Source organism: Hippopotamus amphibius, chromosome 2 (assembly GCF_030028045.1).
Source record: "Hippopotamus amphibius kiboko isolate mHipAmp2 chromosome 2, mHipAmp2.hap2, whole genome shotgun sequence".
NCBI lineage: Eukaryota > Metazoa > Chordata > Mammalia > Artiodactyla > Hippopotamidae > Hippopotamus > Hippopotamus amphibius.
The window spans coordinates 172668503-173804488 of NC_080187.1; the positions used below are offsets into that span (position 1 = coordinate 172668503).

The 1135986-nt window shown below is 40.9% G+C and overlaps 12 protein-coding genes, 1 pseudogene and 25 gene segments (V, D, J or C); 5 read left to right on the top strand and 33 right to left on the bottom strand.

Moving 5' to 3' along the window:
- Positions 1-6515: 6515 nt before the first annotated feature.
- On the bottom strand, positions 6516-16821 carry MMP14 (matrix metallopeptidase 14). The gene is made up of 10 exons (XM_057721196.1): positions 16419-16821; positions 12325-12473; positions 11955-12077; positions 11292-11599; positions 10581-10742; positions 10122-10282; positions 9818-9956; positions 9537-9687; positions 8947-9062; positions 6516-8583 (listed from the first exon to the last, which is right to left on the bottom strand). Exons 1-10 carry the CDS (start codon positions 16521-16523, stop codon positions 8249-8251), a joined length of 1749 nt encoding a protein of 582 aa, XP_057577179.1. The 5' UTR covers positions 16524-16821; the 3' UTR covers positions 6516-8248.
- SLC7A7 (solute carrier family 7 member 7) lies at positions 8579-60217 on the top strand. Of its 3 annotated transcripts, XM_057721197.1 has the most exons (11): positions 8579-8743; positions 28194-28308; positions 32444-32989; positions 54747-54872; positions 55758-55902; positions 57383-57506; positions 57761-57864; positions 58157-58253; positions 59010-59159; positions 59288-59471; positions 59697-60217. In XM_057721197.1, the coding sequence occupies exons 3-11, from the start codon at positions 32491-32493 to the stop codon at positions 59801-59803; spliced, it is 1536 nt and encodes a 511-aa protein (XP_057577180.1). In that variant the 5' UTR covers positions 8579-8743; positions 28194-28308; positions 32444-32490; the 3' UTR covers positions 59804-60217. The 3 variants fall into 3 exon arrangements, with proteins under 3 accessions (XP_057577180.1, XP_057577182.1, XP_057577181.1); XM_057721199.1 differs by lacking the exon at positions 59010-59159; XM_057721198.1 differs by lacking the exons at positions 8579-8743; positions 28194-28308 and adding an exon at positions 31290-31368.
- Positions 18396-21582, bottom strand: MRPL52 (mitochondrial ribosomal protein L52). 4 transcript variants are annotated; one of them, XM_057721203.1, is made up of 5 exons: positions 21522-21582; positions 21358-21418; positions 21214-21281; positions 19269-19333; positions 18396-18904 (listed from the first exon to the last, which is right to left on the bottom strand). In XM_057721203.1, exons 1-5 carry the CDS (start codon positions 21547-21549, stop codon positions 18755-18757), a joined length of 372 nt encoding a protein of 123 aa, XP_057577186.1. In that variant the 5' UTR covers positions 21550-21582; the 3' UTR covers positions 18396-18754. The 4 variants fall into 4 exon arrangements, with proteins under 4 accessions (XP_057577186.1, XP_057577187.1, XP_057577188.1 ...); XM_057721204.1 differs by having other exon boundaries at positions 18397-18904; positions 21358-21415; positions 21522-21579; XM_057721205.1 differs by having other exon boundaries at positions 18795-18904; positions 19262-19333; positions 21358-21415; positions 21522-21579.
- Positions 60218-60468: 251 nt separating the features above from the next.
- OXA1L (OXA1L mitochondrial inner membrane protein) lies at positions 60469-76484 on the bottom strand. Its single transcript, XM_057721202.1, has 10 exons — positions 76375-76484; positions 75782-75943; positions 64278-64491; positions 62546-62689; positions 62207-62292; positions 61854-62018; positions 61574-61678; positions 61322-61484; positions 61157-61237; positions 60469-61070 (listed from the first exon to the last, which is right to left on the bottom strand). Exons 1-10 carry the CDS (start codon positions 76435-76437, stop codon positions 60943-60945), a joined length of 1311 nt encoding a protein of 436 aa, XP_057577185.1. The 5' UTR covers positions 76438-76484; the 3' UTR covers positions 60469-60942.
- A 1064-nt stretch (positions 76485-77548) lies between these two features.
- Positions 77549-78915, bottom strand: LOC130845280 (elongation factor 1-alpha 1-like; annotated as a pseudogene).
- A 33437-nt stretch (positions 78916-112352) lies between these two features.
- LOC130846306 (40S ribosomal protein SA-like) lies at positions 112353-112951 on the top strand. The gene has a single exon (XM_057724459.1). It carries the CDS (start codon positions 112485-112487, stop codon positions 112899-112901), a length of 417 nt encoding a protein of 138 aa, XP_057580442.1. The 5' UTR covers positions 112353-112484; the 3' UTR covers positions 112902-112951.
- A 16177-nt stretch (positions 112952-129128) lies between these two features.
- LOC130846503 (olfactory receptor 49-like) lies at positions 129129-130106 on the bottom strand. Its single transcript, XM_057724788.1, has one exon. It carries the CDS (start codon positions 130104-130106, stop codon positions 129129-129131), a length of 978 nt encoding a protein of 325 aa, XP_057580771.1.
- A 38987-nt stretch (positions 130107-169093) lies between these two features.
- ABHD4 (abhydrolase domain containing 4, N-acyl phospholipase B) lies at positions 169094-204070 on the bottom strand. Of its 9 annotated transcripts, XM_057721395.1 has the most exons (8): positions 203967-204064; positions 200604-200692; positions 199062-199434; positions 198739-198893; positions 196497-196608; positions 193761-193947; positions 173308-173385; positions 169094-170600 (listed from the first exon to the last, which is right to left on the bottom strand). In XM_057721395.1, exons 1-7 carry the CDS (start codon positions 204026-204028, stop codon positions 173356-173358), a joined length of 1008 nt encoding a protein of 335 aa, XP_057577378.1. In that variant the 5' UTR covers positions 204029-204064; the 3' UTR covers positions 169094-170600; positions 173308-173355. The 9 variants fall into 9 exon arrangements, with proteins under 9 accessions (XP_057577378.1, XP_057577376.1, XP_057577382.1 ...); XM_057721393.1 differs by lacking the exon at positions 173308-173385; XM_057721399.1 differs by lacking the exons at positions 169094-170600; positions 173308-173385 and adding an exon at positions 191540-193038 and having other exon boundaries at positions 199062-199387; positions 203967-204070.
- LOC130846662 (olfactory receptor 6J1) lies at positions 176634-177686 on the top strand. Its single transcript, XM_057725039.1, has one exon. The coding sequence runs from the start codon at positions 176634-176636 to the stop codon at positions 177684-177686; it is 1053 nt and encodes a 350-aa protein (XP_057581022.1).
- Positions 204071-216760: 12690 nt separating the features above from the next.
- DAD1 (defender against cell death 1) lies at positions 216761-234009 on the top strand. Its single transcript, XM_057719811.1, has 3 exons — positions 216761-217072; positions 224190-224364; positions 233769-234009. Exons 1-2 carry the CDS (start codon positions 216862-216864, stop codon positions 224318-224320), a joined length of 342 nt encoding a protein of 113 aa, XP_057575794.1. The 5' UTR covers positions 216761-216861; the 3' UTR covers positions 224321-224364; positions 233769-234009.
- Positions 234010-245663: 11654 nt separating this feature from the next.
- On the bottom strand, positions 245664-836456 carry LOC130844884 (T-cell receptor alpha chain constant-like). The segment is given in 7 exon segments: positions 245664-246235; positions 246905-247012; positions 247844-247888; positions 249417-249671; positions 284345-284405; positions 835944-836215; positions 836405-836456. Coding segments are annotated over 6 exon segments (792 nt in total).
- LOC130844891 (T cell receptor delta constant-like) lies at positions 331131-806403 on the bottom strand. The segment is given in 8 exon segments: positions 331131-332064; positions 333235-333348; positions 333717-333788; positions 334672-334950; positions 346696-346763; positions 594436-594461; positions 805839-806125; positions 806340-806403. Coding segments are annotated over 7 exon segments (894 nt in total).
- LOC130844888 (uncharacterized) lies at positions 483062-497146 on the bottom strand. The gene is made up of 4 exons (XM_057721212.1): positions 496956-497146; positions 488901-489116; positions 488624-488761; positions 483062-483410 (listed from the first exon to the last, which is right to left on the bottom strand). Exons 2-4 carry the CDS (start codon positions 488944-488946, stop codon positions 483211-483213), a joined length of 384 nt encoding a protein of 127 aa, XP_057577195.1. The 5' UTR covers positions 488947-489116; positions 496956-497146; the 3' UTR covers positions 483062-483210.
- A 378-nt stretch (positions 836457-836834) lies between the features above and the next one.
- On the bottom strand, positions 836835-837185 carry LOC130844583 (T cell receptor alpha variable 8-4-like). The segment is given in 1 exon segment: positions 836835-837185. A coding segment is annotated over 1 exon segment (351 nt).
- Positions 837186-856395: 19210 nt separating this feature from the next.
- On the bottom strand, positions 856396-857076 carry LOC130844584 (T cell receptor delta variable 1-like). The segment is given in 2 exon segments: positions 856396-856784; positions 856999-857076. Coding segments are annotated over 2 exon segments (438 nt in total).
- Positions 857077-872148: 15072 nt separating this feature from the next.
- Positions 872149-872864, bottom strand: LOC130844585 (T cell receptor alpha variable 22-like). The segment is given in 2 exon segments: positions 872149-872579; positions 872769-872864. Coding segments are annotated over 2 exon segments (483 nt in total).
- Positions 872865-897402: 24538 nt separating this feature from the next.
- LOC130844586 (T cell receptor delta variable 1-like) lies at positions 897403-898084 on the bottom strand. The segment is given in 2 exon segments: positions 897403-897788; positions 898003-898084. Coding segments are annotated over 2 exon segments (435 nt in total).
- Positions 898085-902940: 4856 nt separating this feature from the next.
- LOC130844885 (T cell receptor delta variable 1-like) lies at positions 902941-903751 on the bottom strand. The segment is given in 2 exon segments: positions 902941-903436; positions 903651-903751. Coding segments are annotated over 2 exon segments (435 nt in total).
- Positions 903752-907984: 4233 nt separating this feature from the next.
- Positions 907985-908775, bottom strand: LOC130844587 (T cell receptor delta variable 1-like). The segment is given in 2 exon segments: positions 907985-908457; positions 908672-908775. Coding segments are annotated over 2 exon segments (522 nt in total).
- Positions 908776-913005: 4230 nt separating this feature from the next.
- LOC130844588 (T cell receptor delta variable 1-like) lies at positions 913006-913785 on the bottom strand. The segment is given in 2 exon segments: positions 913006-913478; positions 913693-913785. Coding segments are annotated over 2 exon segments (522 nt in total).
- A 113-nt stretch (positions 913786-913898) lies between these two features.
- Positions 913899-919498, bottom strand: LOC130844589 (T cell receptor delta variable 1-like). The segment is given in 3 exon segments: positions 913899-914043; positions 918842-919241; positions 919450-919498. Coding segments are annotated over 3 exon segments (594 nt in total).
- Positions 919499-929101: 9603 nt separating this feature from the next.
- Positions 929102-929488, bottom strand: LOC130844590 (T cell receptor alpha variable 8-3-like). The segment is given in 1 exon segment: positions 929102-929488. A coding segment is annotated over 1 exon segment (387 nt).
- Positions 929489-934813: 5325 nt separating this feature from the next.
- Positions 934814-940135, bottom strand: LOC130844889 (T cell receptor alpha variable 26-1-like; the record flags this gene model as incomplete). The annotated part of the segment is given in 3 exon segments: positions 934814-934862; positions 939375-939657; positions 940096-940135. Coding segments are annotated over 3 exon segments (372 nt in total), but the record flags the coding sequence as incomplete, so codon positions are not given.
- Positions 936808-937116, bottom strand: LOC130844890 (60S ribosomal protein L36-like). The gene has a single exon (XM_057721214.1). The coding sequence runs from the start codon at positions 937114-937116 to the stop codon at positions 936808-936810; it is 309 nt and encodes a 102-aa protein (XP_057577197.1).
- Positions 940136-944388: 4253 nt separating the features above from the next.
- On the bottom strand, positions 944389-945087 carry LOC130844592 (T cell receptor delta variable 1-like). The segment is given in 2 exon segments: positions 944389-944816; positions 945031-945087. Coding segments are annotated over 2 exon segments (477 nt in total).
- Positions 945088-955473: 10386 nt separating this feature from the next.
- Positions 955474-956081, bottom strand: LOC130844886 (T cell receptor alpha variable 24-like). The segment is given in 2 exon segments: positions 955474-955832; positions 955995-956081. Coding segments are annotated over 2 exon segments (414 nt in total).
- An 18066-nt stretch (positions 956082-974147) lies between these two features.
- On the bottom strand, positions 974148-974799 carry LOC130844593 (T cell receptor delta variable 1-like). The segment is given in 2 exon segments: positions 974148-974536; positions 974751-974799. Coding segments are annotated over 2 exon segments (438 nt in total).
- Positions 974800-979075: 4276 nt separating this feature from the next.
- Positions 979076-987755, bottom strand: LOC130844594 (T cell receptor alpha variable 22-like). The segment is given in 3 exon segments: positions 979076-979257; positions 987081-987488; positions 987695-987755. Coding segments are annotated over 3 exon segments (642 nt in total).
- A 17154-nt stretch (positions 987756-1004909) lies between these two features.
- On the bottom strand, positions 1004910-1005805 carry LOC130844595 (T cell receptor alpha variable 26-1-like). The segment is given in 2 exon segments: positions 1004910-1005289; positions 1005716-1005805. Coding segments are annotated over 2 exon segments (420 nt in total).
- Positions 1005806-1036597: 30792 nt separating this feature from the next.
- LOC130844596 (T cell receptor alpha variable 22-like) lies at positions 1036598-1037372 on the bottom strand. The segment is given in 2 exon segments: positions 1036598-1037127; positions 1037321-1037372. Coding segments are annotated over 2 exon segments (582 nt in total).
- Positions 1037373-1042271: 4899 nt separating this feature from the next.
- Positions 1042272-1042789, bottom strand: LOC130844597 (T cell receptor alpha variable 8-2-like). The segment is given in 2 exon segments: positions 1042272-1042621; positions 1042737-1042789. Coding segments are annotated over 2 exon segments (396 nt in total).
- Positions 1042790-1055000: 12211 nt separating this feature from the next.
- On the bottom strand, positions 1055001-1055570 carry LOC130844598 (T cell receptor alpha variable 20-like). The segment is given in 2 exon segments: positions 1055001-1055347; positions 1055516-1055570. Coding segments are annotated over 2 exon segments (399 nt in total).
- Positions 1055571-1055651: 81 nt separating this feature from the next.
- On the bottom strand, positions 1055652-1066557 carry LOC130844599 (T cell receptor alpha variable 18-like). The segment is given in 3 exon segments: positions 1055652-1055772; positions 1066002-1066380; positions 1066512-1066557. Coding segments are annotated over 3 exon segments (546 nt in total).
- Positions 1066558-1087011: 20454 nt separating this feature from the next.
- LOC130844600 (T cell receptor alpha variable 17-like) lies at positions 1087012-1087588 on the bottom strand. The segment is given in 2 exon segments: positions 1087012-1087355; positions 1087537-1087588. Coding segments are annotated over 2 exon segments (396 nt in total).
- A 4440-nt stretch (positions 1087589-1092028) lies between these two features.
- LOC130844887 (T cell receptor alpha variable 16-like) lies at positions 1092029-1094956 on the bottom strand (the record flags this gene model as incomplete). The annotated part of the segment is given in 3 exon segments: positions 1092029-1092058; positions 1094447-1094733; positions 1094845-1094956. Coding segments are annotated over 3 exon segments (429 nt in total), but the record flags the coding sequence as incomplete, so codon positions are not given.
- A 17018-nt stretch (positions 1094957-1111974) lies between these two features.
- Positions 1111975-1112606, bottom strand: LOC130844601 (T cell receptor alpha variable 12-3-like). The segment is given in 2 exon segments: positions 1111975-1112333; positions 1112555-1112606. Coding segments are annotated over 2 exon segments (411 nt in total).
- An 11888-nt stretch (positions 1112607-1124494) lies between these two features.
- On the top strand, positions 1124495-1125346 carry LOC130844892 (ADP-ribosylation factor-like protein 2-binding protein). Its single transcript, XM_057721215.1, has one exon. The coding sequence runs from the start codon at positions 1124686-1124688 to the stop codon at positions 1125175-1125177; it is 492 nt and encodes a 163-aa protein (XP_057577198.1). The 5' UTR covers positions 1124495-1124685; the 3' UTR covers positions 1125178-1125346.
- A 3707-nt stretch (positions 1125347-1129053) lies between these two features.
- LOC130844602 (T cell receptor alpha variable 14/delta variable 4-like) lies at positions 1129054-1130438 on the bottom strand. The segment is given in 2 exon segments: positions 1129054-1129361; positions 1130339-1130438. Coding segments are annotated over 2 exon segments (357 nt in total).
- Between the last annotated feature and the right edge of the window lie 5548 nt (positions 1130439-1135986).

Consider the following 1135986-nt stretch of genomic DNA (forward strand, 5'->3'; position numbering starts at 1 on the left):
ACCCAGATTGTGTAACTCCAGAGTCCTTGTCCTAACCACTGTGTGGTACTGCTTCTCTGTAAAGCTATATTTTAAAAGATTGATAAAATGATTTAATCCAGAGGCAGGTGATAGGAATGGTGAGAGGTCTCTAAGCCACTTCCTATGAAAGCTGTTTATGAAACGAGAAAGCCTCTTCACCTAAACAAAGCTTAACTTTAGTGAGCGTTTGTATATATGAAAACTAGATCCAAATATTTGAGGAGCTATGGTGTGGAACAAGAATTTGTTTATTTTGTACAGTCTGAAGGGCAGAAACAGGAATTAATGGAACAAATAAAGATAGTCCCTGCCCAGGGCACAGAAGCTGAGGGTGCAGGTAGGGTTGATGCAGTGGGACACTAGTCCTGGGAGAGCTCCTAGACGATTCTGTGACCTGTGGATTGCAGGGTGGCAGAACCTCCCGGAAGCCAAGGGCAGAGGAGCTTCTCAAAGCAAGTTATGTTAGATGCTAATACAAGGCCAAAGGAAGTGAAAGCCGGGAAGAGGCCTGGGGTGGGAAGAAAGGGGTCATGAGGGCCTCTTAGGCAGAAGATTCAGTAAATGCCTGGTTGGGATGCAGACGTAGAGGTTGGGTTAAAAAGAAATGACTGGGAAAGGAATGCAGACGGCTTTTGGAAAACCTTGGCTAGAGAGAAGAGGGGAAAATGAGAAAAGTCATTCAAGACTGCAGCAGAATCCAGGAGAGCTTTTCAAGATGGGGAAACCTCTGTGTTTGAAGGGAGTGAGGATTGAAGACTCTACCATATGTTGAGGAGAGTAAGTTTCCTTGTGCTTTGGAAAGAAGGAGATGTGGGGTTGGGGACACCCCTTGGAGGTTTGAGAGTGACCTCAATCATGTCCATTTTGAGGGCCTCTGGCATATTAAAAAATTAAATACTAAGATGGTTTTGAAAATATTTGGTGTCTTTTATTTATTATGTATGTATGTATGTATTAAAATATTTATTTCTTTATTTAGGCCGCACCGGGTCTTAGCTGCAGCATGCGGGATCTAGTTCCTCAGGAATGGAACCTGGGCCCCCTGCATTGGGAGTGCAGAGTCTCAGCCACTGGACCACCAGGGAAGTCCCAATTTGGTGTATTTTACATGTTTATATTTACCAAATGAAAACTTTTAGCATAAATAGGCAATAATATAGTGATATTCACAAAACACCTACAGGCATTTTGTTGAAGTACAAAATTTAAGAACTTTATAAATGTAAGACTGGGCTTAAAGGAGTCTCCCGGCCCCAGGGTGCAAATGACTTTAGGAGGATGGGTGCAAGTTAGAGGCCCCCCAGGAAGCTTGGCCATAACCTCCAAAGGACTCAGAGAAGTGGCACAGAAATGTCCCACTCTTAGATACAGGAGTCGCAGAGGCCTGCTTGCCTTGGTCAGAGGGATTTCTGTCCTAGCATTCTGAGGTCCAGGAGTGCAGACCCACCTGCACACTGACCTGAAGAGCCCAAGGAAGTGGTATCCTGGAGGGATCAGTATCTGAGGTGTCCACAGGAGGGCAGTGTGGCAACTCAGAGGACAGGATTCCAGTGCCCCCTTTACTTCCTCCTGCAGACCCTCTGTCCTGCACCCCCTCCAATCCCTCTTCCTTCCTGGAGTTATTCGAGGGCTGTTCACCAACCCCCGCACAGGGACAGACGGCGGAAACTCTGACTTTTCCCTCTCTGCAGCTGGAAGGCTAAGGCTTGTCATCCTGTCACGCCCATAGTCCCACCCCTTTAAGTACAGGTGTCCTGGGTGGAAGCGTGGAAAGTGGAAAGGGGGAAGGGAGAGGCCAGTGGTATCCTCGGCCCTGGACGTTGTTGGCTTTGCCCCTGCCTCTCAGTTGTCCGGGCTTGGTTTGCAGTGCCAACACCCAGCACGAGGGGGCGCTACCACCCTGCAAACCTTGCCTAGCCTGTCTCTGCTGCAGAAGGGGCTGTGCCCAGGCAGAGAGGATGGGGTGGGCGTTCCTCTGGGCCCCTTCTCCAGCTTTCCTCCACCCAGAACTCATGTGCAGTTTTGTGCAGGCATGGGGTGGGGAGTGGGGACCTCTGGAGCACAGGCCAGTGGAGTGGAGGAGAGATTCTAGGGACACCTGGCATGCAGCTTAGAGGGGTGAAGGGAAGAGAGACCTTCCTGCTGGGTGCTCCCAGGTGCAGGTGCAGGCTGTCCTGGGAGTGCAGCCTGGAAGACTGATATTTCCAGAAGAGCTAGGCCAACACCCAATACCAACCATTCCCTGATTAAGGGCTGGCTGTGGGGTAGTTTGGCTCATAAGGAGGAGGTCTGTAGGGACAAAGCCATTACTCTGGAGTTATAAGCCTCTTCCCTCCATATATTTTCTTTCTTTTTTGAACCTTTTAAAGATTGAGGTGAATATACAGTAAAATTCAAAAAGTGTATACAGCTCAATGATGTTTTAACCTATATATTTACTATATATACATATACTTATTACACATGAATAGAATACTTATGTATTCACAACTACAGCTGTTAATGTATGTACATCACAGCTCTCACTGGCAATTCAAGTCAATAGACTTTTATTAAGGGGCTCCTGTGTGCCTGCCACCAGCCTACACTTTTGTGAGAAAGTGAGGACAGAACGTTTGTCTGGTGGCTGTGATGGGGTCAGTGGTATAATGAATCATAGTCGTTCCTCGACAGAACTAGACCACCCGTGCCTTGGAGGGCAATGGCTGACTGTGTGATCTACCTGCAGTGCCCATACTTTTGGAATCCAAAATGAGAGAAATTGTCTGCTGTGTTTGGATATACATACTCACAGAACCTCAGGAAGATATTGGATCCAGGATATTGGGTCAGGCCAGCCACACTCCTAGCACAGAGCCAGGCACAGAGTGGCCAAGGAGAGTGTTTTTGGGAATTGATCTTGCTCTCTGGCCTGGTGTTACATATCTCTGGAAGCTGGGTGAAGGGTGACGTCTTTGACCACAGACTGGATCAAAATGAGCTGGAGCCTGTCGCGTGTGTGTGAATCCGCTGGGCCCTTCGGAGGCACCGGTCTTTCCCCCGCTTTGTGGCCAGCCTGGCCTTGCTCCACCCGACCCCATCCTGCCCCAAATCGGGGAAGTGCCTCTAGCGGGAAATCAAGTGAGTGGGCAGGATGTGACCCATGGTGAGGCAGCTCCCAGACCTGGGCCGGCGCCTGAGTCAATGAGCTACTTCGGGCTCTCTAAGGAAGTGCTTCCTCCAAGTCACTACAGTGTGGACACCTCTTCTTCCCCCTCTCCTGCCCCTCCCGATCCAGTGTGGGTCTTTGGTGGGGCAGGAAGTGGGTCTCCTCCTCCTTGAAGCCACGAAGGCCCGTTGGAGGAATAATGGACCCTGGGGAGACCTGGCCTTATCCTGAAGGCAGAGAAAGCTGCTCCCTTGGGGTGTGGTGACAGCCCTGGCCTGGGATGCCCAGTCCTGTTGTGGAACCCTGGGGTCCAGGCCTGATGAGGGACAGGGGAGGACAGAGGGGGCTGGGCCTGGCTGGGGAGGGCTGGCCTGGAAGGCAACCAGCCACGGCCCTCGGCCAGGGTGGAAAGTATGTGTGTGAGCTCATTTGGAAGGTGGCTTCTGGCCAGTCAGGCCTGCCTCCTTTCCAGGCCCTGGCTGCCCAGCCCCCTCGAAGAAGGCTGCCTCTGGGTCTCCCTCGTCTCCTAAGACTGTCTGAATGAGGAGGGCAGAGACCCCCCAGGCTAGGCGATGGGAGTTGGTCTCCTAAAGGAGGTGAATTCAGATTTGGGGGGGGTGGGTTGGACGGGGGTATGGGGACTGCAGAACAGTGGAGGAACCTCACCTGGGGATTCCCTGGGGGCTTAGGGAAGGGGAACTGCTCTGAAGGCCTTCCCCTCCTAGGCCCCTTGCTCAGACGTTCACCACCCCCACTCCTCCCCCAGCTGCTGCTTTTGTCCCATTCAGTTCCTCTGGCTTCTGAGTCCTATACCTCCTCCATTCCCTCAGAATACCTATTCCTGCCCCCCCGCCCCGAGAAGGAAGGAGACTCTTGGCCAAGCGGATTCCTGAGGAAGAGCCCTTCTCCCCTGTGCTCCTGCGACGCAGCACAGCAGGCAAACACACATATGCTGACAGATTCCGCAGAACACACACTGCCACGCAGACACCTAGCTACACAGGGTCCACACTGGAAGAGATGCCCAAGAGACGTGGTCAGAATCTGCCTGTACAGGAAAAAAGTCAGACAGACCTGGGTTTTAATTTTGGACTACCGAGCTGTGAGCTTGAGCAAGTCTTATCTGGGCCTCAGTTTCTGCATCTGTAAAATGGGGCAGTGTTAGTGCCTGTGTCCTTGAGCGCTGTGACCTCAGCAGAGGTTGGTTTCCCACCACCTCCCCTTAACTGGAAAGGGACTTGGGGATACAGAGGGTAAAGAGAGGACAGATTGTGGGGAAATGGGGCCCAGGGGAAGAACAGGGAAGGACCAGCAGATCTGGCCAGATCGTGTGTGACGGTCACTCTGCTTAGTCTCCCCTTCTCTAGAGAGCGCAGCTCCTCTTAGATCTTCCCCTCCCTTCCCATCCCGTGGACCCAGCGCCTGGCTGGCAGCCTTGAAGGCATGGGCCCAGCTGATGGCAGGAGCCCCGAGAAGGGAATTGATGTCGAGGTCGTCCGTGGCTCCCCCCAGGTGTGTAGGGTGCAATGGTGGGCAGAGTGCAGCCTCTGCTCAGCGCTTGCCCCCAGCCTAGTCTCCTGAGAGCCTGCTTCCCTGGGTTCTGCCCAAACCTCCTTGCAGATTCCCCTTGGCTCCCTCCTGGCTGCTCTAACTCACATGTGCTGCTTTCGAATAAAGGAACTTGGAACCATAGAAACTGGGTCAGGCCCAATGGACAAAGCAGGGTAAGGCCAGTGCAAGCAGTGTTTGCAGGTCTCTCGGGAGCCACAGGGCCTTCTGCTCTCCCCTCACCCAGCCAGACCTGGTGGTTCACTCAGCTGGGGCCCAGTGGGGTCCCTGAGGCAGCCTTACTGGGCTGGATCCCTCAGCCCCAAGGCACATCAGAAGCACGGGACCTTGCAGCCTCCACCCTGCAATTTTCCCTGCTTGTGTAGCCTCTTCCACCTCTTCCCCCTTTGTCTCTGGTCCTCCATTCCCATCTCTCCCCCTTGGCTTCAGAAAGCATCTTGTGATTCCAGAATCAGGGCCAAACAATTTCCTCGTGATGGGGAAACCACACTCCAGCCGTGGGAGCCCTAGGTTCCCCCTCCTCTTCCCTTTGGCAGTCCCCCTCCCCATGCTCCTCCACTGGCTCCAGCTGTGTTTTGCAGAACTCCCGCTGGATAACATCTGTAATTGCCTCCAGATGTGGGCCACAAAAACACAAAGGGGCCATGAGCTCATCTTTGAGCTCCTTGCCACACGCACGGGCCCCACCTCCCCCACACTCCCCAAACTTCTCAGGGTCCCCATTCCCTCCGGTGAGGGTGGCAGGGAGGTGGTGTCCAACCCCGCTGAGACACACCGGCCCTGCCAAACAGCTGTTGGCAGGAGAGGTGCAGGAGGCCAGGCGCAGGGTCAGGGTTCCTGGCTGGCAGGAAGGTGGGGTACCCCTTCTGCCAAAGCAATCACACCAGCCAGCCCCGAAGAGCAGCTGGATAGAACGCCCGGCCTCGGTGGGGCCGGAGCTCCTGGAGGCAGGCCATGGAGGGGGCCTGGGCTGGAGCCTGGGGAGGGCTGGGCTAAGGCAGGAAGGGAAGGAGGGAAGAAAGCGGGCTGCTCCCCTTCAGCTGAGCTGACTCAGCAACTGAGCGATTCCTCTCTCCAGGCTGGTTTGGAGGAAGGGTGGGTCAACAGCCTGGGAACCCTGTCTGGGGCAGCAGTTTCGAAGGAAAGAGGAAACAAAGCCTTGTCATTCTGCCCTTCCAACCTGACCATCCTGCCTCTCCTGGGCAATTGGGGTGAGATCCCTGTTGTGCCAGAAACAGGCTGCGCCTAACCGGCTGTGGGGCAACCTCTTCCTTTCCTCTCCGTTCCTTCTGCCCCTGCAGGGGAGCCCCAGGCCTGGGAGAGGCTGAGATCCTGAGGGTTGGGGAGAAGGGCCTGCCCCCACGTCTGAGGCGGACTACGACGGGGGAATCCCCCGGCAGCCTGCGCGAGGCCTGAGGAAACAGAGGGTCTGCGGCTGGATCACGCGACAGGGTAACGCAATTGAGGACGATTTTCCGAGTGGCTTCAGCCTGGCCACTTCCTCTTGCTCTTGCAGTCCGTGGCCTCCGAGGTAGCCTCTTGGGCCGGCCCGGGAGAGAGCAGCTCTGGGCTCTGTGGACCGCTCCCCTCCCCTCCCCCCACGGAGCATGCCCTCCTCCCCAGCCCTGGGCCCTGCATCCCTTTCGTCTGCCGAGAATAAACATACTCCTTCATGAGAAATACCACAACCCCACCTCGCGGAAATCACTGCGCGGCCCTGCTGCTTTCCGTTGCCCCCGCAGCCACGTCCCAGGCACACCAACTGCAGCCACACAAAGAATGTGAAACACTGTTTATTCTTCGTGGAAAGGTTGAACAAGGTCAAAAATGTCCTTAGAGGGCACTGACCCAGCCCTGCCCTGCAGGTTCCTGGGGTCGGACGCCTCTGCCCCCCACCCCCACCCCTCCCCGTGCCCCCTGTTAACAAAAAGGAACGATTTGAAGGGACTTTATATATAATAATTATAATAAAAATATACATTAAACAAAACAAAAAACCCACACAAGACAACTTTAGCCGAACTGCCAGCACCGTTCACCCCACTTCTCCCACCCCCCTGCCCCCCCCCACCCCTGCCATCCCTCTGCTCTCACTGCCCCCGCGTGGTCTCTCCCTCTCCCGAGTCTCCAGTACCGTGACCGCCTTCGGTGGCCGAAGACTTCAAATGGGTGGGCTGGGTGGGGAGCGGGGGGGGGCAGGACACCTGTAGGAGCGGCTGGGCGGCAGATGTGGGGAGCGCGTCGGGAAGGGAGGGGCTCCCCGGACGGGCTCCCCTGACAGCCGCTCCGCCCAGGCGCCCGCCCGCCCCTTCGCAGAGGCTGGTGGAGGCAGGCTGAGCCTCAGCTCCCTAGCTAGGTGGCCGCTCTCATTAAGGTCCCGAGTCTCCGAGTCTCCAGTCCCGGACGTGTGCCCTCTCTGCTCCTTTCTCTGGCTCCCTGCCCTCCCCTCCGTGCTGTCTGATGGAAGCCAGGGCACCAAACAGGAGCAGGTGTGCCTTTCTCGGGCCCTACCTGAGAGCGCCAATAAAACGTGCCCTCCCCCAGGTACCACAGCCCGCCCTGTGGCGTCCCTGCTGGCCTGGCCCGCCCGACCCCTAGCCATCCACGCCTGCTGCACCTCCCTGGTTCACCTTTTGGTCCTGTCCTGTCCTCTCTGACGGCTCTGCCCCTGTGTCCCTACCCCAGCTGCCTGCGTGTGAGTGAGGTTCTTTCTCTGTGGCCCCCAGGCTCACCCCCAGGGCTCCTGGGCCCCACCCTGGTAGCTGCACCCCCTGGTCTCCGTTCTTCCAACCTTGACATCCCCATCCAAGGCTAATGTTTGGGGGGGTAAGGCTGTCGAAGGTTTCTGCAGCCCCAGGTTAGTCCCGAATGGCTCAGGCGTCTGTGGACGTTCTTGGCGGCAGGTGGAGCATAGGCAGATCTTTGTGGGAGAGACGGACCCTCTCTGAGCTTTCCTCCCAAGGCCTTAGGGCGGCCGTGCAGCCCCACCCCCTCACTCTCTCAGGGTCTCCCCCGCACAACAAGATTAGATTTCTTTTAGCCAGAAAAAGGGGTGGGAGGCTGCCAACTGGGTACACCTGGGGACTTGTGGGGCTAGAGTGCCCAGAGACTCCTGAGGTCAGAGTTCAGAGGTTAAAGGTATGTCAGGAAATGGAAAAGGAGCAGATGACCCCGTTTGACCTTTACCAGCGAGGTCTGAGGGTCCTGCCTTCAAGTGCAGAGCCCAGACATTCAGATGGGGCTGAACACACACCAAGCCACGGGGGCCCCTGAGGGGCAGGGGCTGGGAGGGCGGCCCCCGCTCAGCCCCCCGGGGGCCCACCTAGGGAAGAAGCAGTGCCAGCGGGGAGGGTGGCAGAGGCCCGTCTCGGGACAGAGAAGAAGGGAGGCGGGGAGGGGGCTGGGGAGGGGGCTCGGGACCCTTGGGAGCAGCCCACCCACCACCACCTGCTGCCACTGGCCTTCAGAGGCAAAGTCCTCGTGGTAGGAGTGGGCGGGCGGCGGTGGGGGTCAGACCTTGTCCAGCAGGGAGCGCTGGCAGTAGAGCAGTCGCTTGGGGGTCCCGTGGCGTCTGAAGAAGACGACGGCGAGGCCCACCGCCAACACCAGGAGCAGCAGCAGCACGGGCAGCACCACGGCGGCCGCGCTCACTGCCCCGCTGCCCTCCTCGTCCACCTCGATGATGATCACCTCCGTCTCCTCGTCAGCGCCCTCATCCGGCCGGCCCCCCGACGACGGGCAGCCCATCCAGTCCCGCAGGGCCGACTTGGGGTAGCCCGGCTCGACCTTCAGCTTCTGGTTGTTGAACTTCCAGTATTTGTTCCCCTTGTAGAAGTACGTGAAGACTGCGAGGGTCAGGAACAAGGTGGCACGGAGGACGAGAGGTGGCGGCAGCGTCCGGGGAAGAGCCAAAGAGGAGGGCGGGAGAACACCCGTCAGTGTGAGAGCCAGCTGGGTTCATCCCTTCCCCTTTCTGAGCATCAGTTTCCTCAGCTGTGAAACCAGGTAACTCTAGCACCAGGTTGAGAGAGTGGTGGGGACTGAGGGGTCTGAAGGGTGGAAAGCACTTCCGCAGTGCCTGGCACGGGACAAGGGCTCCCCTGTTCTCATCACTGTTTTCTACCCAACGCGCTCCGTCTTTCCTCCTGCTCCTCCTTAACTCCCGGTCCCGGTCCTCCCCGCACAGACACCTCCCGTGCCCCTCTCACCTTCATCGCTGCCCATGAATGACCCTCTGGGAGACTCGGGGATTCCTTCCCAGACCTTGATGTTTTTGGGGTACTCGCTGTCCACTGCCCTGAGCTCCTCATTGAAGCGGTAGTACCTGGGGGAGAGGCGGGCAAGGGAAGTGGTTGGAGGCTGGGCATGTCCTCCGAGGGGAATGGGACCCGGCACTGAATTCACCAGTGAGCAAAGGGTGGCTGAGGACAGGGTGGGGGACAGGAGTTTTAAGTGATGAGGGCCTGCAGCTAAAAGCAGCGGAAGGTGGAGGTGGGAGGGAGGGCCCAGGCTGCAAGGAGCCACCAGCAGCCCTTAATGACAGTGCCTGGCAGCTGGGGCGGAGGCACAGTGCTGGGGGCAGGAGGCGTCAAATGACCGGGTCTGAAATGGTGACCCTGTCATATCCCACTCACTCAGCACCCAATGGAGGTTGCCTGTTGCTGGGCACCAGCAGAGGCTCAGCCAGCTCCTCTTCCAGGGAAACATCTCGGGGAAAGTGGGTCTTCCTCCAGAACTGAGCGGATCTGGTGGTGGTGTCTGAGGAGGAAGGCCTGGGGCCAAGCGACTGAGGTCTTACTTGTTTCCCCGGAAGAAATAGGTCTTTCCATTGGGCATCCAGAAGAGTGCAGCATCAATCTTGTCAGTAGGCAGTCCTCGGCCCAGCTCCTTAATGTGCTTGGGGTAGCCAGGCTCCAGGGAAGCTTCGTCAAACACCCAGTGCTTGTCTCCTGGGGAGGAGAGGGAAGGGCAGGATCGGATTCCACCTGGGCTCTAGGGTCTTTGGAGGAGTCAAGCGGAATTTGCTCCTCCAGGGAGACCCTCCCCATACCCAAAGACTAAGGCAGAATGTCTGGTTACCTTTGAAGAAGACAAACTTGCCATCCTTCCTCTCGTAGGCAGTGTTGATGGATGCGGGCAGGCCCCGCCAGAATTGGCCAATAGGCATGGGGTATCCATCCATCACCTGGTTTTTCCTCACCCGCCAGAACCAGCGCTCCTGGGAGGCAGTGCATTACGTCTTCCGCTTTGTCGTCCAGCTCAGTCCCCAAAGCTCCCCCACTGCCTCAGTTTTAGTATGTAACCCTCCTGCTGCTGTTCCCACCCAGCCACCCGGTCATGGAGCCCTTTTGGCCGCCCCCACCAGCCCACTTCTTCCTCTCACCTTGAAGACAAACATCTCCCCTCGGAGCATGGCCACGGTGTCAAAGTTCCCGTCACAGATGTTGGGCCCGTAGGTGGGGTTTTTGGGCTTATCAGGGACAGAGGGCCTGGAGGTGGTCCTGGGTTGAGGGGGCATCTTGGTGGGGGACCCTGACTCACTCCCTGGGGCAGAGAACACGAGGGGGCACTTCAGACTTGGTGGCAGAGGCGGAGGAGAGGACAGACATGTGGGCAGACCACAGCTTTGGAGAGGTGCGGCTGGGCCTTTGGGGGCGGCTGAAGCAATCAGCTGGGAAGGCACGGAAAAGCTGGGGTCAAAAGTGGGAGCAGGCGGAGGCAGGGTCAGGTGGAGGGCTGCGGGGAGACGGCGAGGCATGAGGGAGGGGATGCACAGGCCAGAGAGAACAGGAGGGGATAAGGAGCAGAGAGGAAGGAGCAGATGTGGGCGTAGATTACTTGCCATAAAGCTGCTGGATTCCCCGGCGGTCATCATCGGGCAGCACGAAGTTCTCTGTGTCCATCCACTGGTAAAAGGGTGCCATGATGGCCGAGGGATCGTTGGAATGCTCGAGGCCCAGGGCATGGCCCAGCTCGTGCACAGCCACCAGGAAGATGTCATTCCCTGGAGGGATGGGGATGGTTATGCTGGCAGCCTGGATCCCTTCCCTCAGACCCCCTGCTTCCCCATGAGAAGCTTCAGGTTCACAGTGAAGCCTGCCTGCCACATTTTCCACCCAAAGCGACCAAATCCTGAGGTCCAGCCTCATATCTGACAGATGAGGCACAAAGCCAGTCAGCAACTCTTCTGGGTAGAGGTGAGAGAGTGCTCTGGGGCTGGATCCGAATCCCAGCAAGGATTGGGAAGCCGAGGTCCTATCTGGACCTCCGTTTCTTCCAGGAGCCAGACATGACATTTGCCTGGAAAAGTGAGTGATGCAGATGCTTTGAAGTCTTTGACTGGGAAGTCAATTATTGGGCGAGAGAAGGGACCAGATGTAAACAGCTCAAAACAGGATTCCTGCTTTCATTGGAAGTCAGACCGGGAGATGTCTGTGGTCCCCCAAAGCCCTGAGATTTGGGGGTCTGAGGCTTGGGGAGGAAGCTGGAAAACCTGCACACAAATGACTCTTGACTCTCCCAGGGATAAGAGTCCCAGGGCTACCTCGCTCACCATTCAGATCTTCGTTCCGGACAGTCCAGGGCTCCGCAGAGTCAAAGTGGGTGTCCCCTCCAATGTTGGGGCCTGGGAAGTAGGCATGGGCCAGGAAGCCGCCCTCGCCATCGAAAGGTGTGCTGTCACCATGGAAACCCTCAGCAAAGAAGATCATGATGTCGGCCTGCTTCTCGTGGCCCTCACGGATGTAGGCATAGGGTACCTCTCGGAAGTGCAGCGGCGTGGCACTCTCCCACACACGGAATGCCTTGCGGATGGCCTCGAATGTGGCATACTCGCCCACCTTGGGGGTGTAGTTCTGGATGCTGAGGTCCAGCCACGTGGGGAGAGGATGGGAGTGTGTTAGGATAACAAGCGGCAAAACTCTCCTTCCCTGTACTCTCCTCGGTCTGCCTGAACCATCCAGCCACCTTTGTCTGACCCAGCTCTTCCTGCTGCCTCACGATGCCTCTGCCCCAAGAACTGAGGGCTTTCTGGCCCTGGGAGACACCCCCCCACCGGCTGCACCTCTCTCCAGGATGAGAGCCATGTTCCTCCCTGCTCCCAAGGATGCTTCTCAGGAACAGGGGTGAGCAGGGAAGGCGGCCTCTGAGTCTCGAAGCACCATTGATAGGGAAGGGTAATCTGATGTGAGAAAGGCCACTTGCCTGTTGGACTCACCAGAAAGTGATCTCGTTATGCTGCCATTTCAGACCCTGGATGGCATAGCGCTTCCTTCGAACATTGGCCTTGATCTCAGCCCCAAATTTGTCTGGAACACCACAGCGGGGGCGCCTCATGGCCCTGGGGTGTAAGAATTGTGGTCAGGAGAGTGTATGAAAGAGAAAGGTCTTCAGAGGAGAGGAGGAGTGTCTGGCCCTGGGGAAGAGCCAAGGTCATGAGGTCTGGGTAAACAGGAGAGGGTCAGGATCAGCTTGTGGGGATGAAGTACGGGGCGGAATCAGGCACTCAGGTGGCAGCCTCTCTGGGGCTCAGTGTCGTATCGGTGGGTGCTGGGCAGAATTCCTGCCAGGGAGGGTCTAGCACTTACTTCATGGTGTCTCCATCAGCCTTGCCTGTCACTCGCAGACCATAGAACCTCTGCATGGCAGCGATGGCAGCTGAGAGCGACTGGGGCGAGCGCTGTGTGTGGGTACGCAGGTCCCCAGGGGGCAGGTAGCCATACTGCTGCAGCCAGGCCTGTAGGGAAAGGGATGTGGCTTGGGGCATTCCCACCTGGCCCACGGGGAGCCTCTGCCTCCTCACAGCACCTGGAATGCACTCTTGGCTTGGTGTGGAAAGGGCCATGAGCTCCCAGCCTGGCTCTGGCGGTGGGGCTGGAGCAACTCCCGGGCTGGACCCAAACCCTGGCCCAGGTCCTAGGATGGCAGATCCTCTTGGAGGAGTGGGAAGCCACAGCTCTGGGCTTTGGCTGTAACTCTTTTGATGGGAGCTCTGGCAGTTTAATTGAGTTCTAGGGTGTCTTCTCAGAGCTGAGACTCCTTCTAGCACTTTCCCCCTCTGTGTCAGTGTTCTTGTCTATAGAGCATATCCCAACTGAGGCTGGGGTGTGCCTGTGGTGGATGGAGGGGGGAGAGGCTGAGGGGGCTTCCCTTTGGGGCCTGGCATGAGGCCCTCCTGGGACAGGCATGCCGTACCTCCAGGGTATACACAGCTGAGATGTTTTCAGAAAGGAGGGCAGAAAAGGAGCTAGTGCTCAGGCTGGCTGCTGATAGGGGAGCCTGGGGCCTTTGGAGCTGGTGGGGATGTGATCCAGCCACAGAGCCAGGATCCTGTCACTGTCCCTATCCAAGCAGCATCTGACCTAGGGCTTGGGACCTATAGACCCACGTAAGGTTCTTAGTAGAGGGAGTAGGAGATTGGGATGGTGGTTAGGATTAGGATTAGTATTTTATTCAGTATTTTGGCGACTGCAGTTTATTTCAGATATGATGTGAATTGTTCATAACATAAAGGCTGGCATATTGCCTTAAAGTAAAGTTAGGTTTTTGGTGTTTGATTGAAAGGTACACACATTGCAAAGCCCTGTTGAGGAAAACGTCAGCCTTTATTGTAAGAACAATGGAGTCTTTTCCTAAAGCCTGAAAAGTAAAATAAGCCAAGTTTTATGTGGAACAGGAACATGCTCAGATCCTCCTATGGGGAGATGCTACCCAGATGGCTCTGGTTCCTGCTCCAGCTTTGCCTTCTTAAGGAATCCAGAGGGGGCTGTGGGTTGCCTAGGACGGGAGCCTGGAGTGCAGAGTGGTGCTGCATCCCTTACTCCAAGGCATTAGGATGGCTCTCCATGTGGCCCTTCACCTCGAGGTCCAGGCCTTGGCAATGGAGCAGTGCTCTTGCATTGGGGCTGGGGGTGATTCAGGAGCAGCTGACTGGGGACCTGAGCCCGCAGGGGCAAGAATTGCAACATGGTTCTGGGAAGTGATCCCCCAAGGCTGATGATGGGAGTTAGGGCCCAAGATGTAAACAACACAGCCTTTCCCTAGCCAACAGGCCTGGCCAGAACAACCCTAGCACCACCCGCTCTCTGCGGGTGGGGGGGGGGGGGTGGAGGGAGGGAAGCAAAGTTTAACCTCCGTTATACCAGAGGGGAGCAGAGCAGGAGGCTCCTGTCCTGGGCTGCTCTCCCGGGAGCTCTAAACTTGCCCTGACCTGCGCTAACTGATGCCACAGCTAGTGCCTGCAGGAGGCCTGCTGTGGCCTGTGCCCAAGTATGCGGGAAACTCCCTTTGCCCCTGGCCTCACCTGTAGGGTAGTCACATCGTGGGCTTATGACCTCTGTTGGGGGAGCAGCTGCTTCAGCTTTGGGAAAGGATAGGAGCAGCCCACTGCTGGAGCTGGAAGACTGAGGTCAGGCCCCCTCAACCCTCAGGGGGCAAAGCTCCTAGGGCAGGATGACAGGAGGGAGGGTGGCAGAGAGATGGGGAGAATCCACATCCGGGGAGCTGGGGGCTCTGCGATAAATCCCTCTTCCTGACGCTCAAGAAGGTAGGTAGGTCTAAATATTCACACCCACAACCTCCACCCCATATCCAGCAGAGAAAGGTGGAGACTTAGTCAAGAAAGGGACTTCTCTGGAGTCAAGAGAGCCACAAGTCCTGGAAAGGAAGTGCCCCCATTCCTTTCCTCCTCCCAGGCCTAGGCTCTGAGCAAAGCAAGAACCACAGAGGAGACTATGAGGTCGGAACCACAGAAGAGAGGACTCTTGTGTCTGCGGCTGAGTGGGGGAAGGGCCAAATGCCAGACTGGCCAAGGGGAGGAGAGGGCTGTCAGGGAGCTGGTGCAGGACTCTGGAGGTGGTGGGAGGGAGCCGGCTGCTTGAAGCTTGGGCCACCCCAGCTCTCCCTCCAGATTGGCCTGGAGCGGGAGCAACTCTGTAGGGTCAAAGAACTCAAGGCGGCTGGCTTTGTCTTGAAAATTGAGTGGTGCAAGGTATTCCCCTAGGGGAAAGTCAAGGACAAGGAACCCCTCTTACTCCTAGGCCCACTTTTCTGGCCTAGGAATTCTGGAGGAGGTTGGGGGGAATCTCTGGCTCTTCTGCAGGCCCTGGATCCCAGCCTTTGGGCCTGTTCCTCCCTCCCTCTGCCTCCCACCCCTCCACAGCCCAGAAGCAAATGATGGTTCTGGCACTGGGACTGCCCATGACCCACTTAAAACAGAGCCAGGGCTGCTGCCCCTCCCCTAGGGGACCTAGTGGGGCAGGGGAGGGAAGGAAGGCAAGCCAGGCGCAGCTGGCAGTGGGAAGCCCCCAGATGCCCAGGCTCCTTTTGTTAGATCTTCCCTTCAGGCCTCTGATGAAGACTGCAGGCCTGGAAAGATGCCTCCTTCTCCTTCTGGACCATGTCAGGCTTAGCCGCTGGGCAGATTTTCAGTCTCCCTGGTCACCTCCATTCCTAGGGCCACACTTTTCCTGTCAGCCTCAGGACAGAGAGCGTGTGTTCTTTCTGGAGATGTTTCTTCGGGGGGTGGGACGGGGGCCGGGACCAGGAGTGAGAAAGCCAAGTCCAGATCCCTTCCCCCTGCTCAGGGGCCCTTCCCGGCCCCTCCAGGCCGCACCCAGGCCCTGGCCGAGCTGAGTGGGTTGGGATGGCCCAAAATAAGAAGCTGATCAAATCCGTCTCCCACCTTCACCCCAAAATAAAAGAGAGAGAGGAAAAACTTCCTGAGACAACTCCCACGCGGCTTCCTCCCGGGCCCGGTGGGCCAGCGTCGGGGAACGGGTGGTGGGGGGGCAACAGAGTCAGTCAAGACCTGTGCAGGCGCTCAGAGCCAGGCCCTCACTCCACTCCCTGTACGACGCCCCCAGCCTCCCTGCAATTAACACAGAAAAGCAATTAACAAAAAGAGCCTAAAGGCGCCGCAGGGGGAGCAGGGCGAGGACGCGGCAGCCTGGCCGAGCCCCCGGCTCACAAGGAGAGCTTTGTGTGTCCGGAAACGCGGCCCAGGGCGCCAGCGCCGCGACCCTCGACGCCCGAGCTCCGGGCCGGGACACAGAGGGTCCCCTGAGGGAGGCGGGGGTGGGATGGGGTGGGGTGGGGGCCGGGGCGGCTGCGCCGTCCACCCCCGACCGCACCTGGCAGCCGATGCGTCCGCGGAGGGCCGGGAGCGCCCGGGAGGCGGCGGCTGCAGCACAGGGGGCCCGGGCCGCGGGGCGCCGTCCCCCGAGCCCTCGCGGGCGGCAGAGCGCCTGCGAACTGGCAAGTTGAAGAAACAACAAACTCTCGCACATGACAAGAAACCGGGACAGCGCGGGGTCTGAGCGGAGTCCAAATATTTATCAGGCTCCCGACCGGTTCCAGAGCTGAGCTCAGAGCCCAGGGGAACTGGGGAGGGGTGGAGAGTGGGCCCCGGCTGGAAAGTTCTTCCAAGGAAAGGAATGGGAAAGAAAGTCGGCGGCGCGCGTTGGGGGTGGGGGGAGGTGGGGGTGGATGGAGGAGGCAAAAGTTGGATCGACTTGGAAGTTTGGAGGTGAGGAGAGAAAGGAAAGGAAGGGGGATCCTGCAGGCCGGAGCAGCTGAGACCCCGAGAGCCCTCCTCCCCGAATGGGGGCTGTCCGCTCGGAGACCCCCGGGCTCGCCTCCCCGGCGGGCGCGACTCCGGGCAGGGCCGGAGGAACTCACTTACTTCGGGGCTGAAGCTGCTCTGGGCAGAGCCGAGGGAGGCGAGCGCGGAGGCGAGCGTGAGCAGGGGCAGCAGCAGCCTGCGGGCGGGTCGTGGGGCGGGAGACATGGTCCGCGGCCGTGCGGGCAGCCGGGCCGTGCGGGCTCCGCGGCGGGGCCCAAGCCCTGGGGTCGCACCGCCACTCCCTCGGGGCGCCTTTGTCTTCCGTTGGCACTGAATTTGGATTCCTGGAGCGCTGTCCGCTTGGAGATGAGGGGATTGTTCTTGAAAGCGCCTGTTTGCTCGTCCCCTTTTCTGTTTTTGATCTTTCTTCTGCTTAGTCGGCGAACTGGATCGCGAGCCCTCTCTTGCTCTCCCCTCTGGTCCCTCCCTTCTCCCACAGCCTCCCTCCGCCCCCGCCCCAATGCCCTCCTTTCCCGGTGCGGACGTGGTTGTTTCTGCCTGAATCCAGTTACAGCCAAGAGCCGGGTAAAAAAAAAACCCTAAGTTGCCTTTCTGTGGTGGAGGCTGCCATCTGCAGGGGTTGAGGCCACAGCCGAGAGCGGAGGGCTTAGGGGGCGACTCAGGGGACGGGATGTGGGACACTTTCTCCTTCTAAGCATATTTTGGGTGGCTTGATTCCTCTGCTTTCAGCGTTTGTCTCACCTCCGTGGGAAGTACTGGGAGGCTCAGTGGCTAGGGCAGACAAGGAGCTCAGAGCCTGGGATGGTCGAGGTGTGGTCTTCCATGTCCATGAAACCTGGTTTGGGGGTTTGCCTGCTGGGACCTGTGGCTCAACATATTGAAAATTTTGTCCCTCATGCTTGACAACCACCTCTGTCCCTCCCCTGGCAAAAAGAAAAAAACAAAACAAAAAACAACAACCAAAAAACCAACAATAACAAAACCCGACTACCCACTGACAAATCCCACAACCACACGGGACCTGGGGGTCCTGTCCTGGTAGAAAGACAAATGCGCTCCCTTTATTACTGTCATTTGCAATCTGCTTCTCCTTAAACTAGAACTGGCTGGGGAGGAAAGGAGTGCAAGGCCATGGCATCTGGGGAAAGGTAAATCAAGTTTGGTGAAGCTGCAGAAAGGAGAGAATGGGAGTCAGGACTATGGGGTTTAGTTCCCCCTCTACACCGGAAAAGGGGACAATCCCTTACAGAGTATAATCTCCTCCTTCAGGGGCTGACTAGACTCCGAGAACAAAAGGTGGAGGTATGCGGGGAAGGGGGAGGGCAGTCTGGAGCTGATGGTGGGAAAGGGAGACTGATAAGAGGTTGAGGGCTAGATCTGGAAAAGCAACACAACACAAGCAGGAAAAGTGTGGGAGACAGAAAACTCGACCATCAGCGAAATCTAAGATCTAAGAATTGCACTGGTCAGCGAGAGAAGAAGGAGGTCGTGGTGGGGGGTGGGGGGAGAAGAAGGGAGGGAAAGCAAGCAAGGGAAGGAATAAAGGAGGCTGGACAGAAATCAGGTAGGAAGTTCCAGAAATCCTACAGATAAAAGAACTATCACATATTTGTGGCAGGAGAATGGAAGAAAAGTCCAGTGCTCCGTACCATAACAGGAGCAAAGATCCTTTTTCCCTCAGAATCCATGGGAGGAACCATGATCAACAAAATGAAAGGTTTCTCAGGGGCCAGTGCAGCTAATGGATCTGTGGGAAGTATACAGTGGCTATTAGATACTTATTCCACAGTCACTGTTTGGGGGCTGAGCACCTCAGGGCTCCCCAACACAAAAGGGGATTGGGAAGTATAGGCTTCTCTCCAACCAACCTCTGGAATTCAGTCAGAACCACAGAAACCTCAGGATCCAACTCTTTAGCAGAACATGCAACACCCAAGTCTGCTCTTCCCACGTCAGCCTTCCCAGTGGGAGTATCCTCTAGGGCCATGTATCTGATGTTTAGGAAAACTGATACCAGTTGCTTGCCAAAAAGTAGATCTCAGCTGGAAGGCCTCTTTCATCAAAACATTTATTAAATGCATAACTGCATGAGGCCTGAAATGTGTAAGGGCTGTTAAAGAATTGTGTGTGGCTAAAACCAGAAAAACTGTTGCCCTCTTTTTCATGTTTCAGGGCAGCAAAGTTGGGCAAGTCCTATGGCCTGCAAAAGAGGGGGTAAATACCCCACAGATTCTGCTGAACTGGAACGGAGCTGGGGGTGAGGGCACTGTGCCAACACTTCCAGGCAGTGATCTTACAGCCTGTTCTTCCTGGTGTCCATCCTCTTTTGCCCTGTAGACAGGTGGGCAACATTAAGGCTTTCTTCTGACTGGAATGACACATCTAGGTGATAGGAAAGAAAGCCAGAGACAGGCTCGGAGAGACAGGTTTTTTATTTAACCTGGTCGTGAGTTCTGCAGTAGAGTCCCTTTGGGTTTAAGAGCACTCTGCTGCTTCCTTTCTTCTTCCTGCAACTTCTCCTGCTGCCTGAGCTGCCATGCCTGTAACCCAGCATCCATTTCCTGTGACAGCAGTACAACTCGTCTCTGAAACAGACAGGAAAACAGCGTGGATAACATCTGGGGCTTGAGCTCTGCACCGTATATCCTTTCATTCACAGATCAAAGTCAGAGGTTTCAGCTGGAAAATGACACCACTGACTGGGGAAGGGGTGGAACCAGGTCCGGGGCTGGGAAGCAGGAGGAAGGCAGCAAAATGGGTGTCTACTATTCGTTCCTGCCCTAGGAGTGCCCCACTCTATCCCTTCTCACAGTACTGTTAAAACCTTTGGTGGTAAAACCTTGGAGTGAGGGGTACATGTTAGCTTAGGTGCCAACTCAAGACAAATTACACTTTAAATTTTCTCCCCCCAATTACACAGTTTGCCCTATGTGGGCTCTAGCCACTTACTGCAAACTTTTCCCTTTGGGCTTTTCTTCGAAGCTGGCCTCTCATTGGAGGAGCAGGGCGGCCATCTGCAGACAGAATTGAGAGAAAAGGCAAGTGTTAGAGATGGCCTGCAGTACCCTGGGAAGGTGGCTGTGATAGGAAAGGGGAGAACCAATCTCCAGCTCCTCTCTTCCATTTCACACCCATTGTAGCTTAATTCCCCTAGGACACTTCCCTCATCTTCAATGGTGAGATATGCCAGAACCACCAAGAATAAGCTCCTAGGCATGTTCCTACTCTATTTTACTTACAATTCAAGGTCCTTGCAATGCTGAATCTCCTGTTTTATCTTCAGAAACCCTCCACTCAAGCAATGTGATTACTGTTCTACTCACCAGTGAGTCCTTGCTGAATTCCATCTCACTCCATAATGAAAGACCCTCTTTTCCTTTCCTTCCAGCCAAATTCTCATTCTTAGGCCCACCTCAAGCTCTACTTGTCCCAGAAATCCTTCTCTAACCTCTTCAACTCCGTCAGCTCTCTCTTCTGAAAGAAATGCATCTCCATCATTTAATATTCATCTATTTGGGGACATTTATTGTACTACTGATTGTTTTTAGCCTTATTTAGCCATCTCAGGTCCTTCTGGAAAGGGGCAGAGCACTGAAATATTATTACTTGATTTTTAAAATGTCCTTGCTTTGTTTTTTCAGCTAGACTTTAACTTCCTTGGGATCAGGGACTGTATCCCTTACTTTCACTGTAGTATAGTGTAGGCACATAATAAAAGTCTCATAAATATCTGCTGACTCGCTGAAAAAATGCAGTATCTTATCTCAAGTAGTTTATAATGGGCATTAAAAGGATACTTACTTTCTACAAAGAAAGAAAGAAAGTGAAAACTCTGCTCAAAAATCTGAAGGCAAGACAAGTAAGAGAGATTATTCATCAGCAAAGGGAACCAATGCTGTGTATATCAGGTGCTTGACACTGGTTGTTTCATTTTATCCTTACTAGAACCATCTGAGATAGGTATTCTTCTTTTACAGATGTAGAAACTGAGAGATCAATTAAGTAACTTGTCCAAGACCACAAAGTTAGCAAGTATAGAAGCCTGAATTAAAATCAATTCCAGAGTCTTCCTGATATTCCATACTACTTCAAGGAGATCCTAGGCTTTCTACAGTAAATAACAAGTAGTAAAAAAAATCTGCACTATTCTCCTCAGCCACCAAATATCTGATTAAGAAGGTTCATACTTGTATAGAATCCAAAACTCAGGTTTCTGTGCTGTTGAAGAGGGCGTGGCCTCTGCCCAGTTCTAGTCCTGGCTTTGCTATTACCTAGCTGTGTGCTCCCAGCAATTTACTTTTGTAGGCCTCAACTTTACCACCTGTGAACTGCAGTCCCAACAGAGTGAGCAGTGGTTTTAACTTTTCTAAGGTCCTTCCTTTCTAGGCCGTTCTGTTTGCTTGCTTTTGTTTTGTTTAAGGTAAAGGAAAAAACTTTTCTGAAGAGAGCCCGTCATCCTCTGTCTTCACTTTTCTAAGCCTATCTCTGAGACCTCATTTAGGCAGCCTTTCAAAGAGCTCTCCCTGCACTTGGTACTAAATTCTCAACAATGTACTCACCACACAGAAGGGCGATTCTTCGTAACTTTTAAAAAACCACGTCCCTCTTTGACAAGCATAAAGTCTTGTCCCGCCCCCGTGACGCCCCAAATCAGAATTATCTTCTGCTTATTCCCACAAGCCAAGAAGATCCTGTCTAGCTTTACTTTCCACAGGCGTAGTTTAGTTTACAAAATAAACAACAGGGTTTTTTCTCCCCAACTCCAAATATAAAGTTCAATAAGTTGTCCGCTCAGACACACCCCCACAAAGACACTCCCCCCTACTCCGTCCAGGGGCATTCCCGCTTGGTGAAAATCTCCGAAGTTAAAGTGAACTGTCAGACTAGCGCTCACCCGCGTAAGACCAGTCTGGGAGCTCCGTAAGAGGCCCATAGCCGGAGGGGTTGGCAGCAAGGCCCTGCCTGGGTGGAGGAAAACAGTTCGGTGAGCACTCAGTCCAGCATCTGGCACCCCAGTTCCCCTCACACCCGTACTCACTGGAGTCGCCACTGGCCGCCCGCCCGAGCCGCGGCGCCGCAGTGCAGCCTCCGGACACCTGCTGGGAACACAGGGCGGCGTTGGGAGAGAGGCTCTGCACCCAGCCCAGGAGTCCCGGGCCCGCCCCCGCGAACTCCCGAGCCCACCGACATACACCCACTTACTACAGAGCAGCACGCCCAAAGCAGCCATGCCGAGGCGCACGGGGCGGAAGTGGGCGTGGCCTCGGTGGCTACGCGCGACGCTGCACGGGAAGCCGGAAGTCACCATCTTGAATCTCTTTTTCAATCACGGGCCCCGCCATCTTGGCTCATCGTACGGAAAAAAGGGACAAAACTGCCTGCCGGGTATTACGGGCGAGAACAGTCGTTCTGCGTGTGCATTATCAGTGGCGGTTACAACCTTGTGGAAGTCGCGCGCACCGAGACTAAACCGTTCTGAACTGTCTACCCCCACTCTCGCCCCCCCCCCCCCATCGCCCCGCAGCAGTCTCTGGTCCTTTGAAATTTATTCTTTTAGCTCAGTTAACATCCACGTGACCTCATTCGGTCTTATAGCATCACTCTGTGACATATTTTCCCCAGCCTAAGAGTCAAATTTAGAGTGAATCAGAAAATTTGGGTTTCAGTTCTCACTCATTTATCAAACGAAATTGAAGAGCTTATATGTGACAAGCACTGTATTTGGTGTGGAGGACAAAGCAGATGTCCCTATTTGGATAGAGCTCCAAGTCTAGAGAGAGAGGACGATAATCAAATAATCACACATATTACTTAATATTACAGCTGAATTGAGTGCTGGGAAGGGAAGTAGGTGTTGCCTGTGGGCATATAATGGGAACTTGATCCGGGGTAGGCTGTCAAAGAAGGCTTTCTTGAGGAAGAGGTATTGGACCTAAGATCTAATCCATTTTTTAAGAGCTACCACTACAGACTGTGTAATATAATCCTTGCAAAAACCTAGTGAGGTAGGTAGTAAGTCGTAAACCCAGATCCGTGACTTCTTACCTCTTTTTTTTTTTTTAATCTCTAACAGACATACTTTTATTGCACTTTGCAGGTATTGCATTTTTTACAAATTGAAGGTTTGTAACAACCTTGCATACAGCAAGTCTATCAGTGCCTGATTTTTGAACAGCTTTTGTTCACTAAGTGCCTCTGTGTCACATTTTGGTAATGCTTGAAATATTTCAAGCTTTGGCACTATTATTATATTTGTTACGGTGATCTGTGATCAGTGATCTTTGATGTTACTGTTGTAATTGTTTTTGCATTTTTTTAGCAATATTTTTCAATTAAGGCATGTCCTTTTTTTTCAGACAATGCTATTGCACGTTTAATAGACTATAATATAGTGTAAACATAATCTTACATGTACTGGGAAACTAAAAAATTTGTGTAACTCACTTTATTGTGATATTTGCTTTATTGTGGTTGCCTGGAACCAACCCCAAAATATCTCCAAGATATGCCTGTACTTGCTTTGGGGAAGTCATTTATCCTTCATTGTAAAAGAAGCTTAATATATCACATTTATGAAAACATTTAAAGAATGATAAGGTAAGTGAAAGTGCTTTATAAATGGTGAAGCTCCTACAGAAGTGGCCATTACTCTTGTGCTAGGCTAGACACTTAAACACATGCTGACTGGGGGAACCTGAGGGAGTGGTGTAATGGCCTATCTGGAAGTTTATCACTTCCTTCTGCAAGACTGGAAAGTTTTTCCACAGGAGGGGGCTCTGTACTATGCTTTGAAAGAGGGGAAGGGTGGATCCTGGTTTAAGAAGTAAAAGCAGCTGTTTTGATAACAATAAGAATGGTATAGGGGAGGGCTGAACAAGAAGAAGGGATGGGAATAAAAGAACCTTGGCTCTAAGCCAACGGCTGGACCCAAAAAACTAAGCAAGGGAAGTAAGACAATAAAGTACCATTACCATTTTACATTTATACACTTAGTTTTCAGTTATCAAAACACTTCTATATAAATTTTCATAATAAATCTATAAAGTAGATAAGACAGACCAGGAAGCAATCACTGTAGAGAATCCTTGTAATTTTCCGAGATCAGGAAATTGAACCAAAATGTGGCTGTGGATTTATTGTTTTACAGTTGCAATAATGACTGAGTAACACCTTTCCCAAGCCAGGCTCCATGTGTCTTTGGCTGGTTCTGAGATAGACAGCTGAGACAGACAGCACTGCAATCCCATTACATAATTTACAGTTGGAGAATCATGTAGTAGGAGCTGAAAAATAACATTGGTGTCAACATTCAAGATCATAGGAAAGATGACAGGCTGGCACTACCATTAACTTTATGTAAAGGAGTTAAACCAGCAACACTCCTATCTTTTAGTAGCTCACACACTATGAGTGCAAAATCATAAAAAAGTCCACATGCATTAAGGTGAGCTAATAATATGGACAATATGAACTCCACATGCAGAAATGAACACATGCATTAATTTAATAGCTGTGGGAGTCAAGGAGCCAGAGCTGGAGGACTTCGGGGCAGGATGGGAAACAATCTGGGAAACTGGGAAATCTGGGAGGGGAAAGGTCTTTGGAAGGAAGACAAGTTCAGCCTTTGACGTGGTTAGAGTGATGTGGCAGGGGGACAATCCATGGGTTGTAAATAGCAGGAAATATGGGTTAGGATTTTGAGAGCGAGGGAGAAAGAGAACTCTAGTGCTGACAGCTGACATCATCAGTATTCTCAGGGACCTTATGGAACACTGTTGTGGGGAAGGGGGTCTGGCACTTGGACAGCACTCCTCAATGATTTCATCAGAATCTAAGCCACAGGAAAGCAGCTTCATCATCCCCTAACTAAATGTCTTTCAGCCTCTGGACTTCATCTGGCAAAGACTGGCGTTAGCAATGGTGGGAAGCATCAGCAATCTGAGCTTCGTGTCCTTCCTCTCTGAAACTCCTTTGCCTGTGCAGGGCATCATGCCTGCATTTGACTGTAACATTTTGTTATCCGCTCATGTTTTTGTCCAACATGTTTATTCAAATATCCTTCTGTCAGGTCTGTATACAGTAATTTTTGTACAAGTGCATTGGGAAATTCAGTGCTTTTAAAACTGTCGTGATGAATAATGATGTTGGAGAAAAAACAAGTGAAGCTGACTCTGGGTAGCTACTTCCACCTCATTTTGCAACCTCTTCTCTTTTTTGCATACTGTGACTAAATTCTAAGGTTGAAGAAGAGCAAACTATTTGGGAAGTGTCTTATTTCACATTCCTTCTTTAGCTTTCTCCTTAGGACAGCTCAACAAAGATCAAAATCACTGTCACCTCAAATCACGGTCACTCCATGAAAGAACTGTAGGAACTGACAGCTATAAACCACCCACTCACACAATACATTGCTTAGAATATTATTTCCTTATTACTCACATAATTTATTGTAACATATTCCTTTTCTTTTCCCATGGCTGTCAAATCCCTGCACAGTCAGTACAGGCTAAGTTCTGTGTTAAATGACCCAGTTTCAGGATGGGTAAATTATGACCTCGGGCTACACTTTTTTCTTGCCTGGCAGCTGGTAAGTCTCTTAAGCTGTGTGCCTTTCCACCAGACTGGTCTTGAAGGCGGGTGGTTCTCTATGAATCTCTGCACAGTGGTTTTAAGAGATGCCAAAGCTGGACTGTCCATAAGGTATACAAAAGGAAATTGTATTATTTACAAGTCATCTTTTAGTTTTAATACGTGGTGAAACACGTTCAGATCCCTTTCCTTGAATTAGCCCAGCAACTTCCTCTTTTATTGGGTCCACGCTGCCACTAAGACTCTTCAGATGAAAGGTGCGTTGGGGACTCCAGGCTCCCGGACACCCTCAACCCGGACGTTTTTGGTTAAGTAATGCCTCCTGCCGGCGGCTTTACGGCCCGACACCGTCGCGGCCGGGCGGAGACCGCTTTCTTTAACAGGGGATCTCGAGGCTGACGCAACAGCTTCCCCGAGGGGGCGGAGAGTTGAGTCGCCTTCCGAGAGACCCCTCCCCTGGCTCCGAGCGGGCGCCGCTCCCTCCTCTCCGCCACGGGGCTTTGCGGGCCAGGGTCCCTCCCGAGTTTCAGCCAAGAGCGTCTCGGGGCTGCAGGCGGCGTTGTCAGGGTTCAGGGCCCTCGCCCAGACCCCCGTCGGGCCCGTCCGCTCGAGCTGGATTGGGAGGGAGGGAAGAGGAAGCTGAGCGTTCCTGGGGCGGAGGACGCGTCTAAGGGTATCCGCGGTCACTTTCATTTGCCAAGGGCAGCGCAGCTGTGCCTGAGCGCGGACAGGGCAGGGGGCGGGCAGGGAGCGGGTCTCTAGGTTCTCGGACCTTTGGGATCTTCGCCTACAACCACTACAACCCCCCTCTTCTAGAGCTTCCTGGAGCCCGGGGGGGGGGGGGGGGGCGGGAGCGGGGGCTGCTTGGCCAGGTGGCGGGAACGAAGGGGTCCGGGTGCCCCAGGGCAGAGCTCGCCTCGGCCTCCGCCGCCAGACCTGGACATCGAGGGCGACCGAGCTCTCCAGAGGGGCTTTGGGGGCGGGCGGTGGCTGGGTCGCCGTTGGGAAGCCGAGATCTTCGGGACGCAGACACGGAACCGCGGGCCGAAGGAAAGAGGAAACGGCGGGGACGACGTCAGGGGGCTGGGCCGGGAGCGCGAGGCTGGGGGGCAGTGTGGGAGAGAGGGGCAAAGGTGAGCGCGGCGCGCCGACCGCGCGGGGCGGAGCGGGGATGGGGAGGGGCGAGGAGAGCGGCGGAGGCGGGGCTGGGACGAGTTCCCGCTGAAGGCTTTACGGTTCCCCTTTCCTCGAACCCCCCTGCATTTGCGTGAACCTGAGCGCTCGCCTCCCTCTGCCTTCGCCCCCTCTGCCCTTTCACCCTTTCACGGACGTCGCACCTTGCTCTCGCCGCACCCAGACCGGTCACCTGCGCGTGGGTGTGGGACAGAGCAGCCGAGAGCTTCCGATCTGATCCAGGAAAGGCGCGTTAAGATGAGAGGCTGTTTGATTTTGTTTTCCCATTGATGAAGCAGAAAATCCCTTTCAAACCATTCTAGGCCTCCCGGTAAAACTGTGGAAACTACTCTTCTCTTTCCCTTCAACCCGTTACTATCAAAAAGAATAAATACCCCCCAGGACTCGTTGCTTAGGAGCCAGAGCAAGCAGCAGCACAGGTGGGCTTGAAGGGCAAGTTCAGGACGTTCCCGGAGCCCAACTGGGAAATCAGTCATCCTTCCAGCAAACAATTTTTTTTTTTTGACTGTCCACACGGGCCCTGCGCCGGGGATACCGGTGAATAAAGCTCTGATGGTGCTGGATTCTAGTGGGGAGGTGACAAACTAACTCCAGGTGATAGTGGGTGCCTTGAAGAAAAGTCGGGCCGGTGAAGGGGATGGAGATTGGCAGAAGGAAGAAGTTACTCCTCTAGAGACCCCTCAGGGAAGGTCTCTGATAAAAGTGGTGTTTAAGCACAGACCTGAATGGAGTGAGTGAGTGAATGAATGAGCAATACGGGGAAGAATGTTGCAGGCAGAGGGAACAGCAATTGCAGAAGCCCTGAGGTGCCAGGGGAGCATGCTTGTGTGGCAGCAGCAAGGAGGCCAGTGTGGTTGGAGTGGAGGGGCCAGTGCCAACAGGGGCTGCTTTAGGGCTGTCTTCCTAGGACTTCCCTCATTTACAACTTGGAGCTGAGCCCAGAGTGGGATTAAGGGGCAGGCCAGTTGGGCAAGCAGCCTGAGTCTAAAAGGGCACTGAGTTACCCTTGGAGTAATTCAGACATTTGGAGCCAATGAACTCTGATTTCTGTCTCTTGGTAAACTGTAAGTTGGCTCCCCTCCACTGGCAGAATCCTTGACGACCCCTTACCTAACCACCTGTCTCTAGGATAATTCTGCAACACGCAGGTACAGGTGCAAGTTGCAGGGTTAGAGCAGGCAACTGATAGTTGCCTAAAGGCAGCGGTCACAGCTGGAGTTATAAAATGTGCCACGCACTGTGAAGTGCCACTCCCTGAAATTTACGCTGCTGTCTACATTCAATTTGATATGCCTACCAAGGAACTGCTTCGGAGAATTGCATGTAATGAATTCATGCCTTAAGCTCTAATTCTGAAGAGAAAGAATGAGGCTTCCAGTTTTTATTCCGAGAAAATTGGTATTCCCCCACTTGCGCTAAGTAAACATTCAACAGATATTTAAATAATCCTGATTTGAGGGGGTGCCAACTCATTAGCTTGCTCAGGGTGCCAGGACTTGCTCTGGTCCACTTAGCTGGCTCTTACCTGGCCACACACGCATCACGTGAACCAGTTGGGGTCCTGAGATGTGAGCAGGCTTGCTTAGTGTTTGGGTGTCTGTGGCTGTACCCCCACAACTGGCCTTCCTTGGCATGCATTGCCTTACGTGGGGGCTGAAATGGCACTGAGGCTCTTGAGATGGGACCACAGAGTTCCAACTCCCTAACAATGGATCCTGTGCCCTCCGGAGGGCCAAGGACAGTATGTGAGTGGGAGATGAGTAGGGAATGGAATGAGGGGGGAGGGGAGTTGTAAAGGACATCAGGAGAGTACCATAGGTCCTAGGTCGCTGGGAGAACTTAAGAGCTCAGTAAATGCAGGACAACCAGGAAGTTCAGGGGCTGAGGCAGGGGAGAGGAGGAGCCGAAGCTCTGAGTGGGAAAGGTGCCTGGAGGCGGCGGGCGTCGAGGTCCTCTGGGTCTGAACAGGCAGGCAGTCCCAGCTCCAACCCACTCCCTGGCCCCTCCCCACTGCTGGCCAGAGTCACACGTGTGTTTTCCTGTTTTCCATTTCGGTCCCCAGAGTCACCCTCTGCCTTTTCTGCTCCTCAGAATCAACAGCTGCTGGAGCTCGAGCCTTACCCGGGTTCCCCTTCCCAGCACCTGCCCCTCCTCCGGAGCACTGGTAGCTCCTCCTCCTCGCACCTGCCCAGAGGTCTCAGGACAGGTAAGAGATGGGAGAGGAGGGACAATGGGCGAGAGGGGAAGTGCCGGAGGAGGATGGAGTGAGTCCTGAGAATTGGCTGAGCTGGAGACCCACGAGCCTCCTGTTTCCCAGCCCCAGCCCTCCGTAGGCAGAGCCCTCTGCCCAGAGACTTCAGCCCTACGTTAGTGGAAGCCCTGGCCACAGAAGTAAACACTTTCTTTCTTGCTGCACTTTTTTTTTTTTTTTGAAAGGGGACTGTGGTAGCCACAGTGGAATATAGAAAAACAAATGGAGAATTGGGGAGGGAGGAGCTGAGCTTCCAGCTTGGGGAGATGGGGGATTCCAGCTGTAGCAGCGTGTGTCTGTTTTCTGTTTCTGTTGTTTGGGGAGGCAGCACAGCCCAATTGGAGCTGGAAAGGTAGGACATGGGTGTCTGGGGAGAAAGTGTCTTTTCACCTTCACTCCCTGAGCTTGACTGAGGAACCAAGACCCTGAACTGTATGCTGGTTCCTGGAGGACGTGTGTTTTGGCTTTGCCATTCACAGGTGGGCTCAGGGTGTGGGGCCCCACTGCTGCTGTGCCCGGCATTGCCTGCTGGGGGCCCTGCTCCCTGTGTTCCTTGAACCCCTGAATCTGAAACGTCTATAGGATGAGTGTATTGTCCTATGATCTCCACTAGGTCCTCAGGGATGCATGTACCTCAGACAGGAAGGAGACAGGGTGCTGTGTATCAGCAATGCTGTTATCTCCTAGGATTTCTGGCTGTTGTAAAGCCTGGGGTGGGAGAACCCTTCAGGGCAGGTCCTGCTGGTCCCAGGCTGCCTGAGTGGTGGAGGCATTACCCCGAGAGCTGGGGTCTCAGGAAGGAATGTGAGCCGCCAAGGATGGTGCCTTCCTGCCCACAGAGCAGGTGCTGGGCAGTGGTTGAGAAAAGAGGGAGCATCTTTTCTCTGAAGTCAGCCTCCTCTGTCCAGTTTGAGTAGGTCTGCTGAAGAGAGTAGGCTAGGAAGGGAATTCCACTCATATAGATATAGCACTTCCCGGTAAGACCGCGAGGGTGTGCTGTTTGCTGGAGTGTGGGTTTCACCTCCCGGGAGTTTCTGTCTCAAGATTCCATGATGAGTATTTCACCTTTCAGATACTACGAGCCAGGAACGAAACCCTGCACACATCTCTCCCTACTTACCCTCATAGTCTCCCCTTCCTTTGTACCCCCTTCATCTCTTTTCCCCAAGTCCCGTTAGGACACATGCCCACCCTTGGTGCCAGGGAATTTCATCTTAAAAGGCCTGGCGTGATGATGTGTTTCCGTGCATTTTGTTTGCTTTAGAAGCGGGCACCCTAGCAATAGCAGCACTGCCAAGAGGACTTGTCATCACCTCTCGTCCGTGCAAAGCGATGAGAAAGGGGAGGAGCAGCCAGGAAGGAGGTGGACGGGCTTTGCTGGAGCCTTTAGCCTAGGCTTCAGGCTGAAGGAGGGCAGAGGCTTTCTTTTAATCTAATCACATTCTCCCCCAGGTGATTCATTAGGGGGCTAGCTAAAGTGCTTTCTCGCCTAAGAGGAGGGCTGGAGACTGGGCAGGTCAGAGCGGGTGGGGAGGTTGGAGAGAGAGCACAGAGCTTGGGCTTTGTTGGCTAGCCTACCCGCCTCCTTTGCTATGGCATCCTGGCAGGTGACTTCGTGTCTGCCCTAAGGGGCTGCTGTGGGGACTAAATGAGATAGGCATGCAGGTGTTTAGCAAAGTTCCTGGCTTGGGTAAGTGCTCAATAAATGACAGGTACTATTATTAAAGGAGTATTTGTGAGGAGCTGGGAGAAAAGGATAGTCTTCTGGATGGATTTCAGATGTTTTTGTGAGAGTGGCTTGGGAGTTGCATGATCTCTGGGAAGGCTAGCACCGGGATCTCCCTCCTGGGGAAAGAAAAAAAAAAAGTTTAAGGGACTAGAATGGGAGGTTGTAGGGTAGAGATAAGGCCCCCTGGGGCAGATCTTAATTCTCTGGTAGTTGAATAACCAGAGAGAGTTTGAAAGGGCAGGAGAAGGGACAGAAAAATAGTTGGGTTTCAGAATGAATAGGGTATATTTCTGTTGGTAAAAGAGGCCCAGAATATCACATTTAAGTAGACCCCAAAAAAACAGAGTGTATGCTTTCCCCCAAATGCTCAACTTCCTCTCTCTGTTCTGGGCTTGTCCAGTATAGCTCAGTGAAACCTTATTTCCCTATATTTTTAGAAAATTGAGTAAACTTGTGTTTGGGGACAGTGTTTATAGGAATTTACGCTTACCGCACAGATCCTGGTGTGTTTTCTCAAGGATGAAAGGGCCTGTGAGTGGGGCACGGATGCAGCCAGAGGTTTGAGTCTCATTTCTAGACCTTGTTTCCTTGGAAGCAGCTTAGGGCTCAGCCTTGGGGTCATGGCGCAAGTTTCGGGTGGCCACCCCTCGCTCTGTGTGGGGAAGTGTGCAGAGTTCTCTTAGGACACCCTATCACGAGTTGGACTGTACTTACACTTCCTCTAATCTGCATGTGAACCCAAGCCTCCGTGGCACAATGTGCAACCTTCCTGCCATTCTTGTTCGGGGTGAGAGAGGTGGGGCCAAGGTGGGGCCTGGAGGACAGAGAGCGCGGGAGAGGGCTGTGCATCCTTTGTCAACCGCAGACCTGTCCTCAGCTGATTTGCTCGGGGACAGCTTCCCCAGGGCTGTAGACATTGCACCCACCCAGCTGACCGTCAGGCCTTTCTTCTGGGCCCCCGGTGCTGGAGAGAGCTGACAGAGGCGGCTGCTGAGAGCGCACCATCTTATCGCAGAAAGTGCTGAGCCCAGAGCTCCTCGCCTTCCCCTTGCAGATGCGAAGGGCCAGTGAACCTTGGACCCAGACAGTTGCTTAACACCCCTCTCCCCCTCCCTCCGTCCCTCCGCCCTTCTTGACTTCTTGATTTGACTTAAAGCCATAAGCATGTGCCTGGCCTTTCTTTTTACTGCTGGCTGAAAGGCAGGAGCGGTCACACCACAGCTCCCGGAGGCTGCGTCTCTGTGTGGCCTCTGCGGCGGGGACCTGCTTCCACCCAGGGCCAGGGAGTGAGTGTGCTTCCCACCCTCTCCCTCAGCCCCAGCTCATCTTGCCCCCTCTCCCTTTGCTGCTCTGCAGTGTCCAATCACTTCCTTTCCTGAGTGCCTGTAGCCCTAGGATCTGTCCACTTGCTTGGCCAGCCTGGCCTGTCTTCCTCTCAGTGTCTCCTGCTCTGCGATGCCCAGCGTTTGCTACCCTGCTTCCGCTGTTTCCTTGCCTCGGCTTCGGTGCTGTCTCTCCAGCAGCAACTCCTGGGTGGGGAGCGGTCATCAGCTGCCTCCCATCCTCTCTAGGTTGGGTTGTACACTTGGATCACTGATCTCTCACCTCTGCTCTCTTTGGGTGATGCAACTATGCAGGGATTTGATGGCCGGAGGCCTACAATCCTAGGGGCTGGGAACGGTATCTGGGAAAGGAAAAGCATGGAAAAGAGAAGGGCCTGTCTTCTTTCTGGATGGGGCTGGGCTGTTTGGGCTTTGTGGAGGCTGAAGAGTTCAGCTGAGGGTTGTTAAGGGGTGCTCCCTGAGCAGGGGGATGGTGGTGAGTTTCCAGCAAATTTCCAGCAAGAGATCTCTGAAGTATTTAGGTTTGCCAGAGCCGGGTCCTTGGGGAAGAGGGCAGTGTTGTAAGGAGAACCCACAGATTAGCTGCTTGCAAGTTTGGTTCCCAAAGTTGCATCTCATCACAGGTGACAGGTGAGACTGAAATTGGAGGGAAGAGAGACTTTTTTGGGCTAAGGCTGAAAAACACAGGCTCAAATCATTATGGTTACACCTGGGAACTGCCAAATTGTTCATCTTCCTGCCTCCAGTGAGCTCAGGTAGAACCAGGACTTAGTTTTCTATTTTGTAAATCAGCTGGGCAGTGCCAGCCTAATGATGAGGAACATGCTCTCTCTCTGGGGAATGAGTGCCTTCCGTTAAAGATTTAAGTTGGGGTCATTTTGATGAGCCAGATGGAGAAGAGGTTCATGGGAGACTGGAGGCGAGAGAGAGAGATCTCTGAAATGGTGGGCATGGCCCGTGTGGGGGAGACGTCTCTGTAATTGCCAACCTGCTAAATATCTTCATCTTTCCTCCTCAGAGGGCAATGCCAGGAAGCTGGTGAAGGCTTTCTTCTCCTCCTCCACCATGGTCGACGGTGTGAAGTATGAAGTGGCCTCCCAGCACGAGAGGGACGCCTCCCCTCTGGCTGATGAGGCCAGCCCCAGGTCAGAGCAGGTAACGCTGAAGAAGGAGATCTCGCTGCTGAACGGCGTGTGCCTGATTGTGGGGAACATGATTGGCTCAGGCATCTTTGTCTCCCCCAAAGGCGTGCTCATATACAGTGCCTCCTTTGGCCTCTCCCTGGTCATCTGGGCTGTCGGGGGCGTCTTCTCTGTCTTTGGGGCCCTTTGTTATGCGGAACTGGGCACCACCATTAAGAAATCTGGGGCCAGCTACGCCTACATCCTCGAGGCCTTCGGGGGACTCCTTGCCTTTATCCGACTCTGGACCTCACTCCTCATCATCGAGCCCACCAGCCAGGCCATCATCGCCATCACCTTTGCCAACTACATGGTGCAGCCAATCTTCCCGAACTGCTTAGCCCCCTATGCTGCCGGCCGCCTGCTGGCTGCTGCCTGCATCTGTAAGTGGGGCTGGGGCAGGAGGTGTGGGGTGGAGGGCCGGGCAGAGGCCAGGATGTGAGTCTGCTAGTCCATAAGAAGGAGATGGAAAGGAATGCCTCTGACAAACACTTTTTTGTTGTTGTTAAACTAATGTATGCTAAATGTGAAAATTCAAAGGGCATCAAAGTGTCAAAAAAAAAATCCTTTCTCCCAACTTCCCACTGGTAAACATCATTAGCAGTCTCTGCCCTTGTTGACTTTTTCTTCTTCCTTCAAGGGATGTAGTTTTGTTCTGTTTTATAAAAATGGGATCATAGTACACACATAATTCTACAGTTTTTCTCCCCCAGAATTCATCAGTGATGTTCTTTGTTGTTGTTGTTGTTGTTTTTTTTTTTTTTTAATGTGGCACAGGATCCTTTTATTTTTTTATTGAGGTGAAATTCACATAACATAAAATTAACCATTTTAAAATGTACAATTTATTGGTATTTAGTACATGATGTTCTTTTCGACTTACAGATCTATTTTTAAAAAAATGCTTCATGTTATTTCATGTTGATTTTAAGGATGTATTGCTTATTTAACTAATCAGGCCTCTGTTAATGGTCATTTCAGTTGGTTCCAGTTTTCAGTCTTACAGATAACACTCCAGTGAATATCCTATTACGTTTGCATGAGTTTTTCTGTGGGTTAGGTTCTTTTTTAAAAAAATTTATTTTATTGACATATAGTTAATTTACAATGTTGTGTTAATTTCTGCTGCACAGCAAAGTGATTCAGTTATACATATATATGCATTCTTCTTCACATTCTTTTCTGTTATGGTTTACCACAGGATATTGAATATAGTTCCTGTGCTATACAATAGGACCTTGTTGTTTATCCATCCTATATATAATAGTTTGTGTCTGCTAATCTCAAACTCCCAATCCATCCTTCCCCCACTCCACCCTTGGTGACCACAAGTCTGTTCTCTATATCTGTGAGTCTGTTTCAGTTTTGTAGATAAGTTCATTTGTGTCTTATTTTAGATTCCACATGCAAGTGATATCATACAGTATTTGTCTTTGTCTGACTTTACTTAGTGTGATCATCTCTAGGTCTATCCATGTTGCTGCAAATGGCATTATTTTATTCTTTTTTATGGCTGAGCAGTATTGCATTGTATATATGTACCACATCTTTATCCATTCATCTGTCGATGAACATTTAGGTTGTTTTCATGTCTTGGCTGTTGTAAACAGTGCTGCTATGAATATAGGGGTTCATGTATCTTTTTGAATTATAGTTTTGTCCAGATATCTGCCCAGGAGTGGGATTGCTGGATCATTTGGCAACTCTGTTTTTAGTTTTATTGAGGAACCTCTATGCTGTTTTCCGTAGTGGCTGCACCAGTTTACCTTCTTTGTGGGCTAGATTCTTAAAACTGTCATTTCAATCTACCTTGGCTTTTTCTCTGTCTCATAAGTAAAATATTATTTAAATTTGTACATTCAGCAAAGCCACTTTGGAGGTATTGAGAAGCTGATCCTCTGCAGCCCCATCCCTCAGCTGCCTCTGTTCTGGAAAAGTGCCCTCCCAGTGTGAGAGACCCTGGGACCTCGGGGACCCCTCCCACCCCCTGCTGTGGAGAAGCTCAGAGGTTCTGACAGTTTCAGGAGCAGCTGCGGGGCACAGGCATTTTGTACCAGTGCAATTGCTTGTTGGATCAACCCTCTCAATCAGTCTCATGTGCTCTTTCCTTTCGGTTTCTCCACTGCCTCATTTTACTCTCAGCTTCCTTTCCAGCCTCCCTCTTTTGACTGTTGTGCAGAGAGCCGGCTGTCCTCTGTAGGCTCCTCCCGTGTTTCATGTGCCCCTGTGTGGATTTGGACTCATGTCTGTGTGTGAGGCTGTTTGTTGTGCTGGCAGTAGTCAGGGAGGTGCAAAGGCAATGCCCTGTGTTGCAGGAAGTGGGTTTTCCCTTGAGGTCTTAATTGTGATCTGTAGTTTCTCTGGCATCATTTACAGATGATCTGGTAGGTTGACTTACTGATGAAACTAATTTTAGGATCTGTTGGTCTCAGGGTCCCCTCTAACTCTGGGCATGTAGTTACATATCTTGTGTAGAGTAAGGAGTATTCCACCTAAGTAAAATTTCCAAGATGGCTGCATCCCTTTAAATACCAGAATTCTATTTTAGCCATCTTGGTTGAAATCTCTTTATTTTTTTTTTTAATTAAAAAAAATTTTAAAAATTATTTAATTAATTTATTTTTGGCGGCATTGGATTTTTGTTGCTGCGCACGGGTTTTCTCTAGTTGTGGCGAGCGGGGGCTACTCTTCATTGCAGTGCTCGGGCTTCTCATTGTGGTGGCTTTTCTTGTTGCGGAGCACAGGCTCTAGGCATGCGGGCTTCAGTAGTTGCAGCACGTGGGCTCAGTAGTTGTGGCACGTGGGCTCAATAGTTGTGGCTCACGGGCTTAGTTGCTCCGTGGCATGTGGGATCTTCCTGGTCCAGGGCTCAAACCCGTGTTGCCTGCATTGGCAGGCAGATTGCCAACCACTGCACCACCAGGGAAGTCCTGAAATCTCTTTAAAACCAGTAATGTTTGCTTGCCCTCATTAGTTGACTGTTTTTTTTTGTGTTTGTGTCTGACTCAGTGTCATCATTGCAATGTCAAAGCTTGTATGACTGAGGCCTTTCCAGATTGCTGGTCTGGGGATGAATGTTTGCCTCCTCAGAGGGCTGGCCTGACTTTAGTGCTTCAGGTTTTATTCTTTCATGATTTTGGTGTGTGTTGTCTCTGACAGCTATTGTTCCTTGATGCTGGCACTGGGCCTGCCTTCATCACAAGGCCCTTCATTGGGCCTTTTTAATTTGCTGCTTCTAATCTGGGAATAGAGGCGTACTCAAACTCCTGTGCACCCAAGTACACATACACACACGTACACGTCCTCCTAAGAATACATGCAAAGTAGCCACAGTTATGATGAGTCTGGAGAGCTCCCCAGTTAATGAAAGATGGAATTTCATGCCTGGATTTATGGCGTATATTTATAGAGACAAGCCTGATAGAATGAAAAGCACACCAGACCTGCATTTGAGGCTGGGCTCAGTAATTGTGTGTAGTGACTGTTACTTCCAGGCATGCCATGAGATTCAGTGAAAACCATAAATCATGACTCAGCTCAAGTAACGTATTGATGATTATGAGGTTTAAAATTGCTCTCTCTCGGTTGCTTATAGGACTTTTTTCTATCTCTAATAATCTTCAGGGAACATAGAGATCTGGAAGGAGGTTGAGAAGGGCAACAGAGATTGTAAGTAAGAATTTAGGGGCATGTGATTCGTGAGTTTTTTCCTTCAGCTCTTGTTTAATGAGCACCCAGTACAAGTGAGATGCTAAGAAATTCTGTCCAGATAGGACCTAGGCAGTAATAGCTCATCTATCTAACCATAACGCTTCCGGAGAAAACCAAGAAGTAGGGAGAGGAAGAGGCTTACAAGCAGCCAGGAAAGAACCACCCTAGGAGGGAGACGACTTTCCTTTTGTGGGGAGGAGTGCTTAGGACGACAGCACAGGGACCATGATGTTTGAACTGAGTTTTGAATAGATACATAGCTGTCTCCTCAGACACTTCTCACACAGGGAACTGCGTGCGGAGGTGCAGGGTACAAAAAGGTGCAGAACCGGTTCGAGAATTCCAGGTAGTTGGTATGGCTGGAATGTGGGTAGGAGGGGTTGAGAAGGGAGAGACTGGAAACGTGGCCCCAGGGCCAGTTCCGCAGGGGTTTATATGGTGCCTAAATAGGTTAGACTTTATCTTGAGAGCAGGCAGAAGCTATTGACTTTAAGTGGAGACATGAAATCAGATTTGCTTTGAAGAAGAACTTTGGCTTTGTGCAGAGTGTTTTTGGAAAAAAGTGAGAGACAGAAGGTAGGGATAGCAGGTTAGGGAACTGAAACCTGAAGGGTAGTGATAGCCTGCACTGTGGGTGGTGCCTTTGAAAGGGAGTTGAAGGAATGGATAAAGAAATAGTCATAAGGTGGAATTTCTAGGATTTCTGGGTGTGGAGGGCGTGGGAGCTCTCAGAGACGATGCTAAGAATTCAGGCTTGGACAGAGAGGGGGTGATGGGGTCGCCTTTTGAAATAGGGAAGGTGGGCTGAGTGATGAGGTAGAGGGGGCATCTGAGGCATCTGCTGGGCTGCTCACGTGCCCTTCCAAGCACTGTGCCTTCCTAGGGTTATGACCCAGAGTCGGTCATTTCCCCACCGAGTCACACTTACCTAAAAAAGAGGTACATGTGGATGTCAGTCTATTAATGTACATGGTGAGAAAACTGTATGATTTCTATTTATTTATTTACTTATTTATTTATTAACTTACTTATTTTGGCTGCACCGGATCTTAGTTGTGGCATGCAGGATCTTAGTTGTGGCATGCGGGATCTTTAGTTGTGGCATATGGGCTTCTTAGTTGTAGCATGTGGACTTCTTAGTTGTGGCATGCATGTGGGATCTAGCTCCAGAGATCGAACCCAGGCCCCCTGCATTGGGAGAGTGGAGTCTTACCCACTGGACCGCCAGGGATGTCCCACATATGTGATTTCTAATGAGCAGAAGGCATGTGTTCACTATCAAGACACCCTCTTCCTCATACCATAGTCACTGGGGAACCCATCTAGTAATCAGGAAGTTCCTTGCAGGGCATGGAACCAGAACAAAGGAAGAAAGTTTAGACTATTTGAGGAAAATTTACTGAATGTGGTGAGTTCTATAAAATAGGAAGCTGAAAGGTAAAGCCATGAGTTCCCTCCTTCCAGCAGGGAACTCATGGTTAGTGCAGGAGAAGGGCAAAAACAGTCAGTTAAATATTGTATATGGTGAGTGCGGGGAGGGGGTGGAGCACGACTAATTCAGGAGATGAGGTCTGCACTCAACACCGGAGGCTGGAGAGGAGTCAAGGGGCGGGTGAAGCACCCCCTCGCCACAACCGACAAGGCCGATGCCGCCGCCGTCTGACACTCTGACTCATCTCAGACCTCTCACCCTCACTCCCTCTGCTCCAGCTCCTGGCCTTCTTGCTTTTCTTCCAATTTGCCTGGCCGTTCCGGCTTCAGGGGTTTTGTACTTATTGTTCCTTCCGCCGGGAAGACTCTTTCCCCAGATGCCCTCAGAGCTTATTTCCTCACTCTATTCATGTCTTTGCACAAACATTACCTTACCAGAGACCTATCCTGTCTAAAATGGTCATTCTCAGTCTCCCAGCTGGTTTTGTTTTTCTCTATAGACTTCTTACCACTTGACGTTAATTATTTACTTGTTTATTATCTGTATTTCCCTCTAGAGTATAAGCATCATGAGAGTAAGGACTTTGTTTTGCTCACTGCTGAGTCTCTGGCACCTATAGTGCCTGGCGTCTGCTAGGTTCTCAGTAAATATCTGTTGAGTGAAGAAGGGGCAAGGAATTCTAGGCACAGGGAAAGGCAATGTAAAGGCGCAAGGTGAGAAGAAGTGTGGGGGTGTGGGCTGTGCGTGGGGGATTGTGGGATGTGAGGGGACAAGGGGAGGCCAACCTTCCTAGAGGGTTTAGATGTTCTCCTAAGGCATAAACAGAGCCATTGCAGGATTCGAAGGAGGGAGCAGTGCAGCTGGGATGGGACGTAAGAGCAAGGCTGGAAGCAGAGACATGGGTTAGGAAGTTCTCTTGCTGATCCAGGCAGGAAATGACAAAAGCCTGAACTAGGGCAGAGGTGGGTGGGGGTGAACAGGATAGATCGGAGAGCAATTAGAAGGTATAATGCATATAGCCAATAACGCTTATTGGAATGTCCAATGTAAGAGGGGCGGGTGACAAGGAAAACGTCCACCAGCCTGTGAGCCCTGTGCCACAGGGGCTGAGCCTGTCTTATGATCCACTGTACACCCAGTAGAGAAACAAAGAGAGGAACTCAATAAATATTCATGGAATGAAGAGATGAAGTTTCTGGTTTGGGCAACTGGTGGGCGGTGGCATCACTTATGGGGACCACTTATGGGGAAGGGGAAGAGGGAATCATGTTGAATTTGAAATTTATTTGTAGGATAGTGGGTGGATATGCCCTTTTGGAGCTCAGGAAAGAGATGGGACTGAGACTGAGCATTCAGCAAATATTCACAAGGTACTGGCCACGTTCCCAGCACTGGTCGTTGTCTTCATGGAGCTCTCAGTGTGTGTGTGTGTGTGTGTGTGTGTGTGTGTGTGTGTGTGTGTGTGTGTGTAGGATGGGCAACCCAACACGAGATTACAATGGATTATGACGAGTGTTGTGATTTGTGAGGCACAGGGAGTCACGGGGAAACCTGAACTAGCCTAGGGGCTTGGAAACTCTCCCTAAGGAAGTTTATACTGACACCTGAATGAGGAAGAATTAACTGAGAGTAGAGAGGGAAGAGGAGCATCTCAGGCAGCAGGAACGAATGTATGAAAACTTGAAGACAAGAGAGGACACCTTTGAGACACTGAAAGGAGTTCAGGTATTGAGTTTAAGGTAGGAAATATTGCGAGTTGGCCTGCAGAGGTAGATGGAGGTCGTAGGATAAGTTGTTTGGGACTTCATAAACTGTTCTGGTTCGTATTGCTGTGTAACAAATCGCACAAAACAAAGTGGTTTCAAACAGTCATTTGATTCTTTCATGGTTTCTATGGCTGAGGAATTTGGGAAGGCCTAGTGGGGTAGCTCTGGCTCAGGGTCTTATGTGATTGTAATCAGATGGTGGGAGGAGCTGGAACGGGGGAAGCTGAAGCAGGTGAGGACTAGATGGGCATCTTTTTCTCAAGTTGTGTCAGGGCTTTTACATGTGGTCTTTCCATATGGACTGCATTGAGCTTCCTCACATAATGGCAGCCTCAGTGCAATCAGACTGTTTTACTTGGTGGCTGAAGACTTTAGGAATGAGTATCCCAGCAAGCAAAGTGGAAGCTGCATTGGCTCTTATGACCTAGCCTCTGAAGTCACATGGTATCACTCCTGCAGTACTATACAGGTAGAAACATTCACAGAAGACCATCCAGTTTTAAGAGAAGAGGTACAGACCCTACCTCTTGATGGGCAGAGTGTTAAAGTCACATTGTATGAAAAGCATGTGGGATAGGAGATATTGTTGAAATATCTTTGGAAAATATAATCTACAGCACATGCCACATTAAGGAGTTTGGTGGGCTTCTTTTTTTTTTTTAAAGAAATGCAACTAATTTTTAAAAATTTTTATTTATTTTAATTAATTAATTGGCTGCGTTGGGTCTTCGTTGCTGCACACAGGCTTCCTCTAGTTGCGGCGAGTGGGGTCTACTCTTCATTGTGGTGCACAGTCTCCTCATTGCGGTGGCTTCTCTTGTTGCGGAGCACAGGCTCTAGGCTAGTTGGCTTCAATAGTTGCGGCACACAGGCTCAATAGTTGTGGCTCAATGGCTCTAGAGTGCAGGCTCAATAGTTGTGCCTGGTGGGCTTAGTTGCTTTTCGGCTTGTGGGATCTTCCGGAGCAGGGATTGAACCTATGTCCCCTGCATAGGCAGGCGGATTCTTAGCTACTATGCCACCTAGGAAGTCCAGGTGGGCTTCTTTTAAGGCAATGAAAAACCTCTTTGGGCTTTCAAAGTAGGGGAGTGATATTTGTGATTTAGATTTTATAATTTGTGATTTTTAAAAAGATTATTCTGACTTTGCAGGACCAAAAGCAGGAGGACCAGTTAGGAAGCTGTTGCCATGATCCTGGTGAGAGATGATGGTGGCTTGGACTAGAGTCATGTTTTGGGGATGAAGAGACTTGTTAAGACTTGGACACTGATTAGATATGGGTAGAGATTGTCAATGATGTTAAGATACTCAGATTTGGCATCTGGCTTGGGCAACTGGGTGAATGGTGATGCCATTTACTTATAGGGGGAACAGTGGAGGAGCAGCAGGTTTACAAGAAATTGATGGAATCAGTTTGTGCCTGGTAATGTCGAGTTGGATATTCCTATGTATCTGGAATCATGACAGTTGGGCTGGTGATATATACTTTTGGGAATCATCAGTGATAGTAGTTGAAATCACAGTAGCAGATGAGATGATCCTAGGACAGGATATAGAAAGGGAAGAGAAAAGGGTTTTGGATAGCATTCTTAGAATTCTTGGAATTATAAGACTGCTTAGAGTACCAACATTGAGGGAAAAGTATTCTGCAAAAAAAGACGGAGAAGCAGCATCCAGAGAGATAGGAGGGAAACGGGGAGATGGTGAGTGGAAGAGAGAGATTTGAGAAGGAGGCAGTGGCCATCAGGGTCCAGTCTGCTAAGAGGTCAAGCTAGATAGGAATGAGTGGAGTTGACTGGATTTATCAACATGAAGATCACTGGTGAATTTGGAGAGGGAAATTTCAGGGCCGTGAGGGTGGAGTCAGATTTCAGAGAGATCGTTTATTCATCCAGCATGATTTATTGAGTATCAACTCTGCCTAGTTCTGGGTTAGGCCCTGAGGGTACAAGAAGAAATGTGATCCAGTCTCTGCCCTCACATAGCTCACAGTTGATGGGAGAGACAGATACCTTAAGTGTTCAGAGGAAAGGCAGTGCACCCAAGGGAGGTGGGTTTACACTCAGAAGTAGCCTTTTTCAGAAAAACTGTTAAGTAACATATGGAATGGAACATCACTGGAATTGACAAGAAGGAGGTCAAGGGGAACTTTGGCAGCCTTTTCACTGCAGTAGTGAAGCTGATGTCAGATTGCATTGTGGAGACAAGGGCAGGAGAGGGAATGTAGATGTGCTTTCTAGAAGATGGACTCTGGAGGCAGTTGTTAGCTGAAGAGACCAAAGCTGAGGGAGTTTATGGGAAAGACTTAAGCCTGCCTTAGGTTGGTTTGGGGGTGTATTTCTGGAAAACTTGGATGAAATATTCGTACCCTACAATGAGGTCTTCCGCATGGTTGGAATGCTTGGGTGCCTGGAGTCAGAGTTTCTCTCCCTTGAACAGTGCAGGGCATACCCTCATCCCTTTGAGAGACAGCAGTGCGTGGGGTTAAGAGCATGGAATCAGGAAGGTTAAATTTATTAGCCTCAGTTTCCTCATCTGTAGAATGGGACTCTACCTCATAAAGGCGTGATCTATATTTCTACCATACTTTCACCCTTTTCTATTCATCAGTGACAATTTTGGGAGAGCGAATATGGTTTCTACTTCCGTTGGGGTGGCTTACATTTCCTTTACAGGCATAGTCTTCCTTTAGAACTGCTGATGAACTAACTACAGCCCTAAATAGGCTAGTATTGCTAATAGACCTTGAAATCATTTACGGGTTATTGCTTAGGTAAGTTTTTTGCATGCATGGGTGACTTCACTCACTGCTGATTTCATTGTTGGGTAATCACATGCTGCCTTCTCTGCCAGGAATTCCACCTCCCTTCCCCCAGCCCCAGCATTAGCCTCTGTACACTCAGTCCAGGTAAGAGTGGTCCTGGTACCCACCTGCACCCACTTCACTGCCCCAGACTGGATGGGTTGCCTCTCAGTGACTTCCATAGCACCTGATTCTTATAATTGTCCAAGTTCAGTCTTCTGGGAAGTCTGGGGACTGGGTCTTTCTCTCTCTTTTTTTTTTTTTGGGTGCATTGTGGCGAGTGGGGGCTACTCTTTGTTGTGGTGTGCAGGCTTCTCAGTATGGTGGCTTCCTTTGTTGCGGAGCACAGGTTCTAGGTGTGTGGATTTCAGTAGTTGTGGCACGTGGGCTCTAGAGCACAGGCTCAGTAGTTGTGGTGCATGGGCTTAGTTGCTCTCTGGCATGTGAGGTCTTCCCAGACCAGGGATCAAACCTGTGTCTGCTGCATTGGTAGGCGGATTCTTAACTGCTGGGGAAGTCCTGGGGACTGGGTCTTAATCACAGAGTCTGCACAGGGTCTGGAACACAGTAGGTTCAAGCTCAATACATGCTTGTTGGAGGGATGGATGCATAGAGGAATGAATGGATAATTGGATGAATTCTGAGTTCTGAAGGATCTTGCCATCCCATGCAGGTCTCTATAAATGGTTACTTTTCCAACCAGAGGGGTGTGCACTTGGCTCCTGCTGAGGCTGATTGCTCTGACTTCTCAGAGCTCTTTGAGGATTGCTCCAATACTCTGCAGCCAGAAGCCCTGTTACCCCAGGGGGAGATAGTCCCACTCCCAGGCCCACATCCTTGTATGCAAATGGGGGGCGTACGGTATAGATGGAATGGGTACAAGCTTAGGAGCTGGCTACTGGCTGAGTGGCCTCAGTTTTCCCAATTGTAAGATAAAGATAATAAACCTACTCTGTCAGATTAAATTAGATGATGTATGTATGTATGTAAGAATGTCAGCAACCTAACACATAATTGTCAGTCAAAAATGGTATTTACTGTTGTAAGTTACATTCATAGTCATATACATCTTATTAAGTTCTAAAACCTTGACTTTCTGTGTTCTGTCTTCAGATGATTAAAAGCAGTTTTAATTTTACAGTAGCTTAGAGATCAGAAGGGAGGGCTGAGACTCCTCTTCCTCTTTGCAGGAGAGGTGGAGCTGGCACTTTTCTCTTGGCGTCTTCAGGGCTAGGTGTCAGAAGCCCAGCTCCACCCGACTGACTGCCCTTTCTTTGGGGCCAACGTGCTTTGGTCCATTGTTTTGTTTTGTTTTTTACTTTTTAATTGTTTAAAAATTTTGGCTGTGCTTTGCAGCTTGCAGGAGCTTCCGGACCAGGGATTGAATCCCGGCCACGGCAGCGAAAGCGCGGAATCCTAACCACTGGGCCGCCAGGGAACTCCCTGCTTTGGTTCATTGTTGGCAGCACTGGACGTGTCTGCTCCTGCCTGCCTACACTCACCCACCCTGTGACCTAATTTTTTTGGTCTAGATTTCTGCCTTTTTTTTTTTTTTTGAAGATTTTTTTGATGTGGACCATTTTTAAAGTCCCTGTTGAATTCGTTACAACACCACTTCTGCCCTATGCCTTGGTCCTTTGGCCGCAAGGCATGTGGGATCCAGCTCCCCAGCCAGGGATTGAACCTGCACCCCTTGCATTGGAAGGTGAAGTTTCAGCCACTGGACTGCCAGGGAAGTCCCTCTGCCTCTTGTTAATGGGACATTTTTATCTCCTGTGTTCCATCTGCCTGCTGTACCAGTCGGCCGGCAGCACACATGTGGGGCCCCCTGTGAACAGACTACTCTTTAGGGATCAGGTGGTCTTGGCATCCTCGATGCTTAACCCTTGCAATTTGTGTGTAGTAGGTGCTTTTCAGTGGATGTCGGTTGGAGAATGAACAGAAAGTACAGCTCCAGGTTCAGCTTGGCTGAGAAGGGCATTGTGTGCTCTTGGCTCTCAGGGTGCTGGTGGGGGCTGAGGGCTGTCATGGGGCCCAGGCGGAGGGGTAGGTGGCTGCTGGAGCCACTTGTGGACTCCCCAGGACTTCAGATCTCTGAGAGCTTTGGCCACTGTCCTCGGGCAGATTTTCCTGGTACCAGAATGACTGGCTTCATGTCCTCGTGGCTAATGAGGTGAAACAGCCAAACACAGGGCCCCCAACTGCCTTTTGTCCTTTGAACTTTCTACTTTGAAGCTAGTTACCTCTCCCAGAGGGGTTTTCCATTTTAAGTTCTATTTTAAGTGGAGCCAGGAGCGCTGAGTTAAGGGAGGGTTTGAGCTTATTCTGCTCAAGGTGGTTCTGTAAGTGTTGAGTTTGTTTCATGATGACCTAAGGTAGCCCAAAGCAAGCAGATCACCAGGCTCCCCTGGGGATTCAGACCTCCTGAATCAGAACTTCAGGGGTGGAGCCCCAGAGCTGTAGGTTCACATTCCCCAGGTGATCCTTGATGCTCACTCGGGCTCAGGGTCCCATTTCAGAGAACCTGAACTGGACCTAGCTGAGCAAACCAGTAAGAATCCAGTTAACAAGGACTCGCTGGTTTTGAGATGGGAGCCAGTGGAGTAGGTAATAGGTGAGCCTCCCAGTGGAAAATGCTTGCTGGCGCCTTCCTTGCAGTGCGGAGACACGGCGGCTGAAGTGCTGACTGAGTTCTAGGAGGCAGAGTGGGAGGAATCTGATCCAGTGACCCACAGGGTTTATGCTCGGTGTGTCTCCTTGCCAGATGCTCTCACCCATGATGCCTGAGCAAGCAAAATCGTTCTGTAGCCTGAAAAGGTAAAAGAGTTTGAGGACCATCTGCGATCTGAGAGATACAACAGCACTTAGCAAGCGTGGAAGAAATAATCCATCAAGGAATCAAGAAGAAAAAATGGCTTTTAAGTTGTAGAGAGTGTCTTAAACCAGCATTCGACAACAGAAAACAAAACAAGCAGTTGTGGGTCTTCCCTGGCAGTCCAGTGGTTAGGACTTGGTATTTCCACTGCTGGTGGCCCTGGGTTCAATCCCTGGTCGGGGCCCTAAGATCCCACACACTGTGCAGAGTGGTTTGGCAACACCTCGCCCCACACCCTGCTCCCCGCCGCCCAAAACAAAAAACAAGCAGTAGAGAAAAGAGGGAAAAACTTGAAATGTCTGGCTTAAGGCAATATTCCTGAGGCTTTTTCGGAGAGCTTACATCTGGTCCTTCTGAAGAAACAGCCTTGGTAGAGCATTCTGGAGACATCTGGGTATTCGAGGGCTGAGTGTACCAGTTAAGGGGGCTGGATCGGTCCCCAGCAGTGTGACTCTGACTATAGATAGACCAGCCTAATGCAGAGATGGGTGGCTTTTCTTGAGTAACATGTGACAAAGAGCTTGCTCACCCCAATTAAGCCCACAGGCCGCTATCCTTCTGCTGATTCCTGGGGGGTGAATAATGTCACTAGTGTGTCACTGGTGACTTTAAAGTTCACGGTAGCAAGTGGAGTGACAGGTGGAATCTTCATCTCTTTGTCATTTGAAGGCCGTGTATGTGAAAGAAGAAAAGAGAACACAGAACTGAGTCCTGGAATGTAAATGCTAAGATACCAGAAGGATACACTCTGGCAAGGGATGGAGCAGATTTTATAGAGATTGGGAGAGATGCATTTTTCAAAAATAAATTTATTTATTTATTGGCTGCGTTGGGTCTTCGTTGCTGCACATGGGCTCTCTCTAGTTGCAGAGAGTGGGGGCTACTCTTCATTTTGGTGTGAGGGCTCCTCATTGCGGTGGCTTCTCTCTTTGGTTGCAGAGCACAGGCGCACAGGCTCTAGGTGTGTGGGCTTCAGTAGTTGCAGCACATGGGCTCAATAGTTGTGGCTCACGGGCTCTAGAGCGCAGGCTCAACTGTTGTGGTGCATGGGCTCAGTTGTTCTGCAGCATGTGGGATCTTCCTGAAGCAGGGATTGAACCTGTGTCCCCTGCATTGACAGGCAGATTCTTAACCACTGCGCCACCTAGGAAGTCCTAGGAGGAATGCATTTAATAAAGCTTTAAACTGAAATTTTAGAGGAAGGAGTAAAATACACAGATAAAAGTATACATCTGGGTAGTTTGGAGGCTATGAGGTATTACAGAGAAACAAAATAAAGTTGGAAAAGTTGCTCAGTAATGCATTTGGAGAAGCTAGAAGATTGGGAGCGATGCTTTTGGACTCATCAGCATTCAATGAGGCTAATAAACACATTTGCTTTTTACATTTACTACAAGGAGGAAACAATTTATTTGATTAGAATATGACAGTGAAAGAGCATACTTGTTAAAAAGTGATGGATTTTCTAGAAGAGCTGAGATTAATGTACTGTACCAAAGGGAGATGAACTTGTATGAGGATCTGCTATAATAAGGGATGCCTGCTTCCTCTGCACAAGGTCAGTTTTGATTCTTTTGATTGCAGTGAGAGGGTAATTTCAGGGCCAAGATACAGAGATCTGTCAAAGGATTTTACCTCCCCTTTTTCGCTTTCCCAGCAAACATAATGGACAGTACTACTCAGTACTACTTCCAGCTCTCTGCCTGCATGAGGGCTGCTTTTCACAACTAAGCAGGAGAAGTCTCTTCCTTCCTCATTACAGATACGTGGCCCATCTCTTAGAAAGGGCACCAAGGCTCTGGTCTCTGTTAATCCCATCTGCTTACCTTGGGAAGAAGAATTATTATGTGGTGCTATCAGAGGGCTCTTGGATTCTAGTTAGGGATTTTTCCTGAAGGTCTCTCTTGAAGGTAAAGTGCATGGAAGTAAACCCCCATCCTAAGGGAAGAAGCATGGCAAAGAGAACAAGAGGATAAAAGCAAAAAGAAGTAGGAATGATGTGATTGTGGGTGTATACTGCACACTGTCAGATCAGAAGAATAAGTATTTTGCTTTCCTCATAAAAATTATAAAATTTGTACAAAAGGGAAATGTGGTAGCAATGGAAGCTTCCATTGCCTGAGCATCTTATTTTGTTTTTTTGAGAAATTTATTTATTTATTTATTTTATTGGCTGTGTTGGGTCTTTGTTGCTGTGCACGGGCTTTCTTTTAGTTGTGGTGAGCGGGGGCTACTCTTCGTTGTGGTGTGCGGGCTCCTTCTCATTGCCGTGGCTTCTCTTGTTGCAGAGCACAGGCTCTAGGTGCATGGGCTTCAGTAGTTGCAGCACATGGGCTCAGTAGTTATGGCTCACGGGCTCTAAAGCGCAGGCTCAATAGTTGTGGCGCACGTGCTTAGTTGCTCTGCGGCATGTGGGATCTTCCTGGAGCAGGGATTGAACCCATGTCCCCTGCATTGGCAGGCAGATTCTTAACCATTGCGCCACCTAGGAAGCCCCTGCCTGAGCATCTTTTGCTAAAATCAGTTGCATTCTATTAGAAGCAGTACATCTCTACATTAGAAAAAAATAAAAAGGTTTATTATGGAAAATTTCAAACGTACAAAAGTAGAGCAAATTGTACAGTGAACACCCAGAGTTCAAGCACCAGCATCAATGATTATCAACACTGTTTTTTCAACATCTCTGCTCCAACCACCCCTTCTTTACCCACACTAGATTATTTAAATCAAATCCAAGACATCAAACCATTTCAAACCAAGACATCAAGCCGTTAATCCATAAAGGCTTCAATATGAATCTCTAAAGGATAAGGATTTATTATTATTATTATTTTACACAACCAGGGGCAATGTGAAATCCTTGTGAGGAAGTGATTATGCCTTCTCAGAGTTGGTACTTCCCAGAAAAAAAAATGCTGGATTTCCTCCAAAATGTACTCTAAATTTTAGGCAAAGAGATTGCAAAAAAGTTCAGGGCAAGGAATTATAATTTTACAGCCAGGGATTTAAAAACAAACAAAAGACCAGAAGTGTCTTCAAAATGAAATTCTTTTTAAAAAATTTATTTATTTATTTATTTACGCTGCACTGGGTCTTAGTTGTGGCACGCAGGATCTTTAGTTGCGACATGCGGACTCTTAGTTGCGGCATGCATGTGGGATCTAGTTCCCCGTCCAGGGATCGACTCTGGGCCCCCTGTATTGGGAGCACAGAGTCATACCCACTAGACCACCATGGAAATCCCTTCAAAATGAAATTCTGATAAAATAGTTAAATTATCTTATTTAGGAAGAATAAAATAGAGAATCAGGAGAATCATCTGAAGAAAGTGATGTGATCGAACACATTGATTTTTGATGAGCTTAGATTTTTAGAAACAAGATATGCAAGAGATAATGACAGGTGACATAGACTAAATAAATACCAGTGTGGCCCAGGCCTACGAGGAGAGTGTCCTGAAGGTTAATGCCCAGCATAGACTAAGACCTCAAGAAGTGACTAAGGCCAACAGAAGGTTCCAAGAGCAATGTTCAGAGTGGGAACAGCAGGGGCAAGGCTGGATGCTCTGGGGGCAGTTAAAGCTATGATAATAGATGGTGGAGAGAAAGGAGAGGGCACAGTCCCACTTTTCCCCTAACCTTACCTGCAGAAGGATTGCTTACCTAAGAAATGGTTCAGTAAAAACCCAACAGGCCAATAGATCTAGGCCAACAAAAAAACAGGATCAAGAGAATTGAGGGGATAGTAATAGAGCATGTCATTGCTTTAAATGTTTTTTAACTATCCACTTGCAAACAAATGGAAAGAATTTATAATTAGCTGGGGTGACAGAATGACCACTAGGCATCTCCAGGATCTTGGAGAACAGGAAGGGTGTAAAAATGAAGCTGTTGAGTGATGTGTTAGTTTCCTATTGCTGCTGTAGCAAATTACCACCAATTTAGTGGTTTAAAACAACACAGATTTATTATTTCACAGTTCTGTAGGTCAGAAGTCTGAAATGGGTCTCACTGGGCTAACATCAAGGTGTCAGCATTACCATGTTCCTTTCTGGAGGCTCTAGGGGAGAATCCGTTTTCTTGCCTTTTCTAGCTTCTAGGGACCCCACATTCTTTAGTTCATGGCCCTCTTCCATCTTCAAAGCCAGCAGTAGCTAGTCAAGTCTTTCTCACGTCGGAAGTCTTTCACACTGACTCTTCTGCTTCTCAGGGCCACTACTGTGCCTACCGCAAGTGATAACCTGGCTTTCCAAGAAAGAGAGAGACAGAAAAAAAAAAAAAAAAGAAAGAAAGAAAAAAAGAAAGAGACAGAGGTGGATTCTGAGTAGATTCTGAGCATTCTGTACTGGTAATCTGAGGTTGATTCCTCCCCAAATTCTAGGCTCATCTGTTAAATCTGCTTAGCAAAGTATGAAAGGAAGAAAGGAGGATCTCCAGTAACCTGTATGGATTTCCTAAAAACAAGCTAACCTCATTTTTTGCTCAATTTCAATTTTTTATTCAAGTGTAATGTACAAAAGGAACTGTGCACATGTCATAGGTGTACATCTTGATGAATTTTCAAATTGAACACACAGGTAACCATCATCCACATCAAAAAGCAGCCCCTGAACCTGTCCTGTGTTCCTCCTAGTCACTCCCCTGTGCCCCCCATGCACACACGAAGGGAAATCACTGTTCTGACTTCTAGTAGCATAGATGGATTTAGCCTGTATTTATTTATTTATTTATTTATTTATTTATTTTTTTTTTTTTGGGGTATATCAAGTTCAATCATCTGTTTTTATACACACATCCCCGTATTCCCTCCCTCCCTCTACTCCTCCCCCACCCTCCCTCGAGTCCCCCCCGCCCTCCCCATCCCAGTCCTCTAAGGCATCTTCCATCCTTGAGTTGAACTCCCTTTGTTATACAACAACTTCCCACTGGCTATCTATTTTACAGTTGGTAGTATATATATGTCTGTGCTACTCTCTTGCTTCATTTCAGCTTCCCCTTCACCCCCTGCCCCCTCCCAAACCTCGAGTTCTCCAGTCCATTCTCTGCATCTGCGTCCTTGTTCTTGTCACTGAGTTCATCAGTACCATTTTTAGATTCCGTATATGTGAGTTAGCATACAATATTTGCCTTTCCCTTTCTGACTTACTTCACTCTGTGTGACAGACTCTAGGTCTATCCACCTCATTACATATAGCTCCATCTCATCCCTTTTTATAGCTGAGTAATATTCCATTGTATATATATGCCACATCTTCTTTATCCATTCATTTGTTGATGGGCATTTAGGTTGCTTCCATGTCCTGGCTATTGTAAATAGTGCTGCAATAAACATTATGGTACATGTTTCTTTTGGGGATTTAGCCTGTTTTTATGTAAATGGATATAAAGGGTATGTACTCTCTTGTGTCTGCCTTGTTCACTGAATATGTTTGTAAAATTCACCCACAGTTTTCTCTGTAGTGGTAGATGGTTCATTCCCCCTACTGTTTACTCTTCCATTGTATTATTCAGCCATCCTACTGTTGATTGGCATTTGGGCTTCAAAATTTTGACTATTACAATGGTATAGCTATGAACATTCTGGCATAAATATGGACTGATTTCATTTGAATCATTATTTGATAGCATCATTAGATTTCCAGAGCAGTGACGTGTATACAGATTTCAGAGAGGTTCTTGGCAAACTCTCATGATATTCTTGTTGACAAGGTAGAAAAAGGTGGACTAGATAAAAAAAAATAGTTTGGTGGATTCCTGGTTGATGTTGTGGAATAATGACAGCAAAGAGGAAGGTCTGTCGTGATAGACTACAGGGCTCTGCCTACCCTACTCAACATTTCTATAAGTGACTTCAGTGAAGACCCAGAAGGTTTGCTAATCAGATTTGCAGATTTCACAAAATTGAAGGCATTTGAACTGATTAAAATTAAGGGGGAAAATCCATTTCTGGTAAATGGGAATGATGTCTAAAAATTCAGAGAGGAAAGTTACCAGGAATAAATGTAAAGCCCCATATTTGGGATTAAAAAAAATCACTTTTAATAGGCCCCAACATGGGGAGAGGGAAAAGCTCATTAGTTTGGGGGAGGAAAAGGAGCTATAGTTGACAATGAGTTCAAATCGAGACTCCATAACCTGCAACAATATCTGGAGTTTTCTGTGTGGGTCTCAGTTTCCAGGGAGACACTGACAGTGCAATTAATACAGAGGCGTGAACTGGGCTGGTGAGTGGGAAACCATATTTGTCACACAAGATGTTGAAGAAAATAGATCTTTGGCCTGAAGAGGGAAGATTCAAGGGGAACAGGATGTTAGTCTTTAATGATAAGAAGGGCCATGATGTGGGAGAAGCTTTAGCTTGATTTTCTGTGGCTCCAGAGGAGAGGCCCAGGACTACTAGCTAGAAGTTGCAAGGAAGAAGTTTTTGGCTTGACAGGAGGAAGAGCTATTGATCTCTTTAAAAATGGCATGAGTGGCCTAATAAAGTATTGAGGTTTATAGTCTCTGGGGATTTGAAACAGAAAATGGCTTAAGTAGCAGCCTAAGTTGTGTGTTATATTGTATGTATCTAAAACTAATGAACTGGGAGAACTGTAGGCTGAATGTTCTTTTTCAGGGACTGTTTAGTTTGCGCATCTAAACTAAATCTGGGCATCTGATTCCGAATGGGCCTGCAAGCTTTGTTCTGTTCTGGATCAACCCAGGCAGGTGCTTTCCTTGCTTTTAGTTCTAGAGCTGATGCTGGGCCTTAGTGCTGGAACTAGCCGCCTCCTCCAGGGGGCCCACGGAGGCTGGATTTCATGACCATTCAGGAGCATCTCTTTAGATGATTATAGGAGTGACTTCTCTGCAGCTGCTTCTTCCTTCAAAGGAGGGGTCAAAGCAGGAATGGAGGTGCACCTGAGTCAAGGGTCTGAGGTGATTTTCAGGCCATCTTCCTGTGGACTTGGCCCAGTGTTGGGTGGAGATTGAATTGCACCTAGAGGTAGGAGGGTAGGGCATCTCTGTCCTTGAGATTAACTTGCAGTTGCCTCCATGTTATTCTAACCCCATGCCCGCCCCCACCCCTTTCCCTGCCTCTGAAGCAGGAGGTCAGGCTCCACTTCAAGAGCAATGCACTTGGCTGGGCTCTGGGGCCACCAGTCAGCTGTATCCGCTGGGGGTGGGGACAAAGAGCCCAGTCAGCACCGCTGCCGGCTATACCCATTTCCTGCTCCCACGGCCAAGAGGCCCTGGGGGAAGAAGCTGAGCACCGGGGAAGACGAGGGGCAGCATTCTTTCCAGAGGATTCCCTTCTTCATTCAAACCAAGCCTCCCGTGCTCAATATAGAGAGCAGATCAGGGCAAGATGGTGGGTCCGTGGCTGAGAACAAAGGCTCAGGAGTCGGGGAGAAGGAAACATTGGTGGACAAAAGGAAAGATACAAATGGATGGATATGGAAGTAGACTAGAGAAGCTGTAGGGATTGAAATGTAAACAATCCACGTATTTTCAGAATCTGTTGTAGTAAAGAATAATGAGTTGGCTTTTCCCTGTCCGCATCCTTGGACAGAGCTGAGAACAGAACGTCGTGGCACGTGGCTACAGACTGACTCTGAACCAGAACCAGTCCCTTAAGCCTCAAGCCTATCCCTGTTTGGTGTTGGCCCCCTGGTGACCCTGAAGGCTAACCCTGACTTTTAATTAGGGGATCCCATTCCCTGGTGAATATGACAGCTGCAGGTGTCCTGGGTGTTTCTAATCCAGCCTGGCTTGAGTTATATTTGTATGTCAGCAGCACAGCCCGAAAGTAAGGGGTAGAGGTTACAGGATGGAGAGAAGGGGCAGTAGGGCTGCTGAATGGCCGGAGGCAGAAGTCCAGTGGGGAGTAAAGGGTGGGTGTCTGGCTGAGGAGGATCAGCAGATCTCAAAGATCTGGCCATTTTGTGGGGGTGTTTGTGGAGACTACACGCTTGTGTCTTTAATTATTAACTTAACACTGTGTTGGCCTGGAGTTATGGGTACATTTTTGCCCAGCCCTGTGATAAGGTTTGGTTGTTAACTGTCTTATTTATTAGGCAGAAAGGCAAATGTGTGTTTGGGATGGGAATGCCCCCTTTTCGGAAGAGCAGAAAAGAACTTGGGCAGTACGCGGGGGGAGACAGAAGGTGGGACAGCTGTTCTGAGGGGCTGCTCTTTCTGGGCCAGAGTGTGATGAGACCAGGACACAACAAAACAGGAGGACTGGGGACACTGAGGGCCAAACCACTGCCAGAATTGAGACAGGGAGTACTTGGGACTGAGTTGGTGGCCTGAAGCAGGCAAGCCCAGCACTTTCTCCTCTGGTAAGGCAGGCTGGTCTGACCTTGTCTTTGCAGCCCGTGGGAGAAGGGCTGTTAAGCCCTCTTTCTAGTGCTCCAGTTGCTGAGCTGGGAAGGAGGGAACAGTGAAGCGATCCACTTTGCCACAGCGGGGAAGGTATAGGGTATGTGCCTGCCTGCTTATTTAAGAGGTTGGTGGGGGACTGAGGAACATTCTGCTTAATTTCAGAATTATTTTTTTTAAATTTTCTTCCCCATCATCCTGGGGCTACCGGTCGACCTCACAGCATGTGTGGGCTTCCCCTCTTGAATTTCTTCTTCTGAAGTAGCAGATTATAGGGTTTTTTTTTGGGGGGGGGAGGGGTAGTGGATTTCTCTGAGATTCTGATGAAAGTTATGGACCCTTTCTTTAGAAAAATGCGTATACTTTGGATATATGAACATAACACTTTACAAAGAGTTTCAGGCCTTGTGGAAGCCTTAGGTTAAGAACCCTGGTTCTAAGGGCAATCCATGAACTTTGCTGAAGCTCATGCAGGTAAAGGGATTGCCTCCACCCCAGGGTAGAAGGACTATGTTTTGTGTTTTGTGTGCAAAAGCCCCTGGACTTTTGCATTGTCCAATCAGGAAAAAAGCCCCGTCCCACTTCTATAGGAACCTCGGTTCCAAGAATCTTTCCAAGCATGAAAACAAGCAGCTGAGCTGGCCAGCAGTAGCAGGAAGTCTGGTCTCCAGCATAATCCTGGCCACACGCCCTGACCTGTTGGCCCAGATGTTGGGTAAGTCACAACAGGACTCATGAAGGTTCACAGTAATCCCACAGCATCAGAGTGCTGGGTCCTGGGGCCCATATAAGGGGATACAAGGCTGGAGACGGGGAGAGGCCGTGACTTTTCAGAGCCAACAGCCGGACTGCATCACTAATGCTGTTCTGCTACCAGTTGCTTCCTATTGCTGTGAGCACTTTTGTGTGGAAGCAAACCCAGTCACTTTGTTTTGTGTCTCTTGTGTAAGTGCTGAGGGTGTGTGTGTGTGTGTGGCGCTGTATACACAGGTGCTCAGCAAGTGCCTTTGAATGATAACGGTGAGGACATTCTGGGCAGAGGTTTCCAAAGCAGAGCAGGTCAGAGCCTAGACACTTCTGTCTTTGACCAAAGGGTCTATTTTGGTGACTAGTACTAGAAACATTGCTTGGGTGTCTAAGGCCCTCTGGATGGTAGGCTCAGTCACCAATCAGTATTATTTTTCTTTCAGGTGTCTTAACCTTCATTAACTGTGCCTATGTCAAGTGGGGAACCCTGGTACAAGACATTTTCACCTATGCTAAAGTACTGGCACTGATCGCGGTCATCATCGCAGGCATTGTTAGACTTGGCCAGGGTAAGAAATAATGGTAGCAGCAGCCAATGTTTGTTAAGGGTTTTCTATGAGCTGTACTCCTCTAAGTGACCTCTATGCATGATTTCATTTAATGGGTACTATTATTACTCCCATTTTATGTATTTATTTTATTTGTTTATTTTTTGGCCACGCCCCATGGCGTGCGGGATCTTAGTTCCCCGACTGGGGATCGAACCCGTGCCCCCTGCAATGGAAGCACGGAGTCCTAAGCAATGGGCCGCCAGGAAATTCCCTAAAGTCCCTAGCTTAAGTAGGGGAGCTGAAATTTGCACCCAGGCAGACTGACCCCGAAGCCTGTCCTGTCCCGTCTGTGCATGCTGCTGCCCAGAGGAGGTTGACCTTGGCAAAAGAGAGCCATGGCCTGGGAGCTGGCTTTTGCCGATTGTCGAACTCACTGCTTGACTGTTCTCCCCTTGGGAGTGGGCAAGGGCAGAAATGAACCTCTTGTACCTCTCCTCGCGCAGTTGCCAGGTGTGAATACCTACCCTACAACTACTCTATTGACTGGGCACACTGAACCCTGCCCTTCCTCTACCCCGTATTAGCTGTCCGGTGTCAGGAAGGGGGCAGACAGAACTGCATCCCTCCTGTTCTCCAGCCCTCTGCTCTGTCGTGGTTCCTTACCCTAGAAAGCCGCTGGGGTCTTTCCTGTCAAGATCGCTGCTGCTCCCTGCACCCTGGCCTGTTACTCTGTAGGTGCCTCGCTTCTGCTCCCCATTCCTTCACTGGTACCCTTGCTACCAAGGTGTTCTAAGCCACACACATTCTATTATCGTCACATTCTTCCTCTCCTTTACTGGATCGCTTTGTAGTTGGGGTGTAGGTCACTAATCCTTCTGCCTTTCTGTGTCCTCTGGGTTCTAGGAGCCTCGACTCACTTTGAGAATTCCTTTGAGGGTTCATCATTTTCAGTGGGTGACATTGCTCTGGCACTGTACTCAGCTCTTTTCTCCTACTCTGGCTGGGACACCCTCAACTACGTCACTGAAGAGATCAAGAATCCTGAGAGGTAGGTACCTCACCATCAACTTTCCATGGCAATGATAGCCATCACTTATTGAGCTTCTACTATGTGCCAGACAGCATACCACAACTGGTGGATTTTATCAGCGTCATTTTAATAGACTGGAGCCCTGAGGCCCAGAGAAGTCACTTGTCCATGATGACAGTAGCAGAGTTAAGAGGTGAACTTTCTTGTGTGTTAGTTTTTTTTACAGGCCTTTTCACATTTGTTCAGGCATTTCTGCATTAGTCAAAGCAGGTTGTACCATGTGCTTGTGTATGCTTTTATTTTATTTTTTTCTTTTTTCTATGCTTTTATTTTTAAACAGACTTTCCTTGATAGATTTTTCACCCATCCTTATTCCCATACGTAAAACTTTAGGTCACAGACTACCAGAAACCTTCCTTTCCTTTCTGATCCCTTTCTTGTTTCTCAGATTCATACTAACTTAGTGGTATTGTTTGGACACCACTGTTACTGTGAATTGCCCTGTAGTCACGCAGAGTGAAAAGAACACTCTGGACCTGTCTTTCCACTGATTTGTTGGGTCACCTTGAGGGAATCCCCTGTCATCTCTGCCTGTTCCTTATCTGTAATTGAGGGGGTCGAATTATATGATCTCCAGAGCCTTTTCTGGCTCTAAAATTCAATGATCCTAGGAACTAAGATTTGCCAGGGAGTGAGGTTTCTGTAAACTTCTAAGTCAAAATATTAATAAATAAACTTTTTGGCTTTGAGAAACAAAGAGTATTCTTGATACACATCTAATGTTGCACCCTTGAGAACAGATGATAGCAGATTGAGGCCAGGGTGGTGCTTCCATCTACTGGACGGAAACTGAATGACTTGAGTATTTGCCCCCTCTCCCTTTTACCCCAATCTCACCACCAAGAATGTTTATAAAGATCACGGCTTTATTGGGCCAGAGGCACCTTGTGAGGTCTTCACGTCTTTCTCTTGGCCACTGGTTAGCATGGCACTCAGAGCTCTCAAACTGAGTAAGGGGTGGGGGGGACATATTTCCCAGGTTGCTGCTTCAGATACGCACATTGTTCTTTCTACTGAGGGCCTGTCTTATTCTCCGGAGAGATTAGATGTCACAATTTCCCTCCATAATTCTTTTATATTTAGCCTTAAGACAAATTTTCCAGTGTTGATCATCTTAGGGAAGGAATCCTGAGACCTCTGGAGTAAAACAAAACTTTCCTGTGCTATTATTATGCTGTGACACAGTTATTTGTTAATGCTTTTTCCTTTTTTGTGTAGGCCTTTCTCCAAATGTGATGTTCCTTTCCCTTGATGCTCTTTAGTTCTTGAGTTCAGTTCAGAGCTTAAGCCACTATCCTAGGCAATCTCAAAGGCAAAAGCACTGGGGAAAGGCCATGGGAGGCGCCATCCCTGAATTGGTGGGGCAGAGTCTAAGAATGAAAGGAGAGTGGGGATGACACTGGGGGACTAATATATCCACTATTCTGTTTGACTGTAGGAATCTGCCCCTCTCCATTGGCATTTCCATGCCTATCGTTACCATCATCTACATCTTAACCAATGTGGCCTATTACACCGTGCTCGACATGAGGGACATCCTGGCCAGCGATGCTGTTGCTGTGGTAAAGGATTTTCACTAGCAGAAGGGTGAGGGTGTGTTTGTGGGCTTCGGGGTATCATGCTGCTCTTTAAAGTCCTAGAAAACGGGTAGTCTTTGAAAGGAGTATGCTTAGGGCACTGGGCTTGCAAGGTTCTGTTAGCCCTGCTGTGGAAGAAGGGCTGGGTTGCTAGTAGAGGGGACCAGGGGGCATGCTTGTCCTTGCCCTCCATCCCTGTTAGGTCCTGCTAATGACTCTTTTCCATTCCTTTCCTTTAGACTTTTGCAGACCAGATTTTTGGAATATTCAACTGGGTCATTCCAGTGGCAGTTGCATTATCTTGCTTTGGTGGCCTCAATGCCTCCATTGTGGCTGCATCTAGGTATGAGTGTCATCTTTTACTGGGGGGTATTGTGAAGAGATATGGCAGGGCAGGGCAGGACTTACAGGACCCAGACTTCAGTCACCGTGCTCCCCAAATGACAGTCACAACCCTTTGGCCTTGTTCCCATCAGCAGCCTCCGGTTCTCGCAAATCTCAGTATTGAACTCCATTCCAAGTTATTCAAACCCTTTTGAAGGAGGGGATGCCAGAGAGGGAGGGCCTCGTGGCCCATGAATCAGGCCACACCCATATCCCACGTTTCTCAGCCTCTCCTGTCTTACACAAAATAGGCTTTTCTTTGTGGGCTCAAGAGAAGGCCACCTCCCTGACACCATCTGCATGATTCATGTTGAGCGGTTCACACCAGTGCCGGCTTTGCTCTTCAACGTAAGTGATCTCAAGACTGGGGCTGAAAGCAGTTGTGGGGGAACTTTAGTAACAGTAGATACAACTATTCTTAGCTCCCCAGAAGCTCTAAAGAAGATTCTAAGAGAAAAACTGTTGCTGGACCATCCACCGTGGGCAAGGCACCGTGCTAACTGCTGCAGCGGTCCTTGAGAGAACCCATGTTCTCTAAGGAACGGGGACCTCCTCTGGTCTAGGATATGGCATACAGTCCATGGACTGCACTGTAATGACTGCTGCAGCAGACAGTGATGCAGTATTTAAGGGAAGAAATGGTCAGCTCTGTGGGGGTAGAGGGTGAATGAGGAAAGACTTCTTGGAGAAAGTGAATTTGAAGTGGACTTTTATGGTTAAGGTTGCAAATGGTAGAGATGGATGGGCTTTAGGTTAAGAGAAACGGCATCAAAAAGCCCGGAGGTAAAGCAGCGTGGAGTTGGGTGGCAGAAGGCAAGAGCTGGAAGTGTAGGTCAGAGCCATTCTGGAGAGGCTCTGGGGCAAAAGCTATTTGAGGAATTGTTTTGAGCTGCGCTGTACAGAGGAGGAACCTGACAAGGCTTTGAACGATGGGCTGAAAAAGGCTACTGACTTAATAGGAAAGGAGTGAGGTGTTGAAACAGGATGGGAACAGAAAAGGACAGTTGAGGAGACTGAGGACTTGACGGGGGAGATAAAGGAGACTGGAAAGTGCCTTGCGTGACAAAGGCTGTGAGAGAAGCTGACGTGGGCTTCTGCCTGCAGGGTCTCATGGCACTGATCTACTTGTGTGTGGAGGACATCTTCCAGCTCATTAACTACTACAGCTTCAGCTACTGGTTCTTCGTGGGGCTCTCTATCATGGGTCAGCTCTATCTGCGCTGGAAGGAGCCTGCTAGGCCTCGTCCTCTCAAGGTAGCTCTTCTCCATCCCACCTCTGCTGCACCTGCTCTGTGCTCTGCTCTTCACAGGAGGTAGCGTTACCTTGGCTGTCCACCCTGAGCTGTCTAACCAACCTGCACTTGTTTCTTCTGCGCCCTTAGCTCAGCCTTTTCTTCCCCATCGTCTTCTGCCTCTGCACCATCTTCCTGGTGGCTGTTCCACTCTACAGTGATACCATCAACTCCCTCATCGGCATTGGCATTGCCCTCTCAGGCTTGCCCTTTTACTTCCTCATCGTCAGAGTGCCGGAACACAAACGACCTCGTTGCCTCCGCAGGATTGTGGGTAAGCCTTGGATCCTCAAGTCGGCTCAGCTATTGTACAGCCTGGGTTTTTTTTTTTTTTTTGGCTTTGTCTGCAAATCTCGTCTCCCAGGTCACCTATGCCGTAGCCCCTATCAGTTGTTGAGGCTTAGCTGTAATTGTCCCCTTGGGCCCAACCCCATTCAGTGCCGCCTGAACTCAGCCCAGTTGACCTCTTCTCAGTTTTGACTCAAATTTCTCTTTGTAGCATCTGCCACGTGGTACCTCCAGGTCCTATGTATGTCAGTTGCTGCAGAGATGGATTTGGAAGATGGAGGAGAGATGCCCAAGCAACAAGATCCCAAGTCTAACTAAACACCACAAGAAATCTTAAGATGTGGAAAGCAGGGGCCTCTTATCTCCTACTGGCTGGCACCAAGGAAGTTGAAAACGAAAGCTCACTTCTTTGGAGGCACCTGTCCGGAAGCTTCCTAGGCAGCTTCCACAGCCTATGAACTTGCTGAGATGGAGAGTAATTTATTATTTTTTTTGCTACACATTGTTCCAGATTTAACGGGATGACACAGCAGACCACCGTGGGGAGCGTGCCAGGTGTGGGCGTGGACGTGCCAGGAGCACACTCCCATGCTGATGTTCACTCACCGCCAGTGTGCCCACCCACTCCTCTTTTCCAGGCAGAAAGACCCAATCATCCTCCCAACTTCCTCTCTCCATTAGAGAGACGTGAAACTGTCACAGGTGCTAGACAATAAAAGGGTATGTTCCTGAGCTCTGAGTGGCTTCATTTTTTTATAGTGTCTCAAGGACAGCTCCCATTAGCCTGGCAGGAAGACTAAAAACAATCTTATGCTTGAAAGAATCTGAGTATCTCTACCCTCTTGAGCCAGTTGCTGAAGGCTGACGCGACCAGTCGCTACACAAGAGAACACCTAAGCTGCTGTAGCAAAATGCTCGGCTGTTAGACAAAAGCTCTATCAACTTCCGCTCCTCTTAATTATCACGAAAAACTTAAGCACATCTACTTCTTGAAGGATGTATTACAGGTAATCTTGGGGTAAATGAATGTGGTTCTTCCAGATACAATCTCCACTCATCAGGCATACCTCTGACAAGGCGAATACGGACAGGACAACACATCTAAGCCCTTAATGCCAGGTTACAACGCGGAGACGCCTCGTAGGAGCATGGGCCAGCAAGAGGAATCACCACCCAACCTGTTCTTTTTTCTGAAGCACTTAATCCATTTCCCTGTTTAATAAGTGTCAGGAAGCAGCAGGTAGTACAGAGGTTTACTAGCTCTGTGGACAGGAAGATCACGTGGCTCCCCAGTGTTCTTTCACCCTTAGGTGGAGAAGTCTGTAGTGGAATCCACTTTTAAAGCGAACATCAACATGTCCCAGTTTCTAGGTCTGGGGCAAGGACCCAGCATCAAATCTTGTTCTAAGGCTGAGTCTCTGAAGAGAGGTCCTGCCAGGATGAACAGGGAACAGAATTCAGCCAAGTGTGTCACGCCAGGGACGCTTTTCCTGTGGTTTGTTGCTGCTGCTGTTGGGCGTGTTGGGAGGGTTATTCTTTCCATGCTGCAGCAGAGGGTTGTGGGTAAAGGTCTGTCGTAAGGGACCTGGGCGGAAGAAGAGAAAACAAATCTTGAGGAACAAAGGAAAGGAAGAAACAAAGAGCCGAATTTAGCCTGCAAGGGTTCCTTACCCCTGGCCGCCAGCTGCAAGTGATCCCGCATGCGTCGTTCACGCTCCTGCAGCTGATGCGCCATCTCGGCGTTCTTCCAGCCTGCGGAGAGGGGTAAGACACTGGTCCCGGACCCACCTCTCGAGCACTCCCCTCCGGTCCTGTCCACAGAGCACAGGCCCTTACCTCTTTTGAAGCTCTTTATGAAGCCTTCCCGGGGAGGTAATTTGTCTGGGTCGTGCACAACGCGCGGGGGCATTTTAAGTACAGTGCGTACAGCTGGAATACGGAGGCAGGCCACCTGGCCCAGGGAAAACACATTGGAGGAGAGCCAATACATGAACACTGCCTGGACGAGAAGAAGAGAAGGCACTCAGAAGCTGCGGCCCTGGTCAGCTTGCCGGGAGACTTGGAGCCAGCCCCTGAGCCGTTACCTACCGCAGGGAAATGGATAGTTATAGGCAAGACTGCCAGGGGCATCACTCTGATAAAATTTCTCATCCACTGAAGGTCAGAACTTTGCATGCCAGTTTCAGCACCTAACTGCAAAAAATAAAAATAAAAGAAGAATGCATGTCAATTTTAGTTGACTGTGGCTCAGATTTCTTACCCATCAACTCTATTTCTCCCAGGAGTGAAGAACGACTATTCTATACAACTACTTTCCCCTCACTCCCCATTCCTCTGCAGGCCTGGCACTTGGCAAACCTGGGCTTACCTCAAGGACACCCCACATTGTAGCGGTGACCACCAGAGGTAATATGTAGGTGGGGTCAGATAGTGTGAGATCCTGGAACCACCAGAGGCCACCCGTCTGCAGGCTGGGCACGGGAAGGTTAGCCATTTCTCTCAAGGCAATGAAGAAGGAGATGAAGATCGGGGCCTATGACACAGGATAAACAGTGTCAGGACCCTTTAGTAGAAGGGACATTCTAATTACTCCATTACGGAAACCCATGTGGCATAATATCACCACTACATGCTTTCTGGGGGTCTAGGGCATGAGTAACATAGGAAAGGTATCTGACTAGTTCTGGATGAAATTAAAGAAGCGAAATTTTTTTTGCTCACCTGAGTCAGAGGTAGAATGAGAGGTCTAAAGAGTTTAATATCATGCTTTTTCTGGTAGAAAGTCATCTCCGAGGATGCCCTGTAAACTGTGAAGGGAGTGGAAGTGAACGCCTGGCCTGACAGCTAGGTCGGGGGAGGTGACCATCCTCATTACCTGGCTCATGAGATTTCTAGCTGACCCTGGCCAGTAACTGAAGCATCAGGCCCAAGAAGCAGGTGAATCTTAGAACCTGCCCAATTGTAGCAACTCGCAATTTAGGTTGCTCCCCCCGCCTCAGCTGAATGTCAGGGAAAGTGCAAACATGGTCCTCTCCCACGCTCATTCTGCAACTGACTCACGTTCAGTGTGGTTTCCTGTCAACTTGGCCTCTCTGATTCGAGCAGAAAACCTCTGGATCTCTGGCAAATGGTTGTGGATCTTGGCTGCCTCTCGCTGGCCCTTCACGATGAGAGGAAACACCAGGCAGCGGGCAAGGACTGTACCTGGAAAACACAAACTAAGACTGGAGTGAAATTCAAGCCATTCTGCAGCTAGAAGGCTGAAGGTTTTTAGGTCCTCACTGAAAGGGTCTCTCACCCCAGAGTTTTCCACCCTGTGACTCATGCCCAAAGGGCCCCAAAACAAAAGGCATGGGTATGACTTAGTTCCTTCGAGGCTCAGTCCTCTGCTTTGATATCAAAAGTCTGGCATTAACTTCTCTAGGCAAATGACCAGGAATCTCATTTGTTTTCTTGAACATAAAGGTGACAGAAGCCACTTTTGAGGATCAATGGACTCCTTTTCCCCTCAACTCTAAGTGTAACCCCAACATACATAACAAATGAAATCAAGCTGCCCTGGGTGAAGAGATAATCTGACTATAGGATTGTTCCAGCTCTGGCCTTTGCTTTGCTCAGAAGCACTTTTACAGAACTCTGGGGCCCCCAGGAATGAAGTCTGAGAGCCACTTTCCTGGAAATACCTGGATTGGAGGTAATCTGGTGGCTAGTGCTTTAGCTCCTTCCTATTTCTTTTCTTATACTTCCTATTTCTTGATCATTTCAAACAATATTTATTTAGTTGATGATATCTGTGGGCAAGCAAGTGGACCTGGGCTGAGAAGAGACCTGGGGGGGGGGGGGATACAGGTTTAGGCTTTATCAACATAATGATGAGTGGTGTGAAGTGGACAGAGAAGGGAGCTAAGGATGGAACCTGGAATACTGGCACTCAAGGGGCAGGTAGAGTACTGAGCAATGGAGATGGGAGAGTGTGGTCAGAAAGACAGGAAGAAAATCGAGAAAGACAAAAGCCAAAAGAAAAAGAAAGGCAAAAGCCAAGGGACAGACTTCATGGTCTAAAGTGACTAGTGCAGAAAGGGCAAGTATGAAAAGAAAAGTGGACTAATAAATGATGTCACTGGTGGTTAGAACGAGGTGGTATAAGTCAGACTGCTGAGGGTCAAAGAATTGAAAAAAAGAAGCCCACTGGGTGCAGAATATTCTTTTAAATAATAGCTATGAAGGGAAGAAGAAAGGGTAGAAGTTAAAAGTGAACTAATAATGAGGGGAAGGAATTTTCCAAGAAACACATGGTACGCTTGAGCATGTCTATATGTTGAGAGTAGGACAATAAAGACGGAGACGTTCAAGACACAGGGGAGAGAAGGATGATTACTGGAGTAAGGCATGGGAAGAAACAGAACTTAAAGCACAGTTTTACCTTACAAGAGGAGCAATGTGAGTGTCTTCCAATGTGGGGGTTTAGGCACCTGACCTGACCTTCTGCTCTCCTGTACCAGGCAGCTTCATCGCTGTTAACGAGGTCCCCTTACTTGACCCCTATCCTCACATTCAAAAACCTATACTTCTTGAATCCCACATAACCCAGTGGTTTTATAATGCCCTTCAGGAAATACAGTGGAGTGCATCTAAGTGTCATGAATCTCCATCCCTCATCTGAATCATCTGCTTTTCTGATCTCTAAACTTCTGCAACTATTTTCTCAATCCACTCACAGAACTGCTTTCTCTAAAGTTCCTAAGTCCCCATTTCCTTTCCTCTACTCCTGTATAGGATATATTCCCCTTACATGCAGCAATGGCCCCCCACCAAGGGAGGCCTAGGTTAACATGCATAAATTCCAGTAAGTTCTGGATCAGTCCCACGGGGGTGTATGACCCCAGCCCAAGTTCAGTGAAGCTCTGTTCTGCAGCAGCCTGGATAATATCTGCAGTCTCTCCAGAAGCCACCTCAGGTACTGCTGTGGGTGGGGGAGTTGCAGGAATGACCGGAGGGGCCTGAACCTGTGCAGACAGGGGAAGGAAAAAAAAAAAAGAAAGAAAAAAGCCATGTGTTATAGTCAGTGTAAGGGGGAATACATAGAAATCGAGGTCCCCTTTATGGTAATCAGTACTGGGGTACTCTCTTGACTCCCTATTTCTCGTTCTCCAGGGTAGCCTACACTGTCCACAGAATTCAGAGCTTAAAAAGGACATTTTGAGCCAGGAAGTCCATTAAAAAATACATTATTTTTTGGATTTTGTGATGCTTGTGGTATTCGTCAGCCTTTTAAAAACCATTACTTTGTAAAGGTTTCTTATTCTAAGTAAATATTCCCATTCATACTTTTAAAAAAAGGATATTTTATTTCCCCCTCTAGGTAGGAAGATAAGTTACTCAGAATAAGACTTCATGACTCTCCTTCAAGTTGGGAAGTTACTTCTTGTATCAGTGTTTTCCAAACTTCTGTCATTTGAGTATTACTGGAACGATTTTGCATATACTGAAACTATTATAATTTTTCTTTAAGCAACTCAGTTTTTAAGATCAAAAATATCTACTTGGTCTCATCCTGAGAAAAAATTAATGTCCATGAAATCAGGGATATGCAAGTTATAATCATAGCTGTATAATTATAAATTGTGTCAACTGAAAAAAAAAAAAAAAAGCACAACCTAGAAGTTGAGAATTGTGTTTTATTTGGGGTATTACTGAGGACTTAAGCACAGGACACAGCCTCTTAGCGCTGAGGGACTGTTCTGAAAAGGTAAGGGAAGAGGAACCAGGATATAGAGTTTCTACAAACAACCAACCCACCCCCCAAAACCAGGTAATCAAACACCAAAAGATGACTGCTAATTAAATAAAAACCAGATGTTTCAAGTTAATGAGTTCAGCGCTTTTCTATGTTTGGAAAAGTCCAGGAGTCTGGGCTTACTGAAATCATTCCTTTGATACATACCTTAACTATCTAGGGCCAGTATCCTGTTTCTCCATCCTGAATCTCCTCAGGGTGCACTGTGGCTGCAGTGCCTGATGGCCCCAACATACTCTGTTTACTGATATGGTAGGTGACATTCTTTGTCCTCAGCACCTACTTCTAGGTCCTAAATTCAACCAACAATTGGGAGGCATTTCATGACCAATTTTGTCCCATGGCACTAGGAAGGCTGATTCATAGATTAGGCAAAGATTCTGCTGACGGGCCACTCAATGTGCTAATTTTTGGATCAAGCCCCTTTGATCTTAAATTCTCTAGTTTGCCTGTTGGACAAAGGATGTTGCCTGCCAGATCAGTAAACAAAGGATGCTGCAGCCATCAAGCCACCAGCCACCCTCAACTGTGTACCCTTGAGGGGATTTAGGATGGAGAAAAGCAGAATACTGGCGCTATAGAGTTAAGGTGTAAATCAAAGGAATGATTTCAATGAGCCCAGACTCTTGCATCATTCCATACATAGAAAAGTGCTAAATTCATTAACTTGAGATGTCCGGTTTTTCTTTAACACTCATCGTTTGATGTTCTGGCTACCTGGTTTGTTTTTTTGTGTGTGCAAAACTGCTGTATGTCCTGGCTCCTCCCTTATCTTTTTGGAGTAGTCCCTCAGAGCTACCTGAGAGGCTGTCTTCTGGGCTTAAGTTCTCAGCAAGTCCACTGAGTAAAACATAATTCTCAACTTTTAGGTTGCTCATTTTTTTTTTTTCAGTCAACAATTCTGGTGACCACCAAGGAACCCAGAGCAGACATCTCTCCCTCACCTGAACTGAGGATCCAGGGCCTGTTACCAGCAGAGGACTCTTGGGCCTGTCTGCCTCCTTGGAGAGTTCAGCCGAATTTGAGTCATTCTTGGATCGCTTGATTACTGGTTGATGAGTCCGAGTTTTACTTGGTAGTGTCTAACAGGTACCTTGGCTCCCCAGTTAAAAGCTATTGGGGAGTGACCCCCCCACCCCAAACCCGCCCCTAGCTGAAAGCTACTGGGGGAGCCCAGTTGAAAGACTGGGAGTTGCTCAGCTGAGACACTGAGGAGTCTGGACTGGGTGATTAGGTAAGAGGCTGGCCTAACATCTTTGCCTCCAACTAACACTCTTGCCAAGAGTGTACATACATACTTTACATACGTACAAAACTTATACTTACAAGTACTCACTTAATTGGGAATTAAGGAAATCTTGCCCTGAAAATGGCCAAGATGGGGCTCTTTCACTGCGTATGCAGTTAAGTTACAGAAAGCGGCTTGATAAAACATCTTTTCAGAATTCTGACCTTAAAAAAATAAAAGCCCTTCTAGGGGGAACTTGCATGTCTCTCCCTGTGTCTTTGAGATGCAAATGTCCCATCTGATCTTCTTAGGTGTGCGAGTGCAGGTGTGTATGTGTGTTGTCTTGGGAGAACCTGGTCTCTGCCATGCAGAGGGAACATATATTTTGCAGCCAAATGAACAGACTAAAATTCTCAGCAGTCTTCTTCCTGACTATGCCAACTCGCAGGGGCTTTTTGCCATTTTAACTTTTGCTGTGTCAGCCTGTACAACAAAAGCCTTTACTTTCTTACGCTATTTTTGGGAGTAAACTTTCTTTATGTTGGTTAGGTGGCATCCTTTGCATTCTCTTGGGGGGATGCTTCTTGTGTCTTTATTGGTTTGAGTCAAGATTAAGATACATTTCATTAATGGCCAGATGACAGGTCTTTTAAAGTGGAAAAACTCTGAATTGGTAAATCTGTAGAGTCCCATTATAAACAGCTGTTTTATAGGGACCCATGGAAAAACCAAATTAGAAGGTGGAAAAATATATATAATGGTTAACCTAAGAACTCCTTTAGTTTTTTTGTTTAATCAAACAAAAAACTGGTTTGGGAAGCCTTATTCCTGGTCTCTGCTTCCCCTCAATGGGTGTTACAGATGCAAAAACAAAAACAAAACCAAAAAAAACAACAATTAATGTTAATTAGGTTCATTAACAGGAAGATAAGAAAAAACTGAAGGGAAAGTCTAGAGACTTTTTCCCAACAAGGTGGACATTTTAAAGGGACTTGCCCCAAAAGATAAAAGAAATCTCTAGATTGGTTTTTAAGAAATGGAATAAATAAAATTGACGTTAATGGGACTAAAACAAAAGGTTTTGGCACAATACTACCTAAGGCTGGATGGGTTTTAGCCCCCTTTAGGGACTCCCATGATCCTCAACATTAAAGGGCCTCACACAAGTCTGCTTTATTTACCCCAGTTTAAAATATATATATATATGTTCAAAAGGCTAGAAGAAAATTACATTGAGATACTGACCAACAATTACTTGGGGCAACATATAGGCCAATTAATCAAATCAAAAGATTGACAGGGACTTCCCTGGTGGTCCAGTGGCTAAGACTCCGAGCTTCCAATGCAGGGGGCCCAGGTTCGATCCCTGGTCAGGAAACTAGATCCCACATGCTGCAACTAACAAGTCACATGCTGCAACTAAAGATTCCACATGCTGCACCTAAAGATCCTGTATGCAACAACAAAAGGATCCCGCATACCGCCGCATGCTACAATGAAGATCCTGCAGCCAAATACATACTCGTAAATAAACAAACAAACAAGCATAAAAAAAATTGACAAAGGGTCTGAGTCCCTTGGATAAACCACTCACTGCGGACCCCAGTGTCTTTTATTATTTTTTTTAAGTATTTATTTATTTGGCTGCACTGGCTCTTCACTGCGGCATGTGGGCTTCTGGGCTCAGTAGTTGTGGCACGTGGGCTCAATAGTTGAGGCACGCAGGCTTAGTTGCCCCTTGGCACAGGGGATCTTAGTTCCCTGACTAGGGATTGAACCCGCGTCCCCTGCATTCGAAGGCGGATTTTCAAACCAGTGGACCACCAGGGAAGTCCCCCAGTGCCTTTTATACAGAATACCATTTTATATGGTCAGCATAAAAAGAAAGGTTTCTGGACTCCTATAAGACCAAGGCTTGTTGATGGGGTCCTAATAGAAACTAAAGTTAAAGGTAAAAAGGTTGAAAGAATGGAGACAAAAGTTTATAAACATTGGTATTAAAAGGGCTTTATAGGGACTTCCGTGGTGATGCAGTGGTTAAGAATCCGTCTGCCAATGCAGGGGGCATGGGTTTGATCCCTGGTCCAGGAAGACCCCACATGCCGCAGAGTAACTAAGCCCGTGGGCCACAACTATTGAAGCTCATGCACCTAGAGCCCGTGCTCTGCAACAAGAGAAGCCACCGCAACGTTCTAGAAGCCCAAACACCACAAGGAATAGAAGCCTCTGCTAGCGGCAACTAGAGGAAGCCCGTGTGCAGCAAAGACCCAATGTAGCCAAAAATAAATTAATAAATTAAAAAAAGGGGGGGGCTTTATATAAAATGGTTACATCTCTTTTGCCTAATTACATTATGGAATAACCATGTTTTACTAGGGAATCCTTCCCTGACTGATATTATAAGACAGGGCATATAAATCTGTCCCTCAGGAAATATAATTATACACACTAAAGGAAACCAATAGGGTTACCTGGGCCTGCACAATATAAAGTAAAAACTGGGAGAATATTCAGGGGCTAATAAAAAAATAATAGAGATTTTGCTCTGGATTTAACCTGCAAACTTAGAAAGAGGACTTTTGCTGAATGTCTTATGCAAGCTTTTAAAGGCATGAGAAATTAAACCCTAAAATTCTAGAACACAGAACTCTTGAGTGTAAGTTTAGCTGGAAATCTTCTCAGTGATACAAAAAAGAAAATATAGTTGGGCAAATCAATCTTTTAATATCATTTAGGCGGCAAACCAGTTCTTTGGAGAATTAAAAGCAACTGTCTTTGTCTTACAAATCTCTACAAATCAAAAATATAAATACAGCCCACAATGACCAGAGCCTAATTAGCTCAGTTGGGTAAAATCTGAAACCAAGGGAAAAAGAGAAAAAGACCTTTTAAAACTCTAACTGGGGCTTCCCTGGTGGCTCAGTGGTTAAGAATCTGCCTGCCAATGCAGGGGACATGGGTTCGATCCCTGGGCGGGGAAGATCCCACATGCCTTGGAGCAACTAAGCCTGTGCGCTGCAACTACTGAGCCTGTGTTCTAGAGCCGGCGAGCCACAACTATGGAGCCCATGTGCCACAACGACCAAAGCCCGAGCACCTAGAGCCCGTGCTCCACAGCAAGAGAAGCCACCTCAATGAGAAGCCCATGCACCGCAACGAAGAGCAGCCCCCGCTCTCTGCAACTACAGAAAGCCTGTGCGCAGCAACGAAGACCCAAAGCAGCCAATAAATACATACATACATTTATAGGGGAAAACAAAAAAAACAAACTCTGTTAGAAAGGCTCCCTCACTCAAAATCTAGTTCATACCCTTTAAGTCAGCGGTCCCCCACCTTTTTGGCACCAGACTGGTTTTGTGGAAGACACTTTCCATGATGGTTCAAGTGGTAATGTGAGCTATGGGGAGTGGCTGATGAAGCTTCGTTTGCTTGCCTGCCGCTCACTTCCTGCTGTGGGGGCCGGTTTCTAACAGGCCACAGACCAATACCGGTCTGCAGCCCAGGGGTTGGGGACCCCTGCTTCAAGTGATCTGTATTTGTTTTTGAAATCTTTTGTCACTTTGCTTAAGTGAATAAGTATTGTTTTATAGTGATCTATGATCCTATGTGATCATGTGTTTGGAAATCTTTTTGATATTTTTGACAAGCTTACAAGCAACAAATTCTAACTTTGTTGGAGTTATTTCAACCTCCAGCTAACTCTGGGATACTTCAAAGAAACCCTGAGTCATCTCAGACACAAACTTAAACTAATTCGGCTTATTCTGCATGTTTAAATTACTTGAGAAACATTGTCAAGTAACTGGAGATAAACCTTAGCTTATATTGTACAGGTAAATGTCATTAACATAGATATTCCGAAATTTATATGGAATTCCTAAAATTCCCAGTATGTTATCAGTCATAATTCTAGTTATTATCTTAAAATGTTGTATGTCATAGAAATATCCAAGTTTCTTGTGAATTACATTGTAGTCAGATCTTTAACCATGACATTTTAAGTCTTCTGTCATTTATAGACAACCACTGTTTTACTCTGGTGCTTTTATAACATGAAGATCTTCAGGAAGATTCATAAAAACAACTTTTTGGGGCTTCCTTGGCAGTCCAGTGGTTAAGACTCTGCGCTTCCACTGCAGAGGGTGCAGGTTCAACCCCTGGTCAGGGAACTGAGATCCCACATGACACGTGGCCAAAAAAATAAAGAACTTTTTGACAAATATAAGTTTCTGATAACTTTCAGATCATACCACTGACTTGGGTAAAAAATTACAAAACTAAGGAAAAACTTGATGACTTCATCCAAATCAATAGGAATTACATGGGACCAAGTGAACTGATAAATATGATTTATAATTTTCTGAAATATGCTGGCTTTTAATCTTTGTTTTCCAGAAAACCTTTCCTCTTACGCTATGACTTAAAGCAAGCTGATAAAGTATACCTTCGCAAACAAAGATTAAACATTTATCTTTTTCTCTCTACCTGATCCATTCAGAATTTGGCTTCTCAAGCTGGCTCCCTGTGGTCTTGATGGTTTATTGTGGCCAGAGTAAAACTAGTTATACTAATCATTAATTTGTTCTCTTTCCAAATTGTTTATGCCTTGTATTTCACTCTGATGTACTATGATCTGATTAATGTTAGTAGCTATAGTACTTATCCTATCTTATTTTACTTTAACTTTTAATTTTTACTTTTGGCTGCGTCGTGTGGCATGCAGGATCTTAGTTCCCTGACCAAGGATCGAACCCACGCCCCCTGCATTGGAAGCACAGAGTTTTAACCACTGGTCCGCCAGGACAGTCTCCCCGTCTATTTTAGAAGACTGTCTCTTGCATTACCCAATGTGTAACCATGGCTAAAAGTCTTGAGACAGTTGATCATATATATAACTCTACACAGAATACTGTAATAGTGCAACTCTAGATATGGGAAGAAGCAACAAGGGAAAACATTTCCTGGATCATAACAGACTAGTAAGACAGGTGATCCAGAGAATTTTAGATTATGAACAAGGGCCTAAGCCAAAAATCAACACACTGAGTGGCCTACAAACAGAATCTTCCCCTGATCTAGGAATGTGTCTTCCTAGCAATGTGGGACAAAATTGGTCATGGAATGCCTCCCAAAAACACTGGTTGAATTTATGACCAAGAGAGGAGGCCATATGGACAAAAAATGTTGCCTGTCATATCAGTAAACAAAGGATGTGGGGGCCATCAAGCCATCAGCCACTGCAGCCACCTTGAAGGGTGCACCCTGAGGGGATTCGAGATGCAGAAAAGTAGAATACTGGCCCTACAGAGTTAAGGTGCATATCAAAGGAATGATTTCAATTAATCCAGACTCTTGCACCTTTCCTAACATAGAAAAGTGCTAAACTCATTAACTTGAGACATCTGGTTTTTCTTTAATTAACAGTAATCTTTTGATGTTCTGACTACCTGTTTTTGTTTTGTTTTTCTGCAAAACTCCTGTATATGCTGGCTGGAACAGCTCTGGAACAGTCCCTCAGAGCTGAGAGGCTGTATCCTAGTTAAGTCCTCAGTAATGCCACAAATAAAACACAATTCTCAACTTTTAGGCTGTGTATTTTTTTTTTCAGTTGACAACTCTTATCTGCTTTTTTATTTTTTTGCTGCACCCTGCAGCTTGTGGATTTTATACTTATGAAAATACCAAGTTAATTTTTTTTCTTGCTGACAACTCTGCAACAGAAATAATATGAACTTACTGACCTTCAGTAAACCTAGGTACAAAAAAGGACATGTCTATACTGATTAAATCAGCAAACTTAAGCTAGCTTTAATAATTTAATAATTATTAATTTAATATTGAGTATTTCCTAGATCACGTAAACCTGGAATTCATTCTGGTCAGTTTCCTTTATATTTAAAAATATTTAATTTGTAAGTGCTTACTTTTAAGTCAATTAAATAGAGGTCTCTTACAAATTTAATTTTGAGATTATATCCAGAGGTAGTGACATCTCATACATATAATGTGTACACAGACATGTAAACAGACAAAACTAGAGATTTTATAGCTTCACTAAAAAAACTTAGTTATGAATCAGGTATTGCAATACAAACTTACTAGTTTATAAATAACAGTTGGAATAAATTAAGTTCATTTGTTCAGATGACCAAGGCTTTGCTATTTGTAGAAAAGACTTTTAAGATTTGTATTTCTCCTTGATAAACCCTATGGAGGGTATGAACTAGATTTTGGGTGAGGGAGCCTTTCCACTGCTTTTAATTTTAAAAGGCCTTTCCCTGCCTTTTTTCCTCTTTGGTTTCAGGTTTTACCCGATTGAGCTCAGGCTCAGATCTTTGTGGGCTCTATTTACACTTCTCATTTGCAGAGATTTTCAAGACAAAGACAGCTGCTTTTAATTCCCAAAGAAGTGATTAGTTGCCTAAATGATACTAAAAGATTGATTTGCCCAACTGTCTTTTCTTTGTCTTTTTAATATCACTGAGATTTCCAACTAACCTGAAAATCAAGAGTTCTACATTATAGAACTTTAGGGTTCAATTTATCATGTCTTCGAAAGTATGGACAAGGCATTCAACAAAGGCCCTCTTTATGAGTGCACCGGTTAGACCCAGAGCAAATCTCTATTACCATTTTTATTAACCCCGGAATATTAGCTCCCAGTTTTTGCTTTATATTGTTCAGGCTCTGGTAACCCTACTGGTTTCCTTCAGCACGCTCAATTAATATTGTCTGAGAGACAGATTTATATGCCCTGTCAAAATAATACCAGGCAGGGGAAGCATTCCCCAGTGAGACATAATGTCTATCCCACAATTTAATTAGGCAAAAGAGCTGTAACCACCTTACATAAAGCCCATTTAAATATACCAATTTTGATAAATTTTTATCTCAATTCTATCAGCTTCTATACCTTTAACTTTAGTTTCCATTAGGATCTCATCAACAAGCCTTGGTTTTAAAAGGAGTTCAGAAACTTCCTTTTCATCCCGATCATTTAACCTATTTTTGTATATAAGGTTCTGGGGTCCCCAGTAAGAGGTTGAGTCAAGGGACTTGCTCTTTTAACTTGATCAATTGGCCTAACTGTGGTCCCAAGCAACTGCTGGTCAGGTATCTCAGTGTAAGTTTCTCCCAGCCTTTGGGAGGGAGGAGGTGGAGGTGGCGGGAAGAGAAGTGTGTGTATGTATACACACTGGGAACCAATAATGTTTGGTCCATCCAACCTCAGGTAGTGTTGTGTCAAAACCTTTTGTTTTAACCCTGTTAACATCCATTTTATTTATCTCATTTCTTAATAACCATCTAAAGATTTCTTTATCCATTTGGGACGAGTTCCTTTAAAATTTCCACCTTGCTGGGAAGTCTCTAGACTTTCCCTTCATTTTTTTTTAACCTGTTAATCAGCCTAATTAACATTTATTATCTTCATGTTTTTATTAGTATCTGTAAGACCTTCTGAGGGGAAGCAGAGACCAAAATAAGGTTTCTTAAACTTTTTTTTTTTAAACTAAGGGAGTTCTTAGGTTAACTCTTGTGTCTGTGTGTGTATTCACCTTCTAATTTGTTTTTTCATGGGTACCAGTAAAGCAGCTGTTTATAATGACAGATCTCTAAAAATTTACCAATTTAGAAGTTTTTCCAACTTAAATGATCCAATGGCTATTTACAGGTGCTATTTTAATTACAACTCAAACCAATAGGAAGCAAGAAGCATCCCAACAAGAGAGTGCAAAGGATGTAACCTTCACAAGATCTAGAAAGTTTACTGCTAAAAAACAGTCTAAGAAATTAAAGGTCTTTGTTGTATAGGCTGGTGCAACGAAGATTAAGATGACTGAAGTCCGAGAGTTGGAGCAGTCAGACAGAAGAATCTCAGTCTATTTGACTGGCTGCCAAATGTACACCATATGTGCACTTTCTGGATGGCAGAGACCAACTTCTCAACACACACACACACACACACAGGCGCCTAAAAAGATCAGGTAGAACATTTACATCTCAAAGACACAGAGAAAGAAAAGCAAGTTCCCTCTAGAAGGGCTTTAGTTTCTTTGTAAGGTCAGAATTCTGAAAAGATGTTTTATCAACCTGGCTTTCTCTAACTGCATACGAAATAAAAAAAAACTCCATATGGGCCATTTCAGGGCAAGATTTCCTTTAATTCCCAATTACACACTTGTAAGTATAAGTATAGAAACCCCGGCTTTCTGAAAAAATGTTAGGCCAGCTTCTCACATAAACACCCAGCCCAGACTGCTCAGAGTCTCTCAACTAACTCCCAGTATCTTTCAAATGGGGAGCCAAATAAATACCTGTTAGACACTGACAAATATAACAGGATCATCAACCCATAATTGAGAGATTCGAGAACTAGGAGAGACTCACCAAATTTGTCTGGATTCTTTGAGGGGGCAGATGGGCACAAGAGGCCTCTGCTGGTACCAAGGCTCCAGTTCCTCATAGAGTTCAGGCAGAGGGGAAAACTCTACTCTAGGTCCCTTCGTTGGTAGCCCAAACTGTCGACTGAAAAAAAAATGCACGACCTAAAAGTTGAGAATTGCGTTTTACTTGGGGCATTACTGAAGACTTAAGCCCAGGATACAGCTTCTCAGCTCTGAGGAATTGTTCTGAAGAGGTTAGGGAGGCGCCAGAATACACAGGAATTTTTGCAAAAAAACCAAACCAAACCCAAACAAACAAAAAATCCAGGTAGCCAAAAATACAGCTAATTAAAAACCAGATGTCTCAAGTTCATTAATTTAGTGCTTTTCTATGTATGGAAAGACAGAAGACCTTGGGCTTATTGAAATCATTCCTTTCGGACCTACCTTAATTATCTAGGGCCAGTATCCTGTTTCTCCATCCAGAATTCCCTCAGGGTGCACTGCTGGGGGTGGCTGCAGTGGCTGAAGGCCTCAACATCGTGTGTTTACTGATATAGCAGGTGACATTCCTTGTCCACACTTGACAGGCAATTATAACTTTTCTAATACACACATAGAATCACATCTCATATCACCATCAGTGGGTTGCCACCATTCTGGCAAACAACAGCCTTGTATGTAACAAATCTTTCCTCCTGTGCTCTCAATAACTTCCCCACTGATCTGAAAATCTATCCCAAGCAGAGATGTTATTATGTGGGGAGTTGGGTGGAGCGTGGACAAGAACTCTGCTCCACATTCCCCTCCCCCTAGTCGAAGCAAAATAAAAACAAATCCAGCAAGAAGCGCCTCTCTTAACATCGCACGCACGAATCATCTCTTACCTGGGCTTCTGCAAAAGAGATAGCAGAGGTACTGAGGCCTCGGGGGCCTGGGGCCGCGAGGAGGACATAGCGAGGGTGCCCGCAGCACCGGCCGGCTGGGAACCGGAGCCCGGTTGTGAGCGGTTTCCGGGGCCACTGGCAGGGCCCTGCGACGCTATGGAACTGAGTGGGTAAAAGCAGGATGGAGTCCTTTTATCGGGTGAAGTCACTCATTATGCTCACCCTTCACCTCCCCAAAAGACAGGCAGCCAGCTACCACAAATGAGGACACTGCTGCTCCCCGCGCTCAGGCTGCGAGCCTGAAGGCATGCAACCTGTGAGTCCCGCATCTCAGCTACAGCAGACCCACCCCCGGGCCCAGAGGTTGAGGCTGAGGATTCCTCAGAAGGGCTCACGCTTGTTCCCAAGAACATACCACTGAGCCCGCGGGGTCGGGGACGTAACCTTCCCGCGACCTCATGTGACCCAAGGCTAGGAGACGCAGGTCCCGGTGAGCAGATCAGCGTCTGCTCGTGTCCACAGCACGAGTCATTCCTGGCTCGGGTCACAGGGACAGGGTGGCATGCTGGCGCCCGAGCCCGGGCCATCCTTACCTGACGCTGGGGCCGTAGCAGGCGCAGAAGCTCCCGACGGCCGCATATCAACCCCAGCGCCATCTTGCCAGGAAGAGGCCCTGCGTTCGCGCCTGCGCACTCAGAACCGCAGCCTCGCGGGAGGAGGCCCTTTTGGCAATGGGCATGAAGCCAGAGCTGTTGCCACGCTCAGGAGACAGAGGAGGCTGGAGCTTGGCGGCCATATTTGAATTGGGTAAGAAGCCGCAGTGGGCCACATTAACAAGATCGCGCAGAGGGTGTTTTCGGGAAATTGAAGTTCAGAGCCGTATAACCGGCTTTCGTTAGTGGCTGCATAATCCTGCGGAGTTTTCTCTATCTTTTAAATGCGCGATTCTCCTAAGATGTGTTAGATTAAAAAATACGCTCTAGACGGTCTTAGCTGTCCTTGGTGTGGGTTTTTCCTGCCCAGTGATGTTCGATTCTTGTTGCTAGATAAAATTGTAATGGCAGATCCAGTGAAATTTGAGAGTGGTCGGAGTTTGATAGAAATTGTGGGAAGGCAGCTTCCAGGAAATATTTTCCTTCCAGATAAAAAGACAAAGCTTCAATAGGAGGCTTCATCTTTCTCTTTCTTTAGGGGTTGTTTGAGGAGCATCTTGTGACATTGAGGGAACAAATCTTTAAAGATGAAATGCAGGTAGTTAGGGAGTTTGGGGTTGACGTGTACTGCTATATTTAAAATGGATAACCAACAAGGAACTGCTTGTGTAGCACAGGGAACTCTGCTCAATATTATGTAACAACCTAAATGGGAAAAGAATTTGAAAAACAATAGATACATGTATATGTATAACTGAATCACTTTGCCGTACACCTGAAACTAACACGATATTGTTAATCAACTGTGCTCCAATATAAAATAAAAAATTCAAAAAAATTGTTCAAAAGAAGAAAGAGGTACTGATTTTAAAAACTAGTAGCTTAAAACTGACCCACACAAAACAGGTGGTCCACAAAACATTCTCCTTTCCTTCTGAAGGTTTTATGATGCATTGCTATCATTAACTAGTTTTTTAAATGGCAAATTGAGACAAACAGTTCTGAGACTGTTCTTCCACCGCTGATTAAGACTGGGGTGGCAGGTAATCTAAAACTGCCTATATCAAGTTAAAAAAAAAAAAAAGACTGGGGTGGCAGGTATTGGGAATGATATTCATTTAGTCTTCTGAGCTTTCTGGGCAGACTTGGTGACCTTGCCACCTCCATCTGCCTTCTTGTCCACTGCTTTGATGACACCCACAGCAACCATCTGTCTCATGTCATGAACAGCAAGATAGCCCAGAGGAAAAGAGAGAAGCTCTCAACACACATGGGCTTACCAGGAAGCATATCAACAAAGGCAGCATCACCTGATTTCAAGAATTTGGGGCCATCTTCTAGCTTTTTCCTAAAATGACCTACAATCTTCTCCTTTAACTCAGCAAACTTGCAAGCAATGTGAGCTGTGTGACAATCCAACACAGGTGCATATCCAGCACTGATTTGGCCTGGATGGTTCAAGATAATTACCTGAGCTGTGAAGCCAGCTGCTTCCATTGGTGGGTCATTTTTGCTGTAGCCAGCCGCATTGTCACGATGAAGATCTTTGACAGACATGTTCTTGACATGTCCCCAGGAAGGGATTCACTCAAAGCTTCATGATGCACTTCAACAGACTTTACTTCAGTTGTAACACTGACTGGAGCAAAGGTGACACCATGCCAGGTTTGAGAACACCACTCTCTCTTAGACCCACAGGGATAGTACTGATACCACCAACTTCGTAGATGTCTTGGAGGGGCAGATGCAAGGGCTTGTCAGTTGGATGAGTTGGTGGCAGGATGCAATCCAGAGCTTCAAGCAGCATGGTCCCACTGTCGTTGCCATCTTTACAGGTGACTTTCCATCCCTTGAACCAAGGCATGTTAGCATTTGGCTCCAGCATGTTGTCACCATTTCAACCAGAAATTGGTACAAATGCTACTGTGTCAGGGTTGTAGCCAATTTTCTTAATGCAGATGCTGTCTTCCTTAATGATTTCCTTGCATCTCTTCTGGCTGTAGGGTGGCTCAGTAGAATCCATTTTGTTAACACCAGCAATTATTTCACACCCAGAATGTAGGCCAGAAAGGCATGCTCACAGGTCTGCCCATTCTTGGAGATGCCTGCTTCAAATTCACCACCACCAGCAGCAACAATCAGGACAGCACAGTCAGACTGAGATGTGTCTCCAATCATGTTTTTGATAAAGCCTTTGTGTCCTGGGGCATCAGTGATGGTTACATAGTACTTGTTGGTCTCGGATTTCCACGGAGAGATATCAGTGGTGATACTATGCTCGAGTTCAGCCTTCAATTTATGCAAGATTCAGACATACTTGAAGGAGTTCTTTCCCATCTCAGCAGCCTCTCTCTCTCAAACATTTTGATGGTTCTTTAGTCGATTCCACCACATTTGTAGAACAGATGACCTGTAGTGGTACACTTGCCTGAAGCTATGTGTCCAATAACAACGATGTTGATGAGTCTTTTCCTTTCCCATTTTGGCTTAGATTTAGTGATGGTTTTCATGATACCTATGTCCTGGTGGCAAACCTGTTGTGAAAAAGCCTTTTGCACCTGTTTTTAATTCTTATTAGGCATATTAGGTTTTCCAAAGTGACTGATTGGCTGGCTTTCATTTAGAATCACAAATTAAAGAATCATGAATTAAGAAAGCCATGATGTTGGTGGTCACACAAACTTAAAAACAGCAATTTCTGTGACTTGGCTGTTTGCAAGAAGTGTGTGTGCGTGTGTGCGCATGTGTGTGCATGCATACGTGTAGTTGTAAGTGGGATTGGGGAGTGGAAGATTTATAAAAACTGTCATAGAGCCACAGGTTTTAGGCAGAGGAAGAAGGATAAAACCAAAATAGCAACTGGCTACACTGAGCTCATTTTTTCCCTTCCCTTCTGCTAGGAATTGAATGCTTGTGTCCCTCCAAAATTCATATGTTGAGGGCCAGTACCCAAGATGATGGTATGTGGAGGTGATACTGATCTGCACATAACTCTGAAAACAAAATTGAACATCCTTTAAAGGAACACAATACAATCTAGACACTCAACAATATAATATTCACATTGTTCAACATCCAATTAAAAATTACTAGGCATGCAAATTAGTAAAAAAATCGATAGGAGCAGAGAAAAGTCAATATAAACAGACCCAGAAATGACAGAGATGATGAATTAGCACACAGTGATATTTAAAAAACTATTGTAATTGTGCTCAAGGATTTAAGGGAAGAAGTTAACATAATGAGGAGAGAAATTGGAAGATTTGAAAAGAACTAGATGGAACTTACAGAGATGGAAAATACAATATTCAGAAAATGATTCACTGATGGGCTTAACAACATCTTACACAATGTAGGAGAACAGATTAGTGAACTTGAAGACAGCAATAGAAACCATCCAAACTATAACCAAAAAAATAAAAAATAAAAGGGGGAAAAAAGGCTAAAAAATTAAACAGAGTCTTAGTGACTTGTGGGATAATATTAAGTGGTATATCCTGCATATAGTTGAAGTCCAGGGGCAAGGGGAGAGGGACAGAGGAAACATTTGAAGAAATAATAGCTAAAAGTTTTAAAAAAATGATAAAAACTATAAATTCACAGGTCCAACCTTCCACAAATAGGATAAATACAAAATCATACCAAGCCACGTCATGATTAAATGGTTGAAAACCAGTGATAAAGAGAAAAATCCCCCTCATTTTATTGATATTTAATTGCCATATGACATATATGTTTAAGGTGTACAATGTGCTAATTTGATACATTGCAAAATTGTTATCACAATAAGGTTTGTTAACACATCCATCACCTCACATAGCTATCTTTTTTTTTTTTTTGTGGTAAGAACTTTTAGGATCTACTCAGTCAGCAGCTTTCAAGTATACAATACAGTATTGTTAACTATACTCACCGTTCTGTAATTAGATCCCCAGAACTTATTCACCTTATAACTGAAAGTTTGTACCCTTTGTCCACTTTCACCTATTTCCCCCAGCCCCTGCTCCTGGCAACAACCAATCTACTCTCGATTTCTATGAGTTAAGCTTTTTAAAGATTACACATACAAGGGAGATCGTATGTATTTGTCTTTTTATGTCTGACTTGTTTCTTAGTGTAATGCTCTCAATGTTCATGTTGTTGCAAATGACAAGATTTCCTCCTTTTTACAGTTAAATACTATTCCATTATATCTCTGTATCTCTATCTATAAATCTATATCACGTTTATCCATTCATCTGTCAGTGAACACTTGTTTCCATGTCTTGCTTATTGTAAATAATGCTGCAAAGAACATGGAAGTGCAGATATCTCTCTGGGCTAGAGATTTCATTTCCTTTGAATATATACACCGAAGTGGGATTACTGGATATAGTAGTTCTATTTTCAAGATTTTGAGGAACCTCCATACGGTTTCCATAGTGGCTGCACAATTTATATTCCCACCAACAAAGTACAGACATTCCCTTTTTTTCCATATCCTCATCAGCGTTTCTTATCGCTTGTCTTTTTGATAACAGCCACTCTGACAGGTGTGAGGTGATAATCTCATTATGGTTTGATTTGCATTTCTTTGATGATTAATGATATTGGCACATTTTCATATACCTGTTGGTCATTTGTATGTCTTCCTTGGAAAAATGTTTATTCGGGTCCTTTGCTCAATTTTAATCATATATTATTTTTCTTACTATTGAGTTGTATGAGTTCTTTATTTTGGATATTAACCCCTTCTCAGATATATGGTTTGCAAATATATTCTCTTATCCCATGAGTTGCCTTTTCATTTCATTTTGTTGATTTATTTTTTATTTATTTTTGCTGTGGAGAAAAACTTACAAGCAGCCAGAGAAATAGGCAAGCAAGAAGACGAGGAGACATTTTTAAAGTGAAGGAAGAAAACAATTCAGCCTAGAATTCCATTTTCAACAAAAATATCCTTCAAAAATGAAGCTGAAGAAAAGACATTTTCAGACAAACAAAAGTGGATAGAATTTGTCATTAGTAGACCTGCATTACAAGAGATGATGAAAGAAGCTCTTGAGGTTGAAGGAAAATGGAAACCAGGTGGAACCTAGACCTATACCAAAACTTCTTGCTTGCATTCTTTCTCTGTGTGCTAGACTGATCAGGAAAAAGAGAAAGAGGGAGAGGGAGAGGGAGAAGGGGAGAGGGAGAAGGGGGGGAGAGAGAGAGAGAGGGAGAGAGAGAGAGAAATTACTAATATTAGGAATGAAAGAGGGGACATCACTGCATATTCTGCAAACATTAAAAGAATATCAAAGCAATATTATGAACAACTCTATGCCAATAATTTCAACAAACTTAAATGAAATAACAAATTCCCGCAAAGGCACAAATTGTCAAAATGGACGTGAGAAAAAATACAAAATCTAAATAGCCCTATTTCTATTAAGTATATTTAATTTGTAATTTAAAAAATTTTCACCAAAAGCAAAATAAAACAAAGCAAACATAAAACCCTTTGAACCCAGTTGACTTTGCTGGTGGATTACACCAATCATCTTTCCTATACCAGACATAGGGAAGGAATAATACCAATCCTACACAAGTTATTCCAGAAAATAGAGAAGGTCACTTCCCAGCTTATTTTATGGGGCCAGCATAACCCTAATACTAAAAGCAAACAAGACATTACAAGTAAAGAAAACAACAGACCTATCCCTCATGGGCACAGAAGGAAAGTAACAAAGTATTAACAAATTGAATCCAGCAGTATGTATTGATAAAAATTATAGTACATCATATCCCAGGAATGCAAGTTTGGCTCAGCATTTGAAAAATCGATCAATATAATTCACCTACTAATAGAGTAAATTCAATAGTCATTCCTTCAGCAAACTAGGAATAAAAAGGGACTTTTTTTTTTATCCTGAAAAGAGGTATGGTATTCCACGCAGAACAAATGATAAAGCAAAGCCATGTCGCCTTTTCCAAAAATATACTTTATTTGGAGAGACACTGAATCTGCATTTCACTGTTTATTTCACGTCTCTATATTAAATACCTATGTGTGATTTTCTGTCACCTTTAATAATGAATGAATGATTTCTCCCTGTGCAGAATGCTGCTTATGTTTAATCAGGAAATCTGGGTATTTTTTTTTTTTTTGTCCATGCCATGTGGCTTGTGGGACCTTAGTTCCCCAACCAGAGATTAAACCTGGCTTGGGCAGTGAAAGCACCACCTCCTAACCACTGGACCACCAGGGCACTCCCTAGGAAATCTTTTAAAAGATGTAGTCTCTAGGAATTCATTAGCTTAAAAATTGGAACTAGCTGTGTTGTAACTAAATAATTCCTGCCGCAGTACCAAGTAAAAGGCCGCTCATTCAGTCAACCTTTTTTATTCAACGAAATATTTGTTGAGTGCCTGTTATGTACCTGACACTGTTCTATGCAATAGAACACGTAAGTGAATATTTTTTTCCTTCATGGGAGCTGTATTCTTAAATTATATTTAATGCCAAATGTTTTGGGAAACCAGTACAATGAACGAAAAGCCACTTTGGGTGGAGTCTATGGTATCAGTAGTCCTCTTTAGTCTTCCTGTTAAAAAGATACATATTTGCACATACATAGTGGTGGTTCATAGTTTTTATTTTGTTCATTTTTTAGCACTGTGTTAAACACTCTCGGTAATAGAAAAAAAAGCCTCAGAGAAATTTATAATCTAGAAACGGAGTAAATACAGATATATGACATGATTCAAGTACTTTTAAAGACAGTATATAATGAGGTATTAGGTAACAAAATGCATACTAGCTGTGAGGACAAAATTAACACGGGCCACAACAGTCAGGGAAAATTCTTGAAAGAGGAGAGTGGATGAGATTTTGGCTGGTGCTTCCAGGCAGAGGGAGGAAAACAACAGGCATGTGGAGGACAGTATGAAGACTGGTCTGCAGTGGAGTTCACCCTGTAATTCCTTTACAAAGACTTTATCCTGAGAAATTAACCAGAGTTATAGATGTTTATTACAATGCTTTTTAAGATGGTAAAAACTGGAAACAATCTCTATTTTAAGTGTTTCTCCTAAGAAATAATAAAAGAACTATTTTCAAAGATGATTATTACAGTTATTTAAAATGACTAAAATTGGAAACAATCTACATTTATTTATTTATTGGCTGCATTGGGTCTTTGTTTCTGTGCATGGGCTTTCTCTAGTTGTGGCGAGCAGGGGCTACTCTTTCGTTGCAGTTCGAGGGCTTCTCATCGCGGTGGCTTCTCTTTTTGCAGAGCATAGGCTCTAGCTGAGCAGGCTTCAGTAGTTGTGGCACGTGGGCTCAGTAGTTGTGGTGCACGGGCTTAGTTGCTTTTGGCATGTGGGATCTTCCCGGACCAGGTCCCCTGCATTGGCAGATAGATTCTTTTTTTTTTTTTTAAGCTCTTTAGTGCAATATAATTGCTTTACACTGTTGTGCCAGTTTCTATTGTACAACAAAGTGAATCAGCTGTATTTATACATATATCCCCATAACCCCTTCCTCCCATGACTCCCTTCCACCCTCCCTATCCCATCCCTCTAAGTCATCACCCATCAGCGAGTTGATCTCCCTGTGTTATGCAGCAGCTTCCCACTAGCTATTTTACATTTGGTAGTGTAAATATGTCAGTGCTACTCTCTCACTTCGTCCCAGCTTCCCCTTCGCTCTCCTCATCCCGCATCCTCAAGTCTGTTCTCTACATCTGCATCTTTATTCTTGCCCTGTCACTGGGTTCATCAGTACCATTTTTTTAGATTCCATGTATATGCGTTAGCATATGGTATTTGGTTTTCTCTTTCCGGCTTACTTCGCTCCATTATGACAGACTCTAGGTCCACCCACTTCACCACAAATAACTCAGTTTCATTCCTTTTTATGGCTGAGTAATATTCCACTGTATATATGTGTCTCATCTTCTTTACCCATTCATCTGTTGATGGGCATTTAGGTTGCTTCTATGTCCTGGCTATTGTAAATTGTGCTGCAATGAACATTGGGGTACATGTTTCTTTTTGGATTATGGTTTTCTCAGGGTATATGCCCAGTAGTGGGATTGCTGGGTCATATGGTAGTTCCATTTTTAGTTTTTTAAGGAACCTGCATACTGTTTTCCATAGTGGCTGTACCAATTTACATTCCGACCAACAGTGCAGGAGGGTTCCCTTTTCTCGATACCCTCTCCAGCATTTATTGTTTCTAGATGTTTTGATGATGGCCATTCTGACCGGTGTGAGGTGATACCTCATTGTGGCTTTGACTTGAATTTTTCTAATGATTAGTGATGCTGAGCATCTTTTCATGTGTTTGTTGGCCATCTGTATGTCTTCTTTGGAGAAATGTCTATTTAGGTCTTCTACCCATTTTTGGATTGGGTTATTTACTTTTTTGATACTGAGCTGCTTGTATATTTTGGAGATTAATCCTTTGTCAGTTGCTTCGTTGGCAAATATTTTCTCCCATTCTGAGGGTTGTCTTCTTGTCTTGTTTATGGTTTCTTTTGCTGTGCAAAAGCTTTTAAGTTTCATTAGGTCCCATTTGTTTTTGATTTTTTTCCCATTATTCTAGGAAGTGGGTCAAAAAGTGGCAGACAGATTCTTAACCACTGCGCCATCAGGGATGTCCCTTTTTAAAAACAATTAATTAATTAATTTTATTTCTATCTTTACAGTTTTCTATAATTTTAACATTCTTGCAATGATTATATATTTTGTGTACATTCGTAGATACTATTTGTCTTAGCTTGCTGGGGCTGCCGTAACAGTAAGTGACTTAAATAACAGAAATTAATTTTCTCATAATTTGGGAGGCTAGAAGTCCAAGATCAAGGTGTCAGCAGGTTTCCTTTCTTCTGAAGCCTTTCTTCTTGGCTTGCAGATGGCAGTTCTCTCACTATCTTTACACGATTGTCCTTTGCTTGCACATGTTTCTGGTGTCTCCCTTTGTGTCCAAGTTTCCTCTACTTATAAGGACACTGGTCGCATTGGATTAGGGCCCATCCTAAAGACCTTGTTTTAGCTTAATTGCCTCTTTGAAGACCTTGTCTCCAAATACAGTTACATTCTGAGGTATTGGGGGTTAGAATTTCAACATATAAATTTTTTGGAAACATGATTCACCTTATAGCACTATTTTAAAAAGTGGTTGGTATATTATTGAAAATATAAGAAACAAAAAATGGGGCAAGTGTGAGAAGAATAGAAAGATATATGGTGGATAATGGTGGGAGAGTAGGTGAAATAACAATGATACCTAAATTATTTTTTTCTTTTTTTTAATTAAGTATAGTTGATTTACAGTGTTGTGTTAGTTTCAGGTATATGGGAAAGTAATTTAGTTATATATACGTATGTATATGTGCATATATATGTATATGTATATATATATTTTCAGGTTCTTTTCTATTATAGGTTGTTACAGGATATGGAATATAGTTCCCTGTGCTATACAGTAGGTCCTTGTTGGTTATCTATTTCATGTATAGTTGTGTGTATCTGTTAATCTCAAACTCCTAATCTATCCCTCCCCCTCCTTTACCCTTTGGTAACCATGTTTTCTATGTCTGTGAGTCTGTTTCTGTTTTATTTATTTATTTATTTTTTGGCTGCATTGGGTCTTTGTTGCTGCACACAGGCTTTCTCTAGTTGTGGTGAGCAGGGGCTACTCTTCATTGTGGTGTATGGGCTTCTCATTGCGGTGGCTTCTCTTGTTGTGGAGCATGGGCTCTAGGCATGTGGCCTTCAGTAGTTGTGGCAGGTGGGCTCAATAGTTGTGGCTCACGGGCTCTAGAGTACAGGCTCAGTAGTTGTGGGGCACGGGCTTAGTTGCTCCATGGCATGAGGGATCTTCCTGGACCAGGACTCGAACCCGCATCCCCTGCATTGGCAGGCGGATTCTTTTTTTTTTTTTTTAAATAATGATTTTTTGCTTATTTCTTATTTATTTATTTATTATTTTATTGGCTTTGTTGGGTCTCCTTTTGCTGTGCGCGGGCTTTCCTTAGTTGCAAAGAGTGGGGGCTACTCTTTGTTGTGGTGCGCGGGCTCCTCATTGCCGTGGCTTCTCTTGTTGTGGAGATGGGCTCTAGGTGCGTGGGCTTCAGTAGTTGCAGCACATGGGCTCAATAGTTGTGGCTCATGGGCTCTAAAGCGCAGGATCAATAGTTGTGGCGCGTGGGCTTAGTTGCTCCGCGGCATGTGGGATCTTCCTGGAGCAGGAATTGAACCTGTGTCCCCTGCATTGGCAGGTTGATTCTTAACCACCATGCCACCTAGGAAGGCCAGACAGGCAGATTCTTAACCACTGTGCCACCAGGGAAGCCCCTGTTTCTGTTTTGAATTAAGACCTAACTTAACAAGTCTTTATATTTAGTTCTCTCTGTTCAAATAACTGGTGTGGTTTCTGTCTCTTGACTAGACCCTGATTGTTACAGTAGTGGAGTTGGATTTGGGGGAAGGTATTGGGTTTAGTTTTGGATATCTGAATGTGCAATGACAGTGGGATGTTCATGTAGAAATATCTTGTACCTAGGTGGAAAAATGACACTGAAGTTTGTGAGAGAGATGGGAAACTGAAAATATTTGTCATTGACAGTACTAATGTGATGATGGAAACTGTAGGAATACTTTAATTCTCTGGGTGAGCGGGGTGGGGAGTCAAGAGCAGATGGTTGACAGAAAAAGTAGCAAAATTTTTTAAAAAATCACAAACTTGAACATATAATGATGATTTTATGATAAAGCATTAATAAATGAAGCTCATACCAAGATTTTTTTTTTTTTGGTACAGTTAACCTCTTACCCAACCTGTGTTTCCAAGTCTATCCCAATATTGGGGCTATTGTGACAAATCAAAACCTAGGTACCCTGGAGCTCTTACTTTTTCTCCAAGACCTTTGGGAAAAGCCCCCCAAGTCACATTGAAGGCAGTGACTTATCTTTCCTTTTTTATCTTTTGGTTCTGCCAGTCTACTAACAATACTATAGTGGTACTACAGAACATTATCAAATATGAGAAATTTTTATTGTCTAATAAATAGATTCTCCCTATTACTTGACATTTTTTTTCACGTCTTATTAACTCATTCAAACATCCACTGTGTTCCTACTTTGTATCAGGTGTCTGTTACGTGTGTAGTTTACTGCTCACAGTTGTTCTAAGCCTTTTCTCTCCTTTGGTTCCCTCTGGTTGCCCCTTAGTACCTGTACTTCCTACTTTTCTAACAAAATAAAGGAAAGAACTTTGTGAGGTGAGCCTTTTAATCCATTCCAAAATAACTGTTTCTTTGTCTCCATCTCAGAAGGACTGAACTTCCTCTTTTTAAGTTTGAACTATCCTTTTGTTCTCAATCCTCTTCGTTTTCTCCTCTTCTCCCTTGTGGAAGCTATAACAGCTAGAATCAAAGATTTCTCCCTTAATTATCTTCTTTTTGTGTCGCTTAAGCACCTTTAATTTCCTCTTCTCTCCTCTGCCTGTAGACATAATCTTTCTTCCCTGTGCTGGAAAACACACACACACACACACACCCGCCAAAACATTCTTTGACCTTGATGCAACTCTTAGCCTATTTTTCTTTTTCTTTTTATAAATTTATTTTTTTGGCTGTGTTGAGTCTTTTTTTGCTGTGCGCGGGCTTTCTTTTTAATTGTGATGAGTGGGGGCTACTCTTCGTTGTGGTGCGCGGGCTCCTCGTTGCCATGCCTTCTCTTGTGGCGGAGCATGGGCTCTAGGCTTATGGGCTTCAGTAGTTGCAGCACATGGGTTCAATAGTTGTGGCTCACGGGCTCTAAAGCGCAGCCTCAATAGTTGTGGCGCTTAGTTGCTCCGCGGCATGTGGGATCTTCCTGGAGCAGTGATCGAACCTGTGTCCCCTGCGTTGGCAGGCGGATTCTCAACCACTGCACCACCTAGGAAGCCCAGGCTATTCTTCTAATCCTTTTATGGTTCCACGTTGTAACTGAGCAGGACCCTATGGGGCCTTCCCAAGACACGCCCTTCCCCCATATCCTCTGCTTTAGCTTCTCTCTGAAGTACCCAGGTAACAGTATTTGATGTACAATTCCTGAGTTGTACAGATGTGAAAGCCTGGAACCTAGGGACTGATGTTAACCCTGTGACACTGCCCTGGTCCCTCACCATCAGCCAATCAGAGAATAGTGCATGAGCTGATCATATACCCTGTGACCCCCCTCCCTCACCTGACTTTTAAAAATGCTTTGCCAAAACCCTTCAGGGGGCTTGGGGGTTTTTTAGAGTATGAGCTGCTCGTCCCCTTGCGTGACCCTGCAATAAACCTTTCTCTGCTCCAAACTTTGACATTTTGGTTTGTTTGGCTTCACTGTGCGTCGGGCACATGAACTTGTGCTGACAGGTTGAAGAATGAAACTCCCTTTTCTCAATGCACAGTCACTCCTAGCTCTGCCCTCTTGACTGCAGCTGCTTCTTCCGCCTCTGTCCTTGTCATTCACACTGGTCACCGGAAGGCAGTCCTGGCTTGCTAATCACAATGCACAGTGGGTTTTTCTCAGCCCTCTCTGTCTCAGCTTCTCTAATCTAAGGCACTGTTGGGCCCCCTTTTTTTCTAACACTCTCTTCTCTTGAGTTGCATAGCACAACACACTATTTTCTTCTTATCTTTTTGCTCTAACCTTTTCAAAACAGCTTGAATGACTAAATGTACTGAGCCCAATTTGCAACATATCTGTTGCAGTTTAAAGGGGTCATGAAGGGATAGTGGATGTCACCAAAAGCTCATAGCTGCTCAAATAGGCTTTGTGGGATGTTGTCCAATGAGGTTAAAAGCTTCCTCACTGAGAAGGTCTAGATATTTAATTGTGTCCAAGGCCAGTTAAAGTAACCAGTCTTATGAGAGACTAATGCTTCCTGTGTAATGTCTTCCCTGAACAGAGCTTGCCTTTCCAATTCTCTTTATTTCTCTGTGTCAGTTTTTCAGTTTCTAATCTCTCAGATGTATTAGTTCCATTGTTGAAGCAAAGGTCAAGCTCTTCTGATTTTTACTTTTTATTTCCCAGTGGTATGTGTTGATTTTACTTGTTAGGTTTTTAGAGTTCTGGAGGTGTTTACTGTCAACTCACAGTGTTCTGTGTAAGAAAAAAGCCCCACTTTATTTGACAGGCTTTTCACTCTTACTATATGTAGGATTTATTTAATATAATCTAGATTTTGAAAAGTAGAATGCTTCTTGGGGATTTTGTTTATTATTCAAGATGCAGAAAATAGAGCTCGTTGTTTGAGAACTGTCTCTCCATAGACAAAGAGTGATTACTTAAAAACATCGTCATCCTGTTGAGACTGGATAAGAATAAGAAAAAATAGCCTGCTCTTATAAACAGTTTCTTTTTGTATTGTGCTAAGTTATAGATGAACTTCTAGTTCTTATTGTTGTTAGTTGACAGTTATCACAGATCCTTCAGCCAAATGGAAGGAAAGCTGAGCGTTGTGAGTTGATGGAAAAGGGAGCCTTTACAACAAAGAAAAAAGAAGCCTGAAGTTATTTGTCTGTGAACTTTAACTACTGTTTATTCCTGATTTCAAACAGGGCAGATTTTAATAGAGCCTTAAAATTCACCCCTGCTATTGTCATTTACTTTGAGTTAACCATTTATTACTGAAACTTAAAGGTAAAAACCAGGGAGATTTCTCTCCTTAAGGTTCATAGCCTTTCTCTAATTTTCCCTCTTTCTTCTCTTATGTTGTACTGCCTTTTCCCTATACATTTGTTGTACTTGGGTCCATTGTGAAGTCCAAATTCGCAATCTACTTTTATTTCAGTATGAGGGAATTTCAGAGTATAAGGTCACTTGGATAGTAATAAATAAGTCAGGTCAAGAATTTATCCTAGATCTCCTATTAGCCAAATTGAGGACAATTAGAACCTTGGAATTAATAATAATAGTAATATAATAATCCACTAACTAAAATAAGAATCTGTGAATCCACACTGATGTACACAAATGAATGAATACATATATGAAAGGTAAAGAAGGGAAAATCTCCTTCTAGCAGAATGCCAACTAGTAAATGTGATAAATGAGGAAGGAATGATGGAGTTAGAAAATCACCACTTGGCAACCACCATGTTAATAATTGCTTCAGGCAAGAATCATCAATGGAAGCTAAAATAGATGGGGGAGTTTGCTAAGAAACATGACACGTATGTAGTCTCAAATTATGTCCCTCAAGATTAGCTAGCAATTACACAGGGAAAAATAGTAACTTTACAGTGGCACAATCTGGTAGAAACTGCCTTAATCAAATAATCACAATTAGTATTACCAATAAGCAGACCAAATAGCATCATGTACCTCTGATGTGATGCATTGACAAGTTGGCGTTCCTGCCAAAAATGCATAATCTGAATCTAATCATGCAGAGACATCAGACTAATCCAAATTGAGGGATTGTCTACAAATAACTGGCCCGTAGTCTTCAAAAACGTCAAGGACATGAAGAACTGATGAACTGTTCTAGACTAAAAGAGACTGAAGACACATGACAGCTAAATGTAACATATAATCCTGGAATTGGAGACTGCACTTAAATAAAAAAAAAAAAGAAGGACATTATGGAACAATTGATGAAATTTTACTAGGGACTGTAGATTAGACAATGGTATTGTATCAATGTTGAATTTCCTGATTTTGATAAGTGTATTGTGATTATATAGGAGAATTTCATAGGAAATGCCCATTGAAATATTTAGAGGCAAGCAGGTATGATTTTTGCAACTTAATTTCAAATGGTTCAGAAAAAACAAATATGCATACACATACACAGAAAGAATAATAAAGCAAATGGGGCAAAATGTAAATACAGTACATGGTTAATCTGGGGAAAGAGTATATTGGAGTGAGTGCTTTGTATGATTCTTGCAACTATTCTGTAAACTTGAAATTATATCAAAATTAAAAGTTACCAAATAAAACCAATTCTGAATTGGAGGGTGAATTTTTCAGTAAAATCTCTAAATTGAAGTATAGTAAGCATATAGAAGAGTACAGACACCAAAAGTGTACAGCTTGATACATTTTTATGAAATGAACCACCCCCACGTAATCATGATCCAGGTCAGGATCTAAAACATTACCATCATTCTGGAAGCATCTTTCCTAGTCACTAATCCATCCTTCTACTGCAAAGGCAAACTTTATAGGACTTCTGTTATCACAGATTAGTTTTGGCTCTTTTTTAAAAAAATAAATAAGTAAACAAACAAACAAACAAACAAATATTTATTTATTGGCTGCATTGGGTCTTCGTTTTTCCGCGAGGGCTTTCTCTGATTGCGGTGAGTGGGGGCTTCTCTGCTTCTTATTACGGTGGCTTCTCTTGTTGCAGAGCATGGGCTCTAGGTGCGTGAGCTTCAGTAGTTGTGGCACATGGGCTCAATAGTTGTGCCTCTAGAGTGCAGGGTCAGTAGTTGTGGTGCACAGGCTTAGTTGCTCTGTGGCATGTGGGATCTTCCCGGACCAGGGATTGAACCCATGTCCCCTGCATTGGCAGGTGGATTCTTAATCACTGTGCCACCAGGGAAGTCCCAGTTTTGCCTCTTTTTGAATGTTATGTAAATAGAATCATACCATATGAGTTTTTGTGTGTTTATTTTTCCCCACATTTTGTCTGTGAGAGTAATTTCTTGATACAAGTAGCTGTAATTAATTTGTTTTCTTGAGACTTCCCTGGTGGTCCAGTGGGTGAGACTCCATGTTGCCTGTGCAGGGGGCCTGGGGTCAATTCCTGGTCGGGGAACTAGATCCCACATGCATGCCACAACTAAGAAGCTTGCATGCTGCAGCTAAGAGCACACATGCTGCAGCTAAGAACCTGGTGTGACCAAAATAAATAAATATTTTAAAAACTTGTTTTCTTATTCTTTAATACTGCATTGTATTTAAGTAGACCATAATTTATTTACCTGTTCTACCATTGTTGGACACTTGGGTTGTGTGGTAGGCAGTCTCTAAGATGGCCCTTAGTGATCCTCATCTCCTGCTATTCATCACCTTGTGTAATCCTCTCTCCCTGAATGTGAGCTGAACCCAGTGACTAGCTTCTAATGAGTAGAATACAGCAAAAGTGATGGATTTTCATTTCTGAGATTAGGTTACAAAAAGACTGTGGCTTCCACTACTGGGCACATGCCCAGAGAAAACCATAATTCAAAAAGACACATGCACCCCAATGTTCATTGCAGCACTATTTACAATAGCCAGGTCATGGAAGCAACCTAAATGTCCATCAACAGATGAATGGATAAAGAAGATGTGGTACATACATACAATGGAATATTACTCAGCTGTAAAAAGCAATGAAATGGAGACATTTGTAGAGACGTGGATGAACCTAGAGACTGTCATACAGAGTGAAGTGAGTCAGAAAGAGAAAAACAAATATGGTATATTAACACATATATGCGGAATCTAGATAAATGGTACAGATTAACTGGTTCGCGAGGCAGAAATACAGACACAGATGTAGAGAACAAACATATGGACACTAAGGGGGGAAAGCAGGGCAATAGGGTGGTTGGGGTGGGATGAACTGGGAGATTGGGATTTCCATATATATATTACTAATGAGAAAAAATAATCAAACTGTATACTTTATATGCAGTTTATTGTAAAAAAAAGTTCAAAAAAAAAAAAAAAGAATGAGGGACTTCCTAGGGGGTGCAGTGGTTAAGACTGCCTGCCAGTGGGTTTAATCTCTGGTCCAGGAAGATCCCACATGCCACGGAGCAACTAAGCCCGTGTGCCACAACTATTGAGCCTGCGCTCTATAGCCCATGAGCCACAACTATTGAGCCTGTGCTCTAGAGCTCACAAACCACAACTACTGAAGCCCACATGCCTAGAGCCCATGCTCCACAACAAGAGAAGCCACCGCAATGAGAAGCCTGCGCATCACAATGAAGGGTAGCCCCTGCTCACCACAACTAGAGAAAGCCCAAGTGCAGCAATGGAGCCCTAATGCAGCCAATAAATAAATAAATAAATAAATAAATTTATTTAAAAAAAAGAGTGAAAGAAAATAATAATCTCATTAGAAAAAAAAAAGAAAGACTGTGGCTTCCATTGTGGGTTCTCTGTCTTAGTTTGGTTACCTGGGGGAAATCAGTGCCACGTCATGAGGCAGCCCTCTGGAGAGGTACAAGTGGTGAGAGATGAGTGTGCTTGGAGGCCGATTCTCTAGCTCCAGGCAAACCTTGAAATGATTGCAGGCCAGTGGCGCCAACTTGACAGCAACATCATGACAGACTATGAGCTAAGCCACTCTGGATTCCTGACTCACAGAATCTGTGAGATATTAATGTCTATGTTTCAGCTGCTAACTTTTGGCATAGTTTGTTTTGTAGTAATTGATATCTGATAGAGAATTTTTTCTAGATTGTGACTATTACCAATAGTGCTGGCTGAATCTTCTTGTATGTGTAGTGCACATATGTGGGCATTTCTTTTGGGGTATATACCTAGGAACGGAATTACTGGGTCATGGGGTATATTTATGACACTTTAGTAGATACTGCCTTACAGTTTTCCAAAGTAGTTGTGCAAGTTTATACCCCCACAGCAATGTATGGGGTATAAACCTGTTCTTCCATATCCTTGGTAGCACTAGCCATTATCAGTCTTTTTAATTTTAGTCATTATAGCATATCATTTAAAAATATTTTATCTTGAGATAATTTCAAACTGGGAGAAAAATTGCAAGAACAGTACACAAAAATCTCATATTCTCTTTACCTAGTTTCCCTTTTTACCATAATTTTTAACATTTTACCATATTTCTCTCTGTCGAATGTATATGATGATTCTTTTTCTGAGAACAAGTTGGAGAACAACTTGCAAACATAATGACCCATCCCTTAAATACCACAGTGCATTTTCCCCAAATAAGAGCACTTTCCTATATAATCATAATATAACCATCTAGAATCAGAAAATCAACATTGATACGACACTATTATTTGATCCATAGACCCTCTTAAAATTTTGACAACTCTCCCATTCTCTTCCTCTCTTTTCTGGTCTAGAATCCAATCCAGTATCATGTTGCATTTAGTTGTCATGTCTCTTTAGTCTTCTGTGACCTAGAATAGTTTCTTAATATTCCTTAATGTTAATGTTTTTCATGACTGTGACACTTTTAAAAAGTATACATATTTCGTTAGTACGGTTGATTGGGGTTTGTCTGATGCTTCCTCACATCCAGACTCAGGCCATACATTCTTGGCAGGAGTACCCCCCCTCCCCAAACAAACAAACAAACAAACAAAAAACTGATGCTGTGCTCTTCTTAGAGAATCATACCAGAAGACATCTCATATCAACCTGTCCAATTGCGGATGAAGTTAATCAAGATCACCTGGCTAAGTTGATACTACCAAGCTTCTCCACTATGATGTCATCATTTTCCTGTTTGGAATTTAATAGTGTTTAGTAGGGAGATAGTCCAAGACTATTTTAATATCCTGTTCCTCATCAAACTTTACTCACCAATCTTAGTATCCATTGATGTCTCCTGCCTGAATCAGCCACCAATGTGATGGCTGCTACTTGGTGATTTTTAAAGTCCATCATTCCTTCTACATTATTAGATGACATTCAATTGTCAGAAAGCACTTTCCCGTCTTTCTTTTTTTTTGGTTTCCTTTTATTTTTTTTTTTTTGGCATTCGGGATCCTACTTCCCAGACCAGGGATTGAACCCGGGTCCCCTTTATTGGGAGTGTGGAGTCTTAACCACTGGACTGCCGGGGAAATTCCCCTTTCTTCCTTATTCATTCATTCATTCACTTACTCATATCAGTATGCACTCATGGATTCCTGTGTTGGTCAATGGATTAGGATCTGGTACTATCACTATTATGATGATCAGATTGTTCCAGTTATGGCTAGGGAGAGCCCTCTCAAGCTGAGTCCCATGTCCTTTCGACATATCAAAGTGTTCTTTGAGCACTTCCTTATTTTCTGCTACAATAGGATGTTCCAAGCTCATCTTATGTCCCAGTCCTGGAAGCAGTCATTTCTCCAAGGAGCACTGGTTCCTTTTATTTATTTTTATTGTTATTTTAAAATTAATTTTTATTGGAGTATAGTTGATTTACAATGTTGTGTTCGTTTCTGCTGTACAGCAAAGTGAATCAGTTATACGTATACATATATCCACTCTTTTTTAGATTCTGTTCCCATATAGGTCATTACAGAATACTGAGTAGAGTTCCCTGTACTATACAGTAGGTTCTTATTAGTTATCTATTTTATATCTAGTAACTTGTATATGTGAATCCCAATCTCCTAATTTATCCCTTCCCCGCCCCCACTGGTTCCTGTTAGTGGAGAATGGTATTTAGAAACCAAGATCCGGGTGCTTAGTATGCTTATAAAAACTGTGTATCACATGTATCCACTGATCATCTTCTTATCTCTCTGTCCTTCTTTCATCAAGCATGAGTTCACACCAACATTTTCAATTCGAATCCAATACCTCCACTTTTTTTCTAGTCTTCCTCAATTCCGTATGTGTCAAATCCTCCCAGACCCTGATAAACCTGGCTCTCATTGTCATAAATTTACTCATTTCTCAGTCTTCCTGTATGTAACCAATCTCCCAACCACAAAGACTGCCTCCTTGTCTGGCCTTCTTCTTGGTCCTGCCAGCTTCTCAGTCCCAGCCCTGATGCCATCTCCTTGGCCAGCACCTGCCTCAGTTTGTTCTCCTTCAAAGGCTGGGCAAGGAACGGCAGGGAGGAGGAGAGAGGAAGAGCCATCCTGCTATTTTGACTCTTAGGCTACTGTTTTATTTTGTTTGTTTGTTTGTTTGTTTTTTTTGGCACACGGGCTTAGTTGCTCCGTGGCATGTGGGATCTTCCTGGAGTAGGGAACGAACCTGTGTCCCCTGCATTGGCAGGCGGATTCTTAACCACTGCGCCACCTAGGAAGCCCTACTGTTTTATTGATCTGGCTCCTTGGTGAGAATTCAACTCTTTTCAGGGATTTATAGCCACTGAGAGTTTAGCCCCTTATGCTATCCCAGGGTGCTGGGTGACTAATATCTGCAGGATTAAGCATTGTTGAATGAGAATAGGGGGAAGAGAAACAGCAGGAGCAGGTGGAGAAGGATAAACGATCACCACTGCGGCTGGGCCTTAGATAGAGCTCAACGCCAGTCTCAGTTTTATGGTGAGGGTGGCTCCCATCAGTGCTCCCGCCCCGAGTGTGAGCTTGCCGTAGAAAGGCTGGGTTGGGTTGGAAGGTAGGTTTTCAGATCTATCCTGAAGTGGAATGCACGTTTTAGAATGGTTTTGGAATCAACCTGGGCTTCCCAGATGTCCTGTGGTTAGGCTAGACCTCTCAAGCACCTTCCAACTCCCAGGCCCCTGACCCAGGCTGGAGTCGAAATGGCCTCTGGAGGGCAGAGGAACACCGTGGGATCCTCCTCAGCTCTAATCTGATCTAACCACGTCCACTCCCTGTTCATTTGCTCATAAACTTCTGGATCTCCTTGGCAGACTCTCTTCAACATTTTGTCTAATTAACTAGGAAGAATAAGAGTTGGATGGTCTGGAATAAAACTTGGAAAGAGTAAGTGACATTTATCTAATGTTATAAAGTTATATATATGAGACACTTTGGTTCATATCTGTAAACAGGTAATAGCAATTAGCAAATTCATGTATCAGAGTAATTTTTTTTTTAAGTTTAACTTTTTAAAAAGAATAAATAAATTTACTTATTTATTTATTGGCTACGTTGGGTCTTCATTGCTGCACACGGGCTTTCTCTAGTTCTGGTGAGCAGGGGCTACTCTTTGTTGTGGTGTGCGAGCTTCTCATTGCAGCAGATTCTCTTGTTGCAGAGCACGGGCTGTAGGTGCATGGGCTTCAGTAGTTGCGGCACGCGGGCTCAATAGTTGTGGCTTACAGGCTCTAGAGCACAGGCTCAGTAGTTGTGGCTCAGGGGCTTAGTTGCTCCGCGGCATGTGGGATCTTCCTGGAGCAGGGATTGAACCCATGTCCCCTGCAGTGGCAGGCGGATTCTTAACCACTGTGCCACCAGGGAAGCCCCCAGAGTAATGTTAAGTACAATGATTTGTTTGATATATTCATTACTGACAGTCTGAAAGACATAGTTTGAATTTCTAACGGTGAGTGATACCTGCCCAGGTCCCACATTTCTAGCTGTGTAGAACAGTGGCTAAGTGTGAGGATCATCTCAGACTGGCTGGGTTTGTATCCTGATGACACTTACTTACTAGATGTGTGTCTTTAGGCATGTCAGTTACCTTTTCTGTGCTTCAGTTCCCTCATCCTAAAAGTACTGCATGGGGCTCTCATGAGGTTTACGTGAGATCACACACAATTTTTAGAGAGGTGCCTGGCCCACGAGAAGCACCCAATCAATATCAGCTTGCAGTTGTGATTGTTATTATCTTAAACTTCAGAGTCATCGTTAACAAAAAAAATTGCATAACAAATCCAATCAGTTTTCTTGTCTTGGTTCTCCTACTGACATCATGAGTTTATCAATTACTACTAAACATGTAGAGAGACAACCTCCATTTGCTTCTCCATCAGTTTGAAATAGATGGCACTGAGTTGGTCTAGTCTGGGAACATAGCTGCTTGGATCCAGCTGAAGTTTTCTTCAGTCCCATTATGTTTTCATCATTACCTCACCGGGAAGTTGAAACTGCTCTGCAGAGATACCAGTGTTGCACTAATCTGACCCAGTGTCTGCTGATAGCTTTTTAATCATTGCCATCTATTCAGTTCTTTTTACTCTAGAGGAATTTCTCTGCTAAACAAAACCTAACCTAGCAATTTCAAACTCATACTTAACTCCTATTAAGAAACAAAAAGAAACTACATCCCCGCCCCCAACTTAATGAAGAAAGACTGAATGATGTGAGGTGGAGCTCTGTCCTGGGAGCCAGAGGGTCAGAATTCAAGTTTCAACACTGTAGCTATTTGCAAATATTTATTGTGTATCTTCTAAGTGTGAGGCAATATGCCTTCCAGGCACTGAGGGGATTCAGAGAAAGAATTCAAACAAGTGGACTTTTTTCTCAGTCCTATAAGCTAGTTGGAACAACAGAGCAGCTGTAATAGGAGGTTGAATGAAATAAGTGCAGAATCCAGCATCCCATAGTATGCTGGAGGAAAGAACGAGATTGTAATAAGGGCCTGGGGGAAGGGTGCCCTGGGCAGTCAGTGCCTCTTCCGCCCATTGTGTGCTCTCCTTTGTATCACAAAATCTGGAAACCTGGGAACAGCATTCCCCAGACTCCTTTGCTCTCAGGGTTCCTGCTGTAGTTTATATTCTGCCAATGAGGGGCACTTGGCCAAGTGTGGAAAGTACGAGAGAAGCCCAAGGCATTTCTCCTCTGGCTGTGTTGGTAAGTGGGTGTATGAGCTTCCTGGGCGTGAGCTTTCACAGAGGCCGAGGTGCTCTCCAGCTGATTCAGGGCTGTGAGGTGTGTGAGCAGTAACTTCTATCGTGTTCCTGGAAGCCGCAGTTCCTCATTCAATACTCGTTCTAATAAAACTAGGTCTTCTGTAGTGCCATACTCCTTTTCACCTTGGAGTCTTTACGCATCTGTCCTGCATCTGTCACTTAGGTTGTCCTTCCTTCTACCTCCTTTGTGTTTAATTCATCTTTATGGCCCAGCAGCGAGCCAAACTTTTTTTTTTTTTTTTGGCTGTGTTGGGCCTTCTTTGCTGCGTGTGGGCCTTCTCTAGTTGTGTCAAGCAGGGGCTGCTCTTCGTTGCGGTGTGTGGGCTTCTCATTGCAGTGGCTTCTCTTGTTGCAGAGTATGGGCTCTAAGCACGCAGGCTTCAGTTGTTGCAGCCGTCAGGCTCAGTAGTTGTGGCTCGCGGGCTCTAGAGCGCAGGCTCACTAGCTGTGGCACATAGGCTTAGTTGCTCCGTGGCATGTGGGATCTTTCTGGACCAGGGATTGAACCCATGTCCCTTGCATTGGCAGGTGGATTCTTAACCACTGCACCACCTGGGAAGTCCCTAGTCAGTGACTGTTGCATATCAAGGTAAAGAATCAATATTTTTTGGTTGAATAGATGAAGGAATGAATGAGAGAAAAGGAGAGGTTACAGGCTTAGGCAGCTCTATAAATGGGATGGGGGTGGTGAACATAGTGGAGAGGGTAGGCTATGAAGAGACAAAGCAGACTAATGATTGAAGGCGTTGGGAATGGGAAAAGAATAAATGGAAATGTGGCCCTTCACTGGAGTAATGTCATTGTAGTAATATTTGTGTTGTGGTTCAACTGTGGTTAGAAAAGAATTTCCAGATACAAAGTAGTGTAGGAAAGAACAAGTTTATTGAGAACAAAGAGCAGAGATGGTGGGAAAACAGTGGGCCGACTTCCTGGCAGACCAGGAGAGCTGACTCTTTCTTGGGCTCACAGCCCATTTTTGTAATCCCAAGACAAAGAAAATTCCTGCTAAGAAAATGGCGTTAATCAATTGGTCAGTGCACCATAAGGCAAAAGGTGGTGTTAGGTGATTGGCTAGGGTCCTATATGGTGAATACCTTCCCTAATATGGGGTTGGGTCATCCACTGACTCAAGTCATAAGTCAAAGGTTGCTATGGGGGTCGAGTTAACTCCGGAATTAGGTTGCTGTGGAGGTTGGGTTAACTTTTTTTTTGACTTGTGACTTTGGTATAGGGCTCCACAATTGGGTTTTTAATAATCACTATATGTGAAAAAAAGATAAGCACCCTGGTTTGCTAACTATGTGAGCATTTGTTAAAGAATAAAGGGCTGGGAATTCCCTGGCAGTCCAGTGGTTAGGACTCTGCGCTTTCCCTGCCGGGGGCAAGCCGAATTCAATCCTTGGTTGGGGAACTAATATCCTGCAAGCTGTGCTGTGTAGCCAAAAAAACAAAAAACAAACAAAAAAAAAAACCCCAAACAAAAAGAATAAAGGCCAAATACAGTTTGAGGGTGGGAAGAATGAATTGTCTGGTGTTCAGCTGGTGTGGTGATGACCTATAGAAGAATATAACAAAGGACATTTCAAACAGGAAGACAGGTTCTATACATGAATGATGGGGAAGGACAGCCAGATTTAGGTAGAGTAGATCATAGTATTTGTATGTGCTTTACAATACTAAAAGTGTTTTTCAGGTGAATTATCCTATTTTATCCTCATAGCAACCTTGTGAGAAAAGTATATACTATTAATAAAAAGATAAGTTTGCTTGGAAAAGCAGTGTGTTTGTTATGGAAAATTAAAATATATGGATCACAAAGGAAAAGAATAGAAATCACTCTTAAAGCTCTCATTGTTAACATCTTGATGTTGGCCTCTCGGAGCTTTTCTATGCTTATTTATTTTTAAATTAAAAAATGGGATATTATATACTTTAGCTTGTTTTTAAGCCTGCTTTTTTTAGTTAGGGCATCGTGAACATATTTTCATGTCATTAAATATTCCCTTGTGTATGATTATTAATGGCTGCATAATATCCCATTGTCTGGTTAAATAAATTATAGTGTAAACTAGTCAGTCACTTATTGCTAGCATTTAGTTGACTCCAGTTTTTTACTTTTGTAAACAATGTTGAGATGAATGTCCTTGCAGTTAAGTCTGTGCACATATCTCCAATTATGTTCTTAGGATAACTGCCTAAAAGTGTGTTGCATGAAAAAAATGCATAACCTAAGAGTTGAGAATTATGTTTTATGGACTTTCTGAGGACTTAAGCCCAGGAGACAGACTCTCAGATAGCTCTGAGGGACTGTTCCAAAGTGAGGCAGGTTAATAACAAAAACCGGGAAAGACAAGGCAAACAGCAAGCCCCAGCGAATAAATAACTTATGGCCTCTTTCACAAGACCCTGCCAGGGGCAGCGCAAACATCTGGGTCAATGAGATAAGGAATAAAAATGAGGAAAAACTAACATCTGCACTCTGGCTTCTGTACATTGCTTCTGCATAGGTAAACATAGCTATAGGCTCCCAAAAGCGGGGGAACTGGTCTATAAAAGGTGAAGCTCTCCTTTGGTTCTGGGCTCAGTCTTTGGATGTGAATCCACTGGGCCTGTACCGGTACAATAAACATTGCTTCCTGCATTATAAACCTCGGTGTCCTGCCTACCTCTACTGATTCCTCCAACAAAACGGTAAGGGAAAAGTCAGGATATATAAGAATTTTTGTAAAAACAAACAAACAAACACAAAATCCAGGTAGTTAGAACATCAAAAGATTACTGTCAAAGAAAACTAGACATCAGATTATGAATTTAGGGCTTTTCTGTGTATGGAAAGATGCAAGAGCCTGGGCTCATTGAAATTATTCCTTTGATATGCACCTTATCTAGGGCCAGTATCCTGTTTATCTCCATCCTGAGTTCTCCTTAGGGTGTACCATCCGGGGTGGCTGCTATGGCTGGTGGTTGCAACATCCTTTGTTTACTGAAATGACAGGCAACATCCTTGGTCATAGGTCATGACCAATTTTGTCTCATGACACTGGGAAGTCTCATTCCTAGATCAGGGGAAGATTCTGTTGATAGACCATTTGATATGCTATTTTTTTGATTAGGCCTTGTTGATGATCTAAAATTCTCTGGTAATGTATTACTATCCAAGGAATGTTTTCCCTTGTTGGCTCTTCGCGTATCTAGAGTTGCACCATTATAACTGTTCTGCATAGAGTTATATATGATCAACTGCCTCAAGATGTTTAGTCATCATTAATTTGATGAAGGCCTGGTTACACATTTGGTAATGCAAGAGAAAATCTTATAAAACAGACAGCATATAAATAATACAGCTAGTAACATTAATAAAGTCATAGGGCAGTAGATAGAGGCACAAGGTGTAATTTGAAAACAAGAGAGAACAAATTAAAACATGTAATCTGGTTACAAAAAGTCATCAAGTCCACAGGGGTGTCAACTAGAGAGGCCAAATTCTGGAAAGATCAGGTAGATAGAAAAAGACAAGTGTTTCATCTTTGTTTACAAAGGGAAACTTTATCAACTTGTTGTAGGTCATAGTGTAAGTGGAAAGATTTTCTGGAAAACAAAGATTAAAAGCCAGCATATTTCAGAAGGAAGTTGTAAAATTATAAATCATTTATCAGTTCATTTATTCACATGTAATTAATTCCTGTTGATCTGGATGAAGTTATAGGTTTTCCATTAGAGTTTTGCAATTTCTTATCCAGTTCAGCGGTATGATCTAAAAGTTATCAGAAACTTATATTTGTCAAAAAGTCCTTTTTATAAATCTTTTTGAAGATCTTCATTTTATAGAAGCATCAGAGTAAAACAATGATCGTCTGTAGACCTTTGACAAGACTTTGGTATGGTTGAAGTTCTGATTGCAATGTAATTGAAAAGAAAGTTGGATATTTCTGCGACATACAACATTTAAAAATAACTAGAATTACAATTGATAACATTATACCAAAACATATCAGAATTTGGGGAATTATATAAATTTTGGAATATCTATGTTAATGACGTAGCATAAGAGGATTTTATCACCATTTATATGACAATGTTTTCCCATATAACATAAATAAACCTGATTCGTTTTAATATCTCTCTTTGGAATGTTTCAAGGGCCCTTTGAAGCATACCCAAATTAGATGGAGGTCAAAAGAACTTTACTTAAAATTTGATATTTGGGAAGTTTGTCAAAAAATATCAAAAAATTTTCAAAACACTTGGTCATATAGGATCATAGGTCACTGTGAAACTGTTGTTGAACTCAGGTTTGTGTGCCTGATGCACAGTGGGGCCAAACTAACTGAAATGTCAGAGTTTGGAGTGGAGAAAGGTATATTGCAAGGCCAAACAAGGAGAATAGGGTGGCTCACGCTCAAAAGACCCAAACTCCCCAGTGGGTTTCCGGGAAGCTTTTTTCTTTTAAATTTAAGTATAGTTGGTTTACAATGTTATGTTAGTTTCTGTTGTACAGATTGAGTTATACATATATATTCTTTCAGATTCTTTTCCACTACAGGTTATTATAAGATATTGAATATAGTTCCCTGTGCCATACAGTAGGACCTTTGTTGTTTGTCTGTTTTATGTATAGTAGCGTGTTAATCCCAAGCTCCTAATTTATCCCCAGCCCACCCCCTACCTTTCCCCTTTGGTAACCATAAGTTTGTTTTCTATGTCTGTGAACTTGTTTGTTTTGTAAATAAGTTCACGTGTACCGTTTTAGATTCCACATATAAGTAATACCATATGGTATTTGTCTTTCTCTTTCTGACTTTCTTCACTTAGTATGATAATCTCTGGGTCCATCCATGTTGCTGCGAATGGCATTATGTCATTTTCTTATGGCTAAGTAATATTCCATTGTATATATTATACACCGCATATTTATCCATTCATCTTCTGATGGCCATTTAGGTTGCTTCCATGTTTTGGCTGTTGTAAATAGTGCTGCTATAAACATTGGGGTTTTGAACCTTTAAAAAAAAAAATCAATTAATTTATTTAGGCTGTGCCTGGTCTTAGTTGTGGCATGCAGGATCTTTGTTGTGTCATGTGGGATCTAGTTGAATCCAGGCCCCCTGTGTTGGGAGCATGGAGTCCCACTGGACCACCAGGGATGTCCTGCATGTATCTTTTTTGAATTAGAGTTTTCTCCAGATATATGCCCAGCAGGGGATTGCTGGATCATATGGTAACTATGTTTAATTTTTTAAAGGAACCTCCATATTGTCCTCCATAGTGGCTGCATCAATTTACACCCCCACCAACAGTTTATGAGGGTTCTCTTTTCTCCACACCCTCTCTAACTATACAATGAAGTATAGTTGATGTATTATTTGAAGACTTTTTGATGATGGCCATTCTGACTGGTGTGAAGTGATACCTCTTTGTAGTTTTGATTTGCATTTCTCTAATAGAGATGTTGAGCATCTTTTTGTGTGCCTATTGACCATCTGTATATCTTCTTTGGAGAAAAGTCTATTTAGGTCTTCTGCCCATTTTTTGATCAGGTTGTTTGTTTTTTTATATTGAGCTATATGAGCTGTTTGTATATTTTGGAAATTAAGCCCTTGCCAGTCGCATTATTTGTGAATATTTTCTCCCATTCTATAAGTTGTTTTTTCATTTTGTTTATGGTTTCCTTCGCTGTGCAAAAGCTTGTAGGGTTAATTAGGTCCCACTTGTTTACTTTTGCTTTTATTGCTTTTGCTTTAGGAGACTGCCTTAAGAATGCATTGCTACGATTTATGTCAGAGAATATTTTGCCTATATTCTCTTCTATTGGGGAAGCTTTTTTTTTTTTTTAATTTATTATTTTTTTGGGGGTACACCAAGTTCAATCATCTGTTTTTATACACATATCTCCGTATTCCCTCCCTTCCTTGACTCCCCCCCCACCGAGTCCCCGCGACCCTCCCCGCCCCAGTCCTCTAAGGCATCTTCCATCCTCGAGTTGGATTCCCTTTGTTATACAACAACTTCCCACTGACTATCTATTTTACAGTTGGTAGTATATATATGTCTGTGCTACTCTCTCGCTTCGTCTCAGCATCCCCTTCACCTCCCGCCCCCTCCCATACCTCGAGTTCTCCAGTCCATTCTCTGTATCTGCGTCCTTGTTCTTGTCACTGAGTTCATCAGTACCATTTTTAGATTCCGTATATGTGAGTTAGCATACAATATTTGTCTTTCTCTTTCTGACTAACTTCACTCTGTATGACAGACTGTAGTTCTATCCACCTCATGACATATAGCTCCATCTCATCCCTTTTTATAGCTGAGTAATATTCCATTGTATATATATATATGCCACATCTTCTTTATCCATTCATTTGTTGATGGGAATTTAGGTTGCTTCCATGTCCTGGCTATTGTAAATAGTGTTGCAATAAACATTATGGTACACGTTTCTTTTGGGATTATGGTTTTCTTTGGGTATATGCCCAGGAGTGGGATTACTGGATCATATGGTAGTTCTATTTGTAGTTTTTTAAGGAACCTCCAAATTGTTTTCCATAGTGGCTATACCAACTTACGTTCCCACCAACAGTGCAGGAGAGTTCCCTTTTCTCCACACCCTCTCCAACATTTGTTGTTTCCAGATTTTGTGATGATGGCCATTCTGACTGGTGTGAGGTGATACCTCATTGTGGCTTTGACTTGCATTTCTCTGATGATTAGTGATGTTGAGCATCTTTTCATGTGTTTGTTGGCCATCTGTATGTCTTCTTTGGAGAAATGTCTATTTAGGTCTTCTGCCCATTTGTGGATTGGGTTATTTGCTTTTTTGGTATGAAGCTTCATGAGCTGCTTCTATATTTTGGAGGTTAATCCTTTGTCTGTTGTTTCATAGGCAATTATTTTTTCCCATTCTGAGGCTTGCCTTTTAGTCTTGTTTATGGTTTCTTTCGCTGTGCAAAAGCTTTTAAGTTTCATGAGGTCCCATTTGTTTATTCTTGATTTTATTTCCATGATTCTAGGAGGTGGGTCTAAAAGGATCTTGCTTTGATGTGTGTCATAGAGTGTTCTGCCTATGTTTTCCTCTAGGATGGGGAAGCATTTTTAAAGACAAGGTGAGGGAGGGGAATAGCAGGGTGTGTGATCAGCTCATGCACAATTCTGATTGCTTGATGGTGAGATTAATAGGGCAGTGTCACAGGGATAAATCCCCAGGCTCCAGTAGGTCTGGATATGCTCATGGTCATCAAGTTGTTAACTTCTTCCATTTGATGAGGGTTTTAGCATTTGCAAAACAGTTTTCCTAGCCCAACTGCTATTTTTGTCACTATGTTCACATCTTTTCAATTATTAATTCTCTCTGTCTTTTTTCTAGCATTTTAAATTGGATTGTTTGCTTTTTTAAGTTGAAGTATAGTTGATGTACAATATTATATAAGTTACAGGTGTACAATATATAGTGATTTATAATGTGTTAAAGGTTATACTCCATTTATAGTTGTTATAAAATATAGGCTATATTCCCTGTGTTGTATCAATACAATACATACTTGTAGCTTACTTTATACCTAATAGTTTCTACCTCTTAATCCCCTACCCCTTTATTGCCCCTCCTCCTTTCCCTATCTGCACTGGTAACCACTAGTTTGTTCTCTATTATTTGTGAGTTGGCTTCTTTGTTATATTCACTACTTTGTTGTATTTTTTAGATTACACATGTAAGTGATACTATACGGGAGTAGTCTTTGTCTGACTTATTTCAATAATTAATTCTTGAACCAGGCTTTTGTGACTCAGGGAAGGCCTGGGAGACACAGCTTTTCTACAAAGAAGAGCAGGCAGAAGATATGGGGAGAGAGGTCTGTTCTGGAAAGGCCCCATAGGGTCCTACTTGGTTACAAAAGAATACTTATTCACTTAACCAAAGTGACAAAAGATTTCAAAAACAAATGCAGATCACTTAGAGGCAAAGAAACTCACACCATCTGTTATCAAAAGCAGTATTCTAGGAAAACTTTGTTCTCTTAACAGAGAGAAGAACAAAATCCAGTCCTGCACCAGCCTACTTTTAAAAGCAAAATCCATTTGCCTAATTAGATTTAATCTAATCCCAGCCTGACCATGCATAAAACTCCTCTTTCAGGGCTCCCTTTCTACAAACCTCCCACAACTTTCTGTATTTATATGAGTTCCTTTTTCCATCCAGAAACAACCAGTTGTAGGACAAAAATCGCTCTTTCCCCTTAACACAATGTATTTCCATTTCTCTTACCTTCTTTTGCTAAAAGCCACATTCTCCTTGCATACTGAAATGTTTCTCTTAATATATTTTATTAGCTTTAATTACATATTACAATTTTAACCTGTAAAAACCTTAATCTCTTGTGAAAACTGACATGGACCGAGTAACTGTGAACTGTTTGTCATACCAGCATTTTCTGATTGGAATATTTCATAACCTCTAGAAACATCCATTTTCTCAGAGAGTAATTTCTTTCTTCAGTGTGGTACAAGATGTGTATCTAATAATCCCAAACATCTTTAGCTTCCCTCTTGTAAGGAGACAAAAGTAGGCAAACTTAGACCTGTTTAGCAATTAATGTTCCAGAATTTTACCTTATTTGAAATGACCTGGATATTCTATAAGTTCCCATCATTTAACTTAACTTAGCAAAGCTCAAATTTCCAAAAGTGTGGAGAAACGATTAGACATACCCAAAACATAATTATTCCTGAGTTCACCTGAAAATTCTTATCTCAGCTAACTTTATAACTTATAAAATATTTCCATATCGTTAATTTTTTTTTTGCTGACAAACTCTGCAACAGAAATAATATGAACTTATTAACCTTCAGTAAACCTAGGTACAATAAAAAAACATGTCTATATTGATTAAGCCAGCAAACTTAAAAAACTATTAATATTAATAGATATTAACTTAATGTTGAATAGTTCCTAGATCACATGAACCTGAAATTCATTCTGGCCAGTTTCCTTTATATTTAGAAATACTTAGTTTGTAAGCACCTACTTTTAAGTCAATTAAATAGATGTCTTTTATAAATTTAATTTTGAGAGTATATCCAGAGGTAGTGACATCTCACATGTATGATGTGTACACAGACATTTAAACAGACAAAACTATAGATCTCATAGTTTCATTTAAAAAACTTAGTTATGAGCGAGAGAGTAGCACAGACATATATATACTACCAACTGTAAAATAGATAGCCAGTGGGAAGTTGTTGTATAACAAAGGGAGTTCAACTCGAGGATGGAAGATGCCTTAGAGGACTGGGGCGGGGAGGGTGGGGGGAGGGAGTCAAGGGAGGGAGGGAATACGGGGATATGTGTATAAAAACAGATGATTGAACTTGGTGTACCCCCCCAAAAATAATAAATAAATAAATAAAATAAAATAAAAAACAAAAAAACAAAAAACTTAGTTATGAATCAAGTATTAAAATATAAACTTACTAGCTTATAAATAGCAGTTGGAATAAGTTAAGTTTATTTGTTCATTATTCTCACTTTTAAAAGCAAGAGCTGAGGCTGAAGGAGGCTCTCTATGGTATAGAGTAGATGGCTGAGCCTGAATATATCCAGGCCAACTCTTCAATCCCATGTACTCTCAGTTACTCCTCCCCCAGGGATGCACTGTCACTAGAGGGCCATATTTCATCTCAAGTAAGATAGATGTCAGGTGACTTATATTATGTTGTTAAAAACTCCAACATGGAAGCCCATGTACCTAGAGCCCATGCTCTGTAACAAGAGAAGCCACCACACTGAGAAGCCTGTGCACTGCAATGAAGAGTAGCCTCTGCTAGCCACAACTAGAGAAAAGCCCATGTGCAGCAATGAAGACCCAATGCAGCCAATAAATAAATAAATAAATAAATAAATATTAATTTAAAAAAACTCCAACATGATGGTAGATACCATTGATTGAATATGACTACTAGTCATAGTAGGAGCTAACTAGGAGTAGCAGGAGTTTAAATAGGAGTTAAAGAGTAATTCTGTTTACTCATCTTTGGTTAAAGCCTTCTTCATGCATTGGGTTCAGTTTAATGCTATAATAACTAAAATAAGACCTTTTAAATGGTGTGTCAACAGGTCATAAAAGTGACCAAAGAATTATACGAAAGTACTTAGGAATGCAGAATGCTAGGTATTGAATTAATTAGACAGGAGAGTGGGTTAGGAGGAGTGCAGATATTTGAGGATTTGATGGCCTGAGCTTGAACCAGAGGAAAGGGACTCCCAGTAAGCCTGGAGTGTTCAGTTGACAGAAGAAAGTACATTTTGCAAGTGAGACACTGGAAGAGGAAGTGTTATATTTCTTAGAAGTCTCAAAGAAAAGATCCCTTCACTATTCCCCACCCCAGTACTTCCCTATGACAATTGCTTTAAAGGCAGAGGAAGAAGAGAATAGCTTGTTTGACTCTGTGTATATGCAAAAGAATCATGGTATATCTTTTATTTATTTATTTATTTATTTAATTTATTGGCTGTGCTGGGTCTTCATTGCTGCACACAGTCTTTCTCTAGTTGCTGCGAGCGGGGGCTACTCTTCATTGTGGTGCGCAGGCTCCTCATTGTAGTGGCTTCTCTTGTTGTGGAGCACAGGCCCTAGGCACATGGGCTTCAACAGTTGCGGCACATGGGCTCAGTAGTTGTGGCTCACGGGCTCTAGAGCACAGGCTCAACAGTTGTGGCGCACGGGCTTAGTTGCTCCGTGGCATGTGGAATCTTCCCAGGGCAGAGCTCGAACCCGTGTCCCCTGCATTGGCAGGCGGATTCTTTACCACTGCGCCACCTAGGAAGTCCCATGGTACATCTTGATGTGGGCTTAGCTGAGGCCACCGTCATGCAATTGGTGTCATCTGGATCTCTTTGTTAGCAGCCACCTTCCTTTTGTGTTTGTAGGTATTTCTGGCGGATGTAAGGGATGTGTGGGTGAGAAGGTAATGGGGTGACATGGACAGTAGAGGAAAAGGAAGGGCCTCGAGAGAGCTGGAACATAGAAGCTTCTCAACTCCCTGACTGTCCTCTTGTTTCACATCTGTTCACACAACTGGCTGGCACTTCTTGGGTCTTTATGGGATGAAGGCAAAAATCTAAAAAGGCTGAAATAAAACTCTAAAGGGCCTTGTTTCAAGGTGGTGGGGTTGAGAGAGCACTGGCCTGAAAGTCTTGGGTTTGTTTCCAACTCAGTCACTCACTGTCTGTGTGGCCTTGGGTCCACCATTTCACCTTCTTTTAAGTCTCAGGATTTTCTTTTTCTTTTTCTTCCCCCCTTGAACAACTGTAACAGTGTACTGAATGTTTAATATCAAATCAGGAGGTATAAAATGAAGGGATGTGAATAGATCAAAGCCTTTAAGTTGGGGTTCATGGACAAGCTTCAAGGGGTCCATGAACTTGTAAAGCATTTTTCTGGGGAAAGAATTGAAACATTCATCACACGTCATGGGGAAAAAAAACCCAGAAAAAGTTCAAAACCAGTGGGCTGAATGAGCTCTCAGCTCCTCCCAGCTGGACTCATGGTGTCTTCTCTTGTACAAGGGATGTGACTGCACTTGGCAAAGAACTTCCCTGCTCCAGGGAAAGGCTGGGTATGTGTTGGTTGTGAGCACAGACTTGTGAGAGGCCTGGGAATAGATGTGTCGGCAAATGTGGCAGAAACTGGTCTCGGGTGCCACATAGCCTGGTTTTAAACTCCACTTTGTCACTTACTAACTAGGTAACTTTGGACACGTTAAATCTTCCTGAGCCTCAGTTTCCTACTTGTAAAATGGGAAATACCCTATACCTCCAGTGTTGTTAATTCAGTAAAGTGTTTATAGACGAATACCTGGCAAATAGCAAGCGTTATTTAATTGTTTGCTATTACTAGGGAGACGAGTATGTACAAGTGTAAGCGAAAATGTTTTGGAAAGATAATGTGTGTGTGTGGTAGGTGTGGGGGGCAAAGTATACAGGAGACTGTACTTGGGTAGTAGGATATGAATTTTCAAACCATTTTATTGTGAAATTTGAATTCATTCTCTCTTTTTCTTTGTATCAGAAGTCACCTGAACAGAAAATGTTTGTTCTATCCTGGCAGGGTAGAACAGCGTAAAACTCCATTTTCCGTCACTACCTTGTTCCTAGGATTGGCATGAGCCAGGCCCAGATACTTGGGGCCTGATCCTGGTGTTTGACAGTAATTCTCCCATCCTGGGCATCCTCAGACAAGCCCATCGAGGACAGTACTTGGTGAGTTCCATGATTCCGGACCCTATGGCTAGACTGCACCAGAGACCTCATCAGCCCATCCTTGGCTTGGAACCTGGCATCCTCTGTGGCAGGAGCTCTGTAGCCAACTGTCCAGGCACCACGAGCAGAAATGACATCTGCCTGTGTCTCACAGCTGCCCTGTGAGGTTACCGCTTGGCTTTTGCGAACCTTGGTGGAGTGGGGGAAGCCATCCCTGTGCCTACACTTTGGGGCTTCCCAAAGTGGCTGGAATACTCCCAGCTGGGATGATGAGCGTGGCACCTTGGCTTCACTTGCTGGTCACAGCCTCCTCTGTGAATCTGCCTTCTAAACCACACTGACAGTTTTCCCTAGGTTCCTTTTATACTTGGAGAAAAAGCATCCTTGTCTCTGGTCCTGTCCTTTGTTCCTCTGTATATTCTATGATTGGCCGGTGGCATTTCTTTGTGCAGGACAAATTTTACCAATAATTTCCTGGAAATCATTGGGGGACCCTGTCCCAGTCCATTCTGGGTGCCGTAACAAAATACCACAGCCTGGGCAGCTTATAAACAACAGACATTTATTTCTCACAGTTCTGGAGGCTAGAGGTATGGGAACAGGGTGCCAGCATGATCTCCCCAGGGTCGGGAGGGCCCTCTAACGGGTCAGGTCGGAGAATTCTCACTGTATCTCGCATGGTGGGAGGGACTGGGAGCTCTCTGGAATCTCTCTCTCTTTTTTTTTTTTAATGCTCCTAAGAGGATTCATTATTTGATCTCAACTATTAAAGTATTAGCAAGGAGATATGTTTCCACTGAATTACTTAACAAAGTATTCCTATAGTACAGCAAAGAAATGCACACACATCAGTGGTTATCATCGGAATATAAATATGAACACATCCACATACATCCCTTCCTTTATACTTCCTTCTGCTGCCAACCTAATGAACAAGTCCTGACCTACATTTCTTAGAGGCAGTTTAACAATTCCATGTTCAAGATGCTGCTTTTGGAATCTCTTTTATGAGCACTAATTATATTCATGATGGCTTCACTCTCACAACCTAGTTACCTGCCAAAGGCCCCACCTCCTAATACCATCACCTTTAGGGGTTAGGAATTTCAGCATATGAATTTTGGGGGAACACAAACATTCAGACTGTAGCAGCCCTCTCTATCTTTTCCTTTTTTTCTTTTCTTTTTTCTTCTAAAAGCTCTATAATTTTAACTCCTTTTTTGCCCATGATCCATCTTTTTTTAAGTTAATTAATTAATTAGCCCTCTCCGCGCTACCCAGACAGGGGTCCATACAGCGTTATTCTGGATTCCCGTCATAATGGACATTGCCATCCCGTGCAACAACAAGGGAGCTCACTCAGTGGGTCTGATGTGGATGCCTGCCCAGGAAGTTCTGCGCATGCGTGGCACCATCTCCCATGAACACCCATGGGAAGTCATGCCTGATCTCTACTTCTGCAGAGATCCTGAAGAGATTGAAAAGGAAGAGCAGGCAGCAGCTGAGAAGGCTGTGACCAAGGAGGAATTTCAGGGTGAATGGACTGCTGCAGCCCCTGAGTTCACTGCTACTCGACCTGAGGTGGTGGACTGGTCTGAAGGTGTGCAGGTGCCCTCTGTGCCTATTCAGCACTTCCCCACTGAAGACTGGAGCGCTCAGCCTGCCACTGAAGACTGGTCTGCAGCTCCCACTGCTCAGGCCACCGAATGGGTAGGAACAACTACTGAGTGGTCTTAAGCTGTTCTTCCACAAACTCTTAAAATTGAAATAGGTTGACAGAAAATAAACAGTTTCTAAAATTGAAAAAAAAAATTAATTAATTAATTGGCTGCATTGGGTCTTCGTTGCTGCACACGGGCTTTCTCTAGTTGCGGCCAGTGGGCACTGCTCTTCATTGTGGTGCGCAGTGGCTTCTTTTGTTGCAGAGCAGGGGTTCTAGGCGTGTGGGCTTCAGTAGTTGCGGCACACGGGCTCAATAGTTGTGGAGCACGGGCTTAGTTGCCCCGCAGCATGTGGGATCTTCCTGGACTAGGGATCAAACCCGTGTCCCCTGCATTGGCAGGTGGATTCTTACCCACTGCGCCACCAGGGAAGTCCCTATGATCTGTCTTTTTCTCTCCTTCTTTTTCTTGATGAAAAATTCTTTTCAGCACTTTATGAGTCCTTGTGATCTCATTCCAGGGAGGGATGGGCCTGGAATTAGAAGCTTTGCCCCTTTAGGGATTCAAAATGAAGAAGAGAACAGAGTTATCAATAAAAAGGAAACCATGAGAGGAGAATTAGATTTCATACTGAGGTATACTTTAGATATAGTAACTGTCACTCCTTTGAAATGCACAGTTTAATGTATTTTGACAAATGTAGATAGCTCTGTTATTACAACCACAATTAAGATATAGAAGAGTTCCATAACCCTCTAGTTTTTCCTCCTTCTCTTTGGAATCAGTTGCCTTTCTCTATCCTCAGCCCTGGTAACCACTGATCCGATTTCTGTTCCCTTTGCGTTTTCCAGACTCTCACACCAATGGAATCATGCAGTATATGGCCTTGAGTGTCTGGCTTATCCCACTTAGTAAATGCTTTTGAGATGAGTCCATGTTGCTGCCTGTATCATTAGTTATTCCTTTTTATTGCTGAGTAGCAGCCCATGGTACAGGTATCACATCGATTTATTTATCTGTTCACCAGTTGATGGACATTTGGGTTGTTTCCAGTTTGGGGCTGTTTGAATAAAGTTGCTATGAATATTTGCATACATGTCTTTGAGTAGACATACATTTTCATTTCCTTTGGGTAAATATCTAAAAGTGGGATTACTGGCTTGTATGGTAAGTGTATGTTTATCTTTATAAGAGACTGTCAAATTGTTTTCTAAAGTGATTGTATCATTTTGTATTCCTACTAGCAATGTAAGAGCTGCAGTCATCCACAGAGTCTTTAAGGACCTTTCACATACATATACTTTACTTTTCCTACCATAATAGGATCCTTTCTACTGTGAAAGCCTCAGAAAAGGTTTTGGAATCTGTTCCAATTACTCATTCTAATGGTTAGCATACCAGACTCCATCTTTAGGAAACTCTCCTGTTTAGTAAAGAATATCCAATCCCCATCCTCTTTATCTCTGACTGTTACTCATCACTCCTCTGAATTTTCTCCATCCTCTTCATTAGGATGACCCAAATTAAAAACTTTGGCTAGCTAACTAATTATTAGTGTCAAGGATTTTTATCTTTGATATTAAAAAAAAGAGCAAAATGCATTTCTGGGCTTCTCTTACTCATTCTTCAGTTTTTCTTTATCTGCTCTCTCTGAATTTTAATTTTATAGACAAACGCATTTCCTGGTGATTTACATTTCCCTTCAGTTTGACTTTTTAGAAGCCCTTCCTCTCCTTCTCTCCCTCAGCAATGTATGTCTCTGTTGTCCCCTGTGTCCTTTGCCTTCGGGATTGGTGGCTGCATCTGCCTGCATGGCTCCCTGCATGGGGACAGCCAGGGCTTGGCTTATTCTTGGCCTTCCGGGTTGCAGAGCATTTTTGCTTCTTTTTTCACGCTCTTAGAAGGGAAAGAGAGAAAATTACATGATACTCTGACTGTGTGTGTCCAGGAAAGGCCCTGTGAGCATGAAAGCCCAGGGTTTTTATTATCTAACCAGAGGGAGGTATTCATTTCCACTTGAATAGAGTTACACAGCTCTTTTTTAGACTAGAGCTGGCTATTTTGCATAAAACAAAGAAGTTATACATTAGCATGGGGTAACTGGCTTTTCTTAGTAGCTATCTAACAATGACTAGAGACAATGGTTTAATTATACGCCACCACAGTTAAAAGACTCTTAACCCACACACAATATCTTATCAAAATTTCACCATTCCTTTGGAAAGAGGTTTAAACTGGTTTGTGGATCTAATGAAGAGCCTACTTTGTCCTTTCTGTTTTTTTCTCTTCTCCCAAAGCTTCTCAAGCCTACTTCAGCCTCTGGCTTTTGCCAAAGCCGTTCCCACAGCCTGGGGTGCCTTCCCTCCTTTCTTTTGCTTATCTATTATTTACTTCTCTTTCAAAGCTCTTTTCAGGCACTTCCTCCTTTAAGAAGGTTTTTGTTTTTTTGCATCTTTACAATTTCAGTCCACTGAGCTCTATGACCATTCATTTCTAGTGCACATAATTTAACTCAGGTTATTCTTCAGTTGCATGAATTGGTGGGTTGTCTTTTTTTTTTTTTTTTTTTGCAGAAATGAGCTGTTGGAGAGCAGAGACCACATATTACTCATTTTTGCATTTCAGCCCTAACACAGATCCTGGCAGCCCCAAATTCCGTGGAACCAATGAGTGACTGAATGTTAGGCATATGGTAGGCACTCAGTAAGTAATTGTTGATTGATTGGTTAAGGGGCCATTGTAAGAAATGCTGCATAACCCCATTCACAGCATCACCATTTTAATGCCGGTTTGTACCCTCTGCAGAAGTTCAGTTAGAAACTACCTACCCTCACGTCTTCCTCTAGCGTTGACTCCTTTTCCCTCCCTCCAGTGAGTTGGACAGCAAAGGGGTAGATGACCTAAAACAGCAGAGGATATGGAGGATTAGGAGGCATAAACAGACAACTGGAAAATATTTTAAAATTTTTTATAATCTTGGTTATGAATTATATTCAGTTTCACAGCTTGGGAATTATATTTCATAATGATTACGTGAAAAATGTGGGACAAATACTGACTGAGCAGGCAAGGTCTTGTTCACATGTAAACCACTGAGCACAGTGCCTATTTCCAAGGATGGCAGGGCATTTTGAAGCGAGGATGCCACACAGCCCTCTGGTGGGAGGCGCCCTTCACCCAAAGGGAAGGTTTCACCTGGATGTCATCCGCAGAGTCAAGATTCGGAAATGTGTTTAGGAAGAGAACCTGGATTAGCATCTTAGTTTGCCTTCTCCATGGCCAGTTCTCTCTCTCCCTCTCTCTCCAGGGTTGCTCCAAGGCAGGCAGTTATGAACAGCACAGGGAGGAAGGAGAACCACTCTGCACTGCTTGGGCTTCTACCTCCAGCCTCCTAAGGAGTATCCTTCTGGCAGGGAAAGAGCCTTCCAGACTGACAACCTAGCAGGATCTTCACTTGAGATTTTTCTCTCCAAGCTGTTCAGGTGGTTAAGGTGCAAGTATAATTAAAAGTCAACTCTGTTCTCCAGGGAACAAGCAAAGAATGATTTCGCCAATTGTGAAAACTTTGTCTTATGATTTGAGAACCATAATGGACAAGGTAGGTAGTGGCAGATGAATGCAGATGAAGGGGGACCTTGTTGTCCTGTCTGTAGGCATCAAGAGGTTGATGAAATAACAATAATTAAGTGAATGAATGTATGTACAACAGGATGCTGCACCATTCATGAAATACTTACTGAGCACCAACTATGTGTTAGACCTAAAACAAGTCCTTGTCTTCAAGAAGCTTACAGTGAAGTGGGGAAGGAAGGATTCACTTTTATTTTATTTTATTTATTTATTTTATCAATGTTTTAAATTGAAGTATAGTTGATTTACAATGTTGTGTTAATTTCTGCTGTATAGCAAAGTGATTCAATTACACACACACATACATACACACATACACACACTCCTTTTTAAAATATTCTTTTCTGTTATGGTTTATCCTAGGATATTGAATATATTTCTCTGTGCTATACAGTAGGATGTTGTTGTTTATCCATTCTATATATAAAAGTTGACATCTGCTAATCCCAACCTCCTACTCCATCCCTCCCTCAACCCTCTCCCCCTTGGTAACTACCAGTCTGTTCTCTATGTCTGTGATTCTGTTTCTTTTTCATAGATAGGTCCATTTGTGCCATATTTTAGATTTCACAGATAAGTGATATCATATGGTATTTGTCTTTCTCTTCTTGAGTTATTTCATTTAGTATGATAATCTCTAGTTGCTGCAAATGGCATTATTTCATTCTTTTTTATGGCTGAGTAGTATTCCATCGTATATATGTGCCACATCTTCTTTATCCATTCATCTGTTGATGGGCATTTAGGTTGCTTCCACGTCCTGGCTATTGTGAATAGTGCTGCTGTGAACATAAAGGTGCATGTATCTTTTTCTTTAAATTAATTAATTAATTGGCTGTGTTGGCTCTTCGTTGCTTCACAGGGGCTTTGTCTAGTTGTGGCGAGCAGGGGCTACTCTTCATTGTGGTGTGTGGGCTCCTCATTGCCGTGGCTTCTCTTGTTGCAGAGCATGGGCTCTAGGCACGTGGGCTTCAGTAGTTGCAGCACATGGGCTCAGTAGTTGTGGTTCATGAGCTCTAAAGCGCAGGCTCAATAGTTGTGGCGCATGGGCTTAGTTGCTCCGCGGCATGTGGGATCTTCCTGGAGCAGGGATCAAACCCGTGTCCCCTGCATTGGCAGGCGGATTCTTAACCACTGCGCCACCTACGAAGTCTGAAGGTGCATGTATCTTTCTGAATTAGAGTTTTGTCTGGAGTGGGATTGCTGGATCATATGGTAACTCTATTTTTAGTTTTCTGAGGAATCTCTATACTGTTTTCCATAGTGGCTACACCAACTTACATTCCACCAACAGTGTAGGAGCGTTCGATATTCTCCACACCCTCTCCAGCATTTGTTATTTGTAGTGTTTTAAATGATGGCCATTCTGACTGGTGTGAGGTAAGTACCTCATTGTAGTTTTGATTTGCATTTCTCTAATAATTAGTGATGTTGAGCATCTCTTCATGTGCCTATTGGCCATCTGTGTGTCTTCTTTGGAGAAATGTCTATTTAGATCTTCTGCCCATTTCTCAGTAGGGTTGGTTGTTTTTTGTTATTGAGTTGTATGAGCTATTTGTATATTTTGGAAATTAAGCTCTTGTCGGTCACATTGTTTGTAAATATTTCCTCCCATTTTGTAGGTTGTCTTTTCGTTTTGTTTATAGTTTCCTTTGCTGTGCAAAACCTGGTAAGGTTAATTAGCCCCATTTGTTTTTTTTGTTTGTTTTTATTTCTATTGCTTTGGGAGACTGACCTAAGAAAACATTGGTATGATTCACGTCACAGAATGTTTTGCCTATGATCTCTTCTAGGAGTTTTATGGTGTCGTGTCTTATGTTTAAATCATTTTAAGTTTATTTTTGTGTATGGTGAGAGGGTGTGTTCTAGGAAGGGTCCATTTTAAATTTGAAGTGTGTCAGTGAAACAAATAGGTGTTGAGGTAGAAAAATTGAGGGCAAGAGGATCTACGTAGATACAATGATCAGGGAAGATTTCTCTGGGGAGTGACATTTATGCTGACACCTGAAGAATGAACTGAGCTCATCATAGTCAACGCTGGGGGAAAAGCAACTCTCCAGAGGAAAGGACATGTTCAAAGGCTCCATTCTGGGGAGAGCTGGTGTATCCCATACCAGAAGGAGGTGAGTGTGTTTGGAGGGTGCTGGGTGGAGGGCAAGGGCGGGAGCTGCTGCTGGACAGCTAGACCTGGGCTAGACAAGGCACCTCGCTATCAACTGGGGGGTCTCTCTTAGAAAATCAAATGCTCTTGGAATCACCAAAGGACATTGGGTGATAAGGTAAGGCATCTGAGTTTTATGTGAAGATTAAAGGGAGCTACTAATGAGTTTTAGGGAAGTTTCCTGACCCCATTTATGTTTTATAAAGATCACTCTGGCTGCTGTGTGGAGGATGGGCTGGAGGTGGGCAAAAGAGGGCTCAGGGAAGTGGGTGAGGAGACCATCGCAAGTCATCCACAGCAGATGCTGCAGACCTGAACCAGGTGGGAGCAGTGGAGATGGAGAGAAGAGATTGATATTGAGATTTGTTTTCAAGAAAAAATGATAGAGGTTAAATGTATATGTTCCTTTTCAAAAGTGACAGAGCTGCTATAAACTTGAACGTCTCCATGAATCACTGAAGGCAGCTCCTATGCCATGTCTTCTCCCACAAAGGGGCCAATGGGCACCTTGGAATCAGTTTGGGAGTTTTCTTTAGAAAGAGGAATGACCATGGACTCACTAACAGACATTTCTTTCAGAAGGCTCCTTCTGAAGGCACCCTCTTTAAAAGAGAGTTTGTGAGTGGCATCTCCTGGTCCTGTGAATATGGCAGAGCAGCTCCTATGGCCAGAGAAAGCCCTCCGGTCTCTTCGAAGTGTGATGTTGTAAGTTGCTGGTGTGTGTCGAAATGGTAAAAGGCTGAGTGGATGTGTGTGTGTGCATGCGTGAGCATGCATGTGAGACCAGTCTGTCTACTGTACCCCCTTTCTAAGTAAGGACTTGAATTCAGGGACACTTCAGGGGAGAAACAGGTAGGCCCAATAACAGATACTAGAACTGATGTAAATACAGAAAATGGGGACTTGCATAATTAACTGAAAAAAATAAAATAGATATGACCACATATAGCCACATATCTCCATGGGTTTGTGGAGCAGTTGATTTACTGGTTACAAATAGATGGATGAGGCTTTGTAGATGGTGCAGTGGTTAAGAATCCACCTGCCAATGAAGGGGACACGGGTTCCATCCCTGCTCCAGGAAGATCCCACATGCCGCGGAGCACCTAAGCCCATGCGCCACAACTATTGAGCCTGCGCTTTAGAGCCTGTGTGCCACAACTACTGAAGCCCACGCTTCTAGAGCCCATGTTCTGCAACAAGAGAAGCCACGGCAATGAGGAGCCTGTGCACCACAACGAAGAGTAGCCCCCACTCTCCGCAACTAGAGAAAGCCCGTGTGCAGCAATGAAGACCTAACACAGCCAATAAAATAAATAAATTTAAAAAATACTCAAACAACAACAACAACAAACAAATAGGTGGATGGCTGGCTGAATGAATGAATGCATGAGTTTATTTCACATGAAGGGAATTTGGAATAGTTTGGTTTGTGGTCTGAACAAAGCTAGATACTATATATACCATATATCTGTAATTTACCTTCTAGTGCAGAAGGCCTTAGACCCTTTACATGTGCAACGTGAAGTTTCTGAGATTCCTAAAATAGTGTAACTCTCAAGTATCTAATGCAATGTTGGAGAAAGATAAAGGGAGAGCATGAAAGGAAGTGAGCTGGGTACTGAGACCAGAAGACTGCCACATGGTGTTATAATAAAATGGGAAGGAATGTTAATTTTCCATTTATAGTCCCTATTGCCCTATGGAAAGGGAATACCCTAAGAATGTTGTTTGTTGAGCAGCATGTAGGAATTTAAGATTGGAGAAGCTGGGACAGGACTAAATTCTCTTTTTAAGGAAGATGCTGGTGGCATCATAATGGGGCAGGTAGGGAGGAACACAGAGGCACAAAATGCTGGAACCAGTGGGCAGAGGCATGGGAAAGTGGAGAGGTCATGAGAAGACTGGAGATGGGAACTGAGACAGCCACTGGAGATTTCTGTTCTGCTGTGATGTGACCCCCGATTCAGGTTTGGTCCTAGGGAAACTGTGAGGTTGGCCAAAGTTGTCTTCCCATCTCTCTTTCTCTCCTGAGTCTACATCCCCACTGGCAGCTCTTTACCTGGCACATGCTTCCATTGCCGTCCTCAAGGTGTGTAGCTGTGTACACTGGAAGTGCACTCGACCTGGAATTTGAAGGTCTGGATTCCAGTTCTGACCCTGCCACTCACCAGCAGTGGTGTGATCTCAGGCATGTCCCCTTAACCTCTGAGATTCTCAGCTTCCCCTGTTGAAAGATGGAGATCAAAATATTAGGTACTGTATCTCTAACAAGTGTTATGAGGCTCAAATGATACAAGGCTTGTGTTAAGTATATTATAAGCTCTCTACTTGTTATAAAGACCTACCCCCCACCCCCAATAAACTATACATTACTCAAAATGAAATACCTGCATTTTCTGTCATCCTCACATTCCTTTAGTGAGCAGTCCTCAGCCAGCTTTTGGCAGGATTATATGATTAAATTAATTCTCAGCAGGTTCTGTGCCATTATTAATTTTGGCTTCAAGTGCTTCTCATGGGGATTTTAATTGTATTTTTTTATTTTAAAACTATTTTATTAAACATTAAATAACTACTAAGTGTTTATAATCTATGCATAAGATAAAAGGACAACAGTCAAATGAACAAACAGGTACTGGTACCTACCCAGCTTAAGAAATAGGACATCAACACCATTGATGGTCTATGTGTGCCCCTTCAGTTTCATCTTCTTTCCCCACCTGAACTAACTGCAGGGCTGAATTTCAAAATTATCGTTCCCTAACTTTTCTTTATAGTTTTACTATATGTGTATATGTTCCTAAACAACATATTTTTATCTTTGTACATTTTTGAACTTTATATAAATGCATCAAATTGTGTATACTCTTTTGTGACTGCAATATTGTGTTCCCAACAGTCATCCATGTGAAAGTGTGTGGATATCGTTCATTCATTTGCACTGCTGTATGGTATTCCTCCCTGTAACATTGCTTTATCCATTACTTTATGGAGAGATATTGGGATTGTTTTCAGTTTCCTCCCCCCAGTTTCTAGCAGTGTGGCTATGAATATTTCTCGACGTGTCTCTTAGACACACATGCAAGAGGCACATGCTAGATTTAGTGGTTTTGGTGGTTTTAGTAGGTTGTGGATTATACAGATCTTCAACTTCATTAGATAACATGAAATTGTACCGTTTCATAACTTCACTAGCAATTTATGAGAATTGACATCTTAATCATAATGTCTTGCCATTCATCAGTATATCTCTCCCTTTATTATTAAACTCTTTAGTTTTTCTCAGTACAGTTTTATTGTTTTCATACTTGCACATTCGAGTCTTAAAAATCTTTTATTAAATTCACCCCTAAGTATTTCATATTTTTTGGTGGTGTTGTAAATGGTTTTTTAAAAATTCAATTTCTGATTGTTTATTGCTAGCATATAGGCTTCTCTATAAGAATCTTGTGTTCTACAACCTTACTACACTTATTCAGTAATTCTGGGAAGATTTTTGGGTATACTCCTTAGGATTTTCTACATAGATGATTATATCATTTGCAAACAAAGACAATTTTACCACCTACCACCCCCCAAACTTTGTGCCTTTTTTTCCTTTTTATTGAGGTACAATTGACAAATAAAATTATAAGGTATTTAAAGTATATGACATGATGATTTGATAGATGTATACATTGTTAAAGGATTCCCCCCCAGAGTTAATTAACATATCCATCATCTTACATACTTACCTTTTATTTTGGTGAGAACATTTAAGTTCTACTCTCTTAGCAACTTTCAATTACACAATACAGCATTATCAACTATACTTACCACAGTATACATTAGATCCTCATACCTTATTCATCTAATAATTGAAAGTTTGTACCTTTTTATCAACCTTTCCCTATTTCCTCCACCCTAGCCCCTGGCAACCACTTTTCTACTATCTGTTTCTATTAGTTCAACTTTTTTTTTTTAGATTCCACACATAAGTGATACCATGCAGTATTTGTCTTTCTCTGTCTGGTTTATTTTACTTAGCATATTGCCCTCCAGGTTCATCTTTGTTGTCACAAATGTCAGGATTTCCTTCTTTTTTTAAAGGATGAATGATATCCCATTATTTACATATACCACATTATTTATTTATTTATTTATTGGCTCTGTTGTGTCTTTGTTGCTGTGCACGGCCTTTTCTCTACTTGTGGCGAGCAGGGCTGCTCTTCATTGTGGTGCACAGGCTTCTCATTGCAGTGGCTTCTCTTGTTGCAGAGCATGTGCTGTAGGTGCATGGGCTTCAGTAGTTGTGGCATGTGGGCTCAGTAGTTGTGGCTTGTGGGCTCTAGAGTGCAGGATCAGTAGTTGTGGTGCACGGGCTTAGTTGCTCTACCACATGTGGGATCTTCCTGGACCAGAGCTCGAACCTGTGTTCCCTGCATTGGCAGGCGGATTCTTAACTACTGTGCCCAGGGAAGTCCCTATGTGCCACGTTATCTTTGTTCATTCATCTGTCAGTGGACATTTAGGTTATTTCCATACCTTGGCTATTGTGAGTAATGCTGCAGTGAACATGGGAATACAGATACTTCTTCGAAAAAATGATTTTGTTTCCTTTGGTTATATATCCAGAAGTGGGATTGCTGAATCTTACAATACTTCTATTTTTAATTTCTTGAGGAATCACCATACTGTTTTCTATGGTGGTAGTACCAGTTTACATTCCCACCAACTATGCACAAGTGTTCTCCCTTCTCCACATCTTTGCCAGCGTTTATTATCTCTTTTCTTTTTCATTATAGGCATCCCAACAGGTGTAAAGTGATGTCTCCTTGTGGTTTTGATTTGCATTTCCCTGATAATTAATGATGTGATCACCTTTTCATGTGCCTGTTGGCCATTTGTATGTCTTCTTTGGAAAAATGTATATTCAGGCTCTTTGCCCTTTTTTAAATTGGGTTGTTTATTTTTTGCTATTGAGTTTATGAGTTCTTTGTATATTTTGGATATTAACCCCATATCAGATATGTGGCTTGCAAATATTTTCTTCCATTCTGTAGGTTGACTTTTCATTTTGTTGATGGGTTCATTTGCTATGCGGGAACCTTTTAGTTTGATGTAGTCTAACTTGTTTATTTTTGCCTTTGTTACCTTTGCTTTTGGAGTCATATCCAAAAATCATGGCCAAGACCAATGTTAAGAATCTTATTCCTTATGTTCTCTTCTAGGAGTTTTAAGGACTCAGGTCTATGTTCAATCCATTTTGAGTTGATTTTTTGTGAGTAGTGTAAGACCGGATTCAGTTTCAGTCTTTTGTATGTGGATATCCAATTTTCTCAACATTTGTCAAAGACACTATCATTTACCCATTGTACATTCTTGGCTGCTTTGTTAAAAATTAATTGACCATATATGCATAGGTTTATTTCTGAGCTCTCTGGCTGTTACACTGAGTTTTTATGCCAATACTATATTGTTTTGATTATTATATCTTTGTAATGTATTTGAAATCAGGAAATGTGATGTCTCCAGCTTTGTTGTTCCTTCTCAAGATTGCTTTGGTTATTCAGGGTCTTTTGTGGGTCCATACAAATTTTAGGATTGTTTTGATAGGGATTGCATTAAATTTGTAGATCACTTTGGGTAGTATGAACATTTTAACAATATTAATTCTTCTAATCCATGAACACAGGATATTTTTCCATGTATTTTTGTCCCCTTCAATTTCTTTCATTAATGTCTTATAGTTTTCAGTGTATAGATCTTTTATCACCCTGGTTAAATATATTCCTAAGTATTTTATTATTTTTGATGCTATTGTTAATAGAATTGTTGTCTCAATTTCTCTTTCTGATAGTTTGTTATTAGTGTATAGAAATACAACCTATTTTTGTATGGTGATTTTGCATTGCACAACTTTACTGAATTCGTTTATCAGTTCTAACAGTTTTTTAGAGGAGTCTTTAGTGTTTTCTATATATAATATGTCATCAGCCAATAGAGACAACTTTACTTCTCTTTTTCCAATTTGGATTCTTTTTATTTCTTCTTCTTACCTAATTTCTCTGGCTAGGATTTACAGTACTATGTTGAATAAAAGTGGAAAGAGTGGGCATTCTTGCCTTGTTCCTAATCTTAGAGGAAAAGCTTTCACCGTTGTGTATGATATTAGCTGTGGGCTTGTCATATATGGCCTTTATTATATGGAGGTAGTTTCCCTTTATACCCAGCTGAACAGACCAATTACTAGTAAGGAGATTGAATCAGTAATCAACATCTGCCACCCCCCCCCCCAAAAAAAAAAAAAGAAAATCCAGGACTAGATGGCTTTACTGGTAAATTCTATCAAACATTTAAAGAAGAATTAATACCAGTCCTTCCTAAACTCTTCCAAAAAAGTGGAGAGGGGAAAATACTGCCAAACTCATTTTGTAAGTCTAGTATGACCCTGATACCAAAGCCAGACAAGGACACTACAAGAAAAAAAAGTTACACCTGATATCCCTGATAAACACAGATGCAAAAATCTTCAAAAAAGTTTGGCAAACTACATTCAACAGTACATTGAAAGGATCACACACCACTATCAAATGAATTTATTCCAGGGGTGCAAGATGGTTCAACATCCACAAACCAAGGAATGTGATACACTACATTAACAAAATGATGGATAAAAATCACATGATTGGGACTTCCCTGGTGGTCCAGTGGTTAAGATTCCGCATTCCCAATGCAGGGGGCCCGGATTTGATCCCTGGTCAGAGAAGTAGATCCCCGCATGCTGCAGCTAAAGATCCTGCATGCCACAACTAAAACCTGGTGCAGCCAAATAAATAAATAAATGAATAAATATTTAAAGAAATCACATGATCATCTCAATAGATGCAGGAAAAGCAGTTGACAAAATTCAGCACCTTTTCATGATCGTAAGTCTGCATGCCTTTTATTTCTTCCTCTTACCTATTGCATTGGCTGGGATCCTACAGTACAATGTTGAGTAGAAGTTGTAAAGTTCTTGTTCCTAATCTTAGGGGAAAGCAATCAGTCTTTCACCATTTAGTATGTTTACTAGGTTTTTCATAAGTACCCTTTATCAGCTTCAGGAAATTCTCTTCTTAGCTTGCTAAGAGGTTTTTTTGTTTGTTTGTTTTATCATGAATGGGGATTGAATTTTGTTAAAAGCTTTTTCTGCATATATTGAGATGCTCATATGGTTTTTATCCTTTATTGTGTTAATGTAGTGAATTACATGTGATTGACTTTTGGCTGTTGAATCAATCTTGGAATTGTGGGATAACCTCTACTTGGTCAAGGATGTATTATCTTTTTGCTATGTTGTTGGAAATAATTTGCTAAAGTTTTGTTGAGAGGTTTAAAATCTATGTTCCTGAGAGTTATTTGTAACTTCTTTTTTGTTAATATCTTTGTCTGATTTTGGTTGGGGTAATGCTGCCCTCATAGGTTAATTTGGGAAGTGTTTTTTCCTCTTCTGTTTTCTAAAAGAGTTTGTATAGCATTTGGTATTATCTCTTTTTAAAATAATTAGTAGAGTTAGCTATGAGGACATCTGGGCCTGCACTTTCCTTTGTGGGGAAGTTTTTAACTACAGATGCAATTTCTTTAAAAGATATAGGACTGCTAGAGTTATCTATTTTATTTTGGGTAAGCTTTGGTATAGCTTGTGTCTTTCAAGAAATTTATCCGTTTCATCTAAGTTGTCAAAAACATTAACATAAGTTATTCATAATGTTCTATTATTACTTTTTAATGCTTATAGAATTCACAGTGATGTCCACTCTCTTATTTCCCTTATTGGTAATTTGTGTCTTCTCCCCTTTTTCCCCTACATTCTCCCAACTTCAAGTCCAGCAGAGAGACTCTTCTACCAGTTCCCATAAGTATCTCAGAATTGAGATTTGTTTGGTTTCACTGGCCTGATTTTAGTGATATGGCCATTCCTGAGCCAGTAACCATGGTCATGCTCTGATTTGTAGAGAATCACAGAGGACGCAGAGGACAACGACTTGGAGAAACAATCCAGAGAGCGCGTGACCGGCTACTTGGCTGCAAGCAGTTCTGAAAGCAGAACTAGTCTCAAAGGAAAACTGATTGAGATAAAGCAGTCACGTAGCCTGACAGCTCCAGGCTCCAGCTCTGAGTTAAAGATTAACTATCTCCCCTAGTAGTCATAAAAAACAAGGTGTTCTGCTTTTTTCTCTAAATGAAGCATATGCCTTGTGATGTCCATTATCGTGATTTATAATCCAGAATGCTAGAATGCTAGAATGCTTATGATCTTTCTCAATAAATAGACTATGGGAATCAGAGCTCGGGACTCTTGACTTGCTTGGTCTTGAGTCCCCTGACCCCAAGCTTTCCTAAACTCTTGTGTGAATTTTCTTAATTCCACCATGCCACTCACATTCAGGTTAGTTCATGTGGATGAGATCTCCACACTGATTGGTTAGGGATAAAGTCACCACCACCCCAGCTACATGAACTGAGAGGGGGAAGGAGCTTTACTGAGAAAAATCAGGGATCTGCTACTTTTAAGAGTGAGAAATGGATACAAGCAGATAGAAAGTACATATGGCCATTACAGCATTTATGGGTTTTTTTTTCCTAATATAGACAGCTAAAAATTTTACATAGCCAAACTTATAAATTTGTTTTTATATTTCTTCCATTAAAAAAACTCCCTACAAGTCCAACTCGAGGATGGAAGATGCCTTAGAGGACTGGGGCGGGGAGGGTGGGGGGGACTCGATGGGGGGGAGTCAAGGAAGGGAGGGAATACGGGGATATGTGTATAAAAACAGATGATTGAACCTGGTGTACCCCCCCCAAAAAAAAAACAAAACTCCCTACATATCTTTAATAAAATAATTTTTACCTAAATTTTCTTTTTTGTGGTTTATATCTATCTAATTCATCCTGAATTTATTTCAGTTTAAGTTTGAGGTGAGGATCTAACAACTTTTTCTCCAAGATACTAGGTAATCTCTTCATTTACCTTCATTTATTCAGCTTGTTCCTTCAGAAAAACAAAGTACCTGACACTTAATATGGTATTTAACTTTGTACCAAGCCTTGTGCTAAGCATTCTAACATGTATTAATCCATTAATATTTATAAGGATTCTATGTGGTAGATACTATTATTATCTCCATTTATATCGGAGATGCAAAGAAATATTGCTTCCTCAAGATCGAATGGCTAATAGGTAGCTGGGATCTGAACCTAGGTTTCTAGTAGCTGTTTTCAGTTTCTGTGCTATACTGCTTCTCAGAATCATTGATGTCCACAGCAGCTACTAGCTTTGCAGCTAGAAGGCTTCTGTTGTACCTGTGCATATTTTTATTCCTACCAGCTGGCTTGTACCAAGAATCAGTAGTTTGTTTCTAAACCTTGATTTGATGATTGGACTTGTTATTATAATGACATTTTAACTAAATAAAGATAAACCAATGAAATATGAGTATAAAAACAAAGCCATTTCTATGGAAATAAAGTCGTTTCCTTGTAATAGAGTCCATAAAGCCAGATAATGAAAAAAAATTGTTGATTGTGGTGTGGGCAAGGACTGTGAAGACTAGCAAAAGGCAAACAAAAAGTGAAAATTCTAGAACTCTGCTCACAGAGTTTCTCAACCATCTTTCAAATTTTTGTACCACTGAAACAAATCTGAAATTTCATATTATGAATGTGGTTTAAACAAGAAAGACTACAACAATCGTCATATTCATTCTCAAAGAAAAGGATGTTTTTAGACTAGTGAGTACATATTTGTTTCTAGGCTTTAATTTCAAATAAATATTTAAGGCATGTATCACATTTAGGTTGATCATCTGCTCTAACATTTCCCCCACCTAAATACCAACTATGTACTAGTTTCCAATCTTTTTTAAAGGAAGTCTTCTCATGTGGTTAGCCAGTAGTCTTGGCATCATTTATTGACTTGACCTTCTTTTCTTTACCGATTAGAAAGTCTACTTTAATCATCTATTAGATCTTTATGTCTAATCTGCATTATCTTTCTAGACTATCCACTTCCACTGTTGTATTTGTTTGTTCTTAAGTTAGTTTTTTAATACCTGGTACTTTTTTTGTTCAACATTTCTTGGCTATCCCACCTCCTTAATTTTTCTGTGTATATAATATTTCTGAAATCTATCATAAATGTATTCTTATTGAGAATATTTTAATCAGTTTTGAAATTTCTAGTGAACAAGGTATGCTAAGTTTATTATTATAACTTAAAAATGAGGCAAGATTAAGAAACGCAGGTATAGGCTAGGGTCAGGAACATTGACATACCAGACATAGTTGTGGTACACTGAGCTTTCTGTACTCTGACAAGACTGCATGAGCCAATAATGATACATGTGAGAAACCACTGTAGATTAGAGGACATGCTGAAAAACTGTCTAGGAGGGGATAGTTCATGGATATCAGGACAGAAGCTGCATTTGCAGAGGTTCAGGCAAGGAGGTAACTTCCCCACCTCCTCTCAGGTCCAGCACATCTTTATAAGAAGAGCTTGTTCACCTGCTCCCTAAACACCTGCTTCACCTGTTTGTTCCTCAGGGTGTAGATGAAGGGGTTGAGCATCGGGGTCACCACGGTGTTGAGCAAGGCCACCACCTTGTTCCCGTGCTCCCCCTGGCCGCCCTTGCCTGACCGGACATACATGAAGATGCAGCTGCCATAGAAGAGAGAGACAACAGCGATGTGGGAGGAGCAGCTTGAGAAGGCTTTGTGCCTCTCCTTGGCCGAGGGGACGTGCAGGATGGTGTGGAGGATGTGGCCATAGCAGGTGGCCGTCACAGACAGAGTGCCCAGTAAGCTGACGTTGGCCACAATGAAATCCAGAAGCTCGATCAGACGTGTGTCTGCACATACGAGTTCCAGGAGGGGAAAGTTGTCACAGAAGAAATGATTAATGATATTGGGGCCACAGAATGGCTGTTGAATTGTGATGAAACATGGAACGATGATGAGAAGGAATCCTGTCACCCATGAACAGAGAACTAGCTGGACACAGACCCTTTCGCTCATGATGGTGACATAATGCAAGGGGTTACATATGGCCACGTACCTGTCAAAGGACATCACTGCCAATAGGAAGAATTCTGTGGTCCCCAGGAAGAAATAGAGGAAAACCTGGAGAAAGCAACCTGCTAGGGAGATGGTCTTGTACCCGGTCAAGATGTTGGACAGCATCTTGGGGAAGATGACCGAGGTAAAGCAGATCTCCAGGACAGCAAAGTTGCGGAGGAAGTAGTACATGGGGGTGTGGAGGCGCCTGTCCATGAGGGTGAGGACCACGATGAGGAGGTTCCCCAGGAGAGTGAGGAGGTAGGTCAGGAGGAGCCCCAGGAAGATGAGCATCTGCACCTCACAGGCATCTGAGAGCCCCAGCAGGACAAACTCAGTGACAGTGGTGTGGTTCCCCATGGCTCCTCTGATCTTGGCTGGGGATGGCCAATGAGAGGTGTGCAGCATCAAGAGTCAGGATGATCTGGGGATCTGAGGACATTTGGAATTGATAGGAAAAAGTGGTGAGTGTTGCATTTTGAGTTGAAGGATTCCTTTATTTTTGTTTTGCAGAGCCCTCTTGGGGCTACCTGTCTCAGGTATGGTCCCTGGTGTGTCTACATGTTAGAGGAGAGAGTGGTGTTGCAGGGGGGCTTAAGCAAGGCCTGAAACCAAAATTTATTCTCGCTTAATTTTGTTAACCAAAATTTTATTTCTGATTCCGCAACATTTCCTTTGCCTGTAACATTATACCCTGCTTTCGCTACCTTTCATTTTAATTTTTTTTCTAATATTGCATCCTCATCCATAAGTAGTTCATATTTGAGACTAGTAGCCTTTTTGCTTAACTTAGCCATTCACTACTCAGACCCGTATCCTCAGGTAAAGGGGTCAGGATGCATAGACACTCTATTGCTCATGCAATAGTACCTGAAAATTTGGTACCTTTCACTAGTATTTGGATTAATAAAAAGACAAGAGGAAATCTATGCGAGAATAGTACAGTACCAATAGTACCAATCAGAAAGAGAAAAATCCAAGTATTGTATGCACAAATAAAAATTCCTTAGTGAGAGTTTGATATTTAAGTTTCTTAATGATCCATCCTTATATGATATAACCATGGTCTCAAGGTACAATAAACCTTTTGTGATTTTTTAAAATTCTTTATCCATTTTATGCACCTATGTCTTAGCACAAGGCAATCTTTCAACTTGGAATCATCAGCCTTTTCAAATGCTATTTATCCTTTAAGTCTCTCCTCAATAAGTGCTGTCATTTCCATGAAGCCTTCTCTTTTGAATGCCTGAGTCTCTGTATCTCTCATAATTTTATTATACATCCCTCAACTTTTATTGTATTCTATGGTTGTTTTTCATTTGTTGCTCAGAGTCAAAAATGTCTTTATTAATCTTTGTATTTTATATAGCTCTTAGAACAAGTTTCTTGAAATAATGAGCTTTCTTGGCTTCCTAGGTGGCGCAGTGGTTAAGAATCTGCCTGCCAATGCAGAGGTCACAGGTTCGATACCAGCTCCAGGAAGATCCCACATGCCACGGAGCAACTAAGCCCGTGTGCCAAAAAAAAAAAAAAAAAAAGAAATAATGAGCTTTCTTGAACATTTATTGAATGAATGAATAACACCTCAAATGTCTGTGAGATGGATTTAGTGGTGTTTGACACAGAATAGGTTGAGGATGTGTAGCTTATGTACTACTTCCTAGAGGACAGCAACCTTGCAGAGTCATATGTCAAGCAGTCCGTTAAATTGGCCCATCTGAAGAGGGTTTGCTTTTCCTCATTAGATGGTGGAGATGTCTCCCCACAGAGATTCTCTAAGGGGAAACTCTCTATCTTTGAGATGGTCTGGTGTTTGAGCTAGTAAATAGACAGAGGTCTGTCTGGGTCTGCTAGAGTGCTTCCAGCAGCAAAAAACAAAACAAAACAAAATAAAACACCCCAAGCCCTAAAAAAGATCTCTTTTTAAAGGTCTGCATTCCTGGTAGTTTCCTTCCTTAAGCATTAGCAACTACTCCCTTAATCATCAGGCAGAACTGTAGCAAGAATTATTTGCCAGTCACTGGAAAATAAGATTGGGACCCAGTTTAGGTATCTTGATGAAGGAGATGCTAGGGGATATTAATAGAGAAGATGAAATGGTAAACTGTATAAACTTTCCCTTTTCCATGGTTTTGCTTTTCTTTAGCACAGGTTACACTATTCAAAGTTCTTCCACAAACTGCTATTGTATCTAACAGTCACTGACAGTTATTAAAGAACACAAACTAGTTGATCAGCCTCTGAGGATGTAACTAAGGGCTATTCCCCAGGGGTTATTTCTAGGCTCAATATTGCTTAGATTCTCAGCAATTTGAAGAAGAGTTCTCTGTAGCCCAATCATTTGGTACAAAGGTGAGCGCAGGCAGCCAAGAAACTTAGCCAGCTCTTTCCAGAACAGAAGCAGGTTACAACATGCATGTGATACTGAGACACATCATCAGGAGCTAATAGAATGTGTATCATTTAGGCGAAGTCCTGGTGGGACACACTGGGAGAGAAATGGGAATAGAGACTAAGATGAGGAAGAGTTGGATAGGAGTGGAAGGGGAGGAGGAAGCTCTAGGTTCATACTGAATCATGAGATTAGCACAGATAAACCATGAAAAGACACTGTAATTAGCCCAAGGATATAGCTCATAGACAGGGCTGCGGATAAACTTCTGTTTTTTACCTATATCAAATGGGAGGTCAACAGCTGGGGGGAGGGGCTTCCGGATACAAAGGGAAGGGGTCCACTTCATGAATTCAGGTATTTCTCCCTTTATCCTTCAGGCTTGGTGAGGGAAAAGGGAGACTTGCCTGGCAGCCTGAGAGCCTGGGCATGGCTGCACCATCCACTCAGACCATTCACTATTTTAAGGACCAGTCATGCAGTGCCCAGTGGGAGAAGTCTCGTGGATGTCCTGCAGATTTGTCCTGCCTTCTGAATAGTTCTAGCACACTTAGGAGGAGGGTGAGACCTTCTCCTTCTAAGAAAAATTGGTAAGAGTTTCACCCAGACTTGATGCTCTCTAGAGATTTGGGTTTTCCAAGAGACAGTTATACAGAGCACAAGGTGGGACAGGCAGATTTCCTCAATGTGAGTAACTTTACGGTTCTGCTTAGATAAATGCTGACTTGCTTAGTATTGACCTGGATGGTGGGGCTGGAGTTACAAATGAGACCCAGTGTGTGTGCTCAATGTGCCACATCTTATAAAAGAATATAGAAGAGGATGGTTTGGGGAAGCCATTGCTGCTCTGTCATCACCTGCAGTGTCAAGGTGGAGATTACCCCTCAGGCCCAGGGTTAGGTGTCTAGCAGCCCTCTGGGGAAGTCCCAATCAAGCCATTCCAAATACTCTACTCACAGGATCCCAGAAGATACCTGGTTCACATGGGTATTTCTTGAGCTTTGCAATATTGTCTATGAGCTCTAAATGCAGATCTTATACCATTGGTATGAGACCCCCGTCTCTCATAAATTTGATGGCATTCTTTAAGAACAACTATTCTTTTCCAAAGTATCCTGAATGGTCAGCTGGCATTTCCTGGGTGGGAGAATGGTTTCCTTGGACTTTGTCATCATTCAGCTTACAGGATCTGAAGAGTCCAGAATGTTTTGAAATTTTCCATACTCAGCAAGCTCATCTTGGGAAAAGCCTTGGAAGAGTTGAGTTATTACTTAGTGAAATCTTCCTTCATCCTCCTTTTGAACTAATGGGGGTGATTTTGACTGATAAAGACTTTTATTACATTCTCACGTTGGGTCAGTTTCTGCGAGATGATATTTCTTCTGTGGACAACGGGGCTCTATAAGACAGTGAATGAGCTACTCCTGTAATAAACACGTCTCTTTGTGGAGGTGACATAAGGGCTGAAAGATTTGGGTTGCAGCTCTGTTTTCCTCAGAGATCTATTCTTCTAAGTTTTATGGTGCTTGGGATCCCTCGGGAATTAGTATAATGAGCCTTACTCAGCTTCTTCCCAACTCTCTTGGCTGTTACTCACTACAACTTTGCAAACAAAAGTTTCACTTGTTTGTTCAGATCAAGAATAACAGTTACTTTAAAAAAATAAATAAACGTATTTATTTATTTATTGGCTGCATTGGGTCTTTGTTTCTGCACACGGGCTTTCTCTTGTTGCAGCGAGCAGGGGCTACTGTTCATTGTGGTGTGCAGGCTCCTCATTGCTGTGGCTTCTCTTGTTGTGTAGCACAGGCTCAATAGTTGTGGCTCACGGGCTTAGTTGCTCTGTGGCATGTGGGATCTTCCTGGAGCAGGGATCAAACCCGTGTCCCCTGCATTGGCAGGTGAATCCTTAACCACTGCACCACCTAGGAAGTCCCATAACAATTACTTTTAAAGTAATAAATCTAATTATTCCTCTGAAATTGGGGCTTCTGTCTAATATTAGGCAGTCCTATTATTACAGGGATGTGAGGAACCATCACAAGTAATATAGAACCTTGGCTAATCCTACCCTGATCCCTACCTCACTGGGGCTAGGAGATGGTAGGAGATGGTAGAAGATGGGGTCCTAGGGGAAAGGGAAATAAGGGAAGGAAATGAAAAGGTTAGGATTAAATTTTTTCCCAGCTTTGTTGAGGGATAGTTGACAAATAAAATGGTATATTTTTAAAGTGTACAATGTGATAATTGTATACCTTGTGAAATGATTAGTACAATGAAGTTAATCAACACATCCATCACCTCACATAGTTACCATTTTGTGTGTGTGTGTGTGTGTTTGGTGAGAATGCTTAAGATTTACTCTATCAGCAAACTTCAAGTATAAAATACTTTTTTTTTTGAGTTTAATGATTTATTATTTATTTTATTTATTTATTGGCTGTGCTGGGTCTTCGTTACTGCACATGGGCTTTCTCTAGTTGCTGAGAGCGGGGGCTACTCTTCATTGTGGTGCGCAGGCTCCTCATTTTCATGGCTTCTCTTGTTGTGGAGCACGGACCCTAGGCGCATGGGCTTCAATAGTTGCGGCACATGGGCTCAGTAATTGTGGCTCATGGGCTCTAGAGCACAGGCTCAATAGTTGTGGCGCACGGGCTTAGTTGCTCCGTGGCATGTAGAATCTTCCCAGGGCAGGGCTCGAACCCGTGTCCCCTGCATTGGCAGGCAGTTTCTTCACCACTGCACCACCTAGGAAGTCCCTAAAATACAGTGTTACTAGCTATGAACACCGTGCTGTACATTAGGTCCCCAGAACTCACTCATCTCTTATAGTTGGGAGTTTGTACCCTTGAGCAATACCTACCCATTTCTTCCACCCTCTCAGGCCCTGGAAACCACCCTTCTCTGTTTCTTTTTTTTTTTTTTTTAACTTTTTATTTTTTTACAATAAACTGCATATATTTAGAGTGTACAATTTTGTATCCCAGTCTTCCAATTCGTTCCCCCCAACCCTACCCGCTTTCCCCACTTGGTGTCCATGTGTTTGTTCTCTACATCTGTGTCTCTATTTCTGCCTTGCAAACCGGTTGATTTGTACCATTTTTCTATAGTCCACATATATGTGTTAATATACAATATTTGTTTTTCTCTTTCTGACTCACTTCATCTGTATGACAGTCTCTAGGTCCATCCATGTCTCTACAAATGTCCCAGTTTCATTGCTTTTTACAGCTGAGTAATATTCCATTGTATGTATGTAACACGTCTTCTTTATCCATTCCTCTGTTGATGGACATTTAGGTTGCTTCCATGTCCTGGCTATTGTAAATAGTGCTGCAATGAACATTGGAGTGCATGTGTCTTTTTGAATTATGGATTTCTCTGGGTATATGCCCAGTAGTGGGATTGCTGGGTCATATGGTAGTTCTATTTTTAGTTTTTTAAGGAACCTCCATACTGTTCTCCATAGTGGCTGTTTTAATTTACATTTCCACCAACAGTGCAAGAGCATTCCTTTTTCTCCACAACCTCTCCAGCATTTACTGTTTGTAGATTTTCTGATGATGCCCATTCTGACTGGTGTGAGGTGATACCTCATTGTAGTTTTGATTTGCATTTCTCTAATAATTAGTGATGTTGAGCAGCTTTTCATGTGCCTCTTGGCCATCTGTATGTCTTCTTTGGAGAAATGCCTATTTAGGTCTTCTGCCCATTTTTTGATTGGGTTGTTTACTTTTTTGATATTGAGCTGGATGAACTGTTTATATATTTTGGAGATTAAGACAACCCTCAGAAAGGGAAAAATATTTGCAAATGAATCAACAGACAAAGGATTAATCTTCTCTCTGTTTCTATGAGTTGGACTTTTTGTTTGTTTGTTTGTTTGTTTGTTTAGTCTCCACATTTGGTGTTGCCATACAGTATTTGTCTTTCTCTGTCTGGCTTATTTCACTTAGCATAATGCCCTCCAGTTTCATCCATGTCATTGCAAATGGCAAGGTTTTCTTCTTTTTTATGGTTGAATAAATTCAATTGTATTGTTTACCTGAGATCAATAGACTGCCAGATATTTCTCCAGCAAAGATGGGTTTATTTGGAATTCGCAGCTCAGGGTTGCCACCATGGTGAGACATGTGAAAATTCCTGTGCTACAAGGGAAGGAAAATGCTTTTATGGAGAGGAAAAGGACATTGGCAGGGCTATAGTAAACAAAGTATCCATGACTTTTCATTGGCTGAGTCCTCACCAGGAAAGAAAGGGAGTCTTTCTTCTTCCTGCTGGGCTTTGCTATCACTGCAGGGCATGAGAACTCCTCCTTCTGGTCTCTCAGTTCTATTTAACTGAGATTTCTGCCTATTAATTTTTTTACATTATATATATATATATATATATATATATATATATATATATATATATATATAAACCATAACTTCTTTATCCATTCGTCTGGATACTTAAATTGTTTCCATATCTTAGCTATTGTGAGCAATGCTACGAAAAACACAGATTGCAGATATTTCTTTGAAGTGGGGGGATGCCCAGGATGCATTTTGCTGCCTCTGCACGCTGCTTGCCCACTGGACCTGATTAGGAAGCTGCTCAACTGTGCGGCCCTGGAGAAGTGCCCGTGGACCATGACAGCCAGTGTCTTGCCCACAGCTTGTTCCCTGCGGTGTGGGGAACTGGAAGCAATGCCTGCCCACAGCTTGTCAGTGTGTGGCTCCCTCTCTGGAAAGAACCATCCAGTAGAGGTCTTTGAGGACCACAAGGAGGTCCTGACAGTTAAAAAAATTTTTTTTTGTTTCCTTTGGGTATAGGATATATACTCAGAAGTGGGACTGCTGGATCATATGGTAGTTCTATTTTTAGTTTTTAAAGAAACCTCCATACTGCTTTCTGTAGCGGCTGTACCAATTTCCATTCCTAACAACAGTGCACAAGGGTTCCTCCCCTTTTAAAAAATGTTTATTTATTTATTTATTTGGCTGTGCTGGGTCTTAGTTGAGGCACGTGGGATCTCCATTGCCGCTTGCTGGATCTTCATTGCAACACGCAGGATCTTCATTGACATGCGGGATCTTTTTTAATTGCAGCATGTGGACTCTTAGTTGTGGCATGCACGTGGGGGTCTAGTTCCCTGACCAGGGATGGAACCCGGATCCCCCACATTGCGAGCGCTGAGTCTTAACCAGTGGACAACCAGGGAAGTCCCAAGGGTTCCCTTTTCTTGACACCCTTACCAATACTTGTTATTTTTTTCTGTCTTTTCTTTTCTCTTTCTTTCTTTTTTTTTTTAATAATAGCCATCCTAACAGGTGTGAGGTATGCAGTGATATCTCATTGCAGTTTTGATTTACATTTCCCTTATGATTAGTGATGCTGAGTACATTTTCATGTACCTGTTGGTCATTTGCATGTCTTCTTTGGAAAAATGTCAACTTAGGTTCTTTGCCCATTTTTAAATGGGCTTATTTGATTTTCTGCGACTGAGTCGATCTTTTCATGAGCCCAGGTATCTTTCTCAAACTCCAGGACCATCTATCCAACTATTTACTGAAGAGCTCTACCGAGGCACCTTAAAGCCAATGTGTTAAAACTGACTAGAACCTAAATGGGAAAAGAATTTGAAAAAGAATTGACACTTGTATGTGCACTTTGCTGTACATCTGAAATAAAACATTGTAAATCAACTATACTCCAATATAAAATAAAAGTTAAAAAAAAAAACTGACTGGAAGAATATACCAGGGACCAATAAAACAACCATACTTGTTGTAGGGGGTAGTTTGGGGTAGGGAGGGACAGGGTGGACAGCATGATTTCTCTCCATATGTATTTTAGATAAATGAAAAAATGTGAAAGTATCATCCTCCTCTCTTCCCACATCCACTTCTGCCCAAACTTGTCCTTCTCATGTGTATTCCTGTTTATGTGAATGGTATCATCATTTCCTTGGTCACTCAAGCCAGAATTTGAGGAGTTTTCCTGGACACTTTTCTCTCCTTTACTCTCTTACCCCAAATTTGGTAATTTTGCCTCAAAAATAGCTTGCAAATAAATTTCCTCTTTTTTCCGTCTCCACCGCTATTGCTTTATCTTTGGTTCTTTTATCTCTTACTTGGATTTTAATATCTTTCTCACTTTAGTTCTCCACATTCTGCTAGAGTGATCTTTTAAAAACACAAAACAGATTATAATATTTTCCAGCCTAAAATCATTGGATGCCTCCATTAACCTTCAGAGTAAAATGTAAGTTTTCTAGTGTAGCATCCTTTTGATCTTGGGTCCACCTACTGCTCCAGTTTCTTCTTCCATGATTCTTCTCTCATAGCTTAGTTTTCAACCAAAGCGCCTGTCCTTCTTGAAAATATGTTCTCTCTGGCCTCCATGCCTTTACACATGCTGTTCTTTCTACTTGAAATGCCTTTCTAACTTTGGCAAAAATCAGATCGAGTTTTCCATGAGAAAACTTTCTGAGTAGTTCTCCTCCCCACCCTCAGCCCAACCACATTCCTTTCATCTATAAATATAAATTCTGATATTGCCCTAAATACAGTATTGTCACTGTTGAGTTTTTCCTCTGATTCTCCCTACTATCTGTGTGACCCTGGATGAATCCTAACATCAGAAACTGAATCAAATTTTTCTTGGTGTTTCATGAATCTGGCATAGTACCCATGTGGTTGGTACCACAGTTTTGAATTGTTAACCACTGTTTTTTATGGGTATTTCTTATCCCTCTTAGCTGTCTTATTCCTCCCATTTGGGTAAGGAAACTGGGGGAAAATGTTATTGTGGAAGGCAGAATAAAGCCTTTTCAAGATTAGGAGTCAGGGCCTAAAAAAAACCTGATGAGTCAGGGCAAGTCTTCTTATTTCCTGAGATTCTGCATAATAGGAAAAAGAGGAGACTTGAAGAGGAAAAAAGCATAGCTCAGAACTGGTGAGTCCCCAGAAAGGAGCACTGTACTCTGCCCTTTCTCAACCCCAGGCTGAGTCTAAGAGGGGAGATGACAGAAGCCCACATAGAGTTGTGGGTCTGAGAACAGAGAGCACCTGTGATTTGCTTTCTGGGAAGGTCCAGGGCAGTGGCCGTACCTTAGGGGAAAAGCGGCTGCATAAAGTTTCTAAGCATGTGGAAACTTTCAGAGCATCAAAGAGTTTCCCACAGCTCAGAGAGGTGCAGAAATAGAGTAATAAGGTCTAGAGTGGCTGAAAGGCCCAGCCTGCAAGGGCCTCACTGGTGAGAATGAGGAGCAATGTACCTGCTACCTGTGGACTGATGACCTGGGGCAAGATGGGAGGATCCAGAGGACAGGGGGGCAGAGGAGGCCTTCTTGCCTCCTCCCATGCTCCTCAGAACTTAGACACAACACTGGAGAAAGGTGTGCCTGTGGGAGAACCCAGAATTGACTGAGATTTAAATTCTACCATCAAGTTAATGGGTTGTCTAGGGAAATTAAACTGAATTTTAAGAATAGCAAGGAAATTAAATTTGGAGTACACAAGTTTGTGAACTAAGATTAGTACTTGCTTTACTTGGCATCAGTTAGTGTTATAAATCAATTAATTAAATATTAATGTAAAATTTATAAAGGAATAGAAGTACATATATCAAACTTCTTTTGCAATCTAAATATGACTTAGATTATTAATCCTTTCTCAATAAAAATGTAAATATCATGAAGGACTTTGAAATGGGGGGAAAAAAGATTACAAGATTAGTGGGTGTCCTAACTCACTCATTCAGGTCATATCTGCCTTCCAGTGCTTTTAAGATGTTTTAACATTGTGTAAATTGTAGAAAACTGGTCATAATGTAAATTATTCTTGTCCATAAAAAACACATGGATTGTGTTTAGTAGAATGCAATTGACTATTTTCTGTGGATAGGCCCATTGTGCGTGTAATTTGCAAATTCATTTCAGAATTTCTTATCTCTGTAAATGTCTTTGCTCTTTGAATGCTTCTTTAAACTGGTTGTAACATCTTACCTGTTTCCCTCATAAATTAATGTGTTGTTAAATAAAATCTTTGACATGGTTCATATAGCTCATGCTTTGAGAAAATTCTGCAAGAATTGACCTCTGAAATATCAGCACAGTCTGCTAGAAGTGATTTGAGAGAGAGAGAGTCATCTCCTGGGATATCTCTTATTAGGACACTTGCCTACTGTAGAGCACTCTACTTTGCTGTAATAGCGTTAATTTGTAAGTGGTTTCCAACATTTCAGTTAACAGATCAATAGATGGAAACAGAGAAAACTGCTTAATCACAAAATGCAGTGAAATAGATAACTTTCACTTCAATGAAGTCACAGTTTTCCTCCCACACTGTGTTCTGCTGATGAATGTGTTGAAATAAACATGTAACTTGAGAGAGATATCTTCTGCATGGTACAAAATTTATTATCCCAATATTTCGCAGCAGGATAAAATGATAGTTAAGACCTGGAGTCAAATCACTCTTTAAGCCTCTATTTCCTCATGTGCAAAATGGTGTGTTCTAGTTACAGTTGCTGTGTAGCAAAATGCCCTAAACATAGTGGTGTAAAATGTGGGTCAGGACTTCAGAAAGGGCTTGGCTGGGAAATTCTTACCTGGCGGGTCTCTCGTGAGATGGGGACAGCAATCATCTGAAGGCTTGACTGGGCTGGATGTCTAAGATGGTCCACTCACGTGGTTGGCAGTGAAGCTTGGTTGTTGGCTAGGAGCTCAACTGGCACTATTGATTTGAAATCTCTACACATGGCCTCACGAGCACAATGGCCTAGCTATAGTAGGAGTTCTTAAGCTGTGGCTGATGTTCCCCAGAACAAACGTCTCAAGAGAGACGTGGAAGTTGCAAGGATTTTCTGACCTAGCCTTGGAAGTTATATGACATCATTCTACCGTACTCAATTGGTTAAAGCCTGCCCTGGTTCAAAGTGAGGGTATATAGGGCCCAACCTGTTGATGGGAATTTTGGCAAAGTCACATTGTAGAAAAGCATTTGGGACGGGAGATACAGCTGTGGCCGTATTTAGAAAATACAATCTGCCACATGTAGGTAATGTTATTGCCTATTTCATGAGGTTTCGTGACTATCAGCATGAGAAATGTTCTTAATATAGGACTTAATCAGCACTTAAGTACTAACTTATTGCTTAATTTAATTATGTGCTTAAGTACTGATTAAGCACTTAAAAACACTTAAGTACTTAATATAGTGCCTTGTACATTGGAAAAGCTCAATAATTGTTACCATAATTTTTACTCCAACACTGCCCTTTGGACAGTTTTTCAGTTTGTGGTAAATACTATTTTGATTTTCTGAGTTCTGGTTCTCAGAGGAATCCAACTAAGATTAGACAGAGGCTAAAAAATACAAGTGAAATTGAATGGAAGTGTATTGTGCTTACCTGTGAAGTGTCTTCTTGTCACTTTAAAAATTCTGAAGTACAGGACAGCCTTTACTTGGAAGTAAAATGTCCCAAGTTGGGCGGGGGTTATGGGGGGATGCTTTGTGACCCTCTTACTCGCTCCCTTTGAGGTGATGAAAATGCTTTGGATCTGAACTTGCACTAGAGCATTAACACCTATTGCTTTTGGCTTTGTTTTCTCACCGTCAAATCTGCTGTAATGAAATCAATGTAAACTTCTTTATCAAGGTTTGCAGGACTGTTCTTTATGACTGGAAAAGTCACTGATTTTCAGACTTTTTGAAACTTAGCAGCAGTAACGTTGCCTTCGCAAAGTGATTTGAAATGAACATCCAAGACAATGAACTACCTCTGACAAACTCCGCTTGTGCTTTGTTGTCAGCTGTGATGATTTAGATTCGCCTCTCCTTGGCCGTGAAATCAATGTCACAGCTGCACTAGGTACTGGGCAAATGATGTTCTTTTTATCTGCTTTTATCTATGAAATTCTTATCACGGTGGGTTGAAGGACATCTTTGTACCTAAACACTTTGATTTGAGGGTGATGTCAAACAGATTTTGATTCAAATATTCAGTTGTGCCAAGAATTACAAATAGAATCTTGTGACCTTGTTTCAATCAGGAGAAATGTGGAATGAATTACGGAAAAGTGTATTAAAATAACATTTTTGTTTTCTTTTTGCTATAAAATAATTTATGTTCCTCATAGGAAATTTTAGAAAATCCAAGCAAAAAGAGAAAAATAAAAATCACCTGCATTCTTATCACTTGAGTGCAAAAATTATTCACATTTTAGAACAAGCATCTTGTGCATACACATTTATATACCACAGATTTTTAAAAAATGGATCGTGATGTACATATTATTTAGCATCTGGATTTTTTTTAAATAAAGAAACTTGATAGAGAGTGGGGAATCTTTCCATGTCAGTAAATACATAAAATCAATTTAAACTATTTTAATCAGTTTCCTATTTGTCTCTCTGCATTTAGATTGTTTCCCGTTCCCACAATTATAAACGTTATAAAGTATATCCTTGTACAGATATTTTAAAAAATTGTTTAAAAAATTATAGAAGTAGTACACATTTAAAAATTGAAATATTATAGAGGGTTGTAAAATGGGAAAAGTAAAAATTTTCTTTCCTCTTCCTCTAGTTCAATTAACAACAAGCATCTGATAATACTTTCTGACTGGGATTGTTCACATGATTATTATTTTATTTTTAATTAACATTCTTTGGTTAATTATGTCTTTAATTAATATTTCTGTATTTAGTGATATCTCTGCCTTGTTCCTTGGTTTATCATCTTTCAACAGTGTCCTGGGCTATATTCTCAAAGATGAGGAGTTTATCACTTCTGCAGTACATCCCACTTCCCTGATTCCCACAACTCCAGACTGTGGGAGTCACTTTTTTGTTCATGTAGTTAACAATATATAATGTAATTGAATCTCTATTCTTTTTTTTTAAGCTCTTTATTGGAATATAATTGCTTTACACTCTTGTACCCATTTTTGAGGTACACCAAACTGAATCAGCTGTTTTTATACATATATCCCCATATCCCCTCCCTCCCACTCTCCCTGTCCTGGTCCTCTAAGGCATCACCCATCATCAAGTTGATCTCCCTTTGTTGTACAGTAACTTCCCGCTAGCTATTTTACAGTTGGTAGTGTAAATGTGTCTATACTACTTTCTCACTTCATCCCAGCTTCCCCTTCTCCCCACCCCCAACAAACCCCGTGTCCTCCAGTCCATTCTCTGCATCTGCATCCTTATTCTTGCCCTGTCACTGGGTTCATCAGTACCATTTTTTTAGATTCCATATATATGCGTTAGCATACGGTATTTGATCGCTTCTCGGCCTTTTGGCTAAGATGAAGTGTAGCATACGGTATTTGGTTTTCTCTTTCTGGCTTACTTTGCTCCGTATGACAGACTCTAGGTCTATCCACCTCATTACATATAGCTCCATTTCATTCCTTTTTATGGCTGAGTAATATTCCATTGTATATATGTGCCACATCTTCTTTATCCATTCACCTGTTGATGGGCATGTCCTGGCTGTTGTAAATACTGCTGCAATGAACATTATGGTACATGTTTCTTTTTGGATTATGGATTTCTCTGGGTATATGCCCTGTAGTGCGATTACTGGATCATGTGGTAGTTCTATTTTTAGTTTTTTAAGGAACCTCCAAACTGTTTTCCATAGTGGCTGTACCAACCTACATTCCCACCAACAGCGCATGAAAGTTCCCTTTTCTCCACACTCTCTCCAGCATTTATTGTTTCTAGATGTTTTGATGATGGCCAATGAGGTGATACCTCATTGTGGCTTTGACTTTCATTTCTCTAATGATTAGTGATGTTGAGCATCTTTTTATGTGTTGGTTAGCCATCTGTATGTCTTCTTTGGAGAAATGTCTATTTAGGTCTTCTGGCCATTTTTGAATTGGGTTATTTGCTTTTTTGGTATTAAGCTGCATGAGCTGCTTGTGTATTTTGGAGATTACTCCTTTGTCAGTTGCTTCGTTGGCAAGTATTTTCTCCCATTCTGAGGGCTGTCTTCTTTTCTTGTTTATGGTTTCTTTCGCTGTGCAAAAGCTTTTAAGTTTCGTTAGGTCCCATTTGTTTATTCTTGATTTTATTTCTGTTATTCTAGGAGGTGGGTCAAAAAAGATCTTGCTTTGATGTATGTCATACAGTGTTCTGCCTATGTTTTCCTCTAGGAGTTTTATAGTGCCTGGCTTCCATTTAGGTCTTTAATCCATTCGGAGTTTATTTTTGTGTATGGTGTTAGGAAGTGTTCTAATTTCATTCTTTTACATATTGCTGTCCAATTTTCCCAGCACCACTTATTGAAGAGGCAGTCTTTTTTCCATTGTGTATTCTTGCCTCCTTTGTCAAAGATAAGGTGCCCATATGTGCGTGGGTTTACCTCTGAGTTCTCTATTCTGTTCCATTGATCTTCCTTTCTATTTTTGTGCCAGTACCATACTGTCTTGATCACTTTGGCCTTGTAGTATAGTTTGAAGTCAGGAAGCCCAATTCCACCAACTCCGTCTTTCCTTCTCAAGATTATTTTGGCTATTCGGGATCTTTTGCGTTTCCATACAAATCGTAGAATTTCTTGTTCTAGTTCTGTGAAAAATGCCATTGGTAATTTAATCGGGATTGTATTGAATCTGTAAATTGCTTTGGGTAGTATAGTCATTTTCACAATGTTGATTCTTCCAATCCAAGAACATGGTATGTCTCTCCATCTGTTTGTATCGTCTTTGATTTCTTTCATCAGTGTCTTATAGTTTTCTGCATACAGGTCTTTTGCCTCCTTAGGCAGGTTTATTCCTAGGTATTTTATTCTTTTTGTTGCATTGGTAAATGGGAGAGTTTCCTTAATTTCTCTTTCTGCTATTCCATTGTTAGTGTATAGGAATGCAAGAGATTTCTGCGCATTAATTTTGTATCCTGCTACTTTACTAAATTCATCGATTAGTGCTAGCAGTTTTCTGGTAGCGTCTTTAGGATTTTCTATGTATGATATCATGTGGTCTGCAAAGAGTGACAATTTTACTTCTTTTCCAATTGGGATTCCTTTTATTTCATTCACTTCTCTGATTGCTGTGGCTAACACTTCCAAAACTGTGTTGAATAATAATGGTGAGAGTGGACACCCTTGTCTTGTTCCTGTTCTTAGAGGGAATTCTTTCAGTTTTTCATCATTTAGAATGATGTTGGCTTTTGGTTTCTCATATATGGCTTTTATTATGTTGAGGTAATTTCCTTCTATGCCCATTTTCTGGAGAGTTTTTATCATAAATGGATGTTGAATTTTGTCAAAAGCTTTTTCTGCGTCTATTGAGATTATTACATGGTTTTTATCCTTCATTTTGTTGATATGACGCATCACATTGATTGATTTGCATATATTGAAGAATCCTTGCATTCCAGGGATGAACCCCACTTGATCATGGTGTATGATCTTTTTAATGTACTGTTGGATTCTGGTAGGTAGTATTTTTTTGAGGAGTTTTGCATCTATATTCATCAGTGATATTGGCCTGTAATGTTCTTTTTTGTGACATGTTTGTCTGGTTTTGGTATCAGGGTGATGGTGGCCTTGTAGAATGAGTTTGAGAGTGTTCCCCCTTCTGCTATATTTTGGAAGAGTTTGAGAAGGATAGGTGTTAGCTCTTCTCTAAATGTTTGATAGAATTTGCCTGTGAAGCCATCTGGCCCTGGGCTTTTGTGTATTGGGAGATTTTTATCACAGTCTCAATTTCCGTATTTGTGATTGGTCTGTTCATATTTTCTATTTCTTCCTGGTTCAGTGTTGGAAGATTGTATTTTTCTAAGAATTTATCCATTTCTTCCAGGTTATCCAATTTATTGGCATACAGTTGCTGGTAGTAGTCTCTCATGATCTTTTGTATTTCTGCGGTGTCAGTTGTTACTTCTCCTTTTTCATTTCTAATTCTGTTGATTTGCGTCTTCTCCCTTTTTTTCCTGTTGAGTCTGGCTAATGGTTTATCAATTTTGTTTATCTTCTCAAAGAACCAGCTTTTATTTTCATCGATCTTTGCTATTGTTTCCTTCCTTTCTTTTTCATGTATTTCTGATCTGATCTTTATGATTTCTTTCCTTCTGCTCACTTTGGGGTTTCTTTGTTCTTCTTTCTCTAATTGTTTTAGGTGTAAGGTTAGATTGTTTATTTGATAGTTTTCTTGTTTCTTGAGGTAGGAATGTATTGCTATAAACTTCCCGCTTAGAACTGCTTTTGCTGTGTCCCATAGGTTTTGGGTTGTTATGTTTTCATTGTCATTTGTTTCCTGATATTTTTTTATTTCCTCTTTGATTTCTTCAGTGATTTCTTGGTTGTTTAATAGCGTATTGTTTAGCCTCCACGTGTTTGTATTTTTTACAGTCTTTTTCAGGTAATTGATGTCTAGTCTCATGGCGTTGTGGTCAGAGAAGATGCCTGATATGATTTCACTTTTCTTGAATTTACCAAGGCTTGATTTGTGACCCAAGATGTGATCTATCCTGGAAAATGTTCCGTGTGCACTTGAGAAGAAAGTGTATTCTGTAGTTTTGGATGGAATGTCCTATAAATATCAATTAAGTTGAGATGGTCTAATGTGTCATTTAAAGCTTGTGTGTCCTTATTTATTTTCTGTTTGGATGATCTGTCCATTGATGTAAGTGGGGTGTTCTAGTCTCCTACTATTATTGTGTTACTGTCGATGTCCCCTTTTATGGCTTTTAGCATTTGCCTTATGTATTGAGGTGCTCCTATGTTGGGTGCATAGATATTTACAATTGTTATATGTTCTTCTTGGATGGATCCCTTGATCATTATGTAGTGTCCTTCCTTGTCTCTTTTAATAGTCTTTAAAGTCTAATTTGTCTGATATGAGTATTGCTACTCCAGCTTCTTTTGACTTCCATTTGCATGGAATATCTTTTTCCATCCCGTTACTTTCAGTCTATATGTGTTCCTTGGTCTGAAGTGGGTTTCTTGTAGGCAGCATATAGAAGGGTCTTGTTTTTGTATCTATTCAGCCAGTCTGTGTCTTTTGGTTGGAGCATTTAATCCATTTACATTTAAGGTGATTATTGACATGTGTGTTCCAATTACCATTTTCTTAATTATTTTGGGTTTGTTTTTGTAGGTCTTTTCCTTCTCTTGTGTTTCCTGCTTAGAAAAGTTCCTTTAGCAATTGTTGTGAGGCTGGTTTCGTGGTGCTGAATTCTCTTAACTTTCGCTTGTCTGTAAAGCTTTTGATTTCTCCATCTAATCTGAATGAGATTCTTGCTGGGTAGAGTATCCTTGGCTGTAGGTTTCTCTCTTTCAGGACTTTCAGTATATCCTGCCATTCCCTTCTGGCCTGCAGAGTTTCTGCAGAAAGGTCAGCTGTTATCCTTATGGGTTTTCCCTTCTATGTTATTTGTTGCTTTTCTCTTGCTGCTTTTAATATTTTTTCTTTGTGTTTAATTTTCATTAGTTTGATTAATATGTGCCTTCGTGTATTTCTCCTTGGGTTTATTCTGTATGGGACTCTCTGCGCTTCTTTTTTTCTTCTTCTTCTGGGATGCCTATGATTCGAATGTTGGTGCGCTTAATGTTGTTACCAAGGTCTCTGAGACTGTCTTCCATTCTTTTTATTCTTTTTTCTTTTTCCTGATCTGTGGCAGTTATTTCCCCCATTCTGTCTTCCAACTCACTTACTCATTCTTCTGCCTCAGTTATTCTGCTGTTTATACCATCTAGAGTATTTTTAATTTCAGTTATTTTGTTATCCATTACTCTTTGTTTGCTCTTTAGTTCTTCTAAGTCCTTATTAACCATTTCTTGTATTTCCTCTATTTTGTTATCGAGATTTTGGATCATCTTTACTATCATTACTCTGAATTCTTTTTCCAGAAATTTTCCAATTTCCTCATTTATTTGGTCTTGTGGGTTTTTTTCCTGATCCTTTGCCTGCATGGTGTTTGTTTTCTCATTTTGTCTAATTTATAGGATTTGCTGTCTTCTTTCCCTATGCTGCCTAGTAGTAATTCCTCTTGTTTCTGCCTTTTGCTCCCTGTGGTGGGGTTTGTACAGTGTCTTGAGTAGGCTTCCTGGTGGGAGGGTCTGGTGTCTGCTTTCTGGTGTGTGGCTCTGTGTCTTTTCTCTCTGATGAGCAGGGCTGTATCAGGTGGTGTGTTTTACGGTATCTGTGAGGTTAATATGGCTTTAGGCAGTCTGTGTGCTGATGGGTGGGTTTGTGTTCCTGTCTTGTTTGTAGTTTGGTGTGAGGTGTGCAGCACTGGCCGTTGTAGGTAGTTGGGCAAAGCTGGGTCTTAGACTCTGATATAGGGCTCTCTGAGAGTTCTCTGCAGTTAATCTTCCCTGTGTCTGAGGACTCCCTAGTAGTCTAGCATCCTGGATTCAGTGCTGCCTCCCCAGAGCCTCCTACTTGACTTCTTTTTTTTTTTTTGGGGGGGGGGTGCACCAAGTTCAATCAACTGTTTTTATACACATATCCCCGTTGACTTCTGATAGAGTAGTCCAAACTTCAGAGGTTGCTTGTCCAGCTGTAATCTTGGGTAACTGATTTCATCTTTCCATGTCTCAGTTTCCTCATCCATGTAATAGGAATAATAACAGTGACTTCTTCATTGGCTCAAGAGAACAACAATGAGAATGAGGCCAGAAAACGGGAACAACTTCTTTGTAGTGCTGTTGATCCTGGGCCCTTCACACTGTGGTAGCCAGTGAGACCTGAGCCACGTGTGTGGAATCTACTCTATATCTGAAGATTCCCCCAAAGTCGTTCTTGAACCCCAGTTTAGTATCTTTCAGATTCATGCGAAGGACCTGCTCTATCCCCTTGTTTTCCTTTGTGTTTTGTCTAGTTTCAGTTGCTCAAAGAGGGCTGTGTGTAGAGGCCTTGTACGGGGCCCTTCACACCAGAGCTCCAGGTAGGAAATGGCTGCAACACCTCAGCTCCCTGCGCTGTGTCTGAATCTCTGTTCTTATTGTCAACTTTAGATAGTGTTCCTAGATATTCCCTTCCCAAAGATTAATAAATTGATTATCTCTGCATCTCTCTTCCCATGCCCTAATATTTTTAGCTATATTGTAAGTTTATATTGCCAAGATTTATAGCATTCCTATTCTGTTCTATAACTCCAATTAAATCTTCATATCTTATCTATAGGTTAATTTTAGAAATGGAAAATCAATAAAGAAAAATATTTTTCATGTTATTAGATAAATATTATTAGAGTTTGATTCAACCCAAGGAAAGAAATGTAATTCATGTCATTAAAACTTTGTTGCTTGAAGGAAAATCCTCCAAATGTTTAAGGTCTAATCAAGGGTGGATCCAAGTTTTGTAGGTCTTGCATCTTATATAATTGGGGGGACTGTATTCAAGAGAAGAAATATAAAATTACGAATATACACAGTTAGGGTCTATCCCTTGGTCTTTGAAAGCTCTCAAGTGAGTGAGGAGCCCTGAAGCTTATCTTTTTTAGTTTCCTAGTAAATCTGTCTCTGCGTCTAGCAGATCCTCCTCAACTTCTCTTCAGCTTCTTTCACTTTTCAAAGGTCATATTCGGCTGCTGCCATATAACTAGTGTCTATCCTGTGTGTCCTCTTTTTTGGTTCCCTTTTCATTTTGCTAGAACCTTTCTCTAGCATTTTATTTCCCCAAAACGCCATTGTACACTATGAGTGCTTGTGCACCATGTTTGCAATTATTTTGCCCAAACTTGAATGATTTTTTGCCTTGATTTGGATTATTTAGGAATCTAAGTTCAGAATTGTTTTTTCAACTTGGAGGACAAAAGATAAACTAATAGAAATGGTTATTATCTTTGGAGACAGGGTGGAGCAAGTGGGGATGGGAGTGAGACTCTGAACGCTTTTTTTTAAATTAATTAATTAATTTTATTGGCTGTGTTGGGTCTTTTTTGCTGTGTGTAGGCTTTCTTTTCAGTTGAGTGGGGGCTACTCTTCATTGTGGTGAGTGGGCTCCTCATTGCCGTGGCTTCTCTTATTGCGGAGGCCGAGCTCTAGGCACATGGGCTTCAGTAGTTGCAGCACATGGGCTCAATAGTTGTGGCTCACGGGCTCTAAAGCATAGGCTCAATAGTTGTGGTGCACAGGCTTAGTTGCTCCACGGCATGTGGGATCTTCCTGGAGCAGGGATGGAACCTGTGTCCCCTGCATTGTCAGGCGGGTTCTCAACCACTGTGCCACCTAGGAAGCCCTGAACACTTTTAAAATATAGTTTCATTCTTTTACCAAGTAAAAGTATTATTTACTCATGTAAAAAATTTAATTGAATAGTAAAAACACACCAGCCTTTTCCCACTCTCAGAAGTCTGAGATATTGTTCAATTGTCTTTGAGCATTAAGTGTTGTTGATGAGAATTTTAGTGCCATTCTTACCCTTGTTTCTTCTTGTAACCTGTGTTCTCACTCCCTCTCTGGGAACTTTCAGGAATTTCTCTAGCCTTGGAGCTCTGAAATTTACTAGGTTGAGTTTAGGAGTGAGTCTTTATAAAACGAATTTTGTTTGCCTCTACATAGATCATTTCCAAGTGAAGACTCACAAGGTTTGGGGAGATTGTCTTCAGCTATTTCCTTGAATGTTTCCTTCCTGCCATTGTCTCAGTTTGAAACTTCTCTTAGACAGATCTTTGACTTCTGGATCCACCTTCCATGTGGCTTAGATTCATTTTTATATTTTGAAATTATTTACTTTCTAGTCTTCACTATAGGACATTAAATTTAATTCTGATTTTCTTTCTGATATCTTATTATGTTATATTTATTATTCCCACAGTCCAGTGCAATTTTTTGATATTTGTATTTTTAATGTCAAAAACCATTTTTGTTCTCTGATTGCTCCTTTTCTTCACAGATTATATGCTTTTATGAGTATCATATCCACTCAATCATTTTAAGTATTGCATAAATTTTTAAAAAATTTTGTTTTCCTAATCACCTCAGATTTCTCTAATATTAGTTGTGCATTTGTTCATCTTTGTACCTCTTTTTTCATGTTATTGATTTTTATTCACATATCTGGTGGTACTTGAGAACCCAGTTATATTTATGAATAAAGCCTTTGTTAAATAAAGGTAAATGGTATAGGTTTTTCTCCCAAGAGAAATAGGTCTATTTCCATAAAAGGGCCATTCCTTGAATGAGAGAGCCAACTGTTTGCTCTATATAAGTTGGCTAGGTTTGTTGAGAGGTGAGCTTCTCTCTAGAATGGGAAGGTGTGAATTAGGCAGGCCAGTGGCAGCCTGAGTAGACCAGTTAAATATTGAAGACTGGAAAGCTGATTAAAGATTTAATAATAAAAAGAGGCAGAACCAATAGATTCACAGCTATATTTTGTCTAACATTTCAAGGCCAGATAATCTCAATGTTATTTAAATTATTCTAGGTCATAGAAAAAGATGGAAATCTCTATGATTCCTTTTGAGAAGCTAACATAACTTTAACCTAAGACCTAAAAATAAGGGAAAGGAATACAGAACAAGCTTGCTTTTGAATATAGGAAGAAAATCCCGACATTAAATACTGCTAAGTAAAATGTGGTATTTATCAAAAGGATAATAAATCATGTCCGGAAAAGTTTATTCCAGGAATACAAGTGTGTTCAATATCAGAAAATCTAGCAACATAATCTAGGACAATAACAAATTAAATAAAAAATAATATGATCATATGAATAGATGCTGAAAACTCTTTTCATAGAATTTAACAGCCATTTTTAATTTAAAAACTCTACAAAAATAGGGACAAAGTCAGACTTCTTAAATATAACAAAAACCAGTTACCAAACATACCAGTAGAGCTAACTGAAATTATGGTTTCAATTAAAATTAGGAACCAGATAAGGATGCTTGCTATTGACATTATTATTTGATATTCTCTTTAGGCTTTCTAGCAAATACAATGACACAAAATGATATAGCCAGTAGAGACATTGGAAAAGAAGAGATAAACACAAGCTGGTAATATGATTGTATAAAACCCAAGAGATTTAGTACTATATCACTAGAGTTAATAAAGAATAAGAAAATAGGAAAAATAATGTATTCACAATGAAACTCTAGCAACAAGGACTATAAAATGCTTGTTTTAAAGAAGAAAAGGAACATCTTTGTGAAGAAAATTAGTTTACACAAAACCTGAACAAATAGAAAGACATACCATGCTCTTGGGAAGCCTTAATATTAAAGAAGACAATTCTTTCAAAAGTAAATCCAATGTAATTATAATTAGAATACTAACTTGTGTGTTTGTGTGGTGTGTGTTTGTGTGTGTATGAGTAAAACAAACTGAATGTTTAAATAAAAGAATAAGTGTCTCAGAACAGGCAAGAAATTTTTTGTGTGCAGAAATATTAAAAACTAGTAATGATGTGCTTGCCTTCCCATGTATCAGAACGGACTTCAAAGCTACACAGCAAATCAGGAAGACAGTAACGTAAGAATAGCAAGTAGATTGGTGGAAATGAATGAAAGATCCAAAATAGATCATATTGTGTACGAGAACTTAAAATATATGAAAAGTATTGCAATTAAATGGGAAAATGAGGAGACATTTATTTGTTTATTTATTTATTTTCTTCTCACTTTTACTGTGGGAAGATTTTATTAGTAGTCACTGTGTCTTGGGTACTGTGGATGACCTGGGATATGGTAGAAACAATGGGAGGTCTGAATTACAATTTTCCACATCAAACCACCAAAAGTTGCAAGTAATATGTGAATTTAGTAAAGCTGCATGATACAAAAGCAATACATGAAAAATAGTTGGGTTTCTATACACTAATAAAGAAATATCAGAAAGAAAAATTAAGAAAACAATCCCATTTACAATTACATCAAAAAGAACAGAATACCTAAGTATAAATTTAACCAATAATGTGAAAGACCTGCACAATGAAGACTGTAAGACATTTAATAAAGAAACTGAAGAAGAAATAAACAGAAAAATATTCTGTGAATATTGGAAGAATATTGTTAAAATGTTCATCTAGCCAAAGCACTGTACACATCCAATTCAATCCCTGACAAAATTAAAATAACATTTTTCACAGAAACAGAACTAACAATCCTATCATCTGTGTGGAACCAAAAAGGACCCTAAATAGGCAAAGCAATCCTAAGGAAGGAGAGCACAGTTGGAGTCAACCTGCTCCTTGAATCCAAACTATACTGTGAAGCTACAGGAACCAAAATGGTATGGAACTGGCACAAAAACAAGCACACACACCAGAGCAATAGAACAGAGAACCCGGAAATAAACCCATGTATATGTGGTCAGATAATTTATGACAAAGCTGCCAAGGACATACACTGGGGAAAGTCCCCTCAATAAATGATGCCAAGGAAACTAGATACCCCACTCCAAAGAAAGACACTGGAAACTGTCTATACCAAACACAAAACTACCTGAAATCCACAATATTCCACATCAAGCCCATCCTCTGCTGAGTCCTCTAAAAATGGACCACCCCTCAGAAGTCAGCCACATACAAGAAGCTTCTCCCCACTCTTTTTTCACCTTTTACTTCCATGGTGGCACCTCCCAGCAGGTCCTGAAGACAGTGGGCTCCTGTCTGCATGGATGAGGCCCAGAGTTGTCCAGAACTTGACACTCCAGTGTGTTCTGAGGAGACTGACCTCCCGTTAGTGTGGACTTGGCCAGGCATTGTCCTGAAGCCAAAGCCCTGGTGAATCCCAGTTGCAGCGAGTAGGGGCTACTTTCCGTTGCGTTGCATGGGCTTCTCATTGTGGCAGCTTCTCTTGTTGTGGAGCATGGGCTGTAGGTGCTTGGGCTTCAGTAGTTGTGGAATGGGGGCTCAGTAGTTGTGGCCCAGAGGCTCAGTTGCTCCATGGCATGTGGGATCTTCCTGGACCAGGGATCAAACCCGTGTCCCCTGCATTGGCAGGTGGATTCTTAACCACTGCGCCACCAAGGTAGTCCAGGAGCCACCATGTCTTGAATGCTATGGATGACCTGGTGGGCAGCCCAGACAGTGGTGCAGTGAGGCATGGGCTGGGGTCGGAGGCGGGGTCGGAGGAGGGGGCAAGGTCCGAGACATGGCCACCCTCCTCTCCAGCTCCAGGGCACCTCAGCGGCTGGAGTTCTGGCTCCATGGGGACCTGGCTCCATTCCTGCTTTAGGTCAGTTCCTCTCAGGATACTTTTAATAGGTGGTGATGGCAGAGCTGGCTATCCACCTGGAAGATATAAACTTCCTCTGTGTAAACAAGGACTTTGTGGCTCTAGAGAGACAGTTTCCTCTGTCTTGGTTATTCTGTTTTCAGTTGAGACTGGTGGGATTGAGACACAATTTCATATTCTTTTAGCTTTTCATTTTAACATAACTTTTGTCATTACTGTCAAGTTGTAAGAAATTCCCATATATCCTTCACCCAGATTCCACGTATGTTAACAAAGTATCACATTTACTTTTTTTCTCTCTTGACATATTTCTCTTAACCTAAGTTTAACAATAATTTCTCAATATTTGTACTAATAATATTATATATTAATATATACAATACTAATAGTATATATAATCTAACACAGCATAGTAAGCTTAGTACATTAAGTAGCCTTTCATATTTCCTGTCCGTATTTCTCTGGTCATCTTGAAAAATTTTTTAACATAACAGACTATACTTTGCCACCTGCTGATGTTCCCCTAAGCCTTCTAAAATCTAGATCCTCATCCTCTCTCCCTCTCTCTCTCTCTTTTCCCCTTACCATTTAGTTGTGTGAACTGGTCACTGGTCCTGCATCATGCCCACAGTCTCTGCTTACTGTCTGCCTCCTCGTGGTGCTGTGCAACCCATTCCTCTGCCCCTGTGTATTCCCTGAAGACTGGTTGTTCCAAGTAGAGACTTGATCAGATTCAAGTTTGATTTTCTTGGCAAGAATATTTCATATAGTTGGGTTCTGATTCTTTCATACTTTCTTTAGTAGCTGAATACTTCCATAAGGAGGATACTCATCAACTATTTGGTTACGCTGTCTAGATTGTTTTCAACTTTTGCAGAAAGGAGTCAATGAATTCTGGTATGTAGCTCAATAATTAAAAGTCATTTGGGCTTTTTATAGCTTATGAAGAACCACATCTGAATACCAAGCAGGAGTTCATTGGAAGATTAGATTTACTGGAAATGATTCCCAAATATCATTAATAAACTATTATTATCTCCTTCACTTAGCTGTGCCGCATGACTTCTATTTATAAATCCAGTTCATGATTCTTGACAAACTTGAAGGTATTCATTTAAAACAAGTAATGAAATAATTTAACAGTGAATCACCTTTACTTATTTACTTTTATATTGAATAGCAGGAAAGCAAAAGAGAGATTTGTCACTTTTGTTTAAGAACACAGTTAAATTTATTCTTATTTGACTCTTTCACCCGGGTTGATTAACCAGCTGTGTTTAATTTGAAAGCTTATAAAATTAAGTTTCTTATCAGCATGGAACAAGGCATTTGGTAATAAAGCATCTGAATTTAAAAGTGTTTTAAGTCCAAGGAGATTATTTTTACAGCTTTTCATTAGAGCTGACTTTCTATAGCTGAAAACTACATTTCCAAGGCTGCATCATAACAAGTATTCTGGATGAAATCTAGATTTCGTACATGCAGAATACAGAATCTGGACCTGTGTTTTGTGGGGAGAGTGGCAGGGCATGAGATAACCATGTTCCAGCGTGGTTCCTGGCAGACAGTGTCATTTTTCCTTCTCCAGCAGCTTCCTGCAGTAGAATTGGCAGCGCCTCCCATCACAGCAGAGATTGACTAAGCATTCCTGGAAGTTCTGCTTAGATCCTGGTTTTCCAGCCCTTCCAGTGACTTTGTAAACCACACACACAAAGCTCACTTTCTGCTTATACCAATTTGAAGGATTTCTGTCATCTGCAACCTCTTTCTCGCTAATAATAAAGCTATTGATTTTTGTGTATATATATGTATATTTTGATTTTGTATATTACCTTTGTATTGAGCATCATCTTACTCAATTTTCTGGAAGTTTCCAGTTAAAAATTATACAGTTTTCATCTCCTCTTTGCTAATTTCTTCCTCATTTCTCTCAAATATTTGCACCATGTATTGTAGGTGACAGTGAACATTTTGCGGTTTTTCTAACTTTAATGGGAAAGCTTCTAGTCTTTCCCAACTGAAAATAATTCTGACTTTGGAGATTACAGATATATAATGTTATGAAGGTATTCATTTTTTCCCATTTTGTTAAGACCTTTCTAAGCTAAAAAAAGTTAAGAATGTAAGTTGATTTTTTAAATTTATTTTTTATTTTTTTAAGCTCTTTATTGGAATATAATTGCTTTACACTCTTGTACCAATTTTTGCTGTACAACAAAGTGAATCAGCTGTATTTATACATATATCCCCATATCCCCTCCCTCCCGCGACTCCCTCCTGTCCTCCCTATCCCAGCCCTCTAAGTCATCACCCATCATCAAGTTGATCTCCCTGTGTTATGCAGCAGCTTCCCACTAGCTATCTATTTTACATTTGGTAGTGTAAATATGTCAATGCTACTCTCTCACTTTGTCCCAGCTTCCCCTTCACCCCCCACCCCTGTGTCCTCAAGGCTGTTCTATACATCTGCATCTTTATTCTTGCCCTGTTACTGGGTTCATCAGTATCATTTTTTTAGATTCCATATATATGCGTTAGCATACAGTATTTGTTTTTCTCTTTCTGACTTACTTTGCTCTGTATGACAGACTCTAGGTCCATCCACCTCACTACAAATAACTCAATTTCATTCCTTTTTATAGCTGAGTAATATTCCATCGTATATATGTGCCACAGCTTCTTTATCCATTCATCTGTTGATGGGCATTTAGGTTGCTTCCATGTCCTGGCTATTGTAAATAGTGCTGCAGTGAACATTGTGGTACATGTTTCTTTTTGGATTATGGTTTTCTCAGGGTATATGCCCTGTAGTGGGATTGATGGATCATATGGTAGTTCCATTTTTAGTTTTTTAAGGAAACTTCATACCACAGTGGCTGTACCAACCTACATTCCCACCAACAGTGCATGAGAGTTCCCTTTTCTCCACACCCTCTCCAGCATTTACTGTTTCTAGATGTTTTGATGATGGCCATTCTGACCGGTGTGAGGTGATACCTCATTGTGGCTTTGACTTGCATTTCTCTAATGATTAGTGATGTTGAGCATCTTTTTATGTGTTTGTTAGCCATCTGCATGTCTTCTTTGGAGAAATGCCTATTTAGGTCTTCTGGCCATTTTTGAATTGGGTTATTTGCTTTTTTGGTATTAAGCTGCATGAGCTGCTTGTATAGTTTGGAGATTAATCCTTTGTGTAAGTTGATTTTTATAAAAAGTTTTTTTCAACATCCATGAAAATGATTATAACATATTTCTCTTTTTTTCTATCCATATGATGAACAAATAGGTTTTTGTAATATTGAATTGTCTTGCATTCCTTGAAAAATCCCACTTGGTTATGGTATCTTTTTTTAAATGCTTTACTGACTTCTTATTGTGACTATTTTGTGATTTTTGCATTTATACTCATAAGGGGTAGTTTTCCTTTTTTTGTACTAGTTTTGGTGTTTTCCTATTGATGCTTGCTTTATGAAAATAATTAGGAAACTTTTCTTATTTTCTGTGCTTAGTTCTGCGAAATTATCTGCAACTGGTGATTTTTGGCAGGGGGAGTGTGTAGAGGGTAACTCTTTGACAACTTTCATTATTCTATGTTACTTCTGTATATTTAGATTTCCTGTCTTTTCTAGGGTCAGTTTTCATCCATTTCACACAAGTTTTCCAATGTATTTGGATATATGTAAGCAAAACCAAATATATATATTATATCTTTACTCTCTATATATACATATATGTATATTTCTGCTGTATCTGGTTATTCCTTCCTTTCCTGTTTGGTGTGTTTGTGCTTTCTTCTTTTAAAAAAGTTAAGCTCACTAATAGTTAATCTATTTAGTTGATTTTCAAAAATCAGTTCTTGTATTTGCTGTTTCTAGTTATAAAAATTCATTACTTTGTGCTTTCCTCTATATTAATTCCTTCCACCTAATTTTTCTTCCTGATTTATTGTTTTGCATCCTCAATTCATTAATTTTTATTCTTTCTTGTTTATTAATATAAGCATTTTAGGCTATGAATTTTCTCCTGAGCATTTATTTAGCTATGCAATTCCATATGTGAGGTAATAATAATAATAATAATAATAATACTGGTGAATAAATCAGCCTCTTCATGAAAATAGTTTATAGCTTTACATGAACACACATTGTCTTCTGAAAACATTTTAAACACATAAGTTTTCCTGTAACAAATATTTTTAAGTTTAATGTTACAAAGCAACTATCCATGGAAGTATTTTTAAAAAAATCTTTCAGTAATATGGGAATGCTCCTTGGTCTTTTTAGTTGACTGATTCAGACAAATGCTCAATTCTGTAAGCACAAGATCCAGAAAAAAATATATAGATTTCACCAAATTTTTGAGTAACTGATATGTAAATATTTTTGCTGTTTTTCTTATCTATCTAATAAGACTTAATGGCTGGTTTATGACCCTTTTCTTAAAGTCTCTGTGTCAGTGTTCTCCCTTTCTTTCAAGGCAGTTTGTTACATTGTTAACTAAGGCTTATAGCTTTTGTCTTCAGTTATAATTTCTCACCAAGATCAAATTAGTGAATATCAAACATATATTTCTGATTTCAATGTTAGAATTATTTTAATATTTCACCATTGAGTGTTGTCATTAATTACGTTTCTTGTGAATATTTGAAACTTTTTCCTATCTTCAGAAATTTCATCTATCCATTGAAGCATAGATGCTCACTAAGAGTTAAAAAATTGCATCAGGTGTTCCCTGGTGGCACAGTGGTTAAGAATCCGCCTGCCAATGCAGAGGACATGGGTTCGATCCCTGGTTGGGGAAGATTCCACATACCATGGAACAACTAAGCCCGTGTGCCACAACTACTGAGCCTGCGCTCTACAGCCTGCCAGCCACAGCTACTGAAGCCCGCGTGCCAAGAGCCCGTACTCTGCAGCAAGAGAAGCCATCACAATGAGAAGCCCATGCACTGCAACGAAGAGTAGCCCCGCTCTCTGCAACTAGAGAAAGTCCGGGTGCAGCAACGAAAATCCAATGCAGCCAAAAATAAAAATAAGTAAATAAATAAATAAATAAATTTATTTTAAAAATCACATCAGATAGTGAGTTTGGGGTGTTCATTGTACTATTTTTTAATGCTTTTCTGTGTATTTGAACATTTTCATAATAAAAAGCTGAAAAAGTGAGATCTACTGATATAATTATGAGACATCTGGGAATGCTTCAGAAATGATAAAAGAAGAAAAAAGAGTCAGGCATGGGAAGGGACACAGTAGCTGTTTGAATTATAAGTGGACAGTTGTTACAGTCTTTTTTTTAAATTTAATTTAATTTATTATTTTTCCACTTTTATTTGTATTTTTAAAATTTTTAAGAACTTTTATTGACATATAATTGACATACAATAAACTGCATATATTTAAAGTGTACAATTTGATTTTTTTTTTCTTATTAGTAATGTATATATGGCAATCCCAATCTCCCAATTCATCCCACCCCTCCCCTCTCTAGCCCTCCCTCCTCCACATCCCCCCCATCTGTTGTTTTCCTCGCGGAGTGTGGAAATGCTCTGATGTGTGGCAGGAAATATTTAGGTTGATAGCAGAGGGGATGGCCTTCTGGAGGTGACCATGCAGCTGCTTCCCCTTGCTAGTCTTTTTTTTTTTAAATAAATAAATAAATAAATTTATTTATTTAATTTTTGGCTGTGTTGGGTCTTCGTTGCTACATGTGGGTTTTCTCTAGTTGCGGTGAGTGGGGCCTACTCTTCATTGTGGTGCTCGGACTTCTCATTGCAATGGCTTCTTGGGCTCTAGGCACGTGGGCTTCAGTAGTTGGGGCTCACAGGCTCCAGAGCGCAGGCTCAGTAGTTGTGGCACCCCGGCTTAGTTGCTCCGCAGCATGTGGGATCTTCCTGGACCAGGGATGGAGCCCGTGTCCCCTGCACTGGCAGGCGGATTCTTAATCACTGCGCCAGCAGGGACGTCCCCCCTTGCTTGTCTTTAAGAGCCCCACAGTTGCTCTCTGTGTCACATGGTGGAGGTGAGGTGGCTGTCTCTTTGGTTGGAGAGAAGAGACAATTGAATGCTTTCTCAAACAGACCCAGGGCAGCTGCAATTCACATCACTGTATAAGGTTAGCAGGATGGTGTCCAGCGCCCTGAAAAGAGCAGGGGTGTAGATTAGGTTTTGCGTGCAGTGGACCCCTGGGCTCCAGTTTCTCTCTGTGGATTAGCCTCTGCCTTGCATCTTACCCAGAGCCGTTCCATCAGAACTCTGAGCACAGGGCAGGGAGGGGCCCTGGAGTTCATGGAGCCTAGCTCTTTACTCTTCTAGGAATGAAGAGTTCATATCAACCTGGCACTTAACAAAAGTATGGATTTTCCAAGAGAAACAGTCTTTATGACATTGGGCAGGTAAATTTCCCTGACAGTAAAAAGTCATTCACGCAAAAGATAGTTGGTGCCCACTATATCCAGAGCCATACTGAAACTATCCAGGCCTCAGGATCGTTTCCAGAGTACTGTGCATGGTAACATCTAGGCAGACGGGTTCTGGATTGTGACCTGGATTTAAATCCTGACTCTTCCATCAACTAGCTATGTAACTTTTTTTCCCCTTCAGATCTTTATTGGAGTATAATTTACAATATTGTGCCAGTTTCTGCTTTACAACAATGTGAATCAACTGTGTTTATATATATATCCCTGTATCCCTCCCTCTTGAGCCTCCCTCCCACCCTCCCTATCCCACCCCTCTGGGTCATCACCAAGCATCCAGTTGATCTCCCTGTGCTGTGCAGTTAGCTATGTAACTTTGGAAGCAAGTACCTTGTTAGTCTCTGTGCCTCAGCCTCCTTCTTGGTGGATTGAATTTCAGGATAACAGCACCTAACTCATAGGGTCTGCTTGCAGGACTAGAGAGAACATGTGTAAAGTGTTTGGAACAGCACATAGTAGATGTTCAGTGAATGTTTGCTGTTATTATTTAGCCTGGTTGTGTTGCATCCTCTTTGACAAGCCCCATGCTCTTCATTTTCCAACCACTCAGCTACCTTAAACAGACCCCAAGTTATCTCAGGGTTGAGAAGCAGCTACTCTTGGATTTTCCTGGTCATTCATCTGGAAGGGGTTATTAGGCTCTCAGGAGCTTCTTGCCTTTCTAGCTTCATCAAAACCATTACATTCTCAGCTGAGAGGACTCTGACCCTTGCTATTGGGTTCTGTGGATGAGGGAGCAAGTGAACCATCCTATGGGGATGGCCTTGGAGTCTGTCCTCCTGTCCTTTCCTTTTGAGCTACAGGTGTAACTGTGGGTGATGAGATTCACTTAGCTCAACCACCTGCAGCCCCAGGGGTCCTGCTGGATTCTCCTTCATCTACAGTCAGGAGTAACATCTTAACAAGGCCTTGGTATAAGTCATTCTGGGGAGACTGTGGCTCCATGTGCAAAGATGTGCTTGGATGGTTTCCCGGTTTCTATGGAATTTTGAAACTCGGAGCCCAAAGTATTGATTCACTGAGGGAAACATTCCCCTCTCTGGAGTGAAGTTGTGGGGCTTCTCTGGAGACTCATTACAACATTGTGTTAACAAGGCCCCAGCCACCTTGAGTCCCTTGGCTGTTGATTGCTCTAACTTTAAAGCTGGAAGTTTGCCCTTTTATCCCCCAGTTGCAGAACACAGTAACTTTGGAAAAGTTTAATGAGTCTGGTTGAGGGAGTGAGGGAAACATGGCAGGAAAGGCCCTTGCAAGGGCTGGACCAGTGTGATTATGACCATGGGCATTGTGTGGCTGTGATGGGTGGGAGTGGACCACATCCAGGAGCTGCAGGATAATTCCTTTCATAGGAGCCTTCGCCTGCCCCTCCACCCCTTCATCCCCCGTGTTCACTGAGCTTGCCCACTCAGAGTGGCCTTAGAACCTGGGCCCATCTCAAGGCATGGGCCCCATACCTGGGCCCCCACAGCCTCTCTCTGCTCAATGTCACCTCTTTCGATGGGCTTTTCCTGTCCATATTATGTAAAAGAGAGCCCGCTCTTATCCTTCCCTGTCACCTTACTCTGTTTATTTACTATTATTCCTAACACTACCTGATATTTTATTTGCATATTTATATTTGTCTGTCTTCCCTACTAGAAGGAAAACTCTATGAGGGCAGAGACTGGCGTGTTCATTGCTGTGTACTTTATGCTTAGAACAGGCTTGGCATAGAGGAGGTGCTGAATAACCATCTTTTAATGAAAATAAGAAAAACACCTCTTTCCCAGAGGTGTCTTTATATGGAGGAGAGTAGCCATGAGGTCAGGGCAGAAGGGGAGATGTGCACTTCTTGCAGAATTTTGCAGGGGGTTTGGATATAAGATGCAGGGGTACCTTTTGAGAAGGGGATGTGAGGCATGAGAAAACCAAGGGTGAATCATTTAGACTAATTCCCATCCTCTTGGGTTGATTGGTCTCTCTCTGAGAACGATACCAGTTAACTCGAGATGTCTTCAGCCCCTTCGATTGCTCCACTGAGATGAGCTGAATATGTTGTCATCCTTGGGCCTCAGGAATGGGACCTAAAGTAATTTGAAATATGGAGGATGAGTACTCAAGAATACAGGCTTGTGTCCAGCCAGACAGGACAATTGTTTGTTTAAAGCACACTCACCCTTGGCCTTCCTGCTTTTGCTCCTGTCATTTCTCCTAACAAGAGTGCTCTTCCCGCTCCTCACCCTTTCCAACTGCTACCCCCTCTTCTAGACCAAGTTCAAGTTCTTCTTTTGGGAAGCCTTCCCAGCCATCATGGGGAAGAGGAACCTTTCCTTCCTCTAAACTCCTTTGAGTCTAACTGTTCATGCTTTCATGACATTTGGCCATGAATGATTTGGGGTCAACTCAAGTACTAATAACTAAGTAACTAACTAACTAACTAATTCTGAACTCTTTGGCTTCTCTAGTCTTCAGAGGTCATCCTTCCCTTTGGTGCTTAAGATCACAAAAGTCCAAGCTCGGATCCTAATCCACAACTGGAAGTGCGGCTGTGGCTGGGTTCCCCACCAATGTAATTCCCGGAGGAATGCTTACATTTCCTGCCCAGCCCTGCTGGTTCTGAAGTTCTTCTGGGCTTTTGGCCATCTTGTGACCAGCTCCTCCAACTGCTACTGCTTTCCGCATACGTCCTCACACCAAGTATAGACAAAGACCCTTCTGTCATCTGTCCAAGCACATCAGAGACCAACACTTACCAAAGCTTTGGGATAACAGAAAGGAATTCTAGTATAGGAAAGAGGGAGGAAAACCCTATAGAACGAGATATAGGAAATTATTATTCTTAGAGTCCACCAGCCATGTACCTACACAGGGTGTTGTTTTTTCTTTTACACTTCCCTCATCCCTCATTCTGCTGCCACATGGCTACAAAACCTACCTGCTGCCACGTAGTACCCTTGCCTGTCTCTCTCTCTGCTCCTTTCGTCCCTAGGTGCAGGACTCTGATCTCTGAGACCCAATAAGAAGGGAAAATCCCATTTTAGCCCCAGGCTCACGTCCCAGGACACATCTTTTTCTGCAGAGATGGATCTCATTTCACACTGCAAGCCATTTTAGTGTCATGAAGGAGAGCAGCGTAGCTCTCTCCATCTTAAACCATTGAAGACGCTATTTGGGCTTTAGTGCCATAAAGCCATTGAAATGTTTTCCCAAACAAACATAGTCTATTCTCAAAATTGAATCCAAAAAGTGCTGATAATTCAACAATAACTTATTCTGGCTTTTAGACATTACATTTTCAAAAATGTGGGTGTTCAATCTCATTAGAACACTTCAGCACACATTTTTTTTCTTTAAACGTGTTTTATATCTTACAGAAATCAGCAGAATAGCAAAGTGTCTCGGAGGAGATTGGTGGTGTTGTCTAAGGGAAGATTGGGGAAATCTGTCCCTCCCTTTTGAAGCTTCCAAGAGTGTCTGGGAATGGGTGTGTTGTGTTTCAAGAGTCACACTAACAAAAATGTACTTAGGAGTGATGCGCATTGCAGAATGACACTTGTTTAGTTTGCGTGAGAGATAGGACAGCTAACCAGAAATGCTCCGCCCAGTCCATCCGCCTCCCCCTCTGCCCCCTCACTCCTGGTCAGAACCACTCCTTGAGATCTCTTTCACCCCCTGTAAAAGAAAAGGGTGTTCTTCCATCTCAGTCAGTGGATGTCTAGTCTGGAGAAGTCTCAGGAAGCAAACAGTACTTCAGAAAGAGTTAAAAATTCCTCCCTGGTCATTCTGCCTGTCAGGGAGTAGACAGTAGCCTGTTCACTGGATAAGCCCAAAGTCATCATTCATTCTTCCTGGGACAGAGCCCCTTGAAACTGTGAGACAAGGGCAAATATGAGGTGTGCTCCCCTCCTTTACCACCAGGGGTCTGCCACGAGCTGGTGAGGAAAGCAAGTCATGGACACAGTAAAAGGTGAGAGATACCAGGAGGTGCTATAAGTGCTTGATTACTTACCAAGAACCTAGAAATGAGGGAAATGGATGGTCCTGTTCAGTGGTTCTTAACCTTTTTTGAGTCATAAAGTCAAGTGAGAGTTTGACTCTTCTCACCCCCACCCTAATCTATGTAGACACACTATTTCACATATATTTTAAGGGTTTTCCCAGAATACCCTGAAGTTCATCTGTGGACCTTCTGCTCTAGACTGTAGATTCCTGGAGGGCAAAGACTGGGCTTGTTCACTGCTGTGTGTCCAGTGCCTACACAAAGTGCCTGAGATAAAGGAAGTGTCAATAAATGTTTGTTGAGAGCTGAAAGGCAGAAGCAAACCTGCACTTGCCTGGCAGAAGCCAGACCAGTGCAAACTCCAGTGGCATCAGTGCCATGAGGGACTTTGATAGTGACATCCCTGTCACTATTCTTGACATTTAAAGCCAGGGCTGCTGGAATGTGAACACTTCACTTTTCCAACCCTCTGATCCTGACCTAGTGTGGTGACCTGACACATGTATGGTCAGTGATGGTCTAGGGAAGAGATGTGACATTTTGAGGATTCTCCCACTGCTACATGGTTTTTGCAATGGCTTTGATATCAATTTATTCTAAAAGATTCCCTGAAGTCATCATTCAGCTGCATTTACTTAGCATCTCAGGGTCTACTGCGTTTCAGGAGGGTGCTTGATAAGTACTGATGGCTGAATCACCATAACAGCTGGTCTGGGTCACTTCAAAGTCCTCTGCCACTGCCGGTGAGGGAACAAGAGGAACCACTGTAACCACTGCCACTTTCAGAAACTCCTACATCACTGGCCTGCTGTGAGCCATGCTGAACACAGTCAAGTTGCTCATAGAACCCACTCCTAGGCCAGTTAAGTTCAGAAAGGGACGGGGGTCCAAGGTAAAGAGGACTGAGCCCCCAAATATCAGACGCTTTCTTAAAAAATTAATTATTTATTTGGCTTTGTTGGGTCTTAGTTGCAGCACATGGGATCGTCTGTTGCAGCAGTGAGTGGGCTCTTTGTTGTGGTGCATGGGCTTCTCTCTAGTTGTGGCAGGCAGGCTCCAGAGCACTCAGGCTCAGTAGCTGTGGCTGAAGGGCTCAGTTGCCCTGCTGCGTGAAGGATTTTAGTTCCCTGACCAGGGATCTAGCTCACGTCCCCTGCATTGGAAGGCTGATTCTTAACCACTGGACCACCAGGGAAGTATCTCAGAAGCTTTTTTTTAAAAATACATTTATTTATTTATTTATTTATTTTATTGGCTGTGTTGGGTCTTTTTTGCTGTGCGCGGGCTTTCTTTAGTTGCGGTGAGTGGGGGCTACTCTTCGTTGTGGTGCATGGGCTCCTCATTGCCGTGGCTTCTCTTGTTGCGGAACACGGGCTCTAGGCACGTGGGTTTCAGTAGCTGCAGCACATGGGCTCAACAGTTGTAGCTCTAAAACGCAGGCTCAATAGTTGTGGCGCACGGGCTTCGTGGCTCCACGGCATGTGGGATCTTCCTAGAGCAGGGATCGAACCCGTGTCCCCTGCATTCACAGGTGGATTCTTCACTACTGCGCCCCCTAGGAAGCCCCCTCAGAAGCTTTAATGAAAAAGGTCTATTACTTCAAAAGCCCCCAAGCTCACAGATTCCCCCCCAACACTGCCAGAATGACAGGCACATAATGCGCTGAAGATTTGCTGCTGAGCACGGCCCACCAGTTCTCACACTTTCCTCCCTGGGGTGAGCTCCCTGTTAAGGATTCCACCGTCCTTTCCTGAAATTCACCCGCGTCCATCAGATCTATTTCTTATGTCCTTGAATCTAAATGAAGCTTAGAGTTCCAGTCCCTGTGAACCCCTGGGAGAGTCCTCATTTTACATGCAAATTGGTATATGCAAATAGATATGAGGGGCGCGTCTTACCTCCGCTGCAGAAGGCACTAATTAACATAGTGGATGCTCTGGGGTGTGAGCTCAGGAAGCATGCCAATGGTGCCAGGTGGGGGATGGGTGTTATCTGCTCTTCCCAGGTGCTCTGGAACCCCAACTCTTGCCCAGCCAAAACATGCTGCTGGTCTAGCTTAGTAACAGACATGTTGCCTTATTTTTTAAAATCGCCTAATGCCTTTTTCTTCTCCCTTGTTCTTCATAACCTCTCCATATATTTGGCACGGTTGACGCTGCTGCCATCTTGGGTTTCTCCTCCCCTGCTTGCTAACCCTGCACGATTCTGTTTCTGTTGGTTTGCTTTCTGACTCTTCCTCTTGTTCCCCATGGTGATTTAACCAAGGGCTTTCCCTGAGGCTCCATCCTTTTTCCCTTCTCTACATAAACTTCTCCAGAGTGTACGGTTTCATATTCACTTGGTTGCCCTCTCACTCACTTACTGAGCCTCCCTTGCATCCCTTATGTGGTACAAGGCTTAGAGATCGTCGAGATGAATGAACTCTAGTTTCTGCTTTCAGGGAGTCATATAACTGATAAGTGGTAACCTGACCGGGTACTTGGCGCCTTCTACTCACATGCCAGTGCTCATTGTCCGCTATCTAAAGACTCTAAGTTATTTATGCATGCTCAGTTTTAATCTCACATGACTCCTCTGCCTGTAACTCCGGCTTTCATTGATTTTCTTCTCCAACAAACTGCTCTAGTCAGGGGAGCTGTTTTTTTAAAATTGAAGTATAGTTGATTTACAATGCTGTGTTAATTTCTGCTGTACAGCAAAGTGATTCAGTTATGCGTATATATACTTCTTTTTTTGGGTTGCATTGGGCCTTCATTGCTGCACGCGGGCTTTCTCTAGTTGCGGTAAGCGGGGGTACTCTTTGCTGTGGTGCACTGGCTTCTCATTGTGGTGGCTTCTCTAGTTGTGGAGCATGGGCTCTAGGCGCACAGGCTTCAGAAGTTGCGGCATGCAGGCTCTAGAGCGCAGGCTCAGTAGTTGTGGCACGGGCTTAGTTCCTCCTTGGCTTGTAGGATCTTCCCAGACCAGGGATGGAACCTGCGTCCCCTGCATTGGCAGGCAGATTCTTAACTGCTGCGCCACCAGGGAAGTCCCTATACATTATTTTTTATATTCTTTTCCATTATGATTTATCACGGGATGTTGAATATAGTTCCCTGGGCTACATAGTAAGACCTTGTTGTTTATCCATTTTATATATACTAGTTTGCGTCTGTTAACCCCAAACTCCCAATCCATCCCTCCTTGCCAACCACAGATTTGTTCTCTATGTCAGTGAGTCTGTTTCTGTTTCAGAGATAGGTTCATTTGTGTCATGTTTTAGGTTCTACATATAAGTGGTATCATATGGTATATCTTTCTCTTCTGACTTACTTCACTTAGTATGATAATATCTAGGTCCAATGATGTTGCTACCAATGGCATTGTTTTGCTCATTTTTATGGCTGAATAGTATTCCATTGTATATCTTCTATATCCATTTATCTGCTGATGGACATTTAGGTTGCTTCCACGTCTTGGCTATTGTCAATCGTGCTGCTATGAACATAGGGGTGCATATATCTTTTTGAATTATAGTTTTGTCTGGATAGCTACCAAAGAGTGGGATTGCTGGATCATATGGCAACTCTATTTTTAGTTTTCTGAGGAGCCTCCACACTGTTTCCCATAGTAGCTGCACCAACTTACATTCTCACCAACAGTGTAAGAGGGTTCTCTTTCAGGAGAGCTGGGTTTTATTCCTTCTACAGGTTTATTACCTTAGGTAACTCATTGGACTTGTATTGGACTTAATATCTCTACCTGTGGAATGAGAAGGTTGTAGCACCAGGTTTCTTCCATCTGCAAAATTTCATGATCATTTACGACTGGAGGGAGGTGGTGGCTAATACAAAACTGCAATTTTATAGTGAAACTAATGCTTTTTTAAAAAACTTATGAGTAGCAACCTCATGGGGGTTGCTAGCACATCATAAAATTGTTTGTTAGGTCTGGAAAATATTTGTCCTTATCACTTATTATAATTAGTCAGTCACCAGAGCTATTAACATGCTCAGGTAAAGGGAAGGCAGGCGTGGGAGTGGCTGAAGTTAAAGCAGGTTAAGATGACAGCCTTAAACTTTCTGGAAAGATTGTCCTCATATAGGTGCTATTCTGAGATCATTGATCTTTGTAGTAAGTTTGTGCTTTAATCCATACATGTGTACATGTTACTCATGTTAAATAAATTTCTATAGAGTAAGAGTTCTGCTTTGGATCTTAAAAAAAACTTCCTGATTAGCAAAAATATATATATTTTTTGTCATTGATACTTTGAATTTAAATGACAGGCCCATTCAAGCTAGTTGACTAAAGGGGTATGTGTACATGTGTGAAAGAATTGCAGCACAGTTGAACCTCACAAATGTGAGGTTGAACAAAAATGCCAGACAGAAAACAACACATACTATATGAATCCATTTATATGAATTTCGAAAACAGGCAAAACCAACCCAGGATGTTAGAAATCAGGATAACGCTTACCTTTGGGATGGAGGGAAGGAGCTGAAGAGGGACTTCTGGGGAGTTAGTATCATTCTATCTCCTGACCTAGGTGGTGGTTACATGAGTGTGTTCACTTTATGATACTTCATTGAGCTTGTGATTTGTGTGCTTGTCTGTGTATGTGTTATATTTAAATTTAAAAAGTTAAAAACACTTAGAGTTCTACACTGTGGATTCCTGATTCCGAGTGGAAAGGAAAAGTATGTCTAGAAAGGGAGAACCCAGCTTAGGCTTGAGCAGGAGGGACAAGAGCTGGGCTCTGAAAATTAGGTGGGTGGAGAAGACATTCCAGGGTGCCAGCTGGGGGCAGAGTGAAGACAGTGGTTGGAGTGAAGTAAAAAATATGTACAAGAGTGTGTAAGGTGGGAGCTGAGGCTGGGAGGTATTTCTGGGAGAGATGGTGGGTGGGGCTCTTGAGTACCCAGCCGGGCAGCTTGGTTTTTTCTTTTGGATAGTGGAAGATCCCTGAAGATTTGACATATTGATGGCGATACTTTAGGACGTTGGAGAGGAGGGTACTCTGTAGCATGGAGTGGTACAGATGGACACAATTGTCACAGTGGGACTGGAGAGGGGCGGATGGAGGACTCTGCACTCGGAGACTCTCTGAGATATGTCTGGTGGTGTTGACCTTGGCTAGTGTTCCAACTCCAGTTCTTGCTAGCGTAGACACGTTTGGGTTTGCATCCTTTCCTAAGTGGGTCTCGGGGGCATCAGGCGCAGACTGGGTGTTCAGGGACAGCTTGGTAACTTGTGCCCCTGAGGACTCCCCCATGATTGGATCCTTCTCAGAAAGTGTGTGCTCTCACCTGAGCCTAACCTGCCCTGCCCTGCCCCCGTGGGGGCCCAGCATGGGATCCATACTTGAGATCCTGCCGTTGTATGGCCCCTTTTAGCCCCGACTGTGCAGGTTTGTAGCAGAGGAAGCCTCAGTGTGACGGTGCCCAAGCCTGGGGCTGCCCTGTGGGCAGGACATGCTGGGGACGGGCCAGTCTGCCTCTTTCAGGCTAATGTGAGTATGCTGGGCGCCCTGGGTGAGTGCTGCTGATTCCTCTGTAGGATGCACTTGGTGGAGGACGGGTGGGTGTTTTCTTCATTCCAGGAATCCTAGGCAAGCAGGGTTAACAAAATTCCCATGTAGAGAAGCATCTTCCCTGTCTTTACTCTTTGCAGCCAACCAGATATGCTGTCCAAGGAGGAAACAATTGATTAAGGCAGAACTGTGGTCTGACAAGATGTATCCTGGGGCCAGAAATGACAGTGTTCCAAGTGGGATGGTCCATATCTCATAAAGATGAGGAAAACAGGATTTGCTCTTTGCCAAAATTGCAGGATAGCAGAGCTTCTTGAAATAACAGCAACATTTGATGATGGTGATTTATGATTTCCTAAGGCACGTCATATGAATTATCTCATTTTCCATTTTGAGCTTCTCAGCAGGCTGTGAGAAAGATAGGGGAAAGAGCATTATCTCTGCTTGTCATGTGAGGATTTATGTGCACATGTCCGGAAAGGTGAGGTGATTTGTCCAGTCTCAAATGTGGTAAGAGGTGGAACTTGAAACCAGGTCTCTCAGCTCCAAGTCCAGATTTTTCTCAATGTGCTTGCTATATTTCCCCTGACAGGATCCAACTGTCCTGCAGTAACCCTAGGAGAAGTTTAGCCCTAGGGACGCTTGGCCTACCAGCCTCTGAAAACATCTGATGGGGAGGTGGTACATGATGGATTGAGGGGACAGAGGAGGGAATGAGAGGAGCAGGAGAATTGTTGCCCATCAGGTGAGTACAGCATTCCTTTTCCCAAGAAGCAACCAAGACTAGACAATAGGCATTGAACAGAGGATGGCAGAGGGGGCAGGGAAGATGGCAGCTCAAGAGGGGGACAAGGCTTCCCACCACCTTCCCTAGCTGGGTCAGACTGTATAGACAGCATGGGAGGCTCCAGTTGGTCAGTGGATGGCCCAGTTGGACTGAAGGCTACTTCCTTACCCATTTAGGGTGCGGGGCCAGATTTGTAGACCTCTCAGTACTGGAATGGGTGCCACTCCCTGTAACTTCCTAAGGAGTGTAAAAATGCAACAGACTAAACTTTCCAGCTATCTACACCATGAGCACGCTCATCAGGGAAGACTTCACAGGCAGGGCAGAAGTCCAGGTGAGGTGGGAAGGGTTCATTTCACCTGTCAGATGCTGCTGGTCTAATGTGAAGCTCACTGTGGCTTTCCATCAAGGTAATTACTGTAGAAGATTCTAGGTGGCAGCAAAACCCGGATGAGGAGACCTAAACTTAGAGGTAGGGTGAGGGATCCCCAGTTGAGCTGAATGCAGAGTAACCATTTGGTTTTCTGGGTTGCCTAAAGGGCAGAAGGTCCTGTTATAATCTAAGGCATGTATCTTTACCTTCATTAAATTTCTTGATATTTTTGATATAAGGGGGTTACTTTCCACTGGGTACATTGGCAGTTCTTGCAGAGATGTATTTTGAGAGTTAAATGAATTGTCTTGCTCCCTCATCTTACCATTTCCAGACTTGGTGACCAAGGTTCACTGTCTGCATCATTCTTCTTGATTTTCTAGACTTTGAATGGGTCTGCTCTTGGTAATTGCCATGTTATGTGTGTGTGTGTGTGTGTTTGCGAGCAAGTGTGTCTGCTGTGCTAGGGGTCAGGGCTTCTCCTTGGGGCCATGGCCCTTCCTCCTGCCACATTCCTTCTTTGAAATCCTTGGCAATGATCCATGCTACAACATGGCAGAACCTTGAAAACATTATGGTAGGTGAAGGAGGCCAGATATAAAGGACCACATATTATATAGTCTATTTATATGAAATGTCCGGAGTAGGCAAATCCACGGACACAGAAAGTAGATTAGTTGCCAGGGAGGGGGGTGAGGGATAAATTAGGAGGCTGGGATTAACATATACCCACTACCATGTATGAAATAGACAACCAACAAGGACCTACTGTATAGCGCAGGGAACTATACTCAATATTATGTAACAACCTATAAGGGAAAAGAATCTGAAAAAGAATATATACAACTGAATTGCCACGTTGTACACCTGAAACGTACATGATATTGTAAATCAACTACACTTCAATAAAAAACTTTTAAAAAACTAGCCAGGGGCTTCCCTGGTGGTGCAGTGGTTAAGAATCTGCCTGCCAATGCAGGGGACATGGGTTCGAGCCCTGGTCCAGGAGGATCCCACATGCCATGGAGCAGCTAAGGCCGTGTGCCACAACTACTGAGCCTGCACTCTAGAGCCCACGAGCCACAACCATTGAGCCCACGTGCCACAACTACTGAAGCCTGTGCGCTTAGAGCCCATGCTCCACAACAAGAGAAGCCACCGCAATGAGAAGCCTGTGCACCGCAACAAAGAGTAGCCCCTGCTTGCTGCAACTAGAGAAAGCGTGTGCACAGCAACGAAGACTCAATGCAACCAAAAAATAAATAAATAAATAAATAAATAAATAAAATTAAAAACAAAAGCAAAAACTAGCCAGGAGTTGAGGGGTTGATAGAATTGTTCTGAAATTGATTGTGGCAATGAGTGCACAACTAAATACTAAAAGCTATTGATTTGTACACTTCACATGGGTGGATTGTATGGGAAATGAGTTATACCGCAAGGAAAATTTTTAAAAAGAAAACATCTTTGTGCAATACAGACACAGTGAGTTGGCTGGAGAGACTTTGTGTGTGATGTGACTACACTGAGGTGGGGGCAGGTCTTGGGGACAGACTCCATGCAGGAGTGGCTGAGACAGAATTCTGAGATGGGCAGAGGTTAACTCAGTCCTTGGGATTTTGCAGCTTTTTTCTTCACTAATTTATTCTTCTGTCTTCCCTAGTCCAGTCCATAGACAGTCTTGGTCACTAGTAAGCATGTGGTCCCTTCTATCCAGGCTCACCGCTCATGGTTATCTGAGCCCTATTTGACCTTGTCCCTGGAATCTGTTTCCTTGGTATTTGGTTTTCTTTATAAACTAATGACCCAGGGCAAATATCCTATGAAAAAAACTTTGCTCTCCTTTAATTTTTCCTTCATGTCTGTGATTTCCCTGAACTTACGTTCCTTAATGTCTCTTTAAGACCAAGAGTGGTTCAAGGGCAAGTACTTTCCTGTCATCTCCAAAGACTCACAGCAACAGCAGAATCCTGCAGCACAGCCAGCATTCAATGCGTGCTTGCTCATGTATGTTTCCCTCTTGCCCGCCATAACTGCAATCAAATTATACTTATATAAATACACACACATGCACACATATATATACACAAAACACAAAATCAATAGTCATATAGATTTCCTTTTAGGATAACTCTAATTTTTTTTTGTTATAAAAGGAACACTTGTTCATTGTGAAAAATACAGAAAATAGCGGCAATTGAGAAGGAAATAAAGATCCCCTGGAGTCCTACTATTATTAAGTAATAATCACTTTTAACAATTTGGCATATCCCCCACATACAAATATGTTTATGTTTTCTTCATTGTCTTTTTAAGTATAACTTTTGACACATCCTAAAGGATGTATTTAATATTTATCTAAATCTATATTATAAAGCTTGATAATACGTTGAACCCTACTGAGCCCACCACCCAAATCCAAAACCAATGATTACCAGCATGGATTCCTCCCCCAGTCCATGCCCTGCCTCCCCACCCCAGAGGTAACTCTATTCAGAAATTTGTGTTTACTGTTCCCTTCACTTTTTTTTTAAAGTAAATTTATTTATTTATTTATTGGCTGCGTTGGGTCCTCGCTGCTGCTCGGGCTTTCTCTAGTTGCGGAGAGCGGGGGCTACTCTTCGTTGTGGTGCGTGGGCTTCTTATTGCGGTGGCTTCTCTTGCTGTGAAGCATGGGCTCTAGGCTTGTGGGCTTCAGTAGTTGTGGCATGTGGGCTCAATAGTTGTGGCTCGTGGGCTCTAGAGTGCAGGCTCAGTAGTTGTGGCACCTGGGCTTAGTTGCTCCGTGGCATGTGGGATCTTCCTGGACCAGGGCTCGAACTCGTGTCCCCTGCATTGGCAGGCGGATTCTTAACCACTGCTCCACAAGGGAAGCCCCCCACTTCCCTTTTAAAATCGTATTTTATTATACTCGTGCAATGCCTATACAATATATCATTTAATTTTGTTTGGTTTTAAGTTTAATTTAAAAATCTTACTGTGTGTAGTCTTCTGGGATTACCTTTTTTCTAATGTCTCTGAGATTCATCCTTACTACTGATTGAGCTGTAGTTCATTCACTTCGTTGTTGTGTACTATTACATTCTGTGGTCATATCACTACCTATTTGTTATCCTGCCTCTGGACATTGGTCTTTATTTCCTTCCTTCCTCACTCCTTCCTTCCTTTCTCCTTTTTCTTCCTTCCCTCCCTCCTTCTTCCCTCCTTCCCTCATTTCTCTCTCTCCCTCTCTCTCTTCTGTGAACATTGTTGTTTGTCTTTTGGTGCATATGTGAAAGTTTCTCGACCTAGAATTAGACTTACTGGGTCACAGAGCATTTGAATGTTCACCCTTAAAAAGTAATGACAAATTATTTTCCAAAGCAATTACATAAATTTACACCCTCACTAGCAGTGGAAAAGAATTTCTGTGGGGACGGATAAACAACAAGGTCCTACTGTATAGCACAAGGAACTATATTCAATATCCTGTGATAAACCATAATGGAAAAGAATATGCAAAAAGAATAGATATATGTATAACTGTGTTACTTTGCTGTACAGCAGAAATTAAACACTGTTAATCAACTATACTTCAGTAACATTTTTTAAAAATTAAAAAAAGTAATTCCTATGCATTTGCAGTCACCTCAACATTTGTTTTTATCATATTTCTATTTTTTTTCAATACAAGGGGTATAAAACAGTATCTTGCTACTGTCTTAATTGTCATTTCCCTGATTACTAATGAGATCAACCATCTTTTTTTTTTTTTTTTTTTACATTTATTGGCTATATTTCTTTCCTCTGTAATGTAATTCAGGTCAAATGTTTGGCCCATTTTTCTATTGGATTGCTTACCTATTTCTCATGGCTTTGTAAAAATCAATATGTTGATTATATATTATGGATACTAAACATTTGTCCATTATCTGTGTCACAAATATGTTCTCCCTGTTTGTGATTTGCCTTTAACTTTATTTTGGGGGTCTTTTAATAAACAGAAACTCTTAACTTTAATGTAGCTTAATTTATTAATATTTTCTTTTTTGTTTAGCACTTTTCTGATCTTTTTTAATAAATTCTTTTATACACTAGGGCCAAAAACAGTATTCTTTTATCTTTTCTTCTAGAAGTATTGATTTTTACATTTAATTTTTTTGTCCATTGGAATAAACAGGTAGCGAATTCAATTTTTCTTTTTCCCCATATGGTCAATCCAGCAGTACCAGCTTCCTTTCACCACTGACATGTAGCACTGTTCCACATTTGCGTGTCTTTGTTTCTTGGCTCTTTATTTTGTTCCGCTGGTCATTTTGCGTATCTTGTGCCAATACCATCTTGCCTTAATCACTCTTGTTTTATGTTGTGATTTCTGCTTAGGCGAGGCCTCCCCACCATCTTCTTCTTTAGCAATGTCTTGACTACGTTAGGATCTTTGCTGATTTACATTTTATCCTCTCAAAATGGGATCATAATGTTACCAGTAGTTTATAACTTGCTTCTAAAAAAATCCATTAATGATAATAATGCATTGTGAATATTTTGGCATTACATAATGCTGTAAAATACAATTTTAAATGACTACATGATACACTATTATTTAGATATTCCATAATTTACTTATTTCATCCCCCATTTTTGGATATTTAAGTTGTTGCCAAATTGTCATTATAAGCCATTTTATGGTGAATGTTCCTGTGGCAAAACATCCATGACTATTTCCTCAAGATGGAAGTAGGATGTCTCAGTCTAAGGACTTGTTCAATTTTAAGGTTTTTGGTAGAAATTGCTAAGTTATTTTTTAGGAAGTTCATATGAACTGTGTGATAGTGAGGTCTCAGGGCAGGCACGCTTACCAACAGTGAACATTATCATTAAAAAGCAAACAAACAGGGACTTCCCTGGTGGTCCAGTGGCTAAGACTCCATGCTCCTAATGCAGGGGGCCCAGGGTTGATTCCTGGTTAGGGAAATAGATCCCACATGCCTCCATTAAGAGTTCGCATGCCGAAACTGAAAGATCTCGTAGGTGGTAATGAAGATCCTGCGAGCCGCAACTAAGACCCGGCTCAGCCCCCAAAATCAATCAATCAATAAATAAGAAACAAAAAACATTTTCCAACTCCATAGGCAAATCGTTTAAAACCAAGTTAAATTTGGCTCACGTATCTAATCTGGATTAGCACAGTCTGTGTTTGTATTTTTCTAGTGAACAGCCGTGGGGTTTCACACACTGAGCATGCTCCTAAATATCACCTCCCTTTGTTCCATTAGAGGAATCGAGCCTGCCCTGCGGGCCCATGGAGAATCAGAGTGCCGGTGTGATAGAGTTTATTTTGCTGGGATTTCCTCTCAGCAGGCAGGTGGAACTGCTGTTCCTGGTACTGCTGCTGCCCACGTTCCTGCTGACCCTCCTGGGGAACCTGCTGATCGTCTCCATCGTGCTGTCCTACTCCCGCCTCCACACCCCCATGTACTTCTTCCTGTGCAACCTCTCCATCCTGGACATCCTCTTCACCTCCGTCATTTCTCCAAAAGCACTGGCCAACTTAGTTTCTGGGGATAAAACCATATCCTTTGCTGGCTGTATCTCCCAGTGCTATTTCTACTTCTTCCTGGGCACCGTAGAGTTTCTCCTGCTGACAGTCATGTCCTGTGACCGCTACGCTGCCATCTGCTACCCCCTGCGGTACAGCACCATCATGAGGCCTCCTGTCTGCATTGGGACCGTTGTGTTCTCTTGGGTGGGAGGCTTCCTATCGGTGCTCTTTCCAACCATCCTCATCTCCCAGCTGCCCTTCTGTGACTCCAACATCATTAACCACTTCTTCTGTGACAGTGGGCCCTTGCTGGCCCTGGCCTGTGCGGACACCACTGCCATCGAGCTGATGGATTTTATGCTTTCGTCCACGGTCATCCTCTGCTGCATAGTCCTCGTGGCCTATTCCTATACGTACATCATCCTGACAATAGTGCGCATCCCTTCTGCAAGTGGAAGGAAGAAGGCCTTCAACACCTGTGCTTCCCACCTGACCACAGTTGTGATTTCTGGTAGCATCACAGTGTTCATCTATGTGACTCCCTCCCAGAAAGACTCTCTGGAGATCAACAAGGTCCCTTCAGTCCTGAGCAGTGTTGTGGCTCCATTCCTCAACCCCTTCATATATACTCTGAGGAATGACATGGTATTGGGGGTCCTCAGGGATGTGTGGGTCAGGGTTCAAGCAGTTTTGGAAAAGAGGATGAGGTCAATGCTGAGGAGTGGATTGTCCTCCAACAGCGACCACAGAGGAGGGGCTAGTTCCTCTTCCTCTTCACTACCAGGTATCTATCATGCAAATCCCCAGTATTAAAAGAGAGGACTTGCCTTAGCAAAAGGGTGAGCTAGCTAAGGGATCTTGAATGGTCTGTAGCAGAAAAAACTTGAGCTTGGAGACAGGAACTTGGACTCTGGCCTTGGTTCTAACTCAAACTCTGTGGCCACCACTGTATCACCCGCCACCCTGGCCCTCAGTGCTCTCATTGTGAGTGTGTCAGGGTTGGACTTGATGATCTCTAAGTTCTGTCCACACTGAGTATTCCAAGAGGAGTTGCAGAAGAGCCATACAGCCTGTGTCCTGTTTGAAGTCCCATCATGTATGACTCCATTGCCTCTTGGACCCTGAGTACAACTCTTCTATCAGCTTGGCACAAAGTCCTTCCTGGTCCCCTCTGCGAGGACCCTCTTTCCTTCTATCTTCACTAGGAATCTTTCTAGGAATAACCTTCATTATTCTCCAATCCACTGTCATAACCTGTAATCCGCTGTTTTCCCTGAGTGGACATTTGTAATGACTGGTAGATACACGTAGTCCATGTTATTTAATAACACTGCTTTGTGTACTAGAACATGTCTATAACATCCAACATGCTCACATTCTTAGGTAAGACATGCCCTGTTCCCTCAGCCTCCAATGATTGAGCCACTGGTGGATAATTTGACTGAAGGCACAATCCATTGCTGGGCCAACGATCTATGACCTGTGTGGCTTGGCTGGGACAAATAAACTGTGCAAACAAATGTCTCTTTTTTGAGAGTTCGAACTAACACATGCAGAGACTATATTGAACAATGGTGATGCTCCCCCTGGAAACTCAAGTGGATCTGGTGCCTGGAATGACCATCTGGGGGCAAATACAAGCTGATGAGTAATTATTTGGGGGGGGGGCATTTAATCCTCCATCACTTCTTTTTTTATTGAAGTGTCGTTGATTTACAATGTTGGGTTAGTTTCAGGTGTACAGCAAAGTGATTCAGTTATACATTTTCAGTTTTCAGATTCTTTTCCATTATAGGTTATTACAACAAGCAGATAAGTAATTAGAGGAAACCAGTCTGCCCATCAAAGAGAATGGAACTGGTGTGTAGAGAAATATAGAGAAGAGATAGATGAGAGCCCACTCAGCTGCAGAGACACAGAGTAAATGGCCCTCCTCTCGAATGACTTCCCAGATCAGGGAGCTGACAGTTTTATTTCCTATTCCCAGATTTGATGACGTTGCCAGCACCCATACATCAAACCCCCTTTTACTGAACTCTTTTGAGAAGGTCATCGTTTCTCACGACCAAGAAGCAGCTTGACTAAAGCCTTCTCTCTGCTCCAAGTGTAGCCCTTCCTTTTTTCTAGCTCTGAGGAGCTAGAAAGATGCTTGTTTCCAATTAAACTCTTTGTCTGAATTCTTTGTGCCCAAACACTGCCTGAGATGCTTGACTGGCACCTTCTAGGCCTATGGTTCAGGTCAGTGCAAGCCAAATTTTTTAATGTCATCAGAAACACTGAGGTTTCCTTTCCTCTGCCCCTTGGCCTCTAGCACTGGAGTATTTACTTTGCCTGACTTAACACCTGTGCTTCGCATGGAATGCACAACCAAGGAAACTCTGTAGAGTGCTGTGGAAACAGATGAGAACACAGGCTATTTATCCAGAACTGGCTACAGCAGGGCAGTCAGCTACCATCACTTGTGTTTGACTGAACTCAAAAGCAGGCAGGGAGCTGGGAGGCTTTGTAGCGGAAGAAGGTAAGGCTCAGGTGTGCTCTGATTGGAGGCTTTTGGCCTAGGGAAGCTGGAAGTGGGCTAACTAGAAGCAAGGTATCTCTTGGAGAGTGTATTTGGCTTGCTCTGACTAGTCCCAAGTTGGAAAAAAGTGGGGGAAGGAATGGGGCGGAGCAAAAAAATCGGGACATTGGCAGTCCTGACCACCTCCTGGCCTTTCTGGGCTGACTGCTGCAGAGGCTGTAGTTTGGTTCCCTGCCTGGTTGCTTCGGAATTTCTGGGTCAGAGTTCTACTGTCATGTATGGTGTGACTGTTGTCCGTTTATGTATTCAGTCTCTCAGTTCTTATAGCATTGAAAGTTCTTATAATGTTGTAGAGTTTAAGCATATGGACAGTCCTTCTACAGCAGACAACAAGACCCCATTGGTAACAGATGATGAAAGGTGACATCAGATAAACAGTTTAGTGGTTCTCAGAACTGGAGTGGGAACTGTAGAAACAGAGGAGGTGTTGCATGTGCTGAAGACCCTGCTTCTTTGAGTGACCCAGGCTCCAAGGTTTAGACCTTTTGGCTGGTGGGGCCTGCCCAAGGCACCCCTGGCACTAGAGGCCATTCCCTGTTGCAGTACATCTGGCAAAGCATCTGGGCTCTGAGGGCCAGTTTTCCATGAGAGTAAAGAGAAAGAGCAGGTGTCTTGGGTCAGCGTATGGAGAGAAGGAAGCTAGGCCGCTCTGCTTCTTTGTAGGGCACTGACAGGGCCTCAGAACCTTGTCCTCTCTGCCAGAGATGTTTCACTGAAAATATCTGGAGGTCCATGACCCCTCAGTCGTCCTTCTTTGCAGCCTCAGGAACTCTTTAAACCACCAACTGGACTTAAAAGCCACAAGAAATTCCTACAAATTTCCAAGTTACCACTGTGAACCTTTAGCCAAGCACTTCTGTTCTCAGCCCACAGAAGTCACTTCCTTCTTCTAGGCCTCCTCATCCTTGGTGTGGTTGATACACTTGTCTGCCTGTGTTCCCCAGGAGAAAGCAAATGCCACTGAGAGCAGAAAACTTGCTGTTGTTAATTTTGGGTCCCCTACCCTTTTCTCCTAGGAATTTACATCGGTGTGACAAAACAAAATTATTTTTAAGGCCAGACAAGAAAATTTTAATAATCACCATTTTCTCTGCCATTTGAGGCACTTCCCCCTCCTCGTTAGTGTGCACTGTGCATCTGCATTATACATTAACTAGATCCCCTTAGAAGACACAGGAATGCCTACTCACCCAAAAAAGCAATTTCAGCAAGGTAAGCTTTAGGAGATGGCATTCCTTCCTTAATCCTGTTATGGGTCCTCATTGGACTATGTAAACTGTCAATACATTCCTTTGATGTGTAATCCTTTAATGTGTAACCCTTTGTCTCAAAAACTTGTATTAACTGTGCTTCGACCTCTAATAGGTGGAACAGTCCTTAGAGCTTTCTGAAAGACTTGTCTCCTGGGTTATAATCTTCAAATAGGCTTGAATAAAATTTTCCATTTCTTTCTTATATTGACTATTGATTAATTTTTCAGCAAGTAGATAAACTCTTGTATAAACTAGATAAACTCAATGTATATTTACTAAATAAAGTGAAAATTGTGTTCAGTTTAGCAATAGTTCTTTTTTAAAAATGTAAATCTTAACTTGGACTGGGGTTGATTATTTACATTTAAATAAAACAGTTCAGCTGCTCCAATAGGAGGTTTGAAAAAAAATGGAGGAGGAAGAAGTCTGATGGCACTGGGAGGGCTCTCTGAGGTGCGGGTGGGACGGTGAGGGGTGGGTGTGGTCAGGAAATGGTAATGAGATCAGATATGGGGATGAGGCCCAGCAAAGACAGTTTTCTGCTTAAAAACTGCCTTAGCTGGTCTGTACTTGCTCCCACTTTTATACTCATTCCATTTCTAAGCCCAGATGAGAAGTAGCTTTTCCCTTCCCTCAGACGACAGAATCTTAAAGATGGCTTGTTGTCTTGTTCTAGAAAGCCTGTGGGCTGGGGTGCATGTCCAAGTGGCCCCAGCAGACATCTCTAGTTTGTGACGTGACTTCTTTCTCCTAGTGTATCTGTGGCCCCCGCAGTCCCCATTTGCCTGTGGCGTCCTAGAAGGCTGCTCCAGGTTGCAACAGCCAGAACCTGGGGGGCTCCCAGACCTCCAAAAACACTCAACAGCTGTTGGGGAAATATAATTAAAAATAGTCTCCTGCCAACCCAAGAAACCTCTCCACAAAGGTAGAAGAGTGAGAAATCAACTTTACTAAGACCCACTAAACCAGAATACACCGAGCATCACAGGCAATCCTCTAAAGAGTTTTTTTCTTTTTTTGGCTGTGCTGAGTGGCTTGCAGGATCTCAGTTCCTGGACCAGGGATTGAACCTGGGCTCTGGCAGTGAAAGCCCAGAATCCTAACCACTAGGCAGCTAAGGAACTCCCCTGCATACGTTTGGTCAAGATAAATCACTAATCCTCAATTAAGGGGTCTTGACTGCACCATTTGTCACATGTAGTTCAAACTAACTTCACCTGGTAATTGGGGTAGTCAGCTGTTAGCTAATTGGCTTTATCCAGAGGAAAAATAAACTTCTCGTATCTTTAGGACAGAGGGTAGCTTGGGAGTGAGGTGTCCACCAAGCTAGGTTCTTACCCTCCTGCAGAGACTGGAAGAGAGAGGCACCCTCTTCCTTGATGATTCCACTTCAAAGACATGGTTCCCAGTTCCTTAAGAAAGACTTGCTGGGTCACAAAGCTGGCCAGAGGCTGATGTAAACTTTTAAAGCTAGAGATTTATATATGGATACATTTAAGATTTATATACATATATACATATAAATACTTTAAGGTTTATATACATTTCAAAGAACAGACACAGAACTTAAGTTTTCTAAAGTAGCCGTCTAAGAAAAGGGAGAGAAGAGACAGCTCTTCCCTTACTTTCGACAGGGAGAATTAAGCCTTGTCGATGAAAAATTAATCGGTCGATCTAAGAAAGAAATGGAAAATTTTACTTGAGCAAGATTTGAGGATTATAACCAGGGAAGAGCATCTCAGAAAGCTGTGAGAACTGTTCTGCTTGTTAGAAGTCAAGGCACAGTTATATCCTTTTTTTGAGACAGAGGACTGTACACCAAATGATGTATTATTGACAGTTTACATAAGCCAGATCTAAACGTGATCATGGTGGGTCATGTGATTCCTAACAAGATGAAGAAGGAATGCTGTCTTTGAAGGAGTTGTCTTGTTGATGCTTAGTGATGCATAATGCAGATACACAGTGCACAGTGGGGGCAGAGAGGAGGCCAAAGGGCAGAGAAGAATTTTTTACGTTTAAATTTTTCTTGTCTTGTCATAAAATATGAATTTTATCTCACAGCCTCTTACTTTACTTGTCTGTGCCCTTATACAGCCCTCTGGGAGCCCATTCCTGCAATGCTTTTTGCTTCTACAAGCTTTGTCAACTACAGGTAAATGTTTGTGCCGGACCAGGTACGAATCAAAGTGAGCACACCTGACTCCTATCTGATGGAGTTCACCCCGGAAACGGAAAGATGAACATAAATCAAAATGAGGATCACCTTTGACTGGAGAGATTTTTTGGTTTCTAATCTTAAATTTTTAACTATAAACATACACATTCATTGTAAAATTTCAGCCAGTACAGAAGTGTATAAAATAAATCATGAGGGCTTCCCTGGTGGTGCAGTGGTTAGGGATCCATCTGCCAATGCAGGGGACATGGGTTTGATCCCTGGTCTGGGAGGATCCCACATGCCGCGGAGCAGCTAAGCCTGTGCGCCACAACTACTGAGCCTGCGCTCTAGAGTTCACAACTACTGAAGCCCTCACATGCAACAAGAGAAGCCACCTCAAAGAGAAGCCCTCGCACCGCAACAAAGAGTAGCCCTTGCTCGCTGCAGCTAGAGAAAGCCCTTGCACAGCAACAAAGACCCAATGCAGCCAATAAAAATAAATAAATAAATAAATTTATAGAAAAAAATAAACCATGAGAGTTTTACCAGCCAATTCTACTCTCCAGCAGCAAACATTGTCATTTATGCTTATAGAACATACACATTTATTCACACACACAACTTTTATTTTACAAAAACAGTATGGTGTTATATGAATTCTATGCAATTTGATATTTTAAAATATCATTCCATGTCAATACCTATAAAACTACATAATATATATTTAGATGCCACTTTTATAAATAATAAATATTGATATTTCTAGTATTTTATTAATGGTGCTAAAATTTATTGGCATAAATTCCTGTTCTTAGTACTCATGGCTTATAGCATTTGCCCATTTTATGTATGTATGTATGTATGTATTTATTTATTTGGCTGTGTTGGGTCTTCGTTGCTGCATGCGGGCTTTCTCTAGTAGTGGCGAGTGGGGGCTACTCTTCGTTGTGGTGTGAGGGCTTCTCATTTTGGGGGCTTCTCTTGTTGCAGAGCACGGGCTCTAGGCATGTCGGTTTTAGTAGTTGTGGCACATGTGCTTAGGTGCTCTGAGGCTGTGGGATCTTCTCAGCCCATGGATCGAACCCATGTCCCCTGCATTAGTATGTGGATTCTTAACCACTGTGCCACCAGGGAAGCCCTGCCCATTTTAAATTTCAGTAGACTATTTTGGTAGATTCTGCCAAATTGTCTACAAAAATGTAGTAACAATTTCCTCACCCACCAACATTGTATGAAAATGTCCATCTTCCTCACCATTGGCATTACAAGATATTGTCAATCTTAAAATTTTTTTGTCCTTCTGCATGTAAAAAATTGTATCTCATTATTGTTTTGTATTTCCTCTATTAGCAGTGAGGTTTATCATCTTTTCATATGTTCATTGGTTACCTGTACATCTTCTGTGAATTGCTTATTCATATTTTTTGCCCTGTACGTGAAGACAAAACATTTATTTTTCTGCTGAGTTGCTTTCCCTTTTCTGATTGCTTGGTATAAATTATTTTCATTGCTTATCAAAAGCCTTAATATTTTGCACTCTTCAATCCTGCAATTTTACATTTAGGAAGGAAATCATTGGTTAAATGGGCAAAAATGGATGTGCAAGGTGCTTGACACATTGCTTATAAAATAAAAACATTCAGAAAGCTCTCTAAAATCCAGCAATAGAAAATTGGATCCACAAATTATGACAGATCTACACACTGCAATACAATTAAGAATAATGATATACAGTTGGCCCTCTGAGGGTTCTGCATCCACAGATTCAGCCAACTGCAGACTGAAATATTTGAAAAAAAAATTCCAGAAACTTTCAAAAACCAAAACTTGAATTTGCTGCGCATAGGTAACTATTTACATAGGGTTTACACTGTATTAGGTATTAAAAGTAATCTAGAGATGATTTAAAGTATATGGGAGGATCTGTAAGTTATATGCAAATACTATGCCATTTCATACAAGGAACTTAAACATCCTCAGATTTTGGTATCCGTTAGGGGACCTGGAACTAATTCCCTGAAGATACTGAGGGATGACTGTATTTTTCATACTCTATATTTATTGATATAGAAAGAATACATATATACATACATATATAGTCAAAAATATTTAATGTGGTTATTTCTGGGTAATGTAGTTATGGATTTTTTTTTTTTTTTTTTTTTTGCCAAGCTGCACAGCTTGTGGGATCTCAGTTACTTGACCAAGGATTGAACCCAGACCATGGCAGTGAAAGCCTGTAATCCTAACCAGTAGGCCACCAGGGAACTCTCTAGATGATTTTTTTTTTAAGTCCATTTTCTTTCCTTCCTTCCTTCCTTCCTTTCTTTCTTTCTTTCTTTCTTTCTTTCTTTCTTTCTTTCTTTCTTTCTTTCTTTCTTTCTTTCTTTCTTTCTTTCTTTCTTTTTCTTTCTCTTTCTTTCTTTCTTTCTTTCTTTCTTTCTTTCTTTCTTTCTTTCTTTCTTTCTTTCTCTTTCTTTCTCTCTCTCTCTCTCTTTCTTTCTTTCTTTCATTTATTTATTTATTTATTTTTGGCTGCGTTGGGCCTTCATTGCTGCAGGCGGACTTTCTCTAGTTGTGGCGAGCGGGGGCTACTCTTCATTGCGGTGCGCAGGCTTCTCAGTGAGGTGGCTTCTCTTGCTATGGAGCCCGGGTTCTAGGCGTGCAGGCTTCAGTAGTTGTGACTCACGGGCTCTAGAGCAGAGGCTCAGTAGTTGTGGTGAGTGGGCTTAGTTGCTCCATAGCTTGTGGGATCTTCCAGGACCAGGGTTCGAACCCATGTCCCCTGCATTGGCAGGAGGATTCTTAACCTCTGCACCATCAGAGAAGCCTTCTCTTTATTTTTCTACAATGAAAATGTTTTGTTCACAAAGAAAAGGAAAAATGTCCTCAGAATTGAACTTCTGCTCAGATCTGGGTACAGTGGAACCGTTGCATCTACCTGGGAATGCAAGGAATGAGCCCTAACATTGCATGAGCTTTTTTGGCAGCCTCATCCTTTACTGCTTTAAACTGAGCTTCCAGTCCACTAAAACCTTAACATTGGTTTAACATTTTCACATGAACTATCCTTGCTTTACTTTTTTTTTTTTTTGCCTCTCCTTGTGGCATGCAGGATCTTGGCTCCTCAACCATGTGCCGCACTACTGAAGCCCATGAGCCTAAAGCCCGTGATGCGCAACAAGAGAAGCCACCACAATAAGAACCCCCTGCACCACAATGAGGAGTAGCTCCCATTCGCTGCAATTAGAGAAAGCCTGTGTGCAGCAATGAAGACCCAACACAGCCAATAAAAAAATAAGAAAAAAATTAAAATAAATTTTAAAAAAAAGGAACTTTCCAGTAAGTGAAGTTGTCAATAGGGCAAGAATTTACTAGGTGTGCTGCTTCCAGCAGAGGGAGACTTGGAGTTGATGCCCTGATGCTAGGTCCTCTGGCGCCACCGTATCTTGCCTTGGAATAGTTTTGTAACCTGAATTTATTTATTTATTTATTTGGCCACACCACGTGGCACACAGGGATCTTAGTTCCCTGACCAGAGATGGAATCTGTGTTCCCTGCAGTGGAAGCACAGAGTCCTAACATTGGACCGGCAGGGAATTCCCTGCAACCTAAATTTAAAAAGCATCATCCATATCCTCATTTTATCTTAACACTTATTCTGTAACTCCTACCAGATATTATTTTCCTATTTGTTTCTTTTTTCATCCCCATTCAAATGTTTCCAGTTTCAGTTCTGTGATTTCCTTTTGGACATATATACTACTGTTGAATCTTTAATTAGATCTGCTTTCTCTGAACACTTATCTTTCCATGGTCATCCTCCAGTAGTGAGTTTTACATCAACTGTTTGTCTTCCTGTGATAAAATTCAAGTTCCTTTCCCATCCTGGTCTTCTCTGATGCAGCACGTCCCAGACTCTAGGATTTTATTAAAATTAATTAATTATAGGGGAAAATCCCTGGCAATTGATGTGTTTAGCAAAAAATAATTGACATTCCCTTCCACCCCAAACAATCTTAGAATGTCATCTTTTCATAAAAGAACATAGCTTAATCTTGGTAGGGTTAGAAAGGAAATAATTTCAGAGTGAAAAAATATAGAAAAAAAATTATTTCCTTATAGACCAGAAATCCTTTGTGTCATGGACCAGCTCCAGCCTGCAGACCCGTGTTGGAAACCACTGCTGTAAATACATGTTTAAGCAGCTTTATTTGGACACTTTTCTCTTTCCTTGAAAATTTTAGGTAGTACACGATGCCCGTTTTTTTTAGCTAGTTATCTTATAACTTATCAGAGGTCCGTAAATCTTTTGTCATAAGTCACAAGCCCTCCCCCAAATCCTGTTCTAAACACTGCATCCGTTGTCAGGTGTCAGCCTCAGGCTCTTTCTTTTCCAAAGTCAGACTCTTCGCACTGAGGAGATAAACATATCTGAAACCCCATGTCCTTCAGAGTCCTCTTTGTCCCAGGTTTCTTCTAGTTGTATAATTTGTTCTCACATGTATCAACTACAATATGAGGTTGCCTAATTATAACAAACTGTACATCAGGCCTCCGAACACACTGGAGGAAGGAGCATCATTAGCAAGGGCAGGTCTGCAGAGGGCTCCTCCTGCCCCTTTACAGAGTCCCCAACAAAGAGAATGGGGTCTTGTCTTTCCGGGCCGGGGGGAGGCTCTGTGCATCTGTTGGCATCAGTGAATCCTCCTTAGTATTCTGTCTAGGAATTCATTATTCTTGCAAGTGTCGAGCTGAGATTGTCTTTCCTCCCCAACCCCTGTGAAGAGTGATGTTTAGCAGGATAAAGGCAAAGGCTTTCCTAGTGTAATAATGCTGAGCTTATGCTATGAAAAACAGTCAACATGAGCAAGTGAAGAAATGGTTTGACTTGAGCTATTTCCCCTGGATGGGGTTAGGACCGATCCTCAAAATCTCAAGTATCTCACCTGCTTCTTCCAGACAGACCAGGCCCCTGGTGGAGGGGGTGGCGATCACAGGAAAAGGACCCTCCAAACCCCATCTAAGGAGGACTCAGTGTGAACTGACAGGTCACATGATGAGAAAAGTGACGTTTTGCACCATTCACTGGACGCTGTTGTCGGCCAATAGGATTATTTTCTATCTGGTCACAAACTGTACCTGCAGCTGTGGGCTTTCAGTGTGACAACGCCAGAATGGAGAGAGGTATTCGTCAGGGTTTCACCACCGTTTTGGCAATGAAACCAGACTGCATTTTTAGCACATATATTTTAGTCTCTGTCCCTGAAGAGGAAGTTATATTCAGCACATGGCCTGCTAGCCACCGAATAGTGCAAGACCTCCTGGGTCTGGAGTTAGTCACAGCCCCTTATGTCCGTCTGTGGAGTCCCTCCTTGTAAACTGCTAGGCCTTTGAGGAGCCCGAGTTTATAGTATGAACTGTTACTATAAATCCTTAGAACCCACCAGGAAAGGTGCTGATTGGGTGGTATGTTCGTAGTGATTTCTTAGTTAGGAATGCCTCAGTCAGATGGAGAGAGAGAGAGAGTGTGTGTGTGTGTGTGTGTGTGTACGTGCACACATGCTGGCATGCGTCCATGTGTTTGGGCATGGTAGTGTAAACGGGGCACTCTGGGTGACCTTCCTCAGAATTTTTTTAAAAATTTTTATTGGAGTATAGTTGGTTTGCAATGTTGTGTTAGTTTCTGCTGTATAGCAATGTGAATCAGTTATACCTACACATGTAGCCATTCTTTTTTAGATTATTTTCCCATGTAGGTCATTGCAGAGTATTAAGTAGAGTTCCCTGTGCTATACAGTAGGTCCTTATTAGTTATCTATTTTATATATCCTAGTGTGATTAAGTCAATCCCAATCTCCCAATTTATCCACCACCTCCTTTACTCCTGGTAACCATGTGTGTTCTCTACACCTGTAACTTTATTTCTATAAATAAGTTCTTTTGTAAATAAGTTCATTTGTACCCTAGACTCTTCTTGTACCTGCTCCTGAGGAATGTGTTTGTATTGTGTTGGTTTTGGGAAAGTCAGATCAGCATCTTACACAGCCTCCCAAAGAGAAGTGATTCGGGAGCAAAGAAGAGATGAACTTTCAGGGCCATAGGCCCTACTTCTCCACGTGGATCCTCTGGGGCAGGGGTCAGAGACACAGGGTCCCTTAGACCAGTACCTGCAGACAGGGGGACTCAGAATCTCCTAGGGAATGTGTTTAAATGCAGACATCATGGTCAAACTCCACCCAGGAATACAGAATCAAACTCTGGGGTAGATAGCCCAGGAATCTATATTTTAAAAAATACCCTAGGTTGTTTTGTGATGTGAGTGGATTTGCTGACTACTGCCTCACTTGGCCCTTTCTCCAAGGGGGTGGTAGCAGCACTCAGTATTGACATCAAGTCTTTTTGATTTTATCTCCTAAATATTTCTTGCATCTTTACTGTGTGTCCACTAGTCACTGGCCAAGTCCAAGCTACCAGGACTGGACCACCGAAGCGTCCCTTGCAGGGATTCATCCCCCGCCAATCGGTATTCCACACAGCAGCCAGAGTGGTGATTTCTAGTCTCAAGTCAGATTCTGCCACACTCCCCATCCTACGCTGACCCTCACTCCAGTTATTTCTTTCTTGTTTTTCCTTTTCTTTCTTTCTTCTTTCTTTTTCTTTCTTTCTTTCTTTCTTTCTTTCTTTCTTTCTTTCTTTCTTTCTTTCTTTCTTTCTTTCTTTCTTTCTCTTTCTTCTTTTCCTTTCTTTTCTTTCTTTCTTTCTTCCTTCCTTCCTTCCTTTCTTTCTTTCTTTCTTTCTTTCTTTCTTTCTTTTTCTTTCTTTCTTCTCTTTCTCTCTCTCTCTCTCTTTTTCCTTCCTTCCTTCCTTCCTTCCTTCCTTCCTTCCTTCCTTCCTTCCTTCCTTCCTTCTTCCTTTCTTTTCTTTCTTTTTTTTTGGCATGCAATGTGGGATCTTAGTTCCCTGACCTGGGATCAAACCCATGCTCCCTGCAGTGGAAGCAAGAAGTCTTAACCATTGGACCACCAGGGAAGTCCCGCTCCAGTTATTTCTTTCCACTGCTTTTAGGATGAACATGACATTCTTCTCACAGCCAGAGGACCCGCAGGACCAGATGCCCACCTATTGCCCCAGCCTCATCTCACAGCCATTGTCCCTGCAATTAGGTCTCTCCACAGACCCGCCCCCACCCCCTTCACCTGCTCTTTCTTCAAGCTCAGCTGTCATCACTTCCCCAGGGAAGTCTTCCCAACCTCTCATGGGCTACCCTTTTCAGTTATAATTTTTTATTAATTGCCTTAATAAGCTGATTAAACACGAGTCTCCACGTAGAATGTAATTTCCCATGAAGGCAGGGGCCACGTTTCTTCACTATCACAGCCCTAGTGCTTGGCATGCAGTAAGCTCTCAAAACCTGCCCTCGGGAATTCCCTGGCGGTCCAGTGGTTAGGACTCAGCACTCTCACTGCCGGGGCCCCAGGTTAGATACCTGGTCGGGGCACTAAGATTCCATAAGCCGCGTGGCACGGCCGAAATGAAAACAAAAACCTGCCCTTGCCTCCATATGGCAGGTGCTGGCAATCAAGCAATCTCCAGTCAGGGAAAACATGCAGGGTCCTGGGATGGACCAGAACTTTGTAACTACACCCAGGAGTTCCATTCCTTCCTTCCTTCCTTCATTCATGATGACAGATATATTAAGTGCCATTTTGAACTGCTGAAGTCTGGAGTCAGCTCGCACAGCAGGCACTGCTGGTAATGATCTGAACATGTCTGAATACCTCCCTTCTCTCGGCTCAATCAAAAGAAACATTTACTCTACATGAACTAGGTGCCAGACACGCCCCTTATCCTTAAAGAGCTTGTGGTCTAGGAGGAAAGACAGACACGAAACAAGCAACTACAAGTTTATGAGTTTCACAGAGGGGCGTTGGAGTGTGCCATGGAGACACAGAAGAGGGAATGCCAGTCTAGTCCAGGGCTTCAGGGGATGGCTTCCCTGCAGAAAGAACATGTGAGCTGAAGTTGAGTTAGAACAGGCCATAGGGAGCAGTCCAGGCGTAGGCCAAGGTGAACTTCAGGTGACAGGACTATTTCATGGGCGGTAGGGAGCACCCAGTTCAGCCTGATTCTCCTCCTGTGAGTTGGCTTGGCCCATCCACCCCGTATCCATCCTCTCAGGGGGCGCATGCTGCACTAAACGGGAGAGGCAGTGGCCTGTGCGCGGGTACCTCTCAGGGCCCCCTCCTCTGACTCAGGTATCCATGGAGCTGTTGTGAATTCAGCACCACTCTTTTTCTTTTTTCTTTTTTTTAAGATTTTTTTTTTATTTATTCATTTATTTATTTAAAATTTTTGGCATTGGGTCTTCGTAGCTGCACGCAGGCTTTCTCTAGTTGTGGCTACTCTTCATTGCAGTGCACAGGCTTCTCAGTGTGGTGGCTTCTGTTGTTGCTGAGCCTGGGCTCGAGGCATGTGGGCTTCAGTAGTTGCGGCACATGGGCTCAGTAGTTGTAGCTCATGGGCTTAGCTGCTCTGCGGCATGAGGGGTCTTCCCGGAGCAGGGATTGAACCTGTGTCTCCTGCATTGGCAGGCAGATTCTTAACCACTACACCACCAGGGAAGTCCCCTCACCACTCTTGTCGGAGTAATATTAAACACCATCACCACTGGCAGTTTTGACTCATTTCTTTATTAATATAGAAAAGGAGCCCAAGACAGCTGGACCAGTAGTACAAAGCACCAGGAGTTAATAACTATTCTGGTGAAAGGGTTGGCTTTACAAAAGTGAAGGAGTAGGCAGGAGCTGCCCTGGTTCTGGAGCCAGGCCCAGCCTACTGCCCAGAACCTCAGAGCAGCACCTGGAACCACCCCCTGGGAAAGAGTGACAGGTAGGTGGGGGCAGATGAGCTGGAGACCAGAAGGACAGGTGGCAGGGATGGAGGGCCAGGCAGTGAGAACCATCCTGTGGCTGATGAGGACAAGGAACTGCTGGCTAGAGGCTCCCCACCGGACCCTGGGCAGAGGCTCACATGAGCCTCAGCTCCGGGGGCAGGTAGAAAAACCCTGCGGAAACTAGAGAAGATGGGGATCCAGACACGGCTTGGGGTGAAGGGCCTTTCCCTTCTCTCCACCAGGGGCCACCTTTCTCTATATTACAGGTGGGGCCTCAGGGCCCAAGGCACAGAGGGAGACCCAGAGGCCTCCCAGTGAGAGGAAGAGGGGGCAGGAAGGAAGCACTTGAGTGTCCCCAGCTTAGGCAGCCAGGGCTGAGACACAGGGCAGGAGAACAGCACCCCTGTACAATGAGGCTGGAATGTGGGGCCGGGTCGGGCTTATCCTCTGCCAGGACCAGCCCCATGGCAATAGTGCCTGCCTCAAACCTTAGCAGAGTCTGCTGTTAGCACTGGCTCTCAGCAGACCTGGGTGCTAGCCTTAGCTCTCCTGGAACAGAGCTGTCGCACCATGGACCAGCCATGCCCTGCCCTGCCCTGGGCCTCCTCTGTTAATGAGGGCTTTGGATAGGACCTCTCAGGTCACGGGAGGGAGTCTGCAGGTCACGAGGGTTCCAAGACCTGCTCTTGGTACTTAAGTGGGAACCAGTCCCAACCAGACCCTGGACAGAACTGGCACGGGCTGGCAGGCCAGGCATGATGGAGGAGGAAGATGTTCTTGCATGGAACCTACCCCAACACATACTCTAATGCTGGGAAAGGCTGCTGAGAGCTGCTCCTTCGCCCAGGGAAGGCGGCCGCCTTCCCTTTGGCATGGGGGGACGGGGCTTGGTGCGATTCCTTCACAACCACCACCTGGTAACACTTGGCATGGAGAAAATGGGTGGCGCTCTGCAACCCTTTATGTTCTTCCCCGGGGTAGGGAGCTCAAGGCCTCTTGTGGCTTCTGCCTCCAGCCCTTAGCGTGGAGTCAGGAGTGCTCTTCATCTCTGGTCCTGCCCTGGGGACAGCCCGAGACTCTGCCTGGCTGGCATGTTAGTTGGTGAAGAAAGGACAGAGGGGTAAGTAAGGAGACAGGGAGGTGAGAGCGACTCTCTGGCTTTCTCCTTGTCCTCTAGGAAGAGCAGCTCAGTCAACCGAGTCACAGATCTCCTCCACTACTGCGTTGAAGATGTGCGGCTGGTCTGCGTACACGTGGTGCGAGGCGCCCTCGATCTCCTGTGGAGGGAGGACCCCGCCAGGGGCAGGATGGCCCTTTATTCTAGGCACTGGAAAGCTACCGCACCATTTCTTTTTCCCTTAAGCCTGCTTGCCCGTCACCCATGAGCACTTTTTTTATCTGAGACAACAGTCTACCTTTCGCCCCAGATCTTGGCACTTCCCTGTGGGAGCCAGTGAATCCCACTATCCTATCCTTACTTCTCCTGTGGCCCCCGCTTTTATCTTTCCTTCCACGCCAGCCCCTCCACCAACCTGCTCATGTCATCCACACATCTGGTAAACCAGGGCCCATCAGGCACCAGCCTAATTAAGCACACTCATTAGCAAATGAGGGTGAAAGGGGTAAGGAACACCCGGGTGTGGCAGGAGTGTGGCGGGAAGGCTTCGTGGCAGCCTCTGCAGTTTCCGGCTCTGGTTTGGGGTGGGAATTACAGGGGGTGAAGGGACAGCGTGGTCACCACCTGTGCCTGACGACTGGACAAGAAACTGCCTTTTAGATGAACTGAGCTGCACAGAAGTGAGACGCCCCTAATTACGATATTACAGAGAGATAACCCTTTCAAATCCACGGCCGTATCTCAACCTGTCCACTCCTCTTCCCGCCCGACTCTCCCACCACCCTTCGCCACGCCCACTCTCGGCTACTCTGAGTCAAGCAACACGTGCTGGCATGTTGCAGTGTTTCCACCCCAATCCCGCTCCTCCAGCAGCCAACGTACCATGTCTCGCACGTAGGAACCCGGCCGCTGCAGCTTCACCTTTTCCCCCGTGCTGGTGTCTATCCAGGTGTTGGCCCCATAGATCATGGTGATGGGCACATCTTTTCGAATCAAGTGAATTCGCTCTAACATGGGGCGCCGGGCCCAGCCGAAGGACTCCATCATGCTTTTGAATGCCGTCTCCCCACTGAAGAGTCAAAACAGGGTGAGGCAACGGAGACAGTAAAATGTCAATTTGTTGGTCTCAGAGGCTGGAGCGGTATTTCGTCATCTTTGTGTTCCTCTCGGAGCCCAGCACCGGGCTCATTAAGTATCAGGAAGATTAGAAGACACGACTGAATCACAGATGAGTGAGGAGGGACACAGCCCTGAAAACCCCATGGCACTGGGAATTATCCAAGAGCCTGATAACTTACTATTTATTCAACACATATTTATGTGGCATCCCTGAGCTGAGCGTGGGGACATATGAACAAAAGAGATGCAGTGCCTGCCCTCCTGGCGCTCACATTGTCCTCCTGCTTTAGGCACTAAATAATGAATTACATGATTAACTTCAAATTTCCCAAGAATTACGAAAGGGTGGCAGAGTTCTAGGAGAATCCAGACTCGGGACTTGGCTCCCTGGGGCTGAGGGAAAGGGTTGACAGGTTCATCTGGGGTGGGCTCTGAAGGGCAAATACTACAGAAGCACAGAGGGCTTGCGGAGGAGACTGGAATGAAGCGTCCGTCCGGTGAGCCGCGCGGGGGACCAGCCGCTGGTGCTACATGAGAAGCTAGTCTAATCTCCTTTGCTCCTTGGCCGTTTCCTTAGGGAGAGCTGCCGGAGGCCGTGTCACGCGGGGTCTGCAAGGCTGGGGTGGAGGCCGGCTCTCTGGGCTGCTCTGTAGCTTTTGCGGGAAGCAGGAGAGGCTGGGAGACTGCTGCCCCGCAGGCTCGGCCTGCTCAGGGAGGACATCCCCAGTCTCCTTGGCACCCCTGAGATGAAGGGGAGCCCGAGTGCTGCACGGGCCACCAGAAACAGGGCTCTTCCTTAAGACAGTGCAGCACAGTGGAAAAGGCATGGCCTCTGGAGTCAGAGAGACGTGAATTCAAATCCTGGCTATACGTTCTTAGCAAGTCATGTAACTAGAATACACCTTAATTTTCTCATCTACAAATTGGAGAGAAACTACACCCACTTTATTAGGTCATTGTGAGGAAAATGAAGATATATACAAAGCCCCTAAATGTAGGTGAAGCAAAGTAGGTACCCCATCCCCCAAATAGTATTCTTTGGCCAAATTATATGTTTTCCAAGGGAATGGTAAGAGTTACCAGGAGCCCGTCAAAGTTACAACTCAGACAGACTCAGGGGCTTAAAAAATTGAGTGATGGTGTTTGGGGGAAGGGGCTGGTTATCACCAAGTCACCTCTGGGTCTTCCAGGACCTGAATAAGTTGTGAGATTATATACTCTGTGGCTTAGATTGGGAGGCCATTCATTATATGGAACTAAGTCTGGGACTGGGGAATGCTCTGAGGAAGGGGCAAGGGGTGGGCCTGCAGGGCCACAGAGGGTATGAGACTGGCACTGAGCCTAATGGGGCTGAGAGGGGTTGACAGCAGGAAGCAGGGGGCTACCTGATTTGACTGTTGAGCTGAGTTTCTATACTGCTGCTTAAGCAGGGCCCTTCAATCAACTGAGCTCCTGAGGAATGCTGGATGGACAATACCCACACTGCCTGAAAACCGTCTGGGTCTGAGGCTGATGCTCAGACAGTACTGCTGGGATACAAAACCCTAGCTGCTCCACCACTTCAGGCTGAACAGGCCTGAAATGTGGCAAGGCAGTGCTGCTGCTCTGTGGCCTTGGCTCCCCTGAAACGCCTCCCAGCAGCATGGAGTGAGGCCTCCCACAGAGGTGGTGTCTCATGGCATCAGTCACTCACATGGCACTGCCTGAGGGGAAGATTACCTCCCTGAATCTGCCCTGGATGGCAGCTGTCAAGACTGTAGATCACCAAGCTTGTGGGACCTACTGTCTGAGCTGTTATAGATAGAAACTCTTGAGATTCTGGGGACATCTCCAAATCTCCCAAAGATGGGGAAGGCATTCCTATCCCAACAGTAAGTATTTCAAGGTGCACATAATTCAATTTTTAAATGCATAATCTTTCCATCAGCAATTCTATTTGTAGCAATGTAGTCTAGAGATACAGTCACATGTGTGCAGAGGAAGATATGCATGGAGGTTCTCTGAAGCAATGTCACGTGATATCTCAGACTGAAAATAACAAGAAGATTCAGGAATTACAGGTCTGGGACAGGAGAAGACTTCCTTCCTTCTTTCCTTCCTTCCTTCTTTCTTCCTTTCTTTTTTATTTTTTTTCCATTATAAAAATACCATGTTAATATCACTTTTTCAGTTAAAAAAAAAATCTTTGCAAATGTTTTCCAGACTTTTTACCTGTCATGCTAACTGCCTATCTCCAGGGAAGAGTAAGGGTATTTCCCTAGAGACAGGCAGCATGTTTAATTAATCTATTATCTTCTCTATCCCTCTGTGCCTATCCCTGGGGAAATCTCTGGAAATAATCAAGCCTGCTAATGCCTATGTTACCCTAACTGAATGAGAGCTCTGTGGAAGAAGAAATATAGCACAGAATGATCTTGGGACAGTTCTGGAGTTTTCCAGCAGCTGGAATTCTAGCTGCCAACACATCGACCTTGAGGTGCCTCTGGGAGCTGCCCTCACCTGGGATTCTGTGCATTGCAGTGGTAGATATACTCCGATATAGTATCATCGTCAAAGAAGTCTGCAAACTTGCGCTTGAAGTCCGGTCGGAATCGTTGTACCAGGCCGGGCCCTGGGAGGGGACAGAACGTGGAGGGGCTGGTTTGGATGGGAAGGAAAGACTACTGCCTTTGTATGCTTTAACAACTTTAACCAAACATTATTTCTCTCAAGGGTTTGTTTGCTTTGTACACTTAATGTCATAGAGGCAGACTGAGCGTGCGAGTCTTTTGGGAAGCTCCAGGTGACTACAAATGAGAATCAGTTAGTTGCCAAAGAATTTAGACAGTCTAATGTACTGAGGAACCAGATTATTTGCAGCTCATTGAAGTCCCAAGATCTTTTCCTCCAAGGATCACAAGCCCCACAAGAGTCCATGGTTGAGATGCTTTGCTTTTACAGTCTGAGCTATGTTCTCTTTCTCCCCAAAACCCTTTATGGCCTTTTAATCTTCTGAAGGTAGTGGATGAAACCACACCACCTCCCAAGAGCCCTTTCACGTTCCGGCCTGTAATAGAATACAAGTGAAGACGTAAACCTAACACTGGCATCTCAGACTTGGGCACAGTTTTAGAGCAATCTGTTCCCCTCATCTTTCTTTAAATAGTACATACACAAGCAATAAGGCACTTGAAACAGACTGTAAAAATTGGGCCTAATGATCAGCTTCTGACCTCTCTCTTCTGGTCTGCTCTCTCCGTGTGCAAAGCAAGGGGGTGAGAGGGAGGCACAGCCAGGATCCCCTGGGGCCAGGCCCTCCTCCATGGCTGCCAGCCAACCTCCGTGACCATAACAGCGCTGATGCCCATGCAAGGAGTTGGCCAGAAGCAAGTCCAGAAATGGGGAGGGTGGTTAGAGCAGGGCTTCTCCCTGGAGAAGGATTATAGAAGGTCTGCTGGAGTCCCAGTGCTGGGTACCCTAAGAAGGTCAGCCCTCTGCCCATTTAGTATCCTTTGGCATCTGTGTCTCTTGTTTTCCTTTCTTTCTCCCCAAATTCCTACCTTCTGCTCAAATGCTCAATTTTCTCTTTTATCCAGAGCCATTCTGTTTCTCTTAAAGGGCCTAGAGAAACAACTCTTATTCAGCCGTTAGCAATTAACTCATAATTGGTTACTGAATACTACTGTGTACATATAAGCCATCAGTGCAAGACAGACGGCCACCAATCTCTTCCATAAAAGGAATCTGCTTTTTGCTTCATCGGAGTAAAAAGGCTCCCCAGATAGGAAGGGTGCTGGCAGTGTGAGGTCAGAAGGCTGGGGCCTATTGATTCTACTTACTCTGGCTGGCTCTCCCCTCCTTCCCTCTCTTCACTCACAGGATTTGCTGACAGCTGCTAAGTGGTGAAGATGTGGTGTCCGACTGTGGCGGGCCATGGTTTAGAGGGGCTTGCCTGCCACTGTGGGTTATGCTGGAAGCTCTGGTTCTGACCTCTCCTGGCAGCAGGTGCTGGGTGAGCTGCAGGGATGGGATCCAGCTGCGGTGACCACGCTGAAACACCAGCAGGTGGCCATGAACCCACACATGTCGCATAAACTCAGCAGAGGGACTTCCTAGGTGGCGCAGTGGTGGAGAATCTGCCTGCCAATGCAGGGGACAAGGGTTCGAGCCCAGCCCTGGGAAGATTCCACATGCCACGGAGCAACTGGGCCCATGCGCCACAACTATTGAACCTGCGCTCTGGAGCCCGTGAGCCACAACTACTGAGCCCATGTGCCGCAACTACTGAAGCCCACGCGCCTAGGGCCCGTGCTCCACAACGAGAAGCCACTACAATGAGGAGCCTGCGCACCACAATGAAGAGTAGCTCCCGCTCGCAGCAACTAGAGAAAGCCTGTGTGCAGCAACGAAGACCCAACACAGCCAATAAATAAATAAATTAAAAAAAAAAAAACAAAAAAAACTCAGCAGAGGCAGAGTCATCTCACAGCCCCTTTCTGTCTCTCTGGGGCCCAGAGCAGAAGTTCAGCTCCATCTGTCCCTTGCACAGAAAACCTTTTCCATGCACATGAAGGGAACAAAGAACCTTCTGAAACTGCAGACAAAGACATCTGGTCCAGATTAACAGCTTTAAATAACAATGCTAGGCCTAGTCCCACTTTTCATGAACAAGAGGGGAAGGTGAGAGTCAAGGTGCAGTGGGGCTCCTAGAATGGGACAGCCATGGTTTGAAGAGATACTTTCTCCATCTAAGGCTACTCACCCCAGGGCCCAGCTACTCGAAGAACAGCCAGTGGATTGGAACGCCCTAGGACAGAGGCCACAGCCTTGACCCAGGTCGGGGGTGCACGGATCTGATTGGGGTCAGTTGGTCGGAGGGGAAAGCCCCATGGATCCACCAGGATGAGGTGTTTAACTCTAAAGGAGGAAAAAGGAGAAGACAAGTTGGCTTTGCTTGAAGGCACCATAGCCCATAAATTGCCCAGGAGGAGAACTATTGGAAGCAAATACTGGAAGATTCCCAGCAAGGGGAGGAACTGTCTTGATGGAGACACGGTGGGGCGGGGTGGGGGGGCTCTTCCTTACCTGTCAGGGTACTTGATTGAGTAGGAAGTGGCCAGGAATCCTCCCAGACTGTGCCCCAGGAGGATCATACTAGGGATCCCCATGGTCTCCCGCCACGTCTCTATTGAGGTCACAAACTCGTCCTCGGCCCCCTCTGGATCCCTCGGGAACGTTGGCCTCGAGCTTCGCCCAAAGCCGAGCAGATCGAAGGTGTGCAGCGTGCGACGGGCGCTCAGTGAATCCATGTTGAGGATCCAGAGACCCACACCGCCCCCGAAGCCATGCACCATCACCAGGGGGGTGCGGTCCCTGAGCTCGGGGCTCACTGTCACTGTCCAGATCTTGTTCTGGTTTGGGAGGGACACATATCGGGCCAGGAACTTGTTCTGGAGGCCTGGGGAGAGGGGGTCCAGGACAGAGCGATAAGATGGCGTGCTGACAGCATCATCCTTTCGCCCGGACTCCCACTCTTCAGCTCTCTCTCATCCCCAAACCCTTCCTGACCTCCCTTGCTTTCTTTTCTGACCATACATCCAAGTACAATTTGTAGACCATCTAGTCTGCAGGTAATAAGAGGGGTCATTACATTCCTTGAGGCTCTTAGGGTCCCTTGGGGTCCAGGGTGGCAGTGACCCCACTGACCCCACAGAGCTTCAGCATCTATCACTCTTGTACCTGTATATGCTTGGGGCTTCACCCATGGACAGAAGTGTCCTCACTAAGGGCATCTGGGAGGGTCGAGCCAGGTCCCTCTTAGGGACAGACCAAGGTGGGCAGTGCTTGCTCTGCTGGCGTGAAGGCCGTCACATGACAGAGCTGCCTGGGGGAAGTCACCTGGAACCCAGATAGCTTGAAAAGCTTGAAAGCTGTGGCTGTTCTGTGGCGGTACTTACTCAAGCCCATGAGAGAGAGGGTAGCCATGGCTGGGGCAGTGGGTACAGGGCAGGGAAGATCATATGAAGAACAAGGCGAAATGTGGCCCAAGTGTCTTGTTCAAGTCGGCGGCTGCTGATGCTCCTGGGATGCCCTGTCCCAACAGAACCCTGCCCACCAGAGCTGTCTGTGGGAATGCCCAGCTACTCTGGTAACTGATAAGGCGGGGGTGGGGGTGGGGTGGCTAAGTGGGCAGAACACAAGGAATAGTAATACCAGAGAATATAGGACTGCTGGTCCTTGGGTAGGAAGATGGTATACCCAAGAAGTGCTTGTGTTTTTGATGAGAAAGGGAGAGACAGAAAAAGAAAAGAACAGGAGAAGGAAGAAGCGAAGGAGAGAATGTGTATATGTGTACATGCTGTGTGTTAATAGCTGGTACCGGGTTTGAGGTGAAGTTGTGGGATGTGGCAGAAACCAGCATGATGGGCAGGGAGCGAGATGTCAAGGAACCACTATCATGGAACGTGTGTCCTCTGGGCAGGTCTCTTCCCGCCAATCACGAACTTCCCTTCCTCCTACTCCAGGCACTGTCATCCAGGAATCAGTGGGCTCAGTGTGCCGGGCTCTGGGAACACCCCGTATCCTGGGCCTCCTGAGGGAGGTGGGACAAGGGTCCCTTCTACTTACACTGGAGGATCCTGGCTTCCACATTTTTCAGCTGAGACATGGAAGTCGGGCGCCAAGTGGGCAGCCAGCTGCTCAGCCAGCCTTGAGGCCTGGGACAGGGAGACACAGAGACACTCACTGGCAAAGCTGGAAACATTGATGCTCTCAGCCTTGCAGGCAGTTACCAAAGAGTGAGCGGGGGGCAGGGTGTTTCCCAGGCTCAGGAAACCTGCCCCTGTGGTAATCAGCAATGCCCTGGCTGCCTGATAGACTGTTACTCTTCTCTGGTACATGGTTATTAACAACAGCATGCCCTTTGTTTCAATAGATACTCAGAATACCATGTGCATGACACTTTACAGTTTACAAAGCCCTTGCACATTTTTTATCTCATTTGAGCTTTACAACTCCCCTTTGTTACCGGTTATTATAATGTTCAAGGAGGTTACAAGGGGAAAAAAGCCAACTTTTAACTAATGTTTCAGTTCTCCTTTGCCATCCCTAGGACTGTATGTTCCTTTAGAGTAGGATAAATTCCCATGCCACCTGCCTTCCTGGCAGGGCACCAGGGTTTATGTGTGCCCTCTTCCAAGCCCCTGGAAGTACAGAGCACTGTGTCAGTGCCCAGTTGGGCTCTCAGACAATCAATCAGTCCAGCCTTGAATGACGTGATGGGATAAGCAGGGAGAAGGAGGAGGGAGTTGTGGGTTCAAGTCCTTATGTGATTCCCTGATAGGACACAGGTAGCCTTTGGCCTTTTTTCCAGATTATAAAATGAGTAGAAAGTCACACATGTTGTCACCTCCAATGGCATGCAGTAAAACAGATAAAATAACCTATCTTGCTTTCTACTTTATAGCCAGGGGACTTTAGGTCATTGCAGGGTAGAGCGTGAAATTACCAGCTGTGGAATGATTTTTAAAAACCCTGAATCTAAGTCACAGTAATATCATTTATGAGCAGAATGGTGTTGCCTGTTGAATAACCTGTCTTTGAGCATCTAGGTAGATGCTCAAAGACAGGGACCTCATAAGGTGCCCGGAACAAAACAGATGCTCACTGAATGAGCTTTTATTATTCCTTTCCATCCCATATGGTCTTTCTCTTTTCTTGAACTCTGCCTGGATGAACCAGATTTCAGGATGGACACCACCAGCTACAGGAAGGGCCTGTAAACATCAGAAGAGTCAAGCAGGGGCATCCTGTGGGAGAGCGAGGGGAACTATTACCAACCTCCCCCCTCCCCCACCACATACACATTGGGCATCTTGCTATATCATTTGAAGAGCAGAATTTTAGATTAGAATAGTTCCTTATAAATCTGGTCCAGCCTCTTAATTTTACAGATAAGCAAAGTGATGCCCATAGAGGTTACACAGTTAGTTAGAAAAAGAAGCAGAAGTAGAACCTGGATCTCAGATCCAGATCTCCCCTTATTTTTTCAAGGCCATATATGAATACTCACAGTATACAACCGCAGTTTCACACTGGTCTGTTTCCTGAAAGGAGGTATGACCTAAAGCCAGAGGCCAAAGTTCTAATCCTGGCATCGTCACTCCCCAGCAACGTGCCTTGGAGCACATTATCTAGCCTTTCTCTGTCACAGTTTCCTCATCTTTAAAAGGGAGGTAATAATTGTATCTACCTCATAGGGTTGTTATAAGGATCAAATGAATTAATGCACAGATAATGCCGAGCCCAAGATAAACTCCCAATAAATGTTCTTTTCCCCAGCTAAATCATAAGCTATCTATATTCCCAGTGTTTTGCAAGTAGCAAATCTCAGTGACTGAGGTTTGAAAGAAATATTGAGGTTGCAGCTGAAACTGGTCCATCACTGGCTTTAGCCGGATGAGAGCTGTCAGTCTCAGCCAATCCAACCCTACCAAGACTCAGAACCCTCCGAATAATCCACTGGAATTCCTTATAGGCTTGAAGCACGGGTACCAAGGCCACAGAATGTTTGCAGTCTTAAGAGACAAACTTTCTCTCCACCCCACAGAGACTGTGACAAGTCAGAGCATGTCATCTGGACCCCACATTGCCTTATATCTTCCCAAAGCAGTACCCAAGGGACAGCATCATGGGCTGCTCTGCAGATATTCTTCAGGGAGATCTTTGCCTCTCCACCAAAAATGCTACTGGTGAAGCACTGGAAATAATGCCCGGCATGCTCTCTGTTCAATACCACTGGAGAGATGAGAGCTGGGGTGGGGAATGGAGGAAAGAAGCAGAGCAGCCACTTAGTCATGAGTTTAGCCTGGCTGGGGTGGTCTCTTCCCTCTAGGGTGCCTTTACCCTGATGGTGAGTGAGGCAGAAGGGGTTCTGTGCTGGGTGAGAAGTCTGTTCCAGACCTCTGTGATCTTGAGGTCTCCTAACTTCTTTGGGCACTGGATTCTTCATTTGTAAAAAGGAACTGAACTACCTGAATCTCTACCAACTCTAATATTCTGTGTTTCCCTAAGTCATCGTAGCTATTGTAAATCTCCTCTTGGAAGCATCATTTTGGAAAGCACCACTTTCCTGGGCAGTTCCTTCAAGCCCAGGAAGCTATTATTGTCATAACGTTAATTAGTTTTGCAAGCAGCTCTGAAAAGGGGGAACACGGGATCCAGGAAAGGCCCAGTTCGGTGAAACCTCGGCTTGGCTAGAAGCTGAGTCATTCTCCTAGCAACTTTTCCTTGCTTCTACCAGACTGTGAACTGCTTGTCACACCACCTACAAGGTGGCATCCCAAACTTGATGTCCTTGAGACGGCGGTAACAAATTCTAAAAGCTCTTAATTCTGAAATCGTACCATTAAAGATATTGTTATGATGATTAAAAATTATCAACTAGGGCTGCCGGCGACTACGCGTCTCGGTGGACAAGAGCTAAAGAAACTTGCAAGCCTCTTAACCCAGACCAATCCCAGCGCGGTGGGGCCCGCTCTTCGCTTCCCATGCCTTCTCCATGCCGGGCTAAGCGAGGCTCTTTCCACACCCCCGACTCCCGTCCTGGAGCAAACCCAGACGGGCAGACCTGGCTGCTACCCCTGCACCCGCGTGCACACGCTTGCTTTGGGGGCTCTGAAACATCACCACTAACTCTAACCGCAGGGTATAGCGACGAGAGGGGAGCGAGGAACGACTGCGAAGACTAAAGTGGAAAGTCAGAATCGCTGGGCTGCAGGCGAGCGCTATCTTCCATCGCTCCCCTGGCTCTGCCGCCGCATCTTCTGGGCAAAAGCAAAGCAAGCAAACGCAACCCCCAGCCCTCCCCTGAGGCCGACCTGAAAACGGAAAAGCGGGAAGGGTGTCTAAAACTGTTCCTCAGCCACAGACAGTCCCAGGTTCATGGCCCAGAGAGAAACAGAGATAGAGAAAGAGACAGGATTAACTCACTGCTGCTCCAGATCATCGGCCATAGTAAACATGCCCTGCTGGATCGAGCTGAGCCAGCCCATCCCTCTGCCTGACGCCAGCACCAGCTGACCCAGAAAAGGGTCGGATAACAAAGTGGGGCGTGGCCAGCGCCGCGGGCGGGGAGGCGGGGCCCCAGGACTCGGGCTGCGGCTCTGAATCCAGCAGGCTGGACCAGTCGGTGTGTGTGAGGCACTCACAAAATAGGACAGTAATCCTGGTCGCACGTTTGGGGACAGTGAGAGAGAGAAGTTGTACCGAAACTACCGAGTCCCTCACAGAAGCTCCGTCAAACCTCCACTCCCTGGCAATTAAAAAGTGACTGAATAATAGGGTTGTACATTGTAAAAAAAAAAAAACAAAAAAAGTAAACTACCCCCGCACGCTCCCACACGCCCTTTGGGCTTCCCTATTGTAGCTGTCCCATCCCCTCAAGTCCTCCCCTAGTGTTCCTTCTAATCAGATGCTTAAGGTATTTGTGGAGACACTACCACTGGTTGAACGCCCCTCCAAAGGGCCTGGGAACCTGTGACCAAAGTAGACCACCAAATTTTGCAAATAAAAACCAGGACGCCTAGTGAAAGTTGAATTTCAGATAAACAGCAAATACTTTTTAGAGTCACCATGTCCCGTGCAATATTTGGGACATAAATGGGCATCCTGTATTTTATCTGGCTACCCTAAACCTAAGTGACACATGCCAAGATGAGCCTTTCTCTGCTCTGGGGATGTCTTTGGCCTCAATCTGGTTTCCAGGGACAAGATGGCTCAACCTCAGGTCTCCATTTGTTTGGAGGACCCCTGCCTCTCCTTCCCTGGGGAGGGGCAGTTGAAGGACTAACCTATAAAGCTGGGTCAGCCTTAGGTGGCTGGAATGGGGGGTAGGGAGAGGGCGCTCCTGATTGGCTTGCTCAGCAGAGAAGCCAAATCTTAAGGCTGGTTACAGAACTTATCTGAACTGGCAAACAGGGCCTGATGTCTCTGGAGTGGTTATCCTCTTGATTAGGTTAAAACCAGACTAGAGATGGTGGATGGTGGGCGGGAGAATGCTGGTGGTAGGGGTTTGTCAAGGTGGTTTTTTTGTTTGTTTTTTTAGCCTACCTGCTGGACTCAGGAGATTCTGAGATTTCTTTCTTGTGACACAGTATTAAACGGATCTGATTATCATTATAAGGACTTGAAGTTTAAAAGAATGGGCGTTTATACATAGAGCTTAGGGGTCTAGGAATTGCAAGATGTGGGGCAAAGTCGTACAAATAGCGGAGGATCTGTCTCACATTCATTCTTACAACAAAGGTGCATTACAGTCATCTGGCTGACTTGTTAAAAATTCAGGTTTCCAAATCCCTACCCTCTGAGATTCTAATTCATTTGGTTTGGTTTGATGCTAAAAGCTGCATTTTTAGGAAGCACTTCATATTCTGAAGTTCAGTGAGACTCACTGGAAATTAGAGGCATAATTTCTGGGGTCAGAATTCTGGGTGCAGGTAATTTTGGCTTTGCCACTTATTTAATGCATATTGTGGGTAAGTAGCATCTCTTAATATTCCTCCTCTGTCTTATATCTTATTGTAAGGATTAACCAAGATAATTCAAATAAACATTTAGTACATTTGTTTATGCTAAAAGTTACTATTATTATTATTATTATATACATACCTATTCAAAGCCAAGCATTATGTTAGGCACTAAGAATAACCATTATCAAAAGTAAAGAAACATGGGGAATTCCCTGGCAGTCCAGTGGTTAGGCCTCTGAGCTTTCACTGTGGAGGGCCCGGGTTCAATCCCTGGTCAGGGAACTATGATCCCACAAGCTGTGCAGTGTGGCCAAAAAGAAAGAAAGAAAGAGAAAGAAAGAAAGAGAAAGAAAGAAAGAAAGAAAGAAAGAAAGAAAGAAAGAAAGAAAGAAAGAAAGAAAGAAAGGAAGAAAGAAAGGAAGAAAGGAAGAAAGAAAGAAAAGAAAAAGAAAGAAAGAAAGAAAGAAAGAAAGAAAGAAAGAAAGAAAGAAAGAAAGAAAGAAAGAAAGAAAGAAAGAAACAGGCTGCTGTAGTTAGTGGTTTTCTATCTGTTGCCACCCTAGGCTATGTGTCCTTTGCAGAGCTGGCAACTTTGTGTATTGGGAGCTCAGCTCAAACCTCCTCTCTTCTGAGGCCTTTGTTGACGATAGGGTCTAAATGAGATGCCCAGTCACTCTACCACATTACTCTATTTTATTAAATTATCCATATATATTTGTGGACTCATTATTATTTTCCTTCCGCTAGAGCCTAAGTTTCCTGGAGGACCTTGTCTATTTTGTTCTCAGTCCCTAGGACAGAGTGTGGCACAGAGTATACAGCCAGTCCTTATTGGATAAAGAAGTTGATGAAAAGTCTAGTGAGGAGGTATATGTGTAAACAAGTACCTAAAAAACAATGTGCTAAGTGTTATGGAAAGGGAATGTTGCCTGTCACTCCAGCAAACAGGGAATGTGACCTGACATTCCAGTAAACAACGAATGTTGCCCGCCATCAAGCCATTAGCCAGTGCAGCTGCTAGTCCTCCCCTTCCACCATGGTGCACCCTAAGGGGAATCAGGATGGAGAGAAACAGGAAACATTCTGTGCTCAGGATGCTGGTCTTAGATAGTTAAGATGCATATCTAGGAATAATTTCAATGAGCCCCAGATGTTTGCATCTTCCCCACACATAGTAAAGCACTGAAATTAACTTGAGATGTCTGTTTTTTGTGATTAGCAGTAATCTTTCCATGTTTGACTACTTTTTTTTTTTTTTGGCAAAAACTATATATCCTGGATCCTCCCTTACTTCTTCAGATCAGTCCCTCCGAGCTATCTGAGAGGCTGTCTTCCATGCTACAGTCCTCAGTAAGGTACCCAAATAAAACTTAACTCTCAGCTTTTAGTTTGTGCTGTTTTTCTCTGATCATCAGTGTCAAGGGCTTTTGGAAGTTATACCATACAGGAAATTCCAGGCTACATCACTCCGAGACAGGGCAACAAAATCTCCCACTTTTCTGAAAACCTATAAGATATAGAACTTTTGGGGGCAAGGAGGACCTGGCAAGAACTGGTATTAGATCTCTCTAAACCTGATCTCTTGAGGCAGTGCAGAGAAGCATTTGTATTTTGTTTGTGTGTGCCAAACCAGCTATACAGTAGAGGTTGTCAGAAGTAGGAAAACTTGAACACATAGAAAATGCCTTAAAAAAAAAAATTTTTTTTTTAAATTTTTTATTTTCTTGGCTGCATTGGGTCTTGGTTGCTGCACATGGGCTTTCTCTAGTTGCGGCGAGTGGGGGCTACACTTTCATTGTGGTGCGTGGGCTTCTCAGTGCGGCGGCCTCTCTCCTTGCGGAGCACAGGCTCTAGGGTGCTCAGGCTTCAGTAGTTGCAGCTTTGGGGCTCAGTAGTTGTGGCTCACGGGCTTAGTTGCTCCACGGCACGTGGGATCCTCCCAGACCAGGGATCGGACCCGTGTTCCCTGCACTGGCAGGCGGATTCCTAACCACTGCACCATCAGGGAAGTCCCAGAAAATGCCTTTTATAACCAAAGTTAATAGATTCTTTAAGGTTTAAGGTGTCCCTGTTACTGAACTGAGCTTGTGTCCGCTGGCCACACAGGAAAGCTAATTTACTGACACTGGGTTGTGGTGAAGGAAAGTATAGTAGCTATCGCAGGGCCCAGCAAGGAGTACAGGTGGCCTGTGCTCAAAAGACCCGAACTCCTTGATGGCTTTCAGGGAGGGGTTATTATTTTTTCTTTAAAAAAACATTATTTATTAATTTTTTTAATCAATATTTTTAAAATTGAAGTATAATTGATTTGCAATGTTGTGTTAATTTCTGATATACAGCAAAGTGATTCAGTTATACATATATATACATTCCTAAAGGCAACGTTTAAGGTGAGGGTTGCAAGGGGCATGACCTTCTTCTGATTGGTTGGTGGTGGTGTTTCAGGAATTTTAATTAGCAGCCTTCCGGTTCCAACCAGTCTGGGATCTATGTATTTGTGTTTAGCATGTAGCCACCATCCTCCACCTGGGTGGGGGGGTGTTAGTTTCTGCAGAACAACTCAAAGATATATATCAGAGCATTATGCCTATCCCTTGAGGAGGAACTTGGGCTGGTTTATCACTGAACTATTGTTTCTTGACTGCTTTTCCTTGTTTCTGTGTTCCTTCACCTTCCTAATTAGTAACTGCTTGAGTTTGCTCTTTGGTACTCAGGGAAGGCCTAGGAGACCGAAGCCTTTTTCTACAAATAAGAAACAGGGGGGCTTCCCTGGTGGTGCAGTCGTTAAGAATCAGCCTGCCAATGCAGGGGACACGGGTTCAATCCCTGGTCCGGGAAGATCCCACATGCTGCGGAGCAACTAAGCCCGTGTACCACAACTACTGAGCCCATGAGCCGCAACTACTGAAGCCCGTGTGCCTAGAGCCAGTGCTCCACAACAAGAGAAGCCACCGCAATAAGAAGCTCATGCACCACAATGAAGAGTAGCCTCTGCTCTCCACAACTACAGAAAGCCTGCGTGCAGCAATGCAGCCAACAAATAAAAAATAAATAAAATTAAAAAAAGAAAAAAAAGAAGGAAAGAGGGGACACAGAGGGGCTTTTGTACCAGAGAGGGTTCTGCTTGGTGTCATCCCCAAAGCTGGGATATCTCAGGATTAGGCTGGATCTTTTAGAATTAGAGTGGAGAAGACTCTCATGGCCTGCTCTAGGCAGGCCTCTGGGGACAAATGTAAGGTACCTGTTTCTCCTTAGCTTCAAGATGATACACTATGTGCAAGCATATTTCTTACCTCCAACATATGTGATTTTACATATGATTTTACATACTGAAACCATGCACCTCGGATTGGGACTTGAACCCACATGCCAGGACTTAAACCCAGCCTAAACCCAGATTGGGACTTGAACCCATGCAGCCAGGACTCAAACCCAGCCAAAACCCTGACTGGGACTTGAACCCACGTGGCCGGGACTCAAACCCTGCCAAAACCCAAGATCTTCCAACTGAGAGCACACACATGATTTCAGGACTTAATGAAGCTCAGGTTCTTGATGTCTTATCACAGAAAGAATTCAGTGAGAGACAAAGTGATAGGTAAGAAGTTTATTTAGAGATTTATTTAGAGAGAAACACACTCCAAAGACAGTGTGGGCCATCTCAGAAGGTGAGAAAGGCACCAGGGTATGGGGGTTGTCAGGAAAGGGTGGGTAATTTCATAGGCTAATGAGTGGGTGGAGTATTCCAGACTTGGGCCACTGCCCACTTTTTGAGCCTCATGGTCAGCCTTGGAACTGTCATGGCTCCTGGAAGTTGACTTGTCCACCATCTTGGACCCATTTGAGTCTAATCAGTTTATGTTATGTCCTCAGGCTATGTCATTCTTTCAAATGTTGTGCCCTGCCCCCTTCCCTCCTGTTTCAATATGGTTAAAGTATTAATATGGTCTTTATGGATGGAAACTAATTTTAACAAACCCTCTTTCCTGTGCCTGTAAATCACATTAAATATTCCAGAAGTAGGTGGAACTGATGACCTGACAGCTCAGGCCTGGCAGGGATAGATCATTCTTTGGTTTCAAATGGGTGTCATTGCCTTTGGAATAAACTATGAATTAGGTGTGACCCTTAAACAAAGGAACTGAGTGCAATAACTCTAAATTTGCTCTTTCCAATATGATAGCTACTAGCCACATGTGGCTACTTAGATTTGAATTAATAAAAATTAAAGTTCCTTAGTCACATTAGCTACATTTCAAGTGCTCAGTAGCCAGTCACTTGTGTCTAATGGCTACCATATTGCATGGCACAGACATTTTTATCGTCATGGAAAATTCTATTGAACAATACTGCTCGAGCAATGATGATTTCAGCCCCATGTTATGCGGTGTGTTCTGCTCTTGGAAAGCACAATATGGTAAACTCTCTCTTGGGTGTCAGGGAGGGAGCAAGACTGAGGGCTTCTCATTTTGGGACTCCCAAAGACTAAGAGGGAAGGAAATGAGACAAAGGAGCCTGCAAAGTTGTCCTATTCCATCAGGGACTGCAAGGACAATTATGTTAGGATGGAGTGATATGGGCTTATTGATATGCTTCTGTACTAGGACTTAGATCAGAAACTTGATTTTTGAGAAATTTGACTTTGTGCTGTTTGCAATGAGATTCCTCAACATTTTCTTTTCAAAAATAATAACCTATTTAATCTATTGTATTAGAAAACAAAGTAAAAAAAAAACTATTTTTTCTGACCTCACACCAACAACCTTTCTGACACCAAATGTGTGGATTTTTCCATACCAGGCATTTCCCCAATTCTTGGTGGACACCAACTGGGTGTCCTATAATTTAACTCAACTCTGATAGTAACTGCCCTGAGTTAGTGCAGATGCCACAGGTTAAGGCCTCAGTCTCACAAGACTCTCCCCTCCCCTATGACCAGCTACACATTGGAGGTTCCCAAGACCCCCTCCTCAGGCTTGGTAATTTGCTGAAATGGTTCACAGAACCCAGGAAAACAGTTTACTTAACTAGTCTTAAAAAACAAACAATAGACCCCAAATGGAGTCACTTGTGCTAAAACCAATTAATTCCTAATTGGTCAGTGTGGCATTTTCTGGTCAGCACCAATAAGGTGCTTTCCATCCCCCAAATGAAAATGAGAAAATGTGTCACAAAGACCCATTCTGTTTCCCATAGGTAGGTTATCTAAACATGAAATAATCTTTTTTGTTTATGATTTTCTTGTCTTGCCTTTCAAAATCTCCACCCTTCTATAGCCTTCTGGAGCTCCTCTCTACGTGCTAGTTGGGATGCTTGCCTGATTCATGAATTGTTCAATAAAGCCAATTAGATCTTTAAAATTTACTTTGTTGAATTTTTATTGTTTAACACTAGATTACTGATTTATTATAAAAGGATACAATTTAGAAACAGCCATAAGGAAGAGATGCATAGGGTGAGATATGGGGGAAGAGGCACAGAGCTTCCATTCCCTCTCGGGGTGTGTCACCCTCCCAGCATCTGGATGTGATCAGCAACTCATAATTTCTTGGGACCCTTTTGGTTAGGGTGTTTTATGGATGCTTCATTACACAGGCATGATGGATTGTATAATTGGCCATCGGTGATTGAATTCCATCTCCAGCCCCTCTTCCCTCCCTTGACCCTGAGGAGGAACTGAAAGTTCCAACCTTGGAATAATGTGGTTGGTTCCCCTGGCATCCAGTCCCTATCCTTAAGGGCTTTCCAAAAGCCACTTCATTAACATCAACTTCAGTGTGTTTGAAAGGGGCTTGTTATGAATAACAAAAGACATTCCTTCCACCTTTATAGCTCTGGAGCTATTTCAGAAACTGGGGACAAAAACAAATAATATAACAAAAGATGCTCCTATTTTTCTTATCACTTAGAAAATAATGAGGGTTTAAGGAGCTTTGTGCCAGGAACTGGAGATGAAGAACAAATATATATTTATTATATATATCACGCTGTTATACAAGGAAAAGGGGCTTTGGCCACACTAGGGCCAAAGTTTAAAAGGTGGAGCTATTACATGCAATAGCAGAGAGAAGCAAAAGGAGGGATGAGAAGGAGAAAGTGAAAATACAAGGGAAAAGAATTGGGAAACAGTCTCTTTCCCATGCAGAGATTTTCTTTAGAAGAGTCCTTTTTTTTTTTTTTTCCTTAAGAACTTCTTAAGAACTGAGATACAGTTAACAGACAATAAACTGCATGTATTTAGAGTGTACAATTTGGTGTTTTTTTTCTTATTAGTAATGTATATATGGCAATCCCAATCTCCCAATTCATTCCCCCCCCCCCCCATAAGAGTCCCCTTCTTTGGAGGATTTGTCTTTATTTTGATAAAGGATATCATTTCTTACTGTAGAGAGACACATTGTAAAATTACGGCCTTTGTTTATAAGGGGACCTTCTTGTCCCTCTACTTTCCTATTGTTTTATAATGTTGAGTGTTAAAGGGTAGCAGAATATGCTATTCCAAAATATGCCACCTTAGCATAAGGATTATTTTGAGCTGAAGGCAACTGGGAAGAAGCAGATACAAGGAAAGCTCTTTGCCCTTCTCCTATGTGCCTAAAAGCAGGACAGAAAAGCAACCCCTTCCTCTCCCTACCAGGAAGGACAGAGAACTCTAGATCCTTATCAGCCCAGAGAGGGTACCAGAGGAATCTACATAACAAAATTTACTAACTAGCCCTTATTTTTCATTAATGCTTCATATGTTTACTTTCTCACAATTTGCTGCCCTAGGAAACTCAAAGTCCTTTTCCTCTGTCTTGTTACTTCTCTAAAAATGTATTGTTTTTTTTTGTTAAGATGCTATTGTTAAAAACAAGGCAACAGGCTTAAAATGGAGTCACTTATGCTCATTTCACTACAATTTCAGCTCTCCCAGAAGTGGAATCTTAAAACAGTCAATCAGGGATTGCCTGATCAGGGCTAGTTAGGTAATCTGCCTGATAGACCCCTGTCATCCCCTAAAGGAAAGTGACCTTGCATAACCAATCTGCCTTTTTTTTTTTTTTGGTCTAGTATAATTTAATTATTCCCTCTACCTTCTGCCTATTAAAGTTTCTTATTTTAGATAGCTCCTCAGAGCACCTTTCTACCTGTTGGTTGGATGCTGTCCAACTCATGAATTGTTGAACAAAGCCAATAAAATCTTTAAATTTTGCTGAGTTGAATCTTGTTTGCTAACCCTATATAAGCCCAAGTTCTAATCACCCTTTTGAGTTACTTGTAACTGAGGGCTCCTCTGTGCATGTGTGATGCATATGTTAAGAAACTTCTGGGGACCTCTCTGGTGGTGCAGTGGTTAAGACTCCACACTCCCAATGCAGGGGGCCTGGGTTCAATCCCTGGTCAGGGAACTAGATCCCACATGCATGCCACAACTAAGGAGCCCACGTGGCACAACTAAGAAGCTGGAGAGATGCAACTAAGGAGCCTGCCTGCTGCAACTAAGACCCAGTGCAACCAAATAAATAGGTAAATAAATATTTACATATTAAAAAAAGGAAAGAAACTTCTGTTTGTTTTTCTCTTGTTAGTCTGTCTTTTGTCGGTCTAATTCATAAGGCCAATGAACCTGAGTAGAGGGAAACAGTTTTTCTTCTCTAACAGTGTTTTAGTAACAAAACGTCTAAGGTGTACTCTGACTTCAGCTTCAACTTATAAATTTGATTTGCCCTCTGAGAGCCATCTGAGTTGCAGTCCCTCCAGTGCCCAATATTTTGCATGCCCAAAATATTGGGGCTCTGTGCTTTGTCAGCTTCTAATTACTCAGAAAAGTAGGGAAGCAGACATAGTTACCAGGGTTAATCATAGTTAACAAGAGCAAACATTTCCTGAATATTTCCTGTGTGTCAAGTGCTCTGTTAAATGCTTACTGTTAACATTATCTCATTTAATCCCCACAACCTGCCAACTAAAGAACGTCACTCTTGCCATCCAAATCTGAAAGGATTGAGTCATTCGCCACTATGGCCGCTGGCCTGAAAGGAGTTCAGGGTGGAGATCAGGAATGAGGCACTTTGTGCTTTGGGAAAACTGGCAGAACAGGCCTTGAGATAGATATTTTCAGAAGAAAATTTTATGAACCCAATTGAGACAGGAGGGAAGGGGGCAGGGCACAACCTTTAAAAGAATGACACACAGGGGAATTTTTGGTGGTCCAGTAGTTAGGACTTGGCGCTTTCACTGCAGGGCCCCAAGTCCAATCCCTGGTCAGGGACCTAAGATTCCACAAGCCACGTGGCCTGGCCAAAAAAAAAAAAAGAATGACACAGCCGAAGAGGAAAGGACAAATACTAGTTAGAACCAACTAGGCCCAAGATGGCAGGAGATTCGAATTCCGATAGACCTTTAGCCTCGTTATAAGCTGACTATAATATATTTGCATGCTAAATGACACGCTCAAAGGAACGGACAGTTCTGAGGTTGGCTATAAAAGGCCAAAAAGTGGGCAGTGGCCCAATACCTGGAAATCCCTGCCCCTTCCCCCAAATAGTTGGAATAACCCTCCCACTTGTTAGACTATGAAATTACCCAGCCCATAAAATGTAACAACCCTGTACCCTGGGGCCTCTCTCCTTCTGAGATGGTCCACAATCTGTCTGTGGAGTGTGTAACTCCCTGAATAAATCTACTTTCACTCTACTTTGGCCTAGCTCTTCAATTCTTTTTCTGCAGGAAGCCAAGGACCCTCACTTCGTGGCCCATCCCAGGGACTCTCCTGAGACCTGGGACGTGACCATCCTCTCATGTCCCATTTCCTGCAACACAATTTCTTGCATTTTCCCATATTTAGGAAAGCACCAAAATCATTAAGAGATCTGTGCCTCACGACCAGCAGTGGCCCTCCACCAAGATGTGTCCTTGACTGCACGTACCCCCAAATCAAGTACATGCTCACCTCCCCCCTACCTCTTCAGAGCAGTTCCTCAGTGCTACCTGAGACACCGTCTTCTAGGCTATAGCCCTTAGTAAGTCCCCAAATAAAACTGAAACTCACAGCTCTCACACTGTGCATTTTTACTTAAGTCCACAACCCAATAAGCCAGGTACTGTTATTTCCATTTTAAAGAAAAGGAAAATGAGGCTGTCAGGCTAACTAACTTGTCCTGGATTAGATAACTAGCAAACAGCAGAAACAAGGTTCAAACCCAGGATTGTCTGACTCTTGAGCATGTCCACTACTCAGGACATGACTTTTTACATATTTACATTACTTTTTACATATTTACATTACTTTTTACATGAAGATTCTGATTTAAAATATTGAAACCAACAATAGTATTAGCAATTTCTCATTCAGAGATCAGTCAAAAACTGTCTCAATGATTATAGAATCATAAACTGAACACAGAAGACCTCTTCTTGCTGTTTTAAGTAGTCCAGAAAGCTTTAGTTCATTATATTGGTGTTTGACTTTGCAGATCTCAGAAAAGGAGGCATTCAGTAAGGGAATTTGATATTTTTCATCTCTTCTGCTGCCCCCCTTTGGGAGTTCCTGTGTAGATGCTAATGATGATAGTTGACAGGGATCAAAGGCAGACAAAACATAAGGGAGAGACTACTAGAAGGAGCCTGGCTGATTCCCCAGAGGAATCTACTCCTAAATGATCAAAAAGCATCGGCCTAGCCTTAAAGTTTGAAGTTGAATACTGGTGAGGAAGCTACTCTCCTACTTACTGATGAGGCAAGGAGAAACGTTCAACTTGTCAGAGAAACTGATGCTTCTTGACTTATTATATTGACATAGGAACTAGCCTGGTTATCCACTTTTTTTTTCTCTCAGCAACATAAGAGAGCTTAGACTGAACTTAAGTTCTGATAACAGTGCAAATTTCTGTGGGTATGACTATGAATATATCTTTTCAAATCGATTGTAAAGCTTTCTGAGGACGGGTTATTTCTCTTCTTTCTAGAACTAAGGAAGGTTTTTGCTCACAACTGATAATCAGTACATTTGTTGATGCTGATTTGGTTCCAGTCTAAACACAAATAAAAAGTGAAAATGAAGGAAGGTAGTCGTTTACTTGCTGTTTTAGGAATTTTGCTTGCGAACCTAGGATAGTTCAAACTTAATAATAAGCTGAAAAAGTACATGGTTAATGTACCACCTGCAGCTGCGAGTAAGATGAATTAGGTCTGGAAGGTGAGATTCATGTGAAATTAAAAGGCAGCAAAAGCCACAGATTAAGGTGGATCTTATTTTTCAAAAAAGTTAAAACGCTAAATAGAAATAGTTACTCCCACTTGTTAAAATACAAAACCTCAAAACTTTAGTTTCCTCTGCAAAATAAATTGGAGGCGGCAGGGTTTGAACCAGGCACGAGGCAATGCTCTTGCAGCCTTTTTAGCGCTGACATCCTGGGATAGTACGACGGGTTCAAAACGCCAGCTTGGGAGTCGGAGGCTGCTAAACTTGATCATATACTCTGTGCACTTTAATGGACTTTCTCCGCGCCCCTGTCCATCCCATCACCAGCTCTTTTACGACTGTATCAGATTCCCTTGAGGATACTCACGATCTAGCATAATGAACTACAATTTTAGCAAAACGTGGGCCCGAGAAGCCGCCCAAAAAATGTCTGCTGAATGAATGAACAGCTGCGGGCTTAGGTTCTACCGCGCTTATTAGTAAGCGTCCCCAAGAACCAGATCCCAAATCGAGTTCAGGCCCGGGTAGAGGTCTAGCTCCCCACCCCGCCCCGCACTTCCCTCTTCCAATAACCAAGTCTAAACTGATGCCTACTTAGTGACCGACCGCGGTGGTTCTCACTGCGGGGCAACTTGACTTGCTCTAATGATCTGTGACAAGCATCTGCAGTTAGCGCCCTTAACAGAATTAGGATCGAGCAGGTATTGAACCCGGGAAGCGCCAGACGTTGCCTTAAAGCAGATCCAAAGAGTTAATCTTTGAGGATGCGGGTGGACCAAAGAGAGCCGGAACCCTCGGGTAGCTAAGCTGTCCGCTGAAAAACCTGTCCCCCTCTTCCTCCCACACTATCTTGTTGCTAGAGCAACTGTGGGCGTCACCAACCTGACGGCGGAAATAGGACAAAAAGAGTACACGTCTCCAGCTCAAGGGCAGACCCGTCACGCAGGCGCATTAGCTTCTCTGGCTGTAGTTCTCATCCCGTAGATATATTCTGCGCCTGCGTATTACTTGTTGCGCGCCCCGGCCAGCCTATACGCCTGCGCAAAGTAGCAAATCGGAGGGGGCGGAGCTGGGCTATTTGAGTTGCGCATGCGCCAACACTACATCCGGCGTGGTCCTCGGGTCCGTTAGGAGTTTGGGGTACGCCAGCCGGAATATCAAGTGTGTAGTCATGTCGGCGTCGGTGTTGTCGGTCATCTCGCGGTTCTTAGAAGAGTACTTGAGCTCCACTCCTCAGCGTCTGAAGTTGTTGGACGCGTACCTCCTGTATATACTTCTGACCGGGGCGCTGCAATTCGGTTATTGTCTCCTCGTGGGGACTTTTCCCTTCAACTCTTTCCTCTCGGGCTTCATCTCTTGTGTGGGGAGCTTCATCCTAGCGGGTAATGATTCTATAAGTGATCTCAGTAGTAATGTGTTACTTTGATGCGTGCCTTTATTCCCACAGTACTCGTCTCTTTGTATCAGACCACCGCCTCGTGAAGTTGTGAGAGGAGCCTGCATTGCCCTGTTTTTGTGAATGGGGAAATTGAGGCTCATTCAGGTTGTCGTAGGTAATACCAGAGAGCCGCTGAGAAGCTGGGATTACATCTGGAAACACCTTCTTGCTGCTGTTCAACCTGGTGATCCACTTCTCTTCATATTGGTCCAGGAAAACTCCAACTTTCACTTAGCTTTAACACAGCTTTGAAGTTGGTAAACTTTTAAAATGGAAAACTCAACTCCGAAGCTGTCATTTCACTATCCTGAACTCAGTTTTCATTCACAGAGTTTTATTTTAGCTTTATTTTTCTGATTCCCAGCAAAGTTGACACCTTGTAGACTGCAATATTTAATGAGAGCTGACTGTCCCCATAAATTTTTGCCAAAATCTGATCTTTCTTGGTCAACAGGCATTCAGTGAATACTGAGTCCAGGCTTGGCCCAGGGATTGTTAGCCAGTCCGGTTCATAGGTGGCTATGACATGAACTTTTCCAGTCACGGTATCGCCTGCTCCATGACTTGGAAAACATGCCAAAATTCATGGTGTTTTTTTTTTCCCCCAATGTGATCATCAGCAGTCACATTGTAAATTGTGTTCTGAATCTAATACAAGGTATGGTAAAAGCTTTGGTGATACACCTGGCATGTGTTTATCCTCAATGAGTTTACAGTGTAATTGGGGCATAGACAAAATACAGCGTTAGAATTGTCTGGAGACTTCATTTACAGTGGAGTCTTAATTACAGCGTAAAGTTAGAAACCTATAGAATGCCTTTTACACATTCAAATTGCTAGTTCAGGCTCATGCCAGAGATACTCTGTCTTCTTCTCTGTGTATCAAGTTAAGATAAGCCTAAGGACTTAAGGACTCCTGCACCAGCCTGGCCTGGAGTTGCAGAGTTAACCTGGATCATCTTTGAGTTTTGGCTTAGGTCACCAAGACCTGGTTCTTTGTAGCAGCATCCTGGTCTCCAGGAGTTTATATGTTACCATTATAAGATACACTACCCTCTTTGCTCTCTCCTTCCTACCCGAAAATACTGTTCGTTTGTGACTAAGAATTTTACTAGCCAGACAGGAGAAGGAATCTTTTTATTTATTTTTTTGGCTCCAGCATGTGGCATGTGGGATCTTAGTTCCCCTGTCAGGGATTGAACCTGAGCCCCCTGCATTGGAAGTGCAGTCTTAACTACTGGACTGCCAGGGAAGTCCCAGGGGAAGGAATCTTGAGAATGTCCGATTTTGTTTTCGAGGTCTGGAAAGAGTAGGAATAGGGCGGGGCCTAAAAAGTGATTTAAAAAGTCCCCCTTCTCTATGCTGAAGTCACCCTGGCTTCATAAGCTTCTAGGGTTAAGGATGACTTTTCAGGGCCTCATGGAAGAGTGTGGTTTGCAGAAAAGTGGGTGTGGACTACAGTTTTGGATTTTTGGTGTGATAAAAGTCAGAAGATTTTTTGAGCAGGTAATTTTTCCTTATGCCAGGTCTTTTTTGAGGCTGTTGTTGCTAAAATTGAATTGGCAGACCCCCTACTCTCCTCCCCAGTGAGAAATTGATGGCTTGTCATTGAAGAGAATGCCTCTTGAAAGAGCACTTTAATTATGGAGTCCTTTTGGTGGGGGGATTGTGATTTCCGTAGCTGTTGGATAACAGGTAATTGGGCCAGAGAAATGAAAGTTGCTTCAGGAAAAGAAGGGATTCCATATCATGCATAGTTGTCATGGAAGGGTATCATTTGCATTTCTTTTGACAGCCTTGACCTTGCTAAATCCACTGCTGCCATTTGTTAGCCCAGATTCTCAACTGGATACTGGTTTTAATGGGAAATTTAAGATGTAGAGTTTTCCTTTGTTCTGATTGTTGCGTTTGAAGGCTTGTACCTATTTATCCTGCTGGGGTTTCTAACTTCCGCAAGTTGTGTTTCCTGTTAGAAGAGAAGGGAGGAGACCAGTTTGGCTGAGAAAGGGAATTGTCGGCAATTACGTTGAAGAATTAGGTTGTGCTGAATGCTAGAACTTTGAGTGCCAGGCCAAGGAATTTTATCCTGTGGGTAATAGGAATGCATCTGAGGACTGAAAAAAAAAATTTTTTTTTTTAAATTTTAGATTTGAGTAAAGGCGAGACTTAAAATTGGTGTTAATGTGTAGGATGAATTGGATAAGTTCTTTAGTCTATTTCTCTTAATTTCTTTTTGGCAGTCTGTTCTCTTCCATTCCTTCTGCATATGTTATTTCACATATGCTGTTTGGAAATTGATTAGTACCTTTTAAACCAGTATAGGATGCTACCACATTTTTAAAAAAGCCTCATGTTTTTTGGGCTTGGTGAAAATGGTCTGTTTTCTTCTATTCCCTCATGACTGGGAGACTTAACCATGGTTTCAAGAAGGAACCAGAGGTAGAACATTGCCAATGAGAAATCTTTTTTTTTTTTGGATCAACAGTTTAGTAGGCTGTAAAAGGACTTCAGAGGTAGAATATTTTTCTTGTTCCACATAGATTTCAAACATCCTCAGCAGCTAACTGTTTATCTTGTGGTTAGGTATCTATCGCTGGAGGAGGACATTTGTTTTTCTTTTAGAGTAGCATTCCAGTGTTGGCAGCCCTTCTGGTTTCCTTTTTTACCTAACTGAAATCCCTCTTTTTGCTCATTTAAAGTGCTATTTAGGAGGGATGAGTGGAAAACCTTTAAGAAACTGTTCTTAAAATAAGTCTTTGATCTTGAAATCAGTTTGTAAGTCATTTCACAATTTTGGTCTATTCTGTTTTCTAATCTACGTGAAATACTTTCAGATTAAAAAAGGTAGTTTTTCAGTGACAAGACAAGAATAAGGACGCAGATGCAGAGAATGGACTGGAGAACTCGAGGTTTGGGGGGGGCGGGGGGTGAAGGGGAAGCTGAGATGAAGTGAGAGAGTAGCATAGACATATATATACTACCAACTGTAAAACAGAGAGCCAGTGGAAAGTTGCTGTATAACAAAGGGAGTTCAACTCGATGTTGGATTATGCCTTAGAGGACTGGGATGGGGACGGTGGGGAGGAGTCGAGGGAGGGAGGGAATATGGGGATATGTGTGTAAATACAGATGATTGACCTGGTGTACCTCAAAAACTGGTCCAAGAGTGTAAAGCAATTATATTCCAATTAAAAAAAAAAAAGGTAGTTTTGTTTCCCCTGGTTTACAGATCCAAAATCAGTTTGAGTCTGAACGGCAAGCAGGCCTGATTCAGAGTGTTTTCTATCTCATGGAAGCTCTTGGGCTGTGTGGACTGGGTCCAGCGTTTCTTTGGGAATTATCTATTAGCTTTCTGGGTCCATAACTGTTATCCAGGAGATTGGAAGTTTGCCAGTCTTATGCCTGACGGTCATATTTCTAAATCTCTTTCGTATCCATTGCTACCTCTTCATCCTCTGTCACTCAGGCTCTCAATATCTCTTATCTGGACTACTGTAATCTTCCTTATTGATCTCCCAGCCTCTCATCTCTCTCCCTCCAATCCATCTTCCACTTTGTTTGCAGGCCTGATTTGACTTGCAGACCTGATTGTGCTACTCCCCACATAACATTTATCTGTACCCAAAGAGAGATTAAAAAATTTTTTAATGGCATCGAGGTTCTTTGATGATCTGGTCCTGGCCACATCTACAGCTTCATCTCTTGTCTCTGCCTCCTCTGTACTTTATATTCCAGCATTATTGAGTTACTTGTTATTCCCTGAACATGCTGAGATATCTTAAGCCATTTTACCTTTGTTTCACTGCCCGGAAAATTCCTTCACTTCTTAGGTATCTAAGCTCAAGTGCTGTTTCCCTTTGAACCCTCCCCTGGCTCTTCAGGTTTAGGTCTTTCTCTTGTATTCCTATTTCACTACACTGTAGTAGTGTAGTGCTCTTTTCATCTCTGCATCCTCAGTGCTTAACACTGTATGTTAAATTATGAGCATGCCTATAAGTTAAGGAATATTGAGTAATTATGTGCCAGGTTCCCTGCCAGGGTACTGAGGATTTAACTGTGGAACATGCAGACGTGGTCTCTACTCCCACAGGGTTTATAATTTAGTGGGAGACACAAACAAGTAAACCTGGATGTAGTGCTGTGATGGAGAAGTAATGATGAGAATAGGAACACAAATAGGCCTCAACCCTGTCCAGTGGTCCTGTAATTGCTTTTCCAAAATACGGTTCATAATTTCTCTCTTCACTCTTGTCTATATTTTCTATATTATTTTTTTTGCTAGAAAAGAAATCCTTTCATCTTCCTACGAAGGAATCATAGCACCCCACCTATACTTGGACTCCCTACTCTTTGACTTACTTCCTGTAATGGTAGATGACATATCCCTTTCCTATCAGAGGCCAGCTTCTTCACTTGTGTAGAGGATCCAGTCTTCTCTTGCTTGCTCAGGGACTCAGCTTCTGTAATCATCCCTCCATTCTACATCATTAAGTTCTCTCTACTGGATCATTCCCATCATACACGCTCTCATATCTTCCAGTTAAAAAATTAATTTGACTCCAGATACCCCTTCAGCTACTATTCCATATCTTTCTGCTCCATCATCACAGAATTCCTTGAAAGAATAGTCTAGTTGCTGTTTCTGCTTTCTCACTTTCCATTCATTCCTTAACTCACTCTTGGTGGTGGTCTGTCCCCACCACTGCAGTGAAACTGCTCTTGCCATCTTGCCAGATCTAGCGGCCGTGTACCTCACCTTGCCCGAACGCTCAGCATCATTTTGCACTTAACATCGTTGGCTGCTTCCTTCTGAGTGAGTGAAGTACTTGCTTAAAGCTTTTACAACACTACACTCCCTGCTTGTTCCTTCTTATCTCATTGGTTTTTTCTTCCTACTGTTTGTGCTAGGTACTTCCTGGTCAGAGAGTGTGGCTCTAGACCCCTTCTCTTCTCTGTATTTCTTTCCCATAGGTGAATTTAAATAATGTCTGTATAACTACAGCTACCACATTTATATTTTCAATTTTGACCTATTCCCTGAATTCCAACTTAGTAAGTCCAGTTGCCTACTTCACTTGATGTCTAACACACAACTCCAAATTGAACCTTCCGGCCCAGCTGTCTGCCTCATCTCCAGTCAGTACATGGTGTCAACATTGGTTAAGTTGTTGAAGCCAAAAATGTAGAAGGTTTATTTATTTATTTAGGCCGCTTGGCCTGTGGGATCCTAGTTCCCCACCAGGGATTGAACCCAGGCCCTTGGCAGTGAAAGCTCAGAGTCCTAACCTCTGGACTGCCATGGAAACCCCTAGAAGGTTTTCCTGATTCCTTGATTTCTCTCCCGCATCCATTACATCAGCAAGCCCTGTCTTTTCCAAAATATAGCCTGCATCTCTTGGCTTCTGTCCATTTTTACTACCATTACCCAAGCTCTTTGGCTCTCCTACATGACTCTTCTGTTTCTGGAACTCTGCAAACCATTCTCCACATTGCAGTTCTACCATCCTTAAAAATTGTGAATCAGATTGTTTTACTCATCTGCTCAAAACTTTGAAATATTGTTCCATCGCACTTAGCACTGCATTCATGCTCTTTCCTGAAGCTTACAAAGCCCCACCGATTTGGCCCTTGTCTCCCTCTTGTCCTTGATCGCTGCAGTCTGGTCAGTGTGACCTGTTATACCTAGAACATGTCAGGATTGTTCTTGCTGCCTGAAATGCTCTGCCCCTACATCTTTGCATGGTTGGCTCCTATCTTTCATATTTTGGTCTTAAATAGCACCTTATTAGAGAGACCTTTTATGACCACCACATAAGAAACAGCTTCCCAGTCCCTGTTGTATTGCCTTGCTTTCTTCATAGCACATACCACTACCTCATATTTCCTAATTTATTTGTTTTCTCATTTACTGTGTTTCTCTTCATTGGAGTGTAAGTTCCTTGGGAGCCAGACTCTTGTCTATCTTGTTCTGAGCCATAGTCCCAGCACCTGGGACAGTGCATGGCACGTAGTAGATGCTCAGTAAATATTTTACTGACTAAATGAACATTTAAGGAGATAAGTTAGAACTGCTAAAATGGAGCAAACTGCCTCAGGTAGTATGTTTCCATTTTTGGAAGTCCTCAGGGAGGGACTGAAGGATCTTTTGTGGCGGAGCTTCTTGAATAGATGTCCTTTGCCCTTTCTGTACTCCTGCATCTGAGGGATACGCTGCCTCTGTCAGTAACACAGGCTCTGGACAGTTTGTAATTCTCCACCTGGGGATGACTTATCATATTCTGGATATTGCGAGTGTACTTTGGAACAATTCCCAGCTGATTCCTGCAGCCTCCCCTGGCATGCCCATCCCCACCATCTCTCGGGCATTTTGTGCATTAACTGGGGTTGTTGGTCTTTATGACCTTCAGCGTCCTTTGCATCTCTGTGCAATTCTGACTCTTAACGTTGTCGTTGAAGTAACTTGGGTTACTACCATCATGATTATAACACATCAGTTCATTTCCTCGTCTACTTTCATGGGGAGCTTCTCTTTCCTTTTGTCCCCTCATATTTCTCAAAGCCCTACTCTACTCCCATCTTCCACCCCAATAGCTGCTGTTAATTGCATTTGGTATCTCTTTCTCCAGATTTTTTCCTAGATTCCAACTAAAATAAATGGAAATAAGTATTTGTGTGTGGCATTCATCCATGTCGTGAAGTTATTTTTCAAGGCTACGTGGTATTCTGTTGTATGCATGTGGCATAATTTACCCATTTTACTTTTTTTTTTTTTTGCCTCATGGCTTGTGGAATCTTAGTTCCCTGACCAGGGATCGAACCTGGGCCCCATCAGTGAAAGTGCCGTGTCCTAACCACTGGACCACCGGGGAATTCTCCCCATTTTACTGTTGATAGACATTAGATTGCTTCCAGTTGGGGGCCACCATGGGTATCATTCCTGTACATGCCTTTTGATGAACTTATGTGTCATTTCTGTTGGGTCAGAGGGTATGTGTGTGTGCATTAGTCATACTTGTTTTATACTTCTTGATAATCATTTTTGTCTTTTTCTTCTCATACAGTTTGTCTCAGGATACAGATCAACCCACAGAACAAAGCGGATTTCCAGGGCATCTCCCCGGAGCGAGCCTTTGCTGATTTTCTCTTTGCCAGCACCATCCTGCACCTTGTTGTCATGAACTTCGTTGGCTGAATCATTCCCATCCACTTAGTTGAGGAGTAGGAGACTAGAAGAATGTAAGTGTTGATCTTAGCACTTGTCACATAGTGTGGATTTTAGGAATAGAAATTGGATGGGGCTGGTTTTGCTCCTGGTTGGCAGAGTTCCCATATTGCCGATAAAACACCTGCAGAATTTTCCATATCAGTCTGCGAAGTATGCGTTAGGGTTGTCATGATTCATCAGTGCTGCTGCTCTTGGTCACTGCCTTCTCTTTTCACTGTTCCACAAATCATTAAGATAACAGAAGATGAGAGTTTGCTTGTAGCTTATACATTAATTTCTGCACCAGTAACTCCATGAAAATAACTCCTGAGATCTTGGGAAAGGCATAAATTATAGGTTTTGCTTTTAGATTTGCTCTATAATTTTTTTTTCTGATTTTGATCTCAGATGACTTCAAACCCTGGGTCATTGTCACCATAGTACCTAGGATAGTGCTTACACCTGATAGCCATCCAGCATATGCTGAATGAATGACGATAGCTGCTTGCTTATATATGTGCTAAATTAAAAATTAATGGAAAAATTGGATTAGCTTGTGAGAACACTTTAAAATATATATATATATATATATGATGAGATGCCATTTGGTTCATTTGACAGCTTTCCTTTTTTAGCAATAGAGCTCTTTTTTTCTAGGTAAACTCATATAGAATCTCAGTATATAAAACAGCAATGGAGCCAGAGTTTTTAAAATTTATTTATTTATTTATTGGCTGCGTTGAGTCTTTGTTGCTGCATGGGGGCTTTCTCTAGTTGTGGCGAGTGGGGACTACTCTTTGCGGTGGCTTCTCTTGTTGTGGAGCACGAGGTCTAGGTGTAAGGGCTTCAGTAGTTGTGGCATGGGGGCTCAATAGTTGTGGCTCAAAGGCTCTAGAGTGCAGGATCAGTCGTTGTGGTGCATGGGCTTAATTGCTCCATGGCATGTGGAATCTTCCTGGACCAGGGATCGAACCTGTGTCCCCTGCATTGGCAGGCGTATTCTTAACCACTGTGCTACAAGGCAAGTCCCGCCAGAGTTGTTTTGATTGACAGAGGTTGAAAAGCCTTCTTTGTTTGTGCTCTGCTTCATGTGTGGTATGCTCTTCACTCCATCCTTCCCTCCTAAGCAGAATCCTAAAGATCTGAGAAGTACGTGCCTATTTATTTATTTATTGGCTGTGCTGCGCAGTATTGTAGTTCCCTGACCAAGGATGGAATTCGTGCCCCCTGCCTTGGAAGTGCAGATATTGACTGGACCCCAGGGAAACTCCTTGTCTATATTAAACACTTATTTTATATATGAGAAAGCAGAGGTCCAGAACAATCCACTGGCTTTCCCTGGCCGCATAACTAAGTGGTAGCAGAGTAGTGCCTTAGTCCAGTGGTTTTCTTGGCCTTGTGCTCTTCCAGTATCCCGTGTCGCTTACTAATGAGTGAATGCATTCTAGTCTTTGTCTTCCCACTACAAAATTAAATGTTGCTATTACTGGGGTAGAGAAAAGAGAACCTTAGGAAATGTTTTCCTCTTTGGGGGAAGAATATACAAGGACCATCCTCTTTCAATCACTACTTGGAAAGCTGTCATTTTTGACTAATCAGAAATCTAAACCAAGAGTCAGAGCAACTGTGGACAAAGTGAATGCAATAATGTGACAAGAACTGTACTTTAGTTTCTAGCATGAATCCATCAGTTACTTAATGTATGACATAAATCCTTTCTATTGTTAATATCTCAAAAACAGTACTGTTAGTTCAGGTAAGGTTTCATTTTTGGCCATGGTTAAATTGACAGAGGTGGTTTGTATCAGTGAAAGCGGTTGTAAACCACTTCTTTCTACTGTCCTAATACAGTTAAAGTTTTTGGAGACCTGATCAGGACTTGAGCTGTTCCCCCCGTGCCACTCAATGCCTTGCTACTTGGGAACACAAAGAAAAGTAAAACGTGGCTCCTGTCTTCAAGAAGTGAACAGTCTGAAAGGGGAGAAGGCATGTAGACACAGCAGTTAGAGCCACACTAAAGACCTGAATGAAGCGCTTTGGGGGTCGAGAGAAGAGCGCCGCCTTGCCATCTGGGAGCAGAGGCCACAGACAGGGTGCCTGACCAATGACAGCTTCTTGAGTACAGCTGGAGAACTCACCCACCAGCATTGACCTGCAAACATCCTGAGTAACCCTTGGGCTCTGATAGTAACCTTGCTGGAAAGGTTATAAGTCTTCTGATTGCCTTACTCTGAATTTCTAAAGCTGCTTTTTCTAGATGAGTCATGGTGTATGTTTTAACAAGGGGACAGAGCAGACAGTTCAAGGATGTTCTCTAGGATCAGGGAGATACCAAGTCAAGTAAAATAATTCCTAGGGCTGTCGTGATTGGAGAGGACTCTGCAGCAGAGAGCCTAGTATTTCAAAATTATGACAAAAACAGAGACAAAAAAGCAGGCTCAGCAGAAACTGCGTACTGCAGACCGTGTTAACGACCTAGGGCCACCCGTTCTACTGGGAATTATGGGCCCAGGGTACAGCGCAGTCTTCCAATCCCAGATTGCAGTGTTAAATCATTTTATAGAGAGTATATTCATAGAGAAATTCTTCTGTGGGGTACTCCCCAGGGGGTTTTTCACAGAGATCCTTTATTTCACATATACTATACTGCCCTGCTCTCAATTTTCAGATATACACATATTTGCCCTTTTTCTGTGCTTCTAATTCAGTTCTATGTGCAGTGTGTTAAAACACTTTTAAAATGGTTTTCAAGTGAGTTTTCAATATTTATATCAACTCAGAGGTAGAATAAAACCAATTGAATAGTCTCCATGTTTGACAAGTATGTTGAGAGTTGGGTGTAAAAAGAATAAACATCTATAATGTACTGCTCCTGTGTGAGTTTGGGGGTGATATTTAAAACCAGCAGCTACTCTGAAAAAGCAGATGGAAAGAAAATGGCATTGAATTAAAGAAATTTATTCCAGAAGAAGTAAGGAAGTTAACAGATAGTGAGTGCTCACGTGGGTCAGGCATTGTCTTTATTTTATTTTTAAAACAACCTTATGAGGATAGGCTTGCTAATTCCACTTACACATGAGGAACTGAGGTGCAAGGAACCTTGCTAGAAATATTTTAAGTGTAATAATCCAGTCCGATGTCAAATTTTTTTTGGTATCTACTTTTGCTTAAAGTTGCTCATTATAAAGTATTTGGCAATTGCAGAGTTAAAAACATGTTTAAAAAGTTACCGCAGGGAGACTTCCTAGGTGGCGCAGTGGGTAAGAATCTGCCTGCCAATGCAGGGGACACAGGTTCAATCCCTGCCCCGGGAAGATCCCACATGCCACGGAGCAACTAAGCCGATGCGCCACAACTATTGAGCCTGTGCTCTAGAGTCCCTGAGCCACAGCTATTGAGCCCATGTGCCGCAACTACTGAAGCCCATGCACCTAGAGCCTGTGCACCACAATGAAGAGTAGCCCCCACTCGCCGCAACTAGAGAAAGCCCATGTGCAGCAACAAAGACCCAACACAGCCAATAAAATAAATACATAAAAAAAAAAAAGTTACCACAGGGACTTCCCTCTTGGTCCAGTGGTTAGGACTTTGCCTTTCAATGCAGTGGGGGGTACTGGTTTGATGGGAAGCTAGGATTCCACATGCCTCCCGGCCAAAGAACCAAAACATAAAACAGAAACAATATTATAACAAATTCAATAAAGACTTTAAAAATGGTCCACATAAAAAAAATAGTTATCACAGTTATTTTATCACTGTCCTTTATTACTTACCTTCTTTGCTTGTTTGATAATTTTAAAAGTACAGAAAAGTACAGGAGGTAACAAACACTCCCATGTATCCACCACCTGGAATGAACAGATTGTGAACAAATTAAACATTGTAGATTGAGCCAGAGTTCCTTTGAATCCCTCCAGTCCCCCTCCTTTTCCAAACTTCAGACTTTTGTGGCCTCCTGAAAACATGTCCAGAGACAGCCGAGTGAGAAACCTGTGGTAAAAGTTAGCTGTTCAGTTGGCAGCACTGGTGTAGGTGGCTATTCCAGTGGTCAAGAATAGACTCATAATATTTTTTAGATTATCATAAAAATGAAAATGCGAAAGTGAAAAATGCTCCTTGTGAGCTTCCGAGTTGGGAGAATCCATGCACACCTAAAGCGATGATTGGTGTTTGGCACTTTGGTGGCAGTGAATCTATTTTGAATGAATGCATTATATAGAAGTTCAGTAGATTTGGCTATTTAAAGATTTACATACTATCTGTAAATATTTCCTGTTTTGGTTTTTCCATGTCTCCTTGTGAAATTCTTACCAGAAAATGTCAGCCTATCTCAGGTGTACTGAAGGGAAATGAAGAAAAGAGGGATTTAGCTACATTGGGTCACAGCTTGGGGAGGAAAGTTCCTGATGACTCTGCCCTGGATCTGAGGGAAGAGTGAACAGGGCTTTGACAAAGGGACAGACCCGAACTTGGAAGTATGCTCAGCCTGGGGGAGGTTGTTTGCCACCAGCTTGTGCTGAAACCTTGTTAGTGTTGTTTTGTTTTTATGGTGGAGGCTGTTCTCCCTCAGGTCTTTAAAAATTCAGTATTTAATCCTGGTTGGAGTGAGGGCGCTACAGGGCTGGGCAGAACGTAACTCTGACAAACAGTACTATTTACAAACAAGCAATTGCTGTTGGCTTTTTCAATTCATCAGTAAAGCACTGTAGTAACATGGAAAATTACCTCTGAAAGGGGATCTGAATGTTATTTCTTAGGCTCTACTGCCACCTAGTGGCGTGTATATTTCATTGCTGAGAGAAAGTACTACAAAGCCTAAGAGAAGCTGAGTTTGGGGGAAGAAAGCACAGATACCTTTGTGATAAAACCTAGTTTCTTTCTAGTCATAGGAGGGCAGCAGAGGTCGAAGTGGGCCCAGGTGTTGGGTGAGGGTTGCTTTACATTCTGCCCAGAAGTGGGCAGTGTCGAGTCAGGCACAAAGGGGCATGCAACCTTAAAGTGGCCCCAGGATTCTGTCACATAGGGAAGACCAAGTACATGCAGACCCACAGGTTTGCCTTTTATTTCCCTTTCTTATCTTGTCAGTCCAGGAGCTCCCTTATTGGTTTATTCTAGACCTGTTTTTGTTCTCAGCATGATCTCCCACTGGCAGTCATCTTTAAGTGTTTGTGAGTGGGGGCGGGGGGTTAGTTTCTATATCATTTTCTCTGTGACATTGCACCTTGTATCGAATTAGGTTTAGCCACCAAATAAATTCTCAAAAAGGAAACTACTCTAAATTTGTAGAAAATATTTTGAGTTAGCATCATCTTTGTTCAACCCCCCCCCGTTTTTTCCCTGTTTGGGGGGTGCGATTAATTCTTATTCTTAAAACCTTGAATCTGCTTATTTTATTTACCAAAAAACCCTAATAATTGATAACTTTCTAATTGGTGATTGTGCTCTATTTTGTATTTGGTTCATTTAAAACTACCAGGAAAGAAAAAAGAAAAAGGGAAAAAGAGAATATCAGGTAGATTTGTGGGGGGTGTTTTGGTTTGTTTTTTGTTTTAAATTTGGCCAAGCTTTGCGTCTTGTGGGATCCTAGTTCCCTGACCAGGGATGGAACCGGGGCCCTGGCAGTGAAAGTGGCGAGTCCTAACCACTGGACCACCAGGGAAGTTCCATAGATTTGTGTTTATGAAGTTCATTCCCTGCTTTATTTTCTCTAACCTTGAAGCTGAGATGATTCTGAGTGCAAGTCATCCTGCCCCCAGGTTTCATAGGAGCCTCTTCCTGGGGCTCTCACGGTCCACTGTACATGCCCCTAACACTACACTTACTACATGGGTATGTGACCATTCATTTTCGTCTCTCCCACTGGACCGTTAATTCCCAGAGGGTGGGGACCTCAGAGCTTAGCACAGGGCTAAAGGTCACAATGCATGTTTGCTGAGTGAGCGTATGAATGAGTAAGTCATTTTCAACTGCAAGGAAATGCTGTATAAAGTAGCTGTTTCACCAGTTACTTGGATGCTAAGACATGAGGAAAGTGCTATGGAAAAAGGAACCTAAGGAAACAGTTCACGTGTGGGACGGTGGAGTGGGGCACGGACATGAGGCTGGAAGTCGGAAGACCTGTGTTGCAGACGTTGCTGGGTTGTTAACTAGTTGGATGGAGAAATAAGCTTGTCGCTGAGCCCTAATTTCCCTGTCTGCACATGGAGGGGATTGGCCTAGATGATCGTCAGAGTCTCTTGCAGCTACGAAAGCCTCTGATTAATGGTAGTCACGGTAGTCCCATGGTGTTTGAGGAGGATTGCACTGCTGTGTGGGTCCTCAGTTGAGCTTTGCTTTTTTTATCCTTCTTGCTTTTTTCCCTCAATTGTTGCTTTTTATCCATATTACCAGGTTTTCATCATCCATCAAAAGTGTGATTGTAATGAAATGCACAGTGTTTGTATAAGGCCTTTTACAAAATTAGACAATATTTGTCAAATGTTTTACAGTTATCACAGCAGGCTTGCGGGACTCACACTCCACATACACTTTTACACACATCAACCCACGTCATCCTCACCGCCTGCACTGTGATGGATATAGACAAATAGTAGTATTCCCGTCCTCTACATGAGGTAATTAAAGCTTGGTGAAATTTAAGTTGACTTGTTCAGGGCCTGGAATTAATAAGTGACTCAGTGGGAACTCGATAACAGACATTTTAACGTTTATATTCCTTCTTCTCTATTATGTTCAAAGCCTTTTGGGTGATGAGTATATACATCTTGTTAGAAGGCTTCCATCCCCTCCAAAAATAATAAGTAAATAAATAAAATTAAATCCAAAAAAAAAAAAACCCAAAAAACCTCAACTAAGAGACTTAGCCTCTCAAAAGAAAAAAAAAAAAAAAAAAAAGAAGGCTTCCATCAACAGTGTTACACTTGTTCCTTTTTTTTAAATGGAAAAACTTAGGTGAGGTTGATAAGGAAGGATGAAGACAGGCTATCTGAAATGTTTCTGTAAAGTAGGTCATCTTTACTATGATCTGGAGGAAATGGAGAAGAATGCAGATCAGGAGACCTGACTTTATCCAGAGGGGGTGACCCTGGGCCAGTGCTGTCCAGTAGAGCTTTGCATTGTGTAAGTCTAAGTCTGCACTGCCTGGTACGATAGCTACTAGCCACATGTTACTGAGCATTTGACATGTGGCTTAGTGACTGAGGCACTGAATTTTTCATTTTGTTTAATTCTGACTCAGTTTAAATAGTCACCTGTGGCTAGTGGCTATGGTGTTGGACAGCACAGCTCTGGACAAGTCTGTCAGCCTCTCAGGTGACAGTTTCCTCTTCTTTAAGATGAGAGGATTAGACGAGCTGATCTCTAAAGCTCCTTTCATTTTTAGATCTGTGCCTTCTGAAATTGTAGTGATTCTCACTGAGCTCTGAACCTAGAGTTTCTGCAGAATGGTCTTTGACTCGCACTTTCTCTAATTTCAGTTTTAATGGGGTGACCAGGATCGAGGATGAGATGAATTTGAAGGAAAATCAGTATTTGAGCATATCTGCTCAGCGCTGGTGTCTGAATAGAGATGGTGCTGGGGAAGCAGACAGATTCCAAATAGAAATGACCCTGTCTGGCATCATCTTTTGTGTCTCTACAGAGCGTAATTATTTTTAACAGTTCTTTGTGTTGTGCCTTGCTTTCTCTTAAGATGATGAGAGCAGGCTGATCGAATGGTGCTGTCTTTCCTGCTTGGGTGAATAGACTGAAGAAGCTTACTCTTCTCAGTAGGTGTCTTCTACTTTGCATGTCTTGGGGAGGAAATTTTATTAGTCAGTTTCCTGAAACCTTTATCCCCTGGTTAACAGTTGAAATCATTCTTCTGAGCTGGTGAATAGTCCAATTTTGTTGAGCTAATATTTCAAAGATTCCTAGAACCTCTGCTTTTAGAATACTGTCTGGTAAATATATTGTTGCCTTAAAAGAAGGGAGCGGATCTATCTAAGTAGGAATTTTCTGAAAACCATTGTCAAGGAGATTTACTCTCATAAGTCATTTTTTTGCCTTTTAGATGGACCAATCCCAGTGTCTTAGATTTAGATGTTTTAATGTCATAGGATCTCAAAACTTGACTTTTGTACTAAATGAGAATTTCTCTTATAAGTCTCAATGTGTCAAGGCTCCTCACTAAGGTGGCCCTCTGCTCTGTTCCTCTCTCACCTTGGCTGTTAGAACCGATGTGTTGTATTAGTTCATAGTCTGATATCAGAGAGTTTGCTTTAAGAAATTTGATGGAGTGAATAGGTGAGTTTTAATAGGTCTGTTTGTTCTTATTTGGCACTGTGATCTCTTTTGCTCCCTGTTTTTGTTCTTTGTTTTACATATTGCCCATAATTGCGCTGATGTATGAATGTTCTAGAATTATGTAGCATTTCTCTAACTTTCATTGTTAGTGGAATAAAAGCAATCTGGCTATAAGTCTAAGATCTTTCCTTTAAGCTCTGATTGTTAGACTCTCCAGGTCACCTGAACCAATACACAACGTAAGGTGGTGCCCTTTCACCTTTGGGGCGGCCCAGCTCTTCTGAAAGGTAGTGTTTCCCAGCCTTTCTCGTCTTCACACAAAGCAGATGACAGTATTTTTTATAGCACACTGCAGGAAAATGGGCTGCCTTTGGCTGGGGACATTGGGGCCCCTAGGGCCGAGTGGCCACACCGAGTTGGAGCACGCCAGGTGGACAGCCCTCCCAGAGGGGTGAGAAGGGAAGCCTGTGTTTGCAGGGCAGGGCTGGGCTCCACCTCATAACGTACAGACCAGTCCCATCTGACTCTGGCGGCTGTGTGGCCACTGCTTTTGGAGTTACGCTCCAACTCCTTCTTGCCAAAAATAATCTTACTGTTAAATGAAAACAGAATTATTTCTTCTGTTTTTGTCCTTCGTTAAATCTGAGATTGGGAATCTTTCTTTACGTTCTTTCGTATTCTTCCTTCTTCCTCCCCCCCCCCCCCCCCACAACTGGAAGTTAGTGCTTTGTAAGCTTTCTAAATCCAAAACGCTCTTTAGGCTGAGTTGCAGCCGTCTCACCACAAAGAGGGTTCGTGGATCAGAGAGGTCAGAGTGACTTACGTAAAGTCGTGCGGCTGGTTAATTGCGGAGGTGGTGTTAGAACCCCTGGCTACAGGTCCGAGTCAGTTATGCCTTGGTGTGCTTGGAATTCAGATTTGAGCGTTAGTTTTTATGGATACCCCTATAAAATGTTCAGTGAAAGATATTTGCTTTATTCTGGTTGTTCTAGCCTGGCTTAAATACGGTCCAGAATTTGGGAACCCCATAACTGCCTTTGTCTTTGTGGGTTTAGAATTTAGATGGAAGGATTTGAGGCTCTGTCTATAGTATCTCAAGACATTTTTAGAAACCTTGAATATCTCTTCTTACCTTTCTGCTTCTTTCTTTCAGGTTCACTTTTTGATTTCCCCTGGATAAGAGCTCTTGAGATGGCAGTTTGTTGGACACACGGATTTTCTTCAGATTTATACTTACTACCGACTCTGATTTGGGATGCAGTTGGAGAGCCCAGAGAAGTTCCCTAGCTTCCGTGTCAGAACAACTTTGTAATGAGCATTTATTAGCACAGCTCTGCCTTCCATGAAGTGTAACCTTTTTGCCTTCCGAATTAAAAAGCTCCATGCTACTCCTTCCTCTGTCTCTGGCTCTGTTTTTTGTTTTGGTATTAAAATCCTTTTTTTCCTTCAATCCTCTGTGCAGAGCTCTTTAGGAGTTGATAACTTGCAACTGTGAATCTACCTCCATGTTTTCATTAAGTGTATTTGAAGTTCATGTCAAAAGGCAGCGCTGACAACCCTGGGAAACGACAGCCCTTTGTCTTTTCCCGGGAGCTGGTAATCCCTTACTAATCCTTCAATTGTTGCAGGTGGTTCCGCTCTTATAACACAATGCATTCTTGGAACGGCATCATTAAGCACTTTGTGAGAAATTGAACTAAGTGTGTGCTTCCCCAGTTATATCTGTTTCAACATGATTTAGTAGTGAAAAGTGAAATATGTATCTCTTAGTGTAAGAAGAATGTAAAAAGTGGGGTTTGTGTATATGCTTGTTTATAGGAGACACTACTCTCCAAACCACCTTCACAAATATTCTCTCATTTTGTTCTTAACCATTATCTCAGGGGTTCCAATCCTCATTAGATAGATGAAGAAATTGAAGCTCCAATTTGTAACTTCCTTAAGATCAGAGTTCATGACACGCTTGGGTGGAACAATAGGTCTGCTGGCTGAAGTCTAGACATATTTATACGTACCCTGGTAGCAGCCCTATTTCCATCTTGGGTGCTATATACAGGAAATAAGCTATGTTGAGGATTCCACTATTTAAAATTAGCTGACTGCTGAGATGATGAGTTGTGCTCTAGAGGTTTCCTAACTTGGCTGCATGTTAGAATTGCTTAGGGAACTTAAAAATGAAGTCTCAATGCCTGGGGCACACCCCAGACCAGTTAAAAAGCAAATCTTCAGGGGTGGCATCTGCACTTTGTACAGCTACACAGGAGGTTTTTTGTTTTTATTTTTAATAAATTTATTTATTTATTTATTGGCTGCATTGTGTCTTTGTTGCTGCACATGGGCTTTTGCTAGTTGTGGAGAGCGGGGGCTACTCTTTGTTGCAGTTCATGGGCTTCTCAGTGTGGTGGCTTCTCTTGTTGCGGAGCACGGGCTCTAGGCATGCGGGCTTCAGTAGTTGTGGTGCATGGGCTTCAGTAGTTGTGGTGCATGGGCTTAGTTGTGGTGCACGGGCTTAGTTGCTCTGCGGCATGTGGGATCTTCCTGGACCAGGGATGGGACCCGTGTCCCTTGCATTGGCAGGCGGATCCTTAACCACTGCACCACCAGAGAAGCCCTACGCAGGAGATTCTAACGTGCAGCCAAATTGGAGAAGCGCTGCTTTGGATTCTTGGTCCGCAAAATTTAGCCTGTTGACCAGCAGTATTGACATCACCTAGGAGGTTATTTGAAAAGGGGACTCTCAAGCCTACCCCAGAGCCTCCTGAAGCAGAATCTTTGTTTGAACGTGGTCTGCGGGTGATTCATGTACATATTAAAGTTTGAGAAGCACCCATCCAGAGCAGTGGTTCTCAAGTTTTGGTGTATCTCACAATTATCTGGGAAATTGGTAATGAGCTTGGGCCTCTGTTTATTAGCTCTCCGTATAACTCTGATACACACTAAAGTTTGAGAATAGCTCTAGATTAGGAGTTGGCAAGCTTTTTCTTAAATGAATGGCCTGGCAGCATTCCAGTAAAACTTTATTCACAAAAACAGGCTGTTGGTCCTTGGGCCATGGTTTGCCATTCTGAAGGATATTAATTCACTAAAATTATGACTAATTTAATATGCCTTAAAACTTTTATGTACACATACGTACCTTTATCAGGAGGCTTCTGATTATTTTTAGTATAGGTTAATAGGTATTTTGAATAAGAAAAGCATCTGAACTTCAAGATAAATGGGTTGAAAACTGGGAATGAGTAATAATTTTATCAAGAAAGACATAATTTTCAGAGCCTCTAATATACAAATTTTAATGTCTGTCAATGATCTTGAGATACATGGGGCTCCCACTTAATTAGCTATTATCTCAGAGGTGATTTACACAAGCCATTGACCATCAGTGGGAAACATTCATCTTCCGTGTGTCCTTTCACCATTTGCAATAAGGCGAAAGCCTATAGACAGCTTTTGGAGTCTTGAGTTTAAATTTAGTTAAAAGCCCATTACAACTCATTTTTAGTCTTCCGTTCAATTGTGCAGTGGTTCTCAACTCTATATGCAGAAGAATTACCTGCGAAACTATTCAAGTTTAAAAAAGGCAGTACTAGACACCCCCTCCGCCCCCTGCCATTGAGTTTCTGATTTTTTTTTTTGGCAGTGCTGCACATCATGTGGAATCTTAGTTCCCCCAACCAGGGGTCAGATCCATGCCCCCTGCATTGAAAGTGCAGAATCTTAACCACTGGACTGTTAGGGAAGTCCCAGAGTTTCTGATTCTTAGTGTTTTGGTGTTTTTTTTAGCTGAAGTCACTAAAGACATGGTAGAGGAGAGGCACTGAATCAGGATAGGTAATCTTTTCATTCAATGCCTCTTCCAGTCTGGATCTTTCTTAATACCCACCGGCTGTGCTCTGATGGTGCCTTTCCGCGGGCCCAGCGTAGCATGCTGCAAGAGTGGATTTTGCATACTGCGGCACAGAGTGAGCTGCATCCTAGCATTTGCTGCTGCCTCTAGCTCAACACCTTTACGGGGTGCATTTGTTTTTATTTTCTGTGCTCTTTTGTGGGGCCGGAAGCCGTTTGTTTGCCACAACCACTGTACATAGTCTGTTCCCTGCCATTCTTTGCAGTGGCGGGAAGCCCAGCCTTCTGCACCTCCTGCCCACACATTTCCTGCCCCCTATCACATGGAAACCATCTCTTGTGTTTTCTTCTCTTAGCAGCCAATACCTTTGGCCTCTTTGATCACATCCTTTCATCTTGGGCTTCAAAACACTTTTGTTATGATGGTTGAACATACTTACAGAGGTCAGAGGGGCCTGCTCTCTGGTTTTGGAAGCTCAGCAAACTAGCACTGGTGGTGAGCAGGGGCTGGGAGCTCGCGTACAAACTCTGTGGCTGTGTCCTCCCATCTTGGCTTGTGGCACGGGGCTTTTACGTTTGAGTGCTGTATAGCTTTCTAACTATATTTCATTTAAAAAACGTTAACAAATATGAAAAATGGCTTTTTCCTGAATGAGGAAACAACACTTCACAGAACAAGGGGATGAGAGAAAAAGAGGAGGACTTCTGAGGAACGAAAAAAATATTTTATTTGCTTAGGTTGAGTTAATCAGTGGGTTCAAGTTTATGCAAAGCTTCTGTCAATGGGATGAAAAAGAGGTGTGTTTTTAAGACCCTAGATAGGTGGCCTGGTGCTGCTGAAAACACTTTGCTTGCCCTGAAGGTATTGAGTCAAGGCCCTGTTCTGCCACTTACTGTCTGTTGACCTTCTGTGGACCTTTTGTCTCTAAAATTTAGCCAATAATTAGGCGCCCAGGCACCGTGCACCGTGCTACATAGTGCCTGGGATTACCAAAGGTAAGACACAACCTTGCTGTCCAGGCAGCTGAGCGCCTGCCACGTGTGCGGCATGGTATTAAGTGTCCTCCTGTTGTTTATGTCTCCCTGTAATCCCGTGAAGAGGGAGGTGGTGGTCTCCTTTTCCAGATGAGGAAATGGAAACTCAGATGGCAATGTTGGGGTTTGAATCTTATTTCTGTCTGATTCCAAAGCATTTGGATTAGGCTTTGAGTGAGATAAATAATAAGCAGGGGGATAATAATACTTCACACTGTTGTTCCAACAGAATGTAAGTGAAAGTACCTTGTTAATGCAGCTGCTCTACAAATGTGCCCTCAGAGCAGTCATCAGAAATGCGGAGAACTGTCCACACGTACTGCTTTTCTCCCTCAGCTGCATGTCCAGTTTTACTGGCCTTCAGTGAAAGGACTGCGACGGCCAACCTCAGGTCTTCCTCTTTCTCTGGAGAGAGACATCCTGAAGGAATCTCTAGACAGCCCTAGAGACGTGCCTAGGGTCTGCTATTCAGACCTGCTCTGCCTTTTTACATCCCAGGAATGAACAGCTTTATTTTTTAACTTTTTGTTATTGAAAATTTCACACACACATGCACACACATCCAGACACACACACCCAGACAGACACACATGCGCGCACATACACACGTCAAGAGAGAAACTCGCCGATACCCAACATTCTGCTTCAACAATCATTGATGTTTTACCCCACCTACCATCTACTTTCAAGGTATTAATAAGAGACACCTGGTGGGAAGCTCCTTCTTTCTATTTCTCCATCACTTAATTAAAAAATATTTGCCTGCTTGCTGTGCCAGGTACTGGACATGCAGAGGTGATCAGAACAGACAAGGCACCTCCCTTTCTTACCTAGCCTTACATTCTAGTTGGGAAGAGAGCCAAGTTAGCACATAAATAGTAAGTAGAGTGAAGCTGTAAAGTAGAGTGAAGGACATAAGCTGTCCGAAGTGATCATGTAGGGGGATGGGGAGGGAGCTGCTTAGACACGGTGGTCAGGAGAGGCCTCTAAGAGATACTTAGGCTGGAATCTGACAGCCGAGTAAGAGTCAGCCATGGACCAGGCAGGCTGGAGTGGATCTAGATATTACTTTACTAACTCTTGTTGCTATGTGATTGAGTAGTGGAGTTTGTTTGTGCAGAAAGTTTTGCCTCAGGAGATGACTAACAACATTTACTGAGGGAGTGTCTTCTAAGTGTACCGGGCTCTGTTTTGCTGTTATACTCTAATCCTAAAGGGTGATCAAGGAGAGGCAGAGTCATGGAAGAGGGAAGGGACATGCAGGCAGAGTATAAGACATCCATCTTGCAGCTGGGGGGTGGGGTGGGGGGGAGTGGGGGTGTGGTCCTGAGACTGGTCCTTTCCTTTTTTTTTTTTTAATTTATGTATGTATGTATTTATTGGCTGTGTTGCATCTTCATTGCTGCGCATGGGCTTTTTCTAGTTGCGAGCACGGGCTCTAGACATGCAGGCTTCTGTAGTTGCAGCACACGGGCTCAGGAGTTGTGGCTCGTGGGCTCTAGAGCGCAGGCTCAATAGTTGTGGCTCCCGGGCTTCGTTGCTCCGTGGCATGTGGGATCTTCCCAGACCAGGGATCAAAACTGTGTCCCCTGCATTGGCAGGTCGTTGCATTGGCAGGCAGTTCTTAACCATTGCGCCACTGGGGAAGTCCCAGACTGGTCCTTTCCTGCTCCTTCTTCTGTGATGGCTGCATCTGGAACCACCTGGGACTTGGGTGTCCACAGGGCTTGGTGGAAAGCCTGGGGACCGAGTCTAGTGCTGACATGGGCCTCGTTCACCATGCTGGCAAGTGAGCCACTTCACTTCCTTCCCCATCCATGAAGGGGGAGATCATACTTGGCCTCCTGCTTAGCTTTCCTGTGAAGGTCAAAGCCAGACCATGTTTGTTTGGTGTTGCACAGATGCACGCTATCCTTCATAAAGATTCCAGATAAGGATGTCGTCCCACCCACGTCCCTTGGTAAATCACTGGAATAACTTGGGTCAGCCAGGAGAAGCCAGGACTCCCTAGAGTCTGCTAAAAATAGTGTCTGGCCGTCTCCACTGGAAAGAAGTCCTGTTTCATGTTAACCCAGTTTTCTCTCATCAAGGCTGGAAGCATGAAATGGAGACCAGTTGCTGACCACTCTCTGAACCACAGTCCTTCCTCTTCTTAAACTCTCTGAAGTCCTGCCGGCCTTGTCTCGCATTTATATGCTCTTCCCCTAATGGTTTCTTTTTTTTCTCCTTGGCTGAATTTTGTGTGGGTGGTTCAGGGAAAGGGTAGACAAGCACCCTTTCTGCTTCTTGGTGGGATTTTTAAAGAATTTGAAAATGAGAGGCCTCTCTCCCCTGGATCCTATTGCCTCTAGAATGGGAGTGTGCCCACATTTCCAAAGCAAACAGGGAGAATGGGCTGCCCTCTTCCCAAAGGTGGTGAAACCCCCCTGGAATGATGGAGGGTGTTTGGGTCTGGGACGATGGCTGCCCAGAGAAACTGCCCACCCAAGGGTGGTCTGCCTTCATTCCTTCAGACCTTACATCCAGCCAGGGCTCAACGGGGCCCTTTTAAGGTAGAGAGGGTGAGAGGAAAGATAAGAAGCGTGCGTGTTTAGGGATGTTGCAATGAGAGGAGTCTGGGCAGCCTGGAGTGCTCTGGGGCCAGGAGTGTTGGCTTTTGTCATAAAATCAGCGACAGCCTTGCCAGTGCCTCCTAGTTCTGTAATGTCCCCTCCATCAAGCTCTCCTGGAAGCTGGAAGCTGTGGAGGGGGCAAGAAAATGCACAGAATGATGTAACCAGAAGCTCCTGGGCCCTTAGTGAGGGGAGAAGTGGCCATCTGCTGTGGTCAGCAGTGACATGCTGGTGGGGCCAGGAAGCCTAGGCTCACCTGGGCACTGGCCTAGCAAAGCAGCAGCTCCACTTTTATCTCAGTGTGGTGGTCCAGCCTGACCCAGCTCAAACTCACAGGATCTCCTTGCTTCTTTCTAGGCATTCCCTCATATTTGCATTTCAGTTTACTAAGCTGAAACTGTGTGTATGTTAATAGGAACAGTACTTTCTTAAGATATAATTTACATATGCTAAAATGCACACATTTTACTTGTACAGTCAGACTCATTTTGACATGTGTATACACCCATGTAAATCACCCAAATGAAGATGCAGAACACTTCCACCACCTGGAAGCTTCCCTGGGGCCCCTTTCTAGTCAGTCCTTCTACCCCAGAGGCATCCCCTCTTCTCATTTCTGTCACTGTTCTTGAGCTTCATTTGTGTGGAGTCGTATGTTTTGTACAGAGGCTGAATCCCCAGGGCCTGACCTGTGTGTGTCTGGCATTTGGCGGGTATGCAGTGTGAGAGGAGCCTTGGTTCTTAAACTACCCCATGAGAGAGCACTGACCCCATCAGGAAACAGGCTGTGGGTGGTTCGTGAGCTGCCCAGGGCAGGAGGTAGTGATGGATGCTGGCAGCCAGCCCAGGCTCCTTGATTCTGTATCCAAAGTGCTCTCCAGGCTGGCGGGGGTGGGGGGTGGGGGGGGCTCCTGGGGGGACCTCCCCCAGCCCCCTCCCTGGGGACTCGCCTCTAGTGCTCTGGATGAGGAAGTCTGGTGATCCTAGGCAGGTGGTGCCCCCTGCTGTCTGCCTGGCCAGACCCTAAACCCTTTCTCCTCCAAGGGATGTGACAAGATCATGCCCGCTGGAGCCCACTGCCGTGATGGTCAAAGGACAGGGGGCTCCGCTCCTGGAATGAAGTCTCCTGTCCTTTTATTTTCCTCTGAAAAGAGGTTTTCCTAAGCACGGGGGGCTCTCCTTCCCTAGAATAAGCGGATTAAGGGAGAAGAGGCCTCTTTGGTGGAGCGCTGCTGCCCCCAGGTGGGTGGCTGGAGACACTACCACAGAGCAGGACGTCCAAGCCCCGCGCTCTTTGGGTTTTGGGTTCTGGTTCTCCTTCTGCGGCTCCCCATCGCCTGGCCTCCTGAATCCTGGTCCTCTTGGCCTCGCAGAGGCAGATGACCAGCAAGGCCATCACCCTGCACTTCAACCCTGACCTGGCGCAGGGGCCTTCCCCGGAGAACCAGCCCCAGCTGTGTGTAGGGGGGCAGTTCCGGGGGAGGGCAGGCTGGACATAAGCCTGGAGGGCCTGTCCTGTATTAAGCAAGGGCTTGATCGGGTGAGATCAAGGTTTGATCTTAGGGCTTGGTTATGATGGGGGGGGAGGGGGTAGAGGCGGGGCGGGGATGTTATCGCAGTGGCGTGTGCAGCACCTCCCGGGCCTGCTGTGGGCGTGGGTACTGTCGCCAGAGCCGCGACAGCCCCTCCCAGCTCGCCGCCTTCCTGTCGCACCTGCGGTCGTGGTGGTGTAACGGCCCAGCCCTCGCGGCCCCGGCACGTGGCCTGGGGTGATGCTATCTCAAACTCAGTATTTTTAACTCTTCTTTTCCAGAGGATGTGGCTTCTGTGGGAGAGCTTCAAAGGGTGCCCCATCTGCCCCTCGCGGCAGCCATGACGTCATGGAAATGGGAGGGGCCGCCCCAAAACACCTGCAAGGAAGTGGGAAATTTTTTCCACTTCCTGTCCTACTTCAGGCTACTGACTCAATGTCTGACCTGCTTATTAATTTCAAAATATAGCTCTCACTGTGATACTCAGAGGAAACCTTACTCATGTGTGTGTCTGGGTGAAACTATGCCTGCATCCCAGGTGGCCTTGCACAGAGAGCAGGGCACTGGCCAGCCGCAGCCTCCTGGGTCCTTAGTGTTCCTGTTAACAGAGTGATGGCACTGGGTCTGCACAGGCTTGTTCCCCCTCCCCAGACCCACCCATCAGTCAGAAGTTCTTTTTCCCACACGTTGCTCCTGGAGGTAGATTGGAGAAGGATTTTTAAGATGGGAGCCGTGGAGAAAGTGAGGTGAATGATAATGTGGGCTTCAGCCCTGGATCTTGGTATGGTCCCTCAGTGACTGCAGGGCTGACTTCTGGAAGCCCTGTGTGCTTTCCCGGAGTAAACATCCTCCAAGCTCTATTGGATGAGTGCCTGCTGGGGCTGCAGTGGCCAAGAGGCCATCACTCAGGGTTTGCTTTTGCTGATAGTTCTTGACAGGTTACCCTTAGCTCTTGGCTAAATTGTGAAATAGTGGCTCACCCGGCCACCTTGTCTATTAATCCCCACTTTCCTTTCTCTTATCCCCACCCCCCAGCTTAGCTCCTTCCCCAGTGCCTGATGGTACTAATCATTTATTTATTCACTTGCTGCTTAAGTGTATATTAAGCTTGGTTGTGTGCCAGGCACTGTGCTACGTGTCGCAGACACACGGATGAACAAGATACACTTCCCATCCCAGGGAGCACATAGCTGAATGGATTTTTTTAATGAGATGTTATGTGATAACTAAGGTGATATCTGTTAAAGGCTTTACATGTGACAGCAGGGGAGTTGGATTTTATGGGCAAACCAAGAGAATAAACAGTCCTTCGAGACTCAGATGGCTGCCTCTCCAAGGGTGGGTCATGGCAGAGGGATCACTCTGTTGGAGCTGAAGACCCCACCCAAGTGTTCCTGAAGCACATACTAGCTTAGCCTGCTCTTCTCTTGACTGGACTGTGATTCCAGTTGTACTCAGAGGGCAGGTCTCTGAGTGAAGTGTCAGAGAACCTTCTAGAATCTTAGGCCTGGGGTCATGAGAAGTCATTTGGTCTATCCTTCTGCCTCAAGGGTTGGCCTGTGCTTACAGCCTTTTGGAGCAGTAGGGTGTCTGTCCAGAGAAATCTGTTCTACAACTGGCCTTGGTGACACACTCCCCCCTGGGATGGCATGGCCTTCCCTCCTGAGGCTGGCCCCCACTCACAGGGACTGGGGTTTTTCACGGCTGGGTCTTCTCAAGGACTTGATGACCTTGTCTCTAGGTTTCCTCAGCAGCCTCTTCCCTCCACGCTGAACACTGCCGGGTCCCTTACTGCACCGATGGATCTGCTACAGTGTCCCTCGGCCCAGCACGGACGCCCCTAGTGGGCATAGGCACCCTTCCCCAGGCCTCCCCACAAGGCCACTTTAATCCCCTCCGACACCCGCAGTGGGGCCTGGGCCAGACGTGAGAACAGAGTGGACACAGGTGAGTGAACTCTACACCACCCCCTCAGCACACCCCCTTGCTAACTGGCTTTAGGCTTAACAGCCTCAGACCTGAGAGAAGGTTCTTGCTGGGATGGAGGAAACCCCTGGTTTGAGATGGAAATTTCCCAGGAAACTCCCCAGGAAACTCCCCAAATGGCCTCTTATGTGCCTGAGGCCTTGTCACTCTCAACTTGGGCTGGGCCTGGAAGGCGCAGGCCTTCCCCCTCCGTGGGTCTGGGAGGGTCCCAGGCCACTGCTGCTTCAGCCCCTCACAGGTCCTTAGGTGGCCTTAGGGGTCCAGTGACCATGGGGCCCTGCCGTCTGAGGGCCCAGGGCTGGTACAACTCCACAGGCTCTCTTGGCTTCCTCCAGCCCTGGCCTCCTCGGAGGTTCTTAGAGGGGTCTGTCTTTGGCCCCTTCACTGCCTCCCAGGGTCCCTGCCCTTGTCCCCTGCCCTAAGCCCTGTGTGCCCTTCGTCCTCAGCATCTTTGCAGCCAGCTCTCAGGAGCAGCCCTGCCACCCCAGCTACCCACACATCCCTTGCCTGGGTCTTTTGATACAGACCAAAGTGAATTCCTATTTTAGGAGGGAAAAAAGAAAAGGCAGACTAATTTGCCTGAAGTTTTTAACAGTTGATGGAGCCTTGCTCTATTAACCCTCCCAGGGGCGTTTTCATTTAATATGGGGAAGAGAATGCTTTCATTAAAAGAAATTCCCAGTGGTGGAATCTCTAGCATTGTGTTAGACTGATGAGGAGGCAATTCTGAGTTCCCCGCAGGTGGTGCCTGTCCTCCTGTGTGTGAGAGTGACCTGCTGTGATGGGTTTTCCTGAGACCATTCGCTTTAGTGATCTTTAAAGGCACTTGTATTTAGGCTGCACGTGAGGCTAACCTCAGCTCAGAGAGAACTGGGGTTTCTGTGACTCCCCTCCGTAGGGCTGCCGGAGATGGACATGGTTTCTACTTCTATAGAAGCCAGAGAATTGGAGATGCAAGGAGCTGGAGGCAGCCTCCAGTCCTATGTGACATAGGTTTTACAGGTGGTGACCCTGGAGTTCACGGAGGGGAGGGACATGCCTAGGTGACCTGTTGAGTTGCTGGCCCCATCCCTGTGAAAAGAAGCAGGCCTGAGTTGCAGCTGGAAGAGTTTGCATGTTTCTGGCCGTATGGTCAGAGACACACAGGTGAACTGTGGAGGTGTTTAGGGATAGGACACCCCCCTCCCCCACTGCCCCGGGTATTGTTAAGCACTGGGCTTTAGTCTTGATAGTGGTAATTGTGAAGTGGATGGCTGAGCGGTCTCTGAGGGGTGTTCCCATCGATGTCCATGACCCCAGAAAAGGTGCTCAGGCAGCAGGAGGCTCAGGAGAATCCCAGGGGCCCCAGGGGGTCCCATCTCCTGTCCTCTAGGTGAGGGCTTGAGACATCTGCTCTCCTTGGCTGAGTTCCTGGGCTTGAGGCAAGAGAGCTCATCTCTGCTTTCCCTCATTCTCACATCCAGTGTGGTGGGAGTAGAAAGTCTTCTACCCACTTCCCCTCTCCTAGACTGGGCTCTCCAAGGGGCTGGGCCTTGGGTTAGGACCCAGGCAGTGGAGTGGTGGGTGGTCCCCAGCCATGAATTTGTAGGGCAATGCACAGTTTCAACAAGAATCTGAAAGGAAAGGCAAAGAAAGGAAAGGAAAGGCAAAGAAAGTGTTCCAGTCTGAAAAGAAAGGCAAAGAAAATGTTCCTTCAGGGCAGGAGACAGTGGGTGGCCTTTTGGGGACACTTGCTGTGTGGTCCCTGTCTGCCAGATTTCAACTACAGGTCATGACCACCCATGTACATGGGCCCAGTGGAAGAGCAGGGACCCAAGCTTTTAAGTGGGTTTGCCTGGCCCCCAGCACAGCCTTCTAAGTGGAATATTTTTTAGAGGTTTTTCCACGAAGAGGTGGACTTAAGCAACTTGTTGAGTTAGCCTCCCTGAACGTCATCATGGACAAACGCCTTGGTTTCTTTCTGCCCGGCTAGTGATCCACAGCAAGGTGAAGACGATCCCAACCAAACCCCGTCAAACAGGAGCACAGTCTCCGCTCTTCCAAATCACTTTTATTGAAGCCATGGCAGCAGAATATACAACGTGGCTCAGATACACAAGCAGCACAGGGCCTAGATCATGAGATAATTTCCCCCACACCTTGGGGGATAAGGGTGATAGGTATTTCTCTGTGAACACTATATAAACCGTATAAACACCACACAGCATTCTCCAGGAGCTAGAGCCCAAGGGCACCCCCTGGGATCCAACCTTTAGTGGAATATCAGAGGCAGTTTCTGGGCGGCGGGGAGGGAGTTTCCCCACAGCCAGGAGGGGCTGAAGCAGCGCGCCCCACCCCCGCCCCGTCTTTGCCGAGAATGCCAGGCAGTGACAAGCAGCAGCGAGGGAACAGAGGGGGTGGCGGCAGGGCTGCATAGCTCTTCAGCATCTTGATCACCAGTATCTGGTATCATCTGGTACCATCAGTTGGTGGTATTGCCAGTGGGGCCAGAGAGGCGGAGGGAGCCTTCTCGTCCACCGGGGCAGAGAGTGCACCTCTCTGCTTGAAGACGGAGAGACGGGGTGACGAGGAGCAAGGGGAGGAGGAGGGGCTCTCACGTTCTTGGCAACCTGGGAGGAGGGAGAACGGAAGTCAGGCTGCATACTCAGGAGACCCAGAACAGTTAGGGGTGGGTGTGATGGGGATGCCTCTGCTTGTAGAGTTCTAGGAGCAAATGGACCCCGGAATCTTTTTGATGGGATGCTCTTGTCAATGGGATGACCCAGGATACTGGGGGAGAAGGGTCCGGAGACTCTAGCCAGGATTCGGGTGGATAATGAGTGCAATACTATCTCACCACATTGAGGTCAGAGGACCCGAGGAAAGGAACCGGGGGTACCTTCAGGATTTGCAGCGAAAGGAATACGATAGAAGGAGTGGGTATGAATGAGTCTTGGTCCCAAGTTTCTCCTAAGTGTCACTCACTAGCTGTGCAGCTCTTGATGTTCCTTGGCCTCAGTTTCTTCACTTCCAAAATGAGGATATTAACAACTGTTCCTCACGCTTTGTAGTAGAGACATGGCTCAAGGGAGGTGACTAATGTCACCTGAGGAGTGTATTGTGTTTATCGAGTGTTTCAGGCCGTTGCTATTAATAAGAGGATCTCCCAACAGGAAAAGAAAGGAGGAGTCTGATGGCCCCAGACTTAGGACCTAAAAGCAAGATCCTGGGGAAGGTCAGCTTTGGGGACCCACCCCCAGGCCCCCAGACCCCACTGCCCGTCTGAGATGCCGGCTCACCTCAGCTGGACCACAACCGCAGCGTCATGAGCAGGTTGAACCCGACCACTTTCAGGAGGAGGACTCGGAATCCGATCACTGACAGGTTTTGGAAGTTTAGGTTCATATCTGCAAAACCAAGGGGCCACATGGGCACAGGTCTGCACAGCCCCCGTGACACAGACAGCAGGGTGGGGAGTGGGGTGGGCTTCAGCGCCGGGATCTGCCTCTCCCTTTGAGCTCTGGCGCACATGCCCTCAGGAACATATTTGTACAGCCTCCAGGGTCAACAGCATTTCATTTCCAAAGGGAAACACTAACTGCATGTACACTTTGTTTTATTTCTGAGCCCCTCTGTGGATGGGGATGCTGGATGCTCAGAACTTACCACGCACAGCCCCCTGGGTCTGGGCCCCTGAGTGAGAACCGCAAGGAGGATGACTCAGTACACATGGCTCAAATGGAAATGAGTATGGGCCCAGGGTAGGTGGTGAGGAGTGGTGGGGATCTTTGAGAGACAAGGTCACCGCCTACATGAGTTCTGCTGCTCTTCTTGGAAGATGGCAGACCCCCCTGGCTATGCAGGGGAAAAGTCCTCAGGGTGACCTGGTTAGTCTAGGGCTATGCATAAGCTGGTCAGAGATTTCACAGCTGGGCCACCCAGAAACTCTCCTGAGCTCTGCTGACAGTGGAGCCATTGAAAGGAATACAGAGGCCTAGGAATGAGTCACTGGTCTAGCAAGACTAGACCCATCCTCAGAGTACTTAGAATGGGAAAGAAAATTAAAGATGGTGAGAGGAAGCTAGGGATTCAAGAATGTCTCCAGGCAGCTCTGTTCTTCCTCAGAACTTCATTCCTAGAGCCACACGTTCCTTCCCACCACCTCTATCCCGTCTGGGTAATTGTGGGCTCATCGCCTCCCCAAACCCGTGTGAAGCCAGGGTAGACCCCTTCCTTACCTGTTTCAAAGCTTTGCTCTACCAACTTGGCATTACAGGGAATGCCTAAAAGGAGAAACAAAGAAACTTTTCTTAGAGTCCTGAGTGTGCTGACTCTCCCACCCCAGATGTTGGGCTGGTGAATGCCTCCAGCCTTTCCATGCTTCCTTGTGCAGAGATCTGGAGGGAACCTGTCCCATATGGGCACCTGCTGGGGCAGCCACTGACCCCTGAAGGACCAGTGCCCTGGCTTCTGGGCACCATTTCATTCACTTAATAAACACTGGTTGTGCTAAGCGCATGTTACATGACACAAGCAGTAAGGAACCATCAGCCCCTGCCCTTGGGCGAGTTCCAGTCTGGAGTCCCATAGAGGAAGTAAGACAGACACAGTGACAAGTGACCCCTTGTAGATGCTTTCATGTGTCCCACAAAGTTTTGACCCCTGCACCCCAAATCTGTTTGTTTTCTCTGTCTTGGTAAATGGCATTATCATCGACTCAGCTGCTCAGAAATAAAATCCAGCCACCTTCCTCAGTGCCCTCTTTCCCTTCTCATCCCTGCATGGTTCTGCCTTTGAAGCCCAAATAGTGTTGGGCATTTAACTCCCCTGCCACAACCCCGCCGCAGCTCCATCGTCTCTCTGCCTCAAGGGCTTCTTGTCTGCTTCCACTCTTGGCTCCGGCAATCCATTTTCCACTCAGTGGTCAGAGTGATTTTTTAAAAAAGTAAATTGGATGTCATCCCCCTGCTCATAGCCAGTCAATAGCTTCTCATTATACCTGGAAGAGTGTCCCCCTCTCCTGATGGGTGAGGCCCTGTGATCTGGCCCTTGCCTACCTCTTCCCTCTCATTTCCTCCTGTCTGTTCTCCCTGTGCTCCTGGTTTGGGCCTCTATAGGGTCCTTTTTCTGCCCTTGGCATGGCTGGTACCTTCTTAGCTTGAAATCCCAGCTCAAATAGCATTTCCCCAGAGAGTGCTTCTGTGAATTTTTTCCCTAAGGTGGCTGTTTCCCCAACTCCAAATTAAAGCATGTGTTACAATCTGGAGTTCTTTAGATTTCTGCTTGCTGTTGGTTGGTCTCCCGCAATTGGAGTGGGGCTTGCTCAGGGCAGACCCCTCATCTGATGTGTTTGCTCCTGCACGGCAGCACCTGGCATGTTGTACATGCACAATCAGTGACTGCCGAGTGAGTGAGTGAATGAATGAGTGAGGTTAGGAGCTGGGAAAGACCTTTGGCAGAGAGGGAGGAATAAGCGGAGGGATCTTGGAACGTGCATCGGGGCGGGGCCTGGAGGAGCAGTAGGGGCTGAGCCGAGGCAGGGCAGTGGGGACGCCGAGTGGGTGAGCCTCAGGGCCAGTGCCCTCTCCGCCACCTCTCCTCCTCTGCTGTTTGCCCAGGACATTCTGTGGCCTACTGGGATGGGGTCCACTGGCGCTCCGTAACGAGAGGGGAGGGGTCTTTGCTGACAATTGATGAGGTTGAGACCACCAATCAGAGCAGCTTTTGGATACCACGGACCTGAGTCCCAGTCACAACCAGGCCTCTCGAAGGAGAAGACTCAGCTTAGACCAGCACAAAGACTGCACTCACCTAAGTTGGAGTAGAAGGTCTCGTTGAAGGTGTCTTCACATTCGAAATCAGTGCTGTTGCTCCAAGCCACGACCCCATTGCTCTTGGAACCTATGGCCCCCATGTCTAGCACGGTGCTGCTTGAGTTGAGCACCGTGGACCTCTCAGCTTTAGACACATTGGCTGCATATTTAAAATCAGTGTATAGGCAGACAGAGGTGCTGCTGGATTTCGGGCTTCTCAGCTGGTACACGGAGGGGTTGGGGTCCTGGATAACTGTGGATCAAAAGGACGCGGGTTAGGAGATTCTCATTTCCCTCCTTGCCCCAACCCAGGCCTGAGACCAGATGCCAGTGATGGGCAAGAGTGGGGCTCCATGGGGCTGTCAAGTCACATTTTTTCAGGCTTTAGATGGCAAAGAACATACTAGAAACCAACTGCTCGCAACGGACGGGACTCAGGGACAGGCACAAACCATGAGTCCTGGCCAAGAGGCCAGGCTCTCAGTGGATGCTCTCTGCCGGTCCCTGTCTGCCATTCAAGGAAACCAGAAATGCAGGGCTACTTAAGGATACTGCCCGTTCTTCTACTTGATAGGAACTTCTTCACAAGCTCAGTAGGCACAGAAAGCGACAACATGGTTCTGGCAGGACAAGCAAGCACAGAAAAGAGGTCCAGCAAAGCGAACCACACGTCTTAGATCTGGGGTCGTCTCCCCTACTTAGCCAGGCATTGACAGGACCATGACCTTTATGATAGACTGGCATGAAGTTGGAAGATCAGTGGTATCACTAGATTTCTCTCACTGATAAAAGTTTCAGACTCTACAACAGAAGAGCTGTGTCCAAGCCCTGGCTCTACCACTTACTAGATACAAGGCCTTGAGCAATGCACACCAGTTCCTTGAATCTCAGGAATTTCATCTGTCACATGGGGATGTTGCCTCATCCAATTTCCTAACCAGGTTATTCTGAGAAGCCATGAGAGTTTCTCCATATAAATGGTATTTAATAAACTGTGAAGTACTGAAATAATCTTAGCCATCCTAGCTCTTGATACTACCAGGATATTGCCATGATATTGTGCTACGGAGTAATACACAGTTTCTACTCTTCACCCCCCAGGAAGCAGGAGTTGCTGGAGGCTCTTCTTTAGTGCTGAGAATGACTCTTCAGTGTTTTCATAGGATTTTGTGTTTTTAATGCAACCCTCAGTGTTTATTCTTTCAGACCTCCTGCCTTTGGAGGAGGAAGCAGAGGTTTGCCTGGAGGATTAACACATTGGGGCCACCCAGAGAGTTTACAGCAGGGTTGGGACGGCAGCTTCCTGTCCCCGTGGTTCTCTGCTCCCCCAGTTCCTCCCCACGCATGCAAAGGTTCGCAGGCCAGCGGTGCACGATGCACCCCACTCGCTGAGCCAGCCAGGGTGGCCTTGGCAATGTGGATATCCAGCTGGACCCAAAACGAGGGGAGTCAGCCCTTGGCATGGCCTTGAGATGCTGAGTCCAGGCAGAGCTGCCTGCGGGTGGGGCTGTCCCTGGAGCAGCAGAGCAGGGGTGGGTCCTGGTAACATGTGAGTGACATCCAGAGCTCTGGTTTCCAAGGATTCTGCCTGCTCCCCTCCAATCTCCATCTGCCTGGGGGGCTGACATCACAGCGTGTTCAGGAGCTGGGCCGTAAATCTTTTCCTGGGCGTGGACAGACGGGTACCACACCCCAGAGGACTGTCATCAGTGGGAGTCAGGAGTGGGACCGGGGAGGGGGACGTGGAAGGGTGTGGAGGTGCTGAGAGGACGTGGCCTCGAGAAGAAGGCAGAGGCTACGGTGCCAGCTGCCACCAGACACACCTTGGCCTTAGAGGCGGGAAGGGGTTGCTGTGGGGGCCAGATGCCCAACTTTGAGTCCTGGTTAAACTCTTACTCAAGTCCTAGAGCCAGTGGGGGTCAGGCTGGAGAAGGTCTAGACCACGTTGTCCCATGTGATAGTCTTCAGCTCCTTGTGACTATTTAAATTAAGACTAATCAAAATTGAGTAAAATTAAAAATTCAATTAACCATTAAACCTTCATTTTAAGAGCTCATAACCCACAGGTGGCGGATGCCCACTGTATACTACAGTGCAGATTGATGGACTATTTCCATTGTCACACAGAGTCCTATCGCACCGCATTGTTCTGGAGAGAAAGGCACCAGGGGCTCAGGGGGAGACCTGGAGCCAACTCGAGGCCTGTGAGGGGTGATACCGGGGCGGGCCAATGGTTGCTCAGCTTTGCTAGTAAGAGATCAAAATGAAAGAGCAGTTAGTGAAGTCAGAAGAACTGAGGTGATTTTTGTGGTCTCTCAAGTCTTGTTTTTACTGGTTGATACTCTTTGGGCCTCCCTATGTACAGTTTTGCTGTTGTTTCTCCTGCCCGGCTGCCCTGACCCCTGATCTCCTCTCTTACTCACCCTCTCCTCCCCCCACTTCAGTCTCTTCTTTGAGCTCATCATCCAAATGACGTGTCTAAAAGATGGAGCTGATCAGGTCACTTTTTGTTTAAAATAATTCAGAGACTCCCTATTGCCTATGGGATCACGCCCACACATCCTGCCACGATGTGGAGAGCTTGAAGTTCCTCCCTCAAATCCTTTATATGCCCTATATGAGTAGAGCCACACCAAATTCTTCACACTGGCTCCCTGGAACGTAAGCTCTGTGACAGCAAAGGCCTGTCTCTAGATTACGACTGTGTCCCTAGTCTCTGCCACATACTAGGTACACAGGAAATAATTGTTGGATAAACAAGTGGCCCAGCGATCATTAGATTTGCAAAATTTCTGCTAACTAGACTTTTTGGTCAAACAAGCTGGATACTGATCCCTAAACGTGACTTTCTAAAGCCCCCTTTTACTTTTACCCTCATGTATCTCCAGGGTGACCTTTTTATCTGAAAACAAAGAATGAGTCTCCTAATTTGGAGGGCTTTAGGGGTCCATCTGCTAGAGTCCTGGGAGGAGAGACATCCTGTTCCATCTTAGCAAGATAAACGCCTCCTACCACTGATGACTCTCAGAAGGTAGCCTTAGCAAGACTGGATCAGTTTTTCAGTGTGGAAGTGCACCTATTCTAGTTCCTAACAGTTCATTTTAATTCAGAACTAACCACAGAAGCGCATGTCTGAAGGCTCTGTGTTAGAGCCCCAGGGGCACAGCAGTGATTGAAAACTCCCTCATCACTAAATCAGTGCTTGGTAGTTAGGCACCAGGAACCCAAAACGTGAGTTAGCAACACTGACTCTGAGTCCCACTGAGGCTCTGGTGAGCGTCAGGAAACAGTGAGCTTGGGCAGACTTGCCAGGAGTAATGGAAACTCTGGTTCCCTTGCCAAACTGCATCCGGGAGGCAGCATCTCTGTACCACTCTGAACGTCTCCATTACAGAAAGCCTTAGGTTTCCCCTCCTCTGAGGGATGGGCTCTTACAGCCCAGTGAGCAAGAAGGGGGACGTCTAGGCCATGAGCCGTCCGTGGAAAGAGCTGGCGCCTCTCACCTTCGCCTCTGGTCTGGATTTCTGAATTGGATTCCCAGTTTCCCAGTGGCTGGTCCTGGCTCTAACTGTCTGTATTCTCTTGAAGGCTCTAGTGTTCCTTTTCTCCATTGTTTATAAAGACATCTTTGGCTTTCTCTCCAACTAACTTCATTATTAGATGTGTTTACTTGGCCAAAATGCATCTGCCTTGTTCATTCCCAAGATCATGCCTTCTTTCTTGGTGTCCCTTATGCCTGGAAGTCCCCTCCTCTCCTTGCTTTGCCCGCACAGATCTTCATCTCTCCTTCAGGCTCAACGAATCCTTTGTCCTGCATAAAACGTTCTCCATCTCGGCCAACTTTTCAGCCAGGACCCCGTCCCTCTGAATCTCTACTGTGCCTGTTGACCTCATCAGCTGGTTAATACTAAAATGGTTTTCAGGTTGCTAAATTTACAATAGTTTGATTACTTTGGCTAGTTTTTATACTATTTGGAGACAGGTCAGACATCTATCTCAGATGTCTTCATACTCAGTCTCACCTTTTACAGAGTGATGGCCACCTAGAAGGCATTTAAAATTATCCACTGAATGATTAAAGTCAAATTTTAATGCGTTTGACCTAGAGAAACACAGATTTTCAAGATCAATAGTGTTGCTTTTTCCCTTCACGGAGGCCTCTGTAAGACAGTTAGTTATAACACCCATAGTCAGCCTTACCATAGGAACACTAATATCCCCCAGGAAAAGATTAGTGATACCGGCCCATGGAGATGCAAACGGTGCCACCGGGAGTGACTCACCAGATACTATGGACACTTGGGTTCCTTTCCCAAATGTGAGTTTCCCGGTCATTCCTCCGGTATTCACACTGCAGGAGACACCATTACAGAAACTCACTGCACCTACCTCCTGCTTCAATAGGAGAAACACTAGTCTCTCACAGGGGACAGAGGGTCACACTCTTTAGAGTTAGACCTTCTGACCTTTTGTGTTGAGACTTTGTCTCTTAACCCTTCCCCTCCGGTCTCATCCTGCTGTAGTGCTCTGCGTTGGAGGTTGTGATTTCCATAAACCAAGAATTTAGTAGAGCAAAACCCCCTTCTCAGGGCAGCAGTATCTTGGATCCTCTCATGAAAGGTCCAGGACTCCTTGCCCATCACCTGACTCATGATTCTTCAGTTTCCAGCCCAAGGATGTTTCCTGAGCATTGAGCGCAGGATGAGAGGATTTTTGGGGATGGGTGGAAAGAACCATTTGGGATCCTATAGAAGAAAATACCTGGGCTCAACTCAGCATCTTGGACAAAGAAGAATTAGTTGTCAGCGTCCACCCTTGCCCCGCATTACTTACTTGGCTGGACACTCAGTCTGGTCCCCGCTCCAAAGTTTAACTTGTTACCAGTGCCGAATCCCCACTGAGGGTAAGGCCTTTGCAATAACCTTCCTGACGTTAACCTGCTGGAACCCACCAGGCTTTGAGGGCACGGTCCTAGAAGGCACCCTGGGTCTTTGTTTCTTAGGGTTCCTATTTCCCAGGGAAGTTGTTCCCCTTTCCCTTTACAGGAATGAAGGTTTAGTAATAAGAAAGCCTTGATGCTGATGATGTTGATAATTATTATTACTATTATTTAGTAAAGCTACCATTTATTGATTACTTGCTTTATGCTGACCATTGGCTCATTATGATGTGGTTATTGTCATTTTGCTGTTGAGAAAATGGAGACTTAATTAGCTAGAGAGGGGAGAGCCAGATTCTCCCCTAGGTCTGCCGGTCTCCCAAGTTGTGCTGTGAATCCCACACCATCCTGCCTCCATGCCTTGTTATATTTGCCATGCAGATAGGGGACTGGGTCACTTTTATCCTGGGAGTGGTTCAATACTCTACTCAGCTCCTTCAATAAGCTACTGAGCTCCAGAGAGGAAGACTCTGAGAGCAGCTCTCCCCACGCCATGCTCATTAGTGTATCCAGGGAATTTCGCTACCTATTGCAATAAAAGAGAATCTGTGTTTGCCATGAACTCATCTCTTTCCCCCAAGAGCACTTGGCTAATTTTCTGAATGTTCAGATAAGCTGGTGCTGATATTATCTGTTTCGCTTCAAAGCACTGACTATCTGCAACTCTTTTTCTGTTTCTGTAAATTATTCTGCTCAGATTTTCATTTCCTCAATTGGCTCTTGGCACTTCTGTCTTTAATATGAGAAATGGGAACATTTTAAGATACCAGAAGAGCTTGTAGACATGGAAATGAGTGTTTCACATAGCCTCGAGTTTGCCATAAATCATTGCCGGTTTTCTCATAGACAAGTGGTCACTTACTTTGCCCTGGCCATGTGCACTGTCATACTCACATGGATGTATGGTCAGCCTGGTCCCGACTCCAAAGAGCAGCTTGTTGTAGCTACCAGACACCACACACAAGGACGGTGCTTTACAAGAACTCTAGCACCCAGCAGGGTCAGCTTCACTGGGGCAGCAATGTCTCCTGTGCCTGTTTTACAGTATCCTCCAGAATCCCTCTTTGTCTGGAGCAAGAGAAAAAGCTGGCGCGCTGAATCCTCCTTCCTCAGCTTTCTGTGTAATAACCTCACAGACCTTTCCCTCCTAGTCGTCCTTGAGCTGGTCAGGCCTTCCTGGAGGGTGGATGCCCATTTTGGGTTCCACACTGAAAGTGTGGAGGACAATTGGAAGAGTCTGGAGAAGAGCCAGGGATTAATTGGGAAGTGAATCTTGAGGGGAAATTCACAGCACTGGCAATAGACGGAAAACCTTGGGCAGGGCTTAATGCATGGAAGGGAGGGCTACAAAAGCGCTTCTTTTAGAAAACAGTTCTATTAGTCTTTGAAGGCAGAGACAGAGAGAGACTAATATTGCCATAGGAATAGTCACATAAAATGCACAAAGAGGACTACTTATCTATGAAGGTTGTGAGAATCAGGAGTGAGTTATGCATGGGGCCTGAAAATCTATTTCTCTGGAGGGTTTTAAGATTAGGGTTGACATTCACATGGGGACAAAAAATCTCCAAAGTTTGAGAGTGGTTTAGACAAGTCCTTCTCAGTGAGAATTTCACAGAACTCTAGTCCTAAATTTCTCTACAAAAGAGATTCTAAGCTCAAAGAAGTTTGGAAAATGCTGTAAATACTGTATTTCAGTCCTGAAGACTGACAGTGCATATGAGCATTTTAAAGGCTCTGAGAAGGCTTACAATAAAGACATTTAGAGCTTCTTAAACTTATTTGATCCAACAATGTTTTTTTCTTAAAACACCCATAACCTCTGTGGAACATGTACAGGTTTAGATATATACTCCCTGGAAGTCCCTTTTCTAGTTCAAAGAATTAAAATTCATCCTAAATGTCAGCCTAAGTTTATCTTTAAGCTTTCTGCGTTCCTAATCTGTTTGTTCTCCTACCAACTCCTACGGACACAATTAGGGGCCTCAGTGATGCTGATTATTTTTTTCTAATCATTATGAAACAGCTTCATTCTATTTGGGCAATTGCTGAGCAGTAGTCAGCTATGTAGCAAATTTCCCTGCCTCGCTCAGGAATGGCTCGAGGGAAAATACGTACGCAGTCATCATGCAAGACCGCATGGTCCCAACACTTTGTAGGGTTTACCTACTGGGAACAATGGCAACTTTAAAGCCTTTCCCAAATGTGAATGTATTGGTTTTCTTTCCACATACCTTCCTACACGCCTCAGAGCTGTGTACTTCGAAGAAGATTCTGGTCCTAATGGAGAAAAGTTTCCTTAGAACAAACGGAGAAGAGTTTTCCGGGTGGTGTCTCAAGTAGAGACGGAGACTTCATGTATTTATTACTAGACCGCTTTCCTTTTTGCTGCTGAAACCCGTTTGTGCTGCTTCCCTCTCAGGGTATTGTGGTGCTCATGCCTCTGAACTCTGGTTCTTTAGAAATATGAAGGGTTCCAGGCTTTCTAATTGCAGCCTAAACTGACCCAGGGCAGGGAAGAGGCTTTGGTGAAGTGCACACATGAACAGATAAAAACGGAGGAAGTTTTCCCGGAGAAATGGGCTTTCGCCCACCCACGCACATGTGGATGGATTTTGTAATCTCCTGGTTTTGAAATCTAACAACTCTGTCGGAGAAAACTTGCCACTGTCTAAACCAATATGTTCTAAACAGTTACTACCCCTTCACTGAAGCTTTCCGTGACTCTCCGCGCTAGAGGCATTTTTTCTATAATGATTTCTTTGGTGACACGGAAGCATCAGGCATTGTGCTGGGGTGTGAAGGTGTAAGCATGCACGAGAGAGGGTCTTGACCTCACAGAGCTTATGGTACAGTGCAGGATGCATGAAAGGACCAGGCAACTAGGATAGGAGGTCAGGGATGCCTTCCTTTCTGCTATTGCATTGTGCTTGTGTGTACTTCCACTACAATGTGGCGACACTGGGCTTAACTGCCTGTTTAAATGGATGTTTACCCACTGGGAGATCCCGAATGGCAGAGACTGCATTTCCCTCCCTCCCTCCCTCCTTCCTTCCATAGTGCTCAGGATATAACAGTTGCTTGGTAAACATTTGTTGAATGAAAGCCCTCTAATTATTTTAATTTATTTTAAATGCAATTCTGCTTGTTATCTTCTATTGGGACTGTTTCATTTATCTTTTAATTTTTATTTTTTAAGCTCTTTATTGGGATATAATTGCTTTACACTCTTGTACCAGCTTTTGAGGTACACCAAAGTGAATCAGCTGTATTTATACATATATCCCCATATCCCCTACCTCACGTGACTCCCTCCCACCCTCCCTGTCCTGGCCCTCTAAGGCATCACCCATCATCGAGTTTCATTTATCTTTTAAGTTCTGTATGGGTCCATTTTCTAAACCTAGTATTGTTTTTATTGCATCATTTAGGGCTTAAGTTCTTCCCATCTCTCTTGATTAGATATGGAGTTTTGTGAGAATGTATCCCATGCCCAGGGTCTTTGGGAAGTTTAACTTATCACCACTCATGAAAACTAGATGGTAACAAAAATAACGTTTTTGGCATAATCAGTCATGATTTCTTTTCTGATAAAAGTCTTTCGTCTCAAAGGAATCTAGAAATAGCAACAGAGTCTGCCTCTGTAATGATGAAAAGGCCAGACCCCACTGGCAATTACTACCTTTAGAAAATAAACCTCTGTTGAGTTTGTGGCTGGGAATTCAAATTTCAAAACATTTAAGTCTCATGAAGAAGCATGAGAAATCAGCTCGGGAAGTGCAGACTCAACATCTAAGAAAGCAAAGTCGGGACTTTCTGTCTTTGGCTGGAGTCTAAGGTCAGGCACTTACTTGGATGCACTTGGAGTCTGGTTCCATTCCCAAAAGTGAGTGTTCTGCTGCCTGTGTCCACACCCTGGTACAATGCAATACAAATACCTGCTCTCTGCCACCCAGGGCAGTAGCCTGAGCCCCCACCTATCCCCACATTTACAGCTTTCACTCTTGGGAATGGAACTTTTGAACAGCCCGTTCCATGGTTTTGATGATAAATTTCTCTCTGTGTCACTTTGTGCCCAATAATCAGCCCCCAGGCTTCTGTCTCCCTCCCTGCCAGAGCTGCATCTTGCCAACCCAGTTCAATGACTTTACTCATCTCTTCAGAAACGCTGAGTCCTGGACAAAGGCTGCCATGGTCACCGTGGCAAGAAGGCCAAAGACCAGACAGGTAGACTTTGAGGTCTGGGGTCTTCCTTCACAGAGTGCGGGAGGGAGAGTGGTGGCACTGTGGTGGCATGGTTAACAGTAAGGCCCTGGAGTCAAATAGATTAGAGTTAAATTCTAGCCCTATTATTCCTAGCTGTGTGATCTTGGGCAAGTTACTTGCTCCAAGCCTCTGTCTCCTCATCTGTAAAATGGGCCTAATACCAGCTCCCTAGCATTAGGACGGATGTGAGCACTGAGTGAGAACTTCCATGAAGGACAGAGTATAGTCACTGGCACGTGTCAGGGATTTAGTAAATAGTAGCTAATAATAGGATGGTTCCCAGCAGTGCTTTACACTGAGGGAAGGGGTGAGGCTTCTTGCAGCCAGAAGAGACCCATCCCTACCCCACTGCCCTCTCCAGCACCCCAGGGTGCCTCAGCATTCTGGCTGGGATGCTCTCATTGTGGGACAGGTATCTCATGGATCCAAGGGTACGTAGTGAGAGATTCTCAGCCATGGGGATGAGGGGCAGGATGGACCCTTCGGCTGCCAAGAAGACATTTTTGCTTCACAAACCTAACCAAGAGTGAAGCCTTTTTTCTCAAACCTTGGGGATTTGTCCTCTGCACACACTGTGCAAAACCCTTGTCCAGCATCATTTCATTAGATCTGACACAATGGTAAATTACTCCCAGACAACAAAGACTCTTTCACCACGGAGCAGACCAATCACAGACTCCCTCATTATTGCAGTATCCTTCCATCATATATCCTCTGTCTACAAAACATCGCTTGACTGTTTCTATAACACTTACATGGATGAACAACGAGCCTGGTCCCTCTTCCAAATGTAAGTCCATAGCTTCCTCCTGATACACACAGCGAGGAAAGCCTTTGCTAAAACCTGTCTCACGTGACCTCCCCCTACATATTGCCCCAGTAGACACAATCCAGGGAAACACTGGCTGACACCCCCAGAGTTGCAGGACTCTCCCACAGCTGTCCTGGAGCCCATGCGCCTAGGGGTGGTGATGGGAGCCAGGGATTGGGGACTAGAAGAGCGCCTCACCTCCTTTACCCAGGAGAAAACGTAGCTCCTATCAGCAGGGAAGCAGGGCAGCAACTCCCCAGCAGCAGCAGCAGCACCGCCAGCACCACCCTGCTTGTCTGCGGCCACAACAAGGTCTGACTCTGTTACTCTTTTGTGAGATACAAGTGCCTCCAGGATGGAGGGCAAAGGAGATTTTATGTTATATTGTCAGTGGAAATGCTGAGAGGAAGGGAGGGTGGAAGAAACAAGGGATACACAAAGGTTTGACACAGTGAGCTTCTAAGAACGTTAGGTGTGGCATTGACGGAGGACATGCCCTCCCCCCTCCCAAGGACACAAGAAGTGGTCCGGTACCTACGGGGTAGGAACAGTGGTGGGTGGGGGAGAGGGTCATATGTCCAGGAGGATCCCAGCTCACTTACTTGGTGTGACCAATACGCGAGTCCCATTTCCAAAAGTGAGTCTGTTCCCATAATCACACTTTGGGTAAGTGCTTTACAGAAAGGTCCTGGCTCTGCCCACCCTCTCATGGAGGACACACATGCTTCCCAGTAGCTCTGAAAGCTGGGAACCTGGGAAGGCTGATCTTCACCTCTCCCCTGTGATGGGTGCTCTGAGCACAGGAGGGAGACTCCCTAATGGCTGTGGCAGCTTCAGCGCCAGTGCTACCCACCACCTCCATTTCCCTCATCCCAGCCATCAACAAACAGCCTCTGGCTATCTCTCCTCTGGGCAAGACAGAGCCTTTACAAAACTTGGTGAAAAACCCTGCCTCCTACATAGGCCGGGTGAGTGTGCGTGTTTCTAAAGATACCAGGCAGCAGCAGGCATTTTCCCACCTCATCTGCCCTGCCTGAGAAGAAGGCAGCATTATCTTGGGGACATATGCAAAAATGTATTTTTCCCTTTGCCAGAAAGAGTAGGAGCAAGAGCATTTCCAGCAAGCCGTGCTGGGGCACGTGCTAAAAACATGCCTCGGTGTGACTCAGGGTCACTGCGTCCTCTCTGGGGCTGAGCGAGACTCCTGGGTGACTCATGCCTGACTCCTTCCTTCCTGTTTCTACTGTTTCTATCCTCACCTCAGTCAAGGCTGCTTTCTGTCAAGAAAGTCAAACATCTCAGCAGATGACAGTCTTAAATCCTTTTCCAGAAACACAGGGGTGGAATCTTGCTTGCCCTCTGCCAGGGAATGTGGACTGTCCATTGTCCCTGCTGTCCTGTCTCCAGCCAATAGGGTCCCAGGTCCCGTGCATGACCACGCACAGCACACTGCTTGGCACACTCACATATAAATTGTTACTAGACTTTTAATAGATGAGTGTCTTGCTTTTCTGACAAGACCGGAAGTTCTTGAGAGCCAGAACTGCATCTTAGGCTTCTTCTTTTCTTGGTTTGTTTGTTTCTTTTTAAACCACCTATGGCCCCTGGCTTGTTGATAATACTCAGTAATCACGGAGTTGAACTGACTTTTACTGTGCATAATTATTGGGACAAGGAGGCCAGTTTTGGGAGAGGTTAAAAGCTAAGTATACTTTCGGTAAATATGAGCTGCACATTCTAAGTGCTTAGGCAGGGAAAAACCAAGGAAGCATTTCTCAGAGAGATAATCAGGAGGTAGCATGAAAAGCAAGACATTGTGAGGTTCTTATGAACCCTCAGCAGTGAGGGGGCAACTGAATGAGCAAGTACTTGACTCCAAAGGACACTCAAACATTTTTCTCCTGATATCTTGACATTGATTCTCCTTAAAAAGTAAAACAAATAATATGACAGAAAACATACATTCCCAGTTAGCAGCATTGTTATGATCAATGATAACAAAACAGTAGTGGTAGTAATAGTAATGATGAGGGACTTCCCTGGTGGTACAGTGGTTAAGAATCCACCTGCCAATGCAGGGGACACGGGTTCGATCCCTGGGCCGGGAAGATCCCACAGGCAGAGTGACTGAGCTCATGCGCCACAACTACTGAGCCTGCGCTCTAGAGCCCATGAGCCACAACTATTGAGCCCACGTGCCACAACTACTGAAGCCCATGTGCCTAGAGCCTGTGCTCTGCAACAAGAGAAGCCACACTGCAATGAGGAGCCCGTGCACCACAACGAAGAGTAGCCCCTGCTCGCTGCAACTAGAGAGAGTCCATGCGCAGCAACAAAGACCCAATGCAGCCGATAAGTAACTAAGTAAATAAATAAATAAATAAATACTTAAAAAAAAAGAAAAGAGAAAAAAGAAATGCTGCAATAGATTAGAGATAGCTGCAAATTATTTTAAAAAGATGATTACAATAAAAATGATAATCATTGTCACATCCTATTCTATTGTGGACCAGAGCAAACACCACATATATGAATATAAACCCAACACTGGGGGTGGAGTTACACATTTCTGGAGATCTGACTTACTTGGGTTGATCAAAAGTTGGGTACCTCTTCCAAATATGAGTTTCTGATAACCTGTGTTCACACTCTGACATAAGTCTCTACAAAATGGTACCCTATAATGGGGCCAACTCCATACAAATAGTGCCTCATAGCTGGGCTATAGCCTGGGATTCCTAAATCACACACAAGTTAGTTATTAAGCGTGTCCCTGAGTTTGTGTCTATGTGCCAAAGTGGGAAGAGGTATATAATTTTACTATTTAACCTTCACTTCTAAGACCATTGGAAGATGACTAGAAATGTCACAACCCAATAGAAAATCCTGCTTTGTATGCAGTAGATTATATAAAAAATGCCATGAATATTCAGGTTGAAAAAGTCATTCATATAATTACAGAGTTTCAGTTGTAGACAGGACCTAGGGTACTTATGTCCATCCACACTTACTAAGTGTTGACTACTTGTTTCTGGCATGAATGAGGCTCATGGATACGTATAATGAGACATTGCCATCACCAACCTATCTTCTTATTTAAAGAGCAGACAAAACCCTTGGGGGGAAAATCAGTGAAAACAGATATCCTTCAATTATAATAAAAATCAGGTTATTTCATGGGACTTACTTGCTTCAACAATTAGCCTTGTTCCTGTCCCAAAGACAACTTTGGAGCCTCCAGTATCTCCCACAGTAATTTGTCCTATGACAAAATGGGCTGCTTCCTTCTTCCATTTTTATACTACAGCTGGGGAGCCGGCCCAGGGAGCCTATGGGAAGGTGCCCATAATAAGGAGCACTTTTTTATACCCTCCCAGCAAAATCCATCTTTTTTTTTTTCCTGTTCATGAACAATCTCATACCTACTACCTACTGAAAGGGTTAGTTTCACCAAACAATAATCAGAATATGAGACCAAGATCCCCAGGTTTTAGTACCAGCCCTAGTTCCCACTGACTTTATGATAATGGACCATTCAACCAACCTCTCTGGGTCTTAATTTCCTTCTTGGAAAAAAAGAGATCTGGATCTCCTGTTCAGAGCTCAAGTTCTATGACCCAGCTATGTCCAAAGTGCCCTCAATGTTGCATATTTCTATAACTCACAAATGAGTCAGGCACTTACAGGTCGGTTGCACTGGACACTGGTCTGCACGGGGAAAATACAAGAAGTAGTGAGGGGAAGGGAGAGTCAGAACAAGGGAGTGGCTGCTGCCAGCTCTTCTGTCTCCTCTCTCCATTGGGGTAAATGCTCCCAGCAGCCCCTGTACTACTTGCTTCTTCATTAAAAAGGGAAGAGAATCCTTTAGATTTGGGGCATCCAAGTCAAGATTTCCCAAAGCTCCATCTCTAAGTCATGGCAGTATCTGAGATGGAAAAGATAAACTCCATGTATTTTCTTACTAATTCTGATTGGCATCCTCTTTCATTTCTAAGTAAGCCCTGGCACAGGGTCTGTGACATAATGTAGTAGAAATAGTAAGGCTTTGAGATCAGGCAGGCAGGCAGACCCTGGCTTGAATCTAGACCCTTCTACTCACTCACTCTGGGTTCTTGAGCAGTTACTTCTCTGAGCCTCCGTTTCCTCTTCTGTAGAATAGGAATACTGTTCCTTGATCCATAGAGTTGTTTGAAGATAAACAATACTGTCTGTCATGCACCTAGCATCATATCGACACATCATAGAAACTGAGATAGAGGTTATGATTTCTATGTTAAGTTAAATTATTGATTAACAAGCTTTTTTTTAGTGTTACAGCATTTGTTTGTGAAATAGCCCTAAGAGTCCATACCCTTGGGTTGTATAAACTCTAGGGTGGTATAGGAGTAAGGTCCAAGACCCATAGATTTTGAGTGCTTCACCCCTCTCAACTCACACTGGAGGAGTCTGAGGCACACAGAGGGGCAATGGCTTGTTCAGTGTTACACAGCCAGCTGGGGCTCCATGCAATCTAGAACTCTAGACTGCAACCAGAAGCCCTGGGCTCCTTTCTCTGCATGTCACTGACTCTTCTTGAATAATGTTTGGTGCAAAGGGACGTAATCTCTGGAATGAACTGGATATAGCTTAGTTAGGGCATAGGTCTAGTGACCTTGACTAGCCTCCCACAATGAGTCTCGGAATCAATGGCAGTGGGGGTAGAAAGGTTCTATTCGATCATGGCCATGCAATTTTCTGCTTTTTTCCTCTTTCTGGCTCCATTTAGCTCAATTCTAGTGCTAAAAACTCCAATACTAGACGGAGCTTCTGTCAGCCTCACATCTTGGGAAAAGTCTTAATAGTTTGCTAAATTCTAACCTAAAGAAAATGTGCTTGGACAGTCTTTGCATAGTTTCATTAATTTATCTGGGTGCCACAATTCTTAATACTTCAGCACTAGGTTATGGTTAATTATAAATAAGATACAAATGACAAAAATAACATCTCCATTTCTCCCATGCACTGTCACTGGAATACATTTTGTAGTTACCATAGAATCGCACACTTACTCAGCTCCACTTTTAGACGGGTGCCTTTCCCAAAGGTGAGTTTGTTTGTTCCTCCCCTCGAGTCCCACAGTGTCTGATGGTTCACAATAAACTCCTCTGTCACTTCACCCCTTCTCCTGATTTACCCCGATGAATTAGAAAACACTTAAGATTTAATACAGCTTTGGCTTACTCATATGAGGGAAAAAGCTGCCCCCACCCCAAATGGAATAAATTCATAGGCTGCTGGTGCCAGGAGGCCAGAGAGGTCATCCAGACCTACTTCCCCTTTTACAGATGAGGAGATTGAGGCCCGCAGGCAAGAGATCTGCTCCAAGGTACACTGCTAGTTGGTAGCAGAGAGCAAAACATGGGTCTATTTGATTCTCAATGTAGTATTTTTCCTTTTCCACCACATACTGAATGTACTATGTCACGCTTACTATATTCACTTCTTCTCTTTGGCCTGGAAACTTGATTTCTCAGGGTATTTGATTTCAATTCAACAAGCACTTATCAAACACTCGGTAAAAGGACCATATTAGACGCTTCATGATATATAACAGGAACCTCTGCTCTTAAGGATCTTTCAGTTTTAATAGGCAGATCTTCTCAGTAATGAAAGAATTCTGTAGCTGTGTGTGTCACAGACTGTCCAAGACTTCACAGCTAGATTGGGGATATAGAGGGAAGAGGAATGGGAGGGATGCCTGGGGTGAGACTACAGTCTAGTCTTTAAACAGGAAGCCAAGCTATTTCTGGAGAAACCAGGGTTGTCTTAATTATCTAGGGTGTTAGTCTCTATTCCATTCTGACCTAGTGAATTAGTTCTACTAATTCAACTAATTCAACTTCTAATTCTACTAATCTAACTCTTCTGTTGGTTATCTTCATTTTTCAAAGTCCTCCATGAAGGCTCAACCTTAAATTCACAGGTCAACTGATAAAACAAAGATGATGCATCCGCAAGGGTAAAACACAGTAATTACATGTAGAAGCCTTAAACCAGAGAACGAGAAAACAGGAGTGGGACTGGGTCAACATTTACCTGGAGAGACCAGAAGCATCGTTCCCTTTCCAAAAGTAAGTTTGCTGTATCCTGAAGTCACACTACAGCAAACCCCCATACAAAAATGGGCTGCAGTGTTGGGCCTTTCAACCTCTGACTGCTCACAGAAGGGAAAGAAGACCAGCATTTATGGAGAACCTATTACACGCCAAGTGGGTTAACGATCTCTATACATCACCTTGCCTTATTCGAGCTGTAACTGTGCCATGAACTCTGAGATTATTGTCCTTATTTTACAAATGAAAAACAGGTGATGTAGGGTAAGCACACTGAACCAGCATTGCTACACAAGTACCCTGGATGCATGAGACTTTTTAGCATAGGACAGATACACGTTAGGAGGAGCTGTGAGAGAAGAATCCTACTCCTTGTTCCTGCAAGAGTGAGGTTGCAGCTGTATTGGGGTTAATCCTCTTGCTAGAACCAGACATTAGAACTCTAGTAATAGTGATGCCCCAAATTCCAGCACATCCTCCATCACACAGTCATTTCCCGAGACATGAGAACATTTTCATCCATCCTCCTGTTGTTCCTCTGATACTCTACTCACCAGGCCTGACCAGCAGTCTCGTCCCACTCCCGAAGATCCACGGATAGCCTCCATCCTTCCCACAGTGTTTCTCAGTCAGCCAAAAACACCCACAAGCCCACACAAACTACCCATACCCAAGACTGAGAGATACAGCCCTTTCACCTACGAAGGGGACTACCTCTTAAATTTCTTTTCACAGTCCACATAACACATAGGCCATTTGACTCAAATATGGGCATTTATTGTGCAACACTTAAAATGAAGCCTCTCTCTACCCACAGCTCTGGGTCTTTCACCACCAAACTTGTGATTTTCAACTCTATTCATCCAGCAGATGTTTCTAGTGCTCTTGTCTCTATTACACTCATCAATTTTTAGATTCCTGCCATAGTGTCTCTCCTAGTTTTAACTTCAATCAATCTGAAACTTCATGGAATAGCATCCAGATCATTGAGGGACAGCTTCCTGCTTCTACAGTCAACTCATCTTGCAGACCTAGTGGCTCAGCCGTAGCCTGGTTACTTATCTGAGTCCTGTTCTGTCCCCAAAGCCAGGCGTCCTGATTAAAGGGCACCCACTCTGCTTCAGGTCTGGTAAAAACACTACTTGCCTTCTCTTTGGTTCTTATCCTCTGCAAATTTACTGTTTTTATTTATTTATTTATTTATTTATTTATTTTTTGGCGCACGGGCTTAGTTGCTCCGCGGCATGTGGGATCTTCCTAGAGCTGGGATCGAACCCGTGACCTCTGCATTGGCAGGCGGATTCTTAACCACTGCGCCACCTAGGAAGCCCCAAATTTACTGTTTTTAATTGGCCTCATGAGTAAAGTTCTTTTCTATTAAGAAAGAACACAACTTGGATGGAAGAAAGCGAATCGAACGTCAAGGGTTGGATGAGGGATCTTTCTATGATGTCTTTACTTAAATCTTCTGAAAATGGACAGAGAAGGGCTATTACATCCCCATTATGTGCTCCAAATGTTACAGCCTGAGAGACAATAACACAAGTAGGGAGAAATGCTTAGGAATTTAGACTTACTTGGGGTGACTTGAAGCACTGTTCCAGCTCCAAAGGTAACCTTTTGGTTACCCCCAGAATTCACACTGCAATGCAGGCCTTTACAGAATGGCTTCCTTTCTGCCATTCTCATGTGGGTGACATTTAAGTCTCTGTGCTTCAGTAGAAGAGAGAGTGGTTTTCACCAACACCTATGGCTACAGATCCACACGAAAATAGCTCTTTTACTGAGAACCTACACATTCTCTCCATGCTGAAAGAATTATACTAGCTGTCCTAGCTTTCTCTTTTTGTTCTGAAAACAAATAATCACAACATTTTACATATGTATAGCATTTGCTAGTTTATAAAACACTTTCATATCCATTAGCTTTTTTTTATCTTTAAAAAAACTTATGAGGCGAGATGAAATATTTTCATTTTACAGATGATGAAATTGTGGCTCAGATGCACCGATCAAGCCAGGTTTAGTAGTGCTCAGGCAAACTTTGCCTTTTTCTTTATGATCCACTCTCTGATTGAGCTGTTTCAGTCTGCTATTTTTGGTTCATCGACACGACTATTTTTCCTCCACAGTTAGATCTTTCTAGCCTCTGTGCCATGACTTGAACATTTCTTTCTATATTAGAATGTACTTAAATCTGTATAAACCATGCATTTCTTAACACTTGGGCCCTACAGATACTGCAGTAAGTTCAGTGGGCCCCAGTCACCACATTAAGCCTCCTGCTTTAGTGACATATTGTCTACTTACCCTACTTACCGGGTTTTACTGATAATCCTGTCCCAGTCCCAAAGATGAATGTATTATAAATCACAGCACCGTGCTGCCTGACAATAATTCCTGAGCTACCTTGATAATAGATTAATGTGATTAGCATGTATCTGTCCTCCTTCCTGGGAACTCTGGCTGGGATTTCCCCCTTTTTCATTATTGAAATAAAGACTAAGCCGTGGAGTTAAGCCTCTGAAAGCCTCTTTTCAGAACACAATAGAACTGATGGAGGGGAAAGCTTGAGAAGAGTCCAAGTGATAGTCTTTAGACAACTCTGACACATTTCCTTCAAAAAGATTTGCAGAATTTCACCAAGTCACCTTGTTTTTACCAGCCAAAGGATATCCAGCTCTGGTCCCCATTTTTACTTAGGAATTAACCCCTGTACACAAGCTCACTTTACCTGTGGTTAGCAAATTGCTCCTATCCCTGTAGGTAATCTTTCTTTCTTTTATCAGTTTAGTGTATTTTTAAAAAATTTGTGAGCATGGGGTGGGACAGGGAAATGGTTGGAGTATTGACATAGGGGGCAGCATTTGTTTTTTTTTTTTTTCATTTTGTTTTAATGACTTTCATTACTAAACCCCAATACTCCTCAAGTTAAAGAATAAGGAGCCTTTTAGTCACCTGTGCAATGTAAGTCTGCAAGATAAGTTCAGGCCTTATGTCAATAATAACCAGGTACTTACTGGAACGTACAGATACGGTGGTTCCTTTCCCAAAGACCAACACATTTCCTGCCTGGTAGGCACAGTGAAATGAGGCCCTGCAAATACCTTGAGTACCTGCCCACCCGCTTCAAAGTGTATATAACTGAAAACAATGGACACTTGTATTCTGTCTTTGCCTCTGGCAAGGAACTCAGGGAGCGCTCAGTGTTTGAGAATGCAACAGTAAAGCTCTGTTACTTGGTGAGAAGGAGGGTAAGTGGGTCCTCCACTCACTCAATAGCTATTCACTGAACACCTCCATATGTAAGGCACTGTGCTAGGCGCTGGGGTACAGCAGGAAGCTGCTAGGACGCTCTCCCTGTCCTTGTGGTGCTCACAGTCTAGGGGGAAGCACACCGAAACAAATCTATAGATAATATAACGTCAAGTGATGAAAGGGCAGGAATAAATCAGGCTGGATAACGGGATGGAGAACCAGGCAGCAGCTGTGTTTGGTGGCTTGTTCGAGGGGTTGGGCGAGAAAGGCCTCTCTGAGGAGGTGATATCTGAAGTGAGATCCAAGCATGGAGGAATGAATCGTCACCTCCATTTACAGATAAGCCCATCGAGGGACTGAAAGATCAAAGCCTGGCTGCCAATCACAGAGTGTCAAGGACAGCCGTAGATGCTTAGGTCATGCCTTCCCTCTGTTGAAGTGCTCGATCTACTTCTACCGTGTAAATTCCTGGTTAGGCAAGACAAAATGAAACAGAGATGCTTCCAAAGTGACTTTGGGATGTTATCTGGGTAATCGGAAACTGTGGCACTGGCTATTCAGGGCATCAAGGTTGTAAGAGGAGGCCAACTGGAAGAGAAGGTGTTAGCATCTCAGGGTGTTTCTCTGATGGCTTTTCTGATGGAGCTGGCCATTGAGATGGGGAAACTTCTTCCATTCTGCTTCCCTATTAAGTTGGCAAACAATACAATCCATTACCTAGCAAAATGAGCTCTTACAGTTAGGACGGAGAGGATTTGGGGAAAGCTCTGCTCCCCGCTAAAGCTGAATACACCGAGGACATTTGGCAGTCCACTTAAATTTACAAAAATCCTGTTACGTGTCTCAGTAATTAATTGAACTCAAATTTCATGGCGATACTCACTATGATTCACCTTTAACGTGGTCCCCCTTCCAAAAATGAGCTTCTGGCTGCTTGAAAACCCCACAGTGATCTATTTCGCCACAAAAACCAAAGTGAGCTTCATTTTCAAGCACAAGAATTCTCTCAGGTTCTCTCACTTGGTTGAAAGCCAGTTCAACACTAATCACATATTTAGGTAAACTCAAGAAAAGTCTTAAACTCACACATTCTTTGGAATGGTAAGAAACCTCCGAAACCATTTCCTACAAGCTCACAACCTCACATATTCCTCTCCCAAGTGATCTCAGGTTTTGATGGTCTCCAGGAACAGTCTTAGTCACCAATTCTCATGTTCTATTTTCTTATAACTAGAAAGGTTCACCTTATATCCAAATTCAACCCTTTCTCTGCCATAGCCAAAATCCATGAAGCTTTTTCATCCTGAAGTATACCCTCAAATGGAATTTTTCATAAAGTCTGACTCTCAGAAAATCATGAATCACCTGACTGCCCATACTTTTCAAAGAGATTTCGCATACATTATCTCATTTGAGTCTTACAAAACCCTTTGAGCTAGGCAGAGCTGGAATCATAATCTCCATGTCATAGATGAACTGAGGCTTAGAGAGCTACCCCTGGGCATGTGGTTGGTGAGTGGCTGAGCCAGACCCATTGTCGTTTGGCCCCGGGTTGAATGCCTTAATGATTTATTTGTACACGTTCACATTATTGATCACATCACCTTGGCTTTCAAGTATCTCTCCCTTGTTTATTCTCTTCCCTAATGAAAAAGACAGAATCATCTACAACAAAAACAATATCCACCCCATTCCTCAAAAAAAAAAATGAAGCTCTCTAAACAAACCTCCAGCTCAACTTTTTCAGAGCAATGTCTTTTTAGTCCTCACACACTTTCTGTGAGCCAGGAGATAAGAATTACCAATATTTCAGTTGCATTAATTGGGAGAAAATGAGGGCCAGAGGAGATAAATCAGAATGATGGTTATTGAGGCTGCAGCCTGTACAGACAGCGATATATTGAACCTTAGAACACGTGGGTACTGGCCCTGCTACTGTGACCACATCTGAATAGAGAGAATCATTGCTTTCCATCTTCCTCTACCTCGTGGGACAATCAGATAAAAGATATGAAGAAATAAGGAAAGTGCTTTCATTGCTTTCCTTTTCTTAAGAAGACAGATCCTAGAAAACATCAAGATGGAGGTAGCCTTTACCCACACTGAATCTGTGCATACCTATGTGCTTATGCATGAGAGCAATGCCACATATTTCTAAGGCAAGTTTGAGACAGATAATGTGGGCCAGCACAGCGCATTCAGTTTAAAATTGTGACTAGGCTCCTGCTTCCGTGCTGGAAGCAGAACTGTGGCTCAAGCGCCAGTACTTACTCGGCTTGACTAACACCCTGGTTCCTCTTCCAAAGGTTAGCTTGTTCCCTGCAGAGCCGGTCACACAGTGATGTGAGGCCCAGCAAAAATCACAGGGACCAAGGAAATGACACTCTGGAGATGGCTGACGAAGGCCCTGTGCTATGGCCGTGGCGCAGTGGAGGGCTCGTGATGGTTAGGGTAATCCTGTCTCCCAGCACTGTGCCCACTCTGTAGAGCTGGAATGCTTGTCCGTGGGCACATACTTGGTCTTGCTCTTTCATGTATTTTGTTACTGCTCTGCTTTGGCTGTTTGGACCTGGATCTGTGAGTGAGGATAATAGCTGTCAACCGAAACCTCACTCGGGGGGCCATTTGACCACGTGTAGCCCACAACGGAACCTAAGAACGGGAAGCCCTATAAGCTCTGGAATCTTCAGGGTCAGGCTGTTCACACATCCAGCATGGAAATGCTGATGAACACACCCATACATAGGCCTGCATGTGGTTAGCGTCTTTCTATACAATTTAGTGCCCAGGGAAGACACCAAAGAGAGGAAGGATCCTTTAGTCCTGGGTCCAACCAGGCCCTCTGAGCTGTGAATCAGCTTTACTTTCCTTGGTCCAAGTTTCATACTCAGACTCCCTCCAGCTATTCTAGAGCCCATTCATTGGTGAGGCTTGTACTAAGGAAAGGGGGAGGGGGCTTCTTGGGGAAAGTTTAAAGAATACAATAGAGAGGTCATTCACGATAAGAAAGGAGTTGATGGAGCCTCTGACAGGGAGATAGCCGAGAATCACAGGACTCCAGAAAAATAACCCTGGCAACCCTGTACCTCAGTCTGGCACACCCAGCCTGGGTTGAGGGCCATATCCTTCCCCATGCATTGGGTGTGGACCAGAGCGGGTGTTCTGGGATGCATCGCACACTCTAGTGGGGCTGCCCCTCTCCTTTGCCTTTAGTGGGGACAAATACAGTCTCCTCTCAGATTCTTAGGTTCCTGAAAGGGACCCTAGGTGGTCTTGACCTTCCTTCTGCTTCCCCATCCCAGTCTAACTAGGAAGGAGGGTCAATACACATATCCCCTTAGTTTCAAGACTAAGGACATTCATTCATCTCCCTTCTCAATTTCGTCATAGTAATGTTTCTCTGGAATAGAAAACAACCCACTCACCAGTCTGTACAGTTAGCTGAGTTCCTTTTCCAAAGTAGAGCCTCCCCAGACTTGAGTCTCTATTGACACAGTGCTGGCCTCCTTTACGTGAACCTGGTCCTAATGTTCCCCATCCCTCTCTCCCCCGCCCTGGGGGACAGGGTTGAAAATTCACCTTCATCCTTTTTAAGTGGCTTTAAGTCTTTTTTCTTGTGCAGCTGACAGTCTGAGCGGGACAGTCAGATCTCAGAGGCTATCTCTCAGGGGACAAACGGTCTGTGCTGACAATAGTCTTCCCACCAGCTGAGGCCCTCTCCCATCAGAAAGCAATTATACGTCCTTTTGAGAGTGTTTAAATTGGAAGGAACTTTGCTTCCCTGGCCCTATTTCCCAGGATAAAAGGCTGCTCACTTACTTGGATTGCCATTGTGTTTGAATCCTTTTCCAAAGCTGAACTTGTGAAAACTTTGATAAACTAGATCTGTCCTCTGCAAAATCAACCATTTCCCTATTTCGACCTCTGGTCGTCCCTCCAGGCATTCTCTTTTCCTCTTCTTTCTCTTTTTCTTCATGATATCGCCCTTTATTTTCCCATTTTCGGCCCTGGGAAATCATAACCCACCATCTTCTAGGTATAAAAATCCCAAATAGGCTTTAGCTCATGAATAATTCAATGACACAGTTCTTTGACTGTCAAAATAATAAAAATAGAAGAAACAGGTCTGGGCTCACCTTCTCATCCTCTAGGCTGGAGTCATGAGATCTTAGCACTTAGGGTTGAAAGGGAGCCCAGAGATGATTCAGTCCAATATCTAAAATGGCACAGAAACCCCTTCTATAACATCAGATAGTCAGCCTAAAGGATCCAGCGTGCAGATCTCCCAGGAAGAAGAGTCTCGCACTTCACAAAGCAGCCTTTCCTCTGTAGGCTGGTGCTACTGGTTCAAAAAGATTCCACAGGAGGCTGAGACACATCTCCCCTCATCCACTGGTTTTGATTTTGCCTCCTGTACTAATCCCCTCCCTTGTCTAAATGGCGGTTCTTCAAATATTTGAAAAGAGGTACATCACATCTTAATACCGCCCAGTGACTTTTTGGGGGGACCTGAGATAATTTCAGATAGCTAGCTTGGTTTGTATCTGACCGCAAAGCCCATGCTCTCAACAAACGTATCCTTGTGAAGGCATCCCTGAGGGAGAGAGCCTTTTGGGATGGAGGAGGATGTGAGGGAGACAAGTGAGGCAGACAGGTTATGGTCCTAATGCAAACTGGGAAAGCTTTTCGGAATGTAGTTACTGACCGCTGTGCTTCCCGGGTGGAGCTGCTCGTAACTGTGCTGCCATTTTGTTTTAAAATTATTCCGATTTTTTCCTTCTTACTTACTTGCTCTTACTGTTACTGTGGTTCCTGCTCCAAAGGTCAACTTGTAGTCGTTAGTCACAGTGCTGCGTCTTCCTACACAAACCTCATCCTGGGTGAGAGAGTGGGCTGGGGGGACAGGCAGGCTGCCCCGAGGCCTCGCGCTGCCCTCTGTGGAGGACCCCTTTGGTAACGATTTTAACCTTTTGCTTTGCTTTTTGCTTTCACACAGTTTCCTCATCTGTGAAAGTGGGGATGATAGTCTCTATCCCAGAAGATTGTGAGGAAGGTTAAATGAGCTAAAGCATGAGAGGCATTTACACAATACTTTGCACATAGCAAGTGTTCAGTAAATGTTAGTTATTAGATTATTATCAATATAATTATCATATATAATTTTAATTTAATACAATTTTAATTTGTCATATCTCCTCTCTGAACTTCTGGACGTTCATAGGTCCTTTAAATTATACCCAAATGTTTTTTTTTTTCTGGTCAACAAATAAAAGCAGCAATAGTTAAAATTTGGGAATTTTCCTTATATAGGATACCAACCCAAGAGTATGGTTGGCAGTTTCCGAATATTTACTGAATCATAGAATTTGTTTACTACATTTTATATCTATTTAAGGGACATATGAACAAGGACCCAAAACACAAAATAAAAGAACTCAAAGTAAATACAGACTGGTAAGAGGAATTTAGGATAACATGTTGGTGACTTTTTCTTGTAGACAACTGTCACTTACTTGGCTTTACAATGAGTTTTGTCCCAGATCCGAAGTAAAATCTGGCTGTACACCATGTTTACTCTCATTACAAAAAGTCTCCAGGACTTCCTAAGAGGGAGATGTGTTACCCAGAGATGAGTAACCAAGTTAGGCCAAGACTAATGCAACCCTACCCGTTGTGTGTGGTTTTTTGTTTTTTGTTTTTGTTATTTTGGCTACTTTCCTAGAAAATTCAAGAACCAAAGTGAGGAATGATCCAAGAAGACACATTCATTATCAGAGACAGGCAAGATAAGGGCATCTGATTTTCTTCAGTGGTTTCATCGATTTCTTTTCCTTAGTTTTCTGCTTGGGTTCATTCTTGTGTCTTTTGTGCTCCACATGCACAATATTTGAAACAAGGACACTGCAAATAAATGCTCTTTCCCTTTCTCTTTTCCTATTTACACATGGAAATTCTCCTCAGGTGGACTGGATTGTGAGGAGAATCCTGATTTTGCCTTTAGTTCCAGGGCTCTCTGGAAGGTTCTCTCCCTGAGTTGGATGTGGGTCTGTGTTGTGCTTGACAACCTGATCTGAGCTTCTTTTTAAGGACACCTTGAACCACACCAACGAGATAGCAGTATTCTGTGTGTGTGATCAAACAAGATCACTGCGCCCTATCTGTCAAAGTACCTCCATTATATAACCAAATGTACTTCAGCAGCCCCCGCCCAGCCCCCACAATGAAACTGTATGTTTTGGCTTTTTTCCCCTGCTCTCTGCCTGCCTATTCCCTTTAGCAAGGGGGAGAAGAAAAAAGAGGCTGCAGAATTGGCTGTCATTTGCAAGTCTAGATGAAACATTATTTATGGGCAAAATATTTTGCTGACACTTTTAAGAGAAAGGAAACCTCTGTGCCAAGAGTTAGACGCCCACACGGTTTGGATTTAAACAAATCTCAACAAATGAACACAGTTATGAGAAATAAAATAGAGGTGACTTCAGTCTAAGGCAAGTAATTATAATACTTATGCAGTTTGGGAGGGCAAGGGGCTTACTTGTTCTTACTTGTAGAAATGATAAACAGTGTGTTACAGGAATGTTTTGCTGGAAGGGCACCAGAAAGTTATAGAAATAGAGCTTCATTTAAATATCTTAAATAGGCACCTTTGTGTTCAGCAACTTATGTAGAAATAAGCCAGGACAGGCTAGAAATATAACTGCTAGACTTGGTTTAACCAAGTCACTTGGTAAAACCATCTTGTAGCATTTTGCCTGGTTCTAGTGAAAATATTATGAGAGAAAGGTTCTCTTTACAGAATCTGTTCTTATACTTCTAGGCTAGGAGAGCTTCTTTTCTAGTCATTTTTACCAGCTCCTATTCTAAACTTAGCAAAAAAGCCTTCTCTTTCTCTTAGGGCTTTGATAAATAATTCTCTTCTTATGTCACCCTTTTAAGTATATCTTGTTAGCATCTCTCCCCTACCCCCAACCCCGGGCCCATTATGTTACATAAATGTACAGTATACATTTATAGATTAATAAATCCATGAAAATAGTATTTAGTTGTAATGGCCTACCAGGTACAACAGTCAGGTGGGTCCCAGATCCAAAGGTCAGTTGCCAGCTTGAAGTAGAGGAAACACTGTGATATACCCACCAACAAAAACCAGATTCAATAGGCCAGGTTGGCAGAGCACAGAGTAAAGAGTTGGCAACTTATGAATTAGGCCTGTGTTCCTGGCAGTCTAGGTTTGATGTGGAATAAACAAATTGTCTATCTACATATTGTAAATAAAGCTGTCTTTGTCTTTATAATCTCACCTTCTTTTAGGGAATCTTTGCTTCCCACTTTCTACTACAGAGTTCTAGGCATCAAATGTATGCTTTAATATGTATAGAGCACTCCCTAGTTTTAGAGGTCAAACCAGTGTTCACATCTTTTCAGACTCACAAAGCCCAGCTGCTCTGGGTATCACTGGGTTACACCACCAAGAAACGGCCCAAATCCTTGAATCCTCCTTAGACTGAGCACAGGACCTAAATGAATTATAGAGCGGGCATTTATTATTGTCTAGTTAATTTGGCCACAAGTTTGATATCGACAAAATAACTTTACAATGACCAGATTATCAGGGAAATTTCTAGTTTTCCCCTTCACTTTTGGGCCATTTCCTTTCTCATGACTAAAGTGTTGGTTTCACTGCTAAAAGACTTTAAAACTGCAGCAAAGATGCATTTTAATATTTCCTAAGGGAGTGAGGATGGTACAAAAGCTCAAGAGGGATCGGGATGTGGATGGTCATATCCCAGGGAAAAATGGGGTCCAGCTCCAGAATGGAAGCTCCCCGAGGGCAATATCACATCAAGTTTCTTCCCTGATGGGTCAACTGGTCCGAATGCTGAGTCTGGCATAGAGTAGGTACACAAAAATATTTGTCAGATGAGTCCTGCAGATTCGCCAGACCTCAGGCCAGGAGAACTAATGACAGGGACTTGAATTCTAGTGTGAGCTCAGCCATAGACTGGCTGTGAGGTCATGATCCATCTCTTCCCTGGGCCTCAGTTTCCTTATGGGTGGACAGTCAGAAAAGATGATTTTAAGGGTTCTCTCTGCTCCACAAGGCTTCATTGTACAAATTTTAGGCCTAAATTCTCAGAAACAGGAAGTATCCCAACAGTACTTATGAATAAACTTTTTTTGTTTTTAAAGTGATTTTTAGACCTTGGGAGAGGCTAATCACTGTTATTCTGATCAATGATCATTATTTACAAGATTCCTTCTATACATTGACATACTCTTAGCCAAAAAGAACTGTGCCTTAGAGGCTTGTTAAAGAATTAGAAGTCTTGTTGCTGATTACGGTACAAATCCAGGGCTACAGATCCTAGCCAATATCCCAAGTAATCAGTCACACATCATAGTCCCGCCACATATATTCTGGGAGCAATTCCCAGACACTCCCCTACGTGGCCCATTTTACACACAGATGTCAGATCCTAGCCAAGGGGACTTTTGTCCTTCTATTTGACGCTCACTCACCCTCTCTAAACATTCTTCATATAGTGTATCATTGGGTCTAAATCAGCCTTAATTCACAGACATCGCTTAATCCAGGGATACACTTTTATACTTACTGGGCTTCACAGATAACTCGGTTCCCTGTCCGAAGATAAGCTTTCCTCCCTGGTTATAATTCACACAGTGTTACATATCCTGTCAAAAACACATCCAATCTTCCTGAACACATTTCTAATCCTCCGCCCGCAGAATCCGCAGCCGACTCCCCCCGCCCCCAGCATGAATCACGGCTCTACTTCCTCCTGTAACTTTATTCCTTCCCAGGGGAATCAGGTACTTACACGGGGTACTGATAGAGAATAATGAGGATTCCTGTTTATCCCAAACTGTTTCTGTTTAACACCAAACCGATCTCTCACCTTCGCTTACTGGCTCTGGGTGTGGCTGTGCAGGGAAATGGCCTCCTTTCAAATATGTCTCTCACGGTCTCCGCTAGGAATGCTTGGCACACGGGTTAGAATTAAGGGCAGGTGAGGCTCCCGGGAATCAGGCTTACCTGGGGCGACCACAACCTGGGTGCCTGCTCCAAAATTCAATTTCCCCCAGCCATCAGTTGTCACACTGTGACGAACACCTCTACGAAATGGCTTCCCCAGAGAGGACAGTGGCTCAATGAAGACAAATGGCTCACGGGGAGACAATCTTGCTACAAAATGAGGGAACTGCAGGATACGAGATATGAGTTTTCTCCCCGCTTCTCTTCTAACTTCTCTTATGACAAGACACCAATGATGATGTTGCCAAGAGCTGCACTTCCTAGGCTGCAGGGCCAGGGAGTGGCACTGCTGGGGTTAACGAAGACCAGGCTCGGCAGCGATAAAACCTAAAACCCCACCGTCTAGGAGTTTACCTACTGCCTTTCCCAGCCCTCAGCACCCAGAGCTCAGGTTGCAGCTGGTTACCAGGGCTATCCTCTCATTTAAGGAACCTGCTGCTTCAAATTCACCCATCTACTGGAAAAGCTGTTCTCTCCCTGAGTTCTGTTCCTGTTAGAATATGCCAATCACTGAGAAACCTCAGTTTTTAAGTGTATGGAATGGGCATAACTCTATTGGAATCTCCTTTGGAGCAAGACTTGCCATCAGATGGTTTTACTTATTGAAAGCTTGAAGGTGTGGATGGACCCCAAGTCCTGGTTGTCTGTGGGATCCTGGTGGGTTTCTTCCCCTCTGCACCTCTCAGAGCTCCTTCGAGGACAAGGGAGGTGACCAGGCACTGGGCCCTGGTCTGCTCAGCCCCTTTAATTTCCTTCTGGCCCAAGGAGTCCCCCTTGGGAAAGAGAGCAGGTCTTTCTCTTGGAAATAATCGTATTCAGAGCACAGTGCAAATTGGATGCCACTTACTTGGCTTGACAAGCAGCCTTGTCCCCTTCCCAAAGATGAGGGAGAAGCCTTTCCCTTCCACACAGTGATTATCTCAGCAACAAAAACCTGCCAACTCAGCCTTCCCCCGACAAAGCCCTCCTGAGAGGGGAAAACTCCAATGTACTTCCTCCAGTATTGTTCCCATGGGCCTGCGATTTTCCTCCCTGAATAAGCATCCCTCCCACTCCCCATTGTGCTCTCCATCCCGCCCATAGGTCACACTGGACCCAGGCCTCAAGCACGGGCTGGTTTCCGTTCCCACCTCTCTGTACTCACGTGGCAGCACAGACAATCTGGTTCCCCCACCGAAGGTCAAACCCTGGCCATAGTTATTCCCACAGTGCCTCTGGGCTCTACAAAAACCCCTTAGAGCTTCCCCCCGACCCCACACTTCCCATCCCACACATCTCAACTCCACCAGCGACCCAGGACCCAGATGCTGTGTTTTCAGCGTTAGGATGAAAAAATCAGCCCTCTTGTCCTGTTAAGTCTGAGAACAAAGGGAGTTTGGGACATGACACGCAAGGGTTCCAAAACTTAACCCAGCAACCCTGGTGTCCCGGAGCATGAAGCTCTGCATTACGAGCCAGGGTTTTTTCACAGAGCGGCTCTGGGGCTGGGAAGAGGCTTAGAGAGGTTCTCTCGCTTTTTCCTCTTGCCTCCAGGCAGGGCTGCACTTCAATCAGCACTGAGAGGAAGGTGTCTCTCTCCTTTCAAAAACCCTCCAGAGAAAGTGCTCTGGCAACTGCTCCTGACAGCTCATTTTCACTGTTCTCAAACCTATTAGGAAGGTTTTACCACTAACCTAACTCCCTTCCTCTTGCAGTATTAGCACCGTCCTGTGGTCTGAGTCCCAGTGGAGCTGGAGAGCGCAGCACCTCCAGCTTTTGTTTAATGCATCCTCTCCCAGATTGAGATGTGACTTGATTCCCACCTTACCCTCAACCACATGTCTTCAATATTCACTTGCCCAGTTTACCTCTATAGGTTGATCCTCCATCCCTGGGTCTGAAAGTTTCATTTAGGGGCTATTTTTCAGGTGCCATATTTCTCGCAAGCCTCACTACCCAGAGGAGCAAAAACACAATTTGGGGCAAGTAGCTCTTTCCTGTGAAGCTTCCATCCTCTCTCTGTCCCAGTTCCTCCACATGGGGAGCCCATGTCTTGGGGCACTTTGGAGGGAGTTGCACTGGGGTCAGCTTGGTGAGCGGTGGTGCAACGTTTCAGCTGCCACAGCCCTTGCCCAACTATACTGTGTGCTGCATCCCTGCTTTAAGGGGTTATTGTGTAGCCTCAGGAGCTCTGGCCATGCAGCTCTCTGCAGAAACCTCTCCCCTGCCTCTGATGGTTTTGTATTTAAATTAGCCAGGATTCTTTCTATTTCCACGTAGACAGTTTTCAATCCCAGGTGAAGAATTTCATAGAACAGGCTGACATTCTCCACCCTCCCCCCCATGCCAGCTCTTCTCCTGATGTATGACAGAGCCTTGACAGAAGAGCCTGAGGGGAGAAACAAAAGCTCTACTGTGTGTTGGAGATGATGTTTATCATTATTGTTAATAGCTAGGGTTTAATGAGCTCTTTCTATGCTAAATATTTTAGCTGTTATTATTTTATTTGATCCTTTCAATAACACAACAAGGTAGGGATATTTTTATCCTCATTTTATGGATGGGGAAGCCAAGGCTCAGAGAGGTTAAGTAATTTGTCTAAGGTCGCACAGCTAGTAAAATAGTGGAGCCAGGACTCAAATTTAGGTTTTCCTGTCTCCAAAGCTCACACTATAGTGCCTAGTCTGTAATCACTTCAGTTCAAAATGTCCTGAGGGGACATATGGAGGCTGAAGAAGTAGACTCAGTGCTGAGTCTCATGTTTTATAGTAGAAATTTTATTCTCAAACTAGATGCCTAAAATTCTAGTGGTTCTTTTCAGAGATTTAAATTACAGTGGGGGGTGGGTAGTTAAAGTCAGATGTACAAAAGTACTTTCTAGAAGAAAGGGCTGCTAAATTTTGGAATTGATTACCGAGAGAAGCTGAGGAATTTCCTGCCCTAGACCCAGACAGAGCTAAAGCGTATCCCACAGGGCCAGGGAGCGTGCAGAGAAGCCAAACCAGGGGTGTGTGTGGGGGTCTCTGGGTCCCTTCTGGAGGTCCTTCCTGACATTCTCATTGGCTCAAGTATTGTTTATATCTGTATTTCTTTGAAAATGTTGTATATGCTCCTGAAAGCCCCTAACCATGAGCCAGAGCAAGTGTGGGTGCGCGCGCGTGTGTGCCGGTGGCTGGGCGCACACACATCCCATTTGAAAGCAGAGAAAGAAACCAACACTCTTTGGCCTGGGGAAGGAACATCAATAAAGATCGCAAGCAGATGCACAGGATTAAAGTATTTTTCAAACTAACGATTTGATTGATTGCCCCTAAAGGCACAGTCAAAGAAGAACACGACTTACTTGGCTTCACAGTGAGCACGGTCCCGTTCCCAAAGGTTAATTTGCCTGCACTGGTATTACACAGTGTTCAGTGCTACTGCAATAACCTTGACTCGGGCCTCTAGGAAGACAGGTGGCGGTGGAGGAGGCAAGCAGGAAAACAAAACCTGAAATGACTGCCCGTGGCCAAAACAATCGCCTTGTAATTAGGTTACAACGTGGGATGAATATTAATAACTAGCAACTTCCCAGTCCGATTCTACTTGCCGTAATTTTCCTTGAAAGAATGGGCCTTGGCGGGAGCAGCTCCTGGGAAATTCACTCAAAGTGGCTACTGCTTGGTGTCCTGGGATCCCCTCTTGCTTGTTATTCCTACAAGCCCTTTATCTGTTTTCATCCAATTCCTGCCTTTTTTTCCCCTCTGCTTACCCTGGGCCTTCCTCCTCATGGAGGTTCACATATTTTCTCAGGGAGAGACTGCATGGATCTCAAAAGCCAAGTACAATGCCCCAGGGAATCTATGCATTAATAACCTTGTTTTCCAACTGGTATCACGAACCACCCAACACAAACCAAGCAAAGAAAACACCACCTGTGTTTTGACAGCTTCTGCATGATGGAAGGCAGTCATCTTGGGAAGAATAATAAGCCAGAAAGAAGAACTTACTTGGTGTGACCAAGAGTTTGGTGCCCTTCCCGAATGTGAGTTTGTTACCCCCAAGTCCAGAGGCACACAGAGTTTCCTTTCTTTGCAAAAACCCCACAGATGCTGAGAAAATCAAACCACTCACAGTATAGGAGCAGTGCTGACAAAAGCTCAGGCTGTAACAATAACTACACGACAGACAAAAGAGAAGGGCTGGGGGCTTCCCTGGTGGTGCAGTGGTTAAGATTCCGCCTGCCAATGCAGGGGACACGGGGGCAAGCCCTGGGCTGGGAAGATCCTACATGCCGTGGAGCAACTAAGCTGGTGTGCCACAACTACTGAGCCTGTGCTCTGGAGCCCTCGAGCCACAACTATTGAGCCCACATACCACAACTACTGAAGCCCACAGGCCTAGAGCCCACGCTCTGCAACAAGAGAAGCCACCACAATGGAAGCCCATGCACTGCAACAAAGAGTAGCCTCTGCTCTCTGCAGCTAGAGAAAGCCCGTGCGCAGCAACGAAGACCCAACACAGCCAAAAATGAATAAATAAATGTATTAAAAAACAAAACAAAACAAAAGAGAAGGGCTGTCACAGAGGCTTGCCATAGTGGGTGGACCATCCCTGAGTCCTACATAGACCTGGCTGGATTTCAGAGGGCAGCTAGTCCATCCTCTTGTCTTCAGCCAAGGTGTTCTCTGACCAAAGACCTATGTATTCTTTAAGAGCTCCTGGGAAGGTGGCTCTCCTTTGCCAACAGCCTTTACATTCAAGCAACCGTCCCTCATATCTAATTGAAATCTGCAGACTGCAGTCTGAGTTCTTTATGTCTTGAGCTCCTTTCCTTGAGGACAGGAGATTTCATGTCAACATGCTCCAAATAGAAACTCATCAAAACACACCAAACCAGTCCCAGTGGTCACCTTTGGGGGGGAAACTGATATTGAAGGAAGTGGGGGTGGGGGTGGGGTCAAGGTGACTATTGGCTTCATCTGTCATTTGAATTGTTTTCACAATGGGAAGTTTTCACATATTACTTAGACAAATTAAAATGAATAACAACAATAAATAGAAACCCACAATACATTTTAAAAATGGCTCTTGGACTTCAGACAAGCCTTCCTGTGCTCCCCAGACTAAAGAGTCTCAGGCTCTCTGTCCTAGGGTTCTGGTGTCCTGGGATCGGGGAGGGGGCTGGGCAGGATGTGTGGCCAGAGCAAGCGGGAGGTGCTGAGGCCAGGGTGAGGCACGGAGCTTGCCCATGATGGTCTGGGTGGCTTTTGAATTATGCCAGAGTAACCTGTTCATCTTCCTGCCCAGCACTGACTTCCCAGCTCCTACCAGACCTTTCTTGGGAGAAAAAGCATTCACAGGTTCATTGAAAAATCACTTAAAAGAAGAGGCCATTGCTGATCAAAATTAGGGGTGACCAAGGACACTTACTCGGAATCACAGCAAGTCTTGTGCCGTTTCCAAAGACAAGCTGCCTGCCTCCTGAATCCCACAGTGATTGCCTCCACAGCAAAAAGCCTGAATGCCTGGCCTTGGTGGTTTTCTGAATGTTTCTTCACGTTCATCTTTTCCCCTGGGTGGAATGACCCAGAAATCTCCCCACGTAACCATAGTTTTTGTTTTCCCTTAGCACATCTTTGCCTCCTTCTCCCTGATCCTCTACAGAATGTGGTATAGTTAAGAGGTCCCTGGCTTTGACTGTCTACTCTGCTGACACAGGCTTCCATACATGGAGTTGTGGCCCAAGAATGCATTTGTGAACCGCCTGCAAACTTCCAGCTTATTGTTAGCCTGTGAAAAATATTCCAAAGGAAACATCTGTCTCTGGCCTCATAATGAACTCTTCACTGTGCTAGGAATAAAAAGGAGTGGCTGCTTTTCTCAAATGAAGGAAGGGATTTGGAAAATGGCACAGAGCAAGAAGGCTCAACGCAAGATGTTGTTCTTGGCTGACGTACCATCTCTGTTGCCTCTGGCATTAAAGTAGCTCTTACAAAAGTTATCTCCTGCCCATCCCTGGAACAAGGGAAATGTGAAGGTGCAGGAGCACCACAGCCAGGAATCTTAGCAGAGGCCAAACAGAGAAAGTGAGTCTTTTATAAAGAGTGGAAGGAGAGGGGTCATAGGGAGGCTGGGGGCCTTTCCAAAGCCACTTTAGTTGGAGTCAGAAATCATCCTGGGTTTAATGACGTGTCCAAACAAAGTCCACTGGGGGCCAGCCTGGAGGGAGACTTGAAGATGGACTCTTGACAAAGTTTCACAATTTTTTACTCTTCCTAATGTATAAACAGTGAAAAAGATAATTGATATTTAAGCAGCAAAAACACTGGCAGCAACTTTCCGAACTCTAGAGGGGAAGGAATTTGATATTTGGCTAAGCTGGAAAGGCCAAGGACTGGGCCTCTATGAGAGCAGAAGGACCTAGGACCTAGAGGCTACTCACGTGTCTTAGAGCCTAAGAAATTTTCCCTCCCAACACCAAATCACTTTCACTCAATGGGAGTCAATATCAAAAAAAAAAAAAAATCACGTGAACAGCACTTACTGGGGAGAACATGAAGTTGAGTCCCTCTTCCAAAGACAATTTTGCTAGCAGTTTGTTCACACTGTGATTGGGGCCACAACAAAAACTCCTAGTGACTCTTCGGGAAAGCTACCCATCCCTCATTGGCTATTTCAACTTCATAGGGTATTTTCTCCTCTACTATAATAAACAGGCCTCATTATCTCTTCAGCCATCTTTCTCTGTGTCTCCTGGTCATTTTGCTTGAATTTTATGCTGCTTATTGCAAATGTGCAGAAAGGAAATTGGATGACCTCATTTGACACTGAAGGTGAATTATAAAAGCAACAATTCAACAAACTCCTTTGTGATAGCTAACACAATTCTCTTATGGCAGGCAAAAAATGGCTGGGCAGACAGCCACCGAGCTAGAAATCCACTCTTCAGAGCCTGAAGAAAGATGGGGACAGAAAGGGGCCACATAAGACACACATCTGAATTTCACCTGAGCTAGAACTGCATCACAGAACCCTCACCTCACCCTGGGCTCTGTTCTGGGGTGGCCATATCACCAAACCCTGAAGATACCTTACCTTAGGCCAAGCACACATTTGCTGCATTCATTAAAGCCCTGCCCTACCTGGGGGTAGTGGGGTTGGGGGAGAGGGGTCATCCATTTTGGTCCAGAGGGACCCTAGTCTTTCAGGAAGTGCTCTCCTTTCACAGTCCATGGATATGTTCTCTCATTACCAAGAGATGGACCTGGATGGCATTACCACCAGCCTGACTGGGTCCTTGTTTGACCAAGAACTAAGCCCCACTGCTTCTTCTTCATTGTCTACCTGACCTCCAAAATGTCTTTACCACAGTCTTTAAATAGGATTAGCATGGATTGATCATACTTACTAGATCTAAAGCCAGTTTATGGAGTCCTTTAGCTTGTTTCCTTGTCTTTGGGCATTTCTCACAGCTAAACCATTCAAAAATAGGCTATTCTAAAGCTCCTTGGTCAGTTGGTCAGCCCACAGTCTCACTTATAACCCAATGTAGGGTTTAATAACCCAGTCAGTCAACTTGACAACACCTGCCTCTTACTATTATTTTCTCGACTGACATTTGGATGTGTCCCTTTGTCCCCAAAATGCATTGTGGAGAAACTGGCATCCCAGGTGCACTCCCAGGAATGCCAGGGTCCTCAATTCATTATTTCTCTCCTCCCCAAAGAGGTGTGTTCAAAAAGTTTTTACTCCCCATGGAAGAACTGATCATTAAACAAAAATCCTGCCATCATGCCTGCAATTTTATTTCACTCTGCATTCCCTTTCAGGTGTTAATAAGCCATCTGGGATCGTCATTTCATCTCAATTGTTTTTTTTCCTCCCTTTGCATTTGAACAGTAAAGCTATGCTTTTGGTGAAATTTGACACGTATAGGACTAGATGTGGACCTTTGTTAAAATGGGACAATGTTTGGGTTTTGTATTTGGTCTTTTAGAATAAATACACATGCAGGCATGAGCGACAAAGAACGTATCTTATCCACACGAGTGTAGCATTTAAAATGAGATAGATTCTCATTTTTTGTAGAATGGAAGACAAGTTCTGTGGGCAAAATCACAGTAAACACACAAATCATCGCAGAATGTAGTTTAAGAGATACTGTGGCTGTAAATAACTCATGACTTCAATATCTCTTTGGAAGAAGGGGAGCTGAGCTACCATGTTAAAGGCAATTTGGGATGGTCTCATTCTGCATCTATTTATCGTTATTGCTTATTCTCACCAATCATGAATGTTTCATGCATTTACAAGAGTCATTTTTCAAAAGGTACATTTGTCTACATATTAAATTAAATCTCGACTAACTCGTCAGGGTTTATTTGTTTGGTCAAATATAAATAGAACATGGCCACTTACTTGGCTTTACCACCACCTGGGTTCCAGTTCCAAAGAAGATTCTGCCATTGTTATTCCCACAGCATTTCCTACCTTTACTGAAACCCCTAGTAAAACCCCATCACACACACAGCACGGTGGTGAGGGGGCAGTTGGAGTCTCCACAGAAAAAAACTGTGTTTCTGGAAGATAGTCTTTTATGATAGGAAGAAAAACATTGGTTCTGCTACATAAATCAAATCATTTTTATTTAGAAAGACCAACCTTAGGAGCTTGTAAGACCCTTTTGCATTGTTAGGCTTAAGTCTGCAGAGGCCAAATCAAATAATCTGTTAATAACTCTTTGCTCTCATGTGTGTGAGCTCAGCCCTAGACAGACGGGTCTGAAAGGATGATGCACTCCTGTATCCAAAGGGATGTTTTCCAGCTACGGAGCTGCCTGAACTCCTATCCAGACTCCACCCAAATGCCTCGGTCCTGTACCCTACTCACTGGCCAGGGTATTTCCAAGCTTTCTCACTGTGTAATAGTGTCTATGTGGTAGTCTAAGAAAATATTTCACCAGGGAAGAGAAACAAGAGGCAAACAGTGCTATCTTTTCCTAAAGAAGTGCCACCATGGACTCATATGATGTTTCAGACAGAGAAGGATAGGGAGTTATAACACACCATCTCCTACACTTTAAGAAAGTCCAGTCCTGAACTAAATGAAAGGAGTGAAGATTTTCTTTTAGAAGAAAGATTGTATCCTAAAGGCAAGGATAAGGCCCCACAAGAACTCCTTTATCACAAAGCTGAGCATTGGCTGGGTTTCAATATACATTTTAACATACATTGAGAATCGAAGAAAAGAGAAAGGGGTGAGCATCCAAGACAGTCATACCACGTCTTGGTTAAAAATAGGGCATAAGTGACAGGATTTTAAGCTTGGAGAGAGGAGACTTGATCTCATCCCCAACATAACTGTGACTTGTTGCCTCTTCAGATTTGAAGAGAGTTCAACACTAATTTTCCTTCCTCTTAGGCTGGGAGCAGTAGGTGTCCAGAACAAACCAAAATGATGTATTCTAGGGAAAACGAAAGGGGAAACAAATGGAGGACATATAGGGAAGGTGTTATTGAATACATGGATCACTGTATTAATATTGATTTAACCCACCCTAAGCATCGTCTTTGCCCTGCCCCATCCTGGATCAGTTCTGCCTGCCTTCTCAGCAATCTCCCCAACCATAGCTCTGAGGTCTCTTTTGGGAGAAAAACAAGGTGCTTGGACTAGCTGACACACGAATGTACAAACAGGTTAGCAGAGATCGTATCTACCTAGGTAAAGGTAGGACCAAAGCTGAGAAATGGCCTGGAAATCAGGTTCACAGAGCAGAAAGCCTATAACATTTAGGGGGAAGACTTTTTCTACAGCGATTTTCCTTCCTGGGATTTATCTTAACACTAGCCCATTTCCCCTTCTCTGGCTGTGTGGCGCCATCAGGAGAATGGGAAATTTGAGACCCTGCCTAGATAAGGGACGTGGTGAGGTAAGAAATCTACCTTCATCCCTCCTTTTTACCAAAGAGTGGCTGTTACTTTGCACTTGCCAGGGACACAGAATCCCGCTACTCACGTACTTGGCTTGACAGAAAGCAGTGTGCCAGTCCCAAAGATGAGCTTGCTGGCAGCACTCCCATAATTCACACAGCCCTTCAGCGCCTTACAGTAACCCTCAGGAGGGGGCATGGCAGGATGGGGGAGGAGGGGCTTCGTCTTCCCAGGCTAAGAACTCCTTAGTCCCACCTCTGCAAAAGCAGACTTGCTAGGTATCCCTTTAGGCTCCATACTCCCCTCATGTGCCCTGACACTGCCTTTTAATTACTCGAGCTGTGGGGCTCGTGCTGAGGCCCAGAACCCCAGGGGATTCACCAGCAAGTGACCAGAAGCTTTGCAGGCATCTGCTCCCCACAGAGGACAGCAGCCAGAGACAAGGATGTCGGGAAAGCTGCAGGCACTACTTTTCACCCCCCTGGTCTTTGACTATGGCCTTTTCCCTTTACTTTGGATTTCTCTTTTGATAAAATGAGACTGTTTATTTCCTTGGGAAAGAATTCCAACCATATTAGAGGGAATTATCTACTCTTTAGCAACCTGGCTCTGCTCTCTTGGAGGGTTAGTGAAGCATTATTCATTCTGGAAGTAACTAGATCAAACAAGAGGGTTGGTGGCTGACATTGCTTCTCTCTGGGAATGAAAGCCCCATCTGGGTCGAGTGCATCATCTCCAGCAGGCTGAATTGTTCTTAAAAATATAATTTGCGTGTTATGCCTCGTGTATTATTCAACCTGTGTCTCCCCTCCCTGACAGTCACGTCTCTGAGACTTACCTGGCTTTATAATTAGCTTGGTCCCAGAGCCCCAGATCAACTGATAGTTGCCATCCACACAGAGACAAAAACCTTAACAAAAACCTTCACTGTCCTTCTGGGGAGCCTATTAGAGATAAATCCCAGATACGAAGTCCAGAGTCGAGCACGTAAAACAATGTAGGACTATTGACTATTGAAGATTATTTGCTCATTTAATTACATTTGATTCCCTCGCCCATTATAGATTCCAGACACAGATGATGAAATCGAATGACTAAACATCCAAAGTCAATCTTGGTCTCTCTGCATATAAGGGAAGCATAATTCATAAACAGTTTTCAAGTGGGAGAAGCTGAACTTGCTTCACTTTCCCTGATATTTTAAATAAAAATGCAAAAGAGAGAAACAGATCATTTGTTTGCAGTCATAACGCATCTGATATTCTAGTGTCTTGTTTTCACTGCTGATAAGGTTCTAGTCAGAACCATGGTACTCATATATAGATTATGCTGATTTGGTTTACAGAACATTCTCTCTGTGAGAAATGACGTCTTGAGGGAACAGGGACCAGGCGGCCAGAGGCAGGGAAGGCCCTACAGAGCACAGAGTTGGGAAGGGTGGCCCAAAGGACCGTGAGGATGAACCAAAGCGAGTTGGCTGTTTATACAAAACACCTTTGCAAAAATCACTCCTTGGTTTCTAGGACTTACTTGGAAAGACTTGTAATCTGGTTCCAGCCCCAAAGATGAGTCTGTCACTGTTGGAGAACACAGTGATATCCAGGCCTGCAAAAACCCCCTGAGCCCAGCAAGGCGCTCTGCCTTTACATCTGGCCCCTCTGCTCTTTCCCCATCTCTGGCACCAAATAACTACCAAGGGCAAAGAAGACTTGGGCATACATTTCAACCCCCAGTGCAATCATCAAACAGTCAGTTTTTGTTCTGGTTAAGTTCCATCCCTGGTGAATTCCTATGGCCTATGCCTGTTATGTTTTCAATTCACAAAGGTGACAGCTCAAGATAATTCACCATAAGAAAACAGGGAATCTCAAGCTCTAATCCCAATTCTGAGTTTTGGGTTTAACTGAAATTATTTAATGTGTCTGTGCTTCAGCTTTTCTGTCTGTGAAATTATCTGTGGTGATGTGTGACCTGTTTACCTTCTTAGAGAGTGTTGCGAAGACAAAAGGGCTGGTGGTCGAGCAGTGGGTTACACGCAGCAATGCATTTTGAATAATGTGGGGAAAATTGCTTGTTTAAGCCAAGATATTATTAACACGAATAGGAGGGACTATGTTAGCTAAAGTGTGTTGTCAAAATAACTAACAAAAAGCTTTCTTAGGAAAAGCTGAAGGAGAATATATCTGTCTTGTGTGTTTTTCTCCAAGAAAGTTAGTGAACCCAGCCACTTAATCTGCCAGAGGAGATAGGCCTGGAAAAGGTCAGCTGAATTCTGAAGTCTAACTGCCGGGGGATAAGAAGAAACGACTGTCCTCCCACAGCAGTGAAAGAGCACAGGTTAGGCTCGCACGACGTGCTAATTTCCCTTTGCTGTTAGCACCATTAATTGAAATCAAAGCTATAACTGAAAATGAATTGGATCGTCTTAATGGTCCCACTGGCAGGGCAGCTAGATTCAGAAATCGTACCCCATCAGTGACTAGCTGGGAGATGGGGTGGGGGGAAGACTCCTCTCTATGACTGGCAGACATAATAACCCACAGAAATGAGAAAAGATGCACTTACGTGGTGTAACAATCACTTGAGTGCCGGACCCGAAATGCAGCGCACCCCCCAAAGCCTGACTCTCCACAATGGCTGACGCCACTACAAAATCCTGCCATCTCCTCAGAGCCACACATGTCGAGTCAAGGTGGAAGCTACAGTTTCCCAAGTAGGAGGGGACTCAGACACATGTATCACGAAGGCCATGGGGGTCCTCATTCTGTGGCTGACCTTCCTCCAGAGGGTCTTCCTCATCCTGGCCCAGCTCCAACCTTGATGCAGGCATTCGGTACCCATGGCGGCCACCTCCACCTCTGGTGGGGGGGGGGGCCCTGCCCTCGGGGAGGATTCTCTCAGGTGCCTGAGCCTTTGGATGGTCACTCAAGAAGCTAAGAAACTCCCCAGAAATACCACTGATGGCCAGAGAGGCAGGCGGCCTCTTTAGCATGTGGTAGGGTTGGTGCTGGGGTGAGCATGAGAGTCAGGGATCGCAGGAGAGAGAAAGGAGTTAGACGGAGGAGTGGGAGATGGAAGGAATAGCCCTGGGGGGGAAGGGTCTGAAAACAGAAGTAAGAAGGGTAGCCACACAGCAACAGCTGATGTGCTCTGCTTTGTGAGAACACAGGGGTTCTGGGGAAAGAAATGTTCCCGGCTCTGTCAGTTGCCCTGACCTATTTAGTACGGTTTTACCTCCCGTAAGAACCTCTCCCATGCAGCTGAGAAGTCCCACACTACAAACAGCTACCCCCCTCCCTGTCTTATTTCTGTTCCGCAGAACCATCTGACCAAATGTTCTACAGGAGGGGGCAGGAGTGGCAGTCACAAAAAGATACTCCAAATCTGTTTCTCTCTTTCTAATTAGGCTGTCAATCTGTTTAGCTAATAAGTCCTATGAAGTGTCTTAATCTCTTCCAAGGAAAGGAGTCATATAAATGCAAAATAGCAGCAGTCATAAGTCAAACGGCTTGCTGGGCCTCTTTTCTTTGTGTGCAAAGATGCTGTTGAATAGAAGGAAAACTCCCTGTGTGGAGAGGAGACAGACTGGGGGAGAAAAACACAACAGCATTTGTTTTTATTAGGCTGAGTCTACACAGCACAAAGTAAAACAGATCTGGCAATTATTTCGGTAATGTGACAGTCAATTCAGGCCATTTTGAGTTCAAAAAAGATTTCTCAAGGAGGTGCCTAAATATTCGGATCAGCTACCGACATTAATCAAATTAGCTGGACGATTGTGCTGTGTAGACACCAGCTAATAAACGTGCCCTGAGATGGTTCTTCTGAAAGGGTTACATTTTATAAACTTAACATTAAAACTGGCCCAATATTTATACCCACTCTCTTCATTTTGGCACCGCAGTTGACATTTCCCATTTTTTCTTACAACATGTCTTACATTTAGAGCTGCAAAGGTAAGGGTGACCTTCTCCCTGGAGAGTCTTATCAGGTTAATACACGGGAGCTTATTTAGAAATTCATTAGGTGTCTGGGATGTAAGAGCTGGTCATTATAGATTAAGGGCTTTTTCTCAAGTGGCAAAGGACTTACGGGGAATGACGGCGAGTCTTGTTCCCGTCCCAAAGACAAGCTGGTTTGCCCCAGAATCTGACACAATGTTTCTGCCCAGTATAAAAACACTTTACTCTGAGACATCTTCTTCCTCTTCTTCCTCTGTGACGATCACCTGGGGGATACCACGCACCTTTTGACCCCTTTGACTCCTACTTGGTAATAGCCTTTTACCAAACATCCTACGGAAAAATGCTGTTTTCCAGGTTTCTTAAAAAAAAAAAAATCCAAGTCACCAACAGTCCCCCGTGTCTCCTCCCCATTTTTTTTTTTCAAACAAAAGCTTGTCATTTCCATGTTACCCCTTGAAAGACAGTTCTTAGAGAATTCTAGTGGCTACCGGGGTGGCTCCCACTGTAGTATGCTATTATGTAAAATCACCTTTATTTTTTGTGCATCTGTCACACTTGATGTTTTTATGTCTCCCATAAAATTATATTTTCTCAGTCTTAGCTTAGAAATTCCAGACCTAACTCACCTCAAGTCCTGCCCCCCCTTTTTTTGCCATTAGCTGAAACTAAATGGGTAAGAAAAGACCATTATCAGCCAGGCTTTACCCACATTCTCCTTACTAGTGTAAAAGAAAAATAAAACCTACAAATAAGAGTCTTTGGTTAGAGGTCGAAAAGGCAGAGAAGATTAACCAAAGAATGAATTTAGTGAGTGACTCTGGCTCACTTGAGAACATTCAGACCTACCTGGTTTTACTTGTAACATTGTCCCCTGCCCAAAGATGAGTCTTCCTGTGTTTCCAGAGCCACACTGTAATACTCCACTTTACAAAAACTTTAGAAGGAGACAGTTTTTTTTTTCTTCCTTCCCTCCAGCAACTTGATCTAGTAATAATAGCTAATATTTATTGAAGACTTACTATGCGCCACTGCTATGCAGGGTCCTTGATAGGTATTCACTCTTAATCTCATAACAATGCAGTGAGCTAGGTACTGTGATTATTTCCATTCAACAGATGAGAAAAATGAGGCATAAAGAGATTAGGTAACCTGCCTGAGGGCACACATCTGGTAAACAGGAGAGTTAGGGTTTGCCCAGGCAGTTTGCTTCCAAAATTCACCTTTAGTGCCTATACTTTCATTAGCCTTAAAAAAGTTCTGGGTTCCCCTTTAAAGTGTGCATCCCAGTAACACTGACAAAATAGTTAGCTCATCGATTCTAATAAATGTGCCCTGAGCCGGTTCTTCTGAAAGGCTTACATTTCATAAACTTAACATTAAAACTGATTCAATATTTATACCCTGTCTCTTCATTTTGGCACTGCAGTTGACATTTCCCATTTTTCTTGCAACACATGGCTTCCATTTACAGCTGCAAAGGTAAGGGTGACCTTCTCCCTGGAGAGTCTTATCGGGTTAACACACAGAAGCTCATTTAGAAATTCATTAACACCTATATCAAATATGTCTTTCCCAAAGCCCCTGGACGCCACTGTATAACACCCCTTCCTCTCCCCACAGCTCCAGGCTGGAGCTCCAGAACCTCCCTGGGAGCTAGCCTCTGCCAAAGCCACAGCAAACACTGCTGGGAACCAGCCTGGTTGTACAAAGCGCAATTCTGAACAGGGTAGGTGGTCCCTAAGATGCTCTTGAAGAGTCTTGGAGAGAAGAACTTTTCAGGAGAGGCCAGAATTAGGATGAAACCAACTCCTCCCCTGTTATGTCTAGCAAATCCACCATAAGGCTGTAAGCCAAAAAGAACGGAAAGATGCAGAAATTATATGGTAAGTCTGAGTCATTCTGGATAAACCATGGTGGGGAGATGTTCTCCAGGGAGGTCACTGAGAGGCCCCTAAGTCCTGGGAGTTCCCAGCAGCACGTGAGTTATCTTTGGCTGGGAGGAAACAGGACTCACCAATGGCCCGTGGTGAGGTTGGTACAGTATGGACTAGGGAGGCTGTGATACACGATGCATATTTTCACCTTGTCTGACTTTCAATGCTCTCCGATGGCTCTTTTTGGAATGGGCCACTTGTTTGCTCTGTAAGAAAACAGTCTCACACCCCTTCTAACTGTCTAACTGCCTTCCTACCAGGCACATCTGGACCCCTCTCTCTAGTTATTTTGACTGAGAGGCAGGCAAGGGCTCAGCTTGGGTGGACAGGAGAAAAATACTACTAATTACTGCACACTTAAAACATGAGGGCTAAAGAAGGAGACAGTTTCTGAGATACTTCCAACTGCATAGACAGGTTTGAGAGAGTTAATTTGAAGACTCACTTGGATTTACTGCCAGACTTGTCCCCAATCCCCAAATCAGCTTACGGTTGCCGCCAATATTACACAGTCATAGAAAGCTTTACAGAAACCGACCAGGCCAATGTGGATCAGGAAATCCCTTTCAATCCACAATTCCAGCCAGCATGCTCCTCCGGCTGGGACCCTGGCCAAAGAGGTAGCAGGGAAGACTATTTATTATCGTGGTCAAGTCACAGCATGGTTGGGACACAAAGGCTTTTCTGAGGTTAAATAGTTCATCCTCCCAACCTCCAGACCTAGCTGTCCCCTCACTAGGCCAGCAAGGCGTGGCAAAATCCCAGCAAAGTCACTGGAGAAAGGTTCTCCCACTCCAGTGCTCAGCCATCCCTGCTTTCAACATGGACTTAAAAAAGGACAAGGAATCTGTTCTTCTCCAGCTTACTTTTTCCTGTGCCAGATGATTACACGTGTGCCCGTTTTCGCATGTACATGTGGCACTTATGGCATATACATACATATGTACATACACTGTATAATCATGAAGATGAATGATTAGAATTAATTAAAAAAATTGGGCGGAGAAAGCCCCCAAATGAAGTTCAGTGCTATGGCTTCCTTTAGAAACCAGAGCACTCGTTACGGATTCAGCAGAGATACTCACGGGGTTTGACCATTAACCTTGTTCCGCCTCCAAGTGTGAACACGTTGCCTGCATTATTATTCACACAGTGATCTTCAGCTCAGCAAAAACCTCCTAGAAACTGAGCCAAGTTTTCCCTAAAGATCTTCTGGAAGAAGCGATACCGTGAGCACAGAGAATATTAAGTAATTGTCACAGTAATAACCTGGCACAGAATCCTAGCTCTGGCTTGGATTTTCGGACTGTTTCCACACTGGATGAATGGAGCGTACTCTTTCTAAACATTCTAAAGAAGGAGTTTTCCCACATAAGCCCAGCATACTGACTGCCCAAATCCTAGCTCTCCTCTGGTGTTTTAGACAATAATTCTCCAGGGGTTCTGCAGATCACGTACCTCATTTGGATAAAGTAGGAACAGTTTTTGTCCGTGACCCCAAAGCCAAAGCAGGCAGAGATATTGTCATCCCAATGGGAGAGACTGAGGGCAGCTGCCACTGCCCACACAGCAAGAGGGGTCCGCATGCTGGTCCAGCCTTTCAGGGTGCTGCAGCCAGACACCTCTGACTGAGGTCTGGCTTCTGCAACATCTAACGGGATCCCCACCTTTTCTCATTCCACAGAACTAGAGGCAGTCACAAGCACTGGTCTGCTCTGGAGTTTACCCCTGACTCCAGCTCCAGACCTTTGCATCCCCAGCTTAGACGGTCACCAGGAAAAGGACTTTCACTACTTTCTATCTTTGTCCTAGTGGAGACTTTTCCATTCTCACTGTCCCTTTCCTGGGAGATAGCACAACTCAAGGACTAACCTGAAATCATTCTTTTACGGGTAGCTTCCCCTATCCTTTTGAACCTCTCAATTTTGAGGTAGCTTGAAGGAAAATCTGAGATGGAAACCCCATGGGCATCACAGCTGTGTGTACAGCATGGTCTCCTCTCTCTTCTCCACCCTCTGGCCACCTGGGGGAACCAGGGCTTAACAACCAGTAATTCAGAATGGCCCACTCCAGAAGGAAAACAAGAAATATGCAGGTAATATGGCAGCCCATAAATTTCCTACTTGGATTTAGTCAATGTTGTTCTCCTCCAGAGAATAGCTTCCCTCATTCCTGCACCCATTACAGAAGCATCTCCTTCCTTCCTACTTTGCTATTTGCCTGCTGGATCTTTTACCCAAGCCTCCTTCATTTTTAAGAAGGGATATAGTTTCTCAAGTTTTCCCTATGAAATTAAGTCAGGTGACACTTATGCTGGGTCTCCTGGCTAAGAAATAATTTGTTTCATGTATGCAAGTCTGTTTTCAGTGCTGGGTCTGTGGTGTCTGATTTGTGGACACCGGGTACAGGTGTGTGCACATGTAAGTGTTCAGGGGAAGCAGGTGTCCAGTTTGCCTGGAGCAGAGCATGTAAGAAAGGGAATAGCTGGAAACAGATTTGGAGAGCAGAAAGGGCCCAGGTTTCAGAGAGCCTTAAGCGACAGGCTAAGGAGTGGACATGATGGTTTCTCAAAACAAGAATGCCCAGATGAAGCACTGCATTGGATGAGGGAGAAAGGCATAAAGAGGGGTAGGAAAAGTGAGTGAAAAATGTGGAATGACAGTGTACAGTTTTTAAAAGAATTCCTGTGTTTAGAGGAGTGTCTCAAAGTCTTTAGCTAATAAATATTTTCTAATAATTAATATAATTCTTTTTTTTAATATAATTCTTATGAAATTGGTGGTAAGTTCATCTCAGTGTGCCTCCAAGCTCTCCTTCGTCCCTCCTGTCCAGAGTAGAGGGACCCAGAATGGCCACTTCAGACAGCTGTAATTTTTGCTTCCATAGTTTAGAGCAGGTATTTCCCTTATTTTACCTTCCCTTGCCTCTCAGACACGAACAACGTTTAAAATCATCTGTCTTGCCTGTAATACTCACTTGTTAAAACCTGCAGGCTAGTGCCTGCTCCAAAGACGTAGTTGTAGCTTTCTGAGTCACAATGCTTTGTGGCTCTACATAAACCCACATGAGATTACCATGTCTTGGAGTAGCTTTGCTGTCAATTAGCAGGGTATCATATGCACTTTCTCCATGGAAAGGTTTTGACTTTATGTTTTCCCGAAGGGGATTTCCTTAGGATAATATCTCAGTTCATACTGAAAGTATTCATGCTTTGATTTGGTCTGGGCTTATAATACATCCTCAGTCTCATGCTATGTTTATCTTATGTGTGTTTATTGAGTAAAGAGGCTGTTTGAACAAACATGTCAGGATTTAAACATCTAAATGATGGTTGAACCCTTCAAAGTACTCCCTTTAGGACTCTCTCTGAGAGTCAGTTTATGGGCTACACATACACAAGAGTGACATTATTTTATAGTCATACCTCATTTTTGGAACCAAAATAGTGCCAGTAATTAATTGGAGTCCCTCCTTTACGTACAAGTCATGGCTCTGAAAGCCTTTTGATTATTAATAAAAATGAAATCCACCTTCAAAAGATAAAGCCATCATGGCTGCTACTAAAAGAATGTTCTGAGCCCTTTGAGGGCAGTTGCCAAAGAGGAGGTGAGCAAGGACAGTGGAGGGGCGGGACTGAAGTGTGTGCCGCTCCAGGCTGAGTGGTTTGACTGGGCCACTCCTTAATTAAGTAATTAAGTAATTAATTAATTTTGGGGCCACTCCTTTAGATGTATAAACTCTATTTGTTAACAAATCAGCCCCGTTACCTATTGTCACACCCGGTTCAGGCACAGAGCGTGGTTACCAAAATACAATTGAAGTGTCAGATGGCAGGCACTTCTGCAAATAGCGTGCCAGCATGGAAAGCACCCCAGTTTCTGTAATCCTAACAGAAAAAACCAACACCAAAGCTCCCAAACACTGAACTCTGCAAGGGCAGAGACAGCTTGTACATTTTCAATATTGCTTTCTGTAATCCATCTCTCTTCTCCTCTCCCTGACAGCTTCACAACCCAGATAAACATTCTGCTTTATCACAGGTCATCCAGTGGCGGTGGGGAGACTTCCAAGGTGAGGGGATTCTCTGTCCCTCCCACAGGGTTGACTCAGCCAGCCTGGGTGCGGGGGAGAAGTCCATGTGGGGAACTGCTTTGTCCCTGGAGTGAAGGGGGAGCTTCCACTGACATGCCCCATCTAGGGCTGTCCTCTCTCCAGAGAAAGTTGATTGTTCCACAGTGGAAGCCACGGGAAGTTTATGACTCCTACTGCCCACCCCTCACCCAAGCCCTCAGTCTACCTGCCAGATTTTCCAGTTCTACCAGGGGATGCGGCATAAACGCAACTGGGTCCTCAGCGCTTATCTGTTAAGGACACGCTTCTGTGGCTCCCCGCTGCTGCTTCGGGAGCCTCCCTTTTCATTGGTTTGTTTCTGTCTCTATCACCCAGCTTTTCTGCCTCTTATCTCTGCCTCCTTCCCAAAGCCTCAACGTGCTTTGTGGACCTTCGAGAAACACTGACTACGGTATTAATACAATTTATCAAACTGCCCACAGAACTGATAACCAGATCCAGCCTGCAGGGAAACATGTAGTCATATCTTGCTCACACATCCGACATAGTTAACAACCGCACGCTAAACGAAGCAATTAAATTCAGCTGTGTTTCAACAGGTCCCTCTGGATTTCTCTCCAGAAAGGAGCTAACCACAAGAACTCACCGGGTGTGACCAGCAGCGAGGTGCCTTTGCCAAAGTTGAGTGTATACTTGGTGTTCCACAGTGCATTTTCCCTAAACAAAAAACCCCTCTCAGTAGCCACTTTGCCTCTCTTCCTCACGTGATCCTCCACTAAATCAAATGCCTACACACCCATCACCCAGCAGTCACACAGACCGTGGGTCACCCGGGCCTTCTTCCATGAGACCGCTGCTGAGAAGGTCACCCACTCACCACAGTGAGGTGGGTGATCACTCCTGAGAAGTGCCATCCTGCGGATGGGGCCCTGTTACATGTTATGAAGCTCAGAGGTTTTCTACGTCCGGCAGAGGCGAGTGCCTGGGGGGCCTGGATCAGGGCAACTCTGTGGGCTTATGGGTGAAGGGTGGGTAGATGCCAGAGAGAAATGGGGTTGGTAAATTTCTTCTCATTCACTCTGGGTTGTGCATTAGCTGCACTCACTGGTTAGTCTCTGAGAACCACCTCCCCTCCCCCGGCAACACTTACTTGGTTTAACAGAGAGTGTAGTGCCTTTTCCGAAGGTGAGCTTCCCTTGGCTGCCTCCATAATTCACACAGTCATCCGGGGCCTTACAATAATCTGTGGGTGGCAAGGACTGAGGGGGAGCCTGAACAGGGGGGACTCCTTTCCCCGCTAGTGGAACTCTCACCTCTGTGCAGTCTCAGCTCCCAGCTCCTTGGCAGGGAAAGGACGCTTCTCTAAAAATAACAGCCGGCTGAACAGACAGATCTGAGCTTGATCTTAAACCACCAACGTGGGTTCCGATGGCCGACTCACGCCTGAGACACAGGGGACAGTTGCAAGGTCAGGCAGAGACATGCCATCGAGCGCAGGGGGTCAACACGGAAGGTGAGAGAGTGGCTATTTGGGGGACTAGGGGCCATGCCACTTTCATAGTTCTTACAAAGAATAACAACAACAACAAAACCCAGTAAAAACCCCAGCAAAGGAGCTGATTGTGCTCTTCCTGGAGAGGACGGGGACTTCTCGAGGAAAACCTGATTTCTGAATTGTCACGTCTTTTATTTGGCCTTACCACACAATATGGGTTTTGCACATTATCAGCAGCATTTTCATATATCCAGAGCCAATGAAGAAACCCGTGAAAATTCCTGCTTCTTCATGACCAAATCCTTACCATTGCCAGAATTCATCAACCAACAGACTTCCAACCAGCTCTGGTACAAAAAAACTAGCTGCATCTACTCCCTTGGGAGAGGCAGTGCCTTAATCCCACGAAGCTGCACAGAACAGCACTGCCGTGCAGGTCAGCCTTGGAGGTTGACCCGCTCTCCTCACTTACTTGGTTTTACTGTCAGTCTGGTCCCTGCTCCAAAGCGCAGGTCGTTATTATTGCCACAGCAGTACACCCTCTAACAAAAACCTCCTGGGGAAAGCTCGCAGCCAGGCTCCCAGCGCGGCAGGGGCAAGGGGAGAGGTACCAACAGAGACCACAACACAACCATCCCCTTCTCCTCTCCTACAGGAATGGGGCCATTTGTCATGCTTCTGGGCTGCACAAGTGGGCATTTCTTAGCACACCAAGCACAGCTAATCCAGATTCCAAATTGGCACTCTGAGACATAGAATCAGCTTTCAAACAGGTTCCCAAATTATGTAGAAACCCATTGCCACAAACAAATCATGCCCAAACACATGGTTTGTCTTCAGGGACCACTGTATATGAGCTACTGCCTGGTGGCATGCTCTAGATCGTTGATAATTTGCATCTTAACTATGGGTTCAAAATACTCAAACTACTCATCTATATAATTTCATGTTAATTATCATGCAGTTATTTTGTAATTGGTAAATAATGAAACATGGCAGTGCACTGGGGGAGAGGGTTAACATCTCATTATGTTTCCAGAGGATCGAGTGTTTGCTTTACTTCACCAACGGTCTAACCCAAAGATTCCTCTCAGAAGTTGAGTGTGTAGGACTTTAAGTTTCCTGAGAGTTACTCAAAAACAGCCATTAGAAGGTCACTCTAGCCCACTTCCTCCCATTTACACATATCACCCCTGAAAAGTTATCAGGAAAAGCAGGGCTCTCTATTCTCTACTTGAGAGCCCTTTTCATTCTGTTGCCCAGAGTGACAAAATCCTGTAGATAAATTAATTCCCAAACCTGCTGCTCCAAAGAAAACAGAGTAATGAAGACTGAAGAAGCTTGAAGCAGGGAGAAGCCTGTTTTCACAGGCAGAAAGGAAAGCCTCAGTAGTGGAAATAAAAATAACACAAATACTGATTGAATGCAGGTATCCTCAGGGAGACCGCCTCCCACTGGAATGAAGGCAGGACAACGTCCAGATAGGATGTGCCCTCCAGAACACCCCTGTTTTAAAGGAACACACAGTTGTTACCTCATGGTTCCTATTACCTACCAAGGGTGACCTGAAGTCTCGTTCCAGTCCCAAAGATGAGTTTCCTGCCACTGCCCGTGGTTACACTGTGAGATGCTCTGTGACAGAAACCTACCACTGGAGTTCCCATCTGGTCTCCCCTCTGCACTCCCTTACTCAGACCTTTCCCCAGGGATGGGCAGCCTGGGCGAGCCCTCAGGGATCCATTCCCATCTCCCAAACTCTGCAGCATGAACCCCTATGAGGACAGCAGGGCTCTGGCCAGATACTACCTGCCCGTGGCCCTCTTTGACCTCAGCCAATCATGGGGTGCTGGCTACTTGATGAAGGCTGAGGAGTCGTCAAGCTCAACTACCCAGACGTTGGGAATTGAGCTCTTTGTTCTTTCCCTTTCTGGGTTTTATGTTAATGAATCTCTCTTGTCAGACTTGATGAGTGATGAGACTCAGAAATCAAATGATTAATAACTGTTCTAACTTAAGGTCCCTAAGGCAGGCAGAGAAGAGGGCATGAAGACAGAAAAGGAGAAAGAAACCTGTATCCACACAGCCATGTCCACGATACCCATGAAAGTCATTTTCATTGCAAAGGTGCTGCTGACAAAACGGTTCTTATAAATTCATGCCTCAGTCCTAAGTGGTATCCTTTGCCGGAGTCCAGGATTCCCAATAATGGCCTTGGAGTCAAATACACTCACAAAAGCACCCAGGAGTCCCCCAGACTATCACGTCCCTCGTTTACATGGCTCAACCCCATCGGTGTGCTTAAGACCTTGCTGATACGGCAGTAGTACCAGAGGCTCATCAGCAGGGTTTGGAAATGTCCCAATGGGGTCTGCATTTAGACCTCCATCTCCCAGGCAGAAGCACTTACATGGCTGGACGATGAGCTGTGTCCCTTTTCCAAAGGTGAGTCTGCTAAAACCTCCTCCCGTATTCGCACCCCGAGTCAACCCTTTACATAAATCCCTCTGCCACAGACCTGTGCCCTGAACCGCCAGAACCTTTATCTACAGCGACTCTGGAGCCAGGGACAGCTTGTAGCCCTGGCTGCACCTTCTGGTCATTTCTTCCCCTCCCTTGTTGCTGTTGTAAAGACTCAAAACACATATAACCGAGGTAAGGGGCCCGGAGACGAGGGCAGGGAATGCTAGCACGTGGCTACCAACTACATCACTGTCGACTTCTTCATGAGAGCAGACAAGGTCCCAAAATGCTCCCCTGTCACATAGGAGAAGATGGGGAGGATGGAGGCCCTTAGTCACAAACATTTAAAGGGGTATGGTTTGTATATCTGACATAAAACAGGACAACGCAAACGTCAGGCTAGAACAAATAATAGGAAGAGACATAAATGTTTCACTTTCCTCTCAGACTTACTGGGCCTCACTGCTAAACGCGTCCCAGTCCCAAAATTCAGCTTGTCTCCGCTGCCACTCTTCTCACTGTTGTCAGCAGCTTTACAGAAACAGGGCAGACATCTGTCACGAGTGTCACCTCACCAACCTGTCTGCCTGGCTTTCTCCTGACACTGAACCCGAAATACCCTACAAACCAAGCCGTGCGCATCTTCCCTCACACCTCTCCAAGTCACAGGCTCAGGAGAAATCTCTCAGCTCAAAACTACAGGCTAAGGTTTTCCATTTTGCAAGTCTAGACACCCAAACAGCAAGCAGTGTGGTCCTACAGAGACACTGACATTTAAAAAAAAAATGTAAGTTCTATTTTAAAACTAGGTCACGCCAGTTAATTGGTATGTTTAACTCTCTCAAAGGCAATGCATGGGAATTCTTAAGTGAATCATATTAATAAAGTGTTTGTGTTGCATCTGAAATTTCACTTTTTCTTTCTTTAGAATCAAATCCTTCTAAATTAGAGTCTATTCGATTTGTAGTGAAATGCCGGTTGGGATTAGGGTGGGCCAAAGTGTGTTTTATACTCACGAGGCTTGACTGTCAAAGTGGTTCCTGAGCCAAAGATCAGTGTGTTTGCAGAATTCACACAGCATCAAACTCCTCTACAAAAACAGCTCGTGGGCGTGGGTGTGTGTGGTGGGTTATGGTGAGTGACTTGGTCCTGGAAACAGAGGACTGTTCCTCTTTGTGTGTAGGACTTGCTGTTACTTGGCCAAGAAGCCAAAGACATTGGAATTATCACAGAAACTTTCCAGTGTGAAAACTTTGATTGTGTACGAAATTTGGCTTGCATTTGCTCTTTGCTTCTTGGGCTAGGATAAAATGCTACAACTCTTCTCTAGAAGGAACCCTCCGAAGTTTCAGTGTATCTTTTTTTTCGGTGCTTTTCTTAGCCCTCTAGCCAAAATTTTCTTTCATCTCATTAATCCTAATCAGACTCCCCTGTTTCAAACATTTCTACTCTGCTGTGATGTCCTCCAATTTCAAAACCCATAGCAACCACCAATCAATAAAAATTTCTGGAAGAATTGCTTGGAAACGAACTCTTTACCACTGGCTTCAACTCACAGTTTTAGGGTACTGGGAGCGCTGAGCTGGTTTAGAGCCACCCTGACTGGGTAAAGCACTCTTACTGAGTTTTTCTTGGTGGCACAGAGGAGAGTGGCATTTCCCTTGGATGTGTTATGATTTCACCTGGGGACAGTCCCCTGAACACTTTTGGTTACTATGGTGTCTGTGGCAGGGAGCAGACTGACCATCACTGGGTCCCCACAGCTCAGCTCTGTTTAACTGTCTTACTTTGTAACTCTGCGACAATCTCGGAGCTCCCTGTCCCTAGATACTGAGTGGGGAGAGTACCACTTCCCTATCTTCTCCAGGCAGGGAAGAAAAAGGCTTTGATGCCTAAAGGTACTTTATCCAGCCTAGCTGGGAGGAGCTTTATAATGTAATTTTCATGACAAGCATCTGAGCCATCCAAGCCCTCAATACTCATGCCTTTAATTTCTAATGCAGAAAAAAGAGAAAAAAATTCCTCTAGGTAGCTGAGTGGTTAAGAGAGTTGCGAAATTCAGACTTGGAAAGGCTCTATCTATCCAGTTCTTGCTCTTCCAGTACTTGTGAGGTTGCCTTTTGTTACAAAATGAACAAGTTCAGATTTTCCATAGCTTTTAATTTCAGAGCAAGAAATTTATTTGCCCCATGCTTTTCACATTACTCTACTCTGTGTATATATATCTAGTCCTCCTTCCTTCCTTCCTTTCTTTCTTTTTCTTTCTTTCTTTCTTCTTCCCCCCTCCTCTCTCTCTTTCTTTCTATCTCTCTCTCTCTCCCTCCCTATCTATCATCTATCTATCTCTATCTATCTATCATCTATCTATCTATCTATCTATCTATCTATCTATCTATCTATCTATCTAATCTACCTATCATCTGTTATCTATCTATATCTATCATCTATCTATCTATCTATATCTTTCTATCATCATCTATCTATCTATCTATATCTATCATCTACTATCTATATCTATCTATCTATCTATCTATCTATCTATCTATCTATCTATCTCTATCTAATCATCTATCTATCATCTATCATCACAGATTTTTTTTTTTTAGCAGTTAATTCTGTACCTTAGCCACACTGTAATTTACTTGATAAAGTCCACTGGGGGAACGCCCCCCCCCCCCCCCCCGAGTTTTCCAAGTTTAAACCTTCCTCTTGGTATCGGTGCTTAGAGTCCCATTGCTCTGGCCCATCCAGAGCATCAGCTCTTAGCACCTTTTGAAATACCTTTGCCATCTGCAAAGACAGACACACCCTGGACTAACTTTGTAAAATTATACTCTCTGGCATTCTGTCTGCCTGCCTCCCTGGGTCTCGTGGTTTGCTTGTCTTTTTGATAGCCTACGTTTCAACCATTTCTTCTAAACGCTTGCGGTACTCAAAAGTTTGAATTATCGTAAAAGATAAGAGTGAAGATGCAGTTATTATGTCTGAGTTCTCTTCACATGTCACATTAGCACAGGATGGCAGCAGTAAAAGCAGAATTGTGAATTATATTTTCCAGTTTCAAATTAAATATTCAAGACTGGAGTTCCCCCAGAAAACTCAGATTTTTGGCTGACACCCATCTCTACCAGTTATGAAAAAGGACCTCCAGAATCTTACATAGGCGATCTGGAAATTTAAGAATGACTGATTTGCTGACCAAGGATGCAGTACTTACTGGGTGTAATGGTGAGTCTAGTTCCTGTCCCGAAGGTTAATTTGTTGTTTCCATAGTTAGACACACAGTGTTCTAAGTCATTACAGAAACCATGGCTCCAAGCTCTCCAAACCCTACCACACCCCTCCCCCCATTTCTTGTGAACCCCTTCCTCCTAATGCTTCACCATCAAAGCTGCCAGTGACCCCTTCATACATTTCCTGCTGGACCTACTGAGAGAAAGTGGGAAAAAAGGCTCTAATTAGGAGAGGCTTGACATGTGAGATCTGTTTTGATTTTTCTGCCAAATTTTTCTTCAGAGAGAGGACTAGACATCCTCTTTTTCTCTCCAGGAGCTATCAGTGAATCCCTCTGGTCTAAACACAGGATGAGTCTGGACAGCCCTGCCATCTTTCTCATCCTTTTATATCATCCCATATTTCAGTTTTCTCTGAAGTCGCCTCTTTTTCCTCCTCTAGCCTTCTGGCTCATTTTCTCTCAGTTGAGACTTGCGCCTTATTCTCTGCTCCTGTGGCCTGTGCCACAACTGGCCACATTTCTCTGGTCAGTGCAGGTGTGAGGGGTGAGCTGGATGGCATGGCTGCAGAGGACATTTTTTGTCCCTCTCCTCCCAGGGGTACCCAGGCAGGGAAGTAAAGACCTACCATGGCATAAATCATTCTTGGGGTGGAGGGGAGGGGCTCTTTGCTTGGTTCCAGATAAAACTCTACCTATTTTAGAAAAACAGAGTAGCAGACTTCTGGCGATTTCCTTCTGGAATTTAAAGAGTTTGCTCAAGACAATGATTTCAGAGAATTTGCTTTGACTTACTTGGAATGACTGTCAAACTTGTCCCTCTCCCAAAATAGAAGTTCTGGCTGCCGCTGTTCCACTGTGATAGGAAGCTCAACAAAAACCAGGCAGAAGACAGAGCTGGCGCGACACCTGGGGCCCCACCCGACGGACGGACAGACAGGCTACCCCTTTCCCTGTGCGGGCGCAGGGGCAAGGACATTAGTGGAAAGGAGCTTCAGGGCTTAGAGCAGCTGTGACCACGAGCGGCTGGAGGGACTGAGTCCTCCTGAGAGGGGGACTAAGGGGAAGCCTAACGTGCATTGTGTGCGGCTTGCTGTCTAATGAAAGACGTGGGCCCATTTGATTTACACATGGTCATTAAAAAGATTCTTTTTCTTTGAAGATTTAATTTCTCTCCTGATGATCACATGATTCTGAAGTGCATTTTCACTAGGTCTCTTTATGACATCTTTTAACTCTGGGAAGGATTTGATTTCTTTGTGAAATTTCTGGAACAATTCCTTCTCTTGGGATTAACCCAGTATGAGGCCCTGATCCCTTGTGCCTTTCCAACCTGCTTCATCGCCCCAACACCACGTTACGCAGTGTCCATTGTGCATCCCGCCCCCCTTGTCTCCCACGGGCAGGGAGGGGGTGGTGGGCAGAGAACACAGGTTTCTCAAATTGCCCTGTTCAAGCCCCAAGCCCTCTGTGCTACCTTTTAAGCACTAAACCTACGTTTGCAATTCTTTGACCTTCTTTTCTGATCACAGTTGATACACCTTGATTCCCTTAGCTTTCTGTCTTCTCCTGCCACGCCACCTGCACAGCCATTTGAGCCCCACGCCATGACAAGTATCCCCAGCACCCTCCAGAGGCAGAGTCACGGGCAGACTTACTTGGAATGACTGATAAGCTTGTCCCCTGCCCAAACGTCAACTTGTTGTAGTTGTCACACAGCCTTCCAACCCTTTGCAATAACTGACAGGTGACTCAGCGATCTCAGACCCCAATCTTTCTTGATGCCACTTCAAAAGGCATCTCAGGTAACTGTGGGACAGAATCTGAGAGTGTGGGGCCACAGTTAGATGAGATCCTCTAGGGGATGGTAGGAAACCTGCTAGGAATATGTGTTTCTCCACCTTGGGGTCACTGCAGCTTCTGACACGCTGACGGTTTTAAAAGCATCAGTGGGTTCCCTTGCCTCCTTCCCCCTTCTCTGTTACCCCTCTCCACACGATGTCCCCATCTGCATCTCATTTTCATCTCCAAGCCCCAGTCTGGTGACACCAGGTCCTCAGGCACCATTGATCTGCCTTCTCTGAGATGGCATATGTTCGCCGGCTGCCGTGATTAAAGGGCTGAAAATGCCAGCCTCTCAGAGGCTGAGATCTGGGCTTCTCGCTCTTATCACTGGTCAATATGTTGTCCTCATTTGTCTGGCTAATGAAGAGCTGACCTTTCTAAGTGAATGCTTTTTTGCTGAAATGACAACTGCCAAAGAGCTGACAACAAAAGCAGAACTCTGAAGGCAGTGTTGGCCTTTCAGACCCCTTTGGCATATTTCAGTCGAAGGGTTCCCAGGCTCGAATGTCAGCATCTCAGCTTCGGCTCCCACAATACTGGGCTTGGAGAAATTCAACAAAAACTGGACAATATTGGTCCAACCTGCTCCCTGCTCATTAGACCCAGGCTCTTCTGGGAGGCATCTTGCACGTTCATAACAAGCCGACATTCAGCTTTACAGCATTCTAACTCCACACCAGCGTGCTGTGAATTGACGTTGCCCCTTGGAACGCGATATCAGACCCCCACTCCCCTGCCCCCCCACACACACACAGAGTAGGGACTGTGCTGTCTGACTGATCTATTGCACCTGTACAAAGGCAGAACTGGACTCTCATCCCTTTGGCTTGAGAGGACTCCGCCCTTGATGAAGAGCCGGGGAAAACAGTGCCTGCAATACCCTTCTCTTAGGCACTCTCCTCCCCATCTCAGTCTTATCACGCTTCTGTTAAAGACATATTCCTACATTTTAATATTTTTAATATTTTTAACGTTTCCCCCTTCCTGTCTCTCATTCCTTCCATTTATGTTTCTGAGCACCCACGGGGGCTCCAGCCTCCTTGATCCATTTCTATTTGACTCCATTAGCATCCTTGCAAGAAAGGGACAAAAGTCCTAAAATGCAAAAATGCCTGGGGGACATCGTAAGCTTGGGTCTTTCCAGCTTCTTGGCTTCACAGTTAGTCGATTCCCCTCTCTAACTCTCAGCTTCTCAGAGCTGCCACGCTTCTCCCTGCAGCGGGGAGTTTTTACAACGACTGACAGAAGGAACTTTATGAATCTTAAAAAAACAGTCAGACTTTCTCTCTCTTCTCGGTGGGGTGCAGCAGCAAACACACCAAACCCAAATCTTTCTATCTGCTCTAATTATCAGCAAGGATACAAGTCACCATGAGCAGAAGGGTATTAAGCCTTGTATCTGAAACTCTTTGGAATTAATTGTAATCCCTGGCCTGCTGGTTTCAGAGATCGGAATGGACACAGTGGATGTGTATTTTTTTCCATCTCTTTTTTCCTCTGTCCTCTCTTTTTGTAGTTTTGCATCTAGAGAAGCCATAGGAGACATGCAGGGAACATAGAGGGATTTGCAATAAGACCTCTGATTCCCATTCAGTTTTCATTTTTTCCCTCTCCGCTTTCATTTGAAACCCATTCTGAACTGAATGTCACGGACTTATTCAACCTCTGTTCTCAATTATCCCTCTCCATTACCAGTGGAAATGGCCTTGGCTGCACCAAGAAGAATTCAAGATTGATATAAGGAAGAACTTTCTGACAGGGAATGGTGCTAATGATTAGAATGGGTTTCTCACGGGAGTCGGTTGGAAAGGGTGACACCGTCCTTGCCAAGGTTGGGCATCATCTCCAGAGAAGGCTCTGAAAACAGCAAAGGTTCTTTTCTATCTTTCCAGGGTCAAGGTCAGCTTTACTCACTAGCAGAGGGATAGACCCAGTGGCTCAAGGTTCAAAAAGGGATCTATGAATATTGAGATTAAAGCAGAGACAGGACCCTGGAGGCTACTGGTTAACTTCAAGCAAGATCTGGTTTCTAGGCAACACACATTTCTCTCAAAACTGACACCAGGGGTGAAATTCCAGAATTTCTAGTATGCTGCTGTGTCTTGTTACACTTACTTGGATGGACAGTCAAAGTGGTTCCTTGTCCAAATGTCAGCTTTCCATAGTTACTTCCACCAGTGTTAGCACTGCAGTGGAAGCCTTTACAAGAACCCCAGGGGCGCCCCTGAGGCTCACAGACAACTTCCTCTTTAATTCTGGGGAGGAGAGACTCACCCAAAGGGCTCTGAATCTGTGAGGCTGAGTTTCTTCTCACCGAAGGTCAAGAGAACCATTTCCACGTCTGATCCTGGGACGCTGACCTCCTGCATCCCCCCGAGGGCCTGTTTCCTGTCTCTCTCCATTTTCTCTGCTTTCCATCCTGAGGCCTACTGATTTCTCATGTTCAGCATTTCTCTTTCTAAAGGTCTCATTTCCATTTTACAGCATCATTTCCAGGACAATCTCTCCGATCAGTTTTCAAGACATGTCTTCCCCTCCCTTCAAGGTGTCACACATTTCTGATGACAATTGATTACACAGAGATAGGAGGAGAGTGTTCAGTGCTCTGGAGGCCGACTAGAATTTGATGAGGTTTAGGCTCCAGCCCCAGGAAACACCATCTCCTGAGTGTCCCTTCATACCCCAGCATAAGGAATGAAAATCCTGGGTGCATCTGACTGAGCTTTCCAGCCAGTCTTGAACCTGAGTGACTCACTACGGTGAGTACTCTCTTGCAGAAAGTTTACATCTGAGCTTTGTTACAGTGATTAACTATCCTGGGGGCTGTTTTGGCTTTAGCAAAGAAAGACCTTTGTTTTGGGAAGCCTCTCAATCACAGGGAAATCGATTCGTCTGGTCACCCTACAGTCTCACCCGAGGTGTCCTGACCTCACAGAGCAGCCCAGCGGCTGTAGTGGTAGAGTTAGTTGAGGCCTTTGTTAGGGGCAGGCTCTGGCATGTTTACTTGGAGTTGCTGTAAATTTCATCCTTTGACCAAACACAGCCTCCACTGCTGACAGTCACACCCATAGGAGGCCTGGGGGTCTCCTTGGCTGTGTCTGGTGGCTGCCACACGTGGTGTGAGGAGCATATACACACAGTCTCATTATTTGGCACAATTGTGATCAAATCCTACCCCCAAAGAAGATGAAACACGAATATTTTAGCTCCTTAACTGCATTCAGCTTTTCAGCTCTTCAACTGTTTTGACTGAATTTGCGCTGCCTGCTCTCGTCATCTCTTCAAGAAACCACCTATTAAGAAAGCGTCAACATGCAACAAGAAAAGGGTGAGGGAGAAAGGGCTATTATTTAGCAAAGAAGAAGTGATGTCTGCTTGAAGGACAGTGGGCAGGGATTCAGACGACCCTTCCCATCTCTTTCCTTCCCAGCATCACAGTTTACAGAGCTCCCCACACCCTATTTCAGCCACTGAAACACCAGGACAAAAGCAAGATTAGACGTCTGCCCTCAGTTAAAGTCCTCAAACAGATGGCACCAAAGTGTTGCTGTGGCAATAACCTCTGTGCTCTCCTGATTGAAGGAAAATGGAATTTAGTCATAGGTCCCTTGGACTCCAGCCTTGCCTTGGTAGCCCTTGCATGAGAAGAGTCATTGTATGGAAGATCTAGCCTACAGTTACTGTCCGGAGCTCTGGAAAGATGCTCGTCCTGCACAGGTATTTTCTTTGCATGATCAAGCTGGTCTTTTCTACGTGTTACTGTGTAGGGGTTACAGCTCTCAGTCCCTGAGAGGCCCACCAAGTGCTGGGAGGGGCCCCTGGCTTTTCCAGCATTCTAGAAAGCCCACCACAGAGCTCTCCCTAATGTGTTTCCAGTGAGACACCAAAGATAAAACCTCCTGTCTGGTCCCCCATCTCGGCTGCCCGCCCTCTGAAAACTGATGTCCTTGAGTTTCCCAGGAGGTCCATACCAATCCCCTTGAAGCTTTAATTAGCTAGGACCTCAGAAACTACTGAATGCATGGGAGTCCACAACATCATGCATTATTCACTATTTTTGTTGCTGCAGACATGTGCTGGTTTTGCCCCTGCTGAGCAAGGCATTTTTGCATGTGACTGTTTCGTGGCTAACCACACTGTGTGTTCTTTAGGCATGACCTAGCCCGGAACATTCAGCTACTACCAGGGCTGCAATAACTCCTTCAACACTGCATGCACTGCATCATTTAGTCATTATACCCTCCCCCCCGCCCCCCCCCCCCATCAGTCTTTGAAGAGCTTTGACTGGACTGTATTTCCCAACATTCCTTTCCCAGTGCTGCCTCCTCTCCTAATCACAGAGAGCGGATCCGAATAAATGAAACTCAGTAACCAGGGCACTTAGCTTATGTCACAAGGAGACTGGGGGGGCCTTCAACAGGTTTTTCGCATTTACTCAAATTTTGTAACAAGTCAGTCTTCCTGGCATGTTTATAAGCACCAGTCTCAGAAGCCCACCAGAAACACAGATTCTCAAGAAATGCCAATAGCAACTGCAGTTCCTCACTGTTATATATAGCATTTAAAACTTCCAAGTGCTTAACACACATTATTACCCTTATGAAAGGGTGGATGTATATGTGAAGGAGGGAATAAAGTGCTGTATTTTCATGATTCAGAGAACAAATGAACCTTTTCCCTTTTCCTTATTTGAAATAAGTAAAATGGTGACTCAATCAAGGATTTTGGTAATGGAGGGAAAAGTGGGGTTAAAAGCTCTGAGTTAACCAGACAGTTCCACCTGTGGAGACCTCAGTTACTGGACTGGGGATGCAGAATAGTTCCTCTAAGAGAGATAAAATGAAGGTAAAAGAAGAAAAGAAATCTCTCTGTAGAATTTCCAGCATTCATTAATGAAATCTCAGGGTCTTATTATTTCAGGAGATAAATTTAGGGGAGTTTTAGTATCTACATCAGGAAGCGTTATATTTGGTCTGCTGAATTTGCATAGTCACAATATGCCAATTTCCTCTCTATCTTTTTGGCAAACACTTCCTGGCTTTAGCTGACTCCCTCAGGATCCTGTATTCAATTTTTCTCTCTGTACCAATAATCTCATTTAAGATGGATGATAGGAATGTTTTTGGCTGAAGGTAATCTAGTCTTTGTACAACGGAGTTCTAATCTCTCTGATGGGGACCATATCCTCCCAACACAAGCATTAGATCTGGAAACTAACCTGGGATGTTTTGGGGGCACAAATAATTTAAGTCAGAAGAAAGAAATGTTTTGAATCCCTCCCACTTGCCGCCAGGCCCTTCAGACTTACTTGGATTCACAATTAAGAGAGTTCCTTTTCCAAATGTCGGTTTATAGCTGCTACCTCCACTAGTCTCACAGTCAGGGGAGGCTTTACAAAAACAGGAACAGGAGCTGCTCTTTGCAGAAGGGCCCTGGGGGTCAATAGAGTCTGGATCCCACAACCCTCACTAAACTACGGGTTATTTGACAACATGCCCAGAAGGCAGCTGCTGCAGGAGGGAGCTGGGTTTCCAGAGGGCAATGGAGCCCTGATAAATATATACATTATTTACTACAAATTTTGAAATTGTTTTTCTTTTTCTAAGTTGCCACCTTAGTTTGGGTAATCCATCTTTTTTTCTTCTTCCCTCGTTGTCTACCCCTGGTTGGCACTCAAACAGTTCCTATTTTATTGTACTTCAGGGCTAACTGTTTATCTGTTTTTTCTTGAAATTGCTCGCATCAGTGCACTCAATTCTTGTTTACTGGAAACCGATTGCAGAAGGGGAGGAGATTGAGGGAGTTTTACAGGGCCATATTCAAGGTAGCAATTTGAGGGCTTTTTCGTTTTTCCTGATCTGTTTCCCGATGATGGACCAGGCAAAACAAGCACGTGCCCATCCCAGAGAGCCTGCAGGACTTGGTCTAGAAAGGATGAAGCTGTCGGGAGCCCCATGTGGCTTCACCCTTTCATACTCACTGGGGTTGATGGTCAGCCTGGTTCCTTGCCCGAATACCAGCTTCTGGCCAGCACCCCCCAGAGCTGCACCACCGCAGAGGGCTTTACACAAACTGCACGCACACATGGCTCCTCTCTCCTTAAACAGGAGCCTGTCTGCTCCAGCACCCGAGCCTGCTGGGGACAATGGCCCGAATCTCACAAATCAGAGAGGTTCGGCACAGTGTCTCTTTGGGGCTGTTTTTTTCCTCCTGGATAAAGTCCCCTTTAGCAGTTGCAGACACGTACCAGATTTTTGTTCTCTCTGTCATTCAAATATTTAACATCTTTATTCCCACTTCATAGAGTTTTAACTTTTTCAAAAAAACATATCCTTCAGCTTTTACAGAGCTCTCCCTAAAAACAGCTGGATTAAAAGAATCTTTCAAGTCAGAATACCAAGGTCTCCTGAGTGAAGTTAAGCTGGCTTCCTCCTTGCAATTGGTGGGTTGAATCCTAGGGTCTGGGACCTAATCCGTCAGCTAAGACAGGAAAGGTTAGAAGTCATGGCAGAAAATCCAGGGGAAATCGTGCTCTGTGAGCCCTCCTCCTCTCCACACACTTATTTGGACCTGTATTTGGACCTATTCCCCCCTCCCCCACCCCCAGGACGTTGTCACCCACAGGGAACCCTCCTCAGAATCAGTTCTAGAGGACACCCACCCATGCACCCTGAAGTCTGAAAACAGACATGGTTTCTTTCTTCGGCTTGGGGAAATTTGATTGAAAAATAATTTCCAATTTTACAAAGCGAAAAGGATTAGGAGAAAATCTGCTTCTGTTCTCCTCCTTCTTCCCCCTCCTCTTCAATAGTTTTAAACTATTCATAGAAACAACCCCTTTGGGGTTAGAGAAATGTGGTAAGTTTATAATCTCTTCATCTCTTTTTCTTGCTGTCTATTTACTGCAGTCCTATATTTACAATCTAAATTTACATTTCACTTCCATTTGCTGAAGCTTCTAATGTGCTTCTTTCTATTACTTCCAGAACACCATGTGTAATGATAAACTCTATTGAAATGAATCAATTCAGAAGGAGTTTTTTGGGCTGGAGGCCAACATTTCTCTCTTTCCAAGACAGGTCTGGGGTGAACAAGTTATTATTACTCTTCCAGGTGAGCCCAAGACAAGGGCAACGCAGCCAACTGGCCAACTGAGCAACTAGGCTTGTGGGGTAGACGTGCTTATGTCTAAATAACCATCTACTGAGCATTGCTCCTTGGGATTCATTTGAATTTTCTTTTTAATCTAGTTCCCAAATGTCAGCTTCCCATCTTTTTAGCTCTTAGAATCTCTCTGACAGGCAAAGCTTAAGGTAAATCTCATAGATGTTTTTTGAATCTCAACCAATATTTCATCTCTGTACACATCACAAATAAAGGAACCAAAAGAAGGATGAATATAACACCTTTGGGAGAAAATTTATAACAGTTCTCTGGGAGAGATGAGAATTATAAATAAAAATGGAAAAGCATGTGCTTTTTCTGATTATCCCCAATAGTGTCTGGAGGACTCTAAATATCCAACCCAGTTTGAAAACATGGCAGCTGACCAGCCTGCTCTTTGAACTCTAGTTAGCAGCTAGACACACAGGTCAGCATGGAAACACTTTTTAAAACCTCATGCTGTTTTATGTATCAGGGACTTCAGGAAGGTCGTCTGGAACTAGCATATTACTCACTAGGACATCCTGATTCTAGCCTTCCTAATGTGGGTACTAATTTGGCCATAAAAGTAGAAATTTTACTTTGAGGTATCCATTGAGTAGTTGGTATCTCTTATGAATTGTAAGCGAAAGTTAAACCCCAAACAATTGTCGGGAATGAGTTTCTGTTGCAGTAAACAGAGTCTCCATCATAGAGCAAAATTTCAGCTCCATTCAAGTTAATTAATTAGATTTGTTTTGAGTGGTAGGTAGCACTCAAATTCTCCCTCTGGGTATTGCAAGACAAGGGTCATTATTACGTTGGGTTAGGGAATCCTTTCCTCACACTTCCCAGCATAGTTGCCCCCTTCACTGAGGGACACAGAAATGAGTGGGTATCCAAAGGGGCTTCTCTGATGAGCTCAGCTAATGCAAGGGCGAAGAAGCCCCCATTAGAAGCATAGTGGTTAACAGCATCCTGGGGCATGTGTTCAGGATTTCATGTTCTGTCTGACTATTTTGAATATTTGTTTTCAAGCCTACCCTTTCCTTAAATATCAGCTTGTGATTGGTGTCAGCACCAGAAAATCTTACATGGCTTTACTTAACTGGTGTGGTTCCAAGCAATTGAGAGTTACGGAGATTAGACAATTTTTTCCCCTAATTGCACCAACATGGAGCCCTTGGGAAGAAAGTAGCTCACCTGAGAGTGGTCATTCAGTCGTTTATATCAATAGACTATATCTCACTGTCTTCTTTTGGGTTGGTTGTATTGCATACCCTACATTGCTATGTACTTTAATCTAATATAACCTTTCTTCTTAACTGCTTTCTGCCCGACACACTAAAACTTTACTTCAGATTCCATGTGTCATACACACCTCTCCAACAACAGCAAGACCAGCTTAACGTTTCCAAGGGCTTAAAGGTGTTGAAGAAACAGCCCTAAAGGGGCTCCATCAGAGGGTGCCTTCATCATCTTTTTCACCAGGAAGACCCATGGCACCAAGTCCCCAAAGATGCTAACAGTGAACTTTCACTGAATTTCTAAGAGTGGTGGCTTATGTTTAGAAACAAGTTATCTTCTTTAAAACATACCTGGTCTAACACTTAGAGTCGTTCCTCTTCCAAATATCACCTTATTATTGGCTGCTGTACCACACAATGACACGAGACTCTACAAAAACTCAGTTGCCCAAACATCCCTTACTACCTACTTAAATATTTACTTATCATCCAAGAATTCCCCCTGATAAAACCAGCTCTTTATAATGAGGATCTGGTGGTAGAGTTTATTCCTTGCACTATTGCACTTAACTGGAGATGTGCCAGCATTCCCTCACAGCATGCCTGCTCTGGTGAAACGGGAGTAGGAACTGCCTCCCGCATTTTACAGAAGGAGAGAATAGAGGCGCAGAGAGTTAAGTGATTTTCTCTTAGTCCCATGGAAAATTCCGCCAGTTATAATACGAAATTAAACTTTCTAACAGTCTGACTCTTTAGTTTAATGCTCCACTAGCACTGTCACTCTGGTCTGTTAGATAACATAGCACATGAAGGTAAACAGCAGAGTCCCACGTGAGGCAGGTACACATCAGTGGTTGTTTAAATTGGAATCTATCAATGGGGCTGCCGTGGTTTAAACGTGGGTTATAAAACAGGACAGAAAATTTAGGAATCAGGGTTCCAGAGAGAAATTTGGAAACATTAGTTATTCAAACTTACATGGGCTTACTGTCAGTTTCGTTCCCTTTCCAAAGAAGAGTCTTTCAGAGCTTCCCTGAGTTACACCCCCACAGACTGCTTTGCAAATACTGCGAAGGCACGTCCACTAGGCGCTGGGAACCGGGGCTCCTCCTGCTCTCCCAGAGGACGCACAAAGGCAGAAACACAATGTTGTGCAATTACACAACTGTATGGTCATTCCCCAAAAGGGGGAGGAACTATGGAAACAATTTAATCCATCTTTACCTAACATGAGATTGTTGCCATGAATTAATTAATTAATCTAGCTGGTTGGCAGTTGCAATGAATTTGAAATAGCCCAGGCTTTGGGTTTGAAACCCAGGGCAAGTTCCTGAACTTGCTGGACATCACTTTCCCTGTCTGTAAAGTGGGGAGAATAATGCTGGGTGGTACGTTGTTGTAGGGACTAGGATCTGTAGGTGGGTTGCACTGGTCCTGCTTAGCTGAGAGCACACTTCTCTAGAGATTATTTTAGCAACTTTAGAGACCAAACATAATCCCCCCACTAGTAAACATTTAGCTCTGGAATCTGTGTCAAGAATTAAATTCCAGGCCCTCTTCCTCACTGAATCAATGAACAAGTTACTCAACCTCTCTCTGTGCTTTTACAAAATTATAAAATATAAAGGTTAAAAAGGTTTTCTATAAGATGAGGATAGTCATAGCACTTCACCCACATAGCTGGTATAAGGAATGGAGAAAAAGCATGCAGCACATTACCTAGCACATAATAAGCAATTAATAAATCATCATTATTTTCCTCCCCAGAAGTCAAACACATTGCCAATGTTCCTCTTTTCACAATGACCTAAAAATCCTAAAGTCTTTGGGTGTTTCTCTTCCTCTAACTTGTAAACCAGCAGAGCTATGAGGGCAACAGAAGAACCACCAAGCAGTTTGATGAGGAGGGTAAGTGATTTTGTGAGAATTTAGCAAAAGCAGTATCCAGCTGCACCTTTGTGGTTGGACCATTTGGGAGGATGTGGAGAGGGTATCTTTTAGCCAGGCAGGACTTAAATGTGAGTGGAGATGGGCCAAGAAGCCACATCCCCATTAGTGGCTGTAAAAAGGATCTCATATCATTTTCAAGAAGAGGGTTCAGTGCTGTCCTCCACTTACCAAGATGCACTGTGAGCTGAGTCCCTTTCCCAAATGTCATCTTAGAGCCACTGGTTTGCTGAACACAATGCTGAGGGGCTTTGCAAAAACCTGCCGGGTCAACTTTGGTGAACCCAGCTTTGCAGAGCTTCCTGAGAACTAAAATTTTCCCTCATCCTTCAAGTTTTTAAGACAGGATAAATAATAGTGTCTCTCTTTGCAGTAGCCTAGAGCTTCAGGGCTGAGAGATGTGTCCAGAGATATGATTGCCACTTTAAGACACAGAAAGGCTCAGCAAGCTGATTCTGTATACACATTCTGTGGTCCAAAGTAATTGCATAGCCGATGAGATCTATTACAGAACATAAAATCCCACTGGGAGAGAATAATTAGCTTTGCAGAATTTATAGGTAGTGTTTGATGGTCACAGTCAATTGTCTGACGACAAGACTGGCATTTTCATCTTGGCTTTTTGCATCCCTGTCTCAGTCTGAAAATGGCTGCACCTTTCCCCTCACATCAAGTTTAGCTGTTTTGACTTCAGCGACCTTTCCCCCCCGGACAGGCATGTGATGATTTTATCTCACTTTAGAACTCTGGAGTTCTGTTTTGAGCTCACTAAATCTTGGATAAAGAATGTTTGGGGTGCAAATAAAGTCACTTAGTCAAGAACCATGATGTTTTCTCTCCCTTGGGTCTGGCCTGGTTTGAGCTATGAGCTGTCTTGGCTTTGCCCTGGACCAAACTCAGCTGTGTGACCTTAAACAAGTTCACAAAACTCTCTGAGTTTCACTGTCTTCATTTGCAAAATTAAAGAAGTGAGTTGGGTGGTCTTTTAGGACTTTTTGAGCTGTTAGTCTTTGATTTGATTCTCTGGACCTAATCTACCCAAAAATGCTGTGCAGATGTATTTTTCCCTTAGGGTGTCTAGTCCTCCTCCCTGTTTCCTAAAGAAAAGAAAATAAAAAAGCAGAGAAAAGAAAAGTAGGTGTCTACTTATTATATAGGGAAATAAAGTTTTCCAAGCCTACCATCTGCCTTAACATTAGATCTTTTTATAAGTCTGAAGTCAGAATTTTGGAACCAAATCCTCAGGGAGAAGTGTTCTTTCTCTGGAGCTTATAGATAATTCACAAATCAAACCAAATAAATGGACATCTTTGGTTTAAAGCTAGTACTTACTAAGTTTCACTCTCACTTGGGTCCCGGTTCCAAATATAAATTTCCTTCCTTCCCACAGGAGCTGACGCCTTTACATAAACTACAGGCTCTTGCTTACCCACAGGAAAGGTGGTTTGATATTTACAGTCTTTTCCCAACGGATAAGGGAATTCATCATCTAGCCAGGGGTGTCAGCTCTCTGGTTGCTAGGTGTTAGATACGGAGGGGGTTTTGCTAACACTACATCTGAAATGGAGGTACTCACCCGGGCTTACAGTTAACTGGGTCCCCTTCCCAAAGGTGAGTTTCTCAGTGCTTTTCACACAGTGCCTGGGGCCTTTACCAAAAGTCCCCCTTAGTGCTGGGCTGTGACTTCCTCTTCTCAGATGCAGCCTGTCTCTAATGTGATTGGGGCACAATAGGAGGTCCCTGTCTTATTAATGCAGCCCAGGACTCAAGCCATGAGGGGAGAAAGACCAATCATGCTAGGGGGGTCCAAAGTTCTTCTCTGGCTTCCTGGGCAGCTGAGACCCATGTATCCTGAACATCTCGAAGGCTATTTCTTGTTGCCCACCCTGTTGTACAGATCTATAAAAACCATAACTGCCTTTTCGTTCACTGTTGGTTCTGACCTACAACAGAGAAGGAGACCCCACGGGCATCAAGTACATGAAGGATGCCAGGTCTCCTTTTTCATTATTGGAAAGACAAAAAGTACCACTTCTTCCTATGTTGATGGCAAGCCTAATTTCAGAAGTGTATGATTCTTGAAAATCTTTTCCCCCATAGACTTAATAGATCAAGAAAACTTACAGTTGGGAAGAGAAATCTGCCCTGCAAAATAATGAAATACATGTAAAGCCAATCATAGAATAACAGTTTCGATTCTCTTGTATATTAGATTATCCATGCTGTTGTGCACACTTTCTTCCCCCCTGAAGCTAAGCTACTTACTCAGGGCCACAGTTAACTGTGTCTGGGTCTCAAAGGTAAATCTGCGGTCGTTGTTTATCCACTGACAAAACCCCTCCTCCCTTAGGGCAATGATACTGTCTCCTCAGAAACTGGCACTGTTGATCCCTGGGAAGAACTGTGGGCACTTAACAAACATGTGTTAAATTGAATTGTAGTCAACATTCATCTTTTGTTCCTAGTCCATAAAGAACACTTGAGTATCTCTCTGACAATTTTCAGATGAGAAAAAATTAATTCTGCCAGATATTACCTACGGAGTTTCAAGATTCCTCTAGTCTTGGCTCCAAATGTCAGTTTCCTATTACCCCAATTCCCACAGGCGTGAACACCTTTACAAAAACCAGCAGCGTCAGCATGGTTGAAAGGGATGTGACATCAACTTTGTTCTCCTTCCTCACTAGACGGTGACAGCCCTCTGTCCCCCACAGGTGCCCCATCTTTCCTGGGAAAGGTCTGCCCTCCTTCCCTCTGTCAGGGAAGAGATAGGAGGGAGCAGAGTCAATTTTAGGGATGGAGATGATAAATAAGATATCGAAATGTTATCACACTATGCAGAGACTTTTTTTTTTTTGCCAAATTAATGTTTTTTTTTTTTTTCTCCCCAAAGTCTGTTTTCAGCACTTTCTCTCTCCCAGATGCAATAATAACTGGATTCCAAGCTAGCATCTGGGCACGAACCTCCAGGCTCTGATGAGTCACACATATTGAATCAAGAAATGATGCTACCCCCCAGGGAAGAAGCGTGCTTTGCTTTTTTCCCTTGCTGGGCAATGCAGAGTTCAAGCAACATGCACAGGGAAATACAAACCCATAACTCTCTCGATTCAGATCGGCAGCTTCATACATTAGCATCCTAGGATGCAAGACCTGGAACGTAGCAGCTGCTGGGGCCAATGTCCTCAGTTTAAAGATGAAGAAGCCCAAACCCTGAGGTGCAAAGTTGCTCAAAACCATGCCAGTAGATAGAGGCAGAGCTGGGGCTAGGACTCAGAACATCTAAATCCCAATCCTGCCTTCTTCCTTCTTGTGGCTCAGGAGGACAGACATCTTCCCAGGGCAGCCCCCATCCGTCGTGGCTCTCCTGGCTAGCCCAGTATGGTGATCTCTGTTAAACAGTGAATAAGCCACACAAGGGAGATGTTTGGTTTTGGTGCAGGGTTTAAAATTTTAAAGAGAGATATAGAGCATCTTAATTCATTTAAAAAATTTTAGTTCTTAGGCTGCAGGCCACAGCAGTTGATAGTGGGGGAAATGGCCTGTGAGATCTCAGTGAAGCTACGGGAAAGATAGAGATTTAGAAATGTGCCTTTTACCAAAAGGATAATCCAAAAGGGAGTTGGCTCTGATTAGTCTTTCTCTGCGGGACTCATTACAGGACTGACACAAAGCAGTGTGGGGTTACCTCCTGTTCCTGCTCCTGTGGCAAATATTGCTAATAGACACATCACTCCTCTCCTCTGAGTCTAGTTGTGGCCTCAGTTCTTTTTTTAAAATTTAAGTATAGTTGATTTACAATGTTGTGTTAGTTTCAGGTGTACAGCAAAGTGATTCAGTTCTATATATATACATATATATATTTCTGATTTTTTCATTATAAGTTACTACATGATATTGAATATATTTCCCTCTGCTATACAGTAAATCCTTGCTGTTTATCTATATTACATATAGTTCACAACCCTTCTTAAAACTGTGCTTCAGATAGCTACTACCAATGGCTAGCCCTTGAATGGTGAAATGTAATTGAAATATAACCTGTTTCCCCTCTGTGCCTGGAAATAGTTGGAGAGAAGATCCTACAGATGGCTTGAGAAATCTGGTTGGCAAGGATCAAGCCAGGTCCCACACAGCCCCATCACAAAAAAGTTGTCACTGACCTGGTTGGACCCAGGCTGCTCCTTCCACAAGGTGCTCCGAGGTGGCAACAGTAAAACCATGGAGTATCTCTTCAACCTCACAGCTTTCCTTCAAATGCAGGCTTTGGGCAACAAACCATGGTAGCATTCCTCGCGCTCACTCTTGCCCAAAGAGCCTTCAGCAAGATCTTCCCTCCAAACAGAAGTCCTGGGGGTGGAAGGTGTCAGCTGGACCTCGGTCCCTCCCTGGCATGCTTCCTCTTATCCATCTCCCCAGGTTTGTCCCAGGGGTCCTGGGATAGAATGTGGCGCTGGAAGGAAGTGATGCAGAAACCCCTTCTCGAGACCACTCACTCCCACTATCACACATTCAGATGTTTCTAAGCTTTTCCTTTTAATCACATGTCTAGTCTTTCATAAAAAAGAGATATTTTTGTCCATATCCATCCAAAGACATTCCCCTGTGTCCTTCACTGTTGCAGTAGGCTTTTGTTTGACAGGGACATGCCCATCTACACTTTTGGGATGCTGTCTCATGTCCTCGAAGACAACGTTGTGAGTGACTGGGGAGGATGAGTCCTTTGGGCCAACAGAGGAGCAGCTGCCAGTGTCAGGGCTGAAAGGGGATTGGGGAACAGAAGTAGCAACTTTGACTTAAGTTGTCAACAAAGAATATTTTCCTCCCCTGACCTATTTTCTGCCAACCTCCAGCATGACCCATTTATGGAGACGGGCTAATTAGAACAGCAGAGGGTGCTGTAAGGTAAAAAAACAAAGCTGCCTGCCTCAAAGGAAACTGGGGGAAAACTCCCCTTTTTTGAGTGACTGTAGTGATCAAGATGCAAGCCTGGGACAAGAGTGGCTTGTTTACCAAATTTCTGGGACCCTGCCAGGTCCGAAGGTCTCTATTTTTTTTTTAAGCTCTTTATTGGAGTACAATTGCTTTACATGGTTGTGCCAGTTTCTGCTGTACAACAAAGTGAATCAGCTGCATTTATACATATATCCCCATATCCCCTCCCTCCTGCGACTCCTACCCACCCTCCCCATCCCAGCCCTCTAAGTCATCACCCATAACTCCCTGTGATCTCCCTGTGTTATGCAGCAGCTTCCCACTAGCTAGCTATTTTACATTTGGTAGTGTATATATGTCAATGCTACTGTCACTTCGTCCCAGCTTCCCCTTCACCCCACATCCCATGTCCTCAAGGCTGTTCTCTGCATCTGCATCTTTATTCTTGCCCTGTCACTTGGTTCATCAGTACCATTTTTTTTAGATTCCATATATATGAATTAGCATATGGTATTTGTTTTTCTCTTTCTGACTTACTTCACTCTGTATGACAGACTCTAGGTCTATCCACCTCATTACATATAGTTCCATTTCGTTCCTTTTTATGGCTGAGTAATATTCCATTGGATATATGTGCCACATCTTTATCCATTCATCTGTTGATGGGCATTTAGGATGCTTCCATGTCCTGGCTATTGTAAATAGTGCTGCAATAAACATTATGGTACATGTTTCTTTTTGGATTATGGTTTTCTCTGGGTATATGCCCAGGAGTGGGATTGCTGGGTCATATGGTAGTTTTATTTTTAGTTTTTTGAGGAAACTCCATACTGTTTTCCACAGTGGCTGTACCAACTTACATTCCCACCAACAGTGCAGGAGGGTTCCCTTTTCTCCACCCCCTCTCCAGCATTTATTGTTTCTAAATTTTTTGATGATGGCCATTCTGACCAGTGTGAGGTGATACCTCATTGTGGCTTTGACTTGCTTTTCTCTAATGATTAGTGATGTTGAGCATCTTTTCATGTGTTTGTTAGCCATCTGCATGTCTTCTTTGGAGAAATGTCTGTTTAGGTCTTCTGCCCATTTTTATTTTTTTATTTTATTTTATTTTTTAAATTAATTTATTTTATTGGCTATGTTGGGTCTTCGTTGCTGCACACGGGCTTTCTCTAGTTGTGGTGAGCAGGGGTTACTCTTCGTTGTGTTGAGCGGGCTTCTCATTGCAGTGACCTCTCTTGCTGCAGAACATGGGCTCTAGGCACATGGACTTCAGTAGTTGTAGCTCACGGGCTCTAGAGCGCAGGCTCAATAGTTGTGGCACACGGGCTTAGTTGCTCTGCGGCATGTGGTATCTTCCTGGGGCAGGGATTGAACCTATGTCCCCTGCATTGGCAGGTGGATTCTTACCCACTGAGCCACCTAGGAAGTCCCCTGCCCATTTTTGGATTGGGTTATTTGCTTTATTGATATTGAGCTGCATGAGCTGTTTGTATATTTTGGAGATTAATCCTTTGTCAGTTGCTTCACTGGCAAATATTTTCTCCCATTCTGAGGGTTGTCTTCTCATCTTATTTATGGTTTCTTTTGCTGTGCAAAAGCTTTTAAGTTTAATTAAGTCCCATTGGTTTATTTTTTTTTATTTCCATTTTTCTAGGAGGTGGGTCAAAAAGGATCTTGCTTTGATGTATGTCCTAGAGTGTTCTGCCTATGTTTTCCTCTAGGAGTTTTATAGTGTCTGGCCTTCCATTTAGGTCTTTAATCCATTTGGAGTTTATTTTTGTGTATGGTGTTAGGAAGTGTTCTAATTTCATTCTTTTACATGTAGCTGTCCAATTTTCCCAGCACCACTTATTGAAGAGGCTATCTTTTCTCCATTGTATATTCTTGCTTCCTTTTTCAAAGATAAGATACTCATATGTGTGTGGGTTTATCTCTGGGCTCTCTATTCTGTTCCAGTGATCTATATTTATGTTTTTGTGCTACTACCATACTCCTTTTTTTTAAATAAATAAATAAATAAATAAATAAATAAATAAATTAATTTTATTGGCTGTGTTGGGTCTTTTTTTTTGCTGTGCGTGGGCTTTCTTAGTTGAGGTAAGTGGGGGCCACTCTTCATTGTGGTGCGTGGGCTCCTCGTTGCTGTGGCTTCTCTTGTTGTGAAGCACGGGCTCTAGGTGCATGGGCTTCAGTAGTTGCAGCACATGGGCTCAATAGTTGTGGCTCACAGGCTCTAAAGCGCAGGCTCAATAGTTGTGGTGAACAGGCTTGGTTGCTCCACAGCATATGGGATCTTTCTGGAGCAGGGATAGAACCTGTGTCCCCTGTATTGGCAGGCGGATTCTTAACCACTGCGCCACCTAGGAAGCCCTGCCATACTGTCTTGATCACTGTAGCCTAAGGCCTCTATTGAGTGGTGGTTTTGGACTAATGAAAGGCAGTCCAGGGTGCTCACTGCCTGGGGGAACTGCTTGGATACAGACACCAATAGGTGTAAGGGAGATGTGGTAGGGAAGTTCAAGGGCAATACATCTGTAATAGGTCATTAAACCTTGAGTATCTCTTAGCCCTAAACTTTGGGGGTCACTCTCTTATACATTTTGGTCTCCCATGAACAAGCCTTTTGAGACCTTTGGAAGACACAAGACAGTGGGCTGCCAGGCTCATTTCCCATGTTCCCAGTGCTCCTAGGGGTTTGGGATGAGCACAGCTGGCCAGGTCTCAGGGGATCGCAGAGCTCTAGGACGTGCTTACAGCAGTGACAGCAAATTAAAGATGTGAGTCACTTTTTTTTTTTGCCATTGATTGGTACAACATTTTTTTTCCTCCCAGATTTCACAACTTTATTTTATATATTTACTCAGCATCTCATCTCTGAGTGTCTTTGATGAGATTCAAGCTCTCAGGAAATTTATTCATCAGTCTATTTCATAAAAATGACAATAGCAACAGCAATGCCTAGCATTCTTAGATCACTGGCTGGGTGTATTGCACGTGTTATTTCATTTAATTTTCCAACAGTCCTGTGAAAAAGCTATTATTATTATCATCTCCATTTTACAGATGGAGAAATTGAGGCTTGGAGGAATTAAGTCGTGTTTAAGGTCTCACAGCAAGTAGATCCTGGAGCTGATAGGAACCCAAGCCGTGTGGGTGCAGACCCCCGCTCCTTAATCATGACACTGCTCTGCTGTTCTAAGAAGTGCCCTTCCTGAAAGGGGTGCCTTTCAAGGAATGTTGGAAGGACACCATGGTGGGGAGTTGCATGATTGTGCTGCCCCAAGAAGGTCTCCATGTGAAGGATTAGGGAGAGGGCGTGTCCCTCTGAGTGAGGATCTTGAAGCCCTTTCCTCTGTTCTTGGGTGTGGGCAGACGTAACTGAGGTTGGTTCGTCAAGAGGAGCTGGAGTTTCATTTGTAAACTGTTTTACTGCCTAGATCAGGAAGGCAACACTCAGCTCTCGTAAATATCATGCCTGGCAACACCCTTAGCACAGGGACAGACCCCCGGGGGTGGAGTGGGGGCTGCCAGAGCCCCTGAATGTCTGGGAGCTGTGAGCTAGGAAGTGGCCTTCCCCCAGCAGAGGAGCTGGTGCTTTGGGGAGGGGGCCCCTGCCTGCAGGGGGCGGGGCAGGCCTGGCAGCAGCTCATCAGGCAGGGCAGCCCTGTTGCTGAACCTCCCCTTCCACATCGGGGGCCTGGGGATGTTCACGCTGGGGCTTCAGGCTTCCTGGTGTGCAGTTCTGGTAATCTTCATGCCTAGGGTTTCTAGATAAAATGGAAAATGTCCAGTGAAATTTGAATTTCAGGTAAACAATGAATACCTTTTTAGAATAAATTTATCCCAAAGGTGACATGTTCCGATTATTATTAAAAATTTTTGTTGTTGTTCATTTGAAATGCAAACTTAACTGGGTGTCCTACATTTTTATTCGCTAAAGCTGGCAACCTTACTATTTACAATAGCCAAGACATGGAGGCAACCTAAATGTCCATTGACAGATGAATGGATAAAGAAGATGTAGTATATGTGTGTGTATATATATATACACACACATATAATGGAATACTATTCAATCATAAAAAAGAATGAAATAATGCCATTTGCAGCAACATGGGTGGACCTAGAGATTATCATACTAAGTGAAGTAAGTCTGACAAAGAAAGACAAATATCATGGGATATTACTCAAATGCGGAATCTAAAAAATGACCAAAACTTATTTATGGAACAGGAACAGATTTACAGACATAGAAAACAAATTTGTGCTTACCAAAGGGGAAAGGGGTTGGGGGAGAGATAAATTAGGAGTTTGAGGTTAGCAAATACAAACTACTATATATAAAATAGGTAAACAACAAGGTCCTACTGTATAGCACAGGGAACTATATTGAGTATCCTGTAAGAAACTATAATGGAAAAGAATATGTAAAAGAACATATGTATGTTATATATGTATGTATATATATAAAACTGAATCACTATGTTGTACAGCAGAAACTAACACAACACTGTAAATCAACTATATTTTGATAAAAAAATTAAAAAAAAATTTGGCAAACTTAACCATGCCAATGGCGAGTTTTTAAGTGGAGAAAGTTATATTCCTTTGTCAATTATGTGGCAGACACAGTCCTAGGGGCTGGGACACATCAGTGAAAGGATAAACAAGGCCCTGCCTTCATGGAGCTCACATGATGGTGTATGTATGTGTGTGTGTGTGTATACGGGGTGAGAAGGGAAGGACAAATAATAAACGTGTATAAATCCGATGATTTCAAATAGTGATGTGAGGGAAAATAAGACAGTGTTGAAATCGAGGGTGACTCTGGATACCCAGGTTAAAACCTGGAAGCAGAGTTGCAGGCAGCTAGAAGAGGGAGGCAGGTAGAGAAGCAGAAAGAAGGCCACAGCAGCTGAAGGGGAGTGACAGAGGCAGGAGAGGACGTGAGGCGAGGCTGGACAGAGGGCAGCAGTCCCACCATGTGCAGCGGGTGACAGGCCTGGGAAAGGAGACCCTGCTGGCATCATCTGATTTACATTTTATAAAGACCTGGAGAGGAGATTGTCCAGGGGCACAAGCAGAAGCAAGGGGACCAGTTAGGGTGTTATTGCCGTGGTCCTGACACGAGACGGTGGTGTTGGCGGGAGGTGGTGGGGGTGGGGCTGAAGAGAAGTGGATGCTCTGGAGACACACTTCACGGCGGAGCTGACAGGCCTTCCTGATGAATTGGAGGTGGGGGACCAGGGAAACAAAGGAGCCCCAGAAGTCCTCCTAGAAACACTCCTAGGTGTGGGGGAGCAAGTTGGTCTTCTATTTTTTAGGGCAGTGCCTCCCAGCAGTTGTCATGTCTTAGCTTACATAGAAGACAATATTTGTATTGAAATGTGGCTGGGAAGGGCTGGCCTCGGGAGCTCCAGCTACCCCAGGTCCCAGTATCCACTGGGAGTGCTGTCTCAGCGAGTCTGTAACCCACTCACGGCAGTTCACCCACTGGGAAACTCTGCTTCGGGGGGAGTATTTTCTGGCTGGAGCCAAGTGTGTGCTGCAGAGGGAGAGATGGAAGTCAGCCTGTGGGAAGTGAAGTGAGCACTCGCAGGATCACAGCACTCCGTGAAGCATCAGAAATAGAGGAGTTCAATATTTTGTAATAACTGTCAACGGAGTGTAACATTTAAAAATTGTATAAAAAATAACAACAACAAAAGAAATAAGAGAGTTCTGGAATTCAGGGCCAGGGTAGATTTTAGAAATGACCTCGTCCAACCCTCTTCCTTTTCTCTCTACACAAAGATGTAAGACTAGGTTAAGGTCCTCATGCCTTTATTCTGTGTATTGAGTCCTACAGGTGTGTGCAGCTGTGCTAGTGCTGTGTGACAGTGCTACTCAAAGTGCGATCCTGGACTGGTACCCAGTCTGTGACCAGAGGATGTGGAAATGGAGGATAAGCCACTTCTAGGGCAATTTGATATCGAAGTATGTCATCATTGGGCTTGCAGTTTCTATTTCCTTCTTTTTTTTCTTTTTAAAAAACTAATTCATTTTCATTGTATTTTATAAAAGGATTAGTTCAAGATGGATTGAGGACCACAAAAACAATAACAACAACATTTCCTGGGTTGGAAGCCTGTGTCTCAGAGAGTTAAGAGCTAACTCCGTCATGTGACCGGCAGGGCTGCCAGGTTCCCCTCACTTCCCTCTCATCTCTTTCCTGTCAGAAGCCCTGAGATGGTCTCAGAGATTTAAGGAGCGTGGTTTTACTCTACGTCCTCTGCCCTGATATGAAAAGAAGATGATTCTTCTTGTGGGCTTCAGCCTTTTGCTTTTCTGTAAGTACACTCATTGTTATGTCCTGCTTGTTCTGTCACCTGTTTCCCTTTTTCTGACTTTCCAAGACTTGGGCTCTTTCTCATTCACACTGGATTTTCCAGTTATTTTCTGCCTTTAATTTTCATCTCTGTGTCCTTCCCCTGCCTCTGCCCATTGAGTTCCCGCTGGGTGGGTCTGTGCTGAACCCGGTGCCTGCGGAGTGTAGGACTTCACTGTTTTCTTATTTTTCTTTTCACAGGCAAGGGCGTGCTGTGTAACCAAGTGACCCAGAGGTCCTCGGAGCAGACAGTGGCGAGTGGCGGTGGGGTGACACTGCAGTGCACTTTCCAAACCACATACTCAAATCCATTCTTATACTGGTACCGAATAAGACCAGATGGTTCCTTCCAGTTTGTCCTGTACAGGAGTAACATTGTATCCGATGATGCAGATTTTGCTCGGGGTAGATTTTCCGCGCAGCTCAGTCTGACCCACAAAACCTTCCACTTGGTGATCGCCTCAGTGAGGCCTGAAGACAGTGCCACTTACTACTGTGCTTTAGATCTTCCACAGTGATGCAGGTGCCCAGGAAGTCTGCGCACAAACCCCTGGGAACAGCCTGGCAGAGCTGCCTCTCGGGGCAGCTCATGTCCTTGGACACGGCATCCTTCTTCCCCATCATTTGGTGGTCCCGTGTGGCCTTTAGAGGTGCCCTAACATGTCTGCCAAATAAGAAAAGGCCTGGTCACATCCAGGGGAGCACTCTGGCCTCCAATGGAGCAGACATCTTCCCACTTTTGACACAGAGGGCCCTTGCTACCTAAGTGCCCATGGTGGGGAAGGGAGACTGCATGTCTGAGGGACCCCAGTGCCCAGGTTGTGCCTGATACAGAGCAGGGCTTGATGAGGATGTGCTGCGTGCCTTGGGAGGATATCAGGATGGGGTGGGTGAAGGGCCAATCTAAGGAGAGACTTTCGGAAGTGTCTTTATTTTAGTCGCCATCATTTATCCGTTGTTGTGAATTGGCCTGTTTTCCTCTTAAGACTCAAATTGGACACAAAGTTATTTTCTTTAAAAATTTTCCCCAATTTACCTTTCATCTGCATCTTCTTGTGCAGCCACCTTATTTCTCTTGGATTCTCTCTGGCATTTCCTTTTACTTACTTTGTTTGGGGAACATTTTTCTTTCACTGAAGAGCACTGAGATATTCCCAGACAGCTGTCTGTGAAAACCAGAATCCCAGCTTCAAAGTCCCCGAGTTGGAGCTCAGTGGCATCCCCAAGGGAGAGAACTACCTCCAGGGGAAACCAACAATGTGATGTCAAAAATACACACATCCTCAGCCCTGGGAATCTATCTCCTTCCTCTACTTCTACTGATGTCTCTGCCTTAAAACAACTATTAGAGTTATTAGATGTAATCTTAGAAATAGTGGAAGCCTTAGATGTTATTTTATCGGAAAAGCACTGAAGCCCAGAGAAATGAGGGACATTCACAAGGTCATTGAGCTGGTTAGTGACAGAGCCAAGTGTGCGGGGTTGCACTTCTGGGTGCTTCCTTGTAGCTGCACCCTAGGATGTTGTATCAGTAAATGGCTTGGGTAGCAGTTTATCTGGGCTTAAACACAGGCAGGTAGAGAGAAGTCACCATAGAGACAGATGGAAAGGACATGGGTGAGGGAGCCAAAGTCTCAGGGAAATGACTCAGCCTCTAGGGCTTCTGTTCTGCCACCGCCTGAGTGTGTGTAATAATCTCCTGGAGACTCTGTCAGGGTCCTTGTGGGACTTAAATGAGATTCTGCACGTGAAAGCTTTGGAAAACTATAATCCATGGTAGCGTCGTCCCCACACCTAAAGGCAGCCACAACCCCCTCTGGCTCCTGCCTTAAATCTTTTCTGGAGGGTCCTTTTGGTGGAAGAAATTCATGGTCCTATAAAACGCTAGGATGCTTTTTGCTGATGATCAAAGTGGGCCAGAGGGTGGCTCACTCATATGCTAAGTTCAGGACAAGCCCTCTTCCTCGTCTCAGGGATGCTCTGTGCTGTTGTGGAAGGAACTTGGGGCTGGCACTCCTGATAACTTGGTTCTGCTCCCAGAAATATCCCTGTCTCACTGAAGGACTTTGGACAAGATATATACCTTTACTGGGCGGCATATGTTTTTTCCATCTGAAAAATGAGGATGTGCTTTTTCTGTTCTTAGCAACTTCAGAGAAACAGTCTAACAAGGGCCCAAAGTAACAGATGCAAATGTTTTGGAAACAGGCATTCTTGATGCACACGAGGTGGAGATGTGTGGAATCTTTTATCGGTTTCTCCACGGATGGACCTGCCTTATCCATCTAGATTGTCCTAAACTCATTGACTTAGTATGCAATTGCCTCCTTTCTTTGGTTTGGGCTGTGAGGATGTGACATGGGAGTCTGCAGATGGCAAAGGCGGGGGAGTTGTGGATGAACATTGCTCTTTCACTTGTAACCTCAAAAGCCCCCGCCTGACACTCCACATAGGTGCTGAGGAACCCACAGTGCCGGGGTACCAGGCCTCTGCTACCAGGGTTCATGCACTGGGGAAAATCTGGGCTTGCTGAAGTGGGAGGAGCAGAGCTCAGCGGCCACACTGGGGGCACTGCTGTTGTTGCTGTAGCAGGAAACCCAGGGCTGGGACCCCGAGGCAGGAGCCTGCAGGATGGGGGCCCAGGAAGCTGCGGTGTGCCCTGTGAGCTCAGTTTGGTTTTTGTCTGACTACCAGTGAATTCACAGCCCCCCCTTTCCCCCTGTGCTGGTCTGCAATGAGTAAAGCCAGAAGCAAGGCGCACGCAATGTACTTTAATAAATGCAACAGAGACAAAGAATTTAATAAGTGCAACACCAAAGGTCCAGTGCTCTCAAACTCCCTGTGCACAGATGGGCAGGCAAGGGGTCATGAAGACACTGTTTGTATAGGGGGGAAATCTCGGGGTCTCATTCCTATCCCTCCCTCCAAAAATACTCGCACAATGAGTTGCTTGAAAGCAAGACCCATGTCCTACTTATTTTTGCACCCTCAGCACAGTGCCTAGAACTTGGAGTAACTCACGCTTGTTAAATCAATTAATGGAGAGAAGCATATTTCCTCTGCATTTGACTGTGATCTCTGCTAATAGCCCTGAGAGTATTTAGATGAGATTTTAGAAACCCCATTGCCTGCACAGAGAGTATTAGGGAGTCAAATGCAGATTTGTTTGTTAAGTACTAGGAAAAGCAGAAAGTGCCTTTGTGGATGAGAGTGCTAGTTAGGGGCAAATCTAGTGCTGGGTTGAGCAGAACCTTTTATGTTTAGGTAGAAGGACATCTGCTCTCCTCCCCCCAAGATCTATTTTCCTCTTGGGGAATGGAGCTGGGAACCCGCTGGCTCCCACTTTCTACTTCTGGAGGCGAAGAAAGTCAAAGGAACAAAACACTGTTTTCAAAGTATATCAATTACAGGAAAAAAAATGAGTCCTTCATACCTTTGTATCCCTTTATAAAGCAGCATATAAGACAGTTGGGACAATAAGCCCCCACTCCCCAGGACTTCTGTCTTTCTATCAGGCTGAAGGAAAAGCTGGGTGTGTTGCCTTTAAAGGAAAACTGGTTTGGGTAGCAGCCATTTAAGCAAGGCTGGGACGGGTCAACTTGAACCACCAAGAAGTGAAAAACCTAGGAGATAGCATCTCTGTAGGCTTTTGGTTTCTTTCAGGACTCGTAGCCTTCTCATGCCAGTGAGCCTGCAAGTAAAGGAAAATTGTCAGAGTTATAGAATCAGAGATTGTTAGTGCTGGAAGGAATGGGCTCTGTCCTGCAGTGTGGGGATGGCCAGTACTTGCTGTGGTTGCACCATTGCAGACATCACTTATCTATCCTTGCATGTTTCTCTTCTACACACGGTGTTAGTTCAGCGAGTCACTATCAGTTCATCCATGTTGGCACAAGTCATAAAGCCCATCTACTCTCCTTTAGTCATTCTTCACTCCTTTGTGTTACAGATGTGATAACCCAGGCCCAGAGAGGTGAAGCAGCCTGGCTCAGATAACACAGTGAGTTAGTGACAAAGTCAGAACTAAAACCTAGCTCTTCTGACTCCTGGTGCAGTGCTCTTTTCATACTGCCATTTGGCCTGTGCCCTTCGAACGGCTGGTAAAACAGTCACCCATTGGGGAATGACTGGGGATGCTTACAGGCCAGGTTGGATCAGTCCAACACACTAAGTGTAGGATTGTTCTTAGATCAGGAGCTGAGACTGAGGTATTTGGTGGTACTGGAGAAGGAGCTTCATAGGAAAACCTAAGCCCCGGTTCAAATTTCACGTCTAAGATACCAGAAGAGGGAATGCGAGTCACAGGCAAAGAATTCACATCTTATCCTCAACTTTGCACGCATCCTGAATGGCTAGTAGTGAGCTGTTCACTAAGAATGGGAGTGTAGGTTCATCCTAAAGATAGGCTGGTCTGTACATCGAGTCCTGTGATTAAGGATCGAGAGCTGGCATCCCCTTTGTCTGGGCAAAGACAGGTTCTGCTCCCCCTGAATATTCTTCAAGTGAAGCTTTATTGATGACCTTGCAAAAAGCCCATGATCCCTTGGCCATATAAACAAAAGTAGCAATAAAGAAAAAGATTTCTCATGTTTAGGTGCAATGTTTTTAGCTCCTGAGTTGGAGGCGGGGATTATTGGCTGTTATTACATTATATTACATGAGTTTCGAGTGTGGTTTGAAATAAAAGGCTAACAGGAGACAGGGTGTTATACTGAGTATCTGAAAAGGCCCACCTTATTAAACCATAACGTGCCTCTGTGTATTTTTCCTTTCCCAATGCTTCTTACCATTCCTAAACTCCTTTCCTCCATGTGCAGCATAGTTTGGGTGGAGGTAGGAATAAGAAGCAGCTAGTTCTTACCTTAAAAGAAAAATAACTTGGCAGTCAAGAGGAAATTGATGGCAACACTCTTGGCAAACAGCATTCGGAGTCCCAGGACTGCAAGGGACATCATGTTCACCTTCCCAATTTGAACTGCGGTTGAACGAGAGTGAAGACATTTCAGGGACTTAGCAAGAGACTAAATTTCCTTCCAGATATTGGGCCCACAGCACCGACCCAGCTTGCCCTGAATCACCATCATTCTTCCTGGTCTGATGCCCAGCTTGGTGCCAGACAGCCTTCACAGACCTGAGGATGCTGTTCATACTCAGCAAAGCAAGCTTTGGAAAAAACTCATGCTTGCAGCCAGGCAAACTCTGCTTGGAGACTCAGAGGGAGCCAGCTGGGCTCAGGTATGGTTTTTGTTTTCTTTTGAAATAGAATGATTTGGGGCCCCGTCTGACAAGGACAGAGTTTGCTTTAACCTCAGTTCTGAAGTTGGCCCTTTGGTTTCAACTCACCTCGGGGCTCATAGCAGGTCTCTGGAATTTGAGCTTGCTCGACAATTTCAGGTTCCTTTGGTTTTGGAGTTTCTGGAACAAGCAGCAGTGGGCAGGGTTACAGTGACAACCAAAAAGGTCAAGGAATTTCAGGTTTTAAAACTGGAGGCGACTTTAAGTAACTAAACTAAGGACCAGAGGAGTGACTTGGTTAAGGTCCTATGGCTATTTGCACAGTCAACATACTTCCTGTCCTGAGATTTTTTCCCATTATACCATGAGGCCCATATCCAGATATGCCTCTAATTGGTAGGAAGAACTAGGATAATTAACACCATGATAAGCTGGGCTGCTCTTTGTTGTGGCATTCACACTAGATTAGACCCCAAGTGAATTTTCAACCCTAGAGTCTTTAGTATGAAGGAGACAGGGGTTGGTGAAGGAGACAGATGGGGATGAAATAAGATGGGCTTTATCTTAGATTCCAGTGCAGAGATGCAGAGAGTTTAATTCCTAGTCAATGATGGGAATTAAGCCTAAGTCTTGAGTCTGGGCCTAAGTTTTGTTTCCAGCATGATGCCGTATTTAGAGTGATCTGTCAAGAGTTTACATCTCCCAGGACTTCCCCGATGGCGCAGTGGTTAGGAATCCGCCTGCCAATACAGCGGACATGGGTTCAATCCCTGGTCCAGAAAGATCCCATGTGCCGAGGAGCAGCTAAGCCCGTGCACCACAACTACTGAGCCCATGTGATGCAACTACTGAAGCCCATGTGCCTAGAGCCTGTGCTCTGCAACAAGAGAAGCCACCATTCACCGCGACTAGAGAAAGCCCACATGTAGCGACAAAGGCCCAATGCAGCCAAAAATAAATAAATAAAAATATTTTTTAAAAAAAGAGCTTACATCTCCAACTTCTCTTTCCCTCGACTTTTCTTCCCCACAATACCAGCCCCTGGAGGCCAGATAGGACCTACCTGAAATATTTTTCTTCGGTTCGAAGTCAGTGGAGAGAATGGTGCGTTTGTCGTGTTGAACTGAACATGTCACTGAATCAGGATCTCCGTACTGACCAAGCTTGACTGCACTGTACCTCCCACCGGGAGAGATGACGATAGCAGGGTCATATTCTCTTATTCTCTTAGATGATTGCAGACTTATAGTTATATCTTTGGGGTAGAACTCCTTCACCAGACAAGCGACGTTTGTCCCATTTTTCATGACAAAAACGGATGGTGATTTATTACCCTGGCTTTCTGCAAATATAATCAATTAATTTTGTGAGATGATTATCCACGTGTGGGAGTTAAACAATGGTGTTTTCCTCAGTTCCCCTGGGGCCAAACACTGCAATCCAGACTCTCCTGCATCCTGTTGGTGACCTGAGCTTGTTAGCACCTCCCTGAAAGGATGACCAAGGAAAGCAGCAATGAAAGGCCAGGCAGTCTGACTTCCGGTTAGGAACTGCTAAGAGATATGGCTGGGAGCAGAGATAGAAAATGACAGATACAAAGAAGTGTCTGGGTCGTCTGAGTTTCAATGATCTATGTTCTATCAGTCAATCCTCTGGACAATCAGGTTAGCCTGAATATCTGTCTGAATCAGTCGGTTTATTTTAAATGCATGAACCCTTGGAGTGAGATCAAGGCAGGTTCCAACACTCTGCGGATGGTAGTGTTGGGGTCATTTCAGGGTGTCATCACCAGTTTTTGGACTGGAAGGGATTTGCTAAAGTTAAGTGGTCCACCTCTCTGCCATCAGGTGAATTCTTATTCTTTTGTAAGGGACCACCCTACAGTTTCTTTTGAGTCTTTAATCAGAGAATAACAACTATCATTCTCAGAAGTCCTTACGAACACAAAACCAGTTTAAGCCCATCTCTTCTTGTTTTGTTCTAAGTGGAGCTGTGGAACATTGGTTACAATAATTGGGTCTCCTCCTGGCCTTCTCTCCTTTCATGCCTCATCTCGCACAATTATCTACCTGTTACTCTGTATATGCATCTTTTTCTTTCCTTAAAACCAGAGAGGGGTTGGGATTTTTCAAAGGGCTCTCCTGGAACCTGGAAGGAGAAAACCTTCATTGTTCTGTTTCCTGGCATAGCTGAAGCCACTGATAACAGACACTGATAACCCCAGCAGTAACGGCTTGGAAACCACATGTTCTGCTCAGTCACCTCCCTTCAGAATTGTGGCATTTCTTGCTCACCACACTGACTTTGGTGAGATGGATTCTGGTTGATTTTCAAGGGAGCTATGAGTTATAGAGAAAGGAAACTAGTCCATTAAAAAAACAAAACCAAAACAACCCTATTTCCTTCATTACTTAAGAGTATGATCCAATCCTAGTCTGATTTGGTTGGGTAATTAAGCTTTGCTTGGGATTTAAAAATCTAAATTCAAAGGTAGTTGCTAAGATCACTTTGGGCTGGAGAGACCTGGCTTGAGTAATTTGAACAATAATTTGAATATTAGACCAACAAGACATATGTCTGAAGAAGGTCATATACACTCAGGGTATTGAACTCTGAATCTGTTACTCAGTATTTCAGATAGAGCAGAATGCATTGGTTTGGTAAAACATTTTTCTCAGATTCTCTTTCTCAATTAATGTCTATCTGTTCAAAACAACTGTTTGAAAGTAAAGTGTTTAACCCATTCTTTGGTATCATCGTAACCAAAGAAAAGGCTATCTGACTGAATTGAACTTTTTTAAAAAATGGGATGCATTCAGTATAGTTGCCATATAACCTAGTCTATTTTATATTACACCTACACCAAAATTCAAAGTTGTATAAAATTTGCACTACACTGTAGTCTGAAATTTAAGGATGTAATTGCTTAGCTTTTGAGAATTTCCAGGTTTTTTCTTGGTCCACAGACGTAATTACATCTCAGCATGTGTTTCAAAGTGCTATTTGTTTGGGCAATTGTTATTTTATTTTCAGATTTTCTCTTTCTATGAGTTACGTGTTGGTAAACAATACAAAAAGAAGTGTATACCTTTCCTGAACAGTCTTTCTTAATTTATAAACTTAGAAATCATCTATGTTCTAGATTCGCATAGAGCATCTTACTGGTTCCCTAAGCATCGAAACCTCAATAATAAATGTCACTGTTTCAAAGATCTCTGCCCAGATGGCATTTAGCTTTAACTGAGATATAAGTTTGCTCTACCTGATTTACTCTGACCAGGTTAACCATCTCCCTCTTAAATCTTTCAGCTGCAGGACATTTTTCAGGTGGCAATAAGGCAGGCACACTAGTCAGCTTAGCCAAAGGGATACATAAGGGTGAAGCAACCACCTGGAGAATCTGGGCCTCTGCACCTTCTGCATCGGAGGCTCCAACTATTAGTACAGTTCTTCTAGATTTCTTTGTGCTTTTTGGGTTGCTCGGAAGATTTCAGAGATTATTTTTTAATAATAAAAATATTTACAGAGCTACTTTGGCTACTCAGCCTAGTGTCTTTTTTTTTTTTTTAAAGCTCTTTATTGGAATATAATTGCTTTACACTCTTGTACCAGTTTTTGAAGTACACCAAAGTGAATCAGCTATATTTATACATATGTCCCCACATCCCCTCCCTCCAGCCGAGTGTCTTTACTGTGGCCCACTCCACATCTGTACTACTCCATCTCCTAGTTATACTTTCTCATGTTATGCAAACTGGGTGGGAACCCTCATCCCAGGAGTCAATTTAGCCCTAGAAATGTATGGAAAAAATCCACTCACGGGGCTCCACGAAGAGTTGGGTGCCAGCTCCAAAAAACATCTGTCGGGTGTCCCAGGAGCACATTGTGATACTGCCTCACAGGTAACCAGCCTGGGGTTGGCCCTGAGGCCTGGGCTAGAACATCTGTGTCCTGCCTCCTCAGCCTGGGTCCCAGCCTAGAGACCCCACCACTCAGAGAGCTACAAAGCTGCCCTTGATGTGATCAGGGGGCCGAATGCCACTGAGTCTCAGTTCCCTTTGAAGCTAATAATAGTTTAACTGCCGGGTGAGGAGGTGAGCATGTAATCTCCAGCCAAGAAGCACTGGGACTGGGGACTGAGACAGAGCAAGAGAAGAGGGTGACAGGTGACCAACAGCTGCCTTCAAGATGGAAAATTTAACACCCTGTTTATTGGGAGGGCTCTCCAAGAAGAACACACTAGCTTGGGAGAAGCAATGGGGCACTGAATATTGACATTTCTTGTAATGAATGTTAGGCTGAGGAGGGTTGAGACACATGGCTTGTTCTCACATTCTGGTTTCCTTCTCTTGGGTCACAATCCTGCTTTTTGATGAGAAACCTTATTTCTTCCCTATCACTCAGACTGAGTCTCACAATAACAACAAATCTACTTTCTAATTCCCTGAGCCCATGGAAAGGCTTTCTGTGGACCTGAAGGTTGAACAAGAAATTGGTAGCCGACAGGGGAACCCAGTGGTGCTGTGTGTCATGGATACAGGTCAGAGAAGCCAGTGCTTGCTTTGGATTGCTGATTTTTGTTTTATCATTTCTCTTGACTCTGAATTCAGATACAAGCCTCAGGAGGACAGAGTAATCATGTAAAATAGAACTTAAAAACCCTGTAGATTACTCTGTCGTATCACCAAAAAATCAAGAGTCTGGGGCTACAGCTAGACAAAAGGGAAGGTTGGTTATATATGGCCATTATTTGCTGTCAAAACTTTAAGGATTGGGGGTTTGATTTGAAATTCTCAGTCCCCCTTCCTGAGCTTTGTATCATCGTATTACACTTGATCACTGCAGGAAGAGAAAACCAGAGAAGCAATTGGGGTATCATTGGAGAGGGGAGGTCAGCATCTCCACAGAGGGGCTAAGCATCAGTTTCATCTCTTTCCTTCTTCCCTAGGACTCCCAAAGGCACAGCCTCAGAGATTTGATTCTAACACTGCAGATAACTCTGAATTTCTAGTGGAAATGATTTAAAGGGAAAATGAAACACAATACTTTTTGCTCAAATGCAATTTGCCCAACATCAATCAGACTGCAATCAGTTACAACGTGATTCTGTTTCCCTCCTTCTTTTCATTGCTCCAGTCTCTCTCCCCTCAAAGATAAGAAAATTCACCAAATTCCACTATTTCCCTGGAAGCAAGAGGCAATCAAGGATGCCTGTAAGTTTATATTACCCTCTGAGAGGCAGAGACTGCGTTGACACTACCAGTCCCTTTCAGGACTGTCAGATTGGCCTCCCCACGTTCATGTACATTTCCCCACTTCTTTATTGCCTTTAGAAATAAACAAAATCAGAACATAACCAATGCCCCATGGGTCTTGGTATTTTGGAAAGCGTCTGAAAAGCTGTTGTTCTCTGGACTGGTCCCAGTGACTGATTGCTGGCAGCCACCCAGACTACCTGAATACGGCCCCTTGGTTTCCAAACATTGGAACAGACTACCAATGGACAATATCTCCCGGAGAGCACCACTACTTCCCTATTGTCTCAAAGTTGGGGGCTGTGTTTCTACTTTGGGTATAGGCTCCTGAACCCTTTACAGAATCCTCAGATTCAGGACTAACAAGGGAGGTGAGCACGTAACTCTTCTCAACAGACCCAGATGAGGACGGGACCTTGGAGATCATTTAGTGAGAGCCAGGCACGATGACTTTATGCAAGTTCTCAGCAAAAAAGGAGACAAGGGCAGATGGGCTTTTGTCATCTGAGGCAGAGAAGGCTCTTTTGATCTAACTCCTTCTTTACTAATATTTTTCTTCTCTCTAACCCTCCCTCTTCCTACTCTGTGACCAATTCTCTTTTTCCTCATAAACAGTGGAGAGATTCTCCTTACCTAGAACTTGCATTTTCCCTGGCTCCAGTCCCTGACCAAGGGGCCAGAAGCCTGACCAAGGGCTTTATTGAAGCAGTTGTAGACTTATCAACACTAACCCTCAGAATGGAGTTTGAAGCATACATAGAATATTTTCTTAAGAGAGACCTAATGAATTTGTCCTCCAATTTTACCCTGGCTCTTTGTAACAACAACAACAACAACAACAGATTTCCCATTTAGAGCCTCCTACAACAACAACAACAGATTTCCCATTTAGAGCCTCTGAACTTCTCAAGAAGTTCTGTTTATTCAGGACTATGCCACCACTCCAAGGGAACATACACACCGAATAAAATGCATCACTTACTCGATTCCACGATGAGTTGAGTCCCATTTCCAAAGGTGAGTTGTGTTGTCAGGGCACCATTTCAGACATCATGACCCAAAACCTTACTACCTATTTGCCCCCTGCCTAGTCCATCTGTTTTGAAGGGGGTGGGTTAGCTGGAGACATAGAACTTTGCAGGGGTTTCTGAGATCTAAGCATTTCATTTTGGCAGCTTCTTTGGTGTGTGTTATCTCCTGAGTGTTGACATTTAGGGAAGTCCCTAGGTTTACTGCTATTATCTCCTCCAACCTGTCATCTCTTACCCCCAGATCTTGCTTGACAATCACATTTTCACAGGGAGAAAGGAATTAACTGTCAAATGGCTACTGTCAGCAGAAACATAACAGTAAGGATCAAGTCAATCAGAAGGAACTATGCCTCAGTTAGAGGTGGAAGGACATGATGGTTGGACCAAGAGCCATTGATGCCAAAGACTTGGAGTCTATTAAAAGGATCCTAATACTCATAGATGACTACCATGTCTATAAGTACTTTACTACTTACACATGGCTAGTACTTACACTACTTCAACAAACACTGTTGTAACAAACTCCATGAGATGGTATTATTAGATCTATCTTACAGATGAAGTCACTGGAGCTAAGAGTGGCTAAGATAGTGGCTGAGCTGGGCCTGACTCTCAGGTCTCCAGACCCCAGATTCCATCCACTGAACCAGACCAATAGATGACAGAACTGAAAGGAGCTTCAGCTGTCACTTGTCAAAACCCCTGTGGTCACACAAGTGCTAAGTGATGGACGCATAGGGAGATTTTGACTCCTTTTTCAGCTTCTTTTTTCATTAAATCCCAGAATTCCCACTGAGTCATAAGACATTCACACCATTGGACTTCCTTGCTTTTCCTACTATATTGTCCCTTAGAATTGGTCTGGATGATAATCAGAATCTTAGTTGTGCTAAAGCTGGAAGACACCTTGGAAATCATTTGAACCAGCGAAAGGGAAACTCGAGCTCAGTGAAGTCAGGTCACAGAGCTCGTCAAAGAGACGGATAGGAACTCGGCCTTTGAATTCTTGGTCTAACATGCTCACCACCGCACCTCACATATACTAGATGTGCTGTAGTACAGGTCTGGTTATGGCCCAGATTTGTAAATGGTGAATGCATGGGTGTTAAGTAAGCTGGTTCTCTAAGGCTAGTCAGGTAGAGGGAAGGCCACAAAAACTCTCCAGGGTGGAGAGTGGACCAAAAAGACTACTGCAACACATACCCACGCCAGATTTTATGAGAAACTCAGTCCCTGCTCCTCAAACCATCCCTTGCTAAATTACCTGCTGGAAGGATTTTCAACAACCTAAGACGTGCTTCCCAAGCTGATGAGTTAAGAAAATATTTAACAGTGATAACTGCCAAACAGAGTGGTCAAAAGAAGAAAAAAAACCGAGTCACTTACTTGGTTCAACGTTCAGATAGGTTCCTGTGCCGAATATCAGTGGATTCTGCACAGCCTATAAACCCAGTCTAAAAACTGCTGTGCTTTTTCCTTACCACAACCCTGGCCCCAATTGCCAAGTCACGTGATAGTCCGTGGATGAGATTTTCTGTCTCATCTGCTTAACCTCTTTTCTCCTCAGTCTTGGGGGCTACCCTTCAGGACAAAGCAAGAGGTGATTCCTGTGTCAAATGGAAACCTCGGCTTTTGCCACGTTACAATCTGAATTTGTGCTCTGAATGAGAGAGATTGGAAAAGAGTTTCTTAGTTAGGTCAGGAGCAAAGAAAGGTGGGCTGTTTATGATAGAGTAGTGATTCTCAACCTTTGGGCTATGCCTAGGTAGGGCAAGATCAAGTGAGTTATATGCCCCATCAGAACCTTTTAGGAGAATTCCATTTCATGTCCAGTCAGAGCTTTGCATCACTGAGAAGCACTGTGCAGCAACCAGGCTTAGTATAAAATAGAACTAGGGTCTTCGGAACATTTTGATAACATATTCATGAACTTAAAATTTGAGCAAGCTTTAATGGCATACTTACACTTTAAAGTGACAGTTAAATTAGCCTCTGTCATATGTAAAAATCAGAGTCTGTGAGATTGCTTGTATGTCACTCACAAAATTCAGGGAGAAAATATGCATTTTCAGATCCGTTTACAGCCCATACAGGACTGCATATCATACTTCAAGAATCACTAAAATGGAGAGTGGTTCTCAGTTGCGGTGAAGTAAGGAAATGTCAGAAAACCTGAAATCAAGTTCAACTCAGTTTCTTACTTAATAAGTGTGCAATCTTGGCCATGTTCCTTAAGGTCACTGAGCTTCATTTGCTTCCTTTATAAAACGAGGATACTGTCTTCTGCATTGTGAGGTCATAAGATTAAATGAAAGGGTGTATATATAAAGCATTCTGTAAATGCTCGGTGTAATTATTAGAATGCTTATTAGTGTTAGACTCAGAGTGAAAAGTTTTACTTGAAGCAGGAAGATGTAATTGAAGCAGGGTGTAGGGAGAGGTTGCTGAGGGAAAAGAGAATTCTGTTTCTTTGGTGTTTGCAATAAAAGTGCCCACTTCTTAGAGATGAAGATGAGGACTGGAATCCAAGTTTATGTCTCCCTTGGTCTCTTCCCAAGGTCGAGTGTGACTGCCATTCCCTTCTCTCACCTTCCTTCTTGAAGGAAGCCCAAGTCCTTGTAGTGACTTAAAAACCATCCTCTCCACATTAGCAACCTGACCTCATTCACAAACGCTCTCCCAGTCACTCACTCTCCTCCAGCCACCCAGGCCTCCTTGCTATCCTTCCCATATCCCAAGCAGTGCTTGTATTCCCTCTGCCCGGAAGTGCTCTTCCTCCAAAAATCGGCATGGCTCACTCTGTCATCCCCTCGGGTCTCTGCTCAAATGTTACCTTTCCAACGAGGCCCTCTGTGACTCCTCCATTAAAAATTGCAAACTGCCCTCTCCCACTAATACCCTTTATTCCTCTTCCCCAATTTATTTTCCTTCACAGGGCTTATTACTACCTGAAATACATATATTTTATAGAGTGAGTTTACCATCTTTACACTACACTGTAAGCTCCGATAAGGCAAGGGTTTCTAGACAGAAACCAGTTCTGTGCATCCTGATTGCCCAGCACCTAGAAGAATAGTGACAGTGACTTGTCACGGGTTGCAGAGCTGGGATCCGGCTTGGCTCTGGAGGTGCTTAGCTTGCTTACATTTCTATTTCCTTTTGCCTTACACCACCATTGACTTGTCCTCTCATCCATCCATCCATCCATCCATTCATTTCTTTGTTCGTTTGTTCATTTATTCAACAAACATTTACTTAGTGCCTTCAATGTATTCGTGGAAACAGTAAGGCACAACTCAGAGCCCTTGTCCTCATGGAACAAGAGAGACACCCCATAACTGAGCCTTCGAAGTTTCCGGTGGCAATGAGGACTATACAAAATAGGGTGGTAAGAGGACTACAGGAGACAGGGGTGGTTAAAGAAGGCCTCACTAGACGTGACACTGAAGTAAAAACCTGGAGAAGGTGAGGAGAAAGCTAGGTGAGTCCCTGGGAGAAAATGGTTCCAGGCAGAGGGAATGGCAGGTGAAAGCTGTATTCTGGGAGATGCTCACGGTGAGTGAGAGGAAAGGAATGGCAAAGATGGGAAAAGCATCTCTTGCCATTTTAGAAACATGTTGATGATCCCAGGATTTTTTCTTGGGGGAAAGGGTGATGCTCTGGTCATTGTCTGAACCTTTCTGAGTGTTGGGATCCTGGAGCCCTAGGGGTGTAATGTGGAGGATGGGCCTTGCCTGGAGAATGCCTCTTTGGGCAATTGGTTTTGGTTTGTGGGCAGGAGCCCTGCCTTGGTGAAGGATTGTGGTAGGGATGGCAGCTGGAAGCGAAACAGCCTAACTGTTGCTTCAGACTCTGCAGGCAGCTTGGAAAGGAGTTCATTAGAAGCCTGAGGGGCACTCTGGGCCAGGCAGGAAAAACCACCACATGTGCCCCAATCGAACTTTAGTCCTGGTAGAAGAGCAGAGTTCTTAAGTGCGTAGGTTTTAGAATCAGACAGATGATACAAAGTTTGAATTTGCTAAGCTGTGTGATCTTGAGGAACCCCTCCTCACCTGTAAAAATGCAGGGAATAGTACCTAATTTTGCATGATCATGTGAGAACCAAGTAGAATGACTTTCATTAATAAAGTGCCTAGTCCAGTGGCCCAATACATAATCAGCACTCAAAAAAGTGGGAGTTGATATGATGATGATATATGTATATCATGTAAAAATATATATGACTCGAAATCCATCCAGTGGCCCACTGGCAAGAAGATGTTCCTGACGACTGTGGCCCTTTCTCAGCTCCTGTCATTGTCATGGTCAGTAGCACATGTTTACATTGTGATACTTTATTCCTTGCTCTTTTGTCCTGTTCTCTGGTTCTGTTTTATGAAGTTAAGTGGCAACCCCAGGTTTTCTCCATCTGGAAGGCTAACAGCTATGGTGGATCTGGGTCTGTGGGTCTGTGTAGACTGTTAGTTTGGTGCTCCCTGGGAGCCCTACAAGTAAGAACTTGAAAGAAGGTCCTGAGAAAAGAGAGCATCAAAAGAAAGTGGCTTCTAAGAAGACAAAGGATCTGGGCTTGCAGTGATGCCTCTTTATCCAATACTTGTTGACTAAAAAGAAGGCACCATACAAAGATACTCTGGATCCTGCCCTCTCTGGAAGCCCCTTATCTTTTTATTTCAAAGGACAATGGAAGGCACCAGCTCAGTGTTTCCTAAACAGCAATTCATCACATCTCTTCTTGGGTTTTTTGGGGTCACATCCATCAGTCATAAGATCTGCTTAATAATTTTCTTTAAATTTACTCACATTTAAACTTAAAATATAATTAAGAGGAAACTTTAGGGATTTCCCTGGTAGCACAGTGGTTAAGAATCTGCCTGCCAATGCAGGGGACACGGGTTCTAGCTCTGGTCCAGGAAGATCCCACATGCTGCAGAGCAACTAAGCCCATGAACCACAACTAAGCCTATGAGCCTGAGTGTCACAACTACTGACACTCGTGTGCCTAAAGCCCATGCTCCACAATAAGAGAAGCCACTGCAATGAGAATCCTGAGCACCGCAACGAAGAGTAGCCCCTGCTTTCTGCAACTAGAGAAAGCCCGCATGCAGTAATGAAGACCCAACACAACCAATATAAATAAATAAATAAATAAATAAATAAATAAATAAAAAAGAGAAAACTTTAAATCACATGGGTTTGACAAACTAGTTGTACTATACGGATACCATTAAAAGCACAATTCAAATGAAAAGAAAGTCTGTTTTTGTACCATCTAAAACCATGTAGTATGCCTTCTACACTTGGGGCAACACTGACTTAAGTAAGTCAGTAAACAGAAGAACTTAATTCATTAGGAAGAACTCAGTGAACAAAGGGAGATAAGGGAACTCAGTTACTAACTTTGTCAGGAATGTGGATAAACTATTATTTTAGTGAGAAAATTTAAAGCCAGTGAGGTCTAAAGGCAAGAACCTCAATTAGCTGAACTTTCAAAATCTTACTATGATTTACAGAAATATATGAATTTCTCTGCTCTGACCCTGCTAGCCGGCTTTGGCTCTCCATCTTTTTGCGGATGGAAAGCCTCTGCCCCACTTCTCCCCTTAGTGTGTGAGGTCTGGGGATGCCCAGCCTACAATCCTCCTTTTCCCATCCTCTGCTCCCAATTCTATGCCTCCTTCGCTTCATACACCCAGGACTGTCCTGTCCCCAGTCATTCTCTAAGAGGAGCCCACTCTGTCACATTTTCACCCCACCTCTCTAGAGTCTTCTTTTACTTTAGAAAACACAAGCCGAACACCGAGGCGTCAGGCCAGGACATGCTGTTACTTTTCCAGCCACCAGCTTAGCAGATTTGGGACCCTGATGCTAAGATCTTTGAAATGGGGGTTTCTGTTTGTTTCTTACATGTTCTAGCTTAATATTAATCTCCACTATCTAACTGGAAGCTGCTGCCCAATGGAGACTGCTGTTCTTGTTTTAACAAGACACAATTGAATTCAAACGTCACTTCAATGACACAAGACGATGCCTCTTTGTTGAGCACAATCCTTTGACAGCATTAGGACTGATTCCTTTACAACAGTCCATTAGTGAGTGGCACCCCTTCCCCTTAGTGAGGAAGATGGATGCCACGCGTCCTTGGGGAGCTACGGCTGGCTGTATCCTATAGGCTTTAAAGAAAGCATTGCATGTTCACTTTCTTCTGCTTGGGATCTGGTCTCAATGGGAACCAGAATGTTCCAGCTTCCTCACTAGTCATCATCTAACTTCCATTTGCAGCTCAAACAATTAGAAACAGTTTTCTGGAAGTGCTTCCCTTTTTTTGAAGAAAAACGGAGCAGCACCAGTGCCCCCTTACCCTGGCCTAACCCTCAGTGCCCAGGAGGCTGACTCCATTCTAAGCTCTCCCAAGAGCAAGTGTTTGGCCTAAAGAAGGTCAAAAGTCTTTGTGTCTTGAGCCACCTTGATAGAATCACCCAGACTCAGCTCAACCCTGTCCCTGGTCAGTTCTGACTCGTCTAGGGGAGTTGAGCCAGTGACTCTGCGGTCTCTACGGCCTGACCCAAAGTCCAGAACCTTCTCAGTTTCCCTGAGCTGTGTGGGGTCTTTCATAACCCCCAAATCTATTTTTTTTCAGACCCCCCCCCCCAATTCCTATGGAGGGGATTAACGGTAGTTCACACCTTCCACAGACTTCTTGACACAATATTGGTGCTATGACTACCCACTTCACATCCCCTGACATTTCTGCCTCCTTAGATGGAGGATTAAGCTTAAAGAACAAATAAACGAATTACTTACTTGCTTCCACAATCAGGCGGGTCCCTTTTCCGAAGATGATCTTGTCAGTCTCACACAGTGTTGGAGGGCTTTCCAAAAACCTCAGCAGTGCTCCCACCTTTCTTCTTCTATCATCTTGAGGATGGGAGGATCTTAAGAGAGCTCTTTGAAAGGTGGCACTTGGTGCTTATCCAACTAGTTCATGATGATTTAGTCAACTGCAGATTTGCAATTGCTTTTGGGTTTGCTTTTGGGAGGTTGTTATCTGAGGAATAGGTAGGAGCACACACTCCTATGGTGAACATTTCCAAATTCTTTATAAAGTTCTTGGAATGGTTGTTGTCTGTTATTTTAGACTTTTCTCACTTCCTAGATGCACACCTAACTCTCAGTCTTAGAAAATGGATGTTGCCAAGGGGATGGGTCTTGGATCCATGACTATTTCAGAGTCAAGGCCTTCACAGATACCAGTGCTGCTTTAAGTCAGATAACATGTGGCATATCAACGGTGACAGGGCAGTGTGAAACCCCAATCATGTACTGAGGATTTATAGTATATTCAGTGTTAGAATGAGCAACTATCCCTGGTCTAAAAACAAATCTCTCTCTTTAAATTTATCTTCCCAAACTGCAAAGCAACGCCCTCAGGCAAATCTCTCTAGGAATTTGGATTCAGAAATTCCATATGACTGTTTTGCAATAGAAACCAAGACAAGGATGGTTTTCAAGAATCACCTTTTTGTATTCCTCAAATATGGCTGAAAAGCTAGTTTCACTCAAGAGAAAACAGCAGTGAGAGAGAGGCCAGCAGCTGGGGGTCACCTCTTCTGGTTCAGACAAGTTTCTGGCATCCCTTCTGGGTCACTGAGCAAGGAAGGACAGCTATTTGCTATGTCAGTCCCCGGGAGCATGGTAGCCAGGCTACAGATTTCCCAGGGAAATGTCACTTTGGCCCTTGCAGTTTTTGTACAGGTCCCTGTGGGTTTTGTATCACTGTGCTGCTCCCACCCACAATGCTACAGAGCTTTACAAAAACCTCCCTTTGGTTTTGCCCAGTGTGGCTTCTGTGAACTTACAGGCCCGGATCTTTTCTCCAAGTCACGCTCCAGAAAGATCAAAGGGATCTGGCTTAGGTCAGGGCAGGCTCACCCAGGTGCTTCTGTCTGAGGCTCTTCTGAACCCCTGGCTAGATTTGTCCTGGAGTTTGTGACTAGAACAGGCCAAATCACGTCGTCTACCCCCACTGTGTTTTCTGGCCAGTCTATAATCAGATGGTTTCCCACAGAGGAGGTTGCCAGACCTGAATGTCTCAAGTGGATTCTACAAGCTGTGGGTAGGCAGAAACTTCTTCTAGTGAATGTAATTTCTGCTTTCACCTGCTAAGCTTCTGAATCACCTCTGCCTGCCCCACTTTGCACATGGAGGGTGTTGCACAGTCGACAAAGGGCTTTCACATAAACTTAGAATTTTATCCTCTCCATTGACTCCTTGCTTGTTAAATGCAGGGCCAGGAGCCCATATGCTGTTTTGTGTGACCTGAAGAAGGCAACCTGCTGGGCAAATGCAGAGGCAGCTCCCAGGGCGCAAGTTGCCAAACAGAGGACAACTTTGTGAGCTTTCTGAAAGGCTTCCCTTTCTCCAGCTGATGCAGCTCCACAGCAGGGCCTTGACTTGGTCAGCAGAGCTCCAGCTGAATCTTAGCCCCGCTTGTCCCCTTGGCCAACAGCTGATTAATATAGATGCTAAGGCTTGGGGGGGACCCCCGGCTATGAAATTACATGCTAAAATTTATGGTAGCTCTGCATTATGCTCAGGATGAGACGACCCTTGGACCTTATTGATCTACTGGTCTGAGCTTAGATGTTAGCATTCCTGGGACTTTCTAAATGACTGCTCAAGACACGACTGGGTTAGATGCACCCCTTTCCCTGAACCTTCTTGCATCCAGTGTTTATCCCTTTCATTGTTCTCAAACCCCTCTTCCTTTCATCTTCATTAGGTACACACCCTTGAGAGAAGGGATTGTCTTGTTTACCTCTGTCCTGTGTGCCAGTACAGTGCCTCATTGAGTGAGTGCTCAGAAAGTGTCTTCTGAAACTACTTTAAAGATGAGTTATCTCATATTAGGAGAGGATGAGCTAGGAATTGATGGAAACATGGCCAGGACCCACATCTTCCCAATTCCTAGTCCGTTACTGTCTCTGGCCCTGGGCTGCTCTATGGGATACTACCTTACATTTGTTTAGCAGAGCACAGCATCATTAGTTGTAAACAATTGGATTTTTAACATTAGCCTGAGTTAAGCATCATTGGGAAGAGAAATTTGTTGTGATTTTCTCCATGCCCCGAAATATATTCCAAGGCCAAAGAGAAATGAGTTTCATGTTGTCTACGTATTTGGAGTATTCAAATCACATTCTTTCCACTAACGTGAGTAATGAAGGGTCAACTGTGCTCCTAGAGAAGCATCCTAGGATGTCACAGCTGGGAGAGTCCTCAAGGATCATATATTTGCTCCCTGATATGTTCAGGTGAAAGAGTCTGTGGGGATTGGGGTGGGATGAATTCGGAGATTGGGATTGCCATATAGACATTACTAATAAGAAAAAAATATCAAATTGTACACTTTAAATATAGGCACTTTATTGTATGTCAATTATATCTCAATAAAAGTTCTTAAAAAAAGGGAAAGAGTCTAGAAAGATCCAGAGAGGTTTTGCAACTGGCTGAGGCACCCAATTTCAAAAGAACATAAAAGAAATCAAGTATTCCAATTCCTAGTCCAGTAATATTTTTTGGTATACTTGGCAGATACATAGTCTTCTTTGTTCCCTTATTCTGACATTTGTAATTTGAAAGTGTCTGGGTATCCTCTCTATCCTCCAGCTGATCTCCTTCAATGGAGTGGGTTTAGAATGGCCTGGGCAGCCTGGAATTTTCTTTCTCTATGTGGCTTCTCACTGTTGTAGGAGATGCTCTTCTGTGGGAAAGGGGAGGGGCAGGTACAGGTTGGATTCATCCTGAAATTCACCTCTTCTTGAAAGGAGGCTGTGTCAGACAAGGGCATTCTCAGAAGGCATCAGAGGACAGGGACAGTGTGTGGGGACTGAATTTACCATGGTGTTGTCCAGTTTTGGCTGGGATCAGGCTTCCTCCCTGGAGATTCAGAGCACTTGGAACAAATTTATGGGATGTCAGGCTTTTAATTTTGTGATTGTGGACTTTGAACTTGCTTTATTTATGTCCACTGCCTTCTCCTGATATTGACATGTACTCTTTGAAGGTCATAGACAAACTGCAATGTATTCATAGCTGAGTACCAGGCTGTTGAAAAGACTTCAAACCACATACAGGGAGGAACAGCTAGAAAACTTTGGAGAAAATAGACCAAAGGAAGGGAGATGCTGGAGGTGTTTGACCATAGTCTTCAGATAACATCAGGGTAAAGCCGGCTTATTGGAAGACAGCTCGATTCACATGTATACTTACACCTTCTATTGCAATATATTAGTTTGGTTCAGAAACTAATAGATGAGCAAAACCTGGTCTTATACAGAAAAACACGTAGTACAAAAAGGTAGATTAGTTGCCGTGTGAAATCTGAAAACGTGTTAATGGGCTTTTCATATTCTTTTCCATTAAAATCCTTTGGTCTAGCTTGCATTTTGGATGGAAATTTTACCCATGCATGGTTTTGTAACTTTATCCATTGGTCTTCTGAGGAATAATTGGTTCACTGAGTTAGGCAACTTCTGTGTGCTATCACATTGCATTGTACAATATCAAATATATCACAACAGTTAATATCATCACCAATATCTTTAAATCAGAACAGTATTTAAATACTGGAGAGCCATCCAGCTCCTGGTGGCAGATACAAGTTTCCCAAATTCTAATTTTTCCCTGAAAGCTTAGATTTTTATTATTAGCAACAACGATTCATTGTTTTTCTTGATGTACAGGCTCAGGTCATTCATTTTCAAGAAAATGTCTGGCAACTACCCAAGTCTGATTAACCATGGTTTCTCTGCCAGTCATTCTGTTAAGCAAAATGTTATTTCATGGAAAAAGTGGCTAGTTCAGCTTGCAACTCAAACAATTGCTCACATGTTTTCCCTTGAGATAATATAATAATTTGGAATCCACCAGAAGTGCTTTATGTGCATGTCTACTTTTATGACACAGAATACTAAAAAGACATATACTCAAGAGTGGAGGTTTAATACAATTAATAGTTTCACTGCTTTTTCGATGCTATGTACTGAACTGTGTGCTTCCCCAAATCCATATGCTGGAGTCCTTATCCCCAGTACCTCAAAAGGTATCCTTCTTTGGAGATAGGGCCTTTGAAGATAAGGTAAAATGGTGACATTTGGACTGGATTAGAGTGGACCCTAATGCAGTCTGACTGGTGTCCTTATGAGAGGAGAATTTGGACACACAGAGAGAAGAGACACAAAGGATTTGCATGCACAGGGGAAAGTCCATTTGAGAACACAGGGAGAAGGTGGTCATCTCGAAGCCCAGGAGGGCAGGCTCAGGGGAAACCAGCTATGTGGGCACCTTGATCCTGGATTTCTAGCCTCAGAACTGTTTCTTTTCTGTTGTCTAAGTCACTTAGTCTGTGGAATTTTGTTATGGCAGCCTAGCCAACTAATACAGTCAATAACATTTGTAAGTGAAACTGGCATTTCCTCCCCCCCACTGCAAATATAGAAATGAAGGATACAATGACCCCTAATACAGAATTGGGGCCTCTGCCTTGATTCACGCTGAGGGACCAGGAGCTTTACCCACCATTGCTTTTGCACCGTCAGGACAAATGTCAACACAAAGAAAAAGGGCAAATGTTGTTTTGATATTATTATAAAACTGGTTCTGACCTCACAGACTCCCTGAAAAAGTCTTTGGGTCCTTAGTGGTCCATGGACCATACTTTGAGAACCACTGTCCTAATCCATGTGGATTGTGCTGCCAAAGCTGCAATGGCAGCAGTCAACCCAGGCTTTCTCTACTGCCTGACTACCCTCTACTTGTTTGCTGGTGAGTAGCCTATAGGTTGTATCATATGCTTTGACTGATGGATGAGTAAGTGGAGAGAAGCCATTGTGAGCAGTGATTTTCCAATTCCTTAAAACTGATGAAATTGTCCTAACTATTTTGGTGGAATCTCTAGAGTAGAGGATTATGGATCTGTATGTCCTCTGCCTGTGGTTTGTTCTTCTTGGTGGTATTCAGTGTCTCAGATGCTGGATCCATGATGCTGGTGCTTTGGGGATGGTGGGCAGGCTCAGGGAAGGCCCAGAGCCTATGTTATGTTCAGTACCCAAACTATATTTCTGCAGCAAAACTTCAACATTTCCATTAAAAATAATATTCGTTTGTTTAAGTGACAGGTAGTTAAGATGGTGACTTGAATTTTTGGCAAAATCTTAAAGGGGAGAATAGGTCGACTTGGCTTTCATGGTTGATGGTTCAAGAAATATATTTAGCAATAAGACAGGGAATAAAAGAGGCCAGGGTTTTGAATTGAGACTCACATAAATCTCCAAGAATGGATAAACCTTGTCAAGTTCCCCTTAGTCAGAGGGCCCCCAACACACTTTGGCTTTTGTCAAAAACTGCTTCTACCTTCTCTGTGATGCCCACCCTGCTGAAGGAGAAGTGAGCTTGATAATTACTGACTGGAGCCGTTGGTACATCTGTAGAAGTCTGGCACTGCCCCACCCCCACACAAGTGGAAGACTGGATTTTGAGCTATTTTCATTATCTCAGATCTTGAAAGGCAGTGATTTTAAGACACACCACTTATGCTTATTTCTTGAATAAGAAAATCTAAAATGTGCAACTACATCACTAACAGTTTTCTCATTAATCTTACCTGTGTAGTCATGACAGAGTCCATTGTCATCTTAGAAATATGTCATATGAACATACAGTTTTAATTTCTGTAAACATCTGTGGATTCAGGGTTTCTTTGAGCTGAACAGTATTCTTCAAGAAAGCATGCTAATTTTCAAGAAATATATTGTATTTCACTTTTTCACTGCTTAAACTTGCCAGAGACTTCTTGGCCACTTAGAAATGAAAAGGGTAAAAACAAGCTTTTATAAAACTTTTGAAATATTTGAAAAAAGAGGTGAATGCAATCAATATCTTGGACTCATCGTTTAGATTCAACAGTCGTTAACGTTTGCCATATTTGCTATTTATTTTGTTCAAGTATTTAAGATAAATTACAAACATCATGACAATTAATTTCCAAAGACTTCAGCATACATTTTTTAAAAAGAAAAATTTTTTTCTATATAAGCCTAATACCGCTTCCCATTTAACAAAGTTAACAATTCTCTAAAATCTTTTAATATTCAGTCTGTGGTCAGATTCCCTAATTCTTCCCCAAATGTCTTTACAGATGATTTTTAGAAACAAGAGTGCAGTTAATACTAAGCATTTAATTGTGTTGCTAAATCTTTGAAATTTTTTTATCTGTAATAGTTCTCATTCTACTGCTTTCCCTCCAGTGTACTTATGATTTCTTTTCATCATATTGATTATTGAAGGGACTGGGCCTGTTGTCCTGTAGAATGTCTCGCCTGCTGGATTTGTCTAGTTGTTTCTTTGTGGAATCTTTAACATGTTCGTCTGGCTCCTTTGCCTCCTCATGGAACTAAAGGTTGGACTAGGCATATTTTTTTGTGTATTTTTGTCAGGAATACTGTGTAGGGGAGGCTGTATGTTGCGTACGGGATCATGTCAGGATTGACCTATGCCTTGATGAGGCTAAGATTGATCACCGGCATAAGATGGTGACAGAAAAATCTATCTTTTGTAAAGTTTCATATTCCCTTTGCAACCAGCAAGTAATCTGAGATTTTGCAATGTTGTAACACTTTTCTTTTGGCTTGGAGTACTTTTTTCCTGCATGATTTTTATTTTTTAATGATTTAAAAAAAAAAAATTGAAGCCTGAAGGTAGTCACATTTCTTCTCCTTCTCCTCCTTCTTCTCCTTCTCCTTTTTCTCCTTCTCCTTCTCCTCCTTCTTCTTCTTTTTAATGTCTATTGTTTATTTAACTACAAAGGTATCATGATTTGCAAGATTTGTTTTCATAGAAATATTTGTCTTTGCAGAATATACCCTAGATGCACAAATATTTTCATCTCACTCTTAGAGCTGACATTTTAAAGGCATTCCTGGGTAAATGCATATGTTCATACACAAAGTTGACTCGTTCATAAGTATTGAGTTTTTCAATGCTATGTTTGTAGATGGTATAGAGTATTAGGAAGACCACTAGACTGAGAATCCACAACCAGATTCTCATCCAATCTACCACTCTAAGAGCTTGTTCAAGTCTATGAGCTTGGTTTTAGGATCTTGGTCAAATCCTGACTTTCAACTTCTTCACATATAAAATGGGATTATAATGCCAATCCTCTTTACCTAATGGGTCTATCAAAAAAATGAAATAAAATATATGAAAACATTTTGAAAACTACAAAGTATGATAACATTTAAAATAGTCTCATTATCATTTTGCTTAACTCGGAGAAGTGTCTCACACACACACATGCTCATCATTGACTGTCATCAACTGATTTATCTGGTGTGTATTTTTTGCAGATATTTGAATTTATTCTATAGTCCTCCCAAAGTTTACTGTTTTTAAAAGAATATTTTTAAAAAGAAGAAGAGTATTGGGCAGTAGAATTAATAAAATGGCCTCAGCATTCATACACCTGTAACCCCTTTCAAGGTCCTAGTAACATGCATTTAAAATTGATACTAAGCAAGTGAAACAAATAACAGATGCCACATTCCATTAACGGGAATTTGTAGGAATCTCTTTTCTCTTTGCACTTAGGAAATCTCATTGCTAGCATCGTCTTGTACACAGGGAATTCAGGCCCAATAAGACTGGATTTCCCACACCTTCTCTCTCATCTTCTAGAATCCTAGATTAGTGTGGGCTGTGGTTTTCAAACTGGTGTCCTACTAGTTTGCATGTCCCAATGCAAGAGGTATAATGTTAACAATGTTTATGCTTATGTTATGATTTTTATACTTTAATTTCTATTGCTATTATTAGGGGATGGTCTATTCAATATTTCATGAAAACTAGTATTTTGTATTTCTTCTTTACGTAACTATGAATGCCACCAGTCTGCTATACTAGAAAGAGATGTTATAAACTCATCAATAGATGCTAAAACATTAATATCTAAAAGAGTTTGCTCTTTCAGAAATTTAAGAAACCCAAGGATGATACGTTCCATTTCTGCTCTACAAATGAGAATTTCATTAAAAGTGTTATCTCTGTGAACTGTAAATGGGCTCTTATTTTATTTTATTGAGCTGACGTATTCTATCTTTTAAGCCATAAACCCAGTTATTTTGGACAACCTGGGAGGAAGCCTAGGTATAGTTTTCTTCCTCTGTGTGTTCCTTTTTCTCTTATAGACTCACAAAGGGCAATTGGACCTGGTGTGCTAACTGGTGATTGGAATCCCAGGATGAAGGGATTAATCCCTGTGCTCTAGGATCAAACACATGCAGGGCCAGGAGAAGAGTGAAGGAGAGCCCAGGACAGGTCATCTCTCATGAGGAGGAAATTGAAACTTCATACTTGTAATTGCTTACTTTCCTCTATCTTGCAAAGGCCTGCTCGCCACTCTCAGTTAAACAGTAAAATGAATTACTAAGAGTGATCAGATAAGGGAAGAGTGTCTCCCTCTCAGGCACCCACCCAAGCCTTTGTCTGAGACCCTTTGCACATAGACTTGTTAAGTGACCATTAACTTCAACCTGCAACCAATATGAGAATGCAAATTGTGACCTTAGTCCTGATAGGAATGGAATGTCCGGCTCCTACAAGTTCCTGTTAGGACCCCCTACTATGTGTGTAACCCGTGGCAACTCCCGCGCTCTGTAACTGCCTGTGACCTACAGTATTTTGTAGCCAATCAGTTTGTACCAATTATAGCTGTATGTTTTAACCTATATAAGGAGAAGACTCCCCTGAAACGGCCCCAGAATTTTGGAGCGTTAGCTCGTCTAAGTCCGCCGGCTCAATAAACCTGAGTTCTCCAACTCTCCAAGTGTTGTGCTTGGTTTCTCGTGGGATCAGTTTTTTTTCTGCAACACTCAGACCTCTGGGATTCACATTGTTTGATTCTCTGATCAAACAGAAATTTTTCTTACTTCCCAGGAAATGTCTTTCAAAAACACACAGTGTAAGTGGGTGGGGATAGGTGATGCCTTTGCTCTGAAATGAGGAGAGAGCTTAGTGGCATTAGCTCAGAGAGAAGATTCCTTGACTCTGAAGTAACATTCCCAGTCCGTGTGTGTCTTATGGCATTTTCAAGGACCAGCTCAATATTGATCTTCAAGAACTTTTCCCAGCTAACTCTACCCAACAAGAATTTCCCTGCTATCATCTCTTTTCTTTGTGATAACTCATGTTTTACTTATGAAGGGTCTGCACTCTTAATTTGTCCAGTGCTACCTAATAAGAGCTTTCTTGCCATCTCTACTCCCTCATTTGACAGTCTTCTCATCAGAACAAGACACAAGAATTGCCAGAATTTGGGGATTTAGTGTCAGATTTTCACCTTGTGGGTCTCTTTCAGTTAGGGACTTAGAAATGCATTATAAAAAAATTGGACTCTGTAAGCCTGGCTATTTCAATCAGTAGAATTCCGTTCACAAGAACCACTTTCCAAATACTTGTTTTGTTTTGTACTGTTCATTGAGCTTATGCAAGAAGAAATTAGGTAAATTAGAAGCTCAACTCCTTGCCTCATCATATGCCAGTGTGTGACCCAGCACATGGGCTCACAGCCATTGTTTATTCCACTCCCTTTACTTCCATGATGTTCTCTTTTCGTGGCCATGAGTATATACTTAATGTGTTGTTAAAATATGGTGAGATTATTTATTTTGATGACTTTGGTGATACTTTTTCACATTCGAAACTATCGCAGTAGACATTTGGAGTAAATCTCTAAAGAAACAAGTCAGGGGGCAAGTGGGTAGGAAGCTGATATATTATTTCCTCACAATGCTCAGAGGTTGGTTCTTGATGCTGAGACATACACAGCGGAGTAGAGCTAGGGTTTTTGAACAGGGGTTTAATACACATCAACCTCTGTGGTACGTAGTCACAGTGATACACCGCAGTACAATAACCCTCCTCTTCCTTTTATCCTTTCCTTGGCATTTTGCCATCACCACTCTCTGCCATCTAGAATACCTCCGAAAACTCCTCCAATGCTGTTATTGTGGTTGAATGCTATAAAACTCAGATGCAAAAATTATTACAATAACACAAATCAGTAAGCAATACAGTAAGAACCTAAAAGATAAATGGGTAAAGGACAAGTGAAGAAAGTCACTCATTGGTTAACAAACTTAGAAAAATGTTTACTCCTCTAGCAATGAAAATGTAAATGAAGCTTTAACAAAGCAACATTTAAAAACAGGTACTTAAGCAATGTTTTGTTGGAAAAGGTGATGTTCCCAATGCTGGCAAGACGTTGGTAGCAATATATACTATTACATTTTTATGGGAAGCCAATTAGTTAATATCAAAAGGGTGAAAATGTTAATACCAGTTTGAGTAAATATTTCGACCCTGCAGAATTTACTGTGAGAAAATATTTTTTATGTTGTAGTGAAAAGTGAAATTAATTAGTCTCACAGAAGGAAGGATCCCCTTATATTTGATTCTTTCTAAAAATTACAAAAAGCAATGTTGTAATGCTTTTACTCAATTCTTTGATTTTCCACAAAGTACAACTTAGTGAAGACACTTCTCCCAGGATCGATCTTTTTATTTTTTTTCACCGTGAAAACCTGAGGTTTTATTTATTCTTTTATTCATTTATTTTTATTTTAAGCTCTTTATTGGAATATAATTGCTTTACACTCTTGTGCCAGTTTTTGAGGTACACCAAACAGGATCGATCTTAATCAATGCTAGTTCATGGATACTTCTGAAAGTCAGCCGATGAGATTAGTGAAAAAGAGGAGTATAAGTTAACAAAACTTAGTAGCTATCCTAGGGACTGTGCTTTTAAAATTACATGTTCAATATTGTTTAAACAAATCTTTTAAAGTAAATGTTTTGCTGTTGAGGTCCTGAGTATTCACTTACAGGATAAATGGCAAAGCAATAGTTGTAATATTTTGTGACTCAGTGTTGTGTTTTAGTGATAACTTCAAAGATGGATTCCCAATGTGCTTAATTCAAATAATGTAGAGACAGGTAAGTCTGATATGCTTGGAAAAATGTTTGGAGATAAAAAAGCAGCTCTAGTGATGATAAATACACTGATTTGAGATGTTAGTAAAGAAATTAAAATAAATTTTATGAACTATGAGAATGAAAGAAATATTTCAAAATCAAGAAACTGTATAATATGTGATTTAAAATATGTATGTGTAACTGAATTCATACATTAAACATTAAAGAGTAGAATTTGAGGAATTCCCTTGTGGTCCAGTGGTTAGGACTCCACGCTTCTACTGCAGGACTGCAGAGGGCATGGGTTTGATCCCTGTTTGGGGAACTAACAACCTGCATGCAGTGTGGTGTGGCCAAAAATCCAAAAAACAAAAAACCCCCCAAAACCCCGCAAAAGTAGAATTTGACCTTGATATGTTTACATATTCAAGTTGGATAAAAACCTTCAATTTAAATGTTCTAATTGAGGGAAAATGGAGACTTACTTCAAACATACTTCGTACATACATATGTGTATATATATACATATAGTTATGTATGTGTAGTTTTATGTATACATATAAAATTTTCCTTATATACACATATCATAATTTTAAATAATGGAAATACTTGCATGAATATATTCAGAAAGCAATTTTTACCATAGGAGAAATGTAGAAGTTGCCCAAATTCTCCATCTTATGAGAATTGATTGATCCATAGCATGTTCCTAAGTAAAGTACTAATGTAGCTCATTAAAAATACTGATTGGCAAAAGTATTGAATAACACATAATTGATTTTATAATGTAAAAAAAGATGCAATGTGTGTATGGAGTATGATTACATATACACAGTATGTGATAATCTATACACTGATAAGAAAATGGGGAAGGAATATACCCAAATAGAAACTGTAGTTGCTTTTGGGCTTCCATTGAGTTCTTTTTGACATGGGTACTGTAATACATTTTAAGGAGGAAAGAGCTCAGGTCATTGAGTTCTAGCTCCCAACCATGCAGACAATCTGCTCAGTGTACTCATCCACCTGAACTCATTCTCTGAGGTGGATGTTTCTTTCACGGCTGAAAAATGTCAACTAGGCAAAGCTATTCCTGCTATTAAATTAAATCACAGACATTTTAATTTTATTTTTTTATTGGCTTCAATTCTGTGCCTCTTTCTGAGACTGGGAAAAAAAGTTCCTGCTTAGAGACTCCAGACTCTCCTTGTGTGATCTACACTGAGTCTCCAAACACAGAGAGAACAAACTTCCATCTTTCATTGTGGGCAGTGTCCTCAAACTTTGAAAATTCTGCCATGGTTGCTTTAGTGTTTAGCTCATGGCTATTATCTCTATTAAATACAATGCCCCCTCCCTCCCACTCCAACCTCAGGAAACCTAAAGCTTGCAACTATTTCTATTGTTCACTAAATCAGTATGAACTGATTTCAGATCATTTCTTGATACCAGTTTTGATGGGAATAGAATAAAAGCATATGAAGGACGTGATGGGGAGGAAGGTCCAGGGAAAGGGCCCAGAAAGATGAGAATGAGGAGCCGTGGATGACCTACTTCACAGTTTGCAGAGAGTTGGCAGCTGGCAGCCTCCCTTAGCAACTGCCACGACTTTGGATCATTCCAGCCACAGCGAAGTACCTTTCCTGGGGGAGAGTGTCTGGAAACTGCAGGATTCAAAGATTCTGTACTCCATGGATTCTCATATTTTCTTTCAGAGATGCTAAGAAAATACACATTCTAATCCTGACCTTTATATTTTCTGGGGAGATAAAGTTAATATCAATTTAAGTTACAAATACTCTGAATCCCCAAGAGTATTTTCCCTGGTACTAATGTATTTGTGTCCTTCCTTATATGTTGTCCCTGTGCTTCCTATTTTTCTTAGCTTTACCAAGTAAGCAGACCACAGAAGGGACCATTTTCTTGGGTCACAAAGGAAGTAAAAGAAATCTACAAACTCTGGGAAAGTCAAGGTACAACCTCTCACAGGCAGTTGGAGTACAAGGACGTCCTTGCGAGGCCTGGCACGAAGCAGCAATGACATTCTGATGAGCAGAATCCCCAGCTCCACTGTCCTGCTTGTGGAGAAAGGAAAGGTCTTGCTGCTCATGACTTTGAAAGTCTGTCCAGTGTGTGATCACCACATGGATTCAGAGAGTGAGATGGGCAAAGTCAGTGATTTAGGAAGGCATTCTGTCCAAGTTTTGGAAACATTTGTAGGCTTTCCTAAGGTACATGTAAAGCTGTAACAACTACTTTCCAATAATTCTCTTAACTTTCAGCCTCTTAAAATTAGTCATAACTCAGGTTTCTCATTTCCCAAGAAGAAGCATTAAATCCCTAAAGATGCTCAGGAGAAAGTCTCCCAGTCTCTCTCTTTGGGCAGGTGTTAGATGATTGATGGGATGAGAAGTATGGGAGTTTCTGAGAAGCAGATTCTCATGCCCTGCCCTGGTGGCTGCTTCCTGGGTAGCTGGTGGTTGTGCCCCACATCTGTTGTGAACTGGCCCAAAGCCAGCAGCCTTTGTTTTCTGAGTAGGAGAGGAACTCCAATGTGGAGTGTCAGGGGGTACAGGAAGCACAGGATGTGGACACTGTGGGTCTCTGTTGCCTCCTAAGGCAGATGCATCTGTTGGATTAGGCAGGTGGTGAGAAGACTGAGTCAGCAGTGGACCTGAGCAGTTTCCCAGCACCCAGGTCCCATCCATCCCACCACTTTCCACCTCTCTCTTAGCACGTGGGCTGTTCCAGGTTTATTAGCCAATGTGCATAGTCAGGTCTGATTTCTGGGATCAGGGTGATGGCATCAACAGTGCTGAACAAGGAGATCCTCCTGCAGATGTGGTGGACACCAGTTGGCTTGGGTTGTGGAAGCCAAAAAGCAATGGCAGAATCATCTTAACTCCTTGTGGCAAACACATTATCCAGAGAGAAAGCCAATGTAAGAAGAAAATATGTATTCTTTTCCTTCTGTAAATAGAGGTTAAATAATCTCAGTACAAAATTGTCTTCCCTCCACACACTCATTCTGCACTGATAGTTGATTAGTGTATGTAGGATGGAGTCTCCATTTTCATCATGGAATTCTCTACATGTAGAAAGTATGTAGAGGAAGTGGGAGAAATATATCCAAATGTACAAATAGGGTGGTTAGAGACCTGTTTATACTTAGCTCTTGGAGTCTGCTCTGGAGAGAGGGGAATATTGTATTCTGCAGTCACAGTCATTTACTTTGAGTCTAAAGACTAACAAAGACTATATTGACTAGGCTCAGTTTATTTTTCAGTAAATTTTTTTTTAATATATTTTGACTTCAACATTTTTTTTTAATTAATTAATTTATTTGCTGCATCGGGTCTTCATTGCTGCACACGGGCTTTCTCTAGTTGTGGCATGTGGAGGCTACTTTTCATTGTGGTGCGCAGACTTCCCATCGAGGTGGCTTCTCTTGTTGCGGAGCTCGGGCTCTAGGCATGTGGGCTTCAGTAGTGGGGGCACTCAGGCTCAATAGTTGTGGCACATGGGCTTAGTTGCTCCATTGCATGTGGATCTTCATGGAGCAGAGATTGAACCTGTATCCCCTGCATTGGCAGGCAGATTCTTAACCACTTTGCCACCTAGGAAGTCCCTTTTCAGTAGATTTGATCTACTATAAATGGTAGAATGAGGTGTGGTATCAGAGAACACAAGTAGACTAGAGAGTTGGAGTTTTTTAGGTGACAAAGCTTCCCTCTTCTACTGAAGGCGTGTGATCTGGACAACTCCCATCACAGTCCACAGAACTGGTGCACCCAAGCCTTTGTCCTGGAGCTTCATATCAATACATGCATATATCCTGTCCAATCTGAGATTCAGTTCTGAGACTTTCAAGGAGTTATATGAAGTTAGCCCACCTGTTTCAATGGCAAATTCCAGTGATGTAGTAACTGGAACTGGATTTAGGTAGACATTTGGGAGTCTTTCCGAGTCAGGCATCTTCAAGGGTTGTAGCATCATGGAGTTCAGGCTCAGCCCCATATGCTGCCCTGATGACAGATCTCTGAGGAAAATGTTCACAACTGGTGCACAGTGGCCCTAACTTTCCAGTCCTACATGGGGAGGGGTAGGACTGAGAAGCAAAGGAAGAGCCAGGGACCCGTTTCACATCATTTTTCAGTTGAGATACAAATATTCTGGGAAAGTTCATTATTGGAGGGTGTTAAGGCTCAGGCTGAGGGAGCCTGCGAGGAAAAACTGAGAGATGGAAAGTTTATAGATTATCAACTCTGTGACTAGAAGTCAAAGAAGAAAGTGTGAATTTATAAAGGGGAGGCCCAAAGATCAAGATTAGAGAAAATATTGAGGAAAGATATTGAGGGATAAACTCTGCAGAAGACACTGAGTGAGCAACTGGCCATGCATAATGACAGGCAGGGCATGTTTATGTTGCTGTATGTCCCAAGGCTGTCTAAGCTTGAACTCTTTGCTCCTGATAGGTACCTGGGTTAACAGAGGAATGGAAATCTCTCCATAGAGGTGTCTGAAGAAATTAACATATTCAACTGTACATTGACCATGTAATGAAGTGAGAAAGCATAGCAAAGCCCTTTGGGAGTTAGCTATAGAAAGGAAACACTAGAAAATACAAATAGAACACTTACAGGAAAAGAGGAAATTCCCTGATTCGTGAACAGTCAGATTTAACACAGTTTGGAACATGTAATTTTCCATCAAAATAAAGGTAGCAACATTTTAGCGAACTTAGGTCTGGATGACTTGTAGGAAGTAAAAATGACAGCTGGTATTTTGTGGGATTTCAGTCAGGGAGTCATGGGAAAATTAGTCTGATAGTCATGGAAGCCAAGCTGAGGAATTCACAAGGAAATTCCACCTTTGCCCCTACAGTTTCTGTACAGGTCTCTGTGAGGCTTGTAATGCTGTGCGAGTATCCCAGCCACAGTGCTACAGAGCTTTACAAAAACCTCCCCTTGGTTTCGACCTATCTGGCCTCTGAGAACTCGCATTCCTGCATTTTTCTCTAATTTGAACTACAGTAAGATCAAAGAGTCTGGACCATAGGTGAGGGCAGGCTCACCAGGGTGCTTCTTTCTCAGGCTTTTCTGCCCTGCTGCTGGGATCTGCCCTGGAGTGTGCGACTAGAATAGACGTTGAGAAATCATGACATTTTCTCCCATCTGTGCTTTCTGGCCAGTCTACTCTCAAATGGTTTCCCACAGAGGAATTTGTCAGACCTGAATGTCTCAACTGTGTTCTACAAGCTGTAGGTAGGCAGAAAGATTGTGGTCAATGTAATTTTTGCTATCACTTGCTAAGCTTCTGAATCACCTCTGCCTGCCTACATTACACACGAGGGGTCTTATAAAGTCGAAAGGGCATTCATGTAAACTTAGAATTTTATCCTCTCCATTGATTCTCTTGTGCTAAATTCAAGGTTGGGAGCCCATATGCCGTTTTGTGTAATCTGGAAAAGGCAACCTCTGGGCGAATGCAGAGGCAGCACCTAGAGTTCAAGTTGGAAAACGGAGAGCACTTTTGTGAGCTTTCTGAAAGGCTTCCCTGTCTCCAGCTGATGCAGCTTCACAACAGGACCTTGGCTTGGCCAGCAGAGCTCAAGATGAATTTTAGCCCCACTCATCCCCTTGGCTGAGAGCCCATGTGCCAGATACAACCTGTGCATCTGGACGCCTTGGCTCTGACCAAATTCAGGCCATGCTTTTCACTTATGAGGGTGAGTCAAAAATTATCTGCACTCTGGTTATATTAAAACTTCTGTTGGCCTCACTGTCTCATCAGTGCTTTCCTTTCGAGGCTACTTTCTCCCCAGTCACTGCTGTGCAGCTATGAACGTGTTACATCAGTTCATTTCTAACTGTGGTGTGAGCAAAAATAGATGCCCCACTTGTGATTTGCACAAATGAAGAACAGCGTGCAGTGATTCGTTTTCTGTGGTCTGAGGGCGTACCTGGTGCTGTTATGTATCGAAGGCTTTGTGCACAGTACGGAGAAAGTGTTTTGTTTCAAGAAGTGTGTATGAATGGATAGAGAAGTTCAAGGAAGTTTGCACAAGTGTTGGCCATCAAGAAGGAGCTGGACACCTGTCCACGTCCATGGCTGATGACAACACTGAGCGTGCGTGTGAAATGATTCTGTGGAATAGATGAGTGACCGTCAATTATGTGGCAAATCATTTGCAAATCAGCCATGGCTCAAAGGTTCAACAATCAATAGTGCTCGTTACAGTGAGATGCTAATTGAAGAGCTGAAGCCTAAACTTCGGATCAAACGCAGAGGACTGCTATCCAAGGGCGTTGTGATCTTACATGACAATGTATGTCTGCACACTTCTGCCCACACAGTCCACACTCTGCAAAAACTTCATTTTGAGGTGTTAAAGCATCCTCCCTATAGTCCTGATCTTGCTCCATCAGACTTTCAGCTGTTTGGTCCCCTGAAAGCAGCCCTACAAGGATGAAGATTCACTTCTGATGAAGAAGTGAAGACAGTGGTTCATTTGTGGCTCACAACTCAGCCTAAAACATTTTTTAATGAGGGAATACAAAAGCTTGTTGACAGATGGACAAAGTGTATCAAAAAACAAGGAGATTATGTTGAAAGATAATGTATTTGTCTTTTCTAAAAGTTAATTAAAATAAATTCTACAGCCAGAGTGCAGATAATTTTTGACTCACCCTCATATATTCTTGTGGAACTTATGATTTTTGCTATCATTATACATTTAAAAAAAATTATTTATTTATTTATTTGCTGCCTTGGGTCCTCGTTGCTGTGTGCGGGCCTTCTCCAGTTCCGGAGAGAAGGGGCTACTCTTTGTTGCAATGCTCAGGCTTCCCATTGTGCTGGCTTCTCTTGTTGCAGAGCACAGGCTCTAGGCACGCAGGCTTCAGTAGTTGTGGCACATGGGCCTAGTTTGCTCCGCAGCATGTGGGATCCTTCTGGACCAGGGATAGAGCCCATGTTCCCTGCATTGGCAGGTGGATTCCCAATCACTGTGCCACCTGGGAAGCCCCCTATCACATCCTTTATAAAATCTTTTGTCTGGTGCTCGCAAGACCCTGGTCTTGGTTTGCCTTTGATCTCTGTGTCCATCACTGTGAAAACAAAGCGATACACTGGGTCATTGAAAGAGACCTCAGTAAATGTTAACCATTAAAGAAAACTGAATTTTATTGCTGTGGCTATCAAGAGGGAGCAGGATTGAAAAAGATTGATCTTATCACTTTTCCTGGAGAATCTTATCTCAATCCAAATTAAAAAATCAATTTACTTATCACAATTTTCGTTATAATCTTGTGACAACTCCTTCCCGTCCTCCATACAACTGTATCCCTGCCCCATAAGCTCCAAAGCCACTTCATCTCCATACACAGGGTCTAACACTCTTTCATGGATTAAAAAACTCAAAAAACAAATAGGAAAAGAGGAGAAGAAGAAATGTTATTTTCTAAGTAACAGAAAATGTAATAGGGGATGGCTGGAGCAGAGAGCAGGAGAATGCTGGCCTCATGGCGGGAGGCCAGTCGAGAATAAAGCATTGCAATTTGGACAGTTGAGCATAGCTGGTTTAGGTGCTAGTCTCTGAAATGGCAAGAGGTGGGTGGTTCGTGTGTTGAATAATAAATTCAGCTTCTGATGAACCCCTTGTGAGGCTCACAGACTCCCTCCTAGCGCTGGTGCGCAGACTTCCCCAAACAGCCACCGGACTGGTTTGACTAGAACTAGCTATAGGAAACAAAAAGTTGGAGAGTAAAAGCCAATTAAAATCTTGGGTACACCAAAACTTAAACTCTGCAATGTTGTGGTTCTAGGGTCATGAATCTTACAATCCTGTGGCCGTGGCAGAAAGTTTTGGGGAGCTGAGTCCTGGGGAGAATGCAGCTGCTGTGTTTCCCAAGTCTTCACTCCTCCCTGTACCAGGGGTATCAGCCAGGGACTTTGCCACTTGACTTTGCAGGGCCTCCACTCCAGGTGGGGGTACATCCCACTCCAGCGACTTTTGGGCGTGGCCAAGCATGGATCAGTAGATTGTGGGTGGAGGTGACAGCGCCAGTTCCAGGCTGAGGCTGCACGTGGCAGGATATCATGGATTTCTGCCAGCACTCTTGAGCCTTTGTCCTCTGAGAAGAGAGGTGTGTGCTCGGGGGGTCACTGCTGCTTCAACCTGGGTCCCAGAATGAAGACATGTAGAGCAGCCCTGAATGCAGCCCACAACCTGAGGCTGAGTCCAGCTGGCCTGATGACCAATAAGCAAAAGCAATATATGCTTGTTGTTGTAAAGCACATGCAATTTTGAGGTTGTTTGTAATAAACAATAATCATAACAGAAATAGCTATTTAATACAGATGCTAAATCTAGAGGAACTTGACATGCAATTATATGCTAAAATTTTGTAGCTCCCCATTATCCTCAGTATTAGATACTTTGGAACACAAAGAATTGTTTACCTTCCTAGGACTACATCTTGTACTTTTCCACTTGCTCCCTTAAACTCAGCTGCCTGAACTACTTGCTTCCTGAAGCTCCATGTCCTTTCATGTCTCTTTGCTTTGCCCTGTGATTGCTTTTGCCTGAAATGCCCATTCCTTCTTCAGTTCCCTAATTTGGTTCCTAACCCCTCTCCTTAGATCCTATTGGTGGAGTATGATCTGAGCTTAGCATATGCTGTTGACCTCCTGGGAAGTCCTAAATGACTGCTCAAGACTGGACTAGGTTAGATGCATTCCCTTCCCCTGAATTTTCATGGCATCCAGGACTTATCATTACTCTCAAACTTCTTTCCTGTGGTCTTCATTACGTAAAGACCCTTGAGAGAAGGGATTTTTTTGTTCATCTCTGTGTCCTCTGTGCCAGCACAGTGGGTCATTCAGTGAGTGCTCAGAGAGTGTATTCTGAAACTATTTTAAGGCTGGGGTATCTCATCTTGAGAGAGGACAAGTTAGGAATGGACAGAGCCATGACTAAAACCCACATCTTCCCAATTTCTAGTCCCTTACTGTCTGGCACTGGGCTGCCCTGTGGAATACTACCTTACATTTGTTTAGCAGAGCAGAGCACCATTAGTTGTAAATAATTGGATTTTTAACAGTAGCCTGAGTTAGGCATCATTGAGAAGATAAATTTGATGTGATTTGCTCCATACTATGAAGTATATTCCAGAACTAAATAGAAATAAGTTTCACATTGTCTACATATTTGGAATATTCAAATCACATTCTTTCCCCTAACATGAGTAATCAAGGGTCAACTGTGCCTCTAGAGAAGCATCCTACGATGTCATAGCTGCGAGAGTCCTTCAAGGATCATATATTCACTTCATTATGTCTTCAGATGAAAGAGCCTAGAAAGATCCAGAGTGGTTTCTCAATTGGCCAAGGCCCACCAACCTCAAATGAACATACAAGAAATCAAGTGTCCCAATTCATATACTATTAATACTTTTTGGTACACTTATAAATACCCAGTCTTCTTTGGTCCTTTATTATCGCATTTTTATTTTGAAAGTGTCTGTGTATACGTATAGCTGATTCACTTTGCTGTAAAGTAGAAACTAACACAACATTGTAAAGCACCTATACTCCAATAAAAATTAATTAAAATAAAAAAGCAAGTGTCTGGGTATCCTCTCAGTCCTATAACTGATCTCCTTCCCTGGAGTGGCTTAAAATGGCCTGGGAAACCTGGCATTTTCTTTCTCTCTGTGGCTTTTCATTATTGTATGAGATGCTCTTTTGTGGGAAAGGAGAGGGGCAGGCACGGGGTGGATTCATCCTGAAGCTCATCTCTTCCTGGAAGGGGGCTGGGCCATGTTCTCAGGGCCAGTAACGGTCATTCTTGGCAGGACAGAGACAGGGACAATGTATGGGGACTGGGTTTGCCATGTTATTATCATCTAGTCTTGGCTGTTACCAGGCCTCATGCCTGGGGATTCAGAGCACTTGAGAAAATTTATTGGACACCAGCAGAAGAAAGAAATTGGGATTAGACAAGGCCATCCTCCATCTTGGGAGATTTGGGATTGTGGATGTTGAACTTGCTTTATTTATCTCCACCTCCTGTTCCCAGTAGTGACATGTACTCTTTGATGGTTACAGACAAACTGCAGTGTATTCACAGAAGAATATCAGGCTGTTGAAAAGACTTCAAACCATGTACAGGGAGGAAGTGGTAGAAAACACTGGGGGCAAATAGACCAAAGGAAGGGAGTTAATGGGGATGTTTGATCACAGTCTTTAGACATCCATCAGGGAAGAGGTGGCAGATCCTTATATCTGCTCATGCATTCTATCTATTGCAATGCATTGGCGTGGTGGAATATACAAGAAAAACTTAACTTCACACAGATATGTAGTACAAAAAGGTAGGTTAGTTCCAATATGAAATCAGAAACCGTGTTGTGAGACTTTTCATATTCTTTGCCAATAAAATCCATGGTCTAGCTCACATTTTGAATGCAACTTTCACCCATGCATGGTTTTATTACATTATCCATTGCTCTTTGGGGAATGATTGGATCACTGATTAGGCAACTTCCACATGGTGACATATTTCATTATTCAATACAATAATATCACAGGAGATAGTATGACAGCAATATCTTTAAATCAGAACAGTATTCACATACTGGGGAGCCATACATTTCATGGTGGCAGATATAAGTTTCCTTAAACCCTAATTTTTTCCTGAAAGCTTAGATTTTTATCATTAGCAATGATGATGTGTTGTTTTTCTTGATGTGACAGGCTCAGTTTATTCATTTTCAAGGAAATGCCTGACAGCTATTCAAGTCAAAGGGGCTAGTTCAGCTTGCAACTCAAGCAATTGCACAAATGTTTTCCCTTGAGATTATATAATAATTTGGAATACAGCAGAAGTGCTTTCCGTGTACTTCTGCTTTTGTCACACAGAATACTAAAAAGACATATACTCATGAGTTGAGATTTACCAAAGTTAATAGTTCTACTGCTTTTTCAATGTTATTGACAGAATTGTGTCCTCCCCAATTCCATATGTGAAAGTCCTAACCCTCAGTATCAGAGGATGATACTGTATTTGGAGATATGGCTGTTAAATAGAAAATTAAGTTAAAGTGGGGCCCTTTGGACTGGTGCAAGGTGGACCTAATCCATTCTGACTGGTATACCTATGAGAAGAGGAAATTTGGGCACACAAAGAGAAGAGACACCAGGGATACGTGTGCACTTAGGGAAGCCCATGTGAGGACAAACACAGAAGGTGGCCATCTCCAAGTCAAGGAGAGAGGGCTCGGAGAAATTAGCTGTGTGGGCAAATTGATCTTGGGTTTTGAGCCTCAGCACTGTGAGAAAACAAATTTCTGTTGTTTAAGCCATCAAATCTGTGGAAATTTGTTATGGCAGCCCTACCCAGCTAATACAGTCAATAACATTCTAAAGTGGAACTGTCTTTTTTCTCCCTGCAAATGTAGAAATGAAGGATACATTGGCCACTAATACAGAATTGAGGCCTCTGCCTTGATTCATGCTGAGGGATCAACAGTTTTAGCCACCATTGCTTTTGCACCATCAGAGCAAATGTCAACACAAAGAAAAAGGCAAATATTGTTTTGATATTATTATGAAAACCATTCTGACCTCATGGACTCCCCAGAAAGGTCTGGGGCCCCTAGAGGTCCATGGACCATCCTTTGAGAACCATCATCCTAATCTTTGCCATTTGTGCTGCCAAAGCTGCAATGGCAGCAGTCAACCCAGGCTTTCTCCACAGCGTCACCACTCTCTACTTGTTTGCTGGTGATTAGCCTATCGACTGTATCATCTGCTTTCATGGCTGAATAATTGGTGAGAAGCCATTGTGAGCAGTGACTTTCTAGTTCTTCAAAACTGTTGAAATTGACCCAATCACTTTGGCGGAACCTCTAGAGTCAAGGGCAATGGATCTGTATGTCCTCTGCCTATGGTTTGTTCTCCTTGGTGGTTATCAGTGTCTCAGATGCTGGATCCATGAAGATGGTGCTTTGGGCGCAGTGGGAGGGCTCAGGGAAGGCCCAGAGTCTGACTATATTATGTTCAGCACCATATTATACTTCTGCTGCAATGCTTCAACCTTCCCATTAAAAATAATGTTTCCATGCTTGAGTGACATGCATGGATGGTGAGTTGAGTGTTTAGCAAAACCATTAAAAGGAGGAATAGACTGACTTGACTTTCATGGTTAATGGGTCAAGCAATATACTTAGCAACTGGACAGGAAATAAAAGGGGCCAGGCTTTTGAATTGAGACCCATATAAAGCCCCAAGAATGGATAAACCTGGTCAAGTTCCCCTCAGTGAGGGGGCCACCAAGACACTTTGGCTTTTGTCAAAACCTTCTCCTACCTCCTCTGTGATGCCCACCCTGCTGAGGGACACTTGAGCTTGACAATCCACTGACTGGAGCCATTGGTACATCTATAGTCGTCTGGCTCTGCCCCACCCCCATACAAGTGGAAGACTGGATTTTGAGCTGTTTTCATTACCTCAGATCTTGAAAGACAGTGATTATAAGATGCACCACTTATGCCTATTTCTTGAATAAGAATAACCCAAAATGCGCAAGATCATCAGTAACATTTTCTTATGTATTTTACCTAAATATTCAGTAACAGATTCATTTTTATTGTAGAAATATGTCATAGAAACATACAGTTTTAATTTGTTTAAACACCTACAGATTCAGTGTTCTTTGAGTAGAGCAGTATTCTTAAAAATGTATGCTAATTTTCAGGAAATGTTGTATTTCACTTTTTCATTGCTTAAACTTGCTGCAGACTTCTTGGCCATTTAGAAATGAAAACATTAAAAACATTTTGTTATAAAGCTTTTGAAATACTGAAAAAAGTAGTAAATAGGATAAATATCTTTAGACTCATCACCTAGTTCTAGTAATCGTTGATGTTGCCATAATTGCTATTTATTTTGTTCAAGTATTTAAAACAAATTACTAACATCATGATGATTCCTTTCCAAAAACTTCAGCATGCACTTTTTAAATAGAAAAGTATTGTTCTACATAAGCCTAATACCACTTCCCATCTAACAAAGTTAACAATTCTCTAAAATCTTTTAATATTCAGTCTGTGGTCAGATTCCCTAATTCTTCCCCAAATGTCTTTCACAGATGATTTTTAGAAACAAGAGTACAGTTAATACTAAGCATTTAATTGTGTTGCTAAATCTTTGAAATTTTTTTATCTGTAATAGTTCTCATTCTACTGCTTTCCCTCCAGTGTACTTATGATTTCTTTTCATCATATTGATTATTGAAGGGACTGGGCCTGTTGTCCTGTAGAATGTCTCGCCTGCTGGATTTGTCTAGTTGTTTCTTTGTGGAATCTTTAACGTGTTCTTCTGGCTCCTTTGCCTCCTCATGGAACTAAAGGTTGGACTAGGCATATTTTTTTGTGTATTTTTGTCAGGAACACTGTGTAGGGGAGGCTGTATGTTGCGTACGGGATCTTGTCAGGATTGACCTATGCCTTGATGAGGCTAAGATTGATCACTGGCATAAGATGGTGACAGAAAAATCTATCTTTTGTAAAGTTTCATATTCCCATTGCAACCAGCAAGTAATCTGAGACTTTGCAATGTTTTAACACTTTTCTTTTGGCTTTTAGTACTTTTTTTCTTTTGCATGATTTTCTGCATGATACCAGAAAATAGTCACATTTCTTCTTCCTGTAACTGTGAATGCCTCCAGTCCCATATACCATAAAAAGATGCTATAAACTTATCCCTAGATGATGAAACACTAATATCTAAAAGATATTAGGAATTAAGTAACCCAGGGAAGACATGTTTCAATTCTGCTCTAAAAATGAGAATTTCATTAAAAGTGTGGTCGCTTTGAATTGTTTTCATTCCCTGAAATGGGCTCTTCTGAATTTATTTTGATTGAGCTGATGTGTTCTATCCTTTAAGTCATAATCTCAATTATTTTGAACAACGTGGGAGGAAGCCTAGGTATCGTTTTCTTCCTTTATGCATTGACATTACTCTTATAGACTCACAAAGAGCAATTGGACCTGGTGTGCTAACTGGTGATTGTAATCCCAGGATGAAGGGATTAATCCCTGTGCTCTAGGATCAAATATATGCAGGGTCAGAAGAGTGAAGGAGAGCCCAGGACTGGTCAGCTCTCAGATCTGTGGGATTCACATTGATTGATCCTCTGATTGAAAAGAAATTTTTCTTAGTTCCCAAGAAATATCTTTTAAAAACACATAGTAAAAGTGGGTGGGGACAAGTGGTGCCTTTGCTCTGGGATGAGGAGAAAGCTTAGTGAGTGGCATTAGGTTGAGAAAAGATTCCTTGGCTCTGAAATAACATTCCCAGTCAGGGTGGGTCTCGTGACATCTTCAAGGACCAACTCAAGATTCATCACCAAGAGCTCTTCACAGCTAACTCTATCCCACAAGAGTCTTCCTCCCTCCACTGTGACTTTGTGATAACCAGGTTCTACTTATGAAGGGTCTGTACTCTTTGTTATCACTGGGCCATTTGTCCACTGCTACCTCATAATGACCTTCTTACCATCTCTACTGCCACATTCGACAGTTTTCTCACTAGAACAACACATGAACTGTCAGGATTTGGGGATTTAGTGTCAAGTTTTCACCTTGTGGATCTGCTTCTAGTTATAGCCTTTAGCATATATTATTTAAAGAAAAGTGCAATCTGTACACATGTCCATTCCAATTCGATGAAATTCAGTTCACAACCACCACCTTCCAAGCACTTGTTCAGCTTTGTGCTGGGCAATGAGCTCTTTGAAAGGAGGAATTATGTAAATTAGACAGAATTGGACTCAGCATTTTGCCTCATCATATGCTAACCTGTGACCCAACACACAGGCTCACAGCCATTAATCCCATTCCCTTTACTTCTTCTGTGATGTTCTCTTTTATGTTGCCATTGGTATATTTAGTAAATGTTGTTAAAGTGTGGTGAGATTATTTATTTAACTGAGTTTGGTGATACTCGTTCGCATTCTGAAACTATTGCAGGAGACATATGGGGCTAAATCTCTAAAGAAAGTAGTGAGGGGCAAGTGGGAAGTAAGTTCATGTATTATTTCCCCCATGATGCTCAGAGCTTGGCCCCTGATGCTGAGATGTATATACAGTGGAGCATAGCTGGGGTTTTTGAACGAAGGCTAGTACACTTCGACCTCTGTGGTACGTAGTCACAGTGAAACCCTGCAGTACAATAACTCTCCTCTTCCTTCTATCCTTTCCTTGGTATTTTGCCATCACCACCCTTTGCTATCTAGAATACCTCAGAAAACTCCTTTTTCCAATGCTATTACTGTGGTTGAATGCTATAACTCTCAGACATAAAAATTATTACATTACATAAATTAATACGTAAACATTAAGAATCTAAAAGCTAAATGGTCAAAAGACAAATGAAGGAAGTCTCTCATTGGTTAACAAACTTAGAACAATGGTTTACCCCTCTAGCCATAAAAAAATGTATATAAAACCTTAACAAATCAACTTCTAAAACCAGATATTTAAGCAATGTTTTGTTAGATAAGGTGATGTTCCCAATAGTGGCAAGATGTTGGTAACAACATAAATTGTTATATTTTTATTGGAAGCCAGTTAATTAATGTTAAGAGAGTGAAAATATCCATACTAGTCTGAACAAATGTTTCCACTTTGGGGAATTCACCGTGAGAAAATACTATATTTGTTCAAATATGAAGTGAGGTTTCGTATATTCCGAAAGGGGAGAGTCCTTTTATAGTTGATGTTTTGCAAAAATTACAAAAAGCAATACTACAGGGCTTTTGCACGACTGTTGGATTTTGCACAGTTAAATATAATTTAGTGAAGACACTTGCCAGGAAGGAGCTGAATCAGGCTGGCTCTACAATACTTCTGGAAGTCAGCTGATGAGATTAGTGCAAAAGATGAGTATAATTTAACGACACTTTGTAGCTATTCTAGTGACTATGCTTTTAAAATTATGTGTTCAATATTGTTTGAACAAATCTTTTAAAGTAAATGTTTTGTTGTTGAGGTCTTGAATATTCACTTACCGGATAAACGGCAAAGCATCAATTGTAATATTTTGTAAGTTAGTTTTGTGGTTTAGAGAAGTTTTAGTGATAACTTCATATATGGATTCCCAATGTGCGTAATTCAAAGAATGTAATATTTGAATGATGTAATATTTGTAATAAAGACACGAGTTTGATATGCTTGGAAAAATGCTTTAAGATAAAAAAGCAGCTCTACCGATAATAAATACACTGGTTTGAGATGCTAGTAAAGAAATTAAGATAAATTTTATGAACTATGAGAATGAAAAGAAAGGAATATTTCAAAATCAAGAAACTCTATAATATGTGATTTAAAATATGTATGTGTAACTGAGTTCATACATTAAACATTAAAGAGTAGAATATGGGGAATTCCCTTGTGGTCCAGTGGTTAGGAATCCACGCTTCTACCGCAGAGTTCTGCAGTAGAAGGACTGCAGAAGTCACAGGTTTGATCCCTGGTTGGGAACTAAGATCCTGCATGAAGTGCGGTGTGGCCAAAAAAAAAAAAAAAAAAAAAAAGAATTTGATGACTTCATCTACAACCTTAATATGTTTATATATTCAAGTTGGCTAACACCCCTTCATCATAAATCTTCTAACTGAGGGAAAATGGAGACTTACTTCAGTAAGTATATATATATATATTTATACACACACACACACACACACACGGTATGTATGTGTAATTTTAGGTCTATATATAAAGTTTTCCTCATATATACATATCATAATTTTAAATAATGGAAATGTTTGTATGAGTATATTCAGAAAGCAATTTTTTACAAGAGGAGAAATGTAGAAGTTGTGCAAATTCTCCATCTTATGAGAACTGATTGATCCTTAGCCTGTGCCTAAGCACAGTGTTAATGTAGCTCATAAACAACACTGATTAGTTAAAGTATTGAAAGTATATAGAATTGATTTTATATTGTAAAAAAGATGAAATGTGCGTATGGAGTATGATTACATATACACACTATGTAATAATCTATACAGTGAAAAGAAAATGGGGAAGGAATATACCCAGATAGTAACGGTAGTTGTATTTTGGCTTCAGTTGAGTTTTCTTCGACGTGGATACTGTAATGCATTTTAAGGAGGAAAGAGCTCAGGTCATTGAGTTCTAGCTCCCAACCATGCAGACAATCTGCTTGGTGTACTCATCCGCCTGAACTCATTCTCTGAGGTGGATGTTTCTTTCACGGCTGAAAAATGTCAACTAGGCAAAGCTATTCTTGCTACTAAATTAAATCACACACATTTTAATTTTATTTTTTTATTGGCCTCCTTTCTGGACCTCTTTCTTCACATGGGAAGTGAAGTGCCTGCTTGGAGACTGCAGACTCTCCTTGTCTGATCCACACTGAGTTTCCAAACACAGAAAGAACAAATTCCATCTTTCATTGTGGGCAGTGTCCTCAAGCGTCGAAAACTCTGCCATGGTTGCTCTAGTCTTTAGCTCATGGCTATTATCTCTATTTAATACAATGCTCCCTCCCTCTCACCCCAACCTCAGAAAACCTAAAGCTTCCAACTATTTCCATTGTTCACTAAATCAGTATCAACTAGTCTCAGGTCATTTCTTGATACCAGTTTTGATGGGAATAGAATAGAAGCATATGAGGGACGTGATGTGGAGGAGGATCCAATGAAAGGGCCCAGAAAGATGAGAATGAGGAGCCGTGGCTGACCTACCCTACAATTTGCAGAGGGTTGGCAGCTGGTAGCCTCCCTTAGCTACTGCCAAGACTTTGAAGCATTCCAGCCACAGCAAGCACTTTAATTTTGGTGGAAACTGCAGGATTTAAAGATTCTGTACTCTGTGAATTCTCATATTTTCTTTCAGAGTTGCTAAGAAAATACACATTCTAATATTGACCTTTGTATTTTCTGGGGAGATAAAGTTAGTATCAATTTAAGTTACAAATACTCTGAATCCCCAAGAGTATTTTCCCTGGTACTATCGTCCTTGTGTCTTTCCTTATAGTTGTCCCTGTGCTTCCTATTTTTCTTAGCTTTACCAAGTAAGCAGACCACAGAAGGGACCATTTTCTTGAGTCACAAAGGAAGTAAAAGAAATCTACAGACTTAGGGAAAGCCTGGGTACAATCTCTTACAGGCAGTTGGAGTACAAGGACGTCCTTGCGAGGCCTGGCACGAAGCAGCAATGACATTCTGATGAGCAGAATCCCCAGCTCCACTGTCCTGCATGTGGAGAAAGGAAAGGTCCTGCTGCTCATGGCTTTAAAAGCCTGTCCAGTGTGTGATCACCATGTGGATTCAGAGAGTGACATCGGCAATGTGTTTGATTCATGAAGGCATTCTGTCCAAGTTTTGGAAAGATTTGCTGGCATTCCTAAAGTAAATGTAAAGTTATAACATTGGGTTGGCCAGAATGGCCATTCTGGATTTTCATAAGACCTTACGGAAAAACCCAAACTAACTTTTGGCCAATCCAACATTTGTTTTCCAATAATTCCCTTAACTCCCAACCTCTTAAACTTGGCCATAACTCAGGGTTCTCAGTTCCCAACAGGATGCATTACAATCCTGAAGATGCTCAGGAGAGCCTTCCAGTCTCTCTCTTTGGAGAGGTGCTAGATGATTAATGGGACCAGAAGCGAGGGAGTTTCTGAGAAGCAGATTCTCATGCCCCGCCCTGCTGGATATTTCCTGGGTAGCTGGTGGTTGTGCCCCACATCTGTTGTGAACTGGCCCAAAGCCAGCAGCCTTTGTTTTCTGCATAGGAGGGGAACTAAAATATGGTGTGTCAGGGGGTACAGGAATCACAGGATGTAGACACTGTGGGTCTCTGGTGCCTCATAAGGAAGACACATCTGTTGGATTAGGCAGGTGGTGAGAAGACTGAGTCAGCAGTGGACTTGAGCAGTTTCCCAGCACCCAGGTCCCATCCATCCTACCACTTTCCACCTCTCTCTTAGCACATGGGCTGTTCCAGTTCTATCAGCCAATGTGTATAGTCAAGTCTGACTTCTGGGATCAGCATGATGGCATCAACAATGCTGAACAAGGAGATCCTCCTGCAGATGTGGTGGACACCAGATGGCTTGGGGTGTGGAAGCCAAAAAGCAATGGCAGAACCATCTTAACCCCTTGTGGCAAACACTCTATCCAGGGAGAAAACCATTGTAGGAAGAAAGTACGTGTTGTTTTTCTTCTGTAAATGGAGGTTAAATAATCTCAGTACAAATTGTCTTCCCTCCACACACTCATACTGCACTGATAGTTGAGTTATTAGTGGGTGTGGGATGGAGTAGCCATTTTCCTCATGGAATTCTCTGTATTCAGAGACTATGTACAGGAAGTGGGAGAAATATATCCAAATGTACAAAGGATGGTTAGAGACCTGTTTATACCCAGCTCTTGGAGTCTGTTTGGAGAGGGGGGAATATTGTATTCTGCAGTCACAGTCATTTACTTTACCTTGAGTCTGAAGACTAAGAAAGACTATATTGACTTGGTTCAGTTTATTTTTCATTAGATTTGCTCTACCATAAATGGTTGAAGAGGGTGTGGTATCAGAGAACACAAGTAGACAAGAGAATTGGAGTTTTTTTAGGTGACAATGCTTTCCTCTTCCCTTGAAGGTGTATGATCTGGACAACTCCCATCACAGTCCACAGAACTGGTGCACCCAAGCCTTTGTCCTGGAGCTTCATATCAATACGTGCATATATCCTGTCCAATCTGAGATTCAGTTCTGTGCCTTTCAAGGAGTGAAATGAAGGTAGCCCACCTTTTCCAATGTCAAATTCCAGTGAACCTGGATTTAGGTAGAAACATGGGAGACTTTCTGAGTCAGGCATCTTCAAGGGTTATAGTATCATGGATTTCAGATGCAGCCCCCAAATGCTGCTCTGATGACAGATTTCTGAGGAAAATATTCACAAAAGGTGCACAGTGGTCCCAACTTTGCAGTCCTACATGGGTAGGGGTAGGACTGAGAAGCAAAAAACTGGAACAGAAAGGCATCTGTTTTGCATCATTTTTCAGTTGAGATACAAATATTCTGGGAAAGTGTATTATTGGAGGGTGTAAGGCTCAGGCTGAGGGAGCCTGGGCGGAAGAACTGAGAGGTGGGAAGTTTGTAGACTATCAACTCTGTGAGTAGATGTCAAAGAAGAAAGTGGAGTCCCAAGGATCAAGTTTAGAGAAAGATATTGGGAAATAAATGCCACAGAAGACACTAAGAGAGTAACTGGCCATGGAACAAAGACGGGAGGTCATGTTGATGGTTACTGTATGTCCCAAGGTTTCCAAGCTTGAGCTCTTTGCTCCTAATAGGTTCCTGGAAAAACAGAGAAATGGAAAAGGAAATCTCTCCATAGAGGTGTCTGAAGAAATTAAAATGTTCATCTTGTATGAAAGTGAGTCAAAAATTATCTGCACTCTGGCTGTAGAATTATTTTAAGTAACTTTTAGAAAAGACAAATATATCATTTTTCAATATAATCTCCTTGATTTCCAATACACTTTGTATATTGAAATATCTGTCAACAAGCTTTCGTATTCCCTCATTAAAAATTGTTTTAGGCTGAGCTGTGAGCCATGAATGCACCGCTGTCTTCCCTTCTTCATCAGAAGTGCATCTTTGTCATCATAGGGCTGCTTTCCAGGGACCAAACAGGTGAAAGTCTGATGGACCAAGATCAGGACCATAGGGAGGATGCTTTAACACATCAAAATGAAGTTTTTGCAGAGTGTTGACAGAGTGGGCAGAAGTGTGCAGGCGTGCATTGTCATGCAAGGTCACAGCGCCCTTGGATAGCAGGCTGCGTTTGATCCGAAGTTTAGACTTCAGCTCTTTAATAAGCATCTCTATCCATTCATACACACTTTTTCATGACAAAGAAAACACTTTCTCCATACTGTGCACAAAGTCTTCGATAAATAACGGCACCAGGTACACTCTCAGACCACAAAAAAGAATCACTGCACGCTGCTCTTCTTTTGTGCAAATCACAAGTGGGCCATCCACTTTTTGCTCGCACTGCAGTTACAAATGAGCAGATGTAACACGTTCACACCTGCACAGAAGTGACTGTTCATTAGCCTTGAACAGAAAGTGCTGATGAGACAGTGTGGCCCACAGAAGTTTTATTATAACTGGAATGCGGATAACTTTTGACTTCCTCTCATACATTGACCTTTTAATGAAACAAGAAAGCATAGCAAAGCCCTTTGGGAGTTAGCTTCAGAAAGGAAACACTGGAATATACAAATAAGATAGTGGATTTACAGGAAAATAGGAAATTCCCTGTTGATTCAGACTTAACAGTTTGGAACATGCCATTTTCCATCAGAACATTGCTAACAATATTTTAGTAAACTTGGGTCTGGATGACTTGTGGGAAGTAAAAATGTCAGCTCGTATTTTCTGGGAGTTCAGTCAGGGAGTCATGGGAAAATTAGTGTGATAGTTATGGTAGCCATGCTGAGGAATTCATGGGAAGTTCCACTTTGCCCTGCAGTTTCTGTACAGGTCTCTGTGGGTTTCGTAGCACTGTGCTCGTCCCACCCACAGTGGTGCAGAGCTTTACAAAAACCTCCCCTTGATTTTGACCTATCTGGCCTCTGAGTACCTGCATCCTGCATTTTTCTCTAATTTGAGCTACAGTGAGATCAAAGAGTCTTGGCCTTAAGTCAGGGCAGTCTCGCCTGCGTGTTTCTTTCTCAGGCTTTTCTGATCTGCTGCTGGGATCTGCCCTGGAGTTTGTGACTAGAATGGACTTTGAGAAATCATGACATCTTCTCCCATCTGTGCTTTCTGGCCAGTCTACTCTCAGATGGTCTCCTACAGAGGAGTTTATCTGTGCTGAATGTCTCAAGTGGATTCTACAAGCTGTAGGCTGGCAGAAAATGTTTGTGGTCAATATAATTTCTGCTTTCATCTGCTAAGATTCTGTATCACCTCTACCTGTCTACTTTACACATGGAGGGTGTTATACTACCTACAAAGGGCTTTCTCATAAACTTAGGATTTTATCCTCTCCATTGACTATCCCTGGCTAAAATCAGGGTCAATAGCCCACATGCAGCTTTGTGTGAGTTGGAAAAAGCAACCTGCTGGGCAAATGCAGAGGCAGCTCCCAGGGCTCAAGTTGTCAAACAGAAGGCAAGTCTGTGAGCTTTCTGAAAGGCTTTTCTGTCTCCAGCTGATGCAGCTCCACACCAGGGCCATGGCTCAGCCAGCACAGCTCTAGCTGAATTTTAGCCCACTTTGTTCCCTGGCTGAGAGTCCTTGTTCCTGACACAACCTATGAACCTAGATGCCGTGGCTCTGGCCACATGCAGCCCAAGCCTTTTATTTATATTCTTGTTGGACTTCTGATATTTAACATCATCACACTCTTTTTGAAAATTTGTCTGTGCTGCCAACCAGGGAATTGGTCTTGGTGTGCCTTTGATCTCTGTGTCCATCACTGTGAAAATAAAGTGATACACTGGGTCATCGAAAGAGACTTCACCGAATGTTAACCATTAAAGCAGAGCATGAATTCTGTTGCTGTTGTTATCAAGAGGAATAGAATTGAAACAGGTGGATCCTCACATGTTCCCTGGAGGATCTTATCCAAATCCATGGCTTAATTTAAGTATCACAAATTTCCTTCTAATCTTGTGACAACACCTTCCCACCTTCCACACAACTGCACGCCTGCCCCATGAAATCCAAGTCACTTGGTCTTCATATACACAGTCTAACAGTCTTTTGCTGATTAAAAAATTCAAAAAATGAATAGGAAAAGAAGAGAAGAAGAAATGTTATTTTCTTAGTAACGGAAACTGTAACAGGAGATAGCTTGAGCAGAGAGCAGGAGAATGTGGACCTCATGGCGGGAGGCCAGTTGGGAATAAAGCGCTGCAACTTGGATGGTTGAGCATAGCTGGTTTAGGTGCTAGTCTTTGACATGGCAAGAGGCGGGTGTTGAACAGTAAATTCAGCTTCTGTTGAACCCTGGTGAGGCTCACTGACTCCCTCCTAGCGTTGGTGCACAAACTTTCCCAAACAGCCATCAGAAACCGATTTGACTAGAAGTAGCTATAGGAAACAAAAAGTTGGAAATGAAAATGCAATTAAATCTCGAGGGGACTGCAACTTAGACTCTGCAAACATGTAGATCTGGGGCCATGAATCTTGTAATCCTGTGGCCGTGGCCGACAGGATTGTAGGGCGCTGAATCCTGAGGAAAGTGCAGCTATTCTGTTTCCCAGCAATTCACTCTCCCTGTACCAGGAGTGTCATGCAGGGACTTTGCCATGTGACTTTGCAGAAGCTCAGCTCCATGTGGGTGTACATCCTACTCCATTGACTTTGGAGCGTGGCCAAGCATGGATCCACAGCTTGTGCGTGGAGGTGACAGTGCCAGTTCCAGGCTGAGGCTGCACGTGGGATGACGTCATGGATTTCTGCCAGCACTCTTGAGCCTTTGTCCTCTGAGAAGAGAGGTGTGTGCTCAGGGGGTCACTGCTGCTTCGGCCTGGGTCCCAGAATGAAGACACATAGAGCAGCCCTGAATGTAGCCCACAGTTTGAGGCTGAGTCCAGCTGGCCTGCTGACCAATGAGCAAAAGCAATATATGTTTGCTGCTGTAAAGCCACTGCAATTTTGGAGTTGTTTCTTATGGATAATAATCATAGCAGAAATAGCTATTTAATACAGATGCTAAGCCTTAGGGGGACCCCAACTGTGCAACACATGCTTAAAATGTGTGGTAGCTCTCCATTGTCCTCAGGGTAAGCTGGTTTGGACACAGGGTTTTGCTTACCTTCCTAAGCCTACATCTTGTACTTTTCCACTTGTTCCCCTACACTCAGCTGCTTTGAACTACTTGCTTTCTGAAAGCTCCATGTTCTTTCATGTCTCTTTGCTTTCCCCTGTGATTGCTTTTGCCCGAAATGCCCTTTCCTTCTTCAGTTCCCCAATTTGGTCCCTAACCCGTGGCCTTTGAGCCTATTGATTTACTGGTCTGAGCTTAGCTGTTGACCTCCTGGGAAGTCCTAAATGCCTGCTCAAGAGTGGGTTAGATGTGGCCCCTTCCCCTAAATTTTCTTGGCATCCAGTGTTTATGCCCATAATTGCACTCAACCTCCTTTTCTCTCATCTTCATTAGGTAAAGAATCTTGAGAGAAGGGATTTGTCTTGTTCATCTCTGTGCCTTCTGTGCCAGCACAGTGCTTCATTGGATGAGTTCTCAGACAGTGCCTTCTCAATCCATTTGAAGGATGAGGTATCTCATATTGAGCGAGGATAAGCTAGGAAGTGACAGAGCCATGGCTAGAACCGACATATTCCCAATTCCTAGTCCCCTGATCTCTCTGGCACTGGGCTGACCTATGGGATACTACCTTATATTTGTATAGCAGAGCAGAGCACCGTTAGTTGTAAACAATTAATTTTTTAATATTAGTCTGAGTTACGCATCTTTGGGAAGATTCATTTGTTGTAATTTGCTCACACCATGAAATATATTTCAAAGCTAAATAAAAACGAGTTCCACGTTGTCTACATATTTGGAGTATTCAAACCACATTTATTTCCACTAACATGAGTAATGTAAGATGAACTCTGCCTCTAGAGAAGAATCGTAGGATGTCACAGCTGGGAGAGCCTTCAAGGGTGATATATTCACTTACCTATGTGTTCAGATGAAAGAATCTAGAAAGATGCAGAGAGGTTTCACAACTGGGCAAAGCACCCAAATTCAAAGAAACATGCAAGAAATCGTGTCCCAATGTCTTGTCCAGCGATAAATTTCAATCCACTTGAAAATAGCCAGTCTCTGGTCCTTTATTTTGACATTTGTGATTTGAAAGTGTCTGGGTATCCTCTCAATCCTCCAGCTGATCTCCTTCCCTGGAGTGGCCTTCGAATGGCCTTGGCAGCCTGGCATTTTCTTTCTCCTTGTGGCTTTTCATTGTTGTAGGAGATGCTCTTCTGTGGGAAAGGGGAGAGGCAGGCACCAGGTGGATTTGTCCTGAAGTTCTTCTCTTCCTGGAAGGAGGCTGGGCCATGATCTCAGTGCCAGGCATGGGCATTCTTGGCAGAAACAGAGGCGCAGACAACATGTAAGGACTGGGTTTGCCATGTTATTGTCTAGTCCTGGCTGTGACCAGGCCTTCTCTTGGAGATTCAGAGCACCTCAAGCAAATTTATGGGGTCCCAGGAGAAGAAAAGAAATATTAATGGAGAGTGACATCCTCCATGTTGAAAGATTTGGGATTGTGGAGTTTAAACCTGCTTTATTTACCTCCACCTCCTACTCCTGATATTGACATGTACTCTCTGATGGTTATAGACAAACTGCAGTGTATTCAAAGAAGAATATCAGCTTGTTAAAAAGACGTTAAACCATGTACAGGGAGGAAGAGGTAGAAAACATTGGGGAAGGTAGACCAAAGGAAGGGAATTAAAGAGGATGTTTGATCGCTATCTTTAGATATCCATCAGGGAAGAGCTGGCTTAGAAGACAGGCAGATTCTCATGTGTACTTATGCATTCTATCTACTGCAATGTGTTGGTTTGGTTGAATACATGAGAAAAACCAGATGTTACACAGCTATGAAGTTTGAAAAGATGTGTTAGTTGCTATGTGGAATTTTAAACCATGTTAATAAATTTTTCATATTCTTTTCTATTAAAATCCATTGATCTAATAATTAGTGATGTTGCACATCTTTTCATGTGCCTCTTGTCCACCTCTATGTCTTCTTTGGGGAAATGTATAATTAATGAGAACCTACTGTATAGTACAGGGAACAGTACTCAATGCTCTTTGGTGATCTAAATGGGAAGGAAATCCAAAAAGGAGGGGATATATGTATACATATAGCTCATTCACGTTGCTGTAAAGCAGAAGCTAACACAACACTGCAAAACAGCTATACTATAATAAAAATTGAAAAAAACCCATTGGTCTAGCTTGCAGTTTGCATGGAAATATCCATTGGTGGTCTTTAGGGAAACATTGGGTTCAAAGAGTTAGGTGACTTCCACATGTTGACACATTTCATTACATAATATCGAAAATATCAAAGTAGTTAATACGACCACCAATATTTTTATTTTTTATTTTTTTAGAGTAAATATGAATAGTGTTTAATTTATATTGAGAGTCATATAAAGTATAATATTTAACAACAAAATAGGTGTGTAAAAACAATTTGTATCAAAACAGAAAAATCAGTCATTGCAAACAGCAGAAAACTGTGCACTAGACTTCCAAATTTGGTGAAAAACAAGTAGCGAAAAATAATTTTCAATAAAAGAGTTTAATAATAGTGAGCTATTTATCACGCTTTCAAATGAAAGTATAAATGTTTCCTGGTAAACTGTTTTCCTGATTTAAAAAAGTTTGTTCAGAAAAAGTTTGATATTTGATCAGATTTCATTTGTGAAGAGTCAAATACATTGATGAATAAAATCCTCTTTTTTCTTTGCTGTAGAAAAAAGTGAATCAGCTGTATGTATACATATATCCACACATCCCCTCCCTCCCATGACTCGTTCTCATCCTCCCATCCCAGCCCTCTAAGTCATCCCCAATCATCGAGTTGATCTCACTGTGTTATGCAGCAGCTTCCCAAGCTATCTATTTCACATTTGGTAGTGTATATATGTGAATGCTACTCTCTCACTTCATCCCAGCTTCCCCTTTGCCCCCTCTACCCCTGCCCTCAGGTCCCTTCTCTACATCTGCATCTTTATTCTTGCCCTGTCACTGGGTTCATCAGCACCATTTTTTTTTTTAATCATAGGGTATTTGTTTTTCTCTTTCTGGCTTACTTGGCTTTGTATGACAGACTGTAGGTCCATCCACCTCACTACAAATAACTCAATTTCACTCCTTTTTATGGTTGAGTAACATTTCATTGTGTATATGTGCCACATGTTCTTATCCATTCATCTGTTGATGGGCATTGAGGTTGCTTGCACGTCCCAGCTATTGTAAATAGTGCTGCAACAAACATTGGACCACCCTCTTTAAATCAGAACAGTATTTATTTATTGAAATTTATTTACTTACTTATTGGCTGTGTTGGGTCTTCATTGTTGAGCGTCGGCTTTCTCTAGTTGTAGTTAATAGGGGCTACCCTTCATTGCAGTGCATGGGCTTCTCATTGCACTGGCTTCTCTTGTTGCAGAACATGGGATCTAGCGGTACAGTCTTCAGAAGTTGTGGCTCGTGGGCTCTAGAGCACAGGTTCAGTAGCTGTGGCCCATGGGCTTAGTTGTTCCACAGCATGTGGGATCTTCCTGGACCAGGGCTTGAACCCATGTCCCCTGCATTGGTAGGCAGATTATTAACCATTGCACCACCAGGGAAGTCTGTAAATCAGAACAGTATTTAAATACTTGGGAGCCATCCAGCTCATGTTAGCAGATACATGTACCCCTAACCTCTAATTTTTGCCTCAAAGCTTAGTTTTTTATCATTAGCAATAAAGATCTGTTGTTTTTCATGATATGACAGGCTCAGTTCATTCATTTTCAAGAAAATACCTGACAACTACCCAAGTCTGAATAACCCTTCTTTCAAGTAAAATGGTGTTTCATGGAAACAGTGGCTGGTTCAGCTTGCAACTCAAACAGCTGCACAAATATTTTCCCTTGAAATAATATAATAATTTGGAATGTAGCAGAAGTGCTTTATGTGTACTTCCACTTTTGTCACACAGAATACTAAAAAGACATATACTCAAGAGTTGAGATTTAATAAAATCAAGAGTTAAACTTCTTTTTTAATATTATAGGCTGCATTGTGTCCTCCTCAAATCCATATGTTAAAGTCCTTATCTCATGGATCAGGATGTTACTGTATATGAAGATACTGATGTTAAATATATTATTAAATTGAAATTGGAGTGGATTAGCATGGATCCTTTTCCAGTGAATTATATTGTATAAATAGGGGAAGTGAGGGCGCACAAAGAGAAGAGACACAAGGGATTTGCATGTACAGAGGAAAATCCATATGCAGAGATAGCAAAAAGGCGGTCATCTCCAATCCAAAGAAGGAGGGCATGGGGAAACCAACTCTGTGCGGACCTTGATCTTGAATTTGTAGCCTCAGAACTGTGAGAAAATAAGTTTCACTTGTTTAAGCCACCAAGTCTGTGGAATTTTGTTACGGCAGCCTAGCCAACTAATACAGTCCATATCCTTTTAGAGTGAAACTAGCATTTTCCCCCCTGGAAATACAGAAATGGAGAGTACCAGGACCACGCATACAGAACTGAGGCCTCTGCCTTGACTCATGCTGAGGGATCAGCAGTTTTACCCACCATTGCTTTTGCAACATCAAGGCCAATGTCAACACAAGAAGAAAGGCAAATATAGTGTTGATATGATTATGAAAACAGTTCTGACCTCATGGACTCCCCAAAAAGTCTTGGGGCCCTAGGTGTCCACAGGCCATCCTTTGAGAACCAGCATCCTAATTTTTGCCGTTTGTGCTGCCAAAGCTGCAATGGCAGCAGTCAACCCAGGCTTCCTCCACAGCGTCACCGCTCTCTACTTGTTTGCTGGTGATTAGCCTATCGACTGTATCATCTGCTTTCATGGCTGAATAATTGGTGAGAAGCCATTGTGAGCAGTGACTTTCTAGTTCTTCAAAACTGTTGAAATCGACCCAATTACTTTGCTGGAATCTCTAGAGTCAAGGACCATGGATCTGCATGTCCTTTGCCTGTGGTTTGTTCTCCTTGGTGGTTGTCAGCGTCTCAGATGCTGGATCCATGAAGATGGTGCTTTGGGCGCAGTGGGAGGGCTCAGGGAAGGCCCAGAGTCTGACTATATTATGTTCAGTACCATATATACTCCTGCTGCAATGCTTCAACCTTCCCATTAAAAATAATGTTTCCTTGTTTAAGTGACACGTATGGATGGTGAGTTGAGTGTTTTGCAAAACCATTAAAAGGAGAAATAGACTGACTTGGCTTTCATGGTTACTGGATCAAGCAATATACTTAGCAACTGGACAGGAAATAAAAGGGGCCAGGCTTTTGAATTGAGACCCACATAAAGTTCCAAGAATGGATAAAGCTTGTCAAGTTCCCCTCAGCGAGGGGGCTGCCAAGACACTTTGGCTCTTGTCAAAACCTTCTTCTACCTTCTCTGTGATGCCCACCCTGCTGGAGAAGATGTGAGCTTGATAATCCACTGACTGGAGCCATTGGTACATCTCTAGGTCTGTCCCTGCCTCACCCCCACACAAGTGGAAGACTGAATTTTGACCTATTTTCATTACCTCAGATCTTGAAAGGCACTGATTTTAAAATGCACCACTTATGCCTATTTCTTGAATAAGAATAACCCAAAATATGCAAGATCATCAGTAGCATTTTCTTATGTATTTTACCTAAATATTCAGTAACAGATTCATTTTTATTGTAGAAATATGTCATAGGAACATACAGTTTTAATTTGTTCAAATACCTAGAGATTCAAGGAGTACTTTGAGCTAAACAGTATTTCATTTTTTCACTGGTTAAACTTGCTGCAGACTTCTTGGCCACTTAGAAATGAAAACTTTAGAAACATTTTATAACAAAGCTTTTGAAATATTTGAAAAAAAGTGTTGGATAGATTCAATATCTTTAGATTTATCACCCAGTTCTAGCAATCAATTTTCACCATGTTTGCTATTTATTTTGGCCAAGTATTTATAAATTACAAACATGGTGACACTCATTTTTAAAGACTTCAGCATGTATTTTTCAAAAACAAAAATATTTTTCACATAACCCTAAAACCATTTCCCATTTAAAGTTAACAATTCCCTAAAATCATTTAATAGCCAGTCTATGTTAAAATTTTCTAGTTCTTCCCAAATGTCATTTATAGATGGTTTTAAAAAACAAGAAACCTGGGAATTCCCTGGCAGTCTCAGTTCAGTGGTTAGGACTCAGCACTTTCAGTGGTGGGTCCCGGGTTCGATCCCTGGTTGGAGAACTAAGATCCTGAAAGCCACGTGGCCCGAACAACAACAACAAAAAACAATCCAATCAAAGATTATGCATTTAATTAGGTTGCTAAGTATATTTTGTTTCTTTAATCTGCAATAGTTCTCTTTCCACTGCTTTCTCTCCACTATGGTTTCTTTTCATCACTTTGATTATTGAAGGAACTGGGCCTATATCTGTAGAGTGTCTCACCTGCTGGATTTGTCTAGTTGTTTCGCTGTGGAATCTTTAACTTGTTCTTCTAGGTCCCTTGTTTACTGCTAGAACTAAAGGTTGGATTAGGCTTCATTTATTTGTTTATTTTTGACAGGAATACTGAGTAGGGGCGGCTGTGTCCTATGTATGGCATCATGTCAGGGTAGACCTATGACTTGATGAGGCTAAGATGGACCACTAGGATAAGATGGTGAGAGAAAAATCTCTGTGTTGTAAAGTTTCATATTTCCATTGCAACTTGCAAGTAATAAGACAATTTTTTTTGGCTTCGAGTATTTTTTTCTGCATGATTTTTTTAATGTGAAGCTTGAAGCTAGTCACATTTCTTCTTCCTGTAACTGTGAATGCCTCCAGTCTGCTCCACCAGAAAGGAATGTTATAAACTCATCTGTAGATGCTGAAGCATTTGCTCTTTTATAAATAATTATCCCAAGGAAGATACATTGCATTTATGCTGTAAAAATGAGAATTTCATTAAAAGTGTTATACCTGTGAATTACTTATATTCCCTGAAATGGGATGCATTTTAACCTTTAAGCCATAACCCCAGTTATTCAGACAACCTGGGGGGAATCCTAGGTATAGTTTTTTTTCCTCTGTGAATTGCTTTTTCTCTAATAGACTCACAAAAAGCAATTGGACCTGCTGTGCTAACTGATGATTGTAATCCCAGGATGAAGGGATTAATCCCTGTGCTCTAGGGTCAAACATATGCACGATCAGGAGAAGAGTGAAGGAGAGCCCAGGACTGGTGAGCTCTCAGACCTGTGGGATTCACATTGATTGATCCTTTGATTGAACGGAAATTTTTCTTAGTTTCCAGGAAATATCTTTTAAAAACATATAGTAAAAGTGGGTGGGGGCAAGTGGTGCCTTTGCTCTGGGATGAGGAGAGAGCTTAGGGAGTGGCATTAGGTCAGAGAGAAGATCCCTGACTCTGAAATAACATTCCCAGTCAGGGTGGGTCTCGTGACATCTTCAAGGACCAACTCAAGATTCATCACCAAGAGCTCTTCCCAGCTAACTCTACCCCACAAGAGTCTTTCTGCCTCTGTTCTGACTTTGTGATAACTCAGGTTTTACTCATGAAGGGTCTTTGTTACATCACTGGGCCATTTGTCCACTGCTACCTCCTAATGACCTTCTTATCATCCCTACTCCCTCATTTGACAGTTTTCTCGGCAGAACAAGATATATGAACTGTCAGGATTTTGGGATTTTGTGTCAGGTTTTCACCTTGTGGATCTGCTTCTAGTTATGACCTTAAGAATATATTATTTAAAGCAAACTGGAATCTGTACACATGTCCATTCCAATTTGATTACATTCAGTTCACAACAACCACCTTCCAAGCCCTTATTTTGTTTTGTACTGAGCATTGAGCTCTTTGAAAGGTGGAATTATGTAAATTAGACGAAGTGGCCTCAACGTATGCCTCATCACATACATGTGTGTGACCCAGTATATAGGTTCACAGTCATTTTTATTTGCATCCCTTTACTTCTTCCATGATGTTCTCATTTACCTTGCTATTGGTTTGTTCAATACATGCTCTTAAAATGTGATGAGCAGCAAAGGAAGCCATAAGCAAGATGAAAAGACAAGCCTCAGAATGGGAGGAAATATTTGCAAATGAAGCAACTGACGAAGGATTAATCTCCAAAATATACAAGCAGCTCTTGCAGCTCAATATCAAAAAACCAAACAACCCAATCAAAAAATGGGCAGAATACCCAAATAGACATTTCTCCAAAGAAGACATATATGGCCAACAAACACATGAAAAGATGCTCAACATCACTAATCATCAGAGAAATCAAATCAAAACTACAATGAGGTATCACCTCTTACCGGTCAGAATGGCCATCATCAAAAAATCTAGAAACAATAAATGCTGGGAGGGTGTGGAGAAAAGGGCACCCTCTTGCACTGTTGGTGGGAATGTAAATTGATAGAGCCGCTATGGTGAACAGTATGGAGATTCCTTAAAAAACTAGAAATAGAACTACCATATGGCCCAGCAATCCTACTACTGGGCATATACCCAGAGGAAACCATAATTCAAAAAGTTACAAGTATGCTAATCTTCATTGCAGCACTATTTACAAGAGCCAGGACATGGAAGCAACCTAAATCTCCATCAACAGATGAATGGATAAAGAAGATGTGGCACATATATCCAATGGAATGTTACTCAGCCATAAAAAGGAATGAAATTGAGTTATTTGTAGTGAGGTGGATGGACCTAGAGTCTGTCATACAGAGTGAAGTAAGCCAGAAAGAGAAAAATAAATATCGTATGCTAACACATATATATGGAATCCAAAATAATTGTACTGATGAACTCAGTGACAGAGGAAAAATAAAGACATATATGTAGAGAACAGACTTGAGGACATGGGGAGGAGGGTAAGGAGAAGCTGGGACAAAGTTAAAGAGTAGCATTGATATATATATATATATTTTTTTATTTCGCCCCTCATTTTTCTAAAGCTCTTTATTGGAATATAATTGCTTTACACTCTTGTACCAGCTTTTGAGGTACACCAAAGTGAATCAGCTGTTTTTATACATATATCCCCATATCTCCTCCCTCCCGCGACTCCCTCCTGCTCTCCCTTGTCCTGGCCCTCTAAGGCACCACCCATCATTGAGTTGATCTCCCTTTGTTATACAGCAACTTCCCACTAGCTATCTATTTTACAGGTGGTAGTATATCTATGTCTATGCTACTCTCTCACTTAGTTCCAGCTTCCCCTTCGCCCCCCGCCCCCCCCAACCTCGTGTCCTCCAGTCCATTCTCTGCATCTGCATCCTTATTCTTGCCCTGTCACTGGGTTCATCAGTACCATTTTTTTTTTTTTTTTTTTTTTTTTTTAGATTCCGTACATATGAGTTAGCATACAGTATTTGTTTTTCTCTTTCTGGCTTACTTCACTTTGTAAGTGACAGACTCTAGGTCTATCTACCTCATTACATATAGCTCCATCTCATCCTTTTTATGGCTGAGTAATATTCCATTGTACATATATGCCACATCTTCTTTATCCATTCATTTGTTGATGGGCATTTAGGTTGCTTCCATGTCCTGGCTATTGTAAATAGTGCTGCAATGAACATTATGGTATATGTTTCTTTTGGGATTATGATTTTCTCTGGGTATATGCCCAGTAGTGGAATTACTGGATCATATGTTAGCTCTATTTTTAGTTTTTTAAGGAACCTCCAAACTGTTTTCCATAGTGGCTGTACCAACTTACATTCCCACCAACAGTGCAGGAGGGTTCCCTTTTCTCCACACCCTCTCCAGCATTTATTGTTTCTAGATTTTTTGATGATGGCCATTCTGATTGGTGTGAGGTGATACCTCATTGTGGCTTTGACTTGCATTTCTCTTATGTTCAGGGATGTTGAGCATCTTTATATATGTTTGTTGGCCATCTGTATGTCTTCTTTGGAGAAATGTATATTTAGGTCTTCCGTCCATTTGTGGATTGGATTATTTGCTTTTTTGGTATTAAGCTGCATGAGCTGCTTGTATATTTTGGAGATTAATCCTTTGTCTGTTGCTTCATTGGCAAGTATTTTCTCCCATTCTGAGGGTTGCCTGCTTGTCTTGTTTATGGTTTCTTTCGCTGTGCAAAAGCTTTTAAGTTTCATTAGGTCCCATTTGTTTATTCTTGATTTTATTTCTGTTATTCTAGGAGGTGGGTCAAAAAAGGATCTTGCTTTGATGTATGTCATAGAGTGTTCTGCCTATGTTTTCCTCTAGGAGTTTTATAGTGTCTGGCCTTCCATTTAGATCTTTAATCCATTTTGAGTTTATTTTTGTGTATGGTGTTAGAAAGTGTTCTAATTTCATTCTTTTACATGTTGCTGTCCAATTTTCCCAGCACCACTTATTGACGAGGCAGTCTTTTTTCCATTGTGTATTCTTGCCTCCTTTGTCAAAGATAAGGTGCCCATATGTGCTTGGGTTTACCTCTGAGTTCTCTATTCTATTCCATTGATCTTCCTTTCTATTTTTGTGCCAGTACCATACTGTCTTGATCACTGTGGCCTTGTAGTATAGTTTGAAGTCAGGAAGCCCAATTCCACCGTCTTTCCTTCTCAAGATTGCTTTGGCTATTTGGGATCTTTTGTGTTTCCATACAAATCATAAAATTTCTTGTTCTAGTTCTGTGAAAAATGCTGTTGGTAATTTGATAGGGATTGCGTTGAATCTGTAAATTACTTTGGGTAGTACAGTCATTTTCACAATGTTGATTCTTCCAGTCCAAGAACATGGTATGTCCCTCCATCTGTTTGTGTCGTCTCTGATTTCTTTCATCAGTGTCTTATAGTTTTCTGCATACAGGTCTTTTGCTTCCTTAGGCAGGTTTATTCCTAGGTATTTTATTCTTTTTGTTGCAATGGTAAATGGGAGAGTTTCTTTAATTTCTCTTTCTGCTTTTTCGTTGTTTGTGTATATGAATGCAAGAGATTTCTGTGCATTAATTTTGTATCCAGCTACTTTACTAAATTCATCAATTAGTGTTAGCAGTTTTCTCATAGAGTCTTTAGGGTTTTCTATGTATAATGTCATCTGCAAAGAGTGACAATTTTACTTCTTTTCCAATTTGGATTCCATTTATTTCTTTTCCTTCTCTGATTGCTGTGGCTAAAACTTCCAAAACTATGTTGAGTCAGAATGGTGAGAGTGGGCACCATTGTCTTGTTCCTGTTCTTAGAGGGAATTCTTCCAGTTTTTCTCCATTGAGAACAATGTTGGCTTTTGGTTTCTCATATATGACTTTTATTATGTTGAGGTAATTTCCTTCTATGCCCATTTTCTGGAGAGTTTTTATCATAAATGGGTGTTGAATTTTGTCAAAAGTTTTTTCCTCATCTATAGAGATTATCATATGGTTTTTATCCTTCAATTTGTTGATATGATGTATCACATGATTGATTTGCATTTATTGAAGAATCCTTGCATCCCAGGGATAAACCCTACTTGATCATGGTGTATGATCTCTTTTTATTTCTTTTTTTAAAATTTTTAAAAAATTTTTTTATTGTTTACAATAAACTGCATATATTTAGAGTGTACAATTTGGTATCCCAATCTCCCAGTTCATCCCCTCCCCCACCCTCCCCACTTTCCCCACTTGGTGTCCATATGTTTGTTCTCTACATCTGTTTCTCTATTTCTGCCTTGCAAACTGGTTGATTTGTATCATCTTTCTATATTCCTCATATATATTTTAATATATGATATTTGTTTTTCTCTTTCTGACTCACTTCACTCTGTATGACAGTCTCTAGGTCCATCCATGTCTCTACAAATGTCCTAGTTTCATTGCTTTTTACACCTGAGTAATATTCCATTGTATATATGTACCACATCTTCTTTATCTATCCATTTATCTGTTGATGGACATTTAGGTTGCTTCCTTGTTCTGGCTATTGTAAATAGTGCTGCAGTGAACATTGGAGTGCATGTGTCTTTTTGAATTATGGTGTTCTCTGTGTATATGCCCAGTAGTGGGATTGCTGGGTCATATGGTAGTTCTATTTTTAGTTTTGCAAGGAACCTCCATACTGTTCTCCATAGTGGCTGTATCAATTTACATTCCCACCAGTAGTGTAAGAGGGTTCCCTTTGCTCCACACCGTCTCTAGCATTTACTGTTTTTCGATTTTCTGATGATGCCCATTCTGACCGGTGTGAGGTGATACCTCACTGTAGTTTTGATTTGCATTTCTCTGATAATTAGTGATGTTGAGCAGCTTTTCATGTGCCTCTTGCCCATCCATATGTCTTCTTTGGAGAAATGCCTATTTAGGTCTTCTACCCATTTTTTGATTGTGTTGTTTGTTTTTTTGATATTGAGCTGGATGAACTGTTTATATATTTTGGAGATTAATCCTTTGTCTGTTGATTCGTTTGCAGATATTTTCTCCCATTCTGAGGGTTGTCTTTTCGTCTTGCTTATAGTTTCCTTTGCTGTACAGAAGCTTTGAAGTTTCATTAGGTCCCACATTTATTTTTGTTTTTATTTCCATTATAATAGGGGGTGGATCAGAAAAGATCTTGGTGTTATTTACGTCAGAGAGTGTTCTTCCTATGTTTTCCTCTAGGAGTTTTATAGTGTTTGGCCTTACATTTAGGTCTTTAATCCATTTTGAGTTTATTTTTGTGTATGGTGTTAGGAAGTGTTCTAATTTCACTCTTTTACATGTAGCTGTCCAGTTTTTCTGGCACCACTTATTGAAGAGGCTGCCTTTTCTCCATTGTATATCCTTGGCTCCTTTGTCATAGATTAGTTGACCGTAGCTTATCTCTGGGCTTTCTATTCTGTTCCATTGATCTATATTTCTGTTTTTGTGCCGGTACCATACTGTCTTGATCACTGTAGCCTTGTAGTATAGCCTGAAGTTGGGAAGCCTGATTCCACCAACTCCATCTTTCCTTCTCAAGATTGTTTTGGCTATTCGGGGTCTTTTGCATTTCCATACAAATTGTAAAATTTCTTGTTCTAGTTCTGTGAAAAATGTCATTAGTAATTTGATCGGGATTGCATTGAATCTGTAAATTGCTTTTGGTAATATAGTCATTTTCACAATGTTGATGGTTCCAATCCAAGAACATGGTATGTCCCTCCATCTGTTTGTGTCTTCTTTGATTTCTTTCATGAGTGTCTTATAGTTTTCTGAGTACAGGTCTTTTACCTCCTTGGTTAGGTTTATTTCTAGGTATTTTATTCCTTTTGTTGCAGTGGTGAATGGGATTGTTTCCTTAATTTCTCTTTCTGGTCTTTCATTGTTAGTGTATAGAAATGCAAGAGATTTCTGTGTGTTAATTTTGTATCCTGAAACTTTTCCAAATTTTCTATGTATAGTATCATGTCATCTGTGAACAGTGACAGTTTTACTTCTTCTTTTCTTGGATTCCTTTTGTTTCTTTTTCTTCTCTAATTGCTGTGACAAGGACTTCCAAAACTATGTTGAATAGTAGTGGTGAGAGTGGACATCCTTGTCTTATTCCTGTTCTTAGAGGGAATGCTTCCAGTTTTTCACCATTGAGAATGACGTTTGCTGTGGGTTTGTCATATATGGCCTTTATTATGTTGAGGTAGGTTCCCTCTATGCCCACCTTCTGGAGAGTTTTTATCATAAATGGGTGTTGAATTTTGTCAAAAGCTTTTTCTGCATCTATTGAGATGATCATGTGGTTTTTATCCTTCAGTTTGTTAATATGGTGTATCACATGATTGATTTGCATATATTGAAGAATCCTTGCATCCCAGTGATAAACCCTACTTGATCATGGTGTATGATCTTTTTAATGTGCTGTTGGGTTCTGTTAGTTAGTATTTTGTTGAGGATTTTTGCATCTAAATTCATCAGTGATATTGGCCTGTAATTTTCTTTTTTTGTGACATTTTTGCCTGGTTTTGGTATTAGGGTGATGGTGGCCTCGTAGAATGAGTTTGGGAGTGTTCCTCCTTCTGCTATATGTTGGAAGAGTTTGAGAAGGATGGGTGTCAGCTCTTCTCTAAATGTTTGATAGAATTCGCCTGTGAAGCCATCTGGCCCTGGGCTTTTGTTTGTTGGGAGATTTTTAATCACAGTCTCAATTTTCGTACTTGTGTTTGATCTGTTCATATTTTCTATTTCTTCCTGGTTCAGTCTTGGAAGACTGTCCTTTTCTAAGAATTTATCCATTTCTTCCAGGTTATCCAATTTATTGGCATATAGTTGCTGGTAGTAGTCTCTCATGATCTTTTGTATTTCTGTGGTGTCAGCTGTTACTTCTCCTTTTTCATTTCTAATTCTGTTGATTTGCATCTTCTCCCTTTTTTTCCTGATAAGTTTGGCTAATGGTTTATCAATTTTGTTAATCTTCTGAAAGAACCAGCTTTTAGTTTTATTGATCTTTGTTATTTTTTCCTTCATTTCTTTTTCATGTATTTCTGATCTGATCTTTATGATTTCTTTCCTTCTGCTTACTTTGGGGTTTTTTTGTTCTTCTTTCTCTAATTGTTTTAGGTGTAAGGTTAGGTTGTTTATTCGATATTTTTCTTGTTTCTTGAGGTAGGACTGTTTTGCTATAAACTTCCCTCTTGGAACTGCTTTTGCTGCATCCCATAGGTTTTGGGTTGTTGTGTTTTCATTTTCATTTGTTTCTAGATATTTTTTGATTTCCTCTTTGATTTCTTTAATGATTTCTTGGTTGTTTAATAGTGTGTTGTTTAGCCTCCATGTGTTTGTATTTTTTGCAGTTTTTTTTTTCCTGTAATTGATATTTATTCCCATGGTGTTGTGGTCAGAGAAGATGCTTGATATGATTTCAATTTTCTTTAATTTACCAAGGCTTGATTTGTGACCCAAGATGTGATCTATCCTGGAAAATGTTCCGTGTGCACTTGAGAAGAAAGTGTATTCTGTAGTTTTTGGATGGGATGTCCTATAAATATCAATTAAGTTGAGATGGTCTAATGTGTCATTTAAAGCTTGTGTGTCCTTATTTATTTCCTGTTTGGATGATCTGTCCATTGATGTAAGTGGGGTGTTCAAGTCTCCTACTATTATTGTGTTACTATCGATGTCCCCTTTTATGGCTGTTAGCATTTGCCTTATGTATTGAGGTGCTCCTATATTGGGGGCATAGATATTTACAATTGTTATATGTTTTCGTAGACTGATCCCTTGATCATTATGTAGTGTCCTTCCTTGTCTCTTGTAATAGTCTTTAAAATCTAATTTGTCTGATATGAGTATTGCTACTCCAGCTTTCTTTTGACTTCCATTTGCATGGAATATCTTTTTCCATCCCAATACTTTCAGTCTATATGTGTTCCTTGGTCTGAAGTGGGTTTCTTGTAGGCAGCATATAGAAGGGTCTTGTTTTTGTATCCATTCAGCCAATCTGTGTCTTTTGGTTGGAGCATTTAATCCATTTACATTTAAGGTGATTATTGACATGTGTGTTCCGATTACCATTTTCTTAATTGTTTTGGATTTGTTTATGTAGATCTTTTCCTTCTCTTGTGTTTCCTACTTAGAAAAGTTTCTTTAGCAGTTGTTATAAGGCTGGTTTCCTGGTGCTGAATTCTTTTAACTTTTGCTTGTCTGTAAAGCTTTTGATTTCTCCATCGAATCTGAATGAGATCCTTGCTGGGTAGAGTATTCTTGGCTGTAGGTTTTTCTCTTTCAGGACTTTCAGTATATCCTGCCATTCCCTTCTGGCCTGCAGAGTTTCTGTAGAAAGGTCAGCTGTTATCCTTATGGGTTTTCCCCTATATGTTGTTTGTTGCTTTTCTCTTGCTGCTTTTAATATTTTTTCTTTGTGTTTAATTGTCGTTAGTTTGATTAATATGTGTCTTGGTGTATTTCTCCTTGGGTTTATTCTGTATGGGACTCTCTGTGCTTCTTGGACTTGATTAATTATTTCCTTTCCCATATTGAGGAAGTTTTCGACTATAACCTCTTCGAATATTTTCTCAGACCCTTTCTTTTTTTCTTCTTCTTCTGGGATGCCTATGATTCGAATATTGGTGTGCTTAATGTTGTCACCAAGGTCTCTGAGACTGTCTTCCGTTCTTTTTATTCTTTTTTCTCTTTCCTGCTCTGTGTCAGTTATTTCCCCCATTCTATCTTCCAACTCACTTACTCGTTCTTCTGCCTCAGTTATTCTGCTGTTTATACCATCTAGAGTATTTTTAATTTCGGTTATTTTATTGTCCATTTCTGTTTGTTTGCTCTTTAGTTCTTCTGAGTTCTTATTAACTGTTTCTTGTATTTTCTGTATTTTGTTATTGAGATTTTGGGTCATCTTTACTCTCATTACTCTGAACTCTTTTTCAGGCAATTTTCCTATTTCCTCTTCATTTATTTGGTCTTGTGGGTTTTATTCCTGCTCCTTTGCCTGCTTGGCGTTTCTTTGTTTCCTCATTTTGTTTAATTTATAGTATTTTCTGTCTCCTTTCCCTATGCTACCTAGTAGTAATTCCTCTTGTTTCTGCCCTCTGCCCCCTGTGGTGGGGTTTGTCTAGTGTCTTGAGTAGGCTTCCTGGTGGGAGGGTCTGGTGTCTGCTTTCCGGTGTGTGGCTTTGTGTCTTTTCTCTCTGATGAGCAGGGTCATGTCAGGTGCTGTGTTTTAGGGTATTTATGAGGTTAATATGGCTTTAGGTAGTCTATGTGCTGATAGGTGGGTTTGTGTTCCTGTCTTGTTTGTAGTTTGGTGTGAGATGTCCAGCACTGCTAGCTGCAGACAGTCAGACAAAGTCAAGTCTTAGTCTCTGATACAGGGCTCTGTGAGAGTTTTCTGCAGTTAATCTTCCCTGAGTCTCAGGACTCCCTATAATCTAGCATCTTGGATTCAGTGCTCCCTCCCCAGAGCCTCCTACTTGACTTTTGATGGAGTAGTCCAGACTTCAGAGGTTGCTTGTCCTTCTGAATCCAATGCACACAGGAACCAGGAAGATTTTCCTAAAACACTGAATCCAGCCATGGTATTTCTTCAAGACAGTCAGTAGTTTCACATGCCTCCTCTTCCCAAAGAGGGGTCTGTAGACTCCATGTAGAAAGATGTCTTATTTTATATGTGAAGAATCCACAATTTAGAGAAGTAAAGAGGCTGGGCAAAGACCACACAGTTGCACAGGAAGCTGTGGACCTGAGACTCAAACTCCAGCTCAATGGTTCTCAACCTTGATTACACAATAATGTCACCTGGAAAGCTTTCTCAGCTGCCTGAGCAGGGTGAGAGCTGAGTCTAGAATCACTTTCTGGGCTTGGAGAGATGAGGAGCAGGGTGGGGGAAGGCAGGGGGCGGCCAGCATTGACATTTTTACACTACCAAATGTAAAATAGTGGGAAGCAACTGCATAACGCAGGGAGATGAAACTCCATAATTGGTGATGACCTAGAGGGGTGGGCGAGGGAGGGTGGGAGGTAGGCTCAAGAGGGAGGGGAAATGGGAGTATACGTATAAATACACATGATTCACTTTGTTGTACAGCAGAAACTGGCACAACAGTGCAAGGCTATTATACTCCAGTAAAGATCAAAAGAAATAAAAACACACATGCACCCCAATGTTCAATGCAACACTATTTACAGTAGCCACGACATGGAAACAATCTAAATGTCCACAAACAGAGAAATGGATAAAGAAGATGTGGTGCATACATACAATGGAACATAAAAAGAAACGAAATTGGGTCATTTTTAGAGACATGGATGGACCCAGAGACTGTCATATAGTGTGAAGTAAGTCAGAAAGAGCAAAACAAATATTGTATATCAATGCATATATTTGGAATCTGAGAAAATTGGGATAGACGATCTTATTTACAAAGCGGAAACAGAGACACAGACGTAGAGAACAAATGTGGTACCAAGGGGGAAAGTGGAGGGTGGGATAAATTGGGAGATTGGGATTGACATATGTACACTATTGATACTATATATAAAATAGATAACTAATGGAACCTACTGTATAGCACAGGGAAATCTGCTTAATGCTCTGTGGCAACCTAAAGGAGAAGGAAATCCAAAAAAGAGGCCATGTATGTATATGTATAGCTGATTCACTTTGCTGTCCAGTAGAAACTAACACAATATTGTAAAGCAAATATACTGCAATAAAAATTTAACAAGATGTGGTGAGATTATTTATTTTGATGACCATGGTGATACTCATTCACATTCTGAAACTATTGCAGCTGACATATGGGGTAAATCTCAAAAGAAGGGAGTCGGGGCCAAGTGGGGAGCAAGCTCATGTATTATTTCCCCCGATGCACAGAGGTTGGCTCCCAGTGCTGAGACATACACAGTGGATCAGAGCTCGGGTTTTGAACAAATGCTTAGTGCACTTCAACCTCTGCGGCACGTAGTCACAGTGAAAGAGAGCAGTACAATAACCTCCCTCTTCTTTTAATCCTTGCCTTGGCATTTTGCCGTCAGCACCCTCTGCCATCTAGAATACCTCAGAAAACACCTTTCTCCAATGCTCTCATTGTGGTTAAATGCAGTAAAACTCGGAGGCACAAAATTGTTACCAGCACACAAATCAACAGGAAAAGCAGTAAGACCCTACAAGAAAAATGGGCAAGGGACAAATAAAGAAAGTCACTCATTGGTTAACAAACTTAAAATATGTTTTAACCTTCTAGAAATAAGAAACATAAATGAAACCTCAGCTAACCATTAATAACACAGGTCTTTAAGCAATGTTCAGTTAGAAAAGGTGATGTTCCCAATGATGGCAAGATGTTGGTAACAATATAAATTGTTATACATTTCTTGGAAGCCAATTAGATAATATCAAGAGTGTGAAAATATTCATACTAGTTTGAGCAAGTGTTTCTACTCTGGGGAATTTACATTGAGAAAATACCATATATGTTTGAATTTAAACTGAGGTGTGTTATCCTCAGAGAAGATAGAGTCCCCTTACATTTGATTCCTTCCAAAATTACAAAACAGCAATTTGACAATACTTTTATGCAATTGTTTGGTGTTGCACTTAAGTACAGTTTAGTGAAGACACACTGACCTCTAATGATCTTAGTCAACGCTAGGTCATGGATACTTTCTGGAAGTCAGCAGATGCGCTTTGTGAAAAAGATGACTAGTAAGTTTAACAACCACTTAGTAATTATTCTTGTAAGTATGCTTAGCAATTACAAAGTGCTCAATAGTGTTTCAGGAAATCTTTTAAAGTAAATGTTTTGTTGTGGAAGGTACGAATATTCACTTATCGGATAAACGGCGAACAACAGTCCTAATGTTTTGTGAATGGATATTGTGGTTCAAAAATGTTTTAGTGAAAGCTTCATATGTGGATTCCTAAAGTGTGATGATTCAAACAACTTTGATACAAGTGAGTTTGATAGCCTTTAAAAAATGTTTGAAGATTAAAAAAATGCCTCTACTGATGACAATATATTATTTGAGGTGCCAGTGAAGAGTTTGAATACAATTTTATGAACTTTGAGAATGGAAAAAAGCAGTACCTCAAAATTAATATAATATTTTATGTAACATGGAGTTTAATATAATGTAAATATTACTAAACTATGTTAAAAAGTTTAAAGTAGAATTTGAAAAATTGGTCCGGAATTATAAGGCTTTGTAGAGTCGAGCTGATTCAAAACATTCATTTTGAATCTGCTAATTGAGAGAAAGTGAGGACCTACTTCAGTATATATATATATAATTATATATGTATATATATGGTTTTTCCTATATACATATGTGATAATTTTAAATAATGTAAGGTTATATATGTATATAGTTCACCATAGCAATTTATAACAGAAAATGTAGACGCTGCTTAAATTCTCAGTCACAAGCAGACTGATGAAACCTTCGTGTGTTCCTAGATATAATGTTAATGTTGTTAAATACTGATTATGAAAAGTGTCTGATAACATAGGAAGTTGAGTATATAATGTTAAAAAAGAGACTGATGTGTATATGGAGTATTATTTCATATACAGACTATTAAAGAATCTATACATCGAAAAAGAAAACTGGGATGAAATATACCAAAGGAGTAAATGTAGTTCCATTTTGGTGGCAGTCCAGATTTTTTGTAGACATAGAATTCTGGAATGAATTCTAAGGAGGAAAGAGCTCAGGTCATTGAATTGCCAGTTCCCAACCATGAAGTGATCTGCGTGGTGTAATCATCCACTGGAACTCACTCCCTGACGAGGATGCACCTCTCACTGCTGAATGGCTGTCAACTATAAAAAGACAATACTTGCTATTGAAATGAAATCACTTTAAATCTGTCAATCTGTCTATCTATCTATCATCTATCTATCTACCTATCATCCATCATCTATCATCTATCTATCTATCTATCTATCTATCTATCTATCTATCTATCTATCATCATCATCTATCTATCAGCTATTATGTATCTATCTATCCATCCATCTATCATCTATCTCTTTTTTTCCTTTTGTGCCCTGCAGCAGACTGGTTAATGTTTGCTGTCTTCCGGGACACAGGGAGACAAGTGACTGCTCTGGGAGACTCCAGACTCTCCTTTGCTCAGCCATACTGAGCCTCCAAACAAAGAAAGAATGAACTTCCATCTTTCATTGTGGGCAGTGTCCTCAAACATTGAAAACTCTGCCATGTTTAGTCTTTAGCTTATGGCTATTATTTCTATTAAGTAAAATATTCTATCCCTCCCACCCCAACCTCAGAAAACCTAAAGGCTTCATCTCTTTCTATTGTTCACTAAATTAGTATGGACTGGTCTCAGGTCATTTCTTGATGGGAAAGGAATAAAAGCATATGAGGGGTGTGATGGGGAGGAGGGTCCAGTGGAAGGGCTCAGAAAGATGGAAATGAGGAGCTGCGGATGACCTACTTTACAGTTTGCAGAGTGTTGGCAGCTGGTAGCCTCCCTCAGCAACTGCCAAGCCTTTGAATCATTCCAGCCACAGCGAAGCCCTTTGTTTTTGGTGGAAACTGCAGGATTCAAAGATTCTGTACTCAATGTATTCTCATATTTCTTTCAGAGATGCCAAGAAAGTACACATCCTAATATTGACCATTTTATTTTCCGGGAACTTCAGTTTAATATAAATTCAAGTGATAATTACTCTGAGTCCACAATAGTATTTTCTCTGGTTCTAATGTCTTTGTGTCTTTCCTTGACTTTGTCCCTGTGCTTCCTATTCTTCTTGGCTTTACTAAATGGGCAGTGCACAGAAAGGATGTTCTCTTGGGTCACAGAGGTAATAAAGGAAATCCACAAATGAATATGTATAACTGAATCACTTTGCTGTATACCACACATCACATCAATTGTACTTCAATTAAAAAAAAGAAATCTACAGACTTAGGGAAAGCCTGGGTACAATCTCTTACAGGCAGCTGGAGTACAAGGACGTCCTTGTGAGGCCTGGCCCAAAGCAGCAATGACATTCTCATGAGCGGAATCCCCAGCTCCACTGTCTTGCATGTGGAGAAAGGAAAGGCCCTGTTGCTCACGGCCTTGAAAGCCTGTCCAGTGTGTGATCACCATGTGGATTCAGAGAGTGAGATGGGTAAGGTCAGTGATTTAGGAAGGCATTCTTTCCAAAGTGTGGATAGATTTGTAGGCCTTCCTAAAGTTCACGAAAAGTTGTAATACATGCTTTGCAATAATTCCCTTAAGTCTCAGCCTCTTCAACTTAGTTGTAACTCAGCCTTCTCAATTCCCCACAGGAAGCATTAAATCCCTGAAGATGCTAGGAGAAAGTCTCCCAGTCTCTCTGTTTGGGCAGTTTTGAGATGATTGATGGGATGAGAAGTATGGGAGTTTCTGAGAAGCAGATTCTCATGCCCTGCCCTGGTGGCTGCTTCCTGGGTAGCTGGTGGTTGTGCCCCACATCTGTTGTGAACTGGCCCAAAGCCAGCAGCCTTTGTTTTCTGAGTAGGAGAAGAACTCCAATGTGTAGTGTCAGGGGGTACAGGGAGCACAGGATGTAGACACTGTGGGTCTCTGTTGCCTCCTAAGGCAGATGCATCTGTTGGATTAGGCAGGTGGTGAGAAGACTGAGTCAGCAGTGGACTTGAGCAGTTTCCCAGCACCCAGGTCCCATCCATCCCACCACTTTCCACCTCTCTCTTAGCACGTGGGCTGTTCCAGGTTTATTAGCCAATGTGTATAGTCAAGTCTGACTTCTGGGATCAGCATGATGGCATCAACAATGCTGAACAAGGAGATCCTCCTCCAGATGTGGTGGACACCAGACGGCTTGGGGCGTGGAAGCCGAAAAGCAATGGCAGAACTATCTTAACCCCTTGTGGCAAACACACTATGCAGAGAGAAAGCCATTGTAGGAAGAAAGTGTGTATTGTTTTTTTTCTGTAAATGTAGGTTAAATAATCGCAGTACAAAACTGTATTCCCTCCACACACTCATTCTTCACTGAGAACTGATTAGTGTATATAGGATGGAGTCTGCATTTTCATCATGGAATTCTCTGTATGCAGAGTCTATGTACAGGAAGTGGGAGAAATATATCCAAACATAAAAATAGGGTGGTTAGAGACCTGTTTATACTCAGCTCTTGGAGTCTGCTTTGGAGAGAGGGGAATATTGCATTCTGCAGTCACATTCATTTACTTTCCTTTGAGTCTGAAGACTAACAAAAACTGTGTTGACTTGGTCCAGTTTATTTTTCAGTAGATTTGATCTACCATAAATGGTAGAATGAGGTGTAGTATCAGAGAACACAAGTACACCAGAGCGTTGGAGTTTTTTTTTTTTAGGTGACAATGATTCCCTCTTCCATTGAAGGTGTATGATATGGAAAACTTCCATCACGGTTCACAGAAGTGGTGCACCTAAGCCTGTGTCTTGGAGCTTTGTATCATTACACCCATGTATTGTGTAGGATCTGAAATTCAGTTCTGAGAGTTCCAAGAAGTGATAAGTTGCTGGCCTACCTGTTTGCAATGGCAAACTCCATTGATGTAGTAACTGGACCTGGATTTAGGCAGAAACTTGGGAGTCTTTCTGAGTCAGGCACCTTAAAGAGTTATAGAATCATGGATTTCAGACTCAGCCCCAAAATGCTGCTCTGGGGACAGATCTCTGAGAAAAACATCCACAAATGGTGGACGGTGATCCTAACTTTCCAGTCCTACATGGGTAAGGGTAAGACTGGGAAGAAAAAACTGGAATAGAAGAGACCTGTTTTGCATCATTTTCCATTGAGATACAAATGTTCTGGGAACGTTCATTGTTGGAAGGTGTAAGGCTCTGGCTGAGAGCGGCTGGGAGGAAGAACCGAGAGGTGGAAAGGTTGTAAACTATCAACACTGTGAGTAGATGTCAAAGAAGAGAGTATGAATTTATAAAGTGGAGGCCCAAGGATCAAGATTAGAAATGACATTGAGGAATAAACGCTGCAAAGGACCCTGAGCAACTGGCTATAGAAAAGTGACACCAAGCGCATGTTTTATGGTTGTGGTAGGTCCCAAGGTTGTCCAATCTTGAACATTTTGCTCCCAATAGGTGCTGGAATAATAGAGAAATGGAAGAGGAAATCTCTCCATAGAGGTGTCTGAAGAAATTAAAATATTTCACTTGAATATCCACCTTGTAATGAAACAAGAAAGCATAGCGAAGCCCTTTGGGGTTAGCTTTAGAAAGGAAACACTGGAAAACACAAATAAGATAGAGCATTTAGAGGAAAAGAGGAAATTCCCTGTTGAGTGAATGGTCAAATTTAACACAGTTTGGAATACGCAATTTTCCACCACAACTGGGAACATTATTGAACTTGGGACTGGGTGACTTGTGGCAGCTGGTATTTTGTGGGAGTTTAGTCAGGGAGTCATAAGGAAATCAGTTTGCTAGTCATGGTAGCTAGGCTGAGAAATTCCACTTTTCCCCCTACAGTTTCTGTGCAGGTCTCTATGCGTTTTGTAGCAATGTGCTCGAAAATCCCACCCACAGTGCTACAGAGCTTTACAAAAACCTCCCCTTGGTTTTGTCCTATCTGGCCTCTGAGAAACTCCCACCATAGGATTTTTCTCCAAGTCAAGCTCCAGCAAGACCAGAGTCTTGGCTGTGGGTCAGGGCAGGCTTGCCTGGGTTCTTCTGTCTGAGGCTCTTCTGCTCTGCTGCCAGGATCTGCCTTGCTTTTTGCGATTAGTAAGGATTTTCAGAAATTATGACATCTTCTTCCATCTGTGCTTTCTGGCCAGTCTATTCTCGGATGGTTTCCCACCAAGCAGTTTGTCAGACCTGAATGTTTCAACTGGGTTCCACAAGCTGTAAGTAAGCAGAAAAAATTTGTGGTCAATGTAAGTTCTATCACCTGCTAAGCTTTCAGATCACCTCTGCTTGCCCCACTTTACTCATGGAGGGTGTTATAGAATTGAAAGGGCTTTCATATATACGTAGAATTTTATCCTCTTGATTGACTAGGTTGCAGCTAAATTCAGGGTCAGTAGCCCATACACTGCTTGGTGTGACCTGGAAAATGTGACTTGCTGGGTGAATGCAGAGGCAGCCCCTTGGGTTCAAGCTTGGCAAACAGAGGGCACCTTTGTGAGCTTTCTGAAAGGCTTCCCTTTCTTCCGCTGATGCAGCTCCACACTAGGGCCATGGCTCAGCCAGCAGAGCCCGAGCTGAATTTTAACCCGACTCGTGCCCTTGGCTGCAGGTCCTTGTGCTGGACACAACCTATGAACCTAGATGCAGTGGCTCTGGCCAAATGCAGTCCATGCTTTTTATTTATATTTTTGTTGGACTTCTGATATTTAACATCATCACACTCTTTTTGAAAATTTTGTCGGGTGCTGTCAACCAGAGAACTGCTCTTAGTTTGCCTTTGATCTCTGCGCCATCACTGTGAAAATAAAGCGACACACTAGGGTCTTCAAAAGTGACTTCACCGAATGTTAACCGTTAAAGGAGAGCGTGAATTCTGTTGCTGTTGTTATCAAGAGGAATAGGATTGAAACAGGTTGATCCTCAGATGTTCCCTGGAGGATTTTATCCAAATCCATGGCTTAATTTAAGTACCACAAATTTCCTTATAATCTTGTGCCAGCACCTTTCTACCCTCCATACAGCTGCATGCCTGCCCCATGAACTGCAAGCCACTTCATCTCCATACACAGGGTCCAACACTCTTTGTTGATTAAAAAACCCAAAAAGCAAATAGAAAAAGAGGAGAAGAAGAAATGTTATTTTCTCGGTAACAGACAATATAACAGGGGATGACTTGAGCAGAGAGCAGGAGAATGTGGACCTCATGCGGGGAGGCCTGTTGGGAATAAAGCATTGCAACTTGGATGGTTGAGCATAGCTGGTTTAAGTGCTAGTCTTTGAAATGGCAAGAGGAGGGTGGTGAGCGTGTTGAATAGGAAATTCAGCTTCTGATGAACCCCTGTGAGGCTTACTGGCTCCCTCCTCACACCAGTGCACAGACTTTCCCAAGTAGCCATCAGAAACTGGTTTGAATAGAACTAGCTATAGGAAACAGAAAGTTGAGAATGAGAAGGCAATTAAATCTCGAGGGGACTGAAACCTAAACCCTGCAACTTTGTGGGTCTGGGGCCATGAATCTTACAATCCTGTGGCCGTGGCAGAAGGAACTGGGGAGCTGAGTCCTGAGGAGAATGCAGCCGCTGTGTTTCCCAAGTCTTCACTCCTCCCTGTACCGGGAGTATCATTCAGGGACTTTGCCACGTGACTTCACAGGGCCTCCACTCCAGGGCGGGGTACATCCCACTCCAGTGACTATGGGGCATGGCTAAGCATGGATCCATAGCTGTGGGTGGAGGTGACAGTGCCAGTTCCAGGCTGAGGCTCCATGCAGCATGATATCATGGACTTCTGCCAGCACTCTTGAGCCTTTGTCCTCTGAGAAGAGAAGACTGTGCTCAGGGGGTCACTGCTGCTTCAACCTGGGTCCCAGAATGAAGACATGCAGCCCACAGCTTGAGGCCGAGTCCAGCTGGCCTGCTGACCAATGAGCAAAAGCAATATATGCTGGTTGCTGTAAAGCCACTGCAATTTGGGGGTTGTTTGTAATAGACAATAATCATGGCAGAAATAGCTGATTAATACACATGCTAAGCCTTGGGGGAACCCCAACTATAAAATTACATGTCAAACTTTATGTTAGCTCTCCATAATCCTTAGGATAAGTTGGTTTGGGCACAGGGATTTGCTTACCTTCCTAGGCCTCCATCTTGTACTTTTCCACTTGCTCCCTTAAACTCAGCTGCCTTGAACTACTTGCTTCCTGAAAGCTCCATGTCCTTTCATATTTCTTTGCCTTTGCCCTGTGATTGCTTTTGCCTGAAATGCCCTTTCCCTCTTCAGTTCCCCAATTTGGTCCCTAGTCCCCCTCCTTAGATCCTATCGATTTACTGGTCTGAGCTTAGCTGTTGACCTCCTGGGAAATTCTAAATAACTGCTCAAGAGTAGACTGGGTTAGATGCAGCCCCTTTCCCTGAATCTTCTTGCAGCCAGTGTTTCTTCCTATCATTGCTCTCAAAACCCTTCTCCTCTCATCTGTATTAGGTAAAGACCCTTGAGAGAAGGGATTTGTCTTGTTCATGTCTGTGTCCTCCAGGCTAGCACAGTGCCTCATTAAGTGATTGCTCAAAAAGTGTTTTCTGAAACCATTTTAAGGATAAAGTATCTCACATTGAGAAAGGATAAGCTAGGAAGTGACAGAGCCATGGCCAGAACCCACATCTTCCCAATTCCTAGCCCCCTGCTCTCTCGGGCACTGGGCTGCCCTATGAAATACTACCTTACATTTGTTTAGGAGAGCACAGCATCGTTAGTTGTAAACAATTCAATTTTTAACATTAGCCTGAATTAAGCATCATTGGGAGATAAATTTGTTGTGATTTTCTCCACACCATGAGATATATCCCAAAGCCAAAGAGAAATGAGTTTCATGTTGTCTACATATTTGGAGTATTCAAATCACATTCTTTCCAGTAACATGAGTAATCAAGGATCAACTGTGCCTCTAGAGAAGCATCCTAGGATGTCACAGCTATGAGAGTCCTCAAGCATTATATATTCACTCCCCTATGTGTTCAGATGAAAGAGTCTAGAAAGATCCAGTGTGGTTTCACATTGGCCAAGGCACTCAACTTCAAAAGAACATACAAGAAATCAATTATCCCAATGCCTAGTTCAGCGATAATTCTTGGCACACTTGGTCCTTTATTGTGACATTTGTAATTTGAAAGTGTCTGTGTATACGTATAGCTGATTCACTTTGCTGTACAGTAGAAACTAACTCAACTTTGTAAAGCAACTCTGCTCCAATAAAAATTAATTAAAAAAAAAAAGCAAGTGTCTGGGTATCCTCTTAGTCCTATAACTGATCTCCTTCCCTGGAATGGCTTTAGAATGGCCTGGGAAACCTGGCATTTTCTTTCTCTCAGTGGCTTTTCATTATTGTATGAGATGCTCTTTTGTGGGAAAGGAGAGGGGCAGGCACAGCGTGGATTCACCCTGAAGCTCATCTCTTCCTGGAAGGGGGCTGGACCATGTTCTCAGGGCCAGGAATGGTCATTCTCGGCAGGAAAAGACAACGTGAGGGGACTGAGTTTGCCATGTTATTATTATCCAGTCCTGGCTGTGACCAGTCCTTCTGCCTGGAGATTCAGAACACTTGGAGAAAAGTTATCGGATACAGGAGAAGAAAGGAAATTGGGATTTACAAGGCCATCCTCCATCCTGGGAGATTTGGGATTGTGCATGTTGGACTTGCTTTATTTATCTCCACCTCCTGTTTCCAGTGTTGACAATTACTCTGGTGGTTATAGACAAACTGTAGTGTATTCGCAGAAGAATATCAGACAGTCAAAAAGAATTTGAATCATGTACATGGAGGAAGAGGTAGAAAACATTGGGGCAAATAGACCAAAGGAAGGGAGTTAAGGGGGATGTTTGATCACAGTCTTTAGATATCCATCAGGGAAGAGCTGGCTTATTAGAAGACAGGCATATTCTTGTATCTGCTCATGCATTCTATGTATTGCAATGCATTGTTTTGGCGGAATATACAAGAAAACCTTGGCCTTACACAGATATGTAGTCCAAAAAGGTAGGTTAGGGACTTCCCTGGTGACACAGTGGTTAAGAGTCTACCTGCCAAAGCAGGGGACACTGGTTCGATCCCTGGTCTGGGAAGATCCCACATGCCACAGAGCAACTAAGCCCGTGCGCCATAACTACTGAGCCAGTGCTCTAGAGCACGTGTGCCACAAGTGTTGAACCCAAGTGCCACAACTACTGAAGCCCGTGGGCCTATAGCCTGTGCTCTGCAACAAGAGAAGCCACTGCCATGAGAAGCCCATGCACCGCAGCAAAGAGTAGCCCCTGTTCATTGCAACTAGAGAAAGCTGGCACAGAGCAACGAAGACCTAACGCAGCCCATTAAAAAAAAGGTAGGTTAGCTGCAATGAGAAATCAGAAGCCGTGTTACGGACTTTTCATATTCTATTCCATTAAAGTCCATTGGTTTAGCTTGCACTTTGGATGGAACTTTCACGCATGCCTGCTTTTGTGATATTATCAAATGTAACAAAATGGGAAATGATTGGCTCCCTGCTTTAGGCAACTTCCACACGTTAACATATTTCATTGTGCAATGCCAAAAATATCACAGTAGGTAATATCACCACAAACATCTTTAAATCAGAAGAGTATTTAAATACTGGGAAGCCATGCAGCTCATGGTGGCAGATAGAAGTTTCTCTGAACTCTAATTTTTGCTTCAAAGCTTAGATATTTTTACCATTAGTGACAATGATCCATTGTTTTTCATGATGTAACAGGCATAGTTCTTTCACTTGTAAGTAAATGCCCGATAGCTACCCAAGTCTGAATAACCCTTCTTTCAAGCAAAATGGTGTTTCATGGAAAAAGTGGCTAGTTCAGCTTGCCACTCAAACAATTACACAAATGTTCTCTCTTGAGATAATACAATAATTTGGAATGCAGCAAAAGTGCTTTATGCGTACTGCCACTTTTGTTACACAGAATACTAAAAAGACATATACTCAAGAGTTGAGATTTAATAAAATTAATTGTTAAATTTTTTTTTTAATATTATAGGCTGCATTGTGTCCTTCTCAAATCCGTATGTTAAAGTCCTTATCTCATGGATCAGGATGTTACTGTATATGAAGATACTTACATTAAATATATTATTAAACTGAAATTGGATTGGATTAGCATGGATCCTCATCCAGTGTGTGGTGTGGTATAAACAGGGGAAATGAGGGCACACAAAGAGAAGAGACACAGGGATTTGCATGTACAGAGGCAAGTCCACATGCGGAGACAGCAAAAAGGTGGTCATCCCCAATCGGAGGAAGGAGGGCACAGGGAAATCGACTCTGTGTGGACCTTGATCTTGACTTTGTAGCCTCAGAACTGTGAGAAAATAAGTTTCGCTTGTTTAAGCCACCACGTCTGTGGAATTTTGTTATGGCAGCCTAGCGAACTAATACAGTCAATATTCTTTTAGAGTGAAACTAGCATTTTTCCCCCTGGAAATACAGAAATGAAGGGTACCATGACCACGCATACAGAACTGAGGCCTCTGCCTTGATTCATGCTGAGGGATCAGCAGTTTTACCCACCATTGCTTTTGCAACATCAAGGCCAATGTCAACACAGGAAGAAAGGCAAATATAGTGTTGATATGATTATGAAAACAGTTCTGACCTCAGGGACTCCCCAAAAAGTCTTGGGGCCCTAGGTGTCCACAGGCCATCCTTTGAGAACCAGCATCCTAATCTTTGCCGTTTGTGCTGCCAAAGCTGCAATGGCAGCAGTCAACCCAGGCTTTCTCCACAGCATCACCACTCTCTACTTTTTTGCTGGTGATTAGCCTATCGACTGTATCATCTGCTTTCATGGCTGAATAATTGGTGAGAAGCCACTGTGAGCAGTGACTTTCTAGTTCTTCAAAACTGTTGAAATTGACCCAGTTACTTTGCTGGAATCTCCGGAGTTAAGGACCATGGATTTATATGTCCTCTGCCTGTGGTTTGTTCTCCTTGGTGGTTCTCAATGTTTCAGACGCTGGATCCATGAAAATGTTGCTTTGGGGGTAGTGAGTGAGCTCAGGGAAGGGCCAGCATCTGACTATATTATGTTCAGTACCATATTATATTTCTGTTGCAATGCTTCAACCTTCCCATTAAAAATAATGTTTCCTTGCTTGAGTGACATGTATGGATGGTGAGTTGAGTGTTTAGCAAAACCGTAAAAAGGAGGAATAGACTGACTTGGCTTTCATGGTTAATGGGTCAAGCAATATACTTAGCAACTGGTCAGGAAATAAAAGGGGCCAGGCTTTTGAACTGAGACCCATATAAAGCCCCAAGAATGCCAAGTTCGCCTTCAGCGAGGGGGCCTCCAACACACTTTGGCTCTTGTCAAAACCTCCTACCTTCTCTGCGATGCCCACGCTGCTGAAGGAGAAGTGAACTTGATAATCCACTGACTGGAGCCATTGATGCATCTGTAGAAGTCTGTCACTGCCTCACCCCCACACAAGTGGAAGGCTGGATTTTGAGCTATTTTCCTTATCTAAGATCTTGAAGGGCAGTGATTTTAAGACAAACCACTTATGCTTATTTCCTGAATAAGAATAACTAAAATGTGCAAGATCATCAATAGCATTTTCTTATGTATTTTACCTAAATATTCAGTAACAGATTCATTTTTGTTGTAGAAATATGTCATAGGAATATACAGTTTTAATTTGTTCAAATACCTAGAGATTCAAGGAATACTTTGAGCTAAACAGTATTTCATCTTTTCACCTGTTAAACTTGCTGCAGACTTCTTGGCCACTTAGAAAAGAAAACTTTAAAAACATTTTATTACAAAGCTTTTGAAATATTTGAAAAAAAAGAGTTGAATAGATTCAATATCTTAGATTCATCACCCAGTTCTAGTAATCAATTTTCACCATATTTGCTATATATTTTGGTTAAGTATTTATAAATAAATTACAAGCATCATGACAACTCACTTAAAAAAACTTCAGGATGCATTTTTCAAAAACAAAAATATTTTTCACATAACCCTGAAACCATTTCCCACCTAAAGTTAACAATTCCCTGAAATCTTTCAATAGCCAGTCTATGTTAAAATTTCCTAGTTCTTCCCAAATGTCTTTTATAGATGGTTTTATAAAACAAGAATCCAGGCAGTCTCTATTCGGCACTTTCAGTGGTGAGTCCCGTGTTTGATCCCTGTTTGGGGAAATAAGATCCCGAAAGCCACGTGGCCTGGACAAAAGAAAGAATCCAATCAAAGATTATGCATTTAATTAGGTTGCTAAGTATTTTTTGTTTCTTTAATCTGCAGCAGTTCTCCTTCCAGTGCTTTCCCTCCATTGTACTTTTGCTTTCTTTTCATCACTTTGATTATTGAAGGGACTGTGCCTATATCCTGTAGAATGTCTCACCTGCTGGATTTGTCTAGTTGTTTCTTTGTGGAATCCTTTAACTTCTTCTTCTAGCTCCTCTGTCTAGTGCTGGAACTAAAGGTTGGATTAGGCTTCATTTATTTGTTTATTTTTGGCAGGAATACTGTGTGGGGGAGGCCGAGTCCTATGTATGGCATCATGTCAGGGTAGACCTATGACTTGATGAGGCTAAGATGGACCACTAGGATAAAATGGTGAGAGAAAAATCTATCTTTTGTAAAGTTTCATATTTCCATTGCAAATTGCAAGTGATAAGACTTTTTTTTTTTTTTTGGCTGCATTTTTTTTTTGCCTGATTTTTTTAATGTGAAGCTTGAAGGTAGTCACATTTCTTCTTCCTGTAACTGTGAATGCCTCCAGTCTGCTCCACCAGAAAGGAATGTTTTAAACTCATCTGTAGATGCTGAAGCATTAATATCTGAAAGAATTTGCTCTTTTAGAAATAAGTATCCCAAGGAAGATACATTGCATTTATACTCTAAAAATGAGAATTTCATTAAAAGTGTTATGCCTGTGAAGTACTTATATTCCCTGAAATGGGCTTTTCTGATTTTATTTTGAGTGAATTGATGTATTTTAACTTTTAAGCCATAACCTTAGTTATTTCAGACAACCAGGGAGGAATCCTAGGTATCGTTTTCTTCCTCTGTGCATTGCTGTTTCTCTTATAGACTCAAAGAGCAATTGGACCTGCTGTGCTAACTGATGATTGTAATCCCAGGATGAAGGGCTTAATCCCTGTGCTCTAGGATCAAACACATGCAGGGTCAGAAGAGTGAAGGAGAGCCCAGGACTGGTGAGCTCTCAGACCTGTGGGATTCACATTGATTGATCCTTTGATTGAACAGAAATTTTTCTTAGTTCCCAAGAAATGTCTTAAAAACACATAGTAAAAGTGGGTGGGGACAAGTGGTGTCTTTGCTCTGGGATGAGGAGAGAGCTTAGTGAGTGGCATTAGGTCAGAGAGAAGATCCCTGACTCTGAAATAACATTCCCAGTCAGGGTAGGTCTTGTGACATTTTCAAGGACCAACTCAAGGTTCATCACCAAGAGCTCTTTGCAGCTAACTCTACCCCACAAGAGTCTTCCTCCCTCCATTGTGACTTTGTGATAACTCAGGTTTTACTTATGAAGGACCTGCCCTCTTTGTTACATCACTGGGCCATTTGTCCAGAACTACCTAATAATGACCTTCTTGCTATGTCTACGCCCTCATTTGACAGTTCTCTCATCAGAACAAGAACCATGAACTGTCAGGATTTGGGAATTTAGTGTCAAGTTTTCACCTTGTGGATCTGCTTCTAGTTATGGCCTTTAGAATGTATTATTTTAAGAAAACTGGAATCTGTATACATGTCCATTCCAATTGGATGAAAATCAGTTCACAACAACCACCTTTCAAGCCCTTGTTTTGTTTTGTACTGGGTATTGAACTCTTTGAAATGTGCAATTATGTAAACTAGACAGAAGTGGACTCAACGTATGCCTCATCACATACAGGTGTGTGACTCAGTATAGAGGTTCACAGTCATTGTTATTTGCATCCCTTTACTTCTTCCATGATGTTCTCTTTTACCTTGCTATTGGTTTGTTCAATAATTGCTCTTAAAATGTGGTAAACAGCAAAGGAAACAGTAAACAAGATGAAGAGACAACCCTCAGAATGGGAGGAAATATTTGCAAACAAAGCAACTGACAAAAGATTACTCTCCAAAATATACAAACAGCTCATGCAGCTCAATATCAGAAACAAAACAAAACAAAACAAAACAAAACAAATAACTCAATCAAAAAATGGGCAGAAGACTTAAACAGACATTTCTTCAATGAAGACATACAGATGGCCACAAACACATGAAGAGATGCTCAACATCACTAATTATTAAAGAAATGTAAATGAAAAGTACAATGAGGTATCACTTCATACCAGTCAGAATGGCCATCATCAAAAAATCTACAAACAATAAATGCTGGAGAGGGTGTGGAGAAAAGGGAATCCTCCTGCACTGTTGGTGGGAATGTAAATTGGTACAGCCATTAGGGAGAACAGTATGGAGATTCCTTAAAAAAACTAAAAATAGAATTACCATATGACTCAGCAATCCTACTACTGGGGATATACCCAGAGAAAACCATAATTCAAAAATATAAACATACCACAATATTCATTGCAGCACTATTTACAATAGCCAGGACATGGAAGCAATCTGAATATCCATTGACAGATGAATGGATAAAGAAGATGTGGCACATATACACAATGGAATGTTACTCAGCCATAAAAAGGAATGAAATTGAGTTATTTGTGGTGTGGTCAATGGGCCTAGAGTCTGTCATGCAGCATTAAGTAAGTAGGGGAGAAAAACAAATACCATACGTATGCTAACACATATAAATGGGATAAAAAAATGGTACTGATGAACTCAATGGCAGAGGAAGAATAAAGATGCAGATGTAGAGAACACACTTGAGGACAAGAGGTGGGGCAGAAAGAGAAGTTGGGAGAAAGTGAAAGAGTAGCATTGACATTTATATACGACCAAATGTAAAATAGATAGCTAGTGGGAAGTAACGGCCTAACACAGGGAGATCAACTCCATAATTGGTGATGACCTAGAGGGGATATGGGGATATATGCATAAATACATCTGATTCACTTTGTTGTACAGCAGAAACTGGCACAGCAGTGTAAAGCTGTTATACTCCAATAAAGATTGACAGAAAAAGAAAAAGACATATGCATCCCAATGTTCATTGCGGCACTGTTTACAATAGCCAGGACATGGAAACAACCTAAATGTCCACAAAGAGAGGAATGGATAAAGAAGATGTAGTACATACATACAATGGAACATAAAAAGGAACGAAGCTGAGTCATTTGTAGAGACATGGATGGACCTAGAGACTGTCATACAGTGTGAAGTAAGTCAGAAAAAGAAAAACAAATATTGCGTATTAACGCATATATGTGGAATCTGAGAAAATTGGGGTAGACGATCTCATTTACAAAGCAGAAACAGAGACACAGACGTAGAGAACAAATATATGGTACCAAGGGGGAAAGTGGAGGGTGGGATAAATTGGGACATTGGGATTGACATATGTACACTATTGATACTATGTATAAAATAGATAACTAATGAGAACCTACTGTATAGCACAGGGAAATCTGCTTAATGCTCTGTGGTGACCTAAATGAGAAGGAAATCCAAAAAAGAGGGCATAAATGTATATGTATAGCTGATTCACTTTGCTGTCCAGTAGAAACTAACACAATATTGTAAAGCAAATATACTGCAATAAAAATTTAACAAGATGTGGTGAGATTATTTATTTTGATGACCATGGTGATACTCATTCACATTCTGAAACTATTGCAGCTGACATATGGGGTAAATCTCAAAAGAAGGGAGTCGGGGGCAAGTGGGTAGTAAGCTCATGTATTATTTCCCCCTGACGCACAGAGGTTGGCTCCCAGTGCTGAGACATACACAGTGGATCAGAGCTCGGGTTTTGAACAAATGCTTAGTGCACTTCAACCTCTGTGGTACGTAGTCACAGTGAAAGAGAGCAGTACAATAACCTCCCTCTTCTTTTGATCTTTGCCTTGGCATTTTGCCATCAGCACCCTCTGCCATCTAGAATACCTCAGAAATCACCTTTCTCCAATGCTCTCATTGTGGTTAAATGCAGTAAAACTCGGAGGCACAAAATTGTTACCAGCACACAAATCAACAGGTAAAGCAGTAAGCCCATAAAAGAAAAATGGGCAAAAGGACAAATGAAGAAAGTCACTCATCGGTTATTAAACTTAGAAAAATGTTTTAACCTTCTAGAAATAAAAAACATAAATGAAACATTAGCAAACCATTAATAACACAGGTATTTAAGCAATGTTCAGTTAGAAAAGGTGATGTTCCCAATGATGGCAAGATGTTGGTAACAATATAAATTGTTATACATTTCTTGGAAGCCAATTAGATAATATCAAGAGTGTGAAAATATTCATACTAGTTTGAGCAAGTGTTTCTACTCTGGGGAATTTACATTGAGAAAATACTATATTGTTTGAATTTAAAGTGAAGATAGAGTCCCCTTACATTTGATTCCTTCCAAAATTACAAAACAGCAATTTGACAATACTTTTATGCAATTGTTTGGTGTTGCACTTAAGTACAGTTTAGTGAAGACACACTGACCTCTAATGATCTTAGTCAACGCTAGGTCATGGATACTTTCTGGAAGTCAGCAGATGTGCTTTGTGAAAAAGATGACTAGTAAGTTTAACAACCGCTTTGTGAAGAAGATGACTAGTAAGTTTAACAACCACTTAATTATTCTTGCATGTATGCTTAGCAATTACAAAGTGCTCAATAGTGTTTCAAGAAATCTTTTAAAGTAAATGTTTTGTTGTGGAAGTTACAAATATTCACTTATCGGATAAATGGCAAACAACAACAATGTTTTGTGAATGGATATTGTGGTTCAAAAATGTTTTAGTGAAAGCTTCATATGTGGATTCCTAATGTGTTATGATTCAAACAACTTTGATACAAGTGAGTTTGATAGCCTTTAAAAAAACTCCTCTACTGATGACAATATGTTATTTGAGGTGCTAGTGAAGAGTTTGAATACAATTTTATGAAATTTGAGAATGGAAAAAAGCAGTATTTCAAAATTAATATACTATTTTATGTAATATGGAGTTTAATATAATGTAAGTATTACTAAACTATATGTTAAAAAGTTTAAAGTAGACTTTGACAAATTGGTCCTGAATTATAAGGGTTAATAGAGTCGAGTTGGTTGAAAACTTTTATTTTGAATCTGCTAATTGAGAGAAAGTGGGGACTTACTTCAGTATATATATATATTTATATATGTATATATATAGTTTTTCCTATATACAAATGTGATAATTTTAAATAAAGTTATATATGTATATATGTTCACCACAGCAATTTATAATAGAAAATGTAGAAGCTGCCTAAATTCTCAGTCATAAGCAGACTGATGAAACCTTAGTGTGTCCCTAGGTACAATGTTAATGTAGTTCATTGAATACTGATTATGAAAAGTGTCTGATAACATAGAAAGTTGATTATATAATGTTAAAAAGGAGACAGATGTGTATATGGAGCATTATTACATATACAGACTATTAAATAAGCTCCACATTGAAAAAGAAAACTGAAATGAAATATACCAAAAGAGTAACTGTAGTTGGTTTTTGGTGGCAGTCCAGATTTTCTCTTGATGTAGAATTCTGGAATGAATTCCAAGGAGGAAAGAGCTCAGGTCACTGAGTTCCAGATCCCAACCATGAAGATGATCTGCGTGGTGTAATCATCCACCTGAACTCACTTCCTGACAAGGATGCACCTTTCACTGCTGAATGGCTGTCAACTATAAAAAGACAATTCTGCTACTGAAATGAAATCACCTGTAATCTGTCTATCTGTCTATTATCTATCTATATCTATCTATCTATCATCTATCAACTATCATCTATCGATCAATCAATCTATCTGTCAAGCTAGCTACCTAGCTATCATCTATCATCTATCTATCTATCACCAATCTATATCTATCATCTATCTATCTATCTATCTATCTATCTATCTATCTATCATCTATCTATCTATCTATCTATCTATCTATCTATCTATCTAATCTATCTGTTTTCTTTTCCTTTTGTCCCCATTTCTGTGCTCTGCAGCAGACTGGTTAATGTTTGCTGTCTTCCTGGGCACGGGGAGTCAAGTGCCCACTATGGGAGACTCTAGACCTAAAGGCTTCATCTCTTTCTATTATTCACTAAATTAGTATGGACTGGTCTCAGGTCATTTCGTGATGGGAAAGGAATAAAAGCATATGAGGGGTGTGATGGGGAGGAGGGTCCAGTGGAAGGGCTCAGAAAGATGGAAATGAGGAGCTGCGGATGACCTACTTTACAGTTTGCAGAGTGTTGGCAGCTGGTAGCCTCCCTTAGCAACTGCCAAGCCTTTGAATCATTCCAGCCACAGCGAAGCCCTTTGTTTTTGGTGGAACCTGCAGGATTCAAAGATTCTGTACTCAATGTATTCTCATATTTTTCTTCAGAGATGCCAAGAAAGTACACATCCTAATATTGACCATTTTATTTTCTGGGAAGGTCAGTGGAATATAAATTCAAGTGATAAATACTCTGAGTCCACAGCAGTATTTCCCTGGTCTAATGTCTTTGTGTCTTTCCTTGACTTTGTCCCTGTGCTTCCTATTCTTCTTGGCTTTACTAAATGGGCAGTGCACAGAAAGGACGTTCTCTTGGGTCACAAAAGTAATAAAGGAAATCTACAAATGAATATGTATAACTGAATCACTTTGCTGTATACCACACATCATATCAATTGTACTTCAATTAAAAAAAAGAAATCTACAGACTTAGGGAAAGCCTGGGTACAATCTCTTACAGGCAGCTGGAGTACAAGGACATCCTTGCGAGGCCTGGTACAAAGCAGCAATGACATTCTCATGAGCAAAATCCCCAGCTCCACTGTCCTTCATGTGGAGAAAGGAAATGCCCTGCTTCTCACGGCTTTGAAAGCCTGTCCAGTGTGTGATCACCATGTGGATTCAGAGAGTGAGATGGGTAAGGTCAGTGATTTAGGAAGGCATTCTTTCCAATGTGTGGATAGATTTGCAGGCCTTCCTAAAGTTCACGAAAAGTTGTAATACATGCTTTGCAATAATTCCCTTAAGTCTCAGCCTCTTCAACTTAGTTGTAACTCAGCCTTCTCAATTCCCCACAGGAAGCATTAAATCCCTGAAGATGCTGCTAGGAGAAAGTCTCCCAGTCTCTCTGTTTGGGCAGTTTTGAGATGATTGATGGGATGAGAAGTATGGGAATTTCTGAGAAGCAGATTCTCATGCCCTGCCCTGGTGGCTGCTTCCTGGGTAGCTGGTGGTTGTGCCCCACATCTGTTGTGAACTGGCCCAAAGCCAGCAGCCTTTGTTTTCTGAGTAGGAGAAGAACTCCAATGTGGGGTGTCAGAGGGTACCGGAAGCACAGGATGTGGACATTGTGGGTCTCTGGTGCCTCCTAAGGCAGATGCATCTGTTGGATTAGGCAGGTGGTGAGAAGACTGAGTCAGCAGTGGACTTGAGCAGTTTCCCAGCACCCAGCAACATCCCACCACTTTCCACCTCTCTCTTAGCACATGGGCTGTTCCAGGTTTATTAGCCAATGTTTGTAGTCAGGTCTGACTTCTGGAATCAGCATGATGACATCAACAATGCTGAACAAGGAGATCCTCCTTCAGATGTGGTGGACACCAGATGGCTTGGGTTGTGGGAGCCAAAAAGCAATGGCAGAACTATCTTAACCCCTTGTGGCAAACACACTATGCAGAGAGGGAGCCATCGTAGGAAGAAAGTGTGTATTTTTTTTTCTCTAAATAGAGGTTAAAAATCTCAGTACAAAATTGTCTTCCCTCCAGAGACTCATTCTGCACTGACAGTTGATTAAATCAGTGTGTTGGATGGCGTCTCTGTTTTCATCATGGAATTCTCCGTATGCAGAAATTATGTATAAGAAGTGGAGGAAATATATGCAAATGTAAAGAAACACATCAGCTTTATATCTAGCTCTTGGAGTCTGCATTGGAGTGACTGAAAGATGTTACTCTGGATTCACATTTATTTACTTTCCTTTGAGTCTGAAGACTAACAAAGACTATTGACTTGGTCCAGTTTATTTTTCAGTAGATTTGATCTGCCATAAATGGTAGAATGAGGAGTGGTATCAGAGAACACAAGTAGATAAGAGAGTTGGAGGTTTTTTTTAGGTGACAATGCTTCCCTCTTCCATTGAAGGTATATGATCTGGGCAACTTCCATCACAGTCCGTGGAACTGGTGCACCCAAGCCTGTGTCCTGGAGCTTCATATAAATACATCCATATATCCTGTCCAATCTGAGATTCAGTTTTGAGACTTTCAAGGAGTGATAAGTAGATAGCCCATCTGTTTCAATGGCAAATTCCAGTGATGTAGTAGCTGGGCCTGAATTTAGGTAGAAACTTGGGAGTCTTTCTGAGTCAGGCATCTTCAAGGGTTATAGTATCATGGATTTCAGACACAGCCCCCAAATGCTTCTCTGATGACAGATCTCTGAGAAAAATACACGCAACTGGTGCACAGTAGTCCTAAATTTCCAGTCCTACATGGGTAACGGTAAGACTGAGATGAAAAACCTGGGACAGCCAGGGACTTGTTTTGCATAATTTTTCAGTTGAGATCCAAATGTTCTGGGAAAGATAATTGCTAGAAGGTGTAAGGCTCAGGCTGAGGGAAGCTGGGAGGAACAACTGAGAGGTGGAAAGTTTGTCGACTATCAACTCTGTGAGTAGATGTCAAAGAAGAAAGTATGAATTTATATAATGGAGTCCCAAGGATCAAGATTAGAGAAAGATACTGGTATATAAATGCCAGAGAAGACACTGAGTGAATAATTGGCTATGGAGCAATGACATGGAGGGCATGTTTATATTGTGGTATGTTCTAGGGTTGTCCAAAATACTTGAGCTCCTTGCTCCCAGTAGGTTCCGGGAATTAACAGAGAAATGGAAAAGGAAATCTCTCCATAAAGGTGTCTGAAGAAATTAAAATATTCAACTGGTACATTGACCTTTGAATGAAACAAGAAAACAGCAAAGCCCTTTGGGAGTTAGCTTTAGAAAGGAAATACTGGACAATATAAATAAGATAGAGGATTTACATGAAAATAGGAAATTCCCTGCTTAGTGAACAGTCAGATTTAACACAGTTTGGAACATGCAATTTTCCATCAGAATATTGATAACACTATTGTAGTGAACTTGGGTCCGGATGACTTGTGGGAAGTAAAAATGTCAGCTGGTATTTTGTAGGATTTCAGTCAGGGAGTCATGGGAAAATTAGTGTGACAGTTATGGCAGCCAAGCTGAGGAATTCACAAGGAAATTCCACTTTTGCCCCTACAGTTTCTGTACAGGTTTCTGTGGGGTTTGCAGCAATGTGCGTATACTCCACCCACAGTGCTACAGAGCTTTACAAAAACCTCCCCTTGATTTCGACCTATCTGGCCTCTCAGTACCTACATCTTGCATTTTTCTCTAATTCGAGCTACAGTGAGATCAAGGAGTGTTGGCTTTAAGTCAGGGCAGGCTTGCCGGGTGTTTCTTTCTCAAGCTTTTCTGCCCTGCTATGAGGATCTGTCCTGGATTTTGCTACTAGAATGGACTTTGAGAAATCATGACATCTTCTCCCATCTGTGCTTTCTGGCCAGTCTACTCTCAGATGGTCTCCTACAGAGGAGTTTATCTGTGCTGAATGTCTCAAGTGGATTCTACAAGCTGTAGGCTGGCAGAAAATGCTTGTGGTCAAAGTAATTTCTGCTTTCACCTGCTAAGCTTCTGAATCACTTCTACCTGTCTACTTTACACATGGAGGGTGTTATATACTACCTACAAAGGGCTTTCACATAAACTTAGGATTTTATCCTCTCCGTTGATTATCCCTGGGCAAAATCAGGGTCAATAGCCCACATGCAGCTTTGTGTGAGTTGGAAAAAGCAACCTGCTGGGCGAATGCAGAGGCAGCTCCCAGGGCTCAAGTTGTCAAACAGAAGGCAAGTTTGTGAGCTTTCTGAAAGGCTTCCCTGTCTCCAGCTGATGCAGCTTCACACCAGGGCCATGGCTTGGCCAGCAGAGCTCGAGATGAATTTTAGCTCCATTTGTCCCCTTCACAGAGGATCTTTGTGCCAGACACAAGCTTTGAACCGAGACATAGTGGATCTGGCCAAATCCAGTCCATGCTTTTTATTTATATTCTTGTTTGGCTTCTGATTTTTTAACATCATCATATCCTTTTTGAAAATTTTGCCTAGTGCTCTCAACTCACTTGTCTTGGTTTGCCTTTGATTTCTGTGTCCATCACTGTGAAAATAAAGTGATGCGCTGGGTCATCAAAAGAGAACTCACTGAATGTTAACCATTAAAGTGGGGCATAAATTCTGTTGCTGTTGTTATCAAGAGGGAGCAGCATTGCAAAAGGCTGATCTTACTTTTCCTAGAGGATTTTATGCCAATTCATGGCTTAAGTAGCACACATTTCCTTATAATCTTGTGACAACACCTTCCCACCCTCCATACAACTGCCCCATGAACTCCAAGTCACTTCATCTCCATACACACAGTCTGACACTCTTTTGCTGATTAAAAGTCTCAAGAAACAAATAGGAAAAGAGAACAAGAAGAAATGTTATTTTCTTAGTAACAGACAACATGACAGGAGACAGCTTGAGCAGAGAGAAGAAGAGAATGTGGACCTCATGGGGGGAGGCCAGTCAGGAATAAAGCATTGCAGCTTGGATGGTTGAGCATAGCTGGTTTAAGTGCTAGTCTTTGAAATGGCAAGAGGAGGTTGGTTAGCATGTTGAATAGGAAATTCAGTTTCTGATGAACCCCTGTGAGGCTCACTGGCTCCCTCCTTGTGCCGGTGCACAGACTTTCCCAAGCAGCCATCAGAAACTGGTTTGAATGGAACTAGCTATAGGAAACAAAAAAAGTTGCGAATAAGAAGGCAATTAAATCTAGAGTGGACTGAAACCTAAACCCTGCAACCTTGTGGGTCTGGGGCCATGAATCTTACAATCCTGTGGCCGTGGCAGAAGGAACTGGGGAGCTGAGTCCTGAGGAGAATGCAGCCGCTGTGTTTCCCAAGTCTTCACTCCTCCCTGTACCGGGAGTATCATCCAGGGACTTTGCCACGTGACTTCACAGGGCCTCCACTCCAGGTGGGGGTACATCCCACTCCAGTGACTATGGGGCGTGGCCAAGCATGGATCCATAGCTGTGGGTGGAGGTGACAGTGCCAGTTCCAGGCTGAGGCTCCACGTGGCAGGGTATCATGGATTTCTGTCAGCACTCTTGAGCCTTTGTCCTCTGAGAAGAGAGGTGTGTGCTCGGGGGGTCACTGCTGCTTCAACCTGGGTCCCAGAATGAAGACATGAAGCCCACAGCTTGAGGCCGAGTCCAGCTGGCCTGCTGACCAATGAGCAAAAGCAATATATGCTGGTTGCTGTAAAGCCACTGCAATTTGGGGGTTGTTTGTTATAGACAATAATCATGGCAGAAATAGCTGATTAATACACATGCTAAGCCTTGGGGGAACCCCAACTATGAAATTACATGTCAACCTGTATGATAGCTCCCCATTATTCTCAGGACAAGATGACTTGAACACAGGGATTTGCTTACCTTCCTAGGTCTCCATCTTGTACTTTTCCACTTGCTCCCTTAAACTCAGCTGCCTTGAACTACTTGCTTCCTGAAAGCTCCATGTCCTTTCATATTTCTTTGCCTTTGCCCTGTGATTGCTTTTGCCCGAAATGCCCTTTCCCTCTTCAGTTCCCCAATTTGGTCCCTAGTCCCCCTCCTTAGATCCTATCGATTTACTGGTCTGAGCTTAGCTGTTGGCCTCCTGGGAAATCCTAAATGACTGCTCAAGACTGGACTGGGTTAGATGCAGCCCCTTTCCCTGAATCTTCTTGCAGCCAGTGTTTCTTCCTATCATTGCTCTCAAAACCCCTCTCCTCTCATCTGTATTAGGTAAAGACCCTTGAGAGAAGGGATTTGTCTTGTTCATGTCTGTGTCCTCCAGGCTAGCACAGTGCCTCATTGAGCAATTGCTCAAAAAGTGTTTTCTGAAACCATTTTAAGGATGAAATATCTCACATTGAGAGAGAATGAGCTAGGAAGTGACAGAGCCATGGCCAGAACCCACATCTTCCCAATTCCTAGCCCCCTGCTCTCTCTGGCACTGGGCTGCCCTATGAAATACTACCTTGCACTTGTTTAGGAGAGCACAGCATCGTTAGTTGTAAACAATTCAATTTTTAACATCAGCCTTCGTTTAACATCATTGGGAAGATATATTTTTTGTGATTTGCTCCATACCATGAAATATATTCCAAAGTTTCAAGTTGTTTACATATTTGGAATACTTAATTCATGTTCTTTCCAGTAACATGAGTAATCAAGGATCAACTGTGCCTCTAGAGAAGCATCCAAGGATGTCACAGCTGCAAGATTCCTCAAGGATCATATATTCATTTCATTATGCCTTCAGATGAAAGAGTCTAGAAAGATCCAGAGTTGTTTCACATTTGGCCAAGGCCCCCAACCTCAGACGAACATACAAAAAATCAAGTATCCCAATTCATATTCTAGTGATACTTTTTTGTATACTTGCAAATACCCCGTCTTCTTTGGTCTTTTATTGAGACATCTATAATTTGAAAGTGTCTGTGTATACGTATAGCTAATTCACTTTGCCATACAATAGAAATGAACACAACATTGTAAAGCACCTATACTCCAATAAAAATTAATGGGGGGGGGGGGAAGCAAGTGTCTGGGTATCCTCTCAGTCCTATAACTGGTCTCCTTCCTTGGAGTGGCCTTAGAATGATCTGGGAGACCTGGCACCTTATTTCTCTCTGTGGCTTTTCATTACTGTATGAGATGCTCTTTTGTGGGAAAGGAGAGGGGCAGGCACGGGGTGGATTCATCCTGAAGCTCATCTTTTCTTGGTAAAGGCTGGGCCACATTCTCAGAGCCAGTAATGGTCATTCTCGGCAGGACAGTGACAGGGACAATGTGTGGGGACTGAGTTTGCCATGTTATCCTCGTCCAGTCCTGGCTGTCACCAGGCCTCATTCCTGGAGATTCAGAGCACTTGGAGAAAATTTGTGGGATACCAAGAGAAGAAAGGAAATAGGGATTTACAAGGCCATCCTCCATCTTGGAAGATTTGGGATTGTGCATGTTGGGCTTGCTTTATTTATCTCCACCTCCTGTTCCCAGTATTGACATGTACTCTGGTGGTTATAGACAAACTGTAGTGTATTCAAAGAAGGATATCAGGCAGTTGAAAAGAATTCGAATCATGTACATGGAGGAAGAGGTAGAAAACACGGGGGGAAAATAGACCAAAGGAAGGGAGTTAATGGGGAAGTTTGATCACAGTCTTTAGACATCCATCAGGGAAGAGCTGGCTTATTAGAAGACAGGCGGATTCTTTTTTTTTTTTAATTAATTTTTATTGGAGTAAATTTGCTTTACAATGCTGTGTTTGTTTCTTGGTGTACAGCCAAGTGAATCACTCATACGTATACATATACCCACTCTTTTTTAGATTTCTTTCCCATTTAGGTCACCACAGAACACTGAGTACAGCTTCCTGTGCTATACAGTAGGTTCTCATTAGTTATTTATTTTATATATAATAGTGTGTATATGTCAATCCCAATCTCCCAATTCATCCCACTCCCCTCTTCCCGCCTTGGTAACCATAAATTTATTCTCTACATCTGTAACTCTACTTCTGTTTTGTAAATAAGTTCATCTCTACCATTTTTCTACATTCCACATATAAGCAACACCATACAATATTTGTTTTTCTCATTCTGACTTACTTCACTCTGTATGAAGGCCTTTTAAAATAGATCAAGGAGAGTGATAGAGGTGACATTTGAGCAGAGATGTGAATGATTGGAGGAGAATGTGGGAAAAACATGTTCAAGGCACAGGAAACAGCATTTTAAGTGATCCTGAGCAAGATGGGGGAGATTGGTGAACAGAAAATCTAAGAGGTGGCCAGTGGCCTCACGAACCACAGTGACGACTTTGAACTTTATTCTAAATCTAAAGGGAAGCTATTGTATTTTTAAAGGAATTATTAAAAGCTGATTTATGTTTGTATGTGATTACTATTGCTACTCATCGGTAAGCAATCTACACCAGAGTAAGAATGGAAGTAGCCCATTTAGAAAGTCCTCAAATTTTTCCATCCAAGGCATGAGGTTGGCTTAGCTTAGAATGGCAATGATGAAGGGAATGAGACCGTTAAGGAAACTGTGACTCAGAAATAGAATGTTTTAGCTATAGTTTATACCAAAGGTAAAACATTTAAGTTCTTTGCTCTCGGTAACCTCACATTCTAGTGGGGAAGGCAAAAAACCTACAGATAAACTAATTACATAAAAGTCAGGAATCATATCAAATCATATCAACAGGTGGCAAACAGAGAACTGAAATAGGTGAAGGGTATGAAAGGTGACTGGGTAGCCAGGGAGGAACTCTTTCTTTTTCTGTTTAACTTTTTATTTTTATACCATTTCAGGGACAGGCAGATTCTTATATCTGCTCATGGATTCTATGTATTGCAATGCATTGGTTTGGTGGAACATACAAGAAAAACCTGGGCTTGCACAGAGATGTAGTACAAAAAGGTAGGTTAGTTGCAGTGTGAAATCAGAAACCATGTTATGGACTTTTCACATTCTATTCCATTAAAGTCCATTGGTTTAGCTTGCACTTTGGATGGAACTTTCACCCATGCCTGCTTTTGTGATATTATCAAATGTAACAAAATGGGAAATGATTGGCTCCCTGCTTTAGGCAACTTCCACACGTTAACATATTTCATTGTGCAATGCCAAAAATATCACAGTAGGTAATATCACCACCAACATCTTTAAATCAGAAGATTATTTAAATACTGGGAAGCCATGCAGCTCATGGTGGCAGATACAAGTTTCTCCGAACTCTAAGTTTTGCTTCAAAGCTTAGATATTTTTACCATTAGTGACAATGATCCATTGTTTTTCATGATGCGACAGGCATAGTTCTTTCACTTGTAAGTAAATGCCCGATAGCTACCCAAGTCTGAATAACCCTTCTTTCAAGCAAAATGGTGTTTCATGGAAAAAGTGGCTAGTTCAGCTTGCCACTCAAACAATTACACAAATGTTCTCTCTTGAGATAATACAATAATTTGGAATGCAGCAAAAGTGCTTTATGCGTACTGCCACTTTTGTTACACAGAATACTAAAAAGACATATACTCAAGAGTTGAGATTTAATAAAATTAATTGTTAATTTTTTTTTAGTATTATAGGCTGCATTGTGTCCTCCTCAAATCCGTATGTTGAAGTCCTTATCTCACGGATCAGGATGTAACTGTATATGAAGATACTTATGTTAAATATATTATTAAATTGAAATTGGATTGGATTAGCATGGATCCTAATCCAGTGTGTGGTGTGGTATAAATAGGGGAAATGAGGGCACACAAAGAGAAGAGACACAAGGGATTTGCATGAGTATATTGCTTGACTCTGGGCTCAGGGAAGGCCCAGAGGCAAGTCCACATGCGGAGACAGCAAAAAGGTGGTCATCCCCAATCCGAGGAAGGAGGGCACAGGGAAATCGACTCTGTGTGGACCTTGATCTTGAATTTGTAGCCTCAGAACTGTGAGAAAATAAGTTTCACTTGTTTAAGCCACCAAATCGGTGGAATTTTGTCATGGCAGCCTAGCCAATTGATATAGTCAATATCCTTTTAGAGTGAAACTAGCATTTTTTTCCCCCTGGAAATACAGAAATGGAGAGTACCATGACTGCGCATACAGAACTGAGGCCTCTGCCTTGATTCATGCTGAGGGATCAGCAGTTTTACCCACCATTGCTTTTGCAACATCAAGGCCAATGTCAACACAAGAAGAAAGGCAAATATTGTATTGATATCATTAGGAAAACAGTTCTGACCTCATGGACTCCCCCAAAAGTCTTGGGGCCCTAGGTGTCCACAGGCCATCCTTTGAGAAAAATCATCCTAATCTTTGCCGTTTGTGCTGCCAAAGCTGCAATGGCAGCAGTCAACCCAGGCTTTCTCCACAGCGTCACCGCTCTCTGCTTCTTTGCTGGTGATTAGCCTATCGACTGTATCATCTGCTTTCATGGCTGAATAATTGGTGAGAAGCCATTGTGAGCAGTGACTTTCTAGTTCTTCAAAACTGTTGAAATCGACCCAATTACTTGGCTGGAATCTCTAGAGTCAAGAACCACGGATCTATATGTCCTCTGCCTGTGGTTTGTTCTCCTTGGTGGTTGTCAGTGTCTCAGATGCTGGATCCATGAAGGTGGTGCTTTGGGGGCAGTAGGAGGGCTCAGGGAAGGCCCAGAGTCTGACTACATTATGTTCAGCACCATATATACTCCTGCTGCAATGCTTCAGCCTTCCCATTAAAAATGTTTCCTTGTTTAAGTGACACGTATGGATGGTGAATTGATTTTTTAGCAAAACCATAAAAAGGAGGAATAGACTGACTAGGCTTTCATGGTTACTGGGTCAAGCAATATACTTAGCAACTGGACAGGAAATAAAAGGGGCCAAGCTTTTGAACTGAGACCCATATAAAGCCCCAAGAATGGATAAACCTGGTCAAGTTCCCCTCAGCGAGGGGGCTGCCAAGACACTTTGGCTCTTGTCAAAACCTTCTCCTACCTTCTCTGTGATGCCCACCCTGCTGAGGGACACTTGAGCTTGACAATCCACTGACTGGCGCCATTGGTACATCTGTAGTCATCTGGCTCTGCCCCACCCCCATACAAGTGGAAGACTGGAGTTTGAGCTATTTTCATTATCTCAGATCTTGGAAGGAAGAGATATTAAGATGCACCACTTATGGTCATTTCTTGAATAAGAATAACCCAAAATGTGCAAGATCATCATTAGCAGTTTTCTCATTATTTTTACCTGTGTAGTCATGGCAGAGTCCATTGTTGTCTTAGAAATATGTCATATGAACACAGTTTTAATTTGTTTAAACACGTACAGATTCAGGGTTTCCTTGAGCAGAGCAGTATTCATAAAAAGGCATGCTAATTTTGAAGAAACATGAAATATTTCACTTTTTCACCGCTTACACTTGCTGCAGACTTCTTGGCCACTTAGAAGTGAAAACATTAAAAATATTTTGTTATAAAGGTTTTGAAATATTAAAAAAAGAAGTGAATAGAATAAATATCTTTAGACGCATCACCTAGTCCTGGTAATCATTTATGTTGCCATATTTACTATTTATTTTGTTCAAGTATTTAAAAATAAATTATAAATATCATGATGATTCCTTTCCAAAGACTTCAGCATGCATTTTTTAAAAAGAAAAATATTCTTCTACATAACTCTAATAGCACTTCCCATCTAACAAATTTAACAATTCCCTAAATCCTTTAATAGCCAGTTCATGGTCAGATTTCCTAATTTTTCCCCAAATGCCTTTTACAAATGATTATAGAAGCAAGAGTCCAGTCAAATACTATGCATTTAATTAGGTTGCTAAATCTTTGACATTTCTTTACTCTGTAACACTTCCACTTCCACTGCTTTCCCTCCATTGTATTTGTGTTTTCTTTCATCACACTGATTATGGAAGGGACTGGGCCTGTTGTCCTATAGAATGTAACCTTCTGGATTAGGCTTGTTGTTTTGTTGTGGAATCTCTAACTTGTTCTTCTACTTCCCTTGTTTACTGCCAGAACTAAAGGTTGGATTATGCTTATTTATTTGTTTATTTCTGGCAGGCATACTGTGTCGGGGAAGTTGTGTCCTACGTACGGCATCATGTCAGGATAGACTTCATGACTTGATGAGGCTAACATCGATCACTAGGATAAGATGGTGACAGAAAAATCTATCTTTTGTAAAGTTTCATATTCCCATTGCAACCAGCAAGTAATCTGAGACTTTGCAATGTTGTAACACTTTTCTTTTGACTTGTAGTCCTTTTTTTTTTTTTGCTGCAATACCAGAAAATAGTCACAGTTCTTCTTCCTGTAACTGTGAATGCCTCCAGTCCCCTATACCATAAAAAGATGCTATAAACTTATCCCTAGACGTTGAAACATTTGTATCTAAAGGAGCATGCTCTTTTAGGAATTAAGTAACCCATGGAAGACATGTTTCAATTCTGTTCTTTTTAGAGAATTTCATTAAAAGTGTGGTCTCTTTGAATTGTTTTTATTCCCTGAAATGGGCTCTTCTGACTTTATTTTGATTGAGCTGATGTATTTTATCCTTTAAATCATAATCTCAATTATTTTGAACAACCTGGGAGGAAGCCTAGGTATCGCTTTCTTCCTCTATGCATTGACATTACTCTTATAGACTCACAAAGAGCAATTGGACCTGGTGTGCTAACTGGTGATTGTAATCCCAGGATGAAGGGATTAATCCCTGTGCTCTAGGATCAAACACGTGCAGGGTCAGAAGAGTGAAGGAGAGCCCAGGACTGGTCAGCTCTCAGATCTGTGGGATTCACATTGATTGATCCTCTGATTGAAAAGAAATTTTTCTTAGTTCCCAAGAAATATCTTTTAAAAACACATAGTAAAAGTGGGTGGGGACAAGTGGTGCCTTTGCTCTGGGATGAGGAGAAAGCTTAGTGAGTGGCATTAGGTTGAGAAAAGATTCCTTGGCTCTGAAATAACATTCCCAGTCAGGGTGGGTCTCGTGACATCTTCAAGGACCAACTCAAGATTCATCACCAAGAGCTCTTCGCAGCTAACTCTAGCCCACAAGAGTCTTCCTCCCTCCACTGTGACTTTGTGATAACCAGGTTCTACTTATGAAGGGTCTGTACTCTTTGTTATCACTGGGCCATTTGTCCACTGCTACCTCATAATGACCTTCTTACCATCTCTACTGCCACATTCGACAGTTTTCGCAACAGAACCAGACACATGAACTGTCAGGATTTGGGGATTTAGTGTCAAGTTTTCACCTTGTGGATCTGCTTCTAGTTATAGCCTTTAGCATATATTAATTAAAGAAAAGTGCAATCTGTACACATGTTCATTCCAATTCGATGAAATTCAGTTCACAACCACCACCTTCCAAGCACTTGTTCTGCTTTGTGCTGGGCAATGAGCTCTTTGAAAGGAGGAATTATGTAAATTAGACAGAATTGGGCTCAGCTCTTTGCCTCATCATATGCTAGCCTGTGACCCAACACACAGGCTCACAGCCATTAATCCCATTTCCTTTACTTCTTCTATGATGTTCTCTTTTACGTTGCCATTGGTATATTTAGTAAATGTTGTAAAAATGTGATGAGATTATTTATTTAACTGAGTTTGGTGATACTCGTTCGCATTCTGAAACTATTGCAGGAGACATATGGGGGTAAATCTCTAAAGAAAGTAGTGAAGGGCAAGTGGGCAGTAAGTTCATGTATTATTTTCCCCATGATGCTCAGAGCTTGGTCCCCGATGCTGAGATGTATATACAGTGGAGCATAGCTGGGGTTTTTGAATGAAGGCTAGTACACTTCGACCTCTGTGGTACGTAGTCACAGTGAAACCCTGCAGTACAATAACTCTCCTCTTCCTTCTATCCTTTCCTTGGTATTTTGCCATCACCACCCTTTGCTATCTAGAATACCTCAGAAAACTCCTTTTTCCAATGCTATTACTGTGGTTGAATCTATAACTCTCAGACATAAAAATTATTACATTACATAAATTAATACGTAAACATTAAGAATCTAAAAGCTAAATGGTCAAAGGACAAATGAAGGAAGTCTCTCATTGGTTAACAAACTTAGAACAATGGTTTACCCCTCTAGCCATAAAAAAATGTATATAAAACCTTAACAAATCAACTTCTAAAACCAGATATTTAAGCAATGTTTTGTTAGATAAGGTGATGTTCCCAATAGTGGCAAGATGTTGGTAACAACATAAATTGTTATATTTTTATTGGAAGCCAGTTAGTTAATGTGAAGAGGGTGAAAATATCCATACTAGTCTGAACAAATGTTTCCACTTTGGGGAATTCACTGTGAGAAAATACTATATTTGTTCAAATATGAAGTGAGGTTTCGTATATTCCGAAAGGGGAGAGTCCTTTTATAGTTGATGTTTTGCAAAAATTACAAAAAGCAATACTACAGGGCTTTTGCACGACTGTTGGATTTTGCACAGTTAAATATAATTTAGTGAAGACACTTGCCAGGAAGGAGCTGAATCAGGCTGGCTCTACAATACTTCTGGAAGTCAGCTGATGAGATTAGTGCAAAAGATGAGTATAACTTAACGACACTTAGTAGCTATTCTAGTGACTGTGCTTTTAAAATTATGTGTTCAATAGTGTTTGAACAAATTTTTTAAAGTAAATGTTTTGTTGTTGAGGTCATGAATATTCACTTACCGGATAAACGGCAAAGCATCAATTGTAATATTTTGTAAGTTAGTATTGTGGTTTAGAGAAGTTTTAGTGATAACTTCATATATGGATTCCCAATGTGCTTAATTCAAAGAATGTAATATTTGAATGATGTAATATTTGTAATAAAGACAGTTGAGTTTGATATGCTTGGAAAAATGCTTCAAGATAAAAAAGCAGCTCTACTGATAATAAATACGTTTGTTTGAGATTCTAGTAAAGAAATTAAGATAAATTTTATGAACTATGAGAATGGAAAGAAAGGAATATTTCAAAACCAAGAAACTCTATAATATGTGATTTAGAATATGTATGTGTAACTGAGTTCATACATTAAACATTAAAGAGTAGAATATGGGGAATTCCCTTGTGGTCCAGTGGTTAGGAATCCACGCTTCTACTGCAGAGTTCTGAGGTAGAAGGACTGCAGAAGTCACAGGTTTGATCCCTGGTTGGGACTAAGATCCTGCGTGAAGTGCAGTGTAGCCAAAAAAAAAAAAAAAAAAAGAATTTGACGACTTCATTTAGAACCTTAATGTGTTTATATATTCAAGTTGGCTAAAACCCCTTCATTTTAACTCTTCTAATTGAGGGAAAATGGAGACTTACTTCAGTAAGTGTATGTATATATATATATATTTACACACACACACACACACACACAGTATGTATGTGTAGTTTTACGTCTACTTATAAAGTTTTTCTCACATATACATATCATAATTTTAAATAATGGAAATGTTTGTATGAGTATATTCAGAAAGCAATTTTTTACAAGAGGAGAAATGTAGAAGTTGTGCAAATTCTCCATCTTATGAGAACTGATTGATCCATAGCATGTGCCTAAGCACAGTGTTAATGTAGCTCATAAACAACAGATTAGTTAAAGTATTGAAAGTATATAGAAATGATTTTATAATGTAAAAAGATGAAATGTGTATATGAAGTATGATTACATATACACAGTATGTGATAATCTATACACTGATAAGAAAACGGGGAAGGAATATACCCAAGTAGTAACTGTGGTTGTGCTTTGGCTTCTGTTGAGTTTTTTTCGACGTGGATACTGTAATGCATTTTAAGGAGGAAAGAGCTCAGGTCATTGAGTTCTAGCTCCCAACCATGCAGACAATCTGTTCGGTGTACTCATCCACCTGAACTCACTCTCTGAGGTGGATGTTTCTTTCACGGCTGAAAAATGTCAACTAGGCAAAGCTATTCCTGCTATTAAATTAAATCACACACATTTTAATTTTATTTTTTTATTGGCCTCAATTCTGTGCCTCTTTCTGAGACTGGGAAAAAAAGTTCCTGCTTAGAGACTCCAGACTCTCCTTGTGTGATCTACACTGAGTCTCCAAACACAGAGAGAACAAACGTCCATCTTTCATTGTGGGCCGTGTCCTCAAACTTTGAAAATTCTGCCATGGTTGCTTTAGTGTTTAGCTCATGGCTATTATCTCTATTAAATACAATGCCCCCTCCCTCCCACCCCAACCTCAGGAAACCTAAAGCTTGCAACTATTTCTATTGTTCACTAAATCAGTATGAACTGATTTCAGATCATTTCTTGATACCAGTTTTGATGGGAATAGAATAAAAGCATATGAAGGACGTGATGGGGAGGAAGGTCCAGGGAAAGGGCCCAGAAAGATGAGAATGAGGAGCCGTGGATGACCTACTTCACAGTTTGCAGAGAGTTGGCAGTTGGCAGCCTCCCTTAGCAACTGCCACGACTTTGGATCATTCCAGCCACAGCGAAGTACGTTTTCTGGGGGAGAGTGTCTGGAAACTGCAGGATTCAAAGATTCTGTACTCCATGGATTCTCATATTTTCTTTCAGAGATGCTAAGAAAAAACACATTCTAATACTGACCTTTATATTTTCTGGGGAGATAAAGTTAATATCAATTTAAGTTACAAATACTCTGAATCCCCAAGAGTATTTTCCCTGGTACTAATGTATTTGTGTCCTTCCTTATATGTTGTCCCTGTGCTTCCTATTTTTCTTAGCTTTACCAAGTAAGCAGACCACAGAAGGGACCATTTTCTTGGGTCACAAAGGAAGTAAAAGAAATCTACAAACTCTGGGAAAGTCAAGGTACAACCTCTTACAGGCAGTTGGAGTACAAGGACGTCCTTGTGAGGCCTGGCACAAAGTAGCAATGACATTCTGATGAGCAGAATCCCTGCTCCACTGTCCTGCATGTGGCAAAAGGAAAGGTCCTGCTGCTCATGGCTTTGAAAGCCTGTCCAGAATGTGATCACCACTTGGATTCAGAGAGTGAGATGGGTAAGGTCAGTGATTTAGGAAGGCATTCTATCCAAATTTTTGTTAGATTTGCAGGGCTTCCTAAAGTACATGAAAAGTTGCAATATTGCTTTCCAATAATTCCCTTAACCCTCAGCTCTTCAACTTAGTTGTAACTCAGCCTTCTCAATTCCCCACAGGAAGCATTAATCCCTGAAGATGCTAGGAGAAAGTCTCCCAGTCTCTGTTTGGCCTGGTGTTAGATGATTGATGGCATCAGAAAGAAGTATGGGAATTTCTGAGAAGCAGATTCTCATGCCCTGCCCTGGTGGCTGCTTCCTGGGTAGCTGGTGGTTGTGCCCCACATCTGTTGTGAACTGGCCCAAAGCCAGCAGCCTTTGTTTTCTGAGTAGGAGAGGAACTCCAATGTGGAGTGTCAGGGGGTACAGGAAGCACAGGATGTGGACACTGTGGGTCTCTGGTGCCTCCTAAGGCAGATGCATCTGTTGGATTAGGCAGGTGGTGAGAAGACTGAGTCAGCAGTGGACTTGAGCAGTTTCCCAGCACCCAGGTCCCATCCATCCCACCACTTTCCACCTCTCTCTTAGCACGTGGGCTGTTCCAGGTTTATTAGCCAAAGTATATAGTCAAGTCTGACTTCTGGGATCAGCGTGATGGCATCAACAATGCTGAACAAGGAGATCCTCCTCCAGATGTGGTGGACACCAGACGGCTTGGGGCGTGGAAGCCAAAAAGCAATGGCAGAACTATCTTAACCCCTTGTGGCAAACACACTATGCAGAGAGAAAGCCATTGTAGGAAGATAGTGTGTATTGTTTTCCTTCTGTAAATAGAGGTTAAATAATCTCCGTACAAAACTGTCTTCCCTCCATACACTCATACTGCACTGATAGTTGAGTTATTAGTGGGTGTGGGATGGAGTCTCCATTTTCCTCATGGAATTCTCTGTATGCAGAGACTATGTACAAGAAGTGGGAGAAATATATCCAAACGTAAAAATAGGGTGGTTAGAGACCTGTTTATACCCAGCTCTTGGAGTCTGCTTTGGAGAGAGGGGAATATTGTATTCTGCAGTCACAGTCATTTACTTTGCTTTGAGTCTGAAGACTAACAAAGACTATGTTGACTCGGTCCAGTTTATTTTTCATTAGATTTGCTCTACCATAAATGGTTGAAGAGGGTGTGGTATCAGAGAACACAAGTAGACAAGAGAGTTGGAGTTTTTTTAGGTGACAATGCTTTCCTCTTCCCTTGAAAGTGTATGATCTGGACAACACCTCTCACAGTCCACAGAACTGGTGCACCCAAGCTTATGTCCTGGAGCTCCATATCAATACATGTCTCTATCCAGTCCAATCTGAGATTCAGTTCTGTGCCTTTCAAGGAGTGAAATGAAGGTTGCCCACCTTTTCCAATATCAAATTCCGTTGAACCTGGATTTAGGTAGAAACTTGGGAGACTTTCTGAGTCAGGCATCTTCAAGGGTTATAGTATCATGGATTTCAGATGCAGCCCCCAAATGCTGCTCTGATGACAGATTTCTGAGGAAAATATTCACAAAAGGTGCACAGTGGTCCTAACTTTGCAGTCCTACATGGGTAGGGGTAGGACTGAGAAGCAAAAAACTGGAATAGAAAGGCACCTGTTTTGCATCATTTTTCAGTTGAGATACAAATATTCTGGGAAAGTGTATTATTGGAGGGTGTAACTCTCAGACTGAGGGAGCCTGGGCGGAAGAACTGAGAGGTGGGAAGTTTGTAGACTATCAACTCTGTGAGTAGATGTCAAAGAAGAAAGTGGAGTCCCAAGGATCAAGTTTAGAGAAAGATATTGGGAAATAAATGCCACAGAAGACACTAAGAGAGTAACTGGCCATGAAACAAAGACGGGAGGTCATGTTGATGGTTGCTGTATGTCCCAAGGTTTCCAAGCTTGAGCTCTTTGCTTAATAGGTTTCTGGAAAAACAGAGAAATGGAAAAGGAAATCTCTCCATAGAGGTGTCTGAAGGAATTAAAATGTTCATCTTGTATGAAAGTGAGTCAAAAATTATCTGCACTCTGGCTGTAGAATTATTTTAAGTAACTTTTAGAAAAGACAAATACATCATTTTTCAATATAATCTCCTTGATTTCCAATACACTTTGTATATTGAAACATCTGTCAACAAGCTTTCATATTCCCTCATTAAAAATTGTTTTAGGCTGAGCCGTGAGCCACGATGCACTGCTGTCTTCCCTTCTTCATCAGGGCTGCTTTCCAGGGACCAAACAGGTGAAAGTCTGATGGAGCAAGATCTGGACCATAGGGAGGATGCTTTAACACATCAAAATGAAGTTTTTACAGAGTGTTGACAGAGTGGGCAGAAGTGTGCAGACGTGCATTGTCATGCAAGATCACAGCGCCCTTGGATAGCAGTCTGCGTTTAATCTGAAGTTTAGGCTTCAGCTCTTCAATAAGCATCTCTATCCATTCATAGACAATTCTTCACAGCAAAGAAAACGCTTTCTCCATACTGCGCACGAAGTCTTCGATAAATAACGGCACCAGGTACACTCTCAGACCACAAAAAAGAATCACTGCACGCTGCTCTTCTTTTGTGCAAATCACAAGTGGGCCATCCACTTTTTGCTCGCACTGCAGTTACAAATGAACAGATGTAACACGTTCACACCTGCACAGCAGTGACTGTTCATCAGCCTTGAACAGAAAGCGCTGATGAGACAGTGTGGCCCACAGAAGTTTTAGTATAACTGGAATGCGGATAACTTTTGACTTCCTCTCATACATTGACCTTTTAATGAAACAAGAAAGCATAGCAAAGCCCTTTGGGAGTTAGCTTCAGAAAGGAAACACTGGAATATACAAATAAGATAGTGGATTTACAGGAAAAGAGGAAATTCCCTGTTGATTCAGACTTAACAGTTTGGAACATGCCATTTTCCATCAGAACATTGCTAACAATATTTTAGTAAACTTGGGTCTGGATGACTTGTGGGAAGGAAAAATGTCAGCCAGTATTTTCTGGGAGTTCAGTCAGGGAGTCATGGGAAAATTAGTGTGATAGTTATGGTAGCCATGCTGAGGAATTCATGGGAAGTTCCACTTTGCCCTGCAGTTTCTGTACAGGTCTCTGTGGGTTTCGTAGCACTGTGCTCGTCCCACCCACAGTGGTGCAGAGCTTTACAAAAACCTCCCCTTGATTTCGACCTATCTGGCCTCTGAGTACCTGCATCCTGTATTTTTCTCTAATTTGAGCTACAGTGAGATCAAAGAGTCTTGGCCTTAAGTCAGGGCAGACTCGCCTGCGTGTTTCTTTCTCAGGCTTTTCTGCTCTGCTGCTGGGATCTGCCCTGGAGTTTGTGACTAGAATGGACTTTGAGAAATCATGACATCTTCTCCCATCTGTGCTTTCTGGCCAGTCTACTCTCAGATGGCTTCTCACAGAGGAGTTTATCAGTCCTGAATGTCTTAAGTGGATTCTACAAGCTGTAGGTAGGCAGAAAATGTTTGTGGTCAATGTAATTTCTGCTTTCACCTGCTAAGCTTCTGTATCACTTCTACCTGTCTACTTTACACATGGAGGGTGTTATATACTACCTACAAAGGGCTTTCACATAAACTTAGGATTTTATCCTCTCCGTTGATTATCCCTGGGCAAAATCAGGGTCAATAGCCCACATGCAGCTTTGTGTGAGTTGGAAAAGGCAACCTGCTGGGCGAATGCAGAGGCAGCTCCCAGGGCTCAAGTTGTCAAACAGAAGGCAAGTCTGTGAGCTTTCTGAAAGGCTTCCCTGTCTCCAGCTGATGCAGCTTCACACCAGGGCCATGGCTCAGGCAGCACAGCTCTAGCTGAATTTTAGCCCACTTTGTCGCCTTGGCCGAGGATCCTTGTACCTGACACAGCCTATGAACCTAGATGCCGTGGCTCTGGCCAAATGCAGCCCAAGCCTTTTATTTATATTCTTGTTGGACTTCTGATATTTAACATCATCACACTCTTTTTGAAAACTTTGTCTGGTGCTGCCAACCAGGGAATTGGTTTTGGTGTGCTTTTGATCTCTGTGTCCATCACTGTGAAAATAAGGTGATACACTGGGTCATCGAAAGAGACTTCACTGAATGTTAACCATTAAAGGAGAGAGTGAATTCTGTTGCTGTTGTTATCAAGAGGAATAGGATTGAAACAGGTAGATCCTCACATGTTCCCTGGAGGATCTTATCCAAATCCATGGCTTAATTTAAGTATCACAAATTTCCTTCTAATCTTGTGACAACACCTTCCCACCTTCCACACAACTGCACGCCTGCCCCATGAACTCTAAGTCACTCTTTCTACATATGCAGAGTCTAACAGTATTTTGATGATTAAAAAAATCAAAAAACAGATAAGAGGGCTTCCTAGGTGGCGCAGTGGTTGAGAATCCGCCTGCCAATGCAGGGGACATGGGTTCGATCCCTGCTCCAGGAAGATCCCACATGCCGCGAAGCAACTAAGCCCGTGTGCCACAACTATTGAGCCCATGTACTGCAGCTACTGAAGCCACGTTCCTAGAGCCCATGCTTCACAAGAAGAGAAGCCACGGTATTGAGGAGCCTGCGCACCACAATGAAGAGTAGTCCCCGCTCACCGCAACTAAAAAAGAAAGCCTGTGCACAGCAAAAAAGACCCAACACAACCAGTAAAATAAATAGATAAATAAATAAATAAATAAATAAATGAAAAACAAATAGGAAAAGAGTAAAAGAAGAAATGTTATTTTCTTAGTAACGGAAACTGTAACAGAGGCAGCTTGAGCAGAGAGCGGGAGAATGTGGACCTCATGGCGGGAGGCCAGTTGGGAATAAAGCGCTGCAACTTGGATGGTTGAGCATAGCTGGTTTAGGTGCTAGTCTTTGACATGGCAAGAGGCGGGTGTTGAACAGTAAATTCAGCTTCTGTTGAATCCCGCTGAGGCTCACTGACTCCCTCCTAGCGTTGGTGCACAGACTTCCCCAAACAGCCATCAGAAACCGATTTGACTAGAACTAGCTATAGGAAACAAAAAGTTGGAAATGAAAACACAATTAAATCTCGAGGGGACTGCAACTTAGACTCTGCAAATGTGTAGATCTGGGGCCATGAATCTTGTAATCCTGTGGCCGACAGGATTGTAGGGCGCTGAATCCTGAGGAAAGTGCAGCTATTCTGTTTCCCAGCAATTCACTCTCCCTGTACCAGGAGTGTCATGCAGGGACTTTGCCACGTGACTTTGCAGAAGCTCAGCTCCATGTGGGTGTACATCCTACTCCATTGACTTTGGAGTGTGGCCAAGCATGGATCCACAGATTGTGGGTGGAGGTGACAGTGCCAGTTCCAGGCTGAGGCTGCACGTGGCATGACGTCATGGATTTCTGCCAGCACTCTTGAGCCTTTGTCCTCTGAGAAGAGAGGTGTGTGCTCAGGGGGTCACTGCTGCTTCGGCCTGGGTCCCAGAATGAAGACACGTAGAGCAGCCCTGAATGCAGCCCACAGTTTGAGGCTGAGTCCAGCTGGCCTGCTGACCAATGAGCAAAAGCAATATATGTTTGCTGCTGTAGAGCCACTGCAATTTTGGAGTTGTTTCTTATGGATAATAATCATAGCAGAAATAGCTGTTTAATACAGATGCTAAGCCTTAGGGGGACCCCAACTGTGCAACACATGCTTAAAATGTGTGGTAGCTCTCCATTGTCCTCAGGGTAAGCTGGTTTGGACACAGGGTTTTGCTTACCTTCCTAAGCCTACATCTTGTACTTTTCCACTTGTTCCCCTACACTCAGCTGCTTTGAACTACTTGCTTCCTGAAAGCTCCATGTTCTTTCATGTCTCTTTGCTTTCGCCTGTGATTGCTTTTGCCCAAAATGCCCTTTCCTTCTTTAGCTCCCCAATTTGGTCCCTAACCCGTGGCCTTTGAGCCTATTGATTTACTGGTCTGAGCTTAGCTGTTGACCTCCTGGGAAGTCCTAAATGCCTGCTCAAGAGTGGACTGGGTTAGATGCGGCCCCTTCCCCTAAATTTTCTTGGCATCCAGTGTTTATGCCCATAATTGCACTCAACCTCCTTTTCTCTCATCTTCATTAGGTAAAGAATCTTGAGAGAAGGGATTTGTCCTGTTCATCTCTGTGCCTTCTGTGCCAGCACAGTGCTTCATTGGATGAGTTCTCAGACAGTGCCTTCTCAATCCATTTGAAGGATGAGGTATCTCATATTGAGCGAGGATAAGCTAGGAAGTGACAGAGCCATGGCTAGAACCGACATATTCCCAATTCCTAGTCCCCTGCTCTCTCTGGCACTGGGCTGCCCTATGGGATACTACCCTACATTTGTATAGCAGAGCAGAGCACCGTTAGTTGTAAACAATTAATTTTTTAATATTAGTCTGAGTTACGCATCTTTGGGAAGATTCATTTGTTGTAATTTGCTCACACCATGAAATATATTTCAAAGCTAAATAAAAACGAGTTCCACGTTGTCTACATATTTGGAGTATTCAAACCACATTTATTTCCACTAACATGAGTAATGTAAGATGAACTCTGCCTCTAGAGAAGAATGTCACAGCTGGGAGAGCCTTCAAGGATGATATATTCACTTACCTATGTGTTCAGATGAAAGAATCTAGAAAGATGCAGAGAGGTTTCACAACTGGGCAAAGCACCCAAATTCAAAGAAACATGCAAGAAATCATGTCCCAATGTCTTGTCCAGCGATAAATTTCGATCCACTTGAAAATAGCCAGTCTCTGGTCCTTTATTTTGACATTTGTGATTTGAAAGTGTCTGGGTATCCTCTCAGTCCTCCAGCTGATCTCTTTCCCTGGAGTGGCCTCCGAATGGCCTTGGCAGCCTGGCATTTTCTTTCTCCTTGTGGCTTTTCATTGTTGTAGGAGATGCTCTTCTGTGGGAAAGGGGAGAGGCAGGCACCAGGTGGGTTTGTCCTGAAGTTCTTCTGTTCCTGGAAGGAGGCTGGGCCATGATCTCAGTGCCAGGCATGGGCATTCTTGGCAGAAACAGAGGCGCAGACAACATGTAAGGACTGGGTTTGCCATGTTATTGTCTAGTCCTGGCTGTGACCAGGCCTTCTCTTGGAGATTCAGAGCACCTCAAGCAAATTTATGGGGTCCCAGGAGAAGAAAAGAAATAGGAATTGGAGAGTGGCATCCTCCATGTTGAAAGATTTGGGATTGTGGGTTTAAACCTGTTTTATTTACCTCCACCTCCTACTCCCGATATTGACATGCACTCTTTGATGGTTATAGACAAACTGCAGTGTATTCAAAGAAGAATATCAGCTTGTTAAAAAGACGTTAAACCATATACAGGGAGGAAGAGGTAGAAAACATTGGGGAAGGTAGACCAAAGGAAGGGAATTAAAGAGGATGTTTGATCGCTATCTTTAGATATCCATCAGGGAAGAGCTGGCTTAGAAGACAGGCAGATTCTCATGTATACTCATGCATTCTATCTATTGCAATGAGTTGGTTTGGTTGAATATATGAGAAAAACCAGATGTTACACAGCTATGAAGTTTGAAAAGATGTGTTAGTTGCTATGTGGAATTTTAAACCATGTTAATAAATTTTTCATATTCTTTTCTATTAAAATCCATTGGTCTAACAATTAGTGATGTTGCACATCTTTTCATGTGCCTCTTGTCCACCTCTATGTCTTCTTTGGGGAAATGTATAATTAATGAGAACCTACTGTATAGTACAGGGAACTGTACTCAATGCTCTTTGGTGATCTAAATGGGAAGGAAATCCAAAAAGGAGGGGATATATGTATACATATAGCTCATTCACGTTGCTGTAAAGCAGAAGCTAACACAACACTGCAAAACAGCTATACTATAATAAAAATTGAAAAAAACACCCATTGGTCTAGCTTGCAGTTTGCATGGAACTATCCATTGGTGGTCTTTAGGGAAACATTTGGTTCAAAGAGTTAGGTGACCTCCACATGTTGACACATTTCATTATATAATATCGAAAATATCAAAGTAGTTAATACGACCACCAATATTTTTATTTTTTATTTTTTTAGAGTAAATATGAATAGTGTTTAATTTATATTGAGAGTCATATAAAGTATAATATTTAACAACAAAATAGGTGTGTAAAAACAATTTGTATCAAAATAGAAAAATCAATCATTGCAAACAGCGGAAAACTATGCACCAGACTTCCAAATTTGGTGAAAAACAAGTAGTGAAAAATAATTTTCAATAAAAGAGTTTAATAATAGTGAGCTATTTATCACTGTTTCAAATGAAAGTATAAATGTTTCCTGGTAAATTGTTTTCCTGATTAAAAAAAGTTTGTTCAGAAATTGTTTGATATTTGATCAGATTTCATTTGTGAAGAGTCAAATACATTAATGAATAAAATTATTTTTTTTTCTTTTGCTGTAGAAAAAAGTGAATCAGGTGTATGTATACATATATCCACATATTCCCTCCCTCCCATGACTCCTCATCCTCCCATCCCAGCCCTCCAAGTCATCCCCAATCATTGAGTTGATATCCCTGTGTTATGCAGTAGCTTACCAGGCTATTTTACATTTGGCAGTGTATACATGTGAATGCTACTCTCTCACTTCATCCCAGCTTCCCCTTTGCCCCCACCCCCACCCCCTGTCCTCAGGTCTGTTCTCTACATCTGCATCTTTATTTTTGCCCTGTCACTGGTTTCATTAGTACCATTTATTTAGATTCCATATATATGAGTTAGCATACGGTATTTGTTTTTCTCTTTCTGGCTTACTTGGCTTTGTATGACAGACTCTAGGTCCATCGACCTTATTACAAATAATTCAGTTTCATTCCCTTTTATGGCTGAGTAATATTCCATTGTGTATATGTGCCACATCTTCTTTATCCATTCATCTATTGATGGGCATTTAGGTTGCTTGCATGTCCTAGCTATTATAAATAGTGCTGCAATGAACATTAGACCATCATCCTTAAATCAGAACAGTATTTATTTATTTATTTAAATTTATTTATTTACTTATTGGCTGTGTTGGGTCTTCATTGCTGAGTGTGGGCTTTCTCCAGTTGTAGTGAATAGGGGCTACCCTTCATTGCAGTGCTTGGGCTATTCATTGTAGTGGCTTCTATTTTTATGGAGCATGAGATCTAGGGGCACAGGCTTCAGAAATTGTGGCTCGTGGGTTCTAGAGCACAGGCTCAATAGTTGTGGGGCATGGGCTTAGTTGCTCCGTAGTATGTGGGTTCTTCCCGGACCAGGGCTTGAACCCATGTCCCCTGTTTTGGTAGGCAGATTCTTCACCACTGCACCACCAGGGAAGTCTGTAAATCAGAACAGTATTTAAATACTGGGGAGCCATCCAGCTCATGATAGCAGATACAAGTATCCCTAACCTCTAATTTTTGCCTCAAAGCTTAGATTTGTATCATTAGCAATAATGATCTGTTGTTTTGCATGATGTGACAGGCTCAGTTCATTCATTTTCAAGAAAATGCCCGACAACTACCCAAGTCTGAATAATCCTTCTTTCAAGCAAAATGGTGTTTCATGGAAACAGTGGCTAGTTCAGCTTGCAACTCAAACAACTGCACAAATATTTTCCCTTGAGATAATATAATAATTTGGAATGCAGCAGAAGTGCTTTATGTGTACTTCCACTTTTGTTACACAGAATACTAAAAAGACATATACTCAAGAGTTGAGATTTAATAAAATCAAGAGTTAAACTTCTTTTTTTAATATTATACATTGCACTGTGTCCTCCTCAAATCCATATGTTAAAGTCCTTATCTCACGGATCAGGATGTTACTGTATATGAAGATACTTATGTTAAATATATTATTAAATTGAAATTAGAGTGAATTAGCATGGATCCTCATCCAGGGTCTGGTGTGGTATAAATAGGGGAAATGAGGGCACACAAAGCGAAGAGACACAAGGGATTTGCATGTACAGAGGAAAAGTCCACATATGGAGGCAACAAAAAGGTGGTCATCCCCAATCCGAGAAAGTAGGGCACAGGGAAACTCACTCTGTGTGGACCTTGATCTTGAATTTGAAACCTCAGAACTGTGAGAAAATAAGTTTCACTTGTTTAAGCCACCAAGTCTGTGGAATTTTGTTATGGCAGCCTAGCCAACTAATACAGTCCATATCCTTTTAGAGTGAAACTAGCATTTTTTTCCCCCTGGAAATACAGAAATGAAGGGTACCATGACCACGCATACAGAACTGAGGCCTGTGCCTTGATTCATGCTGAGGGATCAGCAGTTTTACCCACCATTGCTTTTGCAACATCAAGGCCAATGTCAACACAAGAAGAAAGGCAAATATTGTGTTGATATGATTATGAAAACAGTTCTGACCTCATGGACTCCCCAGAAAGGTCTGGGGGCCCCTAGAGGTCCATGGACCATCCTTTGAGAACCATCATCCTAATCTTTGCCGTTTGTGCTGCCAAAGCTGCAATGGCAGCAGTCAACCCAGGCTTTCTCCACAGCGCCACCACTCTCTACTATTTGCTGGTGATTAGCCTATTGATTGTATCATCTGCTTTCATGGCTGAATAATTGGTGAGAAGCCATTGTGAGCAGTGACTTTCTAGTTCTTCAAAACTGTTGAAATCGACCCAATTACTTGGCTGGAATCTCTAGAGTCAAGGACCACGGATCTGCATGTCCTCTGCCTGTGGTTTGCTCTTCTCGGTGGTTCTCAGCTTCTCAGATGCTGGATCGATGAAGGTGGTGCTTTGGGCGCAGTGGGAGGGCTCAGGGAAGGCCCAGAGTCTGACTACATTATGTTCAGCACCATATATACTCCTGCTGCAATGCTTCAGCCTTCCCATTAAAAATAATGTTTCCTTGCTTGAGTGATATGTATGGATGGTGAGTTGAGTATTCAGCAAAACTGTAAAAAGGAGGAATAGACTGACTTGGCTTTCATGGTTACTGGGTCAAGCAATATACTTAGCAACTGGACAGGAAATAAAAGGGGCCAGGCTTTTGAGTTGAGACCCATATAAAGCCCCAAGAATGGATAAATCTGGGCAAGTTCCCCTCAGCGAAGGGCCCTCCAGCACACTTTGCCTCTTGTCAAAACCTTCTCCTACCTTCTCTGTGAGGCCCACCCTGTTGAAGAAGTGAGCTTGACAATCCACTGACTGGCGCCATTGGTACATCTGTAGACATCTGTCACTGCCTCACCCCCACATGAAGGTTTTTAGCCAACTTGAATATATTAGGGTTGTAGATGAAGTGGTCAAATTGCCTTTTTTTTTTTTTTGGCCATGGCTAGCTTCATGCCTGGATTCTTGTTTTTTAAAACCATCTATGAAAAACATTTGGGAAGAACTTGAAAATTTTAACATAGACTGGCTATTAAATGATTTCAGGGAATTGTTAACTTTAAGTGGGAAATGGTTTTAGGGTTATGTAAAAAATATTTTTGTTTTTGAAAAATGCATGCTGAAGTTTTTTTTAAATGCGTTGTCATGATGTTTGTAATTTATTTTTAAATACTTCACCAAAATAAATAGCAAATATGGTGACAATCGATTACTAGAACTGGGTGATGAATCTAAAGATATTGAATCTATCCAACACTTTTTTTCAAATATTTCAGAAACTTTGTAATAAAATGTTTTTAAAGTTTTCATTTCTAAGTGGCCAAGAAGTCTGCAGCAAGTTTATCCAGTGAAAAGGTGAAATATTGTTTTGCTCAAAGTATTCCTTGAATCTCTAGGTATTTGAACAAATTAAAACTGTATGTTCCTATGACATATTTCTACAACGAAAATGAATCTGTTACTGAATATTTAGGTAAAATATATAGGAAAATGCTGTTGATAATCTTGCACATTTTGGGTTATTTTTATTCAAGAAATAAGCATAAGTGATGTATCTTAAAATCACTGCCCTTCAAGAGCTGAGATAATGAAAATGGCTCAAAATCCAGTCTTCCATTTATGTGGGGATGAGGCAGTGAAGCAGAGCTGGGGTTTTTGAATATAGGCTAGTACACTTCAACCTCTTTGGTACGTAGTCACAGTGAAACACCGTAGTACAATAACCCTCCTCTTCCTTTTATCCTTTCCTTGGTATTTTGCCATCACCACCCTTTGCTATCTAAATTGCCTCAGAAAATTCCTATTCCCATGTTATTATTGTGGTTGTATGCTCTAACACTCAGACACAAAAATTGTTACGTTACACAAATTAATAAGTAAACACTAAGAATCTAAAACTAAATGGTCAAAGGACAAGTGAAGAAAGTCACTCATTGGTTAACAAACTCAGAAAAATGTTTTACCCCTCTAGGAATAAAAAATGTAAATAAAGCATTAGCAAACCAACTTTCAAAAACAGATATTTAAGCAATGTTTTGTTACATAAGATGATGTTCCCAATGTTGGCAAGATTTGGTAACAATATAAATAGTTATATTTTTATTGAAAACCAATTAGTTAATATCAAGAGGGTGAAAATATTCATACTAGTATGAACAAATATTTCCACTGAAAAGATACTATCTTTGTTCAAACATAAAGTGAGGTTTAGAATATTCAGAAAGGGGGAGAGTCCTTTTATATGTGATTCTTTGAAAAAATTGCAAAAAGCAATACTACAGTGCTTTCACGCAACTGTTTGATTTTGCACAGTTAAGTACAATTTAATGAGGACACCAGGAAGGAGCTTAATCAGGCTGGCTCTAGGATACTTCTGGAAGTCAGCTGATGAGACTAGTGAAAAGAAGAGTATAACTTAACAAAACTTAGTAGCTATCCTAGGGACTGTGCTTTTAAAATTACACGTTCAATAATGTTTAAACAAATCTTTTAAGGTGAATGTTTTGTTGTTGACGTCCTGAGTATTCATGTAGTGGATAAGAGGCAAAGCAATAGTTGTAATGTTTTGTGACTCAGTATTGTGTTTTAGTGATAACTTCAAAGATGGATTCCCAATGTGTTTAATTCAAATGACATAGACACAGCTAAGTTTGATATGCTTGGAAAAATGTTTGAAGATAAAAAAGCAGCTCTACTGATGATAAATACATTAATTTGAGATGCTAGTAAAGAAATTAAAATAAATTTTATGAACTATGAGAATGAAAAAAAGCAATATTTCAAAGTTGTTAAATTACATATATGATTTAAAGTATGTATGTGTAACTAAATTAATACTTTAAAGATTTAAAAGTAGATTGGTGAATTCCTTGGTAGCCCAGGGGTTAAGACTCTGCATTTCCACTGCAGGACTGCAGAGGGCACGGGTTTGATCCCTGGCTGGGGAATTAAGAGCTTGCATGAAGCTAGGCATGACCAAGAAAAAAAAAGGACCGTTTGACCACTTCATCTACAACCTTAATATATTCAAGTTGGCTAAGAACCTTCATTTTAAAAAAAAAAAAAACGGATCTGGCCAAACCGCACAACGGCTTTTTAAAAAATGTATTTTAATTAATTAATTAATTTAATGGCTGTGTTGGGTCTTCGTTGTTGTGCATGGGCTTTCTCTAGTTGTGGCGAGTGGTGGCTACTCCTCGTTGTGGTGGGCAGGCTTCTCAGTGCAGCGGCCCCTCTCGTTGCCCAGCATGGGCTCTAGGCCTGCGGGCTTCGGTAGCTGCAGCATGCGGGCTCAACAGCTGTGGCTCCCAGGCTCCAGAGCGCAGGCCCACTAGCTGTGGCTCACGGGCCTAATTGTTCCTTGGCATGTGGGATCTTCCCAGACCAGGGATCGAACCCATGTCCCCTGCATTGGGAGGTGGACCCTCAAGCACTGAGCCACCAGGGCAGTCCCCTAAAAACCTTCATTCTAAATCTTCTAATTGAGGGAAAGTGGACACTTACTTCAGACCATAATATATACATATATATATGTATATAGTTTTGTATACATAGTTTTATGTATATATATATATATAAAGTTTTTCTTATATTACAGAGCATAATTTTAACTGGTGGAAATGTTTGTATGAATACATTCAGAAAGCAATTTTTACAGAAAGAGAAATGTAGATGTTGCCCAAATTCTCCATCTTATGAGAACTGATTGATCCGTAGCCTGTGCCTAAGCACAGTATTAATGTAGCTCATTAACAACACTGATTAAAGTATTGAAAGTATATAGAATTGATTTTATAATGTAAAAAAGGATGAAATGTGTATATGGAGTATGAATACATATACACAGTATGTAATAATCTATACAGTGAAAAAGAAAACTGGTAAGGAATACACCCAAATAGTAACGGTAGTTGCGTTTTGGCTTCAGTTGAGTTTTCTTCGACGTGGATACTGTAATGCATTTTAAGGAGGAAAGAGCTCAGGTCATTGAGTTCTAGCTCCCAACCATGCAGACAATCTGCTCAGTGTATTCGTGCCCCTGAACTCACTCTCTGACATGGATGTTTCTTTCACGGCTGAAAAATGTCAACTAGGCAAAGCTATTCCTGCTATTAAATTAAATCACACACATTTTAATTTTATTTTTCTATTGGCCTCCTTTCTGGACCTCTTTCTTCACACGGGAAGTGAAGTGCCTCCTTGGAGACTGCAGACTCTCCTTGTCTGATCCACACTGAGTCTCCAAACACGGAGAGAACAAATTCCATCTTTCATTGTGGGCAGTGTCCTCAAGCTTTGAAAACTCTGCCATGGTTGCTCTAGTCTTTAGCTCATGGCTATTATCTCTATTAAATACAATGTTCCCTCCCTCCCACCCCAACCTCAGGAAACCTAAAGCTTCCAACTATTTTCATTGTTCACTAAATTAGTAGGAACTGGTTTCAGATCATTTTTTGGCACTAGGTTTTGATGGGAATAGAATAAAAGCATATGAGGGATGTGATGGGGAGGAGGGCCCAGGAAAAGAGCCCAGAAAGATGAGAGCGAGGAGCTATGGATGACCTACTTCACAGTTTGCAGAGAGTTGGCAGCTGGCAGCCTCCCCTAGCTACTGCCAAGACTTTGAATCATTCCAGCCACAGCTAAGGACTTCTTTTGGTGAAATCTGCAAGATCCAGGGATTCTGTTCTCCTTGAATGCTCATTTTTTCTTTCAGAGACACTAAGAAAATACACATCTAATACTGACCTTTATATTTTCTGGGGAGATAAGGTTGATATCATTTCAAGTTATAAATACTCCAAGCCCACAGAGTATTTTCTGTGCTACTAACATCTTTGTGTCTTTGCTTATACGTTGTCCCTGTGCGTCTCATTTTTCTTAGTTTTACGAAGTAGGCAGTCCACAGAAGGGAACATTTTCTTGCTTCACAAAGGTAGTAAAAGAAGTCTAGAGACTTAGGGAAAGCCTGGGTACAGTCTCTTACAGGCAATTGGAGAACAAGGACGTCCTTGTGAGGTCTGGCACAAAGCAGCAATGACATTCTCATGAGCAGAATCCCCGGCTCTATTGTCCTGCATGTGGAGAAAGGAAAGGTCCTGCTGCTCATGGCTTTGAAAGCCTGTCCAGTGTGTGATCACCACCTGGATACAGGAAGTGAGATGGGTAAGGTCACTGATTTAGGAAGGCATTCTGTCAAATTTTGGATAGATTTGCAGGCCTTCCTAAAGTACATGAAAAGTTATAATACTTGCTTGCCAATAATTCCCTTAACTCCCAACCTCTTAAACTTAGCTGTAACTCAGTTTTCTCAGCTCCCAACAGGAAGCATTACATCCCTGAAGATGCTCAGGGGAAAGTCTTCCAGTCTCTCTCTTTGCGCTGGTGTTAGATGATTGATGGCATCAGAAAGAAGTATGGGAATTTCTGAGAAGCAGATTCTCATGCCCTGCCCTGGTGGCTGCTTCCTGGGTAGCTAGTGGTTGTGCCCCACATCTGTTGTGAACTGGCCCAAAGCCAGCAGCCTTTGTTTTCTGAGTAGGAGAGGAACTCAAATGTGGGGTGTCAAGGGGTAAAAGAACCACAGAATGTGGACATTCTGTGTCTCTGGTGCCTCATAAGGCAGATGCATCTGTTGGATTAGGCAGATGGTGAGAAGACTGAGTCAGCAGTGGACTTGAGCAATTTCCCAGCACCCAGCAGTTTCCCAGCACCCATTCGTCCCACCACTTTCCATTACTCTCTTAGCACATGGGCTCTTCTAGTTCTATTAGCCAATGTGTATAGTCAGGTCTGACTTCTGGGATCAGTGAGATGGCCTCAACAATGCTGAACAAGGAGATCCTCCTTCAGATGTGGTGGACACCAGATGGCTTTTAGTGTGGAAGCCAAAAAGCAGTGGCAGAAGCATCTTAACCCCCTGTGGTAAACACTCTATCCATAAAGAAAGCCATTGTAGGAAGAAAGTGTATATTGCTTTTCTTCTGTAAATAGAGCTTAAGTAATTTCAGTACAAAATTGTCCTCCCTCCACACACTCATTCTGCACTGATATTTGAGTTATTAGTGTGTGTACGATGGAGTCTCCATTTTCCTCATGGAATTCTCTGTATTCAGAGACTATGTACAGGAAGTGGGAGAAATATATCCAAATGCACAAATAGGGTGGTTAGAGACCTATTTATACCCAGCTCTTGGAGTCTGTTTGGAGAGGGGGGAATATTGTATTCTGCAGTCACATTCATTTACTTTACTTTGAGTAAAGTAAACTTCGTCCAGTTTATTTTTCAGTAGATTTGATCTACCGTAAATGATAGAATGAGGCGTGGTATCAGAGAACACAAGTAGACGAGAGAGTTTGAGTTTTTATTAATTAATTAATTTATTTGTTTATTTATTGGCTGTGTTGTGTCTTCGTTGCTGCACACAGGCTTTCTCTAATTGCTTCAAGTGGAGGCTACTCTTCATTGTGGTGCATGGGCTCCTAATTGCAGTGGCTTCTCTTGCTGTGGGGCACAGGCTCTAGGCATGTGGGCTTCAGTAGTTTTGGTACTTGGGCTCAGTAGTTGTGGTTCATGGGCTCTAGAGCGCAGGCTCAGTAGTTGTGGTGCACGGGCTTAGTTGCTCCTTGGCATGTGGGATCTTCCTGGATCAGGGATCGAGCCCGTGTGCCCTGCATTGGCAGGCGGATTCTTAACCACTGCTCCACCTAGGAAGTCCGAGAGTTGCAGTTTTTACTATGACAATGCTTCTTTCTTCCATTGAAGAAAGATCCCCGTTGCAGTCCACACAACTAGCGCATCCCACCCTTTGTCCTGGAGCTTCAGGCATTCATATATCCTGTAGAATCTGAGATCCAGTTCTGAGACTTTAGAGAAGTGATATGTACATAGCTCACCTTTTTCCAATGGCAAATTCCAATAATGTAGTAGGTGGACCGGGCTTTAGGTAGAAACTTGGGAGTCTTTCTGAGTCAGGCACCTTAACGAGTTATAGAACCATGGAGTTCAGACTCAGCCCCAAGTGCTGCTCTGGGGACAGATCTCTGAGAAAAACATCCACAAATGGTGGACAGTGATCCTAACTTTCCAGTCCTACATGGGTAAGGGTAAGACTGGGAAGAAAAAACTGCAATAGAGGGCACCTGTTTTGCATCATTTTTCTGTTGAGATACAAATGTTCTGGGAAAGATAATTGCTGGAAGGTGTAGGGCTCAAGGTGAGGGAGGCTGGGAGGAAGAGCTGAGAGGTGGAAAGTTTGTAGACTGTGAACACTGTGAATAGGTGTCAAAGAAGAGAGTATGAATTTATAAAGTGGAGGCCCAGGGATCAAGATTAGAAAGAGATATTGAGAAATAAATGCCACAGAAGATGCTAAGTGAGTAATTGGCCATAGAACAGTGACCTGATGGGCATGTTGATGTTGCTATATGTCCCCAGGTTATCTAAGCTTGAGCTCTTTGCTCCTGATAAGGTGCCTGGGGTAACAGAGAAGTGGGAGAGGAGATGTCTGCATAGAGGTATCTGAAGAAATTAAAATATTCGACTTGTACATTGACCTTGTACTGAAATGAGAAAGCATAGCAAAGCACTTTGGGAGTTAGATTCAGAAAGGAAACACTGGAAAATACAAATAAGCTAGAGCCTTTACAGGAAAAGATGAAATTCCCTGCTTAGTGAATGGTCATATTTGACAGTTTGGAGCATGCAATTTTCCATAAGAATATTGGGAACAACATTTTTGTGAACTTGGGTCTGGATGACTTGGGTGAAATAAAAATGGCAGTTGGCCTTTTGTGGGAGTTCAGTCAGGCAGTCATGGGAAAATCAGTCTGATAGTTATGGTTGAGTCAGGCTGAGGAATTCACAAGGAAATTCTGCTTTTGCCCCTACAGTTTCTGTACAGGTCTCTGCGAGGTTTGTGGTGCTGTGCGAGTACCCCACCCACAGTGCTACAGAGCTGTACAAAAACCTCCTCTTGGTTTTGACCTATCTGCCTTCTGAGAACCTTCACTACCAGAGTTTCTGTAATTTGAGCTGCAGTGAGATCAACAAATCTTGGTTGTAGGTCGGGGCAGGCTCACCTGGGTGCTTCTTTCTCAGGCTTTTCTGCCCTGCTGCCAAGATCTGCCCTGAAGTTTGCAACTAGAATGAATTTTGAGAAATCATGACATCTTCTCCCGTCTGTGCTTTCTGGCCGGTCTACTCTCAGATGGTTTCCCACAAAGGAGTTTGTCACACCTGAATGTCTCAACTGGGTTCTACAAGCTGTAGGTAGGCAGAAAAGGTGTATGGTCAATGTGATTTCTCCTTTAACCTTCTAAACTTCTGAATCACCTCTGTCTGTCCCACTTTGCACGTGGTTGGTTAAACAGTGTAAAGGCCTTTTGTGTGAACTTTAGAATTTTATCCTCTCCATCGACTCACGGGCTAAATTCAGGAGCCCATATACTGTTTTGTGTGACTTGGAAAAGGTGACATGTTGGACGAATGCAGAGACAGCTCCTAGGGCTCAAGTCAGCAAACAGGAGGCACCTTTGGGAGCTTTCTGAAAGGTTTCCCTTTCTCCAGCTGATGCAGCGCCACACCAGGGCCATGCCTTGACCAGCAGAGCTCCAGCTGATTTTTACCCCCACTTGTCGCCTTGGCTGAGTGTCCTTTGCCCAGATACAACGTGTGCAACTTGTTACAGTGGCTCTGGCCACATTTAGTCGATCCTTTTTATTTATATTCTTATTGGACCTCTGATTTTGGCACATTGTCTTTCTGAAAACTCTCCTTGGAGTTCTCGAGACCTTGGTCTTGGTTTGCCTTTGATCTCTGTGTTTATCACTGTGAAAATGAAGTGATATACTAGGGTCATTGAAAATGACCTCATTAAATTTTAACCAGTTAAAGGAGAGTCTGAATTTTGTTGCTATTGTTATCAAGAGGGAGGAAGATTGAAACAAGGTTGATCTTCACATTTTCCCTGGAGGCTCTTATCCAAATCCAAATTAAATACTTAATTTACATATCACAACTTTATTTAAAATCTTGTGACAACTCCTTCCCACCCTCCATACAACTGTATCCCTGCCCCATGAACTCCAAGCCACTTCGTCTCCACACACAGGGTCTAACACTCTTTTGTTGATTAAAAAGCTCAGAGAACAGATAGGAAGAGAGAAGAAGAAATGTTATGGTCTCAGTAACAATGTAACAGGGAATGGCTTGAGCGGAGAGCAAAAAAGTTGTGCCTCATCAGCTGACCAGATGAGAATAACTCATTGCAAGTTGGGCTGTTGGTTTAGGTGCTGCTTTATGTGCTAGTATTTGAAATGGCAAGAGGTGGGTGGTTAGCATATTGAATAGTAAATTCAGCTGCTGTTGAACCGCTGTGAGGCTCACTGACTCCCTCCTAGCGCTGGTGCACAGACTTTCCCAAGCAGCCATCAGAAACTGGCTTGACTAGAACTAGTTATAGGAAAAAAAAAGGCAATTGAAAGTTGGAAATGAAAAGGCAAATGAAATCTTGGGTACACCAAACCTTAAACTCTGCAACCTTGTGGTTCCAGGGCCATGAATCTTACAGTCCTGTGGTTGTGGCAGAAAGGTTTGGGGAGCTGAATCCTGAGGGGAATGCAGCTGCTGTGTTTCCCAGCGCTTCCCTCCTCCCTGTACCAGGGGTATCATCCAGACACTTTGCCACAGGACTTTGCAGGGCCTCCACTCCAGGTGGGGGTACATCCCACTCCACTGACACTGGGATGTGGCCATGCATGGATCCGTAGGTTGTGGATGGAGGTGACAGCGCCAGGCTGAGGCACCACGTGGAATGACGTCATGGATTTCTGCCAGTGCTCTTGAGCCTTTGTCCTCTGAGGAGAGAAGAGTGTGCTCAGGGGGTCACTGCTGCTTCGGCCTGGGCCCCAGAATGAAGACATGTAGAGCAGCCCTGAATGCAGTCTACAAACTTGAGGCCGAGTCCAGCTGGCCTGGTGACCGATGAGCAAAAGCAATATATGCTTGTTGTTGTAAAGCAACTGCAATTTTGTGAATGTTTGTTATAGTTAGTAATCATAGTAGAAATGAAGATTAATAAATAAAGATGCTAAGCATTGTGGGGTCTGATCTGTGAAATTACATGCTGAAATTTATGGTATCGCTCCATTATCCTCAGGATAAGATGGTTTTGGAATACAGGCTTTTCCTTACCTTCCTAGGCTACGTCTTACTCTTTGACACATACTCTGCTAAACTCAGCTGTGTTGAACAACTTGCTTCCTGAAAACTCCATGGTTATTCCTATCTCTTTGCCTTTGCCCTATAATTGCTTTTGTCTGAAATGCCCTTTCCTTCTTCAGGCCTCCAGTTTCGTCCCTAACCCACCTCCTTAGATCCTATTGATTTACTGGTCTGAGCTTAGCTGTTGTCCTCCCTAGGAAGTCCTAATGACTGCCCAACAGTGCACTGGATTAGATGCACCCCCTTCCCCTCAGTTTTTATGGCATCCGGTGCTATCTCTATCATTGCACTCAAAACCCCTTTCCTGTTGTCTTAGAGAAGGGATGTGTCCTGTTCATCTCTGTGTCCTCTAGGCCAGCACCGTGCCTCAGTGAATGAGTGCTCAGAAACTGTTTTCTGAATCCACTTTAAGATGAAGTATCCCATATTCAGAGAGCATGAGCTAGGAAGTGTCAGATCCATGGCCAGGACCCACATCTTTCCAATTCCTAGTCCCCTGCTCTCTCTGGGTGTCGGTGTCCTATGGAATACTACCTTACATTTGTTTATCCAAGCATAGCACTATTAGTTGTAAACGATTTGATTTTTAACATTAGCCTGAGTTAAGCATCATTGGGAAGATATATTTGTTGTGATTTTCTCCACACCATGAAATATATCCCAAATCCAAAGAGAAATGGGTTCCATGTTGTCTACATATTTGGAATATTCAAATCACATTCTTTCCACTAACATGAGTAATCAAAGATGAACTGTGCCTCTAGAGAAGCATCCTAGGATGTCACTGCTGGGAGAGCCTTCAAGGATCATATATTCACTCCACCTCTGTGTTCAGATGAAAGAGTCTAGAAAGATCCAGAGCGGTCTCACAACTGGCCAAGGCACCCAACTTCAAAGAAACATAAGAAATCAAGTATCCCAATTCCTAGTCCAGTAATATTTTTGGTTCACTTGGCAAATACACAGTCTTCTTTAATCCTTTACTTTGATATTTGTAATTTGAAAGTGTCTGGGTATCCTCTCAGTCCTCCAGCTGATCTCCTTCCCTGGAGTGGCCTTATAATGGCCTGGGCGTCCTGGCATTTTCTTTCTCTATGTGGATTTTCATTGTTGTAGGAGATGCTCTTCTGTGGGAAAGGGGAGGGGCAGGCACAGGGTGGGTATATCCTGAAGTTCACCTCTTCCTGGAAGGAGGCTGGGTCATTCTCAGTGCCAGGCATGGGCATTCTCAGAAAGGATCAGAGGACAGAGATGGTGTGAGGGGACTGAGTTTACCATGGTGTTGTCCGGTCCTGGGTAGGATCAGGCCTCCTACCTGGAGACTCAAAGCACTTGGAGAAAATTTTGCGATGCCAGGCCAAGAAAAGAAATAAGGATTGGACAGGGGCATCCTAGAGCTTTTAATTTTATGATTGTGGACTTTAAAGTTGCTTCACTTATCTCCACTGCCTGCTCCTGATTTTTACTTGTACTCCTTGAGGGATATAGACAAACTACAGTGCATTCAAAGGAGAATACTCTAGGCTGTTTTTTGTTTGTTTGTTTTTTTTTAATGTGGAACAGGCTATTGAAAAGACTTCAAACTATGTCCATAGAGGACTAGCTAGAAAACTTTGGAGAATATAGACTAAAGGATACTGAAGGTATTGCATCATAGTCTTCAGATAACCATCAGGGTAGAGCTGAATTACATGAGGACAACTGGATTTACATGTCTGCTTAGGCCTCCTATGTATTGCAATATATTCGTTTGGTGAAACACGAGCAAAACCTGGCCTCACACAGATATGTAGTATGAAAAGTTAGGTTAGTTGCAATGTGAAATCAGAAACCATGTTAATGGAGTTTTCCTATTCTTTTCCAGTAAAGTCCATTGGTCTAGCTTGCATTTTGGATGGAACTCTCACCCATGCATGGTTTTGTAACATTATCCATTGGTCTTTGGGGAAACAATTGGTTCACTAAATTAGGCATCTCTGGGTGTTGACGTAGTTCATTATACAATATCAAATATATCACAGGAGTTAATGTGCTTACAACTATCTTTAATTCAGAACAGTATTTAAATATTGGGGAGCCTTCCAGTTCATAATGGCAGATACAAGTGTCTCCAAACTCTAATTTTTCCCTGAAAACTTGGATTTTTATCATTAGCAGCAATGATCTATTGTTTTCCTTGATGTGCAGCCTCGATTCATTAATTTTTAAGAAAATGCCTGACAGCTACCGAAGTCTGAATACTCATAGTTTGTCTGTCAGTTGTTCTTTCAAGCAAAATGGTGTTTTATGGAAAAAAATGGCTAGTCCAGCTTGCAACTCAAATGACTGCAAAAAAGTCTTCTCTTGAGATAATATAACAATTTGGAATGCACCAGAAGTGCTTTATGTGCACGTCCACTTTTGTGGCACAGAATACTAAAAAGACATATACTCAGGAGTGGAGATTTAATAAAATTAATAGTTTCACTGCTTTTTCGATGTTATGGACTGAATTGTGTGCTTCTCCAAATCCATATGCTGGAGTTCTTACCCCCGGTACCTCAAAATGTATCCTTCTTTGGAGACAGGGCCTTTAAAAGATAAGGTAAAATGGCAGCATTTGGACTGGAGTAGAGTGGACCCTAATGCAGTCTGACTGGTGTTCTTATGATAAGAGGAAATATGGACACACAAAGAGAAGAGACACAAAGGATTTGCATGCACAGGGGAAAGTCCATTTGAGAACACAGGGAGAAGGTGGTCATCTCGAAGCCCAGGAGGGTGGGCCCAAGAGAAACCAGCTCTGTGGGCACCTTGATCCTGGATTTCTAGCCTCAGAACTATTTCTGTTGTCTAAGTCACTTAGTCTGTGGAATTTTGTTATGGCAGCCTAGCCAACTAATACAGTCAATAACATTTGTAAGTGAAACTGGCATTTCCTCCCCGCCACTGCAAATATAGAAATGAAGGATGCAATGATCCCTAATACAGAATTGGGGCCTCTGCCTTGATTCACGCTGAGGGACCAGGAGCTTTACCCACCATTGCTTTTGCACCATCAGGGCAAATGTCAACACAAAGAAAAAGGCAAATATTGTTTTGATATTATTATGAAACTAGTTTTGTCCTCACAGACTCCTTAAAAATGTCTTTGGGCCCTTAGTGGTCCATGGACCGTACTTTGAGAACCACTGTCCTAATCCATGTGGATTGTGCTGCCAAAGCTGCAAAGGCAGCAGTCAACCCAGGCTTTCTCTATTGCCTGACTACCCTCTGCTTGTTTGCTGGTGAGTAGCCTATAGGTTGTATCATATGCTTTGACTGATGGATGAGTAAGTGGACGGAAGCCATTGTGAGCAGTGACTTCCTAGTTCTTCAAAACTGTTGAAATTGACCCAATTACTTGGCTGGAATCTCTAGAGTCAAGGACCACGGATCTGCATGTCCTCTGCCTGTGGTTTGTTCTCCTTGGTGGTTGTCAGTGTCTCAGATGCTGGATCCATGAAGATGGTGCTTTGGGGGCAGTGGGAGGGCTCAGGGAAGGCCCAGAGTCTGACTACATTATGTTCTTTAGCATGGGTTTTGGGTAATACTATATTTCTGCAGCAAAACCTCAACTTTTTCATTAAAAATAATGTTTACTTGCATAAGTGACAGGAATTTAGGATGGTGACTTGAAGTTTTTGCAAAACCATAAGTAGGAGGAATAGACTGACTTGGCTTTCATGATTAATGGAATATACCATTATATACTTAGCAACTGACAGAAATGTACTTAGCAACTGACAGGAAATAAATGGGGCCAGGCTTTTGAATTGAGACCCATATAAAGCCCCAAGAATGGATAAACCTGGTCAAGTTCCCCTCAGCGAGGGGGCCCCCCAACACACTTTGGCTCTTGTCAAAACCTTCTCCTACCTTCTCTGTGATGCCCACCCTGCTGAAGAAGACGTGAGCTTGACAATCCACTGACTGGAGTCGTTGGTACGTCTGTAGTCCTCTGGCTCTGCCCCACCCCCACACAAGTGGAAGACTGGATTTTGAACTATTTTCATTATCTCAGATCTTGAAAGGCAGAGATTTTAAGATATACCACTTATGCCTATTTCTTAAATAAGGATAATCTAAAATGTGCAAGATCATCATTAGTGGTTTTCTCATTAATTTACCTGTGTAGTCATGACAGAGTCCATTGTTGTCTTAGAAATATGTCATATGAACACAGTTTTAATTTGTTTAAACACCTACAGATTCAGGATTTCTTTGAGCAGAGCAACATTCTTAAAAGACATGCTAATTTTGAAGAAACATGAGGTATTTCACATTTTCACTGCTTAAACTTGCTGCAGACTTCTTAGAAATGAAAACATAAAAACATTTTTCCTAGAACTTTTGAAATATGAAAAAAAAGTGAGTAGAATCAATATCTTTATACTTATCACTTACTTCTAATAATCACTAATGTTTGCCATATTTACTATTTACTTTGGCCAAGTATTTAAAAACAAATGATAAGCACCATGACAATTAAAAATAAAAATATTTTCTACGTAACCCTAATACCACTTCCCATCTAACAAAGTTAACAATTCCCTAAAATCATTTAATAGCCAGTCCATGTTAAATTTTCCTACCAAATATCTTTTACAGATGGTTTTTAGAAACCAGAATTCAGTCAAATACTATGCATTTAATTAGGTTGCTAAGTATTTTGTTTCTTTAATCTGTAATAGTTCTCCTTCTACTGCTTTCCCTCTACTGTACTTGTTTTTTCTTTTCATCACATTGATTATTGAAAAGACTGGGCCTGTTGTCCTGTAGAATGTGTCACCATTTGGATTTGCCTAGTTGTTTCTTTGTGGAATCCTTTAACTTATTCTAGCTCCCTGTTACCTGCTAGAACTAAAGGTTGTGTAGGCTTTGCTCACTTGTTTGTTTTTGGCAGGGATACTGTATAGGGGAGGCTGTGTCCTGTGTACGGCATCATATAAGGATAGACTTAATGACTTCATGAGGCTAAGATTGATCACTAGGATAAGATGATGACAGAAAAGTCTATCTTTGTAAAATTTCATATTCCCATTGCAACCAGCAAGTAATCTGAGATTTTGCAATGTTTTAAAACTTTTTCTTTTGGCTTGGAGTATTTTTTTTCTGCATGATGTTTTGCATGTAGCCAGAAGCTAGTCAATTTCTTCTTCCTGTAACTGTGAATGCATCTAGTCTGCTATACCAGAAAGAGATGTTATAAACTCATCACTAGATGCTGAAACAGTAATATCTAAAAGAATCTGCTCTTTTATAATAAGTAACCCAAGGAAGATATATTACATTTCTGCTCTAAAAATGAGAATTTCATTAAAAGTGTTGTATTTGTGAAATGTTTCTATTCCCTGAAAATGGGCTTTTCTGATTTTATTTTGATTGAATTGATGTATTCTATCCTTTAAGCCATAAGCCCAGTTATTTTGGACAATCTGGGAGGAAGCCCAGGTAGTTTTCCTCCTCCGTGTATTGCTTTTTTTCTAATAGACTCACAAAGGGCAATTGGATCTGGTGTGCTAACTGGTGACTAAAATTCCAGGATGAAGGGATTCATCCTTGTGCTCTAGGATCGAACACATGCAGGGTCAGGAGAAGAGTGAAGGAGAGCCCAGGACTGGTGAGCTCTCAGACCTGTGGGATTCACATGGATTGATCTTCTGATTGAACAAAAATTTTTCTTAGTTCCCAGGAAATATCTTTCAAAAACCCATAGTGTAAGTGGGTGGGGATAAGTGATGCCTTTGCTTTGGGATGAGGAGAGAGCTTAGTGACATTAGGTCGGAGAGAAGATTCCTTGACCCTGAAATAATATTTACAATAGGGGCGGATCTTGTGGCATCTACAAGGACCAACTCAAGATTCATTTCCAAGAGCTCTTCCCAGCTAACTCTACCCAAGAAAAATTTCCCAGCTCCTATCTCTTTACTTACTTGGTACTTTGTGATAACTCAGGTTTTACTTGTGAAGGGTCTGTTCTCTTCATCGCATCACTGGGCCTTTTTTTCCAGTGCTACTTAATAACAACCTTCTTGCCATCTTTACTCGCTCATTTGACAGCTTTCTCATCAGAACAAGGCACAAGATCTGTCAGAATTTGGGGATTTAGTGTCAGATTTTCTCCTTGTGGATCCACTTCTAGTTATGGCCTTTAGAATATATTGGTGTGTGACCCAGTACAGAGGCTCCTGGTCATCTTTATTTCTGTCCCTTTACTTCTTCCATGATGTTCTCTTTTATTTCATCATTGGTATATTTAATAAATGTTGTTAAAATGTGGTGAGATTATCTATTTGGCTGACTTTGGTGATACTCATTCACATTCTGAGACTATTGCAGTAGGCATATGGAGTAAATCTCTAAAGAAAGGAGTCAGGGGCCAAGAGTGTAGTAAGCTCATAGACTATTTCCCCATGACGCTCAGAGGTTGGCTCTCGATGCTGAGACACATGCAGTGGATCACAGCTGGGATTTTTGGACAACGCTTAGTACACTTGAACCTCTGACATATGTAGCCATGGTGAAACACAGCAGTACAATAACAGTCCTCTTATTTTTATCCTTTCCTTGGTATTTTGCCATCACCACCCTCTACCATCTAGAATACCTCAGAAATCTCCTTTCTCCAATGCTCTTATTATGGTTAAATGAAATAAAACTCAGTTGCAAAAATTATTACATTACACAAGTTAATAATTAAAACACTAAGTACCTAAAAGATAAATGGGCAAAGGACAAATGAAGAAAGTCACTCATTGGTTAACAAACTTCGAAAAATGTTTTTAACGCTCTAGAAGTGAAAAATGTAAATGAAGTATTAGCAAACCATTAAAGAAAACCAGGTATTTCGGCAATGTTTTGTTAGAAAAGTTGATGTTCCCAGTGCTGGTAAGATATTGGTAACAATATAAATTGTTATACATTTTTGGAAGGCAATCAGATAATATTACAAAAATGAAAGTATTCATATTAGTTTGAGCAAATATTTCCACTTTGGGGAATCTGTTTTCTGAAAATACTATATGTGTTTGAATATAAAGTGAGATTTCTTATCCTCAAAAAAGAGAGAGTCCCCCTATACTTGATTCAAATTCAAAAATACAAAAAAGCAGTATTATAATACTTTTATGCAATTATTTGATTTTGCAGACTTAAGTACAATTTAATGAAGACACATTCACTCCTAATGATCTTAGTCAACACTAGTTTCTGGAAACTTCTGTAAGTCAGCCGATGAGCTGAGTGAAAAAATGACTAAGTTTAACGACAATTTTGTAACTATTCTTGAGAGCATGCTTAGAAATGACAAGCGTTCAATATTGTTTAAACAAATCTCTTTAGGTAAATGTTTTGTTGTGTAAATCACAAATATTCACTTACAGGCTAAACATCTACCAAAATTTCTAATGATTTGTGAATAGATATTATGGTTCAAAATGTTTTAGTTATACCTTCATATATGGATTCCTAATGTGCTATATTTCAAACAACTTAAGCATAAGTGAGTTGGATATCATTTTAAAAATTGTTTGAAGATTAAAAAAACAGATCTGTTGATGACAAGACATTAATTTGAGGTGCTTGTGAAGAATTTGAATAAAAATTTATGAACTGTTAGAATGGAAAAAAAGCAGTATTTCAAAACCAATATAATATCATATGTAATATGGGGTTTAAAAATATAAGTATTACTAAACTAGTAACGTTAAAAATTTAAGGAAGAATTGGACAAATTAGTCTGGAATTATAAGGGTTTATATAGTCAGTTTGGCTCAAAACCTTTATTTTGATTCTTCTAATTTATATGCATATATATATATAAACTTGTGTGTATATATATGTACACACATAGTTTTCCCTGTATATATACATGATAATTTTAAATAATGTAAAGTTTTATATGTATATACAGGTTCATTATAGCAATTTTTATAATAAGAAAATGTAAAAACTGCTTAAATTCTCAGTCATAAGTGGACTGATGAAACCTTAGTGTGTTCTGACATACAATATGAATGTACTTCATTAAATATTGATTATGAAAAGTGTCTAATAACACAGAAAATTGATTACATAATGTTAAAAAGATACAGAAGTGTTTATTCAATATAATTATATATGCAGAATTTTAAATTATCTATACATTGAAAAAGAAAACTGAGATGAAATATACCAAAAGAGTAACTACAGTTGCTTTTTGGTGGCAGTCCAGATTTTCTCTTGATATAGAATACTGTAATGAATTCTAGGGAGGAAAATGCTTAGGTCATTGAGCTCTAGTTTCCAACCATGCAGACAATCTGCTCAGTGTAGTTGTCCACCTGAACTTACTCCCTGCCAAGGATGTATCTTTCATCGCTGAATAGATGTCAACTATTACAAAGCAATTCCTGCAATTGAAATGAAATCACTTAAAATCAATCTATTATCTATCTATCTATCTATCTATCTATCTATCTATCTATCATCTATCTATCATCTATCTATATCTATCTATCTATCTATCTATCTATCTATCTATCTATCTATCTATCTATCTATCATCTATCTATCTATCTATCATCTATCTATCAATCATCTATCTATCTATCTATCTATCTATCTATCTATCTATCTATCTATCTATCTTTTTTCCCTTTTGCTCCCAATTCTGCCTTCTGCTCCAGACAGGAAATGTTTTGTCTCCCTGGACACAGGGAGAGAATTGCCCTCCCTGGGAGACTCCAGACTCTCCTTGTCTGATCCACACTGAGCCTCCAGACAAAGAGAGAATGAACTTCCATCTTTCATTGTGGGCAGTGTCCTCAAGCTTTGAAAATCCTGCCATGGTTGCTTTAGTCTTTAGCTCATGGCTATTATCTCTATTAAATACAATGTTCCCTCCCTCCCACTCCACACTAACCTTAACAAATCTAAAGCCTCCATCTATTTCAACTGTTCACTAAACTGGTATGAACTGGTTTCAGGTCATTGCTTGATACCAGTTTTGATGGGAATAGAATAAAAGCATATGAGGGATGTGATGGGGAAGAGGGTCCAAGGAAAGGGCCCAGAAAGATGAGAATGAGGAGCTGGCAGTCGCCCTTAGCTACTTTGGATCATTCTAGCCACAGCAAATCACCTCTGCCTGCCCCACTTTACACATGGAGGGTGTTATACAGTAGAAAGGGCTTTCACATAAACTCAGAATTTTATCCTCTCCATTGACTTTCTGGTTGTTAAATCCAGGGCCAGGAGCCCATATGCTGCTTTGTGTGACCTGGAAAGGGTGACTTGCTGGGCGAGTGCAGAGGCAGCTCCTAGGGTTCAAGTTGGCAAACAGAGGGCACCCTTGTGAGCTTTCTGAAAGGCTTCCCTTTCTCCAGGTGATGCAGCTTCACACCAGGGCCAGGGTTCAGCCAGCAGAGCTGGAGCTGAATTTTAGCCCCACTTGTCCCCTTGGCTGAGGTCCTTGTGCCAGATAATTGGATTTTTAACATTAGCCTGGGTTAAGCATCATTGGGAAGATATATTTGTTGTGATTTGCTGCACACCGTGAAATATATCCCAAAGCCAAAGAGAAATGAGTTCCATGTTGTCTACATGTTTGGAGTATTCAAATCACATTCCTTCCACTAACATGAGTAATCAAGGATCAACTGTGCCTCTAGGGAAGCATCCTGGGATATCAATGCTGGGAGAGCCTTCAGGGATCATATATTTGCTCCCATACGTGTTCAGAGGAAAGAGTCTAGAAAGATTCAGAGTGGTTTCACAACTGGCCAAGGCACCCAACTTCAAAAGAACATACAAGAAATCAAGTATCCCAACTCCTAGTCCAGTGATATTTTTTGATGCACTAAGAAAATACCCAGTGTTTAGTCTTATATTCTGACATTGTAATTTGAAAGTGTCTGGGTATTCTCTCAGTCCTCCAGCTGATCTCCTTCCCTGGAGTGGCCTGCCAGAAAGGCCTGGCAGCCTGGCATTTTCTCTATGTGGATTTTCATTGTTGTAGGAGATGCTCTTCTGTGAGAAAGGGGAGGGGCAGGCACAGGGTGGTTTCATTCTGAAGTGCATCTCTTCCTAGAAGGAGGCTGGGCCACATTCTCAGGACCATATAAATGCATTCTCAGAAGGGATCAGAGGTCAGGGACGGTGTGAGGGGACTGAGCTTACCATGGTGTTGTCCAGTCCTGGGTGGGATCAGGCCTCCTGCTTGGTCAGGCCTCCTGCTTGGAGACTCAGAGCACTTGGAGAAAATTTACGGGAGGCCAGGCCAAGAAATGAAATAGGGATTGGACAGCAGCATCTTAGAGCTTTTAATCTGGTGATCGTGGACTTTGAACTTGCTTTATTTATCTCCACTGCCTGCTCTTGATAGTGACATATAGTCTTTGAAGGTTATAGACAAACTATTGTGTATTCAAAGGAGAATACTAGGCAGTTGAAAAGACTTCAAACCACATACATGGAGGAACAGCTGAAAAACATCGGAAAAAGAAAGGGGGATACTGTAGGTACTTGTAGTCTATGGATAACCATCAGGGTAGAGCTGGCTTATTTGAAGACAGCTGGATTTACATGTCTGTCTACGTATTCTATTGTTGCAATACATTGGTTTGGTGAAATATATGAGCAAATATATATGAGCCGTATGAGCATATGGCTTTACACATATATGTAGTGTATAAAAAGTTAGGTTAGTTACAATGTGAAATCAGAAATCATGTTAATGGAGTTTTTTATTCTTTTCCATTAAAGTCCATTGGTCTAGCTTGCATTTTGGATGGAATTTTCACCCATGCGTGGTTTTGTATGATTATCCACTGGTCTTCTGGGAAATAATTTGTTCACTGAGTCGAGCAACTTCTGCATGTTGACAAATTTCATTACTCATTATCAAATATATCACAGTAGTTAATATGACCACCAATATTTTAAAATCAGAATAGTATTTAAATACTGGGGAGCCATATAGCTCACGGTGGCAGATACAAGTTTCCCTAAACTCTATTTTTTTTCCTGAAAGCTTAGATTTTTATCATTAGCAACAATGATCCATTGTCTTTCTTGATGTGACAGGCTCAGTTCATTCATTTTCAAGAAAATGCCCGACAAATACCCAAGTCTGAATACCCATAGTTTGTCTGTCAGTCATTCTTTCAAACAAAAAGAATGGAAAAAGTGGCTAGTTCAGCCTGCAACTCAAGCGACTGCACAAATGTTTTTCCTTGAGATAATATAATAATTTGGAATGCAGCAGAAGTGCTTTATGTGTACTTCCAATTTTGTCACACAGAGTACTAAAAAGACATACTCAAGAGCTGAGATTTAATAAAATTAATAGTTTCACTGCTTTTTCAATGTTATGGACTGAACTGTGTCCTCCTCAAATTCCTGTGTTAATTATCCTTATGCCTCATATCTCAGAATGTAATTGTATTTGGAGATATGGCTGTTAAATAGATGATTTAGTTAAAAAGGGCAATTTGATTTGAATTACAATGAACCCTAATCCAGTCTGAATGGTGTCCTTATGAGAAGAGGAAATTTGGACACATAAAGAGAAGAGACACAAGGGATATGCACACGTACAGGAAAGTCAATATGGGGACACAGGGAAAAGGTGGCCATCTCCAAGCCAAGAGAAACCAGCTCTGTGGGAAACTTAATCTTGAATTTCTAGCCTCAGAACTGTGAGAAAAGAAATTTCTGTTGTTTAAGTCCCCTAATCTGTGCTATTTTTTCATGGCAGCCTTAGCCAACTAATATAGTCAATTACATTTTTAAGTGAAATTGGCTTTTTTTTTCCACCTGCAAATACTTAGCCATGAAGAATACCATGAGCACTTACACAGAACTGAGGCCTCTGCCTTGATTCATGCTGAGGGACCAGCGGTTTTACCCACCATTGCTTTTGCAACATCAGGGCAAATGTCAACATAAGAAGAAAGGCAAATATTGTGTTGATATGATTATGAAAACAGTTCTGACCTCATGGACTCCTTGGAAAGGCCTCTGGGCCCCTAGAGGTCCTTGGACTGTCCTTTGAGAACCACCTTCCTTATGCATGTAGTTTGTGCAGCTAAAGCTGCAGTGGCTTTGGCAACTCAGGCTTTCTCCACAGTATCACCACTCTCTACTTGTTTGCTGGTGATTAGCCTATCAATTGTATCCTCTGCTTTCATCAATGAATAATCAGTCAGAAGCCGTTGTGAGCAGTGACTTTCTAGTTCTTCAAAACTGTTGAAACTGACCCAATCACTTTGGTGGAATCTCTAGAGTCAAGGACCACGCATCTGTATGTCCTCTGCCTGTGGTTTGTTCTCCTTGGTGGTTCTCAGCATCTCAGATGCTGGATCCATGAAGATGGTGCTTCAGGGGCAGTGGGAGGGCTCAGGGAAGGCCCAGAGTCTGACTGTATTATGTTCAGTACCGTATTATATTTCTGCTGCAGTGCTTCAACCTTCCCATTAAAAATAATGTTTCCTTGTTTGACAAGTATGGATGGTGAGTTGAGTGTTTAGCAAAACCATAAAAAGGGGGAATAGATTGACTCGGCTTTCAAGGTTAATGGATACTTAGCAATAGGACAGGAAATAAAAGGGGCCACCCATATAAAGCCCCAAGAATGGATAAGCCTGGTCAAATTCCCTTCAGCGAGGGGGCCCCCAACACACTTTGGCTCTTGTCAAAACCTTCTCCTACCTTCTCTGTGATACCCACCCTGCTGAAAGAGATGTGAGCTTGACAATCCACTGACTGGAGTCGTTGGTACATCTGTAATCCTCTGGCTCTGCCCCACCCCCACACAAGTGGAAGACTGGGTTTTGAGCTATTTTCATTACCTCAGATCTTGAAAGACAGTGATTTTAAGATACACCACTTATGCCTATTTCTTGAATAACAATAACCCAAAATGTGCAAGATCATCAATAGCATTTTCTTATTTATATTATCTAAATATTCACTAACAGATTCATATTTGTTGTAGAAATATGTCATAGGAACATACAGTTTTAATTTGTTTAAACACCTACAGATTCTGGGTTTCTTTGAGCAGAGCAGTATTCTTAAAAATGTACGCTAATTTTCAAAAAACGTTGTATTCATGTTGTAAACATGTTTCAAGAAACATTGTAAATTTACTGCAGACTTCTTGGCTACTTAGAAATGAAAACTTTTAAAACATTTTATTTTAAAAATTTGAAACATTATAAGAGAGGTGAATAGAATCAGTATTTTTATAGTCTCCACCTAGATTCAACAGTTGTTAATGTTTGTCATATTTGCTATTTATTTTGGTCAAGTATTTAAAAATAAATTACAAGCACAAAGATAATTCATTTCTAAACACTTTAGCATGTATATTTTTATAGAAGACTATTGTTATACATATCTACAATATCACTTTCCACTTAAAGTTAACAACTCTCTAAAATCACTTAATAGTCAGTCCATGTTAAATTTCCCTACCTCTTCCCAAATATCTTTTACAGATGGTTTTTACAAACAAGAATACAATCAAACATTATGAATTTAATGTGATTGCAAAATCTTTGAAGTTTCTTTAATCTGTACTAGTTCTCCTTTCACTGCTTTCCCTCCATGGTACTTATTTCTTGTTTTCATCCCGTTGATTATTGAAGGGACTGGGCCTATTGTCCTGCAGAGTGTCTCACCTTCTGGATTTGTGTGGTTGTTTCTTTGTGGAATCCATTTGGATCAGGCTTATTTGTTTATTTTTGGCAGGAATACTGTCTAGGGGAGGCTGTGTCCTGTGTACAGCATCATGTCAGGATAGACATCATGACTTGAGGCTAAGATTGATCACTAGGATGAGATGGTGACAGAAAAATCTATCCTTTGTAAAGTTTCATATTCCCATTGCAACCAGCAAGTAGTGAGACTTTGCAATGTTTTAAAGCTTTGTTTTCCTTTGGAGTACTTCTTTTTTCTGCATGATTTTTCTTATGTGAAGCCTGAAACTAGTCACATTTCTTCTTCCTGTAACTGTGAATGCCTCCAGTCTGCTCCACCGGAAAGGAATGTTATAAACTCATCACTAAAAAAATGCAAAATTAATATCTAAAAGAATCTGCTTTTATAGAAATATGTAACCCAGGGAAGACATGTTCCATTTCTGCTCTAAAAATGAGAATTTCATTAAAAGTGTTATGTTTGTGAATTGTTACTATTTCCTGAAAATGGGCTCTTATGATTTTATTTTGATTGAATTGATGTATTCTATCCTTTAAGCCATAAGCCTAGTTATTTTGGACAATCTGGGAGGAAGCCTAGGTATAGTTTTCCTCCTCTTTAAGTTGCTTTTTCTCTCATAGACTCACAAAGGGCAACTGTACCTGGTGTGCTAACTGGTGATTAAAATCCCAGGATGAAGGGATTCGTCCTTGTGCTCTAGGATCAAACACATGCAGGGTCAGGAGAAGAGTGAAGGAGAGCTGAGGACTGGTCAGTTCTGTGGGATTCACATTGCTCCTCTGATTGAACGGAAAATTTTCTTAGTTCTCAGGAAATATCTTTTAAAAACATATAGTGTAAGAGGGTGGGGATAAGTGGTGCCTCTGCTCTAGGATGAGGACACTGCTTGGGGGCATTAGGTCAGAGAGAAAATTCTTTGACTGAAATAATGTTTCCACTCGAGGTAGGTCTTGTGGCATCTTCAAGGACCAGCTCAAGATTCATCTGCAAGAGCTCTTCCCAGTTAACTCTACCCAACAAAAGATTCCCTGCTCCCATCTCTTCACTTACTTGGTACTTTGTGATAACTCAGGTTTTACTTGTGATAACTCTGTTCTCTTCATCACATCCCTGGGTTGTTTGTCCAGCGCTACCTAATAATGACATTTTTGCCAACTCTACTTCTTCATTTGACAGATTTTTCATCAGAACAAGACATGAACTGTTAGGAGTTGGGGATTCAGTGTCAGAATTTCACCTTGTGGATCTGCTTGTAGGTATGGAATTTATAAACACAGTACTTTAAAAAATGCACTCTGTATGATGGAGTTCAGTTCACAACAAGCACTTTCCCAGCACTTGTTTTCTTTTGTACTGGGCATTGAGCTCTTTAAAGGAATAATTATGTAAATTGGACAGAAGTGGGCTCCACCTCTGGCCTCATCATATATGAGTGTGTGACCCAGTACGCAGGCTCCCTGTTGTTAGTTCCATCTACTTCTTCCATGATATTCTCTTTTACTTTGCCATGAGTGTATTTAATAAAAGTTGTTAAAATGTGATGGAATTACTTATTACTGATTACTTGGTGATAGTCATTCACATCTGAAACTATTGCAGTAGATAATATGGAATAAATCCCTAAAGAAAAGAGTCGGGGGCAAGTGGGCAGTAAACTCATACATTATTTCCCCATGAGACTCAGAGGACTCTTCCCAATGCTGAGACATACATAGTGGATCACAGCTGGGGTTTTTGAACAAAGGCTTAATACACTTAAACCTCTGTGGTACGTAGTCACAGTGAAACACAGTAGTACAATAACCCTCCTCTTCCTTTTTTTCCTTCCTTGGCACTTTGCCATCACCGACCGCACTCTGCCATCTAGAATGTCTCAGATATCTCATTTCACCAATGCTGTTATTGTGGTTAAATGCAATAAAACTCAGAGGCACAAAATTATTACAAATCAGCAAGTAAAACACGAAGATTTTAAAAGATATATGGGTAAAGGATAAATGAAAAAACGCACTCATTGGTTAAACTCACTCACTTAGAAAAATGTTTCAATCCTCTAGCAATAAAAAATGTAAATAAAGAAATAATAAACTAATTTTTGGATAGATGTTTAAGCAATGCTTTTGTTAGAAAATGTGATGTTTCCAATACTGGCAAGATGTTGGTAACAATATATATTGTTTTGTTTTTATTGCAAGCCAATTATTTATCAAGAGGGTGAAAATATTCATATTAGCTTGAGCAAATATTTCCACTTTGAGGAATTTACAGTGAGAAAATACTATATATGTTTGAATATAAAGTGAGGTTTAAATCCTAAGTGAAGAGAGAGTCCCCTTATATTTGATTCCTTACAAAAATACAGAAAGCAATATGATGATACTTTTATGCAATTCTTTGATGTTGGACAGTTAAGTGCAGATTAGTGAAGACACATTCATCTCTAATGATATTAATGAATGCTAGTTCATGGGTACTTCTGGAAGTCAGCTGATGAGATAGGTGAAAAAGATGACTAATAATAGTTACTAAGTGCTTACTAACAACCATTAATATTCTTGGAGTAACTATTCTTGGAGTAAGCCTTTGAAATTACAAGTGTTCAATATTGTTTAAACAAATCTTTTAAATTTTTTTGTGGAAATTATGAATATTTACTTATAGGCAATGAACAGTCCTAATGTTTTGTGAATAGATATTGTGGTTCAAAGTATTTTAGTGATAGCTTGTTATATGGATTCCTAATGTGCTAGAATTCAAACAATTTAGATACAAGGAGTTTGATATGCTCTCAAAAATGTTTGAATATTTAAAAAAGCAGCTCTACTGATGAAAAATACATTGATTTGAGATGCTCATGAAGAATTTGAAAAGAATTCTGTGAACTATAATAGACAAAAACAAGTATTTCAAAATTAATACACTTTTATATGAAATGTGATTTTAAATATGTATGTGTAACAAAATAATACATTAAAAATTTAAAGAAGAATTTGACAATTTATCTACCCCTCCTAGGGTTTATATAATCGAGTTGGCTCAGAACCTTTATTCTGAATCCTTTAATTGAGAGAAAGTGGGACTTACATATATAAAAACTTCATATATATATATATATATATATATACACACACGAAGTTTTACTCATATACACATATGATAATTTTAAATAATGAAAAGTCGTATACAGACATGTTCATCACAGCAATTTTTATAACAGGAGAAATGTAGAAGCTGCCTAAATTCTCCATCATAAGAGGACTGATTATACCACAGCTATTCCTGGATACAATATTAACGTAGCTTATTGAGAAAGCACTATTAAGAAAAAATATCTAATAACATAGATAATTGATTTTTATAATGTTCAAAAAGATACAAATGTGTATATGGGGTATAATTACATATAAAGAATGTATAATAATTTATACATTGAAAAAGAAACTGGGAAAGATATACCAAAATAGCAACTGTAGTTGGTAGCAGTCCTGGTTTCTTTCAACAGAGATTCTGTAATGAATTCTCCAGAGGAAAAGAACTCAAGTCATTGAGTTCAAGCTCCCAACCAATGAAAACAACCTTTCTAGTGTATTCACTGACTTGAACTTGCTCTCTCATAAGTATGTTTGTTTCACTGCTGAATGGCTGTCAACTGTAAAAAAGCAATTCCTGCTATTGAGATGAAATCTTTTTCCATATCTATATCTATACCTATATCTATACCTATACCTGTACCTATATCTATATCATCTATATCTATATCATCTATATCTACATCTGGAAATCTATATCCATCTACTATTTTTTTTTTTCTTTTTTGGCCCCAATTCTGCCCTCTGTTGCAGACAGGTTAATGTACTCTGTCTTCCTGGACGTGGGGAAAGAACTGCCCACTCTGGGAGACTCCAGACTCTCCTTGTCTGATCCACACTGAGCCTCCAAACAAAGACACAACAAACTCCCATCATTCATTCTACGCAGTGTCCTCAAGCTTTGAAAATTCTGCCATGGTTGCTTTAGTCTTTAGCTTATGGCCATAATCTCTACTAAAATACTGTGTTCCATCCCTCCCAGCCCAACCTTAGACAACCTAAAGCCTCCATTGATTTCCATTGTTCACTAAATTAGTATGAACTGGTTTCAGGTCATTTCTTTATACCAGGTGTTGATGGGAATAGAATAAAAGCATATGAAGGATGTGATGGGGAGGAGGGTCCAGGGAAAGGGCCCTAAAAGGTGAATGAGGAGCCGTAGATGACCTACTTCACAGCTTGCAGAGAGTCGGCCGCTGGCAGCCACCCTCAGCTACTGCCAAGACTTCAGATAATTCCAGACACAGCAAAACTCTTTTTTGGTAAAATCTGCAAGATTCAAGGATGCTGTACTCCTCAAATTCACATATTTTCTTTCAGTAACACTAAGAAAATACATATCCGAATATTGAAGCTTTTATTTTCTAGGTAGTTCAGGTTAATATTAATTCAAGTGATAAATGATTCTGAGTCCATAACGTATTTTCCCTGGTACTAAAGTATTGCGTCTTTCCTTGTACTTTGTTCTCATGCTTCCTACTTTTCTTTGCTTTACTAAGTAGGCAGTATACAGAAGGAACCATTTTCTTGGGTCACAAAGGTAGCAAAAGAGATCTACAGACTTAGGGAAAGTCAAGGTACAATCTCCTACAGGCAGTTGGAGTACAAGGACATCCTTGCAAGGCCTGGTACAAAGCAGCAAAGACATTCTCATGAGCAGAATCCCCAGCTCCACTGTCCTGCATGTGGAGAAAGGAAAGGTCCTGCTGCTCATGGCTTTGAAAGCCTGCCCAGTGTGTGGTCACCACATGGATTCAGAGAGTGAGATGGGCAGGGTCAGTGAATTTAGGAAGGAACTCTGTCCAAGTTTTGAATAGATGTGCGGGTGTGCCTAAAGCACATGTAGAGTTGTAACACGTGCTTTGCAAAAACTTCCTTAACTCTCAGCCTCTTAAACTTAGTTGTAACTCAGCCTTCTCAATTCCCAACAGGAAGCATTACATCCCTGAAGATGCTGCTAGGAGAAAGTCTCCCAGTCTCTCTCTTTGGGCAGGTGTTAGATGATAAATGGGATCAGAAGTAGGGGAATTTCTAAGAAGCAGATTCTCACATTCTGCCCTGGTGGATACTTCCTGGGTAGTTGGTGGTTGTGCCCCACATCTGTTGTGACTGGCCCAAAGCCAGCAGCTTTTGTTCTCGGAATAGGAAAGGAACTCAAATGTGGGGTGTCAGGGGGTACAGGAACCACAGGATGTGGATATTCTGAGTCTCCTGTGCCTTATAAGGAAGACACATCTGTTGGATTAGGCAGGTGGTGAGAAGACTGAGTCAGCAGTGGAGCTGAGTTGTTTCCCAGCACGCAGGTCCCATCCATCCCACCACTTTCCACCTCGCTCTTAGCACATGGGCTTTCTTTGGTTTATAAGCCAAAGTGTACAGTCAGGTCTGACTTCTAGGATTAGTGTGATGGCGTCACCAATGCTGAACAAGGAGATTCTCCTTCAGATGTGGTGGAGACCAGATGGCTTGGGGTGTGGAAGCCAAAAAGCAATGGCAGAATCATCTTAACCCCCTGTGGAAAATAATCTATCAGAGAGAAAGCCATTGTAGGAAGAAAGTGTCTATTGTTTTTCTCCTGAAAATAGAGATAATAAATCTTGGTGCAGAATTGTCCTCCCTCCATATACTCAATCTGCAATGGTAGTTGAATTAATTAGTGTATGTAGGATGAAGCCTCAATTTTCATCATGGAATTCTTTGCACAAAGAAACAATATAGAGGAAGTGCGAGAGATATATTCAAATGTAAAAATAGGGTGGTTAGAGACCTGCTTTACACGTATTGGAGTTTGTGCTGGAGAGAGGGGAAGATTCTACTCTGGAGTCAGATTTGCTTCGTTCACTTTGAGTTTGAAGACTAACAAAGATTATGTTGACTTGGTCCAGATTGTATCTGAGTAGACCAGATCTGCCGCAAATACATGGTCGAATGAGGTGTGGTATCAGAGAACACAATTAGACCAGAGTTGGAGTTTCTAAGGTGACAGCCCTTCTTTCTTCCATTGAAGGCATATGATCTGGACAGCTGCCTTTAGAGTCCACAGAACGGGTGCATCCCAGCATTTGTCTTGGAGCTTCACAATCCAAACATCAGGTAGAATTTAAGATTCAGTTCTGTGCCTTTAGAGGAGTGATATGTAGATAGCCCATCCATTTTCCAATGGCAAGTTATAGTGATGAAGTAGCTTGACCTGGATTTAGGTAGAAACTTTCAGTCTTTCTGAGTCAGGCAACTTCAAGAGTCACAATAACAACCAAGTTCAGGCTTGGCCCCCAAAAGATATCCTTCACCCATCTTCAGAACATGCAAAATGCTTCTCTGGAAATAGATCCCCGGGAAAATGCCCATGAACGGTGCAAGGTGGTGCTAACTTTCCAGACCTGAACGGGTAGGGGTAGGACTGAGAGGCAAAAAACCGGAATAGGAAGGGACCTGTTTTGCATCATTTCCTTGTTGAGATGCAAAAGATCTGGGAACTGTCATTATCAGAAGGCATAAAGTTCAGGGTGAGGGAGGCTGGGAGGATTTCAAAGAAGAAAGTATGAATTTATAAAATGGAGGCCCAAGGATCAAGATTAGAGGAAAATATTGAGAAATAAATGCTGCAGAAGAAGCTAAATGAGTAATTGGCCATGGAACAATGACATGGAGAGCATGTTTATTGTTGCTGTATGTCCCCAGATTGTCTAAGCTTGAGCCCCTTGCTCCTGGTAGGTGCCTGGAATAATAGAGAAATGGAAGAGGAAATCTCTCCACAGAGGTGTCTGAAGTGAAAAATGTAACTTGTATGTTGACCTTATAATGGGAATGAGAAAACACAGGAGAGCCCTTTGGGAATTAGCTTTGGAAAGGAAACACTAGAAAATAAAAATAAGCTAGAACATTTACAGAAAAAGAGGAAATTCCATGCTTAGTGATTGGTCAATTTTAACACAGTTTGGAACATGTAATTTTCCATCAGAATATTAGTAGCAACTCTTTAACGCACTTGGGTCTGAATGCCTTGCATGGAGTAGAAATGGCAGCTGCTATTTTGCATGAGTTCAATCAGTGAGACACAGGGGACAATTGGTCTGATCACTGGTTCTGTTGTTTAGCAGAGCCTCTGGCTCAGAAGCACATTGAGATGTCTTGTGTTTTTCAGGTCTTTGTTTTTGAATGCTCTTCAGGGCTGTTATTATAGCTGAGGATATTACCGTTTTCACCTTGTGTATGCATGACGTAGGACACCCTGTATTGGGGACACAGATGACTTACTGATATTTATGGGCATTACCTAAGATCTAATTAATGTCAGTACCTGAAATAGTTTATCAGATTGGATTCTGAGGCCATGATGTAGAGATAGAGACTTCCTGGTCTTTTTCTTACAGTCCCCAAATATAACCAGATAATCCTCCATCTGGTTACTTGAGGGCCAAGGTACTTTCTTGCAGAAATATTCTTAAGAGTTCCTTTAGAAAAGCTAGGAAAGTGTAAGACTATACAGACAAGCCACAGCCTGAAGCCCAGTCTGCTGACTTGAGCACAGATGGGAGAATGTTAACAGCCAAGAAATATGAGGTCTTTGGCTCTTTTCCAGAACTGCCAGGCTAAGACCTTGGCAGAGACTCAACAGGAAACTGAACTCTATTTGCATATCCTTTTATACATGGGAGATTAAAAGCTTCAACCTTGAGTGATCATAGTTTTTGAAAAATCCCGATGAGGCATTAAAAGAGGAGGAGGAGTGTCCCAAAAGAGGTGAGTTGGAGGCAGAGCAAGGTAGGTGTGAGGTTAGCAATGGCTTTCAATCCCCTTTGATTAAGCAAGAGTGTATTTTGTTTAGTTCTTTTCCTGATTTTATCCTTACTGAGTCACATAAAGGAATCAGCCAGGCAGGAATTTGTGCATCACAATCTTGGGAATCTGTGAAATTTGATCCCCTTTGTCCCACACCTACTTCCTTCTCTTTCTTGCTGGGCAGAGATCTACAGCTTGTTGGTGCGGAAGGAAGCATAGCGATCATCTAATATAGACTCTTTATTGTACAGATGAGAATCTGAGGCTCAAAAAGTTTACATGACTAATCTAAAGTCACACAGAAAGAAGTAAGAGTTCTGAATCCCCCCTCCCCCCAAATTTTTGTCAACAGGCTGCTAGCTCCTCTTAGCAGATGGAAGTTTCCTCAGATCCCAGACAGCTTCTTTCCCACGTGGGATTTGGCACAGATACCCTTCACCATCTTCTCCCATCAGAACATGCATTTCTGGCAAGAGAGAAGCTCTGATACCCTGGCTTTTCTTCCTATTTCCCCTGGATAAGGTCTCCATAGATTTTTTTTTTTTTAATGGAAGAAGCCAAAGTACTGAAATGTGCATATTTATCTTTGGGATTCATTTAGGGGAACTTGGTTTTCTTGGCCAAGTGCTATAGTGAACTAACCCTAGGTAGGAAGCATGGGCAGCATGAGGATGGACAAATGTAACCCCTCACAGGTTAGTAACTAAACTTAATAGCTTCTTTTTAAGGATGAAAAAAGATCTCTGTATTCCTAATAAGGTACATTAGTTAAATATCCTAAGACTGGCAAGGCCCTGCAGGGGAATACCCTCAAAGCTCAAAGGCTGAGCTTTCTGAAAATTGAGACGTCCTTGTATAGCTATTGTCCAAGACATCCAAACCACATCTATTGGAGAAGAGTTTGGCATGAAAAATTCATTCTCCTTGTTACTTCTGGTAAAGCTGAGGCTGGCCTGGGCCACCCGCATTTGGTACAGACAGAGGGCAATGAAGACACAGTATGTTATTGGGGACCTAGATCCTCCCAATACTGGACTTGTCTTTGAGACTTTCACTATCATCAATGCATGGAAAGAATTTAAAGAGGTTGTGTGGGGAGAATATTCCTGATGAGCTATTTTTATGAAAAATATGCTGGTAGCACATTTGGACTTCTTGGTTTGAAAAAATGTTGTGGTCATTGTCAATGTTTCCTTCCATTTTAGATCCTTTATTCTTCTCTCTTCTGGGTAAAAACCACCCTCCTTCAGACCATTAGGAGCTGAGGGGAGAGAGTATTAGCATCATTGAGAGTGCTAGTCACCCAGGAGTGCCAGGTGATTTCTAGCAATTATTTCATTTGATCTTTGTAATAACTCTGTGAAGCAGGTATTATTACCTCCATTTTATCTATGAGGCAATAGAATTTAGAGAAGTTGAGCAACCTTGTTCAAGGGCCCACAGTAAATGAGGAGTTGTGACGCTTCCTCACTTTTGTCTGATTCCACAACCCATGCTCTTTTTGCTATTAAAAAAAACCCTCATATATAAAAACATATATGCAGTTTTTAGACTAAATTTTTTAGACCAAATTTTTAAACTTGTTCATATCAAGACAGGTAAAAAGACCTTGCCAAAGTTAGGGACCATTTTCAGATTATTGTTTTTAAATTCAACACATTTTAATACTTTTGTGAATGATTAAGCATATTTATTTTTCTATATCACTTTAGTTATCTGCACTATATTGCCACTATTTAAGGGAGAAAAATACGCCTACTTAAATTGTGCCATGAAACTTTTTTTTTTTTAAACCACCCTCCATGATAGCTGGTGTTCAGATGAACTTTGTTCAGATGAAGAACCAGGCTCAGAGCATTTGAGTCACTTCTCATAGTGAATATCTGACTCCAAAGTCTGTTGATGAGATTAATCTGTCAGTTTTATCTGAATCTCTTGATCATGAAACTTTTTGTTAACACAATAAAGAAGTCTTCATGGATCTGAAAATCTGGGAAGGATTATAGAAGGTAGTTATCTGGAACTTAGAGAAAATCCCATCCTCATCTTTCTTTCACTTTGGCATGATTACATGTTTTGCTCTTTCTGTCTCTTTCCTCCAACGTCCTAGAAGTCAAGGGCTAATAAAAGCGACCTTGAACGGCGGTCAGCTTCACCTGAGAGGCAGGTATGAGTTTAACTTTCTGACCACTCAGTCATCATTGAGAACAATTCCTCTGGCCAACAGGACTTCTGGGAGGGTCACTCAGGACTGATTCCTTAGGGTCCCCATCACATCTCTCCTCACCCTTTGGCCCAACCACCCCTGGATGCGGTAAGTTGGAAACTGAAAAGACTGGGAAAATTCAAAGAAGCAAAGTGAAGATACTGTTTCAGATAAGAATGAGAGAGTAGTCCTAAGTGTGATCAAGATGGAAGTGTAGATCTGGCAACCACCCCTGGATGCGGTAAGTTGGAAACTGAAAAGACTGGGAAAATTCAAAGAAGCAAAGTGAAGATACTGTTTCAGATAAGAATGAGAGAGTAGTCCTAAGTGTGATCAAGATGGAAGTGTAGATCTGGGAGAGGGAGGTGTGGCTGGAGAAAGGTCACCGATCTTCCATGCAGATTCTCCTTTCATTCTGCCTACCAGGGAGATTTCAACTCCCTTCACTTTCTTTATGGTTCATGGCCGTGAAAGCACAATAATACTCAACCTCTGGTTCCAGTCTGTGGGTTTGTGAATACAAGTGATTTTTGATGTTATTCCTAGTGATAACAAATCTTCCCTCCATGGGAAACGAGTAATTCCCTAAGGACTAATTTTAGAAACAAATTCATGTGGTCTTTCTGGAGCTTGATGGTAGCAGTTCACCCAGAAGAGTCAGAAATTAAACCCAGAGGCACTGCAGGTGATCATTAGGGAGTCCCCAGAGCTTCTCATGGTCCCCCCAAAAGCCCCAGCTGATTCAGTGACTGGATCTCTGGAAAAGAGGAAGTACTGATAAGAATTGTGAGAGACAGACATGATACTATCTCAAAAAGGATGACTCTTGCATTACCATAGAGGAATAGCACAAGGAAGATCAGCCCAGGCAGATACCACATGCTGGAGACTGAGGGTGGAAAAGTGCCCACAAACACACCACGGAGCCTATTAGTCTTCTTGGATGCAAAATGTGTAGTATCATGGGGGACCCAACAGGAAATAGTTCTTTCCTCCTTGCATAGCTTCCTTTAATGGAACAGAGCCTACTACAGTCAGAAAGGACTTTGGGAAGGTATTGGACCCACTCTTTTGCCCACAGACAAGATTTAAAAAACAGGTTTTAATAAGCTGTGGAAAATGGAGCCTCTTGGGTTGCATGGCACAATATCTTTGGAGGCAGGCTGCCTGGGCTTGTGTCCAAGCTCAGCCACTTACCAGTGGTATGACCTTGGGCAATGCCTTACCCTCGCCTTGCTTCTGTGTTTTCATCTACAAAATAAGGACAATAGTAGCAATGCATTGTTGTGAAGATTAAACAAATGAAAACATGTAAACTACTCTGAGCAATGGCTTGCACATAGAAAAGTACCCCATGACTGTAGGACATCAATGATTATTGTTACTAGTACCTCTTTACGGCTATTGATGATTTTCATTTCAAGGACGTTTTTCATTCTTAACTTCTTCTCGCTGAAATTTCAGAAAGTTTTCTTTTTTTTCTCGGCTCATAGGAAATGGGGATGACTGATCATAGCATCATAGAGGGTGAGAAGGGGAAGGGACCTCAGGCTGTATCAGTTCCGGTTTCCTTGCCTTGCAAATGAGCCTGGGGAGGGGAGGTTCTCAGGTTCTCACACAGCAAGAGTAGGTTTTGAACACAGGTTCTAGTCTACTGGGTTTCTTTTCCATTGTATAATAACTCTTCACAGGCTGCAATTTAACACTGTTTAATTTCTCCAAGACTTACGCAGGCTAATTCTGGGATGTGCCAGGCCAGTGACCCTATGGGAAGAGCTGACCAGTGCTGAGTATAATAACATTGCCATTCTTATAATCTTATAGCACCTCATGAGCTTTCTTTTTCTTAACAGCATTATCATATTGCGGACTTAAATTTATTTTGAAAAAGAAAGGTGGGGAGATTTTGTCTCTGAATGGAAGGCAGGCTCTGGCCATTGATCAGTCCATTCCTCAGCAGACAGGATCAGAGGCACTGCCGCAGGGACAAAGGGCGGGGAGTGAGGAGCAGGGTTCCTAATGAGTGGGGTTTACTTAAGCTGAGAAGAGAGGGCAGGAGACCAGCCTTTCTTCTTTATACTGAACACCTGCTATGTACTCGGTAGGGAGCTAGGCTCCCAAAGAAATGCAAAAGGAACCAGGGCAAGATTTGAGATTTCAAGCAGTTTCTTTAAAAAGGGGTTAGAAAGCAAGGGTGGAAGTGCCGTGGACCCCCTGGTGTTCTTTGAGGCTCTGTACTCCCACAACCCCCATGAGACTTCTTACTCTTCCAGCTCAGCTTGGCTAGGGGGAGATCTTCCAGCTGACCAGAGAGGAGCATAGTATAGCAGGGATGTGGACAGAAAATACAGGGGTGATAGGGTGCTTTCCTGTGGCAACCAGGTGTCAGGGTGTGGTGGCAGATGTTCATGACCCGGGTTGGGAGCCCTGCTCTCTTTTGGCTTTGCCACCAGCTGACTGTGGGCTGGGGAGAAAGTCAGTTTCCGCATTCCTCAGTTTCTACATCTTCAGTGGAAGAAGATAAACCAGGAGGTGATTGAAGTTTCTCAGAGTTCTAACGCTCTGTGTGTTGGTGGGGATAGAGCTGGGGCTTGTAGGGCTGAGAAGGAGATCCTTCATGTGGAAAACATAATGATGGTTTGGATGTTCAGAAATGGACTAGCTATGAACTCAATAATTTTTAAGTTTATTTTTGCTACAGAGGAGTGTCATTGCTACTGGATCACATCTCTGGTTTCAATGTGTAGTGCCAGTAATATTGGCTCTTTTGTGGTTTTTTGTGTCCTTATTTATAAATTTGGTGCATGAAATCCTTCTTCCCCGCTTAAGGCAATTGAGGTAGTTACTCTTCCATCAATCACTCATGACCATAACATGTGCTCTGCAGACGTAGTTGAAATCTTTATGCACGAGGACACCTTGGATGTGACAGAGCTGTTGACAACTCAGACCCAAGCTATGTGGGTATTTTTTTTTGGTATTGTCCCTGTGGATGCTGACTTTCCTTCTCACTGCCTCTGAGAAATATTGCTCGCTTCTGTTATGTGACAAGTGGGGATGGAAACCAACTCCAGGAACTACCCTGGGCCTTGTGGTCCCAGCACGCCTGGAAGTCCTGGAGGGGAAATCCCCAAAATGTTGCGAGGAAATGTGAAAACCCTCCAGCTTTCTCCACAGTTACTCCAAATTCCTCAGGTTCTCTGTGGCTGGCTTCCTGGAGACGAGAAAAAACCAAGAACATCACTGAGGTAAACACATTTTATTTCAGCTTCCCTGTCTCTTGGGACAGTTTTTGGGAGGCACGTCGATCTGCAAGTGTAGATGTGGCGGCAGAGTCTCTCCTGGGGCTGCTGGAGCAGCAGCATCTTGGGGACCAGCAAGAGAAATGCTTCATCCAATTTGCATGCCCTCCTCTTATGGTTGGGAAGACACACTGATCAGTCCATAGAATGTGGTCACCTAAGCAGGGAGAAAAGGCAAAATGGCTCAGTGGTACCTGCTCCGTATTCCATCTGTCAATAATTCAGTTCCACCATCTTCCTTTTCATGTTCTAAGTTTTTACATTTACAGGACAGCTTCCTCCCCACTTGTGCTAACTCATGGAATTCTATCACTTGGTTTTGAAAAATGAAAGTCTGAGTGACTGGTGAAAGGGCTCACAGCAAGAGAGGAAGAAAAAACTGTTGCCAATTCTTCCAAGCTACCGAAAAGCTGGTACTTTGATGTGTCATAAAACTGGACATGAAAATATTATTTCTAATAGAAAATTCCGGTAGACATCCAGACTCTCAATATATCTTACTGCTCATCCCAGGTCTTTGCTGAAATGTAACCTTGACCATCTGACTTAAAAGAATTGCCTCCCTCAGCCCCTGATTTCATACTCTCTCTCCCTCTCTGCAAGTCTTCTCCACGGCAAGCATCACCACCTAACGTATTTTACTCATTTTATTTTGTGTTTATTTTCACTGAAATAAACTCCTGAGCGTCTGTATTCCCAGTATGTCTAGAAAAGTACCCAGCACATAGTAGCTACTTAATAAATAATTATTGAATAAATAAATGGTGTTTTTTCTACGAAAGCAGCTTTAATCTCCAAAAGTCTACACTTTGGATTGGTTTTCTTTCTGAATAATTTGTTGCCCTAGTAATGTATTTATACTGACATTTCTTTTTCTGAAAGTTATAGATACTCCTGGGGCTTTGTCCTTATGCCAGAAAGGGATCATTAAAGCTTCTCTATTCTCTCACATGTATACAGGTAATAGAAAACTTAGGGCCATTAGATTTCTTATTTAAACACAGAGCTGGAGAGCCTGCCTTGTTTAAATGAATAGGAGCAATTGCATGGTGGCTTGACTTCCTTTGTGCCGTCAGTGGCACACTTCCTTTGTTTCTGACTGAGCATGCATGCTGGGTAGTGTCTGGGAGCCTTGAGCATCCAGGCTGTGCCTTCAGAGAGTTCCTCCAGTATTTGATCCACACCACCATACACTGTGACCATTCACAGTGTATGTGTTTGCGTATGTGTGAATTGCTAAAAACACAAGAGCCCAAGGGATTCTGCATTCCTGAAGAATTTCAGAATCACGTGATGGAGTTAGGAGTTGCTCTTTTGTTTAGGAAAATGTGTCATTGTGCCCTTTGGTTACGGTTTACGAGCGATGGCATGCCCCAGCAGTCTGTTCGGAGAGAAATTTTGCAAAATTCCTTTGTGAAGTAAAGTAGAAATGTTCAACCTTCTCCCCGACAGTCCAAGACTTGGGGGCTGGGGCCTTAGGATTAAAAGGAGAGAAAAGATGGTGAAAGGCGAAAGCTTGCCATCCCCTCTCCCTGCCTCCCGCCCTGGCCCATTTTACCCCTGTCATGGGGGGATGTCCAAGGAATGTGGGAGCACTGACGTCTGCTCTCCAAGAGTCAGTTATTTGGTGTTCTAGAGTGCTCTATTATCTACCCTTCAGAAAATCTTGTTAACAGATAGATGAGGCTTGGATAAAGCATTTCTGAGGGCAAAGTTGTACACTACCGCAGCAGCCAGCACAGTGCAGGGTACCTAGCACTCATTTATTACACATCGCACTCACTCAATTCATTCAACACATTTGTCGAGTGCCCATTTCGTGCCAGATTTATTCTAAGTGCTGGAGTTAAGGCAGTGAAGAAAACAGACAGAATCTCTGCCATCACGGAGCTTGCGTTCCAGTGGAGAGCTAAACAACAAATAAATAAGCAAGTAAAATATACAGCACACCAAATGGTCATAAATACTACGGAGAAAAATTAAGCAGAGAGGAGAGATGGTGTTTGCTGGAGGAAGAATAAAACGCTCTGACCAAAAACTATTAGAGATGTATAACCCCATGATATCAATTTCTATTTGGAGGCAAGATGTTGAATTGAGAAGTAGGAAAGAAGCCTCAATTCAGGAGTTTCTTTACCTTGTTAACATGGAGAATTTATTAGCCAGCACTTCCTGTCAGAGGCACTGCAGGCTGTTTAAGACCCTACCAGAGCAGGGAAGTTTGGTTTGAACCCAGTTCTCTTCTTTGCATGGTGGCTCCTGCACCTTAATTCACCGCAGTGCTTTCTGGTGTCAGTTTGCTCATTTTGAATGCAGAGAACTGTGGATGATAGATCCTGAGCCCTTCTGCTGCCTTGATATAAGTGATAATAAGTCAGCGAAAATGGAAGAGATGACCTCAGACACTGTCTCACGGTGCAGATATACATGGATGGTAAAGTGGGCAATTCTATGGACCCACCAGGGACCCACAGAATTCCTCAGCTCTCATCACACTAGTCCCAGACCCCTGTAGCTGCCGTTTCAGGCAGGCCTCTGAGAAGGTGAGGAGAAGGCAGTGAATGCAGTAGCACCCCAGAGACTAAGGGAATTCAACAAGGTATTGCCTTTGACAGGCATCAGAAGGGAGGATACGTGGGCCCACTTCCCATGTTGTGGCTTGGGTGACAAGCTGCCGACCCAGGGGTGGGCGCAGGAGTGGAAGTGGGAGGTGGCTGGGTAGCAGCTGTCCTCCTTCAGTCCCGGGAGTGAGGCATCTCCAGAGAACAGCCTGGGAGCTGAAACTGAACTGGTGTTTTAAAGCAAGGGAGGGAGAAGTAGAGGTGGAAGGAGTTAGATACCCCACCCCCATCCCCTCTCCCCTGGACTGGCCGAGGAGTCAAGGGCAACCTCTGCATCACACAGATGACCGGACTTCACACACTGGTTCCCAGCCGTTCACTAATTCAGATATTGTTATAGGTGATGTATTTCTTTCGTATATCCCACAGCCCCTAGCCCAGTGCCAGGGCCATCTGCCTCTGACTCAGACCCAGATCCTGGCTCTGCTTCTGGAAACTTAGGTGAGCTACCCAGTCTCTCTCATTCTCCCCATCTGTGACATGGAGCTGACAATAAAGACCTCGCTGGGCTGTCATAAGGATTAAGTAAGTCCACACTTGTAAAGGGGTTGCATCTTGGCACTCTGTAATTTAGTTCACTTTCTCCTCAATTATTCCACTTTATTGTTGGCCCTTTCTTCCGGTAAGTAACATTTATGATATAACTACTATGTGCAATGCAATTTACTTCCTTTCTATCATTAGCTTTTAAGAATACTGTAAACAGATGATTGAACCTGGTGTACCCCCCCCCAAAAAAAAAAAAAAAAACTAGTTAAGATAATAAAAAAAAAAAGAATACTGTAAAGATGGAACTCGTATTGTCTCTGAAGATGGAACACTTCTTATTCCGGTTTCAAAGATGAAGAGGTACAGATGATTTTAGAAGACAGAATGAAGCTTGTGTCAGGATCACAAAATCTCAGAGTTAGAAAACATTGAGAAATCATCTGGGAGCCCTGCTGTGTTGTCCCAGATTCTTGACAGACAGTCACAGAGCATTGGTTTGAACAGGTCTGGTGGCGAGGGCACAGCCCTGTTGTTCCTTATTTCTGACACATCCTGGGGGTGGCTTCCTCTATGGACCACCCTCCCCCAATCCCCCGAATCACATACTGTGTCCTCCAGCATCTGAAACCTGTCACCCTCCCTCACTAGCAGTGGTATCTTCGGCAAGTGTTTGAGCTCTTCTGAGCCTCATTTGTAAAGTGGGGATAATAATAGAAAATGCAGCATAGAATTGTTGAGAGGATTTAATCATGTAACACATGAAAGTGCTCAGAATAGTGCTTGGCCTATAGTAAGCACTCAACATATATTAATCATTATGACAGCTAACATACAGTTTTATGAATTTGTCCAGATGTTTTCCCTCCTCCTTCTCATCAAAGACATTCCTCCAGTCTTTGTCAGAAGGACCCACTGGGTCTCTTCCTAGGAATCCATCTTGCAGGTCTTTTAAAACTATGGTTCCAAAACTTTGACAACATCTATCTATATATAAACCATCTATATATGTATGTATACACATATACATATGAAAAAGAATGACATTGGGAGGAGCCTTGATGGAACAGTGAGGTTCCCTGACTAGAACCAACTGTGTGTGTCTGGCAAACAGTTGTCAGCCTCTTTGTATTTCTATGGACGGGAGGACCTCTGATTAGATTATTGATAAGATTGTTGATCTTTATTAAAAGTTGCACATATTTACAGCACATAACCCGATGAATTCAGACGTACCCATACACCCATGAAACCATCACCATAATCAATTTACTGAACATAACCATCATCACCAAAATTCCAATAAAATATTCAATAAGGGGAATGGTAGCTTTTCTAGACAAGGCCAGAAGGAAGGCCACAGGTTCAGCCTCAGAATAGGCTGTCAATCATCTAAATTGGGAAAAGAACATTGTTCAAGATAAAAGTGGAGTTTAAACTTAGCTGTCCAAAGAATGATAAAGAAATGCCAGTGGGAAAAAACTGTTCAATGTTTTGTTTCTAGAACATGTAGAAAAAGAAGTAAAGAGGTAGAGATGGAAAGGAGGGCAAAAGTCCACAACAGTATAGAAGGCTAGAGATCGAGTCTTGCCTTCCCCATTGGGAAGATGACAGGCAGTGTGTACCACTGATACCGAAGGAAAGGATGAGTCTTCCTACATTCCCAGCCCCCTTGCTCGAGATCAGCTAGATTCCTGGTGTATATAGTTGGGGAGAAACTGGACATCACCATAGTCATATTTTGGAAGTGCCTCTTTCTGCCACATCCTTGGTATTTTGGGCTGTGCAGCCAAATCTTTTATGATGCTCCAAGAAAACAGTTAAGCATGTACAGTAAATGCTACAATTTCTGACTCTGGCTCTCCTCTCTCCTGCCCTGCACCGAGCCACACTGCACTGGGGGTTGCTTGTCTGAGCACCATGGGAGTGCATGGGCAGGCTGTGAGCCCCTGAGCCTGAAGGAAAGGCACAAATGTCAGCCTTCTCTAGCCTCCATTTCTTAAACTATGTATTCAGGAGAAAGTCATGATCTTGTTGTAACTGCTATTCCACTTAGATCTCCATGTTTTTTGAGCTGCTCAGAAGTGAACCCACAGCAGGGTGGTAGTCGAGGCACAGTAGTAAGATCCTTCATCTCTCTCTGATGCCTCCAGGATCTTCAGCATGGCCTGGTTGCTTAAAGAATCAATTTTACCTTGGAAGTTGTCCTCAAAACCAGGGCCATACGTGCCCCCTTCTCGGTATATGAAAGTCATTGTGTTACCTGGGGTCTTCCTGTACCAGAAGGTATAGTAGTTACTGATGGATTCTCCTTTCATGGAGCACGTGAGGGTGACAGATTCCCCTACAAACACTGTCCTTACTTGATCTTGAGGCACCAACACGACAGCTGACATGACTCCTAGAGAAAAGACACGAGAGGGACTCAGTGAGGACTGGGGCTGAGATCACTGAGTAAGGGGTGTGCTCAAGGGTCAGGCCCTGGCAGCCTTGATGCCTCGCTGAGTCTTGCTCAGTTGAGGTTCTGGGATCTGTCTTACCTGCCCAGTAGAGGGTGAGGTGGATGAGGGAGCAGATCCTCTGCATGGCTCCACGAGGGGACAGCTCTACTGCCCAACTCGTTCCCTGCCTGGTCCCTCCTCTGAGTCAACACCTTCTCTGTGACACGTTTGTGTCTGAGGAAACCAGCCACTGGCAGCTGTTCTGTTACCCGAGAGAGGTTTTGCCAATTACGGGAAACACGCAGAGCCTGCTGCCTGTGAATGAGATGACAACACTCTTCAAGATCAATAATGTGGTCCAGATAAATAAGGCCAATTGAGAGGAGGTTAAGACAGTTTATTTGATTGATCCCAAGGTTTCTGCCTCCTGCCCTAGAAGTGAAGTTTGATGTTGTTGCTCCATTTTCATGTTAGAGTTATATGTTTTATGCTCTGTGGTGATGTTAAGAGTTAATAGCAAGAAGAATTATTGACATTTACAGCCGTAATCAAAAGAACCACCAGATGAGGAGGTTGATAGTGTGTGCACAAGGACTGTGGGTGTTGTAACGAGTGCTGTGTTTACTGCAAACTCCCTCCAGGCAAAGTTGGTTAAGGGTGATTCACCCAAGTATAAAAGAGCAATCCAACAAGACACTGTCTCTGAATTTGACCCAGAGTTTCCTGATCTTTATTGAGCTCATCTATCTTCTTTTCTGTAAGGTTCTTAGGTCACCTATGTTGAATTACACAAAGTAGAGTATTGTAAAAAACTTCGAAACCACGACTACTCCCCAGTTTATGACAGCCTAAATTTAGATATACTTCAAAAGAGAGGTGTTTTTGAATTCTTGGAACCTGCGCTTTTGGGTTTCACGGCCAATAATCTATGAAATAAAACAGGTAAATTAATAATGGAAACTAGAGGTGCAGCTGAAGCTGGGAAGAGGGTCACCTGGTATACAAAGAGGGTCCAGTATCTGAGGATGGGTGCAGGACCTAAATTCCCACACTAGTGGAGCAGAGACCCACCTGAGCTTTCTTATTTTCCCCAGTGTGACTGGGACCAGACTGGCCTGAGGATTCAGACAGAAGCAAGCTCAAGTTTGCTTGACCTCATGGTAGTTGCTCTCCTTACCCTGTCATCTCAGTTACCCAACTGCCCACCTCACCCACAGTTTCTAGAGGACCGTTAGCAAGTATTCAAGATAGTCACATTCTCTGGTATTACGAATTACACTGCCTGTACCTGTAGGACACAATGGTGCCTGCTCTCTATTTGTTGTTTGTTGAAAGTTGCCAGGGGCAACTTTTCTGAGCTTACTTGATCTTTTTATATCAGGTTGCTTGGCTATTGGCACATCCTATAAATCTAGTCATTTTTATTATGCACCAGACCTTGTGGATTCACTGATGAATGACAGATATGGTCTCTTCTCTCATGGAGCTGAGTTTCTAGCATGAGAGCCAGTCATCACTCAATGATTTGCATAATGAATTTCTGCAGTGCTGCCAAGTGACAAATACTCTGCAGAAGCAGGATTGTGAGAGCATATTACAGGGGCCAGGAGCTGGTCAGGAGGTCAGGGAAGGCTTCCCTGAAGAAGTGACTTTGCAGTTGAGACTCAAAAGCAGAAGTTACCCAGGTGTGCTGGATAGTGTCTGTTTGTCCCCTGAGATCACTCTATTTTCTCCTCTCGGAGGCTGATCTCAATGGACAGCATCCACCTCGTTCCCTCGCTCTCTGGCATCCTGTTCAGTTTGGCCAATGGGAGGCACCATCAGGAGACTGGAGGGAAGGAGGAGGGTGAGGTGGGGTGTCGTTACCCCAGATTCCTTCCTGTCAGTCTGTGCCTTGGCCATGGCTGCTTTCCTCTGCTGGAGGCTGCAGGTTTCAGTAAAGTTTCCTGTACTTCATGCTTCAGGCCGGGGGGCAGCGATTCTTCTGTTGCTAGACCCAGGGTGCTTCACCACCTTTTTTTGGTTTCCCATAACGCAGCCATATAAGTTTTCTATGGCTGCCTTAACAAAGTCCTGTGAATTGGCTGGCTTGAAACAACAGAAATCTGCTGTCTCACAGTTCTGGTGGCTAGAAGTCTGAAATCAAGATGTCAGCAGGGCCATGGCCCCTTGGAAACCTTTAGGCTGATCCTTGCTTGCCTTTTCCTAGTGGCTGGTGGTTTGCAGGCAGTCCTCCGTGTACTCTGGCTTGACTTGCCTCTGATGTCATATGGTGTTCTCCCAGACTCTCTGTCTCTAAGAGGCTTTCTCCCAGACTCTCTGTCTTTAAGAGGCTTTCTTCTTACAAAGACATCAGTCATGTTGGATGAGAGGCCCACCTTACTCCAGTCTGACCTCGTCTTAACGAATGGCATCAATCTTAACTAATTACATCAGTTGCTGTGATGCTATTTCCATATAAGGTCACTTTCTGAGGTACTGTGGGTTAGGACTGGAGCATATCTTTTTTTGAGGGACATGGTTCAGTCTATAACACCTGCCCACACCTTTGTAAATGTCCTTTTCATTAGATTCTTTTTTAAAATAATTTTTAAAAAGATTCATTTATTTATTTTATTTTTTGGCTACATTGAGTCTTCTTTGCTGCATGTGGGCTTTCCCTAGCTGTGGAGAGTGGGGCCTACTCTTCATAGCTGTGCGCGGGCTTCTCAGTGCAGTGGCTTCTCTTGGGGAGCGTGGGCTCTAGGCGTGCGGGCTCAGTAGCTGTGGCTCACGGGCTTAGCTGCTCCACAGCATGTGGGATCTTCAAACCTGTGTCCCCCGCATTGGCAGGCAGACTCCTAACCACTGCACCACCAGGGAAGTTCCCATCAGATTCTTTTTAATCACCGTTTTGACTGTGCCCTCTGTCTCCTGCTGGGACTCTGCTTGATACACCAGGTATAGGGGGCATGTGTAGGGAAAGAACATTCTATATAAGAAATGCGGACATATTTTTTAAAAAAAGCCCCGAGGCAGGAGGAAGTGCTGTAGGCTTAAAGCTGCATTAACATCAAAAGAACAGTTAGCAGGGCTCAAAGAAGCCCATCTTCTTAGATAATTAATGCTGAATTCTCCCAAATTCTTCAGGAAGTCATTCTGAAAAATTCCAAGACTGTGCTTCTGTTTACCACTGTGATTTCTAGGTGCCACAGGTTAGAGGTAATTTTAAGAGTTTTTTTGCTCATGGACAAAAACAACCTTCCTCTAGGCCTGACAAGGAGAGAGTCCACATGAACAATGAATCAAAGCCAGAGGTGGAAGACAGTAGTGGGGAGGGAGCGGGCGGTGATTTGGTTTTGTGGTAGCTGGGGCAGGGTGTGGCTAGGAGACGTGCTCTACCCCACCCAGGAGCGTCAGGACCTGCTGCAGGAGCTCAGCCTGTGCCTGTGGCAGGAGCAAGGTGGAACTTGAACACAAGCATAGCCTATGTGGGGTGCCCAGGTGGAAGGTAGAGAAGTGTGCCTGAGCCCTACCCTTGGACTCCCCCCTTTCTTAGGCTCTGCGCAGACTGTGTTCCTTGTGCTCGTTCTTTCTGTGTCCAGGTCAGCAATTAGGCCACAACTTCCCAGGTCCTGGGGATGTCTGTCCCTTCATGTGACTTCTGGGGAGTGCTGATGTTTCTTTACAGTCTGTGAGGGATAAATGAAATTACATTTGCAAACACTTGGCTCATTGCTTGGCTATTTGTTAGTTTCCTTCTTCCTTGACATCGTTATATAAAAATCAGGACCCCTGAGACTTGAACAGTTAGCAGGAGAGACAAGAGCACTTTGGGGGGGCTTTATCCATCCTTTTCCGTAATCCCCATCGGTCTCCCAATTCTTTGACATTTTTCCCAGTCTCACATGCTATGAGAATACAGCCTCAAGGCAAGTCCCTGAGGCATCTTTCAACCAGATTGCAGCTCCTCAGTCCCTCCTTTGTAGACGTTCTGGAGTTGCCTTTGTATACAGTGCTTTATGATGTATAAGTGTGGCCTCACCCTTGTTTGATCTGTTTTACCTCCTGTGTAATCCCCCTAAAGCACCCATATGGGTCCTCGAAAATGCTGATTGAAGTGAAATAATTTCTTCTGTCGATAGGAAGTCTGACTTGGAAGTGAGTTGCTGTCTTCAACACACCAGGAGCGCAGAGGTACACCCGTAAGGAACTCATTCCCAAGATCATGGCCACAGGAAGGACCCGAGGTCTTTGGGTTGTGGCTCTAAAGACAGGCCATATCATTACAGGAACTTCTGCTTCCTTCAGCCTTACCGGACAGAGGAGGGTTGAGAAAGGCACTGCTGACCTCAATAAGCAAACTGCACTTGCTTTTCCATTAGTGTATGGTGGCTAGAGATGGTTGTGAGACTGAGGTAGTTAATATTTCATTTTCAGGGCCAGGGTGTTGCCTGAGAAGTCTCAGACAAATCAACACTGATTACATAGCAATGAAGGAAGATCTGTTTATTGGCCTCATTGGGAACAGAAGGAAGAATGAAAGATTTGAGGGTAGTAGGGACCTTCGCAAGCCTGCTCATCCACGTTTCAGCCTTCACTTCCCTATATTCTCAAAGTGCTGCTTTTCCTGTTCCTAAAGTGAGTCCTTTGAACTCATACTCCATTTCTTTGAATTTGCACAGATTGTTGAGAGCAGGCAGCTGGTTAACTCCACCTCTGCTCGGACAACCCTCGGACAGAACACCATCTACACACTGGGCTGGATGGGGTCCTAGAACTTGGGAGTCCTTGTTTTTCACTGCCTGCTGTAGTTTCAAGGGGCAGCTGTGCTGTAGTGGAGAGACCACTGCTAAGTTGTTGCTAGGCTTGGAAGATCTGAGTTTGTACCTGACACCACCACTTACTTGCAAGTCACTTAACCTCTCTAAGCCTCAGCTTTCTTGGCAACAAAATGGGGATAATGTTGCAATGCAAATAGAAGTGATTGTTCTTTTTCCTCTTGAGAGCAAGGAAAACAAAGAGAACAGTGGAACAGGCTAGAGGAGAAAGATAACCTAGCCTGAAAGAGTTAATCATTTCCTGTTTTACTTTAGCTGTCACTAATCTGTAGTAACAAGATTCTTACTTCACAAAGCTAACTCCCTGATACTGTACACATTACAGGGGATGCCTATCACCCTTAACTCCCTGTGAGTTACATCCTGGCTCTCACTCCCTAACCTTAACAGCTTGGAAGCTGCATTCCATACAACCATTGTAACAAATCACCCCCGTGGTGTTTTTTTTTTTTTTACATTTCAGAAAGGTCTCCAGCTGATAAACCAGACAATTAACTGACTGCCGGACCCCAATTGCCAGGTGGCCTGATGCCAGCTATGACTTTTGAAATAATGTGAAGGAAAAAGAACTCAAGACCTCCACCATGTTGATCCTTACCCACATACCCCAGACTTCAAGCCCGCACGTGTAAAATCTTCCTGGAGTCCCAAGGACAGGGGCCACAGTTCTTGAGGCACTAGCCTGCCGTGTCTTCCCTTCTGCCTGGCAGAAGAATAAATCCATCTCTCTCTTCCTCCAAAATCCCTGTCTCAGTATTTCTATTAGGCCTCGGTGTACAGAGTAGCTGTTATTACGGTAACAATAATACTGCCTCTTGCGATCTTGAAATAATAGACATGGATACACCTTGTGACTGATCTACAGGGAGACCTGCACTTGCGGTCAGCTGACCAGTGTGGAAGGTGGGAGGGGCAGGCTTTGCTGTGACCTATGAGGACGCAGAGGAGTTGCACTGTGGGGAGGGCAACCAGCTGTAAGTCCCTCCTCTCTCACTGTAGTTTCAAGAATCTCCAGGGAGAACTGGCCTCTACAAGTAAAATTGTTCTGGAGACCAAGGCCACAGTAGTCTCCTCGTTGGTATACAAAGTTCAGGGAGCCATCCTGGTCCCTCTAACACCAGTGTATCGTGTAACTATTCATTTCCCTGCCTCTGTCATTTGGCACTGCCAAATCTTGCTCCTTCTGAAAGGAAAAAACATCTCTTCTTGCTCCAACAAGACATCTGGCTTGATTCCTGAAAAACAGAATCAAGGGAAAAGGAAGAGAGGGGAGCCCTGTCAGAGCATCAGGGGACAGAGGTACCAGAATGGGATTACAGAAATTACAGAGCTAGCTTCCATTTCCAACTTCCCACCATCTCTCCCAGGAATGACTTCATTAGGGAAGTCATTTATTCATTCACCCAATTATTGGGCAAACATCCATTGGCTTCTATGGTGGGCTCAGTGCCAGGCTGGGCTCCGTGGGGGTGACAGAGCTTCAGGCTCTCTGGGGCTAACCTGGCCCAGGAAGAAGCTGCAGGGCTTGCAGTTCTGAGGCTCCAACGCCACCCTTACCTGTGCAGCCAAGATGCACTGCGTGGCTTCCCCTGAGGACTGAAGGGTCTGTTTCTGGGTCTGTCTCCTGGCCCTTTCTGCCTCATCTCAGCCCTCAGTGTCTCAGCTCTGGCCGGTGTGCTCTTGGGCTTGCCTGCAGACAACGAGGGACTGAGCCTGAATCAGCAGATGTTCTGCCCCCAGAGAACAGCCTCACCAGTTGTACAGACAATCTGGGGGCTTCTTTCTGCTGCAAATGGCAGTGTCTCCCTTATAGAGTGAGACCAAGATTTTGGCAGGGCAGATGTTGCTATTTGGATTCAGACAGCTTTTAATCTTCTCCGCCCACCCCCCCCCCGCCCCCAGTTGTGGATGTTCCTTTTATTTTTTGTGGCAATATATTCATTTTGGATCATTTATTTATATACCGAGCAAGCTGCTTCCTAGGAAGGGAGATAGACTTTGCCAAAAATGCCCATCTTCCACAGGACCAGAGCCCATAACTGTCGCATGGAATTTAACAGGAAATATGATTGCATTAGATTTAATTTTTAATAGCAGTTAAGTGCCTCCTGTAGTACTCTGCCCATATCAAGGGCCCTGTAAGTGTTGATGCTATACTAGAGAAAACACAGCACAAAATAAGCATAATGGGAAGATGGAATAAGTGGAGTGGGCAATGAAAATTAAATGAGAAAAAGCAAAGTTAAAGCATGAAAAAAGGTTTAATGGGCTATTGTAGAATTACCTACTGAAAGGACAAAGTAGAACAAACTAAAAATAAAAATGAAATATAACAGCTTAGATAAGGGGACTGTGGAGGCAGAGAAAAGCTGGAAGGTAATTAGGACAATCACCTCAATGAAGTGGTTCTCAGCCTCGGCCTCACATTGGGATCCCCCGGAGAGTTTTAAAAAATACTGAAGCCTGGGCGCTACCCACAGAGAGTCTGATTTAATTAGTCTGGGGTGGGGTCCAGGCATCTGGATTTAAAAAAAACTCCCTAGGTAATTCTGACATGCAGCTAGGATTGAAAATCACTGTGTAAGAGCATCATTTAGTAAAATAAAGAATACACCTTATAGTGCAGTAAAGGCTTATTATATACAGAGTTGTCCCCTGGGAACAAGGCCAAGCCTGTGGCCAGGTGTCACCTGTACCTGGGATGATCTGTCATCCTATCCTTTTCTCCAGGACCAGCGTGAACCCTCCATAGCTCTCCTCCCTGGTGATGGTCCATTTCCGGTCTAAGTCTCTTACGAATCAGAAAGAGTGAGGGCCTACTGAGGTCAGCTTCAGCCACCTCCCTGTTGCCCTGAGCTCCTACAGCAGTGCTGGGCACTTAGTGGGTGCTTAGTAAATAGTTGCTAAGTGCTATGGTCCTTGTCCTTCTTTCTGGGTCCTTCTCTGCTAATTAAAATGGGCTAAGTCTATGGTTCTTGCTTCCTCCTCTTAATCCTGCCCTGACCTTCAAGATCTAAATTATACCCTACTCTGCTCCCTTCTCAGAGAACAAATTCAGCCAGTAGAGTCTCCTGGCTGTGATTTTTTAGATTGGACAACACGTCGCTCCGTGGGTGTGAGGTGGAATGCAGCCTGCAGCACACCAGACCCACAGGGTAATGGATTCTTGCTGTTTCTACTTGTGTTCTCTTTTTCTTCCCTCCCTTCCTTGTTTTTGTCCTGTAATTCCCAGGCTCGCAGCAGAGCACAGTCATCCAAGGAGACCTGCCATAAAGAGTGAACATGTGTGCAGTGCCCTGAAGTGGCCACATGTTTTTTGGAGGGGGTGAATTACCTTCTGCTCTCCTGGAATTGTTGATTTCACACTGAAGATTTGCTGCCACAGAGAGAGATGTGGGCAGAATGTAAAGGTATCGCCATCTCTGGAAGTCCTCTTTGATTTCCCCTGCTTGCTGGAATAACCGTGGGGATCTGGTGATCCTCGGGTAGAACATGGAGAGGCCAGAACAGAGCTGTTCATGCTGATGAGAGACTAATCTTATGCCTTTGTTGATAGAGATCTATTTATAAAAAAGCAAAGCCAAAACAATGGTAATTTTGTACTTCCATCCAACAATATCCAACAGAGAGGAAAAAGCTGGGAGAACTTGGATTGGGCCCAGAGGCTATTAGTTTTAAAGGACCGGAATAGAAGCTCCTCCCCCTTTGTAATATTTCTTTACACATAAGAAAAAGCACTCGTGAATCTCCTCCTCTGGAAGGGGGAAAATATTTTGCTCAAGGTTCTTGGTGGGCAGTAGGGCTGGGGGACAGGCAAGAGAGAGGGAGAAGTTAGATGCTTTTTTTTTTCTCCTTTGGTGATAAGAGCTTATGAAAAAGTAGAATGTCCATGCTTCCGTGCTTTTAGGGAGCTCAGATTCTGTAGCTCTGGCACCGTATAGTTGTGGAATTAAGATCTTACACATCTTACATCCTCCAACCTGCCAGGTATCCCCCAAGGTGGAAGGTGGTGACAGAACTGGGCTCCCCCAGAACACTAAGGAAATTCCACAGCCACCAACAAAAACTTGTGTCATCCATGCTTTTGCTGGTTGGCCTTTCTAGCCCAGACACAGTTCTATCTCCTGCTTCTTGGGCTCTGAACTAACACACCTACTACTTTTGCTTAGTTTTATTACAGGTTGGGAGGAAAACAGGAACGAGGCTGAAAAAATGTTAAAACATGAGGTCATCTCTAAAGATAAAGAGCTTAGGAAACAGTGGAAGAGAAACATGGAAGCACTCTAGGGTGTTTTGGGGAAGGCAGTTGTGTAGGTGAAAAAAAAAGTGGCCATGAGATAGCTTTGGGAGCTGCAAAAAGAGACTTCTGAAATCAGTGCAGTGGGAAAGTTAGTATTTGAGTGGGTGTTGATCCTACAGCATCTTCAGCCAGCATAACCTGGTGCCCTTGTCTCATCCCAGGAATGTCATCCACTGTGCCTCTGCTGCTGTCCTGTTGCCTTACTCTGTGTATCTCTGACATCCTAGTTGGTTGTGTAGGGTGTATGGCGAGTCTTTGGTGCAAAGGGCCAAGGACTGGGGTAAATGAAATATTACTCACCACATTCACTCGTAACCATAGTTATGAGTGGTTGTTTTATGGTCACCACGGTGCTGCTGTTTTAAAGCCTAGTTTAGAATGCAGGTGCTGTTATATTCATCATGGATGTGACAAGTTAAAGGGCTGTTAACACTGAGCTATGTAATGAACACTTAGTATGAGTGAATGAAACGATTACTGAATAAGAATGCAAGCTATTCAGTTGGCAGGGCTTTGATTGCCAAGTAGCCTGAGAGTTTGCACACCTGCATGACGTAGTAGTGACTGTGAACTGGGACGTTACCAAAGGAGAGTGAAGGAAGTACCATGGGTGGCAAGATGGCCCCGTGTGATGAAGAACCTCAGCATCGATCAAACGGAAGCAACATTGTGAAAATTGTGGTCGATGACAGTGCACATGGCATCAATCTAAACTGATGTCAGTGTCCAGGCTGCGGCGAGAAATCAGGGATGCAGGATAACAAAAGATGCAGAGGGAAGGGCATGTGCCAAGAAGATCGGCTGGAAGAGCACAGGGAAAGGGGATTTTTGCAAGACTCAACTGACAATCATCTGTCTCTGTCAGAAAACCTTACTTTCAAACGTGCCAACTCAAGTTCCAGATTGGTGACCCAGAGGCTGTAGCATGCTAGGAGGAGAACGATTGCCTCTGCTCATGATCTGCTGCATTTGTGTTGACTCACAATGTGGTTGGGGACTCAGCTGGGCAGCATGCCGAATGCCCAGCTGAATTCCTAAAACCACCGTCGGCCCAGAGAACCCTGTTAATAAATATTCTAGCACAGTCTGTGTTTATCCAGGGAAGTGTGATAGGGAAGGGCGACTGGCAGGGAAAGAAAACAGGGTTTAAAATGCCATGCCAGTTGGAAAATGTTTATTTTTACAGAATAGATGTAATCCAGATAATTTTCCTCTTATTTTGATAGACTGAACCCTAAGCTTCAAGCCTGCGGAGGCCAAGGACAAATTTTTTTATGCAACCAAGATGAGAAAAAGCAGTCTTTGCATACATACACCGAGGGACCATGGGGCCCATGTCCACTTTATAATTAGGGCCTCCCTGCATGGTCATCGTGGTCCCCAGGCCACTCAGGCAGATCATCAAGTACAAAAAGGCTCTTAGCTTTTCTCTAGACAATCCTTAGATTCCATTAGTCGTCTTTTCTTCTAAAGGTGCATGAGATGAGCTGATGGGTGGAAGAGGCCTTGGGAGAAGCTTGGAAAAGAACAGGATCAAAATTCAGATGAAGGAGCAGTTGCCACAAGCTTTTTTAGAGCAGCTGGTGAAACATCTTTCTGCAATCCAGGGAGTCTTCCTCTTTTGCCCTCCTCTTTGGTCCTGAATCTAAATCGAGGAATCAGCATTATGGGTTGAATCCCTGCTCTGATTGGGTGGGAGACTTTTAGGTAAACTTGTCGTTTTCTTTTATCTTTTTATTTCAAAGTAGGAAGCAGATACAAATGGGCACTATTGTGAAGAGTAGGTGGTCCATGGCTGCGCTATACCAGCCTTGCCAGGTGGGGTGTGGGAACGTAGGCAATTTATAAAACCTTTGCGGCAGCTCCTGTGACCACAAGGGATTCTACTGGCTCCATTTAGCAATTTTAAATTTCAGAGTATTCACCTCATGTCAGAGTATGTAGCTGTGTTCTCTCATCTGAGGTTGTTCATTTGGAAATACAGAAAGATGAGGCATTATTTCTTTAAATAAAGTATTCCCTTTCATTACCGTCTGTGTCTCAGTAATCCCTAAAGCAGAAATTCAGTTCACACATTAAATTCAATGATCATATATTAAACACTTACTATGCAACACCCTGTGGAAACTGAAGATGAAACGGACTAAGAATTCCTGCCCTCAAGGGGTTTATAAATTAGGAGGAGCATAAAGGAAGTATCCAAACAATCAGGCGAAAAGAATCATAAGCCTTGAGAGCCGTGTCAGCCACTAGAATCTCATGAGATAGTGCCATCATAGAAAGAATTCTCTGAACCTGAATCTGGGCTAAGTAGGCATCTTTACAGCAGGAGTTCTCAGAGCATGTAATATGCTAATAAAGAATTGTGGATATTAAGAGAGATCTATTAAGGTAGAGCATTTGCCAAACTTATTTGACCATGGAATCCTTTTTAACTGCTTAACGACTGTTAACCTCTTGAGGGACAGTGACATTCTGAAGAACAATTTGACGAGTGTTGCCTCTGAGTTTTTCTAAGAAGAAAAAAATATATCAGATTCCTTTGTAGTTGACATTGGGAGAAACTCTCCATGTTGGATGCAAATTGCATGGCTGGAGTCAAAGGGTACGGTAAGTTGTATCAATATTATTCGCAAGTATCTGACTCTCCCTTTTATATGAGAGGATTATCAATTCCTGCTGGTTGCTTCATGTCCTACAATGCCTTCTGTAGGGGAGAAATGAGTCCTTGCCCAGCTGATTTTGGCCACAGCTGTGAAAAGCTTTGGCTAATGAATATGGGTGGACATGATGCCTGCCATGTCTGAGAAGATGCTCTAAGGAGCATTCTGAGTTTCTATGAGCAGCTCTCTTGTTCTTCTTCCTCTGTCATGAGAGCAGTGTGTCCCAAATAGTGAATTATCTTTCAGTTTGGATTCTGGAATGGGAAGACGCAGGGAGCAGAGCTTAGCAGACATCTTGTAGCCACCAACTTGTAGTAAAAGCAGGAGCAAAAAGTAAAAGTTCGCTGTTTAAGCTATTGAGATATTAGTGCTGCTTGTTACTGAGGCAGAGTTGACCTAATACAAAAAGGGAGATATGGAAGGCTGCTATAAATATGACAGGGCTTCTTCCCAGAGCCCCCAGAAGAGAGACAACCTTGGAGGAGAAGCAGAAGACAGAATGGCTTAGTTTGTAGTTGAATTTTTTATACTTCACAGGAGAAAAGTTGAACATTTGCTCTGATGAAAAACAACACCATGAAATGAGACAACTACATCAGCTTAGATAAATATTTGTAGACTTAGTGTAGACTATAGATGCTGGATATCTGAGAAGAAACCTCAATATTTCAAACTGAATGAAGTCAAAGGACACACAGAAGTGGAAGTTGATAACCAGTCCCACTGGCACTACTTGCCTCCCTGTAGAGCACATTACTTTCCTAATAGTGCCTCCAGATTTCCTCACAGTTCCCATTAGCAGGATGTGGAAGAGGTCAGCGCCCCACAGCACCAAATTCTGGGAAATTGCAGAGGTTTGGGAGGGTTTTTTAATAAGAACAGAAAGTTAAAGGGAGTGATCATTACCCAAGGAAAAAATATTCTTTCCCTCTCCCCTTCCTCTTTGCTTTTCTTATTCCTTATCTCCTAAAACCATACCACACCCATTTAGCTGGTCTATTTTGTGGTGTGCACAATAGCGGCACTTTGGAAATCTCTAAGCTTTGTTTGGCAGGAAATTTGCTACATCTGTGGTTAAAGAGCCCCTGTGAAAGCTCTGATAGACATTAGCTTCCCCACAAAAAGAGACGGACTGTGTTTAGTCTAGGCTCAGTATTTTTCCATCTGTTTTCAGTGTGTTTGTTTGTTTGTCTAAACTGAAGACATCATACAGCCAAAGGTGTGTGTGCAAGTGCACGTGTGTATTTAACTATCAAGGATTCTCATCTTCCTTCCTGCGTCATCTTCAGGAGCCTCCAAGCATATATTACCCCAGGGAAGCAAGTGTTTTCTCTGTTAGGAGCTCACATCACTTCCTATGAGAAGCCGTCCCCAGCTCTAGGCCATCACTTCCTTCTCTATGTTCTCACAACTGTGTGCTCCTTTCTCTGTTATTGTCTCTATTTCCTTGTCCATTTCTCCCACTAGAAAGAGCATCTTGAGGACAGGAATTGAGCCTTGGTGGTTTCTATAGCTCGGCATGTGGCACAGAACCAGGAATATTGTACGTGCTCAGGACATATTTGAGGGATGAGGGTATCCAACCCTGTAATTATAGACTTGTGTATTTTAATAATATAGCTACTGAAAATACCCACCCAAAATCCAAAACACCAAAAGGGCTCATCATAAGCCCAGCCAGGAGTCACTGAGAAAATAATTATCATATTGGCCTCTATGATTTCTTTGTAGCTGGTCAGTTTCTCCGGGCAAGTTTTACTTACCTGTCCCAGGTCCCTATGTGGGAACTGGCTCAAAACTACAGAGGATCCCCTGACCCTCTCAGTTGTCCTGCGTGCCCCTAAATGGGCTCTTATGTCATACAGCTAGAGAATGGGTGGTAATCACTGGTCTCTGAGAACACTTGGTTTCTAGCTCAGGGTGATTCTGGGGTCTTCAAGACCATTCAAAATTGAGAATACAGCGACTCGGGCCCCAGCTCCAGCCCAGGGTCAGGGATGATCACCAAATTCTGGGAAATTCTGGAATCTAGGAGTCATTCAATGATTCAGAGAAATATATTTATGCAGTTTGTCAGGTTTAAGATAAGCAAGAGCAGATAGAGTCCTTGTTCTCTCAGAGCTTACAAACTAATGAGAAACTAGACATTAATCGAATTAGTGAAATATATGAGAAACTGAAGTATGAATGCATATTTAAAATCCCAAATCTAAACTTGCTGGGACATCTGAAGACATCTATGAAGAATTGATGTGTAAATTTTGATCCAAAAGATGAGTAGGAGTTAAATAAATAATGAGGAGACTGAATAAGTATTCCATGGGGAGTGGACAATATGTGCAAAGGCCCTGAGATGGGAGGGTACCTGGTGCATTTAAGCAACTGGAAAAAGGCCTGTTTGACAGGAACATGGAAAATGAGGGAGAGGGGTGAGAGGTATTGGCAGTGGAGGTAAGAAGAGGTTAGACTGTGCTGGGTCTTACAGCCACTTTAAGGATTTTGGTCTTTTGCTTATAAGCAATGGGAAGTCACTGAAGGAATTTTAATCAGGGGTATGACATGATCATAATTGTATTTTGAAGATTACTTTGGCTACTGTGGGGAGGATATATTGAAAGGTCCCAGAGACAAGCTAGCTCATTCAAAAAACTAATGAAATGATTCAAAGGAGAAAATGGTAGTCTGGACCAAGGTGTTAGTGGTAGAGGGTGGAGAGAAGTGCATGGATTTGAGATGATATATGAGATAGGAAATCTTGGGAAAGGATCATATTTAAAAGGAAGATCTTGACTTAAGTCTTGGAATTGAGCTGAAGTAACTTTGAAGCATTTAAGTGGATGTGCTAAAAACAGTCAAGTGGATACGTAGATATTAATTCATGTATTCGTATTCCACTCTTTATTGACTACCTGCTATATGCTAGTCATAGTATTAAGAATTCTATGGAACAGAAAAGTACGTTGAACTTGGATTCTTTTCTTGAAGGAGTTCGAAACTTATGAGATAGTCAAGAGGAATGGTTGAGGGTATTTGGTACAAAGAAATGAGGGCTTGGGGATTGGATATGATAGCTGTCTTCAAATATTTAAAAATATGAGGGTAGAACTTAGTCTGTGTTGCTCCAGAATGCAAAACAAACACCAACATATGAAGTTCCAGGGAAGCAGACTTCGATTTGGTATAAGAAGTGATCTTTTCATATAAGAACTATCATTGAGACTGAATGATCATCTACTCAATCAATATTTAATGAACATGTAAATTGAATGGAGGGATTCCGTTTGACCTTTAAGATCCCTTCTGGCTTTCAAATTCAGTGATTCTAATTTTCTGTTTAAACTCTTAATTGTTCAGAATGAAGGTCACAACTTGGATTTCCTTGAGTCCATTTCTTTGCTTGGACCCTTCCTGTATCCTCCCTGGGCACTTTCAGGATGCTGTAATGAGTCATTTCCTCAAGGTTGTGACACCTTATGATAGAATTGACATTCTCTTCTTTGGCTTGATACAGAGAAAGAAGTGTACTCTGATTCCTTTCTTTTCTCTTGCCTCTCACCCCAAACCATGGTTCCATGATGCTGAATGACTTGTTCGAAAGTGCAGCCAATTGATGGCACTGTTCCTGGACAGAAGGTATCTTCTTCCTCCCTCTGAACAATCATATCTTCCATTTCTAGCCACACAGGATGCCTAGAGACTCCTTTGCTTGGGAGCCTGGTGGAAGTGGCATGCTTATTGCCATGCCCTGACAGTTGACCTCAAAGACATTTTAAGAGGAAGGGCAGACACTCTCGGATTTCTCTTCACTGATCTGAACTCTTTCAAGAGAGCCCTTTTCATCCTGGATAAAAACCACAGGAGAGAAGGATAATGGGAATAACATAATATGAATTTGTTTAACCCTCAGTTGTCTTTACCAATGCAGTGGGAAAGAACAAGAACGATATAAAAATATTCACCGACATTCATGTCATTCATGTGGCTCTGGGATTTCTGCAGAAACACTTGGTCCATGTCCACACTATGCCAGATCCTTTGGTGGCCCTATCTCCACCCAAGTCTGAGGCTTCAGGTACTATGTAAAAGGCTTTCTTATCTACCTCCTGGTAAGCTTGGGAAATTTCTCCAGGTCTTTAATTTTAATTCTTGTTTGGTTTCTTTTTTCATTGTTTTGTGCCCAAACTCCCTCAGATTGTTATCAGGCAGTCTGGTTGGTTTCCTCCCCAAATGTCCCTCTTCCTTGGCTCCAGGCTCTGTTTTTCATGCTCACTCCATGCCCATCTCAGGTTCTGAGTGGCCTCAGCCCAACATGGACCAGAACTTCATGCTCTCATCCTTCCTGCAGGAGGGATGGACAACTAGAGGCACACTCTCTCATCTCCTGTCCCTTTTTCTTCCTGATCAGACTTTATCAGACACTTATGATTCATGTTCTTTTTGCTGGTTTGATCTTGAGTTGGAGGTGTGTGGCACAAGGTCCTGGGTTGCAGTGGATAATCCAGGAAGGTCGTGTGGTGTGGTAAAGAGTACACTGACTCAATAAACATTAATTCATTTCCTAATCTGTTTTTGGATAAATGAGAAATGGACATACCTAGAATTTATGTAATGCCTCCTTCCAAGGAGCATACAAGGACACAATAGCACATCACTGAGACTGTTTATTATATCAGTAACACAAATAATCTTTAACCTGATTTGGGGATGACTGATTGCTTATTGTGCACCTCACACCTGGCTGCACTTCAGAGTCCCTTCAGGAGCTTTTTATAAATATAGATTCTTGGGTGACATTTGCGAAAAACTGATTTATATTTCTCCACCTCCATGACATTTTTCAATAATGATGGGTTCCCTAGACCAGTGGTTCTCAAATTTTAATATGCACATAACTCATCTAGGGAAACAATAAAATGCAGATTCTGATTCAGTAGATCTAGGGTGATACCTGAGATTCTGCATTCTAACAAACCTCTAGGTGATGCTGATGATGTGGGTCCAGAGACCACATTTGGAACAGCAAGTTCTTAGACCTGAGAAGAAAAGAGGATGGGGAAATTACCTGGGAAGCTAGAGCTCCATGACCACAGAAATTCAATCAAAATCTCTGGGGATATATTCCAGACATTAATATTTTCAAAGAGTTTACCCACACAATTCAAATATGCAGCCGGAATTAAGAATCATTGTTCAAGAGATTCCTCGATCACATCTAGTGCCTATTTCTCTGTAATCAGGGCAGGAGAACTTAGGGACATCTTCCTTTTACTAAAAAAACAACAGATCTTTTTCTGTTTATAGCAGAAATTTTCAAACATGTCCTTGGACCACTTGCATCAAAATTGCCTGGAGTCCTTGTTATAAAAACATGTTTTGGGGCCCTCCCACAGATAGACTGAATTAGAATCTTCATAGCCTGGGATCAAGAATCTGATTAGAAACAATCTCCCTTAGTGCTTTGTGTTCATAATAAAGTTTGAGAAAAATTGGCTTATAAGATAAAATCAAATTTATTTAGCTTTGTAGCCAGGAGTGTCTAAACAAGTTGGTCTCAACCAGAGTTTTTGAGCCCTCTCTTTCCCTCCTCTACTGCATTAATCCCTGGTGGTAGGTGGTAGGCAGCCGCTAAGATGGCCCCCAATGAGCCCTACCTCCTGGTATTCATGCTTTCATGTAATCCTCTCCCCTTGAGTGTGGACTGCATTTACTGACTCATTTTCACTGAATAGAATATGGCAGAAGCGATTAGGTTACCAAAAGACTGTGTCTTCCATCTTGGATGCCCTTTCTCCCTCAAAGCCCTTACTGCAGAGAAGTAAGCACTAGGCTGTGACGAACCCTGTGGAGATGTCTATGTGAGGACTCAAGGCTTTCCAGCATCCATGTGAGTGAGCTTGGAAGTGGATCTTCTTCCAGCAGATGCTTGAGATGACTACAGCCTGATGAGAGACCCTGAGCCAGAGGACCCAGGAAAGACACACCTGGATTCTTGACCCTCAGAAACTGTGAGATAATAAATGTTTTGAGCCTCTCAATGGTATGGCAATTTATTGTTTTTAAAAAATAATTTTATTTATTTATTTATTTAATTTATTGGCTGCATTGTGTCTTCGTTGCTGCACGTGGGCTTTCTCTAGTTGCCTCGAGCTGGGGCTACTCTTCATTGCAGTGCGCAGGCTTCTCATTGTGGTGGCTTTTCTTGTTGTGGAGCACAGGCTCTAGGCGCACGGGCTTCAGTAGTTGCAGCACGTTGGGCTCAACAGTTGTGGCTCGCGGGCTCTAGAGTGCAGGCTTAGTGGTTGCGGTGCATGGGCTTAGTTGCTCTGCGGCACATGGGATCTTCCCGGACCAAGGACTGAACCTGTGTCCCCTGCATTGGTAGGCGGATTCTTAACCACTGCGCCACCAGGGAAGTCCTGGTAATTTATTATTGATATATAACAGTAGCTAACTAGTACACCCACCTTGAAATACCGTTCTTCCTCCTTCCCGCTCATCCAAGTCCCACCTCTTTTAAGCCTTAGCTGTTCTAGGAAACTTTTCTCATGTTGATTGCCTTTTCATGACCTCCTAGAGCACTGCATGTGAAGTTGGCAGTACTCACTGTTAGATTGTTTGTATTTGCTGTTATTTTTTTTATTCATTTGTAATCTCTAGTTGTAATTGCTAATGCTGTCTTTTAAAATAAATTTTAATCCCATTGATGAGAATAGAACTTAAAACAGAAGTTGATCTAGAACTCTTTTTATTCCCATGACCTATCTCAATGTCATAAACACAATAAGTGCCTATAAATAAATGTGTGATGAAGGTAATAGTGCATTGGAAGGAATATTGGGTAGAAGGCATCAGGAGAGCTGTAGTTCTCACATTCACATCTACTCTGTATCCTAAAGCACAATTTTTAACCTCATGTGGACAGAGGATTCCAGACAGATAGATACTTGAGCAGAAAAACAAAGAGTTGGCTACTAGAGCCAAGAGGATGAAAGCACTCCCTTGAGGATTATGAAATGTTTGTATCTTTAAGCCCTCCTGCCCATCAGTCTGCTCAGTGGTGCCTCCAAGCCTTGGCTCTCTGTGGTCCCAGATACTTTAGGCTCCCCCACTTCAACTTGGGACCTGGGAATCTATTTTTTTAATTCAGTTGATTTGTGACCATCTCAGAAATGCCACATTGCCATAGATATTTGTCTCCAAAATCTCTCTTGGCAACCGATGCAACAAAAGCCTGTGCAGAATCCCTCCCTGCCATCCCTTCGGGTCCCCTGGGCTCCTCTGTCACTAAGGAAGGATATAAAACATTCAGTATCTGAAATAGTTGTGGGAGCATTTCAGAAAATGACTCTAGTGCTCGCTTCGGCAGCACATATACTAGAAAATGGCTCTAGTCATCCTTCATCACAGACTAGGCGTTAAAGCTATCTCTAATAGCTTTGGAAATTTTGATTAGGATGGTAATGGAAACCATCCTTGCTTTATCTAGTTTATACACACGAATGCTTTCACGATAAAGACTCTGGAATGAGCTAAAGCACTCCCTATAGTAGAAATTTGTTCATCTCAGCCTCTCCACAATGAGAGGACCTTCTCAGTATTGAAAGCTATTTTTTCTTTTTCGTTCTTTTCTCAGGAGTCTGAGAGATAGTAGCGGGTTGCCCTTGGTCTCCCTGCACAAACCCTAACAGATCTTTCTGCACACCTTGGCTGATAAAGAAGGCCCCTCTCAACCAACTACAGAGATAAGGCCCTTGCCCTGGACTCAGCTCCTGAGTCTTTTATCAGATGTTACTGTTGAGGTTTTCAAGTTATCTCACCTCAGGGGTGGTGTTCATTTTAGCCAAAGATGGTCTCTGATTGGATCTGCTACCTTGGTGGCAGACTGGGGGATTTGAGGCGACTGGAATCAGAAATGTAGCACCGTGGATGTCGGACCCACAGTAGTAAGTTCCAACGTCTTCTACGGTTGCTTTCTGAATGTCCAGTACATATTGATTTTTTAAAGCATCAATTTTCCCTTCGAAATTACTCCTTATATTTTCATTAGAGTTATTGCTTAGTCTGTATATTAAAGACAGGGAGTTATTTTCATTCTTCTTATACCAGCTCATCTGATAGTTCTTCAAGTTCCCTCCAGTTATGCTGCAGCGGAAGGTGGCAGACTCCCCAAGGAGAACAGTCAGAGTTTTTGTCTCTGGTTCCAAAATGATATCCAAATAGACCCCTGAAAAGGAAAGCCCAAAGTTGGAGAGGCCTCAGAGAACTCCCTTCACCCCACGGGGAGGGGGTGTCAGAGCCATGCTCAGCCATGTCCCCCCTTTGCCCCCAACAAGTTGTTCTTGCTACACATTCCCTAAGAGTAAAAGGCCCTTCGGCTTGTCCTTACCTGCCCAGCAGATGGCCAGGTGGAAGAGGGCACAGGTCCACAGCATGCCTTCACGGGGGTGACTCTGTGGCCTGCTGGTCCCCCAGCTCCGCCTGCCTAGATCAGCTGCTGTCTGCCCATGGGAAATTTTGCCGTTATAAGGGCGGCTGGGTGTTAGTTACTTCCTCAGAGAGAGAGTGACAGGCCTGCAAGGCACAGATGAGCCTGTTTATTCAACAATCACGGGCTAATGATCTATTGCAGGCCAGATACTATTTGGGAGACACAAAGGTGAACTTCTGACGTAAAGATGTAAAGTTCTGCCTTAAGAGGGCTCAGCTTTTTGGGGAGACAGACATAGAGCAATTACAAAGGGGTGTGAAATGCTATTAAAAAAAAAAAAAAAAAAAAAAAGGACATCCAAAGCACTCCAGGAGCACAGAAGAAAGAGCTGCTTCTCTCTGGGGTACTCGGAAGTGGTAACTGTGAACTGAGCCAGGAGAGCTGCGGAGGGCTTTGTCTGGAGGGCAGTCCTGGGAGGGAGCTGCACGGGGAAAGGGGCGGGGGCGTGCAGGAGCAGCCTGGCCTGCCAGCTGTGGTCCTTCTGGCTCCACATAGTGCCAGTGCTGCTCCCGCTGTCCCCTCTGGCCACTGCCACCCCTGCCTCAGGCTGAGCGTTCTTCCCCGGTTGCCAGCTATTGCTCTACTACTCTAAGAGGTCTTCCTGCTTCCAGATTTTCCCTGCTTTCATCCACTCTCCATGCAGGCCTCACACGAATTTTTCTTCAGACCAAAGGGCATCAGGCCACACCTCTGCTGAAACTCCTACAGTCGCTCCCCTCGGCTTTCAGGTCAATGTGAAGATCCTATGTCATGGTCGTATGACCTCTGATCTGCTTCCCTCTCCAGCCTCACTTTTGGCCATTTCTCCACTTGCACTCAGTACTTCAGGGGTACAAAAAATACTTGCAGGTTCGAAGATGTATCATGGCCCTCATATGCCCAGTTTTTGCACTGGCTACTCCTTCTTCCTGGAAAAACCTTACCTTCCTCACACATGGGAGGTGTCCCCCAGGGCTCCTTGAACTCGTTGGGTCACGGCACTTATCACCTCTATTGTAACTATCTGATAATTTATTTGTTTTCTGCACTGGACTCTAAGATTCCTTAGGACAGAGACAGTATCTTTGTGTTTGCATTCTCAGTGCCCAGCGCAGAGCTTGTCGATATTAGGAGCTCAGCAGATACTTGCTAGTCCAAGCAGGATTTCTGTCTGGGGCCTCCTGGCTCTCAAGGAGGCTGGTGGGTTGCTCATCTAGTGATGGCAAGGATTAGGAGCGGATCCGCCAGCAACCCAAGCCAAAAGCCGGGGGAGCCAGGTCTTCTGCCCATGTCGTAAGTGTGGGGAGAGGCGAGGTGCTCTGCAGCAGCAGAATAGCTCCTACCCAGCCAGAGCCTGCTTGTAATTGCTTGTAGCTAACATTCTGCTGTCACCATTGGTGCTTAGGTGGTAGCACTACTCACATCATCTAATGCAAATGGAGCACTGCCTTGGCACGTCTTAGAGCTCTGTGTTTTGAATCTTGCTTTGCAACTTATCAGTAGTTGGGAAAGTTACATCTCTGAGTCTTGATTTCCTCATCTGCAAATAAGGTAACTAGCTTGCAGGGATGTCATAGGATTGGAATGAGAGAACACACACAAATCACTTATCCCCATGCCTGGCACACACTGGTAGGCCACCACAGGTGTTGGTTTCTTTGCCTCATCTCTTCTGCTTTGTCATGGTTGGGTTAGTGACCTAGTCAGAGCTCCCTACCTGAGACATAGTCACCAGGGGAGACACAGAGCTTGTCATTCCAAGCCTGGCACAAGACATTCCTGTGAGGGAGGGAGGGAAGCTGAGTTATGTTAGGCTGTCCATCAGACTTTGGGCAGGTAAGTGGATGAGCTGAATAGAGCCGTGTCAGAGTCGAATGAGCAGCGTCAATAACTTCTGTGTCCCTCGGCAAAGGATCGTCTCTGGCAGCTAAGGATGGAAGCCACATACGAGCTGGAGCCCCAGTCTTCTTTATCCAACTGGGATGAAGAGACAATAGGGGGACTGGAAGAAGCAAAAAGACCCCAGGGTCAGATCCAATCAACCCATACTGGCTACTAGTGCCATTCTCTCTGGTGGTCTCTGCCCCTCTGAGTCTTTAGTATCAAATATCACAGAGTCACTCGAATATCAGTGGGAGAGAGTGCCAGAACGTCTGATTTTCTCTGGAATTGGAAGTTTCAGGACCTACTTTGCCTTTGATTTGAGAACACATCTGCTCTCACTCCCTTTGAGTTCTTCGGGTGAAAAAGGAGGTAAGTTTAGTGAAGGAAAGCCCTTTCCTTTCTTTATCTCTTGTTCGTTAGCCTCGGACGTCTCGCGGTAGGCGTTAGTAACAGTGAAGTCAGACTCTGACGTTTTCCCGTGGCTTGTCTCCATTGAGGTATGCCGGTTATCTGATGTTTGCCTGTTGCTAGTTGCTGCTGTCTTTGCTCTCTGTTTCTCTGCTCTGGCACTGGCTGGTTGGCCAAGCAATCGAAGGACAGGAATGGAGGTGAATGGAGAGGCAACTGCATTTCTATTTCCCTTGGTTGGGATCTCAGCTGCCCGGGGTCCCACGATGGCCTTCAGTAAGAATGTGGCTCTTCTCCGTCTGACTGATCTGGGCTCCGAATGCTCAGACGGCCGGGATTACTTTGTGTCTCTGATTTGCTTTTCCTGAAACGTCTGGGTGGGCCCCATTGGTTGTTTTAAAGCAAACATAAGATATTTTTGGAAATGAGTGAAGAATTTCAATGGGTGTCAAGGAAAATCACAGAGCCATTTGTCTCTAAAAAGATTTTGGCTGCCAATATTCCATCTGCCACTCACTTACCCAGCTGTTTGGTGCTGAATGAAGCAGCTGCAAAGCAAAACAGCATAGAGGCAAGTGGGGACTTTTCAGGGTTGTAATTCTGCTTCTGTTGCTGACTTGGGACCTTGTAATGTAAATAAATAAACTTTTCCATATTTAGTCTCAGCTCAGCTCCTTTAGGATGTTTTCCCGACTCCCATCACCCAGCTTATCCTGAAATCTAAAGGTCCTAATTCCAGTCTCTACCTTCCTTCTGGAAGCCCTCCCATAATTATCACAACCAAGTACTTCTCTTGCCTTCACATGTGTCTGATTTGGTTGGTTCCTCTATTAGGCGACAAAGCCCCACTACAGTATGATCTCCAAAATGGCAGAAAGCTTGTGTTACTTGCCTTGGTATCCTCGGCTCCTGGGATGGTGTCTGGCAAAAAGCAGACCCTCAATATACATTGTTGAATAAAAAAAAAAAAAACGAACCCTGCCAATTCTATAGTCTGAGACTTACGGATACGTGATGAGCATTTGTGAAATACTTCAACCTTCCTGTTCACCTTTTCTTCCAGGATCACATGGGGAGATTAGAGGGCTTCCAGTTAGAAGATGAGGTGGTTGGGACAGATGCTCTCAGGCATACCATCAACTCCACCACAGTTTTCATTTTGGTCCCTACAGATCACTACCAGGAAACCTACCCTTGGGCAGTGCTCTCCAGCCAGTGCATAGTTCTCTTATAACCTTCTACTTTATCCAAACTTCACTCTACCTTTGATGGTAGTAGAAAAGGAAGAATGATTATTTCTCTCACTGAGAGCATTAGCGTGGCAGAATCAGAGATCTGGGTGACAGAGTCACACAGAATCTCCTATTTCATTATGCATGTGACATGGCATTGGCCTTTGAACTTTGGCTCTGGGGAGGAATGACTGAGTCATTTCTTACTGGTCTAGAATACAGCAGGGTTCCTAGATTTGTCAGTGTCCTTTAGGAAACCACTCTTCCACATTAACATTCAGCAATTCTGGGTATTTGTCACAAAGAACCCCAAGGTACCCTGGGGAAGAGAAAACTCAGAAAGAAAGTGACTCACTTACTCATCAAACACTGTCTGGGTCTAGGCCTGTCCCATGAGGGTTAAGACTTTGAAATCTGATCTCCAAAGCCATATTTTGCAAAGGGTACTTCTCCAGTCCTTGCATCCCCTCAGAAGCCTCTTGTTTTGTGTGATTCTGTGAACTTTAAGGGCTGCTCTTGGGGGCACTGCTGCTGATGAGTCCATATGTTGGCTGCAAATGAGAAAGCCAGCAAGACACAGGGGATTAGTGTTTCCACTGATGAATACAGGCAAGATCTGAAACAGCAGGAGATCCTGTATCTTCAGAAAAGAGAATAGAGAAGACAAGCTTGCTTACTTCCAGGTCTCAGCTCAGCAGTCCACACCCAGGAGTTTCCATGGGTGGTTCCTTGGATAAACAGAGGCCAGTGTGGAGGGTTCTTTATAGAGCCTATGCACTCCTGGAATCTTGGTATGATCTTCACTTGGCAGTTTTTTAGGATGCCATAAGTTCGGGTGTACTTTGATTTAATTTGTAATCTTTTCAAACATAGGAACTTTTTCAGGTCATGTAGTATGCCTATTATGTTGACAGAACTAATGCCTTATTTATGGTTATGTTTATAAACAACCTTAATTTTATTTCTGGCTCTACATTTATAAATTATTCCACTATCCATTTAATGGATAGGGCTACTCTTTTATTTTAATATGTCATGAAGTCTTACTTTCCTCTGGTTTTATTTTTTCCTGTGTAGGAAGCCCGTGATAATTTATCAGAACCTTTTTCCTGCAGGTGTTTTGAATTGTATTTCTGTGAATTCCCATTGATATTTAGTTCTTACTAGATGGGATGTTAATGTATAAAAAATGTTTAATTGTCCAAGAGATTGATTTATTTCTTATCAGGTTCCTAAAGGCCTAGGCCAGCCTGATAGTAGGTGGACATGGCTACGTAGCAATCATCATGATCTCATCACGACCCACAACAACAGCAGCTCACCCTCACTGAGGGCTTCCTGGATGCCCAGTGTTGCTCTAAGTGCATTGCATGTAATAATTCACTTAATTCTTGAAACAATCCTCTATGGTAGATATTACCATTATCATTATTTTATAGCTGAAGGAAAGTAAGGCACAAGTAACTTGCCCAAGGTCATATAGCTAGTGAGTCAGCTATATGACCTTGGAAGATCTGGGATCCAAAATTCAAGAAGTCTGGCTTCCAAGTCTGAACTTAAGCTCAAACATTGGTGCTATATACTACCTATTCTACCTATCTATATCTATCTATCTATCTATCTATCTATCTATCTATCTATCTATCTATCTATCATCATCATCATCTATCTATCATCTATCTATCATGTATCTATCCATCATCTATCTATCTATCTATATCTATCTATCTTTCATCTATCTATCGACCAATTATTTATTTAATTTACTATTATTTTATACGTTTATTTAGTTGTTTAATTCTTTTTGGGCTTTTTGAAATGTTGTTAGGTTTTCAAGGGTCTGTGATTAAGATAATTGTTGGTTTTGATTTTACTTTATGTGTGTTCAATTCATTTGTCACTCTGGGCATCAGGGACTGTGCTTTTGTTTGTCATGTCAAAGGTTCAAGTAATTCAACAGGATCTAATTTTCACTTCTCATGGTTTAGCAAGATAAACCTGAGGAGGTGTTACTTGCTGAATACAGTTTAGTATTTGAGAAGTGCTTGTCTTGTATTTTTGTATTCCCACAGCACTTAGGATATTAATTTGTAAACCATGAGGGCCCTTTAGTTTTGAATGAATGAACTGATGAATGAGTGGGGGGCGTTCAAGATGACACTGAGCGTCCTCTGTCTTGGTGAGTGACTGGCTGAATTTTCTGTGTTGGGCTTGCTTGAGGCTTACGACTTTGGTCTGGGTGATGTGAAGCGTGCATTGCTGTGCCTATTGTGCACGGCAGTAAGTGGCTTTGTCTCTTGGCTCCTCATGCTTAACAGTTAAGGTCCGGGAGGACAACTCTCTGTCCACAGACAACCGGGAACACTCCAATTCCAGGGTGCCTTCAGAGGCACGGGTGAGCTTTTGTTAGTTTCTACAGATACCAGTACACAGAGTCATAGTTCCCACCAGGACTATTATATTGGCAGTGGAACTTCACGTCCATTCCAATCGTGGCAGCTCTGTTGGACGTTGCGTAATTGCAGTCCTGTAGGAGCCATCTGGCAAAGAGAAAAAGGATAGGAAATGAGAAATGAAAAGCGGTGGGAGAGTGCACCCGTTTACCTGGGAGCCAGTTACAGAGGCAGGGCAGCACAACGCAGGGCAGCCGGTACATGGCAGGGCTGCCTTTCCTCTCCGTGCTGTTTACCACGAAGCCCACTTTGCGTGCACAATGCACGCGGGCCACCTTATCTGCAGCAGCCATGTGGCTGCTTCATTGCTGCAGCCGTAAAGGAAAGAGGTCCTCAGGGCTGGTTGGTGCTTGCGATATCAAAAGACACACTCAGATTTGTTCAAAGGCAGCCATCCAATGGGCCCCTTTTGAGGAGCCTCCGGTGCCCCTCAGCCTGTGTTTTCGCTTATGGTGCCATTTCCTTATCAGCCCCAGGGGACTCGTTCTCTGAAAGGAAATAACCAGGGAGAGAGTCTTTTGTTGAAAGACATTTGGTGGGTTGTGACCTCTTGGGTCCTTGTTCCTGAGTTTCAGGATTCCGAGGTGCACAGAAGGTTGAGGGAAGGTAGGAACAGTCATCTTCCTGAATGCGCTGTGGCTTCCACTGCCCATCAGACGGTTTCTGGCTCTGGGCTTGCTCTTCAGAAGCCAGACAGAGAAGAAGGAATTTGTTCATTTTTAATGAGTCAACTAATCAATCAACCATCTATTCGGCAAATATGTGTTGAGTGCCAACTACATACAAGCTTTCTGCTGAGTGCTGAGGATACGATGGGAGTGAAAACCAGCCCAAGTTTCTGCCATCGTGGAGTTTAAAGTCTGCTGATGATGTTTAACTTCAGACAAGAGAAAGAGAATATATATGAAGCTGGGCAGGGGTGGGTGAAGGGGCTTTTGGGGTCTGCACAAATCCAGGCAGGGTTTGTTCCCAGTCTACATAGCTGGTTGTGAGCTCACCCTGGAGGAGTACAGACGAACTTTCCAAGGCAACTCGTGCCCCATCCTAGAGTCAGAGGTTTCCTTTTCTGCCTACCTTCCTTTACAACCATTCTCCTTTCAAGAAATCATTCCGGTTGTTGACAATCCAAAGTTCTGAAGTTCCTGACTAAGCGCTGTTATCTTTCTATTCTTGGAGTAGAATCAGCTTGGCTGCGATTGTTCCCACTGTGAGGATAACGGCATCTTTTGTGTGATGGTTTCCTTTTCATCGTGCACACAATGACTGCAGAGCCAGGAAATTTTAATTTGGGATAAATAATAAGCTATCTCTAGGGCCAATCTGATTTTGAGAGTCAGGGCTAATGGAGGTCAAGGATTCTTTCTCTTTTATTGCTTTCCTCAAAGCCTTGACTCCTACATCCACTTCTATCTTCCCTCATCTCTTTCCCAAGACTAGTTCTCTTTCTGCAAGGTGCTCTTATGAAGAACTTTAAATGGATAATAGGACAATGGACAAAGACCTAAGGAGACACTCACCCCAGAATGCCTGGACTTACGGTTACACAGAAGTGAGCTGGGGACAGCTGTGGCCACATAGACACACACAGAGACATGCAGAGGCGGGAGGCTGGTGGTGTGGCTGTGCGTGTGCCTGCATCAGAGCAGGTGGTGTGACAGGGTGGCCAGGGGACCTCCAGAGGCATGGCCATAACAGTGTGGATGATATTTGGGACAGGGAAACTGGTTGGGAAGATACATGTGTGCAGCATGGTGGCCCTAGACAGGCTCACCAAAGACCGCTAGGGAAGGCTGTCCCTGATGGTGGGGGGTATGTCATAGCCAAAGCCATTTTATTGGAAAGGGGCTCTGACTGACTGGATGGGGAGGCCAAGAACTGCTGACGAAATTTCTCTCGATCTAGCTCTCCTTATATCAACCTAAAGGGAGAGGAGAAAAGATAATAGTAATCCGGTGGTTTTAGGCACAGTAGTTGAGTGCTCTTTTACATGCTGAATTCATAAATAATAGGGGTGGGCAGTCAATTATGAAATGAGTTTTGAGGGCCCAGAAACCCTCTGCCCCCAAATATCCTTTATTGATACCTGAATTTCTGTCATTGGAGATTAGTCCTTTGGGCCATAGAAACACAAAAATATTCCTAGGAGGATCGACATCTTAAGTCTTAATATAGTAAAACAGTAAGAATTAATATCTGTTGGCAAAATCTTGAAACATGCAAACTAGAGCATCTTCCAGCACACAAGCGGGATGCTGGGAAGAGGCCATCTCTCTTCTCCTTCACCCCCATATCATCCATCTGCTTTTGAAGTGTCTCATGAATCTGTTTCTTCTTTCCAGGTGCTTATTTCTGATCCTTTCCACTGTCTACCTCAGCTTTCACATAAACTTTCTATCTGAGCTCATTGCTTTGGGTCTCAGAACCAATCTCCCCATCCACAGTGATCTTTCTAAAACACTTTCCAAACACATTGCCTCTTATGTATCTCTGATTTCATTCCACTTTTCACAGGACAAAATCCAAATCCTTTAGTCTGATAGGCAAGACCTTTCCCAATCAGGCCACAGCTTATCACGGCAGCCACTGCTCTGCCCCAGCCAGTGCAGACTCGCTCCCGCAGAGAGGATGCTCTTTTCCAAACATGGTCCTGTCCACCTAGCTGCCTGAATTGCCTACGCTGCTCTCCCTCTGCTTGCCATGTCCTTCTCCATTCCCTCCATTGGTCAAAATCCTTCATCCTTTAACTCAGTTCAACTGTAACTTCCACTAGGCAGCCTTTCCCAGTCCTCCTGAACCAAACTAATCTCTCCCTCCTTTGGACAACTGTGCATTATACTCTGACCCACCTTTACCATGGTCTGACTTTAGAAATTAGTGCTAGGAGGGTCTGTATCTGCCTCCTTTTGGAAATACACCCCACCCCACCCCATTCTCTTACTGCCTTCAGCAAGGTCCATATGCCTGAGGAATAGATAGATTTCCCAGGGGACTGATTTTGAAGGGGCTGCCAGTGTGCTCTGTCCAAGGTACAGCTGATATGCAGCAGTGTGCCCTGAAGCCTGGTAGGCAAGCTGTTGGTCTCTGATTGGAACTTGAAAGAACATTTGCAGCTGGATCATTTCTGGTGAATGTACTAAAGGATTTGGCTCCAACACAGGCAATGTTTGGGGTCCACAGTCCTCATTGAAGTCCTTGGTGTTCAACAAGTTAGAACGGTGTCACTGTCTCCTTTAGGGAGTAACCATGTGTGTGGTTTGGAGGGACTGACCAGGATTTCCTACGCTGTCACAGCAGCACGAAACATCAAATCCACCAGTTCATAACCAGAGCTGCCTGGTGTCAGAGTTGTCAGAAAGAACTATGGTTTCGAGGGAAACAATCGCAGACACTTCTCACCTGGGAGAAGGTGTCAGTAGGTTAAGAACTCAGGAGAGATTTTGAGTTTTTTAAAATCACAAGGCAGGAGGGTCTGAGGTCTGCCATCAACCTCAAATCTGGACATCAGACCTGGTATCAGGCCTCAGGCATTATTCACCTAGTGAAGATCTGGACCTGGAATTCAGAGCCCAGGGGCAGGTCTGTATTTGAATACAATGTGTTAACCCTGTAGACATTCCTTGCCTCTTGAGTCTTATGTATTGACTGTCAATCTCCTCTCTTATGGAAATTTCTGAACATTGTTTTTTCCAGGTATAGAACAGAGATGATGCCCTAGAGGCTTGTCCCTTGATCACATTGAAGACATCTTGAAAATGAACATAGGATGGGACATGCTTCACATTTGATCAACTCAACTCCCACAGACAGTGATAAGAAATTGTTATTTTAGAGTGAATTTTTTTTCCCAGCTGCTGTCTATTCTAAGGAAAGTTTTCCTTGATTTATAACATTTTTGTTAGAAGAATGAGGACCAACCACATACCTTGAGGACCTAGATTTGAACTGTAGGGAGAAATTCAAGTTAGGTGTTTTTGTGATAGGGGTATCTATTTTCTTTTTTCCTTCTTGCTTGTTCCTTTAGCACTGGAACTGCTTCCTGAACACTGTTGAGGTTGTGAGGGTTTCGTTGGTAGGCTAGAGACTCTACATGAACTTTAGAGCACTCTTCTTTTGCTGAGAAAACTAGAGTAAGGTTGAGGATGAGTTTATTCACATCTAAAACAAATATCCACTTGTGGAGATTATGAAGTCAGCACAAAACTAAACGCAGATGTTTTACACTAAGATGGTAAGTATTCTGTTAAGAAAAATTAATTTGTGTCTTTCTAGTTGGAATGGAAGGGCATATTTTTCCCCAAATATGAATTTAATCGGGGCTATTGGTATCTCATACATGGTATTTTAAGACCTAATAAGGCTGTTTTTGCCTTCTTGGGCCATGAAGGTCAACCTCCACCCGAGATGGTGGAAGGTGGTGGAGAGCTTTCCAGGAGGGAGTAATTTTTTCCACTGTCAGTCATTCCAGGGCAGGAAAAGAGCTGGCCTTGGACTCTATATGTGGAGATGTGGGAATGCCTGCAGATTTTTACCGGGGGCACTGACTGGTCCCTGCTGCATGGCAGTCTGCAGGGAGACAGAAAGAGTTTGGGTTTGGGGCCTGAACGTGTGCACTTCTTTCTCTCCTCAAGCATTTAGCTGTGCTTCGAATGATTAAGGGAGCAGGCTGTGTCCATAGCCACGTGGGACCCACTGGCGGCAGGTAGAGGGGACAGCAGGCTGGAGAAGAGTCTCGTGGGATGACACAAGGTGGCCTGAAGGAGCTCTGGTTCAGTGAAGTTGTGGAGCCCTGTGGGGACCCACTACAGGGCGAAATGACCACAGATCCCCTGGAGGACAGAAAGGATACTCCATATTCCCATGATAGAGCCTGCAGGTTATTATAAATTGAATATTCATGAAACAATGGCAGTATTTTGTAATCCACAGGCTGATGAGGTCTGAGGACACATGAGTAACATAACAAAGGACTTCTAAAAGTAAGAGATCTGAAACTCTTGAGGTGGTGTTTGAAATAACATTTGTACAAAGACAACCACTGCTTTAATTAATAACCTAATTATCCTTAGCTGTCTTCAAGACTAAGAATGCTCAGCAACTAATTGCTGGGTTAAATTTTAGGTGATATAAGAGCTGGAAAATAGCAACAAGTCTGAAAATGGCAAATTCCAATTTATACATATCTATATATACATGCTTCCACCCACACATTCATTCAACAAATGTTTATTACCAAGCACCATGTTTACTGCCAGGAACACAGAGCTTACTAAGACAAAACCCTCAGGGAGCTTATCTGAGTGGGCAGACTCAGGTAGGACTCCGCCTCCCCATTCAGAGAGACAGACTGTTTCTGATTAATGACACGATGAAGCAAGTTGCCGTCTCAGTCTCTTTCCCAGGGGATTGGAGCCAAATCTGCTTTCCAGTGAACTGCCTTTTATTCCCAGGATCCCAGGTTTGGGGGAGCTGCTGTAAAAGGCCTGGCTGTGCTGCTGTTCTTGGGGTGCTCCAATGGTCCTTGGTTTTGGCTCCCAACCAGAGGCTGCATCCTGCAATGACGGGTGAGGTGGGGGACAAAGATGGAGCAGAGCACCTAGAGATTTGGCTGGTCCAGCATTGCCCTCCAGTGGTCAAATGTAGGCATGTGGGGGCGACGGATTCCTAGAGTCAGGTTCAGAGGTGTCTGCGGATTCACAAGGGGGCTCAGGAATGACTCCTCTAGATGAGGTTGGGAAAGCAGGAATTAGAAGCCACAGTTGAGAAATTAAAGTGAGAATCAAGATTGATTAATGACCAGGCACCTGGAGTTGTATGTGTAGAGAGAACCAGAAACAAAGACCACATCAGTTTCCCAGTTTGGATTTTGGCTGACAAGATGGCCAGGCTGCCTTGGGGTTTAGAAAGTGTGGTGGTGATGGTGAGAGGCAGTGATCACCCAGAGCTGTAACCCCAGTCCTCTCAGTATACCCTGGTCAAGGTTTTTGGAAGGCTTTGATCAAGAATCATTATCTTCAGACTGATGGGCAGGCCAAGAATGAGTACAAATCTCCTGCAATGAAATCAGATGCAAATTTACGTGTAATGAACTTTTAAAATATTAGATTTGCAAGGGGGTCTAGTCCACAGAAAGGCAAATCTGTTCTCAGCATTCCTCCTGGGACTCAAGTGGTCTCATTCTCCCCATGTCTTACATGTTAGAGGTTTAGTAACTCTGTTTTGGAAGGAAGTTTCTCTCTCTTAGCAGCAAGAAGACTTCCTCCCAACCCCCTTTCAGGTCAATGTCACTGGAAGATGTCCAGCACAGTAGGACACAGTCCTGTGTCCCAGATCATGGATCTATGAGTCAAGGCTGAAGTAGCCTTGGCAGCCAATGCACTGTTGGCAAAGCCTATGACTAGTGCAACCTTTCTTTCCTTTTTTGTTTCATCTTAGCACACAGTGTCTGCCAGATACATCATCACTTATCTTTCAAGGTCACGGAAGCAATGGAATTTCACTGTACCCTCGATCTTCCCTTGCTTTATTTCTTCTAGTTGATCTATGACTTGGCTTCCTGAAACTTCAAGCTTGAAATCTTCCCCATCCTTGTCCTTGTTGCTTTCTTGCCCTGCCCCCCTGAAGAGAGAAAAATGGATTAGAGAAACTTCCTGATCAAATGGAAAAACAATACCAGGCAAACCGCGACCAGCTCAGGAACCAGGTAACTGAAGCATAATGCATCAGTGGTGGGATTGCTCGCTTTGTTGCCTATAAAATCCAAGCATCCATAGCCCTACTTGAGAAGACCCCAGTTTTTACCTTAAGAACAAGGTTCAAACTACGAATCCTGGGCAGCAGTGTGAGAGTAGGATAATGAGGACAGATGGAACATGAATATTTTAGTTACAGGACTCTTGGAAGGCAAGTAAGTCATAGCAACTCTATGTATATGTGTGTAGCTCTGTGTGCACTGCCATGAAGTTAAACCAAAGCTTTCTGAAGTCAAGAACTGTGCCTTCCTTGCTCTCCTTTGTAACTCTAGTGCACTTGGTACTAAGCATATTGTCCCATAGTGCAGTGGTTAAGAGATGATGCTTGGGAATCCAATGATCGAGAATCCAAGCCCTTTTACTTTAGTTTTTCAATCTTAGGAAAAATTCCTAGCCTTTCTGAGACTTGGGCTCCTCATCTGTAAAACAGGAATAATATACCTACTCTCCCCTCCCCCACGTGCAGAGCGTCTATGAGGATTAGAAGAGCTGGTGCATGTGCAGCCCTGGACATTGTGCGTGGCACAAGCTCAGTGCTCAGCAAAGAGTAGCTGTTTTATTATTTCCACTTGTGCATGTGTATATGGGTACATGAGATCTCTGTGGGTGCGTGAGAATTTTTCATCCCAACTTCACTGTGAAATAAAATCAGCCTCATTTCAGAAAACCAAAGCATGTAAGCACGGGGATGAAGAGATTCCCTCCCTATACACTCTTTGCCACTTCCTTCTATAACTGTAAAGACTTTGCCCAAGTTTCCAGGGACCAACATGCTCTTGAACCCTGTCTAGAATGGGAGAACCGTCTGCATATAAATAAGCTTTCAGCTGAAACAGGCTTGTGGTGGCTGACCTTCCCCTCTTGCCTCGAGCCTGTGTGCTCACCTTGCAGTTGGCACGGCTCCATCTCCTCCTCTGGACTGTCGCAATTGACCCAGTCTTGGGAGCTGCCAATATGAGAGAGACTGGGAAGCTTGGTATTCAATCATCACTGAAAGCCTGTTAGGAGAACAAGGTACCATGCAGCTACTCGGAAGGCTGAGTGTCTAGAAATGGCCATTACAGAGGAAAATCCTTCCGCTTGGCTGACTGGGGCCAGGTCTATGGCTTTAAACTGGCACAGATGCCGAGTTAGGGAGTGCCTTCAGTTTGTGCTCAATAAAACCAGTTTTATTCAGGGAAGTGAATTGTTATCCCCTCCGGAAGGGTGAAGGTATAAAAACAGGCTGTAATTCTTGGAGGATCTAATTCTTCTGTAGCTGGAGACAGGAAGAGAAAGAGAGGGAAAGAGAGGGACAGAGATGGATGAAAGGGAGCTGTGTTATGCCAGGAAGTCCTTGGGTAATTAACTGGCTGAATTTCTCCTGGAGCTTCAGGGTGCTGCCAGATGTATCCAGGCCCTCTGCGCCCTGCCCCACAGAGCCAGCATCCAGGGTCCACCTCCTCCCCTCCCCGTGGCTGCTCCTCATGGCCAGGAACACATCAAAGGAGGTGTGATATTCATAACTGCTGTGAGTCATTTTCACGTGGAGCTGTAGGGAGCCGCCTGTGCCACTGCATGCTGTATTCAGCCCTTTATCAGAGCAGCTGAGCTGAACCAACCCCCCATTATGGGCGAGAGGAGTCTCCTCTTGGGAGACCTGGATTTGCCCCCAGACCCTTGTGCAGAATAAAATGGGTCTTTTTAATTGAGAAATAGTGATTAAAACATCCTTGGGTCTTGGCTCTACATCTGCACCGCCCACGGGGACAACTCTGCGTGGTCCTTCCATAAGAGTGTGGTCACCTCCAGGCCCTGCTGCTAGTGTCAACAACATCTGAAACTTCCCTGTTTCCTTTACTCTGAGGACAAAGGACATCAACAAGACTCCAACCACGACCACATTTCTTATCAACTGGAGGAGGAAATTCTGCTGCCCCTGTTGTATTTGGCTATTATTGGAGAGGGTTGGCAGAGACTTGTGAAATTAAAGCTGCAGGATGGCAAAACTGGAAGGGGCCCTAGTCATCATCTTGTTCTGGCCCCTCAAGTTACAAATGAGCAAATTGAGGCACAGAGGGGTTAAGTGGCTTGTCTAAGGTCACACAGAGCAGTGAGTATTTCTAGCACACAGACTCACTTTCTAAAAGATGCAGAGGAGTAGTGGCGGCGTGAGTCTTACTGTTACGTTCCCACTGGAGTCTGCTTCAGAGGTTCAAACCTTAGTAAAGGGATGGGGACCAGGAGACCTGAAGTGTATCTCAGCTTTGCACCTCAGTTTCTCTGTTTGCAAAATGACTGTAGTATTTACCTTCATTTCAGGACTGTTGAGGGGCTTTGTGAGTGACTGAGAAATCCTAGGAGCTTGGGTTTTGGGGTGATGAAAGAACAGTCTCTTTCTGGGCTCTGGAACGGGGCTGCTTGCCTGGGCTGTCTAACCTGTTCTCAGTTTCTCAGTCACCACTGAGGCCTTAAGGAGCCCCTGGGTTGGGAGGATGGGAGAATTAACGCAGAATAACCAGACTGGGTGGCTGGACACAGGGTATGGGAGTGGGAAAGTGGGTGGGATACAGTAATAAAATATAGCAATACCTGCCTGCTCCCAGCCCTGGTACCAGTCTCTTGGGAGAATATGTGAGATGTGCCCCCCCCCCCCCCCCAGTTAGCAGGACCGGATTCCCTGCCTTTGCTTGGGGCGGCGTGGGAAAATTGTTCCCCTGTCTGTGTGCATTTGAGTGCATTTTCATTGTACTGTGTGCCTTCAATGCTGTCAGAAAAGCAAGCATGTCTTGCTCTTTAAAATGTCTAGATCTCCTGTTCCCATTTGGGGTTTGTGGTTGGAAGGTCAGCCTCCAGAGCTGTCTGGTGGTAATTGGGTTCTGAATAAATGAGCCCTCAGGGACTGCCAGGGAGACCAGAGAGCAGCCCACACACCCTGTCTGGGCTGAGACGCTGCAGAAGCCATGCGGTGTCCCTTGGCAAGGTAGCTCCTGCTGGGCTGGGCAGCTTGCGCTTCCTGGCAATCCAGCCGGCATCCCGGCTTGGTGAAGCCACGAGCCCAGAGGCCCAGGTCTGTACATGAGTCTTCTCAACCACTTTCTCCTATTATTACCTTGTCAACAGCAGAATCTGGGACACAAAGGACAACTCTGCATGATGATGCAGTGAATGACTGGTTAGGTACCTCCTGTTTAATAACCAGAGAAATATTACTGTGCGGCATCTCTCCATATGTTGTAGCATCTGTGTCTGGCATGTAAGGGACTCATTTTCTTCACATATCTCATTAAAGATGTAAAGCAAAATGGAAGGGCTGCAAGCCTACCTCTCTCTGCAACGGCAGCAGCTCCCTTTTCTTACCCTCTACTGCCATCTAGTGGCCACTTGCTTCCTCTGCATTGTGGTTTTCGCAATGGAAAGGAAGGCTCAGCCCCTGTGAAGCGGGAGGAAGACAGTTACATAATCCACACAATCATGGCTCTCTTTAGAGTCCTTGTTGCAACAGAGCGTCAGGACCCATCTCCTGACATCTGCCTGGACCACCCTGCGGCTGCCTCTTGGAGCCTGAGAGGGCCCTTTCTTCTCTGGAGAGATGCTGTCTGTCGACTTTCTTGCAAATCTGTCCACCTTCTGGATTCTGAAAGTAAATCACGAAGACCTGGTACACTGGACACTGCGTGCCAAAAGCCAAGGTGAATCTTGGGGACAGACAGAGTCCTGCACCTCACGCTGACATTTCCCCAATATCTTCAAGAATCCCCAGAGGTTGGAATGGAGAAAGCACAGAGTGGAAGGGAAATCCCACAGGTATTTTCAGCGGCCGGCTCACCTGTTTCCATGTAAAGTCCTTGTTAGTGGAAGCTTGCTCCAGCCCAGGTCCCACTGCCTCAATTCAGGACCCACAGACCTTGTTTGACATTTGTTCCATTACCCGTGATGCCATCAGAGTGTGTTTTCAGTCCTTATTCATCAGCTTGGGGCCTGGAGAGATGTGCAAAGCTGTGAAACTCTCCCCAGGATGGAAGAAGACACAGTGCAGCATGGACCAACTTGTCTTTACAACTCATGAGAGCAGCGAATGAAGAGCAGACAGGGTGCAGCAGCTGCAGGGTTTAGGCTGGGGCTGCAGGTGCCTGTGCGTCACCGTGGGCTCCGACACAGGAGGGAGGAAGGCCACTGCACCTCTGGGCTGCGGACTGAACACAAAGAGTCATGTGGCTTTTGTCATCAAACCCAGCAGCTCATGTCCTTCTCTTTAAGCCTTCTCTTTTAAACCTTGGCATATGCCCATTAATTTCATCAATTGAGTCATTCTTCTATACTTATTCAGCTCTAGAATATATAGTGAAGTAGACACAAAAAGCGGCATTCAACACAGTCTCAACCCTTGAGGATCTTGTTATCTAGAGAAGAAAGTAAGGACAAAGTACGGCAGTCAAGGCAACATGGCTTAATTCCCCAAATGAGAAAAACAGCTAAACACAGGAAGCAGCGATTCTGAGAAGAGAGGATCCCTAGGGATCACAGCAGCTGGGGAGCGTTTTATGGAAGTAAATGATTTGAGCTGCCCAAGGAATTGCGGTTGATGGTGAAATGCCCTCTGAGATGTGTGGCTTCTCAGGTCCCCACGGCCTCTGCTCCGACTGTAGGCCACAGTCCCCGGGTCAGGAGATAAAGGGGTGTCTTCAAGGGCCTGTTTATTGATCTGTAATAGATTTCTTCCCCTTCTCAATATTATTGTTCATTCATTGATTAATGTGTCGTTCATTTATTCATTCAAGCAACATACTGTTCTAGCACTGGGGCTTGAGAGGTGAAGCCACAAAAATGTCTAAGTTTTCACACTAGCTTGACAGTGAACTAGAACTTTGTAGAACAGAGACAAACTAACATCACTATCAATTTTGTCTCCATCTTCAGTCCTTTCACTTGTTAAGTATCTGATGATTCTTTATTGCTTTTGTCCATATTGTCCACATGGTCCCCACACCTTACCCTCAAGAACACCTGAGACAGATATAGCCCCAAATGTCTAGCTGAGTCTTCTGGGGGTGACGGGGCCAGCTCCCTGGGCTTCTGGATGGCAGGGATGGTCAGAGAGGACACTGACCTCTTACTGGTCACTTGTAAGTAGAAAGTCTAAAAACAAAGACAAGACCCTCTAGTTTAGTCTTGATTAAAAATAAAATAGACTTTAGCTTGCAAAGGTGTTTGATATGCCTCGTGAGGAAGAAATCCTATTATGTCAAATTTTCAAGAGCCTGTGCTGTTAAGATAAAGATATTTACATTCCATGATGGTGGAGCTCAGTGGAAAGGGGCTGTCAAGAGACCAGACAGCAGAGGGGAAGGTTTCATGTGATTTAAATGTACACAGCTTTGGCATTTTCTTAAGTTTACTGACAAGGAACAAGTAGCTCCGATATCAACTCCCCGGGAATATAACTTTTAACACAAAGCATTTGATCACAAAGAGCTTGAAAAAGTATTGTATCGCTCACGTAATCCTCAGAATATTGCTGTTAGAGATAGAATTTGTTTAGTTGAATTGTAAGTAAACGTGCAAAGCTTTGATTACTTTCACTCATCACTTTCTCTTTCTTTCTCTCAGTCTTGTCTCTTTGCTTTTCTCTTCGTAAACCTCACGAAATAAAGGGCTGCAGGAGACACCTCCTGGGCCTTGTTTCTTTGCCCGTCCTGTTAGTTGGGGCTTCAGATTCTGGAGACGGAGGCTGCTAGGAAAAAGTGAGTACCAGGTAAAGTATATGTTTCCACAGGGGCCAGGACTCGGGACCCGGCCACTCTTGGCTGAGCCACCTTGGTGTTGTCCACACCCTCTGCAAAAACAACCCTCCCAACTCAGTCAGCTCCTGGTCTTGGAACCAAAGTAGAGCTAAAGGTCAGAGTCTCCAAACCTTGCTTCCTTCTTTTTGTTTCTGAAAATGTCACAGACAAGAAAAGTTTGGCTGAGCTTTAGGGGATTGTGAGGTGTTGTGTCACCTGAAGCCTGATGCGGGGTCATGGGAACCACAACCCCTGAGCTTTCCACCTCCTCCCTTTGTCCCCCATCACATCTTCTCTGGGATTTAATCAGTTGAACCCCAAACTTGCAAACCGGCAAGTGGGGAAGGGAGCAGAATGGCCACTGAGCCTCTACATGAAAGTCCACTCGCTTGGCTTTCACAGCCAGAGAGGAGTGCATTGTATTCCCATTTTATGAGCGAGGGGGCCCTCAGAGGTTAAACAACATTCTCAAAGGTTTAGCTCTAGGAAGTGCCAGAGACAGAGTTTGAATCTCGGTGTGAGTCCTGGCGACTGTGATGACCACGTGCAGGAGAGGAAAGGGTAGGCCAAGCCTCCTCCTCCACCCACCACCATCCTTGCTGAAGGGCCGAGGAACTGCTTGGAGGGGGACGATTCCTCGGCTGTGTCCCCTGGTCCTGGCGCCCCACTCCCAACACCCCCGGAACCCCTACCAGGTGTCGTCAGCTTCACGTTCCATAGGAGCTGGGGCCCAGGGCCTGGGGCTGCCCCCGCGGCAGGGCGAGGTGCCGGGAGTAGTTCTGATTTTAGTCCTCAGAAGCCAGCTGTCTCTGTGAGTGTCCGCAGGCTGGCATCAACCAGTATCGCAGACGTTCCTTAACTGGGTCTCTCTCCTGGGGACCACCAAACCCCCCGAGGAGGGGGATGGGGGGAGAACCAGATACCCAGACCCGATGCCCTTGACCCTCTGACAGGCTGCACCTGAGTGAGGAAAATCCATGGCAGAGTGACTCCCACCCAGGCCCTTCTTCCCTTCACTTTCCCCAAGGGGCAGGGTGGTCCTGCTTTCTCCAAGCCAGTCTCTTGTGGGCTTCTCTGAAGCGGGTACTCACTGTTACAGGAATCCCCACAATCAAGGGGACTGTGAGAGTTTGGGAATTTCAGGCTTCAAAGGCCCCTGGAATCCTCCTGGCTGACAAATAGAATTGAGTCACTAGGGCCCTGTGCTCAGCTTCCTTTGTGGTGATGTTTGCAGTGTGGTTTTCTTTTTGTAGGATAGGGGAGTTAGAGAGTCAGTGAGAGAGGGACTGTCTCTCTTGTAAGAACTCTCCTTTAATGTTACATCACAATCATGACAGTGATGATTTCCCAACCATTTGAGTGTGGTTCTCTATCGGGCACCATCTTCAGGCCATTAAATGGAAACAAAGCCTGCCCTCTTGAAGCGTCCAGTCTGAATCAACAAGATGGTTCTTCTACACAAGGCAGACAGACATACGGCATCAAAGATTTCTTCCTTCCTACCCAGGAAGTAATCACGTCATTGACGTTGTGAACAAGCACCTGCTGATGATTGAGCAAGGAATTAAGCACAGGAGTGACAGGCCTGCCCCAAATTCGGGGCTAACAATGGCTCAGGAAAAAGTCTGTAGAGGGTGCTGTGCTGGCACCATCAGTCTACTCCTCTCCTTGACGGATGTCAATGGAGGAAAGAGAACGATAGTCACTGAATAAGAATTTTACACTGAATTTTCTATACCCCAATTTTATGGATGAGGAAACTGAGGCTTACATCACTTAGGTGGCTTGGCCAAGGTCATGCACCTTGTAAGTAGCAGAGACAGACACAAAACCAAATCTTTCTGCTCTTTCTACTGCATACATGGAGTTACAAACTGGATCTGATCTGTGTGGAATCTGTGCTAATGTTCTGCTTCTGACCTGAGCAGCAGGGGAGATAGTCCTCCTTCCTGACACCAATCTCAAAGCTTAAACCATATCTTCAAACTAATTTCTAGTAATAGAAAATCAAGGATGTGTCATGCATTTATTGATCCAAAATAATCTTGAATTATTTATATTTTGGTACCTACTTTGAGTGTTACTGTTTTCGTAAATTAAACATACAATATATAAAGTCAGTCTTCATTTATTGGTAGGTTGATTTTAACCCACATTTCTTTCTTTTTTTAAAAATTTTATTTATTTATTTATTATTTTTGGGGGGGTACACTAAGTTCAATCATCTGTTTTTATACACATATCCCCTTATTCCCTCCCTCCCTCGACTCCCCCCCCAACCCACATTTCTTAGTCTGACATTCCAGCAATGCTGGGGCACTAATAGTTGAGAAAGATTTTATATGCTTCTTCTCCAAGTAACAATTTTGGATTTTAACCTGCACCTTCAGTAGCTGAACTCTAAAGGGTGACTAATAGATAGGTTCCAGAATCACAGCAGGTTGGTGCGGTTATGATCCTTTTAGAGAACTTTTTTGTGTATGCCAAATCCTATCATGTAAGTGACTAACCAATAGGTAAGGCCAGTCTTTGACCTAAAATGAAGAATTCTGGAAAGCTGCCAATGCAAATCAAGCTCAGTTTATGATGTTAGAAAAAATGACAAAGTGGACCAGCAGTGCTGTCCTCTGGCCACTTCCTGGAACTACAGGGGAGCAACATCCCCTTTGTCTCAGGGCGGTGGGGATCACTCTGCTGTGGGCCCTGGCGATGCCCCTGCTGGCAGAGCTCGGAAGTACAGAGCAGAATCGTCTCCTTGGAGAAGTCCCTTCCCTGTGAGGTGTTCTCACAGAATGAACCCTCAGAAACCTTTGTTGAGCTTTACCAGGTTGTTCCCTGGCATATATTTCAGAAGGAGCCTGAGGCCTCCGATGGAACACACAGAAGAGATGAAGGGGCCCCCCAAATATATGAAGATGCTCCCTTCAGTGACAGCGCTTCGGTCAGGCCCAGCCGCTCAGAGCGCCCTCAGTGTAAATATTGAAGTTAAAAGAGACAGTCCGGGGACCAACTAATTATTTTTAAAGCCCCAGATGCCTGCAGATTGTCCAAAATTGTACATGGAGGAGCTGTGTCCTCATTCAGCACTGAGGTCCCTAGGTTCCCTAAAATGACTGTTTCCGGGTGCCTCCAGGGACCAAACTGGAGGGAGCTCCTCACAGAATCAGAGGATGTTAGAGCTGGAAAACTTAGTCATTTAGTCCAACTCCCTCATTTCATGTGTGAGAAACTGAGACCAGAGGTGTCAGTGTCTCCTAATTAGCTTGGGTGGGTCATGATTAAAACCCAAGTTTGCTGCCAGCCAATCTGGTCTTCTTACTCTCCCTCTTGCTGGGGAAAGAACAGTGATTCCTTGACTATCAGAGCAGAAAGTATTTTTACAGGTTTTAGGATGACCTGTTCTTGTTTTTCCTGCTTTTAAGGCATATACAGTGTTCACTTACCAGTAGACTTTTTTTTCCTCCAGTGGATGTTTGCTTATAGAAATGTCTGCAATTATTCCATTTTGTTCTGAAATTATTGCTAAAACAACTCTTTTTTATTGGTCATTTTTTGGGGGCCAGGAACCCGGGATGAATGTTTATGACTCTAAGTCTTGCTCATCTTTGAACTCCCCTCCTCCTCAGGACATAGCAGAGTGCTTGCTATAGAGAGGCATTCAGAATGATTGTGTTCAGTTGAGTTTTTGGGAGACAGTGGCCAAATAATGATTCTTTGGTCAATTTAGGTTGCTCGCTCTGTCCGCCAGTGTTAGACATCCTCTTGTCCCATTCTTTGTTTAGAAACAAAGCATTATTTTAGTTTTGAATAGAAATTGTTCACCAGAGTATGTTTATACCTTGTATTGTTGAACAAAAATAATAGAGAGCTTTACTTGAAGTTTGAAATAGTTAAATTCAGAAAAAAAGTTAAGGCAGTTCTAATTTATATAGAGGGAGTAAATTTTAGGAACTCCTTAGGGCAGGGCTGGAGTATAGGAATGTGTGTTCTAGAGAGATCTAGAAAATTTTATTTAGGTTAGACAACCCACTTTAAGGGAAACTAGGAATATTTTAAAGACATATAACCTAGTATTTAAAAGGTGCTTTTATTATATAGGTGATCTTTCTCACTCTATGTATTCATCAAAGGGAAAATTGTGAATTATATATAATTATAAGGAAGAAGTAGAAGGACATCACACATGGTCCCACTACCAGAGACAATAACTATAATTTTGTTAAATTTCCTTTCAGTCTTTAGTCTTAAGTTTATTTTCTTACATTGTTGAAACCATATTGTATATTCAATTTTCTGTTTTTCATTTACATTAGAGCGATACATTTTTCCCCTCGTGATTTAAAACTCTTCAGCATCTAATTTTTGATGGTGGCATAGTATTCTATTGTGTAGATGTTTCTTAATTTGCTTAAACATTCCTCTAATGTTGGATTTTTAGGTTATGTCCAATTATTTGGCATATGAGTAACATTAAATGAACATCATAGCTTATAAAAAGTCTGCTTGGATAACTCTTTTAAAAATAGATTACCAATTATTCAGACAAGAGGAATGGCCATTTTAAAAGGTCTTGATATCTAATACTGCATAAGCTACTATTATATTGATTCAGTTTGTAATCATAGCAGCAATAAATGTAAGTGCCCTTAATGTGCTGACTTTCATCAGCATTGAGTTGTGATTGCTTTTTTAAAATTGATAATCTTTGATATTGAATGGTAGTTGTTTTCATTTGCACTTTTAAATTTTAAGTGTGGTCTGAGTTTTTTCAAATATTCATTAGCAATTTATATATAATTTTGGTATCTCATTTTTGCCTATATATCCATCAGGCTAGTGTTTTCCTTATCCATGTATATGAACTCTTTACACATTAAGCATATTAACGTTTGACTTATAAGACTTGTGTGCATATTTTGCTTTTTTATGAATTTGTTATTGATCTTTTAAAGCATTTTTGAACATTTAGACATTATTTCACTTTATGCACTCAAATTCATGAACTTGTATATATCCCTGATAATTTTGTTTACTGCCTTTATACTAGAAATTCCTTTTCTATCCTGTTTCAGTGGGAGGGGACAGACTGTGGGTATAGGAGGAATAGCTTTATGTTGGGAAGAGGACTTGACTTGGGGCTTGGATTAGGGTTGATTTTATTAGCAGCTTTGACAGCCAGATGTCTCCTCACTGCTAACATGCTGCAGGAACTCTGGGTCTAACATATGATACTATTTTTCTTAGTGTGATAAGGCTTCTCACACGGTTGAGAAGGTAGAGAGACTCTAGGCTGATAGTGAGAGACTGAAAATTTGTCTAATTAAATTAATGTACAAAGGGAGGAGACATAGTGCCTCCCTCTGCCATGAGAAAAATGATTTAAGTTCCAACTTGATGCTAGCATTGTAGCTCTAAGGAAATAATAATCCACAGAAGGACAGTGACCAGCACTGTCCAGAGGAGAGAGGGGTTAAAACTATGAATGCACATAAAGTCCAGTTGCCAGAGAGGTGTTTTTGTTGGGAGGTGGTTTCGTCATGGTGTTTTGTTAGAGCTTAGGGTAAATATAATACCCTCCCCCCAACTGTTTAACTTCCCATATGTGCAACAAACAAATTTATTATCAATAATTTGGCTTCCAAAGTATCATACTAAGCAGGGGAAAGAGTGCCTTGGAGAGGGACTAAAAGAGAAAATACACTGGCATTTGGTTTTAAGTCTGAATCTTATTCCAATCTAGATATTTTAAGTTTGCCACTGATGGGCTGATCACCTCCGGATTCATGAAGAGCATTCACTTTCTCATTCCTATAGACTGAGATTCAATGACTCAACCTCGAGGTTCCTCTAGCCATCAGCAAACCCTACTGCTACCCAAAGACACCCGGAACATGCATGTTTTATTTAATTTTTTAAGTGAAGGGAAAGTATTTTAATGAATTGAGAAAAGACTGAGTAGAATTTGCTCATTCTAACGAAGATAACAAATGGAGCAGACAGAGAAGAAATAGATCTGGGTGCCACTGGCAAAACTGTAAAGGGAGAAGTGTAATCACAAAAACAAAATACCAAACAACTAATGTTGCAAGGTTATCACCTCAACTCATCACTTGAGCAAGGACATTTCCATGGAAAGTTATAGAGAGAAGATGCTAATGACTAGTGCACTCCAGAGAGCCAGATATAGAAGAGGCTGGATAGCAGAGATATGTGTGTGTGTGTGTGTGTGTACATGCGCACATGCGTAGTTGTTTGTGGATATACACACTTGTATAAGGGAACGTACAAAACATCAGCACATTTGGCTAAGATTGTGGCTCTGAGCCAGCTACCTGAGTTCAGATTCTGATTGTAACCCTTATGGACTTAATACATTTGGACAATTTACCTAATCCCTTTGAGGCTTGGTTTCATCATGTTTAATGGGGATTAATAAAATTGGCACCATAAAGTTAATGATAAGTTTAAATGTAAAGTGTGTGCAAGCATGTAAAATCTTTAGCAAAGTGTCAGTCACATTAAAAATCACTAATAAAGCTAGATTTTGTTATTTCCATATGTATATAAATGCAAATCTATGCGGATAGACAAGAAAACAATTTTAATCATTCAAGTAATATACTCATACACTCTTGTCATAAAAATTAAAACATTGCAATTAAACCCCAAATCTCCATTGACTGTCCTCCTTCCTTATGTGTAATTTCCCATTCCAGAGATTGCTCTTAATAGGGGATTTGTCATTGTACTTACAGTCCTTTTACTGTGCAATATTCAGGGGTTATATTGAACAAGTATTTTTACTAACGTAAATGGCATCATAGGCTACACGTTGTTCTACAATTTGCTGTTCCCACTCAGTAAGGCATTTTGGAGCTCTTTTTCTGTTCTTATGTATAGATTCACTTCATTCTTTTCAGCTGTGTGGAATACAAACAACACAATTTGTTATGTCACTTTTTTGCTATATGATTATGTTATTTACAGCTTGTTATGACCCCAAATTGTTGCACTTTGTACCTGCTTTCTTTTACGAAAAGGGTAATGCTAAGACTGGGACCCAGTAATTGCTGGGTCACAGAGTATGTTCATTTCCAGTATTAATATTTACTAACATAGGCTTTTGTGTTGTGGTAGGAAAGATACCTCAGTCTCTCCTATTCTTCTCACTACCAGGGTAAAATAGTACATTAATTTACTTTTATTATATGGTTATATTCTAAATAGGTAATTTAGTTATTTCTCTTCTAACATGAACATTTACTCTTTTATAAATTTCATTTTTTCATCATAAAATTAGTATGTACTTACTATATGGAAAATTTGGAAAATACAAAAGAGTAGAAGGAAAACAGTAATCACCGTATTCCCATGAGCTGTGATATTGAGTATTTAATAATGAGAAAGTTTCTTAGGAATTTAAAAAATTATAATTTGGTAACAGCTAATTTTAACAATCAGGTTACATTATGCTGTTTTAACAAATAAATTAACAAAATAAATTATGTCAAATATATTGAGAATTTAGATTATTTAAATTTCTGATTGAAGAATTTAGGAAGCAAAGAACTTATAAATTTTAGATGGTAGTGACAAAAACAGTATTCTACATTTTTTGTTAAGTTATTGTCCTTTTTTTGAATAGTGTCCTTTTTATAGAGACAAAATTATCAGTACTTTGAAGACATTCCCAAGACTTGTATGGAAATTATAATAGTAACAGGGATTATTTCAAAATTGCTTTAAAAAAAGTTATTTATACTTTGTATTCATCATGTTTGAAATGTGTGTATCTCTGGAATTTTTATGGGTCTTCATGTTTTTATGAGAATTAAAAATGTGTTTTCAACAGCATGATAGTCTAAAACATGCAATTGGACCCCATAAACTATGTGAAATTTAAGTGGTGTGATATAAAAATTAATAACCCATATATTATGAACAAAATTTGTAATACTGTAGTTCTCACCAAACATAAATTAAGATTTGTGTGATCTCAGTTGAATTAAAAGAATTGTTAACTTGTTTTTACTCCTGCCACATGGTGGCGCCACTTTAGCTTATAACGGAAGTAACCAGACATTCACTGTTACCATCTTGTGGTCTACATTTTGCTTTATGAAAATAGCTGGAAGAGATATTGGTTTCTTTAATGCTATTATTTTTACCTGTCACTAAAAGTTTTACAATTGTTCTATGTGTTTTTATATTAGCATTCTTTTTTTTCTTTTCTGAACGCTCTACTTTGGAACTCCTAATGCCAACATATGCAGTGCTGTCTACATCTTATATTAGCACCCCCCAAAAAATAATAAATTAATTAATTAATTAAAAAAAAAGAGTTGGTACGAGAGCTCATGCTGGAAAATGTACACCCAAATGCCTAAGTTTTAGACAGATGTTAACTGTAATTTGGTGCCACGAAGAAAGCCTAACAATGCCTTAATACATTTTATCATTAATTTAAAGAAGAGCAACAGCTAACTATTATAGATAATGTTAACTAAATAAAGAGCACCATCAAAACAGAAGTATGTTGCAAAGTTGTAGATATACTGATTCTGTAAACGAATTTCCCATTTTTTCTTGTGGGAAAATAAGCCTTGAATTATATGCAGGATTGTAAGAAATTCGCATTGCTTATAAAATGCATCTGAATCATATTGGGGTTTATCTTAATGATGGGCTTACAAGCAAATACTGCTGCAAGACTCCAATGCCCTCTTTTGCTTTTTCAGTTACATTAGCACTAAATGAAGGGCAAGTGATGTCAGGTAATTTGAATAGAAAACAATTATGGGAAAATGGAATCATCACAAGACAGCACATAGATTCCCTACCTTGATGGACCAGGGGAGCATGAAATAGCAACTACCTTAGACACCTTTATAAGACACATATATGCCAGAGGGTGGGATTTATTAACCCCAGAGAAATTTAGGGGTTTGCTCCTATAATGAACATTCTTGGGTTTCCATGGTCCAAGACAAGTTGTAATATTTCTTCTAAGGTTAAGGTCAAGTTGCTATATCTGGTCCCTCCTACCATTAAGAAAGAGTCACAATACTTAGTCTGCCTCACTGGATTTTGGAGGCAACATATATCTTATTTGGGTGTGTTGTTATAGCTTAGAATTATTTCCTCGGCAATCTGAGAGACTTCCAATTTTGATAGGGCCAAGAAAAACTGAGGGCTCTGCAATAGGTCCAGGCTGCTATGTGAGCGTCTCAGCCACTCTCATCATATGACTGGCCAATTTAGTGGTGCTTAACATGTCTACTGAGCCTTGGGCAGGCCTCTTAGATGAGGCCTGCCATGCCGTACTCTGCAGATAACTATGCCCTTTTTGAGAACTAGCTCTTGGCTTTTTACTGGGTCATAGTAAAGACTAAATGTTTGACCATGGATTACCAAGTTACCATGTGACCTGAAATACCTAATATGAAGTGGGTGTTGTTTGACCCACAAAAACATAAAGTCGGGCATACATAGGAGTGGGAGTGGTATACATAAGATCAGGCTTGAGCATTTCTCAATGGTACATGTAAATGGCATTAGGAAGTGGTTCAGATTCCCAGGGATCCTGATTCTGCTACCCAGTCTCTTCTTTTTCAGCTTACACCTATGGCCTCATCAAGGTCAGAGGTATAATAGTCATGAGCATATAAGTGTTGCAATCATGGGGCGGGCAGAGAAATAGACTAAGGTTGGAGCCAGAAAAACAGCAGCATTTAAAGCAGGAAGAAGAGAGTTGACTCTATAGGAATCATCATAGTATCACTGACCACACTGTGTTCTAATATTTTATTTATGAGCCTAACTTCTCAAGTAGACTGTGAACTCCGTGAAGGAAGTAATTATAGCTCATCTTTTTTGTGCTTCTATTCCTAGCAACTGTCCCAGTGCCTTGCACATAGGATACTTAATATATGTATATTCAAATGAATGAATGAATAATTAATAGGACTCTATGGCTTGACATTTCTGCTTCGTTCTTCCATCATTTAGTGCAGCTTTTCACAGTAGTAGTTCTCTGTATCTTTTTATTTTTATTACTATTTTTATTATACAAGGAACACATATTTATTAAAGAAAATTTATAAAAAAGGAAAGCTAAAAAAGTTACTTTTAATACCACTACCAGGAATAACTTGTTAACATTTCATGTCTATCCTCTTAGACCACTGCTATCAATAGAAATACAACGTGAGCCACGCACACAATTTAAAATGTTTTAGTGCCCATGCTAAAAGAGAGTATAAAGAAATAAAATTAATTTTAATAATATATTTTATTTAACCCTATAAACCCAAAATATCATTTCAACAGGGAGTCTATGTAAAAAATATTGCTGATTTCTTTCATACTAAATCCTGAAGCCTGATATATATTTCACACTTAAGCACATCTCAGTTTGAAATAGCACCATCCAAGTATTCTATAGCCACACGCAGGTGGTGAATAATATTGGACAGCCCAGTTTGAGACTTTTTGATGTATATATAATGATGCAGTTATACATAAAATTATAATTCTCCCTCCACAAAAATCAGGTCAAATGAAACCTACAGTTTCACAGGTTTTTAAAATAAACTTTAAATTTTAGAATAGTTTGGATTTACAGAAAATTTGCATAGATAATACACATATTTTCCATACATGACACACCCAGCCTCCCTTCTTATTAACCTCTTCCCATGGTAACCGGGCCACAATTAATAAGCCAATACTGACATTGTTGTTAACGAAAGTCCATACTTCATCAGATGTATCTAGATTTTACCTAAGGTCCTTCATCTGCTGTGGAATCCCACCCAGGCTGCCACACTGCATGGAGTCATTCCGTCTTCTCAGGGTCCTCGTGACTGTGGCAGTTTCTCAGGCTTTTCTTATTTTTGATGACTAGACACTTTTGAGGAATATTAGTCAAGTGTTTTGTAGAATGTTCTCCAATTACGATTTCTTTGATGATTTCCTCATGATTAGACTGGGATTATGGGATTTGGGGAGGAAGACCACAGAGGTAAAGTTCCATTTCTTGTTACCTCATATCAAAGGGACCTGCTGTCATCACCACTTATTTCTGCTGATGTTGAATATGATTACCTGGCTGAGGTAGAGTTTGTCATTTTTCTCCACTATAAAGTTATTCTTTTATTGACTTTTCTTACTATCCTCTTTGGAAGGAAGTCACTATGGACAGCTCACACTTAAGGAGTGGGGAGTTAGGCTCCACTTCTTAGAGTGTGGAATGTCTACATAAATCATTCAGATTCCTTCAGCTTGGGAGATTTGTCTATTCTCCCTTGTTTATTTATTCAATAATTTATTTATATCAGTGACTCATCAATATTTATTTTCTACTTTAGGTTACTACTTAATTCTACTTTATTTTATTGCTCAAAATGTCCCAGCTTTGGCCACAGGGAACTTCTTCAGTCGGCTCTTATGTCCCTTTGACATAGCCTCATCATCGGTTTTTGTGTTTTGTGTGTGTGTGTGTGTGTTTTGTGTGTGTGTTTTGTGTGTGTGTGTGTGTGTGTGTTTAGCAAGATGAGGTGCTCCAGCCTTATCCTGCATATCCTAGAATCAGCCATTTCTCCGAGGACCTCTGTTCCTTTTGTTAGAAAATGGTATTAGAAACCAAGATATGAGATCTAGGCCTGCTTCTTGCTACTGGGGCATCCTCAAGAATGCCAAAGGAGAGATGTGAAATCAGTTTTGAAAGATGATGAGCTTCAAAAGGTAGAAATGGGGAGGAAAGAAATTGCAGAAGCAGCAAACCGCAGGAGCAGAATTTGGGAGCTGGGGAACGTGTGTTCTCGCAGGGGAACCAGGCTTTTTGAGCAGGCAAGATTCTTTGGGGGGACACTGTAGGGAGATGAATGTAGCAACACTAAGCAAGGTGACCCTGAGCAGGAAGTGTCTGGAAGGGGAGAGTAGAGTTAAGTGTCCAGTGTAATAGTGCAGGTACAGCTGTTAAGTTTGTCCCTGTTCCTTAGCACACTGGGTGATGTGGGAGGAAGGAGCTGACTAACCTATCTAATCAGAACAGTTTGAAGAGTTGTACTCATGGGGCTCAGGGCAGCTGCCCCAAAGGCATATTGATTATTTTGAATTGAAGTTGCTTGAGAAGGAAACTCTGATGCTCCTCTGTTCCCCTGAAAGCAGGAAATAAATCTCCCATGTGAAAGGTGTCCTTCCTGCATCTGGAAGTAGAAGGATACTCTTATTGCCAGAGATAGGGAATTTGGGCAAGAAACCTGTATAAACAAACCTAGTTCTTTAACTGACTACCCCATGCCCGGACTCTGATTAGATTCTTCACTAATTGAGCACCTAAAACCTAAATTTCTTTGTCCTGTCAATTCCTCATTAATTTATTGTTTCTTTGTCAAAAAAAGTATAAAAGCTGCCTGCTTTGGCCACTTCTTAGGTCCTGTTTCCATGAGACCTCTATTAGCATGAATTAAAATATATTTCTTTTTCTCCTGTTAGTCTTTCTTGTGTTGGATTTATTATTAGTCCAGCCACAGGAACTCAAGGAGGGTGGAGGGGAAAATTTCCCCTCCCTGACAGAATCCTTTCTGAACTGCAGCAAGTCGAAAGTTTTAAAAAGTTAACTTAAATTATTTTTCTTGCTTAGTTCATTTTACCCAATGCTGTCTTCATTAGTGTTTTTAGTAAGGTCTCTTTTGATTGCAAATGATAGAAAACCCAACTCAAAATAGGTAACAAAAAAAAAAAAAGAAATTAATCGTGTCATATTGTTGGTGTCCCACCTTCATTCCCTAGTGTTTACAACTTCAAAGTGTACACTGCTCACTTCCTCCAGCCAACACTTGAGTATGACAGACTTAAATGCTGGGGAATTAACATCTGCATCCCCTGGAGCTGTCCCCCGCCAAGAACACACCGGATTGGGGTATCAGTGCCCTAGCTCCTTTGGCACTCAGTTGGGATAAGTTGAGGAAAGTATTTTGCACTGGTTCCTGGAAGATTCCCTGGCAAGATTAAACTCCTGGTGCCCACTGGTAGCTGGCTTGACAACACACACCCTTTATTGGTTGACTCCCTTCCTGTCACTCTCCCCAGGGCTCTCGCCATGCATCCTGGGATGACTTTCTAACTAAACCACTTGTACTTGAATCCTCATCTGATTTTGGCGGAACCCAAGGTAAGGCAGCTGCGCTGTCTGACAGAAAATTCCAAGTAGATCTCCTTTAAGGACAGCTGCTCCACTGTTCTGGGAACTCAGTTTCACTCTCTCTTTTCAGGATCCTGCTCTTCCCTTGTGATGGGAAGTGGGCTGCTGGCAGCTCTAGGTTGTATTGGTAAAAAACCAAAATTCAACTGAATAAATGTAAAGATCTGATTGGTTGTATTTAATGATTCATGAATTGGGCAGCATCCCATCTAGCAAACAGAAGGGCGCTCTGAGAGGTTGTACAAAATAGAAGGTTTTTATAGGCAGAAGAAGGAAGGGCAAGAAGGCGTTAGCAAAAGGAAAAAACGGATGGTTTCAGGCCAGCTGTTTTCTCTTGGGGAAAGGGAATGGCAGGGATTTTATCACATGGATGATCTCACTGGTGTTAATCAGGAAATTTCAGATTGACTGTTTAAAGGTCACATTTCTGGGAGAGGTTGAAACTGCAATTGAGTCTTGGTTTGCTTTTGTGTGTGGGGGCGGCAGATGACTCTTTTGGGGCTTGTTATCGCCTTTTAACAACATTCTAGTCTCTTACATCCCCAGTAGCCTTCCCAATATTTCCATATTAAATTTGGGATGTGGACTTGGATCATGTACCCATCCTTGAACCAACCACGTTCAGTGAGATGAACTGTGCTAATTGGTCGGGAAGTCCGAGGATGGGGTCAGCCTCATCCAAACCCAAACGTGGGGTAGGAGGAGGACAAGCTTGCTTATCAAGGGAAAATCAAGGTGTTGTCACCAGAAAAGGGGCGTGGATGTTGGGCGGGCAGGAACCACAGAGGCACACCGTGATGGGCTATGCTTAGGCACCAGAGTCAGAGATGAAAATGCTCTTGAGCCTGGAGTCTTGTAACCACGACTCTTTCTTGCATGGCAAATGTGGGAAGATTGTTTTTAGAACATTCATTAGTTCCCCTCTAGACCCAGCGGAGCTACCCACTGTGCCTGTGTCTACCCTCTTCCTCTTCTGCGGGTTGTTCTCTGCTGGAGCAGGTGGCTGTCTCATGCTGAGCCCTGGGGGTTTTTGTAAGGCGCTTCCTGTCACTACCCTCACCGTGGAACTCTCTGACAGTGCAGAAATAGACGGCCGTGTCGCTCAGCGTCAAGGCTGAGATGGTGAGTTTTAGGGTTTGGGTGGGTTTGTAAAACTCCACAGAATATCGCCCTTCACTTGTTTGCTTGTTTTGAGAGTAGATATTAATCATGTAAATCATCTCTCCACTGGAAGACTGTCGATACCAGTACATCATATAGTAAGTAAAGCTGACCGAGAACTTGCATTCCATGGTCACAGATTCCCCCTCTTTTTTGTGCACTACGTTTGTAGATAGATCAGCGCTGTCAACATTGCTGCGACCTGTAGAAAAAAAGGAAAAAATGACTTATCTGTTGGTGATGCTCACAAGAAAGCTGTCACAGTAGCCAAGTTTTGACCCAGGAAATGAAGGGGAGAAAAGCACAGTACAATGCTATTCCCAAATCTCCTTCCTCAAGCCCCGGCTGCAGGGGTGGTGAGCTCCCTACCAAGGCAGATGAAGGCCACAACTGTGCACAAGAGAGCAGGCAGTCCAGGCTGCATCCTTGGGGCTCTTCCCACAGGTGAAATGGCTCTTATTCTACTTGCCACCCGCCAGGCCCTGGCAGTGTCACTGGAGCTGGGCGGTCCTGTGGCCTTGCTGCTGCAGAGCCGGAAGTGGGGTTTTTTGCGTGTGCACGCGTAGTCACGTCACCTGCTGTCTGTGTTTGCCCTCCCACCTGTCTTCCTCCAGGCTTGCTACTTTTCTTTAATAAATATATAACATGTGGTATATATATATATTTTTTAAAATTTTATTTATTTATTATTTTGGGGGGGTACACCAAGTTCAATCATCTGTTTTTATACACATATCCCCGTATTCCCTCCCTCCCTTGACTCCCCCCCACCCTCCCTCGAGTCCCCCCCACCCTCCCCGTCCCAGTCCTCTAAGGCATCTTCCATCCTCGAGTTGAACTCCCTTTGTTATTCAACAACTTCCCACTGGCTATCTACTTTACAGTTGGTAGTATATATATGTCTGTGCTACTCTCTCGCTTTGTCTCAGCTTCCCCTTCACCCCCTGCCCCCTCCCAAACCTCGAGTTCTCCAGTCCATTCTCTGCACCTGCGTCCTTTGTGGTATATTTTTTATTATGAGGAAAAGTTGCTCAGTGTAGACATAACCAAAAAGTATAAAGTGTAAGGGAGACAATAAAATCCAACGATAATCTCATTCCCCAGAGATAAATACTGCTAACATCCTGTTGTATTTCTTTCAGTATTTTTAATACTGGAATTAAATTCCTTTATTTTTAATAAAGACATTGGGATCATATTGGAATTTTATCTTGTTCAACATTGTATTTATGAACATACCATCATGTCATTCAATTGTATGTTAAAATGTGATCTTTTACAGCTTTGTCCTGCTCTGCCGTGTAAGTGTACTTTGTTTAAACATCATTGTTTGACATTATTTTATTTTGTTGTATTATATTTGTTTTGCCTATTTTAAATACAATTTAGTGGACATTGTAAATAGAAGTCTACGCATTTCTGATGATTTATTTGTATGTTAACCAGGTTTTGAAGTATTTTATTATGGAGAATTCAAACATCTACAAAAGAAGAGAGAACAGTGTGATAAAACAACATATACCCATTACCCAGCTTCCACAATTATCAACTCATGGCCAATTTACTAATCTGCACTCCCATTACCCTACATATCTACATACCTCCCCCAATTCTGATTAATTTAAAGCAGATCCCAGATATCATGGTGTTGTGTACTTTGCTGGGAAGACACATAATGTCAGGTTGTCTGTGTGTGTGAACGTACATGTGTTGTTAATGACTTTGATAAGCAATGACTATATCTACTGCTTGGCCGAGACTTGGTTTGCAAAATGATGATATTCTAATTATATAATTTCTACTTCTCCTAACTTATATTTCCATATATTATACCTTTATTATTTTTATGTTTTTATATTTCTGTATATTACATCTTTATAATATTTCTATAAACATGTTTTTCCTTGTCAATTTCTTCGTTACTCTCTGAGGTCAAGTGTATGATTCTTTCTTTTATTTATCAGTCTTCAGGATAATAAGTTGTTTCCCCTGTAGGGTGACCAATCGTCCCTGTTTCCCTGAGATGGAGGGGGTTCCCAGGACATGAGCCTTTTTGTGCTAAAACCTAGATAGTCTTAGGCAAACCCCAGGCAAACCAGGACAAATCCCCAAAAGGAACTGAGGAGGATTCTTTTGCAAACCCATGAATTTAAACCTACTTGATGTGTTGCATCTATTGGATTAGTTTTCTTATTGATTTGGGAATTGTCCCATCTTTAGCCAGTGAAAATCTTTTCAGGTTGGCTCCTGAATCTTTTCACGTGGACTTTGTAAGTCTTTGATAGCTTCCTAGTTTTCTAGGATGACAAGATATTCTAGACTCATTTTGTACATTTCCTTCCTGCAAAATAGAATCAGCCATCTGTGATTTATGATGATTATGTTTTTTCCTTTCTGGTCCTAAAGTTTTTAGAATTCTACTGCACTGGTTAAGACCAGTGTAAGTGTAGAATAGAAAAGATAATATTGGAAGTCTTTTGTTTTCAAGTTTTCAAGGGAATGCTTAAAAACAAATTAAGATTCCCTTTGTCAGGTTAAGGAAGTTCCCTTTACTTCCTAGTTTGCTAAGAGATTTTGTAGCTAAGAGATTAGTTATAAATACATATTAAACTTGAGCAAATTACTTTTCTGCATTTAGTGAGAGAATTTTATCATTAATGTATTTAGGTGGTATGTTGTTCAAATATTAAGCCTTCTTCATACTTCTGGGTGTACTAGTATTATTTTAAATATTCAATGCTAGATTGATAATATTTTTAGGAGCTGTCATTGCTTTTGATAAGTCATATTGGTCTATAATTTTTGTTTGTCATCTATCCTTGTTTATTTCTGTTGTGGTTCTCTTGGGCTCAAAACATGCATTGACTAGCTTCCTGTTTTTTATTATTCTCAGTACTCAGGTACAGTTTGTATAATATGGAAGTTATTGGTCTCCAGTTTGATGTAGCTTGCCTGTAAAACCATATGTATGTATAGAGTTTTAAATTTCTTTAATTTACATGCAAATTTAAATTTTCTAATTTTCTTGGCAGTTTTGCTAGATTATAATTTTTAGAAAGTTTTCTATTTTGTCCGTTTCCAAATTTGTTTGTATGAATTTATATCTTGCATTTCCTTGTAATTATTTAAATTTTTACTGATCCTGTAGTTACAATCTTCTTTTACACAATATTTTTGTGTCTTTTTTATTTCCTTGACAGATCTTATTAGAGATTTGTCCATTTTGTGATTCTTTTCAAAGGGCCATTTTAAATTGATTCTTTTCATTGCTTCTTTGTCTCTTTCATTAATTTTAGCTCTTATTCTTACCATTTTCTTTCTCCTACTTTTGCTGTTTACTCATTCTTTTTTAAAACTTTTTGATTGAATGTTTAGTTCAACGTTTAGTTTTTTGTTTTTAATATATTTTTAAGGATATAAAATTACTCTGTGTACTGCTTTAGGTTTATCTCAGAAGTGTTAAAATATAGACCTTTCATTATTGTACAGTTGTAAGTATTTTAACAATTCCATTATGATTTCTTCTTTGGTTCACAAATTATTTAGAAGTGCATTTCGTTCTTTTCTTAAAATTTTTATTTTACATTGGAGTATAGTTGATTTACAATGTTGTGTTAATTTCAGGTGTACAGCAAAGTGATTCATTGAAACATATATATATCTATTCTTTTTCACATTTTTTCCCATTTAGGTTATTGTAGAATATTGAGTAGAGTTCCCTGTGCTATACGGTAGGTCCTTGTTGATTATTTTTTATGTAGTAGTGTGTGCATGTTCATCCTAAAACCCTAATTTATCCCTCCTTTCCCCTTTGGTACCCATAAGTTTGTTTTCTTAGTCTGTGATTCTATTTCTGTTATGTGAATAAGTTCATTTGTATCATTTTTTTAGATTCCACATATAAGTAATATCACATGATATTTGTCTTTCTCTATCTGACTTACTTTGGAAATGCATTTCTTTTTGTTTGAAGTTGGCTTTTTATTGATAGATCTAACTTTCTTTGTTCATGGTAGTAAAAGAACATAACTTGTATGATATTGATTCTTTAATACTTGCTTTGGTCAATTTGTGCTCAACTTTTCTGATTATTTCTTAAGGGCAGATTTCTGGATGTAGAATTATTGAGTGGAATAGTTTTACATATATTAACAAATTACCCTTAGAATGAGTGTACAAACTGAAATTTCTGCAACATTACTCTGAGTTTTTGTTTCATGATATCCTCAGAAGCACTAGAGAGTCTAATAGTTGAAAAAAAATTATTTAACAAATTGTAGAGAAAAAAAATATTTTTATTGTTTAATGTGATTTTGTTTATTACTGAGGTTGAATTCTTTTTATATTTTTGTTATTTTTTCTTAATTGAAAATTATTTGTTCATATCCATTTTTTAAAATTGGTATAATTTTTCTCTAATTTCTTTGTAGTGATATTTTATTTTTAAGGCCATTAAACAGATATTTATAAAACATCATTGTCCCAGAGCTTACTACTGTTTCTTAACCACATATGTATGTAGCTGAATATTTATTATATAATGTTAATATTTATTACATAAAGTATAATATATAAATATTATATAATATTTATTATCCTGAGCTACTTGAACTAATCATGTTTCTGGTCAGTTTCCACCCCAGAACTCACCATTGCGATCCTGGCTGCTGAAACTGTCATTCCAGAAGCGATAAGGCTGATGAGTACCGATGGGTGTGCATAAAGGCTAGTGTGACCTGTTTGGCAAAAGGAATAACTTCTGGCCAAATCGTTCTTTTGAGAGGGGTTTGTTATAATGGGTGAATTTATTATAAAGGAAATCCTATCCAAAGAAATAATAATGGAATGCAGAGGTTCTCAGAATGAAAAGGTTTACAAGCCTGGGATTTGGTATAAGATTGGGAAAATTGCACATGTAGGAGAAGGAAACAGGTGCTCACAAAGTTTCCTAAAGTTCAAGAGGATTTTAAAGCAAATCTGCTGTCAGTGACCTCAATAGTGTTCAGGTTTCTAATGATCAGCCTTATCCTTTACTCTCCTAAATTCAGGCCTCTCATCAGTCCTCACGGTGTAGTGTCATCAAGGTCTCATTGTTCTCAGAATCGTGTTAATGGGCAAGATTGTCCCCTGGAGGCCAAACGGAGGATCAGCCTTTCTAAAATGTTCTAGCCCAGTAGTTCTCAAGCCTGGCTGCACCTTAGAATAAATTGGGAAGCTTAAAAAAAGTGCTGATTCCTGAGCCCTAGCCCAATGCGGGGGGCACATTCCAGCATCACCATATTAAAGTTTATACTTAAGTGAAAAAATAATATGGAAATGAAAGTGACTGCTCTGAGATAAATCTAAACCTGACCAGAAGCAGAATTACTAATTGCAGGAAGGTGAATTAAAAGAGATATTGGGTGAGAGAAATAGGAGACCCTTTTATCTGTAGGTTTCTACTCTGGGAGGGAACTAATCTTATAAAACCTAACACTAAGACTTGAAATCTGAATGTAGCAGATATTGGGTGTTTATCTGTGATGTTCCCAGGAGGGTTCTCATTTTTGTGTGTATATGTTGACCATTGATTATCTAAGTTTGGGCTCCCAAGCCTCAAACCTTTGCTTTTTCACTCAGCTATCCTTGGGCCCTGAATGGCTGCAGTATTACCAGGGGTCAACAACTCTGAGTTACCAAGTAGAACCTCATCAAGGGCTTGGCATCAGTGCCAAGACTAGCATTGTGAGAGTTAAACCTCTAAAGCAACAGTAATTAAAAATTTTTTTGACATACAATAAACTGCATATATTTAAAGTGTACAATTTGATTTTTTTCTTGTAATATATATATGGCAATCTCAATCTCCCAAGTCATCCCACCCCAACCCTCCCCTGCCCCCCGCTTTCCCCCCTTGGTGTCCATATGTTTATTCTCTACATCTGTCTCTATTTCTGCCTTGCAAATCGGTTTATCTGTACCATTTTTCTAGATTCCACATATATGCGTTAATATACTGTATTTATTTTTCTCTTTCTGACTTACTTCATTCTGTAGGACTTAGAGTCTGTCATACACACTAGCGTTTTTTTAATTTTTTAAATTAATTAATTAATTAATTTATTGGCTGCTTGGGTCTTTGTTGCTGCACATGGGCTTTCTCTAGTTCGGCGAGTAGCAGGCTACTCTTCATTGCCGTGCACAGGCTCCTCATTGTGGTGGCTTCTCTTGTTGTGAAGCACAGGCTCTAGGTACATGGGCTTCAGTAGTTGCAGCACATGGGCTCGGTAGTTGTGGCTCAATAGTTGTGGTGCACGGGCTTAGTTGCTCCTTGGCATGCGGTATCTTCCTGGGGCAGGGATCGAACCAACAGTAATTAAAATTTTAACATTTGGAATCAAAGAATCACAATATAACTAGAATTGAAGGGCTTTTTGAGGCTACCCAGGTTAACTTTATTTTAAATATATGAAAAAGCCACTCGAGTATGTTAATTTTGACAATCAAACAAAGATAAGAGGTAGTTATCGTATTCAACATCTTATACTCTTTCCCAATTATCTCATACTCTGATAGGATACAAAAACGCCATGTATATATGTAAATTTTTCCTTTCACTGTCTCTACCTAAAAGAGGCAAAGCACGGCTAGTGGTCGTACTGACTTTCTCTAGGTGGTTTCTAGCAGTTTCTGTCTCTGGATGTAGAAACATGGTGGATGTGGAATATCTAGGTGGAGGGAGGAGTGCCCATCAGACAGTCTCTAAGGTTACAAAGTGACTTTCTAGGTGGTTTTGGCTTCCTGAGATATAACCTGGTGGGTTGGGAAGGGAAACCTGGCTCTATTTTCTAAATAGAGTTCTATCTGCCTTCTATTAAGGGGAGATGACTTTCAGATTCCAGTATTAGGTTATCTGTCAGTGTTGCTGCTCAGTATTTTTGTCAGTCTTCATGACTTCTGTATTTTCCTGTGTCAATAAGGAGAAAAAAAAATTGCCACCTGCTCTTCCTTGCCATATGGATTTCTCCAACATGACTGCCTATTCATCAAGCCCCCAAGGAGAGTCTCTAGAGCAAGTTTTCCTGCCAGAAACCATGAGATACAAGTGTGCGTTGTGCTAAGCCACAGATTTGTGGTAAGTCATCATGTAGCCACAGAAAACGAATATAGATTTTGGCACCTGGAAGTAAGTGCTTCTGTAACAAATATCTAAAAAGGCTGAGGCAATTTTGAGAAGCATGATAGAAAAAGTCTAAATTACCTTGAACAGATTGTTAGTAGAAATCTGGACTTTAAGGATACTGCCGGGGAAGTTGCAGGAGGAAGTAAGGAACAGTTATTCGAAACTGAAGGAAAGGGAACCCTTGTTAGGTAGTGGCAGAAAAGTTTGTAAAGTTATTTCCTGTGGTTATGTGGAAGGCTGAACCTGGCTGTAGAGCTAAGGAGATTTCTAAGCAAAGGGTGAAGGTGCCACTGGGTTTCTTCTTGCTGCTTATAATGAAATACAAGAGGAGACAGATAAATTGAGGAAAGAATTGTTAAACAAAAAGTAAACAGGACTGGGTGAATCTGAAAATTCTCAATCTAAAAAGATGCTAAAAGTAAGATAGTGCAGCACAGACAAAAATCTAAGTGAGACTATACACCTTTTGATTAAAACATCAGAAAAGATTAAAGGTAAGAGTATTCAGTCATGCAAAGGGCTCTTTCAAGAGATTAAGGATAAGCCTCATAGATCCTCTCAATCATCTCTAGGAAGCTTGAGAGTATGGTCCCTCAGCCATCTGAGCAGGAGCTGTAGATAGAGGTTTTTTGGAAAAGATTTGTGGGTATGGCTTTTTTCTAAAGGTGTAAACTTCACTGAAATCCATGGGAGACCCACAAAATTATTTCAGCAGTAACACTGCCAGCTTGGACTGAAAGGGACAAAGAGAGTACAGCCTAAAAGGAGGCTGTTAGACCTCTAAAATTCTACTGGTAGGAAGCAGGCTGATAAAACTACTCTACTGCAAACACACTACTTTTCATGAAAGAGGAAGGTGACTCAGAGGGTGGAACTAAAAGCCAAGAGGGCACAAAAATTACTTCCAGGACTTAAATCTAATCAAGTAACTTCCAACCTTTGCCCAGCTGGATTTTAGTGACCCCTTTTCACTATTCATTTCTGCCGCTTTTGAACCAAAATTCCTATAGCTAGTATCCCATGCCTTCCTGGTTGCTTCTGTTCCAACATTGTATGATGGGCATGTTGGGGACAGATCACTTGTTTCCCTCTAGTTTCACAGGTTGGTGGATGGAGAGAAATTGTGTCCCAGGAGTTGTACCTAACAGATTACACTCAGGAGCTGCATTTGAATTTGGACATAATTTAGATGATGAGATTTTGACTATGAGCTCATACTATATGGGATGATAGTCTTGAGACCTTTAGGATGTGAGTGAATGTATTCTGCAAGTAGGAGGGATGTGAGTCATTGGCGGCCAGATGGTGGACTGTGGTGGAGAGACACATCCCTGCCTCCTGTTGTCCATGTCCTCGTATAATCCCCTCTTTCGTGTGTGGGAGGAACCTGTGACTTGCTTCTAACCAATACAACATGCAAAGGTGATGGGCTGTCACTCTATTATGTTATGTTACAAAAGAGTCCATCTTGGCAGACTGGAATAAGAGATTCTCTTTGCTGGCTTGATGATGTAAGCAGCCATGCTGAGGAAGCCCGCGTGGCAGAGGAACTGCAGGAGACCTCTAGGAATGTAGGCAACCTTAGGAAATAAAGGCAGCTTCCAGGTGACAGCTGGCAAAAAGCCAGGTCCTCAGTCATACAGCTGTAGGGAAATGAATTCTGCCAACAACCTGAATGAGCTTGGAAGTGAATTCTTCCGCAGTCAAGCCTTCAGATGAAAAATGCAGTCAAGCTGACACCTTGATTAAAGCCTTGTGACATTGTGAGCAGAGGACCCAGTTAAGCTCCTGACTAGTGTCTAGGCTCCTGACCTATTGAAAGTGTGAGATGATAAATGTGTGTTGTTTTAAGCCACTAAGTTTGTGATAATTTGTTGCACAGCAATAGAGAGCTAGTACAACCATGTGTCATTTATTTAAAAAATCTAAAGGATCTATAACTGTATATATGTCTCCTACCAACCTAAATGGGACCTAATGGTTGACCTATTGGTTTTGAGAAGTATTCACTGGTAGTTTTTTGAGGAGGTTACAACAGGGATTGCTGATGAAGCACCACGCTAAACTACAAGTTTCTAATGGGAAGGGTTTGAGTAGGGGAATAATAGGGTCAGTCATGTGAACTCAAAGATTAAGTAATAATTTTTGGTGAGAGGCAAAGGTAGTAGGAGCGATGAGAGCTCTGTTTTTTAACTTGTTTGTGGATGCGGAACCCTTTTGAGCAACTGATAACAATTATAAACCCATTCCCACTTACATACATGAACACGTTGCACACATTATGGGGTGAAGTGGTACAGATCTCCTAAAGTTGCATGGTTTCCATATTAGGAGCTCCAAAGTAGAGACGTGAAGAATAGTAGTTAGGTGGCTTCTATATTGATCTTCATGAAAAGTAATAAGAGCTGAATTAGGTTACTGACAGATGTGTGTTCCCAGTGGGTGAGTCTGGTCCAGTGGCTGGTGTAGGTTTCCTGGTGGGGGGGACTGGTGCCTGTGTTCTGGTGGGTGGAGCTGGATCTTGTCCTTCTGATGAGCAGGGCTATGTCCGATGGTGTGGTTTGGGGTGTCTGTGAACTTAGTATGACTTTAGGTAGGCTGTCTGCTGATGGGTGGGGTTGTGTTCCTATCTTGCTAGTTGTTTGACATGAGGCATCCAGCGCTGGAGCTTGCTAGCTATTGAGTGGAGCTGGATCTTAGTGTTGAGATGGAGACCTCTGAGAGAGCTCCTGCCAATTAATATTCCATGGGGTCGGGAGTTCTCTGGTGGCCCAATGTCCTGGACTTGGCTCTCCCACCTCAGAGGCTCAGGTCCTACCCCTGGCCGGGGCACCAAGACCCTGCAAGCTTTTTGGCAGTCTAAAGTCCCCTGCCAGTGTTCAGTAGGTATTCTGTAGGAGCTGTTCCACATGTAGATGTATTCTTGATGTATTTGTGGGGAGGAGGGTAATCTCCACGTCTTACTCCTCTGCCATCCTGGAGGTCTCCCGGATGCATGAAGAGACAAGAAAGTATTTATACAGAGATGGAAAATTTATGATTAAATGTGCAGGCAAGAAAGAGGGGACAGTCAGTGATGATATGAAGATTCCACTTTTGTTTTCTGGAAAAATAATGGTGTTATTAACAGAAACAGTGTATAAATACAGAATAAGAAAAAGACTTGGAGAAGCCAAAAGTAAATTTCTATCATTTCTAGATACTAGACTCAGGAATTTTTAAAAGATTTTTTTCTCTCTCATTTACTGGCTACAGTAACTCCAGAGCCCCTGAGCTTTCAGTCAGTGGAACTGGGAATTTGTTTGTCTCTCTGTAAATGGCTTAAGGGAGGATTGTCTCTGGGAAGAGAATGGCCCTTCCATCACCTGTTATGGACAGACGTGTCCCCTCTAAAATTCATATGTGGACGCTCTAACTTCCAAAGTGACTGCATTTGGAGATAGGATATTTAAAAAGGTAATTAAGGTCAAATAAGGTCATAAGGGAGGGCCTAACCCGATTGAACTGGTGTCCTAGGAAGAGGAAGAGATGCCAGCATTGTGCACATGGAGAAAAGGCCATGTGAGGGCACAGCAAGAAGGCAGCCGTCTGCAAGCCAAGGCGAGAGGCCTCAGGAGAAAATGAATCTGCTGATACCTTGACTTCCATCCTCTGAAACTGTGAAAAAAAATTTCTGCTGTTTAAGCCACCCTGTCTGTGGTATTTTATTATGGCAACCCAGGCTGACTAATACATCTCCCACCCAGTGACACCCAGACTCAGGCCCCTCCTCGATTTCCCAGGTTTTATGTTCCGTTTCCACTTATGCCTGAGACACTCTGTGTATAAGACTATATCTGAGACTGAGATCACGACTGATGGGTCCTCCTCTTTGGCACTGGGGACCACTGTGATACTTAAGAGTCTGATAAGTTTTGTATGGCATATCTATGTTAGGAAATATCTACCATCTGTATATAAGGAAGTGAAAAAAATCACTGTTCATTTTCCCCTGATCCCTCTCACCTGCTTTCTGGTGACCATGCCTTGGCTTCTAACCTTATTTATTCACTGTAAGGATACAGTAGGGATAGGTATTGTGTACTTGTTCCAATTCAAGATATATTTAAGAGGCTTAAGTGGTAACATTTTTGAACATCTAAATTCACTATATTTTATGGTGGAAGGATGTTTTTTTCTCATCTCACAGTGAAGATGTACTAGAAGACCAGCAATCTCTGGGGAGAGCTGTTAGCTCCTAAATGAACAAGGCAGCACCTTTTCTGTGCTCCTATAGTACCCCACCCATATCTTATTCCTGACACATTTTATTATGATTTTGTTTTTGTGCTTGGCATATCAAGCAGGTTGTGAGTTCCTTGCAGGCAGGGACTGTCTAATTCAAGTTCATAACACTGGCATTGATCACAGTGTTTGTTACACGGTAGACGTTAAATAAATGTGTTTTGAATAATTGATTAAAAGCTTCCCTTACGTCAATATTATCTCATATCCTCAAAGGTAGCTCCAATTCACAGAAATTCCCCTTACAGAGGCTCTTTCTTATAAAAGCAGTGCTTGCAAGCAAGTGCCTTCATAGATGGCTGTGGGAATTTTGCTGAGAAAGTGGTGAAAACAATAGCTGTTAGAAAACAGTGTTTTCTAGGAGCCACAAGTGCAACTCCTGTATCCTGTGATTCTCTCTTTCTGGAATAGTCCTCATACCCTGGATCTGCATTGCAACTCAGTTGCCCTCTGTGATCAACTTTTATTGGGCATCTGAAGATAAAGCTGTTTCCGTTTGGATGTGGTATCACACAGGTTTCCAAAGAATTTCCTAGAAATTTGATAAGTTGCATAAAAAGAAGTTGCTTAACTTCCTATGATGTCACACTACATTAGTTGCTGCCTCCAGATTGCACTTATATCAACTATCCTGGAAAAATTAGAGAAAAGCCTTGGGATTTCCCTATTTACATTCTCAAGGTCTGTATAGGTTTTCCCAAAAAAGTGACAGTTCTAGATGGAGACGATTTCCTTGATACCGGAGTTCTCACTCCAGGAACACAACAATGAGCTCCTGAGCAGAAGAGAAATTTAGAATCTGTTTGGTCATGAGAGATTCAGTTGCTGATTAAACACCCACTCACATGTATCCTGCGCTCTGGCCAGTTAGCACAGCTCTCTAGAATACCATTATAAAGAGAACCTTGGTGTTCCTGAAAATCAACTTTACTCTGCTGTGAATACAAATTTCCTAGACAGACCCGGTGCAAATGCGCACAATCCTACTTCAGGGAGAGTGAAATTGGAGGTGCAAATCCAAATGAAAGTCCCCGTGGAGTAGCGGCAGCAAGGTGTTCAGGGTCACCTTCTCTGGGCCATGTGATCAATGTGTTTATGTGCTTCTGTTGGGTGGAACCTCCTTGTTTCCAAGCAGGAGAATGTTCATTAGTGTAACAATTCTGACTTCTCTCTGCCCTCTCAGTCACTTCTCCCAGAGGAGGGAAGAGCATTTCCTGATCACCCTGTTAAATTGCACCCTTCACTCTCTCTCTTTGTTGCTTTCATAACACTCATCCTAATTTGCACATATATTGTTTATATATCTGTTTATCCTATCTTTCCCATTAGACAATAGGGAACCTGTTGTTGGGTATATTTTTTCCTCAGCGTTGTATCTTTGGCATCTAACACAGTGTCTGTGACCTATCTGCAAATAAATGCAAAGTGAAGCAACCTGACTGCTATAGGATTTGATTGATTGATTGATTGATTGATTGAAGTATAGTTGATTTACACTATTGTGTTAGTTTCAGGTGTACAGCAAAGTGATTCAATAATATATATGTGTATGTTTTCCATTTTAGCTTATTACAATATATTGAATATTTTCCCCCGTGTTATACACTAAATTCTTGTTGTTTATCTGTTTTTTATACAGCAGTGTGTATCTTAATCCTGTACTTCTAAGTTATCCTTCCCCCTACTTTTCACTTTGGTAACTATAAATTTGCTTCCTATGTCTGTAAGTCTATTTCTGTTTTGTAAATAGGTTATTTGTATCATTGTTTTAGATTTCACATACAAGTGATATCATATGGTATTTTTCTTTCTCTGCTATAAGGTTTTAGAGTTGGCAAGGATGAGGGAGATTGCTGCAGCTAGGTGTGAATCAGAGGTAGGATTTCAGTACTAAAAAATGGGGAGCAGAGAGTCTTTTAGACAAGTGGAATGGCCTGCGCAAGAGTGTCAAGTGGTGAAGCTTGCTGCATTTTCAGGGAAAATGTTGTCTCAAGAGGAATCCTAGGGACGTTTTGAGTGGGAGAGAGAGACTGGGAAATCTGGTCTGGCCACACTGGGCAGGATGAGTCAGCGTAGGTGGGAAGTGAGGGTGGGTGTGTGAGGGGTCTGGGGGACTGTGGTAAAACCAACTGAGGGAACAGCTATCTTGATGGCTGGTCCTGGCCTGCCCTCCTTACTGCCTGATATGGGAGGAGGAGGGATGAAATCAGAAGTCAGAAACATTCCATCTGAGATACGTAGCCCGTGTGCACAGCTAGAGGAGTTGGGTTAGTGTCTGAGATCTGCAGGGAGACAAAGCTCAGGCAACAAGCTATTTAAAAAATTATTTGCTTTGTTCTGAGCAAATGCTATATTTATCTGCTACCCAATTACCTCAGGTACTAGATTTAGGGAGGAGAATGCTTCTGAGAAGGAGGTCTGGATGCCATGTCTCTATTCTCTGAGCTCAGGGGTGGGAATGTTTTTCTAAAAATAATCAGCAATTTCCTCCCCAGACTCCAGAGGTTCACCCACAATTCCTGTTTCCCAGCGTCTTCCTGAGTGTGTGTGGGTATCCCAAGGCTTCTGTAGCCTGGGGTGTTTTTGGCTGGCTCCTGGGTTTTTGGGTTTTTTTCCCCCAGCATCCTGCTCTTTTTGCCCTGGGAGCACGATGATGCAGATCCTTGACTGTAATTGTGAGCTGATGAGGCTGATTAATTTATGATTAATTTAGCCTTTTCTTGGAAGTTCACTGAGTAGCATCCATTTGTTGAATAATCATTCCAGTTACACAGAATAACAAGGTGGAAGAAGTTCACTACATGCTGACCGCAAGCAAGTAGACCCCAGACTGGTTGGAAACAGAAGGTTGATGATTAAGATTCCCAAAACAACACCCTGTTACCTCACCACCAACCAATCAGAAGAATTGTGCACGTCCTAAAATCACACCCTGCGATCCTCTCCCTCACACTGTCTTTAAAAAATCTTCCGAAAACCTTGGGGGAGTTTGGGCCTTTTGAGCGTGAGCTGCATATTCTCCTTGCTTGGTGCCTTTCGATAAACACTGTACTTTCCTTCACCACAACCCGGTATCAGTAGATTAGCTTTACTGTGCATTGGGTGAGCGGACCCAAGTTTGGGTTGGTAACACTATAAATAAGAGGCACAAGGTCACTGATATTGCATAGGTTAGATCTGGTAAGGTAGGTAGAGAGTCATATGAGAGGATATCCCCCAGAAAAGGCCTCCCAGAAGAAGTGATATCTAAGTTAGGACCTGCTGGAGGATTATAATAAACAGTGTGTGTGTGTGTGTGTGGGTGGGTGGGTGGATGTGGGTGTGTGTGTATTTGGTAGGGAAAAGGGGGATGGCAGGATGCTGGTTAGAGAGAGAAGGTACCAGACAGAGGAAACAAAGGCAAGAAGAGCCAGGGGTCATCTGGGGGCCCCTGGACTTAACTGTGTTGTTGAGCTACCTAAGCACAGGCTCTGCCAACATCCTGGATGCCTGCTCCTTTCCAACAGGGGTCTTCCTGGAGGAGGCCCTTAGGGCATGACCTGGCTCTTTCCTCACAGGCTGACTTAGGGCCACTCTGTTTCTAACATGGGCCTCATTCTACCATCCTTCTTTTAACTTCAGCACCCTGGCTCTGAGCCTGCACCCACTCTGACTTAATTCTTTACCTACATAAACTCCTTCTTTCAGGCCATGCACGCTTTCAGGAGGAGAAGTATAGAGAACATAAGTACATACACTGCCTTGGGGTACTATTATTGGTATCGTACATAGTGCACCTGTTTCATTTAGTAAGTCTCTTGACTGAAAATCATTTTCTTGTTGGCCAAATTATTTCCTTATCATCTCATTTGTGTTTTATTTCATCAACAAAAATGTAAGCTCAGTATGGCCAGGAACCCTTATTCTACACCCCTATTTCTTCACTTTTTTTTAAAAAAAAGAGATAGATAACCATTAAGTGTGCTTAGAAAATGTTTCTTGAATATGGGATTTTTTATGGCATTGCAGATGGAGGTGAGGATGAGGGAAACCGGACAGTATTAGACTATTTCACATTTCCTTTTTCCCCACTTCACACTCAGTAAGCTCCCTTATCATTTCACTAAGAAAATAGGAGCAATCAAAGTACAACTTAATCTTCTCACTCCAAATCTGCAACCCTACTGCCTCCGAAGCTGTGCTCTATGCTTTTCTTCTGCTCAGTGGATGAACCCCACTGCTTATGTTAAGATCAACTCCTCCATTCACATACTGGACCCCATCACTTCTGCCAACTCAAGGACTTTTTAATGTTAGTTTCTGTCCTCTGCATTATCAATTTCTGTCTCTTTGTTGAATCATTTCAGTTAGTATGTATAAATATTCTATACCATCCTCTATGTTGTCTCATATTCCTGATAAAATATATATCTCTTGCTTGACTGTTTTTAATTCAGCGTCACAGGGAGATAAGGAAGTGTGAGTTTTCTTGTTTTTTTTCCCCACTGATTTCTGTGCTATGTGCCTCTTCTCCCTCTCCCAGGATTTCTTAAAAATATTTATAGTATGTTTAAAATTCTAATTTCAAAGAATTGCATATTTATTACATATAATGGGAAAACAGAAAATATGAAGAAGAAAATAAAGATCACCTTTTAAATCAAGTATGCGGAGAGAAACTTTAACAGCTTAGTGTTTTAGCTTTATATATGTACATTTACAAAGCTGTAACAATGTGGTATATTCAGTTTTATTTATTATATTTTTCCCTTAACAGCAAGAGTATTTCCAGATCATTAGTATGGTTCTAATGGCTGCATTTTTATAGAAATTGCCATGATTTATTTAGCTATTCTGCTACTGGTAGACATTTATATTTCCCCCCATTTTTGACAAAATAAAAAGTGTTACAACGAAATACTGTATTTGTATGTAATTATTTATGCACATTTATGATTATTTCCTATGAATTAAATTAGTAGGAATAGAATTAATGGGACAAGCACATAAACTCTTTCTTTCTTTCTCTCTTACTCTCTCTCCCTACCTCCCTATAGTAGCAAGGCTCAGAATCCAAAGTACATGTTTTTTCCACCACTGAACCTTGTGTCTTTAATCAGAAGCATTCGGGAACTCCAAAGCATTCCTTAGTTCTTTACTTAGGCATTGCCATTATAACTTTTCTTGAAAAACTACATCTCTAAATTACAAAAATTGTTCATGCTGGCTGTCACCATCACATAATACAGAGATGGGTAAAGGAAAAAGTCAATCTCTTCTGCTTGTCATGTCTCGGTCCTTTGGTTCTGTGGCGGGGTTTGGGTGGAAACTTTTATTCCTGGTGTTATCTGAAGTCAGAATTTTCTCTTCTGCACATGCCTTAGCTGTGTGACTTTCCTTTTTGTTTTGTTGTCTTTGAAAAACAACTCAGTGTTTGTTTAGAAATAGAATAGAGTCAGTCTAAGTTGGTTTTAGGAGTATTGTAAGAGTTACTTTTGAAGATATGATAAATATGAAAGACTTTTGAAAAGTGTCCTTGATGTAACTACTGAAAATGAAGAAAGACCTTCTGCCCCTGCTTATGGATTTTCAAGTGCTTTTGAAATTGAGAAAACACTGAATAAACCTGAAAGTAAGTTGAATGCCACGCCATCAGACAGAAGATATCATTTTCATTCAGTGGTATGGCATTGTGATTTAAAGGAAATCTGTTAGAATCATCTCATTTAAAAAAATTCATTTTAACGATGAAGAGTGCCTTTTGCTATACTCCCAGTTTAGGAGAATCTGCACAGTCCTTTTACATTGATTGAATAAACTAGACCTAAATCAGCAATGCTACATTTAGCTGTTAACTAATCACAAGGTTGATGAGTCAGAGCAGGCTTCTTGGCAAACACAGTTCACAAGTATAATAATCGGGGTTCTAGAACAGACATTCAACAAGTGAAGTTTCTGTAACAAACATTCCTAGTTAACAGTCCTTGGAACCATTAGGACACTATTTTCAACATCATGAGAAAGCTCCTTGCTCTTTTCAGTTAACAGAGGTAAGCAGAAAACTTTATATAATTATAAGATACAAAACATGAATTTAGCTTATTTTTATAGTCACTGGCATGAAACGATGCATTCATTGCTTCCCTTATCTATCTACGTGCAGCTAAGAACAAGCATTAATCCAACACTTACTATGTGTCAGGCACGGCATCTCTGTGAGGTACCTGTAATTTACTAACCCAATTTTTCAAGAAGACTGAAGAGTGGAGAAAGGAAGTAATTTATTTAAGGTCACAGAACTAAAATCTGAAGGATCTGCATGTAGGCAGTCTGTACCAGGAGCCTGTGCTTTTAATCTCTATCCTGTGCTGTTAATTTGTTTCACCAAGCACAGGCTTATCGTGAACCCAGTGTTTTTCAGTCTCCAAAGCCCTTGTGTCAATAACTTCTTAACATTTCTTTAAAAAAAAAAATAACAGGATTTAGTTTTAACTTGACTTTTCATCAGGGTCGAATCATGGATATTTGGGGGCTCCTAAAAATTCATTTCTACAAAGAGCTATTGGGAGAAAGTATATATCTGTTCACTCAGTCATTATTTCAAAACTTCAAGAATATGTGCAAGCTGGATCTTTTCAACACTTCACAAAAACATAACTCATTGCGATGAGATCAACAAGCAACTTACATTTTAGTAGGCAACAACGGGGAATAAAAAAAGACTCCATTTTTCTGTTAAGCCATTCTGTACTGTGCTCGCGGTCCCCTGCTGATGGATGACCTCCTGCTGGTGCGGCCGATTCAATGAGAGAACCAGACACAGATGTATACAAACAATGTGCTGAATGGGGGCGTTCATTCTCCTCTTGTAGTGATGCAGTTTGGAGGTTAGATTTATGATGTTTTTTATTGGCAACTGTGGCTCCTATGAGGTTTCTGAGAAGGTGGAGAACGAATGTTTGTTAGGCCTTGAATGTCAATTGTTCAGAAATTCTGAAGCATATGCTGGCCAATGGGTTTGCTGTCAAAACCGAAAAGATTGATAGAGAGGAGGAATTTCTTTAGAAAGCAGCATGCAATCCTATGCCTTTGAGTGCCCTTAAGGGAGACCAGTTTGCAAGGCTGGTATTTACTCTTTCATTTGGCTTAGTTGTGGCATTTACATAGCAATGTTTGCAGTTTAATGTGGGAATGTTATTTTAAATCCTATACATGCTGCATATAAAAGTGTCCAAATGAATTGTCTTATGTGTTTACTATTTCTCCATGTTTATTTATGTGCCTATTTGAAACTACGGTTTGCCAAGTCCTGCTTTCATTCTGATATACTGTCAGCACGGTCCCCTAACAGGGAATATGCGTTCCTCTGGTGCCTCTAGTAACAAATTCCCATATTTCAGGGTTATACCAAATTTCATACTAACCCAAGCTATTTCTTTTAATAAGTATCCAGGTTAGTGGTTTTCAATTGTGGTGTTTCGGTTTCCCCGTCTTCAAAACAGCCCATAACCCTTGGCTGGCCCGACGGGGTACGTAATACATGTGAAAGTCATTTGTCATTTCTGTAGGAGCAGAAAAGACATTGAATATGGCTGATCTGGTGACTAGAGACATAGCAGGCAAACGTTTTGTAATTGGCTCAGATGTGCAAACCACAACAACTTTATTTTCTATAAGAACTTAATTTCTAATTCCAGTAATCACTTTGCCTGGTATCAGAAAACTTACTTTAAGCAAATATAGGGTTTTCTTAGTTAAATCATAATTTTTAAAGTCAATTCAGGATTTTCTCCACGAGTTTAGGTTTTCCCATCTCCATCCTTGGGATGATGTCTAAATTCTAGAGGGCCTAATGGTGTCCTGGTGTTGGTTGGGGGCCCCTGGCCCATGCTGGCACCTGCTGGGATGCAGTGCTTTGAGTCTGGTCTGCAGCATTATTGTTTCTGAGTGGGCAGATGTCTGAGTCCCCCTAGGTTTCTGGTTGTTGATGTACATGTTCTGTGTTCCTTTTTTCCCCATAATATTGAAACCCCTCCAGAATCCCTAAGGCTTTCTCAGTTAATTTCCATGCCTTTTGTGTGCATGTGAAAATTCATCTGCTCTAACATCAATGTGGCAGAATGGGGCTGTCTCTGGCTCTCTGGGCCCATTGTCACTATAGCACAGCTATCTCTGCCCTGGTGGAAACTTGCAAGGATGTTGTCACCCAGGCTTTCTGACAGGAATTTGGTAAATCTCCTATTCTCAGATTCCTACAGACCTCTTTGGGGGTCCATACTGCCCCTCCCACCCCACTGGTGGGAGAGGATATGAAGATAGGGCATGGAGATCTTCATCAATGTCTTAACTGTCTTGCTTTTGTCTTTATCACCCTTAGGAATTCTCACAGACCTAGAAATTTGTGTTAAATCTAGTGTTTATATCAATCTATATTCTCAGAGATCTTTTTAAGGCATAGTGTTTTTTTTAAATTCAAGGGTTATACCCCAAACTTAAACCCCTTCTCTTTCATTCTATTGTTTCTAGAAAAAGTTTTTATATTAAAGTTTGAAAGCAGAGAATTTATTTATTCTTTTTTCTTTTGTTTTCATGGTCCCCTCCCTCCTCGGATACAAGAAGTCAGGACTTCCTGCCTAATGTGAGAAGGATCACAGGGTGAAATAAAATACACATCTGCTCATATAAAAATGGTACTTTGCCACAGAGACGATTGGGATTGGGGATTAAGATAACCAGCTTACTAACACCTTTCTATGAGATCAGAGAAAATATAACTGATCACCTTCTGAGACACTGTGTGAGAAACTGGATAATGGCATGAACCATGGAGTCAGATGGTTTGGATTCAAATCCTGGGAGTGTGTAACCGGGGGCAAATTATTTAAACTCCTCATGCCTCGGTTTCTATAACTGGGCTAATAACTGGAGTTGTTATGAGAATTAAATAAGTTAATATATGTACAACAATCAGAACAGAAACTGTTCAACAGTAAGCACTTGACAAATGCTTATTATTATTATTAGATGTTGCTAGCCCGTGTGTTGAAAACATTTAAAAGTGATTAATCTCACATACAAGTGTGTTCCAAACAATACACATAGCATCAAAATTTAGATATTTTGTCCCCTCTCCAGTTGTTTTGCCTATGTTATCCACTTTTAACTTTTTTTTCACCCTCTTGATAGAATTGATTAGTTGTTTAGGCGTCACACAGATAAAACTTATTTTATCCATATGGAATTGCTCAGTACAAAATGTAGTTACCAGAAGTGGCCAAATTATGAGGTTAAGGGCATAGTCCTCTAGACTGCCAAGTCCACCCAAAACTGCTGACCCCATTTGCAAGGGGTGCAGAACCAACTACAAAGTTAAAGGGAAGAGTCTACACAACACTATCCTTACTTCTGGCAACTTCAAGTTTAGGGCTTTCCGCAAACCACTCTTAGGTTCCATAATATGCTAGAAAGACTCAAAGAACTCTTTGAAACCTATTATACTCATGGTTATTTTTACTACAGGAAAAGAATACATTCAAATCGGCCAATGTAAGAGATGCATAGGATAGTGAGAGGATTCCAAACTCGAAGCTCCCATTGTCCTCAGGGATGGGTTACCTTCTCCGAATCAATGTGTGACCATACTTACAGAGTACTGCCCGCCCAGGAAACTCACCTGAGCTTTGGTGTCCAGAGGTTTTATTGGGGCTTCATTATGTAGACATGACTGATTAATTGCCCACATGGTTGAACTTAGTCTCAGGGTTGATTGATATCATGTAACCCAAAGTTCCCACCATAATTGATATGGTCTGTCTTTCTGGCATGGCCAACCCCCCATCCTAAGACTATTGGGTGAGGCCAGCCTCAAGCTGAGTCATCTTGTTAACAGGAATTATCAGGTGTGATACAAGGGGCCCACCTACAACAGAGACACTCCTATGACTCTGGAAATTCCAAGGATTTAGAGATTCCCTTCCAGGAGCTGGGACAAAGGCCTGTCTCTGGGCAAGGCTAAATTCCTTACTACACATTAGTAGAAGAGTAAGCAAATGCTATTGTCTATAATCCAGAATTTCCCCTTGTCTTTCAGGCTGTGGCTCACTACAGTCTCTCACCTCAGCCGGGTTCAGGTTTGGAGATGATTAGTTTAACATTGTTTCTGTGTCCACACTGCATACAAACACACGCTCTGCAGTTTTCCATGGTAACTCTTACCTTTGTGTGAATTCTCTTTAAGGTCTTTATTTTTGTCTCCTCTCATGCTGAGCTACAGCCTCAGTCCCAGGGGCACCGCTTCATGTGCTTCAGATCCTCTTTGGTTGGTATTTGAGTTAATGGGTGTGTCATTGGGAGTATTCATGCTTAAGGAACAGTCCAAGCAGAGTAAGATAGGTGCCTGATGGCTCAGATTCACTCATTTATCATGCTGAACACAGAATATTCAATGAAGCTTAGTGGTTAATGGGAAAGGCAGATATTTATTGTACAGATAACCACACAGAAATACATAGAAATCATGATAAGGCCCACAAAGCAAAACTTGTTTTACTGTTTCCAAAAAAAAATTACAGGATTCTTTGAGACAATAACAAAGGGGACAAATTTAGATGGGGGGAGGGCAGGAAAGTGCTCATTGAGGAAGTGACATTTAATTCCAGATTTAAAGAATGGGTAAGGATTAGCCAAGTGACTGGAAGCTCTGATTTGATATGAGCTGGTAAGAATGGCATTGATGTAAGGTCTAAATTCAGTCTTTGTCCTGCCTCCCCACTCCCACCATATGAGGAAAATGATCTCTAATTACACTTGAAATTCAAAGGCCTTTGTATTTAAGGGCCTAAGTGGCTCTGGGGTCAAAAAGAAATCTAGTGAAGTTGTGAAAACATTCCAAGAAGAGAAGTCTTTGGGAAGTTTTCAGTTGGCCTCATTCCCATATCCGTAGCAATTGAAAGCTTTTAAAAAATCTTTCAGGAGGTTATGCTTATGGAATCTGGCCTATGAGATCCACTTCACTTTCATTCCATGATAAGTCTTGGGCCAGTCATCAAAATAGACTTTGTTCTTTTTCATAGTCATTGTTTTGCCAGACAAAGGAATCACAAATCATTGTAAAACATCACAAATATTCCTTGTCAAGATGAGCCAAGTGTGCTGCAATGAAAAGGTTAAGCAGCTCTAATACCAGCTTAAAGTATATTGAAATGAAATCCAGGATGGGCTTCAGACTAAACACTGTGAAATGTCTGTGTGATACATGACAAGAAAGAAAGAGTAATTGGCTTTACTTAGTCTAAGCAGATAGGGATTTTGGAAAGGATATTAGATGACTTGCAGAATCACTAGGCAGGCTGGAGAAAAAGACCCTGGATCTGACTTCTAAGAGCAAAGGCCAGAGCCACCCATTCAACTGGCCTGGCAAGGAGGTTGCTGTCCCTGTGCCAATCACAGGACCACTTGATGGTGGTGCTGAATGTCCTGGATAGGAAGCATCCTCCAGTGCCACCAGCCACAGAACATGCAGCCAAACTGGTCCCACCGGGAAGTTACTGCTTCTGGCCCAGTGAAGATGATGCTATTGCTGCCAACCCCAGAACCACACAGCCTCTACTGCCTCCCACCAAGAAAAGTGATGTCCCTGCCTAGACTACTCTTCATGTTGCTCAGCTCCCAATTAAAGGCTCAGGTCTGCACCATAGCTGCAAGGGAGCTTGGGAACTATATTAAAAAGTTTTCCTACCTTGGGAAGGCAGGATTCACAGCATGGGGAACTGTCAACGTGGACATCATGTTTAATCATATCCAGAAGCCATTAGTGATGGTTGTTCTTTAAAGTAAAAAAGAAAGCCCAAAGAGACATAACAACAAAATGATTACAGGGATAAAAGGAAGATTCCATAGAATAAGGGATCCTCAGTCTAAGAAGATGAAGAATGAGAGGAAATATGGAAAGTATTTAATAATTTAATGATGTCACAACAGATAGTGTAATGAACTCAATCATTAGAATGAGTAAAACTGAGGTTTGAGGTTGATTTAAGTACAAGAGCTTTATATCATACAGAGCCATATTTTTACAAGTATCAGCATGGTTTGAATTTATCTCAACTTGACATTATGCATAAATGATTTCAAGGATGAGCATTTAAATATAGTTTTTAAAGGAAATTATATTATTGATATAAAAACATTAGGTTTACTAGTAACTGTTTGCCAGTGCCATAGATGGGTGACGTTTATTTTGGTCTTTACTATTTATCTCCATCAGACACAGTTGTTTCTTAATTGTTGGAAATGGCCAACAATCAACAGTGATGAGAGCCAGGGATGACAGCCAGAGAAAATGAAATGTATGAAGTTATTAATTAAAGAATTAAGGAAAATATAATCAAGCAATAAACTCCTTTCTAAATTCTAGGTATCCTTGAAGAGGTACTGTTCCATCTAATCCTTTTGGATGGTTCTTTCCATGGCTGGGGGCATTTCCACATACCTGAGACTCACTCTGCTGAATGCATGAGGGCATTCTTTGCAGATGTCCAGGGTTCTCTCTCTGTGTACCTCTCTTTTGTCTGGTACTCTGTCCTATGAACTCTAGCTCCTCCAATCTCAGTGCTGACTCCTCAGCTCAGGGAAGCCACTGTGTGCTGACTCAATTTCCCCTTCCTGCGCCATGGTCTGGAAACTCTCTCAAGGCAATCATCTGGGGCAATGTTAGGGCTCCCCTCATTTATTTCCCATCTCTCAGGGATAGCTGACCGCTTACACGTACCCTCAGCAGGAAGAAGCCTGCAGAAATCTGGTTGTCACAAAAGTGACTACAGAAAAAGTGGGGTTGATGGGCTGTGAAGTGATATACAGGAGGCATCTGACATAAGTCACCTGGCACTCGTGGTCTTTTTCCCTCTTTCCAAAGTGGATGCCCCTATTTGGCCCCAAATCATGGATCCCAGCTGTTACTTATTTTCCTAGAGCTTAGGTCTAAGAACCATTTTTGACACAGCAAAAAACCAAAGTGACATCTTCAGCTTCAGCTTCAACTCTAGCCAGAGCCAGGATTATCTACCTACCAAGACATCATTGTCTAAATCTTACTGCTTTTGTTTTCTGTCATCTCAAATGTCAATAAAACAAAAGATGTTTTAAAAGTTCATTTATACCTCATGAAATTTCAACATTGATTCGTCATCAGGAAACGGGGGCTTGAAATTAGAATTGACTTGATAAGGCTTTGGAAATGGAGCCATACCTGAGGTTAGTAGAGGTTGTTAGGTTTTTGGAGAACTCTGTTGGGTCTCAAAGACAAATAGAAGAGAAGGAAAGAGAGATGAGAAGAAAGACAAAGGGGAGAGAAAAAGTTATGGGGGTGTGGCAGTGGGTGGTTATTGGCTTTTGCTGGATTCCTCCACGTCACCACTGACCCTCTCACTCCCACTGGGATCCTATTTTGAAAGTCCCCGGCTTATGTACAGCTGACCCTCTTTTGTATTTTTTCCCCAGTTGGAATCCATGAAGTGTGGTCTCAGGGCCAGCTTTGTGCCTTACTGCCTTGTGTCTGAACAACTTGCTATAAAATTGCCTCTTCATCAGCAGAAATCCATGCATGATTCATGACCTTAAGACTTCACTGAAGCGATTTAAACTTTTATTGATAGTTGAAATGGTGGAAGATTTAAGCAAATGAAATGAAAATGACTGATGAATGACTGATGAATGTCCGTCCTTGAAATGGAAATGAGGTTTAGAAGATGAGTCCTGCCCTTTCCTTTAACTGGAGAAGGTAGCAATGTTTCAGGACTCAAGAAGATGTGGCAAGTTTGAAAAGGAAGTGGAGAGTCTATTAGTGTCATTTAATGTTCCCGGGCAGAATAAGATAAATAGCTAAAATCGTTTCCGGAAGCAAGAAAATGATATGGCGCCTAGAAACCATATGGTCTCTCTAAGAGGTATGTGAGGCAGAATGAGACCTTTGGAGCTGAGCATCCAGCCTTGTACCCTTTGCCTAGCCTGTGCCCATCAATAGAATTGGGCTGCAGCTTCCAATACCTTGAAACATAAAGATTTTATGCTTTCACAATTGAGTTCAGAACAACCAAGGGAGAATCAGGGACACCTAGAGTCATACAATTCTTAAGCCTGATGGATGGAAGGGTCTTCCAGCTGGTCCTTCTGGCCTTGGCTGACTGTCCCTTTCCTCCCTAACGGATCCATACGCTTCCTCTGGGATAGATCAGTTTGGTTAATAAGGCCTTCACAAAGAAAGGAACGTATAGCTAAGGAAATATATATTGTCCTCCCTAATAGCAGAAAATGACTGTGATATCCAGGAGGCTAGTATGAAATAGTGTCCTGTGACTATTTTCCAATATCCTAAACCTCTTTGGAAGATGCTTTTATTTACTACCTGACAGGACCCATTTATCTGAAGTTTAGTCTGAATAAATGGACTTTAAACACTTGTTCATTCTTTTTCCTTGTCTCCTGACTTTAGATCTTGAGGAAATAACATTTTTTTTGAACCATGCTATTTATATGTTTTCACAAATTCCACCATCTTTCTTGCCTAAATGAAAAACATTGCTTGCTCAATTGTGCTTTGAATTTTATTCCAAATTCCAGTTACCACAGAATTCTTGATTTATTTTCAAGTGTTTAACACTTGAGGCCAAATGGAGGAGATCTCTCAGGCCAGAAGAGGTTGTTAGGGATCATCTGGAATTTTCCTCCAAATTAGAGACTGTACTGTTGGGGTCCTGTGTAACGTATGAAGTCTCCGACTCATGACTAACAGACAAATTTAGGAGTCATGTTGTCCATTCTGTAGCTTCCAATCATGCTATTTCTAAACTTTATAATGATAAGACAATCTGATAAGTGAATTTTTATATCCTCTGATATCCTGATCTTTCTATACGAGAGTACACTGTGACTTCTAGGAGAAAGACAAAACAGATACTTGTTCATAAATTCTATTTCCTGATCTGAAACTTAAAGAAGAAAATCAGAATGGAGTGGGAATTTGATTTTCATGAAATGTTATTGAATCTCATATACATGTTAACAAACACACCTCAAATCATCAAAAAGCTGTTTTGAAATAATACTTAAAAAAATAAGCGTCTGATTTAACAGTAGGGAATTCAAACCTGGAGAGGAGTTAGTGGGAAGGAAAACAAGCTGCAATTGGTGAGTACACATAAGTGCTATATATTTTAAGGGTCTTTTTTAGGATTATGGGCTATATTCTTAGGGTAAATGGCATCTGGCTGCCTTGGCCTTTGTGTTGCAAATTCTAGAAGTTGCCATCACACAGGATAAAACATGAATGGTTCCCTTCACAGTAGAGCCATGTGGAGGTACTGCTCGTCGGGCCTGGGGTCTCTGGGGTTCTTGTCTCACCTGTGGGACAGACACTGGGGGAGCAGTGAATGCTTGCTTCATGATTCCTTTACAGACCTTTTCTTCTAACTGCAGTGACTTCAATGAGGATAAATTTAATTCTGAAGTGCTACCTTGAATTTATTTAGAAAAAGAGGGGAATTTAATGAGATTTATTGGAAAATGATAGAAAATTTCTCCTTTCCCCCAGAACTTCACTTTGGCTGACACAATATTAGTCTTCCCACAGTCATCATTAATTTTTCATAATTTGTTACCCTACAAGAGACTTACGTACTGCCTTAATAAGGTATGTAACCAGGACATATGCTAATTCAACTAAAAAAATTTTAAACCTGAGTTATTTGAACTTCAGGGCTGATGCAGAAAAATATATTTAAATTTTAAGTAAGAATGTTAGGTAATTCCCCAGAGGTTACTTTTCTGCAAGTGAATCATTTGCATTTATTTAGTGATTTCATCCCTGAATATCATTAGTTTTATAAATTAGATATGAGTTTCTATCAATAGTAACAATAAAGGAGAAACTTAAAATAGTTTTCTTTTCTGGAAACATACTCTGTTGTCTACTGTTCTACAAAAAATCAACCAACAGAATAACAAATTTCTCCCTCACCTCTGTTTTGTTTTCAGCTATCGCTCCATTTCTCTACTCTCTTTCCCAACAAAATTTCTCAAATGAACTATTTTTCCTGATTCTATTTCTTTACTTCCTAGTAGCTCCTTAACCAATTTTTCTATTCATCTTCCATTTCCACCACTCACCGAAAGTGTTCTTGTCAAAGGCACTAGAACCTTCTTGCTGCAAATCAAATGCTCACCTCTGTTACCATCTAGCTCAACTTCTTGGCAGACCAGTCCCTTCTCTCAGTTATACAGTCCCCTCTCTTAGCTCTTCTGGTTTTCCTCCGCCTTATGGCCACTCCCTCTTAGTACTCTTTGCTGTGCTCTTTCCCTTTTCTGCTCACCTTCTTCGTGTCATAGTGCCTGAGTCTGATCCAAGTTCTCATCTCTTCACTAACTCTATTTATTCCCAGAAAATCTATCCCCCCATGCCCCTAGGCTTTAAATACCATCTACATGTCAATGACACCTGAAGTTTTAGCTCTATCCCTGACCTCTGCATTAAGCTTCAAACCCATTATCTAGCTTTTTCTGTGACATCTTCACTTAGATTTCTGATGGGTATCATAAACTCAACATGGCTAAAACGCAAATCTTGATTTCTCTTCAAACCTGTTCCAATATTACCTAGGTCAGGAAGTCACATGAAGATGTACCTGGTTGCTTAGGACACATGTCAAAAAGTTCTGTTACTTTTTCTTTGCCTTCTCCCTCACTTAGATCATAAGTAAATTCTGTTAATTTCACTCTCAAATATATCTCATATTTGCATATTTCTCTCATCTCATCTGTTTCCATCCTCATCCAAACCACCATTATTTTTGCAAGGATTATTTCAACATTTCAACAGCCTACTAAATATTTTCCATTTTTTTCCCCTTTGGCCTCTCCTTCTCTCTCTTTACCTACTTTCCACCCTGGAGCCAAGTAACGTTTTTAAAAAAGGTAAATCAAGCCATGTTGCTGGTCGATTTATCATTTTCCAGTGGCTTCTCATTATACTTATTAGTAGAAATCCCCAATCCTACTTATCATGGCTTTTGTAAGGCTCTACATGTCACCTCAAGGAAACATTGTGCACCAACCTCTGTCTCATTCACTTTTCTCATCTCATTCCTATTCCTGGAAAATACCAGGCTTTTTCACATTTTAAAGCTTTTATATTTGCTTTCCCTCTGCCTGAAATTCTTCCTCTCCATATCTTAGCAGAACCTGTCTTTCTTTTCATTTGAGTCTCAGCCTAAATATCATCTCAGAGAAGTTTTCCCCTGACCACTCAATGAAAGTATTCTCCACTCTTACTCTGTCACATCACTTTCTTTTATTTTCCTCTGAACATTTATAAGATCTGGTTTACCTTGTTCATTTATTCACCAGAATATTAATTCTGCAGGAGTAGATTTTTTAATTTTGTTCACTGCTATATCTTCTGGACTTAGAACATGCCTGGTAAATAGTAGGTGTTCAACAAATATTGGTGGAATGATTGAATTTGTTTATTCCTGTATTTTTGTGCCTCTCTTTCTGTACAACCATGATATAAGCTTCATGGTTGGAGGGACTTTGTCTTGTTTGTTGTTGTGTACCCAATGTCTAGCATAGTGTCAAGCCCATAATAACCCCTCAATAAGTATTTATTAAATAAACAAATGAATAAAACAGTGTGATTAATGTACCCAGTATTTGTGAAATGAAGATGGTTCAGCATCACTTTTTGTTTTTTGGCTTTTTAATGAAGAGGACTCTCTTTTAATGCTTTATTCTTATCTTATTAATTTATCACAAATGTATTGGGCTCAGAACAGCAAGTTGAGCCTGTCTCCCTCCCTGGGCAACAGTCTTATGCAGGGCAAGGAATGTGGGTGCATATAAAGTGAACATAAGCACAGGATGAGCAGTAGGTCTACTAGGTTATAAGCTCCTGGACACCAGAGTGTCTCAGACACATTTTACCCATGGAGCCTAGAGGAGCTTTCTACCTAGTTACTCACATATTTACTGAATTGAGATGTTAGAATATTAAGGAAAAAAACAGAATCCTAAACCTGTCCAGAAGGAATAAATAAGTCGTAAAAGAGAATGATTCAAAATGGCATCATCTTTCTTAACAGCAACTCTGGATATAAAGAAATAGTGGAATGATATCTTCAAAATACTGAGGGAGGCACCGTAAGTGCTCTATACCCTTCTTCTCATTAAAAAAGTCAATGAAAATAGCTTCTCTTTCCAAATACTGGAAATAATGATGGAATTTCAACTTATAATTTTATACTCAGTCAAAATATTAATCAAGCATGAGGATAGAATAAAGATATTTTCAGACATGCCAGGAGTTACTGAAGAAAAATCCCCTGTAGCCTTTATTATAGGGATTTTAGAGAATGTGTTTTAGCAAAAATAAGCATTAAACCAAAAAAATGAATATATATGAGATTCGGGATGCAAGATAACCAATAAGGTAAGCAATGTTAAAAAGTCCTAGAATAAAATTTGTGCAGTAGGCCCAAAGAACAGTCAGTTCACACAGGGCAAAGGATAGAGGTCAAGGGACAGGGACTCTCTAGGAAAAAAAGAAAAAAAATTGATACTCTACTTGACGTGCTTGATGCGTTTGGGAGAAATTATTAACAAATATTAAAAAAACTGTTGAAGAACTCAGAAAAAATAGGAAATTGATATATAACAAATGAAAAAAATGAGGCAGTTATTAGCTAAAAACATTTTGGCTGGACAGTGAGAATACTGACATGGTCATAATCATATATGTCCCAACTATTGATTTAACTCCATGTTGTGCTATAACCGTGTTTGGAAGGTGATAGTGGTGCTGCATTACCATAAAAGGAAGTCAGTAGATAATGTCTGATATTGATAAATCAAGGGTAAAGCACATAATTTAGAAATTGCTAAAATGGATTTGGGTTGAACGTAGGAGTAGAACACAGTATTGCTGGTTTTTTTGGGGGACGATGGGAGAACAGACCTTTAAAATACCACTGACATTTTAGATATGTGCCTGTAGTACTTTGATTAAAAAAACTTTGATTTTAGAAGAAAAGTGTTTAATTATGTTAATATGTGCAATTATTATTGAGTAATAAGAGCAATGATAACAATGACATGTGTGCTTATGTTAAGAATCCCAGCAGGGTGGGGAAAAAAATGCAAGGAATCCTTGGTGATGTCAAGGTGGAGAACCAACAGTTGAGACTCACTGGGTTTGATATTTTGTTTCATGAATTTTCATAAATGCAGTTTTCTGTTAGATATCTCCATGTGAAAAACTTAGAGTCTGTGTTTTTTCCAAAGAAGTTGTTGAGCTTCCCCAGGGCCACTTTACCCAGTCTTTCATCTCTGCACACAAGCCAAACCATAAAATTATCCTTCTACCAGCTTTTCTAAGGCCATTTGACATTTTTCCTAATATAATTTAAAAAGGCTAATGACTGCTGGGCATCACTTGAAAAGAATCTGGAAGCTAAAATTATTATTAGGTGTTGTTATTTATATTCCATCCATTTCTCCAAAGATTTGAGGTATTAACCCATCAGTGAGTGTTAGTAAACTCGTGGTGCATCAGAATCTACTACTAATAATATCTACCACTTACCTGATGCTAATTATGGGCTGGGGACTATTTCAAGCACATTGCATGTGTTACCACATGTCACCCCACAAAGAGGAGTTAGGTACTATGGTTAACTATGATTAACACTGTTTCCTTTTTTTTTTTTTGCTTTTTTTTCTTTTAATATTTGAGTAAAAACTGAGGCACATAGAAAGAGTAACTTGACCAGGATCATCTGGTTAGTAAGAACTGGAACCAGCATTTTTATACCCTGATAATTTAACTCCAGAGTCTGTATATTCTACTTCCTACATAACAGAGCATGTATTGTTTGTTATAGTTATACTTGGTGATGATGCTTTAGATATTAAGGATGGTCTGGGGGGGAAATCTTAAATTTTAAAAACTTAACTTACATCATCTGTCCAGTGAGAGAGACAGACAAATATGGAACGAGAAGAATGAGAAGAGATGATGCATTTTAGCTTTAGAGTTTGGGTACGGGCTCCAGATGCCTGAGGAGCACTGTGTCTCCACCGCACAGAAGTAGATGGCAGAGTCTCTGGGCTGGGAGGCTGTGATGTGCAGAGAGCTGTGACGTGTCTTTCTGTTTATTGTGGCACTTACTCTTCCTTTTTTCTTCATCTGTAGGCTCAATATAAACAAGGAGACAATGCCTCCTCCAGGATTCTGTTGCAACCACTGTAAGGTGGTCATTTCTTCTGAGTAACTGCAGTTGATTGTGACCAAGTCTCCTTCCTGGGCACTGAGGTACCAGGGACTCTGCTCCACTCCATTTTTGCCACTTACCCCTGTTCTCAAAGACACTGGCAAACACAGAACATTACCATTAGTGCAACATTTCTACAAATTTCTTTCCTTTACACATTTCCCAGAGGTCACTCCAGATTAGTCACTTGGACTCCTTTATCTCCCCTCCTCAGAATTTTGAAAAAAAAAAATTCCCATTTAGTCTCCCTGTTCCCATATCCAGAAACTCCCCAACTTACAATGTAACTGAAGCCACAGAATAGCCAACAAAACTTGCTGGGTCTTCACCATTTTTACTGTAGGTCTCTGTTATAGGATTTGGAATATATGTGAGTTGGTCAAAGGAGTCTATTATTATTACAAGGTCTCCACGTTTACTTTAGAAATCAAACGGGATTCCCAGCCCATCAAAGGCAGCACAAACGCACACGTTTGTGCTATTTGTAGGGCTAACTGCACAGCGAACCATCCACGGTCTTTTAAATAAAATGCCCACATTGCCACCTAGTGGCAACACACACAGTTGTTCGTTATGTATCAATAGGTCAAATACCCTGATGGAAAAAAACCAAGACAAAACTGGAATCAAAGTTAGCATCAGCGCTCGGAGCCCCGGAGTTGGGGTAAGATGTGGAATAGAAATCCAGTGATTCCTTGGCTTCAGATGGCTATGCTACATCAAGTGGAATAGGTGACAACCTGTGCATTTCACATTGTGTCTTTCTGAATATCCAAGGACAGCTCTATTCTGGTTTTTAAAGATATTTCTTATAAATATCTCTGGTGTCTTCATGTGACATCTCCGTTTCTTCACATAATATTATGTCAGACTCCTTTCCTAGTCTGATTTTTCTTTTTTGGACTTGCTGCAGTTTTTCTATGTTTCAAATGTTTATTCATCTGGTTTCTGGCTTATCTATGATTGGTATCTGTGACTGTTTCAGTGGCTTTATCACATTGTTGAATTATTTTGAATTTGTAGTCTTTTTGTACTTTTGGGACTCCATTCCAGCCCATATCCCCTCCATTGGAAGTGCCCCTTAAGAGATGACTCTAGAGTTATGTTTGTACCAAGTGACTTCATTTCCCTGACTATAGCTTATTGTATCTGGGTAAATACTGGGCTTATTAATTTGGAATAGAGCTGTAAAAATCATAGACAGTATTTGTCACTAGAGCTATAAAACCCTATGGGTTCCAGCCAGAGTCATCTCTTGGCAAATGAAAGCTGGGTAGGTTCAAACTCTGGTTATTGTGGAGTAGAAACTAGTAGGCTTCCAGTGGAATCTGGTCTCCCAAGAGGAGACCTGATTATACTTTCAGAGAGGAGTAAGTTTGGAAAGAATAGCAAATGGATGGTTTTCTTCTTCCTGTGAGGCCCAGCTGTATTCTTTTGCAAATGGATTTTTTTTCTTAAATTTTATTTATTTATTTATTGGCTTCATTGAGTCTTCATTGTTGCAAGTAGGCTTCTTTTCTCCAGTTGTGGTGAGCAGGTGCTCCTCTTTGTTGCAGTGCATGGGCTTCTCATTGCAGTGGCTTCTCTTGTTGCAAAGCATGGGCTCTAGGTGCGCCGACTTCAGTAGTTGCAGCACACAGGCTCAGTAGTTGTGGCACAAGGGCTTAGTTGCTCCATGGCATGGGGGATCTTCCCAGACCAGGGATCGAACCCATGTCCCCTGCATTCGCAGGCAGATTCTTAATGACTGAGCCACCAGGGAAGTCCCATTGCAAATGGATTTTATGAGATTCACCTGTATCTTTTCAGACACTCTCTCGAGCTAGTCTGAGTGGGTTGCACAACACAGATCATTTTCACAGAAGATACTGTAAGTCCAGGGTCCCTTGTTCTGTACATCACAATCGATTTTCATAAAAATACATGCAGAAATATATAGTTATCAACATTAAATTTTATTTTGGCGGTTTCAGTCCATCTAATACGATCTAACATATTAGCTACCTACCTTAACATTGTGCTGTTTGCACATTTGATGGCCATATCTTACATGAATTCATGTTAAATGACCATGAACAGGCCAGGATGAAGGATAAAATCATATGATACAACAAGGGAGACAGTTCTCTGTGTGGAATCATTGCTCATAGCCATTCTTTCAGCTGAGGATCCATGGACTATAGCATCATGCAGAAGAGCAAAGTGAATATGGTTCGGAGCCAAATAGACTTGAGTCTTAGCCCTGCCTCTTACTAGAGTGGATTTTGAGAAGTTACCACAACACTGCAGTCCTCTGTTTCCTGTAAAATGGGGATAACGATACCAAAGTGTGGTTTTGTGGTGAGAATTACAGATAATGTTGGGAGTTAACAAAGTATAGTGGTTAAGAATTCAGGCTTTGGGGGAATCTACCTGTGCTGTACTGACTGTACTGACTTCATAGGGCTGTAGTAAAGATTAAATAAATCAGTGTTTGTGATACATTTAGAACAATACTTCATACATATTAAGCATTTGACAAATGTTAGCTGTTATTATTGTTGATAGTATAACAGGGCCTGTGATAAATACATGACTCAACAAATGATACATGATATTATTATTTTACTGTTTTCCTAATGATATAATGAAAAACAAAATAGTAAATGTCTTGCCAACATTGGAGACAATTTAAGTCTACAGAAGTGCCTTGCATTTAGCAGCTTTGTTTAAGAATTATCTTCAGAGGACTCATTCCAGCTCATACTGATGGCTGCATTATTTTCTAAGGGCACACAACTTATCTGTTAATAATATGCTCTAAAACTTTGCTGGATGTCAATCCATTTCTCCCATGTTTACAGACTTAGGATTTCCTTCATTCCCCTTAATTTTTCAAAAAATTTTGCCCAATGCCTCTCAAATCATGCCAAGGAATTCTTTTTGTAATTTGAAAATTAAGTGATCCCAAAGACTTGATCATATTGAAAGCATCCAAAACCTCTCTTTGCATCTCTTCACTTATCATAATTTTCCATTTCTTCATTTTTCTTTTTCAGTTTGAAAATTATTCTGCTTGGTGGAGAAGAGAAAATGAAACCAAGAGTCAAGACTCTTTTTTTTTTTCTGTTATCTGTCAACATTATTCTATTTTCCTTAATATGTGACTCAAATTCCTCCCCTGCCCCACCCTCCTCTTTTGTCCAAACGGTGCTAACATGCCCTTAATGCTGCACCTCATATTTTCTTCAAACTTTATTTTTAACTTTTAATGGGTTTTCAATTTTGAATGTTTTTCTTAAAGGCTCATGCCACCTTTAAATGTGTATTCAAATCCTGGTCTGCTTCAGGTAGGAGCCCACAGTGAGTGCGCGCTATTTTTTTTTTAATTAAAAGCTATCATTTATTGAACTACACTGTCTCTGCAATCCTCTGGGTAGGTACATTGAGTGGTGGCAGCCTGGTCTCTTCCTTGTCCATTTCCCCTCCTAATGCTTCCCCTCTCCAACTCACTGAGTAGGGAAGTAATGCTTCTCTCCTGCTCACTGAGAAACTTCTGTCTCCTCCAGGCTTGGGATGGCGGATGGAGACGTAAGAGAATAAGAAAGGTTTTACCTAGATGGCATCAGTGTAATACGGTACTGGGGTTTCTTCAAATTTAACTACCTATACTTTTAAGGTGGGTGTTAGGCTAGAGGGAGGTCACCAGACTATTATTAGATATTTCCTTGCAGGTTGGAAAATGGGAGTACCTGCCATCTATTGCTTGTTTTAGCTTTTTGAGACCAGAGCCAAACCTGAGACATGAAGTGTCCCATTTAATTTCTAATATAATTGATTAATGTTGACCTCTCCCAAGAGACTATAAACTCCAGTAGGGCAGGGGCCCCATTTGGCTTGTTCTCCTCTGTATCTCAGTGCCAAACACAGTACCAAGAACCTGTAGGGGTTCAATCAATATTTGTTGAGTTAAAACCATGTTGCCAGAAAAAAAGGAATGATTAGGGAGTTGAACCATCTAGAATTTCAGGTTCTTATTGTGCTTTTAAGAGTAAGTGGCCTTGTGGAAGTTACTTTATCTATGCCTCAGTTTCCCCATCTTTAAAATGGCGATCCTAATAGAACCTAACTCATAGAAATGTAGTAAAGATTAAAAGAGTTAATATGTGTGAAGTTTCAGAAATTATAGTGAGGGCTTAATCAATGTTATCACTGATGATGCTATGATGATGGAAAATAGCTTGGGATACTTGATTGGGACATGCTTAATAACTTTACAAGAAACAAGTCGCATGGTTTATCATTGTGTAATGAAGAAAACTGGGTTATTGTTGCTGCTGGGCACTCCAAGTTGTTTATCATGCTGTCACTAGGGGTGGTCATTGCTGTGGTACTGGCTTTAGCTATAAGATTTGTGGCAATTCCTATTAGTGCTCAATTGTGTGATGTATCTTCTTAGCTATTACTTTCACTTTCCTCTACTCCTCCAGCCTCAGCAGGAAAAGAAATATAAAGAGTTGTGTTAAATTCCCTTCTTGAACCAAGAACCTGGTAAATCTTTCCTTTTCTTTCTTTTTTTTTTTTTAATTAAAAGCTATCATTTATTGAACTACATTGTCTCTGCAATCCTCTGGGTAGTTTCAACTATTATCCTTTTTTCTTTATATATTTTTAAATAGAAATTGTATATATTTAAAGTGTGCAACCTGATAATTTGATATATGTATTCATAGTGAAATGATTACTACAGTTATTAGTAAGCTCATTAGCATATCATTTCACAGTTTGTGTTTTTTGGGTGTGTGATGAGTGTACCTGAATCCTCTCTCCCAGCATGTTTCCAAGTGTTCAATACATTATTATTAATTATAATCATCATGCCTTTACTGATCTTTTAACTTATTCATTCTACACAATTGCAAGTTTGTACCCATTGAGAAGTCTGGTAAGTCTTTTCAGGAGGACATGATACATCTTTATTTTCTAATCCTTCTACAGAGTGTTGTTTCTTGCTGAATCCCTCACTTTTCAGCTGATCAATGAAAGTTTGGAGAATGGCTACTAAATAGCTTATGTTAAATCTTTTGAATATTGTACAAGCGCATGTCTTATTATTTTTGTTGTTTTATCTCCATGTGCAGGTGGAAGAAAATAAAGCAACCTGTATTTGAGAGAACTTGGAATACTGATGTTTATGTTCCTTTGAAAAAGAAAAGGTGAACACCATACTGAATATTTTAAAATAAAATGTATTATTTTGAGTGTATAATTCAGGGATAACATCACAAAGATTAGTGACGTCAGGTCATAAATATTGTAATTTCTGTGAACTATCAAATTCTTCCACTCTAAGGAAGACAGTGATATTTCATCTATCTATCGATCTATCTATCATCACTCCACTCAGTTTTTTGATTGGGTACTTAAGAGAGAGATGATTCATTGATCACAACAGCCTGGGGCAGCAGGGATGGAGGTTGAGATGGGGTGGTGTGATAAACCAGGGGGTTGGTAAACCCTGTTAGGGTGGTCAGGACTAGGCAAAGATTGCTGTAAGAGGGCAGAACCTCTATGGTGGGGTTTGTTATTTCCATGATACTTTGAGACCTGATCTGTTCCTTTTAACCTATCTTTTCTCACTTCATCCATGTTATATTGTGTGATTATTTTTATTTCTACTTTACAGATGAAAAAACTAAAGCTCTGAGACACTAATTAATATGGCCAAATTTGCATAGTTAATAAGAGACAGAGCCATGACTGGCATGCAAGTCATTAGAACCTATATCCTAAACGTCCTGCAGGGAAGCCTCAAGGGCAGGGGAGAGCTGGCTGAATTGAGAGCAGGCACATTATCTGAGACCCTTTCCCCTAACCCCATTTTCAGCCAGAGAACTGCTGCGCCCCTGCAATTGGAGGCAATCATAGCTGATTTCATTTTTCCCTGTCTTCTAACTGTCCCAGCAGACTGTGAGAGAGAACAGGGCTCCTCAGTTTGAGGCTCCCAGCCTCACTGCATCCCTCACCTGGGCCCCTGAGGTTTTTGTACAGCTCCCCCCATGCCCTTGGCACTGTGTCTCTCAGAGAACAGTAGAACATGGCTGAGTCTGATACCTGGATTGAGTATTTCATAATAGGGGAGCTTTTGTCTTTAAGATTTTTGGCTCCAAAGATCTTGCAGTTTTACATTGCCTCCTCCTGAAGAAACTGCGGAGCTTTGTTGGGGTATTGGACATACCAGAAAAGAGTGGGGTACCCTGTGGCTGTGGATGTGCAGTTCATGGTCACAGCACTCCTTCCGAGACGGTGACTTGGCCTGTCTGTTGGACTGAATTGCTGTGGGAAGACATTCGGGAACCTTTCTGAAACATTGAAAATGTTGAAGTATGTGGGCCGAGTGATGGGTTTCAGAATGTCCTGCTTGAGCAGTGGAGGAGCTGAGGGTGCGGGGCGTGGAGACTAATATCACCCTGTTTGGTCCTGAGGGATGGCTGGTTAGCCAAAGACGGGTAAGATTCCTCAGAGGAGGAACAACCTAAGACAGGCACAGCCACAGAGGGGCCAACAGGGGTAGTGCATCCTTATATCACCGTGTTTGGCCCTGGAGGATGACTGGTTAGCCAGAGACGGGTAAGATTCCTCAAGGGAGGAACAACCTAAGACAGGCACAGTCGCAGAGGGGCCAACACGGGTGGGGCACAGACCCTTAATCCTTTTGAGAGAGGTCTCCTGCCCCCAGGGCTGTTTTGCTCTCCACGCCCAGCTCAAATCCACACCTGCTCAACTCAGACCCAGGAAGTAAACAAAGATAATTGCCTCAATCATGTGAGGCCTTTGACTGTTTATGAGTGTAACCTGGGAGTGTCAGACCCTTAGGCTATGCCGAGAACTCAATAAAAGCAGCCTGGGATGAGTCAGCGGGGCTCTTGATCCGAGAGATCTTGAGCCCCCCGGTCCCACTTTTCTCTTCAGTCTGTGTCTGTGTCTTCTTCAAGCTTGCGGCACCCGTCACTCACCTCGAGTCGCCGAGCTGGTCTCGGCAAGTGGCGCCCGACGTGGGGCTCAAAAGGCTTGAGTGACGAAGGTTCACGGAAAGTGAAATTGATAAAAGTAAAGAATTGGGAAGTGCCGTGAAGCCCCCAAGAGGAGAGTAAGAGGCCTCTGAGAAAATCCTGCCAGTAAGTAAATCTCTTGGGTAGTTTGTGTTCGGGGTAAAATATGGGAAATAAAGAAAGTTCAGATTAATATCGACCAGATGTATGCCTGTTATGGCAGCTCCTAAGGGCAGGTGGAGTAAAAAGCAAGTGAAGGTCTTGTAAAAAGCAAGTGAAGGTCGATTGTTAGAAATTCTGTAAATAGTTGAGAATATTGTATATAGTTTCCTTCTTTAGGCTAACACTGGGTGTATGTACTTAGGGATAAGGTTGGGAGCAAACTTAAAAAATTGCATTCTAAAGGGACTCCAGTATCAGGTTCTGTTTGGTCAATGTGGTCTCTGATTAAGTTAGTATTAGAGCCTCTATTAGAGCCTTTATGGGCTCCTGAGGGCTCAAATGATAGCTTTGATGAAGAAGCCGGTCCGTCAGAGGACCGATGGGCATGTGCGGTGCCAAATGAAACTGAAAAACAAAAAGGAGTTAGAATTCATACTGGAGTAATTGATAATGATTATGCTGCAGAAATTAAAGTGATGATATCAACTTCGGTTCCATGGAAAGCCCATCCAGGTGATAGAATAGCACAGTTGCTTATTCTGCCATATTATAAGATTGGCAATAGTACAAAAGTAAGGAGAACGAAAGGCTTTGGAAGCACAGGAGAGGCCGGAGTTTTCCTCTCTGAAAAAATTTTAGAAACACGCCCAACGTGCTCAGTAACTATAAATGGAAAAGCTTTTAGAGGATTAATAGACACAGGTGCTGATGTTTCAATTATAAGCAGTAATCATTGGCCTTCTCGCTGGCCTACTTGTCCTGCAGACATTACAGTGGTAGGTTTAGGTAGAGCTCATGGCTTGCAGCAAAGTGCTAAAATATTGCCTTGTATTGGCCCAGATGGACAGCCAGCCCACTTACAACCCTATATAGCAGACCTTCCCATTAATTTATGGGGAAGGGATTTATTGCAACAATGGAAGGCTGAAATCCACATTCCAACGATAGATACTTATAGTATGCAAAGTCAAGAAATGCAAATAAATCAAGGATATCAGCCAGGGTTAGGTCTTGGTAAATATCATCAAGGGAAACTATTTCCCATTCCAGCTGAAGGTAATGCAAATAGAGAAGGTCTTGGATATCAGTCTTTTCACTAGTGGCCACTGTTCGTAAAAGCTTACTGCTTCCCCCAGCACCAATCCCATTGACCTGGAAAACTGATACACCTGTATGGGTTGAGCAGTGGCCTTTAACCATAGAAAAGTTAGAAGCTCTAACAGAATTAGTGACTGAACAGTTAGAAAAAGGACATATTGAAGAATCTTTCAGCCCATGGAACTCTCCAGTATTTCCAATAAAGAAAAAAACTGGTAAATGGCGTTTATTAACAGATCTCAGAGCAGTCAATGCAGTTATACAACCAATGGGGGCCTTACAACCAGGCCTCCCATCACCTAATATGATCCCTGCTAATTGGCCTTTAATAGTTATTGATCTGAAAGACTGCTTTTTCACCATTCCATTACATCCCAAAGATAAAGAAAAATTTGCTTTTTCTGTGCCTGCACTAAATAATAAAGAACCTCGAAAAAGGTTTCAGTGGAAGGTGTTACCTCAAGGCATGTTGAATAGCCCTACTATTTGCCAGAACTTTGTTGCTAAAGCCCTTGAACCAGTACGACTAGAATTTCCTAATTGTTATCTTATCCATTACATGGATGATATCTTGTGTGCTGCTCCTAATCAAGATTTGCTTACTTCTGCGTATATTAGCATGCAGCTTTACCTTGATAGAGCAGGACTTAAAATAGCTCCAGAAAAGGTACAAATGCATAGCCCATATCAATATTTGGGCACAATAGTTGATAGAACAACTATTAGACCACAAAAGGTGGAACTGAGGTCAGATCAAATCCAAACTCTTAATGATTTGCAAAAACTCCTAGGAGATATTAATTGGCTTCGCCCATGCATAGGGATCCCCACCTATGCATTGTCTAACCTATTTGCTTTGTTAAAAGGGGATTCAAAATTAAATAGTCCAAGAACTTTAACATCAGCTGCTTTAGAGGAACTAAAACTTGTAGAAAATAAAATTCATTCTTCTCAATTACAGAGAGTAACTGTTAATCAGCCATTGCAATTAATTATATTACCTTCTCCTCATTCACCTACGGGGATATTAATGCAAAATGAAGGAATTGTGGAATGGTTGTTTTTAGCAAATACTGTGGTAAAATCCTTGTCACCTTATTTAGAATTATTAACTCAGTTGGTTCTGAAGGGAAGAACTCGAAGTAAGCATTTAATTGGAACTGACCCTTCACATATAATTATTAATTTAACTACTAAAGAAATTCAGGCTTGTTTCCAAAATTGTGTAAGTTGGCAAATTGCCTTTGCTGATTATATTGGAAAAATTGATAATCACTATCCGAAAAATCCCATTTTGCAGTTTCTTAAGAGAACTCAATGGATTCTACCTCGAATAACAAAATCTGATCCTATACCAGATGCTTCTATAATTTTTACTGATGGCTCTAATAAGGGCCGAGCGGGATATACGGGATTTAAAACACGACAAATCCCTGTCCCTCACTTTTCAGCTCAGCAAGCAGAATTATATGCAGTTATCTGTGCTTTGCAAGACATACCTCAGGCCGTTAATATTTTATCTGATTCTGCCTATGTGGTTCAAGCCACTAATATGATAGAAACTGCTACTATCAAGCAGTCTATTCCACAGCCTCTTTATGATCTTTTTCTATTACTTCAACGAGTTGTCCATTCTAGAAACGCTCCTTTTTATATTACCCATATTCGGGCCCATACTACTTTGCCTGGGCCTCTGGCAACAGGTAACAGAGCTGCTGATAGACTTGTTGCACCCGTATTGGATGAAGCTCAACATTTCCACCAATTAACTCATGTAAATGCTAAAGGCTTAAAAATGAAGTTTGATATTACATGGAATCAAGCCAAAGATATATTAAGAACGTGTCCATCATGCCAAATTATTAATAATCCTCAGCAATCTGAACCTGGTGTAAACCCACGGGGCTTGCGCCCTAATTCTTTATGGCAAATGGATGTTACTCACATCTCATCCTTTGGTAAGCTCTCCTATGTGCATGTAACCATTGATACATTTTCTCAATTTATATGGGCTACTGCCCAGTCTGGTGAAACTGCAAAGCCATGTGCAAAAGCATTTATATGCATGCTTCGCAGTCATGGGGTTGCCACAAGCCATTAAAACAGATAATGGCCCTGCATATATTAGTAAAGCATTTCAACAATTTCTTGATATGTGGTCTATATCACATTCTACAGGACTTCCTTACAACCCCCAGGGACAAGCAATAGTTGAAAGAGCAAACCAACTACTTAAAAACATGCTCCAAAAACAAAAAGGGGGAATCACCCAAGGGCAACAAACAATTTTAAATAAAGCCTTATTTACTATTAATTTTTTGAATGTATCTGCACAGGCTACAGATACAGCAGCTGAGAGGCATTTTCAAGCCTCGTCTAAGAATGTGACTCATTTTAATGATTCACAGCCGCTGATATGGTGGCAGGACCCATTGACTAATATCTGGTCATCAGGAAGGTTAATCACATGGGGAAGAGGGTTTGCTTGTGTGTCACCAGGACAAGGCCTGGAACCTGTGTGGATTCCATCTCGGAGAATTAAGCCATATCATGAGCGTTCCAAAGAAACGCCATCTTGAATGGGATATAGAATCTCCGGAGATAAACTTTGTACATTTGTTTTCAGGTTTGAGCTTTGGAGACTAAGTTTACTAATTATGCCATCCCTGATAGACCTTTGTGTAAAATAAAACGGATATGGGCTGACAGACAAGATCAGATTCTTTGGGATGTTTGCTGTGGGACGGAGGGTGTGATACTACTTAATGGTTCCTATGGAACAGTATGAAACTGGTCCCCTAAGGGGTATGCCGTCTCTAATGGTTTACACCAAAAAAACTCCTCCTGCAATCCCTATAAAAGGTTGTGATGGCATATACCAATATTGCCATGCACTCGCCCTATCCCATCTTATGGCTTGGGATTGGATTAATACTTCCTTGGCCTCAATTAGAGAATGGCAGAGCTCAAACAGAAATATGGAAACTTCCCTTAAGTTTAAGAACATTACAAATCTGGAATGGCCATAATGCCAGTGACACATCTGCTGGGATATGGAGCGGATGGTCTCACACTGGACATACAACAATTACAAACTAAAATAACTGGCATGCAATATGATTTTTGCAGTCTCTACACCAAATTTGCTACTTTACAAAGTATAGCTGATGGATTAAAAGCATTGCATCCATTGGATTGGATAAAAGGCATGAATAGCAGTCTCCTAAGCATTTTGATACTTTTTGTTGTCTTTTAATTATCCTATGTTTAAGTTCTCAGGTGCACAGGAGGAACGCTCCAAGGATTGACTGAAAAAGAAATAACTCGAATAGGCTTATCTTCTCCTACAGGCTTATCTTCTCCTACGAAAACAAAAAGGGGGAGATGTGGGAAGACATTCGGGAACCTTTCTGAAACATTGAAAATGTTGAAGTATGTGGGCCAAGCGATGGGTTTCAGAATGTCCTGCTTGAGCAGTGGAGGAGCTGAGGGTGCGGGGCGTGGAGACTAATATCACCCTGTTTGGTCCTGAGGGATGGCTGGTTAGCCAAAGACGGGTAAGATTCCTCAGAGGAGGAACAACCTAAGACAGGCACAGCCACAGAGGGGCCAACAGGGGTAGTGCATCCTTATATCACCGTGTTTGGCCCTGGAGGATGACTGGTTAGCCAGAGACGGGTAAGATTCCTCAAGGGAGGAACAACCTAAGACAGGCACAGTCGCAGAGGGGCCAACACGGGTGGGGCACAGACCCTTAATCCTTTTGAGAGAGGTCTCCTGCCCCCAGGGCTGTTTTGCTCTCCACCCCCAGCTCAAATCCACACCTGCTCAACTCAGACCCAGGAAGTAAACAAAGATAATTGCCTCAATCATGTGAGGCCTTTGACTGTTTATGAGTGTAACCTGAGAATGTTAGCCCACGAACTCAATAAAAGCAGCCTGGGATGAGTCAGTGGAGCTCTTGATCCGAGAGGTCTTGAGCCCCCCGGTCCCACTTTTCTCTTCAGTCTGTGTCTGTGTCTTCTTCAAGCTTGCGGCACCCGTCACTCACCTCGAGTCGCCGAGCTGGTCTCGGCAAATTGCCACTGGTTCCTCCTGTGGAGGGGAAAGTGCTTATTTCATGGGTTTAAAAAAGTTTTCATTCTTCTGATATAATAAAAAAAAACATTTAAGTAAAATGTACTCACCAAGCATTAAGATCAGAATTAGAGAGCCCAGAGAAGAGTTCACCGTTACTGTCTCTGGTCTGTTGGAGGGATGGATCACTGTGAAGTGAAAATGCAAAAGGATGGTAGCTGTGCTCAGAAAACATGCATAAATTATGCCTGTGTTGGCAAAGAGCGCTCTCATGTGACACGTTAGTGAACAGGTTATAGAACAGTCCTCTGCCTCTCAAAACTCTGCCCCGTGTCCTCACTACCGTCCTCATTCTTAAGAGACATGTTGGGTGTAAGTTGGTCCTTTTGTGCAAAGAGGAGTTACACACACTCCAAGGGAGAGTAACTCCCAGTAGAATGTAGACATCACAACCATGTCAGTATTTTCGACACTTGTTTCCACTTTATCTAGTTTTTATAAACAATGATGTGTTGAATATATGCTTACATAAACCTTGTTCATCCTTCTAATTATTTCCTTAAAATATGATGCATTGGAAACACGATTTGACCAAGTGCCCGACGTTGAGCTATTAAAAGTCAATATTTGATGAAAGCTGAAGCTGAATCCAAATATCAACAAAATAGAATTACTTCGAGAATCCAAGAATAAATCAGGATATTTATCCAAAATTTAATTATTAAAGGTTTTATCACTCAAATTTTAAAAATTTAGCATTATAGTATAGAAACAATAACTTCTCTGTGTCTATTGTTTGATTGCTCCTGTTGTCATATTTGATATTTGCAAAACTTTCTACTGAAAATGGCAATGACGCAAGATATATTTTGGCTCTCTCTTCTAGGAGAAGGTAATGCCAATAGTACATTTATCGCTTTTTCACCTGGACTTGATTTGGTCAAATGGTGATGGTGAGATTTCATTCAAGTCACCCTTCCTGCAACATAGAGTTTTGTGCTCTTAACATTGTTCTGGTTTTCTTGAGTCCTTGTTTTCTGCCTTTCTTTCCTTCCTCAGCTTAGGCATCGTTTTATCTAGTTTCTCAGAACTGCAAGAATTGCTCTTCAAGTATATAAGCTTGCACTGAGACTAGGTGTGGTTGGGCTTAAGAGTTGAGTGTTTGAAGCCTTTATTTCTGGTCGCAGAGTGAGTGGCTCAAGGCTAGTGGTGCCCATTTGGGAAAAGGCTGGGGGGGGTCCCTGGAAAAACAGAAGGAATTCCATGATCGTGTGTGTGTAAACTTCACTATTTTAATAGATGGAAAAAGGAATCATGGTTATTTTTTTTTTGTTACGTTTCTTTGCTAAAGAACTTGTATACCTCTTTATAAACTGGCTGTCCATTTGTACTTCTTTTTGTGAATTGCCCATTTTTCCTCTAGGGAAATTAATGCTTTTATTATTGATTTATAGAAGACATTTTAATTACGAGGGTATTATCGGAAAATCACATGGTACATATTTTAAAATAATTGATGGCAAAGAGCATTCCTTTACTGCATTACTGGGCTCGTAGTTTCAATCAATGAGCTATTAGAGGACAATTTGTTCCCTGCTTGGTATGGGCAGGGTTTTAATGAATTTTTCCTTTTCCCATTTCCAAGATGCAATCTCACAATTTTTTGAAGCCTGGGACAGCAAATCAAGGATTTCATCTGCCTTCCCAGAAATGCCCCCATACTACAGATCTCTGACCCAAGAGGAGAAAGAAACTGCCCACATCCACCCCTCCTGTGCCCTCAGCTTTATACTCAACTTCTCCTTTAGTCTCTCTCACTGTGTCATTAGAAGCACAAAAGTACACAGTTGTGCCTGGTGCTTGGATGGAGGATTTCTGCAGCTGGAAGAAGGTTTTACTTCTAATCTGATGGGCCTGAAAACTTTTGTGATCTTTCTCTTTATTTCTCCCAGTGCCTCAAAGAGGAGGCAATTTAGTGTCTTTGGAGTATTGAACATACCCAAAGAGGAAGAGGCACCCATGTTTTGTAGGTGCAGTTCAATGTGAAGTGCATCCCTTAAGAGAGCATCATATGGCTTTCTGTCTCGGTCATTGAGTATCCAATGGTTCTTCCTGAAAAACCAAGGCTTTTGCTATAGCGAATAGAAAGAGCACTGCATTTAGTTAATAAAATGAGAGGGGAGAGACATTACAAAACTAGCCAGAATTTTAAGCTGTCATTTTGCTCACCAAGAGTAACAACATCCCAAGCATCAAGGTGGAAGCAGAGATCGTGACTGCTCCAGGCGTGGGCACTGGGGTGAGCTGCACTTTCTCCTGGTTTGGGTTGGCTGTCCTGTCCTGGAAGAGCTGCAAAGCATACATGAGGGCTGAGCCTGCTGGTTTGTACCAGTGGTTGCACATCCTCCTTTCTGGCTTGGGGGACTTGTGCTTTTCAGTAGTGTTTTCTCTTTCAGATGTGAACATCCCAGATCACTTAAGCCACTGGGTCCTTCATGGTACATACAAGTACCATGATTCCGTATGGGATTTTTTTCTTATCTTAGAGATGCCAAGATGTACAAGTACTTCTGCACTGGAGGAAGAAACAAAATAAAATGAAATATAGTGACACCGTACCTTGGGCCAGAGAGTGAACTTTGAGCATTTCTCATAATTCTTGTTGCATTAGTGACTACAAGAGAGAGAGAAACTGTGGTTTGTGAGAGCCTTTCTGTGGGTCTAGTTAAACCAATAGGAATGAATAATAATGCTGACAATGCTGACAGGTAATGTTCACTGAGGTGTACGAAGTGCTGGGCATTGAAATGGAGGCTTTGCGTACATGACACATGACAATAAAAAGTAGGTATTGATACTATTATCATCCGCATTTTACATATGATGGAACTGATGATCAGGGAAGCTAAGTAAATTGTCCAAGGCCACACACTGCTCCAAAATGGTGAAGCTTCAACACCAGGTCTGTCTTTCCATTGCATGAGTGCACAGCTTATTTAATAGATGTTTACTAGGCTTCAGACACTATCAAGTCTGTTAAGTAATGAGAGTTCAGTATTTGTTGAATAAATGCGTGGATCAATCACTGAGTGAAGTATTTTATTTCAGAGCCTGGATGTTAAACTAGAACATATGCCCTTCTATGTGTTACTTCTTTTCATCTTTGCTCCTGGTTTTGTGATACCCCAGAACATGGGGATGTGTGCTGCCCCTGGGGAAATCACACACCTGTTTCTTCTTTTGTCTTTGTGAGTTTTCTCCAGTAAACACTGTTCTATAAGTTCTAGTGTTTATGCTGTTTACCTGACATATATTTCATCTAATTTCAAATTTCATAAAACTTTGGCAAGTGTTTATTATTTTCCCACCTTTTTTTGATGAGAAAAATGAGGCTTAGGTATATTATGTAACTTGCCTAGGGGCATTGAGCTCATAGTAGAAGAGATTGAATATCAAGGAATTCCTTTTGACACCAAGACTGGCATTCATGCTATTGTATTATTAGACTCTCCAATTCCCCACACAATGGGATAATAGTTTCAAATATCATCTTACATATTTCCTTCTTTAAAATTAATTTTTTCCACCTATAACCCTCTTGCTATAAGTTCTGGGGATGAATTTGATTGAGCCAGGAAAGGGAGGCTGCAAAAGAATCTGATGAGACCAAAGATTCAAATTCTTGACTTTGTGTATTGAAATAGACCTAAAAATTCTTAAGAGGAGAAGATACCCTAAAAATGAAGGCATTTTTGAGTTTCAAGAGCCAGGTACTTGATCATTTTTCCTTTTGAAAATTTGCATGTCAAGAGCAAATTTCAGGGCAGTTTTTGTTTGCTTGTTTTTATCATGAATCCTAGTTTAAAACCCTGAGCTAGTGATGCTGATGATAAGAAACATAAGAGGGATTGGCTATCCAAGCAAAGGGAAATTTTGTGTGTTTTCTGTCTGGAACTCTAAAAAGATCCAGCTTGCAACATGATATTCTCCAACATATTTCAGCCACAGTCAAGTAGAAATAGCACTATGATCTATTTAAATACTGTTTTGCCAAAATATCTGAAAATATTTTGCTGTCTGAAGGAGTTCATGGAAGGTAGCTGGGAATCCAGAACTGTTGGGCCAGCCAAGGGCATCTCATTAAGGAAGGTACACGGTGCATGGCCCAAGTGAAGGATGTAGTTGAATCTCAGAGGATCAGCAATTCCAACAAGAAAGCAATTGGGATTCAAGACAGCTGGCAGAGCTAAAGCTTGCATGCTGTGTCTTAGAGAAATTTCTAGAAGCTGCCACATGACATCTATAGTTACATTTCATTGAACAGAACTTAGTTCATGGCCATACCGAGCTGCAAGAAAGTTTGGATAACACAGATTTTATTTTGAGGCAGAATAAAGAAGGGAAAGAGAGCAGCATGGATATTGAAGAAAAAAGTGCAGGTTGCACCACAGAAGAGGAAGAAGAAACAAATGGTTTTCAGGACACTTTGCTAAAAAGACAGACTTGTTGGAGAGATATAAGTTGTAAATCATACTCACTAAAAACATTGATGCTAAATAAATGAAACGAGCAACTGAAAGTAGAACTTGCTAAGTGGAAGATTTCAACTCTCCTCTTTCAGAACGTGACATATTTAACAGAAAACAGAAAACAAAGACATAGCAGAATTTAGTAATGCAATAAAAATCTTGAGTACATAGATATACACACATAAATAAATTCATAGCTTTCAAATAAAATTAGTTATGATTGTGTACGTGGTCCCAAAGTAAAGCTTAAACTTTTTTGAAAAGTAGAGCTTTTATAGACACATTCTCTGATCATTTTATATTTCATAAAAATGAAAAAATGTAAAGTCGTTTGAGATGAAGAAATGAATTTCCAGGTAAACCTTGGAGCAGAGACAAAATTAAAAGAAAAAGTAACCAACGATGCCAAAAGCAAAGAAAAAGAATAGTTCACACCAAAACCTATGGGATAGAGTGGAAAGTATATTCAGAGGAGAATTATTAGTCTTAAATGCCTTTTTGGGACATAAATAGCACAACTGAGGAAAGTTTCTCCTTTCCTAATCATTACAATAAGTGGACTTGGTAACTGGTGCATCTGATCAGCATGAAGCTCTGAGCATTTTCTGGAACTTGTTAGTAGAAGCTCTGATCACGGGCACTAACTGCTGTATGCTGGGATTAACATCACTGGAAACCCGCATGGAGGTCCCACCAGGGGGAACACACTTGGTTTGTATGTTGGATATTGTCACCTCCAATATTTTCTTATTACACCATCACACCCTTAAAACCATCTGGTTCAGTTTTGAACACCTGGATTATTCCTTTTAGGATAATGTGTAATGATACATTCTCAGTGAAAGTGATTCTAGGAAAATAAAAATGAAAATCTATGTATTCATAAATTGAGAAGGGGTCAGTAAGGGAAGCAAGAAAAGCTTCATTTTTTGTTTTAAATTTCAAAGTAATGGATTTCTTTGAAGTCTGGGTCATATTCATCTGTTTTGGAGCTTGCTTACATTCTTGACCTTAAGAATATACAAAAGTTAATCTTCAGAATCTGAGTCCTCTATACTAAGGAAGAGATTTGGGGATTTAAATGGATATTTGTTCCCTCAGTAAATTCTATTGGACTGAACAATGATTTTTTCTTTTTCCTGTCATGAATGGTTTCTTTGTGAAACTGTTTTCAATACTGAAATCAGTATGTGGCAACAAAGTATTACATGCTACAGAAAGGTCATCGGAAATCTGGTATATGTCTGATACAGAGATCACAAATGCAAAATAAATATTTCCTGACAAGCAGTCATTAGCAAGAAACTTGCTTGGGGAGCAGTTAGGGGAAGTCAAAACTCAAGATACATTATGAATATTTATAAATACAAGGTCAAAGTTCTTTCAGCTTAATCTGTAAGAGTGGAGCCTCTGCTTGAGTTAAAGGAAGGTGGAACTAAGTCATTTTTCATGTCAAATTTTATTTTGCCCAAAAAATGGAAGTTGTTATAGTCGGTGCTGTAGGTTCTGAGTGGTGTCAGGAACTTTTTGTTTGTATACTGCTGCTGCTGACCTTTTTTTTTTTTTTTTAAATTTTATTTATTTATTTATTATTTTTTGGGGGTGTACACCAAGTTCAATCATCTGTTTTTTGTTTATTTATTTATTTATTTATTATTTTTTGGGGGGGTACACCAAGTTCAATCATCTGTTTTTTTTTTTTAATTTTTTATTTTTATTTTTTTATTTTTTTGGGGGTACACCAAGTTCAATCATCTGTTTTTATACACATATCCCAGTATTCCCTCCCTCCCTCGACTCCCCCCCCCCCCCCCCCCCCCGCTGCTGACCTTTCTTAACCTGCCAGCAAATTAAAAGCTGTTAATCCTGTGAAGATTTTAGGGCAATTTGGAGAAACAGATTTTTTTTTAATGTGCTGTTGCTTAGGAGGGTCTGAATGTTGAAATGCTAAGTTCAGCTTTTATAGTGTATTTTAATTTCTGGGATATGCTCACTTAAAGGCCTTCCTGAATCAAGATAATTATTTGTCTAGAAATTTGGGAAGAAAATCTGATGGATCTGATATCTGAGGGTACTGATTAGGGCTTGACCATCTCACTGGTAGAACTGGGAAACTGTTTTCAATTATTTTCATATAAAGTTCAATTTGGGTATTTTTAAAAAATTTATTTTATTGAAGTATGGTTGATTTACAACCTTGTAATAGTTTCTACTGTGCAGCAAAGTGATTCAGTTATACATATATACAGTATATTCTTTTCCATACTCTTTTCCATTATGGTTTATCACGGGATATTGAATATAGTTTCTTGTTCTATAGAGTAGGTCCTTGTTGTTTATCCATGGATATTTCTTATGATTCCTGACAGTGAAATTTGTTCTTTTCTAACCTGAAAAGGACAAAGTTGAATTCACAGCTTAGCAAAATAAAAACAAACAAAATCGGAGGGAGAGGAAGAGAGAACTGGTGGAGAATACAGAGAAAATATTCTGACTGGCAAGAAGTCTTGTGGTAAATCCAGGGAAGATCCAAAGATTAAAATTTTCTGAAATTCTTGTTTAGGAGGCACGCCTATGTAGCAGGGAGCTTGAGACTGTGTGAAAAGGGCTTTGAAAGGATGCTGGGTTACAATTGCTAGTGACGGAGTGGCAAAGAGACAGCCAAATTTAGATAGATTTTTTCGGTACAGCTTTGTTGGCGGGTAGCTTCAGTGAGCATCTTCTTTTTCTAAAATCATTCCTGGAAAGCGCTGCTCAATTACTGACCCCCATTCTACAAAAGTGGAAACTGTGGAGGAGAGAAAGCAAGAAATTCCACGTTCAAAGCCAGTCACTGCTGGTGTGTACACACACGTCCTTCCTCCTCAGCTCCAGCTGGACCGAGGTGAGACCCCTCAAGCTTAGGGTTCTTAGATGCTTTCTATTTTCCTTTCTCCCAAAAAATTTAGAGGGGGAAAATTCATTAAAAATCTGATTTGGTAATAAGAGGAGCTTCATTATGGCCCTCTTATTCAATTCCTTCCTTTAGAAAAATACCAGATTAGCTGTTAGGGTTCTCTCCCGACTTTATTTTACAAAAGTCTATTTAAAATGCTGCTTGAGTAATTTTGGCAGATAACAACTCTTTCTGTTTCCTGTTGTGTGTTCCCTCTTGCTCTGATAGCTGCTATGAAATGTGTGAGATAATAATTTGTGCATCAGTCTTTGACTTTCTTTTCTCATGGTATGTATAAGATTTTTATGCTGTATTTCTGCAACTCGCAGCACACTTGAAGCCTCTGTGTCATTTATGAGGCTTCCATACTTGTGAATTTGGGATGATAAGGGACTTTTTAGTCAAAAGTTCCTTCTCTTGTAGCGTATTTTCTCCTATTCACCCAATCAAGAGTTGGGTCTGCTACCCTGTGTCTATCAACAAAGGGGGGCCTCTCATTCATGCAGAAGAATCACGTTCTTTTGTTGTGAAGGTCAAGTGAGAGAATAGAAGGAAAGGACAGAAAGATGACAATACTGATGCCTTTGGACCAAATAGCCCTGCTGTGTTGGAATTCCATCTTACAATGTTTATCCAAGGACTATAATTTCAAATTAAGTGTACAAGATAGAGAAATTATATCTTTATTATTTGTAGCCATACATTGCTCCTTTTATGTTCCTGAGTGATGAAGAAGCTGGATTGCAGGTTACAGATACCAACACTACTGCATATGCAATAGCCAAGAAATAAAATCCCTGACCTTTCGTGGTCTGTGAGGATGTTCACAGATGTGCCACAAGATCTACAATTCTGCAGTTCTGTGCAGGGAGCCGATTTGAACTTGGATTTCAGTTAGTAGCTAACCCAGCGCACTGGTCAGCATCACCACACAGGGAAGAGAGGAACAGAACAAACCACGGGACTCAGGACACAGGCTCTACTGGCAGAGGAAGGCGGAGGGCTGTGGAACAGTGCCACTGGTCCTGGGCTGTAAGAAATGCAGGCATGGACTTTTTGCAGAGTAATCAGAGGGAAGCAAAGCCTTTAAAACAAGAAAGACTTGATATCATGACTTTCAGAAAGTGTATAAGCAAACACCAGAAATATTCTGAAGTTTCATAAGGGTCCTTGAACCAGGAAGTGACTCCCATTGCAAACTGTTTTGGGACAAGAATAGTGCAGGACAAGTAGAGGTGCAGCAGGACCTGGGTTGTATCAGAGTAGATGCTACTTTCTTTGCCATTAAACTGTCTTTTCACTAATGATTTAGGGAGGAGATTAGAACTTAATGTGTAATTTTACTCTGTTTTACTAAAACAAAAGCATACAGCAGGTTGCCTATGAGTGATAATGTTTGTTAGTTCTATTGTTCAGTAAGAAAATCCCAGAAAACTACTGTATATTCACTGAGGCAAGCATCCTTTAGAAAAGGAAGTATTGACAATGTGGAGTCATTATGGATGGCCGCTCCTAGAAAACTGGCTTAGGTCACCGTGGAGAGTCTCATTTGGGGGATAAATCACCCTTGGGTCACTGAAGGTAGCCTTGGTTAGAGGGAGGCTGCTGGATCCTCAGGGGTTACTAAGAGTATCTTTCCTTAAGAGGGTCTGTGCGTAAGCCTACAGTCATTCTAGAGAAATTGAGCTTAATCAGGCCCTTGGGTCTCAGACACACAAAAGAAAAGATGTTATCACTTAGGTATGTATCCCAGAAGATGGAAAAAGGAATGTTGTGTGGGTCCACAGTATGAATGCCAGAACCATTTTGAACACGGCATCCTTTGGTTCTCTGGGTGACGGCCATGTGTCTACCAAAACAGGAACACAGAGTTCTGCAACCTTGGGGACCCTGCATGAAGCACCCTTGACAAAGCTGACAAAGAAGTGGGGTCACTCTTCAGGGCCTGGATGACCAGTGGTCCAGCACGTTATAACACTCACACCATGGGGGAGACTGGGCATCAGCAAGAAACAAGGCAGGAGTCAACTGGGAGGTCCTCTGATGGTGAGAGGAAGCTGGCCTAACCCTTTCCAAACTGCCTAAGTCTCCCAGATTGTTAGACAGGTCAGGAGTGGATGTAGCGAAGGCCTCGAGAGAGACAGAATGAATTTGCTGTTTATTTGGCAGGTAGTTGCTTCTAACAAGTAGTTAGGAAAATAAAAGAGACATGAGAGGATTTGTATGTATCCTGGGTTTGTAGACCAGGTATACATATGCATGATGTTTTCATTCAATACCATGGGTTCAGGTTTTTTCAATTAGCCTTTTAATTTTCTTTTAAAGTCCTACAGTAAGAATCTCTCCACAAATTGTGATGACTAGATCTCTGGATCACATGGGTATTACCTGACTACCACAGTCAATATTTTAGCAGGAAAAACTAGGAAAGGAGCCTCTCATAGAATATTATTTTATAAAGCATTTATTCGCTTTCCTCCTCTGTGGGTAAGTGCTATATGTTACATTGGCATATAAAACAAATAATGGTTCTATATTTCACAGGAATTATTTGTGACAGTTGCACTAAATGTAAAATTACTCTGTAATGGAAGACTCATGGACTTTGACTAGGAGGCAGTAAAAGATGAGACTGCATATTCTTGGAAAAGACATGTTTAGGTTGTTTTTTTTCCCCCTGTGGAATCCACTTTCCTTTTAAGAAAATTTCCACAATAAAGAAAATCAAAGTTAAAACACCATTTTTTCTCATTCACCTCAGAATTTTTTTTTTTCCCCCCCGCAAGAAGAGAGGAAGAGACAGTGAACGAAGCCTCAGAATTGCAGTCCCTGCAGCAGGGGCGGGGTGGGGGTGGTGGGCTGCCACCGCAGCTGCAGGTTTGGGTACAGGCTGAGAGCGTCGGGGGAGCACTGTGCATCCACGGCACAGAAGTAGGTGGCAGAGAGGCCAGGCTGCGAGGCTGTGATGTGCAGGGTGCTGCGACGGGCTTTGGTGTCAAGGGAGGCTGTTACTGGTCCCTTCTGCTCCACTGCTCCATTTGACACCAATGAAAACAGAGATTCTAGGCTCTTCCCTGGATCCTGTCTGTACCAGTACAGTCCGTCGGAAACAGTGATTGAATGATTGCAGTAGATGGTACCGGCTTCTCCCTCCTGGATGCTCAGGGATGGAGGGCTTTGCTCCACTTTCATCGCTGCGTTTAACCCTGTCCAGAGAGAACATTTCCAAAGGAGGAGTTCACTAGTTTTTTCTATAATCCAGTTCCTCCCCAGGGAACCTCAAAAGGAGTCACACTTAACTGTCTCTCCACCCCTGAACACTGTATGACAATTTCATGACGCTCATAGTTCCCTTTCCAATAAACCCTCAACTCACAGCCTAGTTGAAGCCACAGAATCGCTGCTAGTAGCGTCTTCATTTTCCGTTTTTCTTTTTTTCTCGTCCAGTTCACTGAAGACTCAGATTAAGGTGCCTTGAGAGCTGGCCAGGGGTCTCCAAATATGGTAACTTTTTCTTTCTCTACAGAAAAACCTTTTCAACAGAAGTTCCAACCAATTATAATCACCTCATGCAAGTCAGTCAATTCCTCCCCCACCCCTCCTTTTTTTGTGAATGGAAATAGTGCCGCCTTCAGGATATTTAGAGAAATTACTGAGAAAGTAACCCTTAGAATTGTATAAATGAGTTTGCTTTTTGTAAGCCAGCAAGTTGTTTCCAAAAATTTCTTAGCAAATTAATCCTTAAAAATCTCATTTACGTAGTCAGGACATTTGTCAAATGACAGAAATGTAATTCATGTAAGCTCAGGCAAAAAGAAAAATGCATTGTCTCCTATAACCTAGACAAGTACAGAATGTATATATGTATGTATATGGGCTTTAGGTATCCAGGGTGCCAGGGAACTGAATCTTTCAAAGATTCTCCTTTCATTCCACATCTCTCTGTACATCAGATTTATTCACTTAGACCACAAATCAGGAGATGTGAGTGCAAACATTTTCCAGCTAGAGTTCATCTCATGGTGTGGCCACTGAAGTAGACCGAGAAGCCCTCTTTTCCATCCCAAATTTTAAAATTCTGGGATTTGCTCACTTTAGTCTGAGTTAGGTTTTCCTCTGGGGGTCAGTTGGTGACTGCAGCGGGGTGTAGGTGATATGATTGGCTCAACTGGGTCAGGCGTCCACCTCTGGGTCATTTGGGAGCATCTAAGGTGGCAGCTGTGTAAGAAAGATGGCAGCCTGCATTCAGACCACACGGTTAAAGTATCTTTTACCAGGAGGGAGATGTTCTGAGTGGGCAAAATAGTATTTAGATGGCACCACAGTCAAGTTGTCTCAACTGTGTGGACTATTGGTGGGGGGAGAGTGGGAGGATGGGCCAGTCATTTGGGAGGATGTCCCAAAGTTTCACTTCTTTAGGACTCCGCTAAACATGAGTAGCTGCTTCTGATGAACTGGGTTAGTTTGTGAACCCTCTTGCCTTCCTACATGTAGCATACATTTTTCTGTACCATGTTAACTCTTGAAGAATACCATCACAGCTTCTTTAGGTTCTCAAATATCTCTTCCACAAAGTTGTGAAAAGGAGAACAAAAATGTGATAGTAATAACTGATATGTATAGAGTTGCACTGTACACCACACACGATGCTAAGTGAATGAGTAATCTCATTTAATCCTCAAGACATCTGTATTTTACAGCAGATGAACTGGAGCTTACAGGGGCTAAATAATATGCTAAAGATCATGCAGCTGGTATGGAATGGAGTGGAATTCAACACAACTGTCTACCTGCTGGGCTAATGCAATGTCATGTGCTTTTCTGCGCGTGTGTAATGGGCTGCTATTTAGAATTGGGGACAGTAATTTTTCACCCATTACACTCACTGCAGTCAATGTGGGACAGCTTCCTACATATCATTTCTCTATCTTTAAAAACCATTAACTAAATCCTCGTCTTAAGCAAAGTCCCACTGAAATTCCTTTCCTGTATAAACTCTCCATACCTGAGTGAAACATTCAACACTGATTTTTCTTCGTGTAGAGAGACTTTGGGGAGAAAGTAAAAAAAACATTAGAAGAAATAAAAGGCATTACAGTCAAAAGTACATACTAAGCACCTACTAAGTATCAAGTAGTGGGATAAATAATGGGATGGGAGTATTACGTAATTTCACAAGAACTAGTTTTGGTCTTAATGGAGCTGTAAGTTAGTTAGGAAGATTAAAATAACATGCATAGAGCAAAAAGTAATAGTGAAAGGGATGCCTTTTAGGAGTTGGCATATGGGCTCTAATTCAGAGGACAGATTATAGAAGGCCACAGGAACTTAGTGCAGTCTCTTAGGAGAAGTTGAGACCTGAGGAATACATGTTTAGATAGATGGAGAGAAAAAACATAGGGAGGTAGAAGAGAGGTTGTGTTCGTGAGACAGTGTTAAGATGGTCTGACTAACAGAGAATATGGCAAATAGTCTCTGGGAATGAGGATGGATGGGTGAAAGGAGAAACAGATTATGGAGGTCACTGAAAACTAGACAAAGGGGCTTATACCTGTGAAAAAAAACAGGAACTATATTATGGGGTTTTGAATAGTGGAGTGATATGGTGAAAAAAAGTTTTAGAAAGAAGGGGTAGCAGTTCTTTTTGAAAGGTTGGGATTTGGTGGGGTAGGGGAGAAGGGCAAGAAAGAGACTTGAATAATGAGCAAGGAGAACATTCCTTTCAGCTAGGTTAGAGGAGCTGAGAGGAATGAAAGACTTCAAAAAGGCAATAGTTGGGGCGGGGGATGCTAAATAAAGGGTGAATCTGAGAGCACTTAAAAAACTGACAAGAATTGGTGCCTGACTATAAACTCCAAAGTTTCAAGCCTGGATAAAGGAGGGATGTGATATCTACAGAAACTGGGAAGTTTGGAGAGGGATCTAATTGGGAAAGTGGTTTGAAATGGAGATAATAGCGATATATCAATGTTAAGTGAAAATGGCCAAGTGACAGCTGGAGATAAAGGATAGAATTTCAGATAAATGGAGAGTGCTTGACACAGAGCAGAAACTAAATAAATGACGGATGTCAGTATACGTTTTCACATGTACCACATAGAATTATTATCAGTGTGAACATTCATTTATCCTGCTAGACTGTGAGCTCCCTGAAAACAGAGGCTTTTTCTCTTCATAAGTCTTGATTTCCCAGTGTTTAGCATAGTGATTGGCACGTGGTCGGTATGTTTGTTTGTTAAAAGTAAAAGTAGGGCTTCTGTAACACAGACCAGGTGGTTTACACAACAGATCTGAAGGCCGGAAGTCCAAGATCAAGGTGTCAACACGTTTGATTTCTACTCAAGCCTCTTTCCTTGGCTTGTGGATGGCTGCCTTCTCATTGTGTCCTCACACGGTCTTTCCTAGGTGCTTGAGCATCCCTAGTCTGTATCCTAATTGCCTCTTTTTATAAGGACACCAGTCAGGTTGGATTAAGATCCACCCTTATAACCTCTTTTTAACTTAATCACTATTTTAAGGGCCCTATCTTGAAATTCAGTCACAGTCTGAGGTACTGGGCGTTAGGGTTTCCACATATAAATTTTGGAGTAACACAATTCAGTGCACAATAGTAGGAATGAAAAAAATTTTGTTGAAAAGATGGAAACACAAGAGAGATCAGACGTGGTACTTGGTATATGTGCAGTATTTGTGTGCTGGGTACATGGGGAAAGTAGAAGAGACAGAATTCAGGATTTTTTTCCTTATGATTTGATGTAGACTTTGGAATTATAAAATGATATAAATTTTTGCAAACTTTGGAAGTTCAAGTTAAAAGATTATATATTTCTAAAAATCATTCATTTCATCAAGATCTACTTACACAAAATATTAACTGATGGTTTAAAAAATTCCTTCCTGGGACTTCTCTGGCGGTCCAGTGATTAAGACTCTGCGCTTCCACTGCAGGGGGCTCGGGTTCAGTCTGTTCCCTGGTCAGGGAATTAAGATCCAAGGAACTAACATGCCAAGTGGCATGCCCAGGAAAAAAAATTCCTTCCTTAGACGCAGTTATATCAGCTTTCTAATTTTTTTTTTTTGTTTAAGAACTTTTATTGAGATACAATTGACATACAATAAACTGCATTTATTTAAAGTGTACAATTTGATATTTTTTTCTTATTAGTAATGTATATATGGCAATCCCAATCCCCCAATTCATCTCCACCCCCCGCCCTGCTTTCCCCACTTGGGTGTCCATATGTTTGTTCTCTACCTCTGTGTCTCTATTTCTGCCTTACAAACTGGTTGATTTGTACCATTTTTTATATTCTGCATATATGTGTTAATACACGATATTTGTTTTTCTCTTTCTGACTCACTTCATATGACAGTCTCTAGGTCCACCCATGACTCTACAAATGTGCCAATTTCGTTCCTTTTTACAGCTGAGTAATATTCCATTGTATGTATGTACTACATCTTCTTTATCCACTCATCTGTTAATGGACATTTAGGTTGCTTCCATGTCCTGACTATTGTAAATAGTGCTGCAGTGAACATTGGAGTGCATGTGTCCTTTTGAATTATGGTGTTCTCTGGGTATATGCTCAATAGTGGGATTGCTAGGTCATATGGTAACTCTATTTTTAGTTTTTCAGGGAAACTCCATACTATCCCCCATAGTGGCTGTATCAATTTATATTCCCACCAACAGTGCAAGAAAGTTCCCTTTTCTCTACACCCTCTCCAGCATTTACTGTTTGTAGGTTTTCTGATGATGCCCATTCTCACTGGTGTGAGGTGATACCTCATTGTAGTTTTGATTTTCATTTCTCTAATAATTAGTGATGTTGAGCAGCTTTTTGTTGGCCATCCATATGTCTTCTTTGGAGAAATGCCTATTAGGTCTTCTGCCCATTTTTAGATTGGGTTGTTTGTTTTTTTGATATTGAACTGCATGAACTGTTTGTATATTTTGGAGATTAATCCTTTATCTGTTGATTCATTTGCAAACATTTTCTCCCATTCTGAGGACTGTATTTTCATCTTGCTTATAGTTTCCTTTGCTGTGTATAAGCTTTGAAGTTTCATTAGGTCCCACTTATTTATTGTTGTTTTTATTTCTATTACTCGAGGAGTGTGGTCAAAGAAGATCTTGCTGTGATTTATGTCCAAGAGTGTTCTTCCTATGTTTTCCTCTAGGAGTTTTATAGTGTCTGGCCTTCCGTTTAGGTCTTTAATCTATTTTGAGTTTATTTTTGTGTATGGTGTTAGGGAATGTTCTAATTTCATTCATTTACATGTAGTTCTCCAGTTTTCCCAGCACCACTTATTGAAGAGGCTGTCTTTTCTCCACTGTATATCCTTGCCTCCTTTGTCATAGATTAGTGGCCATAGTTTATCTCTGGGCTTCCATCCTGCTCCATTGGTCTGTATTTCTGCTCTTGCATATCACCTTTCTCATTTTTAATGTGTATCTGCGTTTTCTTTTTTTTCTTATCACCTCTCTCATTCTTAATGTTATGTTGCTGTGTTTTGTCTCTTTTTTCTTAACATATTTTCTAGAACTCTTGGCTTTATTTATATTCTAATTTTTGCTTTGCTTTTAAATTAATTCTTTTATTATTAGACTGTTCCCTTCTTTATTTTAATTTTGCTCATTATTATTATTTTTTATTTCTTGAATGGAACATTCATCTCCTTTATTTGACTCTTTATTAATAAATGTATTTAAGGCTATACATTTTCTTATGAGTAGTGCTTTGAACAAATCCACAGATTTTTATATGTAATGCTGTCATTAGTGTTAATTTTTAATGACCTGCAAATTTAACTTTCAGTTTTTTGAGCTGGAAATAATTTAGAATATCATAAGTGGTTAATTTCCTTCCAACTCACTTATTAGCTATCTCTTAATTATTAATTTCTAGCTTTATTGCATTGTGTACAGAAAATGTGGCTTTTATGAATCTTTCCTATTGCTTCTTTGGGTCATAATACATGCTCATGTTTTGGTAAATGTTTCTATATTATGTACATATGCATAATATAGAAACATATATATATTTATATATATATATAAATTGCAAACTTATTTTTCACCTCCGTCTTTCTCTTTCTCTCTCTGGGAAGTAGACATTAAAATATTTCATAATTAATATATTGTCAAATTATTCTTGTATTTCCCACAAATTTTGCTTTATATTTTTCTGATGCAGTATTATTTTTGAATAAAGCAAGTTCATCCATTCATTCACTCATCCTTTCACCAATTCAACAAATAACTATTGAGAAACCATTCTGTTCCAGATCCCAGGTTGAGCTCTTAGGCTATGGCAATGAGCAAGGCAGAAATTCAGTCCCTGATGTGTGGAAGGCACCATCTATTAGAAAAAGTGACATTAACACTCATTCAACGATTGCCACTAAGTGTGGAGGATATTGTGATGGGAGAGTACAGGGCACCATAGGAGATTTTTTTTTTTAAAGCTCTTTATTGGAATATAATTGCTTTATACTCTTGTGCCAATTTTTGAGGTACACCAAAGTGAATCAGCTGTATTTATACATATATCCCCATATCCCCTCCCTCCCGTGACTCCCTCCCACCCCCTATCCTGGCCCTCCAAGTCATCACCCATCATCGAGTATATTGCCCTATGTTATGCAGGAACTTCCCACCAGGTATCTATTTTACAGTTGGTAGTGTATATATGTCAATATTACTCTCTCACTTCATCCCAGCTTCCCCTTTGCCCTTCCCACCCTGTGTCCTCAAGTCCATTCTCTACATCTGCATCTTTATTCTTGCCCTGTCACTGGGTTCATTTATTTTTTAGATTCCATATATATGAGTTAGCATACGGTATTTGTTTTTCTCTTTCTGGCTTACTTTGCTCTGTATGACAGACTCTAGGTCTATCTACCTCATTACAAATAACTCAATTTCATTCTTTATGGTTGAGTAATATTCCATTGTATATATGTGCCACATCTTCTTTATCCGTTCATCTGTTGATGGGCATTTAGTTTGCTTTAGCAGGTGGTTATACCTGAATCAAGGAGGCTAGGAAAGTCCTCTTTGAAGAAGTAACATTAAAGTCAAAATAGGTACATTTTAGGATCTGAAATCAGACAGTATTGGTCATGATTCCAGCAGAAAACTCATGTACACGAAAATCGCAAAATCTGAGGCTTCCTTGGTGGCGCAATTGTTAAGAATCTGCCTGCCAACGCAGGGGACACAGATTTGATCCCTGAACCAGGAAAATCCCACATACCTTGGAGCAACTAACCCTGTCAGCCACAATTACTGAGCCTGTGCTCTATAGCCCGCGAGCCACAACTACTGAGCCAGTGTGCCTAAAGCCTGTGCTCCGCAACAAGAGAAGCCACCTCAATGAGAAGCCTGAGCACCACAACAAAGAGTAGCCCCCACTCGCTGCAGCTGCAGCTAGAGAAAGCCCGTGTGCAGCAACAAAGACCCAACAAAGCCAATAAATAAATAAATAAATAAATAAATATTTTTAAAAAATTGGAATATTTGAGGAGACTAATGTGGCACGAGTTACAGAAGTATAAGCAGGGTAGGGAACATGTAAGAGATAGTGCTATATTCTGGGACTAGCATCACTCCTGGTCTTAAATGGAAGGGAGAGAGTGATTATTGGAAGCTGGAGATAAGAGCCTGTTTGGTGAGGTTGTCTTAAAGAGCTGACCTTGTGATAGAGGGTTAATGTCAGCTTATGTCATTCCCATAGGGAGGAAGCTGGGGAAATGTATACCCTGACCTTATGCTCCTCCTTCCCTCTGATCTCTGTGGGTGCTCCCCTTGGGCCAAAACCAACAAAAAATCAGAAGGCAAGTGTGCCCATTGATGCAGTCCCTACAGGTCATCCACCTGGGACACACAACAGAGTGTAGAAGGGTAGAGAAAGGACCTGGAAGGGCAAACAGGAGATAGTAAGCCCACAGTTCAATATGGGTGAAGATGAGAGTTGGGAGATGAGGCCAGAGAAGTAAGTCAGAGCAAGGAAGGCTTTGTGAGCGTTGGTGATGATTTTGAATTTTGTCCCATGGGAAATAGAAAGTCATTGATTAATTTAAGCTAGAGTGTGAAATGAATGCACTTGCATTTTTAAATGATAGCTCTGGCTATGGTGAAGAAAATACCTTCTTCACCATAGCCAGATGATGGGATGATGGTTTCCTTCACTAGGATGGGGACACTGGAGAAGGACATCCTATAGATTGGTAAGACAATAAGCTCAAACTGGGGCATATTGAGATTGAAGCATATAGTTGGATCTGCACTGAGAAAGATCTTAGCTGGAGATAGAAATTTGTCAGTAGAGAACAGTTAAGTGGTGTTTGAGGTCTAGGAGTTGATGAGGTGGTCTAGAACCTGTGTGTATTTAGTACAGGAGAGGCATTAGGAGCCCCAGAACTGGGGGGCTCCTAATCCCTCAAGAAATTGGTAGAGAAGGTACAGCCTTCAAAGGAGAGGAAAGTAGGGATGGCTAGAAAGATAGGAGAAAACCCTGGAGAATTTGGGTAGAAGCCATGCTTTTGAATTATTTAATGACAAGTGTACTCCTGGCATGCCTCAGGTGAATCAGGATGGACTTTTATATCCAGGATATCAGGATAAGAGAAAACTTTACACTGACATTTGATAGCTTTCCTTTATGTTCAGGAGTCACTCTGGCTTAGAAATCTGAAACCCTTCAAGGAAGATATAGACTAGAGTAAATTTCCTTCTTGCAAGTTCTCCATGTCTGCAGAGTCTGTTTTTGTGAAGCTGGTGTTTGAAGCCAGAATGTGCTGTGTGGTTGTGGAGAAAGGTATACAATTCATGAGATATGACACTCTTACTGTAAATGAATCACCTACTTTTGTTTGCCTTCATGGCTGAATTCAGACTATGGAAAAATAATTGGGACTGTTTCAAGACATTTGGTCCGTTAGATTTCCTCTTAAATTTCAGGATATCAAGTTAAATTAAAAATGACATGTTACCTTTTGGTTCAACCTAGATGTATATGAAGCCAGGATTTTATAACTTAGGTATTGGGAAACAATTATCTGATTCAGAGCCAGAATGGCCTTATAGGTGCAAAAAACAAAGTTCTAATACAAATTAGGAGTGAGTCTGTGTCCAAGTTTTATTAAAATTCTTAGTGAGAGACCACTAATAAAAAGATCTGATTCCACAAGTGCTTACAGGAAAAAGATATAAATGCACAGATAGCAAAATAAAATATTCGTAGAGTTGGTACAACAATTTGGTGTTAATTTTTCCTCTAGGCTATGAACTTGTAGCACTTCTATTTCTGTGGGTTAAACTCCAACACAGGAGTGTACACCATATGAACCTTTTTTCATATATATTATGGATTGCTAGGTAGATATGCTGTGACAACTGTTACCTTCTTCAAGAGCGTCAGATAAGTACCTACTAGAAAATGCTCTTGCGTGATAGAGATAAAAAGATCTAGTTAATGGTCATTTTTCTCCCCCAAGATTGGAACAGCTCTCTCTTTTACAGTGTTACTAATGAATGACAATGACATTTAAAACTGCCTTTTCCAAGATAAAGATACATGAACAAGTGACTTGCATGCAAATGACTTTGTATCATGCAAGAAGAACTCAGTCCTTATTATTTTCTAACTCATCAGTAGCTATTTCTCCAAGCCAGAAATGTCAAAGGGGTTTTAGGAAATTTATCAGATTTACTGAAACTTAAGACTCTATCCTTTAAATTTCCTACTTATTTTCAACAAACCTCATTACGGAATGAAAACTGGCTAAGAATGAATCAGTAATATTTAGAGCAGTCTTATGAAGTGATCTTCAAACTAGCAAACAGATACGTATTTTAAAGGAATCAATTTCTAGATCCTCAACTTCTCTATGTACCTTTTTTAAGAAATGATCTGCCTGAGAACTTGACTGTGGTTCTCATTTCTTAGTTCTCATTTCACAACTGTCCTTCTCCAACTTTACACACAAGAAATCTTTGCAGCATTGCTCTGAGGTTTAAAAACCTCTAGGGCATTAAGGAAATGGGCATTTCTTTTTATTGGTGTCAGGAAAGCATTTAGTCAAATCACTTAGGTCTGACCTCAGTCGTTTTATTAAAAATGTACTTCCAAAACCCTTTTTGCCTTTTATGTTAAAAACCTTTAAAAATTATAATGTATTTAACTCATTTTCATCAAATATGCACTACTCATAACTGTATTTACAAATCAATCCAGAAAAAAATAACTTTTAACAATTAGAGCTATGTGATCAGGAAAAATAAAAAAAAATTTGATTTCATGTTTTTGTTGCAGACATTTCTGGTGACCAGTAAAAGACTTTTAAAGAAAAAATATATTAAATTCTGCAGGAGAAGTTGAATGGAAATATGATTTTAAGGAGAAAAGGAGAGCTAGGAAATCTTCAATTGTTAATGAAGAGTTTGTTCATGAATTTTAATTGAATATTGATGGATATCAAATCACTTTGGCATTAAGATTTCATTGCATATATTTACAAGCTATTGTATGAATTCTATTTGAAAATGCCAACATTTATAATACAGGGGAATTTACAGATACTTAAACATTTAAAGTAATAGTAAAATATTTCAGAAGTCATCTTAAATACGTGTGAAGATTTTACAGTTTTCCAAAGTCTGAGTATCATTAATCTAATGTGCTGGTTAGCCTACAAATATGAACATGATTTGATGACAATGCAGAATTACTGGCAATGTCTGTTTCTGGTTAATCCTCCAACCATTCTTTAAATTTATATCTTCTACAGACTGGTGGAAAATATCAGTCATTGAAATTCCTGTGACTTCTCCAATGTCTCCCCTTAAATTTGAATCGGAATGAAGCAAGACAGAACAAAAGACTTGGATCTGACATCACTCGCCTTTCTGAAACTGCAAATGTTCTGTACAAGAAAATATCAAACACTGTAATTCTGAGTTTCTAGAGAAGGTTATCTGCATCAGGCTCCCCATTAAGCAGAAAGTGTTCCCTTTTGCCAAGAGGTTTAAACTTCTGCTGCTATAAGTGGAAAGTGCCCATTTCTGGTGTCGCAGAGACAATAAAGCTTCCACAGAGAAGTGAGACAAAGAGCTGAGTTAAGAGAGAAAGGGCATTAAAGCTCCATGCTGCCAGTTTTGTTAGTAACCAAGCAGGCTACCAGTGTTAGCAAAGCATGCTAGTAGGAATCAAAATACCCATAGGGATTAGCTAATGTGAGCTCAACACCTAAAGGTTCTACTCTGACCAAGTTCTTAAGTAAAGACTGAGATTAATATCAGCACATGTGATATTCTGATTTTTAATAAGAAACATATATTTGACCTTCATCCCATTTCTGGAACAGAGCACCTAAAACTCTTGGTATTTCCTGTGGCAAGAGTCTTAAAGGTGTCTTATGTTAATGAGGTGACTTTTGGGAAGCACCTAAGGATGGGGGCTGGTTGACAGAGGAGCCAACCCTGTGATTAGAAGGTTGGGACTTTTAGGCCCACCGCCCTGACCTCCAAGGAGGGGACGGGGGCTGTTGAATCAATGGCCAGTGGCCAATGATTTAATCAATCATATCCAAGCAATGAAGTCTCTATAAAAACCCTTAAGGCAAGGGTTCAAAGAATTTCTGAGTTGGTGAATAGGTGGATATTCTGAGAGAGTGGTGTGCTCAGGAAGGGCTTGGAAGCTCTGTGTTCCTTTCCCCGTACCTTGTGCTACATCTCTTCCACCTGGCTGTTCATAATTATACGCTTTTATAGTAAACTGGTGATCTAGTGAGTAAACTAGCTTCCTTAGTTCTGTGGGCCATTCTAGCAAATTAATACAACCAAAGGAGGGAGTCATTGGAACCTCTGATTTATAGCTGGTGGGTCAGAAGTGCTGGTAACAACCTGGACTTTAGATTGGTATCTGAACTGGGTGGGAGGGACAGCCTTGTAGGACTGGGCCCTTAACCTGTGGACTCTTATGCTATATCCAGGTAGATAGTTCAGAATTGAGTTGAAATGCAGGGCACCCCGTTGGTGTCCAGAGAATTCTTAGTGTTGTGAGAGCACCTCCTACACCTCTCCACATTGGAAATTGGGGTTCAGAACATCCATTCAACACAGAAGCAGGATTGGATATTTGGCCCAGACAGTAGGTAGAAAAATAACTTGGGGCAAGAATAAGGACCAGATTAGCTCACACCAGCTTATCTATCAGACTTTTATTTTATGAATATGTCTGGATGTCAAAAAATTTAAAATCTCTTCTTCTTGTTTCTTCATTAGCCTGCATCAGCTCACTCTTACCTAGTAGACTATTTCTTATAATATGGTATCATGTATATTGTGTTTCCTTCTAGTTAGGGATAATACAAACTTTTAACCCAATATTTAATAACCAGTGTGTTGTTTGGTATGGATAGCAGAACAGACACAGGTTGTGGGGAGAGCGTCAGAGTGTAAGAACAGAGTCCTGGTGGGGAATCCCAGCTATGCCAAGCATTTACTCTTTCCTTGCTGGGTCATGGATAAGCTTTGGAGAGAAGCCAAGAAAGCCAACATGGTAGGGATTGAAGGGGAGCATGCAAGGGGCCCTTGGGAAACGGCTAGTTACCAACGAGCTTGGCATTTTCACTTTTAACAACCAATAGGGGTTTTACAGTATATACTCAGGGAATGTCAGCTCTGTATCTAGTAGCTAACTTTGCCTAAAATTCATGTGAAGTGTCATCATGTGGGGTAGTGCCCTAGTAGATTCGTTGTTCCCAGATGCTATTAACTGAGGGCATATAGTATACTTTTCATTCATTATTCTAAATAGAATTATTTGCTTAAACAGCTTTTAAATTATGTAACCATCTTAAACAATCAACTCTACTTTAAAAAGATGAACTTATACAGAATGGGGTTAATCAAACTTTTTACCACCTTCATCTGTGGTTGTGAAACACTCCGGCAGTAACAGTGGAACTATGGTAGTTCTCAAGGTTTGAGGGTGAAGGCTGTAGTCTTAAACTCCCAAGTGATTGCTACATGCCACTTCTACCCTAGAGTCATTGATCTAGAACAGCAGAAGGAAAAAGTACAAATATACAACTTACAACATTTAGCACTGTCAATATTGATTCCTTTTCCATTAGGACTTTCAAAAGAAAGAAAAAAAAAATCCTTGGCTAATTTGTCTTTCCTGACTTTTCATGGAATCCCCTGAACTGGACAATAGTTAAGCTGCTTGGTTTCACTTAGTGTTCATGTCCCTCAGCACAGATTCTGTCACAGTCACACCTGTATTTTATTTTATTTATTTCATTTTTAATTAGTTTTTTTGCGTGAATCCCAAAAGAGGTCCTCCCTGCCTCTGTAAGGTAGAAATAAGCAGATTATCATAGCCATACATCTTTTCATTTGGTGGAGGTAGGAAGGACCCTATAATCTTTATTATTTTCTTTATTTATTATTTTAAATTTACTATTATTACTATTAGATTTCTCACACTATTTAAAAAAGTGAAGTTCTCCCTCCCTTTTCCAGTCCGCCCCATAGAAATTTACATTTTTAAACTTTTCTATTAGGTATTCTTTTAGTCAATTACAAGAATTATATACTAATAACCATTCTTAGCCTTGGCACTTTTTCTAGTCTGACTTAAATCTTAGCAATAGAATTTTACTTATTTGATTTATCAGAAAGTTTATATTCTTGATCACAAAAATGTAAAACACTACATAAAAACTTCAACAAGTATTTTAAAATAGAGTTTGGAAACGGCTGCTTCATCATTTCTCACAATGTATTCTACAGAAATTGGATATATACAAAGTTGTTAGAAAATGGAGACTATTAATTTCAGAGAACACCAAGAACTCAGAAGTGAAGACCCAATTTTACAGTTCATATGCTGCGTAACCAACTGGAGAAATTGTAAAACATTTTTTAAATTAGAAAAATTACACAAGTGTAGTTATTTAAATTTTAAGTTTAATGGGATTTTTAGAATAGGAGACCAGATCCTCTTGGCAGGGTTGTCATGAAAACTTCGCTTATCTCTGACTTAGAGAAGAGACATATAGCAGCATTTCTAACTTTTCTGCATATGAAGACTTTCTGGAATTTAGAATAATATTGCTACTTCTTCACTCAACAAGTGATACTCCTTATTAGAAAGAGGCTTAATCAGTAACTATTTAATTGAGGATTTTTTCTACCAAAAAATAAGACATAGGTTTAGTTGATATAGAATATTTTGTTCAAAGTTCAAATTATACCTAGAATTGTACCATGATTTCACCTTTCATTACCTATACTCTTACCCAGACTCTTTACAGCATCAGTATCAACAGCAAGTAATATTTAAGGGCTTAATGGTCAAGTACTCTGGAAAGTACCGCAAGGCACTCAAGTAAAGTAAAAGAAATGATCCGAGTTCTCTGTTCAATCTAGTGACCCTATATAGTTGGAGATGAAAGAACGTAATTATGAAACCGTGATCAACACAGGACAGCACTAATGAGGGTAGCCTGTAGGTCAAAAGAAAGTTTGACATGATTTCAAATGATTAGGAAAGCCTTTAAGGAAGAGGTGACACAAGGATTTGCCTTGAAGAGTGTCCAGGATTTGGATGAACAGAGAAAAAGGTGGAAAGAGAGTTCAAGAAGGAAGGAAAGCCTCATACACTGTCTTCTATTATTGACCCCTACAGTGTCTGGATTGGAGTGATGACTGATTAACCACCATTCCATAGAAGTTCATCTTTTTAAAACAGTGTTTGTTGTTTAAGATAATTACATAAATTAAGAAGTTGTTTAAGCAAATTATTTTATATTTTTTAAGAACGATATTGAATGGAAAAGTACATTAAGCTTCCTCAGTTAATCACATCTGGTATCAATGAATCAAGTACCCATGACAGTACACATGAATCACAGGCAAATTAACTACTCACACAGTTGACACACTATGAGTATCTGCTATGAGAACCATACTGGCTGTTAAATAAAGAAGTACTTCCACACTCATTGGCAATTCGTCACCTCTGAAAGTGCTCTCCTCCAGTATCCACCAAAATTTACCCAGACTTACACAGGATTCAGCAACTAAAGAGTTAATGCCTAGCCTAGAAGGAGGTCCCCACAGAGATTCTCTTCTGGAAATTTAACCCTCCCCTGTCTACTCTGGTGGATCTATGCCCTTACCAAATGGCTAATTAAATATTAGTTGTGAATACCTTGGGTTACTGAGAGCCTTTTGCCCTGTACAGAGAGCACTTGGAATCTCTCAGAGTCTGATTCAGTGGCAAATCCACCTGGATCGTGTTTTTCTGGTTTTGTGTTAGTTTTGTTTCAGCAACCAATGTGCTTTTTCAGATGTTCTGAGCAGCAGCAACTCTGGGGCTCTGCCACTGAATGCTGTGACAGACAGGAGGGGGGACCCTCAGAACTCCCATTTTCTCTAAGACTTTCCTCTCAAAACATAGTTGTGATAAAAAACTGTCTACATTTTGTGACAGTGTTTTTACTAGCACATTTCTTTTTTCAGCCTTTCTTAGATATAATTGACATACAAAATTGTAAGATACTTAAAGTATTTAAATATGGTGATTTATGTACAGGTATCTATTCTGAAACAATTCACCTTATCTAGTTGATTAACACATTCACGACCTCACATATCTATCTCTTTTTCTTGCTGAGAACATTTAAGTTCTACTTTCTTAGCACATTTCAATTACACAATACAATGCTATCAGCTATCATCAGCATGCTTTACATTAAATCTTCAGACTTTATTTATATTATAGCTGAAATTTTGTACCCTTTACCAACCTCTTCCTATTTCCCCCACAACTCAGCCCCGGCAACCACTTTTCTACTCTCTGTAGAAAAACAAAACAAAAAAATCAAATGAAAAAGTTTGACATTTTTTGTTTCCTTTTAGACTCCACACATAAGTGATACCATGCAGTATTTATCTTTGTCTGGCTTCTTTCACTTACAGAAGGCCCTTCAGTTCCATCCATGTTGTCGCAAATGGCAGGATTTCTTTCTTTCTCATGGCTGAATCATATTCCATTGTACGTATATTCAACTTCTCCTTTATCCAAGCAACCAATGATGGACACTTAGGTTCCTTCCATGTCTTGGCTATTGTGAATAATGCTACCATAAATATGGGAGTGCACATATCTCCTTGATATCCTGTTTTCATTTTGTTTGGTTGTATACTCAGAAGTGGGGTTACTGGATCAGATGGTAATCTTGCTTTTATTTTTTTGAAGAGCCTCCAGGTTGTTTTCCATAGTGGCTGCATCAATTTACATTCCTACCAACAGTGCATAGGGGGTTCTTTTTTCTCCACATCCTTACCAATACTTATGTCTTATCTTTTTGATGACAGCCATTCCAAAATGTGTGAGGTGATATTTCATTGTGGTTTTGATTTGCATTTCTCTGATGATTAGTGGTATTGAGAACCTTTTCATGTGCCTGTTGGCCACTGCATGTCTTCTTCAGAAAAATGTTTAGTTTTTCTAGTTTCTCTGTCCATTTAAAATTTTTTTTATTGGAGTATAGTTGATTTACAGTGTTGTATTAGTTTCAGGTGTATAGCAAAGTGAATCAGTTACACATATACATATATCCACTCTTTTTCAGATTCTTTTCCCATATAGGCCATTACAGAGTATTGAGTAGAGTTCTCTGTGCTATACACTAGGTCCTTATTAGTTATCTATCTTATATATAGTAGTATCCCAATCTTCCAATTTATCCCTCCCCCCCCCCACCCCTTGGCAAACATAAGTTTGTTTTCTACATCTGTAACTCTATTTCTGTTTCGTAGTTAATTTGTACCCTTTTTTAGATTCCACATATAAGCAATATCATATAATATTTGTTTTACTCTGTCTGACTTACTTCACTCACTATGACAATCTCTAGGTCCATCCATATTGCTGCAAATGGCATTATTTCATTCTTTTTATGGCTGAGTAATATTCCATTGTATATATGTACTACGTCTTCTTTATCCATTCCTCTTGTAGAGAGCCACAGAGGACACAGAGGACATTGACTTGGAGTAACAATCCTGAAAGCTCATGACTGGCTACATGGCTGCAAGCAGTTCTGAAAGCAGAGCTAGTCTCAAGGAAAATCATTTGAGATAAAGCAGTCATATAGCCCGATGGCTCCAGGCTACAGCTCCGAATTAAAGATTAACTATCTCCCCTAGTAGTCATAAAAAACAAGGTGTTCTGCTTTTTTCTCTAATTGAAGCATATGCCTTGTGATGTCCATTATCGTGATTTATAATCCAAAATGCTAGAATACTAGAATGCTTATGATCTTTCTCAATAAATACGCTATGGGAATCAGAGCTCCGGACTCTTGACTTGCTTGGTCTTGAGTCCCCTGAGCCCATGCTTTCTTAAACTCTTGTGTGAATTTTCTTAATTCTGCCGTGCCACTCATATTTAGGTTCGTTCGTGTAGATGAGATCTCCACACCTCTGTTGATGGCCATTTAGGTTGCTTCCATGTCCTGGCTATTGTAAACAGTGTGGCAATGAACATTGGGGTGCATGTATCTTTTCAAATTATGATTTTCTCTGGAGGTATGCCCATGAGTGGGATTGCTGGATCATATGGTAGCTCTATTTTTAGTTTTTTAAGGAATCTCCATACTGTTCTCCATAGGGGCTGTACCAGTTTACATTGCCACCAGCAGTGTAGAGGGTTCCCTTTTTCCACACTCTCCCCAACATTTATTGGTTGTAGATTTTTTTTTATTTATTATTTTTTTGGGGGTACACCAAGTTCAATCATCTGTTTTTATACACATATCCCCGTATTCCTTCCCTTCCTGACTCCCCCCCCCAAGTCCCCCCCACCCTCCCCGCCCCAGTCCTCTAAGGCATCTTCCATCCTCGAGTTGGACTCCCTTTGATATACAACAACTTCCCACTGACTATCTATTTTACAGTTGGTAGTATATATATGTCTGTGCTACTCTCTCGCTTCGTCTCAGCTTCCCCTTCACCCCCCGCCCCCTCCCAAACCTCGAGTTCTCCAGTCCATTCTCTGGTTGTAGATTTTTTGATGATGACCATTCTGACCGGTGTGAGGTGATACCTCATTGTGGCTTTGACTTGCATTTTTCTAATAATTAGTGATGTTGTACACCTTCTCATGTGCTTTTTGGTCATCTGTATGGTCACCTAATCTATGACAAAGGAGACAAGAATATACAATGGAGAAAAGACAGCTTCTTTTTTTTTTTTTTTTTTTTTTTTCTGTTATGTATATAATTTTTTTTTTTTGGGGGGGTACATCAGGTTCAATCATCTGTTTTTATACACATATCCCTGTATTCCCTCCCTTCCTTGACTCCCCCGCCTCGAGTCCCCCCCACCCTCTCTGCCCCAGTCCTCTAAGGCATCTTCCATCCTCGAGTTGGACTCCCTTTGTTATACAACAACTTCCCACTGACTATTTTACAGTTAGTAGTATATATATGTCTGTGCTACTCTCTCGCTTCGTCTCAGCTTCCCCTTCACCCCCCGCCCCCTCCCATACCTCGAGTTCTCCAGTCCATTCTCTGTATCTGCATCCTTATTCTTGTCACTGAGTTCATCAGTACCATTTTTAGATTCCATATATGTGAGTTAGCATACAATATTTGTCCTTCTCTTTCTGACTTACTTCACTATGTATGACAGATTGTAGTTCTATCCACCTCATTACATATAGCTCCATCTCGTCCCTTTTTATAGCTGAATAATATTCTATTGTATATATATGCCACATCTTCTGTATCCATTCATTTGTTGATGGGCATTTAGGTTGCTTCCATGTCCTGGCTATTGTAAATAGTGCTGCAATAAACATTATGGTACATGTTTCTTTTGGGATTATGGTTTTCTTTGGATATATGCCCAGGAGTGGGATTACTGGATCATATGGTAGTTCTATTTGTAGTTTTTTAAGGAACCTCCAAATTGTTTTCCATAGTGGCTGTACCAACTTACATTCCCACCAACAGTGCAGGAGAGTTCCCTTTTCTCCACACCCTCTCCAAAAGACAGCTTCTTTAATAAGTGATGCTGGGAAAACTGGAGAGCTACATGTAAACAAATGAAATTAGAACACTCCCTAACACCATACACAAAAATAAACTCAAAATGGGTTAAAGACCTAAGTGTAAGGCCAGATACTGTAAAGCTCTTAGAGGAAACATAGGCAGAACACTCTGACATAACTTGCAGCAAGATCTTTTTAGATCCACCTCCTAGAGAAATAAAAATAAAAACATAAATAAACAAATGGGACCTAATTAAACTTCTAAGTTTTTGCATAGCAAAGGAAACCATAAACAAAACAAAAAGACAACCCTCAGAATGGGAAAAAATATTTGCAAACAAAGCAACTGACAAGGTATTAATCTCCAAAATATACAAACAGCTCCTGGAGCTCAATATCAAAAAAAAAAAAAAAAAAAAAAAACCAATAAAAAAAATGGGCAGAAGATCTAAATAGACACTTCTCCTCTGTCCATTTTTAATTGGATTATTTGTATTTGGTTGCTTCCAAGTTTTAGCAAATGCAAATAAATCTGCTTTAAATATTTGTGTGCAGGTTTTTGTGTGAATGTAATTTTCAAATCATTTGGGTAAATGCTAAGGAGCTCTATTACTGAATCATATGATAAAATTATGTTTAGTCTTGTTTGAAACTGCCAAACTGTTTTCCAAAGTGGCTGTACCATATTGCATTACCACCAGCAATGAATGAGTTTCTGCTGCTCCACATCCTCACTAGCATTTGGTGTTGTCAATATTTTGGATTTTACTCATTCTAGTAGGTGTGTAGTGGTATCTCACAGTTGGTTTAATTTGCAATTCCCTAATTATATCAATGTATGATGCTTTCATATGCTTATGTGACATTTGTATGTCTTCTTCAGTAAGGTGTTTGTTTGTATCTTTTGGCCATTCTTTTTTACTGAAGAACTTTTATCGAGATACAATTGACATACAATAAACCGCATATATTTAAAGTGTACAATTTAATATTTATTTTCTTATTAGTAATGTGTATATGGCAATCCCAATCTCCCAATTCATCCCACCTGAACCCCACCCGGCCCCCCGCTTTTCCCACTTGGTGTCCATATGTTTGTTCTCTACCTCTGTCTCTATTTCTGCCTTGCAAACCGGTTGATTTGCACCATTTTTCTAAATTCCGCATATATTTGTTAATATATGATATTTGTTTTTCTCTTTCTGACTCACTTCACTCTGTATGACAGTCTCTAGGTCCGTCCATGTCTCTACAAATGTCCCAATTTTGTTCCTTTTTATGGCTGAGTAATAATCCATTGTATATATGTACCACATCTTCTTTATCTATTCATCTGTTGATGGACGTTTAGGTTGCTTCCATGTCCTGGCTATTGTAAATAGTGCTGCAGTGAACATTGGGGCACATGTGTCATATTGAATTATGGTGTTCTCTGGGTATATGCCCAGTAGTAGGATTGTGGGGGCATATGGTAACTCTATTTTTAGTTTTTCAAGGAAACTCCATACTGTTCTCCATAGTGGCTGTTCCAATTTACATTCCCACCAACAGTGCAAGAGGGTTCCCTTTTCTCCACACCCTTGCCAGCATTTACTGTTTGTAGATTTTCTGATGATGCCCATTCTCACTGGTGTGTGGTGATACCTCACTGTAGTTTTGATTTGTACTTCTCTAATAATTAGTGATGTTGAACAGCTTTTCGTTGGCCCTCCATATGTCTTCTTTGGAGAAATGCCTGTTAGGTCTTCTGCCCATTTTTGGATTGGGTTGTTTGTTTTTTTGATATTGAGCTGCATGAGCTGCTTGTATATTTTGGAGATTAATCCTTTGTCTGTTGATTCATTTGCAAATATTTTCTCCCATTCTGAGGGTTGTCTTTTCATCTTGCTTATAGTTTCCTTTGCTGTGCAGAAGCTTTTAAATTTCATTAGGTCCCACTTATTTATTTCCATTACTCGAGGAGTGTGGTCAAAGAAGATCTTGCTGTGATTTATGTCCAAGAGTGTTCTTCCTATGTTTTCCTCTAGGAGTTTTATAGTGTCTGGCCTTCCATTTAGGTCTTTAATCCACTTTGAGTTTATTTTTGTATATGGTGTTAGGGAATGTTCTAATTTCATTTGTTTACATGTAGCTGTCTAGTTTTCCCAGCTTATTGAAGAGGCTGTCTTTTCTCCAACATATATCCTTGCCTCCTTTGTCCTTTGTTTATTTCTGGAATTTCCATCCTGTTCCATTGATCTATATTTCTGTTTTTGTGCCAGTACCATATTGTCTTGATTACTGCAGCTTTGTAATGTAGTCTGAAGTCAGGGAGTCTGATTCCTCCAGCTCCATTTTTTTCCCCTCAAGATTGCTTTGGTTATTCAGGGTCTTTTGTGTCTCCATACAAATTTTAGGATTTTTTGTTCTAGTTCTGTAAAAAATGCCATTGGTAATTTGATAGGGATTGCATTGAATCTGTAGATTGCTTTGGGTAGTATAGTCATTTTCACAATATTGATTCTTCCTGTCCAAGAACATGGTATGTCCCTCCATCTGTTTGTGTCATCTTTGATTTCTTTCATTAGTGTCTTATAGTTTTCTAAGTATAGGTCTTTTACCTCCTTAGTTAGGTTTATTCTTTTTGTTACAATGGAGAATGGGATTGTTTGCTTAATTTCTCTTTCTGATCTTTCATTGTTAGTGTATAGAAATGCAAGAGATTTCTGTGCATTAATTTTGTATCCTGCTTTACCAAATTCACTGATTAGTTAAAGTAGTTTTCTGGTGGTATCTTTAGGATTTTCTATGTATAGTATCATGTCATCTGCAAAGAGTGACAGTTTTACTTCTTTTCCAATTTGGATTCCTTTTATTTCTTTTTCTTCTCTGATTGCTGTGGCAAGAACTTCCAAAACTATGTTGAATAGTAGTGGGGAGAGGGAATATCTTTGTCTTGTTCCTGATCTTAGAGGGAATGTTTCAGTTTTTCACCATTGAGAATGATGTTTGCTGTGGGTTTGTTGTACATGGCCTTTATTATGTTGAGGTAGTTTCCCTCTATGCCCACCTTCTGGAGAGTTTTTTATCATAAATTGGTGTTGAATTTTGTCAAAAGCTTTTTCTGCATCTATTGAGATGGTCATGTGGTTTTTATCCTTCAGTTTGTTAACATGGTGTATCACATTGATTGCTTTGCATATATTGAAGAATCCTTGCATTCCAGGGATAAACCCCACTTGATCATGGTGTATGATCCTTTTAATGTGTTGTTGGATTCTGTTGGCTAGTATTTTATTGAGGATTTTTGCATCTAAATTCATCAGTGATATTGGTCTGTAATTTTATTTCTTTTGTAGTATCTTTGTCTCGTTTTGGTATCAGGTGATGGTGGCCTCATAGAATGAGTTTGGGAGTGTTCCTTCTGCTGAAATTTTTTGGAAGAGCTTGAGAAGGATGGGTGCTCGCTCTTCCCTAAATGTTTGATAGAATTCGCCTGTGAACCATCTGGTCCTGGACTTTCTTTTGTTGGAAGATTTTTAATCACAGTTTCAATTTCATTACTTGTGATTGGTCTGTTCATATTTTCTATTTCTTCCTGATTCAGTCTTGGAAGGTTATACCTTTCTAAGAATCTGCCCATTTCATCCAGGTTGTCCATTTTATTGGCATATCGTTGCTTGTAGTAGTCTCTTATGGTGCTTTTTATTTCTGTGGTGTCCATTGTAACTTCTCCTGTTTCATTTCTAATTTTATTGATTTGAGTCCTCTCCCTCTTTTTCTTGATGAGTCTTGCTAAACGTTTATCAATTTTGTTTTTCTCCTCAAAGAACAGGTTTTTAGTTTTATTGATTTTTGCTATTGTTTTCTTTGTTTCTATTTCATTGATTTCTGCTCTGATCTTTATGATTTCTCTGCATCTACTAACTTTGGGTTTTGTTTGCTCTTCTTTCTCTAGTTTCTTTAGGTGTAAGGTTCGATTGTTTATTGGGGATTTTTCTTGTTTCTTGAGGTAGGATTGTATTGCTATAAACTTCCCTCTTAGAACTGCTTTTGCTGCATCCCATAGGTTTTTGACTGCAGTGTTTTCATTGTCATTTGTCTCTAGGTATTTTTTTATTTCCTCTTTGATTTCTTTAGTGATCTCTTGCTTATTTAGTAGCATATTGTTTAGCCTCCATGTGTTTGTGTTTTTTACAGTTTTTTTCCTGTAATTGATTTCTAATCTAATAGTGTTGTAGTCAGAAAAGATGCTTGATATGATTTCAGTTTTCTTAAATTTACCAAGGCTTGATTTGTGACCCAAAATGTGATCTATCCTGGAGAATGTTCTATGTGCACTTGAGAATAAAATGTAATCTGCTGTTTTTGGATGTAATGTCCTATAGATATCTATTAAATGTAGCTGGTTTATTGTCTCATTTAAAGCTTGTGTTTCCTTATTAGTTTTCTGTGTGGATGATCTGTCCATTGGTGTAACTGGGGTGTTAAAGTACCCCACTACTATTGTGTTACTGTTGATTTCCTCTTTCACAGTTGTTAGCATTCGCCTTATGTATTGAGGTGCTCCTATGTTGGCTGCATGTATATTTATAATTGTTATCTCCTCTTCTTGGATTGATCCCTTGATCATTATGTAGTGTCCTTTCTTGTCTCTTGCTACACTTTTTATTTTAAAGTCTATTTTATCTGATATGTGTATTGCTACTCCCACTTTCTTTTGCTTTCTATTTGCATGGAATAACTTTTTCCATCCACTCACTTTCAGTCTGTATGTGTCCCAGGTCTGAAGTAGGTCTCTTGTAGACAGCATATATATGGGTCTTGTTTTTCTATCTATTCAGCCAGTCTGTGTCTTTTGGTTGGAACATTTAGTCCATTTATATTCAAGGTAATTATTGATATGTATGTTCCTATTACCATTTTCTTAATTGTTTTGTTTTTGTAGGTCCTTTTCTTCTCTTGTGTTTCCCACTTAGAGAAGTTCCTTCAGCATTTGTTGTAGGGCTGCTTTGGTGGTGCTGAATTCTCTTAGCTGTTGCTTGTCTGTAAAGCTTTTGATTTCTCCATCAAATTTGAAAGAGATCCTTGCTGAATAGACTATTCTTGGTTGTAGGTTCTTCCCTTTCATCACTTTAAATATATCAGGCCTCTTCCTTCTGGCTTGCAGAGTTTCTGCTGAGAAATCGGCTGTTAACCTTATGGGAGTTCCCTTGTATGTTGTCATTTTTCCCTTGCTGCTTTCAATAATTTTTCTTTGTCTTTAATTTTTGTCAATTTGACTGCTATGTGTCTTGACGTGTTTCTCCTTGGGTTTATCCTGCCTGGGACTCTCTGTGCTTCCTGTACTTTGGTGGCTATTTCCTTTCCCATGTTAGGGAAGTTTTTGACTATAATCTCTTCCAATATTTTCTTAGGTCCTTTCTCTCTCTCTTCTCCTTCTGGGACCCCTATAATGCAAATGTTGGTGTGTTTAATATTGTTCCAGAAGTCTCTTATGCTGTCTTCATTCTTTTCATTCTTTTTTCTTTATTCTTTTCCACATCAGTGATTTTCACCATTCTATCTTCCAGGTCATTTATTCGTTCTTCTGCCTTAGTTAATTTTGGCCATTTTTTAATTGTGATTTTTATTTTCTTATTGTTGAGTTTGAGTTCTTTGTATATTCTGGATAACACTCTTTTAGCAGATGTGTGTTTTGCAAATATTTTCCCCCAGTCTGTGACTTATCTTTCATTTTCTTAATTTCTTATATTTTTAAAAGTCTTTGCCTTCTTTGAAAATATCCATGGTGATTTTCACATGTTGCACTCTTGGTGATATAAGTTGTTTCCTCTCTCTCCATGAAATTGGGAATATATTTTTGAAACTTATTAATATTTTTTCTTTTACATTTCCAGGCACATAACATTATCTATATTCTTTCTATCTATTTTGAGTGGCGAGGGGAGATTAGATTATTTCCAAAGGAATGAAAATAGTTCATTTCATCATTTAATTCTGACATTCAACTTGGATTTTTGACTTCTCAGCAAGTGAATTGGCTTGGATGACTGATTTGTTCAAAGATAAATTTTTTTTCTAAATTATTTCATCATATCCTTCACTATGTTATATATAAGTCCTGTTAGACTTGATAGTAGAGTTTTTATGTAAGGGAAGTGTGACAGGAAGGTGTAGGTCAGATAGCAATGTAATTTTTATTGGTCTGGGGATAGTGACAGAGGAAAAAGGAAGATGGAGGCAGAACAAGGAAATCAAATGTTAGGACCCTTGTCATTTCCCTCCCCTGCAAAAGGTAGGTAACTCATGGGGTGAGGATAGGTTAGAAGCATGCAGATAAATGTGAGAGCACAAGGATATTGGAGAGTGGAGCACTTCTCCAAAGTCCAGGTGGGATAACCCATACCTTACTAGTTACCCACCCATGGAGAAGACCAGACTGGCTACTCAGCTACATATACCAAAGGTTCCAGAAGGCAGTGCATGGATTTAAGGCTTTTTTTCTCCTCCTTAACTAACACTCAATTATTTCCCCTTATTACCAAGATGTCATCCTGGGAAAAGGGTGGATAATGTGGTGGAACTCCAAACAAAGCACCTGAAGAGATTGAATCATCCAAGAGATTTAAAATCAGCCATAACATGGGGTTAAATTTTAAATGGATTGAATATTTAAAAACATTTACACCAGAAAAGAACCGTTTAAACCTGAAGAAACCAAGGTATAGTTAAATGCAAGATTCAAAGTTTAAGTTTCATAACGACTTGGTGTATGGGATGGTTAATGGGAAAGATCATTAGAGAGATTGTTTTCTTTGTGTAACTTTCTATATGTATCTAAGTATAATGCAAAATTGCTACCTTACTATATAAATCTCCTTTTTTTTTCTCTGTGTTATTCATTTGTCCATTTGTCCATTCATCCATTTCATTGAATTGATTTGTTGAAACTATTAAATAAAACAATATATGTTATGCACCTATCAGATTGTGGGGCACATATACATACTCAATACATGCTACTACTACTACTATTATTTTTTTTGGAGGGGGGGTACACCAGGTTCAATCATCTGTTTCTATACACATATCCCCGTATTCCCTCCCTTCCTTGACTCCCACCCCTCGAGTCCCCCCCACCCTCCCCACCCCAGTCCTCTAAGGCATCTTCCATCCTCGAGTTGGACTCCCTTTGTTATACAACAACTTCCCACTGACTATTTTACAGTTGGTAGTATATATATGTCTGTGCTACTCTCTCGCTTCGTCTCAGTTTCCCCTTCACCCCCTGCCCCCTCCCATACCTCGAGTTCTCCAGTCCATTCTCTGTATCTGCATCCTTGTTCTTGTCACTGAGTTCATCAGTACCATTTTTAGATTCCGTATATGTGAGTTAGCATACAATATTTGTCCTTCTCTTTCTGACTTACTTCACTCTCTATGACAGATTGTAGTTCTATCCACCTCATTACATATAGCTCCATCTCATCGCTTTTTATAGCTGAGGAATATTCCATTGTATATATATGCCACATCTTCTGTATCCATTCATTTGCTGATGGGCATTTAGGTTGCTTCCATGTCCTGGCTATTGTAAAGAGTGCTGCAATAAACATTATGGTACAAGTTTCTTTTGGGATTATGGTTTTCTTTGAGTATATGCCCAGTAGTGGGATTACTGGATCATATGGTAATTCTATTTGTAGTTTTTTAAGGAACCTCCAAATTGTTTTCCATAGTGGCTGTACCAACTTACAGTTCCACCAACAGTGCAGGAGAGTTCCCTTTTCTCCACACCCTCTCCAACATTTGTGGTTTCCAGATTTTGTGATGATGGCCATTCTGACTGGTGTGAGGTGATACCTCATTGTGGCTTTGACTTGCATTTCTCTGATGATTAGTGATGTTGAGCATCTTTTCATGTGTGTGTTGGCCATCTGGATGTCTTCTTTGGAGAAATGTCTTTTTAGGTCTTCTGCCCATTTGTGGATTGGGTTATTTGCTTTTTTGGTATTAAGCTGCTTGAGCTGCTTGTATATTTTGGAGGTTAATCCTTTGTCCGTTGTTTCATAGGCAATTATTTTTTCCCACTCTGAGGGTTGCCTTTTAGTCTTGTTTATGGTTTCTTTCGCTGTGCAAAAGCTTTTCATTTTCATGAGGTCCCATTTGTTTATTCTTGATTTTATTTCCCTGATTCTAGGAGGTGGGTCCAAAAGGATGTTGCTTTGATGGATGTCATAGAGAGTTCTGCCTATGTTTTCCTCTAGGAGTTTGATAGTGTCTGGCCTTACATGTAGGTCTTTAATCCATTTGGAGTTTATTTTTGTGTATGGTGTTACGAAGTGTTCTAATTTCATTCTTTTACATGTGGCTGTCCAATTTTCCCAGCACCACTTATTGAAGAGGCTGTCTTTTTTCCATTGTATATTCGTGCCTCCTTTGTCAAAGATAAAGTGCCCATATGTGTTTGGGCTTACTTCTGAGTTCTCTATTCTATTCCATTGATCTTCCTTTCTATTTTTGTGCCACTACCATACTGTCTGGATCACTATGGCCTTGTAGTAGAGTTTGAAGTCAGGAAGCCTGATTCCACCTACTCCATTTTTCCTTCTCAAGATGGCTTTGGTTATTCGGGGTCTTTTGCGTTTCCATACAAATCGTAAGATTTCTTGCTCTAGTTCTGTGAAAAATGCCATTGGTAATTTGATGGGGCTTGCATTGAATCTGTAAATTGCTTTGGGGAGTACAGACATTTTCACGATGTTGATTCTTCCAATCCAGGAACATGGTATGTCCCTCCATCTGTTTGTGTCGTCTTTGATTTCTTTCATCAATGTCTTAAAGTTTTCTGCATACAGATCTTTTGCCTCCTTAGGCAAGTTTATTCCTAGGTATTTTATTCTTTTGGTTGCAATGGTGAATGGGAGAGTTTCCTTAATTTCTCTTTCTGCTCTTCCGTTGTTAGTGTATAGGAATGCAAGAGATTTCTGTGCATTAATTTTGTATCCTGCTACTTTACTAAGCTCATCAATTAGTGCTAGCAGTTTTCTGGTAGCATCTTTAGGGTTTTCTATATATAATATCATGTCATCTGCAAAGAGTGACAATTTTACTTCTTCTTTTCCAATTTGGATTCCTTTTATTTCTTTTTCTTCTCTGATTGCTGTGGCTAAAACTTCCAAAACTATGTTGAATAATAGTGGTGAGAGTGGACACCCTTGTCTTGTTCCTGTTCTTAGAGGGAATTCTTCCAGTTTTTCCCCATTGAGAACGATGTTGGCTTTTGGTTTTTCATATATGACTTTTATTATGTTGAGGCAATTTCCTTCTATGCCCATTTTCTGGAGAGCTTTTTATCATAAATGGATGTTGAACTTTGTCAAAAGCTTTTTCTGCATCTATTGAAATGATCATATGGTTTTTATCCTTCAAGTTGTTGATATGATGTATCACGTTGATTGATTTGCGTATATTGAAGAATCCTTGCATCCCAGGGATAAACCCCACTTGATCATGGTGTATGATTTTTTTAATGTGCTGTTGGAGTCTGTTAGCTAGTATTTTGTTGAGGATTTTTGCATCTATATTCATCAGTGATATTGTTCTGTAGTTTTCTTTTTTTGTGACATCTTTGCCGGGTTTTGGTATCAGGGTGATGGTGGCCTCGTAGAATGAGTTTAGGAGTGCTCCGCCTTCTGCAATATTTTGGAAGAGTTTGAGAAGGATAGGTGTTAGCTCTTCTCAAAATGTTAGATAGAATTCGCCCGTGAACCCATCTGGTCCTGGGCTTTTGTGTGTTGGGAGATTTTTAATCACTGCCTCAATTTCCATACTTGTGATTGGTCTGTTCATGGTTTCCATTTCTTCCTGGTTCAGTCTTGGAAGATTGTATTTTTCTAAGAATGTATCCATTTCTTCCAGGTTATCCAATTGATTGGCATATAGTTGCTTGTAGTAGTCTCTCATGATGTTTTGTATTTCTGAGGTGTCCGTTGTTACTTCTCCTTTTTCATTTCTAATTCTGTTGATTTGCATCTTCTCCCTTTTTTTCTGGATGAGTCTGGCTAATGGTTTATCAATTTTGTTAATCTTCTCAAAGAACCAGCTTTTAGTATTATTTATTTTTCTTATGGTTTCTTTCCTTTCTTTTTCATTTATGTCTGCTCTGATCTTTATGATTTCTTTTCTTCTGCTCACTTTGGGGTTTCTTTGTTCTTCTTTCTCTAGTTGTTTTAGGTGTAAGGTTAGGTTGTTTATTCGATCATTTTCTTGTTTCTTAAGGTAGGACTGTATTGCTATAAACTTCCCTCTTAGAACTGCTTTTGCTGCGTCCCATAGGTTTTGGGTTGTTGTGTTTTCATTGTCATTTGTTTCTAGATATTTTTTGATTTCCTCTTTGATTTCTGTAGTGATTCCTTGGTTGTTTAGGAGTGAATTGTTTAGCCTCCATGTGTTTGTATTTTTTGCAGTTTTTTTTCCTGTAATTGATATCTAGTCTCATGGCGTTGTGATCTGAGAAGATGCTTGATATGATTTCAATTTTCTTGAATTTGCCAAGGTTTGATTTGTGACCCAAGATGTGATCTATCCTGGAAAATGTTCCCTGTGCACTTGAGAAAAAAGTGTAGTCTGTCGTTTTTGGATGGAATGTCCTATAAATATCAATGAAGTTGAGATGGTCTAATGTGTCATTTAAAGCTTGTGTGTCTTTATTTATTTTCTGTTTGGATGATCTGTCCATTGATGTAAGTGGGGTGTTCAAGTCTCCCACTATTATTGTATTACTGTCTATGTCCCCTTTTATGGCTGTTAGCATTTGCCTTATGTATTGAGGTGCTCCTATATTGGGGGCATAGATATTTTAGATACCATTGTGATATGTTCTTCTTGAATGGATCCCTTGATCATTATGTAGTGTCCTTCCTTGTCTCTTTTAATAGTCTTTACTTTCAAGTCTAATTTGTCTGATATGAGTATCGCTACTCCAGCTTTCTTTTGACTTCCATTTGCATGGAATATCTTTTTCCATCCCTTTCCTTTCAGTCTATATGTATCCCTTGGTCTGAAGTGGGTTTCTCGTAGGCAGCATATAGAAGGATCTTGTTTTTGTATCCATTCAGGCAGTCTGTGTCTTTTGGTTGGAGCATTTAATCCATTTACATTTAAAGTGATTATTGACATGTGTGTTCCAATGACCATTTTCTGAATTGTTTTGGGTTTGTATTTGTAGGTGTTTTCCTTTTCTTGTGTTTCCTACTTAGAGAAGTTCCTTTAGCACTTGTTGTTAGGCTGGTTTGGTGGTGCTGAATTCTCTTAACTTTTGCTTGTCTGGAAAGCTTTTGATTTCTCCCTCAAATCTGAATGAGATTCTTGCTGGGTAAAGTATTCTTGGCTGTAGGTTTCTCTCTTTCAGGACTTTCAGTATATCCTGCCATTCCCTTCTGGCCTGCAGAGTTTCTGTAGAAAGGTCAGCTGTTATCCTTATGGGTTTTCCCTTAAATGTTGTTTGTTGCTTTTCTCTTGCTGCTTTTAATATTTTTTCTTTGTGTTTAATTGTTGTTAGTTTGATTAATATGTGTCTTGGTGTATTTCTCCTTGGGTTTATTCTGTATGGGACTCTCTGTGCTTCTTGGACTTGGTTAATTATTTCCTTTCCCATGTTGGGGAAGTTTTCCACTATAACCTCTTCAAATATTTTCTCAGACCCTTTCTTGTTTTCTTCTTCTTCTGGGATGCCTATAATTCGAATGTTGGTATGCTTAATGTTATCACTGAGGTCTCTGAGACTGTCTTCTAATCTTTTTATTCTTTTTTCTTTTTCCTGCTCTGTGGCAGTTATTTCCCCCATTCTATCTTCCAACTCACTTATTCATTCTTCTGCCTCAGTCATTCTGCTGGTTATAGCATCTAGAGTATTTTTAATTTCAGTTATTTTGTTATCCATTGCTGTTTGTTTTTCTGAGTTCTTATGAACTGTTTCTTGTACTTTCTCTATTTTGTTATTGAGATTTTGTATCATTTTTACTATCATTACTCTAAATTCTTTTTCAGGCATTTTTCCTATTTCCTCCTCATTTATTTGGTCTTGTGGGTTTTTTTCCTGCTCCTTTACCTGCATGGTGTTTCTTTGTTTTCTCATGGTTGTCCAAACTTTTGGGGTTGCTTGTCCTGGTGATAGAGGTGTTTATAGAAGACTGTCCAAGCCTCAGACTAATGTCCAAGTATTGGATTAAACCAATATTAAGTCTGACAATGGCATGCAGGTATGTCCTCTATGCCACACCCTCCACACTCCTGCTTCCTTTTAAAACAACAAGTGTCTCTTCCCTTTCTTTTTTTCCCCAAGAGGCATCAACACAATCATTGTATTAAGGTCGCACTGGAACCACATATTTCATCTTCAGAGAGACGTGGTTTCCCCTGTCATCAACTCTGTAATTTCCAGGCTCTTACAAGATTTTGTGTTATTGGTTGTGCACCTGGCTCAAAACAAAAAGCGAGCCAGACCAAAAGGTCAAGGAAAGCAGAAGGTCGAGGGAGGACACGCCTTCACGACAGGCCCCTTTCGACGGGGGAGATTTACTACTACTACTATTATTATCAATATAATATTGTCATTACTATTACTTTTCTGCACACTATATAGTCTGTTTCCTCTGAATTAGTTCAGAATCCTTAGTTAACAAAGCTGTGGAGGAGATGGCAATGCATAAAAGTTATAAATTTTTATTTTATCATGTTTAATAAGAAAAATGCCACCAATTAACTTCATTCAAAAAACTTTAAAAAATCATATCTGTGAATATAGCCAATATTTTATAATAACTATAGATGGAATATAACTTTAAAAAATTGTGAGTCAGTACTTTGTATATCTGAAACTTTATATTATTATATATATTGTGCATCAACTATACCTCAGTTAAAAACTAGCAATGTAACACTGGCCAAATTTTTAAAATGTCATATCTGTGAATTTAGGCATATTGTGATCACTGTTGCTATTCAAATAAATAAAACTCAGCCCTTGACTAGTAAAGCTTGCATTTTAGTGGGGATATAGTAAAATATACATATAAGTTCCAGAAAGTGTTAGGTTTGTTACACTAGAAATCTGCTTAAGGTTTCAATTAGGGGTTAAAAAGAGGAAGCAATCAGTTCTAACTGGGCAAGAGGGTCAGGATCAGGATTCAGAGAAGAGGGAAAACTTGGGAACATCTTGCACAATAGTGAAGTGGTAGAGTGGGTTGGGCATTCTGCGCTGAGGGAACAGAGTCCACAAAGGTATAGAGGCAGGAAATAATTTCATGTGCTGATGACATGAGAGTGTACAGTGGGAATGGGATAGAAGTGTGGCAACAAACGAGGCTGAGTTGCTAAGCAGGGAACCCATTAATCTACTCAGTAGATAGCTCTTGACTGTTTACCCTGTCAGGCATGGAAGGTGCTGGGGATACTGTAGTGGTCTCTGCTTTGATGGACTCACATTCTGAATAATCACAGGTTCCTTCTCTGGGAAATGAGGCTTTGTTGAGGGAGGAATGATCTTATTTTTATTGTAGAAACGTCACTTGGTGGCTGTGTGAAGCAATGTCTGAAGGGGGCACAAATGAGGACGGAAAGACTAGATGATAGATGGACTAGAGGTAGATGCATGTTTATTAATTCAAATGAGAGAAGCTATATGAAGGCACTGGAAGTAAGAACAGAAAGAAGTAAGCTTTGATAACTAGCTTGAATGGGTTAAGTCTGGTGACTACTTGGACCTGGGGAGTAAAAGAGAGGGTAAAACTTGAATGGCCCAGAGTTACAGGACTTGTGTGAGAGGTGATCTCTCCCTGAGTTTGTTGTCTCACCTGCTTTTCCAAACAAGCAAGAGCCTGGGGTGCTGAGCCTGGGCGGGGGCCTGGCGCCCTAGGAACTGAGGCTGGAAGGGGTGTGTTCCGAGTGAGTGGTGGCAGCAGATGGGGTTTGGTGAACAGGGGTGGCATAACTTGCCCTTGGGATGCAGCATGTGAAACCAAAGGGGAGTGTTCCAGATGGCTCCATGTTGTTCAACGGCACTAAGTGGGGGGCCTTAGCTATGAGGCCATGGGTCTAAGGCAGGCAGTGGAGGAACTCTTAAGGAAGGCTGCGGAAAAGACACAGGAAACCCAAAAAGACCTCTGCATGTCACCAGCTCTGGTTCTATTCCAGTCTGGGTACCCAATCCCGTGAGCTAGTACTGATAACTAAGGGATGAAACAGTATTCGTGTCTGCTTATTTTTAGCTATTCTTTAGCAACCTGGCTTTGGCTCTCCTTGGTCTCTTCCAACTCCAGTAATTTCCATCACTCATTTAAACATGCCTCCAACCTCAGCTCTGGAACCCTCTCATTGGACTTAACGATTTCAGCCGTGGAGTATCTTCTCCAACTTTATCACTCACTCGAAGTGAGCAGCTGTAATTAAATGCTCCATGAGGGATCTTCATAGCAAAAGCTATGTCTCGGGGGAATTATGGACATATGAAGAAATGCTGGCATCGTTTTTTCTATTTTATTATTTTTTTCCCTTAGCATAAGCCAGATGGAATCCTTTCCAGGTCCAGACATCCCCCATTTCTCAGGGGATGTGAGGTGGTGACTCTGGCGACGGCAGCTCCTTGGCCCCACCTTTAGACTTGGTTCTCCTAAATGGCTCACCTCCTCCCAGAAGCAATGATGGCATAACCAGAAGTTAACCTATTTTTTTAAAATAAGCAAGTTAATTAATTTGCATTTGCTGGCAAGTACTAGCAGCACATGAAATCCTATTTGACAGTTGTTTGTTCTCTTTCCTCACCTTCTTAGGTCAGACCAGTGGTGCATTAAGGAAATTTAAGAAATACAGGGTGAAATTAGGTAAAGTCAGGAAGGATGACTGGTAGGCCAATTGGGAAACAATGAGAGAAACGTGATATAGTTTTTCACACTGTTTCATAATTAGAAAGAAATAAGATGTGTACACACACACACACACACACACACAAGACCAGATAGCCTAGGCTGGGAGGTAGAGGGTAGAGAAATTCTCCAAATGCAGAAATAAAAATAGAAGAGTTTTATTGTGTGTCTGAATTCTGAGCAAAGCTGACAAGGGAAAAATGTAATATTTGTGGGGAGTATAAGAAGCTCAGCTGTGGATATGTTGACTGTGACATGATCATGGGATGTGCAGATGGAGAATGTAGCTTTAGTTTGAGCTATGAGAGTCCCTGGATGAAAGTGACACAGAATACCTGACCTGTCCTATATAACACACAAGGTTGTGAGAGTTAAATAAATACATGTGAATGTACATTACAAAACTATAAAGCATTGTGTACCTCCAGTATTTTTATTACTATTGTGAGAATTCCAGCTTATAGCATCCTTTCTGTGTTTCCTATAAGCAGAGAGAATAGTATTTATTCTTCTCCAGAGAAGTCAATGCTTTTCTATGTTCCTCTTACCCCAACCACTTCCCCCGACCTCTGCACAGATGCTGAGGTCTGAGGTTTCTGTAAGCCTCTCTGTGTTGCTCATCTCACTGTGGATCACTGTAAGCACAGAAATACATCGCAGCATCCTCCAGCTGGGAGTCTGAGATCCTGAGACCGAAGGATTTGGCTTCTTTCTGGAAGTTCACAGAGTAGCGATTGTTGGTTGCATTCTGTTGCTTAAAAGCTTCTTGGCGAATAATGAAAATCATCTCCCCACTGGGAGGCTGTTTGTACCAGAACAAATAATACTCAGTCTCCTTAGTGTTATATGTACAGTTCAGGGTCACAGTTTCTGCCTCCTGCACAGATGTTTCTGGTTGAGGCTGAGTGACCATCTGGGCCCCAGTGGCTCCTGCAGGAAGGAGGACAGAAAGACCACACTGGGTGTCACAGGACAGAGAGAAAGCAGGCAGATACCCAAACTGGTTCCCATCCCCACCCACCTTTCCTCTGCTTGATCCAAACTTCAGGCAAAATCCATCAGCTTTCTAGTCCCCAGTAGCTGGGACCCATGAGGAAGTAAGATCCCTGTGTTATTAATCTTTCTTCCTACTTCCCAGTCCTATTGGATGTTAGTAAAAGCAAATGCATGTGCCTTCCTTACCAAGATAGGTGGAGACCACGACTGCCCACAGCAAACCGAGGTCTGGCATGCTGGCAGCTCTCTCCTGCAGGGCAACAAAAACCTCTTGCTCTCATCTGAACTTTGGATATTAGCTGTACTCGGTGACATCATTGCTTCAGAACAGGAACTGGTATGTCAGGTAGGCTGTTGATTAAGTAACTGTTGTCAACTGTGAAAGCAGTGCCCTCTACAGGTCACAAAAATAATTACTGAGGCAATTCCTGTGATTCACTCCTCTACACAGAAAGGACTTGGTTTAGCCAAGAAATCTATTCTCTAAGGAATCTATATATATGAGTTTCAGATTCTTATTTATATTCCATGAAGAGACCTTGATATTTAAAATATACCCTATTCTTCCCTTTATCGCTGCTTTAAAAAATCCTACCTTTATCATAACTTCTCCAGAGAAACCTTCTGTGACTGTGTTAGAACATACTGATTTTCCCCTTAATATTCTTTTATGAATATATGATGTTTACAAAATAAATTTTAAGCATAATCTTCAGGCTCTATCAAGAACTTATGTGCCCAATATTGCCAAGAGCATTGAAGAATGCTGAGATATCCAAGGCAAAGTTCTGTCCTCATAGAGACCATAATATATTTGGGAGAGGAAAGGCTGGGACCTGGAAATAATAGCAAATGCTTTAAAAAGGTAAGTTACTGTGAATCAGTCTTTCAGATTCAGCACAGTGTGACTTTACAAGAGAAGGAATTCAAGGATTCACTATTAGAGAAGAACCCTGGGAAGAGATAAAGCTTTAAGATGTGCTTATGGGACTAATATGATTTGACCAGCCTGATACACACATAAAAGGGAAATTTGGGTGAGTGGAACAGCCAGGAAAAAAGTTCCAGAGCTTGAAGTGCTCATGGGTCAGTAAGGAGAATAGATGGACTAGAGTAGAGGTGTATTTTGAGAAGACGTAGGAATGAGCTAAATAAAAGAGAGTGAGCAGATTCAGGGACGGGGATAACAGTAAAAGTTGAGATTTGGTCAGTAAGGACATGATCACACATCTGCAGCAGACTGGAGTTTTGTAAATGTGGTCTATTTCACCATCTTTTGAAAAAATAAGGTGACAGCTTCTAATTTCCCAATTGTATTATCACTCAAGTACCCACCTGCTCTTACTAGCAATCAGCCCAGTAAAGTTCACCTTGAACTTTCTTCTGTTCTTTCTCTATTACATTTTCAAAGAATCTATGTTTTAATGTTGTTCCCCCCCCCCCCCCCCCGCCAAATGGAGCCTAAATCAAGGACTCAGGTGAAGATAGTTTATTTAGGAATCAATCTTAAGAAGCAGAAATGAGGAAGCAGATAGCACAGGATTAGGGCTTGATTCTGCCAGGATCTCTGAGAGGCACACAGGATGCTTCTCAGGATTAACTGCTGGGAAGCAAAAACTGTATTCATCTGTCCCTTTCCCCTCTGGTTGATGCTTGCTGGCAGGGGTGGTAACTCCCCTATACTTTCAGGCTGTGCTTGTTTGCCCATGGGCTGAATGAGCTCCTGAGAAGTCAGAGAAGGCCCTGGGGCAGGAAGTAAAAAATAACGCTTAATGTTGTATGCTATCAGCTTGAGATGAGTCCCAGTGTCCACAGAGTTGTCTACCACAGCTGTTAATAAAATCAGACCTAGGCATTTGGATGTGGTGATAAGGCACATGAGATATTTGTTACAGGGCTCTCTTTGCAATACTCAGATGTGTGCTTGTCTTATGTTATTTGCACTGTGTCTCTGAGTATTCAAGGTTGTGGCTGGCTGCAATCCATCTAAAATACTTAATGCAGGAGGCGGCATGACCTGAGCTTCAGGCCCCACTCCTTTAATTGGTACCAAGTCTATAATTGATAGTCATCTTTTCCCTCCTCCTCTATACTCTCCAGACTTCCTTATGTTGGATAGCACTTTAGCAAACCTAGATTCTTGCCAGATGGGGTGACTCAGAGCCTCACTGCTGAGAGGTCTCAGTACTTAGTCACTTTGCCCTTTTGTGGCCTTGTTGCCACAGTTGCCACTTGCTCTTTTTGGGGGCATGGAAATACCCCATGTGAAACACTTACATTCCAAACATATTTCTTCTTGCTTTCACTGTGCAATAACAATCTAGTATTCCATGATAACCAGGGTCAATTACCCTTCCATCTAATAGCTCCTGTCTTTGTCTGCTGGACCATTGGCATGAGGAGTTCAGAGTGACCTAGGTGGTGGTCACAGCTGCAGATTCAGTGGGGCCCTTACTGAGTCCGCTGGTGGAAGCATTTTTCCTCGGGGACCCAGCATCTCTAATCCAGCAGAGCCTAGGACTATGAAAAAAGGGAAACACAAATTCTAAAGGTGGGTTACAGGGAGTAATAGGAGAAGAGTCTGTTCTGCTTCCATTTCTTCGCTTCTAAACTTGTGTATTATAGCTAGGGTGCCACAGCACCACAGATCAGACATTGGTTTAATGACTATTATCTCTTCCTGGAATAGCATCCCAACCACCAATGGTGTCACCCCTGAGTGGGCTTTTTAGCTGAGCCTTTAACAGGTCATTCCATCATTCTTCTACATCACCTGATCTAGGTACCATCAACCTAGGTTATCTCTTAAGTCCATGGTAGGACCAGTGGGTTCCCTCCCTGGTTATACCCACACTGTCAAAACTGTTGTGTTCTAAAAGGGTACCTTTTTTCTGAGGAGATTCAGTTTGGGACATGGATGGACAATTAAAAAAACAAGCACCCATGAACAAAATGGAAAAGATTAAGATTCTTCGAGGTAAAAGATCCCAGGAAAATTATAAAAATTTGCTGAACAGAGGAAATGCTTCAGAAGTCTGACCTGTCACATATACCATAGGAAGCCATGAGGGTTACAGATAACAGCAAGTATGAAGACAACTTGTAAAGCTGGAAAGCACTACATATGTCATTCTTTTTACTGTTAATTTAAGGATTGTAAGCCATAGACATTCATCTCTCTGTGTTTCTTATATTCAGATAGGAGGAGCTTTTATTCCAAGGAGTAGTCAATGCTTTTCTATGTTCCTCTTACCCCAACCACTTCCCCCGACCTCTGCACAGATGCTGAGGTCTGAGGTTTCTGTAAGCCTCTCTGTGTTGCTCATCTCACTGTGGATCACTGTAAGCACAGAAATACATCGCAGCATCCTCCAGCTGGGAGTCTGAGATCCTGAGACCGAAGGATTTGGCTTCTTTCTGGAAGTTCACAGAGTAGCGATTGTTGGTTGCATTCTGTTGTTTTAAAGCTTCCTGGCGAATAATGAAAATCATCTCCCCAATGGGAGGCTGTTTGTACCAGAACAAATAATAATTACTCTCCTTAGTGTTATATGTACAGTTCAGGGTCACAGTTTCTGCCTCCTGCACAGATGTTTCTGGTTGAGGCTGAGTGACCATCTGGGCCACAGTGGCTCCTGTGGGAAAGAGGAGAGAAAGGACCACACTGAATGTCACAAGAGAGAGAGAAGGCAGGCAGATGCCCAAGCCAGTTCCCGTCCCCATCCACCTTTCTTCTGCTTGATCCAAACTTCAGCAGAATATATCAGCTTTCAGCTGGGCACTCTGAGGCAATGCAGTTCCTGTGCTATTAATCTTCTCCTGTTTCACAGTCCCATTAGATAACATTATAAATAAAGACCTAAACCTTCCTTACCCAGACAGATGGAGACTAGGACTGCCCACAGCAAGCTAGCAAGCATCATGCTGACAGCTCTCCTCTGTGGGCTGAGAAGTCTCTTGCTCTGATCTGGGTTCCCCTCTATGCTCAGTGACACTTGAACTTCAGAGCAGGAAATGGTATGACAGGTGATGGGTGACTATGTATCACTGATGAAAGTTTTCCCTATACTTTTTGGTCTCGCTTCAAGAACTAGCTATTGGTTGCAATTTCAAATGAAAGTGAAAACTGTTTTCTGAGTATTTTTTTTTAACTTCTAGGCTGAAAATAAAGAGAAAAGGGAGTTGGCAAATTTATTCTGCAAAGACCTAATCTTGAAGGGAAGAATGAGGACCTGGAATAGCGGGCAGAAGTGGCAGGGTTTTATTTGCAACAATGGCAAACTCTATAATTTTTCTTTGCATTAAAAAAAATAAAAATGACAAAGCAAGTATGATAAATATAAACAATTAATTATGTGTGATAAGAATATACCTGCTATATTAATGTATTCAATTTTTAATAATTTTACAACTTCTCAAAATAAAGAATGAGGAAAAAGATATATGTTTGTGACTGAGAAGAGCATGGACTAAACTCAGAGGAAGTGGAAGCAGATCGTATAGTGTCTAATCGTGCTTATATTTTCCATGTACACTTAAATAAATAGGAACTTCTTTGTGCTATACTAAGAAATTATGAAATAACTATTGCATGAGTTCTCATCAGTACTGAATTGCTTCAAACACCTCATACTAAGAGTTGCTCCCATCACTCTCATTCCAATTTGAAAAAATATTGTAAACAAGGGAAAAAAGACGTACTCTGATTCACTAGAACTTTGTGTTTCCAGAGGGAGCGACAGGGATACTTATGTAATTCCGGAGTTTTACGGGGTAAAAGCCAGGGGTAAGAATGGGGTTCTGCTACATACTGGGTACTTTCTGACAGCATGGGTTCTCTTGTAACAGAGGTGGGTGGCTGAGTCTTCTCACTGAGAGAGATGCAAAGGAATTGCAAGAGTTGAGACCAGCCCTGAATGAGGCTGCTAAAATCTCTTGTGCCCCTAAACCCAGTTTGATCGCAATGGAAGAAGGGGCAACCAGAGTTCCTTCTAGATGATCTCCACCCTTGCCCCATGATTTGAGTTCCTGTATCTTGGTTTTGGATTCCCCAAAAGTCAGCTCTAATACAAGGATTTGTGTGTAAGTAGTTTATAAGCAGGTGATTCTAGGAAACATTAGGAGGAAGTGAATCAGGGAAGGGAAGGAGGCCAAGACAGGGTGTTGTCATCAAGCCAGTGACTACTATGGGCAGTTGGAGTTTAATCCAGCTGGGTGACTCTGGGTGACGGTGTAGCATACCCTTTGGAGTTACCCCAAATGAGGTATAAAGGAACGGGAGTAATTCGTAAACTAATTATCCATTGTGGATTGAGGGCTGCTTTGGCAACATCAGTTCTCTGGCATATCTGACTTGTCCTGCACACTGGCTATGTGTTCCCAAGGTCAGAAAATAGTCCTCAGAGTTGCTGGGGTTTTCAGCGTGCAGAGGAGACTGTCAGGGGATGCAAGCGGAGCACCAACAGCATCTGTACAGCCCATGCCTGTACTCCTGAGATCCACTTGTGCTCTCAGTTAAATCCACTCAGAGCTTTAAAAAAGTTAAATCCACTCAGTTCATTAAAAAAATCAACAGGAGGATTAGTGGGACAAGTCACAATTGCTATAGTTGATTCCACAGCCATATTTCATATTTATTCTCATCCATCTACCACCTGTACCACTCATTCTTGATTCTCCTTCACCTTTGACTAATATCTAGGTTTCTGTCCCAAGGAAGTATCCGAGACCTTCATCCCTGAGGGGCTGAGCCCCTGGCTATCAGCCCCTTATAAGGCTACTGTTGCTACAATTTCCTGTTTACAGTACTTAGGGTCGTGAAAGGGCTAAAAGTCATCCTGGTGAATCCCCTGAGTTTTAATCCTATTTTTTTGCAGCTCCCAATCGGTAGCAACAGCCCTAAATCCTCATGATAATCAAGACAAATTGCCCCTGCCAGTGTAGTAACTCCTTTCTTGGCCTTCTAGTCTTTAGATATGAGTATCTCCAAATGACCAGGTGGTATATGTGACATTAGGTTTGGTGAAAACCTCTCTGTTTCCCTAATAGAAGTATCCTCTCCTTTCTCTTCAAAGGGAAACAGGACCTCTAGTCCAGACTCACCTAGAGTTATGAGAGCAGGAAACACACAATATCCAAGTGAGTCACTGAAAGTGGGAGTTGATGGGGAGATAGCCCTACTTCTGCTCCTCGGTTCCGAGGTCCCTGCATTTTATCTAACAGAAATACAGTACCATTTTGAAGAATAGCTCTCCAGCCTCTCAGAGCACTGCCTCTAACCTGGTGCTTTAGCTGAGGCTTTCAGAGGTCAATCCAATGTTCTATTAGGCTAGTGGTTTGTGGATAATGCTGTATGTAGTAGATCAGTATACCCAATGGTCACACGCCCATTGTCCCAACTTTTCGCTATAAATTGAGTTTGTTGATGTAAAGGGATGTGAAATCCCTTGATACTCATAATAATTAGTCAGGCACTCTGAACCCTCAGTTCATGCTCCTACGTGTGGCACTGTGGAAGGGAAAGCAAACTCTTACCCGGAACATGTATTAACCCCAATAGGAAAAGATTTCTGCCACCTCCAAGGTGGAAGTGTCCAATGTAATCAACTTGCCAACAAGTGACTGGTTGGTCTTCTTGAGAGGTGATTCCACATTGAAGGCTCCATGTTGTATCTGCAGCTGACAGGCTGGATATTTGGCAGCAGAAGTAGTTAGGTCTGACTTGGTGAGAGAAAACCTGTGCTTCTGGGCTCATGGAGAATCTCTATTCTGTCAGCTTGGCTAATCTGTCCACAGGTCTATTGTTCAAGCACGGAAATGGATGGAGACAGAGGCTGGTCCATCCTCTGGTTGGACCATCTTGTCATGTGGCTGCTTGGTGCTTCCTTGCAGTGGATGCTTTCTGGGGGCCATGGATGTGAGACAGAGTGATGTGAAGAGTGTGTGCCTCCACTCACTGCTCCTTCAGTTCATGGTCACCCCTAAATGTGACTCCCTCCTCCCACCCCACCTAACCCTAGAAAAGAGCAAGATACTAGGCACTTTTAGAAGTCACCCCTTTGACTCATCTCTAGCCAGCTGGTTGAAATTTTATCTTTTAAGGAGGAAACAGATTTGCCATCAAATCGTGTTCTCCTTTCACTCTGTCTTTTATAATCTTTTTACCATTTTCTGTCAGGTTTTGGTACTTGATCTGCTACAGCAGTCTTTTCAGAATGTCAACGTACTTTTTCTTTCACTAGTGAATTTGATGGTCACGGATTTTAAGATTTTGTGTTCTTGATATATTTGTAAAAGTCTACAAAGGCGCTCAAAGGCAAGAATTTTACTCTGTTTCCTCTGTTCTTAGTGCTCTCTTCTTTCTGCTATTAAGCCTCAGGTTTTGGACAGAGTAAATATACTAGATGGTGTTTGAAGACACTATGCCTCTGCACATGATCTTCAAAGGGGACCTTTGACACTGTTATACAAAGCTCCCCATGTTTCCCTTTGCTGAGAGTGCAAAGTCAGTGCCCTGGAGCCCTTCAAGCAGGAGGTGCGGGCTTAGCAGGGTTTAGGTGTGGGGCACAGGTGTCTAAGCAGCACTGTGTACCTGTTGCACATAAGAAGGTGCTTGTGTCATGGAGCTGGGAATCCTTCACGCGCAGGGAAAATTGCTGGTCGTTTTTGTTAAGCCTGGCTGTGAATCTTCTGTTGATCGTCTCTTTCTCACTTGAAAACAATTGTATCAGGAAGTGGAGGCCTTCCCGGGGATCCTGCCTAAACCATTGGAAGAAATCAGCAGCTCTGTCTCTGTAACTGCAGTTCAGTGTGAAACTCTCGCCTTCCCTGACTTTCTTTTCCACCAGTGGTTGTCCATTTGACCCTGTTCAGGGGGAGTGAAAACATTTTCATATATAAGAAACTTTTTTTTAAAAAAATGAAGAACATTTCCTATTTGTTTTACATTCCTTAAAGTATACTCCAGGTTGTCCCTGGGATCCCCATCGACTCCCTTACCAGAGTTGCCCCATTTCCCTCGTTTGACCCTCCCACCCCCATCCCTTACTCACAGGTTAGCTGCACACACAGGAGCACCAGCGAAGCTTGCAGATGAGGCGGCATTCCTGCTTCTTCCTGGAGTCTCCGAGGATTCAGTTTGGAGGCCTGAAACGGACCACGTTCACTTGTTCTAGTTCATTGTTCTAGATTCTTCAGCTTGTTTTGGAAACCTCGGTGATTTTCATTAGGTTTTCACAACCAATCAAAAGCTCACGTGTCACAAATGCATCATTGAATAGACTTGCTCTTGCTGTTCCCATTCACAGAGCTCTAGTTTCCAGCCAGTCACTTCTGTCAATGGAAGCACTGCCCCCATGTGGTCTGAACTTTTAAATTAAATTTTGTTTCCATTTCCCTTAATACAGAGTAATTCCTCACGTTAAATTAAAAGAAGATAGACCATTCAGAGAGGTGAAGAGTGAACAACAAAGAAAGGAAACAAAACATAGTGTCAAAATGTTCTCCAGTGATGACTGTCTTAATATCCTTAGTACCTGGGACTCCCTTCCTCACTCCCCTTACCCGTAAGGGATCAACGTGTGTTCTTTGCCTGTATGGCTCTGTACTATGTTCTGAGGGGCATAGATAAAAAGTTGAGAGAAGATCTGATTCTTTCCCTTAGTTGGTTAGGGTCTCCTATGGCTTTGTTACATCTCTAACTCTGAACAATTTTAAATTAGCTAAAAGAGTTAGACCTTTTCTAAGTTCTCTATAAAAGTATGAAGGAGGGAAATACAATATCTTTCTTTTAATACATTCTCAGATGTGAGAGAGCAACCTGGTATCTGGCTAACTCTGAAAATGGTAGTACTTTTGCAAGAATCTAAGTGTTTCTTATATTTGGGTCTGGGCATTTGTGCAAACTCTGGTAATTTCTCATATTTTACATAGTAGGTATATGAAACCCTGTTTTGTGATCTTGTATATTACAGCAACGATTAGGGACTAAAGAAGAGGAGAGGTTAAGGAAGAAAGTTCTCTCCTAGTGTTCACATTCAGTCCTTATCCTGCTGATTCTAGGTGTTACCACTTAACCACATTTTCTCAGCAGCATTCCCTGGCTAAAGGCCTGGCCCTGGCAATCCATCCCTATCCTTCTCTTCCTTTATTTCTTGTTGTGGGCCCGAGGTAAGTGGTTGAGAGTCTGTGGTGAGTAAAGAGCTGTGATCTTCTTTGGTGTTAATTGTGAATATTAGTCTTCCTCATGTATGAAATTATGTGAAATAAGGAGACTGTTTTTCCTAGCATTTTCCTGAAGCACAGTGTTATTGTACTCCATATTGGAGTTAGCTCCCACTTGGAGATGTAGGGTCTAAGGTGAACTGTGCTATGTCTTTCCCAACCCTCTCATTTCTGCTTGAGGAGAAAACAGCAGACATGGGGTGGTCCCTGAAGAGTCTGGCTATTTGTCAATTGATACCCTTTCCCTGGAACATGATTGCACTTTTCCTGAGTAAGAGCATTGCCCAATCATATCAAATCTGGAACCACAAAAATGTTAGCAAAATTTCTAGATGTCTTAAGATTTTCTCTCTGCTAATGAGGATACTTACCAGGAACGTTCCCAAAGAAGGGAATTTTAGTCTGAGAAAAATAGGAGTTGTTAGAGTTGTTTGGGAGAAGCAACATTTACAAGAGAGCTTTACATTTGTATGGAATTTTCTCTCTCCTGCCACAGGGATGCTGATTTCCACATTCCAGGTCAGAACCAGCAGGAAAGCATCTCCTTAAAGGTGATGGCGATTTTCCCAAGCATTGATACACAGGGGTTGTGGAAGTCAGCAATAAATGATGAGTGTTTGCTCCCTCAAGTTCTTTCAATTTAACCCTGTGGGGTTGTTTAATAAAATGTACAAAATAGAATCTATTATACTGACGGAGACTAGAAAAACACCTATAAGCGTAGCTAACTCTAGGGGGCAGTGCGTAACAGGCATCAGCACACCTCGCAATAACGCAAAGCCTAGGAGCAAAGGTTTTGCAACTAAGAGTGAGTGGCTTAGAGTCTATGTATATGCGTCAGCCTACGGTATTTGTTTTTCTCTTTCTGACTTACTTCACTCTGTATGACAGACTGGGAGGGGGAAGCTGGGACAAAGTGAGAGAGTAGCATTGGCATGTATACACTATTAAATGTAAAATAGCTGTGGGAAGCAGCTGCATAACACAGAGAGATCAACTCTGATTGGTGATGACCTAGAGGGGAGGGAGGGTGGGAGGCACGCTCAAGAGGGAGGGGATATGGAGATATATGTATACATACAGCTGATTCACTTTGGTGTACAGCAGAAACTGGCACAACAGTGTAAAGCAATTATACTCCAATTACGATCTAAAAAAAAACCAAAAACCCCCCCAAAAACAGTGAGTAGCTTAATCACTGGCATAAGAGCAAAGAAGAAAAATACGATCATTTCTATTGATGCAGATAAAGCTCATGACAAAATACAATACACATTCATGTTAAAAATACTTTTAAAAAAGGAATTAACAACTAATTCCTTAATATAAAAAAATGCATATGCCACAACCTTAAACCAGCACCTACTTCTGGGGAAATGCTAGAAGCTTTCTTATTAAAGTTAGGAGAAAGACAAAGATGTCCACTGCCTTTACCACCATTTAGCGTTGTGTTGGAGATACTGCATAATGCAGTTGGCCTAGAGAAAAAACAATTAACAGCATAATAATTGGAAAGAAGCAGGTAAGATATCATCTGCATATTTGCAGATGAAATAATGGTATATCAGAAAACCTAAAAGACAAGAAAAACCACTACCCAAAGACAGGTAAACAACAGTTTAAAAACAGCTTTTATATCATTCATATGCAAAAGCAAAACACAGTTAAAAGAAATGTGGAAGAAAAGAGCACATTTTCTATTGCATGGAAGTAAAAAGAAAGAAAAAGGAAAGAACATTGTTAAGTACAAGTTAAGACTATGCAGGTAGGTCAATTAAATGAAGTAACAAATCAATAATTAAGCCTAATTGTATATGGGAATTTAGTATATGATAAAGACAGCATCTCAAGTCAGTGGGGAAGAATGGCCCCTCAGAAAGTATATTGTGACAAACGTGATTGTGAGAGTGTCCCATTTTAGACCAGGAGTCTTTAAACTGGGATTCCTGTACACTTGGAGTTATATGAAGACTTGCCAGGGGTTATGCAGGCATAGATAATTCTAATGGAATCCAATTATTTATACATATATATGTGTGTGTATTAGAATTTTTTTCCCTTAAACTGCTTTAGAACATGCTTGAGATCCAGATGTCACGCTGCCTCTTTCCCATTTCACTTTCTGCCCTTACTTTTCCCTTAAAAATACCCTCAACCATCCTGAATCTTACTATGGTGCATTGCTCCAGAGTGCTAAAATCTCCAAGGTACCAAACAAGAAAGCAATTCATTAGTTCTTGGCTTCCCAGCTAAGCAAGAAATATTGAAAGACAGGGATGTGTTTCAACTAGGCAGCAACCTCAAGACAAGATTCCTTGATCCTATCTATCTATCTATCTATCTATCTATCTATCTATCTAATCTAATATCTTAGAATTAGAATTCAGAAATGAATTGGTTGTCACTGAAACCCATCATGTAACATCATTATTTGAACTGAAAAACAAAGTCAAACTATTTCTGACAAAAAATAAATCTTACATGGCTGGTTTGTTTGACAATGTAGGGTATGGGAGAAAGAGAAGAGTTAAGGAAAAGTCCCAGGATTTTTGGCTCTAGCAAGGTGAATTATATCGTCAATTTTTTTTTTTTTTTTTGAGATGGAAAAGAGTGAGGGAAGAACCTATGGGAGGGAATTAGACATTATGTTTTGGATATGTTAGATGCCAATTAGATATCCAGTGTAGCTGTTATATAGATTACAGTGTATATGAGCCTGGCTTTCAATAGAGAGGGTTGGGATGGAAATGTAAATTTATGTGTTATCAATGTATAAATGGTAATTAAAGCCATATTCCTAGAGGAGATAGAGCTTTACCTCTTTTTCTTTTCTCCAACTTACCTGACAAGTAAGTTGACATAAAACAGATTAACAGGAGAAAAGCATACAGATTTTATTTAATGATTTTTACATGTATATGGGGGGTCCTCATAGAAAATTGAAGACCCAAAGTGGCTAGGCTTAAGTGAATATATTCTAGCAGCATATTTTGGGGTGGCATGTCCTGAACCCCTTCGTGATCATTTGAAGAGAATGAATGTTTGAGGACAGAGCTCTGAGAAAACACAACATATAGACACCAGCAAAAGCAGGGAGATGTAGAAAAGAAGACTGAGCAGGAGTGGTTTGTGAGGAAGAAGGCAAACCAGGAGAATGTGGAATCCCAGAATTCAAGCAAACATGGTGTTTCAGTGAGAGAGTAGCCATAAGGCCACATTCTTCTGAGACATTCAATAAGGTAAGTAATGGTAACGCATCATTGGATTTGTTGATATGATACTCACTGGTGATCTTAGCAAGAGTGATTTCAATGGAATGGTAGGGATGAAAATTTGACTGTAGCGGTTCAAGTAAGAAAGGGATTAGGGAGTAGAAATGATACATTTAGAATATTTTAAAAAACGGTTTCCTTATTAAGAGAGACAAAGAAGAAAAAGACTATAAACTGTTTTTACCCATTGAAACACTAATTCCAATTCTAGGATGTTGTCAATAAAATGATGAAAAACTCAAATTCAAATTTTTATTTAAAGGTGTATACCATAATGCTATTTAAAATGATTAAAAACTGGACATAAATAATCAAAATATCCCCAAACAGGAAAATTATAAAGTTAAGTATGGTATATCTACAGTGTAGAATAGTAGATAATCAATTCAAACTATGAATACAAGGTATTTTTAATGACAAAAATGAGTGTTAATAAAAAGGACACAAAATTGTCCCTATAATACAATGTAACAATGTGCAAAATTGTAAAAAAGATAGAAATAAGTAAAAATAATGACTGCTTGTCTGTGTGGCAGAGTTGTGGATTTTTTAGTATTTTTCCAAATTTTTCCAATCAGATATTCATAAAACATACATGGGATTAACATGGTTCATATCTACCACAATGAAGGTAGAAGGTAGACCAGTGATTATCTGTATCTACATATCTCTAATTATTTTGACTGAAAAATGCTTCTATACACCATAAATTCAGCTCATAAAATAGTACAAATCCAGAAGGCTCCCCCCAACTTCATCTGCATTAGTTATGGATCTATTTGTTGTAAATGACAGAATCTCAACTCATGCTGGCTTGTTCCCAACAGAGAGTATTTTGACTTTTTCAGCTCCAGGCAGAGCTGGATATATAAGCTCTGATGATGCTCTCAGATCTGTCTTTCTTCATATTGTTGCCGTAGAATCCGTCTAAAGAGTGGATTTGTGATCTCCGAAGGAAAAGAATTTCTCCTCAGGATCAATAACAAGCCATCGCTCAGGTTTAAGTCACAGAATAACAGTTTATTTAAGAAGAAAGCACAGCAGCTTCTGGCACAGACACCAGAAGGGAGTGGAGAGAAACCCGGGAAGGGGTCATACATGAGCAAGTTATATACCTTCAGAGCAGAGTTAATTACAGTCCCAACCTTAGGATTCATTGTTTCTTTAGAAACGTTCGTGATAATCATCAGAACAAAGAATTTTGTTACTCAGTGATCTGTGACATCCCAGTTAACCATTACCCTAGTTTTTAATCTAGAGCACAATGGAGAGTCATAAGAATCAGACTTAAAGAGTGAATGAGATTGTCATATTTTTCCAGTTCTTCCACCCCTCCCCCCGGCCAAGTCAGCCCCTGAAACTCTCAATATCTCTGCACTGTCCTTCTCTATATCTTAGGCTAAGGTGTGAGTCCCTAGAGCGGTCCAGTGGCTAACTTGCACAGCTCACAATGATATGGCAGCTCTACTGTGCAGAAAAAACCAAGAAACCACAAATGTTCACTTAAATGAATCTGTCTGCAAAGCAGTTGTATTCATTGCTTGCATCTTTGTGCTTGCCCTCTTTTCCACAATGGTTTCTAGTTTTGAGATGCTTTGAACCTATTCTAATAACTCTATCAAATTTCAGTGTTAATGATAGATTAAAGCAAATCTTGAATAGTCCATTTTGGGCAAATCTTCTCTGTCCATGGTCCATTCTTGTTTCCCTCTCTTTCTCTTAAATTGTTCTTGGTATCTTCCACCATTCAAGACCCCAAATGTGTATATAGCATTACCCAACATTCAGCACCAAGAAAACTTTTCCTTGACGAAACAATGATGAGTGGGACTATTCTAAATCTATTGGTTGCTTTTCTGGGATGGATCATAGATATTTGATGAAAGTAAAAGGTACAAACTTTGACTGGAAGTTTCCACATCTCTCACTTCATCCATCACTGAGTGTTACAGAAAATCTTTTATTCAATAAAATAGATTTCTCTTCCTTACTCTTCTCTGTTTCTACTTTTGAAGAAAGCCTTTCTCTTTTTGAGTGATGTGAATATAAACCAAATCACCAAATGGCAGAATAACCATTTTAGTTTTACTACAGTGGTGATGTCTATTTTTATGTGCCTATTTGATTCTCAATCCCTACACCATTTAATAGAAAAATGGAGTTGTAAGACCCCTAAAAATTTAGTATATTGCTGCCTGAAGAAACATCCTTTTTTAGGTACACCAAACCATGCTTTTCTAAGAGTGAACCAAATTAGACAACAAACATGTGTGTGATGATAAAAGACACAGTGGGGGTAAATTAGAAATTAGCCCTAATGTCAAAGGACTATCTGCCTGGCTTGTCCTTATGGCAACTCAATACCCTGAAGAGCAGGAAAGTAGATGGGAACATATCTGAACTACATCAGTACAAGTTCTGACAAGGGTAAAATGTCCCATGAATTCAGGAGTTATTTTCAGTGAAAATCATGCAAGGGTTTTTGCAGCCTGACGAGGAAGAGAACAAAGAATAAAGCAAAGCAGAATGTAGCTATGTTTTATTTGTTTGTATTATTTGTCCTTTATGCGAGGTTAATGAATGCGGAGAAGCTATTAGTCTCCCCCTACATCTGAACAAAACTCATGCTGGAAAGTGATCGTAAAATTGCAACACATTGGGAAAGTGTTTAGATTTTTCCTTTCCTGCAATGTGGTGATTAGTTGGTGGTAGAGTTGCTCAGGGAAAAGGAAACATATTTGTTCATTGAATCAATCTTTGTGGAAATCCAGTTTTCCTATACATTTAAAAGTGTGCTTATGAAAGTAAATCTTGGATATTATCTAACAGTTTAAATTTAGATTAATAGCTCATTCTAAAAAAAATTTCAAAGTATTCCTCAAAGTTGTTTATGGTAAAGACAGGTAATCTCATGACATGTTTTATCTTTATCTGGAAAGAAATCCAGTTCTCAGCTGTGTGTGGCCCCCTTGGACTGACTGTTGCCTTAAGCTAACATTTCATATTATCTCATAGTACCATCTGATAAAAATTGTCCCTTTCAGTAATATTAAAAACTTTTAATTTCCTAAACTCTTTTTGCTTGTTTCTTGATCTTTGCCCTTAATGAGTTTACCCTGCCTGGAATGTGTTCTCCTACCATTGCCCTCGCTTAAATTCCTATACATGATTCAAGTAAAAATTCAAAATCCAATTTCCATGAATCTGGAAGTGATTTTTTAAAATCTGCAGTGAATTTTACAGACTCTTTGGTTGTTCAGTTCTTTTATGGTATTTTCCCTCATTTAAAACTTAAAATTCTTAGTTTAGTACAAAATCATATTATTTTGTAATTGTTTCTGCAAATCACTGGAAAATGGACATTCTACTTTTCTTTGACTATTTCCTGTCAAAGGATTATTTTACACCTCAAAGCAGTCTGTTTTGTTTTGAAAAACCTCTAATTGTTCACTTTTTCCTTATAGTGAGATGAAATTTGTTTCCATATAAATTCTAACCATTGGCTATAAATTTGCTTTTATGCACAGGTGTAAATATTACCACTCATTCATTCACTCAACCATTGTTCAGTGAGTGCTTATGGGTAAGAAAAAATTGATATCTTCATAAAGCTTAAATCTAATGAGGGAGATATTCCTATGACTGTTAGATAGTAAGCTCTTTGTGTATAAGCATCATTCTTAAAATATTTTTATATTGCCTAATAAAATGTGTAGAAAAGAGGAAACAGAAAAGCCTCAGGTATGAATTCCGAGAAACACCATTTTGTGTGGAAGTGAGTGCCCCCTCCTGTGCATTTGTGAACCGACTGAAGGTGGGGGGTGGGGTCCCCATGATTACAGGGCAGAAGTTGGAGTCTGAGTCTGTGACCTGCACAGAGACATGTTTTCCTTAATGATTGGGACTCTCACTCTTACTGCGTGTGTGTCTGCATTAAAAACAGAAAAGTCTCCCTCCTGGCACTTGTGGGCTGGGGACTCTGTTCCACTTTCTGTTGGCTCTCTTCCCTGTTCAGAGAGAGGAACAGACACAGAAGACCAGACATCAACTCTCCACTTATTCAATGATTCATTTCATTTTCTCCAACTTTTCCGGAAACAAAGCAAAACCTATTTTTAAAGGACTAAAATAAGACCTGAATAAATGAACAAGCATATAATATTCTTGGGTAGGAAAACATAATATCCTAAAATGTCAGTTTCCAATGTGATTCCAACCAGAATCCCATTTGTTTGAACCAAACTGAATAAGCGAGAACAAATACCTTGGAATTGTCAACTATATTTTGAAAAAGAGTATTAAGGTTGGATTTTCTTTTTTATGACATAAAAACTCACTCTAAACAGAACAGTACAATATAGGCACAGGATTAAGTCTGTAAGTGGAACACAGTCAAATCCAAAAAGGAACCAGTTATTATTGGTTGACGGGAGTGTCTCAAGTCATGGGGTACAAACATGAAATGGTTTTAATTTTTTTCAACATTTGCTAATACCTTCCTTTATTTTTATTTTTATTTTTTTAATTAATTTATTATTTTTTTGGGGGGAGTACACCAAGTTCAATCATCTGTTTTTATACACATATCCCCGTATTCCCTCCCTCCCTAGACTCCCCCCCACCCTCCCTCTTTCCTTTCTTTATTAAACCTCTCTTTTCCACTGGGAAACAGGTCTTTTCTTTTTCTCTTAGTTATTAAATTAGTTTTGTTTTAGCAATTCATGTATTCATTTTGAAACTTAATTACCATTTTAGAGTCAAAACTCTGCCCTCCCCCTCCACCCAGCAGGACGGTTCCAGTGTCTCCAGTGACAGGTGCACGGTGTATTCTTTCACACGTCATCCCTCCCCCCCCTCAGTGGTCGGGCAGAGAGGTGGGAGAGAATAAAGAATCTCCCTCCACCCTTTCCTGGGCTGTGTAGCCTTGCCTCCTTGGTTGTTCAAACTGCTCTTCCTTTATGTGAACAGCCCCATACGGTGGAGAAGAGGCCCTGCCCCTTCCTATTGGTTCTTATCTCTCTATCTCTGCCTGGTCACAGATTCTGTCTCAATGGCAGATATCCAAATGCTTGCTTTCTCACCATGGTGTGTTAGTGGTTTCTTCAGGAAACCAGCCCTCCACCTGGTTTCCTGGAAGAAGTGATTGGCCTCAGGCACAAACTCTTCCTCCTCACCAAGCCCACATTTGGATCAACAGCACAGCCTCCAGCTGCGAGGACTCCTATCACATGGCAGCCTCTGGGGGCATTGTAGATTCAGGCAAGTTGTTCAGAACCTAGAAAGATTCATTAGTCTCACAGGAAATTCACGGAAAATCGTTTCAATAAAAGATGGGAATGAAGGCTAGTGCACTCTCTTTTAGCTTTGCTTTCTTCCTGCTGCATTTTATCTTTTCTTCATAAGAACCTGACAGGCTCTGCCAGTTCAGAAGCTCAGCACTCATTATCTTTGAGACACGTGACTATAGCTAGATTTCAACTTAGTGGAGTGGGGCAGGCTGGACTAGGTGCCTCCAGTTGTATAGGAAGGAGATAGAAGGGATAAGTTAAACAGCTTTCCTCCTTCTGCATAAAGCTTGCATTTCCCCAAAAGGTCCCCTCTTGATACTCCCAGTTTCCCCTCTAATAGCTCTTTTGTTAATGCCAGTCCGGCAGGTTTGACCTCTCTCACCCCAGTGGAATTGCCAAGAATTTCTCCTTTCAAGTTGGAACTGGAGCATTTAGTGACTATTATCACCAGCACCCAATTCTGCAGTGATTCTTAGCCTGTTCTGTAATGTTTGGAAGCAGGTAAAAATTTTTAATAAAGACATACTGTTTGGTTACGCGTACATACACAGGAACATAAACTATGACAAGGACATTGTCATTGTGGACAAATAGATGCATATATAAAAATAATTTCCAGATGGCTGAAATATTTTATTGTTAAAAAACAAAATGATACAACTATTGGCTAAAAATCTAGAAATATCTGTATATATTTGGATTATGGGAGATATCTTTTAAGTAAGGTAGAAATCCAGAAGCTTTAAATAGGACAGACATATTTGATTATATAAAATTTAAAGTGTATTCAAAGGCAAAAGATACCATGCCACATACTATAAAAACGTTTGAAAACAAACAATAGACTGAAGAAATGACAGAAAATTTTGACACCCCTAGAATACATTTTATTAATGAGAAATAAGTAATCTAAAATAAAAGGACAAAGATACAAAAGGCAATTCACAGAGGAGACAATCCAATTGGCCATAAACTTTTGATCTCACTAGGAGTCAGGGAAATGCAAATTAGAGCATCAATGAATTAATTTTTGGCCTACCATATTTGTAAAATTGAAACAACTTATATTATCCCAAACTAATGAGAACAAAGGGAAAAGGAAATTCACAGAAATTTCTTGTGGAACTGTGAAATACTATGACTTTGTTTGAAAGTAATCCAAAAAGGTCTGCTAAAAATAAAGATAGAGATATCTTTTGATCCAATAAATTAATTTTTAGAAATCTATCCTAAAGATATAAACTGTGCAGATATAGATATAGGTATAGTATCTATCACAACAGTAGTCCTAAACTGACAAAACTGAATATCTATCAATAAAGAAATGCTTTAATAGATTATGGTATATCTATACTGTGGACAATGAGACATTAATTAAAATAAAGTTAGAATAGTATCTGTTGACCTGTAGGGTTGCTATGATTATGCTAAGTGAAGAATAAAACATTTATTATATATATATGTATATACATACATATATATCAATAAAACAAAGTAGCAAAGCAATAAGCATATAAACCAAACAACCAACCATTATATATGTATGACTATGTGCTGTTTACATTTATATAATCAGGGGGAATGGTGGGAAAGACACTCACCAGGTATTAAAATTGTTTACCTCACAGGGATGAGAGACAGGGGTGAGTTAGGATTAACTCTTTACATATTTTTGTATTGCTTCCTTTATTATAATAAGCAGCAGTGCTTTAAACGTTATTAAAAGTTTAAAGAAAAAAGAAAAATAATTAGATTAAAAGAAAATGCTGGTTTTTTTTTTCTCTTTAATCTGTTAAGATTTAAAGGTAAGAGTTAATTTTAGGACTATGGATTGAAAACATTCAGTTAATGCAGTTTGAGAGGGTTTTTCCTGTAACAAGGTTATCCATTTCCTTTCCATACTTCAGTTACGCTGCCCACAGTTTCTAATCTTTTCAGTTTAGAGTCTGTGGTTCTTCCCCAGCCCCTGCAGCAGGTGAGTCTGGGGTACAAACCTCTGAGGTTTGGGTCTTACAGTTTTTATTGTTCCTCTTACTGTGAGCATCCTGAGTGCACAGAAATACCCCCTCCAGTCTCCTGGCCTCACAGCTGAGATAGTGAGAATGACAGTGTTGGCTGCTTTCTGCAAGTTTACGGAAAATCGTCCATTCCTGGAGGCTGTTGAACTTTGAAAAATCACTTGAAATCTCTCTCCACTGAGATGCCTCCAAGAAAGAAACCAGGAAAGAAAACCAAGAAAGAAAATAACTGGATTACTTGCAAAGTATTTGCGGTTCAGAGCCACAGACTCCCCTTCTCCTGTAAAGATCTCAGGTTGGGATAGAAAGACTTTTTTGGGTGCTGCTGAATCCTGTAGTGTAAGTGATGAGACACAACAGGGCAGGCTGGATCTGTGACTTACAGTGAGATGGCTCTGACCAGCATGTTTAGAACCCCCATATCTGAAGACTGCAGAAGACATTGCACAGCTTGATGTATCTATTATTCCTTTTCTCTCCCTGGCCTGAAGCATCTTTCAGATGCTCCCACCTCAGGACCCTCAGGGTGGCTCAGTCCTTGCCAAGGAAGATGGAGCCACAACTTCCTCTGCAAGCAGGGGCAGCACATGTGGGCAGGCTTCTGATCTCCCTGAGTAAAATCTGTCTTGTGCTGTCTAGCCCAGGGCTTCACTCTGCTCTGTGTGCGTGACCAGCCTCACGCAGAGCACTGGAGTTGTGTGGTGCTGCAGCTGCAGAGCTGGAAACGGGGCATCCAGTATAATATGCTGATGCTTCATCATATTACAACTCCCCACAGTTATCTCAGTTTAATGTCTGTTTTGTTTCCTATTAAACAAACATTAGGCTTGATTCCCTGTTGTTGAGCATTTTGAATAGAGATAAGCTTTGGTTGGAGAGAAAGGAGGGAAGGAAAAAATTGGCAACATCACCTTGGTGTTGCATTATTCGAAAGTTTGCACATATGGGGGAGAGGGGTTTTTTGCTGTCTATTTTTCCCAATAGCTATAAGAACCAGGCCAAATGAGGGGCAATTTATATAAGAAGCCATATATTCAGATTTGCTTGGGGTGTCAGGTTTCTGTGAAGAAAACGTTTCTTCTGGTCATGAAGCGTGTTGGCCATGAGAAACAAGAAAAACCTAGACTGGAGTTAGAAGAACCTTCTGATTAAGTCAGAAGACTTGATTTGTGTTCCATTCTGCCATTTACTAGTCATGTGATGTTGGTAAGTTAATCTTTCTGAACCTTGGTTCTCTACCTTGTAAAGAAACAGTGGAATTACTATTGGTATTATTAAATAAAATATAGACTATTGATACAATGATTTACTTTGCATGAATTAGAAAGGAAGAAAATGATCTCTATTGACATGGCTAGTCTTCAAGTCCATTTTGTTGAGTAAAATAAAAGGAAGTTGCTGAGTAAAACATTAGTCTGTTAACATTTATGTAAAATTGCTACAAAATAATCTTATATATATGAGTACACGCATACATATATGCCGACATTAATTATGATAAAGGGCCTTAACATATATTACAAACCCAAAGCAGCACTTACCCCTGAGAAAAGAGACCAAAAGAAGATGTGAGAAGAGAGGACTTAACGCCTTATTTGTAATGTTCAACTTTTTAAAAATGAGAAGGTAATCATCTTTTGTATGTACAAATTAAATTAACTTATAAGTATATCTTTTTAATCAAAATGTAGTTGATTTACAATGTTGTGTTAATTTCTGCTGTACAGCAAAGTGATTCAATTATACATATATACATTCTTTTTCATATTCTTTTCCATTATGGTTTATCACAGGATATTGGATATAGTACCCTGTGCTATATAGTAGGACCTTGTTGTTTTTCCATTCTATATATAATAGTTTGCATCTGCTAATCCCAAACTCCCAGTTCATCTCTCCCCCACCCCCACTTGGCAACCAGAAATCTGTTCTCTGGGTCTGTGGGTCTGTTTCTGTTTCAGTCATGTTCATGTGTTGTATTTTAGATTCCACAGTATATAACTATTTTTAAACAATCATAAGACAAAACTAATTGTGGGTATTATAGCTTTACCTAATCGTCCTTCTTTGAAACCAGAAGTGATTCCCCATGAATGGTCAATGGAGATTTCTGAGTTATTGGGACAATCAGTTCAATCTTCCACCAGTTAGGTCTACTACAGAGCAAAGAGCTGAAGTTTGCTTTTTCTTATTTGTCTATATGAAAGATGAGTTGGAGACACAAAGGGTATTCCAGTGGAGGCTCTGTCAGTGGGTCTAGGAGAACTAAGGAAGAGGATTTAGGGGGCAGGGAACCAGAAAGCTGGTGCCCCTGATTAAGAGAGGAGGAAGACCTGGGGGCACTGAGCTGGGATAGAGAAGAGTCCTTAGTTATTTAACACTAGCTAGAAAGTTAGGAGCTAAGAGTCTTTTGAAAATTTTATTTATGTAGAAACAAGTCCATAATTATTGCATGGAAAAGTAAAAATTAAAATGCTGAGAAACACAATACCTTAAATAAATTCCTATTTTCATTTTTGCCTCAAACCTTCCAGTTTTTATCTATGTGCTTCAATTGTTTAATATTAGCATTAATTATAGCATGGTTATGAATATATACTCTATTTTACCTAACTGTATATCAAGAGCATTTCCATGTTGTTATAGTGTTACTAATTAGCTCACTAAATGGTTGTATAGCATTCAGTCAAACTCCTCTAAATGGCTGAAAATTTCTTACCACTGTATTTCCTAGCCTAGAAGTTTTTTTCATACTTAAAATTAGTCCTAAATGTAAATTCTGAGAAGTGAATCAAAGATACGAACTGTTTAAATGAATCTTATAATCCCTTTCCAAGTCGTTCATTGTGTAAAGATATATCAATACAATGTATTGCCACCAATAGGGTATGAAAGGAAAAATTTCCCACAAACTGAAGGGAAGAGGGCTTACTCCTTAAATTCTTTTATGCCTTCGTGAACAACAGTCTCAGAGAGTTCAATTCGTAAAGAGGATAGCTTTAAGATCTTCAAAAATTATTTTCTATAATTTCTCAGCCTTTTTAAACTCAAGTTTCTTTTTGTAAAAGAAAACATTGTTAAAAATCTGATTCGCTGTCTTGTTTCGAAGCCCCTCTTAATGTCTGGTGCAGTTATGCAGCCGCAGTGAGGCTGGGCAGCCTTCACTGTGAACTGCAGGAGACCGAGGTTTCCAGCCTGGAAGCCGTAGGCTGCCGGTGCTGAGGCACTGTATATTGAATAAGGCTCTAAATCTTCCTTTGTCTTTTACATCCCATCCAGCACTGTGCAAACAAAGATGCTAGGCTTTGCACACACCAAGATTGGATGGTAGCAGTCAGTTAGAAGCGTGGTTTGAACCATTGCAGCCCGTGGCAGGTGTCCTTTGGCTCAAGCAGCCTGTGTGAGGATTTTCCTCACCCCCTTAGCCTCCCATCTCCACCTGGAAAGGTAAGAGCTGACACAGGAGTGTGACAATGGCCACCCAAGCAATTTCTCTCTTCTCACCCACCACCTAATGCCAAACCTCTTCCTCTTCCCTTTAGTCTTGTGAGGAACTAGCTCCTGTTCCTGTTCACAACTTGAGAACTACCCAACTGCCCGTACCTCTGATCTCAGAAACAAGTGTCAGGCTCCTTTGTTCTCTAAGGGTTGGACTTGCTGAGCATGTACTTCCATGCCTGGCAAGTTTACAAGGAACCCCTGGACAAAGAAGCTGTGTCTGGGTCCTGGATGTGTGTTTTTAGGGGTTCAATGTTTATTATTATTTTTTGCCAGTGTAGCATGAAAGAGATCCTCAGATACTGATAGAAAGGTCCTGTGAGGCCAGAGTAATTATTGAGAAAGAGAAAAAAAGAAAGATATCTACCATGTGCTGAGCACCCAGGACACACCAGGCAATTAACCAAAGGGACAAAGGCCATGTCTCTTAACAACTTAGAGTATTATCATCTTTAATTTCCGGAAATGGGAATTCCAAAAGCTTAAGCTATTTGCCCACAACTAAACAGCTGCTGTCCTGAATTTTCCTGATCTAATATCTCCAAATTACCATGACGGGTCTTGCAAATCAAACAAAACAAAACAAAACAAAACACAAAACAAAACATCCCCCCACAGAAACCAGTATGGTTTTGTGTGTGATGTTCTGCTTCCTCCTGTGCGCTGATGTTCTTGTACGGCTGTCCTGTGCAGTGTTCTCTTTGTGCCTCCTCAGGGCACAGTGATACACGGCGGTGTCTGCAGGTACCACCTTTTTGATGTACAAATTTGTTGTATTTGCTGTATTCTCTGAGTAAAACCTTTCTGCGGCAAAACTGGCATAGCCTTTTCCAGAGTGTCCCCACCCTCTGTAGAGAATATATTCCGGTGCCTGGTTTGGATACTGTCGATACCAGTAGAGATCAACAAAGCTCTTAGATGGAGCATAATAATTACAAAGGAGGCTCACAGTCTTCCCCTCTGTTCCAGACACTTCAGCCTCCTGGGGTCTGATCCACTCTGCTCTCCCAGGCCCTGCAACATAAAGCACACATCAGCCAAGGGTCATTCTAGCTGCCTCCATCCAGGAGGGCAACTCAGGTGTAGGATGGGACTCAGTTACCTAGAAGGGCCAGTGCTAGAAGTGAAGTGAAGATAAAGTTAATATTCATCGTTTCTTCTGGATTCCTCATTAATGAGTTTACGTTATTCAGTGGCTGCTTCCAAAATCGTAGAGTCTCATAATCAAGTCCCTGCGAGCACATATCTGGAGGGTTCTTACTGTGACTCACAGGTCAGAAATGGGAGGAGCTCAATTGAACTACATAAGGAGATTTTTTTTTTTTTGAAGGAACAGAAATGTCTCCTCTTGCGGTGACTTTGAGAAACAGTAGTTCTTTGAAATAATGTGAACTCCCCACATCTCTCTAGACTTACGTTTTCATGTACGTGAACACAGATGAAATGGAAAGTGTAAATGCTAAACAGTTCACAGTGGTAATTTCTGGAGGTTGAGGTTATAGATGTTCCCCTAATTTGTTTTTTTCTTTTACAGCAGATAAATATTAGTCTTGTAATTAGAATTAGAGTATTTATTTTGGTGAGAGTTTACTTTCTTGAGATGTGAGTTCTGTTGGTTCTTGTTACAGTAAAGAACAGCAAAGAGTGAAAAAGGAACTGTCCCCATTTCAGCTGCATTGTTCCCTCTAGGACAGCCAAGTCTGGTGTCTAAATTGTAGGCTCTACATATCCCTGAGCCAGTGACCAGCTGTGGGAGGACTTACCACGTTCTCTGTGTCTCAGGGGTCTTCTTGAAAGAACAAACAGACAAATAAGCAAACAAACAAAAAAGTCTTCCACCAATGTTTTCCTTTGAAAGTACAGATAGATCCATCAAAGTGAAAAAAAAAAAGAAAAAGAAAAAGAAAAAAGGAGAGGGGGTCATAGTCTGGAATAGTCAAGTAGTTTCCTGAGTCCAGAAAGGGGAGAAAGGGGCACATTTGGTCTGACTCGTGGGTGGGGAGACCTGCTGGTCATGGAGATGTGTTTTCAGTGGCATCAATGCCTGAAATGCATTTGTGGAAACAGTCCATTAGGTACAGTGGGATTACTGTAATAAGACTAACTGATCCTAAGTACCATTTATTGAATAATTACTATAGGCAAGAAGGCTGGGAATAGGTCTCAGGGGACTTTCCTTTTGGTGTAGTCACCTGGGAGTCTTGGCCAAAATCCCTTCATGGCATCTCAGGAACTGGCTCCTTATTGGAATATGTAAATGTTCTCCTTGTGAGATCTGAACTAGTGCAAGGAAAAGTGCTCAAATTCTCCAAAGCAGGTTTTGGTCATGAGAGATGCCTTTCCATCTAGGTGCCAGATGCATGCACTTTGAGATACAGACTCAGGGCCTTGGGAGCTTATAAAAACGTACACTTTCATTTATTTTTTCAACATATCTCCTGAGGACTTGGTAATATTGTGAAGAGGTGATCCCATCTCTGGATCCAGGTATGTCAGGCAAGGACAAAAAGAGGCAGGTGGTAGGAGATCCTCGAAAACCCTGTTGAATAGGTATGTAAGTTTTAAGGCAGAAGCTTAAAGAAAACAATATAGTTACTTTAGTGGGAATTAGACTAGAACACTTGAGGAACAGGGTGATGGCATTGTTCTGTTTCTTTAACTTAATATTAATCTATAAGCGTTTTTGATATCACTTTATAATCTTTATATTTTAGAGTATTTTTTTAACACACTCTTAACAGATAGGCTCCATACTATGGCTGAATATTTAAGTTGTTTTAAAATTTTGAATAAAGCAACTCAAGTTTCATGTTTCTTGTTGGTTTTTCTTCTAGTGAATATTTTCTTTAGAAAAAATCCAGTGGAATTCATGGGACTCATGGCTATTTACATAGAAATCTGCTAAGGATGAAAAGGACCTATTTTATCCTGATGACTTGTAGCCAAGAATGACGGAGTTTGGCCAGGTAAAAGCCATGTCCTGGTTTGTCATAGACGGGCATTGCATTCAGCCTATATGTGGGAAGTCTCGTAAGATCCCCTCTCTACCATGCATGAAAGGAATATCTAAAATTATGAAATATTTTAAACAGATTGAAAAGCAGATCAAATAATGTAATAAACTTCCTTTACCCACTGCATTAATTTTATAAATATTAAAAATCTGTCATAATTTATAAACATTTATATGTAACTCTGTATTTAATGCATTGGAGACTGTGTCTAACAGACATTGTGTATGGGAGAACTTGAGAGCATGTGGACTGTAAATTGCTGAGAGAAGAATGATTTCTACAGTGACTAATAAGAGTTGATACTGTGATTTTTATTTTTCAATTTTTGGCCTTGTACACATCTTGAGGATTAAGGGTGGGGGAGGGTGATAAGATAAAAATCCAGTTTACATACAACTTTTTTATTTTTGAATTTCACGTATTTTTTTTTATGATTTTTTTAAGCTCTTTATTGGAGTATAATTGCTTTACACTGTTGTGCTTCATACAACTTTTGAGGAACACACCTCCTACATTAAGGATGGCCACCTGCAGAGTGATTAGTTATCGGCCTCCTAGATCTTTTCTTCCTAGAGCTTCAAATGAAAAAAATAAATACATTCTCCTTTTGCTCCCTGTTGTCCTCACTTTATGACATATGCCTTAGAAACACTGCAAATACTTACACAGTAATTCCTTTTTTTATTTATTATTTTTTTTGAGGTACACCAAGTTCAATCATCTGTATTTATACACATATTCCCGAATTCCCTCCCTCCCTCGACTCCTCCCCACCCTCCCCGTCCCAGTCCTCTAAGGCATCATCCATCCTCGAGTTGAACTCCCTTTGTTATACAGCAACTCCTCACTGGCTATCTATTCTACAGTTGGTAGTATATATATGTCTATGCTACTCTCTCACTTCGTCTCAGCTTCCCCTTCACTCCCCACCCCCCCAAATCTCAAGTTCTCCAGTCCATTCTCTGCATCTGTGTCCTTGTTCTTGTCTTGTCACTGAGTTCATCAGTACCATTTTTAGATTCCGTATATATGAGTTAGCATACAATATCTGTCTTTCTCTTTCTGACTTACTTCACTCTGTATGACAGACTGTAGGTCTATCCACCTCATTACATATAGCTCCATCTCATCCCTTTTTATAGCTGAGTAATATTCCATTGTATATATATGCCACATCTTCTTTATCCATTCATTTGTTGATGGGCATTTAGGTTGCTTCCACATCCTGGCTATTGTAAATAGTGCTGCAATAAACATTATGGTACATGTTTCTTTTGGGATTATGGTTTTCTCTGGGTATATGCCCAGGAGTGGGATTACTGGATCATATGGTAGTTCTATTTGTAGTTTTTTAAGGAACCTCCAATCTGTTTTCCATAGTGGCTGTACCAACTTACATTCCCACCAACTGTGCAGGAGAGTTCCCTTTTCTCCACACCCTCTCCAACATTTGTTGTTTCCAGATTTGGTGATGATGGCCATTCTGATAGGTGTGAGGTGATACCTCATTGTGGCTCTGACTTGCATTTCTCTGATAATTAGTGATGTTGAGCATCTTTTCATGTGTTTGTTGGCCATCCGTATGTCTTCTTTGGAGAAATGTCTATTTAGGTCTTCCGCCCATTTGTGGATTGGGTTATTTGCTTTTTTGGTATTAAGGTGCATGAGCTGCTTGTATATTTTGGAGGTTAATCCTTTGTCCGTTGTTTCGTTGGCAACTATTTTTTCCCATTCTGAGGGTTACACAGTATTTCTTACTTCAATTTTATAGCCTTAAATAAATGAAAGCTCAGTTCTCTTCCCATCTCCACTTCCTGGGTTCTGGCTCTTGGTGTAGATAGAAAGGGAGGAAAGGAAAATGGGCAGAGGTGTGGGCAGGCTGAAGAATGGAGGGAACATTCTATTACATTTTGCCCTGTTTCTTCCTTTGAACGATTATCTGCTGTTTCCCTAAACCATCTCCTCGTTTCCTGGGCAGTGCAATCTGAATTGTGCTCAACTGCAATGCATTTTCTTAACAAACTCATGAGCCCAAGTTGCCTTTACGTCTGCATTCTCCTACAGAGACAGGGTATTAAAGCACTCCACTTACAGGTTAGTCTTTAAAATCAATTATCAGGAGAAATAGGTCATTTTGTAACTTTAACACCTTCCCAATTTAAGGGATAGCATTAATCTACTGTGCTTTGAAGAACTAACAATAAAAAGTCTTGTTTTAATGACATTATTTGGTCATGTATAGTTTTCATAATCCAGCTGCACCGTGTGTGTCAGATAATAATCATACCATGCGGTCTCAGTCTCCTGGGAGTTTTGGTATTTTAAAATGAAGCATATTGTATTTTTTTCAATTTCTGAAGTAATGCTCACCATTGAGCTGCTTGCAGGTAGTTTAAAAAATAAAGAATATTATAAAGCAGAAAAATAATAAACAGTGATAAGCCCAGTACTCAAAGACAGCTAACCCTGCTGCAAACATTTTGGTGTTATTTTACTCACACGTTATTGTGAACATGTTATTTTATTCATGTCACACACGTGTTATTTTGATGTTTTGTTTACTTTTCTGGTAGATAATTGTGGTCATACTGTGCATAAATTTTTCCCCTATGATATTTAACATGGGGTGTGTAGTAGGGAAAGCATAGCCTTTGGAGTTGGATATATTTGATTTCAAATTCCAATATTTTTATGGGGGGATACCTTAGTCTTTCTGAATTTGCATTTCCTGATCTGTTAACTGGGAATAGGAACAATGATCCATCAGTTATTTTGAAAATTCAGTGAAGTAATATTTGCAAAGTACAAAGCACATAGTACTTACTCTCAATATACGGTTGTTTCCATTGCAAACGCTTTGAAATACAATATGTATGATTACAGACTATTTCATTGAAAGAATATACGGTAACTTAACTAAGCAAAACTTATGTTAGTTTTGCATAACTTAGTTGGCTAATGCCTTTCTTTTAGGAGACTGCTTAAGATACTAAGAATTCAAATTAATGTGTAACAACTTGAGAAAATACTACTATATCACTTTCTTGAAGCACCTAGTATAAGCAACAACCCCCAAATCAAGGAAGGAAGTAAAAATACTACAAGTGGGGAAGAAAAACTTTTGTTTGAATCAAGCAACGATGCTTTCTGGTTACCACTTTTTGTTCTTTGCTAATAGGTCCAGCAAAAAAAAGTTGCAGGAAGAACTCTACCCGTATTCTAAAATACAGGTATATAAATGGGAATATAAAACCAAAAATAAACTGAACTTTTCATCCATCTATACCCTCAGGCAAAGTCCATGATGGGTGGTGTACATACTAGCTGCTGGTGCAATCCTGGTAAAAGGGCTTTCTTTCTACCACAGGGTATAATGTTGTGGTAATAGAGTTGGTATTATATGAGTGACCCTCTAAAAATATAAGCTATGCTGACTCCATAGCAAAGCAGTAATGCAGTGGTGTGGCTCAGTCTGAGCTGGGTCTCAGTAAGCTGCATGAGTAATTGTCAACCTGGGCACTAGGATCTTGACCAACAGTTGCTTTTCCTTACAGCTTATTTTAGAGGGCATGCTTGATGTAGCAAGTAACTCATCTAACAGTTGCAGAAGCCTCAGCTGTGGCATTTGGGAACAGGCTGCCGGTGACTAGAGAGCACTGTGCCTCCACTGCACAGAGGTAGGTAGCTGAGTCTCCAGCCTTGGTGGCTGTGATGTGCAGGGTGCTGAGAAATTCCTTCTGGTCTAATATGCCTTGTAGTCTTCCAGACTTCTTCTCAATCCCAGCTGAAATTAGCATCAACAGAAATGTGAGAGCTTTCTCTTCCTGCTTGTACCAATGCAGGCTTTGAAAGTTAGTTACTTTGTAACTGCAGTTGAGAGTTGCACTCCTTCCCTCCTGGACAACCAGAGATGGGGGGCTCTGTATCACCTTGTCATCACTGCTCACCCCTGTTTAGAAAAGAACAACAAATAAATCAGCCACAGAAAGAGTGATGTCGGGTCAGATCTTCTCAGAGATTATAAATATTCTCCACTGAAACCTTAGATGCTCCCACATAAGTCAGAATGAATTTCACTTCCCCCCTTTTGTTTTCTGAGGATTGATCCTCAGATTTTCCTTATTGTCCCTCACCTTTTATAGTAACACTACTCACAGCTCAGTTGAAGCCAAAAGATCACTAGTGAAGCTTGTGGCCACGTCTCCATCTCCATCCTTCACTTCTTGGGTTTGTTTTCACAGCCCTGAGCTTTTCCTTTTTTGAACCAAAACCCTCTTTCCCCAGCACATGTGCGTGCGGAAACACACACACACACACACACACACACACACACACACACACACACACACACCATGTGAAAGGGAAATAGCAATTTGACTATGCAGCCAACCAGAAAAATGAGTATCATTTAGCTCTAATTCAAATTCAAATCCCTCCCATCAATCACTCAGAGCAGTCATTTAAAATAGAGCACTGCCATCTTGTGAGCTGGTGCAGAAAGGCTGTAAACTTGAATCTGTGTTTTACCAGTGATGATAGATTCTTCCAAAACTGTGTCACCACTGAAGGACAGACTACCCAAAGCTACCCATAGCTCTCATAGTGGTTCTATGGCTCAGTGAAGGCAGATGGGAACAGTATACCAGAAAGTTAGAAAATGCTGTTAGTTCCAGTAGGAACTCACGCTGTGGGGTTAAGGGCTGAAGCATTCTGCGGAGAGTTGAAACAGAGGAAAAGGTGGGGAGAGAGGTAAAAATTCTTTCCAAAAACTCCTTTGAAGACTCACTATTGATCTCATTATCCTGGAAGACAGGAGAGCCACCAGAAAATAAACAACACATTTATACACCCAGAGTCTTCAAATATGGAAATTATTAAATATAAAATATGTATGCAATATTAAAAAGATAATACAGGAAATCAACAATGAGCAAACAACCAAGACTATAAAAACTGGCCAGGTAGATTTGACGCAGAACCAAATATAACTTTCATAAATGAAATAATATAATTGTTGGATGCGATAATTCAGTGGATGGGCCAAACAGTAGATTAAATGGAGTTAAAGAGATAATTAGTGAATTGAAAGATAGATGCGAATTATTGTGAATTTGGTATAGCATAGAATCTCCAGGGGAGAGACCCGAGAATCTACATTTTTAAACCAGCAATCCAGGCTATTTATATAAACAGCCACATTTTAGAAATATTGCCAAGTCAAAGAGAAGATTTTAAAAGCAGAAAGAAAAAGAAGAGATTATTGACAAAGAAATGGCAATAACACTGAGAGCAGGCTTATCAAAATCAGTAATGAAAGCCATAATATACTGGAAAATGTCTTCAAAATGCTGACAGAAAATAGCTATTAACCTAGAATTGCAAGTAAACTATCTTCAAGAATGAGTTTGAAATTAAGACTGCAGAAGTTTATCTGCAACGGACCTTCAACTCTAAAGGATGTACCATATGAAGGAGCAAAAACAGTCTCAGAAGGAAGATCTGAGGTGCAAGAAGGGAGCATGATCAAAGGAAGTGTTTTAAAATAACTCAACTTGGTGAGGGTGAGGAGGGGAAGGAGTATGAATGAAGAAAGATTAGTCATGCTGTGATTATCAATAACTGTTGAATTCCAGTGATGCGTACTTAATTATGGTATTATTCTTTCTTCTTTTGTGCATATTTGAAAATGTCCATATTAAAACATTAATTAAAAAAATATCTACTGAGATACTCTTGTAATTTTTCTTTTAATCTACTAATGTTGGAATTATGTGAATAGATTTTTCCTAACGTTGACTCCCACACATTTCTAAAATAAACTCTAATTACCCATATTATTTTATGTTATATATTCATTACAGTTTAGATTTGCCAATTTTTTTTTCAGTTATTTTCATGAATGAAATTTCCCTTTATTAAACTGTCAAACTGTTTTTAAAAAAAATCAAAGTTGTAATAGTGTCACAAAATGAATTAGGAAGATTTTTCTTTTTCTTCTTTCCAAGATATATATATGCATATTTGCTGCGTTGGGTCTCTGTTGCTGCCCACAAGCTTTCTCTAGTTGTGGCGAGCAGGGGCTACTCTTTGTTGCCGTACATGGACTTCTCATTGTGGTGCCTTCTCTTGTCGCGGAGCATGGGCTCTAGGAGCGGGGGCTTCAGTAGTTGTGGTGTGCAGGCTCAGTAGTTGTGGCTTGTGGGCTTAGTTGCTTTGCGGCATGTGGGATATTCCTGGACCAGGGACAGAACCCATGTCCCCTGCATTGGCAGGCAGATTCTTAACCATTGTGCCACCAGGGAAATCCCTCTGAAATAATTTTTAAATGATGCTAATTATCGTTTAAAATATATTTTCATAAAATTGGATGTGGGATTGGTGTGTGTGTGTGTGTGTGTGTGTAAATGTTTAACTACTGATTCAACTTCTTTGTTTCTGATAGGTGTATTCAGATTTTTTTCTTGAGACGCTGTTGTTAAGTTTTTTTTCCCTCTAGGAAATCAACTATTTTATCTAAGTTTTCAAATTATTGTCATGAATTATTTCTATTGTTGTGCTCTTATAAATCTACTGTATCTTTAGTGATATTTTCTTTTCTTTCCCATTCCTAATGTTGTTAATTTGCATTAGTCATTTCAAATAATTTCTTGTTTTTGCTGTATTTTTATTTAAATTTTGTATTATTTTCTTTGGGATTTATTTGTTAACCGTTTTATACATTAAGTTAGTTGCTCAGTTCATTAATATTCAAACTTTCCTCTTTTCTAATACATACATTTAAGGCTAGAAATACCCTTTTAGGTATTGTTTTAGTTGCATCCCATATGTTTGATAAGTGGTGTTTTCATTGTCATTGAATTAAAAGTTTGAGTTCTATCACACTATTTTCTTAAACCTATGAAGTATTGAATAGTATGTTTTAAACTATCCAAATATACGTGGAGTTTTGGTTGTTTTTGTGGTTTCTTTCTACTTCTGTTAGATTCTGTCAAGAGAAGATTTTTTTATGCGTTTGGTTCTTTAGTTTTATTTTCTTTTCAGCCAAGTACAGGATTAAATTTTCTAAATATCTCACATATATGTGAAAAGATTATCTAATTGTTGGGTGTAGGATTTGACATAATCCTAACATGAACATAATGTAATATAATGTAATAATGTGGATAAGCCACGTTTTGTATATTTATTCATTAGTGGATGGACTCTTGGGTTGTTTCAACATTTTTGGCTATTAGGAATCATGCTGCTATGAACATTTGTACGTAGGTTTTTCCTAACATGTTTTCAATCCTTAGGTAGACACCTAGGAATGTAATTACTGGGTCAAATGGTAACTCTGTTTTTAACCAATTAAAGAACTGCCAAAATGTTTTCCAAAGTGGCTATGTCATGTAACATTGCTTCCAGTGGTGTATGAGGGTTCTGATTTCCCCACATTCTCACCAGCATTTATAATTTTCCATTAAAAAAATTATGGCCATTGTAGTCAGTGTGAGGTAGTATCTTGTGATTTTTGATTTGCATTTCCCTGACGAATAATGATGTTGAACACCTTTTCTTGTGCTCATTGGCCATTTACAGATCTTCTTTGGAGCAATGACTATTCAAATCCTTTGCCTACTTTTAAATTGGTAATTGTCTTTTCATTATTGAATTGTAAGTTATTTTTTATATGTTCTCAATATTATATCCTCATCAGATACATGATTTGCAAATGCAGTCTTCCATTATGAGGGTTGTCTTTTCACTTTCATTTGTGGAAAACTTTGTGACCTTTGATGCACAAAAATTTTAAATTTTGATGAAGTCCAATTTATCTATTTTGTCTTTGGTTGCTTTGCTTTTGGTGTCATATCTAAGAAACTGTTGCATGGTCCAAGGTTACCAAATTTCACCTATATTTTCTTCTAAGAGTTTCTAGTTTTAGCTCTTACGTTTAAGTTTTTGATCCATTAGAGTTAATTTTGTGTGTGCGTGTATTCTTTTGCATATGGCTATCTAGTTGTCCCCGTACCATTTTCTCATGAATGGCCTTGGCACCCTTGCTGAAAATTAATTGGCCATAGATGTATGGATTTATTCCTGAGCACTCAATTCTATTTCATTGATAGCTATCCTTTTTTTCCGTTTTGTTTTAGATTTTATTTATTTGTTTAGACACAAATATATTGAATATATTTGATGTGTAACATCATAAGTTTAAGGTGTACAGTATGTTACTTTGATACATTTATATAGTATTGTAATACGATTGCCAATGAAGCAATGTTTACCACATTACCTAATTATAGCACACCTTTGTTTTCTATATTTATCATACTGCGCATTAGATCTCCGTGGCTTATTTATGACTTGTTACATTGGTATCTATCCATTTTTAAGAGAAATATGTTAGATCTTCTATTGTGATTGTGTATTGATCATTTCTCATTATATCCTGAAAAAATAAGTAAACTTATTATATACATTAGAAAGGAGTTGTGTTCATTAAGCAAAGAGCACAATCTTTGGGAGATAAAGCCTTGAACACGTGAGAGTTTGAAGTAATGGAAGGGCAGGGGACAGGGGTTGTGTGCACAACCACATTTCAGGTCAAGAGGAGCAGGAGCTGGAGGCAGCCCGGTGACTGGGGTCCCCGTTGCAAGTTTGAGTGCAGGCTGCAGGTGCTTGGGGAGCACTGTGCTGCCAGCACAGAGGTAGGTGCCTGCATCTTTACGCTCAGAGGCTGAAATGTTCAGTAAGCTGTCCTTTCTTGTTCCGTCAAATTGAGCAGTCAGTTTCCCATCTCTGATCAATTCGCCACTCTTACGTAAGGTTATCAGTAGGATGGGGCCTCCCCCAACCTCCTGCTTGTACCATAGCAAAAGGTTTAACGTGCTTGAAGAACTGCAGTTCATGGAGACGTCCTCTCCCTCCTGGATGGACATAAAGTGAGGACTCTGATTCAGCTGTTGGCCACTCATGCCTGCTTAGAAAGACAAAGGAAGGTATTCAAAATCATTTTTAGATCACCTTTTTCAGAGCTGTGATGAACACTCTGCTCTCTAATTCCTCTGTCATGCTTTTCCCTTTCCTCCCTTCCTCCTGCATGTTTTTCCTTCTGTTTCCCTCTTTTCGTAGTTATACCTCACCTCCTTCCCTCACAGGATTTCTGCCCCTTTAGAATTCCCTCAGGGCTAGACACCCTCAATACTCACATGGCAGCTGCATCCACAGGATTGTTAATAAACCTTTAAGGAACATCCCCATCACGTCTTTTAGCAACGAGTTACTTCCTCAAAGTGTTATTACTTCAAGGATCTCCTCTGGGCTTAGAGTAACACTGTAAATACCACTGTGATGTTAAAATATCTGTCCTGTATATCAGCCAATCTGATCTCTAACTGGAGGTTTCTTTGCATTTTGAGCTAATCTTGAAAGTTAATCTGAATGGAGGCACTGCCCCCTTATGGCTAGTCACGAGATTGCTGTCCTTTCGTGCCACTGAGAGTTTTTAAAAAGAATTTTCCTATTTCTCCCATTTGTTTGATGAGCACTTATTGAGTACCCACTATCTGCCAGAGAGATATAGAGACATGAACAAGACAGACAGGAATGCTGCCCCTGGAAACCTTATAATATCTCTTTGGAAAATCAGTGAAAGATAGACTTATGATTGAACATGGTGAACTAAACACATATTTTTCTCTGTTTCTTTCTGAGAACCCACTGGAATGAAAGTAAATTTTTTTTAAAGTTATAAACTCCAAAGGATTTATAGAACAGGTAAGGGATGACAGCAGGTGAGATGTTTTGGGAAATGAGAATGAGTGGACAAGTGGTAACTGACTTAGCCAACTGAAGGAAGTTGGATCCTAAGGGTCCACAGAGGGAAATGACTGAAAAAAAATCCAGGTGCCCTGAAAGCCTAAAGTCTATTTTTATGAGATATTGAATAAGGGTCATAAGGTTCTGGGATGCTAGGCTTAGTTGAGAGTGAAGTGAGGCAAATACTTGAAAATAGAAGAACCAGAGCCACCTTCTTTTGCTCAAATGCCACTTATATCCCACTAAGTATGAAGAAGCATCCGGGATCACTAGAAATTTAAAAAAAAAATCACCTTTACATGAAAGGCAAAGGCAGAGAGAGAGAGAGAGAGAGAGAGGAAGAGAGAGAAAGAGAGAGAGATAAAAGGACCCTTGGAGAGACAAGGCAGGAAGAAGGTTACCACTGCTTATTAACACATGGCGTGAACATTCCAACTTTTCTTAAAGAAGAAAATAAAACCCCGAATAATAGCCAAACCTTATCTTTACAAGATGGAAATTTAGAGGGGCAGTTTTGCCATAAAAAAAAAATTGATTTTGAACCTTGCAGTTTCAACTGCCTAGGATCTGGGCTGAGCACCTGAGGAAGTCCTGATTTAGGTAAGTGAACTTCCACCGTGTACTGACCAGAGTAGTTTTATAGCCCTGAGTCTGTGCTCCTTAGGCTCAGGAGAGCAAGGAAATCTATTTCTGATTTTTCAGGTGTCCTTTTCTCCTTCTAGCATCAATGTCAATTTTAGCTCTAGGTTTGCCTGAGATTCACTTCTGGTTGTGTATTTACCTTGTTTCTTCTCTATTCCTACTCTAGAGTAAGCTTCTTAATGTGAATCACTGCCCCCTACTAAGTAAAAATATTGATAGCCTTACATTTCTTCTTTTTTTATGACTGCACTTTTTAATTGGAGAAATGCATTTTAAAAGAAAGAAACAGAATAAACAAAAACCAGAAACATCTTCATTTAGAAAAAAACAAATTTGGATTAATCTGATACTATCTTAATGGACTGTGGGAGGCTCAGAGATGACAGGGTGAGAGGTTTATCCCTAAGCCTGCTGCCCTCCTTGTGTCATCAGGGTTGCTGCTGTAACAGCAGGGAGGAGCTGTTGCTCCACTTCTCCATGGGACCTGCTGCCTCAGCCTTGATCACACCCCGTTTCCTTGAGAATTCTGTCAATATGTTTGCATCCCCTAAGGGAGAATAGGCCAGCTACAGTGTATGAGTGTGACCTTCACCACTGGGAAAAAGATGGTGTGCAATTCTGGATCATCAATTTAAAGCATTCTGGGGTATATTGAATCAAGTAAGGTTATATTACAGAATAGAATGTAACACATGATTTCATGAACATGAGACTTCAAAGAAATTGGCTACATACAGGGGACCATATCTCCCAGGCCTCCAAGAATACATCCTCACTCTCCCAGACTGTTAGTGGTAATTCGTAGGGAAATGTTAAAAAACACTCAGGTTACTAAGATGAATGTCATATATGTCTAAAGTGTGCAAACAAAAACCTAAGAAATACGATGACTGTGTATTCTAATGTATTTGTTCAGATGATGTTCTCATTGAAATTGTTAAGCCAGAAAATCAAGGGTAGCAAATGCCTGTAGTAACCTTGTTAGGAAGAAATTCCTGCAGTAAAATACTGGATTATTTCTATTTCAAGTTGTAAAAAAAGAAAAATACCAATCAGGAACCCCAATAAAACAAAATGAAGTAACTATAGGGGCACTACTTTCAAGTGCAGAAAACTGACAGTTCCAGGGCTGCACCCATTGTCCCAGGGGAGAGATATTTGAATCAAAAAACATCTAGCTCAGTTACCCGGTAGGATCAGGAGCAGAATGACCCAGTTTCCATCATTTTCTGATACGCAGTTTGGAAATTGAGTGCAAAGAGTGACCTGTCCCCAGGCTCCTGCTCAGTCGGCAATGACCATGAGGAAATTTGTTCAGTGGCACCTAATCAAAGGAAGTGGGTGGAAGTGAGGACTGGTCACATCATGGACAAGTGGCCTCTATGACTCTGGAGTGACTGTGGCCTCTGATGTGCTTCCCCAGAATTCAAGTTCTCAGAAGCACTCCTTGATGGGAATTTTTCTGCCTCTCAGTTTTTTCATCAGCAACATGAAGATAATAATATCTCCATTCAATGCCTTTTACTGTATTACATCTGAATGCATATGGTTCTTCAAATGTGTATTGTACATAGTTATTGCAATGATTGTTATGTAAATGATATCTGTTATTTAACAGATGCTGCAAATTATTATGTGTAGTGTCAAGCAATAGAATCTTTTCTTTTTAAATTTATTTATTTATTGGCTGCGTTGGGTCTTCGTTGCTGCACAGGGGCTTTCTCTAGTTGCTGCGAGCGGGAGCTACTCTTCATTGTGGTGCACAGGCTCCTCATTGTAGTGGCTTCTCTTGTTGTGGAACACGGGCCCTAGGCGTGTGGGCTTCAATAGTTGTGGCACATGGGCTCAGTAGTTGTGGCGAACAGGCTCTAGAGCACAGGCTCAATAGTTGTGGCGCACAGGCTTAGCTCCTCCGTGGCATGTGGAATCTTCCCAGGGCAGGGCTTGAACCCATGTCCCCTGCACTGGCAGACGGATTCTTTACCACTGCGCCACCTAGGAAGTCCAGCAATAGAATCTTTATCCTTTTTCTTTTTAAGTATATTATCCTTATGAACAAATTTGAATAAAAACGTATTTCTAAAAAATTCCTATACTATCGTGGGGGCACCCTTACTCAGAGGAACTGCCCTACAGGTGGGCAGATGGCCTGCATGACGGTTTAGAAATCTGGGAAACTGTTTTACCATGAAGCATCCTTCCTACCCAACTGTCACAGCAACTGAAAATGTACCATTTGAGGTGACTTCTTTTCAATCATCTCTAACATTCCCTTTTCAAATACAATCTGGGGAGAATTAATCCATCATGTTGTATTGAATGGAATTTAGGGTATAAACCACTCCATTTTGGACATAGATTTGGGAAATGTACATTGGATCCATAAAGTGAAAGAAGATTTTGGAAAGCAACTCAGTGACTAGAAACATTAGGCTTTGGGTGGACAAAAGGGGATTAAAGCTGAAAGGTCACTTTCTACATGAGGGTTTAGAAAAAAGCAGAGGAGAGTGGCAGGGAGGTGATAAAGGCACAGGGATGGTGAAGGACTAAAGACAACATATTTACATGTCCCAGCTCCATTCCATGGCCCCAGGTTCAGATCTTTATCAACAACAATAAGACACGTGAAAACAAGTCTGCAAGTTGAGCTCTGTCACAGGACTGAATATGACTTTTTTTTGTGACGTTACATCCAAGCTGAGGGGCCAGCTGGGTGTGGCTTCATGTGGTGGGCAGTGAGAACACGTGAGGCCACGTGGTTGGAGAAGTGAAGGCCAGTATGAGACTAGATTAGGTATCGATCTTTGTCTCTTCTCCTTGTCTCTCTCTCTCCTATCCATCTATTGGTCTATGTCTATATTTATAATATAAACTTAGAAAAAAGTATTGCCTCTGACTCTTCCCAGGATGACAATCTTGCTGTTTCAATAATCAAGGTACAGTCTTCATATGCCACAAGCAACCCAATACATAACTGAGATTTTCTTTCTATTAACAAGGTGTGTGATTAACAGATGGGAAAGAGTTTCCTTGGGACAATAAACGCTCAAGATGTGTGCACAGTTATTGCAGCAATCACTGACATTCATGCCATTCTCACCCCTGTTTGAGGTTCTACCTATTAAAAAGTAACAATCACCAGAACAAAAAGTCAAATTAAATTTTGGAATGCAGGTATAGCTTCCCTTGCTCTCACTCCTTTTCCTCTTTTTAGGCAATGAAACAATGGCACCTTCCTCAGGCTCCTCACCTTGGTAAGTGTCCCAGCCACCCCTCAGCAGCCCTGTGTCAGGGAACGTCTTTGGTCCTGCTGTATGCTGGGAAATTTGCTGCTTTTTCTCATCCAAGTCGGCAGTTATTTTTTGTTGACTCTTTTCTTCTCCAATTTTCCATAACACCACCAAGAAGATCAGACCTTCACTATGCTTTTGTCTGTACCCGTATGAGGCATGTGAAGTCTTTGATGAATTGCAGTTTATGGTGATATCTTCTCCCTCTTGGATGATCAGGGACTGTGAGCTGTGCCTCAGTTCTAGGCTACTGACCCCTGTTCAGAAAGACAAAGTAAACAATATATAGGAGACCCACATAAGACTTTCATGCTCATATTAGAAATGCTTTTTGTTTCTCCTGCCCCACACTCCTCAGGCAGCAAGGTTATCACATCAACATAGTAGACTATTTCTTCTATTTGTATCTTACTCTCAAAAGCGCCTTCCCAGAAGAGCAGACAACTCAGTTCCTGCCCTCAGGAATCTGTCATCATCTTCTGACTCTCCTAGATTTAACCACATACTCATAGGCTTTCTGTAGCTCCAATGTCTTCTACTAGCCTGTGGCTTTGTTTCTATTTTTCTAACAGTGCCTTTTAATGAATAAATAATTTTAATATTATAAAGTTCATTGTATTGATTTTTCAAAAAACCACTTCATTGAGTATGAGTGATGTACTAAAAGTTGTACATATTTAATGTATACAACTTGATATATTTGGGGAAAAAGTCACCTCCAAAAGTTTTCTCCTGCTCTCTTTTTTAAAAAAAAGTATTTCTTTATTCTTTTTGTGATGAGAATACTTGGTTGGGATTGACATATGCACACTACTATGTATAAAATAGATAACTAATAAGGACCTACTCTATAGCATAGGGAACTCTACTCAATAGTCTGTAATGACCTATATGTGGAAATAATCCAAAAAAAGAGTTGATATGAGTATATGTAAAATTGACTCTGCTGTACAGCAGAAGCTAACAACATTGTAAATCAACAATACTCAAATAAAAATTAAAAAATATACACTCAGCAATTTTCAAAATATACAGGAAAATATTGTTAACCAAGGATATACCTATTTTGTGTGTCTATAGATATAGAAAAGCTGCCTTCCCAAATGGCTCTAACAAGCTGCACTGCTGCTGCTTCCCTTCCCCACTGAGGACATACTGCACAGGTGCAGCCCCATCTGCTGCAGTGTGCCTCTCTCGTCACGCAGTAGTACACAGCGGTGTCTCTCACGGTAACCTGGGGCAGGACCAAGGTGCTGGATTTTCTGTCTCTGGCGATGCTCAGAGAGGCCATCTTGTTGGTCACATTGCTTTTCAGATCATGAATCAGGTACTCTGGACCCTGGTGGGGAATCTGTCGGTACCAATATATGTACTCACTTCCACTGATTGAGGAGTGGTTACAGGGCAAGTGCACAGGTTGTCCTTCAGCACTTTCCATTGAGGTTGGCTGTGTGGTCTTAGCATCTGCCATGATACCTGAGGGTTTGAGAAAGAATGGATTAGCTCTGGGTTGTCAAATCTGGGTACATCCAAAGGGCAGGTTCCTAAACACTCCCAGAACTTCCCTCTCTGGCCTTGCCCCATCCTTGAGTATTTTCATGGATGTTGCACAGGAGAAGAGAAATATTACTAGTATTTATTATTGAGCTATCCAGAGCCACAAAGGCGAAGATAAATTGCTGTCTTCCACAACCCCTGGGTTCAATGAACGCCCAAACTCCTCACAGTCTGAGAGCTGTGAGACTCAGGGGATCTTCTGTGAATAGTGGATGTGGTAGCCTCTCACAGTGACACTCAGACTTTCTAGAGAAACACATAGACACACAGAAACACACAGATGCAGATTCTTTCCAGCAGTTTGGTAAAGGCCAGTAGGAGAGGTGAGAGCAGCAGACACCTGTCCTTTGTCTTTAGCCATGAAAGTTATTCTTTCTTAGGCCCAGATCACTTACCCAAAGTTAGGAGAAGAATTATTCCTGTCACCAGCCTCATAGTTCAAGTCCCAGGTCTCAGAGCTCAGGATCTGTGTGTGAGCCTAAGTTGGGGGAGGGCCCAAGTACCAAACCAGCAGCTGCTCACACAGCCTCACACCAGGCAGCTTTCAGTTGGTGTGTCCCCAGTCAAGTGTCAGCTGTCTCTTGGTTGGGTCTACTCCCACTTTTAGGATTAAACAGAAATCTAAAAAGAGGTTAAGAATATTTTCCCAATGTTTAGCCCTAATTCAGAGGGCTTATGCTAAGATTATTTTCAAGGCTGAAACTGAAAACAGCTATGTGTGTGTGAGTCTGGATGAGTAAATTCATCCACAAGGAGATTATCCATCCCTCGTCTGTGGGACAAGGAAAAACCCACCACGACTGGTGATTTGAGGCTCCAGTGAGCTGGTATGAAATGTCATTTGATCCAAGAAACCTATGTTGAGCCCTGGGCAGTAGGGGGAGGGAGAGAATTCCTATTCATATTCCCAGTCAGGGCAAATAAGTCTCAGGAGCAGCAATATATAATTTAACTTCAAATGTTAGAAACTTCTTTTTGGTCTAATAAAAATTACCATAAGTTATAAGTCGAATGTCACCATGGTAGAAAATATTTGCAACATGTAATAAAAAAAAACTTCATAGTTGTATAATACTTCTGTTCCCAGTCTGACGGAAAAAAGATAAAATTAGAATCCAGTCTAAAAGCCAAGTCACCTGGTATTCAGCTCTCCCATGTCTCCCTCATTGGCACTTGGAATGATACCTTAAGCATCTTTTATGTGGACCTTGTTGGATTCCTCTGGCCTTGATATAGGAACCAATGACTTGAATGGTACTTATTCCTGTTCCACCTGAGCCCTTTTAACACGTAATTTCTCACCTCCTTGCCCATGCCTTTGGGCGGAATGCGTTGAGGACACTAAGGAGAAGAGAAGAGAGTAAGAGAAGGGAAAAGAAGATTTGTAAAAGGAAATGAAATGAAGCCATCTTATATGAGAAATGGAAAGAAACATAAAGCAATTTCTCATGTTATCTTCAGAAGTTATTATTAAAGAAATGGGATAGAATAAAATGAAGATTATTCATTGTTCTCTGCTACGATAACTAAGCTTATTACTCTACTCAAGGAACAAATCATTGTCCATTTAAATTTAAACAATTAATCACCTCTCTCTTTTTTTTCCGGTGAGGGGTCAGCTCTTTGCTATGAATTTGGAAAGTGGCTTACTCATGTCCTTAACGCTGTGCACACACTCAACGTGAGGTTATAGAGCACAAGGTGATGAAGGGGATGAAAGTAAATTCTTTGTACGACTCAATGATACCTCTCTGTCATCCTGGAAGGAGCATTGGTTTGGGGCAGTAACACCCCCTCTTGTGACTGCATTTATGAACTCCTTTCCTTAGAACCTGGAACCCGGTCAATCAGCAGCCTTTAAAGTTTTGTTTCAGCTCCAAGAGTAGTTCTCTCACAGGTGCTCCCTCCTGCCCTCTAGTGGCAAAGCTCTCTCAAGTGCCTCCTACCACTGTACTCAAAAAAATGGAATCATTTTCAGTCACTTGAGGATTTTAGAACATATTTCTGTGATATTTTTCTCACACAAATAGTTCTAAATCCCCTGTAATCAAATGCTTTTTACTTCCCTTAGTATCTTGTACTTTCCATGTTGGAGGGCAGTTCCCAAAGCCCATGTTATTCATTGTTTGGCATGGGATTTGGCACAGACTGAGCACTTAATACTAATTTGCTGGGTGAGTGTATTATACTAGTATATAATATATACTAGGAGAAGTTGTACGGAATGACGCTCAAAGTTATTCCAAACCAAAGCTTCTAATTTTCTGGAAAACAAGTTAAACAAAAGCATCCAGCAGTGAAGAGAAATGCAAGAATAGACCTTCGGGCAACATTCTAATAGACAAAACAACAGCTCTTATGCCCATCCTTCAAAAATAAAAAAAGGAAAGGGAAAGCTTGGTATTGAGAATGTGGTAGTCTCTGGCATGGTGGTCATGTCGTCATACTTTATAATCAGCGTTCAATGTGCACCTATTATGTGCCAGGGTATAAAGTAACAACAGTAATTTAAGGCCGGTGTCAATATATAAGTGAGAGAAATATTGGGATTGCTGAAAGAAATATGAAAGATATATCATCCAGTTATATAACACAAAAGTCAGGCTCAAGTTACAACTTTATCTAGTGTTTATTAGGGCAATGGTCAGATGGTCTGGTCAGTCCAGACCAAGTACAGGCAACAATAAATATTGGGGCGACTTTTATTTTTGTTTGTTTGTTTTTACATAACAGCTTCATTGAGATACAATGCATATACCATACGATTCATCCAGTTAAATTGTACAATTTAATGGTTTTTCGTATATTCACAGAGTTGTGTAACCATTACCACAATCAATTTTAGAATATTTCATGTTGTCTAAAACGAACCCATACACATTAGCAGTCACTCATGATTTCTCCCCATGAAATGCCTTCTAGGCAACTGCTATTCTACTTTGTCTCTGTCTTAGTCTGTTTGGACTGCTATAATAAATTACCACAGACTGAGTAGCTTATAAAAAACAGAATTTTTTTCATACAGTTCTGGAGGCCCGGATGTTAAAGAGCAAGACACTGGCAGTTTTGGTGTGGAGTAGGGCCCGCTTCCTGGCTCCTAGATGGTGCCTTCTTGCTGTCTCTTCCTGTGGTAGGCAGGGCAGCGGCTCTCTTTGGAGCCTCTTCTATGAGAGCACTAAGTTCAAAGGAGCCCTATTGACGTGGTCCACTCAGATCAGCCTCCTGAGGCAGAGAACAAGGAGGAGAAAGATGCAGATAGTATACGAGAGGCAAATGGAACACTTCTAGCTGCTGGTGTGTATCCAGTTGTCTATTCTTTCACTCGTACCACAGTTTTAACTTCATGGGCTTGTCCTCAAAAGTGTTATGCTAAATGAAAGATAGGGACACAAGGGAGTAAATATTGTGTGGGTTCCATTTATATGAAAATTGTAAGAAAACAGAAAAATCTATAGAGGCAGCAATATATCAGTGGGTATCTACTGGGAATGGGGAAGAGGGTTGTATGTGGGCATGAGGGTAACTTTTGGGGATGATGGAAATGTTCTAAAATTGGATTATGGTGTCAGTGGGACAAGCTTTAGAATGAGACTGAAAGGTAGTTTGAGTCCTCTGTATTTTATTTTTTGAACTTTGTGGGGGGCGGGGGGGTGGGTATTCTAGTTCCTTTAACTTTCCATATAAATTTTAGAGTCAGTTTGTTGATTTCTCCAAAAAGTTCTTTGGCATATTTCAATTGAGAATACGTTGAATCTATGCATTATTTGGGGAGAACAGACATCTAGTAAGTTTTACAACTTAAGAATACATAATATCTCTCCATTTGTTTATGCCTTCTCTCTTTCTTTGATTACACCTTATAGTTTTCAGCATATAGATCTATCACACATTGTGTTAGGTTATGTGTAAGCATTTCATGTTTTTTGGTGCTTTTGTAACAGTAAATGGTACTGTTTTGTAATTTCAATTTCCAAATGTTCATTGCTATTATATAGAAATACAGTTGATTTTCTTCATTGATGTAGTTTCTTACAATCATGTTAAATTTATGTTTGAGTTCTAGTACACTTTTTGTAGATTCTTTGGGATTTTCCATGTAGCCAATCACGTGACCTGCATATAGAATTTTATTTCTTCTTTATCACTCTTTATTCCTTTAATTTTTTTCTTCCCTTGTTCCAGTATAATACTTTGTTTAACAGTTTTGAATTTATGTTAATTGAATGCTGTTATCTTATAATTTTTTAAAACTTTCTTTATTTGAGTTTTAGTATCCAGATTATGCTGTCCTATATGCAGAATATAGAAAAGTGGCACAAATCAACTGGTTTACAAGGCAGAAATAGAGACACAGTTGTAGAGAACAAACATGGGCACCAAGTGGGGAAAGTGCGGGCAGGGTTGGAGTGGGATGAATTGGGAGATTGGGATTGCCATATATACATTACTAATGAGAAAAAAAATCAAATTGTACACTTTAAATATGTGCAATTTATTGTATGTCAATTGTATCTCAATGAAAGTTCTTAAAAAAGATTATGCTATCCTGGTACAGTGCTTCCGCTTTTTTCTGTGTTTAAGTAACTTTGGTGCACCAGTTAAGATGGGTCATGCTGTCATAATAATCAACTCCAAAATATCAGTGGCTCAAAGAAAGAGTCGTTTGCACTTACATAGTTCATTTTGAATCAAGGTGATTCTCCAGGTCAGCTCTACTAGGTGTGATGCCTAACATTTTCACCTTTGAACCTCCGTTATATTGTATCACTACACAATTCAACAATCAGCACAGTCCGAGAAAGTGAGAAAGCGGAGGGTGAAAGTTAAGCTAGGCAGTTAAATACCACTACCATGAAGTGCACATGCCATTTCTACTCACACTTCTTTGGCCAAAGCAACTCCTATGGCCCTGTGGGTCTTCAGGAGACATGCAATTCTCCTCTGTGGCTGGAGGAGAGGGAACTGGGTACAGTATTGATGAACAGCCATTGGGTGCTCTGTAGTCAGCCTTCTGACTTGTAACCCAGAACTCATTTCCTCTCTTCTCCCCATGCAGGAGACACATACTCCTTTTGCAAGGGAGGTGACTTAGGACCCCCTGTTGAGTCACTCCTTCTGATCAAAGGCAGGGTCTCTGATTGATATCCTATAGTCTTCCCCAGACTCCTTTTGGTCTGAAGATCTATGAAGAAACAAACAAGCAGAAAACACATAAAGAAGAACAAGCACACGCCACACATTAAATATACAATTGTGCAATAGACATCTGGCTATATCAAACAAGGTTCTCCTGGAAAAGAGAAGAGAGGCACCCAGTGTTGGTCTGAAGCAAGTCTATGGTCCCAGGAGGTATTGTTGTGGCATTTCTTACCCTGTTTTGAAGGGACTCTGATTGTGTTTTATGCAAGGAGCGTGCTTGCTCATTGCTTTTCACATTCTGACTTAGCCCTCAGGGATATTCTTCTTCCATTATCTTCTTCAGCCTCATCTTAAGCACTATGCCTTCCTTCGTGGGTAATAGATTTCTCAGCTCTTCTCTGCCTGGCTTTGTTAAGAGATGAAGAAATACAGTTGACTCGCAACAATGCAGGGGTTAGGGGGCTGCAACCTTCCACACAGTGGAAAATCTGCATATAACTTATACGGGATCCTCCTTACCCGCGGTTACTCCATGTCTGAGGTTTTGTACCCGCAGTTCAGCCAGCCCAGGACCATGCAGTACTGTTGTATTCACTTTTGAAAAAAAATCCGTGTATAAGTAGACCCACACAGTTCAAATCCCTGTTGTTTGTTCAAGGTTAAACTGAATTGTAAATCTCTAATGATGATAGTTTGTTTTAGCCAAAGCTGTTTTTGGCCATCAGGTCTTTCAAAGGATTAGTTGCCTTCTCATCTATTTGATTCCAGTAAGAGTCATATATTTATGTATTTATAAAATTTCTTTTTACAAAATACACATATATAAAATATACAAATTAATAAAATGCATTATTATATTTGTGAGAATTGTTAAAATCAGCATGATACTGGAAGAAAGCATGAATGGTTTTTACTGCAACTTCAGATATGAAAATCCAGCAATTCAAGAATTAGAAAACTACTTTTGATTTTCATTAAATAAGTCAGTTCATTCAATCTAGCGATTTAGGAACAATTTGAAAAGCACTTTGTGATTTAGTTGAACCCAGGATACAAACATAATACCTGGGAATCTCAGGAAACAGTGCTGTTACATACACTGAGTTCAAATAAGGGAACTTTCTTATAGAAGGAAAGTTTACATAAGAAGTTGTCAACTGTGCTACCATAGGGCCTGCCTTCTTCCTGTCTGTGGTTCATGGGATTTTCCTAAGCCTCTGAGCAGGTGGCTGCCTTAATGGAGCTCTAGGGTTTTTGATTACCTTCTACTGTCATTTCTGTCACTGTGGTATTCCCAGAGAGCACAGAAGTAGCTCGCTGAGTCGGCCAGTTGTAAGGAGGAGATGGTGAGGCTGATGGACTTTTTTGCACGTTGAAAGTGCACAGAGTAGCGATCCCGCCTTGCATTTCCCTTATTATCATCCTGGTAGATGAGGAAAACCATCCCTCCACCGGGAGGCTGTTTGTACCAGTACAAAGTATATCTTGACTGAGAGGTGTCATACGTGCAGTCCATGGTCACAGCTTCTCCTTCCCGGGCTGTTACTGTGGTCTGAGCTTGGGTCACTTTGGCAGCCATGCTGGATCCTGTGGAAAACGGAGAAGACAGGGTTGGTTCTGAAATGTCTCATGGGTCAGGAGGGCTAGATTAAGTTAGGACACAAGGGCCAAGAAAAGGATCCCCTAGTTGTTCATTTCCCCACCTCTCTTCCCTCTTAACACAACCTGCCCAGGGCCATCCTTGAGCTCTAAGAGGAAGCGGAGGCCCCAGGTTCGGTGCCACACGTACTGAAGCCAAAGGCGGCCATGAGCACCCACAGCAGGCCAGGGCAGAGCATGACAGGAAGTCTTCTCTGGTCGAAATTCCTCTCGTTCTTTCCTCAGGAGAAACCAGCCCTTCTCTGAGCACCTGAGGGCAGAGTTCCTGCGGCTTTTAGAGTTTCTGCTGCAAGCAGGAAGTGATGCTCATAGGGAGGGTGTTACATTCAGGCTGTTCAGAGACTGAAGCATCTACCCCACCCCTAACCTCGGTGTTGCCTTGGTGTTTTTCTGGAGGAATACCTTTGAAAAATGGCTACTGTATCTAGCAAGGTGCAGGAATGAAGTTTAATTATCTTTTTGTTATTGAATTTTTGCTTAATACCATTGTGATCAGAGACTATATTCTGAATGTCTGAAATGCTTTGAAATTAGTTAAGCCCTGCTTTACAATCCAGAGTATAGTCAACTTTGATAAATATTCCATGTGCGTTTGAAAATAATCTGTATTCTGTTGTTTTGGGATAAAGTTCTATGTATGTAAATTAAGTAAAGAATAGTAATTGTGTGTTATCAATAAAGAAGAAGCAAACAGAATAAACAAAAACCAGAAACATCTTCATTTAAATACAAGAAATTTGCATCAATCTGATACAATCTTAATGGACTGTGGGAGGCTCAGAGATGACAGGGTGAGAGGTTTATCACTAAGCCTGCTGCCCCCCTTGTGTCATCAGGGTTGCTGCTGTAACAGCAGGGAGGAGCTGTTGCTCCAGTTCTCCATGGGAGCTGCTGCCTCAGCCTTGATCACACCCCGTTTCCTTGAGAATTCTGTCAATATGTTTGTATCCCCTAAGGGAGTATAGGCCAGCTAGCAGTGTATGAGTGTGACCTTCACCACTGGGAAAAAGACGGTGTGCAATTCTGGATCATCAATTTAAAGCATTCTGGGGTATATTGAAACAGATAAGGTTATATTACAGAATAGAGTGTAACACATGAATTTCATGAACATGAGGTTTTAAAGAAATTGGATACATACAGGGACCATATCTCTCAGACCTCCAAGAATACATCCTCACTCTCCCAGACTGTTAGTGATAATTTGCGGGGAAATGTTAAAAAACACTCAGGTTACTAAGATGAATGTCATATATGTCTAACATGTGCAAACAAAAACCTAAGAAATATGATTGCTGTGTATTCTAATTTATTTGTTCAGGTCATGTTCTTATTGAAATTGCTAAGCCAGGAAATCAAGGGTAGCAAATGCCTGTAGTGACCTTGTTCAGGAAGAAAATCTTGCAGTAAAATACTGGATTATTTCTATTTCAAGTTGTAAAGAAGAAAAATACCAATCAGGAACCCCAGTAAAACAAAATGAAATAACTATAGGGTCACGACTTTCAAGTGCAGAAAACTGACAGTTCCAGGGCTGCACACATTGTCCTAGGGGAGAGAGATTTGAGTCAAAAAACGTCTAGCTCAGTTACCTGGTAGGATCAGGAGCAGAATGACCCAGTTTCCACCATTTTCTGATATGCAGTTTGGGAAACTGAGTGCAAAGAGTGACCTGTCTCCAGGCTCCTGCTCAGTCGGCAATGACCATGAGGAAATTTGTTCAGTGGCACCTAATCAAAGGAAGTGGGTGGAAGTGAGGACTGGTCACATCATGGACAAGTGGCCTCTATGACTCTGGAGTGACTGTGGCCTCTGATGTGCTTCCCCAGAATTCAAGTTCTCAGAAGCACTCCTTGATGGGAATTTTTCTGCCTCTCAGTTTTTTCATCAGTAAAATGAAGACAGTGATATCTCCATTCAATGCCTTTTACTGTATTACATCTGAATGCGTATGGGTCTTTAGATGTGTATTGTACATAGTTCTTGCAACGATTGTTATGTAAATGACATCTGTCTTATTTAACAGATGCTGCAAATTATTATGTGCAGTGTCAAGCAATAGAACTTTGTCCATTTTCCTTTTGAAGTATGTTATGCTTAGGAAGAAACTTGCATAAAAAATACCTATACTATTGTGGGGGCACCCTTGCTCAGAGGAACTGCCCTACACATGGGCAGATGGCCTGCATGATGGTTTAGAAATCTGGGAAACGGTTTTACCGTGAAGCATCCTTCCTACCCAACTGTCACAGCAACTGAAAATGCACCATTTGAGGTGACTTCTTTTCAATCTTCTTTAACATTCCCTTTTCAAATACAATCTGGGGAGAGATAATCCAGCATGTTGTATTGAACTTTAAGTTAGGGTATAAACCACTCCATTTGAGAGACTGATTGGGAGATGGATATGGAATCTACAAAGTCAAAGATGATTTTGGAAAACAGCTCAGTGACTAGAAACCCTAGGCTTTGGGTGGCAAAAGGGGTATTAGAAGGTCACAGCGTACATGAGGGGTTGGGTAAAAAGCAAGTGCAGAGACTGGAGGGAGGCAGATAAAGGCACAGGGATGGTGAAGGACTAAAGACAACATATTTATGTGTCCCAGTTCCATTTCATGGCCCCAGGTTCAGATCTTTTATCAACAGCAATAGGACAAGTGAAAAAAGGCTGCAAGTTCAGCTTTGTCAGAGGACTGAATATGACTTATTTCTTTGTGAAGCTACATCCGAGGTGAGAGCCAACTGGGTTGTGGCTGCGGCCTGTGGGTGGTGAAAACAGGTGAGGCCACTTGGTCGGAGAAGTGAAGGCCAGTATGAGATCAGATTAGGTATCGATCTTTGTCTCTTCTCCTACTCTCTCTCTCTCTTTCCTCTCTCTCTTCCCCACCTCCTATCTTGCATTGTTCTATCTCTATATTTATAATATAAACGTAGAAAAAAGTATTGCCCCTGGCTCTTCCCAGGATGACAATCTTCCTGTTTCACTACGCATGGTACAGTCTTAATATGCCGCAAGCAACCCAATAAATGACTGAGAATTTCTGTCTATTAACAAGGTGTGTGAATAACAGATGGGAAAGAGTCTCCTTGGGACAATAAAGGTGCAAGATGTGTGCACATGTATTGCAGCAATCACTGACATTCATGCCATTCTCAGCCCTGTTTGAAGTTCTACCTAATAAAGGAACAATCACCAGAACAACCTTCAAATTAAATTTCAGAATGATAGGTGTCTCCTTCACAGAGGTAGATGCCTGAGTGGCTGGGCTGGGAGCCTGTGATATGCAGGGAATTTTGCTGCTTTTTCTCATCCAAGTTGGCGGTTATTTTTCGTTGACTCTTTTCTTTTCCAATTTTCCATAACACCAACAAGAAGATCAGACCTTCACTATGCTTTTGTCTGTACCCGTATAAAGCATGCGAAGTCTTTGATGAATTGAAGTTTATGGTGACATCTTCTCCCTCTTGGATCATCAGGGACTGTGATCTGTGCTCCAGTTCTTGGCTGCTGAGCCCTGTTCAGAAAGACAAAGTAAAGAAAATACAGGAGACCCACATAAGATTTTCCTGATCATATTAGAAATGGTTTTTCTCCCTCTTTCCCCACTCCCCTTAGGCAGCAACATTATCACATCAACATAGAAGAGTGTCTATTTCTTCTACTTGTATCCGGCTCTCAAAAGGGCCTTCCCAGGACAGAAATTGACTCGGTTCCTGTCCTCAGGAATCTGTCATCATCTTCTGACTCTCCTAGATTTAACCACATACTCATAAGCTGTGCAGATTCAATGTCCCTACAAGTACTTGTCAAAGTGTCTGCATCCCCAATTCCTTAGAAAACACAGCCGTATCCGGTTTTCTTGAAAGGGCTTCCCCAGCAGAGGTTACTTTAGCTCAGTGGTCTCTCATCAATGCAGAAGACTGCACCAGTCAGAGACCAGACTTGGTGTCTTTTTTGTCCAGCCCTGAGCAAAACTAACTCAGATACTTTATAGACACTGCCATCCTTTGGCTGGACTGAGAAATATTGAATAATTAATGATTTTTCTAGAAATAATTTATATATGAGTTATACCTATTTATTGCAACAGAGTATGATATTTATGAGATATAGAAAATGTTCTGTTACCCATGCATGCTTGAAACATTTTCTCCTTTTAATTACAAGAAAGTGAAAAATTCTGCTCTCTGTACTACTGTTTTTCAACATTTAGCTTTACCTGCTTTTGATTTCACTCTTTAAAAAAACTGCTTTATTGAGGCATACTTGACCTCTAAAAAACTGCATATACTTACTATGTACAATTTGATCATTTTTTACATGAGCGTATAAATGTGAAATCATTATTAAATGAAGGTAAAGAGCATATGCACGACCCGGAAGTTCACTTGTGGCCCTATTCTCTCTGCTCTTTTTTACTCCCTCCTGTGTATCTTCCTACCACATCTTTCCAACCCCTAGGCAGCCCGACGCAATCACTAGTCTCCTTTACCTTACTATAGATTAGTGTGCATTTTCTCTAGTTTTATGTAAATAGAATCACAGAGTATGTACTTGCTCATGTCTGGTTTCTTTGGGCATATTTACTTTGAGATTCACCCATGTTGTTGCATTCATCAGTACTTCATTCCTTTGAATTGCTGAGTAGTATTCCGTTGTGTAGCTATACCTCAGTTTATTTATTCACCTCTTGACGGACTTCTGGGTTATTTTCAATTTCTATTTTCCAAGCTATTATGACATTCACGTATATATGTTTGTATGGACAGAAGCTTTTACTTTTTTAGGGTTAATATCTAGGAGTGGAGTTGCTGGGTTATGTGACAGGTGCATGTTTAACTTTTTAAGAAATAGTGAAACTGTATTCTGAGTGACTGGATCATTTACATTCCCAGCAGCAGTGTATGAGCGTTCCAATGGCTCCAAAACCTCACCAGCACTTGGGATGGCCAGTCATTTTTATGGTAGCCATTCTAGTAGGTACGTAGTGTTGTCTTTTGTTTTAAGTTGCATTTCCCTTATGATGATGATGCCGAGGACTTTTTCATGTACTTATTTACCAGACAGAGTCTTTCTTTGGTGAAATGTCTGTTCGAATCTGTGGCCCATTTGAAAAATGAGTGTTTGTCTTATTAACTTTTTTTTTTTTTTTTTTTTTGGGCACACGGGCTTAGTTGCTCCGAGGCATGTGGGATCTTCCTGAAGCTGGGATCGAACCCGTGACCTCTGCATTGGCAGGCGGATTCTTAACCACTGCGCCACCTAGGAAGCCCTGTCATTAATTTTTAAGAGTTTTTTTTAAAAACATATATTCTATATATTGGTCTTTTGTTACATATATATATATAAATATATATATATTTTTTTTTTGGCAAAGATTTTCTTCTAGCCTGTGGCTTTGTTTTTATTTTTCAAAACTGTCTTTTAACGAGCAATTTTAACAAAATTAAATTTATTGTGTTCATTTTTCAAAAAACCACTTTATTGAGTGTGAGTGACGTACAAAAAGCTGTGCATATTTAATGTATACAACTTGATAAATTTGTGAAAAGTATATACTCATGAAACCATCACAACAACTAATGCGCTAACCATATTAGACACCTCCAAAAGTTTACTCCTGGTCTCTTTTTTAAAAAAAATTATTTATTTATTTTTTTGTGATAGGAATACTTGGTTTGGAGTGACATAACAACTACTCCAGATAAAATAGATAACTAGTAAGGACTAAGCTATATCACAGGAAAGTCTACTCAATAATCTGCAGTGATCTATATGTGGAAATAATCCAAAAAAAGAATTGATATGTTTATATGTAAAATTGACTCACTTTGCTATACAGCAGAAGCTAACACAACATTGTAAATCAACAATACTCAAATAAAAATTAAAAAATATACACTCAGCAATTTTCAGAATATACAGGAAAATATTGTTAACCAAGGATATACCTATTTTGTGTGTCTATAGACATAGAAAAGCTGCCTTCCCTTCTAACAAGCTGCACTGCTGCTGCTTCCCTTCCCCACTGAGGACATACTGCACAGGTGCAGCCCCATCTGCTGCAGTGTGCCTCTCTCGTCACGCAGTAGTACACAGCGGTGTCTCTCACGGTAACCGGGGGCAGGACCAAGGTGCTGGATTTTCTGTCTCTGGCGATGCTCAGAGAGGCCATCCTGTTGGTCACATTGCTTTTCAGATCATGAATCAGGTACTCTGGACCCTGGTGGGGAATCTGTCGGTACCAATATATGTACTCATTTCCACTGATTGAGGAGTGGTTACAGGGCAAGTGCACAGGTTGTCCTTCAGCACTTTCCACTGAGGTTGGCTGTGTGGTCTTAGCATCTGCCGTGATACCTGAGGGTTTGAGAAAGAATGGATTAGCTCTGGGTTGTCAAATCTGGGTACATCCAAAGGGCAGGTTCCTAAACACTCCCAGAACTTCCCTCTCTGGCCTTGCCCCATCCTTGAGTATTTTCATGGATGTTGCACAGGAGAAGAGAAATATTACTAGTATTTATTATTGAGCTATCCAGAGCCACAAGGACAAAGATAAATTGCTGTCTTCCACAACCCCTGGGTTCAATGACCCCCCAAACTCCTCACAGTCTGAGAGCTGTGAGACTCAGGGGATCTTCTGTGAGTAGTGGATGTGGTAGCCTCTCACAGTGATGCTCAGACTTTCTAGAGAAACACATGGACACACAGAAACACACAGATGCAGATTCTTTCCAGCAGTTTGGTAAAGGCCAGTAGGAGAGGTGAGAGCAGCAGACACCTGTCCTTTGTCTTTAGCCATGAAAGTCATTCTTTCTTAGGCCCAGATCACTTACCCAAGATTAGGAGAAGAATTATTCCTGTCACCAGCCTCATAGTTCAAGTCCCAGGTCTCAGAGCTCAGGATCTGTGTGTGAGCCTAAGTTGGGGGAGGGCCCAAGTACCAAACCAGCAGCTGCTCACACAGCCTCATACCAGGCAGCTTTCAGTCAGGGTGTTCCCCAGTCAAGTGTCAGCTGTCTCTTGGTTGGGTCTACTCCCACTTTTAGGATTAAACAGAAATCTAAAAAGAGGTTAAGAATATTTTCCCAATGTTTAGCCCTAATTCAGAGGGCTTATGCTAAGATTATTTTCAAGGTTGAAACTGAAATTGGCTATGTGTGAGTGAGCCTGGATGAGTAAATTCATCCACAAGGAGATTGTCCATCCCTCGTCTGTGGAACCAGGAAAAACCCACCACGACTGGTGATTTGAAGCTCCAGTGAGCTGGTATGAAATGTCATTTGATCCAAGAAACCTATGTTGAGCCCTGGACAGTAGGGGGAGGAAGAGAATTCCTATTCATATTCCCAGTCAGGGCAAATAAGTCTCAGGAGCAGCAATATATAATTTAACTTCAAAAATTAGAAACTTCTTTTTGGTCTAATAAAAAATTACCATGAGTTAAAAATCAAATGTCACTGTGGAAGAAAATATTTGCAACATTCATGACAAAAATAAATTCACAGTTTTATAATACTGCTATGCTCATTCTGACAGGTAAAGATAAAATTAAAATCCAGTCTAAAAGCCAAGTCACCTGGTATTCAGCTCTCCCATGTCTCCCTCATTGGCACTTGGAATGATATCTTAAGCATCTTCTAGGTGGACATTGTTGGATTCCTCTGGTCTTGATATAGGAACCAATGACTTGAATAGCACTTATTTCTATTCCACCTGAGCCCTTTTTAACACATAATTTCTCACCTCCTTGTCCATGCCTTGAGGTGTAATGCATTGAGGACACTAAGGAGAAAAGAAGAGAGGAAGAGATGGGAAAAGGAGATTTGTAAAACGAAATGAAATAAGCCATCTTATAAGAGAGATGGAAAGAAATATAAAGCAATTTCTGTTGTTATCCTCAAAAGTGGTTATTATTAAAGAAATGGGATAGAATAAAATTAAGGTTACTCATTCTTCTCTGCTACTATAACTAAGCTATTACTCCACTCAAGGAACAAATATTTGGCCAATTAAAATTAAACAATCACCTCTCGCTTTTTTTTTCCGGGGAGGGCATCAGCTCTTTTCTCAGCATTTGGGAAATGGCTTACCTAGGTCCTTAAAGCTGTGCACACTCAATGTGAGATTATAGAGTACAAGGTTATGAAAGAATGAAAGTGAATTCTTTGCACCACTCAATGTTAACCTCTCCCTCACCCTGAAAGGAGCTTCAGGTTTGCAGCTGTAACAGCTCCCTCTTGTGACTGCATATGTGAACCCCTTTACTTAGAACTTGGAACCAAGTCAAGCAGCAGCCTTTCAAGCTGTGTGTTTCAGCTCTAAAACAGGAATCTCAGGATGCCCTCTCTCCCTCTACATGGCAAGCTTTCAGTCCCCTGGGGATTTTAGAATATATTTCTGTGATTTTTTCTGGCAGAAATAGTTATAAATCCCCCTCAATCAAATGCCATTTACTTTACTTAGTATTTTGTACTTCCCCTGTTGGAGGGAAGTTCCCAAAGCCCACATTATTTATTGTTTGGTATGGCATTTGGACAAGACTAAGCACTTAAAAAAATATTTATTTATTGGCTACATTGGGTCTTCGTTGCTGTGTGCGGACTTTCTCTAGTTGTGGTGAGCAGGGGCTACTCTTCATTGTGGTGCGTGGGGTTCTCGTTGTGGTGGCTTCTCTTGTTGCAGAGCATGGGCTCTAGGTGCATGGGCTTCAGTAGTGGTGGCTCCTGGGCTCTGGAGTTCAGGCTCAGTAGTTGTGGCGCATGGGCTTAGTTGCTCCTAGGCATGTGGGATCTTTCCGGACCAGGGATCGAAGCTCTGTCCCCTGCATTGGCAGGTAGATTCTTAAGCACTGTGCCACCAGGGAAGTCCCAGACTAAGCACTTAATACTAATTTGTTGGGTGACTCTATTCATTAATATATACTAGGAGACGTCATATGAGATGACTCAAAATTATTCCAAACCAAAACTTCTACTTTTCTAGAAAACTAATTGAACAAAATTATCCAGCAGTGAAGAGAAATGCAAGAATAGACCTTCGGGCAACATTCTAATAGCATACCAGCTCTCACTCCCCATCCTCCACAAAAAGGAAAATTCACAAATTTAGGAAAGGGAAAGCTTGGTATTGAGAATGTGGTAGTCTCTGGCATGGTGGTCATGTCGTCATAGTTAATTTAATAACCGTTCAACCGGCATCTACTGTGTGCCAGGTTATAAAGTAACAATAGTAATTTAAGGCTGGTGTCAATATATAAATGAGAGTAATATTGGGATTGCTGAAAAATAAGAAAGGTGAGAGTCATTATATCATCTAGTTATATAACACAAATGTCAGTCTCTAGTTACAACTTTTTTTTTTTTCTAGTTACAACTTTTTGTCTAGTGTTTATTAGTGTAATGGTCAGATGGTCTGGTCAATCCGGACCAAGTACAGGCAACAATAAATAGTGTGGCACATTTTATTTTTGTTTGTTTTTACATAACAGCTTCATTGAGATACAATTTATATACCGTACAAATCACCCATTTAAACAGTACAATTCAATGGTTTTTTGTATATTCACAGAGCTGTGCAACCATCACTACAAACAATTTTAGAATATTTCACGATGTCTAAAAGGAACCCGTACCCATTAGCAGTCACTTGCCATGTCTCCCCATGAAACTCCTTTCTGGGCAACCACTAAACTACTTTGTCTCTGTGTTAGTCCGGTTGGACTGCTATAAAAAATTGCCACAGACCCAGTAGCTTATAAAAAACAGAATTTTTTTCGAACAGCTCTGGAGGCCGGGATATTAAAGAGCAAGGCACTGGCAGCTTCGGTGTGGAGGAGGGCCTGCTTCCTGGCTCATAGATGATGCCTTCTTGCTGTCTCTTCCTGTGGTAGGCACGGCAGCGGCTCTCTTTGGAGCCTCTTTTATGGGAGCACTAAGTTCAAAGGAGCCCTATTGACGTGGTCCACTCAGATCAGCCTCCTGAGGCAGAGAGCGAGGAGAAGAAAGATGGAGATAGTATACGAGAGGCAAATGGAACACTGTTAGCTCCCAGTGTGTATCCAGTTGTCTGCTCTTTCACTCGTACCACAGTTTTAACTTCATAGGCTTAGTATTTAAGGTAGAGGAAGTCCTCCTCCTTGATTTTTTTTTATTTCAGAGTGTTTTAAATATTCTTGACCTTTTAAAAAATACATGTTTTATAATTTGCTTCTCCATTTGCATACATACACACAGAGTTGAGACTGATGGGAATTTCATTGAATGTATTTATGAAGTGCGAGAGAACTGACGTTTTTGCCTCATGCACTGTTTAATTCATGAATGTGGTATATTCTCCCATTTATTTAACAACTGCAATTTATTTATGTGCTGTAGTTTTCTGTGCTGTGGTCTTGGAAATATATTTCTAAAATTGATTCCTAAGTACTTTGATTCTTATGCTATCTTAAGAATATTTTGAAAAATTTCATTTCTAATTTCTAGCTATTTGCATATAAAATATAATTTTAAATACTACATTGATAAAATGCTTTCGTAATATAATAAATTTGTAGATTATTTTGGATTGTTTATATCACAATCATATTTGTGACTAACATTACTTATATTCCTTGATTTCTCATTATTAAAACTTTATTTCTTTTTCTTTCCTTTCTATGTGCTAGGGCCCAATACGCTGTTTAATAGAAATAGTACTATTTGGCTTCTTTTAAAGATAGCATTTAACATTTCACCATTAAGTTTGGTGTTTGCTTTACGTTTGTAGCACATACCCTTTACCAGAATGAAGTTTTCCTTTTATTCCTAATGTGCTTGGAATTTATTTCTTTATTATGAGTGAATGTTTATTTCACAGTAAATACTGTTGTGTAACTATGGAGATGATGTTTTCATTAAAGTGGATTATTATTTTGATTGATTTAAAATGTTGAATGAACATTATGTAAAACCCAACTTTGTTGTCATCTATTATGCTTTGATATATAACTTCTTTCTGGTAATGGTTTGTTTGTAAGTTTTGAATTAATGTTCATGGAATGAGGTTGCTTTATAATTTTTAAAAATTTTCTTTATTCAAGTTTTAGTGTCAAGATTTTTCTGTCCTTATATAAAAGTTCTTACTCCTTTTTCTTGTAGCTAAGTTTGGTGCACCAGTTAAGATAGGTTATGCCGTCACAATAATCAACTCCAAAATAGCAGTTCCACAAAGAAAGGGTTGTTTACACTTACATAGTTCATTTTGAATCAAGGTGATTCTCCAGGTCAGCAATACTACCTGTGATGCCTAATATTTTCACCTTTGAACCTTCGTTAATATTGTAGCATTACACAGCTCAACAATCACTGCAGTCTAAGAAAGCGGAGGTTGAAAATTAAGCTAGGCAGCTAAATGCCTCTATCATGAAGTGACACACGCCATTTCTACTCCCACTGCTTTGGCCAAAGCAATGCCTATGGCCCTGCGGGTTTTCAGGAGACATGCAATTCTCCTCTGTGGCTGGAGGAGAGGGAACTGGGTACAGTATTGATGAACAGCTATTGTGTGCTCTGTAGTCAGCCTTCTGACTTGTAACCCAGAACTCATTTCTTCTCTTCTTCCCATGCAGGAGACAGGTACTCCTTCTCCAAAAAAGACAGCTTAAGACCCCATGTTCAATCACTCTTTCTGATCAAATGCAGGGTCTCTGATTGATATCCTAGAGTCTTCTTCTGGCTCCTCTTGGTCTGAAGATCCATGAAGAAACAAGCAGAAGACAAACAAATGAAGAAAAACAAGTATACTCCACACATCAAATATACAATTATGGAATAGACATTGGGTTATATCATACAAAGTTATCTTGGAAAAGAGAAAGGAGACAGCCAATGTTGGTCTGAAGCAAGTCTATGGTCCCAGGAGGTATTGCTGTGGCATTTTTTACCCTGTTTTGGAGAGATTCTGATTGTGTTTTATGCAAGGAGCTTGCTTGCTCATTGCTTTTCACATTCTGACTTAGCCCTCAGGGATATTCTTCTTCCATTATCTTCTTCAGCCTCATCTTAAGCACTATGCCTTCCTTAGTGTGTAAATAGATTTCTTAGCTCTTCTCTGCCTGGCTTTGTTAAGAGATGAAGAAATACAGTTGACACTTGAACAACTCAGGGGTTAGAGGGGCCCTCCCCACAGCTGAAACTCTGCACGTAACTTACAGTCGGTCCTCCTTATCTGTGATTCCTCCATATCTGAGGTTTTGCGTCTGCAATTCAACCAACTGAGGATCGTGTAGTACTGTTGTATTTACTTTTGAAAAAATCCTTCTATAGGTGGATACACATAGTTCAAACCCATGTTGTTTGTTCAAGGTTAAACTGTACTGTGAATCTCTAATAATGAGAGTTTGTATTAGCCAAAGCTGCTTTTGGCCAGCCACATCTTTCAAAGGATTACTGATTTGATTCCAGAGAGTCATATATTTATGTACGTATAAGATTTGTTTTCACAAAATATACATGTATAAAATATACAAATTAATAAAATGCTTTATTATATTTGTGAGAACTGTTAAAATCAGCATCATACTGGAAGAAAGCATGAATGGTTTTTACTGAAATTTCAGATCTGAAAACCCAACAATTCAAGAATTAGAAAACTACTTCTGATTTTCCTGAAATATGTGGGTTCATTCAATCTAGCTATTTAGGAACAAGTTGAAAAGCACTTTATGATTTATTTCAGCAAAGATACAAATAAAATACCTGGGAATCTCAGGGAACAGTGCTGTTTCATATACGGATTTCAAATAAGGGAATATTTTTTATATAAGGAAAATTTACATTAGAAGGTCTCAACTGTGTTACCACAGTGCCTGCCTTCTTCCTGTCTGTGGTTCATAGGATTTTCCTAAGCCTCTGAGCAGGTGGCTGCCTTAATGGAGCTCTAAGGTTTTTGATTACCTTCTACTGTCATTTCTGTCACTGTGGTATTCCCAGAGAGCACAGAAGTAGCTCGCTGAGTCGGCCAGTTGTAAGGAGGAGATGGTGAGGCTGATGGACTTTTTTGCCTTTTGGAAGTTCGCAGAGTAGCGATTCCATTTTGCATTTGGCTTATTATTATCCTGATAGATAAGGGAGACCATCCCTCCGCTGGGAGGCTGCTTGAACCAGATCAGAGTATAACCCCACCAAGAGGTTTCATATGTGCAGTCCATGGTCACAGCTTCTCTTTCCCAGCCTGTTACTGTGGTCTGAGCTTGGGTCACTTTGTCAGCCATGCTGGATCCTGTGGAAAATGGAGAAGACAGGGTTGGTTCTGAAAAGTCTCATGGGTCAGGAGGGCTAGATTAAGTTAGGACACAAGGGCCAAGAAAAGGATCACCTAGTTGTTCATTTCCCCACCTCTCTTCCCTCTTAACACAACCTGCCCAGGGCCATCCTTGAGCTCTAAGAGGAAGCGGAGGCCCCAGGTTTAGTGCCACACGTACTGAAGCCAAAGGCGGCCATGAGCACCCACAGCAGGCCAGGGCAGAGCATGACAGGAAGTCTTCTCTGGTTGAAATTCCTCTTCTTACTGCCGTAGAGACCAGTTCTTCTTTGAGTGCCTGAGTGCAGAGTTCCTCAGGCTTTTAAAATTGGTGCCCCAAACAGGAAGTGATGTTCATAGGGAGGGTGTTACATTCAGGCTGTTCAGACACTGAAGCATCTACCCCACCCCTAACCTCGGTGTTGCCTTGGTGTTTTTCTGGAGGAATACCTTTGAAAAATGGCTACTGTATCTAGCAAGGTGCAGGAATGAAGTTTAATTATCTTTTTGTTATTGAATTCTTGTTTAATACCATGTGATCAGAGACTATATTCTGAATGATTGAAATCCTTCAAGATTTATTAAGCCCTGCTTTAAGACCCGGAATATAGTCACTTTGATAATTATTCCATGTGCATTTGAAAATAATCTGTATCCTGTTGTTTTGGGGTAAAGTGTTCTATGTATGTAAAGGTAAAGAATAGTAATTGTATGTTATAAATAGAGAATATTTTCTGTGCATTTCTATTGAGGGGTGTATGTTAATGCCTGCCACCAAGATTGTATATTTGCTTACTGTTTAGTCTTAAATCAACAAATTCTACTAGTTTAATTCTACTGATTAACTCCACTGATTTATGTTGGGTATATTTTGAAGCTATGCTATTCAGTACATATAAAAATAGAATTGTTCTCCCTTCCTGGTAGATTGTGCCCTTAACCATTTTGAAGTGCTGCTCTCTATTCCTAGTAACAATTCCCATTTTTATGTCAACTTTATCTGATATTAGTCTAGCTACTCAGCTTTCTTTTGGTTAGGGACTCCAAATGTCGTTATTCATATGCAAAAGAAAGAAGTTGTAGCTCTCTACCTCCCACCGTATGAAAGGATTAACCTGAAATGGATCAATGACCTCATTGTACAAATTCAAACTATAAAACTCTTAGAAGAAATCATGGCTGTAAATCTCTGTGACCTTGGATTACACAATGGTTTGTGAAATATAACATCAAAGAATGAGTAACTAAGGAAAAATTGTTGCATTAGACTTCACGAAAATTAAAAGTGCTTTTATTTCAAAAAATACTGTCAAGAGAGTGAAAAAGTCAAGCCACAGAATGGGAGAAATTATTCGCAAGTCCTATCTGTCAAGGATGGAGTATTCATAATACATAAAGAACCCTTACAACTGAACAATAAAAAGACAAATAACCCAAGGAAATTTTAATTTTAATAGTAGCTTTACTAGGCTGCTGGGGATAGTGGGAATACAGGTGAGAGGTAACGTTACTTTTCTTTATACACTACATATATTTTTACTATACATCCTTTTGTATAATTTAAAAATTTTATACCATATGTATTTATTATCTATTCAAAAATCGAAGAATAATTTGTATTAAAATTTTTTCACTACCAGCCAATTGATAGGATGGTTGAAACTTCCTCCTCCCCACCCTCCAGGGAGAGGAGAGGGGCTGGAGGTTGCACTGATCCACATGAGCAATGATGTTATCAGTCATGACTGTATAACGGGTCTGCCCTAAAAACTCCAAACACTGGGTTTGGAGAGGTTCTGGGTTGCTGAACACGTGCAGGTGCTGGGAGAGCGACACCTGGAGAGGGTGTGAAAGTTCTGTGCCCTTTCCACACACTCCGCCCTGTGCATCTCTTCCGACTGGATGTTCCTGAGTTATATCCTTTTATTATAAACCAGGGATCTAGTGAGTAAAGTATTTCTCTGAGTTCTGTAAGCTGCTTTACCAAATTAATTGAAACTGAGAAGGGGGTGGTGGGAACATCCAATTTACAGGCAGTCAGACAGAAGTACAGGTATTAACCTGGGCTTGTGCTTGGCATCCTGAGTTGGAGTGAGTTGTTGGAACCTCCAATTTGAGTGAGGGATGGGGTGGCGGAGGCTGTCTTGTAAGACTGAGTCCTAACCTGTGGGATATGATGTTACTTCCAGGTGGAGAATGTCAGAGTTGAGTTGACTGGAAGGACACAGCTGGTGTCCAGAGAATTGCTTGGTGTTGTGTGGGAGACACCCCACCCGTGCACATGTTGGAATTGGGTCCAAGAAATCCAAAAGGACTCTCTTCCGCAAAAGATTGAGTTGAGCAGGTGTAAAAAGTGGAATAATCAGTTATAAATTTTAAATGCTATCCTTCACATGTTGCTTTTGTATGGCATATTGCATGGGAAAATCTAGAAATATGACAGTGTCTGAGGAGTACAGCTTTTACACACAGTCCTGTGTGGTCTCTGAGCCAGCTGTGAGGGAGTTCTTCCTAGAATGAATTTAACAACTTCCTTTCTAGATCTTATCTTACACACTTTAACCACCAGCTGCTAAAAAAATGTCTGGGTAAGGTCTGTAATTCTTCCCTGAGAAACTGGGAAGAGGCAGTTGCCTCAGGCTGAGTTATGAGCTTTTTGTGAAGTTCCTCTGTCATATATATTTCTGTAGTAGCTTCTCTGAGACAACAGAAGTATGTTGCAGAGTCTTCTAGCTGTGTTATGATGAGCTTGGTCATTTTTCTTGTTTTCTGGAATTTCACAAATTTTGACCTTCTCTTGCATTGGTTTCTGCACTGTGCGCTGAGGAATGGGGAAATTCATCTCCCCATTGGGAGGATTTTTGTATCAATACAATACAAACATTACAATCCTGGTGTCATAGGAACAGTCTAGATCCACGATCTTGCCCTTCTGCCTAGATATTGTTGGTTAGAATTGAATGACCTGGGACAGGCTGGATCTTGTAGACAGAAGAAATAACAAGCTTGATTCCCTGAACTGACCAGAAAGTAAGTTGCCAAGAACTTCTAGGGCAGGAGTTGAATCTTCAGTCAAGGTAGAAGGAGTCAATTACTGATCCCTTTCCTCTTCCTTCTTATTTTCCTGGGGTGTTTGTCACAGTTGACCATTATTCACCCCCTCTGCCTCTCCCCACCATCTCCCCAAAATCCAAGACTGTTCCTAGCCCCACTACTAGCAACTGTCCCTACCAAGAAAGTCAGAGGCCCTCAGTGTCCATCACATGCTGAGAAGAGTCATGTTGGCACCTCTCTCTCTAGGAAACTATCTCTTGCTCTGAGCCTGCTCAGTCTCCTTCGGTTTTGTGGAAAGCTCCACCTAGACCTGCTGTGGGTGAGCAATGCAGGTCTCTCAGAACAGACTTCGGATTGGTGGGGAAGGGGTGGGATGACTTGTCAGACCGTATCCTGCTCATACTTGGATAGACTAAGGTGAGCCACTAAATGCAGTTAAGATAGCCCCTTTCCTCCTAAACATGTTGTTCATTCATTCTTCAGAAATATGGGGGCCATGTACATTCATTCTCAAAAATTTAGAATGACATTTAAAAATACAACGCCTGTGTTTTCTTTCTCAAATGAAGAACTAATATTTTTAATTAAAATGCAGATATGGCTTTGTATCTTGTAAGAGATAATTATGTATTATTACAACAAAATTTCGTGGTTAGAAATTTCAAAACTCATGCATTCTTCTCTGCCTCTCATTTCACTCTTAACTCATGTTTTCAAACACTTTCCTTTAAGGTCTGCTCTCTTTTCTGATTATCTTAGGCTTCTGGTTGTGATCTAGGTAACTGTATTTCATTAGAACAGAAGAAAATTTTCATTTTATTCAGTGTTATTTGTCTTGGGTCAGTTATAATAGAAGATTACTTCTATGATGACATATTATTTCATATGATTCCAGGTCACTAGCCATCTGTGAGATGAGGAGAAAATTATCTTTTTTCTCTCTTCTCACCTGGAGCCCCTCATGTGGCCCAACGAAAAGTCAAAATCCTAGAACCACCATACCATATTGTTTAGTTTTTTTTACTATCTTCATAACGAGAAACTGTGGATATCTAGCAGAAGAAAGAGCTGTTCCTTTTCATTTACAGACACCAATGTAGTTCACATAGGTAGCTCAATTCATATGGTAATTCATTCTGGCTTTTGAAATGGAAATTTATGTGATTCTCTTTTAATCTACAATACTAACCATGCAATTACATAGTTACCCACCCAGCAATTATATGATTATCAAGAAAGTAATATTAACTTGGATATGATCTTAAGAGCAAGGCCCCCTTTTTGCTCTTTATGTTGATGCTACTGAATTTCCCTCAGGTTTCTCTTTTTTCCTGAGTGAGCCTTCTGGTGAGTGCAGTGTAGGTACCCTGCGCTGGGAGAGCATCATCTTCAAGTTTGGGCACAGATGTGGAGGCCTGGGTATCACTGTGCCTGTAGTCCTCAGAAGGAGTATGTTGTGATTAAAATGGAGTCTCTTAAATTAAAGCCCAGATCCTCCTTTTACTAACTCTGTGATCGTGAGTGAATTTCTAAGCCTTACTCCCCCCTCTGTATGATAGGAGGGATGGAGCGGCGAGGGAGGGAAGTCATACTCTCGTGCGGTTCAGCTTTCCCACAAGGCAAGGATTAAGCAAGATTATGTCCAGGGAGTTCCTAGAACATCTTAAGTGTTCAGTGAAGTTTAGCTAGCATTTTTATTATTAACCACAAGTGGTCATTTCAAGTGAGCCTAGCTTCATTCTCTAAATAAAATTGTGGGAGGTGATCAACATGCTATAGTGGTGCTAAGATTTTGACTTTTAGTTGGGGTCAGCCAATCAGAGATACGTTACAGCACTTTTATAGTTCACAGGGAATTGTATCCATCTGTCTAGAATGCTTGAGAAACAGTGCTCCCTGTGGCCAGGCTGAGAAATGTTCATTAAAATGTGAATTTTGGCTTTTCTTGAATAAGTTTACAGGCAGCTATGTCTTTTTTTTTTTTTAAATAAGGATAGGCCTATCAACATAATGTGTTAGAGAGAGTTACTCCAAGATTAAGAGAAAAAGAAAAACCAAGGGAAAAATATATATGTTTACATATATAAGTATATATGCAAATATGAAAATATTTCAAATAGCAGCATTCAATACACCATATGCTTGTGCAGATCCCTTTCAGTGCTTATCAGGGCCTTCAAGATAATGTACAAACAGGTCATATGGCTTATAATTATTTTCACAAAGTGGTTTCTGCTTATTGCTTTAGTTTTTTTTTTTTTATTTATTTTTTATTGCTTTAGTTTTGTATTTCCTGTTGCCCATTTGGAGTTGTGTGCTCCAGCCATTCTGAGTTAGTTTAATGTATGTCATCCTCCTAAATGAAATCTTGCCTTTACCTTTGCACATTCTATTTCTCTTTTTCTGTAATACTCTTTGCCTGACTCATTTTTGGTGGACTCTTTTATAAGTCTTAACTTAGACACCACCTACCTCAGGTAGTCATCCCTCATACCCTGTTTCCAGTATAGATGCCTCTGTTAGGTGGTCATATTTTACTTTTCACTTGTGGTAGCTTTGATTAGTACTCTCCGCAATATGACATGCTTCCTGAGTGCAGACACAGTATCTATTTCTTTCCAGTTATACCCCCTGTGTTTGGCTCTAAGACATACTATGTGTCAAATGAATAAATTATTAGAAGAATCTCAAGTAAATACAGAATACATATGGTAACTTCATGAAGATTATAATGGCTGATTTGCTAATTTGAGACCACGGTTACTTTGCAGTGTTGGTTTGAAAATTTTGTATTTGTATAATTTCATTCATAACATAACCTTGGTTTCAGTCCTGAAATTCACTATGCTCTGTGTTGCCTTTTATGTGCTGTTCCTATTTGTAAGATCGCTTTCCCTACCACTTCTGTCTTTCAACCGGATTAACTCCCACTAAACCTTAAGGTCTCAGCTTAGGCATCCCAGAATGTAGACTGCTTCTGACTCACTACTAAGGCTGGGATCGGGAGGGCTCTTTGTATATCTTCATAACACCCTATGCTTTCCTACACCAAGTCCTTGTCTCACTTTTCTCTGTCTGATCAGCTACCTATGTAACTAACTTGACTGTAAATGCAATGAAAGAAGATACTCTGTATTTTCTCAAAGCTCTTTTTCACCCTAACATGTCAGATGTGTGTAGAACTTAGTAGGTACTTGAATAATTGTTGATTGATTGAAAGAATAAAACCTGAGAACAATGTTAGTTGGCAATTATCATCCTTGTATTACACATGAAGTCCAATATAAAGTGCTAAGAAGCTGATCACTTGTACAAGATGGCTTATGGCTAGGTCATTTGTAGAAAGTAGCTCTCTACCAATGAAACTTCTCCTATATATCAAATAAGAAAAGGATACAGATTAGTAACCATGGGAATGTATGACATGTGAATGTTGCTGTATGAAGAGCTTAAACACAAATAATAGGAATGAGATTGTATGAAGCATTCCCTTTTCTGGTACAACTTTCTGTGTAGCCTTAGGAATGTAGAGAAGGAACCGATATGTTCCCGTAGTATAGCCTCCCTTCATACTCAGACATGAAATGGGGTAAGTAAAATGGCCATCAGAGTGAAAAATGTGTCTTGTAACAGAATTTCATAACAGGGTTGGAATAATTTATAAATCATGTTAAGTGCATCTGAAGCTAGGAAAAGATATTTGATTTGTTTACTCAAGGTGTTAGAAATAGTTTCATTAAGAACAAGGATGTACAATAACTAGACTAATTATGCATGTATATTTTCATATTTTTTGAAACTGAACTGCATGGTATCACTTATATGTGGAATCTGAAACAAACAAAGAAACAAACCAACAGAAACAGAGTAGAAGAGTGGTTGTGAGAGGCTGGGATAGCAGAAAAAGGGAAAGGTTGGGAGAAAATCTTTTAAAAAATAAATAATAAAAAATTTGAATTGTAATTATATATTCATTATAGAATAGAAATAAATGTATATTATATAAAATGTATAAAGATAACTAGTATGTTATAATTATATATGATATATTGCATATGATATATTATATCATATCCTATTATATTATTATTTTTCCATGCCAGCCCTTGATATTGTGGAATATATATAGTATGTATATATATATTATAATATATAAAAATACATATGTGTGTATATACATATACACACAATATGTATACACACAATATGGTATAATATACGGTGATATAACCTGGTAGGAATCTGAGACTTACTTTGCCCAATTTGGTAACACAAACTATAATGGAAGCAGAGTTTTAAAAAGTGCTTTCATGTTTTGTTAAATAAATAAAATAATGAGCTTTTATTATCCTCAGAGGAAAGTTAAGCCTTGCCGAGACCAGCTCGGCGACTCGAGGCGAGTGACAGGTGCCGCAAGCTTAAAGAAAACACAGACACAGATTTAAGAGAAAGATGGGACCAGGGGACTCGAGACCTCTAGGATCAAGAGCCTGGCTGATTGACCCAACGTTGCTTTTATTGAGTTCTTGGCATCGCCTAAGGGTCTAACACTCCCAGTTTAGTCCCACAAACAAGGTTATCTTTGAAGTAAACAAACAAAGGCCTCACATGACTGGGGGCAATGATCTTTGTTTGCCTCCTGGGTCCGATTTGAGCTGGGCGTGGATTTAAACTGGACGTGGAGAGCAAAGCAGCCCTGGGGGCAGGGGACCTCTCTCAAAAGGATTAAGGGTCTGTGCCCCACCCCTGCTGGCCCCTCTGCGACTGTGCCTGTCTTAGGTTGTTCCTCCCCTGAGGAATCTTACCCGTCTCTGGCTAACCAGCCATCGTCCGGGGCCAAACAGGGTGATATGAGGTGTGCAAGTGAGAAAGGGGCTGCACCCCCAGAGAGGGTCAATATTCTGTTTCCACGGTAGCCTATGCCCCCATGGTCTCCACGCCCAGCACCCTTAGCTCCTCTGCTGCTCAAGCAGGACATCCTGCAACCAGTTGCTCTGTCCACATACTTTAATTACTTTTAGTAACATTTTCAAGGTTTCAGAAAGACTTCTGAATGTTTTCCCACAAAGCTTGAAGGTGCTTTCATGCTCCACCGGGACTGACATGACAGTGTGTTTAACCTTGGCTGCTGGAAGATGAGGCAGATGGGTAAAAGTGGAGTATTTTTAGTTACCCTAGACAAGGCCATTCTAGACTAGCCTGTTGATCTTCAGATATAATAGAGAACTCAGCTAAGCCCAGGAGAACTGTTCAGCTGAGCCCAGTCTAAATTGCCAATTCACACTTTTATGAGTGAAATAATTTACTGTTTGAAGCCTCTGAGTTTTGGACTTATGCATCATTACTGTAACAATAGGTAAGAGATTAGCAGGAGATAAGGGTGTATAATTGAACAGCCTGTGGTATGGCTTTGAGAAGATAAGGATACACTGCCTTAGAGCAGAGTAGGAAGGTCTTCCAAGGAGCTCAGTGCTATCTCCATGAGGAGTGTCTCCTGGTTCCAGAGATCTGGGATCCCTGAGCCCAACCAAAATGGAATGACTACAGGCACAATCTTCTGTGTAAATATACAGCTTCCTAACTCAGGGACCACTTTGGAGGGCCACATGATTTTAACCTCAGGAAGATGTTTTAGGAACACCTTCAGCTTTTTGATGAAGAATTAGGAGAACGTTCTTTAAAAATATCACACATACACACACACACACACACACAGACACACACAGATGCATAGACTACACTACAAATACATGATGTACAAAAGTAATCTCTTGTTTTCTCAGGAGAACCACAATATAACTCACCTTGTCTCTTTTTTTTCTCCTGGGAGTTGGGGTCTTTTTTCTTTTTTCAGCTTGAAATTCTATATTTAAGGAACTGAGAACTACTGTAGGCATGATGAAGAAAAGTTTTTCATAGAAACTCAATTTGATGAATTTCCTTCCATTCATCACATAAATGAAAAGCATAAAATCAGTGTCAATCAATGTTGGAGGAGAATGAAATCGTGTAGCCACTAGGCTGTAAGGAAATCGGTCTCATCTCGTCCTCACTAATTCTTCACATAGGAAGAAATATGAATGGATAAAAGAATTGCCAAAGGTCCTACTAATTGACAGTGGAAGTTAGAATATAAAACGTCAAGATTTTTTTTATCAGCTAACACTCAAATTTCATTACTACGCATTTGTAGGAAAGAAGATTTTCACTTAGGTAGCTTTGGCCAATAAGTTTGAACCTGGAAACTGCTTGCAGTTTTGATGAACTGGCAACCTACTGGAGAGCTCTAGTTTAAGAAAACTTTGGGATATTTCCCACATCCTCTGAGTTCATATGGTCCTAGAATGACCTTGGCCTGGTTCTTCCCTCTCAGTGTTGAGCTGCATCCTAAATGCTCAGTGCCATAGGTCCATCTCAGCTGAGGGTCAGGATGGCTACCAATAACAAGGTCTTGGCAGCTGACAAGCTTCATGACATGCTGGTGTTTATTATTATGACATACACATCCTTCAATGCATTCAATGTAAAGTCTCAGTTACCCAGAAAAAATAGTCATGTATTATTTTGTCCATTTTATACAAAAATGAAGCACATGACTGCTGATACTCAAAGGCACAGAAACATTCACTAAGAGAACGTGCAGTAGGAGATGGTTTCCTGTCCATATATATCTTTCCTCTGAAATACAGGGGAAACAGGGTTTCTCCTTCCAGGAGCTAGTGGGAAGAAAGCATCACCAGCGACTGGTGCTTTAGCTAAACCAGCAGCCTGTCTCTGAAAGTAAAAAAGGAGAACGACTAGGCTCCTGGACACCCTAAAGCCCAGGGAATGTTCTTAACTCATTGGTAGGACTTGCCACGTATTGGTCTTCCTGGAAGCTCAGCTGCCTCACCCACTTTAAGGCACAGCTTCTCATACTGCTGTGTGTGAAGGGCATCAAGTCTTTGTGCCTCTGAGTCTGAGGCCCCAGAGCACATTGTAGTACAGGCCGCAGGTGCCTGGCGAGCACTGTGCCCTGGCTGCACAGAGGTACAAGGTGGCGTCTCTGGGCTGGGAGGCTGTGATGTGCAGAGAGAGGCGTTTGGTACTTTTGTTGTGAAAGGCTGTGAATCTTCCATCCTCATTTTTCTCCACAACTGAACCTGTTGATATCAGGAATGCAGGACTTTTCCTTGGGTATTTTCTGTACCATTGAAAATAATCAAACATAATACTATCATAGTCACAGTTCAGAATAGAAATCCCTCCTTCTTGCACATTCAGGGATGGAGGATTTTGCTTAACCTGCTGTTGGTCGCTGTTCTTCTGTTGACTCTTCACCCCTGTTTGGGAAGAGTAACAGATTTTAAATTTTATTCTTAAAATCCCCACAGAAAACCATTATGAGCCAGAGAACATCATGAAATAAAACTCCCCAATTATCTCATCTCCCAGCCTTGTAATGTTCCTTGAAGTTTTTCTACTCTGTTCAAGCCTCCCGCCCACAACTCACAGTCAGGCTGGAGCCACAGAATCAACAACGCTGCTCCCAGCAACTTGCCCATTTCTCCTGTGAAGACTCAGGTCGTCCTCTCCCTTGCCCAAGCAAACATAAAGCTGACTGCAACTTCCTCCACTCCATTCATTTGCTTCCACAGAGCCTTCTATTTCACATATGAACAGCCCTGTTTTTAACCAAACTTATCTTTATGAAAGGAAGCACTGCCCCCTTTAGCCCACATGTAGAAAATTTCTGAAAGTGCATTTGTGTATTTCCTAAAGATCAGTTTGCAGCCCCTTTCCCATATAAAAATTAAAATCACAGATCGTAAGAGAAAGAAAGGTTTTCAGAGATCACATAATTTATATATATACATTTATATTTATATATATTGCAGGTAGAAAATGATAACTGAGAATATGGAGAATTTTACAAAGTCAAATGAGTGGCATTTTGTCAACTGGCATATTTAGACAGATACCTTATTTAAAAATATTAAGAACTGGTGTCTTGGGGGAGACATAGGGATATGATGTTCTATTTAATGTAATGGTTACAAATTTAGAACATGGGGAGTTTAGAATCTTTGCCTTCAATGTAATTGCCTTCTGCATGGTCTTCAGAGGTGCCATATTTTTTCTGGTTAAATAAATGCCACAAGATAATTCAATATGATGTAAATTCTGGACACCTCTCTTAAAAACACGAACCAGCACAACATAACTTATCCTCTGTATTAACTCACCGTTGGAACTGAACCATCTCTCTTAGAACTTGGATGAGATCATTTAGTATGTTCCATATTCTCAAATGAGAAAACATTACATAATCCTGTAAAGTCTATAGGCAGAATGACGCCAAAAAGTCTATAGACAGAATGAGGCCAGAAGATGCCAAAAAGGCAACATAGTTGTTTGCCTTCTCTCTTGGTACATATGTATCGTCTCCACAGTTTAATCCAATGTAAGAGGCAAGGAGTATCTACTGTGCTTTCGATGCTAAATCTGTTGGGCAGCTAATGATTGCAGCTAAGGATAAATCCTGAAATAAGTTTTTTAATTGTATGGTCTACCATGCAGGTAATAATATGCAGAACTCTGAATTATTTTGTCTTCCTCCAAAAAATGTTAACTTTGTTAAATTATCACTTCGACTATGTTGAGGCTTATTTTAATCTCTGTTAGGGCAGGGTTTTTTTGTTTTTGTTTTTATTTTTTTGTTTTTTCCAATTTCCTTTTGTACTAGGACTTAGCCCTTACTCCTAGGCTGCCGTCCTTATTCTGGTGACTCAGTTGAAGGTCCAAAGTGATTGCCAAGATTCTTGACTCTGGAAAGCTGAGAGCTCCTATGTCTTCCCAGCACTGTGTTGTCTGTGAAATTTTCATGGAGGTTTTAGACCCTCGGATGCTGTTTTCTTCTAGGCTTCCCCATGTCTCTCTCTGTGCATGTGCAGCTCGTGCGTAGGTTCAGAAAACCCCATCTACAGATTTTAGGGTCCTTTTATATGAGACTCACTTCTCTCCAACACCTTTTCCCTCAAATTCCAGTGATATTAACAGCCCTAATTATGATCTCTTTTTCCTGCACCCAGCAAGCTGCCACTCGCTGGGGCTCCAGGTCCTTGTGCTGAAGTTTAGAAAATACCCTTAAGAGATGCTGAGTGAATGTGGAGGTTCTTCTACAGGCTTTCTTTCTCCCGTGGACTGCAAAGTTTAACTGTCTACACTCCTTGAAAACAGTTGTTTCCCAGGTTTTTCCAGTTTTAGAGTGGTTAACTGCTGGAAGAATATTCCACTATTGTCTACACTGCAATAACTTAAGATATCATGTTTTTATGTATTTCCTCCCTTCTATTTTTTCCTTCTAGTTATTGGGATATCCTTAATGTACAGAACTGTATAAGTTTCAGGTGTACAGCATAATTATTTGACATACATATGTCATGAAATATTTACCACAATAATTTCAGTGAACATCCAACATGTCACATAGATACAAAAATAAAGAAATAGAAAAAAATATTTTTTCCTTGTGATTAGAACTCAGGATTTACTCTCTTAACAACTTTCTTTTGTGTTAGTTTTTTTAAAATTTTAATTACCAGAGTATATTTGATTTACAATGTTGTATTAGTTTCACATATACAGCAAAGTGATTCAGTTATACATATATATCTTCATTTTTTTAAGATTATTTCCTCATATAGGTTATCACAGAATATTGAGTAGAGCTCCCTGTGCTGTATAGTAGGTCCTTGTTTGTTATCTCTCTTACATATAGCAGTATATGTAGTAGTATGTGTGTGTTCATTCCAAGCTCCTGATTTATTCCTCCTCCACAGCATTTCCTCTTTGGTAACCACACGTTTGTTTTCCATTTCTGTAAGTTCATTTCTTTTATGTAAATGAGTTCATTTGTATCTCTTTAAAATTTAAAAATTAGATTCCACATATGAGTGATATCATATGATATGTCTTTCTCTGTCTGACTTTCTTCACTTAGTATGATAATCTCTAGGTCCTTCCACGTTGCTGAAAATGGCATTATTTCATTCTTTTTTTATGGCTGAGGAATAGTCCATTTTATATTTCTACCACACTTTCCTTATCCATTCCTCTGTTGATGGACATTTAGGTTGCTCCCATGTCTTGGCTACTGCAAATAGTGCTGCAGTGAACATTGGGGTGCATGTATCCTTTTGGATTATGGTCTTCTCCAGATATATGCCCAGGGATGAGATTGCTGGATCTATTTTTAGTTTTTTAAGGAACCGCCATACTGTTCTCCATAGTGGCTGTACCAATTTACATTCCCAACAACAGTGTAGAAGGGTTCCCTTTTTTCCACACCCTCTGGAGCATTTATTGTTTGTAGACTTTTTGATGGTGGCCATTCTGACCGGTGTGAGGTGATACCTCATTGTAATTTTGATTTGCATTTTTCTGATAATCGAAGATGTTGAGCATCTTTTCATGTGATTTTTGGCCATCTGTATGTCTTCTTTGGAGAAATGTCTATTTAGATCTTCTGCCCATTTTTTTGATTGAGTTGTTTGTTTTTTTGACATAGAGCTGCATGAGCTATTTGTGTGTTTTGGAGATTAATCCCTTGTCAGGCATCTTAACATCTTTCATGTATAATGTACAGCAGTGTTAATTACATTTATCATGTTGTACATTACATGCCTAGTGCTTATAACTGAAAGTTTGTACCTTTTCACCGTCTTTACCCAGTTCCCTCTCCCCTCACCCCCTGCCTCTGGGAACCACAAATCTGATCTCTTTTTCTGAGTTTGTTTGTTTATTTTTGAGGTATGAATGGCCAACAACATTATGTTAGTTTCTTTTATACAACATAGTGATTCCATATTTCAAAAGAATCACCACAACAAGTCTAGTTACCGTTGTCATTGTAGAAAGATATTACATAATCACTTACTATATTCTCTATACTATATGTTTTATATCTGTGACTCATTTATTTTGCTGCTGGAATTTTGTACCTCTTACTCTCCCTCACCTATTTCTTTCTTCCCCCTGCCTCCTCCTCTCTGGCAACCACCTGTTTCTTCTCTGCATCCGTAACTCTGTTTCTGCTTCGTTATGTTTGTTCATTTGTTCTGTTTTTTTTAGATTTCACATATAAGTGAAATCAGACAGTATTTGTCTTTCTGTCTACTTATTTCACTATTTCCTCTGTTTTAAAGGCAACTGTCAATTTTATTCAACAGTCAAAATGTATCATGTGTGCAAACTGGTATATATAGAATGGATAAACATCAAGGTCCTGCTGTAGAGCACAAGGAACTATATTCAATATCATGTGATAAACCATAACGGAAAAGAATATGAAAAAGGAATTACAACATTGTAATTCAACTACACTTCAATCAAAAAACCCAAAATGTTCATGTGTATGTATCATATTTATCATATTTGTGCAGCTTATTTAAAAATGCTCCCTGCATTTAAAAGGAATAGGGTCTCTAGAGAACTAATATTTCTTATTGTTAATTAGTTTCATGATTCTTTGCATTGGTCCTCAATGCAGTTATCCCTATCTGTATTCTGTGAGTACTTTGGTGTGCTTAGTGATTTTTGTTCCCCATATCATTCACCTTATCACATAGTATAAAGACTACTTATTTCAAGGACTATTACTGTTTAAGTTTCCCATAATATGAGAGTCCCCTCCCCCCTGCAGTGTTTTATCACTAGCAAATTATATTTTAGGTCTTAAATTAGCCATGATCTGTCTTGCTTCACACATATAAATGCTTTTCCTCAAAAGGGAGCACTTTCCCCCACCCTCTTTTGTCCTTTAGCTTGATTGACTTCAATCAAGCTATTAGGTTTCAAGCTGAGGCACCACCTAATCAAGGAAGCATCTCTGCCTGACATCTATTTGTATTTATAATACCCAATTTGGGTCTTTCTTACTTTAGAGGAGCTGTATGATAACAAAAATGTGTTCCCCACTGGGCTATATATTCCACAAGAGGAGAAACTTTTATTGATTGAAAGCTCCTTATCAGGTACTTAACAGATAATAAATGCATATTTGTTGAATGATTGAATGCATAAATCTTGTGAGTAATGGTGGGTGGAAGATATTGTCCTCACTTTACAGATGAGGATTCTTGGATGAGGTACAAAGAGGGGGTCTCATTTGCTCAAGATGAGATGGCAAACTCATGACTGGAAATTAGATTTTTTCCAATGACCTTTCTAAAACATAACAAAGAGGGAAATGTTATAAATGATATACGTTCATACTGTTGAATATGAACAAAATTAATATTTAAATGCACTGTAAGAAGTTGGAACAAAAAATAAGCAAAGGATTACAGAGTATAGCATTGCTCTTTCTTTGACTCTTTAAGGTTTGACTTTCTTATGATTTGCCTTCATGCATGAGCATAGTATGGGTTAAGAATATGCATTCAGGGTGAATATACCCATTTTAACACAAAGCTTTACAATGGGGTTTGAGGGATTTGCTAACTGGAATTACTGAGTCACCCATTCTCTGATTGAGGGATTAGGATGTTAAGAATGATTCTATTTAGGAAAGAGACAGTTACTAGATTGAATATTCATCAGTACTTTCAACTTTTTTGAAAGTCAAATTACTTTAATTTATCCAGAGTGCACATCTCAATACTACCTTAGATGTGAATAAAAACATTCAGATATCTCTACATCATTGTTGCTTTTGGGGACTGCAGACACACACCTGGGTTCAGACTTCAGGTGCCTGGGAAGCACTGTGTCCCCACAACACAAGGGAGGTGGCTGAGTCTCTGGTCTGGTGTGTAGAAGACTCTGACAATCCTCCTTACTAATAGCAGCCCTTTATTTTTTCCTTCTTCTTTTCTTCCCCATTTAAGTGTATTTAAAAAAGGAAGATGGGGCTTTTCCCAGGGTTCTGTCTGTTCCAATGTAAGTTATAAAAAGGTGTATAAGAAAAGTACAGGTGAGACTGGTACTTTCTTGCTCTTAGAGATAGAGGGGTCAAGAATTCTGCTCTACATTGAGCTGGCTGCTCAGTCCTATCCAGAAAGATAGAATCAGATATGAGAGAGTTGATCAATCTATAGATTTTACCTAGTAACATTATCCCACAGAGATGTCTAGATGAACCCCATATATGCCTGAACTGTAGTGTCAAGTCGTAGCTCTATGGAAATGATTTCTGTAGGAATCAGGAGATGCAAGGCAATGAGAAGACAATTCTAATCACATTGGATGTCTGCTCCCACTCTGGGGGTTAACTCTTCAGCTATGGTTTTGAGTATAGGCTGCAGGTGTCTGAAGAGCACTGTGCCTCCACAGCACAGAAGTAAGTGGCTGAGTCCCCAGGCTGGGAGTCTCTGATGTAGAGGTGACTGTAACTTTCCTTGATATTAACTGTGGATTTTAGCCTTCCTTTTTCCTGCATTCCTGAAGCTATGTAAAACAAGGATATGAGGCGTCCTTCGGGATCTTGTTGGAACCACTGCACACCTCTCATGGAGAGAGAAGAATTGCATTTCAGAGATGAATTTCTCCCCTCTTGGAGGATCAGAACCCCAGGACTCTGCTCCACCTTCATCTGTACTCTTAGCCCTGTAGAGAAAGAGAAAAACAGGCACAGGTGAGGGTCACTGAGCAATGGCTATGGCTGTTTGCAGGGGTAAGACAGTTTTCTCTAGTTTCCATCCTCATGGTGGAGAAACATAGCCTAAGACACTCGTGTTCTCTCTCTTCTCCATCTTTCTTTCCCCCCTTGTTTCTTTCCAAATTCATTTGTGATGCTCCTGCAGGTTCCCTCTGGGATGTTCCTAACTCACAGCAAATCTGTATCCACAGGAGGCCCAGCAGGACTCCTCTTTGTGTCTTCATGATTCTGTTCTCTTTTGCTACAGGGACACACCTTGATGTCAAGTCCCTTTAAATGTTGGTATTCATCCTATCTTGAATATGGGACCGGTTTTGTTTGTGTGTCTGATTGGTGTCATGAGATAGATTCAACAGCAGCTACACCTAAGGGTTGTCACTTAGCTGTGTCGTGGGAGCTCCACCTACCTGTGACTTAGTCCTTCTACAGGCTGTGATCTGTATGTGTTTGTGTGTGTGTGTGCATGTATGTGTGTGTGTTAAGGTGATGGAAGGGTTATTTTTAGGAGTTTTTCTTCTTTTCTGTAAACTTTGGGTGTATGTAGAATAATTTGTGTGAAGAATGGGGAGACAGTACCTGAGAGAGGGGAAAAAAGGAACAATTTATATATCTATAAAGAGCGATAGGTAAGAGATATGGACCAAGCTAAAACCTGAGACATGATCAGATTGAGAAACTTTTCCGAGTTGTGAATGTTATAAATATAATATAAAATATTATGACATTTGTACATTAAATATGTATGGAATACAAATATACGTGTAACAAATTTCCATTTTTTACATCCACACATTTTACTTGTTGAATGTATTAAAGTTAAATGGCATAATAATAGTCCACAACACATAACCACTTAGAAATAAGAAATGTCATAACAGTGCAAAGAAAAATATTTACTTCCTCAATCTTTTCCATTTATATATGTAAAATATGAAATATATATGAAGTATATATATAATATAAAATATTATATATGTAAAAGGGACTGAGGTAGTGAATGTTAAATGATTCATATGTTAAATTGATAGAGTAGAAACTTTTAGGATATATACATATATGTACATATATATACACATACAAACACACATATATAATAGGAAATATCTATATGAAATATCTATCTCTACTGTCATCTATGTCTATCTATCTATCTTCTAAAAGTTTCTACTCTATCAATTTAACATATAGACCATTGATTTTCAACGAGGAGCTGTTGCCACCTGGGGACATTTGGCAGTATCTGAAGACATTTTTGATTATCACAACTGGGGAAGGAGGGTGTGCTACTAGCATCTAGTGAGTAGAGGTCAGGGATGATGCTATATATCCTTCAATGTGGGACTTCCCTGGTGGTGCAGTGGTTAAGAATCTGCCTACCAATGCAGGGAACACTGGTTTGATCCCTGGTGTGGGAAGATTCCACATGCCGCGGAGCAATTAAGCCCATGTGTCACAACTACTGGGCCTTAGCTCTAGAGCCCATGAGCCACAACTATTGAGCCCATGTGCCACAACTACTGAAGCCCGCGCACCTAGAGCCCATGCTCTGCAACAGGAGAAGCCACTGCCATGAGAAGCCCATGCACCCCAACAAAGAGTAGGCCCCGCTCACTGCAACTAGAGAAAGCCTGTGCGCAGCAACAAAGACCCAAAACAGCCGATAAATAAATAAATGAATATCCTAAAATTCACCGGAAAGGCCCTTCCCACAAGAAGATCACCTGGCCCCAAGTGTTAATAATGCTGATGTTGAGAAGCTCGTATAGACTGTGGTTTCTGGTTCAAACAATTCTCTGCCACTTTCTTTGGCTGCTTTCCCTATCCTCTTCTTTTACATACTTTACTTTTCCTCTATTGGCCCCTTTCTTTTCTTTTGTTTATTTATTCTTGAGTTTCTGATCTTAGAGCATTGTTTAGAGAAGAATAACAATCAGAGATTGAAAAGAATTTCTGGACAAATAAATACAAGCTGATACTGAGAAATATGGATTCATGATGCTACAAAATTACAGAAATATGAAGCAAATTGTGTTATTTTAATTTCAAGCTTCATTTTGACTCTTGGAGATAAGAAAAGAGCATTGCTGGTAAGAAGGCAGGACCATGTACATTATGAACAATGTTCTGGTCTACAGATTCTCTTGCTGCCCTCCTCTGCCCTGGTCGAAAGTCTTAGCCTTCTTCTATCTCAGAGGTTTTCATTCTTTATTCAGCAATGAATCCTGAAAGCCTAAAGAAACTTTTCTCAGAGTAGAGTGCCTCCTTCTGGACTAAAACATAAAGCTGACACCACTTTATGTTCAGAAATACATCCTCCTAAGCCAGGGTTTTTGAGTGTGGGCTCCAGCACAACGTTGTGTTTTCAGGAAGGCACAGAGTGCTTCAGGAGCATGGAGAGTGTCCAAGTTTCTCTTAAAAATTACTGCTCTGAATGGTTGTTGTAGGTCAGAGCAGTCTTCAAATAGTGGGCCATGGAGATCAATGACCATGGGAACTAGTCACCTGCCCTCCATCACCACGCGAGTGAAAAAAAAAAGAGAACAAGTTTTGTTAATGAGTAAGCTTTAAACCAGAATGTAATGTGCTTTGCAGTCAAACCTTTAAAGAGATTGCTAATACAGAGGGAGATTTTATGGAAATTTTTGGCCCTTTATGTAGCCAAGCAGATACAACCCATTACATGCATTTCTCAAGATAAACAATGACTAGTCCTCAGGTGAGAGGACTTGACAGCACCATTTGTCAGAGTCCTCCTCAATTTTACTTGGTCATTGGGGTAGCCTCCTGTGTTTGCTAATTGCCTTTATCCAAAGGAGAAATTGCTCATATCTTTATGACAGGTCAAAGTTTGCAACTTAGAGCAAGGTGCCAGCTAATGGTAGGTCCCTGCCCTCCCACAGACACTAGGAGGTGGGGTGGTGTCCTCCTTGATGAGTCCATTTCAAAGAGATGGCTCCCAGGTGCTTGACAAATATTCCTGAATTATAAAACTGGCAAGAGGCCTCTTGAACTTTTAAAAGATTTACATACATCACAAAGGGAAGGAGAAAGAATTCATACTTACAAACTCTCTGAAGTTAATACTCTCAGAAAAGAGAAAAGTGAGGTCTTTCCCTTTTTATACCAGGAGGAATTAAAGTGTATTTTTCTTATTTTTAATTTATATTTGCCCTCATAATTTTAAAAATGGAGTTCATTTCAGGGGGTGCCTTTTGACTAGGTTGCTGGGGTAATATGGAATTATAATACAAGAAAAAACCTTTGGACTCAGAGTGAGAAAAATGTAAGACTACAGTTACTAATTATTTGTGTAGAAATTGATATTGTCTATGACGTAGATGAAAAACTGAATTTCCTTGTCTCCCATGAGTGTCAGAGATTGATAGAAATTTTAAAATGAGTGGAAGATAAATATTTTTCTTCAGAAAATTTGTAGGAGCATCAATACTTCAAGAAATACATATGACCAAGTCCCTCCTTTGTGAAAACACGGTGCTTATTCAGATCATTCTTTGTGTACTTGCACACGCACAACATCACAAGCCATTTTACGTCATCAAACTACAGTTAGGATTGTGTTCAGCTGCCAGTAACAAAAAACTCAACCAAAGAATGGTTTCTTAAAATTTTCACACAAAAGTAAGTCTGGGGAGGGATGTGACGCGGCATCTAAAGGGTGATCAGGCATGGGATTGGGGAGGGAGGTTATGCTTGTGCTTTCCTTTATGGTAAAGTTATCACTTCCATGTTTCAGAAAAAAATCATTGGTAAGGGAACAGGAAGATATGGTACCTGTTTCAGGAGAGCAAAAACATTATGGTGAGAACCTGGCATGTCTCTGAATACGTCTCATTGGTCAGAACTCTGCTCTGTGCAACCCCAAGTTGTAAGAAATGATGTGAAATGTAGTTGTTTTTTTTTTTTAAGCTGGGGTTATATTTATTGAAATCAAAATAGAGAGTGCTATTACTAAGGAAGCAGAAGAAAATGGTGGTTAGGTAGGCAACTCACAGTGTCTACCTCCCAGACTACTAAGGTGAGGATTCACAAGATTTGGCAGAGGTTTGCTCATTCCTCCTTGAGGAGTCAGTGAAAATTTCACAGTAGGGATAACATTTATTCAGAGGCATTAGTAATATTATTATTTACAGGTGCATTTATTAAGGACATATTATACTTGAGAAAATATAACTAAAAAAATTTATCTCATTTAATTCATAGCAACTTAGCAAGATAGGTGTTTTTATTAATCTGTATGTATAAGGAAGCTTAGATGAGGATGACTAATTGCCCAAGGACACAGAACTAGAAAACTGCAAAGACAGGATTCAAAGACCCAGGTTCAACCCTGGGTTATTGTGACTCCAAAACCATGTGCTTTGTGTTGTATTGTTTGCTTTAGAGGACAAGCAGGAATGCTTCAAGTATAAAGCTGGGCCAATGGACTTGCCAGATGGAGGAAACTGTCAGCTTCCAGCTTCTCCAGCCTTGAACACTTGAAGCTATTGATGCCCGTCATTCAAAGTCTAATCCCCAAGCAAATCCTGTGCAAGCACAGGCTATTGTAGTTACTGTTTAAATGGGCTCAGAACCACCATCAGGGGTTATTGCTTTGGAATCACAGCTGGATGTCATTGGGGGACATTTTGGGCATTTTCTGTCCCAAAGCAGGAATTTTCTTCTAATTATTTTTTACTGTACTTCTGTCTTTCCTTCAGTTTAATAGACTGGGATGAAGCAGCTTCTAGTACTGCAGAGTAGTAGAGGAAAGCTGGGAAGTCATTCATTTCTGTCCCCTGGTACTAACAATTCCTCTCCCTGATCTTTGGGATGCACTATGTCTGCCCTCTTCCATTTGTTTTTCCATATTGACTCTCTTCTTACCCCTACTGCTGGCCCTGGGGAGCTGTACACCTTTATTTTCACTCGCTCAAGTAGTGAGGTTCATTTCCAGAGGTTTGTGTTGTAACAGATGAATCTTATCCTATAGCATATGTTGGAAATGTTCTGGAAAGGCAGCAGAAATGTTTCTTCTCCTTGCGAAGAGATGTGTGAGTTGGAGCTGGAGGAGTGAAGCAGCTGTGTGACTGGGGGCCTGCAGCAGGGTTTGGGTGCAGGCAGCAGGTGCCCCAAGAGCACTGTGCCGCTGCGCAGAGGTAGGTGCCCACATCCCCAGTCTGGGCTGCAGTGATGAGCAGGGAGCTGTCCTTTTTTGCCTCACCAAGCCAAGCCTTTATTCTCTTCTGTTCCTTCATTTCTCCAGGCTTAGTTAATATCATCAAGAGGACAGGCCCTTCTCCAGGCTGCTGTCTGTACCATTGAAAGGTGGTGAAGATGCTTGAGGAATTGCAGTACACGGTGCCATTTCCTCCTTCCTGGATGCTTAGAAACTGGGGATTCTGCTCCAGCTGCTGCGTGCTCACCCCTGTTTTGAAACAAAGCAGAATCCACAAAGGAAGGGAATCAGGGACGCTGCCAACCTGAAATGATTTTTTCTCCCTTTTCCCTCTCTCGTTCTCTCCCTTTCTTCTTTCTTTCTTTAATACTTCCTTTCACTTTTTACTATAAAACAACCTGCCCTGAAGGATTTTCCATCTGCTGAGGATTTTCTGTTCATGTAATTGGGAACTTCTCAAACTCACATGCCAGTTGAATCCAAAGGATGAACACCGAGAATTCCTGGAGCATCTTTTCTGTTTACATATGGCGGCCACAGTCACTGACTAGCTGTTCTTGAAAGATCTCTTCCTGAAAGAGGCTTTTCTGGGCTACAGTAACACTTGCTACACACTTTGATCTCAGTGAAAAGGCACAGGCCTCTGTGAGTCAGCCAATTGAAACATTCACCCTCCACCCTCCCATTTCTCCAACCTCAAACTGTGCTTTGATTCTGGGAAGGATTTTGCCTTTTGAAATACTACCCTCCTGTGGAGAGATAGAAAAGTGGTTTACTTTCAGTGATGCTTCTGTTTCTCCCAATTACACTTGGTATGCATGAGTATCAAGATTTAAGTAGAGTCTCGTGACCTTACCAGAAATGGAAAATATGACCTTCAAAATTTTATCATTTTCAGGCAGAATAGCAGAAGATAAAGAATACATCATCTCAACATTTCTGGTATCCTCAACAAGCATGTTGAGCAGTGACGTGTCAGTGTCACTGTATTTGTAGGTAGAGGGGTGTGTGTGTGTGTGTTGTGTTGAGTATGAAACTATATTATATTTTCTGGGTCATATGGCATGGGTAAGTATCCTGTCATAAACTGATATTTATCAAATTAAAGATGGATAACCTTGTTGTGTATTATTGACTTTAGGATACTTTTCTGATATCCTACTGGATTACTCTGTCATTAGGTCCCCAGTTCATGATGATCAAAATCCTTCATATACCATTGATATATTATAATTGCACTTGTTGGCTTCACCTACAAATTCCTTGATGAAAAGTTTGAGCCTTTTCAGTCTTGTGAGTATAGCAATTACTAGGCAGAAAAACATTGATGTATAGTTAATAAATTATTGAATTAATGTATTAAAAATACATATGTATATGCATTAACATGGTGATTCAAGTACATGGATCTCGTGGTGTGGGTGTAGCATGAATTTAAATATCACAAAACCATTGTTGTTTTAGCTACTGCTCATACTCATTAGTAAAGATAATGAGTGTTGGCCATGTGACCATTTGTTAATATCCCAAACGGGAACATGGTAATGTGTATGCTTTTTCTTTTTATAAATTGTAGCTCTAAGTAGAGTGTGTAAGAATTCAGATTTCTCAAGTAGGGCTTAAAACAAAGGGGTCTCTATTAATCCTTTTAGGCTCTCAAGAATGATAAAAGGGTTCATTCAGGGCCATGAGCAAGTAGCTGATTTTTTGAGGTATCCCATAACCCCAAGACCTTTAGATATAAATATGGATTTCTTTCCAAAGTGAAGTAATTGATTTAGCTTCAAGGGGGGAATGAGGATAAACTCTCCCTGAAACTGGGAATAGTTTTCATGGTAATTATACTAACTGGGAATCTGGAAGGATATTTTTTAGTGCCAAAATTTTCAGACACCTTCATGCAGAATAAAAGCCCTGCTATACATCTCAACGGGAGATAGAATCTAGAATAGTGTGGTTGGGTAATGTTGCCTTCCTGGAATTATGGTTTCAGTAAGAACTGCCAGGTTTAAGAGGGGGAGAAATAGTCCTGGGTTGGCTCGAGGGACACATTTAAATAGAGGTATCTTCAAGTGTCCCTAGAGTGGATGGTTTCCAGCCCACCTATATAAATCAGCCTCACAAATCAGTTTTCATTTTTCAGTACACATGTCAAAAGCACACTGTGGTCAAACTGTAGGCCTATGTACTGAATGCTTCCTGTATGCCAAGGACAGTAGTAACATCTGGGATTAAAGGGAGCAATATGTAAGGGTTCCTATCCTTGAAGAACTTGGACTAGTAAAGAGTTAAATCAAAAAATATTTATAACATGGTAAATGTGTGCTATTGCAAAACTGTGTACAGAACACTAAAAGAAGGAGAGGACAAATAAATGTAATTTAGATGCCTTGGGGAAAGCTTTTTAAAAGTAAACATGATGCCTATTGGGTCCTGAAGATTGCATTGAATTTTGCCAACTTGAGAAAGGAATAATATATATAAGAAGAAAATATCAGAGTGAGTTCATTTGATATGGCTGATGTTCAGAAATCTTGGAGTAAATATGGATATGAAAATGAACATTTACTGGAAATGACAGTAGATGACCACATAAATCTTGATTTTTACTTGTGAGTAATGGGGAGTTTAAAAAGGTCCTGAAATAGAATAGTGATCTAATCTGATGTGTATTTCAGAATGATAACTTCAGGGGTAGATTGGAGGGGTAGAAGCTCATGGGTAATGGGTACACTTAAGATACTCAATCAAATGGGTGAGAGATAATGAGAACCAGGATTAGGATAGTAAAAAGAGAAATGAAAAGAAGTGGTTGAGTGTGAGAAATATTTAGAAGACAGAACTGACATGACTTCATATATCAGTCAGCTTTGACTAGGGTAATGCTCAGTGCAAAAACCTCACAATCTTAGTAGCTCACAAGAACAAAATTTAATGAGTTGTCCGTGGTGTGTTAGTTGTGGGTCAGCTGCAGTTCCAGCACTCTGAGGCTCTGCTCCTGCATACACGTGGATTCAGTTCTGTTCCCATGAGTTGTCTTTTCATTCTGGACCTTCTGTCAGCTCACATTATGGAATAAAAGCTGAAAGAATAACCACAATGTGGTACAGGAGGGGCAGAAACCAAAGGAGACACGTCATGGGACCATATGTAGTTTTTGCTCTGATATGACATACTTCCTATCTACTCACATTCCATTGGTCAAAGCTGGTCACGTAGCCATGTCCAAAGTCCACAGTTTGGGGAAATATAGGAAATATGCTCTGGCTGAAGGTTAGTATAGCAAGGTGGGGAAAGAACAAATAGTTGTCAACAAACAATATACTCTACCACTCTTGGAATGAGCTACATGATAATGAGCTTGTAGGGCGCTGTGGTATTAACCACGTTATGGAAAAGAAGATACATGGCATTTTTTAACAATATTAGTTCTTCCAATCGAAGAGCATGAGATATCTTTTCATTTCTTGTGTCATCTTCAATTTCCAATGTTTCATAGTTTTTCAGAGTTTCAGTCTTTAGCCTCCTTGGTTAAGTTTATTCCTAGGTATTTTATTCTTTTTGATGTGATTTTGAATGAGAGTTAGTTTCTACTTTCTCCTCTGATATTTCTTTATTTGTGTTTAGAAATGCATCAGATTTCTCTATATTAATCTTGTATCCTGCAAGCTTGCTGAATTAATTTATTAATTCTATAGTTTTCAGGTAGAGAGTATAGAGGTTTCTGTATAAAGTATCATGTCATCTGTAAATAGTGACAGTTTTACCTCTTCCCTTCCAATCTTGAAACCTTTATTTCTTTTCCTTGTCTGATTGCTTTGATTCCCCCACCTCCATCTGCTCATCTCATTCTTCTTTTTCATTTCAGTTTTTTCAATTCAATTTTTTCTTCTTCTTTTTAGGTTTTTGCTTTATGATTTACAGTCACCGTTTATTTACTACATTGATGATGCAGTTTTCTAAACTTCTGTTTGTGAGAGATAACAGATGTCTGATGATTCATTTCCACAGAATGGAGTAAAGTTTGTCAATGTGACCAAAAGCTTGTACCAGAAAATAATGGCAAAAGTTCTCACCAAAAGTAACAGAACAAAAGGAGTTGAGGTAACTGTCACTTTGTCGTGAGGGAAATCTAAGCCCTCCAATCAGATAGTAACAAAGTATATATTGTAACCTCATTGGTAGACAACGTTCGGGAAAGCATCTGAACCCTATAGTCCTCAGCCAATGAGGAACCAGGCGAGGGATTTGCAGACTAGGAGATAAAAGGATTGCAGTAATCATTTTGTGTGTGCATTTCTGCAGCAGACACCTGTTCTTACAAGACCATTATTAAAGTCTCACCTTGCTGTACTCTGGGCTTCCATGTCCTTACTTTGATAATTGGACAAGTGGATTTATTTCTCATATGTTCTAATTAGTAAAATGAATTATTTTCAAAAGTTTTCCCCTGCTCTTTGTGCTCATGATATTTTCTTTCCTGTCCCGTATACTATACACGCGTTATCTGTTTCTTACAACATTCTTATCATTTATCTACTTCTGGTGGCAAATTAATTTGAAAATCATTTAGCATGTTGCCCATTTCATGCAACGAATTGGCTATTCTCCTAACTTTTGAATCAGTCTCTCAGATGTGCTTACCAGGTATAACTTGTGAAACATTAGAATCCCATGTGCACTGCTAACAGTCTCTTCCTGATTCAATCTATGTTATTTGTAGGAAGAAAAAGTCAAAAGACGTATGTGCGAATGGAGCTCAGAGTTACTAATTCTCCTTATTTTTGTGAGATCATCTTCTAATGGTAAATCTCTAATGGTAGAACTAGTGGTAGAACTAATGACAGTTCTGTTCAAAACCATTCATTAATTTTGTAATTTATGAACATAAATTTAGCAACCAATTTTAAAGCAGGAAACATTGAGTGCAAGGACAGTACATGATTTTTTTTTGTTTTTTGATTGTTAGATTATTTCTGAACAGGGAGGAAAAACACAGGAATGTAAAAAAAAAAAGTCTTTAAAAAATCTGTTGACCTCCTCAGGGTTGGCAAGCACTTTGTTTCCTGGGGTCATAGCATTGCTGAATCATTATAAATACCTCTTACAGCTTCACTGGCTTATAGTTATGGAAATGTGTTGATTGTGAGTACCAATTGATGTATAAATGATTTCTTTTCTTCTCTTCTTCTTCTTTTTTTTTTTTTTTTGGTAAAGTTAGGAGAATCTCCTTCCCCTTTCCAGGGGATTCTACTAAAAGTCATTCTCACCTTTCAAAATACCTGGTGTCAAGCATCTTAGGACAAACAGAACATATTAAAGATTTTAACAGAGGAAGGAGAAATTTATACCATTGAACATGATCTATGAACTTTGTACAGGTAAAGAGAGTTCTCAGTTGCAATGAACTGAAGTCTCATAGGAAGAGCTCAAAAAAATTCTTGGGATCTGATTTCCCTAATAAAAATAGGAAAAAGGAATAAAGAGAGGAAGGAAGGAGAAAAAGAGAGAGGGAGGAAGGAAAGAAGAAAGGAAAATAGGAAGGAAGGAATTAATGAGTCCAGGAATAAATAAGGATTTTGCAATACATCCTTGTCTTCATTATGAGATCTGTGTGATTTTCTTGATCTCTCTCTTCTATTTTTATAGAAGGTCTAACTCATGCCACAAGTATTTTATTGTATCCCTAGCATTTTTCAGAAAAAATTTTAGTCATGAATATTTATTTACAGTATTCAATAAATATGTGAGTTCCTGCTATTTGTCAGGTACTATGCTAACCTTACAGCAGGCAGCTACCTAGATATGAGCAGAGAAATGGGGGCAGGGGCCAGGTGGCAGGAAATCACCCATCCTGTACACAGTGGGATCCATAGGCAAAAAAAGCAGGAACCTCCAGATGACCAGAAACCACACATTTTGGGTAATAAGTGTCCTGGAGGCAGACAAAGAAATGTGGAGAAAGGTGGGAATTTCCTGCATCTGAATGTAACCTGTTGCTCATTATACTCTCATTACAATAAAATTAGCCTTGCAGATGAGAAGTCCCCATCATGCACTGATGCTGTGACACTTCTGATCTAAGCTAAATATGAACAAAATCCTTCCTCCCCTCAGGAAGATGGAGCTGGGATGAAAATCAGGGAATATGACCCCCAAACTCTTCCTTCTGCAATGAATATCCCGCCCCTCCATTTCTATGCCCCTCATAACCAACTTTCCAAGGAAACCCAGGGCAACAGCTACTCACCTGCCTGCTCTCCCTCTGAGAGCATATTCTTACTTAAACAAACTTTACTTTCTTAACCTCATGGTCTCATCTCTGAACTCTTTCTGCAAGAACCTTAAATTCATCTTGGTGAGCCAGCCAGGAGAATTCAGTAAGCCTTAGCCTCTCTCCTTTACTCTCTCTCTCTCTTTTATTTTCTTACTCTCTGTTGCCTTTTTGGACTTAGTCTCTCATGTCACTTGTGCTTGAGAGATGCCACCTTACTTCCTGCCTTTAATCTCTCTTTCACTTCTTTCTCCTGTCTCCCCTCTCCTCTCTCCCCTGTCTCTCTCTGTCTCTCTGTCTCCCTCCTTCCCCCCTCTCTCTCAGCTCTGCCTTACTCCCACCATCTCTCTCCCTCTCTCTGTCCCCCCCTCCCCTTTCTTATTGCCAGTCTCATATTGGACCTATTGCTGCAAAAATATGGGCTTAGGTCAAGCAGTCGAGTAACTAAAATCCATCAGGGTGCTTGCCACAAGAGGTCTCCTGGGAGAAGATAAGTGGGTCATGGAACAGACTAGAGAGAGGATAGGTCTGTCTGCCCACCTCAAGGCAATTCCCATGCCAGGATTTCAGGCACAGTTAAAATTATAACACCCCCCCCCCCCCCCCCTGCAGCTATCCTCATAGGCTTTTTAGTGGTCCACCTATGCGTATTATCCTTGTCTCAACTCTGCATCCCTACCTCATGCTTACTCTCCACTCTCATTTCATGCCTTACTGTGCTGGAAATGGGGAAAAGAAATCTGCCAGGCATTTTCCAACCTTACTGCTAGGTCTTCCACTACTTACTGGCAGGGTGTGTCAGGGCACGTTTCCAGCCATCCTCACAGGCACCTAGAGACTCAAAACACCTCTCACTCCCCATCCTCCAAAAAAGGGAAATTCACAAATCTAGGAAAGGGAAAGCCTGGTTATGAGAATGTGGCAGTCTATGGCATGGTGGTCACGTGGTCATAGTTAATGTAATCAAGATTCAATGTGCATGCACTATGTGCCAAGTAACAATAGTAACTCAAGACTGGTGTAAATATAAAAATGTGAAAAATGTTGGGATTGCTAAAAGACTTATGGAAAGTAAGAGTCATTATGTCACAGCATTGTGTAACACAGAAGTCCGAGCAACATTACAACTTTTTATCTAGTGCTCATTACTGCAGCATTCAGAGATATTGAAATTGAGAAGGACCTTTGCAGGGTCCACCCAGGTAGAAAAGCACTTTCATGCCCCCCATTTCTTGTTTGTAGAAAAAAGCTTTAGTCTCCTAGGGCTTCACTGAAATCCAAAGAGCAGACTCAAGCAGTTACTACTTAGGGAAGTGAGGGAACGCAGAAACAAAGGAAAAGCAAGCCCACATGGTAATGGAAGAAACAGCAGGCTCAAGTTGCCTTAAAGAGAACAGCAGGGGCCTGCTGGGAATTGAAATAATTACCCTGTTACATAGGTGCTAAGTAAATAATGAAATGCCTCAACCATTGCTTTTGCTGTGTCCTAGAAAGAAGGTAAGGGATCTCAAAATCATGATTTACTTTACCGGAACATGTAGGTCTGTCACAATCACCAAAAGCACGTGGAGTCACAAGACGGTGCCTGGAAGTCTGCAGCGGGGATGTTATTGGAACGCTCAGGTCACAGAGATTCCCCTCCACTCTTGCCCTTTTTGTCTTTGAAAACTCTTCCCTAAAAGCCATCTGAGAGTTTGGGTATCTTAAGCACATGACGCCTGTTTTCTTTGCTTGACCCTGCAATATACCTTTCCTCCAAGCTCTGACTTTGCTTGGTCTCACTGTGCGTCGGGCACATGGACTTGGGTTTGACAAATGTACGGAGAATCCCGACTGAGTACTGAGAACAATAAACATGGAGGCATTTTTGGTTTTTTGTTTGTTTTTATATAACAGCTTCATTGACATACAATTTGCATACCACATAATTCACCCATTTTAATGGTGCAATTCAATGGTTGTTAGTGTATTAACAGGACTCAGCAACCACCGCCATAATTAATTTTAGAACATTTCATGATCCCCAAAAGGACTCATACTTATTAGCAGTCACTCACCATTTCCCCCCATGAAACTCCCAGACAATCAATAATCTGCTTTGTCTCTGTCTTGGTCTATTTGGCTGTTATAACAAATTACCACTGACTGGGTAGCTTATAAACAACAGAAATTTACCGTTTGTAGTTCTGGAGCCTGAAAATCCAAGGTCAAGGGTCTTATGTTGATAAGTAACTAAAGAGATGATTAAATACTATTTTTATTAATGTGAACTATTACTTTGATTGAAAATGTAAACATTACATAAAACCTAATTTAGTTGTGATATATATATATATACAAATATATATTTATAAAGGTTATAGATTATATAAATATAAATGTATATTATATAAAAGTCACATCTTTTATAAAAACTGCTGAATCTTTTTACAAATATTTTGTTTAGAAGTTTTGAATTTGTTTATTGAGTGTGGTTCTCCTATAATTTAAAAAAATTCTTTATTCAGGTTTTAGTATCAAGATTATGCTGTCCTTGTACAATGTTTCCTCTTTTTTTCTGTATTTAAGTAAGTTTGGTGCACCAGTCATACTATGATAGGTTATGCTGTCAAAGTAATCAACTCTCCAATCTCAGTGGCTTAAAGAAAGAGTTTTTTATTTCTTGCACATACATAGTTCATTTTGAATCAAGGTGATTCTCCAGGTCAGTTTTACTACATGTGATGATGTCTGAACTTCCATTAATTGTGTCAGTATACATTTTAACAATCACCATAGTTGAGAAAGCTGAGGTTGAACGTTAAACTAGACAGTTAAATGTCTCTATCTGAAGGACACATGCTATTTCTGTTCACATTTCTTTAGCCAAGCAAGTCCTATGGCCATGTTGATTTTCAGAAGGCATGCAATTCTCCTGGGGTGAGGCTGGAAGGAGAGGGAACTGGATATCGATGAAGCATTTGGGTGCTCTGTAGTCAGCCTTCAGGCTTGTAACAGAAAATTCATTTCCTCTCTTCTCCCCATGCAGAAAACAGGTACTTTTTCCCCAAGGGACACAACTTAGGACCCTCTTTTTAGTCACTCCTTCTGATCAAAGGTAGGGTCCCTGATATCCTATAGTCTTTCTCAGGTCTTGGTGTGGCTCCTCTTGATGCAAGAGCTATGAAGAAATAAATATGCAGAAAATAAACAAACAAATTAAAAAAACCTGAATATTGAGTGTATGTCTACTCCACACACTCAATGTACAATAATGGAGCTGTTATAGGATTATACCAGACAAGGTTCTCTTGGAAAAGGGAACAAAGAGAGACACACAGTGTTGCTCTAAAGCACGTCTGCGGTCCCAGGAGGTATTGCTTGTGGTATTTCCTGCCCTCTTTTGATAAGATTCTGATTGTGCTTTCTGCAAGGAGCTCTCTTGCTCATTGCTTTTCACATTCTCTGACTTAGCCTTCAGGGATATTCTCCTTCCATCATTTTCTTTGGCCACATGTTAAGGACTATGCTTCTTCTTTGGGGCATAAATAGATTTCTCAGCCCATTCTCTGCCCATTCTCTGTTAAGAGTTGAAGAATTAAAGTTGACCCTTGAACAACACAGGAGTCAGGGGCCCAACCTTCCATGCAGCTGAAAATCCATTATGACATCTAGTTAGCCCTCTGTACCTTTGGTTCCTCCATATCTGTGGTTCCTTCATATTCGCGGTGCTGCATGGGCATTTCAACCAGCTGTGGGTTGTGCAGTACCATTTACTGCACTATTTACTATTGAGAAAAATCTGCTTATAAATGGACTCACACAGTTTAAACATGTTTTTCAAGGGTGAACTCTATTTTGAATCTCTAATGACCGTACTTTGTTTTGGTCAAAGCTGCTTTTGGCCCAACAGCTCTATCAGAAGATTAGTTGCCTTCTTATCTATTTGATTCCAGTTCGAGTCATATATTTATGTATTTAAAATACATAAAAATAAATTTATGTATTTATAATATTTACGTATATATAAAACATACACATTAATAAAATGCATTATTCTCTTTGTAAGAACTGTTAAAATCAGCATGGTATTGGAAGAGAAAATGAATGGTTTTAACTGCAATTTCAGATCTGAAAATCCAACATTCAAGATGAGAATTAGAAAATTGTTTCTGATTTTCCTAAAGTAGATAGATTCATTCAATATAATTGTCTAAGAACACTTTGCAAAACACTTTGTGATTTATTTTAACCCAAGATACAAACATCAAACCTGTGACTCTCAGGGAAAAATATTGTTTCAAACACTTGAGGCAGGAGATAGATGGATTCCAGGCTAGGCATTTACAACCAGCCTCCTCTTTGCACTTCGAGATGGAAATAACAACAGAAACAGGGTAAATAGCTGGACTTTGTCTCCTGTGGACACTTTAAGAGAACAGTTATGGCAGGGACAGAGCTGGGCTGCATCCTGTTTGAATAAAACATCAAGAGGTCACATATTTCCTATCCTTGGGGCAAGGTAGACACTGCACATGTGCAAAAAGTCTCCTTGAGGGACAGAAAAGGAGTGGGCACCACCCCATAATAGGTGATGTCAAGCCCCCAATCTCCCCATTCTTGCACTCCTCCTCATTAGGGAGGATGCCCACACCCTTTCTCTCTTGGTGTGCATCTCTGCCTTGCGTCTGTCTTAACTAAACAAACTGTTTTTCTGTGTGTTCTCCCACATGTCATGCTGTGTCTCTAGTAACAAACTTTGTACCTGTTTTTACAGCTTTTGACTCCTTGAAACTTTCTTGCTTCCAAATGAGGGCAAGAGCCATGGAAACTTTGCCTCTAGCCGCTAGCCCTTGCTGGTCTAGTGGCTAGGATTCCTGGTTTTCATCCAGGCTACCCAGGTTCAGTTCCTGGGTAGGGAACACCGATCTCACTTCAAGCCACCACTGACTGCTGTCTCCTCCAAGATCACACTGAGTTCCAATAAGGGAACACATTTTACAGAAGGAAAGTTTACATTAGAAGGTTTCAACTGTGCTACCACAGGGCCTGCCTTCTTCCTGTCTGTGGTTCATGGGATTTTCCTAAGCCTCTGAGCAGGTGGCTGCCTTAATGGAGCTCTAGGGTTTTTGATTCTCCTCGACTGTCATTTCTGTCACTGTGGTATTCCAGAGAGCACAGAAGTACTTCGCTGAGTCTGCCAGTTGTAGGGAAGAAATGGTGAGGCTGATGGATTTTTTTGCCCTTTGAAAGTGCACAGAGTAGCGATCCCATTTTGCATTTGGTTTACCATCTTCTTGATAAATAAGGAAAACCATCCCTCCACTGGGAGGTTGTTTGTACCAGTACAAAGTATAACCCCACCAAGAGGTTTCATACGTGCAGTCCATGGTCACAGCTCCTCCTTCCCGGGCTGTTACTGTGGTCTGAGCTTGGGTCACTTTGGCAGCCATGCTGGATCCTGTGGAAAACGGAGAAGACAGGGTTGGTTCTGAAATATCTCATGGGTCAGGAGGGCTAGATTAAGTTAGGACACAAGGGCCAAGAAAAGGATCCCCTAGTTGTTCATTTCCCCACCTCTCTTCCCTCTTAACACAACCTGCCCAGGGCCATCCTTGAGCTCTAAGAGGAAGCGGAGGCCCCAGGTTCGGTGCCACACGTACTGAAGCCAAAGGCGGCCATGAGCACCCACAGCAGGCCAGGGCAGAGCATGACAGGAAGTCTTCTCTGGTTGAAATTCCTCTTGTTCTTTCTTTGGGAGAAACCAGCCCTTCTCTGAGCACCTGAGGGCAGAGTTCCTGAGGCTTTTAGAGTTTCTGCCCCAAACAGGAAGTGATGTTCACAAGGTGGGTGTTACATTCAGTCTGTTCAGAGACTGAAGCATCTACCCCACCCCTAACCTCTGTGTTGCCTTGAATTTTTTGCCTCAGTTGAGTTATTTGTAGTGAGGTGGATGGACCTAGAGTCTGTCATACAGAGTGAAGTAAGTCAGAAAGAGAAAAACAAATACCGTATGCTAACGCATATATATGGAATCCAGAAAAACAGTACTGATGAACCTAGTGGCAGGGCAGGCATAAAGACACAGATGTAGAGAACAGTTGAGGATATAGGGAGGGAAGGGGATGGCTGGGGCGTAGTGAGAGAGTAGCATAGACATATATACACTACCAAATGTAAAATAGATAGCTAGTGGGTAACTGCTGCATAACACGGGGAGATCAACTCCATGATTGGTGATGACCTAGAGGGGTGGGATAGGGAGGGTGGGAGGAAGGCTCAAAAGGGAAGGGATATGGGGATATATGTATACATATAGCTGATTCACTTCATTGCAAAGCAGAAACAAATATAACATTGTAAAGCAATTATACTGCAATAAAGATGTATAAAAACAAAACAAAACAAAACCACCAAAGACAAAAAAGATCCTATTAGTTTAGGAAAAAATAAAATGGTTACCTATAAAAAACTAAAATAAAATAGGTAAGCAACAAGGACCTCCTGTATAGCACAAGGAACTATATCAACATTTTGTAATAACTTATAAGGGAAGAGAGTCTGAAGAATAATATGTATGCATATTGTGTATAACTGACATATATATGTATAATATATAACATATATGTGTGTAACTGAATTGCTGTCCTATATACCTGAAACTAACATGATACTGTAAATCAACCATACATCAATAAAAAATATTTAAAAAGGAAAAAAAAAAAGAAAAATGGCTATTGTACTTAGCAATATACAGAATTAGAGTTTATCTTTTTGTTATTGAATTCTTGTTCAATATTATTGCGATCAGAGACTATATTCTGAATGATTGAAATCCTTTGAAATTGATTAAGCCTTGCTTTACGATCCAGCGTATAGTCACCTTTGATAAATACTCCATGTGCATTTGAAAATAATCTATACTCTGTTGCTTTGGGTTGTTGAGTTAAAAAATATATATGCACAACATGAGAGTTGTGAGTTGTTTTATTTGGGGCCAAATGAGGACTGCAGCCCAGGAGACAGCTTTCAGATAACTCTGAGAAACTGCTCCAAGGAGATGAGGGGAGGAGCCAGGATATATAGGAGTTTTGCAAGAAAGGGCAGGTAATGGGGAATGTCAAAAGATTATTGTTAAATAAAGAAAACCACATATGTGAAGTTAAGGAATTTAGAGCTTTTCTATGTATGGGAAGATGCAAAAGTCTGGGCTCATGCAAATCATTCCTTTGATATGCACCTCAGCTATCTGGGGCCAGTTGCCTGTGCTTTCACAACCTCAGTTTCCTCAGGGCTCACTGCAGGGAGTGGCTGCAGTCTGATGGCTGGTAGATGCCAGGTATTCTTTTCAGCCCTCCATTTCCTCAGGGCTCACCAGCTCCTGTTGGAGGGTTGCAGTCATGGATGACTGTGACATCCTTTGTTTATTGATATGGCAGGAAATACTCCATTTATAAATATCCTATTCCATTTATAGAGATTCCATTTATCAGGGTTACAGTGTTCTATATATATAAATTAGGTAAGAATAGTAATTGTGTGTTATAAATAAAGAAAAAACAATGAATAAACAAAAAACAGAAACATCTTCATTTAGATAAAAGAAACTTGCATTACTCTGATACTATCTTAATGGACTGTGGGAGGCTCAGAGATGGCAGGATGAGAGGTTTATCACTAGGTCTGTTGCCCCCCTTGTGTCATCAGGATTGCTGTTGTAATAGCAGTGAGGAGCTGTTGCTCCAGTTCTTCATGAGACCTGCTGCCTCAGCTTTGATTTCACCCTCATTTCCTTGAGAATTCTGTCAATATGTTTGCATCCCCTAAGGGAGAATAGGCCAGCTAACAGTGTATGAGTGTGACCTTAACCACTGGGAAAAAGATGGTGTGCAATTCTGGATCATCAATTTAAAGCATTCTGGGGTATATTGAAACAAATAAGTTTACGTTACAGAATAGAATGTAACACATGACTTTCATGAATATGAGATTTTAAAGAAATTTCCAACATATAATGGACCATATCTCTCAGGCCTCCAAGAATACATCTTCACTCTTCCAGACTGTTAGTGGTAATTTGTAGGGAAATTTTAAAAAACACTCAGGTTACTAAGATATACGTCATATATGTTTAAAGTGTGCAAACTAGCAACGATTGCTCTGTATTCTAATGTGTTTGTTCAGATGATGTTCTCATTGAAATTGCTAAGCCAGAAAATCAAGGGTAGCAAATGCCTGTAGTAACCTTGTTAGGAAGAAAATCCTGCAATAAAATACTGGATTATTTCTATTTCAAGATATAAAAGAAGAAAAATACCAATCAGGAAACCCCAGTAAAACAAAATGAAGTAACTATAGGGGCACCATTTTCAAGTGCAGATAACTGACAGTTCCAGGGCTGCACCCATTGTCCCAGGGGAGAGATATTTGAATGAAAAAACGTCTAGCTTAGTTACCCAGTAGAATCAGGAGTAGAATGACCCAGTTTTCATCATTTTCTGATGTGCAGTTTGGGAAATTGAGTGCAAAGCATAACAGGCCTCCTGGCTCCTGCTCAGTGTGCAATGACCACGAGAAAATTTGTTCAGTGGCATCTAATCAAAGGAAGTGGGTGGATGTGAGGACTGTCATATGATAGACAAGTGGCCTCTATAGCTCTGAAGTGGCTGTGGCCTCTGATGTGTATCCCCAGAATTCAAGTTCTCAAAAGCATTCATTGATGGGAATTTTTCTGCCTCTCAGTTTTCTCATCAGCAAAATGAAGATAATAATATCTCCATTTGATGCTTTTTACTGTATTACATCTGAATGCTTATGGTTCTTCAAATGTGTATTGTACATAGTTATTGTAACGATTGTTACATAAATGATACGTCAGATAACAGATGCTGCAAATTATTATGTGCAGTGTCAAGCAACAGAACTTTGTCCATTTTCCTTTTTGAAGTATATTACGCTTAGGAAGAAATTTGAATAAAAACGTATTTCTAAAAAAATACCTATACTCTCTTAGGGGCACCCTTGCTCAGAGGAACTGCCCTATACGTGGGCAGATGGCCTGCATGACAGTTTAGAAATCTGGGAAAATGTTTTACCATGAAGCATCCTTTCTATCCAACTGTCACAGCAACTGAAAATGCACCATTTGAGGTGACTTCTTTTCAATCATCTCTAATATTCCCTTTTCAAATACAATCTGGGGAGAGTTAATCCAGCATGTTGTATTGAATGGAAGTTAGCGTATAAACCACTCCATCTGAGAGACTGATTAGGAGATGGATATGGCATCCACAAAGTCAAAGATGATTTTGGAAAGCAACTCAGTGACTAGAAACACTAGGCTTTGGGTGGCAAAAGGAATATTAGAGCATCAAAGGGTACATGAGGGGTTGGGTATAAAGCAGGTGCAGAGATGGCAGGGAGGTGATAAAGGCACAGGGATGGTGAAGGACTAAAGACAACATATTTACATGTCCCAGTTCCATTGCATGGCCCCAGGTTCAGATCTTTTATCAATGACAATAAAACAAGTGAAAAAAATTCTGTAAGTTGAGCTATGTCACAGAACTGAATATGACATGTTTCTTGGTGAAGCTACATCTGAGGTGAGGGCCAACTGGGTGTGGCTGCAGCCTGTGGGCAGTGGAAACAGGTGAGGCCACATTATTGGAGATGTGAAGGCCAGTATGAGACCAGATTAGGTTTTGGTCTATGTCTCTTCCCTCCACCCCCTTCTATCTATCTATCTATTGGTCTATGTCTATATTTATAATATAAACTTAGAAAAAAGTATTGCCTCTGACTCCTCCCAGTATGACAATCTTGCTGATTCACTACTCATGGTACAGTCTCAATATGTCACAAGCAACCCAATAATGACTGAGATTTTCTTTTTATTAACAAGGTGTGTGAATAACTGATAGGAAAGAATTTCCTTGGGACAATAAAAGCACAAGATGTGTGCAGATTTGTTGCAGCAATCTCTGACATTCATGCCATTCTCACCCCTGTCTGAGGTTCTACCTACTAAAAACTAACAATCACCAGAACAAACAGTCAAATTAAATTTCAGAATGAAGATATAGTATCCTTTGCTCTCACTCCTTTCCCTCTTTTTTGGCAATGAGACAATAACACCTTCCTTAGGCTCCTCACCTTGGCAAGTGTCCCAGCCACTCACAGAAGCCTGTGTCTGAGAGCATCTGTGGTCCAGCTGTATGTTTGGGGACACCCTCAAGGTCTGGAGATCACTGTGTGTCTCCTCCATAGAAGTAGATGTCTGAGTGGCTGGGCTGGGAGCCTGTGATATGCAGGGAACTTCGCTGTTTTTTCTCATCCAAATTGGCACTTATTTTTTGTTGACTCTTTTCTTTTCCAATTTTCCATAACACCAACAAGAAGATCAGACCTTCACTATGCTTTTGCCTGTACTAGTATAAGGCACGTGAAGTCTTTGATGAATTGCAGTTTATGGTGACATCTTCTCCCTCTTGGATGATCAGGGACTGTGATCTGTGCTCCAGTTCTTGGCTGCTGAGCACTGTTCAGAAACACAAAGTAAAGAAAATACAAGAGACCCACATAAGATTTTCATGCTCATATTAGAAATGGTTTCTCTTTCTCCTTCCTCACTCCCCTTAGGCAGCAACATTATCACATCAACATAGAAGAGAGTCTATTTCTTCTACTTGTATCTGGCTCTCAAAAGGGCCTTCCCAGGACAGAAGGTGACTTAGTTCACGTCCTTAGGAATCTGTCATCATTTTCTGACTCTCCTAGATTTAACCACATACTCATAGGCTGCCTGCAGCTCCAGTGTCCCTACCAGCACTTGTAGATGAGTCTCCATCCATTGATTCATTAGAAAACACAGCCAAATCCAGTTTTCTTGAATGGGCTTCCCCAGCAGAGGTTACTTTAGCTCAGTGGTCTCTCATCGATGCATGAGACTGCACCAGTCAGAGACCAGACTTGGTGTCTTGTTTGTCCAGCCCTGAGCAAAACTAACTCAAATACTTATAGACACTGCCGTCCTTTGGCTGGACTGAGAAATATTGAATAATTAATGACTTTTCTAGAAATAATATATGAATTATATCTATTTATTGCAAAAGAATATGCTATTTATTATGAGATATAGAAAATGTTCTGTTACCCTTGTATTCTTGAAACATTTTCCCCTTTGTAATCATGAGAGAGTAAAAAATTCTGCTCTGCAGTGCTAATTTTTTTCAACATTTAGCTTTGTCTGCTTTTGATTTCACTCTTTAAAAAAACTGCTTTATTGAGGCATACTTGACCTCTAATAAACTGCATATACTTAAAACATACAAATTAATCATTTTTTATAAGGACGTACAAATGTGAAATCATTATTACAATGAAAGTAAAGAGCATATGCACGACCCAAAAGTTCCCTTGTGGTCCTATTCTCTCTGCTCCTTTTTAATCCCTCCTGTATATCTTCCAACCATGTCTCTCCAATTCCTATTCATCCCGACGCAATCACTAGTCTGCTTTTCCTTACTATAGATTAGTATGCATTTTCTCTAGTTTGATGTAAATAGATTCACAGAATATATACTTTCTCTTGTCTGCTTTATTTGGGCATATTTACTTTGAGGTTCACCCATGTTGTTACATTCATCAGTACTTCATTCCTTTGAATTGCCGAGTAGTATTCCATTGTGTAGCTATACCTCAGTTTAGTTATTTATTCATCTATTGATGAACTTTTGGGTTATTTCCAACCTGTATTTTCCAAGCTATTATGACATTCACATATAAGTGTATGTATGGACAGAAGCTTTTACTTTTTTAGGGATAATACCTAAGAGTGGAGTTGCTGGGTTATATGAGAGGTGCATGTTTAACTTTTTAAGAAATAGTGAAATTGTATTCTGAGTGATTGGACCATTTACATTCCCAGCAGCAGTGTATGAGCGTTCCAATGGCTCCAAAACCTCACCAGCACTTGGGATGGCCAGCCATTTTTATTTTAGCCATTCTAGTAGGTATGTAGTGTTGTCATTGTTTTAAGTTGCATTTCCCTTATGATAATGATACTGAGTGTTTTTTCTTATACTCATTTACCATACAGAGTCTTTCTTTGGAGAGATGTCTGTTCAAATCTTTGTTCCAATTAGAATAATGAGTGTTTGTTTTATTAAGTTGTAATAGTTTTGTTTTAAATATATATTCTAATTATGGATCTTTTGTTACATATATATATTTTTGGAAAGATTTTCTTCAGGTCTGTGGCTTTTTTTCTATTTTTCTAACAGTCTTTTAAAGACTAAACAATTTTAATATTATGAAGTTCACTGTATCAATTTAAAAAAAAACACTTTATTGAGTATGAGTGACATACGAAAAGCAGTACATATTTAATGTATACAACTTGATAAATTTGGGGAAAAGTATATACTCATGAAACAATCACCACAACCAATGCCCTAACTGTATTAGTCACCTTCAAAAGTTTTCTCCTGGTCTCTTTTAAAAAGAAATTATTTATTTACTTTTTGTCATAGGAATATTTGATTGGGATTGACATATACACACTGCTATATATAAAATAGGTAACTAATAAGGACCTACTCTATAGCACAGGGAACTCTACTCAATACTCTGTAATGACCTATATGGGGAAAGAATCTAAAACAAGAGTTGATATATGTATATGTATAATTGACTCACTTTGCTCTACAGCAGAAACTAACACAACATTTTAAATCATCTATACTCCAATAAAAACTAAAAATATATTCTCTTAGCAATTCTCAAAGTATACAGTAAAATATTGCTAATCAAGGATATGCCTATTTTTTTTTGTTTATAGACATAGAAAAGCTGCCTTCCCAAATGGCTCTAACAAGCTGCTGCTTCCCTTCCCCACTGAGGACATACTGCACAGGTGCAGCCCCATCTGCTGCAGTGTGCCTCTCTCGTCACGCAGTAGTACACAGCGGTGTCTCGCAGGGTAACCTGGGGCAGGACCAAGGTGCTGGATTTTCTGTCTCTGGCGATGCTCAGAGAGGCCATCCTATTGGTCACATTGCTTTTCAGATCATGAATCAGGTACTCTGGACCCTGGTGGGGAATCTGTCGGTACCAATATATGTACTCATTTCCACTGATTGTGGAGTGGTTACAGGGCAAGTGCACAGGTTGTCCTTCAGCACTTTCCATTGAGGTTGGCTGTGTGGTCTTAGCATCTGCCATGATACCTGAGGGTTTGAGAAAGAATGGATTAGCTCTGGGTTGTCAAATCTGGGTACATCCAAAGGGCAGGTTCCTAAACACTCCCAGAACTCCCCTCTCTGGCCTTGTCCCATCTTTCAGTATTTTCATGTACATTGCACAGGACAGGAGAAATATTACTAGTACTTATTCTTCAGCTACCCAGTGACACATGGCCAAAGATAAATTGCTGTCTTCCACAACCCCTGGGTTCAATGAACCCCCAAACTCCTTATAACCTGAGAGCTGTGAGACTCAAGGAATCCTCTGTGAGAAGTGGATGTGATAGCCTCTCACAGTGATGCTCAGACTCTTGGGAGAAACACATAGACAAATAGAAACACACAGATGCAAATTCTTTGCAGCAGTTAGTAAAGCACAGTGGGAGAGTTGAGAGCAGCAGACACTTGTCCTTTGTCATTAGGCATGAAAGTCATTCTTTCTTAGGCCCAGATCACTTACCCAAAGTTAGGAGAAGAGTTATTCCTGTCACCAGCCTCATAGTTCAAGTCCCAGGTCTCAGAGCTCAGGATCTGTGTGTGAGCCTAAGTTGGGGGAGGGCCCAATTACCAAATCAGCAGCCACTCACACAGCCTCACACTAGGCAGCTTTCAGTTGGTGTTTCCCCAGTCAAGTGTCAGCTGTCTCTTGGTTGGGTCTACTCCCACCTTTAGGATTAAACAGAAATCTAAAAAGAGGGTAAAATATTTTTCCCAATGTTTAGCCCTAATTCAGAGGGCTTATGCTAAGATTATTTTCAAGGTTGAAACTGAAATTGGCTATGTGTGAGTGAGCCTGGATGAGTAAATTCATCCACACGGAGATTATCCATCCCTCGTCTGTGGGTCAAGGAAAAACCCACCAGGATTGGTGATTTGAGGCTCCATTGAGCTGGTATGAAATGTCAGTTAGGGACTTCCCTGGTGGTCCAGTGGGTTAGAATCCATGCTGCCAATGGAGGGGAACTGGGTTCGATTCCTGTCGGGGAACTAGATCCTGCATGCATGCTTCAACTAAGAGTCTACATGCCACAAGGATGATCCCACAGATGAAGATCCTGTGTGCCACAAGTAAGACCTGGCACCACCAAAATAAATTAATTAATTACTTAAAAATGAAATGTTGTTTAATCCAAGAAACCTATATCAAGCCCTGGCTTGTAGGGTGAAGAAGAGAATTTCTATTCATATTCTCAGTCAGGGCAAATAAGTCTCAGGAGCAGCAATATATAACAACGTCAAAAGTTCGAAATAGCTCAATTTCATTCCTTTTTATGGCTGAGTAATATTCCATTGTATATATGTGCCAGATCTTCTTTATCCATTCAACTGTTGATGGGCATTTAGGTTGCTTCCATGTCCTGGCTATTGTAAATAGTGCTGCAAAGAACATTATGGTACATGTTTCTTTTGGGATTATGGTTTTCTCTAGGTATATGCCCAGTAGTGGGATTACTAAGTCACATGGTAGTTCCATTTTTAGTTTTTTAAGGAACCTCCAAACTGTTTTCCATAGTGGCTGTACCAACTTACATTCCCACCAACAGTGCAGGAGGTTCCCTTTTCTCCACATTTATTGTTTCTAGATTTTTTGATGATGGCCATTCTCATCAGTGTGAGGTGATACCTCATTGTGACTTGAGGACACGGGGTTGCAGGGGAGGTGAAGGGGAAGCTGGGACAAAGTGAGAGAGTAGCATAGACATATATACACTACCAAATGTAAAATAGGTAGCTAGTGAGAACTTGCTGTATAACAAAGGGAGATCAACTCAATGATGGGTGATGCCTTAGAGGGCCAGAACAGGGAGGGTGGGAGAGAGTCGTGGGAGGGGGGGGATATGGTGATATATGTATAAATACAGCTGATTCACTTTGGTGTACCTGAAAAACTGGTACAAGTGTGTAAAGCAATTATATTCCAATAAAGAGCTTAAAAAAAGTTAGAAACTTCTTTTCGGTCTAATAAAAAATTACCATAAGTTAAAAAATCAAAGGACATTATGGAAGAAAGTATTTGTAACATATATGACAAAAATCACTTCATAGTTGTATAATACTGCTGTGCTTAATCTGAAAGGAAAAGATAAAATTAGAATCCAGTCTAAAACCAAGTCACCTGGTATTCAGGTCTCTCTCATTGACTCCTAGAATGATGTCTTAAGCATCTTCTAGGAGGACATTGTTGGATTCCTCTGCTCTTGATATGGGAACCAATGGCTTGAATAATACTTATTCCTCTTCCATCTGAGCCCTTTGTAACACATAATTTCTCATCTCCTTGCCCATTCCTTGGGGTGGAATGCCTTGAGGACACTAAGGAGAAGAGAAGAGAGGAGGAGATGGGAAAAGGAGATTTGGAAAGAGAAATGAAATGAAGCCATCTTATAAGAGAGATGGAAAGAAACATATAGCAATTTCTCTTGTTATCTTCAAAAGTGGTTATTATTAAAGAAATGGGATAGAATAAAAGTAAGATTACTCATCCTTCTCTGCTACAATAACTAAGCTTATTATTCCACTGTAGGAACAAATATTTGGCCATTTAAAATTAAACTATTAACCATCTGTCTCTTTTATCCCCCATGAGTGTTCAGCTCTTTGCTCTGCATTTCAGAAGGGGTTTACCCAGGTCACTGAAGCTCAATATCAGATTATGAAGTACAAGGTGATAAAGGGGATGGAGGTAAATTATTTGCACCACTCAGTGATAATCTCTCCCTTGTCCTGGAAGGAACTTCAGTTTGCAGCTGTAACAGCCCCCTCTTGTGACTGTATATATGAACTCCTTTACTTGGAACAAAGTCAATCAGCAGATTTGTGTTTCATCTCTAAAATAGGAATCTCACGGTGCTTCCTCTTGCCCTCTAGTGGCAAAGATTTCTATCACAGTAATCTAAAGACAATTATTTTCAGTCACTTGGGAATTTTAGAACATAGTTCTGTGATATTTTTCCTCACAGAAATAGTTCTAGGGGAGGAAAGATGGAGGCAAAGTAGAAGGACATGGAGTTCATCTCTCTCCATAGATGCATCAGGAATACATCAAAATATGCAAAAATACCCGCAGAAAAGCTGATGAACACTAGAAGAAGACCTTGGACACCAGAAAGGACTGCAAAGAGACTGGCATAACTGGGTAGGATGGGGAAAAAAAGAGAAGAAAGGAAAAAGAGGAGGAGAAAAAAATGGTATGGGGCCTGCACCATGGGGCAGGGGGAGCTGAAATAGAGGAGAGATTACTGAATTTGGGGGAAACTCCCTTATCTGACTGGGAAACGCCCTCTCCAATGGGGTATTTGATTGGGTCAGAAGGGAGGTATTTAGGACTGTCCAAATGGAGTGAAGTGGCTGATCTGTGGCAGATGGGAAAGAGTGAGAAACACAGAGGGTTCGTACCATGACCCTCCATGTCCCGGACTGAGATGTGGGTTCACAGTAGTACAGGGGGTCTGGAAGCTGAAACGTGGGGACCACAAAACTGGCTCAGGGTGAGAACTATTGTTGGCTGTGTGGAGACGGACTGAGGGGAAGGGAGGGAGGAAATCCACAGCAGGGAATGCCTACCCTAGAAAACTGGGCTGCCAAGGAAACAGGGCACTACAGCTGATTCACAGGTGGAGGGGAGGAGCCATTGTTGTGGCCTCTCTCTCAACACCTGTGACAAACAAAGGGAGGCCCCCTCTGGGCCTGGTTGTTGAGTACCAGTCAACAAGGGATAGAAAAAGCCCCTCGGACGAAGTGAGAGAGTAGCATAGACATATGTATACTACCAACTGTAAAATAGATAGCCAGTGGGAAGTTGCTGTATAACAAAGGGAGATCAACTCCATGATGGGTGATACCTTAAAGGGCTGGGACGGGGAGGGTGGGGGGGAGTCGCGGGAGGGAGGGGATATGGGGATATGTGTATAAATACAGCTGATTCACTTTGGTGTACCTCATAAGCTGGTACAAGAGTGTAAAGCAATTATATTACAATAAAGAGCTAAAAAAAAAAAAAAAAAGAAAGAAAATGTCCCCTTGGAGGCTGGCTCTGGTGTGCCTGTTGCCAAGAGCCAGAGGAAGTCAGCAGAGAGGGCCATCTCTGGAGACATTCCTCTTACAGATTACACCTGATGCACTCCACGTCCTTCTACTTTTATTTTTATTTTTATCCTTTTATATATTTCTATTTCTAGCTAGTTTTTCTGCAGTGCTGAGTTCATCTCCCCTATCTTTTTTTCTTCATCTTTAATACATTTCTAGTTTTTTCCTTTTTCTTTTTATATTTCCAGTTATACTATGCTCTTCTGTTGCTCTGTGTTTTATCCCTTTTAATTTATTTATTTTATTTTATTTTATTTTATTATCTTATACTTTTAATCATTATTATTGGTCTGCTCTGTTTCATTGCTTATTCTTAAGATGACACACTGGTTTGGTTTTTGTTTTTAGGTTTTGTCTTTACCTTAGTTCTAATTATCATTGTTTGATTTCATTTTGGTGATCTTCAGGCTATCTGGTTGTTTTCTTGCTCTTTGTTATGTTTGGTCCTTGTTTCTATTTGGTCCCTGTTATATTTGGTCCTCATTTTCACAATTCCTCTGTTTTGGGGTTTTTTGTTTGTTTGTTTTGTTCTTGTTTTTTTTTTTTTTTTTTTTTTTTACGATTGTCAGTTTGTTTTGTTTGTTTGCATCAGTCTTTAGCTGGCACTGTGCTTAGGGTTGTGTTTTTTGTTTGTTTTTCTTTTTTTTTTGGTTTTGAATTTTTACTTGTTTTCTCTTTAATAGTCTGATTGCATTCTGGGGTTCTTCTGTCTGGTTGTTCTAGTGCTTTATGTTCTATTGGGTTCTGTTTTTGTTTTTCTTGTGTGTGCGTGTATTTCCTTGATTCAGTATTTGTTTGTTTGACTTAACTTTTAACCATTAGTCTGGAGCTTGGATAGTCTTTTTTAATCCCCTTTATTGCTGGGACGAGCAACCTCTGGAGTCTGGATTCCTTGACCAGAAGTCAAGTCAGAGGCTCTGGGGAGGGAGCACCAAGTCCAGGATGCTAGATCACTAGAGAGTCTTCAGCCACAGGGAATATTAATCACAGAAAACTCTCACAGAGGCCTCTACCAGAGTCTAAGACCTGGCTTCACTCAACTACCTGCAACTGCCCATGTTGGATACCTCACACCAAACTAAAAACAAGGCAGGAACACAAACTACCATCAGCACACACACTACCTAAAGCCATATTAAGCTTACAGATACCTTAAAACACACCACCTGACATGGCCCTGCTCATTAGAGGGAAAAGACTCAGATCCACACACAAGAAAGCATGCACAGGATCCTCCAATCAGGAAGCCTATTCAAGACATTGGACCAACCCCACCACAGGGGCAGAGAACAGAAACAAAAGGAATTACTACTAGGCAGCACAGGGAAAGGAGACAGAAAATACTATAAATTAGACAAAATGAGGAAACAAAGAAACAGCTTGCAGGCAAAGGAGCAAGATAAAAACACAAGACCAAATAAAGAATAAATAGGCAAATTGCCGAAAAAGATTTCAAAATAATGATAGTAAAGATGATCCAAAATCTCTAAAACAAAACAGAGAATATACAAGCAACATTTAATAAGGACCTGGTAGAACTAAAGAGCAAAAAAACTGTAATGAACAGCACAATAACTGAAGTTAAAAATACTCTAGATGGAATCAACAGCAGAATAACTGAGTCAGAAGAATGAGTAAGTGAGCTGAAAGATAGGATGGTAGAAATAACTGCCACAGAGCAGGAAAAAGAAAAAAGAATGAAAAGAATAGAAGACACTCTCAGAGACCTCAGGGACAACATTTGGCACACCAACAATCGAATCATAGGTGTCCCAGAAGAAGAAAAAAAGAAAGGGTCTGAGAAAATACTTGAAGAGTTTATAGTTGAAAACTTCCCCAACATGGGAAAGGAAATAATCAATCAAGTCCAAGAAGTGCACAGAGATTCCCATACAGAATAAACACAAGAAGAAACACACTGAGGCATATATTAATCAAACTAACAAAAATTAAACACAAAGAGAAAATAGTAAAAGCAGCAAGAGAAAAGTAACAAATAACACATTAGGTAAAACCCATAAAGATAACAGCTGAGTTTTCTGCAGGAACTCTGCAAGCCAGAAGGGAGTGGCAGGATACACTTAAAGTTTTGAAAGAGAAAAGCCTACAGCCAAGAATACTTTACCCAGCAAGAATCTCGTTCAGATTTGATGGAGAAATCAAAAGCTTTCCAGACAAGCAAAAGTTAAGAGAATTCAGCACCACCAAACTAGCCTTATAACAATTGCTAAAGGATATTCTCTAGGCAGGAAACACAAGAGAAGGAAAAGACCTACAAAAACACAGCCAAACAATTAAGAAAATGGTAATAGGAACATACATGTCAATAAGTACCTTAAATGTAAATGGATTAAATGCTCCAACCAAAAGACACAGACTGGCTGAATAGATACAAAAACAAGACTCTTACACATGCTGTCTAAAGAAACCCACTTCAGATCTAGGGATACATACAAACTGATAGTAAGAAGATGAAAAAAAAAGAAAGATGAAAAAAGATATTCCATACAAATGGAAGTCAAAAGAAAGCCAGAGTAGCAACACTCATATCAGACAAATTAGACTTTAAAGTAAAGACTATTACAAGAGACAAGGAAGGACACTACATAACGATCAAGGGATCAATCCAAGAAGAAGATATAACAATTGTAAATATCTATGCACCCAACATAGGAACACAACAATACATAAGGCAAATGCTAACAGCCATAAAAGCGGAAATCAACAGTAATACAATAATAACAGGAAACTTTAACATCCCACTTTTACCAATGGACAGATCATCCAAACAGAAAATAAATAAGGAAACACAAGCTTTAAATGACACATTGGACCATCACAACTTAATTGCTATTTGTTGGACATTCCATCCAAAAACTACAGAATATACTTTCTTCTCAAGTGCACACTGAACATTCTCCAGGATAGATCACATCTTAGGTCACAAATCAAGCCTTGGTAAATTCAAGAAAATTGAAATCATGTCAAGCATCTTCTCCAACCATAACACCATCAGACTAGAAATCAATTACAGGGAAAAAACTGTAAAAAAGACATGGAGACTAAACAAGACACTATTAAACAACCAAGAAATCACTGAGGAAATCAAAGAGGAAATAAAAAAAATACCTACAAACAAATGACAATGAAAACACAACAACCCAAAACCTAAGGGGTGCAGCAAAAGCAGTTCTAAGAGGGAAGTTTATAGCAATACAAATCTACCTCAAGAAACAAGAAAAATCTTGTATAAACAACCTAACCTTACACCTAAAACAATTAGAGAAAGAAGAACAAAAAAACCCCAAAGTGAGCAGAAGGAAAGAAATCATAAAGATCAGATCAGAAATAAATGAAAAAGAAAGGAAGGAAACAATAGCAAAGATTAATAAAATTAAAAGCTGATTCTTTGAGAAGATAAAAAAACTAATAACCCATTAACCACACTCATCAGGGAAAAAAAAGGGAGAAGACACAAATCAACAGAATTAGAAATGAAAAAGGAAAAGTAACAATTGACACTGCAGAAATACAAAAGATCATGAGAGACTACTACAAGCAACTATATGCCTATAAATTGGATAACCTGGAAGAAATGGATAAATTCTTAGAATAGTACAATCTACCAAGACTGAACCAGGAAGAAATAGAAAATGTGAAGAGACCAATCACAAGTTCTGAAATTGAGGCTGTGATTAAAAAGCAACCTAAATGGCCATCAACAAATGAATGGATAAAGAAGATGTGGCATATATATACAGTGGAATATTACTCAGCTATAAAAAGGAATGAGATGGAGCTATATGTAATGAGGTGAATACACCTAGAGTCTGTCATACAGAGTGAAGTAAGTCAGAAAGAGAAGGACACATATTGTATGCTAACTCATATATACGGAATCTAAAAATGGTACTGATGAACTCAGTGACAAGACAAGAACAAGGACGCAGATGCAGAGAATGGACTGGAGAACTCGAGATTTGGGGGGTGGGAGTGAAGGGGAAGCTGAGATGAAGTGAGAGAGTAGCATAGACATATATATTCTACCAACTGTAAAATAGATAGCCAGTGGGAAGTTGTTGTATAACAAAGGGAGTTCAACTCGAGGATGGATGATGCCTTAGAGGACTGGGACGGGGAGTGTGGCGGGGAGTCGAGGGAGGAAGGGAATATGGGAATATGTGTATAAATACAGATGATTGAACTTGGTGTACCTTAAAATATATATATATATATATACAGAAGAGAAGAGAACCAAAAGGGGTGTGGATTGAAAACTGGCCATAAGTTGATAACTGTTTCTGGCTAATAGATATGTGGAGATTATAATACTCTTCTCATTACATTTGTTTACATTTAGAATTCTCTATAACAAAATAAAAAAATGTGTCAGCAAAAAAAAAAAAAAAAAAAAAATATCTCCTAACAAATAAAAGCCCAGGGCCAGATGGCTTCACAGGTGAATTCCATCAAACATTTAGAGAAGAGCTAATACCTACCCTTCTCAAACTCTTTCAAAATATAGCAGAAGGAGGAACACTCACAAGCTTATTCTATGAGGCCACCATCACCCTGATACCAAAATCAGACAAAAATATCGCAAAAAAAGAAAATTACAGGGCAATATTACTGGTGAATATAGATGCAAAAATCCTCAACAAAATACTAGCCAACAGAATCCAATAGCACATTAAAAAGATCATACACCATGATCAAGTGGGATTTATCTCTAGAATGCAAGGATTCTTCAATATATGCAAATCAATCAATGTGATACACCATATTAACAAACTGAAGGATAAAAACCATATCATCATCTCAATAGATGCAGAAAAAGCTTTTGACAAAATTCAACATCCATTTATGATAAAAACTCTACAGAAAGTGGGCATAGAAGGAAATTACCTCAACATAATAAAAGCCATATATGACAAACCAAAAGCCAACATCATTCTAAATCGTGAAAAATAGAACGCATTCTCTCTAAGAACAGGAACAAGACAAGGGTGCCCACTCTCACCACTGTTATTCAACATAGTTTTGGAAGCATTAGCCACAGCAATCAGAGAAGAAAATGAAGTAAAATTATCACTCTTTGCAGATGACATGATATTATACATAGAAAACCCTAAAGATGCTACCAGAAAACTGCTAGCACTAATTGATGAGTTTAGTAAAGTAGCAGGATACAAAATTAATGCACAGAAATCTCTTGCATTCCTATACACTAACAATGAAATATCTGAAAGAGAAATTAAGGAAACACTCCCACTTACCATTGCAACAAAAAGAATAAAATTCCTAGGAATAAACCTGCCTAGGGAGGCAAAAGACCTGTATGCTGAAAAGTATAAGACACTGAAAAAGAAAGCAAAGATAATAGAAACAGATGGAGGGACATACCATGTTCTTGGATTGGAACAATTAACATTGTAAAAAGGACTATACTACTCAAAGCAATTACAGAATCAATGCAATCCCTATCAAGTTACCAATGGCATTTTTCACAGAACTAGAACAAGAAATTTTATGATTTGTATGGAAATGCAAAAGACCCTGAATAGCCAAAGCAATCTTGAGAAGGGAGGACAGAATTGGAGGAATCAAGCTCCCTTACGTCAACCTATACTAAAGGCTACAGTGATCAAGACAGTATGGTACTGGCACAAAAAAAGGAACATAGATCAATGGAACAGAATAGAGAGTCCAGAGATAAACCCACACACACATGGGCACCTTATCTTTGACAAACGAGGCAAGAATATATAATGGAGAAAATACGCCCTCTTTAATAAGTGATGCTGGAAAAATTCAACAGCTACATGTAAAGGAATGAAATTAGAACACTTTCTAACACCATACACAAAAATAAACTCAAAATGGATTAAAGAACTAAATGTAAGGGCAGACACTATAAAACTCTTAGAGGGAAACATAGGCAGAACATTCTATGATGTAAACCAAAGCAAGTTCCTTTTTTGACCCACCTCCTAGAATCATGGAAATAAAATAAAAAATAAACAAACGGGACCTAATGAAACTTAAAAGCTTTTGCACACCAAAGGAAACCATAAGCAAGAAGTCAGCCCTCAGAATGAGACAAAATATTTGCCAACGAAGCAAGTGACAAAAGAATAATCTCTAAAATATACAAGCAGCTCATGCAGCTCAATATCAAAAAAGCAAATAACCCAATCCAAAAATAGGAGGAAGATCTAAATAGACATTTCTCCAAAGAAAAAATGCAGGTGGGTAACACACTCATGAAAAGATGCTCAACATCACTAGTTATGAGAGAAATGCAAGTGAAAGCCACAATGAGGCTCACACTGGTCAGAACGGCCATCATCAAAAAATCTACAAACAATAAATGCTGGAGAGGGTGCAGAGAAAAGGGAACCCTCCTGCACTGTTGGTGGGAATGTAAGTTGGTACAGCCACTATGGAAAACAGTATGGAGGTTCCTTAGAAAACTAAAAATAGAACTACCATATGACCCAGGAATCCCACTCCTGGGCATATACCCAGAGAAAACTATAATCCAAAAAGAAACATATACCACAATGTTCATTGCACCACTATTTACAATAGCCAGGACATGGAAGCAACCTAAATGCACATCAACAGTTGAATGGATATAGAAGATGTGACACATATATACAATGGAATATTACTCAGCCATAAAAAGGAATGAAACTGAGTTATTTGTAGTGAGGTGGATGGACCTAGAGTCTGTCATACAGAGTGAAGTAAGCCAGAAAGAGAGAAACAAATATCATATGCTAATGCATATGTATGGAATCTAAAAAAATGGTAGTGATGAACCCAGTGACAAGGCAAGAACAAAGATGTAGATATAGAGAACAGACTTGAGGACATGGGTGGGGCACTGAAGGGGTAGCTGGGACGAAGTGAGAGAGTAGCATTGACATATATACACGGTCAAATTTAATATAGATAGCTAGTGGGAAGCTGCTGCATAACACAGGGAGATCAACTTGATGACTGGTGATGACCTAGAGGGGTGGGATAGGGAGGGTGGGAAAGAGCTGGGAAGGAGGGGATATGGGGATATATGTATAAATACAGCTGATTCACTTTGTTGTGCAGCAGAAACTGGCACAGTAGTTTAAATCAATTATACTCCAATAAAAAGCTTAAAAAATAAAGAATTCTAAATCCCCCTTAATGAAATGCCTTTTATTTTCCTTATATCTTGTACTTCCCATGTCACAGGGCAGTTCCCAAAGCCTACATTATTGGTTGTTTATCATTGGATTTGGCACATATTAATTTGTTGGGTGAGTGTATTAATATATATCAGTAGATGTTATATGGAATGACTGAAAATTATTCTAAACCCAAACTTCTAATTTTCTGGAAAATAAATTGAACAAATCATCAAGCAGTGAAGATAAATGCAAAAGCAGACCTTTGTGCAAAATTCTAATAGACAGCACACCAGGTCTCACTCCCCATCCTCCAAAAAAATTAAAATTCACAAATTTAGGAATGGGAAAGCTTGGTATTGAGAATGTGGTAGTTTCTAGCATGGTAGTCATGTAGTCATAGTTAATTTAATCACTGTTCAGTGTGCATCTACTATGTGCTAGGTTACAAAGTAACAATGGTAATTTAAGGCTGATGTCAATTTATAAATGAGAGTAATATTGGGATTGCTGAAGGAAATATGAATGGTAAGAGTCATTATATCTAGTCATATAACACAAAAGTCAGGATCAAGTTACAACTTTTTTTTTTTTACTCCTTTTTATCTAGTGTTTATTAGTGCAATGATCAGATGGTATGGTCAGTCCAGACCAAGTGCAGACAACAATAAATATTGGGGCACTTTTTATTTTGTTTGTTTTTACATAACAGCTTCATTGAGATACAATGCATATACCATACGATTCAACCAGTTAAATTGTAAAATTTAATGGTTTTTCATATATTCACAGAGCTGTGCAACCATCACCACAATCAATTTAAGAACATTTCATGTTGTCTAAAACGAACCCATACACATTAGCAGTCACTCACCATATCTCCCCATGAAACCCCTTCTAGGCAACCGCTATTCTACTTTGTCTCTGTCTTAGTCTGTTTGGACTCCTATAATAAATTACCACAGACTGAGTAGGTTATAAAAAAACAGAATTTTTTTCGAACAGTTCTGGAGGCCCGGATGTTAAAGAGCAAGGCACTGGCAGCTTCGCTGTGGAGGAGGGCCTGCTTCCTGGCTCCTAGATGGTGCCTTCTTGCTGTCTCTTCCTGTGGTAGGCGGGGCAGCGGCTCTCTTTGGAGCCTCTTTTATGAGAGCACTAAGTTCAAAGGAGCCATATTGACGTGGTCCACTCAGATCAGCCTCCTGAGGCAGAGAGAAAGGAGGAGAAAGATGGAGATTGTGTACGGGAGGAAAATGGAACGCTGTTAGCTGCTGGTGTGTATCCAGTTGTCTATTCTTTCACTCGTACCACAGTTTTAACTTCATAGGCTTAGTATTTAAGGTAGAGGAAGTCCTTCTCCTTGCTTTTTTAAAATTTCAGAGTGTTTTAATATTCTTGAGCTTTTAAGAAATACAAATTTTAGAATTGGCTTTTCCATTTACACACACACACACACAGAGTTGAGACTGATGGGGATTTAATTGAATGTATTTATGAAATGTGAGAGAACTGACATTTTTGCCTCATGCGTCTTTTAATTCATGAAAATGGTATATTGTCCCATTTATTTACAACTGCAATTTACTTATTTATGTTTTGTAGTTTTCTGTGCTGTGGTTGTGTAAATATATTTCTAAAATTTGTTGCTAAGTAGTTTGATTCTTATGCTACTTTAAGAATATTTTGAAATATTTCATTTCTAATTTGTACTTATTTACATATAAAGTATAACTTTGAATATTATATTGCTATCTGACTTAGTAATGTAATTATATTTGTACAATAAATATTATTTATATCACAATCATATTTGCAACTCGCATTACTTATATTCCTTGATTTCTAATTATTAAAACTTGTATTTCTTTTTCTTTCCTTTCTGGGTAGGCTAGGACCCCGTACACTGTTTAGTAGAAATAGTGCTATTTGGCTTCCTTGAAAGAAAGTATTGGACATTTCACTATTAAGTCTGGTGTTTGCTTTATGTTTGTAGCATATACCCTTTACCAGAATGAAGAAGTTTTCCTCTTATTCCTAACTTGCTGGGACTTTATCTCTGTTTTATGAGTGAATGATTATTATGCATTAAAAACTTTTGTGTAACTATTGAGATGTTTTTATTAATGTGACTTATTACTTCCATTGATTAAAAATGTCGAATAAACATTACATAAAACCCCACTTGGTTGCCATATATTATGCTTTTGTATAAAATGCTAATTCTTTTTGCTAATGCTTTGTTCAGCAGTCATTGAATGATGCTATCCTATAATTTTTAAAAAATTTCTTTATTCGAGCTTTAGTGTCAAGATTATGCTGTCCTTGTACAGTGTTTCTTCCTTTTTTCTGAATTTAAGTAATTTTGGTGCACCAGTTATGATAGGTTATGGTGTCATAATAAGCAATTCCAAAATATCAGTGGCCCAAAGAAAGAATTCTTTTCACTTACATAGTTCATTTTGAATCAAGATGATTTCCCAGGTCAGCGATACTACCTGTGATGCCTGATGTTTTCACCTTTGAACCTCCGTTATATTGTATCACTACACAACTCAACAATCACTGCAGTCCGAGAAAGCGGAGGGTGAAAGTTAAGCTAGGCAGTTAAATGCCTCTATCATGAAGTGACACACGCCGTTTCTACTCACACTTCTTTGGCCAAAGCAACTCCTATGGCCCTGTGGGTCTTCAGGAGACATGCAATTCTCCTTGTGTAGCTGGTGGAGAGGGAACTGGGTACAGTATTGATGAACAGCCATTGGGTGCTCTATAGTCAGCCTTCTGACTTGTAACCCAGAACTCATTTCCTCTCTTCTCCCCATGCAGGAGACTGATACTCCTTTTGCATGGGAGATGACTTAGGACCCCCTTTCAGTCACTCCTTCCGATCAAAGGCAGGGTCTCTGATTGATAGCCTATAGTCTTCCCCAGGCTCCTTTTGGTCTGAAGATCTATGAAGAAACAAATAAGCAGAAAACAAATAAAGAACAAGTACACTCCACACATTAAATATACAATTGTGCAATAGACATCGAGCTATATCATACAAGGTTCTCTTGGAAAAGAGAAGAGAGACATCCAGTGTTGGTCCAAAGCAAGTCTATGGTCCTGGGAGGTATTTCTGTGGCATTTTTTACCCTGTTTTGAAGGGACTCTGATCGCTGGTTATGCAAGGAGCTTGCTTGCTCATTGCTTTTCACATTCTGACTTAGGCCTCAGGGATATTCTTCCATTATCTTCTTCAGCCTCATCTTAAGCACTATGCCTTCCTTACTGTGTAAATAGATTTCTTAGCTTTTCTCTGCCTGGCTTTGTTAGGAGATGAAGAAATATAGTTGACTCTTGAACAACGCAGGGGTTAGAGGGGCCCTCCCCACAGCTGAAATTCTGCATGTAACTTATAGCCGGTCCTCCTTATCTGTGGTTCCTCCATATCTGAGGTTTTGCGCCTGCAATTCAACCAACTGAGGATCGTGTAGTACTGTTGTATTTACTTTTTAAAAAATCCTTGTATAGGTGGATCCACACAGTTCAAATCCATGTTGTTTGTTCAAGTTTAAACTGTGCTGTAAATCTCTAATGATGATAGTTTGTTTTAGCCAAAGCTGCTTTTGGCCTTCCAGGTCTTTCAAAGGATATTGCTTCTTATTGATTTGATTCCAGAGAGTCACATGTTTATGTATGTATAAAATTTGTTTTCACAAAATATACATGTATGAAATATACAAATTAATAAAATGCTTTATTATATTTGTGAGAACGGTTAAAATCAGCATTATATTGGAAGAAAGCATGAATAGTTTTTACAGCAATTTCAGACTTGAAAATTAAAAAATTCAAGAATTAGAAAACTTCTCATTTTCCTGAAATAAATGGGTTCACTCAATCTAGTTGTTTAGGAACAATTTGAAAAGGTCTTTGTGATTAATTTAAACCCAAGGTACAAACATAGTACCTGGGAATCTCAGGGGACAGTGCTGTTTCATATACTGAGTTCAAATATGGGAATATATTTTATAGAAGGAAAGTTTACATGAGAAAGTCTCAACTGTGCTACCACAGTGCCTGCCTTCTTCCTGTCCGTGGTTCATGGGATTTTCCTAAGCCTCTGAGCAGGTGCCTGCTTTAATGGAGTTCTACTGTCATTTCTATCACTGTGGATTTCCCAGAGAGCACAGAAGCACTTTGCTGAGTCTGCCAGTTGTAAGGAAGAAATGGTGAGGCTGATGAACTTGTTTGCCCATTGAAAGTTCACAGAGTAGCGAACCCGCCTTGCATTTGGTTTACTATCCTCCTGATAAGTAAGCAAAACCATCCCTCCACTGGGAGGTTGTTTGTACTAGTACAAAGTATACTTCACCCAAGATGTTTCATACGTGCAGTCCATCATCACAGCTTTCATTCCTAGGCTGTTACTGTGGTCTGAGCTTCAGTCACTTTGGCAGCCATGCTGGACCCTGTGGAAGAAGGAGAAGACAGGGTTGGTGCTGAAATGTCTCATGGGTCAGGAGGGCTAGATTAAGTTAGGATACAAGGGCCAAGAAAAGGATCACCTAGTTGTTCATTTCCCCACCTCTCTTCCCTCTTAACACAACCTGCCCAGGGCCATCCTTGAGCTCTAAGAGGAAGGGGAGGCCCCAGGTTCGGTGCCACACGTACTGAAGCCAAAGGCGGCCATGAGCACCCACAGCAGGCCAGGGCAGAGCATGACAGGAAGTCTTCTCTGGTCGAAATTTCTCTCGTTCTTCCTTCAGGAGAAACCAGCCCTTCTCTGAGCACCTGAGGGCAGAGTTCCTGCGGCTTTTAGAGTTTCTGCCCCAAACAGGAAGTGATGTTCCCAAGGAGGGTGTTACATTCAGTCTGTTCAGAGACTGAAGCATCTACCCCACCCCTAACCTCGGTGTTGCCTTGGTGTTTTTCTGGAGGAATACCTTTGAAAAATGGCTACTGTATCTAGCAAGGTGCAGGAATGAAGTTTAATTATCTTTCTGTTACTGAATTTTTGCTTAATACCATGTGATCAGAGACTATATTCTGAATGACTGAAATCCTTCAAAATTGATTAAGCCCTGCTTTACGATCCAGAGTGTAGCTGAATTTGATAAATATTCCATGTGCATTTGAAAGTAATCTGTATTCTGTTGTTTTGGGGTAAAGTGCTCTATGTATGTAAATTCAGTAAAGAATAGTAATTTTGTGTTATCAATAGAGAATATTTTCTCTGGGTTTCTATTGAGAGGTATATTTTAATGCCTGCCATCAAGGTTGTATATTTGCTTGCTGATTATTTTTAAATCAACAAATTCTACTAGTTTAATTCTACTGATTAACTCTACTGATTTATGTTGGGTATATTTTGAAGCTATGTTATTCAGTGCATATAAAAATAGAACTGTTCTCTCTTCCTGGTAGATTGTGCCCTTAATCATTTTGAAGTGCTGCTCTCTATTCCTAGTAACAATTCCCATTTTTATGTCAACTTTATCTGACATTAGTCTAGCTACTCAGCTTTCTTTTGATTAGGGACTCCAAATGTCTTGTTATTCATATGCAAAAGAAAGAAGTTGTAGCTCTCTACCTCCCACCGTATGAAAGAATTAACCTGAAATGGAACAATGATCTCAATGTACAAATTCAAACTATAAAACTCTTAGAAGACATCATAGATCTAAATCTTTGTGACCTTGGATTAGGCAATGGTTTGTGAAATATGGCATCAAAGGATGAGTAACTAAAGAAAAATCATTAAATTAGACTTCATGAAAATTAAAAATGTTTACATTTCAAAAAATACTATGAAGAAAGTGAAAAAGTCAAGCCACAGAATGGGAGAAACTATTTGCAAATCATATCTGCTAAGGATGGAGTATTCATAATACATAAAGAACCCTTACAACTGAACAATAAAAAGGCAAATAGCCCAAGGAAATTTTCAATTTTAATAGTATTCTACTAGGCTACTGGGGATAGTGGGGATACAGATGAGAAGTAATGCTACTTTTCTTTATACACTACATATACTTTTACTGTATATATTTTTGAATTAATTAAAAATTTTTATACCATATGTATTTATTACCTATTAAAAATTGAAGAATAAGTTGTATTAAATTTTTTTCACTACCAATGAACTGATTGGATGGTTGAAACTTCCTCCTCCCCACCCTCCAGGGAGAGGAGAGGGGCTGGAGGTTGCACTGATCCACATGAGCAATGATGTTATCAGTCATGAGTGTATAGTGAGTCCGCCTTAAAAACTCAAAACACTGGGTTTGGAGAGGTTCCAGGTTGCTGAATACTTGGAGGTGCTGGAATAGTGACACCTGGAGAGGGTGTGAAAGTTCTGTGCCCTTTCCACACACCCCACCCTGTGCATCTCTTCCGACTGGATATTCCTGAGTTACATCCTTTTATTATAAACCAAGGATCTAGTGAGTAAAATATTTCTCTGAGTTCTGTGAGCTGCTCTAATAAATTAACTGAAACCGAGAATGGGGTGCTGGGAATGTCTGATCTACAGGCAGTCAGACAGAAGTACAGGTATTAACCTGGGCTTGTGCTTGGCATCCTGAGTTGGAGTGAGTTGCTGGAACCTCCAATTTGAGTAAGGGATGGGGTGGGTGGGCTTGTCTTGTAGAACTGAGTCCTAACTTGTGGGATATGATATTATTTCCGGGTGGAGAATGTCAGAGTTGAGTTGACTGGAAGGACACAGCTGGTGTCCAGAGAATTGCTTGGTGTTGTGTGGGAAACACCCCACTCGTGCACGTATTGGAATTTGGTCCAAGAAATCCAAAAGGACTCTCTTCCCCAAAAGATTGAGTTGAGCAGGTGTAAAAAGTGGGATAATCAGTAATAATTTCTAAATGCTATCCTTCACATGCTGCTTTTGTATGGCATACTACATGGGAAAATCTAGAAATATGACAATGTCTGAGGAGTACAGCTTTTACACACAGTCCTGTGTGGTCTCTGAGCCAGCTGTGAGGGAGTTCTTCCTAGAATGAATTTAACAACTTCCTTTCTAGATCTTATCTTACACACTTTAACCACCAGCTGCTAAAAAAAAATGTCTGGGTAAGGTTTGTAAATCTTCCCTGAGAATATGGTAAGTGAAAATTGCTTCAGGTCCAGTTATGAGCTTTTTGTAAAGTTTTTCTATCATATATATTTCTGTACTAGGTTCTCTGAGACAACAGAAGTATGTTGCAGAGTCTTCTAGCTGTGATATCATGAACCTGATCATTTTTCTTGTTTTCTGGAATTTCACAAAATTTGACCCCCTCACAGAGGGGTCATTGGTTTCTGCACTGCACGCAGAGGAATGGGAAAGTCATCTTCCCCCTGAGATGACTTTTGTACCAATACAATACAAACATACAATCCTGGTGTCATAGGAACAGTCTAGTTCCACGATCTCGCCCTTCTGCCTAGATATTGTTGGTTAGAATTGAATGACCTGGGACATGCTGGATCTCATAGACAGAAGAAATAACAAGCTTGGTCTCCTGAGCTGACCAGAAAAGAAGTTTCCAGGAACTTTTAGGGCAGGAGTTGAATCTTCAGTCAAGGTAGAAGGAGTCAGTTTCTGATTCCTTTCCTCTTCCTTCTTATTTTCCTGGAGTGTTTGTCACAGTTGGCCATTATTCACTCCATCTGCCCCTCCTCACCATCTCCCCAAAATCCAAGACTGTCCTTAGCCCCACTACTAGCAACTGTTCCTACCAAGAAAGTCAGAGGCCCTCAGTGCCCATCACATGCTGAGAAGAGTCATGTTGGCACCTCTCTCTCTAGGAAACTATCTCTTGCTCTGAGCCTGCTCAGTCTCCTTCAGTTTTGTGGAAAGCTCCACCTAGAACTGTTGTGGGTGAGCAATGCAGCTCTCTTAGATCAGACGTCGGTTTGATGGGGAAGAGGTGGGATGACTTGTCAGACCGTATCCTGCTCATACTTGGATAGACTAAGGTGAGCCACTAAATGCAGTTAAGATAGCCTCTTTCCTCCTGAAAATGTTGTTCATTTTTCTCCGGAAATTTTGGAGTCCTTTGAATTTATTCTCAAAAGTTTAGATTGACATTTAAAAATACAATACCTGTGTCTTCTTTCTCAAATGAAGAAATAATATTTTAAATTAAAATGCAGATATCGCTGAATCCTTGTAGGATATAATTATGTACTATTACAGACAAAATTTTGTGCTAGAAATTTCAAAACCCATGCATTCTTTTCTGCCTTTCCTTTCACTCTCAACTCATGTTTTCAAACACTTCCTTTAAGTTCTGCTCTCTTTTCTGATTATCTTAGGCTTCTGGCTGTGATCTAGGTAACTGTATTTCATTAGGAGAAAGGAAAATTTTCATTTTATTCAAAGTTATTTGTCTTGTATCAGTTATAATAGAAGGTCACCTCTATGACGACATATTATTTTCTGTGATTCCAGGTCACTGGAAATGTGAGATGAGGAGAAAATTATCTTTTTTCTCTGTTTTCATGTAGAGCCCCTCCTGTGGCCCAACTAAAAGTCAAAATCCTGGAACCACTGCAGCATGTTGTTTATTTATTTTTTTTACTTTTTATGAGAAGCTGTGGATATCTAGCAGAAGGAAGAGATGCTCCTTTTCATTTACAGACACCAATGTAATTCACATAGGTAGCTCAATTCATATTGTAATTCACTCTGGTTTTTGAAATTGAAATTTATGTGATTCTCTTTTAATCTATAATACCTACCATGCATTTACATTGTCACCTATCCAGCAATTATATCATTATCAAGAAAATAATGCTAAATCATCTTTAGAGCAAGGCCCCCTTTTTGAAATTTATGTTGAAGCAACTGAATTTCCCGCAGGTTTCTCTTTTTTCCAGGATGAGCCTTCTGGTGAGTGCCCTGTATGTGCCCTCTGCTGGGAGAGCATCGGTGGTCCAGCTTCCCGTTTAGGCACAGACAGTGGAGGCCTGGGTATCACTGTGTTTCAACTCCTCAGAGGGAGTGTGTTGTGATTAAATATAGTCTCTTAAGTTAATTCCCGGATCCTCCATTTACTGACTCTGATCTTGAGCAAGTTTCTAATCCTCACCTTCCCCTCTGTATGATAGGAGGGATGGGAGGCTGGGGAAGTAATAATCTCTCACAAGGTTCATCTTTCCCGCAAGGCAAGGATTAAGTAAAATAATGCGTAGGAAGTGCCTAGAACTTATTAAGTACTCAGTGAGTTTAGCTGGTATTTTTATTATTAACCAAAAGTGGTCATTTCAAGTGAGACTAGGTTCTCTAAATAAAACTGTGAGAGGTGATCAAAATGGTATGGCGGTTCTAAGATTCTGACGTTTAGTTGGGGTCAGCCAATCAGAGATACATTACAACACTTTCACCTTTCACAGGGAACTGTATACGTCTGTCTAGAATTCCTGAGAAACAGTGCTCCCTGACGCCAGGCTACGAAACGTAGCTTTTCTTGAATAAGTTTACATGCAGATATGTCTTTTTCTTCCTTTTCTTCTATAAGGATGGGTCTATTAATATACTATGTTAGAGACCAAATTACTCCAAGATTAAGAGAAAAAGAAAAGTCAAGGGAAAATATATATACAGTTATATATGTAAGTATATTTGCATATATGAAAATAATATTTCAAATAGTAACATTCCTGTACACGATTTGCTTGTGCAGATCCCTTTCAGTGCTTATCAGGGCCTTCAAGATAATGTACAAGCAGCTCATAATGGCTTATAATTATTTTCACAAAGTGGCTTCTGCTTATTGCTTTAGTTTTATATTTCCTATTGCCCATTTGGAGTTGTGTGCTCCAGCCATTCTGAGTTAGTTTAATGTCACTTTCTAAACGAAATCTTCCCTTTACCTTTGCACATTCTATTTCTCTTTTTCTGTAATACTCTTTTCCTGACTCCATTTTTGGTGGACTCTTTTATAAGTCTTAACTTAAAGACACCACCTATCTCAGGTAGTTGCTCCTCATACTCTGTTTCCAGTGCAGATGCCTCTGTTAGGTGGTCATATTTTACTTTTTGCTTGTGGTAGCTTTGATTACACTATTTAGTAATACACTCCACAATATGACATGCTTCCTGAGTGCAGACACAGTATCTATTTCTTTCCAGCTATACCCCCTGTGTTTGGGTCTAAGACATACTATGTGTCAAATGAACAAATTATTAGAAGAACCTCAAGTAAATAGAGAATACATTTGGTACCTTCAGGAAGATTGTGATTGGTCATTTGTAAAATTGAGACCATGGTTACTTTGAAGTGTTGGCTTGAAAATTTTGTATTTGTATAATTTTATTCATAACATAACCTTGGCTTTCAGTCCTGAAATTCACTATGATCTGTGTTGCCTTTTATGTGCTGTTCCTACTTGTAAGATCACTGTCCCTACCTCTTTTGTCTTTCAACCTGATTAACTCTTACTATACATTAAGGTCTCCCAGAATGCAGATTTTCCAGAATGTAGACTGCCTCTGACTCACTACTAAGGCTGGGGTCTGGAGAGCTCTTCATATGTCTTCATGTCACCCTTTGCTTTCCTACATCGAGTCCTTGTCTCACTTTACTCTGTCTGATCAGCTACCTATATAAATAACTTGACTGTAAATTCAATGAAAGAAGATACTCTGTATTTTCTCAAAGCTCTTTTTTACCCCAACATGTCAGATGTGTGTAGAACTTAGCAGGTATTCAGTGAATAATTGTTGATTGATTGAAAGAATAAAACCTGAGAACAATGTTTGTTGGTGATTATCATCCTTGTATTACACATGAAGTCCAATATAAAGTGCTAAGAAGTTGATCACTTGTTCAAGACGACATAGCACACTTATGGCTAGGTCATTTGTAGAAAGTAGCTCTTTACCAATGAAGCTTCTCCTATTTATCAAATAAGAAAAAGATATAGATTAGTAACCATGGGAATGTATGATATGTGAATGTTGCTGTATGAAGAGCTTGAACACAAATAATAGGAATGACATTATATGTAGCTTTCCCTTTTCTGGTATGACTTTCTGTGTAGCCTTAGGAATGTAGAGAAGACATGGATATGTTCCCATAGTATAGCCTTCCTTCATACTCAGACATGAAATGGGGTAAGTATAATGGCCATCAGAGTGAAAAATGTGCCTTGTAACAGAACTTCATAACGGGGTTGGAATAATTTATAAATCATGTTAAGTATATCTGAAGCTAAAGAAACCTATTTGATTTGTTTACTTAAGGTGTTAGAAATAGTTTTAAGAACAAGGATGTACAATAACTAGACTGATTATGCATCCATATTTTCATATTTTTTGAAACTGAACTGCATCGTTTCATTTATGTGTGCAATCTTTTTTTATTTTTTATTTTTTTAAATTGGAGTATAATTGCTTTACAATGTTGTGTACTTTCTGCTGTATAACAAAGTGAATCAGCTGTATTTACACATGTATCCCCATATCCCCTTCCTCTAGAGCCTCCCTCCCCTCCTCCCTTTCCTATACCTCTCGGTGATCACCAAGCATCAAGCTGATCTAATGATTGTGAGGGGCTGGGATAGGAGAAATAGGGAAAGGTTGGGGGAAAATCTTAAAAAATAAATAATAAAAATTTTGAATTTATTATTATATATTCATTATAGAATAGAAATCAATGTATAAATATGTAAAATACATATATAGATGACTAGTATGTTATATAATATATTATATCATATCATATTTGTATTTTTCCTTGCCAGACCTTGATATTGTGGTATATACATATATTGTGTGTGTGTGTGTGTGTGTGTGTGTATATATATAAATAAATATGTGTGTATATATATATACACAATATGTATATACACAATATGTTATAATATATTGTGATATAATGTGGTGGGAATCTGAGACTTACTTTGCCCAGTTTGGTAATGCAAACTATAATGCAAGCAGAGTTTTAAAAGGTACTTTCATGTTTTGACTCTGCTCTTGCTCCTCTGTGACTGATGTGACAGCGTGTTTAACCTTGGCTGCTGGAGCATGGGGCAGATGGGTAAGAGTGGAGTATTTTTAGTTATTCTAGACTAGGCCATTCTAGACTAGCCTGTTGATCTTCAGACATAACAGAGAACTCAGCCAAGCCCAGAAGAACTGTTCAGCTGAGGCCATTCTAAATTGCCAATTCACACTTTTATGAGTGAAATAATTTACTTTTTGAAGGCTCTGAGTTTCAAGTTACTCATCATTACTGTAGCAATGGGTAACAGATTAGCAAGGGATAAGGATGTGTAACTGAACAACCTGTGATGTGGCTTTGAGAAGATAAGGATACACTGCCTTACAGTAGAGTAGGAAGGTCTTCCAAGGAGCTTTGTGTTGACTCCATGAGGGATGTCTCCTGGTTCCAGAGATCTGGGATCCCTGAGCCCAACCAAAATGGAATGACTCCAGACACACTCTCCTGTGTAAATATGCAGCCTCCTAACTCGGGGACCACTTTGGAGGGCCACATGATTTTAACCTCAGGGAGCTGTTTTAGGAACACCTTCAGCTTTTTGATGAAGAATTAGGAGAAAGTTCTGGTACAAATATTACACACATACACACAGTTGCACAGATACTACACTACAAATACATTATGTACGCAAATAATCTCTTGTTTTCTCAGGAGAACCACAGTATCTCATCTCATGTCTCTTTTATCTTCTGACAGTTGGGATCTTTTTTCTTTTTTCAGCTTGAAATTCTATATTTAAAGAACTGAGAACTATTCTAGGCATGATGGAGAAAAACTTTTTCATAGAAACTCAGTTTAATGAATTTCCTTCTATTCATCACATAAATGAAAAGCAAAAAATCAGTGTCAATAAATGTTGGAGGTGAAGGAAATCATGTAGCCACTAGGCTGTAAGGAAATAAGTTTCATATGGTTCTAACTCATACTTCACATATGAAGAAATATGAATGGATGAAAGAATTACCAAAGGTCATACAAATTGACAGTGGAAATTAGAATATGAAATGTCAAGATATTTTTTTATTAGCTAACACTCATTTCATTACTACTCATTTGTAGGAAAGGAGATTTTCATGTAGGTAGCTTTGGCCATGTAGATCAATAAGTTTGAACCTGGAAACTGCTTGCAGTTTTGATGAACTGCCAACCTCCTGGAGACCTCTGATTTATTTATTTCTTTATTTTTTATTGGAGTATAATTGCTTTACAATGTTGTGTTAGTTTCTGCTGTACAATGAAGTGAATCAGCCATACATAAACATGTATTCCCTCCCTCTTGGACCTCCCTCCACCCCACAATCCCACCCATGTAGGTCATCACAGAACACTGAGCTGAGCTTCCTGTGCTTTATAGCATGTTCCCATTAGCTATTTATTCTACACACAGCACTGCATATATGTCAATCTCAATCTCCCAATTCATCCCACCCTCCCCTTTCCCCCATGTATCCACATGTCTGTTCTCTACATCTCTGGGAGAACTCTGATTTAATAAAACTTTGGGATATTTCCCACATCCTCTAAGTTCTTATGGTCCCAGAATGACCTTGGCCTGTTTTTTCCCTCTCAACATTGAGCTGCATCCTAAATGCTCAGTGCCATAGGTCCATCTCAGCTGAGGGTCAGGATGGCTACCAATAAATAACAAGGTCTTGGCAGCGGACAGGCTTCATGACATGCTTGTGTTTATTATTATGATCCACAGGACATCGCCTTTTATGGATCGACAATGTGTCAAATAGTTGAATATCATCCTGGGAAAGTGTACACAGTAAATGATTTGCTGAAGCATTGCTTGAAAGTAACTTAAGTGAAGAAACAAGTAAATGGATGTGATTTACAACATACACATCCTTAAATGCATTCAATGTAAAGGCTCAGTTACCCAGAAACAATAATCATGTATTATTTTGTCCATTTTATACAAAAATGAAGCACATGACTGCTGATACTCAAAGGCAAATGAACATTCACTAAGAGAACATGCAGTAGGTGATGGTTTCCCATTCCAAATATAATATATCTTTCCTCTGAAATACAGGGGAAACAGGGTTTCTCCTTCCAGGAGCTAGTGGGAAGAAAGCATCACCAGCGACTGGTGATTTAGCTAAACCAGCAGCCTGTCTCTGAAAGTAAAAAAGGAGAACGACTAGGCTCCTGGACACCCTAAAGCCCAGGGAATGTTCTTAACTCATTGGTAGGACTTGCCACGTATTGGTCTTCCTGGAAGCTCAGCTGCCTCACCCACTTTAAGGCACAGCTTCTCATACTGCTGTGTGTGAAGGGCATCAAGTCTTTGTGCCTCTGAGTCTGAGGCCCCAGAGCACATTGTAGTACAGGCCGCAGGTGCCTGGCGAGCACTGTGCCCTGGCTGCACAGAGGTACAAGGCGGCGTCTCCGGGCTGGGAGGCTGTGATGTGCAGAGAGAGGCGTTTGGCACTTTTGTTGTGGAAGGCTGTGAATCTTCCATGCTCATTTTTCTCCACAACTGAACCTATTGATATCAGGAATGCAGGACTTTTCCTTGGGTATTTTTTGTACCATTGAAAATAATCAAACATAATACTATCATAGTCACAGTTCAGAATAGAAATCCCTCCTTCTTGCACATTCAGGGATGGAGGATTTTGCTTAACCTGCTGCTGGTTGTTGTTCTTCTGTTGACTCTTCACCCCTGTTTGGGAAGAGTAACAGATTTTAAATTTTATTCTTAAAATTCCCACAGAAAACCATTGTGAGCCAGAGAACATCATGAAATAAAACTCCCCAATTATCTCATCTCCCAGCCTTGTAATGTTCCTTGAAGTTTTTCTACTCCATTCAAACCTCCCGCCCACAACTCACAGTCAGGCTGGAGCCACAGAATCAACAACGCTGCTCCCAGCAACTTGCCCATTTCTCCTGCGAAGACTCAGGTCGTCCTCTCCCTTGCCCAAGCAAACATAAGCTGACTGCAACTTCCTCCACTCCATTCACTTGCTTCCACAGAGCTTTCTATTTCACATATGAACAGCCTTGTTTTTAACCAAACTTATCTTTATGAAAGGAAGCACTGCCCCCTTTAGCCCACATGTAGAAAATTTCTGAAAATGCATTTGTGTATTTCCTAAAGATCAGTTTGCAGCCCCTTTCCCATATAAAAATTAAAATCACAGATCGTAAGAGAAAGAAAGGTTTTCAGAGATCACATATTTTGTATATATACATATGTATTTATATATATTGCAAGTAGAAAATGATAACAGAATATGGAGAATTTTATAAGGTCAAATGAGTGGCATTTTGTCAACTGGCATATTTAGACAGATACCTTATTTAAAAATATAAAGAACAGGTGTCTTGGGGGAAACATAGGGATATGATGTTCTATTTAATATAATGCTTACAAATTTAGAACATGGGGAGTTTAGAATCTTTGCCTTCAATGTAATTGCCTTCTGCATGGTCTTCAGAGGTGCCATATTTTTTCTGGTTAAATAAATGCCACAAGGTAATTCAATGTGATGTAAATTCTGGACACCTCTCTTAAAAACACGAACCAGCACAACATAATTTATCCTCTGTATCAACTCACCCTTGGTCCTGAAGCGTCTCTCTTAGAACTTGGATGAGATCATTTAGTGTGTTCTGTATTCTCAAATGAGAAAACATTACATAATCCTGTAAAGTCTATGGACAGAATGAGGCCAGAAGATGCCAAAAAGGCAACATAGTTGTTTGCCTTCTCTCTTGGTACATATGTATTGTCTCCACAGTTTAATCCAATGTAAGGGGCAAGAAGAATCTACTGTGCTTTCGATGCTAAATCAGTCGGGCAGCTAATGATTGCAGCTAAGGATAAATCCTGAAATAAGTTTTTTAATTGTATGGTCTACCATGCAGGTAATAATATGCAGAACTCTGAATTATTTTGTCTTCCTCCAAAAAATGTTGATTTTGTTAAATTATCACTTCGACTATGTTGAGGCTTATTTTAATCTCTGTTAGGGCAGGGCTTTTTTTTTTTTTTCCCGCAATTTCCTTTTGTACTAGGGCTTAGCCCTTACTCCTAGGCTGCAGTCCTTGTTCTGGTGACTCAATTGAAGGTCCAAAGTGTTTGCCAAGATTCTTGACTCTGGAAAGGCGAGAGCTCCTATGTCTTCCCAGCGCTGTGTTGTCTGTGAAATTTTCTTGGAGGTTTTAGACACTTGGATGCTGTTTTCTTCTAGGCTCCCCCATGTCTCTCTCTGTGTATGTGCAGTGTGTGCGTAGGTTCAGAAAACCCCCTCTACAGATTTTAGGGTCCTTTTATATGAGACTCACTTCTCTCCAACACCTTTTCCCTCAAATTCCAATGATATTAACAGCCCTAATTCTGATCTCTGTTTCCTGCACTCAGCAAGCTGCCACTCTGCTGGGGCTCCAGGTCCTTGTGCTGAAGTTTAGAAAATACACTTAGAGATGCTGAGTGAAGGTGGGGGTCGTTCTACAGGCTTTCTTTCTCCCGCAAACTGCAAACTGTCACTGTCTACACTCCTTGAAACAGTCATTTCCTATGTTTTTCCAGTTTTAGAGCCGTTAACAGTTGGAAGATAATTCCACTATCGACTATACTGAAATAACCAGAAAGTATTTTTTTTCTCTTAAGATAGCATTTTCAATGTGTTTCTTCTCTCTTGTTTTTCTTCTAGTTTTATTGAGATATTACTAGCATACAGCTCAGTATAAGTGTAAGGTATACACTAAAAGGATTTGACTTAACCTCGTGAAATGATTACCACAATACTTTGTGAACATCCATTATCTCGTATAGATACAAAATTGAAGAAATAGAAAAAAACGTTCTTTCCTTGTGATGAGAACTCAGGATTTAGTCTCTTAACGTTCATGTAGAACACACAGAGTGTTAATTATATTTATCATGTTGTACATTACATCCCTAGTATTTATTTATCTTATAACTGGAAGGTAGTACCTTTTGACTGCCTTCATCCAATTCCCTCTCTCCCCATCCCCTGCCCTTGGTAACCACAAATCTGATCTGATCTCTTCTTTCATGAGTTTGTTTGTTAGCTTGTCTGTGTTGAAATACACTGTGTTAGTTCCTTTTATACAACATAGTCATTCAGTATTTCAAAATAATCACCACAATAAGTGCAGTTACTATTTTTCATCATACAAAGATACTACATAATCATTGACTCTCTTCCCTACACCGTATGTTTTATATCGGTGACAATTATTTCGCCGCTGGAAGTTTGTACCTCTTACTCTCCCTCACCTATTTCTTTCTCCCCATGCCCCCCACCGGCAACCACCTGTTTGTTCTCTGCATCTCTAACTCTGTTTCTGTTTTGTTATATTTGTTCATTTGTTCTGTCTTTTAGATTTCACATGTAAGTGCAATCATACAGTACTTGTCTTCCTGTCTCACTTATTTCACTATTTCCTCTGTTTTAAAGGCAACTGTCATTTTTATTCAATAGTCAAGATGTATCACGTGTATGTATCATATTTATAATATCTTATGCAGTTTGTTTAAAAATGTACTCTGCATTTAAAAGAAATAGCGTTTCCAGAGAACAAATATTTCTTATTGTTAATTAGTTTCATGATTCTTTCCATTGGTCCTTGATGAAGTTATCCCTATCTGTATGCCCTGAGTAGGCAGGCGTGCTTAGTAATTTTGGTTCCCTATATCCTTCACCTTATCACATCATAATATAAAGACTATTTATTTCAGAACTATTATTATTTATTTTGTCTCCCATAACATGAGGGTCACCCATGCAGTGTTTTATCACTTGCAAATTATATTTTAGGTCCTAAATTAGCCATAATTGTCCTTGCTTCACATAAATATATATGCTTTTCCTCAAACTGGAGCACTCTCCCCCATCCTCATGTGTTCTTTAGATTGATTAATTCCTATAAACTACTAGGTTTCAAGCTGAGCACCATGTAATATAGGAAGCTGTCTCTGCCTGACATCTATTTGTATTTATAATACCCAATTTGGTTCTTTCTTACCTTACAGGAACTGTAAAATAACAAAAATGTGTTCCCCAGTGGACTATATATTCAACAAGGGAAGAAGCTCCTTATCCAGTACCTACCAGATATTAAATACATATTTGTTGAATGATTGAACATATGAAACTTGTGAGTAATGGTGGGTAGAAAATATTGTCCTCACTTTACAGATGTAGATTCTTGAATGAGGTACAAAGAGGGTGACTCATTTGCTCAAGATGAAACAGTGCACTCATGACTGGAAATAGCCTTTTTCCAACGGCTGTTCCAAAATACAACAAAGAGGAAAACGATATAAATAAGTACATACTATTGAATAGGAACAAAATTAACAGTTAAATGCACTGTAAGAAGTTGGAACAAAAAATCGTCAAAAGATTACAGAGCATAGTGTTGCTCTTTCTTTGACTCTTTAAGGTTTGACTTTCTTATGATTTGCCTTCATGAGTGAGCATAGTATGGGTTAAGAATATGCGTTCAGAGTGAATATACCCATTTTAACACAGAGCTTTACAATGGGGTTTGAACGATCTGCTAACTGGAATTACTGAGTCACTCATTCTCTGATTGAGGGATTAGGATGCTAGGAATGGTTGTTTAAGACAGAGATAGTTACTAGATTGAATATTCATCAGTATTTCCAATTTCTTTGAAAGTGAAATGACTTTGATTTATCCAGAGTGCACTTCTCAATGCTACATTAAGAGTGAGTAAAAGCATTCAGATATCTCTACCTCATTGTTGCATTTGGGGACTGCAGCCACACACCTGGGTTCAGATTCAGGTGCCTGGGAAGCACTGTGTCCCCACAACACAAGGGAGGTGGCTGAGTCTCTGGTCTGGTGTGTAGAAGACTCTGCCCATCCTGCATACTAATAGCAGCCCTTTATTTTTTCTTCCTTCTTTTCTTCCCCATTTAAGTGTATTTAAAAAAGGAAGACAAAGCTTTTCCCAGGGTTCTGTCTGTCCCAATATAAGATAAAAAAGAGGTAGAAGAAAAGTACAGGTGAGACTGGTGCTTTCTTGCTCCTAAAGCTTGAGGGATCAACGATTCTGCTCTACATTGAGCTGGCTGCTCAGTCCTACCCAGAAAGACAGAATCAGATATGAGAGAGTTGATCAATCTATAGATTTTACCTAGTAACATTATCCCACAGAGATCTCCAGAAGAACTGTGTGTGTGCCTGCTCTGTAGTGTCAAGTCGTAGCTCTATAGAAGTGCTTTCTGTAGGAATCAGGAGATGCAAGGCAATGAGAAGGCAATTCTAATCACATTGGATGTCTGCTCCCACTCTGGGGGTTAAGTCTTCAGCTATGGTTTTGAGTATAGGCTGCAGGTGTCTGAAGAGCACTGTGCCTCCACAGCACAGAAGTAAGTGGCTGAGTCCCCAGGCTGGGAGTCTCTGATGTAGAGGTGACTGTAACTTTCCTTGATATTAACTGTGGATTTTAGTCTTCCTTTTTCCTGCATTCCTGAAGCTATGTAAAACAAGGATATGAGGCGTCCTTCAGGGTTTTGTTGGAACCACTGCACGCTGGTCATGGAGATAGAAAAACTGCATGTCAGAGATGAATTTCTCCCCTCTTGGAGGATCAGAACCCCAGGACTCTGCTCCACCTTCATCTGTACTCTTAGCCCTGTAGAGAAAGAGAAAAATGAGGTGAGGGTCACTGAACAATGGCTATGGCTGTTTGCAGGTATAGGACATTTTTCTCTAGTTTCCATCCTCACGGAACATAGCCCAAGAGACTCATGTTCTCTCTCTTCTCCATCTTTCCTTTCCCCCTTGGTTTCTTTCCAAATTCAGTTGTGATGTCCCTGCAGATTCCCTCTGGGAGGTTCTTCACTCACAGCAAATCTGTATCCACAGGAGGCCCAGCAGGACTCCTCTTTGTGTCTTCATGATTCTGTTCTCTTTTGCTACAGGGACACACCTTGATGTCAAGTCCCTTTAAATGTTGGTATTCATCATATCTTGAATATGGGACCGGTTTTGTTTGTGTGTCTGATTGGTGTCATGAGATAGATTCAACAGCAGCCACGCCTAAGAGTTGTCACTTAGCTGTGTCATGGGAGCTCCACCTACCTGTGACTTAGTCCTTCTACAGGCTGTGGTCTGTGTGTGTTTGTGTGTGCATGTGTGTGTTTGTGTGTGTGTATGTCTGTGTGTGTGTTTGTGTACTGGGGGTGATGGAAGGGTTATCTTTTCAGAGTTTAAGAATCTTTTTCTGTAAACTACTGGTGTATGTAGAATAATTTGTGTAAAGAATGGGGAGACAGTACCTTAGGGAATAAAGAAATGGTTTCTATGTCTATAAAGAGCCATAGATAAGAGATATTGGCCAAGCTAAAACCTGAGACATGATCAGATTGAGAAACTTTTCTGGGTTGTGATGACATATATATGTATATATATATGACTTATGCATTATATATTATACAAATATTTATGAATAATGCAAATACATATGTAACCAACTTATATCTTTTACATTCCATGTATTTTATTTGTTGAATGTATTAAAGTCAAATGACAAAATAACAGTGCAGAATAAATAACCACTTAGAAATAAGAAAAACGTCATAATAGTAGTGTGAAAAATATTTACTTCCTCAGTCTTTTCATTCATATATATATATAAAATAGGAAATATATGTGTGTAGTCTATATATAAAAATATGAAATATCATATATACAAAAAGGACTGAGGAAATGAATGTTAAATGATCCATATGTTAAATTGATAGAGTAGAAACTTTTAGGACATATATGTATATATAATATGAAATATCCATCTCTACTATCATCTATGTTTATCTATCTATCTACCTATCTATCTATCTATCTTCTAAAAATTTCAACTCTATAAATTTAACATACAGATCATTGGTTTACAACCAGGAGCTATTGCCCCCCAGGGACATTTGGCAATATCTGAGCACATTTTTGGTTGCCACAACTGGGGGAAAGGAGGGTGTGCTACTAGCATCTAGTGAGTAGAGGCCAGGGGTGCTGTTATATATCCTACAATGCACAGGAAAACCTCTTCCCACAAAAACATCACCTGGCTCGAAATATTAATAATGCATCCGTTGAGAAATTCATAAAGACAATTGTTTCCAGTTCAAACAATCCTCTACCATTTTTTTACATCTTATTTCCCCATCCTCTTCTTTCCATATATATTTTACCTTTTCTTTACTTGCCTTTTTCTTTGCTTTTATTTTTCTTATCTTTGTTTTCCTAATCTTACATTAGGTATCAGCATGGTTTAGAGAAGAATAACAATCAGAGGTTGGAAAGAATTTCTGGACAAATAAATAAAAGCTCATATGGGTCCCTGATACTAAGAAATATGGATTCATGAAATACAAAATTAGAGAAATATGTAACAAATTGTCTTGTTTTAATGTCAAGCTTCATTTTGACTATCGGTGATGAGAGAATGGGTGATAAGAAAGCAGGACTCTGTGCGTTATGAACAATTTTCTGGTCCACAAATTCTCTTGCTCTCACTACTCTGCCTTGTCTCAAATTATTAGCCCTCTTCCTGTTTCAGAGATTTTCATTCAGCAATTAACCCTGAAAGCCTGAAGAAACTTTTCTCAGATTATAGTTCCTCCTTTTAGATTAAAATCTAGCTTTGACACCACTCCATATGCAGAAATACATCCTCCCAAACCAGAGTTTTTGTGTGTGGCCTTTGGCATCAACACTGTGTTTTCAGGAAGGCACAGAGTGCTTCAAGAGCATGGAGAGTGTCCAAGTTGCTCTTAAAAATTACTGCTCTGTGAAGTAAGCCAGAAAGAGAAAAGCAAATACTATATGCTAACTCATATGTATGGAACCTAAAAAAATGGTACTGATGAGCCCAGTGACAGGGCAAGAATAAAGATGCAGATGTAGAGAACAGACTTAAGGACACGGGGTGGGGAGTGAAGGGGAAGCTGGGATGAAGTTAGAGGGTAGTGTTGACATATATGCACTACCAAATGTAAAAGAGATAGCTGCTGGGAAGCTGCTGCATAACACGGGGAGATCAACTCAATGACTGGTGATAACTTAGAGGGATGGGATAGGGAGAGTGGGAAGGAGTCGCGGGAGGGAGGGGATGCGGGAATATATGTATAAATACAGCTGACTCACTTTGTTGTAGAGCAGAAACTGGCACAATAGTGTAAAGCAATTATACTCCAATAAAGAGCTTTAAAAAAAACAGTAAAGTAAATGCTACACTTACTTCCAAAGTACTTATGAGGAAATTGATGCTCACAAAGTTGGTATATAATGCCACACAGCCAGTAAGTGGCAGAGTCATAGATATCCCATGCTCTTCTCACACTGTCATGTCATTTTTTAGGGGGAGAAACGTGTAAGAACAGTGCTTATTGAAAGACATGGGCCGTCTTCTTGGGAAAATAAAAACAAAATCTCCTGCCAATCCAGAACATATCTCCACAAAGGAAAAAAAGGAAGAAAAGAGTTTTATTATTGAATAAGTGTTAAACCAGAATGTAATGTGCTTCCATTGAGATTGCAAAGACAGAAATTTTACCCTTATGTAGCCAAACAAATATATGCATTTCTCAAGATAAACAATAAGTAGTCCTCAGGTAAGAGGACTTGACAGCACCATTTGTCAGAGTCCTCCTCAATTTTACCTGGTCATTGGTGTAGCTACCTGTGTTTGCTAATTGCCTTTATCCAAAGGAGAAATTGGTCATGTCTTTATGACAGGTCAAAGTTTACTACTTAGAGCAAGGTACCACCTGGGGGTAGTCTCCTGCCCTCTCACAGACACTGGGAGGTGGGGCGGTGCCCTCCTTGATGAGTCCATTTCAAAGAGATGGCTCCCAGGTGCTTGATAAATATTCCTGGATTGTAAAACTGGCAAGAGTCTTCTTTAGCATTTTTAAAGATTTACATATATCTCAAAGGGATGGAGAAAGAATTCATAATTACAATTTTTCTAAAGTGAATACTCTAAGAAAAGGGAAGGAGTGAGGTCTTTCCCTTTTTATATTTGGCAGAATTAAAATGTATTTTTCTTATTTGTAGTTTATATTTGCCCTTAAAATCTTTGAAACGAAGGAGTTCATTTCAGGGAGTGCCTTTTGAGTAGGTTACTGGGGTAACACGAGGTTATCATACAAGAAAAATAAACAACCTTTGTACTCTTAGAGTGAGACAAATGTAAGACTACAGTTATTGATTATTTGTGTGGAAACTGATAGTGTCTATGACTTAGGATGAAAAACTGAATTTCATAGTCACCCATGAGTATAAGAGATTGATAGAAATTTTAAAATGAATGGAAGATGAATTTTTCTTAATAAAAAGTTATAGGAATATTAATACTTCAAAAAATACATATGATTAACATAAATGTAGTCGCTCCTTTATAAAAATACAGTCCTTATTCCTATCATTCTTTCTGTACTTACACACACACACATCACAAACCCGATTTATGTCATCCAACTACAGTTAGGATTGTGTTCAACTGCAAGTAACAAAAAACTCAACCAAAGAATGGTTTATTAAAATTTTTCATGCAAACGTAAGTCTGGGGGAGGGATGTGACGTGGCTTCTAAAGGGTGATCAGGCATGGGATTGGGGAGAAAGGTTATGCTTGTGCTTTCCTTTATGGTAAAGTTATCGCTTCCATGTCTCAGGAAGAAAAATGTTAGAGAGGGGACAGGAAGATGTGGTGCCTGTACTAGGAGAACAGAAACATTACAGTGAGAACCTAGCATGTTTCTGATTATGTCTCACTGGTCAAAACTGTTATATATGCAACCCCTAGTTGTAGTGGGTTGTTTAAAGCTGGGGATACGGTTGTCCAAATCAAAATTCAGAGCACTATTAATGAGGAAACAGAAGAGAATGGTGGTTAGGTAGGCAACTCACAGTGTCTACCTCCCTGACTACTAAGGTGAGGATTCACAAGATTTGGCAGAGGTTTGCTCATTCTTCCTTGAGGAGTCAGTGAAAATTTCACAGTAGGGATAACATTTATTCAGAGGCATTAATAATATTATTATTTACAGGTGCATTTATTGAGTACATATTATACTTGAGAAAATATAATTTAAAGAATTTATCTCATTTAATTCATAGCAACTTAGCAAGATAGGTGTTCTTATTAATCTGTATTTATGAGGACACTTAGATGAGGATGACAAATTGCCCAAGGACATAGAACTAGAAAACTGCAAAGACAGGATTCAAAGACTCGGGTTCAACCCTGGGTTATTGTGACTCAAAACCCATGTGCTTTGTGTTGTATCGTTTGCTTTAGAGAACAAGCAGGAATGCTTCAAGTATAAAACTGGGCCAATGGAGGACTTGCCAGATGGAGGAAACTGTCAGCTTCCAGCTTCTCCAGCCTTGAACACTTGAAGCTATTGATGCCCGTCATTCAGAGTCTAATCCCCAAGCAAATCCTGCGCAAATACAGGATTTGTAGTTACTGTTTGAGTGGGCTCAGAACCACTGTCAGGGGATGTTACTTTGGAATCACAGCTGGATGTCTTTGGGGGACATTTTGGGCATTTTCTGTCCCAAAGTAGGAACTTTCTTCTAATTATTTTTTACTGTACTTTTGCCTTTTCCTCCAGTTTAATAGACTGGGATGAAGCAGCTTCTAGTACTGCAGAGTAGTAGAGGAAAGCTGGGAAGTCATTCATTTCTGTCCCCTGGTACTAACAATTCCCGGCCCTGGTCTTTGGGATGCACTATGTCTGCTCTCTTCCATTAGTTTCTCCATATTGACTCTCTTCTTACCCCTACTGCTGGCCCTGGGGAGCTGTACACCTTTATTTCTACTCACTCAAGTAGTGAGGTTCATTTCCAGAGGTTTGTGTTGTAACAGATGAATCTTATCCTATAGCATATGTTGGAAATGTTCTGGAAAGGCAGCAGAAATGTTTTTTCTCCTTGCAAAGAGATGTGTGAGTTGGAGCTGGAGGAGTGAAGCAGCTGTGTGACTGGGGGCCTGCAGCAGGGTTTGGGTGCAGGCAGCAGGTGCCCCAAGAGCACTGTGCCGCTGCGCAGAGGTAGGTGCCCACATCCCCAGGCTGGGCTGCAGTGATGAACAGGGAGCTGTCCTTTCTTGCCTCACCAAACTGAGCCTTTATTCTCTTCTGCTCCTTCATTTCTCCAGGCTTAGTTAATATCATCAAGAGGACAGGCCCTTCTCCAGGCTGCTGTCTGTACCATTGAAAGGTGGTGAAGATGCTTGAGGAATTGCAGTACACGGTGCCATTTCCTCCCTCCTGGATGCTTAGAAACTGGGGATTCTGCTCCAGCTGCTGGGTAATCTCCCCTGTTGTGAAACAAAGCAGAATGCAGTAGAGAATGAAATTAGGGACTCTTTCTCAACCTGAAATGATTTTTTCTCCCTTCTCCCTATCTTGCTTGCTCCCTTTCTTCTTTACTTCTTTAATACTTCCTTTCACTTTTTATTTTGAAACAACCTGCCCTGAAGGATTTTCCATCTGCTGAGGATTTTCTGTTCATGTAATTGGGAACTTCTCAAACTCACATGCCAGTTGAATCCAAAGGATGAACACCGAGAATTCCTGGAGCATCTTTTCTTCTTATCATATGGTGGCCACATTCACTGACTTTAGCTGCCCTCAAAAGATCCCCCCCTGAAAGAGGCTTTTCTGGGCTAGAGTAACATATACCAACCTCTTTGATCTCAGTAAAAAGGCAATGGCTTCTGTGTGTCAGCCAATTGAATCACTTACCCTCCAACCTCAAACTCTGTTTCGATTCTGTGAAGAATTTTGCCTTTTGAAATACTACCCTCCTGTGGAAAGGTAGAAAAGTGGTTTCCTAATCCTAACCCTAACCCTAGGGTTTTTCTTATTGTTATTGCCAGTTTATGAACAGATTGAACCCAGTAGAGTACAAGTGGAGAGTAAGTTTTTTCTTTTTCACCACTGTCCCTTTAAATTTGCTCTGTTGAATTGTTCTTCCTTGACCTTAATTAAAATTTTGGCAGACGACAGAGCTTTTCTATTCACTTTCAGATATTAAATACTAAGAGTAGCCTAATATCACAACTTTAATTTTTCATTCATTTTAATTCTACTTAAAATATGGTGAGTTCATGTTTTCCCCTTCTCTAGGCTCTGAAAGCTGCAGCAGAGAAGGGAGGCATGGAAATTTCCTTATTTCCTTACTGAAAAGTGGTTTACTTTCAATGATGTTTCTGTTTCTCCCAATGTCATTTGGTATGCACACATATCAAGATTTAAGTACAGGCTGGTGACCTGATCAGAAATGGAGAAATATGACATTTTAAAATTTATCATTTTCAGCCAGGATAACAGAAGATAAATAGCATATCATATCATTTCTGATATCCTCAAAAAGCATGTTGAGCAGCGAAGTGTCTATGCAAACTGTATTTGCAGTAGGTGTGTGGGTGGGTTGTGTTTTGTATGAAACTGCATTATATTTTCTGGGTCATATGGCATGCGTAAGTATCCTGTCATAAACGTATTTTTATCAAATTAGAGATGAATAGCCTCATTGCATATTCTTTAATGTAGAGTACTCTTTGATATCCTACCGTATTACCCTGCCATTAGGTCCCTGGTTCATGACTATTGAAGTCCTCAACATACTGCATTATAATTGCACTTGTTGTGTTTACCTACAAATTCTTTGATGAAAAGATTGTGCCTTTTTCACTCTTGTGACTACAGCAATTACTAGGCAGAAAAACATTAAAACATAGTTAATAAATTATTGAATTGTGTAAAAATGTGTGTATGTGCATTAACATAGTGATTCAAGTATATGGATATTGTGGCATGAGTGTAGCATGATTTTAAATATCACAAAATCATTATTGTTTTAGCTACTGCTCGTACTCATTAGTAAAGCTAATCAGTATTGGAAATGTGACTATTTGTTTATATCCCAAATGGGAAAATGCTAATGCATATGCATTTTCTTTTTAAAACTTTTAGCTCTAAGAAGAGTGTATGAGAATCCAGATTCCTCAAGTAGGGCTTAAAACAGAGGGGTCCCTCTTAATCCTTTCAGGCTGTCAAGAATGATAAAAGGGCTAAAAAATGGGCAGAAGCCCTAAATAGGCATTTCTCCAAAGAAGACATACAGATGGCCAACAGGCACATGAAAAAATGCTCAACATCACTCACTATGAGAGAAATACAAATCAAAACTACGAGACACCCCTAACACAAGTCAGAATGGCCATCACTAAAAAGTCTACAAATAACAAATGCTGGAGAGTGTATGAAGAAAAGGGAAACCTGCTATGCTGTTGGTGAGAATGTAAGTTGATGTAGTCACTATGGAAAACAGTATGGAGGTGCTGCCTCAAAAAACTTAAAATATAGTTGCTGTATGATCCAGAAATCCTACTTCTGGGCATATATCCAGACAAAACTATGATTCAAAAGATACACGCACCCCTATTTTCTTAGCAGCACTATTCACAATAGCATGGAAATAACCTAAATGTCCAGTGACAGATAAATGGATGAAGAAAATGTGGTACGTATATACAATGGAATACTACCCAGCCATGAAAAGGAATGAAATAATGCCATTTGCAGCAACATGGATGCAACTAGAGATTATCACATTAAGTGAGCTAAATCAGAAAGAGAAAGATAAATAACATATAATATCACTTATATGTGGAAATTATAATTTGACACAAATGAAATTATCTATGAAACAGAAACAGATTCACAGACATACAGAACAGACATGCAGTTGCCAAGGAGGCGGGGTGTAGGAGAAGGATGGAGTGGGAGTTTGTGGTTAGCAGACGCTAACTAGTATATATAGAATGGATAAATAACAAGGTCCTACTGTATAGCACAGGGAAATATATTCAATATCCTGTGATAAACCATAATGGAAAAGAATATAAAAAAGAATATGTATTTATGAATCACTTTGCTGTACAGAAGATTAACACAACATTGTAAGTCAACTATACTTCAATTAAAAAAAGAATGAGAAAAGGGCAGATTAGGGTTGCAAGCTATTAGCTGATTTTTTGAAGCATCCCATAACCCCAAGACCTTTAGATATAAATATGAATTTCTTTCCAAAGTGAAGTAATTGATTTAGCTTCAACATGGGAATGAGAATAAACTTTCCCTGAAACTGGGAATAGCTTTCATAATCATTATACTGACTGGGAATCCAGAAGGATATTTTTTGGTGCCAAAATCTCCTGACACCTTCATGCAGAATAAAAGGCTTGCTATAATTGCAAAGGGAGATGGAATCCAGAACAGTGTGGGTGGGGGCATGTTGTCTTCCTGGGATTATGGTTTAAGTAAGAATTTACAAGCGTAAGAGTGGGATGCACAGCCATGGGTGGCTTGAGGGACATAATAAAGTTGAGGTACCTTCAAGTGTTCCTACAGTGGAAGTTTTCCAGCTCACCTATATAATCCAGCTTCACAAACCAGCCCTCATTCATCAGTTCTCTGGTCAAAAGCACACTGTGGTCAAGCTGTAGGCCCATCTACTGAATGCTTCTTGTATGTTAGGGACAGTAAAACAGCTGGATTAAAGGGAGTAATATGGAAGGACCCTTATCCTTGAGGAACTTGGACTAGTGAAGAGTTAAAACAAAAAAATATTCATAAAAGTGTAGATAAGCTATTGCAAAACTGTGTACAGAACACTGGAAGTGAGAGAGGACAAATAAATATAATTTAGATAGCTTGGGAAAAGCTTTTTAAGAGTAAATGTGACATTTATTAAAACCCAAAGACTGAGTAGGATTTTATGAACTTGAGAAAGGTGTAATAAAGAAGAAAATATGAGAGTGAGTTCATTTGATATGGCTGATGTTGAGAAATCTTGGGGTAACAATGGAGATGAGGATGAAAATGTACTGGGAGTAATGCTATAGATGGCCAAGTAAACCATAATTTTCACTTTTGGGTAATGGGGAGTTACAGAAGGTTCTGAACTAGAATAGTGATCTAAGCTGATAAGTGTTTCAGAAAGGTAAGTTCAGGGATGACAATATATTGGAGAAGTATGAACTAATGGGTAGGGAATACACTTAAGAAGTTGTCCCAGTCAAACAGGTGAGAGATAATGAGAAGCCCTGTTGAAAAAGAAATGGTTGAATATGAGAAATATTTAGAAGACAGAATTGATATGACTTCATATACCAGTCAACTTTGACTAGGGTAACGCTCAGTACAAACAACCTCACAATCTCTGTGGCTCACAAGAACAAAGTTTAGTGAGTTGTCCATGGTGTGTTAGTTGTGGGTCAGCTGCAGTTCCAGCACTCTGGGGCTCTGCTCCTGCATATAGGTGGATTCGGTTCTGCTCCCATGAGTTGTGTTTTCATTCTGGACCTTGTGTCTGCTTCACATTATGGAGTAAAAGCTGAGTGAACAGCCATGATCTGGTACATGAGAGGCAGAAACAGAAGGAGACACACCATGTAAATATATTTAGCTTTTGCTCTTATATGACATACTTCCTATCCACTGACATTCCATTGGTCAAAGCCAGTCACATTGCCATATCCAAAGTCCACAGTTTGGAGAAGTATAGGAAATGTAATCTGGCTGAACGTTAGCATAGCACGGGTGGGAGAGAACAAGTAGTTGTCAACAAATAATACACTCTACTACTCTTGGAAATGAGCCACGTGAGAGTGAGCTTATTGGGCATTCAGAAGTTAACCACCTTATAGAAAAGAAGGTATATGGCCCTTTTAGTATTATTAATTTTTCCAATCCAAGAGCATGATATATCTTTCCATTCCTTTGTATCATCTTTAATTTCCTTCATCAATGTTTTATAGTTTTCAGAGTATGAGTCTTCCACTTCCTTTGTTAAGTTTATTCCTAGGTATTTTATTCTTTTTGGTGTGATTTTGAATGGTTTTTTTCCTACTTTCTCCTCTGATTTTCATTATTAGTATATAGAAATGCAACAGATTTTGGTACATTTATCTTGTATTTTGCACCCTTGCTGAATTTATTAGTTCTTACAATTTTTGGCTTGAGACTTAAGAGTTTTCTATATAAAGTATCATGTCATCTGCAAATAGTGACAGTTTTACCTCTTCCCTTCCAATCTGGATACCTTGTATTTCTTTTCCTTGTCTGATCGCTGTGGTTAGTACTTCCAGTACCATAATATATAGAAGTGGCAAGAGTGGGCATCCTTGTCTTGTTCCTGAATTTAGAGGAAAGGCTTTTAGCCTGAAATTTTAGTTTTAGTTCACATATTACCTTATTATTAACAGGGGCCATTATATCATTTTAAAGATTTTATTGGAGTATAATATATGTGTGTTTGTAAGTATATTGCAAGTTTATAGCTTGATAAATTTTCATAAAATTGACACACCCTTATAACCAGTATCCAGATCAAGAAACAGAATATTACCAATACTTAAAAGCTCCCTTTATGATCTTTTCATTACTGTCCCATGGGCAACAGTATTCTGACTTCTAACAGTATAAATTAATTATATCTACTTATGAACTTTGTGGAAATGACTACAATATTTACTGAGTGCCTACCATTAGCTGGGTACTATGCTAATTACTAAGACTACTTCAGGAACCAAAACAGACAAAAAGATGTGTTTTAGCAAAAGTGAAGTGGGGAAAAAGGAAAGTGCAATCAAAGTCTCCAAAGAAGAGGACATGAGTGAGAAAGTGACTAGACGGGTCCTGAAGGAGACATGCTGGTTTTTGGAAACCACTACTGTGAGCACCTCAACTGTACTTTCCAAGACTTGAGTACAAATATCTGCTCCCTCATCTTTGACTCATGGAATCAAAGTATATTCCAATGTATGATAAACATAGCAATTTACATTTACATATGCATCCTATGCAGCAGGACAGATTTCCCAGTCTTTTTGAAGATCCAAGAATATGATGTTAGTGCTGCCACTCTCATCAAAGACCAGAACACCTCTCTCCTTCCTTCTCAGTCTTGTGCTCTAAATTCATTTATATCTTTTCTGCTTGGGAAAATGTGTGGCTAATAAGGAGCTAAGGATGCTTGGGAATCTCTCTACAATCAGCAAGATATACTTCTACTGCCATTTGAATATTTAGAGAGCTAGCATGTCTCTACTGAATTAGGGACTACTGCATTTCTCAAGGCACAACACATGATTTCTACTCTAACACACTGACATTTTGCTCTAAAATGTATATCACCTACTGGGATGGGTACTATGATCCATTCCACTGACTTTCTATTTGATTCATTGTTTGAGGTTTTCTTCTTACTATTGCTTCCAGTAAAGCAAGATTGAACAACGTATGCTCAGTTTCTGGAGCTTGACATTCTCAGGTTTAAAAATAAATTAAAATGTTGGTGCTAACACTTATTAAGACTGTGAATATTGGCAAGTTCTTAAATCTCTTTGAGGCTTAGTTTTCTATTGTAATATGTAGCATAGGTCTCAGAATAACTCTTCACCAAATGGTAATAAAAATTAAAAGATATATTTAGGGCTTTGCTAAAAAGACACTGACATTTGAAGTCAAAATGGAATAACTACTTGATAGATTTGACAATATAAGAATTAAAGACAACCACATTAATACATAAACAAAATAAAAGGTGGTACGTTAGAATAAAATATGCAAACAAATAGAAAATTAAAATGCTAAGATATAGAAATAATTTCTACAAATAAAAATAGAAAACCTTCTAGTAAAATGTTCAAAAAGTAGGAATAAGCATATGACCAATGTTAAATGACAGAGTGCCAATAAATAAAGAAAAAGTTGCTCGAAAGCACTAGGGGGAAAATGTATATAGATAAAGTATATTTGGAATGTTAAAAATAAAAATGCCAGTAACTTCCAGTTTGTAGAGGATGCAAAATGTACCTTCTCATTCACTGTTAGTTGAAGTATAATTGTTTACACCATTTGGAGGGCAAATGGTCACCTTGTTCAAACATTTACATGTGCTTTTGCTCTGTCACAGCAATTACAATTTTAGAAATATCATTAAAATAGACACTTCCACATATGTAAAAATTGTATGTACAAAGATGTACAAGACAGCATTCTTTATGATGACAAAGAAACAGAAACACAGATGCATTAATAGGAAAGTAATTTATCAAATAATAAAATGTTTCAAAGTACTGAATAGGCATCAAAAAGGATGAAGTGGGCCTCTCTACATTTTTCTACTGTAGAAAGATCTCCAGGACACTATTAAATGAAAATCAAAAGGCAAGTTGGAAAAATTAAAATAAATCCAATTTACAAGGCAAGTTCTGTGTGTACATATATATGTATACATGTGTGGGAAAATGTGTATGCAGTTGCATAAAATGATGTGCAAAGACATATGTAATTGAAACAAAACAGGCTGGCATTATATAACAAACTATCAGAATTGTTTTTCTCAGAGAAGGCTGGTGGGAACTAGGGTCCAATAAAGGAGATACAGCTGTGGGCTTTCACTTTTGCTCTGCCCGAGTCTTTTATGATGAGATGATCTATGCGTTGCTTAGGGAATATTAAAAAGTAATGAAAACTCTTTATAGAGGCAGGGTTTCTAGACAGGTTAAAAATAAATTAATATTCACGTAATTTTTATTTCTTTCCAAAAAGAAACATGTTCTAGACTAGCAACAAAAAACATTTCAGATTTTTCTCAGAAAAAGAATTTGTTTCTGGTAAGTGGAACAACCATAATAATATCAATTTCAGAGTCTGGACTTGCCTTGGGTTCAAATGAAAGAAGCCTGCGGGACAAGTAGAAGTATTTGTATTTTCCTCACCTTTTATGTTGAGACTAACACACTGAAATCAACATTTTATTGACATGAGGATGAGCCATGATAAATTATTAACACTGCTTCACTTTATTGCTATGCTAAAATTAACATTCTTAGTCTTCTCATAATTCTTCCCAGCCATGTCAACCAGTGAGGCACTTCTTCTTTGTCCTCTTTCTTCTCTTCTTTATCCATCTTTTCCCCTTTCCTTCCCTTCACTTTCCTCACTCCTTATTGCTCTCTGACTCTCCTTCTACATGGCTCTAGATTTGCTTTCAATGTCTGCTGCCCCCCCACGTCCCCCACCTTGCCACCAGAGAGATATTGCACAGGTGCAGCCCCATCTGTCCCAATGTGCGTCTCTCAGGATGCAATAGTACACAGCGGTGTCTCTCAGGGTAACCTGGGCCAGGACCAAGGTGCTGGACTTTCTGTCTGTAGCTATGATCAGTGAGGCCATGCTGTTGTTCTCAGCGTTTCGTAAGCCATGAATGATATACTGTGGACTCTGACTGGGATTTTGCCGATACCAAAGTATATAGTCAGATATACTGATGGTAGAGTGGTTACAGGGTAGACTCACAGCTTCTCCTTCAGCACAATCCTTGGAGTGGGGCTGGGTGGTCTTAGCATCAATCACAGTCCCTAAAGGGTCAAGAAAATAAAAGTAGCTCCTGACCACAAATCAGTGTAATTCTATGGATCAAGGACACAACACTCCCATAACTCTCTAGCCCTACCTCCTACTCCAGTGCTTTTGTTTATGTCCAGCAAAACTATCATTGGTGTTTATTATAGAGACCAAAGGCACATGGCAAGAATCAGAGACTCCATAGGCTCTCTTCCATGGGGCCTTGGCTCAATAAACCCAGAGATTTCTTACAACCAGATACTGCTAAGTACTCTCCTGGGATCATGGCTATGATTTCACCTGTTGTATAGAAGTTTGTGCTCCCTAGCAAATGCATAGATCAGTTCTTAGTTCCATTCCCACCATGCTGAATAACCCACAGGGAGAGGAATAGCAAATAACCCTTCATGGCCCCTTGGCCTTAAAGTTATCCCCGTAGACACACAACACTTACCCAAGGTCAGAAACATAATTACTCCAGTCACCAGTCTCATACTTCAAGGATAAACCAGGATCACGGGCTCAGAGCTCAGATTTGTGTCAGATCCTAGGCTTAAAGAAGTTCTAGAGAACAGAAGCAACAGCTGCTAGTAAAGATCTACAACCAGTGCAGCTGCCACTGTGTTGTTGCCAGGACCTTCGTAGCCAATGATGGAACAGTTCCTTGTCTGGTCTTCCTCCCCGTTTTAGTCATGTCCCCAAAAGATGGTGAGACATCCGCAGCTCACAGGGTGCCCACTGCCATCATCTGTGAAGTTTGAAGTCTGATGCTGGAAAAGGAACACCAATAACAATGATTTGTCTCTCCAAAACCACTGTTTCATCATTTGTTCCTTAAGAAATTGGCTGATACTCCATGAAGCTTGTGGAAAGCATTGTTTAATCCCAGAAAACTGTACTGAGCTCTGTGCTATAAGGAGATGAAAATTCCCATCCACGTTCCACACAATATATGAGAGATTCCAAAGCAGGCAGTGATGTGCTCTCGTGGACAGGAAAAATTAATAACATTGAGACTAAAGCTATACATCCTGGAGCTTGGGGCTCCTGTAAAGGCCCTTGGAATCATGCATCTACCAACCATCTAGGTACACATTTCTCAGTGCATCTGTTTTTGATATAGTAACTGATGCCTCAGATGGAGTTCAATTCATCCTCCTTGAACAGTGGTCCTTAATCCTCATGTTCTCTATGCCCATGCTTGTAGGTGTCATGCACCAAGGATGCTGAAGCAGAGAGAAAAGACAAAAGGGAAAGCAAACATGCCAAGGGGGCAGAGGCAGATGAGGGTGGTAGGAAAAGTTAAGGGAGGGAAGAATAAAAGCATAAGGAGTAAGGAAGGGAGGGGATAATCAGGGAAGGAAAACAGAGAAAGCAGTGTTTAGGGAGGTACATGGAAAGGGCTTAGGCTATTGGGCTAAGATCCCCTGAATCCTTGACCGCACACACTCAGCAAGGGATTGTGAAGTACAAGTTGTCTAAAGAGGAAGAAAGCATGACATTTTTCCTTTTTTTGTGGAACATCAATGGAAAACATCTTTCCTTTGCTTCTCCCAGAAAGGAATGCTATTTTCAGATGAAGCAGCCCCCTCTTGCGACTGAATAAATGAACTTCAGAGCTAAACCCAGACCAAAAGTCAGCCAGCAACCTTTTGAAAGACTCCTCAGGTTTGAAGGTATATATCTCAGTTGTAATACCTCTGTATTCATCTTTGTTTTCTTAGCCCTATAACACTCCACAGAAGGTTTAATTATTTTTGATTGCTTTATTTCAGTCATATGATTCTTAGTTGTTGATTTCTCTTTAATTTTCCTTTTATCCCTAAGCCTCTCATTTGTGAAGGTTAGCTTGGAAGTCTATATTATTCAATGTTTAAAAGAGAATTTGGTCCAGACTAGGCACTCAAGAATTACCTGTTTCCTAAATTAATATATGGGTTGTTATTCATGATTTTAGTGGTAGGAGTTATGCTGAGCAACTCTAAATTTTTCTAAATACAGTCTTCCAATTATATGGAAAACACGTTACATGAAGGACCCCAGCAAGATAAATATATGGTTATATTTGTGGACAAAATTCAACAATAGACAACAAACATCCCTAGGCTAGGATGGGGAAAATCAGACTCTGAAGATATGGGAGTAAATGTCATGGTAATCATGCTCATTCACTAAACAAATATTCATTGAGACCCTGTTTGCTCTGTGGCAAATCCCTCTCTCTCTCTCTCTCTCACACATACACACATACACACACACACACACACACACACACACACACACAAACCATCAAACACTGTTACTGAAAATACAGGAACAAATAATAACCGAAAGAAGGTAGAAATATATTATTTTATTATATTAGCAAAGGCAAAAGAAAAATAGTTAACTTTTTTGTTTGTTGGTTTGTCTTTATTTTTTAGAAGACAGTAGAGGCCATGACAAAGTAGCATTATAAATAATATTGAAAACCGAAAAAACTCTGATGCCGGAAAATCTTAAAATATGTTTGTCCAGTCTATTGGCTCTTTCCAGAGCCTTGAATTTAGGCGGTCCTATTATCTCTAGGCCTATATGAGGTAAGGTTATCTTCCTTTGCTTGATGAAAATGAAAATGATGTACTTACTTTACTTTCATAAAAGCTAGAGAATTTGATAAAAAGCCAACACCTTGCGTGATGAATACTCTCAACAATCCAGAAATAGAAGAGAAAGTCCTGGATCTTATAAAGGGTACCCATGAAAATATCCAAATTCAATATTGTTCCATCTAAGGTCGTAAATTAGACAGATACAATATCACTACTTCTATTCACTGGCATACTAGAGGTTCTGGTATTAAGTTATGGAAAGGAAATAAGATGTATCAATATTAAGTTTGAAAAGGGAGAAGTAAGCCATTTTTATTCATAGGTGATGAATTTGTGTATGTAGAAAAAACAAAGGAATCTATAAACAAACTACAAGAACTAGAATTAATAGGTGAATTAACAAAGTCACTAAATACAAAAAGCAATTTTATTTCTAAATTCCAGTCAAAAGTACTGGAAAATGAAATTAAAATGCCATTTAAAATTTGAATTAACTTAATATGAAGTACACGAGTCCTCTAGAATACAAAATTATAACATTAATAAAGGAAATTAGGGAGGACCTACATTAACAAAGAGGACATTATATGAATCAAAAGACTCCACGTGTTAAGATATCAGTTGTACCCAATGAATCTGTAAATTCAACAGAATCCCAATCAAATTACGAGCAATCTTTGTAGAAGCTGAGAAACTAATTCTATGACTTAGAAGTGTAAAGACCTAGAATAAGTTTTGAAAAAGAAGAAGAAAGATTTTTCTTGCATTTCCAGACTTCAAAACTTATATGAAGCCTCAGTAAGACAGAATTGTCTGTTGGTATGAGGACAAAATAAATAAATCAATAAATAGAATCAAATCCAAGGATAGACCCATAGACATTGTGTCAATTGATTTTCTCCATGGGTGCCTATGAAATTCCATGGGGGAAAAGATGGTCTTTCTAGGACAAGAGTTAGAGCAATTGGCTATTTGTATTTTTTAAAAGTATCGCTCCTTCATACCATACAAAAAATTAATTCCAGATTGATGAGACCTAAATGTGATAGGTGAAACTATACAGCTTCTAAGAGGAAACATAGAATTTCTTTATGACCCTGGGAGAGGGCATAGATTTCTTCAAAAGTATTCAAAAAATACTTAATAAATAAAAAGTAACACATTACAATTCTTAAAAATTAAATATGTCTGTTCTCCAAATACACCACTGAGAAAATGAAAAAGCAAATTGCAGACCGGGATGAAATATTTGTGTTATGTATATCTGACAAACAACTTGAATATGGAATGCATAAACATGCCTATAAATTTTAAATTAGTAAAAATAAAATAGCCTACAATGTAAAGAAATGTGCAAATGATGTGAAGTGACACTTCTTGAAAGAAATTATCCAAATGGCCAATAAGCTTAGGAAAATGTGCTCAAAATCATTACCCATCAACAAAATGTAAATTAAATCCACAGTGTGATACCACTACACACACAGTAGAATGGCTAAATTAAAAAAAAAAAAAAGACAAAAACTTCTGCAAAAATAGGGCTGTCAAAAATTTTATTTCAGCCATTCTGATAAGTATGTAGTGATAGCTCATTGTGGTTTTAATTTGCATTAATGGCTAATCATGTTGAATACATTTTCATGTACTTATGTGTCATCTGTGTACTTTAGTGAAATATCTCTTTGCCCATGGTCTATGTGGATTGTTTGCTTCATTTACTGTTTAGCTTTGAGAGTTCTTTATGTATTCTAGATATTAGACTTTTGTGGGGTATATGGTTTGCAAATAGTTTTTCTCAGTTGGCAGCTTGTCTTTTCACTCTCTTAACAGGGTCTTCTGCAGGGCAAAAAAATCTTAATTTGAAGTCCAGTTTATCATCTTTAAAAAACTCCTATGGACTATATTTTTGGTGTCAAGTCTAAGAACTCTAGACCTAGACTTATATATCAAAATTTTTGTCCTATTTTTTGCAAACACAGGGCATCTCTTCATCTGTCTTCCTTGATTGCTTTCATCAGTGTTTTGTAGTTTTCAGCACAAAAGTTCTGCATATGTTTTGTTAAATTTACTCCCAAGTATTTGAGGTCTCTTCTGAGTCACTGTAAACTGCATTATATTTTTAATTTAGGTATCCACATGTTCATTACTAGTAGACAGAAATACATGTTATTTTTGTATGTTTGTCTTATATTCTGTGACCTTGCTGAACCCATTTAATAGTTCTAGGAGGGTTTTTTTTTTTTTTTTGGTACATTTTCTGGGATTTTCTAATAGACAATCATGTTATCTCCAAATAGTGGCAGTTTTACTTCTACTTTTCTTGTTTCTTTGATTGTCTTTATATTTCCTGCTTTGTTGCACTGGCTAGAATGTCTAGTACTATGTTGAAGGAAAATGATGAGAGTCGATATTTTTGCCCTGTTCCCAGTCTTAGGGAAACGTACATAGTCTTTTATTAGTAAGCATACAATTGGCTTTTGAGGAGATTCCCCTCTATTCCTATGTTTCTCAGGGTTTCACCACAGTCGACTGTTGAATTTTGGCAAGTGCTTTTTCTGCATAGATTGATATAATTTTCTTTATACCATGTTTTTCTTTATACCATGTTAGATGGATTCCATCAACTGATTTTCAAACATTAATCTTGCATCCTTGAAAAAAAAGCCACTTGTGCGTGGTATATTGTTATTTTTATATAGTGATGAATTCTACTTGCTAATATTTTAAGAAATTTTGTGTCTATATTAATGAGGTATATTTCTCTGTAGTTTTCTCTTTTTTATGATGTTTTAAAGAGTTTGGTGTCAAAGTAATACTAGCTTCATAAAATGAGTGGGGAATTGTTTTCTTCTTTCTATTTTCTGGAAGAAATTGTGTAGAATTCATGTTAATTCTTCTTCAATGGTTGGTATAACTCTTCAGTAACACTGAGCCTGTGGATTTTTTTAAATTAAAAATTCAGTTTCTTCATAGGCATTGTGACTTCAGCTTTCTCTGGCTCCTGCTCTGAGGAGAGACTGCTCCAGGAGGAGCTGCGCCTGGAGCCCCACAGTGAATTTTGGGGACAGGTGGCAGGTGCTTCCAGAGCACTGTGCCACCGCGCAGAAGTAGGTTCCTACATCTGCAGCCTGGGTGGCTGTGATGTTCAGGGAGCTGTCCTGTCTAGTTTCTCCAAACTGAGCTGTCAGTCTTTGCTGCTCCTTCACTTCTCCACCCTTAGCTAACGCCATCAAGAGGACAGGACTTCCCCCAGGCCTCTGCTTATACCACTGTAAGTTATAAAAAATGCTTGAGAAATTGCAGTATGCGGTGAAATCCTCTGCTTCTTGTAGGAGCAAGAATTTAGGAAAATGCTTTATCTGTTGTCCGTTCACTTCTGTTCAGAAAAACAGAGAGAGAAACATCAGAGAAAGTTTGATTAGATGTCTATTCTCTCAGCTACAATGGTCTCTCTGATTCTTGCATATTTTTCTCCATCGTTTCATGTTCTCCCTCTTCAACTCCCTCTGTTTTCCTACTTTTTATGTTTTTTTTCTTCAAATTTTTTCAGCCAGAAAATCTCATTCCTACAGCCGCCTACAGATAATATTCCACTGAGCTGAATTCTCTGGAAGCAGTCAGGGAAACCCCAAACTCACGTGGTATTTGCATCCATAAGATCAACACTGGTGCTGTGAGTAGCATCTCCCCTATTCTTCCTCTTCAGAAAGAGCTGCTGAATCTGACTGCTCTTAATGGGTTTCCCTTGTACAGGCTTCTTCCAGACCCACAGAAACGTGGTCTACACTGCCTTTTGGAAAGAAAAGGGAAAGGAGAGGCTGCAATCTGATGCAGCCAATCAGAGTCACCACTCTTTTACTCACGCATCTGCAAAAGCGGGGTGGATTTGCAGATGCTGCCCCCCGTGGCTGGATCAAAAATTGCTGATTTTATAACCAATTCCTCACACACTTTCTTACTATTGAAGATATATATTTAAAAAAATTATTTTTTATATTGGAGTATAGTTAATTAACAATGTTGTGCTAGTTTCAGGTGTACAGCGAAATGATTCAGTTATACATATATATGTATCTATTCTTTTTCAAATTCTGTTTTCTGATTCAAGTAGTACTTATGTTTGTCAAAGCTTGGAAAGAGTTTACTTAAGTTGATATTGTTTGGGGAGGAATAATTTGCCTTTTAGAAATGGATTCTGCAGTTTTAAAAACTTAGGGCATTAGAAGGAAATAAAACATTTCATTTGTTATTTCCAGTTTCATCAGAATCATGTAGCATGTTTCTCTGCATGTGCAGATGGAATGTATTAGGTCATTTTAATAAATGTGGAAAAGACCCATAATTTATTGTTAGACAACCTATGATCTCAAAATGGAAGATAAAAAGTACCTATTTCTCTGCTGTCATACAGATTATCCTGGTTGTAAATTACCCAATTTAGAGTTCATATTTACTGTCTCACCATGTTACTTTACCATATACCAGGGATTTTAAAAAATCAATAAAAAAGTCTTATCTATCAGATGTGAATTTCTCTAAGAATACTTCCTTAAAACAAAACACTTGGATAGAATACCATCTTATGGCTCTACAGAATTTAAGAATTTCTCACTTATCATACACTTAACACCCTGTATTATAATGATCTGTGAATTGTAGGGACTGGCCTGGCTTCAGGTACCTTGAAAGCATGTACTGTATCACCTTCAAGAACTGAGCTGTCCTGAGTGAAATAAGTCAGAAAGAGAAAAACAAATATCATATATTAACACATATATGCGGAATATAGAATAATGGTACAGATCAACTGGTTTGCAAGGCAGAAATAGAGACAGAGATGTAGAGAACAAACATATGGACACCAAGGGGGGAAAGTGGGGTGGGGGTTGGGGTGAGATGAATTAAGAGATTGGGATTGCCATATATATATTACTAATAAGAAAAAAAAAGTCAAATTGTACACTTTAAATATTTGCAGTTTATTGTATGTCAATTATATCTCAATAAGTTCTTTTTTAAAAAAAGAGAGAACTGAGCTGTCCTATATGCTAGCTACTAGCTACTTATTTTAAAATTAATTAGAACTAAATAGAATTAAATTTTAGTTTTTTAGTCATACTAGCCACATTTCAAATACTCGATAACTACAATAGGCTAGTGGCTATTGGACAATGCAGTTATAGAACATGTCCATCACCTCCGAAAGTTCTGTTTGACCATGTTGCTCTAGAATGTAAGGTCTATGAAAACAAGGAATTTTGTCATTTCATATTACAATTAAAGCCCCAGGTATGTTATATGCACTAAATAAATATTTTTATATTGTTCATCACCATGTTCCCAGAAACTATTGAATGCCTGGTAAATAGTGGATTTTCAAATATTTGTTGAATGAGAAATAAATATGTGTATTTGCATCTGCAAAAGTTTGAACTCAACATATGCCAAAGACCAGTTTAAATGCATCCTTGCATGAATGTAAACAATCAAGGATTGGCTGTAGCTATTTAGAAATGCCACTTTTTGAAAACTGAGTTAGCGTCCTTGTTCTATCATAATAAATCATCACAAATTTGAGGCCAAAGACGCCCCAAATGATCTCTGCTTCCTTGTGTAGCCCCTCCACACTGTATCCGGGCTGGCTCCATTACTCACTGTAATAAACAGATGCATCAGAAGTTAATATTGTGGCAGTTGTGAGATTAAACGTGAAGACCCCTTGGCAGCTTACACTTTTGTAATTTTGGAAGCCCTGAGGCACCAGGTAAGATACACAGCTTCACTGAGAAACCATGAAGAGAAACCATGTGCCGGGGCCATGGTCACTCCTGCGAATGCCTGGAATGAAAGGTGAGCCCAGCCCTCATGGGTTCCAGCTGAGCCCCGTCTTCCAGGCAATCCCACTAATGTCCAGACATGTGAGTGAGCAATTTGAGGGCTTCCAGTGCAGCTGAGCCCCCAGGCATCTCATGGAACTGAGGCATCATGTGAACATAAAATGGTAGCTGTTTTAAGCTGCTGAGCTTTGGGGTGGTTCTTTATGCTGCAAAACACTATGGCTCTGAAGTCCTGTGAAAAGAGTCTTGTTGAGGACTTGTGAGAAATTAGGAAGAATAAAATGTGCTTCTCCTCTCTCTGATTTCTGATTGTCTCTAATAGCTGGGCCTGGAACCTCTGCCTACTTCAACAAACTTCACTTCACGGATGGCCCTAGTGCCCCTGCCCTGGCACAGAGGATGAGCTGGCAACGCTCAGGTGTGATGAGAGCCGTGGGCCCCGCAGCACAGAAGCAGGTGGCTGGTGGTTCACATCGGGGCCCTACAGTCAACAGGGAGACGTCAGCTTTTCTTCTTCATTGTGATTTTTATATTTCATTCATTCTTCTCGTTCTGTGTGGCAAAACTCTGAAAAAAATGAGAGGCTATTTAAAGGGCGTGTCTATATGTCTATAAATAATCAAATTTAACAGATTATTTTCAATTTTAGCTCAATTTGAAAACCCAAAGAGACTGAGAATTTGGTCAATATTTCCTTAGTTACACACGACTTTCATAAAGATATAAATATTTCTTGCAGAGACTCTCCAGATTTACATTTCCCTCACGTTTATAACAACACAGTTTCCAAATTATGTGCCACTGTAGACAGGAATTAATTACATGTGTGGAAAGAGCTTTATCCCCACTCCTCCTAAGGCCAGCAGGGGGCCCAGGGAACTTGGGTTCATGGGCCAGTTTCAAGCAGCACTCTACACTGAAGTGCTGTATACATACAATCAGTATCTATGTGTTCTATGGTATGAAAAACGCCATGAAGCACTGTATCGGAGCAACGCACAGAGAGCCATACTTCATCCTTGCTTGTTTTCTCTGCCTTTTGTTTGTACCAACTCAGAGTTAGCTAAACCACAGGATCACCACTGACAATATAAGAAATTTCTTCCCTTCAGCTTTTTTTTTTTTTTAATTTTTTTAAATTTTTTTGGGGGTACACCAGGTTCAATCATCTGTTTTTTTTTTTTTTGACATGTGAAAGGGTATTTTTTTTGGGGGGGTACACCAGGTTCAATCATCTGTTTTTATACACATATCCCCGTATTCCCTCCCTTCCTTGACTCCCCCCACCTCGAGTCCCCCCCACCCTCCCCGCCCCAGTCCTCTAAGGCATCTTCCATCCTCGAGTTGGGCTCCCTTTGTTATACAACAACTTCCCACTGACTATTTTACAATTGGTAGTATATATATGTCTGTGCTACTCTCTCGCTTCATCTCAGTTTCCCCTTCACCCCCCGCCCCCTCCCATACCTCGAGTTCTCCAGTCCATTCTCTGTATCTACATCCTTGTTCTTGTCACTGAGTTCATCAGTACCATTTTTAGATTCCATATATGTGAGTTAGCATACAATATTTGTCTTTCTCTTTCTGACTTACTTCACTCTGTATGACAGACTGTAGTTCTGTCCACCTCATGACATATAGCTCCATCTCATCCCTTTTTATAGCTGAGTAATATTCCATTGTATATATATGCCACATCTTCTGTATCCATTCATTTGTTGATGGGCATTTAGGTTGCTTCCATGTCCTGCCTATTGTAAATAGTGCTGCAATAAACATGATGGTACAAGTTTCTTTTGGGATTATGGTTTTCCTTGGGTATATGCCCAGGAGTGGGATTACTGGATCATATGGTAGTTCTATTTGTAGTTTTTTAAGGAACCTCCAAATTGTTTTCCATAGTGGCTGTACCAACTTACAGTCCCACCAACAGTGTAGGAGAGTTCCCTTTTCTCCACATCCTCTCCAACATTTGTTGTTTCCAGATTTTGTGATGATGGCCATTCTGATCAGTGTGAGGTGATACCTCATTGTGGCTTTGACTTGCATTTCTCTGATGATTAGTGATGTTGAGCATCTTTTCATGTGTTTGTTGGCCATCTGTATGTCTTCTTTGGAGAAATGTCTATTTAGGTCTTCTGCCCATTTGTGGATTGGGTTATTTGCTTTTTTGGTATTAAGGTGCATGAGCTGCTTGTAAATTTTGGAGGTTAATCCTTTGTCCGTTGCTTCATAGGCAACCATTTTTTCCCATTCTGAGGGTTTCCTTTTAGTCTTGTTTATGGTTTCTTTCACTGTGCAAAAGCTTTTACGTTTCATGAGGTCCCATTTGTTTATTCTTGATTTTATTTCCATGATTCTAGGAGGTGGGTCCAAAAGGATCTTGCTTTGATGGATGTCATAGAGTGTTCTGCCTATGTTTTCCTCTAGGAGTTTTATAGTGTCTGGCCTTACATGTAGGTCTTTAATCCATTTGGAGTTTATTTTTGTGTATGGTGTTAGGAAGTGTTCTACTTTCATTCTTTTACATGTTGCTGTCCAGTTTTCCCAGCACCACTTATTGAAGAGGCTGTCTTTTTTCCATTGTATACTCGTGCCTCCTTTGTCAAAGATAAGGTGCCCATATGTGTTTGGGCTTACTTCTGAGTTCTCTATTCTATTCCATTGATCTTCCTTTCTATTTTTGTGCCAATACCATACTGTCTTGATCACTATGGCCTTGTAGTATAGTTTGAAGTCAGGAAGCCTGATTCCACCAACTCCATTTTTCCTTCTCAAGATTGCTCTGGCTATTCGGGGTCTTTTGCGTTTCCATACAAATCGTAAGATTTCTTGCTCTAGTTCTGTGAAAAATGCCATTGGTAATTTGATGGGGCTTGCATTGAATCTGTAAATTGCTTTGGGTAGTACAGACATTTTCACGATGTTGATTCTTCCAATCCAGGAACATGGTATGTCTCTCCATCTGTTTGTGTCGTCTTTGATTTCTTTCATCAATGCCTTAAAGTTTTCTGCATACAGATATTTTGCCTCCTTAGGCAGGTTTATTCCTAGGTATTTTATTCTTTTGGTTGCAATGGTGAATGGGAGAGTTTCCTTCATTTCTCTTTCTGCTCTTCCGTTGTTCGTGTATAGGAATGCAAGAGATTTCTGTGCATTAATTTTGTATCCTGCTACTTTACTAAACTCATCAATTAGTGCTAGCAGTTTTCTGGTAGAGTTTTTAGGGTTTTCTATATATAATATCATGTCATCTGCAAAGAGTGACAATTTTACTTCTCCTTTTCCAATTTGTATTCCTTTGATTTCTTTTTCTTCTCCGATTGCTGTGGCTAAAACTTCCAAAACTATGTTGAATAATAGTGGTGAGAGTGGACACCCTTGTCTTGTTCCTGTTCTTAGAGGGAATTCTTCCAGTTTTTCCCCATTGAGAATGATGTTGGCTTTTGGTTTCTCATATATGGCTTTTATTATGTTGAGGTAATTTCCTTCTATGCCCATTTTCTGGAGAGTTTTTATCATAAATGGATGTTGAACTTTGTCAAAAGCTTTTTCTGTATCTATTGAAATGATCATATGGTTTTTATCCTTCAAGTTGTTGATATGATGTATCACATTGATTGATTTGCATATATTGAAGAATCCTTGCATCCCAGGGATAAACCCCACTTGATCATGGTGGATGATTTTTTTAATGTGCTGTTGGAGTCTGTTAGCTAGTATTTTGTTGAGGATTTTTGCATCTATATTCATCAGTGATATTGGTCTGTAGTTTTCTTTTTTTGTGACATCTTTGCCTGGTTTTGGTATCAGGGTGATGGTGGCCTCGTAGAATGAGTTTGGGAGTGCTCCGCCTTCTGCAATATTTTGGAAGAGTTTGAGAAGGATAGGTGTTAACTCTTCTAGAAATGTTTGATAGAATTCGCCTGTGAACCCATCTGGTCCTGGGCTTTTGTGTGTTGGGAGATCACTGCCTCAATTTCCATACTTGTGATTGGTCTGTTCATGGTTTCTATTTCTTCCTGGTTCAGTCTTGGAAGATTGTATTTTTCTAAGAATGTATCCATTTCTTCCAGGTTATCCAATTGATGGGCATATAGTTGCTTGTAGTAGTCTCTCATGATCTTTTGTATTTCTGAGGTGTCCATTGTTACTTCTCCTTTTTCATTTCTAATTCTGTTGATTTGCATCTTCTCCCTTTCTTTCTTGATGAGTCTGGCTAATGGTTTATCAATTTTGTTAATCTTCTCAAAGAACCAGCTTTTAGTTTTATTTATTTTTCTTATGGTTTCTTTCCTTTCTTTTTCATTTATTTCTGCTCTGATCTTTATGATTTCTTTCCTTCTGCTCACTTTGGGGTTTCTTTGTTCTTCTTTCTCTACTTGTTTGAGGTGTAAGGTTAGGTTGTTTATTCGATCATTTTCTTGTTTCTTGCGGTAGGACTGTATTGCTATAAACTTCCCTCTTAGAACTGCTTTTGCTGCGTCCCATAGGTTTTGGGTTGTTGTGTTTTCATTGTCATTTGTTTCTAGATATTTTTTGATTTCCTCTTTGATTTCTGTAGTGATTCCTTGGTTGTTTAGGAGTGAATTGTTTAGCCTCCATGTGTTTGTATTTTTTGCAGGTTTTTTCCTGTAATTGATATCTAGTCTCATGGCGTTGTGGTCTGAGAAGATGCTTGATATGATTTCAATTTTCTTGAATTTGCCGAGGTTTGATTTGTGACCCAAGATGTGATCTATCCTGGAAAATGTTCCGTGTGCACTTGAGAAGAAAGTGTAGTCTGTCGTTTTTGGATGGAATGTCCTATAAATATCAATGAAGTCGAGATGGTCTAATGTGTCATTTAAAGCTTGTGTGTCTTTATTTATTTTCTGTTTGGATGATCTGTCCATTGATGTAAGTGGGGTGTTCAAGTCTCCCACTATTATTGTGTTACTGTCGATGTCCCCTTTTATAGCTGTTAGCATTTGTCTTATGTATTGAGGTCCTCCTATGTTGGGGGCATAGATATTTACCACTGTGATATGTTCTTCTTGAATGGATCCCTTGATCATTATGTAGTGCCCTTCCTTGTCTCTTTTAATAGTCTTTACTTTCAAGTCTAATTTGTCTGATATGAGTATTGCTACTCCAGCTTTCTTTTGACTTCCATTTGCCTGGAATATCTTTTTCCATCCCTTTACTTTCAGTCTCTATGTATCCCTTGGTCTGAAGTGGGTTTCTTGTAGGCAGCATATAGAAGGGTCTTGTTTTTGTATCCATTCAGCCAGTCTGTGTCTTTTGGTTGGAGCATTTAATCCATTTACATTTAAAGTGATTATTGACATGTGTGTTCCGATTACCATTTTCTTAATTGATTTGGGTTTGTATTTGTAGGTGTTTTCCTTTTCTTGTGTTTCCTACTTAGAGAAGTTCCTTTAGCACTTGTTGTAAGGCTGGTTTGGTGGTGCTGAATTCTCTTAACTTTTGCTTGTCTGGAAAGCTTTTGATTTCTCCCTCAAATCTGAATGAGATTCTTGCTGGGTAGAGTATTCTTGGCTGTAGGTTTCTCTCTTTCAGGACTTTCAGTATATCCTGCCATTCCCTTCTGGCCTGCAGAGTTTCTGTAGAAAGGTCAGCTGTTATCCTGATGGGTTTTCCCTTATATGTTGTTTGTTGCTTTTCTCTTGCTGCTTTTAATATTTTTTCTTTGTGTTTAATTGTCATTAGTTTGATTAATATGTGTCTTGGTGTATTTCTCCTTGGGTTTATTCTGTATTGGACTCTCTGTGCTTCTTGGACTTGGTTAATTATTTCCTTTCCCATGTTGGGGAAGTTTTCCACTATAACCTCTTCAAATATTTTCTCAGACCCTTTCTTGTTTTCTTCTTCTTCTGGGATGCCTATAATTCGAATGTTGGTACGTTTAAGGTTATCACTGAGGTCTCTGAGGCTGTCTTCTATTCTTTTCATTCTTTTTTCTTTTTCCTGCTCTGTGGCAGTTATTTCCCCCATTCTATCTTCCAACTCACTTATTTGTTCTTCTGCCTCAGTCATTCTGCTGGTTACAGCATCTAGAGTATTTTTAATTTCAGTTATTTTGTTATCCATTGCTGTTTGTTTTTCTGAGTTCTTATGAACTGTTTCTTGTACTTTCTCTATTTTGTTATTGAGATTTTGTATCATTTTTACTATCATTACTCTGAATTCTTTTTCAGGCATTTTTCCTATTTCCTCCTCATTTATTTGGTCTTGTGGGTTTTTTTCCTGCTCCTTTACCTGCATGGTGTTTCTTTGTTTCCTCATGGTTGTCCAAATTTTTGGGGTTGCTTGTCTTGGTGATAGAGGTGTTTATAGAAGACTGTCCAAGCCTCAGACTAATGTCCATGTATTGGATTAAACGAATATTAAGTCTAGGAAACACATACATGTATAAGACACACAATTACTGAATCCATTAGGACATAAGGCTCTAGAAAGACCTGACAGAACCCCAGTGTGCTATCAGATATTCAAAGAGAAACCCAACAGAATTTGACAACTGAAACAGAACAAATCAGAGACAAAAGCAAAAGCAAACAAACAAACAAATAACACCTTACACATATAAACATCAATCCAGGGAGATTTTGTAAGCTAGGATCAAATATAGAAAAGAGCTAGAGTACCACCAGAGAGAATGGAGATTCTCAGAATGTAATTAGACAACTGTACTAAGAACTAAGATAAAGACAAAAGCCTAATATTAAATACCAAGGCAGTGCGTCATCTGGAGAATAGAGCAAGGACTCTGAGCATACCAATAGTGTTGCTTATAAGTATGTTAAGATAAAATAAACTTAAAAAGGCTGGAAGAAAGGGGAACAGAAGAGTGTAATGTGGTTGGAAATATGCAAATAAAGAGAAAGGAATAGAAATGTATAAAAGATAGGGATGAAAGGAAAGTATGAGAGATATGTTGTCCGTACTACCAAAAACTTAGCTAGATATAGAAGTATATAAAAAGGCAAAAAAAAAATCATTAAAAAATTATGTTTTAAAACTTGTAGATCCCTTAGGGCTAAGATCGTATTTAAGAAATCAAAAAAAAAAAAAAAAAAAAAAAAGAGAGAGAGAGAAAGAAAAAAAAAAAAATCCAGAACTGATCCCAGAATGGACCAATTCAATTGCTATTGATACTGCTATTTCTGTTTCCTTAGCGTCTCAGCTGTAAGTGTCCTTCTCCTTGCCTTGGGTTTTTTTTGCGTTATTCTGTGACCAGCATAGGTTCCTTTATTGTTCGTCTGTAAGTGTCGGTGTGTGGGGAGGGAGAGGGTACAATAGTGGCTCCTTCTCCTGGGAGTGAGTGAGCAGTGGCGCACTGTTGTTTCAGTCAGGCTTGGAGGTGCCTGTTGCAGAGGGCGCTGGTGGCTCAGGCGTACACAGAAAGTCTTAGAGTTGGGCCTCTCTTGGGGTTTTTTTCTTTTTGATGCTGTTGTTGTTGTTTTTTTTTTCTCTCGGCAGCCTCCCTGCTGCTGGCGTTGCAAGGGGTTTTAATCTAGCCCCGCCCGAGTGCCTGAGGGTGCTTGTTATCCCTGAGCGCTTTTGGTGGCCTGCAGGGCATCTTTCCACTGCCTGTTGCAGAGGCGCCGAAAGAGAGGGAGAGGCTACTCGCGCGGCTCCTCCCCCCCGCCCGTGAGCCTGCAGTCTCCAGCCGCCATCATGGCCGGGCAGCTCTCAGGGACGGGCACTCCTCTCCGCGGACCTCCTCCCTCCTGTCCTCTCGGTCCGTCACCCTACCGGCAACAATGTTTCTCACCCTGAATCAGCTCTCTGGTTCCCACGCTCCCGCTCCTGGACCCTCCGTTCAGCCGCGGATCGATGTCTCGGTCCGGGAACGCTGAGCTGCGCTGTGGACCCTCCATATGTTTCTCACTCCCTCCCGTCTGCCACAGCTCCGCCGCTTCACCCTCTTTGAGCCGTCGTAGATGCCTCCCTACCGGCTATGTCGGGCTCCCCGCAGCCCTTTCTGGTGTCCGAGGCCGTCTGCTGGTGTTCAGCTGGTTCTCTGTGGGAATGACTGCGTCCTTCCGTGCATTCCCAATGCATCTGTGGAGAGGGATGCACTCCACGTCTCTCTACTTTGCTGCCATCTTTTCTCCTCTCCCTTCAGCTTTATGTCAATAATGGTGGAGACAATTTGGGAAGATGACACACAGTTATTCTTTTGCGTTGTTTTCTTCCACCAACACTAGTGTACAGCAACTACAGGGGCTCCTCACTCAGTCCTGGGCTCTACACACCCAGCTCTACTCACACTCGCATAGCAAAATGGATTCAACTATTCTTAATCTGACAGTCAAATAGCTTCATTACTGCTTTGTGAATGAACTTCGAAAAAAAAATCTTTTTTTTTACGTGTATGTCTCTTAAATGCTCCCAGTCTGAGGAATTTGTATGCGATTCAATATTGTTTTTATAATATGTATTATTTTTTCCTAAACATAATTTAATGGTAGTATAGTAAGTCCCCTTCACACACACAAGTTCCGTTCTGAGTGCACGTTAATAAGTCCAATTTGTTCGTAAGTCCAACAAAGTTAGCCTAGGTACCCAACTAACACAATCGGCTACATAGTACTGTACTGTAATAGGTTTATAATACTTTTCACACAGCTAATACATAAAAAACAAACACAAAAAATAAAGAAAACATTTTTAATTTTATAGCACAGTACCTTGAAAAAGTACAGTATTACAGTACAACAGCTGGCATACGGGGCTGGCATCGAGTGACCAGGCAAGAAGAGTTACTGCCTGGAGGAGGGAGAGGAGGCGGGAGATGGTAGAGTTGAAGGATCATCAGCAATAGGAGATGGAGGGCAGGCTGCAATTTCACTCACGCCTGACGTTGATGGTACAGGTTCCGGTTCCTTGCTGGATTCAATTCTATCCCCCCTCTTGAAAAAGTGATCCAGTGATGTTGGGGTGGTAGCTCTTTTTTTCTCATCATGCATGACACAGTATTACTGGATTGCATTCTGAATGGCTGTTGCAACCTTTGTGTATGGTTCTATGTTCGGGTCCTGCGCCTCAAAAAATAACAGTGCCTCCTCAAATAAAATCCCCTTGCCATTTCCTGTGTCGTAAATCTCTTCGGTTCTTCAGTTCCTTCTTCCTCTTGTTGCTCCACTCTCTCATTTTCACCTTTGTTTGCATCATTATTGCTTCGTGCTTCTTAATAGTTCCAGCTACATCATCGCTGCCTTTACACTTGCTTCTGGACAGTGTGGGCTTGAAATAAAGATACTGTACTAGTGTATTCTATACAGCACTGTACAGTAAAGTACACAAAAGCACAACTACTTGTAAAGGATGCACGCACATGACAACGTACCCCAGGCATGTGAACTAACTTGCGTGATTGAACATAAGAACACACGTTAGCATTTTTGAAAGTTCAAAACTTGAAGGTTAGTATGTAGGGGACTTACTTTAATAAGATATTTAAAAGCATAAATCTATATGAGGGAAAGAGAGAGAGGGGAAGAGAGAAAGAAAGAGAGAGAGAGAATGCTAACATAATTCAGGAGACTGAACAGAAGCTGGAAAACTAGTTACTAATGTAGATGTTGGGAGAAAATGGAAACTCAACCTATTAGATGAAGAGGCCCAGAAGCAAGTTAATTCATGTTGACAAATCCCAGAAAGGCTCCAGAATTAGAGGCCTCTAGAGTACCCATGGGGTATTAAACTGGTGGGTTATTTGCAAAGTGAGCATATGACCAGATATTTGATCAGCCTCATAGACCTGGAAATTAGAAAGTAAGAAAACTCAGATCCTAGAGTTCAGTTACTTATTCAGCATCACAATCACAGTATAAACTGGGCAAAAGACCAAATTTAGAAGTGAACTTCCCCTATCAATGCTCCTTTCAGATATCACAAGTGATTTTTAAAAATGCAAATAGCCACATACTACAGAAACGAAATACAGATGTTCATGTTGGAGAAAAGTTGAACTAAAGCAAAACCAAAATCCCCAATGAGTTAAATGAGGCAGAATAGATTGTTCTGGTATGAAAATGTAGATTTCCATGCCAGGTGTGTGAGAAGAATGTATATCCTTGTGTTGCACTTGTGCATGTGAAGAAATAGCATAAAAGGACCAGCTCCTAGGATGCAGCAACAACCTGGGGTAAGTATTACCCTAGTTTATCCAGATTAGGTAAGTTTGAGTAACTATCTAGTTCACTTGGAACCATGACAAAAGAGGAGGCTAGGGATATGACCCAATGACATGGCCAATACACTAGTGAGAGTAGAGGTTAGTGACGTTTAACAACGGTCCAGTTAGTTGAGGGAGCTACAGTGACTGGAATGCCTGTTTACCTGTTTCCATTTCCCCGTGATTATTGAAAACACTGTAATTCACTGAATTGGCCTTTTCCACTCCACACATGGCTCTTCATCAACAGTGGTACCAGAGCAGCAGCAGGCACAGGTTAGGTACAGGCTGCAGGGACCTGAAAGGCACTGTGTGGAGGCACAGAGGTATGTGGCTGAGTCCTCAGGCTGGGATCCTTTGATGAACATGTAGCTATAACCCTCCTTAGTATTCAGAGTGACTCTTACTTATCCTTCCTCCTTTTCATCCCCATTTAAAGTCATTACAAACAGGTCCTTGGGGCTTTTTGCAGGTTCCTATCTGTACCAGTGTAAAGCATAAAAAGAGCTGGAAGGGAAACTGCAGGTGAAATTGGTGCTCTCTCCTTCCTGAAGATGTAGCGAGGGAGGACTCTGTTCCACAGTCAAGAGGCTGCTCACTCTTGTTCAGAAAGACAGGGTCAGACATAGGAACTGATCTCTCTACACAGTGTTCGTTGTCTTCACACATCCCCGAATAGAACCTCGAGGTGGCTGACTACATCCTCCTCCCTCCCCATCACCATCCCAGACTGTTCAGAATGTCTTCAGCAGCCCCTGGACTTACGGCCAAGATGAAGCCACAGGGTTGGCAATGAGGCTGGCAAAGTTTTCCTCTCCATTTGTCCTGCCCAAATATCTTCAGTAGAGGAATGTTCTGCAGCCTAGATCTGTGCAACATTCTGCTTCAGAAAACAGGATTCTGCATCTGGTTGCCCAACTAGTCAGAGACAAGAGCTCATATATGTCCTAGAAACACACTGACCATTTCTGCCCTAGAATCAGTGTCCTGTGGTTCAAAAGCAGGGATTAAACACTGCTTTCTTGAGACCAACTTCACAAACATTGAGGACATCCCCTATGAGTCCACAACAAAAAGAGAACTGACAACCTTCCAGAAGTGGGCTACCTAATTGTGGACTGCAATTATTCAACTTGAGAGAGATTGGGATGGCAATGGTAGCAGGAAAAATACTTTGGTTAGGAATTTTTTAATAAAATTTCAATACAATTTTTAAAACTTTCAAATCCTCAAATTATAAATGTGCACAAATATCATGTGCTATATTATCTTTTTCTTTATGTACATTATTCTAGTACAAAAGTCACACAGTAGAGACATTATTACTCTCAACTTACAAACAAGAAAACTAAAGCTCAAAGAGATTGGGTAATTAACTCGAGGTCAAATATAAGGTAAGTGGCATAATAGAATTAGATCATATATCTATCTGGCTTTGGAGTCTATGGTGTTTGGAAACTGCCATGCCACCTACGTTTGTGATGCTCAGTAAATGCTTTAGATATTAGAGAAGATATGTTCTAAAAATAACGGGAGCCTATTTTGTGGTTATTCTTCTTAATAGCCAAAAAACAGGAACAACCCAATGTCCAGCAGCTGGTGAACAGATAAAGAAAACATAGTGTATGCATCAGTTAATTAATAATCAGCAATAAAAAGGAGTAAAATACTAATATCTGCTACAATATAAATGAATCTCAAAAGGACTATGTTAAGGAAAGGAAGCCAGCACAAGAGAACACATACTGAATGATTCCATTTATATGAAATGTTTAGAAAAGGAATCTATAGAGATACAGGGTAGATCAGTGATTGCCTGGGGTCAGGAGTGGAAATAGGAATTAACTGTAATTGGGCACAAAGAATCTTTTTGTGGTGATAAAAATGTTTAAAATTGAATTATCATAATAGTTTCATAATTCAGCTAATTTACCAAACGTCACTGAATTGTAAATTCAGAATGGATGAATTTTATGAACTGTCAATTATTCCTCAATAAAGTTGTTTAAAATTAATAAATTACGTCCTATCTTGCCTGTGTCACAGTCCAAGAATAATGTTAGTTTGATTCAACATGCACATATTTGTTTCAATGGTGATTTTGTGCCCAGAATTTCCTTGGATCTCTGAAAAGTATAAAAGCAACATTCTCTGTTGCCTGTGAGCTCAAAATATAGTTGGAAAAATAGATATGTTCAGGGAAAATTATTTTAGTACAAGATAGCATTAATTAAAGTTGTTCAGAATCTAAATTTACTTCTGGGAAATCGGTAGTGTAAATTGACTACATAAACTTCTTTCCAGTGAACAATTAAAATAAAGGAAACAGAATGGGGTAGGTGCTAAAATCAGGGAACATACTCAAACTTAAATTGGAAGGCATCCCAATGGCTAAACTCTGACTTTCCTTCCCAAGAAAAGAGATGCATCTATGGGTTAATAAAGGGAATCCTAAAAAGCTTCATTAATGTCTCCTAATTTAGAAGTGTAAAGGCTAGTGTTAGGGATGGGCTGCTAGACTAGCTACGAGTCAAGTTCCCTTTTTTTCTTCAAATCACAGCAATCAGACTACTTGACGATAGGAGAGTGAAGGCATCACCATACCATTCAGAAAGACCACTTGCTGTGGAGCTTGTTTCTGATGAGAATCCTAATCACTTGATAAGTTTACTCACATATGGGAGGGTCTATGTCCACAGCAAGAAGTGTATACCTCCAACAGCAGGGAGCATTCTTTCAACTAATAGCATGGAATCTTGCAATCTAAAGCCATCACAATTATCTGAAATAGAGACCAAGCCAACTGATCACTAGATAAATTAAATACATATTGCCTGAAGTGACTTGCAGGGTAGAAATCCTAATCTCTTATTTTAGTGTTTGAATAGCATGGACTCTGGAAATAATTTTATATTTTGTACATTTATTCAGTGCGTGCGCGCACACACACACGTTATTGAACCAAATGGGGTTCTTTTGCTCATGAGCAGTAAAGCCAATCTACTTCACTAGGTTGTGGTGAAGGAAACTGCAGGCTTTGTTGCAGAGCACCAAGCAAGGCATCTAGGTAGGCAGTGCTCAAAAGGCCAAAAGATGGCTTTCAGGAAAAGGTGTTAAAATACAGGGTGAGGGAGGGAGGTTGTCAGGTGAGTGATCAGCTCATGGATATTCTTCTGATTGGTTGGTGGTGAGATAACTGGGAGTCAACATCATCAACCTTCCATTTCCAACAGGTCTGAGGTCTACATGCTTGTGGGCATCATACACCTAACTTCTTCCACCTGGAGAGGGTTTCGTATCTGCAAAACAGCTCAAGGAACATGGTTTAGAAAATTATCTATAGCCGTTGGGGAGGAAAAAAATGTCCTTTTTGGCTTTGTTTAATGATGAAACAATTATTATTTGTCTTGCTTGACTGTTTTCCTTTCCTTCTGCATTTTCTTAAAGCCTAGGAGGCTAACGTTTTTCTACACAGGAGAAGCAAGCAGAGGATATGCAGGTTTGGGGTGGGGGCATTTGTTTCAGGAACAACCTATAGGGTCCTGCTCATTTATATATATATATATATAGCCTCCAGTGTGCTAAGTATGGTTCAGGTTTGGAGGATGCAGTAGTGAAGAGAATATAAAAGGCCTACATTTCAGTAGGAGGAGAAAAAATTAAATTAATGGATTTTTTTTAAAAACATAATTTTAAAGAATGATAAACACTATAAAGACAAAACTGTTGTGAAATAGTTACTCCTGGGGAGAGGAAAGGTTCTGCTCTAAATAGGGTATGGAGGGAAGGCTCCACTCTGATACTTACTCTGCAACACCAGGCAAGGTATTAAACCTCTCTCACGTTCAGTTTCCTTTTCTGTAAATAGCCAGTATCTTTCTGCTGGGCACTGGGCTGAGCACTGGCTTTCATCATCTCATTCACTTCTCAAAGGAACCCTATTTGGTAGATACAATCAATATCCACGTTGCAGATATGAAGAAACTGAAGCATAAAAATTATTGTCATTTTCCCAAGAGCACTCAACTAATGATCTAGAAATATAACGCAAGTCTTCAGCCTCACTCACTTTGCTACACTGCTTCCCTAAAGCTGAATGGACCCAACCTTGGAAGAGTTCCAGTAAAAATTGGGTGAGAACATACATGCAAAACACCTAACACAATACATTCTCTAGTTGAGGCACAGGCAATGTGCAAAATCTTAAGGGGCTGGGAGAGAGAATCTGAAATTGCAAAGGAATCAATCCACAAGATAAAGTTCAATATTTTTCTGAGGTATATGCAGCAGTTTGCCTGGCAGATTTCGTGTGTTATCATAAGCTCCATGGTCTATCATATTCTTATTGGTAATGGGAAATCAGTTTGTTAGGGTGTTATATTGAGAGATTGGGTGGCATATTATAATACAGAATGAGTATACCAATTTGCTACAATTGTTTATTTTTTCCCATTATCGATTCTTGCCCCCACTTCTCAGAATAGTTCTGTACTACAAGAGAGGAGAAAGCAGTAGACACAATTTCACTTACCATAGAAGAAATTCCCACCTTGTGCAACAATTCCAAGTTTTCTTTTCAAGGTAGCCTATTACTCTCCAGCCCAAATCATCCCATGTATTGTGTTTGTCATTTGAAGCCAATCACTTTCACATCTGGCAGGAGAAAGATGAAAAACCAGTCAGTTCTCCTGAATCCTCTCTCTCATGATTTCCGCATTGGGAAACATACTGATTCATCAATGGCAGCTCCTATTGTGCCTAGGCTTCCACACAATTTAATCCATGATCACTGGATGGGAGCAGGGAGGTCAGTGTAAGCCTCACAAAATATTTGAGCAGGACACCCCGTGGCAGTGCTTCAGCTTTCATTCCTGATTCATGCAGTGTGCTAGAGCCTGATTCCCAAGGAAGGAAAATACTAGAATACACAAAGGCGTGACATTCGAGTGAAGACATGAAGGAAGGTGCACCATGTAGATATTTAGGGGGGTAGCATCACAGTAGAGACGGCAAAGGAAAGGCACACATTTCTTGATATAGAAATATGCTTAGAGTGTTTGAAGAATAAAATCTCATCTTTCCCTGTAGCGCCTTATTCTTCCCACCACAGTACTGCCTAAGAAACTTGCTAAAGCATTCAGCGCTCTTAACTGGTTAGTGGATAATTTCCTCATCTACTGATTCTGGGTCAATTTGTATCTAGGTTTGGCATCTTCTTTCCTAATTCTGTTTAGGTTCCAGTTTAAACCAGTGATGTCACCACCCCTGAGACATCTAGCCACCCTGTTCTGGGGCCAAGTGCTTCTCCATAGTCCAAACCTTGCTCTAAAGGAGCTCCCTAAGATGTTACACTCTGGCTGGCAACAAAAGTTAGAGATCTTCTTCACAGCTAGGAAAGGTATGTCTCATTTCCTAAAGATTAAAAAAATGGGAAAAATAAAATCTACCGTATAGGGTTTGTGATATTTAAATTAGACAATGAAACTGAAATGCATACCACAGTGCCTGATATATAGTGCTCTCAATAAATACCAGCTTTCTTGTTTCTAGTAAAGTCTGCCTTTCCTTCAATATTCAAGTCTGTGACCTGTTATTTCTTTTTCTTTTCTCCACATTGTTCAATGATTAAGTAAATTAGGACATTTACTTAATCACTTATTTTCCTGAGACAGTATTTTTCCCTGTCCTCTTGGGTCATATTCCTCTAGCCACACTGATTCACTCAGGATGCTGAAAGGACACAGATGGAACACTCAGATGAGGTTTTATTTTCCTTTCCCTGATGAATAATAATATTAAGAGTTTTCTGTATCTTTATGAGCTATGGGATATCAATATTTCTGAAGTGGATCTCCAAGATTTTGCCATTCTTATTAACTATTTTCTTTTCATGTTGATTTACATGAGCTTTTAATATATATTGCATTTGAGTCCTTTTTCAGAAATATACATTGCAAATATATGAGGGTGAGTCAAAAATTATCCACACTTTGGCTGTAGAATTTATAGACGTTTTAATATAACCGGAGTGCAGATAATTTTGGACTCACCCTCGTAGTTTACCAGTCTGTGCCATGACTTTCCCCCCATTAGCAGTGATTTTTAACAAAGACAACTTTAAAATATACTTTCATGTTCATAAGAAGCCAGTTTGAAAGTTTTATTTGTTTTTTTTTTTTAACACTTTAAAAATGCTTTCCCTTGGTGACTTCTATTTCTTCTGATGCGAAATCAGGCATCATTCTTAACGATATTTCCCAGAAACAATATATCAATTCTCCCTGGGTATTGGCAAGGTTATTTCCACTGAAATAGACTCTTGGATTTGCTTTCAATGCCTTGCAAACTTCTGCCAAAACCACAGTGGTGGACTTGCAGAACTCCTTATTCATCTTCACGGCATTCTACATAAGGAGTTTGTTTTATAGAAAGTCAAGTATAGCAGTGAGTGAAGGTGCTAGCCACGAGCAAGGAGGATGTGGAATGGGTAATGGAAAAGGTAGTTATAAATACCAGCTACAATCATGTGGGCATTTGCAGATACAAGAACTTTACTAATTATGACAATTTCTTTTTCATTTTAATAAGAATATGTTTATGTATATATTGACCATTTTTAAATCCTCTCCCCCACTTGCCTGCTTGCAGTGACATACGATGTACAAATATAAGTTAATCTTATATCTTATTGTATCTCAGTAGTTAAGATGCAGGATTCAATGGGACAGTGTGAGTTAGGTATAAGAGGAAAGAACAGCACCCCAAAATGGATAAATGAACTTGATATGCTCTTTTCAGGAGAGGGTTAGCTTGGTTTGGGTTGAATGGGGAATAATTGCATCATATTAGCAGGAAGCATAGTTTTGCTGTTATCTTTATTTGAACATTGTGTTGTTAAAAGAGGTATAGATGGATGAGTTGATAAAGAGGGTACTGTAGTAGCTTTGTAGCGTCTCAACTATCTGGAAATCTATGACCCAGAATTTGCTTCCCTGTACTGTTCTGGGTTAGGGTTGGCCACAAAAAAGATTTGTGCAAGATTTAGAAGGCAGTTGTCATGAAGTAGCCATATTTTTTATGCTGTGCTGGTTCATGCAGGGCTCCAGGCACTGTGGCAACTCACATGTGGCTGCTGATCTGATAGATCATCTTATTATTGACTCACAACTCCTCCACCTCCCACCAGATCGCCTCCTCATCTTTTCTTTCTCTTGGACCAAGTATTCATGTAGCGTGATGGCAAATGACACCCACTTCTCCTAAAGGTCACCCACTACTGTGAGACTGAAGGAGGTGAGAGACAAAGAAGTTTTAGTGTATCTGTGGGTTCCAGTTTCCTCATGGGTTTTACTATGTGCTTACATGTCAGTTTGTCCATGCTTTTGTCCACGTCCAACTTTCCTTCTGAAGTGATACTCTAGTTGACTAACAGTGAATTCAGGCTCAACACCAGATGCAAGGTAAAGCTTTGTATAGATTCTTCCACCAGCTCTAGCAAATTGCCTGAGTTCTAATCCTTATGATGAGTCTCTCATGCCATATCACTGGAGGTTGTGTTTCTCTAATTGCACCCTAACTGACACAAAGCCTAAGAGGAAAGTACTAAGGAAATGATTTTCATGACCATTCCAGATAACTCAGGTTTGTGAAGTGTCTTTAGGTGAAACTGCCACTTTAAATTATTATGGAGCAAGTTTTCAAATTTAGACAACTTTATATATGCTCTGTATGATTGATTTAAAGTAAAAAATTCAAGACTGAGAATATATTAGCAGAAAGTTACTCTGGACACCTGCTCCCAAGTGACATAGAAGGAGCCTTTATTTAGAATTAAATCTTCTGATCCTGACCACAGACTAAGCAACCACAGGACTACCATTTCTGGTCTGGGGTCTGCAGGTGTGCATTTCATCTTGGGTCTTACAGCAGGGGCCTCTCTCCTATTGAGCTCTGGGGTTTTTGTTCAAGTTTTTCTATTACTTCAAGCACTGTGAGTTCCCAGAGAACACAGAAGTACTTTGCAGCATCTTCTGGCTGTAAGGCTGAAATTGTGATGCTGATGGATTTATCTTCTTGCTGGAATTTTACAGAGTAGTGGCCAGCATTCTTTGCACTTCGGCCAGAAGAACCCTGGCGAATAAGGAAAGTCATCTCTCCACTGGGAAGCTGCTTATACCAAAAAACAAAGTACATAGTCAAACTTGTCTCATACCGACAGTTCAGGGTGACTGCCTGCCCCACCTGACAGGATGTCTCTAGCTTGACCTGAGTAACTTTCTGAGCCACTCCAGATCCTGTGGGAAAAAAATCAGAAAACAGAGCTGAAGTAGTGAACAAAATAATGTAGGAATTAGACTACTTTAGGACCCAACTGCAAACCAAATTGAAATTATAAGATGCTTGCTTTTCTCCAATCCTCTTTTCCTCCCCAAGTCCATGTGAAGTCCATTTGCCTGTGTGCAGTCCTTTCACCCTGAACATAAGTACCATGTTTGGAACCATCCTTACCAGAGAAGATGAAGGCCAGGAACACCCAGAGCAGGCTGGAGAGCGGCATGTGGCATGGATTCCCCTGTACAAATGTGTTGAGTTCTGCCTCAAGCTGAGAACTCAGTGTCTTTGAGGGCCTGGCAGCACATATACATGCCTGGGTTCCTTTGTGACTCCCCGAAACAGGAAGTAGGGTTTGTCATGTTCACAGACCATGTGGTCTGTGCAAAGATGGGAAAAGAAGTCTGGCTCACCACAGACCTTTACTTTGTCTACTTTTCTTTCCTTGGTAATTAAGTTAGGCAGATCCTGAACAGGGGTGTGGAAAAAGCAATTAGTATTAAAGGTTTGAGCTGAGGGGAAGTGATGATTAAACAAGTTAACATACATTGATAATTATTCAGTAAAATAATTTTGCCAGCTTATTTAAAATAAAATTTAGGACAGGCTATGAACCCTTCTTGTTCTTACTGGTCATTCATTTAGCCCAACAGTCCCCAACCTTTTTGGCACCAGGGACTGGTTTCATGGAAGACAATGTTTCAACAGACCAGGGCAGGGGATGGTTTGGGGATGATTCAAGAGTGTTACATTTATTGTGCACTTTCTATTTCTATTATTACATCAGCTCCATCTCAGATCATCAGGCATTAGATCTCAGGGTTTGAGGACACCTGATTTAGCCCATACTTAACTTTTCTCCATTTGGAATTGGTGACTCTTTTTTTAAAAATTCACAGATTATCAGCTCTCTTGGTAAAAGGCAATATTATCCAAAATAATTAATGTATATCCCCCCCTTTTTTTTTTTTACCAGATTCTAGGGCTCTATTTAGATTTTTCAACAAATAAAGTTACTTCAGCATGAAATAAAAAAATCAGTCCTTTGAATTTTCAAAATCTATTCAGCTTTTTATGTTTTCAAGAAATTATAACAGGAATAAAATATTATTCTTTTGAAAACTGACATTGATCTTATTTATTAGACTTAGGAATTTCAGGATATTCAGTCCTGCTGCCTATACAAGTAGAATTGTATTTATTAGATCATGTGTTCTAGAATTGTCCTGATGTCACATTTTCTGTCCCATTGGTCCAAAGTGTTCAGTTTCCCTTGTTAGTGACTCATTATTTTTCTCTTTGTAAAATAAAGTCAAGATAACCATCCCAGATTTTTCTGTGACACAATGCTATAATGCACTCCTACAAAACGTGTTATCTACAGGCTGTAAACACTTAGTTCATGTCAATGTCACAGAAGTTAGTGACTCAAGTTGTATAAACCCTTACATGTTCTTGTGGAATGTAGCTGTCAATCTTCCATTTGGTTTCATTGTTTTAATGGATGAATTAAGATAAAAGGACCAAAGGCAAATAGACAACTAGAAAAGAAAGTACAGACAAGGTCTCTAAAACAGTGCCAGTCCTTTGACTTTAAGGTTAAAATAACTCATTAATAAGTGATACAGAAAGGAGAATTTATATTTAGTTAAGGCATCTACTCCTGTGTTCCATTTCACCTGTGAATGCTGACAGGCAGCTGGTGCCCTGGTTTGCAATTATTTGTAACTAAGCAGAGGACACCATGAATGCCCACAACTGCCTGGGGAGCAGCATAATGGCAGGATTTCCCCCTAGTTGAAATGGTCCTGCTCTAAGTTTCTGACAGTAAAGGTGCAAGGTCCCTCAGCTGCATTACAGCAGCTGCCTCTGAAGTGTAGTTTCTGGCTGAATCAATCTGAATGTGTATGACACCCAGGTTGAGAGATTTGGCCTGTCCTAAACATTGTTCTCCCTTTCCTTGTGATTTAATGAGAAATGATTATATCTGGTGCAGGACAGGCCAAAGCTCAGTATTGAGGGATATGTGGGAAGGAAATTTATTACTTAAAATTTCCAAATTCAGTTAATTAGTCTGTGATGAAATCTGAGGGGCTTATCTGAAACAAATTCATTATGAATCATGCTGTGATTGAAAATATTCATTCATGTTCTGATTGTTCTCTTGCCTCCAATTTCAATTCTAAGCTGAAATATACTCACTGATTCTTGGCTTCCTTACAAAAGCCCAACAAGAAGCCATCTCCGCCTTTCCTTCCTAGTTACCTTCCAGATCATGGGAACTGGCAACTTCACAGCAGCAAATATTGCTCAGACAAATGATAACAAAATAGGCTTCTGACTTCTGTAATCTCTCCAGCTGTGTATTGGAATTCCAAATGGTAAAGGCAGTAAAATCATACTCATTTATGATGTAACTCTGCAGTTAACTTAGAAGTTCTGGGCAGCAAGAATCCATGGGTCCTCTCAATCCACATATTTTGTCATGTCATTGTCATGAGTGTACATATATTGTTTGGTGCAATCCTATAGTTCTTAATTGTCACGAAAGCAAAACTCCTAAAATGCTGTTTAATCCGTGAAATTATTAAAAACTATTAACAGTATAAATGTTTTCCAAAATAAAAATATTTCCTTCTCTTGATATTGAAGGAATGAAGATTCTTTTCCATTTTATCCTGAAATTTCATTTAATGAAGTTTTTTATGTAAAATTATCAAATATCAAGCGTTTTATTTTGGTTTCAGCACCTCATATAGAAACCTCAGTGAGAATAATTGAGTTATTCTATGGTAGATTGTTCTCAGAATCTCCTTGATTCCTTTATAGGAATCCCAAACTCACATATCATATGAGGGCACAGAATCACTACTGAGGTTCCCAGATCTTCCATATTGTGCCTCCCTCTTACATCCTTGATGACTGTTTTCTGATGCTGAACATACATTCCAATCTGGGCACTGTATCTTATTTTAAATTTATATCTTTCATTCCAATAAAACCTACTCTAATCAGATATGTATTCTATTTTGAATGTGTTATTAAACTGTTCAAACACCACCCCCCACCAAAAAAAAAAACAAATCAAAACAAAACAAAACGTTGAGAGCCAGGGGAGTTCATATACTGATATCTTTAAAATTTTTTTTAAACTATAGTCATCATGCTGTATATTGCATCCCCAAGACTAATTTATCTTTCACTGGAAATTTGTACCTGTTGAACAACCTCATCCATTCCCCACCTCCATCCCCACCACCTCTGAAAATCACTGTATCTATGAGTTCTGGTGTGTGTCTGTGTGTGTTTATGTGTGTTCATGAGCCTGTGTTTTAGATCACATGTATAAGTGAATTCATACAGTATTTGGCTTTGTCTGTCTGACTTGTTTCACTTAGCATTATGCCCTCAAGGTTCATCCATGTTGTTGAAATCTTGTGAAAGTGTTTCTTTCTGTTTTACCACATTTGCTTTATCCATTCATCTGTCAATGGACACCTGAGTTGCTTCCATGTCGTGAGTATTGTAGATAAGCTGCAGTGAATATGGGGTACAGATATCTTTTTGAGACAGCGATTTCATTTCTTTCAGATAAATACCAAGAAGTAGAGAATCTGGATCATATAGTAGTTCTAGTTTTAATTTTTTGAGGAACCTCCATATGATTTGCCTTAGATGCTGCACCAATTTACATTCCCACCAACAGTGCATAGGGTTCTCTTTTTTTCATTCTTGCCAACATTTTTTTATTTCTTGTCAACATTTTTTTATTTCTTGTCATTTTGATAATAGCCATTCTGACAGATATGAGATGATACCTCATTTTTGTTTTGATTTTCATTTCCTTGATGATTAGTGATGTTGAGTATCTTTTAATTTACCTGTTGGCCATTTGTATGTCTTCTTTAGAAAACTGTTTATTCAGATCCTCTTCCTATTTTTTAATCAGATTGTTTTTTCTATTGATCATATGAGTTCTTTATATATTTTGGATATCAACCCCTTATCAGATATATGATTGGGAAATATTTTCTCCCTTTCCATACATAGGTTTCCTTTTCATTTTGTTGATGGCTTCTTTTGCTGTACACAAACTTCTCAGTTTGATGTAGTCCCACTTACTTATTTTTGCTTTCATTGCCCTTGCTTTTGGTGTCAAATAAAAAAAAGAAAATATTGTCAAGACTGAGGCCAAGAAACTTACACTATATGTTTTCTTCTAAGAATTTTATTGTTTCAGGTCTTATGTTCAAGTCTCTAATCCATCTTGAATTGATTTTTGTGTATGGTGTAAGATAAGGGTCCAATTTCATTCTTTTGTATGTGACTTTCCATTTTTCTTAACACCATTTGTTGAAGAGACTTTCCTTTCCTGAGTGTATATTTGTGACTTCCTTGTCATGAATTAATTGACCATGTATCATGGGCTTATTTCTGGGCTCTCTATTCTGCTCCATTGATCTATGTGTTTCCATGCAAATACCACACTGTTTTGATTACTATAACCTTGTAGTATAGTTTGAAATAAGGACATGTGATGTCCTTAGTTTTGTTCTTTCTCTAGATTGCTTTGGCTACTTGTAGTCTTTTGTGGCCCCATACAAATTTTAGAATTTGTTCTATTTCTGTGAAAAATCCCATGACATTTTGATAGGGATTTCATTGAATCTGTTTTGAGAAGTATGGATATTTTAACAATTTAATTTTTTCAGTCCATGAGAATAAAATGTCTTCCCATTTATTTTTGTCTTCTTCAATTTCTTTAATTGATGTCTTATAGATTTCAATATACAGGTCTTTCACTTCCTTGGTTAAATTTATTCCTAGGTATTTTCTTTTTGATGTAATTGTAAATAGGGTTGTTTTCTTAATATCTCTTTCTGATGGTTTGTTATTAGTGGAAACACAACTGACTTTTGTACATTGATTTTGTATCCTGAAACTTTAGTGAACCTGTGTATCAGTTCTAACATATACTGACATCTCATGGGCACATCTCCCACTGCTAAGCCAAATGATCTGATTTTCTTTGCACTTTCTCTTTTTGTGTATTGAGAAGTGTACATTATGAAGTAGGGTAGGAAGACTCTATGCTATTTATTTTAGGTTGAACACCCTTTAGTTCATAAGCAAGTTAAAATATTTTTCTAATGCAACTTTTATTGGTATTTACTTGGCCTATTAGGAGTACATTTGTCAAAGTCATAGGTAATAAAGGTTCTTTTCTTCATTCTATGAATTTGTTAAGCTAGTAAAAGTTGTGGTTGCTACTATCCAATTTTTAATATTATTTTTTAAAATCATTAAATAATTCTCACATGGAAAAGTACAGAAAATTATGTAGTAGACACTTTTGCCCCTAGCAATGAGAATAAACATATATTAAATTTTGCTACATTTTCTACAGATCTTTCTCACTCTCAACATTATAGACAGAACTAAGAGTAACTAACCTTGGGTACTTTTTCTGTTTTTAAATATATTGGGATATTCACAATATTGGGAAGGCTCCATGCATGTCTTTACAAATTTTATCCTTGTAGATATGTTTTACAAAGCAATATATTATATTGTGTTTGTATTTTGAGATTTCTGATAAGTAGTGTCCTGCAGTATATACCATTCTGATGCTTTTTGTATTCAGCATTTTATTTTTGTAAAATTCATCTAAGAAAGTATGTATTGAACTAGTTCTTTGCTTGTAATAGCCCACTGTATTTCCACTTCATGAGTAACCCACTATTTGTCCATTCCATTATTGATTGGTTATACTTCTGTGAAAAATGTTACAGTGAGTATTCTTGTAAATGCCTCCTTTTTCAAATGTTGAAAATACTTTAATGTAGATATCAGGAACTGGAGTTGCTAGATTTTTAAATATGTACATTTTCTTCCTGTATTAGTTTAGATAATTTGTTCTCCTGAGTGGTTGAATAAATTGTTCTCTATGTGGTTGTTTTTCCACAATTGGAAAAGTTTAATAGTCTTCCTCTCCCTATATTCATACCAAAACAATATTATCAGATTTTAAAATTTTTGTTGATATAAAAGAAATGAAATTTATTTGCTTTAATTTCTACTGATTACTATGGAAATTGATGTTTTATATGTTCACTGGACATGTCTATTTCCTCTTCTTTAAATTACCTTTATTTAAATTGCCTTTATTATCTGTTTTCAGTTTGAATGTTTTTCTTAGTTATTTGTAGGGCTTCCTTATGTAAACTTAATTTCTCATATTTCCTTGGCTATATGGTTTACTAATACATCTTACTATGTATCTGATTTTTAATTGTGTAGTGGGGCACATATGTAAGTTAAAAATTCCCCTTCCATTATTAATTAATATGTTATTAAGGTTTATTCATCTTATGGGTATCAGTGATTCTGTCCATTTTATACCTAATGTTCCATTTTGAGTATTTGTTTAATTAATCTTCTATTTGTGGACATTTTCTTTAGTTTATAGCTATTATGAACAAAATTGATATGAACATTCTTTACAAGTCTTTTTCTGGACATGTTTTTATTTCCTTTCCTTAAATAATTGGGTTGTTGTAGATGTATGTTTAAAATTATGAGAAATGGCCAAAGTGGTCACCCAATTTACACTCCTACCAGCAACATTCTGGTTGCATCGTATGTTTACTGTTTATTTTGAAATAATTTTGGATTCACATGGAAATTGTAAAAGTATTGCAGAGTTCCCCCTACGTTTCACACAACTTTCTCCAATGGTAATATTTTACATAACTATGGTACGTTGGTCAAAACCAGGAAATTGATATTGATAAAATATTACTAAAATACAGATCTTACTCTGATTAAACTGTTTTTATATGTACTCTTTTTTTTGATGCATAGCTCTATGAAATTTTATCGCATGTATAGATTCTTGTTACCACCACTAAAATCAAGATACAAAATTGTTCCATCACCCTAAAGAAACTCCCTTTGCACACCCTCCCCACCTCTGCAACCCTTGATAACCCCTGGCAACTACTGATCTCTTTTTCGTCTCTATATTTTGTCCTTTTGAGAATGTTGTACTAGTAGAATTATACATTATGTGTGGAAACATAGTAATCCAATAAGTGTAACCATACACTATGTAGCCTTCTGCGATTGATATTTTTTTCACTCAGCATAACACCTTTGAGATCCATCTCATTTATTGCATGTATCAATATCCTGTTCCTTTTAATCATTACAGACTGTCCCCAGATTATGATGATTCGATTTAGGATTTTTGACTTTATGGTGGTGAGAAAGCAAATCGTATTTAGTATAAGTCATACTTCAAATTTTAATATTTGCTCTTTTCCCGTGCTAGCAACACACGGCATAATAGTCTCTGGTGATGCTGGGTGGCAGTACCATGCTGAGCTCCCAGCCAGCCCTGCAATCATGAGGGTAAACAACCAATACAGTTACAACCATTCTGTATGCATATGACCATTCTGTTTTTCACTTTCAGCACAGTACTCAATAAATTACATGAGAGTTTCACCACTTTAGTATAAAGTAGACTTTGTGTTAGATGATTTTTCCCAACTGTAGGCTAATGTAAGTGTTGAGCATGTTTAAGCTAAGCTGGACTAAGCTATGATGTTTGGTAGGTTAGATGTATTAGGTGCATTTTCAACTTACTATGATACTTTCAAATTACAATGGTTTATTGGATTCTAACTCCATTGTAAGTTGAGGAAGATATATAAATAATATATCATTGTATAGATGTACTACAATACGTTTATTTATCCATTCACCCAATGAAGAACATTTGGCTGATTTCCAGTTTTGGCCATCACAAATATAGGTACCATGAACATTCATGTACAGATTTTTGTGTGAACATAAGCTTTTCATTTCTCAAGCATAAATACTAGGAGTTTGATTGCTGGGTTGTTAGGTAAGTGAATGTTTAATTTTATGTGAAACTGCTGAACTGTCTTCCAGAATGACTATACCATTCACTGACCAGCAATGTATGAGTGATCCAATTTCTCTGCATCCTTGCCAGAACTTGGTATTGCCAGTATTTTTATTTTAGCCATTCTGATAGATGTGGAGTGGTATCTCTTTGTGGCTTTAATTTACATTTCCCTAATGGCTAATGGTGTTGAACATCTGTTCATATGCTTATTTATAGGCTTTTTCTCTACTACATATACTCTTCAGTAAAGTGTCTGTTTGTCTTTTGTCCATGTTTCAATTGGATTGTTGGTTTTCTTCCTGCAGAGTTGAGAGAGTTCATTTTATTCTGAGTACTGGTCTTTTGATGAAAATATGCTTTGCAAATATTTCCTGCCAATCTGTGTTTTGTCTTTTCTTAGTAGTGTCTTTCATAGAGCGAATATTTTTAATTTTGATCAAATCTATTTTTTTAATGGATTTTGCTTCTGGCATCATGTCAAAAGTCTTTTGCCTAACCCTAGGTCATGAAGATTTCCTAGGTTTTTTCCTAAAAGTTTTAGAGTTTTACATTTTACATTTGGATGTATGATCTAGTTTGAGACTGTCCTCGAATTTTTGTGTAAAGTATGAGATTTAGGCAAAGGTTCAATTAATTGCCTGTGAATATCTAATTGTCCCAACATCACTTGCTGATCTGACTGCCTTTCTTCCATTGAACTGTTCTTTCACCTTTGTAAGAAAAAATCAGTTGTCCCCACTTGTGTGGGGCTACATATATACTATTGCTCAGTGGCATAAACTTGTTAATGATATTCTTTAATTATCCTTTTAACCTTGTACAATCTGTAGGATGGTTGTCTATTTCATTCCTCATATTTATAAATTGCATTTCTCTCTTTTTACCCTTGATAATTCTACCTAGAAATATATTAATTTTATTAATCATTTCAACAAAATTAACTGTGTATTTCATGGTTATCCCTATTGTTTGCTTATATTTCACCAATTTGACTTTTTTTATTATTTCCATTTTTAGCTTATGTTGGGTTTACTTGGTTCAACTTTTTCTATCTTCTTTTGTTGAAAGCTTAGATAATTTTTTCAATATTTATTCTTTAGTAATATAAGTATTTTAAAAGATAAATTTCCTTCTATGTACTATTTTACCTGTTTCTCAATCATGTTTATATATACATGTTCTCACTGTATTTTCCTTCTAACTATTTTCTAATAGCCATTGTAATTGCTTCTTTAATAATGATTTAAAGTTTAGTGCATATATTCCAAATATTTGTGAGTTTCTAGAGACATATTTTTGCAATTGATTTTCTATATCAATTCCATTTTGGTCAAAGAATAAAGTCTGCATAATTTCAGATTTTTTAACGCATTAGGACTTTTTATGGTCAAATGAACTATGTGTGTGTGTGTGTCTGTGTGTGTGTCTGTGTGTTTGTGTGTGTGTGAATATTTCACCTACACAGCAGGGTGTGGCTAGAGTCTCAGCTGCAGGTTTGGGTACAGGCTGCAAATGCCTGGAGAGCACTGCACACTTGCTGCACAGAAGCAGGTGGCTGAGTCTCCAGGCTGGGAAGCTGTGATGTGCAATGAGAGATGTTTGGCACTTTTACTGAAGGAAATTGTGAATCTTCCATCTTCCTTTTATTCATAACTGAATGTATGGCTGTCAAGAATACAGGACCTTTACCAGGGTATTGCTGGTACCATGGGAAGCAGTCAAACATACTGTTCTCATAAGTACAGTTCAGAATTGAAATCTCTCCTTCCTGGACTGCCAAAGATTGAGGGCTCTGTTTTACCTGCTGTTGGTCACTTTCTTCCTTCTGTTGGCCACTCACCCTGCTTAAAGAGATAAAAAGTCATTAGGTCCACAAATTTATATTTCCTTCTTAAAGTTTCTACCTGTATGTCTTTGTCCATACCCCAATATTCTCATTTCTCTTAAATAATGAGATACTCTAGGTTTTGTCCTCCACAACTCACAGCTTAGTTGAAGCCACAGAATAATAAATGGTGCTCTTAGTATCTTGTCCATTGTTCCTGGCACCAGTGCTCAGTGACAACTCAAGTTCATCTTCTGGTCTTCTCAGCCAGCTTGAACTCTGACTTTAAGTTCACACCTGCTTTAATTCTTGTAACAGTCTCTAGCCTCACACAAATGCTTTCTCATAAAGCTATTTTTCTCAAAGCAAACATTTCCTTGTTTTGTTCTAACTTAGAATTGCTGAAAATTACTTTTCATTCAAAATCAGAGATCTCTTTCTTACACGTGGATAATGATTGCTTTAGAATTTCTCTCCCCCATTCCTCATCTTCCTTCCCCTGATACCTCTTACAATGTTAAAAATCATATATCAGGACAGCTTGATGTCTCAATAGGGATTATATTATTTACAATGGCAAAGAGAGGGACTCCCACAAAGTCACAAGATTAACATATATAGTGGCATTTCTTTTTTATTACAAATACTAATTAAAATCTATTGAGGACACACCAGGGGCATAATATGCCATTAAAGCCAAAGGCCATGGATCAGAACAGAGAGAATATATAGGTTTTTTGTCCTTAGGGAACAAAAAAGATTTTATTCCAATCTTTCAGATGTGTCCATATTTTACAAGACTCTAGGAAATGATAGAAGATAATTGAATCAATATATATTTCTTTATATTTCTTCTAAAATGTATATCAGGCAAAAGAAACATTTCTAAGAATATACATGGGGAAAATAAATTGAGAAGTACTAGAATTTTCTGTTCTGGAAGAACTTTGATTTCCAAATGGATAAGAGAGGCTAGAAAATTGTGCAGAGTTCAGAATATCCGGCCATGACCATTCAGGAATGCAGCATTTTTGACAGTTCTCCTCCTGAGTTCGAACAAATATTTAACATTTTCTTCACACTTTATTCTCATAGGTAAGATACCAAATTTGAATTTGGTACTTGACATTAACACAGCAGGATATAGAGACAGAAATTGTGAATAAATTCCAAAGCAGCCCCAAAATTGTGGTGATCTGCATTATAAATAATAGAAGTTAAAATGTTGTATCTGCGTTTGATGTCTTCTCAAATCCAATCAAAGAAAAATATCATCATAGTCCAGCAGGATACAGTAACAAGAGTTCTCATTTTCCCAATCTAATCCAATTCTCCTCCAGCACTCTAAGCAGATTGTTAATTGCTCATTAAACTTTTGATGTGTTTTCTTTGTCATTTACTCACTCATTAATGCATCTCCTCAATACGTATTTACTGAGTGCTAGTAAGTGCCTCGTAAAGGAACAATACTTGAGTCTCATTCATGAAAGAGACAGAGTAACAATCTCCAGTCAACCCAGTCTCAATACTCCCGTAGAGTCAGACAAAAGCTACTAAAGAGAAATGTGTATCTATATGATGTGACAAAGGAAACTATAATGAAATCTGTTTCTGGGCCCAGAGAAAGAATAGTTCTGATGGAGGATATGTTTGAACTGGGACTTATACCACCAGTAAATTTTCCAGTACAAAAATGGGATGAGGGAATGCTAGGAACAGATTAACTCAGTGCGGTTAGAGGTTGGGCTGTGTCTGGGTTAAAACATTATAAATTTATATTAGTGAAGTTAATGTGGCTCTCATCTCAAAGGACAACATGTATTATTCAAAGAAGTGCTGGTTTCCAAACTAATAATTTTCAAACTATTAGACTAGAATATACATAGATACTATTTATGTGAATGGATAGATACATACATACATACATACATGATTGATAGATGTAATTGAAGCAAAGTAGGAGATAATAATTTATTAGATTTTTAAAGGATAATTTCTAGCTACTTGAAGACTATGTGTGTGAGGGACAAATGTTAATTTTCTCTGAAACAGTATTGCCCCTTTGTGGCCATATGGAGAAAATACACTGAAAAATGTTATACAGCTTCTTACAAGTTCACGTTCAGCAACCCTTTCATCAATTAGAGCACTGAAATAAGTGGCTGAGTTTTCTTCTTGAGCCAATTATTTCATCAGACAGATGGAGATTTTGCCTTCGTTGAGTTCTTCTATGAAAACTTCTCTGTTCCTTACTGAGATGTGTCTCAGGTGGATGGAAGCCTTGTTTGGGATGCTGGACATAGCAGGCTAAAACAGAGCTCCTGACATATTCATTGTAAGACGTCACCTGCCCTAGTGTCTCTTCAAAGGCAGAAATTGATCCTCAGGCCAAGTTACTGCATGGGGCTGTATTTCCTCTCATAATATCAACATTAGATTAAGGAGATCTCTTTACCCTGACGAGAACATGTCTCTAAATAGATTCTAAATCAGACAATTGTTCTACATCATTGCCAAAACTTGATATGTTGTCTTTTTAGTTTTAGTCAAAATAATGGGTATATAGAGCTCTCATTGTGGGATTAACTTGAATTTCCCTGATGACTAATTCTGTACAGCAGGAATTTACAAACTTCTTCCATAAGGGGTAGAATGGTGAACATTTTTGGCATTACAGGCCATTCATTCTCCATTGCAACTATTAAACGCTGTCATTGTAGCATGAAAGAAGCTGCTGATAACACATAAATAAACAAGCATTGCTGTGTTACAACAAGACTTTATTTACAAACATGTGGCCGAATGGATTTGGTTTATGGGCCATATTTTGCGGATTTCTGATGTAGAGGACCCTATGGCTTCACAGGGGAATTCTCCAAACATTTAAAGAAAAGTTATTCCCAATCCTTCTCAAAATTTTCCAAAAAATTGCAGATGAATGAACACTGCCAAACTTATTGAATGAGACCAGATTACCCTGATACAAAAAGAAAAATACAGGTCAGTATTCCTGATGAACATCAATGCAAAGCCCTCAACAAAATATTAGCGAACTGAATTCAATAATACATAACACAATCATACATCATAATCAAATGACATTTATTCCTAGTGTGCAAGGATGGTTCAATATCCACAAATCAATCAATGTAATACACTACAGTAACAGAATGAAGGGTAAAAATCACACAATTTCTCAACAGATGCCAAAAAAGCATTTGACAAAATTCAACATCAATTTATGTTAAAAACTCTCAATAAACTTGGTATAGAGGGAACACACCTCAGAATAATGAAGCCCATTTATGACAAACCCAGAGCTAACATTATATTCAATGATAAAAAACTGAAAGCTTTTCTCTAAGGTCAGAAACAAGACAAGGATGCCCTTTCCCTTTCTTATTACTTCTATTTAACATAGTACTTAAAGTCTTTGCACAATAATCAGACATGGAAAAAAAAAAAAAAGACATCCAAATTGGAAAGAAAGAAACAGAGCCATCACTCCTTGCAGATGACATGATATTTTATATAGAAAATTATGAAGACACAACCAAAAAACTCTTAGAACAATACATGAATGCAGTAAAGTGCAGGGTAAAAAATTCATATGTAGAAATCTGTTGCGTTTCTATACACTAATAATAACTATCAGAAAGGGAATTCAAGGAATCCAATTTGCAATTGAATAAAAAAAAAATCTAGGAATAAATTTGACCAAAGAGGTGAAAGACCTGTATTCTGAAAAGAATAAGAAATTGGTGAAGGAAATTGAAGACAATACAAGTAAACATAAAGATATTCCATGTTCATGGGTTGGAAGAATTAATATTGTTAAAATGTCCATTCTAACCAAAGCAATTTGCAGATTCAACACAATCTCTATCAAAATACCCATGGCATTTTTCATGGAACTAGAACAAATAACTCCAAAATTTCTATAGAACCACAAAAGACCACAAATAGCCAAAGCCATTTTGAGAAAAAGAACATAGTTGGAGCTATCACACTCCCTGATATTAAAATATGCTACAAAAGTATAGTAATCTAAACTGTATGGTACTGGCACAAAAACAGAGATTTGATCAATGGAATAGAATAGAGAGCCCAGAAATAAACCCATGTACATATGGTCAATTAATCTATGACAAAGGAGGCAAGAATAAGCAACAGGGAAAAGATGGTTTCATCAATAAATAGTGTTGGGCAAACTGTATAACTACATGTTAAAGAATGAAACTGGAACATTTTCTCACAACATATACAAAAAAAACCTCAAAATGGATTAAAGGTTTAAATGTAAGACTAGAACTCATAAACTCTTTAAAGAAAATATAGGCAGTATGCTCTATGACATTCATCTTTACAATATTTTTTTGGTATCTGTCTCCTCAGGCAAGGACAAAAAAAAAATAATCAAATGGGTCCTAAACAAAACAAAATCTTTTGCACAGTAGAGGAAACCATCGACACAAAGAAAAAGCAACCTGCCAAATGGGAGAAGATATTTGCTAGTGGTTACTTAGTAAGGGGTTAATATTCAAAATATATAAAGAACTTAAACACTCAACATCAAAAGCACAAATAATCTGATTAAAAAATGGGCAGAGAAAAAAAAATGGGCAGAGGATCTGAATAGGCATTTTTCCAAAGAAAACATACAGATGGCCGACAGACACATGAAAATGTGCTCAGTATCTCTAATCACAAGGAAAAAGCAAATTAAAACTACAATGAAATATCACCTCACACCTATAAGAACACTATCATCAAAAAAAAGTCCCAAGAAATAAGTATTGTCAAGGATGTGGAGAAAAGGAAACTTCTGTGCTTGCTGGAAAAGTAAACTAGTGCAGCCACTATGAAAAGCAGAATGAACATTCCTCAAAAAATTTTAAAAAAGAACTACAATATGATCCAGGAATTCCACTCATCAGTATTTATCCAAAGAAAATGAAAACACTAATTTGAAAATATATAGGCACCTAACGTTCACAGCAGCATGATTTACAATAGCCAAGATATGGAAGCAACCTCAGCAGTCACTCATATAAATAGATACACAGTGGACTATTACTCAGCCTTAAAAAAGAATGAAAAGTTGCCATTAGGAACAATAAGTTTGGATAGACATGAATGGTATTAGATTTAGCAAAATAAGTCAGTCAAAGAAAGACAAATACTGTGTGATTTCACTTATCTATGAAATCTAAAATGCAAAACAAAGGAAGAAATGTAACAAAACAGAAACAGACTCACAGATATAGGGAACAAACTAAGTGGTTACTGGAGGGAAAAGGTGTAGGGGGGAGGGGTGAAATAGGTGAAGAGGTTTAAGAGGTGCAAACTTTCAGTTATAAAACAAATTATAAATATATAATGTACAGCACAGAGAATATAGTCAATAGTCAATCCTTTACAATAAATTTGTGTGGTGCATTAATTGATAAAATATCAAATCACCATGCTGTAAAACTAAAACTGATATTGCATTGTAAGTGGACTATACCTCAATTAAAAATTTAAATAATATAAAATAAAAAAGTAACTTTATATGGGAAAAGGGACTTTGGATATGTGATTAACTGATGAATTTTGATATGAATTATCCTGGACTATCTGGGTAGGCTCTAAATACAATCACAAGTGTCCTTTGCTGACCTGAAATAAATAGACTGCCAGATATTTCTTCAGCCAAGATAGTTTTATTCTAGGTCAGCAGAGAATTGCAATCCAATGTCTGCAACCATAGAGAGCCATGTGAAAGTCCCCACATGGCAAGGGAAGGAGAATGTTTTTAGAGAGTGAAAAAGAAGTTGGGAGGGCTACAGTAAATAGAGAGTCCATAGCTTTTCATTGGCCAGGTCCTTGCCCCCGAAAAAGAGGCTTCTTTCTTCCTTCCTTTGAGCTCTACTATGTTCTCAGGGCATGAGAGCCCCCCTTGTCTCCCAACTCTATTTAATTGAGGTTCCTATTTATTAATTTTTTTACACCATATAAGACAGGAGCAAAAGGATATTTGGCTCCAGAAGAGGAAGGAGCTGTGGTGGTAGAAGCAAAAGATTGCAGTGATATAAGAAGGGGTCTATGAACCAAGGAATTCAGGTGGCCTCCAGAAGTGAGAAAAGGCAAGGAAATGGATTCTCCCTTAGATGCTCTGGAAGGAATCAGTGCTGCCTAGACCTTGACTGCAGACAGTGAAACATTTCAGATTTCTCTAATCCAGACTATAATAGAATAAATGTGTTTTAAGTGATCAAGTTCATATAGAATCTTGAGTAATGTTTTTGTTAATTTGTTTGCTTTGCCCCACTAGTAGGATGGGATGTCAGTATTAGCAATTGCCCTTTGGGACACATTGTGGTGAGGCAGACTTGAACATTCTTTGAGACACCAGCTGAGCTGGATAATACCTTTTTTTAAAATATTTTATTTTATTTTTTTCTTTAAGAATCTTTACTGAGATACAATTGACATACAATAAACTGCATATATTTAAAGTGTACAATTTGATATTTTTTTTATTTAGTGATGTATATATGGCAATCCCAATGTCTGAATTCATTCCCCCAAACCACCCCCCCTCCCCATTTTCCCCACTTAGTGTCCATATGCTTGTTCTCTACACCTGTGTCTCTATGTCTGCCTTGCAAACCGGTTGATTTGTACCATTTTTCTATAGTCCACATATATGTGTTCATATATGATATTTGTTTTTCTCTTTCTGACTCACTTCACTCTGTGTGACAGTCTCTATGTCCATCCATGTCTCTACAAATGTCCCAATTTCATTGCTTTTTACAGCTGAGTAATATTCCATTGTATATATGTAACACATCTTCTTTATCCATTCATCTGTTGATGGACATTTAGGTTGCATCCATGTCCTGGCTATTGTAAATAGTGCTGCAATGAACATTAGCATGCATGTGTCTTTTTGAATTATGGTGTTCTCTGGGTATATGTCCAGTAGTGGGATTGATGGGTCATATGGTAGTTCTAGTTCTAGTTTTTCAAGGAAACTCCATGCTGTTCTCCATAGTGGCTGTATCAATTTACATTCCCATCAACAGTGCAAGAGCGTTCCCTTTTCTCCACACCCTCTCCAGCATTTACTGTTTGTAGATTTTCTGATGATGGCCAATCTAACCAGTGTGAGGTGATACCTCATTGTAGTTTTGATTTGCATTTCTCTGATAATTAGTGATATTTAGCAGCTTTTCATATGCCTCTTGGCCATCCTTATGTCTTCTTTAGAGAAATGCCTATTTAGGTCTTCTACCTGTTTTTTGATTGGGTTGTTTGTTTCTCTGATATTGAGCTGGATGAACTGTTTATATATTTCAGAGATTAATCCTTTGTCTGTTGATTCATTTGCAAATATTTTCTCCCATTCTAAGGGTTGTCTTTTCATCTTGCTTACAGTTCCCTTTGCAGTGTAAAAGCTTTGAAGTTTCATTAGGTCCCACTTATTTATTTTTGTTTTTATTTCCATTATGCTAGAAGGTGGGTCAAAACAGATCTTGCTGTGATTTATGCCAAAGAGTGTTCTTCCTGTTTTCCTCTAGGAGTTTTATAGTTTCTGGCCTTCCATTTAAGTCTTTAATCCATTCTGAGTTTATTTTTGTGTATGGAATTAGGGAGCATTCTAATTTCATTCTTTTACATGTAGCTTTCCAATTTTCCCAACACCACTCATTGAAGAGGCTGCCTTTTCTCCATTGCATATCCTTGCCTCCTTTGTCATAGATTAGTTGACCATCATTTATCTCTGGGCTTTCTATTCTGTTCCATTGATCTATATTTCTTTTTTTGTGCCAGTACCATACTGTCTTGATTACTGTAGCTTTGTAGTATACTGTGAAGTCAGGGAGTCTGATTCCTCCAGCTCCATTTTTTTCCCTCAAGATTGCTTTGGCTATTCAGGGTCTTTTGTGTCTCCATACAAATTTTAGGATTTTTTGTTATAGTTCTGTAAAAAATGCCATTGGTAATTTGATAGGGATTGTATTGAATCTGTAGCTTGCTTTGGGTAGTATAGTCATTTTCACAACGTTGATTCTTCGAATCCAAGAACATGGTATAGCTCTCCATCTGTCTGTGTTGCCTTTGATTTCTTTTTTTTTTTTTTTTACTTTTTTTTAAATTTATTGTCTGTGTTGGGTCTTCGTTTCTGCACATGGGCTTTCTCTAGTTGCTGTGAGTGGGGGCTACTATTCATTGTGGTGTGCAGTCTCCTCATTTTAGTGGCTTCTCTTGTTGTGGAGCATGGGCCCTCAGCACGTGGGCTTCACTAGTTGTGGCACATGGGCTCAATAGTTGTGGCTCATGGGCTCTAGACCACAGGCTCAATAGTTGTGGTGCACGGGCTTAGCTGCTCCATGGCATGTGGAATCTTCCCAGGGCAGGGCTCGAACCCATGTCCCCTGCATTGGCAGGTGGATTCTTTACAACTGCACCACCTAGGAAGTCCTGTCATCTTTGATTTCTTTCATAAGTATCTTATAGTTTTCTGAGTACAGGTCTTTTACAGCCTTAGTTAGGTTTATTCCGAGGTATTTTATTCTTTCTGTTGCAGTGGTGAATGGAATTGTTTCCTTAATTTCTCTTTCTGATCTTTCATTGTTAGTGTATCGAAATGCAAGAGATTTCTGTGTGGCAATTTTTTATCCTGCAACTTTACCAAATTCATTGATTAGCTCAAATAGTTTTCTGGTGGCCTCTTTAGGATTTTCTATGTATAGTATCATGTCATCTGTGAGCAGTGACATTTTACTTCTTCTTTTCCAATTTGGATTCCTTTTATTTCTTTTTCTTCTCTGATTGCTGTGGCAAGGACTTCCAAAACTATGTTGAATAGTAGTGGAGAGAGTGGACATTCTTGTCTTGTTTCTGATCTTAGAGGGAATGCTCTCAGTTTTTCACCATTGAGAATGATGTTTGCTGTGGGTTTGTCATATATGGCCTTCATTATGTTGAGGTAGGTTCCCTCTGTGCCCACCTTCTGGAGAGTTTTTATCATAAACGGGGGTTGAATTTTGTCAAAAGCTTTTTCTGCATCTATTGAGATGATCATGTGGTTTTTATCCTTCAATTTGTTAATATGGTGGATCACATTGATTTCTTTGTGTATATTGAGGAATCCTTGCATTCTAGGGATAAACCCCACTTGATCATGGTGTATGATCCTTTTAATGTGTTGTTGGATTCTGTTGGCTAGTATTTTGTTGAGGATTTTTGCATCTAAATTCATCACTGATATTGGTCTGTAATTTTCTTTTTTTGTATTATCTTTGATTTTGATATCAGGTGATGGTGGCTTCATAGAATGACTTTGGGAATGTTCCTTCCTCTGCAATGTTTTGGAAGAGTTTGGGAAGGATGGATTTTAGCTCTTCTCTAAATGTTTGATAAAATTCACCTGTGAAACCAACTGGTCCTGAACTTTTGTTTGTTGGAAGACTTTTAATCAAACTTTCAATTTCATTACTTGTGATTGGTCTCCATATTTTCTATGTCTTCCTGATTCAGTCTTGGAAGGTTATACCTTTCTAAGAACCTGTCCATTTCATCCATGTTGTCCATTTTATTGGCATATAGTTGCTTGTTGTAGTCTCTTATGGTACTTTTTATTTCTGTGGTGTCCATTGTAACTTTTCCTGTTTCCTTTCTAATTTTATTGATTTGAGTCCTCTCCCTCTTTTTCTTGGTGAGTCTTGCTAGATGTTCATCAATTTTATTTACCTTCTCAAAGAACCAGCTTTTAGTTTTATTCAGTTTTGCTATTGTTTTCCTTGTTTCTATTTCATTTATTTCTGTTCTAATCTTTATGATTTCTCTCCTATTCACTTTGGGTTTTGTTTGCTCTTCTTTCTCTAGTTTCTTTAGGTGTAAGATTCAATTGTTTACTTGGGATTTTTCTTGTTTCTTGAGGTAGGATTGTATTGCAATAAACTTCCCTCTTAAGACTGATTTTGCTTCATCCCATAGGTTTTGGATTATTGTGTTTGCATTGTCATTTTTCTCTGGGTATTTTTTGATTTCCTCTTTGATTTCTTCAATGATCTCTGCTTATTTAGTAGCATACTGTTTAGCCTCCATGTGTTTCTGTTTTTTACAGTTTTTTTCCTGTAATTGATTTCTAATATCATAGTGTTGTGGTTGGAGAAGATGTTTGATATGATTCCAATTTTCTAGAATTTACTGAGGCTTGGTTTGTGACCCAAAATATGATCTATCCTGGAGAATGTTCCATGTCCACTTGAGAAGAAAGTGTAATCTGCTGTTTTTGGATGTAAAGTCCTGTAGATATCTATTAAATCTAGCTGGTTTATTGTGTCATTTAAAGCTTGTGCTTCAGAGAAAAAGATGGCAAAGTAGAGGGATGTGGAATACATCCCTCTCCACAGATGTATTGGGAATGCACCAAAAGACACAATAATTCCCACAGAGAACCAACTGAACACCAGCAGATGGCCTCAGACACCAGAAAGGACTGCAAGGATCGTGACATAACTGGTAGGGAGGTATGTACGACAGCTCAAAGAGGGTGAAACTGCAGAGCTGTGGCAGATGGGAGGGAGTGAGAAACAAACAGAAGGTCTGAACCACAGCTCAGCATTCCTGGACCAAGACATCAATTCACAGCTGAACAGTGGGTCCGGGAGCAGGAGCATGGGAACTGGAGAGCTGGTTCAGGGTGAGAAAAATTGTTGCCAGAAAGGTGACAGACTGAGAGGACAGGAGGGAAGAGGTGCACAGCAAAGAGTGCCTGCCTGTGAGACCTGCATGGCCATGATGGCAGCTGGATGCTGCAGACTCATGGGCGTGGGTGAGGAGCTGCGGGCATAGCTATCTTTCTCTCTTTCAGTGTCTGCAGTGGGCAGTGGAGAGATGCCCTGTGGGCCACCTCAGGTGCTCAGGGATAACAAGTACCCTCAGGCCCTCCGGCAAGGCTAGATTAAAACCCCTTGGAAAGCTGGCAGCAGGGAGGCTGCTGAGAAAAAAAAAAAAAAACCCGAGAGAGGCCCAACTCTGAGACTTTCTGTTTACACCTGAGCCACCGGAGTCCCGCTGCAACAGGCACCTCCAAGCCCGACTGAAACATCAGTGCGCCACTGCTCACTCACTCCCAGGGAAAGGAGGCACTATTGTACCCTCTCCTTCCCCACACACCAACACTTACAGAAGAACAATAAAGGAAGCTCTGCTGGTCACAGAATAATACAAAAAAACCCAAGGCGAGTAGAAGGACACTTACAGTTGAGACTCTAAGGAAACAGAAATATTAGTATCAATTTCATTGAAGTGGTCCATTCTGGGATCACTTCTGGATTTTTTTTTCTTTTTTCTTTTCCTTTTTTATTTTTTTTTCCTTTATTAATTACGATCTTAGTCCTAAGGGATCTACAAGTTTTATAACATAATCTTTTTTAATTCTATTTTTTTGCTCTATTTTTATTTTTTTCCTTTTTTATATACTTCTATTTCTAGCTAAGTTTTTGGTAGTAGGGACAATATATCTCTCATACCTTCCTTTCATCCCTATTTTTTATACATTTCTATTCCTTCCTTTTTATTTGCATATTTCCAATCACATTATGCTCTTCTGTTCCACTGTCTTCCATCCACTTTTAGTTTATTTTATGTTAACATACTTATAAGCAACACTATCAATCTGCTCATAATCCTTGCTCTATTCTCCAGATGATGCACCACCTTGGTATTTAATATTAGGTTTTTGTCTTTATCTTAGTTCTTAGTACAACTGTCTAATTTCATTTTGAGAATCTCCATTTTGTCTGGTGGTCCTCTAGCTCTTTTTTATATTTGATCCTAGCTTAAAAAATCTCCCTGGATTAGTGTTTGCATGTGTAAGGTGTTATTTGTTTGTTTGATTGTTTTTGCTTTTGTTTCTGTTTTGTTCTGTTTTGGTTGCCAATTTCTGTAGGGTTTCTCTTTGAATATCAGACAGCATATCTGATACTGGGGTTCTTCTGTCAAGTCTTTCCAGAGCCTTATGTCCTAATGGATTCAGTAATTGTGTGTCTTATACTTGTATGTGTTTCCTAGACTTTGTATTTGTTTAACCCAACACTCGGACATTAGTCTGAGGCTTGGACAGTCTTCTATAAACAGCTCTATCACCGGGACAAGCAAACCTAAAAGTTTGGACAGCCATGAGGAAACAAAGAAACACCATGCAGGCAAAGGAGCAGGAAAAAAACCCACAAGACCAAATAAATGAGGAGGAAATAGGAAAAATGCCTGAAAAAGAATTCAGAGTAATGATAGTAAAAATGATACAAAATCTCAATAACAAATTAGAGAAAGTACAAGAAACAGTTCATGAGAACTCAGAAAAACAAACAGCAATGGATAACAAAATAACTGAAATTAAAAATACTCTAGATGCTATACCCAGCAGAATGACTGAGGCAGAAAAACGAATAAGTGAGTTGGAAGATAGAATGGGGGAAATAACTGCCACAGAGCAGGAAAAAGAAAAAAGAATGAAAAGAATAGAAGACAGTCTCAGAGACCTCAGTGATAACCTTAAACGTACCAACATTCGAATTATAGGCATCCCAGAAGAAGAAGAAAACAAGAAAGGGTCTGAGAAAATATTTGAAGAGGTTCTAGTGGAAAATTTCCCCAACATGGGAAAGGAAATAATTAACCAAGTCCAAGAAGCACAGAGGGTCCTATACAGAATAAACCCAAGGAGAAATACACCAAGACACATATTAATCAAACAAATGAAAATTAAATACAAAGAAAAAATATTAAAAGCAGCAAGAGAAAAGCAACAAACAACATATAAGGGAAAACCCATAAAGATAACAGCTGACCTCTCTACAGAAACTCTGCAGGCCAGAAGGGAATGGCAGGATATACTGAAAGTCCTGAAAGAGAGAAACCTACAGCCAAGAATACTCTACCCAGCAAGAATCTCATTCAGATTTGAGGGAGAAATCCAAAGCTTTCCAGACAAGCAAAAGTTAAGAGAATTCAGCACCACCAAACCAGCCTTACAACAAGTGCTAAAGGAACTTCTCTAAGTAGGAAACACAAGAAAAGGAAAACACCTACAAATACAAACCCAAATCAATTCAGAAAATGGTAATTGGAACACACATGTCAATAATCACTTTAAATGTAAATGGATTAAATGCTCCAACCAAAAGACACAGACTGGCTGAATGGATACAAAAACAAGACCCTTCTATATGCTGCCTACAAGAAACCCACTTCAGATGAAGGGATACATATAGACTGAATGTAAGGGGCTGGAAAAAGAAATTCCATGCAAATGGAAGCCAAAAGAAAGCCGGAGTAGCAATACTCATATCAGACAAATTAGACTTGAAAGTAAAGACTATTAAAAGAGACAAGGAAGGACACTACATAATGATCAAGGGATCCATTCAAAAAGAACATATCACAATGGTAAATATCTATACCCCCAACATAGGAGCACCTCAATACATAAGGCAAATGCTAACAGCTATAAAAGGGGACATCGACAGTAACACAATAATAGTGGGAGACTTGAACAACCCACTTACATCAATGGACAGATCATCCAAACAGAAAATAAATAAAGACACACAAGCTTTAAATGACACATTAGACCATCTCGACTTCATTGATATTTATAGGATATTCCATCCTAAAATGACAGAATACACTTTCTTCTCAAGTGCCCATGGAACATTTTCCAGGATAGATCACATCTTGGGTCACAAATCAAACCTCAGCAAATTCAAGAAAATTGAAATCATATCAAGCATCTTCTCAGACCACAACGCCATGAGACTAGATATCAATTACAGGAAAAAACTGCAAAAAATACAAACACATGGAGGCTAAACAATTCACTCTTAAACAACCAAGGAATCACTAAAGAAATCAAAGAGGAAATCAAAAAATATCTAGAAACAAATGACAATGAAAACATAACAACCCAAAACCTATGGGACGCAGCAAAAGCAGTTCTAAGAGGGAAGTTTATAGCAATACAGTCCTACCTTAAGAAACAAGAAAATGATCGAATAAACAATCTAACCTTACACCTCAAACAACTAGAGAAAGAAGAACAAAGAAACCCCAAAGTGAGCAGAAGGAAAGAAATCATAAAGATCAGAGCAGAAATAAATGAAAAAGAAAGGAAGAAAGCAATAGCAAAAATAAATAAAACTAAAAGCTGGTTCTTTGAGAAGATTAACAAAATTGATAAACCATTAGCCAGACTCATCAAGAAAGAAAGGGAGATGATGCAAATCAACAGAATTAGAAATGAAAAAGGAGAAGTAACAATGGACATCTCAGAAATACAAAAGATTATGAGAGACTACTACAAGCAACTATATGCCAATCAATTGGATAACCTGGAAGAAATGGATACATTCTTAGAAAAATACAATCTTCCAAGACTGAACCAGGAAGAAATAGAAACCATGAACAGACCAATCACAAGTATGGAAATTGAGGCAGTGATTAAAAATCTCCCAACACACAAAAGCCCAGGACCAGATGGATTCATGGGTGAATTCTATCAAACATTTCGAGAAGAGCTAACACCTATCCTTCTCAAACTCTTCCAAAATATTGCAGAAGGCGGAACACTCCCAAACTCATTCTACGAGGCTACCATCACCCTGATACCAAAACCAGGCAAAGATGTCACAAAAAAAGAAAACTACAGACCAATATCACTGATGAATATAGGCGCAAAAATCCTTAACAAAATACGAGCTAACGGAATCCAACAGCACATTAAAAAAATCATACACCATGATCAAGTGGGGTTTATCCCTGGGATGCAAGGATTCTTCAATATACGCAAATCAATCAATGTGATACATCATATCAACAACTTGAAGGATAAAAACCATATGATCATCTCAACAGATGCAGAAAAAGCTTTTGACAAAGTTCAACATCCATTTATGATAAAAGCTCTCCAGAAAATGGGCATAGAAGGAAATTACCTCAACATCATAAAAGCCATATATGAGAAACCAAAAGCCAACATCATTCTCAATGGGGAAAAACTGGAAGAATTCCCTCTAAGAATAGGAACAAGACAAGGGTGTCCACTCTCACCACTATTATTCAACATAGTTTTGGAAGTTTTAGCCACAGCAATCGGAGAAGAAAAAGAAATCAAAGGAATCCAAATTGGAAAAGGAGAAGTAAAATTGTCACTCTTTGCAGATGACATGATATTATATATAGAAAACCCTAACGACTCTACCAGAAAACTGCTAGCACTAATTGATGAGTTTAGTAAAGTAGCAGGATACAAAATTAATGCACAGAAATCTCTTGCATTCCTATACACGAACAACGGAAGAGCAGAAAGAGAAATGAAGGAAACTCTCCCATTCACCATTGCAACAAAAAGAATCAAATACCTAGGAATAAACCTGCCTAAGGAGGCAAAATATCTGTATGCAGAAAACTATAAGACATTGATGAAAGAAATCAAAGACGACACAAACAGATGGAGAGACATACCATGTTCCTAGATTGGAAGAATCAACATCGTGAAAATGTCTGTACTACCCAAAGCAATTTACAGATTCAATGCAATCCCGATCAAATTACCAATGGCATTTTTCACAGAACTAGAGCAAGAAATCTTACGATTTGTATGGAAACGCAAAAGACCCCGAATAGCCAGAGCAATCTTGAGAAGGAAAAATGGAGTTGGTGGAATCAGGCTTCCTGACTTCAAACTATACTACAAGGCCATAGTGATCAAGACAGTATGGTATTGGCACAAAAATAGAAAGGAAGATCAATGGAATAGAATAGAGAACTCAGAAGTAAGCCCAAACACATATGGGCACCTTATCTTTGACAAAGGAGGCACGAGTATACAATGGAAAAAAGACAGCCTCTTCAATAAGTGGTGCTGGGAAAACTGGACAGCAACATGTAAAAGAATGAAAGTAGAACACTTCCTAACACCATACACAAAAATAAACTCCAAATGGATTAAAGACCTACATGTAAGGCCAGACACTATAAAACTCCTAGAGGAAAACATAGGCAGAACACTCTATGACATCCATCAAAGCAAGATCCTTTTGGACCCACCTCCTAGAATCATGGAAATAAAATCAAGAATAAACAAATGGGACCTCATGAAACGTAAAAGCTTTTGCACAGTGAAAGAAACCATAAACAAGACAAGCAGTCAGCCCTCAGAATGGGAAAAAATAGTTGCCGACAAAACAATAGACAAAGGATTAACCTCCAAAATATACAAGCAGCTCATGCAGCTTAATACCATAAAAGCAAATAACCCAATCCACAAATGGGAGGAAGACCTAAATAGACATTTCTCCAAAGAAGACATACAGATAGCCAACAAACACATGAAAAGATGCTCAACATCACTAATCATCAGAGAAATGCAAGTCAAAGCCACAATGAGGTATCACCTCACACCAATCAGAATGGCCATCATCACAAAATCTGGAAACAACAAATGTTGGAGAGGATGTGGAGAAAAGGGAACTCTCCTGCACTGTTGGTGGGAATGTAAGTTGGTACAGCCACTATGGAAAACAATTTGGAGGTTCCTTAAAAAGCTACAAATTGAACTACCATATGATCCAGTAATCCCACTCCTGGGCATATACCCAAAGAAAACCGTAATCCCAAAAGAAACTTGTACCATAATGTTTATTGCAGCACTGTTTACAACAGCTAGGACATGGAAGCAACCTAAATGCCCATCAACAAATGAATGGATAAAGAAGATGTGGCATATATATACAATGGAATATTACTCAGCAAAAAAAGGAATGAGATGGAGCTATATGTAATGAAGTGGATAGACCTACAGTCTGTCATACAGAGTGAAGTAAGTCAGAAAGAGAAGGACAAATATTGTATGCTAACTCACATATACGGAATCTAAAAATGGTACTGATGAACTCAGTGACAAGATGAGAACAAGGATGCAGATGTAGAGAATGGACTGGAGAACTCGAGGTTTGGGGGGGCAGGGGGTGAAGGGGAAGCTGAGACGAAGTGAGAGAGTAGCATAGACATATATATACTACCAACTGTAAAATAGATAGCTAGTGGGAAGTTGCTGTATAACAAAGGGAGTTCAACTCGAGGATGGAAGATGCCTTAGAGGGCTGGGATGGGGAGGGTGGGGGGGAGTCGAGGGAGGGAGGGAATACGGGAATATGTGTATAAAAACAGATGATTGAACTTGGTGTACCCTCCAAAAAATAATAAATAAATAAAATGTAATGAAAAATAAAGCTTGTGCTTCCTTATTTATTTTCTGTGTGGATGTTCTGCCTATTGGTGTAAGTTGGGTGTTAAGGTGCCCCACTATTATTGTGTTGCTGTTGATTTCCTCTTTCATAGTTTTTAGCATTTGCCTTATGTATTGAGGTGCTCCTATGTTGGGTGCATATACATTTATGATTGTTATCTCCTCTTCTTGGATTGATCCCTTGATCATTATGTAGTGTCCTTTCTTGTCTCTTGTAACATTTTTTATTTTAAAGTCTCTTTTATCTGACATGAGTATCGCTACTCCCACTGTCTTTTGACTTCCATTTACATGGAATACCTTTTTCCATCCCCTCACTTTCAGTCTGTATGTGTCCCTTGGTCCGAAGTGGGTCTCTTGTAGACAGCATATGTATGGGTCTTGTTTTTGTATCCGTTCAGCCAGTCTGTGTCTTTTGGTTGGAGCATTTAGTCCATTTACATTCAACATAATTATTGATATATATGTTCCTATTACCATTTTCTTAATTGTTTTGTTTTCATTTTTGTAGGTTCTTTTCTTCTCTTATGTTTCCCACTTAGAGAAGTTCTTTTAGCATTTGTTGTAGGGCTGGTTTGGTGGTGCTGCATTCTCTTAGTTGTTGTTTGTCTCTAAAGATTTTGATTTCTCTGTCAAATCTGAATGAGATCCTTGCTGTGTAGAGTATTCTTGGTTGTAGTTTATTCCCTTTCATCACTTTAAATATATCATGCCACTTCCTTCTGGCTTGCAGAGTTTCTGCTGAGAAATCAGCTGTTACCCTTATGGGAGTTTCCTTGTATGTTTTTTGCCATTTTTCCCTTGTTGCTTTTAATAATTTTTCTGTTTGTAAATTTTGTCAGTTTGACTACTATATGTCTTGGCATGTTTCTCCTTGGTTTTATCCTGCATGGGACTCTCTGTGCTTCCTGGACTTGGGTGGCTATTTCCTTTCCTGTGTTAGGGAAGATTTCACTTATAATCTCTCCCAATATTTTCTCGGATCTTTTCTCTCTCTCTTCTCCTCCTGGGATCCTTATAATGTGAATGTTGGTGCATTTAACATTGTCCCAGATGTCTCTTAGACTGTCTACATTTCTTTTCATTCTTTTTTCTTTGTTCTTTTCAGCATCTGTGATTTTCACCATTCTGTCTTCCAGGTCACTTATTCGCCCTTCTGCCTCAGTTAATCTGCTATTGGTTCCTTTCAGTGCAGTTTTCATTTCAGTTATTGTTTTGCTTATTTCTGTTTGTTTCTTCTTTCATTCTTCTAGGTCTTTGGTAAACTTTTCCTACAACTTTTCAATCTTTGCATTCAGTGTTTTTTCAAAGTCCTGGATCATCTTCACCATCATTATTCTGAATTCTTTTTCTGGAAGAGTGCATATCTCCACTTCATTTAGTTGTTTTTCTGGGGTTTTATCTTGTCCCTTCATCTTGTACAAAGTCCTCTGCCATTTCATTTTCTCTGTCTTTCTGTAGCTGTGGTTTTCAATTTCACAGAATGAAATACTGCTGATTCTGCTTGATGCTGCTGTGTGCCCCCTTGTTGAGGAAGTTATCTAAGATGAGCCTTCATGCTTCCTGATGGGAGGGACTGATGGTGGGTAGGGCTGGGTGGGCAGCACTCTGTAAAACTTTAATCTGCTTGTCTGCCAGTGGATGGGGCTGTTTTCCCACCCTGTTGGTTGTTTGGCCTGAGGCTACCCAGCACTGTAGCTTATAGGCTCTTTCATAGGGCTAATGGTGACTTTGGGAGGGCTCAGACCAATGAGCACTTCCCAGAACCCCTGCCACCAGTGTCTCTGTCTCCACAGTGAGCCACAGATGCCCCCCACCTCTGCAGGCAACCCTCCAACACCAGCAGGTAGGTCTGGTTCAGTCTCCTATGGGGTCACTGCTCCCTCCCCCTGGGTCCTGGTGAGCACACTATTTTTTGTGTGCCCTCCAAGAGTGGAGTCTCTGTTTCCCCCAGTCCTGTGGAGGTCTTGCAATCATATAGTGCTGGCTTTCAAAATCTGATTCTCTGCGATTTCCTCTTCCCATTGCTGGTCCCCCAGGTTAGGAAGCCTGATGTGGGGCTCAGAGCCCTCACTTTAGTGGGTGGACTTCTGTGGTATAACTGTTCTCCAGTTTGTGAGTCACCCACCCAGCAGTTATGGGATTTGATTTTATTGCGATTTCACCCCTCCTACCATCTCATTGCAGCTTTTCCTTTGTCTCTGGATGTGGGATGTCTTTTTGGTGAGTTCCAGTGTCTTTCTGTCAATGATTGTTCAGCAGTTAGTTGTAATTCTGATGCTGTTGCAAGAGGGAGTGAGCACACATACTTTTACTCCTCCATCTTGAACCGTCCACCTGGATAACATCTTAATTTTAGTGATTTTTCTCTTCTTTTCACTACTTTTACTTTTTACCATTTTGGAGGCCAGGATACTGTGGTTAAATATTTATCATAATCTTGTCCTTTTATCAGCTACTCTGCTAGTTAGAAGTTAGAAATTTCTAGTGCAGAAGGAGATAGAGACTGAGAAGGGAAGATAAAGACAAAATCCCAAATCTGCATGGCCAAAAAGTGTCTGTGGTTAAAACTGTACCAGTGTAGGTAAGGAATACGCAGTGTTGCAATTGCAGTGTGGTGGCTTCACAGTGTGATTGTGGCTGGGGGGGGTGCTATGCCCCGCTGAGGGTTCGTGCACAGGCTGCAGGTGCCTGGGAAGCACCGTGCTGCACAGCACAGAAGTAAGTGGCTGAGTCTGTGGTCTGGGAAGAGGAAATGTACAATGAGCTGTGGCGTTCTTTGAGGACTGTCGTGGCATTTAATCTTCCATTCTGGTTTGTCCCTGAAGCAATGGAAAACAGGTGGATGAGGCGGCCCTCAGGGTTCTGACGATACCAATGCACATTCTCTGTGGTGGTGGAAAAATTACACCACAGCATGGAGTTGACTCCCTCCTGGAGACTCAGGGCTGGGGGTCTCTGCTCCACATTCACCCCTTGCACACCTGATGAGAAACAGAGAAACAGCCACAGGTGAGGGTCACTGTAATTCTGACAGATCCCTAAAAGTGCCCCTGTGGATGATGAGAAGGATAGAAAGTGTGCAGGACCTGTCAGCTCCTGCCCCACCCTCCCTCAACACTACAGCAGATGCTCAATCCTTCAGATTCCCTTGTAGGGCAGCCCCAACTCACAGCAAACCTGGGCAAACAAAAGCCCCAGCACGGTGCCTACTAGCCTCTTCATGACGCCTTGTCTTGTTTCTGGGAAATTTTCACTTTAAGATACATAGCTAACACCTTGGGCATTGAGTGTCATGACTTGTCTGGAACTGTTCCTGCTCCTTCAGCCAATCAGCTCACCCAACAAACCCTGCTCATGTGACACTGATGGGAAGCCCCACCTATCAGCTCAACCCTACTGAAAACAGTGAACTTAAGAAAACAATAGTCTTTCCTTTGCAAAATGAAAAAAATAAAAAGAAAAAAAGAAAAGATAAAGAAAAAGAAAAAAACCTAAGATGCCCATGGGAACAAAACACTTCCAGGATTCTGTATTCTCTGTATTGTTTGCTTTCACAGAATATGCCAACTTCCTGAAAATAACACAGGCTGAGAACTTGAGTCATTTATGCCACTCTGTCTCAGGAGGTTTGTGGTCAGCTCCCCCTGCAGTCCCAGGCACTGCGTCACTCAGAGCACAGAAGTACTTGGCCGTGTCTTTCCAATGGGCTGATGTTTCCCTCAAGTGGAAGCAGTTTTCACTCCTAAATTCAGCATCAAAACCTTTGATGTCTGAAACAAGGCTGTTTCCAGACATGTACTTCAGGAGAAACTGGAGTCCTTTGTTGGGGTGCTGCACATACCAGAAGAGAGTTGGTGGAACAGAAGATAAGTAGTTGCACCTCAGCTCTAGATGGGCTCCTTCAGAGACAGTGATGTGGCCGTGGGCCTGGGTCACTGACTGGGCTCCCATTCCTGCTGAAACATCAATGCTGAATCAATGAACTCAACTAAAACAAAAAAGTCTCTATTCAAAGCCAAACCAGAACAATGTTCCATGTGTGGACAAGGGAGTTAAATGGAACAGTATTCACTCAGGAACAGGAGCGCCTTAAGCATCAAGGTCAACACCAAGGTCATGGTGGGCAGTGAAAAGGCAGTGAGCTCCTTTCTAGTAGGTTCCCCACAAACGAATCTGATGGCTGGCATACTGGAACCCAGAGTGCTCTGAAGATGAGGAAGAATGACAGGAGATTTAATTTCTTCTTCCGATAGAGGTTATAGGGACTGTTAAGAAGAGAGGCTGTCAAATAAACTGTTTGCCTCTAGTGCCTGAGATGCTTTACCTGTCATTGTGTGAAAAATGGTTTCAGAATATCTCTTTAAACTGTAGGGAGGGAAGTTTTTTTGTGAGCTTATTCTGGTCTTTTACAGGAAGTCCTCTCCAATTTGCACAACAGCGCCCTCTATTGGCTAGATGGAGAAATAAAGAGAAGTTCACAAGTTTTGTGAATCTTCACCTCCTTCCTACTTTTGTATACCAGAATTTCAAAGCATTATATTTACGTACAGAGAAGAATTTATGTTTCATAGGCTATGAAACATAAAATTGGGCTTTTGAAAAGAACACAAACATAAATAAAAACTGGATACAAAACAAATTTTATAATGAGAAATAAAACCACAACAAATTACAAATTAAAATAAAAATACCACAATCAGCATAAATCTGGAAAATTACATAACATTTTAGTATTTATTTCCCTGATACATTTCCATAACACTTTTTGTTTCTATCTTTTTTGGCTGTATAGTCTTTAATTGTTTCTTCATATGACAGTAAATTTGTGATACTTCCTATCTAGAGAAAAGAAAGATAATTCGGTCTTTACTCCTAGCAGCATTGATCAAAATTGTTCTTTGTTTTGTATTCACAGTTTATTTTGGTAATGCACTAATATTTAGGATTATAATCAAATTTAGGAAATGTCTATCAAGTTACTATGTGCTACAAAATTTTATTATATTCCAAGTTTTCTTTTGCTATAACCAATTCTAAATACTATGAACTGATGACACTCATTAACATGTTTATTAAGCCTGTATTAGTTTCCTATTGCTGTGTGAAAAATTACCATGAACTTTTTGTGACTCAGAACAACATCTGTTTATCTCACAGTTTCTGTAGGTCAGAAGTCAGGGCACAGCTAAGCTGAATCTCACAAGTCTGCAGTCATGGTGTCAACTAACACTGTGGTCTTATTTGAGGCTTGAGGAGTCCCCTTCCAAACTCATGTGGTTGTTGGCAGAATTCATTGCCTTGTAGCTGTAACCCTCATGGCAGCTTGCTTCCTCAAGCCTAGGAGGATCTCTCTCATCTCAGGAAAAGCTTAAGCCCACTTTTAAAGAGCCCACCACCTGATTAGATTAGGTCCACCAAGAACAATTTCACATTTGATTTACTCAAGGACAAATTTATTAGGGACTTTGTACATCTGCAAATTTCCTTCCCTTTTTCCATATAACATAACTTAATCACAGGAGTGACACCCATTATCTTGTAGGTCCTGCAAGGGACAGGGAGCAAAAAATAGATTGGTTGCAGGATAGGCATGTATGGGTTTGGGAGAATAGTAAATATATATTTTTTTAAGATGAAGCAGCTTGAGTATTTCAAATAATGGGAAGGAATCAGTAGCAGAAAAATCTGACCATAGAGTTTGGCTGAAGTGCCAGAGAATTCAGACAGAATGGTGTGGTGAAGCGTTTGGGCAGAGGGATACTATTTAAAATTAATAACGATACCATTTTTATTATTATGGGAGGGAAGGTGGATGTGTAAAAGCAGGAATGTTGTACCTGGGATGCAGAAAGTTGAAGAAGACTCGCTTAACCACATGAATTGTCTTTGTGGTCATCTACCATGACTCATCAAAAGGTGGTAAGTTTTCTATTTTAGGAGAATAAAGAGTCAAAGGAGATATTGTAAAGTATAGAAATGGTATATTATAGAAACATAAAAGATTTTCATGCACCATTTCACTTACAATTGAGGTTAAAAACCATGAATATATGGAGGCAAACATCTGTATGGCTATGTGATACACATGGCTGGATGGGACACATGGTCCTCTTGGGATTATGATTTAAGTAAGAATTTACAGTTGTAAGAGTGGGAAGCATAGCCATGGGTGACTTGAGGGACATAATGAAGTTGAGATACCTTCAAGTGTTCCCACAGTGGAAGGTTTCCAGCCCACCTACATAATCCAGCTTCACAAACCAGCTCTCATTCATCAGTGCCCTTGTTAAAAGTACACTGTACTAAGCTGTAGGCCCATCTACTGAATGCTTCCTGTATGTCAGGGAGAGTAATCATTGCTTGGATTAAAGAATAATATGGAAGTTCCCCTATCCTTGAGGAACTTGGGCTAGTGAAGAGTTAAAACCAAAAAATCTCCATAACATAGCAGATATGTGCAGTTGCAACACTGTGTACAGAACACTAAAAGAGGGTGAGGACAAATAAATACAATTTATGTAGCATGGAAAATCTTTTAAAAAGTAAATATGACATTAACTGGCTCCTGAACATTGAGTAGGATTTTGTCAACTTCAGAAAGGAATAATATATATGAGAACAAAGTATTAAGAGTGAGTTCTTTTCATATGGTTGATGTTTAGAAATCTTTGCGTAATGATGGGGATGAAGATGAACATTTACTGGAAGTAATACTGTAGATGGCCACATAAACCTTGATTTTTACCTTTGGGTCATGGGGAGCTATAGAAGGTCCTGAAATAGAATAGCAATCTAATCTTATGCGTATTTTAGAATGATAACTTCAGGGATAGATTGGAGGGGTACGAGCTCATGGGTAAGGGATACATCTAAGATACCCAATCAAATGTGTGAGAGATAATGAGAACCTGGACTAGGATAGGAAAAAGGGTATTGAATAGAAATGGTTGAGTGTGAGAAATATTTAGAAGACAGAATTGATATGACTTCATATACCAGTCAACTTTGACTAGGGTGACGCTCAGTACAAACAACCTCACAATCTCAGTGGCTCACAAGAACGAAGTTCAGTGAGCTGTCCATGGTGTGTTAGTTGTGGGTCAGCTGCAGTTCCAGCAGACCCTGCTCCTGCATACAGGTGGATTTGGTTCTGCTCCCATGTGTTGTCTTTTCACTCTGGACCTTGTGTCTGCTTCACATTATGGAATAAAAATTGAAAGAACAACCACTATCTGGTATGTGCAGGACGGTAGCAAAAGGAGACACAGCATGTGAATATATTTAGTTTTTGTTCTGATGTGGCATACTTCCTATCCACTCACGTTTTATTGGTCTAAGCTGGTCACATTGCCACCTCCAAAGTCCACAGTGTGGAGAAGTATAGGAAGTATACTCTGGCTAAAGGTTAGCATAGCAAGTGTGAGAAAGAACAAACAGCCAACAAATAATACACTCTACTACTCTTGGAAATGAGCTACCTAAGAGTGAGTTTATTGGGCACTCTGAATTAGCCATAACTATGTTATGGAAAAGAAGGTATATTAAATTCAAAATCTTTAAGAAAGTTTCTGTGAAAACCTAGGAGAAATCAATAAAAAATATTTGCTTTCCTCATTTCTCTTTTTTGTTCTTTCTTTCTGTGTTGAAGAACATGCCTTCAATGAACTAGGATGTAGCAATGAAGGGTGGATATTACCCTAGTTTAATCAGACTATTTTTGATAGGTTTGACTAACTATCTAGTTCACTTGGAACCATAGAAAAAGAGGAGGCAAGGAATCTGACAAAATGATATGGATAATAAACTGGTGCGAGTGGAAGTTAGAGATATTTAATAAACTTCCAGCTAGTTGAGGGAGCTACAGTGTCTGCAATGCTTGTTTATCTATGTTTACATTTCCCCCTGATTATTGAAAACACTGTAATTCATTGAATTTGCCTTTTCCACCCCACACATGGCTCTTCATCAATTCTGGTACCAGAGCAGCAGCAGGCACGGGTTGGGTATGGGCTGCAGGGGCCTGAAGGGCACTGTGTGGAGGCACAGAGGTATGTGGCTGAGTCCTCAGGCTGGGATCCTTTGATGAACATGTAGCTGTAACCCTCCGTAGTATTCAGAGTGCCTGTTACTCGTACTTCTTCCTTTTCATCCCCATTTTAAGTCATTACAAACAGGTTCTTGGGACTTTTTGCAGGTTCGCATCTGTACCCCCATCAGTGTAAAGCATAAAAAGAGCTAGAAAGGAAACTGCAGGTGAAATTGGTGCTCTCTCCTTCCTTAACATGCAGCAAAGGAGGACTCTGTTCCACAGTCAAGAGGCTGCTCACTCCTGTTCAGAAAGACAGGGTTAGACACAGAAATTGATCTCTCTACAGAGTGTTCATTGTCTTCACACATTCCCAAATAGAACCTAGAGGTGGCTGACTACATCCTTCTCCTTCCCCTTCACCATCCCAGACTGTTCAGAGTATCTGCAGCAGCCCCTGGACTTAATGCCAAGATGAAGCCACAGGTTTGGCAATGAGGCTGGCTAAGTGTTCCTCTCCATTTATCCTGCCTAAGTATCCTCAGAAGAGGAATACTCTGCAGCCTAGATCTGTGCAACATTCTGCTTCAGAAAACAGGATTCTTCATCTGGTTGCCTAGCCTATCAGAGACAAGATCATGTACATGTCCTAGAAACACACCAACAGTTTCCACCCTAGAATCAGTGTCCTGTGGTTCAAAAGGAGGGATCAAACACTGCTTTCAAGAGACCAATTTCATAGACATTGAGGACGTCCCCCATGAGTCCACAACACAAAGAGAACTGACACCTTTTAGAAGTGGGTGCCTCATTGTGGACTGCTTCTATTCAACTTGAGGGAGACTGGGATGGCAATCCATGGCAGGAAGAGCACTTTGCTTAGAAATTTTTAATATACAATTTCAATAAAATTTTTACAACTTGCAAATTCCCCAAAGTATAAATGTGCACACATACCATGTGCTAAGATATCTATTGCTTTATGTCCCTTATTCTAATACAAAGTCACATAATAGAGCTATTAATATTCCCAATTCACTAACAAGAAAACTAGGGCTGAAAGGGATTGAGTAATTAACTCGAGGTCAAACATCTGGTAAGTGGCTTAATAAGAATTAGAACGCTTTTCTGTCTGGTATGGAGTCTGTGGTATTTGGAATCTGCCACGCCACCTACATGTGTGATGCTCATAAATGTTTTAAATGTTAGGGAAGTTATATCCTAAAAATAATGGGAGCCTGCTTTGTGTTAATTTTTCCTAAAAGCCAAAAAATGGGAACAACCCACATGTCCTTCAGCCAGTGAATGGATAAAGAAAACATAGTATATTCAGAAGTGAACTACTATTCAGCAACAAGAAGAAGTTAAATACTAATGTATGCTGCAATATAAATGAATCTCAAAAACACTATATTAAGGAAAAGAAGCCAGACACAAGAGATCACATAAGGAATGATTTCATTTATATGAAATGTTCAGAAAAGGAACCTATAGAGATATAAAGTAGGTTAGTGGTTGCCTGGGGCCAGGCTTTGGAATAGGAATTAATTGTAATTGGGCACAGGAGGGTCTTTTAATGGTGATAAACATGTTTAAAACTGGATTATGGTAGTAGTTTCATAACTCAGCTTATTTACTAAAAATCATTGAAGTGTACATTTAAAATAGATGAATTTTATGGAATATCATTATACCTAATAAAGTTGTTTAAAAGTAAATAAAAATTATGTTCTATCTTGCCTGTGTAACATATTTGTTCAAACAGTGATTTTATGCTTAGAATTTTTCTAAGAGATCTGAATATTATAAACATAACATTCTCTGTTGCCTATGAGCTCAAAATATAGTTGGAAAAATTAGATATGTCCAGGGAAAATTTAATAATACAAGATAGTATTAATTATGATTGTTCAGAAACTAAATCCACCTCTGGGAAATGGTAGTGTAAATTGACTATATAATCTTCTTTGCAGTGAACAACTGAAATAAACCAAAGAAACAGCATGGGGTAGGTGCTACAATCAGGGAACAGTGCCATCCACCTACACAAACTTAAATCTTGTTCCAAAAAGTGGAATAGGATTGGAAGGCATCTCAATGGCTAAACCCTGACTTTCCTTCCCAAGAAAAGAGATGCACCTGAGATTAATAAAGAGAATTCTGAAATGCCTCATTGATGTCTCTTAATTTAGAAATGTTAAGGCTGGGGTTAGGGACAGGCTGCTTGACAAACAGAAGCCACTATAAGTCTAGTTCCTTTTTTTCCCCTCCAGATCACAGCATTCAGGCCACTTGATGGTAGGAGAGTGAGGGCATGACCACACCATTCAGAAAGCTCACTTGCTGTGGAGCTTGTTTCTGATGAGAATCCTAATCCTTTGAGAAATTTACCAACATATTGGAGGAGCTGTGTCCTGAGCAAGAAGGATATGTCTCCAACAGCAGGAAGCATTCCTTCAAATAGGGTGGAATCCTGCAATTGAAAGCCATCATAATTATCTGAAATAGAGGTGGAGACAACTGACCAGTAGATAAAGTAAATAAATCTTGCCTGAAGTGACTTGCAGGGTAGAAACCTTAATCTTTTATTTTAGTGTTTGAATAGCATGAACTCAAGATATAATGTTATCTTTTGTACATTTTCAACACGTATATATATACACGTTACTGAATCAAACCTGGGTCCTCTCTCCCAGGAACAATTAAACCAATCTTCTGATTGGTGGTGGTGAAGGAAAGTGCAGACTTTATTGCAAGGTGCCAAGCATGTAGTCTAGGTAGCTAGCGCTCAAAAGGCTAGAACTCCTTGATGGCTTTCAGGAAAAGGTTTTTAAATACAAGGTAAGGGAGAGAGGTTGTCAGGCATGTGATAAGCTCGTGGACATTCTTCTGATTGGTTGGTGGTGAGGTAATCATGACAACATCATCAATCTTCTGGTTCCAGCCAGTCTGGGGTCTATGTGCTTGTGGACACCATATAGTTAAATTCTTCTACCTGGTGGGGCTTCACTGTCTGTAAAACAGCTCAAAGGTCATGGCTCAGAAAATTATCTATAGCCCTTGAGGGGGAACTAAAGGTCACTGACTTTTTGTTTAATGGCTAATCTATCATTATTTTGTCTCCCTTGACTGTTTTGCTTTCTTTCTGCATTTTCTCACTTCTCAGATTAAATTTATTCTTTGGAACTTGGGGAAGGCTATAAGGCTAAAGTTTTTATATATACAAGAGGCAGGCAGAGGACTTGGGGGGAGGAATCTGTTCTATGAAGGCCCCATAGCATCCTGCTTGGTTACATACATGTACATTGATTGGGCCTCTTGTGTGCTAAACATTATTCAGGCATGGAGGATGCAGTACTGAAGAGGATATAATAGGCCTACCATGCAGTAGGAGGAGAAAAAATTGAATAAATGGATTCTTAAAACAATAAGATAATTTTAAATAGTGATAAGCACTTTAAGGACAACCCTGTACTGATATAGTTACTCCTGGGGAGAGGAAAGGTCCTGCTCTAAATAGGATGTGGAGGGAAGGCTCCACTCTGACACTTACCCTGCAATGCCAGGCAAGATATTGAACCCCTTTCATGTTCAATTCCCTTTTCTGTAAGTAGCCAGTATCTTTCTGCTGGGCACTAGGCTAAGTGCTGGCATTCATCATTTCATTCACTTCTCATAAGAACCCTGCATGGTAGATACAATCAATACTCACTTTGTAGATATGAAGAAACTGAAGCATAAAAATTATTGTCACTTTCTCTAGACCACTCAACTTATGCGTAATAGATCTAGAAACACAACCGAAGTCTTTGGTCTCAAGTACTTTGCTATACTGTCTCCATAAAGTAGGATAGACCCAACCTTGAAAAGTTCCAATAAGATTTAAGTGACAACACACATGCAAATCACCTAGCACAACACCTTCCTTATCATAGGCTCTCAACCAGCTGCAAGCAGTGTATAAAATCTTGGGGGGCTGGGAGACACTGTCTGAAATTACAGAGGAGTCTCTCCACAAGATAAAGCTCAATATTCTTCGGAGGTGTGTTTAGCAGTTAATGTAGCAGATTACATGTATTATCATAAGTATTATGGTCCATCATGTTCTCACTGCTAATGAGAAATCAGCTTATTAGGGTGCTATATTTAGAGATTGGGTGGCATAAGTATGGAATGAGTATACCACGCAGGGTGTGCTACAATTGTTTATATTTTTTCCTATCATTGCCTCTTGCTCCCACTTCTCAAAATGTTTCTATACTACAAGAGAGGCCAGAGCAGTAGACACAATTTCATCTAACAGAGAAAAAAGCTTCCACCTTGTGCAACAATTTTGAGCTTTCTTTCCAAGGTATCCTGTTACTTTCCAGTCCAAATCATCTCAAGTATTATATGAGTCATTTGAAGTCAATCACTTTCACATCTGGCAGGCAAAAGATTAAAAACCAACCCGTCTCCTGAATCCTCTCTTTCTCATGACTTCTGCATTGGGAAGATTACCAACTATAATCCATCAATGGCATCTCCTATTGTGTCTAGGCTTCTACACAATTCAATCCATGATCACTGGATGGGAGCAGGGAAGCCAGTGCAAGCCTCACAAAATATTTGAGCAGGACACGAGGTGGCGGTGCTTCAGCTTTCATTTATACTACATGCAGTGTGCTATATAACCTGATTCTCAAGGAAGGAAAATATTAAGATTTAGATAAAGCATTCACAAAGGCATGACATATGAGTGAAGACACGAAGGAATTCAGAGGTATGCATGTAGATATTTGGGGGGATAGCATCATAGTAGGGAGGGTGAAGGCAAGGGTCACAGGTCTTGATTTAGAAACATGCTTGGGGTGTTTAGGAAATAAAATTTCATCTTTCCCTATAGCCCCTTATTTTTCGTAATAGACTATTACTTAAGAAACTTGCTGGGACTTCCCTGGTGGTCCAGTGGTTAAGACTCCGCCCTAGCAAATCAGGGGGCATGGGTTTGATCCCTAGACAGGGAACTAAGATCCCACAAACCATGTAGCATGGACATAATAATAATAATAATAATAAATAATAATGATAATAATAATAAAATTAAAAAGAAAGAAACATGCTAAAGCATTCGGCACTTTTAACTGGTTAGTGGATGAATTCCCTATCTACAGGGCTTCCTAGGTGGTGCAGTGGTTAAGAATCCGCCTGCCAATGCAGGGGACACGGGTTTGATCCCTGCTCCAGGAAGATCCCACATGCCACGGAGCAACTAAGCCTGTGTGCCACAACTATTGAGCCTGTGCTTTAGAGCCCGTGAGCCACAATGATTGAGCCCATGTGCTGCAACTACTGAAGCCCACGCGCCTAGAGACTGTGCTCTGCAACAAGAGAAGCCACGGCAATGAGGAGCCTGAGCATCACAACAAAGAGTAGCCCCCACTCACCACAACTAAAAGCCCACGCACAGCAAAAAAGACCCAACACAGCCAATAAAAAATAAGTAAATAAATAAATAAATAATAAATAAATAAAATTAAAAATTCCCTATCTACAGATGCTGGGGCAGTTTGTACTTAGGTTTGGCATCTTCTCTTATGGAGCCCCTTAAATTGCTACACTCTGGCTGGCAACAAAAGTGAGAGATGCTTTCCACAGTTAGGGAAGTTACGTCTCATTTCCCAAAGATTCAAAAAAAAAAAAAAAACAGGAACAATAAAACCTATCTTGTAAGCTATACTAATCAAGGCAATATGGTACTGGCACAAAAACAGAAATATAGATCAATGGAACAGAATAGAAAGCCCAGAGATAAATGATGGTCAACTAATCTATGACAAAGGAGGCAAGGATATACAATGGAGAAAAGAGCCTCTTCAATAAGTGGTGCTGGGAAAACTGGACAGCTACATGTAAAAGAATGAAATTAGAATGCTCCCTAACACCATACACAAAAATAAACTCAAAATGGATTAAAGACCTAAATGGAAGGCCAGACACTATAAAACTCCTAGAGGAAAACAGGAAGAACACCGTTGGACATAAATCACAGCAAGATCTTTTTTGATCCACCCCCTAGAGTAATGGAAATAAAAACCAAAATAAATAAGTGGGACCTAATGAAACTTCAAAGCTTCTGCACAGCAAAGGAAACTATAAACAAGACAAAAAGACAGCCCTCAGAATGGGAGAAAATATTTGCAAATGAATCAATAGACAAAGGATTAATCTCCAAAATATATAAACAGTTCATGCAGTTCAATAGCAAAAAAACAAACAACCCAATCCAAAAATGGGCAGAAGACCTAAATAGGCATTTCTCCAAAGAAGACATACAGATGGCCAAGAGGCACATGAAAAGCTGCTAAACATCACTAATTATTAGAGAAATGCAAATCAAAACTACAATGAGGTATCACCTCACACCATTTAGAATGGGCATCATCAGAAAATCTACAAACAGTAAATGCTGGAGAGGGTGTGGAGAAAAGGGAATGCTCTTGCACTGTTGGTGGGAATGTAAATTGATATAGCCACTGTGGAGAACACTATGGATGTTTCTTGAAAAACTAAAACCAGCGTTACCATATGACCCAGCAATCCCACTACTGGACATATACCCAGAGAACACCATAATTCAAAAAGACACATGCATCTCAATGTTCATTTGTAGCACTATTTACGATAGCTAGGTCATGGAAGCAACCTAAATGTCCATCAATAGATGAATGGCTAAAGAAGGTGTGGTACATATATGCAATGGAATATTAGCTCTAAAAAACAAACTTGGGACATTTGTAGAGACATGGATGGACCTAAGACTGTCATACAGAGTGAAGTAAGTCAGAAAGAGAAAAACAAATATCGTATATTAACGCATATATGTGGAATCTAGAAAAATGGTACAGATCAACAGGTTTGCAAGGCAGAAATAGAGACACAGGTGTAGATAAGAAACATATGGAGAACAAAGCCTCGGCGGCCTCGCTTCTCTGGCTTCTCCGGGAGAGCAGGTCCAGCAGTACGCTGGCTGCCGAGCCCACCGAGGGCCCACCTGGGCGCACCTTGCTTCTCCTGGCACACCCGCTGGGTACTGTTCTCCTGGACTTTCCTCTCCACCACCGCGGCCTGCTCCTCCGACCACTCCACATTGTCCCTGGGAAGAAGCAAACGGGCAGCTTAAGGGCCTCAGGTTCCCACCGCGGGCAGGAATCAACCTGCAGCTGAGGAAACAACAAAGGAGTAACACCTATTGAGTCACTGTGTGAAGAGATCTTAAGACAGTTTGTCTGGAGGGGCAAGCTGCTCTGAACTCAGAGAGGAAGGAGACTGAATATTCGTCTACTCCAATACTTGGACATTAGTCTGAGGCTTGGACAGTCTTCTATAAACACCTCTATCACCAGGACAAGCAACCCCAAAAGCTTGGACAACCATGAGGAAACAAAGAAACACCATGCAGGCAAAGGAGCAGGAAAAAAACCCACAAGACCAAATAAATGAGGAGGAAATAGGAAAAATGCCTGAAAAAGAATTTAGAGTAATGATAGTAAAAATGATACAAAATCTCGATAACAAAATAGAGAAAGTACAAGAAACAGTTCATAAGAACTCAGAAAAACAAACAGCAATGGATAACAAAATAACTGAAATTAAAAATACTCTAGATGCTCTAACCAGCAGAATGACTGAGGCAGAAGAACGAATAAGTGAGTTGGAAGATAGAATGGGAGAAATAAACGCCACAGAGCAGGAAAAAGATAAAAAAATAAAAAGACTAGAAGACAGCCTCAGAGAACTCAGTGATAACCTTAAACGTACCAACATTCGAATTATAGGCATCCCAGAAGAAGAAGAAAACAAGAAAGGGTCTGAGAAAATATTTGAAGAGGTTCTAGTGGAAAACTTCCCCAACATGGGAAAGGAAATAATTCACCAAGTCCAAGAAGCACAGAAAGTCCCATACAGAATAAACCCAAGGAGAAATACACCAAGACACATATTAATCAAACTAACAACAATTAAACACAAAGAAAAAATATTAAAAGCAGCAAGAGAAAAGCAACAAACAACATATAAGGGAAAACCCATCAGGATAACAGCTGACCTTTCTACAGAAACTCTGCAGGCCAGAAGGGAATGGCACGATATACTGAAAGTCCTGAAAGAGAGAAACCTACAGCCAAGAATACTCTACCCAGCAAGAATCTCATTCAGATTTGAGGGAGAAATCCAAAGCTTTCCAGACAAGCAAAAGTTAAGAGAATTCAGCACCACCAAACCAGCCTAACAACAAGTGCTAAAGGAACTTCTCTAAGTAGGAAACACAAGAAAAGGAAAACACCTACAAATACAAACCCAAAACAATTCAGAAAATGGTAATTGGAACACACATGTCAATAATCACTTTAAATGTAAATGGACTAAATGCTCCAACCAAAAGACACAGACTGGCTGAATGGATACAAAAACAAGACCCTTCTATATGCTGCCTACAAGAAACCCACTTCAGACCAAGGGATACATATAGACTGAAAGTGAAGGGATGGCAAAAGATATTCCATGCAAATGGAAGTCAAAAGAAAGCCGGAGTAGCAATACTCATATCAGACAAATTAGACTTGAAAGTAAAGACTATTAAAAGAGACAAGGAAGGGCACTACATAATGATCAAGGGATCATCCAAGAAGAACATATCACAATGGTAAATGTCTATGCCCCCAATATAGCAGCACCTCAATACATAAGGCAAATGCTAACAGCTATAAAAGGGGACATCGACAGTAACACAATTATAGTGGGAGACTTGAACAACCCACTTACATCAATGGACAGATCATCCAAACAGAAAATAAATAAAGACACACAAGCTTTAAATGACACATTAGACCATCTCGACTTAATTGATATTTATAGGACATTCCATCCAAAAACGACAGACTACACTTTCTTCTCAAGTGCACACGGAACATTTTCCAGGATAGATCACATCTTGGGTCACAAATCAAACCTCAGCAAATTCAAGAAAATTGAAATCATATCAAGCATCTTCTCAGACCACAACGCCATGAGACTAGATATCAATTACAGGAAAAAAACTGCAAAAAAGACAAACACATGGAGGCTAAACAATTCACTCTTAAACAACCAAGGAATCACTACAGAAATCAAAGAGGAAATCAAAAAATATCTAGAAACAAATGACAACGAAAACACAACAACCCAAAACCTATGGGACGCAGCAAAAGCAGTTCTAAGAGGGAAGTTTATAGCAATACAGTCCTACCTTAAGAAACAAGAAAATGATCGAATAAACAACCTAACCTTACACCTCAAACAACTAGAGAAAGAAGAACAAAGAAACCCCAAAGTGAGCAGAAGGAAAGAAATCATAAAGATCAGAGCAGAAATAAATGAAAAAGAAAGGAAAGAAACCATAAGAAAAATAAATAAAACTAAAAGCTGGTTCTTTGAGAAGATTAACAAAATTGATAAACCATTAGCCAGACTCATCAAGAAAAAAAGGGAGACGATGCAAATCAACAGAATTAGAAATGAAAAAGGAGAAGTCACAACGGACACCTCAGAAATACAAAACATCATGAGAGACTACTACAAGCAACTATATGCCAATCAATTGGATAACCTGGAAGAAATGGATACATTCTTAGAAAAATACAATCTTCTAAGACTGAACCAGGAAGAAATAAAAACCATGAACAGAGCAATCACAAGTACAGAAATTGAGGCAGTGATTAAAAATCTCCCAACACACAAAAGCCCAGGACCAGATGGATTCACAGGTGAATTCTATCAAACATTTCGAGAAGAGTTAACACCTATCCTTCTCAAACTCTTCCAAAATATTGCAGAAGGCAGAGCACTCCCAAACTCATTCTACGAGGCTACCATCACCCTGATACCAAAACCAGGCAAAGATGTCACAAAAAAAGAAAACTACAGACCAATATCACTGATGAATATAGATGCAAAAATCCTCAACAAAATACTAGCTAACAGACTGCAACAGCACATTAAAAAAATCATACACCACGATCAAGTGGGGTTTATCCCTGGGATGCAAGGATTCTTCAATATACGCAAATCAATCAACGTGATACATCATATCAACAAATTGAAGGATAAAAACCATATGATCATCTCAACAGATGCAGAAAAAGCTTTTGACAAAGTTCAACATCCATTTATGATAAAAGCTCTCCAGAAAATGGGCATAGAAGGAAATTACCTCAACATCATAAAAGCCATATATGACAAACCAAAAGCCAACATTGTTCTCAATGGAGAAAAACTGGAAGAATTCCCTCTAAGAACAGGATCAAGACAAGGGTGTCCACTCTCACCACTGTTATTCAACATAGTTTTGGAAGTGTTAGCCACAGCAATCAGAGAAGAAAAAGAAATTAAAGGAATCCAAACTGGAAAAGAAGAAGTAAAATTATCACTCTTTGCAGATGACATGATACTATATATCGAAAACCCTAAAGACTCTACCAGAAAACTGCTAGCACTCATTGATGAGTTTAGTAAAGTAGCAGGATACAAAATTAATGCACAGAAATCTCTTGCATTCCTATACACTAACAACGGAAGAGCAGAAAGAGAAATGAAGGAAACTCTCCCATTCACCATTGCAACAAAAAGAATCAAATACCTAGGAATAAACCTGCCTAAGGAGGCAAAAGATCTGTATGCAGAAAACTATAAGACATTGATGAAAGAAATCAAAGACGACACAAACAGATGGAGGGACATACCATGTTCCTGGATTGGAAGAATCAACATCGTGAAAATGTCTGTACTACCCAAAGCAATTTACAGATTTAATGCAATCCCGATCAGATTACCAATGGCATTTTTCACAGAACTAGAGCAAGAAATCTTACGATTTGTATGGAAACGCAAAAGACCCCGAATAGCCAAAGCAATCTTGAGAAGGAAAAATGGAGTAGGTGGAATCAGGCTTCCTGACTTCAAACTATACTACAAGGCCATAGTGATCAAGACAGTATGGTACTGGCACAAAAATAGAAAGGAAGATCAATGGAATAGAATAGAGAACTCAGAAGTAAGCCCAAACACATATGGGCACCTTATCTTTGACAAAGGAGGCACGAGTATACAATGGAAAAAAGACAGCCTCTTCAATAAGTGGTGCTGGGAAAATTGGACAGCAACATGTAAAAGAATGAAATTAGAACACTTCCTAACACCATACACAAAAAGAAACTCCAAATGGATTAAAGACCTACATGTTAGGCCAGACACTATAAAACTCCTAGAGGAAAACATAGGCAGAACACTCTTTGACATACATCAAAGCAACATCCTTTTTGACCCACCTCCTAGAATCATGGAAATAAAATCAAGAATAAATGAATGGGACCTCATGAAACTTAAAAGCTTTTGCACAGCAAAAGAAACCATAAACAAGACTAGAAGGCAACCCTCAGAATGGGAAAAAATAATTGCCTATGAAACAACGGACAAAGGATTAACCTCCAAAATATACAAGCAGCTCAGGCAGCTTCATACCAAAAAAGCAAATAACCCAATCCACAAATGGGCAGAAGACCTAAATAGACATTTCTCCAAAGAAGACATACAGATGGCCAACAAACATATGAAAAGATGCTCAACATCACTAATCATCAGAGAAATGCAAGTCAAAGCCACAATGAGGTATCACCTCACACCAATCAGAATGGCCATCATCACAAAGTCTGGAAACAACAAATGTTGGAGAGGGTGTGGAGAAAAGGGAACTCTCCTGCACTGTTGGTGGGAATGTAAGTTGGTACAGCCACTATGGAAAACAATTTGGAGGTTCCTTAAAAAACTACAAATAGAACTACCATATGATCCAGTCACCCCACTCCTGGGCATATGCCCAAAGAAAACCATAATCCCAAAGGAAACTTGTACCATAATGTTTATTGCAGCACTCTTTACAATAGCCAGGACATGGAAGCAACCTAAATGCCCATCAACAAATGAATGGATACAGAAGATGTGGCATATATATACAATGGAATATTACTCAGCTATAAAAAGGGATGAGATGGAGCTATATGTAATGAGGTGGATAGAACTACAATCTGTCATACATAGTGAAGTAAGTCATAAAGAGAAGGACAAATATTGTATGCTAACTCACATATACGGAATCTAAAAATGGTACTGATGAACTCAGTGACAAGAACAAGGAAGCAGATACAGAGAATGGACTGGAGAACTCGAGGTATGGGAGGGGGCGGGGGGTGAAGGGGAAACTGAGAAGAAGCGAGAGAGTAGCACAGACATATATATACTACCAACTGTAAAATAGTCAGTGGGAAGTTGTTGTATAGCGGGGGGAGTCCAACTCGAGGATGGAGGATGCCTTGGAGGACTGGGGCAGGGAGGGTGGGGGGGACTCGAGGGGGGGGGCGTCAGGGAAGGGGGGGAATATGGGGATATGTGTGTAGAAACGGTTGATTGAACCTGGTGTACCCCCCAAAAAATAAAATAAAAAAAAAAAAAAAAAAAGAAACATATGGATACCTAGAGGGGAAAGCAGGGGTAGTGATGGTTGGGGTGGGATGAATTGGGAGATTGGGATTGCCATATATACATTTCTAATAAGAAAAAAAATCAAATTGTGCAGTTTAAATCTATGTAGTTTATTGTATGTCAATTATATCCCAAAAGGTCTTAAAGAAAAATAAATAAATAAATAAATAAATAAATAAATAAATAAATAAATAAAACTATCGCATAAAGTTCATGATATTTAAATTCGAAAATGAATCTGAAATGCATACCTCAGTGCCTGACACATGGTAAGCTCAATAAATACCAGCTTCCATTTTCTAGTAAAACCTACTTTTCCTTTAATGTCCAGGTCTGTGACCTGTTACTGTTTGTTCTTTTCTCCACATCAGTTCAATGAGGGAAACTTCTAGGAAATTTACTTAATCATTTATTTTCCTGGAGACAGTCAGTATTTTACTCTATCCTCTTGGGTCATATACCCCTAGCTACACTGATGCACTCAGGATGCTGAAAGGACACGGATGGAACACTCAGATGAGGTTTTATGTCCATTTCCCTAATAAATAATAATATTGAGATTTTTGTATATTTATTAGCTCTTGGATATCATTTTTCAGAAGTGAATCTTCAAGATTTTGTCATCCTTCTTAACTATTTCTTTTCATGTTGTTTGTACGAGCTTTTAACATATCCTACATTTGAGTCCTTTTCCAAAAATATGCATCGCAAATATAGTTACCAGTCTCTGCACTGATTTTCCAACCTCTTAGCAGTGATTTTTAACAAAGGCAATTTAAAAATATAATGTCATGTTCATAAGAAGCTAGCTTGGAAGTTTTATTTGTTTGTTTTCTTTAGTAATTTTAGAAATACTTTCCCTTGGTGACTACTATTGCTTTTGATAAGAAGACAGGTATCATTCTAATGATGTTCCCCAGAACACAATATATCAGTATTTCCTGGGTATTGGAAAGATTATTTCTACTTACATAGACCCTTGGTCAATGCCTTGCAAACTTCTGCCAAAACCGCAGAGTGGACTGGCAGAATTCCTCTTTCATCTTTATGGCATTCTACAATCGCATTGCTCCTGAATAAGGAGCTTATTTTGTAAGCAGTGAGAGAAGTTGCTTGCTATGAGCAAAGAGGTTATGGAATGGGTAGTGGAAGGGGTAGTTATAAATACCAGCCACAATCATGTGGTCATTTGCAGAAACAAGAACTATAACAGTCATGATAATTTCTTTTTCATTTTGATATAAACATATTTATGTATACATTAATCAATTAAATGCCACTCTCCCATTTGCCATCATGTGGAAACATAAAATGTGCTAATATAAGTTAATCTTATATCTTATTGTATCTCAGTAGTGAAGATACAGGATTCGAAGGGAGAGTGTGACTCAGCTAGAAGAGGGAAGGAACATCGCCCCAAAATGGATAAATGAACTTGGTATACTCTTTGCAGGAGAGAGGTACCTTGGTTTTGGTTGAATGGGGAATAGCTGCACCATGTTAGCAGGAAGCATAGTTTTGCTATTGTCTTTATTTGAAAGCTGTGTTGTTAAAAGAAGTCTAGATGCATGGCTGTTTAACAAGAAGTGTACTTAGTAGCTTTGTAGCATCTCAAATTAACTGTCTGGAAATCTACTTCACAGAATTTGCTTCCCTGTACTGTTCTGGGTTAGGGTTGGCCATTAAAAAGATTTGTGCAAGATTTAGAAGGTAGTTGTCCTGAAGTAGCCATATTTTTTATGTTCTGCTGGTTGGTGCAGGACTCCAGGCACTGTGACAACTCACATATGTTGTTGTTGACCAGCTAGCTCATCTTATTGTTGACTCACAACTCCTCTACCTCCCACCAGATCTCCTCCTCACCTTGTCTTTGTCTTGGACCAGGTATGCATGTAGCATGATGGCAAATGAAAGCCATGTATCTTGAAGGTCACCCGCTACTGTGAGAGTGAAGGAGGTTAGAGACAACAGGTTTTAGTGTGTCTTTGTGGGTCCCAATTATCCTCATAGATCTAGTATGTCCTTACATGTCACAGTTTGTCCATGCTTTTGTCCACATCCAACTTTCCTCCACAAATGTGACTCTAGTTGACTGACAGTAAATTCAGGCTCAATACCAGATATAGAGATAACAGCTTTGTATAGACTCCTCCACCAGCTCCAGCCATTGCCTGAGTTCTAATCCTTATAATCAATTTCTTATTGTACATCACTGATAGTTCTGCTTCTTGATTGTACCCTAACTGACACAAAGCCTAAGAAGAAAAGACTAAGGAAATGATTTTCATGACAATTCCAGATAACTAGACCCAGGTTTGTGATGTAACGTCTTTAGGTGAAGCCATCACTTTGAATTATTATGGAGCAAGCATTCAACTTTAGACAAACTTACATGTGTTTTGTATGATTGACTTAAAGTCAACAAATCAAGACTGAGAATTTATTAGTAGACAGTCACTTGAGACATCTGTTCCCAAGTGACTTAGAAGGAGATTTTATTTAGAATTAAATCTTCTGATCCTGACCACAGATGAAGCAACCACAGGACTACCATTTCTTGTCTGGGGTCTGCAGGTGTGCCTCTCAGCTGGGCTCCTGCAACAGGGGGTCTCTCTCTGTTATTGAGATCTGGGGTTTTTGTTCAGCTTTTCCTATTACTTCAAGCACTGTGAGCTCCCTGAGAGCACAGAAGTACTTTGCAGAATCTTCCAATTGTAAGGCTGAAATTGTGAGGCTGATGGATTTATCTGCTTTCCGGAAGTTTACAGAGTAACGGCCATCCCTTGCATTATGTGGGCTATTAGATTCTTGACGAATAAGGAAAGTCATCTCTCCACTGGGAGACTGCTTATACCAAAAAAGATAGTACACGGTCCATCTTGTTTCATACTGACAGTTCAAGGTAATTGCTTCCCCCAGTTGGCGGGATATGGCTGTCTGGACTTGAGTCACCTTCTGGGCCACACAGGATCCTGTGGGAAAAATCAGAAAACAGAGATGAAGTTGTAAATAAAATAGTGTAGGATATAGACTAATTTAGGACTGAAAGACAAACCAAATTGAAATCATAAGATGCATGTTTTTCTCCAATCCTCCTTCCCTCCCCAAGTCCATGTGAAGTTCCATATGCCTATGTGCAGTCCTTTCACCCTGAACATTGCTACCCATGATTGGAAGCATCCTTACCAGAGAAGGTGAAGGCCAGGAACACCCAGAGCAGGCTGGAGAGCGGCATGAGTCATGGATTCCCCTGCACAAATGTGCTTATTTCTGCCTCAAGCTGAGAGCTCAGTGTGTTTGAGGGCCTGACAGCACATATACATAGTACCTGGGTTCCTGTGTGACCACCCCCATCCAAACAGGAAGTAGGGCTTGCTATGTTCATAGACCACGTGGTCTGTGCACAGATGGGATAAAAATGTCTAAAAAACCTTTCTTTTTCTACTTTTCTTTCCCTGGTTTTTAAGTCAGGTAGGTCCTGAAATGGGGCATGGAAAAAGGAATTCTTATTAAAGTTTGAGCTGAGGGGAACTGAAGATTATATAAGTTGACACACATTGGTAATTATTCAGCAGAATAATTTTGCCAGCCCATTTAAAATAGAATTTAGTTAGCCCATTTAAAATAGAATTTAGTATAGGCTATGAACCTTTCTTGTAATCTACTTACTGGTCATTCACTTAGCCTATAGTTAAATTTCTTCATCCATTATCTAATGTCTCCTTTTTTTAAAATAACTTTTATTGAGATATAATTGACATACAATAAACTGCAAATATTTAAAATGTACTATTTGATATTTTTTTTCTTATTAGTAGTGTGTATATGGCAATCTCAATCTCCCAGTTCATCCCACCCCAACCCTCCCCCCACGTCCTCCCCCAGCATTTTCCCCTATTGGTGTCCATATGTTTGTTCTCTACATCTGCTTAATGACTCTTTTTTAAAACTCACAGATTTTCAGCTTTCTTGGTGAAAGGCAATGTTATCCAAAATTATTAATGTATATCTTTTTTTTACCCTAGGGCTGGACTTAGGTTTTTCTATGTATAAATTACTTAATATGAAATGATAAAACATCAGTTCTTCTGGCTTTCAGAATCTATTCAGTTGTATACTTTTTTGTGAAGTTGTAACAGGAATAAAACATCATTCTTTTGAAATCTGACATTGAATCTTATTTATTATACTTCGAAGAGGATCAGGATATTCAGTCCTGCTGCCTCCACAAGTAGAATTTTACTTATTAGATCATGTGTCCCAGAATTGTCCTCATGTCACATTTTCTGTCCCATTGGTCCAAATTGTTCAGTTTCCCTTGTTAGTGGCTCATTATTTTCCTCTTTGTAAAATAAAGTCAGCAGAGGCATGCCAGATCTTTCTGTGATACAATGCACTCCTACAAAAAGTGAAATCTACAGGCTGCAGACACTTAGTAAAGGTCTATACCACAGAAGTTGGTGACTGAAGTTTTCTGTACTGTTACATGTTCATGTGGAATGTAGCTGTCAATCTTCTATTTGGTTTCATTGTTTTAATGGATGAATTAAGATAAAAGAACCAAAGGCAAATAGACAACTAGAAAAGAAAGTACAGACAAGGTCTAAAACGGCCAGTCCTTTGATTTTAGGGCAAAATAACGCATTAATGAGTGATGCAGGGAGGAGAGTTTTTATTTAGTTGAGACATCTACTCCTCTGTCCATTTCACCTCTGAATGCTGACAGGCAGCTGATGCCCTGGTTTGCAATTATTTGTAATTAAGCAGAGGACACCATGAATGCCCACAACTGCCTGGGGAGCAGCATAATGGCAGGATTTCCCCCTAGTTGAAATGGTCCTGCTCTGAGTTCCTGATAGTAAAGGTGCAAGGTCCTTCAGCTGCATTACAGCAGCTGCCTCTGAAGTGTAGTTTCTGGCTGAATCAATCTGAATGTGTATGACACCCAGGTTGAGAGATTTGGCCTGTCCTAAACATTGTTCTCCCTTTCCTTGTGATTTAATGAGAAATGATTATATCTGGTGCAGGACAGGCCAAAGCTCAATATTGAGGGATATATGGGAAGGAAATTTATTACTTAAAATTTCCAAATTCAGTTAATTAATCTGTGATGAAATCTGAGGGGCTTATCTGAAACAAATTCATTATGAATCATGCTGTGATTGAAAATATTCATTCATGTTCTGATTGTTCTCTTGCCTCCAATTTCAATTCTAAGCTGAAATATACTCACTGATTCTTGGCTTCCTTACAAAAGCCCAACAAGAAGCCATCTCCGCCTTTCCTTCCTATTTACCCTCCAGATCACGGGAACTGGTAACTTCACAGCAGCAAATACTGCTCAGACAAATAACAAAATAGGCTTCTGACTTCTGTGATCTCTCCAGTTGTGTATTGGAATACCAAATGGTAAAGGCAGTAAAATCATATTAATTTATGGTGTAACTCTAGGCTTAACTTATCAGAAGTTCTGGGCAGTAAGAATCCGTGGGTCCTCTAAATCTAAATATTTGACCATATCGTTGTCATGCGTGAACATATATTGTTTGGTGCAATTCTACAATTCTTATTATAGTTTTCACAAGGACAAAACTTCTCCTAAAGTACTGTTTAATCAGCGAAATTATTAAAAACTTTTCACAGTGTAGATATTTTCCAAAATAAAAATATTTCCTTCTCTTGACATTGAAGGAAAGAAGATTCTTTTCCATTTCATTCTGAAATTTCATTTAGGAAGTTGTTTATGCAAAATTATCAATTTTCAAACACTTTAATTTTGTTTTAGCACCTTATATAGAAACCCCAGTAAGAATAATTGAGTTATCCTATGGTAGATTGTCTTCAGTCTCTCCTTGATTCCTTTATAGGAATCCCAAGCTCACTTATGAGGGCACAGAATCACTACTGAGGTTTCCTAGTGCCTCCCTTTTCCATCCTTGATGGCTGTTTCCTGATGCTGACCATGCACTCCAATCTGGGCACTATATCCTATTTTAATCTTGCATATTCATTCCAGTGAAAGCTACTCTATTCAGATATACATTCTATCCAAAATTTGTTATTAAATTGTTCAAACTTCTAGAAAAAAAAACAAAACAAACTTTGAGGGCCAGGGGAATTCAAATAGTGACATCTATAAAAAAGTTTTTAAGCTACAGCCATCATGGTGTACATTGCATCCTCAGGACTAATTTATTTTTAACTGGAAGTTTGTACATGTTGAACAACTTCACTGATTCCCGTCCCCATCCCTACCACTTCTGACAATCACAAATCTTTTTGTTCTCTATATCTATGAGATCTGGGGTGTGTGCGTGTGTGCGTGTGTGCCTGTGTTTTCAATTCCACATGTAAGAGATTTCTTACAGTATTTTTTTAAATTTAATTTTCATACAGTATTTGGCTTTGTTTGGCTGACTTATTTCACTTAGCATTATGCCCTCAACTTTCATCCGTGTTGTAAATGGCAGGATTTCTTTCTTTTTTTTGACCACATTTTCCTTGTTCGTTCATCTGTCAATGGACGCTTAGGTTGTTTCCAAGTCTTGGCTATTGTAGATAAGCTGCAATGAAGAGACATCTTTTTGAGATGGTGATTTTATTTCCTTCAGATATTTACCCAGAAGTGGAAATGCTGGATTGTATAGTATTGCTACTTTTAATTTTTCAGGACTCTCTATACTGTTTGCCATAGACAGTGCACTAATTTACATTTCCTCCAACAGTGCACAGGGTTCCCTTTTTTCTATATTCTTACCAACATTTTTTTTCTTTTCTTTTCTTTTTGGTACTAGCCATTCTGACAGGTGTAAGGTGGTACCTCATTTTCATTTAGATTTTCATTTCCCTGATTATTAGTGATGTTCAGTGTTTTCTAATTCACCCATTGGCCATTTATATGTATTCTTTGGGAAAATATTTATTCAGATCATCTGCCTATTTTTTAATCAGACTGATTTTTCCATTGATTGTATGAGATTTTTATATATTTTGGATATTAACCCATTATCAGATATATAATTGGGCAATATTTTCTCCCATTTTCTAGGTTGCTTTTTCATTTTGTTGATGGTTTCTTTTGCTGCACAGAAACTTTTTCGTTTGATGTGGTCCCACTTGTTTATTCTTGCTTTTGTTGTCCTTGCTTTTGCTGTCAAATACAAGAAAAATGTTGACAAAATTGATGTCAAGGAACTTACCCCCTATGTTTTCTTCTAGGAGTCTTATTGGTTTAGGTCTTATGTTCACATCTCTAATATAATTTGTGTTGATTTTTGTCTATGGTGTAAGGTAAGGGTCCAGTTTCATTCTTTTATGTATGGCTTTCCATTTTTCTTAACACCATTTATTGAAGAGACTTTCCTTTCCTGAGTGTATATTCTTGGCTTCTTTTTTGTGAGTTAATTGACCATGTATGTGTGGGCTTATTTCTGGGCTCTCTATTCTGCTTCATTGAGCTATGTGTTTGTTTTTATGCCAATACCACACTGTTTTGATTACTATAGCTTTGTAATATAGTTTGAAATAAGCAACTGTGATGCCCTCAGTTTTGTTCTTTCTCTAGATTTCTTTGGCTATTGGTTGTCTATTGTGGTCCCATACAAATTTCAGGATTTGTTTGTTCTATTTTTGTGAAAAATGCCATAGAATTTTGAAAGGGATTTCATTGAATCTGTAGATTGATTTGGGTAATATGGATATTTTAACAATTTAATTTTTTCAGTCCATGAGAACAAAACATCTTCCCATTCATTTTTGTCTTCTTCAATTATTTTAGTCAATGTCTTATAGATTTCAATGCACAGACCTTTTACTTCCTTGGTTAAACTTATTTCTAGGTATTTTCTATTTGATGCAATTGGAATTGTTTTCTTAATATGTCCTTCTGATAGTTTGTTATTAGTATGTGGAATCACAACTGATTTTTCTATATTGGTTTTGTATCCTGCAACTTTACTGAATTTGTGTTCTAACATATACTGACATCTTGTGGGCACAACTCCCACTGCTAAGCCAAATGATCTGATTTTCTTTTCACTTTCTCTTTTTGTGTACTGAAAAGTATACATTATGAACTGGGTAGGAAGTCTCTATGCTGTTTATTTTAGGTTGAACACCCCTTAGTTCATAAGCAAGTTAAAATATTTTTTGATGGAATTTTTATTGGCATTTATGTGGCCTATTAGAAGTACACCTGTCAAAGTTGTAGGTAATAAATTTTCTTTTCTTCATTCTATGAACTGGTTGAGCTAGTAAAAACTGTGTTTGATTGTATCCAATTTTTAAAATTATTTAAAAAAATCATTAAATAGTTATCACATGGAAAAATACAGAAAGTTATCTAGCAGACCCTTTGCCCCAGCAATGAGAATAAACATTAAATTTTGCTATGTTCTCTCTCTCTCTCTCTCTCAACATTATAGACAGGACTAAAAGAATGACTAATCCCTGGTACTTTTTCTGGTTTTGAAGTAATAACTACTGTTGGGAATATTCCATGTATGTCTTTTAAATTTTTACCCTTGTAGATATGTATCACAAAGCATTATATTACATTGTGTCATATTTTGATATTTCTCATAAGTAGTGTCATGCAGCATATATCATGAATTCTCTATGAAAATGTTTTATAATGACTAAATTAGTTTAATAATTATAGATTTAGTTAGCTTTTCTATTTCTTCTTGAACTATTTTTGATAATATATGTTTTCAGTGCATCAATCAGAACACTGAAATAAGTGGCCAAGTCTTCCTATGTTAATGATTTCTTAAGATAGAAGAAGACTTTTGCCCTTGTTGAGGTCCCCTATGAAACCTTTGCTGCTCTGTATTGAGGTATGTCTCATAAGGATCTGGAATCCTTGGTTGAGATGCTGGACATTCCAGGCTGAAACAAGGCAGCTGAAATATTCATGATAGGGCCTCAGCTCCCCTAGGGTCCCTTCAAAGGCAGACACCAGTCCTCAGGTTGAGTCGTTTCATGGGGCTGTCTTTCCTCCCATATGATTAACATCAGATCAAGGAAGCCCCTTCACACTGAAGAGAACATGTCTTTAAATAAATTCTAAATCAGACAATTGTTCTACATCATTACCAACACTTGATATAGTTCTTTTTTATTTTTAGCCCAAATAATGGGTGTATAGAGATCTCCTTGTGGTATCAACTTGCATTTCCCTGATGACTATAATGTAGAACAGAGGTTTATAAACTTTCTGCATAAAGGGTAGAACAGTAAATATTTTTGTCTTTGCAGGCCATTCAATCTCTGTTACAAGTACCGAACTCTGCCTTTGTGGCATGAGAGAAGCCATCGACAATACATAAATAAATGAGCTTTGTTATGCTCCAACAAAACCGTATTTACAAAAATAGATGACTGAATGGATTTGGTTAATGTGCCCTATTATGTTGATTCCTCACGTAGAGGACCTTATGGCATCACATGGTAATTCTACAAATATTTATAAAAAAGTTAGTGCCCATTCCTCTCAAATTTTTCCAAAAAATTTAAAGTGAGGAAATACTCCCAAACTCATTAAATGAAGCCAGCATTTCCCTGATACCAAAACCAGACAACAATATTACAAAAAAATAAAAATACAAGTCAATATCCCTGATGAACATAGACACAAAAATCTTCAACAAAATATTAGCAAACTGAGTTCAATAATACATAAAAGAATCATGAGCAAGCAGGATTTATTCCAGGTGTGCAAGAATGATTTAATATTTGCAAATCAATCAACATGATATACATTAACAGAATGAAGGATAAAATTTACATGATTATCTCAATAAATGCAGAAAAAACATTTGACAGAATTAAGCATCCATTCATGTTAAAAACTCTTAATAAACTTGATATTGAGGGAACAAACCTCAAAATAATAAAGGCCATTTACTACAAACCCATCATTAACATCATATTCGACAGTAAAAGCTCAGAGCTTTTTCTCTAGGTTGAGGAACAAGACAAGGATGCCTACACTTGCCACCTCTATTTATGTAACATAGTACTTGAAGTTCTACCCACATAATCAGATAGGAAAAAGAAATAGAGAGCATCCAAACTGGAAAGAAAGAAAGAAAGCTGTCACTATTTACAGATAACATGATAGTTTATATAAAAAAATTATAAAGAGACAATGAAAAAAATCTTGGATTAATACATGAATTCAGTAACATTGCAGGGTACTAAATTAATATACTGAAACCTGTTGCATATCTATATACTAATGTTAACTATAAGAAATAGAATTTAAGAAAACAATCCAACTTACAATTGAATCAAAGAGAAAATTATACTGAGGAATAAATTTAACCAAGGACTTGAAAGACTTTTATGTTGAAAACTATAAGACATTGATGAAGGAAAATGAAGAAAATATAAATAAATAAAAAGATATTCTGAGGCAGGCAGTTCAGGATGGCAGAGTGGAGGATGTGCACTCACTCCCTCTGGCAAAAGCACCAGAATTACAACTAACTGCTGAACAATCATTGACAGAAAGACACTGGAACTCACCAAAAAAGACACCCCACATCCAGAGACAAAGGAGAAGCTGCAATGAGATGGTAGGAGGGGCGCAGTTGCGTTAAAATCAAATCCCATAAATGCTGAGTGGGTGACTCACAAACTGGAGAAAAATTATACCACAGAAATCCACCCAGGAAAGTGAGTGTTCTGAGCCCCACATCAGGCTTCCCAACCCAGGGGTCTGGCAACAGGAGGAGGAATCCCAGAGATCCAGACTTTGAAAGCCAGTGGGATTTGATTGCAGGACCTCCACAGGACTGGGGGAAACAGAGACTCCACTCTTGGAGGGCACACAAAAAATAGTGTGCTCACCAGGATCCAGGGGGAAGGAGCAGTGACCCCATAGGAGACTGAACCAAACCTACCTGCTGGTGTTGGAGGGTTGCCTGCAGAGGTGGGGGGCATCTGGGGCTCACTGCAGGAACAGGGACACTGGCAGCAAAGGTTCTGAGAAGTGCTTATTGGTGTGAGCTCTCCCAGGAGTCTGGAGACCAAGCCTGCCATTAGCCCCATGAAAGAGCCTGTAAGCTCCAGTGCTGGGTAGCCTCAGGCCAAACAACCAACAGGGTGGGAACACAGCCCCACCCACTGGCAGACAAGATTAAAGTTTTACTGAGCCCTACTCACCCAGCCCTACCCACCATCAGTCCCTCCCATCAGGAAGCATGGAGGAGCCTCTTAGATAGCTACCTCCACAAGAGGGCAGACAGCAATATCAAGCAGTATCAGCAGCATTTCATTCTGTGAAACTGAAAAACACAGCCACAGAAAGAGAGAAAATGAAAAGGCAGAGGATTTTGCACCAGATGAAGGGACAAGATAAAATCTCAGAAAAACAACTAAATGAAGTGGAGATATGCACTCTTTCAGAAAAAGAATTCAGAATAATGATGGTGAAGGTGATTCAGGACTTTAAAAAGCACTGGATGCAAAGATCAAGAAGATGCAAGAAGAGTTTAACAAAGACCTAGAAGAATTAAAGAACAGACAGAGATAAGCAACACAATAACTGAAATGAAAACTACATTGAAAGGAACCAATAACAGATTAACTGAGGCAGAAGGGTGAATAAGTGACGTGGAAGACAGAATGATGAAAATCATGGATGCTGAAAAGAATAAAGAAACAACAATGAAAAGAACTGAAGACAGCCTAAGAGACCTCTGGGACAACATTAAACACATCAACATTCGAATTATAGGGGTCCCAGAAGGAGAAGAGAGAGAGAAAGTACCTGAAAAATATTGGAAGAGATTATAATTGAAAACTTCTATAACATGGGGAAGGAAATAGCCACCCAAGTCCAGGAAGCACAGAGAGTCCCAGGCAGGGTAAACCCAAGGAGAAACATGCCAAGACACAAAGTAGTCAAATTGACAAAAATTAAAAACAGAAAAATTATTAAAAGCAACAAGAGAAAAATGACAAATAACATACAAGGAAACTCCCATAAGGGTAACAGCTGATTTCTCAACAGAAACTCTGCAAGCCAGAAGGGAGTGGCATGATATATTTAAAGTGATGAAAGGGAATAAACTACAGCCAAGAATACTCTACACAGCAAGGATCTCATTCAGATTTGACAGAGAAATCAAAATCTTTAGAGACAAACAAAACTAAGAGAATGCAGCACCACCAAACCAGCCCTACAACAAATGCTAAAAGAACTTCTCTAAGTGGGAAATATAAGAGAAGAAAAGAACCTACAAAAAATGAAAACAAAACAATTAAGAAAATGGTAATAGAAACATACATATTGATAGTTACCTTGAATGTAATTGGACTAAATGCTCCAACCAAAAGACACAGACTGGCTGAATGGATACAGAAACAAGACCCATATATGTGCTGTCTACAAGAGACCCACTTCAGAGCTAGGGACACATACAGACTGAAAGTGAGGGGATGGAATTAGATATTGCATGCAAATGGAAGTCAAAAGAAAGCTGGAGTAGTGATACTCATATCAAAAGCATATTCATATACTTTAAAATAAAAAAAATGTTACAAGAGATAAGAAAGGACACTACATAATGATCAAGGGATCAATCCAAGAAGAGGAGATAACAATTATAAATGTATATGCACCCAATATAGGAGCACCTCAATACATAAGGCAAATGCTAACAACTGTGAAAGAGGAAATTGACAGTAACACAATAATAGTGGGGCACTTTAACACCCCACTTAAACCAATGGACAGATCATCCAGGCAGAAAATTAATAAGAAAACACAAGCTTTAAATGACACAATAAACCAGCTAGATTTAATAGATATCTTTAAGACAATACATTCAAAAACAGCAGATTACACTTTCTTCTCCAGGGCACATGGAACATTCTCCAGGATAGATCACATTTTGGGTCACAAATCAAGCCTTGGTAAATATAAGAAAATTGAAATTGTATCAAGCATCTTTTCCGACCGCAACACTATGAGATTAGAAATCAATCACAGGAAAAAACTGTAAAAACACAAACACATGGAGGCTAAACAATATGCTACTAAATAAGCAAGAGATCACTGAAGAAATCAAAGAAGAAATAAAAAAATACCCAGAGACCAATGACAATGAAAACACAATAATCCAAAACCTATGGGATGCAGCAAAAGCAGTTCTAAGAGGGAAGTTTTTAGCAATACAATCCTACCTCAAGAAACAAGAAAAAACACAAATGAACAATGGAACCTTACACCTAAAGAAGCTAAGAAAGCAGAGCAAACAAAACCCAAAGTTAGTAGATGCAAAGAAATCATAAAGATCAGAGCAGAAATCAATGAAATAGAAACAAAGAAAACAATAGCAAAAAATCAATAAAACTAAAAGCCGGTTCTTTGAGAAGATCAATAAAATTGATAAACCTCTAGCAGGAGTCATCAAGAAACAGAGGGCGAGGACTCAAATCAATAAAATTAGAAATGAAACAGGAGAAGTTACAACAGACACCACAGAAATAAAAAGCACCATAAGAGATTACTACAAGCAAGTATATGCCAATAAAATGGACAACCTGGATGCAATGGACAGATTTTTAGAAAGGTATAACCTTCCAAGATTAAATCAGGAAGAAATAGAAAATATGAACAGACCAATCACAAGTAATAAAATTGAAACTGTGATTAAAAATCTTCCAACAAACAAAAGGCCAGGACCAGGTGGCTTCACAGGTGAATTTTATCAAATAGTTAGAGAAGAGCTAACACCCATCCTTCCCAAACTCTTCCAAAACATTGCCGAGGAAGGAATACTCCCAAACTCATTTTATGAGGCCACCATCATCCTGATACCAAAACCAGACAAAGATACTGTCAAAAAAAATATTACAGACCAATATCAGTGATGAATTTAGATGCAAAAATCCTCAACAAAATACTAGCCAACAGAATCCAACAACACATTAAAAGGATCATACACCATGATCAAGTGGGGTTTATCCCTGGAATGCAAGGATTCCTCAATATACGCAAAGAAATCAATGTGATACACCATATTAACAAATTGAAGGATAAAAACCACATGATCATCTCAATAGATGCAGAAAAAGCTTTTGACAAAATTCAACACCCATTTATGATAAAAACTCTCCAGACGGTGGGCATAGAGAAATCCTATGTCAACGTAATAAAGGCCATACATGACAAATCCACAGCAAACATCATCCTCAATGGTGAAAAACTGAAAGCATTTCCTCTAAGATCTGGAACAAGACAAGGATATCCACCCTCTTCTCTACTATTCAACATAGTTTTGGAAGTCCTTGCCACAGCAATCAGAGAAGAAAAAGAAATAAAAGGAATCCAAGTTGGAAAAGAAGTAAAACTGTCACTGTTCACAGATGACATGATACTATACATAGAAAATCCTAAAGAGGCCACCAGAAAACTATTTGAGCTAATCAATGAATTTGGTAAAGTTGCAGGATACAAAATTACCACACAGAAATCTCTTGCATTTCGATACACTAACAATGAAAGATCAGAAAGAGAAATTAAGGAAACAATTCCATTCACCACTGCAACAGAAAGAATAAAATACCTCAGAATAAACCTAACTAAGGCAGTAAAAGACCTGTACTCAGAAATCTATAAGACACTAATGAAAGAAATCAAAGAGGACATAAACAGGTGGAGAGATATACCATGATCTTAGACAGGAAGAGTCAACATTGTGAAGATGACTATACTACCCAAAGCAATCTACAGATTCAATGCAATCCCTATCAAATTACCAATGGCATTTTTTACAGAACTATAACAAAAAATCCTAAAATTTGTATGGAGACACAAAAGACTCCGAATAGCCAAAGCAATCTTGAGGGAAAAAAATGGAGCTGGAGGAATCAGACTCCCTGACTTCGGACTATACTACAAAGCTACAGTAATGAAGACAATTTGGTACCGGCACAATAACAGAAATTTAGATCAATGGAACAGAATAGAAAGCCCAGAGATATATGATGGTCAACTAATCTATGACAAAGGAGGCAAGGATATGCAATGGAGGAAAGGCAGCCTCTTCAATGAGTGGTGTTGGGAAAATTGGAAAGCTACATGTAAAAGAATGAAATTAGAATGCTCCCTAACACCATACACAAAAATAAACTCAGAATGGATTAAAGACCTAAATGGAAGGCCAGACACTATAAAACTCCTAGAGGAAAACATAGGAAGAACACTCTTTGACATAAATCACAGCAAGATCTGTTTTGACCCACCTCCTAGCATAATGGAAATAAAAACCAAAATAAATAAGTGGGACCTAATGAAACTTCAAAGCTTCTGCACAGCAAAGGAAACTATAAACAAGACAAAAAGACAACCCTCAGAATGGGAGAAAATATTTGCAAATGAATCAACAGACAAAGGATTAATCTCTGAAATATATAAACAGTTCACCCAGCTCAATATCAGAGAAACAAACAACCCAATCAAAAAACGGGCAGAAGACCTAAATAGGCATTTCTCCAAAGAAGACATAAAGATGGCCAAGAGGCACATGAAAAGCTGCTAAACATCACTAATTATCAGAGAAATGCAAATCAAAACTACAATGAGATATCACCTCACACTGGTTAGATTGGCCATCATCAGAAAATCTACAAAAAATAAATGCTGGAGAGGGTGTGGAGAAAAGGGAACACTCTTGCATTGCTGGTGGGAATGTAAATTGATACAGCCACTATGGAGAACAGCATGGAGGTTCCTTGAAAAACTAAAAATAGAGTTACCATATGACCCAGTAATCCCACTACTGGACATACACCCAGAGAACACCATAATTCAAAAAGACACATGCACGCCAATGTTCATTGCAACACTACTTACAATAGCCAGGACATGGACGTAACCTAAATGTCCATCAACAGATGACTGGATAAAGAAGATGTGGTACATATATACAATGGAATATTACTCAGGTATAAAAAGGACTGAAATGGAGACATTTGTAGAGACATGGATGGACCTAGAGACTGTCACACAGAGTGAAGTGAGTCAGAAAGAGGAAAACAAATATCGTATATGAACACATATATGTGGACTATAGAAAAATGGTACAAATCAACTGGTTTGCAAGGCAGAAATAGAGACACAGGTGTAGAGAACAAACATATGGACACCAATGGGAAAAGTGGGGGGTTTTGGGTGGGATGAATTGGGAGATTGGGATTGCCATATATACATTACTAATAAGGAAAAAAATCAAATTGTACGCTTTAAATACATGCAGTTTATTGTATGTCAGTAGTTTCTCAATAAGAGTTCTTAAAGGAAAAAAAAAAAGATATTACATGTTTTGTGTTGGAAGAATTGACTTTACCAAAACATCTACAGATTCAACATTATTCCTCTCAAAATACCCATGGCATTTTCCACAGAACTAGAACAAGTAATCCTGCAATTTGTATAGAACCACAAAAGACCACAAATAGCCAAAGCAATCTTGAGAAAAAGAACAAAGTGGAAGGTATCATACTTCCTGATTTCAAAATATGCTACAAAGGTATATTAATCTAAACTGTATGGTGCTGGCACAAAAACAGAGATTTGACCAATGAAGCAGAATAGAGAGCACAGTTTTAAACCTATGCACGTATGGTCAATCAATCTATGACAAAGGAGGCAAGAATAAGCAATGGGGAAAAGACAGTTTCTTTAATACATGGTGTTGGGCAAGTGTGCAACTGCATGTTAAAGAGTGAAACTAGAATATTTTCTCACAACATATTGAAAAATAAACTCAAATGGATTAAATACTTAAAAATAAGACCTGAATTCATAAACTCCTTAAAGAAAATATACACAGTATGCTCTGTAACATTCATCTTTGCAATATTTTTTTTGTATCTGCCTTAGGCAAGGACAAAAAAAAAATAAGCAAATGGCACTTAATTAAACGAAAATATTTTGCACAGTGAATAAAACCATTAACACACAAATAAGGCAACCTACCAAATGGGAGAAGATATTTGCAAGCTATTTGTTAATAAGGGGTTAATATCCAGAATATATGAAGAACTTTTACATGCAGTATCAAAACCACAAATAATCTGATTTAGAAAATGGCAGAGGACTTGAATAGACATTTTTCCAAAGAAACATACAGGTGGCCAATGGACACATGAAAAGATGCTCAATATCTCTAAGCATCTGGTAAATGCAAATCAAAACCCAGTGAGATAACACCTCAAATCTATTATAACACTATCATCAAAAAACCAAGAAATACTGAGTATTGTCGAGGATGTGAAGAAAAGGAAACTTTTGTGCACTCTTGCTGGGAAAGTAAACTGGTGCAGCCGCTATTTAAAACAGTATAAAGATTCCTCAAAAAATTAAAAATATAACTACTATATGATCCAGCAATTCCATTCCTGGGTATCTATCAGAAGAAAACAAAACACTAATTTGAAAATATATATGCACCCTAATGTTCACAGCAGCATTATTTCCAGTAGCCAAGATATGGGAGCAACCTCAGTATTCATCTATGTGAATGGATAGAAATGTACACACACACACATATACATAAAATGGAATATTACTTACCCTTAAAAAAGAATAAAATCTTGCCATTTGGGACAACATGATAGATATGGAGGGTATTATACTTAGCAAAATAAGTCAGACAGAGAAAGACAAATACTGTATATTTTCACTTATATATGGATTCTAAAATGCGAAATGAACAAATATAACAAAACAGAAACAGACTCAGAGATATAGGGAACAAACTATTGGTTAGTAGAGAGGAAAGGGATGGTTGTAGCAGTAAAATTGGTGAAGGTGCTTGAGGTACAAACCTCTACTTATAAAAATAAATGAATTAAAATTATGTAATGTGCAGCACAGGGAAGGATTCGACATCCTGCCAAGACCTTGACTGTAGACAATGAAACTGATTTCAGACTTCTCGCATCCAGAACTGCAAAAGAAGCAATTCATATTCATTCATATATGAACATTGAGCAAATATTTTTTGCTTGCCCTGCCACAATAGTAGGATGGGATGGGAGTATTTGCAATAGCCTTTTGGGACACATCATGGTGATGCGGACTTGAACTTTCTTGAGATGCCCAGCTAAGGTGGATAACATCTTTATTGGAGTTATTTTTGTCTTCTTTTAGTTCCTTTCACTTTTTACCATTTTGGAGTCTAACATACTGTGGTTAAATATTTATTTTAATTCTGTCCTCTTATCAGCTACTCTCCTAGTTATAAGTTAGAGGCTCTAGTGCAAAAGGAGATATAGATTGAGAAGGTAAAATAAAGACCAAACCCCAAATCCACAGGGTCAAAAAGTGTATGTGGTTAAAACTCTACCCATAAGGAATAATAAGTGATGCAAATGCCATGTGGTGGCCTCATGGTGTGATTGTGGCTGGAGGAGGGGCTGAGCCCCGCTGAGGGTTCGTACACAGGCTGCAGGTGCCTGGGAAGCACCGTGCTGCACAGCACAGAAGTAAGTGGCTGAGTCTGTGGTCTGGGAAGAGGAAATGTACAATGAGCTGCGGCGTTCTTTAGGGGCTGTCGTGGCATTTAATCTTCCATTCTGCCTTGTCCCTGAAGGAATGGAAAACAGGTGGATGAGGCGGCCCTCAGGGTTCTGACGATACCAATGCACATTCTGTGAGGAGGTGGAAAAATTACACCACAGCATGGAGCTGGCTCCCTCCTGGAGACTCAGGGCTGGGGGACTCTGCTCCACATTCACCCCTTGCACACCTGATGAGAAACAGAGAAACAGCCACAGGTGAGGGTCACTGTAATTCTGACAGATCCCTAAAAGTGCCCCTGTGGATGATGAGAAGAATAGAAAGTGTGCAGGACTTGTCAGCTCCTGCCCCGCCCTCCCTCAACTGTATAGCAGATGCTCAATCCTTCAGATTCCCTTGCGGGGCAGCCCCAACTCACGGCAAACCTGGGCAAACAAAAGTCCCAGCACGGTGCCTACTAGCCTCTTCATGACGCCTTGTCTTGCTGCTGGGGAATTTTCACCTTAAGATACATAGCTAAACCCCTGGGCAATGAGTATCATCACTTGTCTAGAACTGTTCCTGCCCCTGCAGCCAATCAGCTCACCCAACAAACCCTGCCCAGGTGACACTGACGGGAAACCCCACCCTCTGGCCTCAACCCCACTGAGAATGGCTTAACTTAAGAAAAAAAGTCTTTCCCTTGCAAAATGAAAAATAAAAAAAAGAAAAGAGAGGGAAAAGAAAAAAATCTAAGATGCTCATAGAAACAAAACATTTCCAAGACTCTGTATTCTCTTTATCATTTGCCTTAATAGAACATGCCAACTTTCTGAAAATAACATAGGCTGAGACCCTGAGCCTTTTAAGCTACCAGGTCTCAGGAGGTTTGTGGTCTGCTCCTCCTGCAGTCCTAATCGCTGTGTCACTTAGAGCACAGAAGTACTTGTACTTGGCCAAGTGACTTCAATGGGCTAATGCTTTCCTCAGGTGGAAGGAGTTCTCACTCCTCCTAAATTTGGTTTCAAAACCTTGTATGCCTGAAGGAAGGCTGTTTCCAGACGTATACTTCTGAAGAAGCTGGAGTCCTTGGTTGGGGTACTGCACGTACCAGAAGAGATTCAGTCAAACAGAAGATGAATAGTTGTGCCTCAGCTCCAGAGGGGCTTCTTCAGAGACAGTGATGTGGCTGTGGGGCTGGGTCACTGATTGGGCTCCTGTTCCTTCTGAAACATCAATGATGTATCAATGAACTCAACTAAAACAAAAAAGTCTCTATTCAAAGTCAAACCAGAACATTGTTCCATGTGTAGACAAGGGAGTAAAACGGAACAGTACTCACTCAGGAACAGGAGCACCTTAACCGTATCAAGGTGAACACCAAGGTCATGGCAGATCTGTGAAGACAGCAATAAGCTCCTTGCTGGGTGATTCCCAACAAACAAAAGTCTGATGACTGGGGGACTTGAACCCAGGTTGCTCTGAGGTTGAAGAGGAATGACAAAGGATTTAGATTTCTTCTTCCGATGGAGTTTGCAGGGGGTGTTAAGGGAGGCTGTCTTAACAAAACTGCCTGCCTCTGGCATCTGAGATGCTTTACATGTCACTGTGTAAAAAAATGTTGTCAGAAGAGCTCTTTAAAGTATAGGAAAGGGAGGTTTTTGTGAGCTTATTCTGATCTTTTCCTATTTACACAACAGTGCCCTCCAGGGGCCAAATAGAGAACTAAGGAGAAGTTCACAATTTTTGTGAACTTTCCTCACCTCCTTCCAGGCCTTGTATGGTTGAATTTCAAAATATTATAATTATGTACAGAGGAGAATTTATGTTTTGTAGGCCTTGAAACTTATAAAATTGGGCTTTTTAAAAGAATGCAAAATAATTGGATACAAAATAATTTTTACACTAAGAAATAAAATCTCAACAAATTATAAATTTTAGAAAACAAACACCACATACAGCGTAAATCTAGAAAATTACACCATATTTTAGTACTTATTTCCCTGACACATTTCTATAACACTTTTTGTTTCTATGCTTTTCGTCTCCACACTTTTTACTTGTTTCTTTATATGGCAGTAAATTTGTAATGCTTACTATGTAGAGAAAAGAAAGATAATTTGGTCTTCATTCCTAGCATCATTGATCAAAATTTGCTTTTTTAAAAAATTCACAGAGCATTTTGGTCATGCATGCAAATTTTTAGGATTATAATCAAATTTTGGGAACTGCCTATCAAGTTACTATGTGCTGCTCGATTTCATTACATTCCAAGTTTTTTTATGCCATAAGGAATCTTGAATACTATCAACTGTTGACACTCATTAACAAATTTATTAAGCCTGTATAAGTTTCCTATTGCTGTGTAACAAATTACAATGAACTTTTTGTGACTCAGAACAACATCCATTTATCTCAGTTTCTGTAGGTCAGAAGTCAGGGCACAGCTAAGCTGGATCTCACAAGTCTGCAGTCATGGAGTCAACTAACACTGTGGTCTTATTTGAGGCTTAGAGTCCTCTTCCAAACTCATGTGGTTGTTGGCAGAATTCATTGCCTTGTAGCTGTAACCCTCATGGCAGCTTGCTTCCTCAAGCTTAGGAGGATCTCTCTCATCTCAAGAAAAGCTTAAGCCCTTTTTTAAAGAGGCCACCTGATTAGATTAGTTCCACAAAAGACAATCTCCCTTTCGATTCACTCAAGATCAAACTGTTTAGGGACTTTAATTACATCGGCAAATTTCCTTCATGTTTGCCATATACTATAACTTAGTCACAGGAGGGACATCCATCATCTTCTAGGTCCTGCCTACACTCAAGGGGAGGAGATTAAATAGGGCATGTACATCATGGGTCAGAAATCTTGGTACCATCTTAAAATTCTACCTACCATAGTTGTTAAAGCCCTCATTGGACAGATGTACTATGAGTGTCACGTTAGTCCCATAAATGTAAAAAGATTGTGACCAACCAGCAAGCAGTTGATATAAATGTTAATAAATACGATTGGGCAAGGCCATTTTCATACCAAGGGAAGAACATAAGCAAACTCATCCTCCAGCGGTAAGGAATCCAGTTTGTATAGAGTGGAGCGCACAGGTATGGCAACAGTGTGCAATAAAACTACAAAAATATATTGGACCCAGTTAGGGAGGTGGTATATGATTGTAAGCACTGGAAGTTCTGACAATAGACTATCATGCCTTTTGGAAACAAAGACTTGTTAATGGGTCATCACCAAAGGAAGAGCAGTACCATGTAACGTAAGGTAATTAGCATTAGTGTCAAACAAATTTTTGTTTGAAACCTGTCTCTGACATTTAGTCTGTGAGATCTTGCTGACAAACACTTAAATATATACTGAAGTGACTGTGAGCCATATTAATAAATCCCATTAAATCCAAATTAAATGTTTCCTTAATTCAAATTCACTTTTGTAAATCCCAAATAAGCTTGTGGCTACTCTGTGACCACCTGACAAGAGTACAGCCATAATAGAGGGGAAGTTGGGGTTTAGCAAGCAAGGTTAAGATATCCTACTTTTTGAAAAATTTATAAAATGTATAACCATGTGAACACATGGCTAGTGTTCTTCTTGGGATCTTGGAGATAACTTGTTTAAGTAAGGGACACTGAATCTTAAGCTTCATTAACCTCACATTAAATCTGGATTAATCAGCTAAATGCTTTATAAAGAATAGATTATTTAATATAACAACCTATTGGGTTACTTCACTTACTCCCCATTTTACAAATGAGTAAACCTGGCTTCAAAGGAGTTAAGTTAAATTACACAAGACCACAGTATTTTTAAGTGACAGAGCAGGGAGTAGAATCTAGATCTAACTCCACAGCCCAGTCTTCCATCTACTCTACTCAGACTGCTTAAATGAGAATTGAAGCTGTATGAGCAGATGAAATTTTCAAAGGATGGTATACAGACTGAGAAGAAAAGGGGGCCTAAGCAGTAGGAATGCTCTTGATATGGGATGGTCGAAGAAGAAGAGTATAAAAAGGACACTGTGAAGGATCTCCCAGAAGTTGAATTTTAAAGTTGGGGTGCAGAGTGCCAGGGACACAAAGGTCCCAAAAGGAGTGGCAAGCACTGCAGAAAGTGGGTTCTCTGAATGTGGTATGCAGGTGAGTAGCACCTGCATCACTGGGAGCTACCGGGAATGCAGAACCTCAAGCTCTACCCAGACTTCCTGAGCCAGAATCTGCATTTTAACAAGATTCACGTGCACACTAAAATTTGAGAAACACTTGTCTAGATGAAAGAGATTAAAAATGTCTTTTGGATTTCATAATAAAGAGATCATTGGTGATTTCTGAGAAAACAGATTTTAGGAAGGGTTGCGACAAAATACAAAATGCATGGAGTGAAAAAGAGGTGCCAGAGTGTAAGCAGTTATATAATTGAGACTTGTTAAAGTGTGCTACAATAAAGGCACAGGAAGTAAAAAATAGATTGGTTACAGGAGAGGCATGCATGAGTTTGGGGGAATATGAAATATTTTTTAGGATGGGAAAGTTTAAATATTTTTAGTGATAGGAAGGAATAAGTAGCTAGAACGTCCTGAAAACTCAGACCATAGAGCTTGGATGATCAGTGGGCTGAGGTGCCAGAGAAGTCACAGAGAATGGAGTGGGTGAAGCGTTTGGACAGAGGCACACTATTTAAAAGTAGGAGAGATACTTGGGGCTTCCCTGGTGGTGCAGTGGTTAAGAATCCGCCTGCCAATGGAGGGGACATGAGTTCGATCCCTGGGCCGAGAAGATCCCATATGTCGCGGAGCAACTAAGCCCCTGCGCCACAACTACTGAGCCTGCGTTGTAGAGCCCTCAAGCTGCAGCTACTGAGCCCATGTGCTGCAATTACAGAAGCCCATGCACCTAGAGCCCATGCTCTGCAACAAGAGAAGCCACCACAATAAGAAGCCCGTGCACTGCAAGGAAGAGTAGCCCCTGATCGCTGCAACTAGAGAACGCTCGCGTGCAGCAATGAGGACCCAATGCGGTAAATAAATAAATAAATGTAAGAGAGATACCTTTTTTATTATTAGGCAAAGGAAGGTGAATTATATGTGTAAAAGCAGGAACGTTTTATGGGATGCGGAAAGTTGAAGAACATTCATTTAACTATATTGAAATGAAGCAGGACCCTATGGTCCTTGCCCTCTATGTCCTTAGCCTGCCTTATGTGTGTGGAAAAACTTTAGTCAAAGAATAAGTTTATTCAGAGAAGTGAGAAAATGCGAAAGCAAAGAAAAGCAGTCAAACAGGACATAATAATAATAGTTTAGTTATTAAGCAAAGTCAAGGACCTTTAGTTCCTTCTCAAGGGCTATAGATAATATTCTGAACCATATCCTGTGAGCTGTCTTAGAGATACTGTGACCCCCACCAGGTGAAAGAAGTTAACTATGTGATGACCAGATTGTAGCCATGATATAAGCTGCCACAATTCTGGGAATTGGAATCAAGAAATGAGAACAAACGAACCCTAGAACTGAAGAGTAACTATACTTAAAACAATCAAGATGACGCTGGTCAGACCACCATGCGACCAATTTCAAGATGACTGTCAGAGCTGACTGTGCTGTTTTTACATGTAGCCCCCTCCCTCTGTCTATAAAACCTCTTGGCCACTGAGAGTCAGCGGGGGAGAGTTGGCCTTTGGACAGGAGTCCCTCCCCTCTCACCGTACTCCCTCTCCTGCTCCCTGGTTGCAGGCATCCACAATAAAGCAAATTTTCCTTTCCACCAGCCTTGCCTCTTTATTGGCTTTTCAGTGGGGAGCAGCCAGACCCCACCTTCAGTTTCAATGTGAATTGTCTTTGTGGTCATTCACCATGACTCATCAAAAGGAGGTAGGTTATATTTTAGGAGAGTAGAGTCAAAGGAGATATTGTAAAGTATAGAAATGGTATATTATAGAAACATAAAAGATTTTCATGCACTATTTCACTTACAATTGAAGTTAAAAACCATGAATATATGGAGGCAAACTTCTGTATGGCTGTGTGATACACATGGCTGGATGGGACACATGGTCCTCCTGGGATTATGGTTTAAGTAAGAATTTACAGTTGTAAGAGTGGGAAACACAACCATGGGTTGGCTTGAGGGACATAATGAAGTTGAGGTACCTTCAAGTGCTCCCACAGTGGAAGGTTTCCAGCCCACCTACATAATCCAGCTTCACAAACCAGCTCTCATTCATCAGTGCCCTTGTTAAAAGTACACTGTACTAAGCTGTAGGCCCATCTACTGAATGCTTCCTGTATGTCAGGGACAGTAATCATAGCTGGGATTAAAGAATAATATGGAAGTTCCCCTATCCTTGAGGAACTTGGGCTAGTGAAGAGTTAAAAACCAAAAAATATTCATAACATAGCAGATATGTGCTATTGCAACACTATGTACAGAACACTAAAAGAGGGAGAGGACAAACAAATATAATTTATGTAACATGGAAAATCTTTTTAAAAGTAAATATGACATTAACTGAGCCCTGAAGATTGAGTAGGATTTTGTCAACTTGCAACAGAAATAATATATATAAGAAGAAAATATTAGAGTGAGTTCATTTGGTACGGCTGATGTTCTGAAATCTTGGGGTAGTGATGGGGATGAAGATGGACATTGAGTGGAAGCAATGCTGTAGATGGTCACATAAACCTTGATTTTTACTTTTGAGTTATGGGGAGCTATAGATGGTCCTGAAATAGCAATCTAATCTGATGTGTATTTTAGAATGATAACTTCAGGGAGAGATTGGAGAGGTAGGAGGAGCTCATAGGTAGGGGATACATTTAAGAAGTTATTCCAACCAAGTAGGTGAGAAATCATGAGAACCTGGACGAGGATAGTAACAAGGCAACTAAAATGAGGTGGTTGAATGTGAGAAATATTTAGAAGACAGAATTGCTATAACTTCATATACCAGTGGAATTTGACTAGGTTAATGCTCAGTACAAACAACCTCACAATCTCAGGGGCTCACAAGAACAAAGCTTAATGAGTTGTCCGTGTTATGATAGTTGTGGGTCAGCTGCAGTTCCAGCACTCTGAGGCTCTGCTCCTGCGTGCAGGTGGATTCGGTTCTGCTCCCATGAGTTGTCTTTTCATTGTGGACCGTGCATCTGCTTTATATTATGGAATAAAAGCTGAAAGGACAACTGCTATCTGGTAAGTGCAGGGAAAAAACAAAAGAAGACACACCATGTGGATATATTTAGTTTTAGCTGTGATATGCCATATTTCTTATCCACTCATGCTCCATTGGTCAAAGCTGGTAACATCACCACATACGAAGTCCACAGTGTGGAGAAGTATAGGAAATATATTCTGGCTAAAGGTTAGTATAGCAAAGGTGAGAGAATAAACAGTTCACAAGTAATACACTCTACTACTCTTGGAAATGAGCCACGTGAGAGTAAGTTTATAGGGCACTCAGAAGTCAACCACCTTATGGAAAAGAAGGTATATTAAGTTCAAAATCTTTTAAAATTTTTTATTGGAGTATAGTTGATTTACAATGTTGTATTAGTTTCAGGTATACAGCAAAGTGACCCAGTTACACACACACACATCCACACTTATTTACATTCTTTTCCCATATAGACCATTACAAAGTATCTTTAAGAAAGACTTTTGTGAAGACCTAGGAGAAATCAATAAAAAAAATTATTTGCTTTACCAGTTCTCTTTTTTGTTCTTTCTTTTTGTGTTGAAGAATATGCCTTCAGTGAACTACGATGTAACAACAGTGAGGGGTGAATATTATCCTAGTCTAAAAGACTATTTTAGGTAGCTTTGACTAACTATCTAATTCACTTGGAACCATGGCAAAAGAAGAGGCAAGGAATCTAACTCAATGATATGGATAATAAACTGGTGGGAGTGGAGGTGAGTGATATTTAGTAACAGTCCAGTTAGTTGAGGGAGCTATGGTGACTGGAATGCCTATTGATCTATGTTTGCATTTCCCCCTGGTTATTGAAAACACTGTAATTCATTGAATTTGCCTTTTCTACCACACACATGGCTCTTCATCAACGCTGGTACCAGAGCAGCAGCAGGCATGGTTTGGTCATGGGCTGCAGGGGCCTGAAGGGCATTGTGTGGAGGCACAGAGGTATGTGGCTGAGTCTTCGGGCTGGGATTCTTTGATGTACATGAAGCTGTAACCCTCCTTAGTATTCAGAGTGACTCTTACTCACCCTTCCTCCTTTGCCCCCACTTAAAGTCACTACAAAAAGGTTCTCGGGGCTTTTTGCCGGTTCCCATCTGTACCAGTGTAAAGCATAAAAAGAGCTGGAAGGGAAACTGCAGGTGAAATTTGTGCTCTCTCCTTCCTGAATCCACAGAGAGGGAGGACTCTGTTCCACAGTCAAGAGGCTGCTCACTACTGTTCAGAGAGATGGGATTAGGCATAGAAACTGATCTCTCTACAGAGTGTTCATTGTCACACATTCCCAAGTAGAACCTAGAGGTGCCTGACTGCATCTGCCTCCTTCCCCATCACCACCACATACTGTTCAGAATATCTCCAGCAGCCCCTGGACTTATGGCCAAGATGAAGTCACAGGATCAGCAATGAGGCTGGTAGAGTGTTCCTCTCTATTTATCCTGCCCACATATCCTCATAGAGGAACGTTCTATATCCTAGATCTGTGAATGTTATGCTTCAGAAAACAGGATTCTTCGTCTGGTTGCCCAGCCAATCAGAGATGAGACCACATATATGTCCTAGAAACCCACCAACCATTTCTACCCTAGAATCAGTTTCTGTGGCTCAAAGGAGGGATCAAACACTGCTTTCTAGAGGTTAACTTCACAAACATTGAGGACATCCCCCATGAGTCCACAACACAAAGAAAACTGACAACCTTTCAGAAGTGGGTGCCTCATTGCAGACTGCTTCTTTTCAACTTGAGAGAGACTGGAATCCATGGCACTTTGCTTAGAAATTTTTTATATAAAATTTCAATAAAGTTTTTAAAAATTTCAAATTCCCCAAATTACAAATGTGCACAAATACTTCGTGCTAAATTATTATTTGCTTTATGTCCCTTATTCTAATACAAAAGTCATGTAATAGAGTTACTATTATTCCCAATTTACAAAAAAGAAAACTAGGGCTCAAAGAGATTGAGCAATTAACTCAAGGTCAAACATCTGGTAAGTAGCATAGTAAGAATTAGAACACTTATCTGTCTGGCATGGAGTCTGTGGTGTTTGGAATCTGCCATGCCACCTACGTGTGTGATGCTCATAAATGTTTTAAATGTTAAAACTTAAAAAATATCGGGAGCCTGCTTTGTGGTTATTCTTACTAATAGCCAAAAAATTGAAACAACCCACATGTCCTTCAGTCAGCAAATGGATAAAGAAAACATAGTATATTTAGCAGTGAACTACTATTCAGCAATAAAAAGGAGTGAAATACTAATGTATGCTACTACATAAATGAATCTCAAAAACACTATGTTAAGGAAAAGAAGCCAGACACAAGAGATCACATAATGAATGATTTCATTTATATGAAATGTTCACAAAAGGAACCTAAAGGGATATAAAGTAGGTCAGTGGTTGCCTGGGGCCAGGCATGGGAAAAGGGATTAACTGTAACTGGGCATGAAGGATCTTTTTGTGGTGATGAATATGTTTAAAACTGGATTTATGTAATAGTTCCATAACTAGCTTATTTACTAAAAATCATTGAACTCTACATTTAAAATAGATGAATTTTATGGAATGCCATTTTACCTCAATAAAGTTATTTAAAAGTAAATAAGAATTATGTTCTATCTTGCCTGTGTCACAGTCCAGGAATAATATTGGTTTGATTCAACATGCACATATTTGTTTAAACAGTGATTTTGTGCTTAGAATTTCCCTAGGAGACCTGAACATTATAAAAGCAATATTTTCTGTTGCCTGTGAGCTCAAAATATATTTGGAAAAATAGGACACGTCCAGGGAAAATTTAAGTGTGTGGGATAGCATTAATTAAGATTGTTCAGAATCTTGAGATGGGAAAGAGTGAGAAACACACAGAGGGTTCATACCACGGCCCTGCATGTCCCGGACTGAGATGTGGGTTCACAGCAGTACAGGGGGTATGGGAGCTGGAGAGTGGGGACTGGAGAACTGGCCCAGGGTGAGAACCACTGTTGGCTGTGGGAAGATGGACTGAGGAGATATGAGGGAAGAAATCCGCAGCAGGGAATGCCTATTGCAGAAAACTGGGCTGTCATGGTAGCAGGGCGCTACTACAGAGTCACAAGCAAGGGGGAGAAGCCACTGTTGTAGTCTCTCTCTTGGTGCCTGCAACGAACAAAGCGGGGCCTCCTCTGGGCCTGGCTTTCGAGTGCCAGTTGGAAAGAGATAGAAAAAGCCCCCTTGGGGGCTGGCCTGGGTGCCTGTTGCTGAGAGCCAGAAGAAATTGACAGAGCAGGCCATCTCTGGAGACATTCCTCTTACACTCCAGCCCACTGGTTTCCCTGTGCAATTGGCCCAGCATGCCGTCAGGGCTCCCATGATCCAAGCAGGGCACTACTGCCAACTCACACACCAGGGAAGGTGCCCCTATTGTCCCCCCTCTCTCCCCACACTCCAACACATACAGACAAACAATAAAGGAAGTTCCACTGGTTGCAGAGTAATACAAAAAACCGCCAAGGGCTGGCCCTCAGGTGCTTTATGCTGGGCACCAGTGAAGAATCACACTAAGGCCAGATTTCCTATACCCACAGCTGCCAGCATGCCTGCGCATTTGATATCAGCCCTGGGGCTCCTGCAATCCAAGCAGGGTGCTACTGTTGAGTAACATGCAGGGAGAGGAGCCACTCTCAAAGCCTGTCTTTACCCACACACCTGCATCTGCAGATGAACAATAAAGGAAACCCTCACTGAGGCAGATCCAAAGAGCTCTAACATTGCCTCAGGACCAGACTCCAGCAGTTGGGCCACATGCAGAAGCAGGGACAAAACCAAAGATAAAAGCCAGGGACAGGGAGATTAAAGAAGAAGTTCTAAAATCTTTCCATCAGATATATAAGCTGCAGATTAAATCCCCGTGTTCAGATAGGTAGACCCTATGTCTTTGGAATATCTGAGTAGACAATGAACCTTCCCACAAATGATAAAGGTCTAGCTCTGGCATCTGTAGACTCAGTGAGCAAGCACACACAGAAATTGGGCCAGATCAAAGCCTAAGTGGACCCCATAGGACCAACAGCAGGTCCAGGGTTCAACCCAGAGGCAGAGGAGGGCCTCTTGGGGAGGTAAGGTAGCCTGAGGCTCCAGGTGTGTACAAGGACACTTGCAGCTGGGACCCTAAGGAAACAGAATTATTACCATTAATTCTATTCATTTGACCCATTCTGTTGTCAGTTCTGGTTTTTTGTTGTTGTTGTTTTGATTTTTGTTTGTTTGTTTGTTTGTTTTAGTTTTATTTTAATTATGATCTTAGTCCTAAGGGATCATGATGTTTTATAATATTTATTCTATTTTTTACTTTTATTTTTATTTTTATCCTTTTTACATATTTCTATTTCTAGCTAGCTTTTCTGTAGTGCTAAGTTTATCTCCCCTTTCTTCTTTTCTGCTTTATCTTTATTACATTTCTATTTTCTTTTTTTTATTTTTATATTTCCAGTTATACTATGCTCTTCTGTTATTCTGTGCTTTATCCCTTTATATTTTATTTTATTTTATTTCATTTTATTATCTTATTATACTTTTAGTCATTATTATTGGTCTGCTCTGTTTCCTTGCTTCACTCTTCAGATGACACACTGCTTTGGTTTTTGTTATTAGGTTTTGTCTTTATCTTAGTTCTAATTATAATTGTTTGATTTTGTTTTGGGGATCTTCAGTCTATCTGGTTGTTCTCTTGCTCTTTGTTATATATGGTTCTTGTTTCCACTTGGTCTCTGTTGTATTTGGGCCTTGTTTTCACAACTCCTCTGGTTTTTTACTTTTATTTATTTATTTTCACCATACTTGCTGGTTTGTTTTGTTTCTTTGCATCAGTCTTTAGCTGGTGCACTGCTTAAGTTATGGGGTTTTTTTTTGTTTTTGTTTCTTTTGAATTTTTGTTGGTTTTCTCTTTAATTGTCTGATTGTGTTCTGGGGTTGCTGTCAGGTTGTTCTAGTGCTTCATGTTCTATTGGGTTTTGTTTTTGTTTTTCTTGTGCATGTACATGTTTCCTTCATTCAGTGTTTGCTTGTTTGACTTAACCTTTTACAAATAGTCTGGGGCTCAGATAGCCATTCTTATACCCTTTATTGATAGCACAAGTGACTTGTGGAGATGGATTCCCTGACCAGAAGTCAAGTCGGAGGCTCTGGGGAGGGAGCACCAAGTCCAGGATGCTGGACCATTAGAGAGTCCTCAGCCACAGGGTATATTAACTGCAGAGACCTATCACAGAGGCCTCTATCAGAGTCTAAGACCCAGCTTCACCAAACTGCCTACAACTGCCAGTATTGGATACCTCATACCAAATTACAAACAACACAGGAACACAAACTACCCATCAGCACACAGATGACCTAAAGCCATATTAAACTCACAGATACCCTAAAAAACACCACCTGACATGGCCCTGCACATCAGAAGGAAAAGACTTAATTCCACACACCAGAAAGCAGGCACCAGACCCTCCCACCAGGAAGTCAAGACACTGGACAAACCCCATCACAGAGGCCAGAGAACAGAAACAAGAGGAAATACTACTGGGCAGCATAGGGAGAGGAGACATCAAAGACTATAAATTAGACAAAATTAGAAAACAATGAAACACCTTTCAAGCAAGGAGCAAGATAAAAACCCACAAGACCTAACAAAGGAAGAGGAAATAGGCAAATTGCCTGAAAAAGAATTCAGAGTAATGATAGTAAAGATGATACAAAATCTTGAAAACAAAATAGAGAAAATACAAGAAACATTTAATAAGAACCTAGAACTAAAGTGCAAACAAATAGTAAAGTAATGAACAACACAATAACTGAAATTAAAAATACTCTAGATGGTATAAACAGCAGAATAACTGAGGCAGAAGAAGGAGTAAGTGAGCTGAAAGATAGAATGGTGGAAATAATTGCCACAGAGCAAGAAAAAGAAACAAGAGCAAAAATTGAAAGACACTCTCAGAGACCTCGGGGACAACATTAGGCTCACCAACATTCAATTCATAGGCATCCTATAAGAAGAAAAAAAGAAAAGCTCTGAGAAAATATTTGAAGAGATTATAGTCAAAAACATCCCCAACATGGGAAAGGAAATAGTCAATCAATCCAAGAAGCACAGAGAGTCCCATATAGAATAAACCCAAGGAGAAACACACAGAGGCACATATTAATCAAACTAATGTAAATTAAACACAAAGAAAAAATATTAAAAGTTGCAAGAGAAAAGCAAGAAATAACATATAAGGGAAAACCATAAGGATAATAGTTGATCTCTCTGCAGACACTCTGCAGGCCAGAAAGGAGTGGCAAGATACACTTAAAGTCTTGAAAGAGAAAACGCTACAGCCAAGAATACTCTACCCAGCAAGAATCTCATTCAGATTCCACAGAGAAATCAAAAGCTTTACAGACAAGCAGAAGTTAAGAGAATTCAGCACCACCAAACCAGCCTTACAACAATTGCTAAAGGAACTTCTCTAGGCAGGAAACACAAGGCAAAGAAAAGACCTACAAAAACACAGCCAAACAATTAAGAAAATGGTAATAGGAACATACATATCAATAATCACCTAAATGTAAATGGATTAAATGCTCCAACCAAAAGACACAGACTGGCTGAATGGATACAGAAACAAGATCCTCATATATGCTGCCTACAAGAAAGCCACTTCAGGCCTAGGGAGACATACAGACTGAAAGTAAGGGGATGGAAAAAGATATTCCATGCAAATGGAAGTCAAAAGAAAGGTGGAGTAGCAATACTCATATCAAGCAAATTAGACTTTAAAGTAAAGACTATTACAAGAGACAAGGAAGGACACTGCCTAATGATCAAGGGATCAATCCAAGAAGAAGATATAACAATTGTAAGTATCTATGCACCCAACATAGGAGCACCTCAATACATTAAGGAAATGCTAACAGCCATAAAAGGGGAAATCAACAGTAACACAACATTTGTAGGAGATTTTAACACCCCATTTACACCAATGAACAGATCATCCAAATAGAAAATAAATAAGGAAAGCAAGCTTTAAATGACACATTCGACCATCTTGACTTAATTGATATTTATAAGACATTCCATCCAAAAACTACAGAATACACTCTATTTTCAAGTGCCTACAGAACATTCTCCAGGATAGATCACATCTTGGGTCACAAATCAAGCCTTGATAAATTCAAGAAAATTGAAATCATATCAAGCATCTTCTCTGACCACAACGCCATGAGACTAGATATCAATTGCAGGGAAAAAACTGTAAAAAAAAATACAAACACATGGAGGGTAAACAATATGTTATTAAACAACCAAAAAATCACTGAAGAAATAAAAATGGAAACAAAAAAATACCTAGAATCAAATGACAATGAAAACACAAGGACCCAAAACCTATGGGACGCAGTAAAAACAGTTCTAAGAGGGAAGTTTATAGCAATACAATCCTATCTCAGGAAACAAAAGAAATCTTCAATAAACAACCTAACCTTACATCTAAAACAATTAGAGAAAGGAGAACAAGAAACCCCAAAGTTAGCAGAAGGAAAGAAGTCATAAAGATAAAATCAGAAATAAATGAAAAAGAAATGAAGGAAACAATAGCAAAGATCCATAAAACCAAAAGCTGGTTCTTTGAGAAGATAAACAAAACTGATAAACCATTAGCCAGACTCATCAGGAAAAAAAAAGGAAGAAGATGCAAATCAACATAATTAGAAATCAAAAAAGGAGAAATAACAACTGGCACTGCAAAATACAAAAGATCATGAGAGACTGCTACAAGCAACTATATGCCAATAAATTGGATAACCTGGAAGAAATGGATAAATTCTTAGAAAAGTAAAATCTTCCAACACTGAACCAGGAAGAAATAGAAAATATGAACAGACTAATCACAAGCACTGAAATTGAGACTGTGATTAAAAATCTCCCAACAAACAAAAGCCCAGGGCCAGATGGCTTCGCAGGCAAAGTCTATCAAACATTTATAGTAGAGCTAACAACTATCCTTCTCAAACTCTTCCAAAATATAGTAAAAGGGGAAAGACTCCCAAACCCATTCGATGAGACCACCATCATCCTGACACCCAAACCAGGCAAAGATGTCACACAAAAAGAAAATTACAGGCCAATATTACTGATGAATATAGATGCAAAAGTACTCAACAAAATACCAGCAAACAGTATCCAGCAGCACATTAAAAAGATCATACACCATGATCAAGTGGGGTTTAATCCATGGAATGCAAGGATTCTTCAATATACACAAATCAGTCAATGTGATACATCATATTAACAAACTGAAAGATACAAAACATATGATCATCTCAATAGATGCAAAAAAAAGCTTTTGGCAAAATTCAACATCGATTTATGATTAAAAACTCTCCAGAAAGTGGGCATAGAAGGAAGTTACCTCAACATAATAAAAGCCATATATGAGAAACCAACAGCCAACATCATTCTAAATGGTGAAAAACTGAAAGCATTCCCTCTAAGACAGGAGCAAGGCAAGGGTGCCCACTCTCACCACTATTATTCAACAGAGTTTTGGAAGTTTTAGCCACAGCAATCAGAAAAGAAAATGAAATAAAAGGAATCCAAATTGGAAAAGAAGTAAAATGGTTAATCTTTGCAGATGACATGATATTATACGTAGAAAACCTTAAAGGTGCTACCAGAAAACTGCCAGCACTAATCAATGAATTTAGTAAAGTAGCAGGATACAAAATTAATGCACAGAAATCTCTTGCATTCCTATACACTAACAATGAAAGATCAGAAAGAGAAATTAAGGAAACAATCCCATTTACCATTGCAACAAAAAGAATAAAATACCTAGGAATAAATCTGCCTAAAGAGGTAAAAGACCTATATGCAGAAAACTATAACATTGATGAAAGAAATCAAAGATGATACAAACAGATGGAGGGACATACCATGTTCTTGGGTTGGAAGAATTAACATTGTGAAAAGGACTCTACTACCCAAAGCAATTTACAGATTCAATGCAATCCCTATCAAAATACCAATGGCATTTTTTACAGAACTGGAACAAGAAATTTTACAATTTGTATGGAAAGAGAAAATATTCTGAATAGCCAAAGCAATCTTGAGAAGGAAAGACAGAGTTGGAGGCATCAGGCTCCCTGACTTCAAACTATACTATAAGGCTACAGTGATCAAGACAGTATGGTACTGGCACAAAAACAGAAATATAGATCAATGAAACAGAATAGAGAGCCAGTGATAAACCCATGCACATATGAGCACCTTATCTTTGACAAAGGAGCAAAGGATATACAATGGAATTAACATAGCCTCTTCAATAAGTGGTGCTTGGAAAATTGGACAGCTACGTGGAAAAGAGTGAAATTAGAACATTTCCTAACACCACACACAAAAACAATCTCAAAATGGATTAAAGAGCTAAATGCAAGGCCAGACTCTATAAAACTCTCAGAGGAAGACATAGGCAGAACACTGTATGGCATAAACCAAAGCAAGATCCTTTGTGACCCACCTCCTAGAAGGATGGAAATAAAATAAAAATAAACAAAGGGGACATAATGAAACTTAAAATCTTTTTGCACAGCAAAAGAAACCATAAACAAGACAAGAAGACAGCCCTTAGAATGGGAGAAAGTATTTGCCAAAGAAGCAACTGACAAAGGATTAATCTCCAAAATGTACAAGCAGCTCATGAGGCTTAATACCAAAAAAGCAAATAACCCAATCCAGAAATGGGTGAAAGACCTAAATAGACATTTCTCCAAAGAAGACATGCAGGTGGCTAACAAACACATGAAAACATGCTCAACATCACTAATCATTAGAGAAATGCCAGTCAAAGCCACAATGAGGTATCACCTCACACCAGTCAGATGGGCCGTCATCAAAAAATCTAAAAAGAAATGCTGGAAAGGATGCGGAGAAAAGGGAACCCTCCTGTACTGTTGGTGGGAATGCAAATTGATACAACTATTATGGAAAACAGTATGGAGGTTCTTCAAAAAAACTACAAATAGAACTACCATATGACCTAGCAGTCCCACTCCTGGGCATATACCCTGAGAAAGCCATAATCCAAAAAGAAACATGTACCACAATGTTCATCGCAGTACTATTTACAATAGCCAGGACATGGAAGCAACCTAAATGCCCAACAACAGGTGAATGGATAAAGAAGATGCGGCACATATATATACAATGGAATATGACTCAGCCATAAAAAGGAATGAAATTGAGTTATTTGTAGTGAGGTGGATGCACCTAGAGTCTGTTATACAAAGCGAAGTAAGCCTGAAAGAGAAAAACAAATACCATATGCTAATTCATACATATGGAATCTAAAAAATGGTACTAATGAACCCAGTGACAGGGCAAGAATAAAGATGCAGATGTAGAGAATGGACTTGAGGACATGGGGTGGTGGGCGAAGGGGTAGCTGGGACGAAGTGAAAGAGTAGCATTGACATATATATACTACCAAATGTAAAATAGCTATTGGGAAGCTGCTGCATAACATAGGGAGATCAACTCAATGATGGGTGATGATTTACAGGTGTGGGATAGGGAGGGTGGGAAGGAGTCATGGAAGGGAGCGGATATGGGGATATTGTATAAATACAGCTGATTCCCTTTGTTGTACAGCAAAAACTGGTACAACAGTGTAAATCAATTATACTCCAATAAAGCGATTAAAAGAAAGATTGTTCAGAATCTAAATCTACCTCCAGAAAATGGTAGTATAAATTGACTACATAAACTTCTTTGAGGTGAACAACTGAAGTAAACCAAGGAAACAGCATGGGGTAGGTGCTACAATCAGGGAACAATACTGTCCACCAACACAAAGTTAAATCTTGTTCCAAAATGTGGTACAGTTGGAAAGCATTTCAATGGCTAAACTCTGACTTTCCTTCCCAAGAAAAGAGATGCAGCTAAGATTAATAAAGAAAATTCTGAAAAGCATCATTAATGTCTCAATTCAGAAACGTAAAGGCTAGGATTAGGGATGGGCTACTAGACAAACAGAAGCCACTACAAGTCTAGTTCCTTTTTTTTCCCTCCAGATCACAGCATTCAGACCACTTGATGATAGGAGAGTGAGGGTATGACCACACCATTCAGAAAGCTCATTTGTTGTGGAGCTTTCTGATGAGAATCCTAATCTTTTGAGAAATTTACCAACATATTGGAGGAGCTGTTTCCAGAGCAAGAAGGTATATATCCGACAGCAAGGAGCTTTCCTTCAAATAATAAGGCAGAATCCTGCAAACTAAAGCCATCATAATTATCTGAAGTAGAGTTGAAAACAATTGACCACCAGATAAATTAAATAAATCTTGCCTGAAGTGACTTGCAGGGTAGAACACTTAATCTTTTATTTTAATATTTGAGTAGCATGGACTAGAAATAATTTTATCTTTTGTACATTTATATATATATATATATATATATATAGAGAGAGAGAGAGAGAGAGAGAGAGAGACATTAGTGAACCAAACCTGTGTCCTCTTGCCCATGAGCAGTAAAGCCATACTACTGACACTAGGTTGTAGTGATGAAAAGTTCAGCCTTTATTGCAAGGCCAAATAAAGAGTCTATGTAGCTAGTGCTCAAAAGGCCAGAACTCCCTGATGGCTTTCAGGGAAAGGTTTTTAAATACAGGGTGAGGGAGGGGAGTTGTAGGGTGCGTGGCCATTCTTCTGATAGGTTGGTGGTGAGGTAATTGGGAGTTAACATCCTCAGTCTTCTGGTTCCAACCATTCTGGGGTCTACATGCTTGTGGGCATAATGCACTTAACTTCTTCCACCTAGAGGGGGTTTCAGTATCTGCAAAACAGCTCAAGGAACATGGTTTAGAAAATTGTCTATAGCCATTGGGGAGGAACAAAAGGTCCTTTTGGGCTTTGATTAATGGCAAAATTATTATTATTTTGTCTTGCTTGACTGTTTTCCTTTCCTTCTGCATTTTCTTACCTCCGATTAAATTTATTCTTTGGAACTCAGGGAGAGCCTAACGTTTTTCTACACATAAGAAGCAGGCACAGGATATGGTGGGAGGTCTGTTTCAGAAAGACCCTATACAGGACCTGGAACATGGAAAGGCTGCCTGTCATAGGCTTGGTCAGCCGTGGGGCAAGGCCCAGCCCGAGCTGCCTCTGAAATTTGGGTGCACAATAGCACCAGGAATGAGCTTTGCCTTGGTGCCTTAGGTCATGGAATGGAAACTGTGAGGCCCGTGCCTGTTCTGGAAGAAGCAGAACTCCTGGAGAGGCCCCAGTGTCTCCCTCCAAAACCCTGCAACCACTCCTTGGACTCTGCTGTCGTCTTCTGGTAGGGACCCTGCCCACCTTCAGCACCGCCGCCCAGGTCTGCAGGCGTCGGCTTGGGGACAGCTCTTAGTCTCCTTTGTGCCCAAACAGTCCCTGCGTTCTTCACTCAACCCCTTCCAGGACTGCAGGTCAGAGAGTTCAGCGAGAACCATTGCTTGGGGTTTGGGGCCTTGCAGGATGGTGGAGCCGTGGCTGGCTTGAACCAAAAAAGGGAAAGACGCCGGGGCTCCGAACTCATCCGCTGGGACCTGCCTCGGGGAGCCGCTCTTGGTGGGCCTCCTCGCTGTGGCCCTCGCCCTCTGCCTCCAGCGCTGGGCTTTCGGACTCCATGTTCCAAATGTTTACCTCCTGCCTTTGGATCGACTCTGAGGTTGACCCCTGACCCTGTGGTCATTCCCGCAGCCTCCTGTCTCTGTAAGGAGAGAGCCAGAGAGAAAGGAGGCCTCAGCTCTGGGCTGAGGTCTGCATTGTGCTCGTTTCCCCCATGCATGCCTACTTCCAAAGACAATGGTGTCTGGTTTGAAGGCCGGCCCACACCAGGTCACTTCAACACCTAGGTTTATGGAAAATTTCAGGCCTTGCCTGCAATTCTCGTTCATCTGCCGTCACATACTTGCCGGCTCACTGAAGCCCAGGGTGGGTCTCCCAGTGATCTCGAACTCTTTGCCCAAAGATGACCAGCATGTAACCAACCCAAGGGATGGCCCAAAGGCATGGATAGCTTCACAGCTGCAGCCTGGGAGAGGGTGGCTGCCAGGTCGGGGGGCAGGGGCGTGCGGTGAGGCGCGTATCTCTGGCTAGTGCCTCTCTGGCCAGGGCCTCCTCACCCACAGGCAGCCCTGAGGCCTGGCCCACCTGCCCCAGAACCAGAGGAGACCCAGGGCTTCAGTTTACTACTGGAAGGTGAAGGCAGACCTGCAAACAGACTGTCCCTAGGGAGGCTGCGGGGGGGGGGTGGAGGGGGGGGAATCTCCTTCAATTCAGTTCAAAACTACTGACTGCAGGGTGCCACACCCAAGAACAGGGAAGGGGGAAGCTTCACCTAGAAAGCTTTAATCTGGGCTGTGGGAGGGGCATCCATTTCCCAGGTCAGGGAAGAAATACCAAATGCCTTGTTCTTCTGCTTTGTACATCTCACTTGTTTCTAATAAAGGAAGCAGCTGAACCAAAAAAAAAAAAAAAAAAAACCGAAGACCCTATAGTGTCCTGCTGGGAGATATACATATATTCTCTTGTGTGGTAAACATGGTTCAGGTTTGGAGGATGCAGTAGTGAAGAGAATATAAAAGGCCTACATTTAGTAGGAGGAGAGAAAATTAAAGGAATGTGGTTTTTTTAGAAGATAATTTTAAAGAGTGATACGTACTATAAAAACAATACAATACTGTTTTGAGATAGACAGTTACTCCTGGGATGAGGAGAGATTTCTGCTCTAAATAGAATATGGAGGGAAGGCTGACACTTACTCTGCAACACCAGGCAAAGTATTGAACCCCTTTCATGTTCAGTTTCCTTTTCTGTAAGTAGCCAGTATCTTTCTGCTGGGCACTGGGCTCAGCACTAGCTTTCATCATCTCATTCACTTCTCATAAGAACCCTGCATAGTAGATACAATCAATATTCACATTGTAGATATGAGGAAACTGAAGCATAAAAATTATTGTTATTTTCCCAAGATCACTCAACTAATGAGTGGTAGATCTAGAAATACAAATCACGTCTTCAGTCTCAAGTCCTTTGCTACACTGCCTCCCCAAAGGTGAATGGACCCAACCTTGAAGGGTTGTAATAAAAATTGAGTGAGAACACACATTCAAATCACCCAACAGGATACCTTCCCTAGCTTAGGCACTAAGCAGGCAATGTGCAAAATCTTGTGGGGGTTGGGAGACAGAATCTGAAATTGCAGAGGAATCAATCCACAAGATAAAGGTCAATATATTTCTGAGGTATATGTAGTAGTTTACCTGGCAGATTTCATGTGTTATCATAAGATCCATGGTCTATCAATGTTCTCAAATGTTAATGGGAAATCGGTTCATTATGGTGTTATATTGAGAGATTGGGTGGCATATTATAATACAGAATGAGTATACCAAGCAGTATTTGCTACAATTGTTTATTTTTTCCCATTATTGACTCTTGTTTCCACTTCTCAGGATATTTCTATACTACAAGAGAGGACAGAGCAGGAGACACAATTTTACTTACCAGAGAAGAAACTTCCACCTTGTGAAAAAATTCTGATCTTTCTTTCCAAGGTAGCCTATTACTCTCTAGCCAAAATCATCTCATGTGTCGTATTTGTCATTTGAAGTCAATCACTTTCACAAGTGGCAGGAAAAAGAAAAAAAAAAATAGCCAGTTTGCCTGTATCCCCTCTCTCATGATTTCTGCATTGGAAAGGTTACTGACTTTGGTTCAGCAATGGCAGAAGCTATTGTGACTAGGGTTCCACACAATTTAACCAATGATCCCTGGAGGGGAGCATGGAGGACAGTGTAAGCCTCACAAAATATTTGAGCAGGTGGCAGTGCTTCAGCTTTCAAGACAAAGGATTCACAAAGGGGTGACATTTGAGTAAAGACATGAAGGAATTCAGAGGTGCACATGTAGATATTTGGGGGGATAACATCACAGTAGAGAGGACAAAAGCAAGGAGAAGAGGTCTTGATATGGAAACTTGCTTGGAGTGTTTAAGGAATAATATCTCACTTTTCCCTGTAGCCCCTTATTCTTCCCAGCACACTACTGCATAAGAAACTTGCTAAAGCATTCAGCACTGCTATCTGGTTAGTGGATGATTTCCTCATCTATTGATCCAGGGGCAATTTGTGCCTAGGTTTGGCATCTTCCTTCCTAGTTCCCTTTAGGTTCCAGTTTAAACTGTAACGTCACCACCACTGAGACATCCAGCCATCCTGTTCTGGGGCCAAGTGCTTCTCCACAGTCCAAACCTTGCTCTTAAGGAGCTCTCTAAAATGTTACACTGTGGCCGGCAGTAAAAGTTAGAGATGCTTTTGAGAGTTAGGAATTTTATGTCTCTGGCTGACACTAAAAAGTAGAGATGCTTTTCTCAGTTAGGGAAATTCTGGCTCATTTTCCAAAGATTAAAAAAAAAAGGGAAAAATAAAAGCTATCTCATAGGGCTTTGATATTTAAATTAGATAATGAATCTGAAATGCATACCACAGTGCCTGACATGTAGTGATCTCAATAAATACCCACTTTCTTTTTTCTACTAAATCCTGTCCTGTTTTCATTGTCCAAGCCTGTGATCTGTTACTGCTTGTTCTTTTCTCCACATTGGTTCAATGATGGAACCTTCTAGGACATTTACTTAATCACTTATTTTCCTAGAGACAGTCATTACTTTTTCCCTATCCTTTTGAGTTGTACTCTCCTAGACACACTGATTCACTCAAGATGCTAAAAGGACACAGATGTAGAACTCAGATGAGGTTTTATTTTCACTTTCCTGAAGAATAATAATATTAAGATTTTTGTATACTTACTATCTATTGGATATAATATTTTTCAGTGGAATCGCCAAGATTTTCCATTCTTATTGATTATTTTCTTTTCATGTTGATTTACATGAGCTTGTAATACATATTGCGTTTGAGTCCTTTTTCAGAAATATGCATTGCAAATATAGGTTACCAGTCTGTGCCATGACTTCCCCCCTTATTAGCAGTGATTTTTAACAAAGACAATTTAAAAATATACTTTCATGTTCAGAAGAAGCTAGTTTGAAAGTTTTATTTGTTTGTTTTTAACACTTTAAAAATGCTTCCCCTTGGTGACTTCTATTGTTTCTGATGTGAAATCAGTCACCATTCTTTATGGTATTTCCCCGAAACAATATATCAATTTTCCCTGGGTATTGACAAGATTATTTCCACTTCAATAGACCTTCAATAGATTTGCCTTCTATACCTTGCAAACGTCTGCCAAAAACACAGTGGTGGACTTGCAGAATTCTTTATTCCTTGGCTTTCCACATGGCATTGCTCCTGAATGAGAAGATTGTTTTGCAGGAAGTGGAGTATAGCAGTGAGTGAAGGTGCTTTCTGTGAGCAAAGAGGTTATGGAACGCATAATGGAAGGGGTAGTTAAAAACACCAGCTACAATCATGTGGTCATTTGCAGACACAAGAACTCTACTAGTTACCACAATTTCTTTTTCATTTTGATAGGAATATGTTTATGTATACATTGACCAATTTTAAATCTCTCCCCACTTGCCTGCCTGAGGTAACATACAATGTGCAAATATAAACTAATCTTCTATCTCATTGAATCTCGGTAGTTAAGATGCAGGATTCAATGGGACACTGTGAGTTAGGTATAAGAGGGAAGACTAACACCCCAAAATAGATAAATGAAATCGGTATGTTATTTTCAGGAGAGGGTTAGCTTGGTTTTGGTTTAATGGGGAATAATTGCACCAGATTGGCAGGAAGCATAGTTTTGCTGCTGTTGTTATTTGAATGTTGTGTTGTTAAAAAGGTATAAACAGGTGACTAGTTGACAAAGAGGGTACTGTAGTAGCTATGTACTGTCTCAGCTATCTGGAGATCTATGACTCAGAATTTGCTTCCCTGTATTGTTCTGGGTTACGGTTGGCCACGAAAAAGATGTGTGCAAGATTTAGAAGGCAGTTGTCATGAGGTAGCCATATGTTTTATGCTGTGCTGGTTTGTGCAGGGCTCCAGGCACTGTGGCAACTCACACATGTTGCTGCTGGTCAGCTAGCTCATCTTATTGTTGACTCACAACTCCTCCACCTCCCACCAGATCTCCCCTTCATCTTTTATTTGTCTTGGACCAAGTATGCATGGAGCATGATGGCAAATGACACCTATTTCTCCTGAAGGTCATCCACTACTGTGAGACTGAAGGAGGGGAGAGAGAGACAAGTTTCAGTGTGTCTTTGTGGGTTCCATTGTCTTCATGGGTTCTAGTATGTCCTTACATGTCAGTTTGTCCATGCTTCTTTCTACGTCCAACTTTCCTTCCAAAATGATACTCTAGTTGGGTAAGAGTGAATTCAGGCTCAATACCAGATGCAAAGAGAACAGCTTTGTATAGACTCCTCCACCAGGTCTAGCAAATAGCCTGAGTTCTATTCTTATGATGAGTCACTTATTTTATATCACTGGTGGCTGTACTTCTCTAACTGTACTTTAACAGACACAAAACCTAAGAGGAAAAGTCAGAGGAAATGATTTTCATGACGATTCCAGATAACCCAGGTTTGTGATGTCAGTGCCTTTAGGTGAAACTACCACCTTAAATTATGGGGCAAGTTTTCAACTTTAGACAACTCTACACGTGTTCTGCGTGATTGATTTAAAGTCAAAAATTCAAGACTGAGATTATATTTGTAGAAAGTTACTCTGGACACCTGTTCCCAAGTGATAGAGAAGGAACTTTTATGTAGAATTAAATCTTCTGATCCTGACCACAGATGAAGCAACCACAGGAGTACCATTTCTTGCCTGGGGTCTGCAGGTGTGAATTTCAGCTTGGCTCCTGCAACAGGGGGGGTCTCTCTCTTACTGAGATCTGGGGTTTTTGTTCAGCTTTTCCTATTACTTCAAGCACTGTGAGCTCCCAGAGAGCACAGAAGTACTTTGCAGAATCTTCCAGCTGTAAGGCTGAAATGGTGAGGCTGATGGATTTATCTGCTTTCTGAAAGTTTATAGAATAGCGGCCTGCCCTTGCATTTTGCCCAGAAGAAACCTGACGAATAAGGAAAGTCATCTCTCCACTGAGAAGTTGCTTATACCAAAAAATGTAGTAATTGCTCCAGCTTGTTTCATACCGACAGTACAGGGTGATATCCTCCCCCACTTGACTGGTTATGTCTGGCTGGATTTGAATAACTTTCTGGGCCACACCAGATCCTGTGGGAAAAATCAGAAAACAGAGCTGAAGTAGTGAACAAAATGAGGTAGGAATTAGACTCATTTAGGACTGAAAGACAAACCAAATTGAAATCATAAGATGCTTGCTTTTCTCCAATCCTCCTTTCCTCCCCAAGTCCATATGAAGTTCCATGTGCCTGTGTGCAGTCCTTTCACCCTGAACATTCTTATCCATGTTTGGAAGCATCCCTACCAGAGAAGATGAAGGCCAGGAACACCCAGAGCAGGCTGGAGAGCGGCATGAGGCACGGATTCCCCTGCACAAATGTGTTTAGTTCTTCCTCAAGCTGAGAGCTCAGTGTGTTTGAGGGCCCTGCAGCACATATACATAGTACCTGGGTTCCTGTGTGACCCCCCCAAACAGGAAATAGGGTTTGTCAAGTTCATAAACCATGTGGGCTACGCACAGATGGGGAAAATATCCAGCTCACCACAGACGTTTATTTTGTCTACTTGTCTTTCCGTGGTAATTAAGTTAGGCAGATCATGAACAGGGGTGTGGAAAAAGCAATTAGTATTAAAGAAGTATTTTAAGCTGATGGAACTGAAGATTAAACAAGTTGACCTACATTGATAATTATTCAGTAAAATAATTTTGCTAGCTCATTTAAAATAGAATTTAGTATAGGCTATGAACCCTTCTTGTAGTCTACTTACTGGTCATTCATTTAGCCTGTACTTACTTTTCTCCATTCAGAAACAATGACTCATTTTTAAAATTCACAGATTTTCAGCTTTCTTGGTGAAAGGCAATATTACCCCAAATGATTAAGGTATCTGCTTTCTCTTTACCAGGTTTTTGGGCTCTATTTAGATCTTTCAATAAATAGCAGGAATATATTATTATTCTTTTGAAACTTGACATTGAGTCTTATTTATTAGACTTTGAGGAGGATCAGGATAATTGATCCTGTTGCACCTACAAGTAGAACTGAACGTATAAGATCATGTGTCCTGATGTCACATTTTCTATCCCATCGGTCCAAAGTGGCTGGATGGGAGCACATAGTCCTCCTGGGATAATGGTTTATCCACAAGATAAATCTCAATATTTTTCTGAAGTGTGTTTATCAGTTTACATAGCAGATTTCATGTTGTAAGTGTCCATGGTCTATCATGTTTCTTACTGTTAATAGGAAATCAGTTCATTAAGGTGTTATCTTGAGACAGTGGGTACAATAATATGGAAAGTATACACCAAGCAGTGTTTGCTACAACTGTTTATTTTCCTTTCTCCATAATTGACTCTTGCTTCCACTTCTCAGGATATTTCTTTAATACAAAAAAGGACAGAACAGTAGATATAATTTCACTTACCACCAAAAAACCACCCAACTTGTGTAATGAGGCCAAGCTTTCTTTTCAAGATATCCTGTTACTCTCCAGCCTAAAGCATCCCATGTGTTGTACTGTTTTTTTGAAGTCTTTCAATTTCTTATGTGGCAGGTGAATGAAAAACAAACACACAACAACAACAACAACAACAACAAAGCAGTTCTCCTGAATCCTCTCTCTCCTGATTTCTGCATTGGAGAGTTGACTGTCTGGTTCAGCAATGGCAGCTCTGATTGTGACTAGGCTTCCCCACAACTTAATCCACGACCACTGGAGGGCAGCAAGGAGCCCAGTGTAAGCCTCAAAAACTATTTGAGCAGGTGACCGTGCTTCAGTGTTCAATCTTGCTGCATGGAATGTGCTACAGCCTGTTTCTCAAGGAAGGAAAATTGGAAGATTTAGATAAAGGATTCACAAAGGGGTGACATTTGAGTAAAGACATGAAGAAATTCAGAGACTTGGGGGAAATATTTGGAGGGATAGCATCACAGTAGAGAGGGCGAAGGAAAGGCGCACAAGTCTTGATATGGAAACATCTTGGTGTGTTTAAGGAAAAAGATCTCATCTTTCCCTGTAGCCCCTTATTCTTCCCAGCACACTACTGCATAAGAAACTTGCTAAAGCATTCAGCACTGTTAACTGGTTAGTGAATGATTTCCTCATCCATTGATTCTGGGGCAATAGCGCTAGGTTTGGCATCTTCTTTCCTAGTTCCCTTTAGGTTCCAATTTCAACCAGTAATGTCACCATCACTGAGACAGCCAGCCATCCTGTTCTGGGTCCAAGTGCTTCTCCGTATCCAAACCTTTCTATTTAGGAGCCCTCTAAGATGTTACCCTGTGGCTGGCAGTAAAAGTTAGAGATGTTTTGAGAGTTAGGAATATTATGTCTCATTTCCACAAGATTAAAAAACCTGTGTCTGAGGGTTTGCCATGTTTAAATTAGATAATGAATCTGAAATGTATCCTACAGTGCCTGACAGATAGTATGGTCAATAAACACCAACTTTCTTTCTTCCGGTAAAACCTACCTTTCCTTTAATATCCTGGTCTGTGATCTGCTTTTTCTTTTTTCCACATCAGTGTAATGATAGAAGGTTCTAGGAAATGTACTTAATCAGTTATTTTCCTGAAGACAGTCATTATTTTCCCCTATTCTCTTAGGGTCATGTCCTTGTAGCTACATTGATATACTCAGGATGCTGAAAATCTGCCAATGAAACACTCAGATGAGTTTTACTTTTATTTCCCTGATGAATAGTAAAAGCAAGGGAGTCTTTTATGTTTACTAGCTATTGAATATCCTATTCCTGAAGTGGATCTTCAAGATTTTGTCATTCTTATTGACTCTTTTCTTTTCTTATTCATTTATATGAACCTTTTATATATTTTGCATTTGAGTCCTTTTTCAGAAATATGCAATGCAAATATAGGTTACCAGTCTGTGCCATGACTTCCCCCCTTATTAGCAGTGATTTTTAGCAAAGACAATTTAAAAATATACTTTCATGTTCAGAAGAAGCTAGTTTGAAAGTTTTATTTGTTTGTTTTTAACACTTTAAAAATGCTTCCCCTTGGTGACTTCTATTGTTTCTGACGTGAAATCAGTCACCATTCTTTATGGTATTTCCCCGAAACAATATATCAATTTTCCCTGGGTATTGACAAGATTATTTCCACTTCAATAGACCTTCAACAGATTTGCCTTCTATACCTTGCAAACTTCTGCCAAAAACACAGTGGTGGACTTGCAGAATTCTTTATTCCTTGGCTTTCCACATGGCATTGCTCCTGAATGAGAAGATTGTTTTGCAGGAAGTGGAGTATAGCAGTGAGTGAAGGTGCTTTCTGTGAGCAAAGAAGTTGTGGAACGCATAATGGAAGGGGTAGTTAAAAACACCAGCTACAATCATGTGGTCATTTGCAGACACAAGAACTCTACTAGTTGCCACAATTTCTTTTTCAATTTGATAGGAATATGTTTATGTATACATTGACCAATTTTAAATCTCTCCCCACTTGCCTGCCTGAGGTAACATACAATGTGCAAATATAAACTAATCTTCTATCTCATTGAATCTCGGTAGTTAAGATGCAGGATTCAATGGGACACTGTGAGTTAGGTATAAGAGGGAAGACTAACACCCCAAAATAGATAAACGAAATCGGTATGTTATTTTCAGGAGAGGGTTAGCTCGGTTTTGGTTTAATGGGGAATAATTGCACCAGATTGGCAGGAAGCATAGTTTTGCTGCTGTTGTTATTTGAATGTTGTGTTGTTAAAAAGGTATAAACAGGTGACTAGTTGACAAAGAGGGTACTGTAGTAGCTATGTACTGTCTCAGCTATCTGGAGATCTATGACTCAGAATTTGCTTCCCTGTATTGTTCTGGGTTACGGTTGGCCACGAAAAAGATGTGTGCAAGATTTAGAAGGCAGTTGTCATGAAGTAGCCATATGTTTTATGCTGTGCTGGTTTGTGCAGGGCTCCAGGCACTGTGGCAACTCACACATGTTGCTGCTGGTCAGCTAGCTCATCTGATTGTTGACTCACAACTCCTCCACCTCCCACCAGATCTCCCCTTCATCTTTCATTTGTCTTGGACCAAGTATGCATGTAGCATGATGGCAAATGACACCTATTTCTCCTGAAGGTTATCCACTACTGTGAGACTGAAGGAGGGGAGAGACAGACAAGTTACAGTGTGTCTTTGTGGGTTCCATTGTCTTCATGGGTTCTAGTATGTCCTTACATGTCAGTTTGTCCATGCTTCTTTCTACGTCCAACTTTCCTTCCAAAATGATACTCTAGTTGGGTAAGAGTGAATTCAGGCTCAACTCAAAGGTTAGAATCTATATTTCGTAATGTATGCTTTGGAAATATTACAAAGCTTAGGCAGAACAAGCCAAATACAAATACCAATGAAGATTCTAAATGTCCTTGTTCACTGAATTATATCGAAGTATATGAGAAAATCTAATCATTCATTGAAAATTTGTTGTGTATCGGGTACTAACTGAATACCTAAATGTACCATCTCAATTAATTTTCACAGCACTATAATGAAACAACCGGAGCACCGAGGTTACATAGCTAATTACTTGAAGAGTCAGAATTTGGACATAGATGGTTTAATTTCAGACCATGTCCTTTTAACCACTATGATGTGCTGCTTCTTACATTTATATAACACTTTTTTTTCAAGAGTGAAAACTTGGTTAGCACAAATGTATTGCCAATGTAAAACTATATTGTATTAGACAACTTTCATTATTTGGCTAATCAGGCAGTGAGCAGTTTGTTTACTATTTTAAAACTTGTTTTGGGGTAGATTACCCGTGTATCTGTAGAACCCTTAAACCCAGGAGAAAATGGGATCATATTAGTCAAAATAAACAGAATTTATGCTTAAAAAAAAAAAAAAAGAGTAAATTCAGGCTCAATACCAGATGCAAAGAGAACAGCTTTGTATAGACTCCTCCACCAGGTCTAGCAAATAGCCTGAGTTCTATTCTTATGATGAGTCACTTATTTTATATCACTGGTGGCTGTACTTCTCTAACTGTACTTTAACAGACACAAAACCTAAGAGGAAAAGTCAGAGGAAATGATTTTCATGACGATTCCAGATAACCCAGGTTTGTGATGTCAGTGCCTTTAGGTGAAACTACCACCTTAAATTATGGGGCAAGTTTTCAACTTTAGACAACTCTACACGTGTTCTGCGTGATTGATTTAAAGTCAAAAATTCAAGACTGAGATTATATTTGTAGAAAGTTACTCTGGACACCTGTTCCCAAGTGATAGAGAAGGAACTTTTATGTAGAATTAAATCTTCTGATCCTGACCACAGATGAAGCAACCACAGGAGTACCATTTCTTGCCTGGGGTCTGCAGGTGTGAATTTCAGCTTGGCTCCTGCAACAGGGGGGGTCTCTCTCTTACTGAGATCTGGGGTTTTTGTTCAGCTTTTCCTATTACTTCAAGCACTGTGAGCTCCCAGAGAGCACAGAAGTACTTTGCAGAATCTTCCAGCTGTAAGGCTGAAATGGTGAGGCTGATGGATTTATCTGCTTTCTGAAAGTTTATAGAATAGCGGCCTGCCCTTGCATTTTGCCCAGAAGAAACCTGACGAATAAGGAAAGTCATCTCTCCACTGAGAAGTTGCTTATACCAAAAAATGTAGTAATTGCTCCAGCTTGTTTCATACCGACAGTACAGGGTGATTTCCTCCCCCACTTGACTGGTTATGTCTGGCTGGATTTGAATAACTTTCTGGGCCACACCAGATCCTGTGGGAAAAATCAGAAAACAGAGCTGAAGTAGTGGACAAAATGATGTAGGAATTAGACTCATTTAGGACTGAAAGACAAACCAAATTGAAATCATAAGATGCTTGCTTTTCTCCAATCCTCCTTTCCTCCCCAAGTCCATGTGAAGTTCCATGTGCCTGTGTGCAGTCCTTTCACCCTGAACATTCTTACCCATGTTTGGAAGCATCCCTACCAGAGAAGATGAAGGCCAGGAACACCCAGAGCAGGCTGGAGAGCGGCATGAGGCACGGATTCCCCTGCACAAATGTGTTTAGTTCTGCCTCAAGCTGAGAGCTCAGTGTCTTTGAGGGCCTGACAGCACATATACATAGTACCTGGGTTCCTGTGTGACCCCCCCAAACAGGAAGTAGGGTTTGTCAAGTTCATAAACCACGTGGGCTACGCACAGATGGGAAAAAAGTCTAGCTCAGACCTTTACTTTGTCTACTTGTCTTTTCGTGGTAACTACGTTAGGCAAATCATGAACAGGGGTGTGGAAAAAGCAATTAGTATTAAAGAAGTATTTTAAGCTGATGGAACTGAAGATTAAACAAGTTGACTTACATTGATAATTATTCAGTAAAATAATTTTGCTAGCTCATTTAAAATAGAATTTAGTATAGGCTATGAACCCTTCTTGTAGTCTACTTACTGGTCATTCATTTAGCCTGTACTTACTTTTCTCCATTCAGAAACAATGACTCATTTTTAAAATTCACAGATTTTCAGCTTTCTTGGTGAAAGGCAATATTACCCCAAGTGATTAAGGTATCTGCTTTCTCTTTACCAGGTTTTGGGCTCTATTTAGATCTTTCAATAAATAGCAGGAATATATTATTATTCTTTTGAAACTTGACATTGAGTCTTATTTATTAGACTTTGAGGAGGATCAGGATATTTGATCCTGTTGCACCTACAAGTAGAACTGAACGTATAAGATCATGTGTCCTGATGTCACATTTTCTATCCCATCGGTCCAAAGTGGCTGGATGGGAGCACATAGTCCTCCTGGGATAATGGTTTATCCACAAGATAAATCTCAATATTTTTCTGAAGTGTGTTTATCAGTTTACATAGCAGATTTCATGTTGTAAGTGTCCATGGTCTATCATGTTTCTTACTGTTAATAGGAAATCAGTTCATTAAGGTGTTATCTTGAGACAGTGGGTACAATAATATGGAAAGTATACACCAAGCAGTGTTTGCTACAACTGTTTATTTTCCTTTCTCCATAATTGACTCTTGCTTCCACTTCTCAGGATATTTCTTTAATACAAAAAAGGACAGAACAGTAGATATAATTTCACTTACCACCAAAAAACCACCCAACTTGTGTAATGAGGCCAAGCTTTCTTTTCAAGATATCCTGTTACTCTCCAGCCTAAAGCATCCCATGTGTTGTACTGTTTTTTTGAAGTCTTTCAATTTCTTATGTGGCAGGTGAATGAAAAACAAACACACAACAACAACAACAACAAAGCAGTTCTCCTGAATCCTCTCTCTCCTGATTTCTGCATTGGAGAGTTGACTGTCTGGTTCAGCAATGGCAGCTCTGATTGTGACTAGGCTTCCCCACAACTTAATCCACGACCACTGGAGGGCAGCAAGGAGCCCAGTGTAAGCCTCAAAAACTATTTGAGCAGGTGACCGTGCTTCAGTGTTCAATCTTGCTGCATGGAATGTGCTACAGCCTGTTTCTCAAGGAAGGAAAATTGGAAGATTTAGATAAAGGATTCACAAAGGGGTGACATTTGAGTAAAGACATGAAGAAATTCAGAGACTTGGGGGGAAATATTTGGGGGGATAGCATCACAGTAGAGAGGGCGAAGGAAAGGCGCACAAGTCTTGATATGGAAACTTCCTGGTGTGTTTAAGGAAAAAGATCTCATCTTTCCCTGTAGCCCCTTATTCTTCCCAGCACACTACTGCATAAGAAACTTGCTAAAGCATTCAGCACTGTTAACTGGTTAGTGGATGATTTCCTCATCCATTGATTCTGGGGCAATAGCGCTAGGTTTGGCATCTTCTTTCCTAGTTCCCTTTAGGTTCCAATTTCAACCAGTAATGTCACCATCACTGAGACAGCCAGCCATCCTGTTCTGGGTCCAAGTGCTTCTCCGTATCCAAACCTTTCTATTTAGGAGCTCTCTAAGATGTTACACTGTGGCTGGCAGTAAAAGAGATGTTTTGAGAGTTAGGAATATTATGTCTCATTTCCACAAGATTAAAAAACCTGTGTCTGAGGGTTTGCCATGTTTAAATTAGATAATGAATCTGAAATGTATCCTACAGTGCCTGACAGATAGTATGGTCAATAAACACCAACTTTCTTTCTTCCGGTAAAACCTACCTTTCCTTTAATATCCTGGTCTGTGATCTGCTTTTTCTTTTTTCCACATCAGTGTAATGATAGAAGGTTCTAGGAAATGTACTTAATCAGTTATTTTCCTGAAGACAGTCATTATTTTCCCCTATTCTCTTAGGGTCATGTCCTTGTAGCTACATTGATATACTCAGGATGCTGAAAATCTGCCAATGAAACACTCAGATGAGTTTTAATTTTATTTCCCTGATGAATAGTAAAAGCAAGGGTGTTTTTTATGTTTACTAGCTATTGAATATCATATTCCTGAAGTGGATCTTCAAGATTTTGTCATTCTTATTGACTCTTTTCTTTTCTTATTCATTTATATGAACCTTTTATATATTTTGCATTCGAGTCCTTTCTCAGAAATATGCAATGCAAATATAGGTTACCAGTCTGTGCCATGACTTCCCCCCTTATTAGCAGTGATTTTTAGCAAAGACAATTTAAAAATATACTTTCATGTTCAGAAGAAGCTAGTTTGAAAGTTTTATTTGTTTGTTTTTAACACTTTAAAAATGCTTCCCCTTGGTGACTTCTATTGTTTCTGACGTGAAATCAGTCACCATTCTTTATGGTATTTCCCCGAAACAATATATCAATTTTCCCTGGGTATTGACAAGATTATTTCCACTTCAATAGACCTTCAATAGATTTGCCTTCTATACCTTGCAAACGTCTGCCAAAAACACAGTGGTGGACTTGCAGAATTCTTTATTCCTTGGCTTTCCACATGGCATTGCTCCTGAATGAGAAGATTGTTTTGCAGGAAGTGGAGTATAGCAGTGAGTGAAGGTGCTTTCTGTGAGCAAAGAGGTTATGGAACGCATAATGGAAGGGGTAGTTATAAACACCAGCTACAATCATGTGGTCATTTGCAGACACAAGAACTCTACTAGTTGCCATAATTTCTTTTTCAATTTGATAGGAATATGTTTATGTATACATTGACCAATTTTAAATCTCTCCCCACTGGCCTGCCTGAGGTAACATACAATGTGCAAATATAAACTAATCTTCTATCTCATTGAATCTCGGTAGTTAAGATGCAGGATTCAATGGGACACTGTGAGTTAGGTATAAGAGGGAAGACTAACACCCCAAAATAGATAAATGAAATCGGTATGTTATTTTCAGGAGAGGGTTAGCTTGGTTTTGGTTTAATGGGGAATAATTGCACCAGATTGGCAGGAAGCATAGTTTTGCTGCTGTTGTTATTTGAATGTTGTGTTGTTAAAAAGGTATAAACAGATGACTAGTTGACAAAGAGGGTACTGTAGTAGCTATGTACTGTCTCAGCTATCTGGAGATCTATGACTCAGAATTTGCTTCCCTGTATTGTTCTGGGTTACGGTTGGCCACGAAAAAGATGTGTGCAAGATTTAGAAGGCAGTTGTCATGAGGTAGCCATATGTTTTATGCTGTGCTGGTTTGTGCAGGGCTCCAGGCACTGTGGCAACTCACACATGTTGCTGCTGGTCAGCTAGCTCATCTTATTGTTGACTCACAACTCCTCCACCTCCCACCAGATCTCCCCTTCATCTTTTATTGTCTTGGACCAAGTATGCATGTAGCATGATGGCAAATGACACCTATTTCTCCTGAAGGTCATCCACTACTGTGAGACTGAAGGAGGGGAGAGACAGACAAGTTTCAGTGTGTCTTTGTGGGTTCCATTGTCTTCATGGGTTCTAGTATGTCCTTACATGTCAGTTTGTCCATGCTTTTTTCTACATCCAACTTTCCTTTCAAAATGATACTCTGGGTAAGAGTGAATTCAGGCTCAATACCAGATGCAAAGAGAACAGCTTTGTATAGACTCCTCCACCAGGTCTAGCAAATAGCCTGAGTTCTATTCCTATGATGAGTCACTTATTTTATATCACTGGTGGCTGTACTTCTCTAACTGTACTTTAACAGACACAAAACCTAAGAGGAAACGTCAGAGGAAATGATTTTCATGACGATTCCAGATAACCCAGGTTTGTGATGTCAGTGCCTTTAGGTGAAACTACCACCTTAAATTATGGGGCAAGTTTTCAACTTTAGACAACTCTACACGTGTTCTGCGTGATTGATTTAAAGTCAAAAATTCAAGACTGAGATTATATTTGTAGAAAGTTACTCTGGACACCTGTTCCCAAGTGATAGAGAAGGAACTTTTATGTAGAATTAAATCTTCTGATCCTGACCACAGATGAAGCAACCACAGGAGTACCATTTCTTGCCTGGGGTCTGCAGGTGTGAATTTCAGCTTGGCTCCTGCAACAGGGGTGTCTCTCTCTTACTGAGATCTGGGGTTTTTGTTCAGCTTTTCCTATTACTTCAAGCACTGTGAGCTCCCTGAGAGCACAGAAGTACTTTGCAGAATCTTCCAGCTGTAAGGCTGAAATGGTGAGGTTGATGGATTTATCTGCTTTCTGAAAGTTTATAGAATAGCGGCCTGCCCTTGCATTTTGGTCATCTGAATACTGACGAATAAGGAAAGTCATCTCTCCACTGAGAAGTTGCTTATACCAAAAAATGTAGTAATTGCTCCAGCTTGTTTCATACCGACAGTACAGGGTGATTTCCTCCCCCACTTGACTGGTTATGTCTGGCTGGATTTGAATAACTTTCTGGGCCACACCAGATCCTGTGGGAAAAATCAGAAAACAGAGCTGAAGTAGTGGACAAAATGATGTAGGAATTAGACTCATTTAGGACTGAAAGACAAACCAAATTGAAATCATAAGATGCTTGCTTTTCTCCAATCCTCCTTTCCTCCCCAAGTCCATGTGAAGTTCCATGTGCCTGTGTGCAGTCCTTTCACCCTGAACATTCTTACCCATGTTTGGAAGCATCCCTACCAGAGAAGATGAAGGCCAGGAACACCCAGAGCAGGCTGGAGAGCGGCATGAGGCACGGATTCCCCTGCACAAATGTGTTTAGTTCTGCCTCAAGCTGAGAGCTCAGTGTCTTTGAGGGCCTGACAGCACATATACATAGTACCTGGGTTCCTGTGTGACCCCCCCAAACAGGAAGTAGGGTTTGTCAAGTTCATAAACCACGTGGGCTACGCACAGATGGGAAAAAAGTCTAGCTCAGACCTTTACTTTGTCTACTTGTCTTTTCGTGGTAACTACGTTAGGCAAATCATGAACAGGGGTGTGGAAAAAGCAATTAGTATTAAAGAAGTATTTTAAGCTGATGGAACTGAAGATTAAACAAGTTGACTTACATTGATAATTATTCAGTAAAATAATTTTGCTAGCTCATTTAAAATAGAATTTAGTATAGGCTATGAACCCTTCTTGTAGTCTACTTACTGGTCATTCATTTAGCCTGTACTTACTTTTCTCCATTCAGAAACAATGACTCATTTTTAAAATTCACAGATTTTCAGCTTTCTTGGTGAAAGGCAATATTACCCCAAGTGATTAAGGTATCTGCTTTCTCTTTACCAGGTTTTGGGCTCTATTTAGATCTTTCAATAAATAGCAGGAATATATTATTATTCTTTTGAAACTTGACATTGAGTCTTATTTATTAGACTTTGAGGAGGATCAGGATATTTGATCCTGTTGCACCTACAAGTAGAACTGAACGTATAAGATCATGTGTCCTGATGTCACATTTTCTATCCCATCGGTCCAAAGTGGCTGGATGGGAGCACATAGTCCTCCTGGGATAATGGTTTATCCACAAGATAAATCTCAATATTTTTCTGAAGTGTGTTTATCAGTTTACATAGCAGATTTCATGTTGTAAGTGTCCATGGTCTATCATGTTTCTTACTGTTAATAGGAAATCAGTTCATTAAGGTGTTATCTTGAGACAGTGGGTACAATAATATGGAAAGTATACACCAAGCAGTGTTTGCTACAACTGTTTATTTTCCTTTCTCCATAATTGACTCTTGCTTCCACTTCTCAGGATATTTCTTTAATACAAAAAAGGACAGAACAGTAGATATAATTTCACTTACCACCAAAAAACCACCCAACTTGTGTAATGAGGCCAAGCTTTCTTTTCAAGATATCCTGTTACTCTCCAGCCTAAAGCATCCCATGTGTTGTACTGTTTTTTTGAAGTCTTTCAATTTCTTATGTGGCAGGTGAATGAAAAACAAACACACAACAACAACAACAACAAAGCAGTTCTCCTGAATCCTCTCTCTCCTGATTTCTGCATTGGAGAGTTGACTGTCTGGTTCAGCAATGGCAGCTCTGATTGTGACTAGGCTTCCCCACAACTTAATCCACGACCACTGGAGGGCAGCAAGGAGCCCAGTGTAAGCCTCAAAAACTATTTGAGCAGGTGACCGTGCTTCAGTGTTCAATCTTGCTGCATGGAATGTGCTACAGCCTGTTTCTCAAGGAAGGAAAATTGGAAGATTTAGATAAAGGATTCACAAAGGGGTGACATTTGAGTAAAGACATGAAGAAATTCAGAGACTTGGGGGGAAATATTTGGGGGGATAGCATCACAGTAGAGAGGGCGAAGGAAAGGCGCACAAGTCTTGATATGGAAACTTCCTGGTGTGTTTAAGGAAAAAGATCTCATCTTTCCCTGTAGCCCCTTATTCTTCCCAGCACACTACTGCATAAGAAACTTGCTAAAGCATTCAGCACTGTTAACTGGTTAGTGGATGATTTCCTCATCCATTGATTCTGGGGCAATAGCGCTAGGTTTGGCATCTTCTTTCCTAGTTCCCTTTAGGTTCCAATTTCAACCAGTAATGTCACCATCACTGAGACAGCCAGCCATCCTGTTCTGGGTCCAAGTGCTTCTCCGTATCCAAACCTTTCTATTTAGGAGCTCTCTAAGATGTTACACTGTGGCTGGCAGTAAAAGAGATGTTTTGAGAGTTAGGAATATTATGTCTCATTTCCACAAGATTAAAAAACCTGTGTCTGAGGGTTTGCCATGTTTAAATTAGATAATGAATCTGAAATGTATCCTACAGTGCCTGACAGATAGTATGGTCAATAAACACCAACTTTCTTTCTTCCGGTAAAACCTACCTTTCCTTTAATATCCTGGTCTGTGATCTGCTTTTTCTTTTTTCCACATCAGTGTAATGATAGAAGGTTCTAGGAAATGTACTTAATCAGTTATTTTCCTGAAGACAGTCATTATTTTCCCCTATTCTCTTAGGGTCATGTCCTTGTAGCTACATTGATATACTCAGGATGCTGAAAATCTGCCAATGAAACACTCAGATGAGTTTTAATTTTATTTCCCTGATGAATAGTAAAAGCAAGGGTGTTTTTTATGTTTACTAGCTATTGAATATCATATTCCTGAAGTGGATCTTCAAGATTTTGTCATTCTTATTGACTCTTTTCTTTTCTTATTCATTTATATGAACCTTTTATATATTTTGCATTCGAGTCCTTTCTCAGAAATATGCAATGCAAATATAGGTTACCAGTCTGTGCCATGACTTCCCCCCTTATTAGCAGTGATTTTTAGCAAAGACAATTTAAAAATATACTTTCATGTTCAGAAGAAGCTAGTTTGAAAGTTTTATTTGTTTGTTTTTAACACTTTAAAAATGCTTCCCCTTGGTGACTTCTATTGTTTCTGACGTGAAATCAGTCACCATTCTTTATGGTATTTCCCCGAAACAATATATCAATTTTCCCTGGGTATTGACAAGATTATTTCCACTTCAATAGACCTTCAATAGATTTGCCTTCTATACCTTGCAAACGTCTGCCAAAAACACAGTGGTGGACTTGCAGAATTCTTTATTCCTTGGCTTTCCACATGGCATTGCTCCTGAATGAGAAGATTGTTTTGCAGGAAGTGGAGTATAGCAGTGAGTGAAGGTGCTTTCTGTGAGCAAAGAGGTTATGGAACGCATAATGGAAGGGGTAGTTATAAACACCAGCTACAATCATGTGGTCATTTGCAGACACAAGAACTCTACTAGTTGCCATAATTTCTTTTTCAATTTGATAGGAATATGTTTATGTATACATTGACCAATTTTAAATCTCTCCCCACTGGCCTGCCTGAGGTAACATACAATGTGCAAATATAAACTAATCTTCTATCTCATTGAATCTCGGTAGTTAAGATGCAGGATTCAATGGGACACTGTGAGTTAGGTATAAGAGGGAAGACTAACACCCCAAAATAGATAAATGAAATCGGTATGTTATTTTCAGGAGAGGGTTAGCTTGGTTTTGGTTTAATGGGGAATAATTGCACCAGATTGGCAGGAAGCATAGTTTTGCTGCTGTTGTTATTTGAATGTTGTGTTGTTAAAAAGGTATAAACAGATGACTAGTTGACAAAGAGGGTACTGTAGTAGCTATGTACTGTCTCAGCTATCTGGAGATCTATGACTCAGAATTTGCTTCCCTGTATTGTTCTGGGTTACGGTTGGCCACGAAAAAGATGTGTGCAAGATTTAGAAGGCAGTTGTCATGAGGTAGCCATATGTTTTATGCTGTGCTGGTTTGTGCAGGGCTCCAGGCACTGTGGCAACTCACACATGTTGCTGCTGGTCAGCTAGCTCATCTTATTGTTGACTCACAACTCCTCCACCTCCCACCAGATCTCCCCTTCATCTTTTATTGTCTTGGACCAAGTATGCATGTAGCATGATGGCAAATGACACCTATTTCTCCTGAAGGTCATCCACTACTGTGAGACTGAAGGAGGGGAGAGACAGACAAGTTTCAGTGTGTCTTTGTGGGTTCCATTGTCTTCATGGGTTCTAGTATGTCCTTACATGTCAGTTTGTCCATGCTTTTTTCTACATCCAACTTTCCTTTCAAAATGATACTCTGGGTAAGAGTGAATTCAGGCTCAATACCAGATGCAAAGAGAACAGCTTTGTATAGACTCCTCCACCAGGTCTAGCAAATAGCCTGAGTTCTATTCCTATGATGAGTCACTTATTTTATATCACTGGTGGCTGTACTTCTCTAACTGTACTTTAACAGACACAAAACCTAAGAGGAAACGTCAGAGGAAATGATTTTCATGACGATTCCAGATAACCCAGGTTTGTGATGTCAGTGCCTTTAGGTGAAACTACCACCTTAAATTATGGGGCAAGTTTTCAACTTTAGACAACTCTACACGTGTTCTGCGTGATTGATTTAAAGTCAAAAATTCAAGACTGAGATTATATTTGTAGAAAGTTACTCTGGACACCTGTTCCCAAGTGATAGAGAAGGAACTTTTATGTAGAATTAAATCTTCTGATCCTGACCACAGATGAAGCAACCACAGGAGTACCATTTCTTGCCTGGGGTCTGCAGGTGTGAATTTCAGCTTGGCTCCTGCAACAGGGGTGTCTCTCTCTTACTGAGATCTGGGGTTTTTGTTCAGCTTTTCCTATTACTTCAAGCACTGTGAGCTCCCTGAGAGCACAGAAGTACTTTGCAGAATCTTCCAGCTGTAAGGCTGAAATGGTGAGGTTGATGGATTTATCTGCTTTCTGAAAGTTTATAGAATAGCGGCCTGCCCTTGCATTTTGGTCATCTGAATACTGACGAATAAGGAAAGTCATCTCTCCACTGAGAAGTTGCTTATACCAAAAAATGTAGTAATTGCTCCAGCTTGTTTCATACCGACAGTACAGGGTGATTTCCTCCCCCACTTGACTGGTTATGTCTGGCTGGATTTGAATAACTTTCTGGGCCACACCAGATCCTGTGGGAAAAATCAGAAAACAGAGCTGAAGTAGTGGACAAAATGATGTAGGAATTAGACTCATTTAGGACTGAAAGACAAACCAAATTGAAATCATAAGATGCTTGCTTTTCTCCAATCCTCCTTTCCTCCCCAAGTCCATGTGAAGTTCCATGTGCCTGTGTGCAGTCCTTTCACCCTGAACATTCTTACCCATGTTTGGGAGCATCCCTACCAGAGAAGATGAAGGCCAGGGGCACCCAGAGCAGGCTGGAGAGCGGCATGAGGCACGGATTCCCCTGCACAAATGTGTTTAGTTCTGCCTCAAGCTGAGAGCTCAGTGTGTTTGAGGGCCCTGCAGCACATATACATAGTACCTGGGTTCCTGTGTGACCCCCCCAAACAGGAAGTAGAGTTTGTCAAGTTCATAAACCATGTGGGCTACGCACAGATGGGGAAAATATCCAGCTCACCACAGACGTTTATTTTGTCTACTTGTCTTTCCGTGGTAATTAAGTTAGGCAGATCATGAACAGGGGTGTGGAAAAAGCAATTAGTATTAAAGAAGTATTTTAAGCTGATGGAACTGAAGATTAAACAAGTTGACTTACATTGATAATTATTCAGTAAAATAATTTTGCTAGCTCATTTAAAATAGAATTTAGTATAGGCTATGAACCCTTCTTGTAGTCTACTTACTGGTCATTCATTTAGCCTACACTTACTTTTCTCCATTCAGAAACAATGACTCATTTTTAAAATTCACAGATTTTCAGCTTTCTTGGTGAAAGGCAATATTACCCCAAGTGATTAAGGTATCTGCTTTCTCTTTACCAGGTTTTGGGCTCTATTTAGATCTTTCAATAAATAGCAGGAATATATTATTATTCTTTTGAAACTTGACATTGAGTCTTATTTATTAGACTTTGAGGAGGATCAGGATATTTGATCCTGTTGCACCTACAAGTAGAACTGAACGTATAAGATCATGTGTCCTGATGTCACATTTTCTATCCCATCGGTCCAAAGTGGCTGGATGGGAGCACATAGTCCTCCTGGGATAATGGTTTATCCATAAGATAAATCTCAATATTTTTCTGAAGTGTGTTTATCAGTTTACATAGCGGATTTCATGTTGTAAGTGTCCATGGTCTATCATGTTTCTTACTGTTAATAGGAAATCAGTTCATTAAGGTGTTATCTTGAGACAGTGGGTACAATAATATGGAAAGTATACACCAAGCAGTGTTTGCTACAACTGTTTATTTTCCTTTCTCCATAATTGACTCTTGCTTCCACTTCTCAGGATATTTCTTTAATACAAAAAAGGACAGAACAGTAGATATAACTTCACTTACCAGCAAAAAACCACCCAACTTGTGTAATGAGGCCAAGCTTTCTTTTCAAGATATCCTGTTACTCTCCAGCCTAAAGCATCCCATGTGTTGTACTGTTTTTTTGAAGTCTTTCAATTTCTTATGTGGCAGGTGAATGAAAAACAAACACACAACAACAACAACAACAACAACAAAGCAGTTCTCCTGAATCCTCTCTCTCCTGATTTCTGCATTGGAGAGTTGACTGTCTGGTTCAGCAATGGCAGCTCTGATTGTGACTAGGCTTCCCCACAACTTAATCCACGACCACTGGAGGGCAGCAAGGAGCCCAGTGTAAGCCTCAAAAACTATTTGAGCAGGTGACTGTGCTTCAGTGTTCAATCTTGCTGCATGGAATGTGCTACAGCCTGTTTCTCAAGGAAGGAAAATTGGAAGATTTAGATAAAGGATTCACAAAGGGGTGACGTTTGAGTAAAGACATGAAGAAATTCAGAGACTTGGGGGGAAATATTTGGGGGGATAGCATCACAGTAGAGAGGGCAAAGGAAAGGCGCACAAGTCTTGATATGGAAACATCTTGGTGTGTTTAAGGAAAAAGACCTCATCTTTCCCTGTAGCCCCTTATTTTTCCCAGCACACTGTTGCATAAGAAACTTGCTAAAGCATTCAGCACTGTTAACTGGTTAGTGGATGATTTCCTCATCCATTGATTCTGGGGCAATAGCGCTAGGTTTGGCATCTTCTTTCCTAGTTCCCTTTAGGTTCCAATTTCAACCAGTAATGTCACCATCACTGAGACAGCCAGCCATCCTGTTCTGGGTCCAAGTGCTTCTCCGTATCCAAACCTTTCTATTTAGGAGCTCTCTAAGATGTTACACTGTGGCTGGCAGTAAAAGAGATGTTTTGAGAGTTAGGAATATTATGTCTCATTTCCACAAGATTAAAAAACCTGTGTCTGAGGGTTTGCCATGTTTAAATTAGATAATGAATCTGAAATGTATCCTACAGTGCCTGACAGATAGTATGGTCAATAAACACCAACTTTCTTTCTTCCGGTAAAACCTACCTTTCCTTTAATATCCTGGTCTGTGATCTGCTTTTTCTTTTTTCCACATCAGTGTAATGATAGAAGGTTCTAGGAAATGTACTTAATCAGTTATTTTCCTGAAGACAGTCATTATTTTCCCCTATTCTCTTAGGGTCATGTCCTTGTAGCTACATTGATATACTCAGGATGCTGAAAATCTGCCAATGAAACACTCAGATGAGTTTTAATTTTATTTCCCTGATGAATAGTAAAAGCAAGGGTGTTTTTTATGTTTACTAGCTATTGAATATCATATTCCTGAAGTGGATCTTCAAGATTTTGTCATTCTTATTGACTCTTTTCTTTTCTTATTCATTTATATGAACCTTTTATATATTTTGCATTCGAGTCCTTTTTCAGAAATACGCAGTGCAAATATAGGTTACCAGTCTGTGCAGTGACTTTATATCCTCTTAGCAGTAATTTTTAACAAAGACAATTTAATGTTCATAAGACACTAACTCGAAAGTTTTGTTTGTTTGTTGTTTTACGCAGTTTAGAAGTGCTTTCCTTTGTTGACTGTAATTGCTTTTGAAGAGAAGTCAGTATCATTCTTAATGATGTTTCCAAGCATAAAATATATCAATTTGCCTGGTATCGGCAAAATTATTTTCACTTCAATAGACCTTCAATAGATTTGCTTTCAATGCCTTGCAAACTTCTGCCAAAACCACAGTGATGGACTTGCAGAATTCTTTATTTATCTTTATGGCTTTCCACATAGCATTGCTCCTCAATAAGGAACTTGTCTTATACAAAGTCAAGTATAACAGTGAGTGAAGGTGCTTGCTCTGAGCAAAGAGATTATGGAATGAATAATGGAAGTGGTAGTTATAAACAGCAGCTACAATCATGTGGTCATTTGCAGAAACAAGAACTATAATAGTTACGGAAATTCTTTTTTCATTTTGACATGAATATATTTATGTGTACGTTAACCATTTTAAATTCCCCTTCCCAGTTTGTCTGCATGTAGTAATATAAGATATGCTAATATAATTTAATCTTATATCTTATTATATTTCAGTAGTTAAGATACAGGATATTCAGTGGGGGAGTGTGACTCAGCTAGAAGAGGAAAGAGCATCACCCACAAATGGATAAATGAATTTTGTGTACTCTTTGCAGAAGAGCATTAGCTTGTTTTTGACTGAATGAGGGATAATCGCACCATATTAGCAGGAAGCATCATTTTGCTGTTGTCTTTATTAGAAAGTTGTGTTGTTAAAGAGGTATGGCTGGATACTTATGGACAAGAAGGTAAGTTAACTGTGTAACAAACTACTGTGGTAGCTTTGTACTGTCTCAACTTAACTATCTGAAAATTTGTTGCCCAAAATTTGCTTCCCTATTTTGTTCTGGGTTAGGGTTGGCCATAAAGGAGATTTGTGCAAGATTTGGAAGCCATTATATTTTTAAGTTTTGCTGGTTGATGCAGGGCTCCAGGGACTATGTCAACTGACACATGTTGCTGCTGATCTGTTAGCTGATTGAATTGTTGATTCACAACTCCTCCACTTCCCACCAGATCTCCTCTTCATCTTCTCTTTGTCTTGGACCAAGTATTCATGTAGCATGAAGGTAAATGACACTCACTTCTCCTGAAAGTCACCCACTATTGTATGACTGGGGGAGGTGAGGGATAGACAGGTTTTAGTGTGTCTTTATGGGTTCCAATTGTCCTAATGGTTCTAGTATGTCCTAATGAGTCACAGCTTGTCCATGCTTTTGTCCACATACAACTTTCCTCCACAGATGTTACTCTAGTTGACTTACAGTAAATTCAGGCTCAACACCAGATACAAAGATAACAGCTTTGTGTAGACTCTTCTACTAGCTCTAGCCATTGCTTGAGTTCAAATCCTTATAACTAATCTCTTGTTCTACATCACTCATGGTTCTGCTTCTGTGATTGTACCTTAACTGACACAAATCCTAAGAGGAAGGGACTAAACAAATGATTTTCCTGACAATTTTAGAAAACTAGACCCATGTTAGTGATATGAGCATCTTTAGTTGAAACTGCCACTTTAAATTATTATGGGGTAAGTTGTGGGAAGACATTCAGAAGTCTTTCTGAAACCTTGTAAATGTTACTAAAAGTAATTAAAGTATGTGGGCCGAGTGACTGGATGCAGAATGTCCTGCTTGAGCAGTGGAGGAACTAAGGGTGCTGGGCGTGGAGACCATGGGGGCATAGGCTACCGTGGAAACAGAATATTGACCCTCTCTGGGGGCGCAGCCCCTTTCTCACTTGCACACATCATATCACCCTGTTTGGCCCCGGAGGATGGCTGGTTAGCCAGAGACGGGTAAGATTCCTCAGAGGAGGAACAACCTAAGACAGGCACAGTCTCAGAGGGGCCAACAGGGGTGGGGCACAGACCCTTCATCCTTCTGAGAGAGGTCTCCTGCCCCCAGGGCTGCTTTGCTCTCCACGCCCAGCTCAAATCCACACCCTGCTCAAATCCACACCCTGCTCAAATGGGACCCAAGAGGCAAACAAAGATCATTGCCCCAGTCATGTGAGGCCTTTGTTTGTTTATTTCAAAGATAACCTTGTTTGTGGGACTAAACTGGGAGTGTTAGACTCTTAGGCTATGCCGAGAACTCAATAAAAGCAAGGTGGGATCAATCAGCGAGGCTCTTGATCCTAGAGGTCTTGAGTCCCCCATCCCATCTTTCTCTTAAATCTGTGTCTGTGTTTTCTTTAAGCTTGCGGCACCCATCACTCACCTCGAGTTGCCGAGCTGGTCTCGGCAGTAAGTATTTCAACTTTAGACAACTTTACACATGTTCTATATGATTGTTTTAAAAATCAAAAGTTTAAGATAAGAATATTTTAGTAGAAAGTTACACTAGACAGCTGTTTCCAAATGAGATAGAAGGAGATTTTGCTTAGAATTAAATGTTCTGATCCAGACCACAGATTAAGCAACCACAGGACTACCATTTCTTGCCTGGGGTCTGCAGGTGTGCATTTCAGCTTGGGTCCTGAAGCGGGTGTTTGGGGGCTCCCTTTTATTGGGCTCTGGGGTTTTTGTTCAGCTTTTCCTATTAATTCAAGCACTGTGAGTTCCCAGAAAGCACAGAAATACTCTGCAGAATCTTCTAGCTGTAAATCGGAAATGGTGAGGCTGGTGGATCCACCTGCTTTCTGAAAGTTTGCAGCATAGCGGCCATTCTTTGCATTCTGGTTATAGTAATCCTGACGAATAAGAAAAGTCATCTCTCCACTGGGAAGCTGCTTATACCAAAAAATATAGTACTGACTCGCACTCATTTTAAACTGGCAGTTCAGGGTGACTGCTGCCCCCATTTGACTGGTTGTGGCTGCCTGGACTTGAATAACACCAGATCCTGTGGGAAAAATCAGAAAACAGAGATGAAGTATTACATTAAATACTGCAGGAATTATACTAACTTAGGACTCAAAGTAAAACCAAATTGAAATAATAAGGTGCTTGCTTTTCTCCAGTCCTCCTTTCCTCCCCAAGTCCATGGGAAGTCCCATGTGCGTAGTCCTTTCACCCTAAACATTGGTACCTATGTTTGGAACCTTCCCTACCAGAGGAGATGAAGGCCAGGAACACCCAGAGCAAGCTGTAGAGCAGCATGTAGCATGGATTCTCCTGCACAAATGTGTTTAGTTCTGCCTTAAGCTGAGAGTTCAGTGTCTTTGAGTGCCCTGCAGCACATATACATAGTACCTGGGTTCCTGTGTGACCCCCCCAAACAGGAAGTAGGGTTTGTCATGTTCATAGACCACGTGGTCTGTGCACAGATGGCAAAAAAAGTCGGGCTCCCCACAAACCTTTACTTTGTCTACTTTTCTTTCTCTGGTAATTAAGTTAGGCAGATCCTGAAAGGGGGCATGGAAAAAGCAATTCTTACTAACAGTTTGAGCTTAGGGAAACTGAAGAATAAACAAGTTGACATACATTGATAATTATTCAGCAGAATAATTTTTCCATCCCATTTAAAATAGAATTTAGTATAGGCTATGAACCCTTCCTGTAATCTACTTAGTGTTCATTCATTTAGCCTATGCTTACATTTCTCCATCCAGAATCTAATGATTCTTTTAGAAACTCACAGATCTTTGGCTTTCTTGCTGAAAGGCAATCTTATCCTAAATGTTTCATATATCTTTTTCTTTTTTACTCAGTTCTAGAGCTTTATTTAGGTTTTTCAATAAAATTACCTCAACATCAAACGATAAAACATCAGTCTTTCTGACTTTCAGAATCTATTCAGTTGTTTATGTTTGTATGAAATTATAACAGGAATAAAATATATTCTTTTGAAATCTGATATTGAGTCTTATTTATTGGACTTTGAGGAGGATCAGGATATTTAGTCCAGTTGCCTCCACAAGTAGAAATGTACTTAATAGATCATGTGTCCTAGAATTGTCCTCATGTCACATTTTATATCCCAGTTGCCCAAAGTGTTCAGTCACAGTTGTTAGTGGCTCCTTATTTTCCTCTGTATAAAATAAAGACAAGCATCCCAGATATTTCTGTGACACAGGGCTATAATGCATGCCTACAAAAAGTGATATCTACAGGCTTCAAACACTTAGTATATGTCTTTACCACAGAAGTTGATGACTGAAGTTTTATATACTGTTACATGATTATGTAGATTGTAGCTGTCAATCTTCCATTTGGCTTCATTGTTTTAATGGATGAATTAATACAAAAAGACCAAAGGCAAATAGACAAGTAGAAAAGAAAGTATAGACAAGGTCTCTAAAATAGTGCCAGTTCTTAGATTTTAAGGTTAAAACAACTCATTAATGAGTGATACATGGAGAAGAGTGTATATTTAGTTGAGACATCTACTCCTCTGACCCATTTCACCTCTGAGTGTTGGCAGGCAGCCGATGCTCTGGTTTGCAATTATTTGTAACTAAGCAGAGGAGACCACAAATGCCCAGAGCAGTCTGGGGAGCAGCATATATATATATTATCATGATCAAAAATTATCCGCACTCCGGTTATATTAAAACGTCTATAAATTCTACAGCCAGACTGCAGATAATTTTTGATTCACCCTCATATATCATTGATATATATATATATAAAATATATCACATATATTATATATATATATATATATATATATAATAGATAACCCCCAGAAACTGCTGATTTCTTTTTCATCTCTATATTTGTCCTTTTGAGAATGTTGTATAAGTAGGACCATGCATTATGTACGGGATCATAATAATGCAATAAGTGTAATCATACACTGTGTAGCCTTCTGAGACTGACTTTTTTTTTTCCAGTCAGCATAACACCCTTGATATCTGTCTAAGCTACTGCATGTATCAATAGTCTGTTCCTTTTAATCACTACAGACTGTCCCCAACTTATGATGGTTCCACTTAAGATTTTTGACTAGAATGGTGAGAAAGCCATACACATTCAGTAGAAACCATACTTCAGATTTTAAATTTTGATTTTCTCCATGGGTAACGACTTGCAGGATGATATTCTCTGGTTTTGCTAAGCAGCAGTGATGAACAGAGCTCACAGCTGACCTTGTGATCATGAAGGTAAACAACCTTAAAACCATATGTACCCATACAATCATTCTGTTTTTCACTTTCAGTACAGTACTCAAGAAAGTACATGGGACTTTCAACATTTAATTATAAAATAAGCTTTGTGTTAGATGATGTTTCCCAACTGTAAGCTACTGTAAGTGTTGGGCACCTTTAAGGTAGGTTAGACTAAGCTATGATATTCAGTCGGTTAGGGGTATTGAATGCATTTTCATGATATTTTCAACTTACAATGTTTTGTTGGGACATAACCCCATTGTAAGTTGAGAAAGATCTATAAATAATATTTCATTGTGTACTATAGTATGTTTATCCATTTATCCAGTGGTGAATATTTGGGTGGTTTCCAGTTTTGGGCCATCACAAATATAACTACCATGAATATTCATGTGCAGATTTTTGTATGAACATAACTTTTTTCATTTTTCAAGCATAAATACCCAGGAGTGTGAATGCTGGACTGTAATGTAAGTGGATATTTAAGTTTATGTGGACTGAACTATTTTTCAGAGTGAGTGTACCATTCATCCACCAGCAATGTATGAGTGATCCAATTTCTCTGCATCCTTAGCAGAAACTGGTATTGTCAGTATTTTTTATTTTAGTCATTCTGATAGATATGAAGTAGTATCTCATTGTGGCTTTAATTTGCATTTCCATAATGGCTAATGATGTTGAACCTCTGTTTATAAGCTTGTCTATATGCTCAATTCCCTACCACATACCCTCTTTGGTGAAGTGTCTGTGTGAGTCTTTTGTCCATTTTTCAGTTGGATTGTTCGTTTACTTCCCGCTGAGTTCAGAGCTTTCATTACGTTCCAAATACCAGTCACTTGACAAAAATATATTGTGCAGGTATTTCCTGCCAATCTGTGGTTTGTCTTTTTCATTCTCTTAATAGTGTCTTTCACAGAGCAAATATGCTGGGGGTGGGGAATGGGCACTCTGAGAGGCATGTGGGATCTTAGTTCCCCAACCAAGGATTGAACCCACGCTCCTTGCAGTGGAAGCATAGAGTCTTGACAACTGGACCACCACAGAAGTTCCACAGAGCAAATATTTTTCATTTTGATAAAATCTAAGTTATTTACTTTTTTATGGATTGCACTATTGGTGTCATATCAAAAATCTTGTTTGCCTAACCACAGGTCATGAAGATTTTCTCTTATATTTTCTTCTCAAATATTTGTAGCTTTACATTTTACACTGGGATGTATGATCCATCTTGAGGCTATCCTCAATTTTTTTGTATAAGGTGTGAGACAGGCTAAGTTTCAATTGCCGTGAATATCCAGTTGTGCCAACACTACTTGATAATCCAACTATCCAAAGATTCATTTAACGACATGTATTGTCTTTGTGGTCTTCTACCATGACTAATCAAAAGGTGATGGGCAACCTGTATTAGGAGAGTAGAGAGTCAAAGGAGACATTGTAAAGTATAGAAGTGATAGGTTATAAAAACAAAAAATGTTCATTTCACCATTTCGCTTACAATTGGTGTTAAAAACCATGAATATATAGAGGCAAACTTCTGAATGGTTGTGTGATACACATGGCTGGATGGGGATACGTTGCCCATCTGGAATTATGGCCTAAGGAAGAATTTACAGGTGTAAGAGTGGGAAGTACAGCCATGGGTGGCTTGATGGACATAATGAAGTTGAGATACCTTCAAGTGTTCCCACAGTGGAAGGTTCCCAGACCACCTATGTAATCCAGCTTCACAAACCAGCTCTCATTCATCAATGCTCTTGTCACAAGCACAATGTGGTCAAGCCGTAGGCCCATCTACTGAATGCTTCCTGTATGTCAGGGACAGTAAAACAGCTCGGATTAAAGACTGATGTGGAACAGTATGGAAGGGCCCCCATCCTTGAGGAACTTAGACTAATGAAGAGTTAAACCCAAAAAATATCCGTAACATGGTAGATATGTGCTATTGCAAAACTGTGTACAGAACACTAAAAGAGGGAGAAGGCAAATAAATATAATTTATGTAATGTGGAAAATCTTTTAAAAAGTAAATCTGACATTTACTGAGTTCTGAAGGCTGGGTTGGATTTTGCCAACTTGATAAAGGAATAACATATATAAGAAGAAAATATTAGAGTGAGTTCATTTGACACAGCAGATGTTCAGAAATCTTGGGGTGGTGACGGGGATGAGGATGGACATTGACTGGAAGTAATATTGTAGATGGCCACATAAACCTTGATGTTCACTTTTGGGTCATAGGGAGCTATAGTAGGTCCTGAAATAGCAATCTAATCTGATGTGTATTTTAGAATGATAACTAACTTTTGGGATAGATTGGAGAGGCAGGAGCTCATAGGTAGGGGATACATTTAAGAAGTTATTCCAACCAAGTTGGTGAGAAATCATGAGAACCTGGAACAGGATAGTAGTAAGGCAACTAAAAAGAGGTGGTTTAATATGAAAAATATTTAGAAGACAGAATTGATATGACTTCATATATCAGTCAACTTTGACTAGGGTAACGCTCAATGCAAACAACCTCACAATCTCAGTGACTCACAGGAACAAAGCTTAATGAATTGTCCATGGTGTGTTAGTTGTGGGTCAGCTGCATTTCCAGCACTCTGAGGCTCTGCTTCTGCATACAGGTGGGTTCAGTTCTGTTCCCATGAGTTGCCTTTTCATAGTCAACAAATAATACACTCTACTACTCTTGGAAATGAGCTACATGAGAGTGAGCTTATAGGCCACTCGGAAGTTTACCTCATGGAAGAGAAGGTACATTAACTTCAAAATCTTTAAGAAAGGTTTTTGTGATGACTTAGGTGAAATAAATAATAAAAATAATTTGCTTTTCCCATTTCTCTTCTCTGTTCTTCCTTTTTGTGTTGAAAAACATGCCTGCAATGAATTAGTTGCTCATAGTAACAACCTCTTGTATAAGATCTTTCCCCTTTTATCAGAGCTGATGGCTCTGCCCTGATAATGAAGGCTTTGTTGCTCAAATACCTGGCTCATGAAGCCATAATAGTGAGAGATTTGTGACTTTTTAAATTTAGTTTTAGCTATCATTTAATTTTCCTCAAGTCCATGTGCCTACATTATAAACACACTAAAGGGCTAGAGTCTACCATATCAAAACATGTAACCTAAAAATTGAAATTTAGAAGTGAAATCTTTCCTTCCCCAATACTCAGTAACCAGAAATATTTTGGCTTCTGACTTGCAGCTATTTCAGAATGGTCTAGAATCTTGCTATAAAGTCATTATACTCTGGATTTTTATTTTCTTTCCATGGGCATCACAGCAATCTTCAAATTCTTCAAATCTTCAAATCTGCAATCTTCAGATTTTCTGGGCTCATTTTTCCATCTACTGACTTATGAAAACTGTCCTATGGCTCCTTTCTTTCTTATTACTACCCCAGTATAGAGATAATAAAACTAAGATTTAAAATGTTTATAAAAAAAATAAAATGTTTATTAACTTTTTTATTGTGATTCAATTGATGGCAGAGTTGGACACATGTCTACCCAATGCATAATCTACCCTCTTAGATGCCTTTATATTGCTTTACTTAACAAGGATTATTTCTATTTTCCAGGTTATGATTATAATTGAATTACATATTTACACAAATAGTCTTGCATAATACATGCTGCATAAAATAGAAAACTAGAGAAGCATCAAGAAAAAAAGTTGAAGAGGGTAGGCAGGGCAGGAAATTAGAAAATGATTTGAGCTGTGCATAATAAATATTTCTATGAGATGGAGCTCATAGATTGAGTTTTCTTTTGCCTTTTAGTTTCTATATGAAAATTAATTTTTAAAAAGCTAATAGACTTTACTTTTTAGAGGAGTTTTAGGTTTACAGAAAAACTCAGCAGAGAGTATAAAGAGTTCCCATATACTCCCTCTACACCCACCCACAGGAAAAAAATTGATTTTCACACTCTCACAGATCAACTAGAGAAAAGAAAAGATGATTTATTTTGTTTTATCATGTTTTATAATGTTTCTGACAGTTAAATGAGATGTCAGTATATTGTCATATTGTTATATTGGGATGCTTCCAGTGAAAAGTAACGAGAAAAGCGGGCACATTGCAATGGAGAAGGGCTATGTACTCCTCACATCAACTCCATTCTGTACTTATGGGCACATGGGACGCTAGTCCTAGCTAATCTGTGGCCTATCCAGGGTGGTGGTTCACCCTTTCAGCCTATAATGTCCTAGTATAATTCATCATGTATATAGCAGCATTCGTTTTGAGGCAGATCATCTTCATAATTGATGTTTTTAAAAGATGAAGAAATAAAGTTCCCCTGTATTACCTCTGAGATCATTATTGTAAGAGGAAGTCTCATGGTCCACTCCAGAATTGTGGCATCTGATAGAAGTGAATCTCAGTTTAATCTCTGAGCACAGGAAAACAACATAAGTTGTAAAAGGCACATTTTCCAGCTGGGTACCTGGTACAGTAGCAGCAGAAAATACTCTAGTTTGCCTAGAGTATGTATACATACAGGCTACAGCTTCCTGGATGGCTGAAACTTTTTTTCTTTCTTTTTTTTTTTTTTTTTGGTGTAGGACAACAAAAGCTGGGAGAAGTCCAAGGAAGGAGATGGAGTTACTGATCTGAGATTTTTTTTTTCTTTTTCAAATTTAAATATTTACTGTTATAAATTTCCTTCTAAATATTGCTTTTTTGTGCCTTCTGTTGTTCAGTGGAGTGTTCTACAAGTATCAGTAAGATAAACTGGTTGATATTGTTGTGCAGGTCAGCTATATTCCTGCTAATTTATGACTACTTTTTTACTGAGGATTAAGGTCTGCAAGTGTCACTGTAAATTTGTCTGTTTTTGCTTTTAGTTTTTGCAGTTTTATCTTCAAGTATTTTCAAGCTCTGTTGTTAGGTGCATACACATTAGCATTGCTATATCTTCTGAGCAAATTGACTCTGATAATTATGTAATTTTTTTTATTTCTTTAACATTTCTTCTTCTAAAGTGTAATTTGTCTGATATTAACATAAGCTTTTCAGATTAGTGTTTGCATGGGCATAAATTACTTTTAATCTATGTCATAATATTTTTATTGAAATATAGCTGATTTACAATGTTTTGTTAATTTCTGCTGCAGAGCAAAGTGATTCAGTTATACATACATATGGGGTGAGTCAGAAATTATCCTCACACTTAAATATATATATATATATTTAAGGTCTTTATTGGAATATAATTGCTTTACACTGTTGTGCCAGTTTTTGCTGTACAACAAATTGAATCAGCTCTATTTATACATATATCCCCATATACCCTCCCTCCTGCAACTCCTTCCCACCCTCCCTATCCCACCCCTCTAAGTCCTCACCCATCCTCCAGCTGATCTCCCTGTTATATGCAGCAGTTTCCCACTAGCTATCTATTTTACATTTGGTAGTGTATATATGTAAATACTACTCCCTCACTTCATCTCAGCTTCCCATGCACCCCGCACTCTGTGTCCTCAAGTCTGTTCCCTACATCTGCATCTTTATTCTTGCCCTGTCACTGGGTTCATCAGTACCATTTTTTAGATTCCATATATATGAGTTAGTATACAGTATTTGTTTTCCTCTTTCTGGCTTACTTCACTTTGCATGACAGTCTCTAAGTCCATCCACCACACTACATATTACTCAATTTCATTCCTTTTTATGACTAATATTCCATTGGGTATATGTGCCACATCTTCTTTATCCATTCACCTGTTGATGGGCATTTAGGTTGCTTCCATGTCCTGGCTATTGTAAATAGTACTGCAATGAACATTGTGGTACATGTTTCTTTTTGGATTATGGTTTTCTCAGGGTATATGCCCAGGTGTATATATTTTTATATTCCTTCCCACCATGGCTTATTACAGAATATTGAATACAGTTCCGTGTTCTATACAGTAGGACCTTGTTGTTTATCCATTCTATATGTAATAGTTTGCATCTGTTAATCCCAAATTCCCTATCTGTCCCTTCCCCACCCCCTCCCCCTTGGCAACAACAAGTCTGTCCTCTAGGTCTATGAGTCTGTTTCTGTTTCATACACAGGTTCATTTGTGACATACTTTAGATTCCACAAAAAGTGATATCATGACTTACTTTACTTAATACGATAATCTTCCTGAGTTACTTCACTTAGTATGATAATCTCTCATTGCATTCATGTTGCAGAAGGCATTATTTATTTTATTCTTTTTTTACAGCTAAGTACTATTCCATTGTACCACATCTTCTTTATCCACTCATCTGTCAATGGATATTTAGGTTGTTTCCATGTCTTGGCTATTGTGAATAGTGCTGCTATAAACATAGGAGTGCATGTATCTTTTTGAATTATAGATTTGTCTGGACATATGCCCAGGAGTGCGATTGCTGATTATATGGCAACTCTATTTTTAGTTTTTGGAGGATTTTCCATACTGTTTTCCATAGTGGCTGCATCTATCTACATTCCCACCAACAATGTAGGAGGCTACCCTTTTCTCCACACCCTTTCCAGCATTTATTATTTGTAGACTTTTTAATGATAGCCATTTTGACTGATGTGAGGTGGTACATCATTATAGTCTTGATTTGCATTTCTCTAATAATTTGCAATTTTGAGCATCTTTATATGTGTTTGTTGGTCATCTGTATGTTTTCTTTGGAGAAATGTCTATTTAGGTCTTCTGCGCATTTTTCAACTGGGTTGTTTGCTTTTTTGTTATTGAGTTGTATGAGCTGTTTGTATATTTTGGAAATTAAGCCCTTGTCCGTCTCATCATTTGGAAATATTTTCTCCCAGTATGTAGCTTGTCTTTTCATTTTGTTTATTTAGAAGTTCATAAGTTTTATTAGGTCCCATTTGTTTACTTTTCTTTTATTTCTGTTGCCTTAGGAGATTGACCTAAGAAAGCATTGGTGCGATTTATGTCAGAGAATATTTTGCTTATGTTCTCTTCTAGGAGTTTTATGGTGTCTTGTGTTATATTTAAGCCTTTAAGCCATTTTGAGTTTATTTTTATGTTTGGTGTGAAGGTGTGTTCTAATATCATTGATTTACATGTGGCTGTCCAACTTTGGAAAATTTGGACCATACACCACTTGCTGAAGAGTATCTACGTCATAATATTTAAAGTGGGTTTCAGAGTAATTCACTTGCGAGATGAGGTGACTTAACCAAAGAAATAGCAGTGAAGATGGTAGCAATGGTCAGATTTGGCATTAATTTTTAAGATAGGGCCAACTGGATTTCTTTGTGTGTTAGATGTAAGCAGTGAGAGAAAAATGAGTCAAAGATAACTCTATAAAGTTATTACCAGAGATACTGACAGAATGGAGGTGTTATCAACTGAAAAGCAAGAGGTGTGGGAGGAGCATGTTGGAAGAGAGTTCAGAAGGTGAAAGATCAGAAGTTCAGTGTTGCTCACATTAAGTTAGAATCCTGAATGCAATGTCCCCACGAAAACAGAGAATATCTATGCAGGTCTCTGGTCTCACATAATCCAGTTGTAAGAGAAGGAACACATTGAAGTTCCTGTTTTTCCTCAGAGGCCAAGCACTCCCCAGGGCCCTGCTCCTCCCCCTGCTCACTTTCATCAAATCAGAGACCTCACTAAAAGCAGGTCAGGCTGAGACCCTGAGTCTTTTAAGCTACAATGTCTCAGAAGGTTTGTGTTCAGCTCCCTCTGCAGACTTACACACTGTGTCACTCAGAGCACAGAAGTACTTGGCAGAGTCTCTCCAATGGGCTGAGTATTTCCTCAGGTGGAAGGAGCTTTCATTCTTCCTAAATTCAGCCTCGAAGCCTTTGATACCTTTAACCTGGGTGGGTCCTGATACATACTTCAGTAGAAACTGGAGGCCTTGGCTGGGGTATTGGATGTACCAGAAGAGATAAAGAGCTCCACCATAGGAATAGTTGCACCTCAGATCCAGATGGGCTCCTTCAGAGACAGTGATGTGGCTATCAGGCTGGGTCACTGACTGGGCTCCAGCTCCTCCTGCAACATCAATGCAGAATTGGTGAGTCCAGGACATACCTACCTATCATGAGACAGTGTCTCTATTCAGATATCCTCAGAACAAAATTCCTTCTACAGAAGCAGAAGCATGGAGTATAATGTTACTTACTCATTGTGAAGAGCATTCCAAGTTGCAGAAGAGTCATTGAGAACATGGCTGTGCAGGGAGGAAGATCTCCCTTGAGGAGCAGGAGGGATGTGCCAGAATACACTGAGTCCTTGTAACTGGAAAAATATGAGCATCGAGAAATGGCTGTTTAGGCAAGTTCTAGAGACTATCAGTAAGAGATGCTTCCTTGACAATGACTGCTCCTGGTGTTGAGCCTGTTCAAATGTGCACCTCAGGGAGCTGTGAGGTATAGAAGCTCAAAGGAGTGAAGTAGAACTTTTATTAGAGGCGACATTTCCAGTTTATGCAACATCACCCTCTGGAGGTCAACTAGAAACAAATCCAGTCTTGAGGCTTTTGTGCCCCATTTCCTTCCTGCTCTTATCTAGACTTGAATTTCTTCGCATTCCAATCTGATGAGACTGTTTCAGGGGTTTGCTTATTAAGAGGCTCTTTTAATATGATTAATTAAGTAGTGTTATATAATCACATGAAGTAAATCATCCTTACATTATAGATGAGGAAACTGAAGCAAGGAAGGAAGGAAGGATGTAACTTGTTCAAGGTCACAGTAAGTGACAACTGGAATTTGTCCCCATTGGTATGATTCAAGAATCTGTGTCATTGACCACTGACAATTTAGCACTATGGCCTTTCGGGTAGATAGTATCCTCATTTATTAGAGGGGAAATCAAGTCCTTTTGAAGTTAAATAATTTGTCCAAGGACATATGAGGATTAGAACCTAATCCTACTAGACTCCAAGCCCAGTTCCTTACCCACTATGTTATCTATGATACAGTACTACTCTTCGAGAACAGATGTAATTTCACCAAGACACACACCCAGAGAAAAATTCGGAAGAGAATAGAAACTAAATAAAATCCCAAAGGAACTCAAACACTGAGGTTATAGACAATAGAAAAAGTATCAGCGAAACCTCAAAGGGTAGCCCAGAGAGGAACGTGGCAGATCAGAACTGACTGCTGTCCTGAAAGAGAAGGGAAGAGGAATTTCAAGAAGGCAGGAAGTTCCAGCAGAGCAATTGCTGAAGAAATGCCTGTCTAATGAGATGGTGACTGAAAGGTGTCTGTTGACTTTTAGCAGCAAAGATCATGATTTGAGTCTTTTAGCAGAAACTCAACTGTAGGAGAGATGAGACAAGGGAGAAAAAATTATGAATACAGAAATCTCTTTCCAGGGCCTGAACTATGAAGGGGAGGAAAGAGACATGGTGTTAACCAGACAGGATGTTGAAGTGGTAATAGTAGGGGTTTTAAAGATTGGGATATATTTACATGCTTTACAAAGGATCTATAAGCAAGGGATCGAAGTTTTGGAGAGACAGGCGGGGTGGAATATGGACCACAGGTAGGAGGACCAAGTTCCAGCAGGAAGAGAAACAGTTATTTTCAATTTTATTAGAATGAAGGAGGAAAGAATTGGTTTGGATTTCAGTATGATTTCATGGTATGAAGGCAGAAAGTTGAAACCTCTATTAATTTTTAATGGAATTGTTTTTTTCCTATAGATAGAAATTAAGTGCCTCCTGAGAGGGTGAATAGAGGAGATCCTGGGTTAAGAAGTCTAAGGAGTGTAAGAAGTTTTGAAATACCCACTATAGGAATTGGCAAGGAGAGATTATTACAGAGAAAAAGAATACTTTCCTGGTAACACTGAGGGTCTAATAGTGTTGAAGGTGACAACAGGTTTCATTGACACCAGTCTGCATATCTGTGTGATTTTCTTGAACTCTGCTTATCAAAGTATACGTTATAAGAATGCAGATTTTTTTCTAAATTTCTAATTTAATTTAATCTTTGTAATGACTGAATAGTATTCCTTGGTATGAGTGTAACATAGTGTTTTGAATCATTACCCTAATGATGTACATAAGAAGGCAGATATCAGTGCATGATTAGGGATTAATAAGATCACTGATATGACATAGAATTGGCTCAAAACAATGAGGTTAGCCACTGATTGAAGGAGGGCCATGGAGTTTAGATATTGTGGATAAGAAAATAAAAGATAGGAAGCCTCTGAGAAATAAGATGACAATAAAGGAATCAGGGGACTAAATGACCATATAAAGTCAAATAACAAGCACAGTAGAGGTAACTGAGTGTAAGAATCTGAGGATGCAAGGTTTAGACAAGATGTAAGATTTCAGAGGTGAAGCAGCATCTAACTGGAGAATTTTCTGTAGGTCTTTCTAGAGTATGGCCATGGGAGTTAGTAGCTGAAGGGGATTCTAATTAATAGTTTTGAAAGTTCATGAGTTCAGGCTTCTCTCTGAATTGTCCATGTGGACATTTAAGTCATGTGGTATTTTAGGTTGCAGTAGAATCTTCTGTGTTAACATCTTCGATATATAAGGAAAAGTGTCTGGTGTTTATAAAGATGAGAGTGAAAAAAGGAATAAGGAAAGGGGTGGGGGTGAAAGGCAAAGCTTCAAAGGAGCAAAGACAAGAGTCTTGGTTTTTGAGGGTGTGGTATTGAAGAGGATGCTGTTCCCATTTCTAAATCTGAGCTGTTTACATGAGGGAGAATAAGGAACAACCGTGAAAGAAAGTAACTGTATTACAGACAGTTAGGTTTCAGTTAAGGCATGTGGAAGGAATTTTCACAGCGGCCATTGAATGTTTGTTTCCAATGGAATGGGGATTTAGAGGCCAAAGTAGAGTTTTGGGGGAAGAAAAGAGGCAGTTAGGTCAGTGTAGAAAATAAAACAGGTCAGACTCCTTGGTGAATCATTCCTTTATGGAAGAAGTCAATCACAGGTAGAACAGAATGTGCTTTCAAGGTTCCTAGTACAGAGGAACGTGGCCACAATCAAATTAGCTGGTGCTCAAGTCTATCAGCAGGTGTCATAAATTCATAAATGCTGGCTGTCCAGATGGATTCAGCTCTCACACATTTCATTATGTTACGTTATGTTACTTTACAAAATCTGTAAGTGCTTTTCCTTACTCAGAATCACTGCAAAAAAATATCTCCAGCTCACATTCCAAACCCAAGTGGCAGAGGGCATACCTGGAAGACAATCCCTGAAGCCCCACTCTCTGCACTCACTGCTTATAAATAATTGCCTGGGTCTCTGCAATGAAGGCTGTAATGTGCTGGAAGACTTTGGAATGTTTTTCTGGGTTGACTGTGAATCTTCTTTCTTGGTTTCCTATCCATTAATAATTTAAGTATTGACCCTTCTTTCTTTCTTTCTGAACATCATCCCTCTCTTCTCTCTTCCTCATCTAATATGGGGTCTAAAGATAATCAATCCAAAGCTCTTTTATAAATGTTCCTCTCTCTTTTGCATTTCACCAGCCTGAGCATGCCCAATTTAAAGACAGGATGAACTCCCTTATCTGCTATTACAGCAACCTGGACCCATGCACTAGATTCTGAGATAATGTTAATAATGGCATAGATGCTGGCTAATAAATCTTATTGACCACATAGCATGCCACAGTGCTGTGGGATCCTTTTAATATTTAAGGCTAGAACAGATACTGTTCGTTGCCTACAAATAGAGTCGTTTCTTCACCCTTAATAACAGAATCCTGTTGGTCTTCTAGTTAGCAATTTTCCTAGACAAAAATACATACCTTCCCCAGACTTTTGCAGTTTGGAGTCACCATGTAGTCTGTTGAGATCAATTAGAGGTAAGTACACTGAGAAATTTATCATCCTTTCTTATTCAGTAGATTTTTCTACTTTTCCTAATAAGCCAAAATGTCAACAATTTGGTGCCTCGATATTACAAATCAAAGGTCAAAGTCCTACATTTGTATCCCGGATAGAGGAAAAAGTCCACTACCACATTTCTCATCTATGATCTTTTAATAAAAGGTAGAGCTTATGCATGGCCTGAAGTCATGCTTGTTTCATAAATGTGTTCTTAATCAAACATTTCAGGCACAGAAAAGGAAAACTGGAATGAAAACACCTTAAAATTTAGTTTCAGTTCACATCACTTTGTAATTAATAGGAGACCATTGTGTCATTTAAAGTTTTTAATAGACTATAATATACAATACACATAGGAAAATGTATATTTTAAGTGTACCGCTTGATAAATTTTCACAAAATCGACACACCCTTTTTAACCAGGATTCAGATCAAGAAACAGAACATTACTAATACCTCAAAGCTCCCTTTATGATACTATCCCATGGATAATGTTATCCTGACTTCTAACAGTGTAAATTAATTATGTCTGTTTATGTATATTATAGGAATGATGTGCTTTACTTGTTAGACATTTGACTATCTTCTTTTGTGAAAAGCCTGCTTATTAAGACTTTTGCCTTTTCTCTCAGTTTGCTTGTTTTCTTGTCTTGAAAGAGGTTTTTTTTTAAATCAAAATGAGCCCATTGATAAGAATATTTACTGCAATTATTTTCTATTCACTGGCTATCATTTTAACTCTTGAAATAATTTTAATGGCAATTTTAACATAGCCCGGTTTTGATGCTTAGACATATTTTTGTCCTGTTTAAGAAATGTGTATCTAACACAACGTAAGGAAAAAGTTCTGTACTTTTTTCTACAAGATTTTGTTCTTATACTCAGATGCCAAGATACATTTTTCCATACGACAAATTACAGAATGTCCTTTATTGAAAATAAAATTCTGTAACCTTGCCACATAGTGCAAATGTCTTTCAATTTTTATTGTAATACTGTTTCAGTATTAATTTTTTTTACTAAATTTTATTTTGTCACCCATCTGTCTCATTCCTTTCCTTCATTTCATTTTTTCTCTACTTTTAGATTTTTTTCTTTATGTTTTATAGTCACCATTTATTTATTACACTGATGATGCAGCTTTCTAAACTTTTGTTCTAATTACCAAAATGAATTATCATGAGAAGTTTTCTTCTCTTCTTTGTGTTGAGGAAATTTTCTTTCCCATGTGCCATATATATATATACTTGTTATCTGTTTCTTACAACGTTCTTACATCTTACCAACTTCAGGTAGCAAGTTAATTTGAAAATCACTTAGTATGTTGCCCATTTCATGCAATTCTGATGGAACAAATTAGATACTCTTCTAACTTAGATTCAATCTCTCAGACATACTTAACAGATGGAGTTTGTGAAACATTAGAATCCTCAACGTGGGCTGCTAACAGTCTCTTCCTGACTCAATCTATAAGGGTGAATCAAAAACTACCTGCACTCTGGCTGCAGAATTTATTTTAATTAACTTTTAGGAAAGACACATCATTTTCCAACATAATCTCCTTGCTTTTCAATACACTTTGTCCATCTGTCAACAAGCTTTCATATTCCCTCATTAAAAATGTTTTAGGCTGAGCTGCAAGCCAAGAATGCACTGCTGTCTTCTCTTCTTCATCAGAAGTGAATCTTTGTCCTTGTAGAGCTGCTTTCAGGGGACCAAATAGGAGAAAGTGCGATGAAGCAAGATCAGGACTATAGGGAGGGTGCTTTAACACCTCAAAGTTTTTGCAGAGTGTTGACAATGTGGGCAGAATTGTGCGGATATGCACACCTTCAGACCACAAAAAATGAATCACTGCATGCTCCTCTTCTTTCATGTAAATCACAAGTGGGGCATCCATTTTTGCTCACACTGCAGCTACAAATGAAGTGTTGTAACATGTTCACATCTGCACAGCAGTGACTGGGGAGACAGAAGCCTTGAATGGAAAGTACTGATAAGACAGTATGGCCAACAGAAGTTTTAATATATGTGCGGATAATTTTTGACTCACCCTCATATGTTATTTGCAGAAAGTAAAGGTCAAAAGACAAAAATGTGCCAATGGTGCTCCAAGTTATTAACTTCTGTTATTTTTCCTGTGAGTTAATCTACTAATGATAAATCTCTAGTGGTAGAACTAGTGATAGAACTAATGACAGTTCTGTTAAAAACTACTCATTAATTCTATAATTAATGAAGATAAACAGAGAATATTTTAAAGCAGAAAACGTTGAGTACAAGGACAGTATATGCTTTTTTTTATGGTAGAGGATTATTTCTGAACAGGAATGAAAAAGACAGGTATATAAGAAAAGGCTTTAAAAATCTGTTCACTACTTTAGGGTTGGCAAGCACTGTGTTTTCTGTGGACACAGCATTACTGAAACATCTTATGTACATTTACACTTTCATTGGCTTGTACTTATGGAAATGTGTTGACTGTGAATACCAACTGATGTTGAAATGACTATTTTGGGGGTACACTTTTTGTAAAGTTAGGAGAATTCCCTGCCTTTTTCCAGGGGACTCTAGCTGAGTGCAATTGTAATCTTTCAAAATATCTGGTGTCACCCACCTTATGACAAACTCAACGTATTAAGATTTTTAATAGAAGAAGGAGAAATTTATACCATTTAGCATGATCTATGAAGAACGTCAAAGAGAAAGAGAACTTTGTATTGGAATGAACTGAAGTTTCACAGGAAGAGCTGGACAAAATGCTTGGGGATCTATTTCACTAAAAATAATATGAAAAAGGAGTAAAGAAAGGAATGAAGGAAAAGAGAGAGGGTGGGAGGAAGGAAACAGCGAGGAAAATACAAGGAAGTAATAAACGAGTGCATGAATAAATAAGGATTGTGTAATATATCCTTATCTTTATTATGAGATTTGTGTGATGTTCTTTGGCTCTTTCTTCTATTTTATACTCACACCCTCAAAATTTTATTGCATCCCTAGCAATTGTCTGGAAAGTTTTCAGTCAAGACTGTTTATTTATTCAATAAATATTTATTGAGCGCCTAGTATTTGTCAGGTACTGTGCTAATTACCGAAGATACTTTGATAAAACAAAAAGATACGTTTCACAAAAAGGGAAGAGGAAAAAAAAGGAAAGTGAGCTCACAGGCTGTGAAGAAGAGGAGATGAGTGAAAAAAGTGACTGGAGGGATCCTGAAGGAGACATGCTGATCTTTGTAAAGTGCTGGAGCACTTCCTACTGTACTTTCCAAGACTTGAGTACAAATATCTGTTCCCTCATTTTTCACTCACAGAATCAAAGCAATTTCTAAAGTATGATAAAGATAGCCATTTACATTTGTGTACACACCCTATGCACTGGGAAGAATCTCCCAGTCTTTTTGAAGACCCAAGTGTATGATGAGTGATGCCACTCACATCAAGAACCAGAATGTCTCTCTCCTATTTTCTCTGCTTTGTGCTCTATAATTTTTTTTCTTTTCTGGAAAGGTGTTATTACGCAGAGAGGGAAAGGCCTCAGTCCTTCTTGGCTGCCGCTTTCCTCATGGCAGCCAGGACATTGCTCAGCTCCCCTCTCTTCCTCTTGGCACAGATGTGTGTTCCCACCCTTTTCTTGATGAACTTGAGGGCCTGCTTGTGGATGGGGACTTTGAGAAGCTCTATGGCCCGCCACTCATAAGGGGCAAAGCACCACACTTCCCGGATCATGTCTTGCATGAAGTTGGTGAGGCTCCCACAGCAGCAGCTGTGCCTCGGCTTGCTGACGTTCTTGGTCACCTTGTAGCCCTTGCTGAGGACCATGGCCATGGGGTAGCCCAGAGCCATGGCTGCTGCTCTTCAGTGGCTGCTGCAGAGGAAGCTGCTCTAATTTTGTCCATATCTTTTCTGTTCAGGAAAATGTGTGGCTACTAAAGAGCTAAGGATGCTTCAGAACCTTTCTACAAATGAAACTTAAAAGTTTTATGTACAGCAAATGAAACCATAAACAAGACAAAAAGACAACCCACAGAATGGGAGAAAATATTTGCAAACAAAGAAACTGACAAATGATTAATCTCAAAAATATACAAACATCTCATGCAACTCAATATCAAAAAAACAACCTAATCAAAAAATGGGCAGAAGATCTAAATAGACATTTCTCTAAAGAAGACATACAGATGGCCAACAGACACATGAAAAGCTGCTCAACATCACTAATTATTAAAGAAATGCAAATCAAAACTACAATGAGGTATCACCTCACACCAATCAGAATGGCCATCATCACAAAATCTACGAAAAATAAATGCTGGAGAGGGTGTGGAGAAAAGGGAATCCTCTTGCTAAGTTGGTGGGAATGTAAATTGATACAGCCACTGTGGAGAACAGTATGAAGTTTCCTTAAAAAGCTAAAAATAGAACTACCATATGACCCAGCAATCCCAGTATAGGACATATACCCAGAGAAAACCATAATTCAAAAAGATGCATGCACCCCAATATTCATTGCAACACTATTTACAATAACCAGGACATGGAAACAACCTAAATGTCTATCAACAGATGAACAGATAAAGATGTGGTACATACATACAATGGAATATTACTCAGCCATAAAAAGGAACACAATTGGATTGTTTGTAGAGACATAGATGGACCTAGAGACTGTCACACAGAGTGAACTAAGAGACAAAGAGAAAAACAAATATCATATATTAACGCATATATGTGGAATCTGAAAAAATTGGTATAGACGATCTTATTTACAAAGCAGAAATAGACACACACACACAGAGAACAAACATATGGATACCAAGGGGAAAAGGGGGGGTGGGATGAATTCGGGGGATTAGGATTGATATATATACACTATTGATACTATGTATAAAGTAGATAACTAATGAGAACCTACTATATAGCACAGGGAACTTTACTCAGTGCTCTGTGGTGACCAAAATGGGGAGGAAATTCAAAAAAGAGGGGATATATGAATCCGTATAGCTGATTCCCTTTGCTGTGCAGGAGAAACTAACACAACATTGTAAAGCAACTATGCTCTAATAAATTTTTTTTAAATGAGAATATAAAAACTTTCATAACTAAAAAAATACAGAAAGAATGAAGTGGACCTTTCTAATTTTCTTCAACTGTAGAAAGATCTCTAGGACACTATTAAATGCAAATCAGAAGGTAAGTTGTAAAAAATTCAAATAAACTCAATATACATGGCAAATTGGTTGTGCGTGCGTATAAATGTGTGTGTAATTGCATAAAATGATTTGCAAAGATATATGTAATCGAAACAAAGCATGCTGGCATGATATACTTTAAACTATCTCAATTAGTTTTCTCAGAGAAGGATGGTGGGAGCTATGGTGGAATGAAGGAGATACAGCCATGGGTTTTCACTTCTGCTCTGCCTGAGTCTTTTATGATGAGCTATCTATTTGTTGCTTAGGAATATCAAAAAATGAAGATTCATTATAGAGGGAAGACTTCCAGACAACTAAAAATAAATCAATATTCACTTAATTTTTGTTTCTTTCAAAAAAAAAAAAACCTTCTCCATTACCAATATACATGTTCTAGAGTAGCAACAAGAAAAATTCAGATTTTCCTCAGAATAAGAGTAATTTGCAAGTGAAACAACTGTAATAACATGCCTTTCAGAGTTTGGACTTGCCCTGGGTCCAAATGAAAGAAGTCTTTGGAACAAGAAGAATTATTTGTGTTTTCCTCATCTTTTATGTTGAGACAAACACACTGAAACAAACATTTTATTGACATGAAGAAGAACCATGAGAAATTATTAATACCTTCATTTTATTGCAATATTAAAATTAAGATTCTTAGTCTCCTCATAATTCTTCTCAACCATGTTAATCAATGAAGAACTTCTTCCTGTCCTCTCTTTCTTCTTTTCTTTATCCATATTCTCACCATTTCCTTCTCCTCATTTTTCCTCTTTTCTTTTTGCTCTCTGACTCTCCTTCTAGGTGGCTCTAGATTTGTTCTCAGTGTCTGCTGCTCCCCCATGTCCCCCACCTTGCCACCAGAGAGATTCTGCACAGGTGCAGCCCCATCTGTCCCAATGTGCCTCTCTCAGGATGCAGTAGTACACAGCGGTGTCTCTCAGGGTAACCTGGGGCAGGACCAAGGTGCTGGACTTTCTGTCTGTAGCTATGGTCAGTGAGGCCATGCTGTTGGTCTCAGTGCTTTGGAAGCCATGAATGACATACTGTGGACTCTGATTGGGGTTTTGCCGATACCAATGTATATAGTCCTCTCCACCTATGGTAGAGTGGTTACAAGGCAGGTTTACATCTTCTCCTTCAGCACAATCCATGGAGTTGGGCTGGGTAGTCTTAGCATCAATTATAGTCCCTAAGGGATCAAGAAAATGAAGTTAGCCCCTTACCACAAATCAATTAATTCTATGGATCAAGGACACAACACTCCCATACCTCTCTAGCCCTCCTCCACTGTTTTTATTTATGTCCTGAAAAAATGTCATTGGTGTTTACTATAGAGACCAAAGACACAGGCCAAGAATCAGAGACTCCATAGGCTCTATTTCATGGGGACTTGGCTCAATAAACCCAGAGATTTCTTACAACCTGGTTCTGCTAAGGGCTCTTCCGTGATCACGTCTATTATTCAGCCTGTCATGTAGAAGTTTGTGCTCCCTAAAACTGATCCATAGATCAGTTTTCAATTCCAACCCAGCATGTTGGATAAAGCACAGGGAGAGAAGTAGGGAGCAACTTACCCTTCATGGCCCCTTGCCCTCAAAGTCATCTCTTGTAGACACAGACCACTTACCCAAGGTCAGAAACACAGTTACTCCAGTCAGCAGCCTCATACTTCAAGGCCAAACCAGGATTATGGGCTCAGAGCTCAGTCTTTGCATCTGATCCTAGGCTTAAAGAAGTTCTAGAGCGCAGAAGCAGCAGCTGCTAGGAAAGCCTGACAACCAGTGCAGCTGCCACTGTGTTGTTGCCAGGATGTCAGCCAATAACAGAGAATTTCCTTGTCTAGTCTTCCTCCCCTGTTTTAGTCATGTCCCCAAAAGAAGATGAGACATCCACAGCTCACAGGGTGTCCACTGCCTTCATCTGTGACGTTTAAAGCCTGGCTCTGGAAAAGGAACACCAATCACAATGATGTATCTCCCCACAACCTCTGTTCCATCATTTCTTCCTCAGTGAAACTGGCTGATGCTCCATGAAGCTTGTGGAAAACATTGTTTAATCCTAGAAAACTGTACTGAGCTCTGTGTTGTAAGGAGATGAAAATTCCCATTCACATTCCAGACAATGTATATGAGATTCAAATGTAGGCAGTGAAGTGCTCAGAGGACAGGAAAATTTGATAACATTGAGAATAAAATCTAAACATCCTGAGCTTGGGGTTCCTGTAAAGGTCCTTGGAATCATGTATCTACCATATCTAGGTAGACATTTCTCAATGTATCTGTTCCTGATACAGTGACTAATGACACGGACAGCGTTGACCTCACCTTCCTTGAACAGTGGCCTTGAGTCCTCGTGTTCTCTATGCCCATGCTTGTAGGTGCCGTGCACCTAGGATGCTGAGGCAGGGAGAAAAGACAGAAGGGAAAGCAAACAAGCCAGGGGGCGGGGCGTGGGGTTGGGAGGTGGGTGGGGATGGAAGAAAAAGGGGATAGAAGGAAAAAAAGTATAAGGAATAGAGAAGGAAAGGGAAAATCAGGATCCCCTGAATCCTTGACCACACATACCCAACAAAGGATTATAAAGTACAAGTTGTCTAAAGAGAGCGAATGTATGTCATTTTTCCTTTTCCTGTGGAACATCAACGGAAAACAAAACCTTTCCTTCGCGCGTCTGAGAAAGGAACATTGTTTCCAGATGAAGCAGCCCCCTCTTGTGACTGAATAAGTGAATTGCAGAGCTAAACCCATGCCGAGTCAGGTTTGGCTCTGACTTTTGAAAGACTTCTCAGATTTGAAGGTAAATATCGTAGTTATATTTCCTTTCTCATCTTCATTTTCTTAGTCTGATAACACTCCACAGAATGTTTTTATTATTTTTTGATTGCTCTATTTCAGTAATATCCCCATTATGATTCTCAGGTGTTGGCTTCTCTTTAATTTTCCCATATTTAAATGTTATTCAATGTTCATAAGAGAGGTTGGTACAGATAAAGCACTAAAGAGTTACCTGTTTCCTGAATGAGCAGATGAGTTGCTACTCATGAATTTAGTGAAAGAAGTTATGCTGAGAAACTCTAAATTATTCTAAAAACAATCTTTCAATTTTATGAAATCATGTTAACAAGGGATAGAGGGTTATATTTGTGGGCAACATTCAGGAACAGACAACAAACACCTCCAAGCCTAGGATGGAGGAAAATTCAACTGAAGACATGGGGATAAATTTCATGGTAAACATGCTTCATTCATTTAAAAAACAATCATAAATATTCATTGGGAGCCTGTTCTGTGGCAAATCTCACGCGCGCTCTCTCTCTCTCTCTCTCTCACACACGCACACACACACACAGAGATAGGTCAACAAGCACTACTACTGAAAATATAAGAACAAGTAAAGGCTGAATTTATTTAAGCTATGTAGGAATATATTACTTTATTATATTAGCAAAAGGCAGAAGAAAACTAGCACTAACGTTTTTCTTTGTTGTTTTCTTTGTCTTTATTCTTTAGAAGATGGTACAAACCACTACAAAGTGTCATTTTAAATAACATTGAAAAACAAATATGTATGACTATGAAGAATTTGAAAATGTTTTCCAGCCTATTGGTTGTTTTCAGAGTTTTTAATTTTAGAATATTATATCTCAAAGAATATATGGGGTGAGGTTATCTTCCTTCGCTTGATAGAAACCAAAATAATGAACTTAACTTACTTTCAGAAAATCAAGAGAATTTGATGAAAGGCTAACACCTCTGCATGACGAATACTCTCAACAGTTCAAAAAAAGAAGAGAAATTCCTAAATCTAATAAAGGGTATCAGTGAAAATATCACAAGTCAATATTATTCCCTATAGGATCACAAACAAGATAGATAGACTATCACTATTTCTATTCACTGTCCTATTGGAGGACCTGGCATCAAAGCAGGAAAAAGAAATAAGATGTATTAAGTTTGAAAAGGAGAAGTAAAACTATTTTTATTTATAGGTCATATCATACATTTGTGCATGTAGAAAATACAAAAGCATTTCTAAACAAACTATAAGAACTAGAACCTATAGGTGAGTTAATATAGTCACTAAACACAAAAGTCAGTTTTATTTCTAGATTCTAACAAATAGCATTACAAATTGCAATTAAAATGTCTTTTATCAAATACTAGGAAACTAATCAAATACAAGGTATGCAAGTCCTCTACCAAAAAATTTAACATTAATAAAAGAAATTAGAGAGGACCTACATAAATAAAGAGGATATCACATGAATCTAAAGACTCCATATATTAAGATGTCAATTGTCCCAAATGAATCCATAAATTCAACACAATCCCAATCAAATTACTAGCAACCTTTTGTGGTAGAAGCTAAGACTATAACTTATGTGGAAGTGCAAAGACCTAGAATAAGCCTTGAATGAGAAAAAGAAAACATAACTTGCATTTCCGGATTTTAAAATTTGAATGAAGCCCCAGTAATTAAGACAGACTGGTCTGTTGATATGAAGATAAAAGAGTCAATTAAAAGAATCAAATCCAAAAATAGGCCCATATATATGTGCCATCAATTGATTTTCTCCAAAAGTGCCTATGCAAGTCCAAGGGGGGAAGAGATGGTCTTTCTAGGATAATAGCTAGAATAATTGGCTATTTGTATTTTTTGAAAGTACCAGTGTTTTGTAGTTTTTAGCATGTAAGACTGTACATGTTTTTCTTAGATTTATGCCCAAGAATTTGGGGTCTTTTTTGAGCCATTGTAAATGATATCATATTTTTAATTTAGGTATTCACATGTTTATTGCTAGTATATAGAAATACATTTGATTTTGTGTATCTTATCTCCTGTGACCTTGCTGAACCCACTTATTAGTCATAGGAGTTTTTTTTGAGTATATTCTTTGGGATTTTCTACATAGAAAATAGTGGCAGTTTGACTTCTTTTCTGGCCTAGAAGATTGTCTATATATTTACTTGCTTTACTGCACTGGCTACAATGTCTAGCACTGTGCTGAAGGAGAGTGACGAACGTGGATATTCTCACCCTGTTCCCTTTCTTAGGGAAAAGTATGGAGTATTTTATCAGTAAACACACTATCAGCTGTTGAGGAAACAGCTGTTGAGCTGTTTCCCCATTATTCCTGTTCCTTAGAGTTTTCAACATGGTTGACAGTTGAATTTTGGCAAATGTTTTTTCTACACGTTGCTGCTGATGAACTAGCTCATCTTATTGTTGACTCATAACTCCTCTATCTCCCACCAGATCTCCTCCTCATCTTCTCTTTGTCTTGGACCAAGTATGCATGTAGCATGATAGAAAATGATGCCCACTTCTCCTCAAGGTCACCCACTGTTATGAGACTGAAGGAAGTGAGAGACAGACAAGTTTTAGTGTGTCTTTGTGGGTTCCATTGTCCTCATGGTTCTAGTATGTCCTTATGAGTCACAGTTTGTCCACACTTTTGTCCGTGTATAACTTTCCTCCACAAATGTTAGTCTAGCTGACTTACAGTGAATGCAGGCTCAATACCAGATACAAAGATAATGTCTTTGTGTAGACTCTTCCACCAGCTCTAGCCATTGCCTGAGTTTTAATTCTTATAACTAATCTCTTATTCTACATCATTCATGGTTCTGCTTCTCTGATTATATCCTGAAACAAAGTCTAAGAGGAAAGAACTAAGGAATGATTCTCATGTCGATTCCACATGACTAGACCCAGGTGTGTGATGAAGTGAAACTGCCACAGTAAATTATTATGGGGCAAGTTTTCAACGTTACACATGTTCTGCATGATTGATTTAATGTCAAAAATTCAGGAGGAGAACATATTAGTAGAAAATTACTCTGGACACCTGCTTCCAAATGGCATAGAAGGAGCTTTTATTTAGAATTAAGTCTTCTGATCCAGACCACAAATTAAGCAACTACAGGACTATCATTTCTTGTCTGGGGTCTGCAGGTGTGCATTTTAGCTTGATTCCCACAGCAGGAGGTCTCTCTCTTATTGAGCTCTGGGGTTTTTGTTTGGCGTTTCCTATTACTTCAAGCACTGTGAGGTCCACGAGAGCACAGAAGTACTTTGCAGAATCTTCCAGCTGTAAGGCTGAAATGGTGAGGCTGATGGATTTATCTGCTTTCTGAAAGTTTATAGAATAGCGGCCTGCCCTTGCATTTTGCCCAGAAGAAACCTGACGAATAAGGAAAGTCATCTCTCCACTGAGAAGTTGCTTATACCAAAAAATGTAGTAATTGCTCCAGCTTGTTTCATACCGACAGTACAGGGTGATTTCCTCCCCCACTTGACTGGTTATGCCTGGCTGGATTTGAATAACTTTCTGGGCCACACCAGATCCTGTGGGAAAAATCAGAAAACAGAGCTGAAGTAGTGGACAAAATGATGTAGGAATTAGACTCATTTAGGACTGAAAGACAAACCAAATTGAAATCATAAGATGCTTGCTTTTCTCCAATCCTCCTTTCCTCCCCAAGTCCATGTGAAGTTCCATGTGCCTGTGTGCAGTCCTTTCACCCTGAACATTCTTACCCATGTTTGGAAGCATCCCTACCAGAGAAGATGAAGGCCAGGAACACCCAGAGCAGGCTGGAGAGCGGCATGAGGCACGGATTCCCCTGCACAAATGTGTTTAGTTCTGCCTCAAGCTGAGAGCTCAGTGTGTTTGAGGGCCCTGCAGCACATATACATAGTACCTGGGTTCCTGTGTGACACCCCCCCACCCAAACAGGAAATAGCCTTTGTCATATTCATAGACCACAGGGTCTGTGCACAGATGGGAAAAGGTCTGGCTCACCACAAAACTTTACTTTGTCTTCTTTTCTTTTCCTGGTCATTAAGTTAGGCAGTATCTGAAAAGGGGCATGGAAAAAACACTTAGTATTATAGGTTTGGGCTGAGGGGAGCTGAAGATTAAAGAAATTGATGTACATTGACAATTCCTCAGCAGAATAATTTTGCCAGCTGATTTAAAATATAATTTACTATACTCTGTGAAATGTTCTTGTAATCTACTTACTGGTCATTCATTTAGCCTATCCTTACTTTTCTCCATCCAGAATCTAATGATTCTTTTAAAAAACTCACAGATCTTAGGCATTTTTGGTGAATGGCAAGCTTATTCAAAATAGTGTATCTCTGTATTTTTTACCCGGTTCTAGGGCTCTACTTAGGTTTTAATTAATAAAGTTACTTCAACATGAGATGGTAAAAATCAGTCCTTCTGCCTTTCAGAGTTTATTCAGTTGTTAATTTTGAATGGAATTATAACAGGGATAAAATATTATTGTTTTGAAATCTGACATTGAATCTTATTTATTAGATTTTGAGGAGGACCAGGATATTCAGTCCTGTTGCCTCCACAAGTAGAATTGTACTTATTAGATCATGTGTCTTAGAAATGTCCTGATGCCATTTTCTGTGGCATTGGTCTGAAGTGTTTAGTTTCACTTGTTAGTGGCTCTCATTATTTTTCTCTTTGTAAAATAAAGTCAGTATAAGCATCCCAGATCTTTCTGTGTTGCAATGCTATAATGCACTCCTACAAAAATGTGATATCTACAGGCTACAAACACTTAGTATGTGTCAACACCACAGAAATTGATGACTGAAATTTTGTACACTGTTACATGTTCATGTGGAGTGTAGCTCTCAATCTTCCCTTTGGTTTCATGGTTTTAGTGGATGAATTAATATAAAAGAATGAAAGGCAAATAAACAAGTAGAAAAGAAAGTACAGACCAGGCCTCTAAAACAGGGCTAGTTCTTAGAACTTAAGGTCAAAATAACATTAATGAGCGATGCATGGAGGAGAGTGTATATTTAGTTGAGACATCTACTCCTCTGTCCCATTTCACCTGTGAGTGCTGACAGGCAGCCAATGCCCTGGTTTGCAATTATTTGTCACTAAGCAGAGGAGACCCATGAATGCCCACAACAGCCTGGGGAGCAGCATGATATTATAAAATATATATATATTAATATAACAATTACATATGTATACCAGGAAATGATATTGATAAACTTTTTTAAAAAATACAGACCATAACCTGATACATCAGTTTCATATGCACTCTTTTTTTTTTTTTTCTTTGATGCATAGCTCTGTGAAATTTTACTACAGGTACAGTCTTTTGTACCACCACTAAAATCATCATACGGAATTGTTCCATCTTTCTAAAGAAACTCTTTTCACACCAGCCCCACCCCTGCAACTCTTGATGACCCTGCAACTGCTGATCTCCTTTTCACCTCTATATTTTGTCCTTTTGAGGATATTGTATAAGTACAATCCTACATTATGTAGGGAATCACAATAATCCAAGGCTTGTCATCATACACCGCATATGTAGCCTTCTGAGATTGACTTTTCTTTCACTCAGCATAACATCCTTGAGATCCATCTAGGCTATTGCATGTATCAATAGTCTGTTCCTTTTAATCACTATAGGCTGTCCCTAACTTATGATTCAATTTAGGGCTTTTGACTTTACAGTGGTGAGAAATCAGTACACATTCAGTAGAAACCCTACTTCGCATACTGAAGTGCGGTCCTCTCCCGTCTAGCAGCACGCTGCGTGGCGTTCCCGGGTGATGCCGGGCAGCAGCAGCGCGCGGAGCTCCTGGCCCGCCTCGAGCTCATGAGGGTGAAGCACCTGCACACTCACCACCGTTCTGTACCCACACAGCCCTGCTGATTTTCACGTTCAGTACGGAACTCAATAAATGACATGAGATTGTCTACAGTTTCGTATAAAATAGACTTTGTGTTAGTTGATTTTCCCCAACGGTAGGCTAATGTAAGAGTTGACGACCTTTGAGGTAGGCTAGGTTGTGTATATTAAGTGGCTTTTCAACTCATTATATTTTCAACTTAAAATGGTTTATTGCAACATAATCCTATTGCAAGTTGAGAAGAATCTATAAATAATATTTCATTGTAAGGAAATATTATAGATTTATAGATATTTCATGTACTACGGCATATTTATCTATTCACCGAATGAAGAACACTTGGCTGGTTTCCAGTTTTTGGCCATCACTATATAGCTACCATGAATATTCATGTACAGATTTTTGTGTGAACATACTTTTTCATTTCTCAAGCAAAAATACCCAGGAATGTGATTTCTGAGTTGTAAGGTAAGTGAATATTTAAGTTTATGTGAAACTCTTGAACTGTTTTCCAGAATGACTGTACCATTCACCCACCAGCAATGTATGAGTGATCCAATTTCTCAGCATCCTTGCCAGAACTTGGTATTGTCAATATTTTTCATTTTAGCCATTATGATAGATGTGGAGTGGTATCTCTTTGTGGCTTTGATTTGCATTTCCTTAATGGCTAATGATGTTGAATATCTGCTTACATGCTTATTTATGTTTATTTCCCTACCATATAGCTCTTTGGTGAAATGTCTGTGTGAAGCTTTTGTCTATTTTTCAATTGGATTGTTTTTTTACTTTCTGCTGAGCTTAGAGCTCATTGTATTCTGAATATCAGTCTTTTGATGAAAATATGTTTTGCAAATATTTCCTGCCATTCTGTGGTTTGTCTTTTTCCTTCTCTTAATAGTGTCTTTCACAGAGCAAACATTTTTAATTTTGATGAAATCTAAGTCTTTTTTTTTTATAGATTGTGCTTTTGGTGTCATGTCAAAATCTTTTTGTCTAACCCTAGATCATAAAGATATTCTCTTATGTTTTTTTTTCAAAAGATTTATAGTTTTACATTTTACACTTGGATGTATATTCCATTTGAGACTGTCTTTATATTTTTGTATAAGGTGTGAGATTTAGGCTAAGTTTTGACCATTTCCCAAGAAATAATTTTTTAAATTTTTGGAGTATATCCTTTGGGATTTTCTGCATAGAAAATCATGTTACCAGCAAATGGTGGCAGTTTTACTTCTTCTATCTGGTCTATAAGACTGTCTTTACATGTAGTTTCTTTATTGCACTGGCTGCAACATCTAGCACTGTGCCGAAGGACAGTGATGAGAGTGGATATTCTCGCTTGGTTTCCAATCTTAGGGAAAGGTATAGAGTCTTTTACGATTAGGAATACTATTAGCTGTTGAGGAAATTCCTCACTATTCTTGTGTTTCTCAGAGCTTTCACCATAGTTGACTGTTGAAGTTTTGCAAATACTTTTTTATGCCTACATTAATAGGATGATGTGATTTTTCTTTTTTACCCAGTTAATAGGGTGAATTCCATAAATTAATGTTTGATATTGAAGCATCTTGCATCCTTGAAAGAAAATCCATTTGTGCTTGATATATTATTCTTTGCATATATCAATGAATTTTACTTGCTAAAAATTTTAAGAAAGTTTGTGTTTATCTTCATGAAGGATATTTCTCTGTAGTTTTCTCTTTTTTATGGTCTCTGTCTGATTTTGGTATCAGGGTAATACTAGCTTCATAAAACAAGTGAAGAATTGTTTTCTTCTTTTTTCTGGAAGAAATAGTGTATAACTCATGCTAATTTTCAAATGTTTGGTAGAATTATCTAGTAACACTATCTGAGCCTGGGGATTTATTTTAAATTAAAAATTCAATTTCTTCATAGACATTGTGACTTCAGCTTTCTCTGGCTCCTGCTCTGAGGAGAGACAAGGAGGACCTGCTCCTGGAGCCCCACAGTGAGGTCTGGGGACAGGCAGCAGGTACTTCCGGACCACTGTGCCCCTGTGCAGAAGTAGGTTCCTACATTTACAGCCTGGGCGGCCAGGATGCGCAGGGAGCTGTGCTTTCTAGTCTCGCCAAACCGAGCTGTTAGTCTTTGCTGCTCCTTCACTTCTCCATCCTTAGCTAATATCATCAAGAGGACAGGACTTCCTCAGGCCTCTGCTTATACCACTGTAAGCTGCTTAAAGGGCATGAGGAGTGACAGTATGTGGTAAAGTCTTCTCTTTCTTGTAGAAGCAAGAACTGAGGAATTTGCTTTATCTGTTGTCCATTCGTTTCTGTTCAGAAAAACAGTGAGAGACATCAGAGACAGTCTGATTAGATGTCTATTCTCTCAGCTGCAATGGTCTCTCTCAGTCGTCTTGTGTACATATTTTTCTCCTTCTTTTCATGTCTCCTTCCCCAACTCCCTCTATCTTACCACTTTTTACTTTCTGTGTTTTTCTCAACATCTTTGCTCTCAATCAGAAAATCTCATTCCTGCAGCCGACTACAGATAATATTCCACTGAGCTGAATTCTCTGGAAGCAGTCAGGGAAACCTCAGACTCACATGATAATTGCATCCATAAGATCAACACTGGTGCTATGGGTAGCATCTCCCCTCTTCTCCCTCTTCAGAAAGAGCTGCTGAATCTGACTGCTCCTAAAACATTTCCCTTGCACAGGCTTCTTCCAGACCCTCAGAAACACAGTCTACACTGCCTTTTGGAAAGAAAAGGGAAAAGAGTGACTGCAATTTGATGCAGCCAATCAGACTTACCACTATTTTACTCACCCATATTCTGGGGCAGGGGCGGGGGTCGAGGGGGGTGGTCTATGTTTGCAGATGCTGCCCCCTCCCCCCGTGACTGTATCAAAATTTGCTGTAAATACTTGGTAAATAGTGGCTACTCAAACATTTGTTGAATGATAAATAAATATGTGTGTTTGCATGTATGTGAATTTGAACGCAGATATTCCAAAGATCAATTTAAAAAGTACCCTCCCGTGAATGCAAACAATCAAGGGTTTCTTGTAGCTATTTAGATGTTACTTTTAAAAAACTGTGTTAGAGTCCTAGGTCTGCCATAACAAATTTTCACAAATTTGATGGCTTAAAACAAATAAAATTTGGTCCCTTACAATGCTGGAGGGCAGAAATCCGAAATCAAGGTGTCAGCAGGAACATGCTCCTTCTGAATCTTCTAGGAGAGAATCCTTCCTTACCTCATCTAGTTCTGGTGGTTCCAGATGTTCCTTCACTGGTGACCACATAACTCCAATCTCTACCTCCATTGAGAAGACCTCACAAGGCCTTCTTACCTGTATCTCTCTTAAAAGGACACTTGTTACTGGATTTGGCCCCACCCAGATAACCCAGTATGATCTCATTTTGATATCCTTTATGTAATTACATTTGAAAAGTCTCTTAGTTCAAATAAGGTCACATTCACTGTTTCTGTGGATTAGGATGTGGACATATCTCTTGGGGCCCACCCTCCAACCCACTGTAGGATCTTTAGTGTATTTGGACTGTTGCCATTTAATTATGTAAATGATAGAAATCTCAACTTCTTTTCGAGTCAAACATGAATCTGAATCTGAATTACTGCACAATATGGAAATAGAAAGAGAAGTAGGTTTAGGATGTGCTGGAAAATGAAAATCTCATGAGTTAACGTAAAGTTTTTGAAATATAAACCTTTGGGATAACTTTTCCTTCTCAGGCATATTGGATTTGGACCCCACAATGAAGACAAATCTATCACTCCTGTGTTAGTGAAGGCTCCTCCCCTACACAAAAGAGCAAGGAGTCAGGAGCAGCACCTGGGGTTGCTTTGAAAGTTTGGTGACCTTAATGCAGGTCAGGAGCCCGGCTGCAGTTTACACAGGGGGATGTAAACCAAGACAGAAAAGTCACCTACTGGAGAAGGCTGCCCTTTCCCAGCTCACGCCATGGTATTTGCTGTAGCCTATCTCTGGGTCTCGTGGTGTGAAGTAGACATTTGCTAAATGAAGGGAAAGGGGCCTGGCCTTGCTTTGGCTTATGGATGGAAAGGAATCTCTGCATGCCTAGTAGGAAATAGTTTGACTGAATGTAAATATAAGACGGACGACAGTAGCAAATATTCCTATCAGAACAATCACAAGAGGAGACTGGATCCAAGAATAGTTATAATAAAATGTTACCCGTATTATCCTATGAGATTTCAGAGAAGAAATGAATAATGCTGCTTGAACTGGGCAGTGAAGGATGAGTACATGTGTGCATTTTCACAGGTACATGGGAAAAATTCATTCTGGCCAAGGAGGACAGCATCAGCAAAGGCTCAGTTTAGGAGACACCTTAATATGTGCATAAATGGTTTTATTTTAAAGTGGCCAATGTGCATCTAGAGTATGTGGCAGAAAAGGGTGAATGACAAAAATAGAAGTAACTTAGGGAAAAACTGTACGTTGCCTTGTATTTCTTAATATGCAATTCAATCTTTACAACTTGTAATTGTTCCTCATTATCCAAAGATGAGGAGGAAGTGATCTGATTATAATAACTCTAGGGTCGTGTGGAAGTTAGATTCAAGTAGTTGAGAATAGAGGCAGGAAAACAGTTGAGGTCCTTGCAGTCATCCAAGTGAGAGGTACTGAATTGCTGAATTAGAAGAGTAGCCAGGCGTATAGAAATGAGGAAATGGATGTGGGTGGTATTTGAGCAGTAAACTGACATGACCTTGGTAATTATTGAAGGTGGGTGTGCTCATTAGCACCCTGGTGCCCATCTGTCATAGGCGATGTGTTTATTCTATCAGCTCACATGGAAACTATTGGCCAAAGTTGCCCCCAATGATCCCTGCTTCCTGATATCCGGGGCCTTGTGTGACCCCTGTACACACTGAATCCAGGTTGGCTCTGTTACTCACTGTAATAAAGACATAAGCAGAAGTTAACATCATGGCAATTCTGAAACTAAACGTAAGGACTTTTTGAAGATTATACTTTTGTGATTTTAGAAGCCCTGAGGCAGCCCTGAGGCACCACGTAAGAGTCACAGCTTCCCTGAGAGACCACGAAGAGGGACCAGGGGTCATGGTCATTCCTAAGAATGCCTGCAGTGAGAGGTGAGCCTGGCCCTCTCAGGCTCAAGCTGAGCCCCGGCTTCCAGGCAATCCCACTAATTTAGTGAACAAATTGAGGGGTTCCAGTGCAGTCGAGCCCCCAGTCGTCACATGGAGCAGAGACATCATGAGATAATAAAAGGGTAGCTGTTTTAAGCCTCTGAGTTTTGGGGTGGTTTGTTGTGCAGCAAAACCCAATGACACTCAAGTCCCATGAAGAGAATCCTGGTGAGGACTTGTGAGGAATTGGCAAGAATAAAATGTGTTTTCCCTCTCTCTGATTTCTGATTGTCTCTAATAGAGCAAGTGGCTGGTTGTTCACATCGGGGCCCTATGTAAACAGGGAGATATAAATTTTCTTGTTCAATGAGATTTTTATATTGCACTCATTCTTCACACTCCATGTGACTTAAAAGAAAATGAGGGACTATTTAAGAGGTCATGTCTATATCTCTATAAGTAATCAACATTTAACAGACTATTTTCAATTTCAGATCAATTTGAGAACCCAAAGAAACTGAATTTTGGTGCATATTTCCTTGGTTACATTTGTCTTTCATAAAGATGTAGATATTTTTTGTAAGGACTCTCATCTCCAGATTTACATTTCTCCCATGTTTATATGTGTAGATTTTCCAAATTGTGTGCCCCTGACTCTAGTAACTGATTACCGGTGTAGAAAGGGCTTTATCACCTCCTAAGTGAGCAAGGGCCCAGGGAACCTGGAATCACAGGTCAGTTTCAAGCAGCATTGTACATTGAAGTGCTGTACAAATGTAATCAATTTCTATATGTTCTATGGTGTGGAAAGACAATGAAGCATTGTGTTGGAGAAACACACAGAATAGCCAAATTTTGTCTTTGTTTATTTTTCTGTGTCTTTTGTTTGTACGAGTTCAGAGTTAGCTAAAGCCACAGGATCATCACTGACAATATTAGAAATTTCTTCCATTGATCTTTATGCCATTAATGTTGGAGACCCAGTTTTGGAAGTTTAACAGCAGTTCTTTTGTGTTGTTTACTCCATCAACAGTAGTGTTCAGTGTACTATAGGTTCTCCCCATCCAGTCCTGTGCTCTACACTTTTAGTTCTACACACATTCAGATAGCAAAATAGATTCAACCATTCCCAGTCTGATGGACAAATAGATTTACTGCTGCCTTGTGAATGATGTTTGAAAAAAACTCTTTTCTCAAGTATATCTCTTACATGGTTCCAGTCTGAAGGATTTGTATGCAATCCAATATTGTTTTTATAATATGTATTATCTTTCCTAAACAAAATGACAGTAATAAGATTTTTAGAAAACATAAATCTATAAAAGTGAGAGATGGAAAGCAATAGCAACATAATTCAGGAGGCTGGATAGAGGCTGGATAATTAGTTACTAATATACATGTTGAGAGAAAGCTTAAAACATAAGCTATTAGATGAAGAGGCCCAGAAGCAAGTTGATTCATGTTGACAAATCCCAGAAAGGCTCCAGAATTAGAGGCCTCTAGAGTAGCAATGGGGTATTAAACTGATGGGTTATTTTGAAATCTGCAAAATGAGCACCGGACCAGATACTTGACCAGCCTTATAGACCTGGAAATTACTAAATAAGAAACTCAGATCCTAGAGTTCAGTTACTTATTAAGTATCACATTCACAGTGTAAACTGGGGAAGAGACCAAATTTAGTAGTGAACTTCCCCTACCAATGCTCCTTTCAGATATCACGAGTGATTTTTAAAAATGCAAATAGCCACATACTACAGAAATGAAATACAGATGTCCATGTAGGAGAAAGGCTGAACTAAAGCAAAACCAAAATCCCCAATTAGTTAAATGAGGCAGAATTGACTGCTCTGGTATGAGACATGCTGGTTTCCCTGCCAGGTGTGTGAGAAGATGGCATATCCCATGTTGTATTCATGGACGTGAAGAAATACCATAATGAAAAGATGCTCAACATCACTCATCATTAGACAAATGCAAATCAAAACCACAATGAGGTATCATCTCACACCAGTCAGAATGGCCATCACCAAAAAATCTAGAAACAATAAATGCTAGAGAGGGTGTGGAGAAAAGGGAACCCTCCTGCGCTGTTGGTGGGAATGTAAATTGATACAGCCACCATGGAAAACAGTATGGAGGTTCCTTAAAAAACTAAAAATAGAACTACCATATGACCCAGCAATCCCACTACTGGGCATATACCCTGAGAAAATCACAATTCAAAAATATACATGTACCACAATGTTCATTGCAGCATTATTTACAATAGCCAGGACATGGGAACAACCTAAATGTCCATCGACAGATGAATGGATAAAGAAGATGTGGCACATATATACAATGGAATATTACTCAGCCATAAAAAGGAATGAAAAGGAATGAAATTGAGCTAATTGAGTGAGGTGGATGGATCTAGAGTCTGTCATACAGAGTGAAGTAAGCCAGAAAGAGAAAAACAAATACCATATACTAACACATATTTACGGAATCTAGAAAAATGGTACTGATGAACCCAGTGGCAGGGTAGGAATAGAGATGCAGTTGTAGAGAACAGACTTGAGGACACCGAGGGGAGGGGAAGCCGGCACGTAGTGAGAAAGTAGCATGACATACACACACTACCAAATCTAAAATAGATGGCTAGTGGGAAGCTACTACAGAGCCCAGGGAGACTAGCTTGATGCTTTCTGAAGACTTAAAGGGGTGGGATAGGGAGGTTGGGAGGGAGCCTCAAGAAGGAGGGGATATGCGGATGTATGTATACATGTGGCTGATTCACTTTGTTGTACAGCAGAAACTGACACAATACTGTAAAGCAATTATACACCAATAAAGATTTAAGTAAAAAATAATAAATTTAATTAAAATTAAAAAAAAGAAAGAAATACCATAGAAGGTCTAGTTCTTAGGATGTACCAACAGTGACGGATAAAGATTACCCTAGTTTAACCACATTATTTTAGATAGGTTTGAGTAACTATCTGGTTCACTTGGAGTCATGGCAAAAGAGGAGACTAGGGATTGGATTCAATAATATGGCCAATATACTGGTGGGAGTGGAGATGAGTGATATTAAATAACAGTCCAGTAAGTTGAGGGAGCTACAGTGACTGCAATGACTGTTTATCTATGTTTGCATTTCCCCCTGATTATTGAAAACACTGTAATTCATTGAATTGGCCTTTTCCACCCCACACATGGCTATCCATCAATGCTGGTACCAGAGCAGCAGCAGGCACGGGTTTGGGTACAGGCTGCAGGGGCCTGATGAGCACTGTGTGGAGGCACAGAGGTATGTGGCTGAGTCCTCAGGCTGGGATCCTTTGATGAACATGTAGCTATAACCCTCCTTAGTATTCAGAGTGACTCTTACTCGTCCTTCCTCCTTTTCATCCCCATTTGAAGTCATTACAAACAGGTTCTCGGGGCTTTTTGCAGGTTCCCATCTGTACCAGTGTAAAGCATAAAAAGAGCTGGAAGGGAAACTGCAGGTGAAATTGGTGCTCTCTCCTTCCTGAACCTGCAGAGATGGAGGACTCTGTTCCACAGTCAAGACGCAGCTCACTCCTGTTCAGAAAGACAGGGTCAGACATAGGAACTGATCTCTACACAGTGTTCATTGTCTTCACACATTCCCAAGTAGAATCTCGAGGTGGCCAACTACATCCTCCTCCTTCCCCATCACCATCCCAGACTGTTCAGAGTATCTCCAGCAGCCCCTGGACTTACTGCCAAGATGAAGCCACAGGATCAGCAATGAGGCTGGCAAAGTGTTCCTCTCCATTTATCCTGCCCAAGTAGCCTCAGCTGAAGAAGTTTCTGCAGCCTAGATCTGTGCAACATTCTGCTTCAGAAAACAAGATTCTGCATCTGGTTGCCCAGCCAATCAGAAATAAGACCACATACATGTCCTAGAAACACACCAACCACTTCTGCCCTAGACTCAGTTTCCTGTGGTTCAGAAGGAGGGATCAAACACTGCTTTCTGGAGACCAACTTCTCAAACATTGAGGACATCTCTCATGAGCTCACAACACAAAGACAACTGACAACCTTTCAGAAATGGGTTGCCTAATCGTGGACTGCTGCTTTTCAACTTGAGAGAGACCTGGATGGTAGTATGTGGCAGGAAACAAACTTTGGTTAGGAACCTTTTATATGAATTTTCAACAAAATTTTTCAAAATTTCAAATTCTCCAAATCATAAACGTGCACACATACCACGTGCTAAGTTTCCTTTTGCCTGATGTCCGTTATTCTCACACAAAGTCACACAGCAGAGTTACTATTATTCCCAATTTACAAACAAGAAGCTAAAGCTCAAAGAGAGTGGGTAATTAACTCAAGGTGAAACATCAGGTAAGAATCAGAACACATATCTATCTGGTATGAAGTCTATGATGTTTGGAATCTGTCAGGCCACCTACATTTGTGATACTCAGTAAATGTTTTAAATGTCAGAGGAGATATGTTCCAAAAATAATAGGAATCTACTTTCTGGGTATCTTTTTCTTTTTTTTTCAGATTTTTTTTTGATGTGGACCATTTTTAAAGTCTTTATTGAATTTGTTACAATATTGCTTCTGTATTTTTTATGTTTTGATGTTTAGACCACGAGGCATGTGGAATCTTAGCTCCCCAACCAGGCATTGAACCTGCATCCCCTGCATTGGAAGGCAGTCTTGACCCTGGACCACCAGGGACGTCCCTGGGTTTCTTTCTAATAGCCAAAAAATGGGAACAACTAAATGTTCAGCAGCTGGTAAATGAATAAACAAAATTGGTATGTCTATCAATGAATCACTATTCAGAAATAAAAGGTGTTAAATAAAAATATATGCTACATCAAAAATCAATTTCTAAAACTTAATTTTAAGGCAAAGAAACCAGACACAAGAGATCACATATTGAATGATTTCACTTATATGATTTTTCACGAATGGAACCCATAGAGATATAAAGTAGATCAGTGGTTGCCTGGGGCCAGGCACGGGAATAGGGATTAATGTATTGGGCATGAGGGATATTTTTGTGGTGATAAAAATATTTAAACTTTTTTCATAACTCAGCTAATTTACCAAAAATTATTGAACTGTAAATTCAAATGAATGAAGTTTGTGGAATCTCAGTTATACCTCAAATTGAGTTGTTTAAAAGTAAATAAGAATTATGTTCTATCTTATCTGTGTCACAGTCCAGGAATAATGTTATTTTGATTAAACAGGCACATATTTGCTTAAACAGTGATTCTGTGCCCACGATTTTCCTAGGAGGTTTGAAAATCATAAAAGCAACATTCTCTATTCCCTGTGAGCTCAAAATACAGTTGGAAAAAAAAACATATGTCCAGGGGAAATTTACTAGTACAAGATAGCATTAATCAAGATTGTTCAGAATCTAAATTTACTTCTTGGAAACTGGTAGTGTAAATTGACTACAAAACCTTCTTTTTAGTGAACAACTGAAATAAGCAAAGAAAACAGCATAGGGTAGGTGCTAAAATCAGAGGGCAGTGCCTTCCATACGCTCAAATCAGATTCTGAAAAGTGGAGCAGGATTGGAAGGCTTCTCAATGGCTAACTTCTGACTTACCCTCCCAAGAAAAAAGATGCAACTATGGTTAATAAAGGAAATCCTGAAAAAACTCATAGTGTCTCCTAATTTAGTAGTGTAAAAGCTGAGGTTAGGGATTTAGATCCAGTTGACCACTAGATATATTGCACACATTAAATCATACATGCTGTGCCTTACAGGGTATCAATCTTGACAATTCTACATAAACAACACAAAGGTTAGTTGAGCTTAATCTTTTATATTAGTGTTTGAATAGCGTAGACTCTGGAAATAATATTATTTTTGTACATTTATTCAAATATACATATTGTTTGAACTCCTGTGTGCTAGGCATTGTCAGGCAGGAGGATGCAGCAGTGAAGAGGATATGAAAGGCCCACAGTGCAGTTGGAGGAGAAAAAATTAAATAAATGGATTTTTTTTTAAAAAGATAATTTTAAATAGTGATAAGCACTTTAAAGACAATACAGCACTGTACTGATATAGTTACTCTTAGGGTGAGGAAAGGCATTTGCTCTGGCTATGGAGGGAAGACTCCACTCTATGACACTTACTCTGCAACACCAGGCAAGGTATTGAACCCCTTTCACATTCAACTTCCTTTCCTGTAAGTAGCCAGTATCTTTCTGCTGAGCACTGGGCTCAGCTCTGGCTTTCATCATCTCATTCACTTCTTATAAGAACCCTGCATGGTAAATGCAATCAATATCCACACTGTAGATAAGAGGAAACTGAAGCATAAAAATTATTGTTATTTTCCCAAGATCACTCAACCAATGAGTGGTAGATCTAGTAATATAATCCAAGTCTTCCGTCACATGCACTTTGTTACACCGCCTCCCTAAAGGAGGATGAAGTGAGAACACACATGCAAATCACCTAGCATAACACCTTCCCTCTCATAGGCTCTCCACCAGCTGCAGGCAATGTACAAAACCTTGGGGGTTTGGGAGACAGAATCTGCAATTGCAGAGGAATCAATCCACAAGATAAAGGTCAATATTTTTCTGTGGTGTGTTTAGCAGTTTACCTGGCAGATTTCATGTGTTATCATAAGTATCCATGGTCTATCATGTTCTCACTGTTAATGAGAAATCAACTCATTAGGGTGTTACATTGAGAGATTGGGTGGCATATTATAATATGGACTGAGTATACCAAGCAGTGTTTGCTACGATTGTTTAATTTTTTTACCCATTTTTGAGTCTTGCTCCCACTTCTCAGAATATTTCTATACTACAAGAAAGGACAGAGAAGTAGACACAATTTCACTTACCAGAAAAAAAAAAAAATCCCACCTTGTGCAAAAATTCCTAGCTTTCGTTCCAAGGTAGCCTATTACTCTCCAGCCAAAATCATCCCCTGTATTATACTTGTCATTTGAAGCTAATCACTTTCACATCTGGCAGGCAAAAAGATTAAAAACCAGCCTGTTGTTCAGATGCATTGGGAATGCACGGAAGGACGCAGTAATTCTCACAGAGAACCAGCTGAACACCAGCAGACGGCCTCGGACACCGGATGGGACTGCGGGGAGCCCGACATAGCCGGTAGGGAGGCATCTACGAGGGTTCAAAGAGGGTGAAGCGGCGGAGCTGTGGCAGACGGGAGGGAGTGAGAAACATTCGGAGGGTCCGCAGCGCAGCTCAGCGTTCCCGGACCAAGACATCGATCCGCGGCTGAACGGAGGGTCCAGGAGCGGGAGTGTGGGAGCAGGAGAGCTGGTTCAGTGTGGGAAACATTGTTGCCGGTAGGGTGACGGACCGAGAGGACAGGAGGGAGGAGGTCCACGGAGAGGAGTGCCCGTTTCTGAGAGCTGCCCGGCCATGATGGCGGCTGGAGGCTGCAGGCTCACTGGTGGCTGGGAGGAGCCACGCGCATAGCCTCTCTCTCTCTTTCGGCGCCTCTGCAACAGGCAGTGGAGAAACACCCTGAGGGCCACCTAAGGCGCTCAGGGATAACAAGTACCCTCAGGCACTCGGGTGGGGCTAGATTAAAACCCCTTGCAACGCCAGCAGCAGGGAGGCTGCCAGAGAAAAAAAAAAAAAAGAAAAGAAAAGAAAAAAACCCCCGATAGAGGCCCAACTCTAAGACTTTCTGTGTACGCCTGAGCCACCGGTGCCCTCTGCAACAGGCACTTCCAAGCCTGACTGAGACATCAGTGCGCGACTGCTCACTCACTCCCAGGAGAAGGAGCCACTGTTGTACCCTCTCCCTCCCCACACACCGACGCTTACAGACGAACAATAAAGGAACCTCTGCTGGTCACAGAATAACGCAAAAAAACCCAAGGACAAGCAACCCCAAAAGTTTGGACAACCATGAGGAAACAAAGAAACACCATGCAGGCAAAGGAGCAAGAAAAAAACCCACAAGACCAAATAAATGAGGAGGAAATAGGAAAAATGCCTGAAAAGGAATTTAGAGTAATGATAGTAAAAATGATACAAAATCTCGATAACAAAATAGAGAAAGTACAAGAAACAGTTCATAAGAACTCAGAAAAACAAACAGCAATGGATAACAAAATAACTGAAATTAAAAATACTCTAGATGCTATAACCAGCAGAATGACTGAGGCAGAAGAATGAATAAGTGAGTTGGAAGATAGAATGGGGGAAATAACTGCCACAGAGCAGGAAAAAGAAAAAATAATAAAAAGATTAGAAGACAGTCTCAGAGACCTCACTGATAACATTAAGCGTACCAACATTCGAATTATAGGCATCCCAGAAGAAGAAGAAAACAAGAAAGAGTCTGAGAAAATATTTGAAGAGGTTATAGTGGAAAACTTCCCCAACATGGGAAAGGAAATAATTCACCAAGTCCAAGAAGCACAGAGAGTCCCATACAGAATAAACCCAAGGAGAAATACACCGAGACACATATTAATCAAACTAACGACAATTCAACACAAAGAAAAAATATTAAAAGCAGCAAGAGAAAAGCAACAAACAACATATAAGGGAAAACCCATCAGGATAACAGCTGACCTTTCCACAGAAACTCTGCAGGCCAGAAGGGAATGGCAGGATATCCTGAAAGTCCTGAAAGAGAGAAACCTACAGCCAAGAATACTCTACCCAGCAGGAATCTTATTCAGATTTGAGGGAGAAATCAAAAGCTTTCCAGACAAGCAAAAGTTAAGAGAATTCAGCACCACCAAACCAGCCTTACAACAAGTGCTAAAGGAACTTCTCTAAGTAGGAAACACAAGAAAAGGAAAACACCTACAAATACAAACTCAAAACAATTCAGAAAATGGTAATTGGAACACACATGTCAATAATCACCTTAAATGTAAATGGATTAAATGCTCCAACCAAAAGACACAGACTGGCTGAATGGATACAAAAACAAGACCCTTCTATATGCTGCCTACAAGAAACCCACTTCAGACCAAGGGATACACATAGACTGAAAGTAAAGGGATGGAAAAAGATATTCCATGCAAATGGAAGTCAAAAGAAAGCTGGAGTAGCAATACTCATATCAGACAAATTAGACTTGAAAGTAAAGACTATTAAAAGAGACAAGGAAGGACACTACATAATGATCAAGGGATCCATCCAAGAAGAACATATCACAATGGTAAATATCTATGCCCCCAATATAGGAGCACCTCAATACATAAGGCAAATGCTAACAGCTATAAAAGGGGACATCGACAGGAACACAATAATAGTGGGAGACTTGAACACCCCACTTCCATCAATGGACAGATCATCCAAACAGAAAATCAATAAAGACACACAAGCTTTAAATGACACATTAGACCATCTCGACTTCATTGATATTTATAGGACATTCCATCCAAAAACGACAGACTACACGTTCTTCTCAAGTGCACACGGAACATTTTCCAGGATAGATCACATCTTGGGTCACAAATCAAACCTCAGCAAATTCAAGAAAATTGAAATCATATCAAGCATCTTCCCAGACCACAACGCCATGAGACTAGATATCAATTACAGAAAAAAAAACTGCAAAAAAGACAAACACATGGAGGCTAAACAATTCACTCTTAAACAACCAAGAAATCACTATAGAAATCAAAGAGGAAATCAAAAAATATCTAGAAACAAATGACAACAAAAACACAACAACCCAAAACCTATGGGATGCAGCAAAAGCAGTTCTAAGGGGGAAGTTTATAGCAATACAGTCCTACCTTAAGAAACAAGAAAATGATCGAATAAACAACCTAAACTTACACCTAAAACAACTAGAGAAAGAAGAACAAACCCTAAAGTGAGCAGAAGGAAAGAAATCATAAAGATCAGAGCAGAAATAAATGAAAAAGAAAGGAAAGAAACCATAAGAAAAATAAATAAAACTAAAAGCTGGTTCTTTGAGAAGATTAACAAAATTGATAAACCATTAGCCAGACTCATCAAGAAAAAAAGAGAGAAGATGCAAATCAACAGAATTAGAAATGAAAAAGGAGAAGTCACAACGGACACCTCAGAAATACAAAAGATCATGAGAGACTACTACAAGCAACTATATGCCAATCAATTGGATAACCTGGAAGAAATGGATACATTGTTAGAAAAATACAATCTTCCAAGACTGAACCAGGAAGAAATAGAAACCATGAACAGACCAATCACAAGTACAGAAATTGAGGCAGTGATTAAAAATCTCCCAACACACAAAAGCCCAGGACCAGATGGGTTCACAGGCGAATTCTATCAAACATTTCGAGAAGAGTTAACACCTCTCCTTCTCAAACTCTTCCAAAATATTGCAGAAGGCGGAGCACTCCCAAACTCATTCTACGAGGCTACCATCACCCTGATACCAAAACCAGGCAAAGATGTCACAAAAAAAGAAAACTATAGACCAATATCACTGATGAATATAGATGCAAAAATCCTCAACAAAATACTAGCTAACAGACTGCAACAGCGCATTAAAAAAATCATACACCATGATCAAGTGGGGTTTATCCCTGGGATGCAAGGATTCTTCAATATACGCAAATCAATCAATGTGATACATCATATCAACAAATTGAAGGATAAAAACCATATGATCATTTCAATAGATGCAGAAAAAGCTTCTGACAAAGTTCAACATCCATTTATGATCAAAGCTCTCCAGAAAATGGGCATAGAAGGAAATTACCTCAACATAATAAAAGCCATATATGCAAAACCAAAAGCCAACATTGTTCTCAATGGAGAAAAACTGGAAGAATTCCCCCTAAAAACAGGAACAAGACAAGGGTGTCCACTCTCACCACTGTTATTCAACATAGTTTTGGAAGTTTTAGCCACAGCAATCAGAGAAGAAAAAGAAATCAAAGGAATCCAAATTGGAAAAGAAGAAGTAAAATTGTCACTCTTTGCAGATGACATGATATTATATATAGAAAACCCTAAAGACTCTACCAGAAGACTGCTAGCACTCATTGATGAGTTTAGTAAAGTAGCAGGATACAAAATTAATGCACAGAAATCTCTTGCATTCCTATACACTAACAACGGAAGAGCAGAAAGAGAAATGAAGGAAACTCTCCCATTCACCATTGCAACCAAAATAATCAAATACCTAGGAATAAACCTGCCTAAGGAGGCAAAAGATCTGTATGCAGAAAACTTTAAGACATTGATGAAAGAAATCAAAGACGACACAAACAGATGGAGGGACATACCATGTTCCTGGATTGGAAGAATCAACATCGTGAAAATGTCTGTACTACCCAAAGCAATTTACAGATTCAATGCAATCCCGATCAAATTCCCAATGGCATTTTTCACAGAACTAGAGCAAGAAATCTTACGATTTGTATGGAAACGCAAAAGACCCCGAATAGCCAAAGCAATCTTGAGAAGGAAAAATGGAGTTGGTGGAATCAGGCTTCCTGACTTCAAACTATACTACAAGGCCATAGTGATCAAGACAGTATGGTACTGGCACAAAAATAGAAAGGAAGATCAATGGAATAGAATAGAGAACTCAGAAGTAAGCCCAAACACATATGGGCACCTTATCTTTGACAAAGGAGGCAAGAATATACAATGGAAAAAAGACAGCCTCTTCCATAAGTGGTGCTGGGAGAACTGGGCAGCAACATGCAAAAGAATGAAATTAGAACACTTCCTAACACCATACACAAAAATAAACTCCAAATGGATTAAAGACCTACATGTAAGGCCAGACACTATCAAACTCCTAGAGGAAAACATAGGCAGAACACTATATAACATACATCAAAGCGCCATCCTTTTTGACCCACCTCCTAGAATCATGGAAATACAATCAAGAATAAATGAATGGGACCTCATGAAACTTAAAAGCTTTTGCGCAGTGAAAGAAACCATAAACAAGACTAAAAGGCAACCCTCAGAGTGGGAAAAAATAATTGCCTATGAAACAACGGACAAAGGATTAACCTCCAAAATATACAAGCAGCTCATGCAGCTTCATACCAAAAAAGCAAATAACCCAATCCACAAATGGGCGGAAGACCTAAATAGACATTTCTCCAAAGAAGACATACAGATGGCCAACAAACACATGAAAAGATGCTCAACATCACTACTCATCAGAGAAATGCAAGTCAAAGCCACAATGAGGTATCACCTCACACCAGTCAGAATGGCCATCATCACAAAGTCTGGAAACAACAAATGTTGGAGAGGGTGTGGAGAAAAAGGAACTCTCCTGCACTGTTGGTGGGACTGTAAATTGGTACAGCCACTATGGAAAACAATTTGGAGGTTCCTTAAAAAACTACAAATAGAACTACCATATGATCCAGTAATCCCACTACTGGGCATATACCCAAAGAAAACCATAATCCCAAAAGAAATTTGTACCATAATGTTTATTGCAGCACTCTTTACAATAGCCAGGACATGGAAGCAACCAAAAAAAAAAAAAAAAAAATTACTGGAGTAATTTTTATGAGTACAAAATGTTTGCCATCTAATTTTCTAAAATAAAAGATATTATATACTGGTGAAAAAAAAAAAAAGCATTTTTACAAGAGACAGTCAGGACAGTCAGAATTTGAGGTGATGTGACAACGGAAGCAGTGGAAGAGAAGATATGATGATGGAAACAGAAGTCAAAGTGATGCAAAGCTCTGAGCCAAGAAATGTAGGCAGCCTCTAAGAGCTGGAAAAGGCAAAGAAACAAGTTGGATTCTCCCTTTGAGCCTCCAGATGCAAGGCTGCCTTGCTGACCCATTTTGGACTCCTGACTTGTTAAACCATATTATTATATGATTTTGTTGATCTAAAAAAAAAAAAAAAAAAAAAAAACCAGCCTGTTCTCCTGAATCCTCTCTCTCCTGATTTCTGCATTGGGAAGTTTACTGACCTTGGTTCAGAAATGTCAGCTCCTATTGTGACTAGGCTTCCCCACATTTGAACCAATGATCACCGGAGTGCAGCCAGGAAGCCAGCGTAAGCCACACAAAATATTTGAGCGGGACACCAGGTGGCAGTGCTTCAGCTTTCATTCTTGCTACATGCAGTGCTCTAGAGCCTGATTCTCAAGGAAGGAAAATAGGAAGATTTAGATAAAGGATTCACATAGGGGTGACATTTGAGTAAAGACATGAAGGAATTCAGAGGTGCACCAGGTATGTATTTGGGGGGATAGCATCACAGTAGAGAGGGCAAAGGAAAGGCACACAAGTCTTGATTCACAAACATGCTTGGAGTTTTTAAGGAATAATATCTCATTTTCCCCATAGTTCCTTATTCTTCCCAGCACACTATCGCATAAGAAACTTGCTAAAGCATTCAGCACTGTTAACTGATTAGTGGATGATTTCCTCATCTGCTGATCCTGGGGCAATTTGTGCCTAGGTTTGGCATCTTCTTTTCCGGTTCTTCTTAGGTTCCAGTTTGAACCAGTAATGTCACCATCACTGAGACATCCAGCCACCCTGTTCTGGGGCCAAGTGCTTCTCCATATCCAAACCTTTCTCTTTAGGAGCTCTCTAAGATGTTATACTCTGGCTGACAATAAAAGTTAGAGGTGATTTTCACAGTTAGGAAAGTTATGTCTCATTTCCCAAAGATTAAAAAAAAATTGGAACAATAAAACCTATCTCATAGGGTTTTTATATTTAAATTAGCTAATAAATCTGAAATGCATCCTACAGTGCCGGACATATAGTAAGCTCAATAAATATCAACTTTCTTTTTTCTAGTAAAACCTACCTTTCCTTCAATGTCCAGCTGTTACTGCTTTTTTTGTTTTACTCCACATAAGTTCAGTGATGGAAGCATCTAAGACATTTAAGTAATCATCTATTCTCCAGGAGACAGTCATTATTTTTCCCTATCCTCTTAATGTTATATCCACCTAGCTACATTGATACATTGATACACTCAGGGTGCTGAAAGGACACAGACAGAAGAACTTAGATGAAGTTTGATATTGGTTTCCCTAAAAATAATAAAATCAAGGTCATAGTATTTGTTTATGAGCTATTGGATATAATATTTTAAAATTGATCTCCAAGATTTGTCATTCTCATTAACTATTTTCTTTCCTTATTGATTTATGAGCTTTTAATATATCTTGCATTTGAGTCCTTTTTCAGGACTGTGTATTGCATATATTGCCTTCCAGTCTGGCATTGACTTTCCACCCTCTTAGCAGTGATTTTTAACAAAAGCAATTTAAAAATATACTTTTATGCTCATAAGAAGCTAGCTCAAAAGTTTTATTTGTTTGTTTTCTTAAGAACTTTAGAAATGCTTTTCCTTGGTGACTGTTGTTGTTTCTGATGAGAAGTCAGGTATCCTTCTTAATCATGTTTCCCAGAATACAATGTATCTATTTCCTCTGGGTATTGGCAAGGTTATTTCCTCTTACATAGACCTTTGGATGTGTCTTCAATGCCTTACAAACTTCTTCCAGAACCACAGAGGTGGACCTGCAGATTTTCTTATTCATCTTTATAGTTTTGCACACAGCATTGCTTTTTTTTTTAAAAGAACTTTTATTGAGATACAGTTAACATACAATAAACTGCATATATTTAGAGTGTACAATTGGGTATCCTAATCTCCCAGTTCATTCCCCCCCAACCCTCCCCGCTTTCCCCATTTGGTGTCCATATGTTTGTTCTCTACATCTGTGTCACCATTTCTGCTTTGCAAACCAGTTAATCTGTATGATTTTTCTATATTCTGCATATATGTGTTCATATACCATATTTGTTTTTCTCTTTCTGACTCACTTCACTCTGTACGACAGTCTCTAGGTCCATCCATGTCTTTAGAAATGTCCCAGTTTCATTGCTTTTTATAGCTGAGTAATATTCCGTTGTATATATGTACCACATCTTCTTTATCCATTCATCTGTTGATGGACATTTAGGTTTCTTCCATGTCCTGTCTATTGTAAATAGTGCTGCAATGAACATTGGAGTGCATGTGTCTTTTTGAATTATAGTGTTCTCTGGGTATATGCCCAGTAGTGGGATTGCTGGGTCATATGGTATTTCTATTTTTAGTTTTTCAAGGAACCTCCATACTGTTCTCCATGGTGGCTGTATCAATTTACATTCCCACCAACAGTGCAAAAGAGTTCCCTTCTCTCCACACCCTCTCCAGCATTTACTGTTTGTCGATTTTCTGATGATGCCCATTCTAACTGGTGTGAGGTGATACCTCATTGTAGTTTTGATTTGCATTTCTCTGATAATTAGTGATGTGCCTCTTGGCCATCTGTATGTCTTCTTTGGAGAAATGCCTATTAGGTCTTCTGCCCATTTTTGGATTGGGTTGTTTGTTTTTTTGATATTGAGCTGGATGAACTGTTTATATGTTTTGGAGATTAATCCTTTGTCTGTTGATTCCTTTGCAAGTATTTTCTCCCATTCTGAGGGTTGTCTTTTTGTCTTGTTTATAGTTCCCTTTGCTATTCAGAAGCTTTGAAGTTTCATTAGGTCCCACTTATTTATTTTTGTTTTTATTTCCATTACTCTAGGGGGTGGATCAAAAAAGATCTTGCTGTGATTTACATCGAAGTGTTCTTCCTATGTTTTCCTCTAGGAGTTTTATAGTGTCTGGCCTTACATATAGGTCTTTAATCCATTTGGAGTTTATTTTTGTGTGTGGTGTTAAAGAGTGTTCTAATTTCATTCTTTTACATGTAGCTGACCAATTTTCCCAGCACCACTTATTGAAGAGGCTGCCTTTTCTCCATTGTATATTCTTGGCTGCTTTGTCATAGATTAGTTGACTGTAGTTTATCTCTGGGCTTTTTATCCTGTTCCATTGATCTATATTTCTGTTTTTGTGCCAGTACCATGCTGTCTTGATCACTGTAGCCTTGTACTATACTCTGAAGTCAGGAAGCCTGATTCCACCAACTCCATCTTTCCTTCTCAAGATTACTTTGGCTATTTGGGGTCTTTTGCATTTCCGTACAAATCTTAAAATTTCTTGTTCTAGTTCTGTGAAAAATGCCATTGGTAATTTGATCGAGATTGCATTGAATCTGTAAATTGCTTTCTGTAGTATAATCATTTTCACAATGTTGACTCTTCCAATTCAAGAACATGGTATGTCCCACCATCTGTTTGTGTCATCTTTGATTTCTTTCATTAGTGTCTTATAGTTTTCTGAGTACAGGTCTTTTGCCCCCTTAGGCAGGTTTATTCCTAGGTATTTTATTCTTTTTCTTGCAATGGTGAATGGGATTGTTACCTTAATTTCTCTTTCTGATCTTTCACTCTTAGTGTATAGAAATTCAAGAGATTTCTGTGTGTTAATTTGTATCCTGCAACTTTACCAAATTCATTGATTAGCTCAAGTAATTTTCTCCTGGCCTCTTTAGGGTTTTCTATGTATAGTATCATGTCATCTGCGAACAGTGACAGTTTTACTTCTTTTCCAACTTGGATTCCTTTTATTGCTTTCTCTTCTCTGATTGCTGTGGCAAGGGCTTCCAAAACTATGTTGAATAGTAGTGGAGAGAGTGGACATCCTTATCTTGTTCCTGATCTTAGAGGGAATGCCTGCAGTTTTTCACCATTGAGAATGCTGTTTGCTGTGGGTTTGTCATATATGGCCTTTATTATGTTGAGGTAGGTTCCCTCTATGCCCACCTTCTGGAGAGTTTTTATCATAAATGGATGTTGAATTTTGTCAAAAGCTTTTTCTGCATCTATTGAGAAGATCATGTGGTTTTTATCCTTCAATTTTTTAATATGGTGTATCACATTGATTGATTTGTGTATATTGAAGAATCCTTGCATTCCAGGGATAAACCCCACTTGATCATGGTGTATGATCCTTTTAATGTGTTAGATTCTGTTGGCTAGTATTTTGTTGAGGATTTTTGCATCTAAATTCATCAGTGATATTGGTCTGTCATTTTCTTGTTTTGTAGTATCTCTGTCTGGTTTTGGTATCAGGGTGATGGTGGCCTCATAAAATGAGTTTAGGAGTGTTCCTTCCTCTGCAATTTTTTGGAAGACTGAGATGGATGGGTGTTAGCTCTTCTCTAAGTGTTTGATGAAATTCACCTGTGAATCCATCTGGTCCTGGCCTTTTGTTTGTTGGAAGATTTTTAAACACAGTTTCAATTTCATTCCTTGTGATTGTCTGTTCATATTTTCTATTTCTTCCTGATTCAGTCTGGGAAGGTTATACCTTTCTAAGATCTGTCCATTTCATCCAGGTTGTCCATTTTATTGGCATAGTTGCTTGTGGTAGTCTCTTATGGTGCTTTTTATTTCTGTGGTGTCCATTGTAACTTCTCCTGTTTCCTTTCTAATTTTATTGATTTGAGTCCTCTCCCTCTTTTTCTTGATGAGTCCTGCTAGAGGTTTATCAATTTTATTGATCTTCTCAAAGAACAAGCCTTTAGTTTTATTGATTTTTGCTATTGTTTTCTTTGTTTCCATTTCATTGATTTCTGCTCTGATCTTTATGATTTCTCTCCATCTACTCACTTTGGGTTTTGTTTGCTCTTCTTTCTCTAGTTTCTTTAGGTGTGAAGTTTGATTGTTTATTTGTGTTTTTTCTTGTTTCTTGAGGTAGGATTGTATTGCTATAAACTTCCCTCTTAGAACTGCCTTTGCTGCATCCCATAGGTTTTGTATCATTTTGTTTTCATTGTCATTTGTCTCTGGGTATTTTTTGATTTCCTGTCTGATTTCTTCAGTGATCTCTTGCTTATTTAGTAGCATATTGTTTAGCCTCCATGTGTTTGTGTTTTTTATAGTTTTTTTCCTGTAATTGATTTCTAATCTCACAGCGTTGTGGTCAGAAAAGATGCTTGGTACGATTTTAATTTTCTTGAATTTACCAAGGCTTGATTTGTGACCCAAAATGTGATCTATCCTGGAGAATGTTCCATGTACACTTGAGAAGAAAGTGTAACCTGCTGTTTTTGGATGTAATGTCCTATAGATATCTATAAAATTAAGCTGATTTATTGTGTCATTTAAAGCTGTGTTTCTTTATTAATTTTCTGTGTGGATGATCTGTCCATTGGTGTAAGTGGGGTGTTAACATCCCCCACTATGATTGTGTTACTGTCGATTTCCTCTTTCATAGTTGTTAGCATTTGCCTTATGAATTGAGGTGCTCCTATACTGGGTGCATATACATTTATAATTGTTATTTCTTCTTCCTGGATTGATCCCTCAATCTTTATGTAGTGTCCCTTCTTGTCTCTTGTAACATTTTTTATTTTAATGTCTATTTCATCTGATATGAGTATTGCTACTCCAGCTTTCTTTTGATTTCCATTTACATTGAATACCTTTTTCCATCCCCTCACTTTCAATCTGTATGTGTCCCTAGGTCTGAAGTGGGTCTCTCGTAGACAGCATATATATGGGTCTTGTTTTTATATCCATTCAGCCAGTTTGTGTCTTTTGGTTGGTGCATTTAGTCCATTTACATTCAAGGTGATTATCGATATGTATGTTCCTATTACCATTTTCTTAATTGTTTTGTTTCTGTAGGTCCTTTTCTTCTCTTATGTTTCCCACTTAGCATTTCTTGTAGGGCTAGTTTGGTGGTACTGAATTCTTTTAGCTGTTGCTTGTTTATAAAGCTTTTGATTTCTCCATCAAATCTGAATGAGATCCCTGCTGGATAGAGTATTCTTGGTTGTAGGTTCTTCCCTTTCATCACCTTAAATATATTGTGCCACTCCCTTCTGGCTTGCAGAGTTTCTGCTGAGAAATCAGCTGTTAACCTTATGGGAGTTCCCTTGTATGTTATTTGTTGTTTTTCCCTTGTTGCTTTTAATAACTTTTCTCTGTCTTTAATATTTGTCAATTTGACAACTATATGTCTTGGTGTGTTTCTCCTTGAGTTTATCCTGACTGTGACTCTCTGTGCTTCCTGGACGTGGGTAGCTATTTCCTTTCCCATGTTAGGGAAGTTTTCAACTATAATCTCTTCTAATATTTTCTCAGGCCCTTTCTCTCTCTCATCTTCTTCTGGGATCCCTATAATGCAAATGTTGGTGTGTTTAACATTGTCCCAGAGGTCTCTTAGGCTGTCTTCAGTTCTTTTCATTCTTTTTTCTTTATTCTTTTCCACATCAGTGATTATCACCATTCTGTCTTTCAGGTCACATATTCGCCCTTATGACTCAGTTAATCTGCTATTGGTTCCTTCTAGTGTATTTTTCATTTCAGTTACTGTGTTGCATATCTCTGTTTGTTTGTTCTTTAATTCTTGTAGGTCTTTGGTAAACTTTTCTTGCAACTTTTCAATCTTTGTATCTAGTCTTTTTTCAAAGTCCTGGATCATTTTCACCATCATTATTCTGAATTCTTTTTCTGGAAGGGTGCCTATCTCCTCTTCATTTAGTTGTTTTTCTGGGGTTTTATCTTGTCCCTTCATCTGGTACAAAGTCTTTTGCCTTTTCACTTTTTCTGTCTTTCTGTGGCTGTGGTTTTCAGTTCCACAAGACGAAATACTGCTGGTACTGCTTGATACTGCTGTCTGCCCTCTTGTGGAGGAAGCTATCTAGGTGGCTTGTGGGTGTTTCCTGATGGGAGGGACTGATGGTGGGTTGGAGTGGGTGGGCGGAGCTCAGTGAAACTTTAATCTGCTTGTCTGCCAATGGGTGGGGCTATGTTCCCACCTTGTTGGTTGTTTGGCCTGAGGCTACTCAGCACTGGAGCTTTTAGGCTTTTTCATGGGGCTAATGGTGGACTCTGGGAGTGCTCAAGGCAATGAGCACTTCCCCAAACCCCTGCTGCCAGTGCCCCATCTCCTTGGTGAGCCACAGCTGCCCCCCATCTCTGCAGGCAACCCTCCAACACCAGCAGGTAGGTCTGGTTCAGTCTCCTATGGGGTCACTGCTCCTTCCCCCTGGGTCCTGGTGAGCACACTTTTTTGTGTGCCCTCCAAGAGTGGAGTCTCTGTTTCCCCCAGTCCTGTGGAGGTCTTGCAATCAAATCCTGCTGGCTTTCAAAATCTGATTCTCTGGGGATTCCTCTTCCCATTGCTGGACCCCCAGGTTAGGAGGCCTGACGTGGGGCTCAGAACCCTCACTTTAGTGGGTGGACTTCTGTGGTATAATTGTTCTCCAGCTTGTGAGTCACCCACCCAGCATTTATGGGACTTGATTTTAGTGTGATTGTGCCCCTCCTACCATCTCATTGCAGCTTCTCCTTTGTTTCTGGATGTGGGGTGTCTTTTTTGTTGAGTTCCAGTGTCTTTCTGTCAATGATTGTTCAACAGTTAGTTGTGATTCCAGTGCCCTTGCAAGAGGAAGTGAGTTTACATCCTCCTACTCTGCCATCTTGATCTGTACTCTGATAACACTGAATTTAAAGCCTCCACACAGCATTGCTCTTGAATAAGGAGCTTATTTTATAGGAAGTCAAGTACAATACTGAGTGGAGGTACTTGTTATGAGGAAATAGGTTATGGAATGGGTAATAGAAAAAGTAGTTATAAATACCAGCTACAGTCATGTGGTCATTTACAAAACTATAATATATAATAGTAAGAAAATTTTTTCATTTTGTCATGAATATATTTATGTGTACATTAACCATTTTAAGCTCCCCTCTCTTGTTTGCCTGCATGTGATGACACAAAATGTACTAATATAAGTTAATCTTATATCTCATTGTATCTCAGTAGTTAAGCTACGGGATTCAATGGGAGAGTGTGACTCAGCTAGAATAAGAAACAACATCATCCCTTAATGGATACATGAACTTGGTATACTCCTTACAGGAGAGGATTAGCTTGGTTTTGGATGAATGGGGAATAATCATATCTTATTAACAGGAAGCATAGTTTTGCTGTTATCTTTATTTGAAAGTTAAAAGAGGTATAGATGGATGGCTAGCTGACATTGAGGGTACTGTAGTAGCTTTGTAGTGTCTCAACTGTCTGGAAATCTATGACCCAGAATTTGCTTCCCTGTATTGTTCTGGGTTAGGCTTGGCCACAAAAGAAATTTGTGTGACATTTGGAAGGTGCTTTGATGAAGTAGCCATATTTTTTATGTTCTGCTGATTGGTTCAGGGCTCCAGGGACTGTGGCAACTCACATGCATTGCTGCTGATCTGATAGCTCAACTTACTGTTGACTCACAACTTCTCTACCTCCCACCAGATCTCCTCCTCATCTTCTCATTGTCTTGGGCCAAGTATGCATGTAGCATGATGGCAAATGACACCTACTTCTCAAGGTCACACACTACTGTGAGACTGAAGGAGGTGAGAAACAGGCAAGTTTTAGTGTGTCTTTGTGGGTTCCATTGTTCTCATGCGTTCCAGTATTTCCTTACACGTCACAGTTTGTCTATGCTTTTGTCCATGTCCAACTTTCCTTCCCAAATGTTACTATAGTTGAATTACAGTAAATTCAGACTCAACACCAGATACAAAGATAACAGCTTTGTATAGACTCTTCTACCAGCTCTAGCCATTGCCTGCATTCTAATCCTTATAACTAATCTCTTATTCTGTATCACCCATGGTTCTGCTTCTCTGATCATGCCCTGACACAAAGTCTGAGGAAAGCACTAATGAAATGATTTTCAAAACAATTCCATATAACTAGACCTGAGTTTGTGATATGAGAGTCTTAATGTGAAACTGTCACTTTAAATTATTATGAAGAAAGTTTACAACTTTAGGCAAGTTTAGACGTGTTCTGTATGATTGATTTAAAGTCAAAAATTCAAGAGGAGAATGTATTAGTAGAAATTTACTCTGGACACCTGTTTCCAAATGACATAGAAGGATCTTTTATTTAGAATTTAATCTTCTGATCCAGACCACAGATTAAGCAACCACAGGACTACCATGTGGGGTCTGCAGGTGTACATTTTAGCTCAAGTCCTGTGATGGGTGTTGGGGGCCTCTCTTTTATTAAGCTGGGGTTTTTGTTCAGCTTTTCCTATTACTTCAAGCACTGTGAGGTCCACGAGAGCACAGAAGTACTTTGCAGAATCTTCCAGCTGTAAGGCTGAAATGGTGAGGCTGATGGACTTATCTGCTTTCTGAAAGTTTACAGAGTAGCGGCCATCCTTTGCATTTTGTCCAGAAGAACCCTGACGAATAAGGAAAGTCATCTCTCCACTGAGAAGTTGCTTATACCAAAAAATGTAGTAATTGTTCCATATGCTACCTATTTCATACTGACAGTTCAGGGTGACTGCCTCCCCCACTTGACTGGATACATCTGGCTGGACTTGAATAACTTTCTGGGCCACACTGGATCCTGTGGGAAAAAATCAGAAAACAGAGATGAACTATTGAACAAAATAATGTAGGAATTAGACTCATTTAGGATCTAAAGACGAACCAAATTGAAATCATAAGATGCTTGTTTTTCTCCAACCCTCTTTCCTCCCCAAGTCCATGTGAAGTACCATGTGCCTGTGTGTAGCCCTTTCACCCTGAACATTCTTACCCATGTTTGGAAGCATCCCTACCAGAGAAGATGAAGGCCAAGGACACCCAGAGCAGGCTGGAGAGCGGCATGAGGCATGGATTCCCCCGCACGAATGTGTGTAGTTCTGCCTCAAGCTGAGAACTCAGTATCTTTGAGGGCCTGGCAGCACATATACATAGTACCTGGGTTCCTGTGTGACCTGCCCCCCAAACAGGAAGTAGGGTGTTATGTTCATAGACCATGTGCTCTGTGCACAGATGGGAAAAGGTCTGGCTCACCTCAAAACTTTACTTTGTCTACTTGTCTTTCCCTGGTCATTAAGTTAGGCAGGTCCTGCAAAAGTGCAAGGAAAAAGCAATTCGTTTTAAAGGTTTGAGCTGAGGGGAACTGAAGAACAAACAAATTGACATATATTGGTAATTTTTCAGCAGAATAATTTTGCCATCCCATTTAAGATAAGATTTGTTTTTGTTTTTTAAATTTTTATTGGAGTATAGTTGATTTACAATGTTGTGTTAGCTTCTGTTGTACAGCAAAATGAAATGTCCATCGACAGAGGAATGGGTAAAGAAGATGTGGTATGTATCTACAATGGAATTACTCAGGCATTAAAAAGAATGAAACAATGCCATTTGCAGCAACATGGATGGACCTAAAATAGGATTTAGTGTAAGATATGAACCCTTCTTGCAATCTACCTACTGGTCATTCATATAGTCTATACTTACATTTCTCCATCCAGAATCTAAATACTCTATTTAAAAACTCACAGAAATTTAGCCTTCTTGGTGAAAAGCAATCTTATCCAAATTTTTTAATGTTTCTTTTTTTTCTGGGTTTTAGGGGTCTACTTAGTTTTTTCAATATATAAAATTATGTCAACATCAAATGATTAAAAATTAGTTCTCTGTCTTTCAGACTCTATTCAGTTGTTTATGTTTGTATGAATTTATAACAGAGATAAAATATTGTTCTTTTGAAATCTGACATTGAGTCTTATTTATTAGACTTTGAGGAGGATCAGGATATTCAGTCCTGTTGCCTCCACAAGTAGAATTGTGCTTATTGCATCATGTGTCCTAGAATTGTCCTTATGTCACATTTTCTACCCCATTGGTCCAAAGTGTTCAGTCTCATTTGTTAGTGGCTTATGATTTTTAATTTTTGTAAAATAAAGATACGCATGCCAGATCTTTCTGTGACATAATGTTATAATGTACTCATACAAAACGTGGTATCTATAAGCTGCAAACACATAGTATTGTTTACACCACAGAAGTTGATGACTGAAATTTTGTAAACTTACATATTCATTTGGAATGTAGCTGTCAATTCCTTTTGGTTTCATTGTTTTAATGGATGAATTAATATAAAAGAACCAGAGGCAACTAGACAAGCAGAAAAGAAAGCACAAACAAAGTATCTGAAACAGTGCCAGTTCTTTGCTTTCAAAATCATTGAGTGGTGTTCTTAATGACTGATACATGGAGGAGAGTGCATGTTTAGTTGAGACATGCACTCCTCTGTCCCATTTCACCTCTTAGTGCTGAAAGGCAGCTGATGGCCTGGTTTGCATCAGGAAACCTATTCCTATCTGACTAGAAGAGACCATGAATGCCCACAAAGCCTGGACAGCAGCATGACGTTGTGTATGTCGCATACATATTTATATGTAATAATTACATGTATTACTTATATACCAAGAAATTAATATTGATAAAATATTAAAATACAGATGATAACCTATCAGCTTTATATGCACTATTTTTTATGCATAGCTCTATGAAATTTTATCACAGGTATAGACTTTTTGTAGCACTACTAAAATCATAATACAGAATTGTTCTATCTCTCTAAAGAAAACCACTTTCACACCCTCCCCACCCCTGCAACTCATGATAACCCCTAGCAACTACTGACCTTTTCATCTCTATATTTTGTCCTTTTGAGAATATTGTATAAGTAGAACCATACATTATGTATGCAATCATAATAATATGTTGTGTCATCATCCACCATGTAGTCTTCTGAGATTTACTTTTTTCACTCAGCATTGAGATCCATCTAGACTATCGCACATATCAATAGTCTGTTTCTTTTAATCACTACAGACTGCCCACAACTTATGATGAATTGACTTAGGATTTTTGACTTGATGGTGGTGAGAAAGTTATATATGCATTCATTAGAAACAATACTTGTAGTTTGAATTTTTATCTTTTCCCGTGCTAGCAACTTGCTGTATGACATTCTCTGCTGATGCTGTGCAGCAGCAGTGAGCTGAGCGCTCAGTCAGCCCCAGGAACATGAGCGTAAACAACCTATACACTTGAAACCATTCTGTACCCTTACCACCATTCTGTTTTTCACTTTCAGAACAGAACCTCTAAGGTAGGCTAGGCTAAGCTCTGAAGCACAATAGGTTAAGTATATTAGATGCATTTTCGGCTTATGATATTTTCAACTTAAAATTCTTGATTACAACATAACCCTATTGCAAGTTCAGATAGATCTATAAACAATATTGTATTGTAGGAATGTACTATAGCATACTTATCTATTCACTCAATGAAAAACATTTGGCTGGTTTCCAGTTTTTGGCCATCACAAATATAGCTGCCATGAATATTCATGTACAGATTTTTCTGTGAACATAAGTTTTTCATTTCTCAAGCATAAATACCCAGGAGTGTGATTGCCGAGTTGTAAGGTAAGTGAATATTTAAGTTTATGTGAAACTGCTGAACTGTCTTCCACAATGACTGTACCATTCACCCACCAGCAATGTATGAGCGATTCAGTTTCTCTGCATCCTTGCCAGAACTTGGTATTGTCAGTATTTTTCATTTTAGCCATTATGATAGATGTGGAGTGGTATCTCATTGTGGCTGTAGTTCGCGTTTCCCTGATAGTTTATGATGTTGAACATCTGTTTGCATGCTTATTTATGTGCCTACTACCCTACCACATAGCTCTTCGGTGAATTGTCTGTGTGAATTTTTTGTCCATTATTCAATTGGATTGTTTGTTTTCTTCCTGCTGAGTTTAGAGAGTTCACTGTATTCTGAATACCAGTCCTTTGATGAAAATATATTGTGCAATATTTCCTTCCATTCTGTGGTTTGTCTTTTTAATTCTCCTAATTGTGTCTTTCACACAGCAAACATTTTTAATTTTGATGAAATATTTTTTTTACAGATTATGCTTTCGGTGTCATGCCAAAAATCATTTTGTCTAATGCCAGGTCCTGGAGATTTTTTTTTTCCAAAATGATTTATAGTTTTACATTTTACACTTGGATGTATGGTCCATTTTGAGATTCTCCTCAAATTTTTGTATAAGGTGTGAGATTTAGGCCAATTATTTGCCTGTGAATATCCAATTGTCCCCAAATCATTTGCTCATAGGACTATCTTTCCTCTATTGAATTGTGTTTGCACCTTTGTCAAAAAATCAGTTTTCCCAACTGTGTGTGATGACTCAGTGGCATAAACTTAATGATTTTTTATTATCCTTTTAACATGGTAGCATCTGTAGTATGGTTTCCTTTTTCATGCTTTACATTTACAATTTGTGTTCTCTCCTTTTTCACCTTGATAATTCTACCTAGGAATATATCAATTTTATTAGTCATTTTAACAAATTTAACTTTGTATCTCATGGTTATTTCTATCATTTTCTTTCTGTTTTACCAATTTGACATTCTTATTATTTCCTCATTTCAGCCTACGTTAGTTTAATTTACTATTCTTTTTCTTTTTTGTTGAAATATTAGACAATTGTTTTTCAGACATTTTCTGTAGAAGTATAAGGATTTAAAAAGATAAATTCCTTCTATGTAAAATATTAGCTGCATCTCGTAATATTTATATGTATGTGTTCTCACTATGTTTTCTGTCAAACTATTTTCTAATAGCCATAGTAATTGCTTCTTTAACTTATGGGTTATTTTAAAGTTTAAAGCCTAAATTCCAAGCATTTGAGAGTTTCTAGAGATATCATTTTGCTATTGATTTTCTAAATCAATTCCACTTTTGGTCAAAGAGTAAATTCTGTATAATTTCAGTTTTCTTAAATGTATTAAGACTTTTTTATGGCCAAACATATTGTGTGTGTGAGTGTGTATGTGTGTGTGTGTGTGTGTGAATATTTCATCTACACAGCAGGATTTGGCTCGAGCCTCAGATGCAGGTTTAGGTACAGACTGGAGATACCGGGAGAGCACTGTGCCCTTGCTGCACAGACATAGGTGGCTGAGACTCCAGTCTGGGAAGCCGTGATGTGCAATGAGAGATGCCTGGCACTTTTACTGAAGAAATTGTGAATCTTCCATCTTCTTTTTAATTCATAACTAACGTATGGCTGTCAAGAATAGAATGCAGGGCCTTTCCCAGGGTATTTCTGGTACCATGGAAGGTAGCCAAACTCACGCTTCTCGTAAGTACAGTTCCGAACTGAAATCTCTCCTTCCTGAACTGTCAAAGATAGGGGCTCAGTTTCACCTGCTGCTGGTCGTTTTCTTCCTTCCTTCTGTTGGCCACTCACCCCTGCTTAAAGAGATAAAAATCCTTAGGTCCACAAATTGATATTTCCTTCTTAAAGTTTCTTTCTGCATGAATTTGTGTACCCCAATTTTTTCATCCCCTCTAACTAATAATATTTCCTAGGTCTTGTCCTCCACCACTCACAGCCTAGTTGAAGCCACAGAATCAGTAATGATTCTCTCAGTATCTTGTCCATTGTTCCTGGCACCAATGCTCTGTGACAACTCAAATACTTCTGGTCTTCTTAGCCAGCTAGAACTCTGACTTTAAGTTCACACCTGCTTTAAGTCTTTCAACAGGCCCCACCCTCTCACAAGTGCTTTCACTTAAACCTATCTCCCTCAAAGATATACACTTTTCACACATGGACAAAGAGCAGGTCCGAATTTCTTTCCCACTATCCACCTCTTTCTTTTTCTTATACCTCCTAGAAGGTTAAAAATCATATATCAGGACAGCTTGATGTCTTAACAGGGATTACATTACCTTACAATGGGAAGAGAGGGACTCCCATAAAGTCACAAGATTAGCGTGTAGAGGGGAATTTATCTTTTATTACAAATACTAATTAAAGCCTATTGAGGATACACAAGGGGCATAATATATTATTATAAGCTAAGGCCATGGATCAGAACAGAGAGAATATATAATCCTTTTGCCCTAATGGACTTCAATTTTAACACAGTCTTTCCTATGTGTCCACATTTTACATGACCCTAAGAAATGACAGGAGATAAATCAAGTTCAATTTATATTTCTTTTAAAATATAAATCAGGAAAATGAAATATTTCCAAGGTGGTCATGGATCCAAGGCTAACATTTAGGTTGCTCCAAATGCTTTTGATGAGAGTTGAAGTATAAAAAGTGAATTTTAAATTGTAAATCTGTACAGATTTGAGACATATGCACACTCCATCTCTTGCTTCACACACATCAGTATCACAGGTGTCCCTTGGCTTCTGATGTCGTTAGGATCACAATACCATTTCTGTTGAAATTTCATCTAAGAGAGAATAAAACAATCCATAGCCTCTGGACAGTGAATATGATTCTGGAAAATTAGTGAATAAGAGAAGCTCTATCAGGGGTCAAAGAGTAGGAGGATTGGGCAGGCAACACTGGGTAGGGAGCGAAACCTGGGTTTGTGAGTAAAAAATGTCCTTTATCACTTAGGAAGCAGAGAGGTGTGAGGATTAGAGCAGATAGTGCTGGGGAGGAATGTGTGTACAAGTGGCTAGAAAAAGATAGTGGTGTTTCCATAGACAAAGGTAATTCAAAGACAAATGTGAACATTGCTGCATTTGACTTGCATAATAGCAAAAGCATTGAAACCTGAAGGACTGTTTCAAGGAATAAAAGTTACAGTGGCTATATTTCACATTGTTGGTACCTTGCTCAAATTCTCTCAGAAACTTCATTTGTGCTCATTCCCCAACTCCTGTGTGCTTTGCTGCCAGCAGCTGAGATAATAACTGACTTCTGTGAGTATCCAGCTCTCTTTTGTCTAAGTGGCACATTGTAGACTTGTTTATGCTCTAGAGCTCCCCACAAAAACAAGCAGACAGAACATCAGAAACATCTGAAACTTGCTCCTTGTTTGGCCGTTTCCTTTTCCCTATTCAGGTGCAAGAATCTTCCTCTCAAGGTCTGAGTCTGGGAAACAGGACTTTAGGCAGCAAGTATTTAAATAGTTTGTCCATTGGACTTCCTAGGTGTCGCAATGGTTAAGAATCTGCCTGCCAATGCAGGGGACATGGGTTTGATCCTTGCCCCAGGAAGATACCACATGCCACGGAGCAACTAAGCCTGTGCACCAAAACTATTGAGCCTGCACTGTAGAGCCCGTGAGCCACAGCTATTGAGCCCATGTGCTGCAACAAGAGAAACCACTGCAATGAGGAGCCCGTGCACCACAATGTAGTGTAGCCCCGGCTCGCAGCAACTAGGGAAAGTCCATGTGCAGCAACGAAAACCCAATGCAGCCAATAAATAAATAAATGAATAAATTAATTAATTAAATTTATTTAAAAAATTGTTTGTCCATTAATTTCATTGGTGAAGAAATTGTACTACTCATAATTATGCTATCTTCAGTAGAAACTATAGTATTAGACATTGTAAAAACCAACACTAGTGATGTTTTTTGTTTAGAAATCAGAACGTAGAAGATATGAGCTTTAATCTTCATTTCTTATGGATAATAGCTCTAAGTATAACTAGTGTATGATTTAAGAAAAGATATGGGGGACTTCCCTGGTGGCTCAATGTTTAAGAATCCGCCTGCCAATGCAGGGGACGTGGATTCCACCCCGGGAAGATCCCACATGCCACGGAGCAACTAAGCCCAGGTGCCACAACTACTGAGCCTGAGCTCTAGAGCCCGAAAGCCACAACTACTGAAGCCCTCGTGCCTAGAGCCTGTGCTCTGCAACATGAGAAGCCACCGCAATGAGAAGCCTGTGCCCTGCAATGAAGAGTAGCCCCCACTCGCCACAACTAGAGAAAGCCCATGCACAGCAACAAAGACCCAACACAGCCAATAAATAAATAAACAATTTGTAAAAAAAAAAAAAAACAAGAAAAGATACAGTATTTCTGTTTTTCATTATTAATACTCTCAGAATATATGGTTGTTTTATTATGGAGATCCTTGGTGTGTTGATTAATTATAACTATGGCAAGTTTAGTCTAAGGACAAGAAGACAGCTTTCTTTGTCACTGGAGAAAGCCAATGAATCTCAAAGAAAAGTTTAACTTTGATTTTATTCTGTCTAATCCAATTCTAGTTGTGCTAATAATGTAAATAGGAGGCTGTAAGTTCCAGAATGACTTTGTGAGTAAATTCATGGATACTTTCCCCAACAAAACAATTATCACTGGAGAAAGTTATTTTTAAAAAATTAAAGCCAAGGCACATAGCAAGGTTATCCATCAAATAAAAAAGAGTATACAGAGAAACATTTATTCATGAAATCTACTAATTCTCCATGATAAACAGAAAGAATCTGTGGCAATGGAGCCATGACCCACCTCCCATCTCCACCTCAGGATGCTGGAAGCTCTACTCTGGGTGAGTGCAGCCAAGAACACAGGGCTCCCTCTCTCTCCAGTTCCTAGTCTAGGGTTACCATGTCTCCCAGGGAGAGGCTGACTGCCTACATTTCTCATGACCTCCAGCTTTGTGTTACAGAAACTATATTGCAGGCAAGAAAAGCTGACAGGTCAATGGGCACATTTCACCTCACTTGTAGGGCAGAAGCTCTACCTCAGGCATGGTAGACTGAGAATACTGGGCCTTGTTTCTCTCATCTCATCTCATTGAGTGGTGATTTCATGCTGGCAAAGGTAAGCCAAGAAGACGAGGCTACTGCTCCCTCCCATCACACTGCTTATAAAGCAGAGATGTCACTCTGAGACAAACAGGCCACTGACCCTTATTACAGGTGCTGAGAGGTAGCTCAGGGGTTGTGCCCAGGGAGAGAAGCAGCTGTAAGAACAGAGAGCTCTCTCTTTTGGAAGACTTTATTTGGAAGAGAGCATTGGGAAACTCAAGATTAAGGCTGCTATTGAAAACAGTGGAGATTTTGATAGTAAGCAATTAAGAAGAGGCTGGTAGCTTAATGAGAGCAACAAGGTAATTCATAGACAACTACCCAAGATCTTAACAGAAAGCACAGCAAAAGAGACAGCTAGGAAGAGTCCTCCCTGGTCAGACAACCTCAAAGAAAACTTCCAAGACTGTCTCTGCAAATGGGCCTAAATTTACTTGGATGAGACCTTGGAACAATTCATGCCTTCATGGCATTGTTGAAAACAAACAAAAAAACCAATCATCCAGCAATTAATGGAGTCTATTGCCTAGGTATGATACAAACAGAGGCAAATAGTTTAGCATAGCAATTAGAGAAAAAGACTGCCAAAGAGCCTTGCTAAACCACTACCACACCAGAATGTTTGAGCACATACCCGAGACTGTATCCTTTGAGGAACAACATCATAGATTGTACAGTGTGGGAAAAAATAACCTAACTGAAATAGTAAAGTCATTAGACAAATAAAAAAGCAAACAACAGCAAGTGTCAGAGGAGTGGAAAATGGATATCTAGAGTTGATGTAATATATGTTTTAGCCTGAATTAAGGGCTCCCAAAGTTATCCAGGTCCTAATGCCTGGAATCTAAAAATGTGACTGTAAAAGAAATGGATAAATTCCTGGACATGTACAGTCTTCTGAGACTGAATGTGAAAGAAACAGAAAATCTGAACAGATCAATTATTAGTCATGAAATTGAATCAGTAATCAAAAAATTCCTAAGAAATAGAAATCCAGGACCATATGTTTCAAAAGGAAATTCAACAAAATATTCAAAGAAAAGTTAGTACCCATCTGTCACAAATTATTGAAGATGAGGAATTATCTCAATCTCATTCTCAACCTCTACTGACTAAGAATGATTCTCTACTCTCAATCTCATTCTCTGAGGCCTACAATATCTTGATACCAAAACCAGACAAATATTCTACAAAAAAGAAAATTACACGCCAATATTCCTGATGAGCATAAATGCAAAAATCCTCAACAAAATAGCAGCAAACTGAATCCAACAAAACATGAAAAGAATCATACATCATGATCAAGAGAGATTTATTTCAGGTGTGCAAGACTGGTTCAATATCCACAATCAAGCAATGTGATACACAACATTCATAGAACAAAGCATAAAAATTGCATGACTATGTCAATAGATGCAGAAAAAGACTTTGACAAAATTGAACATTCATGATAAAAACTTTCAACATACTTAGTATGAAGAGAACATACCTCAAAATAATAAAGCACATTTATGACGAATCTGCAGCTGACATCATACTACATGGTAAAAAGCTGAATCTTTTTCTCTAAGATCAGGAACAAGACAAGGATGCAACTCTCTATTTAACTTAGTACTGGAATTCTGAGCTACAGCAATCAAACAGGAAAAAGAAATAATAGGCATCCAAGCTGGAAAAGAAGAGGTAAACTGTCCCTAGTTACAGATGGCGTGATATTCTATATAAAAATTTTTAAATACACCACCAAAAAACTAATAGAACCAATAAATGAATTCAGTAAAGTCTCAGGATACAAGATTAATATACAGAAATCTGTTGCATTTCTGTACACTAATAATAACTATTAGAAAGAGAATTTAAGAAAACAATCCAATCTGTAGTTGAATCAAAAAGAATAAAATACCTAGGAATAAATTTAACCAAGGAGGTGAAAGTCTTGTACTCTGAAAACTCATATAAGACACTGACGAAGGTAACTTAAGACAATACAAAAGGAAAGATATCCCATGTTCATGGGCTGGAAGAATTAATATTCTTAAAATGTTCATACTACCCAAAGCAATGTACAGAGTCAATGTAATTCCTAACAAAATACCCATGGCACTTTTCACAGAACTAAAATAAATAATCCTAAAATTTGTATGGAACCACTAAAGACCCCAAATAGCCAAAGCAGTTTTAAGAAAAAAGAACAAAGTTGAAAGTGTTGCACTCCCTGATATCAAAATGTGCTGCAAAGTTATGGTAATCAAACTGGTACTGTCACAAAAACAGATCTATAGATCAATGGAACAGATGGAGAAGCCAGAAATAAACCAATGCACATATGGGCAATCAATCTGTGACAAAGAAAGCAAGAATATGCAATGGGGAAAAGACAGTTTCTTCAATAAGTGGTATTGAGCGTACCAGGCAGCTACATGTAAAAGAATGAAAGTAGAATATTTTCTTTTTCTCACAACATATACACATACGAACTCAAAACAGGTTAAAGACTTAAATGTAAGACTTGAAACCTTAAAACTCCAAAAAGAAAATATAGACAGTTTTGACATTAACATTTTCTTTATAATATTTTTTGGATCTGTGTCCTCCAGCATAGGCACCCCAATCAAAGTAAAATCTATTGCGCAGCTAAGGAAACCATCAAGAAAATGAAAAGGCAGCCTAGGGAATGGGAGATATTTGCAATAAGGGGTTAATATCCAAAATACATAAACAAGTCATACTATTCAATATCGAAAACACAAGCAGTCTGATTAAAAAATGAGAAGAGGACCTTAATACCCATTTTTCTAAAGAAATACAGATGGCCAACAGGCACATGAAAAGATGCCCAACACCTCTAATCCTCAGAAAAAAGCAAATCTATACCAAAATGAGTATCACCTCATACCTATCAGAATGGCTATCATCAAAAGAAAAGAAATAACAAGTATGGTGAGGATGCAGACGAAAGGAAACACTACTGCACTGCTGCTGGGTTGGAAACTGGTGCAGCTACTATGGAAAACATTATAGTGATTCCTCAAAAAATTGAAAATATAACTACCATATGATGCAGCAATTCCACTCCTGGGTATTTATCCAAAGAAAACAAATTATATCTGCACCCCAATGTTCATAGCCGCATTATTTACAATAGCCAAGATATGGAACCAACCAACCTAAGTGTTCATTCATAGAGGAATGAATAGAGAAGATTATCTATCTCTATCTATCTATCTATATCATCTATCTATCTATCTATCTATCTATCTATCTATCTATCTATCTATCTCTATATATCATCTATCTACCTATCTATAAACACACACACACCACATAATGGAATATTAATCAACCACAAGAAAGAATGAAATCTTGCCATTTGAGACAACATGGATAGACGTAGAGGGTATTAAATTTAGTAAAACAAGTCAGACAGAGAAAGACAAATACTGTGTGTTTTCACTTATATACGGGATCTAAAAAATAAAACAAAGGAACAAATAGAACAAAAAAATGAATCATAGATACAGGGAACAAGCAATAGACTGCCAGATATTTCTCCAGGAAAGATGAGTTTATTTCGGATCAACAAAGAATTGCAATTCAGGGTCTGCAACCATGATGAGCCACACGCAAGTTCCCACCCAGCAAGGGAAGGAGAATGCTTTTATAGAGAGGAAAAGGAAGTTGGGAGGGCTATACTAAACAGAGTCCATGGCTTTTCACTGGCTGAGTCCTTGCCAGGAAATAAGAGGTGGCTTTCATCTTCCCTTTGCCCTGTGCTATCTTCTCATGGTGTGAGAGCTTCCCCTTTTCTCCCAAATCTATTTAATTGAGATTTCTATTTATTAATTGTGTATACCTTATAGGACAGAGGCAGAGAGATATTTGACTCCAAAAGAGGAAGGAGCTATGGTGGCGGAAGCAAGAGGTTGGAGTTATTCAAAAGGGGTCATGAACCAAGGAATCCAGTTGGCCTTCAGAAGTCAGGAAAGGCAAGGAAATGGATTCTCCCTTAAAGCTCTAGAAGGAATCAGCCCTTCCAAGTCCTTGACCATAGACAGTAAAATGGACTTAAAATTTCTTGCACCTAGAATAATTTTATTCTAAGTGACTATGTGTATATTAAACATTGAGTAAGTTTTCATTGTTGTTGTTGTTTGCTTTGCTGCACTCGTAGGATGGGATGCCAGTATTTGCAAGTGTCTGTTGGGACATATCGTGGAGGTGGTAGATCTGAATATTCTTGAGACACCTAACTAATCAGGATAACAACTTTATTGGAGTTATTTTTCTTTTCTTTTAATTCCTTTCACTTTTACCATTTTGAAGTCCAGCATATTGAGGTTAAATATTTATTTTAATTCTGTCTTCTTATCAGCTACTCTGTTAATTCCAAGTTAGATGTTTCTAGTGCAGAAGGAGATATAGATTGGAAAGGAAAATAAAGACCAAACTCCCAAATCTGAAGGGCCAAAAAGTATCTGTGGTTAAGACTGTACCAGTGGAGGTAAGGAATAATAAGTGATGCAAATGCCATGTGGTGGCCTCATGGTGTGATTGTGGCTGGAGGAGGGGCTGAGCCCCGCTGAGGGTTTGTGCACAGGCTGCAGGTGCCTGGGGAGCACTGTGCTCCACAGCACAGAAGTAAGTGGCTGAGTCTGTGGTCTGGGAAGAGGAAATGTACAGTGAGCTGCGGCGGTCTTTGGGGACTGTTGTGGCATTTAATCTTCCATTCTGCCTTGTCCCTGAAGGAATGGAAAACAGGTGGATGAGGCGGCCCCCAGGGTTCTGACGATACCACTGCACATTGTTCACAGAGATGGAAAAATTACACCGCAGCGTGGAGCTGGCTCCCTCCTGGAGACTCAGGGCTGGGGGACTCTGCTCCACATCCACTCCTCGCACACCTGATGAGAAACAGGGAAACAGTCACAGGTGAGGGTCACTGTAACTCACTGTAACGCCTACAAAACCCTGAGAGTGCCCCCTAATACCCATAGATGATGAGAAGCATAGAAAGTCTGCAGGACTTGTCAGCTTCTGCCCGTCACCCCTCAACAATTCAGCAGCTGCTCAATCCTTCCGATTCCCCTGTGGGGCAGCCCCAACTCACAGCAAACCTGGGCAAACAGAAGCCCCAGCACACTGCCCGCTAGCCTCTTCATGATGCTGCCTCTTCTTGCTGGGACATTTTCACGGTAAGATACTTAACTAAACCCCGGGTCGGTGATGTCATGACTTGTTCTGGAAAGTTTCCTGCTCCTGCAACCAATCAGCTCCCCCAGCAAACCCTGCCCAAGCCCACACTTTGTGACAGGAAGCCCCACCCTCCTGCCTCAACCAACTCAGAATGGGCTGGAGAGGGGTGGGGTGACAGTGGGAAGAAGAAAGGTCATTATTTTAAGACTTGAGGGACAATTTTCTGAGAAGGCAGACTCTGATTTGGAATTCGGGGGGATTTGAGGGAAGAGTAAACAAAAATTAATGATGTAGCCCCATCTCTCCTCTCAGAGGGCACGGATGCAGGAGGTTCTTGCATAAGGAACTGCTGTTTCCCAGAAGGGCTGAGGATCCGTGTTTCTGCTTCTCTCACGCACGCGCCTGTGGCTCTGCAGGTGCTCATGAGTCAGCCCAGGATCAGCAGTTTCTCCTACCGGATGGAATCCTGTGCACTATTCAACAGTTTTACTTTTAAATTATATATATTTATTCAAGACAGCCTACATAAAGAGTGATATTATTTACTTTAGTCACTAGATGGACATTGAAACTAGAATTTTAAATAGTTTAATTTTTACTAAAAATCTATAATTTAAAAATGAATTTTAAATAAAATTTCAGGTTTAAATACATTTTAAACTGTTGATTATTGTTATTTGTATTCTGCTTTTGCCTCTAGTAATTTATTTTAAAAGAAAAATAAGTGTTTTTGAAAACAAAGTTAGTCTGTGCTTTTTCTCAAACTCTGTAAATAATAATGATTCTCTATATATGCATTTGGAGATAAAAGTGATGGAAGATGAGGACCTGCATATTTTCACTGAAGTAGGAAGTGAAGTGATCTGCAGACACTGAAGATCAGATGGACAGCTTGAGAAAGTTGCAAATCTTTACTAAAGGCTCTGTGAGAAATTGTGTAGAAAAATAAAGATGATTGGGAATCAATAATTATTATTGGGCACACAGCGAGTATTAGAGAAATTGAATTAGAAGAGACAAAAGAGGAGAGAGGCAACCTGGGTGGTTCACTCAGAACCACTTAGAACCTCTCAGAACCCCCGGATTCCACTTGAAACTTTGCCATGACAATGTGTTTAACATAGAATGCCTGTAACAGGGGACCGGTGGTTAAAGAAAGCCTTTTTTTCCTTCATACTAAATTGTCCAGACATATCAGAAGTGATAAAGAAGTCCACTATAGGTAGGAATAGTTGTACCTCAGCTTCAGGGGGGCCCTTCAGAGCCAGTGATGTGGCCGTCAGCCTGGGTCACTGACTGGGCTCCAGTTCTTCCTGCAACATCGATGCTGAATCCGTGAGAGCAAGACAGACCTACCTATAATGAGACGGTGTCTCTATTCAAATTCCAACCAGAACAATGCTCCTTCTATAGAGGTAGAAACATGGAATATAATGTTACTTAATCTCTGTGAAGGGCATTCCCAGCAGGAGAAGGGTGGTTGAGAACAGGGCTGTGCAGGGAGGAAGCTGAGAGCCATATTCTGGAAGATCTCCCTGAGGAGCAGGAAGAAATGTGCCAGGGTACGCTGAGTCCTTGTAACTGGGAAATTTGAGAGTCAAGACATCCCTATTTAGAGAAGTTCTAGCGAGTATTAGTAATATATGCTTTCTGGACAATGACTGCTCTTGGTGTTGAGCCTGTTTGAAATGTGCACCTCAGGGAGCTGTGAGGCAAAGAAGCTCACAGGAGTGAAGCAGAACTTTTATTAGAGGCAACATTTCCAGTTTCTGCAACAGCACCCTCTGGAGGTCAACAATAGAAACAAATCCAGTCTTGAGGATTTTGTGCCCCATTTCCCTCCTGCTCTTATCTAGGCTTGAATTTCTTAGCATTCTAATCTGATAAGAGTGTTTTCAGGGGTTTGCATATTAAGACGGTCTTTTAATATTGTGAATTAAGTAGCATTATTTAACCCTATAAAATAAATCACCCCCACTTTGTAGATGAGCAAACTGAAGCTTGGAAGAATGGATGTAATTTGTTCAGGATCACAGTAAGTGACAACTGGAATTTGTCCCATTGGTGTGATTCAAGAATCTGTGTTATTAACCACCGATAATCTTCTATGGCCTTTGAGAGATATTATCCTCACTTGTTAGAAGGGAAATTAAGTCCTTTTGAAGTTAAATAATTTGCTCAAGGACACATGAGGATTAGAACCTAATTCTATAAGACTCCAAGCCCAGTTCCTTACCCACTATGTTATCTATGATACAGTACAACTCTTTGAGAATAGATGTAATTTCACCAAGACACATACTCAGAGCAAAATTCAAAAGATGAGAAGAGAAACTAATTAAAATCCCCAAGGAACCCAAATAGTGAGGTGATAGGCAATAGAAAAAGTATCAGAGAAACCTCAAAGGGTAGTCCAGAGAGGTACATGGCAGATCAGAAATAACTGGCATCCCAAAAGAGAAAGGAAGAGGTGTTTCAAAAAGGCAGGAATGTCCAACCAACAGAGCAATTGCTGAAGAAATGCCTATGTGGTAAGACAGTGACTGCAAAAGTGTCTGTTGTTTTTCTGGCAGCACAAAGATCATAATTTGAGTCTTTCAGCAGAAGCTTAACTATAGTAGAGATGAGAGAAGGGAGAAATACAGAAATCTCTTTCCAGGGCCTGAACTGTGAAGGGGAGGAAGGAGACATGGTGTTAACTAGACAAGGATATTGAAGTGGTAATAGTAGGCGTTTTAAAAATTGAGATATATTTACATGTTTTGGAAAGGATCTACAAGCAATAGATCAAAGTTCTGAAGAGACAGGCAGGATAGAATATGGACCACAGGTAGGAGGACCAAGTTCCAGCAGGAAGAGAAACAGTTATTTCCAATTTTATTAGAACGAAGGAGGAAAGAATTGGTTTGGATTTCAGTATTATTTCATGGTGTAAAGGCAGAAAGTTGAAACATCTTTTACTTTTCAATGGAATCTTTTTTGTTCTTATGAATAGAAATTAAGTTCCACCCAAGAGAGTGAATAAAGGAGGTTCTGGGTTAGGAAGTCTGAGGAGTGTGAGAAGTTTTGAAATAGTTACTGTAGGAATCCACAATGAGAGATGATTATAGAGAAAAAGAATACTTTCCTGGCAACACTGTGGGTCTAGTTAGTATTGAAGGTGACAACAGGTTTCAGTGACACCAGTCTGTACATCTGCATGATTTTCTTGAACTGTTTATCAAATACACATTATAAGAAGACAGATATTGATTCATGATTGGAATTAATAAGATCACTGATATGATCCACAATTGGGGCAAGAACAATGAGCTTAACAACAAAAGACTGATTGAAGAAGGGCCACGGAGTTTAGATATTGTAGATAAGGAAATGAAAGATAGGAAGCCTCTGAGAAATAAGATGACAATACAGGGATCAGGCAACTAAATGATCATGTACAGTCAAATAACAAGCACAGTAGAAGTAACTGGGTGTAAGAATCTGAGGATGAAAGGTTTAGACAGGATGTAAGATTTCAGCAGTGAAGCAGCATCTAACTGGAGAATTCTCATCAGATCTATCTAGAGTGTGGGCATGGGAGTTAGTGGCTGAAGGGGATCCTAACTCTCTTCAAAGTTGATGAGTTCAGGCTTCTCTCTTAATTGTCCATCTTGATAGTTTAGTCATGTGTTTTGTTAGGTTACAGTAGAATCTTCTGTGTTAACATCTTCAGTGTATAAGGCAGATTGGTGTTTATAAAGATGAGAGTGAAAAAAAGGAGTAAGGAAAAGTGGGGGTGAAAGGCAAAGCCTCCATGGAGCAATGACAAGGGTCTGGGTTTTGGGGGGCGTGTGGTAATGAAGAGAATGCTGTTCCCATTTCTCAATCTGAGGTGTTTTAGATGAGGGAAAACAAGGAGCAACCACAAGAGAAAGCACAGTGTTATAAATAGTTAGATTTCAGTTAAGGAATGTGGAAGGAATTTTCACAGGGGATATTGAATGTTAATTTCCAGTAGAATGTGAATTTAGGACCCAAGAGTAGAAAGAGTTTCGTGGAAGGATAAGAGGCAGTGAGGTCAGGGTAGAAAATAAAACAGGGTCACGCTCCTTGCTGAATCATTTCTCTCTGGAAGGAATCAATCATGGGTATAACTGAATGTGCTTCCAAGGGTCCTAGTACAGAGGAACTTGGTGGCCACAATCAGATCAGCTGGTGCTCAGGTCTCTCAGCAGGTGTCGTAAATCAATAAACGCTGGCTTCCAGATGGATACAGCGCCCATGCCTTACATTGCATTTCATTGCATTACATTACACTGTTACATTACAAAATATGCATGTGCTTCTATTTATAGACAGAAGCACTAGAGAAGAATATTTCTACCTCACATTCAGAGGGCACACCTGGTGGTAAATCCCTGAAGTCCCACTCTCTGCACTCACTGCTTATAAATAATTGCCTGGGTCTCTGCGACGAAGGCTGTAATGTTCTGGAAGACTTTGGAAATTTTACGTAGGTTGACTGTGAATCTTCTTTCTTCATTTCCTATCTATTGATAATTTAAGTATCTGACCTCTTCTTCCTTTCTGAACATCATCCATCTCTTCTCTTGCTTCCTTATCTAATATACAGACTAAATATAATCATTCCAAAGCTCTTTTATAAATGCTCCTCTCTCTTCCATGTCACCAGCCTGCCAAATAAACTCCCTTATCTGCTGTTACAGCAACCTGGAACCAGGCACTAGGTTATAGAATGATGTTAATTATGGCAAAGATGTTGGCTAATAAATCTTATTGACCACATAGCGTGCCACAGTGTTTCAGCAGCCCTTCAATGTTTAAGGCTGTGGCAGGTACTGTTCATTGCCTACAAATAGATTTATTTCTTCATCCTTATTAGCAGAATCCTGATGTTCCTTTTGTTAGCAATGTTCCTAGAGAAAAATACAAATCTCTAGACTTTCACAGCTTGAACTCTGTTCTGATCAATAAGATGTAAGCATTCTGAACAATTTATCATCCTTTCCTATTCACGAGAATTTTCTACTTTACCTAATAATTCAAAATGTCAACAATGGTACCTTGATACTACAAACCAAGAGTCAAAAGTCATACATTTTCATCCCAGATAGATGAAAAAGACCACTAACACATTTCTCATCTATGGTCTTTAAATAGGAGGCCAGAACTTACCCATGGTCTGAAGTCACGCTTGTTTCACAAATGTGTTATTACTTAAATATTTCAGGAATAGACAAGGAAAACTAGAATGAAAACACCTGGAATTTTAGTTGGAGTTCATTGTCACCTTATAAATAACAGGAGGACATTGTATCATTTTAGTTTTTATTGGAGTATAATATCTATATAAGGAAATGCAACATATATTGTAAGGGTACAGCCTGATAAATATTCACAAAATCAGCACCCTTATAACCAGCATCCAGATCAAGTAACAGAGCATCACCAACCCTTCAGAGCTCCCATTATCCTGACTTCTACCAGTGTGAATTAGTTATGTCTGCTTATGTATCTTATAGGAATGATATGTTTATCAGTCATTTGAATATCTTCTTTTGTTAAATGCCTACTTAAGACTTTTGTTTTTTCTATTAGTTCGCTTGTGTTCTTGTTGGTTTGAAGGAGATATTTTTAAATCAAACTGAACCCTTTGATAATATAATATAATAATATTTGATAATAAATTTTATAACTAATATTTGATAATACAGTTTTGGTAATTAATATTATTAACTTTGATAATATAATAATACTGCAAATATCTACTATCACTTTAACTCTTGAAATAACAATTTTAATGGTAATTTTAATATAGATCGTTTTTTTTTAATTGAACTATAGTTGATTTGCAATGTTGTGCCATCTCTGCTGTACAGCAAAGTGACTCAAAAAAAATGTATATGTGAACATAGGCCAGTTTTGATGCTTAGACATATTTGTGTCCTGTTTAAGCAGTGTGTATCTAACGTAAAGTAATGACAAAGTTCTGCATTTTTTCTATAAGATTTATAAATTTTTTTTATTATTATTATTTTTTAAATTATTTTATTTGGGGGTACACCAGGTTCAATCATCTGTTTTTATACACATATCCCCGTATTCCCTCCCTTCCTTGACTCCCCCCACCTCGAGTCCCCCCCACCCTCCCCGCCCCAGTCCTCTAAGGCATCTTCCATCCTTGAGTTGGACTCCCTTTGTTATACAACAACTTCCCACTGACTATTTTACAGTTGGTAGTATATATATGTCTGTGCTACTCTCTTGCTTCGTCTCAGTTTCCCCTTCACCCCCCGCCCCCTCCCATACCTCGAGTTCTCCAGTCCATTCTCTCTATCTGCATCCTTGTTCTTGTCACTGAGTTCATCAGTATCATTTTTAGATTCCGTATATGTGAGTTAGCATACAATATTTGTCCTTCTCTTTCTGACTTACTTCACTCTGTATGACAGATTGTAATTCTATCCACCTCATTACATATAGCTCCATCTCATCCCTTTTTATAGCTGAGGAATATCCCATTGTATATATATGCCACATCTTCTTTATCCATTCATTTGTTGATGGGCATTTCGGTTGCTTCCATGTCTGGGCTATTGTAAATAGTGCTGCAATAAACATTATGGTACAAGTTTCTTTTGGGATTATGGTTTTCTTTGGGTATATGCCCAGTAGTGGGATTACTGGATCATATGGTAGTTCTATTTGTAGTTTTTGAAGGAACCTCCAAATTGTTTCCCATAGTGGCTGTACCAACTTCCATTCCCACCAACAGTGCAGGAGAGTTCCCTTTTCTCCACACCCTCTCCAACAATTGTGGTTTCCAGATTTTGTGATGATGGCCATTCTGATCGGTGTGAGGTGATACCTCATTGTGGCTTTGACTTGCATTTCTCTGATGATTAGTGATGTTGAGCATCTTTTCATGTGTTTGTTGGCCATCTGTATGTCTTCTTTGGAGAAATGTCTATTTAGGTCTTCCGCCCATTTGTGGATTGGGTTATTTGCTTTTATGGTATTAACCTGCATGAGCTGCTTGTATATTTTGGAGGTTAATCCTTTGTCCGTTGTTTCATAGGCAACTATTTTTTCCCATTCTGAGGGTTGCCTTATAGTCTTGTTTATGGTTTCTTTCACTGTGCAAAAGCTTTTAAGTTTCATGAGGTCCCATTTGTTTATTCTTGATTTTATTTCCATGATTCTAGGAGGTGGGTCAAAAAGGATCTTGCTTTGATGGATGTCATAGAGTGTTCTGCCTATGTTTTCCTCTAGGAGTTTTATCGTGTCTGGCCTTACATGTAGGTCTTTAATCCATTTGGAGTTTATTTTTGTGTATGGTGTTAGGAAGTGTTCTAATTTCATTCTTTTACATGTTGCTGTCCAATTTTCCCAGCACCACTTATTGAAGAGGCTGTCTTTTTTCCATTGTATACTCGTGCCTCCTTTGTCAAAGATAAGGTGCCCATATGTGTTTGGGCTTACTTCTGAGTTCTCTATTCTATTCCATTGGTCTTCCTTTCTATTTTTGTGCCAGTACCATACTGTCTTGATCACTATGGCCTTGTAGTATAGTTTGAAGTCAGGAAGCCTGATTCCACCAACTCCATTTTTCCTTCTCAAGATTGCTTTGGCTATTCGGGGTCTTTTGCATTTCCATACAAATCGTAAGATTTCTTGCTCTAGTTCTGTGAAAAATGCCATTGGTAATTTGATGGGGCTTGCATTGAATCTGTAAATTGCTTTGGGTAGTACAGACATTTTCACGATTTGATTCTTCCAATCCAGGAACATGGTATGTCCCTCCATCTGTTTGTGTCGTCTTTGATTTCTTTCAGCAATGTCTTAAAGTTTTCTGCATACAGATCTTTTGCCTCCTTATGCAGGTTTATTCCTAGGTATTTGATTATTTTGGTTGCAATGGTGAATGGGAGAGTTTCCTTAATTTCTCTTTCTGCTCTTCCATTGTTAGTGTATAGGAATGCAAGAGATTTCTGTGCATTCATTTTGTATCCTGCTACTTTACTAAACTCATCAATTAGTGCTAGCAGTTTTCTGGTAGAGTCTTTAGGGTTTTCTATATATAATATCATGTCATCTGCAAAGAGTGACAATTTTACTTCTTCTTTTCCAATTTGGATTCCTTTTATTGCTTTTTCTTCTCTGATTGCTGTGGCTAACACTTCCAAAACTATGTTGAATAATAGTGGTGAGAGTGGACACCCTTGTCTTGTTCCTGTTCTTAGAGGGAATTCTTCCAGTTTTTCCCCATTGAGAACAATGTTGGCTTTTGGTTTTTCATATATGGCTTTTATTATGTTGAGGTAATTTCCTTCTATGCCCATTTTCTGGAGAGCTTTTATCATAAATGGATGTTGAACTTTGTCAAAAGCTTTTTCTGCATCTATTGAAATGATCATATGGTTTTTATCCTTCAATTTGTTGATATGATGTATCACGTTGATTGATTTGCGTATATTGAAGAATCCTTGCATCCCAGGGATAAACCCCACTTGATCATGGTGGATGATTTTTTTAATGTGCTGTTGGAGTCTGTTAGCTAGTATTTTGTTGAGGATTTTTGCATCTATATTCATCAGTGATATTGGTCTGTAGTTTTCTTTTTTTGTGACATCTTTGCCTGGTTTTGGTATCAGGGTGATGGTGGCCTCGTAGAATGAGTTTGGGAGTGCTCCGCCTTCTGCAATATTTTGGAAGAGTTTGAGAAGGATAGGTGTTAACTCTTCTCGAAATGTTTGATAGAATTCGCCCGTGAACCCATCTGGTCCTGGGCTTTTGTGTGTTGGGAGATTTTTAATCACTGCCTCAATTTCCATACTTGTGATTGGTCTGTTCATGGTTTCTATTTCTTCCTGGTTCAGTCTTGGAAGATTGTATTTTCCTAAGAATGTATCCATTTCTTCCAGGTTATCCAATTGATTGGCATATAGTTGCTTGTAGTAGTCTCTCATGATCTTTTGTATTTCTGAGGTGTCCGTTGTGACTTCTCCTTTTTCATTTCTAATTCTGTTGATTTGCATCTTCTCCCTTTTTTTCTGGATGAGTCTGGCTAATGGTTTATCAATTTTGTTAATCTTCTCAAAGAACCAGCTTTTAGTTTTATTTATTTTTCTTATGGTTTCTTTCCTTTCTTTTTCATTTATTTCTGCTCTGATCTTTATGATTTCTTTCCTTCTGCTCCCTTTGGGGTTTCTTTGTTCTTCTTTCTCTAGTTGTTTTAGGCGTACAGTTAGGTTGTTTATTCGATAATTTTCTTGTTTCTTAAGGTAGGACTGTATTGCTATAAACTTCCCTCTTAGAACTGCTTTTGCTGCGTCCCATAGGTTTTGGGTTGTTGTGTTTTCGTTGTCATTTGTTTCTAGATATTTTTTGATTTCCTCTTTGATTTCTTTAGTGATTTCTTGGTTGTTTAAGAGTGAATTGTTTAGCCTCCATGTGTTTGTATTTTTTGCAGTTTTTTTCCTGTAATTGATATCTAGTCTCATGGCGTTGTGGTCTGAGAAGATGCTTGATATGATTTCAATTTTCTTGAATTTGCTGAGGTTTGATTTGTGACCCAAGATGTGATCTATCCTGGAAAATGTTCCGTGTGCACTTGAGAAGAAAGTGTAGTCTGTCGTTTTTGGATGGAATGTCCTATAAATATCAATTAAGTCGAGACGGTCTAATGTGTCATTTAAAGCTTGTGTGTCTTTATTTTCTGTTTGGATGATCTGTCCATTGATGTAAGTGGGGTGTTCAAGTCTCCCACTATTATTGTGTTCCTGTCGATGTCCCCTTTTATAGCTGTTAGCATTTGCCTTATGTATTGAGGTGCTCCTATATTGGGGGCATAGATATTTACCATTGTGATATGTTCTTCTTGGATGGATCCCTTGATCATTATGTAGTGTCCTTCCTTGTCTCTTGTAATAGTCTTTACTTTCAAGTCTAATTTGTCTGATATGAGTATTGCTACTCCAGCTTTCTTTTGACTTCCATTTGCATGGAATATCTTTTTCCATCCCTTTACTTTCAGTCTATATGTATCCCTTGGTCTGAAGTGGGTTTCTTGTAGGCAGCATATAGAAGGGTCTTGTTTTTGTATCCATTCAGCCAGTCTGTGTCTTTTGGTTGGAGCCTTTAATCCATTTACATTTAAAGTGATTATTGACATGTGTGTTCCAATGACCATTTTCTTAATTGATTTGGGTTTGTATTTGTAGGTGTTTTCCTTTTCTTGTGTTCCCTACTTAGAGAAGTTCCTTTAGCACTTGTTGTAAGGCTGGTTTGGTGGTGCTGAATTCTCTTAACTTTTGCTTGTCTGGAAAGCTTTTGATTTCTCCCTCAAATCTGAATGAGATTCTTGCTGGGTAGAGTATTCTTGGCTGTAGGTTTCTCTCTTTCAGGACTTTCAGTATATCCTGCCATTCCCTTCTGGCCTGCAGAGTTTCTGTAGAAAGGTCAGCTGTTATCCTGATGGGTTTTCCCTTATATGTTGTTTGTTGCTTTTCTCTTGCTGCTTTTAATATTTTTTCTTTGTGTTTAATTGTCATTAGTTTGATTAATATGTGTCTTGGTGTATTTCTCCTAGGGTTTATTCTGTATGGGACTCTCTGTGCTTCTTGGACTTGGTTCATTATTTCCTTTCCCATGTTGGGGAAGTTTTCCACTAGAACCTCTTCAAATATTTTCTCAGACTCTTTCTTGTTTTCTTCTTCTTCTGGGATGCCTATAATTCGAATGTTGGTACGTTTAAGGTTATCACTGAGGTCTCTGAGACTGTCTTCTAATCTTTTTATTCTTTTTTCTTTTTCCTGCTCTGTGGCAGTTATTTCCCCCATTCTATCTTCCAACTCACTTATTCGTTCTTCTGCCTCAGTCATTCTGCTGGTTATAGCATCTAGAGTATTTTTAATTTCAGTTATTTTGTTATCCATTGCTGTTTGTTTTTCTGAGTTCTTATGAACTGTTTCTTGTACTTTCTCTATTTTGTTATCGAGATTTTGTATCATTTTTACTATCATTACTCTAAATTCTTTTTCAGGCATTTTTCCTATTTCCTCCTCATTTATTTGGTCTTGTGGGTTTTTTTCCTGCTCTTTTACCTGCATGGTGTTTCTTTGTTTCCTCATGGTTGTCCAAATTTTTGGGGTTGCTTGTCTTGGCGATAGAGGTGTTTATAGAAGACTGTCCAAGCCTCAGACTAATGTCCAAGTACTGGATTAAATGAATATTAAGTCTAGGAAACACATACATGTATAAGACACACAATTACTGAATCCGTTAGGACATAAGGCTCTAGAAAGACCTGACAGAACCCCAGTGTGCTATCAGATATTCAAAGAGACACCCAACAGAAATTGACAACTGAAACAGAACAAATCAGAGACAAAAGCAAAAGCAAACAAACAAACAAATAACACCTTACACATACAAACATTAATCCAAGGAGATTTTGTAAGCTAGGATCCAATATAGAAAAGAGCTAGAGTACCACCAGAGAGAATGGAGATTCTCAGAATGTAATTAGACAACTGTACTAAGAACTAAGATAAAGACAAGCCTAATATTAAATACCAAGGCAGTTTGTCATCTGGAGAAGAGAGCAAGGAGTCTGAGCAGACCAATAGTGTTGCTCATAAGTATGTTAAGATAAAATAAACTTAAAATGGCTGGTAGAAAGGGGAACAGAAGAGGGTAATGTGGTTGGAAATATGCAAATAAAAAGAAAGGAATAGAAATGTATAAAAGATAGGGATGAAAGGAAAGTATGAGAGATATATTGTCCGTACTACCAAAAACTTAGCTAGATATAGAAGTATATAAAAAGGCAAAAAAAAAAAAAAAAAAGAAAGAAAGAATAAAAAATATCATTAAAAAATTATGTTATAAAACTTGTAGATCCCTTAGGGCTTAGATCGTATTTAATAAAAAAAAAAAAAAAAAAAGAGAAAAAGAAAAACAAACAAAAAAAAATCCAGAACTGATCCCAGAATGGACCAGTTCAATAGGTATTGATACTACTATTTCTGTTTCCTTAGCGTCTCAGCTGTAAGTGTCCTTCTCCTTGCCTTGGGTTTTTTTGCATTATTCTGTGACCAGCAGAGGTTCCTTTATTGTTCGTCTGTAAGCCTCGGTGTGTGGGGAGGGAGAGGATGCAATAGTGGCTCCTTCTCCTGGGAGTGAGTGAGCAGTGGCGCACTGTTGTTTCAGTCGGGCTTGGAGGTGCCTGTTGCAGAGGGACGCCGGTGGCTCAGGCGTAAACAGAAAGTCTTAGAGTTGGGCCTCTCTCGGGTTTTTTTTTTTGTTGCTGTTGTTGTTGTTGTTTTTTTTTTCTCTGCAGCCTCCCTGCTGCTGGCATTGCAAGGGGTTTTAATCTAGCCCCGCCCGAGCGCCTGAGGGTGCTTGTTATCCCTGAGTGCCTTAGGTGGCCCATGGGGCGTCTCTCCACTGCCTGTTGCAGAGGCTCCGGAAAGAGAGGGAGAGGCTATGCGCGCGGCTCCTCCCCCCGCCCACGAGCCTGCAGCCTCCAGCCGCCATCATGGCTGGGCAGCTCTCAGAAACGGGCACTCCTCTGCGCGGACCTGCTCCCTCCTGTCTTCTCGGTCCGTCACCCTACCGGCAACAATGTTTCTCACCCTGAACCAGCTCTCCGGTTCCCACGCTCCCGCTCCTGGACCCTCCGTTCAGCCGCGGATCGATGTCTCGGTCCGGGAACGCTGAGCTGCGCTGCGGACCCTCCGTATGTTTCTCACTCCCTCCCGTCTGCCACAGCTCCGCCGCTTCACCCTCTTTGAGCCCTCATAGATGCCTCCCTACCGGCTATGTCGGGCTCCCCGCAGCCCTTTCTGGTGTCTGGGGCCGTCTGCTGGTGTTCAGCTGGTTCTCTGTGGGAATGACTGCGTCCTTCCGTGCATTCCCAATGCATCTGTGGAGAGGGCTGCACTCCACGTCTCTCTACTTCGCCGCCATCTTTTCTCTCCACTACATTATTCTTATGTTCAGATCTGCACTCTATCTGACTGCTATTTATATATGATCTAAAGGCCATGATACATTTTTCCATAGGAAAAATTATTGAATGTCACTTATTGAAAAGAAAATCCTTCGTCCTTGTCATATAATGTAAATTTTTTCCAATTTTTATATTGTAATACCTTTTCAGTATTAATTTTATCGCAAAATTTTATTTTGTCAGCATCTCCATCTGCTCATATCATTCTTGTTCATTTCTGTTTTTCTCCTAGTTTTAGATTTTTTCTTTACATTTTAGTCATCATGTATTTATTACATCGATGATGCAGTTTTGTAAACTTTTGTTCTAATGACTGAAATGAATTATTTTCAAACATTTTCTCCCCCTCTTTGTGCTCAGGATATCTTCTTTTCCATATGCTGTATTGTGTATGCACTTGTTATTAGTTTCTTACAACATCCTTATGTCTTATCTACTTCAGGTGACAAGTTAATTTGAAAATCATTTAGTATGTTGCCTATTGAATGCAATTCTAACTTTAGATTCAGTCACTCAGATGTGCTTAACAGGTAGAATTTGTGAAACATTAGAATCCTCAGCTTGCACTGCTAACAATCTCTTCCTGATTCAGTTTATGTTAGTTGTAGGAAGTAAAAGTCAACAGACAAAATGTGCTAATGGAGCTCCTAGTTAGTTAATTCACCCCTGTTATTTTTCTTATGAGATCATCTACTGATGGCAAATCTGTGCTGGTAGAACTAGTGGTAGAACTAATGACAGTCCTGTTAAAAGCTACTCATTAATTCTGTAATTTATGAAGATAAATTTAGAAGAATGTTTTAAAGCAGGAATACATTTCATGCAAGGACAGCGCTTGATTTTTTTTTTTATTCTTAAAGGATTATTTGAACAGGGATGAAAGAGACAGGAATATAAGAAAAGACTTTTAAAAATCTGGTCACTACTTTAGGGTTGTCAAGCACTGTGTTTCCTGTGGCCACAGCATTGCTGAAACATCATATGGACGTTTGACACCTTCGTTGGCTTTTAGTTTATGGAAAATGGGTTGATGGTGAGTACCAACTGGTGCCTAAATGACTATTTTTTTACATCCATTTTTCTAGAGTTAGGAGAATTGTCTGCCTCTTTGCAGGGGAATCTAGTTAAATGCAATTCTAATCTTTCAAAATATCTGCTGTCAATGACCTTACGACAAACAAGACGTATTTAGAATTTTAATAGAGGAAGGAGAAATTTATACCATTTATCATAACCTATAAAGAATATCAAAGAGAAAGAGAATTTTGTATTGGAATAAACTGAAGTTTCACAGGAAGATCTTGACAAAATACTTTGGGACCTATTCACTACTAATGGGAAAAAGGAGTAAAGAAAGGGAGGAAGGAAAAGAAAGGGTGGGAGGAAAGAAAATACAAGAAGGAATTAATGATTGCATGAATAAATAAGGATTTTGGAATATATCCCTGTTTTCATTACGAAATCCATGTGATGTTCTCTGATTCTTTCTTCTATTTTCATAGGCAATCCAACTCACCCTCTCAATATTTTATTGCATCCCTAGCAATTTCCAATAAAATTTTCTCTCATGAATATTTATTTCTTCAATAAGTATTTATTTAATGCTACTATTTGTCAGGTACTGTGCTAATTACTGAAAATACTTCAATAAACAAAACAAACGAAAAGATATATTTCAGGAAAAGTGAAGTGAGGGAAAAGGAAATCAAGCTCAAAGGCTGTGAAAAAGAGGAAATGAGTGAAAAAGTGACTGGAGGGATCCTGAAGGAGGTATGCTGATCTTTGGAGACTGCTACAGCACCTCCCATTGTACTTTCCAAGACTTCAGTACAAATATCTCTTCCCTCATCTCTGACTCAAAGCAATTTCCGAAGTATGATAAACATAGCAATTTGCACTTACATACACATCCGATGCAGCAGGACAGATTCCTCAGTCTTTCTGAAGATCCAAGAGTATGATGTGATGGACGCCACTCACATCAAGGACTGGAACACCTCTCTCCTATCTTCTCTGTCTTGTGCTCTAATTTCATCTATATCTCTTCTGCTTGGGAAAATGTGTGGCTAATAAGGAGCTAAGTGTTCTTCAGAATCTCTCTACAATCAGCAACACATACTTCTACTGCCATTTGAATGTTTAGGGGGCTAGCAAGTCTCTTTACAGAATTAGGGACTATTGCAGTTCTCAAGGCACAACACATGATTTCTACTCTAACATTGTGACATTTTGCTCTAAAATGTATGTCACTTTCTGGAATGGGTACTATGATCCATTCCACTAGTTTTCCATTTGATTCATTGTTAGGGGATTTTCATCTTACTATTGCTTCCAGTAAAGAAAGATTGAACAACATGTGCTCAGTTTTTGGAGCTTGACAATTTCAGGTTTCAAAATAAACTAAAAAGTTGGTGCTAACACTTCTGAAGACTGAATATTGGCAACGTTTAAAATCTCCTTGAGGCTTAGGTTTCTAATATGTAACATAGATCTCGGAATAACTCTTCACCAAATGGTAAGGAAGATTTAAACATATAATATATTTAGGACTTTCCTAAAAAGACACTGATTTTAAAGCCAAAAAGAAATAAATACTTGATAGATTTGACAAAGTAAGAACTAAAGGCAATTTAAAAAAAAAATAAAAGGTAGTGTGTTAGAAGAAAATATACAAACAAATATAAAGTCAAGATAACATGTAAGATATAGAAATAATTCCCACAAATAAAAAGAAAAAGAAAAAGAACCTAATAGAAAAATGGTCGAAAAGCAGGAATAAGCATATGACCAAAGTCTAATGACAGAGTGCCAATATAGAGAGAAAAATTTGCTCGAAAGTACTAGGGATCAGGAATATGTCTATAAAGTATATTTGGGTTGTTAAAGTGAAAATATTGGCAATTCCCAATTTTTAGAGGTTGCAAAATGCACCTTCTCACTCCCTGTTGATTGAAGTATAATTGTTTATACTATATGGAGAGCAAGTTGTCACATTCTCAAAAAAATTTTAAATGTGCCTTGTTTTGTAAGTAGCCATTCCAGTTTCAGAAATCCCATTATAATAGACACTTCCATGTATGTATGAAAGTGAATCTACAAAGATGTATAAAGACAACATTCTTTGTGACAGCACAGTAATAAAAACAAATATTCATCAATTGGAAAGTAAGTTTAATGATGGAATGTTTCAAAGTGCTACAGAGGCATCATAAAGAATGAAGTGGGCCTCTCTACTTTCTTCTACTGTAGAAAGATCTCCAGGACACTTTATTAACTGGAAATCAAAAGGAAAGTTGGAAAAAATTCAAATAAATCCAGTTTGCATGCAAATTGTGTGTGTACATATATGTGTGTGTGTGAAAATGTGTATGTAATTGTAGAAAATGATATGCAAAGACATAGATAATTGAAATAAACAGACTAGCATGTTGTAACAAACTATCAGAATCAGTTTTCTCAGAGAAGGACAGTGGGAGCTAGGGTGGAATGAAGTAGATAGAGTCATGGACTTTCACTTTTGCTCTGCCTGAATCTCTTACAGTAAGATGGATCTGTGTGTTCCTTAGGGAATATCAAAGGATGATGAAAAATCTTTATGGCGGCAGGACTTCTAGACAGTTAAAAATAAATTATTATTCACTTAAGTTCTGTTTCTTTCAAAAAAACTTCATAACAAATATGAATGTTCTAGATTAGCAACAAAACACATTTCAGATTTTTCTTGGAGAAAGAGTAATTTGTTTCTGGTAAGTAGAAAAATTAAATAATGTGCACTTCAGAGTCTGGACTTGCTTCTGGGTCCAAATGAAAGATGCCTCTGGAACAAGGAGAATTATTTATATTTTTATCACTTTTTATGTTGACAATAACACACTGACCAGCATTTTATTAAGGTGCGGAGGAGCCATGACAAATTATTAATACCTCTTCACTTTACTGCTGTGTTAAAAGTATGATTCTTAAGTCTCCTCATAATTTGTCTCAGCAACATCAACCAATCTAGCGCTTCTTCCTGTCCTCTCTTTCTTCTTTTCTTTATCTATCTTCTCCCTTTTCTTTCCCTTCATTTTCCTCACTCCTTATTGCTCTCTGACTCTCCCTCTAGATGGCTTTAGCTTTCAGTGACAGCTGCTCCTGCCCTGTACCCCCATCCTTGCCACCAGAGAGATACTGCACAGGTGCAGCCCCATCTGTCCCAATGTGCCTCTCTCAGGATGCAGTAGTACACAGCGGTGTCTCTCAGGGTAACCTGGGGCAGGACCAAGGTGCTGGACTTTCTGTCTGCAGCTATGGTCAGTGAGGCCATGCTGTTGGTCACAGTGCTTCGTAAGCCATGAATGATATACTGTGGACTCTGACTGGGATTTTGCCGATACCAATGTATATAGTCATCTCCACCTATGGTAGAGTGGTTACAAGGCAGGTTTACATCTTCTCCTTCAGCACAATCCATGGAGTTGGGCTGGGTAGTCTTAGCATCAATTATAGTCCCTAAGGGATCAAGAAAATGAAGTTAGCCCCTTACCACAAATCAGTTAATTCTATGGATCAAGATAACACTCCCATAATTCTCTGGCCCTTCCCCCTACTCCAGTGTTTTTATTGATATCCAGCAAAAATGTCATTGGTGTTTATTATAGATACCAAAGCCACATGACAAGAATCAGAGGCTCCACAGTGGGTCATTGGCTCAATAAACCCAGAGATTTCTTACAACTTGGTTACTGGTAAGGACTCTCCTGCGATCATGGCTATGATTTCACCTGTTATGTAGAAGTTTGTGCTCCCTAGCAAATGCATAGATCAGTTCTCTGTTCCATCCCTAGCATACTGAATAACCCACAGGGAGAGGAATAGCAAATAACCCTTCATGGTCCCTTGGCCTCAAAGTCATCCCTGTAGACACAGAACACTTACCCAAGGTCAGAAACACAGTTACTCCAATCACCAGCCTCATACTTCAAGGATAAGCTAGGATCATGGACTCAGAGCTCAGTCTTGTGTCTGATCCTAGGCTAAAAAGGTTCCAGAGAACAGAAGTAACCGCTGCTAGTAAAGACTTACAACAAATGAGGCTGCCACTGTGTTGTTGCCAGGAACTTCTCAGCCAATGACGGAGCAGTTGCCTGTCTAAATCTTCCTCCCCTTTTTTAGTGATGTCCCCAAAAGAAGGTGAGACATCCCCAGCTCACATGGTGCCCACTGCCATCATCTGTGATGTTTAAAATCTGGTTCTGGAAAAGGAACACCAATCACAGTGATGTGTCTAAGCACAACCACTGTTCCGTCATTTGTTCCTTAAAGAAATTGGCTGATGCTCCATGAAGCTTGTGGAAAGCAATGATTAATCCTAGAAAACTGAACTGAGCTCTGCATTGTAAGGAGATGAATATTCCCATCCACGTTTCAGAAAGTGTATGTGAGATTCCAAAGTAGACAGTGATGTGCTCTGAGGGACAGGAAATATTAATAACATTGAGATTAAAACTATACATCCCGGAACTTGGAGTCCTGTAAAGGTCCTTGGAATCAGGCACCCACCATCATCTAGGTAGACATTTCTCAACGCATCTGTTCTTGATATAGTGACTGATGATTCAGATGGAGTTCACTTCATTCTCCTTGAAAAGTGGTCCTTAATCCTCATGTTCTCTATGCCCATGCTTGTAGGAGATGTTCACCAAGGATGCTGAGGCAGAGAGAAAAGACAGAGGGGAAAGCAAACAAGGTGGGGGTAGGTGAGAGTGGTAGAAAAATGGGAAGGGAAAAAAGAGCATAAGGAATAGGGAAGGGAAGGGATAATCACGGGAGGGAAACAGAGAGAGCAGTGTTTAGGGAGGTACACGGAAGGGGCTCAGGCTGTTGGGCTAAGATCCCCTTAATCCTTGACTACACACACTCAAGGGATTATAAAGCTCAAGTTGTTTTGAGGGTGAAAGTGTGTCGTTTTTCCTTTTTCTGTGGAACAGCAATGGAAAACAGTACCTTCCCTTCTCCCAGAAAGGAACATTGTTTTCAGGTGGAGCAGCCCCCTCTTGTGGCTGAAAAAAGAACCGCAGAGCTAAACCCAGGCCAAAAGTCAGCCAGAAATCTTTCGGAAACCTCCTCAGGTTTGAAGGTAAATATTTTAGTTGTTTTTTAAGGAAGCTCCAAATTGTGTTCCATAGTGGCTGTACCAGCTTGCATTCTAAATACAGCTGATTCACTTTGGTGTCCCTCAAAAATTGGCACAACAGTGTAAAGCAATTATAATCTAATAAAGAGCTTTAAAAAAAAATTTAGTTGTAAGTCCTCTGTACCCATCTCTGTTTTCTTGGTCCTACAATACTCCACAGAAAGGTTTTAATTATTTTTGATTGCTTTATTTCAGTCACATGATTATCTGCTGTTGGCTTTTCTTATAATTTTCCTTTTCTTTCTAACCTTCCCATATTTAAAGTTTACTTCAAAAGCCCATGTAATTCAATGTTTATAAGAGAGGCTAGTACAGACGAGGTCCTCAAGAGTTAGTTACCTGTTTCTTAAATGAGTAGATGAATCGTTATTCGTTAGTTTAGCGAAAAGAATTATGTTGAGCAACTCTTTAAATTATTCTAAAAACAATCTTTCAATTTTATGGAATCAAGCTAAACAAATGACTCCAATAGGATAAATAGAGGGTTATAGTTGTTGACGAAATTCAACAATAGACAACAAACATGCCAAGCCTAGGATGGAGGAAAATTATCCTGGAGACACGGGAGTAAATGTCATGGTAATCATACTTCGTTCATTTAACAAATAATCATAAATATTCATTGGGAGTCTGTTCTGTGGCAAATCACACACACACACACATGCACACACAGACACACACACATGCACACACACGCACATACAGATAAGCCAACAAGCACTGCTACTGAAAATAAAAGAACAAATAAATATTATTTAAAGTAGATAGGACTGTATTATTTTATTATATTAGCAAAAAGTGAAAGAAAAGTAATTACCAGTAAATTTTTTGTATGTCGTACCCTGTATGACTATGGAGAATCTAAAAATAAGTTTTCTAGTATCTTGGCTCTTTTCAGAGTTTTTCATTATAGAGAATCATATCTCTAAGACCATATGAGATGAGGTTATCTTACTTTGCTTTATGAAAACAAAATAATGTACTTAAATTTCTTTCAGAAAATCAAAAGAATTTGATGAAAGGCCAATATCTCTGCATAATGAATACTCTCAACAATCCAGAAATGGAAGAGAAATTCCTTAATCTAGTGAAGGGTGTCAATGAAAATATCAAAAGTCAATATTATTCCCTATAGGATCATAAGCAAGACAGGTAGACGATCATTACTTCTATTCACTGTCCTCCTGGAGGGCCTGGCAACAAACCAGGAAAAGGAAATAAAATGTATGAATTTTGAAAAAGAAGTTTAACCATTTTTATTCATAGGTCATACTCTTGTGTATGTAGAAAATACAAAGGAGTCTATAAAACTACAAGAACTAGAACTAATAGATGAATTAATACAGTCACCAAACACAAAAATCAAATTTTTTCCAAATTCTAGCAAAAAGCATTAGAAAATGAAATTTAAATATCATTTATCAAATACCTGGGAATTAATATAATGCAAGGTATGCAAGTCTTCTACAAAATTTTTTTTAACTTTACTAAATTAGGATCTACATAAAAAGGAATAGCGTAAGACTCTATATGTTAAGATGTAAATTGTCCCAAATGAATCTATAAATTCAACACAATCCCAATCCAATCACTAGCAACCTTTTTTTTTTTTTTTTGGTAGACATTGAGAAGCTAATTCTATAAGTTATGTGGATGTACAAAGACCTAGAATAAATCTTAGAAAAGAAGAAAGTTTGACTTGCATTTCCAATTTCAAAATATATACGTAGCCCCAGTAATTAAGGCAGAATGTTCTGTTGGTAAGAGGATAAAATAAAGAAGTCAGTAAACAGAATCAAATTCAAAAAGAGGCCCATGTGCATACACCATCAATTGATTTTCTCCAGAGATGTCTCTGCAACTCCACGGGGGAAAAGATGGCCTTTATGGTATAACAACTAGAGCAACTGGGTATCTGTATTTTTTGAAAGTACCTTGACTCCTTTCTCATAGCATACAAAAAATTAATTCTAAATGGATACAAGATCTAAATGTGGTAGATGAAACTATAAAGTTTCTGAAAGAAAACATAGGAGGTGAGAGTAGAGGCAGGAAGTTAGTTAAGAGGCCCGTGCTGTCATCCAAATGAGAGGAGCTGAGTGCTTGAATTAAGAGAGTAGCAAGGAGTACAGAAATGAGGACATGGACGTGGGTGCTATGTGAGAGGTGAACGCACAGGACCTTGATGGGCGTTGAAGATGTGCGTGCTCATTAGCACTCAGGTGCCCATCTGCACAGGGAATGTGTTTATTCTATCAGCTCACGTGGAAACTAGCGGCCAAAGTTGCCCTCAGTGATCCCTGCTTCCTGATATCCGAGCCCTTGTGTAGCCCCCGTGCACACTGAAGCCGGGCTGGCTCCATGACTCAGTGTAATAAACACATGAGCAGACGTTAACATCGTGGCAGTGCTGAGACTAAACATGAAGACTCCTTGGCAGCTTCCCTTTTGTGACTTTGGAAGCCCTGGGGCACCAGGTACAATGCACAGCTTCCCTGAGAGACCACGAAGAGAGACCACGTGCAGGGGTCATGGTCATTCCTGAGAATCCCTGGAGTGAGGAGTGAGCCTGACCCCCACAGCCCCAGAGCAGGTGGCTGGTTGTTCACATTGCGGCCCTACAGTGAAGAGGGACATGTAAGCTTTTCTCATTCAATGTGATTTTTATATTTCACTCATTTTTCTCGTTCCATGTGGCTAAACTCCAAAAAAAGGAAAGGGGCGGGGGGGCTATTTGAAAGGTCATGCCTGTATCTCTATGAGTAGTCAAAATTTAACAGACTATTTTAAATTTCCGATCCATTTGAAAACCCAAACAAAATGGGAATATGGGTCCATATTTCCTTAGTCACATATGACTTTCATTTTGGGGGAAGGTCTCTCCACGCCAAATTTACATTTTCCCTGTGTTTATAACCATAGATTTTCCAAATTATGTCCCACTGCATATAGGAGTTGACTTCATGTGTGGGAAGAGCTTTATCCCCTCATGTGCTAAAGCAAGCAGGGGGCCTAAGGAACTTGGGGACATAGGTCAGTTTCAAGCAGCACTCTACATTGAAGTGCTGTATAAATGTAATTGATTTCTATATGTTCCATGATATGAAAAACAACATGAAGCACTGTATTGGAGAAATGTGCAGATGAGCCAAACTTTGTCCTTGCTTTTTTTCTGTGCCTTTTGTTTGTACCCAATTCAGAGTTAGCTAAACCACAGAATCGTTACTGATAATATTAGAAATTTCTTCCCTTCATCTTTATGCCAATGATATTGGAGACTCAGTTTGGGAAGTTGACCAGTAGCTCTTCTTTTGTGTTTTACTCCACTGATACTACTTTTCAATGAATTACAGGTTCTCTTCACCCAGTCCAGTACTCTACACCTCCAGTTCTACATATATTCACATAGCACAATGGATTCAACCACTAATAGTTTTAAGGACAAACAGATTCATTACTGTTTATGAATTATGTTTGAAAATAAAATCTTTTCACATGTATGTCTCTTAAATGGTTTCAGTCTGAGGGATTTGTATGCAATCCAATATTGTTTTTATCATATGTATTATTTTTTTCCTAAACATGAGATAATGACAGTAATAAGATTTTAAAAAACATAAACCTACAAAAAAGAGATAGATGTGGGGGCGGGGAGAACAATGGCAACATAATTTAGGAATTTGGACAGAACACGGATAACTAGTTACTAATGTACATGTTGGGAGAAAACTGCAACTCAAGCTATTACATGAAGAGGACCAGAAGTAAGTTAATTCATACTGACAAAATCCATAAGGGCTCCAGAATTAGAGGCCTCTCGAGTACCAATGGGGTATTAAACTGGTGGGTTATCTGGAAATCTGCAAAATGAGCACAGTACCAGATACTCAAGTAGTCTCATCCACCTGGAAATTACGAATGAAGAAACATAGCTCCTACAGTTCGGGTATTATTCAACATCACAATCACAGGACAAACTGGAGGAGAGATCAAGGTTAGTAGTAACCTTCCCCATCAGTTCTCCTTTCAGATATCAAAAGTGATTTTTAAAAATGCAGATAGGGGCTTCCCTCGTGGTGCAATGGTTAAGAATCTGCCTGCCAATGCAGGGGACACATTCAATCCCTGATCCGGGAAGATCCCACATGCCATGGAGCAACTAAGCCCTTGCGCCGCAGCAACTGAACCTGTGCTCTAGCGCCTGCGCTCTAGAGCCCACGAGCCACAACTACTTAGCCCTTGTGGCACAACTACTGAAGCCTGCAAGCCTACACTCTGTGCTCCGCAACAAGAGAAGCCACTGCACTGAGAAGCCCATGCCCCTCACCAAAGTATAGTCCCCGCTCACCGCAACTAGAGAAAGCCCGTGCACAGCAACGAAAACCCAATGCAGCCAATGAATTAATTAATTAATTAGAAAGATAAAAATAAAAATGCAGATAGCCTCATATGAGAAGAAATGAAATACAGATGTCTATGTAGGAGGAAGATTGAACTAAACCAAAACCAAAATCCGCAATTCATTAAATGAGGCAGAATTGACTGTCCTGGTATGAGACATGCAGATTTCCATGCCAGGTGTGTGAGAAGATGGCCTATCCCATGTTGTACTCATGCACTTGAAGAAATGCTATAGAAGTACTAGCTCTTAGCATGTACCAAATGAGGGGTAAATATCACCCTAGTTTCATCAGATTTTTTTTCATAGGTTTGAGTGACCATTTAGTGCACTTGAAATCATGGGAAAAGAGGAGGCTAGGAATCTGACTCAATGACATGGCCAACATGCTGGCGGGAGTCAAGGTTAGTGATGTGGACTAACATCCAGTTAGTCCAGTTAGTGGAAGGATCTCGGGTGACCGGAATGACTGTTTACCTATGTTTGCATTTCCCCCTGATTATTGAAAACACTGAAATTCATTGCATTGGCCTTTTCCACCCCACACATGGCTCTTCATCAACACTGGTACCAGAGCAGCAGCAGGCACGGGTTGGGTATGGGCTGCAGGGGCCTGAAGGGCACGGTGTGGAGGCACAGAGGTATGTGGCTGAGTCCTCAGGCTGGGATCCTTTGATAAACATGTAGTTGTAATGCTCCTTAGTATTCAGAGTGACTCTATCTCATCCTTCCTCCTTTTCATCCCCATTTAAAATCATTACAAACAGGTTCTTGGGGCTTTTTCAGGTAAATCATAAAAAGAGCTGGAAGGGAAACTGCAGGTGAAATTTGTGCTCACTCCTTCCTGAACCCGCAGAGAGGGAGGACTCTGTTCCACAGTCAAGACACTGCTCCCTCCTGTTCAGAGAGACAGGATTAGACATAGAAACTGATCTCTCTACTCAGTGTTCATTGTCTTCACACATTCCCAAATAGAACCTAGAGGTGCCTGAATAATCCTCCTTCTTCCGCATCAGCACCCCAGACTGTTTAGAATGTCTTCAAGTTGAAGCCACAAGATCAGCAATGAGGCTGGGAGAGCGTTCCTCTCCATTTTTCCTGCCCAAGTATTTTCAGAAGAGGACCATTCTGCAGCCTAGATCTGTGGTATATTCTGCTTCAGAAAACAGGATTCTGCACCTGGTTGTCCAGCCAATCAGAGACAAAACCACACGCAGATCCTAGGAACACACCAACCGTTTCTGCCCTTGAATCAGTTTCCTGTGGTTCAAAAGGAGGGATCAAACACTGCTTTCTGGAAATGAACTTCTCAAACATTGAGGACATCCCCCATGAGCTCACAATGCAGAGAACTGACAACCTTTCAGAAGTGAGTTGCCTCATCGTGGACAGCTTCTATTCAACTTGAGAGAGACTGGGATGGCAATCCATGGCAAGAAATGATTTTGGTTATGAATCTTTTATATAAAATTTTGATAAAATTTTAAAACTTTGAAATCCCCAAATTATAAATGTGCACAAATACTATGTGCTCAATTATCTTTTGTTTTATGTGCATTATTCTAATAGAAAAGTCACATAATAGAGATATTACTATTCCCAACTTAACAAACAAGAAAACTAAAGTTGAAAGGGATTGAGTGACTAACTTGAGATCAAATATACGGTAGGTGCCATAGTAACAATCAGAACACGTATCTATCTGGCTCTGTAGTCTATAGTGTTTGGAATCTGCCATGTCATCTGCATTTGTGATGCTCAGTATATGTTTTAAATGTTAGAGAAGATATGTTCTAAAAATAATGGGAGCCTCCTTTGTGGTTATTCTTGCTAACAGCCCCAAATGAGAAGAACACAAATGTGCAACATCTGGTGAGTGGATAAACAAAACGTAATTCATTTATGAATTCAGCAATAAAAATGAGTAAAATGCTAATATATGCTACAGCGTAAGTGAATTAAAAAACAAAAAACCAAAAAAACAACAAAAAAAATTGTGTTAAGGAAAAGCAGCCAGAAACAAGATCGCATATTGAGTGATTCTATGTATATTGAATGTTCAGAAAAGGAGCCTATAGAGATATAAAGTAATTCAGTGGTTGTCTGCGACCAAGGGTGGAAATAGAGAATAACTTTAATTGCGGATGAAGGATCTTCTTCTGGTGATAAAAATGTTTAAAACTGGATTATGGTAATGGTTTCATAACTCAGTTAATTTACTAAAAATTATTGAACTGTGAATTCAAATGGATGAATTTTATGGAATGTCACTTATGCCTCAGTAAAGTTGCTTAAAAGTAAGTAAGAATTATGTTCTATCCTACCTGTGTCACAGTCCAGGAATAATGTTAGTTTGATTCAACAAGCACATTATTTATTGAAACAGTGATTTTGTGCCCACAATTTCCCTAGGAGCTCTGATAAAAGCAACATTCTCTGTTCCCTGTGAGCTCAAAATATAGTTGGGGAAAAAAAAAGATATATCTAGGGAAAATTTACTAGTAAAAGATAGCATTAATTAAGATTGTTCAGAAATTAAATCTGCTTCTGGAAAATTGGTAGTGTAAATTAACTACATAACCTTCTTTCCAGTGAGCAATTGAAATAAATAGAGGAAACAGAATGGGGTAGGTGCTAAAATCAGGGAATAGTGCCTTTCACCTACTTAAACTTAAATCGTGTTCTGAAAAGTGGTATAGTATTGGAAGGCACCTCAATGACTAACCCCTATCTTTCCTTCCCAAGAAAAGAGATGCAGCTACGGTTATTAAAGGGAATTCTGAACACCCTCATTAATGTCGCCTAATTTAGAAGCATAAATGCTGGTGTTGGGGATGGGCTGCTAGACAAACAGAAGTCACTACAACCCAAGTTTTATCTTTTTTTTTCTTCAGATCACAGCAATCGGACCCCTTGATGATAGGAGTGTGAGGGCATCTCCGCACCACTCAGAAAGCCCACTTGCTGTGGAGCTTGTTCCTGATGAGAATCCTAATCCCTTGATAAATGTACCCATCTATTGGAGGGGCTGTGTCCACAGCAATAAGGTATACCTCCAACAGCAGGGAGCATTCCTTCAACTAACAAGGCAGAATCCTGAAATCTAAAGCCATCATAATTACCTGAAATAGAGGCCAAGCCAATTGACCACTAGATAAATTAAATAAATCTTTCCTGAAGTGACTTGCAGGGTAGAAATGTTGACAATTCTAGGTAAATAACACAAAATGAGTCCAGCTTAATCTTTTATTTTAGAGTTTGAATAGTGTGGGCTCTAGAAATAATTTTATACATATATACATATATACGTGCTGAACCAAACCTGGGCCCACTTGCTCACGTGTGCTGTAGTGAAGCAAAATGCAGTGTTTACTGCAGGGCACCAAGCAAGCAGTCCAGGCAGCCAGTGCTTAAAAGGCTGGAGCTCCCTGATGGCTTTGAGGGAAATGTTTTAAAGACAGGGTGAGGGGGGAAGGTTGTGGGGTGCATGATCTGCTTGTGGACATTCTTCTGATTGGTTAGTAGTGACGTAGTCAGGAGTCAATGTCATCAACCTTCCGGTTCTGACTGGTCTAGGGTCTAGTGCTTGTGGGCAGCACACAGTTAACTTCTTCCACTTAGTGGGGGTTTCAGAATCTGCAAAACAGCTCAAAGGACATGGCTCAGAATATTATCTATTGCATTTGAAAGGGAATTGAATGAAGGTCCTTGACTTTGTTTAATGGCTAAACCATTATTGTTTTTCTTGCTTGACTCTTTTCCTTTCTTTCTGCATTTTCTCACTTCTCTGATTAAATTTATTCTTTGGAACTTGGGGAAGGCTTAGGAAGCTAAAGGTTTTCTACACACAAGAGGCAGAAAGGGGGCATTGCAGGGGGGTGGGGTCTATTCCAGGAAGACCCCCATAGGGTCCTGCTCAATTATTTATAAATATACATATATCTCGATGGGGCCTCCTGTGTGCTAAACATTGTTCAGGCATGGGGGATGCAGCAGTGAAGAGGGTATAAAAGGCCTACACTGTAGTTGGAGGAGAAAAATATTAAACCAATTTTTTAAAAAATAAGGCAATTTTAAATAGTGATAAGCACTTTAAGACAATACAATACTGTACTGAGATAGACAGTTACTCTTGAGGTGAAGAAAGGCATCTACTCTAAATACTGTATGGAGGGAAGGCTCCACTCTCACACTTACTCTGCAATACCAGGCAAGGTATTGAACCTCTCTCGTGTTCAATTTCCTTCTCTGTAAGTAGCCAGTATCTTTCTGCTGAGCACTGGGCTAAGCGCTGGCATTCATCATCTCACTCATTTCTCATAAGAACCCTTGATGGTAGATTCTATCAATATCCACATAGCAGATATGAGGAAATTGAAACATAAAAATTACTAAGTCATTTTCCCAAGATCACTCAACTAATGAGTGGTAGATCTAGAAATACAGCCTAAGCCTTTGGTCTCAAGCACATTGCTACACTGCCTCCCTAAAGTAGGGTGGACCCAACCTTGAAGGATTCCAATAAGAGTTAAGTGAGAACACACATGCAAATCACCTAGCACAACAGCTTTTCTCTCATAGGCTCTCAACCAGCTGCAGGCAATGTACAAAACCTTGGGGGCTGGGAGACAGAATCTGAAATTGCAGAGGAGTCTCTCCACAGGATAAAGCACAATATCTTTCTGAGGTGTGTTTAGCAGTTTACACGGAAGACTTCATGTGTTATCATGTTTCAATGGTCTATCATGTTTCTTACTGTTAATGAGGAATCAGTTCCCATTAACTGATATTAACACCTCAAATAGAAAGTGTTACATTGAGAGATTGAGTAGCATAATATAACATGGAAAGCGTCTACCAAGCAGTGTTTGCTACTACTGCTTATTATTATTTTCATCATTGACTCTTGCTCCCACTTCTCAAGATATTTCTGTACTACAAGAAAGGACAGAGCAGTAGACACAATTTCACTTACCCGAGGGGAGAAAAAAAATCTCCCACCTTGTGCAACAATTCCAAGCTTTTGGTCCAAGGTAGCCTATTACTCTCTAGCCAAAATCATCTCATGTCTTGTATTTGTCATTCAAAGTCAATCACTTTCACATCTGGCAGGCAAAAGAAAAAAAAAAAAACATCCAGTTCTCCAGAATCCTCTCTCTCATGATTTTTGCATTGGGAAGTTTACTGACTGGTTCAGCAATGGCAGCTCCTATTGTGTCTAGGCTTCCTCACAGTTTAATCCATGATCACTGGAGGGCAGCAAGGAGGCCAGTTGTAAGCCTCACAAAATATTTGAGCAGGACACCAGGTGGCAGTCCTTCAGCCTTCATTGTTGGTACATGCAGTGTGCTAGAGCCTGATTGTCAAGGAAGGAAAATAGAATGATTTAGATAAAGCATTCAGCAAGGGGTGACATTTGAGTAAAGATGTAAAGGAAGTTTGAGGTACACCATCCAGATATTTGGGAAGATAGTATCACCGTACAGAGGGCAAAGGCAGGGGGCACAGGTCTTGATCCAGAAACATGCTTGGAGTGTTTAAGGAATACTATCTCATTTTCCCTTGTAGCCCCTTATTCTTCCCAGCACACTGTTGCATAGGAAACTTGCTAAAGCATTCAGCACTGCTAACTGGTTAGTGGGTGATTTCTTCATCTACTGATCTTGGGGCAATTTGTATCTAGGTATGGCATCCTTTTTTCTAGTTCCCTTTAGGTTTTGGTTTAAGCCAGTAATGTCACCATCAATGAGATATCCAGCCACCCTATTCTGGGGCCAAGTACTTTTCCACAGTCCAAACCTTGCTCTTGAGTCCCCTAAAATGATATACTCTGGCTGGCAATAAAAGTTAGAGATGTTTTTCACAGTTAGGAACGTTATGTCTCATTTCCCAAAGATTAAAATAATTGGAACAATAAAATCTTTCTCATAGGGTTTTCATATTTAAAACAGATAATGAATCTGAAATGCATTCTATAGTGACTGACATATAGTAAGCGCGATAGATATCAACTTTTTTCCAGTAAAACCTGCCTTTCTTTTAATGTCCAGATCTGTGACTTGTTACTGTTTGTTCTTTTCTCCACATCAGTTAAATGAGGGAAGCTTCTAGGAAATTTACTTAATCACTTATTTTCCGGGAGACAGTCATTATTTTTCCCTTTTCTCTTGGGGTCATATTCTCCTAGCTAAATTGATACACTCAGGATGCTGAAAGAACACAGATGGAACACTCAGATGAGGTTTTATTTTCATTTCCCTAATGAATAATAATATTAAGGTGTTTCGTATATTTGTTAGCTATTGAATATCACATTTCTGAGTTGGATCTCCGAGATCTTGCCATTTTTATTAACTTTTCTTATTGATTTATGTGAGCTTTTAACATCTTCTGTATTTGAGTTCTTTTTCAGAAATATGCATTGCAAATATAGTTTACCAGTTTGTGCATTGACTTTCCAAACTCTCACCAATGATTTATGACAATGACAGTTTAAAAATACACTTCCGTGTTCATAAGAAGCTAGCTTGAAAGTTTTGTTTTCTTTAAGCACTTTAAAAATGGTTTCCCTTGGTGATTTCTATTGTTTCTGATGTAAAGTCAGGTATCATTCTTAATGTTGTTTCCCGGAATACAATATGCCAATTTTCCCTGGGTACTGGCAAGATTATTTCCATTTAAATAGACCCTGGATTTACTTTCAATACCTTGTAAACTTCTGCCAAAATCACAGTGATGGATCTTGCAGAATTTCTTATTCAAATTTATGGCATTCCACATAGCATTGCTCCTGAATAAGAAGCTTGTTTTATAGAAAGTCAAGTATAGCAGTGGGTGGAGGTCCTTGCCATGAGCAAAAAGATTATGGAATGAATAATAGAAGAGGTAGTTATCAATACCAGCTACAATCATGGGGCCATTTGAAGGAACAAGAACTATATTAGTTATGAAAATTTGTTTTTCATCTTGATATGAATGTATTTATGTACACATTAACCAATTTTAACTCCTCTCTCCTATTTGCCTGCATGTATCAATAGTAACATAAGATATGCTAATATAAGTCAATCTTATATCTTATTATATTTCAGTAGTGAAGATACAGGATTCAATGGGAGAGTGTGACTTAGCTAGAAGAGAAAATAATATCACCCACAAATGGATAAATGAATTTGGTATAATCTTTGCAGGAGGTTAAATTGTTTGGGGTTGAATAAGGAATTATTGCATCATATTAGCAGGAAGCACAGTTTTGCTATCATCTTTATTTGAAAGTTGTTAAAAGAGGTACTATAGATGCCAAGTTAACAAAGAGGGTACTGTAGTAGCTTTGTACTGTCTAAACTTAACTGTCTGGAAATATCTTTCCCAGAATGTGCTTCCCTGTATTGTTCTAGGTTAGGCTTGGCCACGAAAGAGATTTGTGCAAGATTTAGAAGGTGCTTGTGATAAAGTAGCCATATTTTTTATGTTCTGATACTTGGTGCAGGAGGCACTGTGATAAATCACATACATTGTTGCTGATCTGCTAGCTTATCTTATTGTTGATCCAAAACTCCTCCAACTCCCACCAGATCTGCTCCTCATCTTCTCTTTGTGTTGAACCAAGTATGCATGTAGCATGATAGCAAATGACACCCACTTCTCCTGAAGGTCATCCACTATTGTGAGGCTGAAGGAGATGAGAGACAAACAATTTTTAGTGTGTCTTTTTGGGTTCCATTATCTTCATGGTTCTCGTATGTCCTTATGAGTCACTGTTTGTCCATGCTTTTGTCTACATCCAACTTTATTCCACAAATGTTATTCTAGCTAACAGTGAATTCAGGCTCAAAACCAGATACAAAGATGACAGCTTTGTATAGAATTCTCCAACAGCTTTAGCGATTGCCTGAGTTCTAATCTTTATAACAAATATCTTACTCAACATAACTTGTGGTTCTGCTTCTCTGCTTGTAACTTAAGTGACATAAAGTCTAAGAAGAAAGGACTAAGAAATGATTTTCATGACGATTCCGTATAACTAGACCCAGGTTTCTGATGGGAGTGTATTTTAGTGACGCTGTCACTTTAAATTATTATGGCACAAGTTTACAGGTTTAGACAAGTTCACATATGTTCTGTATGATTGATTTAAAGTCAAAAATTCAAGAGGAGAATGTATTAGTAGAAAGTTACTGGACACCTGCTTCCAAATGACATAGAAGGAGCTTTTATTTAGAATTAAGTCTTCTGATCCAGACCACAGTTTAAGTAACCACAGGGCTACCATTTCTTGTCTGGGGTCTGCAGGTGTGCTTTTCAGTTTGGCTCCTGCAGCAGAGGGGCTCTGTCTTTTTAAGTTCTGGGGTTTTTGTTTGGCTTTTCCTGTTACTTCGAGCACTGTGATGTCCCAGAGAGCACAGAAGTATTTTGCAGAATCTTCTAGCTGTAAGGCTGAAATGGTGAGGCTGATGGACTGATCTGCTCTCTGAAAGTTTATAGAATAGCGGCCATGCTTTGCATTTGTATTTCAGCTAGAAGATTGCTGACTAATAAGGAAAGTCATTTCTCCGCTGGGAAGCTGCTTGTACCAAAGAAGACTGAATGTACCCCAAGTTTCATACCGACAGTTCAGGGTGACTACTTCCCCAACTTGACTGGATATGTCTGGCTGGACTTGAGTAACTTTCTGGGCCACATTGGAACCTGTGAAAAAAAAATAGGGAAACAGAGCTAAAGTAGTGAACAAAATAATGTAGGAATTAGACTCATTTAGGATCCAAAGATAAACCAAATTGAAATCATAAGATGCCTGCTTTTCTCCAATCTTCCTTTCCTCCCCAAGTCCGTGTGAAGTACCATGTGCCTGTGTGCAGTCCTTTCACTCTGAACATTGGTACCCATGTTAGGAAGCATTCCTACCAGAGAAGATGAAGGCCAGGAACATCCAGAGCAGGCTGGAGAGTGGCATGTGGCAAGGATTCCCTGCACAAATGTGCTTATTTCTGCCTCAAGCTGAGAGCTCAGTGTCTTTGAGGGCCTGGCAGCACGTACACATGATACCCGGGTTCCTGTGTGACCCCCCCAAACAGGAAGTAGGGTTTGTCATGTTCACAGACCACATGGTCTGTGCACAGATGGGAAAATGTCTGGCTCACCTCAAACCTTTACTTTGCTACCTGTCTCTCCCTAGTAATTAAGTCAGGCATATCCTGCAAAGGGGCATGGACAAGACAATTAGTATTAAAGGTTTGAACTGAGGGGAACTGAAGAAAAAAAGTTGACATACATCGATAATTATTTGGTAAAATAATTTTGCCATTCTGTTTAAAATAGAATTTAGTATAGCCTATAAAAAGTTCTTATAATCTACTTATTGGTCATGCTTTTAGCCTATACTTACTGTTCTCCACCCAGAATCCAGTGACTGTTTTAAAAAATTCACAGATCTTAGGCCTTTTTGGTGAAAAGCAATCTTATCCAAAATAATTAATGCGTCTTTTTTTTAAAACCAAATTCTAGGGATCTACTAAGGTTTTTCAATAAATAAAGTTACTTCAACATAAAATGATAAGAAAATCAGTCAATGTGAATTTTGTAGTCTATTCAGTTCTTTATATTTGAATGAAATTATAACAGGATTGAAATCTGATATTGAGTCTTATTTATTAGACTTTGAGGAGGACCAGGATATTCAGTCCTATTGCCTCCACAAGTAGAATTGTACTTATTAGATCATGTGTCTCAGAATTGTCCTGATGTCACATTTTCTATGTCATTGGTCAAAGGCTTCGGTCTAACTTGTTAGTAGCACGTTACTTTTCTCTTTGTAAAATAAAGTCAATATAAGCATCCCAGATCTTTCTCTAACACAATGCTATAATGCACTCCTACAAAATGTGATATCTACAGGGCACAAACACTTAGAGTATGTCAGTACCACAGAGGTAGATGACTGAAGTTTTGTACACTGTTACATGTTTATGTGGAGCGTAGCTGTCAATCTTCCATTTGGTTTCCTTATTTTAAGGGATGAATTAATATAAAAGAACCAAAGGTAAATAAACAAGAAGAAAAGAAAGTATAGACAAGGTCTAAAACCATGCCAGTTCCTAAAATTTAAGATGAAAAGAACTTATTGATGAGTGATGCAGGGAGGAAAGTTTATATTCAGTTGAGACACCTGCTCCTCTGTCCCTTCCACCTCTGAGTGCCGACAGGTAGCCGATGCCCTGGCTTGCAATTATTGTAACTAAGCATAAGAGACCCATGAAGGCCCACAGCAGCCTGGGGAGCAGCATGATGTTATAAACTATAGATATATATTAATATAATAATTACACATATGTACCAGGAAATTATTATAAAATTTTATCAAAATACAGACCGTAATCTGATACAGCAGTTTTTATATGCACTCTTTGTTTTGGATGCATAGCTCTATGAAGTTTTATCACATGGATAGGTTCTTGTTACCAACACTAAAATCATGATACAGAATTCTTCCATCTCTCTAAAGAAACCCTCTTTGTACACTCTCCCTAACCCTGCAAATCTTTATAACCCCAGAAACTACTGACCTCCTTTTCATCTTATATTTTGTCCTTTTGAGAATGTCGTATAAGTAGAAACACACTATGTATACAATCATAATAATACAATAAGTGTAATCATACACCATGTATGTAGCCTTCTGAGCTTGACTTTTTTTTTCAGTCAGCATAACATCCCTGAGATCCATCTAGGCTATTGTGTGTATCAACAGTCTGTTCCTTTTAATCACTACAGACTGTCCCTAATTTATGATGGATCAACTTTGGATTTTTGACTTCAGAGTGATGAGAAAGCGATATACATTCAGCAGAAACCATACTTCAAATACTGAAATGTGATCTTCTCCCGTGCTAGCAGCATGCTCTATGACATTCTCAGGGGATGCCTGGTAGCAGCAGTGAGCTGAGCTCCTGGCCAGCCTCGAGGTCATGAGGGTAAAGCACCTGTACACTTACAACCATTCTGTACCCACACAACCATTCTGATTTTCACTTTCCGTACAGTACTCAATAAATTAAATGAGATTTTCTACAATTTCATATAAAACAGACTTTCTGTTAGATGATTTTTCCAAACTGTAAGCTAATGTAAGTGTTGAGCACTTTCAAGGTAGGCTAGGTTAGGTATATTAAATGCATTTTCCACTTGTGATATTTTCAACTAAAAATGGTTTATTGAGACATAACCTTATTGCAAGTTGAGAAAAATCTATAAATAATATGTCATTGTACAGATGAATGACAGTATATTTATTTATTTATTCACCCAAAGAAAAACACTTGGCTGGTTTCCAGTTTTTGGTCATCACAAGTATAGGTGCCATGAATATCCATGCACAGATTTTTGTGTGAACATAAGTTTTTCATTCCTCAAGCATAAATACCCAGGAGTGTAATTGCTGAGTTGTAAGGTAAGTGAATACTTAAGTTTATGTGGAACTGCTGAACATTTTTCCAGAATGACTGTACCACTCACCCTCCAGCAAAGTATGAACATTCCAATTTCTCTGCATCCTTGCAAGAACTTGGTATTGTCTGTATTCTTAATTTTAGCCATTATGATAGATGTGCAGTGCTATCTCATTGTGGCTTTCATTTGCATTTCCCAGATGGTTCCTGATGTTGAATATGTGTTTACATGCTTATCTATGTGCTTATTTCCCTACCACATAGCTCTTCAGTGAAGTGTCTCTGGGAATCTTTTGTCCAGTTATCAGCTGGATGGTTTGTTTTCTTCCTGCTGAGTTTAGAGAGCTCATTGTATTCTGAATATCAGCCTTTTGAAGCAAATGTATTTTGCAAATATTTCCTGCCATTCTGTGGTTTATTTTTTTCATTCTCTTAGTCGTGTCTTTCATAGAGCAAACATTTTTAACTTTTATTTTTTTATGGATTGGGCTTTTGTCTCATGCCAAAAATCTTTTTGTCTAACCCTAGGTCATGAAGGTACTCTTTTAAGTTTTTTTCTAAAAGATTTATAATTATACATTGTACACATGAATGTATGGTCCATTTTGAGACTGTACTCAAATTTTTGTATAAGGTGTGAGCTTTAGGCCAAGTTTCAATTATTTCCTGACAATATCCAATTGTCCCAACATCATTTGCTCATAGACTATGTTACCTCCATTGAATTGTCTTTGCACTTTGTCAAAAAATGAATTTTCCCCACTTGCGTGGGTCTACTTCTATACACTCAGTGGCATAAACATGGTAATGATATTCTCTTATTACTCTTTTAACATTATAGAACCTGTAGAATGGTTTTCTTTTTTAATCCTCATATTTATAATTTGTTTTTTTTTCTTTTTTCCCTTGATAATTCTACCTAGGGATATTTATTTTATTAACCATTTTGACAAAATTAACTTTGTATTTCATGATTATCTCTATAGTTTTCTTTGTATTTCACCAACCCAATGTTTTATTATTTACTTCTTTCAGTTTATATTGGGTTTAATTTGCTCTTCCTTTCTATCATCTTTAACTGGAAGCTTAGAAAATAATTTTTCAACCTTTCTCTTTAGCAATAGAAATATTTAGAAAGATAAATTTCCTTCTATGTATTATTTTAGCTGCATCTCATACACATTTATATAATGGGCTCCCACAAAATTTTCTTTCAAAGTATTTTCTAATAGACATTGTAACTGTTTCTTTATCCTGAGGTTATTTTAAATTTAGTGCATAAATTCCAAATATTTGGGAGTTCCTAGAGACATCTCTTTGCAGCTGATTTTCTAAATGAATTCCATTTGGTCAAAGAAAAATTCCTTATAATTACAATTTTCTTAAATATATTAAGGCTTTTTCATGGACAAACAGATTGTGTGTGTGTGTGTGTGTGTGTGTGTGTGTGTGAATATTTCACCTACACAGCAGGATTTGGCTGGAGCCTCAGCTGCAGGTTTGGGTACAGGCTGCAGGTGCCTGGAGAGCACTGTGCACTTGCTGCACAGAAGTAGGTGGCTGAGTCTCCAGGCTGGGAAGCCGTGATGTGCAATGAGAGATGTTTGGCACTTTTACTGAAGTAAACTGTGAATTTTCCATCTCCCGTTTTATTCACAACTGAACGTATGGCTGTCAAGAATGCAGGGCCTTTACCAGGGTATTGCCGGTACCATGGGAAGTAGTCAAACATACTGTTCTCATAACTACAGTTCAGAATTGATACCTCTCCTTCCTGAACTGTCAAAGATGGAGGAGTCTGTTTCACCTGCTGCTGGTCACTTTTTCCCTTCTGTTGGCCACTCACCCCTGCTTAAAGAGATAAAATGTCATTAGGTCCACAAATTATATTTCCTTCTTAAAGTTTCTACCTGGATGAACTTGTTTGTACCCCAGTTTTCTCATTCCCCCAAATTAATGAGATATCCTAGGGATTCTCCACCACAACTCACAGCCTAGTTGAAGCCACAGAATCAAAAACGATGCTCTGAGTATCGTGTCCATCGTTCCTGGCACCAGTGCTCAGTGACAACCCAAGTCTGGTCTTCTCAGCCAGCTAGAACTCTGAGTTCAAGTTCACACCTGCTTTAATGCTTCCATCAGGCCCCACCCTCTCACAAGTGCTTTCATCTAAACCTATCTCTCTCAAAGGAAGTATTCCCCATTTTGCTGTAAGAACTGCTGAAAATTAATTTCATTGAGAATCAGAAATGCTTCCTCACACATGGAAAAAGAGCGTGTTAGAATTTCTCTCCCACTATCCACCTCTTCCTTTTCCTCACACGTCCTAGAAAGTTAAAAATCACATATCCGGACAGCTTGATGTCTTACCAGGGATTACATTATTTTACAATGGGAAAGAGAGGGACTCCCATGAAGTCACAAGATAAGCATGTAGAGGAATATTTCTTTTTTATTACAAATACTAATTAAAGTCTATTGAGGATACACAAGGGGCATAAGATCATGAATCAGAACAGAGCAGATCTTTTGTTTCGTGAAACTTCAATTTTAACCAGTCTTTCAGATGTTTCCACATTTTACATGATTCTAAGAAATAATAGAGGATCATTCTGCAGAATTCAGAATATATGGGACCATGACCATTCCGTAATGCAACATTTTTGGCAGTTCTCATCCTGAGTTTGAGCAAACATTTAATATTTTCTTCACACCATATCCTCTTAGGTAAAATACAAAAATGGAAAGAGCTGTTTTGGCTTTTGATGTCAACACAGCAAGATATAGAGACAGAAATTGAGGATAAATTCCAAAGCAGCCCTAAAAATAGTGGTGATGTGCATTATAAATAATAGAAGTTAAGGGAAATAAGGAGCTCATTTTTTTAAAACACAGAAAAGTTTGTGTTTTCTGTATTTGATGTCATCTCAGATCCTATCAAAGAAACACATCATCACAGTTCAACAGGAGACAATGATAAGCCTTCCCACTCCTCAAGCTAATCCCACCTACTCAAGCACCCCAAGGGGATTTTTGATTTTTTTTGAATTTTTGATGTGTTTTTAATTCATTCATTAATGAATACCTTCAGTATATATTGACTAATGCTACTACGTGTCTACTAAATGGTCAATACTTGGGTCTCATTCATGAAAGAGACAGTAACAATCTTCTGTCAATCCAGTACCAATACTCAAATACAGTCAGAAAAAAGCTACTAAAGAGAAACATATATCTGTATGATGCAAGAAAGAGAATGATAATGAACTCTACTTCTGAGCCCAGTCAGAGAATAGTTCTGATGGAGGACATGCTTGAACTGGGAATTACAACACCACTAGATTTCCCAGTAAAGAATGGGGTAAGGGAATTCTAGGCATAGATTAACTCAGTAATGTTGGATTTGGGGATATATCTGGGTGGAACATTATAAATTTATATTAGAGAAGCTAATGTTGTCTTGATCTTGAAGGACAGCATGTATTATTTAAAGAAATGTTGATTTCCAAAGCCATATTGAAGCTGCTAGACTAGAATATACACAGATATTATTTGGGTAGATGGATGGATAGATAGATACATACATACACACACACATACATATATACCCATGTACATACATACATACAAGATTGATAGATGTAAATTGAAGCAAAGTTAGAGATAATAATTAAATAGATACTTAAAGGAGCCTTTCTGGCTACTTGAAGAATGTGTGTATGTGGGACAAAAGTTAATCATCCCTGAAGGAACATTGCCCCTCTGTGGCCATATTGAGAAGTTACTCTGAATGATTTTACACAACTTCTTAAAAGTTTGTGTTCAGCAAACCCTGTATCAATCGGAGCACTGAAGTAAGTGGCTGAGTCCTCTTCTTGAGACAATGATTTCTTCATACAGAAGAAGATTTTGCCCTTCTTGAGGTATCCTATGAAACCTTTGCTGCTCTTTACTGAAGTGTGTCTCAGGTGGATCTGGAAGCCTTGTTTGGGATGCTGGGCATACCAGGAGAAAAAACAGGGCTCCTGAAATATTCATCATAGGGCTTCATCTGCCCGAGGGTCCCTTCAAAGACAGAAATTGGTCTCAGGCTGAATCACTGCATGGGGCTGTCTTTCCTCGCATAAGATCAACATCAGCCCAAGGAGAGCCCTTCACACTGAAGAGAACATGTCTTTCAACAGATTCTAATTCAGATAATCACTGCCAATACTTGATATAGTTGTCTTTTTATTTTCAGCCAATATAATGGGTACACAGAGATCTCATTATGATGTTGACTTGCATTTCGCTGATTACTAATGATGTAGAACAGAGATTTGCAAACTTTTCCCATAAACGGTAGAACAGTAAATACTTTTGTCTTTGTAGGCCACTCAGTCTCTGTTACAACTACTCAACTCTGCCATTATGACATGAAAGAAGCCAATGACAATACATAAATAAACGAGCATTTCTATGTTCCTATTAAAAGCTTTATTTACAAAATTAGGCAGCTGGATGGATTTGGTTTGTGGGCCATATTTTGTTGATTGCTGATGTAGCGTATCCTTTTATGTGTTTATTGGTCATCCATATGTCTTTCAAAAAGAGTCTGAGCAAATATTTTGCCCATTTTTAGACTGGAAAGTTTTTTGTCTTTTTTGAGCTTTTTTGTAAATAGCATGTTTTTGGCTCAACGAACACTCTCATTGCCAGGTGGACACAATCACCCTAAAATGAAACATAACTGCTTTGAAAAAGCTGACTACTGAACCAGTGACTTAGAAGAGTACAGAGCACTAAACATCACTATTCTGACAGGAGGGAATGAGCTGCAAAGAGAGATTTATTTTCCCATAATCATTAATGATGATTTTGTATGAGGGTGAGTGAAAAATTATCTGCACTCTGGCTGTAGAATTTCTGCAGCCAAGTGTGAATAATTTTTAACTCACCCTCGTGTGTTCTGATATCATATGAAGTAGTTTTGCTAATGTTGAGTTTCAGACAATTAGAGATGCCTTTGATGTTTGGTTTGTTGTGAGTGTAGAAGAAAATATAAAAAGTTGCCCAAGTCTTAACATCCGGTAGGAGAATATCCACTGACCCATGTCAAAGGATGAGCCTACTACCCATTATAGGAGATAAAAAGACAAAGATGAAATTTGTTTACAATAGTTAGAATTATGCAAGTCAAACAATTCTTGCTAAGCACAACAAATAGCTAATTTAGATAGGATTTGGGGGAAGCATGGAATTCAGGGATTGGTAAACTTTCAGAGGTGTAATGTGTTGACATCTTGTGTAGAAGCATAGTCACTATAGTGAAGCTGTTGCTGATAGGTTTGCACTTTGGGGGCGTGTCCATTGGAGTGAGTCCATCTCTGACTGGCTGATCATTCAGAAGCCAGGGGCTCACACTGATTTCTTGCCTTGCAAATGTGTATTCACTGAGAGGAATTGTTGATCAATTGAACAGGTTTAAAACTTGATCTGTGGCTGCTTGTTACCATGGTTATGGCCAAATCTATCTTTTCCTAAATTCTGTGGGAACAATTTCATTTTCACATCTCCTCTCCACAGTTCCCTTCTCCACACACATACCCTTTTATTCCTCATTGAGCCAAAGTTGCAGAAGAGACTTTCAAAGATTGTTCAGCTCTTCCTCATAATTGATTTCCCTCGACAAAGAATTTAGGCCAGTAGAGATGTGATTTTTGTTTTGTGCACTGATCAGCATGAGTTTATCTGGTTTTTGTCTTTGGATTATTTGTTGACTCTATCATTGAGACTGCGACTGTACAGAAATATTTAAGACCTCAACAGTACCATGCAATAAACAAGTAAACTACGAAGGTGAGTCAAAATTCATCCCCACTCTGCTTATATTAAAACTTCTGTAAATTCTACAGCCAGCGTGCAGATAATTTTTGACTCACTCGCGTAGAACTATTCTAAAATGACGCTTTGCAATCATGACCCGAGTTTTCTCAGATATCATTAAGAAAACAAGTCAAAATGATTTTCTGAGTCTATTTTAGATAACTAGATTGATCCTATCTATAACATTACCTATCATCTATCTGTGTATCTATCCATCAATCATCTATTTTTGCTTAAACTGTTTTATCTCTTTTGCAGTATTAATGTAGGGTCAAAGTGAATTATTTGTAATGGCAAAGATTTTTCTTGATTGGTCCAAATAAAATATAGGGCTGTTGTAATACACACAGCCCTTTGGGTTAAGGAATTTTCACTGCTTTTTTGTGCCTTCAAGATTTTTGCTATATTATTACTTTGTCAGCTAATGTGAGGCAAAATTTTCCAGTGACCACTTCAAGTTGTCTACTGATTATAAATAGTGCCACTACCCTCAGGAGCGTTTCTGTAGAAAACTTTTTGTCCACTTATACTCTTTGTAAGGAAAAATGGTGCATGTGGAACGTTTGGCAGTCATGTCCTTGGAATGGCCTAATGGTCCTATTAACAAATTAAACAATCAACCTTGGTTCTTGATTGGCCATAAAGTGACTGATTCCCATGTAGGAAACAGAACCCAGTAGCTGCAGGTACACTGTCTCTGGGTATCACTTTGAGAAATAATCACTGTTGTATATGTTTTTTTTTAATGTAAGGATTTTTTTTTTCACTTAGGTATTGCCTGCAAAGAGCATCATATTGACAATGTTAGTGTAACATACCTTTCTATCATTTTCCAAATTGACTATAATAACCTTATATTTAGAGGATTGGATAAATTAAGTTTATTATCTCTAGTAAAGGCTGTAATTAGGAAACAATAATAAGAGGAACAGACTAAGTAAGAGTTATAATCTTAAATTAGTAAGGAAAAGATATGACTATATTTTTATGGTCATATATATTCTTATATATTTTTAATAAGATATGGAAATGGAAATGAGGCAACAAGAAATCTCATCTTCCAGTGGTACTGAGCAGAAACCTTCTATTTTGTGTAGCCATCTGGAGCTATCTTGTCCTGAGCTTCTTGAGTTAGCAATCAACTTCAGAGAACCATCTGCTTCTGGAAATTCTCTGCAGAGTCACAGTCGAGGATGCCTGATGGTCTAACTTTCCAGTAGTGTTAAAATGTATTCTATTTTTTTCAGAGGATTGAGAATAAAGACAAAAATTTTTGATAGACGTTTAAAGCACTGAATAATTTTAATTTATAAACAAGTGGTCCCATTAAACATGTCCCTATATCACTGGATTTAAGGGAGAAGGTAGAAAATACAAAATCTAATTCTTTTTGCAGTTGTAAGTACTGTGATTTTCAACAAGGAATGTTTCAGCCTGTACAAAAAATAAACTGAATAGTACTAGAAATATACATAATACATAGAAGCAATTTTATAAAAATCCATTTGCGCAGAGTCACTGATTTTTGTTGTCAAATATGCAAGAATACATTAAGACCCCAAAATGTAGATTCCTCTTTAGGAGAAAGTAGGAATAGGACTCTGAAGAAGTGGCTAGACTGCTTATTTATGGAATGATAGTGCTTTATTTAGCTCAACAGACATTACTCTTGAGCTGTTATTTAAGAGCTGTTTTATAATCCATGTTTTATCTTATTTAGACTTAATCATAGGAAAGGAATCCAAACTCTTCACCTATAAAATTTGGTGATTGGAGATAATGGTATTTAAACTATCAATTCTACATTTTTTTGCTTTGGTAGTTACAGTGACCAACATGGCATTTGAAATCTAATCTGTTTACTTCAACATGTCTAAACCATGATCTACCAAGAGAGACTCCATCCTTTCCAGTAGGTGTTAATGTCACCACAGTTCTGGGTTTAAAAGTGTAGTCAACTTCAGAAAATTAACAGTTTAAATTGTCTGCATATACTTTAATATACATTCAGAAACTTATTCTTGAGAGTGCCCAACTCTTGTTGATAACTGTACATATTCAGTTATAACTAGGACAAAAAATGTTGCAGCATGCTAAATAAAACCAAGTAAGTTAAATCTATAAAAAAAGTCACATGGAGGATAAATGGATAAATGATAGATAGATAGATACATAGATAGATAGATGATAGATAGATAGATAGATAGATAGATAGATAGATAGATAGATGATAGATGATAGATAGACAGATAGATAGATAGATGATAGCTGTGGTCCCTCCAAAGTTAGTCACTATTTCATTGCTTATTTTTTTCATAAACTTAGAACCTTCCAATGTATTGTATTTGTTTATTTGTATTGTATATTGTCTCTCTCCCCCACTTAGCTTATTGAAATGTGAAATCTTCACAGGCAAATATTTTTGCCTTTTTGATACTAACATATTTTCTGCACTAATGTAATGATTCGAAAATTCTAACCTCTTAGTATTTGTAAAATAGTGGTAAATAGAGTCAGGGTATGGGGATAACCATCCAGAACTGTAACCCCTTAAATTGTGTTGGAATCTGCTTTTAATAGAAAAGTTTTCAGTTGATGTAGCACAAACCTCCCTTTTCTTATATTTGATGCATTTTATTCCTATCTTATCAACAATGTGCTTAATCCAGTTTCTACACTCGAAGTGTAGTTATCTTCTCCATCAGTTTGTAATAAACTATTTACTTATTTGTTTATTTTTTAATTTAATTTTTTATTGAAATATAGTTGATTTACAATGTTGTATTAATTTCTGCTGTACACCAAAGTGACTAAGTTATTCACATACATCCATTCTCTTTTTATATTATTTTCCATTGTGGTTTATCCCAGGATCTTGAATATAGTTCCCTGTCCTATACAGTAGGACCTTGTTGTTTATCCATTCTACACATAATAGTTTGCATCTACTAACCCCAAATACCTGATAAATCCCTCTCCTAACCTCCTCCCCTTGGCAACCACAAGTCTGTTCTGTATGTCTGTGAGTCTGTTTCTGTTTTGTAGATAGGTTCTTTGTGCCATATTTTAGATTCCACATATACAGGATATCATATGGTATTTGTCTTTCTCTGTCTGACTGACTTAGTGTGATCATCTCTAGTTGCATCCATGTTGCTGTAAATGGCATTATTTCATTCTTTTTATGGCTGAGTAGTATCTCATTGTATATATGTACCACATCATTTTATCCATTCATCTGTCAATGGACATTTAAGTAGTTTCCATGTCTTGGCTATTGTGAATAGTGCTACTACGAACATAGGAGTGCGTCTATCTTTTTGAATTATAGTTTTGTCCAGATATATGCCTAGGAGTGGGATTGTTGGGTCATATGGTAATTCTATTTTTAATTTTCTGAGGAATCTCCATACTGTTTTCCATGGTGGTTGTGCCAATTTACATTCTCACCAACAGTGTAGGAGGGTTACCTTTTCTTCGAACCCTCTCCATCATTTGTTATTTGTAGACTTTTTAGTGACAGCCATTCTGACCAGTGTGAGGTGGTACCTCACTGTAGTTTTAATTTGCATTTCTCTAATGATTAGCAATGTTGAGCATCTTTCATGTGCCTCTTGGCCATCTGTATGTCTTCTTTGGAAAAACGTCTATTTAGGTCTTCTGCCCATTTGTTGATTGGGTTGTTTATTTTTTGTTGTTGAGTTGTATGAGCTGATTGTATATTTTGGAAATTAAGCCCTTGTTGGTAGTATCGTTTGCAAATATTCTATCATTCTGTAGATTGTCTTTTCATTTTGTTTATGGTTTCTTTTGCTGTGCAATAGCTTATAAGTTTTGTTAGGTCCCATTTGTTCATTTTTGCTTTTATTTCTATTGCCTTGGAAGAATAATCTAAGAAAACATTGGTATGATTTACTTCAGGGAATGTTTTGCCTCTTATCTTTTCTAGGAGTTTATGGTGTCATCTTATATTTAAGTCTTTAGGCCATTTTGAGTTTACTTTTTGTGTATGGTGTGAGGGTATGTTCTAACTTCATTGATTTACATGCAGAGGTCCAACTTTCCCAGCACCACTTTCTGAAGAGGTTTTCTCTTCTTTTTAAAAAATATTTATTTATTTATTTATTTAGGCTTTCCTGGATATTAGCTGCAGCACATGGGATCTTATTTGAGGCATGCGGGATCTTTAGATGTGACATATGGGGTCTTTCGTTGCAGCATGTGGGCTCTTAGTTGTGGCACGCAGGCTTCTTAGTTGTGGCATACATGTGGGATCTAGTTCCCCCACCAGGGATCGAACCCGGGCCCCCTGCATTGGGAACATGGAGTCTTACCCACTGGACCATCAGAAAAGTCCCTAAAGAGGTTTTATTTTTCCTATTTTATATTCTTGCCTCCTTTGTCAAATGTCAATTGACCATGGGTGTGTGGGTTTACTTCTGAGCTCTCTATGCTCTCTATTCTGTCTGTTGATCCCTATATCTGTTTTTGTACTAATACCACACTATTTTGATTCCTATAGCTTTGCAGTATTGTCTGAGGTCTGGGAGAGTCATACCTCCTGCTTTGTTCTTTTTCCTCAGGATTGCTTTAGCAATCCTGGGTCTTTTATAGTTCCATTAAAATTTTAGGATTATTTGTTCTAGTTCTGTAAAAAATGTCATGAGTAATTTGATAGGGATTGGGTTAAGTCTGTAGATTGCTTTGGGTAGTATTGCCATTTTAACAATATTAATTCTCCCCATCCAAGAGCATGGGATAGCTTTCCATTTCTTTGGATCGTCTTAATTTCCTTTATTAATATTATATAGTTCTCAACATATAAGTATTTCACCTCCTTGGTCAGGCTTATTCCTAAGTGTTTTATTTTGTGTATGTGCAATTTTAAAAGGTATTGTTTTTTTTATATTCCCTTTCTGCTATTTCATTGTTAGTGTAAAGACAAACCCCTTTGTATCTCAAGTTCTTACTACATTTAAAAGCTAAATCCTTATTTTAATATCTGGCCCTAGTCTTCCTATCCAATAGAAACTTATTTATAAAAATCTATGTCCCTACATTAAGTCATAAACTATATGCATGCCACAGAAGAAGGAGGGAGAGACATAGATGATGAGTGAAGAAGGGCAGAAACTCCTGAACGAAGAAAAAGTTTGGGGATGAAGGAGCTGTGATCTTTCACCTTACCTAGCAGAGGGCAGCTGGCTCACAATCCCATTTACCCTAGGCTGACTGGTTTGGAATGAGGAATTAAGCTGCCTGCTAGGTGGGATAAACTAACAGGGTGGTCCTCAAGAGCCCTTGAAATAAGTAGCGGCACAATAAAGGCAGAACAGATGGTCAGTTGCCCCTGTGGTAAGCACTTGTATTGGGTATACAGATCTTCTGTCTTTGTAGCCCAGGACCTCTCAGTGTTAACAGAGCTCCTCTAAGATTCTCAGGCTCTTCATGCGCTTCCTCATTCAAGCACAGCTTCTCTTCACCTCTGCTTTATTTTATCCAAAGGCACTTCCTTTTCAGGCAGAGCAGTCAGGGTTTCTTTCCATACCTTTTCCTCTACCAGGCACTGCTCATCACATATTTGAGACCCTGACATCGTCATAAATTATGATAGGTGATCATGGATCCAAAGCTAACATTCAGGTTGCTCCAAATACTTTTGATGAGAATTGAAGTATAATGAAAAGGCAACCTACTGAATGGGAAAAGATATTTGTGATAAGGCATTAATATTCAAAAAACATGAAGTCATACAACTCAATACCAGAAGCACAATCTGATTTAAAAATGGGCAGAGTACCTGAATAGGCATATTTCCAAAAAAATACAGATGGCCAACAGGTACATGAGAAGATGCTCAACATCTCTAATCATTAGAAAAAAGCAAATCAAAATCACGAAATGTCACCTCACATCTGTCAGAATGGCTATTGAGAGGTCCAGGGGCTGACTTGGCTGGGGGAGGGGTGGAAGAACTGGAAAAACGTGACCTAACCTCACTCATTCTTTAAGGCTGATTCTTATGACTCTAGGGTGGGGGTTACCTGGGAAGTCACAAGATCACTGAGTAATGAAATTTTTTGAATATCATGAACGTTTCTGTTGAAACAATCAATCCTAACAATCAACCCTAATAATCAATCCTAAGGTGGGAATTGTAATTAACTCTGCTCTGAAGTTATATAGCTTGCCCACGTAGGACTCCTTCTCAGGTTTCTCCACCCCTTTCTGGTGTCTGTGCCAGAAGCTGTTGTACTTTCTTCTTAATAAACTGTTATTCTGTAATTTAAACCTGAGTGGCAACTTGTTATTGATCGCGAGGAGAAATTCTTTTCCTTCAGAGATCACGAATCCACTCCCTAGATGGATTCTAAGGCATCACTATCATCAAAAGACAAGAAATAACAAGTGTGGTGAGGATGCGGAGAAAAGGGAATCTGGGGCACTGCTGGTGTATTGGAAATTGGTGCAACTCCTATGGAAAACAGTATAGTGATTCCTCAAAAAGTTAAAAATATAACCACCACATGATCCAGCAATTCCACTCCTGGGTGTTTATCCAAATAAAACCCCTTTCCAAAATGTATGTGCACCCCAATGTTCATAGCAGCATTATTACAATAGCCAAGATATGGAACCAATGTAAGTGTTCAGTCACAGATGAATGGATAGAGAAGATGTCTCTCTCTCTCTCTCTCACTCTATCATCTATCTATCTATCTATCTATCTATCTATCTATCTACCTATCTATATCTATCTATCATCTATCTATCTATCAATCATCTATCTATCCATCCATACACACACACACACCACACAATGGAATATTAGTCAAACATAAAAAAGAATAAAATCTTGCCACATGGGACAACATGGATAGACATGGAGTGTATTATACTTGGTGAAATAAGTCAGACGGAGAAAGACAAATACTGTGTGTTTTCACTTATATATGGGATCTAAAAAAGAAAAGAAAGGAACAAATAACAGAACAAAAACAGAATCATAGATACAGGGAACAATCAATAGACTGCCAGATATTTCTTCAGGAAAGATGAGTTTATTTGGGATCAACAAAGGATTGCAATTTGGGGTCTACAAACATGATGAGGCATGTGCAAGTCCCCACAGTGCGAGGGAAGAAGATGCTTCTATAGAGAGGAAAAGGAAGACAGGAGGGCTGCAGTAAACAAAGGATTCATGGCTTTTCATTGGTCGGGTCCTGACCAGGAAAGAAGAGGCATCTTTCTTTTTCCCTTTGAGCTCCAGTATCTTCACAGCTCATGAGAGCTCCATGTTGTCTCTCCACTGTATTTAATTGAGGTTTCTGTTTATTAATTTTTTACACCTTATAAGACAGAATCAGAAGGATATTTGACTCCAGAAGAGGAAGCAACTGTGTGGTAGAAGCCAGCTATTGGAGTGATTCAAGAAGGTGTCATGAGCCAAGGACTCCAGGTGGCCCCCAGAGGCTAAAAAAGGCAAGGAAATGGATTCTCCCTTAGAGCCTCTGGAAGGAATCAACACTGTGAAGACCTTGACTGTAGCCAGTGAAACTGACTTCAGACTTCTTGCATCCAGAATACAAAAAATAAAGTTTTTGTAAGTGACCAAGTTCATGTTAAATATTGAGCAAGTTTTTTTGTTTTGTTTTGTTTTGCTTTGTTTTTTGGTTTTTTTTTTTTTTAATTGTTTTTTGCTTTCCTGCCCTAGTAGGATGGGATGTGAGTTTTGCAATTGCCTGTTGGGACACATTGCCTTGAAGCAGACCTGAACATTCATGAGACACCCAACTAAGCTGAATAATATCTTTATTGGAGTCATTTTTCTTTTTTTAAATTCCTTTCACGTTTTACCATTTTTGTGCCCACCATACAATGCTTAAATATTTATTTTAATTTTGTCCTCTTATCAGCTACTCTGCTAGCTCCAAGTTAGAAGTTTCTAGTGCAGAAGGAGATATATATTGAGAATGGAAGAAAAAGACCAAAGTCCCAAATCTGTAGGGCCAAAAAGTGTATGTGGTTAAAACTGTACTGATGTAGGTAAGGAAAACTAAGAATTGTAAACACGGTGTGGTGGCCTCAGGGTGTGACAGTGGCTGGAGGAGGGGTTGAGCCCCGCTGAGGATTTGTGCACAGGCTGCAGGTGCCTGGGGAGCACTGTGCTCCACAGCACAGAAGTAAGTGGCTGAGTCTGTGGTCTGGGAAGAGGAAATGTACAGTGAGCTGCACCGTTTTTTAGTGTCTGTCGTGGCATTTAATCTTCCATTCTGCCTTGTCCCTGAAGGAATGGAAAACAGGTGGGTGAGGGGGCCCCCAGGGTTCTGAAGATACCACTGCACATTCCGTGGAACGGTGGAAAAATTACACCAAAGCATGGAGCTGGCTCCCTCCTGGAGACTCAGGGCTGGGGGACTCTGCTTCACATCTTCCCCTTTCACACCTGATGAGAAACAGAGAAACAATCATAGGTGAGGGTCACTGTAACTCCTACAAAACCCTAAAAGTGCCCCCCCCAACCCGTTAGATGACTAGATAGAAAGTGTGCAGGACTTGTCAACTCCTGCCCCTCCCTCCCTCAACAACAGAGCAGCTGCTCAATCCTTCGATTCCCTTGTGGGGCAGCCCCAACTCACAGCAAATCTGGGCAAACAGAAGCCCCAGCACAGAGCCCACTAGCCTCTTCATGACTTCTTGTTTTGTTGCTGGGAAATTTTCACCTTAAGATACATAGCTAAACCCCTGGGCAGTGAGTGTCATGACTTGTCTGGAACTTTTCCTGCTCCTGCAGCCAATCGGCTCACCCAACAAACCCTGCTCAGGTGACACTGACAGGAAGCCCCACCCTCTGGCCTCAACTTAACTGAGAAAAGGCTAGAGAGGGCTGAGGGTGGAAACAAAAGGTGACATTCAGTGTCTTAGACATAATTTTGAACCTGTGAAATGGAATTATACAGTTTCTCCTGATATATATATATAAATCTTAGGCGATAAAAGGGAAAAAAACTCAGAAAGTTCTGATATCTATACTTTGAAATTTTCCATCTTCCCTTTTGTTTATGATTCCCTGTTTGACCCATAGGACTTTTCTGAGACATATGGATAAAGATAATGACATAGATAAAGATAATAATAACAATGTAAATATAGATATTTTGCATGGCAGCATAAATGTCTAGTACTTGAATCAGACATTTATTAACTGAAAGAAATATTCAACAAGAAGCATGTTTCTTATATGCTGATACTGACTTAGCTTTTCTTCACACACAATTATTCTCCTCCCTTCATTATCACTAGCCACATTCCTACACTTAGAATGAGGTAGGAGGTAGATGGGCCCCTGGGCTAGATATCTGTTGTTTGTCAAGCAGAGTAAAATTTAAGCTTTGTTTTCCCTAGACACCCCAGGGACAAAGTTAATGGCAGGAGCTGAGCTCTGCTGAAGTAAAGAGATAAGATGACCAATCCTGAGGTCAGGGAAAACTCCCTGACTGTGCAGGTGCACGAAGACTCCTTGGGGGTCAAAAAGGAGGGGGCAGAACCCCATAATAGGTGATGCCAAACCTCCCACAAGCCTCTCTGTGCTGGAATCCGTCTTGGCAAAAGATGCACACAGATGTTGGGGGGTGTCCTAGAACAGGTCAGATGTGGGGAAAGAAGTGAGATAATTGGCCAAAGGTAAAAAATGACCTGGAAGAACTGCCCTATATAAATTATTTAACTGCCTCTTTACTGTACTCCTCCTCCTCATTAGGGAGGATACCCACACCCTTTTTCTCCAGGTGTGTATTTCTGTCTTGCTTCTATCTTAAATAAACAAATTGTTTCTCTGTGTGTTCACCCACATGAGAACTTTGTTCCTGTGTTTGCAGTTTTTGCCTCCTTGAGAAATTGATTTTGCAAAGGGGGCAAGAGCCAAGGAAACTTTGCTTGTAGCCTCTAGCCCGTGGTCTACTGGCTAGGATACTTGGTTTTCATCCAGGCTACCCAGATTCAATTCCTGACAGAGAACTAAGGTCTCTCTTCAAGACCACTCACTGCTGCCTCTCTGAGATGAAGAATTTCTCAAATTCTTTGTTGAAAAACAAAATTCAAATGAGTAAATTTGAAGAGTTATGAGTCATTGGCTTTATTAGGCAATTCATGAATCAGACAGCATCTCATCCCATCTAGCGACTAGAAGGCTCTCTGAGGGATCCTGCAAAATAGAAGGTTTTTATAGGAAACAGGGTGGTACAAGGGAGCTATTAGAAAAAGAAAAGAAAGATTATTTTTAGGCCAGGATGTCTACTTTTTGGGGTGGATGGGGAGCAGGAAGGACCAGGGTTTTATCATGCAGATTGCCTCTTCTTTCTCTGGCGGATATAGAAGTCCCATATGACAGATTGCCTCACTGGTGCTAACCAGAAAATTTCAAACAGATTGATTAAGATTACATTTCTAGGGAAGGCAGAAACTGCAATTGGGTTAGGTATTAAATCTAGGTTTGGCCTCATGGCTTTTAGCATAAGTGATGCCATCTTAGGCTTGGGGTTTTCATTTTAAAACTTTCATCAACTGTTTTCATCTAGGTTTCTCAGGATAGGCCCTGAGTTTAAGAAAAGCCTATAGTGCCTGTTAATGGGCTAAAATCTTAGGAAAGGAATACTTTTGTTACTGAACCAAACTCAGGTTCACTCACTCAGTGCACAGTAAAGCCAATCTACTAGCACCAGATTGTGGCAAAAGAAAGTACAACATTTATTTGCAGGACGTCAAGCAAGGAGAATGGGCAGCTCCTCATCAAAAGAACCAAACTCTCAGATAGCTTTTAGGGAAGTGTTTTTAAAGGCAACATTTGGAGTGAGTGTTGCAATTGCAGCTTGTAGCCTTTCTTCTGACTGGTTGGTGGTGAGGTAACAGTGTGGTGTTTCAGGAATCTTACTCATCAACCTACTGATTCCAACCAGTCTTGGGCCTGTGTGCTCATGATCAGCACATAGTCACTATCCTCCATGTGGGTAGGGGGTCTTTGATTCTGCAGAACAATGCAAAGATGTGTGTCAGATTGTTGCGTATATCACTTGAAGAGAAATGAGGACTCTTTTATCACTGAACTATTGTTTCTTGACTGCTTTTCCTTTTTTTCTGCTCTACCTCACTTCCCTAATTAGTAACTGCTTGAGTCTGCTCTTTGGAATTCAGGGAAGGCCTAGAGGACTACAGCCTTTTTCTACAAACCAGAAACCAGGAACAAGAAGGGGCTTTTGTACTTGGAGGGGCGAGACAGTTTCCTCTTCCATTTCACTTCTCACTCAGCAGGTATCCATAGCTCAGCCCAGTCATCTTTATCTAGGACTGTACTTGTGAATTGACGTGAAGTCACGGAAGTATTGACAAGGATGGATATGACCATATATAGGACCATGTGTCCCCATAGTGTCTTTTTATGAAAATAAATTATTTTATGTAATGTAATTTATGTAATTTTATGTAATGATATAAACTAATCCACTTAATTATTACTTACAAACTTATAAAAAATGAAACCTCTAATGTGATTCCATCCTTTTAGCCATATATTTAAGAGTGTTTTAGACCTGGAAAGATGCAAAAATAAATTAAAACTGTATCTTTGAGCCTGTGATATAGTGGTAGAGAAAAATATCTCTGTAAATGTGATAAGCGCTTAGAGGATGCCATAGTAAAAGAATGCCATAAATACTACCAAAGCAGTAGCAATTACATCAAGCCTATATTACATGATTCAGCTCAATGGACGATGTACTACTGTATGCCTTCTGTGGCGGTGACAAGAGTGGATAGTAAGTAACAAAAGCAAGGGTGTGTGATCTTTGAAAGGGAACCCTTTACTTTAAATACAAGGAACAGAGAAGATGAGTGAGTATGTGGACAGGGCCACCCATCACAAATACACACATACACATACAAATAAATGCACTAAAGGATACAGGGTGTCTCTGTCACTTGGGTCTAGGTACAATCTGTACCCTTAAATAACTACTAACACCATTCAGGCTCAAGGAAAATGCTTATTCACATACCTTATCAGTTGTCCTTAAAAATGCATTTGAATATCTAAACATTTCTGGGTTGTGCTGATGCTAACATAGAAGGCAGATTCTGATCTGCAATTTGGAGAAATTTTAGGGAATATAAAAGAAAAATTAATTATCTAGCCCCATCTTTCCGCTCAGATGGCATGGATGCAATAAACTCTGGCAAAATGAAATATTGTTTACCAGGAGCACTGAGGGTCCATTTTCTAGCTTCTCTTGTGCACAAATCTGTGGTTCTGAAGGGTGTTCATGAATCAGCACAGCATCCACAGCAGTTTCTCACATTGGCTGGAGCACTGCGCCGTATTTAACAGTATCACTTTTAATTGTATGTATTTATTGTAGACTGACCCTGCATAAAGACTGATATTTACTTTAGCCACTAGATGGATATTGAAACTAGAATTTTAAAAGGTTTAATTTTTATAAATGTGTAATTGTTTTAAAATAAATTTAAAATAAAATTTCAGTTTTAAATACTTTTAAAAAATCTGTTGATTTTTATCATGCGTATTCCGGTTTTTAGTTTTAGTAGACTATTTTAAAAGAAAAAAATAACTGTTTTTGAAAACACATGAAAATAATTTTGGTTTGTGCTCTTCTCTCAGACTCTATAAATGACAATTCTTTGTAGATGTATTTGGAGGTAAAGGGGATGGAAAACAAGGACCTGTGTATTTTCACTGACGTAGGAAGTAAAATGATCTTCAGACACTAAAGTTCGGATAGACTGTTCAAGAATGTTGCAAATGTTTACTAAAGGCACTGTGAGAAATAGTGTAGAAAAATAAGTAAAGATGATTAAGGGATCACTAATTATTGTTATTGGGATGCTTGGAACCACCAACTCCAAGATTCCACATGGAACTTTGACATGACATTGTGTTTAACTTAGAATGCCTATTACTGAGGACCACTGGGTAAAGAAGGCCTTTTTTTCCTTCATACTATATTGTCTTTGGAAAGGTCACTCCATATACATCCTTAAGTGACAGCTCTAATTAAGTGCACCAGTCCCAAATGCTTTAGTCAAAGTTGAAGTCCTTTAAGGAAAAAAGCCTCTCATACTAGCAAAATAGTCTGGAGATAATGCAGTTAGAAATAAGCAATTGTCCTGGGTTTTCTGATTGATTGAGAGATGAGATTAATGCTGTAAAGCAAATTCTCTGAACTGCCTTACACCAACTCACATGGCCAACCTCAAGCTATCTCAGCCCATCATTATTCCAGCTGACATGGGAGCAAGTAACTTTCTCCAGCTTGTTGAAAATCCTATACTTTCATTCCCTCTAGAATCCTGATTCTAGAGGATAAAAATGCTGAACTTCAGAAAACAGGAGACTTTCCTTTGCAAAATGAAAAAGAAAAGGAAAGGAAAGAGAATAGAAGAGAAGAGAAAAGAAAAATCTAAGATGCCCATGGGAAACAAACACTTCCAGGATTCTGCTTTCTCTGTATTGTATGCCTTCACAGACCATGCCAACTTCCTGAAAATAACACAGACTGAAACCCTAAGTCATTTATGTCATTCTGTCTCAGGTGGTTTGTGTTCAGCTCCGCCAGCAGTCTCAGGCACTGTGTCACTGAGAACACAGAAGTACTTGGCCGAGTCTTTCCAATGGGCTGATGTTTTCCTCAGGTGAAAGGAGTTCTCACTCCCCCTAAATTCAGCCTCAAAATCTTTGATGCCTGAAACAAGGCTGTTTCCAGACGTGTACTTCAGGAGCAGCTGGAGTCCTTGGTTGGGGTACTGCACGTACCAGAAGAGAGTCGGTGAAACAGGAGATGAATAGTTGCACCTCAGCTCCAGACGAGTTCCTTCAGAGACAGTGATGTGGCTGTGAGGCTGGGTCACTGACTGGGCTCTGGCTCCTCCTGAAACATCAATGCTTAGTCAATGAACTCAACTAAAACAAAAAGTCTCTATCCAAAGTCAAACAGAACAATGTTGCATGTGTGGACAAAGGAGGAAAAATGAAACGGTACTCACTCAGGAACAGGAGCACCTCAAGCATCAAGGTGAACACCAAGGTCATGGTGGAGCAGTGAAGAGGCAGTGAGCTCCTTTCCAGCTGGTTCCCCACAAACAAGTCTGATGACTGGTGGACTTGGACCCAGGTTGCTCTGAGGTTGAGAAGGAATGACAAAGCATCTAGATTTCTTCTTCTGATGGAGGTTGTAGGGGGTATTAGGGAGAGAGGCTGTCTTAACAAAACTGCCTGCCTCTGGTGTCTGAGATGCTTTACATGTCACTGTGTAAAAAAATGTCAGAATATCTCTTTGAACTGTAGGGAAGGAAGGTTTTTGTGAACTTATTCTATCTTCTACAGAAAAGCCATTTTCCAATTTAGGCAGCAGCGCACTCCAGGGGCCAAATAGGGAACTACGGAAAGGTTCACAATTTTCGTGAACATGCCCCACCTCCTTTCTGCCCTTCTATGGTTGAATTTCAAAGCATTATGATTATGTACAGAAAAGGACTTATGTTTTGTAGGCCCTGAATTGTATTATATTGGGCTTTTTAAAAGAACACAAAATTGTGAATTAAAATTTCCCTGGGCTACTGTATAGCACAGGGAACTATATTCAATGTCCTGGGTTAAACCATAATGGAAAAGAATACAAAAAGAATGAGTCACTTAGCTGTAAGGCAGAAATTAACACAACACTGTAAATCAACTATACTTCAATTTAAAAATTGGATGCAAAATTTTTAGAATGAGAAATAAAATCACCATATTACATTTTTTTTTTAGTTTCCAGATTTAGCTATGAAGCCAGAAGGAAATAACCTAATATTTTCAACTGCTGAAAGAGAAGAGTTATCAATCCAGAATCATATACACATGAAATTATCCTTCAGGAATAAGGGGAAATAGAGACATTCTCAGATGAAGGAAAACTAAGAAAAGTGGCCCCCAGGGGATCTACCCTAAAAAAATGTCTAAAGGAAGCTCTCTAAACAGAAATAAAATGATAAAGGGAAAAATCTTGAAACAGCAAGAAGGAGGAAAGAACACAATAAACAAAAATTGGATAAATACAATAGGCTTTTCTTTTCCTCTTGAATTTCCTAAATTATATTTCGTGGATCCGGAAAAAAATTATAACACTGTCTAATGAGGTTGCAAACACACGTGGAGGAAATACTAAAGAAAATTATTTTATGAATAGGGGAGATTAAAATAAAGGGAGGAGATATTTCTATACTTCATTCATATAGGTAAAATGATATTACCAATAGACCATTATATATATATAATGTAATATAATGTAATACCTACAGCAACCATTTTAAAACAGCTATACAATAAGACACATCTAAAACACTGTAGGTAAATTTAAATAGGATTCTAGAAAATGTTGAATGAATCACAGGAAGTTAGAGGAAAAAACACAGGAAACAAAAAAGTGAGAACAAAAAAATCTATAAAATGGAAGATTAAGCCCTAAAATAACAATATTTTAAATGCAAATGATCTACATACACAAACTAAGACACAGAGAATGGTCTGCATAGACCAATGACAAGACAGTTCAGACAAAAGGGGGATTATAAAACGTGACCCAACTAGAGCTATCTAAAAGAAACTCATTTCAAATATGACATAGTCATTTTGAGAATAAAAGCATGGAAAAAGAAATATTACACAAACATTAATCAAAGGTAAATAGTAATGGCTATATTAATATCAGTTAAACTAGATATACTTCTGAACAAAGAAAGTTACCAGTGGCAGAGAGGAACATTATATACTGATGGAGAGGATAAATTACCAGGAAGACATAGCAATCCTAAATGTGAATGTACCAACTACCAGAGCTGAAAAATAAGTGGAACAAAAATTGGTAGAACCAAAACAAAAAATAAACAAATCTAGAGTTATCATTAGAGACTTTAATACCCCCTCTCTCAACAGCTGGTAGAACAACTTGCCAGAAAATTAGCAAGTACATAGAAGAATTCAACTACACCATTAACCAGTAGGATCTAGTAGCCAGCTATACAACACTCCACCCAATCACAGCAGAATACACTTCTCTTCAAGTGCCCAGGGAGTATAAACCAAGGAAGTCCAAATCTTGGGGCCTAAAACAAACCTCAACAAATTTAGTGTAAAAGAACTGAAATCATAAAGAGTATGTTCTCTGACCACAATGAAATAAAATTTTAAATAAATAACAGAAAGATACAGGAGAATTTCCAAATATTTGGCAACTAAACAACACACTTCTTAATAATCTATGGGTCACAGAGAATGTCTCAAGGGAAATCAAACACACATTTCATTGAATGGAACATATCAAAATTTGGGGTACACAGCCAAAGAATTGTTGAGAGTGAAATTTTTAGCACTAAATACAAATATTAGAAAAGAATAAAAATCTCAAATCAATCATCTAAGCTTCCACCTGAAGAACCTAGAAAAAGAAGAGATAAACTAATCCAAAACATAGTTAAAAGTAAAAGGAGAAAACAATGAAATTTAAACAGAAAAACAATAGAGAAAATCATTGAAACAAAGAGCTGGTTCTTTAAAAAGATCAGTAAAACTGACAAACTTCTAGCAAAACAGACAAAGGAAAAAAAAAAAACAAGACCAATGTAACTAGGCTAATTAGAAGTAGGGCATCCTATGTGATTGGTTAAGGGTGAACATTTGCTTTTCTCCAGTTGGTACTGAGTTGGATGAACTTGCAAAATGTTATGCTAAGTGAAATGAACCATGCACAAAAGGGCACATATTGTATGATTCTATTTGTATGAAATATATAAAATAAGTAAATCCATGGTCAGAAAGCAGGTTGGTTGTTGCCAGGGGTGTGTGAAAGGGAAGCATGGTGAGTAACTGCTTAATGGGTATGTGGTTTCTTTTTGGGGTGATGACAAGGTTTTGAAACTACAAGGGTGAGTCAAAACTTATCTGCACTCTGGCTGTAGAATTTATAGAAGTTTTAATAAACCAGCGTGTGGATAATTTTTGACTGACTTGTAGATAGAGGTAATGGTTGCACAAAATTGTGAATATACTAGATGCCACTTAATTGTTTTTCATTTTAGAAGAGTGAATGGTGTGGAATATTACTTAATGTCAATAAAACTATTATTTAAATTGAGGTTAATAAAAATCCAAAAGTCAAAGAATTCACAATTTAATTTCAGATCATTTAATCTGATTTTGTATAGTTAATTTCCTCTATCTGGAGGGAGAGTCGATGTAAAAATCCCTTAATGGAAAAAGCTTCCCCAGCATCAACACAGGACATGGTTGGAGCCCCAGCTGCAGAGTTTGGGTACTGATGACAGGTGCCCTTTGTGCACTGTGCCTCACAGCACAGAGATAGGTGGCCGAGTCGCTGGGCTGAGAAGCAATGTACAAAGCACTGTGTCTTGACGATTTATCCAAGGAGGCTTTAATTCTTCCACTTGTTTGTTCTCTCTGACTCGTCTGAATTAACAACAGAGATGTGAGCCCTTTTCCGGGATCTTGCGTAAACCACTGAAGGAAGTAAATAGCACTATCTGTGTAACTGCAGTTGAAAGCCAAGCTGTCTCCCTCCCTCACGTTCAGAGCTTTGGGACTCTGATTCACATCTTGTTTACTGCTCACCCCTGCACAGAAAGAGAAAACAGAGAGAGGGACTGATTAGCAGCTGATTATTCTTTGGAAACTAATTTTAAGTTTACTTTTTCAATCTCCACAGGAACTCCCAGAAAACCAGGCAGGCGCAACTCCCTGTCTTTCTCTATTTTCCCTGGAGAGAAATATCCGCAGGTCTGCCCGTTCTTTCCCCATTTCTGGATCCCTCTAACTCACAGTCTAGCTGTAACCAAAGGATGAGCAGGCTCAGGGATTTGTCCATTCTTCCTGTCACTTAGACTCAGTGAGAACTGAATTCTTGTGTCTGTAATATTATTGACAAGGGCTCACACGTCCCTTACGTTCAAAGATTTCTACAGGAAACACAGAGTTAGCCCAGCCAATCAGAAACAGGTCACACAAGCACTGAGAAGGGCGAACAGACACCCATCTGCAAAGAGTGGGAGGTGCCAATGCAAACACCTTCATCTCAGGACCAAGCCCAGCATTGCCAGAGAAATGCTTTTCTCTCCTCCTCCTCCTAAAGCAAAACAATTTTTAACATGTCAGATTTGTAGAATGTCAATAATTCTGTACATAGAGAGAAATGTATAGCATAGATGCTTATATGAGAAAAGAAGAAATCTAAATTTTTCCTGCAGAGCTGCAGGTGCTCTCTTCAGATTCCTGTGATTGCTCGTTCCTCTCGCCACTTCAGCCCTTAAAGACTTGTTGCCTTTAATTTACACTTTCTTTAAAATCCCTTTCTATCATTTCTCACCCATCAGATTGCAAAAAGAGTTAAGAATCATAATATTAACATTCAGTATGTGTGATGATATCAGAAAATGGGCACTCTCTTATCCTATAGCTGAAGTATAAACCAATAAAGATTCATAGGTGTTACTTACATATCACTGGAGGCCAGAAATTCCACTTGTCTGGGATTTTTTTTCTTAAGAAATAACCTTATAAATACATTATAAAATTGAACATTGTATGTGGCAGGAAAAAAGGGAAAATTTTGTTCCTATAAAAATTGACAAAAATAGATCAATTAAGCTGGAAATGTGCCTAGCCACTTCCTGTCTTCTTTGTGTATCATCCCATTTTACCTGGGAAGAAAACCTGTCATAATGCATTGGAACAAGGCCAGGAATCATTGAATGTTGGAAGCTGTACTCAGACTCTTCTGCTTATAACAAAGAGAATAAAATATATCATTTGTCTTAGCTTCTGCAAGACTTCCATATTGCATGTGAGTTAAAACATTTTCCCCAACTGATCAGGGATGTTACTGACAGATAGAGCAGCCCCCTCTTGTGACTGAACACGTGATTGCCTTCATCAGATCCAGGTAAGTCCACCAACCAGCTTTTTTTTTTTTTTTTTTAAGAACTTTTATTGAGATACAGTTAACATGCAATAAACTGCATATATTTAGAGTGTACAATTTGGTATCCCAATCTCCCAGTTCATTTCCTCCCAACCCTCCTCGCTTTCCCCACTTGGTGTCCATATGTTTGTTCTCTACATCTGTATCCACCAATCAGCTTTTATAAAGTAGCTTTACAAAATATGGAACAGATATAAAAGAAAACAGCTTAGATGCGCTTTTCATGTTACAGAAAGGACTTATCCAGTGTTGGCCATTTGTGGTTTTAGAATGATCTCCGTGTGTAACAGGACAATTGTTGCAATATTTACAGAGTTTTTTGCCTTTTTTCATTTTTAAAACCTCAAAGCAACTATGCCCCAATAAAATTATTTTAAAAAGTGATATTTACTCCATTCAGGCAGTTCAGTGATTCTCAGTTCATCAATTCAAGGAAAGAATGTAGTGCTGGAAAAATAAATAAATAAAGATGCCTTGTTTACCATTTTATTCAAAAGTTTTGGCTCTATAGGCAAATCAAAAGATTGCTATCAATGACAGATTTAGGAGATGATATATTGAAATAATACAAGTTAGCCTACCTGAGACAAAATAAGCATTTTCTAAGTGGAGCAAGGGGGAGACGAGAGAGTATTCAAGAAAAGCAAAAAGGCATAAGTATCTATGGGTCCTTTGGAGGAACATTGAACCTTATTCCCTAGAGACATCTTGGAAAGAAAACCACAAGACCTCTGGGCCACTTTCATTTATTAAATAAATATTGATTCATCTCTGATTAAAAATTTCATCTTCATGTCTCTCCTCTGCTCTCTGAACCTGAGCTTGACTCCTGGCTGCAGTGAGGTCAGCATGGCTTGCTCTCTTCTCTTCCTCTGCTTTTTTTCTTGGGTTCTAATTCCCTTGAGATTAAGGCAGAAGAAAAGATTGAGAAGAATTTTTTAAAAACAGCAGAAACTTCCTTATTTAACTGGTGTGCATCTTTGGGTGTCGTTGCTTCCCTGTGCAACCACTGATGACCTCGATGTGGTGAGCATCCCTGTAAGAGAGCACCCCAGGACCCTCAGGAGCCTCCTCAGGGCAGGATCCTCCTTTCCCTGTCACATCCCACTCACGGAGCACTCTCCTTGTCCTCTTGTCTCCCCTTTTCCTGGTGGAGCCCTGGCTGGATGGCTCGGGCCTGCTGCCTTCAGAGGTGGCACTTGCCCAACACAGCACACACTCCTGCTCACTGTACCTAATGGAGAAACCCAGGCAGCCACATTACTGACCCCTCCGAATTCCCTGTCTTTTGTTTAACTAGGTGCAAAAGAAGATCAAAATCTGCTCCAGAAGCAGATATCCAAAGACAGAATGCCATGCAATTTTCCATTTTATTCAGATGATCTCTGTCTTTAAAAGCAATTTTTTAGGCTATTGATATATCAAGTGACTCGTGGGGAAAGTGGAACACTCTGATGGTATTCTCCTCCTGACTCCTCTATCCCTCACATCAGCTAAGGGAGTGAAGATTAGGGGTTGCGGAGCCTGTGCAGTTGCTTCTTCACAAACCTTAGAGTGTCTGGCTGTGAGCTGTTCTTAATGGAAAATGGTGGATGCTTAATGCTTCTTGGTTCCTAGTTCTGGGTCCCAGTTGCCAAATTTATGACAATGAAAATGCTCCACATTACATCTTATTCACCTAAATGGAAAAAAAACTCTTTGATTCTATAAGTGATTCTAAATAAAGGTTTCTAGTTCTTCAAAAGACAAAATAAAAATATATACATATATAGTCCAATAATTTTACATTGTATAATTTACAAATATAATATATAGTGCATATTGTAATTAAATATATTCCAATAATATTAGTAATATCAATTAATATTTACCAATTAGATGAGCCGGGGGAATAAAATTCAGTAATAAGCCTCACACTAACCACATCACCATAGATACAGGAAAAGGAAAGCCTGGCTATGAGGCTATGACAGAAGATGAAACACGATCATAAAACAGTTATGAGTAAACAGTATGGTCTCTACTGGAAATTATTAGGAGAACTATGAAGGCAGAGGTTAGAGAATTATTGTGCTGTATTTTGCAATAAACATAATTTTATCAGTGTTGTAAACAGCTTACTTCAATATGAGTTTTAAATGTTGTAAAGAATCCAGAGAGAGTAAAATGATTAATTAAAATAGTGAAATAGGATACATTTAAACTTTAGAACAGGGGAGGAAATATTTAGAAATAATTGACTCATGGCCTTTAACATATAGAGAGGTTTTGGTTTTTAATTAAAAATAAAGAATGAAAAGAAAAAAGAGAGACTGAACAATTACTAAAATTTTTGATCCAACAGCATCCATCACCATAGCGATAGCCCTTGTCATAGAATTAGGACTTTCCCCATTTCACGTTTGCGTACCCACAGTTACGCAAGGTATTCCACTAACAGCAGGCCTGACTCTATTAACATGACAAAAACTTGCACTTATACCAGTTTTCAACCAAATCTCACCATTCATTAAATCATGGATAAATTTTTTTTTTGCTGCTGTTGAAAACAAAACTCATTGCCTTCTATATCGTTAAAAAAGAGATTTCTTGCTAATCAAAATAGAATACGGTTTAATCAGAATAAGGTGTTACCTGCATTAGGTGTCACCAGGTGGGTTCTGAGTTTCTCTAACCACCTCTTATCTAAGTTAATACACAATATATGCATGCAGGTCTGTATCATCCATCCTCCTGAAATGTTGCCCATTCCCAATTACAGTGTTTTTAAAAACAAAATCTCGTAGTCACTTGAATCAAATCATCAAGTAACTCACTAAAAAAAGTAGACCCCTAACCTCATGTCAGACCTATTGAATCAAAATCTATTGATCAGAATAGACATATTTTTTCTTCATGTAATCTTTTTTAAAAACTATTTTTTAAATTAATTTTTATCAGAGTATAGTTGATTTGCAATGTTGTGTTTGTTTCTGCTGTACAGCAAAGCTTTATGTGATTCTTAAATGTACAGTAAAATTGGAGAAATACCGTCCAATTGGTTAACTCTGGAGTTTTAAAATCTCATTTTATGTTGCCTGCAGCATTTACTTTACCTCAGAAATCCCTTCCTCTTTAAACATACCTAAGCCTCAGTTTCCTCACCTGAGGATGGGTTAATATTACTCTGTGGCTTTTAGATTATAAAATGAATATGTAAAGTGCTGAACAATGGACTTGACATATGGTAAAGGGTCAATAAATGATATTAAAGACAATGATGGTAAAGATGAGAATGACAAAATGAGAGCAGATAGAAACAAGAATCCCATGATAATTCTCTGATCTCTTCCCCTGAATACATTGGGCAGACTATAAAGCTACAAACACAAAAGATTAAAATTGAACAAAACCAGATGATGTGGGTAAAAGAATACCTCTGTCTATCTCCCTAAATCAGGAAGCTTTCACTTCTGCTACTCTTCTTTGTAGACCTTCCCTCTTCTTCTCCCCACAATGGAGGAGATGGGCTGATTCTGTTGTTCAGTCTATTTATGAGTAAGAGATTAGTCCTTAGTCTAACTTAAAATGTAGACTTCAGACTCTACTTATTCTGTTTATATCTTTTGCATTTTTAACTCTTTGCCTGTCTGTGATAAATGCATTTCTAAAGATAGCTAATTTAGTCCCCTGTGATTGGCTACCTCTTTCTCTTTCTATTTCAGCCCGGATGCCTGAAAATTAAGTCAACTCTTGGCCAATTTGAGGCATGGCCTATCTCTCCAACTCATCCTTATAGGAATTCTGAGTTTGCTTTTCTGGACTCAGAAGGAAGTAGGTAACTCTATTCAGGCCTGAATTTCAACCCACCTTACCTGCTTTGGAGGTAATCAGGTCCTCATTCAGCTAAAAGTCTTTCTTCACTTTCCGTTTGTATTAAGCTAATACCTATAGCATCCTCAGGGATCTTCCCAGTGGTGAGCAGGGCAGGATTTGGCCATTCTTATGTCTCTGGAAATATCATGGGTCATAAAAATCCCCACTTCAAATGGAAATTAGCAAATATTTTAGTTGAATAATAATGGATATATGACATATCAAAACATGTGGGATATAGGAAAAGCAGTACAGAAGGTCCCTGACTTATGGTTTTCCAACTTTATGATGGTATGAAAGTGATATGCATTCAGTAGAAACCTCACTTCGAAGTTTGAATTTTGATCTTTTCCTGGGGTAGTATGATGCTCTCTTTTGATGCTGGACAGCTCCCAGCCAGTCACTTGATGGCAAGGGTAAGCAACTGACACACTTACAACAATTCTGAACCCAGACAACAACTCCTCTTTTCATTTTCAGTACAGTATTTGATAAATTACATGAGATAGTCAGCCCTGTATTATAAAATAGGCTTTGTGTTAGATAATTTTGCCCAACTGTAGCCTAATATAAGTGTTGTGAGCATGTTTAAGGTAAGCTAGGCTAAGCTATGATGTCCAGAGGTTAGGGGTATTAAATGAACTTTTGACTTAAGATATTTCAACTTATGATGGGTTTAATGGGATGTAACCCCATTGGAAGTCAAGGAATACTTGTAATTAGAAGAAAATTTATGGATTTAAATTATATTTATTAGGAAAGAAGAAATGTTGAGGATCAATGGTCAAACTTGCAACTCAGAGAACTAGAAAAAGTAGCAAGTTAAAAGAAAGTAAAGGTAGCAAATAATAAAATATGAGCAGAAAAAAAAGCACATTTACCAGCTTGCACAAGAGAAAATCAAATATATAAAGAACACCTTATCTGTTAAATTAATTGAATCCATAATTTAAGGATTATTGTTTCTCCCATAAATGAAACTCTATGCTTATATGGCTTCATTAGTGAACTTTCTGATAATTAAAAGCAATATTAAAGAGCCTACACAAATTCTTCTATAGATAGAAAAGGAGACATAAATTGCAATTTATCTAATGAACCATTGTAATCTTGATACCAAAATATGACATAAACATTGAAAAGAGAAAGCTGAATACCAGTATCACTCAGAAAATGGAAACAAAAATGCCCAACAAAATAATAGCAAATCAATGTTGCAATATATGAAAAGGATAATACAACATTCCTAAGTGCATTTTGTTCTAGAAATGAAAGCTGGTTTAACATTTGAAAATCAATTTAACTTGCAACAATTATTATTATCCCAACATATAGAGAAAAAGATTTTGACAATTCGATAAAATTCATCCTACACTCATGAAAGCAAGTCTCAACCAATTAGAAATCAAAAGAAGCTTCCTCAACAATTAGATTAGATAAAGAATATTTATCAGAAAACCCACTATAGTTAATAGTTATGGTGAAATATTGAATGCTTTACCTTTGAGTTTGGGAATAAGAATTCTACTCAACATTTTATAGTTGATTTTTTCCAGTTAAGTAGAACTTGCTCCAACAGTTGTGAGGCTCAGTGCAAAATGAAAATGCAGAACCCCAAGCTGGATGGGGAAGTCAATCTCCTGATCCCACAGGTCCACTGCCCAGACCTACAGAGGACTGGTGAGGGGGACTGGAGAGCTTCCAGACTGGTGAACCTGTGGAGATGCTGGGAGAGGGATCCCTGGAGAGGGCACGGAAGCTCCATACTTCTGCCCACACACCTGGCCCTGCACATCTCTTCCATACGGATATTTGTCTGTATCCTTTATCATATAATAAACAAGTAAAAGTAAGTGAAATGTTTCACTGAGTTCTGCGAGTCACTCTAGCAAATTAATTGAGCCCAGGGATTTTTTGTTTTTGTTTTTGGAAACTTCAATCTACAGTCTATCAGTTAGAAGCACTGATGATCACCTGGGATTGTGACTGGCGTTTGAAGTGGGGGTAGGGGTGTGAAGTCTTATAAGACTGAGGCCTTAACCTGTCCGATCTGATGCTTTCTGCTGGTAGAAGGTGTCAGAATTGAGTTGAATGGTAGGATGTTCAAGTGGGGCTGCAGAGAATTGCTTGGTGTGGGGGAAAATCTCCACACATTTGGTGACTGGAAGTGTCAGAGGTGTGCATGTTTTGTGTGAGTAATAAAGGATACTCACAGGAAAGAAAGACATAGTAGTGAAGAACTGGGTTCTCCCTATATAAGAAGGAAAAAATCTGTTTCTTTTTTCTGATACACAGTCTTTTGCATAATAGCACCAAACTACAAACAATCCCAACAACCCAAGTGTCTAATTCTAGGACTATGGATAAATAAATTGTTAGATAATCATACAAAGGAAATCTATGCATCAATGAAAAAGAAGAAACAAGGGATACACAAAGCAACACTATAGAATTGCAAAGGTATTATTTTGAGTGAAGAAAAGCAGATAAGGGAATGTATACTGTGCATATAGATATTAACAATGTAAAATTTCATTGAGTTTTAAGCTTAAGATTTTTACACTTTATTATATGCGTTGTACCTCATTTATTGGGGCAGGGGAGAAAAAGCAAAGAATCCGTAATTTTAAAGATTGAGATAAATGTCAGTGTCATCACCTGAGAATTCCACCAGGGAGGCAAGACTAGAGTATTTGGAAGATTGAGATGAAAGGAGAGAGTGCTATTTGATTTTGTAAATATATGAGAGTATTATTTTGATAAAAAGAAAATTTATATTTTTATTTTTAAAAAGAAGGGACGAGAAACTGCTCAGAATCTCAGACAAGATGAGGCTGAAGAATAATCTTTGGCTTTATCACCACCAAAGCCATTGGTGTCAAGTGAGAGCTTCTCTTGGAGTGATGCTCACAGAAGTCAGGTTCAAGGAGAAGAGGGATGAGAGATGAGGAAATGGAGACAGTAAGTGTAGACAGTCAGCTAATCTGATTATTAAGGAGAGTAGAAATGTAGAAATGGGCTGGTGGAGATGTGGTCTTCAAGAAGACTATATTAAAATGGGAAATAGTCACTCTACAGATACATGGACAGCTTATTATAAGAGTATGCCAAAAAAAAATTATTTCAGGGAAGAGTGTGCATTCCTGTGGATTCTCTTTCCAAGAGGCCCAAGACTGAAAACCAAGACCCTCCACATCACAGCTATCCCTTGTGAATCCACATGAGGGAAGCTCTGGGCTGTTCCGAAGAGCAGACTGATCCACAGACACACAAAAGGGCGGCCTAGGGTCCTGGACAGAAGGAACAGTAATCTCTGCAGTCGGGCTATGTCACAAGACTTCATTCTCCATAGGACCACTTGGAAAGACGTTCTGGGTGCTCACAACTGATTCTTTGAGGTGGGAAAACAACGAAGATGCCCTTATTCTAGATCCCCAGCTGCAGGGTTCAGGTAAAGGCTGCAGGTGCCTGGGGAGCACTCTGTCTCCACAGCACAGAGGTAAGTGGCTGAGTCTTCGCGTTTAGGGACTTCGATGTGCAGAGAACTTCCCTTCTTTAACAGGGTGGCTCTTAGTCTTTCTTTCTGTTTTTCATCCCCAACTGAGGAAAGGAGGAAGAGGAATTCGGGGCCCTTCCCAGGATCCTGTCTATACCACTGTAGCCCTCTAAAACTGCTGACGGTGTAGCTGCAGTTGAGGCTGGGACTGTCTCTCTCCTGGGTTTTCGGGGTCTGAGGACTCTGCTCCACCTGGTCGTCTCCACTCAACCCTGTTCAGGAAAACAAAATCAGAAATGATAACAAAGCTTTCAGTTCAGCAGTTCTGAAAAATTCCAACAAGAAACCTGGGACGAGCTGAGACTGGACCCCTGTCTCTCTTCTCCCCAGCTGTGGATAAATGTGCCCGTATGGTTCTCATCTCTTAACCTCCAGCTCACAGCCAAGCTGAAGCCACAAGACTATGAGTGCACGTTCCAGCACGTTCTCCATCCTGGTATCTCACTTTTGATACAGTTTTAATGATTCCAAATCTTCTCCCCTGAGGAGCTGCTCCTGTGTCTTGGTTCTCCTTCTCTAACGCACAGGAGAGCCTTTCTGTTGGTGGCTCAGCCAATCAAGAGCAAATCCTCTAGTCACTGTCCTGCCTTTGAAGGTGAAGGCACTGGAGGAAGGCGAGGAGTGGAACCACTGCCACCTGGTGGCCACCAACACAAACACTTCACATGACCCACTCCTGCCATCTACAAAGACAATGATCGAGGGAAGGACATTTTTTATATTGGTGGGCACAGTGCATATGAGGTTTAAAGCAGTAATCAGAGAAGCCTTCTCTGCCTGCAATTTGAATCATTTCATTGTTCCTTAAATGGCCTTTACAGCTAAACTGCTACCAGAGGCTATAAGAGTTGAACCCAAGCCTAGTTGTAAGGGATTGTGTTTCTCTTTATAGGACACAAGAATCCCAGCAGGTAAGACCTTAAAAGGACTAAAGAGCTGAAAAAAGCTGGGGGATAGAATAGGTGTGGATATGCTTCGAAGCCTCTTTGACAGAGAGTTGGGAAGATAAGTTAAGAAATCTATTCCTTCAGATAATTTTTGGCCTGGCAGGGACCAAGTGTAACTAAAACTCAGGGTCATGAACTTGATAGATCTTAGGAGGACAGGACAGAAGCACATGGCATAGGGAAAGAAGAGGTCTCCATTCTAGACCTCAGAGAGATCAGAAAGTCACGGGGCAGCATGGGGGGCAGGGAGATACATGTAGCAAAACTAGCATTGCTTAATTTGTTTGATTCCATGATCTCCACTGGATTCTGTCACTGAACATGTGTTTATGTTGTGGAGTTGACAGCTATTTATGTAAGCTCTCTTCAGACCTGTCTGAACAGCACACTCTACCCCCCATTTACCTACAACCCAGAAGAGCATCAACTCTCAGATGCACTGTTTTGATGTCACTTCATCCCTCACCCACTCAGTGACGAGAAAAATTAAGCTGTGCAGAATTTATTGCACTAACAGTGTAAGTAAGGGGTTTGTTGTTCTTTGACGTTTTCTTTGAAAATTTGATAAGTTCTCAGTGACCTACAAGTCGTTAAACTAAATTGTATCCATTGTTCATCCTTTGATTTGATTTATTCTAGCCACACTTTGCAAACTCTGACTCTTACAAATCATATTTAAAAGGCAGTTTTTCTCTGTTTCTCACAGTGTATCTCAGAAAGAAGGTGAAAAAGAGAACGGCAAGATTAACGCAGGAGCTTTTTGTAGGACAGACACTAAAAGAACCCAGGAGCTGAATGTGTGATGTGTAATGGAGCCTAAGGAGATTACATAGAGTTGTGATTTTTATGAAATTTTCGTGAATTTTTAAAAATAATTTTAATTCGAAATAATGATAGATTCATGGAAGTTTCCAAAAATGTACAGGGGGGCTCTGTGCACTCTTTACCTGGTGTCCTCCAGTGGTATCTAAACCAGGAAATTAACACTGATACAAGCCACAGGGCTTATTTAGATTTCCTGGCGTTTTATATGCAGTCGTGTGTGTGTGTGTGTGTGTGTGTGTGTGTGTGCAGTTCTGAGCAACTTTACACATGTACAGATTCATGTATTCATGTATATCGCATGTAGACATTCACTACCACAATGAAGATGAACAACTGTTGAATCACCACAAGGCCTCCTCCTGCCACCCCTCTGTAGCCACACCCACCCCCTCCCTAGTCATTAACCCTGACAATCACTAATCTGTTCTTCATCCCCACAACTTTGTTACTTTAAGAATATTATAGAAATGAAATCATATAGAAGTAACCATTGAGATTTTTTTCACTCAGCATGAGTAATGAAAGAATGAGATAGGTCTCCAAGTTATTGCGTGGATCCTATTTGTTTCTGTGTATTCTGAGTAGTAGTCCACGGCATCGATGCACCACAGTTTGCTTAAACAGTCACATCTGGTTTCCATATTTTGGCGGCTATGAATAAAGCTGTTATGAATATTCAGGTACAGATTTTTGTGTAAATAAAATTTTATATGTCCAAGTGTGCAATTGTATGTTTAGTTTTATAAGAAACTGCCAAGCTATTTTCTAGAGTGCCTGTATCATTTTATATCCCCATCAGAAATATGAGTGATCCAGTTTTCCCCACGTCTAGCAGAATTTGGTGTTGTCACTATTTTTTATTTTAGACCCACTGATAGTTGTGTAGTGATATTTCCTTACGGTTTTAATTTGCATTTCTCTGGTGGCTAAGGATGTTGAACATCTTTTCATGTGCTGATTTGCAGTATGTATATCCTCTTTGGTGAGATATCCATTTGAATCTTTTACCTATATTCTAATTGGTTGTTCATTTTCTTTATCCTGTAGCTTTTAGAGTTCTTTATATATTCTAGATACAAGTCCTAGGTCAGATACACTTTGTAAATATTTATCCCCAGTCTGTAGCTTATCTTTTATATTTTTAACAGGGTCTTTGCAGAGGAAAAAGTTTTCATTTGTTTCAGTTACGGGTGTGTGAGTGTGTGTGAGAGAGAGAGAGAGAGAGAGAAATACTTCCATTGTCAAATCTAAGATTTACTTACCCCAGGCTTGAAGATTTTCTGTGTTTTTTTTTAATCAAGTTTCATGGTTTTATATTTTACATTTAAGTTCATGATCCATTTTGAGTTAATTTTTATAATGTATATTTTTTGAAAGATTTTTTTAAAGAGGAATATGTCATCTTTGTCTTAAGCTTTACCTATTTGCTGTTATCAAGTAACTAGTTCAAAGCAACATAACCAAAATGTAGCTTGAGGACTTCTCATAGAAGAGTGAAAAACATTTTTTACTTTGAGCCTGTGAGTTTCCCTTTTTATACTTGCTGTGATTTCTCTACCTAAAAAGTAAAGTTAAAAATATAGTTCAAAACCAAACCCTTCTCAGCTCATCAGCCTCTGAAATCCTCTATCATGTATTACAGGGTGATGTTTTCTACTATAGATTTGGAAAATGGTTACATCTGTCTTATGATCAAGGATAACTGTAATCTTTCCGAACATCCACATTCTTTTAAGCTTTAACATTCTCTGAGAAAAAATGCCTATCCATCTTTGTCATCAAACTGAACTAAAAGTGAGATTCTCCTCGTCTGTAGCTTCTTTTCTATAGTTGAGCATGTGTTTCTTGAAGAAGAAAATATTCTCTACAAATTGTCCCAAGAACGAAAATTCCCTCTTTCTGTTATTACTTTTTGCTAAAACTACATGCTTCCATCTACCTTTTTTCGCAGCCACCTTTCCGAGGTCAAATAGCTCATTTCCCCAAGGATGTAGTGATCCTTCTTCCTACTGTCCCAGGGGCAGGATCCTGATTTTGCTCTCATAGGGGAGTTAGGAGAATTTTTTATATACCAATATTACAATTGAGGATGATACTTACTAAAAGTTTTCTTAAGGGCTGAGAATCCAGGAGCTTAAAAGGGTTCTTGATTGAAATAATTCAGCTCTTGGAAACAGAATCAGGAAATCAGAAAAACAGACAAGACACTTTTCTTGTCTTAGGCTAGGACTCCCAATGGTAGGAATATCTACCCCAAAACTAGGTCACTAGACTTCAAAGAAAAAATATACAAAGAAGCAGCACAAGTCATGGCAATGGGAAAGATAAATAGAAACAGATAGTTTGACACCATCCAATTATACTCATGGGCAACATGTAGTGTATAGAGAACACCTATTCTACACAGGTCATTTCCTTTAAGCCCAAGAAATTGGGATGGAAAGGAGAGGTATTGAGACTCAAAGAGAACTAAGTTAACTGTGATTTTCTTTCAGCCTGGACCACTCCTCTACTCTCTGCGCTCTACCACTCTTAGCTTTATAGGACTCATATCTTTAGCCACAGCAAGTAAATATTTGAGGCTGAAATTCTAAGATAAAAACTCTGGAGATGAAGGCAGAAAAGAGATAATACAGGGGTACATCACCACTAAAAGAATCACTGATAAGAGGAACTTCCAAGTCCACAAGAAAATGAATTAGATATACACCTTCCTATAGACTCACTCAGGTGATAAAGATGGCCCTGTCTATGCCAACAAGTGAGATATCATCTAATTGCAAACCTGGAAATAGTACCATTTGAAGAAAATCTGTACAAACAGAAAAGGGATTTATGGCACATGGAAAAAAAGTATTCTTATGGTGATGAGAAATGGACAAATACAAGACATAATTGATTCACAAATATCTAACAGCATTCAAAGGATAGAAGCTCTACATCTGCTAATATTATCAATTACTTTATTCTTCAGTTAAACTATATTTAATGTGCAGCCACTATGTGCCATGTACTATGTAATGTACAATAGATACATGTTTCCTGACCCTATGGAGTTCACAGTTACAGGCATAACAGGAATTTCAAAAGTCTATACATATGTATAGATATAGATGTAGATACATAAAAGCATATTAATTGCAACATTTCCTTTTGTCTTGGATTTTGAAGGTAGTCTTCAATACATGAGAACACATGGAGAGAGTCCACAATAGGTACTTGTGGACACTTATAAAATATGTATGAAGCCCATTGTTTTTAACTTTCCTTAGCCTATTATGCACAGTAATGATATATGAGAAAACTGGTAACTCACTAAAGAGAGCAAATAGAAGTGAAGCTGGGATGGTACGTCTTTTTCACTCTCCCTCAAGCCAAGTTAGAGGAGATTCAAAAGATTGGCTCAGAGAGTTTGCAATGAGTCCCCTGGAGTTTGGAGGATTTATAGGGTCACACTAGGTGCCAGTGACAATTTCTCTCACTTTACTATATTTATGGCCAGAATGCTGATTCCTCTGTTATTTTTATCTCTGTATATATGTGACAGAAAGGTGTCTCATACTTTTTAAATTGAGTGAAAGGCTAGAGAAAGTAGATGTTGAGGCCTGGTACAGACTCATGTAGGTATGAATAAAACAACAGAGAGAGAGAGAGAGAATAACACAAGGGCAGGAGACAGTCTGGAGCTAAACCTTGCAGACGTTCAACAGTCAAGGATTGGAAGGGAGGTGAAAGTGAGTGCAGGAGTCAAAGAGGAAACAGCCCAAGAAGTACGTACAAACCTCAGAGAGTCTTCTGTCAGAGAAGAAGTTGCTTCTCTAAGAAAGAGAGAAGCTTTCTCTAAGGAAGAGAGGGTTTGAAGCAAGAGTAAATGCTCACAATTCGTGTGTCAAAAGTTTCTGAGAGGTCAGCTAGGATGAGATTTGGAAATTTCGGTTGATTTACAGCACAGAGGTCATTAGTACTCTTTGAGGGCTTAGCTAGTGCAGGAATTAAAGCCAAATTTATGTATACCTGTTAATCCAGAAAGTCTAACATATATGCCCAATAGTAGTGTGTAAATATGTTCACCAAAAAACATGGATAAGAATATTCATAATAACATGACTGATAGCAGCCAAAGACTGGAAAAATCTAAAGAACCACTTAAGCAGATGGCTAAATAAACTGTGCTATATTCACACAGCAATGAGAATAAACAAACTGAACTGCACACAGCGTGGATGACTCTTAGAAATATGATATTAAGAGAAGAATCTGGACAGAAAACAATCCAAACTATGGAAATCTATTTGTACAATGTTCAAAAACACACAAAACCAATCTATCTATGGGACTGTGGTTTCCTCGGAAGGATGGTGGTGACCAGAAGAGGATATAAGGGGGCTTCTGAAGAGCAAGACTGCAAGCAAGAAAGAGCAGGAGACCCAGCTTCAGTCTCTGGGAGATCCTAAGTCCTTCAAATGAAGCTTCCCAAAGTCCTTTTTCTAAAACCAGGACAGATTTGGGGTGCAGGATAAGTATCAACTGAAACAACACAGGTTGCAACAGAGACGTCACTGAGGTTTGGGGTCTTTCTGGTTTTATACCTTTGCTAATCACGTACCAGAGATCCAACATTGGTTGACTTCCATTTTCCAATCAGATATATCCCATGTCCATAAATTCCAGTTTATTTGCAATGAATAATCTAGAAATACCCTCAATGTCCTGCTAAGGTCATTCTAGATGAGAATTTAGTACAGAACAACTCCTAAAATCTCCCCCTTATATTTCAAGTATAAATGCGATTACTGTGTCCATAAAGAGGCCAGCTCAGGTCACCCCAAAGGCCTCAGGGGACCTCAGAGGAGGCAGAAAACAAGTTGCAGACACATTGTTAATGCATTCCTTCCCAGATGGCATTGATTTATTTATTGGCAAAATAATCTGATAGAGATATTAGAAAAATAGAGTTATGTGACAATCGAGAAAATTTAAAATAACCGTTATGGTAAGATAGCTCATTGATTTTTTTAAAATTAATTAATTAATTAATTGGCTGTGTTGGGTCTTCTTTGCTGCACGCAGGCTTCCTTTAGTTGCAGAGAGCCAGGGCTACTCTTCATTGCAGTGCGCGGGCTTCTCGTTGCAGTGTCTTCTCTTGTTGCGGAGCACGGGCTCTAGGCATGTGGGCTCAGTAGCTGTAGCTCGTGGGCTCTAGAGTGCAGGCTCAGAATTTGTGGCGTACAGGCTTAGCTACTCTACGGCATATGGGGTCTTCTCAGACCAGGGATCGAACCCAAGTCCCCTGCATTGGCAGACAGAGTTCTTAACCACTGTGCCACCAGGGAAGTCCCGATAGCTCATCGAATAAGGAAACAGGATATGATTTGGGGGGTATTAGGGGCCAAGTAGAGACTAGTGACCATGATTTTACAATGGCTCCAGTTTGAGCTGTTATGCAATCTTATCCAAAACATTTTAGATTCCTCACACTTTGAAAATACAAATAGATTGAAATAATTTTTAAACAAGATAGGTCATTGATTATTTTTGGTCTGGTGTTTAAAAATTTTTGCTAAATGTTGAGAATCCCCTTTTGAGTATCTCTCACCAATACCGCTTCCTGCACCAGATTCTAGGATATATTTTTCCTGTTTCAAATCTTTGATTTATTCCCTTGTAAACTACTTGCATCTATTTTCTCCATTAAAAGTTGTCTCTGGAAGATTTTACTAACTTACTTCCAATACATTAAAAAAAATTTAATTGTTTAACTAGTTAATTACTTGATGACTTGGCTACATAATTCTATTGTTTCTCTCTCTCTCTCTCTCTCTCACACACACACACTCATGCTTTCTTTTCTGGAAAGTTGTTCTGTATTGGGGTCATTGCAATTTGTACAGTCGGGATAGAAAATCCTTACACAAGGAAGAGTACCTTTCTTTTTGGAATTCCAGATGAAAACAAATCCACTAGGTTAATTCCCATCTAACATCACCAAACAATAGTGCAGAGACATTACTGTTTTAGATGTGCTATGACAGCTACTCTGCACATATGTGGTGCAGAATTGTCTGAAATTGAGGCCATCTGGAGTCGTTAGGAGCTAATGTGCAGAGGAAAGCCTTCATATGAGAGAATTTTGTGAAACAGGGAACATATGAGTGTTTATTAATTGCACAGTGAAAATGTACTATACTCCAGGGTCACAGAAATGACCGGGGAGCCCATACCAGAAAGACTTAAAGATAAGCTCCTATTCAACTCCTGGGAGTTATCAAGGAAATCATCAAATACATGTGTGTTCATTTCAGCATTATTTGTTACTATGAGTCAAACAATCTAAAAAGCTAGTAAGATGGAATTCACCAAAAAAGTATTACAAAATCATGCATTGGAATATCACCATTAGAATGTGTGACATTGATCTGTAAATAATGGTGTGCAAATAATTATTTCACAATATACTGCTGGGGAAAATGCAGAATAGAAAACATCCTATAAGATATGATTCTATAATAGAGTTTTTCTCAACTCGTAGAATTTGTGAGGTTATTTTATTTTATTTTATTTTTAGCATTCCTTCTTTGGATATTTTAGTTTTTTCTACCTTAAAATGCATAACGTTGTAATCACATATAGAGAATGTGACCAGGTGGCGAGGTTAGTTGTGAGGAAACTGAAGAGCTTCAATTCTCCTTGGCATCAAGATTTGTGGTGACATTTATTCTATGAACATCATTCCAAGTTATTCACAGCACAGCATGAGGCAAGGGGACAAGGAAGGTCCAAGAAGTACCATTTCAGAGATACTACACATCTCACACAGTGGCCAGACTTAGCTATGCATAAATATTGGTGCAGTGAACAGAAAAGTCTAACAATTCAGGTGCAGATGCGGCCAAATATTGCCAATTTTTTTTAACCAAATCTCTTACTTTAATATAATCATCATAAAAAAGTTTTAAAATTTTTTTGGCAAATGATCTACTTCAAGATAAAGAATTGAAGATAAAAATGCTCTTGATGAATGACACTATTAGACATGTCCTCTGAGCCAGAGACAACATTTTCCTTAGAGTGAGGTTTCCACGTCTATCCCCTGCCCCTGCTGACACAGCCCTGCCTTTTCCCGTCCTTACTGAGAACCTCACTAAGGTGTTCACAGCTGGGGGATGCCTCACGTTGAGATCTGAGGTTTCTGCAGGGCTCCCAAAGGCACCCGCATCACTGTGGTCTCTCAGAGCACAGAAATACACCGCTGAGTCTCCGAGCTGCAAGGCTGTGATGGTGAGGCTTATGGAACTGGCTGTTTTCTGGAAGTTCAAAAAATACCGACCTTCTGTTGTATTCAGCTCATTGTAAGAGTCCTGATGAATAAGGAAAATCATTTCCCCACTTGGTGGTTGTTTGTACCAGAATAAATAATAACTATAACTACTAGCTTCATATACACAGTCCAAGATTGCATCCTCCTTCTCCAGCAGAGAAATTTCTGACTGGTTTTGAGTTACTTTCTGGGCCAAGATGGATCCTGGGGAGAAGAAATAATATACAATTATATATGTATATATATATATATGAACATATATTAGATAGATAGATAGATAGATAGATAGGTAGATAGATAGATATAGATAGATAGAGACAGAAAGAGAGAGACAGAGAGATAGAGAGAAAGAATTAGGTTGATTCTCCTGGTGGAACCCAGAGGGCTGCAAGGAGCCAACATAGGACTGAGTTCTAATTCCTCTAACTGTTACTCAAACTCTCCTAAACCCCCCCAGACAATAATACCCTGCTACCCCCAAACATGGGAGCTGAGCAGAGCTGAGTCTATTGGCCACCATCCTCCCCAGCCTTACCAAGGCACACAGAGGCTATGACAACTCTCAGCAGGCCAGGGAGCCCCATGTTGGAAGCTCTTCCTCTGAGTGAAATGCGCTGTGTTCTGTCTCAGATTCAGGGCTAAATGCCTGGCCTGTGCCTGACATAGCACGTGCACGATTACTGAACTGTGAGTCGCTTCTGCGCCAGAACAGGAAGTGTAACTTGCTGATATCAGTTCACCTGTGTCATGTCATGGCTTGTTGACATGGTTGGTGAGTCTAAGCTGCCTATTTAGACTTATCATACTTCACTTGACAGCAATTATATCAGGGCTGCAACCATTTGCCATATTCAGCCAATGCATCTAGGAGAGACATAAGTTTCATGACCAATACAATTTAATATGATTATTATGACTTCTGAGAACAAATAGTCATCCATGTTTTTGTATGGCATTTTTTTTTCTAGCCTGCAGCCAAAATCTACAGTGAAATACGCTCACAGATTTTTCTTCCAGACAGGAATATAAAAATATTTACTCTCAATCATTACAACTTTTCTTCCTACACTCCAGGGCATTGATTTCTGGGGAAATTTATACTGGATAAAATTCCTGTCTGCTTAATGCCATCACAGCAAGTTTCCTGATAGACAAATTCATCCAGCTGTATGTGTCTAACAGCAATCAATAGTCTGTGCTAGAAAAATCTTGCATTCAAATATCGCACCCTAGAGTCAAAATGAGTACAGAGTCAGCAGACCATGCATTCTTATTTCCTTATACCAAAAATGTAGCCATTCAAAAATCACAAATGTCTTTTCATCCCACTGCTGCAGCAGCTCAGGCTCAAAGGTTTTCACACGGAGAGCATCTCCTTAATAGCGCTATGTCTCAGCCGCATGGAGGTTAGTATATGATTTGCTTGGCCATCTGTGCTGATTTATGACTGTAATTCAGCTGATGCAGCTTTTAATCATCTATTTCTTACCTCTTCCTTAAATGAGTATATTAATTTCGTGACATCTAACATCCATCTTACCTTATGAGAAAACAGATTTTTTTTAAAAGTCAGTCTGGAGAAAAGAGGAATCTTTCTGGCTGAACAGGAGCACTTCTGGGGATCACATCTTGGGTCTTCTCTAAGACTGACATCCACCCTATTCTCCCTGTAGAGCAAGTCCCACTCCCCTGGCTTTCTAGGAATGAGACCTGAGCTTGATTTATTTTCCTGGAAAACTCTAAATAATCTAAACTCTGCCCAAGGAGAGACTATACCTCTTCCTCCCAAGGCTGCTCACTTCAGCCCTCCTGCTCCCCTTGGGTTTGTGTTCAGCTCCCCCTGCTGCCCCTCTCACTGTGTCCCTCACAGCACAGTAGTACACAGCCGAGTCTGAAGTTTGCACTGCGGATTTCCGCAGCTGGAAGGAGCTGTCAGTCTTAACAAGAGTGGCCTGAAAACCTTGATGCTCTGTCCTCTGGTTTGCCTTCAGGCTCTTCAGAAGGAGTTGAAGAGGTTTGTTGAGATACTGGACATACCAGAAAAGATAGGGATCTGAACCAGTGGTCTGGTAAGTGCAGTTCAGGGTCATAAGAGTCCCCTCTGAGAGAGTCACTGGGCCTTCTGTCTGGTTCACTGAGTCTCCGTTGGTCCCTCCTACAAGAGAATCACTTCGTTATGGTAGAAATGTATAGGAGGAGAATTTTCAGCCAGATAAGAAAACTAAAAGTTACCTATCATTATAGGAAAATGAAAAATCATGAACATTTAGGATAAAATGTACTTACTGAATATTAAGAGGATCACAAGAACTGAGTGAGCAGCAGAAAGCATGTTGGCAGAAGAAAATAATCCTGGCTCCCTAGAATACACCAAATCCAATAGGGCTAGTCTGCAGCTGGGTGTTATAGAAACTCCTCACTCAGAACCTGAGAGCCTCCTTCGGCACAGCAACAGTAATCTTTCTTGTGGCTACAAAGTAGGCAAGTCAAACCAGTGCCTGAATACAGACATGAACCACATCTGAAGGAAGCCCCGCCCTCTGGTGGTCATCCTGAAAATTGCATCACAGTCATGTCTGACCCATTCCTCCTGATAATAGTTTAAGGGGTAGATGTAGGAGAATGGGACAGGCCTCTAAGAAGAGAGTCCTAAACACAAGCATGCTCAGAGAAACATTCAAGTATTACTTCCATTGTTTATATATGGTACAGATACCTATAGCTTCCTAAATAATCCCAGGTATAACTTTAAGGGAATAGTCAAGAGGGTTTCTTCCTTGCATAGGTCTCCCCGGATCCCATGGATAAGAGAAACATCCCTCTGCATAGAACATGCTCCCTACTCTCCTCAATCAACATGCCGTGGAGGAAACATTGTCTAATGCCATTCTCAGATCATCTGCGGTTGAATGATCTGCTTTTCTTCCCCATCATCATGGACTGATATATTTGTAAAATACAATAAAAATAAATTACTGCAGCTTCTTTTTCACTGATAAAGGTACGGTTGACCTTCTAACTAGAAAACTGGAAAAATAAATGGAATAAATTTTGGACATGGACTACAGGTAGCACAGAGATAAGCAGAACAGATGAGCACTCATGTTGCCCAGCTTACTTCATGGAGGCAGTTTCTAGGCACCAGTGCAGGAAGGATTTACCAAAAATAGCCCATCCATCTCACTGCAGGATTGAGATGGAACAGGAGTTTGGGGATCCTGAAATACCTAGAAATGGTGGCCAGTAGACCAGAGGGGATGGTTGAATACAAAGAGAGAAAGAAAATGGGGGAGAGGGGGTGGAGTCCTTTTCTCTCTGGCTACTTATCTGCAACAAAAGAGAGGAAATTCACGGAGTTTTGTCAACCACCCTGAAAGGGTCTACTTTGGGGCTCCTGCACCACAATTCGATGACAGTAGCCTTACACCTTTAGCCTTATGGGGGATAGGTGACCTTCCTTAGGCAACACCTTAGTAAAAACAACATTTTTATACTTTTTGTCACACTCTTGTTTTAGTCTAACTATATTCTTTTAAAAAGTCAGGTTTAGATGCTTAACATATTAGCCAGGCGCTGTTCATTGCAGAGGAACATGTGTGGTATTTATCTGTCTCCTGCTTCGTTGTTTTATTAGGGAATTCAGGAATTTCAATGACAAGTACTGTTTGCTCACAGTCTGTCAGAATGTTTGTCTAGTTTCCTGTGCAATTATTTGTGCTAGTGAGACATATCCAGCAGATTTAACCGGGTCTGTTCATAGCTTGTTCTTTCTCTAGGATTGGGTTTACTTTATGCAAAGTATGACTGTATTATAGTAAGATGTCAAAACATTGTTCCTTGCTCACATAAACCATTTTACGGCACGGGGACTGTGTCGCTGCAGACAGCTGTGATGTTGCCGCACACAGGCTCTCAGGGCAGTGCTGTCAATCTAGGAACGATGGCTATGACTAAGTCAGCTGAACACAAGAACAATCTTCTTCAAATGATACATATTCAACAACACGCCAACAAAGATTTCCTCCCCAGTTAAAATGAACATTTTTTTAGCTCTTACCACAATTACGGTTGTGAGAATAGTTACCATGCTGGCAGGACTCTCTGGCTCAGCAGATCGCCTAGGTGCTCTTAAACTACTGTACATGTTCCAGAATCCCTAGACTCAAGGATTCATCCTGGACATTTACAGAGTTGTCCACAATGTATAAACCAAAACCAGACACAATTCCCATCTCAAATTGCTTTCAGTTGAGTGAGGAGCAGGTAAGCAAAAAAAAAAAGAAAAAAGAAAAAAAATCCTACACCCTGTCTATATTCCCACTAGCCTGGGCCCAGGCATGTGGAAAGAGGGATCAGGCTGGAAGTAGAGAGCTGATGCAGTTATCATCAGGGGAATATCTTATTGCCCTTGTTTAGATTTTTGTCCTTCCATCTCCCTCTCCCTTTCTTTGCCCGTTTATCAAGATGAACCCTTAATGCTCAGGTGTTCAACAACCAGTGTGCCTGGGTCTAGAATGTTAGGCAGGAAGGCAACGTTTGCCTTCAGGTGGGAGTTCTGACCTCCGCCTTGTTAGATGAGGGTGGTGCCTGCATTCTCCAGGACCATTAAACGTATTATAACTATTAAACTCGTCATTTTGATAGTTGAAACTGTAAATTATGAAATGACAATGATTCAGCGTCTAGGCCCCGTCTCCCAGACTCCCCAGCAGTAAAGTACACATCTCTTCTCACCTGCTGTGCCCCACAGCATCTTTCTAGACGTCTGATCCCCGGAGGTACAGACAGGAGTTCAGCTTGCAGAGGGCACACTCTATGCAATGGGCATGATTTTAGCAGAGACGCAGCGTAGTGACCACAGGAAAGTGGCTCCACATTCCTGCCAAGGAGCAGAGGAGTGTGGAGGTGTTTGTTCTTTGGGAGTGGGTGATACTTCCTCCTAGGTTCTTGGAGCAGGTGAAAAGCTCACTCCACTCCCAAGACAGCTTGCGTTCAAACTAGATACAGGATGAGAATATCCTCTTTGTTAATAATCACCACATCTAAGGGAAAATTAATTCATCAATCAGCCATATTGAAAATAAAGATGTGAAAAATCCCTCCATAACTTACAGAGATTTGGTGTCTCACAACTTAACGACTACTGGTATATTTGTTCAGGGGGAAAATGCCATTTCTTTGCTAGCTTTTATCTTGACACGTGGAACTTTACTGAATGTGTATTTCAACAGCATGCAAGGCTGAAGCCAAATCAGTTTGAAGGTTGAAGTGACTATCGATCATGTGTTAGTGCATTTCTTCTTTCTTCTGTTAGCAAATATGACAAAATACACCTTCAATTACCGAGTCAGGGGAATTAAAGTGGCCCTGCCTGGCCCTGAGAAGAGCACTTGTATGTTGAACATCAGTCATCTGCTCTTCTCTGTCAGGACCTGGGGCTTGTCGGGAGGGTGGGTGTGGGGGAGGAGTCGCTGTGAATGGGGACACTGACCGCAGGGCTACAGAACACTGTGTGGTGACCTTTCAAGCAGTGTCAATAGGGCCCTGGCTTTTCACTGAGTTTTGGTTCCCTCTTGAAAACATGTCAAGGAGCAGCCTTGTGTTATAAAAAGAGGACATGAATGAAAATCTGGTGTAGGTCCTGGAACCAACTCTGCCTTTTATATCAATAATGGTCATCGCAGATTGAGTCCCTGCTATGTCAAGATGCCATGCTATGTACCTGTGCTTAAAATTTTAGTTTATTTATACAAAACACATACATGTGTGTGTTTACATGCAATTTAATTTTATATTAATTTTAAATAGATATACATATATGGATGATTTTATTCGTCTTAATTCCATGAGGTAGGTTCTGTTATTACTATTTTACATATTAAGAGACTGACGCACGGAGAGGTTAAGGAATACATCAAAAGTCAAGCTGCAATGGAGATGACAGGATTTGAATCGAGCTGATTTCAATTCTTAGTTTTATGAGGGATAATATCATATGTATACAGAAGTGTACAGGAGAGAAGAATGAAGCTCCAGGTACCCATCCCTTAGTTGTATCAATTATCAGTTCATAGTAAACCTTGGATCATTTATACCCCCACCTACATTTCCTCTTTCTGTTCCTTTTTATCACAGATATCATATTGGTTTGTGTTTGATTATTTAGGTGTATATCTCTAAGTTCTGATTTTTATATGCACAGCAACAATGCCATCATAGCACTTCAAATGAACAATAATTCCTTTATGCACTCAAGTATCCAACATGTGTTCAAATGCCAACTCTCTGTTTGGTTCAGTTCCACCTAAGAGCCACACATTGTGATTGGCTGATCTATTTTAAGCCTCTTTTAGTCTATGGGCCCCTCACTCCATTTCATTCCTTATGGTTTATTGCTGAAAAAAATCAGGTTTCTCCTGTGAAGTGTTGCATATTATGGACTTTGCTTATTGGATGCTTCTGACAGGTTTAATAGGTTCCCCTGCCCTTTGTACTACCTGAAAATTGGTGGTTTCATCTAGAGCGCAGTACCTTCTCAAATCTGGTAAACAAGAGCCAAAGGTGGTTTCGCTTCTTGAGTTTGATTGAGTTGTTATTTCAGGTCCAGCTAATCTGATTCTCTCTGTTTGGAAATGCTGAGCAAGACTGGAGATTATAGAATAATGACGTATAATATAGGAGATTCCACCCACCCAGAGGAGGGCACATCTTTGGCCTTGCATGTTTCACTCCCAAGGATATCAGACTCTGCTGGGAAATTTTGCTTTTTTCAAAGAAAAGGGAATTTTTATTACAAAATCAAGTGGAAAGGTTTGTAAAGATGACGGGGTGGGGGCACTGAGCTGTGGAACCTGCATCCCATTCATGGAAGAAGCTGGGAATGGGGGCAAACACAGGAGAGGGTTTAGGTGGTGGACAGGACGCACTCGGGGCCACACAAAAGGCAATTGCTGCATGTAGTGAAGTGAAGCAGGACGAGGGGCAGGTTCAGAGCTGATTTGTATCACATGGAATGTGTACCTAATATCTACTTTCATTCCTTCTTCAAAAAAATAATACAGTGGATTGCATCCAGGTTAGAAGTTGTGTAATCCAACTGATTTGGGAACCTGCACAGCTCATTGAGGGAGCAGTAATTTTTTATTTATTTGTTATTATTTTAAACTTTGTGTTACTTTGATGTATTGGATTTAAGTCAAACTCTACCCTTGGGATCCTGGAATGACATTTCAGAAGATACCATGTGCAAGAGCAGAGGTTCTGAGATGTGGGGTATGAGGGTGACTAACTTCATGGAACCCTTAAGAGGTGAAGAAGCGGCAGGGCTGGAGCCTGATGGCTTCAATTGCTTCATTCACAAAGGCTGGAATAGGCCTCTCCTGTCCTGCAGGTGACAGTAGGTACCTGACAGTAGGTACACACCCCCAGCCCCCTATACTACAGAGGCTCCCTTTATTACAGCTTCTGTGCATCACCCCGTCCATGTTTGATAAGCTTGCAGCCTGACTTGGATGGGACTCAGGGAGTAAGTTTCCATCTTTAATAAGCTTTCAGGACTCACACTGTACTTGGGAGAAGCCTTAATTTTACAACATCACTTTCTTTCATCCTCTGGTACTGAGGCCGAGAGCCAGTTGGGGTTTACACTTTAAAAAACTACTTAGACAACCACATTCATTTTCATGCTATTCTTGGCACCTATGACATTTGCATTTGCAACCTTGCTCCAGATGGAACTCTCTAATATTGAAAAGACATTCCCAGTGATAATGTTCTTGGTTTCTCTAGGACCAGGTAAATTACCTTCATTTCGCAAGAGATGTTTCCCCCTCTCTAAGGAATAAACTTTTATTGAGCATCTGTTATAGCTCAAGCCCTGTGCTGGGTACTGGAGTTAGGAAAAAGAATCAAAACATGATCTATTGTCTCAAAGTGCTTTCGAACCAGTAAAGATACAAACAAGTAAATGAGCAACCGCTGACCATCTCACAAGGCACGTTTGGCATCCCTGTGACTAGAACATCTGTCTCTCAACCTTCCTTAGTCCATCACAGGAGGAGCTGTGTCCGCTGGAGGTCCAGCCAGGTAGTCAAAGTTCAGTGTGACCTCGTGCTTGCCAATGGCCACCTTCTACATTTCCTGATACTGTCAAACTGAGGAGAGAAAGTGTGTCTAATGTCTTGAGAAAAAACCCATAACATCAAACTGAAATAAAAACCATTTCACTTATGAGTTTGTACCTGTTCTCCCCTCCCTCCTGCTTTCCTCTCCCCTCCCCCCTCCTGCTGTTCAGCTACATAGAACAGCATCTCCGATGTGTTAAATGTAGATGACTTCCCATGTCACTCTGCTCTCTTCCTGCACCCGTGGCATCTTGTTAGTACTCTTACACTGTCATGCAATGTGTGAAGCACCTTGGTAATTTCTACAACTAATGGTCCTTTCTCAGATAAGAGGAGTAGCTAAGAAGTACTTAGGAACTCTAAAAGGACAGTGGATTAAGCGCTTCTGTGAGGGAAGCAAAATTTTGGAAAGAGCTATTCGACAGCAACTTCCTAACTAAACCTCTACAATTGACAGATGAAGAAACAGAGATTCAAAGTTAACAACTTGCTTAAGGTCACACAGTGTGTCTGTGGTGTAATGTCCTTTCTGCCTACTATCCTGTACTGGATACCACTACAGCCACTGGAACATGATCTCCATAGAGGCAGGAATGACATCTTTCTTGCTAGCTTATGTTTCCCCAGTGCTTAACATAAAACTAGCAAATAATGAATAAACTATACTGGAGTTTCCCAAACTGTGATACATGCTGTGACAATAAAATCATAGGGAAAAAATAGGCATATCTCCATGAGATGTTAATTCAGATTTGCTTGCTTTGTGGATCAGCTTCTGTATTATAACTAATTTAAAAATGTACCTTTAGATTAATAGATGCTGTGATTGGTGAATTTGCATGGATTTTAAAAATAAAATGAGTCTATATCCAAGGCATTATGTATTCAAACAGAACTTTTGACCTCTACCCTGAAGGATCTTGTCTCCTAGATCTTTTAAAGAAAAGCTAGCAACTCAGTTTTTAATGTGATATCTGATTTTTAAATATTGACAACAAACTGAAGCGTATTTAAACATGTGTGTAAAGCAAAATGTAAAAATTCTTCTTCCTGAGCACCTGTTGTAACCTCTGTTAAAGAAAAAAAAAAAGATCAGGTACGTTTGGACAGGAAGCAGACAATGGACAAGACCAGATAGGTACTGGTTGCCATGGCAGCAGCTGTTACTCTGGCCCAAGCTGCTGGAGAGGGAGAGAAAGGTAAGAGACTCGACAGTTAGGACAATTCCAACTTGAAACATCTCCCGCTTAGGCAACCTCTAAATGAGAGCCACATACTTAGATGCTTTTTAAAAATCATAATCATGTCACAAAAAGAGAGGAGCCAAAAGGAGCAAGTTTGAGGAATATTCCAAATCTATTCTATTGTGCAAGAGGTCATTAGGATGGTTATGGAAAGAAATCTCAATTAAATAATTTATTCTACCTCATGAGGAATGATAGTATTTTTGACAAAAAATCAATGAAAGGCATTTTATTACAAGTAGATTAAAGCACTCGACATGATAATGAATGCATGTACGTATGAGTGATTCTGAAGGTTTAATAACTTATCAACAGAAATGCCTATTTGGTCTGAAAATAATTAGATACTTTCGGCAGCTCAATAAAACCAACACAAGTTAATAGATTTTCTTGTTGCCCTTTTTTGTTTTATAATTTTAATGTTACATATTCCAACTTAATCTGTTGCAAAGAGTATAAGGTACATATGATTTTAATGAATGGTATGTCTAGACATTCTACGTGAATTGAACGAAGGTTTCCTTGCCAAACCCCACCTGTGCTGACATAGCCCCTGCCTCTTCCTGTCTGTGATGGAGCATCTCCCCAGGGGCACTGTCTCACTTCTAGGATTTTGTGCGCCTACCACAGGCACCCGCATCACTGTGGTGTGTCTCAGAGCGTAGAAATACACCACTGAGTCCCTAAGCTCTGAGCCTGTGATGATGAGACTGATGGTGCTGGCTGGTTTCTGGTAGTTCAGAGGATATCGACCGTCTGTTATATTTTTCTCTTTATAAGACTCCTGATGAATAAGGAAAATCATTCTCCCTCTTGGTGGCTGTTTGCACCAGACTAAATAATAACTGTAACTGCTAGCTTCATGTACATAGTCCAAGGCTGCAGCCTCCTTCTCCACCACAGAAACTGCAGACTAGGCTTGAGTTACCTTCTGGGACATGCTGCATCCTGCAGGAAAGAGGAAAGACGTAGCCTGAGCCCTTATTTGTAACCATGAGGATATAAAGGATGAAGTGACTTAGGACCCAACTTTCTGATTCCATTGCCTCCCTCTCAAGACTCATCAGACAACAATGATCTGCCCCTTCCCACCACCGGGGAACTGAGAGAGGAGCCTGGGTCCTGTGTGTGTGGCCGTCCTTACCAAGACAGACAGAGGCTGTGACTGTCCTCAGCACGCTGCAATCAGCATATTGGCAGCTCTTCCCCAGAGTGAAATGTCCTCTCTTCCAAACCACACACATTAATTATGGTGGATTTGGGAGAGGGAAAACCCTAAAAATATACAACTTTGGAGCCAAAGCATTTATCAAAACCAACAGAAATCCTATTATAAACACCAGCAGACTTCAGCCTCCACTGGCATTTGTCCCTTGCATCATAGTCAGCAAACTCTTTGCAGCCTTAGATGGCGGGACTTGTGTCTCACTGCTCTAGATAGGTCCAGGAGAACATGTAAGACCAGGTTCATCAAAATTTTAAATGTTATTGTTCTTCATAAGTCAATATGTTTAACCCTGGAGGTGAGGATAGTCCTGCATTCTTTTTATCCTCACTTTCAGCTTTACCAGGTAGCTTTCACTTGAAAATCATAGATGTTCTTGAAGCAATTAAACCAAACTCTGATAACACTAGATTTAAGGATTTTTATTGTGAGGAAATTGCCCTGATAAGTTTTGATTGGGCACAAATTATTAATGTGCTTAGAAAAATCACATAGAATCAATAGACTTCCCCATCATATTGATGTCATACCTGTATTTACTGTCTAAAAGAGAATCAGCTTTAATGAGATATATACTGTTCCAGAACAGAAAATGCTGTGTCCTACACTCTCAATGAGGAGACATATTTGCCACATTAAGGATTTTTGTTTGTAATTGAAAAATACAGTCCCCATTTCCACAGCAAAATACTGGTCTGTCTCCTTTTAACAGCCATGGAGGCTCCACTTTGGTCCCTGGAATAAACAGGTTATTCAATCAGAGAGCATCTGAGCAACTTTATGATTCAAGGACATAAAACATTCTGACTGCATTTTTTTTTCTTCACTGTGCAGATGTATATGTAAACTCCTGTGATTGCCTGCTGAGTAAAGTACAGCTCTTATTATTGCATTAACTTCCTTTTCATCAAATGAAAAATTCAAAAGTTATGAACATCCAAGAATGCAGTTGTATTTTGATGAAAAAGAAGACATAATTCACAATGGTTCCATCAACTAGCTCTTAATAACATTAGTCACGCATCAGATTGATTCAGGTCCTAACTCAAGCTCTCCTCCTAACTGGTTATGGAAACTTGGTTAGTTACTTATAACCTCTAAACTTCAATTTTGTCATCTATAAACTGGGAATTTGGTAGTGTCTACCTAGAGAGGTGAGGAGGGATTTAAAATGCATAGCCCATTGCCCATAAGACTGTCAGCGCCACAAATATTTGGGAACAAACAGAATTCAGTGAGTGAATAACATGATTTTTGAAAGAAGCATTATTTTAAGACATGTGCGGCATTTTAACGCACTGAAATCCTAAAACAGGAAACTCTGCCATGTAAACTATATTTCCAATGTTTATTCAAATGACTGACACATATGAGTAGGTTTTGTTGAATGAATGTAGCTGTAGCTTGGAATGATTTTATCTCATGTTGGTATAAATCATAATTTTTAGAGTATTTTCTCATGAACTTACTCATTTTATAACCATAAAGAAATGTTGGTACCAGATAAAGCAAAACAAAACAAACAAGACAAACAAAAAGCCAAATCTCTATTTCAAAACATATTGGAGTTTAGAGTAACAGAGGTCCTGTACATGAGTGCTCCTAGCAGCATAATAGCAAAAAAGTGGAAACAACCAAAGTGCCCTTCAAGTGATGAATGGATAAGAAAGTAGGGGGTATCATAGAGTAGACTGTTACGTGCCATAAGGAGTAGTGAAGAACTGATGCATAAACATGCCATAGAAAGGTTATACGATGTGAAAGAAGGCAGGCACGAAAAGCCTTATGCTGTATGGTTCTATTTCTAGGAAATACCCAGAACCGTGAAAACCATAGAGACAGAGAGCAGGGTAGCAGATGCCAGTGTCTGGGGGAACTGGAGGATGGGAGTGACTGCTAATGGGTACAAAATTTCTTCGAGGGATGGTGTTCTGGAATCAGAGAGTATTGACAACTGTACAGCTCTGTGAACATGCTAAAAACTACTCATTGGACACATAAAAGGATGAAGTTTGTGATATGTGAACTATTCCAGTAAAGCTGTTATTTAAAAAGTGATAGAGCTGAAAATACTCATATTAATAATAGATCAAGTGCTGGGGCAGAAGGATGCCTGGGGGTTAGAGAACCTGCCAATATCAGGACAAATAAGATGATTATAATGTTTTGGTCTTAAGTGATCTTTGTAGGATCCTAGCAGCAGTTTTACCGTGAAGCATATTCAGCTTGTATTTCAGGACCATTTATTACCCTGGGCCCTAGAAACTTGTATTTGTAATTTGATTTTCCTTTTCGTAGGGAGAGCCTCTGAAGTCAAAGAAGCATCAGGCCTCACAAAACCTGCATCCATTTCTGTCAGTCGCACAGAATCATGCAAGATGGATAAAGGACAGATAAGGTTCAGAGATTCCAAGATTTCTCTTGTGAGCTACATCCCCTCTGGGTTTCAGTGAGGGGCACACATTTCTCTGTTTTGTGTTCCTTTGACGTGGAGAAATTAGGGATTATATTAACCATTTGGGGTCCCAGTGAACAAGAGTCCTGTGTCTTCCACTCTCCTGAGTGTTTGCTTGGCCACTGAATCTGACACACTTCAGAGGGATCAGAGGCACCGACGCAATGATAAAAATAATGTTAGGTTACATAGTCATGTTCAGGTCCAGAATGTCTCACAGCACAGACCCTCAAGTCCAGAATCGGGGTCGTTACTGAGTGTCTGTAAAGAGCTGCCATGACGGCAGGATGATGGTGGAGCTGTGTCAGGACAGTGCATGCAGGACACACCCTGCGTGGCACGTTTACTGACTGGGCTGCTCTTTCCCTCAGGGTCCTTGACAGAAGGAACATCTTGTCAGGAAGCTCTCCTCCTGGAACTTACTTAGGCAGCAGCATTTCTGGAGCAACCTCAAGGGATGGAAAAGTCAAGGGAAGAGAGAATAAAGGTCCCAGTCACTGGAGATGGAGTGTCTGCAGGTGAAACTCAGCAAGACACAAAATATTGGTCTGAGTTGTTAAAAACCAGGGACTAGTTCAAAGTCATACATTCATTCAAGAATGATGTGCCCTGGGAGTTTTCATTAACATGTTGTGAGACATTTCAGCATATGTCATCTAAACAGTCATTGAACAGATTTAATGTCACTTTGAGGAATTCCATGCCCTGTGGGAGAATGTGGCTGGGCTGAAAATGGGCATTTTTGGAGAAGAGCTCCTAGGTGCCTGTTTACAGTGTCCCTCTCCCAATCCCTCTCTCTAGAGCAATCCAAGAATTCCAAGGTTCTTGGCTCTGAGCATCAGAGCAGGAAGTACTTTGACGATGCCTCTAGCAGAGAACACTGGAGAGAGAAATAACTCCCTCTCCCAGGGCTGCCCACAACCAGACCCACCTGCGCCTTCTGGGTTTGTGTTCAGCTCTCCCTGCAGCCCAACTCACTGTGTCACTCAGGGCACAGTAGTACACAGCCGAGTCTGATGTTTGCACTGTGGGTTTATGCAGGTGGAAGGAGCTGTCACTTGTAACAAGGGTGGCCTGAAAACCTTGATGCTCTGCCTTCAGGTTTGCCTTCGAGCCCTTCAAGAGGAATTGAGGAGCTTCGTTGACATGCTGGACATACCAGAAAAGATAGGGAGCTGAACCAGTGGTCTGGTAAGTGCAGTTCAGGGTCATAAGAGTCCCCTCTGAGAGAGTCACTGGGCCTTCTGTCTGGTTCACTGAGTCTCCGTTGGTCCCTCCTACAAGAGAATCACTTGTTATGGTAGAAATGTACTGGAGGAGAGTTTTCAGCTAGAGAAGAAAATTAACAGTCACCTATAATTCTAGGAAAATGAAAAATCATGAATATTTAGGATAAAATATTACTTACTGAATAATAAGAAAATCACAAGAACTGAGTGGCTGGCAGAAAGCATGTTGGCAGAAGAAAATGATCCTTGCTCCCTAGAATACACCAAATCTAATAGGGCTAGTCTGCAGCTGGGTGTTATAGAAACTCCTCACTCAGAAACTGAGAGCCTCCTTCTGCACAGCAACAGTAATCTGTCTTGTGGCTACAAAGCAGGCAAGTCAAACCAGTGCCTGAATACAGACATGAACCACATCTGAAGGAAGCCCCGCCCTCCGGTGGTCATCCTGAAAATTGCACCACAGCCATGTCTGACCTATTCCTCCTGATAATAGCTTGAGGCATAGATAAAGGAGAATGGAACAGGACTCTAAGAAGAAAGCCCTAAACACGGCATGCCTAGGGAAATATTCAATTATTACTTCCGTAAGTTTTCTGCATGGTATAGGTATATCTAGCTTCTCAAAGAATCCCAGTTACAATTTTTAGGTGGAATAGTCAGAGGGTTTCTTCCTTGCATATATCTCTATGATTCCTATGGGTAAGAGAAGGATCTCTCTGCATGGAAAGTGCTCCCTACTCTCCCCAAGTCCTTGACCTGAATTAGTTCTGTGCATCCCGAAGACTCGGTCAACATGCGATGGGGCAGTGCTGTCAATCTAGTAACAATGGCTATGACTAAGTCAGTTGAATACAGGAGTGATCTTCTTCAAATATTCACCTACATAGATTTCCTCCCCAGTCAAAATGAACTTCCTTTAGCTCTTACTAAAGTTATGGTTTTGAGGAGAGTTATTATGCTGGGAAAACTCTCTGGCTCAGTAGATCACCTAGGTGCTCGTAAACTAACTGTACATGTTTAGGAATCCTTAAGCTCAAGCATTCATTCTGGAAATTTACAGATTTGTCTAGGATGTGTAAACCAAAACCACACACGATTCATATCTCAAATTGCTTTCAGCTGAGTGAGGAGTATTTAGTAAAACAAATCCTATGCCCTGTCTGTACTCCTAGTAGCCTGGACCCAGGCATGTGGAATGAGGGATCAGACTGCAAGTAGAGAGCTGACGCAGTTATCACCTAAATGCATTAGCTCTCTATTTCTCTATTCACCAGGAGAATAAAACCTGCTCGAATACTTTATTTCCACTGTTCAGACATATTTTTGTTCTTCCACCTCCCTCTCCCTTTCTTTGGTCTGTTTTTCAAGTTGTTTATCCCTCAATTCTCAGGTGTCCAATACCCAGTGTGCAGGAGTCCAGAATATTAGGGAAGAAGGCAGCTTCCAGGTGGGTGTCCAGACATCCACCTTGTTAGATGAGGGTGGTGACTACATTCTCCAGGACCATTAAATCTATTATTACTATTAAACTCTGCATTTTCATAGCTGTGCCTATAATTATGAAATCACAGTGATTCAGTGTCTAGGCTATATCTCCCAGACTACCCAACAGTAAAGCACACATCTCTCCTCACCTGCTGTGCCGCTCACTGTCCCTCCAGAAAGCCTGGTTCCTGGAGGTGTAGACAGGAGTTCAGCCTGCAGAGATGCAGAGGGGACACTGTGCAATGGGCACAATTTTCGCGGAGATACAAAGCAGTGGCCAAAGTGGCTCGACATTCCTGCTAATGAGCAGTGGAGTGTGGAGATGGTTGTGCTTTGGGAGTGGGTGATACGTTCTCCTAGGTTCTTGGAGAAGGTGAAAAAGCTCACTTCACTCCCAAGACAGTTTATTTTAAGAGTACCTAAACACTTTTTCCATATATCTGAAATATGACTGATTGATGAATTGATTTTCCCTGAGATAAGGTGATTATTGGCAAAGAGGACATCCTGTACCCAGTTTGAATGCAGGCAACACACACCATGCATGCAGTGTTTACTGACTAGGCTGCTCTGACCCTCAGAGCCCTTGACAGAACAAATATCTTGTCAGGAAACTCTCCTCCTGGAACTTACTTAGGCGGCAGCATCTCTAGAGCAACCTTAAAGGATGGAAAAATCAAGAGAAGAGAAAATAAAGGTCCCAGTCACTGGAGATGGAGTGTCTGCAGCTGAAGATCAGCAAGACACATAATCCTGGCCTGAATTGCAAAAACTGGGGACTAGCTTCAAGGTCACACAGTCACCCATGAACCATGTGCCCTGGGAATTTTCATTAACATGTTGTGAGACATTTCAGCATATATCAAATGAACTGTCATTGAAGAGTTGATGTCACTTCCAGGAATTCCATGCTCTGGGCAAATGTGGCTAGGCTGAAAATGGGCATTTTTGGAGAAGAACTCTTAGGTTTCTCTTTACACTGTCCCTCCCCAGATTCCTCTCTGCAGAGGAATCCAAGAATTCCAAGGTTCTTGGCTCTGAGCATCAGAGCGGGAAGCACTTTGAGGATGCCTCTAGCAGAGAACACTGGAGAGAGAAATAACACCCCTCCCAGGGCTGCCCACAGCCAGACCCCACCTGTGCCTTTCGGGTTTGCGTTCAGCTCCCCCTGCAGCCCCTCTCACTGTGTCCCTCAGAGCGCAGTAGTACACAGCCGAGTCTGATGTTTGCACTGAGGGTTTGTGCAGGTGGAAGGAGCTGTCACTCATAACATGAGTGGCCTGAAAACCTCTGCTGGTCACATTCTGGTTTTCTCCTGAGCTTTTTAGGAGGAGTTCAGGCTTTTTGTTTTGGTCCTGGACATACCAGAAAAGAACAACTGAATAGCTGGACTGGTAGGTACAGTTCAGAGTCAGAGATACCCCCTCGGGGAGGGGAACAGGGCCTTCTGTCTGGTTCACTGAGTCTCCACGGGTCCCTCCTGAAAAAAAGTAAAGATTTTGTTACATTGGTTATGTAAGAGGGACAGTCTCCAGCTTAATAGGGGTGAGAAGTCATCCTAAAACCAAGGAATATAACATCATAGGAATTTTGAACAAATGTTACTCACTCAATAGCAACAAGATCACAAGCCCTAAGCAGAAAGCAGACAGCATGGCGGGCTGAGAAGCAGCAGGAGGTTTTGTCTGGGGATGCACAAGTTGAGAGAATTATTCCTCTAGTTTCTTGGTCCTCTGTTGGAATCTCCAAGCTAATCTTGGCTCACGTGTTGTGCAAGACAAACTGCCTTACAAGATCATGCCACAGGCTGTGAAAAAGAGAGATGTGTTCAGAAATGAAAGATGGACTTATTACAAACCACCAACAGAAGGGAGCAGCGCCCTCTGTCGTTCTCCCTCTGTCCCTGCAGCCTGCTTTACATCTTTGAATTTGGTATTTACCCTGAAATGGAGCCTAGGTTATAGACACAGAAGGGAAAGACATACCTGGGGTGAGGATAGGGCTCCAGGAAGGAAGCACCAAATAATTTCTGCAGACTTCATAATGGTGCCTGAGGCTGCGAAAGTGGGTAATTCCTCTGTCTTTAAGATGCAGGGACATATGGTTCCCTTAAGGCTTTCCAGACCCAGCATCTCATGTCTGTTCACACTGAGCATTAAGCTCATTTTAAGCAACTTAAGGTATAGTGTGTTTTAAAAAAAAAAGAAAAACATGAACTGAGATCTCTTGTCATATTCCCTCACTGATCCCCTGGAACCCAGGGATGAGCCCCCTCTGCTTAGAATGTTCTCCCTTCTGCCCCAAAACTTTGCCGAGGTAACTTCTATTCATTCTTTAAGAACCAATTTACAAACAAAAAAAAAGGAAAGAAAAAATAAAGAACCAATTTACGTGCCACCTCCTTGTGGAAGTCCTCACCCAGTCCTTCAGGCTGAGTTAGCACTCACCTCGTTTCCCACCATACCCTGTATGCACATACATCACTGTCATTTCTACATCATGTTGGAATCATGTGTGTGCTGTTTTTCAAACTAGGCTTGATGCTCCTGAGATCAGGATCTTAATCTTATTAGTCTCAGTAGCCAATTTCTCAAAATACACAGAACACTACCTCAGAGCAAATGCTTAAAAAATATCTGAAAACTGAGTGAATAAGTGAGTCAGTGGACATGTCTAGGGGGTAAAATTATCTTTTATGAAGTATAGTCTCTATAAGAGATATGACTAAGGGCCCTGGTAAGACCAGCTTCTCCCAGAGGCATGCCTAGCATCTGAATAACTGGGGCATTGGGTATTTCTTAAAACTGAGTAAGGCACAGATCTTCATATAAGGGATCACTCTCATATTTACTGTTTTTAAAATGTTATAGCACCTTAATATACATACAACTGAAGTTAAGTATAAACTTCTTAGTTTCACAGGTCTTAATCACCAAACCAAACAAAAAATGCATGCTAGATATAAAATCAATAAAACTCATATTAAAACTGTAATATGAGGAGTAATATTTTACTGAAGCTAAAGAGTTAGTGTAAGCTCATTAGAAGAAAGCTATAGATTGTGTCATTCAATAACTCACTTTGAAATGATTTGGAGTTTAATGTGCTATTGTCTGAATTATTGATTAGTGATTAGTGATTCTTACTTCTCCTATTCAAAAATGTCAATTTAACTTAGCATTATATAACTATTATTTAATAAAGCACCAAAACATCAGCACTGAAAAGAATATTGTGCATTTATTGCTACTCTTATAATACATGTTGATACATTCAAACAATGAATGTGAGTGATACCTCCTCTTCCAACAGAAGCACGGTAGTAACTATGGTAGCCCCGGTTCTTTGGAGTTTACCCTGACTGTAGTACCATGTGCTATATCATAATCAAAATATTCTGACATGCACTCAGTACTATATATAAAATAGATAACAAACAAAGCCTACTGTATAGCACAGGGAACTCTACTCAATAGCTTGTAATAACCTATAGTGGAAAAGAATCTGAAAGAGAATATATATATATAACTGTATATATATATATATATATATAACTGAATCACTTTGCTGTACACCGGAAACTAAAACAGCACTGTAAATCAACTATACTTCAGTAAAAATTCATTTAAAGGTTTAAAAAATATTCTTTAGTCTTTTACCCATTTAAAGAACTGTGATGCTTCTATTTGTAAAGTGCCATTACTCCGTTTGTCTTTAATTTGACAAAAATGACATAAAGAACACAAAAGCCCCCACATCACGGGGAGTGTTCTAAGTTGGCCGTGCGGATGATTGGAAATATGCCCTTAGTATTTAATTTGTTGTCATCAAACCAAACTCCATATCTAAAAATTCTCATGCAATCCCTACACCCCAGAGGTTGGCAAACTCTTTTTCTATAAAGGGTCAAATAGTAAATACTTTAGGTATTGAAGTCGTATAGTCTCTGTCATAACTACTCAACTACGCGGCTACAGCACAAAGCATGGTCAGTGCGTAAATAAACGGGCGTGGCTGTTTCCAATAAAACTTTACTTACAAACACAGGAGGCAGGCTGTTCTGCCCTGTGGGCTTTACTTTGCTAATCCCTGCTCTACCACAAGAATTTATCCTTAAACCTCCAAAGATTTCTTTTTTTTCCACTAAACATTGTCATAGCTTTTAGAGAACACTTAAAGAATACGTTAATGCATAGAAAAGGAGAAGAAGGAAATTGGATGACCCTAATCCCTAACATACATTGATGCTGAATGTTCAAGGGTGAGACACACAGGTGTGGACACTACCATCAAGGAGCTCACAGAGCAGCAGTGAAAATAGATCTTAATCAAATAATCAAAGAAGTAAAGGAGAAACTGCACATTTGAAAATGCAGAGGTCTATAATTCTAAAAATACCCACTGAGCTTCCTTCAGCTACTACCTCTTGGACAGATGTACAAGATTGAATAGGCATTTATTGTTTGTTCTGTCTTGCTTTGCTTTTATGTACTTATTTTTTATTCTTTTGAAAGAGTAATAGAGGAGGAAAAATTTTTAGGAAAAGGAAAAAGAAGAAGAAATCACTGAAAATCGCTTTGAAGGAAGAAATTGCTATAGGAGGAAAAAAGTGCTCCTATAAAATTATATAATAATACCATTATTGTTGAAGAGAAAGACAGAGATAAAGAGGGAGAGGGATTAGGAGTACATTGTGAAAATGAGGTTGGAGAGGTAGCAAGATTCTAAATTATACAAGGTTTTATAGGTCATATTAAGAAGCTTTTTTTATTCTAAGAGCAAATAGGGATCCAGGTGATTGGCATGCTCAAATCTACACTCTGACAAGATCACTCTCATTATGGTCCAAAAGACTACATTGAAGAGGGGTGGGTTGTGTCAAGTGTTCTGGGGAGCAAAGGACTAAGATGGACTTTTTTTTAAGCTCTTTATTGGAATATAATTGCTTTACACTCTTGTACCAGCTTTTGAGGTACACCAAAGTGAATCAGCTGTATTTATCTTATATCCCCATATCCCCTCCCTCCCTCAATTCCCTCCCACCCTCCCTGTCCTGGACCTCTGAGGCATTACCCATCATCGAGTTGATCTCCCTTTGTTATACAGCAACTTCCCACTAGCTATCTATTTTACAGTTGGTAGTGTAAATATGTCTATGCTACTCTCTCACTTCGTCCCAGCTTCCCCTTCGCTCCCCACCCCCCCAACCCTGTGTTCTCCAGTGCATTCTCTGCATAAGATGGATTTTTAATTAGGATTGTGAAGGTGAATTGGGTTGTGGGGGTTGTGACAGCTTCTGGAAGACTTTTAGGAAGCAAAAGCAACAGAACTGGGAGATAGATTGGATATAGTATTTCAAAAATGAATAACTATGAATGAAAAAGAAAAAACAACCCATAACCCATGAGTCTGAATATACCCTAAACTGAGGTTACAGCAGAAATTGCTATTTGCCTATAGAATGCCCATTCTCTCCCATTTCTTACTAATAGAACCACAATTTTGATGTGAGTGACAACATGCTGAGATTGAAAAAAATACTGACCTCCCAGCCTCCTTTGCAGATGGGAGAAAGGTGGGGACATGCAATAACACTCTGGTGAATGAAATGTAAGTGGAAGCTGTTGGGTGGCGTTTCTGGAAATGATTGACTTGACCCGCGTGTTCTCATTTGCCCCTTGACGTTCTCTTTTGTTCTTCCTGGAAGATGTATAAAGTGTATGGATCTCCAGCAGTTTCTGCAAAGCATATAAACAAATGTGACACTTTAAGGACAAGAGACAGTGAGCTAGAAAGAAGGCCCTTGATTCCTCATAAGATGATGGAGCTAGTATACCAGCCCTGGAGTGCACATGATACACATGATAGAGCTTCTCTATATGAGAGGAAGATAAACTCCACTTTGTTAAAAAAAGTATTATTTAAGTTTTTTGTAAGATGAAGCTGAACCAGTCTCTGATATAGATGATGTTTACTAAAAATACAGTTCATCTTTGCATCACAGTCTGATTGATAAGCTCCTAACAACCCAGATCTTCAAAGGTGCTAGAGGTGATTCTGATACAGGTGGTGTTGGTGGTTTAAGGTCTGGCGTGTGGGAACCACCATCCTATCAACCTTTCCCCTGCCCTCCCCCACCTTTTCCGCCAAGCATCACACAAATACAAATGCCCTAACTTTCTCCACAAACACATTTTCAGTAGCATCAAAACTATATCGAGAAAACTATTCTCAGCAGGAGCAAAAATAAAATGGGTGGAAAATGGTTATATATTTGATAATAGAAGTATCCACTTTCAAAAAACAACATTTTAGGGCCTGGTAGCAGAGAATATACATCTTTCACTTGTATGAGGAAAAATTATGACTTTCTGATCAATTCCCACCTCTTTACTGGAGAAATTGAAGCTTGGGAATCGCACAGCTGGTAACTGGCTGAATCTGATTCCGATCTTTGTGTCTACCACTCCAGAGATTCACATCTTTGTGTCTATTACTACACAACGTTTTCACTTTTCACCTTTAAATTGAAAAGTTTGCTTGAAAGATTCCTAAGATCCTTTTAACTCTAGTGTCTGATGAATCTACTGTTTCCTGTACAAGACCTGGAGAAATGCAGAAATCATCTCATGCATCTCAAAGCCCCACCTACGTCTTGAGGGGGCTGCACATGTAACAGATGAGACTGTCTCATACTGAGAAGTCCTTCCTCATCCTTCACAAGGGACCTGGTAAAATTAGAGCTTGAAGTGTTCTTTAAGCTCATCTGTCCAAATCCTTTGTTTAAAGTGAGGAAAGTGAAGGCTCCTACACTGATAATGTGCCTAAGGACACAGAGCCTGGATGGGCTGAGCTGAACCTGGCATTTCAGTTTCCCGTTCTAAATTCCATGCCCTTTACCCTAGTCTAACATGCTGCCAGAAATATCAGGAATTTGAGAGGGCCTCCCTTTCGTGGTGCCAGCTGTTTGTAGACTCTCCTTTGTGGGAAGACATAACCACCAACTCTACACACTGTTGCGGCTTCTAAGAGGCAGCTCTGGCAGGGTTTGTGTTGGGGCTGCAGATGCCTGGTGAGCACTGTGTATCAGTAGCACAGAGGTAAGTAGCAGTGTCTGCAGCCTGGGAAGCCATGATGGACAAGGAACTGCTTTTGATGGAGTTGTCCAGCGTGACTCGTAGTCTTCCACTACGTTCCTCTTTCTTATTTGAACCTATTAAAATCAGATGGACAAAGCCTCTCCTTGAATCCTGTCTGTACCAGTGTAAGACAGTTATAGCAGTTTTATAACTGCAGTTCATGGTGGCATTTTCACCCTCCTGGATGCTTAGGGCCTGAAGATTCTGTTCTTCTTGTTGGCTATTCACTCCTAGGCAGAAACACAAGGCCAGAGGCCAGGAGTCAGTCACTGCACTTTCACTCTCCAGTGTTTGCATTTCCTTACATAATTTGGGGGTACATTTCCCAATTAGCAAGAAGATTTTGCCCCTCTGTCTTGTGGGCTCTGAAACTTGGTCACCCTCTTCCCATCACCAAGACCCCCAACTCACTGGTCAGTTGAAGCCACAGAATCACCAAAGACACGGCCAGGAGTTTCTCCATTCTTCCTTGTTGGGATCACAGAAGACTCAGCGCTGGAGTCTGGAATGAAGCCAGGTTCCTCAGTCTAGCTCTTTTTTCTGAGTATATTTCTCTAGTCCCTCTGGATCCCAGAGAGAGTCTCAGGTTTCTTACCCAGCCAATCAGAGGAAGCTCAATCCTTTGCTTTCAATGCAAACATGTGGATTTCAAACCCTGAGTCTGAGGAGGGAGAGGCACTGCCATCGTGTGGTGGCAGCATCATCTGCTAACAGAGCCAGCTGTGGAAAACGAAGTATGTTAGAGCTGACTCAGAAGAAGTTACACAGCTATTCTAGTCTCTGCCTTTATTGAACTCCAGTTCCAGCCTAGAGTAAGAACAGATACAGTTTAATTCACATAAAAACTCAATTAAGAAAGAACGTTGGTGCCCAGTGTTTACAGAATACCTCTGAGGCACACTGCTAGGTTTCTTACAATCACTTCTGATATTTTATTTATGAGCTTTCTTTTTTTTTCTAATTTGCCTAATGCTGGATGTGACTGCATATAAGTCAGAGTTCTTATTGAGTAACAGAAACTGACTCTGGCTGAATTAAGTACAAAAGGAATAAGTTAATATTGGGTTTGCCTCAGAATCTCCAACAGGGTCAGAGAACTGGACTCAAAAGCTTTTAAGTAGTCTATCGAACATTTAAGGAAGAGTTAATACTGATCCTTCTCAAACTATTCCCAAAAATTGCAGAGGAAGGAACATCTCAGTGCTGTCTGCGTCATTGTTTTGGTCTTATGATCCAGCAGATCCAAAAATGATGCCATGGAGTTTCCATGGCAACTAGGATGGAGAGATGGGAACCACTAACAGGAGAATCGCAGCATAGTCCTCTAGTAGTGGGGGGTGGGGGGAAATATACATCCTTTTCTTTAAGTAATGACTCTCCTTTTGAGAAACAACTTCTGACTTGCTAATGGACCTTGGCAAAGTCTGAATATCTAACTTCGGAAAAACAAGTGACCATGCAGCCTGAACTTCCATCATGAACCAAGTGTTGTCCAACCTACACACCCCAGTGCTGGTCATGCCCAGCAGCAACTATATCAAGTGGAAACAGTATATAAGAGACTAGGCTCAGGCAGCCCCAGAGGGTCCAGGTAAGCTGATCTGAATAAGTGACTCAGATTCCTTTGACATAAACTTTTCTTGTTTTGTCTACTCTGCCTTAACCATGCCTATAAGCTCCTGGGGAGTTCTTTATAATCAGTTAACTGAGGAAGAAGAAAATCAAGCCTATTTTTCATATGGATTCGCACATTATATAGGTACCAGAGGAAACTAGCAATCTGAAGGATGAAGGTGAAGGACAACCCCTCCAAATCATCAGGTGGTACATTTTGGTTATCCATGTTACCTAGAGTGAGGGATGGTCAGAAATACTGATGTACAGTGATTTGGGGGCAGCTGCTAATGATGGTAAGAGACTCAGATGGAAGAGACTTGGAAGACTAGTGATGAGGAAATCTAGGAAAGAGGTATCTGGATGGACCTCTCAGAATGGGCACTGACTATCAGGATAACTATGCTCTCTGTGGATACCAACCAAGGGAAAATGACTACAGTGGAAGCTCTTAATAATGGACAAAATGATGCACACAATGGACATGTCAACATCTTTCCCCAGCCAACCTGATGCTTAGTCAATGATCCCGTGAACAAAGTGGTCTTGCTAGCAGGAATGGAAGTTATGCATGAGCTCAAAAACATTGATTTCCCCTTACCAAGTTTGACCTAGCTAATGCTATTCTCAGTGCCTGATCTGTCAACCAGAGACTAACGCTGAGCCCCTGATATGGTGTCATTCCCCAGAGGGACTGCCCAGATACCTGATGACAGGTTGATTGCATCAGGCATCTTCCATGATGGAGAAGGCTGAGATTTGTTCCCTCTGGAGTAGACACATGTACCTACATATGGATTTGTCTTCCTTGTTTATTGTACTCTGCCAGCAGCATCCTTACAAACTCACAGAATGCCCAACTTCATCAAGGTTTTGCCCACAGCATTTCTTCTGAGGAAGAAACTATGTTCACAGCAAAAGATTACAGCAGTGGGCCCATGCCCATGGAATTATTTATTTTACCACATACCCCATCACCCAGAAGTGGCTGGCCTGTTGAAGTATAGAATGGCTTATTGAGTCCATTATAGCACCAGCTGGAAGTCAACTCACTGAAAAGATGGGATTCTGTCTTATAAGATGCAGCATATGCTTTACAGCAGAGACTATTATATGGTGTTTTCTCCCCCATAGCCAGAAGGCATGAGTCCAGGCCTCAAGGAAGTGGCTCTGGGAGTGGATCCTCTCCCTATTATTATCAATAACCCACTCTCAGTATTTTTGCTCCCAATGTTTGTAACTGTGGGCTGTATTGGTTTGGAGGTCTTATTCTCTAAAAGGAAGAATGCTTTCAGCAGGGGACACAACAATAGTTTCACTGAATTGGAAGATAAGACTGCCATGTGGCCATTTGGGCTACATATCTCTCATAACCAATGAATAGAAAATGAGGTTATTCTACTCACTGGAGTGATTGATACCAATTACCAAGGAGAAATTGGGTTGCTGCTACATAACAGATATAAAGAGGACTATGTCTGGAACCCAGAAGTCCTCCTAGTAGAGCCTCTTGGCACTTGATGCCCAATACCAAAGGTTAATGTTAAATTAAACATCCAATAAAAAGAGAAGATTTTTGAGTACACAGATCTTTGACGATCGGGGTCACACTTGTAGGTAAGTAACCAAATTCACTGAGGTTATGGTTGAGAGCAGGGAAAATATAAAATGTGTAATAAAAGAAAGAAGCTGTTTATGTCAATTGCAGTATCATGACCAAATCAGGAATCAAAGAGTGTAGTCGTCTATATTTTCTTTTTGCTCTTTATATGTGTGTGTTCCTTTGTATACATTGCCATTTTCTTCTTCTTTCTCCTCACCATAATTATTTTATATAGAAATTGTCAGAGATTAACTTTACAATTTAGTCTATGTATAACAGCATGTTTTTTGCATATTGATTTTTTTTCTTTAAGAAATTTTATTGAGATACAATTGACATACAATAAACTGCATATATTTAAAGTGTACAATTTGATATTTTTATTTCTTATTAGTAGTGTATATATGGCAATCCCAATCTCCCAATTCATTCCTCCACAACTCCCCCAGCCCCACTTTCCCCACTTTGTGTCCATATGTTTGTTTTCTACATCTGTGTCTCTATTTCTGCCTTGAAAACCAGTTGATTTGCACCATTTTTTGTATTCTGCATATATATGTGTTCATATATGATATTTGTTTTTCTCTCTGACTCACTTCATTCCTTATGACAGTTTCTAGGTCCACCCACGTCTCTACAAATGACCCAATTTCCTTTTTACAGCTGAGTAATATTCCATTGTATATATGTACCATATCTTCTTTATCCATTCATCTGTTGATGGACATTTAGGTTGCTTCCATGTTCTGGCTATTGTAAATAGTGCTGCAATGAACATTGGAGTGCATGTGTCTTTTTGAATTATGGTGTTCTCTGGGTATATATCCAGGAGTGGGATTGCTGGGTCATATGGTAACTCTATTTTTAGTTTTGCAAGGAACCTCCATGCTGTTCTCCATAGTAGCTGTATCAATTTACATTCCCACCAACAGTGCAAGAGGGTTGCCTTTTCTCCACACCCTCTCTAGCATTTGCTGTTTGTAGATTTTCTGATGATGCCCATTCCAACCAGTGTGAAGTGATACCTCATTGTAGTTTTGATTTGAATTTCTCTAATAATTAGTGGCGTTGAGCAGCTTTTCATGTGCCTCTTGTCCATCCATGATCTTCTTTGAAGAAATGCCTATTTAGGTCTTCTGCCCATTTTTTGATTGGGTTGTTTTTTCTTTTGATGTTGAGCTGCATGAGCTGTTTACATATTTTGGAGATTAATCCTTTGTCTGTTGATACATTTGCAAATATTTTCTCCCATTCGGAAGGTTGCCTTTTCAACTTGCTTATAGTTTCCTTTGCTGTGCAGAAGCTTTGAAGTTTCATTAGGTCCCACTTATTTATTTTTGTTTTCATTTCCATTACTCTAGGGGGTGGATCAAAAAAGATCTTGCTGTGATCTATGTCCAAGAGTGTTCTTCCTATGTTTTCTTCTAAGAGTTTTATAGTGTCTGGCCTTCCATTTAGGTCTTTAATCCATTTTGAGTTTATTTTTGTGTGTGGTGTTAATGAGTGTTCTAATTTCATTCTTTTACATGTAGCTGTCCAGTTTTCCCTACACCACTCATTGAAGAGGCTGTCTTTTCTCCATTGTATATCCTTGCCTCCTTTGTCATAGATTAACTATGGTCAACCCCACTTGACCACAGTTTATCTCTGAGCTTTCTATCCTGTTCCATTGATCTATGTTTCTATTTTTGTGCCAGTACCATATTGTCTTGATTGCTGTAGCTTTGTAGTATAGTCTGAAGTCAGGGAGTCTGATTCCTCCAGCTCCATTTTTTCCTTCAAGATTTTGCTTTGGCTATTTGGGGCCTTTTGTGTCTCCATATAAATTTTAGGATTTTTTGTTACAGCTCTGTTAAAAATGCCATTGGTTATTTGAGAGGGATTGCATTGAAATTGTAGATTGCTTTGGTTAGTATAGTCATTTTCAGAATGTTGATTTTTCCTGTCCAAGAACATGGTATAGCTCTCCATCTGTTTGTGTCATCTTTGATTTCTTTCATAAGTGTCTTATACTTTTCTGAGTACAGGTCTTTTACCGCCTTAGTTAGGTTTATTCCTATGTTTTTTATTCTTTTTGTTGCAATGGTGGATGGGATTGTTTCCTTAATTTCTCTTTCTGATCTTTCATTGTTAGTGTATCGAAATGCAAGAGATTTCTGTATGTTAGTTTTGTATCCAGCAACTTTACCAAATTCATTGATTAGCTCTAGTAGTTTTCAGGTGGCCTCTTTAGGATTTTCTATGTATAGTATCATGTCATCTGCGAACAGTGACAGTTTTACTTCTTCTTTTCCAATTTGGATTCCTTTTATTTCTTTTTCTTCTCTGATTGCTGTGGCAGGGACTTCCAAAACTATGTTGAATAGTAGAGGAGAGGGTGGATATCCTTGTCTTGTTCCAGATCTTAGAGGAAATGCTTTCAGTTTTTCACCATTGAGAAGCATGTTTGCTGTGGGTTTGTCATATATGGCTTTTATCATGTTGAGGTAGTTTCCCTCTATGCCCACCTTCTGGAGAGCTTTTATCATAAATGGGTGTTGAATTTTGTCAAAAGCTTTTTCTGCATCTATTGAGATGCTCATGTGGTTTTTACCCTTCAGTTTGTTAATATGGTGTATTACATTGATTGATTTGCATATATTGAAGAATCCTTGCATGCCAGGGATAAACCCCACTTGTTCACGTATAGCAGCATTTTAAGTGGGATTTTTCTGAATTCTAGAAGTAATTAATACAGTCAGTGATCCGTAGTGACCGTTGGGACTATAGGTCTCCTCATTTGGGGGAAAAGATGAGAACTTCTTCACTTTTTCAAAGGACGGCTTTAGCTTGTTGGATGGAAACATAGAGTCATTTCACTGATGTTGGGAAGTTCAAATGTGTGTGGCTGGATGTGCAAGAAAGATCAATACCCAGGAGGATGGGGTGTGACAGTTATCAATTTATTGTCTTTTAATTACAAATCCACCCTTCATGGATTCAGAGGGCGACTCTGGACATGGACCTTGTAAGCATTTCTCCTTTGCCAGCTGGCACGATGTCAGTCGAGGGAATGAGAAGGACACTGCAGGAAGAAGCAGATTCTCATCCATATCCTGGCTTGTGTTCCACACTTCTTGTTCCTGCCATTTTGGCCATGCTGTGGGAAACCAGTGATGCTCACCTCCAGCAACGTTCAGTGACAGCCCCCCAGGTGGTTTCTCCACAAGTGTCACAAGCACCCAAGTAAGTGCAGCAGCACTCCTTTGCCAGCTTCCTATAAATTGTGCTGGAACCCTGGGAGGTGTTCTCTGGCACCTCAGCAAACTTCCCCATCCAGAAGGTACAGCCACACTCTCCCCAATAAAGCCTGAGTCATAGCCTTTGTAGGAGAAAGGGGTACATATTATAATGTGTTTCTTTCCTCAGAATTCTGGTTTAGTCCTAGAGATAACAGGTCTTCCTACATATGCTATTCTTATGGTCCTTAGAGTTCTTTTTACTCATTAGTAAATAATGTTCTGTTATTAGTTAATAATTCTTTATATTATACTTTCCTTGTTTAAACTGTTGTGAATTTTCTCCTGATTGCACCTGATTTGGAGAGTATGAGTCCATGAAGTGCATGGGAAGAAAGACATTAGCTGCAGAAAGATCAGCAATCACATGTCAGGAAACAGCCTCCTACGTTTAAGGAACTGTGCTTCAGTAGGTGGTGATGAACACACGTGGGGGTGGATGGTGTGGCAGAGGAAGTGGAGAGAACGGACTGTACCACTTAAACCTGCAGAGACTCTCTGGGCCAAGAAAAGAATTTTTATGCTGTTACATAGTTTTATTGCAAAAGTATGTTTTTTTTCTAGGTATTAATGTATATAATAAATGAAATGCACATACTATTTTAAAAATTAGTTTATACAGAGTAGGTAATGAGAATTTCCTTGAACAAATTTTGGAGGTTAATCTATAGCTAACTGACAACTGATAACAGCTCTCTATCTGAGAGGTAAACTAAGTGTCATCTAGAGAGAGAGAATGCCCCACTGTGGCCAAACAGGGAACTCAGAACTACTTTCTGTAACTCCTAAGGGGTTTGTGCTCTGCTTCCTTTGTAAAACCAGTCACTGTGTCACTCAAAGCACAGTAATACACTGCTGAGTCTTTCTCTTGAGCTGATCGTTTTTTCAGATGGAAGGATGCCTCACCCTGGTTGAGGTCAGCTGTGAAACCTCGGATGCTCTCTCTTGAGGTGTGTTTCAGAAGTAACTGGAGGTGTTGTTTGGGGTACTGGACATACCAGAAGAGCACAGGACTCCAAGTAGTCGAGTAATTGCACTTCACCTGCACTGGGGACCCTTCAAAGACAGAGATGTGGTCCTCAGGCTGAGTCACTGTCTGGGCTCCTGCTCCTCCTGTAACACCAATTCTGGATCAAGGATTGTCTTGCAGACAGAAGAGAATATTTCATTTATCTTATTCTAAATTAGAAGACCACAGAAAGATTAAAAAGAGACTTTACTCACGGAGTGTGAATATCATCACCAGCACTGAGATGAGGGTGGGCTTCATGTCTGAGCTGTGAGGAAACAGGAGGCTCTTTTCTGCAGGCTTTTCCAGGAAGCAGCTCAGCCACATGTTCACCCTGACAGAGCAGTGAATGAGTATACAGGGCATGCAAAGTACAAGCTCTTCCTCAAAAGGCTGGCTGCTTTCTGGCTTTCTGTCAAGTTCAAGTGGTGTAGCATCTTCCTCTAGAGGCCAAATATGATACTGCAGATAATCTCGGGCCTCAAGAAGTCTTCAGGTCTGAAACAGAATGGAGAAGGATTTCCTCCACAGTTACTGAAACAAAGTGCAATGCTGTATAAAGTGAAGAAGCATGAAAGGTCTTCATGACTTTTCTGGACCTACTAGAAAGGTCTAGATATAGATATCAATGGAACATAATAGAAAATACAAACACGCAAATTACTTATGGAAACTTGGTTATTAAAAAAAAGGGAAAAGATGGGACATTCAATAAAATATGTCTTCATGAATGGAGAGTCATCTACAGATTAACAACTAAACTTGGATGCCTCCCTCAACATCTGTTATGAAATAAATTCTAAATAGAGACAATTAATACTTTTAAATAAAATAAAAGCTCTATTTTTGTAAATTTAGGTTGGTCGTGAATTTCCTAAGCATGAGAGTCAGAAAGAATAAGGGAAAATATTGATAGATCAGACTTCACAGAAACTTAAGCTTCTGTCCAGGAATGCTAATGAAATGTTTAAACATTCCCATATCAACTTATTTTCCATGCATCATCATTGATTCTGACCTTCCCCACACCAGGAATGGCCCCTTAGAATTCTAGCTCTACAGGGTTGTTTTTTTTAAATAGTCCATAAGCAAGGTAGCAATCATTAGACCTAAGAAGAAGGCAATTCTAGAAAGATGGTAGATTAAATATGTCCCTGCTGCCCTACGTTTAGCTGAGGAACTTCTGTGGAAGCCTCCATGCTGTGCCAACTGACCTTGAGTGAAGTATCCCATTGAGGCTCATATATAAATCTGGGGTCAGTAGCAGGGACCTCCAGGATGAAAAGCAGAACACTAAAGGTTGTGCAGAAAGCTTGGCATGCAGAGATCAGTGGACCTCTAAGAAGGAAGCTAGTTCTTTTGAGAAAGATTTTCCTTTCACTCCCAAATAGCTGAGAATATAGTAACAGATAGGCTGAGGCCCATTTGTCCTTAATGAAGAGGGGTGCAAGGAGATTGGAAAGCAAAGAGGTTTCCTTCTAGTTTTTCAGCAAGGTACTCACATTGCTGCTGAGACCAGTGCCCCACTGTCTGCCACACTGCCGACCACAGGTACAGAAATATGTAGGCTCTTCACCCTCACAGCTTTGCCTGCACTTCAACTGCCCCAGTAATCACACATGTCAGGAAGGAGGAAAGGAAGGGAAAGGATACCTCAGAGAGAAATAAGGGCTTCCTGTGGGGAAAATATAGCCTGAAAAAATTATCAGGGTCAGTGACCCAATTACCATAGCCACAAATCAGGACACATAGTTTGACAGTGATCGAGAATCCATTTACAATGAAGCTCTCACAAAGAAAGAGTATCTCACTGAATGCATTGTTTATATGTTGAATCCTCTTGAAGGAATAAATACAATTACATGAAACTAGGAGAAACCTGTAAACTTCAGACATATAATCATTATGAAAAAATACAGTATCTCTAACGAGACTTTGGTTGATGTTAAAGAAATAAGACTTGTATATGATGGCTGCCTGACTGCATCTCCACCTGCCTTCTTCTCCTATCCAGCACTTTCCTCACTCACCTTGCAGGTACACCTGGCTGATTCTGCTCTGTGACTATGAAGCAGGGGCCACAATTCAAATAACTGTGTCCTATTTCTTTCTTCCTAATCTCTGCTTTCTTTTCTCTCTTTTCTCCTCTTTCTCTCTATATGTTAACTATTTCTCTCCCATTTCATCTTCTCATCTCCTTGTTTTCTGTTTTTTGTTTGTTTTGTTTTTGTTTTATGTCTCTGAGAGAAACAAAGTTATAATAGAAGGTAGAAATCACTGGAATAATTTTAAAGTGAGAGTAAAAGGCTCATAGTTTAGAATTTTTAGTCATGAATATCAAAATTGTAGATAGGTAATGCACGTGTTTTCTTCTTCAACTTCCAGCTTTACCATGACACTATTTGATGCTCAATTCTGCTGGGGAATCATCTCTTTATATCAATCAAAGCAACAGACCTTCCTTTCAGATGAATATATGGAGATGCCCCTGTTCCTCATCTAACTAGTTCAGATGATCTTCTAACTTCTGGGAAACCTCATTCAAATTTTCACTAAGATTCAATTATCTCAGAATTTGAGAAAAAAGTTCCTCCTTTAGAGTAGCCTAGAGCACCTCCTAGTGGTCTAAAACTGTTAGGTTAACTAGCTCATCAGCAGCCCCCTGAACCCTAGAGCCATCCTTCCATTATCTCCTGAGGACCATCTAAATCATCAGGAACAAGAGAACTCTCAGGCTGGATGGGAATTTTTAAGTAAACAGATTTAAATAAACTGGTTTCTTCTTCAAAATGCCATTTAATGGAGGCTACTTACTTTTTTTTTTTTACACTAAACCCCAAGAAGATTTATTACTCATTTGAAAATACTTCCCATGTAACTTAACATACCAAATAAACTCAGTTTATATCTCTCTTTGGGATGTTTGAGGGGACTTTTGAAGCATCCTGAAGTTAGCTAGAGGTCAAAGGACTTCTTTAGAATTTGATATAAGAAGTTTTGTCAAAAATATCAAAAAGGGTTTAGAACACTCAGTCAGATAGGGTCACACATCACTGTGAAAAAATAATGATTCACTTAGTCAAGTAACAAGAACAGATCACTTAAGAGGTAAGGAAGCTTAAAATCTATTATCAAAAGGAAGTTCAACATTTTAAGAAAACTTGTCCTCTTAACAGAGAGAAAAGCCAAATTCAAGTTTTGCACCAGTGGCTACTATCTTAAAATATTTTGTCAAATTGCATCTTCAGTGTTGAATGTGATTTCTCCAATCGGTTTCAAAATAAGTCCACAGCAACTTATCAAAGGTTTTCTGTAAGCTAGATCTTGTGCTAGGTCCTAAAAAATTAAAAACTGAATGCAGCCTTGTTTACTCATGAGACACTGCAGTGTAATAGGAGACAAGGATGTGTGTGAATGTGTATTCATATACAAATGGCACATCAAATAGTACAAAATGAGTCCAAAAATGAGACATTTCTTATAACAGAGAACAGTCAGACAAAAATTTAATGAGAACATAATTACTTTGTCATTTTCCTGAGAACAATAAAAAGGAATGTTATCAGGAGATTACGTAGAGATATTAGGTTGGGAATAGAATAGAGACACTTCCTAGATGAGAATAAAAGAGTAGGAGATGGACAGAGATGTGGCAATAAGTTGGGGGGTATAAAGTAAAATGGTCTACTCTGTTATGTATTTCAAAATTTTAAAGGACATGTGAATACATTATTAGTCAATGTATATCTCTATATAGAAACAATACTATACAGTTTGCAATTTGAGTTATGGTACTCAATTATACGTCCTGATGACCTATGGATGCTAACACCCCTGCTTCACAATATTCCATTGAATAGATTTATATCACAGCTTCTGTAGCCATTTTCTGAGAAACATCTGGTGTATTTCTTTTTTTCCAACTATCACCACCCTCAAATGCTGCAGTAAATGTCTCAAGCATGTCTCCTAAGCAGAGGCCAGAACAAAGTGACAGGATAAGTTAGGTGGCTACCTGGAGTAAAAGCACTCAAGGTATAGAAAAGAACAGCTGCAAAGGCCCCAGGGCAGGAAGACGATTGCCATGTTAGCACAACATCAAGTGCAGTGAAGCTGGAGAGATTTGGTAAGGGGGAGACAGATGTCAGAGAGGTGGCAGGAAACCAGATGGAGTACAGCCTGTAGGTTGTAGTAAAGAATCTGCTTTTTATCTGAGTGAGACAGAAAACCCCTGGAAAATTGTGAGCTCAGAAACCATAGGATCTGAATTATGTTCTCAAAAGATCACTCTGCTGGGTGGAGACCAGACTGAAAGGGGGCAAGGATGAAAGAAAGGAGGTCAGTTAAGGTCATTATTGCCACCACCAGGCAAGAGATGAGAGAGGCTTGGATCAGGTAGGAGCAGTGTCAGTAGTGAAAAGAAAGAGCTGATTGAGCTACCTAATAGACCAAATGGGGGTATGAGAAAAATTGGGAAGACAAGGGCAAGTTCAAGGTTTTTGGCCAAGGTGATTAGAGAAATTGGTAGATGGAGTTGCCTTCTGCCTAAATGAGGAAGAGTTCACAGAAGCATGTGGGAGGGAAAAAGTGTGGAGTAGCTGGAGCGGTGGAAATCAGATCACCTCGAGATATACCAAGAAGGAGATGCCCAGATGGGAATGTCAGATAGATCATTTAATAAATGAATCCAGAAATGAGAGGAGCCATTTGGGTTTCAGATATCAAGTTTGGTATTTAAATGGTCTTTATTTTCTTTTTCTTTTTATTTATTTATTTATTTATTATTTTTTGGGGGGTACACCAAGTTCAATCATCTGTTTTTATACACATATCCCCGTATTCTCTCCCTTCCTTGACTTTCCCCCCTCGAGTCCCCCCCACCCTCCCCGCCCCAGTCCTCTAAGGCATCTTCCATCCTCGAGTTGGGCTCCCTTTGTTATACAACAACTTCCCACTGGCTATCTATTTTACAGTTGGTAGTATATATATGTCTGTGCTACTCTCTCCCTTCATCTCAGCTTCCTTTTCACCCCCCGCCCCCTCCCAAACCTCGAGTTCTCCAGTCCATTCTCTGTATCTACGTCCTTGTTCTTGTCACTGAGTTCATCAGTACCATTTTTAGATTCCGTATATGTGAGTTAGCATACAATATTTGTCTTTCTCTTTCTGACTTACTTCACTCTGTATCACAGACTCTAGGTCTATCCACCTCATTACATATAGCTCCATCTCATCCCTTTTTATAGCTGAGGAATATCCCATTGTATATATATGCCACATCTTCTTTATCCATTCATTTGTTGATGGGCATTTCGGTTGCTTCCATGTCCTGGCTATTGTAAATAGCGCTGCAATAAACATTATGGTACAAGTTTCTTTTGGGATTATGGTTTTCTTTGGGTATATGCCCAGGAGTGGGATTACTGGATCATATGGTAGTTCCATTTGTAGTTTTTGAAGGAACCTCCAAATTGTTTTCCATAGTGGCTGTACCAACTTACAGTCCCACCAACAGTGCAGGAGAGTTCCCTTTTCTCCACACCCTCTCCAACATTTGTTGTTTCCAGATTTTGTGATGATGGCCGTTCTGATTGGTGTGAGGTGATACCTCATTGTGGCTTTGACTTGCATTTCTCTGATGATTAGTGATGTTGAGCATCTTTTCATGTGTTTGTTGGCCATCTGTATGTCTTCTTTGGAGAAATGTCTATTTAGGTCTTCTGCCCATTTGTGGATTGGGTTATTTGCTTTTTCGGTATTAAGCTTCATGAGCTGCTTGTATATTTTGGAGGTTAATCCTTTGTCCGATGTTTAGTAGGCAACTATTTTTTCCCATTCTGAGGGTTGCCTTCTAGTCTTCTTTATGGTTTCTTTTGCTGTGCAAAAGCTTTTAAGTTTCATGAGGTCCCATTTGTTTATTCTTGATTTTCTTTCCATGATTCTAGGAGGTGGGTCATAAAGGATCTCGCTTTGATGGATGTCATAGAGTGTTCTGCCTATGTTTTCCTCTAGGGGTTTTATAGTGTCTGGCCTTACATGTAGATCTTTAATCCATTTGGAGTTTCTTTTTGTGTATGGTGTTAGGAAGTGTTCTAATTTCATTCTTTTACATGTTGCTGTCCAATTTTCCCAGCACCACTTATTGAAGAGGCTGTCTTTTTTCCATTGTATATTCGTGCCTCCTTTGTCAAAGATAAGGTGCTCATATGTGTTTGGGCTTACTTCTGAGTTCTCTATTCTATTCCATTGGTCTTCCTTTCTATTTTTGTGCCAGTACCATACTGTCTTGATCACTATGGCCTTGTAGTATAGTTTGAAGTCAGGAAGCCTGATTCCACCAACTCCATTTTTCCTTCTAAAGATTGCTTTAAATGGTCTTTAAATTCAAGAGACTGTACTAACTTATCTAGAAAGAAATTGTTGGTAGAAAGTAAAGAGTTCCAAGAATAAATTCCTGAGGCATTTCAAAGTTTTTAGATCAGGGAAATGAAGCAAAAACCCTTAAAGGAGATTGAGAAGGAGCAACTGATAATAGAGGAAGAGAATCTTGAAGGTGCTGAGTCTCTAAACCTAAATAAAGAATTTCAAGGAGGGAGTGTTCTATGATGTCAAATGTCATCACTATTTGCTATGAACTGAAGGTTTGTTTCCCTCCCAAATTCATATGGAAACTCTAATCCCCAAAGTGATTGCATTTGGAGGTGGGGTCTTTGGGAGGAAATTGGGGTGGAGCCCTGACTATGGGATCTGTGCCTTTAAGAAATGCAAACTGCTTGTCTCTCTACTCTCCACCCTGTGAGGATAAAAACAGAAGTCAGCAGTCTACAAACCAAAAGAGGGATCTCACCAGACCATGACCATGCTGGTGCCCCAGAATCAGATTTCCAGCCTCCAGATTTGTGAGAAATAAATCCCCGTTGTTTATAAGCCACCGAATCTATTGTACTTTGGTCCAAACTAAGACACTGCTCCAAGTAAGTTAAAAATACTAGTTGTACCAAAAAATGCTTGTAAACACAAACATAAATAGGCAATTTTTCTCTTAGAGACAATCTGAATGATTTTCACATCTTGCTTAGGAGACATAAAAAAAAAAAAAATGAAAGGAAGTGACAGAATGCTAAAAGTGTGTGATTCGGCTCCCTGCTGGACTCAGGCAGTTCCATGCCCGCTGAGAACATCACATTCAAGAAGATGCTCAAGAGGAAGGTCAGTTCTGGAGAAGGACAAATGAAGGAAGACCCCAAGAGAACAGTAAGAGTCCTGTGCCTGGGAAATGTGACCCAAGCAAATTAAAGGACTAGAAAAGGTACAAGGAAAGGATAAATCTTCTGTTATAAAACCTCCAAACAAAAAAGAAAAGGGGAAGAAAAGAAAAACTAGAAGAAGTGATACCTTAAGATTTAGAATCTAAGGAGGGAGCAGCAGCCAAAGAATCTAAAAGTGAGAACAATGAATCTTTGATGCAGCCATAGAGGAAAAAGCCAAGTCTGTTTTGCTTTGAACATAGACCCTCCCCCACCCCTTTTCTGTTTAACTCATAGAATCATCTTTATAAACTGTTTTTAAACACATGCTTTATACTTCTAGAGACACATTCAAAATAAGGAAGGAATCCTACCTCATACAATCTCATTAGATTTAGGTAATTGCAATTTTTTTTTAAAGGTGAAATCATTCACTTCATAACTTCTGCCACTGGAAATTATAAAATGTTGAATTAAGGGAGGTTTAACTTTTGTGTGTGTAAACTTTTTAAAATATTTTGGAGGGTATTTTTTTTTAGCATATCATACTAATCAAATCACAAATAACAATGTGGAGTCATAATCATGCATATAAAATATCTTAAACATATTGGCTTTGGGTAAAATTGTTTCAGAAGAAATAAAAATGTGCCCTGGTCTCAGATAACGCTGTTAGAATTCATGTAATATTTGATATTGTGAACTTTGGTAGTGGAGATCTATTTCCCTACAACTTTGTTTTTGTTGCATGTTTAATTTTATATTATATTGTGAATTGGTGTGACTTCTGATAAAATACCTTACAGATTTTCACTAGTTTAATCCATTGTATTTGATATATTTGGGGGTGGGTAGTGGCCTCAAATTCTTATTTTAGAAATAGCTGGAATAAATGTTTCAAAAGACAGAACTGGGTGGCTTTTAGGTTTTCAATATTACAATGTGAATTATGTTCAGTTTGTTCATTAGTTTTGTGAAACACTCATGAGATTAGAAATCTAGGTACCATGATGGCTGATTTATTTTAAAATATGTCAGTATTACACAGTGAAATATTATGTATGCCCTAACGTTAAGCTTCAAATCAGGATTGAGAACCTACATAGCACTCATTGGAAATTATGCTGTGCAGGTTGCCCTAACTGAGAATTTATGTGGCACAGCCTGTCAGCTAACATTATAACCAAGCGCTTCAGTTTTCCACACATTGATCAACACCTGAGGCTGTGCTGATTAGTGTAATGAATGCTAGAAATGATTTTTTTTCATAAAAATCAATTTTTTACTTCACCTTTTTGACTTAAGAACTCTGACAGTTCTTTTTAAGGATTTTTATAGATATAATTGATATACAATAAACTGCATATATTTAAAGTGTAAAATTTGATATATTTTTTCTTATTAGTAATGTATATATGGCAACCACAATCTCCCAATTCATCCCACCCCAACCCCACCCACCCGCACCCCACTTTCCCCACTAGGTATCCATATATTTGTTCTCTACATCTGTGTCTCTATTTCTGTCTTGCAAACCGGTTGATCTGTACCATTTTTCTATATTCTGCATATATTTGTTAATATATGATATTTGTTTTTCTCTTTCTGACTCACTTCACTCTGTACGACAGTCTCTAGGTCCATCCATGTCTCTAAAAATGTCCCAATTTTGTTCCTTTTTATGGCTGAGTAATATTCCATTGTATATATGTATCACATCTTCCTTATCTATTCATCTGTTGAGGGACATTTAGGTTGCGTTCATGTCCTGGCTACTGTAAAAAGTGCTGCAATGAACATTGGGGTGCACGTGTCTTTTGGAATTATGGTCTTCTCTGGGTATATGCCCAGTAGTGGGATAGCTGGGTCACATAGAACCTGCATACTGTTCTCCATAGTGGCTCTATCAATTTACATTCCCACCCACAGTGCAAGAGGGTTCCCTTTTCTCCATACCCTCTCCAGCATTTACTGTTTGTAGATTTTCTGATGATGCCCATTCTAACCAGTGTGAGGTGATACCTCATTGTAGTTTTGATTTGCATTTCTCTAATAATTAGTAATGTAGAGCAGCTTTTCCTGTGCCTCTCGGCCATCTGTATGCCTTCTCTGGAGAAATGCCTATTTAGGTCTTCTGCCCATTTTTTGATTGGATTGTTCGTTTTTATTGATATTGAGCTGCATGAAATGTTTGTATGTTTTGGAGGTTAATCCTTTGTCTGTTGATTCGATTGCAAATATTTTCTCCCATTCTGAGGGTTGTCTTTTCATCTTGCTTATAGTTTCCTTTGATGTGTAAAAGCTTTGAAGTTTCATTAGATCCCACTTATTTATTTTTGTTTTTATTTCCATTATTCTAGGAGATGGGTCAAAAAAGATCTTGCTGTGATTTATGCCAAAGAGTGAAGAACTCTGACATTTTCTGATGTATCTGCTTCAGTGTGGGGGTGGTATGGGGAGTTGGTGGGAGGCATCCCTCTGGAGAAATTCATCAGAAGACCTCCATCCCATATAAAGTCTATCTGAATGTGGCACAGCACTGATGTTGAAGCAACTATTCCAGAGAGAAGAATTCCCCAGGGTTCATCTCATCCTGCCCTATTTGCCTTCACAGAAACAAAGACCTACTTGAGAACTCAAGTTCTTGAGTCACAAAAAGTCCCAAGGTCTCAGGAGGTTTGTGTTCAGCTCCCCCTGCAGACTCAGGCACTGTGTCACTCAGAGCACAGAAGTACTCAGCCGAGTCATTCAAATGGGCTGAGAGTTTCCTCAGGTGGAAGGAAGTTTCACTCTTCCTAAATTCAGCCTCAAAACCTTTGATTCCTGAAACAAGGCTGTTTCCAGATGTGTATTTCAGGAGAAACTGGAGTCCTTGGTTGGGGTACTGCACATACCAGAAGAGATATGGGGGAAAAGAAGATGAGTAGTTGCACCTCAGCTCCAGACGGGCTCCTTCAGAGACAGTGATGTGGCCATGGGGCTGGGTCACTGACTGGGCTCCACCTGAAAAATCAATGCTGTGTAAGCAGAAGAAGCGCAGATTTGGCTATGAAGAAAAGGTATCTCTATTCAGACTCCAATCAGAACATGGTCACTTTTGTGAAAGGAGGAAAAGGAATGGGCTGTTACTTACTCAGGGCAAAAACCATCTCAAGTACCGGGAGGAGCAGCAGGCACATGGCTGAGCAGTGGAAACCCTGCAGGCTTCTGAGCAGGTAAGACAGTAGCTCCTGAGACTTCGGAGCTGTAGAAGGAGAGGGAACGTTGAGCTGGACAAGTCCCTTGCTTAAACAAGGTTCAAGAACTGTTAGAAAGTCTTTATCTTAATGAGTCTGGATCCTTTCTGACCCCTTATTCGCTTATCAACTCAGACATCAGTGAGTACAAGCTGCCGGCTGCAGGGGGAGGGCTCAGCGGATGGTGAAGGATCTGTAGCAAAGATGTCTCCTTTGTGCAACAGCGCCCTCTGGAGGCCAGAGGCAGAACATATGATTGGTGAGAGCTGGCTGTTTCATTTCAAAGATGTGACCATCAAAGCTTCAGCAGAAACAAAAAGAATAAAATACCTAGGAATAAATCTGCCTAAGGAGGCAGAAGAGCTGTATGCAGAAAACTATAAGACACTGATGAAAGAAATCAAAGATGATACAAACAGATGGAGGGACATACCATGTTCTTGGGTTGGAAGAATCAACATTGTAAAAATCACTATACTACACAAAGCAATTTACAGATTCAGCACGATCCCTGTCAAATTACCAAGCACAACCCCTGTCAAATTACCAGTGGCATTTTTCACAGAACTAGAACAAAAATTTTTACAATTTGTATTGAAATGCCAAAGGCCCCAAATAGCCAATGCAATCTTGAGAATGAAAGACAGAGTTGGTAGAATCAGGCTTCCTGACTTCAAACTATGCTACAAGGCCACAGTGATCAAGACAGTATGGTACTGGTACAAAAACAGAAATATAGACCAAAGGAACAAAATAGAGAGCCCAGAGATAAACCCACACACACATGGGCACCTTATCTTTGACAGAGGAGGTAAGAATATACAATGGAAATATGACAGCCTCTTCAATAAGTTCTGTGGGGAAAACTGGACAGCTACATGTAAAAGAATGAAATTAGAACACTTCCTAACATCATACACAAAAATAAACTCAAAATGAATTAAAGACCTAAATGTAAGGCCAGACACCATAAAACTCTTAGAGGAAAACATAGAACACTCTATGACATCCATCAAAGCAAGATCCTTTTTGACCCACCTCCTAGAATCATGGAAATCAAATCAAAAATAAACTAATGGGACCTAACGAAACAAAAGCTTTTGCACAGCAAAGGAAACTATAAACAAGACAGGAAGACAACTCTCAGAATGGGAGAAAATATTTGCAATGAAGCAACTGACAAAGGATTAATCTCCAAAATATACAATTAGCTCATGCAGCTTAATACCAAAAAAGCAAATAACCCAATCCACAAATGGGCAGAAGACCTAAATAGCCATATCTCCAAAGAAGACATGCAGATGGCTAACAACACATGAAAAGATGTTCAACATCACTAATCATCAGAGAAATGCAAATCAAAGCCACAATGAGGTATCACCTCACACCAGTCAGATGGGCCATCATCAAAAAAGCTAGAAACAATAAATGCTGGAGAGGGTGTGGAGAAAAGGGATCCCTCCTGCACTGTTGGTGGGAATGTAAGTTGGTACAGCCGCTATGGAAAAAAATATGGAAGTTCCTTAAAAAACTACAAATAGAACTACCATATGACCTAGCAGTCCCACTCCTGTGCATATACCCTGAGAAAACCATAATCCCAAAAGAAACATGTACCACAGTGTTCACTGCAGCACTATTTACAATAGCCAGGACATGGAAGCAACCTAAATGCCCATCAATGGATAGATGGATAAAGAAGATGTGGCACATATATACAATGGAATATTACTCAGCCATAAAAAAGAATGAAATTGAGTTATACGTAGTGAGGTGGATGGACCTAGAGACTGTCATACAGAGTAAAGTAAGCCAGAAAGAGAAAAATAAATACCGCATGCTAACGCATATATATGGAATCTAAAAAAATGGTACTGATGAAGCCAGTGACAGAGCAAAAATAAAGATGCTGATGTAGAGAACAGACTTGAGGACACTGGGTTGGGGGAGTGAAGGGGAAGCTGGGATGAAGTGAGAGAGTAGCATTGACATCTATACACTATCAAATGTAAAATTGATAGCTAGTGGGAAGTTGCTGCATAACATAGGGAAATCAACACAATGATGGGTGATGACTTAAAGGGCTGGGATTGGGAAGGTGGGAGGGAGTCGCGGGAGGGAGGGGATATGGGGGTATATGAATAAATACAGCTGATTCACTTCGTTGTACAGCAAAAACTGGCACAACAATGTAAAGCGATTATATTCCAATAAAAAGCTTAAAAAAAAAACAAATCTTCAGCAGAACGTGTTTCTTCCTTCCTGAATCTGTGATGTCATCTGGAGTATGTTGTGTTCATCCTAAAATAAGTTGAGAAGTGGGGATTTGCAATAGAAGGGTAGTTTACTTCACTAACAAACTAGTTACAGAAGACCATATTTTAGACTTTGGAATTTTATCGAAAGACTCTAGTATTTTTTAAAGCCATTCCTGAGGCAGAAAGAAAAAGATCAATTGTCTCAGCTGAGCTGAGCTTCATATGGCCTGTGCTGCCAGATGTGAGCCTCATAGCAGGTTGGGGAGGGGAAGAGATTATTCCTTTATTTGGTGCTAAGAGGGAAAAAGTTCTTTGTCAAGCAGAAAGTTTGAAGACGATTCTTTGATCTCAGATGAGCAACTTGATATTTGATAAAGTATAAGAAAATAACTTGGGCACCACATATTTAAGTGGAGAAAGTAAGAATCCTGTTTCAAATGTCAATGGTCAGAACAGGCCGGTATATTATGCCAGATTAAAGGGACCTCAAACTAAGAAGAATGCAAACAGAGGAGTAACTGCAGAGAAAACTGAGCAAAATTCTCAAGGTAAGGAAAATATGTCACATAAATAAACAATTCTGGAAAGAATTGTGGGAAAAACAAAAGTACACCTACATGAACTCAATAAAGCTGGAAGAAGTGCAATCAGCAGAGCAGAAATGAGAGAAACTTCTGCGGGTACACAGGACATGGGAGTAGATTGACAGTGACACTCAACGTAGCAAAGCAAGCAGCATCCCATGTAGGTAGGAGACAAGGTCTGTCAATCAAGGGACGTTCCCTCTGTGGTCTAATAGTAAGATGAAACTGAAGGGAAAAGACTTCCCTACCCAACTTATTGTAGCATAGAGACCATTGAAACCTAAAATTGAAATAACTCAGAAGAGAATTCTCAAGTGAAGAGAGAATCTGGCCAGCTGGGGTCTTTTCACAAGGTCAGAACAACTTCCCCCTTTCTGAGTACTCCATTGACTTATACCAGCTTGAAATCACTTGTCCCTAGTGTTTCTATTTACTTCTTGAGCCTGTTGATAGATTTTCTTTCATAGGTAAGACCAAATCATATGGTCAGTTTGAAATCTTAAATGTTACTGGGATATGCTTCTGATTCAAAATATCTGATCAAGCATATGTACTTTCCTTGCCAATCTTCCCACTGAGGTAAATTTACAAGTGTAAACAGGATGATCCTATGTCCATAATGTGAAAATAACAAAAGGATGAAAGATATCACCAATTCCCCTAAGATAAAAAGTAGATGTGAGCACACTGATGGGTGAGACAGAGAGGGAGAAGGCACAGCCCAGAATGAACTATGAGAAGATTTGATTAGAAATGCCAGTGAAGGAAACTTACTCCTTAGGGACCTGTAGAGATTCTGGACTGAGAAAGAGAATATGTGTGATGGAGGGCAGGAGGGACAGAACATGGGAACAAAATCGAAGGTCAATATGTGGAATAGCTACACTAGTCTCCCTCTGCACCCTCCATCCTGCTACTGTACTTATATGTGAGAAGCATAGTAGGGCTGCCTGTGCATGAGCATTTGATGTTCACTAAAGTTGAAATAAATCACCTGGAATGCTAATTTTCCCTGTGAGTAGTCGACAGAGTTAAGCTACCTTCAAAATGATATTAGGTGAAGGGGAGAGGGAGGAACAAGTTAATAACCCGTTCCTTGCTCATTCATCCTGAAAAGAAACCTGCCAAGTAACATGGTAAGTTCACATGCCCAGACTACTGGCCAAGCATCCCATTCAAGAAGAAACCTTGTGGAAAACACGGACACAATGACATAACAAGTCTGTCCTGCTACCCAGCCCTTCGTTTTTAAATATAAACCAAAAACAAAGTAACGCTAGTCATTTATAAGTATAGATGGTATCTCTTTCCAGACCTGGAAACCCAGAGTCATCAACTGTGAATCGTCAGAGTCATTTATACCTGGATCCAAAGTGATGGCAGGATGTCATGCTCTATGGTCTAGTGTGGGAATGTGGTATTTTGAGAATGACCAAAGGAACTAAGAGAATAATATACTGGCTTCTTTGTCACTACTCTCAAAAATTCTTGAATCTTGGCTTTGAATAATAATTTTCATATTTATTTGTATTTTTTTCTCTTAAGTGTTTTATCCTATATTATTTCAATTCTTCCAGATTAGTAAGGCCAGATTTTTAAACCTCATTAAATGGGAAAGGAAATGAACATTTTAAATACAGTAATTATAAACTCTATCATTTATTGAATGCAGACCATGTGCTAAGAGAGTTCCATGTTAGTAGTAGACACTACTGGTGCCCAGCCTAGATCCCCTTTTCCAGGCCAGGGTACCCAGTCCCCAGCTGCTGCAAGTGTTGGCTACGCTTGGCTCACAGTTGCCCTCTTCCCCCAGAAAACTGCTCTATGTCAATAAATGTCACCACTCTCCAGTAGGCTATACCCCTAATCCAAAGACTGCTTTATTCTGGGGTACAAAAGGTCAGCTGTCTGCCCCTCTTGACTCAAGGTGGGAGGGATCAATTCTGTGGTGCTTTTCATGCTCCAGAGATCCCCATGTGGTTGCGCTGGATCAAGAGTCCAGCTGAGCCACATACATTCTGAGATTTGTCCCTTCCATCTTAACTTGCATTTCTCAAGAAATTATGGGTGGGACTACCCTGGCAGTCCAGTGACTAAGGCTCCATGCTCCCAACGCAGGTGGCCTGGGTTCGATCCCTGGCCAGGGAACTACATCCCACATGCCACAACTGAGAGTTCACATGCCACAACTAAGGGTACACATGCTGCAACTAAAGATCCTGAATGATGCAACGAAGATCCCACATGCTGCAAATTAGACCTGGTGCAGCCAAATAAATAGATAAATAAATAAAATTATGGGTGCAGGAAATCCCAGTTTAGGCTTTGCTTTTAAGGAATTCAACCTAAGACAATATGCTACCTCATTTAATTCTAAACCAATCCTGAAATATGTATAATAGTATAGCCTAAAATCAAATGGCTCATTAGTAACCAAAGATATTCAAACCAACACCAGAAACTAGGTTCTTCCCAGTGGCACAGAAGGCACACGAGAAAAGCGGAATGAGAATTTGAGTATCTTGCTTCCAGCACAAATTCATGCTCTTTCTTACTGCCTTTCAAAGGTTTTTTTTCCATGATTTGGAAATATTTGTGAGTCATAAGTCTGCAGACTGGAAATTTGCAGCAAATTCTGATTGGATTGTATCCTTTTAGTCACTGACTATGTGAACAAAACTAAATCAAAATCTAAATTCCTCATGTCCAATTTTCCCACTCTTTGGACTACATAAACGATGTCATGTCTAACAGACCACGACTTCAGCTTAACAATGTGACATAATTTTTTTCCCTGGAATTCAACTTTAGATCTATTATAAGGCTGTATTTCCATCAGGCACAAACATTTTTCCTAGACTTGGGCATAAGTTATAGGACAATTCCACTGTGCCCATGAGTCAGGAGACGGGGAATATTCGCATCCTTGTTGGTGTTCCCAGCTCCCCTCACCAACAATTTCTAAAATACCTTCAATTCCAGATGGTCCGGTGGGATGAATTGAGATGTTGGGATTGCCATATATACATTACTAATAAGAAAAAATTATCAAATTGTACACTTTAAATATATGCAGTTTATTTATTGTATGTCAACTATATCTGAATAAAAAGCTCTTAAAAAAATACCATGTGGTCTTTGATAATTGACCCATGTAGGTCTTTAATCACTGTAACAAAGATCCTTGGTGTCTAGAATTTTTTATTCCATATAGTTACTCAAAGATCCTTGTCAGGAAATCTGAGGTCATTTGGTGCTCCCACATCCTTCTGTGGGTATGGGACACTCTATAGCTGTAGCTAATGCTCTCTACCACGTCCAACCACACTCAAGTACATAGGAATCAATATAATCTCCCTCAAGGCTCAAGCCAGGAACTTTGCCTTCTACTCAGCCTTTACTCAAAAATGGTAACATAAGCCTTCTCTGATCTGAATCCCCGCAGCTGTCTAAGCTTTTTGTCTCAACCAGTTCTCATCTTCTGACTCTAGTCCTTCTACCCACCCAGCAAATATATCCTTATCTAATCCACCAGTGGGGTAGCAGTTGAAGGTGGAGATTGTGTGAGAGATCTATAACAAAAATAATTCATGATGTACAACTTTTTCAAAGAAGTTGCTTAAGACTGCTTTCCCTTGCATTTCTGTTTTTCCATTACTTTTCTAAAGCAATGACTATCAAAAAGCTTGAATAACTACATGGGGAAAGAGAAAGGTGGCTAGGAACAATGTGGGAATACATCAGTATCATATTAAAATACTGTTGTCGTGTAAAACAAGGATCATAATACAAATCCCACTGAGTAGAGCTGTGGTATAAAACTGGAGTACAACGAGAAGACTGGAAAATATTTCAAATAGACATTCAGCCAAAATCGTGTCTTTAATTTCCCTTCAGGGTCAATTATTTTCAGAATTATGAAAATACTTCTCCAATCAATCAAACCTCCCTTATTGTTACTCTTAATTCTCATTTGCAACTAGAGAGCAAAGAGAATTTCTGTGCCCTGCAGCCTAAGCTCTACATCAGGCATTGCTGGGGCCCCAGCAGGTTTGGGTACAGACTGCAGGTGCTGGGGGAGCACTGTGTGCTCACGGCACAGAGGTAGGTGGCTGAGTCGCTGGGCTGGGAGTCTCTGATGAGCAGGGAGACATACTTGGAGTCTCTATTGACCTGCGCTGTAAATCTCCCTTCCCCTTTGTCATTACTGGAGTATACGTTCAGCAGCAACTCAGGGCCTTTCCCAGGATACTGTCTGTACCATGTGAAGTACTGAGAAAAACTGTCACTATAAGTGCAGTTGAGAGGGGCAATGGCTCCCTCTGGAACAGGCAGAGATGCAGGACTCTGCTCCACTCCCTCCTGTTGGCTCCTCATCCCTGTGCAGAGAGACAACGCATGGTCAGTCAAAGGAGATTGGTTGGGTGGTGGATGCTTCCTCTCCAGAACTTAAGTGATCTTTTCACGGGCTTCCTCCCCTTTCACCTCTACCTTCCCTTATTTAAGGGAAATAACATTCATGTTTCTATCCATGGGCCTAGAATAGACAATGACTCCAAATACTGTGCCTTATGTTCCCATAGAAATGCCCCAAACTCACAGGTTAACTGAAGCCACAGGATCACTAGTAAAACTCTTGAGGATTTCATCATTCTTTCCTCCCCTGGTTCACTGAGAATTCAAATTTTAAACCTTAAAAAAATGAGTCCAACTGAGACATTGCTAATTCTTCTGCTTTAGAAATCATAAAAGAACCCATTCTACCAATGAAAAAGAGACTCTTTTCACCACCCCTGCAACACCATCGAGCTCCTCCTCTCATCTCCTCCCCCCTCAACCCCCCACCCCCCCTCCCCCCCACAACACACACACAGGGAGTAATACATAAGAGCTTTCCTTAGAGTCTCTGAGAAGACACTGCCATCTTGTGGACTCAAGACAGTGATTAAAGAAATATTCAAAACATAGACACATTATGTGAAGTGATGAAAGTAAAAATCTGCCACTTTAGTTAGATTAAAAATTTGAGAAGCATATGGTCCAAGTCAATGTGTGTGGGGAGAGGAAGATGTGTACACGTATGAGTTTTACATCAAATGGCAAGCGCTTGTCTGAGCAAAAGCAGTTTTATCAAATGCCCAGTCTCTTGCACTGAAAACCAGCCCTAGAGTATTCTATGATAGAAGTCTGGGTGAGGCTCTTGGGATTCAGGAGAATTTAATATTGTATAGCTCTTCTTCACATTAGACCAGACACCTCCTATCTCATTTCCCCACCTCTAATTTTTAGAGAAATCTATTCTAACTCAAAAGAATCCTTTAAAGACACAATGGCCTAAAATCTGACTGAACAAGCATGTTTCTAGCTCACACCCTGGGCATATTTTAGCAAGGTCAGGGACTAGCAGAGATCGGGATTTTTCATTCCATTTTGCACCAAAGGCATATCTGTGTGGAAACAGCGCTTACTTGGGCTGGGGGTGGTAGTAGATGAACCTGCTTCAGTACCTAGACTGTAAATAAAACCCATTGCACCTGTTCATGTGTCTAATTCCTCTTATTCCCTGTTCTTGTACACAGCCCTGGCATCTAGGAATTAATCTCCAGACTTATGAGTCTAGTATCACTTTCTCTGCCTTCCTATCCTACCTTAACCAGAAAACCAGATTTATTAGAGGGCTGTCTATGCAAGAAGCGTAAATGGTTCTAACAGAGAAACAAGTACAGACAGCTGCTGTTCCTTCTTGTTTCACCATCTGCCTCATGTCCTTGTAGAAGCTGGTGGCTGGAGACCAGCAATGCAGCGGGTCCGTTTCTACTCAAGAACTAGGTAAATAGTATCCATCTAAGATGGACTGGTCATGTCGTTCCCATTCCTACCAACAACTGTGTAGGATGTAGGATGAGGGAGAAGATGCTAATAATGAAATCGTTTTCTCTAAGAGAACATTGCCTTTGAGAGAAATCACACAGCCATTTCTCACTCTTTCTCCTCCTCGTCTGGGAATCCTATTGCAGTTATGTCAGTAAATTTTACAATATCCCACAGGTATCTTAGGCTCTGCTCATTTTTCTTCATTCTTTTTCCTTTCTGGTCTCTGACTGGATAATTTTAATCGACCTATCTTCAAGTTCTTTCTCCTGCCTATTCAAGTCTACTGTTGAATCCCACTGGTGATTTTTCTTTCCTAGAAAACCATCTCTGTGTAGCAACTTCTCTGCCCTGAGAGAGCTCTGAGTTATGTGAAATATGGCAAGTCCTTTGCCTTAGTCCTTCAGGGAGCCACCCACCAGGTCAAAGCAGTCAAGCTCTAAAGTGCTCTGCTCCCTCCACCACCAGGAACCTGAACTGTGAATGCAGGCGGCCATCCAAAAGCTGTCCTGGATCCAATGATGAGAAGATGGAGCAAGCATAAGTTAAAATACTATAAAGCTTCCACCCAGGTTTCAGTTAACTTTTTCTTAAAACTGTTTGTGTGGTTGTTGCACACCTTTCTGTGGTGTTTGGCCAGAGTGGGCTGAGTAATGTCTTAAAGTTTTATGTCTTCCTAGACTGTCCTCTTTCTGTTCCTTTGGCTAGAGAGAGAAGATGTTTAGTGGACTTTTTGGCTGTACCTGTTGGCATTTCCAGCTTCCCAGCTTCTCCAGGACTCACTTGGGTTATATGAGGCAAAGGAAAACTCAGGGAGCTCATGGCTCTGTCATTCCTCAGACCCAAGTTCCTAAATAGTCTGGCTTCTCTCCAAATTCTTATGCTTTGCTTTTACATGTGGTCCAGGTTTTTAGCTGTACTTAACAGGTTGAGTAGAAAAAAAATACAGCTACTCCAACTTGCCAGAAGTGCAAAGCATGATGCTTCTTTCTTTCCCTGAAGAGCAAACCTCTGACCAGCTTGGTTAGCACACCTTCCTGGTAGTAGCCCAGTCAAAATGGCATGAAAATTTAATTCTTGTGCAGCCATCTAGATTCTCTTGTTGGATAAATGTGGTTCTAGATCATGAAAATATCTACCACTTATTCGAGTACACTGCTCTAAGAATTCCCTTACAGTGACCCAGTAGGCCCAAGGCGGTGAATATAATTGGTCTCCATAAATGACATGAAAATGCCCTTGTCCGTCTTGCTCTTTATCCTCCTATACAGAAGTTTTGAGTGTGATTAGGAAATGCATTTAAAAAATGGCAAAGTTATACCTGCTAGAATGGTCACACCAATTTTGTGGTGGTGGAAAAGGAGCAACAACCTTGGTACTAGGGAACAGAGAACCATAGAGCCTGGAAGTGTGTGTTTGTGGCAGGGAGGGGGATTAATGCTCTCTTTGTACGCTAGACCCAGCACTGCAGCCTAGCCAGACAACCATATGGTCTGCGAAAACAGGAAAACTCATATGAATATGGCTTGTTCTGGACTGTTCTGCTGTGCCTGACACCATCAATGGAAGCTGCTCAACATGGATTCCCAACCCCATATGTGTACAAACCTATAAATCAGCACAACCTTGTTTCAGTGTGAGTGGGACAAATGTATATGCTTCTGATGTCTGAGCATCTTGGGTTATGCCTCACGAATGACACTGCTCATATAGCTTAACCAATGTGATATAATGACAATTCTAATCAAGTTGAACAATAAATCCCAAACTGGATTAATCTGTTTCCCTTGGAGTTATATGTTTATGTCTTGGAAGAAAGCACATCTTTCCATTGGGAAGGATGGTTGCTTTTTGGTCTCTTTTTGGCAGTTAAACCAAAGATCACTGTGTCAATTTTCTTGCATGGACCATAATGAATTTCACACTACATCCTAGCTGTCTATATCCTGGGACTTTTTTGTTGTTCATAAATTTTTTTAACTTTTTAATTTTTTATTTTTGACAATAAACTGCATATATTTAGATTGTACAATTTGGTATCCCTGTCTCCCAATTCGTCTCCCCGCCCAACCCTCCCCGCTTTCCCAACTTGGTGTCCATATATTTGTTCTCTACATCTGTGTCTCTATTTCTGCCTTGAAAACCAGTTGATTTGTACCATTTTTCTATAGTCCACATATGTGTTAATATATAATATTTGTTTTTCTCTTTCTGACTCACTTCACTCTGTATGACATTCTCTAGGTCCATCCATGTCTCTAAAAATGTCCCAGTTTCATTGCTTTTTACAGCTGAATAATATTCCATTGTATGTATGTACCACATCTTCTTTATCCATTCATCTGTCAGTGGACAGTTACGTTGTTTCCATGTCCTGGCTATTGTAAAGAGTGCTGCAATGAACATTGGGAAACATGTGTCTTTTTGAATTATGATTTTCTCAGGGCATATGCCCAGTAGTGGGACTGCTGGGTCATATGGTATATGTGATATCTAGAAAAATGGTACAGATGAACTTTTTCCAGGGCAGGAATAGAGATGCAGACATAGAGAATGGATGTGTGGACATGGTGGGAAAGGAGAGGGCGGGATGGATTGGGAGATTAGGTTTGACATAAATACACTACCATGTGTAAAACAGATAGCTAGTGGGAACATGCCATATAGCACAGGAAGCTCAGCTTGGTGCTCCGGGATGACCTACACGGGTAGAATGTGGTGTTGGGAGGGAGGTTCAAGAGGGAGGGGATATATGTATACATATAGCTGATTCACTTTGTTGTACAGCAGAAACTAGCACAACATTGTAAAGCAATTATACTCCAATATAAATAAATAAATAAGCATCTGCATAGCAAAGGAAATGAACTACTAAGTGAAGAGACAAGCCACAGAATTGTACAAAATATTTGCAAACCACACATCTGATAAAGAGCTAAAATCCAAAATGCATAAAGACATCAAACAACACAATAGCAAGGAAACAAATAGCCACAGTGAGTAATGGGTAAGAACCTGAACAGACCTTTCTCCAAAGAAGACGTACAAATGATGGATAGTTATATAAAATAGTGCTCTAGATCACTAATAATCAAGGAAATGCAAAACAAAACCACAATGAGATATTACCTCACTCCTGCTAGAAACCCTGTCTTCAAAAAGGCAAGATATAACAAGTGTTGATGAGGATTTGGAGAAAAGAAGCCTTTGGTCACTGTTGGTGTGAATGTAAATTGGTACAGCCACTATGAAAAACAATATGGAGATCCCTCGAAAAATTAAACACAGAACTACCATATGAGGCAGCAATCCTACCTCTGGAGATATATGTACATAGAGATAAATAGATTAGATAGATAGATATGGATAGATAGATGATAGATAGATAGATAGATAGATAGATAGATAGATAGATAGATAGATGATAGATAGACCTGAAAGAAATGAAATCAGTATCTCCAAGGGAAATCTGAACTCCCATGTCCATTGCAGCATTATTCACAATAACCAAGATATGGAAACAACCTACATGTTCATCCACAGATGAAATTCTGCCATTTGCAACAATATGGATGAACCTAAAGGACATTAGGATAAGTAAGCCAAACACAGAAAGAGAAATACTGCATGAAATCATTTGTATGAGGAATCTAAAAAAAGTTGAATTTATAGACACATAGGGTAGAATGGTAGATGCAGGGTGTCTTGGGGCAGGCAAAACAGGGAGATGTTGTCAAAGGATGCAAAGTTTTAGTTATGCAGGATGAATACATTCTGAAGATCTTACATGTGGCATGGTGACTAGTTAGTAATACTGTATTGTACACTTGAAGTTTTCTAAGAGTAGATCTTAAGTGTTCTTACCACACACACACACACACACACAAATGTCACTATGTGAGGCGATGAGTATGTTATTTAGCTTTGTTGTAATCATTTAGCAATGTATACATATATCAAAACATCATGTTGTATACTTTAAATATAGACAATTTTTATTTGTCAACTGTACATTAATAAAGCTGGGAAAAAATTTAAAACAAAAGAGATGATGCAAATCAAAGCCCTATGGTAGAAAATAGTTTGAACTTAGTTCTCAAGCAAAATATAAACTCCTTAGTATAGGAATTTTTATCTGTTCTGTTCTCTACTACAATGTCTAGAATAGGACCTGCCCGGAAATAGGCACATAACAGATTTTTACTGAATGAATTAATGGTAATTTTTTGTTCTGGCATTAATAGTGGTATTTTTTATTATTCATTTGTAATTCAACAATTTTTATAGGCCTACTATTTGTCAGGTATGGTTCTATGTGATGAGGATAAGCAAAGTCTGTGCTCTCATAGAAATACAATCTAATAGGAGAAGAGGGAGAGTATTTGAGTACAGATGCTGGTAAGTGCTAAGTTTAGAAGCTTGTGAAAATTCTCTTCTTATAGTGCACAAAGAGACTGAAAGCAGAAGAATGGAAAAAGATATTTCATACAAACATTTACCCAAAAAAAGCTACTATATTATACCTGTGTAAAAAACAAAACAAAACAAACAAACAAAAAAACTACGCTTTCAGAATAGGACTATTAGAAATAAAGACGGTTTCATAGTTAATTTTATGTTTCCACTTTGCTAAGCTTGGTACCAGATACTTGATCAAACATTAGTTCAGAAGCTACCATGAAGGTATTTTTTAGATGAAATTAGCATTTAAATCAGTAGTTTTTGAGTAAAGCAGATTACACTCCATAATGTGAGTGGGCTCCATCCAATCAGTTGAATGCTTGAAGAGAAAAATATGAAGGTGCTGGACGCAGGAGGAACTTTGCCTCCAGACCACCTTCAGATGGGAACGACAAAATGAACTGCTCCCTGGGTCTCCAGCCTGCCGGCCTACCCTGCAGAATTTGGACTTGCCAGTCCCTACAACCCACGTGAGCCAATTCCTAAAATCTCTTGCTGTGTGTCTCTCTCTACACACACACCACACACGCGCGCGCACACACACACACACACACACACACACATTCTATTGATCCTATTGGTTCTATTTCTCTGGAGAAACTGACTAATAGAGAGAGTTTTTTAAATTCATAGAGAAATTTCATAACCCAAAAAATCACAGTCTTGAATTTGTATGCACCTAAATAATATAGATTGTTTTTATGTTTTACATATGTTTGTGAACATTTGTTATATTTTTATTCCACAGTAAAATAATTTTTAAGTGTTGATGGCTCAAAGAAATGGTTGATCCCTCAGAAATGCTTACTTCAGGGAAGGATGAAAACAGAATCAGTTCAGCAAAATCAAGAGCAAAAGAGCTGAGAGAAGACAGAAGAGGAATGGGGATGAGGGAGCTGGAGAGGAAGAGGGAGAAAGAGAGAACCTTAGACAACAGAGCTGCCCATACCTGTTCTGTTTAAATTAGGGGCAAGATGTTTGAAATATAATTAATTTTCAACAACACTCTCAAGAGAGGCAATGATATTTATTACAATGGATTTTTACAAACTTCATCAAAAAGTTATGTAGCAACAGAAAATAATTCAAAAATGTCCTCCAAAGAAATAACAGGTTTCAAAACACTGAGACAGTGGCAGATTTGAAGCCATTTCAAGTAGATGGGATTCTTCCAAACTCTAAATCCAAGTCCTCATTATTTAAATTCTCCTCTTCAAGAAGAAGACAGAATGATACAAAATAGTTCTTGTTCTCCAGTTTTGGTTGTCTACTTCCCATTCTTGTATGGACTAATTGTGAGCACGGTGTCAACTACTTTGTCTGGTCCTCTCAGTCCAAACCAACTGACAGATCTGGGAACACAGATAGATGGTTTCCATTGCCTGAGGTGACACCTCACACACATCTTGTGAAGGAATGGAGTGGGTTTCTCTCTCCCTCCTTCTCCAATGGCCTCTCTTCCAATCACATCATTTTCTCTGTCTTTATTTCTAGCACAGGCTTGGGGCTGACTGGATATATATTCTTTACATATCCTGTAAGCTATTGGCATAAAGCACTGGTAATAGTAAAGTATAAATATTGGATAAGAAAGAATGCTTAGCTTGAAAATCTTAATAGGGAAAAATGAAAGCAATAGGAAAAAAGACAAATTTAACATTTACAATCAATAAAGGGAAATGAGTCAATCAAAATGTTGAGCCTGGGTAGCTGCCTAAAAATAAACAAACAAACAAAAATTAAGAAAAATAGAAAGCCGTAAACCTTACCCTCACTACACACACACACACACACACACACACACACACACACAAATTTAGATTAAAGATTTAAAGACAAAACTAATCTGAGAGAAACTAAAGAAAATATGAGATAAAATTTTTTACCATTTTAGAGTGCTACAGAGCTTTAACATGAATTATAACTCAGAATCCATAAAAGAAATTTTCAAAACATTTAATACATACTATTTTTAAAATTTTACATGGCAAACAATCAAGACCATAAACAAAGTAAAAAAGATTATATTAAACCTTTTTAAGAGACATACATATATAACAGTCTTATGACAACTTTCTTAACATAGAGAATGTTCTTTAAAATCTATATGTCAATGATTATAACACCGTAGGAAATGGGAAGATATATGAAGGGACAATTTATACAAAAACATATAAATGACTTTTAAATGAAATGAAGCTCCATCTTATTCATAAATTTTAAATTAACTTTTTTTTAAAAAAGTATAACTGATAAACAAAAGTCCAAAACCTTAGTAATACACAAGCTTTGGGGAAAATAGGTATTCTGCCTAATCACGACTATTGGTGGTAAAACTTATCTAGAACAAAAATTAGTTGACTCATATAGACTATGATTATGTCACTTTCTCGAACAACATTTTATTTCCTTGAAGTGAATAGTTAATTATTATATTTTAAATTTTTAATTATTTCAGCTTTCTTACTTATTTGTGTTTTTGCTCAATTCATCAATGGCTAACTTCCAATTTTCTGCTGGGTTTGGGAAGTGATCACTGCTTGATACACAGGCACTGGTAGAGAACATGGGTAGCCTGCTGCTTACATATTTTCAGTCCTCCTATTTTCAACTTTCGCTCCCTGAATGCCTTCAAAACACACAAACACACACACAGAGCACCATCCACCCTAATTATTCAAGTGTAATTGACACTTCTTGTTTCTAAACCCTTCCACAGGGGTACAGCACACTTCCAGGTGCTTCTTGTTTCTTCTTAAACTGACCCCCAGTCTCACTCTTTATGTGACTTTACCTTGAAATTACTTTGGCCCTGGATGGGGAACTATTGGTGTCAGACTTTTTTTTCAAATTCACCAATGAAAAGTTGGGTGTGGGGAATATTCACTTCTTGTCCTTACGCTCTAGCCGTTTGTACAAGTTTTGTATCAACCAGAGACTGAGGGACAAAGCACCACAGACTGTGCCACAGAGTGGATCAAACAGAGACACTCAGCATCCAGGCTCCCTGCTGCTGCTCAGAGTTTGTGCTCAGCTCTCCCTGCAGTTCCCGTCACTGTGTCACTCAGAGCAAAGTAGTACACAGCCGAGTCTGACTCCTGGACGGGGGCTTTCTCCAAGTGGAAGAATTTTGATTCTCCGTGGTGTGTGGCTTCAAAGCCTTTGTGGCTTCCCTTCTCCTCATCCTTCGTGGCTTTCAGGAGGAGCTGTGGACCTTCTCTGGGATGTTGAACATACCAGAAGAGAATGGGGTACCCAGTGGCTGAATAAGTGCAATTCATGGTCAGCTCAGCCCCTTCTGGAAGAGTCACTTGGCCATCCATCTGGGTTACTCAGTCTCCACAGATTTGTCCTCGGGAAAAATAAAAGAGTTCTCTATCACCTTGGGCATAAAGCTTTCAGATAAAATTATGATTAAAGGTTTTGTTGACATTAAAGAAGAATGAACCCAAATGTTTAGAGGCATTTTGCTTACCAAGCACTAAGAGTATCACCATCACTAAGCCTGCAGAAGAGCTCATCTCTAGAGTGTTTCCTGAATAATGTTCTTGTTGCTTAACATGAAGAAATGTTGAAGTCACCGTGAAGTGATAACACTAAGCCTAGCTTCACACAGGAAATGTGTCTGTGCTAGGAAACAGTGCCTGGTGGACAGGCACTGAAATGGGATGCATGTTTCCTGGTCTCCTCCCCAAGTCACAAAAATGTTATCCTTGACTTTATTCATGAGGCACATGTCAGTCTGCAGGAGGCACTTGGAAATCTGATCAACAGCTGTCATAACTTCTCAGGTCAGGTCTGTTTTGTTCTTAGGACACTCCCTGACATGGAAGTTTTTTAACAGAGCATCACAGGTATTTCTGGAGCTGAGAAGACATCATTTTTCTTAACTACTCTAGCATAGTACTTTATATTCTCCTGTATCCATTGTGGGCCAGCCTATAATCCACTGAATGTCAGAAAAGAGTTTGAGGTTGATTACAGAGGAAGTAATAAGAAGCCGAGTCAGTATTGAGTAAATCTCTGTATTTCACCATTGTACCAATTTATAGAACAATGGTGACTGACATTTCTTACATGCTCACTAAATATTTGCTATGCCAAACAAAAATAATGAATCAAGGATCTTTGATTATGGAATCACTGCTACTTGAATATTTTATTGGTCCTAAATTATATCATTTGTAAGAAATGCAATAATCTTTTTAATAAAGTCTTTTCTGGGGAGAAAGTCATACTATTTTATCAATAGTCAAATAATCCTGAATTTCAGAATCATTAAAATGTGAAAACAAAAGAAATATCATAATTGAAGTTATCAGATCCTTATAGAATGATCTGATATCAGTGTCTTATTCTCCCACTATTTCCTTGACTCCAAGATAAGAGAGGTGGCCTATGTGAATCAGACAAGTATTAATCCTATGTTCTCAGTCGATATCTAGCCCCAAGCATACTTTCTATTCCATCTGCCACATTTTCTTGCCAAACTTAATCAAATAATTTTCCCCCAGTGTTGGGAATCCTGAAGATGTGGATTTGTGTGAAAATGCTGAAGCATGAGTTCGGACTCTCTTCTTTTCCAGCTTTTCAAATTGTTAAAGACACAGCTAACAATAGTTAATAATAGAATTAATGTGTGAATGACTTAAAATTACAGATTCTGGACACACCAATAACTTCGTGAATCACATTTTACAGAATTGAGACCCACAAATTTGTAATTTTTGAAAGCTCCCCAGGAGGTTTGGTTGCAGCCAGTCCAATATCTGTTTGCAAGGTTTCATTTGGGATAACTGTCCTAGATGGAGGTGGTCATCAAAGATCAGGGAGCAGCTTGGGAAAATGTCCTCATGACTATATAACTCTTTAAAAACTGCTCTTTTTCTATGAAGTACCAGCAGCAAAAACAAGTACTTCTTTAGCTCTCTTTTTATGACCATTTGTTTTATAAAACAAAACTACTGAGCGCTATCAGGATAAAGTTCTAGTGAAGGATGCATCTTCAGTAAAGCCCTGCAACCATGGATCCCTAGACACAGAGATGGAAGCTTAGCCCAGGGTGTTTCCAGGAGTTCAGTCTTCTCAGATTCAGATCAAGGAGCTTCATGAGTCCAGAGTTAGCATGTGAATCCAGATTTAAATAATTAAATCAGGCTTGGTTTCATGTATTGGCTTGGATTCATGTACCCTTCCTTTCTCCTCCACCTTCCAAATCACATTGTCAGAACCTGCCTCAAAAATATGTTAGAAAGAAATTCTGGAAAATCAGTTACAAACTTCTATTCTGATATAGAGAGAATGCAAAATATTGTAGGTTGGGATGATGTAGGTTTGAAAATAAATGTATAACACATGGATACAGAAGGTTGTTACCTATACTTTAAAAACAAACACAGTTTAAGGCCAGTGAGCACACAGGAGAGAAATACTTTGCATTTGGGTCACAAAAGAAGGCTTGTACAACACTGAAGAAAGATATTTGTTATATTGGATTTTAATGGCTTTGCTAATGCATAATTTTCATAAAAATAAATTACATCCACTTAAACAATTTAATGAGATTTGACATATGTATATGCTTGTGAAGCCATCACCACAGTCAAGATAATGAACAATGCATCACCCCAAAAGTTTCCTCTTGTCTCTTTTTAATCCTTCTCTTAGCTCTCTCTTCACCTCCTACTCCCATTTTCATGCAAAACTTCTCGCATGAATTAGTTTGCATATTTTGAATTTTATATAAATGGTATGATATGTGCCTTTGATAGCTTCTTTCACTCAGCATAATTCTTTTTTTTTTTTGAGTTTTTTCCATGGTTATAATCATATTTCATTCCTTTGTCTTGCTGAGTGGTATTCCATTACATAGCTATAAAACAATTTGTTTATCTATTCACATGTTGATGTACATTTCTGTTAGTCCCAGGTGGGGCTGTTACAAATAAAGCTGCTACAAACAGGTGTGAATAAGATTTTTTATAGACATGCTTTCATTTCTCTTGGGTCAATATCTGGAAGTGGAATGACTGGAGCACATGTTAGGTGTATATTTGACTTTGTTTAACTTTTTTATTTTTTCTAGTAGCTTTTTTGTAGATTCCCTTAGAAATTATACTCAGCCAATTATGCTGTCTGTGAATAAAGATAGTTTCGCGGATCTTCGTGAGGCCTGGCCGGGCTTGGAGGCGTGGCCGCAGCCGGGAAGTCTGCAGCCGGAGTGCCGCGCTCAGGCACTACCCGGCCGGGCCGTGAGCCGACAGCGGCCACGGCAGCGAGGCGTCCCGGATGCCGGTTGGGGCTCTGCTCCGCAGAGCAGAGGCTGCGCCAGGGCCGCGGGCCGGGTAGAAGGCCGGCGGGCCCGCTCCCCGCCGCGCGGTGAATGCGGCGGCGGCAGCGATGGACGCCCTAGAGGAAGAGAGCTTCGCGCTGTCCATCTCTTCCGCCTCTGATGCAGAATTTGATGCTGTGGTTGGATATTTACAGGACATTATCATGGATGATGAGTTCCAGTTATTACAGAGGAATTTCATGGACAAGTACTACCAGGAGTTTGAAGATACAGAAGAGAATAAGCTCACCTACACACCTATTTTTAATGAATATATTTCTCTGGTAGAAAAGTATATAGAAGAACAGCTGTTGGAGCGGATTCTTGGATTTAACATGGCAGCTTTCACTACAACTTTACAGCACCATAAAGATGAAGTGGCTGGGGACATTTTCGACATGCTGCTCACCTTTACGGATTTTCTGGCTTTTAAAGAAATGTTTCTGGACTATCGAGCAGAAAAAGAAGGCCGGGGACTGGACTTAAGCAGCGGTTTAGTGGTGACTTCATTGTGCAAATCATCTTCTATGCCAGCTTCCCAGAACAATCTGCGGCCCTAGGTCCCACCTCCAGGTAATGGAATCTTCCTAGACATCACCAGCCCAATAGACTGGGAGAGGCTTTGGCTAATGACGTCAGAAGAATACATCTTGGAAAGACTGACTTGATTCTGCAACTCTTCATTAATGTTAAGTATTGATGGGTCAGAAGAAAATCACCTGACCTTCCTGGGACACATTCTTGTCTTCAGTAACCCTAGTACTCCTCCCCAAGTAGACACCTCAGGAGCTTCTGAGTCTGGCTCCTGCAGCAAGCCCAAGTGCAGCATTCCACCTGGGGGGCACTTCCCTAGCATACGTGTTGGTGTGCCCTTGTTGGAAGAACCCACCGTCACCAACTCTCCTGGCCCAGCAGGCCTTGCATGTCCCACCAGGCTTTTTATGCACTCACAGCTTTTTATATGGCTCAGTTTCAGTCCTGCAGCCTCAATGGGGTTTTTGACTGGGAGTATTTATCTAGGGTTTAACTCATGTTAGCTGCCCATCTCAAGATTTCTGAAAATCCTCTCATCACAGCTAGTCTTGGCTATAGGAATCAACTTAGATCTCCTTTACCTAAAACGTACTTGTGAAAATCAGTTCCTAGTCTTACATGTGCAGTCCTTGTTAGCACTGTCTTCTGACGTAGTCCCACTGTTTCTATAACACTCGTTTATGTGTTTTTGAAAAAATATTTTTATAGACAAACACTCAGGCTAACTTAGTGGATATAATCTTGGAACTTCCATGATTACCCACTTCAAGATCAAAGTATTATATGCTGTGTGCTTTTTAGCTGTTAGTGCTAAGAAAGCAAAAATGCTTTCTATGTTGGTGTTCCTGTTTTACTGGGCACCAATGAATGTATGCTGGAAGTAGTCTAAAAGGTATCCTTTTCTTAGAGCATGTTAGTATTTATGCAGGTTTGCTTAAAACCCTTTCTGTGTAAATTAGCTCCTTAGGTTTTCTGTTGGGATAGGGGCTCTGCCCTTCCTTCTTGCTGTCAAAATAATCCTACCATGATAGTATTGCACTGGTCTAGCTCGGTAGGAGATAGCAAACAGCTTTACTGGTCATCTGTCTGCTTGGATTTAGTACATTGGTTTAGTACAATGTTTGATAGAACATTACTGACCAGAAAACATGGATGTCACATCTCTAGAAAGAAAAACCGTAGTAGTTCAGTTCCCAGTGTGTACCTGGTTTTGTTTTTTGTTTTTATTTTTCAAGTAAAAATAAGAATCTCTACTGACTTTTCACTTGGCTCTTCTGGTTTTAAAGGATGAATAGGCTATGTGTTTTTCTGTACTGACGTGGCACTTATTAAATACTTTTGTACCATGAAAAAAAAAAAAAAGATAGTTTCGCTTCTGTGTTTCCAAACTGCATGTATTTTGTTTCTTTCTCATATTTTATCGCACTGGCTAGAGCCCCTATTACAACATTAAGTACAAATGGTAGGAGTCAAAATTCTTCCCTTATTCCTGAAGTTGGGAGAAAAGCATTCTGTCTTTTATCAAGTATGATATTTGATGTAGGTTTTTCTAGAGCACATTTATTAAGTTGAGGAATTCCCTTAAGGCCTAATTTGCTGGGAGTTTTTAATCAGGAATACATACTGAATTCTGTCAAATGGGTTTTTTTTTTGCACCTATAGAACTTACCCTCATTAATTAATCATCTGCTACTTGTGAATCTCTGTGGATACATTATTGATAAATTGTCACAACAAAATATTAAAGAAGATATCACTGTCATTTTGCAAATAATGAAACAAAGCTCACGAGTGTCTAGAAACTGAATGGCAGAGCTAATAGTTTTGAACACAGATCTGTCTAATAGCAAAAATCTGTTCCCCTTTTTTCTGCTATAGATTCTTTTCAGAGAAAGTTGAGGGAGAGATAGAGGGTGGCAAAATGACTTCTCAAATCTTTGAAATATTTTAAGACAGTCTTTGAACAGGTTCCTTACTTATGCAAATGGAACTAATAAAATAATTAAATAATTGCAGATTTGGCCCTTTCACCAAAGGAGGAAAGAAAGATATTCTAAAGGATACTCAAGCTGCAGTTCAGGAGCTGACCACCAGGTAGTGCCTTGACCATTCCCTTCAGACTATTTAGTAGGCACCTGAGGAGCAAAGAAAGCACCATACCAAGGATGACAAACATGTCTGGTTTCAGGTAAACGCTGGAACACTGAAACCTCATTCATGGCCACTGATCACATTTCTCTCTTCCTTGTAACTGGCTTGTAATAAAGCAGTCTGGAGCATACTTTTTCAGATTAACCAGTATAAGTGTTTCTCAAAAATTTTAAAATAGTATTGCCATGTAATCCAGCAATTCTCTTTCTGATCGTATACTCAAAAAATTTAAAAGAATTTGGATATATACCCCAAATATTGAGATATTTATATACATCCTTGTTTCTATCAAAAAGCAACCGTAATGTCCATCAGCAGATGAATGGATAGACAAAATGTGATGTATATCTACAATGGACTATTATTCAACCTTAAAAAGGTAAAAAAATTCTACAACATGGGTGAAATTTGAGGACATTATTATAAATGAAATGTCACAAAATGATCAATATTTTATAATTTGACTTGTACGAGGTATCTAAAGTGGTCAAACCTACAGAAAGAGAAAGCAGAGTGGTAGTGGCCAGGGGCAGGAGGAACAAGGGAATGAGGAGTTACTCTTTAATGAGTATAAATTTTCAGTTTTTCAAGATGAGAAGAGTACTGGAGATGGATGGTGGTGCTTGTTGAACAACAATGTAAAGCTACTTAGTATCACCAGATTGAACACTTAAAATTGTTAAATAGCAAAAATGCAGGCTAAAATGATAAAAATTTAATTTAAAAGAATTTAAGGAATTCATTTCAAGATTTATACTTTACACATCTGCTTCCAGATACAAATATAAGAGGGGGTTACAGGATCGCTTATCAATCATCCATTACCATTCAAATATTGAGGCCCTGAGAAAATGAGGTTAGAGGTGGAAGGAGGAAATTGGAGAGAAGGAGTATTTGGGATTGTGTAACACCGATTGGAAAAGAGGGCCTGGAGGTGTGCAAAATATGCCACATGATGGCAAAAATGCTTTTGAAGGAGTGGTGCAGCGAAGGGGCGAGAGAAGAGAAAGAAGGTAATTCCCATTCTGCTCTTTCTCAACGTCCTCTAAGAGGCACAAATTATTCATCCTTTTGTGGATAAGACTGATGGGAGGCAGTTAAACCTGGAAATTGAGATCTTTCATACTAGAGGTGTTAATAACATGGAACGAGTATTAGCACAACGTTTGTAACATATTAGGCACCTTAGAAAGTAAATGGGATTGCATTAATTCATCTAATAAACCTAAAATAAACTAATTCATTAAATGGTGTGTAACAGCATGATATTCAAAAAGAGGAAAACCACAGAGAGATTTGACCACATTCCTCATTCAAAATAATGTCGATAATATAATATGTATACACTAAGTATTTATTGAACAAATTGATCTGAAAGACCAACAATTCATACATATTTTTATTGATTTTTGAGTCACACATTTCTGAATTTCCCCAGTCAATTTTTCTAGCTCCATCTAATCACCAAATGGCAACGATTTTATGTGGTTATTTTTTGTCTTCAACAAGCAATTTAAACCCAAATACTCAGGGATAGGCATGTTTTTGATGAATGAGAGCTCTGGATGTGGTCTGTGAACTTAGAAAAATATTTTCTTAGAATGAGTGTTTTCCCTCTAACCCTACACCTTGGCTGCCACAGCCCAGACCACTTCCTGCCTGTGAAGGCAATTCCCTGCCCTGGTCCCCACAGCAGGTGGATGTATCAAGCAGAGCCCTGGGTTTTGGTACACCTCCCTCCAACACGTCTCTCACTGTGGGCCCCTCAGTGCACAGAAATACACTGCAGAGTCCTCCAGCTGCGAAGCTGAGATGACAAGTTTGATGGATTTTCTTGCCTTCTGGAAACTCAATGTGTAGCGACCTTCTCTGGTGTTTTGCTGGTTATAAGAGTCCTGACGAATGAGAAAAATCATGACCCCACTGCTGGGCTGCTTGTACCAGAAGAGACTATAACTTGGATCACTTGTGTCATAAGTGCAGTCCAGGGTCACAGCCTCCTTCTCCTGCACTGACATTGCTGGCTGGTCTTGAGTTACACTCTGGGCAATACTAGGTCCTATAGGAAAGACAAACAAACAAACAAACAAACAAAACATAGAAGTAAAGATTTAGGAATAAGTGGTATGGAATAAAGAAATTCTATTTTTTTTCCTGAGTACAGAGAACAGTGTTTATTTAACCACTTAAAATGCATATATAGGAAACTTCTCTATTTAGGAGCTGGTGGCTTGCACTCAGCATTGCACAGATAAAAATATATGACTTTCAACACAAATGTAAATACCTTCACATTTGAAAAATCAGAATTCTCTACACAAGTTTTAAGCTGACAGAATTCAACTTCTGAGTTTTCATATATAGCTTTAACTTGTATTAAACACATGTTTATTTACAACGTGGACCGAGAGTAAGGGGCTGTTAAGGCCATTTTCTCATTGTGAAACTGCAAAATATGTACATAAGTACAATCTAATATAGACAAAGTTTTGAAAAGTTATTCTCTTGGTTTAATGTGATTGAGCATCTGAACGGGAGTGGAGACAGCCTGTCGCAGCACCAAGAAGCCACGCCACTGGGACGTGTGCCCAGTCTTTGCACCCAGCAGGGCTGCTGCTAAGGTGGGCCGGGCCCAGGCCAGACTAAAGGGCAGGCGCCTCGCTGGCCTCTCTATTCCACTTCCAAATTCATCACATGGACCAGAGTCAACAACCATTTCCAGAGAAAGTCGAGTCCCTGGGCCAGTGGCTGTGGTGTGTACACTGAGGGCAGAAGGGCAGCCCTTCAGGGACCACGTTGCTCACCTCTGGTGCCTGCTGTGCCCAGGGTGGTCCCTATCATAGCGATGGCCTGTCTGCTCCTAAGGCCAAGAATGGTCCCGTCATTGGTCTCCATAGTAATGACTTTTTTCTTGTATTTTCCAGAACTATCTGCCCACTCCCAGCTACCCTTCCTTCCCAGGGTACCCATAAGACTGCCTGTTCCCCTGGTCCTTAGGTCATAGACGGGGCACCATCCCACAGGGGCCATCCTTACCTAGCCACACTGAAGCCACCACTACCTTCAGAAGACTGGAGAGAAGCATGTTTGAGGTCTTCCACCAGATGGAAGATATCTTCTTCAATTTCAAGACTGCAAGCTGAGGCAAGCCTGACAGGGTGAGGGAAGAATTGCTGGGCTGTGCTGCTGCTGCCCCACAACAGGAAACAGAGGTTTCCTCGTGTAGCAAGTTGATGTGGGTCATGTCTGCTTCTCTATGGAGTAGGTGAGAGTCTCACTCAACCCTAACTTCCTTTTCCATTAACCAGCTCTTCAATTGATAGCAATTACATCTGAAAATAAACACGAGGTAAATTTGATATTGCAAGGAAGACCGATGACCCCACCAATGACTGTGTTTGGTCATTGCACCTGTGGAGGAACTGAGTGGGTACGTCTTGTTTTAAAATAATGTGGAATGTATTACAGAAACATAAGATATAATAACCATGTGTCCTCACATCTATGCATGCTGTTCTTCCACCTAAGGTAGAAATAAATCCCTTAATGATAAGAAGGCAAAGCTGTTTGGACTAAGCACTTTAGCTCTTTTGTTCTGCCTATTGTCACAGCAATATTTCTCCTCACTACCAATCTTTGTTCAGTTGCCCATCTTGGGGCCAAAGCAGAAAATTCTAATCACTCTTTGCTCAAGAATTTAGACTGAGGCTGCTCAGATTGAGTCCTGTTCCAGAGGGCCCCCTTCACTTCTCTATTACTTTGACAGTCCAGTTCTGCTCGTGGAAGCCAGATTAGACACCTTAGTTTTGTCATCAGGTTATCCAATCTTTGAATTTATATTCATCCCATTAACTCAGTTGGGATCATAAATGAGCCACACCAAACTGGTACATATTCCATATGCCCAGCTCCAAAGGGAATATATTGTCGGTGACCTCATACACCACCATAAGACAGCTGATCTTAAGATCACCACTGATTGTAATAAATCTTCGTTTGTGTATGAATGTAAAAGGAAAGCCATGCCTAGGGATATGACCCAACACCATGGCAAATGACAAAGACGCGTTGCCTATCACAGCCTATCTCTTGATACATTAGCCAAAACTCATCTTCTTGTCTCAAAGTAATTATGGCCTCAGCTAAATTGGTTGAAGCATCTACTTTAGATCTTGCACAAGAATCTCCAGTAAATTTGATGGAACCACACACAGTACAAACTGTTCTCTAATTTAAAAACACCCAACTGTTTTCTAACAGCTGGCTGACTAAATATGAAACATCATTAATTTTTCTTCATATTATTTAACTCTTTTAAACTTCTTCTCAATTAAGGGATCTCATGACTGTACTTCTGTTATTTAAAATGTGTCCATGTCCAGAACAATTATATTGGACAGTGTCATATCAAATTCTGAATTTATATGTTTTTTTAATGTTTGTGAGGACTTAGGAAGAGGGGAGTTTGTAATGACCAAAGGATAGCAGAAGGGAGCTTTGGGGAGCAATGAAACTGTTGTGTATCATAATCATGTGATGGCTACGTGATCTGTACAATGTATTAAAATTCAAAATAAACAGAAACATAAGCCAAAAATAGCCAATGTTTCTATGTAATTACTTAGGAATTAAAATTTAAAATTTAATTCAAAGTGACAAAATAGGAATTTTCTACCATCTTTTCCCCTCAAAGAAACATCAATTTTCGCAATCATACACCAAAGGGAGTGCTTTGAGGAGCCAGCAGTCCAGCAGAGAAGTCCCAGCACAGGGTCTGAGGTTGGACACACTGAAGAGGGTTTGGGGAACAATTTCACTTTCCCTCATCACCTCTCCCGTGAAGCCCACACCTGGGCACCAAGAGAAACACTCTTGGCCTGTGATTTCTCCACAGAGGAAAGTGAGCACCTGTGAGTGAGCAGCTGCTCCCCAGCTTCGAGGGAGGCTGCCAAAGAGACCTGCCCCTTTCTCACCTCACCCAGAATACTGAGGTATGCTGCTCAGCTAGGGAGTGGGGAGCACCTGGGAGAACAGCAGCCAGGGCTCCAGGAGGCTATTAAAGGGACAAGGATCCTACAACCAGGGCACAGACTCCATCAGGACCTGCACACCAGCAGCTAAGGCGCCTTGCCTGCCAGTCACCAAAAGTGGCCCAAGTGCCAATGCTCAACGTCTCCCCCAAACACCACCCCACCCTGTGGCTGCTCCCAGTGCACAAAAGAGGGCAGCCAGAGCCAGGCTTTGCAGATGCCTAGTGAGCACGTGCAGAAAGCAGCCCCACTCTGCGGGCTTGGGAGGAACAAGACAAATGTAAGCAGTAAGCACCCCCTAGGGAAAGGAAGAAAAAGGGGGGCTGTCAGCACCCAGACTGGCTTCCCAGGATCAAGACAAGGCCCTGAAGTTTGCAGTGAATTGTCCAGAGACAGTAGGAAGCAAATACACTCACCATGCTGAAGGTTTAAACTTGAATGAGTCTGAATCTGAGCTATGACTGACTCTGCACACTGCGTTGAACTTTTTTTTTCTGTCATTGTATAAATTTTCACCTAAATACTGCAAAGCAGGAAAGCCCACAATAATTACACCCTCCCTCTCTTTTGACTTGATTTAAGAAGAGTAAACCAATAAAATATAAGCCATGCTTCCCACTCACTCCATTATCACTATAGCCCCACTGAAGGATGCAGGTGACAGACAACCCCTCCAAATAATCAGGTGGTACATTTTGGTTATCCATGTAACCTAGAGTGAGAGATGGTCAGAAGTACTGATGTACAGTGATTTGGGGGCAGTTGCTAATGAATTTTCTGGATGGTAAAAGACTCAGAAGGAACAGGCTTGGAAGATTAGTGATGAGGAAATCTACGAAAGAGGTATCTGGATGGACCTCTCAGAATGGGCACTGACTATTAAGATAACTATACTCTCTGTGGATACTGACCAAGGGAAATGAAACTTCTTAGTAATGGACAAAATGATGCACTCTACAGATGTGTCAGCATCTTTCCCAAGCCACCCCAATGCGTGGTCAATGATCCTGTGAATAAAGTGACCTTGTTAGCAGGGCTGGAGGTTATGCATGGGCTCAAAAACATTGATTTCCCCTTACCAAGTTTGACCTAGCTAATGCTATTCTCAGTGCCTAATCTGTCAACCAGAGACTAATGCTGAGCCTCTGATATGGTGTCATTCCCCAGAGGGACTGCCCAGACATCCAATGACAGGGTGATTGCATCAGACATCTTCCATGATGGAGAAGGCTGAGATTTGTTCCCTCTGGAGGAGACACATGTACCTACATATGGATTTGTCTTCCTTGTTTATTGTACTCTGCCAGCAGCATCCTTACAAACTCACAGAATGCCCAACTTCATCAAGGTATTGCCAACAGCATTTCTTCTGAGGAAGAAACTATTTTCACAGCAAAAGATTACAGCAGTGGGCCCATGCCCATGGAATTATTTTACCACATACCCCATCACCCAGAAGTGGCTGGCCTGTTGAAGTATAGAATGGCTTATTGAGTCCATTATAGCACCAGCTGGAAGACAACTCACTGAAAAGATGGGATTCTGTCTTATAAGATGCAGCAAACAGTTTATAGCAGAGACAATTATATGATGTTTTCTCCCCCATAGCCAGAAAGCATGAGTCCAGGCCTCAAGGAAGTGGCTCTGGGAGTGGATCCTCTCACTTTTATTACCAATAAGCCAGTAGTAGTATTTTTGCTCCCAATGTTTGTAACTTTGAGCTGTATTGGATTGGAGGTCTTATTCTCTGAAAGGAGGATGCTTTCACCAGGGGACACAACAATAGTTTCACTGAATTGGAAGATGAGACTGCCATGTGGCCATTTGGGCTACATATCTCTCATAACAGTGAATAGAAAATAAAGTTACTTTACTGACTGGAGTGATTGATACCAATTACCAAGGAGGAACTGGGTTGCTGCTATACAACAGATATAAAGAGGACTATGTCTGTAACCCAGGAGATTTCCTTGGGGAGCCTCTTGACACTTTCATGCCATATACTACAGGTTAATGTTAAATAACAACAAACAATAAAAAGGCAACTTTTTTGAGTATTCAGATCTTTGAGAATGAAGTTTTGGGTCACACCAATAGGTAAGTAACCCAATTCACTGAGGTTATGGCCGAGGGCAGAGGAAATATAAAATGTGTAATAAGAGAAAGAAGACATCTATGTCAACTGCAGTATCATGACCAAATTGGGAATCAAAGAATGTAGTAGTTTTCTACATTTTCTTTTTGCTCTTTATATGTGTGTGTTCCTTTGTATACAGTGCCATTTTCTTCTTATTTCTCCTCACCATAATTATTTTATATACAAATTGTCCAAGATTAACTTTACAATTTAGTCAGTGTATAACAGCAGTTTTAGTGCAAATTTCAATTTCCTCTGAATTTAGGAAGTAATTAATACTGCCAGTGATCCGTAGTGACTGTTGGGACTATAGGTTTCCTCATTTAGGGGAAAGGATGAGAACTTCTTCACTTGTTCAAAGGACAGCTTTAGCTTGTTAGAAGGAAACATAGAGTCATCTCACTGTTTTTGGAAGTTCAGATGTGTGTGGACAGTTATGTATGAAGGAAAGATGGGGTGTGTCAGTTATCAATTTATTCCCTTTCAATTATAAATCCACCCTTCATGGATTCGGAGGGTGACTCTAGACTTGGACCTTGTAAACCTTTCTCCTTTGCCAGCTGGCACGGTGTTAAGCTTTGTCAGTAGAGGGAACGGGAAGGACGCTGCAGGAAGAAGCAAGTTCTCATCCAGGTCCGGGAATATTTTCCACACTTCTTGTTCCGGCCGTGCTTGGCCATCCTGTGGGACACCAGTGATGCTCACCTCCAGCAACGTTCAGTGACAGCCCCCCAGGTGGTTTCTTCACAAGTGTGACAAGCACCCAAGCAAGTGCAGCAGCACTCCTTTGCCAGCTTCCTATAAATTGTGCTGGAACCCTGGGAGGTGTTCTCTTGCTGGACAGCCTTTTTCTTTGGCACCTCAGCAAAATTCCCCATCCAGAAGGTACAGCCACACTCTCCCCAATGAAGCCTGAGTCATGACCTTGGTAGGAGAAAGCGGTACATGTCATAATCTGTTACTTTCCTCGGAACTCCAGCTTAGTCCTCAAGATAACAAGTCTCCCTACATATGTTATTCTTATGTTCCTTAGAGTTCTTTTTACTCATTAGTAAATAATGCCCAGTTATTAGTTAATAATTCTTTATATTAAACTTTCCTTGTTCAAACTGCTGTGATTTTTCTCCTGATTGCACCTCATTTGGATAGCATCAGTCCATGAAGTGCATGAGAGGAAAGGCGTTAGCTGCAGAAAGATCAACAACCACATGTCAGGAAACAGCCTCATACATTTAAGGAACTGTCTTCAGTATGCGGTGATGAACACAAATGGGAGTGGATGGTGTGGCAGAGAAGCTGGAGAGAAAGGACTGCACCACTTAAACCTGGGGAGCCCCCTGGGCCAAGAAAAGAATTTTTATGTTACATAGTTCTGTTTCAAAAGTATTTTTGCAGGTACTAATATCCAGAATAAATGCACTTACTATTTTAAAAATTAATTAATACAAAGTAGGTAATGAGAATTTCCTTAATGAACCTATTTGCAAAACAAAAATAGAGACACAGACATAGAGAAC

What these genes read in the sequence shown, in the direction of transcription:
- MMP14 (XM_057721196.1), bottom strand. Translation starts at nt 16,523, where the DNA reads ATGTCTCCCGCCCCACGACCCGCCCGCAGGCTGCTGCTGCCCCTGCTC. An exon ending in GCTGATGGAGACACCATGAA is followed by an intron (nt 12,078 to 12,324) that starts GTAAGTGCTAGA and finishes CTTACACCCCAG; the next exon opens with GGCCATGAGGCGCCCCCGCT. An exon ending in CCGGAACGAAGATCTGAATG is followed by an intron (nt 10,743 to 11,291) that starts GTGAGCGAGGTA and finishes CCATCCCTCCAG; the next exon opens with GGAATGACATCTTCCTGGTG.
- MRPL52 (XM_057721203.1), bottom strand. Translation starts at nt 21,549, where the DNA reads ATGGCTGCTTTGGGCGTGCTGCTCTGTA. An exon ending in GGCGGCCAGTGGCGACTCCA is followed by an intron (nt 21,282 to 21,357) that starts GTGAGTACGGGT and finishes TCCTCCACCCAG; the next exon opens with GCAGGGCCTTGCTGCCAACC. An exon ending in CCCAGACTGGTCTTACGCGG is followed by an intron (nt 19,334 to 21,213) that starts GTGAGCGCTAGT and finishes TTCTGTCTGCAG; the next exon opens with ATGGCCGCCCTGCTCCTCCA.
- SLC7A7 (XM_057721197.1), top strand. Translation starts at nt 32,491, where the DNA reads ATGGTCGACGGTGTGAAGTATGAAGTGGCCTCCCAGCACGAGAGGGAC. An exon ending in CTAGGCCTCGTCCTCTCAAG is followed by an intron (nt 59,160 to 59,287) that starts GTAGCTCTTCTC and finishes CTGCGCCCTTAG; the next exon opens with CTCAGCCTTTTCTTCCCCAT. An exon ending in TTGCCTCCGCAGGATTGTGG is followed by an intron (nt 59,472 to 59,696) that starts GTAAGCCTTGGA and finishes TTCTCTTTGTAG; the next exon opens with CATCTGCCACGTGGTACCTC.
- OXA1L (XM_057721202.1), bottom strand. Translation starts at nt 76,437, where the DNA reads ATGGCGCTGGGGTTGATATGCGGCCGTCGGGAGCTTCTGCGCCTGCTA. An exon ending in GTGGGGGGCCATTGCTGCAT is followed by an intron (nt 62,690 to 64,277) that starts GTAAGGGGAATA and finishes TGTGTTTTCCAG; the next exon opens with GTACAGTCCTTGCCCGCTGC. An exon ending in GACAGGAAACCACACTGAAC is followed by an intron (nt 62,293 to 62,545) that starts GTGAGTCAGTTG and finishes CTCCCTTCACAG; the next exon opens with TTTACAGGGCATCCTCGGAG.
- LOC130846306 (XM_057724459.1), top strand. Translation starts at nt 112,485, where the DNA reads ATGGACATTGCCATCCCGTGCAACAACAAGGGAGCTCACTCAGTGGGT.
- LOC130846503 (XM_057724788.1), bottom strand. Translation starts at nt 130,106, where the DNA reads ATGCTGCACACCTCTCATTGGCCATCCCCAGCCAAGATCAGAGGAGCC.
- LOC130846662 (XM_057725039.1), top strand. Translation starts at nt 176,634, where the DNA reads ATGGAGAATCAGAGTGCCGGTGTGATAGAGTTTATTTTGCTGGGATTT.
- ABHD4 (XM_057721392.1), bottom strand. Translation starts at nt 204,028, where the DNA reads ATGGGCTGGCTCAGCTCGATCCAGCAGGGCATGTTTACTATGGCCGAT. An exon ending in GGAAGCCAGGATCCTCCAGT is followed by an intron (nt 199,435 to 200,603) that starts GTAAGTAGAAGG and finishes CCCTCTCCCCAG; the next exon opens with GCCTCCAGAACAAGTTCCTG. An exon ending in TGCAATGCACAGAATCCCAG is followed by an intron (nt 193,948 to 196,496) that starts GTGAGGGCAGCT and finishes TTGACTCTTCAG; the next exon opens with TGGGGAGACGGCATTCAAAA.
- DAD1 (XM_057719811.1), top strand. Translation starts at nt 216,862, where the DNA reads ATGTCGGCGTCGGTGTTGTCGGTCATCTCGCGGTTCTTAGAAGAGTAC. An exon ending in GGGGAGCTTCATCCTAGCGG is followed by an intron (nt 217,073 to 224,189) that starts GTAATGATTCTA and finishes CTTCTCATACAG; the next exon opens with TTTGTCTCAGGATACAGATC.
- LOC130844888 (XM_057721212.1), bottom strand. Translation starts at nt 488,946, where the DNA reads ATGCAGAGGATCTGCTCCCTCATCCACCTCACCCTCTACTGGGCAG. An exon ending in CCTCACCCTCTACTGGGCAG is followed by an intron (nt 488,762 to 488,900) that starts GTAAGACAGATC and finishes TCTTTTCTCTAG; the next exon opens with GAGTCATGTCAGCTGTCGTG. An exon ending in CTGGTACAGGAAGACCCCAG is followed by an intron (nt 483,411 to 488,623) that starts GTAACACAATGA and finishes CTCCCTGCTTAG; the next exon opens with GTGACCACATTCTATGGACT.
- LOC130844890 (XM_057721214.1), bottom strand. Translation starts at nt 937,116, where the DNA reads ATGGCTCTGGGCTACCCCATGGCCATGGTCCTCAGCAAGGGCTACAAG.
- LOC130844892 (XM_057721215.1), top strand. Translation starts at nt 1,124,686, where the DNA reads ATGGACGCCCTAGAGGAAGAGAGCTTCGCGCTGTCCATCTCTTCCGCC.